Source organism: Erithacus rubecula (genome assembly GCF_903797595.1).
Source record: "Erithacus rubecula genome assembly, chromosome: 1".
Lineage (NCBI taxonomy): Eukaryota > Metazoa > Chordata > Aves > Passeriformes > Muscicapidae > Erithacus > Erithacus rubecula.
Window position 1 is genome coordinate 18823021 of NC_136658.1, and position 1132552 is coordinate 19955572.

Here is a 1132552-nt window from a genome sequence, read left to right on the forward strand (position 1 = left end):
TGGAAGACAGTTTGTCAGCTGGGAATTTGCAGTAGGATTGTGGGCAAAACTGATTGTGAATTTCTAACTTCACATGAGCACTTCATATAAAACAGGGAGAAAAAAAATTACTTAAGGCACCACATGGCAAAACCAACACGAATAAATGAACACCTCTTAAAAGATAGTATATTTTTGTTTATGAAAATATTTAACCATGCTTATATGATAGAATAATCAAACTGAAAGAGAACCTTAACACTAGTAAATTTGTATCCGTGATGCAGCTGGAGGGAGATAAAATTGCTCTTAAGTGACTGAATATGTTTGTTCTGTTTTTCTCCATTTCTTCTAAGCCTTAATTAGAGCCAGATGTTTCTTATTTCCTTTAGTTTTTTGTTTTCAAGTGTGCACAAAGTGTGGTGCCAGCAGTAAACACCATCTTTGACTTTTTTTTATGTGTCAACTGCATCTGAGTCAGAGTCACAAACCAGTAAAATTCCAGCAAGGCAGTGCAAGTTTTCACTCCTCCTGTCATTCCCACTGGAAGGAGGAGATTGTCATTGCTGTTTCCTGTGGCACAGGAGTCATAAAAATCCCACCATGTGTCTCAGAACCTTGCCCCTGGCAAATACCACTGGAGGCAGGAGGATGGAATGCTGTACACCATGAGCACTGCTGCCCCTCCCATGCTCTTCAGAGTGCTGGGAGTGATTTCTTGTTGCTTGATTGCTATTCAGCTGTATGGATCTGCAGCTGGTTTTCCATTACTTCCTTCTCCTCCTCAGGGAGACAGTGGCTGGTAACCACAGCATGTAGGCAAAACCATTTCTGCTCCTATTTAATGCCTTTATTTTGGTCTCACATTGTCATCTTAGGTGCCATCTCTGGCAGAATGCTTTGTCAGAAGTGGCTCAAGTCTATAGGTGAGAGCTTCCTTTCTTAACCAAATTGCTAAGTAGTATTGCTGTAGTATTTATAATTAGGATTTTCATCTACTTTGCTAAACATATTTTCATTCTAAGAAGTGTATCAAATATAGAAATCCATGACCTGCAACATTTACCTAGCAAAAAGATAGAAATTAGTGTTCAAAAAAAGTCATCTGAGGACAAGTTATTCCTTATTTGACAAATATTAGGCTTTTAACTCCCACATATTTTGAGCAAGCACATATTGTACCTAGAATAGATTTTAAGGACAAATTTTCTGGGAGCTGTCTTTCTGTCTTTTAACAGATGTGCTCTTTGTTGTTTAGTCCTTGGGAGTCAGGCTCCTTTCCACTACTGCACATGCTGAAGGGCTTTTTGGACAAAAAACTACTCTGTTTTCTTCCACCAACTTCTGTACCAGCAACTCCTACCCCAACTGCTGTAATTTGGAGGAACTGAAACATTTTGGGGAAGGGTATTAAGGTACATGATCCACTGAAATTTTTTATTGCTGTAGTTTTAAGGATGAATGAACTGGAGGATTCAAATTCTTTGCTGTCACATTTGCTCTTTGCTCATGCTATGTTTAGTCACAAGGGAAAAAAGTATTTGTTTACAGAATATAGAACAAACATCACAATTTCCAATGACAAGGTAGTTCTGACCTGTCTTGAATTAAACTGCAGCTTGTTCAAATATCTGGATGTGTTATGTGTTATACCACCCTATCCTGTCCCATAAATGGTTATATTTTTTCCCCTGAAAACATGACAGACATTTTACATGAATAAATCAATTTTATTTAAATAAAGTTACAAGTGTATTTTGACTACCAAAAACTACCATATAGTTTCTCAAAAGCACCAGTATTTAAAAATAATTTAAATTTTCTTGAGAGCAGCTTACTTTTTCTGAGTGGTGTTCGTAAACTTGTCAGACCTCCTTCCCCTCATTCAACTCAGGCAACACCTGCTGCTTATGAAAGGATGAAGGCTGTACCTTTTTCATTGTAATAGGTGCCCTACTGTTCCTGGGCATCTCTTTTGAACACAGGAGAATGGGACAGGTGTTCCATGTAGCAAAACCCCACTCTGAAATAGGGTGTTTCTTTCCTTTGTGGCACCATAAATTTGTCAGGCACAAACTCCTGCTATGACACTCACTTTGCATGTACTGTAAGTATTAAAAATTAAATTCAAAAGACTATTCTTTCTTTGAGACTACAGGATCTGTTTTTCCTTGCATTTCTTGATAGTGCAAGGCCACCTTTTCTAAGGTGAGGAGAGAGTGTTTTGCACAAAGCCTGCCCTACAGCTCTGTGTCACACTGCATCACCTCCAGTCTGGGCTTCTTTAGAGGTGTCTTTGCTAGGCATGGCTGCACCAAAAAAAACAGACGTGTGTTGGGCTGATTCATCCAGTTCTGTGATCATGTACAGGAGGTTCACAGCAGGGACACAGAGGGAGGTACAGGTGATGCCTCTCAGCAGGACAAATCCTGCTCATATTTTCTCCAAAGAAATGACCCAGCTCTACAGCCCCTGCTGGATGTGGCTAAGGACAGAGCCAGAGTCCCCAGGCTCCTCCCCACAGGAGGAAGAGTGTCAGGCAGCCACTCTGGCCAGTGAGTTCAAGTATTGTCACTTTTTGCTTCTGTAAAAGCAGGGAACTTTTTTCTAGAAGAGATTTGGATAAGCACCTTCTCTGTGCACAGCTCACCCATGAGGTTCACCTCATCAGCTGATTTTGGCTTATTGTGACACTTTTGTGCTAATCCCCAAGTTCTCTTTGATGCACAAGCATCATCTTCTCTGCTCAGCACTACAGAAGCTTTGTAGCTCAACCTTTCCAACAGGAGAAAGAACCTGCCCTTTTAAAATATCCCCACAATTTAGAGACAGCAATGATGTGCTGCAATTAAGGTAAAATGCTGCAACTAACAGGCAAACTCCTCAGGGAAACCATGGATCTTCCTTCTACAGGAAATCTGATTTTAATGGAACCACAGTAATCAAACTCAAGTCTTAGATTTGCAGAGTGGAGTAAATACAATTATTTCGGAGTTTGTAGTAAGACCACTGTGAAGCTGAGATACAGAGCTGCAAATATTCCACACCAATACCTATCTTACAAGGATGTCCCATGACAGGCTCTACTAAAGTTTGCTAAAATCTCCAACAGCCTTCAGAGAAAGGCATTGAAAAAGGGCCAACAGTTGCCAGGAAAAGCAGTGATCTTTGGCTAGCAGTGTGCAATTTCCTCTTTGACATTTGTAAATGTAAAATGTATGTGAGCCAACTACTCTTGCTTTCCAAGGAAGATTCAGCTGGATAATCTGACACCTGGTTGCAGGTGTTACTTCACAATACTTTGCAAACATCTAGAATAAATTTTAAAATTAACAACTGAAGTCTTCTAAGAAGACATACGAAAGTTCAGAGAGTTTATTGTGCTTTTCATCCTGCTTAAAAATCCCTTTGGTTTAAAGATACAGCACCTTAATATTTTCATGGTATTAAATGTATTTATCAAGAAAAGCAGTGAAGAAATTTGCATTGTTCCTGCCTGTGAGAAGCAAAATAATTTCTGATGATGTCCTTCAGAATAAACAGTACCACTGATTTTGGAAAGGCACTGACAAAACAGACAAAGTAAAATACAGCATTAACAGCATGTGCAGCTGAGAAAGGTGCTCGTTGAAAAAGGACAGATAAAAGGTACATCTTAAAAGTAAATATTTATGTTGCATTGAAGGTAAAGTAGTTTTAGGAAAAGTCTGCAAGGATTTTTTGGATCTTGGGATCCCTTTGAGATACAAACTATTTTATTAGCCAGCTTTTTTAAGCAATCATTTTGCTGCCATTGGCCATGAACCCTTTGCTTTTCACTGGATCTGTTTGCATGGAGAAAATAAATGCAGTTAAAGGTGGTGTTATTTCTTAATTCCCTCACAGTGTTGGTAGCTGGGTATGGAGCTACTAAGAAGGCAACACCTGCCCTCCCACAGCTCACTGTGCAGCACTGTGCAGACTGCCTGGTGACTGAAGGGGTGACACAGGGAAAGGGATGCAAAACCATCTCATCCTGCTCACAGAGCAGAATTACCCACTCCTGAGCTCAGATTGTGGGTCATGTGTCTGCTCTGAACACTGCAGAAAACCACCAAATTCCACCAAAGGAAAGGAAATCAGTTTGGGAAAGAAACTGGTTTTGCAGTTAGGTGCTGCCTGACTGGACACTTCCCAACCTTTCTGGAAAATAAATTGTTCCAGGCAGCAAAGGGAGGCAGAGTCATTTCCACTGCCCTGCAAAGTCAAAGGATAGCAAAGAGACAGGACTGTCTAGAACAACTGCTCTGGTTTTTGATCACCATGCACATCTTTGGTCCTCCTGCCAGGCTTGGTGGCATCTCTGGGGGGTGAACACACTACAAACTCTTCAGTGAACCACTCAATGGGTTCACAGTGAGTTCCTTCTGTTTAACATAAAGCCAGAGACACAAAGTTTTTACACAAGACAACTGCAAGACTGTGGTTTCTTTATCTTGTTCTGCTGTTTTCCAGGTCTGCACAGTTATTTATCCACAGGCACTTGCAGGGCAACCAACACACACATTTAGACATCCTAATTATGGAAACTTTATGTCCAGCAGTGGCTGAAAAATATTTTTCTTAGCTTTTAATAAGGTAAACATACAGACTTCATTGCTCCACCTTATCCACACCAAGTCTGTCCAATACTAGTCTGATTTTCAGTGAAGCACGTGATAAACAAGGTACTAGTGCAACCACCATGGATCAACATCAAACTTACCCTTCACAAAAAAAACCAAAAACTGTGTAGATGTAGACATCATAGACATCATAGGGGATTGATATTTGCAAGGCAAGTCATAGCAAAAAATTAATAACATGGCAAAAAATTGTAGAAATGAGGTATAAATTAGCCTAATGGTTGGAGTGGACAAACTGGTCAAGCCATAGTCATGCTAAATTTCTTCTTCTGACTCATGATCTCGTTCAGATGTTTTCAGTAAACCCATTTCCATGGGCTGGGACTGCTTAACCTTTGAGCGGACAGCCCTGGAAACAACAATAAAAAAAAGTTGTCAATAGTAACTCAAAGGCTCATCTGACCATTTATAACATGGTAAAATTGGAATTTTGTCAGAATTAGCACTGGGTAGCAAGGAGAAGGGTTAACTTTAGACATTAAGGGGTGAAAATGATCAGTGAAAAGGAAATCAGGTTTGATCACAGAAAATTTCTAGCAAGGAATTCTGTGTAATATCTTCAAAGTGAAGTCATGAAACCTGCTCAATAACTTAAAATTAGCAGAGATGAGCAGTGGGAGACAAGATTCTGCAGGTAAAAAGAATCTCCTACTTCTGACTTTATATGGACTTACAAAATTGCAAGACTATTGGAGCTCATTTTATGTGAGAAGTATTATGTTATCAGAGCTATATTTATGGATGTGTTTTTTTCCCTTTCTACTGAAGCAATGTCATGTGCTTTTCATTGATTACTAATAAATATTTTTATTTTACATTGCAAGACAATTAATTACTTCAAAGAAACCTTTTCATTTGTCAGTGAAACTTTTCTAAAATAAAGCCTCTACTAGACTAAACAGACAAATCACCAAAGTTTTAGTGTTTCAAGTAACTTACCAGCTGACAATTGTGTAATTCACTGCAAGTATAAGAAAAGCAAAGGCATAATGCCAGCAATAGCACATGGTCAGGAACATCATGTTAGTGTGATCTGTCTGATTCCACTCTGGGCTCCCATTTGGAGGATAAAGCACAAAGCCAATCTGTAGTAAAAGAAGAGATTTGGTACATGTCATTTGATGAGCATATCATGTTTTATGCTACACATTGCAAGGCAGACATTTAATTTCCTTATGGTGTTGCTTATTTCTGTGTTTACTATTAAAAACAATTTTGTAGTCAATCTCAGATATGATGGTTCACTTTAAACAGCTCTGTTCAGAAATGCCTTTGAAGATAAAGTGCCAGTCCCAGAGACCCACTGCTCTTGCCCAGAAAATTTAAGGGTCTTGCCCGACAGCCCAGCCCTGCAATAATCACAATTATGCACTGTAAAGAAGGGAGCTGGTGCTCAGCCCTGTGTGCTCTGATCTGAAATCACCTCAGAGATCAGAAAACCTGCCTGGCCATTTGCACTGCTTCCCTTCTTCCCAGCAGTGTCTGGAATGTGTTACATGGCTGGGAAGGTGAATAATCAATGAACAAATAAAGGTGAGCCACAAGTCTACCTCTTCTGGGCCATCCAAGGGAAAGGTCAGAAATGGCATAAAAATGGAGCTTCCTCATGCAAGACTGTAAGTTCATGTGAAATATGTACCTGATTTGTTTAATCAGAGCTGGGAAAGATCAAATTCCTAGTTGTGCAAAAAGTGGGAAAACAGTTAATCCTGTCGCTATGCAGGGTTTTCATGACAAACACAAACCCTCTGCGCTGCTTAATACTGTTCAAAGTCATCACTCAGCAGTTCAGCTGAGAATTTAGAAATTGGGAAGAAAAGAGGAAGAAGGAGGGGAGTGCATTTTGCAATTCCATGCAGAGAATTTAATGAATGAGGGTGTTGATGATGCAGAAAGAAAGTCCCTTTACCTTTTACAAATTTCCTGTGCTGCAGCCAGTGTGTGGTTTTCAGTCACACAGATGGTTGAAGTCTGATGTGGGTGTGAAAAAAGCCACTTAAATTTCTTCTATTTTTAGTACTTCAATTTTGAAACAAAACCCACATTGTCTCTAGAGCTAAAGAAATTATCTCTTCTAAAATTAGACTAGGCAGAAAACAATGAATAAATGGTTGCATCTATTCCTCCTATGTAAAGCTTCTTAAATCACCAGCTGAAAGTTTGCAAACAAGAAAATAAAACAGCAAGTGTTGCAGCACTACATTTTTGAGTTCACTTATAGAAAAATACAGCCAGTTCTGAGGTCTGTCTTCATGCCAGAGCAAGCATTTGAATATTTGATTTGGTGCTGAGTGTCCAGTTCTCCTAAGAAACAGCAAACACTTTTATTCATCGTGTCTGGCCAGCACAGAAAAAAGGGAAGCCAGTCTAGACATGCTGGAAAGAAAAATCATTGGAGTGACCTCAATTCTCCACTATAGGATGAAACACACATCAGCACTAGTGGTCCTATTTCTGTTACAAGCTCCCAGCTACTCCTTAAATCTCTCTCTTGTTCTGGCAGCAGAGAAGGAGCTACTGTCAAATATCTGTTATTGGACAGACACACAAGTGAGGGCACAGAAGGTACATTTTGAAGAGTCCTTTCAGGAGCCACATCCCTGAAATATCAAAGTTCTGGCTGTTGTTATTTTTCTGCTCAGCTCCCAGAGCACTAGAAGAGCAGGAGGCTTTACACCACCCAGTCTCCTAATGAGAATCTGTAATTTAAGCACCTTTTGACCTTGGCAAAGTCAATGAGGCCTTTGCCTCACCTGTCCAGTACTACACTGGGCATCTACTCACTGCTCCAGCAGCTGACAGTGGAGACTCTCTTTGTAATGAACAGAATATATTTCCATGCCCTAAAATCACTGCCATTTGGCTGGCAAATTTGGAACAGGATGTTCCAAATTTACAGGGATCAGAGAGCTCAGTAACATAGAGAGCTCAAGAAAAACACTCCAGCTACTTTATTGATTCAAATAAAAGGCACTGGAAGTAAAATGGCTACTGTTTCTTCTTCTGTAAATGGATATGAGAAATTTTATACTGTTATCTTTTAAAGAGATTTTTTTTCTGTATCTCTTTAAAGGAACTTATTTTCTGTAAGTCTTTTGAGGTCCTTTTTATATGCTTAAAAGGCATATACATAACCCATGAAAAATCTGCAAAGGGTTAGAATTACTAACTTCAGTGAGAAAGAAATTACAAAGACAGAAAAGTCACCTACTTGCCAGAACCAGCTGCCCTGTAATATGCAGAGGCTTGTACGGAGCATCTCTAGCACAATACTGCCACGGAAAAAAACTTCCAAAAATATGCAGGCAGCAGCTCCAAAGACAGCAAATAGCAGTAACTGATGAACATGAACATCTAGCATGGATCTCCCATGAAGATGGTAGCAGAAGAGAAAACCTGGAATAAATTGTGATCAGTTAAAGATCATTTCTTCCCTTGCAATTTCCCTGCATCTGCTTTTAGAAAGCAGTGAAACATTTCTGGCATTTCTCCTTATGCCAGTATCAGCTTCACTCAGGCTGGCTTTAACTAACTGGTACCATGTCAGTACCTACATCAAATACATGCCTGAGCTACTGAGCACTTATCCAAAACAGGCTTTTGCTGCTATTTTCATAGCATTTCTGTTGCTGCCTGAGCCAGGTAGGACAGCTAAGATTCACCTCTCCAATGTGGGATCATGAGCTGGGCAGTGTAATGAGGGCCATGACTGATCCTTTTGTGACCTCTTCAAAGTGTTTCAGGGAGTGAAGCACCCAGATCCCAGAGAGTCATTCTCTAAGTCTGATTTGAGATTCCCAGACAATGCCCAGCACCCATCCCCAGGATTCATGCTCTCCCTGCAGGGAGAGGTACACTGACCTTCAATGAAGACTGCTATGGAAAGCATCATCCTGTCCATGGCCACTGGCAGCACACTGGTCCCGTGTGCCACGATGTCCACCAGCCCCGAGATGCCATAGAAGAGGTACATGGTGGCATGCTGCCAGTTCATCAGGTGATCCCAGTGCTTCTTCTCATAGTTGTACAGCTTCAGGTGAGGCCCATCAGGAACAAACTGCTCAGCCACCATCCCTGTGTATGAAAAAAGAAGAAAAACCATTTGTTCTGGTGGTTAAGGTACAAACTGATGACAAGTCCTTACACAAACAATAGAGGCAGCAATATATCCACATGCAGCATAATGTCAGTAAGTCTGAGGTTTTAGCATCACATAAACTGGAGAGTGGAGAGCCAGAGGAAATCATTCTTCAGCTGCACTCCTGGTGGAACTATTTGTGTCTTGCAGTTTCCAGCAGTGAAAATTAAAACAGCTATTCTGTGCTGCTTATTCTTCTTTCAAACAATTGCTATTGTACTTGTCTTCTGATAAAATTTTTCAGCTGCCTTTTCCAATGTGAAACATAACACACACTAAAGTTTCCAAAGGAAAGATTTACCATTTCAGTGCCCTGCCACGTGCAGGATTACAGAGTTCAGACTCATAATTCAAATGGGATTTTTCCTCTAAAGCCATAAAAGGAAACCCCTCCAACGTGCAGGGTTATTAAAAGTCCCATGGGAATGTACACGGAGTTTCCACTCTCTCCCTTACCTTGGCCCCTCAGTGTCTTGCTAACTAGCTGAGGTACTCCAGCAAGGGAAAACTGCTTTAAAATGCTTTATATGATAAATGAAGTTTGGGGAGGGTTTAAAAGCTATTCTGCTTTTAAAACATCAAAGCTGATTATATTGTTTATAAGGTATAGCCCAGCATCTTGCTGTATAAGCAGATACACTATAGAACAAATGCAGTGTTATTCCACCTTTATTTCCAGTTTTCCTAACATGGAAATAGCAGGTTTTACTCCTGATGCCTTTACTGTCTGTCAGTAAGCCAAGAGTTTTTTCCCATACTTTTGATTGGAATTGGAATTTCCATATGTTAAAATAATAGCTTGTGGTTTCAAAGTGAAAATAAAACCAGTAGATTAATGTTTTAGCTGCCAAACTACCTCTAGACACAGACTGGGAGATTTGTAGGAAAGATGTCCATTGTCACACCTCAAAATGAATGCTATTATTCAGATTTTTATCATTTTTTAATGATAAAATTGTAGACACAACATCTCTTCAGTGCTGATGGATCTTAGCAGAGGGGATGGAAAAGCAAGCACAAGACTTTGTCACAGCCTGCACTTTGATTAGAAATGAGGCAACTCCAGGCATCTAAAGAAGAGCAGACAAATAGAATCTAGAAGTGCATAAGTGCTTAAAATTCATATATTTTTCAAATTGACCTGCAGGTGCTGAGGTCCTCAGATCCCTTGTTGTTTAGTTTACTTATTCTCCAAAGCTAAGTCCCTACCATACAGCCTGCCAGGATGTAAACAAGAGCTAAACACTTCCAACCAGCTACACAGCTCTTAAAACCATCCCAGTGGGTTTGTACCCAGGCCTGGACACAAGAGAAGAACAAACAGCTTCCCCACACCCCATCACAACAGTCCTGCAGCAATAACATCTGGAGTTCAGTCTTTTTTTGTGAATATTTTCATTCCTGACTGAGATTAATCAGAAAATCATCTGCATCACTTACATACTTTGTCAATAAATCAGTGGAGGCTTCCAACATCTGAGATGGTTGAATTCCAAATGTAAAATTAATTCAGAATAGACAAGAAACACCTTCACAGTCTGGTGCTCCCAGTGTGCCCATGAGAGCCCCTTGCCTAAATATCTTATCTCCCTCCCTGAACAGTGAACAGGACATGAGCACTGAGATGTGTCAGGAGTGAGGGACCTCACAGAAGCTCCAGAAGAGCTCTGTGGATGGAAACCCTGTTATGGCCACAGCTGTGTAATCAACAGCACTATCCCCACCACTTCTCAGTGATTAAAGGCAAAAGAGCAGAACACAGGGAAATCCAATTTACCAGAAAACAAAATGCAAAGCAAAAGGTGTTAGAAGCCTGCCCTTAGTCCACCTCACTTACCAATGAGGGCAAAGACAGCTTTGATGATGCCCTCAACAAACTCCAGGCGCTGGAACCCTGCCCTGGAGCCAAGGTAGCAAACATTCTTGTTTTTTCGACAGGCATACTTCAGTGGATACTTCACTGACCACCATAAGCCAAAAAGAAGAAAAAAGCTTCCAGGGAGGGCATGGCCTTTGAAATTGCCCATGGTGTTCTGCTAGGCAATACCTGAAGGAGAAACAAAGAGACCAATTATGGGAATAGTGGGAGAATTCTGTGAGTTATAATTTTAAAGTGTCTCCTTGCATAGATCAAATAGGTGTCACTGAATTGAGTACTCACAGTTAATTTAAAAATAAATTCAGGTACTTGTCTTCTCAGTCAGTCTCCTCAGTTTCATAGTTTTGCAGAAGCAGAAGCAGAGACCCAACTGCAGAGCAGCTGACCTGAAATGCAGAGCTGGCACTCCCAGGATAGGAGAAGGAAAGCCATAGCACACTATGTCTTGCTGTAGAAGTTGTGCTCACTCAATAGAGAGAATCTGAATACTCACTGTTTGAAGCTTTCACCTTTAGAGAGGGTTTTATATTTTTTTCCTTATGAAAGGAAGACAAGACAATCCCTGACTGAAGGAGAAAATTAATTGCATACCCATCAATGGGTAAATATTCACTGATAAATTGTATTTTTTATTTCAATCCAGATGTCTTGTTATGATTTACAAACATCAAGTCATTCTCATGTGATGGGTGACTTATGCACCCACAACCAGATATATACTATCAAGTACATCAAGTGCACTGTATGACAAGGCTATTAGTTGATTTGGATTATATAAATCCAAATTTATAATAATATAAATTATATTATTTAAAAGCAGTGCCATTCATAATCCTAGCAATTGTGGTCATCATCCCAACATTTGGGATATTGGCTTTAAGCCAGCAGCTTCTTCATTAAAAAGACAGTTCTAACATTAAATTGCAATTTTTCTTTAAGATATTATAAATTGAGTTGTTGTACCTCATGCCCCAAAGGCAGACTGAGTCTCTGCACAGGCAGCAATCAAGAATAACCAATTTAGAAGGATTGGCAGTCTGTATTTTCTGTTATTATTGTTGCTGACTTAAAATTGCCACACTGCACTGGAGCCATTTGGCTATGAATAGAGCATGGAAATTCTGGTATATTTTTCTTTTTCATAAGTATTTCCTATGGTCAGCTCTGCATAAGAAGTTTTAAACTGTGGCTTCTGGGCCGTGGAGTACTTGCAGCTGGTTCACATAACGCTGTCTAGTCACGTAGCATGAGCCCTCTCCACTGAAAGCATCATTTTTTAAATTTATTTTTTAAAAAGAGAAACTTTTCCACATGCACAGGTCCTGGAGTTCTCCTAAAATCATACCAACTACGTGAGGAGAGGTGACCTTTGTAGCCACAAAGGAGAAGAAAAGAAAACATGACTGTTCACGCATAGCATGAGTCTGGTCTGATTTAAACAGGATGCTGAAGAGGGTCCTGCAGCCCCTGCCTGTCCCCTGCTCTTCCAGAGCTGAGCTCTCCCACTGTAAGGGCTGCTGAGTGGGAGAGGTGAGATTTTAAACTTTCCCTGGACAATACCCTGCTTACCTAATTCCTAGGGAAGCACTGGGGAGGTACAGGTGCAGAGAAATGTGATGCTGGTTGCCCAAGCAAGGTCATCTCTGGATGTGTCCCCTGCAGGGTCTGGTGTCTGCATGTGAAAGCTGGGAAGGACAGCATGTGGAGATGGGTGCATCAAGCTCAGGGAATCAGCACCTGCCAGCCAAGGGGCAGCCAAAGGGGGCATGAGGGAATGTTCATGAACAAAACATAGAGGACTCCCACCTGGGATTTCTGCTGTGTAGGTATGGCCTCCTGCAGCTGAAGGTCCAAAGGCTGGGAGAGCCTTTCTCTGCCTCCTCTGCCTCCCTCATCACCCTTCAAGTTCTGCTGGGCTGATTCCTGTATGTTTTATTTGCAAGTGTTTTATTTGCTGCTATTCACTCTGTAGCTCACAGCACAGGGGGCTCTCACTGGTGAGGTTTGGAGAGCTCAGCCCTATAGGTGGGACCCAGCCCCTGCTATCTCAGCCAAAAGGTTTTTTCTTCATTTTGGGACACCTTTAGTTCAGAGTCTGACCTGTCTGCACATCCCTGCCAGTACTCACTGCACCACTGTTTGTCTCAATAAAGGACTAACAGCTTTAGACAGTCATCTTTGCTTTAACCTTTGCTAAAACTTTGCTTTAAGCTTTAGAATACTTCTTTTGCTTTTCAAACCCTAATTTCTAAGATTTTTAAACATGCTGTCCTGGAAGGCATTGCTTTCTTGTCAGGACTTTTCTTTTACTGAAAGGGAAGGAGAGGGGAGTGGCTTTTCCTCACCATGTCTGATCTCACTGAGCACTGTTCGTTGGAAAGACTTTATTCATTATTCATCATTATTCACCACAGATACAAAGCAGTTCAAAAGGAACAATTTACCCTGTACTGCACATCAAAGCAAAACAATGGATTGGAAAGGTAAATGAAACCTCTGAATAACCTTCCCTTGTGAGAGTACAGCTGCAATAGTAGCAAAATGAAGAAGTGTGTTGACGTCACAAAACTTCAAAAGTAATTATTAATCTGTAAATTCACACCTGGGTTACCTAGATATTTAAACACTGGATGATTTTTCTGCACTAAATCTGGGCAAGCAATTGGGAAACTTTGTTTTAAACTATTTTTTGCCTTTCAAAGCAAGCAAAAATAAGAAAAGGCTGATACAGCAGCTGATGTTCCACATCCAATATAAACAGAATAGAACCGGAAAATTTACTTTTTTGCTGAAAGAAGTACAATCACACATTATTAGCTTTAGAGAGTGTAAACTTCAGATTGAGTTCATCCAAAGGTGATAGGGATTCTTTGCAGGATTTCTCTAGAAAGACACACATCTGTTCTGCTGGCCAGCTGTTGTGGCAGACCTTTGGAATGCTGCATCTCAACGAGTTGGTTTCAGAAAGGAGTTATAGAACTTACCCTTTAAAGTTTGGTGAACTTGTAAACATCATGACAGAGCTTGCCTTAAAATGATTAAACTTCCTAATTCATGAGTTTTCTCTTTTCAGGCCTTAGAGCTCCTTTTGGTGAGTCTAGAAGTCACCTGCCAACACCCACAGTTTTGATGTGACTGATAAGTTTTGTCTGCAAATAAACTGGGGGATATTGCACAGTTTGGGGGCTTAGTATGAAACTGAGCATATGGTGAGGCTAAGCAGAGACTCCTCAGTAGGGAAGTCACTGTGGGGTCAGGAGATGGGTCTGGGAGATGGAAGGCAGGGTTGTAATGGGAGATGAAAGGAGAGGAGAACATGTCAGGCTGCTGCCTTTCCAAGTGGCACTTTGGCATCCCCCTGTACAGCCTGGGACAAAACATCTCCTGCCAGCTCTTCTGCACGGCTTGAGAGCCAGACAGTTTTGGTACAGCAGGTGCTATGTATTGGATAAAGATGGCATTAGCATAAATAAGATGGCATCAGATAAATTTGAGGGCTTATTTTAACAGACCCTTATTAGTCTATATCTGCAATGTCAGACTGATGTTGCAGGATGTACAAATCCAAGATCTTTTTTAACCTCAGTGATTTCAGGGCCAAGGGTGGTGTCAGAGCCACAGCTGTGTTCTCAGCAGCAAACAATCCTTGCTGCCCACAACCCACCCTAGAGTACATCATCTTAGATTCGATATCAGGAGAAATTTCTTCACTGAAAGAATTGTCAAGGCACTGCCCAGAGAAGTGGTGGGATCATCATTCCTGGAGGTGTTTAAAAGACATGGAGATGTGACTCCTGGGACATTGTTCAGTGGAGGACTTGGCAGTGCTGTGTTAACAGTTGGACTCAATAACCTGAGAGGTCTTCTCCTGCCTAAAGTTCTGTGATTCTATGGTCTGCCAGAGTTGTAAGCAGAGTTGTGCCACAGATGGGAGCCATGGCCCCAAGGCCACCCAGTGCCACCAGGTGCTGCATGCATTCCTTTAGCTGGTGACCTGCTTCACAACTTCAGCTCTGTCCAAATTCTTCTCCTAACCCTGCCAGGCAAAGCCTGGTTCTGATGCCTATAAATGGCACACAGGCAGCTGGCATCACAGAATCACCAGGCTGGAAGAGACCTTCAAGATCATCGAATCCAGCCCATGCCCTAACACCTCTACTAAACCATGGCACCGAGTGCCACATCTAACCTTCTTTAAACACATCCAGGGATGGTGACTCCACCACCTCCCAGGCAGACAATTCCAGTACTTTATCACTCTTTCCATAAGAAACTTTTTCCTAATATCCAACCTATATTTCCTTTGGCACAGCCTAAGCCCTTGTTCTATCAGTTGCCCCACCTGGCTACAACCACATTTCAGGGAGTTGTAGAGAGTGACAAGGTCACCCCTGAGTCTCCTTTTCTCCAGGCTGAACAACCCCAGCTCCCTCAGCCATTCCTCACAGGGTTTGTGTTCCAAGCCCCTCACAAGCTTTGTTGCCTCCTCTGGAAGCATCTCAACATTGTTCCTAAACTGAGGGGACAGAACTGGACACTCAAGGTGTGGCCTCACCAGTGCTGAGCAGAGGGGAAGAATGAGCTCCCTGCTCCTGCTGGCCACACTGTTCCTGACACAGGCCAGGGGCCATTGCCCTTCTTGGCCACATGGACACACTGGTGGCTCATGTTCAGCCTGCCATCAATCAGCACCCCCAGGTCCCTTTCTGCCTGGACACTGTCCAGCTACACCATCCCCAGCCTATAGCACTGCAGGGGGTTATTGTGGCCAAAATGCAGGACTTGGACTTATTAAACTTCATCTTTTTGGACTCTGCCCATCCATCCAACTCTTCCAGGTCTCTGCAGAGCCCTCCTACCTTCCAACAGATCAACACATGCTCCCAACTTAGTGTCATCTGCAAATTTACTAATGAAAGACTCAATACCCTCATCCATGTCATCAATGAAAATATTGAACAGAACTGGCCCCACCACAGTCCCCTGAGGGACACCACTGGTGGCTGGCTGCCAGGTGGATGCAGCACCATTCACCACCAATCTGTGGGCCCAGCCATCCAGAAGAAATAGACTGAGATGGTTGATTTAAATATCTTCCAATGTTTTGGGGAGAGATGTTTCATAATATTGACCAGTGTGATTTCTGGTCTCCATTTTGTGGGGTCTAAGGCAAGACATGCAAGTGATATGGAGAAACCCTACATACCACCTGGTTACCCAGGCTTCTCAATTGCTTCTGGAAGAGCTAGGTTAGTTTCCCTTTTATCCCTTTTTCCATAAAAAAGGACAGACAGGGGTTTAGGCAGCACAACCTACATGGACAGGGACATAAGCAGTAGCTGAGCCAGAGCCCTCCCTGCAGCAGGCAGCTTCCCTTCCCTGCACATTCTTCTTCCACAGCAGAATGCCCTGCAATTTCCTGTGTTTGTCAAGCCCTAGGGGATGCTACAGAGGACTGTCAACCAGAAGTGTGGATTTCTTTTCCAGAAATGACAAAAGTTATAAAGCCACAAACTCACTCTGCTGCAATGCTTTCATTTCTGCTACACAACCATATGACAACAAAGTTTAAGCCCAAAGATTAAACAACACCAATTTTTTTCTTCCATATGCTAGATTAGAAAACAGTGATATGGAGTTTGTAATATTTGATGGGAAATGTTTATTTATCCATAACAGCTGCAGGAATTGATTGTGATATTGGTGAGAATGATGCAGCCAGATAAGAGAAGGAAATAGCAATTGTAGGCATTTTCTAATGAGTACACAAGCTGTGATCATACAGCTTTTACAAAAAAAATGGAAACCAGCAAAGCTGAAATGCATGTTAGACAAAGAAAATCACAAACAAGTTTAATTCAGTACCAAAGTTTCTTACTTGCAGCTGAAGATCAATTCATGAGGCAAGTGCCTTTTGTCCTGCAGCCATTATGCTGTAAACACCACAACCAGCCAGGCTGATCTGAAAAACTGTCTGCTCCAAGTACTTTGCTCACCAAATACAATCTTGATTTCATGTCATGACTGAAAGCATTTCAGTGATTACAGCTCCATGTTTCCAGATGAGATCACTGCTCTGGTGTTAAGGAAATACTCAGCTGGCACCTACAGCTGCTTTAGAATTAGACTGAAACTAAGTATTGTGTGTATGAATGAAAGCAGGACACAAGACTATTTGAAATGCTAAAAGGTGACAGGACAGGTTTGGTATTTTGGCTTAGGGGTGTGGGAGATAAAGATTTTCGGGTAAAGAAAACAAAGAAATGTCTTGCACTTCCTCAAAGCCTGTAGAATAATGAAAGTCTTGAGAGGATATTCAAGCCTGGAAGACAGGGATGAAAACCAAAAATCCCAGAGGTAATGATAAGAAATCTATCAGCTGGCCCCAGAAAGGAGGGACTCTGGGACACAGTCTCCCGCAGTGATGAGTTTGAGCCCACAATTTGTACCAATCTATTATTTTTCAATACATTGCATCTGTCAGAGACTCTTCCTTCCCAGATTTTTGTCAGCCCTCTGAGTGTTCCTCACTGTGTTTGTCATCTCCATGACCCTCAGTTTTTTGGCTCTCTTTCCCTGTTCTCTGTGCATCTGCTGTCTGCTTCTGCTCCCACAGATGAGCAGGCTATCTGCAGGGGTTATCCAGGGACAAGTACTACATAATAATCTTACCATTGGCTCTTGATATCTGAGCAGCTGCTCATCTGGGGATATGAAATTTTTCTTCTTCAGGACTGCCAAACTGGGCCCTTTTTCAGAGCACCGCAAGTTCAAAAAACTTAAACACACAAAAAGTAAACCTGGTAAGTGCATGGGACACACAGGAGTAATTTTTTCCTATGAAATATTCATAGTTCCTGTATTGGCCATAAACTCTGGTATTTGCTAGCACTGGCTGAAATAAAGGATAAAATAGCACCATCTCCCCTTTCCAGTCTACCCAGAGCTGGGCTTAGCTGGAGATCTTAGTGCTTCCCTATTTTAACCCCAGTTGTGCCAGCTGGAATTCCTGCCTGCAGTCATTTTCCTTTTGAATAAATTCCTTTTATAACAGAAACACAAAATCATGAAATCACAGAATGATTAGTGCTGGAAGGAACTTCTGTAGGTTGTCTAATTCAACCCCCTGCTGAAGCAGGTTTATCTAGAGCAGGTTACCCAGGATTGCATCCAGACAGTTCTTGAATATCTCCAGTGGGGGAAACTCCACAACCCCTCTGGACAACCTGTTCCATTGCTCAGTCACCTGCACAGGAAGGAAGTTTTCCATCATGTTCAGCTTGTGTTTCAGTTTGTGCCTGTTGTCCCTTGTCCTGTCACCAGGCACCACTGATAACATTCTGGCACCATCCTCTTGACACCAGCCCTTAAGATATCTGCATGCATTGATGAGCCCTCCTCTCAGCTGTCTCTTCTCCAGGCTAAACCAGCCCAGTTCCCACAGCTGTTCCTCTGAGGAGAGATGCTCCAGTCTCCTAATCTTACTTGGAGCCCTCTGCTGGACCCTCTTCAGTAATTTCTTGTCTTCCTTGAACTCAGGAGCCCAGAACTGGACACAGCACCCCAGACGGGGCCTCACCAGGGCAGACTGGTGGGGGAGGAGCCTCTGCAGGACTCTAGATATTCCTGGAGTTCCATGGTCCAGCAGAGGTTATCCTGCCACTAGGAAAATTGCTCCATGGCTTTACCACAAAATACAGTTCTGTAGGGTGTAGTCTCTGGATCTTCTTTGTCTTTCCAGTTGTGTTCATTTAAATGTTCTCTGCTTCCTGGGAAAAAAGAGGCTTCCTAGGCTAGGAAAATGTCAATAGAGCAAAAGTTTGATGTATCAACTGATGATTTAGAGATCAGAGCCCTGCTCTGCAGAGGAAATGAAATAAAATATGGTATGGTTTAGGTTGGAATCCTTTTTATAGACCTTCTCCTATAGCATCTTGACAATACAGTTGGGGTTTCAGTGAAATGATCTCATAAAACAGCAAAGCTTACAGTACTACTAGACTATGGAAAAAGTTTGTAATAAGTGCTAATCACCACTAGAGCTGTGAAAGATCCTGCATTTGGCACTTACAAAGCTCTTTACAGATTCTTAGAAGTTACTGCAATTGTTATTTATGTCTCCAAACACTTCTTGAAGACAAGAAGACACAACTTGAAAAAAAAAAGGGGGGAGTCTACTGAGAAAACTTAATGTTTGAGTGGTCTTCAATGGATATTTTCCAGCAAAGAAGCCATGTCTGAAAGAGAATTCTGAGCTTAGAGGAGTACAGATCACAGAATCACAGAAGCAATTGCCTTGGAAAGCAGCTCTCACATCATGAAGTCCAGCCTTTGCTCATCACCCCATCAACTACACCAGGGGCGCGTCCAACCTTTCCTTAAAAACCTCCAGGGACAGTGACTCCACCACCTCCCTGGGTGGTCCAACCCAGTGTCTAATCACCCTTTCTGTGAATAAATTCTTCCTAATGTCCAACCAAAACCTCTCCAGGCACAACTTAAAGCTATGCACTTCCATCCTGTCCCTACTTGCTTGGGAGGAGGACCCACACCTGGCTACAGCCTCCTTTCAGGTAGCTGTAGGTGTGAAGGCATGGAGATGTGAAGTGCAGGGCTTGCTGACCTCAACACGAGCTGTAATTCTTTGGTTGCAAGGGCTGCTCCCATACAATAACTACTGGTGGCTGCAGAAAAGGCATTAGAATTTATCTTCATTATTATAGTACCAGATATTGGGGTGACTGAAGCCTTTGAATGAGAAACTGGATTACAAAGAAGACCCTGCTTCAAGGAATCACCAAACACTAACAAAATATGGGAAGCAGAATTGTCATCTGTGCTGTGTACATTAGCAAGCTTTCATCTTAAGGACAGTCAACAGACTCAAGCTGACGAAAATGGGAAGGGAGCTGGTATCAACAAATTTGAGGTCACTATTAAGTCCTTGATGGTTTTCATGGGAAGGACTTGTTTTTCTAACGGAAAAACTACAAAGAGACTCGGTTTGCTAATGTGATGCTCATAACAGCTCATACTTGGGCAACAAGCAGGTAACACTTGTAAGAGTTGAACTTCTCCTGTCCCCTGCAAGGGAGAAGGCTGGAAACATGGGGCACGTGTCCAGAACATTGGCTTCTGCTGTGACACTGCTTCATTTTGCTTGTTCATGAATCTCTGCTTTCTGAATTAAGTGTTCATAAACTCATGATAAAATTATAGAATAGTTTGGGTTGGAAGGAACCTTTCCACCTCTCTGGGCAACCTGTTCCAGTGTCTCACCATTCTCCTTACAGAAAATTTCTCTCTCATATCTGCTCTACATAGACCCTCTCTTAGTTTAAAACCATTACCCCTTGTCCTATCAACAAGCCCTACTAAAAAGCCTGTCCCCATCTTCAGCCACCCCATCTGTCTGTGTAGTACAGTTACATAGTGTGAGTCCTCATTGCAGACAAGGTGATTAAAAATAAATGTTTAAATCTTGCGGATTTGAAGATTGTAACCAATTATATGAGTGCTTGGGGCTTACAGCATTCTGCTGTGATAAGAAAAAAATTTATAAAAGTTATCAGTAATTTCTACAAAGTTTACAGCAGAGCAGATAGGGTTTGCACCTAGAGCTTTGCCTTGGCTAACCTGCCTTTGTACCTTGAAATTTTCTCTACTGTCTTGTCTGTCAATCTCAGGCTGCCTGATAATACTGATTCTCCAAGGGGAGCCAAATGGACTTCCTCTACCAGCTATAGCTTGGGGGAAACACACTATCAACTGCAGAAAGCTGTGTGGATCCAAACCAAAAAGAGAAACATTAATGAATAAATGGGAGTGTTGGCAAGGTAGTCTGTAGCATTGATGCTAGCTGGGAGAAGTGACTGGCTGGCTTTGCCCCAGCTAGAAAAGACAAAATGCTTGAGAGCTGTAGTTCCATTTCTCAGGACCACCTCATACTCATTAAATTGGAATCAGCTTGTGCTAACACAACATTAGCAGAAACTGAAGAGTTGTCCATACAAGGCTACAGCAGCAGCAGCAGCAGCTTCAGTTCCTTCAATCCCTCCAACATCACAATTAACAGAGGGAGCAGACCCAGCAAGATCCTCCTCCAAAACCACTGTCATTACTAATGCTACACAATTTGTCTTGGAAATGTCTCCAGTGCAAGGTGATTTGGAGCAAGAGTTTTAGGAATGTTGCTCAGCATTAAAGTGTTATAGCAGGCCCTGATTTAAGCATAAATTGATAAAAGGGATTTAAGTCTCCTTTTGCCTTCTGGAGCAAAAAGCAGTGCCAGGACCCAAAGTCTGGCTCATGCTCCATGATGGGATAGAACTGTCCCTGTAGAAAGTCACTCTACTAAAAATGAAGGTATTTCAAAACCAAAGTCAAATTGTTTGTAATTCCTGGGTTTGGGAGCCTGTCTCTCTCATAGCTTGGAAGAGATGGTCAGAATCACTACTGCTGCCAACTGCAAGTGAGCGTGAGTGTGTTTGGTCACACATAAGAAAAAGGAGCCAGTTGACAAGAGTTTCAACACTGAGAGGTCTTGGTTCATGTACCTCTTCAGACAAGGAGCCCATTTTTGCACTGCTGCACTGGCCATCTGCAGTACTAAAATGATCTTTGCAGGCAGATTTGTGTACAAGAAGAGAGTAAACAGCAGTTTGCCTAAACACAGGCATAATTATTCCAGCCACTCCTTAAGGTCATTTGAGTTTTTTTCTCCAGCAGTTATTTCTACCCACAGTGTCCACAACTGAAAGAAATCTGTTTGGTTTGCTCAGCTTCATTTGTAAAGAGAAAAATACAGAAAAGGCCACACAAGCAACCCTGAAAAGCAGCAAAAGACATCTGTGTAAAAGGTAACTCTAGAGTCAATTATGAATTTGCATCTAAAATGGATATTGAAAACATTCCTTCTACAAAATACTTAAAGTGACTTGGAGTACAACTTGTGCTATAATTTAAAGAGCTCCACAGAAACAGCAATATAAGGTGATGCAAACAAAGTTATACATAGTAGAGAAATCACAAGTACCTATGCAAATGCATGGTAATCATCAAACACTTGGTTTAAAAAGTAAAAAGCAAAAATACTTTGATCTTAAATACTCCAGTTCCCAAGCTCTTTGGAAAGCCCTTTATCTAAAAGATAATTTTTGATACTATGTCAAGTATTAAGTGTTATTAGTAAAGTAGAATGTGATTTATTGTTGGAAATTTGAGACAAAATTCAACATATTCAGGGTTATTCTGTCTTGAAATAAAATAAAGTGGCTAAGATAATTTTAGGGTTTCTCTCATACAATAAGAAGTCATTAAGTGCATTTAAATTATTTTAATTTTGCCTGGAAATTCAACTTTGGATGCACACCTCCATTTGACACATCCAAGAGGGAGGGAGGGAGAGGAAAAAATCACGTAGTAAACTTAGAACTAAGCCGCACACTTAGTGTCGCCTTTGTTCAGTGATCCAGAACCTCGGCTCAAAGCCTCCGGCACGGGGCAGAACGCTCCGGGTGCCTGCGAGGGCCGCGCTCGCCTTTGAAAAGCGGCAACCTTCGCCAAAGCGACTGCTGATCTCAAACCCTTTTCACCTCAGAGGTGCCCCCGGACCGAACCGAGGCAAACATGGAGTAGTTGTGCTTTCCCCGGCGATCTCCGACATCCCCCGGCCCTGCCCCGCCGCCCGTCCTGCCCTCACCCCGGCCCTTCCCGGCATCGGGGGAGCCCTTACCTGCGCTGTGCCCTCCCTCGCAGCCCCTTCTCCGCTCCCCTGCCCGCTCCGGGGCTCTCAGCTCCGGCCAAGGCAGGACCCTCCGCGGGATGCGCCGCGGCCGCTCCAGATGTTGGCGGCGCGGCCGCCCAGATGTTCCGCTGGCGGCCCCGCGGGGGACGGGCGTTCTGCTCCCCGCCTGGCCGGGAGCGAGCCGGAGCAGCCCAAGGAGAGGGGCTCGGGGAAAGGCAGGATTCCGCGGGATCCGGCGCTGCCCGCCCCCTCTCCTGCCCCGCTTTCCAGGAAATCTGCCGGGAGCGGGGCTGGCAGGGGACAGCGGCTCCCAGCAGCCCGGGCAGGCTATGGAAAAATAGCAAAAGTAGAGAGACTTTCAGACATACAAACTTTCCTTTGATCGCTGCATATAACAGAGGCCTCTTTTTATTTATGCACACACCGACAGCCGTGGTTTTCTCCACGAAAATGAGCACCCGTGGCTGTCATTCCTGTAATTTAGCAGGAATGTATGGTACAGACTTGAATCCAAAAGAATGCCTAAAAATAAAATTTAAAGAACGAAAGCACGGATTTATTTGCAGATGCCATCCTGTAGTAAACAGAGTAAGTGACATTAGAGAATCATTTGCAACTTCCACTGCACCACCTCTATTACAACAGCCAGCAGAGAACACCAGTGAAAGCCTCAATTCTCTCATTGGGGAAAAATCCTCCTTTGAGGGATTAGCCAGGCAGTTGTGATAATTGGGTTTTGAAGGTCTGTTTAAACTATACCAGAAGACACCCTTGTCCCTTTTCCACCCGTCAGTTGCTAGATTCCCCTGTGGATGTGGGAATAACCAAGCTGAGGTGCAACTCTCCCTACTAGTAAGTCACCAGTAATTTGGATTTAATTCTGAGACACCCCCTTCAAGCCCCCTAATTTAAAATTTCTGCTATTCATGATCCACAAGGTTTTTTTTGTGGAGGAAATAAACTCCATGTAAAGTTTAAAATCTTTTCATGCTCACTTATCTTCTCAGGCAGCTGCATCCACGCCTGCTCTTTAGCACAAAGTGAAACTTTCACTCTCAGACAAATAATACTCCAGCAAATGCCCCTTAGCATCTGGCAAGCAGATGCCTTTGCAGGTTGGATGATGTAATGAGTACAGAGAAAAGTGCAATAATATTTCCCAGAAGGATCACCTCTCTGTAAACAGTGCTTCAGAAATCCAGATTCTATGAAAGCTGCTGCCTGGTCTGAGCGACTTCTGCATTTTTATTTTTTTTCAGACAGCAGAATGCACTTCACATCACAACATTAATCCTTACCTAATGGATATCCTTCTCTTGGATAAGAGTTTTCAGTTAGACTGAGCTAAATCAGTCAATAATACTGATAATTGTAATTACCTCATCTATTTTCCACTAGTGTGATGCTTGTCTTGGCAGTGGATCAACCATCACTTCCTGGGATTCCTCATTTCCATCCACACTTAAAATGACCTAAAAGTCTTTCTAAGTGACAACCAATGCTGCCAATGTAAAAAACTCTAATTAGCATCCCTGGGGCCCTGCAGGGATTCTGCTTCTCTGCAAGTCAGTGTCCATCAAAGTAACCACAGAAAAGTGCATACATGAAATATCCTACAAAACTCTTTAGAGACTACGGAAATAACAAAGCATCTTTTGTGATGTTTTTACCTAAGGCCAACAAAAGGCCAACAGTGCTGACATATTGAGTCAAGTTCAGACCTTCCTTCATTTTGACCTTATTCTTTTTACCTTATTCCAATGTTAGTTAGGAAATTAGTTCAACACTCCTCTTGCAAATTTAGAATACATGCTTGACACACAGGCAGGCAGTTGAGCTCTTCCCTTGCTTGAGGAATAGAGCATCCAAACAGAGAATTTATTTGGCTGCTCACTGCTGATATTGAGCATTGCACCTGAAGCAAGGAACTAAAATATTATTTCATGGGCAAAGCCTAAATACTGTGAGATGAATTTGCAAGTATGCTTGAACCACTTTCCACAGGAGTTAGTGTAATGAAACATCACATGGTCAAATGTCTGTGGCTCCAAGACCCACAGGTCTAATACATTGCATTTAGTGTGGTGCCCAGTGCTTTTACTTCATCAGAGTTATCACAGATACCAGGCAATAACATCAACACTAACATGAAGTCACACCTCTATGCCTTGATCCAAATAATTCATGAGCACAGACAAATTACAGCTCTAGATGTTTTAGGATTATTGTAACATCTGCATTTTGAAGACAAGATGCCTTCATGGTGAGCTGTTTTCAGCCTGGCCACTTCAGGGAACACTACTTTAAACATCCTTTACTTGTTTCTGGGTGAAAACTGAAGTGAAATGTTGATCTACTCCCCTGAACACTTGCAGTCCAAGGTTTGCTGTTTGTAGGTACCTTTGTAGCACCACACCTAATTTATAGCTGTGGGAGTGAAGGCCCTCCCACCACACAGAGCAGGTTCAGGACCATCTGATGAAGGTGAATAGCCACAAGTGTCTGGGACCTGGTGAGATGCATCACAGGCTTCTGAGGACACTGGCTGATGTTGCCAAGCCACTTTCCATCATATTTGAAAAGTGACAGTAGTCAAAGTCCCTCGTGACTGGAATAAAAGGGAAACGTTGCTCCTGTTTCAAAAAGGAGAGAAAGGAAGATATGAGGAATTCTTTACTCAGAATTCTTTACTCAGAATTCGTTACTCAGAATTTTTTACTCAGAATTCTTTACTGTGCAGGTGCTGAGGCACTGGCCCAGGCTGCCCAGAGAAGCTGTGGATGTCCTGTTCCTGGAACAGGAACAGGCTGGATGAGGCCCTGAGCAGCCTGGTCCCTGCCCGTGGCAAGGTTCCTAAGGTTTCTAAGGTTCCTTCCACCCTAAACCCTTATATGATTTTATGAAATGTACCACAGAAGTGTGGCTGATAAAATAATAGCTCTCTGGATAGAGTGCCCAGAAAGCTAAACAAATAGTTCTGGCCTTGCAAAGTTCATGCAACAATTGAATAAGGAGCAAATACATGCATTGGCTATGACATAAGGAAAAACAAACATTGACATTCTGGTTTTAATACGACTTGCAAAACCAAAATAAATAAAAAGTGAATTTGAATACAAAGACCCATCTTATGAAAGTCCATTCTTTGGCATGCTATTAGGAACATTTTCTCTTGCATGGATTTTGAAGGTACAAGTTTAAATCTGTAAAGTTTAAAAATGCTTCCAGGCCTAATCCTATCATCTGGGAATGGGGGAAGGGGAGGGGGGAAAGAAAAGTAGTTATATTATACATGATTTTTTTTTTTTTAATGTTATTAGTTATTAGCTATGTTTATGATATCTGGTTTTTTGGGTTTTTTTTACAAGTAGCCTGTGAGATCTTTCTAAGAAACTTTCAAAAGGAGTACTTTTTCCGAGTTTATGTCCTGTCCATGCAATTTGTCAAGCTGATTTCTAGCATATAAAATTGTACCCCCCTTATGAAAGTCTTTCATCTAGAAGAACATGTAAAAACAATCATGGAGATACAAAAAGTCAGCAAAGCTCAGCTTAACACTATGTACATGAAGAGAGTGTGTAAATGCAGGAGCACTTCCTGAAACAATGTTTATTTCACAGGTAATTGATGGTGTTTCAAGTTAATCAGAGTCCTTTGAACTAGTCGAGCACAGAGAATCTGGTGTAATAAAGTCAGAAATGCCAGGAATAGTAACAGTAAGAACTTTCTCCCCAGATTTTCCTATCCCTTTATTATGAGGATGAAGGGCAGAGAAATCTGGGAAAAGCAGAAGCACCAGGAGAAAGTAGTGAGGTTGTCTGCTGTACTGTGCTGCTTTTGTGCACATGTTAAACCATGACATAACTGCACAAAAAAAATTGAGCCCAATCCCCACAGTGCCAAGCAAGAATCTTGGCTTTTCCTTGTCTCATTGGGTATCTGCTGAATGAGAGAAAAGATTATTTTAAAGCTGCAAATATCAAGACAGAGCTGTGAAAATAATCTCTGAGAATGTGGAATGGCATTTCTTTTTACTATGCTCCAGCTCATGATGCAAGTTTTATGTTAGAAAATGAGAGATTACTCACACTGAGGAAAATGACCTGGCATTTTTAATGAAGGACAGTCAGCAACAGAAGTCAAACAAGTTTACAAGATGTGACTTCTAAATAACATCAGGCAGTGAAGAGCTCATCTGGTGTTCTCACTCAGGGTCAATTATCAAGCCAAGTCCTAACTTATCTGTGACATGGAAACCTGAGGCAGAGGAATGTGGGAAAACAGGGAATAATCCACTAGCAGAGGAAAGAAATGGCAGCTAAAGGACCAAAAACTCTCCCTGCTTCTATCAAGTTCTTTAGTCACATCTAGGTGAGATATCTACATGTCTGGCTTATGTCTTCTTGTTTTTAGATTCCTGGTATGAGCCATTTAGGTTATAGATTTACAGAAGCACCCAGCACTCAGAACACCAAATGTAGTCTGATGCACCAGTTAGATAAATCATAAAGTATTCTGAACAAATGCCAGAACCAACTGAGTATTCAAAAAAACTACATCAAATCATAGCAGAAAGTTCCCAGTTCCCTGTAAATAGTAGCTTCTCACCTTTAGGCAGACTGTGGTGAAAAATAGTCAGAGGCTGCAGGGAAGCCACCCCAGAAAATTTCATGAAGAAGCTGTCAGCTCCAAATTCAGCACAGTGATGGGTTAGGTGGTGATAAACGGGGCTCCTAGTGACACACTTAGTCCAGGAAATACAGAGACCAGCTTCATTCCCAGACACTGTCCTGGATTTACACTAAATGAGGCACTAGTCCTGTGGGAAAAATAGTATGCAGCCAAACAATTAAATCATGCCACATAATACACATTGTGTGGGGGAAGGGAAAAGGGGGCTGAACTATCCCTCCAAAGGCAGACTTAGGCCTGGATTTGTCCAGCATTTGAGAGTTTAACTTTGTTAACCTAATGGTGTTCTTTCCATATTTTTTTTAAAGTTGCAGTTTTATCCTCCTCTTTGTTTGGTTAATTTTTTTTCTCTCAGTCTCTCTGGCTCGCTGCTGCTCTGCACGTACCTCGGGTGAGTCAGGATAGTTTGCTGGGGAAAGACATCAGGGTGAACAACCCTCAGGACAGAGACTCCAGGCAGAAAGAACAGGATGGGGAAACTGGCCAGTTAAGCAATGATATGAAAAACATCAGCTGTAGTCCAGCCTAGGGAGAGAGAGGGAAAAATGCATTTTCAGCAGAAGAGGGAAAGTGAGAGCAGGAGCACAGCTGTGGATGGTGAGCATGGAGTGATGAGGAGTTGGAAATCCAGTGTCACTGCACAGGCATTGACTCCCACGACCCTCCTCCCTTGGCTCTTCTGCAGCACAGCTGGAAAATGTCCTCCTGCTTGCCACGTGTGTTTGTTGTACCAGTCCCAATCCCATGGGACACCAGGACCATTAAATCTCTGGTGCACAAAAGTTCTGCCAATATACACATTTAACACTTAGATGAAAGAGAAAGAGCCATAATAAGGAGAGAGTGCATCAAAGTCACAAAAGTCACTGTGATTGGGTGCAATACTCCCAGAGGACAAACACTTTCCCCTCAGGCGCTGTCTTTCCAATCAGCTCCTTACAGACATGACTGTGTCCCATCTCACTGGGAAATGGATCCCTTGGTCTCCTGGCTGGCTGTCACTTAGGGAAACTTTGGCCTCCCAAAACACCTGAATTTACAGAGTCCCTATGAACCCAAAACACCTCTTACAAACCAGCTCCCTCCCAAAGGCAGGTCTGGGCTCTCTCCACCACACTCCTCCCCAGGGAGGCACTAATGAGACCACCCCATGAAAAATTTAGCCTGAGCTCCTCACCCCTGGCATCACCAGCTCTGTTCTCAAGCCAGGCACCAAGTCACAGCTGCAGAGGTGCTACAGCATTAATTCACTGGGGTCATTCTCCTCTTTGCTTTATTCCAGAGCTCCAGCTGGCACTGCCACATCCACAGTGGAGACTCCCACTTGCTCCTGCCTTTTCATGACCCCACAGCATGGGAATGTCCATCTGCCCATGGATTAAATTATATTGATAAAGACACCTTATCAGCACAGACACACTTGAACACGGATTTGAGCTTGCAAGATGATGCTGGATACAAATGGGGTCACAGGCAATCAGCTAAACATCTCTGTAGGAAAAGGCTGTTGTATGGGAAACTGGGGATTGACAGAGAAATCTTGCTTATTGTTTCTGAGCAAGAAATTTGAGGGACAGCAGAGAAATCCAGGGGCAGCTTGAAAAGTAATAATTTGTGGCCAGGCAAGAGGAGCGGTGGACAGAAACCTGCAGTTCACCACAGATCTCCTGGGAGATGCAGATATACAAATGCCTAATTGACAGCATATGTCTGTGTGCATGCATGTATAGTGTATAGTGCATTTGTTACACAAATATACACAAAATGTTATTTTGCACCTTGGTGAACAGGTACAATAAAAAAGAAATTACCAACTAATTTTGTAAGACAGTGATAAGTGTAAAAGTGAAAGAAAGTCAATTCTGATTCTGTGCTGAAGTTCCCAGCCAAATCATCCTTTTTAAATTACTATCAGCTTTGTTTTGACTTTCCTGAGACTTACTTTGTTTCTTCTATGAAATAGAGTTGTTTTACCTGCTTTTTCTTTCTGAACAAACTCACACTGTTATTTGACAGGACATATGAACTGATCCTGCCAATGTGTCTCTTTATGCTTCACTTCACAACTATTAATAATACCTCTGCAATTAGCATATTTGTATTTGCTTGGAGAATGAAGTTGAATATGGTTTTATGTGTCTATATTTCCTCTGCAATAACAGTGAGAGGTCAAGGACTGTAACTAAGGTTACCTGTGCAAAGAAGCTGAGTGATTTAAGATTCTGCTGCTCCCCAGGTGCTTATTTCTGTCCCACTGCCCAATGTACCCTTACAGCAAAGTTGTCCAACAGAAGCATGTCCCTGCCCTTTGCCATGGGAGTTCTCAGCCCAATAAAGGAGCACAAATCTCCCCACATCCCAGACTCTGAACCAGACCAGACAAAATTGGGGTGGACATGCCACTCATCTCACTTAGTGGTTGCAAAGAAGAGGTTACATTTGATGAACAGAGATATTTTGAAATGTGTTTTAAAATATATCTTATTTTCAGCTGTGTTTCCTGTGAAAAGTAGTTGTGCTGCTTATAAGAATAAAAATGCTATTGCTTTTTCTCACTGAGAAACTTCTGTCAGAATAAAGCTGGGGCAAGAAATGTATTATCTTTACTATAGTAAGGACCAGGTGAGAGCTGGGTCTGGGTTTTCTGCTGACCATGGGGTAAATAATGCAGTCCCTAATACCAGACTAATCTCTGCCATGGGTTGCAGTGTATATCGATTTCCTTCATATAATAAATAATTTTTTAAATGCCATACATGAACAAAAGTAAAAATTTGGCCACTTGGACCGGTGCTGTTGATGATGGATGTTTCCTGCTGGCACTGTAATTATTTTAGTCTCAAACTCATGCTGGACTATAGTGCATGTTCTCACTTGGTATGAACAGACTCCCTCTGCTGGAAAATGGCTATGAAGGTTATCTAGTCAATTAATGATCATAAGTGAAAGAGCTTACAAACAATGTATTTTGTGGCAAATGTGCAATTTTCATTTACACTGTACAAGAAATCATAAAAATATTTTGACTTCTTCCCTAATAACTGGGAAGGAGCTAGGAGCTTTATCTTCAAAGATCCTCTCTGGACTTTGTAAAAATCCACACCACTTACACCAACCTTATAATGCATTAATGCACTGTGCAAAGTTTTGATTTCTCTTTTCTTCTGTATCTAGAATCAGGCCTTGAATAGTTCTCCTCTGCAATCCTAAAGGGCCCTCTCTTCCTCACTTTTTCATCAAAGAGGACAAGAACCTGCTACTGACTTTGCAGATGCAGCAGGACAGGTTGTTTTCTTTATCAGCAACTTGTAAATACACTGTTAAAAGAAAGTGGAAATGTGCACTCGCAAAAAGGATTCTAATGCAAGAATTCCTGTTATTTCTCAGGAATTTTAAGAGGTGGAGCTGATATATCCCCTTCAGAAATTAAAATCCCTGGTACACATAATTTACTCGATCACTGATCTTAAGGACAGGAAGTTTGCATTTGTTAGATGAAGGTCAGATAGATTTATATGTTTTTTCTAGAAGAAGGTGTTATCCAGTGCTTTCTATTTTTGCTTATTTGATACCAGACCAAAGAGTATTGAGATAAGATTTGCTTTTTAAGGTACCACCATAGCACAGCAGTTATGCCTGCTCCCTCACTGCCCTCCACCCCATCAGTGTGTGTCAGATGCCACCTACAGAAAGAACTTCCAGAGAGAGGAGTATTTGGTGCTTGGTGCCTTTCCTGAAGTTATCAGTATGGGCAACAACTATACCATGTAATTTACCTCTATCACCACAGAATTACAGAATGGTTGGAGTTAAAAGATTGTCTGGTTCCAAGCCCTGTGCCATGGGCAAGGAACATTCCAATAGACCTGGTTACTCAGGGTCTCATCCAGCCTGGCCTTGAACACTTCTAGCTATGGAGAGCCCACAACTTCCATGCACTTGTGAAAAGCTCTTTTCCAGATTTCTTGTAGGTCTCCCTTAGGTACTGCCAGGGGCTCTAAGGTCTCCCTGGTGTTCTCTCCTCTCCTCTCCTCTCCTCTCCTCCTCCTCTCCTCTCCTCTCCTCTCCTCTCCTCTCTCTCCTCTCTCTCCTCTCCTCTCCTCTCCTCTCCTCTCCTCTCCTCCTCCTCTCTCCTCTCCTCTCCTCTCCTCTCCTCTCCTCTCCTCTCCTCTCCTCTCTCCTCTCCTCTCCCTCTCCTCTCCTCTCCTCTCCTCTCCTCCTCCCACGCCCTCTCCTCTCCTCCTCCTCTCCTCTCCTCTCCCTCCTCCTCTCCTCTCCTCTCCTCTCCTCTCCTCTCCTCTCCTCTCCTCTCCTCTCCTCTCCTCTCCTCTCCTCTCCTCTCCTCTCCTCTCCTCTCCTCTCTCTCCTCTCCTCTCCTCTCCTCTCCTCTCCTCGTCCTCTCCTCTCCTCTTCCCTCTCCTCTCCTCTCCTCTCCTCTCCTCTCCTCTCCTCTCCTCTCCTCCAGGCTGAACAGTCCCAAAACTCTCAGTTTGCCATCACAGGAGACGTGCTCCAGGCCCATGATCAGTTTAGTGGCTCACCTCTGGACTCATTCCAGCAGGTCAATGTCTTTCTTATGTGGGGGCCCCAGAGCTGGATACAGTACATCAACTAGTTGGGAATTAGAGGAACTGATTGCTCCCTCTCTGCAGTACAAACTCTGAACTGCAGACATTGAAGCACTCAGCTGCTTGCAGCTTTTTTAGAGCACTGTGTTCCACTTTTCCACTAATACAGCTCTTTAAATAATGACACACTCTAGCTGCAGCAGCTTCAGTGTAGCCCACAGTCTTCACCTTTGATCTTTCCATCAGTGCACAATGTTATCTAAAGCCATTAAAGACAATACTGAGAGTTCTCCCACCTTCTACAGGATTACTGCTGCAGCAGCTTCAATACACAGATGTATCACCTCTCAGTCTCCATCATTCAGGGTCTAATGGAGATCTATCCTTCCTCTACTCTCTATATTGCAAGTAACAGAAAATAAGGTCCTGAGAGTTTGCTATAACCCCTCTTTATGAAAGCTGTGCATTCAGTGAAGTTCTATGCTCCTGTCAGTCCCAAGGCACCATGAGAAATTGCACATGGATCTAAATATTCTTGATTCAACTGAAAATAAATTTTTATCAGTCTTAAGCATTCTCAGCTCAGAATTGCTTTGGCTTAGGAAATTACATTGCAGCAAGTACTCTGAGTGAGTGATGGACATTATGGTTAATGCCCATTGACCAGTTGAGACCTGGATTATGCAAATGTGAGAGTCCTTTTGTTCCATGCAAAAGGCATTAGAGGAAGGGAAGATGAAGTAGCCTCATCTGCAGCTGTGGATATGTAGAACTTGGCACAATGGAGAAGGAATTCATGAATATATATTATACATATCTCAAATCCTGGGCTGATCTGTGGTGGCCACTCCTGCACAGGTGAGAACAGCCTAAAGCTACTTTGCTCTCCCTGAGGATCTTTTATTGCTGCTGGATCCACTAGAGCAAAGAAATGCCCTAACCATTCCTCTCTGCCAGGCATAAACTTGTGCTAATGTAAAATCACTGTAGCTGTTTTCTGGCAGACAAATTTCTCTGTATAGGAGTCCTCAAAATGCTCATGAGAAACATTGAGGATGTATTTTGTGTATACAGGAAGAGCAGTATGTAATATGAGAGCCACTGCATAATGGCCCAGGAAGGGTTGCTTGTTAAAGGACCAAACCTTAACATTCACCTCATAAAATGGGATATGGCTGAAAGCATATCTTGAGCAGAATCCTTCTGCTCAAACATTAGAGCAAAAAAAGTGTTATTTTTTGATACTTCATTATCAGGAACAGGTCTAATTCTCCAGTGTGAGAACTGTCTGCAGGGGCCTTAATGGCTTTCTGTTGAAAATTCATGTACAGCTGTCAAAAGTTTGTTAGTCTTCTCAATACACCAAAACTTCTATTGTTTTAGAAATTTTATGAAATGAAGCATTTTGACAAACACATAAGAAGGACAAGAATGTGTCTAGTATGACAGAATATTGATGCTCATTGCATCACTTCTTTTTCTTATTTTATGTCTGACCTCAGAGACACGACAAAACTGAGAGAAATTACATTTTTTCCAAGGAACTGGAGTTACTGAGCTGGGATTCAGAGGGATCCTCCTCATAGGAGTGAAGCATCTGTCAAGCCAATCTAATACAGCAGTGAAAATGCAAATCAACATGCTATGAGCAATGTTTTCTACGATGAGTGGGTTTATTTTCACATTTGTTCTCACACAATTACCTAAAGCTCTGAAACAACAACTGCAGGCAAAGCATTCTTTATGAAGTTTGTTGTATTTCAGTGTTCAATTCTCTCATTGAATGACTAGATTTTGGCTGTAATATCTCTCTGGAAATATTTCAAGACCTGTTTGCTTGAGACAATTTTGGCAGAAAGCTGCAATAAGCTCAAAGTCCTGTGATTATGATTCATTGCTGTGTGAATAATTTCAGTTATGAAGCTTGATTATATCTCTACATGGTTTAACACTATTCACACATGCACTGAGTGGATTCAGAGCCAAGGCAGTGCTTACACAAATACCTTTTTTGGGTAAGTACAGCCCATGTTTTGTGCTAAAGAACAAAAACCTTCAAATTAATATATTAATTTTTTAATGTATTTAATATTTTGTGTATTTTTAAAAATAGGTATTCAGTTATAAAATGTGGTTGTTTCATTTTTATTTTATTCATGCATTTAAACATTTCCTATTTTTTTCCCCAGAAAGGGTTGTTGTGAGCATGTACATAAATACAGCTGTTACATCATTTTACCTGTGTGGAGTATGGCATTTCTTATACCAATACATGGTAAGTTAACCAGCTCTCAGAATTTAATTCATCCTCCAAACTGATGCCTAGAGAGGCTATCTGGAACAGAGGCTAGACAGTGTTAAAGGAATAAAGAAGGTGTTTATTAAAAGGCCTTCAAAGGGTTCACCTTGGGCAGTACAAGAGCCTGGCCATGGCTCTGTCCAAGATGGACCCAAGATGGACAGTGTGTCACAAGTTTTCACACTTTTGAAAGTTTTGGTCCATTTACATATTGGGGTTATTTGTTCAATTACAGCTTCTGGTAATGAGGTCCCATCCTCCTAGGGTGCTCTCCTCAATTCACTGTTGTTCACACTTTTTGGGCTTGAAGCTACAATGGTGCCCCTGGTGCTCAGGCTGGAAAAGGATTGTTCTGTCTAACTAAACTGTGAGGAGAATTTGCTAACACTTTATATGAAGTTCAGAGTCACACATTTATGCATCACAGGATCTGAAAAATATAAAATCTAAAACTTAAGGCATCAAAACCATTAAACAATGTGGTGCAATTAAATAATACCTGAGAAGCAAGCATAAATATTTTGCTTTGGGAATGCCCACTGAATAATAAAGTAACTACAACTGATGTCCTCTTCCTAGCCCTCTCAAAAAACACTGGGATAAAAGTCTCTCTTGTTTTTGAAAGGTTTGTATATCTTCCCTTCCCACAGGAGCACTTTTCAGCTAGCCTGAATTGCTGGAAGAATTCACAGAGACGGGCATTTTATCAGATCATGGTCTTCCATTTGTGACACAGAAGTTTAATTCTTCCTTTATAGGTCCCTGAATCACACGAGTTGTTCTGCTCGTTCCCCTGTTTCATATTTTCAATATTACTTATTAGTGAGTTTATGGATTTTTTCATCCCTTTGTCTTGGCTTCCCACTGAAGCCTGACCTCCTTCGTGTCCAAGGTTTGGACTCTGATACAACTTGCAGCCATCTCACTCTTGGAAAGGGCAGAAGAGCAAAGAGTGTTTGCCCAGGAATGGGTGTTTGTGCAGAAACTGCCTGCAGCCAGCCCCATTGCTCTGGGAATTCAGGATGGAATCAAGGCAGTGACTATTTTTTATGTCAGTCACAGCAGAACTAGTGACCTAGTGTGAGAATGGAAACCCTCTGGAGTCTTTCTGACTACTAGTGTATTCCACTTCCTGTGGAAACACGAACATCAGATGAGCCATTGCAATCAGATTCCTCTTTATGGTTACCTGCTTTCCCAAATGCCCAGTCTGTTGAATACTTGCTAATTTCTGTTGAGAATGATTTCATTCTGTCATGCAAGCTTCAGTCCATCTAAGTAATACTATTGCCTCAGACTGGAAGGGACTGAGCTGGAAAGGACTGTTGGTCTAATCAGCCACGACACAAAGCAAGAGAGAACACTTGTGAGTAAATAGAGGGCAGTATGTGAAAGCTTGTTTCCAGAGTCACACCATGGGGCTGATGGGCTGGTTCAAAAGCACATGAACACCTACAGACTCTGCCATCATAGAGCTGGGGTTTGATGGAACACAGGGGAGTGTTTGCAGACAGAGCTGCCAGCTGCCCTGGTGGCAGGGCAGCTTCTCTGTGCTTTCAGGGAAATGGTAACCAGCAAGTCAGATACACAGGGCTCTCCTATTTTAGCTTTGCTTGGTGTTTTCTTTCCATCAGGTGTGGTGTACAACCACCAACCAGTTGGATTGATGAGCACAAGCAAATTCTGCTGAGTGGGGCCTGTTGAGTTAACCAGTCTGTAAAACAAGAGGAAGCAGCTGATGGCCTGAAATCCAGGCAAAGCTGATGCAGCCATGGCATTCAGCTCTCCCAAGATGTGAGGACAGGCTGCTACCTGAAAGGATGTATGTGAGAGATTTTATCTGAGGAGCTCAGACACTGCTGGCCATGTTCTTTTCTATACAGACACTTTGTAATGCAGTCTTCAGATTAAGGTTGTAAATGAAAAGTCATCTCTATTTAAGTGTTGGCTGACAGAAGAGCTTTGTAAAAATTCAATCTGGATTGGGAAGGACAGGAACTATGCACAGGAACAACATTTTTCCATTTTAAGATTTATTAGTTTATAATATATGTTACCAGGCAAGAAGCAATTTACAAGCATCAGTAAGGGTCCAATTGCTTTCTTATACAACCCCCAAAGCCCTAAACAAAAATCCAAACAACAGAATCCCCTTATGCATATAACTGTTACAAAGTTTCAAGGATGCCCTAAGTTTTTAAAGGGCTGAACATTCAAAAGTAAGGCTCTAAGGTAAATTAGTAAGATCTTTGTTAATTACAGAAAAATCACAGAAAGAATACCCATCAGACCTTGACTTTCATTTGTGACTTCATTAGTGTTCACTCTTTAACCATATTATCCAAATCAGGCTTTCTCCATAGTAGGCCTGGGGAGATTACTTCCAAAGAGAGCAGGGTTGTATCTGCAGAGAATACTGGCACCTTGAAGAAAGGGGGGTATAGGGTTAATTGTGGGACTGTGTGTTTGTGAGCACGTGGAGATGAGATTTACACCTGTGTGCAGCAGATCCTCAGCCAGAGGAACAGAGTTTTCCTAGACCTGCTTACCAGAGGCAGCCAGTTTGGCCCAGATTTTGGAAAAGAAAATATGGTTGCAATGCCTCAGCAACCCCCTGAAGAGATTATATGGAAATAGGAGAGACAGGATGTCCCTGGTTTTACTGGAGAATTTTGAACAAGGCTCAAATGGTGATGAAGCAAAAGCAGAGATGTAGCAAGAGGCAAGATATAGCTACAAGGCAGTAAAGTAGTAAATGGAGAGATGAAAGGCCACAAAAGAAGCAAGGTAACAAGGCTAAAGATGGGAGAAAGAACTAGTTGTGTGACTGAGGAAATGGGACTGAGGACATAGGAGAGGGGTGGGAGATGCCAGTGAAACGAGTGATAGGAAAACAGTAATAGGAAAAACAGAGAGAAGTGAGGTGTAGAAGGGAACATGAGCTTCTCTTCTCTTACATAAATTTGGAGCTGAAAGATTCTCAGAGCAAAAACATACCTGTTTTCAAGACCAATCTAAGTGAATGTCAGGGCCAGGAAGCAGTTGGTTGTTTATGTGTACTTTTTTTTTCCCAAACCCACCAAAAAGCCTGTTTTCAATTAAAAAAGAAACATAAGGCTTTGCATGGCTCTGTAACACATAGATAGATGGAGGTCTCCTCTTAAAGGAACACATCCACCACTGTCCTGCTGCAATGCTAAATATGCCTGAAAGAAATCCTCTTATGGTGGTTAATCTCTAACTTGGATCTTGCTACTGATCCACTCCTATGTCAAAGGTCACATTTCTAATGACAAAAGCAAAGAAGGGAAGGTAGTAACATGGTGACAGTGGTGCAGTTAAATTTTACTTTTACTTTACAACTTAGGGGCTATTCTAACTAATGGGCCTCTTCTAGTTAGAACAAGAATGCTCCCTCTGCTCTTCAGGGAGAGTGTTAAGATTGGTTATCTATGCATTCTAGCTGCCTGTGCATACATAACCTTTCTGAATGCTTGCTTGTGATGGAAACTGTTCGCTGTGTTTTGCAGGTACTTCTGAACTTTCAGCTTCTTCCTGGTCTCTCCTTGCCTCTGATTTCTCTCCCATTTTCTTATGAGACTTGGTTTTTCTCAAATGCAATTTTTCTCTTTCTCGTCTCTCTTTTGCACCTTCAGGTTGCTAAAAGGCAGGGAAAAAACAGCAGGGAATTAAAAGAGACTCTTACAAGAACAACAACAACAACAAACCCTCTCATTATTTTATTTCACTATGTAATAAAATATTCCAGTAACCTGCCTCACCAAGATCAGTTTTACCATGATGGGCTCAAATTTAAGGCCCAAGCCAGTCACCCTAAAGCTCAGCAAGAAGAAACATACATTCTTTGATTTTACTCTGGATTTGCTAGGAGGGTCATAGGCTCAGTGGACTTGAAGAGGAGAGCAGACAAGAGGGAGAAAGGGAGGAACTCTGAGATTTCAGCCCAGACTCCATGTTTCTATCCTTTCATGTGATCCATCTTTATGCCCCAAAGGCTTCTCGGTGCTAGTTGCAAAGACTTCACTGAAAACAAGGTCTGAAAGGTTCTCCAAGACACATTTATACGAGAAAAGCAAAATGCAGGAGAGGAGATTAATTACCTTTCCCACACTGTTCACTGGTCTAATCATGGTGGTTTGAATTGCACCCACAAAGCTCTGAATGCAAAAAACCCTCCATTTGGGGGCACAGGTTTAAACCCAAATTTTCTTTCAGATCTCTGGCCTATTGCTCAGTTCTTTGAGATTCACAAGTCCTTCTCATCTCCCAAACTACAATTGCAACTGAGGGAATGGCAACAACTTGATCTGCTTGAAAAACAGATTCAAATACAGTTCAGCACACTTCACTGCTACAGAGGGGCACTGGAATCCATTATTTTAACTAGAACCAAAGTCATAGTTAATACATTGTGCTCACTATACCTAATCATAACCAACCACATGCTCACAGACTTCCTAGCCACAGTATTGAGAAATTATGGGATTGATCATGTAATTATGCTGCTTATTGAAAAGAGATTTTTTTCCCCCTCTTTTGATGTGCAAAGAGAGTTGAAAATTACTTTTCCATACAAATTGTCAGTGTCAAGAAACTGGGGACAAAAAGGATGCTTCCTTCTGTGGCTGTTTGATGCTAATGTCAGGTGTTATTCAAGCAGTTTTTTGAACAAAGTGACAATTTGATAGTGGATTTCTGATACTTAAAAGTGAGCAAGGATTTATTACCCCTTCTTCCATTGCATGGTACAGCAGATATTATGCATCATAAAAATATATTTAAGTGTTATACACAAAAAGTTGTTATTGGCTACTTCATCAACACACACCAGACAAAATGCTCATGGCTCTGGACAGAATGATGGGGAGAAGATCCCCTGCTGCCTGCATGCCCTTTCAGTGAAAATATGTTCTACTACTTACAGCACTAGCTGCTGCTGCAGCTGTGTGGTGACACTGCAGAAAACAGATGGATGGAGTCCTGAGGGGTAAATGAGAAGCCTGTCAAACACCCGAGTGTTTGGCAGTAATACAGATAACTCCAAATAGGTTAAGTCAGGTCAGCAGCAGTGAAAAAGTGAGCTGGGTGTTGCAGCAAAAGTGAAACAAACCTGGGTTTGTATTGTCATGTTTTGTGGCCACAGCCATAGAAACCTCTGAAAACATTGCCACATGAGCCAGTGCAGTGTCTAATTTTGAGGATAAACATTCCTGAATAAGCCTAGACAGTAACACCACATCCATAATCCTCACACTCATGATACAACTTCAACCTTGTTTGTGCTACTTGTAGTAATTTGAGACCACATGAAAAATTCAAATTGGAGTTTACTTCTGCACTTCCCCCAGCAAAGTCACAGCAATTACACAAAGGAAGAAACTGTCTTGGTTGGTTGGTCTTTTTTCTTCTGCAGTGATCTTAAGTTCTGTAGTGATCTTAAGCTGTTACCTACCAAAGAAACTGAGCGTTTGCTTTTGAGATGCAATTGCTTTTCAAAGGACTCTGCAAACTCCTGAATGGAGTTTGAGCTTGTCTCTGGACATGAGCTGTCTGCTGAAGGTGTTCTGCTTGCCTTCCTGTGGCAGTGGCATTTGACATCTTGGTCTTCCTGAAATTCCTTGGAGCCCCTGAGGTGGCCTGAAGATGAGCCTTTGGCAGAAGCATGAAGTCGTGTTGTATGGAGGGAGGAAAGCTTGGCCTGAAAAACAAAAGGTCTTTGTTGACTATTGAATAGTAAAGCAGAACACACAAGGCAGATTTTTTTCTGTCACAGACACTCTCCCAAACAGTGGTGCAAAGTGAAGGAGCTTTTCCAGAATTCTGTATCTTTTGTTTTTAACTGTAAGAGAATCACACTGCCAAGATCTTGCTTTCTGGAGGCAGCAGCAAGCAGCAGAATTTCCTATTATTTCTGGGTTTGAGGATATAAGTTTTGGTACATAATGAACATTTCAAATATGAAGTGGTCAAATGTAACCTCTTAGTGTTCACTGACACTAAAAGGAGCTGGGACTCTTCATAACCTCAAAAACTCAGGCCTCACACCAGGTTGCAGCTTCTAGTCAGGACTCTCAAAAAGCATTAGCCAGCCTTTTGTGGCCACATGAGTCAGATAAGAGGCTATACCCACAGTGCTCCAGGTCTTATCAGCTGTTTGAGTCTAGAGTGTGACAGCAACAATTTCTCACCAGTTCTGCCAAGTTTTCAGCACAGCCCACATGCAGACAAGATGCTTTATTGCCCAGCTTTGAATTTTCTGCTGTTTTCTTGGGCATATTTGTCTTGAATGAATAAGGAGCACTTTCAGGGTACACAACCCTAACAAAGTAGTTGTAGGAAACAGACTTCTACAATTATATTTGCAGGACTGAAGTGGTGAGTGAGTAGATAGTTGTTTAGTTTCTGTGTGATTCAATTTTCTGAGGCCTGGCATGCAGATAAAAGCTATTGATCTGCATCAGCTGTATTTAACTGAATGTCTGCAAAGGAGATTACACTGAGACAGAACTGCTGTGTCCTGTGGAGTCATGTATTGGTGGGTCTAGAAAGGGACAGACCTGTAGAAGAGAGGTGTGAGAAGGACACCACATAGAGCTGGGGATACCACAAACTTTGCCAGTTGTTGATGATTTGCATCTGAACACTGGTAAGATGCAGATGGTGAAAGTTATGAGAGATGGAAGATACTGAAAATTGCACCCCTGCAGGTGTCAGATCAAAGCACTGCAGGCACCCAGCTGCTGCATACATTTTTGAATGCATATATGTTTTGGACATTATGAGGAGTTTCTTCACAGAATGGATGACTTGGCATTGGAATGGACTGCCCAGGGAGGTGTTGGAGCCAATGTCCCTGGAGGTGTTTAAGGAAAGACAGGACACAGCACTCGGTGTTATGGTCTAGTTGACACGGTAGTGGATTGGTGAAAGGTTGGACTTGATGATCTCAGGGGTCTTTTCCAACCTGATTGACTCTGTGATTCACTGTTGTATAAGCATGGTGCTAAGCCTTCAGCTACTAAGTAATCCCAAGAAGTTCAGCTGGCTTTAAGGGAGATGTGATTTTTTTATAACAACAGAAGGTTTATCCCACTGTTTCTGCAATGCTTTCTAAGAAAATCCAGTAGAAAACCATAGACTCATTACAGGGTTTGTGGTGTGTGTATTGGTTGTTTTGTTATTTTAACAAATGGGAAAACTAAGCCAACTTGGTACAGTGTTTATATGAATCTACAAACCTTGGACTGCAAGGGCCCTGAAACATGTCCTGCACACTTCATTCACTCTGGCCCAGATGCTGCTAGAAATGTATTGGCACAACAGGGACCTATACAGCCTTTCTCTGAGCAGAGAGGCTGTTCATTCATATGGCTGTGGCTGCATCACATTAGACAGACAAGAGATGCTAGAAATAATAAATCTCACACCTGACAGAAGTACCTAATATTGAAGAATGTTTATAAAATACATGGTACTGGTTCTATTTTTTTTCCAGGAGTAAGCTTACTATGTCCAGTGTTACAGACTGCCTCTGAGAGTACTGTTAATGATTTCTGCCATATTATTTTTACTTTAGTTTCAAACCAGTCAATACAGCTGCAAGTTCTGTAAGGTCATATTGTATTGTCACTTTAGAAAGCATCAAAGCAATCCCATTGTGCTCGAGGGATGGGAGCACACAGTCCGTGCCAGGCTCAACAAGCTAAATGTCTTCTCTGTCATTTTAATGGCATCAACATATATTCTTTCCTGGAAATAAAAATTGTCTCATGGTAAAAATCACTGGTATTTGTTCCTAGAGGGTTTGGGAAAAAACCCAAACCAAACACAGGAGGACAGCTGAAATGGGGGATTGTATTCTATCAATCTTGTTTTGCAAAGTCTGGAAATGTTTTCTTTTACTTCTTTTTGATTTCCCTTCACAGATAGAATTACAGTTAAGTCCTTAACAAAAAGACTCCAGTTTACCTACTGATATGGCAGCCATGGTCCAGAAAAGGGACAAGCTTTCCTCTGAAATGCCCATCTGCCTCAGTGGGCTTAGGGTAAAGCTATACAGACAGGTCTATGCAATATTACTGTGACTGTGTTTTCTCTCACAGTGCCTTTTTAAATTCTTCATTATCAAAATGGGGATTTTTTGCCAGTGCTGGGAAAGCCAGAAGCACCAAGGGATCAGAGGTTGTTTTCCATTCCCATTAGTAGTCCTTTTTTTCTTGTTGGGTAAAGGCCACTCATGTTCAGTGTATCTATTTACAAAACAGCTAATCTTCTGCTAATCACCCATCTCAAACACACAAAAGGTATACAAACAAAAATACTTCACACAACAAAAATTGTTGTCAGTATAATTTGCCTTATCTCTTTCTCAGTTTCTGTCTGTAGACAAGTTAATTGTTCACATCTTTTGGGCTTGATCTGGGAGCTTGCACAGCTGTCAGTAAGAACATTAATCTTCAGTGTCAGCACAAGTGTTCATTGTTTGCTGGAGTTTACACAATGACCCGAGTATTTTAGGGACATTTTGGAACATCTGACATTCAGATGCTCTTCCATGGTTTCATTTCCTTTTGAGAACCTTACAGACAAGCACATATTTCTTAAAAATGTTTTGGTCTGGGCTTCAATTGGTCTATAGTAACAACATTGTTGTAGATGTTCGTTAAAGTTTAGTTTAAATGAAATGTCAATAATGTCAACAGCAGTCATTTGTTCTGCTCTCACTCTCAGTTTTCTTTGCAATTTTCTCCTGTGAGCATCAATGCATATTCGAGGGTGGATACATGTATGGGGTTGCAAACTTCTTATTAGTTTTGCTTTTCCTCCAATCTTTTCCTTACAACAAAATGGCTTGGAAGTAAGATGTGTTCTGAACCAAAGTGATGTAGGGTAACTAGAATGTGTCAAGGAAAGTCATAGCTTGAGGCTTCAAAAAGGGTATCACAGTTAATTTGTCTAAAGTTTGCCAGGGAAACAAGTTAAATAAAGGCGATGGAAACAGCTGACTTAATTATCTCTAGGCAGCTTTTACATCCAGTGCTGGCCCACAGCAACACAGGCAGGGCTGAGCTTTCCAGTCTGAGGAGACTGGAGTTAAGTGTTGTTTTAGCCCGACAGATTGGAGTTACATGTTTTAGCCTGACTTGCAAGCGACACAGTGAAGGATGAATATAATTTTGTGTTCCTCTCTGCAAAGTGTGAATGACTATAGCAAAATCATTTTGCAAAGCTCATCTCAGTACTGCTTGTGAGGTATACCAAGATATTGGGAAAACAAAAAAGAAAACTGTTGTTAGTTTGGGAGTTACTCTTCAAAGCTTTATCCATATTTAAGATGGGGACTGTACCATGATAGGATACCACAGGAGTTTATTTCTGCCTTTGAGGTGGGAGCAGTGGCTTGAATGTCTCACTACAGCATTACAAAGACCAACACACCAGTTTGGAGCTGAAACTGATTTTCCAGCAGAACCACCTTTTGTGCTACCCTGAGAGCACTTTGCTGTGTAGCACCAAAAGGCTCGTGGTGCAGAAGCAGTTTGTATGGACAGGACTGCTCTGCTGATGATGCCCTGAATATCAGCCTTGGATATGAAAACAAGTGAGCAGGCAGTGCTCTTTTGGCAGTACCATTGTACCTGCACAAGGAGCTTTTCCCAACACTTGTGTAAGAACTTGCTGACTTGATTTTATCTAGACAGTGGAATTATCTCAATTTTCAGTGTTGAAACAGAAGAAAGGGTACACTTTGACCTGCTGTGGAGGTATTAGCTTTCAGAAGAGATGCATTCTAATCTCAGTTATTATTCCTCCTGATAATTAGCACTGTTCTGATAAAATGAAGACAATATTTAAATTACAGTACCAGAGTTCTGAATCTTACAACAGTTATAATTTGCAATAATGAGTCTTACAGTAGTTATAATTTGGAATAACATTGCAAAAACACACATCCAGGTGCAATAGCTCTCAAGTTACTGCTCTCAAGAAGGAGATGCACTTTCTGGAGGTATTTCCAAGGCATCAGTAGCAACCATTTGTTTAACTTCTGGATTTGGTTGGACAACACATCCTAGTGCTCTTTACTACCAACTACTCAACTTCCAAATCAAGAGTTCATTTCAAAATGTATCCCCAAATCCTAAAATCCCCAGACAAATCTTCCCATCTCATTCCCCCAGTCAACATCTGGCACAGAGATATAATGCAGTTAAAATTTACATCTTTTATATGAAACTAGAGGGGCAAGACAAATTTGCTTGAAGAATTAATTTAAAGACCAGATATAATTAGGTGCACATAATATCTTTAGCTTGTTAAATAGTAACATAAAAAAAATCACAGCCTTTCTGTCAGCTAACTTAATCTAAATTCTAGGTATGGTTTAAGGAGTGCAAGTATAGCAAGTATTTGAATAGCTATTAGCTAAATATTTAAATAGCTATTAGCCAAATATTTAAATAGCTTTTGAACAAGCTGACTATAAGGATATGCTTCAAATAAAAAATCTGCACATACAAATACAGACACAAATATACAAGATGTGTTCAGCACCTTGCTGAATGGAAAGAGATTTAAGGCACATCCTTATACTTCAGTTTCTCTTGAGGCCTAAAAAAATCACATATGCATGGATCTCTGAGTGAAAAAAGTAAAATACAGTAAAATTAATAATAATATTTCTGTTAAGACAACTGATGTAGTTGGAAAAAAAAAAGGAGACAGGTCTGGACCACCTAAATGTTTTTTTTAAAGCTGAAATGAAAGCAACAATCTTTGAATAAAGAGAAGACTGTGAACAGTTGTTTTCAGTTTAACCTAATTTTGATACTCACTTAGACAGCTGTGAGCTGCCTTCTGCACATGAGCCTCCCCTTTCCCATCTGTTTTGTTTTAAGAATAAATAATGTACTTCTACCTTAAAATCTTACTTCACAGTTTAGTAAGCTTTGTTATATGTTGTATCATTGTCTTCAGAGACAGATGTTTTAAAATAGGAGGGACTGCATCCTCTACCTTAAAATAGCAGTTACACTTACCTGAAAGGGTAAGTCCCAAGGGGTAGAGGGTAAAACATCCTAGAGACAATATAGTTGCATAATTAGATCCAAATCCTTTAAAAACATATGGAGTTATACAATTTTTCACATGAGAACAGACTCATTACAGAACAGTTGTCATGGATGCAGGTGCAAAATGTTTTGATCTCTGCCAGCTGTGCTGAGCAGCCAGCACATACAGTAATACATTAGTGGTATTACAGTAATACTGCAGTAATACATAGTTAGGCAGCTATTACATGCTTTTCCTTACATTTCTGGTCCTATCCTCAGTTATGTTGGAGTTTGTCAGTTTTCTGTACTCCAAGATCCCAGAGGCTGGCCCCTGTCAGACAGCTAAGTTCAAAAAGCAACTAGCAGCTGCCAGCAGGAACTGAACTTACTTGGCAAGGTACAAGAACATCCTCATACATCCCTGGGGCCGTGCCTCTGGGGCTGGAACTTACATTTGTATGTATATCACATGCAAACACAGGCAAAGCTGCACACAGCTCTTACCGGTAGGGATGCTCTCCTTTCACTCCACACTCGTGACTGACGTTTCTTGTGGCCTCTGCCTTCTTTCTCCTCATCGATCAAGTTGTGGCCCCAGAAGCTGCTCATCCATTTTGCAAAGAAAATATCATCATCCTCATCATATTCCATGTACAGTTGCTCCAAACTTGGGGAAGTCTCCCAGCCCAAAGCAAGGTCAAATTCCACCACCAAGCCAGTAGCTTCCCACTGTTCTGTCAACGAGAGGAAACAGACACAGTTTCAACCCCTCCTTTTGCACTCCCTCCCCAGAACCTGTCCCACTGCAGCCCCGGGTGCTGTCTAAACATAAAGTCAACCCTTTCTCATCTCTTTTCAACAAGGTTTCCTTTAACCTTTCCATTGCAGCCATGTCCAATATGACACTGCCGCAGGGGGTGGGTGGCAGGGCTGTGGCTGCTCCCTGTGTTGCTGCTGAGTGCCCCAGCTGTCAATACCAATGCAGAGTTGCCCACAGTTACATGCCTGCGGGGGGCAGACCCAAAGTAGGCTTGTGATTTTTGAGAAGCAGAATTGACATATTGATGTTGGTCAGAAACTGGCAGAGCTGCTTGCAGAGACCTAGCTGGCTCTGTGGGAGGGATCACAAATGGCCCACTCTTCTGTTGCTCTCTCTCTCCTGACTTCTGTTGCATCTGCTGTTCCTTCAGTATTTCAGAAACACTGTCTGCCTAGAAGCAACTGCTCATTCATTTTGGGGTTATGGCAGACAACAAGCTTGCAGCTGCTGCTTTTTACCTGAGTGATTTCATCTGTCATATCAGGGGTATGTGAGGCCCTGCCTCACGTGAGTGCACTCAGGGTTAAATTGTGCTGGTTCTTCCTCACCAGCCCTGGGTGTGTCATACAGACCCTGCCCATACCACAGAACAGGGCCAGGGAATGACTTCTGGCCCTCAGACCAAGTGTCTAAACTGATCACATGTACCCTGCATGGTGTTTGTGCTGAGGGTCTCATTGAGGCTCCATGCTGTAATTACTGCACTGTGGCTGTAATCCTTTCTTGCCATTTTTGTGTCTTCTTTATTTCAAAATCTCTGATATAACACAAAAACTGTTGTGGCCCATGAAACTGTTGTGTGCATGGTATGAAACTGGAAGATGTGTTACATGATTTTGGACCAGGCAGGAGGAAGATGAGGGCTCTGAGGCTGTAGAGCTGTTGGGATGATGTTGGAAGACTGCATGAGAAGAAACTAATCTAACTTCCTATTTGAGGCAGTCCTTGGTGTGTGCTGGTGTTCTTCTGCTGCCCAGGCATTGCTGTGGAGATGCTGGATGGTCTTGGACAGAATAAGGCCAAAAAGTTTGCTGGTAATTTAGTTTTACAGAGAGTCAGTGGTCCAGCATTAAACCTTTTCTCCAACCTGTTTAGAACTACTGATGTACCTACAAAACTCCAATTTCATTCATGGGGGTGTAGGGATGAGGTGTAAGTACAGTGTGTGACTGTTCACTCTGAACAATACAGGTGAGGGGAATGATTGCTCATGGGTGTCTACGTGCCCAATTTTACCCTTTCCAGAGCAGGCAAGAGTGTGATTAGCAGAGGGACCTGAGTACACGGGTGTGCAGATGGCATTCCCTCAGACATTCTGTATGGGAGCTTGGAGACACAACCACACCTGAAGCAGCTTGGACAGGAGCAAGAGGGATCCCTGCAAAATAGTACAGCAAGAAGACACCTGAAGCAATGATAAGGATATGTAGGGTGGTTTTCTAGGTGGGGAAGGACACTCCTGGCCATATTCAAAGAGCCTGCATTTGACTTATGTCCTGGAGGAAACCCATCTGTACAGGCAAGTACATCTGAAGACCTACAGGAAGCATGATGTAGGTGGAATTGAGGTTGTCCCAGCAGGAAGTAATTGACCCTTTGGATATGTATTTTCTAATGTGAGGTGACAGGGAGAATGGGGGCGGAGGGGTTGTCCCACAGTTTTGTCAAAATATGCTTACATAAATAGTAATAATCCATCAATTAAAGGACATTTCTCAAGTTGTTTACTACCAGGCACGCAGATACACTGACTCAGAGCACAGCAGGGCAAATTCTAGTTGGGATTCCTGAGGTGTTTGCTTTGCAATCTTATTGTTGTTTTTATTTGCAGCCCCTTTTCCTTCTGTGCAAAATGTGTATTCTCACATTTCCTTCCCACCTACAATGATATTTCCAGGCAAGAGATGATTGGAGCTGATAGTAAAAACATATTAAAAATGATTCCTCTTCATCTCCACCCGAGTGCTCCACAGAAATAAGTGGAGACAGGAACATAAGCTTCCTCTGCCTACAGGAAAGGATTTTAACTAGCCATAGACACACACACAAAGACAAAATTCTAGTATTATATATTAAATTATTTTTATGACAGACTCAATTAATAACTGGGAAGAAAACAAAGATTTCATTTAGATTTCCTTCAACAAGGATTGCTCCAAAACTCTTAAGTACAAAGTCCTAGAAAGTTTTAATCAGCCACATTAGCTGAAACTTCACAGAATTAGAGAATCAACCAATATGGTTGGAAAGGGCCACAGTGGATCATCTGATCCAACTTCCCTGCTCAGGCAGGGTCATCCCAGAGCACATGGCACAGGGTTGTGTCCAGACAGGTCTGGAATATCTGCAGTGAGGGAGACTCCACAACCTCTCTGGGTAACCTGTGCCAGTGCTTGGCCACCTGCAGAGCAAATAAATTCTTCCCCATATTCTGGTGGAACTTCTGTGCATCAGTTTCTGCCCGTTGCTTCTTGTCCCATGGCTTGGTACCACCAAGAAGAGCCTGGATCCATCTTCTTGGAATCCCCTCTTGAGGTTCTTGTAGTCATTGATGAGGGCCCTCCTCAGCCGTCTCTCCTCAAGGCTGAACAGGCCCAGCTCCCTCAGCCTTTCCTCTTAAGAGTGCCTTAATCACCTTCGCTGCCCTCTCCTGGACCCGCTCCAGAAGCTGCGCGTCTCTCTGGCACTGAGGAGCCAGGACTGTGCACAGCACTCCAGCTGGGAGCGGCTCAGAACTCCTTCCTCACGGCTCAGAACTCCTTCCTCACGGCTCAGAACTCCTTCCTCACGGCTCAGAATTCCTTCCTCACGGCTCACTCGCCGCCCCTTCGTCTGGGAGCGCCCCGCGCCCCGCGCCCGCCCGGGGTCGCTCCCGGGGCCGCGCTGCCCCTCCGCGCCGGCAGGGGCGCTGCGGGCGGGCGGAAGCGGCGGCTCCCCGCGCCCTCCCGGCGCGCCCCGCGCGTCCGCTGACCCTCCCCCCTCTTCCTCCTCCTCCCGGGCGTCATGGCCGCCTCGAAGCCCGTGGAGGCGCCGGGCGCCGGCGGCGGCACCGCCGGGCTGTCCCGCTGGCAGCTGGCGCTGGTGCTGGGCGCGCCCATTCTGCTGGGCGCCGGCGCCATCTACCTGTGGGGGCGGCGGGCGGCGCGGCGCGGGAAGGGCGCGAACGAGCGGAAGACCCCCGAGGGGCGGGCGAGCCCCGGGCCCGGCGGCGAAGGCGTCTCCGGGCAGCCCGACGGGCCCGGGCACGACGAGATGGTGAGCGGGGAGCGGCGCCGCCCGTAGCGGCGGCGGGGGCCGGGGTTCCGCCCGGAGCAGCGTGGGGATGCCCGGCTGCGGTCTGCGGGGCCCGGCAGGCCCGGGCCGGTCCGGAGCGCGGCGCTCAGAGGGGAGCGGGGAGCAGCCTGCGCTGGATGGAGCTCGGGGGCGGCCTGGTCTGCGCCCCGCAGGACACGGAAGGGCCGCAATGTGTCCAACCCCGGGGCGAGCAGGGGCATCCCAGAGCACGTGGCACAGGGTTGTGTCCAGACAATCTAGAATATCCGCACCTTCTCTGAGCAACTTGTTCAGTGCATGGCCACCTGCAGAGTAAAGTTCTTCCTCGTGTTCAGGTGGAACTTCTGTACATCAGTTTCTGCCAGTTGCTTCTTGTCCCATTGCTTGGCGCCACTGAGTGGAGCCTGGACCCATCTTCCTGACACATTTTCTCCAGACGCTGATAGTTATTGATGGTGTTTCCTCTCAGCCATCTCTTCTGAAGGCTGGTCAGACCATTCTCCTTTAGGTTTTGCTCCTATGAGAGATGCTCCAGTGCCTTAAATCACGTTTATCACCCTTAGCTGGACATACTGCCAGAGCTCCATGTCTCTCCTTGGTCAGCCTGTGTGACCCACAGAGCTCTTAGCCAGGTATTTGTGGTTGTGGTTCTGCTTTTGCTGCACAGGGATTGGGATTAGTTTATTCCAAGATCAGGCATTGCCGAATGCATCTTCTCATCCAGTGACTGAGCATGGATCTGTGCTGCTGAGGGGAGAATGTACCTCTGCTTCTGAGGTCTAGAATAGCTGTGGGTAAGTTTCCTCCAGAAATAGTGTTTTGAAAAGGAAGTCTGTGAGATGTTGGATAGAGCAGAGTGGAAAGAAAAAACTATCAAGATTGTTTTAAAATGGAGTATGTTCCATGAAAATATAGAAGCCACACAGTTTATGCAGCAGAGACTTTATAAAGTGTAGAATTTGCCTGAGTAGGTGTGCTCTTAAAACATACATTTATCCTGTTGTAAATTACTGTTCAGATAAAATGGTTTGGCCAAAAACTCAAGGACAGCATGTAAGATTGGAGTCCAGATCTGATCCCATACTGCATTGTCTTCTCCCATTCTTCTGTATCACCCAAAATGCACTGAACTGTCAGACAATTTAAGCTTCCTATCTGAAATGATCAGGAGGGGAAAAACATCACCTATTGGAGACTGGAAAAAGTCAGTTTTAACTTGATGGTATGAGTGATGAAGATGGACACACTTGGACAGGCAGTGGCAGGTACATGTGGGAGTGGTGAGGAAGGTGGCAACTTCCCCAGCTAGTGAATCATAGCTACTCTGGCATTCCTGGAAGCACAGCAAGCTGTGAAACCTATGCTGGACCTTGAGGCAGTTACTTGAATGCAGTGATTTGTTCCTTCCTGGGCACCAAACACTACTGAACAAGCTGTGTACAGAGGGCACATTCAGACTGTTTACTGTGGTGGCTTTGGCTCATGGCTGCAAGCAGCATCTGGCATATTTATGGGAGTGTGCCTGCTGCGTGTGAGCTCTGGTTTGCAGGCTGCTATGACCTTTGTCTTGCTGCAGTGACTTCCCTGTTAGAGCATTCACTCTGGGTTTCTTGATTGGGCTTCTGAATTCCAGCTATATTCAGGGGTTTGTAGTCATTCTGCAGTTGCAGGAAGGAAGCACTTAAAACATTTGAAACACTTACATAGCATTTGATTTAAAGTATTGTGTTGCTCCACAAGTAGAATAACCAGAAGGTTCTGTGCATTTAAGAATAAGTTGAGTGGTATGACCTGATGCAAAGTTTCTTGAAGAGTGTCATTGCTTACACTGTAAAGAAATGAGAGATACTGCTTAGGAAAGCTGCAGAAGTTATCACATTTGACTGATTGCATGCGATAATTGTCTAGCTGGTCAAAATATAACTGCATCAGGAAAATAAAGTGCTGCAAGTTCCCAAGACTGCTTCATGTGTGTGTGGAGGATTGTCTTCCTGATTACTCATATCCAAAGCAATGATGCCATGTAGATTTCATGTTTCCTCTCAATATTTTATTATGGATATTAATGATAAGACACATGATTGAAAATACAACCATTGCAGATGCTTCACTTGTAAAATTGCTTGTCTTATATTAATTTGCCTTTCTAACGTGATGGGGTGTTTTTTTAAACTCAGTTGAATTTCACATACCAGTGTGCACAGTAAACAAGAGCCAGTAATTAATTTCACACTTGAAATACAAGAGGAAAGCCTTTTGGAAAACACATAGGTCAATGAATTTGCTACCAAGAGCTGTGCCAGCTAACTGTTCTTTTACTCATAAATGTAACTTACAACTCATACTTTTTTGTGCTTTTCATTAAATCAGCCCCTGTATCCATTTGATGTTCTGGTCACTGTTTCTGAAGACACAACCTTGAATTTTTTTTTGTTTGTTCTTTAAAAATCTGTAAGGCCCAATATCTCCCCTGTTCTTTATTCAGACTTGTTACTATTTTGCATGCTTTTAGTTTAAGCTTTTCTTTTACCTGTTGCACAGGCCTCATATTTTTTTTCCCAGGCTATGTCTGCACCAGAGGATTCTCCTGATGAACTGGCCAAGTGTGTGATCTGTGACTGACATTGTGTTGGCAGAAGCCCTTAGCACAGGTGCTATATTGGGAAAAGCTGAACTACTTTTGAGATTCCTTCTCCTGCAAGCAGAGCTCCTCAACAGTACAGTAAACTGGTATTATTGAACCAGTTAAGTGATGTCAGTAAAACTGCATCTATGGGTGGCTCAAAGGTCATAAAGCCAAATTGCATCTGTTTAATGACAGTTGTCGTTGTTTCTTATAATTTAGATGGAATGTGTTTTAGTCATTCAGTAGCAGTTGCTTTTTATGTGCTCCCCTGGTTTGTAGGGAGTATTGCAGAACTAAAACATGGATATATTGCTGTAGTTGGTGCCCAGTTGATTATTTTGTTTTTTTTTTTTTTAACTTGTTCCATTATAAATTCTTATCAGATTTTATACCCTCCTTGTCTTACAGGAGTGAGCACTGGTTAGTCTGTGAGGTAATGTGTTGGTTGCTTCAGTGTTTTTTCCCCCTGAAGTTGGAATCAGTTCCTTTTGCCTCTCTGTGATAGTCCAAATCTCACCTCTTAACTCTTTCAGCAAGTTCGTGGGGTAGCCCTGTGTTTGGTGTGAGAGCAGGTCAGCTGGGTGGCCTTGTGTATTGCAGACAAAGCCATTGGGGTCACCAGCAGTTCCCTGTCTGCACATTTTGCTGTGAGCTGGGTACTGTCCTTGGGTGCAGTGGTGGGTGAACGTGACAAACTCCTCGGCCTTTGTGGTGCCACATATCAGGATCAGCAGCCAGCTAGCATGGCTTCTTTCCAGTCTCTGTTTTAGTAGCAATTGCTGAATGCTGCCTCTCTCACTGCCCTGACATTAGATCAGGATAGGAATGAATTGAACCCCTTAGTCTATGTATGCTCACGTTGATACTCTAAAATTGATCTAAGCAAAGTAACTAAAAAGTCACTTTTATTGTACTGTGCACCTGTTGCTTAATGAGTCTTGCTATCAACCTACTGTACATTTTCTGTTTCATGCTTGCTGTAGAGGACAGGTGTAGAAAACTCCTAACTGAGTGTAGAACAGTAGTAAAACAATTGTTAGACTCTTGGCTTATTCATGGAAGGCATGGATGGAAAATTCATTTAACAGGAAGGTGGCTGAGTGAGAACATTTTGACTTTCTCCTGTAAATTTTTTCTTTCTTTTCTGTGTGTAATACATCCTTGCTCATGCTTTGAATTTACTTTTAAAGCTCATGTAAACATACTTTTTCTCATAGTGTTTTTAGTGCTAAAGAGACTTTAAGAAACATTTATATTCAGTTCATGCCTTTGTTTGAAAAGTCAAAAGAAAAAGAAGTGGAAAGATAGGTATTCAGAAAAGAACAGGATTTTTTTTGGTGGTACCTCATCTCTTCAAGAGAGTTCTCTCACTTGGAAAGAACAAAAAAAGAGGTCTAGACCAAGGCTTTATTTTTTAGCAGGTTGAATTAAGAAGGGTGAAACAATAGCTGCCTCCATGTCATCTGTCAGACAAGGGCTTATGCAATTCCTTTTCAGCCAAAAGAAAACGCTGAAACTCTCTGCTTGTGCTTCTGTTGTGAATGACTGTCATCATTGGCTGGCAGGAGATTTCTTGTTCTGCTTTGAATAACGGTTTCCCTCAAATATATTAAGTTCTGAACTGCTAGTTTAACAATATTGCCATTGCTGGGAGTCACTAAATGTTATTCTTGCAGAAGTCTGTTGCTGTTAAGTTGCTGTTTGCATGCACTTGCTGAACATTTTGTGAGGAAAGCACTTTTGCTGAGGCTAAAGTAGAAGTTAAGAAAATTTTCTCAGTGTTGTCTATTGTTTAGTTAGCAATCTGCTTGTTCAGGTACCTGGATAACTGATAACTCAATTTCACAAGTGTCCTTTAGCTTAAGCTCTATTCCAAGACTTGTTAATGAACAGTTGCTGAAAGCAGTCCTGAGATGTTATTTTTTTGTGTAGCTGCAAATAACTTCTGAGTTATTTGTTTTGTTGAGCTGTTATGAACTTACATTCATTTTATTGAGCTGGTTTGGTTGTTGCACAGATTCTTTTACTAGAAGATGACAACTGGAGAGTTTTTCTTCCTCTATATGGACCTTCACCTTGGGGATAAAAAATGTGTAGTGTGCCACATAGGATGGCAGTGGGTCAGCTGAGGAGAAGCACTGAAATTAGAAAATAATGTCTAGAATTATTACTTTGACAAGAAAATAGAAGAATAAGGTTTTTAATTGCTTGTGCATGAGGTACATGAAGTTTGTTTACATTATCAGTTACTTACATACACATCTTGTGTATGTAGTATCCAGTGTAATAATTGAGAAGAAATTCTTTAAAATATGCTTAAAAATTTTGTAGGGGGTAAATTTAAGGCTTGACAAACCTTCAAGAACTGGCATTATATGAAGAATTAATTTTCATATTCTTAATTGTGCTATCACAATAATGTGATGTGAGTTCTTTGATATCTTTTTTTTTATTTTAATACTACTACCCAAAAACCTCCAAACCAGCAACAGCAAAAAAGCCCACCAAACAAAAACACCCATTGGATTTGGTGGTGTTTTGGGTGCATATTGAGGGCTGCAGCAGAGTAGTTTGAGTAAGGGTGCAGAGATAAAACATCTCAGAGGAGCAGTCTGGTTTAAGGCAGCATCAGCCAGTTGATTTCTTCCTTTTCAGCTTCTACTGACTTTGTTGCATGACAGTATGTTGTGCTCTAAGTTCTGACTTCTTACCCCACATTTCTTGCCTCATGCAATGGGCGCAGGAGGGGGTAACCAAGGAGTCATCAAATGTTCCATGATTCATTTCTGTATGATTGGTTGTGTGATCTGTGATCCTGCAACTGTTACTGAAAGTTTACTCACATAACAGAGTTACTGATTGTAGTAACTTCAGCATCATGTCCGTAGTCTCTGAAGTTTTTGATCACTGTTTGTAGGCTTGTTTGGAGGGTTTGATGCTTCCCAAAAAGCAACACAGCACCAGTGAAAGCCCCAGACCTACCCGTGTCTTGTTTCCAGTTACAATTCCCACACCTGACCCCAGAGCAGTGGTTGCACTTGGGTGTTATCCAGCAGTTCTCATCCCTGAAATGTCTTTACTCAGTGACTGTGGGGCAGGGCTCTCAGAGTGCACATGGACTGCTCAGCCTGGGGCACATACTGGGATAGGAGATCCCTGGCATGCAGAAATTGGCAGTGATCATAAAGTAGTAACCTAGCTGCAGTTAGGCTTAATCTCTGCAGTCTTAAATAATTTTCACACTAGGAACAAATGTATGAATGTTACAACATGGCCCATATAATGTGTTTTTCTTCTTTGACCCAAGTTAATAGGAACAGCACTGAATTTTGTAGAATTATTACATAAAGGCATTTTTATGTGTTTTGCTCTGGAAATGCACAAGGAAAAATTCAAGCTGACTTGAACGCGTTTAAGTTTGCAGCATATGAATAACCCTTCTCTTTGTTATAAGAAAAACGTTGTTGTATTTGGAGGTAAATTTAGGACCTGCTGAAAATAAATTTAACCTTTTGAGACTTTGGTTAAGTTTTAAAGAAACAATTTACCAGGTACACAGTTGCGTGTCTCAGTAAAAATAGTTGCATTCTAATTTTGGCTTAGTTTCACACAGTGTACGAGTGAAGTTAGTAATCTTCTATCAAATTAAATTTGAAGCTTTACAATAGAAAAATCTGAAAGCCTTGCAGATTGCCTTGTTCTGTGAACAATGAAGATGGTAGATTAATCTCCTGTGAACCCAGTGATTAATGACTTGTAAGAGAAGAGTTTGCTGGCAATAGGGATATTCAAGAAATTCTCTCCCTTATATAGTTTCACTTGTAAGTCTCCTCTCAGGAGAGATACTTTTGTTCTATTTGGATGCCTATTTTTATGTAGGAACTGAGGCTAGTACCCATTATGTGATTTTCTCCTGCCAGGATAGGGATTCGGGCCTTAAAAGACAGGTTGTAGAGCAAGTCCTGGCTTCCCCTCAAGTTTTCAGTTTTGAAGTAAATCACTTAGATGCAAAAAATGATCAGGCTAGAATGAAATGAGCAGACATCAAGGGGAATGGGCAAGTGAAATGCAAAGCTGCTTTCAAACTTGTGTTACAGCTGTCTGGTTGTCTGTATCTGTTCAGTTTGGCCTCAGTGGATAGGTGGGTAGAGGAGGCAGAAGTATGGTCAAAGAGCAGCAGGGACAATTCCCAACAAATCCTTGAGGATCTGCAGTGCAGGTGATATGTAGTGAATCCTGCAGCTATTGTTAAAGGCACTCCTGCCCCCAGTCTGTGGCCTTTCCCTCCTCAGAAAGGTTGGTAGCATGGCATGTGTGCTCATACTTCTGTTCATTTTGGTCTGGCAGAACTGCTGCAAAGTGTTGTCCATGGAGCAAGACTGTGGCAGGGGAGCAGAAACCCAGAAGGTCAATGTTAGAATCTTTTGCAGCTCTTATTTCTTGAATATGGGTCACAGCCCTTTGAACAGAGGATTTTTGCATCTGATCCTTCATAAACCACAAGATTTGATAACTGCATTGTAAATCCAGGGATTTCAGGCAGGTAGCAGTGTTAGTTTCTGCAGAAATACAGATAATCAGTATGTGGTGCAGAACATAAAGATGCATTTAGCAGGATCTCAGGCCAGTCTGCAAAGTTTTCTGTCCCCTGCTAAGATGGTGATAGTCCAACACTTGTCATTGCATGGAGTGTGAAGCTGTAGAGGAGTCAGCTATAAAGTTAATGTGCCTGGTGCATGAAAGGCAAAACAGCTTTATTTTCCTTACAGATTTTATTTGTCTTGCTCAGTAGGTCTTTCCACAAAATGTTTTCCATGTTTAATTCATAGTCTGAGGAATCCTCTCTGGTCTTACATGCTGTATGTATTTAGAAAGGAAACTTCTATTTGAATTGCTTTGAGGGCTTTGTTTTCTTTGCACATTTAATCTTTGGAGAAACAACTTACCTCATTGGTTCTTCTGATCACCAGCCTTGTGAAAGATGACAATCTGTTTAGCCTTCCAAACAGAAATCACTGCATTGTTTATTACCATTGCAGTGAATCTTGTGAAAAGGTTGTCTCCTATCTGATACACTTGCGAAGGAAGATTCTTGTGAATTTCCAGGAATTGAAATCAGTGAGATTTTTTTTAGAAACTGGGCTACAGTTTACAACTTAGGTAATTTTTGTATCTTTGAAGATGAGCCCTAAAGTGCATAGCTTGTGTGCTGTGATGCCTTTTTAATTTGAGCTGACTTCTCATTTTCTTTTTCAGAGTCCTCTTGGTAGAGCCCAGGCAGCCAAGAACAAAGGAAACAAATACTTTAAAGCAGGAAAATATGAGCTAGCTATTCAATGCTATACTGAGGCTATCAGCCTCTGCCCTCCTGAGAAGAACCTTGATCTTTCTACCTTCTATCAAAACAGAGCTGCTGCCTATGAACAACTGGTAAGAAATTAAAGATAATCATGTGTTTATTGTAAAAAGTAGCATTATCAATTTTGTATTTGTCATTTTCATCCACTGAAGGGTCCCAAGTGATAACATCTGCTGTTCTCACAAGAAGATGCTGTTGCATCTTTTTTCAGCTCATCATACTTTTCTACATATAAATAAAATTATTTTCTGTTAACTACATTCAGTCTAATGTAATTCTTATACATCCTGTTCTTCCAAGACAAAGTTTTAATTTCTTGTTTTCTGGAACAGTTTTCTTGTATATCTCTCTGCTTGAGTATTTAACTATGAAAGAAAGGTGAAAGGTCAAATATTTTGGAAGGATGCTACTTCAAAATTTAAAGAAAAAATCTTGGAAATCCTAGTAAATGCCAAGACCTAAATTTTACACACGGGGAAGTTACATTTACTGACAACTGAGTATAATTGGTGTTATTTTAGAAGTCAGCCAGTGTTGCTTATTGTGGTATGATGGATTGATGGATTTGCTTATGAGGATGAGTTGGTGAGCTCTATAAAGGAGTGGAAAAGCTGGCTTTGTACAGTCTGAAGTATCAAGTGAGAGACTGTGCTTACATAAATCTGGTGTTAGATTTAGTCTTGTCTAACACAAATTCATGCCATAATGAATCCCAAATGTGTGTTGCTCCTCTATTAGAAAAGCCTGTTTTGATAAATTGAAATAAATTTTGTTAAAAAATGTTTTAGCACTTTGGTAAACTTGTTGGCTTCCATTATGTTTCCATCTTTTTTATTCTAGTTGTTTTACACCAGTCTTCCAGTGCCAATGTTACCTATCTTTGCATCAACTCATTATGTTCTCCCATGGGATTTGTACAGTATCTGGTGTGATATTTTGTTGGAATTCCATTTCATTTGTGTGACTTTTTTGGTGCAGGTGGTTTGCAGTGGTGCCCAGGCAGTTTCTCCCTGTGGAGAAACCAGCACAGGGAACTGAGGGGGCCCCCTCTCACCATGTTCTTTTTCTGCCCGCAGCAAAAATGGACAGAAGTGGCACAAGATTGTACAAAGGCTGTTGAGCTTAACCCCAAATATGTCAAAGCTCTCTTCAGACGTGCTAAGGCCCATGAGAAGCTAGACAATAAGAAGGAATGTTTGGAAGGTGAGTGGCTCATGCTGTGTATACTTGAAAGTGGAATTAGCTCTGGTGCTGTGGAGCACTTTGGAGATGGCAACTTCTGGAAATGTTTTGTTATTTACTTCTGTAGCTACAGTAATACAAAATCAGGTTTTTAAAACCATTCATAGCTTCTGCAAATACATATTCTTCTCTTGTCAGAAGAAACCTATTCACATTTCTCAAGCTGTCATCTTCTCATATCTGAAATGACTGCTAAGAAATTGATGTTACTGTAGCAACTCAAGGTATTCTTTTTCCTGGAAACTCCTTCACTTTAGAGAATTCATCTAACATGATGAGTGGATAACCAGGACAACAGTTGTTCCATTTCCATGCAGTAAAGAGACTTTCTTCTTCTCTGTTTTAGAGAAATTACACTACCACAGAAAGGAGGGCATGTTTGCAGGTAGAGGTATATGGTCTCTATGGGAAGACAGCTTCAGTAGTATTTTTTCTGGTGCATAGAACAGATTTAATTTTTTTAAAATATTAATACTTTGTATTTGGAAGAAATTACTGTGTCAAATCCTTCTGAAGCTATTCCTAAACAGAATACGTTTTGAACTATCAGGAAGATGTCACTGAGAAGCCATGGAAAATAGGAACTACAGGTCAGATGTGTTTTGATATGGCTCTTTTGAGTTACAAGCTACTGCTTGAAATTACCCATATCAATTTCATCAAGTGAAATCATTCCTTCTGATGTTAGGTTAAAAGAGAAATGAAATTTTCAGCTGTGTTCATTATCAAAGAAGGACAGAAAATAAGGCAGTGCTTTGGCTGGCAAATCTAACTGTTAAATTAGTTTCATTATGTGCAACAGCTAAGAATTAGGTCTACCAAATTAGAAGATAAATTAGATGTGGAAATTTTATCTATCTGTTTATCTTCTGGCAGGATGCCTTTATGCCCTTAAGACCATAATGACTAGAAAAGGACAACATTGTTCATTCAGTGCACTCCTTTGCAACCACTGTGTATCAGCTGCACTTCCAGAGTGCTGTAATAAAATCTAAGCCATATGTAGCTGCCAGGTGATAAAAGCCCCAAGAAAGATCAAGTGTCCCTATGACAGTAGGACAGTTTTAAATATAACTTCCTTTTAGTGTTAATAGCAGTAATGTTAGTGACAATTATTTTCAGCCTTGATTTCAATTTGATTTTTTGCTTACAGTTTTTTCTGATCTGAAGATTTCTTGCGGTTTTTTCCTAACTGCACTGCTTTTCTATAACCCTGCTTTTACCTGCCAACCATACATAGCCAGTAATTTCCCAGGAAGTAGGGCATGCCCATGTAGTGGAGGAAAGCAAAACCAAACAAACCTCAAAACCCCAGCCACTACCAGCAGAAAACTCCTCCAGTGATCCTTGGCAGTAAAATTTGGGAAGATGTTGCTGCGGCAGCCAAGCCTGGGGTGCAGCAGTCTTTGGTCAGAGTGTGTCTGCTGGGTTTGTATAACATGTTCTTTCTGGGGGTACCATATTTACCCAGGGACTCTGACATTTATTTTTCAAGCATATTCAGACAATACACTGCTTGAATTTCAAGTCCAGGCTCTGTTCACCTTCACTAATGTTTAAATGAAAGCAAAACAGGGAAAACTCGTGGTGGCATTGCATTAAGTGAAACTGCGTATTGCATTAAGAAACTGTGTATGGTAAGAGTGCATTTCACACTGGCAAGCTTCACTCGAGCAGCAGTGGGTTAACATTTGCAGAGGTTTCCCTGTCTGAATGAAAGGCATGTGATAGGGGCTGGCACTTTAAATAGGCCAGCAAGGTATTTCTCCTTGCTGCCTTCCAAAGTCACGGAGGTGAGCAGAAAAATGTTACATAGAATTTAGGCAGATTTCTTAAACTGAGGTGTAAGTGAGATGTGATGGGACTGAATATGAATTTTAGAGGTAGAAAATAAAGATCAGTTCCAGAAGAGAAGCTATGTTAGCACTTTCAATATGAACATCATATGAACTAATAATTACTTTCCTCAAAGTTTCAAAATGGTGAAAGCCCCTGATAGAGGTACATACATTTTCACTGTTGATTTAAGTGTGCTCGTCTCTAGATAAAACATAAACAGAATAATACATGTAATTTCTTTTCATTCACTGTCTGGAAGTCATTTTATCCTAGGAAGATAATTTTGCATACAAATTTGTGTCTTGCAAAATACAGTAAATACAGCAAAGTGGAAGCACAGGCTTTAGCCTGAGAACAGGACATGTATTAGTTTGACAGTGCCTCATTGTACTCAGTGGCACATCTTACTGTGTACTTCAGTGACTATCAGAATTCCTTTAATCTCACTTTTGTATGTTGTTTCCTAGATGTCACTGCAGTCTGCATTTTAGAAGCCTTCCAAAACCAGCAAAGTATGTTATTAGCTGATAAAGTTCTTAAACTCCTTGGAAAAGAAAAGGCCAAAGAGAAGTACAAGGTAGGACTTGTGGTACTGCTGACTAATTGTTATTTCACCTGACCAGTTGTTGAAAAGTCAGTTGTTGGCATTTTGTCAGTGACTTTGTAAACAAGTCACTGTCTCCATCTGCTCAAATGCAAGAAGCGACACAAACTGGTTTCTACAAAGCTGCCATTGTACCTATGTTATTTTCCTTTGGGACTTCTCCAAAGATTTTGGAACCTCATCAGGGAAGAGAGATCTGCTTCTAGCAGTTGTTTCCCTTTAATAATGAAATTTGTTATGACATTCAGGAGATACCCTAAGTTGATGTGCTGCCCTACATAGGGCTTTTCTGAACTTGCAACATCATGGAAACTGGGTGTGTCGGAACACATATCCATGTCTGAATGTTTGGAAACTGGAAGCATGGGGTAGCCAGGAGCAATCATTTTAAGTGTCTGTAGGTTTACAAAAAGTTTGGGACAGATATTAACACATTCTTGATTATTGTTACTAAAACATTCTTGCTTGGTTTTGATGATGGTTGAAGTACTGAAATCCTGTGTTGGTTTTGAGATGCTGGATTTCTTTCCTACAGAAATTCACATAAATGTGTAGTGTAGAGGTAACAACTAATAGTTTTATGAGTGGGGTGGGCGTGGATGGGTGTGCTTCAGAAGAGCACATCCAATGTTTTCCTGCAGGAGAGATTGAATTGTAGTTCTTGTGTGCAGTTTATTTTAAGCAAGATGTTTTTTGGCTGCAGAAAAGATTCGTTACCTGAGAGGTGTTACTTCTGGGACTTCAAGTAAAATGTGTGGCATCTGAGCCAAGTTCCACACAGAACTAGAGTATTTCCTCATTAGTCTCCATTGTAACAATGGCAGCAGCTTCTCGTGGCCAAGTTGGAGAAGAGAGAGGACTGTCATTCAGAATCGGCTTGAATTTAGGCTCGTGCTTAAATCACCAGCTTGCATTTTTCACCCAGTTTATGGGCACACCTAATGCTTTAGTACATCTACCCAAGGAGTCCTTCTAGCCACATATGTGTACAGATACAATCTCTCTCCCCCCAGAATATCATCACTTTGTTTTCACTGGTGATGGGTATTGCATTGTGATCTGAAGCTTAAAGAATCCCCGAACATCAAAATGGCAAATCCAAAACATCAGGCTATCAGATGAGATTGTGAGAGTCATACATTGGTTCTTCCATCAGGTTTTTTTTAAATAATCATGTTTGCTATCTGTTTCCATCTTTACCATCTGATATTACCACCTAATGACTTGGAATTACCTTTCTCTGTTTCAGAATCGGGAGCCTCTGATGCCCTCACCACAGTTCATTAAATCCTACTTCAGTTCTTTCACAGATGATATAATTTCCCAACCTTTGCTTAAGGGTGAGAAATCAGATGAAGATAAGGACAAGGAGGGAGAGGCTTCTGAAGTAAAAGAAAAGTGAGTGACGGTACAGTTGGAATTGTTTGGTGCTGGAATTAATTTTTCAGTGTTTTGGACATTCTGCTCAGTGTAACGTGCTGCTGTTTGTAGAGTACTTGGCATGGAGATTCCTTTGATATAAATGATATCAGTATTGCAAGTGAAACCTTAGTGAAAGCTGACTGGCTAGTTCCAAGCTTGCACTAAGCAGAGAAGGACAATGAGACTGAGAAAAAATGCTGAATATTTACTACAGTATCACAGTAAATCTTAGGAGATGGGAGAACTGGAGAGGGCTGAATGATGTTTTGGGGGAAAGGAATATTTTATACTGAAGGAGCATTTCCAAAGAAGAGAGCAAGTTAGTCTTTGGACTGACAGGGAGAAGGTGGACTAGGAAAAGGGGATTTTTAAATGTAAACATGTGTTTACAGCAACGGAGGCTGAAATGGGTGCTTTATCTTTCTGAAATCAAATTGCCCATAAGTGCCCATAAGTGTTTGTTCTAGCATAGGAAAACTTGGTTTTGTGGTTTGTTTTTTATTTTTTTAGCTGAGCCTGAGCACCACATAAATGGTTCTTTAATTTACTATGCTACTTTCCAGATTATTTTTTGGAAGATAGTGGTGCTTGTCAGTTTAGAAACCACTGCAAACAGCATTATAATTTTTTTAAAAGTAAGAGAGAATGTCCTGATCTACAGGCAGATTCACTGAATCCAGGATACAGCTGAGAACAAGGCAGTGCTTTAATTTTTTTATATTAAATAATTTCTTCCATATACAAGCTGCACATTGCTAGGTTTAATATTTCACTTTCCTGTCCATGAATTCTACCCTCTTGCTTTAAAACAGAGATTATTGCTGTTCTTCATGTGAAAAAAACCCCTCAAGACACTAATGAAGCTCACATTCAAAATCTTTAAAACATTTTTCTTCTTAATTTCCGATGTAATTTGGCCAGTTTTTGTGTAAATTTTTTTCCATCTATGATGGCTCCTTCCAGGAATGGATGTTCCAATGGGACTATGCTGGTGTTATAAAAGTATAGCACAAGTTAGTATTTGTAATGATTTGATGAAACATCTGAATGGAAATTGCAGTGTTCAGTGAATGCATGTATATATACAACTGTTTTTACATCATTTACAGCTCTGGCTATTTGAGAGCAAAACAATATATGGAAGAAGAGAACTATGACAAAATTATCAGTGAAAGCACAAAAGAAATTGAAGCAAAGGGAAGATACATGGCAGAAGCTCTGCTTCTGCGAGCTACTTTCTACTTACTTATTGGCAATGCAAGTGCTGCCAAACCAGACCTAGATCAGGTCATCAGCATGGAAGATGCAAATGTGAAGGTAAGAACCTGTCACAGCTGGATTGTAATTGGGATTGAGAAGTTAGATGATAAACTTGCAATATACTTCAAGAAGTTGTTTGTCCAAATTTTCAGATGTTTTAATGGGAATATTCTGGTTTATTTACTGTTTTGTTACTGACAAATTGGTTTTTTTCGGTATTGTTGATTTCTCAGACAGCTGTAATGAGCAGTGCAAACTAAAGGTGATAAGTAGTAGTACTAACTAAAGAATGAGGGAAGTTGAATGAATTGAAGGCTTATCTACTTTGGATAAATGAAAAACCTTAATTGCACTTCCATATTCAAAAAACATTGATGTATTTATATACATAGGAATTGAGATGGATTTTGGGAGGCTTGGAAATCCACTGAGATGAAAGTGTAGGTTGAGCTGACATTTTTGAAATTAAGGGAGCTCATTCATTTGGGTCAGTATGAAACTTTTATTCCTGCTTAGAACAATTGAAACCTGTCAGTGGGAGAAACAGGTCAAACAGAATTTGACAGTGATTGTAATGAAGCCTTAAATGTGGCTAGGGTGGCTGATGTTTCCCTGGCCATGTCTTGCAGCTGCGAGCCAACGCTCTGATCAAACGGGGCAGTATGTACATGCAGCAGCAGCAGCCTGCCCTGTCCACTCAGGACTTCAACATGGCTGCTGACATTGATCCTCAGAATGCTGATGTTTACCACCATCGAGGACAAGTAAGGAACCTTTGAGATTTGGTGCCAACACTTGGCTATTTCGGTATATACTAAAAGGAAAAATGGTGTTGTTGGACACACTTTATACTGTTTGTGGCAGAAAACCATGAACTCCTAATTGGGAACTTTTGTGGGATAAATGCACTGTCTGTTTTGGAGGTTCAGGTCAGGCAGAAGCAGTTTATTTCTGTAGCTGTAGGAAAGCCCTCTATCAGTATGAGCTGAGACTTACAAGTACTGGGGCTTTTGTACATTCACAGCAGATGAAGCTGTTCTGTGAAGGGGCCTGGATGGCAGAACAGCATTTGCACAGCAGGAAGCTTTGTTAGAGCAGAGGAAAGGTGTCCCTGATAACACCTGCAGCCCTGTGCCCTGGACTTGGATCTGTTCAGCTCATTTTCTAGCAGGCTTCTGCACCACAGACCTTTAAGATGAATGGTGCTGAAAGTAAAAAAGGAGCACTAGCCTATGCAGATAGGCTATTTGTAAGGAAGACTTCCATGGATCAAGAGTTTTCCTTGAAATTGTTGGATCTCTTTAGTGCTCAGAAATGAAAATGATTCTGTGTGTTGACTGAAGGGAGTGAAAGTTTTCTGCAGATTGACAATTTGTGTTATATAGTAGCTTCACAGTAGAGAAGATGGAGTGAACTCTGCTCCTGTGGAGGAGTAAGAATGTCAAAACCAAAGAAATGCCAACAAAAGAAGTTGAAATACAAGCTGGAAAAGCTGAAATGTTTCGCTGTCCAAATAGTCCACAGATACTGGCTACAGAGAGGCAAAACAACTTGAGAAAATATTTTGGAGGCTGGTCATAATGCTGACACAGTGATGGCAACAGTCTAAAATGCAAGCATTCTCTATTCCTACACAGGGTCATTGCCTGCTTGTGTAGGTAGCTGAAATGATGGTGATTTTTAGTTACGGGTTTCGTAGGTCTCTAGACAGTTCTGCAGCTGAGCTGGAGATGATATGAATGAGTAACTGATGCTAATTGAATTATCATGTAAGTGTCTGAAGCACAGATGAAATAGAGAAATAGGATTTTCTTTCTTCTGGCTAGCTGAAAATCCTGCTTGACCAAATTGAGGAGGCTGTGGAAGACTTTGATGAATGTATCCGATTGCGACCCAATTCCGCCTTGGCGCAAGCACAGAAGTGTTTCGCTCTGGTAGGTAATGTGCTGGGCTTTGTTCTGGAAAACACTGTTTCTCTGCTTTATTCCAGCGTAACAGGAAAGTAGGGCAACATACATCTCTGTCTTTTAATAATAAGGTAAAGAAATAATGAAACAATTTCTTCAGTTGGAGTATGAGTTTACTGCTTTCCTTCTGAAACACTCGTTGTTCAAACACTCATTGTTCATTTTTTTCTGTTCTGCGTGAGAGGAACAAAAATCTTGATTATAATTGGAGCACAAAATTGATTTTAATAAAGCTTTACTATTGTGGAAAATGGTCATTATCAAGAAATTGGAAACAAATTGTTTCAAGCTGGTATAATGACTCAGTGTGCAAGAATCTTGTCAGGACAGCTTTGCATGGTGTGAACCAGGAGGAATGCCAAGTTTGGAATTTCTAAGCATTTGAAATACAGAGAGGCGATCACAACTATCAGGCTTTATGAGTTCCTTCTTTCACCCATTTTCCTCTCCAAGTCCAGACACTTGAACATGTGGTAGGTTCCCAAAACCAGATTTGGTAGGATGTACAGGCTTTTCATCTTCTGGAACTTAGCACAGAATCATACAATGGCCTGGGTTGGAATGGATCTCAAAAATCATCTCGTTCCAACTCCCTTGTCATGAACAGGGACATCTTCCATTAGACCAGGTTGCTCAGAGTCCCATGCAACCTGACCTTGAACACTGCCATGGATGAGAACTGCCCTGGGTACTGTTCCGGTGTCTCACCACCTTTACAATAAAGAATTTTTCCCTAATATCCAATCTAAACCCACTGTCTTTTAATTTAAATCCATTCCTTTTTCTAGTGAAAAAACATTTTTACATACTCTTGTAAAAAATCCCTCTCCATCTTTATCATGGCTCCCTTCAGGTATGTGAAAGCCACAGTTTGATCACCCTTCTCTTCTCCAGGCTGAACAATCCCAATTCTCTCAATTTATGTAAAGTAACTGAATTATTATGATTCAGGCAACTCTTGGGGAGGTGGGTAGAGGCCTGATCAGCCTTCTTTCAGTCTGGTGATGGAAATTTTTTTCTTTTTTTTTTTTTTTTTTTCATTGGAATAGTATCGCCAGGCTTATACAGGAAGTAATGCTTTGACTGTACAAGCAGCCATGAAAGGCTTTGAAGATGTCATTAAAAAATTTCCAAGGTGTGCTGAAGGCTATGCACTCTATGCTCAGGTATGTTTTTCTCTCTCTTAAAGATAATGCTGCATTCTCTTGTGGTTTTTATGTTGGATATAACATTTTCTTCAAATAATAGATGAAGATTTTGGACACTAAGTTCTGAGATACGTGATGCTGCCTGGAATAGGCTAATTGCATTTATGGTTATGGGTGCTCTGGTGCAGAGGAGGTACAGGGGGAACTGGTGGAGTAGGATATAAATAATGGTAGAGGATGGTTGTTAGGAGACAGAGTTTATTCCTGCATGATTCCTTCTGCATGTCTGTGGCATCTCAGCTGATGAATGTCAGGAATCATCTGGGTAATTTGAGAGTCAGATGTGTGGAACTAGGGTAACATTTTTGTTCTATCAGTGGCATGTAGTGGTTTAAAACAGCTGTTCAGAGTGCACTTGTAACAGACGGGAATTTCTTTTCTAAGAATACACTGCTGATTTTAGTGGGAAGCATGACACATTCTGATTTTAAGTAGGTAGGCAATATATATTCATCTCCTTCTGAAAGAAGTATATGTGAAAAAGGAAGAGTTGAAACTTGTGGGTACAGACTTTTAGAATGCTTTTTATTGAAAGCACACAGCATGTTCCTTGTGGATATCCCATTACAGTGACAGTATGGTTAGTAATTTGTGCACTTAAAGCACAGAAGCTTTCCAAAAAGCCTCAATTTTGAAACTTAACTCTGGTAACTGATTTGCCTGTCCTCTCTACCATAAATGAACTACATCCAGTCTCATGTTGTCAATAGAGTTTTAATTAGAATTAGCCAAGTGCAGAGTGCACGCTTTGGTTGTTTATTGACAAATGGGTTTCTTTTGATCCAGGCACTAACTGATCAACAGCAGTTTGGCAAGGCTGATGAAATGTATGATAAATGCATTGACCTTGAGCCAGACAATGCCACAACATATGTTCATAAAGGGTATGTATTGCATTTGCAGTCCTTTTGGTTGAGAGCAGTTGGCATATTTAGGTGAATCAACTTGAATTGAATGTTTATGTTTAGAAGTTTAGAAAGGAAAAATAACTTTGTGAAAGCATCTTTGTGCTCCTAAATGTATTTCTGTATTTTGTCTTGACAAAGCTGCAAATGAGATTCAGGAAAGTTTCCTCAGTGCTCATTGCTAATTGAGTAGCTGCTTGAAATACATATGACTTTTCCTTTAGCCCTATTATTTTCAGCTTTGTGTTGAAGCTTCTTTCATAAAACAACATGTACCAGACAACATGTTTCTCTTGGGAAAAAAATTGCCTTCTTTAGTGTCATTAAAGCAGTAAAGAGGCTTATTGAAAGTGACTTTCACATAGGTGTTTTTAAAAGTCATGAAGTTACTAAGTTACTGTGCACACGCATTAGGAATTAAATACATTGTACATTTGGGATGGTTTTACTTACCATGATGGGAGTTTTGGGAGGAGTATGTGAATGAAGTCTGTTTGAAATTTTCTTTCTTGTAGTTTACTTCAGCTCCAGTGGAAGCAAGATTTAGACAAAGGATTAGAACTCATAAGCAAGGCCATTGAAATTGATAACAAATGTGATTTTGCATATGAGACCATGGGAACGATTGAAGTGCAAAGGTAATTGCTGAATTGCAGTGTTAAGAGTTCTTAGTTACTTCTAAAGTTACAGTAGTTCTTTAAATTTCCTCATGGATCCTAAGTCTTGAGATTTACCTGGTGTCCTGTAAGGCCAGCTCTTACCCATGGTCCTGATTTCTGTTCTGCAACTCTTAGGTAAAGCCCTCCATTCTCCGTGACATAATTGTGATTTATGATCTGACAGCTTCTCATCACCAATTTCATACTTAATGGACAACATGCAGATGAGTCCATGTATTTTTAAATACATCCATTTTAAGTGACTTCCTTAGTCATTACATGGCTTTGTGTGTATCTGATGTTGTCCTTGGATACTGGACTGTCTGTACTGAGGATCCTGTGCTGTTTTCTCCTGCAGCAGTTGTCAGTTCTTGGGGGAAGAGGAATGCATTGTTCTGTAGCATTGTATTGCAACTGTGCAAAGGTTTAGGGTGTAGCTGATAGTACCACTATCATCTTTTTAATCTGTGTAGTCCTCTAAAGGACAGGCAATTAAACTAATGCCATGAGAAATTTTGCAAGCATTTCTTATTTAAATAATGTGCAAGTTTCCCTCTTTTGTATAATAAGTCCTTTAGGGGGAGATGAGACTTCATTCAGTTGCCCAGAATTATCTTTGTAGTGAACTTGGTGTCCTGTGGAGAACATTTTATCCTGCACCACCCACCACCTGTTGGGGGTCTTAAGAGGAAGACTTTAACAGCTGTCCTAGTTGCTTAGGCTTGGTAACAACTTGTCTGCATTTACTCAGCATCACCACAAGTTCTTGTGGTTGCTCCTGAAGTCCTTTTAAATTATTAATGGAGGAGAGCATAAGTTCTGAAAGAAAAACATGTTTTAGAGATGACAAGATTGCTTTGGCAGTCTTAACTAAATTTTTGTTTATTTCAGAGGTAATCTGGATAAAGCCATTGAAATGTTCAACAAAGCTATCAACCTGGCCAAATCAGAAATGGAGATGGCCCACCTCTACTCACTCTGTGATGCTGCCTACGCCCAGACAGAAGTTGCGAAGAAGTATGGCTTGAAACCACCAACACTGTAAAGAAACAAGGAGGAAATGACCTTGCAAAGTGAAGTTGCCCACTTCAGCCAGCCCTAAAGACACTGTTGCAGACCATGCTGAATGGTGGAACTTAGTTTTTTCCCGTTCGTGGTGTTGTCATTTGCTACATCTGTTAAATGTTTAGGTGTTGTGGGAGTGGTTGTTCAAGGAAGTATGCAGTGCTGCATCTTGTTCCTACTGCAGCAAAAACCTTAGAGTGTGTTAAGGGAAATAAAGTTGCAGGGGAACCAAAGGAACATATTTTGGCCATGCAAATAAAAACTTCACACTGGTTCATTTTGGGTGATTATGTTGTGGGCGATTTTTGCTTTATCAAATAATATTACAGCATGTGGGGTTTTTTCCTGTTGATTTTAAAGGTAATACTAGTCAGTGCTGTAAAATAGGTTTCTTTTTTATATCCAATTAATCCTTGAGGGTTGATTTTAATTTTGCAAAAATTAATTTTCAAACTTTAATAATAGAGGTTTTTTTTTTAATTCAGTAGATGTGGAGAGGATACCTGTAAATACATGCAAGCATGCACAATCTTCCCTTAAATCCCCTTCCACCCTCTGCATAACTTACATAGAAATAGTCCTGTGGCAGCTATTAGGGAATTAATTTGATAGTCCTTATTCTCACCCCAGAAAGCCCTAGAGTACTGCATAGGAGAGCAAGGAAAAAGGTTGGCTGGGAAAGGAGGTCAGGTAATACTGCTTCAGTGTAGACTTTACTGGAAGAAAGAATGTATTCCTGTACAGCAGTCCTTACTTGAATGTCATGGGAAATTGTTCTGGAGGGTTCAGAGGGACTTTCAAGAACATAAAGCACTGCTGGGAGTCAAGCTCCAAAAGGTAAGGTCATGCTTGCATGTAATCTTTGTAATCACTGATGCTTTTGTATAAATGCACCAGCTGATAGACTAAATTCTCTTCAGTCTCTAGAGACTGCTGGGTTATGATCTCCTTTTAAGAGCCCCTTGGCAGGAGGGATTAAGTGAGATAAGGAACAAAGCATAGGCTCAACCTATCGATTTGCAATCTGCACTCATTTCCTTGTTCTGTAGACCCTGTCTTGTCCAAGATTATAAATACTGTAGAAAGGAAGCAGTTGTGCTGCAAACAGCAGATGGGCAAATTACGAAATAGTTTTTCTCTCATTAGGACCTTCACAGAGGGCCCTCTTGCTTTGGGTTTTCTTTCTGGTGTGGAAGTCAGTCAGTCAGCCCATCTTGCCTTTCCCTGGATTGATGTGGCTAGACAAACCTCATGCAAATGATGTAGCTTAATTTGACACACTAATTTGGGCTTCTTTCCATCCTGAAATCATAGATTTGTTCGTGGTGAATTGTCTAATGTATTTAACCTTTTAAAGAAAATGATGCTGTAGTCAAACTGTCTTGGTCTGTAGGTGTGCCACCATACAGCAGTAGCTTGCATTTCAACTTGACCTTCTTTTCTCCCAGCAACTACATTGAGTATTCAAGTGGTGAGGGTAGACCTAAAGATCTAGTTATTTTAGTAGCTCATTAGGTGATCTGAAATCATAGCACTGATGTAGAATTGAAGATATGGGAAGGTACTGGCAGCTTCTAGGGGCACTGAATGTAACAAGTGTCAAATGTCTTCTCCAACTTCCAATCTCTGCATCAATTATCTGAGTACAAAAATATGCCAGACTGAGGAGTCCTGTTCTCCAAGGAGTTTTTATTCGCATGGCCTTATTTACATTGGCATTTTCTCCTCATCACCCCATCTGTACCCCATTCCTTACCCCACCCAATCAATTAAGGGAAAAAAGCATGTGCTGTCAATAACTAGCATTCCAAATCATCACAGACTTTTGCCTGTTCTTCAACTAGTTTGAAACTGCACTGAAAGGATGCATTGTCTGTAATTTTTTTTGTAAATGACATATCACCTGTAAACTGAAAAAATAAATACTACCTTCAAGTATCTCTCTCTGACATGAATAAGAACAGGTTTGATGAAGGTGTTCTCTGCAGTGATGAGCTCTGCTTATGTTCTAAGTCTAGGAAGAACTGATAATTGACTGACTCCTTGTCATCTTCTCTCACTTCAACCTTTAAGAAAGAATGACGAGGAGATGTGGAATCAACAAATCCGATCTCTGCTTGCTTCTGTCACCCACAGAGGTACGATCTTGAGAGCTGAAGATTACAGTGGAAAGGAAGCTGAACCAGAAAGGCTGGGAATCGGATAGCTGAGACCCTGTTAATGTGTGCATGCAGGTGCATCCCTGTGATGAAAGGGGTGATACAGTTGAGGTTTTATTTTAAGCCAAGTGTTCATGTAAACTTTGAAGTGAGACAAATATTGCTGCTATTAAAAAAAAAAAAAAAGTTGAAATTATGTAGGAAGCCAATACTGAAGACTTGGATAAACCCATGTATCCTAAAGGAATACTCTGGTAAGTTGCTTCTACAATTATACAATTGTCTAGCAACTTGATTCTCATCATGTGTGGTCCCTGTTGCTCACAGAGACAACGTGCTCAGGCACACAGTGATTCTTGAGACGACCTGCACAGGGCCAGGAGTTGGACTCTGATCCTGATGGGCCCCTTGCAATTCAGCATATTCCATGATTCTAAGCTGGGACTTGAATTATTAGGATCTAACTGCAAATGGAAAGGAAACAGGAAATTAACATCCACCGAAGAGCTGTAACTTACTCTGTAAGTATCAAGAATGGCTTAGATGCAGCTTCAACCAGCCCAGCAATCCTAACACTGCCTAACTTTTGCCATTTCTTTAATTTAAACTCTTGCAGGCTGAAATTCTGGAACTGTTTCAGGGTTGTTACTGATTAGTTTACTGGTGCATATGTATCGTATGGATACTTAAAAGTGCCTGCTTTCTACAAAAAGGTTGAGTACTGGCTGCTTCAAGTACTATGGTTAAGGACTGACTCTGTTTTTTTCAGTGGAAGCTTCACAAATTCAGTCCTGTTTGTATCACTTCTGAGTGCAGTGCACTGGAAACCCTGCTAAATACCCTACTAAAACAAGGTGCTTAGAAGTTGTCCTGATAGACTGAGAAGAACTGAGCTCATGTCTGCATTTCAGCTGAGTTTACCAAAGTAGCTTGTAATAGATTTTCATTCATCCTCTCCCTTTGGGATTCCAGGGAAGGAGAGTTCAGACCACAGATCCTGTTACCTGTTGCAAACTGCACTTTGCATTTCTCAGATTTAAGTGGTCAGCCCATGAGAGTCCTGCACTATAATCCTCCAAAGGTAGTATTTATTTACTCCTGTGTGTTGAACTAGTAGAGAGAAGGGAGGGAAAAAGATAAAACAGTTATAATTTAGAAGTTGGAGCCCAGCAAATGACCATCACAGATACAGGTTGTTGAGTATGTGGGAAACACTAATCTAATGCAGGAAACTCAGCTCAAATGGTAAATTGTTGATTTTTTAATATTTATTTTTCAACAAATAAACCTTCATTTCACCTTGTGCTCTGTGGCTTGTTTCTTAAAAGTTCCAGTGCAGTATGTACACAAAAATGCAGTGAAAAGTACATACCAAAAATTCCTGCTGATACAGAATGCCACCGAGTGGAATGGTGGGATCTGGCTTTTGAGGGGCAGGATCTGTCAGGGCTTGGCTGAGCATTTGTTTTCATTTATAACACACCTGAGCTCATACAGAAAAGTCAAAATTAAAAAAAAAAAAAAAAAAAATCAAACGAAAAACAAAAAAACACCAACCAACCAAACAAAAAAAACCAAAAAACAAAACAAACAAAAAAACCCCAAAACAAAACAATAACAAAAAAACCAAAACAAAACAAAAAACCCCAAAATAAAAAAAAAACTGGGAAGAGGAGGATTGCTGAACATGAATAAAAGGTAACATGGTTTTGGGGGAAATGTGGTTAACTAGAGCAAGACAAAATCTCTTCTTCCCCTTTTGTATTTTGCAATCTCTTTTAGCCTTATGGCTTTTTTATGCTGCTGGGAAACTAAAAGCTTATCAGTGAAGGCTGGTAAGTTCCTTCTTTTTCTCATCCCAAGGAATAAAAAGCACAATTTCTAAATTCTTCTTACATTAAAAGATACCTTCCTTCAAAAAAAAAAGCCCCAAAACCAAGAGTGCAACATGCTTTCAGTATTTTAAAGCCATCTTTACAATCAGTTTGCTTCCAGCAAAAGCAGCACGGTAAGGAGTGTTTTCTCTGCAGTGGATGGGAGCTGCCCATGGCAGCAGTAATGCATTCAAACACTGAGCAGTCTTCTGGGAGACTGGGCAGAAGGCCTTAGTGCAACAGGTTTCCCAACCTGACTCCCCTCAGCCTTTTCCAGGCAGCAGAGTGAAAACCCTGCCATTCTCTTAAGGAAGCAGTATGGTGTGGCAATATGCAAATTATTGTAACAACACAGTAACCCTTATCACTTCAGCAATTAACAGCATTTGCCATGAGAAGAATTTAATACACAGGTCCAGACAAAACACATGAACCAAAAGTTGTTACAGATTCTTCTATAGGAGCAGCTCTGTCTGGCAGCTTCTTCTGGTTTCCCAAGCAGTGCAGAGCAGAATTTGGCCTGTTTTTATCAGTGTGTTAAATTTTAAGCTTCTCAAGTTAGAAGTAGGGCATTCAAGGACCTTGGTTAAGACATGTACATCTAATAAGGACAGTGAGAAGAATCATGCTTCTAGATTTTCTCATAATTCATTGAAAAATTCATAATACCAAAGCTGATTTGAGAGGGAGTTTCAGAGAACATTTCCACTTCTATGTTCTACAAAAAAGACCTCAGAAGGTAACTAAAACATTATGATGCATAAAAATCAATGTTAATCACTGCTATGTTGAACTGATTCCATCTTCATCTTTATATTAGTTGTAAAATACTATGAAATACTTAAGTATGAGACGAGATATTAGAATTGCACCAGGATTTTGTTATGTGGTGGTTTCTTAACTGGCACATTTGGCAGTAAATTATGGAGCAACTACTAAGGAAATCCTTCCAAAGGTGAAGGCAACAGCCACTGTGACAGCTGAACTTTCCCTCTTCACCCAGCTTTACTTTTTCATCTCTACACCATAGAGATCACAACGTTTCTGACTTAAAATAGGAATTTGTTGACGTATTTCTGCAAGTTTCTTTAGATCTGCAGGGGAGAAGAAAAAAGTTAAGAGAACAGCAGCTAAAAAAGAAAGCTCCTAATTTGCTCTGAGGTAAGACAGGGGAAAGAGCACCTTTGATGGAGAATTGGGTGGTAGGGCACTGCAAGTGAGCAGCCAGGGCTGAAGGAAACCTCAGCTTTGCTCTGTCCTAAGGCAGCACCTTCTTCCTGAGGAAGTGAACTAGGAGGGTACAGCTATAGAGTACTGTACACAGAACAGTACAGCTGAGTGCTGCTCTTTCTTGCTTTAACCTGGCAAAGGTGGACAAGGCAGAGGAATGCTGCATCATTTGTAGTTGCATGTGTAAGGCCACAGACTTCAAGAACTGTCTCTCCTTAGCATCATGACCTGTACTCAAGTTAAAAAAGTGGGGAAAAAACCACAATTTCACCCTTACCTATATCTGTGTATATAACTGTTTCCTCAGTCCCAGCTTTGGCTATAACTTCACCCCTGCAAAATTAAGCACATTTGTTCACAGGATTAACACATTGGTCTCAAGGCATCAGTCCAGTTGCTGCTGTTTGTATAAAAAGGAGTTCCTACCCTTGATGCCTAGAGCTGTAATGACAGAGCTGTCCTAAAAATAGCATCATCATCCATATCTCTGGCATGATAGAAATGGCTTCCAGGCTTTATATATGGCACTTTTTATATGTGATACATACATACTCAACGTGTCTTTCAAAGCTCAAGAACTTGGTAAAAGCCACTCTGAGAACCACTGCTTGTGAATATGCAACATACCTCAAAGGGAAAGGAACAACCACACTGGCAAAGATGAACACTTTCTCCATTGAAGATCCTACTAGCTTTTAGTAGTGTACTTATCGTCTGCATGAACTACTGAACATGATCATGTCTCCCCCAAGTGTTCTGTCACTGCCTTCATCACAAAAAGTTAAAAGCTCAAGACATAGATAAAGTTTTCCTTATTGTGAAAACAACTGGAATCATATTATCTCAGTAGATTTATCTGAAAAAAAACCAAGTGCCTGAAGATTTGGTCACTTTTAGCTCCTGGGCACCTGTGTGACTTCTGCTCAAGTCAGAATCTCTCTTCTCTAGCTGAAGACATTCTTCTTGTTCTTTCTTACTTCAAAACAGTGTTGTTCTTTGAGGAAACGAGATAGTTCTGTGTAAGCTGTTTAAGATGGTCTGCTTCTACACAGGGAATTACTGTGTGCATAGCATATAATGGACTGACAAGGTGACAAGGTCAGCAGTTGATAAATCCTAGCACTAAGTAACGACTACCAAAATGAATACCTACTCAAACTAGTTCTAGTTTATTTCTTGTTTTTTTAGTTTGGCTGTTTTAAATTATGATCTTGAGAATGTAGGCTGAAGTCATTCTTTACCAAGAATTTGCATTTTTAACAGTGGATGGAAAAGTAGGACTGAAGTGTGACTGCCAACTAAAATATTTTTTAACCAGAAAAAGGTGGTGGTTTTAATTTTATTGAACTCACCATGGATTTACTACAGTACTGTGTCCCCAGGCAACATAGAATGCTTTTTCATCTCTAGCAGGAGATACAGTAGCTACGTAGAGTTGATTGTCAACAGCTCTGTGTTCACAGAAAAACAAAGGAAGGGAGGGAAAAAATGAGAAGAATTGTTTTTTATAATACCGTTTAATTAAACAGAAGAGAAACAATCCACTCTGAAGGACAAGCTATATATCCTCTAAATGACTAGCCCAAACTGTGAATGATAGAAAGGTCAGAGAAAGAAGAGCCTGGAATGAGAAGTCTCTAGCACCTGGCTCCAAAATCAGTGCATAGAACATCATCACAGATTCATTCAGTATGTAGCAAAATTGATTGAGGCTGACCAAATTAATAAATAATACTGCATTGAGGAATCTCAGAGTCTATTTCTACCTGTAATTAGAGCACTTCCCAAATGGTTACTGGCTATTCTCTCTAGAATTTGTGTGTGAAGGGTGCTTATAAAGCCATGGGAAAGGGTTGTTGAAAGGCATAACAGGGATAGGCAAGCAGGAGTAAAGGCTGAGAACTTCCTGCTTTTCTCCTTACAGTAAAATAATTTTGGTGTCCTATGCAAGGCTTGAGGGATGGTACAGCTCCAGTGGCAGAGTGGCCTTGCAGCACCACTTCTGATGCATAAGTGTCATTTGGAACACATGGAAATTCAGTTCCATGCACCAGCTTCTCTAGAACAGAGGGATAAGCTGTTACTGTGATCTTACCGTCCCCTTTGTAAGAGTTCCCAATGAGCTGGTCCTGTTGTCATGTTGAAAGCCCCCGGATATATCAGCAGCTGGCAACCTTTGTTAGGAGACAATTAGAATGCAAGCATCATTAAGAGGAAGATGGTTTACCCTAGAGTGGCCCTTCACACTGAAACCTAAGGTGAGGTTTCTTCTCATACTTCCCAGCCTCTGCCCAAAATGGAACCAGAGCCTGTCCATGTGTAACAGGTTACATCAGCCAAAAGCTGTTGTGGGGATAACCCCAACTCCATCACTCCACCACCACATGTGGACGAGGAAGTGTTGGTTAATTAACTCCCTGAGAGAAGTCAGTCATCTGAGTAAGAATCTTAGCCACAGGATGCATTTTGTGTTACTGGGTAGGGATAAGAATGCCTAATCACAGAGATGACCCAGCACGTACCACCCAGAAACAGCCCTGCTAGGCCTGGCCTTAGGGCTGCCCATGCTCCCTTAGGTGACCCAGCCTCACCTTTCTGGCCGTAGATTTGAGCCATCTCAGCAAATCTCATATCATAGCAGATGCCCAAGCCCACTTTGCAGTATGCTGTTCTCAAAACACAAGGGACAGTCATATCACTAGCACAAGTACACAAAACAATCACAGACTCCCTGTAGCATTATTTTTCATGGTTCACATGAACAGGAGGAGCTATGTTTAAATGTGTGTTCAGCATGCACTGGCTATTGGTGGGGGATATCTATGCTTCGTGACCACAGAAAGACTGTGAGAAGCAGTCTTATCTACCCTTTAAAAACAGCCATTTCCACAAAATTATGTCTTTATGTAACATAGTCCTCTCTCATTTAGCTACACTTTTTTCAATTATTTTCTTTTCAATAAAAGAAAACACTCTCTGCTTTTCATTGAGTAAGAATACAGTCGTGTATTTTCTTAGAGCATGCACACTGCAAGGAAGAAAATGTGACTGTGGCAGATGAGACTCTTTGGAGAGCTCAGCAAACAGACTGTATCAGTTTTTTAGCAATATGGGATGGGGAGGAATAGCTATTTTGCTTTTTTATCTGGTGTGGTTAATTCAAGAAGGCTGATTTAGTTGTCTCCATTGTTATATCATCCTCACATGAAGCAATCAACTACCAGTGTAGCTGTTACATACTTTTTTTTCTAGGCCATGTTTTGTAAGACCATTTTCAAGCTGTAACTGCTATAAAAATACAGTCATTTCTCTCTAACCAATCAACAGGACCATTATTTAATTAAGGGAAGTGGGGTGACATATGTTTCAACTCTTTCTACTCCTCTGTCCTTTTGCAACCACATTGCCTTTTTAAAAGTTTCATAAGTGACCCAAACAGTTGAAGAAAACTTAAACTATATTTGCCATGGTTATCAAATGCCCAATCTGACAGTCTAAAAATCCACTGTTGGGAAGGAGGAGAGGGAAGAGAACTCCAGAGTGACTGTAGTGTTACTGCAGTAGAACTTCTTAAAGAGAGGGCTTATCTTATACTCACGTGTGTCAAACATGGAGAAACTATTCCCTGGACTCAGTGTTTCAGACTCTTTGAACTGTATCTTCCCAGGAACATCAATGTCAAACAAATGAACCTGCAATTATACTATGATTAATAACAATTACTAAAAATTTCTCTGCTTGGTATTTGAGCCTCTTTAGGCATGTTTTCTACTGTTAACTAGACTTCTCCTTTATCAGGATCCAAAGTACACATTGCTTAAAATTGTTAGATCCCCCAAAGATGATTTTAAATGTTTCTTCTTCACAGAAATATACATGTCCAAAGTTGCAAATACATGCAGAACAGCTAGATGTCTAGACCTAATGATCTAACATTAGAGTCCCATTCCTGTAAAACTTCTCAAGAAAATACCTTCACCGAGCCATAAAGTTCCCATGACTTCAGCTCTGCAGATGCCTCTGAGGGCCTGCAACAACCTTTATCCCTCCCTTGCAATGGAAAGTGTTGCCCCTGACTGGAGCTTCCTAACAACAGAGCTGGTTTTATCTTATTATTCATTCATATTTAGCACAAGCCTGAACTCATTCTACTCCTGTAGTTGCAGACTGCTGTGCTGTGACAGGTGGAAGGCAACACAAAACTGCACAAGGTGATCTAGTAAGTGATGCTAATGGAGAATCAGCAAACAGAATAAATTAATACCTGCATCACCTTATTTGTTCCAAGCAAATCTGCATTATCTTTTTGGCTTATCCTTGATAGAAATAAGGTGTTGTTCACTCATGGAGTGATCCCTGTGTGCACAGTCCCATGAACAGAAAGTGGGGATAAGAATGGACAGAACAGTTCCATGAAGATAAACTGACTTGAGTTACAAACGGGAGGCAGTTTTCCAGAAGGCACAAAGCAATGTTGAGGTGGAAGATGATAGCAAGCAAACATCTACCACAAACAGCAGGGACAGATTAACTTGGACTCTGCATATCTGCACTAATCACATGTATAGCACAAAGTATGCAAAGAGGAGTATTTATTATAACAGAAGGACTAAATCCATCAGGAAGCTGAGGGGAAATTCTGATCCCACTCAAGTGGCACTGTGTTTTAGACTTAGGCCACAGTACAAAGATATCCAAGTTGGATCAGGTTTTACTCTTTATCATGGTTTTCCCAGCATATTGGAAAAGCAAATTATACCTTCTAGTATTTTGTCATCCTTATCCAGGACAAATTTATGACCACCTTTTGAAGTGGTGTTTACATGCCCCAAATAAAAGCTACATGAAATTTCATGGGTGATGGTACACAACTTTTTATTATTGCAAGATTCTACTAATTCACATCACTTTTAAATACAGATGAAATAGTTTGTGCAACACTGTTGAGAAAACTTTTAATAACAATATTCTGCTATCTTACCTTCCTGTGCTTTGCCAGCAGAGCACCATCAGGCCCAAAGACAGTACATGTATTATAAAGTTTTCCACCATCCTCTTCTGGAATGGATCCTTTGTAAAGGTGAGAACAGAGATATCCCTCACTGTATTATTTATGTAATTTTGATCCAATGGCAGTAATAGACATTGCCCATTTTCCCCCCAGTGTCACTCAGAGTAAACTACCTCCAATAAGATATATGCTGCACTCCTTTGCAACTTCTGACAGCTTTTGTGTTGATTCCCCAGGTATCTTCTCTGCATACTCCTTAAAGTATTGGGTTCCATATGGAGAATTAAAGCATTCCTAGAATCAGATGGAAAAAAAAAAAAAAATAAAAAAGAGAGAAGCTAAAATCCTGTAACACCACTACAATGAGATGTGCTTAACTTTTCCAACTCTCTAACCACATTCTCAAACAACCTTTGGTTATGGAGTTTCATTTACAGAGGCTCACTAAGCAAACCAGAAAAGCCAGGAAGGCCAGAGAGACTTGAACAATTGTTGAAAATACAACAGGTGTGTTTGTGGAGTGCATGCCAAACAGAACATGAGCTAAGACTATCATGCAAGCTGTAAGGCTACCACATTCACTGCTCTGTGCTTAGCAAGAACACAAGGGATGTTCACACAGCTCATTTGACAAGTTACAAGCTCAACAGATCCTCTCAAAACTGTGAAATGTTCATGCTCATCTACAGCCCATGAGTTCTTAATTCTTAAAAGGATATTGTCAAAAGCATACATTTCTCAAAATTACTTACCGTTTTGCTAAAAAAATACTTTAAACACTACTTTCTCACAACTGAACAGTGTCCTCCACCTTAGGCCCTAGTTAAAGATTTGCCATCCATCAGAACCAGGCATGTAATCTTTACACAGTCAGATTAACAGAGTAGTTTAGATGCCTAAGATAGGTGGGCTAGTGGAGTTTGAGATGCCCAAGATATGAGGAACTTTCACTCTGCATTACATTTGCCAGCTCTGTGAGGATGTGAGACACTCCAACCAACACTTTTTTGTCCCCTGAAGGAGTACAGCTGGAGGCCACAGATAGGCTATCAAACTATGGCAGCAATTTCTCTTCTGTGAAAAAGGGACTCCCAGCCCAAAAACTTCCATTGCTCATCATCAGAAGTGACAAACACACCCCCACAAAGGGAGAAAAAAAATTGAGCTCTGAGTAGAACTTTCCTGCTTTATCTGCTCAAGCAAACTTCTTAAAAACTGAGGTAGGTTCTACTGAACTGGAATAAATTAAATTAATAAATTAAGCTGGAAAGGTTTTTTCCCCCTATACAGGCACTAGGCCAGCAGGTACCAGCTAACCCACAGCACAATCTGCAGATGGAAGAAGCTAGAAGGGAAGCCTCTGCAGGCTGTCAAAATGAGCTTCCCAGGCTCTTGAAATCTGTGCTGAACTTCTAAGAAGTGAAAGCAAAGCCAGCTGCCTCCATCTTCATACATCAGTGTGAATTACTTTTCTTTATATAAAGTTACTAAAGCAAATAACGAGCCCCCAAAGAAACAAAACAGAGGGATGACAATATTTCATGCCCACGCCCTAATGTCAACACAAAATGTATCTCCCAAAAGTCTGTGAAATGCCTTGCCCATGTTTGACAACTTATATTCTAAATGCATAAAGTGAGTATCTCAGCTAAACAAGTCTGGAAAATTCAATGTTGGTACTATGTGATGAAAACAGTAAATAATGGGTAATCTCTACACAGGAGGCTCAGGCAGAACACTGAATGGTCACATTTGCAACACTAGAACCATGTTAGCACAGAGAAGTTGGGAAGGTTGCTCAATGCTTCCCCCATGTCAGCAGGAGAGAAAACATTCTGTGTGTAAAACTGAGACCCAAAGTTCACTCAGAGATGAACTTTGCACTCGTGTGTCAGATGTTGCAGGGTACAGGAGAAACACAAATACCCCTGTGAAGAGAGGAGAAACACTCAATGCTGCACTGGGAAGCCCACCCTGTTGCCAGCACACCCACTGGGTAAAAATTCAGCAAATTATGGCTAAAGTTCAAGAAGTAAGTCAGAAGTGATTGATCATTTTAAGTGGCTATTTATGTTTCCACACATGAAAGTCACAAGAGAAATGTGTCTTAATCATAATTCAGCCATAAATGACCTACTGGAAATATGTCTTAAGTCTGTTTTGTTTCTCATGTATCTGGAATGCTTACAGCAAAGGAAGTTACTATGTACCATCTTTTACCTTCACGTCAACATATTTTAGCTGAAAACTGCCTTTTTCTACACTTCTTCAGGAAAGATTCAAACTACAGTGTCACTTACCTGAATTCAGAATATATCAATGATGGCGTTGCCTAGGATTTAAACCAGCAAAAACTTTACCAGAATCTTATACTAGAAAAAGATCAACCTGTTTTTTGTTTCCCTTTACATCTCCCACCTCTTAGTGTGCTGCCAGATACAACCCCAGGGATTTTTTAGTTTTTAGTTTTGTTTTGAAGCTTCATACAGCACCTAAACTATCCAGGGAGGAAGAGGAATATATATTGCACAAATAACAGTAGAAAGAAGTTTTGAAGGGTTTGAAGCATAAGGGCTAAGTAGGCCATAATCTTTACTCACAGGTAGAGCCACAAGTTTTGCTCCTTTAGCAGATGCTTCTCTCACCAGTCCACAGGCTCGTTGGAGATTATCTGATTTAACAGCAGATACATGAAGCTGGATAAGAGCGAGGCGGAAGGCTGATGGCAGAAAAGAAAAAAAAACATTCATCAAAATTCCCCCAGAAAACTCTTCCAAATTTGAATTCAGTAACTGGCATTGAAGAAAACAAATGAGTTAATATAAAAAATATGCACAAACCACTACCAACTTAGGCTGCAGTCTGTGACTCTGGAAACAGGGAGTCCTAACACCTGAAACCCAGGATTGCCAATGGCAGCCATGCATGGTCACCACCCTGCAAAGATCACAGAGCTCATGTGCCAGCAACACCCAGCCCATGTTCTAGGGGAAGGAGCCATGTCACAGGAAGGGAGAGCACAGCCCCTCTTTCCCAGGCTGCTGTGCACTGTGGGAGCCCATCCCCTTGTCACCAGCACACCAAAGGGCTGGATAATCCCAAAAGCACCAAATAAAGGAATTGTTTGCTTTTATCCCTCAATTCACACCCAGTCTGGAAAATGGCTATAAAAACCAAGAAAGGTGTACATCTTTCTTGATAATTTCTTAGCAAACTGGTTTCTGGCCAAGTTACAAGTGTTATCAACAGCTTCTACTCCCACTAAGTAGGAAATACATTTGCAGACTCTCCAAGTTGCCACATTTTTTGCATGCCCCTTGGACTTCTTACCCTTAATCTCCGAGTACCCAGGCTGTAGGGAAACACACCCTGATCAGGTAGAACTGTTTCCTTTAAAAGAAACACAAACCAACCAACCAACCAACCAACCAATCAATCCTCTCTGGCTTTATTTTAAAAAGTATCCCAGTTTCATAGCACCTCTCCTGTCTGGAAAACTCCCCCATCATATAGTCAAAGATCACAATAAAGAAAAAGACAAAGCTGCAAGCAACACAGTCCCAGTAGTCAGGGAAAACTGGAAAAGCTGATTCAAGTGAAGATGAGAATGCATCAAAAGCAGTCGAGATAAATCTTTTTTCCTGTTTAATTCTCACTTCAGTAGCTAAGCAGCTAATTTCTAGAGGTTAGGCAAATTATTAACTGCTCCTTTTGCCATTCTTCATGTGGGAGACTTACTGTTGGCTCTATTGAGCAAACAGAGCTTATCTGGTATTCTGAACAGATGTAACCATAGGTTCCAGACCCACCAAGATAAACATACCAAGGATCTTCCACAGTATTTGTGGAATGTGTTTTAGTTCAGGCAAGTTGGCCACTTAAAGATTGACATTTCAGCATAAAAAGAAAAAAAAAGCCACTAGGGAAAAAACCCCATAATGTTTAAAACATCAGCAAATGTAATTAAGGTAATTAATATTATTTTCCCATAAATAAATATAATATGCCTCAGTTTTGGAGTTTGATAAGGTGCAAAACTGAAGCTCAGCCACAACAGAACACATATATTTGTGCTACAGTTTCATTTACAAACATTCAGATGTGGAAGCAACTGAAATGTAGATAAATGTGCAGCAGTGCTATAGAGACAGACCTCTGCTCCCAGTCTTGACCAGCTGCCTCAAAAACTTATTTAAAAGCAATTCTCAGGATAAGCCTAAAGCAATGTAGGCCTCAACCAGGTAAAAGCGCATCTGAGTAAAATAATAGTTCAATTTGTATCATTGCATTACAAAACACGTTTGTTTTGTTGTTTTAAAACACCAGAAGCGAAGCACGTTCGGTTTGTTGGCATTCCCTGAGGAGCTGACCCCTGCAGGGCGAGCACTGTATCCCGGTCAGTGCCCAGCGGAGCGCCAGGGCAGCTCCCTTTTCCCTGCACTATTCCATGTGCCATCGCCCAGGGCCGAGGCCCGGCTCGGCCTCGCCGGGCCCGGAGACCCCGGGGAGGGGCGGGGAACCCGGGCGAGCGCCCCGCGGAGCCCGAGCCGGCGGGACCGCGGGAGGAGAGGGACGGGAGAGGCTCCCACTCACACGCCATGGCCGCGCCCGCCGCCCGCATTCCCGGCACCGCCCGGACCGCGGGGGCTGCCGGGACTCGCAGTGCCGGCCCCGGGCCGGGGCTGCTCAGAACCGCCCTCAGACCGCCCTCACCCAGCCCGCCTGGTGCCGGGACCCGCGGGCTTGTTCAGAACCGCCCTCACCCAGCCCGCCTGGTGCCGGGACCCGCGGGCTTGTTCAGAACCGCCCTCACCCAGCCCGCCTGGTGCCGGGACCCGCGGGCTTGTTCAGAACTGCCATCACCCAGCCCGCCTGGTGCCGGGACCCGCGGGCTTGTTCAGAACCGCCCTCACCCAGCCCGCCTGGTGCCGGGACCCGCGGGCTTGTTCAGAACCGCCCCGCCCTCACGCCGCCCTTACCCAGCCCGCCTGGTGCCGGGACCCGCGGGCTTGTTCAGAGCCGCCCCGCCCTCACGCCGCCCTTACCCAGCCCGCCTGGTGCCGGGACCCGCGGGCTTGTTCAGAGCCGCCCCGCCCTCACGCCGCCCTTACCCAGCCCGCCTGGTGCCGGGACCCGCGTTCCGGGCGGCTAAGTGCAGGGATGAAGCACCCCCGCCCTGCCCGGCCTGTGCGGGGGGCAGCGAGCGGGCAGAGCTCCCCCGGGCCCGTTCAGCGCTGGCCGCAACAGCGCAGCCCCCACAGCTCCGGCCGTGCCGAGAGCCCCTTTGCTCTGCCCTGCGCAACAACCCCTGGCTGCCTTGGGTCTGATAAGCGCCCATCCCAAGGGTGCTGTACCAGTTTACAGGTAGCTCATTCACCTGGGACATCCCCGTCTTTCTTTACAAGAACAGCGTCTCCCAAGGTACGAACACCTCCACAGTGCTCCAGATGTGGAGCAGTGTCCAGTTCTGGGCTCCTCAGTACTAGAAAGACTAGGAGCTACTGGAGAGGGTGCAGTGGAGGTTACAAAGATGATTTGGAGTGTGGAGTTTCTCTCTTACAAGGAGAGATTGTGGGAGCTGGGCCTGTTTAGTCCAGAGAAGGGAAAACTCATAGGGGATCTCCTAAGTGCATATAAACATCTCAAAGGCGTTTGTCAAGGGTGTGGTGCCAGACTCATTTCAGTGGTGCTCAGTGACAGGACAAGGAGCAATGGCCATAAACTAAACTACAGAGTTTCACCTCAATATGAGGAGGAACTTCCTTACATTGAGGGTGGCAAAGCACTGAACAGGCTGCCCCGGTGAAGCCTCTCTGGAGATATTCCAAACCCATTTGGACGAGTTTCTGTATCACCTGCTCGAGGTGACCCTGCCTTGGCAGGGAACTTAGACTAAATGAGCTCCAGAGGTTCTGCCCAACACTGCCAATTCTGTGAAACCAACACGCTAATTAACATGCTGCTCTAAACACCAAGTGCTCCCCTTTACTCAGCACAAAATATTGCTGTCTCATGTACATATTTTCCAGCCTTGGGCTTTTTAGAAGCATGTCTGTAGAACTGTAGATGTCTGTTGTGTAGCAGTATTTCTCACAAGAGATGATATCTGTAAGCTAAAAGCACATAACAGCAGAATGGGCAAAGATAAAATGGGTATTCCAGGGTGATCAATCTCTTACACACCTTCCCTTTCAGGAAACATGCAGAGAGATAAAGGATGGGAAGTGCACAAACACTGTAAAATACACAACCACTACTTTGTGCAACAATTACAAACCTTCCTTTAACTAGAGAACTGTTCAACCTGTCCCTTGGAGCAGTAAAGGGAACCCCTCAACCCAATTTGACCAAGCCAAAGGATGGCAGAACAGAGTGCAGCTGCTCTTGGCAGGCCTCCCTGCTTTTTATAAGTCCATGGTGGTAGAAAGAGCATACATGATATTTTAAATTTTTTTCTCCATACATCATACCTAGCAGGACTCCAGGTACAACAAACAGCTGTCTCCCAATTTCTTCCCAAACAAGAAAAAGAATAAAAAATTAAGTAGTATCATCCCTTCAAGGTGCAAAGCACAAGCCAAAAATCCAGGGTCAGAGAGGTAAAACGTATTTTTCAAGTTTCCAAACAAAAGTATTAGAAAGCACTAAGTGCATATCCAGTAGAACAAGTTACATAGTACCACCCTTTTCCTTCCCTAAAGGGAAACTTTTCACACATTCAGTGTGTGAAAAAACTTCTTTGACAGTACCTGGAGTTTTGAAATTACAGATGACGTAGTTGGAAGGAACAGATAAAATCATAGGTGATACCCATGTGTTAGGGCTAACAGGAAAAGGCAATTTTAAAATTGCATCTCTGCAATCAACAGTATTTTTGGTGGGTTATACATGTAAAGTTCTTTACAAATTCTCATGCAAAGCAGAATCTAAATGAACTTGTGAGACAAGCGAAGAGTCAGCAGTGAGCACAGAAGCACCAACTCTCACTATGATACAAAGGTAAGAGCTTTCATCTGGCAGGGAAGTTTACTCCAAGACTTTCTTTCCTACTCCAGACCTCATTTCTATCTCTCCATCATAACAACTGTCACCTTATATTCAACAATATAGACAGTGGTGCATGCAGCATAAAATAAGAGCCAACACATTGGTAGCAAATAATTAAAAAAAATCCTTGAAGCTCAAGGATTAGGAAGTAGCATAGGAATATGCTAGGAAGTAGCATATCAACTTTTTGGATTTTTCTTTTCAAAAAATATCACTGCTGTACAATAATTAGAATTTCTGCTTAGTAATACAAGTTTCACAACAAAAACAGTAACTACAGGTATGCACACTATAAGGCAAAAGTGGCCCTTAAACTGTGGGTAGAGATACACTAGCACCATTGAAATTATTCGTACTTTGGGCTGAGCTTCTTAAGATAAAAGGTCTGTTGATAACTTGTACATTGCCTTAAAATTTACAAATCATTAGCCTCAAAATGGCTTGCATTATATGTTTATACAGAGAAGGTATTTAAAAACTGATTTCCTGTTGCATTACTTGCTGTAGATCTCACAGGTCTGCTGTATTTGCTGTCCTGACAGTGAAGCATACACATTAGCCACATTCCACATTTGATGCTCATATACACCTGCTTAACAACAGTGTTATTTTCACTTTTCCCCCTCCTGACTAGGAGAAATAGTATCATTCAGTCACCATTTTCATAATAAAAATATGATGCTGAGAAGTCTGGAATTTATGCAGAAACCTTTTCTATAACCTGATTATTTGCTAACTCACTTTGACCTTTCTGTGAATGCTCATGCAAAAGTCCTTAATGAAATTAATCTAAATTCTGAAATACTTACATTAAGAAATTACTGGCAGTAGCTCCCTACGATCCATGATCAGCTTCTTCCACTCCAAAGATCAAATTCACTTCCATTTACAAAACACCTTTAGGAAAAACTTTTAATTGATTCAGAGAATTTACACAGTATGCAACTAAATGCCTTCTGACAGAACAAGTTATGTTCAAATTGTACTGGTTTATTTACAACTGTAGTTTATAAACAGTAGCACAAACATCTTTACATGAAAAAAATCTCATTGCTGAAGTAGGCACAGAGTCAGAGACTCCTGAGGATATTTTCAGAAGGGATTAGGAAGAGGAAAATGTAATACAACAGCTGCTGGGCAAAACTATAAATACATGAGCATTGGCCCAGGTGCAATTTCATGCAAATATTTTCAACAGTTCAAGTTCTATTGGTGTTTACTCAGATACTAAGAAGAAAAAAAGTAATTAGTTCCAGAATTAAGGTGCCCTAGCTTGATTTCTAGTAAAATAACTTAGAATAAATGTTTTCTATAAAGGTCAGTTTAACTTGTTTCACCTTCTGATAAGTACAAAATCATAGGCTTTGATTCAAGCACTCAGAAGATTTCATGCAGCAAAGCTAATCCCCATTATCTGTCACAGTTTTTGGTGATTTCCCATCAGTCTACAAAGATGCTCTGCCTTGTCCATAAGAACATTCCTGTACTGAGCTTTGAACGAGAGAACCATTCTTGAATACATGGAAAGCTTATGATGAGCAATCATATAGTTGTTATCTCCCAAATATTTAATAATTTAGAAGTTGCTACTCAAAATAAAATAAATGAATACTTGAATCAATGAAGGCAACCAGTCAAGAATACATTTATCACAGGTATACAGCACTGGAATTTCTTCCCTGGTTTTGTGTGCATTCATCTTCTTGCTAAACACACCTTTGGTCAGCATGTACTCATTTTTGTGCTAAACTGAAGGGTTTTAAACATCTAATTTAGATTTCTTAGATATTTGTTTTCTGAGGAGCAAGGCAATTTGTTTTCAACAGTCATATGAAACATGCATTTCAGTGCATACACTCATCTTTACATGGGAAACAGCCTCAACATATGAAATGCAAAATTTTGCAAAATTAAAAAAATCTCAATAATAATTGTAGTAATAACTGTAGTTAATAACTACAGTTAATTAAGTATTTAAAAATAATTCTTACCATCAATTCTAGTCATTTAGCCTAGTAGCTGGTAAGACTTTAAAAAACCTTTAATTTTATAAATTTCTTGCATTTTTTCCATTTATCTGAAGCCCAAATTTGACATGACCATTTTTAATGTGAAAAAAAGTGTTTTTTACATTTGTATCTGCTCTGCTCAAAACTCTAAATTTTTAATTGGTCTTTGATACTACCTGGTAGGCAAAATCAAATTTCTAGACTGTACGCAATGGAGACATTTTATTTGGAAGGGATAATAATTTAAAAAACATTGTGTTTTCAATTGCTTCTCTGTATCTCACAGTCCTTCACTCCTGTAACACACTTAATGTCAATCCATCTGCATCTGCTCTTGCAAAAATGCAGATCACTCCCATTAAGGCTGCATTAAAATGAAACAAACTGACCTTTATAACAAACACTTCTCCAAAACAGAAAAAAATTATAATTAAAAAAAACCCAAACAAAAATCCTGTTCAGAAATGGATAATAATTTACCCTATCTTAAGCCTGCTATTCAGGCACTCCCACCAGCAAACAGAAAAATTCTCTTAAGTTAGTATTCAGTTGGGAAAGAGTCAGCTTGTGTCCACATACAGTATCTTGGTTGCTTCTTCTTTATAAACTGGTCTCTACAAAGTCTTTAGTTATTAACTCTCCAAGGCATCCAATACTTTCATGATCTGTTGTTTTATGGCTTTGGTAGCATCACCTGCATTTGGAATCAAATACCTTAAAAAAAAATTAGAAAAAGCCATCATTAATTCACTATAAAATTTTTGAAATTGAAATTCTTTTCATTTTTCCTCTGTCTAGGAGGAAGGGAAGAGGGGAATATATTAAAATGAAGAAAATACCAGGAATATAACATTTAATTCCTGATTATATTATGAAACTTTCTCTTTGTGAACTTAGAACTGTTGAGGAGTACTTCACAGGCCATATTGGAAATAAGAATTGACAATGGGATAGGTCAGGCCATTCAAGATCTCTACAGATAGCACTGTCTGACTGAAGCACAGCAGTCCTTGCTTGGTTTTTGTGGATTTCATTTTTTCCATTCCTTTAGACAGCTCTAGATCAATCTGCTCCAGTCCACAAGGTGGTGGGTGATGAAGTAAAATTCAACAAGCAGTAAAGTTCTCTGCAAAATGTGGATTTATCTTTGTTTTCCTACTATAAGCCTAAAGAACCAGCAGGCACAGAATGTCCCTAGTTAGGTAGGGAATTCATCTCTCCTCTCTTGTGAAAACTCCACTCACACAGTTCTCTCCAAAGAAGAGGATGAGAAAACATTCAGCTGGTATCAGCAATCTTCTCAAAACAGTGCCAAGAAACAGCAGGCTACACAAAGGGAAAAAAGCCTGATACATCCAGCTCCATCCCCTTCCACCTCTTAAGTATGCAACCAGTGATCATGGCAACATGTAACTTCCAAGAATCAGGTTTCAGGGAATCATAGTTTTGAGTTTAGGCTGCAGGGAACTGTCCACCTCATTTTTACTTAAGACCTCTAACAAAAAGAAAACACTTCCTGTTCCCAACAACTAGTTGCAGTTCCTCTCTTCTGGGTCTCATACACACTCATCATTTTGCTAGCAAATCTTTTTTCCTAGATAATATCTGAATTGTGTATTCCTAAATAAAAACTATTACTTTTGAGCTCTATTCTGGGAATTACAGCATACCCCTAATTTCCAGCATAGAGCATCCTGGGTATCATCACCACTTACATCTCTGCTACTGAGATGGCTTACCTTTCAACTGCCAGAATTTCTATGCCAGAAGTATTGCTATTTCCATACTTAAAGGTGATCAGTTCTGGGTGTTTCTTCTTGGATGTGATTTTGACTACAGAGTTGAGTGCCTGCCGAGACTGTATGTAAGCCAGTCCCTTTCGTGATGGAATCTCCCTCAAACAGTACATATGAGTTGCTGTTACTAGGAGATGACTTCAAGGAAAAGAAAAAATACAAATTAGTTTTGTTAATGAATTAAATATCAGCTATTTAGAAAGTTAAATTCTATGTCTAAACTACATGGAGAGAGCTAGATAATACCATTTCCAAATCTAAGGAACAGTTTTAATACTTTCATAATATCTAATTAACAAAGCTATACAAAATACTTCAGATTTTCCTTGAGTGCTGTAGCATGGCCATTTCTGAAAACAAGCATGGCATCACCCCCAGCATTTACTGGTGCACAGAGCATAGCAAGTACCTCCAGTCCCTCTCTCCCCCTCCAATTTTTCTTACTATCTTGTTCTTCAAAGCAAATCTTCATACCAGGTTTTATACTTAATTACCATTTTATAACACTAGGAATACAATGTTGGGGGTTGGGTATTCTTGTCTTTTCTTTCCTTGTTACTTGTGGAATTTTTTTCCATTGACTTGCTAAGAGGCTGGGGTGCCTGAGACATTGGGGAGGGGGAACTGCTCTGGTTTTTGGGAGTTTCTCTTGGAGATACCGAGAAATTAGAAGCAGATAAAGCACAGGAGCTGTTTCAGCTTAGTGCATTTTCAGAGTCCTGCAGGGTACTGGGATCAACTGCCCCAGGGCTTTGTAAAGCAAAGCCTCTCCTGCATCCTTTTCCACCTGGGCCAAGAAGGCTGTCATGGAGTCCTTTCTGTTATTAACTCCATAGTTGTTGTTTGCTGTGTTACATATACTAGTAAAGAACTGTTATTCCTATCCTTGTATCTCTGTCTGAGAACTCCTTAATGTCAAAATTATAATTTGGAGTGAGGAGTTTGCATTATCCATTCCACAGGAGGGTCCTGCCTTCCCTAGCAGAAACCTCTTTCAAACGAACACAAACAAGAATGCAAATACAGTAACACTTTGTTCTAGGTTGCTTCACACTTTCATCCTAGTTTAATATAAAGGATAATTTAAGTGATCAACACTTTTTTTCAGAATGTATATCAAGATGGATGTTTTCATTGAATTTAGGATTAATTTCAGTACCTGGGAAACATATGTCCATTTTCTTTTACTTCATTACAAGGGAAGTTATACTTCACATCAGGTTTATTTATCCACGTTTGGATGTTGACAACCTCTTTTCGATCATCATCCGACATTGAGGAGCTATCAATTTCATCTGTTTTGAATGGAGAGAGTAAAAACGTTAAAAAAAAAAAAATTCTTTTCACAACCATCAGCCAACTTTTCAATTCACTTAAACCCACTGTAGATACACTGGTTCAAAGCAAGGTCTACCTAAACATACAGAATTATTGAGAGGGAAGAAAGAAAAAGGCATATCTGTTATTTCTCTCTCAACAAACAAGTATTTTTAGGTCAGGGGATACCTTAGGCTGGTCTGATTTGTCCATTCAGTAAAGTTTCATGGATTTCTTTTGCATGGACTTGCCCAGACTTTCCTTGAAGCCATATAAACCCATTTGCACTTAAACCACCAATATCCTTTGGCAAGGAGCACCAAAACCAAGCCAACTAAGTCCAGAAGAGTCTCTTCTTGTGGCTAGCTTCTTTTACAAGAAGAAATGAACCCCTGTTGATCCCTTTCAAGGCCAGGCATTATTTTTGTGGATCACTTTTCCTCCATTAAAATGCCTCTTTCACATAACTAAACTTCTAACATTCAGCTGTGCCTTTTGTGCAAGTAATATCACATCTTTCTTCACCCTTTGTACTCCAGTCTCATCCTTTTCCTGTTCAAATATTATTTCTGACATCAAGGGCAGAAGATACACAATATTTAATGTGTGGGTGAATCATAGATTTCTGAGCATTTGATTTGCTTTTCTTACTGCTGATGACTACTTACTTATAAACCCACTGCTGCTGGATACAGCCAAATCATTCTATCACCACTGGATCTGAAACTAGAAGTAGCTGCATTTTTTTAACGTCTTTCTTGCATTAAATTCATACTGAATTTCATGTGCCATTTTACTACCCAGTCATTCAGATTAGCAAAAGACTCAGTCTGTCCTTACTACCTCAAATAACCTTGGATCATTAGCAAAAACTGTTGTCGTTAGCTTCACACCCTTTTTAAAGGGCATTTAAGAGCATATTCCAACCCCAAATTTTCAGTACAGACCTCTGGGAAACACCCAAAACTCCTGCATGTGTTATGACTTAGTTGCAAAACATTGCTTTTATGTCTAAAGATGCTGATTATGTTTATAGTAATTTTGGTGCTACATTAGAAGAATTTAAGCAATCTAGTTATCTGACATCATCAACTATATTAACTGCATACAAATCCCTCCCAGAAATAACTCAGGACAGCATCTTAAAAAGCCTTATTCAAAGCCACTTTCCTATACTTTGTTAAACTATTTACTTCAATGTAATTCAGAATTTGAAATTGGAAAATGTTGGAAAATTTGGAAAACACTTTGGAAAATGTTTTCATTGAAAAATACATTATGGAGTTGAAGCAAATGTAACAATAATCCACCCTCATGTCACAGAATCACAGAATGGCTGAGGATAGAAGGGCTCTCTGGAAGTCACCTGGTCCAACCTCCCTGCTCAAGCAGATCTACCCAGAGCAGGCTGCAATAATTACAGATGACTGCAATTATTTACTACAGAAAAACCCCAAACACTAAAACAAATTATACAGAAACAGGTTCACTTTTTGCATTCTGTTGTATCAAGATTATATACATTTCACTCCATATCTCTTAGCTTTGCTTACTCAAATTGCTCTGATTCTGCTTACTTACCAAGAATAATAGTGCTTTTAGAAGCACAGATTAAATAGAACTTAGCAAAAACCATTACTGAAAATGTGTTCTAGACAATCTGTCTTGGAGGAGCTGGTTTTCTGAAACTACAGAGACTTTGTCAAACACTATTATGGATGCTCAAAGGACTGTGCAAATCTAATTACATGGCATTTGGAGAAAAATCTTGTTAGCATTAAAGCTTCCACCTGATAATTCCACTTTGCTCCTTCAAAATTTTTACTGCAAATGATGATCAACTGATTGCCATCCATATTATTTAAACCTGTAACTCTCATTAATCTTCCTCAATTGTTCTTTTTGCATGTTAAAGATTCTCAGACTAGTTACTTGTTTCTCCCACAGAAGACAAATATGCCTTTTTGCCACAGAAGAGTTATTTGTGAGATGATAACTGGGAGTGGGCTAAAACTAACAGAGCAGAACCAGGGCAGCAGTAGGTCTGCACCATTTTAATGTTAGAACTGCTCTCAAAAAAAATTCCAAACAAACCTTTATGAAATGTGTGGTGCTCCAGTTTTGCCTGTAGTTTTTCAACTAGACAAAAAATTTAAATAAAAATTGCATGCTTTTTTCCTACAGCAATCTGCACGCATTTCAAGAAATTAATCACTTATTAATAGATTCAGTTCTGAAAAGCAAAGTCTGAAACACTGAAGAAGTGTGCACACATTAGCCATTTAAAGTCTAGCTCCAACTGTATTTCAGAAGTTCAGATCATTACACTAACTGACAATATTAGACATCCAAACTGAGATATATCAGCCAAACTAGGTCTTTTATATTTTGCTTACTGTTAAAGACACAATTTCCAGGTTATTACATATACATGATCAGTGCAGAAAAAAGATCTTTACTACAGAAATAACAAGAGAAGACACAAGATCCACTATATATATTTATTTCAATTTCTTCCAGTTGGCTGTTTGGTGCCTACCACAAATTATTTTTTATTTAATCTGCTTCTATGTATTTGAAGGGGTCTGGTCCTAAGCATTACCATAACACACACAAACAACAATAATAAACAAGTATCATATTGCAAGACAAAAATGTAAGAGATTTAGTCCAACTTAACAATTTTGTCTAAATAAGCCAATATATGTAAGAGGAAAAATCATCTACTGTACCAGTATCATATTCTTCTTCATCTCCGATGCTGAATACTGGCTTCACACCACGGTAGGGTTTTCCTACTCTGTCACTGCTGCTGACATGTCTGTTGGCAACAAAAGGGCAGGAGAAGGCATGGGACAGGAAAAGAAAAGTACCTTTGAAACTGGTAGTCTGAGTTCCACAGTAACATATTAGCAAAATGTAAACACAGCTGTGCAACAGAGAAGGACAAGAGAATTTCATGAAGCTGCCTGCAAGGAAGACATGAGTGACCCACCAAGCAACTTGGTTAGTGAAAGCACACAGTCCAGTCGCTTTGTGAGGCTGACTGTTGTAACAGATAAAGTGGAAAGAAATGCTGGTTTCTTTTAAAAAACCCCCAGCTTCTGCTCACCTTCTCAAATGGCAGCATACATGAGAGACCTGAAAACTGACAACATGCTAAGTTTGTAGCATGAAACTAAAACATATCTGGAGGGCAATTTCACAAGGATGCCAAATTCCTTAAAAGATAAAATGCCTCAAAAACTACACAGTGGGGTTATTACAAACCATCCACTGTAGTCTAAATGCTGATTTTCTGTTCATTACTTCCAGTTTGGGTCAAATCTTGAAATATATGCTCAAACAATTCCTACTGCTACAATCCCAGCACCACTTTGATATTGATGTCAAAAATCACATTTAAATTGTTTCTACATATCGTATCAGTCAAATGACACAAACACACATAACTGAATCTTAATGTGTGACAGTAAGATTGCAAATCCTGAGATATTTTAAAGCTCCAGCTCAGAATGGTGTGATTACATGGTCACAGCTGAATTAAAAGCTCTTGCTCTCAACTGTTGAGAACACCTGAAATATATGAGAAAACCTTGAAAGTTCAGAAAGCAACAATACCAGCAATTTTTGAAAAAACCAAACAGTTCATAATTTCAGCCTTTGGAATGGGAAATATCTAGCAGTTTTAAAAAACTCAAACCCAAAAAACCTGCCTGTACCTTTCCTCCAGTTCAATAACCTCCTACTCCATACTGTGCACTTGTTTCCTACCAACTCTAAGCCTTGGTTTCTGTTTTAAATACATTCACAAACTCCAGTGTAAATGCTACTGTAGAACCAAGCTGGGCAGGGAATAGGTTTAGTAACAGGTAAATTAATGCTACTACTTAGGGATACCTGAAAGTAGAATTGAAAGTTAGAAAAGAAAACAACATTTTCTATGGGTAAAATTTACTAATATTAAAAAACAAAAAACAAAAAAACAAGGAAAAATTAAAAATAAACAAACAGAAACGTGGTCTACGATGGCACAAAAATAAACATACAATAACATGCTCATTAGTGTTTAGGACAATAAGCATCAATGACACTGACAATTGAAGAGGGCAGTGCTTCCATATTGAGGCTTTTGTAAATATGCTTTAGTAATACATAACCAATTGAGTAAGAAGCAGCACATTTAATTAATGTCGAATTGAATTATACAGAGAGGATCTAAGAGCAGATCTCACTGGTGTTTATCAACTGAAGTTAGTCAGGACAAAAGAGTAAACAAGAGAATAAAAAGCTACTTTATAAAAGCCTGGTAGCATCTTAAATTAGAAAGTGATTCCCTTTAACTTGTTTACATGGAAGGCCACCATTACATGGTCACAAATTTAATGCAATGTCCTTTGGTGGCAAACCTGCCAAATGAAGAGATAAACACAAAGTAGATCTAATTGAATGGATACAGAAAAAATGCCATTCTAGCTTTTTAAGAACTGTAATTTTAAGAAAATACTCTAGGTTATACCGTGTGAGCTAATTTATTATTGCATCTACCCAATGAAAGAAGATGTGCACTAGGAGTGAAAGGAATAAGCAAAATAATCAAAGTAAAATCTCAGTATATAAAACTTCCTGGTTACAAATACAGATTGTAATATCTGAGTTATTAAAGAGTCACCATACATTTAATCTGGTATTTTAACACTTTTTCACCATATTCTAGAAACAGATCAACAAAATGTGGGGTACAATCCCCATGATCTTTAGTATTTCTACATTAACAAAACATACTACATGCTATTGGACCATCTCCATTGTTCTTTGTTCTTCTAATGATTTTGCTCATACAAACAACACCTTTCTGTGATGCATTTGGGTGAATCCCAGCTCAAATTATGTCCAAACTACTTAAAAGAAAAACTAGTCAAAAATCCTTGAAAAACCACTTTTAAAATTTTCAGTAATTCATCCAGCATTAATCTTCATGCACTTCAGTGTAAGAAGGTCAAAAGCTACAGAGCTCCTAAAGTACAGCCAAAGTTCCAAAGTAATTATGCATGAGCTGCTCTTCAATTATCACAAGTAATTTTATAAAACCTCAATTCATGATTTTTATTTCTGAAATAATTGTAAGACACTGTATGTGAGGCAGATGTGAAGGGCCTCCATATTTACATGAAAAGCAGTAGTTATGTGAATGAGGTAGAACTGCAAAGCATATTTACTTATCATTTTTCTTTTCCCAGTAATGAGCATGTCTGTTTCTTTCAGAATGTTCCATCACCATGTGATAAGTATAAAAACTTTAGACTTCCAGACAGAATTTCCACGTGGGTTCCCTGTCATATCTAAGTTCTGATGATGTTTTATGAAAAGTTTACTTTTCATACTTATAGTCTCTCTTGCTAAAACCTTAAGCCATAATTTGTACAGCAATTGCTCTTGGTGTCTTCTACTAGTACAGGCTACTAATAAAATGTATGTAGGAAATGACAGGTTAAAAAAAATTCCATAAAAAGCAATAGTAAGGAAGAAAACAGAAATAACAAAGCAGAAACTAAGAGAAGAAAGCACTGCCAATACATTCTTTTTCTTCCTTTAGTCTCTTGACCATTGCTTGTAAAAAGCAACAGTTTTAATATATTCCAAAAAATTAAATTAATATCAAAATATGCAAGCAATCTTGTCAGTGTAACCAATGCTTACAAACAATGTGATGCCATGCTAAATACAAGAAAGGTGGTTTTAGTCAGACTACTTAATTATCAAGCTTACCGCTCCAGGCTTGCTCTGTCTGGCCAGGAAATATTGAAAGGTATTCTACAGTACATTGGGGTAGAGGACAGAACAAAAGAATTACAAAAATGTAAAGGAAAACCCTAGAGAAATAGCTGAAATTCTCTATATTGGCAATGTATCTTCTTCAAGGAGGATGCTTGTAAATAAAAACAAGGCTTCATGAAAGCTGGTAAAGAAATACATGAGGTAAAAATATTTGCAAAAAAATCTACTAAATGATGCATTTCCTATGCTACCTATGGCTCCCGTGTAAGAATTACTTGATTTCCCAGAATGGCTTGGGGACCCTTTAGGGACTCTAAAGCCTATTTTGTTCCAGACCCTGCACAGGGACACCTCACACCAGACCACATTGCTTGAAGTTCCATCCAGCCTGGCCTTGAGCATTGCCAGGGATGGGACATCCACAGCTCCCCTGAGCACCCTGTGCCAGCACCTCACCACCCTCACTGTAAACAATTTCTTCCTAATATCTGATCTAAATCTCACCTCCTTCAGTTTAATTCTTCACACAGCAAAAGCTACTACCAAATGTTATTTAAGAATTTTTTGCCTCTAGTTGTGAAAGAAAAGTAATAATAGCAATTTAGAAAAACATTTTCCATCACAAAAAGAAGGAATGATCTGAGGTATCAGACTATTAAAAGCTACTTTTCATTTGGCATGTATTTTACATCCTGCCATCAAACAAGTGCTAGGTCTCTGAGATTCCTGAATACCAGTGTCTTGGTATTCAACATACACCTTCAAAGCCTGGAATTTAAAGAACTACAACAAGCATTTCCTTTAAAGCTCTGACAGATGAAAGCTGTTATTCTTGTATTTAGTTAAATAAGTATGTGGAATTATGACTTCCAAATTTGAAAGTATTCCTCAATCTACTTGCACAGTCTCATTCTTTGCTGTACCTGAAGACATAAAAACCAAATATGAGTTTGAAAAGTGGCTTTACTTAACAACTTGAAAAAAAATCAAGATCTTCAAAAAGAGGTAAACTTAATTTGGCAAGATGCAGCAGTGAAAAAAACCAAAACAGAACAAAACTAAACAACCACAAAACCTATCCATAATCCCACTGTCATTAATCTATGTCATTAGAGTCAGGATGGAGAGGAAGAGAAACACAAGTGAAAACATTGTTCACTTTTAGACTGAACACAAAATTGACACATTTTAAGAAGTGAAATTCAACGACAAATTCTAGATAATCATTCAAGGCAACATTGACCTACACTGGCCTTGCAATACTAAGGAGCACAGTAGGCTCCTTGAATCATGATGAAATTGTGATGAAGGAAGGGGTAGAAAATTAAAAAACTGAATATGGAAGACAACTTTTTCCTAATTAGCCCAGTTTTCACATGAAATAGGAAGTCACTTCTCCCAGCTAATGCACAGTGAGATAAATAACGCACCTGTCCACTGGAGTAGATGTATTTTCAATAAAACTGATAACTTTCTCTTTCACATTCACAGATTTAGTCTTCAAAGCAACCGTCATTTTATTCATGAGGGACTTCACTCCTTTTCCATCACCTGAACCATTAGGAGAATCACCCTGTAAAAGTAACTCCTCTCAGGATTAATCATATAAAAGTATGTTATTTCATCTCAATGAGTTTATTAAAAAGGAAACAGACTACAAACCAGCAATTTACATTTACTTTTTGGTACTCAGTAGAGCCTTAAGTACACAATTGAGTATTGCTTTGGAGTTCTATAAAATAACAGCAATGATATGTGACTGAGGAAAATATCGTATAAAGCAAGCTTAATAAACTATATTACTGAGCACTCTGCTATGGACATCTAGACAAAGGAATCCTATTAGTGATACACTGCATCTAAATGAAAAGCTAAATTCTACACATAATAGGTCAGCTGTAGAAAAGATACAATTTTGAGCTCTGCCATGAGATTGTATGCCACTTTATAGTAACTCATTCCCGGAGTAAGTGCCAGCGAAAGAGTTGTCTTATTACGGGTATTCTGTTGGAGATTGACTACAGCAAGTTCTTACCTACAAACTCTTCCCCTCAAGAAGATAAAAATGTTTATGTCATCTCTGACTAGACTGTGATCATAGTTTGAAATTAAACAAACAAGTGAAAACAGTCATGACTTACAATAATGCATTTTATGGAACAGAATGAGAAGAAAAAATTCAGTACACCTAGGGCTCCCATCCCACTGTAACATGCTAAAATTCACTTACATCAACAGAATTTATGCTATTTCTTGAGCCTGAGGTACTTGCAATCCAGTGGCCATATCCATTTTCTGGTCCTTCCACATTGATATCTGCTAAGTGCTGTTGTAGGGCTGTTAAAAGGCCATTAAAAACATTCAGAATTATACTGGACATTCACTGTTAATGAAATATTGTACATATCTGAGACTAATCAGCAACGATTTTTTACCCACAATTCAATAAAATAGATAAATTCAGCAATCACTGTAATAATCCCCAGCTTTTCTTTCAGTAGTACAAAGGCATTAAGCTAATCTAATTATCTAATGCCTATTTATCTACCTAATATACAAATTATTTCAGTAAACATTTAGAATACAGCAGCAATTAATCGCTGCTTTGATTTTGAAGATGGCTCTTACAGCACCACACATATTGATTAATAATTCCTCTATGGTCATATTGTAGCACAGATCTCTCCACTGTTGGAGAGCCTGATATTTCCAGCAGCATCAACTGCAGAATTATGAACTCCTGATTTAAGAAAACGTAGCAGCAGTTAGCAGTAATTACGAAGTTGCATCCTCATACGAATCTGCAATCTACAGTGGCTAAAACATCAAGAATGACAAGCTGAAAGAGGGAATTTGCTCAATCCCTGCACTAATTTTTCATAACTCAGAAATTTGCATAAGTCCCAAGAGTTAACCACAAATGTATAAGTGCACAGTGTTTATTTACACAAGAAAAAAAAAACCCTGACAAATGAGACCTAGCTGCTATTCATTTAGATGGTTTTTAGCAAAAGCCTCAAAAATACCAACAGCGTAAAGACAGAAAGATTTTTCAAGTCAAAGTTCATTATTAATAAGCTTACCCATGAAGCCTCCCTTGGCAATGCTTACATACTCCTTATTTTTCTGCAACAGAAAAGATAATTCTGATCAGAGGAAAAACCTGTGGAATGAGTTTGGCAAGTATGGTAATGAAACGGGTTAATTTGTTTACTAGAAACTGTAAACTTGAGTAATGTAAAAACCAGTTCAGATTTTAAGGATAAAATGTTTTGTCATTTACCATCAATGACACAGGCAAAAACCCCTTACCCCAGCTGTTAAATCAATGGCAATTTAATTGTACCTGTAAGAAATGTGCTAACACCATGTTCATATACATATCCTCTTCTTCCCTGCCACTTCCCATGAAGCAGAGATGTTCCCCACCAGCTATGGAGCCAGACTCAATAGATTGTTTTTGTGCTTCTAACAGAGACTTAACAGACTGTGCAAATTCTGATGGGTTTTGAAGCATCTGTGGAATGAAGAAACAAAAAATGCTATTTGACACCAAGATATTATAATACAAGTTGTGAAAGGAGACAAGCTTTGAGAATGGTTACAATTTGCTGAGGACAGGCAAGGCAGTATCAGCACTGTTGCAAGTCACCCACACAGAACCCAACCCAGACCTCAGTGTTACATAAAGAACACTGTGAATGGTCCTTTGCTTCCTCACCCCACTTGCTCTCCCCAGGAAAGAAATACAGCTAATATCTGTTAGTTTATTTCTGAAGGCACCAAGTAATAGTGAAACAAGTCTTTGCGACATTCATTAATTTGGTAATACAGCAGTGGGACTGGTTTCAATATGTACACACACTTGGGCACAACACATTTAAACTTCAAAGATTTGAAACCCTTCAAATTACCTGGAATTTCTAGATGCCAGTAAAGTCTTCCTCTTGTTGCCTCCCTACTAAGCTTTTTCTCATTTACTTATCAAGGTTTGGGAAAAGAAATTACAACTGAGAGTACAGGGATGCATCTGTGATTCTTTGTACTCTCAAAAAGTTAAGGCTGAGATACATGAAGGCCAACTCATGTAAAAACATGAGCTCTATATGAAAGAGATGGAGAAACAAGGGCTTTCTCAACACTAAAGCTAAAATTTTAACCTGTGTTTGTGGGGAAGGTACTTATTTAAACTTGTAAGGGAATTTTGACCTGTAACTGGATTGAGGGGGCAAAGAGGGGCCTGAAGGGATTCTCATTATCTTGTCTGTACAGTGGATTAAACGATGAAGGACAAAATCATAAGCACACAACCCAGCCATCAGTAAGTAAGGCTGAACTTTAACAGCGGTTTTCCTAGAGATAAAGGCTGCTGCTTTATTACACAGGTCCTAAATCTCACTACTTCCTCTAACTATAAATGAGATGGAATCCAAAGTGCTTTATTTTCTCATTGTTTCTCCTTACAATATTTTTTGTGTACTTTGCATATACAGGAATATAAAATACACTGAAATTCCATTAATGACTTTTCATCACAAAGATTTTTCTCTATATTTTCCTAGCATTGAACTTTTAAAAACAAGGATGAACCTGGTGACATTCATTCACTGTTGTCCATGAAGGACCATTAATTACAATATACAATTTAAATGCTTATGAACTGATCAAATCTAATTTAAGATTTGTTTTCATGGACTCCTTTTTCATATACTATTGGCTATTTGTACTACTTAATTTAAAATGCTTATTTTTTCTTCACTGAATATAACATTCAATTAAGGCCAGCAGAACAGCCACATAGTGGAGGGAATTTTTTTTCCTAAATGATTTTCGATCTAGGTTAAAAACCACACTATATCAAAGAATCATATGGGTTGGAAAAGACCCTTGTCATTGAGTCCAACCACCAACCTCACACTGCCAACTCTCCACTGCTAAGCCACGTCCCCAAGTGCCACATCTACAAGTAATAAATACCTCCAGGGATGGTGACTTAACCCCTTCCCTGGGCAGCCTGTTCCAATGCTTAACAACCCTTTTGGGGAACAAGTTTTTCCTAATATCCAATCTAAACTTCTCCTGGTGCAACATGAAGCCACTTCCCCTTGTCCTACTGCTTGTTACCTGGGAGAAGAGACTGGCACTGCTACAACCTCCTTCAGATAGTTATAGAAAGCGCTAAGGTCACTCTTCAGCCTTCTTTTCTCTCCCATGTAATTATATTTAATATTATATTTACATATGTGCATGTAACACTGAATAATGCAACATTTTAATTAGAGAGGTAAGGATATTAGATATAGGATTTAACTTAAGTAAGGTATAAAAGTCTTTTATGGTGTATATCCAAATAATCATTCCACACAGCTGCCATAGACTGTTTAAAGCAAAATAGCTGAGGGCTAATTCAGAAGTGATGAGTACACTGCTGAAACTGAAGTGATTTTGGGGGGGAAAAAGGACAGAGAAAAATACGACTGAATGTTCAATTAGGAATTTATAATCATACAGAAAGTACAAAATCATTATTGAAGTTACTCATCCATAGCCCGTCTCAGTGCAAAATTAATGCACCTTCTCTCTCATATTGTACAGCAAAAATTTTAAAGAAGCAACCAAATTCTTTTCAAGAAATATGTCCTGTAAAAGCAGACTGTAATAAGACTGGCTAAGGCAAAAAAAGAGATAAAGAAAAAAGTCTTTTTTAAAATTAATTACACCTTTCACTGGAAATTAGGACACTAAAAAGAGATTTCTCCTCAAAGCAATGTATAGTTTTTAGTCTGTATGAGTTTCCATTTCTAAGCAAAGAACAGGAAGTCTGGAATCCCAAATTCTAATGGCATTAAGGACTAAACTTCTCAGTAAGATGATGGTTTTACTATCTCCTTTAGAGAAGCTAATTCTTGAAACCTTATAATCACATAGTTAGGCACTACAGTCCACAGAATAGAGCCTAAATTAACGATACTTTATTTTTCAAGGCAGGCATTTCTCTCCCCTTCTATCTCAGTCAGGAGTCAAATATCAGTAAAGAAATAAAAAGCATACAAACCAAATCTGAGTCTAAATGAAATGCTGTTGATAAATGCCCAGCATTGTATTGCTCTGCAGGACGACAATCCACTACAAAGAATCTCACTCCTTCCTGAAAGAGGAATTTTAAATTTTAAAATTGCATAATTATTGACAGATTTCAATTACATTCCAATAGTAATCCAGTACTACAGGAACTGTACAGAGGGCCTAAGAGCTATTAAAAAAATATCTTACTTAATTTGATTAATCTCAACTTTGTCTACAGTTACCAGATCACTAGTAGTATTCTAGTATCAGTTTTCTATTAGTATATCAGCTTGTGCATGGGAAAGGATCATCCAAGTGCAATTACATAACTTCTACTGAGAGAAAACACAGTGGGTATGAGACAATCCAAGAGTCCAGAACAAATCAGCACAACACATAAGGATGCATTTATACCCCACCAACTAGGATATAAGATATAAACAGATACTTAAATTTACTTGGATGAGGAAAAAACCCAAACTATGCATGACAAAACTGGGCCCAGGAAACTGTTACAAGAAGTCAGTAGTCAATAAGACACACTGTAATCTAACTACATTATGATTCATGTATGGGTCCTAAATATTTCTAGTGAAGTCCTGCATTTATGTCTCCAATGAACTTCTACTGAAACAGGTTTAATCAAATTTCCTTTTTTTCATTTAAACCTTTCATTGACAAAAGACATATTCCTTAACAGCGTTCTTTTCAAAGGTACTGAGTAGTGAATTTTAAATTTTCCTCTACAGTAGCTACATTTGGAAAGGAATTCAAATTAATGAGATTCTACTTTCAGCTCACACTCCTCAAATTCAAATCAGCTGTCTTAAGCTCCCCTATGCTCATTGCACAAATGCATTAAAGATAGCAAATCATTTACAAGAGAGAAAACTTCAAGATAAAAATATTTTTTCTGCAATAGCAAATACTCATTTGTGCTGTTAGCATTTAAAACTAATGGTTAGTGATTCATTCTTTCCTATAAAACTGGAGGGGAAGGTAATTCAGTATACTGACTCCTTGTTGCTGATTTGCTTGCAGAATCTCGGACACAGAAACTGCTAGACAGAGAGCCTGGCTCAAGTCTGTGTCATCATCTTTGAGGCCCAGCAAGCTGCTGCCAAACAGACTGTGGTTGTCCTAATAAGGCAAGGAAAAGAAAAAAAAAAGATTAACTGAAGTAATTGTCTTTATGTGTGAAAGTTTAAAATAAAACTATATCCACTAAGTTGCAAATATTAAGTTCCACACATGCATATCCTGTCTACATAGCAATGAAACTTCTGATCAACTAAAATTCTTTCTGAAAATCATGGCAAGGTCTGCACTTCCACTACAAACATGCTTATTCACCACTTGGACCATGCCAACATGATGCAGTGCCTCTGGTATTTTAGTAATTTGTTTTCTTTATTCCCCAGAAAAAAACCTCCCATACCTGTCTACACACACTAGAGGAAGTACATACAAGCCAAGGGCAATGGCAATCAAATACTTTTATTTCATTCATTCACTAAGTCAGATATCAGGAATAAGGAAGAGCTGCAAAAACAGTGCAGCTGATAATAGGTTTATCTATAGTAAGAGACTTTTTCCTCTTTGTCATTGTAAGTAATACAGCTGGCACTGCCATGCAGTGTACTACAAAGCAATTGTGTCAACATGAAGTTTAGCTTCATCAGCTCTTACAAGAACCTCATTTGGAAAATGTGGTGATCAGTCATGAGAATATTACAAGGAAGCTTCTCTCTAACATGTTTCACTTAACCTTATCTTCCAAAGATCCTAACAGTAAATACCACCAGAGTAACAGAATGAAGTAATTGTTTAAAAAAAGAATATTGCAATGAAATATTCAAAGTTACTGTCAGCAGGAGCTTAAACACTTGCAAAAAGAAGAGAATTTCAAAATTATTGTTATTACCTTCCTGAAAGAAGCTGGAGTTTTGCTACAGTAATATTGTGCCAAAGAGAAGAGATCTTCTATATCCTCTAAATCGAGATTGGCTGGTGATGTTTCTAAGAATTCTGAGACAGACAAACAACATAAATGCAACACTATTTCAGACACAGAAATCAAGCAAGCTAGATCGTAAAAGAACTTATTTTTAATAAGGCATAACAATCTAGCATATTGATGAAACATGAATATTGATCCACTCTCCAGATGAAAAGTGAAGATACAGGAATCACTCCTTATCCATAGAAAGCATATGCTTTTTGCTCAATGTTCAAACCTTCTATGCTAATTATTTCTTACCACATGCTTACTTCTGTATAGTTTTAGCTTTCAGTATTTATTCTAGGTCAGCTATTTTTCTAGAACTCTGACTACAACAATCTTTTAAAATAAGTACTTAATCAGTGCCACTGTTCTCTGCTCAAGATAACCTAATGGTGTAGTTCTGCAGTAAATAGCAAAGACACAAAATTCCAAGCACTCCCATTTTGAGCTACTATAGATTATTAATTATGTTGTATTATGTATGTAAAAAAAAATACAAAGGCAAGACTTATTTAAATTTTCCACTGAAATTTAATGTATTTTCTATAAAAACAATTAAGGCATAAATCTAGTGTGCATGAAGACAATCTAGAAAATGCAACAAGTGCAGCAGATTTAAAAAAGGATTTGACAGTTGTTGCTTTGGGCTTAGAAAGACCAGTTTCTGGTGATTGTTTCCAATACTTCAAACTGAAGTATAAAACTAGGTGTGGGAGTACTAAAAGGAATAAGGAAAGAAGGCAAAGGACATGGCAGGAAAAGAACAGTAAGAAAGGTGTTAGTGGGTGAAGGGATTAATAATGAGAAAAATCACATGGAAATAATCTAGCTCTTTAGCAACAAAAAACAGTAATAAATGGGGATTATAGTATATAGTAAATATTTCACTAGCAGCTATGTAAGGAAAGTACTTACTTATCATTTCTTCTTTATCTGATTCTTGTGCTAAGATAACGTCTCTGAAAACAGTAAAGTCACAGGCATAGATTAAGTCAGTAAAACCAAAATGAAACAAACCTGGATTAAAACAGTGTCAGCAAAGAATGGCCCAAAGAATGAATGATACACTTACTTTGCATTGACAAGGATGATCAACATTAAGAAATAAATAAAGAATGGATCTGCTTGTTGTAGATATCCATCCCATATTGCCTGAGTGACTTCAGCTGAACAGTAATATGAGAAGAGGCTTCCAAGCTAAAAATTGGAAAATAATGTGATAAAAAGCAATTAGCAGGAACAATCTTATCAGGAATACATTTTTAACAGAAATACATCTAAAAGAAAATAAACCAAACAAAATTATGATAAAACCTATATCTGCACAGTGTACTGAAGGATAGTTCTAACATCTAAACCAATTTTTATGGAAATAGTGCACAGCACTACAGATTATCTGTGAATAAATATGACTATTGTGAAGGCAAAGTTGGCTGTACACTGCCAGCCTTGCAAATTCAATCACAGATAACACAATCAAGCTGGAGTACTGTTTAGCTCACAGCCACTGCTAAACACCAATTATACCAACAAGACAATCATAAGAGAATATATTTACTCAAATAGTATAGCAATTAGGGGTTTGAAAGGATCCTGCAAACATAATTATTTTTATTTTCCACAGTAGAATTGGGCTAATTTAACATGGCTGCACATTAGTTTGACATCACTTACTTAGCATTACATTATAATGCTTTATGACTGAGTAATTAAACATTTGCAAACATCAAAAGATTTTCATTACCATTTAAGAAACTCTTTGCCTGCTCCATGCTCCCAGTCTGAAAATATACCCTCTCTGATATACAAAGTTCAAAGCAGATAAAAGGTAGGAACTTGTTACCATATGTGCCAGAAAACATTGACAATCACACCTAACTCAAATGTATAAAACCTGACTTCACTGGGGTCTTACTGAACTTGATGCACAGAAATTCTGATGCACACCAACACAGCTGTAGCTTCCTAAAGCTTGGTATCTGTTTTAAAACATCATAATGGAATATTTCAACACTTTCTAGTACAGTTTTACAGCAAAAGATAAAAAGATCTATTCAACTCTGACTCAAATGCAACTTAAGGCACAATGTCCATGAACAATATGACAATGGCAGGTCTCTATGTTGCTTATAAATTTCTAAGTATTAGTAATACACCTATATAAACTGAGATTTTTTGCAGATGAAGCAGGGAATTTTACTGTAATCTCATTATAAAACATGAAACTTAAGATTTTTTCCTAAAATTGTACACCAGGAAGCATGGTGTTGAGGACTGGTAGCTACACCAACTTACTTCACTACCACCTTCAGAGAGAAGATTCTTTTTCTAATTAGGTTCCAAAATTCTAATAAACAACTTCTAAGAACTTTGTATTTACTAAGGACAATTCTACTAAAAAATGGAAATTTAGTGGCAAAAAAAGACCTAATTTCTCTTTTGAAGGCTCATGAGACTAGCAAAAGGCAGACTTTGAGAATATGAAAACTTTTCCTAGACATATTTTTATACTAAAATTGGCAGCAGCCTTAAAAAAAACCAAAACCCCATCCAAATACAGAGCTCACAGTTTAATAATTCATTTCATTCTTCTTTAACTGAAAAAAATTTACACAGCCAGTGAGTATGAAAGCAGAACCTAGCAGAGTTCATGGGTCAAAGCCTTCTCTATTGAATTACAGACTTTGCCAGCACAAGAACAGTATCATGATTTTGTATTGCATATACTAAGTAGCATTGAAACAAAAATTTTCTTGTACTCCTCCTACACAAACTTTATAAAAAACTGACGTAAGCATCTTTACAATCTGAGGCACTTTTGAAGAAGAAATGACTAATGCTTTAAAAGTTGCAAAATATTTGTGCTTAAATTCTATAAGACATACACATATGTCTTAGCAGGGAGGTTTTTAATTCATACTTCAGTTTTAAAAGATCTGTCAGACTTATGTTTACCCATATCTACAACATACAGCTGCCCGCAATCAAAAGAAACATCAGGGCATTTGCTTTTTGAATACATCAGTTAATTTCATTCTTCCTTACTCCAAGAAGTTCCTAACATCAGTAGCTCAATAAAGACTCACCCAGTACAATAAAAATGTGACATTAACAAGACCTCATACCTCATGCTAAACACTAAAGACAAAAAGCTCATGCTATATTAAAACATGCAACTTATCTTAATATATGCAATTCTAATTGCTTGTACTACTCTTCCACAAACTGGCAATATGTACTTAAATTTTAACAGAAATTTATTTTTCATTATGTTTCCCTACATTCACTTTATTACCCAGTTGAGTGCATATGAATCTGGAGTCATCTTCTTGGTATCAAGAAAGGAGCAGAGTTCAGGCTCATGGTACTGAAGCAACAGTCTAAATAGATGAAAGGGTCTTCCCTTCATAAAACAATCCCTAAAAAGTAGCAATGAAAATAATAAACTTCCCTGTAATATTGCCATTTTCAGACTTACAGTAGCAATTTGTTACTGTCTTTGATTATGCACACGGATTGATTATGAAGTCAACAAGCCTCAAGAATTAAAAAACTAACCAACCAAATCAAACCAGCAAAAAACTGACAAGCACTGAAACCCCACTAAATTAACAAGGCAGCAGAACGAAATACTGCCAATACTTGACAGATTATATAATAGAGAAGTGTTTAAAACAGATTTAAATCTCAAAACAAGGCAAGCATGATACCAATGGAGCAGAGATTCACTAATCTACTATAAACTGCCTTTCTACGCCTTTATTCTCCTACTCAAGAGAAAAAAAAACAGGGAACAGTCTACATCTCATTGAAACACCACCTAGATTCCTACAGAGAAGCTCAAATACCAGATACTCTGCAAGCCTTCTACAGCTGAAAGCACATGAATTATACAATCATAACACCACTATCCCCAAACAGCTCACAGAGTGTTGCAGAGCAGAAAGGGACACAAGCTGAGTCAAGTGACAGAACCAATAAATGCTTCTTGCCACAGCAGCAAACATGCATTTTTCATATTTTGGGCACATATCCATCAGCCAGGCTGGAATCTTCTCTCCAGGCAGTCAGAATAAGATCTTTAATTACAGACTATCCAGCTTGCTGAAGTGTCATGGTGCTCCAACATACATAAATACGTATTTTAGTGAGAGCACCTACGTAACAGCATGAAAATCTCAAATTCAGTATTTGTCATTAAAAGTATCTAGCAACTTGAAAAAAATAATTTCAGTCCCAACTCAATAGAACATACGGAAAATATCAAAATAGTAACTACTTCTAAAGAGATTTTGAGATTTAATTAGTGCTTATGAATTACTGTTTCTGAAGGGATAGAAGTATTTTAGATCCCAAAAACCATAGGGAAGGGAACTAAAAACCACTTTCACATAACCTATGTGAATTAGTTCATAAACAAATGTTTTTGATATTGCATTAAAGGATAGTTCTTTAAAAGGCATACTGAGTGTAGATCAGTCACATGCTAACTCTGCAACTGACCCAATTAACTCTTCTTAAACCAACCCAATCATCTCCTGGATTTCAAACCAACAGGTACTGAAATTTATGATCACATGAAAGAAAGAATCTGACAACATGACTACAAACAATGCTACTCTAGGCAAAACCAACATGCACATCTTTCAGAGAATCCTTCTACTGCCAATAAAAATAGTACATATGGAAATGAATTTTACCTTGGAATGAATTTATTCATGATGGCATAGAAGCAGTTGTACAAATCACTGCGAGGCAAATGAAGGTGCACCAGAGGTTTGAGGAGATGTATCCAGCCGAGGCAAGAACTGTATCTAACATTGCGTGATTTACAATAAAATGTAATAACAGACTCAATATCCAAAATTAATACTGACTTCTCTTCTTCTGGCACTGACAACTGCTCTGAAATAGGCACAGAAATATAAACTGTGTTAAAGGCTTTTCAGAGAAATTGAATGAGATTATTTCATAGCAAAATTGCACCAATAGGGACTGATCAGGGGAAAAAACCCAACAAAACTGGACAAACAAAAAGCTGGCTATTTGGATTAAATTCTTATAGAAAGGCATTTAGAAAGATATCAAAGTACAAGTGATTTTATAAAAGGATAAGACATTTAAATATCATTTAAATACCAAAACAACGAGATGAAAAGTTTGAGGTTTCCAGGATCTAGATGAAAGAAAGAGGTGGATTCTTTTAATGCACAGAATGCTCCTCTTCTACTCCGATTTGATGTGCTTAGCACATAACTTAGGCTCAACTCTACAACAAAAGTAATTTCAATTTCAACATAGATCAACCCACAATGCATACCTTCAATTTCTCAAAAGCTGACTGACATGCAAATTTATCCAAATCAGAAGTTTTGGCTTCAGATCAGCTAGGCTTACAGACTTAAATTTTAGCATTAACTTATAACATTTTTTATGTCCAGGATGGGGGAAAAAGATATGTACACATTACATTAACACAGCGGCATGAAATTTCTAGGAAAAATGTGTCCTCCTCAGTTACAAGAAGACAATAAATACAAAAAGACAACTATCAGCCACTGAAGTGCTCAATTTTGTAAGTTACGAATATAATTTTTTCTTCTTCCTGAAAAGAGATTATGATTAAATAAGAGAGTGGAAATTCTACCCCATCTCTTTCCTTTACAGGATAGAGAGAAGAAAAATAAGTCCTACTAGATTTTAGGCCTACAAAGTGTAGAAATGCAGTTGAGAAACTGCAGGTATGTATACATGCACCAACTCCATCCTCTGCCTTAAATTTCAATTGCACAAGAATAAATAAAGTGATAGGTAATAAAATAGAAGATTCTCCTATTGAAACAATGAGATGTATCCTGATTTATGAGTCAGCATTGATTCCATCAAGTGATCACTGATATCAATGCTGTTGCACCATGTTTGACCAGTTCTGTGATGAGTTGCCGAGCAGATCCTGTGGCAGCTCCTTGAAGACATACCAGAGTATTATTTCCTTTGTCCTGTCAGCACCTTGCTTGCACAAACACAGCCTTTCATTTTCACTAAAAATGCTATTAAAAAGTATCCTTCTTTAGAACAGCTTTTGAAGTCCAAAATGTTTAATATATTTCTTCTCTCAAATGTTATATGTATTTTCTTGATCCAGCAGGTTTTCAGATTAAAAAACAAGCCTTCCACAATTAATAACTTGAAGGACACTATACAAAGAATGTCTGCTTTAAAAGATGGAGCCTGGAAAACAATTATCATCTTTTCATCTCACAAAACTTTCTGACTATGCAAACTGTCACTTACAAGCTAATACTATAAACTCCCATGATGTCACCCTCCCAGAGTCTGTGTATAGGTAAGACTATTGTTTTCTTACAGTTTCTTTCTGGTTGTTATCTGCTCTTTCATCTTCCTCCTCAAAGCTTCCTCCAAAATGTAAACATCATTCAGATCATTTAATTGAAATAAAGTCTTAAGACAACTGAGAATACAGAAGTTTTCAAACTGATGATGTAAATGTAACACAACTTACCAATTAACTCTTGGCAATCCTCGTGAATTATACTCTGCTCAGGTAGGTCTAAGGAGCCATCCCAGGATGCCAGGCTGTCTCCCTTTCCTACAACATTAAGTGCAATCTGAAAACAAAACCAGAAAGCCCTCTAAATATTTCAGTCTCTTTTTGCAGTTGTTCAATTACTGAACACAGTAATTAAAAAAAAAAAAAAAAAAAGAGAACTATTCTTAAACTGAATCAACATAGATGTGTATTAAAATTCCAGTACTACATCTCTTCTGTAGAGATGCCTGGCAATTAAATCTTTAACCTCAAATGAAACACAACTTCAAGTATTTCCTGCTTCTTGATTTAAGCTCATATTTACCTTCCAGACTTTGGCCCTTAGATCAGCAGGCAATTGCCTTCCTTGAATGATGTTTCTTACAGTTTCAAGATCACAACCTCCTTCTTCTAGAGCATCTGCAAGATCTTTTATCCTAAAATAATGAAATGTAAATTTAAAAAAATCAATTCTACTATTTTTCAATGTTTATGTAGATTGAAGGCTACTGTCAAGCAAATCCCACACATATGCAAAGGTATAAGACAGCTTGGGAATTACTAAAGAGAAAAACTTGCAAAATGTTATTTATTCCTCTACTTTAAAGCTGCTTGTTGAACTTCTAATTCCATTCATCTTACTTACAAGAAAAATGAAGTTTGCTTTTTTGTTTTCATTAAGTGACAAGGTAGAAAAATGTATAATAAAAATGCAAATTCAGTTGTAGTTTATTAGTTTCAGCAACTTTTGATTTCAGTAGGTTTTCACACACACAGAGCAAACATTACACCTAAATTAAATAGTGGAGTTATTTGAAATAAAATATTAGATGTCCTAGAAAACAAAGCACTTATTTCAAAGGTTTAGAACAGTCAGCTTTTAACCTCACTTTTCCCTGAAATGTGAAAAGATCTTTTAATCAAACTCAAATTTATTTAACTATACAGTTCTAGTATTTTAAGTATGGACACATTCACAAGTCTGAATTAAAACATACAAAAAATGTTAATAACTTAGAGAGTAGCCAAATACACAAATTGACAAGAAAAACATTAACAACAATTGCTGTAGTAAGACAACAAAAGTTTACAAGCATTATAGATAAGAAGGAATTCAGCATTCAGGAGTGATTACTTTACAATCTCTCTGACAGCTTCTGCAGACTGGTTCAATGTTTCCATGCTGTCAGTAATGGGAGAACCACATCTGGTGATTTCAGGATTTCAATATCGCGTAGCAGAGTAGTGGCAACACAGGTTCACTGGAAAAATAGCAATGGCAGTGACACATGGGTCCCCAGGCAAAACTCCCTTGCTACATCCTCTTAACTCTTCTCTACTTGCTCTGACATCTGCCTTAAGAAAGGCTTTGCTTCAGATACCTGGTGAGTTAAACACACATCCAGGGGGCTTATAGCCAGAGCAAAACAAAGAACATGATTGTTTCTCCAGGACAGATACTCACATGGGAAGATGCATTCCTGGTGAATAACACACCTATTTATACACATGGAGTAACAGATGTTAAAGTCTTATCAGTGGAATTCTCAATTACTCCATGACTATGACATAGTCAATTCAAATAGCCACAGAAAAAGAATGTCAGCTGTTGAGCTCTTGTCTACTTTAATTTGCATATATATACAACTAACTCTTTGATATATAAGTTCACAAGTTTGGTCTCCTGAAAATTTCAAACACATATTTCTGATTTTCTAAATAATATCCTTTAGGACAAATAGATTAAAATCTCAGATCTAGAAGAAGGCATGCAGATATTTAACTAGCTTTACTCAAGACTTGAAGTATTTACAGGTCTGAAGAGTAAGCCTTTTTCCTTGCATTATATCAGCCAGTTTCTTTGCCACTACTTTTTGGTTTTCATTTTAAATCATATTTCAAATATACACTGGGGCACAACTCTATTTTATTCAAGTAATTTTGCAAATCTGGATTAAAAAAAGCACAGATTACAAAGAGTTTTTGATTTCCCTTATTTTCTCACATTTTCAGTATTATAAAAAAAGAAAAAAAATCTCAATGTTTGTTTTGTATGGGACTAGAGGTTGCACAGGTTACCAATCCCTTTCCTGAGAAAGAAATGGAGGGGAAATGGAGGGAAAGCAGAATATGGAAGCACACTTGCACTTTCATCACCTATCCTGTTGTCCCATTGTACGTAATGGTCAATGCCTGAAAAGTTAAATGAATGGATCAGTCAGCCTTGAATAAAAATCAAGTATTTGCAGGACATTTAGACAGAGACCTCCCAGCTCTCAGTAGAACTGCATGAACTCTAATACGATGTAGCTTCAACAGAAGCCAAAATCAAACATCAGCTGGAGAGAATGAAGTGCTCTTAGACATGTTGCACGTTTCTGTGAACACTGTGTATGAAAAACAGACTAGAGAGCAACAGCCAGGCTGTGACTTACAGCACACAAAATACAACTAGTTGCTACAACTATATCCCAAGTATTAAACAGATATGTGGAAATGAATGCAATAGCTGTGTACACATTCCATTTCAAGCAGAAATTCTGTATCACCCAAAGAAACTCTTTTGAGAACAAAAAAGTAATTTTTACTTGAAACAACACTTAAAACTACATCTACACTAATTACAGAATCACCTGGAAAAGAATGTTTCACAAACCCACAAGCACTAATTCTGCCAGTTACTAGTATCCAGTAATCAAGAAGCTGTGCATGGGTTAAAAGCAACTAAACATGTTATCTGCAAATGTGTGCTTCTGCTGCTTGACAACATTTTACCACTTGCAAAAACTTCTTCCAAGTGCTGTCACCCCCACTAGCTACACTGTATAGATGAGAAGCAAATGCCAGTTTTACTACTTCATCTCACAAAGCAAGACACTGACATGCCCATCTGCCACATGAAGAGATGTGATGTATTACCAACAAGGAGTTAAATGAAATAACAGCAGGGGGGGAAAAATGCTTTGTTCTGCTGTGATTCAATTAGGTGCTCATTTTCTCCATCAACTGCAAGATTGCTCACAGGCTGTAGTAAGGACTTTTCAAAGATTAAATAAATTCTTTTCTAGTAAACTTTCTATTCAGGCTAACTTGCAAAGTACAAAACATGAAAGTGATTTCAACACTTTAACACATGTCCACTCGCTGTGTTTTACCTTATTTCTGTCAGTTGCTCTATAAATATTCCAGCAAACTGCTAACAATCTGGATCCTTGTCTTTCACGAGTGAAGAGTGGCTAGGAAGTCTTCTATTCACATGGACAACTATACTTATTTTGAACAGAAAACAGCACTTCTCCCTGTGGGCAAACTCCTCCAGACCTGAACAACTGTACTTTCTGCTCTGCCATGGCTTTGCTGCCTGTTTCTAGGTGCTACTCAAGATTTTGGTTAGATGTGTAGAATTCCAGCCTACACCCAAGCCATGGCCTGAAAGATAAATTCCCACATAATATACTTCAAATTGTCATAATACAATATATTCCTATTAGTGTATGTGCAGTGTATTTCCATACTTACAAAAGGATCTCTTACATTCATGCCAGTCTGGTGACTTATTATAATCAATAAGTAGCCATCCTCACAAATATTAAACAGGCCTTTTGTAACTTAAGATGTGTAAGCTGGTGGCAAGAAAAATTGATCAGCTATTGGGAATTCAGCTTAAGCCACTTCTTATAAGTATTATTTATATGTGACTGAGATACTTGGTAATAATCACTCATAAACACTAGTGAAGGGATTAAAAGTGTGGGAATCTGAACAGCAGGGAAAAGATAATAGTAAGTGATCAATAAACTACATAAAGTGTTAATACTACAATCAATTTCATACATTTATAGAAGCTGTTACTACAGTTCCTACTTTTAATTCAGGATTTTCCTGACTACCAGGAAAAAGCCTCAACAAGAGGGATATTGAATTGAAATTAATGAGTGCTTGTTCTCCACTGAAAACAAACAAAAACGAACCCCTCACATTTGCTTCAAAATATCCATTGTATCCAGCACACCACTGAAACATCTTTTATTCTCCGATAGAATTTTGGAGAAAAACAGTTCCCTGAGATTTTTTTTCTTCAATTTCATGGTTAACTGGAAAGGACTTTTCTATTCATGGGCTTTCAGAAGAAATAACTATGTCTCCAAGTACTAATTACTCACATTGTGAGAATGGAAAAGATACACTGGAAATAGATTTGTCACCCTGTTGTTTTAGGCAGTTGCAGCGCATTTTGGGACCATAAGATGAGTTATTCCAGTGCAAAGTTAAATGCGCAGGAACAATTCCATCTGTGGTTAGTGTTATATCTAGCTACTTCAGGTCCTGATTTCCCAAGTACAGATCTTAAAAATTATGACTTGATCAAGTTTCCTGAAGTCTGAATATTAAACAAACATCTACAAAAAGGTTTTAGAAATTAATTCATAACCATTAATCTGTTTGAAAATCTGAACAAGAAAAATAAGGTTCAAATCAGCGGTTTCCTTGATAAATAAGGCAAGAAAAATCAATAACTTCCCATTACAAACATTTTAACTAATAACAGGCCATCTTATTTGTGTCTAAACAGTCTACTGACTAGATGTATTACACTGACTGAAATTATGATTAAAATAAACTTGCAGGAAAAAATATATTTTACAGCAGTTTGAAAGCAGCCTGCCTCCTTTGTGTTTCACAGCATTCTTAGCTTTGGACAGATACATCTTCCGGAACAAAATAGTGCTAGCAATTTCTCAAGTTAGCTCTTGAGTATATGCCAAATAACTCAAAACAAACATTTAGCAAACAAGGTATATGATTTAAAAATTATTTTGCTCATTTTTAAATCAAAAGTGATGATAGCAACTTCTTGTATTTACTGAAGAAAAAAACCAAACTACACTCTTATCTTTGTCTATACAAAAGTTTGGGGTGGTGGTGATGCTGGATTTTCTTTTTAATTTCATTTTTTTGTGCAGTGGCAAAGTTCTCTGATTTTTGTTGAGCAAAACACCAAGCAGTCAGTACAGATGTTGAGGGGTTTAATTCATAATTAGTTTGTGACACTTTCCCCTCACCCAAATCACTTATACTAGCACTGCATGACAAGTCAACACAGGGAAAACAAACAGGGAATTTTATGTGCATGAGCACATCTGGATTCTACAGGTGCTGCAACAGCCACTGAACACCAAATCCCATCTGCCTTTTAATCCTCCTAAGGAAGTGAGGAGAGGACATGGAATCAGCACTGCCAGTTTTGCTCCCAGTAAACTCAGGCATACATATGGATCACTACATGCATTATATGTTTGGGTACTTTTTAAAGTTGAAATCCTGCATACTTCAATATATGACAATGTAGTAATTTACACCAAAAAGCTCTTTCAACAACAACTGCTCACACCACTGAAATATAAATACAAACACTTTAAATGCATAAATATAAAAGCAAATACTCCACTGAAACTGGCTTTTAAACAAAAACCAAAACAGGAAAACAAACCCAAAAAGCCACGTGAAGTTACTAAGCAAGCAGTAAGGAATGCAAATTTGTCATTCACAGAACTAGTAAATGGATGCACTGTCACATATTAATGCAGCATTTAAGCATAAAACTCTTGAATTGTTCCCGTAAAGACTTAAATCTGTTTTAACAAATGCCTTCAAGTTTGCATTTTCTAGTATCATCAGCATAGTTTACTATAGTTTTGAAGCTGCCAATCAGAATATCAACATTGCAGGCTGTGCCTTGAAATGTGTCTGGAAACACACTTCTTCTCATCCTTAGAAGAAATTCTAGAGAAGTTGGTCATGATCTGGGAGACAGCAACATTATTCCAATATTAGTAATGGAAGTTATCTGAAGTATTTTTTCCAGAGGTATTTGGGGTATGGTTCTTATTCAATGTCCAGGGTTATATTTCAAAGTGTCAAGAGTGCATCCCTCGCTTTGTAATTATATGGCCCTAGTCAGGTCTTTATTTAGAAATAATGCTTATGCAACACTGCTTATAGGAAAAGCTTCATAAATGTTGAGGCTGTAACTAAAAGAAAAAAAAAAAACAAGAATAAAAAAAGATACCAACTAACTTTAGCTTTCTAGTTAATGATACCAAGAGTCGTATTTGTAGAACCAAGCTAGACAAAGAAGAGGTTCCACCTACACACACCTGTGTGTGTGCTGTGGCTGCTTTACAGTGAGATAACTAGGCACAAAGAAGGCTAGGCTCAGACTGCAGGAAACTTGAATCTGCTACATCACACAGAGCCTAAAAGCAAAAAAAATCAGACTGGAAGTGATCATAAAAAGCAGGTCTGTAAAGTCATTGCTTGAAAAGCATATACGTGGAAAGGACAAAGAGCAATGGCACAGAGCCACAGAAAGAAATCACATGCAATGCAGAAGCACAGACAAAAACAAAGTGAAGATGCAAAGGGAGAAGTTGGGTGCAGTAAGAACAGCTTCAGTGTTTAAACATATGTTTATTTAAGCCTTGGCAATTTTGAGTGAATACGCATGCAACAAACACTAAAATCACATCACTGTTACCATCAAAATGATCCTATACACGCTCCAGAAATAGTCTCTATTCTTGTCCTAGAGGTTCAATGTAAAACCCATTATAAGCAATAGCTGTACTAAAGGAGGGTGGCGAGCAAAATCATTCAGAAAACGAGGCAAGACCTACTACTGTCACCTGCTCCTGACAGCAGGCACGCAGCGAAAGGGGAAGCCAAACTGAACAAAGCAACTCCAGGCAGACTCCTGGAGCAGCTCCTACCGCACATTAAAGCTGTCATTTTAAACGGGAGCGACCGGCTGGCTCCAGGCTGGGCACGGCCCTCGCTTCGCGTCTCGCCCGTGTTTTGACGGGCCCCTTCCCCTCGGGGACCCGGAGCCGCCGAGCGCCGGCGGCGTTTGCGGGGCGCTCCCGGCGCGACCCCGCACCCGCCCCGAGCGCGGCGGGTCCCGGGGGCAGAGCGGCGGCGGGCCGGGCGCTCCGGCCCCGCTCCGCTCGTCCCCGATGCGGAGCGGAGGGGAGGGGGGCACGCACACCCCCACAACTCACCAGCTGCCCGGCGGCGGCGGCGCCTCTTCCCCTTCCGCCATCGCTGTTGACGTGCCCGCTCGCCCGGCCGTAAAGCGCGCTCGGGAGGTGGGTCCTCCCCGAGGCCGCGGCTCCCCAAGCCCGTCCCCTTCCCGGCCGCTGTCGCCGCCTCCCCACCGCCGGGCTGAGGGCGCGGGCCGCAAAGCGCGGAAGCCTGGCACGGGAGCGGGGCGGGAGCGGCCTCCGCCTCTGAGGCAGCGCCTGCAGCGCCCCCAGAGCAGGGCCGGGGAGCTGCTCTGCCGCAGGTTTGAATGGTTTCGACTTTCATAAAGCTGTACTGCTTTGCCAGATGTAGGTTTGATTATTGACTTTCCCCACAGTGTTTAATGTGCCACAGGTTGGGCGTACTCCGCGGGTCGGGGAAATTCACAAGTCTCACGCAGTTTCCAAGGGCTAAAAATCACTTGGTGACGTCCATTAGCTACCCTGGGCAGAACAACACTAATGCTCTCTGTCATGCTCATTCCTTACCCACTTGCATCCTCAAAGGGGGGAAAACAGCATACTTCAATGGAATTGAGAAAAAAATCATTGGAGCGGGTTATACACGGAGCAACAGTGCCGCCTTACGAGAAAGTGCAGTCCTTGCACTGGCGTGTTTCACTCGCGCGGCTCGGGCTGCGCGGCGGCAGCAGCGCCCCGGCCGGGAGCGGCACGGCTCCTGCGGCATGGGCCCCATGGGCAACACTCATGCCAGGGTAACGCGCGCCTTCCGCAGGCACCTCTCTGCTCCTCAGGAAAGATTGCGCGAATTACCTCAACCAAGAAAGTAGGTATTTTACAGTATGACACCGGGCTGAGGAAATTAAATGAATGTTGTGAAGAACGGGGTAATAGTTTTAATTCCTTTCCTGTTTCTCTCACTTCTATATTTTCCACTTTAAAAAAAAAAAAAAAAAGAAAGAAAGAAAGAAAAGAAAGAAAAAACATAAAAAATTCCCCAGCATGCACTTAAAGGCATACTCCGTTTCCAGAGGACTATTGGTGAGATGCGCTGTCAGCTGTGGCACAGCCTGCCCGAGGCAGCGCCGCCCCCGGCCCGGCCCCGCGCGCAGTGCGCAGGCGCGGCGGCGGCGGCGGCATGGGGGACACGCTGGAGGAGCCGTGGTGGGACACCGCGAGCGGCGACATTCCAGGTACTCCTCTCCTGGAGCCCGCTCCCCACGCTGCCACTGAAGCACTTTGTCCAAGAGACAGCCCCCCACCCTATTTTTCTGCCCTCCCTCCTTTACGTTGGATTTTTGGGTTTTTTTTTCCACTTCCCGCCTCCGCCTTTCCCTTCTCTGCTTTTAATTTACTTCTGCAGGTTTTCCACTCTCACTCGCTTTTCCCCCTGTGCCTGTTTTTCCCTGCTTGCTACCGAGGGCGGGTTTGCTTGTGAGCAGAATGTCTGCGGCGAGGTGATGTCCGGTCTCTGATCTGAGTGAGCCCTGGGACAGACGATGAAAATACCTGGGTAACAACAGGACCCCGCTTAACAAAAGTACACTTTCGCCAAGTTTAAAAAGCGGGGCAAGGGGAATGGGAAAACCTCTTGCTTTGAATTCAGAGCTCACCTCTCTCTTGCATTCATTTACCTTCCAAACTGTATTTTCTTCCCAAGAATTTATTTCATGAAAGGCTTTTGCATAATGTGTGATCTTTGTGGGTTCCTTCCACCTCAGAATATTCCGTGATTGTGTTTGCCATTACCGGCATTAGCTTACTTGCAGTTCTGTAAGGCCTAGGAAACAGTAAATTCATTGTAGATAGAGCCTTTGGAGGCAAAAGTATCTTTGGTACTTGAAAAGCATCACCCATGTGCTCACTGAGGTGCATGGCATCACCCTTGCCATGTGTTACTGTAAATGGGCAAGAGTTAACAAGTTCTCTCCAGTCATTTCTCCTTGGACCATGGTGCTGTGACTGATTTATCTTTTTTTCCCCTGATGGTTATGGTACCTGTCTCATACACTTGTGTTTTTTCAATGTGTCTCAAGACCACAAGCTGTAAAATGCTTTATCTGTAATGCTTATGTTTTAGTAATGCACATTTAGTAAATGCACACATTTTAGTGTGAAAATTGAGGTAGATCGAGGGAACTAAAATGACTTTAGACTTTATAGTGCCCTAATTTATTGATTGTTTTTTAAATATTATATTGGCAAGAGTTGGGAATTACTGGGAGTTATCTGCACCTCTGCAAAGAGTCCAGTTTTTTTAATGTCTTGATAATTGGTGCTTATTTCCTATGAAAAATGCTTGGAGAATAGTTTGAGAGGAAGTAATATAAGTTGTATGTATGTAATAAAGAGGACTTGCAAGACCTAATTATGCTTCTGAGCATTTAATTGTTGTTTTTAGTCTCATGTGGGTTCCTTAAGCAGTGCCAGTTTCCGTGGTAAATGCTCTTCATTCGGAGTTTTCCTTAAGAGCCTACCTGTGCATTCAGCCACTACAGGTTTCATTTGGGATGGGTGGTTAGCTGACTGTTACAATGTTGGCAGCTTTCCTTTAGGAACTGCATACAGAGCATGACTTTGATTATAAACTTTTGATGTGATGGATGAACTATCTGACTCTGAGGTGAGACTGTGAATGACAACTTTTCCAGTTATGAAAAACTTAGGATTTTTGCAATAGTGCTTTTGAGCTGCTGAAAGAATTAAGGTGGAAAATAACCTCTGGAGGTGTCTAACCCAGTCCTGTATACTTTACTCCAAGAACATTCTTTGAGTGAATTATGAGTAGTAATTACAGGTGAGTGTTGTGCAAACCAGGTAGTCTGCTGTCTGCAGCCCATCTTTGTAAACTTGTTGACAGGCTCTTTATATGGAGCCTGTTGTTGGATGAAGTTGACACAAGCTATCAGTAAACATAAAACATCTGTCACTTTTATTTTGTGTAGCTATTTTTCACATAAAACAGTAAAATCTGTACAGCATCTTATTGATACTGTAAAATGCTTTAAAATTGATTGGCATAAAAGAGGAAATCAGGGTTCACAATGTATAATGTAGGCAGCAGTACAAGAAAATAATTGCACGTTACTGAGCACCTTTGAAAGACTTGGTCAATTTTATTTCTATGAATCATCAAGTTTTGTTAAAAAAATACTATTCGGCCTCATTTGCTGACCTATTTAAAAATAACATCTCTGCCATAACTGCAGGTGCAAAGCAGAATTCAAAATCTACTTTTGAAATACTGATCTTCTGCCAGATCCTTTAAAATTAATTCTAGAATAAGTTCTGACCTACAGAATATTTGTCAGAACTCAGCTCTCAAAAGTGTTTTGGATTTTAGCCACTTGTAGTTAAAATGAGTATGAACTTTGTTCATGCACTCCACCTAAAGAGTACGAAAACACAAAATATATGTCAATACATCTCCTAGTGTATGGATATGTAATTCTAAATTTACTTTTGGCCATAGCATTGGAAGTCATTATTTTAGAGTCCATATTAAAGATTAGAGGTAATTACTCTCACCTTAAGACATGAATTTTTACCCTGCTGCAAGTGATTCATAGATGTAAAAAAAGCCCACAAAACCCAAGGAAAAAATGCTAAAGAGATACCCATCTTTTTACCTTGTCACATGACAAAACTATAGATTCTTGCCTGATAATGCCTTCAGCAAGCCTTTGAGATGAGATTTGTGGAGGGAGTGGTTAGGGATTGTTCTCTACTTAGCAGCCTGGTTTAGTGGTACTCATGTCCCATGTCATGCAACTGCAGGACTTCCTTACCTTCTTTTTTTCCAGTTAGTGTCTCAACTTTGTCCAGTCTTCATGTGATTTTTATATTGCATTTAGAATTACAAAGAAAAGAATAAGGAATTCGGAGGAGTTTATTTTGTACTGGTGTAGGACACCAAGATTCTCCTCTTCCCTCTGTGAACAGAAAAGAACAATTCTCACAGTGCTATAAATGTCCAGATCTTGCCTGTAGCCAGTGTGCCTCATCTTCCAGTCAGTTTGAGGGAGAGGGATGGACTTCTCTTTTTCAGAAATTCTTCCAGTTTCCTCCTTTTTAAATACCACTCTTTGTCATTCATTTTCCATGCTTTCTGAGTCACCCTTAATCCCATAGGAGTGTAGTATCCCCATTTGTCAGTTTTAGATCCTTAAGTAGGATCTACCTATGAGAGGCTTGGCCCTCATAGATAGAAATTATTTGTGTTATTGCAAGACAGGAGCAAAACTCTTCTATGTCAGCAGCACAAATAGATGGAAGTATAATATGGGACCACAGAGGATGATTTGGCAGTGCTTGGGGGGTCCTGTGTGGGCTCTAAAGCAAAGAATGCTATTGCAGGGATTGATTTCTGTTGCCAGGGGTTCTCTTTCCTTTCTGTGTACTGAAAGGTGCCAGTTAACATCAATTTGTAATATGTGATTTGTAGCTAATGAGAAGCAGACTCTTCATTGTAGTGCATTCAGTGGGAGCACTGTTGCATGATCAGAGCTGAGTTCTGCTGCTGGACTCTGTATGAGGAGGTTTGTATCTCTTATTTTTGGCTCATTGAAGACTTGCTCTTCCTTGTAATAGAGCTTGGTCAGTACTTCAATATCTTTCTGATAAGCATGCCAAGTTGACAGTTGCTTTCTGAAATCTGTGTTTCTTCACATCAATGTACATCCATTCTGCAAGTTGCAATGGTGTTCTTCTGTGAGCTGTGTTGGGTTCTGAGCATACATGATGCAGACTCTCAGAACTTGATAGCTGTAGATTTAGTGAACAAAATGGGAAGCATTTCCTTTTTACTGTGGAAGAGTCTTAAATGTCTGCATATTAACACAGATGTGTCTTGTAGGACACAGCTGAAATAATATTTCAGTAGACTGATCTTTTAAAACTTTTTTTCAAGTACTTCTAGAGAATTTCTTGTGAAGCTGTAGAGGAAGGCATAGGTTTCTTGTGGATTTGCACAAACAGTCACAGCAATGCTAATGTGTTGTACTGTCTCAGTGGTTAAGTTAAACTTTTAGCTGTGAAATGAAAGGGAAAAATGGGGTAACTGAATGCATCAGAATCTCTCCTTGCTTCAGAAAAAGGATTGCAGTTCTGGCTATAGCACTGTGTTCACCACCAGCTTTTGCTCTATTTAGGAATTAGGATTTGGCAGTTCTTAAAGAAACACCTATGTGTAAGGAGTTTTCCCACGTATTATCAGTTGAGCCATTTAGACTGTTGGAATGCACTCTGTTAAGGGAAGAAGAACAAGGGAGACATTAATACCAGAGAAATACGTACATTTTTATATTTTAAAGCAGTGACTAGTGTTAGTTGGTATTAAAGGAGTCTTGTGTGGGAGTTCCTTGCTGTAGTAGTAGTATTTTGTTAGTCTTTCTTAATATTCTGTGAGACAGTGAGAAATTTTCTTGAAGAGCAACAACTGCTGTTTTTCAGAAAATTGGTAACAACAAGCATGGAGTCTTTTCTAATGTTTTTGTTTGAGGTTTGTGTGTGTGTGTGTGTGTGTGTTGGCTGAAGGGAAACCTTGAATTTTAAGTCTTTCAAAGAAGTTATGCTTTAAGAAAAGCAAAAAGGCAAAATTCTCTTATGGATGAACTAGAATTTCTTGTGCAAAAAGTTCAGTTAAAAAGAAAACCCTTTCACTAGGAACAATGAATCTGGTTACATATTTTAAGTGAATGTGAGGAGTTGAAAGGAAGGGCAAGATTGTGGAAGAATGCAAGAATAAAGCTGTAAGCCACATCTTGCTGTTAAGCTTGATACTAATTTTGATCAGTTCTTAAATACTTTTTAATTGAACTGAAATCTAAATACTGTAGTCCAAATGATGGAATTTTATATAGCTGATGCAAACAATATCCATCTTGATTCTCACATCTCTTTTCCTAACATAACATCTGCATGAATCGTAGCAGAGATAATCACACTTGTTAACTCCTTGAGGAGGGAGTTGCTTATCTTCACAACATACTTTTAAAGTGATGCTTGGCACAGCAAGGAGCTCTGCATTTCTCTAAATTCAATATGTTTTACAAGAGATTTCTCCATGTCTGTCTCCATTCCATCTTTAATGTTGAACTTACTGAGACACTTCTTGGCTAGACCAACTTTGAAAACATGACACCTTCTGTAGTCCCTCTTCATATAACCACCTTTTTATAAATCTGCTGAAATAACCTTACTATTACTTGTAGAACATGTCAGAACTGAATTTATAGTAGAAAATTATTTGTGTCTTGTGCTCCTGTACTATGAGTAGCAAAAATCCAGAATTGCTCCAGAAAAAGTGGAGCAGAGCATGGTCCCTGGAGACAGGCAGTTAATTTTGGCTCGTAAGAATTTGGCTGTCCTGATGTCCTGTGATTGGTGACTGTTGATGTGCTGGCCATGTGGATGGTTTCTGATGTTTCTCCAATGGAAACAATTGCTGCCAAGATTCAGATGGCTTAAATCCATTTTAATGTCCCAGATCACAGAAAATTATTTACCTTCTCCCTCCACTTTGAAGGCAGGCTTTAGACACAGTCCTTATAATGCGTATCTTTCCAGAAGGGCCCTCCTGGAGGGGTTTGTTGGGATGTCCAGCAGGAATTTTGACAGGTGCTTTGGTTGTGCTTGCAGGCTTTGGTTTGGGGATCCGGGTTGGAATTGAACGACGGAACGTATTGGTAATCTGGAAATAAACCGAGAAAATAAATAATGGGTTAGGGAGAAGAAACAAGCTGTGTTTTTAGCTTGGTAGTGCTTTTTCCACTTTGTAAATGTGAATGCATTGCTTTTAGAGCTGTTTGTTTAAACTTCCTTTATCTTGTTGGGAATGAGGCAGAAGCTTTGTATTTAATTTACCTACTGAATTGGTGAATGTCAAAGAATCTCAATGGATTTAAATTCAGAGTATAAATAAGAGGGGTTTCCTTTCTGTCAGCTGACTATCAGCCTTAGGAGCTGAGTGAGTGGTGCAGTGCAAAGTCTTGAACTGTGTGGGTCTCTGGGTGAATAATCAGAGAACTTCCACATGCAGAAGCAAATCTTGTTTCAGTCCTAAGTATAAGGCAATACCCAAGCCATACTTTACTGTGAGAGATTGTTCTTTGACAGTGACCAGTATACACAAAATTAATATATTTGTGAGGCAACTCTCCCTTCAGAATGACCATAGTCATAATATTTAATTGCACAAAAAATGTAAATATTTTTAAAAAAAGTTATGTGCATGAAAAGGGGTGAAGAAGTATAAAGTCAAGAAGCTTGTTTGGAAAGTACCATTATCTGAAACCAGGATTAAACATATGCTACTCATGCAAAAACTTTTTTTGTGTCACAAACATTTTTATATAACTTTTTCAGTCAAGATAAAGGTAAAAGAACCTCACTTCATGTGTTTAAAAAAAAACCCAAAACAAAAAACAAAGAATGAAAATAGTGTTCAAATGGGGACAATAGAAAGCAGTGTTGGAATTCTGGTGACTTAATTATGAATAAGAATGAGCTAGATTAAAATGGGTTTAGAGAAAACTTCCTAGTGGCTATAATGGTCTGTCTGGCCTGATTAAAAAAATAAAAATAATCAAAAATCAAAAGCTTGCCATTTACCTGTAGAAAATTATGTATGACAGGGTTTTCAACAGAATAAAGCTGAACCAGCATCAGATCATTGCATGTGTTCAGTGTGGAGGAATTTGGGGGAAGTTTGCACGTCCCAGATGTGCTTAATGGATTATGATTAAGGAAAAAAGTCATCCTGGGCTTAATTGAAGTTTGATAACAAAGAGACAAAATAATAATGATCTCCCAGAACAGTGTGGTATGTTTCTAAGAGTTCTGAAGGAGGTAATATTTAAAATTGCACAGTCTTTGTTCGTGATGTGCAATCCTCCACTGAAATTGTTGGTGATGCTAGGGGGGTGCAATGCCACTTTGGGGTAAAGCTTCACAGCAGATTCAAAAATATAACTGCTGAACTGATCAAAGTGTAGAAATGTCAGTTAAGTAATATGTTTGCCCACATGGTTACTAATTTTATGAAAACATCCACATTTCTTATCAGGGATAATATTCAGGTCTGTTAGATATTTTGATATAGGTACATCCTATTGGATTGTTTAATGATGACACCCATGTGGGAGGGAAAGACCTAGGTAAGTTTTTTAAAAAAAACCCTTGAAAGTGGTCCCTAACAAACATCTTTTGAGAGCAGATTTTGTGGGCAAACTGTGTGAAAACTAAGGAAAATTCTCAAGGTTAATAAGTGTCAAGTGGATAGGTAGCAGAGCAGTGAGCTAGTTTTTAATAGTATAGTGGAGATAGCATCTAAATCTCACAGACACCTCTGATACTCAACATATTCAGAAACTGCACAGAAAGACAGTGCTGAAATGATAATATTTACATGTGGTAAAACAGGCAGAATATTAGAGGCAAGAGCTGACAGTAATTCATGTTAGTAAAAGCGTGTCTGTTCAGTGATAACAATTGAAAAATAATGTATGTAGGGAAAACTAGTTCATGTACAGTAGTGACATCTATTGTGCCTCAGAACACAGATCTTGGAATCCCTGTAAATCAGCCTGATTGCTCAGCCAGCAACTGGCTGTTGTCAGAAATGTAACAGACAGGTTAGGAATTACTAGAAAAACAACAGAAGAAAGCAAACCACATAATTTTTTAGTGTGTAAATCCAAACCATCCTACACTGTGAACGTCTTGCTGGGTTTTGTCCAAACAGCTCAAGAAAGGGTATGCCAAAATGCAAAAAATGTGGTAGGGACTATCAATTATGAAATGTCTTCTGAGTGAAGATAATTAACATGCACTAAACCTCTTCAAGATTGGAAAATAGATGGTGGTAAGAAAAATAAACAACAGCAGAAATGTAGCATTATGGTGAATAGGGCAATTCTCTAGCATGCTTGAGAGGGCATCCACTGGGAGTGGATTAAAGGTATATGAAATGTGGTTTTCCTTGTTAATGAGCTATGAAGCTCATTGGGACAGACAATTTTTGAGATGAGGATATAAATTGGTTTGCAGAGAATTTGTACTGATTTGGGACATCCGTCACGGACTGCTAAACATAAAGATGTGTGGAGATTCCAGCTGTAAGTTGCAGGCTGCCAGAGGCTGAGTTTTCTGCTCTGTGTGCCTGGTACTTCACATTCGCAGGCATTTAACACTGGTGACTACCAAAGAGGAGGTATGTAGTTTGAGTGTCTAAAACTTCTTTCATGTTTTTATTTTTAAAAGCAGCATGTTTCAATTTGTAGTGCTTTTATTTTTATTTTTTTTTTAATGGCTTGAGAAAGGAAAGAGTTTGGCTTTGAAAGTGAGTAAGGAAAAAGCAGATGCCTTTTCTTTCCCTGTGTTCCTTCAAGATTTTACCTCTAGGTGGCAGCAAAGATTTTTCTTTTGTATTTCATTAAGTGCTGGAAAAACTAACATGCATTTTTATGGGAAGTTGGAGTTTTAGCATTCATATTGTTAGTAGGAAAGGAAGCAGAAAAAAGATTTTTCCCTTTACCCCCCAAACCAAAAAGCATTTTGCTTTGATTGCTAAAGGTGCTGTGTTAAGGAAGGAATTGATGTTGGAGGGGGTAATTTTGTTACTACTATGTGCCTTTCCATAAGTACTGAATTGGAAGAATTTGCCTCTGACTGTGTGTTATAGCCTGGTGGATGAGGCACAGTACTGAGAATAAAATGTTTGAATAGACTATTACTGGCAATGCTACTGCTGATGTAATTATAGAGATGATAAAAAATGTGTCTGTTTCCCAACTATAAAAGGAATTTCATTAGCCATCATTTGCTAAGTACATTGAAGTGAATAGATAAAAAGATTTTTGTAAAGTCTTGCATATTAAAGTGAGATTGTATCTCTAAGAGTTGTATTTGGTTGTTTGGTTTGAAGTCTTTTTGCAAAGTGTTCCAGTTCAGAGATCCCTTGGGTTCCAAAGTGGTTGGAGTATTGTCTGGAGTTGATTGCCCAGCCATGTTCAGGAAGGTATTCATAGGCCCAGATTTTTACAGGTTTTGTGCATCTGACTCTGGTATTCAGGCTGTAAGGTTTTACAGCATCAGTGAGGATATTGGTGTTGAAATATCTCTATGGTCTGGCCTACAGTTTGCACCAGAGTCTAGCTCTTTAAAACCACTATTGACAATATGGCCTTCTGAGCCATCAGATTTAATTTCAAGCATTTTTTCCTGTGATTCAAAATTATGTATTTTGCAGTTCTGAATGACAGTATTGAACACCTAGAGCTGTGTAGTAACTGATGGACTTGTCAAGGTTTGATCTGCTTACAGAATTTGTATTGTTCTCTTGCTTGTGTCATGTTTGATTGTAGCCACAATAACAGAATTGCTCTAAATCCTGGCATGGGCTCAAACTTGTTGTATTATGGGGGTTTTTCTTTTCTCTGAACTTGCACTTCAGTGATTGTGATTCTGATGAAGGCAAGGATTTAACAGACTGCCCATCTAGTTGTCTTCCTCCTCATACTGCACTTAAAAATTGGTTTATTTTTCATAATTCATTATATAAATTCTAGAGAGGAAAGAAGAAATAATTTAAATTTAAGGAAAACACTTACTGACACTTATCTTTTTGAATTCAATTATATATGTAGCTAGATCAAGGACTAAAATTTATTTATTTTCTAGAACTTGTACTTGATAAATTACGAATCTCAGATAAGAGCTGTAAACAGAATTTGGGTCAACTGACTGGATCAGTGCTTAAGATACAGATACAGAGGGAATGATGCTATGTGGGATCTGCCTGGAAAGCACTTGGAAGTAACCATATATAAAATTTCTGCATTGGTTTAGTTGTATGTGTACTGAAAATCTAGAGCAATACTCCTAGGTCCTTCCCTACTGCTTAGTGTAGAGGCATGTAAGCAGATACAATAGCCATGGCAGGCTTGTATCTCAGGATGTTTGGTTTGGTTTTCAGAATGACTGAAAATCCCTTATATGTAGATTTTGGTAGGCCTTTTCAATTTGATTTTTAACTATGAATGGCAAGTCTGTGTGCATATCATGAATTATTTAAATTCTCTTCAAATGTATGTATCCTTTTTACCAGTTTATTTTCTCCTTCAAGATGAATGGTTTTAGTCTCCCTCATCCTCTCTTGAACTCTCATTTGTGTTCTGAATTTGCTGGCTTTGTGTTTATCATTGCTGTTTAGCTATGTCTATTGAGTTCCCATCTGTAGGCCACTTTTTATATCTGCTGTCTTTCTAAGTCAGAGAAGAGAAAAAAGGACATGTTTGTTCTTCAGAGAACAAGCTGAGCTGCCTTTCACGCTCTGGAGATCCCTTGTGAATTCCCATTAATGCTCTTGAAACACCCCCAGAAACAAAATGTTGCCCAGGAGTGACCTGTCTGAGTAGTTACACAGTTTTCCTTCACTTCATGTGTCTAAGTAAGCATTGGCAAATAACTACTGCAACAACAACAACCCCAAAAACATTAAACTGGCCACTGTTAAATTTCGTTATGTGGTATTTCTGTCTCTAAGGATAATAGTACCATATTGGTTCAAGGCATGAGGCTTGGAAAATACCAGTGCTTAATTAGAGAAATGAACAGTTAAAGCTAATTTTCAAGGCAAGCAATGATCTACGAATCAAGAAGGCTGCATTTTAACTTCACTTTTAATTTAACTTTTGAAGCAGACATCAATTGCCTGTAATAGAAATTGGCAGGAGAAAATGTGTTAGAGTGAGAGGTATGCACAAGGGACTGCGTTTGTTGTCTCTTGGCAAAACTTCAGGGATGGGGACAAACACTGGCACAGGTGACAACTGGGAAATCTTCAGACATTAATGTGAAAATGGCTCTTCTAATTTCAAGAAGACAGTGGAGAAAGCATGCTCTGAAATATCAGGATGCATATTTCATACACACCTTTTTTTGTCCCATGGGGACAGAGGTGGCTTTTTTATATGGGCCAGCTTTTAACACAATGCAGTGCTTGCTTTAGGGAATGCACTAAGGCAAGCGTGTGTGGGAGTGTCAAGGAGAGGAAATATTTTTGTTTCTGTGTTGTTGAAGTAGTTCTCCTGCTTTTGGTCTTAATCTTTTCCTTTTCTTTCTGAAAGTATGGTGTGCTTTGTTTCCTGTTTGAACTTTATTCATTTAAATGGAGGGAGCACGTAGTATTTATTCTGTAAGTTTTTTCTTACTTGTTTTTCTACCTCATTGTAGTGCCTGATCTAGGAGAAATAACTTCAGGTAAGGTTCTTTCTCACTACTTTAATTTTTTGTTGAAGAAAATTGTGTAACAGAGTATCATTTTCAGCTTTAGTGCAAGTGTCCAGGGGATGGTGCTGATGATCTTTACTCAGAAGTCCATGTCTCTATGTGCACAAGTGTGCCTCTTGCCAGGCTTAAGTTTGTTCCTAGATGATTGAATGCAGTCAGAATGAAAGCCAGGTCTGCAAGTGAGAACGAGTTAAGATTAAGTGATAAACTTGAATATTCCCTTTAGTCTCCAAGCCAGACAGCTTTGGCTGAAATTTCTGGTTTGGCATCCTCAACTGCAAGAGCATTCAGATACTTCCTTTTCTTTACTTTTCTTTCATTAGGTCCTGGCATTTGTTTTCTAGGAATCCAAAGTGAGAAGTTTCAGTTGCTCTGAGTTCCCTTCTGTGCAGCACACCTGTGTGTGTGACTATACTGAGGTGTGTGAGCAGGAGCTGTGAAATGCTTGCTCTCACTAACTCACTCAGGGTGAAGCTTAAGCCAGGCTGGTGTCTGGCTTACCTCACTGCATTGTCACACCACTATAAAAAGCTCAGCAGAGGGAAAATGCAATAATCTAGAGTCGTAGTACTTGAGCTATTAAGCAGGAGAGCAATTTGGTTTGTTTAATCTGAAGAAAACAAAACTGAGGAGGGATGTGATAATTGTTTTCTAATACTGGAGTACAGTCAGCAAGATGCTTAATGGCAGCCCTGTTCCAGATGGCTGGGTATTTGTGAAGTTGTCATTGAAGAAGTTTTTTAGAACTGTATGAACCAGGTTTTTATATGGGGATTTTTAAGTCAAGTTGTAGTGAGAAAATAGGCTCCAAAATCTATTGAGATCCCTTCTAAGCTCTGGTTTATGAGTCTTCTACTCTTCTGCTGCTATTTGCTTTATTACAACCCTCTTGATTTCAATAATATGGCATATTTGACAGAAAAATCTGTATTAATATTAGAAATTGTTTCCATATATGTGGCACAATTTGCACTAATGTACTTCAATGTGTCACTGTGATCTTATTTCCTGAATGCAGGGTTTAAATCTACTTCTGGTGGTGGAGAAAAGAAGAATAGTTGGAGGCAGAAGTTGTATTTACAGCTTCTAAAATTCTGTTATGTGCATTCCTTTCCTTAGGACATGTCTTCACTGGCAAGCGTGATGATATTATTTTGAACTTTGGATAACTTAAACACTTATTTCTAGTAGATAATTGACAAGATGCAGGGAAGGTAAGGTTATGTTGTGGGTAACTCCCATGGGACAAAGTTACCTGGAGCTGGTTGATCAGCATTGTCACGCAGCTGGAATGAACAACTGTTTGTTGTTAATCTTCTGTTTGTCTCTTGGAAGTCCAGGGGGTCTCAGGCACCTTGATAGGGCACCTGGGGGTCCCTAGGAACAGAACTGTGTGGCCTTTTTGTACTACTACACACTCTGCAATAGTAATTGTGTCCTGCACAGGGGAGTGCTGGCACTTGGGTGTTTCTGCAGGTGCTTGGATGCTGGTGCAGGGAATACAGCCTGGGTGAGACCTGCAGTCCAATTGGTTTAAAGCTGCTCTGCCATTTGTTGAGTGAAGGCACTGGAGGATCATTCTATACAGATTGGGGGCACATAGGGATATCTGTGTTTGGGTATTTTTAAGGCAGTTTTTAAAGGTGTTTGAAATTGCACTTGCACACACCTTTTAATGTGAAAATGTCTTATGTCTTCATTATCAATATTGTCTATTCAAAATCTTTGAGTACATTTTCCCCATATCAGCAAATTTTTATGCTGAAAAGGTTTACAGAGGTTCTGCATGGAGAAGGAAAATGACCCTCTTACCATCATGGATTTTTTCTGTCTCTAAGTAGGCTGCTTTTCTCTTGGAAGGCCACATTAAAAGCTGTGTTAATCAGAGTCCTATTTTCAATATATATATATATTTTCCTAATATATGTAAAATGGTAATTAAAATAAAATACTTTCTACCTTTTATCTAAGTAAGATTTATGTTTTTTCAGGACAAAACATGACCTATAGTGGTTTGAGTATGAGACAATCAAGGATAAGAAAATGTAGGTACTAATCATATTCGAAGCTGCCTTGCTCAAATTTTGCACAAGTCAGTTAACTTCTCTTCCAAGAGAGATACAGAATAATTTTAATAGGACTGATGGATGTTTGCTGTATATTTGAAATGCTTTGTGATTTATTTGCATGCTAGATTGTATCTCTTCAGACAAAGGTGATGGGACCAGGGCTTTGGCAGTGATTGCACTATAGAATTCTCCTTTTTCATTTTTGCTTGTCCATTCAGTTGTGCTGGTGTAGCTCTTTTATAAAGCTGTGCTATGAAATGAATCCTGTTTTGTTGAGGTTGTTTGTTTGTTTGGGTTTTTTTTTACTTGTTTGTTTTTGTTTTGTTTTGTTTTTTTTTCTTGTTTTTTTTTTTTTTTTTCTTCTAATGAGGATTTGTGGCATATGGCTTGTTGTTTGTGGTTTTGCTTTTGTTTTTTTAAATCCAGGTTAATTTCTTGACTTGTCTCACAGTGCTGCCTTCCAGAAAGTGGTGACAGCACAACTGAAAGGGCAGTGTTTTGTAATCGGGGTTGTGGTAGGGGCAAAAAAGGGTAGGGAGCTTCTTTGGCTCATCCCTGTTTAAAGTCCCTGTGGTGCCAGACCACTGCATGGCAAATGAAGATACTTTGATTAAAAGAGGTCTTTCTACTCAAAAGGTGTTTCTCAAAAATACTTTGCTGTGTGGTCAGAAGGGAATCATATTCAGTTGGCAGCTCTGCTGTTTGAGGCTTTCTGAGTGCCCACAGGTGGGTCGTTGGATAATGTGCTAGCTACAGCACAGAGAGAATTCAGCTTCATCTTGGGGCCACTGGCTGCAGATCTGTGCAAACGCTTCATGCTGCTTAAATTTTTATGACTTATCTTTTTTTTGAGAATTTCTGACTTAAAGTACTCCGTGTTAATTTTAAAACATTTTTATAGACCCACTTGTGCTGTATTTGAAACATAAGATCTTTTTCTCTTCTGTTTCTTGGTAACATAATGTTTTGGTAGTCTTTCCTTAAGCCTGGAGATTAGGCAGTTGTCAGTTTTTGTTTTGCCTGTCTCAATATCTGTTTCCTAGGGACAAAGTCATCCTGCAGATGGTTACACCATTTCCATCATCTAACCCTGCAGCAGCCATTGAATCTTATTCAGAAAATAGAGCTGTACAATTCTGTTTCTGATTATTTTTTCCCTAGTGTGGGGAGCACGCCTTCCTAATCCCTGCATGAAATGCTTACATACAGATCTTTTTCTTATTACAGCCTTACATTCTGTCCCCAGATACTGTATTGGTTATGGTGTTTTGGATCAGGAAGATTAGCAGTCTGCTCCTGTAATTTTTGCCAATTCTATTTCTTAATTAGTGGCTTGCAAGAGGTCTTTAAATAACTTGAAATAACTACCTCACAGTTGATGGATGGGCACTTTGGTCTCAGATTACCATTTTCACTTTGTATTCTCTTCTTTTTGCTTTTCCTCCTTTTCCCTCCCTCCCTTCCCTCATCCGTCCTCCCTTTGTAATGACAAAAATTACAAGTATTCCTTCTAAGAAATTTAATCACTAAAAGAATGGCTTAAAAATGCTGAGCACCAGTGTTGGTGCTAACCTCACCTCTCCACTTCATCATTCACTGAAATAAACCCAAAAAGATGAAGGAAAACGGGCTGGAAACTGCTGTCATTTTTTAATCAGTTAATTCTCCTTTTCTTTTGCTGGGAACTAAAAATAAAGGGGAAAGGGTAGATTTTTAGACCTTAAAGATGCTTGCCAACAGTTTTGGAAAAGAGAAGGATTGATGTTATGATCTGCTGAAAACTGCTTTTACGCTCTCTTTCACAGTTTAATCCCTCTGATATATGCTTCTTACTATGTACCTTATTTCCCCATAACATTTGAATGAACCATTACATACCTGTCAGACTTTAGACTTTTGAGCAGCTGCTGAAAGCAAAATGTCTCAGCCTCCAAATTAACAGCAATACTTACCACTTACAGACTAGTTGAAATTGCTACAAAAGCTGTCTTACTTGTCAAATTTTAATATGATTGTGCTTGATGTTTTTGTTCAGAGTGCTTGAATCAATATTCAGATAACTTATTTAAATTTCTTGTTGCTCTGCTGTTTTCTTATTGTCTGCCAAGGAAGCAGGTGGCTATTCCCACTGAGCAAAATGGAAATACTTCAAAATATGGAGCGGTGATCTGAACAACTCAAGATTAATTTGTAAATCGATAATTTGATTCCTTAAACTATGCTTTCTATTTGTTATTTCATGATAAAATTATGGCTAACTTCTTTCTGATTAAACAATTACGTTTCAGCTCTCAGCAAATACATCCAGGTGTTTATTTTCTCTGCTTTGAAATTGATCTAGGGAATTCAAACAGAACAAACCTGTTTCATTGTGCAAACCTTATTTTCAGGCAAAAATAATTATTAGATTTATTTTTTTATCTGTTGGAATGACTGACAAAAATTTTGCTATGAAGGCAGTTAAATCTACACAGAGGTTGTTCCTTCAGCAGGGGAATGTAAGCATCCCTTAATCAAGGTGTGTTTGCAGGAAATGTAGCAATTTCATTTCCAGGCAATGCTGGTGTTTCTTACTTAGGAGTTAATGGTCATGAGTGGCTACTTCCTTTGTCTTTTGTTAATTAGACAGTTACTGATAAATCATTATGAATTTAAGACAGGGACAGAAGTACTGTGTTGCTAAATGATTATACTTACAAATGGTGTGAACTTTCATCTACGTTTTGTATTCCAATCTTAGCTTTAAAGACTGAACTTCCTTATTCATAATAGCTTGGTAATTGTCCAAAGAACTGTGTGTGCTTATTGCTATGCCCTTATTTGTACTTTTCATTTATAAGATATTCTAACAGATGGCCAAGTGGTTAATGATCAACACATTTCTCTGTATTTTTCAAGGTAGGTCTGATTTTTTTTTTTCTTACAAAGTTTTTAGGTCTAACTGAAGAAAATTTTAGTGCCTCTGGAGGGCAATTGTTAGTCCTTTAATTTTTGGAGAATTTGATGTCTGTTAGTATGCTGTCAAGTGGCTGCTTCACACACAGTTATTCAGTACCATGCTTGTAATGTGTTCCTCCAGAGATCTTAGGTATAGATCAGCAGGATATGCAGTATCCCAAAAACCAAAATTGCAGAAAGTGTATTTTGAAGGTACTGATTTTTTGGCTCTTAAATAAGCCATGCAGTTAAGAATGTCCAGCCTAAATGCAATTAGGGAACTTGTTTCTATAATTAACATGCTCTAAAAATTTTATGATTTTTCTTTGCCTGAGTTCTGGCTGATGTTTTCATCAGTAACTTTTGCTGAACTTGGTTGAGTCAAAGTTTGCTTTGCAGAATAAGACTGTGTATTCCTTCTGACCCAGGTCTTAGTCAGAGCTCACTTGTGCAGCCATGGAGATAGAGTGAGACAAAACTAGGAAAGAGGACCTTTTATGCAGCCTATTAACCTCAGATTATATAAGATGGGGTTGTGCAGATCCACGCACAATTTCTCTTTTTGAAATTACCATTGTTCAACTGTAATACATATGTTATTATTTATTTCTATCACATATCTTATATAATTTAGTATTTTTTTCTTCCCATGGTTTACTGGAGAAAAGTGTTTATGGGCAGTGGACTTTGCTTTTCAGCAGAAACTGTTCTAAAAGCAGTTATTATCTACAGTTATAAACATTTAGTTTCCTGTCAATCAAAAGGACTTAAAATGATAGAACTCCCCTTGTTCTATGAGATCATGGGCCAAAGTTCTTTGCTGAATCTGTTGCTAAGTTATACTGCAGAAATATTTTTTTTTTCTCTGGGGAATATAGGCAGAATAAAGATAAGGTTTAGTGAATAGGGACTTTTTGCTTACTTGCAAACTTCTTTGCTGATAAGGAGGTTGCAGTTTTTAATTTTTTAAAAAATAATACATACCACCACCACCCCCCTGGGAGCATCAAATTTTTGGGCATTTAACTTTTTACAATAAGAATAGTTGTTACAATTTAGATTTGGAGTGTACAACTTTTGTGATAAAGAGAAGTTTGAAAGTGCATTCCAGATCTTCTGGACTGATTCATGCTGTATGTGAAACTGCTCCACCACTAGCAATATTTTATGGGAAGTTGACTGCTTGGCATGTGTGTAAAGGACAGAATTGACTACATTTCTGTCCTTTTGATAGGGACAAATACTATAATTGTCACTGAAATACCTTAACCTGCTTTGTCCATTCTGTTTGGTATCCCATTTATCCCAGATCCAGAGGCCTGCATGTTTGGAGACTTGGTCTAGTATTGCTTCTTAATGCTTCTGTCAAGCTCTCTGTCTATGGAGTGGAAAACACTGTTATGCCATAGTTTGGTAAACTTGTTTCTTCTTCAGTGTACTTGTGTGATGTGTACTGTTTGCCAATTTGATAGTTAGGAGCTTAGATGAAATGTTGCATGTAAATCTGTTCTCCTGAATTATTGTTTGATGTTGCTGTTTATTGTTTTACAGCATACCTAAATGATTGTAGTTTTTCCACTGTATTGGGAAAAAAAACTTGTTTGGGGGGAATTACTTTGTGATACAAGCTTCTGAACTTGGTTCACTTACAAGCAAAGTTTGCAGGAAGATTTGAAAAAGAGTTTTAACCCAACACTGTTATACAATACATAATATTTTGTGTGTGATGTGGTGATAATTACCTGAAACGAGAGGGCTAGAAGGAATTGGGAAATAGCAGGGAAGATGATGAATCAAGTCTTATCTGAAGTTAGCAGGCAGTATTATGACTTAATTCAAATTCTACAATACATGCAGAAAAAATACAAACCACACATAACAAACAAAAAATATTCAGCAAGCAATGATGAAAATAATCAATTATTTACTGATTTTTTTTGGTAATGTTAAAATATTTTACCAAGGCAAGTTGCAGTCAAAAGTAATGTGAGTTATTTTGAAAATGGCAATACATAAAGATGCATTTATACAAGTGCAAGACTAAATATTTTACATAACTGTATTTCAATGAGAAGATATACAGTAAGTGCACACTTGATAACACTAAGCAGGCAAAACTTAACGTTAGTTCCATATGCTGTTGTATAGTTCATGCACAGATCTTTCCCAAAGTAAAGAGGCTGTTCCAAATAATTCTCGCTGGGATGAAAAACAGGATGGGTTGCTGGTAAGGGTGTCAGCACGGATGGGGGTCAGTTATAGACATTACTTACTGTAATTTGTGACTGCCGTGGAAGAGGAGTGGCTGATGGTGTGATAGTAATACTGCTGGTGATTTTGTTGGTGGGCTTAGTAGGTAGGCCATTAGCTAGTGCTGGAGTTCTGCTGTCTTGCACTGCATTGCAGGGGCTGACGGGCTTGGAATTGGTGAGAGCTTGGACATAAGGACTTCCTAAATGAATGTGGATTTTGTTATCCTCAGTAGTTATTACACTTGATCCTGTACTGTTAGATCTCTGAAACTGCCATGATGACTGCCTGTCTGGGGATACTCTAAAAACAGCATGCTTGGCTCCCATTTCCAAAGGCTCCGAGGAGAGTGTTTGCTCCTGAGAACTTGAGCCAGGTAAAGCCAGAGGGGACATTGTTCTTTCAGGAGTTAAGGAACCACACGATTCAGGAGTTTGAGATCTTGCAAAAGTAGTCATAGTAATAGGAGAAATTACATGCTCTGGAGTCGTGTAACCTTCTCCTGGTTTTGATTTTACAGGTGTTAAGGAGGCGTTTTGAATTATGGTTATTCTTTGCTTTGGAGTGCCACAGTTGGGTATGACTGCTGTGCTTGTGTAGGAGTGAGGGCTTTCAGTGGTAGGACTGGTTATTTCAAGGGTTGCTGTATTCTGTCCGTGGTCTGGAGTTACTTTTATGTGAAGGGGTTGGCCAGGTGTGTGGCTTAGGACTAGATCTCCAGTCTGTGCACAGTTTCCATTTTGCTTTGTGTGTATCTTTCCATTTTGAGGATGGCTGTCTTTCGACCTCATCCAAGGAATCCATAATTTTTTGTTTGCAGCATTTGCTGTGGATGAGTTACTTTTGAAAGACACAGTTTGTTCCTCCTCATTATCACTGTCTTCATAGAGCTGCCCATTTATGACTGTTCTCTCTAAAGGCATGAGGGTTTTGTAATCGGGTGGTTCATTGTCTGCTGGATCTGTTTGGATTTCTTTAGAAAAAACTTGCACATCTGGAATTTTCTTTCCATTAAGACCAGGCTTGATGTTCTTGCTGAAGGATCTGTACCTCTCCAGTTCTTTTGTGAGGCTCTCCATTTCTCTTGCTAACTCTCTGTTTTTGTTTTCTTGCTGGAGGAGTTTCTTCTGTAAGACTGTGTGATCACCTCGCAGGTGACAGATTAGGTCTTCTGTGGCCACGTATTCGTGAACTTTCTCTTTCAGTGCATCTACTTCTCTGGAAAGGTGACTTGATTTAGCTTCCTCTTCTTTGAGTTTCTTAAAAAGGTGCTCCTGATTGCAGTCTGCCTTTTCTGTTAATTTATATTTCGCTAATTCCATTTTCACAGCCTCCAACTCCTCTGAGAGGAGCTTGGCTCTGTCCCGTTCACTGACATATTTTCGTTCCAGAGATTCAAATTCATCTTCAGTTTTCATAAGATCATCTTCTACAGACTTCATTTCATTGAGCTTCTGTTTAAGCCTCTCAACTTCTTGAGTAAGCTCTTTGATTATGTTGTTTTCCTGCTGCAAGGAGGTGCTAGATTTAGTACTCTCCTTACGCTTATTTTTAAGAAACTCTTTTTCAACATCTTCCAGAGACTGAAGTCTTTTACTTAGAATATTCACTTTGGAAACAAGATTGCTTCCTTTCTCCTCTTCTGCTTTGAGTTTATTTTTCAGTTCATCTCTTTCTTTTGTAACACTGGACATTTTTTCCTCTGCATCAGATTTCGATTTCAGTGCCTTTTTACTTTCCTCCATCAGCTTTTCTGTAACCGACATCACTTTATTTTGTTCCACCTGAAGCTGGGAAGTTGCAGCTTGCAGCTTTTCTTCTGTTTGCTTTATTTTTTCACCCATAGTTTTTCTTTCATCCACAAGCATCACTGTTAAACTCTTCAGCTTTGTTAAATCTTCTTTAAGCGTTAACTCCGTTTTTTCTAACTTGCTTTCAATTGCTTCAAGCTCACCAACTCTAGCTTTTAAACCATCCAGCTCATGGGACAACTGCTTTGTTAACATTTTTTCTCTTTCTAGGTTGCATTTCAGGGAGTAACATTCCTGTTTACTCTTGTTGAAAGCATCTTCTAGTTTCTCCAGCTCCATAATTCTTTTATTCAGTTTATCAACTTCGCCTTTAAGGTTCTTGCTCTGTGATGCTTCTTTTTCTAACTTCCTGTTAAGTTCTCTGCACTGATCTTCCATTTTTATGAGCTCTTCATCTTTTCCTTCCATCTCCAGCAGTCGTTTCCTTAGTTCTTCTACTTCAGTCATAAGTGCAGTGTTCCCACACTCTCCCTTATTTATCTTGTCCCTTAGGTCTTGCAGTTCTTCTTCTGCTTTTCGTAAAGATTTGTTGGTCTCTTCCAGCTCATCGATTTGCCGGCTGAGAGTTGTTAATTTTAGCCGGAGCTGGCGATTCTGACTGTCTTCATTGGTTAGTTTGGCCATCATTGCTTCTTGGTCTTGGGAAATCTTACTGTTCTGGGCCTGAATTTCAGCCTCCAGCCTGCTGGATCTCTGTTTCTCTTCTTGAATTTTTGCTTCGGCAAAAGTCAGCTTTTCGTGTGCTTGTTCTGTAGAAGTGGTTAATTCTTGAATTTTTTTACTTTGTTGATTCAGTTGCTCAGTGAGTCTTTGCTGTTCATCGACCACCATTAAAGCAAAGGATTTCAGTTTAGTCAATTCTTCTTTCAGTTTAGCTATTTTCTTGTTGTTTTCCTTTTCTTTTTTTGCCTGATATACTGTCTCTTGTTCAAGAAGCTTTTTCAATCTGTGGGAGGAAATAATATTGTATTTTGTAACCATTTTAGTGGGCTTTTAAAAACACAGTTGAAATATTACAACTTTTCTGCCAGATGCCCATGTACATCCACTTGTAACTACAGGCAGACCTGCCCTTGCAGCATCATTTGGAAGTGCCCACTGGCACGTCCTATTCAAATGTTCTTTTATAATGAACACTTCAGTATGATCATTTAGATGTAGCAATTTCAGTTATTGTGCATCTTTAATTATATTTTCAACTTCTGACAGCATCAATCCAACAAAACTATGTTGTTATTCTGCACTGGAGCTACACTTCTCTCAGCTGTTGGCTGAGGCTAGGTATGTACCTGCAAACTTTTTTTTTTTTTTGTGTGAATGTGCCTTTTTTTTTTTTTAAGGAATTTGATTATTATAATGCTTGAGAAATTAGGTCAGTGCAGCCCTCAAGGGCAGATATAATTTACAGAACCATAAACATCCTAGTTTTGTCATTTATAAACCATCCTGATATTTTACAATCAAACCTTAAGGACATTTGAGTATGTGAAGGAAATGTAGGCACAAAGGGCAGTTAGTCAGGCTGCCTAATGTGCATCCCTAAGCAGCACACCAGAGCAAAATTAGGGAAGTCTGTCCTTAGTGAAAATGCAGGCCTTGTGACTTCATATGAAACACACACACACACATACACACAAATGCAGTCAGCTAAACAGGTATTCAGTTCTGCCTTTTGAACTTAACAAAGCCCAAATGTCCTAAGGTGTGTTAGGCCTGGATTTGCAGGCATGCCTCAGTGCAGCCCTGCTTTTACATGATTCTTGAAGGTTTTCATGATGATTTTCCAAAATTAGTTTTACAAGTTTATGTTAATACTCAGTCTTTATTGGGATGCAACATACTTAATTAGCAAGAGACTTGGGATAAAGCTGTGCATTAATTTATGTAAGATCCTAAGAAACCTCCAAATACCTTAACTTCTTAGGTTCTTTTGTAGACTTTTCTTTGTCAAAATATGCTTTTGGAGTTCGTCTAAGGTATGATGAGGTTTGGCCAGCACATATGCCTCTTTTCAATTACATTTTTCCTATAGCCAAGATAAATGTATTCTGGTATTAAACAAAAATCTGAAAAGCGTAGGATGAAGTAATAAAGAATTAGAATTTGTGTGTTGTTAATAAGAATGATACAGACTCAGTTGTGTAGATCATGTGAAGGAAATGACTTGGTTATCCAGACTGTACTTGTACAAAATGATGTTTAAGCAGCCATTAAACCTTTTTGGTTTTCCCCTCTGAAATACAATGACAGCTGTCTATAAGTTGCTGTTGAAACATAGTATTCCTGTTCCACATTTGTCTGTGGTCACTTTTGTGATGTCTGTGTCCAAGTGATGAGTCTTTACAGCTTTTCACTGACATGTTCCTGTTGCAGCCTCCCTTTTAGATCAGGAAGAACTTAGATAAGGGCCTCCTTTGCACAGTTTTTAATTAGCTGTTGTCTGACTGAAGGCACATATTCCTGGGCAATGGCTGCCTCAGCAGCATCCCCTTTGGAAACAATGTGCTTTTCCTGCACAAAGAGAGGAAGTCCTTGCCGTTGTACAATTGTCCACCAGACTTGTCTGATTTAATGGTGATGTTGTATAGAAACACATGACAATAAAATTTCTTATAACATTTTTATAGTCCCTACTCTTTCTGTTTTAATGCCTAAGTTGCACTATGTTGAATGTAATTAAATGCTTTGTATGAAAAATTAAAAGAATGGGAAACAGCCATAAACACCAATTACTTGAAGCAGTCACAAATTCTGTACAACAGTCAATTAACAAAATGGGGGAAGCAGATATGAAAATGTAGAAATGGAGAGGGAGAGATTTGTGAAATGAGTTTGAAGGAATGCTGCTGGTTGGCACAATAAATAAACAGGGGGAGGACTGCACCATCTCAAAGGCAGCTTTTTACTGTGTTCAGTATATAAACTTTTGTCCTCTTTCACTGCTACTTTCAGTTCTAATTCTTTTTAGTGTAAAAATCTTTTTTCCCTCCCCACCCTTGTCTCTGAATGCTTTAGTAGTGAAGTTCAATTGATGATTTACCGTTGCCATAGCTATAAAACCATAACAGAAGCACAACTAACAATTTCATTTGGAATGAACTCAGATTTTATGTGTGCATGAAGTTAAGACATATTCATATGGTTACTTGGACTTACCAGCATTTGATTTATTTTAGCTTGCTTCACTGTATTTTGCTTTTTAAGGCAGATTTAGCTGCGGTCATTAATACCTTAGGTAATCAGTGTTTTATCCAACACTTCTATATTAACTAGTTGGTATCTCTGTGGCCAAATGAAACTAATGATCCAGCAAGTCATGCCTCTTAAATTGCATTGGAAAGAAGCTCTTAAGCCAAATAGTAACAAACAATTGTAATTTTCATAGAGATGCTGTATAAATTTTAAATAAATAATAAAATAAGTTGACAATCCAGTCAATTCTGATCAAGTCTGTGTTGTATGGGCTATTTGAACAAAAGTTCATATATTACTGATACCTGGACTGTTATGTAATGATTCTCAAGAGAGTCTGTTTCTTTGGTCATGCCAAAAGATTTTCTGTACTTACAAATGATTCCTTCATTCAAAAGATAAAATGCAGTTTTAAGATTCAGACTCAAAAGCAAATATTTGTAATGACTGAAATCTATTTAGTTTTTTAAAAATGCTTCTATAAAATCATTTGATTGAAGAGTACAGCTCAGCAACTGATAGTTAAAGGATTTTAATGTGTTTCCAGAAAGAAAAAAACAATGTATTAGCATGATATATTTTTCTATACTGTGTCGTTAAGTTTTTTCACTTAACTTGCTTAGTCATATATTCCTATATAGAAAATATCCTCAACACTGCTGAGTAGATAGTGATTTCTTGGATAAAGAGTGATATTGCAAGAAGTCAGCTGGGAGTCTGTTAATATTTGCAAAGAATTTTCCTTGGCTGCTGGGCTCCTGTTTCATGGTTCAGTAGGTCACAGTGACTGCACATATGCACTTAGGAACAGAAGAGGATCCTAAAATGTTTGAGGGGGTTGGTGTTATTTATTTGTTTGCTTGTATTCTTAAATTAATTACTTAATTCTGGTCAGGGTTTTTTTTTTGTAACCTGTGTTCTTTGGGTCAATGCTTGATTATGTATATTACCTGAGTTAAGAAGTCTCATGCTTGAAGAAGTACTTTAACTGATAATAGCACTTAGTGACTTTGGTGACAGCATAAAAGTGCTTTGTATTAACTTCATCCAAAATACTGTCTTACTGAAGAACAGTATCCAGAGTATCTGAGAGAGCAATTCTACTGAAAATATGCAAAGGTCAAAAAAGTTGGCTTAAATAAATAATACTTTTTAAACAAGAACAGGCACTCCCCTATCCAATAAAATATTTTTATAATTTCTTTTGCCAGCTAAATTTAAGGATCGTGTAATTTTGTATTAGGCAAAGGTAGGTATGTCATTTAGACAAAGCTTTTACACAACTCTAAGCAGTTGACTTCACAGGACTACAACAACCCCTTCTAAATTGAGGCCAGCAAAAATAGACATTGAAAATTGTTTTTAGGAACATGACTGATAGGTAGTTAAAGAGAGTCAGGGCAGTGTCTTATTACTTCAGAGCTTCTGTTATAAATTATTGCTTTATTGTGGCTTAATATTGTACTTATTTGCAATAACAGTTAACTGCTCCTTTATTTCCTGGAAGAAATTGTATTTCTCAGCTCTGTTCATTTTAGTTGTTTTCCTCAGTATGCAGGCTACAGCTTCTTGGTGTTAATGCCAAGCATTCAATTGTGTTGTCTTGTTTTTTCCTTATTTTTTCTAAGTGAATATAGCTTCAGCTACACTACATTATATTTGGCAACATAATGACTGTATTCTCTACAAGATTTGGAGACTCCCCTAACAGTTCATTGTCCTGGTGTCATATCATAACATTTTGCCTTTAAGAGGGACTTTCCATTTTCCTGGGGTGACTTGCATTACATGGAGATTGTTTAATTTATTTTTTTACAGAATTCTAAGGGGGAGACTTTTCCTTTGAGTTTCACAGAAAACAAAGAAAGTATAGGAACTGAGATTGCAACACTCTTGGTTTTTAAATATTTTTTAGTTTGCTCTGAAATGAATTGTTATTCTTTGAATAATAAGAATGAAAATTAGTATTTTTTGTTTGTTTGTTTAAGCAGTGTTGTAGTGGTAACTTTAGAAAAGGCTGTCCTCTAAGGCTGCAAGTGAAATAGATGATGGTTTGTAAAGCTCACTGAAGTGTTGTGGAGTTTTTAATGTACATATTGCAAATATCTGTATCAGACAATTCTGCAGAAATGATAATGATTTTTAATTTCTGTGATTCTTTTTTTTTTTTTGAATCATAAAAATCCATATTTTTAACTAGGTCATGCTCTTCATCCTTCCTCAGATGAAAGATGTAGTTTACGAGAGGTCCTACAGGTTATTTCACGAGGCAGACTTCTAAAGTTTTTGGACATATGCTTGAATTTCCCCTGGTACAAAGCAAATAAAAGCTTTAAGCTGAAAGCTTTTAAATGTGGATGAAGTAATGCCTCTTCCTTTGAGGCAGTCTTCCCAGTTAGCAATAAGACATGGTCTGGCCTTTAATAAGGGAAGAAACATGCTTCATCATTTCTGGTAAATCTTACAAGTTGTTGTAATTTTTTTACACCAGTACAGTTACATATTTATTTTTGTAAGAAAGCCAGTCCATGCCTTCCACAGATCACTGAAGCAAAATTTGTGTTTGTTAAAGTATTTCTGGTTTTGGGGTGGCCATGCATTTTTTAAAATCTTTCCTTTTGCCTACAGTTCTGTTTATTGATGTGCAGTTTCTATGAAGACATATGTTACAGCTTTTTTTATGGCTCTCTATTATCTTTATTAATGCTTCTTTTTTTCCCCGTCATAAAGAAAGTCAAAAGCCTTTGAAATTACAGCAGCAACAACATACCATAGCTGTTGTGTAATCTGCTGGCTTCATCTGAATCAGTCAGCACTTCCCAACAGAATGTGAATACTTATTTTTAAATTTGTTTTCCATTACATTAATTTATGTCTGTAAATTGCAAAGAATTTGTTTATGCTAGGATGCAAACCTCCACAGAGTGTGTCTCAACTGCAAGAGACTGTGTAAGGCAAATTTCCCAATAAGGAAATTTATTTTATAAAATGAGAACTTTTAATGAGGGAGGTGTGAGTACTATCACAAAGTAATTATCATTTTATCTGATGCTTAAAATGCTGACTTGCTTTACAAGTCTTAATAAAAGTCATAGAAGATGAATGGTATTGCCAGTTCTAGGTTAACGGGCAAAATTTTGCATGGATAACCAGATGTATTTAGCTGTAGTGCTGAGTAAACATGTGTAGATAATACATGCTTTTAAAAATTAATTATTCAGGAACACTGTTGTTTATGACCATGATTTCACAACTGTTAAGCTGCTAAATATTCTTACTGGTGATATAGGGATATTTGCACTCATAAATGTTATGAAATCTTGGGTAAATTTGGTGACAGAAAATGGTCTTTTAACAAATTCATATTAGTTAATTTAAGATTTAAGACCAGATTAACTTCGAGTCTCAGTAATTTTACTTCAGCACTAAAATTCAGTTTTGTTTTATTATGAAACCTCAGTTCAAGAAAAAAGTTTTCTGTCTTGAAAGTCACCTATCAAAACATCAGTCTTGTGTAAAAAGCATTAATAATGGCTAAGGATTGAATGTCAGTGTGATAATTACTAATTCTGATTTCATTTCTAAACTTCTAATGGCAGCCATCTACAGTGTTTGAGATTGACAGGGAGATGGGAGTGGGAATGAAGAAAATGCTGTCCTATTAAATTGCTGGCAGGTTTTTGGTTTGTTTTGTTTTTTGACTGCTTATCCTGAAAGCATTTTAAATGAACACTAACCTGAGAAGACCATAATATTAAAGAGCTTTACTTGAAGTTAGCCTTAAAAACTCTGGGTCCCAGCATTCAGCTTATTAGAAAACATGGCACGATTAATTGTGAGCTGGACTCTGATGTGCCACTGCTTTTGAGATGCACTCTTCTTTCTTCTTTCCTGATTTAACAGCTATTTCAGGTATTCTTTGAAGTCATTATCTATTACTGTTAGCATTTCAATGCCATATGACTGTGCACACAGCATGACTTAATCGTCTTCTGTTCTGAATCAAAATACCTCAATAAGCTAAACAGCTCACAGGAACAGCACTTAGGTTTTGTTAGTAATTTGGGATTTTTTTTATATTACCATAGTGCATATTCACCACCTTCCCCTTCCTCTCCCATCTCTCTCAATGTCTCCCACCATACTGCCTATAAAGTCAGAAATAAAGCCAGTAATTTCAGATGCAACACCAGAATTTGGAACTCTTCAAATTTACGTCAGCCAGCAAATTATAGTTTTGCAGATGGAAAGCTCTCTGAAGGAAATGGAAAGATGAACCACAAGAGATGTGGTATAGGGGTCAAAGCAACAAGAATGAGGCAGAACTTTTCAGTTACTGATCCAGGTCCTGCTTCTGTCTTGTCTTCATCTTTAACAAGTGAAATTTAGTGCCTGATCCTCAGATTCGTTAAAATGGAAAAACAGTGTTAACTTCCGTAACAGATTTTGAGAATTATTATTAATCCAAATAGGTTTTGAGTGCAGTAATTATACAAAATAAACCAAGATAACTGTTTTTTATAATTTGTGATTTTTAAACAACAGTGCCATCAAAATGATTGCATTTGATATGATGTTACATGCTAACAAATAAAATTGATGGGAGAAATTATGTGTCTTCATGAACCTGAGTTTTAAGTGTATACTTTAAGCATTATTCCTGATAGAATGTTATTGCCTTACCACAATGACTGAGCTGGTTTTGAAATCATTAGTGTGATAATACTGCAGAGATAAACAGGTCAGGGCTGAATCCACCCCGTACCTGTGGGCAGGTGAATGAGTTTGCATTTTCTATTCAGTGTCAGTACTAGGAATCTGTAATGTTGTAGCCTCCTGCTAGCATTTACCAGGTGAAAATTGTCACAGGAGTTAACTCAGCTCCTGAAAACTGTCCTGTGGAGCCCTGCCTGTCTTCAGCCCCACTCCCCATGGAAAGATGAGACACAAACAAGGGAGCACAGCTTCCCAAGCTGTGGATAGTTCTGGCGAGGCTGCTACTAAACTGACAATCCCAGCCGTGTGTGTTTGCTTTGTGTAAGGCAAATACTACTCTGCTATCACTGCTATGCTGTGTTTACTGGTGATGGAAGGGTGAAATTTGGAGTGTGAGTTTTTGTCTTGGCTATTTACTCTGCATCCTTCAGTTGACTGAGGAGTTTGCAGAAGTTCTCATTCTCTGAATGAGTAATTTGCTTCAGCTTGGTGCGAGTTTGTAATCCTTAAGTCACATTTTTACACTTCACTTTAATGATACTGTTTTATATTAAGAGAACAGTCTGAGTTTTCTTTAAGTAATTTCTATAGATAAATCCTGTGAATTCATTTTTTATCCTGTATGTAACATCATAGTGTGTAGGTTCAAGGTGGACCTCTTTTATGGAATGTATTAGGGGGCACACAGGTGGGAAAATAGGTGCTGTTCTCGTATATGATGCACCTGAGGCAGTGCTGGTGCTGTTGTCTTGACCAGAATTGGGCATAATTGTGCAAGGATCTAATTTATACAAACTTTTTAAAGTTCAATTAGTTAATATTTTTGGTATGACAGAAAATGGCTCTCAGCCACATCATGTTACTCAGAGGAGACCAGTTAGTTGTAAATGTCATTTTCCCATAACATTTACAGGAACTGGATGTTCCCTAAAACAATTTTACCACACATATTATATAAAAATAAATGTCTTGAGGTTGCATTTTCATCCATGGGCAGAGTAGGCACTGTGCCTATCTTTTATGCTATCTATGGCCTTATATCATCAGTCATCAGCAGTGGTAAAATTTAGAACTTTCCATCCTGCCTTGCTCACTCTTTTGAACTGAAGGCATTCTACTCATGCTGCCAGCCCTGCATAAGCTGCTCAGTGGCCACTTGCTTCTAGACAGGTGGAACTTGTCTGCAAACTTTATTATGCACTCTTCATGCTCACTGACAAGAATTTATGTACTAAAATTGTGATTTAAATGACGTAGATTTAACATGGCAAGTTAAATAAAGATACTTTAGTATGGAATGGCACTGTTAGGGAAGACTGAGAGTTTGCCATTATTTCTAGGAATGAGGCTGGTTGTAAACAATTAGATAAACATTCCTCAGAAATTATAGAGGTGGTGTCACTGCTTTGTGGGAGGATTTAAATTCCATTATTCTTGAGAGTTCTGTTCTGTTTATGCCCATAAACCTTTATTATATACATACATCCTCAGACAAAAGTAAGTAAGCCTTTTTTCTGGTATGCTTATCTCCTGAAGAAGCTCTGTGTATTTAATAAACTCTGAATGCTTGAAATTGGGCTTGGGTGACACCCCCCATTTCTTCTTTTTTTGCCAAAAAGCTTAAATCTTAATTGTTACTGCAAACCTAGCTTGCAAGTATTTAAATTATCCTTGATGCTAAGGTGCATGAAGCAGTGTAGTTGGGGCTTTCATCAGGTTTGCTAATACAATTGCAGCTTTTTCTGGTAGCCAAGGTTGTAAGTAATAATGTTAACAGCAATAGTGTTATAATCAAACAGAAGTTTCATTTTGAAGCTAAATATGCATCTTTTCCCATGGACGTGATAATGTGAGAGTGTCCATTTTCTCTAAGTGCTTCATGTTGGAGGCACAGGTGAGAGAGATGGTAGCAATGCATTGTGGCAGGGTCAACTAACTAAACTTCAAAGCTGCAAGTGAGGAAGAATCCTGCTAGTTTCCTGGTTTGCACTCTGTGACCTTTGGAAATGGTAGTGGAACTTTTTGTTATGCATTAGAAACTGCTTCTGGGTACAGTTCTAGGTATACTGAACCTCTGGTGACCTGGCAGATAATTCATTTTCTTGCTGTCTGCTGTAAACCTGGTGAATGTTAGCAAGTTGTATTTTCTTTTCTGCCAGTAGGCCTCTGGCAACATAGACCTGGGAGCACTTGGTGAATTATCTAAAGGTGCAAGGTCAATTCATGTTTTGTCTAAAACATGTTAATCCTGAGCAAAGGTGCTCTGGTTCAGCATTTTAGTTTACATGGCTTCTCCAAACTGATCCTCTTCAAAGAGGATTAACACATTGTTTTAGACTATAGGACTGGAAGCTACATTAGAGACCTAAAGAAGATAGTTTGAGAATTTTGTTAATGGTTATAGTTCTAACTGAGGTTTACTTCACAGATTTAACTCACAGTTCAATAGCAAATGATAGTTAAAGTATCTTGTTCACCTGTGATGCATTGTTTAACTGAAGAACATCTTTTCTCTCAGGTCTATTGATTATGGTGTGTTGAAGTAGGATTTTTCCACTTCTGTGCAGCCTTGGTTGTTCACTGTGTTAAGCATCCTATACCCTGCTTTAGAGTAAAAGAAATTGGATCCTTTACTCATATGTCCACTCAGAGTGCCAGCACTAGTGTTTAGGATGATTGTGGTATTTTGGGTTTTTTGGCTACTTGCATGTGTGATCAGCAGCTGGAGTAACTTCCTTGTTTTGTAAAAGAAATGTTTCTCTATTTCATAGGGGGAAAACTCCTAAATTGTTGGGATGAAAAAAAGTAGATTTAACTAGTTCTAGCATTTCTGTAATCAATGATTTCTTAAACTGTTTTAAAATGAGCAGTCTTCCTAAAGTCAAGAGAGATACTTACTTTTTCCATCTTTAGTTGTTTTCCAGTGTTCTTTGCCTTTCAAAAACTGTCATAGGAAAAGGCTTTTTTAGGAAAGAGGAGGGTCACATGCATGTATACTTCCCTTGTCCCTTCATATGAAGACTTTGTGTTCCTTGTTCTTTAAGGAACTGTGAATTGAGTTGAACATTTTGTGCCTAGTTAGTGTACCCCAAACTGATTTATAACACAGGATCGTTATGTGACATTTGGCTACATGCCCTACTTGATCTCTTTCCTTGCTTCTTGGCTGATGATCTGTGGTATTCAGGTTATAGTTTCTTGTTTCAGATGTCACTGAAAATGAAGGAGCTGTAGCATGCTTTCATGTACAGTATGTTTCTGATGTAATATATTTTGCGTTGTATCATTAATTTATAATGTGGTTTCAAATGCTGAAAGTGAGTTCTCTCTAGACAGAACTTGCAAGTTGTATAGTTAATTGCTTTAATCTAGATATGTGAGAGGGTCATTTACAAGTTATAAAATGCTACCAATGTCAATTTCTGACTCTTCCCACCCAGTTAACCCTGACTGAAATAGAGAACTTCTGCTCTTTACAGAGATGACAATAATCCTTTAGAGCTCTCGGTGGTGGTTGGGAACAAAGCAGGGGCAAGAAGACCCTTTCCAAAGTGGCTGCTTCTTTGTGTACCAGGGTACATTTTCCTCCCTCCTCCTTTGTATGGGTTAGCAACATATGTAAAGGAAGCTTGACTATTCCTGTCAGCTGTTGTCTGCTGCTTTCCCAAAGGGGAGCCGGTGTGTGACTCTCCCCGCAGCAGCCTAAGCATTCTCCACCGGTTGGTGTCGTCCCCGCACCGCCCTCGCAGGCAGCTCTTTGTCATCTGGAATTGGTCTCTAGGGAAGCTGGACTTGCTGACTTCGTGCAGAGGCTTTCATCCCCCTGCGCTGCTTACTCATATGCATACAAATGAACATGCTCATTTAGAGATTAGCTATTTCTTTAGAAACACAGATTTTAGAGCTTTTAGGGCTGCCAAGATTCGTGGTGGCCTTTTCATTGAAGACAATTCAGTATTTAGTTTGGGAATTTAGTTTTGGCTGCTAATTAAAAAACTTTTCTCTTTACATTAAAAAGAGTATATAGTAGTATTTTGCAAGTTAAGAAAAAATGTTGCAGATTTAAGCATTAACACTTGAGTATTGTGGTTTTTTCCACACCTTTCTACATCCAGGTTAGTGTGTTCAATACTGGATTTCAGATATTTTGATTAGGGTTTGACTGCCCCAAATGTGGCATTGTTACACCCTCAGGTTGAAGTGACCAATATAAATCACTTCCCATTTTTTTTTTGTATGGATATATTTTTTTGGTAACAGAATGGCTCTTCCAAGGTGTCGAATGTTCTTGACCAGGGGGTAGCATTTTGAAGTTGAAAACAAAAACAACTGTGTCTTTTGTAACAACTGTGTCTGAGGCTTCTTCTGAGCCTCTTTATGGCTAAGTGGAATAGCATAATGGTTGGGAATGTGATGGGTGACATTAGTTTCAGGTAGGCCAAACTTAAATGTGATAAAATTTCCAAATTTTTTTCATAGTTAGACTTAATCACTGAAAGCTTTATGAATTGTACCAAAAAAAGATTAAATCCATTGAAAGTGGACAGAATTCAGTCAGCTTAAACTTAGCTCTTAGATAGTTCTGTCTAATGTGTAATTAAAATTGGAGTTTTATGAGTGCATTACTTTCTATTTTTAAGCAGCCAGTTTTATGTGGTTTTTTTATGGCAGTAGCATCATGCTTCATTTCAGTTTAAATTTTTTTTCTTCGTTCTCTTACTCTGTCATTGCGATAGTTGCTATGTAAACACTAGATAAGCTTTGTATCTCTAGTAATAAAATACAAAGTTTTAAACCAGCTGTCTGCAGTGAATTTTAAAGAAAATGCTTTCAATATTAGGTTTAAGGCAATTTTAAGAACTCTATCCATCATTTAAAAGCAAGTGTTGTGTTCCTTCCCAGGCCTTTGGAAATGCATGAAGGATAATGATGTGTGATGTATTGTTTCACATCCCTGACATTGTATGCAAGATGAGTGTTCTTCTTGTCAAGAGTGGATTTTTTCCCATACCTGTTTTCAGTCATGCTCACTAGAGCTTTGTGTACCCTGCCTGATGTATGTCTGTAAAGCTTTGGGAAGTTTGGGTGAGCAGTTAGGTGGTTGTGTGCTCTGGTTTCTCAGCTTCTTTGAGCACGCAGCATGAAGCAGAATGGCTCAAGTTCTGCTGCTCTGCCTCAGCAGCCACTCTCTGGTGGTCACCTGCCCAGCCTGAGGCTGAAGTCAAGCAGCTGTGTTACATCACTGCCATGTGCTCCATGAGCTGCAGCAGCAGGCACGACTTCTGCAACAGGCAAAATGTGCATGCACTTATCAGCCTGAATGACCAAGGTTATGGGTTTGAGTTGTGTAACAAGTTTGGGTTGAACTTTCACCCCTGATATTTCCATATTGCTTTTAAAGGAGGGTTCTGTGATGATGTTGCTGGTTGTGCAGCCAGCATTTATTGTTTGCATGAGCATTCACCTCTTCACAGTCACATCAGCCCTGGTGAGGAACAGTTGCTTTGGGAGGTGTTTTTCATACTGCTTTAACAGGTGGCTACAGACTGCCTCAGAAAATCTCCAAATACATCTTCTATCAACTGTGACCACTCTGGAGAAGGGAGGTGTAACTGCCTGAGAGTGCTCCATTGGTGCATCAGTGTGAGTTCAGCTACTGAACATCATGGGGCACTGGACATGCCATCAAAGTGATTTTTGTCTTGCTGGCAGAAAACACAGCAAACCTCAAAATCAGCATAATGTACTGAGAGGTGTAAACAGTCCAAGTGTCCATTACTTCACTTAAATCACAAGACTGGGCACTATATTTAGAATTTTTCAGCAGTGATTTTTGCCTTCTTGGAGCTGAGTTTAGTGAATGGTTGAACTAACCAAGCTTTCAACTACATCAAGAAGTTCAAGCTAAACCCAAAGGGTGCCATGGTAGAATCTATTCAGTATGAAAGAAAAACCCTAAGCAATTAAAAATTATTGCTGAGACACAGTTTCTAAGTTCAAATCAACTTCGTAACAAGATAAAGAGTTGAGGTAAACTGTTACTGAGACAGAATTACAGTTTTATACAATGGTTTTTAAAGATATGTCCTCCTACATTATAAACTCATTAGGATTCTCTGACTTAGTTATTTTAATTGCTTTTTTGATGAACTTTATTCAGGTAGGTCCACACCCAGGATTTGAGAACAGCTGCTCACAGGAAAGCTCCAGAAGAGCTGTAGTTGCTCAGTTGCCCATGCCAAACTACATGTTCTAAAGAATGTCTCCTGAAGAAAAGTAGCAGTCTTCTAAGATCTGCCACAGAGGGGAAGCACTGGGAGTAAAACCAAACTTTTTTTTTAATTCAATGACAAGTGCAAAATTGGTAATTCATCGTAGTATAGTATTAGGTAAGAAGTATGAAAATTCTGTTGCTTAGCACAAATCAAGAAATAATTTGATTTTACAAATACTGATAGGGAATAGAAACGATCCCTTTTTTTCCTGGATCAAATATCTAAAAATTCTGCTGTCAGCAGATGTTTGTTAGTGGAGGAAAGGGAAGTGGCGGGAAAGGAACAAAGGGTCAATGCAGTTTGATAGGAAGTTGGCTTTCATTTCTGGAGGATGTATTCGTTCTTAAAATGTTTTCACATTGGATCTTGTGAAAAATTACTATAAAAAGAAATGTAGATGAAGAAATTACAGTTGTTTAAGACTGAGTTATATGATTATTCCTTTCTTTCACTGTTTTCTTTTAATTAACAGAAGCTAGCTATTTTAATAACTTAAAATTAGGAATACCAATCAGTTAATACACAAAACATGTTAAGAAATCTGATATAATAAAGGAGTGTAATGCAGAGATGGTGGGAGGGAAAAACCAGCAAAGAGACAGTTTCATCAGTATACCAGTTTTCAGTATACCTTCATCTAATTATTTTGGCATTTTACCAGTATAAATGAGAGCAAAATTGGTCCTGTAAGTATTACGTGAAGAATGTTTTCCCTTTTAATCTGAGGAAGACAGACTATGGGAAGTAGAGTTCTGGCTTTTGATAGATGTTATGATTTGTTTTAGGCTAGCAGTATTCAGAGTACAGATGGTACTTAAGATACTGCAAAAGTGGTAATTAGTGAAAGAAGTCACCCTTCTTTGTTGGATTTGGAGCAGCTGAAATTGTCTCTTACCTATGGGGAGACTTTTTTTTGTTTTCTAGGTAGTACTTTTATCAAATTTATTGCATAAGTAGCATTCCTGTTAATATTTTTTCTTTGCCATATTGTTGTCTTTCAACTTCTTCAGCTCATCCTTTCTACTCAGACCTATTTTTGAAGACTGTCACTTAGCTTTGGTTCCTAACACATCTGTACCTAATGTAGCTAAGTTTTCTATTTTATAACTTGACAGTGGATATTTAGAAAACTAAGTAATCATTTTAAAACTGTGAGGACTGCAGATATGGCAGAATAGTGAGCAGAAGACTTTTCAGGGGGCTCTGGATACTGATACGGAGTATTGTTTTTGTACTGTGAAATTACATTTGTTCTGGTTGCTAGGATTCTTTTCATTCTATATATACACTATACAGTGCCCTCTTCCCTGAGTCTCTCATCAGAGGTATAAACTTTTCTTGTTACAAAAAAGAATATGTTGGAAACATGGATGTGACTTTTATCTAATTTGCCAGGTTAATAATACACAAACACTTGAATTATCTTTCAAATGAAAAGTCACTTTATATGTACATTTTTAGTAGCATGTTGAAAATAACTGCTTTGTATTTTCTCAATGTTTAAAGCAAAAAAAAAAAAGAAAAAAGTTATGAAAAGTCCACACAAGATATTTTGGCTCAGCCACTAAATCTGCATATGCATGATACTATAACAATGCATATGTTAGTACCAGGTTTGATTTTTTTCTTAAATATATAATTGAAAGAGGATTTTGCAGGATTGAAAACATCAAATAGAGGGAAAAAGAATCCTTATTTCTCTCCTAAAATTGCATTTGTTTTTGTATTAAGAAAAAGGAGAACATACCACAAAAACATGTTTTACCTGCAAGAGGAGTTCGAATTTAAAGGTCTTAATGTCTAACTTATCTAACATTTTAAAAAAATTACACATCAGACTCTAAAGTGCAGTGCTCAGTAGTTCCAATTTGCAAGTAGGACAGTACAATTGACTTAATTGCAATTGTTCCTATGAACAAAGATTTGACAGGGCTTGGCCCTTAATTAACGGAGAGGAGAGTATAATTTTGCATACTGTGTAGGTGTGAATTATAAACACGCTGAAGCTCAATCTTTCAAGGTGCTTTGTGCCTCGTCAGAGCTGTTTTTCGTTCCCTGTTTTCTGGAGTTAATAGCTGCAATACTGTTGAGCATCTTGCAGTATAAGCCTAGAAGAGAGCAGTGTGCTTTCTGATTCTCACACTCATCATGTGTTTGAACAGGACTAAAAGTTTTTTTTCATCAAAATCTGACAGTTCTGCCCTGTCTGATTTGACACTTGCACGCAAGACACAAGAGGGAAGCAGTGTGTAGGAGTTGAAAAGTTTGTTAGTAATTAAACTAGTTGCAATTCTTTCTTTTAGACATAGCATAATCTTAATACAAAGTAATGTTTGTGGCAATTTATACATCGCTCTGAAAACTACAGTAGAAGCTGTTCAAAAGTATAATAAATGCATAGAGACATGTGTGTGTACATGTCTACTAATATATAGCATATGCATGTAAATGCAGCAGAAAGAGAGGTAGTAGCTCTGCCTAATATATTACAATACTGTTGGACTCCTTCCACAGCTTTAAATGTAGTCATGATTTTATCCGACCATTTGGAAAGTGTGTGTAATTCATAACTCTCTCCTTCTTTAATGTTACGTTAATTCCTCATCTGTTGCCTCTGCAGGAATTGTTTTAAAGACAGTTTTTAACGCTTGAAATAGTCACTCTATATATGATTCACCAGACATCTGCTAGATCTCCTGGTGCTGTTTTGGGGTATTTCGTTGTTTCTTAGTCCTCACCCCTCTTTTTCTTTTTTTTGGAAGTGACTTTTTAAAAGGTATCTCAACAGGAAAAAGCCAGAAGCGCCAGTGCTTGCCAGAAGAAGCTTGCTTCCCACCCTCTGCCTTACCTTGCGCCGGCGGGCTATAGCACTCCCGGGTGAGCCGGTGCTGCGGGGCGCGGGCGCTGCGCGGTGGCATCGGGGCTGCTGCGAGCATTCCAGCGCTCCCGCGGAACAATGAGGGATGGGCGCCGGGCGGCCCGAGCCTATGCAACATTACGTCAGCGCCTTGCCATATAAGGCGCGGTGCGGCCCCGCCGCGCTGCCCGGTGCGCTCCGGTGCGGCCGCTGCCCGGGCGGCTCGGCTCCCTTTGGGCGCAGCGCGGCGCGGCTCGGCTCGGCTCGGCTCCCTGTGGGCAGCTCGGCTGCCTCTGGGCAGCCCTGCTCCTTTTGGGCAGTTCGGCTGCCTCTGGGCAGCTCGGCTCGGTGCCGGGCAGCCCTACTCCTTTTGGGCAGCTCGGCTCGGTGCCGGGCAGGTCGGCTCCCTGTGGGCAGCTTTACTCCTTTTGGGCAGCTCGGCCCGGCTCCCTCTGGCAGCTCGGCCCGGCTCCCTCTGGCCAGCGCTGCTCCTTTTGGGCAGCTTGGCTCCCTCTGGGTAGCACGGCTCGCCTTTGGGCAGCTCCGCTCCCTGTGGGCAGCTCGGCCCGGCTCTCCTTTGGGCAGCTCCGCTCCCTGTGGGCAGCTCGGCCCGGCTCTCCTTTGGGCAGCTCCGCTCCCTGTGGGCAGCTCGGCCCGGCTCTCCTTTGGGCAGCTCCGCTCCCTGTGGGCAGCTCGGCTCCCTGTGGACACGTCGGCCCGGGCCGTCCAGCTCGCCCCGCAGCTCGGCAGCGGGTGCTGGCCCCGGCCGGGCCCGGCACTGTGTGAAACTGCGTTTGTCCACCCGCTCAGGGACAAGAAGAATGCGCGGAAGGTTTGGGTTAGGGCAGTTCCTCTCTAGCTCTGATAATAAAGTGGTTAGAAGTTGCTACTGATTAGGTACAATGTTTTCCACTTAGTCCCTCAGTTTAGAGTTTTAAAACGGAAAGACTAAATTCGAAGTCATCTTGTTTAATTAGTTACTCTGACGGAGCTTTTTTCTGTTTTTCTTTTTTTTTTTTTTTTTTCTTTTAATTTTATTATAACAAAAATCGCGACTTTAGCTGAACTCCTCTGAGGGGGGATATGAACTTTGAGCCTTCCTTTTTTTTTTCCTTCTGTAAAGAGTCGGGGTCCTTGGAGGATAGTATTTTATTTCCTGGTGATGTAACTACAAAACAATTCTCTTAAGTGATGATGGGAAGGCCAGATGAAATCTGATTTTTTTTTTCTCTTCAATGTTTTTTTCTACAAACCCCTTTCCTTTTTCATATGTTTGTGTTTCAGCTAACACAATTAAGCAGTGCAACCAACTATTTTTAGTAAGATGGTCTTGAAGAAATAAGTTGTTTGCTTTAATATTTAAGAAAGAGACAGAAAGCCAAAAAGTAGGATTTAGATTGAACAACTTAAAATGTGTATCTTGTAGTACCTGTCCTTTAGTATACACCCTGAAGAAACATTGATGACAGAAGAAATACTGGAAATAGGCACAAGATTTGTTATTGAAAATCCACTAAGGGTTAACAGGGTTCAGTGAAATAAACTCCTTTTATGTTGGTGGGTAAATTAGACCATTGAAAGACTACACTACTACAGTAGTGGGTGCATCCACCATTTATTTGCAGCATTTGGATTTTAGTCTTCATCTCTATAGCTTAAGCTGTTCTCTGTTTGCTTTTAGTGCCTTTTGTCATATTGAACATAATGCTAACAATAAGGCAAGTTACTTATTTGGGGATGTTGTCTGTAGGTATGAAGACAAATGGTGACTGAGATGCTTGCATTTCATTAACAAGACAGACATCTTCTGACTGTTGCATATATTTATGAGTGTAGCCAGGAAAAGTAGCCTGTACTTATTCTTTAGTTGGAAAATTCCAGGCAACCCCTTGCATGGTTACTGAGTTAAGGCTTCCTCAGAACTGTGCTGCTTATTTGTGTGGGTGATCCTGCTGTGTCATCTTTGTATGTTTCTGAGAAATTTCAGATTTAGGTGCCTCATCAGAAATTTTTCAAATCATTTAATACTAACCTTTCCCAAATAGTTTTGGAGATAGAAAACATCTTATTTGAATATACCAATGGACAGACCAGGTTAGTGTTTCATTTGCTATTCCAGGGAGAGTTAATAATCAAATCCAAACAAAACCAAAATAACCTGTCCTTTAGCTGATATTGACCTATTCAGTTCCTTGGCTAATGTTTTTGGAGGCTAACAGTTTGTCTAGTTTTTCTCAAAAGCATTATGCCAAGACAGATAATTGGAAATACAAGCTGATCTAGGTGACCTTGATATGGGAAATATCTTCAGCTACATACTCAGTCTTTCTGCTGGGGCTGTTCAAAATGACAGAACAACTGCAGGTGCAAGGTACTAAGAGCAGGCTCTGGAAGTACTGCTGTATCCAGTTCTGATTTACAGGGGGAGTCAGGGAATTTATTCAGTGGAAGGTAGCTAGGAGTTAAATGTGAATGCATTCTTTTTTACATGTATATATGTATGTGTGTATGCAAGCATAAATATATAAATCCTTAGGGGTGAGAATACTGTTTCTGTCCTGGGGTTTTTTTTCTGCCCTTGCCTTTGCAATTGTTTTGTTTTTCTGCAACTTTCTCTTCACTTGCACACACCCTGTTTCTGTAGTCTATATGAAAATTGCTTACATTTTTGTTCTCCCACATGAAACAGTTGTTTTAGGCCATAAGCAGCTTTGAAGAAGAGGACTTCTCAAAAGCTGGAAATCAAAAATTCATCCTCACAGTCTAGTTCTGTTCTGGAGTGGCAAGGAACACCGTTCAGATAGTGCTGGTGATAAGTTTATTGGTACTCTGGGAAAAGGGAATAGGCAATGCAAGTCCTTCTGTTTATAAGTCTGTGTTTACATCTGGGGATGGCCAAAGTACAAACTCATCGCTTCTTAATTAATTCCTCTCTTCAATACAAAAATGCACATCTGTGACCTTCTGCAAACCATCTTTATCAAAGAGCATCAGCTGAGTGTGTAATGACCTGACTTCCTTCTCTTATATTGTTATGACTTTAGGGACATTGTACACTGCTACCCAAGCCTTGTTAAAGGCCTGGAAATACTATTAAAAATTCCAAGTTCTGGAGTACTATAACATGAAAAGCTTATTTTTATCTGAGGCAATAAATTAAACTGCAAAGAAGCCTTCCTTTACTGCATTTTTACAGTTTCTTTCAGTATCTGTAGGTGGAATCCTGGCACTGGTGAACTACACCAAAGAGGAAAAAAGAAAAGCCTTTGGGCAGGCAGCTGTGCCTTTCTCATTCTCTATTGCTCCTTGAAAATGAATTCTGTTTCCTTAGTTACTGCACATAGTTTTGCACAGAATTGGTGCATTTGCAAGTATTGTGACAACAAAAGGAGCTGATGATTTGTAGAAATTGAAGACCTAAAGAAAATCATATTAAATCATTGGAGTATCTCCTGTCAATGCAGGGCTGCTCGCTGCAGCTGCTTGCAGTGACTTATTTCTAGTTCTCTCCTTATCATTTTGTATTGTTATTTGTCCCCACATTCTTTCAGGATTTTACTTTAGAAAAGTAGCTGGGAAGATGGAAGATTATATGAGGCAAGAGGAAGATAGGACAAATAAGCTAAAAGACTTGGAGGCAATTGTTTAGACTTTATCTTAAACTATTTGAATTCCACCCATTACTTCCATCATTAAACTACTTCTCTTTCCTTTTTCTTCCCATGGCATTTCATAGCAGTTCCAGTGTCCTTAAACCCATAACCTATCTTATTGCAGCATTTGACCCCTTCCTTTGGCCATTTTGTATCTAAGATAAATAAAGGAAATTAGAACTTGGGCCTCAGTTCAACAAAGCACTTAAAACATAGTCCTGTGTATTTTTGTTGAAAAAGGAAAGGACTTCAGCAGAAGTCTGATTTTAATGATAAATTTAAATGCTTGGCTGAATCTGGCTCTTGGTCACTTTACTTCATGTAGATATTGTTAAAACTTGGGCTTTTGAAATTCTCCCTGGGGTCTAAATCTTTAGGTTACTTTCATATTCCAAAAATAAACATCTACTTAAGTACAAATACTATCTAAGATTCTATTAATATTTTACATTACTTAAAACTGTTTGCTTTTTTGGAGGTGGTCTGCTTAAGTTTTGCATGTGATACCTGGAGAACTGAAACATTTGCAGAATTGACAAGTTGAATTTTATTGCCTTGCATAAATGGGTTTTGATATTTAATGTTTTAATAACTCATGTGACTTCAAGCATTTTTGTCCTATGTGTGCTCATCCTTGTCTCTGAAATTTGTGGGAGTTTGGACATTACTTAACAGAAGAAGATTCACTCTAATTATTTCTTAGATTATTAGCATCCTTCATAAATATTCTAATTTATCTCTATTATTTCTCCTAGCATTGTGTTTGATGATCTCTTAGATTTCATCTATAGAGAGTTTTAGGGTTTCATATCCTAATGTTTAGATTAATTTCTGAATATTGCAAAGAGAAATATGGAAGTTTCTATGGCTTATTTGCAGCCTGAAATGTACTGACAGCTGATGAATGCACATGGAAGGCAAGGGGCAGAAGCAGGGGAAAGTTCTAAAGATAACATTCTTCAGATTCATGTGTCTTTTACTATGGACCATGGGTGGAAGGAGATTCGTATCGCTATTACTCTATGTTTTTAATTTTTTTTGGCAGCAGGGAAAAATATTTTTTCAAACTCTCCTATTGTTTACAGATTCCATTATTTTTCCTTTTTTTTTTTTTTTTTTTTTTTTTTTTTTATGGCAGATACAAATAAAATTCCTTGCCAAATGTTAAGGATAATTAGATTCCTTTATGTTGGGCGCTGTATTGGGAAGTTGATGACTGCACCTCTCAGCTACAAATGGCTTCTAAGGAGAACTTGCAAGTGCTTCATATCTGCTTGTTAGGTGGTTTCATTTTGTATAAGGGACCAATGTAACTTTTTATGAAAAAGACATTTTTTTTGCATGGCAGAGTTTGCCATGAACAAGGATGGGTAGAATTTAATTGTATGCCTTGCCTACCCTATATAGACCATATATAGCCAAGTAATCTTTTCTCCAAGATAAATGAGATAATATTCTTTAGTTCATGAAAGCTTTGTACAAGACTGTATTTTAAGAAGTTTGGGATTGGAAGTTTGTTTTGTTTGTGATGGGTTCTGCAGTGAGATTTTTTTTTATCAGCCCACCCCTACCCATTAGTGTGCCTGTCCAGTTGGGCTATTTCTGGAGGCATGACAGCCATTTCAGTATTAATGCAATAGCAAAAGTGAGTTGTAATCCTGTGAAGACTTAGGATCTTGAAAGGTGTTCAGTTTCATGTCTGTAAACATGCTTGGAAGCAAAACATATTTTAAATGTTTGTCTTTAGTCATTAGACTGCAGAAATAAAAATGACACTATGTATTACTTTTCTTCATCTATTTCCTTTGAATTCAGTCAAAGCAAGATTATTTTGGAAAACTTCAGAGAAGTGGTATGGCTGAAACATTTTGAGCATTGAGTCTGACTCCACATGTATTCCTGTCTCTTTTTAATGTATTAATCTAAGCTGTGAGTTCAGTCATTTTATTCAAAGTGATCAACATGTTTTCAGAGCAGTATAATTCTTGCTTGAATAAAAATTGTGCAGATTTGTTGACTCAACTTTTCACACTGCCACGAATTGAACATGGAAAACGTTCCTTGCAAAGTTTTGTTGCTATAAGGTGAAAACATAGATCAAATTATTGGAGGTTCTTTCATCTCTTCCATGCCATGCACTATCTCTTCCCTGATGCTTTTCCCTTCACATCTGTTGTTCCTGCACTTGCTGGCTGATGCCGTTCCACCAGTGGCTTGGAGAGCAAAGCCCAGCACACAAGTAGAAGGGATTTGGCATTCAGTGCATTTCTTGTGGGTTGCAGGTTTACAGGAACCTCCTGAGGCCATTGGCTACTGTGGGAGCACAAGCCTGTTGGGCACACACTTGGGTGAATGTGGGCTTGAATGTAGCACCAGAGCTGGAATAAGGCTCATTGGTGCCATTGATTTTATGCAAAGTGGAGTACAAAGCTGTCATGCTTTTTTTTTTTTTAACTTTTTGGTAGTTAAGTAGAGAGAATCCAGAATTAAAATGTATCATGAAGCCTATTTGTCATTGTTATAATTCTTTTGAATAGGCTTCTCTTTCTTCATGCTGATTAACCCAGTGGAAACAGCTGTTAAAGAGCTTTTTTGAAAGGGAGTAAGGCAGTAGAAGAATGAGTATGGATGCTGAGGAAGGCAAAATTTGCAAGGACAGAAGGTATTTTTTTGTTGGCTGCTTGCATTAGCAAAGTAAAACACAAACATGGGCCCAGAGGCTTTTCTTTGCGTCTCTAGATTCTGCATCTATGTTACAAAATCTGTGTAATAGCAAACATGTTTTCTGCCTTGATAAATTGCCCCCCTTAGGATATCTGGTAAGAAATACAATGAAAAAGGCATTCTTTTTCTCTGTAATTTCAGTAGCTATAGGTTAGTTCCTGTTTAAAGCACAGTGCTTCAAGTTATTGGTGATTTTGGTACCTGCTCAAGGAATATGTGTTGAAATAACACAGAGGCAAATGTATCCTATAGAGGCTGTTTTAGATTGCAGATTCCTAGGGATGTAATGTAACTCATAAAACTTTGATCCCTTTGGGATTCAGAATTGCTGAGCTATCTGATGGATTCATAGTTTAGAAATGTGACTTAGTTGTGTGGTTCAGTTTTCTAGTCTGGAAAAGTATTTACAGAATTTCTTGACCTCTTAGGGTGTAGTCATATGTAGCTCTTTGTGTTAGTCTTGCCCACAGCAGGTACTGTTCAAGGAGTCTCTTGGGCTTGGGGAAATGTCTTTAGCAGGCCCAGACACTCCACAGCTCCAGAGTCTGCAACAAAAATTTTACAGAACCCTGGAGTGAGGAGGGGGAACAAATGCAAAAGGGTATTAATTTGGCTTTTTTACAGCAGCTGGCATGAGACATATCAGCCTTAACAACCATTACTTTCAATTCAGCAATATTGAAGTCGTGTCATTATCTGGGAACACTTTTATTGATCTCATGTCTCCATGTATTATGTCAACAGGATGGACTATTACTATGAAAGTCTTTTAGGAGATGAACTAAATGCTTGAATGGCCTACAGCTTGCTTTATGCTTGAAAACTGAACTAAAGCACAAAAAAAAGTGGTTTAAGGAAATTTTTTTCCAGCACCTGAAGGACAGGCAAATTTTTCTTTTAGTCCTTAAGATCCCATGCTCTTTAAACAATTTTCCTTGCAACCTTTCCCACTGCTTTATAGTCTGCTTTATTTTGTGGAGTCTTTTAGTTGTTGAGTACTTTATTTTTAACCTGTTTTGTTCAGTTACCTATTTTTAGTTGTAAGGATGAGGCTTCTGTACCTTTTAACACTGTTCCCTGGGTAACTTGATTGAAAGCATTTTGACAGAGCATAATTTCTGGTTTGTATTTGCTCTGGCCAGTGAACTCAGGAGCTTCTAATATGAAGATTAATATTAATTAGATGAAAGATAGTTACAGTCCATAAAAGTTGCACTTATAAAGTGTGTGGTCAAGATGAACTGTGTAGAATTAATTAAAGAGAGCAATGCATTGGGTTCTTTCTTGTAGTGATACATGTAGTTTCATGAAAGTGAAATCTGTAGTGTATTTCATTTTTCTGATTTTAATTGCTTTTATGTCAAATTTCCATAGTAGATAGGCAGAGGCTATTCTCACATGAAACAAATCAGTCCTTCATATTGCTGCTGAGTAAAGAGGAGCATACATGAATCCAGCACTACCAAAATAGGAGGAGTTGTTTTGCCAGAAGCCAAAGATGTGTCCAGAGTGACATAAGGTTATACAGAGCTTGACAAGAATAAACACTTTGAGAGCTATAAAATTGCTTTGACCTTGGGGCTTGGGAATCTTAAGTGCAGCCTTAACTTTTAGCTATCTGTGTGTATGTAAATCAAAGCAAGTCATGCCCAGAAATGTTGCTAAGTATATTTTTCTCAGCAGTCAATGTGATGGATGGTTGCAGTTCTTGGAGTGGTTGTGGTAGGCATAGGTATCCCTGGAGCAGAAACATGCATAGCTCAGGGACTTGTGGAAACCCTTAGTGGTGGCTGCTCATGGAGAGCAGGGTCTGAGTTGGAGGGAATTCTGGAGTACCTCCAGATCTGTTGGGAATCACTCTGAAAAGTTAATGCAGGAGTTACATAAAGGAGTTCTGGGTGTGTCTGAATTTCAATGAATGATGGTTCCAATGGATTTTGACTTCTTTCAGCTAGTTAATATTTAGAATTAATGACTGAGAGCCGTTTGTGATACCTTAGCTTTAAATGATGTCCTGGACTGTGTTCCATGTGTATTGAGGTCATAGAATTTGGGTAATTTAGTCAGACTTGGACTCATTTCTTTTGCTTCGATATTGGGCTTTCTTGGAAGCATTTTCTCTATTTTAGGTACTTCCCAAAAGCAGCAAAGCTGCCCATTTTTGGTAGTGAATTCCTACAGGCTTCAGGGAATAGCTTAACATAAGTACTACAAAAAGAAATGGGAAATCATGTTTGTGAATCCTTTTGCAAGTACAATAATTTGTTTCTTTTCATAATTGCAGTATAGTAAAGATACGAAATCACCTTGTGAAGTTGTTTGTTTGGGATATTTTTTCTTTAACCACTGCACCAGCTATTAACAATTTTTTTCTCTTCTCTTCTTGTGCAATTCTGTGCCTCTCTTTTTAAAATATGCATCTAGGAGCCAAAACCAGTAAAATAAACAATACAAGAGGCTAATGTTGTTCAGGTGAGGTTCCAGTTTGTCATGTTGGAAGAAGAAAATCCATTAGTGGATTATTGGAAGGTGGAGGGAGGGCCATGTGAAGATGTCAATATCCATTGGAGTGATTGGGAAGTAATGGCTAGAGGTATTTTTAGCATTGGTACTGGAATGCAGAGAGGCTCATTGATTGCACTTTTGTTCCCTGAGGGAGGTCGATGGGAAAGGGAAGAGGTCCAGAATCGGGAAGTAATCCACACAAAATCACAAATGTGTGCTTTTCACTTTGACATTAATCTGAGTTTAGAAAGGAAAATGCCTGGGTGTTGATTTTCTGCATAGTATTATCTTAGATATCTTGTGTTTCAAATAGGGCCAACTTGTTACTGTCAATTGCATGGCATTGAGGACAGAGAAAATGGTCACATCTTTCATAATGAAGAAAAATGTTCACTTTGTTTTCTAGTAGGGCTTTGGGTTTGATTTTTTTTTTTTTTAATCTGTTTTCAATTTTCTGACCCTGACATTGTTCTATCTCTCTATCTATTCATAGTAAGTTTATCAGCTGATAATAGAACCTTATTGTTTTGTTGTGTCATTTTTCTGGTGAATATTTGAATATTTTCACTAAACTTTTATTGTCTTTTAAAAACCACTTCTTCATTGATCTGAACTATGGAAGCTGTTATTTCTAAAGCCTCATCAAGTGACAGTCCTTTTGAAGTTTGTTTGTGTGCATGGTTTTATGGCATAGGCTATTACTGCTTCTACTTTGATGAACAATGAATATACTGGAAATGTGTTAATGTGCAACATTTGAATGCAAATCCTAAGTTAAACACCTTCATAACTCTTAAGCTATGGATGTATTGGTACAGACTGGAGCTCCACATATAATTTCTCTCTTAGGAATAATACAAATCTCTTTGGTGTTCTTTTGGCTGCTGCTTTTTGGGCATATGTATTTTTAAAAGTTGTTTAAATAAAACATTTCTTTCTTGTTCATAGATGCAGTTTGGGAGAGAATTTTATTCCATTTTTTGAGAACCTGTAAATTCAAAGTTGGATTGTTTTGTGTGGGTTTTTGTGAGACTAGTTTGGGAGAAAATTGTGATTCTGTTCTTGGTGTCAGAAAGTTTGTAAGTGCTACAGAGCAAGCGAACCATGAAGGGGGACACTGCTCTAGAGCAGCTGAGTGGTTCAGACTGAAATTCTGTGTTGCACACTGAGCATGCTCAGATGTTTTGTTACTTCCAAAGAAATATTACATCATCTTGTTTGCAAAGTCACTAGGCTATAGCTGTCTTTACATCCAACAGAGTTCTCAAGTGGGATATCAAATGCATGCATTACATAGTCAGAACAAAGCCTTTATTGGTTGATTGTACCCTTAGGGTGGGATACTGAATGGTAGTTGCATATGGAAGACATAATCTTGCAGAATTAACCATTTCCTAACCATCCTGTCAACAGCTATGAAGTGAAATAATAGCCTGAGGATAGGATTAATCTGGGAAGATGTAGCTAAAGAAAATAAGATTTTATATTGGTTTAATGAGATCATCATCTTTCTGTAAATGCATTTAAATGTATTGAAACAAACAGAACCAGAAGAGTTTTATGGATATATTTATAGACTCATCTGCTGAACTTTCATGTGGTGTAATTCCTGTTGTTAATGAATTCAGAGGAGGTAGACCAATTTCCACCCAGTCTGTGGTTTTAATTTATTGGAAAATGATCCAGTTACAAATACTGGAAATAAATTTTTTGGTTATGGAATATTAAATTTGTCTTTCTAAGCTAATTTAATCACTTTTTGGAGTTATTAAATTGTTAAGGACCATATGTGCAAAATATGTGTCTGGCTATTTTAATTGGTCCACTTCAGAATTGATCTGGTTTTTAATAAGACCTTTTTTTTTGTGAAAAGCATAATATAGAGCTTATAATTCTCAAGCTACATGAAAATGATATCAAAGTTTGGGCTTTTATTGATTGTCGTGGTATTTTTTGTGATCTCAGTCTAGTTTTAATGAACTTGGATTTCATAAACCTCATTAAATAAATTAAATAAGCAGGTAAGTCCTTTCTCTTAGGCAATGAGACCACATTAAAAAAATAAAAACAAAATGCAAACAAAACCCCACATTAAAAAATCTGAGCTTTATGTTATGATGATCTACATATGACTTTCTGTGTTGTCTTAATGAAGTTTTTATATGTGGCTTCAGGGTAAAATGGCACTTTCAAATTAAAACTACTAGTCAGCCTTTGGGTATGTGTACTTTTTTGACTGGAAGATGTTTTTCAGGGAAAATGCTGACTGAAGCCAAGGCCATGGGTTTTGCTCCTCTCTTCCCTCTTGTGCTGCTCCCAGACTAAACTAGGTTCCGGTATGAATAATCCATCAATATTGACTTTGCTTTTGAGGTATATTTGTTGAGGAATGGGAGCTTGTTGCCAAGTTCTTTTTGTTATTGCGCTTGCCCAAACATATCTTTAGAAATAAAAAATTTGATGTGGTCATTTCACGGAATCCCCCCAGTTTTTCACCACTTCAGTTTCAGATGGACAGTGCTCCCATAAAAATCTTGAAACAAGATACTGATTTTGAAAGTGGTGGTCTCCAAGTATTCTCCTTGATCCTCCAAGGACCACTGGGACAGAACTGTGTGTAGTACTGAAGATCCTCAAGTGAAAAGCAAGGCATGCACAGCAGAATTTGAAACTTCCTTGCATTTTTGTCCAGTCACAGCAGACAGTGTAAATCTTTACAGGTTTTTTGGAAATGCACACTCAGGACAGAGCATGGATTTGCAGTCAATAGACCTAATAAAGCTAATATGCATATTTTTGATGAGTGCAAGTTTCAGCAGTCATCCGTTGGATGGGCAATAGGTGATGTTTAGCATCCTACCAACTTGCTTTCCTTTTACTTAATAGCAGTTCTGTTTAGAAAAGTGGAGAGGGAAGAGTTGGGTGGGGGGGATAAGCCTGTGTGACATTTTCTTCCTGACAGTTATTCATGTAGGTATCTTTCTGTTTCAGTCTCCCAGTGATATTTGCACCAGTGATGGAGCAGACATTGGGACAAAGGATTACTAGTTAATTTTGAGAGCTAAATATATATATGACCGATGTGCTAAGGAAAACACCACCACAAACACCCTCCAGGTTTTGGTAGGGATCCATCAACATGTAGGATTTCTTTTTCTGACACTGGAACTTGCCACGTGACTTCTGCTTTTTGGCCTCTCTGAATTAATCCTGAATACTACTCAGAAATATAAGGAAAAACATAATTCTACATGAATTGCAGTCAGTTTCATAGGACACCTTGGAAGTAACAAACATTGAACCCTAAAATGAAAATTAGGTTTAAAAACAGGTAAAAATAACCCAGCATGTCCAAGAAGAGTCACTCAGTAACAAAACTGTAAATAAAAACAAGACATACTGGATAGTTCCCATTCTTAGCATAACCCATGTCTTCAAGTAATTAATAGTGGCTTTGCAAAATTAAGAAAATACCAGATTTCAGGCTGTGCATCTCCGTTTGAGATTTTAAATGGAGGTGAAAGGTAATTCTTTAGTCTCTGATTATGCAGTTTAGGTAATTTTCTGACATTGAATATATTATTCCCTTTTTTCCCTTTGGAAACCTCTGTCTGCATCTCCTCACATTAAAAATAAGCCAGCAGTCAAAAAACCTGAACCAAACAAGAAAAAAACCAACCTAAAAACCTGAAATCAACCAATTAAAGAAGTGAAAAACAAAACCAGAAAAAGAAGATATCAAGTCACGTAGTGATTGTGATGCTGGTAATCAGTGCAAGAGCAGCAGACAAGAAAATAATGAAGTTTTATTTTAATTCAATTTAATTTAATAATAGTTTTTATTCCATGAAACTTCTTTTGAAGAAGCATATCTACTTTTGTGCTGTTTGTCTTTGAGTGACTCCTTTTGGAAACATTTGATTATTTTAAACTGTTTAAAAAATTCATTTCTCAATGGACTAATTACTTCTGTTTAATTGTACCAAGGTAACTGCTCACTTCTCTTTTAGTTTTCTCTTTTCCCTCCTCCATTCATCTTCTACTCTTTGTTTTCTGCCCACCTTTCTGAAGAATTATCTGCAACATGGTCTTCTCTCGACAGAGAAAACAAGGGCATGTGCAGTGTTATAGATGTTGTTTGAGGTGCACTACTCTGGAACTGTGAAGTGTGGCCAAGCTGATGCTAGGAAGCAGGAATTGCAGGGAGAGAGACTGCAAACCACTAGTAAACTGAGCAATGAGTTTACAAGAAAAGAATGTTGGATCACCAGTGTTGATGCTTGGGTAAGCGATTCACAAAGGAATCTTCCATCTGGAAACTGAAAGGAGAAAAAGTTTATATAAGGTGGCCTTAAAAAAAAATAGAGGTAAAAAAAATTGCTTCTCCAGTACATGGCTGCAGCTATATATTTTGCAGCATGAGTCATAGATGGCTTTATAGTTCTGCACTCCCTTGCATAGGAGGAATAAACTTTGGGGAAGAGGAAGTTAAGGGAAAACAGAAGTGTGAACAACTGCTAATGGTGCTCTCTCTGGCTCCATTCAGTCTGCCATTCCATCATACTTGAAGGGGGTAATTCAGAGATTCCTGTCTTGGCATATAAGTGGCAACATATGTTTGAAACAGTGAGTGGAAAATGTAGGAAAAAAATGACAGGCATATGGCAATAGGAAGGCAAGGAAAAATTTGTTGCCCTAACGTTAGCCACATAATTGGTACACTTCTGAGGGACTGATTTATTTAAAGACAAAAATGTATGCTCCATTTATTCAGGTTTTCTATACGTGGCCTTCATCTTACAGCGCTCTCTGAGGGAGTGGAAGGTGATAAGGAGAGGCTCATAGCCTCAGCCAAGGAATAGAGGGGGAAATCTAGTTGCAAATAGGCAAACCAACCTTCATTCATAGTCTCATTTTAAAAGAGGAAGAATCGAAAGCTTCCTTTATTTTAATATTCAGTTTTGTGCCTTCTTTTTATATTTTGTTTTTACCATATTGAATTAGCTAGAATATTTATGACTTATTTATGGCAACATAAGATGTACTGCTTAATGAATAGAATAGCTGCCCTAGAAACAGGCATATCCAGAATAGTGTTTCCAGCTGCTGAGGTAACTTGCTGGCTTTAGTCAAAGAAGGGTTTCTAGCCACACATATGTCTGTGCACAATTGTAAGCAAAAGGCAGAATCTCTAACTGCATGTGATGTGGAGAGAATATGAGTAGTTCTTTCTGTTTCCTTAGTTACTTTTGTGTGGTGAGTTGAACAATTCATTTCAAGCGAGACTGTTGGGAAGGTCAAGATCAAACCTGGTCTCGTAGAGCTTCTGATGACATGTGAAATGTGTGTTTCTGAAGCTGAAAACTACAATCCACATACTATATTCTCAAAAATGCTTAGGAAGAAATCAGTCTGTTTTCTTTCTATTGAAAAATGATTTATCAAAAACCCTGGGAGAATGTTTCCCACCACATTTGCCTTCAGAAATGTGGCCTCTTTTCTGAAGAGTGGTGAGGCCCTTGCCAAAGTGTAACTTGGCAACTGATTGGTTTTGTTATGCTCCTTATTCCATGGGGATCTTAGCCCTTGCATGGAAAAGGAAAATTGACTAAACGACATTTTAATTTCATTCACTCTCCTTTCCGACCTCTTCTGGCTCTGGGATTTTATGGTCTAGTGGTTTGATTTTGTGATGCTCGGTCTTATGTGAGATTATAAATACTGGTAAATTGATTGCATTATGCTAGCAATTGTAGCTTATTTTGGGAGTGAAGGACAGATGCCTTACCAATCTTATTTAAATTCAGAAAGTATGCTGTATTAAACTGCTAAAAATAGATACAAATCCATCTCTGGCTTTTTACAAAACCAAAACAATGAAAACAACCTACGTAATTAGTATTGTGTCAATAAGTAACATACTGAAAACTTGGGAAATCTGAGCTAGTACCTCTATCTGAGTAAAAGACATCACAAATACTGTCAGCAAAATGAATTAAAACAAATGCTTTGGAAGAAAACCTATTTGTGCTATTCTGGTTGTCACCCATGTTAGTGAAAGGTCAGGAAAATGCATCTGAAATCCATAGGAAGTCTTTGGAGTTAAAAAGGAAGAGAAGAATTTCTAGCTATGTGGATAGAGGAATCAACAAAAATTATTAATGTACTGCTTGTTTGGGAAGAAAGAGGAGACATTTTAAAATAAATTTTAGGAAAATTGTTAAATATTTTCTATTTGGTAGCTTCTGTATGTTTTATTTTACTTACAAGCAAACGTGTTCAATTGCCCTGTAATTTGTTTGGGTTATTTTGTTTGATAGTTGGCTTTTTAGTTTAGTAAATTGACTTTGGTGGAATCACTTCCATGCAAGCAGAATCCTGCAAATGTGCAGATGAAGGACAGAAAGGACCAGGACATGTATCCTTTCTATGAGGCCCTGCCTCCTAATTATGCATCAGTTTGAAGAGTGGGTTTAAAGATGTTTGGTCTTGCTGCTGCTCTGGTCATGCTTTGGTTTCTGAACAGCTGATGGTTAAGGAGAGAACTACATTTTGTATCATAAGCACTTCAGCTGATTGGAGTTTTTCCTTTGATTGGCCATCACACCAGCATAAAATGCTGTGAGCACTTGTCGTGTTTGAGGAAGAGCTTTTTGCTTCAGTAATTGGCTAAAGCATACAAGCTGTGACCCACTGTCAGGTGTCAGAAGGAAATCAGTGCATGGCTCTTATGCCATTGTACTCTACCACAATGTAACTGTAATCTCAAGGTGTGCTATCTTTATGATGTGAGAAACTCCAAATGGTATGTACAGCTTTTTAAAGCAATAGGGTTGTTGCCTGTCTGTGTGCCATGAGTGGCAGTAGAAGGGGAGATTTCAAAGGGAGACATGTATGTGCTGCTTGCCGGGCATGCCACACACGTGCACACGTAGTTATTTCTTGGTGAAATGCTAGCAGTGAGTTGATCCTTTTTCCCTTTCCTTTTCTTGAGTTGAGCAGAAGTTACACTGTTCCATTTTACTTCAATCACCATATAGCGAATGCTGGAGGAGAGACAGCCACTGCTGTCATCCCTCCCTGACTGAAGGTTGAAATCTCTGCTTTTATGCCACCTATCTTTAGATAAGATCCACCAATATCTTGTCTTTTATAATAAAATTAAAAATCCTTCTCTAGATCAGCAGGGCTTTAGGATCCTGTTCTTACCAGGAGTACTGGCAATTAGTTGCCTTCTAAATGTCACTTTTGTTTTTACTGAACTATTAGCTTCTGGATATTTGAAAAAAGCTCTGTGTAGATGTGTAGCTCTACCTTCTGTGTGTCTGACCTGTGGTGGTGCACAGCAGAGGGTGTGAACTGTTTTGAGTATAGTTGTAGATTGAGTTGGATTTGGATATCACGGTGGGGTTCAATCTGCTTTATTAATGCTGACGAGATGTTCTCTCAGCTGCAGCTTCTAATAGCAGTAGATTTGAGCTTCATCAAAACTCTTCAAATTCTTTTATTCAGTGTCATTGGAGTTGTATTTTTCAGTCGCAAATGTAAGCTGTGTTGATTTACTGTACTGGGATGAGTTTCTTTTATGGGTCTTGGGGATCAGTATTCTTGTTTACTTCCCCATCGTGGCTGGAGTGCTGATGCTGTTGTAGATTGTTTTCCATGTTGAAATTTTGCCTAGAGATGATTAGGAATTGCATACTCTGGAGAGCTCTCTGAATAAACTAAAGAGACAACACATCTAATGCTTTGGGGGTTTATTGCAAATTATAATTTGAAGTTTGTAAATATTCTAAGAGGAGGATGCAACATGAGTAGAGTAGAGATCCTATGTAAATATTTGGGCTTTAAAGTCTAGAATGTCTTCTGATGTTGTTTTATACCATTTCCTTTTAAGCAAAATGTTTGTATGTTTTTTAAAGATGTAAACTCCTAAGATGTTAGTTACTAGTGTGGAGAAATTAAAGTGTGCAAAAGTATCTTACCTGTATACTAATGAAATAAATATTTATGCAATATAAATAGATTACAGTAATTAAAACCTAAATGCACTTGAGATTATGGTCACCAGGATAGGAATTTTACATTTCTGATTCATTCCTCCCTGTCTGGGAATAGGCATTACAAACTCCTTTCTCTTTGCTTCCTTCCAGCAATTCAAAATATCTCAATATTGATTTATGTGCATTAAGGGCACCAACAACAGCCATTGCTATTTCAGAGTGACTGGGAAGCAGAGAATAAAAGGATTTGTAGAGCATTTTAGGAAACTTTTCCTAGCATAATATCAGGACTCTTGGCATACAATGCTTAACAGAAGTGTAGGAGACAAAGTGTAGGGTAAGCATGGACAGGATAATTTGTTCTATAATAATGTCTCATTTTGATTTCTAATCAGAAATACATTTGATTTCAAAATAATATTTTTCTCTTCTTTTTCATGCATGCTGCTGAATACTCAAAAACAAATGTCAACCATTTCAGTGCCTTCGTTTTGCATCTAAAGGCTCAGCAGAATTTCCTAAATTTTTGGGCTTAGAAATTTGTAGTTGAAGTGTCATAATCTCTTTATCAATAAAAGAAACAAGCTTTTTGATGTACTTTTAGCTTTGGAATTACCCTGTTCTTATATGAACAGAAACCATAACACAAGGTAAAGAACAGTTCCTGAGCAGCCTTCACTCTCCATTCATGATGCTTTGTGTGGGATGCATTTGATTATGTTCTCTCTTAGCTTATGAAATGTGCAGAGAGAGTAGATGAGCAAATATATAAATAGGTATGGAAGTTTCACTTGCTATGGATGTTTCAGTTGAAAGGTGGAAAGCAATAAAGAAGATCAGATGTGGAAATCTGTAAAATGAAATGTATCTCAATATATGTATGAGCAAGAATATAAGTGTGTATATATATATGTGCATGTGTATGTGTATGGACTTGGGTTCATCTACTGCATTAATGTCAAATCCCAGAAATGTGGTGACAAGAGAGGACCGTTTTAGCTCATGTCAGGACAATGTGCTTTAGTAATTTCTCCATCCCTGGAGGGCTTATTAAGCACTAAACAAAATGTCTCAGAATATAACTGATTGAGTGTTTTAAATTATGCCCTTTTGTTTGGCTCTTGGCCAGCTGCTCATTGCACTGGACTGTGGCAAACAAAACCTGTAATTTACACTGACAGTATCATGCAGTTCACTCTGCAAGCTTCTCAACTCAGAACTTTTATAAAGTAAACATTCAAACAAACCTCAGGTTCTTAATGTAAACACATTTTGTAACTCTAAACTTGGCCAAACAGTTAAGAATCAAATAGAGGTTGTATTTTTTCCCCTTACCATGAAAATGTCATTATATATTTTTCCTTTCCTTTGCTGATAAATGGGGATATCTCTACATGAGTAATGAGAAAAGACAGCAATAATCAAAGAACTTCATTTCTTTCTCACATTTCTTTATTTTTTTTTTTTTAACTGTGTTACATTGGCACTAATTTCCTGTTTTATTTTTTACTACCAAGTGTATCCTAGTGAGGGCTGACACAAATTCCACCATTCATGGCATATCTGCATATCACATTCCACTAGGTCCAAACTCTGAATGCAAAATACGATTTAGTGGACTTCTATGAAATGTATAATTTTCAAATATTTCTGTGATTTTGCTGTTTGCCTTATTTTTTTTCCCAATTTGATGAATTCATTTTCTTTCAAGGGGGTGTTTCCTTAAAACTGAAATGTGAAGTCTAAATGTGTAGGCAGAAGTAGAATGGTAAGAAATCTGAATGGGCAGATGCTGTAGATGTGAAACAGAAGAGCTGGGTCAAAGCTGTTGGTTAATACCTGCACACGAGGGAGAAGTACAGGCAACTGTGCTGCAAATGATTGTGGTGTAAATAAAGAGCCCAGCACAGATTTATCCTGCATAATCAAAGAGAGGTTGTGGAGAGGAGTAGTGACCTAGCTATGTTATCTACAAGTCATCATTTCTGGAGTGGGGTTTTGGTCTGTGTAAAGATGCCTGTCTTTAGTCACTTGAGTGGTGCTATGTTTCCATGGACAGCACTGGGATCTTGGGCACCAACCCCAAAGTGGAGACTCCTGAATGCAGTCCCCCACTTTAGATCCATAGGCTGAATATTGCCTGTAATGCCAAACATGAAACAAAGTTAATTTTTGGTTTCTGAACGTAATTTACAGCTATGCTCAAAAGCAGAGAGGGGACATGAGCAGTTGGAGGACAGCCATGTTATGCTTACTAGAAGGTGATATGATATACCAGGCATAAGATATCTCATGTAAGAATGGAGAAGCAATAACATCTGAATAGGAAGAGAAGGTTGGGATTCTTTTTGAGCTGCAATCAAAACATGTTTTGCCATAATGACTGCAAAAATATGTACTCTTTATAGAGCTGATGACAAGAACAGAAAAGGAAATCAAATTGAATTATTTTAATATTAAGGATCAAAGTATTTTGAGAACAGATGGATTAAATAGAATGAACATTAAAAAATATTAGAGAAACTCATGGGCAATTTTTGTGCATTGGTATCTGCTTAGTACATGCCTTATGAAGTATTTACAATTCCTCCAACATGTAGTTGTTTGTACTCTCTTGTTTTTTCTATTTGTTTTGAATGGAATGACAGTGAATAAGGCTTGGGACCTGTAATGACTTACAGCATCATCATTCCTTTTTGTGCAGGAAAGTGAGGGATTTGTGTTAAATAAGGAAGGAGTGTTACATTGCAAATCATCAGCTTTTCTTACCCACTGCAATTATAACAGCTGAACAAACAAAATAACATGAGAAGTTTCTTAAATAATTAAGGTAGATGTCTGGATGCTACAAGGAAGTAGAATGGTGTTCAAATGGTTCAGGATGGATTTTTTTCTGCATTCCTGGTCTTAGTGTCATCTTGTGTTGGAATCCAGGTATTCCTTGGTCCTAATTTTTGAAGATATTTTAGGATCTTAAATATTAATCATTTTTATTTATGTGCATTCATTTGAAGATTTGATTTGTGATATGTTCTGTCCAGCATTTTTTGAGATAAATGTAACTGAAGATATTTTTAGCATTTTTGCTTTATAAACAAACAGTCTCTCCCTTTCTTCTTGGAGGTAGGAGAGCTCTGCTTTATTCTGAATAATTTTTAAAAGCCAAATTGTTCCCTTGAGCTCAGCATCTTTATTCCTCTCCCCATTATTTTTATGGACTGCTGCATGCCTTATTTCATTGGGAAGTCTGGCTGTGGCTCCCTAGGAGAAAGAAGACTGCATGCCTGAGCTCCTTTCAAACTATGACGCCACATGCTGGTGCTTACTTCTTTAAAATTTGACTAAATGTTTCATTATAGATATTTTCAAGGGACTTATGCATGGGTTCCCATGATCTCATTCTTCGATTTTTAGAAAGAAAAGAAGGAAAAAGTGAAGGTTGTGTGGTATTCTACAGCTATCCAAATATTCAGCTTTTGCAATGTCAGATCAAACTTCTGATATTGCTTCTTCATTTGGGTGCAATAAGGATAAGTAGCTGTTTGTAAAAACAGCATGATTTGCTGCTGAAAAAAAGCTGTCTCTTCGTATAGTGAAACTAAATGAGTTATGGAAGTTTGTTTCATGACTGGATTTGTTTTATTGTCCAATAATGTGCAAGCTACCAGGCTTTCCACACTGTTGGGAGGAGCACAAAGGTTTCCTGCAACATGCTCTTATCGAGGTCAAATCTGCACACTTGCTTCATATACTGGACACTAAATGATAGACAGTTTTCAAGAGCCCAGGACACATGGAGTAATTCAGAAGATTCTTTCTTAAATTTTGGTTGAAATTATCTTATGGATCAAAAAATGGCATTATGATGGATAGACACACAGGCTAAGAAACTCAATTAAAATTGACCTTGGTAAATATCTGTTTCAAACAATTGTATGTAAATAGTCAATCCCTCAAGGGCTTTTTTTATGCACATTAAAGAGGAATATATCCATGCTGAGAAAGGGGTAAATGAACTGTTCTAAGATCAGTTAGTCTTATTTCAGTTCAGATACTAGGATTAAAAGGATAGAATAGCAAATCATTACTTGAGGACAGGTGGGGAAGGAGAGCAGACTTGGCACATCATTCTGCTTTTCCCTCAACTGGCTGGACACTTCTGTATTCACCAGATACATGCCAGTTGTCTTCTTCACTATAGTTTATTTTCTTATTAAAAACTAGTGCTGCCTCCCATTTCCCTTTCATCTTTAAGGACCCACCAGCTAATAAAAGTTCATCAGTTTTTCATGCAAGTTCTTTTAGAATACTTAAATACCATTTAGTCCTGGTAAAGTGCTAGTAAACTTGTTTTGTGTTGTACAGATTTGATTTAAAGCTTTTTCTACTGCAGTTTGGATTCCAGATGGCTTCACAGACACTTTCTCCATAAAGAGTCCAATGTGGAAACCTCCTTGACTCCCAAAATACTGGAATCCAATGCTGTCAGTCAGGGACAAACACAAATAAAAAAGAGATTGTAACAAATGAACCACATTAATTTTATACTTCATTGTTCAGTGGAGAAAGGTCTCCAGACTCTGATTTCAGCCTTTGTCATCATTTTGGATTGATGATCAGTAGTCTAGCATTTATATGATTATCTGTTTATATATGTGCTTCAATGCACAGAAGGTCTGGACATGCTTTTACACAGTTAAATACATTTTTCTTGGTTGACTTCACTTCCTTCCTTTTTTTGTTGCAGCTGTACATGTTCTCTAATTTTGATTCAAGTACTTATCAATAGTGTAATCTTATTTCTCGAATGTTCTTCTCACATAGTTTTGAAGTATAAAGTCACATTCTGTCCATGGTCACATTTACAACTGGACAGACTAATTTTTATGTTGGATTCTTGATATTGCATAGGAGCCCTTTCATCCTTGCTCTTTGACTGTTTGATTTGTATTTGATTTTTAAAAAATTCTGCTTGTTTGAAGTGCTCTTTGGTTAGACAAAGGCTTTGCTATTTCCTGTCAAACTTCCATTACCTGCTTAAATTCTTTATTTCCAAGAATACACAATTTTAATGATTGCAACTCTAATTGGTGCTTCATCCTGAATTGTTCTTGCATCTTCACCTGCCAACTTTCTGTTGAGTTTAAATAGTCTTCATCTTAATTTAAGCTTAAATACCAGTAGCCTGTTTTTGTTTTATTTCAGGTAAAGTTGTGCATCCTATTCCAAGAGTCTTCTACAGTCTAATAAAACTGAATTCTTTCTTTCTGCATCATTTTCTCAACTATGTTATGAAATATAACTGTAATGCCAGAACCTGTACTTTGGTACTAGAACTATTTCAGAGGTGTAGCCATGGAGACAGCCTTGTTGTCAGGTGGCTTAAAAGCTATTTTTTTTCTCCAAGCACTTTGAAAATTCTTTGGTATCTCGTTATTTTTATCATGAACAGCTCCTTCTCAGTTTTTCCCAAGAAATTCTCTGGATATCTGCTGTGTATCATAAAACCACCTGTCTTTGCATTTAGTAATCAGAATACCCAAGGGCAAGGTTGTTTGTACTGTTTTGAGATCTTTGCATATGTAACCGTTAAACGACAGACTTTAATGAAATGCTGGCTATGAAATCTGATATTATATGGAATTAATTGCATTTTAAGACTGGTTGCAGACAAGAAATTTAGACCAAACTAATCTTAAAATTTGATAATCCTTATAAGCATATGTGGAAAACATGCTGATTTGTGTAAAATAAATATATTATTTTATGCAACTAGTAAAAGCTCTGTTTGGAATGCCCTTTTTCCTTTCTTTGTATTGGAATGCCCACTTTTCTTACTTTGCATCTGAAGTTAATACAGAGTGAAAGAAGATGGGAATTCACAGAGATCAGGATCTTGAAACTAAGATAGGTTCCTTTGATAAAACTATTGAGTTACACACCATGCTGTTGGATATTTGTAAATGATGTGTTTCAAAGTGGTATTGCAAACCTCTGGTAAATGGAGGGCTTAGGAAGCTAAATCAGCTCAGCATTTGTGCCTCTCTGTAGGTTCAGTTCTGTATATTTCAATCATCCTTTATTTCTAGACCAAATGCTACACTGAGGGAGACCTGAAACTCATATGGATGACCACAGCAGTTTTCATTGCCTTTTCAGGAGAATTGAACTGTGTAAACTCGGAGTTTACTCACTTCTTCTTCATTCACAGATAGTGTTGGCTGCTACATTGTGTTCAGAGACCATGAGAAGACTGGGTACTGAACCAAAGACAATCTGTGTAGGGTTGATATTTCAATAAGAGTTGGTGATGACTAGCAATTATTAACATGGATTTATGGATATGGTGCTGTATTACAGTGGTGAAGCTTTGATAAACATGTTTGCAAGGTCCGTGAAGTTTTAATAGAGTGGTTTTCATTAACTTTATGTATAACCTATATTTTTTATTGGCTATACTTAAACCTACCCCATAAGGATTTTGGAGGTTTATAACAAACTTAGAGATATAAAAAGTTAAGTAACTTTATCCAGTGAGTGTGTTTATCCAAATATGTCATCAAATTTCTCAATTTCCCTTTTAGAAAGCCAGTTAGGGACAGACTGACTCATTCTCCTGTCTGACAGAACACAAAGACATCCAGAGTTTAACTGGCAAGACTGTTGAAAAAAAGGGAGAGTTTTAGGATTTCAGGGAGTGGGTCTTCTTGGTTCCTCAATTAGATGCAAGATGAAATTTTGAAATGAGAAACATGTGGAATCTTGTCTAAACATTTAATAAATTATGTCACAGTTTCCTGATGACTTAAACGCAGATTGTAGGATCTGAACATTCCTAGAAGTCATTTTAATTGTAATAAATTTATACATCAGAATAAGGTTTACAGTGCTCAAAATTTCCTGATAACCCTGACATTTTTAGCAAACAAGTCAGAGTGAAGGGAGAGGAGGGTGCTTGGTGTCCATTTCTACTAGGTTTTATTTCCTTTTCCACAAGGTTCTCTGGATTTGTTCAGACTATGAGGAGGAAGGAGGCTAGCATCATGTGTAATGAAGTGCAAGTGAAATGGTAACAATTATGGTGTACTGAAATGGAAGGGTGTAGTTCAAGAAAAACAGGGTTTAGTACCATTTAGTACCTGATAATGTTTGTGGGGTATGTGTTTTTCCCCAATGACTTGAAGATGCTGTGAATCAAAGTGCTGAGGCTAAGGAATTCTCCAGTAGCATATAAAAGCCAAGGACCTTGACTGCTTTTAGAAGCGAAGAGCCCTATTTTAAGTTGCAGATTTTTAATCAGCTCATGTAATTTCTAGCAAAATGTGTGACTTGGGTGTGTTGGCAAGGAAGTAAATAAGGCAAAGAGCAGCTTTAGTGATGTGCTTTTGCAGTGCCTTGAGGAGTTGGATGCTGTCTCTGCTGAAGATGCTCAGTGGATCTTGGTCAGAGAATGAGAGCAGGCCTGTGCAAGGTATATCTCATCAAGCTCAGGTACATGTTTTAAAACAATCATGTTTCTGGATTCAGTGAGTTTCCCTTCTCCAACACCAAGGCAGAGTCTGGGAGAAGGCAACTGATGCTAGGTCAAATCTGGCAGACATAAATCAGTTAACTGGGTAATTTCAGTGTTATTGTCCTTTTGGACTTTTAATCTATTTTGGTGAGGGGAGAGGAATAAAAGTTATCTATGGCAGTATACTTCCCCTGACATCACTCAGTAGTCATCATGACTGTTGAGTTTGGGTTTTTTATCTGCTTGTTGCTGTTGTTGATGATCAAGTTATGGTTCAAGATTCTTTAGTGCTGGAGCTTTCCCTTGTCAGAATGTCTGTGCAAGCTTCAGCTTTTACCAACCATGTTTCCCATCATAAACTTTTCTGTGGGAGTGTGAAGGGACTGATTAATTCTCTGCCTGCTTAGTCTTTGGAGTTCCTTCAAGTTGTGTCTCACAAGGGCCATTGTGTCAGATTTTATCCCAAGGTGTGAGAGACACCTACCACAGAAGGGGAGTGGGCAGTTCTCCATTTGGAATCATCCTGATCAGCAGACCTTGCTGCAGCCCACTCAAACTCTTCTCCTAGGGTTTTATCTGCTATGGATCTCTCTGTTACCAAAATGGGGTGCCTTAGGGTTCTTTTTCAGTCTTACCCAAGTATTTAGCATCTTTCAGTAGAGGAAGTACTGTATTAAGCTATTAAAGAGAATTAATTATTGAATGAATAGAAAAGAATAATTTTGTTTATGACAATATAACTTTTATAGAGTATTTCTAGAGAAATTAGGACTTTTCTCTATTATGGACATCTGAAATGAGAAGTAAAATTGTCAATACTGAGTTTGGAGAACAACTGTTGCAAGGGAGACGCTACATGGTCTGGTAGGTTTTCTTGTATCTACTCCCATTTGCTATAAAAACAGAGGTTCAATATGTCCTTCCCAAAGTTTTAGATAATTTCGGTGGCATTTTTCCAATCTTCTTAGTAGAAAGGTACAAATATTGATCATAGTTTTTCAACGTGTTCACATTCTTTATCTTCAGACTCTAATTAAATTGTGTTACCTTGTCCCAGTCTGTGGTGTTTTTCTGAAAGGCTCTAAAATGTGCATTTCAGGATCAAGAAACAAAATAATGTATGTACATGAATGTCAAAATTGCCATGTGAGAAGATTTGGGTGTTTATTTTTAGCAATATTTTTTAAGTAATCTCTTGTTCTTAACAGATTTGAACTGGATCTGAACTAAATTGCTTCTGATCTTTTTATTTATTCTCTGTTTAAAATTACTGTCTCAGCAAGAGACTGAAGCTGAGACATTTTTCTTAAATTGCTGCAGTCTCCCATGCATGGTTCTTTCATTTGTGTGTGTGTAATACCCAGAGGTTTTCTAGCTGGGCATAAATGCATTGCAGCTCACAGCATGCCATGGGAAACTTGGTTGAGTTTAGATCACAAGTCTTGGTAACTGATGTGTGACCTGCATTCTAAGTTCTCATGGCCATTTTCTCCTGCCTGTTTTTAAGATATGAAACTAATTATAGCACATGTAAGTCACTTAAAATTTTCTGCCACGAGAAAGATCTTAACTTCATTGAGATTTCTCCTCCTCCACATTCAAACAGGAGTACATCTTTTCCCATAGCAAAGGCTTATTTTGGAAAATTATGAGAATGTCAAGTTTTCTGTCTTGGAGAATGATTTAGGGGTTTTTCTCTCTGTCTGATGTTGTGTGTTTGCTTTTCAAAGTTACAGTAACAAAATCCTGTTCCAATTTCTCCCTCTCTCACAGCCCCACCCTGCAATGAATCAGAAGTGCGCCCTGACTTTTTTTGGTCACAGGTCTTGGTACAGTCATCTGCTTCTATTGTTGCTTATGATTGGACTTGTTATGGTGTGCCACACATGGAGTGGTGCACTCAGTCTTATTTGCCAGCAGTGAGTGCCCCGTTACTGAGGACAGGGCCTCCACATGAGCATATTTGGCCTGTGCTTCATTGCCCATGCTGGTCTCTGCTTAGGTGTTGATTTACAAGAGCCATAAATATGCTGAGACTTGCCAGCTTAGAAAGGTCATCCTTCCCTTTGAGTTCTGACGTGAGGGTTAAAAGTGCTGACCAGGGCTACCACCCTGGTGGTAAAGGGTGGCTTTCCACAGCTGTCCCTTCCAGAATTTGTCCTTTTGCAGGGAGAGCAATGAGCATCTCTTTTCCCACACATGAGGGGAGAGAGGAGAGCAGTGTAGGAGAATGTCCTTTAGCTAAGGTTATTCCTCCCCATCCTCCAAGTGTGCAATGATAATATTGGTTTCTAATAGTGATAGTGTGCCGGGAACAGTGAGCAGACATGTTATGTGCCCAGAATTTTAAACAATGTCTAAATACAACTCTGTTTGTCTGTGTCATTCCACCAATGTCAGTGGAGTTCTATGAGAAATGCTTGTCATCTAGATCTCACATCTCCTTGCTGATGACAGTAGGTGGAATTTAATTGCATCACCAATCTAGAAATTCTCAGTTACATTAAGGCTGAGCCCTCTTTCTATTTGTATTTATTCTTGGATTTTTGCATTGAAAAGAACATAATGTGACCTCATTTAACAGTTTTAGGATCTTAACCCTAAATTCTATTTATTCTATTTATTTGCTTTAAGATAAAGCATTTTTATCTTCCATCATGCACAAAGGCTGTTGTAAGCATCTTCAAATCCTTGAATTGTGACAAAGATTTGATTTCACAACATCTGTTGAAAGTTATGTAGTGCAACAGTACATAGTTTTCCACATACAAGCATGAGGTAATTGATCTGTGTACATCACTTCCATGAGTCTCTCCTCGTGCCTCAGTGGTGTTATTAGTGGGACTGTCCCATTGGAGTGTGATGTAGAATAAGAATGCTAATGTGCTTGTGCTGGGTCTTTCTTATTCACCTACAGAACACAAGATACCCATGAAAAAGGTCAAATGTACACAGATCTGGCATCCATTTCACAACTTGCAAGACATAGTCTCCAGCATATGTAATACATATAATTCATTGCCAGAAAGCTAAGAGGAAATGATTGCATTTGAGTACAATGCAATCTACAACAATAGTTTAGTGTGCACGAAATTAAAAACCTCTGGTAACACGTGTAGAATAAATAAGTTGACAGTGTTTATTTTTACTGCAGCTCTCTGCAGAGATAAGGTCCTGCTTCTTATAATATTTAATTGGCTTCATTAAGAAAAATAGCAAATATTAATTATACCCACTCTTCCAGAATATTGAATTTTCCAGAGCTGGACATGGAAAATATAATTGTTCCAATGTATAAATGTGTTTGAATTAAAGTATAGCATGTTATGCTGGCAACTAATACACTTCACTTTTTTAGTTAAAATGGTTCCTTCTTTCCTTGATACCCTGTCCTGAATTTCAAGCACTGTTTACTTGCTCTACTGTGGGTAGCAGTTACTTTCATCTGACACTTTAAAATAAACCCAAAACACTTTGCCTAGAGTTCTCAGTTTCATGAAATTACCTTTCTTACAAACTCAAACCCTGAGCAGTCTTGCAATATAATTTAATTTTGGTACAGTTCCAGTGTGATGTTTAGTCCATGTAATAACATTGCATTAGAGTCTAAGAGTGCACTGTGAAGGTAAACAAGAGAAAAAAATTTAGTCTTAATTCAGTATTAAGCATGCGTCCAAGGAAGATACAAAGAAGGGTGAAATAGCTAATGTGGAAATGATCAAAAAGTATTTTTTAAGTGAGGGCTTGAAAAATGTTTTCATTATTTGGAAGTACAGAAAGATGTGTTTGGCTTATTTGGGTGTGTGTTTGGCTTGTTTGTTTCTTTTTTTTCAATTAGATTTTTTTTGGAAGTGTTATGAACAAGAATTTGTGCAACTGCAATGTAGGAAGGCTCAGGTAAAAATGGGTCCAGGTACAACAGACAGATTAACAAGTAGGTACCCCAGTTTTAAGAATGGAGGTAATAGAGAATTTTAAGGATGAAGCCAAGGGCTGAGGGTTAAAAGACTTCTCAGGGAGTTAGGAATGATGACAGGTTGCTCATTTGGTGAGATTTGTTGTTTTGTTGATGGCTGGAGTACACTTTGAGTCATCATCATAGAAATGATGCCTGACTTTGTTTTTCTGTGAGGAGAAGCACAGAGAGCGCATGGATGTAGAGAAGACATAAAGAATGAGACTTGTGGAGTGCTATGAACAGAGCAGAGGTGGACAATGGTAAGTTTCCAACTCAGAGTACACTGTGGAACATTCAGAGAAGAGCCCAAGCTGGAGTCACAGAAACTTGTCGGTAAGATGGCACGGAAGTGCTGAAAGTTCATTTGTGCCCAAGGCAGCCAAATCATCAGAGAAAGTGAATATGGATTAAGTTCAGAGCTTTTCCAAAAGAGATGTTATTAAGCTTTTTTTGAGAGCAGTTTTAGTAGAACATGGTGCAGAAGCCAGACCAGAATAATGCCTACAATGAAACTGAGGGAACGGGTCTTGTGGTGAAGATGCCTGAGTTTGCATCAGGAGTCCAGGCAGCCAGCACAGTCACTGACTTTGGGGATCTTCAGTAGCCAGCTGGACAAGGATCTGAGCAACCTGCTGTCACTGTGAGGTTAGCCCTGCACTCAGCAGCTTGTGCTGGAGGCCTCCAGAGACAGTTGCAACCTGTATCACTCAACAGGTTGCTGTATTAACTGACTGACAGTGAGGGTGGTAGCAGCTGGAGCAAAAAGCAGTGTTTTGTGATGTTTTGTTAGATGAGAAAGATTACAGGTGTGAGACTTCTGCAGATTAGGTTTCGTGGAAAAAGACCCTCATATTAGTAGATGATCCTTAACCTTAAGATCTTATTAATTCCTTCTATACCAAATGCAGAATTCTGTGCTCATATTGGAATTCCATGAGCAAAATTTATTATAACTGCCTTTAAAAATTACATTGCTTATCAGCGAGCTCCTTTTTATCCCTATTTTGTTGAATAACATTCAACTCTTAATGGATATATCTTCATAATAAAGCTTTACCTTTATATAGTTGAGAGTTTGTATAGAATATGCAAAGTTTGAAGGTGGAATACACCTACACATTGGAACATTTCTTCCTTTCATCCAGTTTAACTCTCAGGTACCTGTGATTGATTTATTTTCCTCATACCTTTCAGTAAATGGGAAATAGCTGTGCTTAGATAATATTTAAAACTCCTTGAGATATGCAGTGGAAAAGGACTGTGTAAGTGCTAAGCATTCTACTATTTTGTTCTTTTGTTTGTTTTTTTCTTTTTAATGTGTGAGATGGAGAGTACTGTGTATATGCATAAATACTTGTATACATATGGCATGTATTTTCAAACTGGGAACATGCATATCTGGAAAACCTTTTAGTTTTGTATTCTACCCTTGTAAAATGTTTTCTAAAAGAGCAGCTTTATTATTTCACTGTGCTGCAAAAATATGGAATGTGGATAAGTGATTTTGGACAAATGCAGACATCCTCAGGAAGATACGATGGACTCTGCATCAGAGTGTAAAGTAAGTATTCTTCATAGTCCTTAATCCTGCTCTCCATCTTCCAACCCCTTAAAATGCCGGAGCTTTTGAACAAGGCCAGTAGTATTATGGCATGATTCTTCAGGTGCAGCTAGTCATCTGTGTATACAGCTTCTGGACTTACTATGTTTTAAATTCCTCTGAACTTTGGTGCTGCTGTTTATTTAAGGTCTAGCAATACAACAGATTTTTCCCTTCTGGACTCCAGTTGACTTGTCCACTGCACTACTATGCACAAGTTGTTTGTCTTGGTGTTCCTGTCTGGTCTCCACACACACACACAGAATCATTCATGTTGAAGTGCAGGAAAGACCTATCCAGTTGTCCATTGGCCTCTCTTTCTCCACAGAACTTTTCCTCATATGACTGGGGTTTGTCAGGCTTGTGGCTTGTTAAAGGCCCCATTCTTTAAAAGTGTGGCTGAAGAAGAATCACTACAATGACAGTAGTTTAGTTTTACTCTTTTCTGCTAAAAGTCTGTAGTGAAGACTGAGACTGTTCAGTTTGAAGATTGGTCTTTGAACTACAGCAGGACTGTGGAGGATTCGTTTTTGGCTGGCAACAAGAAAAAATCTTGAAATGCCTAAAGGGTTAACATTGATTGCTAGTCTGGTTTTCATATATAGAAAGTTTTCACTTGTCCTGTCAGGAGCTTATTAACCTCCCAAATATGACAATGTACAATTACTGAGGACAGTCTTTTTGCCTTACTGTAAAGTCAAATTCTTGAATGTTAAGATCAAGAGCTTTTACTAAGCCATTGAAGGCTCTTACATTTTACACAATCCAGACATTAACTCTTTCAATGAGAGATGCCATCAATGAAGGGCATGAAGCATTATAAAGGCTGTAGAGGTGAAGGGTTGTCTAGTTTATGTAAAACATGATCATCTGATAAATTAATCACTAAAATTTTCATTTGAAAATTCTTCAGTTCTGTTTCTCCTGAGCACACAGGCAAGAGAGAGGAAGTGCTTTCTTTCTGCCTTATTTGAAAATATATCCAGAACAGCTTGTAAGACTTGAATCTAACTAATAATTTCTTTGTTCTTGCCATAAAAAGTAGTTTTCAGAATCTCAGCATCACTGTCTCATAACATCTAAGTTTTTTTTGTCTTGATCACATAGTTAAGTATTATTTATGTACCTTCTTTGGCTTGTATATACTGTATACCTCCAAGGATATTTTTAGCATATACTGTAGTCTTGCTTTTTGATAAAAGCAAGGCACATCTTTGGTTAATTGAAAGTCAGGGATTTTGCTTTGAACTTGAAATACTGTTTGGAATGCTATATATTCATCATATAGAAAAGGATATTGCTTCTGGCTAAAAAAAAATAAGGTAATCAGTGAATATTGCCTGCTTTTTTTCACTTGTATTGGGGGTAAGCAAAAACTCATGTCATTGCTTTATGTGTGAAACATTTCATAGAGTTCTATTTGTTCTTAATCCAAATGCAAAGTTTGCATCCTGAGAAAATGAAAATTAGAGTAAGAATTTTGAAGTGGAAGAAAAGGTCACTTTGCCATGTCAAACAGGCTCATGTAAGAAGAGCTGTATCTTAACTTGGTGACTGTTTTTTTGGTTGTGGGGTTTTTTTGTGGGTTTTTTTCTGTTATGGCAGGCAACTGTGTGGAGATCTTGATGGTGACATTACTTGGCAAACAATTTGGAATTAGCTCAACAAGTGACATCATACCCCCTTAAGGTTTTCCACATAAAATACATCCTCAAAAAAAAAAAAAAAAAAAAAAAAAAAGACTTAATCTGAAATCTATTATTGTATCCTCTAAGGGCTCTTTAAGCACCTCAGCATTCCCCCTCTTCCCACCATTTTCCAGGCAACTTGACTAAAAGTAGCAGACAATAGTGGTAAATGCTTTTCAGTCTTCTTGGGAATGGGAACAAAGGTAAGGCAGAGGGGGAGGAATAGAGGGATATAGAGGAGAGACAGGGAAGAGAGTTTTAATCCCATGTCTATCCTGTTTAAAAAAAATACTCCAATGCTCAGTCTTTTCCTCAGTCTTTCCCCAGTGTGAGCACATTGTCTGATGTAACATTTTGCCACTCCTAGCAAGTGGAGTTGTCAAGCTCTGTCTCTGAGAGATGTCTCAGATTTTGAGGGGAAAACAGCAGAGATGAAAACTTCCCTTGATCTCAGGGTTTGGTTCCTGATTGATGATCATTCCCAAGAACAGTTCCTAGTATGTCCTTTTCTCAGTGTGCCTAGGCTTGCCTGCATCTGCACCCATTTTTCTGAGAAGCAAAATGTTTTCTTCCCCAGCCTCTGTAGCTGCGAGCCGTAAATCCGGCTGTGTGCTCGTGTACTGCCTTTGATAGATGTGCAGGAGAGAGGTGCAGCACACAGGGTAAGTGCTGCCAGAATACATAGGACATGATGTTACACAGGCCAAGCAAAGGAAGAATTATCTATGCATAATGAGAGTTTAGAATAGGCTTGACGTTCTCACACCCAAACATTTCCATCTGTTCCTAAGCGAAAGGAAACTGAGACAATATTCTCCTATCTTCTGGGCTAGCTACACAGGGAATAGGAAATGTTATTTGATTTTTATTTTTTTTTCCTTACAATGTGTTCAGTTTTATTCAAGATTCAGAGAAGTCACAGTATAAAGTGACTTCTTCTATAGGCAGTAAATAACATTGAATGCTTCTTAATTCTTCTGAGAATTGGTGTTGAAACTGTAATGCTGCTTAAACAAGCTGTAGCACTTTTAGGTTACTCTTAAAAATAAAGCTGTTTTTATGAGTTTTATGCCAATCCTGATGTGAGACCTTTGTCATTCTTACTTTAAAAGCTTTCTGGAAATTATCCTCTGTCTTTGCTTTCTCTCTATGTATTTCTGTGTTTTGTCCGAATATCTCCTTTTCCTCATATCGTTTTCTTCTGCCATGAAAGGCTGCATGCCTGATGATGTGTTCTGTTCCTTACATACTATAGTGTGTACCAAGCTTCTCAATCACACTGAAAGGTTCACCTGCTTCCTGTTGGTTATAACATCATACATCTGCATGACTCCCTGTATTTTTGCAGTGTAACATCCCAGATCCTGCAGCAGTGCTGAAAAATCTGCCAACTGTTTGACCTACCTTGCTGGCTGATGGAGATGTAGACATTATTGTTTGTTAGAAGTCATAATATTATGTCATAACTAACATAACATCAGTCATGTTTGCACAGCTCAACTCTCAAAATACAATTCCACAAATATGTCTGATTTTTAGTTGATGCAAATAAGAAAGCAGAGATTCTTAGATGTTAAATTGTACATACTACTTAGTACTACGGTAAGAGGTAACCTTACCTTTCACATTCTTGTTCCAGTAAGTTTGTAAACTCATCACTTTTTTCCATGTATTTGCTGTGCTTCCTCTTCTCTTCCTCTAGTTCATACAGTGTCTGTCTGTGTGCTTTTTCTACCATAAGAAATTGTTCTAGCATTCTTCTGTGAACTTCTTTCTGTTTCTCTACAACTTTATCAAGCTGCAAAAAAAAAAAAAAAAGGAAAAACTCCTGAAGTATTTTGAAACTTTTGCTTTCTTGGGCTTTCATTAGTGCAACTTAATAATAATAATAATAGTAAGCCTAGTAACAAAGTCATCTGGTATCAGTTTAATTCTGTCAGTCTAATCCCAACAAATTAGAAAAATAAGGTAATGTTTTTCAGGACCCTTAGTCACCTTCCTTTCCTCCTCCTGGCATGAGGCATCCTCAACTTCTTTTAGCTAATTAGCAGTTACTATTTCCAGGGTTGTGCTTTTCTCATTGATCACTGTGGTAGAGAACCAGATGTCTTGGCAGAAGAAGCATCACCCAGTGCTTCATACAGTGGATGACTGACTTTTGGTTGAATAGAGATAGCTGCCTCACTTATAGCTACCTAGGAAATAAGAGCATTAAATTGTTTTTCTGAAGTAGATCCAGAAGCAGTTTTCTGGTTTCACAGTAAATGCATGGTTGTGCCAAGAGCACTGTCTCTTGTGCTTACTTTGACTATGGCTCTGGGTTTCTGGAATAAGTAAGTGCTGAATTTTTTAATGGTTAAAAGTATTTCTTTTTAGTGCATTTCCTGTTATGTTCCTTATATTGCATGTCTTCTTGAGGTCTTTCTCTTTCATATGGCACCTTTATAGCACGGTTTGAGCATAAAATTCCCCTCCCTTCCTGAAGGATTTCTGCTTATCAGAATCATTAAGGTTGGAAAAGACCTCCAAGATCATCAAGTCAAATTTTTGGCCAAACACCATCATGCCAACTAAACCATAGCACTAAGTGCCATGCCCAGTCATTTTTTGAACACATTCAGGAATGGTGACTCTATCACCTCCCTGGGCAGCCTATTCCAATGCCTGACCACCCTTTCAGTGAAGAATTTCCAATTTTTCTAAATATTACTATATGGTGATATTTTTATATAAATTGTCTATTTTAGCTTTTGGCAATAATTTTTAATTTTTCTAAACCACAGAGGTATTGGCATAACCGTTCACTAGACTTATGCTGTTAAAATAACACCACAAACTTAAACAGAAAACTGTGATTCTGAGGGTTCTGTTTCAATTTTGAATTCAGTATGTGACCGAGTTGTGCGAGTGTGTGTGTGAAACCGTGAGTGGTTTTCCTCCTTAGGAATTACTGATCTAGTTGAATTTTCAGGGAGGATCACTGGAGGCCATCAAAAGATCTGGGAAGAGTCTGTATTTGTGAGCAACATTGTTCCCTGCTTGTTCCCCATCAGAGACTTCAACACAGGAATCCTCGTGTCCTTTTTGAAAAAGAGAAATTTTGAGCTCACAGCCCAGTGCCTCCCTTTAACCACAGTCTATTCTAGTATGTCAATCTGATTGTAGTGTTTCACTCTATTAATAGGAAAGAATTCACAAATGGGTAGTGTGGGAAGCAAAGCTAGTTCTGGTTCTCTGATGTTTCCCCCACAAGGAATTATATGTGCCACAAGAAGCACTGGGGTTTCAGATTCTTAGGGCCACTGCTTGTTTTGGATAATTTAATTCCAGGGAGTATGATTAATTATCTTTTCCTCATGTTTATTCACAGTTTGGCCAGTAGAAATGGTGACAGGGAGAGCCAGAATTCCTAAACATGAGTTTCTTGAATGAGGATATCCTCAGTTCTGCTTAAGTTTCCAACTGTCCTTCTACTTATCTCAGCTTCTTTTAAAGCTATATGTATTATCTTATGTTCCTCCTAAATTATTATTAACCCTTTGTTGACACTGCTATGAATGAAGAAAAATGAGCTATTGTCAAAGCTCTGAAAATTATTTGAGTCAAAAATATTCCAAAAAAAAGTGAACCATTTTTTAAAACTTCCTGCACTTTCTACTTATGGCATTAGAGTCTTTTCTGTTGTAACATAGCTGAACTTGTTTCCTGCATGATCAAGAAATATGAAGAAACCTGTGATTATTTATTTTGGTGCTATTTTGTGATGCTCTTACAGCAGATCATTAAGATTTTTTTTTTTTTATCTTGTTCACTGATAATTTGTATGCTTTACCCTAGCAAGGTGAATACTTTCTGGAATCACGATCTTGAAGCAGGACCTCCCCTGGAAAAACATTTCTTACCTAAACCCTTGCATATGCAATCTCTCTTAGTGAGCAAGAGTCGCCTTATACAGGAATCTTTTGGCTGTGCTTTCTCTATCTTTCAAAGCAGTTGAAGACTGGATTGCCTTAAAAGGTCAGGTTGAGGAAAACTGTCCGTTTTAATTTCTTCACACTCTCCCTTATTTTACCAGAAGTGGAAATTTTAAAAATTGAAATCTGTTGTTTAGCTTCTAACTTACCAGAAAGATAAGTTTTATCAATCTTCCCCCCACCCCACCACCCAAAATTTCAGAGGGGTTTTTGGAACAGGTGTTACAGATACTTGAAGTGCCATTGCCTAAGTTTCTAATCCTTGTTGTTTTAAAGATGATGCAGTCAGGTGAATATAAACTGTTGTCAGAAAGCAGTCAGGCTCCTGATTTTTGATAAAGTTCTGATGCAGTGCTGCTTGCAACTATGGCTCTGTTTATGATTTGAACTGGGCAACAGCTTTCCATGAGTGCCTGCTGGTCTCAGCCCTCAGTGTGAAGTCAAGCAGGCTGCATGGATGGGGTGAAGAAATTAAAGGCATTTATGTGGATTGGACCACCACTTTTACAGTATATGTAAAAATCTGAGGGGATATGTAAATTGCTGTCTTAAGAAAGCACTGACATTTCTGGCTACAAGCTGATCATAAATGAGATAATCCTGTTTCCGAACATATAAATGCTTGATTGAGATGAGGGTTAGTCATCAGCCAAGCAACATTAACCAGGTCCTGCTTCTTGCATCGTTTGATGCAAAGGATGTGGGACCTGCAGAAGGGTTTTATATGTTCTGTATATTTTGTTTGCTCTAGAGTACTTGTTTAATGGCTACAGGAGATTCATTCAAGCAGTAGTCTAAGCAGCATATATGCAAAAATAAAAGTTATTAATTCCAGGGTTTTGTTTTGCAGCTCTCTGTACTTTACACTTCACAGTAGCATATTTGTCACTGTTGAGATTACAAGATTTTGAATTACAAGAAGGTGTTTGGGATGGGTGAAGTGTGTATTCAAGGCAGGGAATTGGAACAAAGAATTTTAAATGGGAAAAAGAATAGTGCCTTGGGGAGATCTGCTCACATGAAAGAGTAAGAGAAAAGTAAATATGATGCTGTATTAAAGTGGTTTGTATGTTGCAGTTTTCTTCTATTGCTGGGACCAGAAGATGCATTTCTGTTTCTCTTAAGCATGGTGTCAAATCATTTCTACTGTGAGCATTTTGCTGTTGTGGCTGGGAACAAGGTGGAGAGTGTGAGCTCGGGAGGGAAGGGTAGAAGTGCTGGGGCTGTTTCCTGGTACAGGTGGGTCATAAAGGAGAGGACTGGAGGGACAGCAATCCTACATCACAATGCACCCGCTTGAGATCTGCATGTGAGATATGTAACAGGAATGGGCATGTGGCCTTGCTGGCAGTTGTGTCCCTGTGCAGAACACCATTCCCTCACTGCATGACCACACAGAGCTGAGCCTGGGACTGGGTTGCTGCACTTCCGTGTGGTTTGTTGAGAAAATGATGTGTCCCTTGGCAAGATAAGGGCACCTCCCTGGAGAGCAAATTTAACTCTTGTATTTTCCCTGTGAGATCTTGTGGCTGACTCCCACATCCAGCAGAGAAGAGAAAAGTCGTGTGAACCCCTGCTGGTGTGAGATCCTCCCACAGAAGTGTCTGCAACAGTTCCTCAGATTGCTCTGGCCAAATGCAAGATCTGCCCATGCAGAAATATCAATTTATATGCATGCACACAAGTTAACTCAGCCTGCTAAAAACCACAGAGCACTAATAAGCAGCAGTATAAATGTCTTCTGTTGAAAATTAAAGAGATAAAATCTTAATTAAATGATTTGTTGTTTTGTTCTTGCTAACCATATGGGCTTTTTGCTAGAATTAATACTTGAACATGCTGTACAATACAATGGAAAATCAGAGGCATAGCCTTACATAACTGTGAATACTTGAGCAAGCTAAAAATTCATATGAATTTAATAGTTTAACTACATTTTGCCACTAACTCTTGACTAAAGTCAAACTAGGACGCTATATCTCATATCCATTACATCAGAACTGAGCTCTTCATCTTTCTCTTTTTAGGTTGTTTTGTGTTTGATGATGTGCTAGAAGAAAATCAGAGTAGTTGTATTTTTTATCCTAAATTCAGTGTAATATTATTCCTTTTAATAATATTCTCTTAGTTATTGTTTATAAATGTATATTTAGAAACATTATATATATATATATATATATATATATATATATATATATATATATAATAGTATATATATAATAGTATATATATAATCCTAAATCTGTTTAGGATTACCAGAGGTTATGGGAGCACTTCTTCCCTTGCCATTTTCAGCCCTAGCTAAGCCAAATTTCCACACAGATACATTGGTGGTCTTCTGAATGCCACCTTGTGAGCACTGTTGTTCAGTCTCTTCCTGTGACTGACTTATTGGTGCCCAACAGCTGTGCTCCTTGGGAAGTTTAGACCAATACTTAGTAGATGTTGTGAGGGCATGATGAGATAGACTTTGTTAAAATACTGACAGGGTGCATATTTCCCCAAGGTGATTGGCAATGGGATTTCAAAAATTGATTCAATTTTTAGTTATCCTTGATGGATGCAAAATGCAGGCTTTCCTCTCATTTCATGTCTTTTAGAGGAGCTCTCAAAGTAGTAGAAGAGTAGTAGAGAAGAAATGGTTTCGATCTCTCACACTTCTCATAGGTTTTGCAGAGCAAGATGTATTAATACTGCTTTCTAATTTGTTGCATTTCTTCACCTGTGAATCCTGTTCCCAACGAGTAAGGTTGTCCAGTCACCAATTTTCCCACTGCATTCTTAATCAAATTTGCCAAGAAACTTTATATTTAGAATAGGTAAGAGACTTGTGAGAGAATGGTAAAGGACTGGAAATCTTACAGTTGCCTTCTGAAATTAATTGTAATTTCACTTGAGTTTTGGGAAGGTTCTCTGTGTTCAGAGCTACTAGGCAAAACTCTCAAGGGTGAGATGCACACACAGATGCAAAGGTACATTGTCTTAGTAGCAAAGTGGGGAATTTAAATGGTCTGTTCCTGGACTTTGTGGCTGGTTCCACCTTTCCTTTTGTCTTTAGATGTGTTTTAAAAATACAAAAAAAGATAAACCCTCCCCCCACCCCCCCCCCCCCTAAAAAAAACAACTCAAAACCCCAAAAAAATAAACAGCACAACAAAATGAATTGATTACATAATTCAAGGGAATTTTGAAACTGAAATTGTGGAATGCCTACCTATTACATTATCCTTTGTTTTACCAAGACCAAGAAGTGGCAGTGGTCCTTCTAGCCTTCAGTTGCTCTCGGGATGTTTACCTTTGCCCTTTGAAACTGCCAAATCCAGCAGTGCTAGGAATTATTTTTCTTCCATTGAGAAGGAAAGAGTGTATATAAGCTTACGTAAAGTAACAGGCTGAGCTTATGTTTTCAAGCTGTTTTGGACTTCTCCTCAAATAATTTCCATTTGTGCTCAAAGTTTCTGTGACATAATACCACAATGGTCTAGAATAAATTAAGATTCACAGATGAACTTTATCTGTTTCAGATTATATCCAGAGGTTTTAACCTTTGAGCTTCTGAAATGAGAGCTGACCTTTTGCCTGACATAACTTTGTCTGGAATGATCTCTGTATCCTTAGGTACATTTCTGTTCAAAAAACACTTGGTAGGAGAATTTTATTCTTAATTTCTGCTTTTATTTTCTGATGTTTATCTGTACTGAGCAGTATGTTAAAAACATTTATCTGAATTGCAGACAACTACCTGGGATAAAAAAACACAATCTGATGTGAAGAAGGTTTAATATCCAGTGATTTGCATGGCAGGGCAGAAATTAATCAGATAACATTGTTCAGAAAGTATGGCAGCTGCTGCAGCAGTGTAATTAAACTAAAGGTTACTTAGGTATAATGTGAGAATAGTAGATTTCTGCCTGGATGAAGTTTCTAATGCTGGCTCATTACAGTAACTCTGCAGACCAAGGAGGTATCCCCATGACTGCTCCCAAATTAATGGGAGTAGGGATATGCAGAGGTGCACAGCTGTGTCACTGCTGCTGGATGGGCCCCTGCAGCCACTGCTAAGATGGTCTTCCATGAGATAAATGGGGACTGGCGAGGTTTCTGCTTGTATGGGCCGGGAATGTGGATAACGGGAAGAGGGAAGAAGAAAACGAAGATTGTTTGAAAGAGACAAAATCTGTTGATGTGTAAAGCCCCCAGTCTGCAGTGTGAGGTCCCAGCTGATTCAGGTCCCAGCTGGACCCCCAGGCTGTGTTCTGCTCCCACTTACACTCATGTTCCATTCCAGATTTAGAGCTCATTTGTCACCTTCCCCAGCAGTGGGTGAGAGATTTTCTGTTGAATTTGGTGGGAACTATGGTTAAATATCAATTACTCATTCTTACCTCTCCCATAGGCTTTTCATAGATATCTTCTTGCCATTGCTCAGCCTTTGTTTGAATAGCATCTCGCTGGAGTGCCTCTAACACCTTCTTGGGAGTAACAAAGCCATACTGTGCTTCAAGCAAAGCTAAGTCAATTTTTTCAGCCTTAAGTACTCCTATGACTTCATCTTGAGCCTGCAGAAACACAAAGTAAGGCTTTATCTTGTTAAACTGTAAATATACATTTACAGGTTAGCTCTCCGCTTTTGATACTAAGAAAATTGAAAAACTTCTAAAATTATACTGAGTTTGTAAAGTGCTTCAAAACAGTCAGTAATGTGAAGACAGTTGAAAAGCATGAGGGAAGTATTGGTTCTTTGTATTTTATTAGTTCAACATAAACTCCAAGATCTTCAGACCCTTCATCAAAACTTAATTATTTCTTTAATGATTAGATAATTTTGCTGTTTCTGGACCAGTGTGTAGCATTCACAAGACAGTTTCAGGGCAAAGTTTGCCTTGTGGTATTAGAAATTGACTTGTTAGTGCAGGGTGATGGGATGTTTCTTGAAGCCTCAATGTGTAGAACATTCTATTTGTTTTGGGTGTAGATGGCTCCTGTAGTTTAAACCCACTACAGGCGTGTCCCTCTCAGGTTTTTTCCCTCACTCTGCATCCTCTGGTGGGGAAGGTTGCCCCCTGCCTCCATTGCAGTGATGCAAACTATGTGAACTGTCTCAGACATCCATTGTCTGCAATTATCTCAGTGAAAAACAAGTATGTGCTAATCCTAGAAGGATAGAAGAGGAAGGAAGCAAATCAAAGAGAAGGATATACCAGGGGAGGGCAACACTTTTTAGTCTGACTCCTTTTGGCTAGAAGACTTCTGTATCCCCATTTATGACTGTTTAAACAAATGTTAAAGTATTAAAGTCTATTTTTCATCCTAAGCATTGCAGAAAAAAATAGAAGAGTGATCTTTGTACACCCTGAATGTTCTGGAATTTGGAAAGAAATTAGAAGCTTAATTATGGTTCAATTAACAGCTGACATTCAGCAATTTGACTTGGCATTACTGGAGGTTGAAAATAGGAGATAAAAGATTACTTCCTTCTCCTTCATAGTGCTGCTTCTTTTTAAATTTCAGATGTGATTTTAAATGTTCATGTCAGGCTCATTGTTTTCCAGTTTCTCATTTCATTATTCCAGCTTTAAACCTTATTTGAAGTGCATGTGTGTGTGTGTGTATATATTTATATTTTTATATTCATATGATGCACATGTAATGAAGAGTGTGTGTATAATATATAAATATATAAAAATGTGTGACATCTGAATTTTAACCTAAATTAAGAAAGGCCAAGTGGGCAGGAGAGAAATGTTTTGCAAACATGGAAATTGTTCTGCTAGCATAACGAAACAATCTGTAGAAGTTTGCCTTGGATCTACCCTCAAAGGTTGGTGCAGCTATTAAATATTCATACCACGTGTGTTCTGTTAAGCATGTCTGTAATATTATATAAACATACACACATATGTTAAGAATAGAACTACCCAGGTAGTGTCTGAGTAATAAACTCTGACACAGTGTGCTACACCCATTTAGGCCACTTTGGCCAGTTTGCTTTTTTTCTCTGCTTGTGAGTAATTTTAAAGTCACTGCTTTTGTGCAATAAGCCTGCCACAGAAGTATTTTCCCTGCTCACTGGAAATCTGGTTCCTACTTCCTGAAATTACATTTGACCAGGTTAGGCATCATTTACCACTTGACAGATGGTTCCTTTTCTAGGTAGAAAAATGCTCACTCTTAAAACCCAGTAACTTGTGGACTAAGTTGCATGTAACACTTTTGCTTTTTATTGTGGGAAATAAAATGGCTATTTTGATTTTACTAGCAAAAAGTGTTAGAAATACTATTAAATTAGTTACTTTTTGTGAAGTGGCATATACTGTTTCAGAGGCAGTAAAGCTCATGACTTCATAGGAGCGGGAAGATAAGACATAATTAAGTAAAATATCTTAAGATCTGTAATATGTTCCCTATATCAGCCATACAATGACAAATACTTTGCATTCAGGATACTTAGAATGAGGCAGCACAACTAGAAAGTTTTATGAGTAGTCTCCTTTGAGAGTTACTTGTGATATAAAGATCATGTTTCCTGTCTGATAGCTATAATAGCTATAATGTTGGGATCTTTTTGTGTGCTACAGTTTATTTTTGTCCTGTATGAGACTGTGTAAGGTGTTTCTTTAACATAAAAGCAGCATGTGTTTGTCATGGAGGGGGGAATGGGGGTGGAGGGTGGAGTGTCTTATAATTTGTAATATAAAGTAGGATAATACATTACCTGTAATTCACCCTCGAGGACACTGAGAAGAAATAACAAGTCATCACGAGAGAGATCATCCCTTTTCTTGACAGAACTTTTTTGTTTTTTCTCTGCCTTTGGACTTCTCAGGATAGGACTGGCTTGGGCTACATCATCCTTCTCTTTCTCCTGTGTTTGTGTGTTTCCTTTCCCACTGTAACCAGCTGCTTCTTCGTGGTGGTGTTTTGCCCTTGGCTGGTTCAGCTTTGGTCTGGTTGGGCTTTCGGTGCTGTTACTTCTGGAATGCATGGTTTATATCTCTGAAGCTGAAGGAAATTGGGGAGAAAAATAAATGTTTTAGCTAACAGAGACTATGAAACTATTACTGTAATTGATGGTGGGTGTTATTCCCTCCAGAATGATTCTCTGTCCACACAAGGCTGTTTATCATTTGACAAAAGCTGACAACCTTGTGCAAAACAACCGTGCTGGGCTGTGATCCTTGCTTGGATGTCTGTAGTGAAGTGAGTCTTTACTGGTCTTGTTCCATTGTATACAATTCCCTCCTTGATACTTCAGAGGTGTCATCTTTAGCAGCAGCACTGGGTGCATCACTGCAAACCACATTTCCTACTTCATGACAAGGCCTACCTTACCTTTCAGGTAGATGCTTATTATGATAAGGCAGATTTAGGTTCAGAAGCTTTTCACAAGAAAGATCTTTCTGTTCCACTGTAATAGTGGCCCAGCCCACACTGTGTTCTGTTTTCCTTAGTCTTTCCAAGAGAGAGCACAAAAGCAGTCCTCCACTACTACAAGCTACACAGGCTGCATTTTCCATGTTTGGCAAAATGCAGGGACTAACAAACACATCCAGATTGCAAGAAGTGAGCAGCACTGTAAATGCTCCCTCCCCAACACCACCACCACCACCTAAACCAAACTACCTTGCAGATCATGACTTGTCCACTCTTAAAACCATGCAGTATAAAACCTTGCTAACTTCTTTAGTGCTTGAGTCCAGCACTCTAGAGGTGTTAGTACCTGGTGAAAGGGAGACTTATCCTGACTAGGCCCCTTTGAAGTGCCACTGTTAAGGAAACACTCTAATGCCTTTGCAGATAAATGACTAACACTGTGTAAATATTGATTAACCTCAGGAACTTGTGTTTTGGTTATCACCACTCAGATTAAGGAATGAATGGATTGTAGTTCACCTCTGCTGGAAAACTGTGCTCACGGCTACCATCTAGCAAACAATAACCTGATCGTGTGATTCAAAGGTGAAATTCAACATGTTCCAAATTCAAATACGGCACAATTGTTCTCATTAGGCTGCCAAGCTAATTGCTGAAAAATCTGGAAGATATTTATGGCCTATGATAGGCACTAGATGATTTCTTGGCTGCTTTTTTTGCCTCAATTCTGTGGCTGATAAAATTCTTTGAGAGCCTCCTCCCCTACTCCCTTCCCTTCTGGATTCTGACTCTAAATCTTAAGCTCTGTGACTGCACTCCTTAACTGTGGTAACTTTCCACTGAATGCTAAGAATGCTTCCTTTTGTTGTTTTTCTGCAAGAACAGAGGAGGTGGAAGTAGCTTTTGGTTTATAATGGATGATGACTGAGAGTGGGGTGAATTGATCAAAAAAATTACAAAAAAAAAAAAAGTGACATTTTCTATGTTGTTGAAGTCTCTTCTAGTTTGATTTGAAGCGCTCGTTAATAGGAAAAACTTGTTTCTCCAGGTCTGAGAAAACTAAGGCGTGTCAGATTTGCATGGCAGTGTGCAATGGAAACTGTTTTGTGAAGCATCAGCAGTGTCAGGCTAGGATGGGATACACTTATTGTAGTGTATGTAGGAAACCAAGAGTTGTTCATATAAGGCTGGCAGCAATGTTAGCTGGTGATGATTACTTTTTATTTGGTGTTCATCCTGGTCTTCCAATCAAATGAGATTTTCTATTCACTGTGGTGGGTTTATTAGGATACTCACCTTTTGCCCCTTGGTTACAAATTATTATTACTTGGTAAGAAGGCTGTTGGTTTCCATTGAGTCTAAGGTGCTGGATGCCTACTTGGCTTTTGTGTGCAGTTAAAGGCTTATGCTTTTAAGCTCAAATGCAGGAGTTGTGAGCTAAATCAGGTAACCTGAATGTACTCTGAGGTTGTCTGTGGGCTTTGATACCACAAGCACAGGACACCATGAAATGCATAAATAGTCCAAGAAATCCCCTTCATGCACGCACGTTGCAGCAGTGGTGTAAACTAGACATCAAGCTACTATCGAACTTGTTGACAACAAATGTCAATATATAGCATTTCCTGGAAGGAAAGGGAAACCAGTGTATGAGGAAGAGCTTCATACCTTAAGCTTTTGGAACGGAGTGCACCTGGAAATCCTGGACTTGGAACAACAGTCCAAGAAGGACCTCCTCCCCTGCATTTACTGTTGCACTGTATGCGTTTCACAGCTGCCCAGAGTTAACTGTGACTTTTATGTCTGTCATACCTGGTTCCTAATCAGGTAGATCAGTCCTTATTGCACTGGCAAAAGGCACTTGGTCCGTGGGAAGGCCAGCTGACTTGCCAGACAGGCTGTGCTCCTATGGAGAATGGCATCTTTTCAGTCTCCCAGGATGGAGTTTTTCCTTTTCTTGGTGAGAGTTCTTACATACAGTTACCTGTATTCTGTTCTGACATTCCTGAATGCCAGTGCCTACTATTGAATCTGATAAAGCAGATATTTTTCCAATTAAGCATTTAATCTGAGTTATTAGAGTTGAAGTGAAGTACTAAAGGTATACTTCAAGCACTTTTTTAATGGTACTTGGATGTAGTTGACAAGAGGCACAAGCACTCTGGAATTAGTAGCCTGCTTTATTAACATATTCTTTCTCAGTTGATTTATTAAAACTTTCTTACTACCTGTTCACTGATAGGCATTATTATTTATAGTGTTGTCTGTCTACAGAAGGCTGTTAGTGCTAATGAGGTTGTCAGAGGAGGAAGATATGAGTAACAGAAGGACAATTTAAAAATTGAAATGCACAGTGTAACTGCTGGTATAGCAAGCAAAGTGTGGGACCTCAGAAATGGATAAAACCAAACATCCCATCCACTGACCCTGAAACTCCTCATCACCTTCAAATTGTTAGACTCACTAGATGTGCCACCACCTAAGGGACTCACCTTCAAAACACACCTGACATTTTGGGCAGAACATCAGCTACTCATGCCCTTGCTCCATGGCTCAAAAGAAAAGGCACCCATCCTATTCCAAAGGGTGCTGTTTTTCTGCCATGTTGTTAGACCCTGGAATGACCATAATGAGACATTTAAGACATAAGTACCATAATTCAAAATTTTTTACTGGTGTATTTTGGTACATGGAGTTACTTTCTGTTTTGAGCAACTCTTTCCCTGTTCTTGAAGGGTTGATGAAGAGAAATGTTTTATTTTGTTGGCTTTTTTACCACAAGGTAAAAATGTTAATAGACCTGTAAAATTTATGAGTGTTGTTCATGGCACCCAAAACAGTGAGCCCAGGTTCTAAAGATTAGACTAATGAGCATAAAATTTGCCTTTTTGCATATCTCTCTCAATCAACACTAACATTCTATAACAATGGCATCTGTGTACAAGAAACCTGTCTTGAAAAAAAGAGGTACGAAAAAAGTGTTTCTTCTTGTAGCAGAGTTTGTAATTCACAGAGGCTCTGGGATTTCTCCTGGGCAGCTGACTCTTGTGTCTTGTGACAAACTTTTGTATAGAAGTTAATTTAAGTCCTTTTTCTCTGTACCACCAGGAAGGATGACAGTATAAGATGCCTCAGAAAACAGTAAACAACAGTTACTACAAATTAATTGATTGCGTGTCTGTGCCTTGCACTTGTGATCTTTCATCTCTTTTGGCTCAATTACTAAACAGCAGGAATTGTAGCTATGTAAACAGAAGAAGCAAGAATACTTGCCAGCATTCTCATATGATGCATTACGTAGCATTGCCTGCATCAAAATTAAAAGAAGATTGAAAGGGAGCATCCAGATCATGAAGTCACATGTCTTGAAATGACAGATGAGAGACCTCTACCCTGTGGGTACTTAAGAGAGATTAGTTTTTCATAATTGTACTAATGGAATAACATAATGGCAGAACCTCTGTTCTGCCCTAATTGTGCTTTCCTTTACTTTATGAGGGGCCTGCTCTACAGAAGATTTTGCTGGTATCTTGCTTGAAGTGACAATGTAATGGTACCCAAGCTCATCAGATTTGTGCAGATTGGTAGGCTGGGTCCAGATTCTAAAAGGAATGAGATTGGGTTGCACTGAAACATTCTGGTAAATCAAATAATTGCAAGTTAGAGACCCAGCAAAGTTTGCATCTATTCTTAGTGTTCATGTTCTTATTCTTTATACAGTTTTTCTGTTCTGTTTTTTAAAGATCTTGCTCATCTCTGAACTGAATGCTGTCCTTCTTCATATAAAGGTATTTTCTTGGTGATGAACAAGCAATCTGAATTGTCAAAATGTACTTCCCTTAAGGAAAGAGCCAGGTGAATAAAGGGCCAAATATTTCTATGATGTTAACTTGGTCTCCACTCTCTCAATCATATTCTGAAGGAGATTAAACTGCATTTGTCTCTTTGGCAGCAGTGAATTAGCAGGTGGTTCTGAAATCCCTGCACTTCTGTGGGCAAGACTGAAATATCCTTCAGAGATGGCCTAATCTTAGAGTTTTAAGAGATACTTTGGCATTTATTTTCACCTTTAGTGTTTTCCTTTTATTCAGTGATTGATTTATGAGCTAACAGAATCTCTCACAGGACTACATATTCCATTAATCCCAGGGTAAAGACCCTGGATTGTTAAGAACTTGCTGCTTCCTACAAAAATCCATGACTAAGCAAGGAATTATGTTACTCTGATTTTTAGCATCCCTTAAAGGGCAGTGCTTTTGATTTGCTGAAATGGATAGTACTCCTACCAACAGACTAACTTTTAAAAGGAGTTGAGATCTGATTGCTTGGCATACCAGTGTTATGGGAGAGTGCAAAGCACATGATGTTTTTGGAAAGAGGTCTGCAATCCTCTGCCCATCATTGTAAGTGTGGATTGGGGCAAGAAGAAAAGGGGTCCCACAAAGGTTTGTCTTGTTCTTCTTCTGCAATCCTGGTGTGGCCTTGAGACCAGCAAATGCACCTACTGAACTGGGGTAGAACATTAAAAAGTCTTTTTAATAATTATGATCCCAGGATATGGCCATTTCACAGCATCACTGAGCCTTTCCTGGAACTGGTGCCTTCTGACAGAATGTACTTAGGACTTTTATTCTTCCCCTAAGTGGAAATACATTGCTTTGTGGTAGATTTGCCCTACTTCCAAAGAAAACAGCACTTCCTTTTGGGTAGACTGCATTCGTGTTTTCCTGAAAACCATTTGAAGTGGCTTGTGTCCAGAGGGATGTTCTGTTCAGAGGGATGGTCTGTGCCATGACCAGCTATCATTTGAGCTGTGCTCTCATTCTCAGCAGACATTGTGCTGTTTTGGTGCATAGGATGGTCATTCAGTGAAAAGAGATTCCTTTAACAGATTCTTCACTCAGGGAGTGTGGGATAAGCGTTTCCATCCTGGCAGCGAAGTAGCAAGATTATGGTGTTTTTCTGGGAAGACTGATGCAAGAGTGCTTACCTGTGTATCCTGATGCATCTGTTGGTATGCAGAGTTGCAGGAAGTCAACCAGCAGAAAGAAAATAAATTAGCAGCCTGTTTCCCCACTCGCAGGATCTTGTCAGATTTTAGTGTTTGAAGCTCTTGGAGATCCTGCAAGAACAGCAGTAACTCAAATGGGAAGAAAGTCTGGATTCAGCCAAGGATGTGAACACTCCCAGACGGGAAAAGTGCATGGGTGAGAACTGGATGTCATTTTTGTGCTGGTTGTGGTTTATGTTCATCTGACCACAAGCCAGATTCCTCATCCCTTGGCTACAGGGAGCCTCTTTTGAGACAGCAAGATGCTTTTTGAACCATCTTAACGTTGTCATGGTGCTCTGCTCACAGTAAAGGTACTGTGAAATTTCCACCATCTGCTGCCTCCTCCTCCTTCCCCTTCCAGTCCTGTAGGGTTTTTAGGATATGTTGTGAGTGTGGTAGCTAAGATCTTCCCAGGTCCATTTTGCATATGTGCAGGCTGACAGTCATCTTTAGAAGGCTGAATCTGTGTGGGCAGTTAAAACCAGGTTCTTTTGAAGGATATATCTGTATCACTTGTCCCTTCATTGTTGGTGTGTGAATTTGTGATCCAGTCTTCATTCTTGTAATGTCTCAAACTACAGGTATATAGATATAGATAAACACACACGTCCCACCCATTGGATTTTTTGCCAGGAGAAAAGTAGAGAAAATAATCTTTGCCACATGGCTAATTCTTGGCTTTGTGGCCTTGAGCTCATTAAGCCCATCCTGTAGATTAACTGATCTCAGCCCGTCTTCGGTGGTGTTTGCCCACATATTTGTCAGTTTAAAGCCCACACATTCATGGTGTGCAGCATGAAGGCATAAGATGCTCATCTTGAACAAATTTGAAATTTTCACCTGAGGAATATATGGTTAGGAATGTATACTCCTGTTCAGAGATGTCAGATTCTATTTTAAATAGGATTCTTCAGATGGTTGGGTAGTAAACCTCTTTGTGATGATCCTTGATGCATTACACAACATTTCTTTGGCAAAAACTGGTTATCTCTCTTGAAATTTGAAATGAAGACCTGGGTTCCTCAAAGCTTCCAGCTCAGAAATCAGTATTTTGAGACATGGACTGATGCTTTTTCCTCTCTGGTAATCATTTGAAGCAACTTCTGCTAAACCCATCCTTTCTGTCCTCCACAGGAATTCAGCTCTCCTAGTTTGTGGTCCAGCATTTTGCCAAGTTGAGGGTAGTCTTGGAAGATGACAGAATATTTATCACATTACAAGTGTACAGCTCCTGTAGCAAGTAGGTGAGACACAGGTGACATGCTTGAGGTGCTACCCCTGCCATGAGGCCACAGTGTGAAGCCAAGGGTGTCATTGCAGTGGGAGAAGGACTCTGAAGTTGCAGGTGCACTGTAGCTTCAATGTGCTGCTGCAAAGTGGCAACTCTGGTGGAATAATCTTTGGAGGAATAATCATAGGAATAATATTTTCATGGGTTCAGAAGGTTGATGAGGAATCAAAAGTAAAATATCTAGAATGTCTTTAGCTTTCCACTGCTGGAAATAGAGGGTGGAGGGGAATCTTATGCAATTAGCTGAATTGAATTAATAGGATTTGGGGTTTTTTTCCCCGTATTCTCCCTTGGGTTTGGTTTGTTTTATCTTTCTTTTTAAAATAAGAAGTTTCATACTTATTTTGTAATTAGACAGTAATAGTGGATTATTTATAAGGATTAGTGCAAGAGAGATTTTTGGTGAAAAAATGAGAAGAAATGTCGTTATAACATGAGGTAGATCTAAGTGTTAGAAAAGGTAAACTGCAATGCCATTCAATCTGCTTCTCTTGCTTGAGAAAAAAATGTGAATCTTGCATTATCTGTATGACAGATTTTTATTAGTAAACAGAAATAAAACTCAACTGCTCCAATTTCAATTATATAAATTTACTTTCTAACTATAGAATTTTCTCTTTTTATGAGCATAAGAAATAGTTAACATTTTTTAATACAGTGCTTGTAGTTTAATATTGTATTTAATACTTATTACTATTATAAACATGATTTAGTATTTATTATTCAGCTGCTGTAATTTTGGATCCAATGTATAATTACTCTGTAATTACAACATTATCTGAAGCAAAACCATGAAATAGTGCAACATGAAACAAAAATGCTCCTATCTTAGAACTTTAGAAACTGTGTGTCTAAAGTTATCATTCTCCCTGAATATCTTGAAACTACCTGGACTCTAGACATTTATGTAGCTGGATAATTCAGTGTTACAGTCAATAATTGCAGTTTTTCCTCACTGTGGCTATCTCTGAACTCTCTGTAAACATCAGTTTTCCTGAAACTTGCAGAGATGTCAGTACCTTTTCCCTTCTCTCTGCCCTGTTTGAAACTGGCCTTGATTCAGGGTGGGACCCCTGGTTAGATATTGGACAAAATGTGCAGCCTCCTTTCTGCAGAGAAATAAGCTCAGGCTATCCTTAGGAAGAACACACTGGGAACTGTGGTTGGCCCTGCCCAGACTCATCTGTCGTGGAGACATTCATGAAACTGAAGGACAGGGTATTCAGACTTCTGAAACAAACAGGTTTTTGCATATGTGACATGTTACTGTAAATCCCACTGGCAGTAGCTCAGGTGAGGTATTTTAGGACATGGGAAGGGGTCTCCATCTGTTTGGTTTCAGTCTTTCATATTGTTATTTTACAGAAGGAAAAAAACCCAAACCTGAATTTTCTAAGTTTTGAGTTTCAGGATAGGCCAGAATTTTCTGTGTGGAAAGTCACACACCTTCTGTCTACTAAATGTTGAAGGTTTTTTGGGTTTTTTTTGAGGTGGTTTGTTTGAGGGTGTTTTTTTGCAAAATCATTGAGGGTTTTTTCTGGTTTTTATGTTTTACAGGTTATCAATCTGATCTAGTTCATGCGTTCATATTTCATTTCTCACTCTTGCACGTGAGATCCATGTGCTCCCAGTCAATACTTATGCTTGTGGCTTTTTCTTTCCCTCTGTCTACTGGAATTTAGTAAATGAATTGTAGGCTCACAGAGTGAACCTATGCAAAGGTATTGTCTCAGCAATGGCATTGGTTTTGTGTAAGTACATGTTTTGGCAGAATTTAAAAACCAGAGGAAGTTTCTCACTGCATAAGCCTCTCTTAAATGTTCCATTTGTTTGCTTAGGCCCTTTCTTCCCTAGGTTAAACATGATTTTGGTAAATGGGAACCTACAAAAGCAACTGTTTTTGTCTTCCTGACAATTTAGGTTAGGTAATTGCCCATACTTCTTTTGCTGCCCTCAGTGGACTTGATGCAGCCAAAATACCATTTTGTGGTGATTCTATAAATATTTCAAGGTGAGTTTTGTGATAGCAGGCTAAAAAAAATTCAAATCTTGTTTTTATAGTATGCTCTGTCACTTCCCAAAACATCCTATCACTGCCAAAATAGGAATGTTTAATATTATATTTTAATAATGTAAGTGAGATTTAACCACTATAAATTGAGTACTTTTCTTCCTGTGTTTTTAGCAGCATGACAGATCTCCTCATTTTAGAAATATTTCTCAAAATATCTGAGATACAAACCTGAATATATAACTAAAAGAAATGTGTATGAATAAAAGGCAAGGGAAGTTTACTCAGCCCAGTGCCATTTTTACACCTCTGACTTCAGTGGTTAACTTTCCCTACACATAGCAGCACCATTTCAGTGGTGTTTACTGTAATAAGGTCCTTCTTTTCTGACAGAAGGTAAATTTTCTCTGTCAAATTGCTTGTGATAGCACTTTTCTGTGCCCTTCCACATGCTGGTAATGTGGTATAAGGTCCCTTCAAAAAGCAACCTGTAATCTCAGTTCTTCAAAAAGAATCTAACAGAAGAAGTGCAACATGACAATGTTATTAGCTATAACAGCTGTGAGCAAAAGAAAACGAGGAAACTAGTGGTAATTCTTCTATTTCAATGTGCATGTTTGTATCTTCATACACATACATATGACATTTGAAATAATGTATTCGTGTACCAGGTGTGTATCTGTGTAATGCTCTTGTGCTTGGTGCTCATGGCACATACAAAATAAACAGCCTTTATAAAAGACTTTCATCAAAAGCACAATAGAACTCCACAAAGCTTTTGTTTTTAATGAAAATGTATGGTTAGTAAGCAAGGATTATCTAGGATATGTTATCTAGTGTAAGTTAATTTGTTGCCCCACACTAATTGGTCTGGGTATCTGAGACTGAAGCTTCTTAACCCTTGCAGCCATCTTCATTTCCAATTTACTGTTTTCTGTCTGCTTGGTGTTTGTATGAAGTCCTCCACATCCATGAGTTGTGAAATAAGCAGCAGAGGCTACAGTGGGAACTACAGAATAAAAATGTACACCTTCAAAGTGCATATATGTTAATTTTCTTCATGGGTATTTTTGACTAGCATAGATCTGTTGAGACGTTTGTGTGGGAGTGTTCACCTCAGCGTTGCTTTTTTCCACACATGAAAATAAACCACAGACTTTTAAATATCCTGAGAAAAATTTCTTCAAAGTCAGATCAAAGGTTTTTACTAATGTCTGAGGAAGCTGCCTCCTTGTGAACTCATGTCTATGGAGAGCTGGTTAAGACAATCAAGATCATTATTCCATTGATTTGATCATTTGCAGCATGCTCTGAGAGACGATGCCTTGTTTGGAGAAGGAGGAGGTGGGAGAATCCACAGATGCTACTCATTTTACCAAGAAAGTCATGAATAAAATAACTTTTTAAAACCAACTGTGTTGGTTTTTCCCCCACTATGCTCTGCTTCAAACAATTGTCTTAAACAGTGCATGTGCAAGAGTTTTGGGTAAGAATGAGTCAATTGAGTTTTTTTTAAATTTATTTTATCAGTTGCATCTGCTTTTCTGAGTATTGTGTTAATTGAAATGTCCATTCACATCACAGAAATTTTGCATCTTTATTTGCTCGTTTCTTTGTTTTTATTTCATTTTTGTTTGTTTGTTTCGTGGGTTGATCTTTTGCTTCATGGTTTTGGTTTGATTTGTCAAAAAATCTCTTTCTATCTCTTTTTACATCAAAACAACACAGAACACGTATGAGGTAAGCTTTGAAAGTTTGTGAACTTCTCCCTAAGATGGAATTCCCCACCTTTAGACAGCATTCAGGAAAATAAATTGATTTTTATTCTTTAAGGCCTGGGTTTTCTTTCTTATCAATTTCTTATATCTTTGCTTCATGAACTGCACCTTTTGTCACTCAGACCAGTTTTTTTGTAGGCTGTCTTATAGCAGAGGGCTCTTAACTCTTAGAAGCTGTTGAGAATAGTGTTTCTCTTTTGAAGCATTTTACTGGTTTTGTCATGCTGCCACAAAGCATCTGTGGGTGCTAGGCAGGACTGCATGCTTGTATCTAGACCTAGAGTATCTAAGTTGTTGGCTTAAGTGTTTTTTGTTAGTCATTGGTTTAAGCCAAACATTTTTAATACCATCTCTACCAATGACTGTGTTTTGCTGTTAGGTAAAAATTGGACACTAATATTTTGGTGGTTTATGTGATCATAAATGAAATAATTTAATTTTCTTTTTTGAAGATGTTATGGTTTCCTTCTAGCTGTGGACTGGATTTTTTTTTGTATATCCTAATGTTTTGGTCTTCATTGCATTCTGTGATTGGTACTTTGGAGCAATACCAAGGTTTTCTTTGTAGTCTGTAACACAAAACCAGTGTGATACTGTTTTACTTTCTCCTTGCTTGCCTTTCTCATTCATGACAATACCTCAGTATGTAACAGCAGGCTAACATCTTTTTGTCTGACTGGCATAATCCTTAGCTGTGCAAAAATTGGCTCTGGCATTTTCCTCTTCCAGCTGCAGCTACAAAATAAGAACACATGCATGGCCCTGGAAGATTCCTCAACTCATTCCCCATGCTCACATCCTCCATGTTTAGCATTCAAGAGGAAAATTTGGATAAATATCCAAAATACTTTTCCCAGGAGTTTAATGAAAGAATATCTCTCTCAGATCTCCAGTCCTCTCACTTTTCTATGCAGATTACACCTTACTGTCTATGGAACAGAGAGGGTTTAGGTTTGGGGTTTGGTGAGGAGAAGGGATGAATGGCAGGAGTTCCCTCCTCACCTCTGAGCCAGTAGTTCTGACTGGCACTGCCCTGTATCCTGTTTGTTCAGATCCACATGTGCTGCCACAGGACTCTTGTGGTACCTGAGGACAAGTTGCAGGATTTTGGTAAGAATGCCCTGGGGTCACAAGGTGCTCCTAAGAAATTTTGAAAACATTAATTCATAGGCTTTTGGAAATGGAAATAAGTCTTTTGAATCAAGACACCTTTTTGTGACAGGAATGTGTATTTCTGCTTTTTGTTGTTTTGGAGTATTTCTCTTTTGTTTTCTCTGTCTTCTTTCTTTCTTTCTTTCATTTTGTTCTTATTAACCTCTAGTTCTACCTCTTGATGTTATGACAGCAGGATATTTTAAATTATCTACTGCATGTTCACCTCTACACAAATGAACACACAAGAAAAGTGAGCTTCCTTATAGATTCTCAAGTCGGCTTTGTAGTTTATTTTTAGTTTTTAAAGATTTTTTTCGTTAAAATTTATTATTGTCTTAAATAAGTGAAAGTAGAATTACAGTGGTGGCTTGTATTTTTTTTGTATTTTGAATACTAATTATTGGCTGTACCTATATATGTCTGCCATAAAAATTTGAAAAGTAATTGTACACAGTGAAATTAATTGTATGTTTTCACACTACATGTTTTACTAACCATGACACTCATTATTGTTTATTATAATGCCTTACAGTATTCCCATCAGAATAAGCCCTGCTCTCATGACACAACTTTGGAAAATGCAGTTAAAGCACGCTGGAAACCTCATTTTTCTAATAGGAAGTTTCCTGTAAGCAGTGAAGTTAAAATGCCTCTTCCCATTGAAAAGGAAGACAGAGGTCAGTGGGTTAGGTAAATGTCCCTTCTCTCTGTCATTAGCTGTTCTTTCTTCTTTTCTCTGGTATTGGAAGTTTGGTCTGAGGCCATCACCTGTGTTTTGGCATAGGGCAGGTAGAGAAAACCCATATCTTCCTTTCATTGTTGCATAAAAAACCCACAGTTTTGTCACATTATGTTCATACACAAAGGCAAAAGTTGTTGATTTGTGGCTGCAGCTGTGACTTCATCCTGCTTTTGATGATACTGTAGCTGAGTCCTTGGGATAGGGCAAGGCATGTGGCACAGAGCACGTACTGTTGTTTATTCCTCTCTTTGTTTTTCCACTTGCTCAATAAAATATGTCTCTGGCCAGCTGCTAGTGAGACTGGAGGAAACAGTTCTTGCAGATCTAAATGAGAGCATCTATGACTATTTTGCAAGAGTCTGATGTTCAGAGAGGTCCAAAGGGAGCACCAAGGTCTGGATACCTTCTTTCCCATCTCCACCCCTGTAAAAGCCTCTCTGAAAAGCCCACTTGAAACACCTGTTTATCCTTTTGGAAGAATGGTACTTAGAATGAAAACAGAATCTTTGTATTGCCCAGCTTAACTGCTTAGCACCAGTTGTCCTGCATTTTGGTGTGTGTTGGTTACATGTGTGTTGGTGCAGGACACATGCAGAAAGTGATGGATGGCTAGTGACAAACAGTGTGGAACTAGACAGAAGCAGGGTGGAACCTGGGGGGGACACAGTAAGGACCCTTCTGCTGCCTGTGTTCAGCCCTGAAGTTATAATGAGAGCCCTGGGAAAGGAGCTGCTCCCTGAGCAGCAGTTATCAGAGATGGGGTGATCTGCCAGGAGAGGCCTGTTGAAATTGCTTTTTTGGTCTTGGTGGCAATTATATTACATTTCTACTGGTGTTTTCCTGGCAGCTGAGGACAAGTCTACAGTTTTTTAGGTGTGTTGAGAAGAGCATGAACAGTGACTCCAAATGTTTGCATTTAAAATGCAAGCCCTTCCTAACGAAGCAATGAGTCACAACCTGCAGGCAGAGATCCTTAGCTTGCTGCTTAGCAAGACTCCACCAAAATTATTTTATCAGAAGCTAATATTTAGCTCCTGATAGCACCATACCTCTTCTGCACATAAATAATGCTAATTTGTTATACATTAAACCAGAGGGTTAATGCCTCTTCTGACAATACCTATGCACCTCATCATCTGAATGTACAGACATCTCTCCTATAGATATAGCATATATATATATATATGTATATATATATAAAAGATACTGTCTGGTCAAACTTCTGATTTGTTTGTGTACATTTGCTTAGCATGAAAGAAAAGAAGATAAATGCCAAAGTGGACACCCCTTCCCCCTTCTGATTACTGAGTGGTTGTAATGCACAGCAGGTGTGTGTATGCTGTGATCATAGCTTCCCATGCATTAATAGTATTTATGTTTTTTCTTGAAGAGAGTAATTTTACTTAGTGCTCTGTTTAAATCAGTTCTGTTTGAGTGAATAAGTATTTAAAAAGTGTTAACAGTAGAGTGGATTTACCTTGATTAAGATGATACACAGCCTTGAATGTTCTTGTTATGTGCAAGCAGTTCTATTTGAGGAACAATCTCTGACACCAAAATTTAAGTATTTAACTTAAATTTCCAGTGATAAATAAAGTCAAGGCTTTAAAATGAAAGGTCAGAGAATCTGTTCTGTATCATTTAATACCAAATACCCATTGAACACCAGAGTGCACATGATGGGATTCTGCAAACTTTCTTTGTGCTGATAGGCCAAATAAAGTCTGTGGGGCTGCATGTGCAAGATTGGATTACAGGGTTAGGGACTGTATTTTGTGACTCTTGCTGCTCATATAACTCTGAGTACATGTATTTTCCCTGAAGAGTAGTCTGGACAGCCTCGAAATGTAGCATTTAAAGGTCTCTTGTTAACACAAGGATACTTATTAATTAAAGAAACAAATATAAAAACAGTAAGATGTTTAAATAAGGGTTTGGTCATTTTCTTGTCATAGAGCCTTTAAAAAAGAAGAAAATTATAAAAAAACACCCCCAAATACACACACACACACACCCCCCATACACTCATTCCATATGAACCAAAAAAAAACCACCACAGAACCACCACTACAACCAAAAAACCCCCTTAACCACCAAACCATAGAATTTACTGGGATAAGAGAGGGAAGGTATATTCATAACTGAGAAGTATATGAAAATATATATTCATAACTGAGCAGTAAAACTGACTGTCTGTTTTGGTTTTTAGGGCTAGAATTGAAGGAAAAAATAAGGAAGAAATACATGTGTATGATAAGTATTGTGTAGATTGTGGCTTTTAACACCAGCCTTAATAATGCCAGGAATATGTTCATCATCATTTTCTGTTTTCCATGATCTTAAGACAAATTATGTAGGTTTACCTTCAGAGCATTTGTACAGTGAGATTGTTTAGGTCACAGTTTCAGCTTCGTGCAAATTAGAGCTGCTGAAACATCTCTTTGATATAAGTGATTTATTTAAAATATATGTGGTGACAGGCAAAGGTTTCAACAGTAACTGCTAGTGCTTCTTGTTTCAGGAAGTAGGATTAAATTGGAATAAGTTGGTCTCTTATGAGTTAAGTGAAGTTCAGTCTTTTTGGGATAAAATGAAAGTAGCCTTTTGCAAATGTACATTCTGCATTTAGTTTTGCTGTATTTGAACATGATATATATATAGCTTCTTAGTGTCCTGCTAGCCACAGGGCTCCTAAATCCCACTGAAAAAATTGACAAGAGTGATAATTCAGAAACCTGATCATTTTTACTGCATCTGCATTGTGCCTTTCAAAATCAAGTTATTTCCAAGGAGATGCTACAATGCACTGCTTTTCTTTGGGCTCTGAATAATGAAGAAGCCTTATTGCAAATTCTTGTTTTTTGTGGTGTTCTTCAAATGTCTGTTAAGCCGAATGTCATCCCAACTGATATCCTTTAAGTTCTGTGATCCATAGAGTTTGCCAGAGATGTGAGGCTTTAAGAATCTAGGCTAGATACAATTCAGTTTAGCAAGCAGAACTTGATCCTAAATGATTACTATTGTTTGGGGCCCATAAAAATAGTTTGGAGGTTTAGTCACTACAACAGTTATAAATGTAGTGAGCAAGCTTTGAAAAAATATATTAAGACCAGTATCCCATGAAGCTATAGAGGCCACCTGTGCAAGATGTAACCCTGTGGAGGTTTAAGGCTGCCTTCCCAAAGGGCCTGTTCCATAACTGTAAGGCACAGCTTCCTTGAATTTGCAGCTGCATGGTTGGCATGGACCCTGGTCACCTGTCCCTGGCCTGGCAGATCCAGCCAAGGCAGCACTGTCCAGCTGCTGGAGCAGCGGTGTTTGCCAGCGCCGCCTCGAGGGGTCCCGCGTGTCCCTGCTCTGCTCCTGCCCCCTGCCTCCAGGTTTGCTGTGCCCAGAGCTCCTCTGCACCTGCTGGCCTTGCCACTGGGGACAGCCAGCGTGGCCTGGGACGTTCAAGGGACAGAAGGGAGGGAGGAAAGAAGCTCTTGACAAAAGACGTATGACAGTTTTGGGGAAGTGGCCATGTCAACAGTGTTGGAGTGTCATCTTTGTCTTAGGGAAGCTGTACATGCAGAGTGAGATAGAGTATCTGGAAGGCTGTGAGTAACTCGGTGCCCAATTGTGTTCACAAATAAGGCTCATATGTGTTTACATATATAAAATTACCTCTCTGTAAAACTATCTCGGCATATACATATGCAAACTCACTCCACTGTGAGGAAGAATTGTAAGGGCTGAGACTGTGATACCTTGCAAAAAAAGGACGACTCTTGTGTCCAGAATCAGGTCTCTTAGTATAAATGTTTGTGCAGGAAGGTTTTCACATTAGCTTTGCATATGTACCTAGCTTACCTGGATGTTGGCAGTGAAGAGGAACAGAGTTGGTGTTCAGAAAGCACTTCCACGATTCCAAAGGTGGATTTCTTCTCCCACTTGGGAGAAGCCCTGATTTCTCCATGAGGTGTAGCATAAGATTGGTTGGTTAAGTACCTAAACTCTAAAGTATGAAAGTCTCTTTCCTTCCCTGTTGTGCACTCTTACTTCTCAAAGGAATCAGTGTTGCTTTTCAGAAATCTTGAGCATCTTGTTCAGTGCAGCATACCAGACTTGGCTTTGCTTAAAAACTAAGTGCCAGAATTGTAGCAGGAAAATTGTGAAAATGGATGACTTAGCCGATTTAATTAGGTTCTTCTGTCTCTAAGAAAAAGTCCTGAGGTAGCTATTTGCAAGTGATGCACAGCAGAGGGGGCTTATGGGAGATCCCTTGTCATTGTTGTGGGAGTACTTCAATTTAGTCTCCAGCAGTGCTCAGAAACCAGTGAGCTTTAACACAGCAGGTAAGCTAAACCAGAAGACATCATTATGCCTTTCTGCAAACATATTTTGGGTATGGGATGCATTGATTCTCTATCTTCATAAAAAGTAAAGTAGCACCAGACTACCTGCACTCTTATCTCCTGGGACAAACAGGAGATAGGAAAGAAGATTTGTAAAAGACACATGGTTTAGGGCTCAGACATCCTGAGTAAAGTGAAGTAACTATTTCCATGAAGTAAATGGAAATAGTAATTTGCTCACAGGATGATGATGGGGGACACTCAGTGCATCAGTTTGCCATAGAATTGACACAAAGTGAAGTATTTTGATGCATGTAGCTAAACCAGTGAGGTGAGTGCCACAGGATACAGCTGAGGCCAGAGGTGTCAGTGCTTTCACTGAGGAAATTCACAGAGCAGCAGTTTAATTGTGGTAGTTCAGAAGTATGTTGTGAAAGCAGCTTAAATCCTTAAGTGACAGCTGAGGGCATGCTAGGAGAAGGATCACTCCCATTGCTGTCTTTCAGCAAACATCTGCTTTTGGCCACTGTCAGAAAGGCTTTTTAACTGGATCAGCCTCTGGCTTTCCTGGTACATTTTTCCTGTAGCACAGGTGAGACTCTAGACTATTAGTTCTCCAGTATCTTTTCACCTAGGTAGTGAAATACATTTTGTAGCAATCCATTAATTATTTGCAGTAGGGAGTCAGGCTAACTTTGCCCATGCAATATTTTATACACTAGAAGTTAATTGCTGTCACGAGTCATTATTTCCATTGAGAAGAGTGATTCATCTTTCCATTAGTAGTCAACAGATCTCTCAGTGGGAATGAAATTTTAGCTCATGTCACCATTCTGTAGGAGAAAACACATATGGGAACAGGACATTGTGTTTGGATACATGTGTTTTCTGTTGAACTGGATTGTCTAAGAACTTTTGTCTCAAGTGTTTTGAGCAAATTTAGTATTTATTTGTTCATGGTTAGCTTCAAAATGGTAGTTGTGGAGAAGAAGGCTTGCTTTTATGACTAGTAGAGCCTCTGAAATATGCCTCAGTCCTGATCAGGAAAACCAGCTTTTAGCTGCTATAGTGGCTACTGGGGATGATTTTCCAATCAGTGTTTTACCTGATGTACATTTCTGCTGTATTTCTTTCATCTGTCTGGTGGAAATTTGCCTCACTTTTCTTTAATTGCTCATCAGAATGGTCTGTTAGAGATGTTACTTAGATTGGAAAAGCCTCTTGGGCAAGAGCTAACCATACCAAATATGTAACTGTGAAAATTTGGAAATAACCATCTGGAGAACACAATTTCAGGATCTATAAATCCAGCATATTACAAATTACCTTGTATTTAATTTCTGTCCGTGTTTTGATTTTTTTTTTCCTTCAGCTGTCTTTTTAATACTCAATATATAAACTTAGTAGGGGAGTTGGATGGAACTTGGAAAAATCTGAAGTTCAAATGTCACTGTTTTATAAAGAGAATAAATATGCTACTGAACAGCATCTGTATTAAGTTGGGATAACATTGTATATGTTTTGAAGTATTGTATTTCTTGTGAAGAGATGTCTATGAAGGTTAAATCAGAGGGCAGCTTTTTGAGAGGGCTTTGAAACTGCACCATGGCAGGATACAGGACTTTGATCTATTTTGTTTTAAAAATTTAATTTTAGCACAGTATTAATCTCAAATCCTAGTCTTCAGGCATCAGACATTGACATCCTTAAAATGATTTTTAAGCACACGCCAAGTGCAGGAGAATCACTCGTCCAAGTGCAGGGTCCTAAGCCTTGTGCAGCCACAGAAGTGCTGACAGTCAGAGGTGCACTGAGAATGTTATCAATTATTGCTTTCTCTTGGTGCTTCCTGCAGCACACTATGGTTCAGGCAGCAATTGTGGTAAGAGGCTTTTAAATTGATGTAGAGACCAAGTTGATTTGACATGTTTTGTAACCAAGTGTTTATTAGTTGAAATAATCTTGGGTGTTTTTTGGCATAGTTTATGTTTGAGTGGGAAATTGAATCATTGTCAGAAGTCTGTGTATATTTGAGCATGTTAAGCTGAAGTTACCAAATGGAACTGTGGGAGGCTTTTGGCTTGTGTTTATGGAGTAGAAACCAAAGCTCCTACCTTGCTGCCTCAAGAGCCACAAAAATGTTAATAAAACTCAGAGATGCAAGATAAAAATGTATTCCATATAACCTGTCTACTTGCCAGTATTGGCTTTTCCCTTGGGTTACTTTCCACTATTTTGTTCCATCTAGTTTAAGGTATTACAAGGGATGCGACTTCCTTTGCATTCCTGTGGAAATTATTTTGCAGTCCTCGTAAGACTTTGTGAATTTTTTTTCCCTATTTATATTTCCTGATTCTTATATTTCCAGAGCAGAATCTGCACCAAGACTGTCAGGGGTTGGTTTCCTGTTAGCTTTGGCAAAATGATTCAGGCTTCCTTCTTTCTCCTGTCTGCTTTTGTTCAACTGAATGAACCAATAAACATTCAAACATGCCTCAAACTACAAGTCTTTTAGGATAGGTGATACTTTGCTGAAGGCTGCTGTGAACATTTCAACCTGCATGTATCAAGTAAAGCAGCTGGAGCTCTTAGAGTTTCTTTGATTGCATTTTCTTTTGTGTCTCTTAGACTGGGTTTTCACACAAAGCCTTCCTAACTCGTTTCCCATGTTCTCTTTCCCACCCCTCTCCCCTTTTACACTAAGGTGCTTGTACATGTGTCTCACAATAGTTTATGGAATGGCCAATTATAGGCACTTAAAGCTAGATTAAGATGAAGTCAATGATTCATCAGTAAGCATAAACTAGAATCAATCCTGTAACCTGCCTGTAAGATTGGGCAGCTTTTCCCCATTTCAGCAAAGATAATTTGTCCCTAAAGAACATGTTGCTTGTATTTGGGCTGTTATGTACTCAAGACCAAGTAATTTGAATTGTTGTATGAGTCTCCAGGAGTATGTGAGCTTTTGCAATTGTTTCAAACCCCAAAATACTTCTGGTCTATTATAATTTAATTGGTTCCCTCTATAATCTTTCAATTATGTATAATAAAATTATATACATATTTACTCTAATCATTGTAACTAAATTCATCAGGGACTGTCATGATAGAACAAGGAACATTCATTTGAATGCTATTTCCTTCATGAGCATTTGTTAATTTAATTCATGAGTCAGGTGAAGTGATTGGAAATTGCTTACTTTTTCATTCTTTGTGTTTTGCTTGGTTTGCTGGGCCAATTTTTTGTGTGTTGACTTGCTTCTCAGCTTTTAGCTTGAGCTGCTGTACACAATAAGGTGCACAGTGGCAACTGCTTGTTGAAAAGTTGCCATTTGGAAGGAAGTACAGAGGTTGTCCTGCAGACCTGCACGCACATGTATAACATACATTACATATGGGTACGCCCTGCCTCAGGTAGGAGCAGAAGCTGCCAAAGGCATACAGGGACTTTCGTAACACAGACTCAATTTTGTGAAAGATTTGGTTTTGCATCTTTTTCTTCCCCCAAGTTGAGTTTGTAAATGCTTTCTTAGATCTGTTGTACATTCTGAAGTGTTTCACAGTCTGATAACAGATGAGCTGAGTCACTTGCTGCCAAAACCTTGCAAAGTGTGAGCAGCGTGGAGCTTAGGGAGGAATGCTGGTCTTTTAAAACTATGCCAACCTTTATGTTGTAACTAAATTATGGTTTAAATCACAAAGTCATCACAGTGTTCTTGGAAGAATATGCAAACTGGGATCACTGGACATAAAGGGGAAAGATGTGTGCAACACCTGTAAACACAGTGAAAAAGGAAAGTAAGAAGCTGTGGATATTTCTCTTGTCAGGATATTTGTGCTGCATGGTCAGAGCATTTTTAACACATACTTTGCACTCCTAGTTCTCTCAGAGCCTTTTCTGGTGCCTGAATTGGAGAGACTGTGGTGTGGTATTCAGCTGTTCTTGTCTCCTCCACAGACCTTACACAAGGTGTGGAAAACCAATAAGGCAAAGAAACTTGGGTTTGGTGACATGTTAAGTTTATGTCATCTTAAAGCTGCTCAAAGGGAAACTCTGGCCAAGGCAGTTCAGGCAACTGGTAGCAAGTAAATTTACACCAGAAGTGGAACTTTAAAATAATTAAACACATTAACTTTTATACAAGTAAAGTTTGTGTGCCAAATACCATTAAGCCTGCATCTTTGTTGTTCTGTCTGCCCTCCCACAGCCAGTATAACACGGGTGCAGATTTTGGCTTGTTTAATGGAAATATAGGCATGATTGATACAAATCAAATAAATTTTTGCTAATGAGAGATTAATTCATGCAGTGAGCTCATGCTAGTGATTGTGTAAATGCTGCTTCCTGTACGAATTTAAAAGATTTCTGACAGCCAGCCTGACCTGAGACAGCTAGTTTTAAAATCTCAGGAAGTTTTGTGAGGGTATTGGGGATGGAACTTTGTGTAACCCTCTAACTAAGTTCTGTGCAAATTCAGAGTACTCTTGCTGCTTATACAATTTTAGTGCAGTTTTATTGGTGCTACTGAGCAAATGGACAGTTTTATTTGCTGAGAGCCAGCCAAGTGGCTCACTGTGGGAGAATGCTGATAAACCTGACTGTTTTAAACCTGGGTGTCTCTCTGCTGTTTTTCAAACACAGTATGTCTCTTTCTTCTGTATATATCATGTTGCCTTTCCTTCCCATCCTTGGTTTGGGCTGGCTGCCATAAAGGTTGTAACACTTCTTAAGTTCTCACCCCTCTTTCACGATCTTGCTCATTTTTACCTGAAAAGCTCAGTATTTTTCTTCCCTCTGTTAAACCCTTTGAAACTATTCAAAAGTCACAATTCTTCCAGTTTTCCTGCAAGATTTCCATGTCTGTTTTGGTGAGGCAGTTAAGGAGTTAAAGGCTTGTGGAGTTTCAAAGAAATGCCGGACAGCTGCTGTGAAGTATTGCTACAAATCCTAGCTGACCTCATTCTTGTCAGACAACAGTGATAATATCCAAAAACGGGTGCAGGAAGTGTTTCAGGAAGGTATGTGTTTCATGCAAAGACATCAGAAATGTGCTTTCTCCTGGGGCCACTTACTGTAAGATCCATATTAATTGAAATGAAACAGTGAAATTCTGGAATATGTTTACAGAAACATAATTTCAATCCAGAAAAAACATCGCTTGTTGTTCTAATGTACAAATGGCAAAAGCAGTTGTGGTAATCACTGTATGTTTAATATAATGATATTGGTGGCTGTATGAACCTACTTTTTAAGTATATGGGTGCTTCACATAAGTTTTGATAGTTTTGTTTACTATTTTAAGGGATATCTTTGACTTGAAAAAGTGGTAAAGGAGGAATAAAAATCTACTTGTTTTCCGATTTACTTTATGCTCAGAGACTGATTTGATATCTGATTTGCTTTTCACTAATCAACTGAGTTCCTTAGTAGAAAAGGGAGAAGAAAGTCTCATTTTCCCCCTAATGCATTCTCTGACTTTGAATTTAAAAGAATTTACCTTTGAAAGATGCAACATTTGTCACTAGTCAATCTACCAAGTTACCTGCAAAAAGTGTCCTGTATGTACAGGTTCTTATTATTTTCATTGTACTGAAAAGCTCTGACATGAGAGAGCTTGTATTTTATTTATATTTTTCAGAAGTACCCATGTAAAAACATGCAAATAAAAATATTTCCTACCAGTTCAGAGTTCTTCTGCTGATAGTTAGGGATTGTTTTCCCTAAATTTCCTCTTAGTTGTCTCCAGAATTGTGCTTCTTATAGTATGAATCTGCAGTAAAAATCAAGCATAAATGATTATTTTTTTAGCAAGCATAAGTGAATATGGCTTGAGAGATTTTTTTTCTTTAGATTGCAGAGGTCCTTATTTCAGCATTAGCTTGATAATTTTTATAAAATAATTTATTAAGAATTAAACTAGATGAAATAAAGATTTTACCATTTAAAAAGTTGCACATGGATAATATGATTAACTGAAATAAAGTGTAGCAGATGCCTGTAGGAATATTAAAATAAAGCACTGCTGTTCAGCCTCTGATCTTTATTTCATTTAAAAACTTGTTTCTTTTGTACTTTTTTTCTATACTCTTCTGTCATTTTAAAAAATACTCATTTATGTTGGTTGGGAGTGAACAAATTCTAGCTGTTGGAAGTCGTGTAGTAATTTCCTCTTTGGAAATTCACCTGTTTGTGAAGCTGGGTCACTGGCCTTGAAGGGCACTTTGAAAAGTGTAGCTCATGGCCAGGGATCATGGGGATGCTGAATGGTGTAATAGCAGAGGTTGGGCTTTTTTTTATAGACATGTGACCTAGGACCTCAGGTGAGCTGCATGAGGAGATAAAGGCAGGCTAGTGGACAGAAGACCTGAGTGCAGCTGAACTCAGCCCTGCTACATCCTGAGGAATGAAACAAGTATGATCTGTGCTTTTAGAAGATGATCTGAGGATGTAACAAAAGACAATGAAGGAAAATGGGATTATTTAGATGCAGGAAGACATGTTTTTTGTTATTTGATGGTATCAATTCATTTGGTATGCACACACAGTTGTTTCAAACTGAATTATATTTTAGATTTGTCTGCTGTTTCTGGAAGTTGTTGCCAAGAGTGGAAAACCGCATAATACATTTCTAGTATTAAACCATCTATTACTGATGGGTAATGACAGAGAAGAGGGAGAAGGCACCAGTTAGTCTGAGTTAGCTCATGTGCTCTGGATAACTTTTTCTTGAACCCTTAGATTTCTCAAGTTCTACTAGGCTATGCTGATTTCCCACTGCTTTTTGGATGTTATGCATTGTCTCCATGTCAATGTCAGGTAATCTCAAGTATTCCCATGATTATCCACCTCAAACTTTTTCAGGTAATGTGCCTTTTGATCACTTCGCTATTGGCTATTTTAATAAGATAACAAACACCAAAAAGGCTGCCATAGCACTTTTTAACAAAAGAAGCATGTTTGAGTTTTTAAAATTACAGATGCCCAGCATTGTCACTTAGATTTTGCGTATCTTTGCTTTTAAATGCTAGGGGCACAAAATGTTGGATCTGTAGTGGCTTTCTTGTTTAAATTTGGAATTTTTGATAGTGAAGCAGGGAATTCATTCTCAAAGTCAAAAGGGAGAAAGTTTTTGTAATTACCAAACAGTTATTGACTTAGACATGAGGGAGATAAAACCAGGATCCTGTTTTACTAATTGTTGTAAGAAAAATAAAAAATAAAAAATTAGGAGATGCAGTGTAAATATTCACCTTACAAAATTATCTAGCAATGCAGTGTATGAGAAATAATGTCAATTCATCAGTCTGTCTCCTTGGCTTTTCATAGATCTACCACAAGGAACTTAATTAACATGTTTTCTTGTAATAGTGATGTAAAATTATGTTATTTAAGGGGTGGGTTTTTTTGTTTGCTTTGTATTTTTCTTCAAAGTATATTGGGTTGGTTTTGACCAATAAATGTGGATTTTGTTTCTGGACAGTCCATAATTCCAGCCAGTTCTGTGACTGTCCCTTTTTGATCTCAGTATAGTCTGATGTTTCTCCTGCATCTTTAGACATCCAGCTGAAGCATTTACCTCCTTATCAAATGTACAGAAGAATCTGGGACTTGTTTTGATATTCTGAAAGAAACTAAAACCTGGCTGTTGTGATTGTCCCCATCAAGGGCTCTTCCATGGTACACACAGAACATCAAAGAATACATTGTCTTACTGCTTAGAAAGCTTTGTTTGAAAATCTGTGGATTTGTTGGTGAAAAGAGTAGAATTTCTGAATTGACTCAGTGTTTGTTTTTTTTTTTAAATCTAGGCAACTGAGATTTTTTGTTAAATTAATGTTGTAGCCTTCCTGCTACTGAGCTTTTTAAGTTGGATAATTGAGATAAGGCCTGGCATAGATGAGTTAAAGGTGTTAATTTTGTGAAACATAGAAATGCTCAACATCACAACATCCTGCTCTCTCTTGTGTACTTGGTACGACACCTACATATGAATTAACAACCAAAAGGAAATATTAAAGTATTCATAGCGTGCATGAAAGTTCTCATAGTGGCAAGGCTAGGTAGTGCTTCCAAAGAGCAAGGCTGTAGTTTAGGGTGCTGAGGATTGCCCCTTGAACAAATGGGATAAAATACCTAAATCACTCCACTTTTGTCACCTCTCTCCACACTTACAGCCTATTTATGTGCCTTTTGAATAGTTGTACAAGCTCTCTTGATCCTTTTCTGACAGAATTCTTACAATCACTCCAAGAAAACCATTTGTGTTGCACCTGTGGCAGTTTGGTAGGAGTTGTGTATGTTCTGCTTTGACCCTCTGCCTCTCTTTCAGAGGGCACCATTTGACTCTTCTGAGCCTGTTTCTGCTCTGCTAAGGGGGGTAGTGATGCTGCCCTGCTTTGGTAAGGCATCCTTCTGAGCAAGGGGTGAAAGGCCTTCTTTTTACCAATCCCAACGGAGCTTGGATACAAACTGCATGAAGGCCTGCAGTCTCTGAAGGAGGTTTAAGGAAATCTTGCTGGGATTTGATTCTGTGTCTGAGTCATTTGAGCTTGTTTTTTGACCCATTAATAAGCCCTTGTCACACTACTGCTGTTGCCTTTTGTTACAGTCATTACGTTCTCTGGAGTCTCTGTAGCCATTATCTGCTTTGTGTCTTTGGTTTTGTTTTTCTTCACTAGGGATAGATTTTTAAGTTGTCAGAAGGCGTGAAATTCAGTTCCCACCCCCAGAAAACTGTGCATTTGCAAGGAGTATATAATAGCCATGCAAGCTCCACTGCATGTTCCCTTGAGCAAAGTGCAGCTTCCAGTCTCACTTCAGCAGGTGTGCAGCCCTAGTGGGCTGTGTGTTCCTCCTCCTTGCCATGCTGCAGCCCATACTGGCAAAGGAAGCAGTGCCACAGAGGAAGGTACAGAAGCCTCTGAGGACCCAGATCTGTGCTGTGGGCTATTCAACACTGCAGAAAGCTCTTCTAATGCTTTTGTGTGTGTGTGGAGGCACGCACAGGCTCTCCCCATGGGACAGATACCTAATGTATTTGAAAGACTCTCTGTGAGCTTTGGCTTTCTGCTGAGTGTGTGTGGGCCATACAGACAGCTTTCTCAGAGGGGACAAAGGTCAGTTTAAAATTTTTAGGTGTACTATGTAATGCAAACTGTTGGCAGATTTGGAAGATATCTGTGAAATCTTTGTCAAGGAAGAGGCCTTTTGTTTCCAAGAGAAAGTTTTGGATGCAAAGTGAGAAGAGGAATATTTGCTAGGTATGTCTGAAATATGTTTGTTTTAAAAGCCACTATTGAATTAGGTGTAAACTGTGAGCCTGGTTTATATTCCTTAGGGCATGGGAAGATGGAATCTGTTGTTTATCTGAGTGCAGGTTTTCCCCAGGGTGCTTATATACACTACAGAATATTCATTAAGCTTTTGGCATTGTATCTCCAAATCTTTTCTTTGATTTCAGATCTTAAATTAAAAAAGACAAGCCAGATATCCCAACTCCTCCCAAAATATACCTAAGTTGTGAAACTGTCCTTAACACTTGCTGAATGAAGCACGGACACCTACTGTTTTGCAAACCCTGTTTATCAATGTAGATACTCTTCTGAGAGTTGTTTCACTTTGTCCACATAGTCTTTACCTGACCTTCAGAAAGACTGATGAGAAAGGGAATAGTTCTAAGGCAGATTACTGCCTATTTCAGATTTGGGGTTATCTGTGTTTTCCTGCACATGACATTGAACAACTACCAGGGACAAAAGAATTTTTTGCTTCTCTCAAGTTATTGTTGGCTTTAAAGCCAGAATCCCAGAAAGGGACATGCCATTTACATAAGTTTAGAAAACCTTCAAAACATCTCTTTTAAAATTTCTATTATAGGGCTAGTGTCATGGCATGATGGAGAGGCTTTCCAAACTGGTTTGAGAAGATAAGTGCATTTTCTTTGTTATTTTGCATTCCATTAATATTGTGATTATTGTTCTACCATTTTGGCTATACAATTGGTCATATTTTGTGCACTACTTTTAATATTGCAAAAAGGATGTCATTAATAATGAGTAGGAACAAAATGGTTAGCTGGTTTTAACTGAGATTACACACTTCAGCTATTTCAGCTCTGCTGTTGTAGAGGGTCAAAGACAAAGGAGATTTCAATTTCTAGAGCTTTGCTTTAAGATGGAAAGTAGACCTGCAACCCTGTGGGTCGAAGTCATGAAGGTAAGAAATTAATTTGGCAGTTCACAGAATTGTTGCCAAAATAAAATGAGAAGAAAATGAGGGAAAAGAGAGTGTTCAATGGGAAGGCATTATCAAGAAAGTAGACAGTCTATTTAGGAACACTTAGAAACAGATGAAGCCATGAGAAAGTCAACAAAATACCATCATAAGAAGTGAGTTTGCCATACACTTAGACTTAAGTACACATTTTCTGTGGTGCTCTTCTGGAAATTGCTACTATGAAATGGTTTTTGCAGACCTGAATTTTAACACAGCAGCTGCTACTACCTGCACACCTTATTTTCGGTGATAATTTAGTTTTTTTCAAGAAACTACGGATAATTCCATTTTGCTTTTAAGGTAATCTACAGGGTGTTTTTTATTTGCTTCAGAGTAAATGGTAGTGATCTGCTTTTCCTTCAAGTGACCATTACATATACAGGATATTTAAGGTGAAATAGCCATATACAATAATGTAGATTATAGCCACATTTATCAAAGCAACTGCTATCAATTCAGAGTGAGTAATAATTTAAAAAATAAATTCTGAATTTTTCCATTTTTCACTTGCCACGGTGATTGCCCTTATCTATTTTATATTTAGTGGAGTAACCAAGATACCTGGCTGAGAAATGAATCTTTCCCAACAGTACACTTTGTACTCACTGTAGAATTGGTTCCCAACTGTGCACTATAAAAGATGTTTGAAAACACCTAGAGTAACATGGAAATTACGTAACTGTGGTGAAAACTTCAAAAGAAAGCTTGGGGGTTTCCCCCCCACCCCCTTTGCTTTGTTTAGGTACATGTTAGGGCTGGATTTTTATCCATGCACTCTTGCAAATCCTTTGTATTTGTACTCTTAAGTAACTGGTTCATCAGGAACTTTTAATGAAGTATGTAATCTCGTGGTGGGAAGATACCTTTTTTTTGTTTTTTCTTTTTCCTAGTTTCCATGTTCTTTTAGGGTGTGGTTCAAACTAAAATGAAATTTAGGTTGGTCTTTCCTTTTTTGCCCTGCCAAAGGGTTTGTTCTGTTAGCATTGCTCTGCTCCCTGTAAATCAGACATTCTTCTTGGGCTGCGTCAGGTTACTAATGACATGATTAATGCAGGAAGGGTAGAGAGGGGTGACGTAGTGGCTCATGCAAAGTTTACCTGAGAATTATCTGTAGCTTTTCTACTGTTTAGTGTCTGTGTGAGTCATGGCCTGAAGCTCTGCCATTCCCTGTTCTTCAGCTGGGCAAGATCACACTTACCTCATTCTATGTATGCATTTCTCCCTTTCCTGCCAGATCTGATTAGAAGCACTTTTGTTTTAAACTCTGTTTATGAAACATTCAATACCCTTTTTGCAGATAGCTGACCATGTGGCTAAATGAAAAGTGCCCTTAGATATCTGTGATCCAGACAGCTTTAGAAACTTTCTCTGTCCTTACATGAATTCTGATTTTTATCAGCTGAAGTTTTTTCAGGTTCATGGGTTTAACAGTGGTGGTGTTTTGACATTAGTGAGCTTTGCAATAGGACGTGAGTCAGTTGCCGTCTGTCAGTAGTCTTCTGTTTCTTCTTGTGTATTTGTATAGATAAAAGCTTACAAAATACAAACAGCAAGTTTGTGCTGCTGTCTCCGGCTTTTGAAACTTCCTTGGGCTGCAGGTGTGAGAGTTCCCATCAAATTTGGTTCACCTATTGATTCCTTAATTAAGCACTTGGGAAATTCATCTGGTATGAAAACATGGGCATGTTCTCTGATACACTTTGAAGCCTTCATCATTCACTTATTGAGGGCTGGCTTAATGTACCTGCAGACAATATTTGTTCTGCTATTTGTGTATGCATGTCCTTTAACTGTCATGTGTTCTCAAGTGTCTTTGAAAAGACCAGAATGAAGTCAGTGTAGAATTTTCAAGTAATGCTGATTATTTTTTCAAGATTCTTTTGTTTTCTCTATAGAACTGTCACAAAGTCTTTGGCATCCTTCATGCCTTTAGCTTTCCTCAGCTGAAACTGTCGCCTTTTCTCTGTGTGAGCTGCTGTCTGAATTATCTTGTGCAAGAAGTGCTTAATGTTTAACTGTAAAAGAATATGCTGAAAGCAGGCTATCATTTTCCAGCCAGCTCATATCTTGCAACCTGCCAAAGCCTATATCAGGAACACAATGTGTGGGAAAAAGTTCTAAAATGATAGACAGAAAAATGTCTTGTGGGAAACCTAAAATGCCTTGAGACTCATTTTGTTACTAAAGAATGTTTTTACAAGCACAGCATCATCCCCTTTACTTTTTGAAATTTTCAAAAATGAAGACTTGAGAGCATAGCATTGTGTAGAATGAAAACAACCTTGATAAGTGGAAAAGTGACATTTCTTGGAAATAACATTGTCTTAAGAGAAAAGAATGGTCAAAGTGAATAATTTAGACAAAAGAAACAGAACCAACCCAACTTAGTTCTAAAAGGCTCAACTGCTTCTAATAAAGGCTATACAGATGCCTGAGGTAAAATTTTATGTGCACTTTCATTACATATTGCAAACATGTCTTAAAGGAAAACAAGCATCCTATGATCTGTTAATCTCAGAAGGTGCAATTGTAAACCTATCATTAAAATATCTTAAAGTTCTCTAATGCAATGTGAACATATTTTACGTACATTGCAGCATATGCTAATGGAGTTAATGATTATAATTACCCAGATGCCTAAATGGGGATGGCAAAAGTTCATGTTCAGCTTAATGTTGTCTGTATTTAATTTTCATGCTTTTAAAGGAACTGTTTACATAAAAGAGTAACATAGATTTTATTCAGTGAGTCAGTGTTTAGGCAAAAAATAAGCATATTGTTTGACACGTGCCTTTATGTAAGCTGTGTTTCTAGAATCTGTCTTTCAGTTTGAGTAGTGAAATGGTATTTCTGGCTTTTGTTTTCTTCTGGTGAAATAGCCAGTGCCTTGGCTGTAGAACTGATTTTTTGCTTTTTACCCAAACTCCTTTCATGCTTGCAACTAGACTATGAATCAAACAAAGCTTTAAAATGTCCTTTTTTGTTGTGTTTTTTTTTTTGTTTGGTTTGGTTTGGTTTGGTTTTCTTTCAAAATTGAAAGGTGCTGAATGAAGTTGAAGTGTAAAAAGTAACTGTTCTGTGTAAAATTTGCACCTTCACTTGTACAGGTTGACGAGGCAGGACATTTCCACCCTCCAGTTCATCAGGTTGTGGTTGCCTCTTGCTGCACAAAGCAGCAGACAGCCCTGAAGAGAGAACGAGCAAGCTCTGTCTGGCTCCTTGGCTCAGGCAAGCCCACAGAACCAGAGGAAGCTCTGACTGAGGAAGGACCCAAGAGGCAGGAAACAGATGTTGGCAGCAATCTCCTGGCTCAGGTAGCCAGATATAAAATGTATCAAGCCAAAATAAGTGGGTTAAATGGCTATAACTGTAGCTCAGTCTTATTTAGTGGGCTACTTAAATCTAGGTTTACCTAAGGAGTACTGTGCCTTTTGCACGTGCTCTGCTTTGTTTGGCATTTGTGGTGTGTTGTCCAGCTTCAGAGACCTTGTCTGATAACACCAAGGTCACCCATCACGTGTTTCTGTGTGCAGGTACCTTTCTCAAAGGCTTGCTAGGGTCATCATGGCATTTCAGTAGTTATTATCTTCTGTGTGGCCAAAGATCACCGTGCATGGAGGGATTCAAAAGGGCAACATTAGAGTCTTACATATTCAGAAGAAGTCCTTTGAAGTCTCCAAAACAGTGAAGATTGAGTATTTTATTTTTGCCATATATGCCACAGTCTGTACTTTAAAACCCTTCCAGGGCTGTTGCTGCCTGACTCCTGGCTTGCTGTGGGAGCCCTTAGTCTGAGCTGCTGCAGGTAGACAACAACAGGGTAATTCAGAGGGTTTCTCAGTGCCCTCTTGCTCTTTGGTTTAACAACATGAGAAAAGTGCATAATGTTACCGTCAGAGATCTTCCTTCATTCCTGCTCTAAATTTCCTCTTGGGGTTTGGTGAGTTTGTCTTGTTTATATAGACAACCCTGATTTTCCCTCATCTCCCATGATTGCTGCTGCCACCATTTTTCCATTTGAGAAGGTGTTTCCAGAGATAACCTCTTAAGCTTCCTGAGTGCAACCTTGTGACATTCTTAATTTGTACATGTTATTTCTGCCATTTCTCTAGCGTTGGAAATTTCCATTTCCCAAATCTCTTTAGGAGAGATAGGAAAATAACTTGTTTTCTGCGGGTAATGAGGCATAGGTGGTGTATTTTTCTTTTAGATCTCTATAACAAATATTTCCCATTTCTGAATATACTAAATCCCATTTGTATGTAAATATTGGAATGTGCTGACTGAGAATTTGTTTTAATATCATATAGAAGTTTTTTCTTGTAGTGAGTCTCTTAAATGCATGAAAAAGATAACAAGAAGTCACAAAACTTAACCCTGCTATAGTATTTTAGAAGCTGGTTCAGATATGAAGAGAGTTTGTCTTCTTAGTTGGATGCCACTTAGTAAAAATGGAATGAACCTGTGTAAAAGTAGTGGATCTGATACTTCTGTCACTGAGGAAGGACTTTTATCTGTTTTTCAGGCAGTCATTCCCAGTGTTGGGGATGGACAAGCTGAGAAAACAATTTTGATGATAATAAGTTCTAGCAAATTTAATTCCAGTGGCTTCCCAGGGAGGAGAGAGATATCTTGATGTGAGCTTGTGGACCTACTCACGTTTTTCCAAATCCCCATAAGACACAAATTCATGGAAAGCCAAACTACATTGGTTCCACTGTTTGTAGAGCTGCTTGGTCTTTTCTGTGGTGGTTTTTTTAAAATCCTATTATGTCTGTTTTTGCTAATCTTCTGTGGTGTTGCTAGCTTTACTGTGTATATTCCAGTTGCTAAAATACAAGAAGCCACAAAGGGCACCAGTGTAATAAACAAGAACAAATAAGAACAGTCTGAAATGCTGTTACTTGCAGATAGTTGACTTAAAATCTGAAAGAAAAAATGTTTCTGTTTCTGATATTTATTTTATTTATAACTTTCTTACACCACTATGAACTTCTCTTCTTCAACTGGAATAAATACAAGAGGACTACTGCTCACTTGCAACTATTTAAGAAATGCAAGCAATGAAAGTAAAAAATACTTCAGATTTTAGAATTAGTTTTTATCTAAAAGTAATGATTTTACATTCTGAATGTTAGATCTGTTTTCCATTCTGTATATATGTTCCTTAGGCAAATTTTTTAAAGCATCATCTTCTGATGAAAGTTCAAGTTTCTGATTTTTTTGTGTTTTCTCATTTCTGATTAACATTTAATATAATGAAATAAGCACCATGATGCTTGTGCTTATTTTAGCTGTAGTTATTTATAAATAACAAGGATTGGGCATGGAAAGCTATGATTGCAAAAACAATTTAGCCTGATAGATATCCTTCAAAATCTTCCTGTTCATGTGTGGCAATGGTTGAGATTACATTCAGTTTAAATTTGAGTCCTGTGTTTAAAAGTTTCTTAATTTCAGCCTCTTCTTTGAACCTTAAAAATTACCTATTTGAAGCTTGTGTCTGCATGATCCTTACTACAGAATTGTTCTAATTTTCTTTAGAGACCCATCACTTCAGGCAAAGTGTTTTTATATTCCCTTGTCATGTTGCTTCAAGGCAGGTTTCCCTCTGGTAAAATGGTTTCCTTTTTTACTTATTTTATATTAGAAGTGGTTTCCCTCATAAGGTTAATTACTGTTTCAAAGAAATTGCAATTTCCTGTTTTCATGTACTTGTTTACTTTAGATTTGTTCAGGAATTCTTCCTATTTTGAAAGTGTAATGTTCCAAGGGATGATTCGTAATCTTTCTTACCTTTTCCTCTCTTTTTTATTCTAATTTTAGGTAAGAATGAGTTTTGCAGTGATTTTTTGGTTTTGAAGAATTTCTGCTTGGTAAAGTATTAATCTCTCTATCTTTCTTTACATAATAGTATTCTTTATCTCTGTATTTAAGGGAGGAGGGGGAATTCTTGGCCAAAGCTAGTGCTGTGCCCTTTTAAATATCTGATACATTTGCTGCAAGAGAGTTTGAAAATTTCAAGTAGGTGTTTGGGTTTTTCCTAATTATTTTCCATATGCAGGATGACTGTAAAAGTATACAAGCAAGTTATTAACTGTCATCTGTCGTAATTTGGAGAAGTTTGAAACATATTTCTCTTAAATGAGCAGTGAAGTGCTTCAGATTTCTTGTGGAATACCTGCATACTCAAAGGCCCTGCCCAAGTATATAATAAAGCACGTATAGTAGAAGCTCTTTGTCTATATCCAAGAATTTAAAGCTAGATGATAAAAAGTAGGTCAGCTAAACACACACTGAAAATTACGTGGTAATTCAACTGGGTAATTAACACACATTGCAATACCAGGACTTCAGAGTTGTTTCTTCCTTTTTGAAATAAAAAAGCCTGGTATGTGTTTATTGTGTAATAATGATGTGGGGGCTGTACTGAACTGTTTTTCCCTCTGCAGCCATTACTAACTGTAGATTTGGAAGCTTCCTGTTAAGAGGCTGCAGTCTGAAGGGAAAAGATCTTTCATTTAGCAAGCCTAGAGACAACTTCTGATTATAAGAGAATTGGTTTATTGTGGAAAGTAATGCAACTATAAATATGATTTCCTGTGCAGTAGACATGTTTGCCAATTTCTGGAAGCTTGAAGAAGGAGATTTTGTCTGGTTACAATTCACAATCAACCTATGGAAAGGAGTTGGAAACAGCAGCCTATTTCTTTTATCAGGGACACTCTTGGTTCAAACTACTGCAGTTTTGCTTTTTTGTTCTTTTTCCTATACATATACAGTTTTAATTAATCGGTGAGAGGCCCAGCATGAGGTAATGCTGGAAATCAACAGTTTGAATCCTGTGATTCTTAATAGAGAATTAATGGAAACAGAGGTATTGCTATCTCCTTGGTCAGAAAGTATGTAATTTGGACAGTAACTAAAGGCAGGCTCTGGGCTGCTGTGTGCATAATATTCCTTTGGGATTTGTCTGGTTTCGGAAGATCAAAACTAAAATAAGAAAGAGTGTAATTCATACTGGGAAATAATCTTGGTCTTTAAAATTATCTAGCATATGTATTGTCACAGCTTAGTCAGAAGGACCCTCTGTAGTCATCTAGTCTGATCCTTTGTGTAATGCAAGGCAAAAATCTCTTGCTTATTATTCGAACAGATTTTACGTGGGCTTCAGACTCTAATAAAGTCACTGCAAGCTGTATTAATTTTAATTTTTTTCAAGTCTTAAATATGGTCTTTCCTTGCCATTCTTTCTGAAGTGTCATTAGAGATGCTCTTGAATGAAAAGTTTGAGATGCTGTATTTCTAGAGTCAAAGCTTGTTGTTGCTCAGAGGAGGGTGCATGGTGTTTGTCCTAATCTTTACAGCTCCCAATGAAACTAGTTCTCAGGTGGCAGCAGTGTGACAAAGACAATAGGGTAGACAAGTAGTGGCACTTGATGCCATGAGTGTGAGGAAAAGGTGTGAGAAAGCTGGCATCAATCACTGCTTCGGAGAGGTAAGAAAACATTGATCTAGAATTTAAAAGGTGTGATTCCTGTACTTGTTCTCCCTATACTGGCCTTGGCTATGTTCTTATTTTTAGAGTAACCAGACTTAGAAGAGATTCAGGCCTCTGGGGTGGCTCTCTGTGGGAGAAACTTGAGAGAGGAAAGGGGGAAAGCACTTATGCTCCATGTCCTACACACGCTCTTGCTTACATACTTTCTCTCACTCAGTGTTGTCCTTTCCTGGCAATGTCTTTTGTTGGTTGAAGAATTACCATATTTGAGAGTTGAGGCTGAGCACAGCTTTAATTACCTGTCTGGAGCATTGCGTTAGTTTCGCTCTGTCACTGCCGCCTCCGTGTGTTCTTTGCACTCGTGTCCAACTGCCATGCAGTGCTACGTGCTCCACAAGGGACCAGAAACCTGGACATTGTGTCCCTGCCCTGGGCCACATCAGCATGCGGTGCATGTATATATACTGCACACACAGCACAAGCCAGGGCCATGTGGATAGCCCAGCTACAGCGCAGTTTTCATTTTCCCCTTCTGTGTGTTTTTTTCTGAATGGACAGTAGTTTGGGGGCAGGGAGGAAAGAACAATGCACTGTGAAAAAAAACCTAGATTTCACTTCCTTGATATGAGGTTTTGCACTGGTTTTATAGAGTCACTTTGTCATTCGGTTGAGAAAACAGTTAATAGATCTACATTTGAGTACAGAAAGAAATGTTACTTTCTTTGATCTGAGTTCTGTCCTGTGACTTAAAGGAGCGACATTCCTACAGATAAACTCCTGAAGGTCTTCAATATCATAAAGCTCTTAATCTTGGGAAGAAATGAACTATGGCGTTCAGATTATTTATTTAGAAATATAAATTTAACTTGAAAAAAGTATGGATGTAGATTACATCACTTGTTCTGCAGTACTTACACTTTCTACAAAGATACCAGTTTACTGCCAAACTATGACTCAAAAGATCAATAGCAAACAATCTGTACAAGTTTACACAAGAGAACTGAAGTAGTTCATTCCATAAGCATTGTGTTTTAAAAGCACACATTTCAAAAATAGATACATCTTTGGGAAGGCTGCTTTCTTAATTTTCACTCTTGCTTTCAGAAGTATGTCCAAATAGTTACAGGGTTGTTGGTTTTTTTCTGAGAAATGTTGCTGTGCACTAAGGACACTAAGGGAATTGGAATGGCTATGGCTCTGAATGCTTGCAGTTAACAGAGGTCAGTCATAATATTTCTGGCCACAAAGATAGTCTTAAATTAAAAATAAAAAAATGACAAGTAGAATGCATATTTGTTGTAACAAAGAATTGAAATGGAAAGGTATGTTCCTATTTAAGGATATGCTGGTTGTGGTGGCTATGGTTGAGGGAAATTCATTTGTCATATCTTTATAAATGTTGGTGTGCTGTGCATTTAATATTCAATGTGTTTTGATTCCTTTAAAACCCCCTGGATTTTTTTAACCTAAAATCTGTGCATTAAGACATGAATGATACTTTCTTGCACAACAAAATACTGCACTAATAAACGTATCTCTTATTTTTGCATAGTTCTTTTTTAAGAATGTCAAACATTTTGCTTCTCATTGTCTTCAGAGTTCTTTTAAACATCTGTATGTTGGTCCATTTACCAAGCCAAATATCAGAAGGGAAAAAGAAGGAGAGCTGCCAACTCTCCCCTGTTCTTTATTTCTGAGATTAAAATTTTTCACACAAATTTCTCAACCTCTAGGATGAAAAATGTACAGTTTAGGAATGAATCCTATCCCTTTTGTTCAGCTCATGCTTTTTATTAAACATTTTGGCTCTTAATTTTGACATTATCTACCCAGTAACTGATAGTCAAAGTCTCCACAGTATTTCCAGCAATTCCAGAGGCGTCCTTACCATCTACAGATAGTAATGTTTGATAGCACTGGGGCCTTTTTTATGCTGCAAATATTTGAGTGTATCATAGATTCTAGATTTGAGAAAAACACACATTTTAGAAAAAAACAACTGAAAAAAGTAGAAATTGCAAAAACTGGAGTAGGTGGAAAAGAAGGGCAACTGAGGTCGTCAGGGATTTCAGCTCTGGGTGTGTGTTCCTTAATTTTGGCACTTTCCTGTTGAGATTGTGAGAACAACCTTCATTATTCTTAGCAGTTAACCCACCACAAAGTTGTTCTCCTTTTATAGAGGACTTGTCAAAATACTATGACAACTAGACTGATTTTAGACAAACAGATCCTGGCTCTAAAAAGACAGTAAGTCTGCAAGTCAAACATGGAGGGCAGCCATTGGCACTGGGAGAAATAAGAAACCACAGATTGTTTTCTCATTAGATGAAGAGCTTGAAGCAACACAAAGTTAATTGAAGAATTCCTTGAAAGTGAAGTCAGCCTAAAATAAAAGCTATGGGGTCTATAATTTACTAAATGTGAAAGCTTTGTGAGCGTAGTGAACATAAAAGTTTGAAAAAAAACATATTTTAGTAAACATATCTGGCTTGTGTTACAGATTGTCCTGTTTTAATTATTCGTCCAGATAATGTAGATTTGCAGTATGATCTCTAATTAGGCACAGTTTGATTTATTGAGCTGGCCCCACATAAACTGTGATGTCATGCTGTACTGCTCAAAATTACAGCTCTGCTCTTGCAGTTTAAAGATGATTATTTTTAACTTTGGAATGCTTCAGTTTTGTGCATGTTGGCTTTTAGCTTTGTGAACTTAAGATGTGCTCTGCTCTTCTCCTCCTCCCTCCCCCCAGATCAAAGCGATCTGTTGTAATGTAACCAGAATGAAACCTACTGAAATGGACTTCTGAACACTCAGCTTTAATTCTTGTTGGTAAATAAGAAGAAAGGCAAGACTCTTCATGCTTGCTGTCAGGGGGATGAGAAATAGGTGGGGTAGGTATTGAACTATGTTTTGCCAGGTGTCCAGATGCTGATGCCATTCCAGAGCAGGAATGCTTCATTTATGTCTCTGAAAGATCTTAGTTTTCTTTTGATGCTATAATTGAAGAAAATGTAAAAAGGGGGAAGGGAAAGTAGGGAAGAAACCCAACCACACACACACACACACACACACACACACACAAAAGGAGAGAGGTGGGATCTGCACTGCCTGTTACTGCAGGTGAAAATTATTTACTAGGAGTGGGAACTCTCAGGCACATGAGTTTTTACTCATATATGCTGCATTTTCTGCTTCTTTCCTATTTGAATAGAAAAATTTGCCTTTCCTTAAACCAAGTTCTATTCCAAATGCAAAAGGAAACTTTGCACAGGAGGATTTTGCATTTTCCTACAGAGGAGGGACCTTTCCTGCCACCATTCCTGATCTGGACTTGTGGGCGAAGGGCCAAGAAAGCTGGATCTGAATATGATCTCTCCTGCCAAGCTCACTGAGCATGTTAAGAAGGGAACATAATTTCAGGGCCGTGGGAGTCTTTCAGTGGAGGTGTCAAGACTACTTGAGGCGAGGCCCCCATAGCCTGACAGCAAACTGGGGAGGGAACAAGAATAAAGGCATATCACAGTTAAACTGGAGGCACTTAATTACCTAGTGATATCAAAAGGTGGGAATTGTAGTTGGAAGGCAGTAGCTGTGGCAAAGGAGGGCAGGCTGCATTTTCTAACAAAGCAATTTCTGACTGAGAGGGGAAGGTGAAAATACCTTCCTGTGGATTTTAGTGGGAAGGTTCTGTGAGCTGCCCTTGGTAGTGATTGCAGTGTTTCAGGCTCATGCAGGTTGAGAACAATACACCTTGAGTCATTGCAAAGCTGTACTTCTCATGAGGAGCCTTGATTATATAGCAGCTGACTCAGTTTCTATGCTATAAATTGATTACAGCTTAGAAGACTCATAAAAAGTCATGGGATTTCTTAGGAGTTTTTTTAAGGATATTCTCAAATGAGTATCACATTTTTAATATAATCAATTGTTGACTAATACATTGATTTTAGATGTGTAGCTGCTCGTAGTTGTCCTATAACTATATTCAGTTTAGGTAATGAGGCTTGGAGACTTGAAGGAACTGTTGCTTCAGGGGAAAAGAGGAAAGGAGTTCATACCCCTGCAATGCTTTGGTGGCAGTGAATGTAAATGGATGGAAAGTGTGTACCAGTTTGCTAATGAATTATATGTACAGTGGAAAGATTGGATCTCTGAGTTCATCTGCTCGTTTTTTGACCTGGCAAAATTGCCAACTGAAACTAAATTTAACCAACTAGAATAAGGCAAAAGCATTAACTGAACATTTGAGTGTCTGATTTGCTGCTCGTTATGGGGGCCTGTAATGTCTTGATTGTAACATAATATCAGTAAAAAGAGCCAACAGGTTGTGGTACATTTCAGATAGTTGTTGTAAGATGCTCATGTTTTGTCTTGTGTTAATATATGTTTGGGGGTTTTTTAATTATCAGTTGCAAATCTGAATATAATTTCTTTTCCAGGATGGCAATTATCATAGTTGAAATCAATCTTGCCAAGAGTGAGGTGGCTGTCATGCACTGTGTGTGTCCGGGCACATGCATGCACATGCATTGGTTTTGTCCTCACTTTCTTTAATGGATCTGGCAATATATCTGGTACAGAAACAGTCAGATCTTGAGGAACTTACTACTAACAGCCATTTAATTCTTTTCTGTGTATTAAATGGCTGATGCGGTTTTAATTTTTTTTTTGTTTGTTTGTTTGTTTTGTTTTGTTTTGTTGGCAGCTTCTCTCCTGACACTTACTTGCAGAAAATACTCTTGGAACTTAGGGGAATGGCTTGTTTCTGAGAGTAATAACAGCTTCTCCATCATTTCATCTTGTCATTAAAACTGGACATTTATCCACAAGCTGTCTCTCAACTCTGTACTTAAGGGCTGAGAATATTCTGTGAGGTTATTTATCCTGGGCTATATGCTGAAATGATCCTTATGGCCAAAAATTAAAGGGGGTGATGATGACTGTCATGAGAACGAACAGGGAAGTGGGACATGAACATGTCTGCTGTGATACTTCTGGAATTGCCAGGAGCTGACCAGATGGAAAGTTAATGACACTTTGCAGTTAGAATACTTCCAGTAGCTTCCCCTTCCTTTTGCTCTATAATGTAAAGCTGTTTCATGTTACATAAAAAAACCAGTCTCTTCAAGTACATGTGCCTGAAATTATTTTCTTGATACTGATGCCAAAACCAGCTGGGATCACAGCATACAAAACTACTTGAACAGAGACATAGAGGTGATCAAATCAGGTATACAAGGAGTCTCATGATTGTGGAGTCTTGTGAATGACACAGGGAAGAGCACATCTGGCAGCTGCATAATTTAAACAAGTCCTTGGGCATTGATTGATGGTGTGCTGGTCACTTACAAGAGTTTACCACATCTCTTGCAAAATTCTGCCTTCTCATACCCACTTTCTCAGCTGCAATTGTTCTCTGGCTTATTTTGGTCAGAACAAGCAAAAAAGCTGAGGAGGCTCATCTGTGCTAATCTGTCTTGGATGGAAATGACTTGAGAATGATCGTGCAAGCAGCTAGGTGAGTTTGAGGAATGTTGACCTTTGCCTGTGTGTAGGAAAAGGGAAACATATCCTCTGAGGAGAGGTGACTCCTGGCAGAGGATGCATGCTCACAACCAGTGATGTCTCTGCTCTGTACCTGGGGCTGCAAAGGCAGGTGCACACAGATTATCACCTGACTGCTGTGTCGTGCATTGCTAGCTTGAGCTGTTTAGCAGAGAAGATGTGATACTGTGGGTCAGAGTGTGGCTCTAGGAAAGCTAAGCAGCCTTTGTGGCTGAACAGTTAAAGACAGACCTCTTGGCAGAGATACAGCACAGCTCTGCTTTTGCTGTTTTTGTAAGACCACTTCTGACAGGCATAATGGAAGGCACACTTTTCCTCAAATGAAGCTTTTGCCCAAATAAAGCTTTGGCTCAATATTGATTATATCTGGATTTCAGGAGGCAGTGCTAAGGTGATTCACGTTCATTAAGTAAACTTTCAGCATCATCTTGGGAGGCAGGTTTAGAGAGGAAGAAATGCAGATGAGTAACATAAAGGTGCAAAGGGAATCTGCTTTAGAGCTGAAATTAAACTAGGCATTGTGCCTCTGGAAATTCCTACACTACTTGAGTTTCATGTCAACACTGTCGCATTACAGCACTGTAATTTAGAGTAATTTATAAATCTGTATCTGTGGTGAATAAGATTTGCATAAACCACATTTACAATAAAAGGACTGCTGTTAAAAAAGTAAGTAATAAAAAGATCATACCATCAGTCACATGGATAGACTGGCTGTGAATGGATATCACTTCTTTGTATCTGGCTTCTACTGAGCATTGAGAAGCAAATGTATTGTCATTGACCATTGACCACCTACTCCTCTGTGTCATCTATAACAGCCAGAGAAAGAGTATAAGAATGGGAAAAGTCCACAGCTATGCCTCTCTTTTTTGTCACATCTTGCTGGTTTTGACAAATCTGCTCAAATTCTATTCTGAAAATTATTTTCAGCTTTGAATTTTGGAAATTGTGCCTTTTTCTGGTAACATATCCTTAGTAATCTGGCTTTTCTTATTAACTGTATGATTAAGCACACCTGAGCCTCCTTCCAACATGTTTTGTAATCACCATCTGCTAATAGTGTTGTGATATATACTTGCATTTGTGAAGTTTGTTTTAAAGCAGGATGAACTCATGTGTCTGCCATAGCCTAGAAGCCTTGAGAAATGTGGTGATTCTAGTTACAGTGTTCATTCTTTCATACATTTAATAAAAGAATTAGTGGTTCTGGAAACTGACAAAAGACCCTTTCCTGTAGGAATTTGAAGTGAGGTAAGAAAGGCCCTTATTATGAAATGTGGAAGAAGCTGTTGTGTTTTGTGTTTTCTTCCCAGAGCTCTGTACCCCTTGCATGGGTAGGCTCATCAGTTATATTAGCATCAGGACATGCTTGCACTAAGTGGCTTTTGCATTATCATAGGCCATCCAGTCTACTTAGTATCTCTGAGAAAAGTCTTTTATGGCTTTGTTTTTAGTTCTTGTGTGAGCATTGTTCTTTTAAAACAACAACATCATAAAATTATTTTATTTAAAGTTACAAAAGTGGGTAAGTAATTAAAATTTTTTCTAAGATTTTAAAAGCAATTTGGGATTTTTTTTTTAGCAGTTATACTTGATTCTGTATGGCTGTGAGGAACAGGGGAAATCAGGAAAACAAATTTCCCCTGGTTTTCATTGCAGGCACATGGGTCAAAGACCCAGCATGTTGTTCTCGGAAGAAGCCGTTTCATTTTTCCTATTGTGGACATGCAGTACTAAACCATGCTGGTTTATGACTGAGCAGTGCTAAAATGCTGTTTATTGTCAGTCTCTTCACATCTGAATCATGTTATTCAATCCAGATTTTCTTTGAAACCACTGTCAGATGTGCAGTATGGATGAATGCTTGCAGAAACCAATGAGTTTGGCACTCTGATGCTTTTAATTATTGAGGTTAATTGTTAATTTCACACGTGGAGAGATTATTTCATGTTATTTATTTAGATGTTTAATGAAAGATATAGCTGATTTTTTAATAAGAAAAATAATTATGGAGAAGATAGTAGGCTTTTGCTTTGCTTGTATGCATTTGGAAACAAGTTAGGGTTGGTTTTATGCATCCCTTTGTAATCATGAATGTATTTCTTTGTTTGTTTGAGCAAGTATTTCACTAGGAAAGAGTGGCATATGATTTTGTTATTCTTTCATCCAAATTTTATCAAGGAGGAGAAGAGCAAGAAACTTTCTGGGTTACTTTCAAGTAGTGATCCCCTCTCTTCCTGCAAATAAACATATCCTGGTTTCTCATCTGCAAATAAATATTGAGTTATCTTAATTTCTCATGTGCAAATAAAAGGCAAGAGCTTTTAATTCCATCTGAGAAATCAATGGTTAATATGTGCTTTGTTGCATCCTGACCCGACACACATTGTTTTTATTTTCCTTTTATCACTTAATTTATAAAGGTAACTAAAACCTGCAGAAAATACCTTGGCATCTAGAAATGTAACTTCTGGCTATTAGAATGAAATCTGGGACTAGATACTGCCTCTTTCCAAGAACTTTGTCATGCCTGCAGTTTGCAAAGCATTTCAGCAGCCTTTATTTGATCCTGTATGGATGAGCTTCTGATTTATTTTTCTTGTTTATAGGCATAGTATTTATCAAGTTTAAGTAATGAAAAATCAAAGAGCTACACTAGAAGCAGGAGTTGCATTTCTGTTTGGAACATGTGCCTAGTCATGATTGTGAAGGTTCTTTTTTCTGCTCTTCTGGTTTTTTTTAAACACATGGCTAGAACATCTCATATGCTGTAATACTTTCCATTTGCAGAGCCCTCTGTTTGATGACTGCAAGCTGCTCTGTAAACATTTTTTTGGTCTGACAGTCATTATTAAGAGTCTGGAGCCCTCTCCATTTTTGGTGGGAATACGGCTAAGTGATTTGTTCAAGGTCATGCAGGGTATCAGCTAGAGCATCGTGGTAACATGGATTTGTACCATTTTTGCTTTTCTGATGTCTTTATTGTATTTTTCTCTACATTACATGGTATAGTGCAGCATACCTAGAAAATAACTAGAAAAATGTTTTGAGCTGAAAATACAAAGTTTCGAGAATAACTTGAGAGAGTTTAGAATAAGTAGTCATTAGTTCCTTGCACATTTTAAAAATGATAAGCATTGAGAATAATAGATAAACTGGACTACGACACTAACAGTCTTATGAAGATGCTTCCTTTTGGATTATTTTAGATCATACACAGATGCTATATATACCTTATGTGTAAGCTTGAGTTTTTAAAATATTAGAATAGAAAAGGTTAAGACATTTTAATTTGTGTGGTCTCTGTGTGGTTTGGGTTGGTTTTTTTTTTTTTTGTCCATTGGGTTTTTTTGGTGATTTTGGGTTTTTTTGTGTTCATTCCTCTTCCCTACTGGATACAATTGCAATACTTCCACTGCTGCTAAGTGCAAACAAATCTTGCAACCACAAAGGTGATCAGCAGAGGGGATTTTCAGTAGCTGAACACAGGGAATAATTTCAGTTCTAGGTATTTAAGGAAGGTCTTGCAGAAGAATTTTGGTGTCCCTAATAAAGAGGAGCATTTAATAATCATGAGGTTTCTTCCGTCCCTTTTTCTTCTTTAATTCTGGTAGTTTCTGTTGTTGTTTCAATACTTGTGTTTATGAAAAGATATCATACTTCCAATAATACTTCTGTATAGATGGTGGTATTCCCTATATATTTAATAACTTGAGAATTTCAGGAAATTCAATCATGTAATCACCGAGAGTTTTCACATTGCTTTTTGTGGGTAGTGTAACTCCTTGAAAAGGAGTTCCTCAAGGGTGTTGAGAATATTTTACAAAGATGAGTTAAGTGAAACATTAGTTCAGTTACCACTGGTATTCAATAAGGAAGAGAGCAGATGTGATAGTGGTTTGGGAGGCAGCTGAGGTAACATCTGGGAACATCTGGTGGATGTTTCCCTAGCAGCTGAAGGAACTACACAGATGCTAAATATTTTTCCCCATATTCTACCCAACTATTCTTATAATATTTGTATGTTTATGACTAGAAGGACACCCATCTCCCCCAGTATTGACTTGCATTTGCATCAGTGAAAGTTTGCCTATGATGCTGAAGAGAACGATATGGAGAATTTGAAAATGCTTTATTTAAAATTTCTTCAATGTAATAAGAATGTTTTTGGCCATTTCTCTCCTGCACCCACCAGTCACTATATGTAAGGGAGTCTGTACTAGCTTGTACTAAAACTCTATATTTCACCCTAGGCCACAGGCTTTGTTTCATTAATCTACAGCCATGTCTGAGCCATTAATGTATGTAGAAACAGTTTCAACTTGGCTGTTACCTGTTCTCAGAAACTTTGAGCTGTTTTTTTATAGATGTTTTCTACGTGAAAATCTGGAGTTGGTTTGTTTTAGTTTTGTGGGGGTTTTTTTGCAAATAACAATGAGTTTTACCAGCTGTTCTGTTGATTGCTGAGACTGAAAAGGGAAAAACCAAATTATTTTACTGTCTTCTTTAAGAACTCAACCTCATTGAAGTTATGATAAGACCTGGGAATGTTACAAAACATAGAATTTTTTTTTCAGTAGCATTTTATCCCCAGTGTTTTCTGAAACCTTATCAGTCAGCCATCGCACTTGTACAAATCACATTAGCTCATTCTCTGAAATCAGCAGACTGAGAACAGATGTTCCTGTGAGTTTCAAAGAAGCTGCAAAGCTGTCTGGAGTCCCAGCAGCACAATCACGTCCCAGCCTACCTAGGCAGAGCTAATTTACTGTTGGGTCTACAGTTTCTATTCAGAGTGCTATGTTGATGGACAAGAGCACTGACTGTCTTCAAACCTTCAAATTTTCTGTGATATTTCTGGCTTAAATTGGCCATTTAAGTTGTTTAAGTGTCTAATGAAACCTGTAAAGAGGCTGCTGTGGGCTGCTTTGTGGTTAGAGAAGCTCATTCCCAAATATCTGGTCCCTTTTGCTCAGTCTGGGTGAAAGCTGGTTAGTGGAGCAAGCTAAACATGGGTGGGATGGAGTGCGATGCCCTCTGGCATGACCATGAGGAATTACCAGATACTGTAACAGTGTTGTCATCTGAGAAATCTTGCTTAGAGTTTTTCCAAAAATGCTTAATTTGAAGCTCATGTTATCATGTCACACTTGACAACTGATAGGGATGTAAATTTATTTTCAGTAGGTTTGGCCTTCATAAGCCATGAATGTGCCACTTCATAGACTTAGCTTGCCATGGTGATGTACAATTAACTGCTTGCAAATGCTGGCTCCATGCTCCAGCCGGTGCTTATGGCACTGTCTGTTTCTGAGTGCTGAGGAGTTTTCCTGCCAGCTGAATCCAGGTTGAGTGGAAGGAGGAGATTCTCTTCTATTTCTTAAATGATATTTTAGATGAATTCGAGCAGTTCTCGGATGTGTTCATTTTTATTCTTTGCTATAAAGATCCATGTAATTCTTCTTGTGAGACTAAGGCAATTTAAAATGCTGAGTTCTTTGTTATATGTTTTGAACTTAGCATAGCTGAGTTGACTTTGAGCTTTCATGTACTTTCTCCATTGCCCCCAAGTGGAAGGACAGTAGGGAAGAAAAGCCCTTACTCTTGGTAGTTGCAATCCTCTGCAGTAATTATGTCTCATGAAAGTGTTCTTCGGTGCTTTTGTTTTCTTCTGGCTTACATTTTTCTACTTTGTGTTTTCTGACTACTAATTGCAGTATGCTTTAGAAACTGTGATATGGGGAGTTGCTAATTAATAGGAAAAAACTAAGCTTTGATGTATTTTGGTGAGTTTCACCTGCCAGCAACTTTAACCACATAACTAATTTTGAGAGAGGAAAGAGAGAAGCAACCCCCTCCCCCATGAATTCTTAATTACTATAAATGAGTTGCTGTATTATTGGGAATGTAACCTAATGGCCACACAGTTAAATATTTACTTGTGAGTTTAGTTAGTACAGCTTGCTTTCTTTTTGAGCTGCAGATTTCCACATTGCATCCTTTATTCAACTGTTTGGTCTTCCTAAACTCATAATCTCTCAATCTGTGATGTTAAAGAAACCAGAGTGTGAGGTCAAAATTTCCATTACATAGCCGGAGAGGAATTTCAAGGAACAATGCCAAAATCACTTAAAAAAATAAATTTACAGGAAAGATGACTCATCAATCAACAATTGCTGTTCTAGAAAATATAACTAGTTATATATGTTTTGGATACAGAGATGGACAAAATTCACCCTGACAGGCAGGGTTAGATCAGGGTGATTTGTTTGTTTCCAGACATTTTTACCTTGACCTATGCTTCTTTTTTACCCTAAAGGAGGACCTTAAGTAGCATACAGCTTCACATTGCCAGAATCATTGCCTCTCAAAACTACAACAATCTAGCAAAAAGAAAAAAAAATTCTGGTTTTTTGTTGCTTGCACTAATTAGCTAAGCAGCAAAAGGACAAGAGGAATAGTCTCCTCCTGTGCTTGACTGCTCTTGAATCTTGGCATCAGAGCACCTAGAGATCAAAATACAGCCTCTTATACTTAATGAAGGTGACAGACTTCTGCTTCAATATGCAGTAATATGAGTGTTAAAAAGGTGTGATAAAAAGCAGTTTTCCCTCTTCTAAAATGGGAATAAATAGCACACAAGAGTGGAAACCCTTCTGAGAGGAAATATATTGAGCTATGGCAGCGTCTCTGGGGGAGTGTGGCAGACCTGCTGCTTGTGGCCTTTTGTGTCATGCCAGCCCTTCAGTGGGAAAGGCTCTGGTGTTTCTGGTCCTCCTTGTCCCTTGACCCACAGGATCTTTTTCCTGGGTTAACTTTATGTGTGAACAAACAAGTGAGTACTGCGACTTTATGAAGATGACACTGCCACATCCTGTGGTTCTCTCTGCAACCATGTTGGCTTTCTGGTCTGAACAGGGAAGAGGGAAGGAAATGGTGCAGCCACTCACTGTCCCTCTCTCAGGGTAGACTGGATATTCTGCACTGCTGGATGTTTCTCCCTGACAGAAGATGTAATGATTCCATAAAGCTTTCCTGCTCATGAGATGCTTCATCAGGGTAAAATACCAACTGAAGGTGTGACTTCTGACTTCATTGCTTTTTGGCCTAAGAAAACATTTAGTCAATACTGTAGCTATTTGTAAGTAGGAAACACACTCTTGTACCCTGCATTATACATGTTGTTTTTATAGATTTTCCTTTGCAGTCACATTCTTTCCTGGAATAATAGTGTAGTAACCTTGACAGTACATGCTTTTTGAAAAGGGATGTGATCTGCAAGCAAACCCTGTCTGCTTTATGTGTTTTGCTGCACTGATGTTTGATGCTCCCCTATATTAGTGTTCTGAAGGTGTTAGCATATTTAGAGCTGATTTCACTTACTGAAGCAGATGTTTACAAGAGTGCAAACCTCCTGTTTCTTCTGGAGCTTAAACTTGTCAGACCAAGGGGAAATCTGTCTCAGTACTGATGGGGAGGGTGTTACAGGTAAAGGATTGCTCTTCTCACATTCAGTACATTTGAAAATACTTGTGAGAAGCAGCTGAAGTTCTTCTGGCTAGAGGATGTCATTGACCTGTTCTCTGTTTCTCCCCACTAATGTCAGATGTGTTTACAGCATGGCAATGTAGGGTTCAGTGCATGTTTGCAAACAGCTTGGTGTGGTTAATATGATTGGCCAATGGTGATGTGGCTGCCAAGGGTTAAATGGGAGTGCTGCAAAGGTCAGTACATTCCTTCACCCCAATCTCTTTTTCCTTAGGTTTCCTTCACAGTTTGGATTTCTGAATATTTGTTTTTAATGTGTTAGTGCAGAGAATTGGATCATGGGTGACATCTTTGAGTGATGGCTATAATACTTGTAGCTTTCATAGCACAGTATGAGGGCCATCTCTTGGCCTAGCCTCACCCTCAAGGGTGGTAAGCAAATGCACCAAAAGAGTTTCTCCCAGTCTTCCTCAAAAAATATTCCCTTTTATCCCTAGAGGCTGGAGAGCCTAGCAACTATCTCTGTGTTTTATTTTCCTTAAGATGCTGTGATACCATGGTGATGAGTTATTAATAAACCCCCAGGCAGATGGAGAGAGCTTTTAACTGAGAATAACCATATATGAGCAAATGTCATGGTTTGGTCTGTTGGGCAGAGCAGCTGAGCATTTAGCACAAAAATACAACAATCTTCAAATAAATCAGAACAGTCTTTTTGCTTAAATGTCAAAATTACGCCATGTTTATGGAAGAGCAAAGGATTGTAAAGCACTGCATGCATTATTTTAAATATACGAACATAATGAATTAGAGCTGGGATTTTTTTTTTTCAGATTTGTTGCATTTCTGAACATATTATGAGCTATTATAAGTGCAGTAACAGTTTCCCATACAGCAGAGTGCTCTGCTTCAATGGCACTGACTCAAAATTCTGTAAGTCTTTATACTAATATGCAGTAATCTCTGTAACAGTGACACTAATCCCCTCTTCTAATATGGATTTTGAGTTAAAAAATCTGTGAAATGAAAGCTTTAAAGCAGCTTTTGGGAATTAGTAATTTACAAACCCTCAATCTGTCATCCATACCAATAGAAATGTCTTTATAATAACAGTGCAACAAGGTACTCACATTAGTAAAAGCAGTGAAGCCTTGAGGATTTTGCTTTTTTTCTTTGTTAATGTGTGAATGGCATTAATTGCACAACAGGAGGAGCACGAGATTGGTTACAAGTGGTGTGAAGTTGTTATATTGCCCTACCCAAATGATGCATCCTTAATCTCTTGTGCAATTTTACTGTGCTGCAGTCAGCCTACCTTGTGTTTCAGCTGTTGCTAAAGGTTTGAGGTAACACTGTCTTACTTAGCAGCATTGTTGGATTGCTGCAGTTCTTGCTTACTAGCTGCTCAGATGCTGATGAGGAAAAAACAACCATCTCCATGAATGGGGAAAACTGGACAGGACATTTATTTTTGGTATTCCACTTAACAATTTCGGATGATTGTATTTATTGAGAGAACAGACCCTTAAAATTCTCCAACTGCCTTGACTTGCGAAAAAGTTTGTTTCTTGTTTTGTGGCCTTGAGCAGGAGTTGAACTGTAGCTGTGAAAATCCCCAAGTAAACAGGCAAGATAAATCATTATGTGATGTCTGTAACTCCCAGTGACTTAGATAATGCTGTGTCCCTTTACACTTTACACACATTGTGAGAGACATTGTCTGTGGCCAATATACTATTTCTGTATGATACAGCCCTGTTTGGAAGCCTGTCACTACTGGGGTGACACAATGATGTGTGTTCATTGGGTGAACAGCATTTAGGTCATAATGCTCTTATTATCAATCCCATTGAAATTTCATGGAATTAAGTTGTAACTCGTGTGAGAAATTAGAAAATATTAACAATGATAACAACATTTCTCTCCACTTTCCTCTCCACTATGATCATCTGTATTGGTTAAATGGAATTTGTGTTCTGAAAGTTGCCGTAAAAATACTATAGACAGACCTATACACTGAAGAACAGAGAGTAAAATTTGCATGACCTCTCAACTGAGGTATTTGTAAAATGTAGGTGAAGTGTCAAGAACTGCTGTGACTTTTTATTCCATATGGGGATATAAGGGATTTTGTAAAGCATTCCAGCAGAGTGAGACAATCAGCAATCTTTCTGCTGTGTGCGTGAGGCTTTTGTTTTGTTTTATTTCATGTTAGGAATGCTGCTTCTGAGTAAAAATCTGTCTTTTTGTTGCTTTGGGGTGGTTTTTGCATTTGTTGTTGGGTTTGGAGGGGGGTTTAGCAAACAAAGACTCAAAACAAGCTGTTCCATCTGTAAAATCCACTGTTATTCTACAAAAAAAACCTTTCAGTAGAAAGATGCTGGAAAAGGGACAGTCTTGATGAAGTAACTGTCAGGGAAACTAGGAGAAGAAGGGTATTGCATGAAGATACGTTGATGTTCTTTGGAGCAATAATGTTCTTTTGCTTTTGAGGTTTCATGAATTCACAGGATAAAATATTTCTTAATAAGCCCATCTCCTTTTACCTATGGAAAGAGTTTTGTCTCGGTTTAACCTTGACTATAGCCATGCTGCTTTTGTCTCTGGCTGCATTGTGGTAAAAAACCCCAGGAATGAGCCATTATAATATGTAGTTTTCTTGTGACTATGTCAGGTTGGAGTGCCAGGCATCCTGTGACACTCCCCTTTGTTGCAATTCCTGTGTCTGATTTATTGTAAAGAACTACACTGGCATGTTGTATCATAGAAAAAGGGAACACATGTCTCTCAGCAGCCAACTAAGTATAAGTGCAGGGGTTTACAGTGCGGTGTTAGGCTGTGCAAATAAGCTCAGAGAGATGACAAGGAATACAGGATGTGACAGTAAGATACAGACACATGCAGTGGAACTTAAAGCAGTCTGAGGAGTTCTTCCCATCATATCACAATGATGAGAAATTGGTATACAGATGGAGGCAAATACCCACTGGAAAAATAGTTTTTCGTAAGATTTGGAATAGTTTTTCTTACAACTCATTATTTCTCCAGTTTACAAATTACTTCACCTTATTTGGGTCCTAGATGCTTACTGCCTGATAAGGAGAAGTTGTTTCTATTTATAATGTGGAGTTTTTTACTCAGGCCACTGTGATATCTTAAGTGCTTCTGTAAAGTAGGACTGCAATATGGAAATTAATATAAACTGTAAAACTAATTAATGAGGGAATTGCAATAGAGATGGCAGTGTGTGTCTGCTTTGAAAACCATTGGTGGTGTGGTAGAAAGTGGTTTACTCAAGGTGTTCTGCAGAACAAGCAATAATGCTAATGAAGTTTCAGTGCTAGTGCAAATGCACAAATGAATTTTTAAGGTAATCAAGGAAGTAGTGCATTCATTAGTTTGATAGAAACATTAGTTTTATTAAAAGTGCAATTTGAAGTGTACTATTTGCATGTATTATGGGGCAAGTATAATTTTGAGTCATAGCAGTCTCCTCTATTGTATACTGTGAATTTTTTAAAAGCTCCAAAATTGCTTTTTCCTAGGGCTACGGATTTCTTTTACAAAGAGCAGAAGCTGTATTACCTTGATCTTTTACTTTGTGCTGGCAGGCAGCAAATTCCAAATTCAAACCTTTCTTTAATTTTCACCAGTATGGCATAAACGGACATTGCACATAAAAGGCTGGGCCATTGCACATGACTCCTGGTATAAAGAGTATTACAGTAATAGAAATGCCCTGGTAGTAAATTTATGTGAATGATAACCATGTGTCTCTGAATTCCTCCTGTTTCTCATTCAAGTTAAATGTTACTCCATCAATACTTGCCAGATATCTTGCACTCTCATGTCTCTGCAATATTTTTAAGCCTTTTGATGCCTTTCAGTTTTTTGAAGTTACGGTATTATTTTAAAGATCCTTAAATTAGGTCATAACAAAAATATTTCTATTTATCTAATCCATTTCCCTGTTTTCAGACTGCTTGGTGTACTGGAGCTGTAATAAAGGAGAGAGATTTAAACAGCTTCCTTCAGTATGAGGAGAAAATACTCTGAAAATCACAAGTTTCCTCTAAAGACTAAAGCTTTTTCAACTGACTGCAGTGTGATGGGAGTTGCTGTGAATGATTAAAATTAAACTTCGTTGCGGGGGGTAGGATTTGTAGGATGCAGAGCTAGTGAGTCACTATTTCCAATTCTTGGGTTATAAAAAAGGGGGAAAAAAGGATTTCTATAGCTGCTGAATACTGTGTCAAAAGTGGAGGAAGTGTTGTGTCTCATATCAGTTTTCCAGATGCTTTGGTCCAATTCAGGTTGGAATCCAGTAGCTATCCAAGTGTCACTGCTCAGAGAAGGAATGGAAGAGTTGTGCAGGCTTTTTTTAATCACACCAGTTATCATTTATTGTTAATCTCATGCCCTATTGGCCAAAACATGAGCACATTTCCTTTAGTGATTGAGACTGTTCTCTTGTATGTAGTGAGGAGCCTGGTTAGGGGAGTGAGAGCTAACTATCATCACTTTTGCTCAAAGCTGCAATTGCTGAGGGCAGATGATATTCGCAGTTTGAAATCCAGGATCAAGCTTTTCAGGCACTGCTTTTGTCCTGCAGTTACTATTCATCCAGTACTGCCCTTGCCCTGATTATTTAGCTAACACCTTTTGCTACCAGTTAGGTTGTTCTGCCTTCAATTTCAAGTTGCATTTATTCAACACAATGGGTAGAGCTTCTAAGTAAAGATCTTGTTAGGAGGCAGTGACCCGATGCAGCATTTTGTCTGGATCCTTCTTATTTTGAGATAAGCACTGTTTTTCTCAAACAAGGCCTGACTGTACTCGACATCTATTAAAAGCACCCTCTAGTTTAAAAACAAAAAAGGTCTTCTGGAATCACGTAGTCTTCTGAAATGTCTCAAAACTATTCAAATGCTGGCAGCCAGCATAAAGCCTTTGCCTGATCCTAATCTCCAGAATGCAACAGGCATCATTGCCTAGCTATTTTCAGCCGATTCTCTGTACTGCACATCTAAAACTAGAACAAAACTGTCCCTGCTCTCCTTTGCTTTCCAGCCCCAGCTGCTGCACTGGCCCTGTCCTCCTTGTTTTTTGGGGTTTTTTCCCCCCTTCTGAAATCAGGCACTTCAATCCAATGTGGGCTTTTTAAGGTCGCAATGTTCTTTGGGCTGGAGAAGTGTGACATTTTTGTTGACAGGCATTTGATTCCTATGCTTCCTGATCTTTGTATTGAATAAGCAGCTGCTTCAAGAAGATATTTATTGATATTCATAATTCCCATATATCCATCAGCTTTTCAGAACAAACCTGAGTGTGTTCTGAGTGAAAGCTTTTGTGGGATTTAATCCCAGACTTTGTGATCTCCCATGGGCTGTCACTTGTCTTTGTCTCCCTTCAGTTGAGGTCCTCCATCCCACATTTATGTTTCCTGCTTTCTTTTTCTTACTGTTCCAAACTCTAAACTTTGCCAGTCTTTACTTTTATTTATACTTTCATTGCTTGGTGATGAGCTGTCACTAGCTGATGCTTGTCTTATGGATCTTATCATCCCTAGGAGCAAGCTGACTACTGTGACACTTCTAGTGGATTACAGAGCTATAGATTTTTCTTTGTCTCATTCTGCAAAAACAGCACAAAAAAACAAAACCAAAAAAATAACTAAGGTTTATACACCTTCCTTCTAGAAAAGAGGCAAAGGTCCTAGTAGTTGGGCTATCATTTATGCCAGAAGCAGAATACCTACTCCTTTAATTTTGTGTCATTTGCTCTGACACATAGTAGGTGAAGGAATGTCTTTACCATGTGTGTAGAAAAAGAGGAGAAAAATCAACAGTAAATTTTTTATTGTTAAGGAAAAACTGGTAAAGGTGCAAGAGCACAGGGGAGAAACACAGGAGTCCTTGAGCATGAGAGAAAGAAAATTTCTAGCTTTCAATACACAGCTCAGTGGAACTGGGCATGGAAGCACAGAAAGCATGAGGAAATGTACATTGAGAGATGTTGAGGCAAGTGAGAAAATGTATGTGAGGATATAATACCAATAATGCATATTTTATTTATTTATATATCTGTGTGGGTATATATAAAATAGTAGGTGATCTGTTAAATAATTTTTTAAAAATTGGAATCTATTATGCAGTCATAGAAAACAGAATGGTGTGTGATTGGAACCTCCCCTCTCGAGGATCTTTATCACGCTTGTCCTGTCCTGCTCTCACACATCACTGTTTGGCAGAAATGGGGACGGACAAAGAGAACGGTTTATTTGGTGGACAGGGTTCTGAAAAGCTGAATTTGATGATTTGAGCAATATATTGACACAAAATCAGTTGACCCTGTCCACATGGTCCTTCATTAATTCAGCCCATGTATTTCTCTAAAAAAAAAAAAAATTTGTTGAATTTAGGCACAGATTTGGTCTCTTTTCTTTTTTATATAAACCCACGGAATAAAGACATTCTAGGATTGATGTTTCATCCACCTGGTTCAGATTTGACTTGTTACATCACTAAAATATGATTTTATGGCTTTCCTACTGTAACTACATTTGAGTGCTTTCAAAAGCTTCTCTTATTTTAAATTGGACATGATAATATTTGAGGCAGTATTTTGTCTAATTGTTTAAATCTGCATTTAGACAATTGTTAAAATGAATGCTATTTTTGTTATGTAATATTATAAACCACACATGCCCTATAGTCTCTTCTCTAATTAGGAAACAATTAAAATTACAAAAAGTCTACTTCTTGAACATCAAATTTTAATGACTTTATGCTTGAGTTGTATTATAGCAGCTCAAGGGAATGCTAATGGGACATTTTGATCCCTTTAAAACTTCTATAAATGCCCATGTAGAAGCTGAAAATAAATATTCCGTCAGTTTAAATTATTATAAACTACAAGGACTGCGCCTGATCTCAGTTGCCTCATTTCTAGCTTCCTGCAGTGTGTAGTTGTCACAAGGTAGAACAGCACAAAAGTTGACTGACACTTTTTCAGAGCCCATAACAGAGAAGAATAGAGTGTCTGACTGACATAATTGAATAGATTTTGAAAATATTCAGGTTTGGAGACTGAATTCCTATCAGCAGATCAAGCTTTTTACATTGGGCTTGTAAAAGCCTATGCTGTGGTTCCAATGCACCACAGTATTCACAACATGTTTTTTTAATTCACTTCAGTTCAACATTTTAATTATATGTTAAAACACATATACCTACAGACCCAAATAATCATAGTTGTGGACTGCAGATTTTTCATTTTTAGATGATGGAAACTGCGTGGAGTCCTGAGACAATGGGAAATTCCAAGACTTCATGTACAAAAGTCATGGAAGAAATACTGGAGTGTGCCCTCAGGCTGATCATTTCATTCCCTCCCTTTCTTCCTTACAGAACAGATGTATCTCAGACTATGGTCTGAGCATCTATTGAAGTATTACTTGCACTTCTAATATAGGTTTTTGCCCTTTTGATAAGGTGCATAGGTTGGATAGGAGTTGAGGGTGAAATTGAGGTCATGGTTCAGCCTTCTACCAGCTCTGTGACACTGCCCATATGGAGTCATGATTCATCCTTCTGTCAGTTTTGTCCTCCAATAGCTCTGAGAATGTCTGTGTAATAGCTTAGAGCGTGGGTGAAGTGTTCATTAAAATGTTGCTCATGCCCAAAAGCCTTAGGCAGCCTGACTGATCAATTCTCTCTGGGCTTCTATGGCACAAATTATATCTCTGTTGTGTGAGGATCTTTAGTTCTCCTGTCTACATCTAATGATCTTTTCTCTTAAGAATCTTCAACTGATTTATCTTTTCTCAGTCTTGAGGTAGATTGGATTTACCTAAAAACTACAAACAGAGCAAAAATCAGTACTGGCTGACCACATTGTTTTAGTAGGGCAGATGGGATGCAAACTCCATTTTTTTCACAGTCATCTTTTACCCAGATATGAAGGTCCCCGTACTCAATTCCTGACTTTATTAAAGCATTTGATCATGATAAGACGTTAATCAGGGCCTTCATATAAATATGGATGTTTCATGGCTTTGTTGGAGTTAATGTCCATCCTGAATTTATTGAAGTAATTACTGTAATGAAGAGATTTGGTCTTTTACTTGAGCTGAAGCTGGGCAAGCTCCATTGAGTGGCTTTCCATGTGCCCAAACCCACAGTGTTAGGCTTCATGTAGTTGCTTGGAGGACTGAGTGAACAGAGAGGAGAGATGGCTTTAAGACTCGAATTCTTTGATCCAGAATTTGTTATGGTACTGATTTGACTTCAAATCATGATCCTGTTTTATTGTCTGGGTGGATATAGGTTTTGCCCTACTAAAAATAACAGTTTCTGTAACTATGACAAGGATTTTAGGTTGGAGGCCTGAGTTCCAATTCATTTCTGACTGACAAATGAGAAAATCAGTGAATGATTTTGTAGCTCAGAGTGGCAGATTTCAAGGACTGGATCCAAGGGATGTAGTTTTCAAATTTTTCCCACCTGGAAACTGTTTTTTCTTTCAAAAAAGCTCACATAGGAATGGAGGGTCTTCTTTATACCCCACAGCATTAAGTTTCCCATGGTCTTACACCATAATTTTGCTACTATGAGAGTCACTCTCACCAGGTGGATTACTAACAGGGTTGGTATATGAGCTAATAAACTGCTCTATGTTCTGTAGTCACAGCTGGGCTACTCCCATACCTGACCCTCAGAGAGCTATTGCAGTGTGTCTAGACATGTCTCTGGATCTCTGTTATTTGCCTACATACAATGGGAAATCTGCATTCTCTTCCCTTACTATTGCAACATCTTCAGCTCATTCCTTCTTTCCAGCTTCTCTGATTGCATTCATACGAGGATGAAATTCTGTCATTCCATCCTGCATGCTTCCTCAGTACTGACTGCCAGATAAATAGCGTGTGCTTCCTGATCATTTGTTGTCTTTGACACTGATTTTGCCTGTTTTAAAGGACTTTAAGGTTTGGCAAGGCTAATATTATAGTGACAGTTGTATTCTTTCACCAAGTTCTTCCCCTTAGCTTGACTGCTTTTCTGTTCCAGGGGAGAGCAATAACCAATTTTCCTTTTTTGCTTTCACTGCTCAGCTTGATGCTAATCTGCCAGCATTTCTTTCTCTGATCTCTTATTGTCTGCTCAGCCTTAGTCTTGCTTCCTTTATTCTGACAGCTGCTCCAGACTCGCCTTCTTTTATGTCCTTCACATATTTATTTGTGTGCCATCTCTGTTGGTGCCTTTGATGTTTGGCATGACCTTACTGAGGTCTCTGCTTGAAGGGACTTGCCTTTCTAGTGACCCAGAAGGCACTGAAGAAGCAAATGAAGGGGAGGAATCATTTGGAACCAATGAGTTGATGGGCTTGTTGTCTAGTGTCTTATCCCTTTTCCACTGTAAGGGACAGTGTACAACTTCTTATGTTTTCTTCCTACACTTTGCATGCTCTGTCTGCATCTGTACTGTAAAGAGTGACCTGGTGCCAAAATGGACTGGGACTTGTAACTGAATGTTTTCTTTGGTTTAAGCAGCTGGTGGACTTTTTTCCCCCCATTAGGTTACAGTCTTTTTTTTTACGAGTAAACATACTTGAGATGCCTTTCACTCTTCCTCTGCAAGATGCAAGTATTTTTTTTCCCCAAAATATGAGGTATTAGATTTTGAAATATTGCATTTTTAGATCAATTGTGGTGATTTCATCCTGGAATTATAGGGGGGTTCCAAAATTATATTTTACAAGTGAGGTTAGAATATGTATTCTTTCACTGTGGTATTTTAAAGAACTGATAGGCAGACTTCTACATGCAATTCAGCATTTCATAGTTATATTGTATTGAATTTAGAGTATTTGGTCAAGAATTGGGATTATGAATAAACTGGTGGAGTAACTGTATAGCCAGCTGCTTTGAAGTTGTGTTCAGTCATTTAATTTCACATGAATTTTTAATAATGATTCCACCCTGTTTATTATATTAAATTCCACTTGGTGTGGATTCTTAGACCTCTGTGTTCTCTTGGTGACAGAAGGATTTTGAGACATGAAACTGTTTCCTTCTGAACTTTCATTTGCTTTGCACTTTATTCCTTTTAAATAATTAAATGGTTATTTAATATCTGAGGTTGAGACTGGAAGCAGTTCTTTTTCATCTGCTTCTTACCAGAACAGTTGAAGTTTCTTAAAAGAAAGGACATAAGATCTGAATACCCTAAACTATCCAAATTAGTATACTTTTTTTGGTGATAAATAGTGCCCTGGAAAGTATCAGTTAATTCAGTCTTAAATCTTTAAAGAGGTAATTTTGACAGGGTTCTGTAAATGTAGAAAGTTCAACAGAGAAACCAGAGAAAGGTTGTTAATGAAATCCTGACTTTGGTGGTGAAAACATCTGTCTAGTTTTAATAAAAGCTCGATTACACTGCATTCATGAGGATTTCTGCAAGTCTGCCCTGATGACATATAAACTTTAAATTAGGCATAGTCAATAAAAGGCCACCTAATATGGTTTCATATTTTGAGAGGTTTCCCTGTAATTGCCCCAGCTAGTTAGTCTGTTTTCTAACCATTTTGGCATCTGCATGTGCTGAAAAAAATCATCCTGGGAAAGATGGAGCTTGTACAGCTTGTAATGATGTGAAGTGACCTGACAGAGACCTCCCCCCTGTTGCCTCCTTATTTAGTGACCTTCCACAAGAGATGAGACAGCAGCCTTCTCCCAGCAGCTGTTTTCTAAATCTGGTCTGACAAATGGTATCATAAAGGTGGCAGGTGAGGTGAAGAGATCTGATCAGAGCATACTGATTTAACAGCCACCAAAAGGTACAAAAGAATATAAGGAAAAACAATCAAGTGCTGTCTCTTTATCATTGTATCAGTTTTCTCTGAATGGTCCCTTGTGAAAGCTGTTACTGATGGCTTTCAGCTAAGTATCATTATAATACCTCCAATAAGCATTACATAATAGGAAAAATATGCTACATTGAGCAATGAAACTGGTGTTAGCCAGTCCTGTGGCCCATATCAAAATTCTCTCACTAGTATTCACTGTAACAACACTTCCTCAGATGTAATGGACTACAGCATATCAAGTAAGAGTTCATACATTCACTTTAATGTTTTTTGCATATCACTGTTACAAGTAATGGCTGTGACTACTCAAAAGGAAAAGAATCCATTTTTTCTCTCTATAATAGTTCAGACAATTTTCAGATATTTTCTGCCACTGCTGTGTTTGTATGGCTAAATAGGGAAACACTCTATGTGTTGGTTCTCTCAGGCCCTGAGGAAGAGGAGAAAACACAGTGATGATAAAACCACAAGAATTAAGTAGAACAACTGGGTAGATGATAGCACTTAACTGATTTTTATTGTTGGTTCTCTTACTGACAGTTCATAGATTACAAGTTGTCTCCTATGAATGATGTGGATTATAAGAAAAAAATTGCAGAATAAGTGCATCTGAGGTGCTCTGACTAGAGTGACAAATCCTTCTTTCAGAAGCACTTCAGATGTTAGAAGCTTTGAAAAGGATCTTCCCTCTTTACTGCAGAGTGGTGTATCAGTATGTACTTGGGCTGGAAATACAATGATGTCATTGGAAATCAGACCTGCTGACTGGATGTGTCAGACCTTCAGTCTAGGATAAGTCAGAAATTCAGGTGCTTACCTGAAATATAGCTCCTATACTCAACTTCTGTCATAAAATTATTCTTAACCATTTGAATTCTCCGTACCTTAAAACATTGTACTCTATATGGTGCCAACTGAAAAAAAAAAAAAGTCCCTCAGGTATCTTTATTTGGATGGTTATTTCCTGTGTTTGCTTAACCAGCATTAAAGCACAGAAGTTACTTTCTGCATGGGATTGAAATGTTGCAAGCTTCCTACAGGTTACAGATTTTCAATTGTCGTCTTGAAGAGTTTTGAAGACTATTGTTACAGATACAGGTAGGTAGGATATATGTAGGTTTAGAGATCTTTTGTCATAAAGCTTCAGTATAAAAAGTACACTGTAAAACTAATATATTCCAAAGATGTTGACTTTTAAAAGCACATGCCTCTTTGTATGAATGATAGTTTTGGCCAAATGCAACATAATGTAATAAATATTAATGTAATGGATGATTAGATTTGTCACATTAATGACAATGAATTCTGGCACAGAGGCTTTGTAAAGGGGAAGGTGACTGGTGGCAATGGATGGACTTTGAAATGCTTCCAGTGAGAGCTGGAGAGGATAATTCTTGGTCATGATTTTTTTTTCTCATTTGAATTTTAGATAATTATCTGAGAGTAAATTAACCCCACAAAAAAAAGTTCTCTAGCTACAAACAGGGTCCATTCAGGCACGCAGGACCTGAAGGAAAGTTGTACCTGTAGCCGTGCATGGTGTTCGCCCAAAGTGTGGGAAAGGTTTTTCCACCTGGCTGAGAAGCTCAGCATCTGCAGAGTGCTCCTGGGTCATCACCTTCCAAGCACAAGCAGGAACCCTTGCTCTGTTCAGGCCTTGCTCTGCTCCTGCCAGGCAGGGGCAGGAAGGGCAGCCCATGGGCCATGAGTGCATCACAGCAGTGCCTGCTATAAACATTTATGTCTGCTTCAGCCTGCTCATGGGGAAGCAGGACATAACAGAAACCCAGCTACAATCTTGTTTACCTAGACAGCATGTTTTAAGATATAAATATTTTTATTCTTTTTCTTTTGGATGTTTGTCAAGTGTGTTTTGGGTTCAGTGGGAAATTTACAGTGTAATGTTTGGTAATAGCTGTGTATTTTGAGGATGGTGGCATGAGAAACTGGATGCCCAGGTCCTACCTTGTTTGAACAATCTTTCTAGGTTTTACTGCCATTCTCACCACCATGGCATGCAAATGCTTCACAAGCCCTTTGACCTGCAGAGGCAAGGGCAGGGTAGGCACTGTGCCTTATGTTTCTTAGGGGTGGAAGGTAGAGGCCTTTTCCTCTCTACCTTGGAAGAGTTTTCTCTGATACAGCAGGGTTTTTTGTTGCCTGGGTTCTGAGGCAGAGTTCTTCAACCACCTTAAAAGTTGTTGGCAAAGTGACCTTGAACCAAATTACCTCAGGTACTGTACTGGGGGATGACATGATATTAATGTGTTGACCTAAACTTCAAGTCCTAAGGTGGAATAGGGTGGTGGCTGTGTAAGAAGCAAGTTAACCAACCAGTGTTGTTCAGTGTCTTTGTCCAGGGCATACTGAGGGGTCAGTCATGATCTCCTGGGTGCTGCTTTGCTAAACACAGTTCAAATTTGAACAGGCCTCGTTCCAGAGGGCTTTTGGACATTATCAATGGAAGGAAAAATATGGGGAATACAAAACTAAAAGCAATTGTGCTACACATGTGAAATCAGATTAATGTTATGATTTTTGTTATGGAGAAATAGCATGCAGGAAGGAAAGGCTGTTCTAGAGAGGAGAGGAAAACCAGAGACAATGAAGGCAGAACAGAAAGAGCTGAGCATACAGTTAATGGAGCCAAGAATTAAAGAATGAAAGAGGGCGCAGAGTTTAGAGGCAGAGAAAGACCATGTTTAAGTAAGGAAGAAGGGTAAACCTACTGCTTGTACTACACTGTAGATTTTGAAGAGTGCATCTTGACCTGCACACCTACAGTATTTTCCTCTGAAATGTTGTGTTGGAAAGGGTGTATGCTGAACTGTCCAAAGGATAAGTAGTACCTGCTGAAAATAGTTGTGCCCATTTGATGAAAGCTTGAGCTTTGGCATGTCTAGTCACTGCATGTGTCTAGAACAAACTTCCCTTTTTATTCCCAACCTCAAGTTCTTCACAATCAGAATTCCTATACTGCTATTACACTGTTAGAAGAAAGCTGCAGACCTCATATATTATTCCTGTGTTGACTGTAAGAAGAATTGGACCTTTCCCTAGACACCAATTTAACTGAGACTAGGAACCAACTACTGTCCTACAGTCTGTCCCAGGCCTAGCCCCCCTCACCCCTGGCTTTGGAATCCAGCCCTTCACAGCTTTCTGTTTCTTCTGGGTTAGCTTGATCTTCCTGTGGGATGACTCCCAAACTCTCCAGGTCCTTATGGGTGTCCGAAGAAGCTCCACCCTAGGCCTGTGTCCCTTCCCAACTTCTCCCACCCTAAGATACATCCCAAGAAGCAGTTTTACACCTTTTTGTCTCTGCTGAATGATTCCCTTTCAGCAGTCAAAAAATAGAAACCTGAGGGACAGAAAAGCAGCACTTGATGTGGTCTTTTGATTTAGAAACAGTTGAATGTTTATCTGTGTGTTCCTGGCACTGTTGCTTCCTACATAGGATGCTCAGAGATCCTCCATTGTAAATGGGCAGCTTTGAAGGTGTGACCATAAGTATTTGCAAGGAATAGAGAAGGTAAGTTGTAAAAATCTGATGGCCAGTAGTATTGATGTAAGGCTATTTTTATCTTTTTTAGCCTGATCCTGCCTTTCATTTTGGCACCCAGAATTTATAAAGTGAACCAAATTAGGAGGGGTTTTTTTGTTCGATTTGGGGTTTTTTTGTTGGGTTTTTTGTTGGTTTTTGTTCGTTTTGTTTTATTTTATTGGTTTGGTTTTGGGTGTTTTTTAGGGGGGGTGGGGAGGATTTTATTATATGTGTTGTGCTTCTTCTGTTATTATACTGGAAAGAGCACCTGCACAGCCTGTGTCCCAGTCTCCCACAGCTATATCTCAGTTGGATAACACCACCATAACAGGCCATTTCAGCCTCCAAACAGTTGTCCTTGCCATTCTGTTGCACAAAATGGTGTTTTTCACCTTCATCAGAGATGGAGACGTGCATGCTGCAGCACTACAGTAAATAGAAAGACAGTTTGTTTTCTTAACCTTTGTCTATCTGTATTTCAAAACTCACAATTTATCTAGTAGCTTCATCAGGAGGCTGGGATGTTTCTAAGGCAGCGTAAGCAGAGATACCACATAGCAGAGTTTGTTGGGAGAGCGTGACTAATGGATATAAGAAGATCCACCATGACTGTGATTTAACTCCCAGATTTCCAGTGGGAACTTTGTGAACAGAAGGCTGCCATCACCTTCCGGGCTATTTCCTTCCCCTTGGTGTGCTGGGAGCACACCATGAGACTCATAACATGAGACTCAGCACACCCCCCACTGTGTCCTCTTCCAGCCAGCTCCTGGTTTTCCTCCCTCAGCCGTGTGCCTGCTTCAGCTCAGGTGCTGTGACAGCACACAGCAGAGAGATGCAGTGCAGGTGTGTAACAGGGGATGTCTGCTAAATCTTTGCAAAGGAACAAACTGCACATTTAAAATATAAAAATGAACATTAGAATGGGTGTTATGCCAGAATGCATATTTACTTTGGCTTTTAATAGCTCCAAATGTATTTAGTAGTGTTTCCTTTCTGTTTTAATTTTGATGGTTCTTTTTTTTACCTTATCTATGCTAGATTACTACATTCTATGAATATATAAATTCACCCTACAAAGCTGAATACATACACGTGGGAGAGTTGGGGTTTTTTGTGTTGGATGTGTGTATTGGCTTTAAAGTGTCCAACCTTCTGGTCTTGAGGATCTTTGGAATGGGATTCTTTTTTCCTCTGTGCATATTCTGTTCAGCAAGTTGACAGTCTGATTAGGGGTTTTAGGTGCAACAGGAGTACAGCTAATAAGAAAATAATCAGTTGGTGTGTATTTCTGTGCTGTGCTGCTCCCTACTGAATTGTCTGACTACCAAATAGATTAAGAAGTTAACAACTGAGAGATTTCTCCTGGAGGAGTGCTGATGGAGCCTGGTGGTTTTACAGCTGAAGAGCAGGGGTTTAAAACAAGCTGTGCCAGCCTAAGAAGCTTCTCTATTCTTATAATAAATTGCTATAAGAATTATCAAAAATTATCATAAATTAGTCATGCTAAGGTGGTACTCAGCAAAAGGCAGCTAGCAGTGAGCACATTTGGGTCTTTAGATGGTTAATGTCAGGGTAAAGAGGAGGGAAGGTGATTTTCCAGCATGTGCTGCATGTTTCAGGAGCCCGTTCTGTGCAGGAAACAATCCCATGGCCCTAGCTAACTGTCAGTAATTTACCATATTTGGATTCCTCAAACAAACTGCAATGTTTAGTTCAGCTTTGAAGGGCAAACAGTTCCTTATGGAGCTTAATTGCTCTGTTTACATGTAGCTAGTTACTTATCACGTGGCAAGAACAATAGGCTGAGTGCCTCGCTTAACCCACGATGAGAATGAGATAAAACACAGAGGACAGCGAGGCTGTGTTCCTTAAAGAGACCACAGGTCAGACGCAGCCTCCTTGGCTGGCTGTCTCCTAGAAGACCTGGTGCCTGGCATGCCCTTTGTCACCACAGCAGCTCTGTAACTTTGCCATATGTCCTGGCTGGCTGACCTTCAGCTCAAAGCAAGTGGTGTTTCTTGGGTCTGTGTTTCAAGTGGACCATGCACCTTCCTGAGAGCTGTGTGACTCACTGACCATTCCTGGCACAGTGCATGCAGTGAACATCGGATCATCACAAGAGGCTTTGACCTCACGTTACCCTGCAGCTCAACCTGGACCGTGCCCGGCTTGCAACACAGGCAGCTGGGCTTCCTCCTCCCTGCAAGGAGGCAGGGCAGAGCCCTGAGGAAGCTGAGCCTCGGTTTCTCAACCAGCCACACCTGTCTTGTGGGATGAGGAGCAAACTGCAGTTTACTTAGTTAAGCCAGATCTCTGCCAGTCAGTCATGCCTGCTACTGACAGGAGGCTTTTAACAAGGGTGTTAAAATGCCAGAACACTTTTCTTGTTGTCACAAAGTCCTCCAACCACAGGCAGTACCCCGTGATCCAGCATGACATGAGTGCGTGACCCAACACGTGCTTTCCCTGCCCAGAAGTTGAGAAGTTCATTGTCAGGTCTGCCAGAGTAATAGAGACAAAAGAAATTTTTTGGTTGGGACTGCATCTCTCACACCCTCAAGGAGTCCCTTGCGTCTAGGGGGAGCATGGGGCTCGTGCCAGGTCTCCCTGCATAACTGAGTTTTCCTGAGCTCTGAGCAAAGAGGACATTCCAGAGATTTTTATTTCTTTGCTTCTCCATTTCACTGGTGGCTTTCCCCCTCATAACATCTGAACTAAAAGTCGGAAAGTTTGTTGAGAAAGACTCCTAGTTTGTTCCTCAGGTATTTCTTTTGGCAGAATGGAATTCTCCATTGCACCTGCTTGTACCAAAGGAGTAAGGTAGATGTTCTCCATTAATTTGCCAGAAGTTAAGTAATCTTCAGTCATCCCTGCAAACTGGAGAACAAGTTGCTAACATCTCTTATTTTGTAAATTTGTGTGTGATTGGGAATGAGAGGCCTTTGAAAATATGCATTGAAAATTTAAGTGCAGAGGAGCACCTGCAAAACAAAAATCTTCTTTATCTTTTTCCATGAGTAAATTTTAACACAACTGTGTGTTCAAATCTCAGGTTCAGATTACAGTTGCCACTTGCACTTGAAGGGAGGCTGATATCCTTTATAACAGTCATCTCCACAGCTATTCCTCTTCCCTCTGTAGGTAATCTGTCACTAGCAGAGGTGATGCAAGACAGAAATATTTCATATTTTTTTACCATGTGGCACCGAGGAAAAATTATGCAAATAACTCAGCAAGACCACAATGACAGTGGTATTTAAGAGAATACCAAAAATTATCATTACCTTTCCAAGCCTTTAGACTATGAAAATAGACTTTAAAAGTCTACTGAAGATTTAAGCACTAAGAGCCCCTTCCCTTCCACCATGACCTAAATATGTGAGCTGCTTCTAGAGCTGGAGGCCTCCTCAGTAAGACTACCACTTGTTTTGAGCTTATAAAAGCATTTGCAGCTACCATATAAGTTGGAAGGTTAGCATGTCTGCTCTTGCCTTGTCATTCTCTTTGTGCAACACAGAGCCCAGTAGTCATCACAGAAATTCGTCTTTGAGGAGGAAAACTACGCACAAGGATCAATTATATTCCTCACAGAATTCAACATCTGAGTCAGGGATTCCCAGAGACTAACCTGGAAAGCTGTTAATATGTGACCCTCAGGAAAATTTTCAAATTGTGGCTTTTCTGCACTGTCCTGTTGATTTTTTTTTTTTTTTTTTTTTTTTTTGGTCATGCAGCCCTTGGCCTGATGTTCTACCCATTAGATTGGCCTCCATGAACAAGACTCAGGGAACTCCTGAGTTCATCATCCAGGAAAACCTTTATTTTGGAATACAGACTGAAAAAGATAATCTATTTTGTCAAGGGTTTCCACACCTCTGTAAACATGCAGTCTCCTTGTCTGGATGATCTCATGCATATATTCATCAAAGTTCTTACTTTGCTTTGAGACCACATTTGCAGCAAAACAGTAATATATGCAATATAAAAAGGTTTTGGGTGAAATCCAGTACAAGCATCTCATGATGAAATCATTCTTAATATTATTCAACAGCTACCTGGTGTCTGATCCAGAGAAACTGTTCACACCTACACCTTCCTTTAGACACTTCAGTGAATGGCACATGTGAGCCTTGGATGTTACATGAATGTAGGGTAAGACGGAAACGTCATAATTTGTCCCTCACATTGTCAAGCACATTCTTCCTCCAGTTTTTGACAGTGGATTGTTGATAGTGATAGCTGCTAAAAAGGTATAAGCTCATCAGCACTCCTTACTCTCACTGGAAGTAGAGGGAAGGAAAACCATTTGGTACTACAGAAGTTAAGTGAAGATCAGCTAACCTGCTGGAGCATCACAGGCTGGGAACCTGAATGTTCTGGCAGATGCCTTCATTTTGGCAATGGCGCAGGTGACAGTCCTGCAAAGTCCTCATGGTCTTCATCACGTAGTAGGAAGTGGCATTGCTGCCCTGGATGCAAACATCCTAAAAAAGAAGTGGTTAGTTAGTGACTCCACAGAAATAAGTTCCTGGACACAGTTGATACCATGAGTGTTAAAGTGCAAGGTCACAATACAAGTAGAAGGAGTTATCAGTGGTGCCAGTGACAGATTTAATACCTACTAATGACTGTGTCTTATGAAATAAAAACCCGAGCACCAAACTCAGCAGTCTTAAAGAATCCTTGCTTCTCAGCTTTCAAAACTTTTCTGGAGAGTTTTTGCAAATAGGTGGTTTAAAACCCAGGCTGATTAAATACCTGCTCTGGCTCCTGTCACTTTGGAAACTGGGAATGCCTACTCTGAAAACAATCTGAAGGATCCAGGATGGAAATACAGATGCTCACATACAAAAGACTTTTCCCCCTTTTTTGTTGCTCAGAACGATAATATGAGAGTCCACAGCAAGGTCTGCATTTCCAGCTATGTGCATAGTATAACAAGTACATTTGAGGCAGCTTATGGCAGTCAACACTTTGTGGTAAATGCTGCACTGGAACAATTAGTGCCTATGTCTCTGCTGAAAGCAGGGAGAAAACATACTTTCACACTCCATGATGCAGATCATGTACCCACGCAGCTTTAGCTCCTTATTTACTGTAGCCAGTTTATTGTGGGCCATGGTAACTATCTATGTTATATGTCTGTTCTTGCTTGCCATCCCTGGGAGATAATGAGATTGTGTAGTGGTTATATTGTCAGCAGGGTTTCTTTTCCAAATTCCTTTGCTTCTGTTCTGTTCTTCATGCAGCCCACTGAAATAATCTCTTTGTATACTGCAGAGTTCTTCCAAGAGATTTTTCTTTTTTGTTGGCAACATAAAAAACAAGGAATTCTACCTTGCAGTTTTGTTCCCTCAAAACATCAGTCTACATCCACCCATTTAAGTCCTCTTACTTTCGTCTAATCTGTCTTAATATCTTCAGGCAACCAAGAAACTGGCCTTTCATCTGCCTTGAACTCTTGAGAATTGCTCAACAGTTGCACAAAATTGTTTTTCCTCCTCCTGCTGCGAAGATAGTACCAAATTAGGAGTGTGTTATGGGCCAGGCTTTTTCCAGTTGCCAGGGGCTGTGATCTCATAACCTAAAGATGGAGAGATGTTCGTTCCTTGCTGTGCTTGACGTGGAGGCCTGAAAATCCTGTGCTCCTTTAGGCATTTTAGGGTTCTCAGTGTGTTACAGGGACTTTATTTCCCAGCTTTCCTGACACTTAACTGTGTGATCAGGTAAATATTACAGGGTGTCCACAGACAAAAAGTACAGTACCCCTAAAAGACAGTGGAAAGAAATGGACCTGAAGTTAGGTCTGATTCTCTTGCCCCTTTGTCAGAGGTCATTATGTATTTAACAGTTTGTGATAGCTAAAATGTTGCCCTTCTAATCTTGATTTTTCACTAAATTTTAAGAGAATTGCCAGGATTACCATCTTGGGTTTGATTTGGGGGTTATAGTCTCAACGCTAATGATTACAATAAAGTAGGATCCTCAACTTCAGATCACTGCTTGATGTCCTCTTATCCTGGAAATTAAATTATGCTGATTTAAATGTCTGTATCCATTGTCTTTCCAAATCATACACAGCTTGGTTTTAAAGATAAATGCTTGCCATTTTGGGACAGACTGTGTGCTAGGTTTAAGTTCACTTAGCAAAGCTTTTTTATTGGAGTGGCTCATATAACTTGTTAACATGCAAGAAATTATTAAGCTTTCACTTCCTCCACTCCCATTTCCTGTTTGGATGTTGAAAGGAAGCCCTGATTGCTAATTTGTGATTAGCCAGCAACCCAGAATGAACTTAATCCTGTGGGTTTGTGTGGTGCTTGCCTATGCAGATACAGCCTCACTCAAGAGTGGGATTGCTGCAACTCACATTTCATGGAGAGAGCTGTAAACAATCTGCTCTTCTTTCCGTGAATTCATGGCCTGCCTTCTGAGAACAGAGGTAATGCCAGAGCTTGGGAGATGACCCTAAAAATGTGGATGCTGCAGGAGAGCAGGGACACATGAGGGTGTTTATCCAGTCTTGCTTGCCCAGGAGGTGGCACTGTGCAATAGTGGGATTTTTACCTGCAGCGTTTGTCTGACCCAACTGTGATTGTTTGAGACATGACAGATGAGTGAAGTTCCTTAGTCAGTAAAACCAGAATGAATTGTATTTCTTTTAGGATGCCTCAGCTCTCTCCTCTGTGAAATACATTGTACTATCTGATTTGTGCTCCTGCATTAGGGAACTGACCTTTGTATGTAGTTCTGTGCAGTCAGGATTAGAACTGGGTTTGTGGGTGACATTGTGCTGGCCACAAAAGAAGTGGTGATGTCTTTGCAGCATCTTTATTTCTGAGGCTTTTGTGCAATTCCTTTGTGTCCCCCTTGATATTTCCCAGACCGACTGACAAAGCAGCTGAAACGAAGAGCTGTATACAGGTAGCATGTGCTAGAAAACTAGAAAGTTTTGAGGAGTCCCTGTGGAATCTCTCTGTCTTGCATGCACTGTGCTATGCTCCTGTTAGAGTACTGGTTGCTCTGGTTTAGTGCTTGTGTATCAGACAGGGCTTTTTAAGGGATCTCTGACTCCACCTGCAAGTCCCTGACCTGATTTGTGCTGCCAAATGCAGGCAACACAACTGAGATAAATCTAGAAAATCTTCAGGTCTTTCATTTTTATAATGGTGATAAGCTGAGACCATTTTCATTTCTCTCTCCGATAACAGCCTGAGATTAGGAGCACGTAGGGATCTGTGGGGTAATTCTGATTTTGTAATGGATATACTACTTTACAAAATCTTAGGCATGTTTATTAACCTTCTTTTAATTCTCAGAAAGGTGAAAAGGGGTAATGCTTTCATAACACAAGAAATACAAGAACAAATTTGTAACACAATGTAACAAATATGTTCACAATATACCTTGGAGCTAGAAATGTTACGGGAATGCAAAATACTTTTGTTATTATTAATCAAATCTTAAGTGGCCTATACGTCTATAACAAAGGCCTCTTAGCAAACACATCCTTTGAAATAGCCTGACCCTTTCCACTTTTTCAGAGATGTTAATAGTTTCCTGGCTCTGTGTTTTAGGAAATGTCGTCATAGTCTGGAGGAACCAATAAAAACATAAGTCACCTATTTTGTCTGATCGTTTTACGCCAGGATATTTGAGGCTGGAAGCTGTGGAGGGGTAGGAGGAAACTGCTTTGTTTGTGTGGGTGGAAGACGTAGAGGATTTAACACTGCTTTAGTATAACTTCATGTATTAGGACTCTAGAACTGTGTGAAAAATAATATTTTTTGAGTTCATAGTCAGAGGCTTTAGGTAGTTTTTGTACCTATTTAATGAATTTTTTCTCCTTCCTATGCTATTTATTGTTTCAATGTCTGATGAAAGAGATGTTGTATTTAGTTAAGAGTATTCTGTTACTTTTAGGCTTTCATTGTCCTTTAATAAAGAGGTAATAGCTCTAAAAAATGGCAGTGCCTTAAAGCAAATGTTGGTAGCTGATTATGGAAATGTGATTGGTGGGACAATAGCTTCTTTGGTATGGTCAAAGGAGACCATTTCCTACAAGCAGAAAATGTAATTACTTAAGTTAAAGAACAACTACTGTATGAAATCTTAGTACAAAGCATCATTACATGACATTGTGAAAAGCAAACCACGACTGTCTGCAACAGGCATCCAGTGACACTTTGTTCTCCATTATAAATGTCAGCATTTACAGTGGGACAAACCCTGCCATACTTCCATGGTTTTGATTCTCTCCCTTCTGAGGCAAAGCTTCCAGCAAGCTTGTTAGTTCTGACTGTGATCTCTTGGCTGTGGAGAGCAGATATGCATTGCAGTTTTTCCCCTACTGTGCTATTGTCTACCACAAACTTCACACAACCCCTCAGAGGTAACATCTCTGTTACTGTTGATTTACACTTGGTTGCATGGAGCTGAGAAAAGCTGTCCTGACCCCATTTATCCTCTGCCTCTTCCCAGAGCATCCTCCAGAGAGGACCAAAGTTTTTGCCTGTTTTTGGGAAGTCGTGCTCTGTGTTTCCTGTATTCCATCAGTGTTGGAGACCAGTCTAATGTTTGTCAGCAGTCTAGAGAAACTGTAGGATAACACTTACTTCATCCTGCATAGCTGTCTGTACAGAAATGAGCTGTGGCACCAAAAGAGACAGCCACCACTGCAAGCTGCACCATAATGCATTATGTGGACTCTTCTCCTCACCTGCCCCCCAAAGCAGAAAATCAAACATGATTTCTTTTCAGTTTCTGTTGTAGCCTCAAACAGAAGTATGTGCAGCTGTCAGTGGTTCACTTAGAGTTCAAACCATGTTCAGGCTGCAGTTCAGGGTCTGCAAACCCACATTAAAATGTACTTTGAGATTTCAGAGATGCAAAAGAAGGACAAAGATACCAATTTACCCTAATAAGAGTCCAGTCCAAAAGGGAAATTGCTGCTGATCTAATGCATGTGTGTTTCATGAATCCAACAAGGGGTTATCTCAAGACTTATACAAGAAGCCAACAAATGAACCCCACAAATGAACCTTTTTGTTAACTCTCACCAGACATCTGCCTTTACGTTTTTGGACTCTTTTCTCACCACCTTTCAATTTAATGTGCTGAATGCTGGTTCTTATCCTTTTTCAAGCTGAGTGTGCATCAGCCCTGTGGCAAAGAGACTGTGTCCTGTTACCTTCCACTCATGACAGCTGCTAGGAATGTTGCCACAGCAGAGGCATCCTCTTTGTACCTGTCAGTATGGCTTATCCCTCTTGTGTATGTTTTAGCAGGTCAGGCTTAGAATTGTTGCTGTGACCTATGCCATGAGATGTCCCTTTCACATTCCTTCTTATGATGGAGCTGGATCTGTGTGTGGAGGTGTCCCTGGAGTGTCAATATCCCTGACCACTTAGTGATACCAGGGTCACTGCTCTGTCCCAGAGCACAACATGCAGGCAACAGCCAAGCTGAGACAATTTCTTTCCCAAGTGACACCACTGGAGACCTGAAGAGATGTACATTGAATAGGATGTGTAGGTGAAGGTGTGAGTACAACGTTGTTATTGTTGTTGCTTGTTCCCACAACAAATTCAGAACCAAGTGCCTATGTCAGATGCTCCTACCAACTTCCTGGGGGCTCTGGGGTAGACAAGTCTCTGTTTCTGACTGCTGTCTTCCATGCTTAGATTTCATCTCAGTCATCAAAGGATGTAGGCCCTGATGGGAGAAGCATAGCTTTTTCTCTCATCCCTGTTACTTGCATTTTCAGGGTCTAGGGAAAGTAGAGCTCTTCTCAGTTAAATCCTTAGTTCAGTCATTTGCAAATAGGAGCTTTTTAATTTTTATTGGTGTGTGGTTAGACCATTATGAGCTGTGCATGTATCAATTCTAAAATAAACACCTCTCTCATCCACTAGATGAACTGTGACCTCAGGAAAAACCAGATTTAAAAATAAGACTATATTTTCAATCCTTAGCTTGCACCCCACTCCCCTCAGGCTTTTGTGATGATGACTGGAATTTCTTCATTGACTGCAGGATTTTTTTTCAATAAACAGTGACATTCTCCCAAACCAGAAACTATCTAATCCTACCCAAAGCAATTTAGTGAAAGTGAAACTGTAGAGAAGATGAAGGCAAACTATTTCTTACATTTTTACCATTATTGCTGTGTTCTACCATATGACTTTGCCATAGCAGTCGTGTGAAAATGTGTGACCTGTTCTGTAAATCTGAATATGCTGTGGTCTCTGTGTTTACAGCAGATACAAGGAGAAGGTTTTGTCTTCAGGCATGTCTGTGCAGGGCCTAGAACACTTTTGGCTCTATATAAGAAATAATAATAATAAGGCCAAAACCTCTCTGCCAGCTAGTGAAATGAAAATGCTGTACTTCACAGTTATGTCATTGGAGAATTATATTTCATTAGAGCTGATATTAAAAACCCTGATGTCAGTTGTGAAATGTGGCTGACTTCAAATTTGCAAAGCACATAGGAAATTTTTTCGTAATGTGTTGTCACTTTAGAAGTCTGGCAGTCCTTTAGGTTCACTTATAAAACTTTAAGCTCTCAGAAGGGGAAAACCCCAAGGCTATTTCCCCTAAGCTTTAAAAGCTTTGCTTTTACTAGCAAATGCCATTTTTACAAAGTATATGCAAGTAATGTTCTGGATGCTTCAAACAGCAGCAGCTGTTAGGACTTTCAGGTTGGAGAACTGGATGAAGTAGTCATGAGAAGTAAGTTATTCTAGATGTTTAAATGGGAGCTCTTAGAAAGTCAGTGAACAGGGTAGAGAATAGCAATCCTAACTGTTTCTGGTTTTTAAATGCAAAAACAAGCCTGTTGTTTTGCTGTTTTCCCTTCCCATTTGGTGGCTCACCAGCAATGAGGCTTGTGTTACTGGGAAGGACTGTCTGCACAGCACTTGTGTTGACTTGATTCCAACAGGTCACTGAGCTGCAAAACAGCTTCCATGTTAGTTTTCACAAATTTGTGAAGTACTTGTAAATCCAACTTTTGTGGTAGTCACAGTAAAGACATGAGGGGTATATGTGAGTATATGTATTGGCTCTCATTTTTGCTTGCTAGACAATATTTAAATGTCCAGTGCAGTATGTAAGATTATTTCTGGTACAGTTATATTTATTGTAGGAGATGATAAATGGTACTTGATTCTAGGCAGGATTTTCTGCTTCGGGTTTTTGCTCAGATGTGGAGAACTTGTGAACATACATACATAGTCATTTGCTAATAGAAAAATATATTATGGTTAAACAAGCAAATCCAAACTGTTTGTGGCTTGAAAATTGGATAATGACTAGATGTGTGTGCTTTTCTGAGTGGATACATCCAACTTCACACTGTTCTCCTTATTTAATACTACACTGGGCAATAGCCATCATCTGTTACATCCACCCAGAAACTGTTTTGGTGCTGTACCACCAAATAAGACTGACAGTATCACAGTTCACATTTGGGGGATTTTTCCCTACACTGATTACAATCTCCTTTCTCCACACTGATTTTTTACCAGATTTTTAGGAGTTTACTGTTTTGAGGACTTCTCTCTCTCTTTTGAAATCTGCCAGCAGTGATAAGGGACAATATCTGATACAATTGTAAAACATCCTATGCAAGATTTTCTTTAAGAAGGAGTCTTCAATCAACCAGGTACAACCTTTCTTACAGATCTATCTAATTGTGTATAGGATTTCTTAAAAAATCACTGGAGTTAATGGCATCAAAGTGGTGAATCTTTGTAATGTGAAAGCTGTTTGGTGGACAGACAGGGCTGAAATGCCAGTTAATCCCTGGCTGGGCAGATGCAGCTGTTCTTTTTTTACTTTGTCAGCCTACTTGTATGAGCAGGTCATTGTCTCTTTGGTGAGACAAAGGAGTGGGATGCTTGTGTGTAAGAGTTAGATTAGCCTCTGGGATCAGGGTCTGGTTAAAGGAGTTTGTTTTTATCAGCACATTCTAAGGCAAGTGGAAACTGAGTGGTTTGGATTATGAAAAGTCCTTGAAGTATGCATATGTTGAGCTTGTTAGCTTCATGTACTTGGGGACTGTAAAATCAGTGACAAACCCACCTTTTCATTTTTTTCTTTCTTGATTTTTTTTTTCAGTTGGTTGTTTTGCTTTCTTTTTATTTTGGTAAAAATAGTAAAGGCATTGAAACACTTTCTGGAAACAGAAAACATTCCCAGCTTTTATGGATATGTGGTCAGCCGGCTCTTGCTCGTTCCCTTATAAGCAATATTCTTAACGGGAAGAAGTTGCTACTATTTCAGGTCAGTGTGTGTTTTCTTTTACAGTTGCCATGGCACTGGTAAGACAGATATGTTCTCTAGTTGTTTGTCTTGTTATAAGATGTGAATTTTATTTTCAGCACTGTATTTGCAGCATAATAGCGTGTGCAGTAATTTTCCATACTTCACCAAAGTTGTCCCTGTTGGAGTTACTGCATTCTTTTTTTCTTGTTTGTGGCATAACATTTTACTTGCTCACTTTTGGTGCACTCGAGTCAATAGCTCTCACATACAGCCTTTGAATTTTGGATATTCTATAGCCTAGTGGATACTTAAGGTTAGAGACATTATGTCATGGTTGCAATCTTACATAAACACAAACCAGAGAGCTTAATCTAGTTTCTTACACAGCTCAATAAACTTGGCTATGCTACAGCTTATCTTCTGAGGAGGCACCCAATATTGATTTAAGACTTCAGGTGATGGAGAATCTAACCAAGATTAACTGTAAGTTAGAGCTACTAAATTTTACTGAGCTCTGTCAGTATTTAAAGATGTGGCTTTACTTGAAATCAAATGCAGCAAAACAACAGCAGTGGCAGCCATACCCAAAATCTACCATCTCTCTTTTGTTTTCCTCATGTTTTCTCTTTTTTTAGTGTGATTTTCATCAGACTGATTGGAATCAAATCTCACAATACTCCAGCTTTTACTTATTGTTATTACAGAAATAATTTTAGGGGAATCCATAATGTTGTCAAAGTAAATTTGACAATTTGAAGTATGTTGTCATAACTAGATATTATTCAAGCCGGAGACACGCTGACACTGCAGTTGAGCTGCAGTTTTTCCCTGCGACGTGTTCCTGTTACTTTGATGACACCTGTTGTTGGTTCACTAAGAATCAGCTTTACTGACTGACATGAGTCTGTTTATCACACAGGAAACTGCAGTGAGGTGTCTGCAAGTGTCACAAGGCTCTCTTACTCCTTCCATTCAGGTGGAATATAGTATTGAAGAAAGCCAGAATTTTTATGTTGTTGTGTTATGGTTAGCCAGATCAAGTAAAGCAAACCTGTTTTTGTCTTTGCACCTCTTTGGCCCTGCCTTTTTGGTTTATTTGTTTGGTTGTGGGGGTTTTCTTTAGTTTTTTTTGTTTGGTTGGTTTTTTTTAATAGCTGAAAATGCAGACCAGCTTTTGAGGAAATAGTGAAAGGGAAGAAGCCCATCGCTACCAAAATAAACTTTACTGATACTGAGTCATGAGAGAGTGGTAGACCTGTTCGTCCAGTTTAGTAGCAGTGTATGTAAGAAAAATGTAAAAGCATTTTCTGCTGTCACAGAAAGCTGGGTTTGAGAATAGCAAAAATTCAACCCTTTCAGTTACAGCAGTGACACAGCCAGAGGCTGGTTTAGGGGTGGCACCACTTGTGTATCCTTTTCAGAAGGTATCTGAAGTTTAATTAGGGAAGAAAGATACATAAAATACCCACATGTCTGTTTTAATTGAATTTGCTTCTTCAGTTTAGGGACTTCTGAATTAAAACCAGTTAAAAACAGCTTTCAGCTGTTTCCTTAATCTTGCTGAAGTCATCACTTAGATATAAGGGCAAAGAAATGCTTTGCCAACCAAAGGTATTTACAGAAGAGGGAGCTCGTGATTTCTGTCACAACTGTTTGCATCAGTATGCCCTCATGGCTTGTTTTCTTTTAAGGCTGCAGGAACAGAAGAGACTGTTTTTCCTGTATACATATACAAGAGTTAAGTTTCTAAACCCGAGACATTGGTTTTCTGAGCAACAATATGATCATCTCTTATTCAAACTAGTAGAAACTTGACTGAGAGTAAGAATTGACCCAAAATCAAGTTATAGGAGCATCAGGTGGGTTGCCATGCTCTTTTTGGATGAGCCATTTCTCATCACAGATGTAATCTGAAGATTATTGCCATTGTTTTGTTCTTAAATCATATGCAGTTTATAACCCAGCTTTGGTACCCAATAAGAACATGTGGTCTTGAACCATTTAAAGTTTTCCAGGATTTGGAGTTTATTACTGCTGTAAAAGACTTCCAGAACAGACTTCCTTTAGTTGGTTTTCTGTATTTTTTTTATGCTTATTATTTTGAAATTAATACTCATCGCTGCTATTTCCTGACAGATTATGAAACAGGCTTTCAATCAATCAGTATACTTTTGTTGAGAGAGATCCTTCTTAATTGTCTCTGTTTTCTTTTCTTGGCATATGCATATTCTTTCCATGATACATATTTATATTAAGTGGCATAAAAATGAATAACTCAACTTCTTGAAGATATCTTACAAACAGACTGTGAGTGTATTCAATACAGTTAATGTGCTGGCAATTAAGAGGTTAAGTAAGTTTCCAATTTAAGAATCAAGATGGGAAGGTTGTCTGAAGACACGTGGGGCTGTGTCCTTCCAGGAGCCACAGGTCAGCAGGGTACCCACATGGGATATCCACACAGTACCTGAGCCCTGTGGGGCTTACACAGTTCCATGCTGCTGCTGCTGCTGCTTTTGCTATGGACGACTTGATAGCCCTGTATTCCCAAAACTTGCCTTCTAAACTGTACCTCAAACAAACCACCTTGCTTGATCCTAACACTATAGATAGCATTTAGGACTGTGATGTAACTTTTTAGCAGAATCTGTAGTCAATGGTGGAAATCAAAAGCGCATCAGAGTGCAAAATGTTTTGGCTGCTTAACTTAAATGCTAACGTCAGCTCAGCTGAGCTCCCAGATTCCCATTTGGCAAAAGACAGATTACATAAGCAGCAGTAATTTTCCCCATGCTTGGAAAGAATTGATTGAAATGCTTAGCAACTCCTCACAAGTGCAGTGGACTGCTGGCTGCAGAGCTTGGTCAGAAAGCAAAAATACCTTTTGGCAGGACTATGGTCAGCCAGCCCAGCTCTGCCTGCTCTGCTGGCCACCACTTCTCCTCTTCTCCCAAGACAATGTGCTGGACTAGCTGAAAGCATCCTGTGTGGCAAAGCCAGCTTGGGAGCTCTGGGTGGGGCCAGCCTGAAGGTAGCCACAGTTAGTGTGAATGTTGAATGATGTTTATGGAGTTCTTTGGCTGGTAGTAAACTAAAAGTTTTTTAGAAATCACAGACAAATGCTCATTGCATCTCCTAAAACAAAGAGGACTTGCATTTGGAAAAGTCACCTTTGCATTTGTTGGAAATTTATTTTCATGCTCTCTGTGAGGATTGTTTTGTCTGAAATGAAGTGCCTCTGTTTTGCGCTTCCAATACAGATGCCTTTCATTCTTCTTCTAAATTATACCAAATGCTCAGCTGGAAGAGCAGATGTTCACCAATTACAGAAAAATAAATTAACTGAAAAGGAAAAGAAATCTGGAGGTAAGGCAGGGCATTTTAGTTGCCAGGTCACTCTAGTGTGGGACAATCTGCTACATTTTGTGAGTGCAGACAAAGGCAGACAGAGGATCCCAACTGGCATCCTGCCCTGGGCTCCTCCCAGGCCATCACTGAGGCCATCAGCCCACCAAAGTCCCACCTCTCCAGTCCTAGAGGAGCACAGGGGCACAATGACAGGCAGAAAATTCACTAAAGATACAAAGGAAGGGACACCGAGTCTAGAGTCCTTTCCAGGACTGTCTGAGGAGAGTCTCAGCCCCAGAGTCCAGATATGAAACCCATCAAGATGAGTCAATGCCAGAGCACTTTCTGGAGATATCTGGATATGTGTGTGATGGTCTGTGCCAGCAGTTGGGAGCACTGGGATCCAGAAGTGTGTGTTCCCTACTGAGAACACATTTTCAGCCTTGCTGCTGGTTGCAGCTGGGGCTGTGCAGCCTGTTCTGACAGCATTGTCACATCAGGCCAGTTCCACTTATTCTCCTTGTGAGAGCCACCTAAATTCAAGTAGAAGAGGAACATGCAAGCTGAATTGTTTTAGAGACTGGTAACCATGTCTGTTTTTAGACTTTGTGTGGTACCAGGTGAACAGCAGGAGCTTGAGTTAGTGGTGTGGATAGGCAGTGAAGGAAATTATGTGGCCAAAGTGACTTTTTTGAGCATTGACAAGCACTGAACATCCCACTGTGCTTCCTTGAAGCCTTTTCATTCTTCTATGAAAGGATGACCTTTAGTAACCTTTTTATGCACTGTGCCTTAGAGTTCTGAGTCTTCCTCATAATGTTGTAATCAGTGTCCATAATATTTGGATAGGAGGATTAGTAACACTACATCACAACTTTCCTCTCTTGATGGATACCATAATAAAATTCAATGTAAAAGATGCAAATAAATTCTGACAATAAATTCCAAATACTGTTTTAAAAACAACTTTTTAAAAGGAGTGCTTATTTTACAGCTGGATGCCATCACCTCTTTCCTTTATCATTGGTCAATTTGGCTTGTTTGAATTTGCCTAGTGGCTAGGTTTTATTTATCACTGTTCTTGTAAAACCATCTGTTAATCACAGTTACTTTCCTTTGAATTTTAAAATCTTGCTCGTTTGGATAACCCATATATCATGCATGTTAAAAGTTAAAATTAAAAGCAGTTTCCTTGCCCCAAAACCAGTTCCCTTGCCCCAAAACAAGTTTCTAGCTTGACTTTTTCTCCATATGAAAAACTTGTGGCAGTTCAGTTAGGAAAAAGATGAAAAAAACAGGCTTTTATGGAGAAAAAAAACCTAATTACTCGGGTATCACCAAAGGGGAAATCTGATGAGGCAGCTACAATCTAAATTAGGGTTTGAACAAGCTAGCAGCTGCAGAAGATGGATCAGTTCCTATGTTTTAGTGCAAATAAATGGCCAAGGCTGAAGTTTTATGTCTTTAGCAGAAGACAAAATCCTGAAGAGCTCAATGGAGGAAGTAACAGGGAAGAAGAATGGCTTTCATCATTACTTTAGGAGAAGAAAGCAGCACATCTGCAGCATTGATTTTTAGTGCCATATGAGGTGAACTCACCCGTGCTTGCCTGCTGAGATCACATGAGATGCCTAAGCACCATTTATGATAACACATGATTCTGAGGGCTTTGTGTAAGCTCCTATGTGAGAATCCTTTACTGCCAGTCTGTCTGTTTGATACTATCCTATCAAGTGCTGAAGTTAAATTTGGCTCCTGCTTTTGAAAAGTTTTGATGATGGATTGCCTGGAATCTGTGAGCCATGACCTCCGGAAAAGTGTGATTTTGAAGCCTGTTTTTACATTGATACTAAAACCATTAAATGTGGTAACTGAAGCAGCATTTGTTTTTATTCTAGCAATGGAAGCTGGATTTAGAACACTGTTTTTATAGCAATTAAGAAATCCCTCAAGGAGGAGCCCTACAACATCTTACTTAAAGGGTTAACTCCTTGTTGTGTTAGCTCTCATTTAACTTTGATGATTGTGTGGGTTTGGATTAGCAAGACCACAGTGGCTCCCAGCACCTTCTGGTGCATCAAGTGGCTGGGGAAGGTGTAAGTGCAGAGTAAGGACTCATCTAATGATAGTGCCCACTGCTCCTTAAAACCTGTACTGCTTCTTACAGAAATCTGGCCACTTGGGTTTTTTCAAAGGATAATGTGGCATGTGTGTGCTTTATCCTAATTTTACACATGGTTAACTTCATTTATGCTTTAGTCTTTTATGGTCAGCTTTTCCCAGTTTGCCTGAATTGCATAATTAAAAATTTAGTTTAAACGCTTCTGCACAGTTACCACTTACTAGTACCTAAATTAAACCATGCAGTACATCTGATTGGGGCAAGTTGACTTCTAATATTCTACCAGAAGTGTTTTGCCTTCAGTGTGTTAAAATACGAGAAATTATAAACCTAGTAGCAGTCAATTGGTTTCTTTGTAGTGTACAATTGATATTGATTGTCTCTCCACAAAACAGACACAGCTTTACTGACTTTGAAATAAATTACCCCAGTTTTCAGGGCCAATAACGAAAGTCAAGGAATTCTGTTTTCTTCTGAAAAGCCATAGAAAGAAACATCTAAATGAAACAGCTAAATTAAATATTAGCATCTTTTGGAAGAAAATTACTATTCAAAATCTGCAGAAAAATCTGCAGTTATGGTTACAAGATTATCTAACTAACTTTCATTTATATTTTGCAGATGCATGTAAGGCCTGTTGAGGCAAGTCCAGCCATTGAGTTTCTTGTTTTGGTCATTTTGATTTCAGGGGATTTGGGTCTGTTTTTTAAAAAACTTTGTTAAGTATCAGTATCTTCTCTGAGGAGTTAAGAATTAGCATTCATTAAGTTATACATCTAAAGATGCTAAATCTAAAGATGCTAAATCTAAAGATGCTAGATCTAAAATGCTACTTTACATTTATTAGGAGAAAGAATGACTTAGGTATTTAGAGGAAAAACTACTCAACTGACCACAGAATTTGTGAATTCATTTTCTTTGAGAGAAGTCTGCTATATCTGATGTGGTATGTATTTATATGTGGTGTGTTGTTTTATGATGCTAAGATCTGCTTGTAAAATACCAAGAGAGTGAAAGGTAGAATACTATGTAAGAAGTACCAAAGGATTAATTTTGGAAGAAAAGTTTCAACATTAGGTGCTTGTGAAAATGTAGCAAAAAGCTTTACCTTAATACATATATTAAGGAAGTCTAATGTCAGATTCCTTCTGTGTTTTTTAATAGATAAGTTTCTGTGTCTAGAAAGTAAGTTCTGAATTCCACAAAATCAGTAGGAAGTTTGCCATTGAATTCCATGTGACTAAGATTTGGCTTATGGTGTTTATGGCACTTAGGCTGGATTCCTTTCTTAATCACACTGGAGAAGCTCAAAACCGTTTGCTGGTCACTGTTTGTAATCCACAGTGGTGGGTTACTGTACAGAAAAACCCTCCAAATAGATGAAGTATTTAATAAAGAAAGCTTTGGAAAGGTTGGCTCTGCTGGTGGCAAGTCTCAGCCATCTCATCAGACAAAGAAAGGCAAGGCATTCCTTAATGTAGCACAGAGAAACAGAGAACTTCATTGATCAAAACCAGCTTTTTAAGCTTCAATTGCTTAAGCATAAGTACAAAATATGCTTCAAATTTGCCTGCTTTCCCTTTTCTTGTGGATCAGCAGTGAAGTGTTAGTTCAGATATTTCTAGGAAGACCCAGCTTCATTTCAGATGTTTGTTTTGAGTCTGCTCTGTCCATTCGGACAGGTTTCCATGGGCAGAAGTAGATGAAGCTTCTGCCATTGTGGAAATGCTCCAAGTGGGTCCAACACAGAGGCCATTTCCAACCTAATTATTCCATGATTCTATGGCATTTTGTCAATGTGATAGCCAAAGCAAGCAAGTGGTTATAATTCATCCCTTACACTTTTGGCATTAACTAGGAGAATGGAATTCATAGACCATTAATTATTCTGTTAGATTCTTTCCCAAAGAAAAATTCCCAAATTACAGTAATTTCATGGAAGTATTGCAGCAATGTTTTATAATCAGAAATCTTAATGGCAAGAGGATGAAAATTACTATCTGTATTGGGAATGCATAACAGACCACCAAACATCAAGAAATATCCATAATAGGAGTTTTGGTTTATAGTCAATTGAGTCTGAAGCCAAGAGATCTAACAATCCTGTTACACAACATTCTTACGCATTTTGCTAAGGTTTGATCATTAGACTCCCCATGGATTTTGAAAGAAAGGAAATAAAAAGCCCATGACACTAGTTTTGTTGACCCTCTTCCAACCTGCTAACAGCTCTTGTTATTTTTATTGTTTAGGGAAAAAAAATTGCCTTGAAAGAGCATGGGATTCCAGCTATTCTGCAAAACATAAAAATTCGGAATATTTAAAAGGATGTGAATTACTGGGACTAGAGGCTGTGAAATTTGCACTCTGGTTTTTGAAACAGAGCTTCAGACAGTTGCCAGTGAAATACTTTCAGAAGTGTGCCTTACCTAGAATTGTAAATGAATCTCACAAGGCTTTAAATAACCTGTGTCATAGAGTCCCTGAGGTTACATGTGAGAATACTTCGTAATTCTGTGTTCAATCTACTACATGACTGGCAGAGCTTCAGAAATACAGTACTTTGGAAAATCACATTAAGTATTTTCCCATGCTTCAGTTGACTCTTAAAAATCTTCTGAAACACAAAAGAAATTATTAGTCACTGCAAGAACATGTAATGGATCTAACTGCTGTATTGCTTCATTTTTCACATTTATTGTATTCAGCCATAAACATATGTATTGGCACTCTTTAAAAACTTCATTCAGGATTTCTTTGCACCAACAGAAAAATTCCTTTATAAGTCAAAGGCACAGTAAAGACACCCAGAAGGCTAGCTGAGCTAATAAGGTTGAGGCATGAGAGAGTTGTAAATGATCAGGATCATTCACAAAGGATGGGAAAAGTTGCCAGATGCAGGATGAGAGACAAAGGAGAAAACAAGAACCAGTTTTATACTGGGTTACACAGCGATGCAGAGCAGTACAATTACATATGGTAGATCTATCTTTACTGCTTTTGTGGATGTTTCTCCCATGTCTTCATCATCCTTCTTAACAAAATGGATGGCAATTTACTTCCTTCACAATATCACAGTTTCATCCTGGAGCCTTTTAACTGGATGAACCAACTAAGATGTTTCAGTAGAAAAATGTGAAATATCACATAATTTGAGTTTTTGAAACACGAATGAGACATTTGCCTACCTGGTTCTGAATGTACTTGCCTGTCTTCATGACCTAAAAGTCCTGACATTGTGATGCAAGATGTTTCCAGCCTACAATTTATTTAGGTAAGTGCTGCCTCCTTAGGAAGGCAATTTATTGGTTTTATGTGACAAGCAGGTCAGAGCTGTGTACTGTCTTAGACATAATGAGCTGTGTCTCTGTCACCTCTAAATGAAAGATAGAAAAAACCCACCACATTAACCTGTAGGCTTTCCCTCCCCACCTCTTGTTTGTTCATGGCTAACAGAGGTGGATCTCTACAGCTGTTGCCAAGGAGTGGTCAGAGGGTATTACTGTGAGCCAGCTGTGAAGAGCTCCTCTTTGCTTGCAACGTCAACTCAGTTTGCAAACTTCACCATCTTTTTTTACTGCAAAGGCACCTTAAGGAGATGGAGTTGAAAGGCAAGTTAAAAGTAGAGTGAAGCAGCCCTGTTACAAGTAAATGTTAGCTATACACAAGATTGTTATATATTGTGTGAATGTATTTTTCCTCATCTGAAAGTCTGAATGCAATATTCAAATGAGGTTTGGCCTCAAAATTAAGCAGTTAAACAAAACCAATTGAACTGTACGTCCTTGTCTCTTTTAAGAGAGACCTCCATTTTTCTGTATTTGTATTTAGAATATGTTTTAATGCTTGCATGGATTAAAGTTTTCAGATGGAGGGACTGTCTTACTCCTCTGAATTAAACATTGCATAATGATACTGAGTTGCTCAGAGCTTGTGCACTGAGTAATAGCTGTACTGTTGCTTTGTTCCTGCATAATTATACTCACTTACTTTGCCAGTGGCTACAGAAAAGTTTAGTCCATTTATTTAGATTTTGTCTTTGAGATGTCTGCCATTCCTAATGACTGCATGATTTGTAACTCCACATTCCTCACCACCATGCCAGTAAAGGAAGTGTCATTTCTGGTTTGGGATGAAACTGTTGATTCCAAATGGTTTTATATAGACACATGTATCAAAACAGCTGAAAGAATTCTTTAGACAATCAAGAGTAGGATCTCATGAATTTCCTTTTAATTTAAAAATGAGTGCCCACTTTAGAGCAGTTCCTTTTACTGGACTCTACAAATATAGCCAAAAACTGAGGAGAGCTGTTGAACCTCTCACTATCTATCCTGAAGTTATAAAAAAAATCCAAACCTGTAAATTATTTGGATAATAGAGAGCAGAGGATAATCTTTCCAATTATTTTACATGGGTACTTGGAGTGTTGTAAGAACATTAAGATGGATTAATGTTAAGGGTCACCCAAGAAGGAAAGCTGCTTGAGTTCTATCCCTTAGTGTCCCTGTGCATGGAGAATCCTGCTGGCACTCTCAATCCCTGACACTGTAAGATCAGTACATCATTGGCCATGTAAAACCAGCTCATCACAGGAATTTCTCGTAATAGACTGGCTAATCTTTTAAACTTGGTAAGTCAAACAACTGCAACTCTAAACTATGTTTGGTAGGGAAAAAGCATATTCTCTGTAAAGCAAATCCTAGAAAAAACAGAATATACTAATTGCTCAATATTCTATCCATATGTGGGATAACAATGTTTCCTTAGTCTCAAGCACTGACTATGGTCAGTAGTGCTTGGTGATTAATATCTGTGGGGAGTAGACAGTAGAGGGGCCCTTGGATCCTTACCTGAAAATGCATAATTTTGAGCTGTTTTGCATCTGGAAGGAAGGAAGTTCCAAATTTTTAGATCAACCATATTAGCAAATCTCTCTAGATATATTTTTAGTTCACTGAATGACAGTCAGATTTGGCTGGTGAATAATGTGTTTCCTTCTGCTAAGTGTGTTAGCTGATACTTTATTACAGAATGAAGTGTTTTCTTTCCCATTTTTCTTGCAACTGGCAATGTGTAAAACTTCCAGTTTGCACTTGGCCCCAGAGAAGACTTTCCCCTGCTTTCTCCTCAAATTTCTGTATGTAGCTTGTCAGTAGCCTTTATGGTATTGTGGAAAAGTCACTGTTATTGTGAAAAAATTGAAAAATTGCTTATTCTTGTATAGATTCAAAGTAGCAAATGTTTTCTATTGTCTTCTCAAGAATGAAATTTAATTACTACATGCTACTAGACTTGAGGATCGTCAAGGGAACATTATCTCACTATAAAAATAATTGAAACCTTCTTTCAGGATAATGCAATGTGGCTAATATAAATGTTGGCCACAGGCACTGCATCTGGGGATTTTATGATTGAAGGTATTTTTTGAGTGCCATGTTGTGATCTCACGTCTGTGGGTATAATTCCATTGACTTCAGTTGAAATTGTTCTATTCTCATCTATGAGATCACAGTTCCTCAGACCCAGTTCCTGATATTTTTGTCATGTTTTATGCCCATATCTTAGGACATGAGAATGTAAACGGAGCAACTTCTGAGTACACTGAGTTTTCACAATGGTGCTTTGAGCTAGGTTTGTTTCAGTTATATGTAGAATTATAAAGCCAGGGGGCCTGAGCAGTGAGTTGGCCTTGGGATACCTGTGGAGTGTGTATCTGTTCTCTTGCAGAAATTATTGTAAATGTTTATGGTTTTTAATGTGTTGACTCAAAACCGAGAGGTTTTCCTCTTGGTGCTCTGGTGGTGTACATGTCACTTGACATTCATGTGTCCTATCAGCTTTTAAATAGAATTCCAGATTTTTTATGAATTAGGTATTTCCAGCATCAGGATGATACCCAGATATCAGTGTAGTACAGCTTGCCTACATCAAGAGAATGATTTTTTTTATTAGCTGGGTGTGAGACTTTGGCTGCATTAGATGCAAATTGACCAAAAGTTGTTTTTCTTCATCTTTCTAAGGTCCTAAAACATATGATTTTTTTGGTACTGGAAAAAACAATTACTTTTTTTTTGCCAAAGTCTTGTGTCTATTGTGAAAGGCTGAGTAGAGGTGTGAATTGTGATTGATAAGTACATTAAAATGTACGTGCACCACTTTATATCAGCACTGAGTGTTGTACTTTTAAAATTATTTCTTCCTTGGTTGTTAATTTGCCTCTAAGGGAAGAAAACACAAAAATGTTGATCTCAGAGTAATGAGTCCTCAGCTGCTTGGAACAAATTGCAGCATACTGGAATGGGGAGTGTGAGGGTGAGAGGTATTTAGGGGAGATCACTGTAAACCTGTTTGACCCAAGCAAAAGCCTCTTCCTTGGAATGGTTGCTCTGTGATGTTCTCTTGATATGGTTGTTCTGGTTTAACTTGATCTCAGGGCTAGTTTGGTGGCAGGGGACCAATAGACCAATACAGGATTTGTATTGTTTTTAGTGCAGTCCACATGAGCTTGTCACAGACTGTATGAATGGAGAGCATTGCCAGCTGCCTTCTTCTATGGGTCCTAATGCTGCAGAGGCACCTGTGGTGCCTGTGATTTAAGGCCTAGAGATACTTGAGGTCTTTGAGGTCATCACAGTAGAAAAGAAGTGAAAAGATTTGAATAAAAGAATGTGGCTTGCTGCAGTGATAGGTGTGAAATTCTGGGCCCATCTTCTGCTGTTTTCTGTATTGTTGATGTTTCTCAAACCTTTTGTTTCCCAGTTAATTTCCCTTGAATGTCTGCGGCATGTTAGAAGGATAATCTCCAGTTTAGAGAATATTTAAATGCACACTTAATAGAGTAGATTTCTTTCAAGTATTAAGGGGGAAGTTTGGATGAGACTCATCTCCATGGCACAGACCTCAAAGTGGACAAAGCTGAAATGTTTTGACAGTTCAAGCAGGTTTCTCTCAGCAGAGCATGCATGTAGGATGGTGACATTCAGAGGTGCTCATCAGGATCTTGATTTTCTGCCCACTGAAATGTGTTTTTTGTTTTGGAGGGGTTTTTTTAGTGTTTTTCTTCTACTGGCTCCTCTTGGAATAGATCTGAACCGAACTAATTGTTACTATTCTAATGTAGTGGCCATGTCTCTTGAAGAACATTGGATACCTGCCTCTCTAGTTCTCTCTATACCTTCACAGGTGTACATGTGTACATGAAATACAAGTGAGGATTTTCCTGTGGCCTGTTTCTCCTGTGCTCCTTCACTGGATCAAAGTAGTGCTTTAACCCCAGCATGATTTGTATGTGGGGTTTGTGTTTTAAATTTCTCTGAATAAGTGGTTTTAATTCCTGCTAAATGTTGTTTACTTCCTGCCTATGAATAGTAAAACCTCAATGTCTGTTTTTCATATACTGTTGCAGGAACTTCATGCAATCCTAAGTGGAATGCCCTAGGGAGCAGCAGATGAGGTCAGCCCTGCTGCTTACTTATCTTGGGATTCAGCCCTTCCGCCCTTGTTCTTCAATAGTAACATTCTTGGTTCTAAGCCACTATTGAAAGGTGAAGATCTCATGGAGAGCCAGTATGGTCCACCTGGAAATGATGGTGTTGCTCTGGGGGGCAGGCCTTATTTCAGAGGGGCAGCCATCGTCCTCAGGGGCATTTGGTAACTTCTTGTACTTTGAAGTAAGGGTGAAGAATTTTTTCCTTTGATGAGGATCAGATGAAATTTCAAATATATTCACCTCTTTCAAGTTATGTATTAACCTGTATCTCCATCCTTGATCTATACCATATTGACAGAGCTGAAGAGTGACATGCAGTACTTTGAAGAGCATAATGGCTGAGCAAGCTCTGAGAGAGGGCACCCAGGCACTATTTGAAATGATTGCTTGTGTTTCTGTGCAAGATCTGCCTTGCTTTTTCTGATCCATAACTTTTGAATTTTTTTCTCATGCGATGACTTCATTGTTCTCTATTTATTGCACATCTTAACTGTATTTTAAAAGAATTTGATCTGATGCCAACATCAACATGTCTGAGCAGTTTTGATGCAACTTAGGTAGCTTGAGGCCTGAAGTCATATGGAAAACGTTGCTTTAGGGACTAAAGTCTTAAATATTATACCAGCAGGAGTTTCCGTAGAGATTTCAAGAGAACTGAGCAAGTAATTCTCTAGAGTTGACTGCAATAGCTTTTTTTTTTTTTTTTATCTGCATTATAAACTTTGGGATTAAATGTAGTGGGTTTTTTGGAGCAAGTATATTGGGGATGGGATACGGGGATGAAGTTATTGCAGAGTATTGATTTAGCACAATGCTGAATAACAGATTGCTTAAATTACATTATCACTAGGAGAATGTATTCTGATTCCACTTGCAATTAAGAATACTAATGGTAATAAAAAAAATCTATTTTTCCAGCTAATCCCCATGTTTGTGCTCCCCTATTTTTTCTCTTGAATTCTTTTCTTATGGCTGTTGGCAGATTTCAGATACCACTTGAAAGGAAGTAGCTGACTTTGTTTTAGAAATGATCCTGCACAGTATCTTGTCTGCAGATAACTGGCTCCCTCCATAATGGCAATCTCTTAGTTTCTTGGTACATTCATTGAGACCAGTCTAGCTTCCAGAATTTGTGCTCTTTATTGAGTACTTGAAAGACCCAGTCTAGATAAGTGAGAAGAAGCCTTACTTGAAACAGATTTGTATCCACAGTTTCACCCAATCAGGCAACTGTGAGTGCCGTGGGTACCTCTCAAAGTATCTGGCCTTTCTGGATGGGCAAATCAAAGGAATTGTTACCATGTGTCATATTGGCTGCACACATTTCTTTGCCACGCTGCCTTGGGACCTCACCTTGCTCTGGACCTGAACTTCAAAGAACTGTAAATATTAGAAAGTCTAACATGTCACGAAAAGCCACGTCTGGATACAGAAAATATCTAACTTCATGTTCTTGTGCAGTGTTCAGCATATTTGAGTTCCCAGTGGAATATTTGCATCATCCACATGTAGCTATTGCTTTAGCTTTTTAAAGTCTTGCACAGGGGGATAAGGTGGAGGTGGCAGTGCTGTGTTTGGATTGACTGTGGCAATGAACACTTCTTTTGAAGTGTCACTGTTGTGTTGTGGTTGGCTGCCAACAAGTTTGCTCGACACAGTCAGGTAAAGTGTCAATGACATCAGCTCCTTTGGTGTTTCCTCCTGAAGGGAATGGCTGAGCTGTTCAGGCAGTCTCAGCTGGGACACCCCTAGCTCCACATTATCTCTTCTAACACCATTTGGAGGGTGTTGACGGACTGCAGTCAGGATCATTGTGTAATGTAGGTAGGAATGGTAATCTCTCTCAGTCCAAAAAGTGCAAGTGCCATTGAGTTAAGCCAAAAATCCATTGCTCTCTGTTCTGATTCACAGTGGGAGCTGACATGCAATATCAAGGAGGGATTAGCATGCACAGCATGCTGTGGTTAAGAGCTTGTGCCACTTGGTCAGACCACGACATGAAACTGTGGTGAGTGTTGAGTTGCTAATGTCTCCTCAGGTTACATGACTTGGGTTTGTGTGCAAACAGAGCAAGGTGGCTGATTGGCAGGCTGGCTTCAGAGCCAGGAGTTTTAGAGCACTGCCAAGGAATAGGCCTGAAATATCACCACTTCCAGTCCCTCACTAACAGGAGCAACTACACTGAAGCCTTACTGAGGAGGGAGAGTTGGTCTAGATTTAAATTGATGATTTAAATTGTTTTAATTGTTGCTTTTTTCTTTCATATAGATTCTGATGTACTGATAAGCTAACAAAGCTCTCCTGTGCTAAGAAAGTTTGTGTTTTGTTGAACTTGCAACTCAGGACATGAGTCCATGCATGGAGGTGTTTTTTAGAAAGAGATGTTTCAGCCTTGCATTACTCTATGTCAAACACCAGCCTTTTCAAAATCGTGTATTACTGCGGAGAGGTGTTCTGCCATTCCCTTGCCTCCCCTGCATGTCTTTCTGGCCCACTTCTCACATCAGGGATCTGACTTGCTCAGGTTCCCTGTAGCTCGTGTTCACTGACACTATGACCCAGCCCTGGCAGAGCAATTTTGCTGAAATGATTTTCCCATTGCATGCTGTGGAAGAGGCACTCTGCCCTTGCCTGAAGTTGTGCATCACAGAATACCTTCAGCTGGAAGGGACCTACAAGGATCATCAAGTCCAACTCTTAGTGAATGGCCCACATGGGGATCGAATCCTCTACCTGGGTGTTTTTAGCATCATGGTCTGACCAGCTGAGCTCATCTGTGAGAACTGGCAAGAAATGAATGTTCATCCCAAATTCCTAAAAGGAGAAATGGCTGTTAACTTGGGGAATGTGAAAGCAACAGAAAACCAGGGATGAGACATTAAACTCACATCTGTGCCTGATTGCCTACTACAAGTTTCACAGATGTGTAGGACCTGCTGTATTTTGGTCCCCTCTCTAGACCTCAGGCACCAGATCTTTGTCTCTTTTGTAGCTCTTAGCTACAGATGAAGGCAAGCAAATTAAACTGTGCTTAAGTAACCAGATCAAAACAATGTAGGAGATTACAGCGAAGGATCTGCTCCTGAAGCTTTTTCTTATGCTGGAGTTTTTGTGGAGGGAAGGATGCAATTGTGCTAGTGCATTAGTGTTGAATATCTGAACATCCCCCCCCCCCCCCCCCCCCCCCCGTTGCTGGCTCTCAAATACTTTGTTATTGCCAATTCACTGACCTTCCTTTGCTGAATGTGCAAGACCAGGTTGAAGGTCTGTCGTGTCATCACCTGGGAAACTAGAAAATAAATGGAATAAATCCCATTAAAGGACCTATGGATAGGGATTGAGCAGAGAGGGTTGGAATAGATAGGGATATATTTAGTGCAATCATAAAGCTCTTTTAGAAATAGTTTTAAAAACAGATGTAAAAATTCTATCAATGTTGGTAATTTCTACTTGTGAAAAATAGCATTGAGAGTTTCATGGGGGGAGGAAAGGAAGCTATCTGTGGGATGGAGAGAAAGTGGTGCAAGGTAACAAGATTGGATGCAGTTGGGGTAGCTGGACAGAGCTGTAGGGTGTCCACAGCTCTCCCTTCACACTGTGTTCAGTTTCTGGGAAGATGAAGATTCAAGAGAAGATGTGTCAAGGCTCAGTTCTTTCTCACTGGTGAGACCCTCTGGGCAGTGAAGTCACGTCTGAGTCTCCTGCCCTCCATTCTGTGCTGCCTGTACTGCTACCACTGCTGCTGTTGTGGGCAACGTGTGTGATACATGCCTGCCCAGGTCTGAACTCCTTATCTGGTCTGGCACAACTGTTTTAGCCTGGAAATTCATGTGTCCTTTTGTACTGATGCTGCATCCTCACATACTAGCTGTGGTGGGAAATGGTTTCCCCTTGCATTATTTCACCAGTGGGGAAGTTCTATGTCGTACGATAAGGTTTGTACAAGCACTGTCTTCCTGCTGTGGTTTTTGCTGGCCAAAAACATCCCAGCCTACTTCCTCCAATCTGCCTGCAAATCTCCCAGGTGAGTGGCTTGCTTTTGCACTGTAACTACCCTGGGTCATCATGAGCAGGGTGAGCAGTAAACAGCCTGAGTAAAGGGCTCCTGCCGTGCTGGTTTGTGCAGCTGAACTCTGCATGGGCAGCTAAAGGAGCATGACTTGAATAAGGGTGATGATGGGCTCAGTCTTCCCCTTTCCTCTCTTATTTAAGCAGTCACAGCCAGTGCTGACTGGGGATGTGTGATCAAAATATTTATAATAAATAGCTGTGCTCTGAAATACAGACCTTGATAAAGTAAACTTAGCTACCCCAAGACAGATGCATTGGCTCTACCCTGGTGCCTATTTCAGAATGGATGCTGTTCTGTATTTGAATGTACATGCATGCAAAGTGTTTGAAAAGAGGCTAGAAACAAATGGGATCCCTTACCACACCCTGTCATTGGCTTTTTTTTCTGTTTAATTTGGAAAATACAAAATCTGCTTTTAGAAAGATCCTTGCTGTGCTAGCAAATGTGTGTAACCCACCAGTTTGCTCCCTTCTGACCCAATGCTGGGAAAGATTTAGAAGAAAGAATAGAATAAATCATTCAAATTACTGTGTTTTGCAGTGCCTGCCTAGCCAGATGAGTAGTTTTCTGAGCACTGGGGTTGAATATGCCTACTTGCCTATAAATTTGTGTCCAGTGGTTGACTGTGAGTCTCAGTGGATACTTTTCCCATGGTTGAGGAATTTGCTGGGATGCTCCCTCTCTCTGGGATTGCACATGCCAGCCTCGCCCTTCACAAGGATAATAATAGAATTGCCTTCCTGCCTGTTTTCACAAAACTTGTAAGAACTTGCAGGAATTTGCTTTCTCCAGCTTTTTGTCAAACCTTGGCTCAATGGCTGCAGGCCAAGACAAAAACTCTGGGATCAACACACACAGACAAATTGTGGTTATCATATATAAATCTTGATTCCCTAAGAAGTAAAGAAACTGAGATATGCAGTGAGAACCACATTGTGGGCTCTGTGTGGGACAAGGAGTCACCAAGAGCATCCTGAGAAATGGGCATATTGCACATACAAAGCAGGGGGTAGGAAGAGTACAGCACCTTCTCCTTCCCTACCTGTTTGAGCTTCCCTGCTTATGTGCCACCAAGACTGTAGGGGATGCTTGGTGGATTTCTTCTCCTTTTGTGATGTGTCTTGTAACCCAAGTTCAGCACAGTGGGCACTTGGAGAAGCAGCCTTACAAGTAGTAAGAGACAGGGAGGATTTGCCCTATTTAACCACAAAGAGTTTTCAGAAATAAGAGAAATATGGTACTATTTCTAGTAACCCTTAGAGAAATATGGTAACTGCAAGCATAAAGACACAGGATTTTAGGTGAACAAAGGTTATTCAAAGATACATTTCCCACTCTGATGGTAATTCACTCTTTGAAAATAATGAGCAGTTTCACGTAACACCATGTGTGGGAGAAGCATAGTTCATTCTTGTGTATTCAGTATGTGAAAAATAACTAGATATGGAGACGTGTAAATCAGCAGAAGAGCCATACATGGGCTTGCAGATGTTTTACTGTGAGTAAAATCAGTGAGATTTGCAAACTGTTCCTGGTGTTGCTATTTAACTTGGCATGTGATTTGGGAAAAATCATCTTCATGTTCTGTGCTCTGGCCTTTCACTAGAGGCTGTGGCTGCCCTCTGAAATCTCACTCTACTCTTCTGTAGAGAAGTTAGCTTTTGTTTCTGATAAGCTTTGTAGTATTTTTTCCGGTATATGTACAGAAAGTGCTGGGAAAAGGACTGTATTTTGTAGTTTCAGGACATAGTTTGAGTATCCTGGGTTTTATTAGATTCTCAATCTCAGACTTTAACCCAAAATGAAGAACTAAGGGCTTAATGTTTAGGGTTTTAGCTCATGGTGTAGGATGAGTTGGAGCACCAAACAAGCTTTTCAGATGTGGAAGGAGGTAGGAGAAGGCGTGGAAATGCAATGGTGTTTCTCAGAAACAGCCTCGCTGTCAGGACAGTGGCTCCTCCTATGATGTTAAAAAACAGAATCTCAGGGTCTGAAATGGAGCTGGAGTTTGGGATCTGCTTTTGTGATGATATTCAGGCGTATGGCAGTTGTAGAATGAGAGGTTTATGGGCGTGTGATAATTTAGTCTGTTATTTACTGATAGGCTCGCCTCCCTTTGTGCAAATGAACCTTAAAGGCAGATGATACATGTTAGCAATTGCTTTAGCTGAGAGAAGTAATAGTGTTATTTCTTATGTCTTCAGCTTCCCAACAGTTCTTGTGAGAAATTCCACTTCTGAGGCTAAAACTTCCCTGCATTTATTTATTTTTGGCTTTTCTGAGAATAGGTTTCAGCCACACTTCAGTAATGAGAGAAGAATTAAATGAGATTTTCTTTGTCCCCAGAAATGTTGGCTTTAAGCATCCTTTCAGCTGAGTGGATAAAATTGTAAAATCAGGATATGACAGTGATGCTCCAGAATTCTCCAGGGGTGTTTGTGCTTGACTTCATGGTTTCATGCAGTTTTTTGTGGCTGATACAGAGCCAATAAAGTAGACTTTTACAGTTCATATTTTCTGGAGCACACAGCTAAGGAAAGATTGACTACAGAAGCATCTGCAGCTAGTTTAGCAGCATAATCCAATGATGGGTATTGCTGCAAATTGCTGCAGAGACCTGCCATGGTTGGTGGCCAGGCCAAAGAAGAATCTTCTGTGTGGCTGTCAAAATCAAGGTGCCTCGGTCTCTTGTGCTCATATTTAAACTGAAGGAGAGGCAGCACTTTTCTAGGGTTTTCCAGTGGTCTGAAATGGCAGATAATTTATCAACAGTGAGGTGTTGTTTCTCCTTCCCCTTTTCCTTGGTCACCCTCTGGAGCAGAGTATTTTGCCAACCACCTTTAATGTTGGCATGACAGCCAAGTCCTCTGCTTTCCTCAAGCACCTCACAGTCTAAATGGGCAATTGAAAATGGTTTCCTGGGAAAAATCGTGTCCAAACTGGTGAGAAGAAGAGAGTACAGAGAGTAGCTGATGTCTGAGGAGAAATGCGAGTGTTGTTTTTTGTTTTAATTTTGTTCTTAAGCTCTTTCCAAGAAAAGACCTGGCTGCCATTGCTGCTCTGATTTTTCTTCTTATCTCATTTCTTCCCTTCTGCTGGCCCATGTTTGATTGATGGGGTATGACCCCTTTTCCATTATTCCTGTCTCATTTCACAGTTCTCATATGTTTGTCTATTTCCATCCTAATTTTTGTCATTATGTTAAAAAAAAAAAAAATTAAAACCCCCAAATTCTTTGATGGCACCACACGGGCAGAAAAATGTCTAGAGGATCATTCATTCAGTCTACAATGCTTGGATCTCAGCCATTCTCTGAGTTCATTGCTTACATGACCTCTAAATATTTATTTTTTAAATGGGTTTATAAATTGCTATGACTGAATAAAAGACTCCTGGAAAATGTGACTTTTTTCTAAACACATGCAGAGTGGTGGCTGTTTTTAACAAAACAAGACAACAAAAAAAGCAAACAACTTGTTTAGTTTTATGTGAAGTATCAGATTTTTGCAAACCTATATGTTGTTTCATTCTTTAAATCAGGTGGGTAGAAGCTGAGCAACCAATATGCATTCAGAATGACCATAACCTTGGCAGCAACTCTGAACTTATGTATCAACATTTCTAAGAGGAGATGCAACCATTATTTTCTTTCAACAGCTGTGTTTTGGAGGTCTTATTGTCTTTTGTTTTTTAGTGTATTCCCCTTGTACTTTTACTTGGACAAATACTGTGTCTTACATGATTAGAATCTAACTCTTACTAGTGTATATTTAAATTGCTTTGTCCTGTATAAACAGGCAGATCTTGGCTCCAACTCTACATTAGTATGTGAGACATCAGATTCTTAAGACCTCTGGTTAACTGGAAATCAGTTAATGGAAACTAATTGTCATTGCCTTATGATGAAGGCTTTGTGAAAGTATCTTAATAGAAATACAGAGGTGACTGTAAAGGTCAAACCCAGATGTAAGTGTGGGGAAGCCTATTAGGCTAAAGCTAATTTGTTGGGATATAAATGCTTATCCAGCCTTCCTTTGTTGCAATGATAAACAGTCAAAGCACCTTCATACATATTTGCCAGGTAAATATATGTGAGTAGGTTTGCCTTGTGGAATTTGAGTATGGATGTATAATACATTTCAATTTCCTACTTGGAAATTTTTATTTTTTCAAGTGCTTCATACAGGTTTATGCTACAAAATTTATCAGCCTGCTCCAAGAGGCTTAAAGACCTCTGTCAAGTACAGATTTATGACAGATTTTTATTTGCTATGGCTGAAGTTATGTGGCAAGTATGGCAATGTAAGAAGTGCAATATTTGAGGAGGTAAATGGCTTAATCTGCTAATCTTGCTTTCTAAACAGTACCTGAGAGTACATTTTGCTTTGCCAAAATCAAGCTTTAGAAAAACTAAATTTGACGTCTTGTTTTGATAGTGTAAGTGGGTGAGGGTAATACTATTCAACTAGAGTGTTTCATTATAATTGCCAGTTTAAAAAATAAAGTAACACTTGAGAGCATGTTATTGCATTAACATGATCCAAATTCAACTTTCACTGGAGAGCCCAACTGTGTAAAATGAGCACAATTTTTGAAGTTAATACTCCTTTACCACACAGTGCCTCCACACACAATGGCAGTAACATCTGTATAATGGGGCATTTCTATTGCCTTAATCACCACTTACTGCACTCTTACTGGTCATTAGTTCTATAGATTAATGGCACAAACATGGATTTGTAAGTGCTGTAAATCTGTGGAAAACAGTGGGTCAAGTTAATGTCTTTTTAAAACCAAGTGATATGCTGTTTTTAGACCTGAACATGGTTTGTCATGTTCTACAGTAAAAATCACTTCTTGTGAGCCATTTCAGATTGCTGTCATCACTTGATTGTAACCTTTTGAATTGTAGAAAACTCTACCACTTGCTAGCAATGTCTCAGTCCCCGATTTAGGGGATCAAGAATTTTCTGGAAAATACTTTTTACCCCAGAGTGAAATGTTTTTATTTAAAAGTAGTGCTTTTTCACATGCAATGTTGACACAGTAGAGACCCCTGAGTTCCTTGACAGGATAAGATATGCAAGATATGTGTGTCTTAATGTGATTGTTCATAAACCAGCTTACTGCTGGACTGCAGTCTGAAATGCAAAACTGGTCAAAGAAACAAATTTCCGATGGAAAATTAGCTAAGTAGTTAGTGCTCTTCTGATTTTGAGAAGTTAATCTACCTGTCAAAGTATGTTTTGGTAATTCACCAGTCTGTGCCATGTGTACACAACCATGACAATATCTCTGAGATGGTCAGAGACCTTAAAAGCTCAATAAGTCAGTAAAAATCCATTTATTCCCTGTTTCTGTGTAATTTGCCATCAAGTTCATTAAGGTCATTTCTAAGAAGGGCTGATGAATATGCATCTTACCTGCTAGCCCTTATAAACCAGTTCTTAAGTTCAAGGTTAGATGTTTCTCAATTTGGTTGTCTTTCAGTTGCAATGAACTATTTTATTTACAGCATTAGCAACTGTGTGGTCTCTCTTGGCTATAATGCTCCACAGGTGATGAAAAGAATCATAGAAATGGTTGAACCTTAGAACCAAGAATATGAAGGGCTTCTTAGAGGTACATTTTAGAGAATTATTGAGTACAGTAGTTTTCTTTAGTGTCTATTCCTGTGCTCTGAGGGTGTGCTACCCTATTTTCCACTGGCTGCAAAATCTGGGCATCTCCTTCTGTTGGTCTGATAAAGACAGTCATTGTGTCACCCGTCCAAAAAAACCTCACATGGATGGGCTGTTGGGGCCAGGTCCTGGTGGCCCAGTCATTTTGTAAGCAGAAGATAAAGGAAGTGTGTTGCTCCTGGGCATGCAGAGCCATGGAGTGGCATATGAATCCCAGGCAGTTACTTTGATAGTGCATAGGGAAAAGGAGAGGGGAAGCATTCTGAACCCTTAAGAAATATTTCTTCTTGATACATGCAGAGATTCAGTTTCCTTGTGCTGAGCTGGGGACAGCTGGTATTCCTCCAGACACTGAGGAAGCTGGGCGTCAGCACTGTCTGCTTCAGATAAGATTAATAATGTATAGATTCATGGGGAAGGGAGCCTCCTCTGTTGGGATGCCCCAGCAAGCACTCCTCTTGAGGAGGAGCAGCTGCCTGCTCTGGGCCTCCTGGGAGGAGCGAGAGGAACCATCTGAGGCAGACTGGGATGGACTCCTGTTTGTTCTGCAGGCCAGTTGCTCACACCTTGTAGTAGACTGTATTGAATGCAGCACAGATCTGTGGATGTGTGAGCATGTCCAATTCCTGGTTCAGTACACTTCAAAACTCTCTTAGAAAAATGACCCCACAACTGAACACAAGAACACAGCAGAAGGAACTTTTTTTCCTTACCCTTTTCCTATACCCTTGTATAGCAGACTACAAGTGTCTTTAATGAAATATATGCTAACACAAGTCTTGACCAACAAACCAAAACAGCAGCAGTTTTTAAAATCAAAATACTCTGCAGTCACTTCTGCTTCCTATTTTTGATTTGGAAGTTGAGAATTGTTTGATCTCTTGAATGCTTTCTGTGTTGTACACAGGTTGGAGGCTTTTGACCTATCTCTTTTACACCTTTTTTTGTCAGACACAGTATTGTTCAGAGCCATGGGGTGATAGAGCTCAAGCTCTTTTGGGCTCCCTTCTGAGGTCCTGGCTATGATCTGCCTAAGCTTGCAGTTTTGAAGCAGCTTTTAGGGTCAGCCCAAGGTGAAGTGCATCGTGTTATTTACCTTTCCACATCCTTGGATGCAATTAAAAGATATGAGATATGAGTGAAGAATAGAAAATTAGGAGAATTCTAGATCAGTTGAGGCTGCAGCATGTAAGTGCTGGCACTTTCACACATTCCTGGTTCTTAACCTGAGGCAAGGAGAGCAATAGCAGCTGTTCCTTCCCTGCTGGCTTGAACATGGTATAAGTGGTGGTGTACTCAGTGGGTGTTAAAGACATCACTCAAGCTCTTCTGAAACCTGAACTAAATATTGATTGCCCAGTGTGGGGAAAAAAAATAAAGAAATAATTAAAATGACTGAGGCTTGCAAATCTGTGCAGAGACTGCTTCTCCAAATAAAAATGTCAGGTTTTGTTCCCGGTTCTGCAGTAATAATTTGATGCTTTTTTCTTTTTGAAGTTTGCAGTCCAAGCTCACCAAGCATTGGTTTCACAATTACTGCTAAGCATGAATGGCTGGTTTCCAGCCTGGAATAACTTTACATGCTCCGGAGAATGCCATTGCCTTTACCCAATTCTGTGATTTTTTTACTGTAACAAATTATTACTGTAACTGTTGGGTTAATGACATCTGTAAAATAAAATATCTGTGGTACTGTTGGGTTAGCAGAAGCAAACAGAAAATACTGAACTAGATGCTTTGCTATAGATATGAGCATAGGTCTGTAACTTACCTGTTGTCAAAGGAAATCCATTATCATTCTCTTAAACCACATTTACTTCATTGCTGCTACACAGAAGTGAGAAGTGCTTTTTATCCTGGACAGAACAGTTTCACCCAGGAAAACTAACCTAATTTATACTTTATTTTAATTGGGTTGGGTTTTGTCAGCTTTATGGATACACTGGAGTAAGGGATATGTGAATTTACTTCTCTTTCTTTCCCCCAGCCTCTTCAGTGCCGTTTTGAAAAATTTAGGTAACACCAATGAACAGCTGGCGGAGTTGGGCTGCATTTGGCCTGGTGGTGTAGCAGGTGTCCCTTCACAGGCGTAGAAGCTGCCAGGAGCAAGTGTGCTTTCACCCCTGTGTGACAGTGCCTCTGGCAGGGACCAAGGACCCATGGAACCATGACTGCCCAGACCCTGAGAGGGGGTGCAGCAGCTCACCTTGCTGAGAAGGGGAGAGGGTTGAATTTTGCAGACAACAAAGCATTTTCTACATGACAACGAGGAGAAATGTTCTGGCTCGGAATCAGAGCTCCACATCTCTTGCCCTCATTCCCTTTCCTGCCACCACAACCATTGGTTTCAGTGGCATGTGCTGGCTGCCCTTCTCTAGGGCTTAGCCCTTTCTGCTTGAATACTGTCTTCAGGTTTTCCTGGTCCTTCCACATTGTCTAGATCTTTTTCTGGTTTTTGCATCCCTCTTGGAGGAAGATTTGGTATCTACTACTGCTGCTGGATGGGGTCAGTGTGCAGCCACCTCTGCAGGTCACATTTAACTATACTGGGGACTGCAGTGTCTCAGTAGAAGTGGGGTAGTTTAATGTTTTCATTTCAATACAGTAGCAAAACACTGATTAATTCATGATGCAGAGGAGAATGCATAGGAAAATTTATGTGCTTTCTGAATTTAAAGATATGTGATATCATCTTGTGGGTCTTAGGATGTATTAGCTCAAAACTTGCTTATTTTGGGATCTTTGTTTGCTATGCATTTCTATTTCATTTTAAGCATGACTCCTCAAACCTGGATTATACAGAAAACATATATGAGTGAGCCATGTGTTGGACCCTGAATATTCTGCTTTTATCTTGTCACTATCTCATATTGTTATGCTAGTTCACTGATGAGCTCTTTAAGCAAATGCTACTGTGGCTCATCTTTATTATAATAGTGACCTATTTTAAATTAAAATACTTTATCAATACAAAAAAAAAAAACCCTTCTTTTGTAATTAGGAATGTCTGTGTGCTTTTAATTAATACAAGTATTGAAGAGGTATTTGGTTTTGATGCTGTATTTGGCATTCCGCAGCAACATGATTTTAGTGATTTATAGTTGAAATGTCTTTTGAAAGCCTCTATAATAAAAATAGAAGAGAAATTAGATTACCTCTGAGCCTTAAAAGAACTGGTGAAGAATTTATTACAGCTATTAGAGCAGTGTTAAAGAATGCTGTAAAACGAGTCATGTTAATGACTCGTTTTACAGGATACTTTACCATTGCTCTAATTGATCTGGGATATCTGGGGATTCAGAGTTCTGTAGTACTTAGATTAATTAAAATGTAGTCAGCTGAAACCTTCACTATAATCAAAACTGTTCCCTTACTTATACCTTCATTGCAGTCCTGGTGTAGCCAGTCTGACCAGTCCTGACCATTGCTGAGCTAAGTAATTAGTTCAGTTTAAAACAAAAAGGATAAAAGACCACGACAGTACTTAATGTATTGTTTGGGGTTTTTTATTGCTATGCTGGGTTCTGTTTGATATCATTAATTGTATGCAGCCATCCTTTCTGCTCCCAAAGACAAACGGTGAGAGACAAAGTGTCTCTGATGTGAGTGTTATGCTGTTTCCCATATTGTAAGACATGGGATATTTTAGAATTGCTGTTTTCTGTAACTTTGGCTAAGGCACTGATCTCCCTCTGCAGATGTGCTGCCTATCTCATCCCTGTTGTGCTGTGGGTAATGTTCTGCTACACAAGTTTCCTTATCAGCAGTCCTGCAGTAAATCAGCAAGGTGGAGGCTGCATTTCCCAACAGGGTCTCAAAGGAAGAACTCACATTATGTGAATTCGTACAGGATACCAGAGGACATCTGCCTTGCAAGGCTGTCTCCAGAGTTCAGACTTCAGGACCCAGATAAAGCACTGCTTCTGTCTCTCCCACCCGTGTATATTCTGGCCCCAGCTTTGCAGAGTCTGTCAGCATTATGTCCTTGAGCTGGATGTGGTAGTGAAACCCTCTGGATAAGGCTATCCCTTATCATTCTCTTGTGTCATGTCAGGGGCACTCTCCCAGAAGCTGCTGAATAGCAAAGACATGACAAAGAAGCCTTTGATTGTGGCTGTCAATACTGGAACCTGGAGAGTGTTACTCAGAATCAAAATGCATCCTACTGAGTTGTGGCTCTGATAGAGTGAGGCCCAAGTTTGTTCTTTGCATTAATGATCTATGCAACTGGTTTGGATTCTCAAAAATACTTTTAAAAACACTTATGCTTTTTCAAGACTTAAAGAAAGGGATTTCATGTCCTTTCTGTCAGAATATAACAAAAAAATATTATATTCTACTATAGCACTTCCAGAATCCCATTGAACTTTGCATATGTTATTTAGGCTGCAACAAGCCCCATTAAGGGATATTTCTAAGTCACTTTTTTTTTTTTTTTTTTTTTTTTTTCCTGCAGTAAGACTAACTGAGGTGGAAGAAGTGCTAGTGATTTGCTAAAGGCTAAGCTGTCCCTCTCAATGCATCAATGCACACTCCCAATCTCTTACAAAGCATATGCATGCACCTGACTTTCATCCAAATAAATCTTCTAGGAGTCCTTCCTCTGACCACATGCACTGAGCATTTGCACAAAGGAAATGCAGCTCATCTATGTAGTACTTCATCAACAATTGTAAAATAGAATATTGACTGCTTAGTACATACCATAACTTTGCACTTCTTTGATAATAAAACGTCTTCAGTGTTAACAGCTCTATTTAAGTCACATGTCACAGGAAAGGACAGTGGGGAAGAGTCTGGCTGTGCCTTCTGCAGTGATCACTCTGTACCCTGCACCGTCTGATGAAGTCTGGCATTTCTTCCTTTTGTTTCAGTGTCAAGGAGCAAACTTGATGAGAAACCTGCCTTGTACATTTATGACAGGCAAGTCTAAGATGGAGGAATATCCAGACTTCCAAAGAGATTTGTGAAATTCTATGCCCACGTTAGGAGACAATCTCTGGGAAGACTCAATAAACCTGTAATTAGACTACATGCTGTCTACCTCAGACAGCTGGAAGTCAGATAAAAGTTAGTGTGATGAGGAACAAAGGCTCTGTTTTTCCCCCTTCCAGAGCCTCAAGTTGCAAAAAGGTCAAATAGTTCCAACCTACTTGTCTGTGTTGAGCAACTCTGTCACAGTCTGGTTGTCTCTTCCCCCAAGTGGGTTGGTGCTGGTGAGTGGGTGAATGTGCAGCCCCTTGGCTTTGCTGAGTGAGAGGAGCTGCACAGCAGCAGCAGGTGCTCGAGCACACGAGCCCTGACACATCATCCCAGCCCTTCATTTTTCACATATACTGACAAGCTCATCCTGTACAGTCTCATTTTCTTCCCAAGTGGGGCTTCCTTGCCATTCCCCTCTTTTAGGCAGGTGTTGTGAGAGGAGACATACATCAAGTTGTACTGGATGACATCTCTAAGCATTGTGTTAGCAGAAGAAAATGTGGTGAAAGGAAGAGTGGCTGCTGCTCATTTGCTATTTAAATTGAGTGTTCTTAAAGACAGACAAGATGGTGTAAAATGCCTCTTCTTACTGTACTTTCTACATGATTAAAATTGTTTCTTTAGGGAGAGTAAATTATTTGATATCCATTTAGAGATGTTTTTTCATCATTCATTCTTATAGTCACACAAAAAATTATTAGTGGTTAAGAAAAGTGCATGAGGACTGTGTGAAAATATAACCATATTGTAAGTGCTGATTTTTATTTTTTTTCAATGTTATTTATGCTAGGGATTGGGCTCTGTTCTGTTGAAGTGAATGCCTGCAGATCAGATTGGTATACCAAAAAGTTGGTTATGAGTGAAAAGTGAGAAAGTTCACCTCAAATAATTGCTTCTAACAGGACTATATTTCATTTTATGTAAAATTGTAATTTACTGTTTTGCAGATGTCTATATGCACTTTCACTCTCTGGTATTTGAGACAAGAATTCAAGTGTTGTTGCATTACTTTCTGTGGCATTATAGCATCAGTAGTGGTCACTGTGAATTTGCTGCAATTGAAAGTATTTAGGTTTATGTAATGGAAGATAAGAAAATTGTGTCAGTTTTATATAATCCCAGTTTTAACTCTTTCTTTCTGCACAGTTTAATGCCACACTGTATAGGTGGGATTATCATTGGAAGTTGTTTTAAAATTGACAACCTTCACCTTCTCACATGAACGGGTTGTATACCCATCCTGAATAATCAAAGTAAGGACTGAGAGCCAGAAAATGGTACTGAGTGGGACCACAAAGTTGTCTGGGTGAGAAGTAAGGCAGTGGGTGTAGCAGGCTGTGGTCTGCCTGCAGTTTCCCCAGGTCTAGAGCTGCCAAGCAGTGTGGTACTAACAAGCCTGAAGAGTGCCTCACTGTTCCAGTGTATTCCTTGTTCTGTGCCTTACTGTGCTTAGTTGTGAGCATGAAGATTTATTGTGCTTTGAGTAGACAGCAGTCAATTTGCCATGGTTAAAAGTGATATTCTCTAATGCAAAACGTGAAAACCTGTGTTGGAGATCTTTCTGCCAATCCCAACACTTGTATGAAACTGAAAGAAAATGGAGATGATAAGTCCACTGATCTTCTCAGGGCAGACTGTTTTCTGCAATAAGATATCACTCTACCAGCAGGGCACCCAATGGAAAAGTGGAGGTTTTTTTCCTTCCTGTTTTTGAGAGATAGATTTATGAAAGCAGGTCAGACAAAGGTTGGGGTTATGTGCCTGATTGTGAGTATGAATTTTGATTTCTTTTTCTGTCCTTATTATAAGTAAATCCCAGGGGAATGTACTGTTTAGCAGAATGACTATAATTAACTATTTGCTAAATTATAGCTTTAGGATTTTTCTGTGTCTGTAAGTGTCTCTCTTTCCTATACAGCGTATATTGGCATATTTCCTTTCCTGGAAAACATATTCAGAAATTGTGGCAATAGTCACTAAAGGCTTTGAAAGAAAATTTCAGTGTGAGATTTAAGGCAGAGCTCCTTCAGCAGTTGTAGCCACCTGTCTTCATATCAAATTTTATGTTCCTCCCTTATGCAGGTGTACACACAGAGTTGTACCCAAGTACTCCCAAACTGACTCCAAGTGCCACCTTTACCCTTCTCAAACTCTTCCAAGCCCCTTTTGGGTGTTCCTGCCTCCATGCCAGCTGCAGCACCAGCTGTGCATTGATGGTGGTGGATGGAGATGAGTCTTGTGTTCTGCAGGTTGACTGCAGAGCTGTGTAGCATTGATGCTGTGGCACCCAGAGGACCTCCTGTGAAAGGTCCTTGATTCAGTATGAGTTGAGGTATGCTTTGTCTCTCCCCAGAATCCCAGCTTGTTTCTCTCCGTTCAGCTTGACAGGGAGGGAGAAAAATCCTAAGGTTGTGGTTGTTTGGTTGGCCCAGAAGAAAGCCCCCATGGCAGAATGTAAATTCAGGGGATCTGACTGCTGGTGGTACTTATCCCCCTGGCACTGTTTGGATTTACCCATCTGGCTCAGGCCCTGCTTACACCTGTCAGGTGAGGGGGTCAGTGCCAAAGCAAGGAGCGAGTGAATGTCCTCTTGGAGCTTTGCCTGGCCAGCTGGCAGCATACATCATCAGCCAAGCTTTCCCTTCCTCCTCCTCCACAGCCTTGGACATGCCATTCAATATGTATGGACATGCCCTGTGGTGGCACAGGGAAGGAAGGTGGGTTTCAGCCCCATCAGCCCCTAATAGAAATGAAGAGTTCATTCTTTCTTTCTTTCCTTCTTTCTTACATGAGAGGAGAAAAAAAATGAATTTCCTCCTGTTAATTTATTTTTAAAATTTTTTTTCACTTCCATCGTGATCTCCACTAGGATGGACTTAGCATGCCCATTGGAGGCCACACCTTAGTAAGACAAAGCTAGCTCATGGTGCTGGAGTTTTTTAATGGAGTTTTATGAGGAGAAAGTAGGAAGAGGAAGAACCCACCAAGTAGAACTGGCCCCAGAAGGAGGTTAGAAGCAAATTGAGTTAGTCTACCTTAGGATTTGAGGCCTGTTCTCTCAGATGTGTTTCTTTTTATGTTCTTCTGGTAATGCCATGCTGATATTCATCATCATACTGCCATTTTCCAAAGCTGTCATCCTGTCAATCCTATGTCAACAAACCTCCCACCAGTTTGAGTGACAGACACATTTTAGGTTCAGCTCCTGTGGGGAGGGTGTGATGACCCTTCCTTCAAAACAAGCTGCTCCCTGTCTGCCACTGATGCAGCAGTGCTCCTGTCCATCTGCCAGGGGGTGTTTGGGAACACTGCATTGGAAACCTCAGTCACATCTCTACTGCTTTTTTTTGGTTTTTTTTAAGCCAACCCTACATCCCTGATGTCTTAAGCAATAACTTTAGGCAAAACCTAAACATTTAAAACTTCTGAAGACATGTTTTCCCCCTTTTCTATCAGTGTATAGCTACTGTTTATAAAAGATTGTTCAGATCTTAGCCTGCACTAGATGCTTTTATACTGTGATGCCTTTTACTTGCTGATAAATTTGATAGATGCATTTGCAGTACTTCAGTAACCCTCCTTTAATAGCCTCTTCTTCAAGTTCTCACAATATAAACCTCCTGGATGAATCTGAGTTATCACATGCAACACAGCCCAAGCTGGTTCTGTGGTGTGCTACCATAATTTTCATTTGTTAAAGAGTCTTAGGGCTGCTAGGAAGATACTTTGTGTGAAATGGATGGTGTTTATTATTTCTGTCAAAAAAACTTAACACTCCAGACTCGGTGCATAAATTACTAAAATCAGAAAGCAAAGAATGAGATCTTATATATACTTGAGAATAATAAAAATGAGAAGTTTTTCAGCAGATGCATGGCATCTTCATGCCTAATGCATGGCATCATTTAACCAGCAGTTATATTAAGAAAAGACAACCTGAAATAAGTACAGAAATTCACCCAGTCACCTTAGCTGAACTCACAGTGATTTGGTGACCTCTCTTGCTCTTTGCTTGCTTTTAATCCAGAATCCATCTGCCTTTCTTCAGTTGCTTCTGCTAAGTCTTTTATGCAGTGATTATGTTGTGAAGAATGTTTTGGTGCTGTCCCACCTGTGTTTGGACCTTTGGATCAAGAAGACCTTCCTACCCAATTTTTTCATGTTACCATTCCTGTGATCTTGCTGTGGTCATGTTGCACTAGAAACTGTGTGTGTGCCAGTGCTAAATCCATGGCTCCAGAGTGTCTTTACATGACAACATTCTCCTCATGTTGGATGCATAATACAGTATCATCATGCCCATGTGACCTGAAGTGTGTTAGCATCTCCTTACAGACAGGCATGCAATGATGTATTATGTCCAGATTTTTTTTCCTTAAGAATCACTACCGTTTAAAATGGTGCTGAGGAAAATTGTTGAGCCATATATGTTTTTAAAAAGAGAAGCAATGCTGAACCAGTGTATAGCATGCAGTGGGAAGGAAACCAATTACAATATGATTTGTAATACTGCCTGTACTCTGGAGCTGTGCAACTTCTTTGGCACTATAAAGGGATTTCAGCACGTGTTCCTTTATTAATTTTTTTTTTTCTTAGATATGTGCCGTTTGCAGCAAGCCCTATATTGCAAACTTGCTGCCATGCTTGCTCATATTGTGCAAAATAATGTGGCTGAAACATCACTATCACATCTAAATCCATGCCTCTATATGTAATCAATGTGCATATAGCCATACATTTGGGGTTCTCATTTTCAGAATGATACAGTCTATCAGCATGGCTGTGTGCTTTTAACAGTAATTTCATTTTAATTTAAAAATCAGATAGCATATATTCTATTGCACATGCTCATACCCTTTTATTTTCCTGTTTCTTATAGACAGTGATAATGAGAATTGATATTTTTACATGAAGAATTTCATTATCCAAAAATACCCTTAATGCTTACATGCAGAACTGGTGTAGCAGAAGAAGCATATCTGATCCAAAACATCAATTGCTCTGTAATTACAATGGCAATACAAAAATGAAGAAACCTTACCTTATCTCAGGAGAGTCTTTTTGCTCTATCCCAGGCAGTTTCGTCTCCTTATTCAACTGAAAAGGGAGAATCCACTTAAATAAAGATAAGGACTAGAACAGTGAGGGATTTAAGGAGTTCTCATCTGAACTGCTGATCCACTTGTTTTTAGCAAATTGCAAAAAACCTCAATCCAGCAGTAGCTCAGAGCGACTTTCCTATGCTCGTGTGTTCTGTGGGCTGAGAATCTGCAAGAATAAACCTGAGACGGTGCTGCAAGAGAGAGACAGCGGGGGGGACCTTGGCACAGAGTTGGACCAAACTCTAAATATAGCCCAACCCACTTTCTGTGCAATTCTCTTCATACTCTGAAGGCAGATGACCTTGTCAGAAAACTGACCTCTCGGTATGTCCCCCTCTTAGCAGAGAGGATCTAAGGGAACAGGACTGCAGCAGAAAGGGACGGAAAGCAATCCACCATCTGCTTGCAGCAAATGAATTTAGGTATGAGCTCTTATTTTCCTGGTAGTTAGAACTGATTGACTCATAATGTGCTTTATTGGATCATTTAAACAAATGAGCTGCATGTCAGTTTACAAAGGGCCTGTGCAAGTAAGAGATAGCATTGTAATCGTTAGTCTTAAATAGAGAGCACTGACATAGATGACAAGCCCAATGCCTTTTCTCCTCTGAAAAACCTTAATGCATCAGAGTGTGCAGTACTGCCCTAAATGCTTCTTACTATTAAAAATTATCCCTCCTTTTATTTGCCCTTATAATAAGTGATACCTTTTGGAAAAGTGAGTTAGATCCACAAATGTATATTCTTAGTACCATATAAATTTGAGATGTTAGGATAGCTTTATAAGGGAATAAGAACTTGCAATATCAGAGATCAAACTGCAGAGAAATGCGAAGTATTTGCAGAAGAGGAGGAAGCAAAGAATAAGAGGCACAGAAACATAACTCTTGTGCCTTAGATAGGGAACTGTTTTTCAACAGATGTTTTATAATCTGGGGCATTTGCCACTCTAACTCTGTGTGGCAACATGTCAGGGTATTTTGTTCTTAGCCTGAAGGAGAGTTTAACTTGATATGAGTCAACCTGATACTGTGTCAAATGGAGACCAGATACTTCTATGTCATATGAAGGCTTCTAAATAAAAAAAGCTGCAGAAATCAGAGCAGCTCAAAATGTCAACTATCATGTTGTGTGTAGAGATGGGTAGGAGAGTTGGGATAAGGGACTGTTTGCAGTGTTGTTTTTCAGTGGGATGTATTATTTGGTGGTGACATCTGTCTGAGTGTATGCTACATTATATGCATGCGTGCAGTTTTCCATGTTCAGAGAAAACCTGAGAAAAATCAGTGATAACTGCATACTATAGATGTGTGCATATGCAAAATATCCATAAGCCAAAAAAGTGGGAATGGTATCAGTAGTCAGTAAAGTAGCAATGTGTCTCTGTGAACAATAATTTGTGCTGTTAAGTTTTTGTGAAGTGTGCTATATATCCTGTTTAATTGCAGTCTACTATTTTTGGCAAGTTCCACTGTGTAATTTTATCATGATCTATATACTTGAAGTGCACAGGATCAGCCAGGCTCTCTGTGTTACTCTAATAGCAAGAACTACAGCTGTGAGCCAATAGCTGCTTCCCAATACAGAGAACAGTAAAAAAGCAGGAATCACTGTCAGTATTAAGGGACACATCACATCTGGGACCATGCTACATTCCTAAAACTCGTCCACAGTCAGACCTAGGCTAGATCCCAGCCATGAAATAGTTGTATGGATTTATCCAAGTTCATCTTTCCTCCCAGTTTACCTATTTCCTCCCCATTAACACAAATAAATGTTTGTCAGAAGTTAATATTAGAACAAATGAAGAATCCTGGTGTTTGATTTTGAAGAGAGGACCTGGAAAAGGAACAAGTCCACCTCCAGATAGGTGTATTGTATAGCACTGTGTAAGCAGTGAAATTCTGAATGTACAGGTCACCAACATCACTAAACATGGACAGCATTGTACTGCCTGTGCTCCAGAATGGTGCCCTCATGAGAGCCACACCAACCCTACCAGTTCCAGCTCCACAGTGCCACTGCCAATTCTAGCCCTCTCTCTAGTGCCAGGATATTGAATTCACCACAGATCCCTTTGTTCAGACCAGGAAGGTGATGAGGATAAATGAGAGGTATACTCCTCCAACATGAGAAGTATACTTTTCACCCTCTTTTTCACCAGTTTTTCACCCTCTACAGCAAACAGCAGCTTCCCTACATGATAGATGGGTAGTTCTTAGAAAGAATGACAGTGCTTGGTGGGTCTCAAACCACAGGCATAGTCATACTTTGTCAGGAACTGGGCCATGCACTTCTCCATAGGAGTATTGTGGAGAAAGAGTGATTTCTTGCTCATACAATAATGCACTGGTTGGCTTTGGGCAGGGAGTTAATCTTTGGGGAGTCTTTTATGGAGTGGTGCTGTTAATGTGTACAGGGCTCTAAATGTTGTGTGACCAACCCCAGTGATGCAAACTTCCTGGAAGAAGGGGAAAAGGCTTTAAAAGTGGTTGTATGTGTTCATCAAGATGGATGGGAAAATGTTTTCTTTGACAGCTGGATGCACTCAAGTTTTCTTTAGGATGACGTTAATTTTTCTGTTCGCACTATGAAGAGGGAAATGCAGTAGGAAAATGCAAACCAGGCCCTGGTTTGTGCCCAGCTTTTCCTGAGCTCTTAACTTCTGTTTTCCTTATGATTCTGAATGGGTTTCCTGCTTATTTATTGACAATTTTTCACTGCCCAGTTTTGGGTTTTTTGGTAGCATTTCCTCTGGAATGAGTTGGGTCTGACTTTTCCAGAACCCAGGCAGTTTCCTCTCCCAGATGCCTGTGCTGGGGTTGAGACTTATTTCAGGCCAGGCTCATGGGATTCTCCCTCAACACTGTTAAACATTCTGTAACTAGTATGTGTGAGCTAATTTTTCTTTTGATTAACCCCAAATTCCTAGACGTTTGTGGTTGTTTAAATATCCCATGGAGCGTTTACAAGGTGAGATTGTGAACCATTATGGCTCAAACAGTTTCAAGTGTGGTCAGCTGGATGTGGCTTGTCCTGTTCCTCTGCTAGTCAGAGCTGGATAGCATTGTCTTTTTAGCATAAACTGTTGCACAGGATTGCTGGCACCTTCTGAGTGGTTTCTAAACTGAATGTATGGTGTGCAATGCATGGTATCTATCAGGAGGAGGAGCTCTTTTTATGAGGTTAGCATTTATAATGCTCATCCAGTAGATTTGAAAATAGCCCCATCATGCTTAAACAAAGCAGTCTCCTATTTCCCCATCTCTCTTGAAGTATGCTTTTGAATTAAACTTGGAGTTATAAGGAGATTATTGGAAGTTTCAGCATGAAGCATCATTTTTGAGAGAACAAAAGAAAAAGAGTAGACTGAAGTGATTTGTGGATGTTATCTCAGCCTTCTCTCATGATACCACTGGTGAAGGATACAAACAACAAAACTGATTTGTACCCTGTGCTGAAGTCTCTGGGTGCTCTCTTTTGGCAAGCTCATAGTGAAGAAATTAAATTGGATGGCAAACAGTAAAAGGACCTGTCATGTTTCTGTTATGTCAAATCTTCATGTTTGTCCTTTGCTTACCATGAGTTTTAAAACTCCAGTGACCAAAAGAATACTGAGTTCTCCCTGCTTACCTTGGTGATGCTATTTTCTATTGTCCAAGGCAGAAGTAGGATGTCAAATTAAACCTTCACCTAGCAGGTGAAAAAGTTACTCTTATTAGAAGGAGGGTGACCTACTTCTTCTTACAGTGGCTTTTCTAGCACCTTTCTGTCTTACAGGCAAAATATAACAATGAAAAAGTCAAATTATTAGTATAGAGCAAGCTTGTAGCTGTACTACAAGCTGAGCCTAGCCTCAGTCATATAAAATCTATTCTGTGGCTTACATGTATACAGCAGAGGATTTCCTGATCTTTTTCTCTGATATGCTCTTTATTTTGTCTCTTAATTCACTCCCAGTTAGAAAGTCATGTCAAAAATTTGTTTGGAAGTACCTGTTTAGAATATTAAAGGAAAAGTTTTTTAAAAGGGAGAGATATAGTTGTTAGAAATGTATTGTGGGAAATCCTTTGCATTGCAGATAGTTACATCTGTGATTAAAAAAATAATTTCATCATATCAGAGTATAGTGAAAATTAACTTGATATTATTCCATGAAGACCTATTCTTTATTGCTTGTGGTTTTAATTTAAATTGTCCATCACGGTAAAGAAGAGGAACCTAAACTAAATATCCTGTCACAGGATTTATCAGGCAGAAATAGTTGTTTGTGCTAGATATGCCTTTTGAACTCCCCCAGGAAAGGGTTTGCATTTTTAGAAGAATATTGTCTTTGACTTTGTACAAGCTTTTGCCAGTCCTTAGGAACTATTAAAGGGAATTCCTACAGAGTGGCTTGGCACAGGCTTAGTCTGGCTAGAGTGTGAAGAAATTTATGCTGTCTGCATGTTACCTATGGGGACAAAGTTGATGCTCGTTTGATTCTTTGACAGGATTGTGTCTGTTTGTGCTGAGTCCTACATTGTCTGCCCCTCAGGTGTGCCTCACAAGCACACTTGGGAACACCTTTTTTAAAATACTTTGGGAGGTAAAGTCTGCAGTTTGAGGCATTCTCACAGATATACAAATTTTCTGTTGTGCTGGAATGTGATTGTTTTGGGAAAGGACTCCTTAGTCTGTAGAGATTGGAAGGCAAAGCTGCCCAGACTGTGGGGATTGTGGATGATTTGGGATGATTGAGCACTGGCACCATGTGTAATTCCTGTGGAGGTTGTCTCAGCCCCAGCAGAGAGGCAGCTCTGTCCTCTGTTGCTGATGAAGTCAGAGAGGTTATAATAACATTCAGCAGAGCTTTCTGTGTAGCTTGGTGCTTCCTAGTGACAATAAGAGGTACCAGTGCATTCAGTGATCCCTCTTTAGTTCTAAATGGTCAAAATGTGCAAATATTTTAAGGCGTTACGAATGAAGGCACCTTGTTTGATACATGTGCCCATTCTGCAAAAGCTAAACTGCAAAAATTGCCCAAGTTTGCCATTAAGCTGTAATTTTGTGTCTTTTTATACAATTAAATACTATTTTTTCATTTCTTGTGTATATATATTTTTGTACTGATTTCTAAGACTAGATCTTGTCTTTACTGTTTTAAATGATTTAGCTAATCCATATTCAAGGAGCTAAGGAGATATTTTGTTATTTGGGGATTTTCTGTAATGTGTCATCTAGATTTCTCAGTTTTGCTACTCACTGTACTTGATGCATGCCTGTGATGGGGAGAATTACTTATTTTTCTTGAGTTGCCTTTCTAATTTAGCCTGAGCAATCTGAGAGGAAAAAAAAAAAAAAAGGGTGCTGACACTGTCACAGCTATTTTTAATACAATGGTTATATGGTGATCTTCCCAAGGACAGATTGCTTTTGTGTCTAACATTTTTATCCCATTTACTAGAAATTTCTGAAGTATTTAAAGTATTGCCATGATAGCCAGCAACTGGTCTGAAGAACCATATTAATAATAAAATTTGCATTCTTCGCCATTCCATGGTCAGAAAGTCCCCAAAAGAGCTTCATAGCTATTGCTTGGCCACTTGGCTTTACACCATGGGCTCCAGGGTCTCTGTGCTATTATTAGACTTCTCAACAGGAAAAATCAAAGCTGTCCACTGCCTACAGAGAGAGAATTTAGGGAGGATTGACCTGGTAGACATGAAAGAGATCCTCCTTTTGGGGTTAGCTGTGCTGGTGACACAGATGTGAGTAATTTGGGATTTGTCCAGGAGTTGGTTTGGACTGCTATGGAATGCTGAATTCTGTACCTCCTTCTCCCACTGCAGTACCTTTCCCTGTTGTCAGGGAAGCATGTTAATCCTTTTTTCTTAGTTAGCCAGCCCTCCAGCCAGGCCTGTTGCATTTTAGAGAGCCCATCTGTTGTTTGGGTACTGGTGGGCAGCGTGGCAGGACCCGCCTGTGCCCCACGTTCTCTGCTGCCTCGAGGAGTTCCACTGCACCGTAGGGCTGTGGGGTGAAATAGTGTCATTGCCACTTTTAGCCCAGCTACTGTGGTCAGCACAACTCTGCTGGCAACAGGAGCCCTCTCAGATGAGCAAGGATGAACAGGGACTTGGGAGCCAATTTTGCTGACAGCTGTTACATTTTACAGAAATTTAATTGACCTTGTGCTGTATGTACCTGATGGGACATGCAGGAGAGATGCAGTGAGAAAAATTCCAAGTAGTACATTGACCTTGAGATTACTTAATCTGATTCACTAAAGATAAAGGTCAGTTTTTAATAGCAAAACTGAGAATAATAAGGAAGTCTCAGAATTCTTTTTTTCTCTGACCTCTTCTAGCTGTGCCCCTCTTCTTCCTTTCTCCCAAAGAAACATGGCAATTAAGAAAAGTCTGGAGATCTGTCCAACGCATTTGGCATTTTAATTGGCATCAAATATGTTTCAGTCTACTGAATTTAGAGGTGGGAGTTCTGAGAAATATTTTACCTCAGATTAATGAACACAGATCAGTACAATTTAATCAACCAGTAAATAAAAACACCTCTTCCAAAGCAGCCTGAAATTAATGCCCACCTACAGAATAATGACAAGCACATAATTTCCTGTAACATATCTGAAACTAGAAAGAGAGCATAACAAATACAAAACCTGTTTCCACAGTGTGCTGAACATTTTGTTAAAAATTAGGAAACAGGGGCTTTTAGAGCAGGCAGAGAAGGGTGGAATAGGAAAGGGGTAAAGGGGGGGCATAATAAATTTTGTACAAACTTTGTTCTCGTGTAATTCTAGTTTAGTACTGATACATAGCCCTGATGAAAGAAAAAGGGGAAAAACAGGGATTTCTGACCAAGAATGTGTCTGATTGCAGGCAGATACATCAAATAAAAGTTGAGGGATTCTTCCTTATGGGAGAATTTTGTCACAGAGATTAATTAATGTTAAGAATTGGGCTTACCATGTACTGGCCTCTGTCACTGGGAGCCTTTTGAACATCAAATAGATGCCTGATCTCACTTAGCTCCAGAACAAAAAAAAAATCACCTAGTAGAAATTATTTCCAGGTTTTCTTTCTAATTAGTTGGTTGTCCCTACATTACATTAAGAACCTTGCCTTCTTCCTCTCTCAAAAAGTTCCTTTTGTTTTCTTCATATTCCTATCAAGCTTCTCATGGCTGGCATAATTTCTGTGAGCTGCCTTTATCTTCATTTCATTTGTAGGGTGGCTTGAACTACAAGCTGCATTTCCCAAATACTTTTATGATTATTTTCAGTTGTAACTTTTTATTTATTTTGGGGCATTTGGAAGTGTCCTGCCTAGAAGAGTTTCACTTTTTCAGTCAGCCTTAGTTCTTACAAGAATTAATTATTTATGTCGTTGTCACTATAACTCCTATGTTAATAACTTCAGAGTAGGAAAGTGGCATGTGAAGGTCAGAAGTCTCAGTACTGGTGAATCAGCCTAGCAAATGCAAATTTGTATGAACAAAATTGCATTCACATCAGAGCAGATGTCATTGCATCCTTTATCATCAAGGTCTTATTTTCCTTTAAAAATGCCATAATAAATAATGAAAAAATACTAGTTAGTTGTGAATATATTCGTTAATAAAGGTGATTATTAAAGGGAACCTGTTAAATTATCTAAATATCTCTGTACATTTTTATGTGAATGTGTATAAACATGCAGATGTGTATGTATTAATACGTGTGTTTACATGTATATAATTAGTACACATACTGATACATTTAGACTACATGCATGTGTAAATATTAAATTTGAAAGAAGCTAGAAACCAATGCACTGCATGATTTTAAACAGTGATTGATATAAAGGAAAAAGTGAGTGTGTGTGTGTGTGTGTGCGTGTGTGTGTGAAGCAGAAATGGCTTTTTCCATTTTTGCATGGTTCAAAATAAAAGCAAATATAAATACTTCATGGCTGGGAAGCCTGATAGTATGTGCCATGCTGCTGATGTAGTACAAGAGCAAAACATGTGGAGAGTTGTGGAATTCCCATTTATTTTTCTATATTGAGAGCATTTAGTGACTGTTCTGATGCCTTGGACAACCTTGTGCTTGCATAAATGCTGTAAGTCTCAGGGAAGCAGAGGCAGAGAACTGCTGTGCTGAACAGCATCACCCTGCAAGCAGTGTGTGCTGTCAGCACCTGCCTGCCCACTCCTTTGCACCTCAGGCCAGATGAAAGTCAACTTTGTATTAATCAATTAGGTTCTGCATTTTCACCAGCTTATTATTAAGGAAGGATTTGTGAATTCTCCTGTTCTGGCAGAGAGAGGTCTCCTGGGAAGCTCAACACCTCAAAGCAGAGTGAACAGTGCTGGTCTGGTACAGATATGTTTGTGATCTCTGAGCTTCTACACTTATTTGCATCAAGTTATGGTTTATTTTGTGAATAACCCCGCTGACATCAAGGTAACTATTTGCAGAGAAAGGTACACAGTTTAATGTGAGCATGGTTGGCAGAGTCTGGCCTGTGGTACTTTGATGCCTGCAACAAAATGCTCCTGTCATCACAGGAGTTGACATGGTGTCACAAATAATTACAGCTTGAGACAAGCTGCTGGGATGTGGGTGATTGTTTCTGGAATAGATAGGAAATTCTTCAGTTGTAGGAAATAAAGATACTCAGGCATTGCAGAAAGATGCTCAAATTTGAATTGATGTTTGTTGAGCCTGAGTCTGTGCCCTCTGCTCTCACTTCTTGCTGAGAGCAGAGTTGCACCATGAAGAGCTGTCCAAAACTGAAATGAGCAGTGAACAGGTGGTACATTGTCAGGCTATTTCAGAGCATGGAAACCATTTGTCCAGTTTTAGATTGCTGTTGCTAGCAGCATGCCTTTCAGTTGTGAGAAAGAGAAGAGGTTATTTAAGACTTACATGACTCCTGTTTGCCTTTCAGAGCATGCCAAGTGGGATTTCAGGAGGAATGCTTGCAGATCACAGGCAGCTTCCCCTGAATCTGTTTGATGCAATTCTCATTTATTTTCAATGTGAAACGTTGGAAGAAGCTCACACAGCAGTTCAGTTCAGCAAAACATGCACAAATTCATTTTGGAATGGGTGTTTGGGACTCAAGCACAGTGAGCAAGAGGGAAGAAGAGGCAATTCTGATTTTTGTATGTGCTTCATTTATATCATCTCTCCACAGCCTGCTTTAATGCAGTGTGTCCAAGACCCCAGGGGTGTGGAGCTGGTGTGTGTTAAAGCTGGTCACTCTCAGTTTCTCTGGAGTCAGGGCAAATGAGACAGAAGCCAGATGGGTCCTTAAACACAGAAGTTGCCCTACCAAAATACATAAATATGTATTTTGTACAACAAGGCACAATAAATTGGCCAGAGGAAGGGTGATCCACAGGGAAACAAGCCCATGGTAATGGCCAGTGGTAACACTGAATTACCAAGACACCTTTAAACTTTCTGGAGTATGCTGAATGATGTGATTTTTCAGGTTCTTCTAACAAAGTGCTGTATCTGAGATTCCAAAGTGGCTGGAGGACATAAGTGCTCAGTGACTTTGGAGAGGAATAGGCAGGAAAGATCTGTTGCTGTGCAGGAGCAGCCATATAGTACATGAGCACTGGGACATCCTCAAGAGGAAGATATTTGCTCTGTAATATAAAGACAAGCTTTATCCTACAAACTTTGAGCTTTCTTTGTTGCCCTGTTCACCTGCTGCCATGTGTGGGGCTGTACAGGATTAGGCACATCATTTCTACATGGGCTCTGGCACTTGTGTGGCCACAGTCCATTCAGCTCTGATTTGAGGCTGTGCCTGCAAGGGGAATGGAGCAGCTAGGTCAGCTGAGCTGCAATGTTCACTTGCTGCACACATTCCTGCATTTGCTGTAGAGCTGGGAAGCAAGGGCTTTTCTTGCTGAATTCCTATTTTAAGACTGCAGGATGTCTTCATCCTATGCTGAGATGCAAACAAATGCTATCATTTCTTCCATGGCATTTATTTTGGTCTTAATTAAGTTCATTAATGTATTTATTTACCCTCTTCACTTGGGAGTCTCTTAGTTGTACTGGACAGAAAACAATTTCTCAGTTGCTGCTCTCTTTCTAAAGCTCTTGTGGTTTGCCAAGAATCTAGTTTATATCAAGTAAGATTTCCTGACAAATGGCATCCAACCTGCTAAAATATTTGTTGATTTTCTTTACTATCTTTCAACTTCCTAAACTTTCTTGAACTCCTAACAGCTGTCAGAACCCAACTTTAGGGTGCTGACTCTTACACAGGCTTTTCAAGGTGGGAAAAAGAAGTGAAGATTAGGAGATGGTATCTTTCCAGGAATAAATATGTACCCATTTTGTTACCCATTCTGTCACATCAGCATTTTTAAAGCCACTGCCTTATTGCCTGATAATATATAATTCTGTGTTTGTGGATTAATAGAGATTCTTTCCCCCCCACCCTTCATCCCTTTACTTACCTTTCACTTAAATACTTTTGCATATTTTTCATTATCCTTTCACTTACCTTTTTTCAGTAGATAGCTATTTCAACATGGAATTTTACCAGCTATAACTGATTTTCTCTCTCTCATGTTCTCAATTTACTCTGCTCACAACTAGTGATTGCATAGATATAGTTTATCATCTAATGTGGAGTAATGCTTAAGAAATCCTTCTATTCCTGTCTTTTCAAAATAAATAACTCAGTCTTAAAGCTGTGAATTTGCAGCTTTGGAATACAGGAGATTGTAATAATATCTGAATACCTGTTGTGCAGAATATTCCAATTACAGAAGTTGAAATAATTCAGTTTGATGGATGATAATGCTTCTGGCAATAATCAGGGAAGTAACTCAGTCCCCAGTAGAAATGTCTGTGTTTGAGTACATCTGAAGCACTATTATAACACTGTTGGAGGGAGTTGTTGCTGTGCATTCATTTTTTCCCCAGTCTCTCTGTAGATAAAAGAGATGGAGAATGGATAGAGACACCTGAATTTAAATAGTTGTCTCTTAAAACATAAGTGTGTTTTAATCTTGTGGACATTCTGCTCAAACATTGGGAGTGATGCCTTTGTCTAATTATTGCTGAAATAAGAGACACTTAAAATGTACTTGCAGGAAAAGTGTGTATATTTTTTACAATAGGACATTTTACCTGTCTTGTAATTTTTTTCTCTTTAATCTGTGTCAGTAAGGCATTTGGGAGCTGGAATGGGGATTTCGTGCATTTTTGTATGTGTTGCTTGGATTTCTTTTTTCCTTCATCTGCAAGACTTGTTTTAGTAGGAGGAAATAAAGTTACATTTCGAAAGAAGTATTAGCAAACTTAGCAAGAAGGATGTATTTGTTACAGCTGTATTTACTACCAGTCATGAGATTGTGTTATTGTGACAACCTTACAGCTAGAGATTTTACCCCTGTTTTTGAATGCAAAGATGGATAAATTATTTAAAAACAGTAACAAGAGCTCTTCTTTTTTCTTATTAGATCCTTCAGATGATGAAGCTATTGAAAAAGCAAGTGAAGACAGGACAGCAACATGTCAAGATCCAGATTCCAAACCTGCTGTGAAAAAGAAAAGAAAGCGGGTTTGTAATTTAACTAATTGTTTAGCACAACAATGATAGCACATAGGGAAACATAATGTGATTTTTTTTTCAGTAAGGGGACAGTTTTCTTCACTCTCTCTGATCTATTCATGTATCAATTTTTTTAAAAATAATTATTTGCCTTCTTTGGAAGTGATCACATTCTAGTGGATTTTGGCAATAACTTCACACTTGTTTTGTGTGAGTTGAGATTGCTGTCCTACAAAGTGACTGTCAGTGGATGATGCTACTGAGTATCCTCCCCTGCATTTTTCTCCCTTTTCCACCCCACACAAAGTCTGGAAATGGATATTTACTTGTTATACAGATTCTCTACACAAGCATGTCCCCAGTTCAAGGTCCAAGTGAAAAAGAATTTAGGTCTTCATGGATTGATGTTTTCTTACCCTTGCACTGCTAAAACCTTTATTTAATCCAAGAGGATCTATGTTACTCAGCATTACATGGAATATGCCAAGGAACAACCAGCATCACCCCAGTTTGAGGGAAAAAGTCATCTAGAGGTCGGTTGATTTTAAGAAGTTTCTTGTTTGAAGGTAAATTTGTTCTGCCTTCCTCACACCACCCAGGAGGATCGGCTGAGTGGCTGTCGGAGAGCTAAAATTACATTGGAAGCTATCTCTCCTTGAGGTTATGGATATTAATTTTGACCCCTAGGTCAATAGTAAATTCACTCTGTAATGCCTAGGCAATTGCCCAAGTGAAAGCCATTTGCAATGTTCTTTTTTTATAATAGAGAAGTGTAAACAACATGGTAGCAATTACTATGCTTTTGGATGTCTTTCCAAAGAGACCAAAGGTGAAGAGATCGAAATATCTGAATGAGATCAATGTTTTGATTAGGAAAGAGAACCAAGCAATACAGGAAAGAGCTGTATTGCCTTTGTACATGCTCTACCAGGGAGTCAGATGCTGAGGACTGAAAATTCTTATGGAGCTACATCTTATCACCATTTTCACTTAAGCATTTAGAAGTAGGTTAAGACACTTTGTTTAGAAGGGTTGCTTGACCATTTTTATGAGAATGTTAGAAAGGACAGCCAACACAAGTTACTTGCCAAGGTAACCTGGGACTGCTCAGCTGTAGCAGCACACCTGCCACTGGTCTTTCTGTCAAATAAAGATTATAAGCCTGCTTGTTGGAAACAGGTAATTTGATGTTCAGATGTGAAACTGCAAGAAGGAAATGCATTATGGGAAGTGGAAGTCATGGATAGGTTATTGCCCATCTTTTAGACATAGAAAAATCAGAGTTCTTTATGGGAAGCTGGTGTTTTTGTAGTTCTGGTGCAAATAACAAAACCCATTTCACTCATGCCTGCTTTATTTAGAGGCTTGAAGCTGTTCTGCAATGGGCTTGGCACCTTAAAGCCTGTCACGAGACAACCAAACAGAGTTATGAGCATCCATGTTCCCAGTCTGCAGGCTGTCCTCAGGCTTCCAGTGAAATGAATGATCTGTCTCCAATCCGAGTGACGCAGTGATGTGTTTACTTTGTCACAAACTCCAAAAGTCGGAGTATGTGGCTGACCTGGAATGTAAACTTTCACACACAAGCAAGGCTGTTTTCACTCTAGATTTGAATTTCCCATAACTTTGGCAATGTGTAAAGAAAAAAAGCATGTTAGAAATATAATACAGGAAATATTTTATGTTCTGTGTATGATTAACAAACAAGGAATTTATGACACTTTAGCTCATAAATCACTGGTCTCAGCACAAATTTCCTGTTTTCTGCATTTTAAGAATTTCCATGTAAAAATAGCATAAAAACACAGAGCACAAGGGAGCTATGTCAAAAAAAGTAATTGTCTGCTTTGTGTCTTGCATAAGAAAAGCATGCAAATGACCTTTTGTTAAGGGTGGCATGCAAAGAGCTATTGCATGAGTAGGTAGGCAGCTAATGCTTGGATAAGGGTCAGAAGTTCAAAATAGATCAGATGCTGAAATATTTTAGACTGCAGATCATCAAAGATGTGTAAGTTTACAACCATTCACCACCATGAAGTTTTGGGGTTTTTTGTGTCTTTATTTTTAATGTCTGAGTAAGATGAATTCACTGTTGCTGGACTAATAATATACTATGCCTAAATATATATATATATATATATGTATATGTATATATATGTATGTATGCATATATGCAATGTAAAGGAGGCAATTTTGAGTCTTAGCATGCTTCTCTAAAGAAGCAAGGCTTTGACTACAAGCCTGCTGTGTGCTTGTGTTGCCTACTGTGTGTTTCTGTGGCTGTTGAAAGAAAGGGTTACATACTGCCTTCAAAAAGGAAGCCATGGCATTTGGTAGTACTTTCAAACATTTGAATGAAGGCTTAGCAGTGGGAAGTGGGGTTTTTTTCAGAGAAATTTTTTTCTGCTTTGTGGCACATTTCATTAATTTCTCATAGATACCAGTTGGGAGTGTTTGCAGAGTTATGTAAAGCAGTTCACAATGCATAAGAAGGGAGAAATGGGCCCAAAGTGAATGAGTGACATTTTTCAGTATATTGGAAGAGTAGTAGCATCACTGGGGTAAGGAACAATCATACTCTACTGCAGGACAGAGATTGAGATTGGCCCTTTTCTGACTTTTTGATTGCTTATAGGTAGCCCTTGACTGAAGCAATCCAAAGGCTTGTTCTCTGCACAAAAGATGATGTTCATCATAGAATTTATTATTAAAACACCTGGCAAATGGCCTTTAAGTATCTATGGACAGCTGGGATGTGTAAGAGTAGAGCAGAGGGTAGCTCTGTTTCAGTCTCAATGTCTGGGAATGCTAATGGTAGGGATAGGAATGAAGAAACGTATGGTGGTGTTTTAAAAACACTTGAATCAGAGTCAGGACAGATTTTTAAAATAGCAACAAACCAAAAATAAAGCAAAAAAACTTACATTAACTTTGAAACTATTTTGTTAATTTAAGTGAGTTTCCACTGACAGTCATTCTCTTAATTTCTAGTGAAGATAATCTCTGTTTATACATGAGAAAATCACAGGATCACAGAAGATCTCTGTTGTTGAGGCAAGACATAATCCCTATCACAACTTCTCATGGGTTTTGATGCAGGCTGCATTACATTCCAGCCCTAGCTCTAGAGTGCTTTGCTAATTGTAGCAAGTCCCCAGCCAAATCTTCTCTGGTAATTCCTGAGTTTCATTTCAATCCTCAACCAGTTTCAGAGCCAGTGCTATACAATATTACCACCTCTACAAGGGCAGTGACTGTGGTTGCATCACAGCACAGAAAGCAAGAGGCCATTTATTTGTGTTTGGCATGGTGGTTACCTGTTTTAATAGCTAATTTAGCACGGGGAGTGGGGAGGAAAAGAGAAATGTAGGCATAATATTAACAATTAAACCTCAATAAATGCTTCTGATAAGGCTGTGAGAGTGGGCTGGGAAAGGCAGGAGTGTGCTGGGGTGGGTCATTTAGCACCAGTTGCTATGAAGTGTCCTGTTAAGGTGGAGCAGTACAAGGAGGGCTCAGGGCCCAGATACTCTGAACTTCAGTTGGCTTTCCTTTGGCCCTTTTGGCCTGACTGAAGCTGCCTTCCCAAGGGAAAAAAGGAACAGCTTCTCTGATTTTCAGCTAAGCTGCCTTTCCTGCTGATACTTTTCTTTCAGGCTTTCCCCAGGGAGGAGTGCTGGATTTGCTGTTCTTGAACTTTTTAATGCTCCATGTGATGAGTCCTCTCCACATTTTCTCACAAGAGCAGAGTTTTCCAGATGCATCATAGTAGCATGGAGCATTTTCCTGCAGCTCAGCCTATTTTCCTATTACTCTTCATCAAGTCACTTACTAAGTTCCAAAGCCTGTCTATGTAGATAAATGTGCATTTCCATTAGGTAGAAGGCCCTGAGAAGGCAAACGAAAAGAGAATTGCTACACTCAAAACAAGAGAAGTCTCTGCCTCACTTCCTCTCTTTTGGACAATTTTCAGTGGCTAAGAGCAAATCCTAGCCCTGGATTATGTGAACAGAGACTCTGGTACAAATGGACCAATTCAGCCTGTTCACTCAAGCACAAAGAGGGGTTAATGATAGCAGCACATGTTGGATTATTCTGAAATGCACCATATATTTTTTCTCCTGTGTATTTGACCCTTCCTGCTATGAGGAGACAAAGCAAAAATGGGGTAGGACAAATTTGAAACATGTTTTCCTAAATTTTGCATTGCAACTGTTGAAAGAACTCTAGAGCATGATTGTTTCCAACTAATCTTGCCCAGTTCCATGTTATTTTTTACCATCTGGATGCTCACCTTAGACCCAGTTATTTTAGAACATTACTGGCAAAGTTTAGAAAAATTATCATTCACAGTAGATGAGATTAAAAATATAAATTTAGTGGTAGATTTTGTTCATATTTTCCTCCTGATTTTTTTTTTTAAGTATCAAAACCTGCTTTTCATATGACTACATCCTGAATGTTTCAGTTTTCTCTTCTTTTATTCCCTCTCTTGGTTGCAACAACAATCTAAATTCCAAAATTACTTTATGTACATATAACCGTAAGCATATGATTCCTTCTGCAGGTGGGGAAGTTCAATTTTAATTCTTTTTTCCTAGTCCAGCATTATAGTTTCTGTATCTCCTCTTACCTCCTTTGCCTTCCTTTGGTAACTTTCTTTCCTACTTCTTTTTTTTTTTTCATGTGTTTTGCAGCCTACAGAGTGTTTTTTAAATCAGCCTGAAGAAAAGCAAGAGAGCACTGTGAAGGCAAAGAAGAGGAAGAAGGTATGAGTATGTTTGGGCTCTGGGCAATGGGTTTATATGCTACTACAAGATGCAGAATGGGGACAACCCCATGATGATGATAAGTGATATGATCATAATATTGCAGCCTCCTTTAGAGAGGAAGAGCAATTCCTAATTTTTAAACCTTACTCAAGGTATCTATTCCCAACCTGACCTTTGGCATTGTGGTATTGTCTGTATTCCTCTCAAGGATTGTGTATGTCTACCCAACTTGCAAATGTTGCCCACCAGGAAAGGATGACTGTAGGGAAGAAAGGTGACATTTCAGTTGCTGCAGAATTGGAATTTCAGTTGCTGCAGAATCTGACCCATTCCCACACTGTGGTCAGACTCCAGCTGCTACATCTTTTGAGCCAAGGACTGTCCTTGCTCACTCTTTTCCTCATAGCATAAGTATATAAATAAATACTCTGTATTATTGCTCTGGCCGAGCTCCCTCCTCACCCACAACAACAAACACACCCTGAAGTCCAAATGGAGATTATATGGCACCAGGCAAGTTAATTGTCTTTCTGTAGGGGGACAGACTGTAAATAGTTGGCTCCCTCACAAGGCTGAGGGGTGGCCTTTTTGAGTTATGTTAGCTCTCTTAATCATCCAGGGAATGGGAAGCTGGAAGAGTGGGATTTTGCTGTCAATGTGGCTCTGGCAGAGTAAGTGCAGTACTTACTCCACTGGAGCCAGAGTGAAGGCATGCCATGGCAGGGGCTGGCACACCCACCTAGCAAGAAATCCCATTCTCAGGCAAACAGCAGCTGCTTACTTACACCTTTGCTTTCAGTGGGCCACTAAGCTGACTTACACAGCCTGTCCAAAAGCCCATTAGCAAACATTTATTAGGTTGATCTGTGGCTTCCAAACAAAATGCTATCTCCAAAAGTAAGGAAAAGGGGGGAAAGCCCTGTTGTTTTTAACCATCTGGAATGAATTGGAAGAAAAATAATAAAACTTCCTGCATGAGGAACATTTCCCCACAACTCTCCTTGAAGGAAAAGAGTTTGCTCATGTGTCCTTGCTCTTGCTCTTAAAGAATTTCTCGTTGTATCAGGCTTTTCCCCTCCAGAGGGCAATAATTTTTCTGAAGGAACCAAGTGGCACAATGAATGACATAACGGTCCTGTGGAACAGCATCTTATGCTGAATTACCAAGTAAAATCAGTTGATAGTTGTGTCTTGCTGTCTGCTAAATCAGATGTTCCCAAATGTGGGTCATGTTAGAGCCAGCTTGTGAGGCAGGGCTGGGAAAAAGCATTTGGGAAGAACAGTGGAGTGATTTGGTTGTGGGCCTCACATAGAGGCTGGCTGTGCTGCTCACAGCCTCTGTTCATGCTTTAGGAATACACTTGTTCCATGGCAGAAAAATACAGCAGTGGTAAGTGAAGGGGAATCTTGGGAAGGAATGCTACAGATTCAAGCACTGCAGAAAACCCATGGAACAGCCAGCCATCCTCTGCAAAGTCTTCCAGGGACTGCAGAGGGCTTTACACCAGGACAAAGCTAGACTGCAAGGAAGGCATTCATCTCCATGTCTCCCACTGGCAAAGGTTCAGCTGGAGTCTTGCAAACCCACAGGTGGCTTTTAGCAGGGGTGAAACAGGCAGTGCCAAAGTGGCAGTGTCTGCCTTGCCTTTGCTGTGTTGGCATCCTGCAGATGGATCTGCCCTGTTCAGCATTCTGCCCCTCATGCTGCTCTTATTGAAGTATTTGGGCTGGATTGGGCAAGAGGGAGAGACAGAGTGGTGGGGAATGGAAGAGAGGAGGGTGTGGCTGCTGAGATGCAGTGAGGGAAGGAATGGATGGAAAAAGGTGACATTAAAATTCCTACCATACCTCTCTTCTAAATCTCCATTTATCTTTGCTGTCCTCAACATTAACCTACCAAATTGAAGGTACCCATCATCCCTTCAAAGCTACAAAAAATTCTTCTAGACCCACTCATCTATGTGAAATCCCAGTTTGTCTCAAAAACACAGACCCTTTTGCTCCATCCTAACCACACCCTTCTGTTCCTTTTCACTTCTAGGCTTATGTTACCATGTGTCTCCTTGATGATGAGTTCAGTTTAGCTTACACAGCTGAGAAAACTTAACCTGTCCTTTCAAAAACTAAACACATCTCAGAGATCTAGAGAGCCATAACATTCTTGTCATTCTCTCCAGCTGCCTCTATCCTTGCAAATTTGCTCTTTCTTAAATACTTGAAATTTGCTTTTCTTAAATGCTGGCAGATCAGTCAGTGGGAGCCTTGGGCTATTCTACCCACATGTTCCATTTAATTGTGGCAAAAAATACAACAATTTTTTCACTTCGGTGAGAATTCAGACCTATTACTTGGTAACCTTCCTAAGATGTAAAACACAATCATTATGAACTCATATTCAGTGTCTAAAAATTAATCATTTTTTTAAAAAAATACACAGTGTGGGAGAACAAAGCAGCAGTGAATTCTTGCTGCTTGACCTATGCTTTTGTTGTTTCAGCTTATTTTCATCATCCTGACATGATATTGTATGAATATAGGTAACCATCTTCCCTTCCAAATATAGATAGATAGTTACCCTGTTTAAATCCAAATATAACCACATCATATATTATCACTTGTTTCCTTCTGTTATTCCTGAAGAATAATAAACTCAAACAAATTATGAAAAAAAAAGGCTGGATTTTCAAACTGTTACTAAAGTAAAAGCAAAACTCAAAAAACAGCTTTCATGTTTTTTATGTTTTTGTTACAGCAGCATTTCAGGTGAGTGCACGAGATTTTTCATGCTCAGGCTCACAGACCATCTTGTCCAAGTATCTCAGGTTGCATCTTGCATTCCCTCTAAAGATAAATGTCCCATTGTAAGGTGTTTTTTCCAATTAAGCCATAATTAAACTGATACCCATGTACAAGGATATGAAGAAACATTTATTTAGAGTGTTCTTGGCTGGCCAAAGAGCTATATTGAAACATAGAAATATATAACTATATAGAAATACCACATTAACCTGTTTTACTTGGGTTTTTTAGAAGAAGATTTCTGATGTTCTGCAAAAATCTGCTCCAAAACCTGGTGTCCCTGAAGATCTACAAAATCTGCTTACTCAACATTTTGGTGAAAACCGTTCTGTGATTGAATTAGAGGAATTACAGCTGTCAGGTAACATACCCTATATTTAATATATAAATAATGGGTTTTTCCTTATACTATTGACTTCTTTTTCTGCAGGAAAAAAAATGATTTTTGGGACACAAATTGAGTTGTACTTTTTAATGAAAATATTTTTTATATTTCTTTTTTACTGTTTATTAATTTGCTATTTAAGTTGAAATGTTTATTAGGAATAAATGTGAGATTTTTTGAAGTAGTGGAAATGAAATATTGTTTAAATGTCTCTTTTTACTATAAAGTATTAATTTCTGGAGCTCACTTTACTAATAGAAATTTTGTGATTCCTAATATTAGCTCCCAAGTGCTATGAGAGATGCATTTTGTTCCTGGCATTATCTGAGTCAGTCCAGATGCATAATAAGGACTGACAGAAACAGACAAATAATGAGGCATCATTCTCATATGAGTATGAGATGTTGCATGCAGTGGTTTTTCAGAGAGTGGCCTGAATTTTGGTCCATGTGTGAAGTGACTAAGTTTTAGCCATGAGGACCCTCTTTCTTGTTCCCTGTATCCTGCAGCCAGTTAAAAGCCAGATAAGAACTGCAAAAAGCAGGACAGAGCAGGCTTTGCTTCTGTCAATTGGAGATTGCACTGGAGATGGTGGCAGTATTGAACACTGCCTCCTATGCAGATAGAGTCCATTATTTGTTGGTGGGGCTCATCAAGAGCAGCAGCCTGATAACCAACCTGCATTCACCTTTGGGACTTCTTGAATTGTCAGTGACCTGTGTCCAATGTAGATGCCTACTAGCCCAGCAATGCTTTTTCTTTTTTAATGAATAAGCCTGTCTCTCTAGGTAAATGTGCTCTTCCTTAATCCCCATGGTTGTAGGTGGACCCTTTATTTCTGTGGGGCAGTCTCAGCTTTGTTGCTGGATCAAGAAAACCTGGAGAAGCCCCATATAGATTTCTTAGAAAAGCTTGTGTTAAGTATTTTTTGGCATAAAAGGTTTTAGGAAATAATAAATTGCTTTGGTTTCTTTCTTATTAAAAGAGCCCTTTGGGCTACTGAAGTGACCCATTTCCATATGTGTTGGATGGAGATATTTTTTCCTTAATTTTTTTGCTGGGAGTTGAAGGCTTAGAGTGCCAAGGAGTTTACGAACTTGTACAGCTGTCAAGTCATTCACGTCAAAGCACTGGGTAAATAACAAGCAGCTACTTTGGAGCTGTGTGTTCCTGTTCACTGACAGAGTGCAGAAGGTCAGGGTTGGTCAGAAAGTCAGCATGGTCTCTTGCTGCAGTCTGGAGCTGTGTGTTTCTTCCCCCCTCGCTGAAACTTCTGTTTAAAACTGTTGCAAATGCTGCAGTGTTGCTGGACTGTTGGTGAGGAGTCAGTGGCTGAAGCTGTGTCCTTCAGAAAGGACCTCTTGAGCTGCCAGGCATTAATGAGACCATATATTCACATCAGCCCCTGCCCACCAGCATCAAGTGCATCATTTAAACTTGATTTTTAAACTAAATCAGCTGCTGATCCGTCAGTTGCATATATTCATTTCCTTTGAAGCTTGAGTTCTAATAAATGTCAGTCTCAGAATTTAATAGGAATAAGTGCAAAATAAAAGTTTTTAGCAAGATAGGACTTCAGCCAGATATTGGCTACAAACCAAATTCGTCACACTGTCTGTTCTGATAAGATCTTGGATTGATGCTCTCAGGATTAGCCCAGTGCACCATCCATGTGAACATGAATAACATCTTTGAAGAAGTCTCCTTAGTTTAGAAAATTATCAGCAAACATCCATGGACACCTTGAGAGGCTGTGCTTCATGCAAGATTTTAACAAATATCTGTCTTTAAAGACAGAAGACTTGTTAATGCTCTGCAGAAGTATATTGTTCCATCAGGCAAAGAGCCCTTAAGAACAGTGGCAAGTTTTCCAACCATGGAATTTTAATCAGCTTTTTAAGAGCTTTGATTTTCTCTATAGGCATGAGAAAGTACCTTTCAAAGAACCTGTTAGGATTTTCATTGCCATTATATGATGTTAAATGGCATGTCTGCCACAGAGTGCTTTTAAAAGATTTCCTAGTTAACATAGTGACCAGGAAAAAGGAGGTCAGCCAGAAATGGAGGAAGAGAAAGGCACTGAAATGCAGTGGAGGTCTTGCTGTTAGAGTCGGTATAGTCAGGTGGATTATCACAATATGAAAAGCCAGAAGGTGAACAAACTTACTGCCAAGTAGATTATGGATAGGTTCTTGCATTTACACAGTATAAATATTTGGGGGATGTACAAACATATTTCATCATTGGAGGAACAGTCTAGGAGTCAGCTTTTGGCTGAGGCTTTGATTAATTGTGGCAAATACATATGAAAACTTTCTCTAAAGCATGTGATCACACCTGTGCAGCAGCCCTATATACAAGGTTTCAGGCTGGGAGAAAAAAAAAAGACATTGCAATTCAGAGTTGTTGCCTTCATTGACTTAATCCATATAAAGTTTCTTCTACATTAATTTTTGTTTCAGAAATAGTATTTATTGACGATGGATTTATGAAGTTGGGATTTCATCGATATAACTAGAGGTTATGTTGCAAACATATATTCTCCCTTTGCTGTTAAAATACATCTACAAAAATATTTTTCTTTTTGTTTTCAGATTCCTGTTTTTTGCCAGCTAACGATCTTACCCACAGTTTTTCTTCATACCTGAAGGAAAGTGAGTTTAAATGTTGGTCTGGGTGAGATGAAAGTTCTATGAAAAATATTGTTAAGATAATATTATTGCATTTTTATATGTAGCTCCAAATATTGTTTATTATGAAATATTAATAACTTTAAAGCTTTTAAATTCTTTTTTATGACAAAGATTGTTTTTCTGGCTTTTTTTTACTCTATCACATTTTTTTCATCAGAAGAGTTCTGGGCTTTCTTTTAATTGCTAGGGATATTTATCAGTAATTTATTGTGTCTTCATGAGTAGGTGTTTGTATCATCTTACAATAAAAGTCCAGCAGCTGTCTGCTGACATGAACCGAGAGAATTTTTATTCATTTGTATATTTATGTAGAACTTCTGGTCTGGTAGATATTTCTTTGCAGTTGATTTTCTCTAATACAAATTGCCATATGTGGCAAATGAAGACAATGGGCTCATCACCTTAAAAACGCTTGATTATTAATACTTATCTAGTTTGTTCAGTTACGTGGTATTTCTGTATTTTATTTTTTGGGGGCTTTTCATTTTCCAGTTTCTCAGCCATGACTAAATGCAAAAGTGTTGCCAAAGTTCCAGACCTCAAAGGAGTCAGCATGTGTGTTCTTGCTGCTGGCTACCATTCATCATGTACTCTAGTAATTTAAACTTGTGGCATGTGGTACTTTGTGTGGGTACAAGGGCTTTTCCATTGCAGTCTGTCCTAAGTGGGCGAAGCTCCGGAGAAGCCACAAGGAGAAGAAGTCGGTGGTGATGCTGGTTCTCTGCAGCTCTGCCCTTCGCTGCTTGGAACTCATCAAGTATGTCAATAGCAAATGCTCTGTTGAGGTTGGCAGTTGGTCAGGAGTTTTGTCTTGGAACCACAGGCAAAAAGGCAAAACTGGGACACTGTCCTCTGCTAGCCAGCAAGTTCACTGTCTCAAACTGATGAAATATCCCTTCCTTCTATAAACTCTGGGAGCGTGGTGTTCATTTTTGGACTGAAGTAATGCTCAGTACTTCAGTTGCCTGGGAAGTGTTACTTTTGTTAAAAACCAAAAGTTACACTTTACTTTTGGTAAAGTAAATTTAAGGGAAACACGGAACATTACACTTGGGAACCCAGTAAGCCCATAAGGCATCATGATCCACCACTAGAAATCATGGCTTTGCACCAAAGGCAGCAAGGACATGGCATTTCAGGGCCTCAGATGCCAAGGTGTGTCTGGCCTGAGTGCCTCCAGGTCTGTGTTAGTGTTCTCAGCTGGCTCAGGATGCCAAAACTGCAGGGCAGAATGATAATTTTCAGTGTTCCCTGTCCCAGTTTTTTCCTATTCTCTATCCTCCCCTTCTCATGCCAGAAGTTTTGATGACTCTGAATTGATGGATACCTCAAAATTTTATGGTTGTCTTCTATGTCTTGACCCTACTTCCAGTGGTTATCTGTCAGTACAAAATGAGATGGAGATTTGGGATATTTGATTCCATGACATAGATATAAGCATAGATAAGACAGATAAGTGCTTGTTGTGCATGCAGAGACTAGCACCTGAGACTTAAGTGGTTTAGATGTAGATAAACCTTTAGCTTTGGAAATTAAAAATTTGTTGTGCAGCATGCAGAGCAAGCTGCCTTAAATGACACTCAGCAAATACTGATTATGTTGTCTCCTGTTTGATGAATACAGAACATAGAGTTGCTTCTGTGTGCCAAAATGGAGTGTCAGAAAAAGAAGTTAAGGTTTCTAACAAATTAGTTTGGTTAACTGGAATTTGAACAATCTCTGCAGTAAAGACAGAGGCAGCCTAGGTTTTCCCAGCAGCCATGCTGCAGGAAGACTGTAAAATGTAGATCAGTCCATACACAGATCCTTCCTTTTGTGCACACACAATCACATATTCGTTAATGCCTCTATCTCAGTCAATGAACTTTTTTTTAATTAGGATTTTGTGATTAACCAGTTTTAAACTAAGCTAGCTGTGAAAGCACAGGCCACAATATTAAATATTATCTGAAAGCTATCTAAACAATATTGCCCCCTACTGATGTCTTCCATTGTGTCTGTCCAGTTGTTGATCTCTGTTGATGAGTAGCAAATAAGAATGTACACAGTGTTCAAAGTACAGCCAGGGTTCGCTGAGGGACTGTGTGTGTCTCAAACATATTGAGAAATGCTTGAGAAAGTTAGTTTTTCTTTCCTCATGTGTGATCTTAAGCCCAGCCCTGCTTCTTGTAGTTCATTGTCTTTTTTTTTTTTTTTTTATTACTAGGTCAATGACAGCTTTTAAAGGAGATTGCAGAGTCCTTAAGTTGTTTGCAAAGCACATAAAGGTAGGGATTTTTAATAGAGCAAGTAAACAGATAAATAATGTGATATGATTTTCTTTTTGAATCCTTTGGCAGTAGTGCCTTTCATGTAGTGTCCATATGAAGTTCCTTCCTTTAGGCAGTGCTTTCTTTGGTAACCCATTGCTGCAGTGTGAGGAATTTCACTAAGCACCATCTCCAGTAGCTCTGGTGCAACCTTGTGCAGAATGTAGATGCTTGTGCACCTGCTGAGTTTCACTGTTCCACATTCCCACCAAGTACTCATTCCAGTGCCAGAAGGCTCACACACACAGGTCTGTGGAAGCAAACTGTACCAGCACCCACATTTGGATTCTGAAAATTGAATGCCTGGATCTCCAGTATCCATGCCTGTGAAAAAGCACAAATTATAGGGGTGTTGGCCTTTGATATAAATGCTGACAAACATGCAAATGTCATTTGCTTTATTTCACCTTTTTCCAGTATCTTCATCTTGAAGGACTTCAGAGTTAATTCAAGTTTTTCAGTATTCCAGAGAATTTGTTTAAATGCTGAAGGAATCTTGCTGTTCTCACCTCCAAAAATATTTGGTGCAATAGCAGATTTTTAAAGCTAAAAAAGATTGAACTTCTAGAGAAGTGTGATGCCCACCTGGCTTGTTATATTTCTTAAACTTTATTCCAGTTATAATCGTCTGACAGTTTGAAAGACAAATATAATTTTTTTACTTGATGTTGTTCTAGAAAGAAATACAGTGAGATCTTGAATTTATTTCCAAATCCTTGAGAGGAAATTTTAAAACAATTATGGTTTTACTGTGGTTTTTCTTTCTCTCTTCAAATTAGATAAAGGAGCAAATGAATATGTTGGAGAAAGGTGTGTTCCACATTGGGGTTGGAACTCCTGGCAGAGTAAAGGCACTAGTGGAGCAAGGTAGGAGAACAAGGATAGTTTCCTCCCTAGGTAATTTATATTTGGTCTAATGAGAAGTGAAACTTTGACTGTTTTTTTTTAGGTTGACATGAACATGTAGATTGGGTAGCAAACTATATGGTTCTATTTCTTCACTTGTGAAGGTCAAGGTTCTAGTACTTTCTTTTATGATCACTTTGAGCTGGCATAAGCCAGTAGTAGCAGAGAAAGGCAGAGTAATGCTTCCTCTCACCCACCAGTCAGTGCTTATTCCCCCTTCCTGCTCCCTGTGCAAGCCCAAGAGTCTGGTTGGCAGCTCAGTGAAATGACCCCAATTAAACCAAAATCAGTGTGCACACAAAATCAGGTTATGAGCAGGCAGAGGTGGGGGACTTCCTCTTTTGGCATGAGTACTGATTTATGTTGACTTGAAAGTGATTGCAAAACCACAGTGTGAGCTTTAAAACTCCAGGAAACCAAACACTGCAAGTGGATCAAAAGGAAATAGTGGCAGAAGTCACTGTATTATATATCACTCTGAGCTCAGTGTAAACTTTTGTGAGGGGTGGATGGAAGATCTGCTTGCTGATTAGATCTTATTTCTCATTTGCCTATAATAAAATTAATTATTCTCTGTAAATCTTTTCCCAAGTTTTGAGTATTTTACTTACTTGGTAGACAGTATGTTCACAAAGAAAAAGAAATAACAAAATGACAAGATGATAAGGCAATTCTTTCCTCTTATGCAAGACACTGTCTTGCTCTGACTGTGGTCTTTTGTCAGGGGCTGGCAGTGGTTTGGGACTCTATTGCTCCTTCTGAAAGAATGCAGGAGTAACATCATTTTGTTGTTTCCACCGACATTAAATGTTAGTGCTCAGCACATCACCACGTTGCCATGAGAGTGGTGAGGCACTGGAACAGGTTTCCCAAAGCAGCTGTGGGTGCCCCATCCTTGGAAGTGTTAAATTTTATCCCAAGCTCTAGTTCTTTTTTGATGGTTTAGTGTTGCAGATCCAGGTCACTTAGGGAAGGGTGAGGAATCAAAACTGATGGGAAAAAATAGTGGGTGCTAGGCATTATATAGAAGACCAGGGCAAAAATAGGAGGACAGCTGAAAAGCACGTTCAGAAAGGACCTTTTTTTTCACCACCATTTATTTGAAGAATAAAGGAATTCTTCAGCAGCACCACTGACCTGACTCATATTCACATAGCGCCCTGTCCTGTAAATTGCTGAACACTGGCTGATCTGTTAACATCAATTTTAAGGTTAGGATCCTTGTAACTTACCAGTGACATCAACTGTGGAAATTCATCTCCTGTGTGGTTTCATCAGGAGGAAGCTTGAGGAATTACTTTCTGGCAGGATGCTAAGCTCTTGACAAGTCTGGCAACAGTAGTTATTCTACTTTTATGTTTATCTTCCAAAAAGGCATGGGATTATGTGGCTAAGGGAGTTTGCAGTGTCAGTGCATTAGTTTTCCAACCAGCAAATGCAATACTTAAGTGTTCAAAGATTAGTTTCCTTGGAAACAGACAGCAAAAGATGTAAAAGCCAAAAACCATTTTGATAAATACATGTCATATAATCTTCATAGTGAGATTTATGTTACCTTTTTAGATGCCCTGTGCTTGAACTCCACAAAATATATGATTCTGGATTGGAACTGGAGAGATCAGAAACTAAGGAGAATGGTGGACATCCCTGAGGTATTGTATCAGAACCTGTATATATTATATTCTGTGTATTCATTACTTTTTTTGTAGTTCTCAGGTCTTGGTGATTAAAGTTTTCTTTCTGTAAAGCTGTCTTCAGTGATAAAGGAACACAAAGAAGTTCACATTGACTGAGAAGTCTATACTCTCCAGTCTCAAAATTATCTCCTGGAAGAATTTTTCCTTTGTTGTTGCAAGTCACAGCTGTGATTCTGTGGTTGTGCTGTGACTTTCCCCTGTTTATGCTCAATGGATGTTCTACCTGTCCCCAGGAAGTTCCCTCAGTGGGAGGGCTTTGTACAGAGTCCTGGACCTCAGCAAATGAGACAATCACCAACTGTATGAAGTTCAACAAAGGAAACTGCCATATTCCGCACCTGGGATGGGGCAGAATCCCCTGGTTGCACAGACAAACCTGGGAATGAGATGCTGGAAAGCAGCTCTGTGAAAAGGGATCCCTGGAGGGGAACCCTGGGATTCAATGGAAAGTTGAACCTGAGCCAGCATTGCCCTGGAGCCAGGAGGGCCAACCCTGTCCTGGGGAGGCATCAGGCACAGCATCACAGCCAGGCAGGGGAGGGGATTGTCCTGCTCTGCTCTGAGCTGGGGCAGCCTCACCTTGAATTTTGGTCACAACATAAGGATATAAAGCTATTAGAGAGTATCCATTGTAGGGTAATGAGGATGGAGAAGGGCCTGGAGGAGGAGCCGTGTGAGGAATGACTGAGGTCACTTGGGTGTGTTCAGCCTGGAGGAGGCTGAGGGGAGAGCTCAGTGCAGTTACAGCTTCTTGTGAGGGTGAGAGCAGGGGCAGGCACTGATCTCTGCAGTGACCAGTGACTGGAATCGAGGGAGTGGCCTGGAGTTGTGTTAGGGGAGGTTAAAGTTGCATATTAGCAAGAGGTTCTTCACCCAGAGGGTGCTTGGGCACTGGAACAGGCTCCCCAGGGAAGTGGTCACAGCACCAGCCTGACAGAGTTCAAGAAGTGTTTGAACAGTGTTCTCAGGCACAGGCTGTGACTCTTTGGGTGTCTTGGGCAGAGGCAGGAGTTGGACTTGATCCTTGTGGGTCCCTTCCAACTCAGTATATTCTCTGTGCTTCAGTGAAAAGTTTCCTTAAAAACTAAACAAAGCTATGGCCAAACATCTACCTTTCTCCACCTGAGAGTAAGATAACATCATAAGAGTAAATCTACATACAGTTCTCTTGGCTTTTTCTTTTCTTTCTTGGGTTTTTTTTTTGTGTTTTTTTGTTTTATTTTGACAAGAGGTAGGGTACAAACAACTTAGAGCCATCCATCATTTGTACACTCCTAAAATAATTCCCAATTCTTTCCAGTTCTGTAATCCAACTTTTATATTTCTTGCTGTATCAAGCTATGTTTACAGTATTTTGTGGGGTATCACCTATTTCTAGTCAGATGAAGAGGCAGTTTCCTCTATTAATGCTTGTTAGAAAACTCTCAATTTTCTTCAGTGTCTTCAGGTTTTGGACATTTAGAGCAGGCCATACATACAAAGAATGTCCAGGGAAAATGACTTCTTTTGCATATAGACATTAAGCTGTTTCATAATTGAAACAAATTATCAGTCCTTAATCCATCTATGTACTTGTCTAAATATTTGAATGTGCTGCATTTTACAGCCCCACATACACAAAACAAAAAAAAAAAAAATACATTGAAGAAATGAAGTAGCAAAAAAAACCAAACCTGCCTTTGATTTTTTTGGAGGCAAGGAGGCTCCCTCTTGTGGTTAATACATAAAGCTCTTTTTTATATGGTGCTTGCATTTACCTGTAAGTTTTTAAAGAACAGAAAACATGAAATCACAGGCAGTACAGTACAAAACCACAGCCAGTGCAAAACATGTTGATGGCAGTGGGATGGATTTTTAAGTCATCAGAAGTCAGTAATCAGAAGCCAATATCCATAAAGTAGACCATACATGATCCACCTCCAAAAAATTAAGATTATGTGGCCAGTATTTCATTGGGCCATATTTTCATTGGGCTATTGCAAACCTCAACTATACCTTTCAGCTCATTGTAGGCAGCATCATAGCAGTTCTGTGTCTACCTAGAAATACAGGCCAAAAGTTGTGACTTCCAAGTCTATTCTATTAAGGCAAAATCATAAGCCTATCTTAGCATTAAAAGTTAAAGTTTAGTTCAACTTAAATCCAGGTAAGTAAGAATATTACACCATCATATATTGTGTTAGCGTAGCAATAGATATTTATGTGTGATGAAAGAATAGTGAATATATAATTACAGAAAAGTCTTCAAACTGCCCTTGACTCAGGTAACACATCATAGAGGGAGGTTTTTGACACTGGAGTTTTATAAGTGGATATCTTACAAGTATTTATCTCACTGCAGACATCAGGCAGATTCCTTAAAGTTAGGTGTAAGGAATATCAACAGCAAAACACCCAAAAAAGTTTTGGTCATAAGGTATCTTAACACCACATATAAATCAATGGGATATTCTAGCAACTTTTGGTCTTCAAATATGGAATACAGTCTTAGCCAGCTTTTCTGATTGAAAATATGCTAAGTTTCAGACTTCATGAAAACAAAAGGTTTGTGAGAAATGGACTTGTGATGGAAAGTCACAAGTGAGCCTTTGTATAGCACATCCAGTCTGAAATTGAGGCTGGCTGGGCTTTCTTACTTCATTTGTTCCTCTGCAAAGTGGAAGCATGAAAGAATATAATCCTGAGAGAAAACCTACTAACAATTTATTTGCAAGTGGTAAGAGAGAGCTATAAGGAAACTGTGGACTAGCCATGATAAAGAATCTTGTGTTCCCTCTGAAATATGTAGTCACTATTTGTTCTGTACTACATTTGCTTTATCTTTAGATAAGCCATAAGCTCCAGCCGTATCAGTGTCATAAACCAAAGTACTTTGTAAGCAGCACAGGCAGACCTGACCTTCATGCTCACTTTCATTCAGGTGTCTCAGACACAGACAGGGCTGTGCCTGTTGCACTGCTCTTGATCTGCTTTATACCATTTCTTACTCTGGAAAAATCCTGCAGGGATTCTGCAGCCCAGGATGGGCCTTTTGCTGTGATGAGCTTTATCAACTCTGCCAATGACAACCTTTCTGAAGCCATGTGAACTTCAGGACTGCAGGGCAAATGATGGGTATTTTAAAAAATGGAAACCTTCCAGAGGACCTTATACAGGAATTGCTTCTTTAATTTCTAGTCCTGTAGTAGGATGCCTGAGTAAATAAACAATGGTATCATTATCAGTAACTTTTTATGCTTTCTTTGATTTTTGTTTTCTTCAGATAAAGAAAGAAACAATTGACCTATTGGAGAAGAGTATTATAAAGCTGTGCAGAGATGGATCTGTGAAGCTGGGACTCTTTTAATGAGTTTACCAACAAGGAAGTAATTTGCAGCTGCATTTTACTATTATCCTGCCTGCAACTGAATTTTGACTTTTCAGAGTCTCAACACAGAAGGCACATTGCAATTTTTTTCTGAGATTTCTTTTAATAAAAACCCAGAAGTTTTGTTTGTAGTTCTAGTATTATTTTTATTGCAGGAACAATGCAATGTTATACTGAAATCAGAGTTACACTACTTTCACCTGCCAGATTTACTACTATCTGTCACTAGTAAGACTGAAGATGAGCAGACATGGATGTGAAAGTCTTTGCACAGCTCAGTTTTCTGTTCCCTCCCTGTGCTGTTCCAAATGAGACACATTTTTCTCATGAAAGTGGTAACGTAGTTCTTGCCCTCGGGCATCTTTGAAAAAGTTGTATGAATTTCAGAAACGTGTTAAAAAGGTATTTCCCACCTATCTGTTCTAGAGCTGGCCAAATGCTGCTTTTTGCTTTTACATGATAAATTATCTGTATATTATACTGAGATTTTATTTTGGTTAAACTGTTCAAGTGTGCAAAAAGTATTCTTATGTTTGTCCATTTAAATTAAAATGAGGTGATCTCTGGGTGATTCTTTTGTTGTTGTGGATAGCAGGGAATGGATGGATTCTTTTTCAGAGAATGAGATTAAAAGAGATGAGGAAATCATCAGTATCTCGGAAAGCCATTGATCCAAACTAGATATTTTAAAAATGAGTTGTCCTTCTATAATAAAGAACACACAACCTTTTTGCAACCTTTAATTGCATCTCAGTCAATAGCAATGAATATAATAGGCTAAGAAGATTGGTTTGGTCTTCCAAAGCAATGTTCTTTGTCCAGAGAAATCCAGTGCAACTGAAGTAGAACTCCTTTCATTGTATGCCATGCCTGTTAGCTGAGCTGCTCTGGAAGTGAAGGGAGAAGAAATAATGCATCTGAAATGACACAGAAATTCCAGTATAGCTGACAGTATCCCTGCAAATAAGTCATAATGAATCCTAGTGAGCTGTGGGGTAGGAAAAAGTTTTTCCAGGAGAAAGGAACTGGACACCCTGATCAAAGTACACTATCACTTGATTGGTACAAGCTGATCATGGGGATCCAGGCACAAATACAGAAAACAAGGAAGAGAGAGATCTAGTTAATAAGTAATTCCTCACCATAATGCAAGTTTGAACAAAGAATACAGTCTCCCAACAATAGGCAGTATCTCAGCTGAAACACTCTCCAGCACAAGGATATTATTCCTTTCTCTCACCAAGAAGAAGAAAATGGAAAACAAGACAAGTTTTCTTCCTAGAGAAGGAGAAGCCCAACCTTCCAGGTGTCCAGATAACAGTGCATTCAAACAGCAGAGGCTGCCAGCTTGGAAGCCCCAGCTCACCATTGCATCTGTGCTCTCCTGCTTCTTTTTGACAGGGGCATTCTGCCTCACTGTGGGAGTCTGCCTTGTCCTGTCTTCAAACAGCGTCAGAGAAATACAGGTTGGTTTGGGAGTGGTGTTCTTTGATATTCTGTAAAGAAGAAGCCAGGCCAGATTTGGAGAGTAAAGGCTTTGAGGTTTTGCTTCCAAATAAAGATGGCTTCATGCCTTGGACATGTGTCCAGCAACTGGTATTCCTGTGAAAATCTTCAGAGGCAGTTGGCCATCAATAAAGTCAGAGTACTGGGTGATTAACTGGGTGGTAATATCTGAAATATGAGTGATAATTGCTGCCACTGGCTGCCAATACCAAAATGTCATTATTTTCTGGGGTTTTGAAGGGAAATGAGCAAATCCCTCAGAGTGTTTAACACTGTAAGAACAGACATGTTTGCTGGGGCAAAATCTTGAAATACAGGGAGCCTTAATGCTTAAATCCCTCCTGCAGAAAAGACCTGTGGTGTTGTGAATAGCCTCCTGTTTGTAGCCAACACTCAGCACTACAGCCAGGCTGCTCAGAGGGGGTGGTCCATGATGCATGTGGGGATTTGTCAGGCATTACATGGTCAGCCAGCCCAAGGTGCAGAAGTGTTCTTCATCAGCACTCCTTTGCTGAGGAGCAGATGTGAAAATTATGCAACAGTCATCAAAAGGCTCTAAACCAGCTTTAAACTAGCGATAAGTTTTGTGGTTGTTCATTGAGGCCAAGTCATCGCTTTGCCTCTTCATTTTCAACAATGTTTTTGGCAATCCAGAGTCACTTAGAAGAGCAGCTCTGAGAAGCCTAGGACCTAAAACACTAACCTTTTCCTATGGGCATGTCCTTTGTTACAATATACTTGTTCACTTCTCTGACAGATAAATTATTCAGATAAATGCTCAAACTGTACAAAGCTCCGTGAAAATTCCTCTAACTGGAATAAGGAATGCCACTGTTCTGTTAATTTCACGCTGAAGGAAGATATACTGGTAAGTGGCTGCAAAAAAACCCAGCTCACGTTGCTGCATACCACCAGTTATTTATCCCTAAATGATAAAAGAGTAATTTTGTTCTGTAGAGCTCCTGACTAAATTTGCTTTGTACTTTTCAGAGCATGCAATGCTCAAAATTGTACACTTTTGCCTTTGTTGTTCATTTTGCTATTTAAAACCAAGACCAGGCTCCTTGGTTGGGAGATGTCCAAGGAGAAGAAGGGGGTGGAGGAAATGGTGTTTGAATGTGGAGGTGACCTCTCTCTGTATCTCTCTGACTCAGTGGCAAAGCTTGCCCTTGCCCTTGGGTTGGTTGTTGCTGCCCTGATAAGCTCTCAAGTGAGAAGGGAATCTGAAGCTCTGACCACTTTACATAAGTAGACCCCTGTAGTCATTTTTACAAGGGTTGTGCTGCTAATCCCCAAGGTCCTTGAAATAGTTCAAGTCTAGCAATGTGATTCTAAAGTTTCTTTCAGAAAAAGTATCCTTCATTTCCTGCCTTAAACTACCAGGTCATGTTGTTGAGACTATTAAAATGCTTCATGTTCTGCCAAAGAGATCTTATACTTAATACTGAATAAATGATCCCTTAAAATTACAGTGCAATTTAAAGTCACTTTAGGATTCTTCAGTATTGAGAAGGCTGTTAAAAAACTTTGTAATTCTTCAGATTACAGTGATGTTTGAGATGAGAAGTTAATTTAGCTGAGTAATGGGTTTTTTATAGTTGCATAATTACGTTCCTGCATGATTTACCTATCTAGCATTCTCCTTTTAATGTGAAGGGGTTTGTGCACCTTCTTTTATAGAAAATGAGTGCCTGTCACTACTATATGATTCATAATCATTGGAAGTTCATGGCCAGTGATGCCATCTTGAGTAAAATAATTATCAGTCATTTTTATTTTAGGTTTTGTTTCATTATTTAAATTATGCTTAATTTTGTGCCAAAACATAAAAACTTGCAGTAAGGGTAAAGATTAGATTCTAGCCCATGACACTGTATTGCTTAGAGTGTAGTTAAAAACATTTTAATATAAGTTAAGTATTCTCTTCCCCTCTTTCTTAGCAAGTAATAGGATTTCTCATTGCCTTCATGAACTCTCCTTATTGAAGGACAGTATTGAAGGTTTGTCCTTGGATTCTAGGGTGATGTTTTTATGTACTATGGTCTGGAAAACTTCTATCAAAACCACCGTCGATACGTGACATCAAGAAGTGACGCCCAACTGTTGGGCCGAAATGTAAATGTAAGTTTTCTTTTTATGTTGTGACACCAGCAGCACTTCCAGCAGGTGTGCCTTTGACCATATGGAGAGCTAACTAGGCAGAACTGTAAGTGTGTTTAGGTGGCTCTAGGGAGTAATAAAGTACAGATTTTCAGTGTTTGGTCCTGGCTGTTATGCTTGTTAGGGCCATTATGTCTAATAAGTTAGTAAGGTTGAGGGGGGTAAATAAAATATGTCAGTCCTGTCTTGCAGCTCTCAAACCTGCACCTTGTAGTGCAGATTAGAAATAAATTATCTTTTTCAAAAAAATATACAGGAAGCTTTTCCTTCTTGTGTTGTTCAGTCTTCTTAACCAGAAGTGTTTTAAGCTGTGCTTTTATTACAGGGTTAGGGAATTAAGTTATTCTGAATCTATAGTTTTGCCATCTGGCTTTGGAAGTGGGCAAGGAGCCGGAAAAGGTTTGTCCTGAAATAAGTGGTCATGTGGCATTTTAAGTATGCAATTTAGAGGTCTAAGGAGGGAGTAGACAGCATCACCTGCAGTAGACCTGCTTAAGGAAATGAGAATGCAATCATGACATTCAGATTCTTTTACTTACAAATCTAAAGCATATTTTCTTTGGCTTAAAAGTAGCATTTTTTAATATACACATAGTTCACGTGTCCTTTCAGTATATATGATGGTTGTGCCATGATAGTCTATTGCTTCTATAAAATGCTTCTTACAACTCTCCAGACATGTTCCTCATTTCTATAAAATGCTTCTTACAATTTCTCCAGGTGTCCTGTCAGCTTGTTTGTTTGCATCCAGATGCAGCTGCTTTTGGCTTTTGTGCTGATCAGATACACAGCTTATTGGAGTTGAAAATGTTTCTATGTTGAAAACTTAAGATTTATAGTTTCCTATAAAATGGGATAGGAAAGATGTGATAAAGCTGAGGTGGACTTCTGTTTTTCATTCTGTATCTTCATACATCAAGATTTGCCCTTGTTGAACTGCAGTAATGTGGCCAACTGTATCTGCAGTTCTCCAGCACTAATGCAGCCCAGGCCAGAATTTAAAAAAAGGAAAAATAAGATATTCTAGGGTAAGCTGAGGCTTCACTAGAACATTTTTAGCTGTAGCTATTTTACAATAGCAGATCCCCAAACCTGTTTTTGTAGTCTGTAGCTTGCAGGCTGGCAGCAGAATTTGGGGAAGATCTTAAGTGTCTGTGCCTAGAAATGAGAGGTGTTCCTGAACTACAGACCCCTTCATTTGGATGTCTCTCTAATGTGACCAGAAGGTACTGGAGACTTAATTGTTCAGTGGCTTTTCAGAAGGCATGGGAGGACACCAGCAAGTTGAAAGCAAGCCCTGTGTCTGTGCCTGATGGTTGTGTGCCCTTGACTGCAGATCCAGAGGAGCAAATGCGCGCCCTTCAGCACCTACAGGAACGGGACCCCCATGTCGCCGTGCGGGGCCATTGCCAACAGCATCTTCAATGGTACGTGGGCACCTCCCTCCACCTTATGGGGTCCCTCTGGACACTGTTCCCTTGCCCCAGGCCAGGGGAGACCTGGTGCTGCAAGGTCTCTTCTTTCTCCCACCAAAAGGGTTTATTTGGCTGTGCTGCTCTGTGAGTGCAGGGCTCTTACTGTAAACTTGTTTGGAGGGAGACTCCTTCCAAACTCCAAACTCCCTTGTTTGGAGGGAGATTTCTCATTTTATAAGGCCCTCTTCCATGTGAGTATACAGCAGGAGTGAGGAATTTAGGCCCTCTTGAAATAAAGAACAAGCATACAACAGATTTCATGTACTTCCTTGCTAAAAGCACATTCTCATACAGTGATGAGAGAGCCCAGATTTTGCCTTCTCACAATTATGTGCTTAGAAGGAGGGATTCTCCACATTAGTTTTGGATCAATGTGGTTCTATTTTTGTTCTTAGAATGCTGGAAGCACACATAGTCTTAATTTGATTCTGGATCTGATCTTTGTAGTAACCTAGTGGGCATAATCTGCTTATGAGTACACTTGGGAGATTTCAGAGTGTATCTTTGGAAGGAAAAGCAAAACAAAAACTAAACAACAACAAAAAAAAAACCCTGTACAGACTCTTCTCCACCACCTCATCTTTTTTCGTGTTCCAATTTCTACTACTCCCTGTACCCTTTTTTAAACCTGTTCCATGCAGCAGGTTTTGGCAAGGCAGCAGCTTTTTTCCAAGCAGCTGAGCCACCCACACCAGGGGACTTGTGAAAGCCAGTTGCATTCAGTAACTTCTAGATCCACTTGATTTTTGTCTGCCTGTGCACCCACCTGCTGCCCTGGAAGTGTGATTTACTGGGCTGGGCTCAGACCTAGGCCAGCAGAGCCCAGCTGTGTGCAGCCCACGCTCTTCTGGAGCATGTGAGGTAGAGAAAAAATGAGCAACTGAGCAGGCAGAGCTCAGAGCATTGCAACTGCTGTTAATGAAGTGGTGACAAATAGCGGGGGATGTGGTGGGCCACAGAAGGATCACTTCCCCAGAAGAATGTGTCTGAGCTTTAAGGAGCTGTGTGAACACAAGTTTTGTAGAAGGAAACAAAATAAGTATGTTTTCATTGATGCTTATGCAGCTGAGTTGTGCTTTTCATGTTTCCTAAAAGGCAACCCCTTCCCATCTCTATCATCTGATTGTCCCTGCCCATCATCCCATCGGCTGCCCAGGGGTTTACAGAGCTGTTAATGACTCCTAGAATGCTTTTGCCTTATGTTAAACTAATCTCTGTAGGAAAACAGTAATGGATAAAAACAAGTGATCTTCACCCACTGAAATTGGATGGCATGGCTAAGCACAATTTTAACTGAATGGTTTTTGATTGAAGGAAGTGTTTGTGTCCAAGTTGGTAAGCAAGCTCTAATTGGCATAAAACTAAAGCAATTTATTTTTCTAAGGACTGTATTCCCTTGACTGTGCTTTTACCTCTACCCTAGACCCTGAAAACACATCATGTATAGCAAAGTTTCGGGGCAATTATCAAAGAAATTCTTGGAAAAACTAACTTCTGTAACTTCTACAGTAGCTTCTGTAACTAGCTAGAGAGCTCAAAAAACAAACTTCAGTGTGGGTGTACTAGAGAAAAGATTGTTAAAAAATATTAATATAATTTTGTAACTCTCTGCTTGTACCAACAAAGCAATTCATCACTGAAGTTTTTAAACTGTCCCGTTTATGAAGGCAGATTCAGCTGGGATGTAGTGGATCATCTTGGAACTCATTCTTGCAGGCAGCTGTGTTAGTCCTGGGTATTTGCAAAGAAGTGAGGTCCACAGGAGTTGGTGGACATGAGGAATGTGCACAATGTACACAGGGACTGGTAGGAAATGTTCAGGCTTTAAAACTTCAGAAGTTCTAAGACTCTGGTACCTTAATTATTCTTGTGAAATGTGCAGTGCTCCATATACATAATGAAACTTTTCCCAGGATGTTCAGGTTTTCTATCCACTTGAAAGATGCTTCGATGTGATGGTTTTTTGTTAGTCATGCTGGCAGTTAGAATGATTGTCTGACTCACAGATGTTGCATACTGTATTCCCTGCAGATACTATTGATCTTTTTTACAAACGTAATTCATCTGTGATTCAAGTGCCACTGCTGAAGACTGGAATCAGTTGGTGGACAGATAAAAATGTGAAATTTCGTAATCCTGAGTCATACAATCTCTCTTCTGCATTTGCAGGTAAGAATGGTTCTGCTGGTGGTCCTTACTTTTCAATGACTTCCCTATCTCCCCCTATCTCCCATTCTGAGAATAATCATCTTTGGGAGAAATATCTCCCAAAGCAAGTTAAAGAAGCAACTTTAGAGGGTGACTGAGAGCTGTAGGCACCTTTAGCCAAAATAACACCTTTTTACCTTTTAATCAGTGACTATAGAAATTGAGAGGAAATGGTTTTGGAAGACTCAAGTTAGCCCCCATCAACACCTTTCTTTGTACTTTCTTGTAATGCTTAATCTGTCCAGCTAAAGCAAGGATGTAGTTGCTTTTTTTTTTTTTTCCTGTTGAAAACATCTGTGAAGGAGAATTGCATGTCCATCTTTCCTCCTTGCCTTTGCAGATTGTTGGGCAGTTGTGAGACATGAGAGGCTGCCTTTGTCACTAGTTGTTTCAGACGTGTTTCCTCGGGCTGTTTCCTTGTTATGGTCGATCTCTGTTGAAGTGGGGCTAAAAGCTAGCTGTGGTGGATCAGGGCAGTGCTGTGCTGGGTGCAATGTGCAGGAGTTGATTATATGTATAGTTTTCATGGGACAGATTCTAAATGTCTTAGGCTGTGCCATTAGACTGCAGAAAGGTGCCTTTCTTGTTGTACAGGAATATATTAATGTGTAAAAATGAAGATGAGCTCCTCATTGTAGAGAGCATGTTGCTTGCTGAGGAGACTAGAATCCAAAAAAAAAGCATTTTCACTTGTGTAAGTCACTGTTTTTCCTGTACTTGAAGGTTCTATAGTGTGGCAGCCCCTGGGTACTGTTAATTCATGTTTGAGGTGACATGCTTGGAGATGCTGTTATCTGGCATATATATCATTTTGGACAGCGTCTTATGTCTCTTCCAGTTCTCTTATTCTGTGTTGTTTGTGTGAGGCCCAGAATCTCGGCCAGCACTCTTTACCGGGAGTTTTTCCTGCTTTGTCTCTTGTGCCCAGGGACAGCCAGACCCCCGTACTGGCAGAAGCCAGTGTACCTGTTAGACGAGGAGGATGAGCGGAACAATGGCTTTGTGAACGATGACTTCATTGTCTGGATGCGGGTGTCGGCCTTCGCCACCTTCAGGAATCTGTACCGGCGCCTCAGGCGGGTCCGGCACTTCACAGAGGGGCTGCCGGCGGGGAATTACACATTCCGGATCGCCTACAGTATCCTTCGGCCCCCTGAGGCTGCTGCGGGGTCCAGGAGACGGAGGGGTTGGATTGGGTGGGAGCTGGCAGAGAAGCCCTGCAGAGCAGCCCTGTCAGCAGAGCCCTCGGAGGGATTTGCGCACTGGCAGGAGCTTTGTGCTGGTCCCACAGTGAACTCTGCTGACTAAAGCGCTGCTTTTGTCAGCAGGAGTTATGTCAGCGTGGCCATCAGTTTCTCTCTCAGCTGATAGAGATGTGGTTTACATGCTCTGTCATGGTTTTATTCTGAAAGCTTCCATGGGAGGTAGGAAAGGCAAACTCATTTAACATTCTGGCTACAACATATTAGGTAGAGGTGAGCATTTACCCTCACAGAGACTATGTGGAGTATCATGATAAACTTCCAAAGGGCCCATTTTCAACTGAGCTTTCATAGCAAATTAATGCAGTAGCAGTCCTATAAATTATTAATCTGAAATTTACAATGTTTTAAAAAAGGAAGTATTTCCACATGCACACAAAGATTGTATCTAAAATAACTGGGTTTCTTACCACCAGCTGCCTACCACCTCCCAAAAACCAGCTGGGATTTTGTATCCAGAATAGCAGAAACCTCACCAATCAGTTAAAGGAGTTTTGGCAGCGAATGCAGACCTCAAAACCCTTAATGCCTTGGAAAGCTTTTTGAGCATTTAACCACCACTTTCTCTCCTCCTGGAAATAATGTACATCCTTAACATCCTTCTCTCAGATTTCCCTGTCACCAGATTCAAGGGGAGGAAGCATGTGATTCTTTCAACCGTGGTGTGGAGCGGCGGAAAGAACCCATTCCTGGGAATTGCCTACCTGGTTTCTGGCACAGCAGCAACCCTGGCAGGTTTTGTCATAACTGGCATCCACTTAAAGCTCAGGAAAAAGAAAACATACTTTCAGAAGCAGTAAGATTCACCTGACTTTGTGAACAAAGAACAGAAGTGTGCAGTGAACAAAGAAGGTGCAGCACAGGCCTTTCAATCTTGCCCCTGAGCTCTGGACCATTTTCAGTGTCAGGTTTGGTGAGTGTAAGCAAACTGAGGGACAGGGCTATTCCATCATCTGAAACCAAATTTGCCTGGTGTGCCATTCTCATTGATGTATTTGTTTCCTAGGAAACCTATAGTGAGATGAGCTTCAAACAGCAGACAGCAGAAAGGATTAGAATTGGCAAAGAAATTACCTAGTACCAATGTCTGGCCAGAAGTCAGGGTCCATATTAATTACTTACTCAACCCATAATTCAGGCAACATTTCTCTGAACTAAAATGGAACTTTGGATGGGTAAGAAGAGAGGTCTTGATCCAACAAAAAGCTTGAGCAGGTAGAACTTACTGCTAAAATCTGCATGTGGGCCACATACATATGCTGAATGGCTTGGCTTGGGTTTTATATACCTTTTTCAGCTAGGCTGAAAAAAGCAACCAATTTCCATAAGTGACTCACACCAGTATGACATCTGATTTGTGGTTGAATACAGGGCATTTATTAGGAGTTTGGAGTTTATTCAGACCAAATTTATTGGGTTTATCTAGCTACTGAGAGCTGGAGGCATCCAATCACTGATTTGCATTTTTTATGGTTTAATAGAAATCCTAAATAAATAACTCCTTTAATGCAAAATATTTTAGCAGTACCATCTACCTAATTTAACTATTAGGCCAAAATTGCTCTCTTACCTACCCCACCCTTCCATGTGAAAGTTCATAAATTCTTACATGACACAGAATGGTAATTTATTGTCAATAAAATCAAAGCACCAGAAAATCCATCAGTTTAAAGTGAGCACTGCAGCTCATGGATAGGTCCTTCAATTTTCATGTTTCATCTTCAAAATTTTACACATTTAGGACTTATTTCTAGTCTCACAAAATGAAGAAACAGCACTGAAGAGTTTAGGTCAAGCATACCATGGTAAATGCAATTTTTTAAAAATAGCTTTTCTGTTGTAAAAATGCAAGTGGAATAAAACACTTTAATTCCTTTTCTAAGTATTTTGTGTGCCTTGCTTCTCTCCTACAAAGCCTTCTCACTAGAACAAGAAAGAAATCACAGACTGGAGAAGGGCATACCACTGTCAAAGCATCTGTGCCTGCTTTTGGGAGTGTCTGGGGCTGGGCATCTGGTGTTGGCTCCTGCTGAAGGGGTTTGCAGCACAGCAGGTGCAGGTTCCTTGAAGTTCTGCTTTGCAGCAGAGCCATGAGCAGCAGAAGGGAAGCTGCTCCAGTTCCCAGCCCAGCCTGGGAGGACTGTCCTGCCCCACCAATGCTTTGTGCTTTGTGCTGAAAGGTGCCTGACCCCTCTGCTCTTCCTGCTCCAGACCAGTCACCTCCATCCTGAAGCTGTGGAAACAGAGCTCCTGGATTTCAGCCCTTGCACTGGATCTGTCAGGAGCTGTGGAAAAACCCCACCCCTCACTGGGCTGAACAAGACAGACCATGAAGCAGTGCATTAAAAAATGCTTAAGGTCATTAGTCTAAATCACTTTAAACAGTGGGACATGCTCCTAAATCTTTAAAGTTCTTTTGAAAATGTAATCCCATACAGCTCTCTGAAATGCCCTGATGGGATTTCCTGACAAAACTGAATTTATGTTTTCTGGCTCCTACAGAACATAGGAACTTGTTATTTTTCTCTTCCTCTGTCTTTTTTATGTTTGGGGGTTTTCTTCATTGTTTGAGAAACTAACTTTCAAGAAATTATAGGGGTGGTTAAGTCATGATGCAATTGTCACTAATTTCATTTTTTCATTAAGTATTGGTAAAAAATGAGTAAAAGGAGACTGAATAATGACATATATATTTCAGTGAGTCAGTGTCTACCAGGAAGTTATCTAGAAAACACAGCCCAGCAAGTAGTTGTTTGCCCTTTATCTCCCAGAAGTTTTTGCAGGAACCTCTTCTCTTGAAATGTAGATTGTCTTCAAACCCCCCCACAGAGAATACCTGCCTTCAAACAAGGCTTTCTGTTTTTCCAGAAGTTGTCTAAGTCTCTGTTTATAAACCCAAAATCTCATTTTTCATTTTACCACAGCTTTGAACACACCTTTAAAGCTGGTAGCCTCTGAACATGTCCTTGGAAGCTGCTGCTTCAGCTCCAGCTGTTCCTGTTGTTAGCTCTGAGAAGCTCTGCAGTGTCTCTGGTTTGGGATGGTGCTGCCCATACCAGAGCAATGCAATGGCAGGTCTGATTTATTACTCCCAGCAGATGGAATCTCAAAGGGTGGAAAAGAAGTGTTAGCAACCTCCTTATGCTGCCTTTTGTGCCAGCACTGCAGCCACACTGTGGGTCTGCCCCCACGCCAGAGCTGGCACAATTTACCTTCTCAAGAAAGCCTTGCAGGTGTGCTCCTCAGTGCCCACACTGGGAATACTTCTCTATCTATGTGAAATATTTGTTTATTTATCGAATTTTATATTTATGTTTATTGTATTAACTATATCAGCTATATATAATAATATTTATTGTATTTACTATATCATAATATGTTTATGAATTTATTTTAATTTATTGACTATTATATTGAATTTGTTTATGCTGCTGCTGCCTTATTCCCCTTCACGCAGGGGCTGGAACAGAAGTGAGAGGCTGGGCTGAGGGACTGGCCTGACCTAACTGAAAGATGGTAAAAGCCATCATTAACAGCTCCTCATTGTGCCAGCCCCCAGGGGATTGTCCCCTTTTGTCAGCTGCTGATAGCAGCAGGAGGCACGAGTCCAGGCAAATATCCCGTGGGATTTTTAATTAATTTATCCTGGCTATTAGATCATTAGGTCAGTTGGATCAGGGAAACAAACTGAGGTTTGGAGGGCAGAGTTTTGAAGCAACCAGAGTTGTTGCCCTTTTCCTGAGATACAAATTGTATTCAGAATATCTGGAGTGTTATAACCACTATTGTGTCTTTGTGCTACCTTGGCCTTGGAGATTTGATTTTATGAATTAAGATTGTGTCTTGAGTACAGAGGAAAATTTTTAAAAGTGCCTTGGTAAAAATTTCTAAAATAGAATTTTAATTAGCTTATCTATCAAACATGCTTTCACCAATAGTAAGGGGGTTTCTTTTCTCAGAGGGACTGACTTATTTAAACTTGACAATTCAGTGCTATGATGTCTGAGTTTATGATTGCTGAATGACACTAAACTGTACCTGAAAAGTCTTAAGTCAACAGCACCACCACGAGGGCTACAACACTAAGCCATGAAAGAGTAACTGCCATTATTTGTAATATATTGACATATCAAAATTATTAAATGGTTGGTTCCTTTGTTATAGTTACTTAAAGTCTCATCTTGCATCATTGCTGCGTTTTCAGTCCCTTTGAATGAATGAAAAAATGAAATTTTGCAATTTCCTTCATTCTCAACAAAAGAAAGATGCATGTCAGAAATGAGGTTTAGGTTTGGTGAACTGAAATTAATGATATCATAGATACTGACAGTACTAGAAAGTGCATTTTTTCCCCACATCTTTTAACCTAGACCAGATAAATAAAGGAGGACATTATTTATTCAATTTTTTTCTGGGGTGGGGGGGGTGGTTAGTGAATATTTAGTAAATGGAAAATTGGACAGAAGATTCCTGTTAACAGATGTGATCTAAATTAATAAGGTAAAAATGGTCTAAAATAGAAAAGTCAAATGGGATATATGTTTCTGAGGTTTGTTTATGATTTTGAAAATGGTAACTATATGTGGGAACATCTTATGTTTGGTTTTTAACAATGGCAAAAATATCTGAAGGGGATCTTCATCATTATGAAAAATTTACTTGCAATTTAAATCACATTTCTAAATTACAGGGAAGTGTAGGGGACATTTATATTTTAATTTCAAAACTGTTTTAATGGTTTTGGTTGCCAGCTCCTCTTAGGATTAAATTCCATTAATGAATATGACTCTATATCTAGAAAGAGAGACAAAAAAATTAATCAGGTGTTACAGTAGCCCTTCAGTTAGAGAATTTTTCCAAGCCTTTTTCAGGCTTTACAGTCTCATGGATATATGTCCAGTATTTGTCTGCCTCAGGTGGTTTTTCTTTTTCTAATCACAGACGTTTGCTTTCATCTAAAAGTAAAGGGATAAGTCCTTCATATGAAACAGATTAGTATGATCACAGACCTATAGAATCTGTAAAATTAGTTATATGCTGCATCTATTTTATGTTAACAGCTGTATTACATGCAGATTATTAATATTAGTGTTTGGATGGTGTTATTGTAGTGATGCACTGCAGTGTAAAATCTTCCTCTTCTTCCTCTGAGAAATGAAACTCATACAAGAGTAAAGCCAAAGATGGCAGTCCAGGGAAGGGAGGGCTTTGTAAGCTTTGACAATATAAAGAGAGGTTGCAGAGCAATTTGGATTTGAGTTAGATCTAAAAGAGAGCATTTGCTTTTGTCATATAAGAAGGTGCTGTCAATCCTTACTGGGAGCAGTAGGTTTGAAACAACTAATTTGAGAAAAACCTGTAATCACAAAATGAGGGGAACAGCAGAAGGGGAAGAAGCGTTGTTGCTGCTCTTGGGTGTGGAGGCAAAGAAATTTGGCTGAGCTGCTCAGGATGATGGTGTATCCTGTTTCCTGATCTGGAAAGCCCATATGATTTTGAGCAGCAGCCAAGTAAAGTAAAAGTTTCTTGGTTTTCAGTGCAGTCTGAACTACACTGCATAGATTTTGAGCTTAGGTGTTTTGGCTGGGTTCTCTGTAATTGCATTATTCCCTATAATTCCAAGAATAATTTTGTTATGAGGTGGGAGTGCCTTGGGCAGCTGCCTTCAATTTGGTGGTCTCTTGTTTCCAAAAGAGGGATCGTGGAGCATTTTTTGTTCTCCTTTTGGGCCCTACTTTTCTTTGGGTTATGGAAGCCAGGTAGGGGAAGAGTGGGGCTTGTTTTGCTTTTGCTCACATTCATCAATGAATGAAAAAGCATAAGGAGGAAGTAGAAAGACTAAGGAGTATTAGGGAAAGTGAAAGGGACTGGTGGAGTTTCACCCTTCCATCCCTGAGAGAAGCTCACCGGGAGTCAGAGTACTCCCATGCCTCCTATCATCAGGCAAAGGAGGAGACCTGCTGGATGAAGGGGAGTGGAAATGGGTCCCTACTCACAGAGGTAATAAAAATTCCTCCCAACCCCCATCACCCAGCCAGGTGCCATTCCAGAAAAGAAATGAGACCCTGGAACTAGAGGTCAGTCAGATGGCATGGAAGAAAATTACCTGCCCAGTGAGCCTCCCAATCACAATTCATCTGTCAGAGGGATAACCACCTCTTACATCAAAGAGAAATGAAAGGCAGTCATAGTGGGTGACTCCCTTCTGAGGGGATCAGAGGGCCCCATATGTCAAAGGGACCCATCCCACAGGGAGTTCTGCTGCCTCCCTGGGGCCTGGGAATGGGATATCACTGAGAGCCTCCCTGGGCTGATCCAGCCCTCTGATTATGACCCACTGCTGATACTCTAGGCTGGCAGTGATGAGATTGAAAAGAAGAGTGTCAGGGCAATTAAAAGCACTGGGTGGATTGGTTGATGGGGCAGGAGCACAGGTGGTGTTCTGCTCAGTCCCTTCAGTGATGGACAAATGATGAAAGGAACAGGAGAATGCACATTATCAACAAGTGGCTTAAGGGCTGATGCTATTGGCAGAATTTTGGGTTCTTTGATCTTGGGGCAACTTTCACAGCACCTGGCCTGCTAGGGCCAGATTGGCTCCATCTGTCTATCAAGGGCAAAAGGATTCTGGCCTATGAGTTGGAGGGACTGGTTGAGAGGGCTTTAAACTAGGTTTGAAGAGGGAAGGGGATGCAGCTGGGCTGTCTGGAGGCAGACCCAAGGGTGGTAAGCCTGAGTTAGGAGTAAAATCAGCAGCCCAGCTGAGGTGCATGTATACCAATGCACACAGCATGGAACAAAGAAAGAGCTGGTGGCCATGGTGCAACAGCAGAGCTGTGATGTAGTTGCCATCACAGAAATGTGGTGGGACATTGGAGCACTGCTCTGGATGGCTACAAGCTCGACAGGAGAGGGAGAAGAGGTAGAGGTGTGGTTCTTTGTGTTAGGGAGGCTCTCAGTGCCATGGAAATTGAGATTAATGATGATAAAGTTGGTGCCTATGAGTAAGAATTGGGGAAAGGCCAATACGGCTGACATCCTGGTGGGAGTCTGTTACAGACCAGCTAATCAGGAAGAAGAGGTGGATGATTTATTCTGTAAGAGCTGGAGAATGTTTCAATATCACAAGCCCTTTTTCTTTTAGGTGACTTTAACCTGCCAGATCCCTGCTGGGAACTCAGCACAGTAGAGAAGAGGCAGTCCAGGAAGTTCTTAAAGTGTGTGGAGGACAACTCCTTGTGACAGCTGGTGAGTGAGCCTGCCAGGGGAGGGACTGTGCTAGACCTGCTGTTTGCAAACACAGATGGGCTGGTGGGAAATGTGGTGGTTGGAGTCTGTCTGGGGTACAGTGACCATGAAATTACAGAGTTTTCAACATTTGGTGAAAAAAGGAGTGGCATCAAAAAACTGTCACACTGGACTTCCAGAGGGCAGACTTTGGCCTATTCAAGAAAGTTATTTGGAGAGTTCCTTGGGAAGCAGCCCTTAAAAGCACAGGGCTCCAGGAAGGATGGATATGCTTCAAAACAGAAATCTTGAAGGCACAGGAACAGACTGTCCCTGTGTGCCCAAAAATGAGCCAATGAGGAAGATTACTGGCCTGGATGGGCAAGATGCTTTTGAAGGAACTAAGGAAAAAAAAAAAAAGAAGGGTGTACCACCTTAGGAAGGAGGGTCAGGTATCTCAGGAAATGCTTAGGGAGTTGCTAGGTCATGCAGGAAAAAACCAGCAAAATCCCAATTAGAACTCAATCTAGCCACTTCTGTGAGGGACAATAAAAAATATAAGGAAAAGGAAGAACTACTTAATACCTTCTTTCCCTCCGTTTTCAACACTAAGACAGTTTATTCTCAGGATAACTGTGCTCCTGGGTTGGCAGATGGTGTCAAGGAGCAGAATGATGCCCCTGTTATCCAGGAGGAGGCAGCCAGAGACCTGCTGAGCCACTTAGATGCTCACAATGGATGGGACCAGGTGGGATCCATCCCAGGGTGATGAGGGAGCTGGCAGATGAGCTTGCAAAGCTGCTCTCCCTCATTTACCATGAGTCCTGGCTCACTGGGAGTCCCAGGTGACTGGAGCTGGACAGTGTGACACCCATCCACAAGAAGCACCAGAAGGAGGATCCAGGAAACTCCAGGCCTGTCAGCCTGACCTCAGTACCAGGTAATGAACGGAACAGTGCCATCACACAGCACCTGCAGGATGGCCAGGGGATCAGACCCAGCCAGCATGAATTTAGGAGGGACAGGGCCTGTCTGACCTGCCTGATCTCCTTTTATGACCTGCTGACCCACCTGGTGGGTGCAGAAGAGGCTGTGGGTGTTGTGCACCTGAACTTCAGCAAGGCTTTTGACACTGTCTCCCACAGCATTTCCTGGAAAAGCTGGCCACCCACAGCTTGGATAGGAGCACTCTGTGCTGGGTTAAAAACTGGCTGGATGGTTGGGCCCAGAGAGTGGTGGACAGTGCTGCATCCAGCTGGGAATCAGTCACCAGTGATGTTTCTCAGGGGTCTGTGCTGGGGCCAGTTCTGTTCAATATTTTCATTGATGACATGGATGAGGGTATTGAGTCTTTCATTAGTAAATTTGCAGATGACACTAAGTTGGGAGCATGTGTTGATCTGTTGGAAGATAGGAGGGCTCTGCAGAGACCTGGAACAGTTGGATGGATGGACAGAGTCCAATAAGATGAAGTTTAATAAGTCCAAGTCCTGCATTTTGGCCACAATAACCCCCTGCAATGCTATAGGCTGGGGATGGTGTAGCTGGACAGTGCCCAGGCAGAAAGGGACCTGGGGGTGCTGATTGATGGCAGGCTGAACATGAGCCACCAGTGTGTCCATGCGGCCAAGAAGGGCAATGGCCCCTGGCCTGTGTCAGGAACAGTGTGGCCAGCAGGAGCAGGGAGCTCATTCTTCCCCTCTGCTCAGCACTGGTGAGGTCACACCTTGAGTGTCCAGTTCTGTCCCCTCAGTTTAGGAAGGATGTGGAGACACTTGAGCACATCCAGGGGAGGGAACGAGGCTGGTGAGGGGCTTGGAACACAAACCCTGTGAGGAATGGCTGAGGGAGCTGGGGGTGTTCAGCCTGGAGAAAAGGAGACTCAGGGGTGACCTTGTCACTCTCTACAACCTCCTGAAAGGTGGCTGTAGGCAGGTGGGGGTTGGTCTCTTTATCCAGGCAGGACTGACAGAACCAGAGGACACTGTCTTAAGCTGCACCAGGGGAAATTTAGGTTAGACATCAGGAAAAAATTCTTCACTGAAAGGAGTCTAAAAAAGACTGGATGTGTCACTTTGTGACATGGTTTAGTTGATGAGGAAGTGTTAGGTCATGGGTTGGACTTGATGATCTCAAAGGTCTTTTCCAAACTAGATCATTCTATAATTCTGTAAAAACAGCTCATACTCTGGAATACTTCTATTTCAGAAAGTTCTAACTAAAATAACTAGTATTTACTGAGTATGTACTATGTATTCTGTGAGCAAAAACACACAGCATGAAACAAGATGAAAAGAGGCTCTTTGGTTATACTCCTATGCAATTGCAGCTATTGTCACTTGGCAGTAAAGTGCCTAAAATAATCCCTCTCAAACTGAAACAATTATAAAAGCCTGTGAAGAAAATGAGGTTTTCTACTGTGTCAAACCCAGCTACCCAAAGTTATTTGCTTTTTTCCCTGTGGCAGTTCCTGTCTGTAATGAAGACTGTTGCTTTACCAGTTATAATACCAGAGGATTCAGGGTTTAAGATTATGTTAAAAGGTCCTGAGATTTCTCAGATAGCCCAGGGATTCATATAAGTTATCTCTGGGCTGTATAATTAGTGACATTAGACAATGAACCTGAAAACACTGGATGTGTCCAAGAAACTGGAAAGGTTAAGAGAAAAAAGTAAGTATACCTGCCTATAGTGCTGGTTGTCATAACCAGTTAATTACTGGGGAGAGTGTGGAGCCACTGTGCTGCCCCTGAGGTGAAATGTGCCTCTTATTTGGCAGTGCAGAGAGAGGCTTCACACCAGCTCAGGACAATTGTAGCATCTGCAGTTAATAACCCTCCTCCCCACGGAGAATGTGCTGGGAAATCTGTCACGGCAGCAGGGGACAGAGGGGCCGCGTCCCCACGCTGGGTGGAAGGAGGGATTCAGTGCTGGGTGCCAGGGAAATCACTGCCACCCACTTCACCCTGGTGGGTGGCAGGGTGTGCTTCCAAGTTGTGTAAATGGATGACAGTCCCTGCATGGGCTGCCTTTGGCTGGCCCGTGTGCTGCCATCCCAGGGTGGGACATCCAGAAACTGGAATTAGAAACACTAAAACTAATAAAAGAATGATCAGTGGGTCATCATCTACACCCTGCACCAGGGCTTATAGCCAGATTTCTGTCTTTTAAGCTTGTTGACATGAGGCCCAGCCTTTGAGCAGGCTTTCTTCATGCACTGTCATTTCTGGCTATGCAATTAATAAAAATTGATCCTGAATGAAGCTGATGAGCTAAGAAGAAAAGCTAGGGATAAAATTTTATCTCTGCATGTTCTTGCTACTGATAAAATGAATTAAGTGCAATAACTGCTCAACATATGTATAAACATATGTGATTGTTTCAGTGGGTTTTAGACTGTAGCTTGGGGATTTATCATTCAGATTTCTATTCCTAACTTCACCTCATGCAACCACTGGCAAGCCAAGTCTTAATTAACAAAGTCTAGAGTTGCTTTTCAAAGGGAGGTAAGAAAATGAGAAGGCTGAGTATTTGTTGGGCATTTTCATATTTCTTCCTGCTTTTGGGGGGTTTTGATTGGAATTGAATGCCTCAGTGTAAATAAATAGGCTAAATTTTGTAGTTTGGGATTTGCCCTGAAACTTACTTTTTTTTTTGTCAGCACTTCCCACACCAACCTAGCAGGCAGCAGTGATCATGTCATAGAAGTTAATGAAGTACAAATGTGTCAGGTGAAATTTTAAGTGTTCTCAGCTGATGAAAGGTTATTTTCCATAATTACTTCAATTTGATAATGCTGATCTCTGGGGAAAGATATATTCTTTTCCTGTGGGAGAGTGACATAATTTAAAAGTTCTAGACTCTTACCAGAGTTGAGTTATCTCTACATAACAGATCCTCACTGATGAGTTAAGGGCCTGTGAGGAAAACAGGATTGATCCTGACATTTTTCATTAGCACTTTCCTTCTCTAGTAGGAAGGGTACAGTCTGTGGTGTGCTTATTTTGAGTTCTTTTGAATACAGTTTTTTATCTGAAAATAGTTATGTTTACTGAAAAAATGTACAATTATTTCTCATCATAATACATAATATAAAGTGCTTTTTTGTATAAATAATTATGTTCTGAGCTGAACTTATTTGATATGAAAGCAAAATTTTATTTTTATTTTTTTAAGGGGCAATAATCCACATTCAGAATTCAGGCAATTTTCAACTCAGTTGGGTTTTTTGTAAGTATTTGCCATTGCATATTTAGTTTATACAATCAGAGTTTTACTTAGGGTTAATTAATTAGCCTCCAAGTAGCTGGTAACAAAATCTACTTCTTTCCATGGAATTGTAAATGCTCTGAGAAAATAAACTTCAGTGCAGGTGTACTAGAAAAAAGCTGATTAAAACAGTGGTATTTTTATATAATTTCCTAACTCTCTGCTTGTACCAACAAAGCAATTCATCACTGGAGGGAGTTTTTAAACTGTCCCGTTTATGAAGGCAGATTCAGCTGGGATGCAGTGGATCATCCTGGGACTCATTCTTGCAGGCAGCTGTGTTAGTACTGGGTATCATGTGACTGTCTCATTATCATGAGAGTTTAAAATCTGATACAGAAACAAAGAAATTAAAACTTTTGAAATAATCAGTAATGATTTCAGTCTTTTGATACCAACAAATTTAGCATCTGCCACTGTTTGGAGTGAGAATGATGCCAGTGGAGGTCTGGTTTCATGAGACATTTGGTTGAATAATCAGCATTCATTTTTGCTTGTTTGCTTTATGCAGAGACCACTACTTTGTGATTATGGTTCCATCCTCCCCTACTGTGCTGAGAAAAATGCTATAAAATATGCATAGAAACATAATTTATTTGTATTTTGATGAGAAAACATAATTGATATTGGTTATATCTGCTCTTAGGAACTGAATTTTGTTAGGATTTTAGGTCTTTTTACTCCACATCTAAGTGAATTTTGGTCCCATTTAATTCTGAGAAACAGAGATAACTGTCAAAGTAGCACTGGACAAAGTTACCTTAAATATAGATGGCTTATGAACGTTGGGATTTTATTTTTTCTCTGTTTTGGTATTTTTGTTCTAAAATTGTCATCATAGAACCTGAAGAAAAAAGCAGAGACTTGCTTGAAGTATTTTATCTCAGCATCTGGAGAATATTCTAATTTTTCTTCTGCAAATGCAATCCTGAAGGAACTCCAAATATTGTCCATCACAGGGGTTTTGCATACACAAGTGAGTTTACACTTTTGTATTTTGCAATTTTTATTTCTGATACCAAATATTGTCTTGTGTTCACAAAAGCAGCTAAAAACAAATCCTGGATCTCAACAAGATTCCTGTGAATCAGGAGTTTTCACTGCTGTGTCAGGAGATTGAACATCACAAACCAGTTCAGGTGCTGTTTCCACATCTGGATGAGCTCCTGTTCAAGGTACTGCTCCTACTAGACTGCAGTGAATGTAAATCACACATTCCTGATTCACTCCCCATGCAATAAACCCCATGTGCTCCTGTGGTGGTGGTGTCAGCTCTGTCCTAGCCTGAATGGCAGAATTTGACCTGTAGGCAATTGTAAAGGACCTTTGTTCCTGTTTGGTTCTTGTTTTTGTTTGTTTTGTTTGTTTGGTTGGTTGGTTTTTGGGTTTTTTTTGGTCAGTTTATTTTAGTGTATTTTGTATGATGCTCCACACTGCTTTCAAACCCTTTTACTTGTACCAAGTTTTCCATTATGGTTGTCCATTTCTCATCTTTCCCTTAAACTGAGTTTAGTGTGATAGAGCAGAGGTCAATTTTAAAGTAAGGTTGGTTTCAGTCTCTTTGAAATATGAAGGAGTACAAAATATCTGGCATTTTTTGTTTATTTGCATCAGACTCTTAATTACTTTCTTCACTGCCTCTTAGAAGCAGAATTTGCCTTTTGATCCTAAACTGCAAAACACACTTTTAATATCCCCTCTGCTCTGTCTTCTTTGTAGCCATTCCTCACTTGCTCCTAATAATTGCTAAGGAAATGTCTTTTTGTCTCTTTAGCTCATGAAATGCAATGTAGATAAGCTTTTCATGACTTTGGCAGCTAAGGAATGTTACTTAACTGTTGACACAAGGTTTACCTTTGAAACTGTTCCCTCCAAGTCGATACTACACTGAAAACAGGCCTGCAAAATTTTGCAGTCACTTGGCAGGTCAGAGAGTGCAACCAGCTCTTCCAAAACCATTAATATGGACATTTTTGTTGGGACAGTTGTTCCACTGCACTTCTCTCCTTCCTGCCTCCACCTGCCTTCCTTCCTGAGCAGAATCATGAGAAGCCTTGGTAGATGCTGCACTTCTGTACTTTGCTGGCATTGATGGCAATTAAGTTTTCACAAATCCTTTTTATATTATCCTATCATGAAGGAATGGATGTTTTCTGTATTGTCTATGAGCCAAACTTGAAAAAAGCACAGCCTTCAGCCTGGTTTTTTATCAAAAAACCCCAAAAGCAGATAGCCAGGTGAAGGAAACCCAGCTGAGTGCTTCCCACTGCAGAGCAGCAGAGTGAATTCCTCTATGAACCTTCCATTCTGAGCTGCTTGGGTATTTTGGAGAACATGCACAAGACAAAAGACAGAAGCTTGTATTTCTCTTCCTGTAGATTAACTGGCTGCAGTGCAGCAAGCTGAGCTCTTCTCAGAGATGTGTTTCAGTAAATTATTTTTTCTCCCCTTGGCAAGCACGAGGTGTTTTGGTCATCAGAAAGCTGAGAAAACTACTGTAGGAAACAAAAAAGCATGCATTTCTTTGTGAGCAGGCTTCAGTGAAGCAAGCTGCCCTGGTTTGGGACAAAATCCTTGCCTCACCCAGAAAATGAGCAAGACAAGAGGAAATTTTTTATACTTGTGCCTCCTTATCAGAAACAAGATTCTAATCTTGGTTATTCTTTCGGCAGAGAGGCAGCTGCTCACCTCAGTTGCAGGTGACTTTACTGGATGATCCAATGCCTTCTTATCTCATATTCACAGCTGGGTGGCTGTGTGACTTTTGATGGAGGGGGGAAAAAAAAATCACAATTACTGAAGGTACAGCAGTACAGACCAGATCTTTGAATCTACTTTTGAGAGGTTATAAAGGGAAGGTGTAGGGCTTGAGACAGACCTATTTCTGTGACTTTCTTCTGAAAGAGTATTTTAATCACCCATGCCTTTGTATCAGCTAGTTTAGATAGGGATCAAATTCCTTATACACACAGCATTTTTTTTTTTTTTTTAACTAACAAAACTCAGTCTTTTTGCCTCTTTTCAGAAAGGCTCATGTACTAGCACAGTCCAGAATGAAGGAGCCTTCCTGACCAGAATGGATTCTGGCACTCGGCCTGTTGCTGCCAAAAGATGGTTTTGTACAGCTAAAATCTTTTGAAGCTGCAGCATGTTCAGCTGCAAGGCAAGTGATCTGCAGGCACTTAAAAAATTATGTAAGACTTTATAAAAAACTTTTATGTATTGTGGCATTGTATTAGTGTACAACCTGACCTGCACCCATTCAACTTCTCCTTCAGCTGCATCCTGATCACTTTGGGCTCTGTCTTGCATCAAGCCATGAACAAAAGTAAAAAAGCTAAAATATCACAACATTATTTGAGTATTTTTTAGGGATACTCTGATTGTGGTGTAATCTGATCATGCAGTTCTGGGGGTGTGCTCTAGTTCAGGTCAGCTTGCAGACAGGACACTTAGAAGCTGTTTTAATCTTCTGATATTTAAACATGAATATAAGAAGTAGTCTCATCCAGTTCACATGCAATACTGTCATTACATGTGCAGAAAAACTTCTTCCTTTCCTTTTTCAAGGCACCAGAACCTCAGTATGAACTTCTGGCTATGCAGAAAACTGACACCAGTTTCAAGTTTTATATCCCTTTTTAGATCAGAATTTGGTTACTGATCCTGTGGTTTCATAAAAGTGATAGCTGAATGTCACAGCACAAGCTGGCTTGTAGCTGGGCAATTAGTTCAGCCATAAATAAGAAATTCAGTCCAATTAGCCTGGTTCCATAAACAGGCCCTAGGTGAAGGATGATAGCATGTATTCAAACCCAAACAGGGATCAAACCCAATGATGTTCCATGCCTGGTACAGCACCAGCAGTTTCTTCCAGCTTGCAATGAGATATTGTGAACTCACACTACATTTACTCATAAAGGAGTAATTTTGACTGAGTTCTTTGTATGAGGCATTGCAGTGCTGAAACTCACATGAAGAAGAGGAAGAAGCACAAGCAGCATCAGCTTTGCTCAGTGGCTGGCAATAGCCATGGTCTAGTAGAGACTGGAGCAGCAGCCTCTCCAGCAGTGCAGAGGGTTGTGCTGACTGGGGACAGGGACCAGCCCACCTGCTGCCAAGAAACTCTTGGAGACTGGGCATGACCCATGGAACTCACAAACAACCCTGGTATTTCCAGACTGCAGATGAACTAGATACAAGGTAGGTGTTAAGTGCAAACATACTGAGTAATATGTATGTACAATTTATTTAAAATACTTTTTAACATATAAAACCCCCTCACTATTTATACAGTCTAAGTCTAGCAACATATACAAATACTGAGCAACTACAATACATGCTGAGGTAAGAACATACATTCTGGGAGAATACTCAAGCCAAACAAGATTGAAATACATTTTATATACATGTCTTCACATATAAGAGAGACCCATGAAATGTACCTTTGCTTTATTGTACACAGGCAAATTCTAGTCTTAGTGTGCAATGCAATTAAATCCAACTGTTCCAAGTTCAAATGTATCTTAGCCCTAGCAGATAACATGTCCATAGTCCAAAGCAGGAGCAAAGCCTGGGACCAAATTCTTTCTGAAAAGGGCTCACACTTTAAAAGCACTCATTTCTTTAACAGCTCACACTCCTCAGGTAATGAAGTTGCATTACGATTTTTTAAAAAATAACTCACTGTGGAGAAACTGCTTAATTCTTACATGACCTTATCCTTCAGCTGTCCACAGTTCTACCATTCCTGGTCTGCAGTAAAAATTAAATCCATGTGTGTTATTTATACTGACTTGGACATATCCACTCATTTTTATGGTAGATTGATTTTTCTAAGCCTAAACTGGTACAAGTTGAGAATGGTGAGGATTCTTAACTTGGCTGTAGTTGTATTGTCACATCTTAGTGGAAACTAATCACTTCCCACCCCTTGAAATAAAATCAGCTCAGATAATTTTAGTCATAGTTGCTGCTGATAGCTAAGAACAGTTACTTACCTGCTTAAGCAAAACCACAAAGATTGTAGACTATTTTTATAAGGCAGAAAAAGCTGCAGTAACATCAAAAGTACAATCATAGGCAGGAATTTGCTCTTCACAAATGGGTCTTATTTACCATCCTTACATTCACATTTAGGCATATGACATCCAGCTCTAAAACAAATAATTAAAAAATGTTATTCTCAATAAATGAGAATGAATTATCAGAAATTGTAGAACTGGGTTTTAAGGTAGCACAGGGAATGTTCAGCATCTTTGCTGGTGCCAGGGGGAGTGGGACTGAGCACACCCTCAGGGAGTTTGCCCACAGCACCAAGCTGTGAGGTGCAGTCATCATGCTGGAGGGAAGGGATGCCATCCACAGGGACATGGACAGCCCTGAGGGCTGGAACCTCGTGGAGCTGAACAAGGCATTGTCCCACACCCTGGGTGAGGGCAATCCCAGGCTCACAGACAGGTTAGGCAGGGAAGTGACTGAGAGTAGCCCTGCAGAGGACTGGGGGAGATGGTTGACAAAAAACTCAGTATGAGCCAGCAGTGCTCTCACAGCCCAAAAAGCCACTGGGACCTGGGCTGCATCAAAAGAAGCGTGGCCAGAAGGGTGAGGGATTCTCCTCTGCTCAGAGGAGACCCCACCTGGAGTGCTGCATCCAACTCTGGTGCCCCAATATAAGAAGGACATGGAGCTGTTGGAGCAGGTCCAGAGGAGGCCACGAGGTTGGTAAGAGGACAGGAGCATCTCCCCTATGGAGACAGGCTGAGAAGGTTGGGGCTGTTCAGGCTGGAGAAAAGGAGGTTGTGTGGAAACCTCATTCCAACCTTCCAGTATCTGCAGGCGCCCACAGGGAAGCCAGAGAGGAACTCCTGTCAGGAACTGCAGTGACAGGACAGGAAAATGGGTCCAGACTGACAGAGGGGAAGTTTAGGTTAGATAGAAGGAAGAAATTCTTTACTGTGAAGGTGGTGAGTCACTGGAACAGGCTGCTCAAAGAAATTATGGATACCCCATCCCTGGAAATGTTCCAGGCCAGGTTCAATGGAGCTCTGAGCAACCTCATCTAGTGGAAGGTGTCCCTGCCCATGACACAGGATTTGAAGTAGGTGATCTTTAAGGTTCCTTCCAACCCCAGCCATTCTATGAGTCTATGTAACATCATACTTTAGATGCTGAACAGGCCACAAGTGAATTTTGACTCCAGAGTTTATATACAGCCCCTCTGCAAACAGATTTTCAAGTGGTAAGTGAGGATACTGTACTGGTATTAAGGCACAGTGGCAGCCCCTTGAACAGCACTGCAGTTTCCATTCAGATGTTGGCCACAGCATTTAAGGACCTGGGCAGTAAACAAGGCTTTGAATTGCACAACAAACTAACAGTAACCCCTGAAGTCCATAAAACTGGGCTACTGTGTAGGGAGGGGTCCCACGTGTACTAATTGATTCAGCATCCTTCCAATAGTGCTGTTAGAATAAAAATACAGCTTTTCTGTAGTGGGGTTTTCTCCTGCTTAGGTGAAAAAGCTGTGCTTTTTTCCCCTAATAAAATTAAAAATGGCACATATGCCATTCAGACTGTTTTCATTTTGTGACTACCTAGCTAAAATGAGTCTACATTATCTCAGTAAATGACCAACTGCAATGTTTTCATAGTGCAGAACACTGGAACATTCAAAGGATGCAAATTCCAATAAATACATCTGAAATGGACACTCTTTGGAATAGTACTGGTTCTATTGCAAAGGTTTGAGAATCTTTCATGCTTCTAAAAAGAACAATCATAAAAAAAGCCCTAAGGCTAAATTTGGTTGTTGTGCTAAAACGTACCACATGTGCTAAATGCATGTCTAACACAAACTGTGCACCATTAGAATATTTGTGTGCTTCCCTAAGCACTCACAAAAGTATGTACAGATCTCTTTTTGTATAAGCTCACACCTGAACACAGAATAATGGACACTCAGGGGGAGGGCAGGGCAGGCCTTTCTCAATTCAAGTCACCTCCAAGACCTGAATGCTTCTTCCTCTGAGCATCAGGGAAGTCTGACTTTGAGGCAGATGCTATTCAAGTGGCCCTGATAGCATAGGGAAAAATGTAAAAGCAGTTGCCAGGTAGTTTGCTTGTGTCAATCTGTGCCTTCTGGATTCCTAGGAAGGAGTAAGACTGAGTGGCTTAAGGAGAAGAGGCACAAGAGAGACTGGACAGACAGCAGCTTCTAGTTTTGGAAGGCTAACCTAACCAAAAAGGCAGGAACCTTCTGAGGAACACACAGCTGAAAATTCCCAGTTCTGTTACCAAAGCTGAAATAATGTAACTCAGAATCAAAACTATTTTATGCCATGAAGCTAAAGAAATTTTTTTTCCATCAGTCCTTACAGTAGCTTGTTAAGTCTAAAATTGTGCAGACATTTTACAGGGAAAAGAAGAATTTTAGAAGCTGTTGTGCTTGCACAGAAATTAAGAGCTTTGGGTATTGAGGTGGGGTTTTTTCCCCAAGAAATAGTACCATTAGGAAGAAATAACTGGCTTTTGTACTTAAACTGTTTCTCCCAATTTATCACTCACATCTATGAATTACTGGAGCTAATCATGAAGAGTTCTTCTCTCATGTCTGGCAGACAATTGTACAGTAGTAATAAAAAGTCCACAATTTTACAGGAGACAAGCTGTTAACTGTACATACAGCTTATGGAAAAGCAGAATTACTGTTTTCCCAGACCTCCCATACCAAACATTTTGGTTCAACGTTGTATTAAGACTAACAATACCAAAACAATTCAATTAAAAAGGTGAAACTGTGAGCTTTATGAAACTGGCACTTAGAAACAAGCCACCATTCTACCTTACTCATGAGCTAACTTTGTTCATCCTTGCTCACAGTGGGATGGGCCACGCTCTGTGGCACCTGGTACACGAGTCGGTCTGCACTGCCCGGCCCCGGCTGCCCCTTTGGAATATCATACAGTGCCTGTGCTGAGGATGCACTGTCTGTCCTGGAGAGCAGCTTATTGCACGTTCCAGCCAGTGGAGGAGCTGGATTCCCTGCAGCTTTGAAGGTGGAAATGGAAGGAGCACCAAGAGGTGTGCTGGGATGGCTGGACATGTCCATGATGATCGGAGTGGCGTACTCGGGTCCGGTGACGGGCAGTGGCTCGGCATAGGCGTGGTAAACCTCTTGGATGGGGGAACTGTAAGGGTCCAAGTCAGCATAGCTGGCTTCCTTTCCTTCTTCTGGTTTGAAGGTTGATCTCTGGTGAAGAGTACCCACGATTCCCCCTACCAGGGGCTGAGCATATTCTGTGTTGCAAGTCCCAACAAAAGAAAACGCAAACACGCTCAATGGATTGTTTTACAGTGGCACCACATTAAACACAACCTGTCAGCAGTCCCCCAGAGATCTCTATCCTACATCAAACCCGTGGTCCATCTCTGTCCACCAGTGCCAATCACTTTGGAAAAGGATTCCTTTCCACCCATTTGGTAAAGCTGTTAGGATAACCAAAACATCCCCACTTCTCAGGTGAGCTGCAACTTCCCATGCTGCAGATCAGCCTGACAATAAAGCTTATTAAAATGTTCTTCTATTATTCTGCCTGGATCTGGATAAAAAGTGATCCTCAGGGTGGCAGGTTTGTCCTTTGAGGAGGGAAGCCTGCATATAGTCTCAGATGTTTTAGGTCAACAGATAATCTGAGTTACAAAAGCTGGAGGTGGAAAGCCTGACTAGTTGGGTAAAAACAGACAAGCAGCCAAAAGGAGAAAAGTAATTTTGCCTGTGAAGTAATTCTGCCTGCAGTGAAGCTGTAATTCCTGCACATCTGCCGAACTCTACCATCAGCAGGAAAGTGCAGAACCAAAGGCACAGTCAGTCATCCTCCTCTCATGCCTGGGACACCAGGGAAAGGGCATGTGCCACCTCCTAAACCCTCCTTTCCCAGATCACAAGTATGATTTAATCCATATAGCGAGGGCAGAGAATCAAGTGCCACATTTCAGATTTGTGCATAAAAATATTGTGATGTAATTATTTCCAGTGCATTAAAATATAATCAAAAGAATTCTTTAACTCTTTATGAGGTTTAAAAAAAACTGAAGAACCTTTCAGTTATTGCATTAACTTGGGCAAGTGTCTATCTATAGCACATGAAATGAGAGAACAGACATGAAAAAGCATTTTAAGAGATATGCTTACCCACAAAACTATTCATTTCTCCTCTGTTGCCCCCCTCAAACCAGGAAATAACAAATGTAGCCAGATTCCTGACATTTTCTGGCATATCATATATATATATGTATATATGTAAAACATGGCCTACAAAGTACCTGCAGATTCTGTTGTCAACATTGTTGGGACTTCTCTTGGTCTTAGGTGACTGATTTCACTGCTGCTGTAGCGTACAGGAGTTTCTTCATGTTCTGCTGATTTGGTTGGAAAAAACTGCTTCATCCCTTTCCACCATCCTTCACATGGATTAAAAAAATAAAAAAAACAACAAAAAACCACCAGATCGTGTTTATATTGTGTTTTAAATTACTCATATATTTTTCAGCACAACTTTTATTTTGTTGAAGCAGGTAAATAACTCAATTATCACTATTTTGAGTAATACCCTAAGGTATCAGAGCTGTGATCTATCAGAACAGCCATGTAACAAACAGAGGTGATTAGAAGCTTCCTTGTCTAAAGGGTAAGACATAGTTAGGACTGCCAGTGAGCAGACACACAGGTGTGCGTGTACAAGTTTTCAACAGGGAGCCAGGGAAGGGAAGCAGTCACACAGCAGTACCAACCCAACTGCTGCAGCTACCCATGACACCTGGGGCACAGGTGGTTTCAGGACCATTGCAAAGAACTGTGCAATTGTCTGATCCTATGTTTATGAGGCACAGGACAAGATGGAGGATATACCTAAATCCCACATGCTTATTAGGGCAATGAAGACAAAATTTTTGACAGAACTTATACACTAAGATGAAAGACTTTTTTCCAGGACAAAGAAATACCAAAGAAATGGTTATCAAATGTATAAAGACATTCCTTATACATTATTTTTCCCCTCATGTTGCATAATTAAAAGGTTTTCTACTTTGTTACCAAAAAAACCCTGAAGCTGTCCGTTCTAAGAGGAGACACAATGTTTACTAATTCTGAAAAAAAGAAATCAGAGAAAGAAGCAGTGCAGTTAAGTTTGTCCAGAAAATAAATTCAGTGCTTGCTGTGCCTCCCTCAGTTAGCATTAGAGAAGCTTCTGCTAGTGGAAACTGTAACTACAATCTAAAATACACACTGAAAAAAACCCATTGAATAAATGGTTTCATAAAACCATTCTGTTACCTGCACGATCCCAGTAAGGCAGATCATACGTGCCCTCAGTTTTTTTCTTGCTGAGGAAAAAAAAAAAAAAAAAAAAAAGAAAAAAGGGTTATTTTAGCTAGTCTGCTTATCAAAAGACACATTAATTAATGCTCAGCAATTATCACCTTGGCTGTAACTGGTCCTCAAATTTAATGCATAAGCACCAGTAACCTGGTTTGCCATCACCAGTCTGCTGCTACCAGAGAAACCAAATTTTAGTCAAACCACTTTCAATGAAAACAGTTACAAAAACCTGTTTTGTCCTCCCTAATCAAGTGATTTTTTTTTTCTCAGAAAGAATACAATTCTTCCCACAAGTGCAGACCACAGAGTTCCCACAGCAATACATGCAGCACTTCATTCCCACACACCAGCTAACGTTCATTAAAAACACTTTCATCCAACTATGCATTTACCGGTTTCTCCAATGCCACGCACAAACTAAGATAAGAATCAGAGTAGTGAAGACCATCACCAGCACTGGAACCAGAACTGCTGCCAATGCCACATCTGAAAGCCATTAAATTAAGTGGTGTCAGACAGAAAGAGCTTCTCATAAATCAGTTTTTGATTTGAAAATTACTTGGGTAAAGCACACAATTTCCACATTTAGTGTCTATCACACCAGATCCCCCACCAGCTCAGCTACTCTGCTGGATGCTCCCACAGTGCAAACTTCAATTAACATCTGGCTCTTCTACATGCATGCACAGCTGGTGGTTTTGCAGAATTTTTCATCAAAACCAACCAGTTTGTTTTAATATATGGTTTTTCCTTTACAACAATGTATTCTATTATTTATGCAGAAAATCCCTTAACCTTATGTAAGTTTGAACCTCCTTTAAGAAGTAAATTCCACAGTACCTTAAGTTAATCCCAAACAGTCTGTGCTGGGTCTGTGTGTGATCCTGTCCCCTGCCATCCAAAGGACACATCAGCAGTGCCCATATCTGCAGTGACTTTGCTCCCTTTCCTGACCATTTTCTTTGATAAACAAAATGATTATGCCAAGTTAAGTTTTTCAAATTTCATGTCAAAAAAGAATTATCCAGAAGAGATTTGCTATATCAAAGGTGTTTTGTTCTAAGAAATTATTAAATAAAGCAGATTAATTCAAAAGGGAAGTCCAAGTTACAACTTCTCTTTCTGACTAAATTTGTTTGGTGATTAAAAGCTGAAATCAGTTTGAACAAGTTCTGGAAGATGGAACTATTATATATCTATAAAATATAAACTGTATATACATTTATATTCTACATATTACTTGGCAGATGCTTTTCTTTCTGCATGCAGTATGCAACTGCACATATTTTATAATATGTGTATTTAATAACTGGTAAATATTAGAAATAGAACATTGATCATCTGTTGTAATTTGTTAAGTTTTGAGAAACTTTCAATGCAGAAAGCGCACTTAATATATGCCAAAGCACTCTAAGGAGTTCCAAACATTTCTACTGTTTGACAGTAGATACCTTTGGTTACACTTGGAGTCACTGTAGTGTTTTTTATTTCAGGTGTGAAAGTTGTTTTATCTGTCTGCAGTGAAGTCTTCATTGAATGAATGAAGTCATCCATGAAGTCAGCATTCTTCTCATCATTCTTGTTCTGAGGTGGTGGTGGCAAGGTGATTTTAGGAGCACGACCTTCAGAAGAAAAGAATTTATAAGGTAAGTTCTTTGAACTGCTAGTATCCATATCACCTTTTCAGGAGAAGACAACTGCTACAGTTTGCTATACAGCTTTTGTATATGCTATATAATGAGGAAATTTCCCCCCCCCCCCCGTGAATCAATGACATGGAAAGCAAGTGACTGGCATCTTTTGACACACTTATTTGTAAATTACCTTGTGCATATCTAAATTCAGTATTTTCCTGGTTAAGTGTAATAACTTTTGGATAAACTCAAAAGTACCAGTTAAAGAAATATGCAGCCAAGATGCACTTCAGACTCACTGAAAATACACCCATGATATAACTTTTAATTGTAGTAACTTCACTTACAACCTTAATAGTTTCACTTCTTGTCTTGCACAGTTAAAAGTTTTCAGTTGTCTTACCTATACTAAACTGACATCCTAGCAACTCTACTTTCATTGCAATTTTCTGGTGCCATTTTAAGGGGTTAATCCTAAAAAAACGTGCAATAATAGGTGGAATGAAATTATTGCGAACTTCCTGGTACAATTCAGTATTCCCTTGAAATATCTAGAAAAGAAGGGAAAAAAAGAGAGAAACATTATGTTCTACAAATACAATAGCAATTAAGTAAGTACTACCAATTTTGATGTTTTATTTAGGAAGAATAAACAGTGAAGGATCCAATTCACCCCAGAACGGTGCTGCTGCCTGCACTTATCCACTCCCTTGGCCCATTTTGCAACCAAATAAAACAAAGAAAGGTGTGTGCACAGCTACATAGCTCAGAGTAAAGGTACCATTGAATATCCTACTGGTGCTCCCCAGGCAGTGCCTGCTGCTAAACACATCTCACATGTTTATGGCACTGAGTCATTCTAACTTGGTCCTTCTTGGTATTTTGCACTTACTGTTCAAATATCCGTGGACAGCAAGGAGTTGTGACACTGCACAAAAAGGAATTAAGTGGTGCCTTCTCACACCCAGCAGGTCAGCACAGGCTGAGGATGGTATTCACTAGAAAGCATTGGGAGGCACCCTCAAGTGTGTAACCACACTGTCCTCTCGTGGCTGCTGCCTACAAGTGCTGAGCCACAACAGAAGAATTTGGGTTCAGAATGTGAAAGCTCTCCTCAGTCTCACACTGAGCCATGAGGCTCTGCAGAAGGGCACAGACTTTGCATGAAGGATGAGCTCAGGCTGGTCCTTCACTGCCATCCTTGCACACAAAGAACTCATCAAACTGTGACAACACACAACGAGTCTGGCTGAAGTTTAAAAGCAGAAAGCAGAGTCCCTGTGAGATGCAATGTAAGCACACTGACAGATTTACAGCCAACCATGGGTTTTTCACCCCCGAGCTGCTTAAAACAATACAGCAGCTTGGCCCAGTACCCCAACCTCCCTTCTCCTTCAGGAGGACTGGCTTTGCACCATGTCTTTTGGTAGGAAGTGAGCTGCCTCTTCATGTTAGTGCACAGCAGTGGGGCCTTGGCCCTGCACATGCAACTCTGTGGTGCACTGGGATGACAGTAAAATGAGTTCTTTCTCTTGAAAGTACTGATACAGACACTGCAAGTCTTGGTGGACACAATGCAGAACAGAATTATGGCAATTGCCTCAAAAGAAGTCAATATTACAGTGAGTTTTCTTCTTACTCACAGCACTTGGTAACCAATAAAGCACCCTGCCATTCCTAAAGACAAGCACTGCATTGTGTAACAGCTGATGCATCTGTGCAACATGGAGCAGTCAAGAGCTTTTAGCACATCTCTGATCAATGCAAATCACTGCTGCCTCAATCTTGATACACAAGAGATTTCTGTATTGCACTGCTTGAACAAAATGTGTAGAATATCCCTAGAGGTCTGAAATAATTATTCTAGGAAACTATCCATTCAAAACAAGTCCCTGCTCTGAATTTAAGAGTCTTGTTTTTAAATATATTGAGCAGCAACAAATGAAGACAGAGTAAATACAGGGACAAGCCTAAGATGCTATTTCAGAAATAAATAAATAACATCAAGTAATTGAAATTTATGTGCCCACAGCAGACTGGGTTCCAGCTTGAAGCTACAGACCTCACAGAAGAATTTTTTGCTTTGTTAAGGATGTAAGTGAGAAGCAAAATAGAGAGGTGACTTCCTGATGGGATGCACCCAGCCTGAACTGCTGTACTGTATCCCTGCTCATGCTGTGCCTGCCAGAGCCCAGCACCAAAAGAAGGCACATCTGGCTGCCAAGCAACACATGCAGAGCTTACAGATCAGGGACACTGATGCCCAAATCTCATGTCAGGTTTCTGAGCATGAACAGCAAGGGCAAAAGGAATCAATGCCAATTCTTACCTTCAAGAAGGATTAATGGTAAAGATCTTTACTCCAGGCATTTATCAGTCAAGTTTTTGTTGTCCAGTGTTATGGAAGTAACTTAACTTTACCTGCAGCTCTGTATTCTTACCCTCATTTTTTGCATTAAAAAATAATTTGCTTCTGAGCTTGATAAAGTACAAACTTTTTAATGAGAAATCACTTTCATGTTTTTATTATCAAACTCTTCCTATTTCCCTCTATGCTGTTAAACAAAGTTTTTCCAACACTGCAACTCTGATTTGTCCTTTTTCCCCCAATTCAAGCATTTACTCTTTTTTTCATCCATGAAAAGTTAAGTTTTTTTGAGAACTGCCAAATCTCTAAAAACTATTTGCAAAAAGGACTAGAGGAAAATCTTGGAAAAGCTTCTAGTCTCCCAAAAAATGTTAGGAATTCCAAACATGTTTCAAAAATACAGAGATTAGCACCTCCTGGCTGGCCTGGCATGCTAAAAGGGAGAAGCCTGCAAGCAGATGCATCCAAAAGCAAATCTGCATCAAGTGAAGTGATGGCAAATAGAGAAAATAATCTGCTTTTTTGAACCAAATGGAACCACTTTTTCTATCATTTAACTATAGCTGCCAGTTCCTGGGTACATATGATTCTTCATGCCCAGTCCCTTAATGACACTCAGAGTGCAAAAAGAGATCTGTTGCCTGTAATTTCAGGCTCCACAATTTGTTTCATTTCGTGCTCAAATTCAAGGCATGAGCTGCAAGGGTTTTTAAAGAAAATTATCAAACTAACACTGAAGCCTAAATCTAGGCAGCTTGCTAAGTGAGATCTTATTTTATGGCCAGAAGAGGGCACTCAAAACTAGCAAAATATGCTGGTTTTTTTTCCTTTTTCTGGAATATTTCACACCAACAGTCACTTTAATTCACATGTAGGCTCACACCTGACAGTTAATTCTCCTCCTCTCTTTCAAGAACTGCCTACTGCAATTATGTTCAGTGCTCAAAAATCTCTTAATTTAACGAACTTCAGCTTTTTACTTCATCAACAGAATGCTACATCCTACCTTGAAACACTCTTAAGCCAGAGTAAAGAGATGACCAAGGACAGCCAAAGTGACCATCCTTAAAGCCTGTTTCTAAAAATCTACCACACCAGTAGTTACAGTTACATGTACATAATACCACAGGCCTATAGCACTAAGGTAAATTACATCCAATGATTCTAAGGAAAAATCTAGTTCCAGTCACATTACTAAGAATTCTGTCATTTCTTTAAGAAAATCTGATCTGAACCACTGGGAAGACATGAATTTTCTCATTTTTACTGTCTAAAATACTGCAGAGCTGTAAACATGGGGGAAATAAAACTGCCTTGCTGATAACATTAGGGACTTTTTCTGTGTGGCAAAATATTTGCCACCTGAACATAGCCCCTCTGCAAGGCTGTTCTCTTATATAAGAAACTTAACAGTATTTAGTTAAAAATTAAGATTGACAGAAACATTAGAAAACATCAGAAATTATGCAATCTGTAAGATTTATTCTGTAACCACAAGAAAATAAGAAAGTAAAGCTTAATTTAAAAACACAGAACCTGTTTTAAAAGAAATAGAATTATTCTTTAAGAGATGCAGTACCAGACAGCCTACCACTGGCAACAGAAGTTTCTAGAATATTAGAATATTCCCACTCAAATCATAATAAAAATAACATCTGTTCAAATCCTTACATATTTGCATATTGTCATATTTTCTTCTGCTTACCTGCTGTTTACAATTCAAAATAACACTAAAAATGAAAGTTATTTAATGATTGCTCACCATACCAAAATGACTTGTATTTTCAATTGTGAGATCTCCATAGGACATACCTAGAAAGTAGGTGGTATTTTTACCTTATCTTTACCAGTGCCAGGTTCTCTGTACACTGTCCACTTCTGTGCATCATCACTGTATAAAATTCTGTAGGCTGAGACATAATAGTAGTGCTCTGCTAAAGTTGATCCAGTAGTTATAATACCTGTGAAAATTGAGGTGCCCAGTTAGGAGAAAAAGCTGGTGCCACTTTGTAAAAAATTAACAGATCAGTTTTTGTACCCAGAGCTGCATAGTGGGGAGTCTTCACTGGTCCAGTTAACTTCATGAAATTTATCCAAAGTGCCAGGGTCTGAAACTTCTACAGTGACTGAAACTTAGTAAACTCATTTTACTTACTTTGTACGTCAATTTTTAGGATACAACCTTGCTAAGCCCTTTTCCCCCCCATGTTTCTTGATGGAAACACCCTTCATTTGACCACAGTCCACTCCTGTCTCCAGCTGCTGACACAGTTCTTCCCTGCTCTTGTATTGTCAACCTAAAGGCACCATTGAAAGAACTGCAGCTTCCTGCAGCTGACCCTGCAGCACAACTCACACAGAGAAGCTGTTTTGGAAAAGCTTATTAGCACAGGAATTAGAGGAGTAATGCAAAATCCAAACAGTCCCCAGGGAGGTAATAACAAAGGACACTGGCAAACCCAAGTTGCTTAATGACAGCAAGCCATGCTGCTGATAGCAGGGTGTGCAGCTGAGGTTACAGAGACCAACTCAGTCAATTTGGAAAGAGACAAATGCAAACTGATCACCGGAACGTGTTTCACAATAGCCTTACAGCCCTGAACTCTATAAAGCACATCACCTACATCCAATTTAATTTTGATTTACATCAGATGACAAACATGCCCATTAACAACAGCAAATCTCCTCTGAATGATTAAATCAGAAAGCACTAGCACTGGCACTGAAGGTACACCAGCTGCCCAGCTACCCTGGAGATTAAACCCAAAATGCCAACGCCTCAGTGCATTGCTACTTGGAACAGGCAATGCTGCAGTCAATGGGAATTGGTAACCCTGAGCTGGCTGCTCAACTCAGAACAGGAAACAAACCATCCAGAGCAGCCTGGGAACAGCACCTGCAGCTGTGTCTCCAACACAGCTGCTAAAATCACCCCCTGTGTGAAGGAGCAGGGCCAAACCCAGAGCCTGGCTGGCTTTGCCTGCACTGCTTGGCCTGTTGGCTGAAGTCAGCAAGCCCAGCAGAGACTTTGGGCCCAAGCCCCACTTGAGGAGAGGAGGTGAAGGGGAGGCTGCCAGCTGTTCTCCTGTGTCTGCTGATTCCTCACACTGCATGGAAATACTCCTTTCCCTGCTGCTGGATTCACTGTGACCATGACAGACACTAGGGAAAACCTAGGAACAGAAGTCAGTACACCTGTGTACAGTGAGCTGAACTGACTGGATTTTGATCTGCATCTCCAAGGAGACAATGAGCAGGAAAAGGGAAGCATCAAGGAACCACAGGAAACACTTTAACAGATTATCATGGAAGAGATGTCTTGTACTACACAACAAAACCTCCTCGGCTCCAGGCTCCCAAGTGTATTAGCTAGGACTTGGAAACAAATTAAGTATAATGATAATTAAGTGTCACCTAAGCTTTACTAAGACCCAGCACTAGAAAAAAGGATGTCAGTAACCAAGACTTTTGAATGCTGCTGAGAAGCCACATCAAATTCACTTACCAGTTATTTTCTTTTCTTTATTCAAGTCAATCTGCAACCACTGATGTTCATCACTGATAAAAGCAGCCCAAGGAGGTCCAATTCTTTTCAGTCTGGCATTTTCAGGTTTCCAAATGTTTACTTGTCCTGTTTGGTTAGGCCACTCAAGAATAGATGATGATGTAATGTGGGAATCAGGAATCACTCCAGATTCCATCCCCAGTGTTCCATAGCAACCTGAACAACAGAAAAGGTGAGAATTGAAAATCAGAACTGAAGTTACACTGCTTGGATTTCAAGACTTTATATGCAAATATTAAACCGCTATCTAAATTTATTCTGTAACAATACCAATAAAACATTGTCTTCTGCCTTCTAACAGGGATGCTAGAACTAAATTGGTCATGAGAATGCCATGATTTGTGCCTGCTCCAAGAGTAATGTGGATATTCTTTCAGTCACCACTCACACAGAGCACTCAATGAGAAGCACTGGGGAACCTTCAGGGTCTAAGAGTATCTATGGTTGATGCAGGAATGGGAAACAGATTACTGGTTCATTAGTTCCTTTTTTCTGTTTGTATAACTGCTTGAGGTTTTGAACCAACCCTAGTATCACACTGTTAATTTGAACAAAAGCAAAGCATGTAGGAAGTTATGCCATAACCCTGGCCTTGTGCTCAAATACATCCTTGAAATTAGTTACATTTTTCTAGTCACCCTTCTTGCTAAATGTTTCTTTTCATGTTGCCTTCTCCTGGGGACTGAAAAACATCTCTCAAACTCAGGGCTAAATTTCTTGTTCTGTAATAACAACAGTTTCCCCTCTCACGTGCATAGTTCCCAGAAGTATCAGCAATCTTTGCCTTCAGTCAGGCAGGCTGAACCCAGCCAAGTTTCCCTTCTCCCTGCAGCTCCCCTCTGCACTCAGACACTCATTCCTCAAGGGAGGCACAGCTCGCAGAGCCCACCTGTGACTGGACCCCAGAGAAAGTCTTGCCCATGTCCTGTGAGATGCTTTAATTGTTTACTGTCTGTGCTGGATGTATGTCACCTGCCACAGCACAGGACCACTTCACTAAGGGAATCCTTTCCCTCATCTGTCATTTTCCATCTAATATGCTGCCACTTTGAAGCAGAAATACCTCAGTTCCTAAATATCTGCTACTTTCCACTCTTTGCTCTGTGATGCTCCAGGTATTTTCTATCAAAAGAGTCTCAAAGTCAGGCAGTTCTTCCTGTCCAAGTAGTCTCATCTCCCTCTGCACTGACTACACTTCTAGCATTAATAACACACTCCTCCATTTCATACCAAGTCATGAAACCAACAACAACAGCAGGAACACACTAGGAACCTCACCACAGTCTGATAACCTCATTTGAGTATACTACAGCTTTTTTCTTCCCTTACCTAACTCCTAGGCAACCCAACTACAGACATTTTAATCTAGACTTGCATCTTGTCTCTAGCTTTTTCAGTAATTTCTCATGTCACTGAAATCCACAAGATCAGCATTTTTCCCATTTCTTCCACTTTCCAGGCCATTTAATTACTTTCATACACACTATCAGATACATTCTGAAAGACAAAAAAACCCCATCAAACCCTGCCTGTATCACTGTGTTTAATATTCTTTATGCATAAGGACACTGGACATGTAATTCCTTCCCTCAGCTCTTGCAGATGTCTAAAAGAGAAATAATTTTAATATTATGTGCACTGTATATTCTAATTTTTGCTTATTTATACATTTCCATCACCAAACACTCCTGCTCATCAGATTACTGTCTTTATATCCCCATTCACTCTGCCTTTTAGGAGAAGTATTTGTTTACTTTTGGAGGAATGTGTATGATTCCCCCCCTTTCTTCTTTTAACTTTATGAAAAACAGACATAATGGTTTTATGCTTTTTACATTGTTATTAAAATAGTTGAAGAGACTAAGGAAAGGACACTGCCTTCACATTATTTCCAACATCCACTCAAAGATGGTATTTAAAGTGACTTACAGAAAAACAAGCTTTCACTTAGAAAACTACAGCTAATTAATTTAATTAGTCTGAAAAAATCTTCTTCTGCAGAAAAGCAAGGCTTACTTGAAACATCACTGTACCTATAAATGTAGTGGTGATTAATCTCAAATTGAGATAGTAAAACAATTCAAAAATATACATTATTGAGGAATGTACTAAAAAAAGGTCTCATAGATGAGAGCAAAAAATAAGAAATCTAGTACTTGCATGCTATTTCTAGTCACAAAGTTTGTATGAAAGCAGTAACATGTAATACATGTGATAACACTTACCACTCGTCTTAAAGGTGAAGAGACTTGTCGATAAGGGTCCCCTGCAGACAACAAAAGATGATGTTTTGCAGTACACAGTGAGAAAAATTGAAACAAACTGTATTAAATTTATTTTTCTTGTCTCACTGCTTGCCACTGCCTGCTTGCTATTCTTTACATATGCCTGAACAAGCACTTAATGATGAACACATCATGCCAGCAAGTAGCAGCACTTGCAGTACAAACACCTTCTCAAATGAAATCAAGTCCAGAGATACTGAGTTAAAGACTTTCAAACAAACATCTACCCAGCAAAATGCAAGACTTCATTAAAATGCTTTCTTTTCAAATTAAGCTAATTATAGTAACACAAGTCAGTCTCATGTGATTGCTTTGTTTTGTGGGACTTGAGATAGAATGATAAGCTACATTCTTTCCCTGAATCTGAAAAGTTGTCATTAAATTACTGTTTTCCCACTGACCAGTAGGAATTTAAGGCCAAGAAGGCAAAAATGCCCAGCAGAATGTGGAAAATGAAAATTTTTGGTCTAGAGATTAAAGGCATTTGGTAAAACAATTACACTACAGCAAAAGTGTGAGAAATCTACAGAAGAGGACCTGTCCAGGGAACATATAGCTCCATGAGCTGAAGCAATGGGACACTACCAAGACCTAAGGTGCTAAAGATAAGGAAATCATAGGAAATCCACTTACACTTTTGAGGTGACATTGTTAGCCAAGGAGCCTTCATAGTATGGAATGCCCTTGCTGATTACAACATTAATTTGACCACCCAGTGTATTTGACACGACGCCTGCGTGAACACCAGCCATACAAAGTGATGATGACTTGAAGAAGTGAAAGAGTGAAAAGGAGTGAAAGAAAAATTTCATACTACTTCATGAATAAATTAAACACCACACCATATATTGTAAATGCTACACTGTCCAGTTACAGTCTTTGTTATTATTACATTAAAATACTATTCTTAGTTAACTGTTATCTTGGTTTTTTAGAAATCATTCATTTTTGTTATTGAATTTTTAAAAACACAAGAAGGCCCTACATTTCACTGTGTCCTCACCCAGATGTATTCAAAATGCAACTGTTGTAATTGAATAACCTCAAACCAACACCAAGGTGAATAAGTCTGAAAAAGCCAGCCAGCCAAACTCAGCATATAATAAACTCTATTAGGCAACAGAAGATGCAAATAGAAAACCTTTTAACAAAAAGCACATTGAAAATATGTTTGCTTATTTTCTCAATTAAGAGGTGATGCACTGCAGATTTTGGAGTTTTTAGCAGAGGGGTTGCATTTTTTATCATAACTTGTGGTTAAACTTTGTTTAACCATCCAGCACTCTGATCTACATAAAGCTGAAGTGATACACGCATACAACTCAACTTAAACATGTCAATTACTTATTGTACAAGTCAGTGAAGATCAGTAATAAAAAATGTTTTTCCAGGGTATCATGTTCTTGCCTTCTCTCCTTGGATGACAGAATCTACTAACAAATGTCACAGTGACACTTCCCTGGCTTGCAGAGTGCAGGTGCCACAGAGAGCAGCACTCATCACACTGAATCTGCCAGGCTTGCACATCCAACAGGTCTGGACCAACACAGCTCCCCTTTCCATTGAAGTAAGGGCATGGGAATCTGTAGATCTGTAGCTCTCTCCTCCCTGCTCACCAGATGTCAGCAGTGAGGGCTCTGAGCCCTCATGGACTCTGAACATTAGGGTCACACAGAACAGAATCATGATTTTGGGTATTTTTTAAAGCAGCAAACAGTTCCCATACATTTGAAAGATGCATGAGAAACCTCAACCTGAAACTTGGTCTAAAGTGCTGGACAATTTAATTTCTTTCACACAGCCTGACTTCTGGGAAATTCTCTGCCTTTTTAAGAGGTAAAGTATATAAAAAGAAAGTCACTGGGTATTTATTTCCTTAAGTTCCCTTAGGAAAAAGTTTCTTTTTTCTCCACAGAAAACAATTATTCCATATTTCAGCAAAAAACTCCCAATAAGCAGAACTCCTACACATGCTGCAAATTTGAGAGGTGGAGAATCAATTTCATCTTGTTACTAGCTACAAAAATTACCTTGCAGCCATTTAGTGAGGACTCACTAAATGACCAGAACATGTAACACAGTTATACATTGTGGTGACATTTTTACCTGGGGGTGATTGTTTATGCAAGTAGCCTGGGATTTACAAATATTTGGGAAAAAAATCCCAGACAGGCACATTTTCCATTTGTATTTAATACTAAAGTCTTTGGTTACTAACATTTTTACATTGTCTTACCTCTGCGCTAGATCTAAGGGCTTATTAAAAGAGCATTTTAAGATAAAAAACAGAGATTTCATGTAATTTTTAGCGGAGTGCTAGCAAAATTATAATCACTTAAAAATAAAGCAAACATCCTCCCAGTTCATTAACTGATCTGCAAAGGCTTACATTAGAAAAATACTACAGAGGGTTTTGCAGTGCTTTAAGTAAACAGTATATTATGAAAGATGCTCATTACCAATTTATAGGACTTATGTTACAGTATTAACTTTGTCTTGCAAACTATTTTATAGCTTCTGAGCATAAACAGTATTTCATCTCTCAAGTGTAACAAAAATTAGGATAACCTCTAAGACACTGCTGAAAGAGTCATTACAGTGTCAAAAACAAGAGGACATCATTAAAATAGCTGGTTCTTTCTTTATAAATCTCGATTTCCCAACCTGAGAAAATCAACCAAAAAACCCCCTCTTTTCTGATTGATCTATCCTTCTCTGCAGGACTTAGAAAAGTATTTGAGACTCCACTACACTACTCCATTCCTTGGGGATGGCAACATCTGAAGCACCTGCCATTTAGCACCAGTGCTAAAAAATGAGTATTGTGTTATTCACTTTTGGGAGGTGCAAATTCCAGCATGCAGGAAGCACAATTAATGCCAACAACTACAACTGATTGTATCACCCATCCTGTGCTTTACCAAAATGCACTTGAGCCCATAGTATTTTTACTTACATCTCTGTATCCATGAGGGATAGTGCCTGAAATATCAGCAAAAGGAATCACACATCCAGCTGGACAATACTTACTGAAAGAGAACAAAATACCAAGTCAGGAAATGCAAGCACCTACAACTCTCTTACTGTTATGAAAAAGTTATGTTTTTGTTTCACAATACTCTGCTATTCATGTATCACTCTGTAAGGATACCTCCTAACTGAAAACCTATAAAATCAGATCAAAAATGCTCACAAGTACACAACAGGAGAACAGACATTTAAAAATGTAGTAAGTCTCAACTGAAAGTACAGTTCCAGTCTCAATATGAAGAACTAATAAAGCCAGCATTTTATAATATGAATACCACACAGCTACTGTAAATTCAAAATCATATAAGTAACAATATTAATGAATTTTATTTTATGAACTAGACACCTGCATATCTATTTGTTTTCCAACCTTAAATAAAACATCTGAAAAGTAATGCCATTTTGTAACAGCTTTTGGCAATGCTTTGAATATAAAAAACTGGCCAAATTACCACTAGCTCATAAAAAGCAGAAGGTAAGACACAAGCACTTCTCAAGCAAGCCTGTGCTCATGATCAAGGGCCATTTCATACTGCATACATGAAAATTATTACATCTTCAAGATATAAAAGCAGAGTAAACTCATCAACATTTTCACCACAGTTCAGCAACAGCTGAAGCAATTCTGTAGGCTCTATGAAAACAGGGGGACTCAGAGACTTTGTCACAGGTTGACTAAGGACAGAACCTACAACTTAGAGCCCTATTTTGGAACCTGGGAAAATGAAGGAAAAATGCAAAGATTGCACTTTGAAATGTTCCCTGTTTCCACAGCTTAAGTTCTCAAAAAAGTAAGCTTAGACACTTCACAATAGTTTGCAGCTTTAAACGTTGCCCTTGCTTTAGATGGAATTGAGGAAGGAGACAACAAGGAAATGACACATTTTCCCCTTCAGAATGTACAGCATTCTATGTCTCCACAGAACCTCATTAATGAGCACCAAACTGTGAAATGGGTTTGTTATTTCTATTACATTTCATCATTTAGTGCTCCTTAGGTAACCGTAATACAAATTTCAATAATTAGGTTGTGTACCTGCTATAATTTATTTATAAAAGCAATATTCTATGGAAATGAGATATTAGCTCCTATGTGTTAGTGCAAATTAACGAGGTTCTACTGTAGTCTGCATGTAAATAACAAATGGGAGAAACAGGAGAAGGAAGCAGAAGTGCAAGTGTCAAAATTCGTCAGCTCTGGTCCTAATTAGTTTGTGTCTCATTTTTCTGCATGATAAATTTTCAAGCTGCATCAGATACATCTCACAAAGCAAAGTAGAAACACTAAAATCACTTCATTACAGAGAGTGGGAGGGAAACAGGTAAAAATCAGTCTTACTTGAATTCTGGTTCGGAAAAGTGACTTGCATTGTCTAAACAGGTAATTAAGTCTGGAAAGAAAAAATTTTAGGTCAAGAAGATGATAAAGACAACAAGCTTGAATACGCTTTTTGAAGTGCATGAACACATACATTTGAGCCTCTGAGGTTTAATCAAAAGTCTCAGAACAAAAAAAACCCACATTCCTACTAAATTTTCTTGCAACAGATTTTGTATTACAGTAGAACCTTGCTAATTTGTCTGAGTAACCAGGAAATCTACTGAGAATATGACACAAGATAATACTCCAAAACTCATTTTCTGTGCAGCCTAATTTTAATTTATAGCTATATTTCAAAGATAAACCAGAGACAGAAACATATGTTCTTTTGATAAAATTAAATTAGTAAGCTAAAGAGGCCTGTGTTTTCATCATTTAATGGTTCTGCAGTGCTGAACCCAAGCACCCACAGAGAACAAATGTTAGAATGCTGTGTCATTAGCATCCATAACTGATACCACAAATTTTCATGTTTGTGTCAGCTGCATATCAACACATACAGTCCAAAATACAGAGAAAAAAGCATCAAAAACCCTACAAAATTAAAAACTGAAACTCCTTATCTGTTCTTTTTAGAGTAACTTCCAGATAGGGTCTTTGCCTTCTGAGGCAGTTGCTGCTGCTCCTTCATTTCCACGTGTATCACTCACCTTAACAATGAGTGGCAAGAAAAACAAAACAAATACAGCAACTTCTTTCAGAGGCTTAAAAGAACCAAAACCAGGAGGAAAAAAAAAAGAAAGACAAAAAACTTGCAGATTTTGTTATTAAAGAGCTAAGGGAGAACAGGATGCTGCTACTGAAATAAAAATTTCAGGCTCATCTGCATGAAATATATAGTTTGAAAAGAAAACTTGTTAACTATCTACCACTTGACTAGTGCTTGAAAAAATGCATTTTGTCCTGAATCTGAAGCAGTTCTCTCATTTATAACAGACAACTGACATTTTTACTCTGCTATTCAAGGTAAGCTTTGATAATCTTTCTTTCAAACAGCAACTTTTATTTAGGCAGTTGCACTTCCTACAGGAAAGTATAATGAAAAGTGTACTAAATTTTTAGAAGTTAATTTGTGAGAACGTGAAAGTAATTGAATTACTAGATAGCTCTAATTCTGCCAGCAGAAAAAAATTATCAAATAATTATGAATACCTGATTTGTCAGTGGTTGAATAAGCTGCAAGAAATCCACGTCCAGAAGTGTGAATTCCACTCATGAACTGTACTGTGACCTCATTACTTTTTGAAGTAACTAAACCATCCATTTGAAAGTCAAACCCACAGTATTTTCCTGTGAAGAGAAGGAAGAGAACAAATATTGACCCAAAACAACACATGTACTGAATGAATAAGCACCTTATTCAATTTCCAGCCTATTATTTCATCTGCAGTGCAGGCTCCTATTAGTTCTGGTGCATATTCAGAAGCAAATACATGAGCATGACACTAAATAAGGTACTTAAGTGACCATTTAAAGCACACGGTCCTGCAAGAATAGTTCTTAAAAAATATAATACAAAATAAATATTATATATATGTCAATTTCCTTTAAAAATCGATTTGCACTCCCAAACACTAACAAAATAATTTTTAAAATTTTAGAAGTTAAAATAATAATTCCTATTATTATTATCTTCTAATAAAAGCCAGAAAAGGATTTTTTAGAGTTTTGTTTTCAGCCACTGGATCTCATTACATGAATGACCATCATGAGACTCCTCTCAAAACACCATTTATCCCCTTCTTCAAGCAAATACACAGTGCAAGCCATTCAAATCCAGCTTGCATAAACTCTGCAGTGCTGCTTGCCCCATGGACACACGGCCTTTGACAAACCATAAAGTGATGCACCTTATGATTTATGGCAAGGCATACTTTTGAGACTATAAATAATTTTGCTCCCTGATTTTTGACAATCTTCTAGGAAGCAAGCACTCGGACTCGGACTGGGACAAGCACTGACTGCAGTAATAGCTGTCAGCTGTATGTGCAGAAGATGTAATATTGCTATTTTGTCTGTATTTATGCATTGAAGGAACCCAAGTGCTTTTGTACAGCAGGAGAGGGAACTCCCATGTCTTAAATAAGTACATCTGACTGCAGATGCAGTGATTTAACTGTATTGAAATCTCACAAACTCCTCCAAATCTTACTTATAATAGAGACAAATCTAACACTGTGCATTTGAATGTTCTTTTGATTTCATGATAAATACTCAATTTGGAATAAGCACTAGCCCTTAAAAGCTTCATTAGAAACCTTCTCTGTTTATCAATGAAACAATAACAATTTGTTTTTTAATCTAACCAGCCAACTTTTAAGGAATTTTGGGTTAAAAAGGTATGACTAAATTTCAGACTTTATGTAAAACAAGTATTTTAATGTTAGACTGTTGGTAGTCTTGAATGGAAAAACTTAGGAACTAAGTCCAGATTTCTCCCAAGAAAATTCAGGTCACTCTTTAATCTCTCCAGTGTTTGTTGCTTCAAACGTGAAAACAACCCAAACCCTGCCTCATCTGCATTTGCCACTCTTATCATCACTGTTTGTCCTGTGATTTAATTGATTTAAGAGAGAACACACAAATTTCCTCAACATACTGTGCTGCTACCCCAGCAGGCCACAGCTCAAAAGCAAGGGAAACAAATGAAGTAGGAATTTACTCGAGCCCATTAAGTCCCTTGTAAAAGTGAGTAATAGACTTATCAGAACTTGACGTTCCTTGCCATTTAAGGTATTCAGTGTTTCCTATTTTAAACCAAGTCTGGCTCAACAGCTCCAAGCACATAGTTATTTTCACACACACTTACCTAGGTAACAGCTGGAAAAGAAGCTTAATAAACCTAACACTCCACTAGCCTCTTTAGAAAAAGACTCAGTTTATTGGGATCAGCACTTGAACTGCACAAAATCAGTCTCAGTGAAGTAAATCTTTTTTCCTCTCTCCAAATTAAAGCTTTAGGAAAGAAAATAAAGTTCATCTGCATAATAACAACTAATTTTAGAAAAGGAAGAATGACAATTCATTTTGAGCTTCATGCAAAGTAACAATAAGAGTCTAAACACTCCACATATATCTTGATGTAGATGATAACATCCCACTGCTGTTTGAAAAAAAACCACTGACTTCTAGTCATGAAATTCTCCTGAAGAGAACAAAAACTAACATTATTAGAGGATGGAGGATATTTGGACTATGCATCTTTTGAAGCCTGCCATCCTTTAACACCACCAAGATGAACAGCTCAAAACAGAGTGAATCCATACAAAAAGAAAGACATTTCAGATAAGAGATATATATAGCTCTATATTTATTCTTCTTTATTTTTTAAATGAAGATGCTTCTAGTTTTACAGTTCCCTCTTCACTGCTTACAAGGACTTTGCAAGCTACTAGGAAATGTCAGAGTAAAAAACCCCACACTGCAGTGGAGCTTCCTTTGAGAATCTCAGATTATTACACGATCTGCATTGCATTTAGCATGCAGCTGTTGTTAAAAAGTAACAAAAATACCAACAGTACACTCAGTTCTATACAAGACAACAGTTCTCAATAGTGGCAATTAAAGCTCCTACCTATCTCAGTCCTGTTGGGGCCAATGCCATTATGAACTCTCAGGTAACTGGAATGACAGGAATCCGAGCCATCGATATCGAGGTCCCCGAACCTGATGTGCAGCCGCTGGCCGGGCCGGACGCGGATTTCCCACTCGCACACGGTGCTGTTGGGGGAGGTCCGGGGGTAGTTGATGGAGGCCAGGGTCCCGCTCTCAGCGCCCAGCACTGTGTGCCCACACCCGTCACCTAGCAAAGGACAGAAAGAATCAGCTCCCACCTTCATCTTCAAAGCCTCACACCACACCCTACCAGCCACCCATCTGCACTCACATGCAAATAGCACAGCAATGGTGACAAAATACCATTCAACCACCACTGACTAGCTTAGCTTATCATCACAGGTGATCACAGAGCTGCTACTTCCTCAATGAGATGGAAACTGATCCATAATGACTTGAAAACCAGCATGGACAGTACAGGAAGTGTCCCTGCTATTTCATATTTCCTCAACACCTCAATACAGAAAGAAACAGAAACCTGACAATAAAACAAGAGTACACTGGTTTTACTGAGTTACCGTGCTCACAACGTAATGAAAAAGAAGTAGAAAGCCAATGGACAGCAAATATTATACAGCATATTAAATACAGTTTTGACCATTACCAAACTGCTAATATGTTGTTTTCTACTGTAGCACTATTTTAATGCTGCAATTCACTCTTATTTGGAGAACATATTGAATTTTTCAGAAGTTGCTGTGACTCCAACCTGGAGCCTTCTACTTAATGTTTAAGTATTAAACAGCAATAACAGTACTAAAACTGATTTTTTTTAACAAGTGGAAAACAATTGCACAAACTGTGTATTGTCAATGTTATATTATAAAGAGTAACCTGCTAAATTCAATTATTCAACAGCTAGACATGCATTTCCCCCAGAACGTAGCAAAAAAAGTGGATTTCTGTGGTTTAGGAATATGAAGTTCTCAGAGTAACATTCACAATGATCACCATGATTCCTATTGACAAAAATTTGTTTTGACAGCTAAAAATGTTTCATATTACACAGTAATATGTGTAGCTCCTCTACTAAATATGAAAAGGTACCTGAGTTTAGGTATGAAAATTGTACACATAAGAATTTTAACTAAATTTCAAAATTCTTAAATGTTTTGTATATAAGACTGAGTAGAAAAGCCAAATGTACTGATGTAGAAAAAACAAACCCCTGTGATTAAATTAATTATGTCTGATTAATCTGTTTGCAAACACACCTGATTTCTGCAAAGAAAAAACTATTCTCCTAATAATCTGAGCACATTAAAGATAGCTGAATGTTATAAAATCTAAAGTACTGCTAGTATACACAGAATTATAAATGATGCAGATGCAAACTGCAGCTGTTTATCTTGCCAGCAGTCTGAAATGAAAATGATACATCCTTGGAAAAGTTAACTGGACTATCTGTTTAGTAAAATCAAAACTTACATTTGTGAAGCTGTTCTTCAGCCATGTTTTCACTAATGCAGTTTGATTTAAAACATTTCATTCTATCCCATGGCAAATATTATTTTCATTTGGATGACATCTGAGCCTTTCCAACACGAGACACTATTGTTCAACATTAAAAAGAGGTAACTTAAACTGCATGTTTTATATATCATTATAATTCTGGTTTCTTTCAAAAGGCATGTTATAACCTTAATGAAAGTGGAAGTTTTATTATGTAGACCCTGTATGGCCTTGGTCCATTAGCTACCAAGCATTCAAATATCAGATTTCTGATTAGTCTTAATAAGTTAACAATAAAGGATTCCTGTTCTTGTAAAATGGCTTTTCATAAGCAAATACACACATTACAAAATGCATGGAATTTATTATATTAAGAACAATAACAAATATATTCATGGTGTTACATGGGGTTAGCATTTCAAAACTCTTTATACTGCAGATATAAAAATAATCATCAACATAATTAGCAGTCAGTTTTAGGTGATGTCCTAAACAAAAGCAATGAGCCATTAATCAGTTCTGTGCTTTTCCTGACCCATGATGGGGTAAGCAACTGCTTATTTATTCACACATGGAAAATACTCTGCACATACACTGACACAGTGGCCTTTTGAATGCGAATTCATAGTAGCATTCACCTGTTTGGGAAGATACACTGTTACGAGTGAATTTTAAGGAAAATAAAAATCCCTACATGAACTATAATGCTCAGAAGTTAATTATTTCTCATTTCAAGAGGCCTGTTACTGCAATGCAGTCACCACACAAATACTATTTTTCAAAACCAGGAATATGAACAATACACATAATTCTGTATCTTTGATTCTTGTCCTTCTTCTTGAATCTTAAAACTTCTTAAACCTATGCTGCTGAAAATCAGAGACAAAGCCTGGGTCTCCTCTTTGACCCAAAATGAATTTTAAATTTCTCCAGTTAAAAGTAGAAAAGATTATGCCTAACATCCATTTAAACACTTCTCTCCACTAATTTATTGTTCAGCTATCTCAAGCCTGAAACAAATCTGTACTGTGCATGATAAACAGGGCACAGCTTTCTGATGAGAAAAGCAAACAAACTCCACAACAACACGTTCAGGTGAGAAAATGCAAATAAAATATTTTAAGTTTTACAAAGACAATGGATATTTTCCTTTAAAGACAAATATTTATTAAAATGTCAACATTACCCCTTGTAGTTTGGAACAATGTCTTGTTTCCCATGGCTAGAGAGTAAAACCTTCTAATTTGCTTTACACAATTTAATGGAAATGTCAGTTTCAAACCTCCTCTTTGTTGTATGCTTTCTTAAAAACATGAGAGGAAAAATACTCCTCTATCCATATTAAAGAACCTGCTGTCAAATCATACTAGAAAGGTAGGGAAAGGAACAGTTGTGCTGAATCTGCAGCATCTTACTATGAAGCCAATTTTTAAAAGTAACTTTTCTGAATAGACATTTTAGATCTTTTTTTTTTTTTTGTATTTCACTTATGTTAGTGGTAACAGAAATGTCAGACACTTCATGCCTGAAGAATCTGAAGATTACCATGGCATATACAGTCTGCCAAGGGCAGCAGCATCACTCATAAGCTATTTGGAAAATTTTAAAAATCACAATTTCAATGAAACTTGCAGAACAATGAACCCACATCTTGTTGTACTGGCACTATAAAAGGGCAGTTCTTGAGCTCTCCATGCAACATGGTGCTTCATCATTTCTGCCAGGCTTCTTTAAACATCACTGATGAACTCCAGAGACACATACACACATCCAGTATCAGGGGAGCAATCTGCAATACTCTGCAATTTTTCCAACAAAAAGTACATTTCTTTTCACTGTGGCAGCATATATAGGACAGTATTCACTTCATCCACCTGCAAGTCATGAAGTGACACAGAATCTTTTGCTTCTGTTAATCTGTGAGAATGGGGGATCTGAGAACACGCATAGGACAGACATCAATTCCCTAATCAATTATTCCTGGATGGGCTGACAACTCTGTTGTCAGTACACAGCTGAACAAGTCTCCTGCTTTCTTTCAGACCTCTCTGTCACATCACAAGCCTCCTAGACTTGCAGGATAGATAAAGGCCTTTGTAGAAGCACTGGATCACTCGTGTGCACACCTGACACATGGAGAGTCTGCAGATGTGCATCCAATTTCACATGTCCTGGGGACCAAGTTCACAGCAAAAAGGAAAAGCTCAGCTCTTCACCAAAACTTGTGTTAGAAACAAGAGCACCTCTTAAGCAGCTGCCATCCGAAGAATCCATCTCTTCTGCAGGCACCTCTGAATGCAGCCTGGATGAACCCCCCTAACAGAGTTCATATGAACATGGCACAGTGATGCCTGATGCAATCATGCAGATGACTGAAAACAATTCCTCAAAGCCAAGTTCTTTACATCAACAAAATACAGGACTCAAACCAACACAAACATACCAAATCCACAGGATTTTGATACTTAAGAAAATGTGGAATTTAATAAAATGAAGGAATACTGAACATATAGGAATGGGTGCTAAGTTATAATTACCCAAAAAAAAAAAAAAAACCAAAAAAAAACCCCAAAACTATACTTTGTAGTTGTGGAAGTTAATCAGAAGTTTCCTCCCCTGAGAACAGCTGTTGTTAGTGACTGCTAAACCTGTTCTCACTATCAAAACATGTTTAAAGTAATTTTTTAGGCCAGTGAATATTTTCCCATTCTTTACTTGGAGAAGAGTGAATGATAAAGACATTAGACAGCTGAATATTATGGTCTATAAGGCATAACTGATGCATATCCATACATCAATCTCAATTTTAACATGTGGAAGTGCCTTTTGAACAGACTCAATTCAACCAGTGGGTTTCCTGAGAAGATTTTACATATATAAACTATTATTTTCTGTATGTTTGTGACTAAATATTGGACGTAATTAAAACTTTTTTAACTAACCAAAGGTAAAACCAATTCTGTAGGAGTCATATAAGCACAAAAATGTTTTAAAACATTAATTTTAACTTCAAATACCCAACTCTTTCTAATTCAATGCATTACTATAATTTATCCTCATCTGTTCAGTTCCTGTGTTCTGTATTTCTCTGCTTTTTATCAGCATACCACTAAAAGACACTGCATCTGCTTTTTGCTTTTCTCAGCATGTGCAAATAAGTTTACACAAAGAACAAAAGAGTTATATGATTAAGAAACACTGAAGAATTAAATCACAGAGACATCCAATTCTAAATAGCTTTTTCAAGTATTTTCAAATGCCCTTATTTGTGTCCTCCAATTTTACTGCTGTTTCCACCAAATTCCATAGAGTAATGTTCTTGAGGAAGGAATCTGCTCCTCTGTCAGAATTAATTTTCTTAACAAGCCAACAGCACACAGTCTACTTTGATCTTAATGCCATTTATTTGCCTCTGTAACACACTGGTTTGGGCATTTCATCCCATCACAGATGTTTCACAACATAAAATACCCCACACTGCCACAAGCAAGGCCACAGCTCAATAAACACTTAAAGGGCACTTTAAATTAGCACAGCCACAGACAAAAGCAAGCCTTGTCTGCCTCTCACTTTTGGCCACATGTTCTCACACTCTTCCTGGTACTAGAGACAAACATTTATGCAGCCACATGGCCAACCAGAGCAGGGACTTGGCATAAAAACAGCTGTTACTTTTAACCTAGAGCAACCCCCTAATTTATCTGAGTATGCATATGCAGCAGTGCCTTCCCTGACACAGGGATAAGACAGTGTGTGAGTAGGGGAACAGCAGCAATTGCTTCTTTCAGCAGCACTGCCAACCCATATTTGCACTTTAAACAAGCTTGAATGCCAACCAGAGGCAGAAACTATCCCACCCCTGGGAAGAGCAGTCACACAAGACTGGTGCACTGGCTTGAGGAACCAAGCTGGTCACAGAGTGTGCCCCAACCCACTGACACCACACCGTGCTGGGTTTCACCAACCCAACCTGAGGCAGCCCTGGTGACACTGCCAGTGAAAGGACAGGGAGTGAAGGGCAGGTGGGATAATGGCTTGGATTGATTTACCTGCTGTGGGGCACCCTTAGACAGTTAGTGAAATTATGGGATGAGGTTGAACAAAGACAGGAACAGGACAAAAGCACAGTAAGCGTTTTGCTTTTCAAAATGTTGGCAGCTCAGTGGGGTGACAGGAGAGAGTGAGAGCAGACAGAGGCTGATTCTTGTTCTTATAGCAAAAGTACAAAATTTAGTATGCCATTACAACAAAATTTTATTGTTTTCACTTACAACAAGGGCCACGTGCTGGGCTAGTGATAATTAATACTTTATTATTTTAATCTGTACATGCAGCTTTACAATCATCCTCTCTGCAACTCCACTCTTAGCCTCCAGCCACTGAATTTTACACGAAAGAGTAATACTTAGGAATCCTAAATTTAGCATCCAAAATATGATAACATTTTAAAATAAATTATCTCAAGTTATTAAGTTGTCAGAGCAGGTAAGACACATGCTTCCTCTGCTGTCATGTACTAACTGAACTGACTACTTCAAAAGAACAGCAGAGATATCCTCTGTGTGATACTACTGCAGAGCTTCTATTGCTGATGCCAGGGGAACAATATAAGTCCCCAGGGACAGCTATGACTTGCTTACATAGTATGCTGGCATAAGGAGGCTACAAAGGCTAGGCATGGTGAAAAGTGATTTACATGAGGAGTCTGTGAGAGGGCTGTGTGCTCAATGGTACATAACCTCTGATCTGCTGCCCAGGCTGACTCACAGTGACAGCTCATGCTCTATGTCTTTGTTTGGCTGGCACATGCAGCTGGCCCGCTTCCCAAGACACAGCATTTACTTTGCAATCTGCACCAACACTTTCTTAAAAATAAACACTGTTGTGCTTCAGTGCTTTAAGTGCTGCACAGATGATGAAAAAATAAAAAATAACACACAGATGGTCATGCAAAACACTATGAGAATAAGCAATGGTCATGGTCAGAATGGGCTTCAAACCTCCTGGAAGTTCTTCAAACTCCTCACCACATTAGGACCACATGAAATTTTACAAGCCTCGCACACGTCAACTAAGATGCAAAAAAGTTCTCCAATCATACCAATAATTCACAGGCTAAATTAACACTACACTCTTCCCCACTTCCTTTTCCAGCTCATAAATGAGACTGCACACCCTAAGCTGCAGATCCATGGTGGCAACACCATCTTCAGCTGCCCCTTCCCTGCTCCATCCACTGCCAGTGCCCCTGTTGGGCTCACTGTATCCTTGTTGGGCTGCACCCCAGTTCTGGGCCCAGGTTCCCATCCCAGCTGCTCTCTGCTGGGCAAGGGATGGGCACAGCCCACCAGCCACTGGAGCCTGAACAATGCAGAGGATGCAAGGCAGGCACAGGGAGGAGCCAGCAGCAGCCACAGGTGAGAATAGTCTTTGGCAGCATGGAATCAATAGAAGCTAGCAGGGAGGAAGCTCTTGGTTTGGGTACCTGAACAGAGAGAAAAATAGTGGATGCTTTCAAAAAGAAAACGTTAAAACACAGTTGTCACTGAAAACCTCAGAACAGTTGTCTTTATTTGCACTCCACAGCTGCACCAAGAACAGAGACTTTAAATGTATTTCTAATCCTCTTGAAAGGTTGTCATCCAACTAATGAAACATCTCACTCCACATCTGTGCACCAGCAGTTCCTTCTCCCAGTGTAGGTGGCACACAGCTTCATCTTGATTTCCAACATTAATTTTCTGATCTAATTTCAAAATTACAACAAGAACTGTCTGGAGTTTCCCCATTTTGAATGACTTGGCTTCTTTCCAGCATCTTAAAATTTAATATAATATTTAATATACAATGTTCTAAAAGGCACTTCATTCCTAATTCTGCCCTGCAGATATTCCCTTAAAACAAAGATGTTGTCACACTTTTGACCCTCTATGAATACAACCAATAAAATAATTACATACTACATTATGTACTACTGAATAACAAGATGAACTAGGAATATGACAGCAAATTTAAATGTTTGAGTCATTATTTTTTAAGTCCCAAATTTATCATAAAAAGTATAGCGAGAGCAGGTAGGAAGTCAGTGTGTGAACCTTCAGTAAAAACTATTTCTGAACTTTAAGCTTGCTCATCAGCTTTGCTGTACTTTCTTTGTAGCAACAAGAAAATGATGCCTTGTGTAGGAGGACTGGAGATCTTAAAAGCATCTATCTAAAAATGAAGATATAAAGTAATGCAAATGGTTTATTTGAAATTTTCAACTATACTTAGGAAAAAGACAAAAACTGATCATCGCTAGACTTAGTACAGAAGTGTTCAAAAGCATTCAATTGAATGCATTGTTCTTTCCTCCGTTGTGATAATGAGATGTACTTTGACACCAGTACACAATCGCATAAAAATAGAATTGAACAGATAATGTGGTTTAGGGCTTCTTGGTTTATCACAAAACTCACAGATTTGCAAAAGAAAATTAAGCACCAGTGGCTTCTTTCCACCACACTGAACAAGGCAAGGTGTTTTTTTCTATATCTTAACCATTCAGGAGCAAAGTTAAAATAACCAGATATGAACTTTAACTGGCCACAGTCCTGCTGAAGATGCAGCAGCTGCCAGTTATGAAACCCTGTGTGGTCTTGCAGGCAAGCACACATGCACAACATACTCAGCATATGTGCTATATCCCTTCAGAGGCAAATGCTCCGAACTCTGAGGAGTGACCAGGCAAAACTGCACCACTGTAATTCATCTTTCCACTCAAGATACTGAGGATCTTTCACCTGCCTCATTCCTGTGAGGCTTTCCTCCAGGAAAACAACTCCATGTTTACATCCAAGTAACTATATAAGTGTCTTGTCTTGATGAGTCTAGTTGAAACACTTCACATGTCCTGTTTTTAATTCTATATTGGGGTTAAACTGAAGAGAGCTGTACTAAAACAGTTCAGTGTTATCCTTCAACACTGAAAGCTGCAACTGGACACTGAAACAGCTACTACTTCTACTCCAAGAATTTACAATTAAGAGACCTGAAAGATTTCCTCTTCACAGCAAAGGACCATTAGAGGTCTTATGATGGCCCAATCTAAGTTTAGGAAAATCACAAAGGGATCACTGAATAGGAGGAGAAAATAATACTCAGGGAAGAAAATTAATTATCTTTTTGTAAATCTGAAATAATTTTACAGAGCCTTTATATACAAACCTTGATTAAATGCCAGGTCACAATAAACAGTATTAGTGTGATGGCTGACAGCATCACTCTGGGAAGTGTTTACACCATCCTGCTGTTTAGAATCCATAACAGAAGAATTACCTGCTCACAACCATTTTCAGGAGCATGTCAAGCTTTTCAAGTTCCCTTTTCCACCATTAATAGTATTCACAGGGATATATCAAATTATTACCTCTGACAGCACTTAAGGAAGCAAGAAAATCAGAGGGGTTGGCTTTATGAAGTGGTTCTATCAGAAAAACCATTTTGGGGAAAAAAATTTTAAAAGAGAATCCATGTGACCTCATGCACAATCCATCAAATTCCAGCAAGACTGACAATCCAAAGATGAGTAGCTGGCAAGGATGGTCACTCTGATGGATAATATTCCAATCCTAGATAACAAAACCTCCTCCCTGAGCTACAAGTATATCAAGAAAACTTAAAAATCTGGGAGGAAGATTTAGAGGGGGGATTAACTAGTGAAGATGTAAAATAGGAAGGGGAGTGTTTAATAAAATTAATGGTCAGATCATCTATATGCTTTATCTCCACTTTTCAGTTCACAAATGATGCATGATCAATGGAATATGGTTAATAAGGCAGTTTCCTGTGATTAGTTGAATTGAGTTGTCACATCATGAAGAATGCTAAAATATTATATACTAATTTAAAATTTTACTGAATAATGAAAAATGTTAACATAATCAAAGATACCCACACAGAACAACAATAAAAAAATCTTAAAATAGCTGTTTGTTTTTAATATTACAACTAACAAAACCACTGTGATACAGTTTTGCCAAGGAAACACAAACTGGCATAAAGAGAATGCCAGAGAAATATTTCCTTAAAAAAAAAGAAATATTGAAAAACTACACAAATAAAAAAACCCCAGACTCTCTCTTTCAAAAAGAAAAAAGCAGCAAGTTTGAACCTGTCTGATCCTATTTATCAGTCATTTTACAGAATGATGGTTTCCTATTGTACTGAAGAGCAGAAAGGCCTTTAAAATATGATTCCTTGTGCACCTTGACTACTTAAAGTTGGCCAGTCACTATTCTAAGAGGCATTCAGAAAGTTGCATTAAATTTCTTTCCAGAAAGTTTTCAGATTTGAGCAAACGCATCTTGAGAAAGAGACTTTTTAACCATTCCTAAAGCTAACATGCTTTAAACACCTGGAAAAGAAAACAAATAAACAAAATACAATAACAAGTTCCTACCCATCTGTTTCTAAGACATTCTTAAAAACACACCTAGTGGTATTGCCAAGAATGACACAACTGAGTTCACAAAATTGGTTCAGCTTCCACAACAACATGTACTAATGCGATTGCAACGCACGCAACTATTGCATGGAACTGGGACCTCCTAACTGTGACACCACTCAAAAACAAGAGGCATGGAATTTCTGCTAACAGGAAAGAAATCAGCATTTTCAGGAAGATACTAGGAACAGAGGTTCCCAAGATTAGCAGTGAAATAACTGTAGGAAAATAATGATTACCTAAGTCACAATGCACAAGACCCTTGTAACAGAGACCAGTGCTCAGGCCAACACATCCTCCTCACATCAGCAAACATTAAAAACAAGCATGTGCATAGTCAGTCCCCATTTACACATATTCTGTTTCCAGGAATCCTTATTCTTCAAAAGAATAAGCAACTTAAAAGCAACTGCCAATAGCCGCTAAGAATCCTTGCACTTCTAATGTTTTGTGGACTTGCATTTCACACTGCTACTGCAAATATATTCCTGTTGTTTTATAGCTAGAGAGGTCAACTCAAATCACAGTCTCACTGCAAACTTGGAACAAAATGTTTAGAAGTATGAATTGTCACTTATTGCAAAGATAAAAACACATATGCTTGATTTTCAGGATGCAACTAAACTCAGCAAAATCAAAGAGACAACTAATGACTGAGCTTTAGTATCTACTAGCTGTGCTGGTCCAAACCTTACAGACTGTTCACTGAAAATTTTTATTTTAGTATTTGCAGAGAAAAAAGGAATATAACCCAAACAGAAGTGATAACTCCAAACACAGATTTTGAAGAAATGCCAACAGGAAGCATGCAAATGCCATAAGCAGTACCAAGTTACTGTGTTACAATTCAAGGATCCAATTCATTGAAATACTGAGACAGCTAAACAAGTATGAACTATTTGCTTTAATTTCATTTTCTGAAGAGTTTAGCAACCATAGAGAAATGTTATCCTCTTACAACTCTTCACCAAGGGGAAACTAAGTGGTCATGCAAGGCAACACCAGAAATTACATGTGTGAAAAGAAAGGACAGATTAAATGCTTCTTTACCCATTCAAGGGCTGGGGTTTGGGTTTTGGGGTTTTTTTTTTCAGGCACTAGATAAAAACATGCATCAATTAGAAGCCATTTTCAAAATGAGTGTTATTCTGTGGTCCAAAGATCAAGTCACTATCACATTTTCAAGTATAATTTTTGTTTCAAATAATACAAAGTAGTTGGTTATAAAGCAAAAAGCTCAGACTATGAACAGCACAGTTCAAGCTGTTTGCCTTCAGTAATGGATCACAAAGGACGTATTTCAGCAAAATTCAGTATTTCATAGTCTTACTGCATTAATGAACAGACTTCAAAGGTAACAACTCATCACTCTGCATAAAAAACACTCAGGACTGAAAATTCTATCTTAATACAAGTTACCACATGGCCTTCTACATCAGTATTACTCGTGCTCTCCCTCTCCACTTCCCCAAACTTCAGTAACAAATCCACACTCTATGCTTTGACAATGGTTTCAACTATGCTATTTTAAATAAAAGGACCCTGAATGTTCCATAATATTTGATTTAGAGAAATTAATCCAAAAGCAACTCAATCAGAAAATGCAGGAGGACTACAAAAAAATTCCAATTTCCCAAAGCACAGGGTGCAGTTACAAAAGTGGGAGTGACAAGCAACTTTTTTTTAAAAGCCTTTCAAAATATGGATGAAATAACCAATACAGAAACATTTTACAATATGCTGAGCAGCAATTCCAACAAGGATTGCATTTGAACTGATGACTATCTGAGCTCTGAAAGATGATGCATTCAAGGCAGCCTTTAAGCAGCTGATGACTGAAACTACACAGAGCAGCAGCGATCTCATTAAAAACCTAATTCATCATTTCCCATACCATAAAGCAGGTTGGCAGAATTGCAGAGAAAGGAGACATTTATTTTTCTCTTACATGAATAACATAAGAAAACACTCCTGAAAATCATGAAAGCCAAACATCTCCATTCAGTAGCAGGAAAATAATTTTACTAAACACTGCACTAATGTGCTGGAAGGCTGGCTTGAGATGCACACAGTAACAGCATACAAGCTTCTGAAAAAATATTTACCTTGCTTTTTTGACTCCAGCTCAGATGCTTGATTTTTATAGCCACACACATATAGCAGTATATATCTAAAACCAACATACACTGTTACTGCTTAAATCCAAAATGCAGTACATTTTCACAAGCATGAGAGCTCCAAAGGATATTTACACGAAAGGGTGATTCCTGCATTCTTTACAGGAAGGGAGGCTAGCACAACCTCAACATGCTCCCAGATGAGCTGGGCTGAACCAAGGCAGTACTGGGAGGCACCCTCCCAGAAAGGATGCTCTGCAGAACACAGGGATGTAGCTTTTGCCCACCAGATCCACATGCCCACTGCAAAAAAGGCTCGTTAACTGGAGGAGGAAAAATTAGGCTGCTGAGATTCTTGTTTGCAAAAGCAATCAATATTCACTCTTTTTAGGTCTATACTTCCAGTACCAGCTCACTTCCTTTCAGGAACAGCATTCCTCCACAAAATTCTTTACGGCACTGTTCCTCCTCTCTAAATCTATCTTCAAGGTGCAATGCTGGGAAATTAAAAAGAGCATCAGAAAACCTGAAAAAGCCTACCCTAACTTTAAGCCCTGGTTTTGAAAAACTCTTCCATACTTCTCAACACAGGGATGAAAGGGATTTGCCCCAGCAGTCCTGCCTAAATGGTACCAATCTCTGAATCCTCAAGAAGCACAACTGCATCCTCAAAACACTCTGCACTCTTAAGTAAAACTGTCCCATTAAAAAAGCAAAACAGTTCATTAGAGCACTGCCCTCCTCCTCATAAAACACTTAATCTGATGTTAATTTGAAGGACAATAAATCTCTCATGCAAAGATCTGAAGGTCTTTTAAATCAAAATAATTCCTTTTGGGTTTGGCTGTGACTCCCTTCCTTCCAGATGAGCCCAGCCAAGGACAATGGATACAAAGTGCAGTGAGACACCACACAATCTAATTTAGCAAGAATAGAAACTGGCATTTACATGGCGGTCACTCATGTGACAGACACAGTGCTTTATGTTCACATGGCCAGAGCTCTCTGCAGCAGGAAAAAACACACCTGCAATGGGCTACCCTGCCAGCTGGAACCCCTGCCAGCCTGTTGTAGCAGGAAATCATCTCTTGCAGGACCCTGAGGGAGAAGCTGCAGTCTCCCTCCATCTTGCTCAGCCGCTGGATATGTAGCTAGAGCATCTTCTCTTTGCTTGAATCCTTCTCCCCAGACTACAGCTGACGGACCAGCACCTGCCCAATTCTGGGCTAGCCACAGTCAGAGCCACCACTGCCTACTGCCCTGCAGGAGGGACAAGCAGAGGTGAGACCCAGAGTGCTGTGGAGAGGAGAGCACACTGAGGAACTGATGGGAAACAAGGAACACACAAATGATCCACAAACACTGTGCTGAGTCCCTGAGCACGAGGCCATGGACAACCCTTTCATGAGGCTCAATGTGCACAGAGCTATGAGTTCTTTTACTTCACTGATAACTCAGAACCAGACATTCAAAAATTATTTTTCCCTGCTACACCAATGTAAATATTTTTAAGCAAAGTAAAGCAGAATTTTAAGCTAAGTGATGAATAACTTTTTTGCACTTTCTTCAATGAGGCTCAAGCATATAACAACATCCTGAAGGGCTGCTATTTGTTTAGAACAAAAAGTGGGAATCACATTCAGAAACAAACATCCTGCACTAACTAAAAAAAAAAAAGAAAAAAAAAAAAAAAGATTGCAAATAAATCTGCTTCAAGTCACTGTGGAATCAGTTTCAAAATAAAAGGTTACTTTTAACTTTAGGCACTTTCTCCTAGTTTTACAGGTACATTGGTATCCACTAGGAATCCCATCAGATGGCTACCAAACTAGTTTTGTGGTAACAAAGTTCTTGCTCTACAGACCCTGCAAGCTTCATACCTTCAAAATTATTGACACATTACTCCTCTTCTAATTTGACAAAAGCTAAGCAACCATTCCTCCTGTAGCTGTGTTTTTCTAAATTAAAAAAAAAGAGGTTAAACTTAGCTAATAAACAGACCATACTCAATTTATCTCAATACCTAAACATCAGCTAAGAGCAATGTTTATCAAAATTCAATCCACAAAGAGCAAGAAGCTTAGTTGCTGGCTTGCTTTTATTCACACCTGCCTAATTATATAAAAAACCAAAACCAAATACTCTAAGTATTTTTCAAATATCTATTTCCTTGCAACCAGGAGCTGGATTCACTAAACAACTGTTTCAAAAATGACAAGAGCTGACTTGCACAGTCCCCAAGGCATGAGATTATGAAATGTAGCACAGGGCACTTCTGAAGGTATAATTTTTGAACACAGCAGCACACTCCAGTTTAAGTTCTTGACCAAAGAATTCTGAATTATATACACTGAATGATTTTAAATATCATAGACTAAAAAAAATTCCACTTGAATCCTACAAGATAATACAGTGGGCTACTGTGAAAAACATATTCACCACAGCAATATATGCACTTTTTCATTTCTTAGTTTGCTGTTGTCTGAAAGGAGAGGAGCACCATTGACCCAACATTAAAAACAAGCTTCATGTTGACCAAAATAATGTTATTTTAAAATCAGTTCATACCAGGAAGGTGCTCTACAGAAAAGCATGTGAGAAATGAAAACACTATCTTCAGAAAAAGATTTAAAGACCACATTATATGTGAGACTTAGAGCTGCTAAACAGTAGAAAAGAAAATGAACAACAGCTTATTAACAGAGGATCAGCCTCTCCAACAAAATGAATGAGACTAGGTTCCTATACAGTATCACTCACTGTACTTTTATAACAGAGCTTAAAAGCAACTTTGATTGTGGAATTCCCCAAGCCTTGGTTACTTTTGCTGTCAATCAAGACACTCTCTTAGAAGCCCGTTCATATATTTAATGCCCTAATTGAGTACTCACTTTGTGCAGACCTTCAAGATCTAGACAGCAGCTTGATTTCTATATGGGACTCCCTACCTAAATCAGAATTATGTCAGCATTTAGAGATATAGGATATGGGCTCCCCAGCCTTCTCTGGAATAAGATAAATGAAAATATTTTGGCAAGGAAACAGTCCCTCACTAGTAGAATTCTTCTTAGAAGCTCTAGCAGTTTCTCATATTGAAGCATTGTATTTGACAACACCAGAGTCCCTCACCTCAAAACAAGCTCTGCTTTTTGTTAGCAAATAAAATGAAGCTTGTCAATAAAGAGGCTCCCCTCCTGCTCAAGAGCGAGACTTCTGAGCAAACTTTAAGCATTAATTAGAGAAACACTACAAATTGAAATTCGGGGTAGAAGCTCTTCAGCAGCAGTTTCCCAAAGCACAGAAAGATAAAGTTTCCCACATGCCTGTAAAGGCGGGTTGTCCCCGCAAGCCGCACCTCTCGGTGCACGGCCCCACCCCTGTAACACAGCCCTGACGACCCAGCGAAACAATTCGACTCAACCATCTGCAGGTAAATTAGGACTCTCCCCTACCCCCACAGCTATTTCAGTTTTCTCCTAGAATAACAAACTCGGTCTGCTCACCAAAAGGTCAGACAAGTGTCAGCATGATGCTCCTCCAACATGAACTAACACCTTGCCTAACTAACACAATGCCAGGAACTAGCACTAACAGCCTGCCTCATCCAGCAGCAACCTTCAAAAGACTAAATGATAAAACAGCCCAATTTCCTCTCAAAAGCAAATGGGTCTTCTCCAGATGCATTATAAATTACAAGAAAACAGACCCAGTTGTGTCAAATGCTTATTAGCATTAGTTTTGTACGTGTATTGGAACATACTTAAATGCAATTAGCTGGAAATAAGAGGAAAAGTAAGTCTACACAAATACCTTGCTCTATGAATACATCACTGAACTTCTCCCATCCAATTAATTTTATTTAATTAGTTAAATGCTTAATTTAGATGCAAAAACAGTAGAGTGCATATAATTCCTATTCCCTTTGTGCATTTAAATGCAGCATTTCTGAAATTCAACCATATTTCCATCTCTGAGATGGAAAGAAAGAGAAAGTTATGTGACATTTTGAAACAGTTTCTGAGATCAGTCTCTGAAACGATTTAAGACCAGTGCAAGAAGCAAGTGGAATTGAAAACCACAAAATCTATCTTCCCAAACCCAGAAGTGAGTTTCAAGATGCTGTCAAAACACTCACTCCCACCACTTTGTCCCAAGCACATGATCAAAGTGACAGTCACAGTGGCATCCTCTGATCTTCTGCCATGAACTGACCAAACTGTGCCTCGTAATTTTCACAGTGCTAAAGCCTGCTCATTAATTCCACCCGAGGAGGAGAAATCTCGTCGATTTCTCTAAACACAAAAACCCCCCAAAAAACAACAACGCCAACTACGCTGTGTATCACACGTTCCGGACGCGCACCCCTATAAACACTTCTGCATACTCTCGGGCGAGTGTAAGTTTATTTTCACAGCAGGCAGAATCTCCCGTGGCTCGCTCCGAACACTCCACAGCCGGGGTCACCCCACAGCGCTCCTGCCCTGGCCCTGTGCCCCGAGCTGCCCCACAGCCCCGGCTCCCTGCGAGCCCGGGGGAAGCCTCCCGCCGACAGCTCCCCCTGGGAGTGCGGGATACGCGACGAAAATACATTCCTTGTTTAGTTGTTTGTTTGCCTTCCCCCCCCCCCGCCCCCACCCCCACCCCGCAAAACGGGTCTCTTCTCTCGCCCTTTGTTGGCCAGGGAGCGGACAGGTTCGGCGTGTAGGGCCCCATGCCGAGCGGCGCCCCCTCCCAGAGCAGAGCCCCGGAGGGTTGGTTTCCCTCCCCCGGCCGCCGCTTTCGCACCCACCTTTCTGCGCCTCGGTGCCCCGCAGCAGCAGCAGCAGCAGGAGGAGGAGGCTGGGGCGGAGCAGCGAGGCCGCCCGCCGTGTCCCCGCGGGGAGCGGCCGCCCCGGGCTCACCATGCCCCGCCGCGTGGCCGGCGCGCCCGGCGGTCCCAGGGCATCGCGGGCTGCGGGGCGGCCGCGCCGGGCCGCGTCTGAGCCCTGCGCGCCCGCCAGCCCGCCCGTCCCCCGCGGCCGCCCAACCGCTTCCGGGGGCGCGGCGGGGCCGCCCCGCTTCCTGCCGCCCCTCCGCCCGCACGGCCGGCCCCGGGCGCCGCCGAGCCCCGGGCGCCTGTGGTGCGGAGAACCGAGCCGAGCGCGGGCTCCCGCCGCTCCCGCCCCGAGCCGCGCCCTCCCGGGCGGCCTGCGCGGGGCTCACGGCCCCGGGAGCGGGTCCCCGAGCCAGCCCCTCAATTCCCGCTCTGTTCCACCGCCGCCCTCTTCTGCGAGCTGGCTACGAGTATTACACTTCTTTGAGCTTTGTTTCCCCTCCCAAGTAGAGGTTAAGGCAAAATTTCTGGGAAAACCCCAAACAAAAGTCCTTGGAAACACGACTATTGCTGTCGTTAATAGAAAGGACAATCTGGTGTCGTAGCACTCCACACGCAAATGTGAATTCAGCCCTAGATGTGGAAGGGCTTGGCTTTGAGGTCCCAAGCCATTAGTGCTTTATCCCTTATCCCCAGCTTTTGAACACGCACCGTGTGCGATTGGAGAGATTTCCCTAAAGACTGAAGTTCAACCACAGGAAAAAAATACTTTTAAAAAAACCCCAGAACTCTCAACTCTTAAAATAATTAGATTTTAATAACTTTTAGGATCAAAGAATCACCTTTCTAATATCATCATTATGGAAAGGAGCACTTTCTACGTGTTTTTCGGTGGTGGATGAACAGAATGTGATTTTCAGGTGCTGACAAAACGTCTTGTCCGTGCATCCACAGCTGCAGTCACAACCCAGATTCCTCCCAGCAAGGTTTAAGGGTCAAGAGGAAGGGTGGGAGTCACACCTACACAGACATCATTTCACATTTCTCTCAGCTTCGTGACTGATGCACTCAGCACTCCACTGACCACTGTCTCTCCCCACCAAGCAGGAGGGACTTGGGGCTCCCCAGCTTCCAAAGATCAGCCTGGCAGCCGGCATAGGCTCGAGGTTCAGCCTTTCTGCTCTGAAGGGCAGCTGCACGTCAATCCCCGGTGGCATCCAGATCCAGCGGCTGCACTGTAAAACGTGTCTTGCACTGTAAAACGTGTCCTTTGGAACAAATTGTTCTCTGCTTCTCCCAAACAGCTTTATGAAACAGATACTGCTTCCTGGCCAGGAGTGTCCAGTGCTGGCCCCACCAAAATGGCCCTGCCAAAAACCATCTCAGGAGTCAGTCTTACCCAATCCACAGAGTTCCTTGAGGAAGTATTTAGATTATGCTTAGTAATTGTTTTAGCATTACTATTCCTTATTAGGATGCTGAAAACTGAACTATGTCCAAGTCCATTCTCACAGCTTATAGAGGGCTTTGTATAAGGGCTATTAGAGCCTCTTGACAAAGAAACACGGAGGGCATTACCTCTCCTTCCTTGAGGATATCGTCCATACCACTTGTGCCAAATCACAGAAGATTCCAGAACAGATTTGGTTGCTCAGACTAAAGACAGCAAAATTTTGTTGTACATTTTGTATTTGTTTGGCCCATACTTGTGCAACAACTCTTAGGAGGTGGCTTCTCATATACTTAGGGAATTATAAACATGAGGATTTTAGAACATTTCTTATTTTTCCCAGTTTTAAACCTTTTAATTACATGGGAAGATACTCCAATGAAAGCAAAGTCAGTGGAAGTGTATCACGGATTAATCTTTTTAAAGTCATCTTATAAGATGTAATAGCTACCAAGACATCTCACAACATATAATGGAAGGTGAATCAAAAATAATTTACATACATTGCTTTGTCTTCCATTCACCAGACACAGAAGTTCACACCATAGGTCAAATGAAGCAGTTATATCACTAAAATAACATCCTTTCTGTATTAGGGACCACATTCCTAAGATCATCCATCACTGATAGGATTTGTTGTGTACTAGAAAAATCACTTATTGAATAATCTGTGGCTTAGTGGTGCCATACATTAAGAGGAGCATCTGAACTTCCTAAATGTAATTCAGTGACAGTGTCTGATGGACCTAACAGAGGTTTCCTTCTGTATTATGTTCTGTTGTCAAGGTGTTTTCTGAACTTGATTTGACTATTCTAAATCGTTTATTTGTGCATGTAAAAGAGGAGTTTCTGAATTTGTGAAAGGGTTGATTTCTAAATGAGGTGTGAAAACTTGCAGAATTCCTAAGAGCAGCCAGAGGCCAAATTTGCCTAATCTGTCTTGGAAGTGTATCCCAAACCTACATTTCCTGACCACAGATGGTTTTTGTGGACCCTAGCTTACATATTTTGCAAAGGGAACACTACTATCCTGACAGAAGCAATAAAAGTTTCCTCACAGAAACTATCAAAGGTTATGCACCTTAAAAGACTCAAAGATTTATTGAATCTACAGAGTCGAAGGATTAGCAATGCAACTGTTTGAAAGGCTTGTCTTAATACATGGTTTTCATGTAACAGAACATCTGAAGAATTAGATAAATCCAGGTGGTCACTGTGGCTTTCACATTCTTCATTCTGGGAAGATTCCAGCACAAAATGAGTTTAGGTACACCAGCTGCAGAGTACTGCATATTTTGGTGTGTGAGAGTTTCCAGGCAGCTCCTCGGAGTCAAAAAATTGTGTAAGAAAGACTCAGTTTTAGTTTGTGACTTAGAACTGTTGCTGTCATCAAATCAAAACAGATATAAAATTAAAATGCTCCGGGAAGCAAACACAAATATAATAACATATGATACCAATCTCATAAGGCAAATTGCCAATACCTCTTATGAAATCAGCACAAATACTGTTTTTTTTTAATATGGTAAGACAGAAGACCAAACCACCTCCTCAGTGCTAATAGAAGAATGTTTAGCCAACTAAGCATTTCTATAATGTTTCCTTCCCATTGTGAGTACCTTCTAGAGGTAACTGAAACTATCATCTCCATCTGGTTCTCTCATTTCCCTTGAGAAGCTTCTGAGTGCTGGGCTTCTTTCCCACCATAGCTCTCTAGATTTTACATTCTTTTGTTGCATTTCGAAAGCTGAATTCAGCTGGAGGGCAGGACTGCTATTCAGAGAGAGCACCACAAGAGCAATTCCAAGTTCTTGCATCCAGAAAGGAATAGCCCCATGCAACAGCACAGGCTGGGAGCTGTTTGGAAGCAGAAAGGGACCTTGGTGTCCTAGAGGACAGTTGAATGTGTGTCAGCACTGTGCCTTTGGAGCCAAGGTGGCCAGCAGCATCTTGAGCTGTATTAACAAAGGGCCAGGGGAATGATCTTTCATAACACTGCATCTCAGTACTGTCACTGGTTTGGGGCTCTCTCTAGTACAAGGAAAATATTGACACATGGAACAGAATCAATCAAAAGGCCTCCAAAATAGTCAGGGGCTGGAGAACATGATGCACATGAAGAGGATGGTAAAGCTGGGTATTTTCAGCTCAGAGAAAAGGAGATCTTGTTGCTGCTTACAACTACCTGGCAGGACAGGACTGGAAAATGGAACCAGCCTCTTCTCATGAGTGCACTCTTGTGTCTGTTGGCACAAGAGCCAAGAGACAGAAATTGCAACACAGTAAATTCCATGTTCTAGATAAAAAGGAAAAAATATACCATGAGGATGGTCAAACACTGGACTGGGTTGCTCAAAGATCTTGGAGAACCCCCATATTTAGAGATTTTCAGGACTCCCTTAGCCCTTATCAACTTAATCTGATGAGACCTGTTTGGGCAAGGAGTTGCTCTAGATCACCCCTAAAGGTCCCTTTGACCTGTTATGACTGTATGATTCTAAGGCACCAAGTGATGTGCTGTGGGTGAAAGTCCTATAGTTCCAGGTGATATTCTAGAATCTAGCTTTTGTTGCTCTTGGCTACTTTTTTTCATCTCATTTGTGATTTCTAGGTTTTGTAATAACTTTCAGTAATAATCATTCTACTCCTCTCTTTGCTCTCATTTTTTCTTTGCTCCAGTTTTTATTGCCTATTGTGCTGATTATTTTTTAAGAATAACAACAAAGTTTCAGTTGCTGAATAGCTTTTAATTCATCCTTTTAGAAAGGAAAATGGGTATTGATTATATATTACTCACATCAATGTATGCAATTAGTCTCATCCTCAGAAACACATTTATAAAACCATGATATATTTACCTGAGGTTCTTTAGTAATTCACTTCAGAAAGAAGCCTCAGGACTGGACATAAAGCACATTTATTTGGCACTCTAGAGTTATTTGTTAGCTGAGTGGTTGTGTTTTTAAAAGAGAATAAATACTTAACCTGTAGTTCTGGATTATTTTAGTAAGAAACATCTGTTAATTTTACTGTGCTGAAAGTCATTATCTGGGGAAAACAGTAGCATAAATTCCAAGAATATTTTTTATTTTTACATTTTTACTGCACTGTATATATTAAACAATTCAGGGATGCTGGTGATAAATATAAGCTATTTTTTTCTTATTTAAACACTGTAAATACAGAAGGAAAATATTAGTGGGGATCTTTTACTGTCTTTTACTCTCAAACAAATTCATGTTCATTGTATCAATGGCCAGTACTGCTAAGATCCTTCAGGCAAAAATAGAAAAACATTAAAGATTAATTGTATCTTATAACTGTTTTTAAATAAAAGCAGTATTTCAAAGTATTGAGCAATTTAAATTCCCAGGATACAGTGAATCCTATGGCTCAGTGAAAGCTGAAGGAGGAGTCTATGATTGATATAGGATTAATTAAGCACTTAAGCACAGGTAAAATTTTAATCATTGCTTTAGCTTTTGTGGAAATTAAGAGCATATATAAGTCTGTATCTATTGTGCTTAATCAGAAAATATGAATCTTCAATTATTTCCATATATTTCCTCTCTATTTTATAGCTAAGATACTGTTCTTCATATTCGCTTCAATGTGTTGTATTTTTTTCAGGTTTTAGTTTTGTCTTTTAGCTTTTATTCTTGTGTGCAAAGCCCAGGTTGAAACACTGTTTCATGACTTGCACCTGCTCCAAATTCTGTATCTTTCCTATATCATTTTAGTTCTCTGCCTGCATTCTTAATTGTTCCTACCTCTGAATTGATTTAGACACTGTACCAGGTTGAATAATTATTTTATTTCTGCTTCCAACCTCATTGACCAATGGCAGCTAGAAAAATTTTAGGTGTCAGGCTAAAATGCGGCAGCTCTTTGCTGATACATTTGCATGCTTGTGGAGAACAGATCACATTTATGATTAGGAAAATAATTAAGAGCACCCTTTCTTTTGTCCTTATGAAGGGGAAAGAGAGGAATTAAGTGTGGCACATTTCAGGGCTTTGTATCCAGTCTAAAGAAAATACTATGTCCATACATCACTGTCAGAGACCAGTGTAATGTTTATTTGTAATGTATTTGTGCATGATGCTGTCTAGAGGGGAGCCTCAGATGTCAACAGAACCTTGAGGTGAGAGTATAATGGAACAGCCTGGGACCTGTGAAGACAATATCTGGAAGCTGAGATCCAAAAGGAAGAGCTTCAAGCAAATTTTCTGTTTCAGAAATAGATGCAGTTGAGATTGGTAATTTCCTTAGCAAATTAATTTATTTGTTTCAGGTATTTGTACTTTGGCTGTTAAAATTGTGACTTGGGGTATGAAATCTTTGATACCAGCTTTTTCTCTTCAAGATAAAGAAACTGGAGAGCAACTTGATTTTGTCTGATCTTTCATTGCAGTCCCACCAACACAAACTGAGCTGAGCTGAGCTGCAACCATATCAGTACAGTGATGAGTAAAACAAACTGTAGTGAAAAGAAGAGAATCAAAATGTGAAAGTATATTTTAGAAACTCCAGATTCTAGATGAAAATGATGAATGAAAAATGAATGATGAAAAGCTTGAAATCTTTTGTACAGATTTAAGTAATGTGCTGATGGACAGCCCTAAGTGGTGCTGATGAAATTCAAAGCTAGAACTGCAGGCAAAAATTACTCAATTTCAAAAATGTCTCCATTTCAATTGGTGTAGTATTTAACTGAAATAGCAGAGAATTATAATTTTAAATGGAAGAAAGCCTGAAAATATTAAAAGCTTTGAAGGAAATATTACTCTTTTCTAATAAAGACATACATAAACATTAGAGCTTTTGATCAAATTTAAAGAAGAAATAGGGCTATTTTATGAGAAATCGAAGCTTTGTGCACAGGGCTAATTCTTCTCTCTGGAGAACAGCTTTGCCAGTTACCAAAAACCCACAAACTTGGGGTTTTTTTTCTGTTATTGCTAGCACTTGGATACTTGGATGCTGGCAAGCAACGACTGTGCAAGAATTTCAAGGATCAAATTAAAAATTAAATTAAAAAATGAGAGAGAGAGAGAGAGGGAGAGAGAGAGAGGGAAAGAGAGGGAGCAATAAAAGATGTTACAAAAGGGTAGGTTTCTGGCCCTTGTGATTGGTAAAATAATTTTAAAGTATTTCCAAATCAACCAGGAGGTCTGATAAAAATAAAAGATAGAAGAAAGACTCCCTGTCCCTGTATTTTCTTTAAATAGTTTTTTTAGGCCTAGCTGTTTGGTTTGTTTTTTTTTTTTAATTAGTAACTGGCAATACTGTTCCCCAGTCCCTTTGCATTTTCAGGGCTAAGGGGAAAATTACACCCACTCCTCTTGAGGTGCAACACAACTTCTGTGCCAGCACAGACCCTGAAGTGTCCCTTGGGAAGACTTAATGAGAAAGATGTGAGTCATTGGATGGGATTGCAACCTCATAGTGTCAATCTCTCCTGTGAAAGGATAGGAGTGATACAAATGTTAGTGAAAATGGATTTAGAGACACTCCTGAAGAACTTGGACACCCAGTTGCAGCAGATGGGAAGGAAAAGCTTCCCTAGTTCATATCTTATAGACAAATGTAAAGGGAATGAATTACCATCTTGAATATCAGAAGGTTGGAGCAGTAACTCAGAGGCTTCCTGAGATGAGGCCCAGAAACACAGATGTGCAGTGTTTTCCTGGGAATTTCTGGACTGATTGTATGTGCAGTAATTCTGTTAAAGCACAGAAAGAGGAAGCACGGCAACACAGCTTGCTATAGCAAAAAAAAAAAAAAAAAAAAAAAAATAAAAAAAAAAAAAAAAAAAAAAAAAAAAAAAAAAATTTGGGAATCCTCATAAAAAAGTTTGAGTAAGTATGGAACCTATAGTTTTCAGTATATTTCTAAATGTTAGGAATTAAAGCCTGCAGCTGTTTCTATGTTGAGAAGGAAAAGAGTGCCTTTCCAGATACAAATATAAATAAATATATAAAATATATACATAATACATATGTAATATATTTTATGTTACATGAAATTATATATCTAATATATATATATAAATGTATTTTAAGCAGAATGGCTCAGTAAAATATTGCAGATCAGGAGGGTCTTTTCATTAGGTTGGTGACCATTAAGCACATGATTATATCTCATTGTAAGATGAAATCTCCCTGTTTGGAGCCTAGTTCAATCCAAGAGGGTGTCAAAAATCGGGATGGCTTTGGTGGTAAGTTATATACTGAGATATGAGGTCCAGTCTCTTAAACAACTTTAAAGCAGTGGGAGAAAGGGGGCAAACTGAAAGAAGCACTTCTTTCAGCCTGACCATGAAAATCTCCTGCAGCCTCTCATGCAAGTGGTAGCAGTGAGAATCAATCAGCAACACTGATGGGCTTCTTTTATCACCTCTGGTATCCTTAGGCAGCAATAGCACCTTCATTTTTATGTCAGTGAGCAGAGTGTTCTCTATGTATTTTATGTTTCAGTAATGATTTACATTCAGTCCACCATAATAAAGGCCAGATGATCAACTCTGTTAATGCAAATGGAAGCATGGAGAGAGAAAGGAAATCAGCAACTTGAAATGGCAGAAGGAACAAATGCTGTTCTGTTCATGGGGCTGCTTTTCTTTATCCTTTGACCTTTCAGTAGCTTTCCTGCTTGCAAATTCTCATTCAAGGGGAAGGGTGTAGTCAGCTGGAGGTGATGAATTCTGTTAGAAACCACTTTGTGTCACAACTGAGACTGACATTAAAGGTGTCCAGTAACTAAAAACCTTGTTACCTTCAGGCTTTTAGTGCATATAAACTCTCAATAGTTTAAGCAAACAGGTTGCAATGCATTGGTTGTTAAGACAGAGACTTATTTTTTTGACATACAAGTAAATCTAGTACCTATGCTTAGGGAAAGAAATACAATCTACATGTAATTAACAGGAAATATACATAATAAAGGCTATAGTCTAGTTATATTTTTGTGTCATTGTTTTAAATTTGTCTTTCTAGAGTTCTGAATGAAATATTGAACTAAATATTAGTCATACCCTTTAAAAGCAGACAGTGACTGTGGAGCTCCAGGGCTGAACCCACTCTCTTCAGCATAAGGTAAATAAACAAGCCCCCAGGAACTTGTGAGACAAGAACAGTTGTAAAGAGGCTTTCCTGACCAGCACACTCATGTCAATATAATTGTGTCATTCTAGCTGATGTAGCTAAAATCCAAACATTGTATGCCATAAAAAATGATAATATAATACTTCTGATATTTAAATATTACAAATACTAAAAAATATTTTACAAAATCTGTTTTGAAGATTTAATACTGGGTGTTAGAGATTGGCTTGGAAGGCAAGGCCTGAGCCTTAGAGAGGGCTGGAAGATCTGAGAGCATTGTGAATAATCATATCTTGCATCCACTGATTTAGATTAAATCTTACCTGTATGGGATTAATGCATACATTTTTGATTTTCTTTATTCTTTTTGGCTAGGATGAAGGAAGAATTCCAAGGAAAAACAAGCAAAAACAAGCACCCCACATCTGATTTAACAACTTGATATATTGATAATTGTATATATACATATAAAATTAGTGCATTAGTAAATTAAGTCAAATTAATAACTCCATTGTATTTTCAGAAGGTAGGGAGATAATAATTCTATTTCTATCTGTGTGAGTAGCATATTCAAAATATTTTTTCCAGGACAACAAGTAAGGTAGGCTTAGAGCCTCCATTTTGTAATTTAAAAGCTCTGGTTCTAAATATATTTGAGCATTGGGAAACTTCTTACCTGACTTACAATTCATGGCAAAATGTTTCTGACATTTATATCAATGCTTTTGTTTCTCTTCTGCCAGCTGTAGTCCTTCTTCAGTGGATTGATTTCTCATGTTTAGCCCATGTTGAAGGAAAATGCTTATGTATTACTCTTCCTTTTCTTGCTAACATACTGTATTTTTCCCAGGGCTACTTACACAGATTTTTCTGAAGAACATTTTCACTCTGTATTGAGCTTGAAGTCTGTGGTTTCCATTTCACACCTAAAGAGGGATTTGCATGCCTAAAACATTAATTTACATCTCATTGCCTCCATGAAAAGACATCACCTTTCCCTACAGCCCTTCCCTGCATGCCTCATGAGAGAAGAAATGCAAACTATAATGACAGCACCCCACAACTGGTTCAGCCTGGAAACCCTCACAGAAAAGATTACCCTTACAGTGAGCCAATGTTTTGCCTAGTCTGACATGTCAGGTTTGGCCCTGTGTTCTAATATAAAGCCCCTCCCAGAAGAACTGAATCAAAATATCTCAGATTAATCAATATCATGTTTATGTATAAAACAGACTTATTGACCTTTTGGTAAGTGATCTACTAACAAAAGCAAGGTCTCAAAGGATTTACCCCTTCATACTCAGTGTGGGGCAACAAGCCAGTATGACATCTGCTCAGTATGCATTGCAAAGCAAATGAACAATGCTGACACCATTAATCAGCTTGTCCAAGTGAATAAAATTTCAAAGGCTGATGTAAGAAAGCTTGGCTTTAAAAGCAAACATTTCATGCAGATCTGCATGGGTTCATCTAATGATGGATTAGTTAACCCTGAGAGATGAAGAATGACTCAAGCACTGTGTTTGAGGGGGGAATGCATGTAAATCTGACAGTGTACAAAGAAAGATTGTAAAGAAATTGAGATATGGGAAGTAGTTTTACAAAAATTGATTGCCTGCCATTGGTGCCTCAAACTTTAGTGTGTGATATTAAACACAATTAATAAAAACCACCTTGTTTTGAGTCCTATCCACAGGCTGCAAGCTGTGATTATATGTATCTTTTTCATTCACAGAACTGTTAAAATGCTGGTGGCATTTTTTTACTCTTTTCCCTCCTTAGCTGAGCCACAGAGAGGAACTGTACTTTAAAGAGAAAATCTACCTGGAATAAATTTCAGTGGAATAGATCAAGGCAGTGCAGCAAGAATTTAAATCTGGGGTTAAGTTATGAGTGAAAATTGAGGAAAAGTCAGTAAAGGGACTTGATACTTCCTTATTTAATGAGGAGTAGAACATCTGTCTGGAAAAGAGAAGGTAGGGAACACAGACACATGGAAGCTACACAGAGAAGCTACAGATGGAAAAAGTCTCTGCTAGCCAGCTTAAAAATGTGGGCCCTGTTCTATTGCTCTGTCAAATCTGCTTTTAAAAGCCCAAGACTTTTCTGCTTCCAAGATTCCCTTTGGAAGATGTCTCCAGACATCTCATCCAGTACTGTATTTTGGTCTCAGAATATTTTTCCTGATATCCTTTTCTTTTTTAACCTGAATTTCTTCCCATAATTACTAGCACACCTCTTTGGAATACACTAAAAAGTCACCTCCCTCAGTAACCTTCACTGCTTTTTTTTTTAGGACCTGATTCTCTTATATCTTCTCAGAATATCATGCCCAAATCTTACTCCATTGGGAATTATCAGGATTATTCAAGAGGCAGGGTTCTAGTCTTAAAGAATAAAGTGGGCCTCACTGGAATAGGTAGAATGTGTCTTTAAAAAAACTGAGATGGATATTTTTTCATTGTGGACAAAATACAATATATTGAATGCATCAATCTCTTAATCACTATAAATCAGAGACTGGGTAAAGAGAATGGACATCATATGAACTGAAACATGTGCTGTTCTATTAGAATAAATACTTTATTTTTCTGTTGTGTTGTTTCCATTTAGCTTAGGAAGGAAAAAGCTTGAGAATTTACTGAAAAAGTGTATTGAGTAAGGACTGTGTCTTAGCTCCAACTGGCTAAAGAACAACAGTAGCATAAAATAATTTTGGGCCTAATGATTATTAGTTACATCAGATCAATAGAAATTAAATTATTGTAAATAAACAAAAAGAAGTGTTAGAAGTAAAGAAGAAATTTTATAAAATAAAATAAAGTTTGGAAAAGTAGGACAGTCAGAATAGGTCAGAGTCATGAATGTTGAAAAAGTTTTGGAGGATTGGTAAACAGGAGATGGAAAAACTGTCTGTAACTCTTAGAGGAGGGATCTTATATAACTGGATGAGCAGCTACCTGAAAAAATATGTTAGAAATAAACAAAAATTTAGGAAAAAAATCTGCCTTGGAGATGAGAAAAAAAACCAACAGAGTATGGATTATCCAAAGACCAAAAGAAAAAACGGGGTGTGGAAGGATATTTTAATTGTTTAAAAAATGGATCAATATATGTAATATTATTTTATTTTGTAATAAAATCAGAAATGAATTATTACCTGCCAAAGACACCACAAGAAAATAGGGGCTATTTTTTTACATCTTGTGTAGGAAATAAGCATCTATATTTAAGAATACAGAAATAACATGATGATGCAATTGTACACTTAGTATAGTATACAAGGCTTTAGAATGTGTTGCAAAAAAAATACACTGCAAGGCATAAAGATAGTAAAAAATAGGACAAAATAGAGTTTGGGTTTATGAAAGATAACAGATTCTGCTGGCATTGTTTTTGACAACAATTAGCTTTTCTTAGGGCAAGAAAATACAGTGAATTTATCATGACTTCTGTAAAGTAATCTCATACAGTTCATAAATTAAAGTGGAAAAGATATGAAAAAGCATAGGAATCACCTGCCTGTGTGAATACAAATGAGTATGATAATAGCAGAGGATTTGGCAAGGAGAGTAAGGGAAAGACAGAACAAGGATTTATCACTTACAGTTCAAGGAAGATTACAGACATCCTCCAGGGCTGTTTACGGAACTCAGTATTATAAAATACTGTCATGGATGGCCTTGGCACAAAGAATAGGAGCAAATTAATGGAATCTGCTGATGACACAGTGAGAGGCATTTGCAGTATAGTGTTAAAGTATTGTATAAGGAGGGGGGAAAAGAGTATCATACCAGAAAGATTAATTTATAAGTCAGGAGTAATAGAAATGTGACAAAATACAATAAAAAAGACTAATAAGAATTTCTCATTTAAGTTGACAATTTATTATTTGGAGGCAGGGACAATGACCTGCATGTTAGGTTGATGGCCTAACTATGAGATATGACTGACATGAAGATATAAAAAAGACAAATGTATTACTCAGCTGAGAGACAAGCTATTTTAATGAAGATTCAGAAATATTATATAATTTTACATAAAATAATAAATGTCACCTGGAATGGGTCACTATTGTTAAAACAATTAACTTGATCTGGTTGGGTGCACAGAACATCTTCACAGATGGGATGGGAGGCTGCTCAGGAGACAGGGCTCTACATTCAAGAAGAACCTGTCTGGATAAGGTGCCTAAATGAGTGATGTTCAAATGAGCAAATAGGTAAGGTCAGAGATAAGAGGGATTTTTCTTCACTGCACAAGATGACAGTGGCAAAAGGAGAGGTAAAGCAAGAGGTCTAAAGAGCAGAACCTCATGACCTTTTTCCCCTCCACTTTCTTCCAAAGGAAAGCAAAGAGGAAAAAAGACTTAAAATTGCCTCTGCTGTTCAGGACTGAGGAATCTACTTAAATATAGACAGTTTGAAACATTCTCTCTATGGCCTCAAAAAGCTGTAAGTACTCTTTAGCTTCCCCTTGGGCTCTGGTGAATTCAGTACTTGTTCTTTGACTCCTCAGTATCTCTTTGCACTGTTCTGTAGGACTCCTAGTCCTTGTTATAGTGCTCATCTGAGTTCAGCTTTTTCTGGTGAGGCTCAAATAGTTCTTGTCTAGGTTGTGTTTAGGCACAATTTTGAATTAGTTTGGAAATTCTGCAGCATTCTCTGCCTATGCCTGATCATGGTCTGCTGATGACATCAGATGCACCCTTGGCTTTTGCCTTCCCAAGACATGCCCCTGTTTTAGCTGCCTTGGCCTGGCTCTATTCACTTTGACAGCTACCAAGTGTCCCCCAAACACACAGTGACCAATCATGGCCAGACAATGATGACTGCTCCAGTGGAGCTGTGCTAGTCTGGAACACCATCATTCAAATTTGGGACTCCTAAAATCACAGTTAGAAGAATAATGCAGAGACATATCCACAGAGCTGCTTTCCACACATCACAAACTGACTCTTAGAAAAGCTCCAGCAGAGATGGGGAAAGTAATTCTAAGACATGCCCATATAAACTGCAGTGCCTAGCTCACTGAACTGGAGTTCTGGTAATTAACACTGCTCAGTTAACTGTGATTACTTCCACTCTGTTGCTTCATCTTCCCTTCCTTGGGCTCCACAGGCTCTGAACAGGTGTCCTGGTGTGGTGCTGTGGCTGCTGTTTCTATATTCTGTTCCCAAGATGATGCAGAACAATGTAAAGGTAACCAACAAATGTCTAAATGAAAATAAAATGAGAAAAGAGCAGTCTGGGCCTCTGTTATCACCACAAAATATTAACAGAATGGAGCGTGAATGAATCTAAGACCTGCTAAATGGGGGTTGCAGATTTAAATTTAAAATAAATTTTTTAAAATAAGTCAGATTTAAATTGAACATAGGATCTGATTAATTAAAAATCATCAGGTTAGATGTGTACTTAAGAACTCAGTATGAAACATTCTGGAATATTAGAAATTTCACAGCTCTTTCATTTACATTTTGAAGAGTAAGAGTTTCTAAAAGAATATTTTGAGCATTAACTCAAACAGTCCGAAGAAGCTCTTCCATTTCATACTAATTTTTTTTTTTCTCATATCCATCTATTGGCAGTTACATTTGCATGACAAACTTCTGTAATGCTTGGAGGGGCAGCCTGGGCTTATGGGATGAGTATGGCTAGAAATCAGAGTTAGAGGATTACTCTGCAGCGAGATGGTTGATTGTTCCATTTCTAAAGAGAAGTTTTCTTTTCCAAATTTGCCTTCTATCCCTTCCAGATGATCAAAGCTCATCCTTCTCACAGCTAACATTAAAGCATAGTTCAGTACACTGATTATGCTTGGCTGGCACTGTTAAAGGTATTTTAATATTCATACAGACTATAACATTACCCACTTTATAAGCTACCACCTCCCAATTTTGAGTTATTCTTCTTTTCAGGTGGGTGTGTGTTTGTTTGTTAGTTTGTTTGTTTTCTCTTTTAATCACAGCTGTTGTAACTAGTGTTGTGATTTACACCTTCTGGTGCAGTTTCCTGTTCTATAGTCTGTGTTCATTTACCAGATGTCTGCAAAATGCCCACCACAGAGACTTCTCTGATAACTTCCAAATTCCTTCTCATTCCCTTTCATATAGTAACTAATAATAAAAAAGAGTCAAGATCACAATTCTTCAGCAAATTCCATTGCTATGGAATAATGTTATATGCAAGGTTCTGATAATATCTGAGTATTTTGTACATAATTTTGTTCCTAGACAACTGCACACAGGGTCAGATGCCTTGGGAGTTTAAATCATCTTGTTTCCTATGCATTATCTAAGTGAGGAATTGCATGCAGACACAGAATGCCTCCCATGTTATCAGAAGCATCTTGGAATTTTGCCTATGTTTGAGAATTAACTTCTCTGCACTGAATTTCTGATGCAAAAGTCCTGCCTGCTCACAATATTTGTCACCACACTTTATTATTTGATCTATTTTTTATCAGCTTTCTAAATACTGTATTAGCTTTTAATTACACTTTCACATGACTGTAATCTCCACTCTTATACATTCAAATCTATTTAACTATTTGGATCACTGTTCTGAAACAAATTCCTGAAAGTGTCCTTAAAGTGGTCTCAAAGAAGAACCAAGGCATGATTTATTTTTTGTAAATGAAAGGAAACTCTGCCAAAGCTGCTGGAGATCCACAGATTCCACAAGCTGGTCCTTTATATGCTTTCTGACTCAGGAGTACCTGGCAGCATTAATATGTAGCAGCCTTGCTGTAGCTACAATAGGCTACAAAGGAAGTGACCTTTTTCTAGACCAGCTTTTTCTAGAACTAGCAAAACCCAAGTCAGTTTACCTAGTACAAACCTTTTCTCTGGATACTTTGATGGAAGGTGTGACTTTCTAAAAACTGTGTTTGGTACCTAAGAGCAGCTCCTTAGTGATGGATTTTCTAGACCCAGCCCACATTGCTCATTTGATTGTTTACTAAACATTTCTAGACTGGTGAGAAGGGAGTTTTGTCTCCCATTGAATATGCACTGCACTTATTCACACATTCCCAATCCCTGGTGCACCCTGTTATCTTTTTTTAACATTTTTCTTTACATAAGCAGTTGTTGTGTTGTATTATCTGATCATCCTCTTTCAAAAGTCACCATGAAAAGTTTATTAGCTATTATTCCCCCAAGGCTCAGGGGAAACCTGAAAAAATCCCTCAGCATTTCTCGTCTCAGAAGGAACTTCGGGGTACCCATGGGTGGGATCCTGAGGAATGCCACAGCATATGTACTTTTAGAGAAAGTATGACCTAATCTTCATACAATTTCTTGATATTCCAGGCATTTTTCAAAATACCTAGTTTATAATTTCAATCAATCCAAAGAGACACGTATATATTACCAGAAAATGTTTGTTCCTGAGATAGCAGAGTATGCTCTGTGTTTATCAGAAACAGGCTGGAATTGTGGAATGTGTATTGCTCTGAGTAAGAATCCTGGAATGAAAAGCTGAATCCTTCCTCAAAAGCCTGTTTGCTTGCTTTCCTTTTGTTTTTTTGGCTCAAGAAGGATATTGACAAGATTTGCTGAGTGTTCCTGCATTACTGTGAAAAAAATCCCCTCATCACAGAAAAATACATTCCTTCAGTTAGAAAGCAGTAGAAGGACCAGCACACAGTTTTCAGAAATACTGCATTGCAAACAGATTGTAACACATTTGAATCTGTAATTTTGAGAATATAATTATGTGATTTTCAGTGAAAGATTAAAAAGAAAAATTCTTAGGATATAAGAACAGGACCAGATATTTACATTTGGGAAAGCTGTGGTTCTGTAGCAATTTAGGAGTTTTTCCTGAACTAACTGACAACAGAAATGATCAGCCTGAAGGAAATATCTGTAGCATTAGTTCCAAACAATCAGGTCCCTTACAGAAAATTCCTCAGTAATTTGTCCATTTACCACAGATCATTTTCAGCTAGAATCAATCTTCTGGTGCTTTGTAGGCTGAGATTTCAATCTTGCAGGAAAACTATCAGGAAGCCACAGAAACAATAAAATCTTGGGAATGAAAGATACATCCCAGAGTAGATGCTGAAAAGACTTCATTGCCTGTGACCCCTGCACCTATTTCAGGAGCTGACTCAAAAGATTTCTCCTGTTTCACAACTTGACTTACTGCTGGGCTGTTGGCTGAGATCCAGCATTCCATTTAGGCATGAGCTGGAAGACTGCCCACAGGTCAGTGCCTTTCCCTGGACACCAAAGGAAATGTTAAGATAAAATCTTAACTGAATTCTGGCCAAGATCAGACTGCAACCATCAATTACTCATGTCTCATCTTTCACAATGTTGCAGCTGGATTTGTACATCTGAAAACTGGGAGATAGTAATGTGTGAAGCCTGAATGGACTTTTTCATGTATAGGAATCAGCAGGGAAGAAGCTCTATGAGCAGGAGCAGCAAAAAACAGTGGACGGACTCTCTTTGCAAAAGATAGCTTAGTGGATGGAGTTCATGTGACTGAAATAATCTCCTTCTTTACAGCACAGTTTTGAAAGCACTCTAAACAACTCATTCATACAACTGCCATTGGAAGTAAGAAAACAGCGTCCTTCTCATATTATGAATGGCAGTATTGGAAAAAATAATTTGAAGCCACAGAAAACAGCTGATAGAGATAATAAAAAAAATAATTAATCAACCATTGTACACAGCACATTTTTATTGAACTGGGCCATGCAGGCACTCACATAAACTGCATGAACTGACCACCTCTTAAAACAATAAAACAACAAGATCCCCGCCTTGTAGATGGGGAATTGAAATGCAGATATATTTTGTCACACAGGAAAATGCAGGATCTGAACCAGATGTTTGAAGATCTGGCCCAGTGCCTTCAGCACAAAATAATGCTTTTAACTCATAAAAGTGCTCAGACAAAACTGTTCTTTCTCATCTTTTATGATCTGATTTAGTAAAGAAAATAGGGAAAGATCGATAAGTACACTGATAACTCAAAATCAGCTTGGTGATAAGAGAACATGCTTTGGTAACTGTGGAATGTTATTTGACTTTTTCTTAAATTAGGAGGAAGGGGGGAGAAAAAAAAGTGTATATTTTGCATAGAGGTGATTTCCAGACTTGAATCTTTTCCTTCTGTAAACTCCTTTTTTTCTTTGATACATCTTTCCCAAAATTACCCAGGTCAACCCGTATGGATGGCACTGTATAAACTGCCTAAGATGCTTTCCAAACTGCAAATTGTTGTGAAAATTTGATAGGACAGCTACATGGATCCATTATCTACATTTTCCCATCTGCACTGGGAAAATATGTTTCAAAAGCATTTTTTCTCCAGAATGTGTAAATAAATTTGACTAGGGCAGTTGTGCAGAGAAATGCTCTTGTGCTGTCATCTCCTCACCCCTCTGGATGCTGGATGGTTGGCCCTGATAATTAGCCTCAGCTCCTGTGGGAGGAGAAATGTGCTGACTAAATGATTGTTCCTGTTATCTGGGTTTCCCACTGTGCTGGGAGTTCTTTGCTTTAATTTCATTAACTGCCTTAAAGCCCAGCCATGTGCAAAATGTCATCCTTTTTTCAGCAAAATCTGTATTAAGGCAAAAGACAGCGTTTAATAGTCTAGTTAGTGGGGTGAACAAAGAGCTGCATGACAGGTTCTTCATGCGAGTGCCAGTTCAAATCTATTTAACCACTGTAAATTGATTTGAAGGCAGCACCAGATTGTGCCACTAGATTTCCATTCATTCCTCACTAAAAGTCAGTTAAATGCATATTATCTGGAAATTGTCCCAGGGAAGCAGATGTGATATGTTTCTTGAGGTTTTGATGAAAGACACTTTTTTGAAACTTCAGACAGGAGTTAAGGGTGTGCAGCATCTCCCAGGGGACTCAGCATAATGGCTGGTCACAGTGTAAGTGAAATCTGCTTTGAGTAATGTGACCTAGATTCAAGAAGTCTTTTGAGTAATTCTGTGAATGGAAGACTAACATCAAATCAGATATTGAAACCATAATAATCTTTTCCTACAGAACCCAGATGAAAATACTTTGCTTCAACAATCAACATCATAATTCTTCAGTTCTATTTTATTTTGTAATGTTCATTTCCTGTGGCCATTTTCTAAGATCTCAGCATTTACAGGAAATCTAACTCCCTAACACATCCCACTTGGAGAGAAATTTTCACTGCTCACAGAAAGGTACTGAAAGGTGCAAAAGTTCAAACATACTCAGCTGCAGATGAGCTCACCCTCAACAGTTCTCTGCAGCTGATTATAATAAAAACATCACCTCCCATGTGACCAGCTCTTGCCATTGAAAAGTAATAATGTCATCTCCGGTGGGATCCTGGATGACATACAGCTAGTATTAAAGCACAGATATTTCTCCAGATTTCTCTGCAGCCTGTAATTTCCTTTAGGGGAACAAATATGTGATTGGGCAGAGTTTAAAGAGGGTAAAGGAATAAACACTCTGTTAATATTAAAAGGAAACAAAAAAGATGACCATGTAAGTAAAACAGATTGTAGCTTGGCAGTTGGGGTAAACATGTGGGGCAGTGCAGACAATAAGGGTTGATATTTATTCTTATTTATTATATAGGAAATTATATGGCTTTGAATTTAAAAAGTTACTATTAGCATTCTTTCTTCAAGCTAAAGATGTTATTGTCAAGTCTGATCAAATAGCCCATGGAAATATTAGCTTTATGGGGCATTTGATTAAGTCATCAGAACATTTAGATTAGCATCTGTTGTACAAGAAATTTGCCTTTCTGTGCAAGAATGCTATCTCCAAGAAATATCACAGACTTCTCCTAAATTCTTCTGTGCCTGGTTGCCTCAAGCAAGAGCAGAGGCATTCCTGTGAAAAGAATAAAGCCTAAAATACTTGCTGAGTATATGTCCTTGCTCATTATAGATATGTGGTTACTTGCCTAGCATTTAATTTGTGGCAGTCTTACTTTCTAGGAAAAAAAAAACAAGCCAAAACCATTATATTATGGTAATGAAAGAGAAGGTACACATATCTGTCACAAAAGAGAAGATTAAATAGTGTTACTTGCAGACAAAGAAATTCAGAAACCTTAAGAAACGTTAGATAAGAATTACAATATACCCCAGAGTTTGTTTGAGACAACCAAAGCTGGGGGAGGCTATGCACTTTCCAGACACTCCTCTCAGCTAGATTCCATCACCGGGCAGAGGAATGTATTGTAATGAAAATTTAATAACATCCCTCATGGTTTTAAGAAGCTATCTCCCATCTTTTGGGAAGGCAGTAACATAAAGCTAAGAAAGGAATCTTGTCAGAAACATCCCACCCAATCTAGAGAGTCTAAATGCAAGAAACATGGTCGTTAAACATTGATTTTCAGTCAGACTCTTTTTTGTACACAGACAGCATATTTTCAAAATAAAGTGTTATTTTAACAGAGCAGGAGGAATTGCTAGCACTGCAGACCAATCAGTGCATTGGAAATTGCTGAGTAGGTACTGCTTTATATTCATAAAACCCAAACACACCTTAGAATGCATATTAGCTGCTGATGGTTTTGCTAACTTCCTTAAAGTTATCTATAGGTCTTCCCAGCCCTTTATCATTTCTCTAAGAAGAGATCCCAGGACTAAGTGAGCCTGAGATGATCAATAACTTGCAGTGTACTATCTGTCATGACTTCTTAGGATTACTTTTAGGAGGTAAGAGGCTACAGAAAGTGTAAGATAGGCCTATGCCTGACACAGCTCAAAATGTGAGAAGATACGGGGCATTTGAAAAGAAGTCTTCAAGGTTACTGCTGCCCATATTGATCCCTGGAAAGGCTGACTTGGAACAGAGACTAGACAGAGCAAAAGGAATAAAATAGGTATTTATTGAAGTAATACACCTTGGGCAGTGCAAGAGCCTGGCTGGGGCTGCACCCAAGTCAAATCCAAGATGGATTCCAGTACAGTTTTGTAAGTTTTGGTTCATCTACATATTGGGGTTAATTGTCCAACCACAGCTTCGGGTTATGAAGTCTCAAACCCCTGGCTTGTCCCCTTCACTTTGCTGTTGTTCATGCTTTTTGGGTAACAGGTGTCCTTGATTCTCTAGCTGGGAAGGGATTGTTTTGTCTAACCACCCTGTGAAGAGAGCTCACTAACACCTAACATGAAGTTTCAGAGCTACATACCAAGCAGCAGAGAGTCTGAAAAATATAAAACCTAAAACCCAGGGCATCAACTTCATCAGTGCTGAGGCAACACTTAGGATGCTTTAGAGATCATGAAAAAGGATGATTAAAAGGCAAAGTCTTAGTCTATGGAGGTTCCCCTGTAGGAACTCAAGGAGAACTTGTTATTCAAAATTAATACCCAGAGTCCTCTGTAAGTTCATATCCATACACGAATTAGCTCTCAGAAATTCTTACACCTCGACTGAAGTGAGACCACAAGTTCTCTGAACTTTGGATGGCAAGAAATGGCCACCCATAATTCAGCTTCACTTCAAAACTGACACAAGTTGATTGTTTTTTCCCCCAGAGCTAATGAGATGTGTTCTATGTAAACTGTCTGTCATTGCACTGTCCAGGGCTCATCAATGTTCACTAAGTAAATAGACGTTTGTCTGGAGGAAAGGCAAGGCTGAAACAGCATTTCTGTGAAAGAAGTGTTTCTGTAGGGTTTAGAAGATGAAGGAAGAGTCAGATGAGCTTGAAAATTAACATGGCTTTTCTGAAGTTAACTAAGAGACACTTGGGATCTGAATTAGAAATATTTAATTATCTGATGCTCCTAACAACTGCAAAACCATTTTTGAAAAGCTGCTCAATGGATATAAATTTTACTGTTCTGAGGAAAAATGGCTGTGAGTGTTGCATGTGTACTCAATGTGACAACCATTACAATTCAAATTCTAGTAGAGACAAACCCTGAATTCTCTGTGAGAGCTGAGGGTGACTGGACTCAGTGCATTATATGGACTGCCTGCAGAGAAGCAGCAGGAGGTGTGGCAACTGAAAGACAGAAATACAAGTACAGGCAGACAGAGCTACAGGCTCTTGGCTCTGCTTATTGAATGAACACAAGAACAATCCAATGCCCCATCTGAAGGGCTTCCCCTAAATGTCCTATTACCAACTCAATTTTTTTCAAAAAACAACTGAAATTCTCTTATGAACCAAAAGAGATTTAGGGTTTGATAATTTCTTGCCAAGTTGGCAATGTTGTGCTTCATACCCTTGTGTAGAAGCTCACAATGGAAACCCAAACTACAGAAGGTAAAGCTGAAGTAAATGAGTAATAAAACTTGCAGTTTTCTGTGTCCCATTCCAACCTTGTCAACTACAGCTAACAGGTGAACATTTGACACACTTAAAACTTGGGTGGTTAGAAATCATCCTCAATTTCATCTTCAATATTCATGGTTAAGCAGCTTTAGTGAAATAACTCAGTAATTCCCTAACAATAACAACACCATTATCTATACCCATTCAGAGTACACATATGCAACTCCAAACTTGCATTTCCTAGAAGGTGTTGACTTCAGTTTTGAATTTCTGGGTATAAAGAGTGGGAGCAGGCTTTTTCAAGTCACAAAAGAGTCTATTTGAGAGAAAGAATTATTTAAAAAATAATCTTTTCATTAAAGCAGCTAGACTTGGAAAAATTCTTGTCTCTCACTTTGAAAACAGTAAACCTCAAACTTAGACAAGTAAGACTCACATAAGGAGGGATACAGAAGTACTACACAGGCAATATTCAAAGAGAAACTTAAATGGGTTTTTTTGTGTAACTTTTCTGCTGATTTTGAGCTACTGTGTGGTGCGTGAGTGTGAGGAACAGCAAAGTCCAGCTGTTCTCCAACATTAGGGAGCAGCTGGAAGCCAAACATAACAAGGACAATAGGGCAGAAGCTGTGTCAGCCCACTGCTACTGAAGTAAACCAAGCAGGTCCAGTCAGGTGTGGCAGCCAGAGACAGCCCAGAGCTCAAACCATTCATGAGGATGAGCTAGGCCTAAGGAACACAAACAAGAATTAAGGCAAAAGCTGGAATAATGAGAGATTTAGAGCAATTATTTGCATCCTATGAATTAGGCAGTAAGTGTAAGCTCTCCTGGTCAATCCCTAGGTAGAAATGAAGAACCAGCCACCTCCTGTGATTGTCCAGTGTGAACTGCAGTGCTGAATCTGCAGTTTATCCTTTACCAGGATCCTTTCTACCTGCCCAAATGGGTCAGATTTGTCTAAGGTAAGATAAAATATGTTTTAGGACAAAGACCCTGCTTTCCTTTGTGCTTTTCAAGGCTGATGCAGTTCTGTGCTTCCCATCTTGGAAAGCAACATTAAGAGCAAACTGCAGCAGGCTGGTGACATCTGCAAACTGCAGTAGAACACAGCGTGTTTGTTTGTCAGCCTGTCAGACTCACCTGTGATTTAACTTCTGTGTCTGTGAGAAATGTTAGAGGACCTCCCAGGTCAAAGGTATCTTGGAAGGAAGAAAATAGGCACAACAGCAGCTTTGTGAGTATGTTGATCATTAGAGATTTCTGCCAGTGATAAAACATACACTTAAATTTTACTTCACTAAAAAACATTCAGTAAGGAGACCAGGGATTCCTCTTGAGAAATAGTAGAGAGGAAACTTCCATTGACTTAGGCTGTTGGGAGAAGAAAGGAGGAAAACAGGTGGAGCAACTTTTGAGACAATAGCTGGGTTCGTGCTGTCCTCTACTGGTGAAGAACACAAGTTACAGTACTTGTGTAAGCAGTGCTCAAATAGTATGACATATTTTAATAAACCTTTAAAGAAACGAAAGGTGTAATGGCTGTACAAACTAATACATTGTCAGTATTAAAATTAAATACTTAACTTGCACGTATGTGTCTAAAAGCACAGTCTCCAACTGCAGCTGCTTCAAGTAAATCCATCAGTTTAATGTAAACTTTTTGCCATTACTGTGTATGCAGGAAAATGTTTCACATTGCCTTCCCATTCTCCTTCTTCTTTTTCTTTTTTTTTTTTTTCAAAATCCAGCTAAAAAACACAAGTAAAACAGGAAAAATGCAGTATATGCCCATACAAGCAGGAGTCTCTCTTTCAGCTTCTGTCTGAACAGACAACCTGATGCACAGCATTTATTCAAGCAGAGATTCTTGCAGAGATATTCTAGAAAGGCTGACAGGGACTTTTCATCGTTATGGTTTGTGTTTCTGTGGTTCTGTCCCTCACTCTGCTCACATGCCCAAGTGAACAGTGGTGCTCCAGTTCCAATGGTGTTTGCTGAGCCCAGCAAAGCCACCCAGCTCAGTGCCAATGGAGCAAGGTTAACAGCAGTACCACACATTCATAGAGAATGACAAACAAGTCTCTAAAAGACATTAGGAAACATCCTGCTAAGCCTTGTTAAACTGCAAGAGTAAACAGCAGGTGAGGAGAAGGACACAGCACACAAGCAGCATTCATCACAATAGATTGCTCATTTTTTTACCTGAAGTGAGATCCAGAAAGTTTAAGCATCCACCTTCTCCTGGAAAGTTTGGGTCACAAAGTCTCTTGTGACTGCACAGACCTGAAGAATTCATAGCTAGAGACACTCAAGCACAGTCTTATTCCTGAGTCTGTATAATGGTTTTAATTCTTTCTTGACTTACACACTTGATATGTGGCTGGGGTACAAATTTAGTTCTTTGTTTTATCTTCCTGTGTAGCAAGCCCATTGCTTCCTATCCTCAGCAAGGATTTACAGTGATTAAGAGCAGACTTACAGCCTCTTCCATGGTAATCACAGCAGTATTCCAGGGCTGATGAGAAATTCTGAGAGTTGAAAAAGAGTTGCCCCTGCTGTGATGCAGTATAAGACTAATCAACAGTTTTCCCTATTTATGTGGAAGCTCCTGTGCTATACCAATGATCAGAAAGAGCTGTAAACCACCACAAGAAAGGGACAATTTTGCCTCAGGGCAATCCAGAGGGAGCATGAGATGACATAACCTGCCTTCACAGATCCTTGAGCTGTTTTTGCACTAGACAGTTACACCCTGAGGACAGAAATGGAACTGATCAAAAGGTCATCTTTGTTGTGTTTGCTTTCTGAGAAAAAAAAATCCATTAGAGGTTATCAGAGAAGGATTTTTATTTTTAGAATGCTCTTGTTCCCATGAAACTCCAGAGAATTTTCATTTTTGACTTGAAGAGGAACAAAATACTGCCCTTGCAGAATGATTTCTTACATTACCAAAAAAGAAATATGATTAAGAAAACCTCTAGAGAATTCCAGGCAATTGCTTTCAAATAAATTTATACAGAGGGAGAAGTGTTCATGTTAATTCTGGAACATTATTTTGTCATGTTGTTACTTTTATAAGGCACTGGTTTACACTATCTTCCAAAACTTATTAAAATTAATGGGTATCACAACTTTTTAATTAGCACTGGATCAGAAGAGTGAGAATTTTACAGAGGAAAAGAGAGAATATGATTTCATAAATTTATGTTCTTTTTTTGCAATAAGTGAAAATATCTTCCAACACATACAAATGTAAATAAAGACAAAGATAAAAATCCCATCCAACAAAGCTCTATACAGCTTAGATCTGGTAAAACATTTGCACATTTACTAGAGACAGTTTATTTGTCCTTGCACAGCATTTTTGATATTGAAGAAGCCTTCACATATTTTTCCTTTTGCTATTAAGCTGCAAATAAATATTTTCTGTTAGCCCTGGGTTTGTAAAAGCTTTGACAAAGTACACTAAAACTAAAACTCAAACTCATGTCTTCAAACAGAAGCACAGTTAAAACTGACAGCAGTGCCTTTAAAAATGGTTTTCAAGCAACAGCTGAGAAAAAGGAACATACCACTAGAAGATAATTTTCCTTTACTGGCATTTTTTCTGCCCTGTAAGCCTAATTTCACAGGTTTTTCATCTGGCAGTGGAGAGATGATTATCAGTGTGGTGTGTCTAGGATGAGGGCTGGTGGTGGCAAGGATTTATAGCTTCTGGCCAGTCTCAATAGGGACAGCAGACCAACAGTTTCAGAACCATTTCTCTTGGCAATGAATAATGTGTAATTCATCCTCTGTGACTGAGCTAAGGATGCAAGAGCATTCACTGTCAGGAATGCTCTTAGGTGGCTTGGAATCACAGGCCCAGCAGAAGATGGCTAAGGTCTTGGTTTTATGTTAGTTCCTTCAAAAGCTAAGGAAAAAGAACAAGCTTTGATATCAGAGAAGCCAATCAGTGTGGTATGAACTCAGTAGAACTCACTGGTATTGTATTAAAAAAACCATCCTGATCTTGAATGTTATGGTCCAGGAAATGGGAGGCTACAAGAGCAAGTTAATAGGTGGACCTATAAAGTTCTGCAGGAATCATGTATGAGCTACTATTTGTAGTGAGCTGTGTAGCTCTCCAAACTTAATTTTTAGGGTGTCTGAGTTGCTGGAGTTTTATTTTGTTCATTGGCTAATATTGTGTTAAAGGTAAAGAAAGATGAATGTAGAAAATTTCCTTAAAAGATCCTGACAGGTTGTGGCTGATCCTTCTTGTGAGTGATGAATGTCAAGAAACATTGACAAGGTTTTTGATACAATAACCGATAGGACTGGATTTGAAACTAGGGATCCTTGAAGCAAAATTCAAATATTTGTGTGGTTTCAAATATTAGAGTGGTTTCTTGCAGGGCATTGAGACCTAGAACAAGGACTTTTTGGATTTGAAATTTAGACAGTGTTAAAGCTGCAGTTCAGGAAAGCAGGGGCTGCAGAGGTCAGCTTCATATTGGAGTCCTTCAGTTCTGTAGGGCAGGATGAAAGCCGTGGTTAGGAAGGGTGTGTGCTTTCTGCATGGGCGAGTGAGGCTGCTGCTGAGGGGAGCAGTGCTTGGTGCTATTTCACATCAACAAAGCCTGTTCTGTCCTTGGCTTCTGAGAGACCCATCATTCCCATTTCACTGTTGATCTAAGTCGTGAAGAGCAGGAATGTAATCTGTGAAAGAAGCTGGGGCATGGATAAACTCTGGACAAGATTTCAGTTGGATTTGCTTTAGGTCTTTAGTAGTTGCTCCATGTTCAACGTGAGTTTTGATAAAGCTGAGGTAAAGCTGGACATCAAGAAAGGTTAATTAGTATTCATTTCAGTATGGCTGGGAAGGAGGATCTGGAGAAGTGGAATGCTGCCAGTTCTGTTGAGACATGATAGGAATTGGAGTTGGGGATGGACATTGGATTTATACCTTCTGGTCATTTTTGGAGAGGGGAGGTGTTAATATGAGTCTGAAGAAGGCTAAGATGATTCCTTTATGGATTATTCTGAGACTGGATATAATTATTTGCTGTAAAGAAAAGCAAGCAAGCAAGAAATCACAGTTTTGAGCTCTTTGTGAGGCTGGTAAATAGCATTGCAATTGTTTTATCCCATTCATGCATGTTTCATTTGAATATTTAAAGATATTATGTTGTTTCCTTTTTATTTTATTTGAAATTTATATATATGTTAAAATGTAAAAAAAAAGTTTTTAAAGTAAACACTATATTAAATACTGACAGGTAGAACAAAACAAGTGCTTTAATTAAGGCTCATTTTTAAATTAGCATATCAGGTTTTCCAAAATAGATTTTTCTCCCCAACTTTTCCATTTGGCTAAATAGCCTAAAATCCTCTTTCGCAGTGCTGAATTCCTTTGCCATACAAAATTTAACTTTATGCATGGAGACAGATACAGATACAAAAATTAAGGAGAAAAATAGAAACATTGATAGTATTAGAGAAAAAGCAAACACTTCAGGTGTTTAATGTATCACTATGGCACAACACAAGGGAGCACAAGAATTGTGTTAATGGGATTTTCTGCCTAAGCTTCCACTGTTCACCTCTGTTGCTTTCCTTGCTTTGAAGTTGAATGCAAAGTTTCAACATTCAGAATAATTCTCCTGGCAAACATTATGAATATTAAATATTCATGTATGAAATCTGTTCAGATCCAACCTTGGAATAATTTTGAGTTTGTTTATGACCAATTAAAATGCCATATAAATTTCAGATTCTGCCATCTGAGTAGGCTGAATGCAGAGAATGAAGGACAATATCCTGTACTTCTAATTTAATTTTCCCATCAGTGTTTGTTTGAACTCTATCTGTGGGTCAGGACAGTGGATATCTGTGCAAATATTTTCTGCTTATGCCAGCCAGGACTGTGTGCATAACTCCAGTTAAAATTTCAACAATAGTTTATAGTCAGTTAAGATGACATTTTCCACATAGAAAATAACAGTTTCAAATTGAGAGCTTTATTAATGAGATATATGTGTCACTTGCCTGTGGCAGAACTTGGTATTTATTCAGTCTGGACCTCCCTCTGGCTCCAGATCTTGACTGGAGTTTGAAGAATCTTATAATCTCCAGAAAATGAAATTTTATTGAACTTGGAACAGTCCCACAAGCATCAGAGATTTGCTGTACACACAGAGAAAACAGAAGATAAATAACTGGCAGAAGAATGTAGTGAGTCAACCTGCAGAAAGAAGGTAAAACGTGGAAGAACACAGCAGCAGGTGGAGGATGCAGCTCCCCTTTGGGTCAGCTGGATGTGTTTTTCCATCCACTTTTAAGTTTTGTCTCTCATTCCAAGTTTGATCAGCTTGACTTATGAGTGACAGGGAGGTGAAAAGAGGTGGAAAAGGCCCTTCCATGATTCTTAGCTTGCAAAAACAAAGTGGGAATGTCTGCCAGAGAAATCTGGACCGTTTGCATTTTCTTGAAAGAGCCAAACATTGTTATTTCCTCTGATTTTGTATGCAGTATCTGAAAGAAAGTGACTCGTAAATGTTCCCATGGTCTTTGCATACACAAAGAGGAATGAGACATTTTCAATGGCATTTATTTTAGGTTGATGGAAGGAACAAAGAGCCAGGCAGCTTCCAAGAGAGTGCTTCCATAGTGTGACCCTGAACATAGTTTGAGAGCAGTCTGGCTGCTCTCTCTGAGCACAGACACAGCTCCTGGAAAATGAGAAGGTGCCTGCTATCAGCAGTAGACAGGCATGGCAAGCTCATGCAGCAAAATTCAGATATTAACAGAGAAATGTCCTCAAAACAGGGAAAGCTGGAGTCAAGATTCTGGGTTTGATCACTGAGGGGCCCATTGGAGAGACAGGCCTGTTTGCAAAAGCTGGATGTGGAGTCAGATACCTTCAGCTTGAACACTAAAAAATACTCAGAAATGGGCAGTGGATTTGGTTCTTAATACAGCATCAAGTGGCATTATATTTTTACTCTCTGGACTGTGTACAGAATAAATGTGAAATAAATTCAGATAACTCCCATTACAAAAGAGAAAATAAATTCATTTCCCCCACTGTGTGTCTCATATCAAGACCACTTTGAGGCCTGATCACTTCAAACCTGAGTTGCAGCTGCTTGTGAACACTTTTGGGCCCAGTTTGCTCAGTCTGTGTTTCACCTTGGTTTTTTGTATAACAGTCCATACTGCCTTAGGTAAATACTCCATCCAATCCTCTCCTGAAATGATGTAACTCTTTTAGGTCCCTCGTGAATTACACAGGATCTAACAGAAACGTAATAAATCTGTTGCAAGACTCCACCTATTGAAACACTAACATCCAGAGCAACCAGAAGACTTACATAATCCTCCAGATGTAAGCTTGGTATGAAGATAATGGTAGTTTTACTTTTATCCATGACAGAGCAGAACACAAAGAAAATGTATCATGTGTAAGAGAAACCCAAAAACATTTAAACTTGTCATTGCTCAGCTTACTTCTTCTTTCATTATAGAGAATTTTTTCAGGGCTAAAATCCTATTTCCAAATAATCCAGATTCTTTCAGACCATTTCTACAACATCAGTTTACTGGGTCTCTTGTGATGATGCCACTTTTCCCATGTTTAGGGCTGGGACTGGATGGTCTTTAAGGTCCCTTCCAACACTTGACATTCTATGATTCTGTGATTCCATGTTGTTGAAATGTGGAGCTTTTCACAGTCATGATTTTCTTTAGGATGGAAACTGAAGAGTGATTGAGTGAACAGGAAAAAGAAACAATACCACCTCAGAAGGCAAGACAGGAAATCTGAAGTTGGTTTTGGAAGAGAAAATATAAAAAATCACAGAATCTAAACATTACATTTTGGCAGTATCAGAAGAAAATTATCTTGACTGCAGACTGCAGTCAAGATATCAAATTATCTTGACTGCAGAGGTCCTTGGCTTTGTTTACATTCTTAAACTTCTACATATATTTGAAATCTAGAAATAATGAATCCTGGAAGACTGAGTTTTCAAATTGTAAGAGGGAGCCTTGAAGATGTCCAGATTCTGAAAAAGAATTGCTCAAGGCCTTGCTGCACCTTTAATGTTGTTGTCCCCAGAGCCATTCAGATTGTGCTCCAAAGCTGTGACTCAGGAAATGGGGGCTCCCAGGAGCTTTTCTCACTGAATAAATGCAGTCAAAATCCAGAATTAGCACCAGAGCAGGATTCTATTAGAAGTGTGTTAATGATGGATTCCTCTAAGATATGCTAGGATGACATCCATGATGATAAAAGCTCTCCCCAGTCAGTTTGCCTCTGTTCAATGACCTTCAGAAAAACAATATGAAAGCTGACAACCACATTCCATGAACATTATGGAACATTTTAGTGACTTCAGCTACAAATATTTCCTCTTATTTTTATCATTGTTGTAATCATTGCATGACCAAATAGCTCTAAGTATTCACTATCACAATTGATTTAACCTTTCTGTTTCATATGAGCCAATCTATCTGCTTCTAATTTCATTTTGCTTTCAAAACAAGTTTATATAACAGGCTAAGATGGATTTTGTAATTTCCAACAGCTCCAGATGACCAATCTAAACTTCCATGGATCTCAATCACTTGTAGATAGAATGGGATAATATCTCTGAAGGAACCTTTGGCATTTTGGCATTTTGGCATTTCAGCAGGCCAAACTGCATACATGGAGGGGCTTCAGAGCAATACTTGGCAGGAAAAAAGCAGTATATTGGAGGCTTACAACAGTTCAGTTCAGTATACTAGGATTGAAGTCCAAATGAAAAAGGGGTGGCATTTATAATTTTGCAATTGAAAGGGAGGTCTGACTTCAGCTCATTTAATTTGTTAGGATTTCTGACTGTTTAGTGGTCAGCTCTGCAGAATGGCAGATATAGCTTTTAAATGCATTTTAAAGCATTAAAATGCAGTGGAATGGAAGCATGTTTTCTGAGTGCTACAATTTCTGCCAAAAGCAGAGAAAAGAAGCAATGTCATTTATACCAGCTCTCAACTTTTTAAAGCTACCAAATTCTCTTTGCAGCTACAAAAGTATTTTCCTCTATTCCCTTCAGGAATTTGAAATATTAAGAGTCCATGTCTTTTATTTCCCTTACTCTGTCCTTTTTAGCTTTTGTACTTTCCTTATTACTCTGCATGTCTCTTAGCACACTCTTTTCTGTACCATTTTCCCAGCTACTGAATGCAGAACTTTGTAAGTAATCCTTAAAAGAATCATCCTGGGAAAGCTGAATTACAAATTTAAGAGCAAAACAAAACCTTATCTTGAGAGTGCTTTATCTCTATGATCTTCGGAAGTGTTTCAGGACAGTGTCCAAAATATGTAATGCAATTAAGATAGCTGTTCTGGCATTGGTGCTGAGACTAATTCTCTTCAATGCTTTGACTCAATGATAAATATTTCTAATGGCTGTGTTTATTGCAAACTTGGGGCTCCTTCTATCTGGACATGAATTCCTATCAGACAGTTTAAAGCCTTGGATTAACCTTCAAGCAATCAAAGCATTAACTCTTGTTGATTGTAAAGGGCTAACTTCCCCAGACTTGAGTAAGTATATGGTTCTTGGCTGATTCTTAGATATATTTTACATTTTACCAATGCAGAAAGGAAGACAGAAATGTTTGGGCAAGGTTCACAGTCAGTAAGAAGGTGCAGTGATCTCAACTCCAGGAGAGCCTTGCTCCCCATTCTCACACTGCCTTTGGACTGGCTGGATTGAAGCTCTCTGCATGGTCTTGTTTTGGTCTGAAGCAAAAAGACATGAAGAGACCAATTATGGGGAGCAAGAGCTTGTAGGAAATTGCATGTTTTAACTTACTGCACCAATATTCTGCAATTAAAAATTTTGATAGTTTATGTGCCTATATTTTCAAATGTAAATGAAATACACCAATTGTGCCTGGTTGACACAACTGAGATGTACCATTTATTTTCGTTAAATAAATAAACCAAGCTTATTTTTCTAATTTTTTCTTTTATTTTTTGTATGGTCCTATACCTGTAAAAAACTTACATGATGAATGGAAGCATCTCCAGGGTGTGCCACTGCAAAAAATGCATCTGCCATTTTGTAAAGAAAGAAGAAAGAGCTTTTTTCCTCACAAACCAGATTCAAAAGCACCGAATATTGAAACTGCAAATAGAGTAGGGACAAATAGTAGATTTTTAAAGGTTGTGCTTTTCTCCTTTGATGCAAGATTTTTTTATTAAATTTTGAATGTTAAACTGAACATACAAGTCTTTGAAGTACAGACACTGATACTGAGGCTGTCATTCCCTGCAATGCAAGCTCTTGGAATAATATTTTACCACTTCAGTCTGAAGCATAGACCTGTTTACATAAGTGAGTTGATCAGACAGTTTCTGGCCAGACAATTGTTCAAGAAGATTAATGGCGAACACATGTTTTATTTTGTTATCTAAAACAACACCCAAATTCTCAGCTGAAATCTAGGTTATATGATGACACAGAGTGTTGGTTAGGGGTATTTCCTGTTTTTGGAGTGCTAACACAGTGTCCATTTTTGTTGCCATTTGGAGAATGAAGTTGGACATTTTGTAGAAGAATTTCACTCAGTTACTAGGGAAAGGGTGAATTTTCCTTCCTGCTGTAGGGCAAAGAAGTGTAAGCCTGAGAGGTGTTCCAAATATGTATATAGAGATCACAGAATTGTTTTATCAACAAGGACGACTATGAGATTACTAGCAAAAGCAGCTCATCCCTCACTTCAAGCTATTCAGCAGTATTAGGATACCAATGAAGCTTATGGCATAGCAAGAGGTTTGGTATTGCCCTGGTTCACCAGAAATCACAGCAATGTGCTGCTGGTTCTGTCAGCTTTAGGCAGTTGACTCCATTTTGCTGAATTGGTCAACAGCCTGGAAACCTCTTTAGAGCTCCCAGTGCTACTGAATAACTAAATAGCACTGATGCAGAAACAGTCCATGATGCACAATAGACTGGGCATGTTTACCTTTGTATTAAAGAGAAACTCAAGCCATTAAATCAAGGAAGCTAAAGAAAGCAGTAGGGGCAGCTGCTTTCTACTTTACAGTTCTTGTGTCTTATCTCTCAGTAGGAGAATCATGAAAACGAAAGAGCAAAAGATAGAAGAGGTTCTGGTGTCTCCCACATAAGACAGACTGCAGCAGACTGTTCTGCCTGGCATGAGAATGATCAAACACATCATTGTTGCTGCACCAAAGTCACATTTTCAATTTGGCACTTCAAAAACTCTGCCTGCACTGGTACTGTCCATGATTGCATTACCTATTTCAGGTTACAGATCTGCCAGCATTGCTGTTGTCTTTCTATTCTTCTCTTCAGTGAAGACTGAAGAAATACTAGCCCTTGGCCCACACCAGGGACTTCAAACAACATTTTCATGCACCAGTTGGTGGCCATCTCCCTTTTACAGGGGTAAATGCAAAGTTAAAATAGAATCTATGGCCTCCAACTCATGGCTACAAGTGTTTCCAGGAGCGACAGCTGAGTATCACCCCCACAGGTTACAGCTCTGTGCAAAAGAAGCCAACAGTGGGATTTGTGATGACAAAGGCTAGGCCTGCTTTTGTCAGAGCAGCACGGGAAATGTATGGTACAGTGGAAAAAGAACCCAGGGGTTCCAGCTGCTATGTCTGATCTCCACTTTATATTTTGTCCAACAATATGTCCATTCCTTGCCAACTAAGTTCTAAATGATTCATTCTGTTACTGGATAGTCATATTTTGTGGGTAGCCACTAGTCAGTTTGAGTTATTCACTTCTACAAAATACTTCCTCTAGAAGGTACTGTAAACAGAATTAATTTTTAAATAGTTTGAGTTGTTTGAAAGCCATGAGCAATGGTTATTAACATTGGCACAGAGCAGGTCACATGTTGATGATTCAAGGGATAGAAAATGGAACATTCTGGACAGAACTGATGTTTTTATATTCACTTACCTTATATCCAGACACTCTGGTGGTATAAGTGTTAATTATACCCAAGACAGCAAGCTGGGGAAGTTACAGGTACTAATACATATCATAAAATAAATCTTTAGATGAAGTAAACCTTGTATATTGAAGTAATTTAGTTTCCGTTTCTCAGTTTCCACATGCAATTTTGTCATGCATCTCTTCTGCAAGACAAAAGAGGAGGAAAATGTTTTTGTCATTGAAAGCAGTGGGAAATATGCTTGATATAGCATGCACAAATATGGACATGAAGCTGTGAGGCTGCACTGCTAACAGCCCTTACAGATGCAAAGAAGCATGCACCCAGATTCCTGAACAACCTACAGTGATGTTTTCACTGGAAATTTTTTTATACTGAAGCTCATTCTTGTGATAAAAAATGGGCACTCCCCAGCCAGTTGGCTCAAGGAGCCAAGAAATCTCGCCACTTGGTGATTGCAGCTTAGTTACCACAAGCACAACTGTACATTGTTCTGCTTCCCTAAAAAAATAAACAAAAAAAAAATCTCCAAGGCTTGCCACTGTTTGGAAGGAACCTATAATTTTTTTGCACATGTCTAGACTGGTTTACTGCTTTTCAGTGTGACTTCTTGTCATGGTATCACAGCCAGTATGTACTTTTTGACTGCTGCTGACCAAGGCAGACTCTGAGTAGTCTTCAAAAGCAAAAGAATTTGCCAATAACTGAGTCAGTTTAAGCAGTCTGCCAGGAATTTTCAGCATGCCATACAATACATTTTTGAGTCACCATCTGAAAACAGCCTTGATGAATAAGTACTTGACAAGAAAATGAGTCTGAAATTCCCAGCTGGTCTTGTGCCAGGATTCTGCCATGCTCCCTTTCTCTCCAAAGTCAAGGCACTTGAAGTGAGTATAAATGGCTCTTCAAAATATCCTGTTCAATAAGGAGCATGACCTGAGGCTGCACAGGGGCTTTGACAATGCCACCTTCTGTGGTGAAACATGGAAGTCTGATGCAAAAAGACACACATAAACACACACATTTCTGGGGACTGTAACAGAAATAAGGAGCTCCTTGGATGTACAGAGCCATGAGGCATTGCCCACCTCTCTTGCATTGCACTGACCAAGAAGAGCGTGCTTGTGGAAAACACTTGGAAATCCTGAGGGAAACAGGAGTTATTGGTGTCTAAGTCACCACTAGGTGTCACAGCGTCTTCATTTTTAAGTAGACAGCTGAGTTTTTTCTATGCCTACAGGAAAGAGAAAAGCTCAAGGGGAAGGCAGGAAGCCAGTGTACTAGCCAAATACCTAGGCCAATTCCAATCTAAATTTTTTTACTAAAGTCAGGTTGGTAGACACCATATTCAAAAGAAATAAAAATTGAGAAATCACCTCCATCCCTTTTTGCAGATTACTTCCATCTTGCAGACCGTAGTGAAACACCAAGAATGCCGTGAGTGCAGGTGGCTGTAAAGTTCAGCATGCTTAGTGCATCACAAGATTCATCTTTAATTTTTTTTCATTACCCTGCCAGAAATGATCCCTATATGCAGTAGAACTACAGGTATATCAAAGTGAAAAACGTTTTCCCCACACTTAGTACATGATTCTTCTTTCCAGTGTGTCTCAGAATAGCTGATTTTGTTGAAAGTCCATCCCTGTTGTTACTGACAAATACTGTAACTTTTTGTGGCTTTGTAGACCAAAAAATGCACAGACACAAACCTATGTACATATGATAATATACATTCACAGGAAAAACATGTGTCAGGAAGAGTTAATGCAACTACCCCTCCCATTGCCACGTACTTTTCCTATGCTGCCATGCTCTCCAGGGAGGTTTCACCACCTCCTGCTTTGCCTGCTTTTCTACTGGAAAAGCTGGTTTTATGTTCTCCACTGAGCTGAGAATTTTATCTTCTTTCTTGTAAGTAGAAAGACTGTCTTCAGGGGAAGGCTGGAACATATTTGATTTTTAAATATGTGGACTCAGGCAAACCAGCAAAGGAGTGAAGAGCTCTCTCTCCCTCTCCACAGTTTCCACAATCCCCTTCAAGTTGGGATAAAAAACATAAGAGTTGCAGCCTTTTCAGGAGAAGGACAAACAAATGGTTAATGAGTGCTTTCTCCTTCTCTCTGCATATTACACATCACATTTAATGCACAAGGGTTTGGGGTGGACATGGACCCACCAGCCCAGGCAGTGGCAGGAGACCTGATGATGCTTCTGGGCATTTTTAGGAACTTGGCAACAAGAGGGGACTGAAGCAGCTGCCCAGTATGGGCAGATGTTTTTTCCTCTGACCCCTTGTTGAGTACACATTTACTGAATGATGTACAGCTGGTTCTCTGAGCCAAAGGAAAAATCCAAACATTGCTGGCTGCAGTCAGATTTTATTTGACCTCTTAAGTAGTTTAACATGGTACTGGCCTTCTTTCCCATTTTAGGTCTTTCCCTTCCTAAACAGCTGAGGGGATTTAATAATACAGTTTCTCAGGCATCTACCTAATGCCTTGAGCTGGATTTTTAATAATTGTCTTTAAGGTGAAAGGTCTTTTTGTTCACTTTGTGGGACATCCTAGAGAAACAGGGAAATACAGAAGGGCACTTCACAAGTGACTTTTTCTCTTCTAAGTGCAAAGGGTGTTTTTATTGTAATGTGCTACAAGTTTCCATCTTCCTATTCTTTAAGTTAGGAATTTGAGAATCAGCGTTTGCATGAGAATTTAAGACTCTGCAGTTTCCTGAATCCTTCAAAGTAAAGTCACTGGGTGGTCTTGGCACTGAGCTCTTATATGGGGCCAGTAAAGGTGACTTTTATAAGTACAGAAACCAAGAGATCTGATTCACATTAAAATATGTAATTAATCTACTGGATAAATTAAAATTGATCCATATTCCATATTCTGTGTTGAAGCAACACAGAAAGATTTCACCCCTTAGGATTCAGTGGGCATTTTGGATATTTGTTTGAAAGGGACACAGTTCTACTTTTTACTTTTCAGAATTGTTTCTTAATTTAATATTAGTCACATAATATTCCCTTTGCTATTACAGAAATTTATATACAATTTTCTTAATATTTTCCCAGTTTATTTGCCTTGGGCATTTGACAATATCTTCTGTCTAGTCTGCTTCACTTTTTTAAAACTGGAAAGCATTATAGTAAAACCACAGAAAAGCAGGGGAATTCAACAGCAGGTGCTGGGACTAAGAATATTTTCCACTCATTCTCTAAATTAATGGAGTGTATTTTAAACTGCCAGAGTCTTTAATCTATAGATTTAGTTTATTAATCACCATTCTTAAGAGGATAAACTGAATGTCATGAATTCTTTATTTATTTATTGCCTCTGATAGGAAATGGGAATATAATACCTCCATTTATTTTCTGACCACTCATTTTCGGGTCCTGAAACAAAGGCCCATGCCTCCTAGGTTGAAGAACTTGTCATTTCTATAGCTGTATATTCCTTCTCTTCCAAATCTGTTCTACCTATGTCTTCTCTTATATGGATGTGTGGTTCCTGGTTCAGTAAATACTTGTTGATTTGCATAAGGACAAATTATTCTGCACCATTTTTGCCATACAGGAAGTAATGCCTGTCTAGTGAGAATGTAATGGAAACACCCTCAGGATATCCAGATGCTTTGCTTTAGCCAAAAATTATATCTGAACATCAAGTATGAATAGAAGAAATACATATTTTTTCAAGAACTTCACATAAACTAGATCAAGTGTTGAGGAGGAAACACTAGAGATCTCCTAATGTAACTACAGAAACATTATTAACAAAAATTGATTGATGTCCAATACAAAATCCTGACAATGCCAGTTTGAAAATTCTATTCAAACTGTCATAGAAGGCTGGAACAGGAATTACCAGAGACATCAGATTAAACTCTTGAACAGTAGATCTAGAAGAGGATGAGTCTTGCCAAATCAGAAACTGTTTAGAGCATATGCAGAAACATGGGTTTAGTGCTTGGGAGATCCTTTCTTGGCAAAGCTAAAGGATGTGAATGCTTAACAGAGTCAGATTCCACCTGGACTTGGCATCTAAACTATTTAAATCACACTTCAGAGCTAAAAAAGACATTATGCACTTGGTTTGCACTCTTCTCTTTTTAAATGTTTTTAGAAAACAGGGTAATTGTTTCATAGTGCTCCTCTACATCTACTGCCAGAAACCACCTTAAGAGAGGTAGGGATTGTTACCTGAGAGCAGAGAGCTCACACATCAGTAAAGAAAGGGGAGCTGTCCTGGGGAAGTACCTGTACTCTCTGACAAAGGGGACAATGACAAGGACCTCAAACTTACATAGGTTTGCTTATTATCCTATCTTATTCTCACTCAACACAACCTGAAGAGTTGAACTTGAAGGAGAGTAGACAAACACCTAGAGGGCAAATAGTTAGGTTTCCTTGTAGCCTTGAAAGAGACAAATGCTGATTCTGAAGTAGAATTTTGACTACTTTGGAGCAAATTTGATAAAAGTAGGAGATACAAAAATATAGAAAGATCATTTTATAGACAGAAGTCCTTGAAAAGTTATACCTTAAAACAACTGACTGTAGGATATTAGAAGCTGTAGTATTCTCATTAGACACAGAGGGATCTGAAACACTGTAAGATCAAATGACTAAGAGAGAAACATAAGAATATGGCACTGATAAACTGTGAGTTGAACACCAGTCCCTGGAGACTTTGAGTAGGCAGCTGGACTGCTCTTCTCTTGCTAACCTTTTAAGTGCTGAATGCAGATGTGTGCATCTTTTCATGAGATGGCTGCAAACTAGGAGATCACTCTGACTTGTAGAAATTTAATTAATAATATCCATTTGCAGCTGTGTATAGGTGTTTGGCAGATGAATCAACATGCAACCCATGGATATGGTTAATTACAATGCCTATGAGAAAATGAAAACTAGTCAGGATCTTTAGGAAGAAAAAGAATTGTTGCTAAGAGCTAAAGCCATCAGAAGGGGTGTCTTTCAGGGAGCTAAAATAAACCCACTGAAGTAGTTCAGTGACCCCAGCAGCAGGCAGTCAGAGCTATGTCTTGGAGGACCCACTTAACCCTGGAACATGTCACTACATCAGCACAAGCATCTGTTTCAAAAATGCATGTCATCAAAGAGGCCAATGAGATGAAATTGCAACTATTAGCCAAACACATGCTTCATGAAATATGCACTGAAAGCACAGAACTCAAACTGAAAACCCCATGTTCTCACTTTGGCTCTATAATGTTCCTTAAATAGCAGCTGGGAAAATTAGTTGCATGCAAATCTTAATGAATTAAATCCAAATTGCTATCTCCAAGCTTTTGAGTGAATGCCACTGGTGGGTCATTCACCAATGATACTGTTGAGTTTATAGGCTTTTTTCTTCCAAATTTGTGTGCCTAAAGCGGTCATTTATGACAATGGCCTCATTTTCACAGCAAGTGTTCCCATATGCTCCTGCTGGAATTGTAGTTTTCAGAGTCTCTGAAATAAGTCTGCTTTTTTGAGTGGTTAAAGATGACTTTTAGTTGTGTAACTTTCAGGCATCCCATATCAGAGAGTTTAGGCCAAGTGGAGAAAGTTACAGCAGTTCGCAGGCAGTTACTAAGGCCTGCCAAACCCCAGGGGACATCTTATTAATCAGATTTTATATACTGAAAACTGTGTCTTTGCTATCTGGGAGTCACACAGTCAGTCAGAAGTCTTGTCAGGAATGAACGCTGCAAGCAGCACCAAAAACAATGTGGGGGGTGTTTGTTTGTTTGTTTGTTTGTTTGTTTGTTTGAAATGGCATGTCTCCAACCAGCTGGACTAAACATCCTGGGCAGCCCTAATTGGGACTGGTCTCCCTGATGACCACAGAAACTGCTGATACACAGGCAGCACATTTTGAGCATATCAGAGAAAAAATCTGCTCAGTGGTAAATTTCTGACCAATGCAAACACTGAGCAACTTGTTCTTGAATAACATTTTGCCATCAGTGTTAATTGGACAAGCTTCACCTTCACCTACTTCATTCTGGGCAATCTTTTCTTGCTTTGATTTTACCTTTTGGCTTTGTAGAGCTGTCTTTTTTTGTCAAGGAGGGCAAGACTGATGTGCTGGTACCTGATTTCCTAAAATAGCCATTTGGTTGACCTCTTTAGGATCAACCTGTGAAGATAATGGATTGCCTGATGGACATCCATTCAGGAGTAGCTAGCAAAGATGGGACTTTGTTTTTAGACTTTTCTTTGGGGAGCATGCATTTACCAGGCTGTCAAAGTTTGTGCATGCTGAGCTTAGTGTAGAGGGGATAACTCCTATATAGCCTATATAGAGAAATCAGATTTTTACAACAACATCTCTAATTTATTGGGCTGTCTAAGGTACACACACAGAAATGTCACTTTGGAGCTGGTTCACAGTTCTAGGGTATGAGCTCCTATTACTGCCAATTTGCCACTAATTGGATAAACACCTTAGCTGTCTTTGCTGTCATGCTGTTCTGTCACAGTTGGTACAGGTGAGTACCTATCCACAGATGCTCCTGGGCTAAGCAACAACTCCAATAGGCCACCCAAACCCTGCACACAATATCCCAATTTTATGGAACAAGAGCTGAAACCTGGATAGCTCTGCTTCATGTATTTGACAGATGTCCTGTGTTCTGTCCCTTAAAATGTCACTGTACAATTCAATACATGGCTTTGATGCCATTGGGGGAAGCCAAAAGGAAAGGAAGCTTACTCTTTTCACAGAAACACAAGGACTTTGTGATTTCCCTTATGAAAATGAGGTCAAATAGATAGAGTGTCAGTGAAGAAGTGCAGAAGCTCTCTTGTATCCACTGGGTGAGCACCCACTGCCAGCAATGATTCAAATCCCAAATATTTCACTATTTTCAGCAGACTGAGGTTCCTATAAGCCCCTGACAGTACTGTTATGGATGAATGCCCAGTTTTAAAATCCAGAGAACAACAGTATGCAAGAAATGGGATGTATGGGAAGTACTACATGCCTTCCTTACAAATTACCTGCACTATCTTTATGGTGATGAGGCAACATTTCCCTGAGGCCAACTGGGTCATATGAGGTAAATCATGTATTGAGCAGGTTTTTTTTTTCGCCAGACATTGGCAGCAAGAATTGAATCTGACATCTTTTACTAGACTTTAGTCTCTGGTTCTCTGGCTCTGGCTCACAAATGCATCGCCAAGAAGCTTTGCCATTCCTTTATAACGAGTATTATTCAGAGTTATAATTTATTGGAGCTTCTGTGCTCTTCTTGTCAGGACTGGAATAAAATGAAGTCCAGAAATGTCCATTTCTGTTTATGACCAAGAAAAATATTGTCAATGTAGAAAGGTAGAGAGGACAAAATACCTAGAAATAACGAGGAAGTTTTAGTAAATTAAATTTATGTGAATAGCTTACACAGGAGTCTTTTTGAAAAGGTCATTTTAAAATGAGGGGTCTCATATGCTTGAAAGGACAGGAAAAAGATGTTAATACGAAAAATCCACTTAATAATAATGAAGCAGATTTTAAAAAAACCCAAAAACCGTGCTTGTATTCCGTATGTATTCTGTGAGCAGTTAATTCCATTGATGGACTGTGTCCACAGATTGAAAGGTGAGGGTTTATTGGAAGCATGTGTTTCTGCAAAAATTAGTTCAACACTGCAAAAGTATCTCTGTACCCTGTCCTTTACTTCCTCAATAGAAATAGATAAAAAAATCTAAAAAACTTGTATTTTATCTAGTTTGCTATTAGTGTATTACTTTCACTTTTCTTTTGGTGGTCTCATAAAAAAATTTTGACATTCCTTCTTAATCAATACTCCTAGTTGTAGGACTGCTTCTGAGCTGACTCTCTGGTAATCAGGCATGATTCTAAAGCAGTTTTCAGTACAAGTTTTGTCCATTGCTGTACATGTGATTCTGTCTATCCTTAACAAAACTTCCTTATAGTCAATCTGGAATTGGTAAGTTTTCCACATTATGCAGAGGGCTGACTAAAAGCATGACACAGACAAATGTTTTATTTATATTTATTACAGTTCTTTTCAAGTATCATCAGAGACAATCACTAAATGGCAGTTCTTTGAATTCAGGTTTGTCTACATTTCAGTCAAATTGCCTTGATTATTACAAACTCTTTGTCAGTCTCTCAAAAAATGTTTTGAAGGCACAGTCTCCAAAAAGCAAAAGTTGTTGCAATGAGAAGATATGTATGTTTTTATCCACATTTCTCAGGTGAACTGCAGTCAGAAAAAATATGGAGTTCAGAAAAAACACCAGAAAATGTTTCAAAGCATCAAGTCATTTCAGCCTGGGATACATCTCATGGGAAAGCAGCAGAGTTTCTCTGGCATACTTTTAGTGTCAAGCTGGACTTTTTTCCATCAGCCATAGCTAGAAGAAGTACAGTCCAGCATAGTTCATCCTTCACATGGTAAAGGGTAGACTAAACAACCTTCCACAGTCCCTTTTTATTTCTATGAGTGTGCAATTGCAAGGACCAAAAATGTCTACACATTGCAACCCAATCTTTCGATATCAGTACCAGGCTTGAAAATATTGCCATGTAGCACTAGGAAGTGGGGATCACTCAGTTTCATAGACATTTATATGTGTATTCAATGATTCCTCAACCAGGTACTACATGTTGAAAAGATATCTGTTAGCTTAGACAAAATAAGATAGACACTGATCAGTCATTATTATAATTCCAATGATTTCAGATTAGACTACTGATGGATACTCAAACCAAATATTATCTCCGTAACTTTTAAATTACAAACAACATGCCCAGCATGCTATGAAAACCAATTTTTGATAGGTCTAATCATGAAAAATTAGCTGAACATCTGTGAAGTCATACATCAGGACAAGAATTATGCTCAAAAAAAGATTGCAGAGTAAGATCTATAAATCTCTACCTAACATACTTTATGTGTGCAAATATGAGGGAGGAAGACAGGAACATACAGCTTTTCACCAGTGTTGCTGATATTTTTAGTGGGTACCATGGTTAATACATGCCCTACCTGTTCTACAGCTTCAGAGGAAGAGATTGGCAGCAGGTTTGTGTCATGCCTCAATACAAATCTAGAGAAAACTTGCTGATATTAATTGTGTGTGATGGATTAAATTTGGTGCAAATCAAACTTTGGCTGTGTATCTGCACTAAAAATACAGCTGTAGAGGGAAAAATAGGACGTTTTTAACAACTTAGCATTTATTGGACAAGGAGAGGTCTGAAGAGTGCAGAATGGAAAATGGTAAACATCTTTCACAAAAATAAGAATTGCCCCTCCTCTGTAGGCCTGGATAACTTGCAAGTGTGGTACAAAAATGTGTAATGGAAACCTGGGAAACAAAGAAGTCTTTTCAGGCGGAGGATTCCAGCTGTTTGCAGACTGTGGAAGTGAAAACAGACTTTATTCAATGTCTGCAGATGTTTCCAAACTTTCATAGTTCTAAAACTTAAATTCAGTTACCTAATCAATATTAAAGATCTGAAGGAAAACATGTTGCCCATTGGATACGGTTTAGGTGGTGAGGAATACAAAGGATTCAAACATTCTCAGGCAGAAAGATCTGGTGGCTCAGAGGCAGCAGCAGATGAAAACAATGACTGGAGACAGCCCATGCTGGAATGATAAATGAATGTTCATTTCTCAGCTGCCCTGATGCAACCTCTCTGGCTTTAGTGGTGTGTGGTGTAACTCAAGTGTAATTTACCTACTAGGCCTGATCATCTGTAAATGAGGACAAATTCCAGCATCAGTGGTGCTAAGAAGTAATTCTGTAACTACAGGATTCACAGCTGACAAAATACCATCAGCAGTATGTTTTACAAATTTGGCAGCAAATTCATGTGCAGCCTGAGATTAAAACATGCGGATTTTCTGGTGTCCACTCAAACAGGCATTAAGTTTGACATTTTACAGGCAGTAACTTTGTGTTTTCATATAACATCAGCAAGACAAACTTGTTTTACTGATAAAGCACACATGGAAGGAGTGAGGCCTCTTTTCATCTGACAAGTCAAGGTATTTTTGGCTGGTGTACACAACATCCCATTGCCACATATCTGACTTATGCATGCAATCTTCTGCCATGTCTGTGCTGAAAATTCTTTTCACTGCTCATCCCTCAAAAGTTTGGTTCTTGAAGCACTCAATTTTATAGAAACAATTCAAGCAAATCCCTTTACTAAATTATTCCCAAGTGCAGATGATGGTCTATTAGTAAAAAGGACCTAAATACATCTCACATCAACCCCAACACACTAGGCTGCATTATGGGATAGAAAAAGATCTTTACTCTCTACCATCTCACATGATGACATCAGAACAGAGATAAAAAGATGGGAACTGGTGCCCTTAGCAGCTTCTGAGATTTTTGGTTGCTAGTATTATGGAAACTAAAGAAACTCCTGTTTCATCACTTCTGAAAAGGACTGAACACTGCATGAATTAAAGCTTCTGCTTAAGAGCAGTCCAGGTAAATAGATGTTCTTTGGAAAGCCAAATTTGTATGAGAATTAATCCAGAAGTTTTCATATTATCTAGATGAGGTGGTTCAGTAAAACAATACAGGCTCAGTTGGTCTATTGTATCTAGTTTAATTAAAGGTTTTAAATTTTCTTCATGTGTGAGAAAAAATTAGTTTGAATCACCCATATCTGCATTCAGGATTCAAATCAATGCTATGCTGCTGAAGATAGAATTTTTAAATTATTTGGTAGAAAATAACAGAGAAAAAAATGAAAATGCAGAAGTGTGCTGCTCAAGATTCAGGGGAGGTTAGATGAAGAAAGAAACCAGAGCATGCTGTTCTGTGTACATGATAGGCAGATAGTTTTATATGTCTGGCTTTTAATGATGGTGTGAAGCATCTTTCTGCCACACCATTGTGTAAGGACGGAGTGAAGTAGGGTAAATTTACTTTATGTTCTGTCTAGGATTCATCTAGAAAACTCCAGCTGCTAAGCCTGTGAGAAACAGGTTTCAGCTTGTCTAACTTCAAATGTGTTAAAACAAGTTCTGTATTATAATTGGACAAACCCCAAAGTTTTAACACTTTTTGGAGAAGGAACTTTTTCTTCTATGTGCTTGTACAAAACTTTGTGTGCCCAAAAGTCACACTTCTTCTAATAATGAACATGGAAACATGTAGCCAGTCTTAACCCAAACTCCGAATTATACAACTTCAGTCCAAGACTTCTTCCCACAGTCCTGCCTGTGTGCATGTATGCATTACTCTCTAAAAGTACACTCAAATTTGTAATTTTTAAGAGCAATCAATAAGAAAACCACCACAACAAAGTCCTTGTCCTGCACATTTCATAAATGGCTTTGTACAGCACGTGACCTTTTGACTGAATAACTTCTGTCCTGCTGCCAAAAATATCTGATGAGTAACTTTCCTTTGTTTTCAGTGTTTTACTTGTTGATGAAGGTAGCTGGGAGCTGAAAATTGTGCTGTGGGTCAGACAGCAGCATATTTTAGTTATTGTATCTTCCCAGATCTTAGAAACATGTTGATTTGATTCTCACCTCAGATGGCCTATCTTACATCTCATCCCCTGACAAATTCTCCAATTCCTATGCATTTTTGGGCTATTGTTTAATATCTTTTTATAGTGTGACTATCTCAAGACCTTCCCTTCCTCACAAATATAAATTTTCTTACTGCTTCACAGTCCAGGGTTGGCACAATTATTTAAAATGATCTGCTTTTCAGATGATTCCCACATCATTCCCAGACTGTGAGACATCCTGTTTATGTGATGGAAAGTACCAGAGGGAACCTTATACTGATAGACTAATTGTTGACATGACTGAAAAAAAATCAAAGTAATTTGTCCTTCATACTCTGCATGTTCCCATGCTTTTGTCTGATTGTATCATCCTTGGTTTCCTGTCCTGAGCATCTCTTTGTCAAGTTCACTTTTTCCCCTTCATGTGTTCACTGTGGTTTATGGTACTATCTGTACAGGGCCACCTTAGTTTCTGGAAGATCTCTTGCTCTCTAAGCAAGGACCTAAGCAGATGGCACACTTATTATCTCTGTATTCTTGTGGGCAAGATAGGACAAGTCTAAGAAAGTAGCAGAGTGATGACACTGAATGGAGAGTGAACTGATGCAGACAAAAAAAATATAAAAAAATAAAAGGAACTGAACCATCTTAGGAAGCTAAAGAATGGGGCATTTATACAACTAGAAACAAGAAGTTATCCAGCCAGCCAAAAAATCATGTACCTGTCTGTGCTCCAGTTCCTTTACTGGATATCACAGATTTCTCTGCCTCATCCTTTGTTTTCCAGACTACTAAGATCCAGGAGAGAAGGATAATTCTTCTGCTTGTCAAAAGCACCTTTTTACAATGCTGTGATATTCTGCCCAGGACACTGGGCTCAGACACTATTACCATTTAAGAACTGGGAATCTCCCACTGGTGCTGACTGAAGTTTTTGATACTGAGTGTCTGAAGGAAAAAAATTCCCAGTTTTCCTTTGTAGTCCGGCATGAACATTTCAATCTTCACTTGGAACTGTTCATTTCTTATTTACCTACTTCCTTCATTTTCAAAGCTAAATTCAGTTTCCCCTGATGTTTCTTTTCTGAGACTCCTGATCTATCTCCACTTTGTCACTTATTGTTTCTGGAGTTGGCAAGGAACATCTAGAAAGTGATGTACTGCTGAAGAGGACGAGAAAGATATAGCTAGACAATAAAAATAGCAGGGAAAACACTGATACTCATTTTGCTCCAACCTGAAGTGGAGCAAAATGACTATCAGTGGAAGTTCAATATTAAGTATATGTTTCTGGGAATGTTTGAAAACAAAAATGGAATTGATAGTACATTAATTCTTCTATAAAGAATTTTAGGACATTTTGAGATATGTGCCCATTGTTGCCACTCACTTTATATGTTTTTCTGTGTGGACTCAGCCATTGGAAATCTTTCTTTGGTTTCCATTATAGCCCTTATTTTTTTAGCACTTATGTAATTTTTGATCATGCTTTATAAATTACATGAGTGTTGAAAAGGTAGAGGAAACAAAGTTGCATTGGGGGGGGGGTGGGGAAAGAATCATTTCCAAAGTTCTAGCCCAACTGGCTTCAGCCCTGCAGTGACTTCTGCGTTATTCAGCTTCTCTGTGGTAAGGGGAGAGAGAAAAGCAAAAGAGGGAACAGATTTCAGCTGAATTAGATGAAACAAATGACAGCTGAATATGCACCTGATTCAGTGAAACTTACAGTGCATGATTCCATTCCATGTACAATGGAATCATCAAAAATGCTCAACCTCCCAAGGTTTGCACAAACTTATACTGCTCAGGTGCTAATGAACAGAATTGCACCTTGTTCACATCCACTTTCACAGGAAAATTTTAGTGAAATGGGTTCCATTGCTCAGTTTTAATGGCCCTTGGTGAGGTTGGATTTTTGTCCCAAGCCTAGAGCACAAAGGAGTATGTAGCAACAATGCTTCAGTGGCACAGCAAGGACTGTCTGGGGTTCCCCTTGCTCTTTATATGTAACAACCACAAGCTGCCCCCCTGATTCAATAAGCACTGTGATATTTAAAAGAAGCAAAAGGAAAAAAACTGGCCAATAAAATTGTCCAACTTTCTAAGTCTTACAGGTAAACAGTAAAGGCTACTAGATTTATGCTCTGCAGAGTAAAGATAATACACTTTCTCTCCTAGAATAAAAATATTACTACTACTACTACTAATTATAATAATAATAAAAACAACTACAAAAGAAGTTCTTTTAATTCATCTTAATTGAAGGAGGTCCGGAATGGGATTAACAGTCTGAAGAGTCAGGACACACAGAGCTGGGCAATATGGTGCTGCCTATGACAGCTGCAATTATACCTGAGTGTGTCTTTATGTACATAAACTCATATTTAAACAATTAAATAAGTGGTCTGATTTTCAAAAATGCTTCTGACCCAGCTTCCCCAGCTGACTTCAATAAAATGTGTGCATGTTCACTTCAAGAATGAAGCCACATATTTAGATGCTTAAATCTAAGCATCTAAGACTTGAAAATGCTGCCAATAATAATTCTGGTTTTGCCATGGGGATAACACACCAAATGGGTTTTAAATACAGGTGTTTCTCCATGAGGATAAGCAATGTGATCAGAGGGACCTCATGCAACTCCTGGATTTTGGTTCCTTCTGAAACAGTTAGGGAATTGTGTTTTTGAAACATCAGCATGGTCTTTCCTACACCTGAGCAAACAGCCCATAGGAAAGCTGTCAGAGAGAATTCTCTGACTTCCTGGCTCATCCTTCTGATCAAACCAGTCTTAGTACTTTGCATTGCAATAATAACATGCAACAACAGAAAATATTTCCTCAAACTATTTTCTGATCATAATGTTTGAAGGAAACTCTCCTTAAAAAAAATCCTCACCTGTAGATATTAATAACTAGTCTTCATCTTCAAGTAAAAATATGAGGTTTATAATTTTTAAACAGGACTTACATTTCATTAAATCTTCATGGACTTCAATATACACTTCTGGAGAATGGCTGAATGGTTCTTTTGGAAATAATTCAGCTTAAACCTAATCTGGGAGTCACCCTCATGCAACCTTCATTTTTAAATTTCCTCTTTGACTTCTTTGACTTTAGTAGCAGCTATATAGATCTGATTGCTGTGGAACAATTAATAACCAAAAGGAAGAATACAGTTTCTTAATTGAAGGTAAAATAGAAGTGTCCTAATAGTATTTGAATGCTAGTTCTGTATATGTAAAACAATCTGCTCATTTCTGGGAGTCAGATGATCTTTGAAATGGAAAACGTGCTTCAGGTTAAAAACTTGATGTGTTCAAGCAGAAGGCACTTGGCAGAATTAGCCAAACACTCACCAACTTCCCACCACACTCTTCACGTTTGAAGCCAACCTCAGTGAAAAACAATCAGCAGGACTGTATAGACCAATCTGGCTTCTGGTTTTATTGGAATTAGAAAACTTTCTAGTTTTATTATGAAAAAAAACTCTCTTCCAAGAAAAATAACAAACATTTCTAATTTTATACTGAGAGAATTATTCCAGTGGAAAAAATTATGTGAAGTCTAAGCACAGGTATCAAACAACAGCTGTAACCAAGCTCACCACAGAGGCATTTAAACTAAGAGGCTAGTGTCTGCAAAACTCGTGTTTCTTTGATTTCCTCTTGGGAGAATGATGCTGGTGAGAAGCAGGCCAGCATTCTCCTTACTCGCTACTTACTCTGCTTTCTTCTTATGTTCTCTTTTCCATGCTCTCTTTTCAGATCAAATCCCCAGACAACACAGAGATGGATGGGTCTGCTGGGGTGTGCAAACACAACTACCCTGGTAAGGCAGTGATCAGAGTCAGAACACCACCATGGGGTAGGTCTACTCCTTTTACAAATGCACAGGACACCTGATAGGCAGTGCTGCCAGGCCATTTGCCCAAGGCAATATGTAACATCAGTGCAAGCTGGACGTTGGGTGTGACAACTTGACCTTGTCTCAAATCACTGGCTGCACAACTTCTCCCAGTGTAAGTAATATATCTTAAGTGAAAAGGAAAACAAAGCAGCCATGAAGGTAATGAGTTATATTAAAAAGGCGGCTATGAAAATAATATTTTTGAAATCAAAGCACCCAAATGAGAACTGAAAGAATAATCAAATTTGTGTTTCTAGCATTTTCAGTTGCCAGGAGGGCATTAGTCTTCCTGAGCTGTAGCAGCAGGAAGTCTCTAAGTTCCCCATATGGAGCCAAACAGACAGGATGTCTGGGATGATCCCTGTGGCAAGTAAATTAACATCTTCTATAACAGACAAATGGATCTTAGAGAAGACCCTTTTGTATAATTCCTAGCAATGATTGCTTTCTGAATCTTTGCAAAATATACGACTTCCATGACTTTGAAAAATATTCTTTAAAGTTCTTTTTTCTTCCTGATGCCAAATCTTCAGTCCAATGACTTGTGACATGTTTGTCTGCTTTAGACTTCCATTATTCAAGACTGACAGTTTTGTTCATTTTAGCATAGGTGTAATTCTAATTACTGTTACTATGTAAGCAGTGATGCACAGTGATGCCCAATGGAGCATGTAAAAGAAACTTAACCATGATGGAGTATGAGCACATTTATTATCCAAAATCACAATAAATTACATGCTGATAATCAGACTTGTAACTTCTATATTGTAACTACAATTCCACTACTCTCTCAACATTAAGCCTGTGATACATATCTCTTCTATGTATGTAAGCTAAATGGAGATTTTCCTCCAAGGAATGCTACTTATCTAGAGTTTTTTTGGATATGAGACACTATCATTAGACTTTTATAGAGCACATCATTCACTTTAACATATCCCAATTTTAGTGGATAAGCTGTTCTGCAACTCAGAGAAGCAGTTGCTTTTCATGAAGAAAAAGAATGACAAGTCCTAGAGTATTATAGATTATGGGACATAATTGGCAAAACATTCAAGTGTCCTCCTGGACAAAATCTGAGTGTCCAGCTAAGAACTTGCAATAAAGGAAAATGTTTGTTTCCCATTTGGGTTTGCTTCTTGTTAGGATTTGTCCTTTTCAAGAATTTTTTGATACTGACTTAAACATTAAACATAGAGCATATGATCCTGGTCTTTTGTAAGCAAGGCTAATAAGTCATGTGGCAAAAGGGAAAATACTTCTGAGTTAGGTGACACCTGAACTACATTCTATACTAAAAATTCTCTACTCTGGCTAACCAGCAAGAATAGGCATTTTGAAAAGTACTTCATAAAATTAGGTGAACTGCAGAAAGAAATGTGTGAATTAAACAGAAGGCAATATGGAATCCAGAAATATAAATGTACCTGTAATGTAATTGTACTAGACACAGACACAATGTCTCCTAATGTTCTCTTTTTCCTGACAGAAACTAAACACAATAATATCTCTGCTTTAGATAGTCTCTGAATTGCAGATAGCTAGAAAACATGACTATGCTGACATGTATTAATCTGAAGTTGCCCCCTCTGATGCTCTCATCTAGGCATCTCTTTCTAGTCACTTTTTGGTTACAGGGTTCTGGATCAGCTAGAGTTTGACTCAATTTGATCTGATACAGCTATTCACTTTTAGCCCAAAATACAGAACATCAAGATAGAGGTAATTAAAAAATTACCTCCTTTAAGATAGAAAAGAAGGCTGCAGATGTTCAAATTACAGTGAATAAAAATGACACTGTTTGTTATAGCAACAACTATTTTGCATTGAATGCCTTACTAATCCCTATTTTTAAAGGATGCATTGGGGACAACTTCTTAGCAGTGAAGAAAGTATATTTTGGACATTGTCAGTAAGAGCTGTTTAAGGCCCTTGCAGGTCTTCCTCTCTTAGGCATTTTGAAACCTTTTATTGGTACTCCAGGCTTCCCATATTAGTGAAGATTCTGTCTACTTTGCAGCCAAAGCACTCTGAAGTTAATCATCTGCCCTCTGGGAAGCAGAAACTGAAGAGACCAAATCTTGACTGATTATTTACACAAGATTATGGCTCTGTAAGTAAGCCATAATTGCTGGTGTAACAGATTTGGTGTATTAGCTCTCAGTGTGGAGAGCCTAACAACCTGCAGAACAGCTACTTCATCTCAAATTGGAGTTTACAAGAGGTTTTCAGCTGCAGAGATGTAACCATGTGGGACTTGCTCATGGTAACACAAACAGGTTCCCTAATAATAGCTGTTGCTACAAATACAATGCACTAAGGTCAGCGTTTTTTTAAAAATTCATAATCTAGAACTCTGCTCCCTCTGACTACAGTAGCAGAACTGTGTCTGACTGGAGGGAGAGCAGAGTGCTTCCCCAAAATGCACTCCAAAAAAATTGCCCAGGTTGTTTGGCACTCTGACAGTGGTGTCAGTGCCCTTGCAGGGCCAGCCTGGCTTTCTGCTTCATGCAAAGGCTTGAGCTCACGTCTCAAATCCTGTTCCTGGCTCTGCTGGTAGCATTTGGGGCAATCCTTTACAGGCAGTTTACACTCAGTATCTCAGTTATTCCAGCTGCAAAATGGAGATGAAGACTCCATCTGTGAAACACTCAGACCAACCCAGAAAAAATGCCAAAAAACCTCTAGATTTTATTGCTATAAATAATAGTATCTCCAGGTCTGTAGGGATGCCATATTACAGAGCCTCTGTCTTTCCAGGATGATACAATTTTATTAGTTCTATCACTGTTTTCTTTAAGGATACTTTTGGCAGTTTAATTCCTCTCAGGAATTAAAACTTTCCAGGTCCCATGTTATATTGATAACACAATGCAAAAACCTGAATAAATAGTTTTCTTTCTATCTGCACCCCCCCGCCATTGTTAAAAATATATGGGATTGGGTGGTAAAAAAATAGTATTTGTTATTCCAGAATGAGAGACTTTTGTCCCTGTGCTACAGAAAGACTGTCCATAACAGGTCCTTGCTAGGCAAAAGACACAATTTTAAATTAATTGTCTGAGTTCAGAATGGAAAAGTCTTCAACAGAGAGAAGTGAGAGAATGTAATTTGAGAAAGACCAAGCTCATTTCTAAGGGCAGGAGAAAGGTGACTGAGACAACACAGTTGGGTTGCTGTTTTATTTTAGGGCCTGATCTCTGTTTAAGCATTTGAGGCAACAGCAATGGTACATGTTCAACACAGCAAAGAGCCAGGTGCTGCAACAAACACTAAATTGCTAATTCATGAGTGAGCAATATCTTTTTAAGTTCAATATCTGTCTGTGAAATTCCCATTCCATTGTTATATGCACTGATGGGTGCACTAAGGAGAAGACCAAGGAACAACTTCTCAGCTTAAAAAAGTCCAGCTGGATGTCATTTTAAGACCCTTACATTACTTACAAATGTCCTTATGTCAATAATAGGAAATTGAATCTCTAATATTTATCATACTAGTTTTATACAAGAAAAGCACTAATTGGGATTTCAGTTCAGAGACATAGGAGAAAAGGGACTACTGTTTCAAAGGATCATGCCAAGATTGTTAAACTTCAGTGAATTAGCATCATAGTATCTTCTGTATGGTCAATTTTGAACAATCTATGCTTTAAGCCTGACCACATCCCTCAGCCTTTTTCCTCCTCTCCCTCTGACCCCTCAGATAGCTTTTCTTTAAAAGAGCTATGGAATATACAGCATTAGCTATTCTTAGGACAGCAGCACAGTCCCTGCATGTTATGTCTCTTGGTACTGCATGGAGAAGCACTGTAGGCAACTGGAAGTCTTTTGCTTGAATTTTGTCATCCCTTGGAAAAAACATGAAGGTGGCTAACAAGTCTCAGATATTATTAAACATTCTCACTAGAGACAGACATTGCTGTGGTTATCAAAAGCACTACTTTCAAATATTTATTTAAAAAAAAACCCAAAAAACAAACCATGTAAATATAAAGGACAAAATTAGTAAAAAATAAAAAAGAGCATGCATCCTCTAGGAAAATCATGCTGTAATAGTATTTTTGACTCTAGATAACTTGCATTTTGCAAAGAAAATGTGCTCAAGGAAACAAAAATAGCTCCTCAATAAGAATTTAATGAGTATTTTCATATTATAGTTTCACAAATAAAATAGACATCAATTACAAGGATGTCCATGCCTGCCTCACAGAGATTTTAGATGGAAAGGAGGGAAGCATCCTTTTGGGATCCTTTTAAAACAGCAGCAACTTGTCACTGGATGTTTAGCTATTAGGTACAGAAATTACAAAGTCAAAGAAAAGGGTTGTTAGAACAAGGCGGTAAAATTGAAGAGGTACATACAAAATAAAGAGAGAAAAAAAAATGGCTGTCAAAAAAAAAAAGTTTGAATGGAATTGCCTACTTTGATGTACTTTTAAAGGGAACCCTTTTCAGAATTTATATTTCCTAAAAATCAGATTAATTTAGGGTATCTAATGATACTATCTCTCCTCCCAAACTGAGAGAAGCAGCATCAGGAGAGGTTTAGAGTTCTGATATATCTCTATGATATCATGCCTTCAATTTTGTGAGTTTTTATTTTATGAACAGATGCCAGACAGAACAAAAAACTGCATAACCCTTTTGCCCACTGAGAGAAAGCCATCACCACAAAGGATAAGCAGAGAGGCCAGTGCAAACAGGCAGGACAGAGCCTACAGGCAGGCTAAACTGAAAATTTGTGTTGCTCCTAAAATGTGCCCAAAAAAAAAAAAAAAAAAAATTATTATTGCTTCAACTTTGGAAATGCAACCTGTAATATATTGGAAACACTGACCAATTCATAAGCATTGCTTTTCTAATAACTGCGAGATGAAAAATCCAACCAACTCTCTATAAAATTATTAAGATCATTCCTTGCTGGAATAGCAGATGCCAAAGAAAAACAGTCAGAAAGGTTGACTTCCAGAAAGACTAACAAAAAGATATCATATTTACAAGCTGGTCTCTGTTAAAAAGTTGGAAATAGAAGTACTGTTTTGAACGGAGTACAACTTTTCCCAAGCTTTTGACAGACATGACTGGCTTGTTACTGCAGCATAGCTATTATTTAGAGGCTTATCAAATGCAGACAAGTTCTGTGATAAACAGGAGTAGGTACTGAAGGGGCTGTAACTGATGGACCCTGAGTTCAGTGTCTCGAAGGTCGGACTGTGTGGTAACATCCCCGGGGGTGGGCTGAATGCTCATCTGTTTGCAGGACTGCCTGCATGCCTGCCTGCCTGCAGACAATCGAGCTGCGGATGGAGATTACTGCCAGAGGCTGATGCATTCCCAGTTAGCACAGACTCTTGATTTTCCTGACATGGTGAAGGAAGAGCTCTGCTGGCATGCTGACCTCCCTCTCTGGTGATTCAGACTCACATATTCATACCGGTGGGCAAACCTCCCATGCTTCTGTTTTGAGTTTAGAGACCCATCAGGCTACTTTGAATTGGTGAACTTTTTATTCCTGCAATTTAAACACATTTGTTTGCTTTTCCCTGAAGGAAAGTTCAATGTGAAATAGAACATGTTCTTTTTCTAGCTAATCAGAAACATATTCCTGGTGGTGTTGAATGAAGAACATACCCCAAAGGTAAGCAGGTATAAGTGGTTCTTTTGTGCACAGACAGAGACGCACTCTCAGCAGGCCTCCTCTGGGCTGGAGTCAGATGGAGTGGAGATTAGCAGGAGGAAAGGGAATAAGACTTTGGATAGCTCTGTTTATCATGTGGACTCTGAATAGGAGAGCAATATAGGGTATTTACATTGGGGAATTACCACTTCCTTATCATCTTCCTCCTCCTTCTCCACCCCACACTGAGTTTGATTCTCTTCTCCCTTTTGCTATTTGTTTGCTTCATTCACATGCTTGAAGTATTTCTCATTTGGTCCCATCCATCAGATGCCCTTTACAACTGCACAATGTGAGTTCAGAGCTGCATGAAAATCTCTGCATAATCTGTGCTTTCATACAGTTGCATGGCATGTAGGTAGCATCTATAAATATTTTAAACATGCAAGGACTATGTTAGCTTGATTGTATACAGAGCATTTTACTACATTTATCTTCTGTTTTTCTAATGAGAGATATGAACCCAGTGATTTTAAAAACTTGTCTTAAAGGACCCTTTCTTAGACCCTGGAGCTCACTTACTCAGTGGGACTATTCCCCAGAGAGGCAGTAATCCTGAAAGAACCCTGATGGGGACAGTGGGTGATAAATTTCTACAGCTGTACTGTAATACAAATTCGGGAAAGCAAAGTTAAATGCACTTCTGTCCTGTTTTTGCAGAGGTACCTCATCACAGAGCAAAGGGAAAATAACCTAAATTCTTCTTGGCTCCCATACACGTGGGCTTTGAATGTAGTGCTTAGTTCCACATGCCCAGTGATCAAAAAGATGGCAAGACTTCAGAGAAGCAAAAAATGGCTGGGAAGAGCAATACCCAGAGGAAAATGAAGGTGATAACAATATAAAATGTTAAAAGAATGAGAAATATTTAAACACAAAGAGTGAGACGAGTATATTAATGTAATATGTGAGACAGAATCAACAGGAAAAGAAAAGACAAGAAAACAGGTGGTGTTAGGGAAAAATTCATTAGACTGAGTTATGTGTGTTGTTTTATAAATAATGGGCAAATACAGGAGTGGAAACCCTGGGAGATTTAAAATGAGACAAGTAAAAGCACTATCAGCATGCAGAAGGGAAGATTCTTCCATTGCTGGGAGGTGGAATGAACCATTCATTAGAATGTTCATCTGTGATATTTTAATTGGCAAAGCTACAGGAAAAAAAGAAAATAAAAAGCAGAGGAAGGTGGAGGCTGATACTTCATTTTAATCAAAAAGAAAAAGAAGCTAGACCAATGAGCTAGGAAAAGACAGTGGGGACCTCCCTGATACAAATGCTAATGAAGTCAGTCTATGACAACTCAATGAAATATCTTGTGTCACTATGTTATTCAGAGGGAGATATTTGCTATTAGAATTTTATTGCTATCCTTTACAATTTAATATTTTATAAGCTTTAGTGTGCCAGAACTTTCTTCACAAACTATTGACAAAAGAGCAGAATTTTCTGAGAATCTGAGAATGATTTAGGTTGGAAAGAACCACTGGGGCCATGTAGTACAAGTCCCTGCTAAAAGCAGATCCTTCTTTGAAGACAGAGCAGATTGCTCAGGATAATATACAGCCAAATCTAGAATAATTCCATGGATGAAAATTTTAATATTTCTTTGAGCCTCTTGTTCCCATTTTGATCTCCTTTGCTGTGAATTTCTTTTTCTGGAATCAAATCAGATTCTGTTGTGCCAGTAAATTGTCCCTTAAAATGACATCATAACTATAAGATACATAAAACAAAAGTTACAACACAATAAGGACAGATTAAGGCACATTTTAAGATTAACAAGTCTTTACAAGAATTTGAATTCTTCAGAAATCTTTCAGCCATTCTAGAAACATTTTTCTAAAATGAATTTTTTTTCTATCTGCCTGTAGATCTGTAATCATCTGTGACAAGTTTCTTTTAATGGCCTTCTCTGACACCAAGCTCATAGTAGTAAATTAGAACCCCAGGTAATAGACCAGTTAACAGATCTTTGAACAGCACTTATCTAGTAGTGCATGTCTAAACATTAATTGAAAATAGATGTAGAAAAAAATGGTGTATTTAACAGTACTGTGAGGGCAGAACAGTGTGGCATGGTGACATACAGGTAGCAAACTTCATCAATTTGTAAGTTAAATTGATTTGTTAAAAATATGAGATTGAAAACAGGCACTGAACAGTGGTGATGATTATGAAATTTCCTATTGAGACAAGTCCTATTTCTTGGCAGGCTGGTCTTGGTTAAATTGGTCTGTGGACAACCTAAACAAGAAGAAGCACCCAGACAAATGTCAATATTTGAAGTGAGGGAGCAACAGGCATTTTGGATAGCAAGCACATTTTCTTTGGATCACCCACCTTTTCAGTTTCATGTTGTTGAAATTTAAACAATGTATATTTTAAAAGAATATGTAGGTGTCAGACTAGGAGCACAGGTCTGCCAGAAAGTTTAGAATAAATTGCAAGTATTTTCTACAGCCTAAAACCAGAGGCATCCAAAAACAGACTCTTCCTTTTTTTTAATTTCTTCTTTTCCCTTTTTAATTTTTTTTTTTTTTTGTTAGCACCTCTTTTGTGATTGTTCTGCCAAGTTTGTATTGAAATACTGTGTTTGTTCTTTCTAAACTATGTCATGACATTTCTGTGTGAGCTATAATACAAAAGGTTTTGAACACACTGAGGTAGCCTTACTCTGGTTAAGAATACATCGAATTCTACATTTGCCTCCAGTATCCATGCCTGTGCCTCAGAATTTTTCTGGGGCATCCCTCATATGTTATTGGTGGTGTTCTCCACTTTAGTTTGAAGGGAGATAGCCCAAGGAGCTTGGGCAGATAAATGTCTCAGGGATGTTTACAGGGGTGCTCATAAGGAAGAGACATGGGGTAAATGTATGGAAATGGTACTGAAAAAGTCTTTGTCATTTTAGTAAGGAATAAAGGAGCATTCATGTTCATCACTCACTGACTTTTCCCACGTTCAGTGACTGAATTCAAATTCTGTTCATATCAGTCTGGGGACTTAATAAATCTGCCACTGCCAAATGACTCTGCATGTAGTCAAACACAGATATTGTGCTATATAGAATTCATCATAAAATTTTATGCTTGTTATTATTACCATCGTGTCTGTCAGATTGAACACCTGCTGTTTGGGGAAGCAACTGCCAGTTCTGACATCTGAATGCAATCCGTAAAATTATAACCACGCATCACTCAAAACATCCTTTGCAAAGACACAGTCCAAGCATCATAATTTCCTTGGTTGGTTGCCTGTTAGTATCATTTGTACTAAGATCTTGGAGATAAGTAGAAAAGGTTTCCAGATGTACAACCATATATCCTAACTCTCAGATCACAAGAAAAAACATTACAACTACGAGGATGAGGGGGGAAATTCAATTTTTTAAGCTTTGAAATTATTATAAAGGTAGGAAAACAAAGCCTTACTTTATAGGCAGTTTGTCTATATGTTGGGTAGAACAAAGCAGAGAACTATCTTGATTGTCTTTGTATTAAGCATCCAGTTAAAATTTTGAAGGAAAATTCACAAAACCAATTTTGCAATAGTTTCTCAGGTTTGTGTGGGAAAAAAAAAAAAAAAAAAAAAAAAAAAAGAGAAAGAAAATTCTTATTTTAAAAAATCAACAAATATTAGATTTTTCAAAAAGCTTTCTTTTCTTTAAGGACACATGGACAAGACACTGCTTTTAATAGTGTCAACAGATCAACACCTAAATAAGCACAAATAGGTGAGGTAATCCTTCTTGAGAGTAAAATTGGGACCCATGGATTTACCTGGGGAGGGTAACAAGAAAGGATTTAGCACCCATTTTAAACGTGGGTGCTCTTTCACCATGTGACATGGCAACAGAGGAAAATAACTTTCTCTTTCTACCCAACAGAGCAGTATTTGGCCTGTGAATTTTCCTAGTCTGTCTAGAAAACAGCCCTCTGTCCTAAAGTCACCTCTGTGCTTCTGCTAATATAAATAATGGAGATAGCTTTGTACAGACAAGAGGTTTAGAGGGTTAAAGGTTTTGAGCAACAAGGAAAAACCTACTAATTTGTAAACATCAAAGTAAAAAGCTCATGTTCTTAATCCTGCTTTGGTAGAAGCTTTAAAATACTTGCCTGCTGGTTTTAAGGCTTCATTGCTACAAGCTGTTGCAGTTCTGCCTAACTTGTTAAGTACAGGCTTAGCTGTGGCTGCTAAAATATTTGTCAAATCTTACCTCACAGCAAAATGAACTTGTATGGATGAAGAACAGAAGGAAGGGTATTAGTGATTCAAATAGCAAGTCTCCAGTCCCAAATCCACTACTGAACAAACAACCTGGTGAACATTACAACTACATAGGCTGCTGAAAAGCTTCTCTTTTCACTACCAGCTACAGCCCAGCAATTTCCTAAGTGAGGAGTTTGTTTCCTTCCCTTAATCTCTTGATAATATATACATTCCAGTAAGTCTGAAGCTCATAAGTTTTGGTACTACTGGTCACCACAACCAGAAAAGATGAGAATTAACTGAAGAAAAAGATGGACAAATGAAGGTTTGTTTACTGTATCCTTGGTATGAATCCGGGTACTCCAATGACACTGGCGTTGAATTAAATTACCTTAAGTGAATTGAATCAGCTAAGTAGAAACTCAGCATCCTAACTTGGGTGACTAATCTAGAGTTTTCTGCTTCTTGAACATTGATGTCATTCTTCTGAAATTAATGGCCTCAATTATTTGGGGTGGCTGCTGGCCCAGTGATTCAGCTGGATTTCATCTGAAGTGTCTGTGAAAATTAAGTTTTCAAAAACCATTTATTTTAAGATAGACATCATTATGTCACCTAGTAAAACTAAAAAATAGCACCCATACATCTCTGCAAGAAATAACAATGAGATCTTCCTCTCAAGCCATCTCATTGTAAGAAAAACTTCCAGCCAGGAAAGGCAGGAAATATTTGACCAGAAAGACATATCTTATGCTGAAGTCTGGGAGCTTCTTTCCAAGTGGAATTAATTCCACTGCTCAAACCTTTCAGCTACCCAAGAGTGAATATGTAAGCTAAATCATCAGGAGTGAGCAAAGGCAATTTAACATGTACTGTAATAAGTAATAATCACCAACCACCATGAAAAATTCAATTCAGAAGGTTTTCATTTGATCTATAATGTTTCCCAGCTGCTCAATACGTTGAAATCTCTCCCAGCATTTCATGGAAGAATGTTTTCTCTTGTCCGTATTGAATAAAGTTCTCAACAGTTAAAAAAAAAATCTCTTTCTGAAAATATTCTGCCTGAAGGATTTTTAAAACTTTTTTTACACAAGTCATGGATTTCACTAGAGAGTCCACAGCAATAATTCTTCACTCCCTCAACCTAGAGAATTTCAAATATTTTATTCTTTCACTGAGACTGGAAGGACACAGGTTTAGCAAATTGATTTCATTATATTTTTCAACCATTGCAGAAAAAATTATTAAAATCCAGGACAGGTTAAATGTTCATTCTCAAATAGATGAGAAACAAGATAATAAAATACCTCAGACTAAACATTTACACATTGTCTGCTTGGGCTGGAGTGTACGGACATTTGAGTTCTTTGGATTTCTGATGGAGTCTTAAGCTACAGCAAAGCATTTGGCTGAACTGCCAATGGCACCAGTTTACCCAGGAGGCTGCCGGCATCCTTCCATCATTTCAACATTCAGGTTGTCTGAACAAACATAAAAAATATGGAAAAGAAGCTGAAGAATGTCAATGCAGCAGAGAATGAAGCTGGCCTTTGTGCTAGCTGGATGCCAACACAGCATATTTCTCATCACACCTACTATTTCTCATCAGACTGTGCAACATGCATTTTCTGTGAAATGCATGTTCATCTGCTGAACAATTCAGCCTGAAACATTTGGATTAGGAGATTAAAATGGCTATCAGAAAGGTTGAACTGCTTCCTCACATTTTAGTTTGGCTAACAGCAAAATAATTTGAACAACAGGGACTATTCATGTGGATTTCAGGCTAGAAACTAAGTCAGCTTTTTTTCACAGGAGGTGAACAACATCAAGGACTTAAAAAGACATAAAGCTTGTTGCTATGGAAAGACTACCTAGCAACATAAGAAAAAAATCCAATTCTGTTGTTCTAATGATGGAGGAGACAAACAAAGCTAGAAATTCCTTTTCTGTCTGCAGCCTGGATGTGGCAAAATTCAATTCGACATTAGCAGTAGAGCTGTTCCCATCTTCATCCTCCTTCCCCTGGCCAGGTCTTGAGCTCTTCTTCCAGCTTTCAAAGGCAATGCCAGCCCAGGAGACTGGAGAAGGACAGAAATTTACTATAAAAATTGGTGATATTCCCCCTATAATAGGATGCCTACCAGGATCTCCCCCAACCCCAAAAAATATGTGGGAATGGGATGTTGCTGGGAAGGAGATCTCCCTGGGGCTGTGCCTTCATTTGGGCTTGGTGCCCTGAGAAGTACAGGGAAGAATGCTTGGGATATTGGTCTGCTTCTAATGCTGAACCAGACTTAGGCTGAGACGGATGTGCAATCCTGGGGTGTCCTATCTCAACATGAAGTCAAGACTTTGCTGTTCATGTCAACATTTAGCTGCCATTACCAGCTTCCTTCCCCAGTGTGGGACATTTACTATGTCCATTGGAACTGAGCAGCTGGCCAACAGGGCCTGTGAGCTGGATATTTGTACAGAGGCTGGCTCCATGGGCCACAACACCAGGCACTGCTGTGCATTACCTCAAAAAATGCAAGAAGTGAATAAAGAAAAATTGCCAGGAAAAGGCTAGTAACAAAACTGGCTCTACATTGTCCAAAACTCAATATTACCTTGCTTAAAGAAATTGAAACCAATTCAATGAGGCAGTTGAGCAAATGGGAATTTTCATAGGCTGAATAGAAAGTTCTTGATGTTGCTCAAGATGAACTGCAGGGAAAATTCCAAGTGGATATAAGAGATTATAGACAAAGCAGAATTTACTGAGGGACATCTTAGGTCCAGGGTCTCTTTCAATAATACCTGCAAATTAAACTATGTGTGGTTGGATACCTCATTTTCCTTTTAGTATCCTGAGGGATAATATACAAAGCCATCAAAATACTGTGTGCCCTGGTGTCAATAAGTGTCACATCCCTCTGTGGTCAAGGTGTGATGGAGTAAAAGTGCCAGTGGACACAGAGTGCTCCTTGGCTTAAACTCAATGGATCCTCCCCACATCTATTTCTTCTCTTAGGTAGCTACTTATTTTGATTAGAATACCTCTTACCAGTAAAAATAGTTATAATTTCCTACTAATAGGTGTAGTGTGAAACAAAATCACAATGTCCCACATTTTGACCAAAATTTCAATTGCTTTTATCACACAATCAACGTGCTTGGCAACAAGCTCAATGTAGACTCAAAAGAACATTCAGCTGCTAACCCTCCCCTGAAATTCTTATTTTTAGTGTGAGTCTTAAATACGGTATGTACTGACCAAATTCCTGTTTTAGATTCTTACATTCCCTCTGAATTTCCTCTTGCATATATTGTTACTCCTTCTGTCCTCTCCTAACCTATTTTGAAATGTTATTGTTTGCCATTTTATAGCTGCTGTGTTTCACCTCCAAATTGGCTGTATTTCAGTTGTGGTCACTCATTACATCTAGTTTATCCATTTCTGAAGAGCTATGGAGGAAAAAAGTGTTAAAAGGAATAAAAACCACTATTATTATTTTGGATGAATAGAACTTTCACCATAAAGACACACCATGAAGAGGACTGGGAGAATTAAGTTTAATGAAGACTATTTACCATTTCTACCTGCATTGAACAGAATAGAAACATTCACTTTCTGAAAATGTGAGAATGTTTGCTGTGCCTGTACATTAGACTCTGGAGATGCGTGGCTGCAGCTAAGAAAAATTCTGGTTACTAAGAAATAACTTGAGTCTTGAAAACCTGACATGCCTGATGAATAAGCCATTAGATTTTTGCTGTAACTGTTTGAGTCTTCAGCAACCCAAATATATGCTACATACAGCCCCTAAAGAACAGTATCAGAGGTTAAAACATAGGAAAAATCAGTCAAATTTAGTGCAGAAAAGCCAAGAAGACTTGGCAAAAGTTCCCACACTTCTCATATCCCTCTGCTGCTAAAACATTCAGCTGTGTTCTGCTTCCTGCAGCTTCCTTCAGACTGCAGCAAAGACCAGTTTCAAAGGGCTGACAATGTAGGCCTGAGAGAAGGTACCTGAAGCAAGATTGGATGCCAACAAGTTAGCAAACTGGCTGATAAATATGAAACTGGCAATGGACACCTGATCACCAACAGTAGGAATAGCAATGCTCTGTGCCTCACAAACTAATTTAAACTCTTGTCTGTTTGGATCATATTTTCTGTTCAGAATAAACCCATGGTTTATGAGTCTATCATTTTTCATCCTATTCTGCCCATAGTTTGTTGACTGTCCCTCCAGGGGGCAGGGGACAGCTGCATCTCACCTCCTTGGCCAGGGAATTTCCTCTTTTCCAGCAGTTCATCTGCCAGCACTAGTGAATACAGCAGCTACCACATGAGTATTTTAGTAGTCTGCAAGCTTGAACTTCATTAGCTAAACCTAGGGAAGGCACATAAGTTAGCTGGCCTGGATTTATCACCCAGCAAAATCCTTGTTAATAATTAGGTAAACCTGAACTAGCATGCATCCTGCCCTCCATTATGCATTATATATGGATACAGCCCATTAGAAACAACCCTAGCAGTTCTCAGGTAATAAAATTATAAGGATCATCTCATTACAAGCATACAGACTTTTTCAGCACATACCAGTGATTTTGTTGCTAGTAACACCTTCTTTGCCAACATCTTTCAACCCAAAACTTCAGAAAAAGCTGACGAACTTTAATTCCTAGACTAAATTTTCCTTATAGGTGTCTGGTATCTTTAACTAGTAGCTTAGTAAACAGTGTTCTTGTGGATTTGGGAAAGATGATCAAGTTTTATAAACCAATAAAAAAGTAACAGTCCCAGTATGTTTTACAGGATGTAGAAGTAGGGTTTAAAACAAGCCACATGTAAATATACAACTTAAAGATCTTTACTTTTGGAGATCTGATGCCTTTCTGGATCTGTCTAAACTTTTTGGCCTGGAGAAAAAGGGGAAGGAGCATGAGGCATTCAACACACTCCAATATTTTCAGTTCTGGATGTAGGGCACCCAAACTCAGGGTGTGTGATGGCACTGATTTTTCTAGTCTGGATTTTTCTAGAGTCTGGCAACATTATATTAATGAAAAAGCCTCATTGTTTTTCCTGTTAGAACTGTATTTTCTCACAGCAATTGTTTCCTGAACAGGAAGAGTAATCTTTTGTTTAAGAATTAATTTGCCTATTCATGCCCCACCACTTCAATAAGAAGGTCCTTAAGCTGTTGGTTGTCACAATCTTGAGCTGCTCTTCCTCTGTATTGTTCTAATTTCATAGGCAGGGAAATTTGATATTAAAAGAGGAGACTCATGACAGTGTGAGAAGACATTTTTTATATACACACTGATACCAAGTCATGATGCTGTTGGTTGGACATATCTAGAACTTAATTTGCCTTCTTTCAAACCAAGAAACTGACAAAATGTGGAAATTTTGCAAAGAAATGTGATTTACATAGAAGTTGTCTATGAGTCTGTCTTCCCATCTCAATCACTTGAGTTCTGTGAACTGATTTTAATTAAGTTTCAAAGAGAGATAGGCAATGAAGTTACTTTAATTGGTGTCAAACACTGCTGGGTAAAAGACAGAGTCTGAGATAATGTGGGCAGAACTCTGACCTTATAAATACAATTTAACTGCAGCAACCTTACTAAAGAGTACACACATGTTTGCTGTTAATATACACAGCCCCAGACTGCATATTGGTCACACCAGTGATGTCACTTTCCAAGGGAAATATCAAAGATAACACGGGCAGAGCTGAAGTTATGGGGAATTTTACAATACAAAGAATGAAAATTCATAGAAATGCTATTAATGAAATATTAATGCTTATATTAATTATGAGGACCCTACTAAGGGAGTAGTTCACAGATTTAAGGTCAGCATGTAAATTTGGTCCAGTTTACTTTTCTCCTGCTGGTCTCCCTCTTTGCCTGTCACTCTGCTTCTGCTTTTGGATTATTAGGGGATGACTGTAGTTTTGGAACTGGGAAACAAAGGTGCAGTTGAGGGACACCAGCCTCTGGCAAAACACCTCTGGAATTTTATCTGATTTTTACCGCTCCTCTTGAACGATTTAACATGGGTGAGGCTTTGGTATTAATTAAATATCACTATTTATAAAAAACCTACATGCATCTTTAGGGATCAGACATAAAGCCCCATACTTGTCTTCACAAGAAAGAAACACACTTGTTGAAACAGAAGAATAACATTTACTCCTAGATGTCTAAAAATTTAAAAAACCAAGTACTTTATGCCCACTCACAGTACTGTTTGATGGAGTTGGTGATGTTCTACACATTGGGAGAGGTCATAGGAACCAGTAAGGCTGGAAAAGGCTCCTAAGACCATTGGGTTCAACCAAGGTGCTTCTTTTCTTCCTTAAATAGCACCATACTTTGGAGAAGCAAAACAATTCAAATGGGATGGGGATACAAGTATCAGTTACACTTTCCTCCTGTTTCTCAGACATCCATAAACTGCTTTCACGTTCCCAAGGCATCTGGCTTTATGGGTAGACATATATTTCAAAAGAATTGACCTTAGTGATTTTAAGTGCTGCCAAACATTTCCAAGAAAGTGAACAGTGGTTGGGTACAGCAGAGCAGCCTGCATTTGAGATTGGTCATCGGGTAAAACTCATTTATTTTCTGGACACTGTTAGAGGAACTGCCTCCATTTGGGACAAGATCCTTGTCAAATATTATGTATATAGAGGAAATTTTCCTAGGAATTGTTGTTAGGAGTGGTGCAAATGATGAAGGTTAAGAAACACTGAGAAACCGGATAATCCTTTTATCCAGCAGCCAACCTGGTTTTGTAAATTTCTAAAATAACATGTTCCACAGACTGCACTAGTGTAAGAGGTGTATGAAAAACTGCAACAAGCATTGAACCTGGCACATATCACAGCTTTTTCTGCTTGAAAGTTATTTGCAGGAAGGATGCCATCTTCCTGAATTCACCCATTACTTACTCAGCCTCAGCTTGTCATTTGTTTGCTCTGTTGTCTGCTGCATTTAATTTCTTTGGGCAGAGTTTTATGGTCATGGGACAAACCCAAAACTCAGGTTCTGGTTTCTGGATAAAACTTCTGAATTAATTTCCTGCAAATAATTTTCTTTTCTTTACAAAATGAGTTCATTTACTAAAATATTCCTGGCAAGCGTGTCCCAAATGGACCGAATGCTTTTTTTTTTTTTTTTTTTTTTTTTTTTTTTGTGAAAATCAAATTAAAATTTCCTTTAAAAATTCCAGAGACTTTTGGAAAAGCATTTTCTACTCTGACCAACAGAATTTAAGCTTACAGGTTGTGTCTGTTGCCTTCCTATCTTGCTGCTATGTTTAATAAACACTGGTAAGCCTGACATGTGTCCTTGCTCCAAAGTCTTCTGAAAAAGGAAAATCTAAATTAATCATACAAGGAGCTGAATTGTGTTTTTCTAATAAGGATATGAAAGCTCAAATTCACTGTGGAAATAATAAGGTGGCCATTTAAAAATGGGAGCCCTTAAAGAAATTATATTTCATACCCAAGGAGGGATTCTCTTTCTTTGGAGATATTTAAAACTAGATCAGATGAGGTCACAAGCAACCTGAAATAACTTTAAAGTGGTCCTGCTCCACAGGTCTCTTCTAACCCTGAGTTAGATTTTTACACGTACATAAATCTGCTGCCTTCAAAAGGAAGCAAGAGACACTTGTATCAAACTAATACTTCAGGTTAATGAATTATTGAGATCTTTTCTATTTTGTGAGGGAATAACATTTATTTTTCTCTGTATGGGATAATTTATGTGGAAAAAATATAGTGTAGATGCATATATATTCCTGTGCACGCTCAGAGGAAATGTGCATCAGATCACCTTTCTGTCCACAACCTACAGAGCAGTTGTGCTCCATTGAGACAAGATATTAAAAAAAAAAAAAAAAAAATAAAGGCACGTTTTCACTTTGTCTTAGGGTTTTGTGAGGAGTGTTTTGAGGATTAGAATTACTGGCTATGGAATTCTTTATGGGAGAGCAAACCAAGTTCTAAGATCATGTAGGTCAAAGGAATAAAAAGGCCACTTCTTCAGCAGGTTTTTTTCAAAACCAAACCAAACCAAAAGAAAGCAAAACAAAACTGTCCTTCTGCCTCCCATATATCAATGATGACCATCTCATTTTCCCCTCATCACAGGGGAAAACAAGTACTGCTTACTAGAACTTCACATACCTCATAACACCTGCTGAAAACACTGGCATGCATTTATAGTGAATCATAAACACTTTCTTCATCATTTTTGTAAAGCCAATTATTTTCTTTTATGTTATTAGTTCCTTTGTCATAATATACTTCCAAAACTTCTCTATTCTTATTTCCCAACACCTTAAAAATAAACGCACAAGCCAGAACTAATGCAAAATCCAAGAGAATTATAAATAGGAATACATTTTTCAGAACCTTCTGCCACTATTTGTAGAAAATAATTCTGTATGCATCTGGTCAGACAAAGAGAGTGTTGGTGGTCTTGGACTCCCCCATCGCCTACCTCAAAGTACAAACAACAAGAGAAACTGATAAGCACCTATTCACAAAGCAATGGCTCAATCCCAGAATTGTGGCAGATGGCTTGCACATTTCAGGGGAAGCACAGTGTGTGATTTCAATTTGGGATGTTCTGCATTTGACTGGATGTGTGCTTATATTTACAAAGCGATGACAGGAAGAGATTCAGACAAAATGAAGAAAAGTCAGTATCTCTGACTTCTCTGGTGGTTGGTAATGTGTGGCTTTCAGTAGAACATCAGCAATCATTCCAGGCTGCAAAGCTTTCTGATGCCCCCAAGCAGTGCTTTGTAAACCCTGGGAAGGTTTCCTCATACATCTGTTCATGGTTGTCACAGGATTCAGCTATTTTTGTCATACCTGTGGACAGCAGTTATTTTCATCCTAGTTTATTTACTGTGTAAGTGGAAAGGGGATCTTTTGTTAGTCACTACTCAGAGCAACATTCTAAATTTTTTCCAGACAAGCCTTCTGTCTGTCTTGGTATCTGGACATTTTAGGCCTCTTTTAGGTTAAAACCATTTGCATTGCTCATAACTGTGGCACCACTATCATCTAAGTAGTTCTTTATAAGCAGAAAAAAACCCTTCTTTTCCAAGGTGAAGAACTAAAATGCAGAGCCCACAACACACACGTGCATGCACATGCACGTACAACCTTGCCTTTAAATAGAAGGCTTAAAATACTTTTCATTAATCATTATTGGGATTTGTACCTTCAAGCAAACATTTCTGAAGATAGGCAAGCTTTTAGAATTCTCATTAGATATTCCTCATCAAAAGCTAGGAAATCTTCTTCTATTGTCTTTACTGCTTTTTCTTCCTCAACTTTAATCTATTCTCTCCCACAATAGTGGGATAGTGGAACAGACCTGTCTAGGTCATGGGATTCATGATATTGGAGAGCCAATATTACTGAAACATGCTGGGATTTCTCCTGTTTTGCAGGCTTTGTAACAGTCTGAAAATGTTCAGCTGCAGTTTCAAGCTGACTTTATTTCCTCATTCCTTCTGCCAAGTGACTCCTGTGGGACAACACACTATCTTTCATAATAATAGTGTGTTTTCCCCTTTGAGCACCTTACAGTATGCTGGAAGCTGGATATCACACTCAGAAGTGCTGACAATTAGTCTGTGTGAAGGAGAACATAATGCAGAGAACATCAGGAGGCAGTAGTCCTGTGAACAACCAGTCCTTCACAGAAGTTTTCTTTTTGTTTTTGGAAGGAAACAAGTTCTGAAGCAGAACTCATTGGCTTCTGTCACAAATTGGATTCAGAATTCCAGGGTGGCTTGAGGTGAATTATATAGGCTTTGCCATTTTTAGGATATGGGAAGCATTTACACATCAGAATTAGGCAACTGGCATACACATATAAGCAGAAGCAGACCTTACATGCTCTTTTCCAGATTATTTAAACCTGTCACCATGCAAAAAAACTGCAGCCTTTCTTCACCACATCAGAGTTTTACAGTGTCTGTGGTCAGAAGATAAATGGTCAGAAGACCCTATCCTTAGTTTGATTTACAGGGACATATTACATTCCCTTACCAAAGCAGGGTTCAAAAGGGATCTATATCTGTTTTAAGATCAGACAAATGTCCTGCCAACTTTAAATGCTAAAGAAAATCAAGGAGTTTGTGCGTCCCATTTCCCTAGCTGATATAAAATATTGTTTCCTTTATTTCCTTTATCTCTTATCTTTCTACAAGTGAAACTATGCTTCACTATATGTTTTGCATTGCTGAATGCAAGGAAATCACAATCTTCGCTTCATATGTAAGATGGTGTGATAACAAGAATACAAAACTACAAAAGAAAGACATTTTTACATTTTACCCTACTTGAATTCAGTGATTCTACTGCCCTTCTAGTCTGACTTAATAATGTATATGAATGGTTTAAGATCATAAGCAGCTCCTGAGAATATTTTCATAACTTGTGTTCTGAATCATGCCTGGACACTAGCCAGCAGTGCTGACTCTGCTGCTGCAAGTTGCCTCCCTTTCTCTGCATCTCCTCACTGACAGAGCGTGGGAGGACAGTTTGAGGCCAGAACCTCTCTGCCCATCCCTTTAGGGGATGGAAGGGGGGGGAAAGTCCTTCTCCAGCTTAACTGAAGGAGCATGGGGAAGAATTGCCTTGAATCTACACCTGTGTATCACCTGTAAGCTGTCTGATGTAGGAAGCTGAGCTTCCCATCTCAAAGGAGGCTGTTAAATGGAGGCTGATGTACATCTCAAGGACTAAGAATAGTATTCCTTTGGGAGAAGGCACAGCAGATACTGATAAGCATTTAAGCAAAGTTCAGGGAAAAGGAGGGAGCAGGTAAAGAAAGAAGAGCAGAGACAAGTGGAATATTAAGCTGCACAATGGCAGTCTCAATCACCTTGTGAATAATTATCAGAAACAGAAATCAATGAGTATCATATGTTACATGTTATTAAAGAAAGGGCAAACTTCATTTTTCATTATGGCCCTGTGTTGAACCAGCAGTGGTTCCATACATAGTTCTCAAGTGTATCTGGAAAATATATTGCACATTTCTTAGTTAAAAAAAAGGGGGGGGGGGGGGGGAGAAAGGAGAAAATTGATACAATAAATTACCCACCAAACCGTGTGCACAAAGAAAATAAAAAGACTGTTTGAACAGCTGGAATTTAAAACTTGTTATATTTCTGAGTTATTTATTTTAATAAATGAACAGCTACAATTAAGGTTAAAATGATTATACACACAGGAAGAGAAACAATCCTGTTATTACTTCTTCCAAGAACTTGTACCCTGTGACAGTGCTGGTAGAAGGCCCTGTGTTATTGGTGGTAACTTTAGATAGACATAAAAGCATTTTTAACCACAACCACTTGAAGCATATGAACCACTGTCCCAGCTAGTGGGGATCAAATGAGTGCAGGGCTGAGGCTGACACATTTCTGCTTTCATATTCAGTACCTTAATACTTTTCTGAAGCTTCAATATTGAAACCAGACAAATGACAATCTCTGTAATAGCTGCAAAAGTGGTTGGAGTCAACCTAACCAAAGTGTATACAGACGTTTTTCTTATGTTTTCCTCTGCAGTTGTTTCTGGACAGCACTTTACATAAACCTAAGGGAGAAAATGTAGCCTTAAGTCTCTCGGGTTTTTTACACAATAATTTGCTGTTATAAAAATTATCCAGGTTTTCATTCCCGCTCCTAAAGGAGAAAAGCATGTCACAAGGTAGCTTGAACCTTTTAAAATGTCATTCTGCAATTCTTCCCAATCTGCAGCTGGAAGACCTGACTGTGAGGAGCAGAGATTGTGGATGTGGATCATTGTACCTGCACAGAGCCTCTGGGGGAAGATGGTAGAAATTCCTTAGGCAGAATCAAGCACAGAATAAAAATCCCTCAGTATCTGCAAGATTCTGATATGAGGGATGCAGGTATTCATCAGGACTGCTTAAAGTACTTTTATCAATAAATACATTTGATCTGATGTTAAGTTGTCTGGATTCTTATTCCACTTTGCCAATGGAGGTGGTATGTAGTAAGCACAGGGAAGTTCTCCACTTTTTGAAGAAATGCTCCAGAGGTAGTAAACACTTTTATGTGGACCTCATCCAAGAACCACTGAAGTTAGTGAGGGCAGGATTTCAACCTCAAAGTAGTTTCTAAAGGTCAGTGAAGTAAAGACTGCTATTGATTTTTATGGGCTTTCAATGCACTTGTTTTTCACTGTTGGGAATTTGAGTCAGATCAGAACTTTGTAAGTCTGATCAGACCTACAAGAAGTTGTCCTTTTGTTAGGTATTTTCCCACACCCAAAACCACCAAAAACTCTCCCACATTTCAGTACGATTAGCTGTTGCTGTACATGTCTGTGGAAAAGGTCCAATCAGAAAAAAATAAAACCAGGAGAGAAAGCTATACATTTTGCAATCGTATTTCATCATTTATGCCACAATATGCATTTTTTTCTAAATGACATTTAATTGCTTTCTTCTGAGGAACTCCCTCTAAAGCAATGTTTTCCTAAATAAATCCAGAAGTTTCTACATTTCAGACAAATGACACATCCTGCATCTAGTCTGATTCCAAATAATTCCACTTGAAAACATGCTTTCTCATTTTGTTAGGTGAGTAAAATGAAGATAATCAGACTTGAGAAAAAGTATCATTGTTTCCCAGTTCTGTCAGTCAAACTGCACGTCTGCTTTTTTTGAATCTCTATGTTTTTTTTTTAATGCTTTGTAAATGAAGCATTAAGCCCATATAGTAGAGCAAGAAATGAAGGAGATACATCTCATGCATATGCTTAATTACAGCTCAGGAAAGTAGCAAGCATTCTGGAAACCCTGTCCTTCCTACACCCTTCCTCCTTTACACATACATGGAACAAACTCTTCAAATGAGAGCAAATGAATATGGCAAGTCTAGGAGACACCTCCTATTTCCCACAAAAAGTAGCTGAAGAACATTATGCAATTTTAGGTACTCCACCTGAAAGTTCAGAACTGGAGAAACGTTCATGGTACAGCATTTAGTGACCAGAGCAGATTCATTTGTTTCAGCTCTAGTAGACAGTTGTATGGGCTGTGGTCTGTCCTCCTTCAGACAGGCAATGGTCACAGAGAGCTGGGCCAGTCACCCTAGAATTCTCCTGTGGAACAGATCTTCCCATAAATGCTGCTATATTTCTCATGCTAAGCATTGACTATTGATTCTAAGGTTTCTTTTGGAGCCCATTACTGTCCTACTGTGCTTCCCTTCACTGCATTTAACTCAAAGCCATTGACTTTGGTGTATGAGTAGTTGTTGGATCAGAGTAGCTGATGCTCTCAGCTGTCATGCAGAGCTCTGCTTAAGCTCTTCTGTGGAGCCTGTGTGAAGGCAGGAGCTGCCTGCCCCTGCACTAACACTTGACTAGTTTCAGAGAAGCTGCTTGGACCCTTTGGGTGGTGCCATGGAGCAGGAGCACTGCAGGTCTGCTCAAAGGTAATCAGGGCTCTCGGCCAAGAGGAAGCAATTAACAATGGCTGCAGGGAATCTGCATCACTTGGGCACACAGTACCTGTGTAAGCAGGTTTTCAGAACATACTGCTAAGGCAAAAAGGGTTTTCTGGCATCAGTTTGGATGGGTTTATTTTAAATAGAGTTAAGTGTTTTTTGGGGGTTTTTTTGTTTCTTTTTTTCTAGTGAGCAGTAGATGTGGTAGAAGAAATGGAGCTCTAGAGGCAATGAAACAGACCAAAATTTGTTCCAAGATCAACTGAAAGAATTTTGAAGACTAAAAGGCAATTTCCCTCATTCTCCTTATATGAAATATTTGTCTATGGAGAGCCAGAGTGGTCTGCTTTGGCATTTTTACTTCTGGTTTAAAATGTCCTTTTTCCATTAGCAAGACCTACCCTATAAATAAGGAAGCACAAAAAGCTTATTAAAAAAGCAGTGATGATGACAAAATAATGGATTAAAATGTTTTATTTTAGAGTAAATTAAATAATTGGAGTTGTCCAAAAAACACCTGTTTGTTGTTTTTATTTTCCTGAGCTCTCCAAATGGAATCTAAATAATATTTCTCCAACTTTTTCCACTTAGGCACGGAGAAAAAGGCCTTTATTGTTCCAACTGTATTCAGAACTTGTCAGCCTTATGTGAGTTATCTTGAGGTACAGTTATGTGAGCAAAAATCTATAACTTACCAGGCCAAATACCAAGCATTCTGTATGCTTGAATGGAGATTGTTTTGCATTTTAAAGAAAAATATACTGGAAGTAAGCTGAGGATTTAGAATTTTCTTATTGTCCTATCTAGAAATACTGTGGATCTCAAACACAGATATAATCTGCAGTTAATACAGTTTAGAAACTTCAAAATTTTCTATTTTTAAAAGAAATTAATTTTTTTTAAAAAAGAAATTGCATTCTTTTAATTCCTAGAGATTTCTGACTCTACTGAATATCTCACAGGTCACTGGGAAGCTTCCATGTCTAGCTCTGGTGAGACACTGGATCTGAAATCTGCCATCAGTTCATACTTGTTTATTTCCTGTCTTACATTTGGTCAATGTAATTTAAAGCAAAAGAACACAAGGAAAGTATCATGGTTTGGTACAACTGAAAGACAAGGTCTTTGATTAAAAGACAATTTGGAAAGTTTTTCAAGTTTTAGAAGTTAGATGTGGTCCTTAAAGGAGACTGGGAGGACTGAGAACAGTCAAAATATGAAATTACATTTACCTTCAGTATATCAACATGATTTTGCATCATGCAAAGTGTTTGTTACTTTATTGCCCTTTCAAGAGCACTGCTCTTCAGAGTCTACAATCTGCACGAATCAGTCTCCAGAAGTTTGAGAACTTCTACTCTGTGGCCTCTACCAAAAGGACAGCTGTTTTCTCTGGCACAGGGGACACTGGCATTTTGTGTGCACAGCCCAGCAGGCAAAGGGCTGCTCACAGCAGCTGTGCCATAGCCATACACCATTCATGTCTGCAAGGTCTAAGATACATTCAGACAGCAGCATCCTAAAGATAGCATGTTTCCCAGATATTTCCCAGACACATTCTCTGTGCCATAATTATACTTCAACAGTAACAAAGTGCCACCATAGCTGTCATTGAAAAAGGCAACTATAACTGCATCCCTTCTTCCCATCCCTTAATAAAGGCAGTGGGGAAAATGCAGGTATTTTGACCTCTGGACCCAACTACTGAGAAAAGCAGAGTGTTAATATGAGTATACACTCAGTATATGTGTGTGTGTGTATGTGTGTGTGTGTGTGTGTGTGTGTGTGTGTGTGTGTGTGTGTGTATTTGCAGCTGGCATGCATGCTCACAGCTGTCAATTACCTGTATCAGGTGTGTTCCATGGGACTCTTCACAGTCCTGGTACCTTGACTGCTCAGCCTGGTGACCTGGCTCTGATTGTCCTGCATCCACAGTTCTCTATATTTTAAACAAGGAATTGTCACATTGTGTATCCCTGAGAGGCAGGATGAAGCCAGAGTAGAGCATAGAGCTGAGAAGTTATCCTAAATCTGACTGATGAGAGAGCACCTACAGAGTAAGCAGTGTTAAACCTTGCAGTAAAACTTACTGTCTCAATTTTCCATTAATACATTTCACTGAGGGTCATGGTTGCACTCATTGTCCTAATTCTGCAGACCAGAAAGCCAGCTGAGCAGTGAGAGGAGAGCAACACACTTCTATCCTCCAGCAACAGATGGAAAGGGATCTCATATCTTTTTAGTTCTATTCCAGTGCCTAGTCCACTGCAGCCTTATCATTGCACAGATTGAGATCTCTGCTCCAGGTTGCTGAGGTGTCATGGGTTGTGTTGTATGTTAGTTACACAAAGAGACAGGAGAGCCATTGGATACAGAAGTATGCAATGTAACACAAATTAAATTCAAATATATCATATTGGAAACACACATACAATTGAAAATGTGTAACTCAATATGGAGACTAAATCTTTATATTAATTTAAGTGATTTCCAGTCACTTAGACCCCCTGAAATAGGGGGAATAAAGTCACCCAGTTCCATGCACCTAAAATAGCAGGCCAAAGGCCTTCCTAGGTCCTCCCTCTGATGAGAACAGACTCTTCTGAGAGCAATTCAGAGTGTTGGTCTCTGGGTCAATTCCTCTAGAAGCCCTTCTCTGGATACTGACAGGATGTATTGATGAAACTAAGGAAGCAGTGAGTTAACCTGGATGATAAAAGATAACTGGTAAAAATAACCTCTTAATTCATCTATGGATTTTACTTAACACTAGCTACTGTATTTTTTGCTTTATTTTCTCTGTCACTTTAATGTTTAGGATATACTGACCTCCCAGCCAATTCTAGAGCTGCTAAGTGAGAGTATGCAAATCAATCTATTCCCAGCACAGTATATGGAGAATATACAGACTTTGAATTGGTTTTGGAAAGGATAGACTTAGTCTTGTTCATAGCAGCTGCTATGGTGCTATGCTTCAGATTCTTGATAAAAACAGTGTTGAGCACAGAGGGAGGTTTTAGCCACTCTGATCAGTGCTTGTGCAGCACTGTTTCTCCTGACAAGGCTGAGGGTGCACAAGAGATTGGGAGGAGACACAGTGGGGACAGCTGATCCCAAGTGACCATGGGGGTATTCACACCATAAGGTGTTGTGCTTAGCAATAAAAGCTGGGAGAAGAAGGAGGAAGGGAGGACACTTGTAGTGATGGTGTTTGCCTTCCAAAGTTATCAACACATGTTATAGAGCCCAGCCTTCCTGGGATGGCTGAACACCTGCTTGTCCATGGGAAGCAGCAAATGCTCTGCTTGTGCGCACAACTGCCCAACTACCTTTATTATCAAACTGTCTTTATCTCAAAATACAATTTTTTTCACTATAATCCTCTCAACTCTCTCCTTCATCCAGCTGGGAGAGCAATCTCAGTAGGAATGAGCTGCCTACCAGGGCTAGCCCACAGCATCTTCCAACATGCATGTTACAGTGCATTTTTCCTTGGCACTCATTGTACATGCACATCTATCATGTCACAGCACAAATGTGCTTAGAAGTAATCAACCTGGTATTTTTGAGATTTCCCAGCTTCTTTCTGTCCTCAGGGGTAAGATGTAGATTAATGCTGTTTTTCAGAGTCTTAGACACACAATCTAAGAGAAAGCAAATGTATCTTGGAAGGGCATATTTTTGGTTACTGTGAGCTAGTAATTGAGGCTGTAATGTGAAATTAGCAAAAGAAAGCCTAGTATGCATTCTACTTAACAGGTACCTTTTCAAACCTTAATGATTCTATGATTCTACCTCTACTAATATCTGACAAAGCAAATGAACAATCTACAGAAACTGGAAGCCAAATGAGACAGGTTTTATGCTTGCACTGTACACCTACCCAGTTGGTAGTTATTGTTAGAGCAAAGTGCATCAGCAGGGAGAATTTGTACAGTTTGTTTGCAACATGCAGTCAGCACCAAAGCTTAATGGCAGAAATTAAAGCTGGCAGAACTTTGATCAAATGAGCACAAATCAAATACTGAATTTTGGATATTGAAATATTTGATCAATGACCAGAGACCTCCGCCACTGTTTAGGTAACAAATGACTCATCATATGCCAGTCCAAGCTACTCACTTTCTGATTTTGTGATGGCTGTGCAGGGAACATTGCTTTCAATTCCCTCCCCAGAACACTCCCAGCACCAAAAGCAGATGTTAAAAGCTAGTCGATGTCCACTGACAAAGCTAAGCTCAACTGCAATTTGCTGATGCTGAAGTCTGTAAACATAAACTTGTGCTCACCATCTAAAGGATAGGTCTCTTAAGTTCTCAAAGAGCACATAAGTTCTCAATGCACATAGTGACCAAATTGCTTCTTTCTAACAAGAAGAGTTTTCCTTAACCTTTGAAGCTGTGGCAATTCCATCCACTTCTTTTGGCTCATCTGTCTTGGTATGATTCCAAATGTGAGTTGCAGCTTGTTTTGTCCAGGTCAGAGAAAAAAGGACTTGCTGAAATTACTACATAAAGGCATAAACTTTTTTGGACATTGCAAATTTTGCATAGAAATTCATAGAAGACAGGTCCACTGAGGACTGCTAAATTCAACCATATGTATCTCAGAAACCCCTGAGCTGCAAGTGGCTGGCAGCAAGAAGGGTATTTGGAGAAAAGTACTGAGTATGCCTGTTTTCTTTCTATACTTATTGGCTCATGTTGGAGGCAGGATACAGTGCTAATAAGAACATTGGTCTGATCCAGAATGGCTGCTCATATATGTTATATTAGTTAAATAATCACATCTTCCATGCAGACAAACTGTCTGCAATTAAAGTAAATTTGTAGTTTCCTGGCTAGTTTCAAAACTGTAGCAAGAAATTACAGCCTCCACTTCCCCCGACCCTGAATGACCTGACACTACAAGCTCCCAGCCTGTGGCTCTGCTGCTTAACCTGGCGTTCACAGCTTGTTCTTACCCTGTGCCATGAAGCCAGCAACACCCTGGTACCTCATGTCTGCATGAATAGCTGGGCCTGGAAACACACCTGGCTGTGACAGGGCATGTGTTTGTGTGGCAGAGCACTTCCCCAGGCAGGCCTGTAGGCTCAGAGGCTGTGACTGGGAGGGCAGAGGGACTCCTCACAGCAGCGCTGAACCAAAGCGAGCCCACTGGAGCAGCAGCTAGGGCTGCCTGAGATTACCACTTCTCCTTCCATCCCACCCTTTGATCCTCCCGTGGCTCTCCAGGGAAACGTGACCTTCATGGTGAAATACACTGCTGCAGCACAGCCAAGCTGGGAGGGGAGGCCACTGGCAATGTGTGCCTGTAAATCGGCGTTAAAGAACACGTTCTCCCCGATTAATGGCTGCTTGCTGCTCCCGGTGTACGGCAGCAAATGTGACCCATTGCAGCAGATGTACATTTGTTTAAATCAGCCTGCTAGAGTAAAACCCAAATGTAAGTGAAACCAAAAACAAGGCCTTGGGCTTTGAAATGACACAAAAGAGAAGGGGTGTATACACATTAACTCCCTGGTGAGAAGATATTATTTCCCTAAGCAGAAACAAGCAGAGAGATGGTTTCTGACCAACTAATGCTAGAAATCAAGATTAAAATTTTTGCTTTCTCTAGATTTACTGCTTTGTGCATTTTTTCCCCAAACGATGGCCACAGTCCTTCTCCCTGACTTATTTTCTCCTGGGTAAAATATAGCAGAGTTCTTAGGGAGGTCAGCTCCTGAAATGGTAGTAATAATGACTATGAGTAACCATTACTGTGTAGTCCATCTGATTCTTCCTGCAACCTTTTTTTGTTATACAACACAAAACACAATAAAAAGGATATCATTCCTCTGCCATCAAAATCAAAAATGGAAATTGAAATGACAAGAAAATATTTTACAATATTTAACAGAAAATGTAGCTTTCCAGCTGAGGGTGGAAAATAACAACACTGACTGATAATTACAGTATAAATAAATTATCAGATAATTAACATGTCTTGTCTTGGAGATGAGTTGAAATTTATTCTGTCATGTCTGGCAAGGTCAGGAGCATATTGACTACTGAAAACTAACCCATTTTTGAAAGTTGTCTCCATTGAAAATTAGATTCTCAGCATCTCTCCCTGCAACATCTTGGGTGCTATACCATGTAGGATTCACTAAGTCCTAGCCATCTACCAGGGAATTTCTAAATACTTCTGCCACATCTGCTGCCCGAGCAAAATGCAATCTGGTTTTACCTCATTCAATAAATGCAAATATTTGGAAAAGCAAATCTTGGCAAGTGAGAAAATATTATGAGGCATTCCACTGTTTCATGTAAAGAGACAGTATGAAATCAAGTTAAGCCTTTTTTGGGAAAAGTATATTGGAAGAAAAATTAAGACCAAAGCTAAAGAAATATTCTCAGGGAATTAAATATAAAAGCATTCCTTTCTTTGGAATATACTTTCTACTCTTTTGTCAGAATGTTCTGTATTTGGCATACCACAAAGTTCCTGCTTTCATAAAGACTTTCAGACAGGCAATGCTGCTGAAAGATCTGTGTGGAACCCTGGAAAGAACCCTGTGTGAATTGGGACTTATTCCTTTCTATTTCAACAAAAGAGAATACAATATTTTTTCTATTGTTGTGTGATCTAACTCATTACTGTTGAAAATGCTGAAAGATGCACCAGTGTTTATTCTGAGGTCCAGCTGGATTTATAGTTGATTACACAGAGTCATGGGAAGCTCCTATTTTTTGTCTTGTAAAATAAATCCCTGGAATGTGTCGGTAACTTCATAGTACAGGATAAGGGAGTGAAGCTGGCTGGCAGAATGGAATGGTTGGAAGAGACCAGCCTGAGCTGATGCTTCCTGAAAGACAGCTTTTCCAAGAATTGGTGGGAAAGAAGGTGTACAACTGTCCCAAGTTAATTTTTTGCTACCCAAGAACAGACTAATGAGAAGACCAAGATGTGTCATTCATATAGATGCATATCCATAGGAACCATCTGCAATGCAGATAGACAACAAAATGGACCAAAAACATGTAGAGTTACTCATGAGTCCTAGACAAGAGCAGGTTCCAAGAAACAGGGAAATTCAGTAGTTTTGGTAGGTTCTGTACTGACACCCTTGGGGACTGATGACCTCTCATTAGCCACTGTGTGGGTATTACAATAGAATATGACAGTAAATTGTTACTTCATCTTTGTTGCCAACGCTCTTCACTCTTCAGAAGGAAAGACTACCTGTCAGCCACTGGGCAAAGAATTTCAGTAGAGCCAGTTCATCTCAGTGAATACCTGCTATTTTTTGCTCTTCTTGGAGAGCAAAGAAAGGGAATCTATTCTTCATTTTACAGCAATAGAAACAAGGATGCATTGGTTGTGCATGAAATAGGGGGAAAAACCAAGTGCAAGAGAGGGTTTCAGAAAGCTGCATCTGTACCATAGTCTAGATATGTACTACTAGTGTAATTGATATCTGACAACCATTACATGTCATATCAAAGATTGATTTCTACATAGTTTTGTTTCCTACAATGAAAAATTTTCTTTGACATGGATGGGAGAAATGGGGCCCAATCTTACTGCAACTGGAGTGGCTGCCACAGAGTTGTCTGCCATGCATTACCCTAGCTAACAAAAATATCACACTGGAATAACAAAGTTAAAAGATCACCCAAGATATTATTCCTTAGCCATGAAAATAGTTAGTTTGAAAGCATTCATCCCTTTATCACCATTTTGCAATATTCCAATGTGTTTTACTTTTTTTCTTACTGTTTTGAAATACTCCACTAACATTTCTTATGATTAGAAAATAATGCATTATGAAAAACACAATCTGAAATATTTTCTAAACTTTTTTACAACTTCTATAGTTTGTGTGTGCTACCTATTACTACCCATCATTCATTTATTTTCATTTTTTCTTCCTGTGATGCTATTTGTTACCTAATCAACCCTCCAAAACTAAATGCTGGATGTGCTTCACCATTATTCTATAGCTACTAAGAGACTTTTTTGACATTTCATATTATAAGATGCTGCTATAACTTAGTAACTTTTACAAGTTCAGTTGAATTTTCCACATCTGGATTTTTTTTCCAGACTGTTGTTACTCATGTGTTTTCAAATTTCAAGAGTCATGGTTCAATTGTTTCTATGAAAAAGTTAGGGGAAAATAAGTATTGCCCACATATAAAAAATTTGGCCATTTATTGTACTCAATTTGTTTAATACTTTAAAGAATGTATATAAGATTTGGCAGAGGAGGGGGTCCTCCTGCCAGAGTCCTTTATGCTGTCTTTGTGAGAGCTTTTTTAAAAAGTGCATTTGACACATCCTTAGTAAAGCCCATAATTTTCTAGTATTTGTGATCTCTGGAGGCTCTTGCCCCACAAAGCATGGTCACTGCTCCCTAGGTGGGCCCTGCTGCCAAGCCAGTCTAGGTCTACTAGGGTCAGGACAGCAGTGCTGGCTCAAAATTCCTCTAGACTATGCACAGGAACTCAAAGCAAGGAGCCTCCTTCTCTGTGAATAAGATGACTGTCACTAACCAACAACATGGAAAAGGAAACCCATTGAAGCAAATTCAGTAGTGGTATGTGCTGGACAGTGTAAATAAAAAGGAGTACTTGAAGGTAATGAATCTAGTGACAGACTGAAACCAGTGCTGTGTGCCTATGAGTGACTGGATAAATGGAGACACGAGTGGCTGAAGGAAGAGTCAGAGGGATCAGACAAGAAACAAAAGGGTTGCCAAATCTGAGGGGTTTTTTTCTTGATTTTATTATTAAAACTGAAAAATGTTATGTCTAGAAACTGATTTCTGGTACTCCAGTGCAACAATGTCACTGACTTCAAATGGAGTTACTCTCATTTTTTGGTGGCAGTATGAAGTGCAGAATTGGATCCTCCAGTTGCACTGGAAAACTTTATGCTTTTGAAATGCACCATTCAGAGTTGTGGCTTTCCATGAGGCTGTTACAAATGTGTTCAGCCCTGGAACACATCCAGTTGTTCTACAAACCTACAATAGGTCTCAAATGTCACCTGCAGCAAACTAGGATTCTTTCAGTAAGAACAGTCAAGTGGGACAGAAATGCATGACCCTTCCAAAACTTTAAATCATGTTCTTCCAAGTGAATAATGGCATATTTGGTTTGCTGCATTTTTCTTTATATTGAAGATGCCTTCAAGAAAAGAATCAAACCAGTTGCTTATCAGACAAGTTAAGCCATACAGAAATGTTTGAATTAGAAATGTCATGAAAGCAGCCTCTTAGAAGCTTTGTTTCCATATGAATATTATTCTATTTAATCTACTTTGATGAGTGTTTGCATTTGGAGCTACATGAATGTGTATGTGTACCTAAGTAAGACAAAAACCCCTGCCACACCTGGCCATACTCTCTAGAGTGGATATAAAGCACTTGATGTGGTACAAAGCTCACTCTGGGCTGTAGCACTAGAGCAGGAGGTGAGAGGCTCCAAGTCCTGCCTCACAAACACCTCACATTCTGCTCCTTAAATGTGGCTGGTTGTGAAATAAGTCTTCCCCAAAGCTGGAAGCTGAGCACATTATTCAGCTCAGAAAGGCTCCATCAGTCAGGTTTCTGTTAACACTACCTTTCTCATGTGACCACTCATAGGGGAAAACCTTATGACTTCCCACAAAAGGGAAACCAATGGCCTGGATACTGCATCCATTTTTAAAGAAAGAGATTTTTAAAAGAAAAAAGAAAAACAAAAAAAACCCTCTAAACAAAACATTATTAAGGTACATAAAATAAAATTTGCAAGCACATGCTGGGCCAATTTCCAATTTCAGATGAACAGAAAAACTCCATTAAAACAGAGTGAGCTGGAAGAAAGAGAGGAAGAGAGCATATGGAAGAAGAAATAAGGAACAAATAGAGAGAATGATTAATTTATTTTAGAATGGACAGAACCATTTATCCATAACTGCCTGCAATGAAACACACATATTTTTCTATGTATACAATATTTTGAGTTGGTACAGAGGCATTTTGTGATTGTGAATGGAAGGGTAAGAGGGAATGAGACTTTTTCTGGGCCTTTCTCAGAAAAGGATGTGCTTTGTCTTCTGTGGGAGTTAAGAACACACTGTACCTTTTTTCTGAACTGGAGTTCCTATGAAGAGATTCTTCATGCTATGAAAATGTTATGTCTCTAGCTATCAGAAGCCTCTAGATCTCAGTGGTACTTTGCACTTACAACCCAACGGTATTTTGAAACTTACTCTGGGTTTAAACTGCTGATTTATTACTCACTCATATCAAAACAAAGATTTGTTTATTTTTCTCGTTTTATGCTGTGATAATTCACTTTAGGGCATTTAAACTAGGAAAACATGGCACAGAACTTTTGAATAAAGAAAATATGCAGAAACATATCAAATATCAATATCTCAGAATACCAGCATCAATTGCTGCTTGATCAATATGAATGTGGCCTTCCTGCATGCAGATATTCTACTGCAACCTTTAATCATATATCATCTATTACTTTTTCCACACAGAAACTCTGTCTGTTTCCAATGGACAAAAAGGATAGTTCAAACTTGAAACAAAATGCTGAATTTCAGTCTTCATCATATGGTGTGCAGCTGTCTCAGTCCCAGAATCTCTCAATTTCTCAGAAAAAATGGCATTAGTCTCTCAGCCAAGGACCACAAGGCCTGTTCATTAAAGCCTTATACACAAGCTAGGTATTCTTAATACCTTAATATAAAGCTAGATGACAAATATAAAACAATCAGAAGGCCCATTAATGACTGATACAAGCAGCTAAGGCTTGTGTAGGAAAATACAGAATTTTAGTCATGTTCCAGAATTTGTGTGGAACAGTACCAAGCCATGTTATGACCATAGCCTTCTTGCTTAGCTAATATAAATCTATCAAGATGTCACTACCATGCTGTCTGACAGCTGACACATGAAAAATGCTGGCTCTTTTAAAACAACTCTGGGAAAAAGAGGACCTATGCAGATGACAGGAGCTGCCTGAAATCCCCCTCAGCAAAGCTGAATTTCAAGGACAGTGACTCCATGACAGCTGACCTTTATAGTATCAGCTATAGGTAGAAGTGGCTTTTTCCATCAATGGATTTTAACACACCTTCTTCAAGGCAGCAACAGAAACAGTGGTTCTGGCAGTGTTAGCTATAATTTTAGCATCATACATATCCTCATATTCAGATGAAAATCTTTGACAGTCTAGGATATACATTTCTCTATAAAATAACCTTTCTCTTTTCCTTCTCTGACTTCTGCATTTTTATTTTGGCCAGGCAGGTTTCCTGCTTTTTTGGGAGATCCAAACAAATAGGGTTCCTAAATAGGGCTCTTTCTGTAGCACAAGTAATTAACAAAAGTGATTTAATTATCCTCTTTGTGGATATTCTTCTGAAGTCCTCTTATCAGTTAAAATGTAAAAATTACAGTGATGTCTTACATGATTATGATTATCCAGATTTGTCTTTATGGAAGTGTATGTTGGGGTACAGCCTCCGAGAATGGTCATCCTTTCTCTTTCAAGGCTAGAATTTAATACATGACAAAAAACTGTGGGCTGTGGTGCAGCATCTTATGAAGAATAGAATTCTCAGTAATTCATAGTATCAATTTAAACATAAAGGCAATGAACACTGGGGAGCTGGTACCAGAGAGAATGGTGCAAAACCATTGACCTGAAATATTTATGGAGAACTTTCAGTTCAACACTACGTCTGCACACTGATCTATCACTTCAGTTGAAGGAATGAGTGGAATTATTTGCTTTGTCTACCTCTCAAGCCTTTTTTGGCCCATTAGAAGAGAGTGCTTGTTTTTTTTTTTTAATATTTTTGATCAATAAATGCATTAATTCCACATTTCTTTAGGTGTCTATTTTATGAACCTGCTTCATTGAGGCAAAGGTCATATCTAGGCACCTATAAATTATTTGCAGTGATGGGAAAACACATTTACTTTCTCATATTTTTATGAAAAGTTTTTTTAAAAAGCAGACACTGTTAGTCAACTAAATATTGCTTTTTGTCAGGAAAGCTGTTGGGAAAACCTCCAGTGCTTGTAAGAGCCATGTTTTCATGGATTTAGTAAGAAAAAGACATCAAAGTATTGGCTGGATTGTTTCATTTTTATTGCAATTTTGGGGAATAGTTAAAACCACGGTGCTAGACTTAGTGCAACGCCCAATATCCCTGGAAAGGGATGATGCAGAAATGGGAGCAGTGAATGGAAGCACATCAAGCTAACAGTTACAGCATCCAGAAATTAGAGCCACTTCAGTGCTAAGCCCAGCAAGGATTAGTGATGTCTTTCCTGACTGGGAACAGCATCCAGGAGGCCAGGATAAATGGCAGGGGCCATGAGGATGCAGAATCTTTATATCTGTGCTCACTGTAGCAGCAGCTTCTCCAAGTGTCTGCCTGAGAGAAATCTCAAGTTTATGGGGTGGCACTCCATAACAGCTGGAAGACCAACTGTGGGAAGTTCAAATACTGGGGCCCCATTGAGCCCTTTTTCAATAGGAATTTAAAGGAAAATTATTTGCTAAGTCCATTCAGTGGTATTATCAGAGCCACAAGCCAGACCAGGCACAGAGACCCAAAGTAACCTGGAATTGCACTTGTTTTAACTTGCTGACTGATAAGAGAAAAAAAAAATTATTCAGGGGGCTGAAGAGACCTAAAAAGGTTTCAGTCAGAGAGACCAATAAAAGAAAGGTGATCAGAAGAGAATTCCAGGGCCTTACCAATGGTAAGCTTCTCCAGCACACCTAGGAAAATGAGGTAGAAATAATATGAAAGGGGAACTTTAAGAAGTTCAACACCAAAATGCTCTGGTAAGAACATGAAGTGGACACTGGCATATTATGGTATATGGGGAATTGTGTTAATCATATAGTGCATCCAGGATATAATATTATGGTAGGGTATTATGCAAGTATAAGCTACATATAAGACTCTGTCACATCCCCTCTATACACTGCATTTATACAAAAAGGTTATTAAATTGCAACTGGAATTTTTTAAGAGATGGAAGGATGTAAATCCTATACTAATGTATTTTCATTATTTGTCCCCTATTAGTCAAAATAATGAGTTTTTCCAAATATTTCCAAGGCTGATACATTTTTTTAATTGCAGATGAATAAACACCTTTTATCTTTACACAATCACACAAGGTGAATCTGCTGTGGAGTAAAGGTCCAACTCACTGATGCTCTCCAAAAATCAACTTGTAGTCAATATATTTGGAGAAGGTTTTTCACAGACTTCTCACATTATATAACTTCTGAAATTATTTTCATGTTGAGGAGAGGTGGAAGGATGGAGAGGAGCTCAGACAAATGATGCATACCCTGTAAGCTTCAGCATAAATACCATGAAGAGACAAAGAGAGAAAGCAAATTTTAGAAACACTTTGCATTTATTTGTACGTGTGTAATATCTTCCTGTCAGTATGTGCTTTTATCAATGTTCTAATTTCACTTAAGCAACTCTTCTCCTTCCATAATGTTCTGTATGTGAAAATAATCATATTCTGCTCTCAAATTTAATCTCATGAGGCCAAAGTAAGAGAGCTCTTATAAACTTCCTTCCTGAAAGATGTTCCTCACTTCCCATTTTACTTACTGACTTTCCCCTGCATGTCTTCCAGTGTGAATTCATCTTTCTGGAGCACAGACGACTTGAGTTTTTTAGTAATGCCTTGTACAACCCTCTACAGTGAGAGATGCTGTATTTATTGGAAATGTTTGTCCTGGCTCCACCCACACATCACTTACTGAATGTCACAGTGACAACTGACAGTCATGCTCAGGCTGCTGTTAGGTACCTAATCCAATTTGTTCCTCTAGGCTTCTTCTATTGTCAGTGGTGGGACAGATCAATTTATCCTTTCCTCAGAAAGATATCTGAGATAACAGGCCAGGACTGCCCTTAGTAAAGGTCTTGGCCTCTCTCAAATGACCACAAAGAGGATGCTGGGAGGCATTTCAGATTATGCATCTGCCTTTCAGATGGTGACAACCACTTTCAAGACTCTTGGTCACAGGATCTGCTCTCCCAGGGGAATGAAGTCACTGTCATGAGTTTTCAGGAAAGGAATTCACAGCCCCAGGTGGATTATTTATTCAGGGAATGGGGAAAAGCTAAGGACACAGGAAAACAAGCAAGGAAAAAGGTGCTGAGCAAGAGCTACCTAAAACAAATGAACAGAAATGATCAAATGAGCAGAGCAGCTACAGTCTTGTCATTTACACAGTTATGTGAGATCAGCAGAAATCTCATGGTTTTCACTACATTTGGTCTCTTATGGCAGCTGGCATTACTGCTATTGCTTTCTTTAGAGAAACAAAAAGATGGACAAGGATGATGGACAAGCACAAAACAGTGCTTTGTTTTGTATCACAGTGCAAAGACGGGAGTGAAACACAGGCTCTGAAAGGAGAAGCCTCACAAGTCCTGGGTGTTTGAGCCCACTTCTGTCTTCCCCCAAGGTAATAATCTCAGCTTCAAGGATCTAGCTGTGATATGGAATCTATAGCACTTAGGAAACCATACAAGGCTGGTAAGACCTGGAAGTTAACAAATAGAGAGGACCTACTTTTAATTCTTTTGCTTACTTGTTCTCATCTGAGTATAGGCATGAAGATTCCTGCTGTGATTCAGACTAGAGGCCTTAGGTTTTTTTTCTGGATTTCAGTTCTCAATTCCTTACTCAGCAAAGATTTGAAGGATGCTCTCAGTCTTCCCCAGATTTCTGGGACTGCAACTCCATTCCTAATGATCTAAAGAGGCTGCCAGAAACAAACAAATTGCAGGCTCTGGGGAATAGTGTGGAAAACCCGAATTGTTCCACAGTTCTTTAAAACCAGGTCCTGTTTATTTTGATGCCTAAACACAGACTTAAATATTTAACTTCAGGCTAAAACTCTGGCTTTAAACACCCTTTAAAATCCACTCTGTGGTGATTTAGGGTCACCAAATACCATCTGGCCTTCCCATAATATGCAATTTCCCCTTTGACAGCACACAAACAGCACAGCACTAGGACAGCCAATGCAGACAACACCGGCAGCACAGGAGGCAGCAGGAGAAGGCCAGTGGTGGGGTGGAGGCAGTGGTGGGGCTCACTGTCCTCCCTGGTCCCAGCACCCTGCAGACACTCAGCCTCTGAGCACAGGGCTCTGAGCAGCTCCATGGCAGCAGAAACAACCCCACATGATGAAAGGACAATCTGCCTCTTCTGTGATCCAAGGGAGGAATAATCTTGTTTGGATTAAAACATCTCTGATACTTTTACTTATGAAACGCCTTTGGAAAGGCAATGTAGCCTCCTGAGGTGCAGCAATCCTTAGTAGCAGCTGCAAACTTCCAGCTGGGCACTCTGTAATGAACTAATGAACCTCCATAATCATCTTGGGATTTTAATTGGGCAGCTTGATCCTTGCCTGTGTGCACCAGTCAAGTGAGGAGAAGGAAGCTCAGATTGAGAGGCTGGCCCGGATGGAAACATGGCAAGACCCTCTACTGCCATGTAGGCACTGATATCTGTGCAAAGAGGGATACAGGCTGTCACCCCAAAATATCAGGGCCAAAAATCAGTCTCAGTGAGCAAGAGTCCACTGGCTGGAACAGAAGCAGGCCACTTGGAAGTAGATAAAAACTGCCCATATTTCTCTTTCATTATTCAGTGTTCACTTACCTTGCAGAAATTCATGATGGTTGAAAAAAAAAGGAGAGAGCTGGACACAAGATATTCATCTTGCTTGTGCCCTGAACACAGAGCATGTTAGTGCTCTCCAGATCATATTTTGGCAAGAACAGCTTTTAACATTTTAAATTAATGTCTTATTTTACCTCAGTGAAACTTGTTGAGCCGGCAGTCTTTATAACTGAAGCCCTTTATTGAACACAGAGCACTTGCTGGGATGACACAGCCAGAAGTGACACTGTTCCCTCCCATTTTATACGGCACAAAATGAAGAGGCTGCTGTACTAATGATAGATTGTATCCAATTACAAATAAAAATACTATCTTCCCACCACTAAAGCTACTTCTGGAACTCCTCAGTGTTCCTTTATTTTTATGACCTGTCTGTAAGCAGTTACTTTAACCCTCTGATAAACTGATATACACTACTATAAAAGACAGCCTCTTTTTACAATTCTGGATGATTGCCCATGGGCTTGCAGTCCCTCCCTCACTAGACATCATATTATTCTCCTTCAAGGAGAATAATATTCACTATGTAAATCTTACTATTCAGAGCATATTTGGATATCCTTGACTGGAAATCACTCATACACTCTCTTTCAACTCCTGCTGGAGCTTCCTGGTGGGGTGGGTACATTACATTGAGTGAGGATTGAGAAAAGGTTTTCAGACTTTGAGAAGAGTTGGGTTGGTGCAAGAGTTCAGGAATGTCAGAGGAAGCCAGGCTGTTACCATGCACCAACCAGGCAGTTCCCTTCTGACCTGATACACCTTTTGACTCTATGTGTATTTCTTCTCATACCACTTCCTGCAAATTGTAGCTAATCTGTCTAGCCCAGATTTCCCTAGAAGATCCAGATCCTGAAATTCTCAGTGACTATATTTACATGGGATTTCCAGCAACTTCAAGTCAAAACATGAGTTTGGACAAAAAATCTCAGGCAAAGTCTGAATTAGAGAACTTATGAGCTTTGGGTTCATGATGGTATGTTTCTACATGGCTATCACTTCACTCTCACATTCAGCAAATCTGAACTTGTTCCTAAAATTGCCCTCTCATTGGTCTTCAGATCTAAATATCCTGTACATCAGAGTGATCATACCTGGAGTACTGGACCTGGCCTACTATAATCATTACCAGCTTCTTGGAGTGCTTCTGGGAACATCATCTGGATGTACTTGCTCCAGAGTCAGCTTACCACAGCCTTATATTTATCCTGTGGGATCCACTACTAAAGCCACAGCTCTCTTACCTTTCCCATATTTCTCCCACCCAGAAGATTTTCTGGAAGGTGAAGAGGTGGCCCCAACACACAATCTTGGAACAAGCATGGGCTGGCGTGGTGCATCAACATTTGTCTTGAATAGAATGGGGGGAGGGTGGAGGAGTGTTTTTAAGGACACTAATAAGATATTTTAGCCTTTTACTTGAACCAGGATACAACTTATCAATATAAGGACCAGACACCTTATGGGGAATCTAAGAAAAACTGTCCCTGTCTAGACAACAAGAATTGTTTAAGCCAATGCTACAGCTTTAGTGAACAATGAAACAACTTGCAGGACCATTAGAATTGCCAAAATCCCAAATCCTTTTTGTGGAGCTCAGTTCATGTAGCAGGTCGTTCAGCTGTATTTTAATGAAGTTCTGCCTAGACTTCCTGGCCTAGTGAAATAACATTGCTTAAGCTCTCACAGCACTAGGTAGAAGGAAAAACTCCAGGCTGGACTTTGTTATCATCTGTAACGCTGTAACACACATTTTTCTTCTTTGGCAGTTTCAACAGCATTTGAAAACTTGCTGTAAAGTCCAAGGAAATCAGAATATGAGACCTCTGTTGAGAATTTTGTTCGGACTAACATGTTTCTCAAAAAAAGCGCTGACTTGAAGTTCAGAGAATTGAGAAAATTGAAAATTACACAGTGTAACGATACTGAAAATTGCTCTTTTGCTTTGGAGACTTGGGCAGGTTCAGGGAAATGTCAGTGTAATAATACAGCAATTTTGCTGAAGAAGATGTAGCATAATTGTTGATCTCTACTTCGTTAGTGTTTCAAGAGCATCAACTTTCCCTGATTTAACTTCTGAACTAGAAATTAGTAGCTTTTTTTTTAAAACAATTTTGTCTCACAAAGATCAGGCACCTTTGTTGTTATTTTGTTCCAGTGAGTTAAGTTTGGACATTGAGCAATCAAACCACCAATGCTCATGAGCTGTAATTTTCAGTTTTCTAAGGAAGATACACAAAATGGAAATTGGCAAACTTCTGATTCCATTTCAGGGTGTCTGGTGAAAATATTTTGGATCAGTAACATATCTGAGAGAAGACTGAAGAATTGGCCAGACGTCCTGTATGCAATATGCCAAAAAAGCCAGAGCAGCATCTACTCACAATTCAGATGCTTTTTAAGGTTTAGAAATGTTTAATTAGAAGAGTATTCAGTCTTTATGAAGTATGACTTATGGAACAGGGTTATATAGGAAAGCTGAAATTATCCATTAATTGACAGCCTTATCCTGGGGATTTTTTCCCTTCAACATAAACATTTGTCTTGAGCATTTTTTAAAAATTACAGTAGACTAGAAGTTTGCCAAATATTTAGTGGTTTTGTGAAGTTGTTTGGTATTCATGTCTACTACAGTTCTACAGAAAACAATTCTAAGATCCATTCTTCCACCATATGGCTGGCAATCTAGAGAAGGGTGAAGGATAACAAACTTTAAAAAGACGTATTAAAGAAAAATGTGATTGGAGCTGCAAAAACAAATAAAGGACATTTTTGCAGAGGCTGGATTAATGTCTTGCCAATATTTATTACAGTGTTTATCATTAGGACAGTGATTTTTCACATGTTCAGTCTATTCCAAAAGACAATATTGCCATGTGTTCGGCTCTTGGGCTTCCCACCTTCCTGAGAGAAGATCAGAGGCTGATGAAAGCTCTCTCCTGCCCCACCCTTGTTTGCACCCTCACTGGCCCACGGCACAACCCAGACAGCAGAACACCAGAACTCCAGCTCCTTTTGATTCTCTTTCAGAGACATCACCGACAGACCAATGGTCAGGCCACATCTAGACTTTGAGGAGCATGGGCAAGGGGAGAGAGTGTGAAAGAGGCCTGTCCTGCATTTTGCCCTGTGGTCAGTCAGGGGAAACATGGATAAACACAGAGTCCTCACTCCTCATTCAGGCAGTGTAGAGGCCAGTCATTTCCTAGCACAGTCTCCAGCCCAGAGCTGCACTGATACATCTTCTCTTTTAAGCAGAGGTGACTTGATCCACCTTATTCAGCCCCCTAACTTACTGCTTTTGCTTCCACACCTGCATGCTGTAAAGCTCTGAGAAAGTTTTCTGCTGCTTGCTACCTTTTTACTTCATTTTTTTAAGAGCCAGAAAGGTCTATGATAACAGGCTCAGCTGGTAGGCTTTGGTACATAATTTATGCCATTTGAGTGTAAAAGTTAAAAATTGGAAGCATTGAAGATAGAACAGAATTTATTTTAAATAATAAATTAAATTATTTTAAATTATTAATTTAAATAATAAACTAAAGCTGGACTCTCAAATTAGCTATTCTGTAATCCCAGTTCAGTTTCAGGAATGCCTGCCTGGGAAATCCTGAAGACCATTTGAGGACAACTTTCAGTAACCACATATTACATGGAACTTTGCCAGGACAACGTGGAGAAAAGACCCCAGTGACAGTGATCTCTCAGGAAGAAATGTCAGTCCTTAAAAAAGGCTTCTGTTATGCCTCTGTTATGTGAGCCAACTCACTGGAGACTCTGTATGAAATGGTTTAGGGACATAGGATCACAAATGAGCAAACTTGTTTCTTGCTACCTGGGTTTCAAAAATCCGGTGCCAAGTTTTTCAGTACATGTGCAATAAACTCTATCACATGGAAAACAGAAGTCTTTTGTGGCAGGAATTAAGTGAGAACAGGCTATGTTTATACTCATCAAGTAGCGATGATATGCAAAAGCAGCTCTTCTATTTACAGGCTTGGCCTTCTGGTCTCACAGACTGTTTGGGAGGAATACGAAAAGAGGCCAGACTGCAGGACAAACTGCAACATTTCCTTTACTGTCTCTACTGTGAAGAGGCTACTGACCAAAGGACCACCACTAACTAAAGAATCACTGATTCACTTTCAGATCTTAAACATTTATTCTTAATGACTATTTGCTTTCACATTTAGGAACATTGGAATAGTCACATATAAGAATCCTTCTATTCACAGTTATTCATGATAGCTGGCAAAAAAAAAAAAAAAAAAAAAAAAAGGAAACCACCACTGACTTCCCTCCATACCAGCTAGCTGCTTTCTCTTTGTGTCTGCTGACTTCAGTTTTTGATACACCATAATTTAGTTCTGCTCTCTCCTCTCCTCTTGCCTCATTGCAAGAGCTGACATGATACATGGACTTCCATCCTGGCTTGCAAATTGTAAAGGGTCACTCAAACCCATCTGAACATCGTGTCCAGTTCCCATTGTCTACTAAAGTATCTTCTGATACAAACAGAATAAAATTTAAACAATACAACTTTCTACTTTTTAGGTAGCTAGGTTATGTATTTATTTCTCGCAATAGCATAAGATGACTGGGCTTTATGTCCAGCTAATTCCTTACCACACTGTGGTTTTAACCATATGTGTCTGCTTTTCAGAAAATCCATTTCTGCTTTGGGATCTCAACAAGAGCTCAACTTTGCAAAAATAAAGTCTAGAACTGGATTAACTGCATCTTTGCTAGGCTACAACCAAAGGGGTTTTGCTAACAACTTAGTAAGCTATTTTATCATTAGCTGACTAATTGACAGCACTGTAAATATGTCTTGTGTTAGTTTGTTGCAGGCTTTTAAAGATTGGCGCACCTCTTATTACCTGCTGCATATTGACACTTTGTGACAGATGATTCCTGAAGACACACAACCAAATCTAAGTTTAGAAATCCTAACACCCTTTACTTCCATCCACAAACAAAAGAAATACTTGCTGTCTGTCAGATGCCCTTATTTGAGAGAACTTGCATCAGTATTTATGTTGGTGTGATTCCACATCCTTTACTAGGAATAGGATCAGATATGCAGCAAGTTTCCCTGCTGGAGACTTTCCAGTATCTGGAGCAGTGTACCATAAGTACTATAAATGTCAGCAGTGATACTAATTGTGTTACATATACAGGGTAAAAAGAGTAGAAAGGGCAAAATTCAGTAATTTTAGGCCTCCATACCCAATCATCACCCTTCTGCTAACATAGGCTATTACATCTGTACTTCATCAGTGAGGAAAATAAAAGGAATGCTTGGCACCATCATAAACACATGTAAGGCCAAGACAGTAATGTAATATGGATACAACCAGATATATATAAGATATATTTAATTCAGGGGTTGATGACAGGCATATTTCTATGAGTTTTAATCTAAGCAGTGATGAAACCTCATTTTGAAATTCTGAGGACTTTCAAGACTTCAGAATGCAAGGATCTTTGATATATCTCAAGATTCCTCATTTTTTGAGACAAGTAAATCAGGTCTCTTTTACTTCCTACCTGGTGCTGAATATTTTCTTCTCTTGCTGAAGATAGTAGAAATTCAGGATATTCTTCAAGTCCAAGAGGCTTTCAGTACCTCTGGAGGGCAGAAATTCTGTTAACACAAACACAGTCTTAGGCTTTATTTTAAAAAACAGGTTTTCTGGGAGATATTTGATCAGAAAGCCTATTTGCCTAAAGTTGGAACAAGATGCAACAGGATTAATTTAATTACCTACAAATTTTGATCCCTTATGTCCATTAAAACCTTACTCATCTGCGTAGTCTTGCCACAGAGTCTGATTCGAATCAGAGTGAATTTTTTTTCTCCCCACAAACCCTATTTCAGGATTCGTCCTAAAGTTGTAAGTTCATCCCTCTTTGAATTCAAGAAGAGAATAGGATCAGCACAAATTAGAACATTTTGTCTACTGTTGAACTTAGTACAGAACCTGCCACTTCATTATTATAAATGAGGCTTAAGCAACAACCTTCTGTCGACGCTCTTTAAAACATCTGCAGATGTCCCATATTTCCCAGAAAAGACACTGAAGTTTACAAGGGAGTCCTTGTGTGTGGATAGGCAGCTGTGCCAATAAAACTCCAATCCTTTCAGTTCTGAAAGTGTTTCATGTACTACTGAGACTGCATTACTGAGACAGTAATGACTGTCCAAAGAGAGATGTACATTTGTTTTTCCATTCTTTCTAAGCATAGGCAAAATTTGTCCTTTACGTGTACTTTGTCCCTTACATATTTTTAATACAATTTCCTTCCCCCTTCTTGTAACATTGGTGATGCAAATCAGTTTCCTAGGCCATGGGGAAGACAGAGGGAATAACTGTCATTGTGAATTCTTTCAACATTATTTCATGTTTTCAGAAAACCAAAATGACAAGAAATACAGTTGGATGATTTTTGGCAACTGAATAATCTGCTGACACACAAAAGAGAGATAAGAGTAACTTCGGTCATCATCGTTGAGCAACTGAATAAATTTCAGAACCTGAATTCTCAGTTTGCTTTTTTTTTACAGTTCTAAATTACATACACAATGAGGGGAGTTAGAATACAAGTTAGCTAGCTCATTCAAGATCTAACAGAATTGGACTTTGGCAGCTTTGTTCTGCTCTTAACTAAATCTCAGCTGTTATATTTTACATTTGCTATGACAAAATGAAATAAGCTAATGGCAAATTTTCTATATAAGAAAGAGAAGCATTATGCTCTTTTCAAGTTTTTCCTCAAATCAAATATTAATTACTGTCTTTAAAAATATTTTTCCATACTTCTAAGACATTAAATATGCATACTACATGTACCTCACTGGTATAGGTGCTCGCATCTAAAAGCAACACCATATAATATAAAGTTATTTATAAACAATTCTATTCCTCAAATGCACAGAAAACAAACCACTATTCAGCAAGGCTGCAATTGCATCAGCTTTCTGAAAACTGTATCACAACTCTTTCTTGGACTAGATGTTATTCCTGTGCTGTATTACTTACTATTAAACTCGATTTCACCTCTCATCCTGCTTCCTCACCACAGATTCTGTATTTTCAGAAGTCTACTACACAGAGAACCTAACGCGATACATCTGCCAATGAAACTATTTCTGAACAAATATCTTAAGAACTCCTTAATTATTGAGGTTTTCATTATCAGCACAATGTTCATTCTGCTAGGAATGGGAGTTTATCTTAGAGAAATCTACAAGAATTTTCTCTTCTTTGCACGTGCAAACTTAGCTGTTTGGGGCTGTGTCAGGCTCTGAGTAGCTGATACAAATACAAAGTTATCACTGTTCTCTGAATCCATGGTTATATAAAACTATCTGTATATTTTTTTTTAAGTTACAAATTAAGGAAAACATTTAGCAGAAAGGGGGAAAATAACAAAATAACAACAAAAATCTCATTTCAGAGAACTGTAACTGCAACTTGCAACACATTTGCATTAAAAAGGACCTGTAGGTGGATGCTGACTCCCATCCAGGAGGTGGGAACAGAACGGGAGCTCACCTGTGACACATGGTCAGTTCTGGCTGAACTTTTCTCAAATATTCCATATTGCTATTGGAAACTATCTTTTTTAAGGGAGAGACAGGGAATTTTCACATATATATTTTCCTCTGTGTTGCAAAGCATTGCTGTATCTAGGTGGATTAGAGGTTATCAGGCAAGTTTTTGCAAGAACATTGTGTTAAAGTCTCCATACACTTTCCATTTCATGCCAGCTCTCCCATGCAACTGGCAGCCCAGTGTTCAGATAGTCCAGCACTGAGGAAAACCAACAGTGGCAGAACTGCTGTTTCTGTGCATTGCAAACAGCTCTTTCTCCCATCCATTCTGTCAGGGAATGGGAGTAGTTCTCTGCTTTCTGCCATTTCAGTCTTACACACCAAGGAGTGATGGCTGTGCTGCACTCACCTACATCCTGCAATAAGAGGGCTGAGGTTTAAAGTGCCTCAGCCAGGAGATTCTGAGTGTGCTGCTGCACCTGCCTTCAGCTTAGTTCTGAGGAGGGAGTCCTTATAGTTTCATTTTCACCCACAGGACAGAATAATTTGACTAAGAGGAAGTATGAAAAGCTCAAGGGCTTCATGTTTGTACTGGGGGGATTTTGACTGAATGTTTCAAGTTAGTATGCTTACATTTGCATAAATAAGGGAAGTTACTATGTGTGTTCAGGTACATCTGTTTCAGTATTAATGCAGAGATTAAGTTTGCTGAATTTAAAATTTGAATATTCTGGCCCTTCTGAGGCTAAGATTAGGAACACTAAGCTGTCTATTTCAGTTGCTTAAAATAAAAATCAGCTTGCACCACAGTTCCGAAATCCTCACAGTAGTAAAACAGCTTCCATCCAAAACTTAATGAAATTAGAAGGCAAGTGTCCATGTGGACACCAGGGAAATAACAGCTATTTGGCAAGAGCTTTCTTGGCTGTTACTCCTGTAGATCATCCCTTAGCTTGCATTACTGTTCCTTCACCCTCATTAATCAATCACTAACCAACTAATTATATCAGATTACCATCTCATACCAATTCTTAGATCATTACAAAAAATCCTATTTGAGATGTGTTCCTTCTGTTTCAGGAATTAAAAATTGGGCTTGAAATTTTGGTATATAACTGACCTCATCAAGGAATAAGTCTGGTCCTGCACTGATCGGAACAATCCTGGTCCCTTGGGAAAGGAATGTATGAGACAGAAGTGCCCTTTTATCTCCTGACTGTATTTTGCTTAGACAGAGTAGAAAAATACTAAATGAGAGAGGTTAAGCAAAAATAGAAAACAAATTTGATAAGAAAAAGCAATAAATGAATGGGAGTGATGAAAAGTCTGTGACTACAGACTAAAAAGAACAGATGAAGCCAAGAATTTGAAAAGGATTAGATGTTACGGAAAACAAATTAGTGAAATATCAAGAGGAAAAAGAAGTAAAAAATGACATGCCCCTGAGAACTGCAGGCTGGGAGAAGGAAAGCCATGAACAGAGAGCTAGTCAGGAGTAAGTAACAAAGATCAGAAAATGCAGCATGTATTTGAATTGGCACCAACAAGACAAAATGACTTCAAATATGGCAAAAATATTTAATGCCCTGTAAAATACCAGCTTTGTGCATATAACAGACTGACGGGTGTGAAAATGTTTTTCTAACTCCAGGCTTCACTTAACATTAAAAATTCTTGGAAAGGTAGGCTAGTGCTCTGCTTTTTCTACTCCAGGCCTTTTCTGAACATGTTAGGATATACACACTGCATTTTCTGAGCAATCTTGTGTGGGTGACTCACTCTGACCATCTTGTTCAGATTGCTTCTTGCACACAACATAGACCACAGAAAAGGTACATAATCCTAGGTGAGAGGTCTGACCAATCACAAACGTACCAGCCTGCTGCAATCATTCCAGTAAATTACAGCTTTTGTCAACATATGATGATGATAATGATGATGATGATGATGATGATGATGATGATGATTTTTCAATACATAAGATGATCAAAGGAAGAACTGTGACCTAAGGAATGCTTTCCTACTTGGAACTCTTAGCTATTTCTATGCCATCAAAAGTACTTTAAGACCACTTCATGATTCCATTTCCTGTTAAAGATGCAATACTTAGCACTTATATTTTATCCTTAAAAAACCCTAAGTGTTAGATTGACCCCACTGAAAGCATGCTTCACATTTAGGAGATAAGAAACCATGTGGAGAGCCTACTAAGCAATTGAAGTTAGCAAGAGGATGTAGAGCAGTGGTTAAAGGCAAATATCAAAATTCAGTTCAGCCTTGAGCAAAGATATTGATTTGGGGATTATATATATCTTCCAACTCTCTTAGCTGGAAAATGATCCTCTTGAAAAATGTCTTCACCGCACTGTGCTAGAAGTCAGGAGCTTGGGTGGTTATTTTTTGTTTGGGTTTAAGTATTTTTTGGTTGCTACAAGGTTTTGAATACAATGCCTGCTCTCTGACAGAGCCATTCACTTGCTATACTGGTACAGACTCCAGGGTGTTGCATGATGTCTGGTTACATGAGCTCCTCAGTGAACAGAACATAAAACACAGGCAAGGGAGCTTTCCAAAATTTCACAGAAGCATATAATATTTTTATATTTTTCTGTTGGATAAGGCATTATCCAGCCTTGCCTTGAGTTATATAACAGCAAGTTTTCTCAGGGCATGCCTAAAAGATGAGGGCACTTACCTGCAGATTTGCTCTTGCTCACTTTACTCGTGGTAAATCCCTCTAAGAAATAGCTTGGAGTTGGGTTTGGGAATTTTTTTTTAACTCCCTTCTCTGTGATTCACATAACTGATGTTCATGTGGTTTGCCGCGATTTTGTAAAAATGGGCTTTCACTTGTAGCACTGAAAGTTGTCTTTAATTTATTAGAAGAGAATTTATTATTAAAATGTCACCTAAAATGATCCAAGTACAAAAATTCTGTGTTCTTACCACACACACAAGGGGCTGCAAAGCAACAATCCTTTCTCACCTTGGACACTACAGCAAAAACTGTGGAACAGAGTTTGCAGAGGCACCAGAACCTGACAGACAGTTTTTACTACGTTGTAGGCATTGACCTTCCAAGGAGCATATAAGCTAGACACTGAAGCCAGATGTTGTTAATACTCTTGAAATACAATTTGATACCATGCACACACCCAGAAAATTAGCTCCCTGGTTTCTAACCCCTTCCTCCCCCTTAGCATTACCATGCTACTCCATGCATCCTAAGAGTACAGCACCCAAAAAACATGATTATCTTGGTATTCTGAGCTACAGTGTATTCAATTTCCCATCTATAAATGCTTCATATAAAATAGATTTTTGTTGTTTTATGGATATCCCATGGTTCAGGCAATTCTGTCTCAGTAAGGATGTGCAAGCAGGAAAAGCAGCAGCTCCCTGACTGATGTAACTTACTGCTGACCAACAAAATGTAAAACAAATCTCTGATCATTTGCCAGGACCACATCTGGGTGCAGAGAAGGAGCAGGATCACAGAAAGAGTTTTCCCTTGTTCCTATTACCTGGATGGATTATGACATGTGTTTTACATTGGGTAGGCAAATTGATTCATATAAAATAAAAGCTTAAATGTAGTCTGTTTCTTAAGCCGTGCTTTCCTAAGGTTTGTACAGATTCAGAGAGGTATGTCTTACTTTCCTTTTCAAGCTTTCCTGGTTGTGGCCTGGGCTTATCATAATATTTTCCTAGGGCGCTGTGTAGAGGAGAGTTTATCTATTTTTAGCTATTTCTGCTTCTAAGTATCATGGGATATCCTTATGAGCAAAGAAGGTCACAAGTCCTTTAACTTTACAGGTTAAGAGAAGCAACAATGAGAAAAGTGTTTAAATATTAAGAGAGATTGAACACAATTAGGAAAGATTTGTACTTAGGAAACTGTTTTTGTTACTTGCTCAGCTTTACTTGAGAAGGGTATAAGGAGACAAATACTGCACTTGAATTTGTGAGCACTATTTCTATCTGTCTGCAGTTTACTGGCTCCAAACCTATTGAATTTGTTAGGCATAATACCAGAGGGCTTAATGCAGACTCAGTAGCCTCAGACCAACTCACTGCCACAAAACATTCCCATGGAAAAGTCATGAACAAACCAAGAACTCTGACAATTCCTCTTGCAACCGCAGCAGTGGAACCAGCAAATATCAATTTCTTTCTTTGCAAACCAGGCTTTGGGGACATGGAGTCTTTTCTGATGCCAGCTTGCCTGTGCAAACATAAACTTCTGCTGTAATACAAGCCACACAGGACACAAGATGAACTCCTGTGGTTGTTTGTGAACAATGTGTCAAGAAGACCTGGCCTGCACCAATGCAGTAAGGAGGGCTCCTTATACACCCAGGTATCCTTGCATAGGCCCACAACAGGGCTTGTAAAACTGCTCCTTGTGCTCATACTCGCAGTTTGTTTTCTTTTTAGAACTTCACAGATTTTTATTAAGTTGTTCCATAAAATTTAATGGCATTGGAGTTTCATGCTGTGCTGAAGAGCTTACAGTGTATAAAATACTGGTACTAAGAGAAAAAAAAATAATTAAAAAATATTTAGATATTGTACCGATGCAGCCGCTTTGATTCAAGAATTTCAAAACCCCATTTTGATCCTTAATCACCTCTCCCGGATGCCATGTATAAAAAGTATTACTAAACCAAATGCAGATGAGGCATAGCAAGGATGCTACTGGCTTGTCTGAGCTCATATGGGATTGAATCCAAATACTCTGTTCAAATACATGACTGTGTCTATTGCAGTTGCTATTGCCTTAGCAGCAGGATCAAGAGGATTGACTACAGCTCTGGAAAAGAATCAAGGAATCCATGCTCCCAGCCAGCCTGCTCTGGTCACTGTACCTGACCTGACCCCTGAATGATCAAGGGGAATAGGTATTGTAGGTCTATGTTGAAAAATTGCTTAGAAATTGTCACGGTTTTTATATTTTTATGGATCTTTCATTTCAAAGCAGATTTGCCATTTGCCCATGCACACCTTTTTGTGTGTCTTCTATTTTCTATGTTTCATCTCTTGTTTTGATAGCAATTCCCCAAGCCAGGTACCTTGAACCTGTGTGCAGGTTCCTGTCCTGATAGAGGAAAAAAGAGTTGGCATAAGCCTGTGAGTACACAGTTCAGCTTGGAACCCTGCTGGTGGTGCAGACTGAAATGAAGAGATTCTCTCTGGCTCTAAGCCTGAGCTAAGCCTGCATCTCCAGTAGCTGGTGACACCAACCTTTCTGTATCACCTTTCTGTATCAAGTCTGATATAGCACCAGTGACAGGAATAAAATCTGCAAGCTCCTTTGACTGCCATCCTCTAGCGAGCTGTATGGAGAGAAACAGTGAGTCAGTTGTGATGGAATGCCACTGACTCCAGGGAGGATGAAGGTAGAGGCAGCCCTTTTGGTAGTTGTCCTGGTTTGAAAGGACAGGTGTCTGCCAGTAGGGGCAGAAGTTTCCCTTTTTGGAATAGAGACTTTGGTTCCACTCCCCTCCCCCAAGTATTACGATTGTTTGAATCAAGGACTCTGAGGCAGAGATAAGGGGGGTGGGAATAACAGCTCTTTTACTAATATATCTAACTATACAAACAGAAAACAATAACAGTTAAAATTGCTAACAGAACGAAATAGGTAACTCGTTGTCAGTCCCTTTAGATGCAAGCACGCTGTCTCTGTGCTTAGTCCAGAGCCCGGATTTGCCAGAGGGCAGACGGGAACGAAGGCAGGAGGGAGGGGGGAGGGGCAGCAGCGGCCACGCCGGTCTCGGGCGGGAACGGGCTGGAGCGGCGGCTCCTCTCTCACCGTGTGTGTCCGGGGGATCAGCTGTGTCCGCAGAGGCAGGAGGCTGGAAACGGGGCAGATGCAGGGCAGGTGATCGCAGAGGGTCTGGCTCTGCTGTGCTCGGCCGCGTGGCTGAACGATCCCAGGCGTCCTCCTCCCGGCTCGCCGGAAACGCGAGTGCCCTCCCGGAAGCCTCAGAGGCCCCTCCGGGGGCCGTCCCCACCCACCCCCTTTGTCTGGACCCATCAGGGACCCTGGGTGTAACCCGGCCAGCTCCATTGGCATGATAATGGGAAAAATTCTTTCAATTGACACAGTAACAGAAAAGCACTCAACCCCCAACATTAGTATAGATGACATCCCACTTTCTGGGTGGTAGATTGCTGAGGTTCCTGCAGCCACCACATGTTGCTCCATACTGCTGACAGGGATGCAATAAAGCAGTAACAGACAGGTTGGATTCAGGAACAGGGCTGCAGTGCTTCAGAGGCATGCAGACCACCCAGCAAGGACCCGCAACAAACCTTGTGGGGAAACTCTTCTTCATGCTCATGCCTCTGGAATCTGTTCACCATCCTGCATGCAAAGCTTTTCTATGACATTCCTTGGTGGGCCTCAATCAAATGGCCTAATTTATTGTCAGACATGTTTGTGGTAAACCTGTTAGGGCTCAAGAAGACAGATTTCCAAGGAGCACTGCAACAGCAGCTGGATGCCCTGCACACAGAGTAGGATGAGCCCACAGGCCACGCACTGGTTTTTTTTTTAGATTCTTTATGTGAGAAAGCTCCCCTGGACAAGCATAGAGTCTTCACTGTGTATGCTCTGTATTTTGATCTCCATCCTACACAAATTCTTGAGTCAAGAAGTCATGTACATTAATTACTCCAATTTTTATAGATCATTTCACTTCTTGGAAGAAAAAGAAAAAGATAGTCTGAAGTGGGGATTATTATTTTAAATCTTTCTCAGTGACATCTGCTGGAATGAGGAAAACAGCTAATCTTAGGAGGTCAAGATTTTATGCTAATCTGTCATACAAACTGTACAGCATGCAAATGTTATTTCACAGGACTCATTCAGAAGCTGTTAATTCCAATAATGTCTAAGATCTGGTCAAAACTTAGAGATTAACCACAGTGAAAACCCATGGGAAACTCACACCAGAAGAATGGCTGTTGGTACAGTAATGCTCCTTTCAAAACAGAAGCAGGAGCCAATAGGTTGACAGGATCTGTTCTTGACTTAAGACAAGTTTATTATTTTAAACTTCTTTTGAGAATTACCCTGCATTTTAGTTGGTAAAAATAGCAAGCTCTGCAAAGACACAACACAAGAGTTACAATAAATAGCCCCTTTTAGAATCATTGGTGTTACAGATGAGTAATGTGATGGTTGGCTCTCACAATTAAAGGATAAATATTGTGTGTATGTTAAGATAAGCTTTGTGGATGTATAATGATGTTATTGTAATATATCCTCCCATAGTCCTCTTTCCCCTTCCCCTTGTATTGTCACGACATGGCCTGGGTAGTCGGGGCGTATGGGGAGGGCTGGCTTGTTACTACACCTGACCTCAGTCAAGATGTAAGAAAGTGTCTCCAGCAATGGATGGCAGAAAAGGAGTTGACGACAAGACTTTGGGAAGGCCTGGGGGCACAAAAGTCAGAACATCCATTCTGTAGGTAAGCACATGGTGGTTTAGTCCTATGCTCCCAATGCTGATTTTTTCTCCTTATTCAGTCTTGTGTTGTACTTTTTTTGCTAGGGTTTAATAAACCTCTGAAATTTTAAAGGTGAGTGTCGTTTCTCACATTGGTCTTATTGTTATTTCACAAGTCTAAAATCCAAAGAGAAATTTGCCTAGGGCTACACTATTATTCACACTAATACCCAAAGCATTAACAAAATAACTATGTTTATGTGTTCATAAGTAATTTATCCCTAGTCTGAGAAAGCAACTCCCAACTGTGAGAGTTTCAGGAAAAGGTGGTTAAAAAGTTACTGCCAAAGACTCACATGGAACAAATGCCCCTCTGTGTTAAAAGTGCATTAGGTAACAGCAAGACCTTTCTGGTTTGGAAACTGTAATTTTCATTTAACTCTCAGTTTCTAAGAGATTATTACAGAAGATCATTGGCACACTGAATGGGACTCACGGTGTGTGCTTGTGCCATCAGAAAGAGGCCTCTATAATAAATGCTGTACCTTGAAGTGAAGTTCACAAGCAAACTGGGGTCTCTCCAAAGTACCAGGAAAGCACTACTGCAGTTTTCACACTGAACCCCACAAATATCACTGCATCCAAAAGGATCCTATAAGAGAGAAGGTCACAAAATCTCATTTATACTCTATTAGCAATTGCTGCACTGGAACAAGTCCTTCTCAAACCTCACCAAGGCTTTTATGCAGCACAAAAATTAGGAGTCAAAAGTAGGACAAAAAAATAAGTTACAATTTGAAAGCAATGCACAGTAGAAAACATATCTGATGTGCCTCCTTCTTGTTCTGAGTCCAGTTGCAAAACCAGTTCTGATTGCAAGTGTCACATAGTTTGTGCAAGGCAAGAGAGAACAGCATTATGGCAGGTGGGCAGAGTGAAGACCTACAGATGGATTGCTGTGCAGGTTACACATGCAAGAACAAGAGATGTTATTCTTGCCTTTTACAGGAAAAACGAGTGCACCCTCTCACTTCTGATTCACTGACAGTGGAAAATGGGTGTTATTCTCTGTAGATTGTTTTGGTGTCTAAACAAGACACCCATACACAGCACAAAGGAGATTTTTTTTCTTTGGTAATTCTCTATCTTGCTTTATATTGCATAACTTTATGGCTGATGTAATGGAAGAATCACAGAACAGGCAAATGCTGACAGCTCCACCATGCTGAGTCTAGGTCTACAGGTCAAGTATTGAGGCCCATGACCAGTCAGAAGCAAAACAAGGGGATCAGAGATAAGAGGGGTATAGCATAAGGCAAAATCCCTCCCTAGTGAGGGCAAAGGGAGTTATCACACTGAAGTGCTTATGAGGAAGAAAGGCCTGGCTCAAGGTCACTCAAGTAGTTGAGCAGGACCTGTAACAGAGAGGTAAGAAAGAAATTGGCAAGATTTAGGATATTAATTGCTTTACCTTGCTGATCATCTTCTCCATTTTCAACTACAAAACTCTGCCAACTAGGGTCAGAAGCAGATGAGATATGGCTGCCTGCAGCCAGCTTGGGACCCACAAATTAGTGCAATATTCTACATCTGAAAGCATCCTGATAAAATATATCAGGTAAATAAAATATATTTACCCTGTTGCACCATCTTTCTCCTTCAGGCAAGCAAGTTACTTGATTCTTAAGAGCTACAAGGTAGATAAGAATCCAGGCCCAGTATGAAGAAGCCTTAAAGTAAGTTTAACTTTCATCAGTTCTCTCCCAGAAGAGAATAAACCTGTCCTACATAAACTAGGGTCCCACAGTGGCTTTGAAGTGCTTCTGGATTACTGGTTTTTGAAGTCTTCTCAGGACAGCAAGGTAGGTCCATGAGCACTGCTGGCAGGACTAGGGGCAAAACAGACTAAATAACCCAGTGCTAGCAAGGCAGTGGAAGAAAGGCTTTTGCTCCTACATCATTCATCAAAGGCAAAAGGCAAATCTCTATGTGTATAACTTAAAAGAGGGATGAGTTTGAGGTCTCTATTATAAACAGTAAAAATACTCACAATACTGAGAAAAGGTACAATTGCACATGATTTGAACATCAGATAAAAACTTCAGATAAATGTACTTCTTATTCAGAAGTAGAGCACAAGAAGTAGCAGACAACAGAAGGGAATGAATGTTTGTATTCAGACTTCAAATATGAAGTGTCAAATTTATATCTCATGAACTTTCTTACCTCTTTCAGCAGTACATTCCCAACCAAATGTCAGTTACTTACATCAAAGAACTTAAGTAAACCATAAGAATTGTTAATGCCAAAATCAATAAAAGTGGTACTTTTCAGTAAATAAACAGGAGCTTTAAACTTCATAAAGATGTGTTTTATCAGTTACCTGGGAGTATTATACTATGATGAAGTTATTTTTATCACAGCTTGAAGGAAGCAAATATAGGTCTCATAGTTTCATGAAGCTGCCAGTTTTGCCAATATACTACAAATGTGATGCACTGAAGTGCTGCCAGACCTATACATTTTTGTAGCAGCAATTCAAGTTAAAAGGACCTGGAAACAAACCTGCTTTTTGCCATTGTATCTCAGACACCTTTAAAGCCAGACAGAGAAAAAGTGAGTTCATTCCCAGGCTAAGTGAGTTGGATGATTGGCTCCTTTGCTGAAATCCCCAAACAGTTCTGACTCAAAAGCAACAAATTATGTAGAAGGGATCCTGGCTCAGAATCTGATTTTCCTCCTGGAATTACATGATACTGAAAGAAAAATATACAGAAAGAAATTGACAGGCAAATTTTTTCACAATTGCCCAGAATACCAGTGGTTGATTAGACACTACTTGATAAGCCTGTGATTTAAATACAATCACAAACATATTTACAATTAATCAAGGGTGAGAGACCACTTAGGCAAAGGAGAGAAGGTCCAGTGCCCTTCTGTTATGCAAGAAAACAAAAGAAACATAGATTCAATCCTAGGTGTGTACCATAAACAGCAAGGAGGAAAACAGAAAGGAGGGCAAGGCACCAGCTTTGTTATTGTAGCTTGCCAGAGAGACAGGCATGGAGCTGGAGGCCAAGTAACTGCTTTTGTTCAAATATGGTCAGATGAACATGGCTTGTGTACATCCTTTGTGCATAAGCAGGACCACCCCACTCTACCATCATCAGGGTGTTTTTTTCACACGGAAATAACATGTAGGAACTTTTTATTCCCTAATTGCTGGCATTTTAAAAGGGATATCAACTTTCCCTATAAAAGGAAACCATTTTGGTAATTCTAATTCTCCCTACAAGAAACTAATAGTATGATATGATTAGCTATTTGGGTATATACCTATATTTAAAAAGGAGAACAAATTCAGACACCTAACAGGCTAATATATTACAGTCTGTATTGAGTACAGAAAAATAACCAGCCTAGTCAGAATCTTCAGATTATAATCAGAGAAAGGCTGTTGAGCTCCAACCCCAAGGCAGTTTGCAAGGAATAGTGATGTCCACAACAGCCATTAAAGCTGTTAGCAAACATAGCAAATGTCACCTGATAATCAATGTCTAAGGAGGAAAAAAACTGAGAACATGATAGCAAACAAAAATCAGCTGATAGATCAGATGAGAGTACAAGGGAAAGGAATCAAACTACAACTCACAGTAAGGATTAAGTGCCACATGTGCCACACAAAGCAAGCTTTTGCAACTGAGTATGGAAACAGAGAAAAAATTATATTCAGTAACCAGACAGACAGATCTTCGACCTGAAAATTACTCAGGCACAATAGAGGACTCTTAGTTTCGTTTTTCCTATCACTTTCTGTATCAGGAACTTGGAATTGCAAACCACAAGAAAGACTGTCTCTTTGGATAGCCTTTTGGTGGCTCAGAAGGCAGTGTAATTATTCATAGGACAGCTTTTTTTAATGTTTGCAAAGCTCCTTATAGACCATTAAGAAACAGGGAATACTGTAATTGCTATTGTGGTAGCTCTATCATGAAAGGAACCAACCACTCATCCCTAAGATAGTGCTAAAAGGTAAGGATAAAGGAAAGGTGGGTTTGGCCAATATTTGTGAAAGTTATTGATGATACAGAAGTGAAATGATGGAAATGTCTTTTCCTGCCGCTTCTTTTTTTTTCACAGTACCTTGAGATATTGAGTCTTCTTAGTTTTCTATACTGTTTCCATGTTCCCCAGACAGAACAGACAAGTAGGCCTTCTCACCCAGCAGCAATGGATTCCCTTCTACCATAACATTTTAAATGGGTGTAATTTCTTTTGGATGTTGACCCTTCCTCATTTTTTCGGTTAACAAAAGACATATCCTGTTATGACTATGTTCTCCTTATTTTATGCATTTGAACTTTCCCTAAACCTTCCTTTCTAGGGAAATTTTTTAAAGTGTGTGTGGCAGGTTCTTTAATTCATTTTTAGCTGTATCACAATATTGTATTTGGCTGCCTGATAAGACTAACATTTACATGACATTTAGGGCACACTATTTTCTAGACTGTCTGTCATGATTTGATGGACAGCATAAAAGCCTGGATGTGAAGTCTTGTAAATTCATCTGGAAGAAGGGAGTGGGGACTGCTTGGATTGGAGGGAGGAAGAATCTGGGGCTTGGACAGCCCTATTCTCCTGTGTAAGCGTGGGGGAAAAAAATATCTGAACAGAACTTGTGTTACTATCCTACACCCAGATCCTTTATCATTTTAGATAAACATATCTTTCTTGAAAAATTTGGAGTATCTTTAACATTTTTAGGCTAAGAAAATATATATAAGAACCGTGGCTGGAAATTTCAAATTGAGATTAAGGTATTCAAATCTCACCAAAATGGGTATTTGGCAGCCATTTCCCTTTGCAAATTCCAGTTTTTATTCACTCACTAACAGTACTAACAGCACACTACGACAAATCAATTAAAATTTTTCCCTACACACAAATAATTTCAGTCTCAAATTCTTCACATTGTTTTAACAACTTATTTTATTTGACAGATGCTAATATTAAGAGATCAGAATTTACTTAGAAATTAGACTCTATGTGGAATGTTGTTAATTTGCAATCTGATTTTCCCATGAAAATTGGACAACTGTTTCTGAAAATGGCCTGCAGGAAGCTCTGTCCCTCTGTCAAAGGATACTGTCTGGTATTCATTTTAGCAAGTTGCAAAGCAAAAAAGAAGGACAGAAGAAAAGGGGAGGAGGAAGTGAGCTTGCATTTTATCTTGATTCTTGTAACAGACATACAGCATTCTGTGCCAAATAGATAAATTTGATTTAAAAGCAAAAAAACGCCCTATGATTTTGAACCCTGTGACAAGTTAAATTCTTAGACCATCAGCTAGCTAGTCAAGAGGCAAGGGAATTGATGAGGAGATAAGCATGAACACTCCTTACCTCTCTGCCCTTTCTCGTGCATTCAAGAAGAGCAAGAGCAGAGAAAGGGCAGGTTACACCAGGCAGCTTTAAAGGATGTGTCTGTGTCTTACTTAGCATTTTGAGACTTTAAACCAGCCATGCTCCAAGTTGAATGGACAAGAAGTAACAACCAGAGTTGCTCTAATAGTTTGTCTTCTCTTCGACTTGCAGAACATCTGCATTGTGCTTTTTACCCAGGTATACTCTCTTTCAGATGACCAGTTGTCCCTAACCAGTGTGCTTAGAAACCTTTCCTGCCTGCCACGCTAGAAGGTTTTCTTAACACATCCTCAGCCTCTTTTGGCCTTTTGAGGACTATGGGGAAGAGCATGTAGAAGTAAAAAATAAGATTCCTGATGAAATCCCAACAAATCACATTATCTTCTACCTCTGCTGCAATGTGCTCATTCAAATTTTCCATTTGAAAATGCATATTACTGATCTAACTTGCATGTACAAGCAGGACAGCCCAAGGCAGCAGGCACGCTTTCACATATCTGTTCAAAGTTTGATTCATTGTATACACATATGTATAGTTACAAACTAAAAACAAACAACCTCCTCCCCCAACAACCTACTTTAGAAATTAATTATAGAGTCAAACACTCAAAAACTGGGAAATGTCAAAGGTAAGGTTAAGTTTTTCTAATTCTGCATGTACGTGATGACAGCATGCTTAATTATGTGATCCTTTCTTTTTTCTTTGAGGCTGTTACAGATTCTTTGCTGTATCTCTTCAGTCTTCCTGCCTTCTGCCTCATTTTCTCAATAAGGCCTCTTCCCAGGCTTTTTTTGGGCTTTTCAGGCTTGTCATTTTCAATATATCTTGATAGTCTACCCTTAGTCTGAGCAACTTAGAGCGCTGCTCTCCAGCCATGGAAGGACACGGCTGTTTTGGGGAGTGGTGTGATGCCATTAGGGCTGCAGCTCCTGTCTCTGCACCTGACCCAGTAAACTGTGCCCAATGGATGTGAACACTGGCCTCTATGTATTCCTGAACCCTTCCAGACTCAGAGATCTTCCTCACAGAAAATACAAGTTTTACTCATCTTTGTCTGTGATTTGAGGCAATGTGGATCTGTGAAATATGCTGCACTACATAAAGGGAAATTTTTTTCTAAGCACCAGGCTTTTTCTCTGCAGTCACTGGGGCACTGTGTGAGCCAAGGACGAAGAAAGGGCTTATGAATATCCATCTGTTGAGATCTGTGAAATAATTTTCTTTGACAAATTTATTTACCATTGCATTGTTTGTCCAAAAACTGAACTACAGAACAGGGTTTCCCCCTCCATATACAGAATCTTCATGTTTTTTCTGGCTAATGCTTTGGCATTTATTTTAGAAGGAGACTTCAATTAGTGAAGGTCTGCCATGATCAACAAAGGTCCATGACAGAACCATGTGGGTCACACAGAGTTGTCAGAGAAAAATATCAAGCTCTGCAAACACAGTGGTATTGTAGACTAGAATAAGTCATATGTTGCAAGATGCAAAGTCTCTGCTTGGAAAGCAATAATGACTATGTTTCTGTAGAAAGTCAAAACTAAATGTGAGAAAATTTCCCTATAAAAATAATTTACACTAAGGTTTATCTTAGCATAAGTCAAAGAATGCTTAAAAATAATTTTTTGGGGTGGATGGTTGTTTACATTTGTTTTGTTTTAGGTTTTGGGAGGGTTTTTTTTTTTGTTTTCTTGGTCAGAGATGGATGCAGGAATTACAAAGTTTTATTTACAATCTCTTATTCTGGTAAGAGTCATCTTAAAACAAGTGTCCATATGAGCCCTGTTTTCAGTCTTCCATTCTCCTCAGACAATCTACAGCTACGTGATGCTTTTTTATCAAAACACCTAACAATTATGTTATAGACACCTTTTTTTTAGCCCTTGTATTTCCCTTGTCACCTTCTTCACTACTGTTCCTTTTATGTTGCATCAGTCCTTACACTAAAATAGGAGCTCCCTGTGGAAGTGCATTTCTCTCTTCACCTTTGCTTTAACTGCCTTTGGAATACCCTCATGATATAAACTCCATGCAGAATCATAAAAAGCAAAAAAAAAAGTTGATATAAAGTCAGTTAAAAGCTTTAAAAAACTCTCAGAAAATGCTATAATGAAGACTGCCCAAGTGACATCAACATGCACCAGGATGAAGCTGATAATCTTTTTCCAAAGTGTCTCAGAACTAACTGCTGAGAGCAAGGAAAAGAAGCACTTGGGACACACAGGTCCAAAGCAACATTCAGGAGAACATTGTTCAGAGAGACTGTTTCATCCCCTAGGGCTTGTTTCCATCTCTTTTTTTTGCACCTCCTCCTCATGGCTTTCCTCTTATCCTAATGCTTCAAATCTTTGTTACAGAGAATGAAAGGCTCCAGAGATTCCTGATGGACTTACTTATGAAAAGAAGATCAACAACAGATAAAAACAATGCAGTTATCCCTAATCTTGTTCTTGGAAACATCTGTCCTATTTAATCTGAAACATTAAAAAAAGAATTTCAGGCTAAGACAAACATGGAAAATATCAGTATAAGCAGCTCAAATTTTGCAAAGTTAATTCAAATTAAAATAGAGACCTATAAAGAAATATCTTCAAAAATCTTAAATTTAAGAAGGGAGCATTTAACAGCTTTGCATGTAATGTATAATGCATCACAGAAATGTCTTATGAAATTCTTGTGGATGGTATGATCTTTCTAATTGTCCAGATGTAGAAAAAACCAGGAAAACCTCAGAAATCCAAAGCAAACTTTGAAAATCAAAAGAATTCAAGGACTGAGTCATTTTTTAATTGCTGGGAGCAATCTGCATAACTGAGAAATTAAGACTAGGAGAAAAAAATGCCACAAACTGGTAACATACCTGCTGTGCTTGTTGGCTCAGCAGCTATTAAAAATATACAAGTAGGACTCTCCACCTCAAATGTTATTTCCTTCTAACAGATGAATATACAACTGTAAACTGTCAACAAGTTTCACAGGCCAATCATTTAGAAATGCATCAAGTATAAGCACAATGCATTTGCAACAAATTCCAGTATCTGTCAGAGCTGAATGTTTTCTTGTTTTTTTGTTCTGCCACTCTAAGACCCATAATAAAAAGTAAGTGCAGACTGTAACACCTGCTATCAACCCCTGCTATTCCTCTGCACAGGGTAAATGTTACTGTTTCCATGCACTCTTTGACCAGAAATGAATTTAAAACAAGGAGGGTAAGTTCATCTTCCTGTGCTGTCAGGGCCAGTTTGTCCTGCTCTCACAGAAAAGTACTCCATCTCCCAGAAGGGGATCTGTAGGTAGAGTCCCTTTTGGATTAGGGAAGACCCAACACCCCCATTTATTCAGAAATGCCAGTGTCTCTTTCATACCATACTACAGATCCAGTGGAATATACTTCCTTCAAATGAGTTCCTGAAAGTCTGGTTTTGTCATAAGTCTCTGGCAGTGCAACTCAGAAAATCCAAATCAAATTTCCTCTTAATTCATTATAAAAGCAAAATCAAAGCCATTGTAAAGTCCAATAGAAAGTATTCTTAATTCTAGCTGTGATAGACCTTCCCCTCACCTTATCAAATGTGTGAAGTTTCTTTTTCACAAAATTATTTTTCACCTTAAAAAAAAGGAAAGGAAAAAAAAGAAAAGTTATTATTGCTTTAATCACAGTGCTTGGTTTGCAATAAGGTCATAGTGCCTTTGTTGCAATTCCTGAGAACCATATGGCTCTAAAACAGAGACTGAAACAGTGTCAGTGTCTGTTTTCACTTATCCCACTCTTAAGTTCCTTTTTACTTAAGTTGCTGTTGGTTTGCTTGACATGAAAGTTCCTTCTTAGCAGTACTCATCAATGTTTTCAGCCAAATACTGAAGGTAGGGCACAGTTAGCAGGCCTGGCATCTGAGTAATATTCTATGCAAAAAAGCAGAATTTAGAGAGTAATCTGGGGTCCATCTTCTTTTTTCTCTCATGTAAGAACAGACATTAGTCACTATGTATGAAAAACTATTTATGTACTTAAATTTCAAGGAACTTGCTGTTTGGCTTTTTTTTTTTTTTCAGTATAGCTTTATATGACCCATTTACATCATATTGCCTCTAGTTTTCCATCAGCAACCCCTCCTCTCAGACTTCACAGAACAAAATGCATATCCAGACAACAAAAACAATTATTCCAATTTTGCATGTGTTATACACAAACCAAAGAATATGTGTGTGAGGTTGGACACCTGTGTTTGCATGGAAATGTAGCAGATGCGTGACTAAAATCCTTAAAGAAAAAAGGAGGTTCAGATAAAAAAAACAGAATATGCAAAACTACAGGGTCATGGTATCAGTGTGTCAATTCTCATACTTCCCCTACTATAAGGTAAGATTGTCTACAGGGAGATTGTACATTTTTTTCTGTCAATACTAGGCATGTTAAACCAAGTAATGTAATAATATTATGCTTAGTATCTGTTTATCTTCTGACTCTGAACACGGGGCCACTGAACTGATTCTCTGGAGTTTGTGAAAGGTGAAAAGGAAACATACAGAAAGTGTAAATTACCACAATCTCCATACGAGAAGATAAAAAAATCAGTGTTGAAAATAATTGCTCAAAATGAATAAATGGTCCCAGACAACAAATTAACATCCACCCTTCCTGTGGCTACTTTTCAAGAAGCTTCTTCAAGACAAAGTTAAGAGTTTTTATCCTTACTAAGATATAAGAATGCTAACACTTTATTTTAAAAATAAAATCAGGCTTTATCATCAAAAAATTGATACTTTTAGTTTCACTGTTTTAAAAAGTACGAACTCAATTAAATGCAATTTGCCTTCAGTTTTGCAGACCATTGGATGGTAACAAAATTAACTAATTTCTAACATACCAAGCTGTTCTCTTCTGGATATGTTGCTGTTAGTTTCCATTTTTCTTGAGTTTTGGGAGAATATTAAAATTTGCAAATACGAAACACAAATGCAAAGAAAAACATTTTTATGGTTTACAGGAAGCACATAACAAAGAATCTAAAAAAAAAAATCCCAAACCTGAGACCTAAATCATTGCCAGCTTTGTTGCAATATTTTTTTTAAATAATTAAGTTAAATTTCCAGATAAATCAAACTTAGAGTTAAAATAACATCAAACTTCTATTTCAAAATTATTCTCTTATTCTACCATGTATGATTATTTGGCTAATCTGGATGGCCTTAATTAGTTTTTTTTTTGCAATAGAAATATATATTTTTAAAGGAATATCCTGAATCCTTTTTAAATCCACCTTGAGTTGTGTTGTGTGTGTGCAATTGCATGTAATAAATAAATAAATCATTAGGTGTGTTCTGCACAGCTGATGTAAAGAGAATTACTCTACATGAAAGTTATGCCATTGATAGCACAGTTCCTCAGACTTTAACAAGACAGCAGTTGTCAGTGATTCTCACTCTATCATAGATCTCTGCACCATTCTCAGAACACCTGGTACAACCTCAAAATTCAAAAATGTTTGAATTTGCTTGTGGAAACAAAGGAAAGCTCTAGACTGCGTTGGGGTTTTTTTAATGCTTCACTCCATTACTGAACCTTTTACAAGAAAGCAAGAGAAAGAAGTTGAGAGAAGCCTGAAATCATCCACACAACCTGACCAAACCTGGGTTAGGATGCCAATTCTGCTTTGCTTGTGGTAGTGGACAGAGTTCTGGTCCAATGATGAGTGCTGTGTATTTTTTCAGCCTCTTCTATGAACAGAACATGTGCTTAGTGGACATCACTGGGGGCCAGAATGTGTGGCCTCCACTGTCTTAGAGCATCTCACTGGCCTGTGTGTGTACTGCTGATCAGTAAGTTTAGTAGGCTGACTCCTCAGACAGCCACTGCAACTCTCCAGCAATATACAAACTTGTGCACCAAGTCATAGAAACTCCCTTACCTTCATGGGGCAAACACCTTTCAGGAAGGAGATATGTTTGCAAAGGACAAAGGAAGTTCCTCATGCTCAGTGTTCTCCTAACTGTGTGGCCTCACTGTGGATCTAAACCTAGAGAATTAAAAAACTTCAGAGCAAAAGCACTTTCCATGATCTTTGGTGTAAGACAGGAAGAATTGCAGGCTGATGTTCTTTAACAAGCTGCATACACGACATGAAATCTGTGTATGCCTATTTGCAGTTCACACGCAGTGCTACTATCAGATTTAACCAGAGCAAATTGGAAAAGCCATTAGGCAATATAAAACTGTGACTAGTATTTGAAATAGAGCTTCACAAGTCCCTAAAAAAAGCACATACAATTATCAGGTTGTAAAAGAGGCTGAAATGCAATTGGTGTTGATATTTCTTCTGAGACCATAGGTTTATAGAAGTGCTTAAATATGTGTTTGCTGGAAGGATCCCAAGAGGAGATATCAGTGGAACAGAAGTCCCTCTTCTTTCCAATTTTTTTCTTATACTCCTCTACCCAAGAGTGGTTATTGCCCAGCTTGTAGATCAGATGCATACTTTTTAATCATAAATATTAAAAACATGCTAAGAGGAAAATGCAAGTTCTTTACTATACAAAAACTGATTTTCCATTATAAAACTGATGAATGTATTAGCCAAGCTTCTTGGCAGATAAATACAATGGGATTACATACAGAGAGGTCTTCAGTGATCGCTGGTTTAGTGAATGGCATCAGGTCGTTTAGAGATATTAGATTTTTATTTATTTTAGCAATTTTGATACATGAACCTCCACTGTATCCCCTTCTGTGAATCCTGACAATGGATATAAAAGGTAAATTAGGAGTTCCTCTTTTCAGCTATAGCTTTGTGCCTTTCAGAATATTATCTTAAAGAGTGCAAAGTTTATATTCTGTGCTCTGACCTTTCCTGTTGCAAGCAGTAATACATATTGCTGTTTCCAAGTAGAAAATACAATAGAATAATAGATTCCTAGAATATTCTGAGTTGGAAGGGACCAACAAGGACCATTCAAGTCCAGATCCTGCACAGGACACCCCAAGAGTCATACCATAGGCCTGAGAGCATTGGCCAAAACCTTCTTGAGCTCTGGCAGATTTGGTGCCATGACCACTTCCTTGGGGAGTCTGTTCCAGTGCCCAAATACTCTCTGGCTTAAGCACAGCTTCCTATAATTCCCTTGTGTCCTATCACCGGTCACCAGAGAGATTAGTTCCTGTTCCTGCACTTCCCTCATGAGGAAGCTGTAGGTCACAGTGAGGTCTCCCCCTCAATCTTTTCCAGGCTGAGCAAACCAAGTCACCTCAGCCACTCATCAAATGACTTCCCCTCATCCCATCACCATGGATGGCCCTGATTAGAAAGGTGTGGAGGTGGCAACACTGGAGCTCTGATGTGATCCCCTTGGCATGACTCTGAGCCCCAGTGTCCCAGGACTGTGAGCTTTCTGGCTCTCTGAGCTCTAATCCTAATGGAATCTTGGGGTGGCAGATAAGGTCCTCTTCACCATGGTTTTCCCGGATTAGGAAAGCGTGGAACCAGAAATTTTGGTGCCCTTGTCATGATTCCCTGGCATGTCTTCTCCAGTCTCAAGTGTCCCCTGGCTGAATCCTTGCTAGTGGACACATACAACGTAAAATCAAACACAGGGGAAAAGCAAGGAAAGATACCAGAAATGCAGAGTGCTTAGGGTTTCAGATCTTGGTCTTGCTGTCTGAACCCTGGCTGAAACCATAAAAATATTGGCCTCTGAACTCTAATTCACTGCACATCTGAAGATGCTTGAAGTCAACACTTGGTTTTGTTTAGAGTTTGTTTGGGGTTTTTGTTTTTTAAAACAGAAGTTTCTGATCCTTTTCAGCATACTACCATGTATCCACTTTGTTCAAAATTCCCAAATCAGAAATAAAGAGGTGCAGAAACAACATATATTTTTATGGTTTCTACAAAATGAGATTTGAGGACAGAATCATCTGTCTAAGCATTCAAAGAGGAGAATGGCAGAGCTGGACATTGAATCTGTCTTTCAGTATATTGTTCCTACACTTAGACAAGTACCTCTGTCTTTCTGCTTTCTCAAAGGCTGACATTGTTACACTTAACACCTTCAGGTCTCTTTCCATACGCCTAACACTGGTATTCCAAGAATAAGTCTCTGTACAGGTCCTACACACCTCTATCCATGCCCACCATGATGGAACTGTAGATTGAAATGTGTTGATGTCTGCACATGTAGTCAACTGCCCATTTTTATCAAGGCAAAAAGGCAAGAGCAGTTAAGATACACAAAACTGTATGAATGTGGTCTATACAGGATGTCTCCTCCTGGATATGAAGTGAATTTAGTGGATTTTTTCTGATGGTAACAGCAGTGCTGTAAAGACCAGACAGTCCAGGTCTCCCTGTGTTTGTCTGTATGTTGACTACTATGTGGAGAGTAGTGTAACTATGGTTAGTCTGTGTATCCAGCAGCATCTTCCTGATGCCTTTATGGATCATAGACTAGAAAATTTGTGGCCTTTAAAAACTCCTGAGCTATACACCCATTTTGGAAAATTTCATTTGCGAGTGGAAAAAAATTGCATCTTAAATTGATAGGCCACCATTCTTGATGTTCTCAGCAGGCCACCCTGTGGAAGTCAATGAAGATAGTTGAATAGTCAAGCTCACTATTCCATTTTGTTCCCAGATTATGTGTGAACTGTTCTTATATATATGTGCCCCTTCCTCAGAATTACAACTACAGAACTGCTTTCCATGAAGTGTAACAACATACAAACAAAAGTCTCCAAAGAGCAAGGTGTATCTCCAAGGCATATCTTACTACACCCTCACTTCAGGTTAGCTCCCTTGGGCTGACAGCTATGAACATTGATTGGCCACCCAAATCCATCTTCTTTCATCTGGTGCATCTAACACCACCACTTTGTGAAACAACACACTTAAAAACTCAAATTTAGACTTGTTACTGTTTTTTTTTTCCCTCACACACTGGACCCTTCCACTGTCACTAATCAACAGAAAGATATGAGTCTCATAAGCCTTTTCTTTTATACAAAGCTTTTCCTCCAAAAATTGTTTGAAATGGTGTTCTATCTCTTTTTTCTGAAACTTCTCTCTGGGCCACCCACTGCCCTCTAGACAGTGGCACTTTTCCAATAACTCACTGAGAAAACTTTACAAGCTCTGGCTTTTCCTCATCTATAGCCTCCCAGATCCTATTCTTTCACCCACTTTTTTACCTTTGGCAAAACTCCATATGATTTCAATGGAAGCAGAATCAGGTTGCTGATGGATAAATGCACTACTTCCATCAAATTCCCATAACAGATATAGAGTTGGTAACCGTGTGGGCCTTTTATTTTTCTCTATTGTATTATAAGAATACTGCAAAAGTATCATAGCTGTATAATGCTGTACGTGCCTCTAACACTATTTTCTGAATCTTACACAAAGTACTTGGCTTCTTCCATTTTACTTCTTTTGATTTCAGGTTCACATTCCAACATCCACTTGCAGAATTAAAAAGGACTGACTATCTTGGCCAAATGAAAAAGTACATTCCTGATATGGCATCCAGCTGAGAATTTGAATAGGAAGCAATATGCTCCAAAGGCATTCTCTGTCTTCCTCCAACCCATCATCCCACCAATTTTCTGTTCTCTCAGCACCCTCAGACTAAGCATCAGCAGTTTCTTTACAGGATTATCTTAGTCCAAGATATTTTATTACCTTAACCATTTGTTTGTAATGGTGGTTGCTGAATGCAACCTTTCAAAGGCATGGATGAAGAGAAAGGAAAAGGTTTGAATGCAATAAGCTGGCCTGAACGTCAGCCTAGAATGTGTGGTGAACTATTCTTTGAATTACAGATTTATGAAATCCTTCTACATCCTTCTCTCCCAATGCATTGCTTGGCTCCTGTTGTTCTCCTGGTTCTGCATGGTTACTATCAGATGATGATCTGCCCACCAAAACTACCCTGCTGTAGCAGGGCCTCTCCAGTAAATAGCCCTTTTCTGCAATTTCCCCCTCATCCTGCTGCCACAGCAGATATTCCTGAGGAGACCAAACACAGCACTCCTTGCAGGAGAGACATTTATTTTGCTATGATTGGCAAACTTTGTTGAAAAGGATAATAAAACAAGTCATATAGGCTTAACATTGGATATAAGCAAAGCAGCCATCCAAGTGAGCATAAGCCATGATAATTAAGACTTGTGTCACCAGAGTCCACCAGACAAAGACACTTGGGATCTGGGAGCTCTCTCTCCTCTCCTGTTATGGAGCCAGCCAAATAAATAGGGGAAGCTTAACTGCTGTGGTATGTCTTTAATCATACCAAAGTGCATTTATTATGGAGACAAAAATCAAGTTTACTTGCCAAAATGTCATTATGGAAAACCTAAAATATGATGAAAGGTCGACTGACATTGTTGTAGGCTTACTTAATCACATTTAATTGCTTTATTTACCAATGAATTCCAATGAATGTGCTATGATGTCAAGGGCACATTTTAGTAGTACTTCAGATTATATAACCAATATACATGAATTTGCAGTGCTGAGTAATTCTCACTGTTGGTTTTTATTAGCAACAGATCAGTCTGTGCTCTATCCATTTTCATCTTGGGCCAAAACTGTTTTCATTTATTGCATGTCCAAAGGAAGTGACAGTCTTCATTTAGTCAGTCAGACAAGATATCATTACCATTCCCTGCACATTTGCAACGCTCAAGTATAGCTACATAAAGAGGAATGTGCTTTTTTATATATTGTCATAAGTCAAAGAGAAATAAAAGTACTTGTGTTTTATTATCTTTAATATAATTATTATCTTACAAGGCTTTTATCTTGCAGAATAATCTCTATAAGGCTTTGTTTGGATTTTGGAAATAAGAGCTGCAAACCTGACTTGAAGGATAAAGTCCAGAACTAAACAATTGCCAAATTAAAACAAACAAACGAGTAAACAAATAAACTCCAAGATTTTACAAAAGTCCTTTTACAAAGGACTCCAAGGTTTCACAAAAATTGCAGTTGTCGTAGACATTTTGTTTCCGGCATCCATTTTGGTGTAATACTCCATGGGAACCCTAGAAAACAGAGAATTGGGGAATCCTAGAGATTTTACACACAAGAGCTCAGTAGTGGCTAACAAAGAATCCAAGAAAACCCATGTCTTTCTGACACAGGTTAGTTTCACAGGCTGCCAACTTAGCATCTCTAATAACTAGCCTTACCAAAATGTGTGTTGGGATAACTCTGCCTGTGACACACCATTGCATCACAAGAGTAGCAAAATGACACACATGCCTCTGGCAGTCCCAAAATCTCTCTATGACTCTGTGCAGATGACAGACCTGAGCTTCTTTTCTTAAAGCAAGCACAAATTTCCTCAGGTTTACCAATACCTCCTACACATTTTGCATTCCTATACATTAACAGAGCAAGAGCTTTTTTTTTAAAAAATAATCTCACCATAATTCTTTGCTTTTTCCATTGCACTATCCCAGTCCCACTGGAGACCCAGAAAGAATCTTACCCTATAGTCATAACAGGAACAAACACAACTGCCCTTTATTGGGATTTTTCCCTATCAGGATTTTTTCCTATAAGGGAAGATCTTTGATACATATTCTTTGACATCCAAAGAAAACTTCTAGCTGCTTCAAGCAGCCCAGGACCTCACCCTTGCTTTTGGAGAGAGTACCAGTGCTGCTGACAGGCTACAAAGAAGGTCTAAACAACAAATACAAAAGAGAGAGTGAGAGAGTAAGAGTAGCATGAGAAAACATGTGATACAGCATTTGAAACCAGAAGTATTTACTCATAACAGAAGGGCACCAGCCACACTGTGGCACTCAAGCAATATCAATAGCAGTGCCAAAGGATATGGGATAATGAAGAACAGGAATATGGGCTTTTTGTGCAGCACAATGGGGCAAGAGTTTCCAAAACAATTGTTTCGAAGGCAGAAATGCCCATGCAAATCACTGATAACTGCATGCTGAGTGATTAATAACTATTAGAGAATTTGCTCTGCAGTGTTTATTTCTCTTCAAGATTTTTTTAGATTTTAACAAAAACCTAAATTCAGATACTTAAATTTCCTTTAGAACTAGATAAATGATTACACAATACTCATATACTCAATACTTAGAGTGTCTTAGGAATGATTATGGCAACAGTAATCAAGTGCCCTCACAGACTCTAAGGGAATCAAGAGTGGAAAAATAATTTTGACTTCAGTCCTTTGAGTCCCTCCTCATGCTATCTTTTTTGGTTTAACCTCCAGAAAGACAGAAATTATGGCAGAGATTGATATTCAAGGAAAAGACAAACATCCTGAACAGTGCAGCAGTTAGTATTGTGAAATCCCACTGTTGTATTTGCATATTTCTAGAGCATTTTACAGCAAGGCTGCTATCTATTAAATACAAAGAGTGATTTTACACAGTCACAGCTATACAAAGAATATTTTGCTCATACAAATATCACTCCATTACATCACAAAGGGTAAATGAATGACAGGATAAGGGAAAAAAACAGCTGAGCATCATATGGGGAGATGCAAAACGGCTGGACCACACTACTGCAAACATAAAGTCATTTCAACAGCACTACATCCTATCAACCTCTAAACCTCTTCCAGACACAGAAGAAATAACTAACATTATAAACTAAAAAAGTGAAAAACACAAACTACACTCCTTGCAATATTTTGATACTCAAGCAGTTAACAACAAATTGTTTAATATAAAATGGTGTCCCCATTAATGTTAATGTGACTTAAATAACTCATACAGTACAATGATGGGCTCCAAGAAGAACTAAGAAATAGTTATTAGCACTCAGGAAAACATGGGAGAAGTATGAATACTAGCTAGCCCTGGAATGCTAAGAAATTGGCTGCTTGGTTACAGTAGTTTGCAAAGTAACTGCAACACTTCATTAGAGACGTGTGAGAGAAAGGAAAATCAGAACCCACAAAGGACCTAAGTTTATAAACAGTGAGTAAAGTGGCAAGGGTACTGGCTTCCAGCATGATTTAATCAGCCTGCACAAACGAGGCCAAACATCGGTCTTTGTTCAGCCGTTTTGAGTATTCACAATGGACTATGAATTCAACTAAATTATAATTTTTTGGTGGTTCACAGGTTGTAAAGACCTTTAATGTCATGAAACAGGTTAGGCAAACTAAGGATGACTTGTAATCTGGTCATGGCAAATTCGGAACAGCTACTGTTTTACATTTTCATTCCTCCTACCATGATGGCTGCCCAAGTGGTTTCCTTTTACTGCTTTCACAGATATCCCCCCTTTCCAAACAATTATGTATGAAAGTGGGACCTGAATGCTTCTGGTGAGAACTTTGATACACATGTATGTTTACAATTCATGATGCTGTTCAGCACTCTCCACACTAAATTCCTTGGTTTGTACAAATAGTGTTGGAATACTAATAGAGGGCATTATGACCTCTGTAAACTGTGCTTTATTTAAACATATATTAAAATATTTTATCAGTCTACTTCTGCTTCTAATGAAATTTGGTTCAAATGGAATTGGTAGAAACAAGAAAATTAAAACTCCTCTTACCAAACTATTTAAATGTCCTTTAATCTGTCTTTTCCAAATTCTTCTGTGATGTGCTTTAATCTCTCAGGAAATAAAAACTTACACAAAAATGTCACCAAAACAGATTTATGAGCAGAGTTGCTATTGTTCACTTTTTTACTTTGTTAACAGAATGACCCTATGTCAGCAAAACACAGTGGTTTTCAGCATCATATAAAATAACTTCACTTTTTAAGACATAGTCTGCTTAATTTCACTTTGACTACTTAGTAATAAAATCTCTAGAAAGAAGGAGAAATAGATATAAAAATATTATAAAATATAGCATCATGTTCTACAATTATGATATAAAACATCAATAGGAATGATGCTGCATCATTATACATTATAATGTGGGTTTTTTTCTCAGATGAAAAAGAAATAAGTTTCTAGTTGTTTTATAGGGCATACAAGATGTTATGGAAATGATGGGCTTCTATAAACAACTCAAAATCGAATATTGGCTCTCTGTACCCAGCTGTAAAATTACTACCCCATGCTGTTGCTTGGTGTATCTTTGTCCATTCAAAGTATAAAAATCTAGTCACCAGAAATGAGCAAATAATTGCTTTATTTGACTGAAAATTCTTAAAATATTAGACTGAACCAATTCTTGTTTGCTTTTTTCACTTTAGAGGAAAACCGGGGGAAATAAGCATTTTTCTGCACATTCAACATTTGGTTTGAACATTAACAGAACATTATATGCAACAGTTGTACAAAAAGAGAAGAAAAAGCCAAAAGAAGAATACTCCTTTTTTATCTCAATACTCCTTTTTTATCTTCCAGTGCCAAAACCTCCTCACTTGCTTTGTCCGCATTCCTCAAGTCTAGCCATTCACCTCCACTTATCTACTCTCTTCAAATGCCAAAATGTTAATTTGACTTACAAAACTCCTGTCACTTATTCACATTGGTCAGGAATAGATAATTCAATTTAGATCTGATTTTTAAAATATTCAGCTACTGAACCAAAAATCAGTTGTTAGCACAATACTCAGCAGAGAAAATCTGGGCTGAAGTTAGTAATTTTATTTGATGGAAGACTTGACTTGGTGAGAGTTTACATTGGGAAGATACATGTACTACAAACATATACACACTGTATCTGATGAAGAGTGGAAAGACCATCTACAAAGAATAACAAAATATTTCCATTTTCAACTCTGAGGTTATACACTTGAATCTTAATCTAAGAGAAATGTTTCCCATTTAGACAGGAGAATGCTTTTGGACTGATAAGGACAAAAGCTAGTTTCCTAAGTGACCAAAGCTGAACTCACAGTTGTACTATTCAAAGTTTATATTATCTTTAATTGTGATTATATAATCTCACAGGTAATAAATCAAGATGCATTTGGCAGTCTGACTTTATGTAGGTTGAGTTTAATATGTTGGCACATTCTATTTGACTCAGGAGTTAAGATAATTTGTAACAAAGCTACAAATTCAAACAAATTTCCCTCATTATCAAATCAGAGTATGTTTTTAAAAATCTGCTTACCAGGTTTAAAAGGTCAGCTGACTTGACTTTCCTTATTACTGTCTCCCCTAGAGTTCAGATTTTGTTCACACTTCTGGCATGAGTATTAGCAGGATGTCTCTGAAAAGGCCAAAAAACTCTCATATCTTAAGACTGAAGACTAGCTCAAAGACAGAAAATGAAAAGCTGAAATATGAGATAGCAAAGGATGGAAAGCTAAACCTGAGCTTTGCAGCTGGTATTTGAAACTGTTTTTGCACCAATGTGTCCTGTACCCTGTAATGCCACTTTTCATCAGCCTTCTGTTATCAAAACTCCATTCAGTTTTTTATCAGCACAGCCATGTTTTCAGGGTACTATTCAGCTTTTGTCCCCCAAATGAACTTTAAACTTCTGCCACCATCCAGATTTCTGAAACCTACTCTGTGAAAACAACCCATGTTCCATTCTTATCTCAGTCAAGAAGTAAGAAGATGCCTGACCCTATTTCCCTTTAAGCTATTTGTTTTTCTGTCTTGAGCTCTTTTTCTCCAGGGAAGACTTTATTCTGGCACCACTTTCTCCAGCTTTATGCCAATATTGAGCTGAACACTGAGTTCAACTCCCTGTCACCACTGTCATAGAAGTCCAGGAAAGAGCTCCTGCCCATGCTCAGCCTATTTCCTCCCCAGGAAACATCCATTTGCCTTGGGGCACCTTCCTTCCAAGCACAGGCAGTCTGATTACTCCAGGCAGTCTCAACCTGTAATGAGACAGTACCTCTTAAGGCTTTCTCACTGCAGTGGTCATCTCCCTATCTAACATTTGATATGATAACTAAATGAATTGAAAAAAAAAAAAAAAAAAAAAAAGAGAGAGAAGGGTCTTATCAAAAGAAAGGGGGGATTGTATCAAAATGTGTAAATAGTGGAGGAGGTGGAGTAAAAAAGATGAAGTTAGTCTTCTCAGAGGGATGCACAGACAGAATAAGAGGCAATGGGCACAAAGTGAATTGCAGAAAACTCTATTTGAATGGAAGAAATATGTTTTCTTTTACTTTAAGACGGGGCAGACATTGGAAAAGATGCCCAGAGAGGCTGTGGAGTTGTCATCCTTGAGTATGTCAAAACCCAGCTGGATATGGCTCTAAACAGCCTGCTCTGAACGTGCAGACTGAATTAGAGACTCAGAGAGCTCTGTGCCACTCTGGAATTCCGTGACAAAGATGTGTAGGACTGAATCCAGGTACACAGAATAAAAGCTGAGGTTCAGAATAAGAATGAATGAAAACACAGATTTAAATTATGCAGGGTGGAATATAAAAATACACTTTAGGAAGCTGGAATGAGAAACAAGCAAATACAGAGGAAAGAATGAAGAGAAGCATAGTAGGACATCCTACCAGGCAAACCTAGAAGCTCAAGGGACCAACACTGATTTAAACATCTAAGCCAGCACTCTTGCTGATCAGGCACCTGGTGGGACAATAAGTCTTTGCTTGGGCACTTTTCAACCTAGCAATCAGTGGGTAATAACGCAAACATTGGTTAAGTAGATGCTAAGAAACACATTGAACTAATTTATTAGTGTGAAATGTCTGTAAACACAGAAGGAATGCTAAATTGCTAGAAGTGACCCTTCCCTCTCAAGTTCTTTCTCAAAGTATATATTATTAATTACCTTCTTGTGCTACTGGAGGTTTGTCTAAGTTTTCAATATCTAATAGAGAGCTACAATCAGCCATCACCAAACCAACCTTCACCAACTTCCCTTCCCTCGCCAGCAGTTTGTGAAATCCCCAGTTTGTGAAAGTCAGAGCAATCCAGGAAAAGGGTGGTATGTAAACAAATGAGGAACATGTGTTTCCAAATAGGAAAGGGGGTAATGCAGACAGTGAAATGAGAGCAGCAAGGCTGGAGCTAGCAGCTGTGGTGACAGTAGTGGGAGGGTTGCCAAGGCATTAGAGGGAACTGACAAGGGAGCAAGGGGTAAAACTCAGGTACTAGATGATCACTGTATTTCCCAGATGCAAGTAGGCCTGGATTTTGATTTTTCCCCGTTGAATATGGATTTTTCTGTCATCTAGTGGGTATTTGTTTAATTCATAAAGCAGTCATATGGGAACAATTTCCACTCTGCTCCCAATCAGCAGGACCATAATGGCAGGTGGTTGCAGGGATGGGCTGAGAAGCATGGAAAGAATCAAAGGCAGCACCTGCTTGGGTGAAATATTGTTTCTACTTTTCCCTTTCCATCCATATTGAACCTGTTTTTTAAGGGCACACTTATGAATATGGTTTAGTAATTAAAAACCAATCAGTCTAAAGCATAATTAATAGGTGTCTGAGGGGTTAGTTTCAGTATATCCTTCTAAACCTCACTTAGAAAGAAACTCTCAACATGTCCACTAAAAGAGATGCATGGAGCATATTATTTTCTCCTTCATGTACCCTTTTAGCAATATAGATGGTCCTAAAGAAGTGCTTACTCAGCGACTTTTCAACATCTGACTACAGTACACAAAGTTAGACTCTGGTTTCTACTTAGACAACATTCAGATAAATTGTATATAAGACAAAAGAACAAGACTGGTTTCATAGCATTTTTCCTAACTTGGTATCAGAGAGCTCTTGGAGGGAGAGCAGTGTCACAATCCCACGCTAAAGAGAGAAAAGGCAGAAAAAAGCTGAGTATTGATGCTAAAATTGAAGAGCAAGCCAGAGCTAGAATAAGCAGCAGGACCCAGATCTCCTGACTCCCCTGCACCCTCCCACATTTCCTTTGGCAGTTTAAATCTCCAAACTTCCCTACATGTGTTGCCAGGCACCACTCGAGGTTTGTAAGCTTTTAATGGGTTAATTAGCACCAAAGCATTTTTTCTTCTGTGGTCTAGACATAGAAATATCCAGATTTTGTTTCCCTTGAAAGACAGCCCATCCTGGAATCTGCACTCGATCATCCACTTCCATGTTTTTCTAGGGCCAGATGGGGCTAAACATGATTTGAAGGGTTTTTTTCCCTTTGCTTTCTTTAATGTTTCTTGCAATTTCTTTCACTGACTACCAGTTTGTTTGTTTTGTTTTGAGGATAATGCCAACTGCAAAATAAAAAACGCAATTTCCAAGGTAGAGAAATTAGAAAATGATGGATTAGCTGCTGCCAAGAAAAAGTAACAATTCCTGGACTTAACAAATCAGTCTGAAAATAAAAAAAAGGGATTATTAAATGTTATATAATTTCAATAGGACAAAAGCAGAAAAAACTTTCAAGAGACTGCCCTATTTTTAATTTTTTTTTAACACTCTGGAGACTATGGACCATGTTGTTCATTTAGGCATGCAGCTGTAAGTGTGTGGTTCTTCCTATTCCAAATTAATTACTCCAGATACCTCTAGTATATCAAAAACACAATCTCCCTTTTACCAGTCTCTCCTATGTGTACATGCTTGCAGGCAAATACTGTATTATATGTCTGGGCCTCAGCCAGGCACCAGGTTTGAATTTTCCCAGTTTGTGGGGTTCCTGTTTGTGGGGTTTTGCCTCCAAATTTAGTGGCACAAATCCACATACTTCAAAATGTGTTTAAGTACCAACTCTAATCTAGTTGTCACAATTATTCTATTTATTTCTCAATATTTTTTTTTATTTTAAATTGGACATGTAATTTTAAAGCACATTCCTGAAATAGTTTTGCTGCTTTACATACAATAAATATGTAACAGCCAGTTTGAAAAAAAGGTGTCACTGGCACTCATTTCTGATTAGCTGTGCAAATCTTTCCTGGTGTGTCACAGTTTGGGAGACAGAGCTGCCCAAAGACACACTGGGTTCATGAAAAACAGCCAATTATCGAGTGCAGTTCTCCTCACACAGATCAGAAGGACTGCCTGGTTGATCCCCACTGGCTGAACCAGCTGCCACCCAACCAGCCAAAAGCTGCTCCTGTCCCCAATGGCCTAGGCCTGCTCTCTAATGGTCCTCCCTGGTTAAGTTATATAATTAAGGTACTTACACAATCAATCACATTTCAGTTATAAAGCTGGAATTATTTTAACTGTGAGGCCCCCAGACCAGCTGTAGGCAACCACACTGGTGCTCCCATTAGATAAAATCTTCCAATCTGTACTTATAAACTGTGTATGCCACACCACACAACTTCATGTTCTCTTCTTCCTACATTGCATGTCACCACCTGTTACAAACTGAGGCACTCCACTAGTTTAATTTCTTTTAGTCACAGACACACTGTCAAATACCTCCTACCTGTCATTTGACCAGGACACAGGAAAGCACAAGCCAGCAGAATGTCAAAGGTGCTTGACCAAGACAATGGCACAGAGCAGGGTGTGTTTGGGTTTATTTTTTAAAATCAGCTATGCACTTGTTGACACAAATTGAGGTCTGGATTTATTAATACAATTTTGTCTGTTTATATAAGCACTGCCAGAAACAAATTACTTTCATGTACTACAATATGAATGTACAGTATTAAGGTTCCCTATGGACTCAAAGGCCGTGGGCACTTCACTCATATTTATTGGAGCTAAATACTGCATTGTCTTCCTATCAACATCAAGTTTATGAATGCTGACATACAATAGTGACATTTAAATCCTTAAAAGATCTTGGAAAACCTGCTTCAATGGTAAAGCAAGCATCAGCATGATCAATTTTTATTTATGAAATTACTATTTTTAAAATGAAAGCTTACTATTTTACACCTAAAATAGTAGGATAAATGTTCAGAAATGTAGTTAATTTTAGCCTTCCTGATATGACAAGGCTAAATTCCAGTTCTTTGCTAGTGTTACTGCCACAACTACAGTGGTTTAAAGCCATAGTGATGAAGTGCCAAATGAAAGCCAAAAAGCCAAAGAAGCTACCTGGCAAGGAAAAGCATTTAATTTTATGGTTCTGCATCCCAATCTACTTTATAAAGACATTTCCCTACTACTTTCCTTATGATTTCCTTTCCAGTCAGATTCCCAGTGCATCCTATTAAAAAATAAATAACTACCAATGCAATGGTCAAAGACCACCTAGAAATGGCAAGTATTTTAGGTAACATTTTGTTCATCTTTGTTGTCGGTGTGATTCACATCACACTGGAAACCTGGATAATAAATTAGGTTTACAGCTGGATTGATCTTGATGATTTCACATGATTTTGTACCTCCCTGTCATATCCCTATTTTCTTTTATTTACTGAGATTGCATTTCCATAGGCAAGAACACACCACACTTAGCATATAGACTCCAGTCTCACTTGTGAGCATTGACTGCTGGATTGCTAAGGCTTCTCTTATGGGTTCACTTTCCACCCCTATTTGAGCTGGTGTGGATGAGCAAGAGACATGGTCAGGCAGGGGCATAGCTACAACACAGCTGAGACAGAACCGAGGGCAAACCCCTCTGCTTAGGAGCAGCCCCTGAGAAAAGCAGCCAAGAGCTCACCAGAGCTTCTGGAGAGAGGAGAGGAGAGGAGAGGAGAGGAGAGGAGAGGAGAGGAGAGGAGAGGAGAGGAGAGGAGAGGAGAGGAGAGGAGAGGAGAGGAGAGGAGAGGAGAGGAGAGGAGAGGAGAGGAGAGGAGAGGAGAGGAGAGGAGAGGAGAGGAGAGGAGAGGAGGAGAGGAGAGGAGAGGAGAGGAGAGGAGAGGAGAGGAGAGGAGAGGAGAGGAGGAGGAGAGGAGAGGAGAGGAGAGGAGAGGAGAGGAGAGGAGAGGAGAGGAGAGGAGAGGAGGGAGAGGAGGAGAGGAGAGGAGAGGAGAGGAGAGGAGAGGAGAGGAGAGGAGAGGAGAGGAGGAGAGGAGAGGAGAGGAGAGGAGAGGAGAGGAGAGGAGAGGAGGAGGAGAGGAGAGGAGAGGAGAGGAGAGGAGAGGAGAGGAGAGGAGAGGAGAGGAGAGGAGAGGAGAGGAGAGGAGAGGAGAGGAGAGGAGAGGAGAGGAGAGGAGAGGAGAGGAGAGGAGAGGAGAGGAGAGGAGAGGAGAGGAGAGGAGAGGAGAGGAGAGGAGAGGAGAGGAGAGGAGAGGAGAGGAGAGGAGAGGAGAGGAGAGGAGAGGAGAGGAGAGGAGAGGAGAGGAGGGAGAGGAGAGGAGAGGACCTGTTGCCACACTACAGATAATGTCAGGGCTTGCCTCAGGGCTGGCCTGGGAAGCAGAGGTGTGATGCCTGTCAAATTGCCAAAGTGACTGCTAAAGAGCAGGAGATCCTGCTCCTGCAAAAATTGGGACATAAGAGATTTAGCAGAAGCACATGCTGCCTTGAATATCCCATCTCTTCCTCTACCATCCTCAGAAACTTGTCAACCTCTCAAGGTTTTAGTATGGCCAAAATATGCAGCGAGAAAATGGACTTTGTTCTTCTAAGTATTTTTTCTGTGTCTAGGGACAGACCGCAGGGTTCATTTCCTTCACTAGAAGCCATTTCCTCAGGACTCCAACATAGCACCCCATCTTCTGGTACAGGACTCATTTTGTTCTTTTAGACATGCTTTCCTTATTTCTGTTACCTTGACTAGTCACAGATAATTCCTTCATACCACCTCTATATATCTGAATATAATTCACACTTCCTTGTTCATCTCCCTATTTACTCCCATCTCCTGTCTTGGGCCTTACTTTTAGTGTTTATTTTGCTCTTACATAGATCAGACATAGCACCTATCTGTAGTTGCAAAGAAACTCTTGCTGAACCTTAAGCTGCAAAATGGTCTGAGCAGAGATATATCTTAGAAGTATTAAACTGTTACCTACAAGTAGGCCTTTGCGGAGTCCATGCAAAACGTTTTCTCTAAAAGGCTTATAACTTGACCATATGTGCCTGGCACTGAGTGGAACCACAGAAGTTATGTCGCTGACACAAAGCTTTTCCCCTGCTTTCCCCCTCATCACCCCAGAAAATGGTACACTTGTGCCTTAAAGCACTGGAGTTCTAGAGCTTTTCAAAAAAAAGTTTGCCACAGGTTTTTAGACATAGTCAGAACCAACATATTTTCCTCTAGTCTTATTTTTGGAAATGACTGAACAGAGTTTTCCAAAATAATCAGCCTTGGGCAGACACCTAAAGTGGAAAATTTCAGCCTAAACTGTCTGAGTTCAACATTATAAAGCAAGAAAAAGCAAGGTCTTATCATGGGAAGATGAGGGACAGACAGTGCTCCCAATCCCACCTGTGACATAGGCATGTGACAGAGCCGACACCACTGATTATCATGTCATTTCCATGATAATACATTAACCTCATAAAATATTGGTCTTTTGGTCTTTCCATGCTTAGTATTTGGCCAAAGGCAAATTTTTCAGGAGAATATTTGAGAAAAACAAACAAAAAAAATCTACCGAGACACTTCCAAGATACATGTGTGATACAATACAATGCAAAATATATTGAACATTCTGACCATTGTCAATTTTCCCAGGATGACTTGGCATTTGAATAGCCTATAATGAGCAGTGCTTGTCTGGATAAACTGGGAGGAGGGGGGAGGAGAAGAAAGATCACCACATATGGTTTGTCCCACCAAAATCTTGAAGACCAACATGAGGGAGTTTTCTGCAGTTTCAGAACTTTGTATTATGTGTGTGAACCCACTGTTGCGTCCCCTATGCCACTAAGTGAAAATGAATTCACACCCTAGGTCGCTCTTCTGAGCACCAACTGAATTTCCACTGTTTAGCAAACTCCTGGAGCCAGCATTCATACACTGGTGATGATTATAAATGAGTTACTGCAGGTAACCTGTCCCTAGTATTTATATCCAGAGGACAGGCTTACAGACACTCCTTCAATCAATCCACTGGGAAAATTTTTGCTAAGAAATCAATGCCTCACTCTCTGCTTGGCATGTTGGCTGTGAACACTGCAGGACCATAGCCATTCCTTCAAACTGCTGTAATTATCTTAACTTTCTAGCTACTTGTTGGTATCTTAGACAAATGTTACTATTTTTCTTTTAAATCTTGCCCAAGCCTTCTTTAAAGTGCCCAGTTTACATAAATTAAAACCAAGTCTTACAAAAACTCTACTTTTGCCCCCTTTGGGCTGGCATCCCTTGTTGCCACTATTTCAAACATGATCTGGTACCATTTTGAAGCAGGAAATTGGGAATTACTAAAACTGTTACAATGCTTCATCTCCAGTAAAAACAAAAATATTTGATAATTCAGTGCCATTTCTCTCATTTTCTTAAAAAAACCCCTGTACTCCCTACATCTGCAGTGTGGCCCCTAAAAGATTTTTAGCTAACAAATATTGTCCAATAGATTGCTTTTGTTCAATTTAGAAGACATTTTGATGTAGGACACAAAATCTTGAGCACAATCATATACAGAACAACCAGAAGATCAGACATGGGTTTAGAAGAGGCAGGTCATGCTCAACCAACCTAATCTCCTTCAATGCCCACACGACCCACATAGAGGATGACGGAAAGGCTGTGGAAATCATCTTGCTGGACTTCAGCAAACCTTTGATAGTGTCTCCCACAGTGAAAAAGTCAGTTGCTGGAGGAAAAGCCAAGGTGCCCATGGCTTGGGCAGGTGCACCCTTCTCTGAGTTAAGAACTAGCTGGAAGGCTGGGCCCAGAGGATGGTGGGGAATGTTCTGCATCTAGCTGGTGACCAGTCACCAATCCTGTCCCTCAGGGATCAGTGCTGGGGCCAGTCTTGTTCAATATCTTTATTGATGATCTGGACATGGGGACCAAGTGAACCCTCAGTAAGTTCATAGGCAACACAATGTTGGGTGGAGTGTTGATTTTCAGGAGGGTAGGAATGTTCTGCAGAGGTATTTGGGCAGGCTGGATTAATGGGCTGAGGCTAATGGCATGAGGTTCAGTAAGGTGAAGTGCCAGGTCCTGCACTTGGGTCAGAACAACCCCATGCTGCAGACTGGGACAATAAAGTGGCCCATTGGAAAAAAAATGAAATGAGGTGCTGGTCAACATTGGCTAAACATGAACCAGCGTGTGCCTAGGTGGCCAAGAAGGCCAATGGCATCCTGGCTTGTACCACAAATAGTGTGCCCAGCAGGACCAGGTAGTGAGTGTCTCTGTACTTGGCACTTGTGAAGCCACACTGACCAGTGATTGCCAGTGTGATCAGTTCTGGGCCCCTCACAAGAAGAAAGACATTGAAGTGTGTCCAGAGAAGGGCAAAGCTGGTGAAGGATCTAGAAGGTCTATGAGAAGTGGCTGAGAGAGCTGGGGGTTGGGCAGCCTGGAGATAAAGTGGCTCAAGGGGGACCTTATTTCTCTCTAAGACTACCTGAAAGGAGGGTGTAGTCAGGTGGGAGTCAGTCTCTTCTCCCAGGCAACAAGGGACATGACAAGAGGACAGAGCATCAAGCTGTGCCAGGGGAGTTCAGCTAGGACATCAGGAAGAATTTCATGGAAAGGGTTGTCATGCACCAGAATGGACAGCCCAGGAAGATAACTGAGTCACCATCCCTGGAGGTATTCAAGAAATGACAGGACATGGCACTTATTGATGTGGTCTAGTTGAGAAGGTCGTAATCAATTAAACATTGAACTCGGTGATCTTGGAGGTCTTTTCCAACCTTAATGATTCTATGAAAATACAGTGGAAGAGGACCAGGCTATATTCACATTTTCTATATCACACAGCAGATGAAACAACAGTCACTGATGTGTGACAGTGCATGTGTGGTTAAACAATTACCCTCCCCTGGAAGGCAAGGTTCTAGGCTGCAGAAATGGGACAAATTTGGGATAAACCACAGAGATTTGTCTGCACTCTGTGTATACCAATAATGCCACACCACATCAAACCACATTGCATTCCTTGGGCTCTCCAAGTTTTCTGTGCTGCATACTGTACATATACATTACAGGACTGGATGAATTTATCATAGATACCTGTAGTCACTTAAGTTACTTATACATCTAGGCTTGGCTGATTGTACAGGCTTCCTCTGCAGGATGGGAGACAAGATATCCCAGGGAAAGTCACCGGTTCCCAGCAGAAGTAATTGGAGTAATTGCCTTCTGGAACTCTATCTGCTGACCCCATGAAAAGCCTACATGTGGAGCCAGATTAATGGTCTAAACTGTAAGACAGCTCATATTAGCTGAAATAAATATTCCCCTGCATGTTGGCATACAACACTACAGAAACACCATTGAAACCTTATTAACCTAATTTCACTTAAATCCTGTATCCCTGATGGTCAGAATACATCCAACTTTCTAATACATTGTGAAAGACGACCATTGGCCAATGATTTCTTTTTCCAGGAACATCTTTACTCTAGCTTAGAGTGGAATCAGACTAACACTGCCAGCAGTAAGTGGCAGAAATATTTATTTTGGCTCCTAAGTATGAAATGTAGCTCATTCAGCATTCAGGGTGTTGGCAGGAGAAATGGTATAGTGAAAGCTTTGATTTTTAAAGTGTCTGCCCCACCTGACACAATGGAAAATATAAAGAATTTTCCTTGTACCTATGAGCTTTGAGCAAGAACATTGCAAAGTTCAGTAATGATTTAACAGAATCTGGGCTGTAAATATATGTCATACATTTGAAATGAATTAGGTTGATAAAGAGAACTACTGAGTAAGTACAATAAATTGCTTTTGTATGAAAAAATATATTGTCAATGACAGGATAGTACTTATGCGTCTGCCAGCATAATTCTCAAATTCCTCAAGGCTTCTGCTGAAGATATGGTTTCACTAAATATTTCTTTCTTACATCTTATCTGGCAAAATAGTGCGAATACTCTACGAGACAAGCTCCCAGATTATATCTGAATAATTCAGACACAAGGAGAAGATGCTGGCATGGTCACAGAGCCAGCAGTGAAAGTCAGGTGTTCTCAATTGCATGGCTGTGCATCTTGCAGGGAGCCCTCTCCCCTTCCTTGCAGTGCCCATCAATGCCATTCACATAATTGGTCCAAAATGTCATGGTATTTTTTTCTCTGCTACTATCATGCCTCACTACCAATTCTACATGGCTCCTTCCTCACCTTCACTTTTTCCTTTTGGACCTTTCCTGGAGCTTCACTGCAACTTTGCTCTCCCTTCCTTACACAGAACTGTCTGTGGCCTTCACGGTCCTCAGCAGGTGGAGAACTCCCTTCCTCAGGAGAGGGATTTCCAGATTACTGCAGAGGGTTTAAATTTAATCACTGTGCTCAGACTCATTCACAGAAGGCCTTAAATTCTTTGGGAATACCACCAGTCACACACCTCTGTCCTCACAAACTGACAAGGGAAGGCCTTGGAGATTTCTTTTGCCTTTGATGAGTTTCTCCCTGTCTTTTAAGACATACAGAGGACATTCCTTACAATGACATAAATAAATTTTTTCAAATGTTTGTCTTTGAAAAGTATCAACTTTCTTCTGGATAGGAGACCAGATTTTCAAAAGTAGCTGTTCTCGGCACCATTTTGCACAACAGTACATATGGTACACACTGTAATATTAGAACATACTTAATATTAGAACATTAGAAACTACACCATTTTTTGAAAACCAGTTTCCAGTTCCTTCCCCATTCCTTCCTCCTAAAGATGATCACACAAAACTGGATGAGGCTCCATAAGCAGAAGTTTTACTACTGAAGCAGCAGAGGATCAAACAAAATGGTGCTGCCTGGAAAACAGAAGAGATCTTCCCAAACAATATTAGAGTGATAATAGAAAAGTAAACCTTTACTTGAAAGCTTTCAGATGCAATATGGCAAAAAAACCATGTGGTACAGTAATTCTACAATTTTATAAGATTTGTTGATTAGTATACTATTATATATTGTCCAATTTAAAGATTAGTTGGTTAGGTAATAATTCCCTGCATTTTGACCCACTGGAAATGGTCCAGGGATTCTTTGTCCCACTTTAGTTATGTCTGGTCAGATTCTGGTCAGAAAACAGAACATCCTTGTAGTTGGTTCTCTTCTTGGAATAAGACTAAACTGTATTTTAAGGATGTGTTTAGAAGGTTAGTTTATTGTTCCTAAACATAGGGAAAGAGGATAGGAAAATACTAGGAGTTACAGCCATTCATTAGCAATCTACAAAGCTACAAATATATGAAAAATATAAAAAGGCATGAATAGACTCTGGGACATTGAACAGCCTAAAGAACATCTTTAAAGTTTTAAGTTGATAACAGACAATTTTTTTTGTCAGATGTTCTCATTAAATAGGAGTTGCACAACAAACTCTGATGAGCAGTGTGGAGGCAGGAAGCAGAGCTTGTGTAACAAGGAGCAGGAGCAGCACATGTTTTGTATTCAGCCAACAGCAGTGTTGAATGACGCTGCTTGGAGCCACATGCAGAACTTTTTGGCCAGGAAGACTAGTTAGCTGTGTGCCAATGTCTGCAAAGGTAAAGTAAGAGGGAATAGAGGGGGCTCTTGGAGACCTGAGAATTTGCAGATAAATATCTTGTCAAGGAAGAGGGTAACTGACTCCCTTTCAAAGAACTGTAACAAGTGTTCAGGCTCAGAGAAGTAATGTAAACAGAACAGTGGTACTCTTTCGCAGATGGAAAATTAAGCTAATATCTCTCACTTTGGATCAAACCACATCCTATTTTCAGGATCATTGAGCCTAGCCACATTAGACACACATGGTACTCTTCTCAGCCCAGCAGTACTGTAGCAGACACACAGTTTAGCTTACAGAAGTTGTTACATTCCAGTTTTCCACCATTAGAGACTGAAAATTTAGCATGAAGGAATAGTCCAAAATGAACAGATAGGTCTTAAATGCACTAAATCCCTTTAAGTCTCAGACAGCCTCAATCTTTAATCACTTAGATACTTTTAATCTCATGCTCAGCCTAGAAGATATCAGACAGGTGAAAGAGAGACTAAGCAATTGCAAACTCTTTCTACATAAGTATTTACACCTTCCCAATTTTGATTTATTTTTGAGACTGAACACCACTAATGTCTCATTTTGCTTTCCTTATTGCTTTTTTTTCCACATTGCAAAGGACAGTCTTCTCCTTTAAATAGGTTTAAAGCTGCCCATGACAATTCCTGAATCCTCTGTGCTCACTTGCTGCATACAGATACTGAACTAATATAATAGTGGCACAGTCAGGCTGGAAAATTACTGTGGGGCTAGATTAAGACTCTTCATACACCTGAGACATAAGGTTTTTGTGCTTGTTTGGTTGGTTGGTTGGTTTTTTAATATAGTATCTTAATAGACAAATTGGAGTAGTTTGGGGGTTTTGTTTTGGTTTGGGTTTTTGGTGTTATTGTTGCTTTTGTTTGTTTTTTAGTTTGTTTTTAAGAGATAAGTAATTGTTTCAGGAATACAGAGATACAATACAAATACAAATACAATACAGACAGCAGGAATACAGGGATACAATAATTTTTCAAGAAATACACTTGAAAGAGAGAGATTATGTCTTGAGACTGAGAAATGAGACTCTTTTGTATGAGAATTTAGGGAAAGGTTTACCTTCTAGGAACACCAGGAAGAGGAAAGTCAGGCCCTTGTAAAGGTGAACTACATACAGACCTAGAATAATTTTAATATCATGTTTTTTCTAATGTTATGCTTTGCTCCTGCTGTTAGAATTATACAACAGTTTAGCTTAAACAAACTGGTATTTTTATTCCCACTCAGTCACAGATTTGCTAGCCCCAAGAGAAGAATCACAGTTACCAGAAATACATGAGAGTCTGCTGTGTAAGTTCAACTGACTGGCAGGCTGCTCTTCTGTGAGAAAATTAAAAAAATACATGGAAGCATGAAGGCTTGCACATACCTAGTGGGTATTTGTGAAGACCCAGAAGGGGACAGTTATGTCCTCTATCCTTGAATTTACCAAGTTTTCACTCCTTTATCAGCAAACTTCTTGTTGCATGGAAGACAAAGATGAAGAACATGAAGGCAAAGGAGAAGAAGAAGAAGAAGAAGAAGAAGAAGAAGAGGAAGAAGAAGAAGAAGAGGAAGAAGAAGAAGAAGAAGAAGAAGAAGAAGAAGAAGAAGAAGAAGAAGAAGAAGAAGAACAAGAACAAGAACAATAACAAGAAGAAGAAGAAGAACAAGAACAAGAACAAGAAGAACAAGAAGAACAAGAACAAGAACAAGAAGAACAAGAAGAACAAGAAAAACAGGAAGAAATAATGGGGAAATGTATATTCAAACATGCAGATATTTAAATCCTTCCACCTCTTACCCTACAAGCTGGTGTCAGAGATGACTGCTGCTTATGTGAGTGAATCATGCTGGTACTACCAAACTAGCAATTTTCCCTGTCTCTTATCAAATAAGGGCCTCCACAATTTAGGGCTGCACCTTTTTGCCTGATTGTTATTGTTCTATTATAAAACCTCATGTGTGCAAATCATAGAATCATACAAAGGCCATCTAGCTCCAATGCCCCTGCCATGGGCAGGATACCTTTCACTAGACTTGGTTTCTTAATTTTCTAGACAATATCCACAGGTTTCTCATCCAGCCTGGTCTTGAACACTTCCAGAGACGAGGTATCCACATTTTCTCTGGGCAACCTGTTCCAATGTCTTGTCACTCTCACAATGAAGAATTTCTTCCCTATATCTAATACACAGACCCTCACAGAAAGTTCCTCTCCACCTTTCTTGTAGGCCCCCTTTAGGCACTGAAAGGCTGCTATAAGAAGGTCTCCCCAAAGTCTTTTCTTTAGGCTGAAGAACTGCCTGAAGCTCTCTCAGCCTGTCATTATACAAACGGCACTTCAGCCCCTGATCATTCATCTTCCTGGCCCTCCTCTGGGCCCAATCCAGCAGTTCCTCATCCTTCTTCTGTTGAGGAGCCCAGAGCTGGATGCAGCACTCCAGGTGGGATCTCACCAGAGCAGAGCAGAGGGTGAGAATCCCCTCCCTTGCCCTGCTGGCCACAATGCTTTAGATGCAGCCCAAGATGTGTTTGGCCTTCTGGGCTGCCAGTGCACATTGGCGGGTCGTGTTTGCTTCTTGTCCACCAACACGTTAATACCTCTGCATCCTTCTTCTCAGGGCTGTCCTCAATCCATTCTCTGCCAAGCCTGAATCTGTGCTTGGGATTGCCCTGACCCAGGCACAGGACCTTGTACTTGGCCCTGCTGAAGTCCATGAAGCTTGCACAGGCCCAGGTCTCAAGCTGTCCATGTCCCTCTGGATGGCAGCAGTAAGTTGCTGTTGGATGCTGCTGGGAACCAGGGAAACAGCAGCCTTAAGGCCTTGCCTTTCTCAGGCCTTTACAAGGTCAACAAATTATAACAATGATTATGCACTCTGCAGGTGTTTAATCATTGTTATAATTCTTGTCCTTGAGCAGCTTGAGAAAGGAAAAGCTTCAAGGCTTCTTTTTCCCTGGTTCCCAGAAGCATCCCATGACATTAAGTCACCACAGTTGTGCAAAATGGACCTTAGTTTATCCATGCAGCTCCCTGCTTCTGATTTCAATGACTCACAATTGAACATAATCATTCACAGAGTGTGCAAACACAGCCAATGCTATGCAAATTACATGAAGTATTTATTTTCTCATATATTGCTGACAGCACTGGAGAGGTTGAGCACACAAACCAGTGTTCCTACTGTGATTCAAGCAGTGAGTTTATCCTGTATTGCAGTTGCTTAAAAAAAATCAGTAATCTGCTTTGATGCTGCATGTGACAACATAACTTGAGTCATTTTAGAGCAGTGTTAGGCCTAATTGATAACAGAAGCAAAAGGCAGTAAAAGGTTACTTTTTTTCCACTATGTCTTTGATAAACACAAGCTAAAGCTCTGTTGAATAAAATGAAGTTAACGTTTTTGTGTTTCAAAGCTGAATCACAATTGAAAAGGTTTCTACGGAAATGAAAGAAAGAGGCCAAAAGAAAATTGTGTTTTCTTTTTCCCTTCAAATGGACAAGCTTTGCAGTGGTTATATAATATTTAAGTTACTGAATACGGAACATTACTCTGTTCAAGAATAAATGGTTCACATATGCAGAATGATTCAGCCAAATTTACATTCTGTGAATAAATGTTTATTTATGAAATTACACATGCAGCATAACCAAAATGAAGCAGGGACAGGCTATGACTGCTCTTCTAAGATACATACAATACCAGATCTTTCATAGAGCTACTAAACTGGCACATATATATTCAATACATAGCTAAAGCCACAAGAAGCAAACTGACAGACAAGGAACAAATTTCTCACTACAGTGTTCCTTCTTCATCTTGTGCAGACCATGGACAAACTAGGTGGACCTGCAAAGACATTATGTCAAATTAGGATTTTTTGAGACACTGGTGACACAGCAGAAGAATAAAGAAAGAAATACAATAAATGTTCAAGAGAGCTGCCTTCTAGCTCTGCACTTAGGACAGCATTCTAATTCAGACCAGAAGGAAAAGCAATGATTAACAACTTTAATAAAGTCAATATAAGTGGAACCTACATTAAAAAAAAAAAACTTTCAAAAGCATGGCTTTCTAAGCTGCTGGAAAGGTTGAATAAGTTTCTCAGTCTGAAAGCTCCAAAAAAAATTTCTTCGAATTTGGCTTGAATGCATATTTCTTTGAAACTTGAGGACAGAGCCACATAGGAAAAATACATGGACTGTACTGAAACTTACTGCACTTGAACTTTGCATTATATAATGTGTTAACTTACAGTTTACCATGGTGGCCTCCTTAGGCCTCTTCATATAATCAAAATAAAAGGGCTAATAAGAAAAGGAAGAGATTTGCATTAGACAACTGAGAGACATTACTCTTCAAACACTTGCGGGGTTTTATGTTTTTGTTTCAATTTCCAGGTAAGAAAGCAGAGACTGAAGAAGCAATTTTTCTAAAGGTAAAGAAATAGCTAACATATGGGGCTTAGAACTTTACTTATGGTGAAGCTGTATCCTGTTTCAGATGCCAATTCCTTCCTCACACATACATGCCTATGAACCCATATCCTTTCCTGAAATTCTATTTTCCCACCTATTAAATGGTTGTAATAACCACCCGAAGACATGCCTATTTATTTCTGTTAACCAAAATATTTGTATGTCCAGATGACAACTAAGTAGGAAATTGAACTTGGGAGCCTTCACCCTGAACACCTCTTATTGTGTTTCTAAGTTTCCTAATTGAGTTCAGCAGCAGCAGTACCAAAACTCAAGGATTTCCTGAGGAGTTTATGAGAATATGTCAGAATTTTTAAAGAACCTGTAAGCCTTAAATTGCACAATGGCACTCTGAAAATCTGAGCTCAATATTACAGAAGGAAGACCAAGATCAAAACACAAGAGTTGAAGAATATATTTTTAAATAACTGTATTTGTTTCTTCCCTTTTGCAATTTCCGACCAAGCTGAGATAAAATAAGTATTGACACTGCTAAAGTACAGTATTTCCTATGTCCTTGACACTGCTCGCAAACATTTGGGTACTAAAAAATCAAGGCAAGTGTTTATAACTTTAAAACCATTTTTCAAATGGTTTGGGACTCAGTGAGAGCTGCAAATAGGCAAGCTATAGCATATGCAGCTAAATTACTGTCAAGATACGCACATGCACATTTATGTTTTGGTAGGAGTAGTAAAAGCATTCTTCATTGTGACTGTGGTTTCTAATACTTGGCATCAGTTTGACTTAATAAAGGGTGGATGTGTTCTGTTGAAAATCTCCTGACAAATTTTTAGCTTCTCTGTAAGCAAGAATGTAATAATTCTGCTTGAGCACTCTGAAAGTTATGACTATCTGAAAGAAGCAGCTTGCTGAGTTTCAAAAATAATTGAACTTTTAACTGGCACCATCATCACCACCCTTGTTCTCATTATAAAAATCTTGTGCAAACAATAAGAGTCTGTTTAATTGACCATTATAGAAAATGCTACTAGCTAAAAAATTCTATAGTGATCACATATATTCTTATATGTTATTTTGATTAGATTGTGTTCATAGAGTGTAAGCTGAACACTTCAATGGTAAAAAACAGTCTAGATGAAGTTTATTTCAATATACTTTAGGTATAGATAAAATTAATATTTGTTTTTGGAGTAGTGAGAGAAAGGAAATAATTTTTATGGATGTCACACAGTTACAATTTAACATATGATAAACATTTTTATGCAGAGATACAAAAACTTCAGTGTTGCCAGTGGAAGGAAAACAAGTTTTCTGAAGTGCTTTTGGAATCTTGCACATATTTAGTGAGCTTGGTCCATCTGACACTTTACAAGCTTGGACAGCCTTTGTGCACATGTGAAAATACAGATTTCTATACATGTGAAATACTCCAGTTCTGTTCCAAAAGACTTCAGAGAAACTGGATCAGTCACCACAAAAGGGTGGGGTTTTTGTTCTGTTTCTCTGGACAGCATATGGCCAATTCATCTATTATATCACATTTTCCACCTACAATTCTTGACCTCTCTCACAGATAAAATATCATAATTCCTGTTTTACAGCTGAGCCCAATATAAAGCAGATAGAAGCAACTTCCTCAGAGTCCTGTGGGGAGTCACTGTGATGGGTCCCCAGAAATTTGTTCAAGCCTCTTGTCTTGGCCAAAATGAACAAGATCATGTATTAATAATGTGAAGTCTCCTACCTGTGAATAGTTACAGGAAAGACAACCCCAGCAATGAAGGGTGGTTTGTAAAAACATACCAGAGGAATCAGCTAAACTAAAGAGAACCTATATGAGGCATTGCATTACACAATTGCATCTGTGTTTGTAATCAAATTCAGAACCATCAGAAGTCTGCAAAACAGAATTGGTTTGCCACTGCAATACTGTAATACCTCAGACATTTCTGGGAAGTTCAGATTCTTCTAAGAAATAAAATAGTGCTTATCAGTCACTGTAAAATTAGTATGAACTGAGGCAAGAACCTGCAACATTCAGCAATGCTCGTCTCTCTCTAAGTCTTAGACCTAAACAGTTAAGTTAATGTTTTCTACATATATCACAACATTTGATAAAAACTATGAAAAGTATTCCATATGCATGTAAGCAATAGTCAAGCAATATTTAGTCAAGCAAGCTTTATTGATTTCAGCTCTTATAATTAGCAGATAATAAAACAGATTCAGAACATATCATAAATACAGCAGCCTGGAAAGAAATGACAGTTCTCTCACCATGATTAGGAAAAAATACAATCAATCACCATGAAAACCAAGAGGATATGACTCCATTTCGTGGTAGCCCTCTAGAATACAAAAATAAAATTTGCTTCACATATAATTAAAGCAAATTGACGTTTAATTAAAAAAGAGAAGTGATTAAAGCGTTGCACAGAAACTTTGATAGTACTTGGTAGGTGGTTTGTTGTGTTTTAATTTGATCTTTCAGTGCTGGTCTCTTGCTCTGATTCTGAGCAAGGGCTTCATTCAGATAAAACAGGGACTAGTCCTTATATAAAGTTACTCTTCCCCCATGTTCAAAGTTTTCCCAGGGAAAAGTTCTGTTGAAACATAAATATTTCTGCGGTGCTCCTTGAATGACAGGGATGCGTTTCATGCTAATATTTTCCTCTCTCCGGATCTAGCTTCCTAGACCGGAGCGCCAGGGGTGCATCCCCATCCTCCTGCTGCTCCGCGCCCCTCCTCTGCCCCGCACGACTTCAAGCCGTGAGGGTGCTGGAGATTGGACGGATCCATGGGGTACAGCTACTCTAATAATTTCCTCCAGCCCCCCTCCACCTCATGAATTTGTCTAGACACGGAACAATTTTCCCCGGGGCAATCATCCTCCTCGGCCCTTCCTGCCCCCTGGGCTGGACTCAACGGCGAGAGTAAAGCGACGCGGGAGGCAGAGCCCGCGGCTCCCGGGTGCCTTTCCCCTCGGCAAGTCTCGGGGGCTCTGGGAGGCGCCTGGAGGAGCGCCCCGGGACACGAACCCGCGGCCCCGGCCCCGCTGCGCCGCCTGCGGGCGGGGGACGGCGCCACCTGGCGGGGCCGCGGGGGGCCGCAGGTGCGCTGCCCGGGGCCAGCGCCACCCCCGGCTCGTCGCTGTCGCCCCCCGCCCCGGTGTCACTCCGCGCTCTCCGACCCCGTTTCACCACCTTTCGCAGGAGATGCTGCTCCCACCCCTCGCCTTTCCGCGGGCGGCGCCTGTTTCGGTAGCAGGCGGGGCTGTTTGCGTAAATGCCTCTCCCACGTGTACGGAAAGGCGACTTTTCCCTTATGACCAAATGTTTGTGTAAGAACGGGGGAAGGAACAAATTAAACGAGTCTCGTTGACATAGCCCCACGCTGTCCCCGTGTCATGCCCCGTGACAGGCATGAAACTCTGAACCCCCCAGGTGACCTGGCCTTGCTGGGTGGCACCGGAGATTTGTGAGCCACTGACATGGCAACGACTTCTAGACCAGCCAGGCCTTCCTCTGCCCCCAAATTTATTTGTGGCAGTATAACACATGTGCTACTGCACCTCCAGAAAGGGAAGATCTCTGTTCAAAGGCAACAGTTAACTCCAACCATCCTGTATCGCTGCTCCACAGCCCCCTTTCACCGCTCTTCACGGACAAGTGTTGTTAATAAGTTGGCGAGTCTGCCTGCAGCTGATGCTAAGTGAAAATTGTCAGCATGCTTCGATTCCCTAAAAGCAGTTGCAAACTTTTCATGATGAGCTGCTAAGCTCCACTGAAACGGGAAAATTCTGAGGCTATTACAGCATCAGAAGGGACGTTTGCAGATTCAGGTGCAGACAAGTGTGAATTTGTGCTGCCTGTCTTTCCAGATGCCGGGATGCATGCTGCTCCAGAAGATGCTCGGATGTTCGCGCATGGGACTGGCACCTGAGCCACCAGATCACAGCCATGCATCAAAATGGGCCCCAGCCTGAGCTGTCACCAGCCGCTCTGGCTCACAGATTGGGTGGAGCTACCCTCACCACATAGATACACCCCAAAAACATTGTTGCTCAGCTGTGATTTTCAAAACATTAACGGGGGCGGGGAGGGAAAGCTGCACATTTGTTGTTAAAAACCAGAACGTGTTTTCTCTCAGTCACTGAACAGCTAGGAGAGCTTGGGTGGAGGGTGAATGGGAAGCAACACTTGACCAAGCGATTGCCCTTGTTTACACACCACAAGAACTATACAGACTTCTTTGGATCTATTTGTTTGGCACTCATAACAAGAGGATGGGTACCCAAGTCCTAATCTTACAGATACCTGCAGGTATGTGAGCATGGATTACTGCTTTACCTCCTCTATTTTACCCCATGTTCAACTTTGACTTTTTAACATCACTTTTGCTTGTCATGTAGCAAAAATTGTTGCTTATCATGCAACATAGGCATATTAAGAATACCGAAACTGTCAGGAAAGGTAACCTTCATTCTGCAGTGGTTCTGGGAATCAGACCCTAAGCCATGAATATAGCCAGAATTGAGTGTATTTTAAAGCTGATTCTTGTCCTGGTTGGGCCATTGAGGGATGGGCTAAGAAAAGGTTCAAAATGGTCAAAGTGATTTGGACCACCTCAACTGCTCCTCTAAGTGTTGGGTTGGTTTTTTCCTCCCTTTTGAAAAGCTCTCAGACAACAAAGTTCTAAAAGAGAGGAAAAAGAAGTCGAGAAAAAAAAAACAAAAAACCACAACCCACTTTTTTTATGCAATCCTGATAACAGCAAAAGTTCATGACTGAAGGTTGATGGTAGAGGTTTTCTACTCTCTCTTTTTTTTTAAGGACAATATGTCCTTTTGTTTTAGATGATAGTTTATATACATTTGCAGGCTAAAGGAGCTGCCAGAAGACAGCATCTAGGGAAACATGGTGCACCAGGACACCATGGGAACCAGGCTTTGCTGTTTCCAAGGATTCAGCACATCCTTTTTTGCAGATGGGATAATGCACAAATTTTTCTCTTTAATGCATACAAGGTAATCTGTGCTTCATCCCAAATGGCATCTATAATTTGACAATCATATTTTTTATTGTCTAAATGGGACAATCACTTAAAAACAATTGAAGTAATTAAAAAATGTACAGTAATCCCTAGATCTAGAAAACATGCCATCTGGAATACAAGATTTCAAGCAGTACAGTTCAGAAAACACATTTTAAAAATCATAGAGTACAAGAATTAATGGTGAAAGAAATTAAGAAGAGTAGGATATTCAGTATTTGTTTGCAGCTGAACATTTACTTCAAGATTATTGCTTCTGACAATTTGCTAGCTAATAAGCATCAAATTGTCCCACAGTAGTGTCACCTTTAGAGAGAGTTTTCTGCCTGTGTGCCCTGCCATTACCTGTCACACAGCAGCTTGTAATATTCCAAAGACTTCTTACTTGCTCTCTATGCTTTTTTTTCCCCCTTGTCTCCCCAGTCTGAATGTGCTCACCAGATGCAGTGACAGTTAAACAAAAGCACCATAAAAAAAACACCAAAGAAAGGTCCAGCTAAATGCAGTAATTTTCAGTGGCATATTTTCTAGTGGGTTATCCTTGCTGGAGTGAGTATGTAATGAACTATGACAACCAGTGGAAATTCCAAAGATATGTTCATAGCAGAGATACCAACTCCATGCAGTTCTGGGCAACTATTGTGCAACAGTCAATCTAAACAGTCACTTGAATAAAGAACTACTAAATGCACTTGGTGGCTTTTTGTGTGTCTCATTTTGCTTGTAATTCATGGAAGCTCATAGAAATAAATATATAGGCAAGAGAACAGTCATGATGGCAAGGTTTTATGGATGTTTGTGAGAAGACAACAGAAACATTCACATATCATGCTCAAGATTTATCCATTCAAGACCAAGATCCAATGTTGTCTGGCAATAGGACTTTTTGCAGCCTCAAGAAACAAACTTCCTTGGTTCTTGGAGGAAATTATTTGGAAACAATTCATTGTGTGGATGATATGTACCTATCTGAACCATTCACGGAACTGTTCAGAATAATCAATTCATCCTTAACTGTATTTTGGTATTACTAATTTCCAGCAGTACTGGGATTGAGTTGTTAAGAGAATCTGCCTGGGGACTTCTAGCAGCAGATAATGTATGTGAAGAGAGGAAAAATAGGAAGGATACCCCCAATCTTCACATTCACTGAAAAATCTGAGTAGGGGCAGTATCACCAGCCATGGCCCTGAAAGGAAAGCCCTGAGATATGGTCAGATCAGTTGTGTGATGGGAGAAACAGACGGGGAATGCATAAGAAAGAAAAGCTGAACTACAAAAGTGGAAAAGGTAGGAACTGTCATGTAACTTCTTCTCTGTGAGGTCTGTCACTTATCCAAGGCTCAGAAGTATCTCTGTTATGCTCCCACGTGATGTATTTAACACCAGCTCTGCAGAACTGCCAAATCATATGATGAAACTACAGAAAACACGAGCTAAGGGAATAAATCTCACATCAAGCTGCATTTCAGGCTCTTTCCCTCCTCCCCTCCCCTCCCCTTCTAGAATAGTTCTCTTTGAATGTTTGTTTCACACTCTAAAGCCCTGGAGCCTTGATATGCCGGGCAGGAAGTGATACATTGTGCATCTGTAAGATGCATGGCCTGTAGCCCCTTATTCAAATAGTGGTGTTTCATTAGCAACAGCTTAAAAATTGATTCAAACATTATGTTCATTGCACACAAACACTTCTCACAAAGCCTTCTGTTCCCATTGAGGCTAAAAAATTCCATTGTATGCGTAATCTTTTATGAGTGCATTCTTTGAATACTTTATTTCTTAGAACTGTAACAGTTCTGTTTATAAAAAGGAATGATACTGATAGCAATGTTAGGAACTTTCAGAAGGGACCACTTAGATCTTTAAATTTCCATATTAGTCCTGTTTCAAGAAAAATACAAAACAAAACAAAGAGCCTCAATTACATAGTTTAAATTCTTTAAGAAACAGCTTCACATGCCAGGCTAAGAGGATAGAAAACCAATCTTTACCCCCTTGATCAGATCTTGCAGCCTTCTAAGGACAGCTTCACATAAGAATTTTTAATTTGGCACAGCTTTAATTGCCAAATCAGGTTTTCAGGTTGGACTGGGATATTTAGAGAAGATAGCAAGCTGAGGGCTGAGAAGAAGCACACAGGGCTGACTGCTTCCCGAGTTTCACAGGGAGCAGGGGAAAAAAATCCCTGGGATTCTATGTATGTCAGCCAGGATCTGTGTCCTGGAACAGATGGAATGTTGTGCCCACTGTTCTCTTCCTAATATCCAGATACTTTTAAACATGACTTGCTTCTGCTGAAAAAACTGCAGTGCAACACTTCAGGACAGGACCTTGGAGACTAATCTGATCACCTGAGTGTTTTTCAGAAACAATTCCCACTGAATCCCCTCACTTTGAGCACAAAAGCTGTGGAAACCTAGCATGGAAGCAGTTGGTCTGAATTACAATTTCTTTTAATTTAGAAGAAACATTCTTCTTTTTAATGAACATCCTGTCTCTCAGTTTAATGAAGAACAATGATAAATAGCACATTGCTTTAACTGTTACAGTTACCAAATAATCAATCTCAAGGAAATATTCCCTCAGGGAAGTATTCACTCTCTCACAATGACAAATGTTGGAAAAGGCAGTCAGCACTGCCATGGGTGACCCATTTTTGTCTGCTTCACTCTGCTGCTGGTAAAGGCTGTAGTCTTCTACAAATATGTTGAGAAACAAAGACACAAGGGAGGATGGGTATGATGCTCTGCCCTATTCCTTCTGTAGAGGTAATTATGCAGTGACTGAAAAGCACTGTATCACTGGAGAGACAGACAATTAATTTCAGAATTCAATAACTCAACAATCAGGGTGAAGAAATAGATCTGACATCCTTCTTTAAGAAAAAGCTCTTTAATGCCTCAGTCCAACTTGTCAGAATTAAGTGTAGATTTAAGAGTTCTCTTTCCACAGAGGCACTGCACTAGATTAGAAATAAGGGCATTAAAGTTTTCAGTGTTCTAAGCCTCTGTTGTTATGGATCAGCACTTCATGGGAAAATTAAGAAATTTCTCTGCTCTACCTGATCTCCTTCTATAGCTTTTTTTTTTTTAATACATTATTTATGTTTGCTAAAACACTGTTGTGAAGGAAAACAGCGAAATATACTGCTGCAGTAAAGCCTTGGAAAGAGTGAGCTTGACAAAAGTACCTACAGTGACTGTGAAATATACCATTTGAAGAGCTTTGCTAAAGCCACTGCATGGACAATACATGGCCCCCTTTTACCATGATGTCTAAGTCATGGCAAAGTGATTACATCTTCCATAACATAAAAGTAAGCCCCTTTGACCACTCGGTTCTCTTGATCTACTTGAGATCCCTTTTTAATCCTCACTCTACCTTCTATTTTCTTTCCACATCAAGCCAGCCAAAACACATTTTTTATTCACTCCATAGTTAAACATTGATATTTAATGAGAGTCCCTCCAATTATCCTGATTTGAATGTAAGCAGTTACTCTGGAGATCCAGATGGGACTGAATGCCTCTATCACCTCCTAATCCAATTTAGAAACACCCAACACCCCATATGAATTAGTAGTTTTTGTATGATGCATAGGAGTCCCATGTTAGAGGAAGCAACTGAATCATAGCTTTAACATCAAGGCATGACTTTTTAATCTAATCTTGGTCTTTGTGCTGCCAGTAGCTGAGAGAACCTCACTTTTAATTTGCTGCTCTTTCTCTTGCCATTTTCCTGGTTCCCCTCATATACTGTTGCTGTGGGATCAAATCACTCCTTACTCACAGCTTCTGTTAAGCTTGGTAGCAGCCCAAGTCTGGCCCATTCCCTCCCTTTCACTTTGAATGCTTGTCTGAATATGAATGAGTAAGTTTAGTTTATTTGCAAAAGCACTTGCTTCTTTCTCCTCACATTAAAACTAGTGCAATTAAAAAACATAGCAGAATATTTTAGGTACGTAAAATACATTAAGTAGTCCTTTGGCCTCTAGGTGAGGCCCAGGTAAAGCCAACAGTGTCATGCATGAATGGCATATGAACTTGCTGGAAACACTCTGGAAGAGAGCAAAAGAACAAGTGGTGATCTACACAACAAGACCTATGAGGAAAAACTGACTAACCTGAAACTGTTTTCTTCAATGAAGAGAAAACCAAAGTGAAGAGAAACAGCAATATTTTAAAATGTAAAAGGCTGTTGCAGAGTGGAGAGGATTCCACTGATTTTTTGTTTGATGGAAATAGCACTGATAGTGGAACAGGCTATATGTTGAGGGAAGGAAAATAAACCATCTGGTTTAGTTGTTTTTCTGTGATGCCATGAGAATTTCTTTTAACTTTGGTGTATTCTGTCCTTTTCACTACAGAATCTCTTTCACTAGACTTAATGCAGATTCTTTTATTCTATATTTTGAAGCACCTATGTTGCTATACTCAGAGGAATGAGCCAACATTTTCCTGGATTTCCTTTGATTTTTAATGGTAGTTAAACTTTTCCTTCCTTTTCAGACCTCTTCTCCAATATACTGGCTAGGAGTACTCTTCTGCAAATTGGAAACCAAATTCCAGTTCAGGTGATTATTTGAAATATGTTGCTACCCTCACACAGGAACCTTTGTATTTAATGTCTACACTATATTCTGCCTGGCTGCCAGCCTGCTGAGCAGCACTGCCAGAGGTAGCTGGGTTACTGTCACTATGAGAGACTGGCTTAAGACACCTTGGAAAAGAAGGTATATTAACTCAGATTCATTCCTATGACAGTGAAACCATCTAACTTTGAACTGGCTTGAAGAACTGCAAGAGCAAGCTCATTATGGCCCACAAAATATCTCAGAGAGGTTATCAGAGTTTCAGCACCTTTGATCCATTATTGAGCCATTTCCCTGAATGATTCTTTTAGAACTTGCAACCTAAGCACTAAAAAGTAATGTTCAGCACTTGCAGTGGCATGGCAGCTGTTACCTGATGGTCTGAACTGTCAGACATGCTTTACAGTGTGTCTCTATGCAAATGGTGGCACATACGAGATTCTGTTAGGGTCACAGACTCATTCTTTAGCAGAGCTAGGATTAAAACACAATTCTCACCTTTACAGAATAGCTTTCACAAAACTACCCAAAACCTCAATTCCTTAAAACTTCTGAAGAGTCGCAAAACATATTTTGTAATGGCAGGTTTTATGGGAGGAGTTTAAATTTTACTTTTATCTTGCTTCTCTGGTTTGTTGTGGGGTTTTTGTCCCAGCCATTTGAAATTCAGGCAGCTATCAGCAATGTCTGAAATACATTTAAGCAAACAACTCTTTGCTGTTACAGAGGAGAAAAGTAGTCAAGAAAACTAGACATCCTGATGTCCAATTTGGTGGTAAAACTTGATTACATGGTAGCACAGGTGAAAAGATCTTTCAAGAAGATATTCTTTACTTCAGAGGTAACAAGAGGCATGACATGTCAGTGAACTGCCAAATACCAGCAGGTCAGGGAACACTGTAATAAAAAATAAAAACTTGGTTTTCACCCAAGAATTTTATGTTCAAATTGTAATTGAATTTAGAAAGTGAAAATAAATGGGAGAGAGAAGAGACAAAGTTGTATTTTATATTAAATTTATTTAGCTATTTGGAGAGTGCTATCAAAGCAAAATTGCTGTGATTCCTCAGAACACCATGGCAACAACAAATCTTTGTATAGGAGAAAAAGCTAACACCAGCAACCCAGATGGTTGACAAGAGCAGAAATTACAGCATCTACTGCATTTTTTACCCTTGCAAATCTCGTGCCACCCTTGCACAAGGCATTCCTACCCAGTGAACGTAATCAGATAGCTGTAACTATTCTGTTATGGCTATTCCTGCCATAACTCCCTCCTGTGGACACTCTATTCTGGAATAATTAATAAGAGTAATTATTTCAAAATGAAGTCGGTTTTATTCCAGAGTGCAACGTCCACATGAGGGAGTAACATTGAAGTAAAGCTATTTCTGCTGTAGCAGTGCTGATCAGTTCTCCATGTAAACAAACCCTTTGACTCTGATATATTACTTTAATACAGATGTCTCTTGAGATTAAAGTTCTGTAGTTCAGGAGAATCAATTTTCCAAAATTAATTTGTATAGTTTAAAAAAACTGACCCTAAAAGAACCCAGAATCACATTAATTCACTGGTTATGCATCAGAACTGAAGTTTAGCTTGTGTGAAACATAACAGAAATAACTGTAGTATTAAGCAACTCTCTCACACTCCCTTCAGAGTGTGTTTGCCATAAAATTACTAGAGAGTTTGATAGGTGACAGGAGAGGTCAACAAAGGATAGGTAAATGCTACATGAAGACGGATTAAAACTTTAGTAGTTGCTACCCTGTGCTGCAAAGGCATAAATATAATGCCATAGCATGTTGTAGTTGTTCCTGATTGCCATAAAATCCTAAGCATAGTCTTGGAAGGAATCTTGATCCTTGTTCCTGTATATCTACTCATTCTGTAGAATGAGAATGGGGAGAAAGGAAGAATTGTCTCTTCTGGGGAAAAAGCATTTTTCTCCCATCTCAGGATAGCACAACAGCAGCTTCCGAATTCTTTTAATGGAAGTTTGCCTTACCATAAAAATGACAAAATGCAGGCTCCAAAACTCTAAATCCCATGTGCAGCAATGGCATGAGGGAGAGTTTCTCTGGAGCTCTTTTCATGCATTAAACTCCTCCTGATGGTTTTGTGAGTCCAGAAGAATAGCCTCAAAACTGTTCCTCAAAGGCAGGTTAGTTTTGCATTGTTACAAACTGGAATCATGCCAAAGTGACAGCATTTAGTTTATGAGGAAAATAATCTATTGAGAATATTCTTCTTTAGTTATTATCCCCTCCTACAAAAAAAAAAAAAAAAAAAAAAATTAAAAGCTATTCTTTTATAAGCCCATTCAAATGCACAGAGCACTTTCTGGCAACTTTCCCGCCTGTCCTGGGTTGCAATGCAGGATAGAACAGAAAGTATGTATTCTGTCACCATCTGTTAAAACCAGGTGGGGCAGTGTTCATCTTTTCCCTGACCCATCCTTCCTCCAGGGAGATATCTTCTGTTAATGGGCTGTTGAGTCCCACTGCGTGACTGATAAAATTACATCATCCCATTGGGAGATGCCCCACCCAGGGAGAGGAGCCAAGCATTTCCTAGCTAGATAAAATCTGAGATTTGGAACATCAGAGCAGCCTTTTTCCACTGGATTCCCAGAGGAAAATCAGACCCTTTTATATCATTACTAGACCTTTGGAGGAAAACTGCACCCTTCTACAAAACCACTGCTTCAACAGAACCACATCTGTCACTTCAGGAGGACTGCAGCCTCCACTTAATCACATTCCTACCAACACCCTGATTGACAGGGTGTCAGATTGTATTCTGACTATGTCAGTGTTTTGGTTTTTTGTATTACTGTATTTTTATTTTAATTTTCCAAGTAAAGGACTGTTATTCCTATTCCCATATCTTTGTTTGAGAGCTCCTTAATTTCAAAATTATAATAATCTTCAGGAAGGGAGTTTACATCTGCCATTTCAAGAGAGGCTCCTTCTTTCCTTAGCAGACATCTGTCTTTCAAACAAAGACACCACCAGATTTAACAAGGCACCCAAGACACCCACCTCAGGAGTATATCTGTTCTAAAAGACTGTGAACTTTTACTTTAAGAATGAAAAATTTATTTGCTTTCATTCTCAAAAGTGATTTGGTTACTGAAGCTGAACATTATCAAATGGATTAGTCTAGGAAAGAAGTCTAGGAAAAGCTGAGGCCCTAAGAGATGAAACTACAGCACAGATGTTTTAGCCAAGGTCCATACAGCTGTCTGCACTTTTCCATTTATAAAATGAGTTTAAATGACAGTTGCAATAGACTCTTACATGCAGGTAAATGGCATTCAGTTTAAAATCACAGAGTAAAGCATCCAATGTAGTGCTACAACAAATGCAGATTTCTTTAATACATATCTGTTCCATCAAATTCCTGCAGTTCTTCCCTGATTTGAAGAAAAGATGCAAACTTATCCTTAGAGAGTATAAAAGAGGGTATAAAAGATACTTCATTTACAGAAGCTGCAATAGTGTGCTGGTAAATCTTAGTGCTCTTCTCTCACAGTAAAGAGATATGCTACATCTACAGCATGGAGTGAAGCTCTCACTGCAGCCACTTGGCCTCATAAGAGATCACCATAAACATGTTGTGAAATCAAGAGATTTATATGAAAACACTTGAAAAGTGTTCAAGGACTGTATATATTAAATCAATCCTGATTTATTCAACAAAGCAGTCAAAATTATTTATACAGTGGAAGATACATACAAGACCATTTGCCAAGACTTTCATCCTTACATAACACAAACAAATACCTACTTGAAAACACCACACAGAATTTGTCTACCCCAGTGGGTGCAGGTTGATCCAACCTCACTCTGTTTGTACTCTGAATAGATGAGACAGAAGCCAGACCCAGTCTGAAATCCATGCACCCTTCAAACACTGTGCTCCATCTACTGTAATTTTTTTGCCTTTTTGCCTCTCAAAAACAAAAAGAAAACAAAAACCCTAACAGTCCACTCTAGCACCACCCCAAAAAAACCATCTGTGTGCCCCAACACCCTAAAACAGTATAAAGAAATTAATCTGACTTCTAATACTACTGTTCAATAGGTCACTTTCTATTTTGTGTCCTAGTAGGGATGGCATAATGGTTGCAAAGAAAAATAGATTACCAGCTTATAGACTAGTCTTATATGGGAACTTTGGCTTCTTTTTATTTGACTGTAAGTACAGAATTCCAGTTTTGATCAGCATCATTTTGCATTTTGACATATCTAACCTGAAGAATACTGAGGGCATATTTTGGATCAGACAGAGAAAGCAGATCAGATGACATATTTCTGACATGCCTCAAACACCTGCTCTTGGACTCAAACAGAAAATTAGTCTGCTCTCAGAGATTCCATTTGGCTTCATGTGAGGAAAGGAATGACAACAATCACAATATAAGGAGTGACAATTTCCTGATTTGCTATATTCTAATGATAACTACAGTGAGTCCTGGTGTAAGTAATTTAATGTATTTTCCCAAAATACCAAAATACATTCATTCATTTTGAAGGTCCCACTTTGAGACATCTTAGTCCTCGTGTTTGTACCACCAAGAGAAGGAGGATGGATCCTCCTTCAGGTACTCAAGGCTTTGGAATACAAGGCAATGTAAAATTTCTTGCTTTGAGACTCAAGGATAGGGATTGCCAGAATGTAAAAAATTCTGAAATTTTAAGAATGGTGAGCATAAGGGGTTTATCACTGTTAAAACTAACTTTAACTGGAAATGTCACTATACAGTGTTTCTGAATAGCAACTTGGAAAGTCTGGAACTGAACATGTTGAGCAGGCAATGGTACAGTCTCTTTGGTATATTTTTCCAAACCAGTGAAACAGGAGCAACAACCTTCATATAATGAGTTTAAACTGTTTTAAATTGGAATTAAGATTTTGCCACATTCTCAAAAGATTATGCTACCTTTACAAATTACAGAAAATAATTTTAAATCCCTTACCCTTTATTTTGTATTATTTTATTCATAATGGGGTTCATAAAATCAAAGTTTATCTTAATTGGCAAATAAATCTAGCTCCAACTCAAGAGAAACAGTAGTAAAGACCTTCAGGAACTATAAATATGTTTGAAAACTGCTTGAATAACTTGCAGATGAAATTAATATACTTTTACTGAAAAAGGGGAAAAATAAAGGAAGAGGACACCCTAATTACCTTCAGCTTGAGAATCCAGATGAGTCTACATGGATATTTAGACTCTTTTAACCTCTGTAATGGTGAGCTCCTGTGTAAGAACAGAGGATGATGAGGGAAAGTTGATTTCTTTCTGACTTTGTAATCAAAGTTACTGACCTCAAAGTGTTTTAAATAGGTTGAATATCCTACAAGCAGTGCAATGAAAATTGCATATGTCATAGAGAAAGTAAAAGGATGAGAGTAGGGATTTCATCCCTTAGAGATGTCAGCCTAAGATTACTCTTTGATGCCAACTGAAGAGATGGTAGTGCAGCTAATGATTTTAACTTCTTATTTCAAATTCAAATCAAAATAACTCAAAAGCACCCAGTTTCACCAAATAACAAAGCTCAGTGACCTCTGTGAGAAGCAACCTCTAAGGTGAAAAGAAGTAAACTCAAAGTGCCTTCTAAAACAACAGATTTTGTTTGACAAATGTTTATGCTTTCTATGCTTCCAGAATGGCTTTCCATATGTTTCCTTATATGGGTACATTTGCTTTCCTCCAAAACATCATTGCAATTAAAATGTACTGCAAGTCATAAGGGAGAAAAAAAAAAAAGCTGGCAGATCCTGGAATTTCAGACTCAGACACAAAACAATTGCTATCTTTAATGTAAAGAAACAAAGCAGAATTTTTTTCAGTTAAATTCAAAATTACTTGCACTGGCAATGAGACCAAGGCAGAGCTAATATATATCTATTTAAAAAAAAAAAAATTGCCCAAAACATACACTGAAATATCCTCCAGACCAAATGACAATATTCAATGCATATACTATATTTTCCATTTCCCTATGCTGTTAAAAAAATTAACTAATTAAATTGTGTGACAGTCTTTCAAGATAAAGCAGCAGTCTATAGTGGTTTTAAATGGGAAATAGAAGCATGAACATCTTTATAAAGCATGGAGGCTCACCTGACTCCTCTTAAAGGCACAGTCTTGCTTTGTCCATGTTCTCTGCATAAACAAAGGTGATGTGATATTTATGAGCTGAGTTCATCTATTTACTAGAAAATGAAGACAGTTTGCCTTTCTAAAATTAAATAAATTAAATAACTTGCATTTGCTCTGGCTTGCAATGCACTGAGAAACATTCTAAAAAACTGCAAATTGTCATGTGTACAGAAAATATTGAGAAAAGACCAAGTAGAAAACCAGCATTTCGGGTGCCACATGACAATGAAAGACACTTCAGCTTCCATTTTACAGCTAAAAGGTAGCAGGGGTTTCAGGCTTACTTGCTTTGGATAAAATATCTTTCTTTTCTATTCACAGGCTACAGGGTTCTGAGTAAAGAAGTGCTTGCAGAATTTGCAAGCCCAAGGCCAAAGAAACCTCTTAGCCTATGTCTGATGAGAGCTGCAGCTTTCTTCTTGCAAGTTTGTTCTTGGTCTGTGCTTGCCATAGGTTAGTGGTTGTGTTTTACACTTCCAGAGATAAGACATGCAGCTACCTTCTGCAGTGCAGAGTGAAAAAGTGGTATTATGGATTTTTCATTGGTTTATTTATCAGGACAGAATTTTAAAACTTTAACAGTGGTACAACTCATGTCAAAGGCAGAGGTTTGTGCTAATAAAGTATTTTTTAAAGTGCAATAAAATTCTAAGATTATTAATTACAGTGTCCAGAATAGAAAGAAAAACACTACTCTTAGTACTAAGTCAAAGATAAAACACTGCCAGAGGAAAATGCCAGAATCAAATCCTTTCCACTCAGAATGGAAAGCTAAGAAAATTTCAGTGCACTTTATTCAGCATTTGAAGGCTACCTTGTATTCCTTTCAGACCCTGGTACCATACTTCCCTCTTGGCAATGGGTGCCTGGCAGGCAGACCTGGCATGGCTGCTGGCATGAGCAAATGGGTCATTCTGGGTTTTGGAGGTCATGGTTTCCACACAAGCAAGATCATGAACAGTAAAAACTGCTGGAGTTATTGCCATTTGTGAACTTCCCTATGAAAACAGCACATTAGAGAACCCCTGAACAATTGAAAGCAGTAACTGAAGTTGTTGGGTTAATTAATGTTTCCATTAATTTGAGCCATCTCAAATTAATGGAAATTAATCCATTCACAGCTGCCATCATAGCAAGTTAGAACTTGTAATGCAATATGTAATTTCTAGGACAGATCTTTATCATAATAATTCACAAGTAGGACTTTCTATCAGAGACTCCAGATATCCCCTGCAAGTATGTGTAGTCCTCAACACTGCCCCAATTTACAGGTGAAGCAACAGAGGCAGAAATAGCTAGATTATATCTGTGTAAAGAAAGAGTTTAGGGAGGACTTTGAAGTAAGTGGCAAGATAAGGATTCAGTCTCAAAAACTATTGCACTATAGAGCTCCACAAAGGGCAACTGTGTGATTGTCTATGATGATACCAGATCAAGAGCTTCATTTTCAGAGATTCCCACTACAATTTTTTCCCCACTGACTCTGGAAGCTTAGGCTACCTCAGCATTTACCCACTGATCCTCTGAGAAGTATTCACTTTAATTTTTATGGCACAAGACCTGACCTAAAGTAATAGAAGTTATAATGTTGGTTCAAGGGTCTGAAAGCCACTGAACCCTCCACTTGCACAGATTTCACAGTGACAAAGACACTCAGATCTTAGCAATAGGTATTGTGCATGTAAAACTATTCCCAATCCTGTGAATTTTAATTATAAATGTGTTCTTAATGAGTATTTAATTAATTCTTCAAGAAGAAACGTAATCTTCACAGGAGAAATGAAACAATGAATAGAAGGGAATTTCAGGAAATGAAACAGAAGCTGCATGCAAAATCAAGCCGGAAAACAGAAGCCAGATATAGAATTTTCTTCTGGGATCGTGAACCCTTCCCTAGAATTTGATCCAAGAATCCATATCACCTACATGTCAGTGGGGATCTGCAGATTTGCAGGGATATCAGTGAGAAGTTACACAAATAAAAGGATCTTCTTGCAGGAACAGGCTGGAGGCTAGAAGAGCTCCCATGATACTCATATATCTAATTAAGAACAGCAGATTGGAAGGGACTCTTGGGTCATTGAGTTCAGTCCCTTGTTTTTGTAGGCAACCATGCCATATAATCTTTTTCATATGATGGTTCTGCTTACAATCAATTAGGTTTTTTCTTGTTTGGAGGTTGGATTTTTTTGTGGTACTCTTAGGGGAGGGCTTCATAGAGTCTCATTTCTTTTAGAATCAGAAACCTTTTTAAATCCAGAATAACTGTACACAAATAGTTTAGATCCATCTGTTTTTGTCAGCATTTCCCTTAGTTTAAATAGCACTTTTTCTAATGTATTTATAGAATACAATCTTATCCCTCTTTTTGTTTTGCCTGAACATGCTGGCCTATCTTTCTTATTTTTGTTATAGGATCCTTCCAATTCTGGACAATCTGAGAACTTTTTTACACCTATTTCTTTTTAATTAAGATTTTTAAAGTAACAGGTAATCTGGCTGTATTGAGTATTCCTGACTGGTGAAAGCCATCAGCTATAATGTTTCCCAGCAATGTTGTTGGAAATATCTTGAACTCAAGCAGCATGAAGCCCATTTCTGTCAGACATACTAAATGGAAATTTCAGAAAAAGTCCCACTGCCTTCAGTGGGTGAACCCTGTCTGCTTTTTGCTTTCCAATATCCAAACATAATCTTCCAGTAAAAATATAGTTTTCACCAACTATTACAATTTTGGATAATAATAAAAGCTAGCAATATGTATTTGCACACATTTATGAAATGAGAAGCAGTAGTACTTGTACCAGCACTGGAACAAGATTTTTCTGAGAATGAATGTTGACTTGTTTGAATTCAAAAGCAACCACAGTTGCTTTTCAAATTATTTGAGGAATAAATTATTTGAGCAACATTTGTAACAATATATACAGAACATTTATCACAAATAAGAATTTAAAAGCATCACTGTAGTTCACATGAAAGAATTCAGACTTATCTCACTTCTGGATGCTATATTTGGCATGAATTCCAAATTTGCAACAGGGTGGAGTATTTAATCGAAAGATTCAGAAAATTTACATGGGTAGCCAAAGTCAATCTGTCTGGCAAAACATACAGATGATGTTTCTCTCACATTGCTTTGATATTTTCGAAAACTTGCAATATCAAAGGAAAAGTTTGTATTCGATGCACTGGAAGCAGTAAGTCATTAAAAGGTGTTTTCTGAGGGAATAACTAAGCATAGAAGATGTAGAATTTGAGGCTGCAAATAGCCTTTTTTAGTACAATCATTTAGTTCAAATCCTGGAAATGCAAAATTGTGCCTGGATCTGCTACTCTGCCCACTCTTTCAAAAGTGACAGAAGTGTTATACATTTCTGATCCTGCTGAAAACTGTGCTCTTTGGAGTAGGTCCTAAACTAAGGCACCTCAAAACACTAATAACACATGAACAAGCTGGTAAAGCATGCTTAGTATCTTCATATATTATATATACTTGTCAAGAACAATGGAAGAATAGTCCAGCTACAGGATGTTCTAATGATGAACTCTCGTTTATGAGTATTTTTCTTTTTCTACAATGTTCCAGTTTTGGAACATGGACTTAATTGATTTCTAACATTTTCATGGCCGACTCATGCTTTCAGAGTAATGGCACTAATTATACTGTAAATCAGAACTGGTCCTGTATTTACTAGATGTGCTTGCAAAAATCTTGAACAGAGAAGTATTTTAAAAGACAGATTCTTAAGCTGGAAGTCTTCCTACATTTCCTTCTTGGTCACCTTGTTAAAAACTTCACACTTTCTCCTAAAATCAAGCTGGTATTTGGTATTGGTGCAATTGCTAATGCTAACTAACATTTCTATCAGTCAGGAGTCTCCATTTAACTGGAGTGATGCTCTCCTAGTCCTGGAAAACTGCTGAGGTAAATTAGCTGTCAAGATAAAATGGACATGTGTTCAACAAAACCAAGTTCTAATCTTACAATGATGTTTTCACTGTAATTATCATTATTGCAAGACATAGGCTTATCAGAACTTCCAACATGAAAAAGGAAGAATATGTGGACATATGATTATTGTCAAATACCAGGCAATTTAAAAAATAATATCAAGAAACCCATTTTCATGTAATTACTGAAAGTCGTGTGGAATTTCCAGGATTATCTGTAACTAAGTCTATTCCTTCTCTAAGGTCTTATACTAAAGTGTGGCTGAACTGGGAGGATTGGGAAAGTGACAGCTTATTTGCCCTGGCTGTCGGTGTGTCTCAGCACAACTTTGATATAAACCAAGCCAGCTCTAACCCCAGCTTTCAGGAACTGGGCAGTGAAAGCAGAACAAATAGTTTCAGCTTCAGCTTATCCAGGAACTCAAAAGGAATGAGTTATGCTGTCAGTGAAAACTGCTCAAGCCAAACAAATTTAATTTTTCATCTGTATTTGAATGCAGACATGCACAAACTTGGCACACACAAGGCACAGGAAGTGTATGTTATTTCATGAATTTATCATCAGCAGTAGCAGTGAGATACCCCTAAAAACAATTTATGGGTGCTTTAAATACACTCCAGCACTTGATCAGAACAGGACTGAAAGGTAGAATGATATAAAATCAATCAGTGGTACCCTTCTGCCCCTCCTTGTCTGATTTCAGTGGGATCAGAGTCAAGCCAGTCCATGGCATAGTTGAAATCTGTCATAAGATTCAGATCGGTCTGGACTACTGCTGCATTAGTCATGGATCTCTCTGGCCTCCCTTCTTTCCTCCTCTTCTGTGCCTACCCTGTCAGAGCTTGTGTTACTGTTCCAAAGGTACTCCTGCTTTAAAAAAATGACCTCTGAGTCTGTTTGCTTTTCCACAGGCATGGCTCTTACTGCAATCAAATCCTCCAAATCCAGTAGAACAGAACTGAATCTCTTAGAAGCCAAATACTCCTCCTGAATTTCCATCATTCCCCGAAGCAAGTACCAGAGCCCAGCAAAGAAACATTTCTCACCTCAAAAGAACTGGAGGGAAACCTACATACCACAAACCATCAGAAGACTCAAATCTCTAGTACTTGCAGTATGGGAAGGAAGAGGGGAAAGAGGAGCAAACTGCTTCCTATCATGACAGGATGATTAGATGTGTGCACTGAGAAGAAGGGAGGACTTGATGCTCAGATTGGTCAATCAGCTCTGATTAAAACACTTGGATGTACAGTCCAATGAATTCTGAGTGTGTCTGCCCATTTGTCCAGCTCTGTCTGAGGTTACATCAGTCTAGCACAGCTGTCCAGTGGAAACTGTGCTGCACTGCAGCAACAAGCAAAGCCCCCGAGCTTTCCAGTCACTTGGGTCAACTGTGCCAGTTCCAACCCAGATGGAAATAGGCTGATTTTGTATGGAAGGGGGTGCATCAATTTTGTATATTAACAGATCATATCCCACACTCCACATGGCTGTAAAATAATGTTATTAATTTATTTAGGGTGCTATGTTATTTCATAAAAAATGAATTTTGATTCTGTTTGTATAATGCTTGTTTGCTGGTACACTGAGTAGCTTTAAGATAAGAACCAAATTATTCTCAGACCAAAAATAATGAACTAAGACATCTTTTTTGATTAATATGATCTCTTGTTGCCGAATACTTCACATTTGAAGTAATGGCTTAAATCTTGCCCATGCTGCCTAGGTAAGTCTTTTCTCATAACCTCTTCAGAAAGTATTTTCAATCAGTCCTTTTAGCATATTAGAACTTCACATGTAGTTGTGAGACCAGATATTTGATATTTGACCACAAAATTCAAGGTCTCATTGTGGACTTCTCATTATGTAGGTACATTTGAATGCAGGGATTTGGTTTGGCACCCTCTTTTACTTTTTCTTAAATCAATTGTCTTGCTTGTTTTATTTTAAAGGTACTTTGCTACTTTTATTTTTGTAGTCACAGGGTAAAGCAAAAAGAAAATTAAACACTGTCATAAATAATAAGGGATGCAATTAAATGCTATAATGAGGGAAAAAAGGAAGATACTCTGTTTCAGGTTTTCTCTTTCCTTTCATATTTTATCTGAAAATACTTGTTAGTTGGACAGTTTGGCTAATGACAGTGACCAGAAGCAGTTGAGTATTGCATGCAATAAAATAATTAATGTAAAGCTGATTTCCATGCAAAATAACCAGCAAAACTCATATTCCACTTTAGCTCTTAAAACAGGCCTAATGTGAAATTCAAAGGGTACATAAGTCTGTGGGAACAGCTCAATAGCTGTCTACTTCCTTTAAAAATCCAGGGGACAAAAAAATCAAAATCCTATTTAATTCCTTTCCCATGTATAATTTTACACCATATTACTTCAACTTCAGAGGGACAGAGGAACAGCCAAGCTGGAGTCTGCAACTGTAGGTAGCACCATTGGAGTAATCAAAACATAGGGCAACACAGAAGTACTAACCTGAGAGATCATTGTATCAGGGAGCTCTCATACAGATCTAAGAACTCCCGGTCAAGGCTGCACAGATCCCTTTTGCTCTTACTGACAATTTTAAAAAGTTACAACATAATGATCTAAAACAATGCATGTCTTCAATTTTTAGCAAATCAAAAGGATGATGTGTTTACTTTTGTTTCACTTAATTTTGCTTTATTTATTGTTTCACTTATTTTTACTTAATTTATTTTTGAAACAGTGGTTTCAAAACATACTTCCAAATATTGTGTTTCTTTTCCTATCTGAAAAACTTTGTTTCAAAATGTTTCAAATACAAAATGTCATAAATAAGAGACGACTTATTTTGACCAGAAAACTTTACCTATACTAGCATATATTTATGAAATTCTCTTTCACAGTTTTTGTCAGCAAAGTTCTGCACAAGATCTTTTTCCAGTTGTTTCATTTTCATTTACTCCTTTCTATAGATGCACAGTATCAAAATGTCAATATTTAAGTCCAAAAACCATTCAAGAATGCCAAGATGAAAGGATTCCACTCTATAACTTGACAAGTCACTTGCCTCTCCCAAACTTTTATTTAATGTGGCAAGTATTTGCTCTTTGCATCACACACAGAGTTTGAATAGGCACTTTGGATTTGTAGAGCCAGACTGAGAAGTGGAAACCTGTCAGAGAAGTTAGAACCATAGGATAGAATCATAGAAACATTTACATTGGAAAAGACCCTTAGAATCATTGAGTCAAACTGTTAACCAGCACTGTGATGCCTTTGGCAGATATTAAAATCTCTGCTCCAAGAGAAAGCATACAATGAAGGAGAAATTTTGAAAAACAGCAAGAGCTAGGTTCCTGTGTGTCACTTATGCATGCAAAGAAACTGCTTCATTCATACCATGCCCTGCTGCATTTCAAATACTGCAATGAAACAGCTAATGGCGTAACTCTATCTTGTAACTGAAACCTCACAACAAAAATGAAAATGTAGTTATATTCATTGTTACCACATGCCTTTTACTTTCTTGGACAACACTATAACACAAAAAGGTTTATTAGTTTCAATTAGCTACTGCATCTCTCCATGGCTACCAGCATTTAGCTGGCTGTACACCACAGCTTCATCTTCAGCTTCATTAATCCATCAGACACTGGAGTGAAAGATACTGCTTACTTTTCCTCTAACTGGCATGACCCCTACCTTTAAACTAAATATCTAAAAATGTTTTGTCCTTCTCTGTCAATGAGGAGACAATCTATTACAGTGCAGGCTCTGTAAATGTTACTCAACAAAATCAAGGTGATACATTATTTAGGCAGGATTTTTAAAATGATTCACTGGTTTTGGAGCACCAACACCCCTGATTTCCACTGGGATTTAGACAAAAATGAATACTGGGGGGAATTCCACCTCTACTGGCTTTTTTTTATCTGCTATTCTACAGAGTAATTTTGAATCTTTTGGGGGGAAGTGGAAGAAATGTGCGCAGTCAAGAAAACAAACAAACTAACAAACAAACAAGAACAAAAGTCCCAGGAGATTTTTAAAGAAAGCAAGCTGCTTTGGGAACAGCTGTTCTGAAAAATTGCTTATTTGAAAGTTTTTTAATACCACTTTCAAAAGTTATTATTTAAATGTCTCCTTCCAGTTCAAAGAGAACAAAAGCCTGCATGACAACACCCACCAAAATAAGTCTGCCAGAGATGGTAGGGATTGTGTGAGCTGCAGACATTTTCCCTTCCTGACAAGGTGGCTGCAGAATTCCAGGAGCATGTGCACAGAGCATTTCTTCCAGTGTCTGCCTCCTTGCTGGAAGAAAGGTGGCAATGCCCTACCTATGCTTGTTCTCCTTGACAGCACCCCAGTGATGCCTTACAACTGCTGAAAGATCTCCAGAGGAGATACTCAGATCTGTGAAATATGTCATCAAGACTCCTTCAGTTTGTTATCTGTTTTCAGGGAACTGACAGGCCCTGGTCTATTTTATGAATCAATTAAACACAAAAAAAAAATTCAAAACCACCACAACACCAAAAATCTAATCAAAAAACTAGCCAAACAAAAAAAAAACTAATGAAAAAACTTAGAAAATAATCCTACTACCATCACTTGCCTGTGCTGTGTGAGGTTTTGAGGCATTTTGCAAGTTACTATTATATTACTACATGGATGGCCTAGGCAGAGAAAAAACAACCACACCTCTGGCTTAATTCCTTTGTTAAAAAGGAAAAGATATTTATGCCCAAATTAGTACATTGCTGAATCCAAAGATAACACCTGTAGGAAACTCAAATGGAAAGTAGCACGTGTCTATTGGAAAATAAGTAATTAGAATACATTTTGTTGTCAGGAGCCCAGGTAAACACCCACATTATACATTTTAATAGAACACTAATTAAACATGGAAGAAATTACTCTAAGCCACAACGTATGTACACCTCTTCTTAAATAATGGAATGTCCTTTGTAATCAGCAGTTTAAGTCCTCTCCCCCATTCAAACTTTCATTAATTTAATCTACTCATGGCTTACATATGTGAGAAAACTTCTGTTAGTGTGAGGGCCATGACTCATTTCCATGTTTCACACTTACACATGCAGCAGTCTGACACTGCACTGATGCTGCTGAACATTTTCTTTTGCAGTACCTCAAGACAGCATGCTCTGAGAAACAGCAGAATTTGTGCATCTTTCCCTGCACAAGTGGGAAAGGGATACAGTTGCCATTCCTACAAAGCTACAGGTCATATGAAATCTAACCCTAGAAGGCAAAAAGAATCCAAGCAAAGAAATCTTGTGTCTGCTTGGATGTCAAAAAAAAAAAAAAAAAAAAAAAAAAAAAAAAAAAAAAAAAAAAAAAGTTTCTATGTGAGATTCAAAAACTTATCAAAAGAATTGTTTTGTTGCTGTTTTTATGGCTACCATTGCTGATACACAGAGACTACACATAGTCCAGTGACATGCAACTTCTTCCAGTGTTTTCTTAAGAGAAATCTAAATTCTGGCTCTCTTTTTATTTCAATCAGTAGCTAACAATAAGTTCCTTCTTTTCTGTCTAATGAGATCCTTCCCTTTGTCCTTCCCCAGCTGCAAGAAAATAGTGGCTGGGACGTGGGTGTTTTATTTCATTCTGTAACAAGTCTCTAAAACAGTGCAATTGCTGTGCTCTTAAATATTTAGATTAATAAATCTTTCAAGATTTTAAATTCCCAGGGGATTTTTTTTCATATTACTATTTTTTGTACAAGGCAAAGAACAAAGAAGACTTCATCTAGCTTAAGGAATATAAACATTATTGTAAAACAAAAAACCCAAACATAGATCTCACCTTTGCCACTGGCACATGTCTGTACTGAGGATGCAGCTAATGTGGAAGCTGATGAAATCAGCAACAGCTGCAACCTCTGCCCGCTGAGGGCTTAGAATTTGACACTTGTGACAGACAGCCAGTGATCAAAATAATGGAATGAAAGGGTTACACCACCCTATGGTGTTTACTGGACCAGCTGCTGTTCTCTTGTATGTAAACAGTGGTGGGGCCAGCAAGCCCTGAACTGTGCCTGCACTTCCTTCCACCAGAGACCTTGGGAAGGGGTTCTGCTAATGGTGACAGGACTTGCTAGAATATTGCTAGAATATGGCTGGGAACAAGTCTGACATGCCACTGGGGTTATTCCATCTGATATTTGCTTCATACTGTATGTACACATCTAGATAGAAGAAAAATCTATAGCAGCCATACAAAAATCAGAACCTGGTTTTAACACATAATTATTAGCCCTAAGTGCTAAATCAATATCATTAAATACAATTCCTTTTTTATCATGCAACAGATACCCTTTCAGTCTTTTTTTTTTTTTTTTTTAAGAAACATTTTTTTGCTTTAAGTTCTTGGTCTGTAGCCAGAGGAAATTATTTTGGGAAAGTGTAATGCCACTTGGACAAGAGATTCCTGAGAAACTGGACTTAAAAAAAAAAAAAAAAAAAAAGAGGTGTTGTCACTTGTCACTTCAGAAAAAAAGACTGCTTTCCCTTACTCTTGTCTTGCTTACAAGCATATCTTCAAAACTTGGGTTAGAAAACAAACTCTAAAGATTACTTTTTTATCATGTAAGAATGAACAGGATTTTCTCTCAAGAAAAAGCACAACTTTTGGAAATGATCACCAAAGAACCCAGACTATGAATTCTCCATCATGGAGTGTTTAGCACCTACCTACCACATCACTCCTGTATATATAATTTGGAATTAACAGCACAGATATTTTCATTATTTATTTATTTTAGGGTTTATTATGCATAGGAAAAGCCTATATTAATACCCAGCCACCAAGGCAACAGAAACTTCCCAGAGAAAGACCTCTTCCACATCCACCACTCTATTACAATTCTATCACATATGACAAAGAAATTCCACAATTTGTTCGACCTATTTCACAGAAAGGGGCAGAAGGAATCACACGCCTAAAAGTATTTTAATTTCCTCAGACTAACCACACAAGCCTTCTATCACCTGTCTGTCCCTAGCACATGTAGCACAGAGTTTCAGCTACACTCAATACAGTGTAATTCAAATTTACCTTGACTGTGCCAAATATCAGCTTTCAAGAACCATCTAAAGATTTAAGTGCCACTCAATCTTCTTCAGGTTTTTATAAACACTGTGCCTGGAATATATTCCTTTATAGGCTATTTTAGACCAACAAGGAAAAGAATGCAGAGTATTTCTATTTCTTACCCAGAAGACAGAGTGCCTAGTTAGTCCTCCTGAAAGTAGGGTCAGCTTGATGCCTTCTTGGCAGCATGTCTGGCATTCAGACACAAGGAAAAAGTCATCTTTTTCTTCTAACCATTTACAACAATTTGTTGTGTTGGGGCTAGGAAATTGCAGCTCAGTGTAGATAAAGGCATCAGACTCTCAGAGGCTTAAACACACATGGAATCTGACATGGAAGGGATTTCAGTGCAGGCAAGGAAGGAGGAAGGATAGAGCATCTTACTTTTCCTAGTGTTTTTCTAGCTCATGTGAAAATGATAAATAACATTTCCAAGTCACCTGAAGTGGCTCCAATGACAAGCCTACCTCCTCCCACAGCGAGGGGTCTCACAAGTGCCAAAATGGACAAGCCAATACAGCTGTTATCCCCCAGCAACTGGGACACAAGGTTCTGTCCAGAGCAAGGCCCACTGAGAAGCCAGGGTACACTCAGAGAAGTGTAAAACACTATTTATTTTGTAACTGTGCCACAATATTGCATCATCCCCCTTACTAACAATCTTATATTGCCCTTAAACATAATTTTCCTACATGTTCAGTTCTGTGGTTCAGTGAACATCCATATCTAGGTGTACCTGCGTTGCAGCTGCAATAGAAGCTCTGCAAATAACCCCAGTGTACAGACTTTCAAGTAATTTTCTCTCTTCTAAGTACTCACTAGTTCAACTATATTTTCATTGCCATTTTCACTATTGTAATGATTCCATAAACATATTTCTAGGATTCTTGCCAGGGCTTTTCTTACACTAAGTGCTTGCATGTGTATATTTTTGTGTATGCTAGTTTTTATAATAAAATTTCCAGTATATATTCTTTCTGACTGCCTGATTGTCAGGAATGACTGTCCTACACTGAGGTATTTTTTTTTCTATGAGGTTTTTCAGTAACCCAAAAAATTATATCCAGGTGAATTAATTGACTCAGTGTTTGTTTTTTCAGCTTCCCCTCTACCTTAATCAGGTCTCTTACACATCACTGTGCAAAAGTATAAACTCCAGGTGTGAGTCAGAGTACATGCTCAGAGTACTTCATAAGCCTGCAGTTATGGATGTGATCAGGTATCCTGCTCTTTGGCTCACAGACCAGGATTTTCACACAGAGATCAGTGGATATTGGGTGAGGCCCACAGATTATTATCTGGAAAATGGAAAGCCAAGAAGGTTTATAGTAGTGGCCCATAAAATCAGGACTATTACAGGGAAATTATGATAGTTCTTCATTGTCTCTTTCACACAATAATTATAGGGCAAAGTTGTTGCTCAAATTCAAATTCTTTGTGTGGCTCTTGCAGCAAAAAGAAAAGTTAAAAGCATTTGGGAAAACCATAATTTTTTCCAGAAATACATGCACAATGTGCTAGAAGCTCTCTGAGAAAACTGATAAAGGTTCTGCCCAGTCACAACACAGAAATGGTTTCTTACAGTTTTTCTTTCACTTATGGGAGTGAGACTCCACACAACAGGTAATATTACAAAATTAGATTCAAGTCCTTAACAGGTGCAAACAGAACTTGACTTGTGAGAAAGAGCTTTAAAATGGCTAATCAAGTAGGAAGACTGTGCACATAATGGAAAAATTTATGAGGAAGCTAGGAGCACAAGCTCTAAGAATGAAGCTGTATTGCAATAGCTGTATTTGATATCAGTTACAAACAAGAATGGCAAAATGCATCTCATTGTCTAATTTACATCTTGCAAGTTGGATAAAAATAGTCACAGTCAGATAAGCAAGCATTGAGTCCACAAAAAAAAAGAAAAAAAAAAGAAAAAAAATAAAAAAAAAAATAAAAAAAAATAAAAAAAAAGCCAGCAAGCCCTTCCCTGAATCCCAATCCCAGATGTTCTGCCCATTGAGAGACTGAGCAGGTAGTCCATATTGTAGCCCTCCACAGCAGTTACAGCCCCGTTGTACATCTGGGCATGTACAATAAGATCTAGCCCATGTCTCCACAGTTCTTTACAGAGATTTCTTTTTTCCCCCTCTTTTCTCTCATTTAACCACTATTTCAGACATTTTAGGAAGCTGTTTCAGATTTTACTCCACAGAGTGCAATAGCAAATGCAACATTTTGTCTGTGTTCTCAGGTAACATCAGGTATCTTTTGTGATGTGTGCAAGAGAGAGAATGACAGCAAAAAAATGGTGGGAGAGGAGACAAGAAGGAAGTTAGATAAGAAAGAAAAAATGCTCTCCAAACAAACAGATGGACAGACCATTTGATTTACCTGCCTTTTGCCTAATATATACACAGTTCTCTCTTAACTACTGATTCTAGACTTTGCATTGCTTCAATTTCTATATGACGGTTTACTCATCATCTTCCTCTTTGGATTTTATGAGAAGACTTCTTTATCTCTGGGAGGAATCATTAAAGAAAAAGCTGCCCTTCTTTTAAACTATTGAGAACTGTGATCTGCAGTTACAGTCTCCATCACATGGGCAATAAGAATCTAGATTTATACTTTGCTCACTGGTGGCCCTAAAAAGCCAACAGGATGCAATGTTCTCTCTTTGGTCTCTTTCTTCCCTTTGCATAGGCACCTTCTGGCACCTTCTCCCAGCCCTGAGATGTGACCCCCTCTGTACGGCCTGCATGTTTTTCTCTGGCCATAGTGATCCTTCTAAGCCCCTGCAACACATGTGCAGCCCAAATCTCTCTTCTCAATGAGCCTTTATGGCTTATTTAACTGTATTTACACTAATTTTAATTTACTACCCATTTTCCTATGAGTACATATCACCTCTCCCTAATCAAATGTTAAAGTATCAGTTTTAAGTGAATCAAAAATTGAATTGCAGATACAATTGAAAGTTCAAATATATTTACAAATAACATAAGTTTGAACAGGGGATGAGATGGATTCTCCAAAGAAATGTCTAAATTTATCACATAAAACAAAGGTGCAACAAATTTTAGTTTTTAAAAAATGTGTCCCTTGCCAATGTTTGGCAACAGACAAACCACAAGACAGTTCAATTAAACAAAAAAAAGTCTAGCTTATATTGTTCTGCCAAGAGATCTCCACAAGCAGTCACAAACATGCACACAGTAACTCTGAACCACAGCAGTTCATCATTTATTTTATTCTACAAATTAAGAGCATTGGATCATGATGCAGAAACAAATACAGGGTTCTGTAAAAATTTTTTAGAATTGTTAATTATCTTCTGATACTGGCCCTGATTCCCCATTTTACACCTCTATGCCTCACAATTGTAATATAATGTGAAAAACCTGGTTTTGCAATTCCCCACTCATCTACTGGAAGTCTTCACATCAGCTAAGACCCAAGACTTCCACACCAAGCCTGCTTTCTTCTCTTGCTAAAAGCAGCAATGTGCCATCACTAGAATCAAACTTATCATCTAGAAGGCTAACAAGTTTCTCTCCTAACATCTATTTTCTTAACTTGCTAGGAAGTAATCTGATTTTTCGGAGGGGCAAAATTGCTTCAGGAAGAAGAGGGAAACTGAAAGGTAGGGAAAAACATAATTTAGATTTTTTTTTTTCTTCTTAGTATTATGGCATTTATATTATTTCTGTGATACTGAAAGATAATGTGAAGTGGGACAGTGTTTCTGTAATATCTTAAAATACAATTTGGAAAAGACCTTTGGCACATATATTCTTTTCCAAGAAACACATTATTCTTTATTAACAGCTCTACCAACAAAGGGCATAAACTGGAAACACTGGGCAACTAGAAACATACAGAAATATACAAAAGTAGATGGACAGGGGAGACAACAGAAAACAACAACATTTTTAAAAATTATATTTAATGTGAGAGGAACTAATATGAAACATGAGGATTGAATACATGAGAAAACCTGGAAATATTAATGCTGAATGATTTAGAAGGAAAAATAAATACTGAGTCTGGCTGGACACTTCATAGGAATAACTTAGGCCCTTTTAGTTCAGAACTGAGCCCTGAGCAGATCAGCATTCAAAATTATTTAAGTAACTTTTTAATGTGAGTATATTCCACTTTACAGACTGCACATAAAATTTTCATAATCACAGTGGCCCTAAGTACATACTACTCAAAGCATGAAATATCATTTAGAGTGTTTGATACTGATTCTCACACTGGGTAACTCCCAGCGCAACACAGAAGTCTTTAAAATTGATTGTACAGACGTTCCAACACAAACAGACTAGTTGAGATCCTTCTGCAAACAAATAATTAATATGACAGCAAACTCTGCTTTGTGTTGATCCAAAGTCTGACCTTTTATTCATTTGCCTCTTCTTCTTTGTAATGTGCTTTTACATACTTCTGAAAGCTATTAGTGTCCCTCCTAAACTTTCTCTTTCAACCAAACTACCCAAGCTCTCCTACGCTTCTCATGGTAAGAAGTTACAGACCACTGTGATCATTCTCCCTGCTGTATTCTGAATCCTCTGCTGAATCTTACCTTTAGCAGCTGGGTACCTGAAGTGGACCCTTGTCAGCTCTGTGGAGAGTATGAACAGTTTCTTATGTAGCGAGACACCTTTCTGCAGAAACAGTTATGTTTTAAAAGTACTGTGTGTTATGTGAACAAACAAATGGAAACAGAGAGAAGGTGGCACTCCAATATTCAGATGGTAAAAGATAGAACTATTCTTTTTTAGTTTAAATAAACTAATTTTCTGTCCCTGGATATTCATAATCTCTGCTTTTATTTAATTCAAACTGTATTGTAAAGCCAACTGAATGACAATTCAGTTGAATGAATAATCAATCAACAGGAGCACACTGAACCTATTTCAGTGCTGCACACATATCAGTGCATGCCAGTTTCATTGGAAGTTGTTGAGCAAAAATTCAAATACTCCACCTAAAGAATAGCTGGGTGTTAAATAGCTGGGAAGCTAAATTAAGAGCTGTAAGTCACCTCTCTGATGACTTGCTATTAAGTTTTTTTTACATCAACCCAGTAGAGCACAACCTCATATGTATATGTATATGTATATGTATATGTATATGTATATGTATATGTATATGTATATGTATATGTATATGTATATGTATACATAAAAACCCCTGCATCTCCCAATGCTAAATCAAATAATGACATGAAAACAACACTCCAAATCTATGTTCATTCTTATTAAAATGTCACAGATTCTTTCCTTATATATAGTATCATTTATTCTCCATTGTGTTAAGAATGTGGAAAATATTATGACATGAAATGTAATTTGGGAGCATTAAGAAAGTTAAATGTTTATATTCAGTAAACGCCCTTGATCCTCCTTCTGTAGCCAGTGTGCACAGTGCATATGTTTCATAACAGATTTAAATATAACTGCATTCCTATTTTACTTACTAGCCAATCTACAGACTGACGGGTTCCCAGCTCTCATTTTAAAGTAAATAAATTAATACATATGCTGGAAGTTCCTCCACCAGACAGTCACGCTTGGAATACACTGTTCCCTTTCCTAAAGATCCTAAGTTCAGTTAAACAAGGGAAAAAAAAAAATCTCTTGAGGACTGTCCTATTTCCCTTTTCCCATAAGCCTGGAAAAAAATACGCTGAAGGAAAATGAGCTCAGATTTGTACATGAGGCTTTCTTTTTTGATTGACAATGAATATTATATAGGTATGTTAATGTTAGGGGGTTTTGGCAGAATTTCCACAGAACCTAAATGTTATACAGAAATTCTTCCTGAAACAAATTTACTTGAGTGAATATATTGGAACTGCACAGTGCCTTTCCAAAATTTGCCCTTTTAGTAGTCTATAGGAATTTTTTTTTTTCTTAATGTAAGAGATCCATGCATTTGTCAGCAAAGTTTACCAAAATTTCAGCAACTTCAGCAATGGGACTATGATCCATTGTAGGGATCTTATTTACAAAAAAACCTGCAACAAACCAACAAAAAAAAAGATCAAAAAGTGCTGTCTAATAAGAAAATACATATATAAGACATTTCTGAAAGGTTTTTTTGAATCCTCAAGTTGTAATTTTGGAAAGTTGTGAACTCTTAAAAAAAAATATGAAAAATCATCAAAAAACAAAGGATAATTTCTGGAGTGTTATCTGACATTGGCTCTGTCTTGTCTCTCTCTGTGGATTATTCCATAGTCAGAAGCTTTGATCAAGTCCACCTCTTCACTAGTTCTCATGAACTTCACCCTGAAATTTGCTGTTCCAGAATCGTAAAGTTGGCCTACAGAGACACAGCTTGGAAAGGACTGATGGAAACTGGTCTTCATGAGCTGAACACCATGAAAAAATAAATGAAATTACTTTTTGCTGTTACCACACTGTGGCATTTGCTATTATTGTACTACTTCAACAAATGCAGTACAGGGGGAAGAAATTTTTTTTTTCTTTTTTTGCTGGGCAGAGGAAGTGAGTTTGAGGGTAAGAATCAGAGCACAGTGTAGGACAAAAAGTAGTAAAAAACTTTAAAACTATTTTAAGCAAATAGTGACAAACCTAGACTCCATGAAAAAAGAGTGCATTACATAGCCTTCAAGATGCCTGCAACTTCATCTCAGTTTGATTTCTTTTGCTTACCATAATTAAAGAAACACTAAAAATTTTCATTTGTCTCAAGCAACATGATTATAATGTCAAAATACATCCAAGTACACCCTCAGTCAGTTCACAGACAACAACAAGTTAGCGAGTGTTGATCTGCTGGAGGATAAGAAGGCTCGGCAGAGGGATTTGGACAGGCTGGATTATTGGGTGAGGCTAGTTGTATGGGGTATAATAATGTGAAGTGCCAGGTCTGCACTTGGGTCAGAACAACCCCAGGCAGTGCCACAGAGTGGGGAAGAGTGGGTGGAAAGCTGCCTGGCAGAAAAGGACCTGGGGGTGTTGGCTGACAGCAGCTGAACATGAGCCAGCGTGTACCCAGGTGGCCAAGAAGGGCAATGACATCCTGGCCTGTATCAGCAATAGTGTGGCCAGCAGGAGCAGGGCAGTGATTGTCCCTCTGCACTTGGCACTGGTGAGGCTGCCTTGGATGATGTGTCCAGTTCTGGGTCCCTAATTCAGGAAAGACATTGAGGTGCTGGAGCCTATCCAGAGAAGGGCAATGAAACTGAGGAAGGGTCTGGAGCACAAGTCCTATGAAGAGTGGCTGAAAGAGCTGGGATCTTCAACCTGGAGAAAAGGAAGCTCAAGGAGGACCTTATCACCCTCTACAACTGCCTGAAAGGAGCCTGTAGTGAGGTAGGGGTTGGTTTCTTGCCTCAGACAACTAGTGATAGCATAAAAGAAAATGGCCTTAAATTGTGTTTAGATTGGTTATTAGGAAAAATATCCTAATGGAAAGGATTTCAAAGCCCTGGAACAGGCTGCTCAGGGAAGGGGCTCAGTTGCCATCCATGGAGGTATTTAAAAGATGTGTAAATGTGGCACCTGGGCACATGATTTAGTGGTGGGATTGGCCATGCTGCGGTAATGGTTGGACTAGATGATCTTAGAGGTCTTTTCAAACTGAAGCCATTCTGTGATTCTGTGTTCTTTCAGCAGTGCAACTTATCTTCTGAGATGACAACAGAAGAAAAGTTCAGTACATGTGATTTTCTTTCTTCCACAATACTAAGCAAACAAATTAATGAAAATGTTCTTAAAGAAAAAAATATGGAGAAAACCAGCTGATAGTTCCAAATCATTAGCAAAGTACATATAACAATGTCCTCCTCATCCAAAATTACTCATCATAACAGCCTGAGAAAGAATGAAGTCACGGTATTTCCTCCAACACCAGAAAAACAGAGAGAATTCTATGAGAAACTTATTTCCAGCATCTCTGACTTCCGCTGACTATCCAAACCAAAACGTGCGCAACGACTTACCCCCAAAATTTCTCTGGAATGGATATCTGGTTAGACAACATTTTATCAGGCAAAATTGTGATATATCATGGCACAGACATAGGGGTGCAGGACAGAACATTTGACAGGAGTTTCTACCAAATTTCTCTTCCCTGAGTGGTTCTTTGCTCAGAGCTACCTCAGTTTTGCTGCATGGTAAGAATATGCAGAGTTGTCAAGCAGCAGCTGACTTGCTAAAACAAACTACTTTCTTCTATAGTCAACTGTGTACACCCAGTTCATTTCTGAACATATATGGGAAAAATTATTCTAGAATTGTTGCTGGAAAGCCTAATGGAGCTACAGAGAACTGACTCCATCACTTTAGAAAATCAGAACAAAACACACAAAACCCAACCCAGAAATATACAAATAAAAAGCTTCTTTAATTCACATAAACTTAATCTGATGTCTGTGGGTCAAAACGGTTTTGGCTTAGAGCTTATTCAAATGTTAACAGTAACATACAAATATTGAACTGTTTGAGAAAAAGTAACACTTGCTCACTCCATCCAGTCCAACATAAATAGAAATAAATGCTTTAAGATATGAAGGGCCTTTGCATTTGGATGGAGTAGAAAGGTTTTCACATAACATGCTATGCTGAGAGTTAAAGCTTCAGTAGTTCAGCCTGCCTTTTCTTGTTGCAAGTGCATGAATGACAGATGCTAGAGGAGTCCTTGTTTTTTATAAAATAAACAACCCTGAACTGAGCACTCACAGAAATAAAGCAATGTCAAGTTCTCTATACTTTTAAAAGTTTGTAGCACTGAGTTCGGACATGGAGATGGAACTATAAGCAATTTGATAAAAAGTCTAAAAGTATTCTAGTGCAAAAGATCCACACTGTTAGAATAGCATAAGTCTACATATCTCCCAGAGGAGAATGTAGGGTCTCTACTAGATGCATTACTCTCCTTCTCTGGCAGTGGAAGGACACTGTTATTTAAAAGATAAAATAATTATGGATGCCTCACCTTCCTGACATTAATATAACTGGCCCACACTAGGAGAAAAATTCTGTGAAAGAACATGAAATTTCTTTCCTTTTTACCAACATTTTACAAACTTTTCATCCACATCAGAACTTCTTTTGCTGCCCAGTGGCTTTCTGTGAAAGATGAGACACAAGCTGGACAGAGCACTCATGTCTTCTTCATCTTCTTGCTAAGATGTACTCAGAGATTTGTTTCCATAGTTGACTGCTCTTTTAGAAGCTCACTAAAGTACTCTGATCTTTAAAAAAGAGGAGGATGGAGGAGGGTAGGAAGAAAATTAAAGTAAGGGCAAAAAAACCAGTGTTGGTCTTTCACTTCCATGAACTTAGCCAGCCTATGGTTCTTGGGAACAAGTTAACATTGTTTAATGTCTACACTAAAAGTGAGCAATGGAAACACTGAACTGTGAACCAAAATCAGTAACTTGCAACTTCACATATTGCAACTTAATATATAATAAAAATAATGGAACTGATGAAAGGTCTACAGATGACATTGAGCTGACAGGCTCTTTGCTAAACACTCTGTAGGCCATGCTCTGGTCTATTACAGCAAAATAAGAAGACAAATAGAATGAAGCATTGAAAAGCAACTCTACCCAAATCTCTAAGCACTACCAACCATGTCTCTGCTCAAGATCCTATTTTTCCATGAGAGCAGAAGCTGGCCTGCCTCCTTCATATCAATGCTCTCAGGAGTTAGACCAAAAAATACTGTCTCCCCCAATACAAAATTTTGATGCAATTTGAAGAAAATGAGGGTTGCTGCTACCAGATCTATTTTTATCCATGACTAAATATGCAATAAAACTACAGTTTCCCCAGTGCTAAAAGGAAAAAAAAGTTACAATGTTTAGTATCAAATTCCTATGGTTTAGTGATTTTCTTATAATATCAGACAGTTTAAACATTAATGAAGATGAAAAATTTAATTCTGTCTTTATACAGCTTTTCTTTGTGCAGAAGGGAAAAGAATTTATTAATGATGTAACTAGGATATCAAAATAGTGTATTATTTCAAAACTGATTGTGTGGTTATGAAGTGAGCAATATCAGTGAGATAAGGCATAAGACCCGTGTGGTACAGATGGATTAGAAAACATCAACATTTTTATTCAAGTTCTGTTTCACTTCCTTTTTAACCTCAGTGTCACTGGGCCAAGTATTTCCTTTGATCATAAATATATTTTCCCAAGGATGCAATAAACAAAGCACAAATTATCTTTCTAAAATATTAATTAAAAAAAAAAACCCTATAGAATCTTTTGGCAGAAAGTTTTAAAAGAATATACATGTCTTACAGACAAAATGTGTGCCACTTGGCTTCATTAAGTAAAATTTCAGGAAGCTTATTTAAAAGAAAAGTATTCAAAATGCACACAGAATGCATAATACTGCCACCAAGCACATTCTGCTGGAACTGAACACAAGTCTTATTTAATCCTAAATCATGTTTTAAGAAATTATGACTTCTATATTTTATCTTAGTTACTTCTCAGAAATGGACAAACACTAAATTTGAATACAGGGAAAATGTATCATCTTTGACCATCCTCTGGGCCAATATCTCAATCTCTGAAATGCAGAGGAACTGACATCAATCTAATCTGAACTCCTGTACAGTATCACCTGAGTGAAACTCAGTATTTTTGTACAATGACATACAATTACGACATAATTAGGAATCTTAGAAGATCTTTAATGGAATCAATTCCTGGTTGAAGAAGGGTCAGCTATGAAGTCAGACCACTCTTCTCAAAGTTTATCCATTTGGCTCTTGAAAGCTTCCAAGGATGGAGCCTGCACAGCTTCACCAACAGCCAGTTCCACTGCCCGATTGCTTTTGAAGGGAAGAAGCTTTTCCCTATATCCAGACACAACCTCCTTTTTTCAACTTAGGCCTGCTGTCAGTTGTCCTTCCATCACCATGGAGCCCATCTCCATGTTCTTAATAACCCCTCTCCTTAGGGAGCTATTTGACAAACCCCCAAACCTGACTGTTGCCAGGCTGGACAAGCCCTGTTCCTGCACCCTGACCTCCAGGTGCAGGGCCAGAAGCCCTGGAGAAAACATCAATGTGCCTCCCCCCACTTACCCCAGTGCAGTTCACTGGCATCTTTCTTGCACCAGGAGACTCAACACTAGACATAATCTTCTAAATATAGCCTAGTGAATGCTGAGTAGAGGGGGATAATCACTTTCCCAAGCTACTGGCTGTGCTCCTGTGATTACACTCCAAGATAGTATCCTTCTTTGCTGCCACAAGCTATTGCTGGCTCATGTTCAGTTTGCTGTCAAGCAAGACTCTCCCAATTTTAGAAGAATTGCTTCCCCAGTCAGTGAGCTCACAGATTTTGTATGTTCAATTAGGCTAATGCTGTATCATACACCTTCCAGAAAAAACTGCCAGTCTTCAAGTTAGCACTGCAAAGAGTTGCTCCATTAAAAAAAAAAAAAAAGTTATCTTCTTTTCCATTTTGGTATGGCAAGCATCAACATCAGCCAGAGAATCTCAGTGGAAATTCCAGAGCTGACACACAGATAGAGGAATTCAGTAAATATAGGAGATAAATGATGCATTTGTAGGCTGAATTGATTGAATTGATACTAACAGCTTTGGACTGCATTCCCCTTCCACTGGTCGACATAACAGAATCAGCACAGTCAAGACATACAAAATGGCATTAGTTACAGATACAGTATGTTCTGTAACAATTCTTTTTTTAATTCTGCCTCTATCAGGTGATGTGCTAAAGAATGAACCTTGTAGTACTGGGGCAAACATTGTTTGAGGTAGACACGAGCTTTCTCCACGTGTAGTCAGGCCCTGGATCTATGCTCATCTACAATGCAAGATCTGCACCTTCAAAATGTATCCTGCTTTTTTATCCTACACTGGATGGCATACAGTGGTTTTGTAGCCAGACCATTTGAGTGGGATTAATCTACAGATACAATGTGAAAGGCATTATCAGACAGATTGTCAGTATCATGCAGAGAAAACTTTGAGAACTGTTCACTCTCTCCCATTAATCTCCCCTCTAAGTTTATGAGTATACTATTAAAAAAACTCCCCAGCCAACAATACTCCATAAAAATTGCAATACTGTCACATTTAATTCTTTAAAAGGCAGACTTGCTGGAAAATCTTTGAATAAAACTTACAATGATGGGAAGCATGACAGAAGACAAAATGTTGCCTGAAACCACAGGTTAATAAAATATACCACTGGTGAAATGGAGACATTGTTGGGGTCTGTGGTGCTACAGTCAAATAACATGAAAAGAAGACTATATTTACATGAGGGTTGCATAGGATAACAGAAATTTACCTATAGGCTGTTCAGAATATTTTTCTGTTAACAACCACCAAAACAAAGTGCTTTTGTCTTTCCTGAATAATGAATTTTTTACATTTATAGCTGAAATTTGGCTGCTGTTGCCCATGTTATTCCACTTTATGGTAGGAGGTCTCCTTCTAATATTTTTTGGGTTCAGTTTAAAAACAGCATTGCCACCTTTATCTTGATAGCTAATTTTCTGCTATCACCATGCTATCCAACTGTCTGGGGACTCTCCTCCTTTAATAATATTGCAAGCAGCCACCTACCCGAGTGACTGCTGTGATGCTATGTAAACTGTTGTTTCTTTCCAAAGGTTCAACCTCCCAGTCTATCCACAGTTATTTTTCCAACACATTAGGTCACATTATATTAGCTCTGTCACATTCAGGGCAAACTGGGAATAGTCAATTCCTTTATGGAATAAATGCAGGAATTTTGGTTTATCTCCTTTTAAAAGACCTAGAATGTCAGTTGTACAGCTACAGTTTTAACCTGTTTCTTAACGATGATACCACCTCTGTTAATTATTGCTCTTTGCCATACACTTTGTATGCTAGAACTAATAAGATTCTACTATTAAATAAATTTCTAGAAGACTCATTGAAAATAAAATTTGCAGTGTTCTCAAAAGTGTGATAAATCCATCTACCCAAGTTTGAGTACTTCATGAAATCAATTCCCTCACTAGCAGTTCTGTTCTGCACTATGGATGTAGCCCTACCATCAAGTACTTGATACAGATTTTGGAAAGGACAGGCTGCCTCAAACAATTCTTTGAAGTTCACGGCAAACCAATCTAGATATTTTGGGCAAGAATGGAGTAGGAGTGCTACAGCACTGGAGAGTCTTATTGAAACAGTAACTTTATTTTTTAAAGGCAGATGGAAACTGAAAGTTTGGACATCACTCCTAATCATAGGAACATGACAACCTTTCTGCCACATGTCCACATTGAATTTACTGTCCAGCCTGGCAGCGTGCCCTGAAATCCAGTTGATCATATAATGACCTAATTCAAGTTTCCCACGGACATTTTGGTAAAGTTTCATCTACTAAAAGTTTCATTAGGGAAGGTAAGTGTTGCAGTGACCAGAAACCGACATGTCCCAGGACAGGGCAACAACGGGTGTGTATACAGACTGGGGAACAAGATGCTGGAAAGCAGCTCTGTGAAAAGGGATTCCTGCAGTCCTGGTCAATGGAAAGTTGAACCTGTGCCAGCATTGCCCTGGAGCCAGTAGGGCCAACCCTGTCCTGGGGGGCATCAGGCACAGCATCACAGCCAGGCAGGGGAGGGGATTGTCCTGCTCTGCTCTGAGCTGGGGCAGCCTCACCTCCAGTGCAGGGGGCAGCTCTGGGGCCACAATAGAAGGATATAAACCTGTTAGAGAGCTTCCAGGGGAGGGTAATGAAGATGGAGAAGGGCCCTGAGGGGGAGCTGAGGAGGGGCTGGGGTCACTTGGTCTGTTCAGCCTGTAGAAGAGTGAGGGGAGTTTCTCAAAAGGGCACATGCAGGGGAAGGAACCAGTCTCTTCTCTGTGGTGACCAGTGACAGAGCCTGAGGGAGTGGCCTGAAGTTGTGTGAGGGGAGGTTTAGGCTGGATACCAGGAAAAGGTTCTTCACCCAGAGGGTGGTTGGACACTGGAACAGGCTCACCAGGGAAGTGGTCTCAGCACTGACGGAGTTCAGGAAGTGTCTGGACAACACTCTCAGGCACATGGTGTAATTCTTGGAGTGCCCTGTGCAGAGTCAGAAGTTGGTCCTTGATGATCCTTGTGAGTCCCTTCCAACTCAGGGAATGAATATTAATAATTCTGTGAAGTCGCTGCATAATTTTGTTACCTCATCAGGTAATCTTCCATATAATTGCATCATGATGATCCTTTCATAATCATTAATATAAGTCTAATACTTTTTATCCTTGTTATGTGTTGGTAGATCTATTTTGCACTTGTAAAGTGCTTTAAGATTCTCCAAAGCAAGCAACAAAAGAAAAAACTTCAATTATTCTCTTCTAGAAGTATAAAAAGGTAAGGTTATCCACGAGTCTGCAGTACAGCAGGACACATAACCAGTGCACACAACCCATGCAGTAGGGAAGAGTACTGACTCACTTCTGAGAACTGAAGTGCTGCTTAGCACCTGCAGCTTATGGTCAGGAGTTAAAAAAAACAAACAAAAAGATACCAACATACAGCTAATCCTTTACATTCAGAATTTTGTTCCCAAGAAAATATAAAACAGAACTTGATGTCTTGAAGGTACTGACTTTATAGAAGTATCCACTGATTTTAGAAGGACCTACTGAAAGCTCAGCAGTTTTGAGACAGTAGAGCAATTTAATAATCAAATAAGGACATGGGTACACAAATTTCTGAAAATCTCAAACTTCATTTGTCTAAGTACAAAATGATCTGATTATTTAGATGCTAGCTGAGTAGAATTCCACTTTATGTGCATCATTTAATCATTTAAACCACTACTAGGTGCCCTAACTGAAATAATTATATAAACTTATTGAGGCAAGTTGCACCCTTTCTTTTCCTGTTCCCATGTTATCATTACTTTGTGTAGCCTTCCTAAAAGCACACTGTAATCTCTTCACAGCAGAAACTCATTTCTTAATGAGAACTGTAAAAATACTTTGTATGCTGCAGAAATAACAAAATAACATTAATTCCTTTCCCAATTAGTTGCAATAATGTAGAAAATTCCCAAACCAACAGTAAATCAATACCTGTGAGAAATATTAGTAATTAAACCAGTCCTTTTCAGCTTGACAATTCAGAGGCTACATCACCAGGGTTATGCAACTATTTTTGACACATAACACTGTCATCCAAGTTGATTGGTGCTTGATTTATAAGCCTTTTTCTAAAAAGACAAGTCTAAATAAAGTTGTATGCAACTCACTATGTTCTGAGCAATTCACTCAGTATTGCCCTTTTTTTTAAAAAAAAAGTGTTTTATAACTCCTTAACCTGTGATCAGTTTGGCCCTTCTGTGAAAGAGGTAGTAGATATCACAACTCCACAAGTTCTGCTACAATTGTAGCAGAGTTAACTCTGTAACTAAGATACTAACTCATTTTTTTGCCTGGTCATTCCCAGATTTTAAGTCAGGATGCACCTCTAGACTTTCCCTTAATTACACACTACTGTTCTCCCCTTCCTCTTCTATCATTCCAGCTTTCTCCACTCATTATATGCTCCAGTATGACACAGGTTTTTACTCACGTATTATGGAAGATAATACAGGCCCAGGTGCCTCATGCAGAAATATACATAAATAAAGAATTAGTGTATTTGAGATGGGTACAACTGTTTCACCTGCAGGAGCCAGTGTCTGGAATCTGTGCCATCCACTCTTCTGAGTAGAAAGCAATGAATGAGTTAAAATGAACAATGAATGATTTTACACAGAAACCACCAGGAATGCATATTCCTACTGGTTTGTCTTTTTGGCTACATTTGCCTTTTGAGAATACCAGTTGGGAAAATTGTTTAGAACTCAGACACAGTGAACAATAAAACTGCTCTAAACTAAACTGCTAGAAAGTCAGTGTGTAGATGGAACATGTTACAGCTGCGTCAAGAAAAAGCTGTGTACCTCAGCAAAACAGAAACTTAGGAGGGTTCCGGAGCCGAAATCTAGTAGATGTTTGGAATATAAAGGAAGTTCAATCCTTGAGAAAACAGACAACCTCAAAGAGCAAGGGGCTGATTCTTCATAGCCATCCCTTTTCAGAAAGGAAATCACTGACCTTTCTGATAAAGACTTTAGTATCTCACTGCCACAAAAATCCTTCCAACAGATGAAGTGAGACCTAGTAGCATTGTAACTGCAACTGGAATAATTCAGAGATTCAGATTTAGAAAATCTTTAGTTAACTACAGATTTACAGAAAAAACAAAACAAAAAACCCCCAGCAAATAAATCCAATACTATTTCTCACGTATATGCCATCCAGCTTGCTTATCCTCCCTCTCTCTGTCCCCAAAAGAGCAAAAACTCTTGCAATGCCTTCTGAAGGCTGTCTGCCTGCTATCCTCACTGCCCACCTACCGTAGGGAGCAGCTCCTCCCACCTGCACATAAAAGCCAAGTGCATGCTACCAGCAGCAGATCAGAGCACTTTCTCAGTCCTCCACTGTTTTGAGCCAGTGATCTTCTCTCCTTGGATCTTGTGTACTCAAGGTAAGACTACTGCTACTTCAGGTTTCTGTTCTAACCAGCTATTGTGAGGAAGTCTGAATGTGAACTCTAGCACTGCCTTGCTGGGTGGTGCTGGCTCCCCCCCCCGCCTTTTTTTTTTTTTTTTTTTTTTTTCAGATGTAGTGTCATCTGACATTTAAGTTAGTAACAGCCTGTTGTTTTAGCAGTGAAATAAAAACAGATCTTGCTGGGAAACACTGTGGCTGGGAAAAGGTATTCTCTCCCTTTCTGAATGATTTTGAAGAGATTATTATACCCAGTCCAATTACAACGATTTATTATCCCTCTTAATAGTTTCCTTCTCAGTCCAGTCAAAGTTATGGAAAAAAATTTCACTGTAAAGCTTCCTTAAATTCTGTTTTAGGGGAAAAAAAATGCTTAGTGTTAATTTAAGGAAGGAACTGAGTTTTATTGCTAATATCATTTACTAGCCAGATTGAGACAATCTTGGGACTGAAGTGCATCTTCACAGGTTTCATTGCCTTTAATAAAAGTGTGATGGAACTTAAGCCCTCACAGAAACACAGTAATAGGACTGATGGAATTCATTATCTTGTACCAAATATGCTTAAAGTAGATATTTTACAAGCAGAGTTCTGTTTTGGAACAACAGACCTTGTGTCTCTATGAAACTTTTAGATTAGCTTGTTTATATTTTGTCTGCAGTTTTCCTTCATAGGCATTTCTAGCATTAGAGGAAGGAATAGTTAAGTGCCTCAGAGACAGCTACTGAACAGTTAAAACATTTAGAAGTGGTTTCAAAACTGTATTTGCATTCCCATCCATGCATCTATCCATCCTCACATAGATGAATCTGTTAGTGACCAGTAGCAGTTTTTCACATTGTGTGAGTCAGTGCACTTTTAACACACAGTCACCTGTTTAAAGAAATTCCATCACAGAAATCCTAATCCTACAATGCCTCTCTACAGTGCTCAGAGAGGAGGGAAAGCATGAGCTATCAAAAGCAAGCAGTTAACACTGCCTGTAAATACATAATCCATTCTCCAGTTAAACAGTGATATTTTCTTCTTAATGTCTAATTCTCTTTCTAAATTGAGTCTTTTTGGGTCTTTCACAAATAGAAAGTCTTCTCTATAAAATAATTATGTCCATATATAACTGTACTCAAATTAGCTGCAATATTTTAAGCTATAGCACTGTATGGCAGCAGAATTCTGCTCCAAGTACCCTTTTCTGCAGACTGTGTCGAAGATTTTTTCTGCTTTTATATGTTATCTATTCTAACTAGTGAGGAAAGAAAAACATTGCCTCCAGCTATTTGCCTGCAAGATTACATAAGTATCTTTAAAAAAAACCCAAACAACAAAAATCCAAACCCCAAATAAATTGAAGTATTCAGAAATCTAAGTACAGTGCTTTCTATAGCAAACTTACAGTAAAAATCTTTGTGCATCCAGGTAATTAATATAAATTGTGCATAGAAGACAGGAATAGACACCAATGGCTTTCCTCATAACTGGCATTAACTCTGAGCTACAAAATTTTATTTCTTAGTTAACATCTGATTTTTACAGCAAACCTCCCCTTTCCAAAAACCACCCCAGTTGTGAAACATAATATGTGATTTTAGGTTCAATGCATACAGATTTTAGGTCTACAGTGTAGAAGTAAAGCCTAATTTGTTCACACAGAATTTTATTCTATCAGATAAATCCAAATTTTTATAGAGCAAATTTCATGGAGAAAAAAAAAAATAATGCATTTGCCACAGGAAATGTACATACCACAAAATACCTTTTATTAAAGCCTGCTGTGAAATGTAATGTTTTGGCATTTGAAAAATGGATTGCAGGACATATTAAGAAAACTCTGTTCAAAGGAATGCATCTAATTTAGATCAAAATCTCCTCTGAGCAATTTTTCTCTTGGGCTGAGTAGATAATTCAGCTTAGCATCACTTTGCAGCAGAGGATGAAGGGAAACTGTATCCAACAGGTCTCCAAGAGAACTCAAATATTTAGGAATGCATTTATTGACTTCTGTGCTCATATGAAACTCCTTTTTACAAGATGAAAGCACACTGATATTAAAATAAAAATACTGCAATTTTAAAGTAATGCTACAACCTGAATTAAAGAAAAAAAAAAAAAGGGGGGGAATCACAGGGGAGAACAAGGAATTCAGATTTTTTGAGTAACGATCATAACATTTAAAAATAATAGAGACTACATTATTTTTTTTACCCACAGACCAGTTAAGTGTTCAGCAGGGATGCTAAGCCACTTGTCCTGGCAGTTATGCTTAGGCTTTTTAGGTGTTTATTTAAGGCAGTAATATCTACTTAAGCCACTAGTGTAGCTCCCAGTGCTGTCTAAAGTGCTAGACTAGATACATAGAAGTAGAGGATAAATGTATCACTGTCTGTTTATCTATGCATACTTCTGCTACTACCACTGCTTAGGAGAAATTCTTACCTTCAGAAATTTATTTTCACACCTCTCTGTAGGGAGAGATTATGTTTTCCTCTGGCTATGCTGACACTAAATATATGAAATATTTTACTCAAGGTCACAGTGCAAATTCATGGTAGAGTGTCAGATTTAGCTCCTCTGGTTTCCAGGCCAGCACTAATCCCACACTTCATTTTGTATGCAGCCTTATGAAGTCCTCCCCTTTGTAGCTGCTCTGTCTTTGCATGACTCTTAGGGTTGAACAGCAGGGAGAATTCCAGTGACAAATCTTGAGAGAGATAATTTACTCCTAACACTTTTAAACTTCCTGTGAAACCCTTTACAAACCCCTTAACAGAGTTTACAAATAAATAATTTTAGAAGGGTGTAATAAACAATTGAACAAATAAGCAAATGCTCATCTCTTTCTTACACTCTGTGGTTAAAGGAGACCAGGCCAGTCTTGGCACTGAGGAAGCACAGATCCACTGCCATGGACCAGAAATGATGGGCAACATTGACCATTACAACTTAGTTTTGGTATCTCAGCAGCACTAAAGAGCTCAAAGAGAAGCTCATAGGGCTTAAGCAAAATTATTGAAAGGGTCTTGTAGGGGACATTAATATTAATCTTCCTTTCTTTTTTATGTTCACTATCATGTGCCCCTTCTATAAACATATATGATAAAACTTCATGCTCATTAAAACAAACAAACAAAAACCAAACCCCCAACCACCAGCTTTGTCCTATCCCTCTAGTTCTTAGTGTCGAGTTAATTTATGAGAGTACAGATTCATAATTGCTCCTGTGGCCTTGCAAATACTTCATTTCAAAAAAACCCTCAAAACCAACAAAACCAAACCAAACCCAAATTAAAAAAACAAAACAAAAACAAAAAACAAAAACCACCTCACTCAACACATTCCAGTGCTCAATTTCCAGTGTTACTGCCCTAGCAATGGAGGCCTTGTCTCTTACTCTTAAAAGCTACTGCTAAGCATGCATTGTTCATAGATAAAGTGGTGGACATGTGAGAAGTAACTGGAGGGCTAGAAAAGGAAACATTAATGGTCATCTCACTATCTGCCACAGAAGACAATTTTTATATGTCTATGAGCACATTTCCATTGCAGAATTTTCTGCCTACTTACTCTATGTCTTGCTATGTATCTCAGGGGACATAAGGTTCAGTTTTATCTTTTAAACTAAAATATATCCATGTGCTTTCCCTTCTTTCTTTTGCCTTCCAGTTATTGTAGGCTGTGGGTTCTTTCCTTCTACAGGAAGATAATTTTTAATTTTCACTATTGTCAAATTTCTAAAAGAGCAATGGTTCAGTAGAGGTAATGAAGTGAGGAACAAGACAAGACAAAACCATTACAGGTGGTTTGTTCTGCCTGTTAAAAAATCAGCAAACAGCTGTACTTAACTGTACAAAAGTTCCTTATTTTTGCCACTTACACTTTCTAGAGTTTTGTGCAAGTGTTGTTGCCTTTTTTGTGTCTTTCCCTCTGCAAACAGAAATCCCAGCAAAAGTTGTGCATCTATATATGTTCAAAAATATAGTGATGAGTCCTGGTTCTAAAGCCTTTTGTTGGTCTTTAGCAATAACTGCCTTTTCTCTGTAGTCACCAGTAAACAATTATCCTTGCTTTCCCTCCACTCCTGAAATGTTGGATGTTTTTCTGTAATTGTCTTGATGTGTAATGAATTTAATGTCTCATAATTGCACTGCAGGGAATTAAAAGCACTATGAAGTCTTGAGACACCTTCAGGTGATTAAAACTCAATGCAAGTCCACATTTTATAGCAAAAGTAAGCTAAATATAAGTTTATTGCTTATGAATGGCAGATGAAACTGTTGAGGGGTGACATTAAATGGACTCTTTTTAAAAGGGAGTGAGAATCAGTGCCCTCTCTCGGTTATAGAAAACACGTAAATCAGTCCTGTGAGAGTGTTTATCAGTTCCCTCTGCTGGCTACAAAGCCCAGGCCAGATGAGCAGCTGTGTTTGCGGAGGCGAAGGTCTGAAGTTCTATTCCCAGTGCTGTGAGCCTGTGGTGAACTGATGACTGTGGTGTCTGTGCACGTCTGTGGACATCATTCTTCGTGGGGTCTCATCAACAACCACACTGAGTTCAACATGAGGGCACTCAAAAATAATATGGACTTCCTGGTAGGTAAGAAACTTCCCACTTTGGATTTGAGAAACATGCTAGCAGCTATGCCACTCATAATTCTACACAGCTAGGGAATCATTCTGTTCTGCATCACATGCACACCTTGCTTTTTCCACCTTTTCAAGTCAAATGTGTGTGTGCACTCATTACTCATTATCCTCATTTTAGAGACATTTGGGCAGTCAGCAAATATTCTTGGCAATCCTGAAGTGTAGCACTTCAAAATGTCAGCTTCTGAGAACTCCACATTTGCAAGCAAGAAGTAAATGGTACCAAAAAGAACACTCCAACATTAAAAAACAACAAAAAAACCCAAAGCAAAACTAACAAAAACCCCACCGCAAAACAAAATAGAAAAAGAACCTAACTACTACTTTTCCATTCCTGTAGGAAAAGGCCTATATAACCTGTTTACACAACTGGAGAAAGATACAGGTCATAGAATTTATGCAGTCACTTTGAAATAAAGTCGAGATGAAAAAAAAAATGTACTGTAAACTTAAGAAAGAGGTTTTGTTTTAAAAAATATCCACAGCACTAAAAATCACAAACTCCTGGATCAGCTATGCCAGTTTACTTCAGCTCCTAGGAATCTATCATGGCAACATATAGGATACCTTAAAGCTGTCCCATTAAAGGGAGAATGAGTCTAAACTAACAGCTTGACAGCTTGACATAGTAGATATCAAAGATATATTAAAAGCCAGAACTTTGAAACATCTGCAGCATATGTTTCCTGCTAACTAAAAAAGCAACCACTCTTTCCAGACCAACATACTGCTGAATTCTTCACTCTGAAAGTAAGAGGTTAACAGTAGCACACTGGATTTGCATAGGGAACTCCAACTAAATCATTTGACCATTTTTGCAACAAAAAATTCCGCAGAGTAAAACAAGTTTCTAACAAAACTTGTTCTTACTACATGAAGCAAGAACACATGTATGTAATACATATTTTCTGGAATGGAGATGCTTATTTTGCATCTCACTCAACATAGCTTTTGAAGGAACAAATGGAAGGTGGCACAGCCCCAGGGACACACAAACCAAAGACAATCAATTTACCACTAAAGAAATCTAGCAGTCAAGTCTGCTTATGCCAGCACATAACTCACCTCTGTTCTGCCATTCCATTCTTCCCACTACGCATGGAGTTCCAGTGAATACACAGTATCAGAACAAGAGTCTTTACATTTTTCAGAGACCAGAAATCCTCTTTCAGCTTGCCTTAGAGAAAAAAAACAACAAAAAGGTTCAAATATTTCCTATTATTCCTTTTTAAATGAAGTAGGTGATCTTAGTTGAACTCTCAGTTAATGGATATTAATGTAAAATACACAACTGGGACCCTTGTTGGCAAATCTCAGCAAAAAGTCATGAGGTATTTGCTTTAGGTCAAAGCTGAGCAAAAAAAGCAGGCATGTGAGGAAAGTTTATGTTGATAAACTTAGACTGATAGATCTGCCACCTGCACTATAGATGAAAAGGAGACAAGCAAAGAGACAAGCAAGAGGAAGCATATCTCACAAGCACTAGCATTTGCACAAAATATATTTTAGAAAATGAAGGAAAAAAAGGACAACATTCAGTACTTATTTCCTTTCAATCAGTGGCTTGAATTGAATTTACCATAGTAGCACGTCACATTGTTTGCTGCAGAAAAATGCAAAGCTTAGGCCTTTAGGAGTAAGTCTCTTGTGCTTTACTGATTCCAAAAATGTCAGTGCTTGTCAAAGTGTTTTTAAAATAAAACCAAAACCATGTTAACAAAATGAACTTTCCAAGACAATGCTGGCCAAAACTGATTCTTAGATTTCTTTTCAGTAATAAACCGCCTCTGTGGTTGCTGAGCTGATAGGAAGAAGGATTTAAAGAATCAAAGCCAAGTTCTGCTTAACTCAGGGCAAAAAAAATAAAAAAAAAAAAAAAAAAAAGGAACACTGAAACAGAGCACAAGCCCTACAGTGAATGGAACGACTTTATGCTTTCAAAAATGGCTGTAATCATTATTATCTCTGACTGAAGATATTCCTGGACTGCAGCATTCATTGTGGGTACACCTTGTGATATGCTGCTGTAGGTTACTGGACAAGCCTCAGTACTTCAATATGTAATCACAGGCTGAATGTCATTTCAGAAGAGCTACCCTGACTATTTATTAAGTAGTAATTGTATAAGTGAACTAACAACAGGAAGGATTCTGTCCCATCTTATCCCAGCTTTATGAACGAACAGCTCAAAAAATAGGCTGCAGTGAAGGTGTTCATGATGATCTGAGCTCCTGCTGTGAACACAAGGCACGTGCAAAGCCAGGCAGAGAGCTCCAGACTGTTCTGCCCTGAGTTCCTAGAGGTGCAGACACAGCAGCAGTTCCTGTCTGCCATGGAAGAAAGTCATGCCGTAGTTGGACATTCTGTGTCTGTTATGGGAATTCCTTCTCTCCTCCATTCAGCCATCCTACCTAAATTCAGGATGTTTATGCAGTACAGTCCAAGCTGCCACTGCTAGGATTTTTCTCAGTTTTTATGCTTAAGAACTCCGACAAGCTATTGTTATCATTTGGATATCTGAGCACAATTTATTACATCAGGAAACATGGAAGACAATTTCAGGATTGTTCCCTAAACTTGCGTTATTAGTCTCAGCTAAAAACATTGTTCATACAGAAAACTGTATGTTTAGCATTCAGTGGTCATACTTAATTAAAGAGTAATTTACAGGAGTATTTTTTTTATGCACTGATATAAAATAATCAGATCACTTTTAAATTGTAGTTTAAAGGAAATTCACTTGTCTCACATATGTTTTGTAATGTCATCTTTATCCCATTTCGATTTTAGATTGTTCTTAAGCAACTAGCTGCAAATACTCAGTGTCTAAAAGCCAAGTGGTGGTGGTTCATTCTGGCATGTGATCTTATGAAATATTTCTGTTCCACAGTCAGGACAAGATAGCTTTTTGCCTCAAATTTCAAGCACAAAAACTACCTTTCACTGAGTTCAGAATTAATTTACAATGAATATTTTATATTATTCTTTGAAATACCCTATTTTAAACATCAGATCTCACTTCTATGCTAAACACTGTCAAGAGGTAAAAAAAAAAAAGGACTGGCAAGCAAAATAAATTCAATTTGTGATTGCTCAAAGACATTTTCTCTGCTACATGTTTTTCAAACTTTCTACTAACTGCCTATCTCATGAAAATAAGTATTTAAAAAATAAGTAAACAGAAACATATTATATTTTCATTGCTCCATTTGTCAAGTATGTTTCAAGGGCTGGAATTTTAGCTTGATGGACATTCACAACATACACACAGCCTTACCCTCCAAAAGAAAGACCACAGCTGAGACCAAGAGCTGCTCCTGCAGTACCCCTAGACCTGAAGGAGACTGAGGAAGTAACATGGCATTTTCTGGGGTCACTCAGCTTGGGGTGCAGCAACCCTTCCATTCTGGCTTCTCCTTCTCTGCCACCAGACATGATGAGGAGAATATTTTTGCTTTCTCCACTGCTTATAAATGGAGAGAGTTCAGGAAAACATGAGAATGTTGTATCTAATGCCCAAAAGCTATCAAGATAGCAGGAGTTTGTGTCTGCATTCTGTAAATTCTGCATTCTTCGTGTCCATGATCAGTGGGCAATCTTCCCAAGCTATGTTAACCTTGCCCCAGGTCTAAGATGACAGAAGCATGTGAAGGCCTAAACCTTAACCTCAAGGCCTAAATCTTAACAAGCCAATTCTAACAAGAAGTAATTAGTTTTTCTATCCCTGGCTGTCACTTAGATCTTGCTTGTTAGCTGTTCTGTTTCCTGGATTAAATCTCCCTTCTTGTTGATTAGGCTTGAAAGTATACAAAGATGAAACATTAAAGAACATCATTTCATAAGAAAATTTTACATATTCCATGCTTCGCAACAAGCGGATTGCATTTAGTGAGGATTGAGTTGTAATGGTGGTGTAGTCTACTCTAAAACAAAACCAAACCACAGGGCACCCTGAGGGCTCCACCCTACTCCACGGCCATTACCTGCTGGTAACATGCTGCCCTGGCCTGGCAGCGTGGTGACATCTCACCCTCACCAGGCTGTGGTGACATCTCTCCTCACCAGGCCATGGTGACATCTCTCCTCACCAGGCCATGGTGACATCTCTCCTCACCAGGCCGTGGTGACATCTCTCCTCACCAGGCCATGGTGACATCTCTCCTCACCAGGCCATGGTGACATCTCTCCTCACCAGGCCATGGTGACATCTCTCCTCATCAGGCCGTGGTGACATCTCTCCTCACCAGGCCATGGTGAGGGCCGGGCCAGCCCGAGCACGGCCCTGGCTCGGGGTCCCTGTCAGTCAGGCTGGGCCCCTCACCTGGGGCACCTCTCTCTCTCCTGTGCTGTTGTGGTTCCTCACGCTCCGAGCTCAGCGCCATTCCTGCACAGGGGCAGTGCACAGAGAGCTCCCTTCCAACCTGCGCCTCCCATTCCCACAGGAGAGGCAAGGGTTGAGCAGAGGAGTTTCAGCCCAGTCAGCTGAGGAGCTTTTATGGAAACACAATGCATTTGAGGTTTCTTGGGTTTCAGAGATACAGCCCGGGGCTTCGCTTCTGCGTGCCAGCCCTCGGTGCCCCTTGGAGAAGGATCTGGGCAGCATTAGCTCGCACAGATGCTGGCGGTGCTGGGAGGCCAAAAATGAAGGGGGCTGGAGGGAGGGGGGGCTCCACTCTCAGCTGAAAAGAAGAAAATGTCACATCATGTGAGGGAAGGCTGCTCAGAAAGAGAGGAAAGCTGCTCCAGCACACACTACAGAAGGTTCAGGACATTTCAAATTTTCCACATCTGGAGGCAACACTTAATCCACTGTAAGTCTAAAAAAAAAAAAGGTCCATTTTGAAGTTAATGTTCTTGAATACCTTTAAAATCCAAAAACCCACCTGCAAAAGGTACTGCTGTATATGGATATCTAGTATAAGAGTAACCAGGCCTGTAAAATTAAAGTTCTAAACCCTCAGAACTCCCCCCAAAAATACCAAACATTTGGGTGGGATGTGAGGAAAGAAATATCATGTGAGGAAAGAAAATTCTAAAACTACTGTACTCAACAGGCAGGGAGTTGTTCAAAAGGCAAACAGCTGAATGGAACAGCTTAATAATTTCGTTACAATGCATTCTCCTGGCCCTGCTTTGTTCAGCAGAAAGGTTTTTAAGGCTGAGTTCTTTTGATCTGTATGTTACATCCCCTAGCATGGTGAAGCCCTGACTCATTATCAAGGGTTTGAGACAAACAAAAAACAGCAGCTCCTGAACTTGAAAGCTTGTCAATTGTACACAGAGCAAAGCTGACTCCTGCACTCTTGCTCCAGTCACTTTAACAGTGTCCTGTTTACATAGATGATTGGTATGTCTGCAAAGACACTATTCTACAAATGCTTCACTTCCCTTTCCTGGCTTCAGAAGCATCCAAGAACCTCACACACAGCAGGTTAATAACTTTATCCTTTCAAGCACCCTGGCAACATCACTCTGGTTTTAGAGGAAATTGAGGCACATAGAAAGTTACTGGTGTAGCATTTCAAGGGGTTGCTCCTGGCCAGATTCTCAAGTGTCTTCCCATTATGATGGGAGCTAGATGAAGAGTTTGATTCCCATCTGGGCACCTCAGTGAGAACCAGATCTTCATGAGTGATCAGCACCCAGTAGCTCTCACAATGACACTTGCAGACAGATTTTCTAAGAAGTTCCTTTGATCATCTGGCCACTGCCTCAATGGAGGCAGAGAGCTTATGAAAAATCTGACCCCATTTGTGGGTGCTGAGCACTTCTCAAAATTCTTGCTTAAGTGACCTGGCCAAGAATGCAGACTAAAATCTGAGCAGAACCACTTTGCCTAATCCCTAGGCCAGTGATTTAACCACAAGTGTGTTCTTCCATCTTCAGCAGAGAAAGAATAGACACTAGTTGGGGCAGCAATCAAAATGCCAACAGCAGCCAGTATCCATGCCTGCCAAGAAAAATGCCCGGATACTTGTGGGCAAACCAGACAGCCATATTTTGGTACTTTCCTGAGAAAGAATTATTTCTAGTAGCAGTGCCAGAGTCTGGCAACCTGGTTTATGCTCTTTCCAGATGTACTTTTTTCTTTCTGGGCTAAACCTTTGTGAACATGCCCCCAAAACAGGCAGAAAAAGCAGCAGCTATCCAAACACTGTCCTGTCTCCATTATTCTTAGAGAGCCAGGCACGCTTGGGCAAGACAACACTATTTTGTGTAATGATTAAGAAGCAGTGATCGTGTCAGTGAAGATTCTTGTTTTCATTGAATATTTCATTCATTTTTGAACATAAGCAACCACTTAGCTGCAGTTGTGCTAGATGCAGAGGAGGAAACACATGCTATTCTTGGCCGGACTTTACCTCTGTGGGAAGCAGCAGCCTCCTTAAAGCAGCCTCTGTGTATGATTTAGCTACATCTATGGTTGTCCTTAACCTCAAGCAAGGACCTGAGTTATCTGAAAGTGTAAATGTGTGCAAAACCCCCAAGTCCCAGCCTGAGTCCTCTATTTTATGCTTTTTTGTGTGGTGTTCATTTGCAAATGATTTTCAAACCCATAAGCTAAACACAAACATAAAAATTTTTCAAACTGACTATATTAATTCAGCTGCCAGCTGAGATGCTGCTCTCTGTGTCACTTAGCAGCAGCTTGTTGGACTGTCTATCACAGGACTCCATGTCAGAATCTAGCTTTCATCAAATGCTCTCTGTCTCACCTCTGTCCCAGCTTTCAGACCACCTCCCAAGTAAGTATCTGACCAGTCTGGCAATATGAAGATAAGGCACCCAGTCACTAGGATGCTTTAAGGGAGCACAAATATCACATGGTAACTATTGAATGAAAATGTTTACAGAAAAATAGTTTAGTAAAACAGCTCAGACTAAGCTGTTGCTGAATGCTGAGCTTAAGCTTCAAGCTGTATAAGCCAAAAAACACAGCTGTATCTTTTCTAGCTACAGCTAAAACCAGCAAAGTGTACTGGAAAAACCTTTGGCGGGGAGGTGGGGAGGGAGATACTTTCCTAACAGAGGATTACATCTAGAAGCAAGTGTGAACATTTTTCTGCTCTGCTGGTTCTATACCTGCAATGGCACGCAACATAAGTGATGATTGTGGTTTGCACCTTTGATTGTTGCATGGCTGCTTTCACTTGATTCTGAGATCTGCTGCAGCAATTATTGTAACATCTCCTGTCAGAAGCTAGACTTCAGAGCACTGCCCCAGTCTAACACAGCCTCAGCTTTACAAACAGAAAAAGTGAGGCAGGAAAGGATGAGCTCATGAAGCACATTTTTGCAGGCAGTTAACTGCACATGCTTTGATGTATGTTGTGACCTTAAATGTTGGAGGGAATATCACTGGAGAAACTTGGTTTCTGATTAGTTGTATTGTGGGCTTTATGGTTTAGCTAGTGAATTCATCACTACAACTTTTCACTTCTTCCATCTTGCAGATTTTTGTTTATTTTAAATTCTCTTTTCCTGTCCAAGAGAAACCAAGGCATTTCAGTGAAAAATCTAGGGTCAACTGAGGGCTCAGGTCTATCTTGGGTGTCATCTCCTGTAAACTCAAAATCTAGCAATAGTTCAAAGAAATGTCTTATTTCAGAGAGACGTAAGATAATCTGAGGACACAGCTTGCTGGTAAAGGATGGGGAGATGTGCCTCTGGAGCAGAGGTACCAGAAAGGACCCATGAAAAAGGTTTGATAGTCCAGCCTGATATGCTTTTGGAGCAAGAGCAAACAGGAGTTCCAGTGGTGACTGGGAGGATGCTGACAGAAGCAAGGTTGAAATGCAGAAGATAGACCCTTCTGTGCAATACTGTGGAGCCCAGGTCTTAGGAGAGAGGGGCTGTTCCATTTTCCTTTCCAAGCTATATATATATCAGCACTGACTTTTTCTCTGCATCTTAAATGTAATTTGTGGCTTATATATTTTGTATTAACAAGGTAGCACAGAGACTTAAAGGTAGAATAATCAACTCCAGATAATCAGTCTCATTAGGAGGTGCTGTTACTCTGGGAAGTCTGTGTTTCTGTCAGAATTTGTCAAGAAATGCACTCCAAGAATTGGGAGACATTTCCTTTTATTACTAATGTTTGCATTAGGAAGCTGTAGTTTTGAATTTACATATTCTGAGAAAATGTTTTGCTTAAAAATTCCTGCCTATTCCTTTGGGAAATAGCATATATATAAAATATAATCACTTAGAATTGCAAGAAAATTCGCTGTCAGGAGAGAACAGTCAGCATTTCCCAAATAATTCTTCTCTCTGTGCCCATGCAAATGATCACTTTAAATCACTGCCTGACACAGGTCTTGCAAGAACCCGAGTCCCATTTTTAACCCAGACAAGCATTAGAGAAAACTGTACTTCAGGAAACTACACAAGGCTGCCTCCCTAAACTGAGTAGTTTTCCAGTCTTTACAGATTCACCCATGACAAAGCAAAACAGCCTCCTGACTGTATTTACACAGCTAAATAAATATCTTCTTTAGTGTTAAATGTAATTGAGAAAGTAAAAAGATGAAATGTGCTGTATATCATGTCTACAAAACCAGAAGTAGTTATATTATAAATAAACAGAGTTTGCTTGGTATTAGGGACATAGGAAATTCCATTCAAGAACAGACAAATGGCACATCTTGTCTGGTATCCTGCATCTGGCACAGGCCTATAACAGATGTTTAAAATACTTGGCTCCCTTGGTCCCACAGCCTCTCCTGTTCCACCTGCCACCAACGTTATAAATCACAATTTTCCTAACCTCTGGTGAAAGTCCCTTCCCTGCTCACTTGCATAACATGGGAGGTGGAAGCAAGAGCCAAGGGAATACATATTTTCCCCTGTATAATCCTTACTGCACTGTTTGGTACTGAGTTTGCTCAAACTGTGGTTCTGACTGGTGCAGAACATGCATTGCTGCCTGTGTTGCCCACGTAGCCAAACAAAGCAGCTCTTAGGTGGGAGCTGTGTTTGGCTCCAGGGAAAGGGGGGAGTGAACCCCTTCTCATCCTTGTTTGCACACAGGAGGCCAGCACAGCTACCACTGGCCTGTTACTCATCAGCTGCCCTCTTTCTATCAAGGCACTGCCTCCTAATTGCACCCTACTGCTCAATGACATTTATATCCTGGTGTTGCTTGCTCAGTAACTTTGAAAGTTTAATGCACGATGACTGAAAATTAAATGAGTTCATTGTCTATAGAACAGAGTTCACTTTTGTCCTTATAGCAGCAGAGTTTACTTTTGTCCTTATTCCAAAGGCTATTAAAACATGGTTCATCTACTCAGTGGTCACTTAATGCAGGTTCCCCTCTTTAGGTGTCTGGTACTTTTAGGCACTGTTATCAGTATGACATGCTTGTATCCAACAAAATTGACTGTGACATTCTCCCTTACTAGAAATGTTACTTTTCTCAGATGAACTCCTTCATAAACCAACATTAAATTAAATGGTGCAGTTGGTTAAAGGCCTCTAAAAATACACGAAAAAACTGAAACCTTGCCATTAATAAGTTAAAATTTTTTAAACCCCGTTTATTAACTGCATTAGAGCCTCTTTGTATTACCCTGTGCAATATGATAGTATTTTTAAAAGGCTAAAGAGAACTTATGACTATAGGTAAAGCAACCAGCTAGGCAAAAAACCCCCCAAAAATTGCATTTGAAGGGGAAAAAAATTGTGCCCCTCATTTTGAGCATATTGTCTCTACAGCTGCTCAACACAGCTTTTAAAGACTGACCTAATAAATCTTTACATATTAATAAGGGAAAACTGAAACCTGATGGTGTGCAAGGGCTGTTGGACATAGTTTGATATGTCAATTTTCTCCATGCTCAAGGATTTTCTAATTTTGGTTCCATCCTACTGAATATAACTTTCAGTGTCAAAGGTCTGAATCCAGAGCAGACCTTTGATCAATCTATCCCAAATTCTGTATTCACAAAGGACAAGACTTGGCCACATCAATCTGCTTGAAAGAGTGGACATATTAAAGCTGCTACAGTACCTAGAAGTTTGCCTCCTTTAACATATTCCAAATTGATATTACATTCAATGAGGCTCAGTATTAACAGGAGCCCTGTGACTTTCTGTGACTTCTTCCCTGTTTCACAAGAGCAATGACTTTCAGAATATTCATCTTATTCCAATCAGGAACAGTCATAGAGGTTTTTCAAGGCAGACAAATGAGTCAGCCACTTGTTCCAAATAAATGGAAATGGTGCTCCAAGTTTCCTAGACAGCTTTAAAAACTACATACAGCAATTCAGCTGCTTAATCTATTACGTTCTACATCTCACATTCAAGAGGACACAAAATCACATGCTTTTTATTCCAGTTAGAGGTTATTTTGTCCACAGCCACCTCATTTTCTCTCTGTTATTAACATACACGCTAGCCACCTTCCTCATGCCATTCCCAAGAACACAAATTGCACTCTTCAGAGCAAAGAGAAACTGCTGAAGTTCCCAGACTGCCACGGATATCCTAAATAATCATGAACCAAATTTCCTAATGTCTGTGATTGCATTTGCCCCTTTGTTTAACAAGGATGTTAATATTTTGCTTTCTGAGGAGAAATGTTGTAAACCTCAATTAATATATCCATTGCAAAAAGGGCATGAATTACAGCTTTAACTGTGCAGTAAAACAGAACATCTGCGTGAATAAATAATTATAAGAAGATATATAAAACTATAAAAATAACTTCTTTACTGCAGACCTTGCCCTAACAAGAAACATGACTCCTTCCTCCCTTAAGAAATGTGAATACACTGACTCATGTCTTTGTTTAAGTGTCATGGTAAATTTGTTCTTTTATAACATGTAGTAGTTTAGCTTTGAACTTCTGAGTTTTGGAAAAGGCAGAGCGGAAAAATGTTTTCATGGGAGAGGAGTGCACATTCCAGAGCTGTCGACTGTTACTCGTTTATGAGGCAGGGGAAAAACTACTTTGGTTTTAGGCTTTGGTTGATGCAATTTGTTGTCTGGTATTTTGTGATAAACCAGAGTTTACACTGTGCACTGAAGTATTTCAATTTTTTCTCTCATCTTTCTAGCTTTTGCTTTTTCAAAATTCTGACCAAGCTTGAAACTGACTACTGTTGAGGAGAGAAAAATTAGTTGTGTACAACTAGAAATAATGATCTTTTGTAATATACAAAGTAGTTCAGTGAGAAAAATAACACATAATTTTCTGTGAATTACAGAGCAGCACCTAAGCATACTGGAGGAATGCTGATGATATTACTCATAAAAACAGGACAAACCAAAACGTGAGCCCTTTGTGGTGCCTTTGTAACCTGAGTTTTAACAGTTTCAACACAATTTTCCTGGGCTGTTTTGTGTTTACTTAATGTATTAATGTCTGATTATATAAAAAATATGAAAATATGAAAATAAAATAAACTCTCAGTAGCTTATTTATTCAAGTAAAGTAAAAACCATCTTTTTGCTCTCCTGCCTTTTTGAAGGCTATTAACATGCATTCTTTCTTTCTTCTCTTTCTAGAAAAGAAAATGCAGATTGTCAGAATCCTTCAAATTTGATACTCAGCACTGTTATGATCTGTTCATTACTGGATGTGGAGTCTGGATATTGGTATAGTGAAGTACTCTTCTGTTAAACTGAGGTAATTTTCTGACATAATTTATGAAAAAGTCTAATGCTGAAACAACGCAATTAACACGTCTTTTGAAGTTTAATTTCTTAAGAAAAATGATCACCATCAAAAAGGATCTGTCTTTTCAAAAATCTTCAGAGACAAAAGGTAGAAATTACATGAGAATGCTGACCTCTAGCCAGAGATGAGAGCTTCTCAATTCACAAAGCCAGAAGACGTCCGAGTATTATCCTAAGAGAGGGAGACTTTGCCAAGGACATCAACTTCTTTTCAGACACAAATTGAGATCAGTTTCTGCTTATTGGGATAGGTATCCCTCCAGTGGCCTACTTCATAAATATGACTCACTCAGCAGGAAAATTGCCTTTCTGAAAGCCCCACCAGTCACTGGTCAACAGTGTCACATTTTCCCTCGAGAAAGGAACTGCACACAGCACGGGCCTGATGTAGGCACAGTGTGTTCCAGGAATGTGCAGCTTAGGATGCAGACAGGAAGGCACTCAGCTGCAGATTTGTAGCAGAAAAACCCACAAACTAGGCAGGTGGCTCTGAGGCTTGCCCATAAGCATGCAGAGATCTAATTAACTTCAGAACCAAGTTAATGTAAAAAAGATTTTCAGAAAGTATCTTTTCCTTTCCTGGCACATCAGTAATCAAGATACTGTCAGTTTTCTGTTCATTGCCCCAATAGCATTGCACAACATTCATAGTATATTAACACGAATCCTAAAGAATTAAGTGGGTTGTCATAAAATCACTACTCCCTACAAAAAGAAACAAAGTGCAAAGCTAGGAGCACAGGAAGATCAGCTAGAGGATAGATATATTCTTATAAGTGTATCTAACAAAGCTGCTGCAGGCTCCACGTTTGCTTTCAAAGTAATGGAATTTCATTACAAAACAGTAACCAACATGGAGCATAGTTCTTTGAGGTCATTTAAAGCCCTGTCTGTTAAACAAATGATACTCCAATTTTTATTTTTTTTCCAAGGCTTCATATTTCTTATATATTTTCAGCAATTTTTGTCCTATCCATCTCCTAAACCAGCATTTTGGACCATTGAAAAATTGTTTGCCTAAAGCCAGAACTCTGATTTCAATACCTTTCTGTTATTAATATTCCTTAAGTTACATTTCAGTTTCCAATCAAGGTCTGCTGCAACATTTTCTCTTTTGATGCGAGTCCACTGTACAGTGCCTTGGATCTCAGCTAGAATGCACACCATGTCATGTGAACAGTAAAAAAAAATATAGCTCAACTTCCCCAAAGTAGGTTGAATCAGGAGTTTTAAGGATAATCAAAACCATATTTTTACCAGCAAGCAAAGCCAGTAAGTTATTGAAGCTATACAAATATATTCATATCCACATTGCACTTCATTAGAAAAAGAATCTCACACCCAGGAACACAAAACTTCAGAATACTGAATAATTATGGAACCAAAAAATGGAAGAATACTGTGGTCTTTGCATGAGAAACGCATCATAAAAGGAATTACAGTAAAACAAGGTGATTCTTCACACTTTGTATAAACTTTTTTATGCCTTTCTTAGCAGACATTGGGAAACTTGAAGGTTTTTGTATGGAGCAGCATTACTTACAGAAGAATTTATTACTTGTATTCTTTAGGTGAAACTCACTTATGTATGAATTGATGTACAAATGCATGCAAGTATGAAAATGCATATATGTTTCCATAGCCTGTTGCTAAAAATTTAAGACCACCTCACCTGATAGTCTGTGGTAATGTCAATAGATAGGTGCCAGTCAATTTGACATTTTATGTGAGCAGGTAATTCTACATGTGAGAATACATCTGTGTAAATGCAACAGTGTGTTTCTTATAGATGTTTATGTGCAAGTCTTTACAGTACTTGTGTCTAGACCAAATGTTAATTAAGACTACTGTCACCGAGAGCAGAATCTACATCTTTGTAGAGTTTCTTTCATGTTTATTTTTATTTTAAATACTGGCTTTCTTTTCACTGCTAACTACAAAGGTTGATTTATCAGTATAAGTGGAAGTTACCTGAACAGAAGCCAACAGAGTCAATAGCAGCAATTCATGGCCTTCACTAGTTTGTTGTGGTTTTTTAAATGCTCAGAGCCCATACAGGCAGGAATTTTTTTCCCATACTGGAGATGGAAATACTGCTCACCTCTTTGTAGAATACAAAGCTAAGAAATTAATTTTAAATTATTTTGTCAAAACGAAACACTTTCCTCATCTCAGAAAAGCAGCACTGCCCAATTCAGCCAACTTGTGACTACCTGAAAAAGGGAATCAATTGATCTCCTATGCCTGAAATCACACATTTTTAAGTTGTTCTAACCACAGTGTAGGCACAGCTTAACTGAATGATTTCACCATGCAGAGTTATTTCCCACGTTCCTTTGTTACTCCAGTAATGTAAAAAAATTCAGGAACTGGAAAGTCATATGATCCATAGAAAAGAGAATATTGTGGTTTCTAAGAAAAATATTTATTACCAAGTAAGCTATTTTGATTTATTAAATGATAGCTTCCCATCATAGTGTTTTTTGATACTGTGTTTGAAACCACAATGATTGTACAAAGCCAGCACCTTATTTGTTTAAAGGCACTCACTTGTGTTTTTCTTAATAGAAGTATCAGTTCATGACAATGCCAGGTTCATAGAAGCTTGTCCAGGAATAAATTCTTGAAAAATTATTTTTTTCCTAGAGTGTCCATTAAGCCAGGGCAGGCACTGTGTCCCAGTGCTAGTCTTCTAACATTAGATTTATAGGATGTTATAATTAACAACAGGTGATGGGCAGCACTACATGCACAGCAAGCAAAGTGAAAAGACTGGCAGCTCAAGAGCCACTTGTGAATCATCAAAGCCTTTCCCTGGACAAACTCAGTAGTAAACTTGATAGGTCTTCTGGCAATTGTTTTGGGTTGGGTTCTTTTTGTTTGGGTTGGTTTGTTTGCTTGGGTTGTTCTTTTATTCCACCACCACCCTTGATCCATTTTGTATCAAAGATTAGGGACCATCTGTCTGTTTTTACAGTTGTGTAGCTTTTCCACTTCTGTGTTTGCTATCTATAAAATGAGACAAATTATGCTTCCCTCCTCACAGAGGAGTTCTTGGAAGATTACAGACAAGTCTACACAAAATTTTGAAACTCTGCAGATTTTTAAGAGACACTTGTGTCTCTATTATTCCAGCTCTTTCAAACTTGTGTTCTGTACAAATAACAGAGAAAAAAAAAGGTTCAAAACACATACACCCAAGAAAAGCTGTGCTTCAGCATAGGGCTAAAAAGGAGGAAGAAAGACACTGAAATACATGAATTGGCAAAACAAAAGTATGTCCCAAATGAGTTTTCATTTGCATAGCTAAACAAATACCTTTTCTTCCTTCAGTATGAGAATATAAACAAGGCAAGGTATGTTGGGAAAGTCAATGACTTTGTTTTACCAAGTGAAGAAGAACATGCATCCCAAATCTACCAACAGATCTAACCTTTATGAATAATTCTCAATGTACTAACCTGATGTGATCATGATATTCATGAGTTAATTATATATTATACTGATTATAACAAAAGAGCACTTTAATTAAAAAAACACATCTGTTCATCTGTTCTGGATAACCTGCTGTATATTGTTATGGATACTAGTAAATACTTTAAATGCACTAACTGGTAGAAAGATAAAAAAAGAAATATTGAACAAGAAAAAATATTTTAAAGAAATATTTAACAAGAAAAAACCCCAGTATTCATACTATAGAAGGGATTGGAGATTTTTCATGGATATCACACTCTTCCCAATATTCCACAATTTCCACTACAAATAACTCTTATATATGAAATTAATTTCTACTGAAGCTCTTTTAGTATTATTCTCCCCTCTTTTCATCCTCCCCACCTCAAAATACACTTGAATCATTAAAGTTCTTATCACTATTATATTAGAGAGCAATTACTATTATTCTAGATTTATGTTACCAGGTTGCCAACAAGACCACATGGTGCAGTGGTGAATTTATCCTGCTTGCTGTAGAGTTTGCACTTCATTAAAATTCACACAGCAGTGCTTATCTATAGCTGAGACAAAACGTGGCCCAGGGGAACACTTGTTACTCTGGGTAATTAATCAGAGGTGATGGGAAATTTTTCTTAGTGTTCTTGATAATCTCTAGGGCATCATCCAACTGTGAAATTTTGGCCTTACTGAAGTGGAAAGCAAATTTCATCAGTAACTAGAACAGGCCAAGACATTTCTCACAAAGCACTTCACGACCTGGTGTCATCTGGCAAAGTTTCTCAGTACAGTCTTTTTTCAGAACTGGAGCAGCAGTTCATTTCTATTGAATATTTCACATGCATACATTAAAAGTCCCTGCTTTTGGCAATCATAAGCATATTAAAGGTTCTGCACATTCTTTAGGGTAAATATATTTTTTAAAGGCTTGAATCTATACTCAGGAAAAAAAAGTCTCTCTGCTCAGTGAACTTGCAATCACATCTTCAATGGTAAATTCATGGTTTTGCATGGGCAGGGAGAAAATAAGAAAGACTGTCAAAATGCTTGAAACAGTCTGAAAACTTCCCCTTTCTAGAGTAAGGCTTGCCTCAAAGATAATGTTTTTGTTAGAAAAATAAGAATCACTCCATCAGATTCTCAAACTTAAAGTTGTATTACTGAAAAAAATACCTTAAAAAAAAAAAAAGAAAAAGAAAACCAAAACCAATAGCATTTTATTGTTGTGGTTGCTAAGCACAGGTTTTCAAATTCATTTATGTTGAGACCAAGCAGAAGTGTGTTGTTCTATCCTGAAGTGCTTCAGGGTAGCTAAACTTCTACTGCATAAAAGTAGGAGGAAGTTTAAAAGACTGAAAATGTTTTCAGTTCAGAAAAAGATTCTTCTCCAACACAAAGGACTATTCAAACATCAGTCAGGTCTCTTAGAAAAAGCTCAGTAATTTAGACAAGTGCTAGACAGAGCTGAAACTGACTCAGCAATTTTATTTCCCTTTAGCTCATCCAGGTACAACTTTATTATTACTGACTGAATTCACTGACTAAATGATGAAGTAACATTTATTTCATATTTTTATCAACTATTCATTAGTTTAGCCATTCTTGTCCTAAACCCAATTTTTTTTCCAGCTATATCTATTTAAAACATTATTTCAAGAGTTATATACAAAATAATTGATTAATGAACAGTTATGATATATAGGACAGAAGTTTACAGGACAAATTCAAATTAACTGATATTTCATTTAAGTGTTGTTGCAACATAGAGAACTGCTGAACAGTTACTGATGGACAGGTTTATTGAAGCTCACAAAGAGAGCTGCAAGCTTCCTATTTCTTTTTTTGACTGACCCCTGGCTCACTGTAGGTTTGTTCTGATTAAGAACATACTGTGTTACAAGCTCTTGCTTTGAGTGTGTTGTACGAATTTCACTGTGACAGGAGCTAAATGAAAGCCCATTTTCTCAAATTACTAAACAGCATCATGAACTCTAGCATGAACATTTCAAAAAATTTTATTTCTCATTGTGATGACTAATACAAACTCTCCATAATAGAGTCACAAAGGGATTTAAAATTTTATGAGTTTAGCAAAAGTAACTAGCTCTCAGCAATTATTGCAGCCTTGAAAGTCTATCCTAAACAAGTCAATGTAATGCCTCGGATCCAGAAGAGAATCAGTTCTCTTCTTTATAGGTAGATACTTAGATGGATGTAGCTTATTGATACTACTTCTTCTAAACAGAAGTTAATGCTGGTATTTTGCTTTTAGAATGAGCTGTATCTCTCTGAGTAAATTATGAAACAAGACATTTCTGTGGTCAAGTTACTATGTGTGCCAAAGTCTACATTTCAAGTGCAGGACCTGGATGCAAAATCTGTACCCACACTCATGAGGCACATATCTTGCCCTGAATACTCCCACTGATCAGTGGCAATGCCACCCACTGCTTGTGCAAGTCTGAGTACAATCTTTGTGTGCCTCAATTCCTTTGTGTGAAAACACACTGGTACATAATCCTTAATACAGGAGTTAGGATGATAAACTTGTTACTGCTTGTGAAGTAATGTAGTGAAGTCTGTGTAGCTCATCTCCCTGAACTCAAGGATATATGAATTCCATCTTAAAGAACTTACACTCTTGCTTTTGAAGACATCCACATTGCTTATCTAATGTGTATAAGTCCTCAGATCTGATTCAGCTATCTCAGTCTGTGAATGGCTGGAGTTAAGGCAATGTAATACATTTCACACCAGAGATAGAATTAACAATCTTTCTGATACTTCGTTTAATATTTGTGCAAGCCTACACGTGCTTATATATAGAATTTTCTTAAAGGGGAGCTAAAATCAGAAGTCCCATAGAAGCATACAAACTACACTGTATTTGGGCTACAGAAATAAGGAAAAAGTAAGATGAAGGCTCTTTGCATAAGTAAATTTCCTTAAATCTTGTGGGTGAACAGCACAACAAAACCTGCTAAATTTCCAATTCAGCAAAAATATAATTTCTATTTCTGTTCCCTTCTTAAATGACTGAATACTACCAAGCCTGCTAGAGATATGTAGGTGGTGTATGCTTGTCATGCTAACTAACATCCATACAGATACTGGGACACTTGATGTGTCAGGAAATATCTGTGGTAGGGGGAGAACAAAGAAAATTCAAAGTCTCTTCAAAGATTATTATGCAAACTTTACAGATTTACTTGCACAGAATTACTCATACACACCACCAAACAGCTGAGTATGACTGCCCCCAAAACTCTGCAGATAAACACTTTAGAAAGAAGCTGAATTGATATATATTTGCCTGAGTTTGGTATTACACCTAGCTACAAATTTTGAAAGTATGTTATAGAATATGCTGTACCTCAGACCTGAGGGGTTAAAAGAAATAATTACTAATATAATTTCTTTCCAAATAAGTAGTTTCCAACTTACAATATTTTGGAAATTACTAAGAAAAAGAGCAGCTAAAGAGATCTGGATTGTTCATAGACTTAGATGGAAAACAATTAGGTAATCTATCTCATTTTCCTGCTGTTCCTGCAGTACATTTTCTAATGCTTAGTTTAAGTCCCTCAAGAAGGGGGATTCCAGCATTTCCTTTGGACCCACTTTGTCAGGTAGGTTTATCCTCCCTCTCTTCAATCAAGCATTCCATGTCTCTTCTTATTTCCTCTTCCACTCAAGAATTCTTCCTCCTCCTTAGTGCCAGAGCCTTTCAGGAATCTAGAAGGGACACTGCCTACAGGACACAGATATTCCCAGAATAGGATATTCCACAGTAAGGAAACCTATAGCAGACAATTTTAGGAGAACATTCTAGCAGGGTCCTTTTGCTGATCCTTGTGTGCCAGCTGGGCAGGATGCATCTGAAAGGTACTTATCCACCATGGAACTTTTCAATTCTTCAGTGTGAACTTTGGGAAGAGTATCTGTTAAAACCAGAGGTTGACTGCTTCAGATCAGGTTAGAAGGACTGCTGAAAGAACATCCTGTAGTGAAAAGTGAAAGTACTATGTCACTAGTGATTTTTCCCTTTAAATGAGAGGACATAAGAAATAGGCCTGAAGAAAGCAGAAAAATATGGAGAAAAGACATTGGCCCAGTGGTGACTGAATACAAATCCACCTGTGCTGCATGGATGTGCTCAGCAGAGTATCACATTTAGGTTCAATATTCACAGTCATGCTATAGACACAGTAGCAACTCATTCTAAGCAGTTCTGTTATTGACAGAGTAGTTGTGGGAAAAGATTTTTTTTCACTCAGCAGGCTGTGTGCAGACTCAGCATTGTGAAATCCTGATGTGCATTTGTGAAGAGATCCCTCTGTAGTTCCTGCAAAAGCTGGTGGTTCCTAAGGAACATGGGCTAAATATGGCCTAAGGGTTTTAGACATCTGAAGAGTCAGGCCAAGACAGGAATTTAAGTGTGGTTTGCTGAGTGGAAGTGTTAGGCTTGTCAGATTGAGTAATACAGTCTTTTAACCTGAGCAGTCCAAGCCTACTACCTTGATGACAACATTGTACTACAGGTCATGATAAATGTCATTCTTGAACTAGAGGTTTAGCTTTGTCTTGAAAGAGCCTTGCCAGAGTACTCAGGGATATTTTCTGAGAACAACAACAAATGTTAAATATCTTTTTGTTCTTCAGATTTGAGAAGGTGGATTTCATAGTCATTGGTCTTGCAAAACAGTTTGCAGCAGGGAAGGATTAAGTTTCCATTACCTAACTCAAAAGACTGGCCAAATATAAAACAAAAATGATGAAAGAATTTGGTTGTAATTTGGTCTGGGTCTTTGAAGGGATAGAAATATTCTTGGATGTGTCCTTTGTTTTGACACTTTTATGCCGATTACAAATGGAAGGGCAAAGTTGGAGTATTAGTTCCTCCAAACTGTCTCAGCCCCACTTTGTTCTAGTGTCTCTGACAGAATCCCTTAGACAGTGAAGGAACTTTCTCTTTTAATGCAATTGTTCTTGAAGGTGTTTAAAGTATCCAAAAGAGAAAAGGAAATACTTCCACAAGTAATTTGTGGAAATCTGGAAAGTATCTATAACTTGTAACTTATACAAGGCAATGTAATTTTAATAAATCTTTTGCTGCTATTTTAGGAGAAAAAGTAGAGTCAGAAAAACTGCATCAGTACCTTATTTCAATTAAAATTCAGAGAGCCAAATCAGTGTCTTTTATGTTTCACTGGAACTATATTGGGTGCTGCTTACTTCAGCAGCATCAATTTAAGGAATGAAAGCTAATTAGTGAGAATAAAGACAAGCACATCTGGAGTGAAAAATAAACAGGCTAAAAATTAGATATTTTTGTTCTTCATTTTAAGAACTGTAAGAGCATTAAAAAGGAGAAAAGCAGAACAAAAGTCTTGTGAAGTGCATGATTTTTATCCTGAACTACCAAAAATTGGACGATTATCAACTGACATCCAATTTCTATTTTAAAACATACGTCAGCCTTAAAAAGGGGGCTTTTAACATTTTGATGTGAATAGTAAAATATATACTTGCTGCTTTGAAAAGAGGGGAGAAAATAATTTAGAGTGTTTTGCAGTGTTGAATTATCAATTAGCTACACAGTAATCATTGGTCCCACCAGCACACAATGCTTCCTGCTTCAGTGATGCACTCCCTGGGAAGGGGCAGTGAAGTTCCATTGAGCAGCTTCATTTGGTGGCAAATTTAAGTTTTCAATTAACTCTCTCCTAGTAAACTGTGGAAAGGCAGTTCCTGGGAAAGCAGTGTCCCATTTAAGTGGGCAAGATTCACCCATGTCACAGAATGTTTCTGACAGCAAACAAAGAGGTCCTAAACTAAATTTTAATCTGCACCCTGACAGGAGGTGAAGTAAAGAACAACTATAACTAGTGAAGGTTATATTTATGGACAGGATAGCAGCTTGAGCAAGCCTCCTGCTGTTAGGGCTCAAGGTAGTAGCTTCAGGGCAAAGGCAAAACACAGTAACACTGCAAAGACCTTAAGATCAACTCAATATTTGTGATGAGATTAAAAAAAAAAAATACTCTCTGTTGAATCAACAGTCACAGAAACTGTGAAAAAAAGAAAAAAGGAACACCCTCTTCCTTAGAGCTATGCATGGAAGTTACCATCTGTAGTATTTACAGCTATTCAATCAAATGCATGGTTAGCCATAAAACTAAGCAAAAGAAGCATAATTCTCCTGAAGAGTCAGAGGGAAGAGAAATCAGATTTTTCACCTATACAAGCACCAAAACAATCAGGTATTTGCCAGCACTTGTGTGAGGTGTATAAAATTGAAAAGAAGAGGAATTTTAAGTACTTACAGTACTTCCAGTGCCACCCACAAAAAGCAAAAGCTTCTTTTTTCCTAATTTACAAAAATCAAAGAACTTGTGTATCTACTAATTAAGACATGTATCATCAGAAAAACAAACAAAAAATCAAAACCCAAAAGCCCAAATACCCCACAAAAATAACCCATTCACCACACATCCCCAAACACACCACAATCAGTTTGGTAGGTAGATATAAAACAGAGGTGTGCGTGGGCAATATAACACTGGTTAAAACTATTTGATTTGCACCCTACCAAAACAGATGTTTAATAAGCCATCATCTTTTAGAACATAGGAGGAGGATTTTCTTGAGGTACATTTCCTGTTTTTCTCTTATTATTATTTAGAATGGAGTGAGATGGTGCTTGCATAGTTGGGGCAGATGCTTCCACAGTTTGAGCTACTACTTTTATCAAAGCAGAGGGGGAAAAAGCTTTCTAAATCCAAATTTCCATGCATAAGCACATCAAGCATTTTCACAAATACTTTGCAACAGCTTCCAGGCTCAGTAATGGCATTGCCTTGAAACAGTCCAGTGAAGAAGATGAAATCAAGTAAATACAACAAACTGTAATGTGTTTATAGTACTTTTTTCACATCTAAAATAACTTCTTTATAATGTAATTGTGTTGTTCCTGGAGAGACTCACAGCAGAAACAGATTGCAGGCTGGTTCATTCCCTTCTCCTGCAAATAAATCTCTGTTCACCAGACAGAACTCTTGTAAGGCAGGTGACTTCTAATCCAGTTGTGGGCAGCTTATTGACTGTATCACTACATGTGTGTGAACCACCTTCTTTACTAAGCCTTACATTGATCAGAGCAATTGAAAACCTTTGTGGCTAAGCAGTTGTCAGTATGGGTCTTCCAAGAGAAGCCAGCTTGACATAAATCATTTCCATCTATTTTCAGTTGGTATTCCATGCCATTTATTTCATGGATGCTGCCTCATCCCAACTCCTTAGCTGCTCTACATCCTGGAACCCAAGCTACTAGCAGTGCAAGTTGTGATAGGGGCCATAAAAGCTGACAAAAAACTCACTGCTGTTTGTGCTGTCCACTGCAGCACCAGCTCAACCCGCAGAGCTTGGTCAGGTATTTTAGCAATGCTGTGAAAACCACAGCCCTCCCAGCTTTGTACACACAAACCACTGTCGCTCTTTGGGTGTGAATGATTGCTAACAGCACTCAACTGTGAGGAGCAGAGGGCAGTTTTTGACTGTGGAGGTCACAGTCAAGTCCTCTAAGAAAAAAATTCCAGTGACTGTAGCTCCCACACAAAGCAAACATACTGGCTAATAACACTTGGTGTCCCTTCTCTGTCAGATATGACACTTCAGCTCTGCAAACCACCTAAGAGTTGCTAAAACAAATATTCAGTGCTACTAACAGGTACTGTTTTCACGTGTTTCACCCTCCATTCATGCTCTCAAGATGGTTTCTCCAAAAGAAAAAGAAACCCTGGGGTTTTCGACAAGGGAAGGAAGACCTCAAATTTGAATCTGCTTTCTTTAATTTGTCAAAGCTTACACATTATGTAGTAATATTTGTCCAGTGATTTTTTACAAGTGACAGCATTTAGTTTAACACAATCAGTCTCTGCAGAATAATTTCCCCAGATAGGAGTGTGCTCAATTGCATGATGTTCAGACTCCTTCTGTGTTGTCCCTGTGACATGAACACACACTCAAATCAGGAGATATATTTTATCAGATACACTGCTTTCTCTTCTTTAAGGATATTCTGAGATGCAAATTCTCTAAAAAACTTCCAGAAATAAAAATATACAGACCTGAACTCCAAGCCTATTCTCACACAACTAGGTTGTTGTCTTTCTTTCCTTCCTTTCTTTTTAAACTATTTTGGGTTTATCCCATGATTTCATCCAAGTTTTACAATTGTTGTACTTTGGACACAAGTTTCTTAAAGCAGGTTCCCACTTCCATGGAAAGTCTATTGAACATTTCAAATTAAGTGTTAAAACTATATGTGAATTTGTATATGACAGTTCACATTTGTTTTATTGGTTTAGTAGGGGAACTCAGATTATGTTTTTTTTTATAAATATCTAATAGAAAGATTACAGTGTAGAAATACAGCTAAAGCAGCAATGAGAATGCTTTAATATTTTGCAATTTATTTCTGCAGTTAATTCCTTAGCTGATTCATCCGATTTCTGACTGATTGCACAGGTCACTGAACTTGCCAACACATTTTTGCTCTGAGTCACTTCTTTGCCAGACCAAAGAGAAAGGAAACAAACTTGTCTACCTCCACTGCTAAATACAAGACAGGGCAGGAAATAATTATAGAGACAACAAAAGGAATACAACTACTTTTACTTTCTGTGCATAAGCACACATGTACTCTTCCATGAAGGAAGTAATTTAACACATAAAATTCTAGAAAATATTTCAAATCTAGTAACACTCAACTATTTAGTCCTAAATCAATTCTTCTTTGTGGCACTTTAAATGTATAGTAAGAAAGCAAGCTCTGAACTAATGAGCTTTATATTTCAAGCTAGAACCTCTAGTCCTCCATCAGATGCCAGTGGCATTCACAAACCTGTCAATGTGATAACCCTCCCATCCACGAAGAAAATTCTGCATTTAACCCAGAACACCCTGTTACTAGATACTTGGGTAATTTCCCATTATAAATGTAGTCAAAACGTTGCACTACAGGTGCTCCCTGACAGAAGGCAAAAGTCCTCTTCATCATGTGATAGGGACAGATTATGCAACAGTTTTCACATCACTTGTTGGGACACCATTTTCTGTGGATATGAAACATTAGCTTTTATTTTTTTCTATGGTGACTTCAGTGTGCTAAATGAAACAGACTGGTTTATTGCTATCTGTAAGACCTTAAATTTATTAAAGGATGAATCTATGGTAAGTTCAAATGCTAACTCAATTAGAGTGTTTACACGGGGTCTTTGCACAATGTTTATGAGATGAAGTTTGAAGTAAAACCCAGACATGTTCTGTTTCTGTTTTGTACCACAAAGATTGCAGTGCAGCTAGGAAACATACTTCAGTGAGTCACATCTTGGAAAAGAAAAAGATAAATGGCTAAAAATGCAATAATAGTAGGATATCTGGAAATAAACACTAACTGAGCAAGCAAACTTTTTTGTAGTCCAGCTCAGAATCAGTTCTAGTCCATGTTCAGGATGCTGCTTCTGCTACCCAACTTAAAAAAAAGGAAACAATCACTTCTCTTGTTGACATTACATTTGTAAGAAAGGTAACAGAATTAATTGCTGTTGCTGTCCTGTATTCAGCTGAGTGAGGCTGTACAGGTTGAGAGTCCAGGCACTTGCCATTTTAGCCAAATAGCCCTTAACATTTATTTCAGATCTCAGAGCTCCTTACAAACATAAGGAGCCAGTGCTTGTCTTGCAAAGACACACATCATTGTGCAGGTTCCCCTGCCATGAAGCAGGAATTGAAAGCAGGAATTGCATATGTACTTACAGCAGCAGAAATCAAGAGGCCAAGCACTAATAATTCTGTTGGTATCATGATATACCTATGGGGGTTTTATTTGCACAGGACCATTCATTACACAAACATCAAAGGAGAAAGGAGAAAAGGTTGCACTAAGTCATGAAAGACAATGTCATAATTGAGGCCCTTGAAGCATTTGAAATCTTTCCCTTGCAATTCTAACTTTTAACTTCATCCCTGCTTCTTGGCCAGGGTAAGAATTGTGTTGGAAGACACAGTCCAGTGCCTCTGTAAAGCAGAGGAGTAGGGTAGGTTCTACAAGTAACTTTCTGGCAGTGTTTGGCTCCAAATGTCTCTTCTTCACCTAAATACATTGCCACAGTTGAAAATTTTTGAGTTAGTCCTGTACCCTTTGTCACAAGAAGCACTGATTTACTCATCTCCTCTGCCTCAAAGAAGAGCTTTCTTACATTGCAGAGGTTGAACCAGAAACAGGACCAAAGTAATCTTTAACCTGAAGCAACCTCTTTTGAAAATGTATTACTAGAACAGCTGCTTGCTGCATGCGTTGCATTTGCAAGCATATACTGTCACCTTTTCCAAGTCACTAGGAATTTATTTTGAAGCAGAAGCAAAAGGGAAAATATCCAACAAGTCATCTGATTTATTGCAGTAACCCTCATATACATGCAGTGTTAAAGTGATCATATGGTTGGCTGTAATTCATGTAATTTAATGTAATGTAATTCAGTTCAGTGGAAAGGTTTAAAGGATTAAGTGATACACATATGCTTTTGTAATTACATCAAGATGTTAAAAAATCCAGTTTTTAAAAAAGTGCTAAATCACTGTATAGGATATGCAAGCTAAACCAAGAGCCTACTCTGGAGAGAAAAGTGAAAAGATACATTTGCCAAGTTAGATAGCAAAAATTTTGGCAACTCTGAAGATCTGGAATGTGTCTACAAGTAGGTGTGATTCAAAACAGTATACACACATTTCCAACAGCAAGATCTGTAATTCCTCACCATCCTACCAAAAATGCTAAAGGATTCTGATAGTCTGTGTACTACCTTGGCTGAGCCTGCATATTCACTGGTGCCAGATGCCCTTCTGAGTGGTTTTAGACTCCAGCATGGATAGCAGGACTTAGTATCCTAGAAGTCCTTAATGCTGTGTTATTTGAGAGAAGTAAAACATGGGGGCTTACCTTTCTTTTTATTGTTTTGTTTGTTTGGGCTTTATTTTGCTTTTTCTTCTAAAAAGAAGTGTTTATCTAGTATGATGTTTCCTGGTCTATCCATCTATTCCTCCCCTGAATAACTTTTGAGATTGTTGGGCAATTTGAAACTCATCCTGAAAGTCTAAAAGAAAACTGTATCTTGCACAAGTTCCTGAAAGTCAGTGGGTGAGCAGTGGGTAGAGACACAACTTGGCATCTTCACAGACGGAAAGGCAGACAAGATTCATCTGTTAGTCATTCAGTTTGGCCTCAGGAAAGTAAAGAATGCAAATCCCGGGGAAATCAAAATTCATTGGTTTTGCTGCTAACATAGCAACTTGGAAAATCCAAATCTTGCTGTCTTGGGTGATACATAAACAGGATTCATTAGGGATCCAATCCTGCTTCCTCACTATTGACTGAGGTAGGAAGGGAACAGTGAGACAATACAGTTTAGGATCTTACTCTTGTCTTCCACTCCAACACCACATCTTCCAAACATGAGCCTGTTTGGTTGGGTTCTTTTGTGTTGTGTTTGTTTGTTTTAAAGTGTCACAGGACAGTTATATGTTCCAGAATAATGGATTTTTCTTTAGGGAATATCTGTTTGATGAGACTGTTCCTCAAGGACTCAGTTTAGACTAATGATACTAAATAGAAATGATAAACACATAATTCAGCTTTAGCCAACATTCTGCTTCAGGGTGATCTCCATTGGCAGAAAACCAGAATTCAGTACAACATTTTTCATGAGCTTAACTAGTCATATAAAATCAGGCCAGGACTCCCTTGTAGGCTAACTCAGACTGAAGCTCTTGGGGTGTCATCTAAAGGTAATTTCTATTAACAAAGCAGATACTTTCATGGTTAGGCTGTAGGCTGAACAAGGGAGAGAGAGAGGAATAGGCTGGTCTTAGAGGAAAAAATCTCTAGAATAACTCATTATGAAAAAAGCAGACAGGGATAGGAGTTTATATCCCATTTTGAAATTACCATTTGTAAACATTAGTGACTCACAAAAAATGGATTAAGTTTTAGCCACATGGATGTGACATTGGGTTTGAGCATGATGGAAGAATTTACTAACTTCAATCCACCAGTTAACCTAGTTTTGACATGTTCCCTTGAATAAGAAGTTACAGTGATCTACCACAGCTTGTGTCCTGTGGGGAAAGAAGTGTTCGAAGTGGCTTAAGTGATCTGAATGCTTATTTCCAAAACTTTTCCTATAAATCTGTTAGGTTCTATGTAAACCCTGTGACAGAATATGAATCCAAATCATAAAAAAATTCTAACTAGAAAAAGATGAAAAATGGCTTTTTTGCTTCATTTGTACTAGGGTGTTATCTTCTACTCTTAATGAAGTGTTTGTAATCAGAATTTTATTTATGTAGATTCAGACTTTAGCATCCAATATTTGATGTTCAAAATATGATCTGTTCTTATGGCATACATATATTTCAAAGATAAGTTTTTCTTGACTCAGTAAGGGAGTGCTCAGCCTTGCATTTTAAGGGCCAGGAGTTGCCACTACAGGTTTAAAAGCCTGCTTGCAGATGGATTCAGCTGCAACTGGCTGCTACAAAGAACATGCCCAACAAACACTATTGTCATTTAGAACTTGAGCAAAGCAGCCTATAGACAGTCAAAGAATTGAGATGGACATTTCTGGATTTTATTTTCTACTGCTAGTATTTGCTCAGAGAGACAGACTTACCAGGACAGCTGAAAAAGACAGGCTTACAGGGAAACTGACTGAAAAAATGGGTTGCCATGTTAAGAGCACCACTGACTATGGCAAAAATACACACCAGACTGTTGCTATTATGATGCAACAGCCACATTTCTGTATAGCTTTCCTTCTCATGCATTGCCTGCATCCAGCATCCTGCCTCAGTGGCATGTGTCCCACTGAATTTATTAGGAGGAATGGTAATCATTCAGATTCTCTTAATTATTTAATTTTCTGCAGTGCACATACTCGTGCCTGGTCCCTCCACTACTCATTCATCTTCAACAGTGAGATTCAGCTTGTTTTCCATACACAAGTTCTTTTGAATATTGTTCTCATCATCACCACAATCAGGGACATGTTACCTGGGTAGAAGACCAATGTCAAGATAAACACAGAATTTGTGAAAGGAGAACAGTCTGATGATCTACCTTTTTAAGAACAGAATGAGTCCTTTCCACTGCTCATTTGTTTTTCCTCATACAAAACCTTCCATTTAGAAACACATTTTAATCTGGAGGACAATTTAAAGCACCTCAGATTTGTAATGAAACAGAAGACAGAAAAACAGAGCAACCATCATTCTGATCTACACATGTCCCACATGGGATGGAAAATTGATGCCAGTGTCCAGCAAGAGGACTGTGTACGGAGTTTGCTTGAAAGAAAAGATGAAGGAATTATTGCACTATTGGGGGAAAAAAGGAAAAAAAGCCTCAGCTGAGAAGTGCTGTCTGTACATAGTAGAAACCTGAAAGCTTATCATGCATTCTACTACATTTACACTTATTGAAATACTAGATTCTTTTTTTTTTAATCTAGTCCTACTCAATTGTGGGGATTAAACAAAATGAGTTAGTAACAGAACACCTTAAAAAATAGTAAACCATCCTTTAAAATGTTAAAGTCTTCAAATTTAGAAACAAACAGTTAATCACCAGAGAATGTAGCCAGACTGCAGAAAAGAGATAAAGTGGTCATCAGCCTGTTATAAGCAGTATTGCCTCTTGCATCAATACATATCTTTCCTTTTACCACTGTGACAGAGTCCCTTCTCTCTTACCTTTGTGGCTTGGAATCTTATCTGCATCCACTGCAGGCATATTTCAAGCTTCACTGCACTCAAGCACTTGCATTAAGTTCTCAAGCTTTTACTAAAATATGGAAACCATCCACATAAGGGCCCAGTTCAACGCTTTGCTTTCAGGTAACGTTCCTACTTTCTTGGAAACAAAGTTTTGCTCAAGATGAGTCAGGTATAGACACAGTTCACAATATCCACAATATTTGGTGCTTTTCCACCAGAGGCTATTTAGAATGAAAAATAGAGACAGGAACTCTGCTCTTTAAGGTAACTCTTTAAAAACAGAGACGTCATAATTATGAATGCCTTATTCTTCATCATGGTATTTTTTGTTATCAGACTCAGAATGGTAAAAGGAAGGAGTTGGGTGGCATCAAATCAAGGCACTTCAAAAGCCTTTGGTGCAACATAGCCCTTCATGTTATGTAAATCCACCTCTATGGTATAGAAGAACATGGGAAACATCAGATAGATTACTCTGCCCATAGGCTGGTAAAAGACATCTCCCCAGAGCAGGAGCACAAAATACTTTCCTTCCCAGGCCTGGGAGGAGACAAACAAATACAAGTAAGTACAATAGGTTTAATTCCCTGTGCTCCATGTTCTACAGTCACTTGCTGAGGTAGCCCTAGTAGTGTTTGTGAGGTTGATATGCTATTAAAAATTATAAAGCTGTTGATAATTTTGGAAAGTATTTTTTAACCTGTTCAAAACCTACTATATTTGAGTTACATGTAATTCATATTTTTCAGGGTCATTTCAAGCTTCCCTGAAGTATGAGGTTCACAAGGAGACCTACCAAATAAGATGTAAAATTCTAATATAATCCCTTTCATTTCAGGAGCACTAACCAATACCTTTATAACATCTCTGCCTTCATTTTATTAACAGATACAGGATGGAGAAAGTGTACACATCTATGATATAGAGAACAGGGAAGTTGGCAAATTAATTCAGAAATAGTCAAATGCTCATCCTACCTTCCCTCCTTCCTCCCCTCCCTCAAAAGTACAAAACCAAACCACAGCACTTTTTAGAAGCCTAAAGATTGAAAATCGTTTCTCAGTTAGTGTTTCAAAGTGTGGTATGGCAGATATGTTATCAGCATGAATTTTAAGAAACATATATATATATATAAAAATATATAAATGCGCACACTTATTATTACTTTTCCCCCAGAAGAATGGCATTCAACAAATATAAATCTACTGCAAAAGCCTTAGCATTTCATTCTGGTTCTGAAATTCATATTTCCATTTTTATTTTCTCCTTAAGTGTGACAGAGAAAAACAAATAAGAGTATTAAAACAATATAGCAGAAGTCAAGAGCACTTACCACTCAGAAGAAGGAGATGTAGCAAGCTGCAGCCAGCTCCAAAATGGCCCCACTAGGGCTGTAGCTTCTTGGCTCTACCAATAATGAGGAGAAAGCCACAAAGGCACAGTGGGAAGAAAAAAGTTCTTGTTGCTGTCTTGCCAGTTTTCAGATATGGTATTTTTCATTACAAGCTGGATGTCCTTAAAAGACTATATGATTTTTGCATTTAGAAACAAAAACAAAGACCCCAGATCTTTTTGATTGAAACATATTTACAGAGAAATGCAAGCACAAAGTATCAAAACAACCCTTCTGCATCCAGCTTCTGAACCATTCTAAGGACAGGGAGATGGCAATAACACACCATACAAACGGGCTGTGGGAAGGGTTATGTGAGACCAGGTGTAACTCAGTACCAAGGAGGAATTTGCAAGTGTTTTCTATCATCAAAATTCTACTAGTTTCTTCCTGTATCTAAAGTTTTTCATGGTCTGTTCTTGTTATTTATTCAGTATCAAGAACATTTTTTAGTGTTTTTCAAATGCTGTGCAAGTTCCAAATCATTAAAAACATTTAAAGCTAGTGAATAACTAAACAAGGTTCTAAAAGCTGCTGGAAAATACCTGAAAATAATCTCTTAAGACAAAACTGAGTAAAGTTAGGTCTAATTTCAAGCAGAAGTCAGGACAGTTGCACATAGAGAAATGTACTGGCAGCCAGCTCAGAAATGAACTTCCAGTGCTTTGGCTAGTTTGTGCTATCTGCCCATACACAAGCACTGTAATAAACATAAGGTGATTACTCTCTCAGCAAAAATAAGGAATAAGTACCTCTGATTTTATTTTTGAAAGACAGGACTATATAAATCTATTAGCATGGACAATGTGAAAAAAAAAATCTCAAGTTATTTTACAAAAAGTTGTTCATTTGCCTGTTAGAGAATAAAATGATGCCTAATTCAACACACATACTTCTGACTGAAGCTGTAACCCTAAAACCAACCCAGAGCTGCCACCTAAGTGTGGGAGGACCTGAACCTCAAAGATGCCTTACTTCTACAACTTTCCCTTGTGATGGGGCCACTTGACTAGAAGAACATGAAAGACACATCAGTTTATTAGGAGACTAGTGATGCTTGAAGTTTGAAGTTAAATGAAAGTAAGAACAAATCAAGAATCTGTGCCTCAAGAAAGGCTTATTGCTACTGTGTGACTTTGAAAGGATGTTCCTTTCACATAAGACAAATTAAAAAAAATTGCAGGAAAGTATAAAAAAAAAGGAGATCAAAACTTGTTAGGGGAGGTAAAGTAAGCTTTGAAATCTGAACGAAATAGCATTTTACCATGAACATTTCCCCATTCTTACACTGCTATGCTGAGAACATACTTGAATCCTGGAAGTTGGTCACATTTATATGGATTCTGCTTTACATTTCTCACATTGAACCTGACCTCTGATGGCTTCAGACATGAAACCTGAAGTCAGCCCTCCCCTTCACTTAGCCTCACTTCTTTCAGAATGACTCAACAGCAAAGTTTGTTGCTTAATTCTGTTCCATAAAACAGTTAATCCAGACCTGACCTTATAAAGCCTGACCTCTGTACATCATACTTCTGGCACAGTTTGATTGGTGAAGAGCTGGTCCCATGCACATATGGCTTGATATTAGTGATATGCTTTAGGTTTCCATGGAATCAGTGCAGACTGGAGTAATTTTTTTTTATTTTCCCGTCATCATCCAGTCCAGGAAGAGTAAGGTGAAAACAGTCAAATAACTCTCATGCTGATTCCGGCACCAACCTTGTTTATGCAATATTTATGGTCCTAAAATAATAACTTTTCCAGGTCAGCAGGCATAAGGCAAGGGTACTACCAGTCACTCCTTCTGCCAACAGAAAGTCATGCAGGGAGGATCATGTCCTCATGCAGGAACTCATTCCTGATAGATACTCAGTACCTACAATTTCCTCTGAAGAAAGTCAGAATTAAAAATACCTGCAAGACAAAATAGCCTTATTCATATGTAATATGCCCATAAAGTATTACTGCCCTCAGCATTCTAAAAGATGTACCCTAAGCGTACCCTAAATATTCACCTTACTTGTATGCATGTGATAGAAGCTCTGTAGCTCAGTGCTGTAACATCTAGTCCCTAACCCTAAATGAAAATACTGAGTGCTTGGACTAAGGGACTTAAATCTGTGATTTGCTACAGGTGAGCACAAAAAGTCATTCTCCAAGTCTCTAGAAAGCTTGATGCTCAGCACCTCTGAAAAGAAGCCAGGCTTTAGGCAATGACATTTGGAGCCAAAGCTCCTTGGTAAAGCCCTACATAATTTTGATACAGAATTTCATAAACTTGAAGCAAACAAGCAATAATTTTGTGGACTGAAGACAGCAGTGCTTGAGACACACACAAAGAAGCATTCTGATTAGAAGGATGTTATACCAATACAATATTAGCTTGAGGTGGCTGAGAGGACTCCAACTGATGTCTGAAAAAGGCAAAGGCTCATAAACCTGAGGTTACTTGTTACTGTTTGTTATTTTTTTAATAATTACAAGTTTTATTTTCCCTATTCCATGGATTAAACATGCAAAGTCCTTTATACTATATATCAGGGCTTAAACAGGGCTTTTCTTGACATGACAGGAAGCACTATGAATAATGGAAGAATTTTTGGAAAATCTCACAAAGCAAAAGGCCCAGATACTCTAACTATACCCTACTTACTTAATAGTCAACCCTTTTCTTTCACTTTTGCAGTAAATGCTTTTTTCCTTCTAAAGTTTTTTAGGGATTGTTCTGGCAAAAGCAGATATCCCTTTACAAATCATAGCAGTCACTAGTTTTTTAATTCAAGACAGTATTTTTCTGTTGGCTAATTGCCATAATTCATGACCACTTGCCACAATCTTGGTAACAGTGATAATAAAACTGATTACATTTGTTAAAGACAGACTTGTGTTTACAGAGTTTCTTAGCAATCTTTTATTTAGGTTGGTTCCAACTCTTGAATTGTAACTTATTTTTCATTTAAACAATCACTGATAATTTATAAAACTGATTTCAATTTTTGTTCTTGCAATCAGTCATTCATTTTGTGGGCACATATTTAGCTGCTTCAAATTCCACAACCATCAGATGACTGGAACACAACATTCAAAGGAAAGAGTGATTTTGGATATTTGGCTTTCTGAATGCCCAGCTGGAGACAGCACAATAAGGCCAGCCTTCAACAAGTACAGACCACCCATTTCTGAGAACCAGATTGCCTCAAAGTGTCTCAAACTGAAGATCAGACACTTTTCAAACTTAGGCATACTGTCATCATTTGTATCATTCATAATACTAGTGACTATTTTTCAAAAAGTAAGGAAGGTGAGACATAAATGTTCATTACTTTTAAAAAACAGGTGCAATTTTCTGTTTGTGATAGCATAATGGATTGCTCTGGAACTTTCAGCACTTTGGAGTCATGAATAAAATAAGACTGAAATATTAATCAGACAAAACCTTTTTCTTTTTCCTACTAGAGGAATAGAAGAAATCTGTAACATATGAGCAAAACTATCTAGAAATGGAGTGTTTAAAAATGTTTCCATCAGGCATCAGTAGATGGGTCTTTAAATGAAAGCCAAGTATTACAATGGCATCTACTTGAAGTCTTTCATTCCAAGAGAGAAAATATGAGCCAGATAAGTTAGTCTGTGTTGACATGTAAAGTACACTGCTCCCATTAGAAGGACTGTTGTGGATCTGAATGACCCAAAAGATGCTCTGTGGCTCAGCTGAATACCAGAGAACAGAAGTGTAAATGAATTTGAACATGGACAATTCACTTGTAGTTATTGCACTTCTGAATCAGCCTGTATGTAAACTTTCACCAGACAGAAAGCACCTGGAAAAGCTCTGCTGAGAGGGCTTGATTCTTTGACAGCTTTGGATGACAGCCTACATAAACAGACAGCCAAGAAAAAGAGACATTGTCTTGTTTTTTTCACTACAGCATTGTTTTTAAGATCCCCTCCAAAAGCCCAAATTTACAATTAGAAAGCATTCTCTACAAAGACAAAATATAATTACATGTTTGGGGTTTTCCATATATGCTTGATAATTTCAGCACTTTTCACTCCAACTCATGCTGTCAGTGTGTATACCTCATCCTCCCCTGAAAGGTCTAAAACTGAAATTTTTGCACACAAAAAGCTTCACTTCTTAGTTATTAACTTCATGTATGACATCACTTCCTTTTGTTGTTTATAAGCAAGAAGATTGTTCAGAAACATCCTGGATTTGTGCGACCTAAATTAATTGAAAAGAAATTTAATCTTAATTTAGACAAAATAATGAGAAAATCAACATGATGTCAAACTGAGACTGATTTCAGTAGTAATGACAGTAACTGATTAATTTAATTCTGCTTAACAATGCTGTTTACATTTTTCCTGCCTCTCCTTAAAGTCAATTATTTTAAAACTCAAGGGATTTCTCTTATGCACATCTGCAAATTCAATGTCAGATCCAGATTCGCATTTTGGTGGTGAATCAAGCTGGCCTTGGTTCACCCAATGAGAGCCCAGTTCTTACCAGACAAACTGAGGTGACTTAATACTTGTGGGGTTTAACTGACATATTTACTTGCTTTTGCCATTCTTTTTTCTCTTCTAAGGAATCAAACACATTACTACACACTGTTGATAAATTGAAAATGATAGGAGAGAACAGATGAGATAGACATTAACAACTTTAAACAAAAGACACCCAGTTTAACTCTCTAATATCTGACACCACCATTTTTTGAAAGGATTGAGAAAGACAATTAAGGTTTAAGGATCTTTTTTTAAATTTAAACTATATTAACGGGAAACTAAGCATGCTAGAAATATTTGAAAGTACTGCATCTTCAAAATTATATGTCTCAGTACCATACAACATTATTTAATTACTCAAGTTATCTATATGTATTTTATGTATATAAATGTTGGTAAAGGAAGACTGATCAGCACATAAACAGATAAAGAATTTACTTAAATTCTTGGAAAATTAAAAAGCTGAGATCTGTATACTAATGTAGACTAATCTGATATGCATATGCAGTTGTTTAACCACACTACAAGCATAAAGTCCAAGTCTGCTTTTTAGTTCAGAATTGAATGATTTAAAAAAAAAAAAAAAATTTTAGTTAGTGTCTAGTCATGACCTAAGCCAAGTTATGAATTGTCATGAATTGGAATTTTTCCACCAATGGGAATGAAACTAGGCTGCTAATCTCTCTGTGCAAAGAGATACTTGTCTCTACACAGAGCTCAGCAACAAGACCTAAGGCTTGGCACTGCCAGTGACTTGCTGGGAACCTTCAGGCAAACGATTCTTTCAATTTTCCTTTGTTTTCCTAACTCTAAGTTGGTAGTAACAAAACTTGAATACTTATCCTAGAAAGTCTTGTGGCTGTAGGTTGTCTTCAGCTCTAACCAGCATTACTATACAACTGGCACTGTTAGGCACTGCATTTTGTTGAGAGCAGAGGCATCATTTAATTTTCTCCAGTTGTGGTACAGCAGCATGCTCTCAAAGGAAGCAATACCCACTCCCAGTTGATTTTAAATCCTGACTGAAAATCAGCAGCCTACCTGATAATGCTGTTTTCAGTGGGTTATTTACACCTTCAATACACGTATTGTTACACTTGGTTGAGAGCCTTTTCCATCAAGTGGGAATGAGATTGGGCTGCTCATATCAGCAGTGTCAGCTTGCTAATGAGCAACAGCAATTCATGAGACCTGAAGAGGGATCTTGTGCCTGTTGCTCACACTGACTTGTACTGATCACTCCCTGACTTCTTCATGAGAGGCACTGAGATTAATTAATAATCAAAGACTTGCTCGGGCTGAGAGAAGTGACAGCACCCATGTGTAAACCAAATGGATAATCTCCTCATGTTACTCTCAGTTTTCTGCTGTAAAGACAGACTTACTTAAAATATTGTAGAATACTTTCTTGGTCGTGTAGAGCACAGTTTTCTGCTGATATCATTCGATACAGTGAAAAAAGTCAGAAGACCAGTTTAAACTGAATCACAGGCATTTCTGCTGAGAAAGCAACAGCTGCCCCAGAGACATTGAACAATAAGGTCTGCTTTGAAAAGCTAATGCAAGTTTATTTGCTCTGCAACAGAGCAAACCTTCAGTCCTGATTTTTTTGAAACATTCTTTCAATAGTTTAGCCTGGGTTTTGCACAACCTTTACAGAATTAAGCACTATAGCAGACTGCTGCCAACAAAGGTTGCTTAATTCCTCAGTAAAGGGGGAGTCTTGTTATTTAAATAAAGTAGCTACTGTAGTAGATTTGCAGATATGTTAAGAGTATTACAGGATCTAGAGGTAGATTTAGGAAGAAAATACTATAAAGCAGGAAAAATTAAACAGAGTACTTATTGAAACTTGAAAGATATTGTGACATGTGATGTGATTGCATCAGATACAAGCAGGTGGAATTGTGTTACCTGCAGTGTAATGCATGTGATCATATACTTCCATTTAAACACAGTCATCTGCCACTACCAATTACATTGGAGGAAGAAAACAGAAGTCACAGGGGTCTTCTGTCTGCAAACCACCATATTATGTTTTCCTAAGCACCAGTATGTTACCCACAGTTTTTTGTCTGAAACTGGACTGGTGTATTCGCCTGCCATAGGTTCACTGCAACAGGACAGCAGCTGCTGTTACCAGAGGAACCACAGCAACACAAACTGTTTAGTCTACTGCCTTCACTGTGGTGATAGAGGCACTTTGCCATAGCCATTCTGGAAAAAATTTCCAGAGTCAATTCAGTTTCCATTCCTCATGTGAAGACAAACTTTCATTCTGCTTTACTCACCAAAATGGAAGCAGTAAGTACTCCACCATGGCATATTACAGCAGAAGGGCTGCATGTTGCTGCATGTTGATGGCTGACTCTGCATGCTTTGAAACAGTGTCAGGCTCTTGTCCAGGCTTTGTACAAAAACCTCACATAAAAACACATACCTGTGTGTTTAGCTAGTGACATATGCACTGGAAAGACACAACCAGTCTACATTTTTTCAGCTTGTGAAAGTTCATCTCCCAGACCAACCTCTTGAACAAGCACTCTGGGATTTTATTGGAAAAAAATACTTCAAGAGAAACATTCTCCCAGCACTTTCAAAAACCTGTATGCAAATTTGCTCCCTTTAGAGAATAAATGAGTGTTTTAGCAGACTCAGCTGCAGAGGTTTTATTGACACATTATTAAAAGCTGTCATTTTTAAAAATATTACTTCAAGAAAATAATTTAGACACTTATGGGAGACTGACAAGACTAAAATACTGAGGAAGAAGAAGACACTTGGCAAAATACATGAGCAAAAACCAGAGCTGGTACTCCTCAGACCTTGCTTTGCATAAATTACTTATGATCTCCATCGAAGCCCATGGATTTGCATAAATTAAAAGAGGAGTCAGTCAATGTCTTTGCTGCACAAAGTGAATGCACAGGAATTCTTTCCTTTCCCCGTATTTTTGGATTACATTTTCTACTAGAAATTGCAAACCAGCTAAGCACTGAAAAGTGCTCTTCCCCAACACCACTAAATGACTTTTGGTTTATGACTTTTGTTTGGGATGATAACAAACTCTGGAATCAATCATTTTTTAATGTAAAGTGTGATCTATCTTTTTTTCCCTACTAGATATTTATTACACTAATAATATGCCTTTGGTATCTCAGCGTCCCCATTATTTGACACTATGGCTATCTGCCTGTGTATAAATATTTCATGAACTACCCATAACCTTGCAGAAACATGTATAAATCATTAGAAATTGTAAGAGAAATTCTGGTATGTTTCAAGTCAATGACAAAACTTTCCTTGACTTCAGTAAGGATCAGATTTTGCCTCTGCCCTGTTTGCAATGTGTCTAGCAGGTGTCGTTGCCCTTTTAATGCCAGCTGTCAGCAGGTGTCTCTGCTACAAGTTCCAAATAACAGCATTTGCCCTATTATCCAGCATATTAAAACTGTATTTTCTGCTGGCTCACACTGAGCTTTCAGTCCAAGGTGGAGTTGTGACATCTGCTAAAATGAGACTGAATATTGCTGGAATGAATTCCCAGATCACTCCTTGGAGTGTTTGGAGCTAATGGAATCATAAAGTTGATTTGTATTCTATATGGCCAGAGAGTTGCAATAAAGCCTTAGGATCATTGGATCTTCCAAAGCACCCTGCCAGTTAGAACTATTGTTTATACCATTGACCTCATCTGAGCAACTGTCCAACACTGCATTGCATCCAGTAGGTTTCTGTACTGGCACGTGGCAAACACGTGAGCAAATCATCTGGGTATAGAAATACTAATATCAGCTAATATCTTGGATCTCTAGCACAGCTTTCAGTCCAAGAGCTTTAAATAACTACACATGTTAATTAATCTCTTCCAGCTTCCACTATGAGGTGGGTAAATGTTAATATAATCATTCTGTAGATGGGAAGACATTAACACAGAGCTGTTAAATTGCCTGCCTGCTGGCTGATATGACTTCTGTGGGAGGTGGACCCTGCATCTAACAAGGCTGTTTCTGTGTGCTCTCAAGCAAACCAACTCAGCTGAAGATAAGTTGGCAACATGTTCTGCCTAATTTACCTGTCTTTTTTCAGTCTCAGAATAGTATCTACCATGTAGGGGATACATGGCTTCTTGAAAACCACATTTCATGTCCTCTGCTGGAGATACTCATGTTCAATGAACTGGTGACTTCTGCAAGAATTCATACCTCTAAGTAATGGAGAGTTCATCTTTGGGGGGAAATTAACCCACAGGGATATCTTTCTTTGAAGAAGAGCTCATTTTTGTAGAATGAAATATTCATTTTCTCGTATGATTTTTGTGAGTCAGAGCATACCTGAGTTTCCCCATTGTTGGTCATTGTCATTCCATATCTGTCCTCAGATATTTTTACACTTCTTTCCCCAATATAAATTCACCTGAAAATAGTGATATAGAAAGACGATGTTAAGAGCTGTGCAATTCTGTTGCAATTCTGTTTGATCTCTAACACAGCTATATCTATCAGTCACATACAAATCTGACCCATCTTTCTACATCAGATCTCATCCTATTCAAGTCCAGTTTTAAATTAAAGTAACCATATCCTTTGTTTTACTGTTTTCACAACCAAATATGGTATCTACTAAACCTGCCAGCTATCCTGCTAAGATCTTTAATATCCTTTTAATGTTTGCCAGTCGTAAAACTTATCCCAGTCAATCTTGTATTATTATTGCCTAAGAAATTAAAGGCATTAACCATCTGCTCAGGAAGGTAAGTAATTTCATGGTTTTGTTTGCATTTGTCAGTTTTTGAGGGAAGAAATGGCTGGTATTTTTCCAGTTTCCAAAAGCTAAGGGTTCTGTTTAACTCTGTGCTCCCATAAGTTTAGACTGTCACTTCTGAACATGGTATCTGACATCATCCCACATGAAATAGATAATAATGTATAAGTCCCCAGGAAATATTTAAGTCCCAAGGAAATTCAAGGCCAGGTTGGATGGGGCGCTGTGCAACCTGCTTTAGTTGGAGATGTCCTTGCCCACAGCAGGGGCATTGGAACCAGATGATCTTCAAGGTCTCCTTCCAACCCAATCAATTCCAAGATTCTGTGATCCCCATCTCCCTATGGCTTGGACACCAGTGAAGGTGTTTAAGTCTGTTAAATTCTCCATACTTTATACAAGTTGTGGAAATAGGACAGATTTTATTTTCTGCCACATATAACTCAGAAATTATCTACAGGAAAGATTATATCCATGTTGGAAGTTACAAATTTATAGATCACTTTGAGTGTCCTGTCACTGTGATGTAATCTAGAAGAAGCATGGAACTTACCTATAAAGTGGTTTTATAACTGTTGCAGCATATGAGTTCACATTAGTTTAAGTTAAAATACCAAGGATAAAAGTAAGTAGGCTTAACTCCTGGAGAGTTCTCCCACATGCATATAAATTTGATTTTAGTACTAATTGCAGTTAGAACTCTAGAACAGAAAAGTTATATTGCCATGTTCAGATGGTTACAGTAGGGAGAACAATTTAGATTTAGCCACTCCATCCCACTCTATCAAAATCCTTCTTGCTATCTTGAAAATTCAGACATCAGACTCAATTCTACATTAATGGAAAAGTAAAATGAAATAAACAAACTAATATCATCCTGAATTTGTTCTTAATTAATATAAAGTGACACACATCTGATTTATACTTTAAAAAACTATTTCCATTATACTGGCCAGAATGTTGTCAGCATCTTACAATCCATATTTATTCTGTAAATACAGATCTATATAAGGTCTGTACTTTCTAACATCTTCATAAATTCAGAAATGTTAGAACTGTGATTAGAAACATTCTATCACCAAAATCTTTCTGTTAACTCAGAAGAGGTATCTATCTTTAGAATTAGCATTAGTAAATCTTTTTATTCTCAGGAATTCATCAAGGCCTGAACTTCTGTTGCTTTTTATAGCTGAAATATTTACAGAATCTCTGCTTAGTTAGGTTTCCATCCAAATGTTCTTTCTATTGCTGTCTGTAGGACTTCAGCTAAGTCAAAGTACTTACTTCACTTTGCAGTGCTTGTGCTATTTATTATTGTATAAATTTGAGAGAACCATTTAATGTCCCATGGCACAGGGGGTGGAACTAGGGGTTCTTCAGGGTCCCTTCCAACCCCAGTAGTTTTATGTTTAATTAATGACGTCATTCTTATCAGCCCATGTTATTAATTACAAATATTCCATGGCACTTGCCATGTTTATTGCATGGCTCATGCCTGACATCTGAGCATCACTGCTGACTTGTCACACAACTCACCTTCCAGCTGCTGTCTCTTTAAAGCTTTAACTCTGCACAGCAGTACAGCTGAGAGCCTAATACAGTCACATGTGTAAACAGCACCTACATAAACGCATCAAGGGATGAAACTTCAGAGCAGAAATTCCAAGCAAGATAGAAACAGCATGTGTGCTCTAAGTTTTAATAACAAAGCACACTCATATGATAAAAATAGTTCAGTGCTTGGAAAAGTGGAGGCAGTACTTTTTGGGGTTAGGGAGTCAAGAGGCAGGGGAACATGAGACCCGGCCAAGTTCACAGGACACATCCCAAGTGCAGCACAGTTGAAGAGATGGGATATGTCATAATTTGTTCAAACACACAGCAGCGTTTGTGCTGCTGCTCCTGGATAAGGCTCCATGTTCCTATGGAAAGGAAGGCTGACCCACTAAGGCAGTACCCTGAGACAGGGAATACCTCCTTCCTATGCCCCACATCTCTCACACATCTCCTGACCAACCTTGGGGAGAGGACTTTGTGGCCTCATTCCAGCCACAGAATGGGAGTAGTACCTCTTGCCTATCTTACAAGTACTGTGAAGATAAATATGAGGATATTTAGGTACTACTGTAAAGATGACCAAATAAGCCGCTGGCATGAGCTTTTTGGGTACTATATTAGCATGGAGAGGAATTCTCCTTCTTGCCTGTAATGGGAAACTCCTTGAATCTTGCCTTAAAAGGAGCAGACAACAAACTGCATGAATCCCTAGGGGGAATGAAGAAGAGGTCATACTTTACAGTTTACTTAGGCACTTTACTTCCAAGGGGAGCATTTTGAACATATTCTCAGTACATTTTCCTCTGTAAACCTGAAAGCACTTTTCTCTGTAATGAAATGTACAAATATTACATTTCTCCTTTTTGATAAATAATGATAGAGCATATTTTTTCATTTCCTCCTCCCAACCTGAGTATAAAACATGTCTATTTGAATATGTTTAAATGCTTTGATTTTATTTGAGAAGAAAAGTTTGGTGAAAAGGAAAATCACCCACATTTTGCTGCCATTGGTATTTTGCTCTCTGCTAAGTATGGGGGCATTTCCACCTATGCAGCAAAGAATCTAATCACATACTCAACGTTTAACACTTGCTCTCAAAAATAAATGAGATGCCTGTTTAATTACTTCATCAAATTAGTGCTCTGGAGATGTGAACAAAAAAGTTTTGCCTTTTCTTTATGATGTGAGATCCTATAATGCCAATGTAGAAACTTTGGCAATTTTACCTCATTTAAGCTTTTGCAAAAAATCAAAGGTATAGAGTATTCTATATTCAGTTTTCTGGGTATCAGCAATTAAAATATAATTTACTTTTGGTTTTTTGCTTGTTTCTGCACATGTACAGTATGTAGATAACAGTCATTGTCTGCACTGATATATTTCATCTTGATTATATTTATGGAGTTTAGACCAGTTATTTCAAATATACAATAGAGAAGTTAGCATATGGCTAAGTTTATGACTCTCCTTAACCTTTAGAGAGAAATTACATAAAAGGATGTGGTGTGGGTTATTAGCCAAACAAGTCAAGAAAGCAGCAACAATAGTCTGGTGCCAATCAGGGTAAGGAACACTACCTCTACCTGTGGTAAACAGAGCACATTAGTCATTGCACCATATATCAGCAAACTATGTGTTCTAAAATTTTATTAGATTATAAAAAAATGTGCACTTCACTTCATTTTCCCTTATAATATGAGACTAAGCTGATAAAAATTCCAGAATGGATAAAGGATTGGTTTGTTGAGATTGGCAGGAGTAAGGAACTGGAAAGTTTACATTTATTTTCTTTTTCTTTTATTCCCTTCTTTTTTCTCTTTAAGAGGCATACATAAATAACCTGACTAAATTACAGCATGCCCTTTATGCCTACTGTTTCCTTTTACAAGTACCTCTCCCAGAAACAGCTACTCTTGGCTGCACTAGCAAATCCTTATATGTGTTAGTTAGAATCAGGAAAAATTTCAAGACAGAAGTTCAGTAGTCCTAGCAGAGTTTAGATTTCATCATAAATTTGAATTTCTGTCCAAGTTCATGGTGTAGAAACATACCAGAGATAAACATGCAGTGATACATAACTCTGTCCTGAAGGCCTGGCAAAATTTCTGTCTGGACCAATAATACCTCCTTATAATCTTCTTGGCCCTCGGAGGCCGACTCTTTAATTGCAGTTCAGTGTGCTCCAACAAACCTTTTCTGGGGAGGTGGTTTTGTAGGAATTGCTTTGGCTGAAACCCTTGAGAAGCTTATCACAGTTATAAGCCACTATTAACAAGAAACACATCTTGTGATAGTTCCAGTATCACTAAAGAAATGGAGTACCATTGCCCCATGTGCTTATGTTTACCTACAGGCACGGATCTCACACACTGCCTGGCAAGCAAAAACTAAACTACTGAATTTTCATGGACTAAACAAAATACAGCAACTATACCTATTCCAAACAAGTTGTAATCACACCCCATTAACCTTTGATAGTCCACTCATGAAGAATCAAGTTACTGATGTTTGATGGATCATAGAAAATGTGCTTTATACCTACAGAACAAGGTCAAAGTATTTCTTAAACTATGAAGGTAGAAAAAACCCTTGGGCATGATGAGGCAAATTAAAAATGGAGAAAAAGGAGAACTTTCTTTTATTGGCTTAAGAGAACACCTTTACAGCTAGATACTGAAAGCATTGTGCTGGCTCCTAATTATTCAGACATGTATTTCTCTGAATAAAGTCTTCAGGAATTGTCTGTTCAAGGCCACCCATTTAGTTATTAAATTTTCACCATTTGTCCATAAAGTGCCTGTTCACTTTCCATGTTTAAAGTCTCCTATAAAGCATGAAAAGGTGGTATGAAAGCAGCCCAGCCCAGCATGACATGCACTGAACAGCTACTTTTGTTATCATCTGAGGGAAAGACAGATTTTGGTGGGGAGTGGGTGGGAACAGGGCCCTGCTCATAACTATAATAACCAAGTGGTGTTAAGCAGAGCTAATACTTATCTACCTAATTCAGTGTCATGATGAGAAACACAGCTCCACTTCAGTCCTAAAGAGTAGCTGTTGGGGTTTACAGCACACATGCAACCATACTGAAGTTATCCTGAATGGCAAAATGCAGGTCTCCACATGGATGCTTGGATCCTTCCCCACTGTTGGCTGGAGTGGGGAATGGCAGGCTGAAGTGTGTCAGGTCCATAGTGAAGCCCCCATGGTGCCACCAGGGAAGCTGGAAACTCTGAGAGTGCACAGACCTCTCCACAGTCCCTCAAGGACTCTGCCTGCCTCCATCAGGCACCACAAAAAGCACATCCTTTCCCAAGAGCTGAGGCTGCAGACGAGCTCATGAAGGATGTTTGCTGTCTTGCTGGACCCCAGATCAAGAAGAGGGAATGAAAAAAGAGAATACTCAGGGCCTAGGAAACAGGATACCTTGTTCACCTGACAGCCAGTTAGATTATAGATAATATTATCTGATCACATCAGATGGAGTGAGTAATGTTTCTTCTTAAGTCCAGTAGTGAGTAGTAACCTACTGAGAGTGTTCCCAGTGTGACTGATCCTCATTACTCTGCTCTAAATGGGAAGCAAGATAATGCTTCATACACAGACTAAGTTTGCCACATACACTGAAATAGTAAATTTCCTTTAAAAGGCAGTCAGAATGATTTTTTTCAAAGACAGAAAACACAAGATATTTAAAGCAGCACAGAAATGCCATAAAGCTAACAGGAATAATATCTGAATGATTCTGAATTTACTACAAAGGAAAAAATAAAAGAGGCAAGAGGATGCCATGATAGCCCTTCCTTCTGTTATTACTCTCAGTCACTGATAGAAACTTGGCACACTATTTCTAGAGCAACTGCAACAAACTCAATTTTTCTTCTTTTTTATTTTTTTGTGTGTCTGTGAAGGAGTATAAAAATGTTTTTACCTCAGTGTTGCTCAAAGTTTTGGTTATGATTCAAGCATCTCAAAATATTGAGAATAATTGCAACATTATGTGCTGCCAGCATTTTCAGTACAAAACTTTCGTCTTTCTCACACTTTATTTAAAAAAGAACATTTTGCACCTCAATAGCTAGTTGTGGTTTTGGATCATAAAGCACTAACAGTTTTGATCTGTTCTGATTCCCACCCCTTCTGTCTCATTTTTCTCATGGTTTAGAGCAAAATATTAATGTGACTCATCTGTCATAAGTAATTTTCATATCCTCTACCTTCTATTTTGGTGTGAGATTAGACAAACACTGTAGTTACATAAAATGATTTGTCTATTTTTTATAAAGGCAGATATGATTCCCAGGTACTTTAAGCAAAAAAGAGAACAATGTCAGGAAAAAAGTGAATTATAAATGAGAGCAACTAATATCTATTATAATTAATAAATACTTTAAAACCTTCTATTTCAATTTACTATTTCTTTGTATTAACTACTACAGCTGTCATCTCTGGAAGACTGGAAAAGGAAATAATAAATGAGAAAGGAATTGAGATTATGGACCACCTTATCCAAAACAAGTCCCAAAACATTTACAAGGCCAGTGATTATACTCAGAAAGCTGCAAATGTCAGTTCCAGAATGTTAATGTTTTCTGGTACAGTTTAGGAAATCCTATGTAGTGTGCTACTTTCAAAAAATGCAAATATGTGTATACATTCCTGTAACTTTTCTCCAGATCAACCTTCTATCCCACAGTAGTACTTTTTTACAAAAAACCCTTTAAAATTCCCTAGAAAACAGAATAATCAATCAGTACAGAAGTGATTTTGCTACAGAGGCATTTCCAACAGTTGACCAGATTCTTCTTTTCCTTCTCAAACAGCAGACTGAAATATTTTACTAAGTGGATCCAGTTCAGTGCAAGCCTCATTCCACGAAAGTCTTTTGCATTTGGGCTGAATATTGAATCAGCAGGACTTAAATACCTACTTAAAATAGAAGTTATATTTCTGTGACTACTTAAATTAACTAGGGATCATGCTGTTTCTGAGCTAAGAGAGAGAACAAAGTGATTTTATGATTTTCTGCCTTTCTGCTTTTGTCTTTCCTCACTTGAATTGCAAACAGAAAATGTTTTCCACACTCAGTTAATACCTGCAGGTAGCAGTGTAGAAAGAAGACTGCAAGCCACATCATTATATTTGAAGATTTAGTACAGAGAAAATAAGTTCTGTCCTCTCTTTCAGATACAATTTTGCACAAAATAATTCTTAAAATAAGAGCAATGAAATGAAACTTTATCAATCAGGAAATTCAATGCTTAAATGTTCTCTTAGTAATGATTTCTCTCATTCTCTTCTCATCTCTCTCATATTCCCTCCCTTCTTTCCCCAAGAAGACTTCTTGGGAGATATTTTCTTCATAGCAAAAAAGATACTCTTGTTGCTTCTAGTTGCTCAACATCATGGCTCATACTTGAGATTTCCCCAAACAGTCCTAACATATATATATATATATATATATATATATATATATATATATATCAGGATCTGCATGTGACTGAATAACACAGGGAAGACAGCAATTGTACCAGCAGGAAACCTTTCAAGAGATTATTTTTTTAAGTTAAAGGAAATTATCACATCACTACAGGTTTTCAGTTTTGAAAGTAGTGAAATGGAAGAATGCACATCAAGTGGTTGGTCTCAGGACATGAAGAGCAGGATAATAATAATAATAATAATAGTAATAATAATAATAGTAATAATAATAATAATAATAATAATAATAATAATAATAATAATAATAATAGTAATAGATGAATTTTAAGGAAACCATCTCAAAGGGGCTAGGAGTTCTCCTATGAAAAATCAGTGGGAGCCTGTTGAGTGATCTCCTGGAGCTGGAATTTATCTTTTTATTTGTTGCACTGTGTAGCAAAAACAAACTCCCAATTGAGGTCATCCTTGGAGCAGACAAGGCAGGCAGAGGGAGCAGAGGTGTGTGGGATTGGGAAAGATGGGACAGTGAAAGGTGGGGATTGAGTGGCCTCTGTGTGGGGAAGTTTAAAGGAGACAGGGCACTATTTCTGCTCATGAAGCTGCTTCTCCTTCTTGTGACCTTCTTTTCCTTCCTTTCTTTCCTCCTCAGAGAGAGGACACCCAGAGACCTTCCCTTTACTTCCATTGTTTCCAGCATCACCATCTACACATTATTCTGTTCTGTCTTGATTGTCAGTCCTGGTTTGGGGGCACAGGAACTAGGCCAGGACCAGGGCAGAAAGGCAGAGAAATCCTGCTGCAGAGAAAAGGACAGATGTGACTGCTGCTGCTGTACTGGGACCCTCTGGTACACAGTGGCACTCCTTTACCCTCTCCCTAATCCCACCAAGGCAGTAACAGCAGTATGGATGGTACAAACAGGAGGTAGGAATGAGCTGTTTGGCCGAAATGCCTAATCCCTCTCTCCTCAGTCACAGGCAAAGTAGCTGCCATCCCCTTCAATCTGGCAGGTCTCCATTTTGCTATGCATACAAAGCTACTTCTGACTTGGTGACTTCCCCTCATTCACTCAAGAAGCTGAGCCAAAGCCCCCAAACCTAAACACCTGCAAGTTGCAGAGAAGTTGGTATCCCAAGCTGAACTGCAGAGCACAGAGGTGTCTCTAAAAGTTCTGACAGGGTGTAGATGTGTTCTGAATTATTGCCTCATCCTTTGAAGTAGAAGGCCTGTTTGGCAGGATAAACAAGGAAAATCTACTCTTCAGAAAACTAGGAAGCAAATGGCAACAAAGTTCTGCAAAACACATTGGCAGTTTCTGCTCTTCAGGCTTCAGAGTCCTCTCAGAAAGGTGGCAAATACACATTTCCTTGTACAGCTCCAATGAATTGGATGAAATCAATTGCAAATAATCCACAGTACTTGGGCATTATCTCCTATTGATTCCCCAGGTGATCACATACCTCCTAAAATGCACCACAAACTCATCAGGGACCTGCTTGCAAGAGATGGATAGTCAGGAGAAAATCAACAGATTATCTATCAAAGCAAGGATCGACTGGAGACTAGAGTGATATTGCCAGAAAACTTAGCTTGCTATCATTAAAGAGATTTTTTAAAATAAATTTTATATCAGAGGCCAGAAAGATTTTTCGTGATTAATGTAATCACATCATCACTGTCTAAGACAAAGGGCCTGAAAAGCAATTTCTTTCTGAAAGGGGTTTGGGCCTTGAGAGGAAGGTGCCTACCTGGCTGCCATGGTGAGCAGCTCTCAGAGCCCGTGCTGAGACCAAGTGGGCATCTGGAGTCACCTGAAGGGAAAAAACAGATTCCAGCCAGCAGACAGAAACTCAGGGGCTGGGTGGTAGCAATGTACTCTGGAGGTACTGGGGCTGATATTTGGAGATCTCCTTTCTGGCAGAAAACACACCTCTGCCTAGAAAATTCAAGCTTCTTTAGTTAAAATGAATTGTTTTGAGAATAATTTAACTAGTTGTTTTGTCCGATTTGAGATACCTTACAATAGCCCTGGTGTGGCATTCATATGAAACAGGGTAGTGGGCACATTTCAAATGGACTTGAATAAATCTGAGGTAAAACAGTCAAGCAGGTGTCCTTTGGGAAATCAGTGTTCCTCTCTTTCCAAATGCTTCCTGCCCCTGAGGTTTGCATGGTCCCTTGGTGGCCAGGCCACCCAGGGCAGAGCTGGCCACTGGGTGCAGAGGTACAGGGCACTGCTGCAGCTCAGCCTTGCAGAGGTCAAGAGCCACTGCTCTTAAATTTACATTTTGCCCTGGCTGATAAAATGCTAAAAGTAAATTGAGAGACACCTTTGGGTATGTTTGTTTCCTTGGGGTTACTCTGACTGCTAGGAAACCAGTGGCTCTGGAGAGCAAAAACACAGGCAAGGAAGATCTTAGATCAAATACCTAAATTTTCAACCACAAAGCAGATTAGCACATGAAGAGTGATCACCCTGCTTGTCCATGAGCTGGGTTGCAGGAGCCCAAGGCTCTCTGTGGGACAGATGCTGAGCAGCAAGTGCAGTGTATGGAGAGCAGCTGAGGGCTATGCAGAGGTGCAGGACCCTCCCCAGCTCTGATCCAGCACAGCACTCGAGCATGTGCTCACTCCAGCTGCAGCACACTCAGCCAGAATTCTCCATCCATAGCTGAACTATAAATGGCTCAATGGCAGCTGAACCCAACAAATCACAGAGACTCTTCCCAGTCACAGCAGTGGGATTTGTCAGGTGAAGCACATAGGACTTGGTAGCAGCTGTGTGAGAATGATTAGTACATAAAATAGAAAAGCAGATTTTATTTTATATAGGATACTGGCATTGTCCATGGCTCCCCTTGTTAGTATCCTCACATGATGTGTGCAGTAAAATGGGACTTTGGTAGTTTCCAAGCACAATGCCTCTTGGGAACTAATGATTGTATTTATGCGTTGCATTAAAGGGTTTGTATGTGAATTTTCATGGGCATGACACTCATGCAGAAATATAAGATTAGGTAAAAGTTTTTCATCTGTATTTCAGACTGATAGTTTTATACCTTGTAATCTGAAGAAGTTATGCAGTGTCTCTGTAGAAGGGTGGGAACAAGGCTCAAGGCACTTTTGAAATCCAAACCCATATTTTGATTTACAGCATAATTATTACAGGATTGCCAACAAAAACACCGAACACTAGGATTTTTGGTCCATATTCAAACTGCTACATCAGTTTTCACAAGCACTAAATAACTAAAAAGGCTACTCAAAGTGAATGAGTTGCCAGATTTTCATACTTCTGAACAGTAGACCTTGAATAAAAAGCTGGAAGAGGGAATTAAAAGACTAGGTTAAGCCACTAGGTTTCAAAATTTTGACTAATGGTTCTTAATATTTCTAGGGGCTGGAAAAAAAGGATATTGTGCTCATACATTTCTTAAAAGCTTTCTTTTTCCCCTAGGACCAACCCAAAATCAACAAAGTAACACCAGGCCAAACACAATCAGGAAATCTGTGTCTCTTACAGTGAAAAGCAACTAACCTGTCCGTCTTCTGCTCTGTCCCAAAACTTCAATGTAAGTATATTCAGCTTGCAGTCCTAAACGAGTTATATGTAATGCCATAAACAAAGCACAAGGGCTTAAAACTGAAGCTGTCTTAAAGTCATCATCTACACAGGATTTGGGAAGTTATTTAAGTATTTGGTATACACCAAAGCTTTTGAATTTTGAGTGGAAAATTATGAGGTACATAGATTTTGGTGACCATCCTCAGCAGCACTTTTTATTGTAGATAAAGAAATCTACCCTTCCAGTCATTCTCCGTTGTTTGATAAGAGAGAACATGTAACTTTGGCATTTTGTGTTTCTGTAAAGAAGATTGGTTTAAATATACTTTTATGGTCAGAAAAGAGTAAGGACAGTTTCATTAGAAAAGAAATTTTATCCTGGGACTAGAGTGAACCACACTGTTGATGTGCTTTTGATCCTCAAAATGTCTAAGTACATGTGTCCACTTCCAGATGTATGTATATGCTAAAATAAACAGCAGTAACATTCATTGAGAAATCCATACTTAATACAATGTTTAGTTTAGCTCAATAATGGGAAGAATATGTTAAACATCATTCTGAGCCTTAATGGAAAACTTTCTGACAACGAGACATTAGCTCATACTGTCCACAGTCATCTTATGCCTATGAGTATTGTTTGTTATCAAGTGTGACTTTTGGAAGAAAAAACACGTTATTGCTTAACAAGTTGCATTGCAGTAGTGTCCTGCACTCTGTTTTGGTTTCTAGAAAGCTAATTAATTAAAAGAATCCACATGGTAAGAATCAATCATGTAAATCCCTCAGACTTTCTGGACATCTTTTAAGGAGGATGAGTGCCACATTCAACAGTGTTTCTCGCTTGCGGAGAAGTCATGTGCAGTTTGTCCGAGATGAAAAACCAGCAGAATCACACAGACATGTCAGTGTGGCCCTAGAGCACCAGCCCTGGCAAAGACCCTGCTCTGGGAACCCACTGGGGTGGACAATCACTGGGGAGCATGAACTATGAACCCAGTGGGGTGGACTGGCACAGTGACAGGATTTTAGGATCTCTGCCACTCCGTGGCTGGAGCTGTCCCTGGTAACTGTTTTCACCCTGCATCAGCTGCTGTGACCTACCCTACATCAGGTGCTAGAAAAGTCTAACGAGAAAAAAAATGCTCAAGACTCTAGCTCACAAACTACTGACGTAGAATAAAACACTTCTCAGTTAGCATTTACATTCTCCCAGAGCATCCATAAAGTTTTAGATCCCATCCACTTAAGAAAACATCCATCCAAGAATGGCAGTGGACTTTGATAATTCAGCTGTGAAGTTTCTGTAGCAGTTGATGAAAAGACTGTATAACAACACTGCTCTGTTCATTAGTAATTTCCTCAAACCTTTCAATAAATATCTTCTGATGTTACATAATACAGATAATTTTTTAAAAAGTATTGAGTTTTCAGTGGTTTAGAGTCCTTTATTACAACAGGTGAAACAGTAATATAAGCTATTAAATATAGCTGCTAGACAGAAAAAACAACAGTCAAGCTAAGCATTACAAATTAGCACCCACTACTTTTCATGACTGGCAAAATTGCTTTGAGAAAAACACTGTCCTCAGCAATTCAGAGATATCAAGGAACAGAGAATTAAGGGGAAAACAAACTTAAAAAGAGGTTGAAAGTTCTGGAAAATATTGTCATTTCCTTTTTTCTTTTAATCTGTTCCAGTGAATGGAGAAGAATTTCAGCAAAACATTCAGATCTGGATAGAAATATACCTCAAATGAAAAGGAAACAAAGCCCTTTATCTGTAGCAAGAATACAGAAAAATTTCAGACTTGAGCATCAACTGGCAGATAGACCTGAAAGGCATTTGGGTCAAATAGAAGTCCTGAGCTGCTACCAAAATCAACAGTCTAATTGTCTCAGCTGAAACTGGGGCTTAGCTGTTGGGTTTCCTGTAACTAAATCTTGCCACAAACAGCTCTGCTAAGTTTTCCCTCCAATAATAAAATAAAATATTGCAAACTTAAGATAAATACAAGAGACAGTGAAGATGAGTATGTAGTTCCCAACCTACGAAGGGGAGTAGACATTAGAGAAAACTCGCAAAGACATCAAAATAGTTCTTGTCAGTTCTAAATGGTTGACATGACAGTTCTTTAAAAATAAACAATCAAACATCTGAAAGTAATTGCTAGACTAAGAGATTTATTTTATTTAAGCAATATGGTATTTTAAAAATGTACTTAGAATGTCTAGCTTGCTTCAAATTGCTTTGGTTTTCTACAAAAAGTAGTCACTACCCACCCAAAAGTGGTATTTAATAATATTTTTAAATTGAAAAACAGCAATTGAAATAAAGAAAGCAAAACTATTCAGAAAGGTTACCAGAATGCACAGTTTGACTTCAGACACTTTCTAATCTGATCAGGAAGCAGATAAAAAGAAAAAAAGTCTGTGTTGAATTCAGGGGCACTGAGTCAAGTGATAAAGTTATACAATTTTATGTGGATTTACTGAGGTCGTATCTCAAAATCCAAAGCAAACCTAAGCGACTGAAAGTAATGTTTCAGTTTATATAGTCTGATATTTTTTCTGTCTCTCCTTTTTCCTGTTGAACTGCCTTTTATGCCTCTAAGTGTATAAACTTCTTCAACATAGGCATCTCCACTGTCCACAGTTTCCACCTCATTTTCTAGTGCTTTATGTGCCTCCATTCAATCCCTGCTTATCTGATAGTAAGGATTAGTTTACTGGTCTGCCTTTTCCCTGTCTGATTTGGGGGACTGGAAATACTGGATGACTTTTAGTGGAACCCAAACCTCAAATTACTCAAGTATTTATGGAAATGTTACCTTACGTTTCCAGGACCATTTATTTTAAATAGGAGTCAGTTGCTGGACTCCTTTACTCACTCATGAAAACCTAGCTTCAGACTCCTCACAGCAGCTTTGGATGGGAGGAAATTAAAGGAGAATTACAAAGAAAAATCTTTTCCAAACATAGCAGTGTTATTCAATAGCTTGGAAATTTACTTTTCCTGTTGGTGAATGTGGTTTCTTTAACTAATCCAAGCATTATTGTGAATAAACCCAATGGTTGCTTTTGTCTGTGTTTTGAAGAAGAGGGGCTTGTTTAGGGCTTTAGTAGTGATAATTGATACAAAAACCTCCAGTATAGAACTCATAAAAAGAACAGGATGAACTTGCCCCCACAAATCATTAGAATTGGGGATGTTGTACAGATACCTCCTGCTTGCTGCTAGTAATCATGATGACAAGTTTATGATCCCAGACTGTGCACAGCAGAGATTCGAGGGACCTGCTGCTCATTAAATTCTCTGCTTCTGAGCCCCCCTACTCCCCAGACTAACTCACATGAAAAGAACTTGAAGCCAGTAGGCAGCAGATTTTTATACTGATAACAGGAAGTTTGTGGAAGACTGGAACAATGTGTCTCTCTGATTTGCAAAACAGTTATATCAAACAATAAATCTTCTTATGGATTTTGCATTATGCATAAATCCTCCTGTTTATATGTTGAAGCATATAGTTTATTAACAGCTAGCTCAGTAACAGTAACATCATCACTTTGTGAATGTTTTCAACACGTTTTCCATAACTTTCACATTGAGGGAAAAGTAACACTAAATGAAAAGTCTTCTTTCAAAAGCCTCATTAGCATAATGTATCAATGAAATGATTCCTTGTGAACTCAGGTTCTTTTGGAAACACCATTGTATTTTCTAAGCAGAAGTCTCTCAGGAAATGTCACATTTTAAGACAGTTTTCTAGACCCTAAAGAGTTCAGACACAACTCTATTAATGCCTTTGCCTTGTAAAGTTCAAGGAATGCTACCACAGTGTGAAATGAAGTTTGAAATACAGTCAGAATAATTGCCCATCTAATACTAAAAGTTCAACTAAAACATTTGTTATATAATTGAACCTTATATTTAGTTTCAATTGAGTTTTATGTAGCTGTCTGGTTTATTTAAATAACTGATTAAGGCTGTCCTGTTTTAATTGGCAAAGTTATGCAAACAAATATTACAGTTCACAGTAGTCTTCAATTGTTCCATAGGAACAATTTCACAATCACACAATGGTTGAGGTTTAAAGGCACCTCTGAGAGTCACCTTGTCCAAGCCCCCTGCTCAAGCAGGGACACCTAGACTGTTTTTCCAGGACTATGTCCAGAAAGCTTTTGAATTATTTCCAGCAATGAGACTCCACAACATCCCTGGCAGCTAATGCCAGTGTTCAGCTACCCTCACTTTTCTACTCCCTCTACTTCCTCTCTTAACTTCTACTTTATACACCTGAAATCTCCCCTGCACTTTCCTCCAACAGTCTAGCTCCTCATTTACAAGGGTGGATGAATGTTGAAACACAAGGATGGAATCAGGGATATTTTATTTAAGAAGGCAATGCAGTCCTTTACTGAATGTATTTTTGGACCATTAATGGTAGTCACCTGTGTATTCCTGTGTAAATGGAAGATGCTGTAAATGGAGGCAGTTGTGCAGCAGCAAGGATTCAGAACACAGCTTGGGAATGTGAGCTATGCCAGCTGATGGCAAAGCTAAGACTTTCTACAGAATATTTCCTTTGGGTGCAAACAGCATATTTCATGCTACTTTGCTTGCATTACAGCTATTTTTAAGCAATCCACAGAATGGAGACCTATGTATTTTGAACAGTCTGGTATGTGCTCAGGTCCCCCCTCCTGTGCAGTGTTTGTGAAGCTGTCCCTTGATAAATGACAAACTGAAAAGGCAAAGAAAAGGCAACAGCATGGAGCCTCTGCTGACAGTGTAAATAGAAATTTGAGTTCAGCAGACAAAGTTCACAGTTTGCAGTGAAAGGTCATAAGGATTTCAAGCATTTTTGGTATTTTGTCTCTGCTGTCTGCTCAATATCAAGCAAATAAAAAACCCCTGATAGACAGCTTCCAATTCTGTATACTTGGCATCCCTACTCAGCCTGAAGGAACACGGGAAGCTCTGTCTTTGGCATTCTACAATTATTTTAGGACACGCCATTCTAACAAAGCTTTAACACTTACTCAGTCCCAACTTTTGATGTGATGCTTGGTAAGCTAAAAGGTTTACCCAGCTCAGATAAGTCCAGTGGCTTGCAGTTTTTCTTCTAAAAATTTTGCATGATGAGAAAGAGTTATATAATATGTTAACTCTCAACAGGATATGTTTGTTTTTTCCCAACCACTGCAGAGTCACACTGAAATACATCAAATACTTTTATGAGAAATCTCCTACAATCTGCAGTTGAACCAAATGAGACTTGGAGGAGTCTGACTCTTTATTATTATGTTATAATTTTTGCCTGCACTGAGTTCATTCCCTCTTCTGAATATTGTTAACATCTCCTTCAGGAAAGGTTTAGCTCTTGCCTGTGAAACACTGATAATGACATTTTTATTTCCCAAAATATATTAAATATATACCAAGTGGAAATTGTTTTCCTGGAGAAATGTAACCTCAGAAATCTAAAGAAGAGTCATATGACCTATGTATCTCCGATGTGACTACAACCACTGTTTTTTGTGAAATCATTACTTGATTCAGGACTGTGCTATGGAAATGAAAAAAATATTCTGTACTAATCTTGTCTTTGGGTGGAGTTTCTCCTGGACTCAGAATATTCAAAGATATCTTAGAAGTGTGATTGAGATTAAATAGTAAAAATAGGACAGTGGGTGAGCCAGGTGTTGGCTGAATTTTTTGCAAAGCATATCCTTTTAATCTTCCAAGTAAGCTTTTTATTTGTGTTCATAACTTCACAACCTCTGGCATATCCCAGTAGGATCATACATGAGGAGATTGTTGTGCACACTCTGAGTGCCAAACACTCAATCCCATATTGTATCTACAGGTGCTGAACATGCCTTGTGGGGTTTTCCCTGTTCCTCCCACAGGCATACCTGACAATGCCATGAGGGATCTATTTCCAGTCTCAGATGCTCGCATTCTCTGCACACCTTGTCCTTCAGGCTCGGGCAGAAAACCCATTCCAGTCACTGTGCAACTTACTCCTTCATATCCTTCTTGAGACACATATTTTTGTACCTTGAGATACGAATTTCTTTCCTGTAACTAAAACCTGACATCCTTTGTACCTGGCTTAGAAGGCTATTCACAGGTAACAGGTAACAGTGGTTGTGAAGAGCTGAAGATTTAACATCTGGCCAAACAGTTTGACTTCCCTCTCCTTGCAATTTCCTCTCCCCCCTCATTTTTTAGATATGGATGATTTTTCTCTGAGATTCAATAGTGCTGAATGGAGCAGAAAGGATGCTTGAATGTAGATATTACCTCCTCCTGTCATGGCCAGATGTGGAATACAAACATCACTTCAAATAGTGATTAAACTCAGCCAGGAATGGATATGACCCCTAAATGGGAGTTACAATGCATAGGAACTGCAGACACACTCAAACTTTGTTCCCATTTTCCCCTAAATATAGAATGGTTAAGATCAAAGAGCTGGTGCTTACTTTTCTACTCACCAGCAAAAAAATCTGCATATTTTGCTGTGCTCAGAGCAAAGCACATTCCAACATGATACACTTCCATGATAGCTAGAAAACAAAGCCTTTTGACAAATGAGAGTCTAAAAAGTTAAACATAGTCTAAAAGACAGGAAGCCAGAAACTACTAAAAGGGAAGGTATTTGTTAAGGCTTAGTTTATATAATATTTTCCCTGGCCAACACAAAGAATACACTCCTTGTAATGAGCTCTCTGTAGGTGATCAAAGTACCTGAAAGGAATGCAGACTGTCCTAATTCAAGTGCACAGGAAAAAAAATGTATCTTAAAATATGATATTAGCTTTACCAGAAAAAATACCTTTCATTTATCACAACACTGAAGGCAGTGCAGCACAGCCGTGCACCAGCCAGCACGGCACACAGCACCTATCTAAAGGACAGTTATGTGAGGATGGTTTTCAGTATTTTGCTTTTCCTCTTTGAAACGCAAGGAGTGTCAGACCTGTGTCTGTGCTGAGCGGATGGCTCACGCCACCTGCAGGCAGCTTCAGTACCGAGACGTGTCTGCGGCCGAGGAGCGCCCGTGAAAACCCAATGCAGTGTCCATGCTGATGAAAAACTGCTCCACAGGCATTTGAACAGGCTGCAGCACCTGTCAGTATTTAAATACATGCACATCGATAGGAAACATTTGATCTGCAGATGCTACACCATTTAGCATTCAGTGTGCTTGATTTTATAAATACACTTTATAAATATTTTTTAAACCCTATATTTTTTTATCGTGGTTACAAATAAGTTTACAAAGACATCTAATTCTCCTTTGTTATTGCCATTTAGTTATGGTAACTGTATCTAGAATTAGAAAAATTATACAAGACAGGTTTTAAATGCTGAACCCATTCTATCTACTAAAGACTGCAGTAGGGAATCTAATAAAACCCTAAAGTTTACAAAGCTGCACTTGCTCATAAGAGCTAACCATCCCTGAACTGCCCTATGCAGCGTTTGCATTAAGCCAAGATGAATAGCAGAGTGCAGCTTTGGTGCTAAAAAGAAAATGTCTTGGATTATAGCTGTAGAAATAGTACCCTTTCCTAAGGAATAACACTATTTTCTTTACAGAACTGTGCAAGTACCAGCCTTCCAACTGCTTTCAGAGGCTCATTTCCACAACCCATTTCAGCTCTCTTTTCGCCCATTAGCACTACCTAGTCCTTAAGTGATAAAAAGCAGGTCACACCCTGAGCCGCTGAGCTTGAAGGTGGGGCCACAGATGGTGATAGGAGTCCTTCCCCCAGCCTCTAGAGCAAAGGGTTAATCCTGGGAGAGCACCCTCAGGCTGCTTTGCCACCCTGGGAGAGGGTGGAGGTGGAGGAACCAGAAACTGAATAGGTGAGGACACAAGGACTGCAGCATCCCTTCCCCATCCAGCCAGAGCACTGGAAGCAGCCTGTGGCAGGAGGCCAGTGCATGCCCAACACATGGCCTCCCCATGCATTTTACCCAAATCATGCCCTGCTTTATCTTGTCTTCCTTCAGCAAACTGGGCTGTTCATAGCATGACAACAACATGATTAAAACAAAAAATTATTCTAGACCATATTACACTCTTTTGTGGTTTTAATGTACTTATCTGTAGTAGGTCAGTGTGAGTTTTGGTCAATGCTTCTTTACTCTGTTCACCTCCTACTCCCCAACACTTCTGCAGTCTCAGTATATACCATATTGGAAAGTTGGCAGTAAAGAGGGCTCCCCTCCTGTTTGTCAGGAGATGAATTAGCTACAAACATGAAGCACTGGTTCTGTTCAGCCATGTTATCCCAATTTCACACATGGACAATGCCATTGATGCAATGGAGGATTCCTTTTAATTACACCTCTCAGACATGAGCATCAGAGCCTAAACTTTACTCCTCTTTCACAAAGTGTAGAGTTGTTGTAAAGTTTCCTTCCAGTAAGACCTGTCATCTTTTTGACAAATGTCTGTTCAGGAAACAACTCTTTTGCATATACAGCCCTGAAGAGAACAAGAAATGGGTCTGCTCATCAAGACTGACTTGTAGTCTCTGTGTGGCTTTATCTGAAGTCAGAGGTTCAGAGACACCTGTAAACAGTCAACTGCAGGGACTGGAAACTGTAGGAAACAATGCAGTGCATAAAAGAGCTTACTGCCACTTACTGCCACACTTACAGTAAATTCATTTGGAAAAAGTGTAAGCCAGTATTTCCTTAGTTTTTTCGGGGCAGCATGTTGTCATAGGAGATGGGAACAGTATTTCACAGTTATCATTTTCTAACCCACTCCCCTCCAGCACTGTAGGAAGAAAGAATATCTGATGAGAATAGTAAACATTCAAACATTCAGCATGTGCCTGTTTCACCATTCTGAATCAGAGGACCAGCCCCACATGCAGAGGTAACAACTGTGGAAAGCTGTGTTTCATCTCCAGTAAAAAGCATTGGCTTTTCTGCACACTGACACTTCAACTCATTTAAAATGTGCATCCTTTGGCAGCACACAACTGAACAAAGTCACAGAAATGCATTTTAAAATGGGGTAACCTTCAAACTGGGTTCTCCTTGAGAAGCATCTATGTTAAAATTACAGTGGCACTATTGCATTTCTTCACAAGATAATTCAATTTAGGATTATTACTTTTAGTCAGTGAGGCATCATCACCAAAAATGAACAAGGCTGTACTATGAGTAAGTTTAAAGCATCTTAGTAATGAGTTTTATATACTTGGAAGCCCTGGATCCTCCCATGCTTTTTTGCACTAATTTTCTGTGGTTGGACAAAGATGAAACATAGTTGTGTAGCCAGCACACAATATGCATGATCACTTGGTTTAAATTATACAAAAGGCTAACATCTAACTTGTCCATGTCATGTTATTTGGCAAAATAATGATGTAATTAAACGGGTTTAAGTACCAAAAACATATGTATCCATTTACACATAAACTCTTCTTTTCTCCCTATTTACAAAATAACGCTTTTGTTAGAGAATAAAATTCAATGAGCTTCACATGTAACTGGTGGAATTCTGCAACTCAATTACTTCTTCATCACAATGGGAAGAGAAACTTCAGCACACAAATAAAGCAGCAGATTTATAGTCCTGATTGCAGCACTGGCACTTGGCTCCCAAGCAGGCCAACACAGAGTAGCCCTTTCCACAGGTATGAAGTGGGTTTGCTGGCAGCATCAGCTAACCCATGGGGAAGGATATGAGTAGAACATTTACAGCCCTACTTCCAGCTAAACTAAGAAATCTTTGAAGTATGATATGTTGATTTCATGAGTGTTTAAAGAAAAATTCTACAGGCAATGAGATCCACATGCATGTTTTTTTGAGAGTCCCTTGTAAAACAATAGTCAAGTCTGAACATAAGTATGTGCTTTTAATGTGATAGGTTTACATTACAGGTTCTTTCCTCATTCTCCTACTGTCTGTAGGTCTGTACATCAACAGAGACATCCAAAGTCTGCTTTCATTTAATTAAATGGGATCTTTGTCGCCAGTTGGGAAAAAAAAATACAAAACAGATATGTGAAATAATGTCTGTTCTCATGACATTTCCAGCTCAATTTCCAGGAAGACTTTGGGATAGTTTTGAATAGATGAAAAGAATGATAAGATAAACATTTCCTTAAAAGAAAATAATTAAAGGAAAGCAACACTCCCACTTATCTTCCAACTCTTCCATCCTTGGAAAATTTCCTTTTAGCTCAGAGGGTCTAGGCTAGTGAAACTCTTCATCTGGGACATCCCATTAAATGGCATAACTAGCAAGATAAGCTACAGGAAAATGGACTCAGTAACAATCACTGCTGTCCACTTCAAACCAGATACATTTAACCACTCTGATAATTTCTACAGGAGAATAGCAATATCAACAAATAAGGCACATACAAAAGTTAAGACTCAGTGATATTGGTTTTTCTGCTTATAAATGGGAATTACCTCCACTGCAGTCAAAATGCTTCTATAACAGAACAGAATCTGGGAAACTAGTGGATACCTGTTTATTTAGCTGCACAATAGCTGGCCAGGGTTTGGGTATTTTTAAGTTAATGCAAACCAGAGTGATTCTAATTTTACTGCCTGAAAATGGTAATTTCATAGATCTAAACTGACATTTGTTCCTTGCCAAAATATTTTGCACTGGCACTTACTGTTGGAAAGACCAGTTTTTTTTCTACTGCCAAGAACTGAGTAAAAGTCAGCCAAATTATTCAGTTCTTAATTGAGCAAAATTCTCATTGTAGTTTTGCTTGATTAGGAAAAACAGGCTACAGTCTTCTGCATGGATAACTGTCTGGGTATGTATAAATTGATAATAATTTCAAAATATTTAACTAGCAAATTTTATACAGGTTACAGTTCTCATTGAAATTAATGGGGTTATATACATATGTCAAACTGCCTGTCTGCACAAATGACCAGTTCTCCAGCTCCTAAATTTCATAAGCTTCTAATGTTGCTAATTGCTAAATGGGAGTAATTAATTGAATTACTGGAGAAAAATCTATTCCAGATCATGTAGTGGGCCGAATTACTGAACTCTAGGAAATATACTTTTTACTTTACCAAACAGATATTCACTAGTATAATCAATGCACATAAACTGGTGTGACACAACTTTCTCAAAGTTACAGTCTCTACTGCCCGTAGTTTTCCACCATGCCTGTTCAGATTTCTGCATTTTATCTGTGTCACAGATCCTCTCAAGGAGAATTACTAGACCTTCATAGTCAGGAGGTTTCATAAAGTATTAAACTTCAGCAATCATTTTTTGCCTGAGGCAGACAAGGGAAACTAGCCAGGAAATTCTTCAACAATATTGCGTTAATAATTTTGCATTTTCAAATGAAAAATAAGTAGGTTTGTCTTCTCTTCCAAAACAGTTATCACTGGGCTATGAATGTCACAGCAGTGTTGGATGGTCACAAAACAGTGATGACTGCAAGTGCAGGAAAAAACAAATCTCTCCCCCTTCCTCTGGATAACTCGTCATGGCTTAGTCCTGTGAACAGGACTGTTTGTATCAGATATCACATTTAACCAAGATGAGAACTGGATTCCAAGCAAGACATAATGGCATGTAATCTCTACTAAAGTACCCAAAAAAGTAAATAATTTTCAATAGATTACTGTTAAGAGACTGATTTGGGGAATAAATATTAAGCATAAGAAAGGATAAACCAAGATATAGCTATTAGTCATAGAGAGGAGAGAGAGAAGAAAGAAAGAATTCAGGAAGATCAGAAGCAGGAGTAGAATTTAAGAGCAGTTCTCAAAGGTGATTTATGAGATTTGTACACATATTAGAAGATAATCCAGTCTAGAACCTAAATAGGCAAAAACCCCCAAACTGACAAAAAATTAAATATATCAGGTTGAGGATTTTTTTCAGTTTCTTGGGGATTTTGATTACTGGTTGAAAAGTAGGGTGATAATTTATTTCTATAGATACTATTCAAAACAAACCCATTTAAAGGCAATCCAACTAATTTAAACTAATTTAAACTTTCAATTTAAACCAATTTAAATGTTTAAACTAATCCATTGTCATGTGGCAGCAGTTTGTACATTCTGCCCTCTATCTCTTAAAAGAAGAGATGAAAACTCTTTATAAGTTTGCCTTTTTGCATGTTACTTTCCACAAACTGTAACAAGAACAGTGTCTAATGAAAGAGCAAACATGGTTGCCACATACTCCCAGGGATTATAAAATCTTTTATATTTTTGTCCAGTACAATCACTGCTGATTTATTATTAAAGCTTAAATCAGTAATGATGGAAGAAATTGAATTACCTCTCAGTTCCAAGCAGAGAGCTGTTAAATCTCTGGTATCTCAGTTAATTCCTTTACACATTCCAGATTCTGGGTCTATTCCAGACTCAGCTCTTCTCCAGATGTTTCTTCCTTTGCCTGCCATGAAGCTGCTGTGCTGTGGGGTCCCCTCAGTGATGTCACCACAAGATACTCATATAGATGCAGAAATACAGCAAAACTGATTGGGGGTTTTGATTTCTTGATTTGAATTCTTACTGATTGTTTCATTTGTGTGCATGTGCTCAGGTGTGCATGCTTGGGCTGTCCCAGCACTCTCCCAGCACCTTGCTCAGGGCTGTTGGTTTGGCTGCATCTCAGCTATGAGTACCTTGTAATTTAGTGTTGCTTAGGGAGCAAAGTTCTCCTGCTCTAAACACAGCCCAAATTACACCCCATGTCCTGTGCTTGCACTTGTCCAAGTGTCCCACAGAGCTGCAAACTCACTTTTGAAACACTAGCCTGTGGTGACTTTACTAATACAAATTTTGAGTATGGTTCTCTAAGGAGCTTACTCCTGCAGGATCTAATCAGCCTTACTATTTAATTTATTGAGAAATTTGCAACAGTTTTCAGGCAGTACTGCTCAAACCTAAGGAAAAACCTTCTTGCTCCGATCCTGCGGGCTAGAATTATATACTCCAGAATATCTCTTTCATTAGCTTAGTTAAGCCTTCCACAAAGCAGATCAGAAGTATTTCTGTCAAGAACACATGATTCCTGCTAATATTTGAAAATCTAAGCATGTTTCTTGACCAAAGGCAAAATTAGCTTGTAATTAATGTAGGTGCCCCATCTCAGAGTCAAAGAAGACACACAAATGAAAATAATTTTAAGCATTGCTGATAGCCATCCTGCTGTATAAAACATAACTCAATTTTGCCTGCTAGAGAAATACCAGCCTAGTGGATTTATATCTGAATTGGTTGAACCACAGCCTGTAGGTAGCCATAAACTTTGGTTCTGATGTTCAGCAATGAGAATCTGGTGGACAAAGTTCGCAGGGAAGGATATGACATCATTTAAGTGCATTGCTTTTTCTAATGCCAGATTTTGTGGAATTAGTCATTGTTGATCTAACTGTATCATCTTGGGAATATCTAGTACATGCCTTAACTACGCCTTTGCACAGATAAAAGATTAATTTTTACAAATGCTTATCTGCTTTTAAAAAGTCTAGATTTTGAAACAAAAAAAAAACAAAACCAAGGAGCAGGGAATGAAGGCCTTAGCTGATTGACAATACAGGATATAGAACCTTTCAGTCCTAATCCATGAGGGGATGTTTGCATCCGGCTCCATAATGGAGTCCACATGCCTGAATTAGATGCCGGTACTCCATGCATGTGTGTAAGTGGAGTTAAGTGCCTCGGAGGGGGATTCACAAAAGCCACTGTTTGGGGAGTTGCCTAAGCCAGCCAAATAAGGAAGGCTGAAGATTGCAGTTCATCCTTAATCCTAGCTCTCTCCTGGATTTAAGTGCCTTCTGGTGAATGAAATACACAGGCACAAGTCCCTCCACTCTCAGCTCATAGCTCACAACTCTTGAAAGCAGGTGCCAAATTTTTCTTTCAAACTCCAAGCAACCATCAGCAGCTCAAGCACAGTCTTATTTAGGCTAAGGAACATGGGTCTAATTATTGCTATAGCAAAAGGGCTTCTGAGGTTTGCATTCCCTCCCTCCTGGGCAGGCCCGAGCCAGAAAGCTACAGACATCAGCTCCCAAAAGGTGAGTAAGAGCTGGCACAGGTCACCGCAGACCCAAGAAGACATAGGGAGGAGGGAAAGCAATGAGAGACTTTGTCTGAAAACCTGGGAAGTATCCACGGGTAAAGGGAGCCTCAAGGCCACACCCAGCACTAAGAAAGGCTTGTGCATTGGGACCAACGTGCCCTTGAGGAGGATTTCAGTGGTCTAACAGCTCAGGTATCAGTTTATCAGACCCTGATCAGGGGCTTGGATTTCAGTTGTGGATTGAAGTGCTTTAATTTCCCCCACTAATCCTGTGCTTCCAGCCCTAGCTCTACCTCGTAGTGCTGCATGGAGCTGAAGAGAGGCTGATGTGCACCTTTGATCCAGTTGAGCAGCTAGGTAGCTGCATATTGGTCAGCCTATCCCTTCATCCTGGCTGCAGCATGGAATAAATGCAAATGCTGGCTCCCACTTAGATATTCTATAGCTATTAGTCCCCAGAGATGAGCATTGATCAGTTTTCCAGCCTGTGCATTTGCTAGTCAGTCATCATGGGTCTAAATGATTGCACTGAACATTTCAGATTGTTTTCCTTGAGTAGAGTTTAGAGACTGAAGTGAGTGACTGATAGTGTTTGCTCCTCAGGGCTTGGCTTTGCTTTCCTTTGGCCTCGGTTGGGTTGTTCCAAAGTGACAGATGTGGTAATTTCAAGTCCTTTAAGCCATAGCATATTGGATTGCATATAGGAAATTAATTCCACCTCATGACATTTTTGGAGTCCAAATGACTGAATATTTTCATGGATCCATGATAAGTGTGTGTGAGGGGGGTGGGGAGTGTCTTTCATGTGTGTCTGTGTGTGTGCACTTCAGAAGTTGTTTTTTTCTTTGCTGTGCTTTTGAGAGGCATGCCAAACTCCTGCTGTAAGTATCCACTGAATCAAACCCACAGGGAGTATTTAACAACTTTTTTGGTTGTGTCCTGCTACCCTTATTTCTGCACTTGAAGAGTGGGAAGTGGGTAGTACCTGTGTAGGCCTGTAAATGTAACACTTTTTAACAAATAACAAATAGCAATGACTTCAAGCTTGGTCTCTCTGTCCCTCCACTGATGTGTGCTTTTGTGCTGAAGCAGACTTGAGTAAGATGCATTTCCTCTTGCTACACAAGAGAAAAAGACAGAATGTCTCTAGGAAGAGATCTGTTCCTGCATGACACAGGGATGTGTGTGTGCAGTTCAGCCATGACGGTAGCGTAGAGGAGTTTTTGGCCATTTCAGTGGTGCTTTTTAAGCAAGTGACAGATGATGAAGAGATCTACATTGGTAGATCCATTGCCAATGATCTAGCAACTTCCACCTTCATGTCTGCCCACAGGTGTGACCGAGAGTACAATTCATGAAAATTACAATCCCAGTTTTAAAAAACCGAGTGAGTGTTTAGTTATAGTTATTGTCATCTTAGTCTATATCAAGAAAAGTAGCATGAAAGTAAAATAATACATACATTTAAGAAATATGTTTGTGAGCTAAGGCTTGCTTGAATTTTGTGGAGTGTCAGGTCATGGTTAGCACATCCTAACCAATATTATGATACCTGCAATATTTGATAATAAAATAGGAAAATAATTGCTGCTAAATAATTTTTAAAGCATGCTCCTGATTTCTCTCTGGGTGGAGTAGTCTAGTATGTTTAAGCTTCCAGGGCAAGATTATTTCTTCCACTGTTTGAGCAAAGGTAGGAAAAGTATGCAAAGGGCAGGAATTTTTTTAATGGCAAATAACCTTCCAAAAAATTGTCTGAGAGGAAGTTTTTTCAAGAAAAATATTTTACAGACATTTGTTACTGTTTTCATATCTCCCTTGGACTGGGACTTTGTGTTTCTGGGAAGTGGCAGAGTTAGTGCACAGCAAATAAAAATAAGGGAGAGAGAAGCTGCTCTTTCTCTCGACAGGCTCATCAAAGCACAGTGAACGGAAATATTGTAAAATGGTAACAATTTGTCTCCAAAATAAAGCCTCCAAAGCCTCTTGCTTTTATTTAAAAAAAAAAAAAAAAAAAAAAGTCATGAAACAGCATGAGGGCAAGAGCCAAGAAAACACATTTTGTACACCATCAAAGTGAGAAAAGGAACAGAAATGCTGTGCTGTGCCAGTTTCAGACAGAGGCAATCAAGCAAACTTTCTGGCAAGAAAGCAATGCATAAGGCCACAGGATTGCAACAGGAGTCACAGAGAACAATAAATTATTTCAAATTAAGATCAGACCGAGTAGTTCAAGAGTCCTGCACAGATTTCTTGCTTTGTAGTGCAGGAACTCACTGGACTGTTAAAGTAACCACTGCTCAGATTGCAAAGGCTGGAGTATGATCACTACAAAGGGGCACAGGAAATAAAATTTCTTGATAACCAAAAGACTACAGCCAAAAAGCCTGTGCACCCAGAATTAGGCTCTCTTTGTCAATGAGATTTCATGACTTTGATTCCTTGATAGTGGTTAATGGGACCCTGTAGTGGATCACTGTAAAGCATTTAAATTTAATCAGTATGCATAGAGTGCTAAAAAGAGCTATAAAGTTCTACACCTCAGAGAAGGTCCTGCTTCATTCTGATAATAAAAAGGGTAAAACTTACCCCTTTCCAAAGAGCCATCCCTCCTGCCTGCCTCAGGCACTCTAGAGCTGCCAGAAGCCCTCCCCTCCCAAAATATCCTGCAGCAGAGCTCTGGCCAGACTAGGCATTAGGAGAGACAGATACCTGCTTTTTCCAAAGCTGTGGCTGTGTTCTGTCCCCCCACGACACAGTGCAGCCTTTTCATCCCCAAAATGACATCATGCCAGTGGCCATGGCAGGATGTCACACTGCAGCCAGGTGTGAGCTGCTCAAAGGCCGTGCAGGGCAGGTCAGAGCTCTAGTGGCACCAGTGACTCCAACAGCACTTCCTACAGCCTTGGGATCAAGTGAAGCCCAAGAGCAGCTTGTCATTATCAAGAACACTTCTATAATCAGGATTTTTCTTTCTATTGCCATCTTTTGGGAAGTGTTTAAGAAAAAGACATACTCTAGCACCTCTTTGTGTCTTGCAGATATCAATGAAGGGAGGTTCTGTATGCACATCTAAGTTTTCCTAAAGGTATTGAGATTTACTAATAAACAGAATGCTCCTTCTCTAAGCAATCCTCCCAGACACAACACACAAAATCCTAAACCATGCCATATTAGAATAAAATATATATAGATAGATTTAAGACTCAGTGCACCTTTACAAAGCTGACAAAATATTTTTCTGCTTTTAGTAAGTGGAGTAATTCAATTACTCAAATGAGGAACTAAGAGTTCTCTAACCAGTAAAACTGGTAGATATCCTTCAGAACAGATTCAGGATATACTTGAGTTTGGCACAGAAAGAGATACCCTTCTTCCCTCACTTCTGTCTATTCCCATACATCTGATGAGATGGAGCATTCCACTGACTAACAATGCAGATTGCTCACTTGTCATTTAGACCCAATTGCTAGCCTGTGGCTTTTTCACAAAGCTGTGGCTCACTGACCCAAGAGGTAGTGAAATGGAAACTTCTTACACTTCTACCAGTGAGTATAATTCATAGCAGCACTGCTAGAGGTGCCACTTCGGATTAAAACAGTAAAATGTTGTGATACACTTCACAGACTGTTGTACCATAACAATACACAAACAATTGTATCATGAAAATTTGGGAGACTTCTACTGCAGGGAGCCAGTAGAACCTATCCCACAGCAGAGGGGCCAAGAATGATGAGTGACAGCTGAGAAGGGAGGTTTCCAAAGCAAGCCTGTAGCTCCCTGTTCACACTGCTATGGAACCAGCAATCACCACAGTTCATTAGCAGCACCTCAAGGTTCAGCCTACTGATCATACACTTCAGTCTGAAGTGAGTCACCAGTTGTTTGTCTTTGCATTATTTTGGGGTTAGTGGACTGGCGGTAGACGTGAAGCATTCTCACCAAAACAAAACCCAAATCAACAACACCCCTAGGAAATGGTTGGTTGACTATAGTACACTTCCATGACAACCAGTCTCCTTTCCAGTGCGTTGTGCACGGCAAACCTGTTCCATCTGATAAGGCGAATTCCTTGGACGGTGTCAGTGGCTGTGACCCGCGGGGAGCTCCTTCTGCAGCGCTCGGTAGCACCATTCCTGCAGAGAAGGAGCCCTCAGCACATTTCCCACGTTGAACAAACAGCTGTGCTCGGACACATCGGCAGCCAGGCCGAGGCCCCGTGCCAGCAGCGCGATTCCGCGCCGGTAAGCGCGGAGGCAGCTCTGCACTTTGATCACTTTGTGTGTTCCACGTTACTGGGCCCAGCTTTGTGCACCTCACGCTCCCAATCACTGAACAGTGGCAGTCGTTTAAATGTCCCCATCAAACCTGCCTGCCACCAAGACTGCAGGCAAATTGCCCAGAAGAGAGCATTAGGCAGAGGATTCGAGTGCACGCTGTATGGCAGAGAACAGGAGAAAGTATTCAAAGGCAGGTATTTGCTAAATCCTACCTATAATTAATTCTAATCCCATAATTAAAGTCGCATGCTTTTCTGCAAACATTCCCCCACGTTGGACCTTCCTCTGCAGCCCGAGGTCAGGCACTGATTCGTGCAAACGAGTACATGCCACCAGGCCAGAGAGCTGCATCCCCAGGGACTGTGGTCACCCGGCCCGTGGTGCCCAGCTTGCTGATCCTTGTCACGGCTCCCTGCCATCTGACTCCAAGTAGCTTTCAGGCATTTTCCAGCAAACAGCATCTGGGCCAGATCCTCAAAAACATGCAAGAGACAAACCCGCCTGGAAATCAATTACCAGCGCCAAGCATCTTAATATCATCATAAATTGTGAGCTTTGTGTTTGTGCTGAGCCAGCAGAGGCCTGTGCCTGGGAGTTGGGGCTGTGGTGATGCCAATCTCATCGTGCCCAGATTTGCAGAGAGATGAGGAGATGCCTACCTGAGCTCATGTAGGACACTGGGCATGAGGAGAAGACTAGAGGCAACATAATTATGTCTGTGTGGGCTAAAATCTTCTTTCCATTGTAGCTGGTTCCACTGCCAGGGTGTGTTCTCACACATAAATACCTGCACATGAGCAACAGATACAGGTCCACATGCAGATACATTCTGTATGGAAGTAAGAAACTGGGAAGCCCTAGGGTGCCATTTTCATGTAGAAAGTTGGGTGATCATCCACAGTGAGCACACATATTAATGTGTTTGCAGACGAACTGGAGCAGAGGCAAGTGCTTTGTTTTTGGAAATGCATTTACAAATGGATAAACAGAGATCTCCCCAGGCATTGCAAGAAATTATCATATAATTGCCACAGAAGCCAAAGATAGCTTATGGATGACCATTGGTTTTGAAGATTAAGCTATTTATTTAGATGCTATCACACTTCTCTAAGAAAGAAGCTCTAGGCACCATTTTGAATTTTATAAAACTTACAAACAAGCATCTGCCACGTGTTGAATATTCCCCATTAGCAGCAGGTTTATACATGCATGCGTTTTAAAATGTTTATTATGACAATACTTGTTATGACTGCCTTAGATTTAGTAAATACCACATGATAATCAGACACAGTTGTTAGACCTTGAGCAAAATATGATTTAATTTATTTTTAACATACTGAACAATAGCTATTTCTTGGTAATCTAAACTGAACAGAGACACTTGAGACTACTTTGTTTCCTTGGAGGGGACAGTGAAAAGGAGGGAGGGGAAAAAAAATAAACCTGATCTCTGTGGGAGTTTCACAAGAAGCAAAACATTAACCATAAATCCTACTTTCCTCCCTACTGAATGCACAGGGCCTTATAGACACTTTAGTAAGGTAAATTCTTCACCTACTCAAGAACCAGGTATTGTATTCAGTGAAGATTTAGGCACTGTTACAGGCAAAATGGTGCAGGACCCCAACCTGCTGGGGCATAGATCAGCCACCTCATGCCAATAGCATGGGTGGATCCTCACATAGGGGCTGTGCTCTCCTTTACTGTCCTCCTGCTCTTCACTGCAGAAAATAAGATTAAATCAGTGCAGCTACTGCTAATTTGGGTTACAAAACAGGTTAACTTTCAGAGGAAATCCATCTCAGGTAATTTGGTTGCCTTCACTCCCTGCTTTTATGTGAAATATGATTGAGTTTGCAAAAAGAACCCCCCTACATTGGTGGTTAATTAGTTTGCTGGCAAATTTGAAAACATCTGCCCAAATTACATAAAGACTCATTTGGCACAGAAAGATAGAAGTGTGGCAATATGTGCATTAAATGATTCTTGAGCACATACAAAATTATTTGGCATGCAGAGAAGGTTTTGTTTTTTCCTGTCCCTGAAAACACAAGTTTCCACTAAAATTCAGGGTATCCCTCAGGCCTCTTCAGAAAATACTGACTGACTGACAGGTTAGTCCTCGAAGGAGTTAATGATCCAGAGATGACTTTTAGCTGTGACCAAGTTATGAAATAGGGTCTTTGAAAACTGTGGAAAACAATGTGCCAGGAAATTCACTGCTCACCTACACTTTGCAGCACCAGTGCTGAGAACAACAATCAACATTTGCTTGATTCTCACATCTGCAAACACACCACCATTGAAGTCACCACACCTATTCACTGGATAGGAATAACTTAGTTCTCTACAAGAACTAAAGCCTCGATAGCTGCTCTTGTCATTTTGTGCTTCCAAAAAAGGTAGCTAGCTAACAGAATTAGTTTACAAATGCCAACACCCCCACCCCCCAATTTATAAGCCCAGAGCTTAATCCAATGCTTTTCATGTGGTAGAGACCTTAAGAAAAACATGTATGTGGTTGGCATGTGCATACATTTGCAAGCACAACCCATCAGTTTAAGGGATCTGTATGGTAGAAAGCAGGGACAGGAGAGGTATGTTCCTAAAGTAACACTAAAAATGAAAACAGAAAAAAAAAAAGTGCTGTCACTTTGTGAGGACTTCAGTTCTCTCTTACAGGCCCTTCTGTGACATTCCTTGAGCTGCCATGTACCTCTGTGTATGAGCTGGGGCCAGCTAGTGGAAACGCCACAGAGAGCAGCTATGCACTCCACCCACCAACTCTGTGCAATGCACCAGCTGCTCCTTATGCACCTCAACATTCTGTCTGCCATTTCCATTGCATTATACTGCTCTTGCATGTCTCTGTATGACAGACACTTCAGTGAGGTGCACAGTGCTCCTGTGTGATTGGATCTCCTGTCCCTGGCACAGCAGGGCCATCACTGAATACACCATTGTAGATACTTGGCCATAGGATCTGTTACCAAGGTCACCCCAGAAGTCATCCTAAACACTTCTGATCTCAAGACAAAACCACCCTGGAGAATTCAGCCTTTTATCCTCAATTTTTTAACAGCACTCTTCTGGAAACAAAATCTCCAGAGTCACTAGGATTTTTATTTTGCAGCAGTCATTTTCCCTGTGGAAACCAGAGCACTAGCAAGGCCATCCCCCCGGGGCAGTGGGGAACTGGTCCCTGCACCTTCAGGCAGCCCCTATGGAAGGGACAGCAGGGAATAGGCTTCAGGTCACTGAGATTTACTCATGCCTTATGCTTGTTTGGGAAATACAGCAATTCAAAAGCAAGGGGTGGCAAATTAAGCCAATGGGGGTAGTCTTAGGGTGAATATCTTATAAGTTCTGAGACAACCCAACGTTGGTTGCAGAGTGATGACTTTCCTGTAAGAAACAATAAATCAAGGTCTAGTTTCCACTCTTTGCAAGACCACCTATGATTTCAAATCCCAAGTGAATGGGCATCACTCTTTCCATACATTCTTTACATAATTAGGCTAAAACAGACATTATTTCTTCACACCAATTTAATAATTATGACTGCTGGTACATTTTGTTTTGTCTCCTCTTTCTGCTGACAAACTCAAATAGCCAGAGGAAGGTCCTTTATAGTTTTCTCAGGAGAACAGCTCTACCAAAGAGATGATTGAGAAATGCTCTCATTTAAGCTTTGCCTGTAAAAATGTGTTTTTTCAAGGACTCTTTCTCACCCACAGAGCCAACCAGATGCCTTCACACACAAGCAACTGAACACTGTGGTTTAGGATAGTGCTCCTTCACCCTCAAGTGTCTTGTCCCACCTTACATAAAGCAAAATATTTGTTGTGGCTTAATCTGAATGACTGCTGCAAAATTATGTCAGATGGTGGAAAGGCTCAGTGGCTCCTCTTCTCCATCTTCCTTCCAACATCCAAAGTTACAGTAAAACTTTGCTTTCTCCAAGCCCTTAGCTTCTCTAAAGGTCCCCACATGCACTTATTAACCTGCTACAAATACACAGACACATTCCTATTGCTTTCTGACAAAAACCCTGGAAAACCCCAATCTGAAGCCAAATCATTGCTCCAATAACAGTCATCTTTGACAGCATGTCAGATCACATTACACAGTGAACAGGTTTGGAGGTGATCCCTGAATTCCTGGGATTTGGGTGAAGGGGGTGGGAAGTCTTGCACTTGGGCTGCATCTTAAACACAGGTTTTTCTCCTCCTCACTGTTTTCCTTGAGTTCTGTCACTTCTGGAAAAACATCTCCTTTTACTGTTCAGAAACTCTGGAGGACCTGTCCAACATTTATGCTCTATAGGCTTCTTTTGTAAGAGCTAGATTTTTAGTAGCTTTTAGGCATTTAAAGATGCTGGGGGTTTCCTAGTGGGTCTTTAAACTAGAGCTGTGCACCCAGGCATTCAGAAAAAACCACACCTTCAACTTTTCTCAGTACATAAATAACTTTTTAGAGAAGCTGAATAGGATGAGAGGCAACGAGTGGAAACTCTGAAGGACTATCCCCGGCATCCCTCGTGCTTCTGGGCAGGCTTTCCTCTAGTGCTGGTGTCTGACAGCAATAACCCAGCAGCAGCAGCACACATGACTCTACCACATTTCTCATCAAGACTAATTTTGTCTGGTCCCTCCTTCCTTTGGGAGCAGGGGAGACAAGCTGGGCAGACAGTACCAAACACAGGCTGTGTCTCCAGTACCTGCGGCAGATCCCAAGCCCCAGACAGCTCACGAGGCCACGGGGGAGGCTCTGACCTCCTCCCACAAAGATGTCAGCCAAGTCCCATCTAGCCCAAGGTTGTTCAGTAAATAAACCCCCACCTTCCACCTCAGCTAGTCACAGGCACAAGCCCCAGCCAAAATCAATAGATGAGACACAATCTGTCATTTCCAGGCCACACTGGTTGGGTTATGGATGAGTCAAAAAACACTACAGGAAACACAGATGTGGTGAGATCACCTCCCTCTCTGGAGCCTTCCTATCTCTACAAGCCCTGCCTGATTTCCCTCAAAATTTCCATGTGCCTACACAGAACCATGTCGTGTACCTGGTGGTGGTGCCTGCTCCAGTGCAGGTGCGTTGCGTGACACTTGGCAGGGCCAGCCCAGCCTGGCACGAGCAGCAGGAGGCCGAGTTCACCCTGAGCTGCAGGCAGCCTGGTGTCTCCCTGAAGGAAAGTTTTTTCAATTATTTCAAATACCTCCCACTCGCACACAAAGCCCATGTTTTGTAATAAAAACAAGGAGAAAATCTCATCCAAAGGAATTTTACCTATTTCCCCCCTCTACTTATTCCACTGAAGTTATCATTTTTAAAAAAACAATCCCCTCAAAACTGGCCACCAGAACTACAAAGTAGCCAAGACGCTAATTTAATAACCTCATTCTTCAAAATCCACCTTGCCCTTCATACTAGTAGGTTTCCAAAACAGTCCTATATCATCCAGTAACTTATAATTTTTTTAAGGTATCACTGCATTTCTCCCTTCATACAGATAATGTTTTGAGAAAGATGCAGAGAATACTGCAAAACTTCCAGTAAGTGGTATTTTCCCTGCAAACTTGGGCAGGCATTACCCTATTCAGCTACAGAGGCAAAGGTTTTGCAAGTTACTCCTTCTGTACATAAAGGAGCAGGAAGGCCAAGAAAGGGGACATATCCCTGCCTCCCCCATTCTTCCTTCCCCAAAAAAAGGTTGCTTAGGGTTCACGTGCCCAGATGAAGCTGCAGTGGGTTAGTTGTCACTACACCCCAGCCAGCCCTCAATAACTGACCATGAACAGGCTGTCCTCCCTCTCCAAAGCTCACCATTGAGCTTTAAGCAGAAATACCACGTCCTAATCCTTTAGCTCACAGCAGCACAGCCAGCTGTGGGCTAAAAGCCACATTAAACTCACTGGAGGAGAAGCATTTGCTGAAATGCTTTGCTGAACAAGGATGAGCGACTGTGCTTGGGCTTTAGCTACATTTACAAACCCCTGTACATCTTGGCTCTGGTTTTCTTTGCCACATGGCAGCTGGTTACATCCAAGAATTCCTGGGAGGGAAAGTGACTGTAGAAACTCAGCTGTGCAACATATGCTCCATCTAGTGTTTATTCACAGTATCTCATTTTCTTAAAATGTTTGGTTTGCTGTTAACACATATTTCCATTTTTCTGTAGTTCCTATGTCTATAAATGATCTTTGCTGAAAATAACCTGTTTTTTGTTTCAACTACACCATTTTAATCTAGCCTTCACTTACACCTTCAGTAATGATTTTACACTGATTTCCATTTAGAGATTAAATCTCATAGAGCAAAATGAAGCGGAAATGTTATAAAAGAGCAGCAAACGTTTCCCCAGGTGCTTTGCTAATGCAAAGTGAATGGAAAACTTCAAGAAGGAGCAAAACATAAAACTTGGAGGACACACAGGGGAAAGTTTCTCCCTATAAAAGATACTTCCCAGTTACGGGGACACGGTGCTGAGCCCCTTTGCCACAGACTGAGATACTTTTTTCTTGTCTATGTTGAGCCAGGCTGCTGGGGAAGGACAGGAAAATAAGCAGGTGGCACAAATCCCTTGCTGTCTTCCTCAGGCCACCTTCAGCACACCAGCATACAGCAGCTGCTGGGAGCAAGTCCTGACACACTGTTTGGCAAAACTCTGGAGCACAAATGACCTGGAAATACATATGGAATGCATAAATGACCTGGAAATGCACCCAGGTTGGGTGCAAGGCATCTTTGTATGGTAGAAGGAGACAGTGGCAACAGCCAACAGGGTTGCCATGTGTATTTGAGAACTTGCATGCCAGATTTGGTTGTGTGGCAAAATAACACGGAGTCTCTTTCTGCCACATGCTGTCCCCTAACTTGCATTACTTGAGGGAGTTCCCAGTTCCTAATTTGCTGCTCAGCTGATGGTAATGCCTTTAACTGCAAAAAAGAAAAGCCAACAGCAGGGACAGGAAGTCCCTAGCTAACAGTCTGATAAAGAGGTAAAAGAAAAAAAAGCCCAACCCCATTCTGCTGTGTTAGCAGGACTGGTGAGGTGCTGGGGGGGAGGATGGGCTGCCTTGCAATGGGCCAGGATCTGCAGTAGGGGACACCTTTAGAAAATATTTCAACATTCCCAGAGAAAGGTTTGGGTTGGCTGGTCCTACCTGGAGCAGTGGCAGCCTAACCAGGCCCACTTCTGGGAGGAGCCCTAGAGGATCTCAGCCCAGCTAAGAGGAGAGCTGGCAAAGAGCTGTGATAGAAACAGACAGCCCTTGGACACTGCAGCCACAGGGCACAATCCCAGGCACAGATTTAAGCTCAGAAACAGAGCTTTCATTGGAAAGCAGAAGGGGCACTGACAATATAGCTTGCTCAGGCAGAACACATTTAGGAGATCCCCACATCCCCTGCCTGCTCTTCCCTGTGCCAGAGCTTGCAGCAAAGCTCCCCAAAGCTGTGCTGTGGCACTGACACAGGTGAGAAGGCAGCAAACTGGGAGCAACCCCTGTGTGGAGTAACCACAGATGGCCCCTCTGGGGTGGCAAAACACTGAATACTTAAAAGGTATTTGATGTAATAGCACAGAGCTTCCAATAACCTAGATACAGACCTGCTACAGGATGTAGCACACAAAACAGGGCCCCTTTGCAGAGATTTAGGTCCAGTTTGATGCAGAAAATGAGAACAGCTTGCCCTAACGGGGAATGCATAAAGGATAAAAACACATCTTCAGCCAACTGTGTGTTTTGTGGTGCTTTTCACAGGTGATGGTCATGCTGCTCTTCCCTGTGCAGCTGCTGGCAGTGGCTGCCACTGTTTACCTAGAGCTGGTGAGGTCTGCTCAAGGTGGTGCCTACTATGGGATCAAGCAGCTGCCACCTCAGGTGCCCCAGTACCAACCCCTCGGACAACAAGTACCTCACATGCCGCTGGGCAAGGAAGGCATCCCAATGCAGCACCTGGGCAAGGAGATGCCCCACATGCCCTATGGGAAGGAGTACCCCCACCTGCCCCAGTACAGGAAGGAGGTCCCGCAGATGCCCATGCTCGGCAAGGATATGGCTCCCAAGAAAGAGAAAGGTAGGTCAGCATGTCCCTCCCCACTCCTGCACTCTCCCATCTGGTGTGCCAGAACACTGCTTGCCATGGGGAAACAGAACGTTGGAGCAGGATGCTGCTGCAGGCTGGGCACTGCAGCCTTGTGCCCAAAGGGCTGGCCAGGCTCATACCTGGCCACAGGTGGACAAAAAAGGTTCATGGGAGCTGTGGGGCAGCTCAGCACAAGAGCAGTCCTACCTGCAATGAGCCTCCAGCATACAGCTCTGCTCACGTGCTGTTCAGCTGAAGGAAAAACCTTGTCATCCCCCCTGTTTGCAGGAGACCCTCTGATAGGGTTTCAAATGATGGCCCAGAGTCCTGTCTGGTTCTGCTCCCACTCTCACTGCAACAACCAGACATATGAACAAAGAACCCCAAGATTTGAATTTATGGGAAAATCACCGTTTTGTCTGACTTTGTCCAGACCCTGTGATTTTGAGGTTTGCAGATAAAAACATACAATTGCTCTTGAGACTCTGGAGTCCTCTTTCTGTAGGTTATTTTTAGGTGTAACACAGGCATTGAAAGTACAGAGGATTAATGCACAAGTCTGCACATATAAGCACTTCCCCTATTCAGTAAAGGAAGTTTGGACAGTATTAAGGTATTTAAGGAAACAAGAAAGAAAGTCCAAAACACAAAGAGTGACCAGGGGCACCCGGTGTCATAAAATCCTTGTGAGGACCACCAGCATCTGTGCAACTGCAGACAAGCTGGGTAACTTGGTCTTACTGAAGCTCCAGCTAACCACAGCCTCCACTGACTTCAGAGGGAAATGGAAATTTCAGGGCCTATTTTTGGAGTGTCTGAACTTCAAGCACCATCAGCTGTAGCAAAATTAGCCTATCTCATGATCAAAGATTTTTGATGTGCATAAAACACAACATATGCAGAGAGGAAAGGCTTCTGCCTCCCAAAGAACAGTTAATTCTCTTGTTCTGAAACCTCATCTCCTGTCCTTCCTCAAATCTCTCACTTCTTTACACATTTTAGAGCTGGAAAGAGTTTCCATTTAACCCAAAAAGCCTGCAGCTTGAAAAGCAACTAACCTCAGCAGCAACTTCCCCACCCCGGCCCAATGCTAAGTCGTCACATACACAAAAATGGGGCTTTGGACAATACAAACATTTTGCAAAGTGTTTAGAAGAGCCATGAACTAGACATAGCTCTACCAAAATAGTAATACTGATTAAGGCTGCAGGTCTCCAGTAATATTCTAACGGGAACCAAAGCCTTGGGGAAAATACAGACATACTCTATGTATAAACTTCATACCAACACAATCTTCTCTGATCTTGCTCATTTAAGCCCCTCCAGAAAAATCACTTTTATTCCAGGATTCCTTCCACAGCATGAGAGCACTGAGTTTTCTGCAAAAGATCTTAAAGGTAGATTGAGCTACAAAAACATGGGACAAAATGCAGATTTTGCTTTTATTTTAGATTGTATAGGTGGAAAACACCACCAAAGCACAAATGGCTTTTACATATGATACATATAATGTAAAATCTGTGGAAACAGAAGCATGCATGGAAGTTTGGAGTATGAAAAACAGTAGCAACATCCTCTTCATTCTCAACACCAACTTGTAACTCACTAGCTGTCTCTGTCTACCATAAAACCATAAGGCATCATAAAAAGCATATTCAATTCAAAACTAACCATTTTTGGAAGGATATTATTGCGATCACCTTTTACATCTCTCTTCCCCCTTTCTTTTTCTTTTCTTCCCGACCCAGAAATTCCCATGCGCAGTCTGAGGGGTGAGCAAGGCCCCCCGGGTGAGCCTGGACCAAGAGGGCCCCCAGGGCCACCAGGATTGCCAGGTCATGGTGTACCAGGAGCCAAAGGAAAACCAGGCCCACAAGGATACCCAGGAATTGGAAAGCCGGGTTTGCCAGGGATGCCAGGAAAACCAGGGGTCATGGGGCCCCCAGGGCCAAGAGGGGAGATGGGGCCGAAGGGGGAGGTCGGGCCCATGGGGATCCCCGGGCCGCAAGGACCGCCAGGGCCTCACGGGCTTCCCGGCATCGGGAAAGCAGGAGCTCCGGGGCTGCAGGGGCAGCCAGGGCCAAAGGGTGAGCCTGGCATGAAGGGGCCACCAGGAATCCCTGGGATCCCAGGGCCCAAAGGGGAGAAGGGGGTCGGCATCCCGGGTTTGCCGGGTCTGAAGGGTCCACCCGGGCTGCCTGGTCCGCCTGGCCCCGTGGGGCTGCCGGGGGTTGGCAAACCAGGCATGGTTGGCTTCCCTGGGCCGCAGGGACCCCTGGGCAAGCCCGGACCCCCAGGAGAGTTAGGGCTGCAGGGGCCTCCAGGGGCCCCAGGGATCCAAGGCCCTCCCGGCCCGCCCGGCATCGGCAAACCAGGCCAGGACGGCATGCCTGGCCAGCCCGGCTTCCCGGGCGGCAAAGGGGAGCAGGGACTGCCGGGCCTGCCGGGGCCCCCCGGCCTCCCCGGGGTTGGGAAGCCGGGTTTCCCCGGGCCCAAAGGGGAGCGCGGTGTGGGTGGTCTGCCTGGTCCCATGGGCCCGAAGGGGGAGAGGGGGCACGCGGGGCCACCGGGCATGGGAGGGCCACCGGGAGAGCCCGGCCAGCCGGGACTGCCGGGCATCATGGGCCCCCCGGGGGCCGCCGGCTTCCCAGGACCTAAAGGGGAGGGCGGTGCCGTAGGGCCACCGGGTCCAGTCGGCCCCAAGGGAGAGCCCGGCCTGCAGGGTTTTCCAGGAAAGCCAGGCTTTCCTGGGGAAGTGGGTGGCCCTGGGCTGCGGGGGCTGCCGGGCCCCACAGGGCCCAAGGGGGAAGCCGGACACAAAGGTTTGCCGGGGCTGCCGGGTGTCCCAGGGCTCGTGGGGCCGAAGGGCGAGCCCGGGCTCCCCGGTGCCCAGGGGCTTCAGGGCCCCTCGGGCATTCCGGGCATCGCGGGACCCAGCGGTCCCATCGGGCCCCCCGGGCTGCCAGGGGCCAAGGGCGAGCCGGGCATGCCCGGGCCCCCCGGCTTCCCGGGCGTGGGCAAACCCGGTGCCGCGGGAGTGCAGGGACCCCCGGGGAAGCCCGGGGCGCTCGGTCCTCCCGGCCAGCCGGGGCTCCAGGGGCCGCCGGGCCCGCCCGGGCCCCCAGGGCCGCCGGTCATCATCCCGCCCACCCCGCCAACCGCGGGACAGTACCTGCCTGAGGCGGGGCCGGGCATAGACGGCCTGAAGCCGCCCTACGGCTACAAGGGCAAGAAAGGCAAAGCCGGCGGCGTTGTCTTCGAGATGCCCGCGTTCACGGCAGAGCTCCTCACGCCCTTCCCCCGCGTCGGGGTGCCCGTGAAGTTCGACAAGCTCCTGTACAACGGCCGGCAGAACTACAACCCCCAGACGGGCATCTTCACCTGCGAGATCCCCGGCGTCTACTACTTCGCCTACCACGTGCACTGCAAAGGCGCCAACGTGTGGGTGGCGCTGTACAAGAACAACGAGCCGCTCATGTACACCTACGACGAGTACAAGAAGGGCTTCCTGGACCAGGCTTCGGGCAGCGCCGTGGTGCAGCTGATGCACGGAGACAAGGTTTACGTTCAGATGCCATCCGAGCAGGCGGCAGGACTCTATGCCGGGCAGTACGTTCATTCGTCTTTTTCAGGGTATTTATTGTATCCCATGTAAAACAAAACAGACACATACAACACACACACACACCACCAAAACCTTTCTCCTCTGCTTCAAACTTTCATACCACAAAAGATGCATTTTTTGACCATTTTGGACCATCTTGTACAAAACCAAAAAAATAAATACAAACTTTAACATTATACACAGCTAGTTATAAAAAAAAAAAGGTGTGGCGAACATATCTAAAGATGCATATCAGGTTCATAAACAGTTGTTTTGCACCCAAGGGGGACATATTAGCTGTACATTATATATTTCTGCAATGCCATGCTTACTTAATTTCATTCACAGTAATTCAGTACTAAAGTTCAAATCAGTGTTACGTCACTCACTCCTGTTGCATTGATCATAGTTATGGAGAGAAAAACAGTGACAAACCAGAGTAGATCAGTCTCTAATTATATTAAAAAATTTGAGTTGCTAATTTGTCTGGGTGGGGGTTTTCTTGGGTTTTTGACAGCAGGTCTGCCTGACAAGCCAAGGTTCTCTTAGTTGGAGACTTGTATTCCCCTTTTCCTGCAATAAAATAATCCTGCAGGTGTGGTTTTTTTCCTGAACAATTTATGATGGAAGAGGAATTCTGATGGCATGACCATTCCCCCTGAGCCTTCTCCAGCAGTCATTGCACCTAAAAGGTCATCACTGACTCCAGCAGGGACTGGTTTCATCTCCAAATGCCACAGCACTTGAAAAGTCTCTACTTTCTATTCACACAGCTCAAGTGGATGAGGTGTATCTCCCCCATTTACTTGTGTCACTTCACTGAGACATGGCAATACTTCAGGGTGGCATAAATTTGCTTGGATTCTGTGCCTGTACAAATAACCCATTTGGCTTGTCACAAGTGACACCTATTCAGCCACTCAGCAAAAGCTGAATCAGTTTGCTCTTCAATGACTAGGCAAAGCAGAAGTAGCTCTGTCTGCTTAACTGATTTGTTGCTTGAGATCACCAGTAACTTTACCGGCAATACTGATCACGTAAATTTATCCGAGAACTTGGTTCTATCTAAAAAGCTGATTTCCAATCCTTATTTATATGTTACCAGTTGTCAAGGAGAACCTGCAGGCCTCAATACTCTTCTGTACTTGAGGACAGTGACTTCTGTGCACGAAGTCTCTGTCTGCTCATCAATGGTGCTAATCTCACCTCAACAAGTGTTCTGTTTCCAAAGGGCAGTGGACCTTGCTGTGGTTCCCTGTACAGTGCTGCACATCACACACTGCTGCGCTAGTTCAGAGTTAATGCTCATCACCTCCTCAATGCCTTTAGCTACCGCTACTGCTTTTGATTCAAAAATGAACTAGATTTTTTCATGCAGAACTAAGATTGGATTTAACTGGCATTACCATTATTTAAATGCAGAGTTTAATGCAGTCTAACATTGACTAAGGACTCCAGTGATATAATGTGGTGCTTTATCTCAGAAATTTTATGGAACGGTGGCAGGAATGGACGGACAGTTTACCAGACACTGGTGACTTCAGTATGTTCCCAGAATATATGAGATATGTCAAAAGCAAATAATTTTGTATTTAAAATTTTTGTACTGATTTGAAAAAAATATCTTATTAAATATCTTTAAAAATAAAGCTGAAAACCAATTCTGTCTTCATTCAGAACTATCAGAAGGAAAATTCAACCTGCTGAATTAATTTTCCAGACCACAAGGGCTTCCTGAAACCCCTGACAGCCTGATACAGGAGGAAAAAAAATTTTAGAGATACACCCTTTTCTCTAGTTCCATCTCCTGGCAAAACATGCTCTAAGCCAGAGAGGGAACATCCCATTTGGTGGGGAGGCACAGCAGGGTCTGGGGAGAACAGAAAGAGGTAAGGGCTCCCTCAGGCAGCCCAAGGGGACAGATCTGCTCAGCATCAGACAATGTGGGAGTGCAGCTGAAGAAGGCAGAGGGCAGCCAAGGAATCAGCCACTGAGGCTGCTGCTAAGGGCTTGTGTTGCCTGAAAAGGCAGAACTGGCTGCCTTGGATGAGACATGCTGGTTCTCCTGGTGTGGCTTCCCCACCTCACCTCAAAGACAAGCATTTCCTCCAAGGTGGTGAACTCCTAACTGTCCATACTGAAAGGAATGCAGTGAATACCTACTGTGCCAGAGAATTGTTATCCAAATCTCCCTTAGACTCCCTGAAGCCCTCAGCATCTCATTTTTACTGCACAAAGAGAAAACAAATAATGAGCTAAGTACTGCAGTTGACATCTCTCACTTTCCATCTAAAACCATTTTCACTTTCTGAAATTCTTTTATCGCATACAATCTTCCTCGTTCTGTATTTCTTATTTTAGCATTCCCCTGACAGTAAGCCCACAGTAAGACAAGCAAAAATCAAAAATCGATGAAAAATTCAAATCGCAAGGACGCTGTTTCTGATCTTAATCCATAAAAAACATGCCCCAGCTCTGTTTGTACACAGCCTGGAGTTAGATTTCCAGCCACAGTACAACTCAGCCCACCTAGATTCAAAAACCTTCAGCTGTTTGCTCTAGAATGCATTACAGTTTGTTCCAAAACTCGGTACCATATCTGGCAACACCATTCACTTTACACAGTAATAATGATGGCCCTGACCATACCCACACATCCACACTCACACACAGAGCACCAGCCTTGCAAAAATAAGTCTGAGAGCACTGTCTTTAACAGTTTATTCACAGGAACATAATCTCATTCCATATGTAGCATTCAAAATTTCACTTGAAACAACTCTAACTCTTCAAAATACAGGTGGCACTTCAAAGGTATATAAAACTTAAGACAAGTGGCAAGTAAGTATTTCCCAATACCAAAAACATATATTGAGCTTTGTATGTTCTTAAAAATCAGAGTCCACTTAGAAGTGAAGGTATGTACACTCTTCCCCAGAGCACTGCTAAAATGGCATTGGAAACAAGAAATACCACATGGTAATTAAACACCAGAGTTGCAATTATGTATTATTATCACCTATACAGTCACTGGAAATGTCGTTTAGTAACATCTTTTAGGCACTCTCAGATTCATATTTAGTGCAATAGTCTGTGACTTCCCTTAATTATTACAGCAGAGGAAAAAATAGTTTCCCAACAAAGCAACCTCTTGAAGGTCTGAGCCAAACAGCTTTCAACGAATGTGTCATCCTGCCTGTTCCCTGCATAGTTTGGTATCTTAGAGCTGTTTCTTTCTGACAGTGCAGCATTTTGAGAGGGGTGGCAGATAAAATGCAAAAGCACCTTTGCTGTAAGGTGATGCTGTTTAGAAGTTCAGCAGGCTGCCAGAGAACAGGAACAGAATAAGGAAGGAGAACATCCTATTTCAGATAGAAAAATGATGGGAGACACTGGGCACCTATGTAGTTACACCATTATTAGACACAGAAATAAAACTGTTTCACTCCTGATACAATAAAAAATGGACAGCTTTTAAAGGGAAATTTCAGTGCAGAGACTTCATTTTCAGGAATGGTAAAAAGGGAAAAAAAAGTCTCAATAGCAGCTCATGCTCAGAAACTATCTAAATATTTGGTGTTAGCATTACTGTGTTATTCTAAAAGCCCCAGTCAAGTCTTTGGTACTGCAAAACACCTGTGAAAATGTGCCCAGACAGAAGAGACACTAATCTGTGAGCACTGCTGAGAAACACACCCCACATGGGCATTCCTGCCTGAATGAAGTTAGTGCCAAAGCAACACCTGTCCTCGAGGCAGAGCAGCAGGAATGATGTGTGTGAAGCAGGTGGTGGAACAGGGCTGGTGTATACAGGATCCTACAAAACATCTTGTGGGGAGAAGAATTCATTACTTTGTTCACTGCTTATTACTGAGAAGAAAAGCTACTGGCCTGCAAGCTAGGCTTTCAAGAAAAAAACAAAACAAAACAACAAACAAACAAAAATACCCCATGGTTTATCAGCAGCATCAGCTTTTGGCTTGATCCTGAGGAAACAGGTTTCATTCAAAATGTTAGCAGTTACTCTGGGACAGTAACTGTGGTGGACTCAACACCCCTGTGGCAGGAACACAGAAGTAGGAGAAACTGGAAATACTGCTTAATTTGAAAAATAAGTTAGCCATACAATGGGAAGCTTTATTAGGATATAAAAAGAAACAGCTGATATGGATAAATGCTAGCAGAGAACATATTAAATTTGTTGAGAACACCAAACATTGTTTTAAAAAATATTTTAGGGAGATCAAAAAGTTGATGTGGCAAAAGTAAAAAAGACTAAAGGGGTTTTTTTTAAGTACAAAGAGTTTGGGAGACTTTGTTTGACATGAAGCTGCTTCTTTGTTTCCAATTATTTCATTTGTTCTGCTACAGCTAGAATCCAAATCCCATCCTCCCAAAAAAAGCATAAAAACCTACTAGAAAAACTGGAGAAGGAATCAGTTTAGATTAGCAGGAAGAATATCTCTGGAGAGGAAATAAAGCGGAGAAAATAACCACATCTTCAAAAGCAGAGCTCCCTACCCACTTCCTGGAACTGGAGACAGGGGTGGAGAAGCAGAGGGATGCAGCTTGCACCATCACAAGAACTCTCCTCACAGTGCCTGGAACAAATTTCAACAGCTCTCCTGGAAAAAAAATCCTCCTGCACAGCATCCTGCAAGCTGCTACATGGATGCAGCTGGACTGTGGCAGCAGCCATGGGGAGAGCTGGGAGCCCCAGCTGTGGAAGCAACTGTGGATTTTGAGGGTGAAGGGGCAGCCCCCACCTCTGCTGGCCTTGGCTCTCAACACAAAACCTACCGGGGCTCCTCTGCAGCAAGAGCTTGGAGAACACTATGTCTGCAAAAAGCCTTGCCACACCAGCTTTTGCAAGTGGAATTACTGTTGTCAGGAGTTCAAATTACTAAGTCTGGGGCTGCAGAATACATACAAACCTTTGCCATTAACTGAAATAACCACGAGAAATAAATACAATACTGTCATTATTTTCTTAAGTGAAACCCCACCTGTTTGTATTCAGATTTTCAAGCAAAGACCTCTTCAAAGTCTCAGGAAAAAATAAACACAAAAAATTAAGAGCCCTTCCACCACCTGGTGAAGAAATTGTGATTTCCTCCATCTCCACCACCAGAGTCACCTGTTCCAGTGCCTCAGGATCTCCCACAAGCTCCTCTCTCCTCCACACTCCCACCTGCCACTCTGCACGGTGCAGCTGTACCCAAGGGACACACACAGCAAACAAGACACCATGGCAGACCCTGCCCCTTGCTGCAACACACCTGCATCCTTCCCCACCCCATGCCACAGATTTTTCTGACATCTCGAGGTATTTTAGGTATGTCCAGCTTGCTTGAAACAGACCAAAGCTCAGGAATCACTGGGTAAAAACACAAGTCTCCTCCCCTTCAGCTGTGGCACCTTTACAGACCACAACTGCCCTCCCTAATTCCAGAGCTAAGGAGCTAAAGCTGAAAGTAAGAACTAGGGGAAGTGTTTTTAGTTTTGTTGTTGTTTTTTTTTTTTTTAATACCTACTGCACCCTACAAGAAAGGTGACTCTTTGGTTACTTCAATGGTTATTCCTCTACACAGATGCTGCTAAACAAATTGCAGTATTCTTGCAATCCTCAGCTTCTGAAAAAAATAAATACCATGGTTTATGTTCATATTGCAATTGTTTGCATTACTCCTAATTGTACTCTCTATATAATTTTATTTAAAAGCAACAGTGGTATTCCAACCAACTTCAAAGACTTTAAGTGGACTCCTCTGTGCTTTCTTCAGGTGTGATTGATAAAGATAACCATAAAATCTTCCAGAAATTCTGCCATAATTAAAATAAAAACTTTATATAAATGTTCTGTGAGAGAATTGGAACAGCATATTGTTGTTCTTTGACTGTTGTCAAGTGCCTTCCCATGCAGATTTAATTTATTCACAGGCTTGTCAGAGACAAACCAATACAGGAAACAAACATCCCATGAAATGTTTCAATTAAAATCGAGTAAACTCCCACTACTAAATTATTTAGTTCAGCCACACACCTCAAACTTAAGTATCAAGACAGAAGAGGTAAACAGATGCCAAATGATAATTCAGCTGAGGTACATCCTGGATACTCCCTACTGCACTTTACTGCCAAAAATGGAAGTATTTCTTGCTTGTACTGATGTATTACAGCATCCAAGGAAGGAGATTGACTTCGTTTGGAAAAATCCACCTGTTTTTGAGGAGCAAACATAAAAACACATGAGATCCTGTCCTGGAGAACTAGGACTTCAACAAACGTTGACTCTAAACTCAGGCATGAACATCTTTGTCCAAGCTTGTGTTTCTGCTGTGATTTGGGGGCTGACACGCAGGTAGTTTGGACAGCTCTTCAATCATCATATTCCCTCTTTTTAAAGTCAACTCAGCAACTGCAAAATTTTCTGGATGCACAGCACAGAGTATGATTTTTCCATAAAATGGGTAGAACTCGAGCACTGTCAACACCAACATCTCCACAAGTTGGACCAAGTGTCTTCACCTTCGGCAAAGGCAGACAGAAGTCCAGAGCTGATGGCCAGTGCAGAAGCTGTGGCTGCTTGGCTGAAGGTTACTCTTCTCAAGAGTATGGCAGAACAAAACCTGTACAGTCTCTATGTTCCCCCTTCTCCAAAACACACAGTAATGATTTAGATGCATAGTTTTAAAGCCATTTTCATACACCATGACAGATAGTCACGACTTCACATCCACCCTACTGACTGAACACTGGTCATATCTCAGTATCTTGACAGTGGAACTCTTTTGGAGGGCAGCATCATAAACGAAAGTATTCCAGAACATTAATCATCTGGAAAGAGTTCTCACTGATAAGTGATGTGTATCACATTTTTATATATCCCTGATACTTTCAGTTGAAAGTTTCATGGTTTTCCCACTATTAAATAGCTTCACAGAAATTCAGTTCTCTGTTTGCAACAGTCCATTACCCTCAGGCTTAGAAGTTTTTGCCTCGATGAGGTTTCTGGGCTCCTTTAAACAGTAAACAGTTATGCTGCACTTAAAAAATAAAAACGTCGTACAAAAAATAAAAACTTTTCACATCTTGAAAATAGTGACTGTTCTTGGTATTTTCCATTCAGCTTTCATGTCAAATTGACCACAAAGTTCTTGTCTATAAGCTTCTTCAAAAATTTCTGCTCAGCAGTGATGTTGTGGTACTCATTCTAAAGAGATGCGAGAGAATAATGAAATTAATTATAAAATCAAAGTATCACCAGCAGCATCATTTGACTCTTCCTTTCTATTACCTGTGATACTTGGAAGATGCTAAGAACAGAAAAGGTCTGGGGAAAAGACTTCTTAGCAAAGGCTTAGCACAGTTGCCCAAGAAAACGAGTTGCTCAAAACTAGATGAGACATTTCTGTAAGGACACAACCAAAAAAGATGGTCCTTTGGGGATAAGAACAGGTGAGATGTGGTCTCACAGAAATCCTTTCATTACTAACACTCCCAACTCCTTGCCCTGCTTATTCAGAACAACAGCCACATTTACAGCACAAGCAGTCAGAAAACAAGTTATCCTCAAAGCTCAGTGCAGGTTCTTGAGAAGCACATCAGGCACTCGTGGCTCAGATGCATCCTGCCAATTAGGTACAGCAAGCCCAAACCAACCCAGCTCCTGGATACACAGGAGACCACTGAATTTAGTGGAGGGCAGCACAAGGAAATGAAGTTTACTAAAGACACTGAATCCTGTAAATTAAAATTAATATAATATGAATACTGCATAAGAGATTATACAGATGTAGTATTGCTTATGTAGCACACATATATGTATGTGGAAATTTATTGCCACTGAAAAACTAAAAGGAACATTTTTGTTTAATAGTTTTTTAAAGTTTCAAGGCTTTAGGAAATTTATGGATGTCTATTCAACTAATGATCAACCTTACTCCAACTTTGTGTATGTTGCAAAAAAGCAGAGAGGAGCCTCCAAAGCAAGGCAAGTTCAGTGTCAGAGGAAAATTGTCTCTGAATAGCAGGCATCTAGGAGGTCTGAGAGAAACATGAAAGGTCCAATGGGCATTGTTTCTACCCTTCCTCTTCAGCAAATGAAAGAGGAGGAAAATGGTACCCACTCTGGGCAAATGGAAAAGAAAACTTCACGCTGCAGTGAAGGGCTGACAGGGTTGCTTGAAATAGAGAGATGAAGGCAACTGAATACAAGAGCAGACACATAAAAGGAAACAGCATAGCCTTAGCAAAGCAGCAGGGAGAAGGCTTTCCTGATGTTTTCCAGCCTCCTGCTGCTCTGTCTCCTTCTGAGTTGTGGCTTCCCCCTCCTGAAAGCAGTTCCTTCTCCTCCTACCCTCCTCCAAGAGCTGCCTTTATTTTCTACTTTCAGTTTCCAAAATTCAGTTATTTTCCTATGCAAGACCTATACAAGTTCATAGGTCTTAACTTCTTCCATTCCCCTTTGTTCTTCTGTCTTTTGACAGCTAGGGCATACAGCAGAAGTAGGAGCCAAGGAGAAAGAGAACACAAACAGAAACACTGCTCATGTGCTGCCAGTGCTAAACAAAGACATCTCTAGGACAAGACCTGTGCAGCCTAAGGAAACACCAGCAAAGCAGAACACAGCACACAAATGGACATCTCATGCAGATTTTGCAGAATGTGGTACAGCATAAGGACACAAAGATCAGTATCTATGTTTTCCAAAAACAACAGCAGACAGGAAAAGATTCAAGCAATGTTAACCCACAAGCAGCTGAACCAGAAGGTGGGAGGGCCTTCTGACCAGCAGTCCACACTTCTATCTGTACTGAACTGCCTTCCCTAGTTACCAGCTCTATTTCTCCCAGCACAAACAAGTGTTAGTTACCTGCATCATCTGAGACATGGTTTCATTGCCATAGTAATGCAAAGAACTATTTCTGTCGGTGAAGTCGTACTTGAAGCCTGCCAGGTGGACTTCATGACATATGTGAAATGCCAGTGTAATGGCAATTAGTCCTGTTGTTGGATGCTTGGGCTTCTACAACAAAACACAAAAACACACACATAAATACCTGGCAACCTGATGGGAACAAAAACCTTAAGAACAGAGACAAGGCAAATCAGGCAGTCTGGGTCTTCTACACGTTTGGTTCCACAGGTTGATCCCCTCCTGTGCCTAAAGGAATAAAGTATTGTCCCCACAGGTTCTCCATGACTGGGATATCAGTCATATCAGTACTCCCTGGGATTCCTTGGTATCTAGTGAGGGCTGAGTCCACAGTGTAGCCCTTCCCTCCACAGAGGCATCAGGAAGGTCTCCCCATTGCTCTGCTCAGCTACTTTCATAAAACTGGGCAGGCTTCACTACACTGGAAAACCACTTACAACCCCCTCAAATTTGATTGAATTATGAGATGCGTTCAGAAGTTTCTAAATGATGGAGACCCAGATGAACAGAACATTATACGCCCACATTTTCACAGCAACAAACTAAAAAAGCATGAAGGCTACCACTACACAAATTTGACTGAATTTACATTTCTTCAAAGTAGGGAAATTCCAGAAGAATTTTGCTTTAGACCTTCCCCTGCTATCTCCATTAGAAGAAGCAAAATTGTAAATAAAATTATTTCTCCATATAGTAATTTCAGAAGTAAACACAATGTAAAATGAAGAGCATGTCATAAACAGTATTTAATTGTGCAAAATTAAGAGCACCTAACCAAAAGGTAGCATTTCTCACAAAAACACAGAAGAACTCCATGCAACTATCTGCCATATCTTGTGTTCAGACACATGACTTCTTTAGTAGCAGCAGAGGCTAGTATGATCTGGGGAAGTACAAGCAAGGCAAGTTATTTTAGAGTGAGAGATGAACTCATTCATTCGACCAAGATGAAGCTAAGGTAAAAAAGTGTCTCCAGAAACTGACAGAACTTTCAGGAACCAATGCCCTTCCTAGCCAAAATAAGATTTTTCTCAGAGACCAAATGAGCTATTACATGCTGCCAGCAGCTGCAGTAAAACCTCAAACTGAGCACAAAATCATGGGCTTTCTTTGAACTCTGAACCAAGGCTCAGTTTGCCTCTGAAAAAGAAGCAGACAAACCAGTACTAGACAACTCTGCACAGAAAAGGCAGATGGAATCGACAACACAAAATATCCCTAGGAAGAAGTAACTATTCTCAGCTCTTTTAAGCCTAATTAAAGTCCCAGAAATTAACTACTGCCTTTTGTGGAAATTTTTTTGGTACCTTTATGCAACTCTTGAGTATTCCCTAAATAGTATCTGCTTAAAATGTGCACTATGTCCAGGGCTCCTGCCAGTTAGAAAAATAACTTTCTGCCCTGAGGCAGAACATCATAAACTTAGTGGTGACTCTGTTGCAACATCCATACTAAACAGGACTCCAAAACTATGGCAGGAATGCTACATGTTAGGATTATTGCCATTTGGAAATAACAGGTTGCAACTAGTTCTGTTCCACCTTCAGCTATCGTAAAATTCACCTCAAAAGAATATAATTTAAAAGCAACTACTTTTAAAATGTACTATCATGCAGTATCCAGATACACTTGGCCTGTAGTTAAATATTTTCAGAAGACTAATGGGAATAGGCACAGCTCTGAAATGACTCCACTACAATTTCTGAGTTTAATGGTGCTGGAGCAATACATTCAATTTTATTCCTGGCTCTATTAACAATCAGAAATGCTTGCAGGCTCTGCACTTATGTGCTCACTGGGAATGTAAGACTGGTTTAATGGAGAAGGCAGGGACAGGAAGGAAAGCAACAGTGGTCACTGGCATCTCCCACAGGCAGAGGGGGCTGAAGCACAGGCCAGTGAGGGCAGCACCAGCCCTCCCCAGGGATGAGCAATAGTGCACAGGGCCCCAGTGTGAGACCCCTGGTGTGACCTGCAGCTTAACCCAGCTGTGCCAGGGCCACTGCAGATGTGCAGGCTCCCAGCCACGGGCACCTCCGAGGTGGGAGGACAAGGAAGGAAGAGCATGCTTGAGAAACTGATCATTGCTGTGCAGGATGAGGGACTGCAAAACCCCTGGCATGCAGTAACCAGGATCCATATGGAGGTAGCAGAAGGGGATTCTAGTCATGGTGACACTAACCCAGCTCTGTGCAGGGGCACCCAAAGGCAGGAGAGGAGCAAAGGGTGACCAAGGGGCCTGTGCCTCTGTACCAGATGACATCATGCACCTTCCTCTGACTGACTGACAGCACTGCTTTTAAAGCCTACTCCCATTGAGAGGGGAGTCCCAGGAGAGATTCTGGGACCCATGGAGGCCATGCATGTTCTGTGGCCATTTAGGTGATTAGTCAGGCATCCAATTTCTGTGCTGCTTTCTTGCCATGCTTGGCTGAAAAGCTGAAATCCCACACAGGCCCAAGCAAGCACATAGCCAAAATGCCTATTCCAGTTTAAGAGTTAATAAGGGAGAAAAAAGCCACTGTCAGGCTCAGAAAACAGAAAGAAATTTTAGAAAGAGGTACAGAACATAACACCACCCCCTCAAACACTAGAAAGAGTAAACCAGAAGAAAAAAATTGTGACAGATACTCCACACTGATAGTACATCAGACATTTCCACACGTGCCAGTTGGGTGGTGCTGGTGGAGTGGGGGTGTGACCCCAGGGTACTGTCTCTGTGCAAAACAGCACATGGTTGATACTGACTGCACAAGGGAGGTCCCCAGCTTGATGCTTTATCTTTCATCAAAAACATTTTTTCTGTCAGAAACTGACAGTTTAAAGTTATTTTTATGTCCAAATTGCAATGCTAGGCATCAAATCAATATGCACAACCATGCTGCCAAACATTAATTATTAGCACAGGAGGGGAATATCCTTTATGCTCCTTAGTTCATCCCCAGCCCCAGGAATGTGAAATTGCAGCAGAGTTAAAATTACCAGTTTAGAGGGGGGGTTTGTTTGTTGTGGGGTTATTTTCAGTGTCATGGTTTTCAGTGGAGGTTTCATTGTTTGGGGGTTTTTGTCTGTTTGCCATTTTGTGTGCCTTGTGTTGTTTTGTTTTGTTTTTAAACACCCAACATTCAGTAGTTCAAGACTCTGTATTATTTCTAGAAGCTCTTTGATCTGTCATGCAGCATTACCTGCTTGTCTTCCCCAGTTCTGTCGAAGGCACTTTGTCTGTCCAGAAAGTAGCCTCATTTCATACTAATTACAGAACCCATAAAAGGCACACAAGGCTAGCCACTCTCTTTCTTTCTGGGTTCCATTTTCCCCATCTTTTTTGAGCATCATCTAAGTGGCAAGCTACTTTAATGCAAACCTAAAAGGTTTTCTACATTACAGTCTACTGTAATAAAGATATAATTGCCTCTAAATACACATTCAGTTGTATAAAACCAGAAGGGACAAAAGAAAAAAGCAAACCTCCTTCTTAGGAAACCTCGTTGGGAAATGAAGCCACTCATAAGCTGTTTTCCTGGTGATGCTGGGATCAAGAATCCTGATTTGACTCGATTTGTAGATCATATTCAGAGCCGGTTTCTTCCAAAAGCCCTTTGCACTCTGTGACAGCAAAGTAAATACACACTTTTAACAACTAGAAACAATTGAATTTAGTTTTGTAGCAACTCTAACCAGCATAAACTCCAAGGGCATGAGGTTAAAAAAGAAGAAGAGTGATGAATCTCTTAAGCCCAAAAATAGCTGCTCCTGCAACAGGATAACCCACTGCCACAGCAGTGGCCAGCTGGCTGCAAATCAGCTTTGCAGAAAGGTCCCTGATTGTGGATACTGCTGAAGGTCTAGGCAAAATCTGCCAGGCCTTTTTCTCAGGTTCTAAGCATTTCTCAGGCTGTGAAATTTCTCAGCTCCAGCCAGTATTTTTCCCAGGCTAGAGACTTTATCTCTACTGTAAACAGAAGACAAAGAATCATAACAGAGATAAACACCTGCTAGATCCATAGGAAAGCCAGGGAGAAGAGGTGTCTCTTTCTCTGTCCAATGAACTGTCTGTATTCTGTTTTTCACAAACTGTACTATTTAAAGTCATGGTTTCCTTGAATAAATTGCTCTTTCTTGCACCAAGTAAGAGTGCCTTGTTGCTGTTCTTTGCCTTTAGCCGCTCCATAACTTTACATACAGTAACACCTGATGGACAACATGTACCAACAATATGCCCTGGAGGCAATAAATGCTCACTGTGTGCTGCCCATGTTATTAAGAGCACAGACAACAGGCAGACAGAAGTTATCATTCTCAAGTACTTTGCATTGTGCCCTTCCTGCAGGCCCACAAACATACTATGTTGGGTCCCCTCTGAGCAGGAGTGTGTCAAACAGCAAAAGGTCACTACAACAAACCAGGGGCCACAGCTCACAGCAAACAAACGGTCTGAGCAGGCTGGGTTTGTTCAGTCCATCTTCAACCATTTAGAAGGGGTTAACAAAGATGAGATCACACTCTTCTCAGAAGCACACAGTGTAAGGACAAGGAGAAATTTTGTTCTACGAGTGTGCTGAAGCACTAAAACAGAGTTTGAAGAAATACCACTGCAAATTTCTCAGGCAAAAATACTCCAAATTTACTCAGACAATGCCCTGAGAACCCACTATGGCTTTGAACCTGGCCCTTAATGAAGAAGATTCAAAATTATTTTGGACTTAAGACCTCCTGAGAGAGGTCACTTTTAACATCATTCTAAAATTTCTACAAGTGCACAGGTAAAATAACCTGGAAGTCTGGAGTATGCAAGCTAAAGTATCAAACATTAGGGAGAAGATAAAAGTACATTTCCCAGAGGTAAACTGCTTTGTGGTGAGGAGCTGATCAAATATGTGCATTAGAAAGAAGACAAATAAACTGACTAGGAGAAGAGCCAGAGCTCCTCTAAGCTGGAAGAACTATGGTTAAAAGCAAATGGGCATAACACATAAGAGATGTGTGGCAAGATGAGCCAAGGCACATGAATAATTAAACTCACTATTTTCTGACCACCAAGTATCTCCCAAAGCCACTTCAAGTCACGTGGTTTGAAGACGATGAGAACAACAGTGGTATTAGGGTCGTAGTGGATGGGATCTGAGAAGATAGATTCCGGGTAAGAAAGGCGGAAAGTCGTCCTCCTCCCAACATCCTCTTCATACCCTATCACAGGGCCATTATTCATTCTGCAGAGGACAGAGACAGACATCAGTGACTGCCCCACCCGTGTTCCTACCGTGCAGTAGCACCCACACGTGTTACTAATCTGCAGTACAGACACTGTCTCTGGGTACAGGGAAGTTTAGCAGCCTAGCATTTATGTATCACATTACACAGCAGAAGAGCAATTATCAGGTGCACTCAACCTCTAAACTCAGAGGGATCAAGCACACACAGGAACTTGGCCAAGATGGTTTAGAATACAGTCACACAATTGCTTATCGTGTGTCACTCGAGCAGAAAGCAAGCCTTCTGATTTGGCTCCAACACAGGCACTAGAGAAGGGCAGAGAAAAGAGGACCTGGCCTTGAAGAATTACCCTTTCCTCCATGTACACAAAATGAAAAAGAGATAGCATTTACCTTATAATGACATCATAGGAGTCAATTTTCTCCCCTAATGTCTTATTTCGAAGTACTCCTCCATTACCAACCACAACACACCGTCGACAGGCAACACTGTGGAACAAAGGGAAGTTTTAATATTTATTACTTCACTGGCTTCATATTATTAATGATACTTCTACATGTTAATTGGCTTATTTTCTAACTGAGGTCCTGTATCTTGTACAGCACTTAGCCCCTACAAAGCAAATTCAATCCTGTATAATGTACTACAGCTGCCTTAAAAAAAACAAAGGCATTATTTCAGGGACTGACAAAGTCAGTAACTAGCTTTTTTCTTGTGAAACTGTTTTCACACGTCTTCTTTTCCTAGTGGCCTGCTGTTTAAGATCATCTTAGCAGTTGCTATTATGGGTGCCATTTGATAAATTATCCTCTACAATTCTTCAAACTTGTTCCAGTCTGGAAAAGCTAATTCAATATTAAGGTGCTTCTGCAATATTATACAACTCCATATCTCTAACACAAGCTAAAGCAGCAAAATTTATGTTCATAATTCACCTTACAGGCCTATGAAGTGTACATGTGAAAAATCTTATCCCAATGACACGTGACAGCTTTTCAAATTAATATGGTGTGGATTTTTCTCCCTCTGCTTAAAAGGTGCTTCTAAACACGTTTAAACAAGTGATGTGTGTGCTGTCATGATATAACAAGATGGAATCCTTGATTAAAAGCTGCATTCTCGTATGGCCAGATTCAAATTAAGACAGCATTACTAGGCATATAAAATACTGTGTGCTAAAAAGAAGATCTTTGTACTATATCCAATCAAAACAGTAATTTTGAATTTACAATACATTCAGAGATAAAAATAGGTATTATGGAGATGCTAAACTCATGGAAGTCAATTCTAAGGGTGATTTTCAAAGTTATCACAGGTTTTCTCAGAGCATATTTAGCTTTTTACCATCTTATTTCAGTGTTAGTAGAATGTTTTAAGAAATACAGGGAGGAGCTCACAAACAGGCTTATTGGTTTTTTACTCAAGAAATTTTGCCTTTTTAGGGAAGGTTTAAATCAAACATGTAAGACTGTAAACTCCTTTCAGAATACGCACATCACTTTTTGTTGTTGTAAAAATGCCTCTTTGTTTAGAGAAAAAGCCATTCAATTTGGTTGCAGCAGGAACAATGAGAAAATGAAAACATTGGTATTTTCTTCAGACACAAGCAGGCTCACACTTTACCAAGGATGAGTCACCTCACAGTAACAACCTACTCCCTTGGTTCTTTCTTCAAGTAAGAAAAAGGCTCAATATGCCACTTCTTGTTCTAGGTTCACCAAAATCATGTCCCAAAAAACACTAACTTGAATGCCCAGCATGGCATTTCACACAGACTAATTAACTTCTTTTTCCTTAAATAGTCCAACCTGCTTTTTCAGCTGTTATTTTTCAACATCAATGAAAACAGCTGGTTCCAGCCAACACTGAGCAACATCTCAACGTACAAAGCAGTTCCTTGAATTTCCTACAGAATTAACAACATCTGCAGAAACAGTTGCCTTTAAATATATACATGTATATGCATACACACAAACACACATATATATGTACGTATGTAGAAAAAACAGGGCTCCAAATGTAGCTTTCAGGGCTGGGTGACATGAAAAAAGCTGGCAAACCTTTCTCTACTGTTTCCTGAACAGCTTAGTAGAAGGCAAGCATTCATAAAAAGACTTGCAGCTAATACCATAACTCATGTGACCTGGTATCTTAAAAATCAAAGGGGTGAAAAATCTGTTAACACCATCCTATCCACAGTACACTTATTCCCTCTACACACCTAAAACCCTTCCCTCTCTATTCCTTTTGCCCATTTATTTTCCATTTAATTTTCTATCTACTTTCAAAATGTCTTAACCAGGCTGATGAACATATGCCTCTCAAAATCTACAGCAGGAGTAAGAAAGCAGAAGTTGCTCTTTTCCTCAATTACACCTTGTTGCTTACAGCTATAGCTTAGAGCTCAAAGTAAGAAAGAAAAAGGGAAAACTGGATGAAAAAATGTCATCAGTAAGTGATGAATGTGGAGTAAGGGTGAGGGACAAAAAGCACAAGATTAGCATATGGTTGTATCATGTGTTCTGGCATTTACTTTAAGGAGGTGCTGCTTTTTCTGCTCCTTTAGATGAACCTAAAGTAATCCCTTATTACAGACCTTTCCATTTTTTGAAGACGTGATTTAAAAGACTTACTGAGTAAGTTAATCTCTAGCAATTGAAAAAACACCTACCACTCTGGTATACAACTAAGAGGCCTTTGCTTTCTCCTCTGTGTAGTCATTATACAGCAAGACATGCTCAGGGCAGGGAGGGCACAATAAAATGTGACTTCAGAACTGAGCAACTGAGGTTTGCTCAGCTACAGAAGTTGTGTAGCTGTTCTCAAGTCAAATTCAAGCTCTTTTTTACTTACTGATGAATGCAGACTAGATTTTGTTTATGACTAGGAGTTGACTAGTACTACTTGGACAGAAAACAGGGTGAAACTTGAAGTTCGGTTAAGTTTTTGAATTATAGTGCCCTTCATAACATGTATAATCAAAAATAAAGTTACAACTGCTATCAAATACCCAATAAAGAATCTAACATTAGTATTTGAACTTTTGAAATGGGAAAAGTCAACAAGCAGATCAAATATGCCTGAAGAAATGTACACAAGTATAGTCAAACAAATTAAAACAATCAGCTTTTAATCCCTGTCAGGCTCAGGGAGTCAAAGTGGGCTGGCTGAAATGGGAAGTCTGGCAATGTGCTGTTCTAAATTGCTTCCTCACCTGACACTTCCAGTATTCAAATGTCTTCAGTTATGTTCCTAAGTCTTAAGTTCACAGTAATACTGAGTCCACTAACAACAATAAGCAGGGAGGGAAACTGCACGTAAAAAACCAGAGCATAGTATCATAGAAAACTAACACATGACATAGAGATAAAAAACATGTAGCAAGGCTGAACTGCATTTAAAGGCTCTTAAGTTAAATAAACTGACCTGCACTTATAGCAGATCAGAGGACAACACACCAATTTTCAGCAGACTGTTACTCTCAGATAACTTTACCACTCACTTCTTAAAATTTCCTTTTCATAATGTTTTCAAATTAAACAACCCCAAACACTTACCCTTCCTCCAAATCAATATACTGACAAGAGAAATTAGTTTAGATATCCTTAAACAACATCAGGTGTGCCTACAAGTAACATGTAACAGATTGCAGTGTCTGGATGTTTAGCTTCCCATCAGTACTGATGACAGTAAAAAATATCAAGCCCTTGGCTATAACAACAGCTGTAGTAAAGGTCTGAGTGACAAAGGGACTGCCTTTATGTGTCAGAGATCTACTAAGAGTACAAATGGATCCCAATGCAAACACCATGGTAACTGATCTCCAATGTCTGCAGGAAGTAGTCAATCAAACCACTGCCCTATTCAGGAGGTGTACAAGAGCCTCAATCTCAAGGACAGGCCTTGGCTTATGTATTTTGCTTATACAGTGAAATGCTAAAAGAAACATTTTTCTAATCCATAGAAGAAAAAGATTGCTAAATGGAACTGCAGCCTCTAAAGGTCAACAAGTTTGCATCCTCCACATTCCACTAAAACACTGTTTCAGTGGAAAAAGAAAAAAGATCTCAGACTCAGCTCCTTTTAACACACACCCCCATAGTCACTTGAGGAATGCAAATTATTTCCTTTGAGGTTATTTGGTGAAAGGAGGATGCAGAGGTCACATTTTGTTGACTTGGGATTGTGTAAATGTGCTTTAAGAATTGTTGAGCTCAGAGTCCTTAGAGTAATCAGCGAGGAGCTGAAGTCACAACTGAACTAAAGTCAGTGACACCATTCATTTCCAAACTCTTTGGGACAGCTACAACTTTACACAGTGAGAAATTGACCTAAGTTTGGGAACTGACACTGTCTGGGAAAAAAAAACCAAAACCTCTGATGCTCACTCTGTATAGAGTTCCCCAAGTTGTACACAAATACACACCACAGACTTCTATAGTGCTATCTAGCCTAGCATTTGTCTGCCTTAAAATGCATTTATAGGGAAATCTGGTTTGTGTTCTGCCAAGAAGGCTGAATTGGACAACTGCATTACAGAGCTGCCTAATAATTCTCTATCACTGGAGAACATTGTTAGGATTAATTCCTAAGGAGTTTCACTTTTAAAAGGCACCATATCTCAGTGAAATACATGTATAAAAACTCTTCTCAACTACAGTGATTCATGCCTTAAGACTGCTGTACATAGAAGCTGACAGATCTAGAAAGAATATATTGTATAAAGTCACCGTATGCTTGATTTGTTTATATTATTGCTTATTAAATACTACAATCTCTCATTTTGCTTCAGTACCACTAAGTATGTTACTTTCAATAAAATGAAGCATACTTCCCAGAATACTAACTGTATCTCAGAGAATCTAACACTCAAAGGATGAATACCAATTTCCTCACTTTTCATCTACAGAACAGGAATTTCCATTTAAAAGGTACAAGCATCTCTGTTTTATAGCACTAACAATTAAAGTCCTGAACTTATGGTTGCAGGAAATTTCTAACAGAACATTAGGCATTCTCCTTCAAACTCCAAATGAAAGAGCAGTTTCTGTCAGCCAATCCTGTATAAATTTACTCCATTAACACACTCTTCATAGAAAATACAGAGTTTTACTTTTTTCCTTCCTTAAGGGTAAACATGAACATCCTAATAACAGACAAAACAGAGAAAGAAAGGAGTACACTAGGGGAAAAAAAGCCAAAAACAACTGTCTTAAAACAAATTCTTAAGTTTGAACATATTCCACCCAAGGAACTGTGATCCCGATATTTGACTTCAATAGCAGCAATCCTGTATGATCTCCGTAATTAAAAAACAAAAACAAGTACAGCCAACCTCAGGGTTATTTGAATTCAACTCTTAAAAAGTCTATATATTAACATCACATCTGGCAGGTTGTCAGCCCATTTGCTAAGAATGCAAGCCTAAGGAGTCATCTGCATCATTCTGAACACAGGACTTTAGTCTACTTGCCAACCCTATCTGCAAAATATCCCAACAAAAGCCAAAAAAACCAAGATGCACAAACACAAAGGCCCTTCAAAACAAAACCAAACTTCCTGGCAGATGTGGCTTCCAACAAGAGTTTTAAACTAATTTAATCTATCTAATCCATGGGAAGCAAGCTATCTAAGGCATGCTTCCCTTTTGTGCCACTCCCTTGTTACTCCCAAAAGGACAGCCTGCCTCTCCTGTCTTCCCAGGTCTCCCTCATCCACAAGGAAAGGAAGTGGAGCCTGTGCAGGAACAAGGGTGCACACTGCAGGCAGGCGATGCACAGGCACAGGGACATGCCCAAGATTTGTTCTGCATGGAAGCAGACATTGGTTTGCACCTACTTATCTCAAACACTGTCCATCTTAGACTGAATTTGCAAGAGGAGGTCACATTCCATCTAAGTATAAAAAGATACTACAGAAGATGGGATTGCATTCAGCGAGCAAATTTCTAACACGCTTATAAAAGGAATTCTCTAAGTTAAAGCTCCCTCACAGAATAATTTTCTTGCATGCTGGTGCTATTGAAGTATAAAACCAAGCCTACTTAAACCTTGGAATCACTATACACTGCTTGGATCATGTCAGTCTACTCCATGTCTTAACTAACTTGAGCAATTTTAGGATAACCCCACAAACATTCTTTTTCAGATACGTACTAAATATTAAAAATGCAACCAATAGAAACAGTAGTAAATAAACCATCTCACCTGTCTTCTTCATTGGGAAGGCCACAGTTCTGCAATCTTGAAAGGGCTAAACGAAAAAATTGTTCTAAAAAGCAAATATAAACAAAATCAATGGAAACATTCAGTATGTGCAATACAAAAATAAGCATGTCACCCTGACCACAATGTTTTTAAACACAGCAGTGCACTGTGCATAAAAACATCAAAGTAAGAACACTTGCAATTTAGTGTCACAGATCAATCAATGATGCCAAAGAAATTCAAGCTCCGGAGTTCTTCTGGCTCAAAATACAGAATAGCATGAGATTTTTATTATTAAAAAAAATTTTAAAAATTTAGTTACAGTAAATAAGAACTGGAAAAATTTCCAAGATCCACATCCTAACTGACTTTGTTTTTTCTTCTACCCACCTTCAGCTGATTCAAGAGGATTCATACAGACAGGGACAGTAACAGCATTATGTATCTTCAGAGAAGACATCAATTCCAGCCTGTGGCAAACCTGGACAGAGACACCTTTCCAGCCCATACCTGATGGGTAGGCTCCTGTGGGCCACTTAATTTGCCTCAGAGGAAAAATCAACTCATTCCCAAATGTAGTTTTCCTCACTGTACCCCAGAAAGTGCAGGAAAAGGCACCATGCCTGTTACCACTGATGGAGGGCAAATCTAAAAGTCTAAAGCCCAGACTAAGAAGTGCACTGTCAGTGTTAAAATAATCTGAAATTTGAGATTTTATAACCCTTTCAAAAGGGTGGCTAAGGCCCTTAGGGTGTCAGCCCTATTTACTCTGGCTCGACCAACATAGGCAGTGGGAATGTGCCAGCAAACCTTTCCACAGGTCTAGCAGCCAGGCAGTGTCACCAGTTCCCCCCTGTGGCACCTGTAACACCTTCCCTGGTAGGAGCAGCCAGCTCAGTGGTGTGATTTAGCCCCAGATGTGGCACAGTGTCACACACCCACTCAGTCTCCACCACTTGATAGGTAGGAGAAGCAGAAAAAGCTAAAAAGTATATGGAAAGGAAAGAAAGAGAGGAATAAAACCCAAGAAAAACAAGTGATGAAGAACACAGTTGCTCACCACCTACTGCCTGATGCCAGTCCCAGGCAGCAGCCAGCCCCTCCTGTACAGCTCCCCACCAGTTTAAGTACTGAGCCTGTTTTATGGCATAGAATAGCCATTTTCCAGCTGGGGTCAGTTGCCCTGGCAATCCTCCCCTGGGCCTCTTGTGCACCTGCCCTCTAGCAGAGCACTGGAAACTGAGAAGTCCTTGTTTTAGAGTAAGCACTACTTAGCAACAATTAGAACATCCATGTGTTGTCAACATTATTCTCATGCTGAATCCCAAACACAGCACTGTACCACCAAGAAGAAAATTAACTCTATTCCAGTCAAAACTAGGACAGCAAAAGGAAAGTTTCCCTGATGTAACCACCTAAACCCGAGGACTTCTGCCTCATTAGGACTCTGGATTCCAACCAACTTAGATGTGCTGACTGAAATCCATCACACTAACTCAGTATTTCCCCTAGCAAAGTATAGCTGAGTATTTTTAGCACTCCAGCCCATATACAAACAGAAGGAAGCTGGATAAGGTCCACTCTTGCTCACTCACACCTTTTTTGGAGCTTCTCTGCTCAGAGGGGCAACCTCAACCCAGTGTTTTACTTGTCAGAAACAGGAAGGTGTCAGGTCAGAGGAACTGAACCAAACCATTAAGACACTGCTAGACCCCCCCAAAAGGATTAGCATTAGTACACAAGAAAGATCATGGCCAGAGATTCAGGTGGCTTTACAAGCCATTTAGGTGCTTCTGATTTAAAATAAAGTACATGGGAAATACAAACCTGCTCTCCTTATTCCATAAGGTAGTTCAAACTTATTGCTCCCTTGGAACTGTGCCACTCTGATAAAATCATTAGCACACAGGAACGGGTATATTTTGTCATCACTGATGAAGGAAAAAAGAAAGAAGTCTCAAAATCCACATGATGTACCTGCCTAAGCCAGTAAGTCATTCAATTTCTTTGTAAAAAGCTCTCGTTATTCTACTATTACCATTTCTATTGTATTATCACCCATTTTTAAAAGAAAAAAATTCCATGAACACAAGGAAAGCAAACAGAGATGATGCAGAATGGGAAGATCTTACAACAGAAAATACAGGCTAAGAGTGAGACAGAAAATTTGTCTATTTGTACAACTTACATAGACCCACTAACAGCATGTGACAAAAAGCTTACACCATGAGACCACATATTTAAGAGATTACATAACCCAAGAAGAGAGTGATTAACTTCAGGTTTGGAAAGTACAAAACAGAAGTAGCAAGGAAAACTGAGAGTTATTATTGTACATGGCAATTTAGTAAGTAAGAACAGGATTTGAATCAAGGTCCATTAACGTGAAAATACCATCTCCTGATTTGAGCTGCACTCCTATTCCAAACAAGTGGCACTACATGACTGTTGACATTAACAGTCATTCAAGTTGTTTGGGGCAACAGGGACATATCAATGCAGCAAAACAGTACAGAGTTCTCATGACCACATTACATTCATCTTGGGTAACTCGGGTAACTCTAGCAGAGTCCCACTCCTTAGCAGCTGCAGCACATGGGCTGTGATCCTGCAGTGCATCTTCTGGCTTAAGCAGATGGCTGAAAGGATCCCAGTGCATTCACATCAGGGCCACCCCAGGATGAGATGCACAGTGTGTGGGGATCATAAGGAGGTCTACCTCAAAAGCACATTCTTCCTGCAAGCTAGAACATGATGGCATTATACCTTCTAAGTGACAAGCTAAGAAGAATGGGTCATTTCTTTTGTCAAAAAACAGAAACAAGAGAAAAGGGTCTCTCATATCAGGGAAAGGACTTTTACTGCTAGGTGCAGCAAAATGAGTGAACAGCAGATGCAAACATGTCCCATGTCACCATGGCCTTGGCTTCACCTTTGAATTAGCTAAGCACACAGTCAGTGTACTGGTTGACTTTGTAATGATCCTGCATATTCGGTCTTAGACTAAAATATTAACACAGAAGTATACAGTCATTAGAAAACCTAATGTTAATAAAAAAACCCCCAGTCAGCACATGACTTGTTTGCCCATTAAGAATATTAATGGCTGTTAAGAAAACCAACCTTATCTTTCAGTTTCCCAAATCAACTCACTCTCTAAGCTCTATGTATTCAGAAGATACTGACAGTAAAAAAGATGAAAAAAACCCAAAACAAAACACTATAGCCCACATACTGAGAAATGGGCCATAGCTTAACTAAAGCAAGACCACCTAGCTTTGAGACATAATGCACTAAATACCCATATTAAATTTAGTAACTTGCTATGCTGTTCAGAAGCAGCTGGTAAGCTCAGACAATAATTTACCTACTGAGAAAAGACTTCTAGTTCTAGCTCTTCTAGCTCTGGTTCCTTTCCAATAAGTAATTCTGTGAGGTTAGAAATCCTTTCAACCTGCCCAGGCTATTACCGAAGTGCACAGAACAGATCTCCAGCTCATGCGAACTATCTCTATAAAAAAGCTATGGAAATGTGCGACACTGTCCTAGCTGTGCACATAACACCTTCTGCTGTGTGCCACTGAGTCCATTCCTGCCCCTTTGCTGAACACTAGAGCTACCCTGCTACAGCCAACACACAGACAGCCTGGGCACAATCCATGGGCAAGGGAAATAGGATCACCTCACTAGACCAGGAGCTGACCGAAACTCGAAGACTGCAAGTCTGCTTTGGGTGGCACGAAGTTTACTTGCTTCTATGCGCTTTAAAATCCACAACAGCCACGTTTTCTTATATGCAAGAAGTACCAGGGGAAGAAAAAGCCATAGTGTCTTTGTGCAGAGGTTTAAGACTCCTCAGTCACAACTTGGTTTAATCTTGCCAAGCTTTCTCAGGGTAGTACTCAATGTTTGCTCCAAAATGTGTAAATACCCCAGTTCTACCTCAGTCAGCACAGCCTTTCCTTCCCCTCCACCTCAATTCCCACAGAAGACTCACCCCAGTAAAGACTCAAATGCTGGTTTCAGGAGACAAGTGTCCAGTGCATTTCTCCTCTCTACAGCTGTAGATGGTAGCCTGCAAAAGCCAATTCCAAATAAACAGCAAAATCAGGAATGGGTAGCAGAAACAAGGTAGGGAAACTTGGACAAATCAAATTAGTAAAAGCTGATTACTAAGTTAAGATCACACCAAGATTTCATTACTACCTCCCCTTGACAGAGATGAAACTTTCTTATTGCAGCACAATTACTTTTACTAGCAAAGGCTTTTATCTCACACTGCTGCTCCAAGGGGGCTGTGACTTCCCTTGCTCAGCAAGTATCAAAGCAGGCATAATCAAAAGTGAGAACTGAGGCCAACCTCCAGAGAAGCAGGACTCCTGGGCTCAATCACCCCTGCAGCCATTCCAGATAGCATCCCCATCACTCCTCAGGGAGGAGACGAAGTCTTGTTTGGAGAAGGAAATACAGTACTTTAAGGAAAATTAGATTCTTTGGGGATAAGTCATTCCACTCATAATAAGGCTAAGACTTCTAAGCATATTCCCAACTTGGAAATTCAGCCCAATTAATCACAAATACAAAGCCCAGAAGGCAAGGTAAAGTTCAGTGTGAGCAACATGTGCCTCTGGATTGCATGAAGAAGGATGAAACCACCATATTAAAACCACAAGCCTAAGAGACCATTAAGGTTAATTGATTTTGGTAACCTCAAGTTCTTACATGAATGCTGACGCTGAGAAAGCACCCTGAGAATCTATCAGCTGGCCACCTTGTTGCTTTCCAGCATCAGCCCCACAGATGGCATTTTGCAGGACAGCTTCAGAGAGAAGAGAGGTCTGCTTTGAAGTTTTAGCATAGGTGCTCATCAGTCCCACAAATCTAACTGCAGGAAGTCACAAGCACAAGAGCTGCCTATACACACACTTGAACACAAGTGGAACACAACTCTGGTTTAGTAAAGTTTTAAGCACTGAAGTTGCAGCCAAGCTGTGCTAACTTTATTCAGGTATAACTCAGCATTGCACAAATTTGAAAATTGTAAGCCAACGTCCTTCCAACAGTTCACTGCTTGTTAGAGACAGTTACTGGAAGCAGCCATGAATATTAAACAAACACTGGAAACATAACATGGACAAATTTCTTTCAGACAGACACCTTACCACTGTGTTTACAACAGGTGCAGCCACTGGACCCAACTGTACAATTGAGCAGGAAGCCTACAGACAAAGGCTACAGATTTTAGCCTGAATCCCTCCCACCTATCCAAAACAAAAAAAAACCCACAACCCCATAACAATAATATTCAACTGCTGAACTTACTGATCGTAACTGATCGTAAATCCACTAGTCACATAGGAAGGAGAAGCCCTCACAGAGGAAGTCTGTCCATAAAAGCTAATCCTGCAAAAAGGGAAATGTCACAACACTGTGGTTTGCTGTGAACAGAAACCACAACAGAAAGCTATTTGTATCAATTGTACACCATAAACAAGATAAAGGGAGCACATTAACCACTACTTGAAAAAATTATTACTTCGTAACACTATGGTCAGTCCTGGTCACAGCTGTGCCAAGACCAATGGAAACTCAACTTCTTCAAGTAAGTGCCCAAAATTTAGGTCCCAAGCCACTTGTCCTGTGAGCCTGTAGAGAGTAAAGCCTCAATGCCCTCAAGGGCTGCTGCTGCTGGGCCTCAAAAAATTTCAGCTTTTCCAAAGGTGCCCCCTGCACCTAGTTATTCTTGTGTGGAGAAGGCCTCTTCCACATCACTTATCAAGACATTTAATGGAACAAACTGACACTAAACCCACATGGGGTGGAGGGAGATGTAGATACCTTATTTCTGCACTTCATGTAACTCCTCACCTGAACATCTATCTGAACCTCAGTGGGGCTCCCTACCACAGAGGTCCTGACCTCTCCATAAAACCAGGCTCAAAATAATTACTAGATTTGAAACACGAGAACAGGCGACAGGACAGAACAATCATATTGATTCTCTCAGAGTACCAAAAGACCTCAACCACAGAACACATACAAACAGAACAGTAATCACTTACAATGATTACAAGTAAACACTTACAGAGCAACACAAGAACTCACAGACACATCTCTCATACAGCCATGAGGTGTCTGTACTCTAAATGAACAAATCATCACCATACCAGTAGAAGTTATTTCTCCACAGATTTCCATGCAGGATACCATACATAACAGCAGCAGCCAGGATAAAAAACAGAAGAAGTCGTTTCATGACTGATGATCCTGAAACGTAAGAAAAAACAAGAAACTGAAACACAAGGTGAACTAATGCATCAATATTTTCTAAAGTATCTGGAAACCTACAAAAGAAAAGCTATTGTTATTAGAAACACTCTCTACCACAAGTCTGACAGGTGATCCCTCCACTTGGGTTTCTCACACAAAGAACCCAGTGCCAGGAGCTGAATGCTGTTTTGCACCTACCACATGTGTGTACTCTGCACAGAAGCATGGGTTCACTCTAAGTTCTCTCTGAGGCCATGTGAGAACTGCTCTGTCCACTGGCAACCAAAGAAACCAGTTGGCCATTATATTCTCCTGCATCTTGTGCCATACCCTATCAGTTTCCATAATTACACAGTTAAACAAGCATTGGCACAAGTGCAGGAGGCAGATAGGCTGATGAAACAGAGCAGGGTATAAGCTGCCACAAAATTCTATTGCTTTTTTTAGGCTCACTGAATGTTCTCAAAGTCCAGTTTTGACATTTAAAGCCGCACTGAAAGTATCTGTTTATACCTGCAGTCTTCAGCCCCTGACACAAGCCAAACTTCACTGGTCAAACAACAGAAAAATGTTATTTTCACACATTGCAAAATGAGGACGAGAAGTTAGGACCCCATCTGTTGCACTTGCAAAATTATGGAGAAGCATCAGAAAAAGTGTCCCTTTTTCAAATAGAGTTTTCACCTCATTGCACAGTCTAGTAAAAGAAAAACAGAGAAATATCAGAAACTCGCGTATCTGGCAAGACAGACTCAAGGAAAATCAAGTCCTGTATCGCTCACATCTTGCACAGTGAGCAGCCTTTTCAGTAGCTATGAATGAACTGTTGTTGCTTGATCTTGTTAAAGTCCAAAATAGCCACTTCAGCCACAAGTTACCATGGAAATTTACTTGACAGGTACAATCTTCTAGTATTCCACTTCTCCCCTAACAGTGTTATGATTACTTGAGTGAAACAAGCCACTACTTCCTCATTTTTTTCTACTCTTATTTTTCACCAGAATTTAATTCTAGAGTTAGAGATGTGGTTTTATAACAGTACCCACCAGTAACAAAGTCATGCAATGAACCAGGTAAAAATCTTTCCATCTTAAGTATATCCATCAGGCTGCTCTATTCTGGAAGAAATACTTCATAGGCTGCAGCTGTTGCAATTTCAATCTTTCAACTCTTTGGGAAGTAGCACTGCCGCTTCACAGCTCCAATTCCCTTGATTCTACTCGAAGGGTCACTGCAAATTTTTCTTGACAGTCACTCTCAACTTCTAGTGCAATCTCGAAGTTTTTGCAGTAATTCAGTAACAGTTTTTCCCTAGAACTCCACAAAGAGAGGAAAACTCACCTACCAGGTTCAGCCAAGTGTCATTAACAGCAACTGGCTCAATCTCCAGTGCCATGACAAGACACACACAGGACAAGTGAGGGGTCAGGCCCAGTAGGCAGGTCTGGCTTGACCAACCTGATCTCCTTGTATGACAGGGTGACCTGCACAGAAGGCAAGGGAAAGGCTGTGTATGTACAGTCCTTTATAAAGCCTTAGACAGCATTTCCCACAGCATTCTCCTGGAGAAACTGGCAGCTCATTGTTTGGATGGGTGTGCTCTCCACTTGGTAAAAAGCTGGCTGAGCCCAAATACAGGTGGGGAACAGAGTTACATGCAACTGGCAGCCAGTCTGCAGGGAGTTTCCCAGGGCTCAGTCCTGTTTAATATTCTTAAAGGAAAGATATGGTCTGGACAAGGGGATCAAGTACACTCTGTCACTTTGCAGGTAACACCAAGCTGAGTGGGAGTGTTGATCTGCTGGACTGCAGGAAGGCTCTGCAGAAGGATCTGGACAGGCTGGATCAATGTGCCAAGGTCAACTGGAGGAGGTTCAACAAGGCCAAGTCAAACTCCTCTGTCTGGGTCACAACAACCCCAGGCTGGGGGAAGAGTGGCTGGAAAGCTGCCTGGCAGAAAAGAACCTGAGAGTGCTGGTAAACATCTGCTGAGCATGAACCAGTGTGTGTCCACATGGCCAACAACACCCTGGTCTGGATCAGCAAGGATGTGGCCAGGGAGATGAGGGAAGAGATCACTCACTCCTCTGTTCTCTGGACTGGTGAGGCCATACCTTGAACCCTGTGCTCAGTTTTGGGCCCCTAAGTACAAGACAGAGGTGCCAGAACAAGTCCAGAGAAGGGCAAGGCTGGTGCAGTGTCTGGAGAAGCAGCAGCTCAGTGGGGACCTTACCACCTGAAATGAATTTGTAACACGGTGGAGGTCAGACTCTTCTCCCAGGCAACAAGTGACAGAACAAGTAGAAACAGCCTCAAGTTGCATCAGTGGACATTTAAATTAGGTATCAGAGGACAAAAAAACCTGAAAGTGTTGTCAAGCACTGAAATGTCTGCCCAGGGAAGTGGTTGAGTCACCATTTCTGAAGGTATTTAAAAGATGGCTAGATGTGACACTTGAGGACACGTATGAGTAATGGATCTGGCAGTGTAAGGCTCATGGTTAGATTCCATAATCTTCTCCAACCTCAATGATGCTATTATTTACCTGCAAAAGACAATGCATTCTCTAGTAGCTTTTTTCCCTTCACTATTAGTACTTTTACCCCCTCCTGCTGTGAAAAGGTTTCCCAGAACATCCCACTAAAATGTTTATCCTTACTCCCTAATTCAATCAATGTAAACTTCAGTTAAACAAAACGTATCAAACCAGCTCTTCAGACAAAGCTGCTAAATTAGCAGCTCATTAACTTGCTGATTTTGCTGACTTCAGCATAAGAAAGAACATTGCTGAAAAGTCAGACCAAGCTACCTAACAGAGGAAAGACAAGGAAAAACAGCCCATTAAGGATTTATTAAAAATCGAAAGTATTATTCATAACAGCATTTTTCACAGAGGGAAAAAGAAATTGTTCCATTTGCAAAATAGCTACAAAGATATTCATACAGCCTGGGGAAAAAAAAAAAATCATTAAAACAGAAGAACAGAAGTCAGCATAATTCCAAACAAGATCATAAGGGATCTGTAACAACTTCCAGTGTTTTATGTAGGACACTCAGCCTGGCACTTGGGTAATAATGGGTCCACGACAGTTCTAAACAACAAATCATTAAGAGTTTACCTAACTCAGCACTCAGATACATTAAATAGTCTTTAATTATGCAGGTATCCTCTCACCATCCCATCCCCCAGTGCATGGATTCGTTCTGTGTTTGAGAAAAGTTCTGCAGCCAAGAAGGTCTTCCCTAAGAAGACTGTTTTTCTTAATCTGGTTTAGTAAACAGAACCATTGCCCTGTTTACAGAAGAAATTATTCTGGTATGTTTAATGATGACAGCATCTTCCTTCCTATTTTAGAACAGCTGAGTATTGTAGAAAATTAATCAAAGGGAAACAAACTCCTACAATGCAAATACTGCACTAGAAAATTCCCTTCAGCAGACACAAGAAAATAGGGAATTGAGAAGAGAGTTCAGATGGAAAACAGCAGTTCCATTCCAGTTTATTTACTTCAACACAAGAGCCAGCAGAACTGATTTAAGCCCATCAAGCCAAGTGACAGAGGCCATGGCTCCCTCCCTTAGGTCGATGTCAATCAGAATTAAGCAGAACAAGGAAGACAAAGGTGGAACTCAACTATTCCATTTCCTCCTCTTTCTTAAAACCCTACAGTGACCTACACAATAAATGCAAGGACCAAGGAACCCAGTATGACCATGTCTGATGATCTTGTTATCAGCTGGTCAATTTTGTGAAAGCGAGCAATGGGATACATAAGTGCTGCAAAAAAATTCACAGGCATTTTTTTTAATAGTAATCTAAGCTGACTTTGTGGATCAACTTCCCACCTCTCCCAGAGGACAGAGTTACAATTACAAAATTAGACAAGACTGGCTCTGTTATGGTATTAAGACAATCTCAGAGATCAGCCTGCATCTCCTATTGGCAGACAGATGCCCCCAAGCTCCCATCAATCCACCAGACTCATTTCCATATATGATTATTAACGATGTAAGACCTAAGGATAATATTTTTTTCCCTTGATGGAAGCAGGGAACCCCCCTCCCTGTCAAAGGCACATCATTGCTTATAGTTAGTCTTTATTCTAGTACAGAGTGGTATCTCCTATGAACCACTCTCAGACTCTCTGTTTATCTTCCAACTTACACTTGCAGTTGATGTAGTCATGCCACAAAATAAACCTGCAGGAATCTACAGCTATTGAACTGGGCAATCAAACCATCACCTTTCTCTCTAAACACTCACAAGCCTTCCCTTCTTTTTTAAAAATTAGTTAGTGTTAGCAGCACAATGCAGGAGGCTTTTCTATCTGTCCTACTTACTTTTCTATCTGTCCTACTATAGTTAAATACTTACTACCTCTACTTCAGTAGTAGTCAAAGTACCTTTGACTACTACTGAAGTAGAGGTAGTAAGTATTTAACTATAAAGCAGTTACTACTAAATTAAATACCTTGCAGCTTAAAACAATCACAGCTCCATAAACTGCCACAAGGCTATGTAAGTTCTTTGCTGCTGCCAGTAAGTGACAGCCTGAAAACTTCAGCTCTCTGGGATCACTGATTCCTAGCTCTTGTAGTTGTGGGGGAGGAAGTGAGCTTGAAAATATGCTTTGAGCAGACCTTGAAATTTAAAGGGACAACAAAAAAAGCACATAAAAACATTATAAAGGTTTAAAAAGAAACATCAGAATTTTTAAGATGTAGTCAGTATTTTGTGGGTTTGAACTTCTGACCTGCAGCACTGCTTCCTTTTGGTCTGGATGTAGCACATGCCTGGTGAAACAACCATGCTGTAAAAGGATAACTGAGGAAGGAGTTCATCATCATCATCATTATCATCATCTTTCTCCAGTTAAACTGCAAAACATGAGGACATTATGGCACCAGTGTATTTCTTCTACCAAATCTAAAAACACCATTCATCACTCACACTTCCAGTTCTTGCTCTAAGTATGTGCCTAACTGCATTGTTCATTAATTATCCCCCTCTTCAGGAAGAGAATGCTGCAGAGACTATACAACAGTACTGCCACACAATCTAAAAGGTACTGAAGTGGCTGAGTCAGTCTAGTGCCTTCCCTCACTCCCAGGCACTTGAAATTCTCATAATTTCCAGTGTTCTTTTTTATTTTAGATTAAGAAACAAGAAGTCCTCACAAATATTGTTTAAGTGAGATGTATTGGGTTATCCTAGCAAAGGGGCTCAGATTTAGAACTAGTTTTCCAACTCTCCAACAACACAGACTTGGTTTTGAAGTTGTACATTTAGCAGCATCAGAACTGAGAAAGGTTCTTGTTAACCTGTCCTGCCCCACATCAAACCAAAGCAGTTATTCCTGTTCCTAAAAACCTGTACAAACCATGACACTAAGAAAACCTGAGATTTTACTGCATCAAAATGTCACTAAGGACTGTCAGCTATACCACACATGTATGAAACTGCTGCCAAAGTTATTCCCTGCAGTGGAAGGTAAGACACTTTCTGCCCTAATCTCTTCCAACAACATGGGGATGAACAGTAGAGGAATCATTTGCTGTCTTTGACAACTGATAACTTCTTTCTCTCCAAGAGCAAACCAAACTACCAATTTTACTTACAGTATGCAGTTATATGGAAAACAAAGGAAAAAAAAAAAAAAGACAGTTTTACTCCAAACATGACTTCTTCTCTGCTAAGGAGAGTTTCCAATGTTTCCCCAATCATTTCCTCCCTGTCCAAATACTGCAGCAAGCCTGATGACAAATAGAAAGATAACCTTTTCTCCAAGTACCCAACATCAAGCTATAATGTCCAGTAGACATGACATCACAGCAGTAGAATTGTTTAATAGATTTAATCAATCTTTGCTTTTTATCAGTTCCTACAGCCAGAAATGCAGCCTGTTGACATTAATTCACTGTGGAGACACAGTCTAGAGCCCTGCCCATTTTTGACCTTGTGTGGTATTTCAGGACAGGCTGCAACAAATTGGTTTTAGGGCCTAAGTGCTTGTCTCCCTCCCCTTCATCATCCTGCTAATGGTGAAACATATTCTGTACCCCAAGAGACAGCAATACATTTATTACTTTGTGGACAATTCAGGATTCTTTTATTCCATTTTTGTCTTTTGATAATAGACACTGGTGCTTGTTCTGCAGTGCAAAACAGCCTGTTGGGCCAAGCAAAATGAAAAAGCAACTTAGTATTTTTCCCTGATTGTTATTTCAGTCTACTTTTGCCCAGAGTCTACAAGATATCTGCATCACCTCCCCTCTTGTGTGGCTGTGCAGACATATTTATAATCTCAAACTCATCCCACACAGGCTAAAGGATACTGATAAAGATTTCAAGTCTAGCTAAATCTACTGTATTTTCATCTCCTCCTAATACTAATTTATCTAGACAGCACATCTGGTGGAAGAGGAAGGTTAGCTGCCTTCCCCAAAGGCAGCAAGAACAATCACAGTTTGTCTCTGCCTTTTGGGCAGAACAGACAACACAGCACCTAAAGCTCTCCAAACCCCATCTCCAGACCCATACAGTCTCACCTCATCAGATCGAACAAGATCAGAAAAACCCAAGTTTGTAGCCTTCAAAGGCAACGTGTCTTCAATACAGAGGCTTTGACAAAAGTTGCAAAAGGCCTCCATGTCCTGACTTACAGTCTCATCACCATGGTCATACTCCCTTGCCCTTGCTGCATGACAGAAGGTGCCATCTGTTTAGTGGTTAACTCCTTCCTCCCTCTTCTTCCCTCCTTCTGCCTGAGGACCCAGCTCTTACACGTTCTCCACAGCAGGGGCAGAATCCAAAAGAAATTAGAGGCTGCATGCACACATCAGACTTTCTTGGAGAGCAAGAAGGCATGTATACAAGTCCAGGTCAAGTTACAAGCTTTTTAAAGCTTACTGAAACAGGTCCCAGTTCAGCTGCAATGGAAAATGCTGTGATCCTATTCTCTGAGGCACCACAATTACATGCATTGTTTCACAGAGATACCATTTTTGGGCCTACTGATGCAAAACTTCACATCACTTCTAAATTACAGGAAATACTAGTTCCACGGATGAAAAACAGTAGCACAAAGCATCAGCCAGTTCATCCTGGCAGAAAATCCTGGTAAGTAAAATACAAGGGAGCATTGGGGTTGGGTACCACTGAAATAAATGAACCTCACATTGGAGCAGTTTTCAGTGTATTGTCTGAGGCTGAGTTCTTTAGCCCTGCTGAGAGGCAGAACATGCCACCTCCAGCTTGGGGCTATCACAGGGTTGCTATGCCACCCTAGAGATCTGAGCTAGTATTTTGGCTGATTATCACAGTGCAGTGTGGATTCCTGGCACCAGCTCAAGGTGACAGCATGCTCCATGGCATGGTACAGACACACAACTGAACTGCAAGCACAAAAAAGAGGTAACTGGATTAATATTTTAATCTGCTAAATGTTTAATTATTTTTTTCCCTCCAAGATAGAAAATAATATTCTTTAATATTCCAAGATGGCTTAGGACTCGTTCTAGTAATAGACACACAGTTAAACACTGCTAACTTAAGCTTAAAAGTCAGCCCTGGACAGATCCAAATGCAACTTGCAGCTTTGAGGGGCAAGAGAATAATAACTATTGGATTTCCATCTCACTGGTGCTTTTTAAGTATCACAAATTTCCAGAAATCTTGCCTATAATCACAATCAAGAGTGAGATCAAGCCCGCACCATCATCTTCTTGCCCATTTTTGTGCAGATGAGGGAGGACAAGAAGCAGACAATTTATGCAAAGGCACATATAAGTTTGGAACAGACATTTCCATATGCTTTCCCTGTCCTGACCCTCTACAGCCCTCCCAACAACACACTTCACTTCTTTTCCCTCCCTCTTCCTCCCATGTACTTGGAAAACTGACAAGTGGTTTCTGTCATGGCCAGCAGTCAGAAATGCAGTGCAGTAAATGAACAATTATTTGGAGTTTGGTCAGAAGCTAACCTGTGCCTGCAAAGTCAAACAAGCATGAACTAAGCACCGACAGCTCTGCTTCCTCAACTCCCAAAGCTCTAGCCAAACAGGTCTAATTGTATCTTTAAAAAAAATATAAAACCCCCACACACAAAGTCAGTAATACAACCTTAGAGGCAGACCTTTTCCCAGCCCTCTTACATTCTCCCAGATTAACCTTTAAAGCTTTAGCCAGCCTAAACTAGGTTGCTATTTATATATTGCACATCACAGGTGTCTGTATAATAAGTGAAAAAAATAAATATGCATGCATATATCCATGCAGATCTTCTGCAGGCTGTGGTGACAACACTGCTCCTTCCCAGTCTGTTTCCCCTTTTCTTTCCACTCTTTTTCCAGAAGGGACTGAAATATAAACAAGCCATGGGACATGTTTTGGGGGATCAGAGTTCAGGCTATTTTCTTCTCATACTTTGACTTACACAACTGAAAGGTTTCAGTCAACTGACTGAGCTGCTCTTCCTGCAAGAATCATGATTTTGAGTTGTTTTGCTTCTTCACCTCCTTTGAAAAAAGCCAAGATCACAGAAATACTACACAATGCTTGAAAAAATTAAAAATTATTGATAGAAATATATGCAACCCAGTAATAAATCAATTACTCATTCATACTACTGTTCTTTGTCCACAAGTGCCTGCAGAGCCAGAGGATTAAGGTCAAACCAGCAATCCTTCTTAGGTTTCCCAGAGAGAAGAAAAATGGAAAAAAGTGGAAGGGGAAATGGACAGAAAAAGGCGAATTAGTCACGTTTCAAAACAGTTCAGTTACAAACCCTATCTGGCTCAACATTTTTTCCTCCAGGAACTATGATCAATCTAAACAAATAAACGTCCAACCAGAAAATGTGAGCTGTATTTATTATACGTGCACATTCACCACAGCATGAAGTTCACCTTAAAACAGGACACGCTTTGTCTTCTAACAATGCCTAGGATATCCAAAACATCCTGGCTGATTTGGAGCTAGGGATTTAACCTCAGCTCTCACTAAAAGGGCTTAAATTATAAAACTAAATCTACCAGTCAGTTTGGGGGAAACAAGGACAAACCTCAACACCAGGTTAAAGTAAATTCCCTCCAAAAAAACCAAATACACAAAAACCACAACACCAAAGCCCACCCGCAAACAAAATCAGGCTATCAAGGGCATGGGGTTTTTGTTGCCTTTTCTTCCTGGATAAGAGAGGGCTGATTTACTAGCTTCACTACCAGCACCTGAAGATTTAAATGCTCCCCCATCTACACTGACAATAAATCCCAAACAGATCAGACTACTTTCTCACTTCAGTGTAACAGCATCAATCCTGATCCATACTGATGTCACAATCTGTCCCTAAATAGAAACAGGTGCTTTTTGTGTGACTAGCTTTCACAGTAACATTTGTAAACCCCAGTCATGACAAATTTCAAATGCACTAGGACTGCCATCATCAGATGGCACAGCTTTTTACTGTCATTTTTATTGTCGATATTTTGCCATATTTAAAAAGGAACAAGCTACATTAAGCAGGTTTGGGTGGATTAAGAGGCTCAGAAAATAGGTGTGAACATGTACCTAGCCAGCATATAAAACTCAACTGTTAAATTTTCATTTAAATAACATGTCAAACATGTCTGGAGGCAGAGACTCAAACGCTGTTTCTTCGTTTTTGCTGTGTTGCTCTGTCCTACCTCAACTGTCAAAGAAAAAATAAAAACAAACCCCTGCTACCACCACCCCAAAAAACTCCCCTAAAACAAAACAAAACAAAACCAAACCCTAAATACCCAGCTGTTTGTGATGCAATTTACCCCACTAGCAAATTCTTCAAGTCAATCTGCTGCAAGGCATCTGTGCAGATGAGAGCTCTGGGAGTCTCAGCAAAACAAGTGAAAAGTGTAAAGCTAAATTAATTCAGGGAGGGAGGAAAATGGAGATAAGTGGTAGCACTCACCCCACACTACTAAAAAATCTTGGCAGCTTCTCACAGTAGGGATCCTGCCAGCTCGGAGAAATCTGCAGGACACCAGCAGTTTGAGCAGCTAGTCTGATAATGCTAATGCCTTACATTTCCCTGTGCTCTCAGTGAATGCATTGACTTTGCCTTTGGATCATGAAAATCACAACATGAAACTTCAGAGCTAACTACTATCAGAAAACTCACTCCAAACTGACAGTGCCAAACTGGAAAAACTTGAATATGGTAAATATTAAGACTATTTTCACAAGCCTTCTTCATACACAGCTTTGTTTTCTTAGCACTGAAGCTCAAATACATTATTTACAATAACAACAAAAGCACCCGTAAGAAAAGCTCTAATGAGCCGCTTCATAATCACGGGAATGCTCAGTGGACATAAAATCTTTTAGAACTCACAAAAAATTGTTGTACCATTTGCATCAGAGCCTGTATTTGATCTCCCTAAAGGCTTTTAGTGCTTTGTTTTGTTTCTTCAATGTGAAAGGAAAAACTACCACATAGAATATCCAAACACTGTGTACCCTGAGGACTAAGAGCTGCAAGATACACAGCACTGTAGAAAAATGTAGGTCTGTAGAACATTTAACACTGTGTAAAGTCCTGCCATTTTTTCTGAATGGGAAAGTTTACCAGTGAGTCTACATACATAAAATGTGGGGAAAAAAAAATAAATATATATATATATATCTAAAAGTCGTTAGTAAGGCAGTGAGCTTCCCAACTGGAACACAGATGAAGATGTTATCTCAGTTCAGCATTTAGAGTATCATTCACTGTGTTTCCTTAAACAAAACTGAAATCAAATTCATAACAAAAACAAAGAACAAATGAGCAGGCTAAACAATGTAAACCCAGAACTGGAATTCTTCACAGGGTAACTGTTAGTTGCTGTAATAGAATTCACTCCTTGCAGAAAAGTCTGCACATGTTCACTTACTCACTTCTGTGTACTCAGAGCAATAAAATGATAGTACACCAGTCTGTATTGCAGTGTAAACTTTTAGTGAGTATCCATCTTGCAGTGCAGCTCATAGCACTGAATGATGCACTTCAGTTTTTTTACCTATGCAAAAGTAAAGCTAATTATATCTGATGCTAATCTCCAATTGCCATCTGTCTGGGAGGAAGGCTGCCTACATCACTCACTACAGCATGCCGGGAAAGTTTATATGCTTTTCTCAGTGCTACACAGAGACACTCATTTACAACATTTTCAGAACTCAATCCTCACTGATGGTTAAACACAATCCTTTCCTTCCCAATACTGATGTATTGCTTCCTTTTGCCTTTTTAAAATTAATTGAAAAGGACAGTCAGGCCTAAAACAGGGAAGTCAAAGGTGCCTGTCACCCCACCTAAGCATTCTCCTTGTCAGTCTCAAAGGCAGCCCCCCCTCCTGCTGGGGGCAGCCAAAAAGCCTAGAAGCCCAGATAAGAGCAAGGAGCCAGAAGGCCAGGCAGGCAGGAAACTGAGGGCAGCTGAAGACACGCAGACCCGTCTCTGCTAGACCAATGGCTTCACACAGTACCTTCTCCTGCATATCACAGCTCCCTCTGCCAGTTTGTTTTGCTCCTTTACAATCCAAGTCTGTTTCACCTACAACAAACCAGAACATCTGGCTTTGCTGTTCAATTCTGTTTCACAAGTTCTTAAATGCTACAACAAAATGGAGCTTCTTCAGGACCACGGTATCTTTAAACAGATCAACTAATCCTCCCCTACCTGATCTTTTCTGAGCACTGGACATGCTCAGGGCTGCATGAGAGTATCTCCTCTAATGACAAGAGAGTAAGAGTCTGATGAGACGGGCTCCCCTCCCTGTGAGACCACAGCAGGGCAATGGATTTCATGGCACAGATCTGCTCTCCCATAACCAAACTGGCCCAAGCTGCACCAGTGAGAAAACACAAAGTCCAGTATTTCCTTTGGCATAAAACTTAAAAGTCCTCTAGAGCAATACACACTACACATGCTGTGTTGCCTACTGACATCTTTTCTTGCTACCCTGACCACACCAAATGCAGCTCAGCCTCCAGCTTCACCACATCCTATCAGATTGCTATCCATGCCACAGATGACACGGAACTCCGTTAGAGCATGAAATGCCATATAGTAAAAGGCTTTTTGTTCTGTTCTATCACATGTGTTCTCAGCATGAAATGAGATTATGCAACTATACCCTGTTTGTGCCCTTTCTTTCCTTCCCTACAGAACTTCTGAACCCCTTAGCTAATGCAATGCACAAGATTAGGAACTTAATGTGTTGGAGACCTCCTCAAGTTTTACAGAAATAAACACCCAACTGGGTAGAACAAAAAAACCCTATAAATTCATTTTTCACTAAACATCGGAAAGTACATGAAACAAAAGGACATGAAAAATACAGTTTCATTTTACCTTATCACACAACTGTGTGGTAGTGGTATCAGAAGAGCTTCTAGCCACTGAGAGGAAAAAAGTGCTCGAATTTTGAAATGCCTTGTACAAACGTAAGTGTTGAAACTTCCCAAAAGAGTTGTATGAAGTTCAACACAACTTAGATACCCTTTTCAACCACTTAACAGGTAGTATTAACTGACTTCAGTCACCAAGCTTCAAAAAGTCACTTTGACACTAATGAGTATTTACTATATGTTCTCTATGAAAATTGAAGAATGAGATATTCTATTTCACTTTACATTTCTTTCTGCAAAGCTCTGAACATTTTCTATTTACGTTAGAAACCTTTAATACAAAACCTACTTTAGCTGGAGGATAAGTCATTTAAGAACCAATGTCCCAAGCTGAAAACAAATCATAGTGTGCCATCAGCACAGAAGAATGAAAATAACTGCTCAATTCAAATTGTTTCAATGAAAGTGAAGTAACAGTACTTCCTTAACATGTACTGCAAGAAAAAGCATTACTCTTCAGAAACTGTACTAATGGTATGTACACTAACCAGCATTTTAATCACCTGGCTACTCAAAACCCAGTTTATACACCTGGCCTGTGCTCCACAGCCTAAGGTGAGCAATAGAAGCACAAGAAACACTCTGCTGTGTCAGACCAGTGTCCCATCTAGCCCAGCTCTGTCTCTGGCAGTGACAGCAGATTACATAGAGACAGCATTTCATGGCCATTTGGTGTTTCACTTCCCTTGCCCACACATACCCAAGCATAACTACTTTATGAGTATGGAAAATTAAAACTGCCATGGGTGGTTATAAAACTGGGAGGAGGTGAAGGACAGGCTTATAGAGCTTTCGAGGCAAGTGTCACCCTGCCTTATTAAATACTGCAGAACATTTGGGCAAGCAAAACGAGCCATAGTTTTAACAGTCTCCTGGAGGGGAAAACAAACAAACAAAAAAAAAATCAAACCCAGGCTTCTTCCAGATATAAAATGAGAAAGCAGTAACTTGTCCACACAAGGGGCACAATCAAGACTAGCTACCACATGTCAGCAAGCCTTGTGCATATTCAGCAATCTAGACAAATCCTAACTTGTTCCCATGCTTCATCAAGTGGATTTAATATTATAGCTCCATTTAATCTTGTGCAAATGTTGTGTTCAAACAAACCTTACAGCCTATCTCCCATCTATACCACTAACCTCCTCCTGGTCTCAGTCCCACACATCAACTTCAGACTACCCGAAGCACTGCAGAGATAGAGATGATGCTTCCAGGGTGCTCAGATGAGACACTAGGGGATGATACGAGACTGACAGGTTCTGTAACTTCAAAGAACCAGAAAATACCTGTTTTAACTGGCAAATGATGAATAAGGTTTCATTCACCAACAGCTCCTGGGCAGCAAACATATTCCTGTCTCTTCACTGCAGTGGGAAAAACCCACAGGTTCTTCCCTTGCACTGTGCTTGAATGTCTCTGTTCCAATACAGGTCATTTCCCCCAAATACATCACCATGTAGGCAAAAAACTGTCAGCACAACCCACAATCAAAACTTACCTCCCCAGGAGGGAGCTATGTTAACCTACAACTGCATGAGAAAAACAAAACAAAAAAAAACTATGGCAAAAACATAGTTTCAATTTATTTCTTCTTCTGAGAAAGGGACTTCTGTCCTTATCCCACATATGATGCAATCTGTATCTTATACACACACATTGTACACTGACTATTAAATAACCACATTTCCTCTGCCCACCTCTGCAAAAGCTCTGGGTAAGCTCATGTCCCTCACACCATTCTCATTGCACTGCTGGCCTCAGGACTCCATAAAGCAAGAAAAACAAGCAGTGTCTGGATACCACTGCAATGCAAATGTCAGTCTGCAGATCCAGTCTAACAAAGAACTTTTCTGAACTCTGCAGCAGATCCTTATTTTAGTGTTTCTGACCTGCACTCACAACAAGGTCTAAAATTACTCTTTCAAAAGTGAATCGAAGACTCTGTGGAAATCTAAGACTACTATCTATACATCTCACAAATAAAGTTTCCTAGTGGCCCAAAAAGCAGATCAGGAAATGGAAACTTGCACTGTAAATCAACAGATATTAAGAGCTTCAGTGATTAAGACAGACTGTCATTTCACTCCTGCCTGCTCTTAAAACCAGTTCCTAGATTACTCCATTCTGGCCCTCCTAACAGAAGGGAAGATCAACTGGCTCTGTAAGTTTTCCAGTCTTCCCTTCTCAGCCAGGGCAAGTAAAGGGTATTTAATTTTTTTTTACCTTGTCTTCCTGGCTCTCCATTTACACTAGAATGCAAGAAAACAGCCCTGGCACACCATACTCCAGGTTTTACTGCTGCTGTTAGCATTGGGAGCAGAAGTAACTGAGCAGTTCCACACCAAGCTGGGTATTATCCAGAGACATTCACAACTTGCTCACTCTGTGATAGTACTGTAAAGGGTCTTCCTCACAGAATACCAAGGCCTCCTTTCTGCCTTCAAGACCAAAGAGTGACCAAGCTCCTTGGAAGGCTGAAGAGGGAATCCACCTAAGTAAAATAAACTTTAAAAAGACAGGGTATTTTAGAATGATACATAAAGAACACAGCAAGAAATACTGGAGCAGAGTATTTTACCACATTCTGAACCTGCGTTTTTTCAACCCATTTTTCAACAGGTGTTAACACCGCATGACCCATATGTTCTCTGGCTTTGCTTCACAGCCCATGCTACCTAATACTGCCCATCACTTTTCCACTTTTCCGCACAAATACCACTATTGGTGTCAGTGACTAATACAATAAACTGCAAAGTGAGAACTGTGGAAAGATAACCCACAAAGAAAACAAGCAGGTACACCCTGTTTTCCTCTAGACCTCAATATACATCAAATCAAGAAAAGATGAGGTTCTAGGCTCTTCTGGAAGGAAGATAAAAGAAAAACTTAAGCTTTAGGAAATTCACATAGCAAATAATACATACAAGTACCTTTATTTTAATTTCCCTTGAAATGTGAAGAGTATGAATAGGCATACAAGCAACCATATGTAAAACAACAAAAATAGAAGAAACTGGAATAAAGGGGAAGTTTGAGGGACTTGTTCTCCAACCAAGCTTCTAGTATTTTGAGTAAATAGATAGTACAAAACAGACCCTGAAAAAGGAATAAATTCTGTATGTTTGGTTACCCCATAAATTAGTAACTCAGTATTATTATTATGTAACTTACCTGTAAGTCTAGAGAAACTGATGACTAAATTATTAAAAAAAAAAGACAAATTACATGTCATAAGCTTGAAAAACTAAACTCCTCCTCAACACACAGTGCACACTTCAACTGACTTAGCTCAAGCAGTGCAAACATCTGTAGCAAAAGCTGTCTGTAAAAAAGGGTATTTCAACAAGTCCTGAGCCCATTCCTAAAATGCATTTAACCAGGGAGCCAAGGCAGAATACCTCATCACACACAAAGCAAAACCAACCTATTGATGCTTGTAAGTAAAATACCTTTAACGTTAACTTACAAAGACAAACAAACGAAGATCCTGAGCTACAACTCAAGCTATATTGTGAAAGAACAACAACAACAAAAAAAACCAAACCAAAACAAAACCAAGAGCCTTTCCTCCCTTTTAATCAATGGTGTAGACACCCTTGTGGAGATTCATGGTGCTCTTGCCAGTTTTATCTTCAAATTACTCAACTGCATCCTCTTCCTGGCCAACACCCACGAGTACGTGAAGCAACACACAAAAAAACCCACAAATCACCTAAAGAAGGTTTATGATAACTTTTCCAAACCTGACAAACAAAACTTTTACCAAGAGATACTAATCACAGCATGCTCAGAAACCAAAGACAACAAGCCTGAGATAAAAGAGCTAATGGCACAAATAAGCTATCATAACAGCTTCTATCCAAAAATGAACACCTAAGGAAAAAAAAGAAATCACCAAAAATCTTCTAAAGCTACGTCAGCTTATAAACTATCAGACTTGAGATGGAGGTGAAGGAGAAGCATCTCAAGCACTTCTTGCTACAAAGGAGATCTGTCACCACATCACCCGCTGTATTTCCCTCTTCGGTCAGGCAATTCCCGAGTAATTGCTAAAGCCATTATTTAGCAGCAGACACAGTACTTATCACCACAATGTTTTGTCCAACACCTTGTTCTAGCCAAAAGACTAACTCACCTATTTCCCCACCTGTTTGTAACTCAGGAGTCAGGTACTGATGATCTTCCTGCCAGCTTACAGGTTCTAGTGTCTCAACTGAACTCTCTGCAGCTGCTCCCATGGGCTCCCAACTGGCAACTGCTTCCAGACAGAGTTTTTCCTCCTACCTGTGAACTGGGAGGGGATAAGGACACTGGGCAACTCGTGCCGTTCAGAGGATGATTCATACATCCCACAACCAGGAGAATTCTGTTAAAAGCCAATATGACTTTCAGGGAGTCCTGAAACTTAGACACCTTTCAACTCTGCTGCCTTTAAAGTGTAACTTAATGGACTGCTTCAGTTCAGCAGAGACAAATGAGCTAAAGGAGCAGGTACTGCAACAGACTGGGGAAAAAACGTAAGCAGATTTATTTAAGTGAAATAAAACCCTGAGCTACAGCTGGTGAAGTCTTATAAGCAAAACGAGAACTATTTTCGTTCAAAAATATCACTTTGAGATCTAGCCAGAAAAGCATACTGCATGTTGATGGGTAGGAAACCCTGCTCCATGCACTTTTTTTTATCCTTCAACACCTCTCTGAATTTAGTTCTTTCAGTTTAGGACTGACCAGTCTAGTACCACAGCATTCTCCACAAGAAATGTTTCATATATACCTTTTATTTGCAACATTTTTGTATTTTTTATCTGAAACATTTTCACGCAGTTCAGCTGAATTACCAGGTTAAAGTAAGTAATCTTATCCTATCACGAAATTAATTATTTTCTTAACAGGTTTGCAGTCACACTATGCGAGAATAGCTCAGTAAAACGCGGACTGAAGAAAGAAAAATTGTAGAAAACTGGATAGAAACTTTCAGGTGGGTAACAACACAATAGGCACAAATCTCAATAGCCACTTATCTCCCTGGAAATTTTGAGAAAGGCCAAGAGGACCGATTTCACCACTTGCTCTAATTAAAACAGAAACACCACCCCCGCTGCCAAATAATAATTCAAACAGTCAAAACAAACAAATAAACAAGATAAAAAAAAAGAAACAAAACCCAAGAAACAAACATTGAACTTCCAGAGCTTGTCTCTTTCCTAAAATGCAAATAATGGATTTGCATAGCTTAAGGCAAAGTCTGCCCACAAAGCCATTGTTCCATCCCCGAGGCCTTCGGCATTTCCAAGAGCAGTTCCCTTTCGGTACCCTCGCTAGAAGCAATCTTTTATCCGAACCTGCCTGACCGGCAGCCATAGCAGAACACTGGGATTATCCGACTCAAGCAATTCAGCAGAAGCAACAAATCTCCCTTCTAATTTTACTTACGTGCCGCCGTCAGCTCCGCCCGGCAGCTCCCCCTGCGCGGGGCTGTCCTGCCCGCATCAGCTCACCGTCCCGCAGCGCTGCCCTGCCCACCCCCGGCGCACCGGGCCCGCTGCCCCTTCTCCCCGTATCTCCCCACCCCTTCCCGCGCTCCCCTCCCGCCGGCGCGCCCGCCCGCCGCCACTCAGCGCCCGCGGGGGGCCCCGGGGCGGCTCCGCCCGCCGCCCGGCCTGCGAGCCGAGTGCTCCGGGAGGCCGGGGGAAGGCGAGCGGCTCCCCCGCCCCGCGCCCACCACAAGCGGCCGGGAAATTCGGACGGCCCCTTGTCTCCCTTAAGGTCCCCCCTCACCGGAGCCAACTACCTGCGTGCGGGGGTGCCCGGCTGCCCACCGGACCCTCCGGCGCTCCCCGCCGCGGGCAGCAGCCGGCCCCGTATGCGGAGCCGGGCAGCGCCTCAGCCCGGCCGCCCGCCTGCGGCATCAGGCGCATCCAAGCGCCGCCGGGAAAGCGGGGGGCGGCGGCACTTCGGATTCTGTCGGGCTCATCCCCACCGGGAACAGGCTCCCGGCCACACCGCCGCGCTGCGATTTTTTTTTTTTTTTTCCCGTGAAGTTGCCAGGAATCTCTGGGAAAGGTCGGGGCCGTCTCATCTCCCCAGCTCTCCAAACCGATTAAAATTGTGTTCTCTTCAAAGGAGGCTTGTAGAGACAGACTCCATCCCTCTGAAAATTCAGTCTAATTCCTTGAATGCTTTCACCAAGGAACACGCTGATGTATTGAAATAGCCAGCTTTGCCTTTGAATATGGGGTAATTTACACTGAGTAACAATGCTGTTGGCAGCTGCTGCCATCAGCATTCACCTGAAGAAGATTTTCGAATTGGAAGCATACATACGAACTCTACGAGGTTAAAGCCAGAAGCTTTCCCGTCTGATATGACGCAAGGAGATCATGGAACGGTTAAGGCTGGACCGAGGGCTGGTTAAGACCCTCGAGATCCGTCGTGTCCAGCGTGGGACGTCTCCCGACAGCCGTCCCATGTCCCGCGGCAGAGACACCGGCGAACTGGGCAAGAAACACGCCCAGCGCCACCAGACCTATGGGATCAGGCACCCTCCGCAAGATCCACTCAGCCTGTGCAAGGGTTTATAGAGCTATAGTTGATAAAGCACGGGCGTTCACTTACCGGTTGTTTTCAGAGCAGCTTATTTTATATTTGAATCATCCCAGAGAAGAGGACGGAACTTGTCGCTTCTGCTCAGGGCCGCCCAGGCTGTTGCTGCAGCCTCTGGCAGGTCCAGCCCGTTTCCCGCATGGTGGTGCTTACGACAGGATTCAAGAGGAGGGCTTGTTCAGCTGAGCCCCATCTGCAACAGAAAACGTAGAAAGAAGCACATTGTGTATTGACACGGAAATGCTGCTTAACTCGAGCCTGCTGCAATCCCTCCTCCATTTATACCAAAGCCCACCAGGGGAGGAGACACTCACGTGGAGAGAGCTAAAGGGTGCTACGCCCTCCCCTCTGCACGGCGTGTCTCTTCTGACCGACTTCCCTGCGGAGCCGCAGACGCTATTCTTCCCCCTTCTCCTCCCCCCTCGGGCCGGCGGCAGGAGCCTTTCCCCCGCCCCGACAGCCTGAGAGGCGGTGGGAGACCCGCAACGCGGGGGGCAGCGAACCGCCTCCAGCCATCTCCATCTAATTAAAAACCAATCGTCGCCGTGTGTGTGTGTCGAGGGGGGGTTGGGATCCTGCAAAGGCAGGATTCTCTCTCCCCAATTACCTTTGCCCCCTGCCATGAAACCCCGGGGAAAGGCGGCAGGGGAAGAATATCCCCTGAGGAGCTGCTGCCAGGAGTAAAATGAAGCGCCACCCAACGCAGGCGGGAGTCACTGAGCTCCTGGAAAAATCTCTCCGTACCTCAGCACCCAGTCGTGTGGCTGGACCTTGCTATTTCAAACGAAAGTTATTAAATAATTCTGCCTCTGATAAAGAGGATGAAAAAAACGAGTTTGTTTGGAATCCTGTGCTGCATCAATGCTGTATTTTGCCCCAAGGAGTGTATCAGGCTAGAAGAAATCTGAGGGGATGTTAATAATTTAATTGTCTTCTCCTGTTTCTGTCTTTATGGTTCTGACTGCTTCCAATCTGAATTTTTTCTATTTTAAGCTTCAGTGACCTCACAGTATGTTTTTAGCTTTGTATCAGAAGGAGATGCTTCCTTGATTGGAAAAGCAGCTCCTGCTCTTGATGGCTGTCATTGCGAATGACCAGAGGTGGATTCTATTCTCAGCAGCAGTTTTCTACGGCCTGTGTGTACACATAATAAAAACAACAGATTGAAAGCTGGGAAATTTTGTCTACTCTTCAGGGACTATTCCAGTCTTTAGCCTGCCGAGATGACTTTCAATGTGTTCTGGGCTGGGAACCAAAGTTCAGTCCTCTGTAATTTGTCTTCCCTTGAACCAAAAATACCTTTGTACTTTTTCCCCTTTCCCAAAAGGTTCCTTAGGTCTTCACCCTTCACATCCTGCCCTTTCCAAAACCAAGCTTCTTCCAAGTATATAGCTAAATTATGTCTCTTCTAAAGTAACTTTATTTAACTGTGCTATATTTTTTTCCCATCAGCTATCAGCTCTTCAGTACCTACCCTTCAATTCACCTAAGTATCATAGGCACACGACCAATTAAAAAATAACATTAAATTTGCACAGCAAAGGAGTCAGAATTAGGATATGTTAGAAGACTGATTCTGTGACTTCATGTCTGTTCTCCTGCTCATATGTTTCACGGCATTCTTAAATTATGTAGTCCAGTATTATTTTGTTCTGGTCTTGCTTTATTTTGCAAGGCCCTTGTCTTTGTTTTAGGATACAGGATGGACTTTCAGGATGTGTCAGATTTTTGCAGAACGAGATGTTGGGACAATTCACCACAGAAGAGTGTAGGAAACCTTGAGGAAATGGATGCTATTCCTGCCTCTGTTCCAGACAGGATGTGTGTGCTGCAGCTGCATCTTTTGTGCATGAGTGCATGGGCATGAGCTTATTTCACACTGGCTAAGGTGGGTAGTGGTACCAGTCCAGCAGGGATCTCTGGGCAGCTGAAGGGCACAGGAGGAAGAACATGAACATGCTGTGGGCAGGACTGAGCCACAGCTTTGAGGCCAGCTCAAGTTACTGGTGCACCTCTGAAATGAGCTAGACACATGCAATGTTCATTCCTGTGGTGGGGCCATGTGGAGACTCAGAAGTCATTTAATTTTACAGCTGACTCTAAGTTAAGTGTTTGTCAATTTTCTGAGAGTCTTGCATGAGGCATCTAACTAGGAAGAGCTGGATGTTCACAATTGCAGCCCAAAATCCATAGGAGTTACAGTTCGCTCACAGTTTTATTTCCTTCCATTAAAGGAAGTGTGTGTAAGAAAAGAACAAAGTACAAAGAATTGCATCTATGATAGTTGAATACACCTTTATCTAGAGTAAATTGCAATACATTCGTCATGTACTGTAATAATCTAAGTTGCAGTAATGTAATTTTATTTTGGTTTCTTCTGGCAATTGTAGCTGTCCCACACCAGCAACAGAATGAAAGCTGGTATTTATTGTCATCTAAATATGTTGAGCTAAATTCAAGGATTCAAATGGCAATTTGAAAAATTAATATAATTTAGCTCCTTGTTGTTTTCCAAATAATATGCATTAGCAAGAATTTAGTAACTAATCTGCAGCAGAGTGAATTTTTGGGTACAAAGTGCAAGGAAAACATAAGGAATCATGGGATATAGTCTATAGCAAACAAATTGTTTGACAACAATGAGAATCTTTCAAAATTCTTTTAAAATGGATGACTATCAGGAAGTCAAATGAATGCTCCTGCAAGCAAATACAATGCATGTGACCAAAAAGTCAACAGATTTGCTCTTTCCGTTAAAAATCAAATCTACTGAGATACAAACCTCTCCCCAAACCAAACATAAAACCCCATAAACATTTAAATGTAAAGCAATAACTAAAATAAATCTGAATAAAATACAGTCATATTATAGTTCCAGGACAAACCATGCACCTCCTGAGCCATTACTAAACTAAGAAAATGTTGTCCCTCTCTCAGCTTGCAAAATCAGAGAAAAATGAAGAGGAAAATTACAGGAAATGGAAGGGAAAACTGTTGAACATGGAAAATCAAAACCAGAGAGAAGAAAGAATAAAGAGAATGGAAAGCTACAGCATCATAAAAGTGATTTCCCCACCAAACCAGTAAGAAAGATGATTAATCAAGCTGCGTGTAGGCAATGCATCATATCTATCATACACTTCTGGTCTTAGAACTAAAATACAATAGACCTTTCACCCTTCTTAATTACTTTGGAAGATTAATGCATTTATAGAAATACAGACTGTTGCATCATCCTTGTGGGTCCCTTCCAACTCAGAATATTCTGTGAACTTAGGATCCCTTCTCCACCCATCTTCTAGCTTTACTGCCTACCATCACAGTGCTAATCTTTATGTCACACCATGAGAACTGCCCTGAGTCCCACACATGCCCAAATCTCTGCTACTGAGCTCCAAAACCTGTGTCAGCAGAACTCTGTTTTGTGCAGGTTCTCTCAGTTCCCTTGCCTAGGTGCTTGGGGCTGCCCGCAGGTGCTCTTCACTGCACTTACAGTTCCAGTTGGAGCTAGCACCAGTCCTTACATAGCTTTAGTCATCAATCTGTGGCTGTATATTTCTTCCACAGGCTGTTTGCCAGGAGACAACTTGCTGATGCCTGTCCCATGAGCTTTAAAAAATCTGGTTAGTGGTTGTAGCACATCTCATCAGAACCCACAGTGTTTGTCATGAGCTCACAGCACGCAATCCCCACCTGGTTTGAGGTCACTTTTTCAAGACCTTGTGAACCAAAGAATTACATTAGGCTGTGACAGCTTTCTCAGTCCCCAGTCCTGACTTTTCTGGGAATTGCAGTGTTTTCTCCTGCCCTGGGGTGTGCACTGCTCCTCTACTCAATCTGGGAGACAGAACACCAGCAAACAAAACATGATTGCAGGAAATGTCATGGAGGTAACCCAGGTAGGCTAAGACAGCTTCCCTTTATTTTTACTCCAGTAAAATGCAATCTGGGGCGGTGAGCACATTAGGAAGTGCTATTTGCCAGCCAAAGTGAAGCCTGTAATGCATGTGTTTATATGTGAGCATTTACAAACCCATAAAGAAATACATTATCTAATAGGCACTAGGCGTTCTTGTGCTTCATTAGACATATGCAGAGGGAGAAATAGGCCAAAGTACACCCACTTGAAGAGCATTGCAAACAAAACAGTGGAAAGGAAAAGAGAAAAGGGTTTGAAAAATATGTCCTGAGCAGCTTATGGTTTTCACCAGGTCAAAAGCAACATTAAACCTCAGGTTTCACCCTGCCAATTGTTCTCTTGTTTCCATTTAATTACAGTGTCATATGAAACTCAAGTTCTCCACTTGTTCCTTCATCCTCCCAATGGATGTCAGTATACTGAGTGACTCCACCTCTATTTGTGTCCATGGGTAACCCAAACTGAAGCTTCATTGCACTGACAGCAGCAAAGCAGGCAAGAGCTGCTGCTTCCTGCCCTGGAAGGAGACAAACCTCTCAAGATCCAGTTCTCCTACCAATCTTCCTGAGACACGACAGTCTCCTCCCTGTAGCTTGCAGCCATGCAGTAGACTGCTGTTCCCAGAGGATGCCAGCTGTGGCATCTGGCACAAGGGAAATATGGGAAAGGAGAGAGGTGGAGGGGTGCTTGGGAGAGATAATCAGCTGAGTGGGGTGGCAGGACAATGGGAGACTCACTTACTTGCAGTCTGCTGCGAGGTTGTAATTCCAGTGCCAAATGCAGGAGGGCACTGAGGTCAGGCAGAGCAAGTCCTTGATCCTGTGGCTCTGGGTCCTTACCCACTTGGCCTGTGTGCTCAGATGACTGACATAAGCTGCTTCTGGAAGATGAAATCCTTGCCCTTTTATGATAGCTCTGTCAGTCCTACAGTACCATGCCAGGACCCACTCTCCCTGTCTCCTTTCCAAGGAGAGGCTGGCTTGTAAGAATGCCTTTGCCATTTAAAGCACCTCTTAATGCCCAGTTTCTTTCTCTCTCTACACTGTTTTTCCTGCTGGCTCCCCATAGCACAGCCTAAGATTCGTAGGGGTCTTCAGACCCCCAAGTTTTTGCCCTGTGTCCTGCTGGCTTCACCTGTACAGCCAAGTCATTATTGCAAGTGCTCAGGCAACTACTGCAGCTCTCAGATATATAACCTTTCCACTTCAAACTTTTGGCCCACTTCTTTGGCCAGTGTTAATTGGCCTGTATTTATTTACTGGTTTGCTGCCAAAGATCTGGGAACAGGTGCACAGTTTTTCTGGCAGGCACTCTTCAGACTGGTCTTTACTTGAAAATATGATGTAGCAAGTCAGTACACAAAATAGGGCTATAAAAGAATACAAACAACTATGATTAGATTCCATGGAGAACAAGAGTGAGAAGTTAGGTGAGCCCCTGCAAGTCAGAAATGTTATGACAGACTGCTAGAAGCCATGTCATATGTTAACAGCATGCTAATTTCAATGAGACACAGACGTGCTGAGAAGAAGAGTGCTTTGCATGTTTCTTACTTTTAAGATTTCAAGTTGCACTCAAAGTCTTGGATGTAGGCAAAACATGGAAAAATCTTAAATGCATTTCTTTCCATGACTGACTTACCCGTTTACAACTTCTGCCAGGTCATGCCCATGGCTAGTGAGCAAAAGTTCATTTGTCAAAGGTTGGAAGAATCAGTAGGAACTCCCAAAAAACTGGAAAAAGAATCCTCCCTTCATGGCAGTCCAAGCTGAGAGCAATCCTATGGCAGAAAAGGCTGGCTTAAACTCTCTAAGTCAGAAGAACAATAACTCTAGGATCAGACTTTTCTTTTTTACCCCTCTGCTCCTGTTCAGATGGAAGCTAGACCTGACCCTTGTGAATATGATCAATAGGCCAATATCCAAGCCACATGCAATCTTAGTACAATGTTCCTTCTGTTTCAATGTGTTCCCATTTCATCCATGCAAGTGGAAGACATGAACTGATTTTGCAATTTATTAAAAGCCATCTGTCAGTTAACTCACCATCATTTAATTAATCATAAAATCCCCCATTGTATGGGAACAGGAAGCACCACTTCCAGCAGCCCAAGCCACGGGCTCACAGCCTCTGGTTTTTGTGGAGTGGTTGTTTTTGATTTGGACACATCATTGAAACCTGGCCTTTCTTGTCTGCAGCTAAAATGTAATGGTGCAAGAAAAGGTCTGTCACTGAAATGTTATTATAGAAACACTACTGGGAATTGTGCCATGGCCAGTTTTAACTTCCCAGATACTATTTGGGAAACAAATGCTTCTAATAATAAACTTGAGCCCAGATAGCCATGTGTGTAATAGTTGCCAGATTTCTTCTCAGTAGTCACTGAGACAAAAAGAGACAACCTCAACTTAGTAAGTAATGATGACACAAAAAAAGAACTGGTCATAGAAAACTGCATTGCACTGAGTGCTCAGCAACTGTTTCCATTTCCAGGGACAGAATAACAAACACAAGCAAAGGGCAAACTGTAAAATTAGGGAAACTCTCAAGCACATTCACCTGGACTAAAGAGCTCGAAGACTTGACTTGGAAGGAGATTGGAATAGATCTAGGTCAAAATACAAAAACTATCCCAGTGTATATATTCCAGGCAGGAAAAAAATCTCATGGGAAACACTTTAGACCTGAATAAATGGGGAGGGGGGGGGAAACACTTCAGAGAGGTTCTTAGGAGTCAGAGATAATAAACAATCCTGGTCAACCAATGTAACTTTTGAGTAGAGATGCATAGAATTGAGGCCAGTTTTGTCAAAAGTCAAATGAGCTGGAACATGCAAAAGATGATTGAAGTAAGCAAGAAATAAATCTTCAACCACTCACAGAAAAGGAGAACGTGCCTTAGATAGTATTTTCGTAGTAGAGGCAGGGAAGCAATAATGCAAATGTGCAAAACTCTGTGGTGCTTCCCCCAGAACACAGCGCTCTCACACTCAAGAAGGAAGCAGCTCTGGGGAAGATGGCGAGAAAGGTTACACCGAGCACAGACACTCTGTCTTGTGAGAGTAGCTAAACAATGCTGGCAGGAGAACAAAGGGATACAAACTGACTGTGAATTTAACAAATTCCCTGCTATGGCACAAACCTACAGATTTATTGGTACACTTGCCATGCTTTCTGCTCCTCTGTGTTTGGCACATTATCCTTTGGCTCTTTGGCCTTTTCCTACAACCCTCAAGTTCGTAGTAAAGCACTTGAAAAGACCCTTGGCACAACATAAATTGGTGGGGTATGAAGGAGATGTTTTATGGACATTTTTGAACAACAAACTCACTGTGCAAATTTGCATGGCTGTGCCTCATAGGGTGGGATTCATCCCATAAAACTGGCATCATGTGAAGCCTAATGCATTTCACCTTTTTCCTTCCCTTAAAAGCATGGGAAGGCTAAGTCAGAATGCTTACAAATACACACCAAAAAAAGAGAAAGCATTTTGTAACTGGACAGTGCTTGTAGTAACCCAGCTGATAAAAGGCTGCAAACTCACACCTTCTGTTACAGAAATATAACCAGAATTAAGCAGCTTTCAGTTATCTTACTTTCTCCCTGGCATAGCAGATGTTTGTATCATTACTTGTACTTTTGAATTTGGTATGACCATGTGGAAGTATCTTATCACCAGCAAGTACAGGTGAAACCCAGCTGCCATTGCAACAGAAGTGAAAACCAGGCACTGCCCCTTAGTCACAGCTAAAAGCAGAATCCACCTCATTGCCTATTTTAACAAGCACTTATTTTTTTCCTCTGAAGATTCTTTTTGTGGTTGTTTAGTTTTGCTTCTTTTCTTCTTTTTAGTTTTAGTAATTGGGAAGCTCAGTTTTCTTTAACTTTGTTATGATTCTGCTCTGAACCAGGCATATAGGAAGAAGGAAAATATAATTACAGAATTAAATTACCTGTGACAGACAGTTTCATTTTGCCAGTTTATGCAGTTGTCCCATGAGCTAGACCAATATGGGTAGCACAATATTTGGCATGGTCATAAGTCTCTATTTAAATCAACTTTAATGTACATATGTGATAGTTATTTCAAAATAATTCCACCTAAATAAATAGCTCTGTTAAGGATTTGCCATTACCATGCTTGGTAGGAGCTGCCAGGAATTAGCCTTGTACCCCCACAACAAAACAAAGACAACCTTGGTGGAGTGTTGCTGGTGAGATTTGCTTAAATATATCCTTAGAGCTGAATTAATAAACCAGGGAATGCTTTATAAAGTGAAGATCTACCTTTAGGAGACAGAAAGTTTGATTCAAAGTCCACATCCCACGAGTAGATATGTTCTTGTAACTCTCATCATGTTGAAGAGTCATGACCATAAACATGACAATTACCCCACTGCTATTGTGCCACTGTTGCAGGCAAGAAATCACAAGCAGTGATTTACAAAAGAGCATAGCAGAGCAGGATCTGATCATTGATGCTGCAAGTCAAAATATCCACTTTATTGGAGGGAAGGGTCCTGTGACCTTTGCAGAAGAGTCAAATAGCACAGGATGCTAACAGCTGTAGAAGTTACATGACTTTCATTTTTTGACAGAAGCAAAGATGGTCTTTGCAGAAGTCATACCAAGGATTAAAGACTTATTTTCAGAAAGAAGAGGACTCAGAAGATTTTATCTTATCCAGGCTGAGCTTTTTTGCCTTTACTCTTTCCCATTTTTTCCAGTTTTCTACTCCAACAGGCTGTTCTGTTTCTCCAGTGTTTATTCAGTGCTTGTCAAATGTTTCAGCATGGTAGGTAACACAGCCTGCTTTCTGAACAGGTTTTCTTCCATCTAAAATGCCTGCAAACTGGATAATTTCTAAACTACACCAAATTAACTATCACTTGTTACTAGAACTTGCCTGATTATTTTAGATTATCCTAAGATCTATCAAAATGTCTTTCAGTGTTAAGAAGTTTTTGCAAAGTGAATGAAAATGAATGATGTCATATGCCATTCTAAGTGGAAAGTTTTTGCTTTTTACTAGCAAAAAAGCTGATTTGTTTGGCCTCTTCAAAACACATGCTCAGTCATGTCTTCAACCAAGACAGTAAATTGCTCCCACATAAATGATGACACATTGATTTTTCAGGTCTCAAGACCAGTAGGCAAAGATGGAAGAATACAAGGCTATATGAAGGGAAAGAAAAAGAGTGACCTAAGAAAACCCTAAAATTGTTGAAAAGGGGTTGGTTTGGCTTTTTTGAAACTGCAAAATTGTAGTTAATTTTTTCAACAAACATTGCCTACTTTTTGACAGTAACTTTTATCTATGTCCATAGTGTCTGGAAAAAGAGGGTTTGGGCCAACACTGCAGTTCAATTCAGACACATCATGATTCAGATCAGTCTTCAGTTGCTCTCATCAGTGTGTTCTGTGGACAACTGTTGGCTGGCTCAGAAAACATTTCAGAGCTCAGGAGTAAGATCAGGACAAGCTGTAGCTGGAAAACTGAGGAAGGGTATCAGTTTATTTATAAGCTGATCAGATGGGGGACAGAAAAGAGACCCCCAAAATGCCTGGGAAACAGCCCAGGATGAAAGATGCCCCACTTTGGAGTAAGCAAACTTATTTGATCAGTATGTTTGATAATTATGCCAGCAGAAAAGGAACAGACATTGAAATTATCAATGTAAAGAGAAATAAACCATCTTGACTTTTCTCCCCCATCAGTTTAAAATGCAATTCTTATTGTTTCTTACTTTCAGCTAGAGAAGCTGCTTTTTTGACAAAATTGGTACAGGTTTCTTAGCAGGTTTCACCTATGCAGGATGGTGAGGCTCACACTTAACTGGGTTGATGAGTGTGTTTTATCAACTGTGGGGATAAAATGGTCATGATACAACAGTGTTAAAACAACAAAATAAACCCCAAACTTATTCATAAATTACAATTTTTCTGCTATTTATTAGTATGCCAGGAGTCTCAGCTGCATCTAATGGTTTATCTTGCTACATGTCTTGTTACAAAACACAGTATGGTCAATAACAAATTTGCCAAAAAAAAGTATGCAAGCAACAAAAGACCCAAACCTAATTATCAGAAGTAACAGCATAGTTTTAGACTAATTAAGTATGTTTGATAAGTTTGTCTGTTTGTCCTCTTCTTCTGTTGCCTATAAGAAAATACTGATTCTGTAAACTTGCTAACTTGTAACTACTTGCAGTAATTGCAGCAATTTTATAGGAAAAGTTACAGGTGAATTTGCAGCATCTTGATTCAAAATTCATTTGGCTCAAATATGAATGTAATCACTAAAAAAAATACTAACAACAAACCCCAAAACACCAAGGGAAACAAGTTCAGTATGTAGTTAGAGTTTTGCTCAAAAATGGATCTTGACTGCTTAGAATACTGTAACATTTGCAGAGAGAGTTCACTTGGGATAGTATGATAAATGTTTTGTAGTGTGCAGGTAGGTATGGGTACTGCTGGAGTAGGGAGGTGCCAAGTACTAAAAGAGTTCACCAGTGAAACTTGGAAACAGCAAATGACATGACTCAGATTTTCAAGAGCTGCCAAACATTTGTAGAAAAGCATTGCTAGGGTGACCTACCAAGCATTTGTCACACTCCCTGAAGTCCTGAGAAAGAAATCACTGAAATGCATTGTTAATGTAAATAGCTACAAAACCAGTCCAAGTTTTCAGTGTTTGAGTAACTCAATGAGTGTGACGTTGCACGAATGATCCCTACAAATGACAACACCTTCAGAAAACAAGCTTGGTGTGGTCTGTGCCACTTGACCCAGCTGGCTGCTAATACCAGTGGTGAAAGCCCATAAACACCATCTCCAGAACACCAGCAGCTTTTCGAGTGCTTCTTGCCACACACACCTCAAGAAAGGAGGAACTGCAATGAACTGAAAAGAAAAAAAAATATATATTAAAAAAAAAAAGGCAGATAGTTTGTTTCTCTCTTGTAGTCTTGGTGCAGTGTTTGGCCAGCACAGCTTCACAACCCAGGTATTGCTGTTTGAGCTTGGATTTCCCAGGAATGTCCACAGCAGGTGGCTGATCAGCTCTACTGAATAGCCAAGATTTAAAGGAACTAACAGAGGCAAAACTTAATAGTCCTGGATATTAACATTCACCCATGGAGCAGAAGTTCTGAAGGTTTCTACCCAGGAAGTGCCCACGTTTAAGAAAGAATTAAGTTATCTGGAAAAGTCTTAAGCTCTTCTTGATCTGTCTCATCCATTGGATCATGCTTCAGCTCTCTGTAATAAAACCACAAGACACAATCATGGGACACAATGAAACACCCACTTAAAGAACCACACACATACACTCATTTTTCCCTCTTCTCTCTTCATTATGGCCATTTTGGGTTTTAAATCAGATCTCTTGGTTAAAGTACAGCTGGAATGATGCAAATTTCTTAGGAGTTGAAGAGAAAATGAACAGAGAAGTCTAGTAAAGCTCTTCTAGGTACTCCACAAATGAAAAACTGCTCTCACTATGCACCAATTTGTTTAAATTTGTGACTTCCTTATTTACTCATACATGAGCTGCAAGATACCTCTTATCTTGGGCAACTATTTTCTCTGTGGATGCCTTTTCAGTAGTTTTGTTCTCTTTCATATTTTCTTACCTAGCTCCCTCCTTTCTGTTCTGCACTAAAGTATGCCCATTCCCATACTTTTGTTTTTCTCCTCAAGTATCTTATCCTCTTTTTTTTTCCCTCCCTGTGAGAAGAACAATATGCACACAAAAGGCTTCTCTCCTTCTTCAGTCTTCTTTTCACCACTCACATCCCTGATTTCTGTCCATTACTCTTTGGCTACTTGGAAAGAGACTCCCCTGATCCCAAAATCTGCCCTTCAAAAAAACCCCATTGATACAAAAGAGAAAAAATACCCTAAAGAATTCTGAAAATGCTTTTGCTGTTTGGTAGTGAATCTGCGAGCCTGATCTAAAACACTGAAAGCCTCCTGAAAGCCACTGGAACACTGACTCTGATTTGGACTGAAATGTTTTACAAAGGGGAACAAAAGAAGAAGCCTTCTATAGACCAGCTCTCCTGCAAGTCAGCAAGCAAAAGGCTTGGGCTACTGCACCCCTATGTAAACAGTTATTGCTGGAAGGAGGATCAGTGGGTGGGGGTGGAAAAGGAAAAAACTTACTTTGAGGTAGCTAGCTGTTCCCAAAGCCAATGATTGAGAAGGTCTGTCTTTGCACAATTGTCCTAATCCATTGTTGATTTCGCTGACATTCTTTCCATTTTGATCAATGTAACTTTCTTCAAGGTCTAAATGGGAAAAGATTACTTCTTCATGCACTTACTTACCTTGAGGATACCAACAATGATCCTCATGCTCCATAGAAGAGGACAGCTGGCCAAGTTTTGTGTCTACCCACTCAAACTCTTTACTCTGACTTGGTTGTACTGATTTAGCTAAAGTAGACTGACAGAGTCTGAAATTAAATTAACCACTGATAATAGACTGAACTAGCTTCAACTCCTGATGATGTAGGAAAAATACACACAAACAGTACGTGCATTGATTAAAATAAATTGATCAAGTCAAACTAATGCAACTGTCTTGATGATCTTCCTCTTGGTTTCTCAATCCTGCATTATTTAAGAAGTGCCATGACACAGGTTTTTTTCTAGAAAAATGCAAATAAAACAATTGCCTCAGAAGACTTTCCTAATTTGAGTCCATGTGGTGATCATCTGAAAAAATATCACAAGCTGGAATGAAAAGAGATATAAGGCATAGAAGATGTTATACTTAAAGCCTAGCACTGCTTGGTAAAGTAGTGCTTTTGTGTCATTTCATTAACTGGATTATGCACTTGCTGCACTATGTTAGCCAGACTGCTGGTGAAAATATTTAATGATGTTTACTTCTGATCTAGGCACTTTCCAGTCTGCATCAATAAAAACTGAATAATGGCAGAACTAGAAGAAGGACAACTAAGTGAGTTTAACATGTCTGGGTTAAAGTAGTTTTGTACTTGAGACCTCAAGTATTATAATAAACACACACGCAACAAAAACATGGTTCTACACAGTTTCTCTATCACACCATGTGGTTTCACATATTGCCATATATTATACCATGGCCATATGTATGCAATACATACCAAAAAACCTGAGTTAATGTACACTGATGAGATACCTGATCTGGTAGGAGAGTAGAAAGAGCAGAGGCAACAAAGGTGATCTGAAGAAAAAACACAACGATAGGAAGAGACACAGCAAAGAAAGAAAACTATGATAGGAGGAAAATGTGCATCAACTGAAGATGTATTAGAAGAATAAGACTGGATTAAGAGAAGAAAACAGTAAGATACTCCAGAATTTTTATTCAATAATGATACTTGAATTACTATAAAAATAATAAATACATCACCCAAATTATTACTAAGGCTGGAACTATCAGTCCTCTTTGCAGACCTATACAATTCACTTTTCACTTCTGAAAACTTTACCTGGGATACAGGCTGCTTTCTGCTGGCATTAGAAACATCATGGCTACCTGATGCTTACTGTTTCAGGGAACATGATGCCACATGGGCTCCTCAGCCTGTAAGGTCCCTCCATCACTGCAGATTGCTTATGTGAGCTAACATAGGCCAAGATTAGGGTATGTCTTGGAGTATACACATGCTCTGGCTTAGACCAGAATTCTGCTGCCCAAAAGGGAGAAATGACCCCTCTGTATCTGCATACACAGCCAGAGACTGGTTAAGAAATAGCAACACAGGATCAAGAATAAAACAACCAGCCCTCTCTTTTCTCTTTTATCTTTTCTCCCTCATGCATGTTTTGTAGGCATGAATAAACTGTGAAAAGTGGCTAGAACATCTTGCATTCTAATCCTTACCTTGCTGGGGGCTCTGGTGTGACCACAAGAAAGTTATGTCTGATACAACCCTGATTTCAAGTTTCCCCATCCTTAAAACTGTAGCCTTCTCTATCTTGTTAGCAGTTTTTCTAACTGCTGTTGCTTTCCTTTTGTTCGTAAGGAATGAAAGCAATTTAGATTCCTTAATATGCCCTTCAAAAAAACCCCTGCCCCAAAACCCCACACCCAGACTCCAAACCCAAGAGGGATCTTAAGACAGGTTAAGACAGCCTTCAGACCAGTGTAACTTGGGCTGGCTGCAGTAGTTAAAGTTTATAGACAAGATCATAGTTGAACAAAAGAGGCTTATCCCAAGTCCTATCTGGAATTGCTGTCTCCATTGTTATTTCAGGTGAATGCCAACATAAATTCATCACATGCCACCTTCTGATGTACAAATGTATGCTTCAGCTTTTGGACAATGATAAAATAGGGATGTATGCATACAACTTCTATATGGAGAAATAAGATACATTGGTCTAATTAATTTAGTATCTTCGGATTTGGTTTAACCTGAATATTGGAGAATGGGAACAAAGGATAGATGCAGTCAGGATACTCCTTTCCTATATAAGGCTCACATGGTACCAAGGCCTGACCTTGAACTCAGGTGCTTTGGAGTATGTGGCCATTGGCATGACTGGTTGTAGACCTGCTGGGAGGTCCGCATATGTTACCTCCCTCTGCAAGGCTCAGTGGAGAGGAATTGCTGACAGAGGTTTTGCATTTTACCATTTAGGTATGTGTATCTTTTAGGCTACAGCAAGCCCAACAAGGAGATTTAGGAACCAATTCACTCAGATTGCAACTTTTGCTATCATGAATGTTGCCAGTCACAGAGGAAGAGCCATCAAGAGTAGATTAAAAAGAGGGTAGTTATATGTTGTGCTTCCTCATGGTTCTCAGCAACATTCACTTTTAATCTTTTAGAGTCATGAAAGTGCCTGGATCATGGCTGGTATTTTGCAAGTGCTGTTTTGACACACATGTGGCCCTACAAAGAAATCTGGATGTTTCCTTAAGGAAGCATCCATTCATTCACACATATGCTGCTCCAAGAAGTGCTTTATCCCCACATCCTAGAAAATGTGATCTCCTTATGGCTATAGAGAAGACTCATTATCATTCCATGAGATTACAGCAACAAGAGGGTTCAGAGGGTCCATTCATATTCCTAGGAAGAATTACTAGAAATGCCATCGTTCACTGGTGCTGAAAAGCAATTTAAAAGGACAATAATGCTACTCCATGTTGCTAAATAGTGTAATATCTGCTTCTCTGTCTGACAGCTAACTCATGCAATCACATGACTACACATAACCTTCAGCTGCTATAATAAAAGTAGGCTTTCATAAGCCTTATTAAAGATCTAAAGTTGAAAAATTTGACCCCCCCAGGCAATATGGCAAATAGAAAAGAACCCTAATTTATTATGTATTTCAAATAAATCTTGTGACTTTGAATGATCTTTGAATGATCTTTGGATGGCTTGGGCAATGTTGCATCTCCAAACTGTTTCTTAAACTCTGCTGATAATCTCGTGCCCAAGTACAAATTTTACAGGCAATCTCATTTTAAGGGAATTGTGTGGAAAAGATTGTACTTTCCAGCATGTTTGCATTGGACCTGACACTAGGAGGCCTCATTTCCAATAGCACAGTGCAGAATTGTAATTGCCATTTGAGCAAACAAAACAATAGACACCGCATCACATATTTTTTTTCCATCCATTGTTTTTATTTTACTTTATGGGGAACTGCGGTGTCTAGAACTGAATAACTACTGCAATGGATGGCCTGCTGCTCAAATAATGAAGGCTGAGGTCCAGAGACTGGATTTCTACATTCAGCTCTGCAAGATTTGAAAATTTGAAATTTGATTATGAAGTCAGAAGCAGCCAAACCATATTCCTTAGCTATGACTACTATTAATATCTAGTGTATTGTATAGCTCATAAGACACTGGATCCAGAGCCCTATAATATTACACATTGCATAAATGCAGAACAGGAAGCCTGGCTCAGTCCCCAGGGTCTTACTGCTGAATGACTCAAACAGTCAGTTTTGGATACCCAGCTGGCAACACATTCTGCCAAGTGTTCAGAAGTCCCAGGAGGAAGTAGCTCTCAGCAGGAAGAACCAGGGCTGCAGGTCCTCAGCATCTGTCCATATGAGACTTAAGAAGTGAACACATTCTAAGATCCCATGGCCAGTGTTTCTGGTTAGCAATAGTGTTTTAAAGACGTATGGTCAGACAGCATGAATTCAAGTTGTTTTAACAGGGCCTAGGAAATGTCCTAGGCATTGAAGCTTGCAGCATTAGCAAACATTCTGAAAATATTGGTAGTTGTCCTTATACTCATCAGAATGTAATGTGAAACAGAACTCACCCTTCTGCAAAGGGTTCATTAATCACTGCTCAGTCTTTACAGTTAATATGATTGGCCCAATATGCCTTAAGAACATTAATTAAAAAAGTATAAATGACCAATTTTGTGTCAGCTAAAGCACCCCATATACTATCCAGGTTGTTATAATGAAACAACAGCAAACATGAAAAACACAACAAACAAACCAGAAAAACAGTGTGAGTCCCAAACTGCTGCTGTTTCTTTTCACGTCTGCACTAAGCAGTGCAACCATATGCTAAAAGTTGGGGGGTGAAGGCTTTTTACCAAACCTGCACAGCAGAATGTAAAAAGCAGAGTACCATGACAGAGTCACTTCTTAATGGGAAGACAGGTGATTGCCCCAATTTCTCAAGGGCTATAATATATATCAACAAGCCTTGCAAAAAAAAAAATGTTTGGACTCCACTCTCCCTGGATCCTACCGTGCTAAGCCTACTGAAGGCTTTGGACTCAGTTGAATTTGTGTCTCTTTCTTTTTCCTTTTTCTTTCTTTCATTTAGGAATTCAAGCCTCTCTGAGATTGTGTTCCAGTTAATTTTGTTTCATTTTTTGTCTGTGCCCAGAAAAGAGGCCAGCATTTCTTGTTTAAATGCTGGGTATTTTGCTTCTGATTACACTGAGCTAATTATTCTGTAGGTTTAGCCTCAGATATCCCATGCACTCAACTATTTAACGCATTTTAGTCCCTCACATTACAATGCCAATACAATGTAACACTGTTTGCAGCACAGGCACATGAAATGGCTGTTTCTGCAGTGGATGCTCCTTCTCAGGTGCTCAGCAAACATGGCAGCTGAAGAACTGGGATCTACATAAAGACCTCCCAGAGAGCCTCTGAAAGGTATCTTTTTCAGCAGATGTATATGACTTGCTTTCATATAGTCTGAGTTAAGCATTCAAGATTTTGAAAACAGAGGTCACAGAGCAAAATAACTGCTGTGTGAAATTAGCTGAATATGCTGTCACTCGGCCACATACATTTTTGACAATAACAAGTCAAAACTGTCAGTTTGCTTATCTCTCAATGTTACTGCCTTGCCCTTTCTCCTAACACTAATGAGTTACCCTGTGGCATTTTTGTAACAAAAGGTCAAGTTGATCTTCAAAAAGAAAATAAAAAGTCACTAGGTATATGGTTAACAAGAAAAATATATCTTATGGTTTGCATTGATGAAAGTAACTAATGATTTATAGTATAAAAGGAAGATAAATATATTTAGAAAGCAGTGATGCTACTTTTTCTGATCAAGTTTAATGTTGCCAGCAACATTTTCCTGAATATATGCATGGCTTCCTCTGAAAAATGTGTGGTGGGTTTGACAAACCTTGTGCCTACAAAGCTTTCCAGAACCTCTATTTACCTTTTTCGCGAGAGGCAGAGTGTGCATTCCTCCTCCACATATTTGGTCTGTCACCTTCCTTCTACCTTCAGCATTCTTTCAAAACCTTTCATCTGAACAGACCTGTAAAAAAGAACAAAAATAGCAAGGTATATGGTGTCTCATGGTTATGTTCAGCAAAGCTTGAGCACTAAGTGTAAAATGTGTCCCATTTGTCATTTGTGATAGCAATTATGCATTTGATACAGGATGTGGCTTCTAATCTCTGGTGCAGATTTGACTTAAACAGGTCTTCCTTGTAAGGTAAGACATGCAGCTGCAGGTGAGCTCCAGCTGCAGACATAAATATTCCTCAGACTGAGAAAAAGCAAGAGAGATAAGCATGAAAGCAAGTCTGAGGTCAATACTTCTTCCTCTCCACCCTTTCCTGACACTGCAAAGAAGTCCAGCTGTGTGATAAGAATGACAAAAGTGTTTTTCAGCCACTCCATTTTTGACAGAAAATAAGACTGATTTTGTGACACTCATGCCTGAGATAGTGTATTTCTGTAGTGGAAGGCACCAGCAAAGTACAGCAACATCCAAGAAGACTTCTTAACATGAGTGCTAAACAGTGTGGCAATAAATTCCAGTATCAGATTAGTGAAACTACATCACGTTTTGTTTACTTCATCATAACATCAGTGGACCTGAATGGGGTAGGAACTGCGAAAAATCTGGAGATTGAAGCTCATACTCCTCTTATTTTAAAATAATTGCAAATAAAATGATATCTATAGCCCTTTGATATTCTGAAAGATGTGCATTTTGGGTAAGGTACAGCTGGAATTTCTAAATTAACTTCTAGTTGATCTTAAGGACAATTCTTCAATAAAGCCAGAGGAAGAGAATACAAATAGAGTAAAAAAAACACAAATGTATTACTAAATAAATAATTGGTGGTTTTGTCTCTTGCAGAAACAACTGGAGAATTGCCTAGAAGGGATGAAAATATCAGACTCTTCTCTGCAGCCACGTGGGACAGAGAGAATCACAAAATCAGAGAATGGTTTGGGGTTGGAAGGGACTGTAAAAATCATCTACTTTCAAAAGCCCTGCCATGGGCAGGGACCCTTCCACTAGACCAAGTTGCTCAAAGCCAGGAATGGGGCATCCACATCTTCTCTGGGCAGCCCGTTCCCCTGTCTCCAAAAGAAGGAAAATGTGTCAAAATCAACATATCTGATGTAAGATGAAAATATTCTAATTAAAGGGTTTGTAGTTTTTCCTTTTCCCTAGTGGGGTGCTTATATACCCATGCCAGTACCCTAGAATAAGAGCTTTATCAAAAATGGCCAAAAGCTCACTCTATAAATTAGAGACAAATGGGAATTCACCTTGACAAATAAAGCAAGTATTGAATTCCATGCCTCAAAGCCTCAAAAGAGGCATGACATACATTCAAGATCTTATAATTCTCCAACTCTGTCTTCTTGGAATTCCTTGTATAGTCAAGGATTCAGTTTACAAAAGTATAAATACCTTCTTCCAGTAAATTCAACAAAACAAGCCATCTTTGAACTCCAGCCTTGCTTGTATCAGAGTGAATCTGAAACAACCCTGCTGTATTCCACAAGTTCCTTCCAAGCAACAAAAAAATAGAAGTCAGACTGGGGAGCTCAGGGCCCAGCCTGAGCTGGAAATGAGACACATAAGTACTTTTAGCTCAAAAGAACAATTCAATCACCTTCACTTACTTCCTTGAACTGTCATCAGGCACCAAACAGTGCTTATTTTAGTACTGGAATGGATTGCTGTAAGACACTTAGGAGAAAATGCCCTTTTAATTTGTTTTATTTTGTAACTTATAGTCCATATTGACAGGATATTTTGCTCCTACAGAAGCATATAGCAGGGATGCTGCTGTTATTGTGAACCTTCTGTTTTCTCTTTCTGGCAAGCATCCTAGATTTTGTAATTTAATATTCCTGCCAAAAGCACTGGAAACATTTGAGAGGATCCTCATGGGATTAAGGACAAACTGTGGATTACATTCCTGGCATTTGACTACACTGGAAGCCATAATTTTTCTTGCTATCCCTGAATATTTGTGAGCTAACCAAATAAGAGCACAGCAGAATTAAGAGTAATTTGATGTTGTTTTACTCTTTCTTCTCAAACCATCTCAGGATCTAATGCACTTCTGCCCTTAGTCTAAGGAGTGTGTTTAGGTCAAGCAGATGTGTTTATGCTGATTAACCCTGCATATTAGCAAAGTGGGAACAGATTGTAGTGTGGCTGAGGACATGATTTTCACTTTTTTTTTGTTTTCTGCACACTAGAAAATGTGTACTCAGCCATGAATCCTGCATCCTGCTTCCCAGATGTTGAGGGTCAGCAACTTAAGGACAGCCACAGTGAATCAGACCAAACCTATAAAACGCTACGCTCCTTCCTCTTACAGTGGCCAGTAATGGGTATTTTGGGAAAGAGTACAAAAAATGGAGAAGATTTACTCTTCTCCTAATACATCATAGTGAGATCTCCTAATTCACTGTTCAGGGACAGCAGAGCCAGAAGCTTGTTTTACATCTGTGCATTTAAAAGCCTTTCTATGATTTTCTTAGTTCCTTTTTAAAGCTCATTTGCACCCCTGGTTTCTGTAACACCCTGCACCTCTCAGTCTCAGTTTATGTTAACTGTGCTGTGTAAAAAGAACTGGTCTTTGCTTGCTTTAAGCCTGCTCCTGGTAATTTCTGTAGACACTCTGACTTCTTGTTCCCTGATAGAATAATCCTCTCCCTAATCACCCACAGACCATATGCTGAATACCAGGTCAGCAGCAGTGGAACCACAATCCTCTGTGGCGCAGGGGGGCTTGATTTACAAGTACAAAAGGAGATACAGAGACAAAACAATAAAGATAAAAAAAGATAAAACATATGTTTTATCTTTTGCCATCACCATACCCAGAATACAGAGAAAACTTTCAGAGAAAGAATTACATTGAATCTCAACAGTTTCTGAACTCACTAAATAACAACCAAACCCTTCAGGGATCCAGTAGGTCTCCCTTGCAGAATAAGCCCAGGGTTTTGTACTTTAAACAAAGAAATTGCTCAAACTAATGGGTGACAGCTGTTAGAGTTCACCTTTCAGTACTTCCAGAAGGACTGGAAAACATGCTAGTGGAAAACATTTTTCAAAATCCAAAGACCTCAGCATTAAACCAGTCAATCAAATCTATCAAACTGTTCAATGCAAGCTGTAACCTGCTACCTGACTTGATGGAGAACTTGTCAAAAATTACACAAAAAAAGTATACAGCAAGCATTAAAACATACAGAATTGTGAATGGTTAAGTAATTTGTCTTTTACAAGTGTAAGTGAAATAACCAAACTTCAGATAACATTGACATCAAATTAGCAAGAAATCAGTCTGTTTAAAAATTACAAGAAATAAAGAACCTTGCCTATTTTCTATATTGTAAGATTATTCTTCAAGGAAGGTGTCTGCTCTCTAAAATGCCCACACTTTCATGAAGCCCTCAATGTCATCCAGTAGATAATATCACTATAGTCCTGTGACAAAATTGCCATAGAAATATAACAGGAATGAGTCAATATGTTTAAGAACAATATCTTCTACAATTCCACAGTCTAATAGAGAGTACTGTATATGGTTTGAATTACCTAGAGAAATGTAACAATACTATTAAAAATAGCTCACTTTTCTGTTACATTGGAAGTTCAAAGAATGCTCCACAAGTTTACAGAACTTGATGCACGGTTCTGAGAGAGCTTAATATTGTATGTCCAGTATCTCTTCTTATAGCTAAATATAACAAAAACAGGTCACAGTGATAGAGAAGGGTCACACTGATACCAGGCTGAGACAATGGAGCAACTATTCAGCTAGTGCATCATGCCTATACCTTCCACTTTCCACTGTTAACAAATGAGGTCCTTTACATGTTTAAGATAGAGATTGTAAAAATTTATGGATTAAAGTCCACTTTAAAATCTAATTTTTTACTGTGCAACTCATCTTTATAACCGAATAAACAGAAGCAAGTACAACCTCATGTCCCATGGTTTTCACATAGGCCCCTTTTTTAAAAATAAGGTCACCCTCTTATTTCTTCCTTTGATAGGTGAAGAGAGAATTTCTCCAAGGCCTTTTATTAAGAAATTTAGAGGAAGAAATTCTGTTTCTCCAGGAAACGACGCTCCTGTGACAGGTCATATCCTACATTAGTGGAGAATGTGGATGTCCAGATGAGAGAAAAAGTTTGAAACTTGTGGGAGAGAAAAACTGCAGGAATGTTACAAAAGAATGAGTAGAAAACATCTCTCTTACGAAAAGTAGTCTCAGGACAACAACTATAAGGACTTGTGTTACCAGCAGACATGGGACCGTTGGGGAAAACCAGTGATGAGCACGTGATAGTCTAGCTGGGGGTTTTCAAGGCAGTTTTGAAGAACAGGAGATGGAAGGGATCAGGATAGGGCTCTGGGATTTATTACACTGAAAAAGAATGAAACAGAATAAGTATCCAGAAGGGGAAGATAATGCAGTGCTAAGATCCAGTATTGTCTAGGACACTCCACTTCATTTAAAAGCTGAAAAGACAATGAAATCCCACAGAACTCATGACAAGGCTGCCCTGGCAAGAAGGCCAACTTTTATAAAGAGACATAAAAAGGAAATCTAATGCTGAGATAGTGCAGCTGCCCTATAACACCCTACACCTTATCAGCATTTTTGAGATCTCTGGTAGGGAGTTGTACAGAGTAAGTTCTTGACAGGCTCTAGTATCACTTAGAATTTGACTCTATGGTTTTCAATACTGATCAAATCCATTTCAGACCTTGCAACCCACACTTACCCAAGAGGGCTCCCTTGCAGGAGTTCAGCCCACTTTGGAAAACTAACTTTTGAAAAACATTAGAGACCTCCTGAGGTCCCATCCATTGTCCAAACAAACGGTCCCAACCTTTCCTCAGAAGATTCTGCTCTCTGTCTCTGCATCTTCTCTCCTCAAAGTACCCCCATCTGTAGGGGGCTTGCTCCACTTCTCCACTCTAGTCCCCAGCACTCCTGCCTAGACTTGTCTCTGCAGTCCTCAGGCTCATCTCTGGCATATTTCTGCTTTGGTGATGTTCCCCTGTCTGCAGACCTAAACCAATGTGAAGTGAAAGATTAAGAAATTCAGGCAATGAAGGAAGTGAAAGCTGTGATTCAAAAGGTGGTGATTCACTTTAGGCAAGACTGCAATCTGAGTGCTGCCAAGACTTTTACCAACTGGCCTTTTAAAGTCCTCCTTTTCAAACCAGACAAAAGAACAGGGAGTAACAAAACACTGCTCTTTGTTTTTTAGAGTTTTGAGAGAAGAAAAACTGCTGAAGGCAGCGAGTTCATTTAGGATCCACTAGCCTGCTGATCAAGTTTCAGTTTGAGAAACATGCATTTTCATGGGTAAGCAACGTGTACCTTTTACATCCTTTGCATGAGGGGACAGTAGTCACCACATGACAGTGGTCATGCAAGGAGGTAAAGGGTTATGATTCTCCACTCTGGTGCAGAGATAGGCCTGAGGGCATGGATAGGAAAAACTTCACTGTCACTTCAGACATCAAGAATTAGGAGTCATCAATGATGCTAAGAGAATCTGTGCTTTAGGCAAGCCCTACAGACTACAATGCTGCTGCCTGAGGATTTTTTAGCTGCAGAAAATTCTCAAGGGAGACTGAATAAGCATTTAGAAGAGACCTGTTGACAGTCACTAACTAGATCAATCACACCATGTTCAGGAAATCCCTAAAGTGAAAACACACACTGTCTGGGAACATATCTGGCTGAAGTATTGTGCCTTATTCTTCTACTTCCCTGGCATCTTGCTTTTGGATTTGGCTTGCTTTTAGTCAGGTCAGATATTAGATCTGTTAATTGAATAATGGCCTTGGCAAAACTTCTAGTTATAACTTCTATGAACTAACAGCTTGAGGAAAGAGTTACCTCTTACTTGACAGTAAATAATGGACTAAGCAGGCTTTATCATTTGTTTTCTGGAGGCAATGCAGAAAAAAACAGTTTTATCTTCTTTTTCATAGAATTTCTGACCTTATCTCTGCAGTACACTATAAGGTCAGATAAAGATGGTGCATTAAGCTATAGTTCTACTAGATGGTAAATGAGTCCCAGCACACCAGGTTAAAAATGCCTGAGCCAGGGACCATCATGAGTCCCAGACTGCCAACTTTGAAATGCCCTCTTGTGTGCTGTCCACAATTCTTTACATTGGTCACTTTCCTTGTCAGAAAGGGTGAGCATAATACCTTTTCCCAGGGAAATTGCTTTTCTCTGCCAATTCTCAACACATGCATCACACCCTTTCCTGCCTCTAGTCTTCCTGATAATCCTGAGCTGTAAAGAAGACAGAATCCAGACTGCAAAGAAGTTTAAATTATACTATCACAATGTATGTCTGTTACTCAGAATTAGCTGCAAATGCAAGTCTCTCAAGACTTGTGAGCTAACTCAGCCAGTCCTTTAGCTTAACCATAAAAAATGTATCTATTATTCCAGGGAGGACAGAAGGGTATGTATTTTGGCTTTTGGATGGACTTTCATAACAGCAAACATTACATTTAGTGTGTATAAACAGCAACAGTGACTGAAAAAAAAAAAATATTGTGACACTATGGCAGGGGAATAATGTTTGACCTGCTTCTCAGAACAAGAAAAGAATTTCCGCCAGTAGATCACTTCTGCTCATTGTTTCCCTTTCCTTGGATGAAGTCACATATGCAATAGCTATGGCTGGGGAAAATTCCTCATGTTTTATGAAGATGGTGTTATGTGACAGCAAATCTGAAGGCAGAGCTCAGGGAAGGGCACAGAGGAAATGGGAAAGCAATGGATCTCATCAGGGAAGATGTAGTACCTGACCTGGAGTGCTGGCATGTTTCTAGGGGAGACTGCACACAAGCACATTTTGGGGCCTAACTGTTGGTGCAAACCTCTATATTTCCCTTTTTCACTACTCTTTTATTAACTATGCAAAGGTGATCAATCAATAGGGGAAGAAAGGTTTTCCTAAGGCACTGCAGAACTCCTCTTACCTTCCAGGAGCTAGCCTGAAAGAATTCCAGCGGCTTCTTGTTCTGCAGTTATCTTTTCCTTCCTTCATACACCAGTGAGAATCAATCCCACATTTTTAAAAAGTGAAGAAAAAAAAGGAGGATTCAGAGGAATCTGCAATCCCAACAAATTACTGAGATGACAGATGCAGAAAGAAAGGGTTTCATCTTTCTCTTCTAACTTTCACATCCCCTACTGTTTCAGCTCAGTCACCAAAACTTTCACTTTTCTCTCACTGTTATCACACTGAGATAATAACTTAATTCAACTTGTACTGTCATGCAAAACCTTTGAGATGACCTCTGTTAAACAAGAGTACTTGTCAAACTGCAAGCCCTCAAAATCTCTCTGAAGTCACAATCAATGCTTTGTGTGATAAACTGGATGAAAATGGTTCTTTTAATTTCAGAAGTAAAGGAAATGCCAACTTGATGGGGAATTTTTCTGTTCTCAACACATCTTTTTCTTCTTATTTTCTAATAAGCAAATGCATTAATTTAGTATTCAAAATAAAAGAATCAAACAGCCTCACTAAAAGCATGTGCCTGTCTCAGTCTGAATGATACCTGATCATGTTTTGCTACCTTAGAACCTGCAGTGTCTCTTGTTCTTTTGTTAATATAATTTTTGTCCATAAATTCTCATTAGAAAGAAAAATAAAACCAAGATAGATGACACCTAAATACAAGCAGCAGCAGAGACACTTCAGAGCTCTTTTAAAAGGATAGGAAAAACAACAAAAAATAAATAAAAATCAAAAGCATTTTCTTCATAAGAGGTCACTTTACATAATACCCTAGATAGAAGTCCAGTTCTTCAAATCTACTGAAATCCCTGTAGCCCTACAACTTTCTCTAGAATCACACTCGCATCAGTAGAGATTTTGGCTACAAAGCAACTCTAAATGGCTTTGCTGCCAATGAAAACAAAACCTACCACAAGACCATCTCAACAAAACATATACAGGTTTGAAAATGGATGACACTAAGAGACAAAATATCCAGAGTCATTACACCATGCATGTTCTCAGTCAGACTTTGAAAACTGAGATGGAGATTTTAAGGGAGGCCAAAACCTTGGAATTTCACCTATCTCTCTAAAAAAGCACAAGGTACATTTCCTCAGATTCAATTCTTGTTCAGGTAAATGCAAGACTAATTCCAGGTTTTCCTCTGGGCCCTAAGCTAAACTCGAAATGCCTTTTTCCTCTTCCATTAGTATTTCCACAGAAGGGCCCACCCAACACACCACCACTATGCACTGCAAAAGCAGAGCAAAATGTGAGCTGTCATTTTCTCGTATCACTGCTGAGCACCTCACACACATCAGCACCTGATGTTTCAGCCTTAATGTGCTGCCAGAGAAGAGGTCCTCACAAGGAGCTAACATGACAGGATTCAGCATAGAAACAGTGTGTTTTACACTCTGTTACTCCTCACCACCAACAGGGAGTGAAGCCTGACCAGGGTTCAGCATCGAGCCTGAGCAATTCCAGTGTGTAAAGCAGTCATGCTTCTAAACCTCAGCAGCAAGACACTGACCTGGCAATGTGGTTGCAGCAAAGTAAATTCTCACCAGATCCTTCCCAGTGGGGGAAGTTAAGTGCTGAGGCAGGAGCACAGGCAAAACAAGGAAAGAGGTTTTTCTAGCTGCAGCTGGACAAGGAAGGCCTTGCACAACCTCATCCAGCCTGGGAACGGTGAACCTCTGGGGTTGGACCAGAGACCTCCAGAGGTCCCATCCAGCTGAATTACCAGATGTTATCAATCAAAGATTGCATTCAACCTAGTACAGAATAAAATCCCACCAACACATTAAATCAGCAGGAATGCATTTTACACGTCTTGGCCCTGACATTTACTTGTTTTTAACAGTGTCTAAAAAACGACTACTGAAAGAGCAGAGCTTTACTACAGTAAAGAGCTGGAAGGGCACTACCATCTTAGGGGTTTTGGCTGCTCTAAGCAGCTCTTTCCACAGTTCTTTATCCAGGGCTGGCAGTGATAGCTCCGTTTCTTGTTGAATTGTATCTACTGGATGTATCTAAACGTTTTCATGATAAACAGAATGCCTCAAGCACTCCCAAGCTATTTACAAGCCACCGATCTCTCTTAACACATTCCCTCCTTCACTCCTACCTCCACTGGGTTGGGTTTCCTTGCTCGTGAAGGATCATGTTCTCCAGGTGATGGCAGAAGAGAGCCGAGCTCACAAGAAACAAGCTCAGAGATCTTCGTTCCTCGTTGCAAGCTTCAGCAGCTTCACAGCATCCTCTGCTGCCAAAGAGCAGAACCAGATCAGAAATGAGAACATGGACTATGCCTTCGAGCAAACGTTATCACTTTATACAGACAGACAGTCCCCCCCAAAATACCCTACAGTGAAAAGAGGCAGATAATGAAGCCCAGATCCATAATAGGGGTTAAACTCCATACTTTCCACAGAGCCACCCTTTAAATTGATCTGTGCTTGGATACTGCATGTGCAAATCAGTTCAGAAATACCAGATTACTGTTTCCAATGAGCAGTCTCATACCAAAGTGCAATCTTTTCAGGGCTGAGCTGTTTTCATGCTATGCAGTAGTACCTTTTATCATCTGACTCTACACAGACCTTCTATTTGTTATTCTGAATTCTTATTTTCACAGAGTCACAGGCTGGGTAGGTTGGAAGGGACCACAGTGGATCATCTGGTCCAACCTCCCTGCTCAAGCAGGGCAATCCCAGAGTACATGGCACAGGATTGTGTCCAGGCGATTCTTCAGGGAGAGAGACTCCACATTTTCTCTGGGCATCCTGTTTCCATGCTTGGTCACAGTAAAGAAGTTCTTCCTCCTGTTCAGATTAAACTTCTTGTGCATCAGTTTCTACTCGATGCACCACCAAGCAGAGCCTGACACCCTCCCCTGAGTTATTCACAGACACTGATGAGGTGCCCTCTCAGTCATCTCTTCTCAAGGCTCCCTCAGCTTTTCCTCATAAGATACTCCAGTCCCTTAATCACTTGTGTCAACTTGTTGTTTCTCCAGCGGGTGTCAGGGTAGTTAATGTCCCCCACCAGAACCAGGGCCTGTGACTGTGAGGCTGCTTCAAGCTGCCTACAGAAGCCCTGGGCCACTTTTTCCTGCTCAGATAGTGTGTAGCAAACACCAACAGCAGTGTTACCTCTATTTATCTGCCTTTTTTCCCTAACCCATGAGCTCTTAACTTGCTTGTTGTCCACCCAAAGGCAGAGCTCCTTACATTCCAAGTGCTCACTCACAGGGAGGGCAACTCCACCACCACACCTTTCTGGAGTGTCTCTCTAAACAGGGTGTAGCCTTTCATGACAACACTGCAGTCATGCAAGTTATCCCACCATGTCTCCGTAATTGCAGTGAGATCAAAGCCCTTTCACTGCAAACGTCTCTCGATTTAGTTTCAGAAAGGAAAATGTGCTTCAACTTTAGAAAGAACAAAGGATGTATATCATGTGCCCTCCAAGATCCACAGGAAATATTCCTATTGCACCAAAGTGGTGGTCCCACAGACTATACAGGTTCTAAAACTATGAAACCAGAAATGCCATACACGGAAGAGCAATTCCACATGGTTCACAGGACAGCTCAGTAAAATACAACTTTACCCCTATTCCAGCAATGCCTGGCCCTGTACAAGCCGTTACTCACAAACCGACTCTGCAGCCCCAGGTATTTGCATCAGCAATACCAGGTTGTTTGCAAGCAGCATGCAGAGATGTTTTACAGGCACAAGGACAGCACAGCCCCCTCTCCCAAAGCTGCACCAGGCGAGGTGTGGCACCTGATTGATACATCCATTGATGTCTCTCCCTGTCACGGCACCCACACACAATGGGCAGCCCAGATCCAGAGGGAAGGGTTATGGGATGCTTGCACTCTTCCACAGCAGCCAGTGTGGATGGGCTTTTTTGTACAGACATGTACGAGCCAGCTGTGTGCCAATGACGTTCTGGCTGGTTTCAGAAATAGCGCGACCAGCAGGACTAGGGAAGTGATTCTTCCTCTGTGCTCAGCACTGGTGAGGCCACATGTCAAACACAGTGTCCAGTTCAGGGCTCCTCAGTTTGCGAAGGCCAGAGGTGCTGGAGCAGGTCCAAGGAAGAACAGTGGAGCTGGTGAAGGGTCTGGAGCACAAGTCTTACGAGGAGCGGCTGACGGAGCCGGGGTTGTTCAGCCTGAAGGAGACTCAGGGGTGACCGTATCACTCTCTACAGCTGCCTAACAGGAGGTTGTAGCCAGGTGGGGATCACTCTTTTCCAGGCAACCAGCAACATGACGAGAGGACATAGCGTTAAGCTGTGCCAGGGGAGGTTTAGGTTGACATTAGGTAGAATTTTTTCACAGAAAGGCCGATTAGACATTGGACCGGACCGCCCAGGGAGATGGTGAGTCATTGTCCCTGGAGGTGTTTAAAGAAAGACTGGACGTGCCAGAGTGCCCCGTGGTCGAGCTGACAATGTGGTGACAGATAACAGGCCGGACTGGCTGATCCCAGAGGCGCTTCCCCCCCTAACTATTCCGTGTGCAGACACACGTTCGTACCCGGCGCGGACCCGGCCCCAGCCCCGCCCCGCCCCGCTCCGCCCCGCTCCGCCCCGCCGGCACTGAGGCGCGGGTGCCGGTGATGGCGGCGGCAGCGCGCCTGTTCCGCGGGGCCGCCCGCGGCCCGCCCGCCCTGGCCTGTGCCCGGGCGCTGGGCTCCGCGCCGCCGGGGCCGGCGGGCCGGGGGACAAGGGGGGCCGCGCTGGCGGCCGCGGGGGCGCTGGGCGGGCTGGGGCTGGCGCTGGGGCTGTGGCGGCGGCAGGTCGCGTTGGCGGCGGCCCGGGAGGACGAGGAGGAGAAGGAGCTGCGGCAGCGGTTCATGGCGCCGCCGGTGAGCGGGCTGCGGGAGCTGCGGCGGCGGCGGCGGGAGCTGCGGAGCCGCATGGAGCTGCTCATCATGGAGACGCAGGCGGAGATGTGTCGCGCCCTGGCCGCCCTGGACCCCGGCGCCTCCTTCGTCGTTGACAGCTGGGAAAGGAAGGAAGGTACGGGGGAGCCGCGGGGCGGACCGCGGACACCGGCACCCCGGGCTCGCTCACCGCTCGGTGATCGTGACCCGGAGCCTGGCGTTGGCAGGCGGAGGCGGCATCAGCTGCGTGCTGCAGGATGGCGAGGTCTTCGAGAAGGCGGGTGTGAACGTGTCCGTCGTGTCCGGGCTCCTGTCCGAGGAGGCAGCGCGGCAGATGCGGAGCAGGGGGAAGTCTCTGAAGGCCAAGGACGGTAAGGCAGCGAGCGCGCAGGTGGGATACGGGACGGGACGAGTTCACCCCAGTATTCCCGTGCAGGTTCTCTGAAAGCAACCCGGCCTTTGAGCAGAACATGAGGAAGGCCAAACTGGTCGAAGCTCAAAGGTTTTCATTTGCACCATAGTGATTTCTAATCAGTAAGCCTGGCAGGTGGACTTTCACGTCCCTAGAGAGCCAGGCACCAGAGTGCTTCTCCCTCTGTCTTGCTGCTATAAGGAATGTATTGCAGACACAGGTGGTTTCTCAATAATGACACTGTAGTGCAACAGTGAAACGGTGCAGGAATTATGAACCAAAGAGATGGAGGGAGAAAACCAATAACACTTGAAGGCTAAAGGGGACTTAATGCATGTTTGTTTAGCCAAAGGTAATTGTGAGGACTGGGGGTGGTAGAAAGCCTTAGTGGTGCTTTGTATTTTAAGTGGTCTTCCTCTCATGGGTTCTTCAAAGTATTTTAGAACAACTACCAAAGAGAGAATTGAGTTAGGTGCCCAGAAGTGTATGGATGAGAAGTAACTTGCCCATGATTAATAATTATGGTGACCCAACAGGAGACGTTTTCTTGTTGTGGCTTGGAGCCTAAGGGAAAATAGCAATGTTCCTTAAATTATAAGAAATGAAGTTTATTGATAAAACTGAAGGGCTTTCTCTGTGCATCTTTTTATCTAGGGAAGCTGCCTTTTTGTGCCATGGGTGTGAGCTCTGTTATCCATCCAAAGAATCCTCATGTTCCAACCATGCACTTCAACTACAGATACTTTGAAATTGAAGAAGCAGACGGTAAGGATTGTAATTCAATGAGGAATGTATGAAAAGTCTGACTGCCCAAAGAAGTGTGAATGCATGGCTGGGGTAAGAGATCAAGAACCAGTGTGAGTTTGCTCCCAGCTATGTCAAGAGTCACCAGCCCATCTTGTGAAACTGCTATCCTATAGTCAGGGTCAGTGGTCCAAAATGATTTTTACTAGTTGAAGTTTGTTTCCTCTTTTCCTAAAATGACTGATCATTGTGCTACCTTGTAGTCTTTCACCATTGAAGTTTAGGGACACCGTGAAAAATGAGTTTGTTTTTGTACTGCAAAAGTAGTTTTTAGTTCTTGGTGAACCACTAGCAACAAGTTGCTGTTCAGAAGTTTAAAAGAAAAATGTTGCTGCTTCCCTCTGCAATAGGAACTATACAGTGGTGGTTTGGTGGTGGGACTGACCTCACTCCAACTTACCTGAATGAAGAGGACGCTGTTCATTTTCACAAGACTCTGAAAGAAGCCTGTGACAAGCACGATCTGAAGCTATATCCCAAGTACAAGAAATGGTATGTGAGGGAAGACGTGCTTGGGGGGAGCAGAAAACAGCACTGGATGTTGGGAGCTAAGTGTATGCTGGGAACTGTAGGTCCTGCTTCCTTTTGAAAAGTATCAGAAAGCCCTGATGAAAATCAGAAGTGTAGTGGGACCAAACATTGTCTAAAGAAATATCTTATTTACAGAATCCTGGATTTTTCAAATCAGAGGGCTGACAACTGGGATCATATGTCTATAGCCCAAGGAAAAACCAAGTTGACTTGTCAAGGTTTTGTTGCACTAGGCAACTTAAAATTCCTTTTAGCCTCTGGTGCTAAACTAGGACAGACTTCTGCCCTGTGGACTTGCACCACTTGTGAATGTGTATGTGAGCTCTTGGGCCATCATAGAAGTTCTGAAAATCCCACTTTTGTTTTTCTGCCTTCAGTCTAGACTTCATGGCTTTCTTTTTTTTTCTTTTTTTAATTTTTTTTCTTAATTTCCAGGTAAAAAAAAGAATCTTGTCCTTAATGTAGAAGCTTCATAATTTGAGGAAGCTGTATTTTCTTCTCTGGTGACATATTCACTGGGAGTTCAACAGCACATTTTCTAAGATGCAAACTTTGAATGTTCTTCTTGAGCTGAGAGATACAAGTGATGGGATCTTCCACTATTAATGGGAATTTGCTGCTCTGTGTCTGATAATCCTATCTGCCACAAGCTGTGTATGCAGGAAAGTGGGGGTACCCTTTTGTAAGCTACTAGGTCTTGTCTGAGGCCAGGAGATAAAGTGGGTGTTGTAGTTTGGGTGGCAACCACGTAGTAGAGACACACGTCTTAGAGCCTTGAGATTAGTCTTGCTGTCTGAGGATTTTTTGCATGGTAGTTTAGAGAATCTGCCTTAATAGTCAGGTTCTTTGTAGCCTAAAGTTAGCAATGACAGCTGCAGGGGGTAGGAGACTTTTTCCCACTTTGCTAAAGATCATTGTGGTTATTACATTTACCATACTGTCTACCTGATCTAGGTATAAGATTTTTGTCTGGCTTATTCTATTTTATGTTTCTGACTCTGGTTTTTTTTTTTCTCCCTAACTCTTCCTGCTGTCAAAAAATAAAAAACACTGATCATCCCAGTGAATAAATAATAGTGTAGGTTATCTGTTAAATCTCCATGTCTCTCTTGTTATGGCCATTCTGTATATAGTGCTTGAAAACAATTGTGGATATATGGAAATCTGGTCCTGTATGGAAAACTAGTCCTAAAGGAAGGCCAGGTTTTCTTGATGTTGACGGTTTCTGCTTCTACTTTCTTTTGCTTTCTCCTCCATGTGAAGACTTCCATGCCCAAGCAAAGATAGGATTGAGATACTTAAGTTACAGTAATTTCACAACTAAATACAAAAGAGACTAATTACTTTTAGGATAAGATGCCCTTACTGATTTATAAACTTAAACATGACTCATGAAAAGCCACTGCTATAATGACTCAATTTTCCAAGATTTATTAAAAAGCATTTTCCCAAGAAGGGTGCCATGACAGTTACTTTCTTATCTGGTCTTGGGGTCTTAGATTACTTATGTTTTGATGAAGAAAATTCTTTTGCTTGAATGGCAAAGAAAATAAATTCCTTCCAAGTTAGAGTTCATATGACAGCTGTCCAAATATTTTGGAAATTACATATAATTCTAGCAATGGAATCTGTCAAGAGCCCTTAGTTTTTAAAGTTTTGAAATCAGATATTCCTGTTCTGAGTAGGTAGAGGCTATGGATTGGATCAGCCCATGTGGATGCATCTGCCATGGTGTTCAGTGACTTTGTGATGATGTGTAGCTTTATAGAGACCATTTAATCAGAGCTTTTACAGCAAGTGACATGGCAGTGCTTTCCAGGTGATGCTGTATCATCCTGGCTCTGGGCAGTCAGGGATACAGTGGGGCACCCAGCTCTGCAGAAATTGACTTATGGTCAGTATTTCACTGGTTCTGTCCTGCAGCATGGAGCTCTTTGGAGTGCTTTTCATGTCTTTGAATACTCTGGACCATGTCAGTAAGCATCTGATATTTCTTCTAGGTGTGATGACTACTTCTATATCAAGCACCGTGGTGAGCGAAGAGGGATTGGAGGCATATTCTTTGATGATTTGGACTCTCCCTCCAAGGAGGAAGTATTCCAGTTTGTAAAGAGTTGTGCCAAAGCTGTCGTGCCTTGTTACATTCCTATTGTGAAAAAGCACTGCCATGACTCCTTCACACCAGAGGAAAAGCTATGGCAACAGCTTCGGAGAGGACGGTGAGTACTGGAGAACAAAAGTATGCACAGGAGGTAGACTCTGCTGGCAAGAAAAAAATATGCACTAGTTCTTTTTGGTTACAGGTTGTGTGGGCCAAAAAAGCTCAAGTATTTCAGCATTTTTGTGCAGAGAAGTCCAACACTAGATTGCTAAAGAGGTGCAAAGGCGGCTTTTCCCACTCTGCCATGTTGCAACACAAGCAACCCAAACAGATGCCACTGTTTCTTTCCATCTCCTTCACACAGCAAGAGAAGTTTCTGCTGTGTAACAGGCAAAGGGGTGTGGGTGTGTTTGGTGTCCTGAATCCTGCCTTCTCCTGCAGCCCAGGAGAAGCTGCCCTGGATATAGGTTGCCCTGTCACATGAGAAACTAAGGGGAGGGAATGATGCTTCCTATTAAGTAATGCAATAAAACCCCAGAAAGTCAGGAAATAACTGTACTTGAGTACTTTCAGCTCCTTACATACATATTCCATCTGATCTTGGCATTGAAATTCCTGTAAAGGAATTGAGGATTCATGTAAAGGAATACAGAAGGTTGGATTTTTTTATTCTGGCATGGTCCAAGGTTACTGTAAAAGACTTAGGAGGATGCCTGTTAATGTCAACAGCTGTTAATGGTGCAAAAGCTTGAGTACATTGGTCAGTACAGTTGTATTCTGTTCTCCATGTCCTGTGATTGTGTGAGTGTATGGAGAAATGAAATTACATCTGCATTGTGCTTAACTAGAGTCTTTAGTTTCTGCCTGTTCTGCAGAGAAATGTGAGACTGGCATGGAAAGAGTGTAAGCATTCAAGTTCACATCACTGGCCTGCAGCTGTTGGTCACTTAAGGAAGAGTCCTTAATTTGGTGGGACTGTTCTTGGGAACATTGGGCTTTCAGGATCCAGTCTGTGGATTTAGCAAACCTGCAAAGTTTAAAGTTGGGGACTAGTTTTCCTAAATTGCAGCCAGGACCAGCTCTTAAGGCCTGTCTATTTCCCTGGGTCTGTTTACAGGTTATGGGGCTATGTAAAACTTTCTATCTGTGCAGATATAGAAGAGCTTTTCCCTTCCTATATCTTTAAGTACAAACACCCTGTACTGGCTATCAAGATAATCCCTGATGGATTGTCACAGCTCTGTTCCTATGCTGGGACCAGAAAATGGTCCTATTTCATCACTTACAAGTCCCAGCATGCACTCTGAACCTGACTTCTGCTGCTTTCCAGATCTTCCCAGGAACCAGAAAATACTGTTCTGACTTTGCTACTTAGGTGTCCTTCAGCATGGAGGACTGCACGGTAGATTTTTTTTCCTCTGGTTATTTTCAGTACCTTTAAAACCTTTATGTCTGACACACCAACAAAGAATTGAAGGTAAACGTGGTGTTGAGCTTGCCAGCAGGGCTGAGGTGTGAGAGGAGTACAGAACAGCACAGGAGACTGCAGACTGCTCTTCTTTGAACAGCTGGTCTGCTCTAGTCTCTTAGCTGAGGTCACTTTCTCTCTGTGCTCTGTGGAGTGGCAAGGTCACACCTGCATTCCTGTGCAGAGGATGCTAAAGAACAGTTGACCCCCAGCTCAGCAGAAAGACAGACTGGTTTTGTTTGAGGTCTGCCAGTTGAAGAAAACACAACCAACTTCTGCTAATAAACTCGGTATTTTTCTGTTGCATCTCTTCATTCCCATAGGTATGTAGAGTTCAACTTGCTTTATGACAGGGGTACAAAGTTTGGCCTCCTGACACCAGGATCAAGAATTGAAAGCATTCTTATGTCTCTGCCACTGACTGCAAGGTAAGGGTGTGGTTATGTGGGGTTGCAGTAGGCACTGTTCTTTGTAAAATACTTTATAGGATTGAATCAAAAGTCTCTCCTGGTCTCCAGTCTCTTAACAGTGGTGGGTTCATGTCCAATACAAGAATTGAACAAATAGAGTTCTCTGTTCTGCAAATGCAGATGCTTCTCTGTTCTCACCTAGTTGCCCCTAGTGTGTGGCATAGAGATTTTCTGGCAAAAAACAATTTATAGTTTTTGTGTTTAGTTCCTCTTGATAGATTTCTTCTTCTCGCTCCATGGGTTTTTGTTCAGTAGTCCTTAGAAACTATGAGAGGTTCTGGCAGTCCTGCCAAATGTGTGGCAAAGAGCTCCACAGTTTAATTGTGTGTTGTATGACAAAATACCTCTTTTCTGCCTGAACCTGATGACTTCATGTGACTTTTCACTGAGTAACACAGTTTTCTTCCTGTTCATTTTCTCCATAACGGTTTTTATTTTAGAGGCTTCTGGGGGATTTTCATTGTTTGTTTTCCAGGCTGACAATCCTGCTCTTTTTAGTCCTTTATACAGCTGCTGTTTCATACTTCTGTCATTTTCTCTAGGCTTAAGTTTTCTGTGCCCTTTCTAAACTGGGTATAAGGAACAGGCAATGTAAGCTGCATATACACATACAAGATTCAGGTGTGCTGCTGACTCACAGTAGCATAGTGATGTTTTAATTCATTATTCCTTTCATAATCCTAATACTCTGCTGGTTTTGACTGCTGTTCAGCATTGAGGTGGCTTTTTCATAGAACTATTACAATGCCAAGGTCTTTTTTGGCCAATGAAATTTAATTCAGTATATATGCAACCTTTTTCCTGTGTCCATCACATCAATCAACAGTGAATTTCACCTGCCACTTCTTGTTCGGTTACTTGGCTAAAAACTGTTTTTAACTGTCCTTTTAGACTTTAACCCATCTTGCTTATGCTTGTGACACCAGCAAATTCAGTCATTTATTATTTATTCCCACTTTCAGGTTACTTTTGGGTATGCTGGGTAGTACAGATCCTGTCATGAATTCCATAAAGGTCACTAGTGACTTCCCTCTGCTAGGAAAACTGCTTGCTGCCCTGTAACCATGAAGGCAGTGCTGTTCCCATCATACATCTTCATCCCACTGACACCTGATGTGTCCCTGATGTGGTGGTGTAGAATGTCCTATGTTTTGATTTAATTTCTGGGACTTTCTGGGTTTGCTCTTTTTCATCAATGTAACTAGCTTGCTTCACAGCATGAATGGGTCATTCCTTGGGGGTAAAATGAAAGGAAGATGTACCCATCTCTGTGACTGCTGACACTTTCTCTGTTGTGCCTCTTTCAATTGTCTTTTCAATGAAAAAAGGGGATCTTTCACCGCATTTTTTTTAAACTAAGATTCAACAAAGACTCATAGAACTTCCAGTCCAGACTCCAGAAAAATGTCTTGTGTCACTGTCAAAGTTATGTGTGTTCCATTTTTTATTAATTTTCATCTTCATCTTTTATTCTCCTCCTTTTATTCATCTGTGGTACTAGTGTGTCACAAGAGACAGTTAAAAGATTTTTGCAAATAAATCTGCATGCCTTGTGGAGAATGGGACACTGCTCTTTCTTTTTTCCTTGTCCTTCCAGCTTTTTCAAAATTTGTAAAAAGATGAAGCTAACATCTCATCTACCCTGGTGGCGTTATTATTTGTTTTTACTGAATTAGTGATATCTGTCATCTCAGCCAACAGTATCAACTATGTGTGTAGCTTTGCATTCTTGGAAAAGGCAATTCCAGTCCAAAGAGCCTGCTGCAGGAGAATTGGCTGTCTGACTGAGCTTCCCTTCTCATTGCAGGTGGGAGTACATGCACAACCCACCAGAGAGCTCCAAAGAAGCAGAAATCCTGGAGGTTCTGCGAAATCCCAAAGACTGGGTGCACTGACACAGGTCATGAAGATGTTGGATTGCTTTCACTGAGCCATTCTGAGAGAACAAGAATGCCTGCAAACCAGCCATCCAGACTGCTGTTGTGTGGTGTTTCAGTGTGTCTATTTTATATTCTTACCTCCTGCCTTAATTATGTGTAGACTTGTTAGAACTTGCAAATGTGTGAACTCATTCCTTTAGATTGATGGGCTAATGTTGTCACCCCCTGTTGCTGTTGCCTTGTGAAGGACTGGTGAAGGCCTCACAGGGCTGCTCTGCATGCTTTAGATGACTGCAAAATGGCAAACTACTGTGATGTGTTCAGGGAAATGAAAGCATTATTTGTGCCTAAATAGCACTGCTTAGCCTTATAAAATGTTGGGACGCTTAAAAACATTTTTTTAAACAATAAAGGGAATATTTGGTATTATATTAAACCTTAAACTGTGCTTTCAGGAAGCTGTGGAAAAGATGATACTTGTATTTTGATGATGTCTTGTTGACTGTAGTGGGGGGGAATGGTTTTAGATGTGCTGCAGTAGCATAATTTGCCTGATCAGTATCTGGGAGAATGTGGGTTGAGGTTCCAGCGTTACCTCCTGAGAATGGAAGGATGGCTGTCCGTTTGAGGACAAAAACAGCACCGAGCATCTGTGCTGCAATCAGGACAGCAGAACAGCTTGGGCCAGCTCCATTGCCAAGGAGATCGAGGTCCATCAGGACCCTGCTGGGTGTTGTCCACAGCCATCCAGCTCTGCCTTCACGGTCCTCCCACCTTTGGACTGGTTGTCTTGTCTCCCAGCACAAACTTTTTTGAGGACCCAGTAGGGAAACGCCAGCAGCGAGTGATTGCATTTCCCGCTGCAGGCAGGAAAAAAGAACATTTCCGCCTCCCCGTCGGGGAATCGAACCCCGGTCTCCCGCGTGACAGGCGGGGATACTAACCACTATACTAACGAGGAGCTCGGTGTGCGAGGGCTGTCTCCCCGTGGCCAGCTGGTAGCAGCTCAGCTGCCGTGGGTTCCCGGCGTGCCGGGGGCAGCGGGCCTGGCCCCGTGGGTGGCCGGGCAGGGTGGGGAGAGGCGCCGGCCCGGCTCGCACTGGGTGTGTCTCCCCCCTTGACTGCCCAAGTCAAGCTGCCTGTTTGGGGGTTTCTTTCCATGTTACACCTCCGCCCTCAAAACAAAAGTGATATTCTGCTAAGTCAGCGATCTCCTCATGTCCAAGGAAAAAAAAAAAAAAAAAAAAAAAGGGAACTATGGCCCGTACGGGGATCGAACCCGCGACCTTGGCGTTATTAGCACCACGCTCTAACCAACTGAGCTAACCGGCCACCTTACGGCACGGCTTTGGGGTGCAGGCAGCCGAGGCTCTCTCCCGGACGTGCCGCTGCTGCCGCGCGATCGCTCTTCCTACACACCGCCTCGGCGAGTTGTGTCATGGAGCCGTGGCAGAGCAGCAAGGGCACTAACCGGGGTGAGGAGCATTCCTAAAACATTGAGACTTTCAAACGTTTCCTTTTTCTGAATCAGTGAAAAAGTTGGAGAGGAAGAGAGCATCATCAAATCCCCAGCCCTTCTCTTCACAAGCCGTCAGTATGAGTGCTGAGCTCCTCTCCTTTGTTGTTTCATTTGCCACTAATGCGACCAACATAAAATACATCACTAAAAAACACACTAGGAAGCCAAAGATAAGGTAATATCTGCATAGAGAAGCATATATAAATGTATTATGACAATACAAGAGCTTCCTCAAATCCGGGCAACATTTAACACAGTCATTCCTGCACGCCTCAGAAAGAGATCCCAAAGCTGCCACTAAAGCATGGCATGGTGTGAGAAGACAGTCACAGATCATGCATAAGAAAATATGGAGTAAGGAAGGAAGAGGACAGAAGACATCTGACTGGAAAAAGGGCAGAAAAGCCCAGATGTGCATAAAGAAAGGAGCAGAAAGCCCCTCAATAAGGGGGCTCTTTAGAAGAAAGACTTCTAAATTGAAAAGGCATAATTTACCAGTGACATGCTGGGCCTGAAAAAAAAAGTGGGCAGTCCACGAAAAAAAATTATTTGATTAGCTGCAAAACTGGAAGAATCTGCAAAAGTCATATACCTTAAAAAGTAACCCTGATGTGTCTAAATTCCAGAGCATTCCTTAAGCAGCAGCATTCAATCACTAACACTGTGGGACTCCAACACTGTAGATTTTCCTCCATCAGACCACAGTTCTCAGAAGTCAATCAAAAAAGTATAGGAAACAGGACTGAAGAAATAGAATCACTCCAGAGACGAGATGAAGAGTGCCTATTGTAGGCAGAACATAGATTTTAAACTCTGTCTCATGCATTCTCAAAAACACTTTGAATGGATTTTGTTAGAATTTCAAGCTCAAGAAGTATCCTGACAAACAGTCAGAGAAGAGAGAGGTTGTAAGGTCACTTTGTGTTTCTGCTATTGTGAGACCTCATCTCACCATAAAATAATTTCAGAGCCACTGGGATAAGACTTTTTCCAGAGCAGGAGATTGCTCAGTAAAGAAAGAACAACGGCAAATTTGTGTGCCAGGAGCAGAAGCTACAACACAACTGCAATGAAACATCCTGTCTTTCTGCAGGAGAAGGGATTGCAGCCCTAACTCATTTTATTACCAACCCTGACCCTTTTTCTTAGGTTATCCCTAATCTATCGATCACTCAGTCCTTTCAAATACCATTTTCTAAGAAAATTATGAAATAACTATTTCACTATTTTAAAAATGCAAGAAACATAGTTTGTTTTGCTCTTATAATATACAGCTATTGTGTCATTAGACTTCAAAATACATTTCCAAATACATTTCCCAGTCTTTCGGGATAAGAAGGATGCCTAGGGAGAGATTTAAGTTTTTTTGTTTTTTCTGGAGTAAGAAATAAATAATTGCCTTGTCAACTGTTGCATCATGAATGTACAGGTGAAAGGTGGTGAATCATTGATGACAGATATTTGTCTAAATGCCATACTTAGAACTAAATGTTTGAAATATGTTTCCTTTTCCCTTCCCCAATGAGTCAAATTTAATAGTTTCAGTATCTTCCTTTCCCAGGAAAAACAACTGTTCCAAGAAAACCAATATAACCTAGATTTGTAATATTACTTAAGCAGATCTAGTCCAGGAATGAGGAAATAAAGGCTAAGATAAATATTTATTTTCCCCCTGTTAATTATGGTACATTGCAGGTAAGAGATCATGTTCATTTTTGAACTTGAATTTAACCAAGAACCCTTTTACCATATAATGGTTTTAATTAGCTTTCTAATTAATTGTTTTTAATCAATCATAAGCAGTCTACTAGTCATAAAAAGTGTGCTTTTCCATTTTAACCAACAAGCAGCAAAATTTTTCTTACAGACTGCTATCATTAGAATAGATTGGGAAAATCACTGAAACTTTTGAAGTTTTGCCAAACTAACCCTGATGGGCTTCAGTGAGCAAAGCCTAGGAGGGAGAGGTATTGCTGATAACTGGACACCTGGAATAAAGAATTTATAGCCTCCTAGGACATGTTGCAGAAACCAGAAGTTAAAGAAGAAACTAACAAAGACAATTCAGCATTTATGCTGGAAATGCCTTATCAGGGAAAAAGATATTAAAAAGGCTGAAACTGTGCATCATAACAAATCAATAAACAACAGGATATAGAATACTGTTTAATTAAATTACAAAGTTCATAACCAATGGACATTGATTTCTTAGTTTGAGAAAAGCGTATAAATAAGTGAAAAGTTTTGAAAGTGGGCCTGCATTTCGTCAGAGCTGTACCCCCAGAGCTGTGAATAAAGCAATGATAATTTCTAATACTAAAACACGGTGTTTGGTTATCCCGGCGGCAGGTGGAGCAAAACGACACATGTACATGGCAGAAACTGGTTATAAACGAACGCCAGCGCCTCATGACAGCTCTCTGGGGGTTCCTGATCCCCCCCAGACTGTGCAAGGCTACAGGAAATTGTGTTGTTAGTTGTTATTTCCCCACCCTCTCCCCTTTTTTTGATACTGAAAGCGATTACACAGCGCCGACTTCGCTACCTCTTCAGCAAGCAAAACACAACTAAACTACCCTTGGGCGACCATCTGAAAGTTCTGAATATAAACCACCCAGCCAACCACGCCTCTCATTAATTACCAGATGGCAGACGAGAGGTTGATGCATTTCGCGGCCAAGGGGTGGGTTTCCATGTCCGCCACCCCCTTCAAATGCGCTCCGTGCGGCGGGACTCACGGTAAACCTCGTGTTGAAGCTGAGAGCAAGGCAAACGCAGGAGGTCGCAGGTAGTTCCGAAAGGCTCGGTGGGGTCTCGCTTTGTGCCCGCTCGGGCACAGCAGCGCGGGCGGCTCCCTGAGGGCACCCGGACCGTCGCCATTTGCCTCAGGTGCTTCCCGCCTTCCGGGCCGAAACCGGGCAGGGGGCGTTCAGCGCGCTCCTCGTTAGTATAGTGGTTAGTATCCCCGCCTGTCACGCGGGAGACCGGGGTTCGATTCCCCGACGGGGAGGCGGCCTTGCCGTTTTGCCGCGCCACCGCCGCTTTTATTTTTGGTCGGTGAGGTTCCCGCTAATTCCCTTGTCACGGGGAACATGGCTGGAGGAGCGCAGCGGAGAAGGAAGGCGGCGTCCGCGGCGGTGGCGCCGGGCGTACAGCGGCCGTGATCGTATAGTGGTCAGTACTCTGCGTTGTGGCCGCAGCAACCTCGGTTCGAATCCGAGTCACGGCAGGAACTTAATTTTTTTCTTTTTTTTTTTTTTTGCTTTCTTTCTTCCTGTTGCCGTTGCTGTCTGCGAGCGCCTTAGCCATGACGCGGCGGGGTGACTTTGGTCTTCCTGGCCTTGACTTCGGGGTGAGTACGCACGAAACCCGTCCCTGGGCGAGAGTTGTTTGAGATTGGGAACGCTTAAACGGCAATTAAAAACAAACGCAAAAAAAATCCAAAGAAAAAAAAAACCTTCTGGCCCGTACGGGGATCGAACCCGCGACCTTGGCGTTATTAGCACCACGCTCTAACCAACTGAGCTAACCGGCCCACCGTATGCGCGCTCTCGCGGGGGTGATCCACAGCCTATCAGCTGCCTCGCTCCGCCCCTACCCGCGCGCCCAGGCGGCCGCTCCAGGACCCGCGCGCGAATCCCGCCGCCCCTCGGCGGGGGCGGTGCCGAGTCGAGAGCGCGCCAGGGGAAAACGCGGGAAAAGGTGAGGGGGCGGAGTTGCCGTCTGGGCGGGGAAAGCCGGAAAACAAAAATAGATGAGCAGCTGGTAGTCGTGGCCGAGTGGTTAAGGCGATGGACTAGAAATCCATTGGGATCCTCCCGCGCAGGTTCGAATCCTGCCGACTACGAGGGCTTTCTTTTCTTCCTTCTGAATATTCTTTCTCTCTCCGGTGTCCCAAATCCGCTCGCTGTAGGCATTTTTTTTTTTCTTTAACACGATAAAAGTTTTCCCCTGTAAGAAGTAAAGAAAACGAGAGATTCGGAACCACTCCCAGAAAGCTCCGGCTCGGAGCGCGCTCCCTCCAGCAGGGAAGGGATGCCCCCGGCCCGGCAGCGCCCCCGCCCTTTAGGGCAGGGCGAGGCGGGGCTACTCGCGGCCCGCCCGGCGCCGTGGCTTAGCTGGTTAAAGCGCCTGTCTAGTAAACAGGAGATCCTGGGTTCGAATCCCAGCGGTGCCTGGGCTGCTGCCGGCCTTCCTACACGTTTATTTTGGGGAGTCGCTGCTGTCCCCTGGCCGGGCTTGTTCCCGCTTTTCCCGTGCCCGCAGCAGCCCAGCGCGGCCCGAGTGGCTCGTGTCTGTCTGGGTAGCGGGATAAGCTGGGCAGGGCGCCCGCCGATCGTTTTCATAATTACCCCTGCGGAGACTGAGGGATCCCCCTGTACCCAGCTGCCGCCCTCAGGGACGTCCTCCAGCGCGGACTGGAGTCTCGGCCCGTCTCATTTCCTACAGGAAATTGGGCTGTGCCCTCCTGCGGGGACCGCCCGTGACAGGTCGGCCCTGGACAACGCCTTTCCTTCAGCCGCTCGCTTCCTCGCGTCCGGCCGGACACCGCCCCGCCAAGAAACAGCCCCGCCGGATCAAATCGGGGCCCCAGCGGCGGCTGCTCTTACCCTGCGCTGTAGACCATCACGGCAAGGTGTGGGCGCCTCCAAAAGGGCGGGTCCCTCTCCCCCTTTAGCTGACCGGTGAATTCGATGAGTGCGGGCAAAAAACCACACCAGCAGACCCGGGAAGGGGGAGACCAAAAAGAAACTGGCCCGTACGGGGATCGAACCCGCGACCTTGGCGTTATTAGCACCACGCTCTAACCAACTGAGCTAACCGGCCGGCTTAGAGAGGGCTTTACCGGCACTGTCCATGTGGGATTGCTGCCATGGCGGTGCTGCGGCGCCGGTCCTGTCCGAGCCGATCGGTGATAGTATCTCCTGCACCGAACGGAAGCGCAAATGCGTAGGCACCGCGCGTGTCCCTGGCGCACTTCTCTCCTCGGCTTGCCCACCCGCGGAGGCGCAGGGATGCCCATCCCCGCCCACTCGTGTTTGACGAGATCACGCATGAAAACAACGGCGCACGGGGCAAGAAAAAGGGAAAAGGTAGTGTCAGGAGTGGGATTCGAACCCACGCCTCCAGGGGAGACTGCGACCTGAACGCAGCGCCTTAGACCGCTCGGCCATCCTGACCGTGATGGCATCCTTTCCATCGGCCCGATTCGGCTTCGCCGCATCCCGGAGCTATCCCGAGTACACAGGGAGTAAGTGCTTCCTTTATGGCACCCGAGCGGAGCCACGCCAGGGCAGCACGGCACCAGCTGCCCCTACAGCCCCCAGACCACCCTCAACACCACTCAGCAACAGGAACCGCTGTTCCCTCACGCGCTCAGTGACCACAGGTGAAGGCTGCTCCCAGCCCTCCACAAAGAGTTTTGGATTACAAAGATAGCTTACATTAGAGCACTCTGGACACCTAGACTAACATTAGAGATACAGTTTTGTTCAGTTCTGTAGATAACTGTGCAACCAAACTTATTTACCATTCCTTTAAAATAATTTCAATACCAAAACCACACACATCACTTTGCATCAGAAATTGGCTAGTTCATTGATTGCAGGTGCTAGACCTTAAACTTCAGAATTCCCTCAAAACTAATACTCAGGAAAAAAAATCCCCACAATTAGGAACTCAGGTTCTGTTTCATAGAAACATAACAAATCTAAGTCCCTGCTTCAGTAAATATTTTGAGCAGGGTAGAAAAAGTCCTCCTCAAGAACAAAGTCTCCTTTGTTGTATTTGTTGTATTGTGCAGTATTCCTCTAAGTACTTCCTTAATTTTGTTACTTGAAATTCTAAAATTTATAGTCTTCCTACAGAATCATGCTCAATTTTTTTTCCTTACTTCATGCCCACACAAACTCTGAACTTCCCTATCTCATGTTTGTCTCTCTTGTTCTTGTTCTATGTCTGTCCATTTCTTGCCTTGAAAATGAAAGTTATCTAACTAGAAGCCATTGACAGAAAACCAAGAACCAGTTTTGTTTCAAATTAACAGCTTAACTTTATTAACCTTTGGATACACGATCAATATTGAAACTAGTTATTGAAGTTGATAACTTTCCAGAACAGTTATAAAAATGTAGTTCAAAATAAGTGACACCTCAAAACAGAAGTCTTATGTTGAAATCTGCACAGTTACTCAGTTGCACTAGGTATAAATTACTTTCTGTTGGGCATTGCAAATCATAATTAGATGCCAAAGAGAATTTTGAGGTCAGCCAGAGTGAGCTTAGTGAAGGTCTCTCCTTTGCCTGATAGAACCTGCTGGGCAAGACCTTTCTTCCTCTTCTGGAGTTGCAGGATCTTTTCTTCTACTGTTCCTTCACAGACAAACCTAAAAAACAAATTTAAAAAAGACAAAACAAAACCACACCATCAAGTACTACAAAAAAATGTCAGTGTTATATGAACACTTCTCCAGTAAGTTTCAAAAGATTCATCATACTTAGAAATTAATAATTAGCCAACTATGTGACTGACAAAATACTTTTCCTCCTAATTTATCTCAAACTGAGACAACCTCTGAACAGAAACCAGCTGTCCTCATATCCAACCATGATAACATTTCAAATATAAGTCTGATGCATTTCAGGTCTCAACTTTGGTCATCTGAAGTAACAGTAATTCTGTGACAAAATCCTGTAATTATTATTTGATAACTGATGGCACCTATTACACAAAAAACATTGTACCCAAAATAACATTTTAGATTCCAGTCTTTGAATGTGCTGTGCATTTATAACTAAGTTAATTTTTCACTACTTAGTTACAGATACTTTTTCCAAAAGTCAACTTTGCCACGTATTAGAAGTGCTTTATGTGGTTTTTATTAATGATACTAGAACGGTTCAGGCTTAGGGATCATGGTGAAAAAATCTCCACTTAATTAAGAGAAATGGTTTGGTGCCCAAACTGTTCTCAGGAATGAATAGGACATTCCCAAAAATCCACAGGCTGAAAAACAAGAAACCTATGCTAGATGTCAGGACAGCAACATGCATGCAAGTGCCACACAGAACACATGAAAACATTTTTATCTCGGTGCCCAAACCTCAGTGTCAGACCTTGTGTCCAGCTCTAAGTAGTGAAACCAAGGTCTTGTCTCACTGACTAAAGCCAGACAATATAGGCAGCAGCTCCTCATTCTGCCAAGTAAAATGCTGACCTGTGTATCACAACATCCTTCTGCTGCCCCACACGGTAGATGCGGTCACAGGCCTGGTCCTCCAGAGCAGGATTCCTACAAGGTAATTAAAACAAAAACAAAAGCTTGCCTCATTTTCCTACCTTCAGGAAATCATGTTTTCTTCCTCTGTAGAACTAAAACTGCTCCCAGGCTACCTTAGGTTTACTAGCTTGATGGCCAGCCTTCACCCTGGCTGTATTTCCCTTTGCCCTGGGTTCCACACAAAGCCCACTGCGTGACAGAGACCACTGGTCCATGCAGCCCCAAGTCTGGCAAACACTTGCTACTCAGAGAAAGCTGAGAGTAGGTGGTGAGCAAAGAGAGTGAAGCAAAAAGGCAAATCCCAGTGAAAGAGGCCATCAACTCAGGAATATTTACATAAGAGATGGGTCCATCTGACAAAGTTACAGGGATACTTGCTGGTGTAACTTCTATACTGCAGAAGCATCTCCTTAATGCTACTACTCAGCAGCTGGTTTTGTATGAGGCACATTAGTTTGATTTGTAAGCTCTTATGAGTAACATTTAATTCTACAATTCTGATTTTGATGAGACAAAACAAGTATCAGGAGCTTGCACACACTCGTAAGACCCAAAGGTACTCTAGCTGTGCCCAGTTATTGACTATGCTCTATTTGTTTCAAGCCAAACTGCCTGTAAGCATTACTACACCATTTCCATAACTGCAAGAACTTAAGCCAGGGACTGCCAAGTCTCTGGTAGCCTTTTGTGACAGAGCTGCATACTTGCTTCTTTGGATTGCTCTTACATTCCTCTATTTTTCCTTGCCCCTACAGAACTATACTTCAGGGCAGTGAGCACTGGATGGACAAATCAGATGAAAGCTGTAGTAAAAACACTCTTCCACAACTAACCCCTTACCCCTACTATAAGCTAAAGTCCTCCCTCCTAACCCAGTTGCATCAGACATTACAATACATACAGGGAGAAAGCAAGCAGCATGCCCTACATATCCTCTCCAAGATAGAACTTGTATTTGCCTTTACCAGTGCATGTCAAGGAGAAAGAGATGGTTTCCTCCAGTCAAGTTCAGGCCAACGCCTCCAGCCAGCAAGGAGACCAACATTACCTTCAAAAGCCAAAAGAGCATTAAGGAACTTGTTTACAGTCACCCAGTCAGACATCATAGCTGCTCACAGCAGTGCTAGGGGACTGTTTCCCTGCCCTGAATGCATACCTGAGGCCCTTTGGGATTGTTATTGAACTCTTCCACCACATCCATCCTCTGCTTGGGATTGACAGAGCCATCCACTGTGGCGTACTTCAGCCCCAGGCGCTTCAGGTGCACAGCCACAACTTGGAGCATGCTTGTCCACTGAGAGACAACCACGCTGCACAGAGAACAGGGAGTTCACAACAGCTCTCTCTGCACTGGAACAGCTTGGTCATTGCAGTGTCTCACCCAAGGGGCTACAACAATTCAAGCACCCTTCCCCACTGCAAACTGGAGCCAAGCCCCTTCCCAATTCAGAAACAGAGGTGTAGTGGTAGAACTTGCTGTGGAAGGCTAATATCCAATAAACTTCACAAAAATTAGGTCTATAACATTCACCTCTTTTTTTGGATTTTATATTTCCACCTCCCAATGACAAACCTGAGTCACAACACAGTTTCTTCTGCAAAACACAAAATCAATAGCAACACCAAATTTAGATTCACTCTAGCTTTTCACTCCCCAATTTCTTGAACTAAAACAGTTTGTGAGGCAGTAATTTGTTTGATAGTTTCTTGAAAGGGACCAAAAGCAAAGTTGTTCCCATTCTTATGATGGGAATGATTATTGGAAAAGATTGGAATCAATGCATTCCTTTAACCTTAACAGGTGCAGTTTTAATCTCTACTTTAGTCCTCCACTTTTTTGGGTTCTGGGGTGGGCAAATATTTCTCATCACAACTAAATATTCCCAATCCTACTTCTGGAGAATAGTCTTCCTGGGCCTTGAGATTTCTCGCACATTCCCTTATGTTTACACTTACCTGTATCTTAAACTCCCCTCTGTTGTCCTAGACTTTTTTTTTCCTCAACAGTTGTGTTCAACTACTGCAGTACTGTCACCATTTTACCATACCATGAGTTTTGTATTCAGTTATTTTAAGCTATTTCTGCTGTTTTCAAGAAACAGTGTGCTTCTCTGAATCACTATGACTAAAGAAAAGAGCATGTTTGCTAACCTTTTCTGAGGCTCTGAGTGACTCTGAATAGTTTTCAATTCAGCCAGGAGTTGAGTTATCTGCAGGTAAAAAGATACAAAACATTAGTCTGCTTGTTCTCATAATCCAGTTCATGCTTGGATATTCTTTATTAAAACTAGAAACTAATCAGAATAGCTTTTCAACTGGAATTTCTTCTGTGCTTAGATTTTGAGGAGATTTTATTAGTAATTGGTGAGAATACTCCCACCACAGAAAACAGGGCCAGGAAATCAAATCATACAAGCCTGTCTTACAGATTCCAACCTTCCTGTGAGAAGTTATTGCAACCATTTAATGCACCTTCTTGTTGCCATCCCTTTCTTTCTAGCTCATCACAAGCACTATGGTCTCATATACAAGCTCTTCTGAGCTTCTGGGAATCTACTGCTTAAGATTTTCACTTACAGTTTTTCAGCAGTCACATTCTCACAGCTTTACTAGAATTACCCCTCAGTATGTGAGAAGTTGGAGCCTTCCAGAAGGAGTTTGGCAGGCTATCAACCTAACTCATCTCATTTCATCTCAACTGGCAACTTAACCTAATCTGCAATTACCAAGGTGTAATGAGCCATTTAAGAGGCAAAGTGCTTCTCGAAGAAGGTAAAAATGCCACAACCAGAATACCTTGGTGCTCTCCCTGGTGATGTCAAAGATATCTGATTGAAAAGCTGTGCCATTGAGGTAGACTGTTGATTTGGAATCAGGGGTCTGGAGCTCAGACAGTGTCAGAGCACCAAGTTGTTCCTCAATGGAGAGTGCAAGGCCTTCACTGTTCAAGTTAACTTGATCCAGAGCCTGTGGGAAGAATGCAAACTAAGAAGGGATCACAGTCAAGCCTGAGATCAAACTCAGTATTGATCCAGCCTGCACAGTATCTGCTGAGGACACTGGGTTTGAAGGATGCTATGCAATATGAAGATAAAACAATTAAGAAACACTACTGGATCAAACAGTCCCTTTGGACCTTTATTCTGCCCCAAAAGGGGCAGTGTATGGCAAGCATGTGATTATACCCATTTCCTGTGGTCCAGTCTCCTCAGACTTTCCCACAGCATTTAACAACTGCAGGATTACAGATGTTAGAACATAAATTCCTGTCTGTTCCCCTAATAGCTGAACTTTCTCTACACCTGCTATATATGTAGTTCAGAGCCAAGAATTCCTGAAAGATTACTCTGCTTCATGCAAGGCAATCTCAAAGCACTCACAGAGCTCTCCAACACACAAGCCATTGGAACAGGCTACACTTGTGCACTTTTCAAGGCTAGGTTAAGATTAAGACTTCTTCAGAATTAAAATTCTAGTTCCCTTTTTATCTGAATAAAGGTATTTCCAAAGACAGAGCTGCCCATATAAATCATGCTGGGGAACTCTTCAATAGAAGGCAAGCTCACCTAAAACATCTGGGGCTTTAAAACACAGAGTCCTAAAATTGACTCTGTTCATACTCTCATAGCTAAGAGAAGCAAAGGTGTTACCAAGTCTGTTAACTTATATGAACACTTAAAGGAACCTCAGAAATCCCCCCAGATGACTACAATGCAATTACCATTTTCAGTAAGGAGAGATGGCAGCAGCACTGACGGAGCCTCAAGAGCATGGATAAGACATGGACAGTACTTGAGACGTGGGAGGCACTTTGTGAGCCTGCTAGAAATTCCTTTTGACTGACTCCAAACTCTTGTGCAACTGTCAAGGAAGGAAGACAAAACATCAAGAGCTCTTGGAGGCATTTCCAAGCGCTGCCCATTCACCTCCAGGAAGAGGTTCATGAAGAGAAGTCAAGAATGAACAGGCAAGCAAATACCTGATTTAACATAGGAGCACACCAACCCCCACTTTAATTAAAAAAAGAAAAAAGGCAACAACACAAGTATGATATATCATACACTAATGCTGACATACGTTATCTGAGCAACTAGACCTTTATTTCATAGGAAATATTAGACCCAGAACAGTTAAGAGATTTTCCCAGAGCCACAACAATGAGAACACACTTTTAGAATACTAAGGTAAGTCTTTGTAACATGAGGGGAGCATTTTCCAAAGAATTTCTGACCCCAGGTCTGTTCCCCCTTCTGAACTGTGCACTTAAAAGCCACTTTTGCAGATGTTTTCAGGGGAGGACACACTCAAACCTTTCTCAAAGGGGTTACCACCATCATACTCTCTGCCTTCGTTTTTCTGTTCTTGTCTCTTTAAGTAGGATTGTAGTGTTGACCTGTGAAAATAAGACAAAGACTGAGATCCACAGCAAGAAAAACAGAAAGAAGGACTTGAGCTTAGCAAGCTGATGATGCATTAAGGTAAGAAAGGTTTCATTTATCATTAAGTCATAAAACAATCACAAAGAACCCCCCAGTTTTGTTTAACTTGAGTATGATCAAAACCAAAGATGCATTTTGGAAATCACAAGAGAAAGCAAGTCTGCCTTTTGAGTATGAGAACACCTTTAAATGTATATTTAAAAGGAAGGAAAATTCTTTACAGTGAGACTACTGAAAGAGCCTAGGAGAACACATAGTGATTCTGGCTTGCATTACAGCTATCTGGAAAGGCCAGCATAATTTCTAATTGTATAAGAATCACAGAGCAAAGATGGTAATTCTCTCCTTTACAGGTGCTCACACAGCATCATTTAAGAATTATTTGATGCAATTCCAAGTATTTGGAGTGTTGAAATTTGTAAGATTAAGTATAAGGCTAGAATACAAAGCCCATATGAGGCATGAATATATGGGAGAAAAGAAATTAATGAGTTTTGTCTACTATCCAAACAAGCAATGTATTTTCAAACATACTAGACAGATAAATCAGAAGAGAAAAAAACAAGAGTTTGTCCAAAAGCTCTCCTCATCTAAAGTGAATTCTTCTTCTGATTTCCATATCAACAAGAAAAACCCCACAGAATACCATATCTCTACCCACGTTCATACCTGGATCTTGCAAAGAGCACATTGTACACAGACTGCTCCTCTGCTGTAAGTTTTAACTGATGCAAGCGCGTGCTACGCTGGGGCAGAGATACCTGAAGTGAAAATTCACAGGATCAGATGTATGTAGTGCAAAAGTCTTAGAGACCACCACAAACACCAGCCATCCAAGATTTAATAGTACTCCAAGTCTCAGAAGATAGCTGTTTGTTCACTAAAGCCATATGTATTAATGCAGTTATGACACAACAGAGATATTCACAGAACTCCAAGGATCCTGGTTAATATTCAGAGTAAAATCTTTATTCCAGCTCATCCAATAACAAGAGGCATGAGCTACTGTGTATGAGCTGCTCAACAGCTACCACGGAAGGCTTAATTTTTGTGTTGTTAAAGTAACTTATTTCCCAATTCAAAATCAGACAGTACAGCAAAACTATACCTTTTAAAGGCTCAAGACACACCTATGACCTAGTACTCCATTCAACAGACTGTAAAAAGCAATGTAGGAAGCCAATGCTCCAGCACAGACCAGGTCCATTTGACACGTGGCAGCTTGGGTTCTCAAGAGAGCTAGGCTAGTCCAGTGATCTAGACTAAGCTTCCACTGAGTGTTCATCTATGTGCAACTGCTTGGCATATTTTTGTCTGCATGTGATTTATAACTGAAATGTTTCACGATTCTCTTTAATTCTGCTTTCTGTGTAAGCAACCAAAGCATCCCATAGGCATTTGATTCTCTTGCTCAAGAGACTGCAGCAGATAGGAAGCCCCACCAATTACAAAGTAATGCATGTAAATAACTAACTGTGTACTGCAAAGAAAACAATGGAATGATGGTATAGTTCTGGAGGGTGAAGTTCTTACCAGGGGCTTGCCAGCTGAATCCAGCTGGTCCTTCATTCTCTGCAGTAAGAGGCTCCTGGTTAAGAGGCTCAGCCTCTCCCCTCCCTTCCTTGTGTTGTTATCTACCTGGTACTTCCACACTTTGTATTCATCAAAAGGAGAGCAACGTAGAAACCTGTGACAGGAAGGAAGGAGATGCCATACCAAGGGAAGAAGAGTTCTTCACTTACTCTGGAGTGACCAGAACCAAATTCCATGCTACCAAAACAATTTCTAAATGCCATAACTGCATGACCAAGGAGCAGTAAAACATTTCCAGTGTAATGATGATGATAACTTGTTTGCTTAGATGTCCTACCATCACTAATACTGTAAGCACCTGTTTCTGATTCTGTACTTGCCACTTCCTCTTAGCTTGTTATGTTTCAAGCATCACCAGCAAACAAAGGACATGAAGATGCAGAGGCACTTGCCAAAAAGCATATTTATCTGTTATTTCAAAATAGCAATCTTCTTACTTGGCAATTAATTTCAATTATCCAAAATTAATTTCAAATACAAGTTCTCTCTGGTTCTCCAACACCATTTGTAACCTTCCCCCCCTCAGCAGTGAGGGGCACCTGTTTATCATTGTTCAGAAGATTCAGAGTTTTCACCCTTTCCTTCAATGCCCTTGTAGCACAACACTCCAAGAAGGTCGTCCCAGGCTGCCCTGGTAACAACAGGGATTAACTCAAAACCTCTGTTCATTAAAATTGGTTTTGTGCATACTCATCTTGAAAGCAAAGGAGATCCAAAGTAATTTCCCCTTTGTTCTCTGTGGAGGCAGAAAAGCTACATGCAACAGCAGACACATAGCCTAGTGCAATGCCTTTGCAATCCAGTGCTAAGCATTAATATAACTAATCCTATTACTCCACATATCTTAGAGACATCTCAAACTTAGAAACAACTTCAGCACTTCATCAGAGAAGAATTACTAGGACTGGATCCCTGTCCATGTGATCACGTGCAGCCTGCTCACCTCAGGAGAGAGTACATGTCCAGCAAGTTGTTCTGTATCGGCGTCCCAGTGACAGCCCATCTGGCACTGGCTCTCAGTTTGCACACAGCTATAGAGGTTTGAACCCGTGGGTTTTTAATATTGTGAGCTTCATCCAATATAATTCGAGCCCAAGCTACCCTGAGCAGAGGGGAACAGGGAGATGATCCACTCTGAAAGAAAAAGCAGACTACAATCTGAAGCAAAACCTAGGTTCTCCACCAAGGAGCCACAAGCAAATGCATTTTTCCAGCAAGAAGTCTTATCCTGATGATAGTCAGCAGCAGTTTGTGCTTTTACTGCCATGTAAGGAATGGTCTCCAAAAATTATATCTTTAAAGCTTCCACATTTAAAGTTTATAAGCCAAAAGTTACCTCAATAACAATTTCTAGTATTTTGCTCGTTTTCTTGCTTTTATCATATAATGTTCTTGCTTCAAGAGGTGTTTCATATCAAAGGTTTGCTATGCTGAGATGAAGGACCACATATAATTATTCTGATCTCTCAAAATTGTATAGATGCCACCTAGAAGTTTAGGAAATTCCAAGTCCTGTTTTCTTCAAGAGCTATATCTAGAGCTGTGCACAAAGGCAGAAGACAGCAAGGGACTTTCTCTACACTGTGTAGTCATTGCAGTCAGCATTCAGCAATCGTGTCATTATTTTCATAGCCCAGCCAGCACACTGCTGTTGATCTTCAAGGCAGCAGGGAGGCTGCCTCAGTTCAGACTGAGCACAACAGGTTTCTGGTAGTTTGGAGTGACATTAGTGCTTCAAGCAACAAAGAACATCAAACAGGAGATTCTTCTGCTCCTTCACCTCAAAAGAATGAGATTCACCATGGCATTCTTAAAATTACTTCTTAAGACATTTCAACTCTATTCAATGTAGCATATTCTATAAGTCTACAGAACAGATATATTGTGAATATATCTGTTCTTCTTGCTGCACCTCACAGCACTTTCATCATTTTGGTTTTACAAAAATAATCAACAGGGGCTTATAGAAAAAAAAAATCAAGCTGCTGGTCACTGTAGGACACATAAGGTACTACTTAAAACAAGAATGGTTTGCAACACCTCAGAAAGAACAAAACCTTAAGGCAATTCCCTACTGATGTTGGCTTCTCACCCCCACATCATAGTCCTGAGCAGGGACTTCTCCCTCCTCTTTGCTTGTGGGAATCTCCTTGGAGAGAAGGCTGTAGGTTGTGACAACAACATCATATCCAGAAAGCCTGAATGAAGGGAAAGTAGTAATCAGGAGCAAGAACAAATAAGGAATTCATTTTGCAAGAAAGACTAAATGCATGCTGAAGAATGCATTTAAGAACTACACAGCACTATAGGAGCTAAAATGCTGAGTTTTACAGAAAACTGAGCTTCATTGCAGTCAAACAGGAATGACACATCATCCCCATTTTATGGACACTGGAAGTAGACACATCAAGCTCAAAATGACAGTAAAAGCCCATTGACCAGAATGCACATCACATGGCATGAGCCCTGCTGAGAGCCTGGCACCCAGGAATACTGCTCAGAATGGCCTGAATAGGTCTAGAAAACACACTGATCTATATGTACAACTCATAAAAAATACAACTACAAAGCACAATTATGGAAGAAACTGCCATTGACAATCCTTGCAAGCAAGAGATCTTTTAGAGCATAAACACCTTTTTTTTTTTTTTTTTTTTGGTAACAGAAGCAGCAATAGCCTCCACGAGAACCATGGGCACAGGCTATAAATGTTTTATTAAATAGACCTTGAGAGCACACATCAGCCTGACCTTCTGGGCCTTCCACATTTCAATACTTCATGTTCTCTCATCATTCTACATCCACTGAATTTCAACTTGGATAAACAATCTCTTGCTACATAACATTTTGCTTTTCTTGGTGGTATTTATGGTTTAGCACTTACACCTCTGCATGTTTATCTCGATTTGAGCCGTGGTACAAATAAACCCTCAGTTTGCCAAAGGCCACGCGTTTCTCAATCTCTTTCTTCCAGTGATGGATCAAGGATGCAGGACAAATGATTAAAGTGCCATGGGAAGGGACAACAGTGAAGTCTAAAAGAAAATATTGCAGACAAGCTTCAATGTCTTCACATTAGACTAGAACGAAGACAGAATTTTTGGAAATTCACAATTGAGAAGAGTCTCCAGCCAGTTCCATGAGAATACAGACAGTACAGACTGTAGACACAGAAGCAGTACTCCTTAAAAAAACACTAATAAAAAAAGACAGTGTCTGTGGACAAGATAAAAGTAATATTTGGGAGAGTGTTGGAAAGAAAAAAGATCAGTCACAGGGAGGTAAGTAGTAGCTATTTTAAGTCCTTATGAAAACTATGCATGTTTTAAAAACTGAAACCTTTTGCAAATCCAGCATATGCTGGCTTTAACTATTTCAGGAAAACAGAAAAAAAAATCCCCAAACAATAAGTAATGAGTTGGAAAATCCTACACATCCAATGGAAGACAAAAATGACTCTGATCAAAAGAAAAGCCATGCAAGGAAGCACAGTAAAATTTAGCCAAATTAAGTTTCCTGCAGAAGGAAAGTGAGTACAGATAGTGTATTGTTCTACAACCCCTTAACCTGTAATGCTTTAGGCATTTCAGATGGCACTTCATCATAATGTATGAGCTGCAGGACAGAAGCAATTCTGTACCATTTCTGGATAGCCATATTTCTAACGTCTCCTTTCTTTTCTCTGTCTTCAGCTGCTTCTGGGCCAGAATAAGAGCAATCATCGTTAGAGTCTTCCCCAAGCCCATGTCATCCGCTGCAAAAAGATGCATGCAAGTTATTACCTGCAGAAATGAGCCCCCTTGGACCTACATTGAGGGAAATACTACAACAGAAAGTGCCCTGGGGAGCCCAGAAAATCAACAACACACAGATAGAAATTTCACACAAGTTCAGGGTATGATAAAGGAATTGGTTAATATCTGTGCTTGGTAACAGAGCACAGAAAATAAGCCCTTTTGACATATCTATAAAATAACCAGTTATTGCCCTCCAAGTAAGTTACATGCAAAACTTTGCTGCGATAGATCTGCTCCACAAAATCACTTTGCTGTTCTGTTGCTCACCCAGAATTCCTCCACATGGCCTCTGACTCTCTCTCCAGAGGAGCCATGCAAGCGCCTGTTTCTGGTGCTGCAGCAGTGGGACCTGAGGGGGTGAAGGAGACAGAGGATTTGAAGGAAACACCTGGCAAAATGTAGACACCTCTGCTTCCTGTACCAATTATCCTGTTAACTGTTTTACTACAATCCTATGGAAAGGAGTTTAACTACCTGTTTCCACATGGGCTGGGATACCCATGGCATCTAGTAGGAGGCAGGAGACCACAGTACCATAGATGAATTTTCCTAATGTTGCCTGCACTAACCAGCTTAGTGTCCAGAGTGCTCTCAGACAGCAGACAACAATGTCTTCTTCAGTTGGAAAATCCACTCCAGACTACCTTGCTTACAACTGTTATCTCTGTCAAGGAAAGGGATTGAAAACACTTCTTTTCTCATTGAGTTCAAGACCCCTACAGACTTTGAAACAGCAAGAGGGACTATATACTACCATCACAGGACATTCAGTGGCCTTCCCCACCACTGGAAAGGTCCCAAGACAATGTGACAAGTGACACAACATATAGCCACCTACACACCATCCTGCAGAGCCATGTGCCTTTATTCCAATACCTTGCATATTATCTCAAACAGATCAGAACTGCCTAATCTGGAACCCATCACATTGCATGAACTCAATCACCTGCAACACTTTTTTGAAATATTACTTCTTATAGCTCACCAGGAAGAATGAACAACGAGGTTCTCAGCCTATTCTTCACACCTCTGTTCTGCCAGTCAAGTACAAATAACATAGATGGAATGTAATTAAGAGGATCACCTTCTAGCAGGAGCAAGGTATGTCAAAGTGGGAAAGAAGGAATACTCTAGGGTACCATACAGAGGTTACAATTCATTCATCAGCATGACAGCTTCCATCCTTGCCAACCCACCTTCAGACCAGAGGGATCTTCAGCTGCTGTCTCCTCTGTTGGACAGGATTCTAGAGATTTGTGAAGATGATTAATAGCCTCAAATATGGCACTGTGTACAGCCCTGATTCGGTCTCCTGTCATTCCTCCCCCATACAGATTCTGCACACCAACACTCACTGCAAAGATACAGTACCAGAGATGTGTTTACAAACCCAACCTTCCTAAACAAATCTTCCACCTCAGAGATTGACCAGTGGCTACAGATGCCTGAGAGACAGTATGTAGTAACAAAAAAGGTACTCTCACATGTATCCACAAGTTGCAGGATTATTTCAGAAATAGTACTCAACAGTGTTCTCTGTAATGCTGAAGTCTTTCTATACTTACTTCCAAAACTTTGGCCACAGGAACCCAAAGTAGCAGCACCCAAGGGATGACTGTGTGAGCCTGGAGAGGCCTTTGCTGTAGGATCCTGAAGTGGGAGTGGTGTTATTAACTTCGTACCACCTGGCCTGCCAACTGGGTTAGACAAAGCTTCTTCATGGCAGCTGCTGCTTGTGCTGTCCTGCCCTTAAGGAGAAAGGAATCACAGGCTGAAAAGGTTACACAATGAACCTCAGAGCCTTGCCCTACAGCCCAGAGAAGAGTCTTCATTTTGCCCAATAGTCTGCTTGCAAAATACTATGCAGTGGTGGCACTAATTCAATAGCAGACTCCCACATCACCTGAGCCACTGCAACTACTAAAGTGTGCTCTTGGCCTGCTGCTGTGACAGGCAGTGAGTCCAGCTCCAGCCTCAGTACATGGTTTATAGCAACACAGTGAACTCTGCAACTGTGATCAGAGTAGTACAGACAAGGTGAATTTTGCACCCTGTTCCGAGATGATTTATTAATTTTGAAGACATCTCTCTTGTCAATATTATGAACACAAAAACTATCAAAACATCCAAGAACAAATGGGCCAAGAACTCATGAGCTTTTCTCTCTCAGGATTGGCACACTGGAAGGTGCTCATTTTCAATCTGGTAATTGGAATATTCAGTGACAACAACATGCATGAACAGCACAGTTCCAGAATGCAACAGTGGGAACTAACACTTCATTTGCATGTTCTCATAAAGATACCTGTCTCAATCATGTAGCCAAAGCTGAAATCCTAGATCCTAATGGTGGGAGGAAACTCCCTTGGAAAGCCACCACATTACAGGGCAAATATTTGAGTTGGTCCATTCATCTGCTCCCAGACATGCATTTTGCAATTAACACTTTTCATCTTCAGTAAATCTCAACAGATGTTTTATAGACCACAGGCCATATATAACTTCATGCTTTATTTCCTCCATATTAACAACTATTTTAAGACAAACCGTTTTGTAAACTTCTGGAACCAAAAAAAAAGAAAGAAAAAAATAAAATGCCCTACCTTTCTCAGTAGTATCTGCTGTTGAAATGTTAAGAGCACTGAGTGCAGCTTCCAAATCCTGCACTTGCTTTAATAACCGTTCCCCTTTATCTGGCAGCAACTGAACGTTCACTGTAGCCAATGTACTCTGCAAAAAAGAAAGAAACCAAAACTTGAGTGTGGTTACCAACCTCTCTCCCAGCACAGAACAATCAGGTCAGAAGTCTAAGAACTAATCTTATTCCATTTTAATCTGTATTTTGATACTGTTCTGTAATCTCCAAAAGCTTTCAAGTGCCATTCAATGCATTTAAACAGTCTTTTAGCAGAAACACTAATTAACCATTAGTGGTTTTTAGAAAATAGGAAGGACATAGGGACGACTCCTTTTTATGAAAAAGACAGGTGAGTCAGACAAACATCTCTCAAAACATCTACAACATTTAATCTACTTCCACCTTTCTATGCTTACACAAACAACAGTTCTGACTTTATTTCAAGGTTGTTCTGAACTCTAGAAAAACAGGAAGGGATTCATAATAAAAACTATAAAACATAGTGATTGGCAATTATTGAACAAAGAAAGCAAACAGGCAGGTTAATTTATTTCACTCTAGTGTGAGCTTTCATAGCTGTGTCTCTCCTATTGCACAAGGCCAAGAGGCTACCAGAAATAGCCATGTTATTGACAAAGGTTAAACTGGCTGTGCACTATTCCATTTTATGCAAATTACTTTCAGGGTAAAGGACAAGACACAACCTCAGGTGGGCAAAAACTGAACATCCCCAAAGGCAGAAGACTGTGTTACCTTAGAGGCAACCGGTTTGTATCTGCTTAATACAACCAGTCTGTACACAGGCTGAACTCCCTACCATGCCACATCTTCCTAAACCCCGTGAGGAAATGCCATATTCTGATGCCTGTCACCTTGGGGAAGTCATCTTGAAAACAGAACAATAAATCCCCCAAATAATAGGTGCAATAAATGACCTTTTTCTGTTTCAGCTGGACTACAAGTTGGTTATGAAGCACTTCAGGGTCCTGGGGTCCTTCCATGAGATGTGATGTTGCCGGTCCTGGCAAAGATGTCCCCTGCACACTCTTTCCTGATTTTCCTGAAGGAATCTCAACTGATTTCTCAGGTTTACTTTTACCTGATGAGGAACAAACAAATTGTACTTCATCACTGTCACTACCAGAGGCTTCACCAGGGGGCTGTGGCAGCCCTGGCCCGAGCTGTGCCTTGAGCAGCTCTGCCTCTGCCCCTCCTCTCAGGGCAGCACACTGCGATGCCAACTGTGTCCCTGATGGGGAAGGGACATCTTCCTTAGACACTGGTTTCATTTCACCATTCTTCTGACCAGTGCCATCTTTCTCTCTTGTGTCTTTATCCCTACAACTTTTTAAGCTTTCTTCTCCAAGCTGCTCCTCCCCTGGAGGTTTGGTACTTGTACTTGGCTTTCTAAGATCTAGTGGCAGGAGTTTTGATCTTGCACCTGGCTCCTTGCCCACAGAATCAGAAGGTTTCTTGGATTCCCTGCCACTGCCACCATATTTCTCTTTTTCTGAAAGTGTGTTTTTCCCTTTCCTGGTCTCAGAAAGGCAAAGCTTAGATTCAGACACTTTAATCTCCTGAAGTTCTGGGTCACTTTTACTTCCTGTGGATGTTTTCTTTTTATTTTTGAGTTCTTCAAGAGGTACTGACTCTATGGAGGAATCAGAGGTTGATCTCTTCTCTTTATGTGACACCAGCACACTCTCAGTCTCTGCATTAACTCCTTTTTCTTTACTTTCCTCTCCATTTCTTTGCTTCATTTGTTTCCAGGATGATGGTGCACAATTCTTGTCTAGCACTTTGAATGGATTTCTTTGGCTAATAGGATTGAAGAAAGGTACTGCTCTGGGCTGGGATTCCAAGGGTTTTGACACTTTGTTAGCCTTTGGATCCTGCAATACATAGTTGGGTGTAAATGCTAATGTACAAATTATTAAATTCTGTTCATGATACACGCAACTCGATCATCCTCTACCAAGATCATCTTTCCCATCATTTTAACAGAATCAGGACAGAATCATTTTAACAGAATCAGGATAAACATTCCATATGAAATCCAAAACAAAACAGCTGGTTTTCTACTTTCTTATAATTTCTATTGTGTCAACATAAGCACACTATTCAAATCAAGCACAACAGCACAATCTCTAGAAAAGAGGACAGCCAGGAATTAAATCCAAGTTTATTCTAAGACTGAAGAATAGTGACTACTTCACACAACTTAGGAGAAAGAAAAATCTCATCTAGAGGACAGCAGGCCTGATATACTTCTCAGCTGGCAAATATAAAATCTCCCATTAAGTAGTTTCAGAGGTGATTATGGTATATAGAATGAAAAGTCATGCCAGAATAAGGCAATACTATAATCCAAACAAAACACTCATACCTGCCATGGGACACTTCCACACCATTTCTTCCCATTCAACTTACTCTTAAGGCACCGGTAAAACAACCTACCAAGGATTAAAACAAGATTTCAATCCCAGGAGCCAGTAAAGAAACTCTTAGCATTCCTTTAAAAGCACTTTGCACCAAAAACCATCACAGACAAGTTCGACTAACCTGTACTTTACATTCAGACCTTTCCATAACAAAAGGCCATGAACACTGGCAACAGAGCTTTCAACAGGAGTAGTGTTCTCTGAATAAAGTTTCCTAGGGTTTGGGGTTTTTTTATTTTTATTTTAGCAACAAAAGAGTAACTGCTCACACAAAAATACTGTCTATGTTTAGAGCCTTAGAAGCATCTTACGATTTCAAGGTGCAAGGAAACAGTTCTTCTTCTAGTTAGACTGCACAGGCCACCTCATTTTTAAAGCAACTCAGGGACCAAAATACTCCAGATGTGATTTCTTTTTTAAACTAGCAGCTAACCAGGACTGCTGCAAGTACTTTATCAGAATTAACACTGCTGAATTTGATGCTGAGTTTGGATAAACCCAACCATGTTCAATTGTGTTAAAAACAAACATTATCTCATAACCCAGGTTTATACTATTGGATGTAACTGCTAATAAAAGTGGCAAACATTTGGAAACAGGGTAAGTGAAGGCCTCAGGGCTCGATAATGTTCTTCAGTTTTAGAAGGAAACTACAAGTCAGTCACCATCAAACAATTCCAAATGTTTCAACATGTGCAATAAACCCCGTTTCCACTATCAATGACTGGTAGTTCATCTCTCTCACTTGTTCAGAAATAATAGAGACCTAAGACCCTCCTGATCCTAAGAATAACCATCTTTATTTTTAAGAGGCAGCATCTTATGAAGTAAGTCTTCAAAGCTGCCATAAAATTGAGATACCCTAACAAGAGCCCTCCTTTTCCCACAGAACACAGGTACAGTTTAGGTGGATGTTAAATCATCATTAGAAAAAAACTATATAATCACAGGATCCAAGTTTTCTGACGTGCAGCTGTAAAAACTAAACGACCATTAGTAAGAATCAGTTTGAGAAGATTACTTTAAGCAATGAACATAGGATAAAGAAGGAGCATTGATTTTAACCGTTTGAAGGCAAACATTCGGTATTTAAAAAATCTGAGGAACTTACTGGTATTCATCTCTGTCCGGCTGCTGAACCAGGACTTGCAGCTCTACCACGCATCCCTCATGGATCAAGCAGTGAGAAGCAGGAACCCTGAAATGAGGAAAGGAGAAGCGGAACAACACAGACAAGGACTGCCCAGGAAACTGCCACCGCAAAACAATCACTCGCGACAAAACAAACGCTACTTAAGAAAACAAGTTAGCGACTGTTGACACAGCAGTGAACTTCCCTTAGGACAGCCAAGTGTGTCCCCTGCCCCATCGTGCCCCTCCTGCCGCCCCTGCCCTGCACCTACGGCGCTGGGAGGACGAAGCCGCAGGCAGCGGAGCTATGCGTCCCGCACACGTAGAAACTCTTCCCTTTGTTGGGGCCATCGCGGACGCCCGTTTTCAGGAAGCAGAGGGACCCTGCGGAGCGGAGAAGAGCGGAACTGGTCAGGCCAAGCCCCCCTCACAGCTCCCCTCACGGGGACCCCGGGCCGCCCCTCACCGTGCTCGGCGCACAGCACGGCCTCCATGGCCGCGCGTGCCGCCCGTTGAACCGGCCAATCCCGCCGGGCCGGCGCTCCCGCCAACCAGCGCGGGCAGGGGGGGCGCGGGCAGGGGCGGGGGCGGGCAGGGGCGGGGCGCGGGCAGGGGCGGGGCGCGGGCAGGGGCGGGGCGCGGGCAGGGGCGGGGCGCGGGCAGGGGCGGGGCGCGGGCAGGGGCGGGGCGCGGGCAGGGGCGGGGCGCGGGCAGGGGCGGGGCGCGGGCAGGGGCGGGGCGCGGGCAGGGGCGGGGCGCGGGAAGGGGCGGGGCGCGGGCAGGGGCGGGGCGCGGGCAGGGGCGGGCGCGGGCAGGGGCGGGGCGCGGGAAGGGGCGGGGCGCGGGCAGGGGCGGGGCGCGGGCAGGGGCAGCCAATCGCCGCTGCGCGGCGCGCCCCGAGGGCGGGAACAGAGATGCCGAGGGGGCACGGCCATATGACAAGGGGCGGGCCGTGGGCGTGGCCTAAAGCCCGCCCGGCGCGGATGGGGCCGCGCTCCACCCGGGACACCGCCCCGTGCTGGAAACGGCTCCAGCTGCCGCGCCTGGCAGGCTCATCCTGACGACACACGTTTAAAAGTAAAATACTTAAAAATGAATGTAAGTTGAAATAATAGTACAAACAAACACCAGAGACCATCAAGAACTGGAAATAAGTTGGGTTTTTTTTCTCTTCTGTATTTAAGATGGGAAATACAGTTTTACAAAACGTGTGCATTTCTTAATTACTGCTTTTGTTAATGACAACTCAAGTGAGAGAACTACTCCAGTAATAACAGAGTTATGGAAGGGTTATAACGTGTGTAAAAAATATGAACAACATTTACACTAAATAACAGATTAATGACATTAACACTGGCAGCTGAATTCAGCCATGGTGTAAACTCTTGCAACCCCCCTGACCTGCTTGAAGACTGCGTTTATCTCAGTACCTGTGTGGAAACCGTGCTTTTTACACAATACTATCGATTTTGTGCTTTCACACGTGCATTGGAATTTTTTTCTCCTAAACACAGAGCGTTTTGGGCCAGCACCTGCTCCTCCACAATACATTCACACTCGTGTGTGCCCTTCTGACAGCAACGACTCTGCTCAACTTGGTTGCGACTCTGCTCAACTTGGTTCAAGCAGGAGTACGGAATAAAAGGGACAGACAAAATACTTCCAGGCAAGCATACAGCTTAAGGAGTGTTGAGTACTACAAGAGACTGTGATTGCAATGCTAACAGCAGCGATAATGACCTTGCTGCAGGGCGTTTCCCGGCAAACACTGGGTGGGTATTTTGGTTCTTTTTCCTAACGAGTGCCCACAGGTACAATTTCTCTAAAACATTAGAAGTAAAAAATGCACGAGTTAGAACCTCACTATTATTAATTGATTTATTCCTGCATTATGCTAAAAGCCATTTTACTGGAGCTTAAGTGTTCTCACTCTTAACAGCCTGTTCTTAAATCAGCAAACCATGTACTGAATTTTAAGCATGCAGCTATATTTTACATGGGAACACAATGGGATTCAGCCTAGTTCAGAACATCAAGGTGCTTTGTCCAGAGAAGGACATAACCTTGTGCTGAAATACATCTCTGAGTCAGGAACAGAGATAAATAGGATGTCCAAATACAGTACTGGACAGAGGCTGTGCCTCACAACACTTTGCTTCTGGACCTTTGAGTAACTCGACAAAGACAAATAAGGACCATACACCCCGTTTTTGCCCAGCTGGAAATGTCCTGCTCCTGATTTCCAAACAATCTGCAGCAAAATCTTTTACAAAGCACTTCTGGGGAAAGGAAGAGGCACAGGGGAGCAGAGAGTAAACAAATGCCAATCCTTGGTCCTTAAGTCCATTTGCTACTGACACCCACCCCCCAAGAAATTATCCTGCTCACTTTTGTTTCCCTCTCTTTGAAATACACGGTAAGGCAGGGCTTTAATCCCCCCAAAGTAAGGAAGGGGGTAGCCCAGGAAGGCACAGAAAGGTTCCTCAAGCTGGATATATTCAAATGATCTACCACGTCCCTCTTTTCCTTATGAAACTTCCCACCTTTGCAGCTTGTTTCACTGCCAGCAGCTTGGCTGTGCAGAGTTCCCCTTCTTTGGCAAGCAGGGCTGATCAACCCTCTCACAAAGGCCTAACAAGGTAATGTCTGTACAGTGCTTAAGAACATGCAAAGTGCAATATAAGTGCCAAATGTTCTTATTTTTGAGATTAATGAATTAATACTCCAAGAAAAAGAAGTATTGAGGTAACTACAGCTTAAATACTACATTCCCTCATAATTAAAAAAAAAAAAAAACAAAACCAACAGCTAACTCTTTTCTCCCTAGAAGATGAATGCTGAATATGAAGTGGTAACATCTTATTTATAGTCTGTCAAGCTTAGTACAGCCAGAGTACCCTTTTAATAACAGCAAAACCAGGGATATGAGCTGAAGTTCTCAGAGAAACTAAGAATTCTGCACTGATGATATCCTCAAATCCCACCATCTATGCTGTTCCCAGCACTATTACTCCCATTCGTTACATCCAGAGGAGCTGAAGCAAAGCACAGTCCAATATCAGATCTGGAATTCTGATGGCTGAACAGACTGAAATATCCCCCAGCAAAGGTAAGTAGGACAATAATCTCCATGAGCCCTGTGAAAAGTTCCGGTTTTGCCCTGAGAGAAGTCCACATTCCTCAGCTGGGAGTCTGAGACAGTAAGGCTTTATGCACAAGCTCCTATCAGAGCACTCCAGCTATCAACTGATTATCCTGGTGGTCAGAAGGGGATGGATGTAACAATGAATTAAACACTCCATCTACCTTCTCTGTTTTGTTCCTGTATCAGCTTTGGCCAATAATGGACCCAAGATTCAACTGACTAATGATCTGTCAATGAAACCAAGCCCTGCATTCCTATGCACCATATGACAATGATGTGGCAGAAGAGTCAGTAGCACCCTAACCAGTAAACAAACACTGCTGTAAAATGCTGATGCAAGTACCAGAACCCAGCTGTTTCAGGTGTTGAAAAAACACTGACAACATCTTGACAAGGTGTGCTGGTTCTGGTGAAACACTACCAGCTGCAGTAGGCCCTGCTTAGTGGTTTCATTCTGTTTTCCTACTCCACAGGAGTAGTGCTCATGTCAAATGTTCCCTTCATCGATGCTCTGCAGCTTCAGTCTTTGGCTGGCATGAGGCCTGGCACCACGCCGGGTGTTCACACTGCTTCCTGCTGCAGTCCACAAGGGGAACAGGGCTCCAGGTAAAGCATCTTCCCCAAACAGGCTGAGCTTCACATCAGCTTCTATAGCTCGGGCCAGACTGGCTGCATAACTGTCCAGAGATTTATGGACTTCAGCTTTTACATGAAGAACAGAATTCTTTGCAGCTTCTGAAAAAGAATAAAAAATAGGTAGCAGTTGGTAAGCATGCAACAGTTGGGTGCAAATGCTTGGAAACTAATATAGATCATGTTGTAAAGGCATGATCATGCCCTCTGCAAAATAACTACACATTTACCAACAATACTCAGGCTTCCAAAACCATTCTATGAACACAAAGCTTCAGAGTGACCCAGGATAATCTCTGTTGGTGCAGCTGTTTTTGTAGCATCTGTACACCTCTCTAACCACCAACATGTTGAGCAATACAAGAGCTCATCCTAAGTTTAACTCTTCAGTGAAGCTGCTGAAATAATTTAAAGCCTCAGGGATGCTGAAAACCCTGAGACTCACCAGGGAGAACTGCTAAACCTGTGGGGACTTGTGCACTGGGACTTCCCTCTTTCACTCTCACAAGAAATTAGATGTCTGCTCCTACATAATCACTCAGAAAGATAGTGGGAAATGTATGCTAATGTGTTTGTACAAGGAAATAGTAATCTCATGCTGGGAAGAGGACAAAAGGGAATTTTGCCAAGATGTTTAAAAATTCCATAGAAAAGAGTTTTCTCATTATTTCAGGTTTCATAATTGATTCTTAAAGGCATTCTACTCATTTTCATCCTGTCCACAATCATGTATTGTTAAGAAAATGCAGTTGTTATTATCAAGTCTTCTAATGAAATCATTGTAACTATCAGCATAAATTAATGTTCCAACATTTTACAGAAGATCACAGCAACGTTCTGCTAGCCCAGAATCAACAAACAGGTTTACTGAAAAAATTGCATGTGGTTCATCTGCTTTCACCCATACCTGCTGAGGAACACCCCAATAAAGCAAAGTGGAATTGAAGTAAAACAAAGTAATTAAAGATAGCAAAATTATATTCAGATTATTGAAGTCTGTAATGGAAGAAATTCAAGTCTGTAAATTATAAAGTTGAGAACAGACAGCAAATTAGAAACACAGGGATAATGCAATCAAAATATGCGAGCAGTAAAATATATTCCCCAAGAAACACGTAACAGACTCTAACAGCCACCAGGACGAGAGGATACTGCTATGAAATTGAACATATATATGCAGGGAATCCCACCTTCCAACTCTTGTCCTTGCCTGCTGCAATTTGAGGTCTGGAAGAAAAACCTGATTTTGCTCTCTGTTGTACCTGCATGAATGATTAGGTCTGTCAAGGCACACGATGGTCAGATACTTTTCAAGAAAATTCTCAGGGTCCTGGGAGGCTCCCTGAGCATTCAACAAAGTTGACTCTGAGCATTATCATACTTACCCCTACACTCACCTTTAATTTGTTCCACTTCATCTTCAAACGTCACTGAACTCCTCCTTCGAGGGGGACAGATGCAGTGTGGGGCATGAGGGCCATCTGAGCTATAATCTTCCAGAAGCATTGTATCTGTTCCTGAGAAGAGCAAGAGCCCTCAAGTAAAACAGTAACATTGGGATACAATATGGTGGCAAAAAGTTTTCAGCCTACTTTTAGCAGTTCCTTCAGAAGATGTCTAAATCCAGATTTTGTGGGTAAATTTCAGCTCAAATTAAACAATGCACAGGAGAAGAATGAAGTCAGTTTTCATTGAAAGGATTGGGAATCTTCTTGTTAGAGACTGGGCATTGCAGCCCCCCGGATCATGTAATACATGCAGCAAACAACATGGAAGAGGGACTAAGGCTTCCTTCTGCTCTTCAGTAACTCACAGCAAAAGCCTGCAGTGTGAAACAATATTTCACATGGTATATCCATTCCCAGGCTATGGACTGTGCTCCCTCCTTAAGCAGCAGTGGCACTTCTAACAGCATTTTGGTATTGCTTTAGTTCTGTTCATTTGTTTAAACTGCTGTCACTAGATGGTAACACCACATCCTCTTAACTGAGGCAGGCTTACCAGGAGGCTGCTCTTTTTTATCACACAAAACTGCATAATATCCACAACAGTCAGAAAACTACCAGCATAAAACAACAACCAAAAATAAATCTCAGCTCCACAGATTTCCTTGACAAAAGTAGGAAACAAATCCCTTACACCAAGCAACCTTTAAAAGATCACCCTCTGCTGTCTCTAGAGCAGAAATACTCTCTAAAACAACTACTGCAGTTAAAGACTAGTAGCTGAGCTAACTGCCAGAAAAATCTAGCAACAGATTTGGATAGAAAATTACCACCAGAACTCTTTTTCCCTTTTCCAAACCATCTTCAGCTGAGATATTTTAAGTAGTAATGAAATAATAAGCTGAAACCATCCTAAGTTTATGTTTATACTATAGGGTGAACAAGACAAGATCTCTTATAAAATAGGAAACAGAAAAGCTCTTTCTTCACAGAAAGCACATTTTTCACAGAACTTTGTTGCTCTGTTCCTTTTGGATACAGAGAAAGTCTCCAAAGAACAAGAGAAACTGAAGGAGAAGAGCACAAAAGCAGTCAAGGGAGGGTCACCATTCTGTAAGCAGTGTTTTGCAAGTAAATCTATTGAGTGCAGGGAGGAAAAAAGCAACTGCAGCAGTTTTGTTGGAACTAGAACAGATGCTTCATGTCATTAGTCCACCAGGGACATCTGTGGGTGTACATACTGACTGTCCACGAGATTGCTGCCAAGTGCAAACTTCTGCCCAAGTAGGGAGCAAGAGACTCGCAGTTACCTGAATCCTGTGAGCAGCTGAAACCCGTGTCTCCTGTGCTGCTGCTGTTTCCCAATGGCCTCCCACCTGCCATGAGGGCAGTAAGGTGAGGAGATAGTCCCAAATCTGCAAGAAAGTTTTGTTTTTGTTACACAGTGAATGGTTAAAGAGTTTGCAATGGTAAAAACCTCTTCCAGTAATATCCACTCTACTGCCTTATTTATTATTCTGCACATAAAACCGACCTTGATGAAGCAGAGAGTACAGCTTCTGGACTTGCCATCTTAAAAATCCAGTCAGCAGCTCTCAGGTTTAGAAAGGCAAGTCTCCTTTTTGTCTCTGCACCACCTCCCTCCCACTCTTGATGCAACTTGTATGTGTTTTATCAGCCAGACAGGCTGAGCACCAAGCATATGCTCTCGCATGGATGGGGAGATTTGCCAGGTATCTTCTAGACAGAGAATAACCTGGTAGCCACCAGCAGCTGTGATGGATCATTAGTGTGGGAAGAAGCATATGAGCAAGGCTGGGGCACAGAGATACCTAACTTCTCTCAAATATCCAAAACAAGAAAGGAGGACATAGTGGGATTTTTACAAAGGTGCTGCTTTGGATCCCCCTTGAGATTTTGTTGTGAATTTGTCAGGGGTCTTTTTACCCTCCCTATCAGCCTCCAGCTAAGACATCTGATAAGAAGCTGACAGCTTCAAGTTCATTGCATGGAAAAAGAAAGAAATTGCTTGTCTTTTCCCTCCCCACCTTAGTTTCCAATGTATTAATCCATAGCATTTCCTGGATACAGACTTGCCAAAGCTCCTGAAGCTTGTGATGTGGCTACAGCTCCACAACTCTTTCATTTACATGAATCTCTCCCAGTGTTCCCAGGTTTCAGAAAAGATAACATACGCCTTGCTGCCCTCATCTTCCTTCTGCATTTTAGATCTTCCTTCCCAATTAAATAATTTCAGTTCCTGCCTCTGCATGAAATATCCCTTGAATGTGTTCTATTTTTGAAAGTTTCTGAATATGACCAGGGAAATTATTAAAAATCTGTCATTGCACTGCTACTTAAAAAAACAATCAAAAAACCACCAAACCGAGCAACTGGAGGTCTCAGTCTGCAACCTGGGGACAGACCAAATAGTTCTATGGTTTTTTTACAGTTTTACTTTGTTCATGACCTTTTCTTCCCAATCATTAAGCTTAAAAGCTGAAATTCTGCTTAAAAGCAGAAGCAGTTACGCCAGTGGAACCTTAGTGTATTTTAGAGAGTTGTAGCATGAGGCCATTAATCAAAGAAAAAGTGCAGTAAAACGTACTGTTGGTAGAGCTCAAATCTGGGCAACACAAAATGGAAGGCACACAAAAGGAAATGCTTGAGAAAGAAGAAAATAAATTATTTTTATTAACCTCTCACTATGTCTTCTCTGCCTGACAAAGTTTTACTGTATTAGGAGAAAGATGTTAACTATAAGAAAGGAGAAGAATTGTCCTTTCACACGTCTATAACCTGACTGATAAAAGAATGCTGAAAATTCCAGAAACACCCAATTCTCTTTACAGAGCCCTGAAACGTGCCAAACACAGGTAGACAGGAAGCCTTGCTCTTGGTGGTATTAAGGAAGTGTCTTTTGCAGCCATGTCTTACCTGTGATCCTGTTGGAAATGCTGAACAGCCTCGATGTCCTGTGCCGCTGAACAAAGGACTTGCGGTAATACCGATCCCCAAAGCACATTCCCAGGAGTTCCTTGCGCACCGTCTTGTTCCACAGCCCATAAATTAGTGGATGGCAAATGGCACTGGAAAAGGACAGCCATGTAGCCAGTGTCTCCAAAGCAGGGGAAATACTGTTTTTACCCCAAAGTGCCTCTGAAGTTATTACTACCATGTAAGGTCCCCACGTAATGACGAAAGCCCCAATGACAACCAAGATGGTTATAAAAGCTTTGCACTGGTTGGCTGAGTAAACAACCCCTTGGAAAGCATTCCTTCGGCTGCCAGAGGAGGACGTGGAGGTGCTGGAGTTTTTCCTCCCGTTCCTCTGAGAGTCCTCCTCCACAATGACAACACTCCCACAGTGGATTTTGCGGGCCTTAATCCTTGCCACACGGAATATGAATCCATAGCAGATCATCATGACCACGAAGGGCAGCAGCGCGCACCAGATTTGCCAAAAGGCCGTGTAGGCAGCCTCCTTGTGCCAGGCTGCTACACACATCCACTTGAATTGGTCAAACTCCAAAGAGGACCAGCCGAAAAGGGGAGGGAGGCAGCCAATAAGGGAATGCAGCCACACGTACACAAGAGCTACCACTGCTCTGTTGCCCGTTATCTTCATCGGATAAACCATCGGGTACAGCACAGCGTAGTACCTGCAGGGCAATAAAAGAAGTAGTCCACAGGAGCATAAAAGACATACAGTAAAGAAAAAAACACACTTTAATGGTGCTAATATCTAGTTCTTTTTTCTTCCAACAGGCCCAGAAACTCTGTTTCTAGAAACAGTTACATGCAAAAGTAGGTATCACTGCAGTCAACATTGTCAAACTTGGCTGAAGGCACACATGCAACCATTAAATCTGTTCCTATGTGTGAGTGTATGCTTAGAGTATAACCTGGAATTTTAAGTCACTATTTCATGTTTATCAAATAGTACATTATTATACCATCAAGAGTTTTAAAGACCTCTAGAGGAAAGTCTGCATTTTCCATTATTGACGACATCACTTTCTCTTACTCCACATCAAAATTGCAGGAGGGGCTGAAGTAAAAATGTCACTCCAGCAGTACACCAGGTTATCCTCCGCAGTGTTTCTCAACTCTATGAACAGGCAGTGAGTTACTCTATGAGAGGAGCAGACAATTTGTTACACTTCATTACCAAAAAGCAGCTTACCGGTCTATAGCTATGAGTCCCAGAGTGAGCATGCTGGCTGAGCTGATCAGCATGTAGAGCAGGGCTGAGAAATTGCACCAAACAACCCCGAAGATCCATTCTCGCCTGATGGAGCTGGTGACAACAAAAGGCAGCACCAGCACGGAGAGTAGAAAGTTGGAGAGGGTCAGGCTGAACACAAACTTGTTGCTCAAGGTGAGAAGGTATGACTTGCGATACAGAGTGACAACAATCACCAGGTTGCCCAAACAGATGAAGATGGCAATGACAATTATAGCAATGGACTCGGTGACTCTGACTGCCCCATCTTCCTCTGTGGTCAGGTTCCTCAGGCCCTTCCCATTGCTGAAGGAGGAATTGCTGCTCATGGTCAGAGCGTGCACACCTGGAGCAGCCAAGACATGCTGAGCAGCCAGAAGCAGAACAACACTCAGAAACATTCAGGTAATAATTATTCAAACTCTTTCCAATGACTGGAGGCCCTTTTGCCTTTGTCAAAATTTGCCTGTAGTATGCAGGAAACTGCATATTTTAGACGGGTAAGCGAAGAGGCAGTAAATTGCATGTGGGCACACCAAAGAGGTCAACACCAAGCCTAGAACAGGGAAGACAAGAAGAGGTGAGGGGGGACATATAGGAAAGGAAATAGGCACATTTTACTTTAAAATTTTCTACAGATCTTACTTGTTTCTAAGTCCAACTTACCAGCCCCTTCATCTAGGCTGTGAAGAAACAAGAATGTCACTATCAGTCTTTGTTTCTCTCACTTTAAAGAGGAATCACTTTTTTATAAAATTCTGTCTATCCCGGTAGTTGCCTTGTATTCTGCCTATACAGCATTTGCTGGTGGTCTACAGATGCCTGGCTAGTCATACCCTGCAGACTGTTCCTTAACAGTTGCTAAGCAGCATTCAAAGACTCAGGGACCACTGCATGTACTCTCCCAACATCATTTCTCCACGCTCATAATCACCTTAGCTATAGTGCTGATTGTGTTTTACTGACAACGCCAAAGGCCTGGAGGAATTGGCTTTCTGTACATAAGGTTTGAAAGACACTTCCTTGCATTAAGATGAGGTCCATGCTACAGAAATGCTTGAGAATCTTTAATCCTTGACTTCTCAGTCTTAGTATTCGTCCCATTGATTCACAGACTCATTTTGTGAAACCTTGTTATTTCTTCCAATTCCTTAGCAATTCCTCTTTTCCCTGCTGCCTCCAAATGGCATTCACTATCTACTTTATTCAGTCCCTCACCCATCTGCAGGACAGCATAATGAACAAACAAGCAAAAAAAATGCAAATATGCAGACCAAAAAAAAACTAAAAGAGTCCACCAACGAATATAAAGTTGACTTTAGCATTTCTGGGAAGTAAGGGACTCAGGAAAGTTATCTATCTCAACTAATTCTGCAACTGTGCCAGGCATGGGTCTCAGACAGCCAGGAGTACTCACAGAAATGCTTCCATCTGCATGGCTGCTGTGGCATTAGGCAGCACTGTCAGTCTGGAAAGATGCCTTTTTTCCATTTTTATCTGTACTTTCCTAATAACATAATTAAAGACATTACTGGACCATGCTTTGTAAACTTAGCTCTTCCCCAGCCTCTGACTGAGGCTGTGTTCAAAAACACTTCCCCTCGAGTTTCTATTGCTCTCAGTATGCCTGCACCACCTCCGTGTGCCTTTCCAACACTTTTTGGCCGGAGCGGTTCTGGAAAGGCGGCTTCCCCCGCGGCCGCTCCCGGCGATAGCGACGCACCGGGGGCACCTGGCGCTCCCCTCACGGCCCTGCCGCACCCTGCGGGGCAAAGCGGCCTCTAGCAGAGCTGGCCCTCCCGGGGCAGGGCTACCCGGGGCGGGGACAGCATCCCATCCCATCCCGTCCCATCCCATCCCGCCCCATCCCGCCGGCGGGCAGCGCGGCCAGGCTTCCCGCACACACAAAGAGGGTGGGACCGAGTTGGAAGTAGGGTGGGGAAGGGGGGTTTCGCCATTTTGCCCCCGCGCTCCCTCCGGCAGCGAACAAAGGGCTGGAACAGGCTCCTCCGCCCCGGGCATCCATCTCCTCCTTCCCACTCCCCGGCGGCGAGCGGGTCCCGCCGCCTCTGCCCCCCCCCCGGTTCCACACTCACCGCCCGCCGCCGCCGGAGCGGGACATTCCTGCTCGGGGCTCCCGGGTCCCCCTCAGCCACCGCGGCCCGAGCCTCCCCCGCCGCGGGCACGGCCCCGGTGCCGTGCGGCCCCTCCCGCCGTCCCGCCCCGCCGCCTCAGCCCGCCGCGCCCCCTCCCCGCCCGCCATGTTCTGCGGGGCGGGCCGCGCACTTCCCGGGAGCCTTCTTAAAAGGGGGAGAAAAGTACTTTACACGGATGAGGTAAAGTCATTTTTCCCCGGCTCGTGGAGCCCGGCAGTCGTAGAGCTTAAGTGCTAGACTTCCTAGACCCGAAAAAACTATTAAAAGTAACACAAAGAAGATTTGGGGAAGAGTTTTTTTCTGCACACACATCTGAAGCAAGTCATCGGATATAGGTGTCAATATAAAGGGTGAACAATAATTAAATGCTATGTTTGTTTCTGCCTTTCCCTGGCAGCGCCCTTGAGCGCAGACTGCCCTGATACGAGCTATGCCATGTTTTGATTACTCTGTGAAGTTTTTCTAGTGTGGACATAGTTTGTGTGGCTGCTGCCTCAGTTCGCTCCAATGCTCCAGCAGCAGGCGCTGGACTCTGTTTTGCTCCTGTGCCAGGGAAGTCCATAGGGAGCTAGGCTGCTCTTTCTATGACGCAGAAAAGCAAGACAAGCGCCCACCCATCAGTGCTGGAAAACTAAACTGATGTATCATTTTCAACCAGTTCTACTGATATTTTTCTGCAGGACTTTTTTTAGGCTTGCCATGCCATTGCACTTCGACATTTTAAAAAGACCATCTTTGGACAGCATTCAAACCAGCACGAGAGATTCCACAATGAGCAAAAGCTGATGCACAGAAGTTCCACCTGAATGTGAGAATGAACTGATTTCCTATGGAAGTGACCATGCACTGGCTGCCCATAGAGGTTGTGGAGTCTCCCTCGCTGGAGATATTCCAGATTTGTCTCAGCACAATCATGTGCCATGTGCTCTGGGATGACCCTGCTTGAACAGGGAAGTTGGACCAGATGATCCATTAGCCCCTTCTAGCCTTGCTGTGATGTGATTTTGTGTGCACACACAAAACTATCTGTGTACTAACACAGCACAGGCACCTGTGTGATGGAGCCAGTGATGCTTTTTGCAACTGAGTGCAGCCATGGAGATGTTCCAGGGCCATCAGAGGCTTCTGAGCTCCCCAAAACCACTCCTACCCAGCTGTCCCACTGCTCTCAGCAAGGTACCCAAGGGGAAGTAGCTGGAGGCACAAGCAGTTGTTTCCCCGCTGCCTTCTGCAGCCCAGCTTTGCTGGAACAGGGACTTGGGTGAGCTTGCTGGCCCTTCATCCTGGGCAGAGATTAGAGAGCCAACTCCCCACAATGGCTCCAGCAGCACAGAGAAGTGTGGAACCCCATCCCTCACCCACCTGCCCCCCATATCTCCTCCCAGAATCACAGGCTGGGTAGGTTGGAAAGGGCCACAATGGATCATCTGGTCCAGCCTCCCAAATCAAGCAGGGTCATCCCTGAGTACATAGCACAGGGTTGTGTCTAGACAGGTCTCTGGACAGCCTGTTCCAGTGCTCGGTGACTTGCACAGTAAAGAAGTTCTTCTTTATGTTCAGGTGGAACTTCTGGGCATCAGTGTCTGGCCACGGCCTCTTGTCCCACTGCTTGGCAACACCGAGAAGCGCCTGGACCCACACTCTTGCAATCCCGTCTTTACATATTAGTACACATTGATGACGGCCCCTCTCAGCCACCACTTCTCGAGGATGAGCAGGCCCAGCTTCCTCAGCCCTTCCACCTAACGGAGATGCCCCAGTCCCTCAATGATTTTCGTTCCGCTCCAGGATATCCATGTCTCTCCTGTCCCGGGCAGAACACTGCCGATGCGGGCTCAGCAGAGGCGAGCAGAAGGGCAGGATCCCGTCCCTCGCCCTGCTGGCAGCACTATTCCCGGTGCATCCCAGGATTCCACCGCCGCCGGGGCTCCGCGCCGCGCGCGCCCCGGGAAGCGGAAACGCCACGGGACGGTGGTTCCGGGGGCGCCGCCGCTGCCGTGAGGGCTGTGCGGGAGGAGACGGGAGGAGAGGGGCTCCGCCGCCTCCTGCCTCCTGCTCCGTGGAGAGCAGGCCGCCATGCATCCCGTTTTCCAGAGCAGCCGGCGCGACTTCACCTTCGGGCCGTGGAAGCTGAGCGCCGCTCGGACGCACATCATGAAGTCGGCTCAGGCCGAGAGGTGGGGCGGGCTCGGGCCGGGGGCGCAGGGGGCACAGCGCAGCCAGCACGGTGTCCCCGCTGCTCGGGGGGCCCCGCACGGTGTCCCCGCTGCTCCGGGAGCCGCCGCGGCGCTGCGGCTCGGCCCTCACAGCGAGGGGCTGGGGGCGGCGGGTGTCCTTGGACAGAGCGTTCCAGGGTGCGGGGGACGCTGTTCCGCCCAGTTACGTGGGGGGACCGGCGTTGTTCTTCTTTTCAAGCTTGATTCTCTGGCTGGAGAAACTGGGGCCATTTGGGTTACAGGTAATTTCCAAAATTTAATTGTAATGATTGCAGAAGGCAGCTTACAAGAAAGACGAAGAGGGGATTTTTACGAGGGCATGAAGTACGAGGACAAGGGAGAATGGATTCGAAGTGAAGGAGAGGAGATTTAGATTGGACCCTAGGAAAGAAATTCCTGACTGTGAGGATGGTGAGTCGCTGGAGCGGATTGCCCCGAGAAGCTGTAAATGCCCCATCCCTGGAGATGTTCAAGGCCAGGTTGGATGGAGCTTGGGGTAACCTGGTCTAATGGAGGTGTCCTTACCCATGGCAGAGGGGTTGGAACTTGACCTTTAAGGTTTCTTCCAGCTCAAACCATTCTGTGATTGTATAATTATAGTGGTTTTGGATCTCTGCATCTCTGTGAACTGAGACCCGCTAATTAGAAGCCTGATTTTCTTAATTACTTTTGAAAAAGGATATTTTTAATGTCTCATACCATGTCTTGGTAATAACTATTTTAAGATAGTGATTTTCATTAAAAATTTATAATTTGCTCTCTTCTAGTAAGATATTCCAATCCAGTGGAATCACTGGTTCCTGTATTAGCATCAAATACTTCAGTCAGACTCGCTAATGTAGAACTGAAGAGTTCAGCTGTGCCATAACTGACCTTTGTGGCAGATGGATTTGGCAGACATTTCTTGGTTTCATTTTCTGGAATAAATTTCAGTGTACATGGGAATCTCATTAGTTTTGTTAAACGTGCTTTCATTTTTCTTGCTTTTACCTTTTCTGAGGCTAATGAGGGAGGAATTCTCTGGAAGAAAGTGGCTGCTCATGGCTGGGTTGGGTGCACTCTTTGCTGGTTAAAACACTGTCTGAGCTGAGAGTGTCTGAGAGTGATGGTAAATGGAGTTACATCCCACTGGTGGCCCATCACCAGTGTTCCCCAGGGCTCAGTATTGGGGCCAGTCTTATTTAATATCTTTATTGATGGTCTGGACAAGGTGATTGAGTGTACCCTCAGTAAGTTTAAGTTCAGTTGACCCCTAGTCAGGTGGAAGTGTTGATTTGCTGGAGGGTAGGAAGGCTTAGCAGAGGGATCTGGACAGGCTGGATTGATGGGCTAAGGCCAATCATAGGAGGTGCAAAAAGATCATCACAGCAACCCATTTTGTCTTTTTTATTGCTTGGGGAACATCATTAATATTTATAGGAATTTTATTTCTGGCAAATATATACTGCAAAAATCCCTCTGTGACCTTTGTGGAAAGGTGAAGGACTAAGTGTGCCATAGCCAAGAACTCTATTCTGTACAGGGGTTGGGTTTTGCAGGTCAAGGGTGAAATCACACTTGATGAAATGGAAAGATCAAAATGCTATTCTGCCTTCTCTGGGAAAAACATAGGATCTTATTCTCCAGGTCTGAGAATTTGCTATTTTTATTTTAGTTAGGTTAACACTGTTCTTTTGTATTCAGGGTTACAGAAATAACCATTGTTATCAATGCCTTGTTATCAACGTGAACATTACAAATAGCACACTCTCCTCCCTCCCTTCACTTAAATTAGTGTATTTCCTAAAGCTTTCTTCTCTCCAGATGTCATGTATTCCTTTTTGATCTTGGTAAGTCAGGTAGGTAGGGAGGAAAAGTTTAGGAAGTGTACCAGTACGGGTCTTGCACCAGCTTGAAGAAGTTGTAGAGCACAGTTGTGTCTTCTGCACTTTTAACATACTCTGCCAGGGCTGTCCTAAGCATATTTTTTGTAGGTTTCTAAATTTGGAGGTATGGACCACTGTGCAGTAAATTCAGACTTGCTCCTAAAAATTTATTTGAGCACCTACTGAAGTTGGTCCATTGACCATCCAAGGATTTGCTAGCACAGGTGGAAAATTGCTTCTGCATGCTTCTCAGATACTCTTGATTCCTTATATGTGAGAATTTTGTCTGAGCCTGATGGTGAAGGAATGTTTAAAGAATACTTTTTTGGTGGAAAAGTCACTTTGGATCAATGACTCTGCATTTCAGGTGAAATTATTAGCCTGGGAAAACAAGGAAGTCTTGCAGGATGTATTGAAAAGATGTCTTCTGAGTTATCATGGTCTAAAGAATCCTTATGCCAAAGCAATGCTTTCACTGAGCTGTAGCTGACTGATGCCTCTTCTATTTTTCTCTGCAGGTTGGCTGATGAATTACACATGCCTTCCGTGCCAGAGATGATGTTTGGAGACAATGTCCTACGAATACAGCATGATGATGGTTTTGGAATTGAGTTCAATGCTACAGATGCTTTAAAATGTGTCAATAATTGTCAAGGTATGATCAAAGTCGCTTGTGCAGAGGAGTGGCAGGAGAGCAGGTACAGTATTTTATCAACACTGGGCAAGTACTGGTGTGTTCTATATGAAACTGTCAGACAGTAGTTAAAGGAACAAACTGAACTCTTGAGGACCACTTTGCATTTGGCTCTACCCTAGATACAGCATGTGATCACAGAATTCACTTGGCTTTTCTTTGCTGCCATCATCCTTTCTGTTAAATTGAGTCAGCTGTATTTTCAGCTGTGTCATGGCTTTCTGAAAGTAAACTTCAAGTTTAACGTGACTTAATGCTGTTTCTGTTTATTCAAACTCATACACCCACGAGCATTACAAGCCTGTATTGTGTGGTGTTGCAAAGTGCTGTACATGTTCAAAATCTTAGCCTTAGGAATAAAGCAGAACAATTACCCTGCACGAGAACTAATTATGATGCTTAGTATTTGCCCAATTGGATTTATTGTAGAGCATCTGGAAATAAAGCACAGAAAGAAAGCAAAGTTGCCATGAAAGCTAAGCTAAATTGCAGTGTTAATGATTGCTGTGTCTTGTCAAGAGATCACTTTCTGCCTGCTTAAAGAAAAATTGATTTTGAAGTACAAAATTTTCAGCAATATTGCATGAAAATCTTTATTTTGAGTCATAGAACTGAGATCGAGAATTCTCGTAATTATTTTCAAAGTTGTGGAAACAGATGTGAAACTATGATTAAGTTTTGACATTGCGATTGTAGCTCAGACAATGCTGCTGTTTTTCTCAAGGAACTGTGTGGGAATTCTAATGCATGGTCTTATGTGAGGCTGTAATTTTTTGAAAATTGCTACAAAGCAATTACTAAAAAGCTGTTTTTTCTTTCACTGTTGAGGAGTGAGACTGAGCACAGTAAGGAAGTTGTCAAGCCATATGACTGGACTTACACAACAGATTACAAAGGAACTTTGCTGGGAGATACTGCAACATTAAAGGTAATAATTTTCTTTTTGTTAATTGCTGACTGCATCTTGCTTCAAGCTTTTTTATAAAGCTGTCATTTACCTTTCAGTAGGCTTCTGTAAAATCTTTTGTGCTTCGTAATTTCTGATTTCAAAGTGTAATTTGAGCTTATCAAATCATGGCTTATTTTAATTATGGGAGTGGGTGGTGTCTAAAAGTGTTTTAGGATTAAAGCACATGGGAGGCTTCAGCTCTTGCTGGGGGCTACTCTGGAGCCCTGAGATGCTGACATGCAGCAGAACTATCAGCTGTGTCATTCTGTAGTGCCTTCATGCTCTGCTGCTTGCCTATTTGTCTGCTTTATGACCTGGCTGCTTTCAATGACCTGATGTTTTTCTGCAACAGTAACTCAGTAACTCCTCATATTTAAACTCACAGGCCCTCCCATGTCTTTATTTTTTGTGAAAATAAGACTGAACTTCCCAGTTTCTGTTTACTGCATACAGCTTGCTTGCTTGCTATTAAGCAGATAATCTCTGTTAATTCACTAGAATCACTTTAGAGATCATTTGAGTTGTGCTGGAATTAAAAGTTCAGCATAGAAATAAACAATGATGGTCCATAGTCTTTAGAAACCGGAAGTGTCTGTGGAGACCATGAGATGGAAAATATACAGGTGCTTCATTTCAATGGAAAAGCTTTACTTTTTTTCAAGGTGTGTAGTGGGCTAGGGGTGCTAAATGCGTGGAAATCTGTTTATAAACCTGAATTTGTCATATGTATGTTAAACACAAGGTATCTTCAAGTGATTTGAAAGAAAGTGAGCAGAATTGTTTGCGGCTTAAACCCTACTGAGCCTGTACCCAGAGAGAAGTTTATTCAGAATTTTCCACTCTTAGCTTTTGCTTGTTGTTACTGCCAAGAAGAAACTCTTGGAAACTTTGATTTTAACTTTTTCTCTTAGAAATTTGGGGTGTCTTAAGCTTAATGACCTAGAAGATTTTTTCGTTTTTAAAACTGTGAAATTCAAAATATCAGGACAAACTTTATGTAGTTTGGTGACAAATTAATAATCTAACTGTTCTTAATCTTTTTCTCTAGGTTGTTCCTACAACAGAACACATAAATACAGAGAAATTGAAAGCCAGGGAACAAATTATGTTTTTTGAAGAAGTACTGCTGTTTGAAGATGAACTCCATGATCATGGAGTATCAAGTTTGAGTGTGAAAGTAGTGAGTATTAAGAGGTGTATAAAAGATAACTGGGGACTCCGTTGGCTGATTAGTGCAAAACACAGCTGATTTTTCCATGTTGTTCCTTCTGGGATTTAAACTTTAAAGCACAAAGTTCTTCATCCTTGCTCTTAGAAATATGATCTGACTGGCAATGTATTGTCTTGAAACCTTTGTCATCTGCCATTTGCTCCAGGGAACAAATTTTCCCTCCTTCTGCATCTTGCCTAATAATCCTTTGAGGCACTGCCCAGCTGGTCAGCCATAGCTGTAGCAAATCAACAGCCCAAATTTTTACTTTATTCTTGAAAACTTCTCATACTGTCTTCCATTGTGAATATCTGATGTAGACAAGTACATGCTTAAAGTAAGCCTTTGTAAGGTGCTGAATGGCCATCTTTATCTTTGCAGAGGGTTATGCCTTCCAGCTTTTTTGTGCTGCTGAGGTTCTTTTTGCGAGTGGATGGGGTACTCATCAGGATGAATGATACAAGGCTTCATCACGAGGTAAATCCTTACTTTCCATCATGACTTATTTTACAGAGGCTCCCTTGCCATTTAACTTCCAGTGACCTGATCATATTCCTTTAATTTAATACTGATGTTTGGAGGCATAAAAAACTTCTGAGTGTATTTTATTATTGTGGTGGTGCTGAGCTAGCAACCAAAGTGCTGGATGCCATGGTCTGTGAGTAGAGTAGGCTGCCCCTCATGTTATGTAATCATTTAAATATATTTGACAGGCACAGATTGGAGAAGGAAGTACAAGAAGAAAAATAGGCAACAGTGAAGAGTTCAATACTGTCTTGTCTCCAAGCACATTATTTTTGTCTTACCAAATAGAATTAGACTGCAAGTGTAACTTGCAAATTACTGTCCATAGTACATTGAGTTCTGGTATCTCATAAATAATACAGGATGTTAAGATTTGTGGTTTGGTAATTCTGTGTAGATGTGTAAATTAACAAGTATATTCAGTCATAGACTTTTTTTGAAGCATGCACACAAGTGGCTTTTAGAAAAAACATAACATTGTTATCATCTGTCTTCATGAATTTGAATGTACATTTCTTCTCCTAGGTGAAAATATGTAGTCAACCAAATTGCAATGCTTACTAAATTCAATGTATTTAAAGTGCTTGTTTGTACTAATACCAGATGATTGCTTTATTCCTTTAGGTTGACAAGACCTACATGTTGCGAGAATACACATCCAGGGAAAGCAAAATATCAAGTTTAAAGGTATTCCATTTTTAGAACTTTGTTTATTTTCCTTCTGTTTGCTTTTTAGTTGTATGTCAGCATAGAAAATACTGTGACTTTCAGTCTTTCTTTGTACAGTTTGGAATTAATACAGTAGAAAATTCTTCCTGCTTATGCATCTTTTGTTTTGGTAATTTTAGAACAGATTTGCATTTTATAAATGCTCAGATCATATGACAAGGAATGGAATGAGGTCACTTTTTCTACTCTTGAGTTAATAAAATGTTTTTATTATTTTATTTTTTCATAGACCTGTTGAGCTGCAGAATCAGGTACTTCACATCCCATGATGTTAAATTTCATGGCTGGTTGTGTGCTTCCAAGCAGTATTAGGGACTGAGATCTGTTTGGTAATAGATTCTTTCAGTTTTTATCAAATATTTGAGGTTAATAGGTTACCTTAACACTCTAGTTGGAGTTGCAGCTGTTGATTTTTATTTGTGACAGATGCCTGAACTTTGATTTTCTTGTATCTTTCCTACTCCCTTATTTTTCCTTTGCCTCTAAAAAGTTTGCCTCTAGTGTTGTTTACATCCAGTAAATGATAAATTAATTAAAAGGTAAATTAATTAAAGAAGTAATGAATGTAAAAGTTTGGGGTTGGAATAATTTTTCTTATGCCCTCTTTTCTTTCACTCATTTCATGTAAAATTTTTGCTTTTTAGAGCGTTCCACCTTCCCTGTTCACAGAACCTAATGAGATCTCTCAGTATCTACCCATAAAGGAGACAATCTGTGAAAAATTAGAATTCCCAGAGAAGCTGGAGCCTAAACCAGAAACATCACTGGAATCCACATGTGCTAAGTCTAAATAAATGTGACTTTATAAGGACTTGAAGTAGACTGGAGATAATGTGATCACAATTGTTGTCATGGGGGGGCATTTCACTACTAGTGGAATGAAGAATTTGGCTAATTTTTCTGTAGCCTTGAGAGAAAACATTTCAAGCAGGTGTTGCTAATGGTGTTTTTTGTTTGGATTTTTTCTTAACCTGTGTCTGGAGTTGATGATAGACTGGTTTTGAGTTACAGTTTTCAACAGCATTGGAGAAATGACTGCTAGGAGACTGGGTTCTGTTTAGTTCACCAAGCAGGCAGGAGTATTGTCTGGACCCCCATCCCCCAACACTTCCATGAAGATTTTGTTATTGCTACTTCAGATACTAAGAAACTACCAGAGTTGTAAAACTGGTATGATTTTATTTTTATTGAGAAATAATCCACAGAGAAAAAAAAAAATCCACTGCATCTAGTTCGATCTCTCAGTCCTGAACTACCCATTTTGCTTGGCTTCCCCTACTGATGACCAGCAAAGTTATTTCTTGTAGTTTCTGATCCAGAGTCTCACCTAAGAATATTCATTTCTTCTGAGGATAGGTTTAAGTGTAGGGAAAAAATATGTTTGATGCTATATAAAGGTAAAATGGTTTGTGAGGCATTAACTCCAGAGCAGGAGCAGAGCTGGAGGACACTGGTAACTCTCTTCACAAGTGCTGGTATAATCTGATGTCAGCTGGAGTTTGCTGGGGAGTTTTGGGACTCTGGGTAGTTCTGGGTCTCTCACTTGGGGTCCCTGTGCTGCTCCAGTCATGTAGGATGCTGGAAGTTCATTACCCTGCACTGGCCTTCTCTTGAGTGTGCCCACATGTGACTGTTCTACTGCCCTGATGCCCAAATTGCAAATCTGCAGTGGGGCTTAAAGCTAGGGAATTCTGATCCCTAAAGGATGCTGGTATTTGCAGTTTGATAAAGGAGATCCTGTATGGCCTTAGAAGTATGCTAACATGTATTCCAGATATATAATTTTGGTTTATTTTAAAATTCTTCTAAGTTCTCATACAGATAGAAGTGTGATCACTTGTATAGTCATGGTTTCAACACTCTGTAGATGAAACTGAAATACTTGTATTGTTTTTGGAAATCCTGCAATATATTATTGGTTTGGCCTAAGAGTGGGGCAGCTAAGCAGGCTTGTCTGGGTTTGCTGCTGACACTCAGTGCCAGAAGCAAGTAACTGCAGTGACAAGCAGGCCTTGTGGTGCAAGGTGCTTGCAGATGAGAACATGTGCACATTCTGATGTCTTGGGGTTTTTGTTGAAAAATCTTCGTATTCTACACTGCATGGCTTACTAGAAGCAACCCACCACAAAACCTAGCATTTAACCATATCTTTTGTGAAGTGGTTTTCATGTAGAGAAGACAGTGAGGTTTTTGGGGGGGGGGGGAAGTCTACTGCCATCTAAGTGACTGTTTCCTTAGTGAAAACAGATAACACACAAATTTCACTTTTATTTGAGGCATCTTGGTCTAGTGAATTCTACAGCAGGTAGAAAGGCAGGAACTAACTGCAAATTTTCCTGTGTCACTGATTTACTCTATGGGGAAGATATTTCACTGTGCCTCCATTCCCTGTATGTAAAAATGAGAGTTAATATATGCCTACCTCACAGAGAGACTGTGAGGATTAGTTTGTACAGAGTTATTGATTAGAGTATTTTTTCTTCGGATTACACCTTCAGCCTTATCTTTGGAATCCTTTGGAAAGGATTACTGCAAAAAAATGTTCCATAGGATGCATGAAGAGAACCAAAATGGAACAGCTTCTGAAAGAAGTTTTCAGCTGTGATAATTATCAGATAATTATCAGACATGATCTGGGTGAATGAATTTATGGGCCAATTTGAAATAGAAGCAAGGTCTTCTGTGTTCCCCATTACAGTCCTAAATTCTGTTGGCTTCTTTTCATCTTCCTGCCCTTGTTTCTAAACATTTTAGTGTCAGAATGAAGAAGGAAGTTATAACTGAATGCAACATGGAAAAGATTAAAATCCATTTGGTAATAGAAGATTTTGGGTCCACTCTGGTGATAGAAGGAAGTGAACAAAGAGACAAGGAAGGGAACAACAAATGGGGGTGAAGAGGTATTTTTCTGGTGAAAGTAAATCATGGCACTTTTACTCTAAGCATATATTAGTATAAATGCCTTAGAGCTTATGAAAACACACTTAATAGCTGGTATGACTGGGAGCAGAGCTCATGTAGTGCTGGCATGAAGGAAACTATATCTGCTTTTGTGAAACTGTGATTTGGGCTTGGTCAGTGATGCTAACATTAAAATCCTTGGGGCTGAAATAAAGTGTGGGGGGAAAACCACAGAGTGGGAAGGGAGCATTGGAAAAGGCTCTCTGCATGTTTAGCTTATACTGTGTATTTTCTCTTGTCCATCATACATCCTAATTTGTGATCCATTGGTAAAGTTTTATGGAATGGATTTATATCCTGACTCTAGATACTCTCCATCTATTTTAAAGGGTGCTGTGCGTTTCAGTGGAACACTAGTGCTGGGGAAATCACAAGAACACCTGTAGGAAGTTACAACAAGTTACAGTTACAAAATTGGAGCACTTTGTGTCTTTATTACACCACGCAGATTACCAAGAAGCAGCGATATAAACTGGTGTACAACAAGCTCTCTAGCACAAAATTTCGACAAAAAAGTAGCACTTTGAATAAATAACTTTAGGGGGGAGGGAGTGGGGTGATTCTCCAGCTGTTTTGTGTCGAGTTTTATGTGGCAGTTTATATTGTTCCTTGTATGTTGCTAAATAAAACATACCAAGCATTTTACAGTTCTGTTTTTAACTGAGCAAAATAAACTAAAGTAACTACTTGTGACGCTGAATTTTGGCTGCTGGTAGGACATTGCATCCACATACCTTTGTCTGGCAGGAGACGAAAATAAAGTGAGCGGGAGAAGAGAAATGAAACCTCACTGACAATTTTCATTGTGCAGGATGTGTCTGGGGGTGGGGGTTTTTTGGTTCGTGTTTTTTTCGTCTTTTCTTAAAATGTCAAAACTGAGTTTTGCTATTGCAAAGTGCTGGGAGGGGATAGGATCCGTTCACGTCCGGACTACATCCCCCGGCAGCCTGCGCGGTGCTCCGCCGGCCTTCCCGTACCTGCGGCGCGCAGGTGGGCGCGGTGGCTGCCGGGGCTGGTAGTCCCTGGGAAGGGAAGGGAAGATCAGGGAAGGGCAGGGAATTCCGGCCGGCCGGGCGGGCTGCGGAGCCATGGACAAGCTGAAGCGGGTGCTGAGCGGCCGCGACGCGGAGGAGCCGAGCGGGCTGGCCGAGGTAGCGCTGCCGCTGCGGGCGGGGGGCCCGGCCGCCCCTCCCCGGGGCGCTCGGAGCGGCACCGCGGGGAAGGAGCGGGGGCGAGCGGGCGGTGCCGCGGGGCTCCAGCGCTGCCCCGCGTCCCGGGGCCTCGGCATCCCCCCGGGACACTCGGGAGGGTGCCCCAACAGGACACGGCAGCGTTCGGGAGGAAGTTTTCGCGCTTGGTAGGAGGAAAGAGCTACGGTAAACAAGTTTCGCTTTTGTTTCTCTCCTCGTTTCCAGGTTATCGATGCGACTTCGTTAGGTTGGGGCACCCGAGTGAAAGGTTTCATTGCGTGTTTTGCCATCGGATGCCTGTGCTCGATCTTGGTAAGGACTTTGCGCCAGATCTCCCCGATATTTGAGTTGCAGGAGCCCAGCTAATTACAGCCTCCCTCTGTGCTGTTGCTTAATTTTTCCGAGTCTCTGCGGAGACTTTTGACTCGGTTCTAGTTACCAATACACTGACTCTTAACAAGAGTGCCAACAAATGCGATTTACTTTAGTATGTGTTACTCTGCAGTTTGGCTTGAAGTTTTCCTAAGATTTCTTTTGTGACGTGACACTTCTTGGATATATATATATATTTATTTCAATTTAAAACATGTTAATTTCTCCTCCTTCTCTAAATGTTCCTTTATAGGGTAGTTGTCTGCTATGGATACCAAAGAAAGGACTGGTACTCTTTGCAGTGTTTTATACCCTGGGGAATATTGCATCTATTGGGAGGTAACAATCTTTATATATAATTTCCCTGATACAGATGAGAAACAAAAGCAGAATGATAGTGCATGAGTGGTAGAAACTGTTGCATTTAGAAGATTTGCTTTTGATAATTTTCTTTTTGAATTCTACAGAACAGCGTTTCCCCAGTAGTGCCCTGAAATGACTAAGATAATTTTAATGTTGTTTATCGTTATTAGTAATGCATTCAAGGTAAAAGTTGCTCATCAGTAAACAAGAACCACACTCATGCTGTGAGTTTTTGATTTTGTTGGTTCCTCCTCCCCCAGGTAAAAATAATTCTTTGCCATTTTGCTTTTGGAAGTGTTCTGTGTGTTTTGGTGACTATGTTAGGGGCAGTCTGTCTGTCAGGGCAAACATATGTAGTAAGACTACATGGCCATCCGCCCTACATCCTCTGTGACAGGCCCAGCTTTCTGTGGTTGTGGAAAATTGGCATGATGCAATAAAGCATAAATAATTGAATTGGAAGTAATATGCTAATGAGGCAGAATAATATAGTATATGAGGCAGAAATATCACTTTAGACAAAACTTTCACCTTGCATAATTCATCCAGTATTCATCACCAGGGCTCCAAATGAGGCTGCAGATCTGGTAAAAGATCAGAGAATGGATCCAGGCCTGAAAACAGCCTTTTATGTAGAGGAATTGAGCTGGATTACCTGGCAATATATGCATAGCCTCTGTGGATGGTGTTCTTGAAAAGTAGATTTAGATAGCACTTTTGAAAAGCAGGTTAGAAAAGCATCTGTCAAGGATGATCTGATTGGAGTTGACCTTGGCCGGTGCTTCTGACTTGGTAGTTCTGCTCTGCTTCTGTTAAATTTAACAGAACAACTGTGAATAAAATCGTAAATACCTTGCACAAAGAGAAGAGGGAATGGATTTTGTCTCACAGTATAATCCCATTTCTTTTATGCCACCCTGACTGTCATAACAACAGTGTACTGATGCCCCTATGGCAGCAGACAGGTCAATCTTACCCAGTTTCACTTCTGCCATTCTCATTTGCGTGTTCATCTCGATTTGTTCTTCCCAGCACTATGTTTCTTATGGGACCAATGAAACAATTGAAGCGGATGTTTGAGCCTACACGTTTGATCGCTACTATTGTTATGCTAGTAAGTATCCAAGGAGTTGCTTTAAACTGATACATACCTGGCAACAATTTTCATTGTGAAGTCCTTTCATATCCATTGACCCAGCTGTGGCTCAGGATGCATGTGAGGGTGGTTTTTTGGATCGTGTTTTTTGTCTTTTCTTAAAATGTCAAGCACTGCACATCTGCTGTAGTGGAAAGGTAAGTGCAGCACCAGAGAAGCACCTTTCTGTTAGGCAAGACTGAGCTGGAGCCAGCTTATTTTGCTAAATGAGCATTAAGGGTCTGTGGCTGGTGTGTGTGAGCCATGCATGTGTTTTTTTTAGGGTTCTTGAGGTCACAACATCATATTTGCATGTTGCCTAAGAAGTGAATGATAGGAAACTAATTTTTTTAAGTTGTCCTGTGGATCTTGCTAGATACTTTATTTTGCATAATTTTGTCTTTTTATATTCTGTCTGATTGCCTTGAAAGAGCAGTGTAGGTATTTTTACCTTGATAAAATAATGTCTTTGTAACAAAGCAGTTGGGGAAATTGCCTTGGTTGCCTTGCATTGGGGATCATCCCAGCTGGCTGATAGCTTCAGGTTTTGAAACTTGTATGACAGAACAAAATTGCAAATTCAGCGTTCAGTGGAGTCACCCTTGGAATTATTTTATTTTCAGAAGATGGAAGTTATAGCAAACCTTGTGTTGTGTGTGTTTCTGCATCTGAAAGTTGGTGCTAAATTTTAGACTGACTCTTTAAGGTACATGGGGTTTTTTGTGTCTGCAACTTTCCTATTTTCTCCTGGCAAGTCAAAAAGTTGAAAGGTTATTTAACTTGCACGAAACTCCCATTTTCAAGTCTGAATGTCTTCAGTGTTTGTTTGTCATCAGCACTTCCCAATTTCGCTTTACACATCCAGAGATGCTACAGAGCTTGACAAATTGCGTATGCTTGCAGATCCAAGCAAGAAACTACTGTGTGATGTGTGTGTGTGTGTGTGTGTGTGTGTGTGTGTGTTTTGTATGCATTCAGGATGCTTGGAGTCAGGAGGATTCCTGGAATGCTGTTCATTGGGGTAAAGCCTGTCATTATATGTATGATGCAGTATTTAGACCAGTATACAAATCAGCACCTTAAAACTAATGGAAGAGCTGCATTTATTGTTAGCACTGGCTGGGTTCAAGAGTATGATTTCTTTGGCAATGCATGTCTTAGTGTCTCAATATGCAGTACTGTATGGTTTTTTTTTTCCATTCTAGCAGAAAGATGCACATCCTAATCTCTAGTAGCACAATGGTACATGTGTATCTAAAGGCTATTAGATGCTGATGAAGGAAGATGAATTATCAGCATGTATTATAGACAGATGAGCTGTCATATCTTAAATTGAAAATGCAAACTAATATGAGGGTTCTGTTAAAACTGAGAGTTAAAGCAGATAATCCTACTATCCCCAATATTTTACCTGTAGTAAAGAGAGACACAGTGCACACACTGAAAACAGAAAAAGTGCTGGTTTGAATGATTGTGCCTTACTTAAATATATACACAGGAGAGCTACTAAGCAATAGCCCAAAGTTCTTGAAAGTGTAGCATAGTTTTAATAGGTGAGCTTTTAAATAATAACCATGGTAGCCAAGTACTCATCAGGAACTGGGCAGAAACTGAAAGACTAGGAGTGGTAACTGAAAAGTATTTCACAAGTCTTACTTATGCAAAGCAGTGGAATGTGGTGTGTGCCTGTAGCACCAAGAAGTGTGTGGGATGGAATAGGGACCTGCAAAAGACCTGCAGGAACCTCTTCCTCCTGCTCCTTTGCAGCCATAAAATCATTTGCTGGAGATAACCAGGCTGATATTTCCTGATTGCTTTAATTCACTTCCAAAATGTAATAGCAAGAGCATTTTAAATACAAAGAACTTTTAAATATGATAAATTCTCACAATGCAGGATTGAATGAAACTGTGAAATTATGTAATTAATTTCTGTCTCTGTAAAGGACCCCATTACAGTGTTGCAATATTTACAGACTCTGGAATAGTTTCTATTTTTAATTAAAATAATTTGTTTTCTTCTAGTTATGCCTCATACTAACACTGTGTTCTGCTTTCTGGGTGAGTACTGGAGTCCTGTATGTACATATAACAGGAGTTTATGTCGCTGGAGAATGTTTAAAAGTAAGTTTCTTACACTGTTGTCTCTCCTCTCCCTTCCAGTGGCGTAAGGCAGGACTCGCGCTGCTTTTCTGCATCTTACAGTTTTTTGCCATGGCATGGTGAGTGATTTCCTCCCTACACACTCCACTTTCTGTTGCACCTGACACCAGTAGCTGAATTGTGAGTGGATTTAGATGTTGTGTTAGGTGGAAGGAAAATTTTTACCTTGTCAATCCCTTAGATTCAAGACAATGCATCAGTGAGGAGCTGACCTGCTCCCTTCTCGGTCTCTCACACCACCGCAGAGGCTTTGGAGACAGAGCTCAGGGCTCCATTTCTAGAAAAAGTTCCTTTGATTTCTCTGACCTTGAACTAAGCTTTTTTTTTTTTCTTCTTTTTCTTTTCTTTTTCTTTTCCTTTTAAATCAATTTGCTGCCTCCTACCTGGTATTCCTCTTTTACATTCTCCTGAATTTGTCTCGTTCAGAGACTCAGTTATGCCAATCAAATTATCAGTGTTCTCATGTTAGCATATGGTCTGTGCAAGGTCACCAAAGGAGTGCACCAACTGATATGGACTGCTAGCCAGCCCCTCAGTGCTAATCCTGCCTCCTTGTAGGTGTTGGAGCATGAAGAATACTGGATGCAGGAGAGCTGTGTTTAAAATGCTTTCACAACATCCCCCTCTATTTTGCCATAGTGTTTCATACCCTGGCTGGGCTAAGAAGGCCTGCAAGGATACTTCTTCTGTTACTCACAAACTCAAAGCTTCATTTTGGTTATGCTAGAATGTCAGAGGGGTTGTTCTTGATTGTGACTCTAATAACCTTTTCTGACATCAAAAGTAACTTTCAAAATCTTCCTTTTTAGGTACAGCATTTCCTTCATACCCTATGCAAGGTAAGCTTCCCCACTCTCTTTGTCTTCTTGAGGTTTAATAATACAGATTCATTTAGAGAAGCCTTTACATGTTTAGCTTTAGAAGGTTTTCCATAGTGCAGGAAATACAATTGGTTACACCTGAAAATGAAAATAAACATCTTCTCTAGTGGGAGAACACAAATGGAGAAAATGAGAGGGCTTCCCATAGAAATATGTAAAGCTGCTGACCAAATGCTGAGCATAAGGCTTGCCTTTGGAATGCCTGAACATTGGTCCAAACTACTGCTAGACAAGTGTCTTCTTCTGTGTCCCTTTTGTCCTCTTGTCCCCCATGAGCATTGTTCTGTGTGAGCACACAGTTCTGTCTCCTGCCCCACCCTTCTGCAGTTCACTGCCTCCAAGCTGCCTTGCAGGTGTTCCTTCCACAGCAGGTGGGCACTGAGCAGACCTGCTTGTCTCCAAGGCACTTGTGTAGTTGTTCAAATAATATTAATGCAGTTAATACATGGTCAGCTGATCTCAGCAGTCCTCAGTGTCAGTGGGATAGCAGCATGGAATGACTCTTATCAAATAATGTAACTGAGGTGACTCTGACTGTTTTTTTTCTTTCTCCTGCCTGTAGGGATGCTGTGAAGAAATGTGTTTCAGTCTGTCTGTCCTAACAGGAATACTGGATGCCTCACAAAGTTCTAGGAAGTTCTAGGTAGAACTGTGTTGAGATCACTGTGTTGTGTAGTTTCCTACTTCAGTGCCTTTAAGTGCTTGTTAGAAGCTCCTCGTGTCACACCCAGTGTCCACAGTTGCTTGGGTTTGTAAGCAATGGTGTCTGTGGGACAGGGGGCTTGTGATCAAATCAAATTCAGTCTGGCAGAAGAACTAGAAAGAGGTCTACAATTTGTTGTGTTGATTCTTGCATAAATTCGTGCATTTGGTTTTGCAAAAGTTCCAAAGTAATATGTGAAGTCTGTAAAGTGAAGACCTTGGCTCTGATGAGACTGTGCCAGTTGTTAAGTTGAAAACTGATTTCTTACCAACAACATGGGTTTTTTTAAATAGCCTTGTGTCACTTAATCTTTGCACTGTTTGCCTTGGATAATGGAATATTGGTATTCTTTCTTTTCCTATCTCTCTTGCAAAATTTTAAGTTTACAAGACTTCTAAAAGATATATAAAGGTAAACATGGTTGTGGACTAACCATGAAATGTTTGCATCTTTAATGAAGTAGTTAATTCTCAGTCTATACTGGTAGTCTTTCCTTAAAATACATGAAAGGAACATTTTCATAAGAAAAAACTTGCTCCTATTGGAAAAGCACTTGTAAAATAAGGTCCATTAATATTTCCAGCTACCAGGAGCCTGAGTTCTTTTCCTTGCTCATGGTTGCAAGGCAGGAGGCTGACACTTTTCATGTGAAGTGAGGTGCTTCTCTTCTCCTCCAGCTATAAGAGCAATGCAAAGGGCATGGTAGGCAAGCAGTAAAATAATTTATGTATGTTCTTTCTCCAAGGACAAGCTGTCATAAGGTGGAAGTGGGCTATTGTTTTTAAGCAGCTTGGGTCAGGGAAAAGACATTTTCTTCTCAACTTGCATATAAGTTAAAACTCCAACATTTCTCCTTGCTTCTTTGTATGTGGAATCAGTTTTGTTTCTGTTAAAACTCTTGGGCACACTTGTGAACTTCTCTGCATGGAGTAGAAAGCACAATATTCTATTGCCTGTGGTAGCAAGGAAAGCATGAAACAATCCCACTGCCAGCTGCAAACAAGTGGTGGGCAGTCTGTATCCAAATTTCAAGGCCACCACTCTGTGTTCTCTTTGTCTTCTGAGCTACATATAATCATTGACTCCAGCATTGGTCAGTTTAATAACTCAGCACAGATTCCTGCTTCTGCTGTTTGAGATAGTGTTTAACTGCTTTCCCTTTTCCTTTTACCAAACTGTCTTGCTGGAGCCAGTGTTTAAGGTGATGGTTTTCCAGTGCACTCTAGTGGGAACTGAAGCTTCTCTTCCTCAATCTACCAAGAGTTTATCTGTTTTACAGCACCGTGTTCACATGGCAAGTGTATTCCTGACTTGTATACAAAGATTTTAATGTAGGAAAAACTTAGATCTACTTGGCTGTGAAATAAGCTCACAATGAAGGCAAAGAGTTCTATGGCTTCCAGAAAGTTACTAAGAAATTAATTAATCAAAAATCTTAAATTTAAGCGTCCTGATAATTTATAAAGCTTTAGTACCACCTGCCTGTAAGGATCCTCTAAAAAAAAAGAACAGAATTAAAGATTCCCTTTTGTAGTTGGTATGAAAGGGAGATTTTGACAAGCTTTCTGTAGATTCCAGGTAGCCAGAATTACTGTTGCAAAGGCATTTGAATGGAAAATGCCACCTTGGAAAGATGGCACTGTTGTTGGGATTAATCAATTATGCAGATTCAAGTGCTAGATCCTAGCGCTTTGTTTATCTCCCAGGATTTAGAATTTAGCACTGAAATAAATGCATTGACTATTACTCTTCTTGGTTAAATGCCCAAGAGAGACTGGGAATTAAAGAAAACTGATCCTTCTTTTCCCTGGCTGATCTAAGACAAGTGTCTAAACTGATGTGTGTCTTTTTTTATTAGGGAGTAAGTTCAGAACCTAATTTACATCTGCCAAAGGACCTATGCCAGTCTTTTGTAGGGACTTTGATAATGTTTACAGAATTCCTCTGTATAAGGGAAATAGAAATGCAACCCTAATGCCTTTTACATTCCAATACTCCTTTAATTTTAGCATCTCTGAATGTCCCTGGGAAAAGCTACAAGCACAGTATCCATTGTTTCTCCTTCCCCTCTCCAGCTAAGTTACATTAACTCCGATCATCATTCCAGGTTCAGCAGCCATGATAATGAAATTTGACTTTTGGGATTCTTTTTCTGATTACTTCACATTAGGAGGACTAAAAGCCTTTTGCTTATTCCTTGGCTAGCTTGGGCAGGATTCTGGTAGCCTGACTCTCTGGCAGCTCTTCTGGAGGAACAGTACAATTGGGTATGGTGATGTTAGTTTTTCAACATGCAGAGTAGGTAACTAGGACCTTTTAGCTGACTCTTGTGAACACAGCCAATTAGAAGCAGGAAATTTATGAAAATACCAGTAGATAGCACATAAATGGATTTTTGTCCTTTCCCCCTCTCAGTTTAAAACCGGAATTTCAGCTTCACAGCCTTTTATTCAAGAAGAGAGAAGAACAAATCTTCATTTGACTGCACAGCACATGAGGCTAAGCAGCTGTGCCCTTACAGGAAGGGAACCCAAGGGGAGATGGCAAGGACACAAGGATCACAAGAATGCCACTGGGGTTTATGTTGCCCTTTGGTGTTGTATTCTGTTCCTGGGGACATCAGACAGTAGGAGAGACTTGCCATATTCTTGCCAATATGTGAAGCATACTCAGGGTTTGTTGCTTTCTGTACAAGCAGCTTCGATTTAAAATAGTTCTCCCAGAACAAAACTCTTTGGATTCTTACTCACTTTTAAGTAGTTGTAATGAGGCTGTTGACAAGCTTAACAACAAAAGAAATTTCCACTTTACTAAAGTACTTTATTTTGTATGATTTTTACATAACTGGGGAGTAAGCTATATGATTATTCCTTCTTGAGTAGTTTTCAATTTGAATTAGATTATACCATTATACATTTTTTTTTTTTTTTTGTCATTAAACCTGCTTTGTGTTATGTTTTGGTTATCTGCTTGGCAGGAAGCATGGTGGGTATTTCTGAAGCTTTCCATGTCCCTGTCCTTGTGGGCAGGAATGTTTGTTGTGTGCACTCTGCTGCAAATAGAAAGTTTGTGGTTTGAATCATGAAGATCCTTCCTTCCCAAAGTCCTTGCTCAGTTGCCTACAGCACTTAACTCAAGGCTGGCTTCCCTAAGGAAGCTTCTTTGATGTTGGGTGCCCATCTCAGTAGGATTTGGTATTCTAACAGAAAGTGCTTTTTTGCTTAGCCTGTTGACCAATTTGTCCCCATTTTTGCACTTTTTACTGTACAGATAATGTAACCTCAACCGAGCAGCCTTAGCGTACAGTTCCAGCAGGAAACTTGTGTATCCTGGATCAGCTGACTTTCCAGCTATATTAGAAAGGGAAATTGGGAGGGTGGTAGTCATCTGCTCCCAAAGTACTGAGACTCCATACATTGAAATATGGGATTTTTTTTTCACTACTTCAAGGTTTTGCTCCGTTTGATGTGATGAAGTCCATTATGAATACTGGTACTATCTGAAATGGTTCTACACTGATGACATGAACAATTTAATCTAATTTAGTATTTTCAGTGATAAGATTGTTCATGAACTGTTACAAAAACCAAGGATTTTCTGCCACAAGTTGAAATTCTTTTCAGAAACCATGGTTTTAAAAGGAAGGTTTGTTGGGCTCTATGTGTGCCTCTGACTTCTGAGAACAGCTCTTGCTTCTTTTTGGTACTTAATCATGTTCATGAAAGTGAGATCACTGTGCTATTGTAAACTGAGGAGGAGAAGGAGGATGTTTAAACACATTTTTCTTAAACACAAATGTTTACAACCATAGCAAATACTGACCATTTTGGAGGGAAAGCACACAAATGTTTTATTGTCTTAAAACCACGTGCCTCGCTGTAATGTGAACACTAAATTTTTTACCTGCTGTGGAATTGTTTTGTAAAATAAAAACCAAACTCAGAAATTCTCTGCAATGTTTTATATTGTTACTGATTCTATTTACTGCTGTGCTTTTTCTATTTACACTGTTTGATTTCTACTTTCATAAACATCTCTTTTTGTGACTTACAACTTTCTCTGTTATGAAGTGGTACCCTTACAAGTGCTGTTTATTTCCTTCAATAAAGTTATCACTGCATTAAATGAATTGTTCCTATGGTTAATATTCCTGATGTTCTTATGACTTTTAAAATGATGCAGATTCTCCAGATGATGCTGAAATTTCTGTGGGTAGTTTGTTTCATTTTCTTTGTGTGTTTGGTTTTCTAAAACCGATTGTCCTGTCCTCACTTCCTTTGCTGTGCACACAACTTGTAATGCTGGGGGGAGTTTTTGTGTCAAGTGTTTTGCAGCAGCTTCACCCAGCAGTTGCAGGCACCTAGACAACTGGTTGGCAGAAGTGGAGTTGTTAAGGTGAGGATGATATTTTTATTACTTCCTTTTTATTTACCTCAAGAGTCAACCTAGGTATGCCAACAAGCTATCCTTAGTCCATGCTACACACAAAATAATGCCTGGTGCTATTCTGTCAGCAAAGACAATAGGAATCAACATGACTCTGAAATATGGTCTGAGTGCTGATGTACACTCAATAAAATGTAAATGAACTAAAATATCAATGATTTATGAAGGTGTATGAAAAATAATTAGAGGCAATTATTTTATATTTTTTAACCTTCAGAAAGGTGGTCTGTTTTTGTTCAGAATCAAAAACATTGTGTGTACCTACTGCATCCAAAGACCTGCCATGGTTTAATACTTTTGGCAGTGTATCAAGGCTGTGTGTGCATTAGGCTGTTCAGGCTATGTTACACTTTCTCCTAATGGACAGGCAGGTGTTTTTTTCCTGTTTGCGGGGGTGGTGATGAGACTTAGGTGCTGTGGGAGACTATGTTAAATTTTCAATTATCGTTTTTTCTTGGGTTTTTTTTATTGTTCTAAGCAAACTCTGTCTCTCAGCTGACTGAACTGAAATTTTCTGCCCTAACTGGAGGAAATTTCCTGGAGGAAACTCCAAAGATGCATTTGGAATGCAAGCAGCAGCTTGTCTTCGGTATAGAAAGTGTAGAAACCTAGGGACTTTCATTTTATCTTTTTGAAAAGGTTAGAGTGTCCCAGGAATGCCAGGAAATCTAGATACATCTCTGTCATATAAGACAACTGTGATTCCTCAAAGGGCAATAAATCCTTTCCATTTCTAATAGCTTAGAGCTATTTTGCTTGTCTAACTCAACCTCCTGCATAACAACAATGCTATTGAACTTTGCCACTTCATCCTCATGCTGAGGTCTTAATACTTGAATGATTAAAAAGATTTAAAAGTGAAATCTTCATTTGAAATCCCAAAACAATGATCAGCTGCCCTTAAGCACTTTCTGTTGATTAATAAATTTGCTCCTTAGAAATGCTCTGAAAGGGTTTGTCAATTGTGCTACAGAATCTAGTCCCTGAATCCCATTACCTTGCAAAGTCAGCATTCAAATTCCGTGACAAGGGTCTTGGAAAGCGCTGTAATGTCTGCCCCTTTCCTTTCTCCTTCCCCAAATTCCTTCTGATTTTACAAGAGAAGATATTTCATACATGTGAGTCACTAAAGGTGGAAGTTGATAGTAATTTCCATAACTTGCTTATACCTTTCCTGTGGAGCTCAGCCTTTGCTGCAATATATGTAGGGGTACAGATTGTAACTGCCCAGCCATGAAGTGCTGGAGATTCCCAAAGGAAAAAAAAATCTGGTTTTCTCACTTTTCAGAGGAAAGCTGCTGGTGAATTAGAGATGGAATAGTCTATCTAAGCTGCCAATCTTTGGGATCGCTATTTTAAGTTAGCCTGGTTGAAACCCTTTTAAGTTTCTCTTGTGTTCCCTTGTGGCATCTCTAAGAGAAGTCATTCCCGAGAATTCGTGCTTCAAAACCTCTGTGGGAATAAGTGTGGAGTAACATGGGTGTAGTGCAAAAATGGAACAATGAAAATGTCACCTGGTCAGCGTGATTTCATTGCAGCTCCGAGGGGCTGTCATGCCCTAGGAGCAGGAAAAGCACTGAAAGCTGGAGAGGGTCTTTGAGCAAGGGCACATAGTGACAGGACAAGGGTGAATGGCTTCATACTGGAACAGGGAAGGTTTATATTAAGGATTAGGAAGAAATCCTTTACTGTGAGAGTAGTGAGGCACATGAACAGATTGCCCAGAGATACTCTTGATGCCCCATCCCTGAAGTGTTCAAGGCCAGGTTGGATGGGGCTTTGAGCAACCTGGTCTAGCAGAAGGGAGCTGGAACAAGATGATGTTGAAGGTCCCTTCCAACCCAAACCATTCTATGATGCAATATGTGGTGTGAAAAGAAAATATTTTAGCATGAGCATGTGCTCCTGTGGTTTCTGGTTGTGTGTAACAGGATGTATCAGGCTCATCGCTTTTGAGAGAATCGGGGGCTTCAACAGTTACACTTGCAACTTCTTAACCATCATTGTTAGCAGAAAGATTTAACCTCCACATTCAGGTCAAAAATGCATGTTTGACTTGCCTAATAAACACTGAATATATTACTTTCCTTCTGAGATGTTATAAGTGGAGCTTAAAGCTTTGCTTAGAATCTCTTACTTTTAAAATTATTTTCTGATTTTGAAGATAGAACAGTAATAGTTTCTTCCTCTAGGCGATAATTCATGTCTGAACACATCACTGTAGATCTTTAAGTAGAAGAAAACAAATTAGGGGAAAGTATTATTATTGTTTAAAACAAGCTAAGTTTGTTTTAAACTGATGATATCACCACTCTACACATATTTGGTTTGCTGTCAATGTTTTGGTGAAGGGGCTACAGGGGTGGCTTCCCTGAGAAGCTGCAAGAAGCTTCCAATACATTGATAGAACCAGGGCCAGCTGGTTCCAAGGTGAACCCACTGCTGAGGCCAAGGCTGAGCCCACCAGCAAAAGTGATAATGCCTCTGGGGTAATGTATATGGGGAGAAAAACTTGCACTAATGTCAAATAAATGGGAGAGAATATGTGAGAGGAACAGCTCTGCAGACCCCAAGGTCAGTGGGGAAGGAGGGGCAGGAGGTGCTGCAGGCAGCAGAGCAGAGATTCCCCTGCAGCCTGTGTTGCTGACCAGGGTGAGGCAGAATGTGCCCCTGCAGCTCAGGGAGCTCCATGGAAATGCAAAGGTCCACCTGCCAGAGCAGAGGGATGCCCATAGGAGGCTGTGATTTGTGGGAAGCCCAAGCTGGAGTAGACTCCTGGACAGAGGAGTCTACACCAGATCAGGTTTGCTGGCAGGACTTGTGATCCTGCAGAGGACCCACGCTGCAGCAGCCTGTTCCTGAAGGATTGCACCCCATGGAAGTGACCCACACTAGAGCACTCTGTGAAAAACTGAAGGCTGTGGGAAGGACTGGTGGAGAAGTTTATGGAGGACTGTTTTCCATAGGAGGAATCCTGTGCTGGAGCAGGGGAAGAGCGAGAAGGTCATTGGCAGGGAGGAGGAACAGAAAATCAGGAGCAAAGTTGGGCCTGGGAAGAAATTAAGGGATGGAGGGAAGGTGTTTTAACATTTGGTTTTATTTCTTATTAGCTTACTCAGTTTTGATTGATAATAAATTAAACTGATTTCCCCATGTGAAACCTGTTTTGCCCATGATGGTAACTGGTGAGTGATCTCTCCCTGCCCTTACTTCAACCCATGAGCCTTTTGTAATATTTTCTCTGTCCCTGCTGGGGAGGGCAGAGCAGTACCCATCCTTTGGTGGGTACTTGGCACCCATTGAGGGTCAACCCATCACACTACATTAGTTTTTTTCTTTGGATTTGCTTTTTTGTCTTCCTTCTCTTTTTAAAAAGCAAAAAGATTGCTGTGGAAAGCCTTCCCTGCTCTCTGGGCTCAGAATTAATCTCAGTATAATCTCAGTTATAACACCAGACAGGCAGGTACCACTTGAACAAGCTGCCTGCCTTTCTGCTAAAAACAAACCTGGGGGAAGTTATTGAAACTGTCCCCTCACCCCTGCATTAATGAAAAGGCTAATCTTCTTTAAGTCTCTTCTAGCCTAGCAATCTCTTAAGGGGCTGGATACATGATTAAAAACCTGAAGGATAGCAGCTGTCTTTTTATCCATTCTTAATTATTCCGTGGTAGTTGATAGGTGTTGATTTCCTGCGAGTGTCATGGTGATGGAGGTTACATTTCCCTGTGTTGTTGGGACTCAGTGTTCAGAGGGGGTTAGTTGAATGCTGCAGTGGGAGCTTTGGAGGTGGAAAGAGTGAGTCTTATTTTCTGCAATTTCATCTGATGATGAAGGGCTGCCTTTTCTTTGGAAACATGCAGCTAAAGGCCAAAAAGCAGCTATCCAATGTCAAGGCAAGAAAGGCCTCTTTAATTACCTTTTTTCTTGTTTGTTTTTTTTCCCCCTTCTTTCTGTGTACCTCACCAGCTGGTGGCCTGGGGCATTTAAGAACAAGCTTAATTAGAAAGTCAAAAATAACCCCTTGCTTTTTCCTGCTGTTAACTTGGTGAGTGAAGTCCAATAAGTATTGCAGGATTGTTCTGATTGTTCTTTTGCTGTTCTCCCCAGTCCTCATTGCTTCATTTAAAATATGAGTTACTAAATTCTTATTAGTAAGTTGGACATGATTGTGAGTGTTGTGCTTGCATTTTGAGCTAGTTCTGCCTCTCTATATCCACAAGGAGTCTGATCCCTGCTTGGAAGTGCCCAGCTCTCCCAGGTGGGTTTCAGGGAAAACTTACAAATTTGCAGGTTTTGTAGGGTCATTTTCTATTCCTTCTGCTGCCCTTACTGATTTGTTTGTCTAATTAAATGTGTGAGAAGTGCAAGAGGGGAAATAATCAGTCTTCTGTCCTTCAGCCCTGCTTTGTCCCACTTGCAGTGGCACTGGCTGTCAGTCACAGGAGCATCTACTCTGCTCCTCTGTGAGTCCAGCTACCTTTTATTAAAATGACAGGTTCAGGGAAATTCAACTTCCAGCCCAAGAAATAACCAAATCTGAGAATGGATTGTTCTTTGTGCCCTGGCAATACCTACAGCCAGTGACATTAATCTGTTTGAACCTCTGTTTCAGCACCTGTAGAATTGGAAAAATTAATCTTACAAGAAAGTAGGAGAAAGAAGGGTCATTTGAAAAATATTCCAAGTTGTTATTTAGGTGAGTGGAGGGTCAAAAGACTAGAGGGTGTCTCTCACTTCTCCTAAAGCAGGCTAAATATTCAAAGTAAATTTCCACATGTAATATTTTTGTTAAATGAAAAGCCAACAAAAAAAAAATAACTGTGACTCTGAATCTATCTGGTTTCTGTTCTGCAGCCCTCTCCCATGGCACCTGTGTGACACAGAGAGTGCATAATGCAAAGAAACCTCATTCATGGAATCTGGAAATGTGTTTTAAAAAAATCTCAGGCCCAAGTGCATTCAGCTGATCATGTGCTTGCATAAATATAAACTTATTATTTCCTTGGCTAATTCTTTTGGAAAGATATGTCAGTGGTGAACTGTGCCTTCTGCAACATGCAATACAAATTGCTCTTAGGCTGAACTCTTGGAGCTGAAACAACCTTCCCCATGCTGAAAATAGTAATTGTGCCATCCTCACTAACCAGCCACAGGTAACTACTCTCCTTCTGGAAAATGTGGTTTGAGGCGTCCTGAGCTATGGCAACATAGTTACTAAAATTCAAACGGTGTGAAAGTCAGGTATTTTAAGTTGTTTGGTTTGTGGTCTATTTTTTCCACTGGACACTAGTTTTTCATGAATCAGGCACCTTGTATGAGTGATAACCATAAGCACACAAGTGTTGCCCACTTCTGGGCTCTGAAAGTGCATTTTATTGCTGTGCAGGATACACAGTAGTACGTGTGTCCTTACTTACAGTACGTTTTAGTATGGTACTCCAAAGCAGAAACATTCATGCTTCTCCCTTCGGGATGCTAGCTGTAAAAAAATCCAATTTATTGATGAAAACCTCTAGTGCCAACCCATTACTGGAACAGGTCCCTTATCCATCTTTCCATACACCACTCCTTTTCTACAGCTCAGTCCCAGGAGTGCTTTGGGCAAGCAGTGCACTCCAAGCAGGACCTCCCTTTCTTTTGCTCTGTGGCAGCCTCCATTTCCAGTCCTGAGCATATTCTTTAGTGATGCACCAGTGTCTGCTGGTGAGAGAGATTCTCTTCCTCGTTAGGAAACCCTTCCACCCATGTGAGCTGTTGTTGCTTTTTTGCATGCTTTTGGTTTCCTTTAAGTTCTAAGCCTCTTTAGGAAGGTAAATGGGATCTGATTTTTGGAGGGTCTAATACAACATAATTTCTCTTGAAGTTCTGCAGGAGAGATGGGCAGCGAGTACTTCTGAAAGTCAGGCTGCTTCTCCCTTTATTTGTCTACAGAAAAAACTGTGTGTAACTACTTGAATATTATTACTTTCATGAGCTGTTGTCTCTTTACATTTCTTAACTTTGATTCTCCTGATTTCTGGGTAACTCTGTCTAAAAAAGCTGGATGGAAATAGGGCTTCAGCTAAAAAAAATCCCAAAGTAGCATGTACCTGTTTTAGAACTTACTGAAAAACTGAAGATATTGGATTGAAATTCATGGCACTTCTATCAGCTCCAATTTCTCCATCTATTTGCATCTCTAGTATAATAAAATTTAAAACTGTCTCATGTAGTTTCCTATGCATTTCCTATGCCATTTGAACACATGCAGGGAAAAATTACAGCAGTAGCTTCTCTCTCCTCTTTGAGCATTTAGAAAGGGGAACCATAAGCATATTCCATTTACACCAACATACCTGAGATGCAATTATTTTTCCAAATGCAAAGTGGTACCCTTCCAGATACCTAAATATCCTATGGATTTTGAAGTACATTCTTTAATCATCCAGCAGTGAAAGTGGGCTGTTTATCAACTAGAAGCTGCTATCTGGCACCTGCTAATGTAACTCACCTGAGTTTACTTATAAAATAATCTAGATATTTTTGTTATGAGTTGACAATTTTAAAAAGAAGAGTTTGAAAGCAGTGTAGAATCACAGAATTATTTGGGTTGGAAAGGTTCCAAATGAGGTGCCGTCAAGCTCTGGCCATTATTGTTTAAGTGGATGGTACCTCTCAGTTTTTTTTAAAGCAAGATCTGTTGAGCCTTGTCAAATGATGAATTTAACTTAAATTCTGTTTTATAAAGTCTGCAATAAAGTCTGTCTCCTGTCTGTAAAAATCCCAACAGTGATTCACCAAGTCATTTTGTCTTTCTAAAAGAGACAGAAGCACAGAAATTCAACAGAGACTACTGAATTGAAAGAATGCAAAGTTCTCAATAAGCAGACAGAAAATGTATTTCTCTAAAAATGACCTGTAAGACTACATTTTCATAATCAAGTCCCTGAATATGTCATGCCCAACAAACCAGAAATTTTAAAGACATTATCAAGGATAGATGTACCAGGAGAAGTTAGGTACTCTAGCATTTATTATATACCAAATCCCAGTGTTTACAGGTCACTGCTACTTGTGGGGCTTCCACTTAACCCTCCATCAGGGGACTGAACTCACATCTCTTGTCTCCTTGGCTGAATGCTGAAATTGTTGGAGTCCTCAGTAAAATGGTGGCTTTTTTGTGGAGGGCATGTATTGTTGGATCAGGCTTGTTAGAGAAGGTCACAGCATGAGGAGAGAGGGATGCTGAAGAAGCATTTGCTTGAGATGGACCTTAGGCTGGTGAGCAGGGCCAGGACTCAGGCAGTTAAGCTCACACCAGCCCCAGGAGCGTGCAGTCTGTCCCTGGAAATGCAGCCAGAGGGGCTTTCAGCCACCTGTAAGGTACAGCAGGGTTTTTGTGAATGACAGTGGGACCAAGGGATGGACACAATATCCATCAACAACGGAGTGTGGGGATGCTGCCTTCTTCTCGTGCACTGAAACCAGAAAGGCTCAATATTATATTTTGATTTAGGAATGTAGAGGAATGAGGTTAATGCATTTAGGCAACATTCCTGGTGAAAATATTTTAAGACAACCTTCTCTGTGTAACTATCTTGACTCTTCCCAGCTCCTTCAGTTAGAGTCCGCACCAGTGTGAATGCAATTTCCATGCATTGTTTCAGTCTGGAAATGAAACAATTTTCATTAATGGAAACCTGGTTCTCAAGCAGAACAATTAGACCCACTTCAGGTTGAAAAAAGATAAAAGCATGCTAATTTGGATGAAGGACTCTTCTTTCAAGGCAGCCAATTGAGTCATCAGCCAGCCACCCACCTGACTGTCTAACAGGTAATTAGGAGATAGTCCTCTTTTTGTGTGGAGCGTGTGCGTAAACCTCCACACGCTGGTGTCACTGCCCATTGGGACTTCCAGGGGAAAGAGCCAGGCAGTGGCAAAAGAGTGAGGCAAGCACGTTTGCCAGACGGTGCCCAATGAACTGACTTCTTTTTTTATTTAGCTTCTTATTTTTGTCTTTTCAGCAGCTACCTGAAGTTTCTGGCAGCAAAGCCGTCATGGCAGACCTGGGGTGCAAAAAGCCCAGCGACTGCACCGTCTCCAGGCTCCTGAGCGTGGTGGAGAGCGAGCTCCGGGCTGGCAGGGACAAAGGAGACCCCACGGAGAAACAGCTCCAGGTTGTCCTGGAGGATGCCACGCTCTGGCAGAGATTCAGGGAAGTCACTAACGAGATGATCGTGACCAAGAATGGCAGGTGAGTGATCTGCTCAGCGCTGCGGGCTCGGCGGAGGTGACAGCCAGGGGGGCTTAGCTCTACGATGACAAATTGTGTGTGCAGGCTCGAGAGAACTGCACTGAGCACACCAGAGTTCCTAGGGGACTGCAGCCTTGCAGTCTGCTAAAACCAGTGTATGAACAGCACGGGGTGATCCTGCTTCTTTTTGGTCACTGCCAAACCATTCCTCCTATGAGGCATGCTGGAAAAATATATTGACTAACTTGTGATTGCACAAAAAGGAAACTATTGCAAGGGAATACTTCTCAAAACCTTTGAAATGACTTCTTATGCTAACAATCATCAGTCTATATTAGCAAATCCCCACCTGTAGACTTCGAATTACTGCACAGAAGCAGATTGGTGGCTGCCCCCATCCCTCTGGCCTTGGGTATTAGCAGCTTGTACCAGCAATCTGTACCAGAATGGGTGCAATAAAACTGCCCTATGTGCTCTATATGTATGTGCAGTCTGAATTCCATGGTCCTACAGCTGTTGCTGGTGCCTTTAGAAACAAGTGTGGAACACTGCTTAACATACACAGTTTTAGAAGGACAAAACATTGTGGTATAAATGGATCACGTCTTACTATTTGGGGAATGCAGAAAAGCACAGGAAAAGACTGAAAAATCTGGTGAGGAAGATGCTAATTTTGAATCAGGCACTGGCTTGAAGAAAGCTCTCCACAGAGGTTCTGCCCTGAACAGGGCTGACAGCAGACTCCAGCCCATAACAGACAAGCAGCTACCAGAATAAGATTTGCACAGTGGTACTAAGGTTTTTATTTAATTTATCTTCCCCAGCCCTCTGCTGCCCCCCACCCCAGATGCTCCCTCAACATGCACAAAGTGTTTTGCAGGACCTTTCAGGAGATTCACATAGAAAAGAGGAATTAAGACATGGACAGGAAGATTTGCTCATGTGGTTTGACTTTCATTAATTTTGCAGACTTTGATTTAGCAGAATTTGTGGAGGAAATTACTGTTGACTGTAGCTTGGTGAGGGACATAGGTGAAAGCAGTAAAAATGAAAAATCTAATCTATCGGCTCAGCAAGGTGATTCTGCAGAGAGAACAGTTTCCTTCCCAAAGTACCAGCTCTTGGTGTAAGAGTACCTGTTGCCATTCTGGTACCTCCTAATGACCTATACTGATAGAAATCTGCTGCTGAGATTCTCTGTATATTGTGAAGCTGCTTTTGCTCCATTTAAATTGCTTTGAAAACTGCTGTTAGGCTACAGCAAACTTTTAAGTGGACTTTCACTTGGTGTGCAATAGCTTAAGCTGCCTCCTTAGCAGTGTAAGTGACTAAAAATGAACTAAGATGGGTTTGCCTCTGATTAATTAAATTGGTACAAGGAGTCACATCTTACCAACAGGGTTTTTTCAGTTTCTTTCCTCACAGCTAATGAAAATCATGACTTCATGGTGATACTAATTCTTTCTGAAATTAGGGTGAGTGTGTAGATAAAATCTTTTTACAATGTTGTTAAGGGAATCTTTCATTATCTGAATATTCATGGGTAATTTTTATTTCATTATGTAAGCTGTCTAATTTTTTTATTTTAACTTATGCACTCCTTATCAGCCCGATTAGACTTTTCCTATAGCTAGTGACATCTCTAGAAATGTCAGTGAGAGCAGGAATAGGTTCTTTATGATCAAGCTCATACATACAAGCTCATACAGCAATCTCAAAATAAAAAATTACAGAAGCATGTCACACTGCCATTTACATTAATCCTTTTAATATAGTTACTGTAGCATCAGAGACCATAAAAAATGATCTCTGCATTTCTGAAAATATTTTTCATCAAAAAACACAGCAGCACACTAAAACAAAGAAAATACAGACTGTGGCTTGCAGCAAAGAACTCTGAACCATGCTATTCAAAAGGAGACAAACTTGAGACAATTTCCTATGAATGCTGAGTTTTTCTCAGGTTCAGGATTCTTCAGTGATTGTCTCCAGAGAGATTCTCAGTAGAAAACAATATTGATCTTATCCTGCTGCTGTTAAATGAGTACAACTAAACCATCCTTGCTGAAGGGTAGATGAATGTTTTTGAAAACTGTGTTCTACAATGAAAGAGAAGAGGCAGCCTGAACTTCTGTGTGTGATAATTAAAACAGTTGGTGTGGACAGATACATTGTTAGCAAAGCTCAGAAATTAAACAGAAACATGATATGGGAGTATCTCAGAGAATGAAAGTCTAATTGATTAGTGATCCTCAAGTGTCAAATTCTAGCATGCACAATTCCATCTGCTCTGAGTCATCTCTAATTGGTACTGAGGGTCCCAAAATGTCACAGTTAGATGAACCAACTTCAGTGTTAATATACAGACATGTCTCTGTGGCTATATCATACTTCATTATAATAATCATCTGCCCTAGCAGTATTCCTAGGGAAGATAGATATATTCTGAACAGGATAGACATCAATAAAATTAAACTACTTGCTGTGTCACAAAACACATCCCAATGGGTGCAGCTGATACAGTGGGAAAACTATTCCCTATTTTACTCAGACCTATTATATTCAATTGACACTTCAATATCACACTGTTATCTGACTGAGTAGGTTTCCTCTCACAGTGTTTATACCATATCAACTAGGCAGTATCCTGAGATTTTGCAATCCCTGTTATTGCCTGGAGACAGGAAGATGCCACTGTTCCCCTCGGTGTATTGGGAGAATCCCTAGGGCATCAGTGCATGCAGCCAAGAGAGGGGGAAAAGAAGCCCTTTCCAGGGTTGAATGCCACAACAACTTTACTGGTTACTGCACATTCAAGTTTGATATCAAACATCTTCCCACTCAAGGTCTTTACTGTGGAGTAATTGCAGCAGATTTGCTCTAAATAAATTGAAGAGGCTGAAGTGCTTGGCTATTGCAGCAACAGAAATCACGTGTGCACCTACCTGGTCATTGAAACAAACATTCTGACTGAAACAAATTTTAAGGGATAACAATTTGCCATGCTAAAAAACAGATTTTGGCAGTAAAGGCACTTAATCAGCAGAAATGTGAGGTAGTAAGTTTTCCATCGTTAGAGTCTGTACAGTCAAAACATGCTGGTCCAAGCGAGGCAGGCAATTACTGGGAGTGAGGCTGGTTAACACAGGGAACTGCTCTAATCTTAGTGCTACAGGAGGTTAAAACTGATGGTGACTGTATTCTCTTCTGGATTGGTCTATAGGTCCTTTGGGGACAAACTGGAGGCTCTCAAATAAAAAGGCAGAGCAGCCTGCCTGCATTGTGGGCAGAGGAATTAACAATCTGCCTGTAACACAAATAGCTCTCTGCAATCTAGTGAAATTAAATTTTCATGTGGATTAATTTTTCCCTCTAATTCAATTTCAACTAAGTATCTAAATGTGTTACTTTGAACATTGACTGGGGGAAATATAAGCATTGAGAGGAGCAATGCATCCATAGTTTTTATCACATCCAGTTTGGTAGTTGGTGCATCCTGATCAGAAAGACACGTGTAACATATAAATTCTTGACTAAGCTTCTGTTTAATTAGAAAAGTCAGGGTTCACCTTGGAGACCAGTGAGGAGTGCTGTTCCTCAGGGATTGGAGTTTTCATCACCAAGTTTGCCAGCAACCCCAGGTGTACTTTAGGGAGGGTAACATCTTCTACAGGATGTCATCCAGAGGGATCTGGACAGGCTTGAGGGTGGGGCCTGTGCAAACCTCATAAAGTGAACTTTATGGTTCTGTATTAAAATGCATGCTGGGTGGGGAATAGGTTCAGAGCAGCCCTGAGGACAAGGACTCAGGAGTGTTGGTAGACAAGAAGCACAACACGACCTGCCAATGTGCACTGGCAGCCCAGAAGGTCAAACACATCCTGGGCTGCATCTAAAGCAGCGTGGCCAGCATGGCAAGGGAGGGGATTCTCACCCTCTGCTCTTCTCTGGTGAGACCCCACCTGGAGTGCTGCATCCAGCTCTGGGGTCTCCAGTACAGGAAAGACATTGACCTGCTGGAGAAAGTCTGGAGGAGACAACCTCTCCTATGAGGAAAAGCTGAGGTAGTTGTGTATGTTCAGGCTGGAGAGGACAGAGACACTACAGCAGCCTCCCAGTACCTGGGAGCTGCAAGAGAGCTGGAGAGGGACTTTTTGTAAGGACAAGGAGTGATACAAGGGGTGGTGAAGCACTGGAAAAGGCTGCCCCAAGAAGCTGTGGATGCCTCATCCCTGGAGATGTTCAAGGCCAGATTAAATGAGGCTTGGAGCAACCTGGTCTAGTGGAAGGTATTGGAGACATCAGTCCAAGGACTGGGACGAGATGATCTTTAACGTCCATGCCAACCCATTCTATGATATCTTCTTCAATACTGCACTGATTCTGTATCAATATTAGATGATAAATCTCAAATTTCTCAAATTCTGTCTTTTCCTGTCAGCAGAAGGCGCTGAATGTATGCAGCAAAAACTATATAAAGTTATCCTGAAAGAAGAGTGGAATGTTAAGGGAAACTGTTAGCAATTTGCATTTGGGTGTCACTACAGAGTATGATTGCAGGGGCAGACTTCCAGTCCTTTAAGACAGCTCCCTTCTTGTGTATTTTGAATGTCTTGTACAGTTACCTAAGCCTCGAGAGCTACCTTACCTTAGACCCATGGCTATGGACCTCAGGCCATTCCTGTGGTTGTTTGGTGTACTCTCTCTGTACCCATAGAGAAAAGGACCTCAAAGATTCATTGGCCTTGATTGGCATTTATGGTCCATAAAAATGTGGCATGGAGAAATTGCAGTTGCCAGGAGAGGTCAGTATGGAGGTGTCTGAGGGAGGGAGGCTGGTTACTCACAGAAGAGGAACGTAGGAGGTGATATGTAACAGCAATTACATGTATTCCTTGACAAGCTAAGAAGCTTCATGAATAAGATACCTTTGCTGGGAGACACCTCTGTTCTGCTGTCCACACATTATTCCCAGTTCCTAAAAGGGTTGGAGCCCTACTAGCTGTATTGCTGCAGACTTTCAGGCCAATTCATTTCAGGTGCCAATTCAGAGCTGTATGGCATCAATCACAAGCACTGAGACAGATAGAAAACCACTGAAAGTCAAGATGTGAGCTCCTGCAAATCTTTTTTACAAAAGAAAAAAAAAGGTATTGAGAAAAGGTGGCATTGGACCTTTAGGGACAAAAGGAGCATTTTCCCAAAAATAAACAAAGGCAGGATTTCAGTTTCAAACACATGAGCTAGGGGAAGGCTGGGTAGAAATTTAGAGCTTGCATGTTAGACGGAGCTAAAAGGAAAAGGACATGGTCAAGCTGGTGAGGTCAGGGAGTATGGAAGTGTGGGACCAAATTACTGGAGAAACTGCCAGGTGCAAGGTCTGATGGCAAGCGTGGAGTGAAGGAAGGGAGGATTTTTTTATACTGAACTAGTCAGTGAGCATCTGGAAGCAAACATACTGAGGAGAGAGTTTCAAAACCAGTTCCCAGTGGTCCCTCTTTTTTGTTTCCCTGGCCAGGCGGATGTTCCCTGTCCTGAAGATCAGCGTGTCAGGCTTGGATCCCAACGCCATGTACTCCTTCCTGCTGGACTTCGCTCCGACTGACGGCCACCGCTGGAAGTACGTCAATGGAGAGTGGGTGCCAGCTGGGAAACCAGAGCCACCCAACCACAGCTGTGTCTACATCCACCCAGACTCTCCCAACTTTGGGGCCCACTGGATGAAAGCGGCCATTTCCTTCAGCAAAGTCAAACTTACCAACAAGCTCAATGGGAGTGGGCAGGTATGGCCTGATGTTTCCAAATCACCTCTTGGCTTCAATTGCAAGCACCTACCAATCAAGAAATATCAAGGGTGCATTTATATAATTATAGAAGCCCTTACAGTCCTCTTCACCCACAGATGCCAATTATTCTCTGGAGGCCAAATGTAAACAGGGATAAACAGGCCTTAATTGGCACTTTCAGATTTTAATGGACTTCTTGATGTTAAGAGAGACAGAGTGCTGTGGTTTACTTAATCGTCAGGGGTCTTTTCAGAGTTGGTCTTGTGTGATGGGGATTTTTACATAGGACTTTAGAGAAAGGGGGGAAAAATGGCCATGAGTATTAGGTTTTTGTTGTGTTCCCCAATGTTGTTTGGTGTAAGTGGAATGTTGGCAGGAGTCAGATGGCAGAATAAAAGGCTGCTCCTAAATGAAATAATTACTGTGTCTGCTTCTGCATCATGATAATTATCAATATTCTATTGAATCAGCTTAGGCCTTTGGAAAGAAACCACATGTACCAGACAGAAATAAGTGACTTTCTCTTTGAACCCCTTAAAAATGCAAACAGGAAAATTAGTTTTGTTTCATATTTTATTTTTGATGATGCATCTAAAGGCAAAATGTTGCACAAGACCTTTTGTTCGCTTGTTTTGTACAAAACTCCTACGGTAGATGATACTTGTCAGCCCAGAATCCATTTCTTTCTTGGAAATGTTATATGTTCTCAGTCTGTTATTTCCATTAGGTTTGTGAGGTACCTCTGTAAGCTTAATGCTGTAATGAGGTAGGAAATTATCTCAGGTTTTACAGATTGGAGAACCATATGTGGAACCAGAACACAAGAATTATTGTAGAGCATAGAACAGGATCTGAATTTGCAAATGCTTTTCTTATGTCCAGGATCTCGGAAAAGTCAAAAACCTCAGAAAAATATGCATGGGGGTAAAAAAGCTACAGGAAACTTGAAGGGTTAAAGAGTCCCTGGGGAATAAAACAGGGGGACATTATGTATATATGAAGAAGAAAATAGTAGAAAGCAGGAGAGGAAAAGCCACATGATAAACAGAACCCAAACAAAAGTTACTAAACAACAAATGACTGAAGCTTCCTTTGCTTTCTTTTGAAATCATGATCACAGTGTTGAAGTAAACCATGTCCCCACTCTGTCCTTCAGCTGCCCCTTCTGTGATGGTATTAGAAAGTAATTGACGACTATCAGTGTTTTATGCAAATAGCTGCATTTTTTCTTTTATATATATATATATGTATAGGTATGTATGTACACATCACTTTGCAAAGTACAAATTTTAAAAAATAATTTTTTTCTTGCACTAGAGCCAATTAAAGGACCTAATAGACTTCCTGGAATCAATGCTATTCACAGCTTTTAGTGCCAGGTTAGTTCATCTGCCAAGGCTTGTTTAGATACACTTCATCTTGCCCAGAGAGGAGATTGAGTGGCTGCCTTAGCTTCCCCCTGGCACCTTTTCTGTGATGGTGATTTTGAGTCTTACAGACAGCAGAAGCAGGACAGGGTGTGCTCCTGAGCTGTTTCAGCAGCCTCTAGTGCAGTGGAAGCCCTGTGGTTTGAGGGCCATAGCTGCTAACACAAACACTCATGGATGCTGCTGCATCCAAAGCCTTAAACACAGTCCAGAGAAGTCTCTTTCTGATCAGCCTGTGGCTCTTGCAGGGGAGGAAGGCACCTGCCCTCCTGCTTCAGCAGTCACTGCTGGGGAGGTTCAGCAGTGGAGGCTGCTCTGTCACAGAGCCAGAGGGTGGCTCTGAGGTACCGGGGTGGCACTGGGGCTGTCTCTCTGCTTTGTGTCCTGCAGATAATGCTGAACTCCCTGCACAAATACGAGCCCCAGGTGCACATAGTTCGTGTAGGAGGCCCCCACCGGATGGTGATGAACTGCTCCTTCCCTGAGACCCAGTTCATAGCCGTGACTGCCTACCAGAATGAAGAGGTAGGTGGGTGCCACGCTCTGCTCTGGGCACCACTGGGGAGGTCTCTTTGAAGCTGATTAACTACACAACCAGTGTGCCTTTTTCCTGTTTCCCCACCAGTCTCATGCAGTGCAACACTCCAGCCAGTCTAGTACTCTGTCTTTTCTCTGCAGTAGAACACTGACTAATCTAGTGTGTCTGGCTCCAGTACTAAGCCAGGTTTAGCTTAATATCCTGCCACAGCTGTTCCAGACTGGTCCATCTGTCCTGGCATCCCAATCCTTTACTGGAAAAAAAAGCCAAACAGCCCTACAGTCAAGTCCAATATTTTTCTCCAGCAATAGCTGATAGCTGTAATAATAAACCTATTTCTCCATGTTCCCTAGAATACATACAACTGCAGAACAACACAATAGTTCACTGGAAAATTTCTGCCCTTGAGGGATGCTTTGGATTGTAAGAGTTGCTAACTCCCATGCCACATCCCTTAGCTAATGTTGCTGTGGATTTTATTCGTACCTGGTAGGAATTCAGTATTTAAACCCTCTTGAAAGGGTCCACCATTCCACCAGATTTACCAGACCAGCTCATGCCAGGCTGCCCCAGCTGCTGTTTTGCCTGTGGCACTGATCAGTACCCAGCAAAGCTGTCTCCTATCCAGCCCTGTAAAACATCGAGGGTGGGGATATACTTCAGGCTAACCCAAGAAGTTCCACTCAGATTACTCTAGAGGATATTTTGTCAAGTTTCTATTTCCAATTGCCTTCACTAATGTGCCTTGTTTTCTCTAATCTCAAGATAACAGCTCTCAAAATCAAATATAATCCCTTTGCCAAAGCCTTTTTGGATGCAAAGGAAAGGTGAGTTCATCTTTTGTTTTTTTTTGATCTGGTAGCTTTTTGCTGCTGATATGGTTAAAACTGCGACACTGCCATATGAAAGATAAATTACATAACTGAATATTGTTTCTTCTGTATTAAATTCAGAGTTACTCCAAAGGCATTATTGGGGAGGCTGTATAATTATTACCATAGGTGTTCAGGTGGGTGAACATGCTCTTGGGAATCCTGGCACTTATCTCTGTCTACACAGAAAGCCTGAAATGAGATGATGTGAGCTTCCCCAGTTGTGTTATACCCCACACATGTTCACTACAGTGTACTTGCACTCCAGTGAATCCTGTAATTTGATAGGTCAGGGAGAAAAAATGTTAACTTCAGCTGTCAAACAGCATAGATGAAGTCAAATTGCAGTGTAACTACGCTGCTGTTATTAAGTCTGTGTGATAATTTATGATGGGTTTATTAAAGGAAAGATGTCAGAAATGCTTCTATCAGAAATTAATTGTAGTTTATCTTGCAAAATTTTCTTTGCATCACCCACATCTTTGCACTTGTATCCAAATGATGCATTCCAGCCCATAATTTCTAATGAATTTTGTTTGGGCCTGCTTATCTTCTGACATGTGAAGTGTCCCATGTGCCAGCAGGAGAATCTGTATTTCCTTTCATTCCTCTCACCACTTAAGAAGCTGTTGTGTCTCCATGTCGGTTTCCAGCTGGGGAAGGGAGAATGTTGCCCTCAGCTTTCCTGCAAGCAGGAATGGTGCCCACAGGTAGATTTAAAATTCCAGGGTCAGCACCCAAATATGGCACAAATTCAGTAACATTTTTGTTTATGTCATCAGAAAAAAGCTCCTGCTTCCTTTATGGCAGAACATAGGAAGGTCTACTGCTGCCTAGCAAGGTTAAAGAGGGATTTCCTTCCTTTTTTGCTCACTTTCTCAATTTTTTTACTGAACAGTTCTGGTTAATACTTTTACAATTTTTCAATGAGAACACTTACCATTAAGTATTTTGCTTTTCAGAAACCATTCTAAGGATGCTCCAGAGACAGTTTCTGAAGGTCAACATATGACATATTCTCACTGTAAGGTTTTTATTTATATCAGCTGCAAGTTTTGTGAGATATGATGGGTGCTGGGAACCTGGGCCTTGCTTAACTGGTTCATACTGGTCACTTACTGAGTCCTGAACTATGTTCATAGAGAAGGACCCTTAAAAAAATAAGAAGATTGAAGAGATCTCACAGTAGGAAATAATGTGAGAGGTCCTGCAGAGGTATTATTTTCCATACAATCCAATTTTTCAACATTGAAACGAATCTAGATTATATGAAAATCAAGATGATATATTTTTAATGCTTTTTACCTCCTTCTTTTTTTAATTTTTTTTTTTTTCATTTGTGGATACTTAAGTCACCTATAAAATTACTTTTAATAGGTAAACAGTTTAAAAAATGAGGGGGAGCAGAGACTGTACTTGCATTATTGATAGCTTGTTTTTTCCATTTGTTCTTTAACGTTTGTGACATTTTCTGGTTGCTTTCAGATCTTGTTTTTAGAGTTGGTGAGCCAGGGGGGAGTTGCTATTTTCTGTCAGTCCTTTCACAAACCAGTATATTAAAATCTGCTCGGTATTTCCGAGGCACAGCTGATTCTGCAAGTATTTCTTAGTTGCATTGCAGCACCTTAATGCAGCACTGGTAATGGTTTTGTTGTCTCTTTTGCCTCGCAGTGGGCGGCTGGCTGATTTCCAGCCCGGACCCGGTGTGTGCCGCGGGCAGCTCCAGTTACCAGTTGGGGGCCGCGTTGTCGCGGCCGGCCGGGCAGGCTCCGCACGGCTGCGAGAGACTCCCCGCGCTGCGGAGCCACCGCGCCGCGCCCTACCCGCCCTCCTACGCGCAGAGGAACCACTCCCCGACAGGTATTCCTGCAGCGCTGCTCTGCTGCCCTGCCCGCCTCCCCTTGCCCTGCTAGCACAAGCACTAGAGCCAGCCTGAGCTGAGACTCATGTCCTGGTTTAAAGGACAGGTGTCTGCCAATAAAGGGAGTAGCTTCTCTTTGAAATGGAGAATGTAAAGCCTCTTCCTCCAAATTATTATTATAATTTTGAAATTAAGGGGCTCTCAGGCAAAGACTGGGGAAATAAGAATAACAATTCTTTACTAGGAAAATTAAAATAGAAATACAGTATTACAAAGAACAATTCCAAAACACTGACAGAGTCAGAATACAACCTAACACCCCATCAATCAGTCAGGGTGTTGGCAGCAGTCCCATTAAGTGTTGGCTGCATCCTCCTGCAGTGGCAGATGTGGTTCAGCTGGAGCAGTGCTCCTGTAGAAGGTGCAGCTTTCCTCTGAAGGTCTCGAGATGATGCCTGGTGTTCCTTTTGAATCCAGTGGAAAGAAGGTATTCTTCTATTCAAAATTTCAGTTTTTATCTAGGTAGGAAAGGCTTGGTTCCTCTCCCTGGCTGGAGCATCTCCCAATGGGATGATGTAATTTTATCAGTCATGCAGTGGGACTGAATGGCTCAGCAGCAGATGATATCCTCCTGGAGGGAGGATGGGTTGTGGAAAAGTTAAAGATGATTGCCCCATCTAGTCTTGAAGACGGCCCATTAGCAGATAATATGTGCCACAGAGATAAAGAAATCACTGCCCCATCCGCTTCAACAGATGGTGATAGAATACACATTTCTGGCCACATCAGCCCAACAGAGGTAGGAAAGGGCATGGTGAGTGTCTGGAACAACCTGCACAGGGCCCTTTGTGCACCCAGGGTGACTGAGGCAGCAAAATAAGAGATACCAAGAGCTGGTACCTGCTGCACTTTTAATGATAAACGAGAGTGTGTGATCTTGCTTTCACTACAGCTTCCAGTTATACAAAAGGAGCATTGCAGGTCTTCTTTCGATGTTCTGCCATGACACAGTTGAGGTCTCAAGCCAAAGCAGCTCTCGAGTAGGAGCTGATGTGAGGCAGAGGCATTTTGGTATTGTCAGAACATCCTTTGTGTCCCTTTCACTTTCTAGATCTGGGTGCAGAGTTCCAAAAATTGATTTTACTTGGATCAGAAGAAGTGTATCAGAAAGAAGAGTAGCAATAAAGTAATCTGCTTGCTAATTATAATTTAGCAAAAAATCCTGTTTAATGGGAGCATTAATCATAGAATGCTTCGGCTTGAAAGGCTTAAAGATCATCTTGTTCCAAGCCCCCTCCCATGGGTAGGGACACCTTCCCCTAGACCAGGTTGCCCAAAGCCCCATTCAACCTGGTCTTGAAAATTTCTAGGAATGGGGCAGTATTATAAAATTTTATTAAGTATTTTAGCTCAAATCATGAGGAAATATGTATCAAAACATTGCCTGATACATGTCAATTACGAAAAACTATCAGTCAGACTTATAAAAATGCAAATCCTGTGTCTGTCATGCTGTATCTTTTCTTTTATCACAGCTGGGATTGATTGCAATGGCATCTTGCTACTCTCTGAATGAACATGGGAATTTTGCCTTTTTACCCATGGTTGGGAATTTTGTTGTATTACCTGTGGTTGGGAACCTGATCAGACTGCTGCATTAAGCCTGTCTGTGTCTTGCTGTCTTAAGACAATGTCTGCAATAGTCACTGAGAATTTGTTTGTTGCTTTTTATTTTCCTCCCCGAAGTTAACTTATTGGAGAGCCCCAGCAATAATCTTCAGGTATTCTCAGGACATGACAGCTGGACTTTGCCATCCTCTCCACACAATAATTTGCTCTCACTGCCACATACAAAGGGAGGTACCAGCCCTGGACCCAGGTAAGTTTACAGGAAAACTGCTGATATGAGGAGCACTGAGGCTTGTAGGACTATCCTTGTTCCAAACTTTAATCAGTGTTTAATCAGCCTTTGAAATGTGTCCTAAGTGCCCAATTCAATATTCCTGGGCAGATCTTTCTGACAAGCTAATTCTCTTCTGCTCTTAAATCTATGGGAGATTCATTTTTACCCAGCACTGCTGAAAACCAGTATCTTGGAACACCCACAAAGAATTTTAGTCTACAATCTGTGAGCATTTTAAAACCAAATTATTTTTCTTCCTATATTTCTCACTATTATCCTGCATGGAATGAGAATCCTATTCTAGGAACAGATGGAATTTAGATGTAGAGAATCAATTAATTATCAAATATTTTCCCTTCTTTTCACCAATGAATGCAATAATTTCTTCTTTAACTTAGATGTCAGGAAAATCAGCAGCAATTTCAAATTCACTGTTATCTGATTGAGTAGGCTTTCTTCTCAGTGTCTGTACCATAGTAGCTAGGCAGTATCCTGAGATTTTGTGACCTCTCCCTCTAGAAACTCTTTGGACTCAGTTCCTGAGACAGGAAGAAGAGAAGTCACAGAGGCATATAAAAACATCCTTAAATTTTGAAACCTCACATATGCTTGTACATTTCTCTCCATGCCTCCCTCCAAGGTCACCAGGTGTGAGGGTTGCTGGTGATTTTTCACTTAGGATCTTCAAGGTTTGGTAACTTGGTTTGAATAGCTGTTCGATGTATTTGAACAGATTGACTTGATTTGAACAAAATTGACTTAACTGTGGCAAGTCTTATGTGGGCTAAATGCTTTGAAATAAGTCATTCAATCTGTGCTGCTTTTTTTCCAGCCACTATCCTTGCCTGTGGACAGTGAGCAACAATGCTGTAAATGTTGCCAACCCAGGAAGCGAGGTGAACAGCAGCCCTCCAAGCATGTTTTTAAGGGGTAATGTCCCCTTACCTGCTGCATCATCAGTGCAAATCCCTCTGCAGGGAATGGTGTCTGGCAGCATGGAAACACAAGGGGAAGGCACTCTCACCAGACTGTCTGACTCCATGTGGACATCCTCACACTCCTTTTAATGGACAGCCAGCTTCTGAGGGAAGCTGAGCCAACCAAGACTGACACAAAGGGCAAATGATTCCCCGAGGAGTGCAGTGCAGAGCAGAGTGTATGCAGGAAAAGGACTTCATCACTTCTCATAATATACTTTTTGTGTGCCAGCTAAGCCAAAATGCAAAGGCAGGAAATATTATAAGAACCAGCTTGTTACTGCAACTTTCATGCATCATTCAGGATAACGTCCAGAAAGAATCTTTTAGTTAGCTTGGCTTCTATATCACATTAAAAATAGCCAGAGACATGTGACTGAGGGAAGCAGGCATGGCAGCTGGATACTTGCATGTCATTTTAGAAGTTCCTTCTGTAACTAGCAGCCAAGTCCAGGGAAAACTGTGATCAAGTTTGCAACTGGTCATTTGAAGGGACAGCACTGCTTTAAAGGCTTTCTGGATCTCACAGAGGTTTTCACAATACCTGAAACTAAACTCCTCAGGGGATGAAATCAGTCTGACATCCTAATGCCACCTGCATACAGCATTCTCTGCTTCCTTCCCTTCTCCAGCTGCTGTTTGCTGTGTGTGTGCCATGGGGAGAGTGGGCACATTCAGGCTGCAAAAGTAGCTGCATTGTAGCAGCAGGGTGAAGGGCAGCTAGTTTAGCTTTTAGACTCTGATGTTACAGTCTTTGAAATGGAAAGTTCCAGTGTTTCCAATGTGTGTTATTTTTGGAAGGGTGGAGGGAAAAGAATTATAGAAAAAATATTCAGCTTGCATTTCCACTTTGCTTCAGCTATACTGTACAAATAAACTATGAATTCATGGTGTATTATATCTTCAATGCCTTTCCAAGGTGTAAACACACACACTATCTTTCTCACCTAACGACCTCTGAGCTATTTAAAGCAGCTCTGCCAGAAGCAAGCTGACAAAGCAAGAATTTTCTATTCCTTGTCCAGTTACTGGGTCTAAGCTCCTGGGCATGAAATTTCATGTCTTCAGACCTGTTTCCCTTCTCAGTTTGTCTACTTCAGCTTCCTTTTTCAGGTTACTGTTTTTCCCATCCTGCATGAGTGTACAACATTTTGTACAGGGGAGTCCTGATCCTGTCTGGGATTTCCAACCACTACTGTGATGCAAATAACAACAGCAACCCTCCAGTCCTCCTTGTCCTTTCATGTATCTCTTCAGGCAAGCCCTATCAAATTCTCAGAGAAGAGTTCTGCTGTTTGGTCTCTATAAAGAAAAAACTGCAAGTTAACTCGTGCAGATATGTCCCCGTATAATGAAATGCTCAGCAGCACTGTCTGTTTAGAGTCATGTGCATTGACAGGGGACAATCCCCAGCACAGAAGAGGATTCTCTAAAGCTCCTGTGAGCTGATGTCTCATCCTCTTCTAGATACAGCAACATTCCCTTTGTGAATACTCATTTACTGCATACAGGCTCTGGGACTACATTCTATTTTGGGTAGACAGTAGAGTCAGCAGCAGGAGAAGCCTTTTGATTCAGGTTGTCAAATATGAATCTGCCTGGTGAATTCAACAAGCTTCTGTTGGATATTCTTTGACCTGGCCCAGAACCACCCCCTTAAGTTGCTCTCAGTGTTATGCATTCCCATGCCTTCCCCATCTGGCTTTTCATATCTGCTGCAGGCAAGTTCACGTGCCAGAATGTACTCAGTAACACTGTTGGTTTTACTGACTTGTGCTGCAATCCCCTAAGATCAAAGTAATGAAGTTGCTTTGGGTGTGCATTTTTATTAAAAGAGACACTGGTCAAACAAGAGTTAATAGAGTGCAAAAAGCTCTGCATCCTGCTATCAGCCTAATCCTTGTCAGATCTGATTGCAAATCTGCCTTCCCACATTCTGACAAAAGCTTGGTGATAAGTTTTTCACTCTTATGTTTTTCTACCTTGCGGCAAGAAATGTAAGTAGGTGTTTCTCTCAAAAATAAGCCTGCTTTACAGTCTGCTAATACATCTGTATTATTAACTAACTTATGCTACCCTCTTCTGGCTGTTCTGCTCCTCACAGACACACCACACACAGAGTCTACATAAAGATGCTAAAAACAGGCAAGTGGCGATTTCTCTGTGTTCCAGGACTCGCAATGCCTCTTCCATGGTTAATGAGTTGGATAATTTCTTATCCCATATACTGCATTACAGTAATACATGAGGGATTATAATGTGTTACTCAAATTGCATTTTTATTTCACAAACAATGTAGGGGAGCATCTAATTAGCTTTCCTGATAGTTCCATAGAATTGACAGAATTAGAAAAATGATCAAAACCAACAGGCAAAATAATTTTTCTTCCTTTTCACTGTAAAAGCAGCCATGACTCATGTCTCAGGAGGCAAAAAGCTCTGAGATCTCAGAACTGAGCTAAGTTTTTGTTATTGCAGACAATCTGATTTAGCACAACCCTGAGAAATGACACAGAAAGATAAAATACTCTTGGTTTGCTCACTACGTGTGCCCCATCTCAGTACAAACTGGTATTTGTAGCCAAAGCCTTGGGCTTGAGGATCGAAGAGAGTATGCTGATCTTGGGTTTCATGTTGGGGAGTCCTGCAAGGAACAGGGAGTGGGACTCAATCCTTATGGGTTCCTTCCAACTTGAGATCTGTGATTCTGACCCATGGTTTTGCAACTCTGGTAAATGATTTGGGAACTGCTAGCTGGTTTGGACAGCATTGGAAGCACTGGAGAAAGCTTTTGCTAACTGTTCACAAGAAAAACTGCTCTTCTATCTTCACAGCTCTCCTTTCCCAGCACAATGGACTTCCCTACAGTGCAGTAACAGGCTGGGATGCTGGCTGCAGTGTTCTCCTATGGGAGGCAGATTCCCTTAAATTATTTCCATCCTAATAAGCCATAACTGTGGATTTGGTTTTGCACTTGTTTCTCAGCAGATTTCTGCTTGGCATTAAAACCCATACAAGGATAATTTCTGAATGAATATTTCCCTGGTTGTTCTAAGCTGTAACTCAAATGGCAACATGAAAAAGGAACAAAGAAGCCTCTTCCCAGGGCTTTTATTTCCAAATATGTTTTGACAAAATCACTTCCTGACTTTGTGGAAAAGAAATACACTAAAAGACTGGAATAGCTCTTTTGAGGTCTCCAGGGTAGATATGCTTTATTTTATACAGACAGAGCAAAGCAGCGCTGGGGAGACGTGAGAGGTCACTGCCCATTCCACACTCTGTCCAACTTCAGTTTGCTGCTCCTTTTTATAGTATGGTTTTCTTGTAGTAATCAATAATTGTTATTTTTTTGTTGCCATAATTTTGCCAGGTAAGCAGTGGTGGTCAAAAAATCTCTCTGGGATCTCTCTGGGCGACATAAAGTTTCTGGGTGATTTATCAAGTCTTATAGATAACCATCTCTTGGTAGATAAAGAAAGGCAGAAGTTGGGAAGTCTAGTCTTAGTAGATAGGCTGCAATTGATGACACAAAGGCAGGAAATCTGGTTTTGCAAAATCTTTCAGGTCATGGGAAAGCCTTGTTTTACAAACTGGTATTAGATACAACTTACTTAGAAGATATAATATTCATAACAGGGGGATTTAAAACACAATGATTTTAATCATGTATTTGCCTTTATCCGAGTCCATGCCCCATCTAAGTATTCTGGTTTATACGAACTCCAAAGCTTCTATGATTAACCCAAATCTTTTATCAATTATCACATCCCTTTGTAACCCCCAATGGAAGCCCTCCTGTCTCTGGGCACCATGAGTATGCTCAGCAGTCTCCTCCCAAATTAGCAGCAATTTATTAATAATATTAAATACAAAAATTTGAGTAAGCACAAAATTTGGCAGTGAGTTATTTAGTATAATTGAGGTTTGGTTCAAATAAAGGATAAGCAAAACCGACCGGGGATACCCCGACCAGGGGTACAGGTGGGGCCCTTCTTCTCACACACACACAGCTCCATCAAGCTAACAATCTCACTTATATACTGTTTACTAATACATTTTAATACAGAATCTTCCAGAAAGCTCCTCCTAGTTTCTGTTCCTGAAATCTAGGTCACTATGTTGTATTGCACATGCGTCACCAGTGGTCAGGGTCTCTCTCCTTTCGAGGGTCTCATTTCTGATGAAGGCTCTGGGTCTTCATCAGTGTTTCCTGTGTGACCTTGCAGGGAGTGCAGGCACACTGAGCTTAGGGTTATATAATATAATTAAGTATGTGTTCCCACAACAGGTCTTATTCCAGTGTCCAATGCCTGGAATAATCCCAAGTTGGCCCAGTTCAAGGTCAAAAAAGTTTATTTCTAGCTGCTGTTACCAGACCTACATTCTTACTATCTTTTACTCCCACCTCTGTAGGATAATTTTATCTGCTTTGTTTAACTATTTCCTTTATCCCTTTTGCTTTGCAATAACTGAGTACAATTTCTCTATCAATATAAAGCAACAGTTCTGCTCATATTGTTACAATTTAATTAGCACAGATCACATTTATAACAACCTTCCTGGATTCTCCAGTAGGAGCCCAGATGTTTCCCATGTTTCCTGTGAGCCAGCCCCATGTGCCCATCAACACAGACACCCATGGCCCTGTCAGCTTAGTCTGAACTGCTGCTGTTTGTGCACACTGGGGGCCTGGTTCAGCACTCAGGTGTAGTTTTGTCATGAAGCTGGTTGTGGGTTCTTGTCTTAGGGCAGATCCTCTGCACAGAACTTAACTTGGGTTCTGTGTTTCTGTTTTTCCTAGAAATAAGCTTGGTAACAAGTGCTAATATTTAGCCATCTTTATATTTTAGTCATATAAACTGAGCAGGCAAGTTTATAGATTAAAAATAAACCTTCTAAATTTAATGGACTGGTACAAATACACCATTTCTACCTAATGCTTGTAGTTGTTGTGTGTCATAGTCTAGTAGGTCTATAGCAACAATAAATAATAAATAATAGCTACTGCAGAGATGGTAATGCTTGGTATGTTGTTTCAAAGTGCCTCATTTTGAGAAATTGTCAAAGTAGAAATTATGAGTGATTTTTGTGGTGAGTTCAAGGATAGCTCATTTTTTAAATGAAGAATTAATGAAACTAGGGGAGAATGTGAATTGTGTGGACCAAACACCTATAATTTTCATAGACTATGTATGACTTTGCATAAGTGACTTAAGCCTCATAGGTCAGGTGCCTGAGCATCTTTCTATTGTCTCGGGGGCAGTTGCAGCAAATATCTCAGTTTCTTATATGAAAACTGGACATTTTTCCTTCCTCTCAACCTCTGCAGTGAAAGATCTCTGGCACAGGAGCTCCCCTATTTTGCCCATATGTACAGAACTGAGATCTTGTCTTGCTGGGGCCTTTTGGTGTAGTCTTACATGCAAAAATTCCATATCCTTGAGTGTTTGTATGTGTATCACCAGCAGAGGCAGAATGAGTAGCACTGTGATCTTAAAACTTTAAAACCTGTGAGTTGTGTTCTGAACACACATCATTGCTGTACCCGGACACAATTTGACTGCAAGAAGGAAGCAATGGGTCCAAGTAATCAGGGGTGGTGTAGGAGAGGTTGAAAGGAAGGTACGAAGGCAATCTGTCCCAATGAATTACAGCTGTACTGATTACTGAGGAGTGGAAACATCTGTGCCTGCCCAATGAGTTTGGGCATTATAAAAGACTGGGCTAACTAGCTATTAGCTGTAGTTGCAGTTTGAGTTGGAGTTTGAGAGTGCCAGTCTGCAGGAGTTTGAGATGGAGTCTGCTGGCTGTGCCATGAAGAGGTAAGAGATGTGCGGTTGTGCAAGGGACAGATGAGGTAAGAAGATGTTGTGTGAGGGACAGTCAGGGTAAGGCAGCTGGGAAAGGGACAGCTTGGGGTTAGCCAGTCAAGCAGAGAGGAGGGAAGGAGGCAGAGCTGTGTGGAGCTTGTAAGAAAAGGAGTCAGTACTGTGTAAAGCTGCCTATGAGGGAAGCCTTTTCTGTCAGAAGTACACTGAAAGAAGGCATGAAATGTTTTCTCATAAAGGACTGGTGGTGTTGCTAGTCTAGTCTGTCTCAACATAACTACAATATGGTGGTGAATGATGCCCCCACAACAGTTTTAAAAATCTGTCTGCCAGGCTGTACATTTGCAGTGAAATTGAGGTAAAGCTGTTTTCTGTTGTTCTGGGTGGCTGTAGGAAAAATCAGGCAAGCTTCCATGTAATTCACCTCACCTTTACTTTAGTGACAAACCTCATATGAATGTCAGATGCAGCCCTAGACCAGGACAGACTGTGGGCTTTTAGACCTAGTACAAGCTATGTGAATGGATAACCTGTACGTGTAACCCCTTCCCCTAACAGCTGGCAGACAGGAAACTGGACATGTTCTCTATCTGATGTGTTTCCATGTCCTTAGGTCCTTGCTGTCTCCTCCTATAGAAGTCCCTTTTGACCCAAGTAAATACCAGGCCAATGAATCCATTTGTGTAACATATGCTGGTCAATTGCACTAATCTTGCCCTGAGAAGTCTACTGTCCAAAAGGGACACGTTGCTTCTTTTATCTATTCTGTCAGCTTGCAATAAAATGTTTTCTCAAGGTTTGCTTGAATCTTTGTTTTGAGTTGCCTTGAGCAGTTGTGGTTTTTTTTGTTTGTTTGCCTGCCTTTGTTTTGTTTTGCTTTTTGTATTGCTTATAGTGAGAAATTTAGTTTCTGCAGCCTTTAAATGTGTTCAGCAATTTCTCTGTTAGAAAGGTTGATATAAATAGGCAATCAACATAGGAATGTAGAAAGGTCAGGAAGCTCCAGGAGTATGCTCTGTTCCTCTGCCATTGGAAGAAAAACATGATTCATTTTATGAACTAATAAAGATTTCTTGGAATATTAATTGAGGCTTAGGACCCAGTAGGCCATGGAGAAAAGGCTGACATTTAGAAATCTTATTTCTAGCTTAAGTGTGTTATGGCTTATTCATAAATATTAGCTCTTGGACTAGTACTGTCCTTTTGCTGAAATTAGTTTTTCTTTTATTTTTTTTAATGTGGTATTGGGTTTCTTTGGCTGTTTTGGTTTTTTTTTTTTTTTTAAACTACTGTGCATGGCAGCACTTTACAAATTGAATTCTGAATGCAGTTTTACACTGTCTCATTTGGTCTGTCTTGTGCAGAAGGAGGAGATGCTTGCTTTTTCCTCAGCTGCACATTCCTGCTGCTCCCTTTGTCCAACCTCTGCATGCTGCAGCCTCAGAGCAAGCTGTGTGGACCTGTGATCTCCCTTGCTTGATGCCAGGGCACTGTGGGAGAAGTGGGACTCCATTCTGATTGGCAGCTGCTATCAGAGCAGATTAAAAGTGTTTTGCAACTGCAATCCCAGTATTAATTTTGCTGCCTAACTGAGAAAAGGTTTAGTTTTATTTCACTCCCTTCTGTTGTTGTGTTCATCCTAGTGATCTTTTCTGTGCAGACTCAGTTGAAATTCAGCCATCCTGAACTTGGTGAGCAGAGCTGTCTGCACTATTTCAGAGTCATTATTACTAGTGTTTTGTGCTGTACCACAAAATCCACCCTTTTTCTTTTGGAAATACTTCAGATTCACCCTGTGGTCATGTTTGCTTCTTTCACAGAAGCCAAGCTTCCACTTTGGGCAGCACTGATGCATGAGGAAAGACCTTTATTTCCCCTTGCTGCAGAGGGGAACCTATGATCTGGGACTCCTTGTAGCTTTTACAGTATTATCTGAACCAGCCTGCTTACTGCTGTGCTGTTTAGCTAAATTATTGGTACTACCAAAAAAAGCTGGAGCAGAGGGAAACTTTGAATAAGGGAGAAGATGCATTTCACCACCAGAGGGTGAAACCCTGTCACTTGCACTGGCTTAATAGTTGTGCAATAGGAGTCAATAAATTAGTTGTCTTTTTCCCCAATGTCTGACTGACTTATTTAGGACCTTACATAAAATCTGATGTCTGACTGTTGAACATGTGATTCATCCCTAATTTCATTATGGAAGTAGGAAAATAGAGGAGGAAGAAAAGCAGTGGGAAGTAGGAAATTCAACCTCCGCAGTATGCTTTATACCCGATGTAATTTCAGCTGGTGTTCAGCTTGGTGCAACAAAAACCTTAACTATTGCATCCCATGTTATAAGGAGCCAGGTGATGTGTGAAATCAATTTGACCTGAAGAAACAAGGGGGTGCAGTGTCCTGCCCTAAATAACTAATTAAAAGCTATCATCTTGCATCTGACAGCAGCAGCTGCCTAATTGGATGTTAAAAATATGCCTGCCAGTCTTTGAAAAGTGCATGTTTGCATGGCAGGGAGAACTGGTACTTTGGCCTTTGTACAGGATGTCAAAAGCCAAGGGCTAATGTCTGAGATAATGTCTGAATGTGTAATGGCTGCTTCCTCTCCTGCCTAGGATCTGCATCCCCAGCTTCTGACTCATGCTGAGGTCCCAGATTTTCAGCAGAGAGCCAGCTCATTTTTACACTCCTGCAGAGTTCTACCCTGACTTTGCAGAAGCCTTGTTTTCAGGATAGCTGTATATTCTTGTTGGCTTTTTTTCTGGTGTTATTTTCTTTAATCAGGATGGTATAAAGCTGGTGCATAGGTCAGTGATTCAGAAGAGTCACTGCATGGCACAGCCCCCTGTAAAATTTATCCCTCCAGAGCAGGGGACTTTTTCTGTGATTGCCTGTTAGTGTCAGCAGCCCACATTCACCTTTCAGAAAGAAGAAAGAAAGCAAAAATAAGGTGTTTAGTGAGGTGGAAGGACCAATTCAAAGCAGAGCCACAGACACCTCAATGTTTGGGGTGGTATTTTTCCCTTTCACTGCCTGGCAGTGAGTTGCTGGTATAATTTTTTCTTCCAAATCCAGCAGATGGTGTTAGCTGGCTATTTAATGACTTGCATGGGATGGAAAGATGTTGGGGATAGAGCTGGGAGGATGCAAGAAAGAACAATTTTGTAGGGATGTTCAGTGAGTCTGAAAGCTGTGATAGGCTCTGTTTTAAGCATCTGTGTGTATGTTTTCAGCTTACTACTACTAGGGGGTGGGGAGCTTCAGAGCTGTAGTACTTGATTTAAATTGAGGTTTTGATGATAATTATCATATTTTCTCTCCAAAGGTTTAGCTATGTTTGAGTGCAATGGAACAAAATTAATATAGCCAATGGCCCTCATTGAGCACTTTGGTGCTGGGAGGTGTAAACATTATTTTGGTATTTTTTTTAATTGGATTTTTCCTTGCATGCACCTTAAATAGAAAAGTGAAGTGATACAAATGCTCTGTAGTGGCACTCCTGTGACTGAAGTGTTTGCTAAATCCCACAGCCTATACAAAGGAGACAAGTGAGGTGGAGTGAATAAGATGTGAGCTCAGTCCACTGTCCAGCCAGCCTGAAACATGGCATCAGTTTCTGACTGCTTTCAGTTAGTTGAGTGATGAATGCACTGGAGCTTGCTCAAGCTCCTAGAGAGCAAGTGTCAGTCTATACTGACCTGGTTCTGCTACAGATATTACATGAGGAAACTGATGTCTGAAATTTGAGTACCTCTGGGTAGGAAAAAAAAATCAGCCTGAATAGATATGGATACAGATGGGCTGTAACTTCCTACCATTTAGGAAAGATCTTGGGGATATTGTGAATATTTCAGACTGGCTGATGAGCACACAGCAGTTAAAGTAAAGAATTGTAGAGAAAAGTAGTCAAACATCTGATCTGTGGCTATGTAAGCCAGTTATGTGACTCACCTTTTGAACACTCTAGCCAGTTCTAACAACTGTCTTAAAAAGTTTTTAGAAGAGTAAGAAAAAGTGTGGAAGAGTGCATAACTAGTTTGACTATTTCACCCTGGAAATAAAGGGAGTGCACTAGAATATGGGGGAATGCTATAAATAAGGGATATGTGAAAGACAAAAAGGGCAAGGTTATTACTGTTTATTAATGTAATTGGAGAAAATGCCCTAAAACTTTGTGTGGATTTTTTTTGTTCATTTGTTTGGGATTTTTTAAGCTTACTGGTTCCCAAAGTGTACAAGGAAATCGTGGAGCTTGTTCTTTTTTCCTTTTTTTTCTTCTTTGTGGAAGTAGGAGAAAAAATATATCTAAAACAAGTTGGGCAAATTCAGAAGATTCAGTGTTGGCTGTGAAGCATGTCTGCAGGTTCTGGCAATAGAAGATGAGAGGGGTCAGCCTGCAAATTCCCTTTCTAGTGTTTTGCCAAGCATAGTGTTTGTTGGCAATTTCTAATGGATCACTATAGGTATGTTCAGTAGTTACTGAGTGGCCACTGGAAATGGGATTACAAATTTCCTTTCCTGTGAGGTGATGATTCATATTTAAGTGATGGATTTTAGAGGTGGGGTTCTACAGGTGTGTTACTGTGGGCTTAGAGGTATCTCTGGCAACCAGTGTGTGACTCAGCTCCTTATAGAGCTCAGCCTGTTTCTGCCTTTTAAGCAGCCTTCAGGCTGAGCCAAAGATGCTTGTAAGATTCACCTTAACATCAAACAGTTAACAGACTGATACTGAAAATCATCAGCACAAAAGTCTTGACATGCCAGACAAGGGAATAATTTATACAATCCCAGGAAATATTGTTTTTATGAAGAGGCATTTTTTAATAGTGGCATAATGTAGTCTACTTTTTAGACTTTTTCCTGAGGAGTCATTAAAAATAGCATGTTGGGGTATAAAAAAAATCTCCTGAGTAGAGGTACAAGAAATAAAAGTATGAGTACTTTCATGAGAGAGTAGCATGACTTGTCTCCTAATAGACTGTAGGACTGCTGAGTTTTGCAAAGATTTTTTTTTAGGTTATTCCTCTGACAGGATGGGGCTGTTTTCTGTCCTGCAGTGCATAAATCCACACCCAATAATTAGAATAATTTATGCTATGGTATTTAACCTTGGAGCATCCCAAAGCAATTCACAGCCTACTCTCCACAAAGAGAGCCTTATCAATACCTGATCTGGGAAGCTGAGTCATCCCCAAGTGTGACCAACCCTTTCCTAGCTGGAAATCATGTGTCCATTCCCGTCTGCAGAGGGACACCCCATCTGCTCCAAATACTAAAACACCCTTCAGGAAGCCCTCCTACCTGTGTTCTGGTACTCATGGCCAGCTTGCAGAATCCTTTAGAGGAGGGAGGGCTGTGATCTTGCCTCATGCCCTGAGTTTTCACTGGGGACTTGCTTTGCTTGTGTTAGATTGCTCAAAGAGACAAAAAAAGAAAAACCCACATAAGGAAAAGCTTCTGGTTAGTGCATATCAAAGGCCTTGCTGGTTAGAAGGAGAAGGTAGTGGATGCTAGTGCTGCCTTTATCTGATACATGTTGCAATTCTGCATTGCAGATCTGATATAGATGAGCTGGCTGAGTGTGTAATGTGCTGTGTTTAGGCATTAAAGTTCCTTAGGTTTGCTTAGCTCTTGGTTATTTTGAAAATTCTCTTAATTGCTTTCATCTTTTCTGGATGTCCATAGATGATGTTGTTGATGGAAACAGACTCATCGTCACATTTGCAGACAATAATTCTCTTAAGTTAGTGGGATCTGGTTGGGTTTTTTTCATTCTGTTAATGTCAGTTTAGCTGATCAGCTTCTGAGGCAGCTGCCTGTGTGCCCATCCTGTGTGGGCTGAAGGGGAGCAGAGGCTCTCAGAATGGCCCTTGGCAGCCAAGAGGATGCAAGTTCATAAACAACTGTTGCTGTGGTAACACATCAGCAATGTCCCTGAGTTTTCACTGGTAGGTGCTAACACTTAAAATTATTAACTCAAACTGGGAGTGGTGGTGATGGCAGAGAGCTGTAAAATTGAATTAGCCACTTGAGGTTTGTGTTAAGCAAAAACATTCAGTCCTTGCCTAGATGTCTCTGAAGATTGGTGAGGGGATAACACAGCTTTTAGTGGGTTTGGGCTCTTTAGTGATCCAGACAGAAAATGTGGGTTTACAAGTGCAATAGTGGGTAAGTCCCCAGACTTTACTTTGTCTTCATATTGACTGCCTTAGCAAAAAGTCCAAGGGATGATATGAGAAGCTGTTGCATTTTAGATATGTTCAAAATCTTCCTTTCCTTGACAATGACCACTAAACAAATACTGCTGAGAACCTACAGGTGTTGTCCACACTGGGGCCAAGTTGTCAAAATCTTTGGGATGGTTTCAGCACAAGTTCAGTGATAGTGAAAGAATAAATTGAGGCATTGCTTTGGAATCTGAACATCTTTATTTCTTCTCCCAGTTACGCTTCTTGAAAAAAACTTGTTCTATTTTTAGAGGCCATCTACTAATAACATTTTCAATCTTACATGTATTAATATTCTCTCTGGAGTGGGAGAACAGCATGCATTATTCAAATGGCCTGTATATTTGTGTTTTGGGCTTCATTGCAAAATCAAATCAAGTGAGATTAATTTAACTGTATTTACATTCAGTTTTATTTTCTGTGTATGGACTAACTCTGTCCCTAAATAATCATCCTGGGATGAAGGAAGGTTTATTTTTTTTCCCTGGATTTGTTCTTATTTGTTTGGTCTTTTTTTCCTTTTTATATGAAAAGATGTTTCTTATTTGTAGTCATATAGCAGCTCTGGAGCTTGAGAGGTCTATTTTTTCTAAAATAACTCCTATTTTCAGAGTTAATTAAATAATGTATGCTTTGGTTCATATGAAGTATCTCTTTTCTGGTAGTAGCTTTCAATTTTGTGGTTTATAAGCCTGGGTTTAAAAGGAAGTCTTTTAATAACTTCTCTCTGCCACTTCATCTTCTCACACAATATGTTTAGTTAATATGAAATATGATGGTTTCTTCTGGGCTTCTTGATGGTATTGTAAGATATTTACTTGTGTACTGTGCATGCAGGGTCACATTAACATCCCTTAAATGACCATGTTTTGACTGATGATTTGGTACAGGGCTTTCAGAAGTTCCACCTAAAGCAATTGCTATATAACCTTGGATCTTATTCTGTTATCATGAACTGTTGATGTTCTGTGAACTTCTGGCATCAGCAGATTTTGCCTGAAGAATTTTACATCCTCCCTGTATCTCCTTATGATACATATCTCAAACTTAACCTAATCTCTTATTTTCCCTAGTAAAGCAGTGTTCTTTTCTGGTTTCAATTTATTCAGGAAATGCTGGTCTGCATTGGTGTGAAATAACTCCAGTAACTCAACAGCCACACAGTGATTTGGTGTTGGAGAACTGACAGTAGTGCTTTTTTTGCCAATGTAGGCAGTGTAAGTCTGACGCTCTTCAGTGACCAGTGTTGAAGAATAGATAAATTTTGGAAGTGCATCTGGAACAGCATGTAGCCTCACAATATGGTTCTTAAATTGATTCACTCCATATTTAATCCAAATGTTCTTCTGGAAAATCGGAACAGATGGAAATCACCTTTCAGTGTGATTCAGTCTCCCTGTTCTGCAAAACTTTCTAAACTTTGACCAGGTCAGAAAACCTGCTAATTTGTTTTTGGCTGCTTTAAAGGTGGAGCATCAGCTGAGGGCACAGCTGGCCACTGTGGGTGGACACACCAGGACCAGGCCAGCCAGGGAATCTGTGGCATAATATGTAGAGAGGTGAGAACAATGGAGTTGTTGAAAACTGAAGAACTTTTAATGTGTAAAATAGCAAACACAGAAACTACATGGTACAAGGGCAACCTCCAAACACTCAAAACCCAGAAAGCACAGAGGCACATAGATGGGGGTAGAGGGTACAGCATCCAATCAGTAATGAAGATAAGGAACAAAACCATATATGTAGCTGGTCACCAGCAACCCTAAATCAAAACCAAGAACAACAGCTTATTTGTAACTAACTAGTTAACATATTAATTCCCATGAGACAATTCTTTATTCTCTCTCCAGAATGTCAAATGTTGTTCTTCCTAGCTAGGTGTCTCCTAGGGTTTGGAGCTGAAGCTCTCTGCATCTGCAGGTGAAGCCAGCTCACTGTCCACCCCAATTTCCACATCTCCCCCTTTTTGTACCAAAAACACTCTCTGTAAATATTCCTTAAAAACCTTAAGCATCCATCATATCAAACATGGAAACAATATTAACACTACAATAATGGTAATAATTAATAAACCTGTCTTGCTAATGAAGCTGTCTACCCTGGTAGACTCCAGCTCCTGAATAGCTCAAAAGTCCAATCCTTATCTGTTTTTGGAGTTTCTTGACCCCTTCTTTAAGAACTTGAATGCTACAATCAATGGATTTGCTGTGGTCTGAGGGTTTTGTGCACCATATGCCCTTGAAGTCTTCACAACCATATCCCTGAGCTAGCAAAAGGAAGTCTATGGCAGTCTCTGTAGGGTGGCATGTCTGATGCTATCAGCATCTGTCAGTAGCTCACTCAGTTCTTTAGATATAGCCTTTGTTTGCCTACTTAGCCAACACCCAAGACTGTCTAAAATTTTTAGAGCTTATGCTGCAACACCCCAAGGAACCAATGCGGGTGCTGTTGCTCTGTCTGAGGTCCCAAAAATTAATTTAATCTTTGCTATCTGCTTCAAATTGGTGAAAGATTTTTTTTTTTTGCCTAATCTTTGTTATGGGTCATTGTGAGGTTGAGTGTTAGCAGGGCAAGCCTCCCCAAGCTGCATGGTCTACCCTTGATGTGTGATGGGATAGCATGCCATGCTGTCTCCACAAATGAGAAAAAAATTCCCAATGGTAACTGTAATGGGGAATCACTGGATGAGGAGAGAATGGGTGAGGTCTAATTACACCAAATGCTTTCATTTCTGTAGACAGGCTGATGGGGGGGAAACATCTCACCATACATTTTGTTCATTTCTTATGGTTTTTAATGTCCTATGTGTTTTGTCTTCCTTTTATCTTATTCATGTAATGAAATTTAACACAAGTTCATTTTGACAGAGCATAAAATTTCCAATTCTTGGGGTTCTAGTGGTGCATGTGGCAGCTCCCAGGTCCAGTAATTCCAGTTATCAGTGGGGGTGTGAATCCATTTATTGTGAGGATGCAGTTACAGATGGCATTATTGGTTAATGGCTACTGATCCACTGTCTGCCCTACTAAGCAGGTAGGAAAAGGGTTGTTTGGTGTACCTACTAATAGACACAGGGTTTCTTGCCAAGTAGTGTTAGCCAAATATTTTGCTTTGGCTGTGTGACTTTCCAGGTCTTTGAGGAGCAAAGTGTAGATTAAGATGTCTGTAGTAAACAGAGATCCTCTGGGGGTCATGTTTGATGGGGTAATCCGAGAAAAAAACTTTAAAGACAGGTTCTTGGGAAACTGATAGCATAGGGAGATTTTGCAGTGCGTGGGCGTCAGTCCTCAGGATGCCTTTCCTTGGGTCCTCCTTGTGGTTCTTCCTGCCCTGGCTATAAGAATGGCCTGTTCTTAGCAAGAACCCACTGAGGTACTTTACCTGTTGAAGCACAAGCATAATTCTTCCCCCAAGTAATTAGTGGAACTGTTCCTAAAACTTGGTATGGTTCTGGGTTCTTAAATAACACTGGAGTCCTTCTTAGTTGTGCTTGTGTGGTATTTGAAAAATGCCTGATCCATGAAGGAATTTTTTAAAAGTTAAGAACACACACTACTTTACCGAGCCTCTCTATAGCAGATAGAGACTCTATTCCCCCTTCTTTGTTGTTCTAAAAGGTGTTTTAGGGAAAGCCGGTGGGGAAATGTGGCATTACCTGTAGTGTGTCTTATTCCCCATAAATTAGAGAATTGCTGCACTTCATGGGGAACACAGGGTGTACCATAAGCCATTTCAATTTCTGGGACACCCAGTGTTGAGGAAGCCTGCAGGAAATGCTTAATAACACCTTTGGCTACTTCACCTAGAGGAAAAAACCTGCAAAGGTTGTAAATATCTAACAGTTTGAAACTGTAAGCATACTCAGAATTCAACTGAATAAAGTTTAGAACCGCTGAAATGTTGAAGTTACATCAGGAGGTAAGTATATGTTAAAGGTTTGGAGCACCAGCTGTCACTGTAGAACATAATGTAACGATAACATGTAGAGCATATTAGGGACACAATGTTAAACAGTACAATAATATAAAATCAGAGAACAGAGGACATATAGTAAAATGGCTTTTCTATATAAATTATGAAAATATAGTTACAGCAACATCAGTGCAAAAAAGACCAAAATGTAGTAAAGGAACACAGTTGTCTTATTTTGTTCTTCAGTGTGTGCGCCAAAACAAAGATTGGAGAGATGCTTGTCACTTTTGGATGGCTTAAGATACTTTATTTAAGCTATTTTTTGCTTCATTGATCCTACATTGAGGACTGGCCAGTCAGCTTTTGCATATTGTGACGTGTCCTTAGGTCCTGTTTGTTATTGAGGCCAGTCCTTTTTAAAATGCTGTTTACTGCATTTTTGATGTTATCCAACACCTGCCTTGGTGGTGGGGGGCAGGTGGCTGAAACATTCATACTGCAGCTGCTCCTGTGGTAGTATAACTTTCCTGGCAGACAGAGCTTCCTCAGTCTCCCGCCTGATTGTCTGTGCTTGAAGAGCTGCTGAGTGCTTGGGAGAGTTGTCTTGTGTCAAGGCTTTCTCAGTCACACCCCTGATGTTATTGTCCTGGTTTGAAGGACAGGTGTCTGCCAATAAAGGCAGGAGCTTCTCTCTGAAATGGAGAATGTAAACCCCCTTCAAATTATTATAGTTATGAAATTAAAGGGCTCTCAGCCCAGATATGGGAATTAGGAATAAGTTTTTACTAGGAAAATGAAAATACAAGTTAGTATTACAAAGAACAAAACTCAAAACACTGACAGAGTCAATATAGCCTGACACCCTGTCAGTCAGTCAGGGTGTTGGTAGCAGTTCCATTAAATGATGGCTGCAGTCCCCCTGCAGTGGCAGATGTGGTTCAGCTGAAGCAGTGCTCTTGTAGAAGGTGCAGCTTTCCTCTGAAGGTCTGGCGATGAGGTGGGAAGATTTGGCTTTTCCTCTGGAATCCAGTGCAAAGAAGGTAATTTGCTGTCCAAAATATCAGTTTTTATCTAAGTAGGAAAGGCTTGGCTCCTCCCCCTGGCTGGAGCATCTCCCAATGGGATGATACAATTTTATCAGTCATACAATGAGATTAATGGCCCGTTAGCAGATGATATCCTCCTGGAGGGAGGATGGGTTGTGGAAAAGATAAAGATGATGGCTCTACCTGGTTTTAAAGATGGCTCATTGGCATATAATATGTGCCATGGAGATAAGGGTCACTGCCCCACCTGGCTTCAACAGATGGTGACATAAGACACATTTCTGGCCACATCCTGTATTGCAACACAAGACAGTTATTCAGGACAGGCTTAGGGAGGGTTACTGCTCTGTCCTTGTGCTGCTTACACACCCCTTCTAGTGTCAATCCAGCTCATACTTGGACCTCTGCATAATCTTGCAATAATTGGTTCAACAGTCTTTTAGAACAAAGATATCTTTTAACCTCTGCTGTGGACTCCATGGGTGCTGCCATGTCGGAAGGCACTCCCGGAATCCCACAGACCAGTTTCCCAGCAGGAATGTGGCCCTGTGCAGGGAGGTGTGGCTGAGGCAGGATCTGAGGCAGTAGGGGTGTTACCTGACACACAGGGGTGTTATCGGGCACACAGGGGTGTAGAACAGAGCAGGAGGGGCAGAACAAAGGGTGGAAAGCTAGAAAGGACTGGCATTTTGCAAGGGGTGGGAAAAAGGACCAGGAGGAGGTGAGGAAAGGAGGAGAAAGGGGCAGAGGGAGTCCAAGACAACATGGCTGCCTCCATCTTGGGCCTTGTGTGGGGAGGTTTGGGGCATACACAGGGCAGTGAGCGCTGTATCTAACCCAGCAATCCAAAGGGAGAGAAGGAGGGGGACATGAAATGTCAGGGTTTGCAGTCTGCACAGGGCCTGTGTCTGTGACAGACTCTGATCTCATGTCCCTTTCCCAGGATTAGCAGGCCTGGGAGCAGTCCCATGTTGCAAGGTAGTGGTGGGGATGAGGTCTTGTAGCTTTTGTTCTACTCTAATTTCAAAAATTATGTGCAATTCAGGTAACATGTGAGGAGCTAGAGCATCCCTGCAAGTAGTCAAATCATACAGTCTGGACCCCACCATGTCCTGAAACGCGGGAGTAAAAATGTTATAGTGCGATGCAGGCCTTGCAGCATGCCCCAGGGCAGCAGTGTTGGGGAGATTGGGCAATACCCATTTTACAAGGGTTTTCAGCTGGCATTTCTCCACCATCTTTCTGTGGGCTGCTAAAAGAACTTGAGATTGCCCATATACATTTCTCTCTACAGGTGATAGCTTAGTGCCCATATACATTTCTCTCTACAGGTGATAGCTTAGTGCCCATCATGCAACCAGCACAACTCGGATGGGGTGGGATGTGCCCCTGCTTTAGGAAAGGGTGATGGTGTGGCTATCCCTTCTCCACTCACCTGCTTCGCACAGGTATCTCCAGGTGAGCTGGTCATGCTCCCAAGGCTGCCCACTGGCTTGACTGGTCACACTCCAAAAGTTGCCCAAAGCTTTCTATGTAAGGCCTGATGAATTTGTAACCGGTGAAGTCCTATTGGTCAGCTCTTCCCTGCTGACCTGATTCTGGAGAAGTCCCCTAATATGGAGATTGTGGTTCAGGCACCACTTATGGCTGCTGTGGGTGGCCATAATAGGACCCGGCCACCCAGGGAATCTGTGGCATAATATACAGAGAGATGGGAACAATGGAGTTGCCAAAAAACAAAGAACTTTTAATGTAAAGATAGCAAACTGCATAGTACAAAGGCCATCTCCAAAGACCTTGAAACCCAGAAGGCACAGAGGTGTATATAGATGGACTGGAGGGTATAGGATCCAATCAATAATGAGGATAAAGAGCAAATCAAGCCCCCATTGATCCAAATCAAGCCACCATATATGTAGCTGGCAACCAGCCAACCACATATCAAAACCAAGAAGAACACCTTTTTTTGTAACAAACTAGTTAACGTATTAATTCCCATGAGAATTCTCTTCTCTATTCTCTTGCCATGATGTCAAAGGATGTCCTTCTTCCTAGTTAGGTGTCTCCCAGGGCTTGATGCTGAAGTTATCTGCATCTGCTGGTGAAGTCATCTCTGTATCCACCTCAATTTTCATATCTCATCATGCTGTTATGGACTGAGTGAAAAAACTTAATAATATTTGCTTCATCTCTAGTACAGGGAGCTGAAGTATTTCTTCCCTAGCTTTCTCACCTGAGACGGAAAAATGCAGATTCATTTTAGAAATCAATAAGGTAACAAAGATGATAATAAGGTGAAACCATGTCCCTGTGCAAGGCTCAGTCTTTGAAACTTCAACTTTGTGGACTTCCTTCAGTTCTGCCCTCAGGCCTGAGTTATCTGTCAACATGTTAAGGGAATTTAAACCATGAAATGAAATTTGGGTGAATTGCAAAATTAATTCAGGAAGGGAGCCAGCACTCAGTTTGTTCTTCTCTGATATCTTGTTGCAAATAAGAAACTACTGTTGACAGCTGGAATTAGCTCTAGTGTGAGTGGAAAGTTCCACGTTCCTCCCCCCTCTTTTCCCACCCCCCAGCCCTGGAAAAGAACAGGACAGCAGCACTCGAATTAGTGGGTTAGAATTTGTGCTGGTCTTGTGAATCCCTGAGTGGATGTTCAAAGCAATGTAAATGGCACCAGAAAAAGGTGTCTGTACTGAAGGTGAAGTTTCTGTGCACAGTGATGTTAAAACCATACCAGTGTAGTCCTGCTAGAAAATTCTCCTTTGTAGAGGAGCCTGATGGCTGTCATACTTAGGAGCTTGATCCGAAAGATCACACTCAGCTTATGCTTTGCATGGTCAGCAAAATAGTCCAGTGCCCTTGTATGAAATCTGAGAAGCTTAGAAGCCCCTGTCTGTTCAGCTGCTTGTGCCAAAGTGCTGGACATAAAAGACCAAACTTTGCTTCATTTTTTCAATGCCTTCCCAGTTACTTGGGCTTTCTTTTTGCTATAATCCCCTTACATAGGGGTTGACGGGTTTGCTGCCATTCCCACTCTACAACAACTGCTCTAGCTTAAAGATACCCAGCCTTTCCCATATCACTGACATCTTTTCACGAGTTCATCCTCCCAGACCTGCAGGTGCCATCTGACAGGAGCACTTGGGGACATTTTTCACCTTTGTGGCTTCTCTGCTCAGGCTACAGTGCTTGAGCCATGGCTCTTTATAAAAGCTGCTTTCCTTGACTTCCAGCAGTATATTCCTTGTGCTCTGCTGGTGGCAGACTGCAAAGCAGATTAGTTGGGTTTTATTTTGAAACTGTCAGTGAGCTAAAGTATAAGATAGGCTGGAATGCTTTGCTGAAAGCATTTCCCTGGTGGGATTGCAGAAATTTTAATCCTTGTTGCTGTTCCTTGTCTTGCTGCTCTGTGTGACTTGTTTTCATGATTTGATTGCTGCGTGATGCTGGAGAAGGAATGAAACAGAATGTTGTTCCTGTGAGAGTTGCAACAGTTAAGAGGTTGCCAGCAAAAAAGTCAGTCTGCATGGTCAAAACAATAAACTTTTTGAAGGATGGTAGCAAAGATTGGTTTTGTAGAGAAGCCATAGCTTCAAAAGCAATTTTAAATGAATAAGTCATGATCTTGTTCTTACATAGAGATATGATATCTACACATAACAAAAATTAAAATAATATCTTGACTGTTCCCCAAAAAAACACCAACCCAGGAGAAAGAACAGCTTACCCCATCTACCCTTCCACAAACAAGTGCCTAAACATTGTACTTAAACTTCTGAATTTTAAAGCCAATGTGGAAAATAAACTAGGGCAAACTGCTTCCTGCTGAAAAGACATGTATGCCCACTTAATCACTTTGAAAACTTAAAGGAAAAAAGGCAGGGAGGGTGGGGAGGGGTGTGGGGTGGGAGGGGGAGATAAAGCCTTTATTGTCTTAGCTTCAAGTGGCTATCAGATTGCTGCTAAGTTAGCCTGCTCTGCCAGTGTAGAAGTTCCTGTCTTAGAGAACTTACTTGCACTTAGCTCCAAGTCCTCTCTTCAGATTATATGCTTGGTAGAAAACCTGGTAGGTAAGTGATTTGTAAGTCATTCAGGCCTTGATGTGCCTATGTGACTTTTCTTCCCATCTCAGGAACTGAATCAAAAGTTTCTAGAGAGGGAGACCACAAAAATCTGTTTGCCATTCTTTGAATGGCTCTGAAGAGTAGCACCTCAAGCTGATATAAATAAAAAACAGAAATGAGAGCTGGATGGGAGGTTGAAGGTTCAAGTGTGTCCACTATCTGAACATAGCAGTCAAGGGTCAGCATTATAAATCAGCATGACAAATATGAGCCTTGTCTCTGCTTGCAGCAGAAATGCTGTCCTGGCTGACTTTCCAAACAAGGAAGTTTGCCTTACCAATGGCTTTCACATTCCTGTAGGTGATCTTGGACAAGTGGATGGCAGGGCCATTCATTACACTGACACAAAAGAATCAGGCTCCTGCCAGTAGCCATTTTAAACTGCCTCAGGTAATAGGCTAATTAAAAAAGGTTTGGAAACAAAGGATATCAAATGAACTTTATTGGAAGGATTAAGTAAGTTCTATGATACCCACTGAGTTGACAAATACTCAGATTTCCTTGTTTCAGCAGAGGTACCCTATCATCCACCCCATTTAACCCAGAATTTTGGTAGAGAAGGGTTAACCGATAGGTGTTGGGGACTTGAGTATTGCTTTGCTATGAAGTTTTGAGACACCTGCAACCCTGTCTTTGTACCTAAGAAGTGGTGAATAGGCTATTTCCAAGAAGAGTTGCCTTGCTGGGGTATTTTGTCAAGGGTGGAGGGGATAGGTTGGGCAGAGAAGCACTGGTCCTTTGGCAGGCTCTTGTCTCTGTGTGCTGGGCTGTGCCAGCCCCCACTTCAGAGTGTGAGTTTAAATTATAGAGCATCTGACAGTGATGATGAACATCGTGTGTTAACGTCTGGGAGAGGATATTGTTTTATTTATAAGTATTGGTTAGTGGAAAATGGTAGCAGGGTAATTTGTTAACCACGCCTGTCTGGCAGCGGTATGAAAGCTGAATCAAACCAAGCGTTTGCTGTCTCTGCCCTTCTGCTCCAACTCTTATTTCTCCTTCTGCAAATCCCAGGACTAGCACATTCAAAATGTAAATACTCTTGTTTGGGAGTTTCTGTGCCTTTGTTGCATTATCTGTGCAGCTTCTGCTTTCAGGGGACCTTCACAGAGCCAAAATTGATCAGCAGCCGGAGGAGGAAAGCAGCCGTTGCCACGGCAACCGGTGATGACTCATCCCGGGTAGCAGGCAGCAAAAGCTGTGAGGCTGCAGTAATTTTCCAGATGCTTAATCCAGCTCTCGGGGCTTTTTTTTCTCTTGCTGACAGGCAGAAATCCTCCTCTGCCTTTCGTTGCTCAGAGACCCACGTAGCCCGCAGCCGTGCGTGATCAGAGTAGTCCTTTGTGGTGCTCACCCAGGATGCCGTCACACAGACGTGTCTGGGTGGTGTATGTGAGCTGCTCCACCGATTGAGCTGTAGCCCCCGAAGGTGATATAAATAGAACTGTAAACTGCCTGTCTGCAAAAATACCCCAGTGTGTCATTGGCTGTTCTCAGTTCCTATCTCCCAACTAACATCACGTTTACTGTAACCACAGCTATGAAATATTAAATCGGTTCATCTTGTTTCTTCTCAGTAATGAGGCTATCCCTGTGCTGCATGCAGGATGTGCTAAAAAGAGAAAAGTGAACTGCATTCAGCACACGCATTTCCATGAATTAGCTTTGCATTTCTATGACCTACTAATTTTTGTGCACAAATGTCAGTCTCCGTGTATTGAAACAGAGCAGGTTAAGAGACTTACCCAGGAGAGGGCAGTAAAAGGAGCAACACCTTCCATGTCTCTCAGGGGATACCTGCCTTGGGGTTTTCCTGCAATTACTGCATTGTAATGCGGGCCTTGCCTCAGGTGGGACACTTTTATAGATGTCTGTGTAGTTACTTAGCTGCTCTGCTGGTGATGTGGAGCTCTTTGTGATTGCAATAGGATGCTGAAGAATCCAAGTGTAGCTAGATTAAAAGTAAGCTTCAGTTTGTTTGTGTAGAAGGTCTACATTCCTCCCTGGAATCAGAGGATCAATTAGCACAGAGTGGTGGTGGAATTCAGTTTCCCTGTTCAAGTGAGTTCATCTAGCTGTGGGAAAAACAAAGCTGCTCTGCAACATGTGGACAAAGAAGAGCTTGTGGGGAAAGTAGGGAAAAAAAGCAGTAGAAATTTTGTCTGTGTCACATAGGAGACAAAAAGTACTGATGCTGCCAGATGCTGTCTCATGCAGTCCCTGGAAGGCAGATGGCTTTCTGTGGGTGAATCAAGTGAGGACATCAACTCTTTCTACAATGCAGCCTCTTGCTTGCAAGTCCTCATTAAAGATTTGTCAGGATGTGCAGCTGAACCAAGGTGATGCATTGCCAACAAGCTCTGCAATGTGTTGCTGGCTTATGTTAAAGCCATGAAAAGCCACCAAGGGTGTGGGGCATGAGAGAGCTGTCTGTGATGTTTGTTTTCTTGTGGATGTCAACTACTAATAAGTACCCATATAACATGAATATGTATTGTCTTGAGTCTGTCTTTTGTTGTTAGGTGGGATGTGTAAGCATTCATTGAGTGTACTGTGGCTGCCTTTTAAGGAAAACTAGTTTGAAAGGTCACCAGTGGAGGCTCCTCTTGTTCTTGTGGGATCCTGAGCTCTTTCTTGGTGTGCAGCTGTTCCTGTCTCTGGCAAGATCTTGGATACTCAAGGGGAGATCTGTTCTATGCTCAATGCTAGATACTGACACCTTGCTTAGGTTAGAGCATCTAGTTTAGGATGCTGTTTCACTTCGTGTCCTTTCTTGAGAGCTAAGTATGCTATGCTCTGGTGAATTTGTTGAAAGATGTGCTTTCCAGGAGCATACTGTTTTGGAAATAAAAAAAAGGAAAGCCAGATATGAGATGTATTTTTATTACATGTCAGACAAATCAATTAGATCTGCAATTTCAGCAGCAATTATTGCAGGACTGCCTAGCTGTGCTAATTTTATTGTAATGTATATTAATGTAGTTTAAGTTAGCACACAAACATCTGCAGATCTAGTAAAATCCTTATATGAAATCATCAAATCATCGATTGCATTAAGTTAATATATATTTTGTGGATTCTCTCTTTTTAGAGAAGCAAGTTTAATTGTTTTATTCACTACTGATAAGGATATATTGATTTGCTAATGCATTTTGTGATCAGTTAGACTTCAGTAGGGTGCCTGATATCTTGTGGAATGGCATCTGCTATGCTGACTGTAGATAACAGCATTTGTAATTAGTTGTACACTGTTTTTTTAGGTAGTTTGTTTGCAGAGGCACATTCTGGACAGAAGCTGGCCAAGGCCACTGTAGCCCCTCAATGTCCCCAAGGGCTCTTAGGCCTGTGAAATGATTTAGTAAGGGATAGAAGCCCTTTTTCTTTATGATAACAATGTAGTTCCAGATACCTTTTTTCCCTTGGAAGACATAATTACTACTAATTGTGACTGGATTAAACCTTTAGTAATCAGGGCAGCCATAGGATGGTTGGCGTTGATGCACAAATCATACACTATTATCCTTGCTGCTTCTCAAATTGTTAAATTGCATGTTTCACATCTTCCCCTTTGATATTTTGTTTCTGAAGGCCTCTTGTAGGGGGTGCACTCTTTCAGGTCTGCTTATTGGATATCCTCTATGGGAGCCTTATGGGAAAGTAGCAACCACCTCCCTTTGAAAGTCATTGAGGGCAGTAACAGAATCAGGCAGAGAAAAACACTGCTCAAACTGGCAAAGATGTTTCATCTCTTTTTTTTTTTTTGTTTTTTTCCCCTGTCCTGTGCTATGGATGAGGTAAGGTATCTAGCCTTTCCTGCAAGCACAGTATCCAACCTACACATCAAAATCTGCCCCTGTCATGGACATCAGTGCAATGATTTGGCTTCCTGGATTGCACAAAGATGAACAGATTTGGAAATCAAAACAAGCTTTGCTGGTGGTTGAAGTCTTTTTGTGAAGAGAGATGTGAAGGAGGTGTGTTCAGTGAGGCACACAGAATGGTAGAGTTTCAATGTGTATATGTGATTTCTGAGCCAGCTGTCAGGCTGAAGGTGCTGGAGCAGGAGCACCATCCGTCATTGCTGTGAGCTGAGCTGGTATCCCTTTGCTGGTACCCCACTGAGCCAGTAGGCTTTGCAAAAACAACGGGGTGTATCACACCTCTGTGGGAATCAGTAGCAAAATCAGTAGCTGCCCTTGACTTCACAAAGCCCCAGGCTCAGTTATCTCCCTGGAAGCACTGTACAAGTTGGTTTTATTTTTGCTTATCTTAAAAGACATGTGGCTTTATATTAATTTACAGGAAAGAAATATTCAGGCATTGGGAACAGTATGAACTAAATCCCAGTATCTAAACAGCTGAGCTTATATTTTCCTTTGAATTTTGAAACTGCCTGTTCTAATAGTGTGCTCTTTAAAACCGTCTGATCCAAGTTAGTGTTTACAGAAGATAGGAAGCAAATGTCTTTGGCATATGAGGCTCTGGGGAAACTTAAAAGCCAGGTTTATCATACCTTATGATGCCCTATACCAACAAGGGAGAGAAAAGTCTAGTTCTCATCTTGGTTGGTGCTTGGCACCTCTGTATGGAAATTCCCAATCAGAAGCCTTTTACTGCTAATTCAGTTTTGGCATTTGGATGACTGTCTTTTGAAAACAATATTGTAGGCTGTTGAAGAGAGAGCACAGTCATCCCACTAATGAGATTTATAAATTTGTTTGCCTTCATTTTCCTGCATAATTCCTGATAGTAAGATATTACTTTGATAGATTTGCAGAGGAAGCATTAAAATGCTACTTTCTGAAGCCTTAAAAGCCACAGCTACTGAATTTTTGGGAGAGGTGCTAGATCTCCTCAAGTAGGTGCTGCACCGTGTCTGGCATGGAAAATCCTAGTGGGTGTGACTGTTGTATCACCTCTGAATAGCACAAGGGCTCCTCACAGTGCAATGAAGTTATGCCCTATTTGCACAATGTCTTCTAGTAACAGGATGATGAGTCAAAAGGTGGTCCAGTTTTACTTGATAGAGGCAAAGAAAATTGAAGGTCTGCAGTATTCCTGGGCTCCTTGTTGTTCATGGGATGGATTTTTAATTTTTTTTTTTTATATCCTTTGCACTTCTTTAAAGATGCCTATCTGAATTTCCTTTGTTTAGGGATGCATAGAGCTGTCTGTTAGTAAATCTCCTGTATAAGACATGGAAGAAGCTGTTTTTAGTCAAGGTCCTGTGGTACTAAAGTATCTGAAGTAATTAAGAAAGAAGAATCTAATGCTTTAGATAATCTGTTATTGCACTCAAATTTAGTCTCTGTTTTGGGGTGGGGGGGGAAGCGTAACTGAGCTGCCCATACTTCCCATGGGATAGAAATACAGTTGCAATCCAGTCTAGCACAGCTCTGGCTTATTGTCTCTTTCTTTTTTGTTGATACTGTGTTCATAGTCAATTCTATTTATCTCTCCATGTGTCCCAAATATCAATGTCACTCCAAGGCACTGATTGAGAATTGAGTGCCATCTCCTATCTTTTGTGTCGTTCCTTAAGGTGTGGTGAGATTTCTCTGCAAATCTCTCTGAAGTTTGGGCCAAGTCTGCTTTGCCTAGATAAGAACTATCAGTGGTGAATGCAGCTGTCTTTAACGGTGAGCAGAGTTATCTTTAGCTTTCTTCCTGTGCCAGTTCCTCATACATTTTTACCTATGAGCACTGCAGAATTTTCTCTGCTCAGCAGCTGTGTGTTGCCTTTGAAGCTTAACTAGCACCAGTGTGTCTGGGTGATTTGCTTGGCACAGGCATCAAGTCAGGGAAGAGACTGGGGGCCTCTTGAATATTCCCCACCCTCCCTTTTATTTTCTTTTTTCCACCCCCCTTATCTTCATTATTATGGTACTTGTGTCAGTGCCTCCTTTGGCTTTGCAGGTAAGCTCACTTAAGACCTCTCCTGTGCATCTCCAGTGCAATACAAAGTGATTTGAATGACCTGTCAGTGCAAAGAGCTTGGGTGAAGACCACTGTATTTTAATAGCAGCCCTTTCTTCCAACCTTTTTAACAAGTCACCTGTGTACATAGGCTCCTTTCTTGTACATTGTGCAACAAAACCTGTCACTCGTTTGTCTGAAGCTTTTGCTGCTAAGGGTCTTTGGGACCTTCTTTATTTTAAGCAGAGTTACATTTCCCAGACTGACAACCACTGCCTTGGGATTCCTGGGTGCATCAGCAGAGACAAAGAATTTTCTTCTCCCACAGGATTCAGTTTTCTTGGTTATTTTTGCTCTTCTTTCTTTTTTCTCCCTATTATGTGCCCTTTGAAGACAGTATATCTAAACCCCTTTATTTTAGGAGAGGGCAAAAACAAAACTAGAGATGAGCTTTCAAAAGATGTTTGCATTTTGCATCTCACCTAATGAAAAGGATGAATATTTTAAAGGATACTACTGTAGAAATTATGTTCAAGAAATACACCACAGTCTTCAATGCTTCCATTTTACTTGGAAGTCAGCTGAGGGCTAAAGAGCCTTTTGTTATTCTGAAGGGAGGGTATTAAATCAGCCAAAGTGTTGGCAGTTTAGAGGAGCTCAGCCAGAGGCTGCATTCCTATTTACCTTGGGTTTTTTCCAAGTTCTGCAGCCCTTGGCAAAGTGGGGAAGGCAGTGCCACATCATACAGGAGTCCTCTCTTGCTGAGTAACTGGGGATGAAACTTCCCTATGCACATAATAGTTCTTCTAATACCTGATGGTCACAGTCCTTCAGCTCATTGGGAGCGTGAGAGCATTACAGAGGCACTGCAATAATGGAGCCTGAATTGCTTTATTGTTTACCTTTACTAATACAGTTCATCAGCTTTGGTGAATGTCCTTGATATTGCTATCTATGGCACTTGTAACTCTTGGTCTGGAGTTTTTTTGTTATGACTTTGGAGTGGTAGTTCTTTTCAATAAGAATGTCTTTGACATGTTGCCTTATAATTAAAAAAAGTCAATAAACAATAAAGTGAAATCACTCCTACTGGAAGAACCAGCATTGCATCTCTTCTAGAACTTTCTGCTCTTGCATGGAAGCTTTGTATGCATTTAATCGAGCTGGCTGGGATTTAACCAATATTGTTAGTGCAGAGAGGAAACATGGTTTCCTCCTTGAGCACAGGAAATAACTCATGGAGATTTAAGTCTTATTCTGCATGCTGAAGAATAGAAAAATGTTGCTATTTTTTAGAGGCTAATTTTTTTATTCCTACACATGTTGCAGTTATGGCAGATCATGCATTGAGTGTACTATGCAATATTTCTTCACTTGCTAAATACAATGGTGTGACCACAACTAGAATATTGGCATGCATGAGCTCAATGAGCCCCATGCAGGGTAGGTGAGAAACTGCAAGTCGGTGCCTTGAGGAATTGCACTTGGATGCAGAATGCTCCATTCCTGTGCTTGGCAATGGAAGGAAGCCCATACAGTTCCCTCCTTGAGAGAATTGCACCCAAGACTGCTACAAAGGTTTTGATGGAGTGAGAAAAATAGTTTTTCCCCGGGTAATCCAACTTTGAGGCTTTTCATGTGACATACAGGGAGGGTCACAAGCCTGGATTTTGTTTGGGCTTTCCCTGCTGCTGTAGCAGTGTGTGGTTCCTGGGAGGGATCCTGGATGATGTGAATAGGTGGTTAGGGTGCTGCTGCTTCCAAATGGGTGGGCACACACCCAGCTACCCTTTTACAGGTGCCTTTTGCTTGTTAAAAATGTAATGATCTACACAAAGTGAAAGGCTTGGAGGCTTCCTAATGGACACCAAAGAATCTTAACCATTCAGTCATGTTAGCTCAGCCCTCAGGTTTCACCTGATAGTCTCTCCTGCTGTATCCTCAAAGAGTAAGCAAGGCCTTGATACCATTCAGTCCCCCTCTGAAGGGTGCCTTTAATCATGAGCTGCCAGAGCTTGTGAATTTGACAGATGTCATCAAGGGCAGACAGTTCCTGGACCCAGGCCATCTAATCACCTTCTCACTCTGACAAAGCAGAGGGAACCATCAACTCCTATTTTTTTGGTTGTTAAAAATTTAGTTGTTCAAATGAAAACCAACTGAATTTACTCTGGGAGTAAAGCATTCAAGGACAGTCCTTGACATACAGTTCTCAGGCTTCAGTTGAAAATGCAAATGGTAGGAAATTCCACTACATTTTCCTGGTGTCTAGGAAAAAAAAGTGCCTGAAACAGTTGCAACTTAATGTCAGTGAAAATGGTATTCTTTATTTTAGTGTTAATTTGATCACAGGTGCAGGGTTTGGGCTATCTAAAAACAGAATGTTTAGTGTAAACCTTAAGGAAAAAAATGTTCCAGTATGCGATTCAGTAATGTTGGGAAATTATGAAGTATTTGATATTGGAGGTGTTTTAGAACTATCATATTAACGTGTTGGGCATTATCATGGTAAACTTGATCTTATGACAGAGAGAACATATGGATCAGATAATTGGAGAGCTCCCCTACAACTATATTTTTTTGAACAGGCAGTTTCCCTTTTTAAGATAAATTTGACTGATGTGTTACCATTAGTACCTGACAGGCAGGAAATGACTTTAAATAGGGGAGGGAAAAGCTAGGAGGCCAGAGTTTCCTGCTCTGTGAGTTGACTGTGGACAAACCCTTTTGTTTTCCAAGTTTAATTTCTGCACCTTATCCCCATCTCTGTAACTACAGATTCATTGGTGTGGGGCTGATTCTCAGCATGTATTTGCAGAGCAAACACAGCTCCAGTCCTCCTTGGGGCTGTGAAATGTTGACAGTGTTAATTCCTAATTTCATTTGCAGATGAGGGAAGAGTAAAAGGCAGAACTTGGAACACTTGAACTGTTGTCTCTTAATAAGGTAGGACATTATTATTACTAACATAGTGTGTCTCAAAGCATTGGGAGCTGCTTCTGTGAGCAGGATGTGCATCAAAAGGTAGAACCAACAAGATGGGCAAATCCTGTCCTTGTAGAGAGGTGTCATGGTTTAAGAGTGCTATTCTCAATTAAGTACTTCCACTAAAAAAAATCATGCTGCTTTTTCCCCTCTGCTCTTCCTGTTAGAGGCACAAAGGGCAAAGTTTATGGGTTGAAATAAGGAAAGTTTACTGTAAACAACGAGGTAAGAAAATAAACAATAACAGCAACAATATCAATAGCAAAAGGTATAAGGGAAAAAATTTTTCACGAGAAAAAGCACTTAATAATAGACAGTAATTGTCTCCTTCCACCACCTTTCCCTCTACAGGAAGGAACTCTTTGTCCCTAGAAGAGTCCCTTTCCCCTGCCCTGGCCATGATGTGAGGTGGTGTTCCAGCTATGCTGTTTTGGCTACAGCAGAAAATTAACCTTGTCCTGTTCAGAACCAGAAGAAGTGGGTATATTTGGCTGTATTTAATCCATGTGAGGGCTAAGAGATGCTGCAATAATGGCAAATAGTAAGTAATCAAGATGTAGAGTTACTAGGAGGGACTTAGCCTGCAGGTTTGAGTCCTGAATTATTCTGGACTTGTGCTTTGTGCCTTTCCTCTTGGCCTACTGATTAGGTTTGGAATTTTTGTTTTGGTAAAGAGGGAAAATAGTAACTTTGAACTTTGCTTCTGACATTTGTTTAGTGAGGAAACTAATTATGTAGAGCTTCCTACCCTCCCTATGTTTTTGCCTGGTGTTCCACATTTTAGACATTGTGCAAGTTGGGTAGTGGGGAGGGAGATATGAATAGAGCAACACTTTCCGTAAAACAGTTCCACTGTTCATATTGTGTCATATTATGTGTCTCTGCTCCTCTGACAGCACATGTGTGAAGTGTTTTCCAGGTGCTATGAACATGTATGATCATATCACAAAATTAGCATTTGTGTTTCTTACAGCAGCAGCTTCTACTTTATAGTGTAGTTCAATTATTGTTTTTTGTTGCCATAATGCATGACATTCAACCCTCGTTAGTTTTCTTTCTATTCCTCATGTGTCCTGCTGGAGTGACAAGGTCTGTACTTTTTGCTTCAGTCCTAATCGGCAAGTGCTGTACCAAGGAAGGGATAAAATCAAAAAGGTTTTCTTGGTCCTGCCTGCCACTGCAGAGGCTGGAACAAAATATCTCATCTCTGTAGGGGAGAAACTGTGATTAATTAGCACTGGTTCCCAAGGAAATAGCACAGGGTGGTTGAATACAGCCCAGCTGTGGGAAGCTTTGTTTCTGGCAGCAGGGTGCAAGCCAGAGGCCTGGCTATGAGAGAGATCAAAATACTGAGGCACATGTCTGTTCTCCCTGTAGGCATTTGGTATGGCTTTGCCTCCCAGCTCTCTGCTTCCAGCTCTGCTGGGATACCAGCAGTTGTGAGAGAGCCCTTTCCCAGGGGAAGGAAGAGATACTGTTTTCTTGCTTGGCTTAGAAACTTTTGCCTGTCTTGTTATTTATATCTGTTTGTGTATAAAGCCAAATACCCAAAATAAGCATAGATAAATAAATCCAAGCATATATTAACATGTTTTTTATTCAAGTACTGCCCTACAAAGGGAGTAATTCTTGGACTGGAATATTTCAGGCTTTTATTTGCTCTAAAGTTAAGAGATCTTTATTCTTACTATTAATGTAACAATTCCTTTTTAGATAATACTTCCTCTAAAACATATTGTGCTATGGAGTCTCTAAGAGCTGAGGTACATCAGTGAAGTATTCAGAAATCTATGAATGATTCTTTTTTGAAGGTTACTTATATCTCTTGGAATATTGATATGCCCCCACCTGGCTTGGATGATGAAAACAGTGTAGATGCTTGTGGTTTGATTTAATCATGCATTTTCTTGCCAGACCACTTTTAACTGTGGCTTCTTTAAACAATGCTGTAGCTATATTGGGATGTCAGAACATGATAGAGAAGTGGGATGGGAAAAGAAGGTTCCTTTCAAAGTCAAGGAACCATATATAAACACCATCCACAAGTGTCATTAGATCTGTGTAATACTACAGGTCTTTATTATATGCAATTGATGACATCCCTTATTTTATCAGTAAGCAACAGTACCCTGCTGATAACACTTTTGCTCTTAGTAGTATCAAATATGGTAATTAGTTAATCATCAGGTATGGGGCAGACCATAAGATGATGTCTGTAGAAGAAAAATCTATAGTAACAAAGACCAATGTTATTCTAGTTGTTCATTAAACAGATGGGCTTAAAAATAAAATTAAATGCTCAGTGTGATTGTAATACCTAAGCTGGCTGATCCCACTCTGACTGTGCTCTTTTAACAAAGACTCCTGTGTTGATTTTTGTGATGCAAATATAGCAGAGGCAGGCAGCCATTAGAAAATAGCAGCAATGACTAGGAAGAGCCATTTTTAACTGTGGGTATTTCTGGAAGCTCTTTCTGTACCTTGGAAGATGTGAAGACATAATCCAAGTTTTCCAGTTATTGCCCTGCTGCTGCCATCTGGTCACCAACTCCAAATAACTATCTGAAATAATGGAATGGCTCCTAGGATGTGATAGCTGTTAGGGAGGTCCTGGCTGTATAACAGATGTGTTACTGCCACTCTTGCTGGGTAATTGGGTGCTATCTTTTTCCATCTGTGACCCTTTAGGAGAGTTCAGAAACTCTGGAAGATACAGGGAATAAATCTTCTCTTAGCACCCGGAATGGAAACTACCAAACCCTTCAGTGTAAAAAGCTTTCAAAAATGTGTTAAATTTGATAGAGATGCCTTTAAAAATGCACTCTTGCTACTTAAACTCCTGTAGCAACCTGATGCTTCTGTATCAAGAGTGTTCATTCTATGAGTAGAAACATGAGAGCTAATTTTTTAGGAATTACCTCATCTGTAAACTCAGGCTCAGGGTGATGATTCCCCATGACAGAAAGGGACAAGATTGTTCACACATGAAAAAGGGCTGAACTAGTACAAACTCTGCCAGTTAAAGTTTGGTTGAAAAATGTCAAAGGGGCAGTTTTACCTCATAGATTTTATGCCATGTCATTTCATCTATTCTTCTGTAGCTGGGATAAAAGAATAAAGCTATTTGAATACAGCATCACACATTTTGTACTGCTTCAAACTGCAGCTGAGCAGCTGTGCCTATAACTGGTCTGCTGTGGGTTTGAAAAGCCCTTCCTCTCAAAAGATGTTTACTAAGGATACATTTCCATGTATGCTTCTTCTAGGGCAATGGTGCAATGTAAGCAACTTAAAGCCCTGGGGTTCAGCTTACCCCCACTTTAAACAGTCATCAAATTTGAGTGTGGCACAGTTGGGATCTACCACATGTAAGGCAGAGATGGGAAATGGAGAGAAGAGTAGAATGAGAAAGGGCAGGGACAAGCATGAATCTTTTATATCAGGGTTTGTTTGCTTTTTTTTTTATCAGAGAAATAATGGAACACAGCTTTGATCTCAGAGGGATGTGTAGTCAAAGAAATCAAGACTGGGACTTGATAAACAAATCTGCTGATGTGGAGCAGATCTGTGTGTGCTTCTTCAGAGCTGAGTTGCCTCCACACGGTCAATAGGAGCAGAAAACAAACTCAGGACAGTCAAACCAACACATCTGCAAGTAACATTTTTGAGGGAGAAGAAATAAGAAAAGGGTATTTTTTTTTTGTTAATGTTTTGTTTTTCTTCTACATTGGTCTTTATAGTGACTTCAGTTTCAACATTGTTCATTGAACATAAGAATGAATTCTGTGTTTTGAGTTCTTATGCTTATCTGATGCTTGCTGTTAAAACCCCAACCCCACAAAACTGGGATTCTGAAAATTTGCCTACTGCCTTTGGGATACATTCTATCTTGGGTCTGTATGCACAGCAGACAGATTCTGGGTCCTCTCTGAGGAATGAAATGAAGAAGGGAGGACACTGCAGACAGGTTGGATGCTTCTGGTCTTCCCTTTGAAAACCTGTGCCTGATTCCAGAATGGTGAGAGGATGATGTCAGGCTGGGCTTTCTCCTTTACTCCTAATGAATGGGTGTAAGATTATCCACATGTGTTACTATAGCTGTATCCTTTCCAACACCAGATTGTTCTACTTTTCAGTTTTCCCCTTGTGTTTACAGCACTTCAGTGTTTTTGTGTTATGGCACTGCTGTAGAAGAGAGGTGGGATTTCATAAATTCTTGATCTTGCCTCCTGGTGGTAAATCACTCTGCTTGGTGAGATCAAGACACAAACAATACTGCTACAGGCATAAATAAACAGAGATGAGATCAGCAGTGTGGCTGTGCAAGTAGGGTAGAAAAGTGAAGTAAATTGAGGCAGAGAAACAAGATTGGTTGTTACTGCAGGATGATAGCTGTGTCTGAAGTAAAAAAATGCAAAGAAATTAGGTCTTCGTGGCCCTGTATTGTAAATTCTCAACAAATCTGGCCATGTGAGTGTAAATGTCAGTTTTCTGATGAGAAGATGGGATAGGTGATCTTAACTTTTCCCCTGCCTGTCTCCCAACCCACATCAGAGGTGCGAAAACCTTCACATAGATTTGAAAAACCACTATCAGGAAACTGAGGCAGTCAGCTTGGTGGGCTTTTTTTTTTTTTTTTTTTAGTTCTGTGAAAATTTCAAGAAACAGTTGTGCCCCATCATTTGGTCAGTGAAACCTTAATGTGGTCATGTAAGTAATCATATTAAGCTGTAGATCCTTCATGCACCAAATTAAACCCATTTTCCAGCAGTAATAGCTGTTTACAGACTGCTCATGACAGGAAAATGGATCCTGGTGCTTTGAAAATGGGACAGCTATGTATCCCTGACTTTATTTGTAATTTTTCTCCATCATTCTTCAGTGTAATTTGTTTTTGTACTTTCTAGTATAGAGTCCTTCATTTTCTTCCCTGGGAAACAAATTTTCAATGCTTAAGAAACTAGAGAAGCTCTTTTAGTATTCATATGTGCATTTAAATCTTACCACAAGTGTTTGTTGGGAACTATTAGTGTTGGTCTGACAGACATAGTTTGTCTCATGTACTATAGTAAAGATCTTTCTAGAAAATCTGGCAGGCATAAGAAGAACTTTAAATGGTACTTTTGTACTTGACAATGTCTTCTGAATAGAAATAGTCTTATTTCAGAAGTGAGTTGGATAGAATAGTATAGGGGGTTGGAAAGCCACTTTGGTTGGGTTAGGGAAGCTGAGCAGAGCAGCGTCATTCATTTGTAGATTGTTTTCTCTAGTTCCTTGCTTACTGTTCTTTGTGATGGGATGTGCAGTCCAGATACCTTGTTTGAGAAGAAGCAGTTGAGTGAGGTTCATTTTAAAATAGATGATGGTCTGAATTCTCCACTGTAGTCTCTCTTCCCTGTTCATACTCTGGCATGCAAGTATTTCCTGGTCTGGCTGATGCCTTCATTCAGACAATCTCCAGGCTAGTAGCTGATATTCCTGCTGCACTGCTGCTTGCTTGGCACCAAGGAGGAACAGGTTGAGAGCAGCCTGGGGCTGGGAGAAGGGGAGTTGGTGGGGTGCCCCAGGAGCAGCTCTCACCTGGCAAAATATCTTTTCCACTTACAGCTTATTCTCTTTCACCAGCTGATGCTGGGGCTGAGTTGCAGATCCTTGTTTGCTCTCAGGTCAGAGGCCGAATGCATGTGCAGTAAAACAGTTTCAATCTGGTCCCTGTGTGTGTCAATATGAACTGATTTAGTAACAGCTTGTGTGGCCATAGCCTCTCTTTACAGAAGAGGATAACAGTGATCCTTTAGCCTATCTGTACCTTGCCATTTGCACCTCTGGAAAGGCAATGCTGGACTATGAGTATTCCTGATCTTTCAGATCATTTATGTTCACCCAGAGATGAGGTTTTTCAGGTAACTACAGTACTGGAAGCTTTGTAGATGTAAAGGATGGTTTCTTCTTGTGTTTCAAGAACTGCACAATAAGATGTTTCTGAGTATGAGCAATGACATTCCTTGGGTTCAGACACTGGCAGAGATCTGGATACAACACAGGGAGTAAGGGAAAGGTTTCTTTCCTGGTGTGGAGCACATCTTGCAGTGAGGAGCTATCAAGGAGGAATGGAAGTGTAATATTTGAGTTGCTGTCAAGATCAAATGCCTTTGTTTGCTCTTTCAGTTGCTGTAATGAACTAATGGGTGTGCCTGGGTGGTGAGATAACAAGGCCTTGCAGTAGAACTGGGTTAGAAATCACCACAAGTGTCACTTGATATTTTGGCTTATCTGATCTCCTGAAAGGACAGCCTTGCTTTTCTGTGGGCAGCAGGATCTGGATGTTATACAGCACTCTAATTGCACTAAGCAGTGAAAATGCTGCAGGCATGCATATCTTAATGGATGTAATTTCCTATTTTTATGAAGTTTGCTGCACCTAGAAAAATGGCTCTGAGGAGTGATGCATGTTTTCATATGGAGCAGATTGGCAGGCTATTGAAAGACCACCAGAATGGTCTTAAGGGGAATTTTTCATCCAGCCTTTCTGACTGGGCATTTTTAAGCCTAATTAGGGTGAGTAGATTATAGTAGTGTTTTAATTGGCATGAGGAATAGCTCCATCCCCCTGTGGAATTGAGGGCTCTGTCACATGGATTTTTGACCCAGCAACCTGCTGCTTGAAACGTGGCTTATTTACTCTTAGTTTCCTTTCTGTGGGCTGGCACTGTTGCTAGGATGGGATCCCTGCTCAGTGTCCCCTGATTGCTCAGTCTGCAGTGGGTAGGTTTTAGAGTCATTGCAAGCTTGCTTGGAGTTCTTGTGGTATTGCTGCCTATTCTAAAGTGGGCACAGAACATGAATGGATCTTCCTGTACTCTTTGTACAAGGAAACAAATCTTTTTCTGAGAAGCATCACACTTGGACCTGTTCCTGGAAAGTCAAATGGACTTGTGTGCACTCACTTTCCTCAAATATCAAGAAATTTACAACATGTAAAAGAAATATCAAAAGACATTAAAGTACTGCTCAGTCTAATCACCTTGTTTCTGTTCAAGTGTTTTATGATGCTCCAGAAAATGCTAGCCTGATTCCCTCAGGTCAGTAGTTTCTGAATTATGTTTGCTGTTCTATTCCTTTTTTTTTTTTTTTTGAGAGGTTTGTGAAAGCAATGGGAGCCTTCATCTTTCTAACTGTAGTTAGTACATGCTTTGCCTTCCCTTATTGAAGGTAATCTTTGCATGTAAATGTGGACTTAATTAGACAGTGCTTTGTGGGAGAGAAGCTGATCCAAGAACATTAGAGTGCTGGATTATTTTTATTTTTCCTTGGAATGCTGAATTTGCAGGCTACAGCTATAACTTTTGTTTACTTTTGCTATATTGATTGTCTTTAGCTGGGATGTGCAGTGAATGAGCCAGGTATTTCTCATGCTGAGTTCAAATAAGTGATTAGGCTCTCTAGGGAATTCCACCACTGTAATGAAATTCCATTCCTGCCTGCCTCTCAGGCTGGTGTGCAGAAGGAGGAAGGTATCTACTCAAGATACTGCAAGGCACCATAGATAGTATGACAGTACATTTTATTTACACTCATAGCAACTCTATATATGTGCTGTGTCCCTTATTTTATGGATAGGAACCTGAAGCACATACTGTCACATTTCCAAAGGACTTCAGAGAAGTTGCTTACAGTTTTGTATGTGTTTGTTCTGTTCTTCACATCCTTTTCTACATTAAAATAGCCGAAGTTGAACAGCTTGGTCTTATGGAAATACTTCTGAAAATCCTTCTGTGATTTAGGTATCTGAATGTATTGCGGAAAAATCTCAGAGGAGCAGATTTTCAAAGGTCATGCAGGGAATTTGTGAATTAAACCTGATTATAAGGGAATGCAGACATGAATTTTGCTGCCTGATCATCTTCCTGCATTTTCACTTTCTAGCCCAGGTGATGTGGGTAATGTGCACTGCTTGACACAGTGCCGGTTTTCTGAGGGAAATGCACACCCTTCAGTAAGGCATGCTCTCATCCAAAGGAACCAGGAGCACAGAGTAATGCAGCTCTGTCTCTTGTAAACAAAGCAGCCCAGGGTTTGCTGGAATGTTACACTGCAGTTATCATAGCAGTGCAGCTGTTGATGCACAGTCCCCAGGGAAGCTGCTGGCTTGGAGCCTCCTGAGCACCAGCAAGCCCACAGGATACTGACAACAGGGTCACACATCTCATACCTCAGCACAGAGCTGAGGATGTGTGTATGGGTTCCCTCTGACAAAATTATTGCATAGTTACTGCAGTGAGGTGAATTACTTGATAGCTTTCCAGTATCAAAACTGAGTCATCACTTCCTTGGCTTATTTTTGTGATAATTTTATGGCTGGCCATGGGCAACAGTGTCATCTGGAAATGTAGCATAAACTGGGATCTTGGTGATGAAGACCAAGGGTATGATATCAAGCTAGAAGTAGCAGTAGTTGCTGTAAATGCATCTTGTCTTCCATTGAGTGCACTGAAAGTTCTATCTAACAAGTATTTACCAGACAGCCCTGCTTATATGCCATGTTGTGATCCAAGCTAGATGGTAGTGTTGCTTCTTATTTTACAGCTGAGTGCTCAGCACAGTTGTTGCACAGTGTAGTAGGTGCCTGAGCCCCCAGCATTGCTCATGGCCCATTCTTACTGGCTTTATAAGCTGCCTTGCAGAGGCAGCTCCATGCCCTGGTCAGGCTGCCATGACTCTGCTTTTGCAGGGCCTCTGGGGCATTATTTCCTTTCCCTTGTTGTTTGTGTTGTTCTCATGGCCTTGCACTCACAGCCTGAAATGACAGTCACAGCTGTGAGCATTGCTGCAGCTCTCTTTCACATGAGGGGACCCAATGATGTGTGCACAGAAGTGACACACAGCACCTGCACCTGCTCAGCATGTGCTCTGTCCTTTTCCTGTGGGAAAAGGGTGGGGAGAAACAACCTGCTGCACTGGAGGTGTGCCTGGCAAGAGCTCTAATTTGGGGACACCATCACTTCATGTCCTAGATAGCCACAGGAGAGTGTTTTCCTTTCCCCTTCTAGTTTTCTTTTTCTTTTTTTTTTTTTTCCCTCCCCAAAATGCAGGGAGCTTTCACCACTGCAGTTGATATATAGCATCAGCTATGGATGCTGCTAACAAATATTTCATGAGTACACAGGTTGTATTGTTCTTTGTGAGGATGCTGTAGTCCCAAATAAGTTAGTCCTTTAACAGATTAAATGCATCTGATGTTAATGATGGAGGACACTGAAAATTACCTTTCTGTCTTCCAAGCATAGTTGTATAATTATTATATAAAATCACTTTGGGTAGTGCTTGAGACTGATTGTGTGCAGACCCAAAGAGCTACTGTAGCCTCATATATGCTGAGAAGGATCTGGGCTCTGTTAGATTAATGTGATATGGCAACTTACTCAGGCTTTGATGAAGGTTAAAGTGACCTGAACCCTGCTCTCAAGCTGTGTGCCTGGGAGCAGGACAGGAAGCAGCTGTAATTTTGCTGATGCAGTTCCACATTGACCCAAACTGAAGTCTTTATAGTCTCAAAAGAGCTTGTCTGTGTCAGGTAGAGAGCACTTCATTCTCCATGGGTGTTACTAACTTGAAGAAACAATGGAGTCAGTGATGCTGGGAATGTTTGTGCTTCCCTATTTCTAATGGGCCAGGGACAATTGCTTAACAGAGCTTTGTACCTTGCTTGCAAGCCCTGTATTCCTACCCTAATTTTGCTGTGGTTCTTCAGCTTGTGAGGTAGAAGGGCTCCTGGCATGAGGAGCCTGCATGCCAAAGGCACAGCTGCAGGGGTTTACTGCAGGGATTTATTCCTGCTTATGTTGCCTTCCTGCAGCTTGAATGAAGGCTCTGCTGTGGCAGACACCTGCCCATCTGCACCTCTGCTTGCAGCTGGGGCACTGGAGCTACAGTGCAGCCTAGTCTGTCACACAGGAAGCAGGGCTCTGTCTACACTATCTCAGGTTTGGCTTCTCTGTTTTAGTTTCCTCTGACTTTCCAGTGGGGAACGCTTTCTGACTTGTACCTGATCTTATGGTTGGAAGCTGTGAAGATGTATAAATGTTTTTGAAAGGTTTCAAGACCTGTCGTTTTACATCTAAAGCTTTTTTTAAAATTTCCTTTTTATCTTAGTGCTTACCTTCAGAGTCCCAAAATAAATGATTAGTTGGCAAATGTGATATGAAAAATCCAGCATACACTTGTAGCAGAAGGTCTTCTTGTAAATGGGTCTCAGGGTTGAGTAAGTCTTGAATGATGGTACTTTATAAATAGCATTACTGACGAAAATAGAGAGATTTTATAAACTCTAAGGATCACGTGCAGATGCATCCAAGTATGGTGAGCTTGCATTGCCATTGTCAACTTGCTCTGGTCAGAATTTGCTTTTGGAGCTATGGCATCTGCAGAGGTAGATGCTGAGCATCTAGTCAGGCTTCCCTGCAGTCTTGTTACTCAGTGTTGCCTTAAATTGCAGCATGCTAATTGCATAAATTCCCCTGCAATTTAGAAATTGTCTGTATTCTGAAAGATCCATTGACTCATTTAACTGGATACCTTTCCTTTCTGAACAAAGCAGTGGGTGTGCTCGTCTTGTACCCTGCTTTGTAAATCCATGATTGGGAAGTGGGATTCTGGGTATTGTGCTAGTTATAATGACTAACTCTAGATGTATCTGAGGAAAGTGACCGCTCATTTTATCAATTTTTAATTTTGTAGCACCTGGACTGCTGAATTAAATTGTCATGGTAAAGAGAGCTCTTCTTCCTCTTTCATAATGAATAATTTCTTACCTGGGAAGGACCCAGAGTAGCAAGGAAACAGCTAATGTCTTTCTGGTAATTTTGCTATCTGCATTTTAAGTTAATGCTTTTGTGGGTTGGTTTTTAGTTTTGGTTTTGTTTTGGAGTTTTTTTTAGTGTTGTCTATTTGGCTCTGGGACTTTGAAAAGCAAGGGTAAAACCATGTTTCTTTTTCAGAGGTTCTTTGTTTCAGCTTTGTTATATATATTATATGCAGTAAAACAGACTATCCAAGCAGTAGAATTGCAGGTCTTGGATGCAGGATCAGTTTAGGAAGAAGTTTTAGGCCTTATTCACAAGGCAATGAAATGCCCATATCCAAGCTCTTTAGTCTCAGTGCCATGAAGACATTGATATTCTTAGTGGAAATTACTGAATGCAGAGGTTGTTTTTGGAAAAACTCATGTAACAAGCTGTGGAATGGTCCAGAATTATGCTAGCAGAATGAGCCTAAAATCTGAATGATTGTTCAATTATACTGAATCTGTGAACCAGCCAAGTTCAGAATTGACATCAGATACTGGCTGCTTTCTTATGGATGTGGGAGCCTTTTGAATGGCAGAAAAAGCTGTAGAGCAAATTTAATATAAAGTTACAAAACAAACACATGCACAAAAAAGCACAAATGTTTAGGTTCTGACTTGCTGCATGTCAGAGAAGGGAGTTATTCTGAAAGACTCTACAAAGCAACAGAAGGCAGTGGTTTGCAGGGGGTGAACCAACCATGCAGCATTAAGGCTAGTGGTGGGGAGGAAAGGGTAGCTGTAAAATCCCACCATCCTGTGTGCAGAGGGGTCTGATTCCTCTCCTGTAAGCAGTAATGGTAATGCAGGATAGACAGTACTGTGAGTTCACACTGCTAAGTGGGGCATGAAGCTTTGGAGCTTTTCTGTCTCTCATGTACAGGCTGCTCTTCTACATATGAGCTGAGCACACACAAATATCTTAAGACCAAATTGGAAAGAATATAGGAATATATGTAGTCAAATTTCCACCTAACCTAGTACCTGCTTGTGAAAATGACCAAAAGTGAATCTCAGTAGAAATACAGGACTATAGCCCTATCATGGGTGGAACTTCCCTGGGGTACTGTCTCAGACCTGCCAATGAATTATATGTATCCTAATAAACCTCATTTCTTTGCATTTGTCTGATTTCACCTCAATACATGAACTCATGTTGTCCACAGCACCCCCCTGGGGCATGTCAATCTGAGGCTGCCAGTCTGGCCTTGCTTGCTCAGTTATGGTTGCTCATCTCTACTGGTATATTCATTGAGTCAGTCCCTTCAGCTTCACTGCAGCTGCTGCTAGATCCATCTGCTGCCTTCATGAGCTGAAGGGAAGATTGGGCATGTTAAAACCTCAGCTTCCTGATCTGCATCTTCCTGATAATGGAGGTGAGGCTTCCTGGTGGATCCTGCCCCTATGCCATGACAAGCCAAGCTGAGTCTTGGTCAGGCCTGTGCTGCACATTATTTTAAATTTCTGCTTCTCCATGATAATATCAACTGTCATTGTGTGACCTTCTTGCTGTTTTGTTTGCAGTAATACTTGGAAATCCATCTGAGACACCTCCTTTACCTGGCAGGTCAGCAGTCCCATCCAACATATCCATCTCTGCCTATCAGAAATGCACATACAGTCATGGGGATCTCAATCTCTTGCTGCAGACCTGAGTATGAGTTGAAGCATCAGGGTTATCTTGTATAACAGCCACTTGTCACTATTTCTGAATAGAAAAATCAGGGTGGATGGGATACCATGTCAGGATACAGTGCACTCTTGTGTGCTCTTGCCTCCTGAAGCAGATACAACTTGTCTGTTTTAACCTGAAGGAGGCATGCTAACAGTTTAGTGAATTATCTGACTTCCAGTAGTGTCTAAAAACTGCAGTGAAGGACTAATGTGCTGTTATGTTTCTTGTTTTATATGTGTGAGCACAGCAAACTTATGTGTTAAGTGATCTTAAGTTTGTCTTTGGCACCAGCTCAAAACTCTGCCAGTGCTGGGCTTGTCACTGCTGCTAATGATTCATTACTGCTGTCCTGCAAAGTACAGAGTTTTCAAGTTGGGTTTTCTAGCTTACTTACATAAAGTTGTTTGGTGTTCAGAATTGGAACCAGAACTCACACACAGCTGGATCTTTTCCTTCAGTGGAATTTGTTAGGTAAATTAAATTTCAGGCTGATGTTATGCTGGCAGAACATAGTTATCCAACTCAGTTTCTGTCAAGAGTACAGGGGTAAAGTGTATTATCCTCCTATGCCTGCCTGCTATTTCCTTCCTTCCCAGGTGGGAGTAACCTTGTAATGGACTCTGATTAGCACAGATGGCTGTTTTCTCTGTTGTTCCAGCCTTTGCAGCAGCTTGCTATGATCTCCACAGATGGAGTGGGCTTTGTGATCCAGTGTTAGGAGCTGCAGAGGACATGTGTATGCTTGGTGGAAGCAGCAGACTGAGTCACTCAAATATTTGTGGTGCTCTTCCTGTAGAAAAGATTAATGTTGAGATGAAAAGTGAAGAAAAAAATGGCTGCACTGCAGAAGTGTCTGTGGTTTCCAGTGTGGAACTATTAACAGCTCAACTGTGAAGGCTGATTTGTGAAGCACAATAAAAGGAGGAATTCTGCTGAGCTCAGCTAAGTGGTAACTGTTAGGCCATGATGAAAGCAAGTTACTATGTAAAGTGGAGCATGAGGACACAGACAAATTCAAAGGAAAATAAATGAGTGTACAAAATGCTGGCTGAACATTGCAGAAATGTCCTGGGCAGTGAGACTGCTTCCTAAGGAGAGTGGATGAGAGCCCCAACACTCTGGACAAATTGGTTTTGTGGTGAATAAAACAAGGCTATGCTGTGTTAGAACTTGATGGCTGTAGAAGAATGAAGAAGGGAGAAAATGTGGACTGTTCACATCTCAGAGCTGGCTGTGCAAAGGCAAGTTCTTGCTTCTCTTTGGAGCAGGTGTTTGAAGAGCAGCAGCTAGACACTGGAATTATTTGTCCTGAACCTCCCTTTATTTCTTTTTTTATGAAATTTGGCTTCTTTGGTTCTTTTGTGAATCTATTTTATTTTTTTCTTTATATAAGCTCTGGCTTGTATAATCTTCAGACTCTTCCTTGTTCCTGGAAACTTCTGAGTGGATCAATGCAAACTGGAGCCAGCTGCTCAGCCTTTCCTCACATGAGAGATTTGCTTGGAGCTTTAGAAGGGAAAACATATAACACAAGCTTTGGAAACAAATCCTGGGGGTCTAGAGCCTGCCTCTTTGAGATGGCAAAGATCATCCTACCTTAGCTCAGTCTCTGCTAGATCTCAAACCCCAGGTACTTTGGAATCAACTCTGTTCCTTCTCACAATTTAATCAGTGCAATTGTATCAATTCACTGAGTGAAATAGGCTTTGCCACAGATAATTTACCACCCAGGTGGAAATCAGCAGCAGTACTAGTTAGGTCAAAAGGTTATGAAGTTTGAAAATGAAATGAGACATAACCATTTAACGATGAGGTATCTATGCTTTTTCAAAAATTTTTTTTCCTTCTTGGGGAGCATCTTAGAGCAAGACATGATAGATCAAAAAATAATAAAATGCCAGAGGATAACAAGGTAAAATTTTGGAGAATTATGTGCAATTCTCCTCCACACAGGGTAATCTTAATCTTATTCAAACTCTTCTTTCAAGTTTGGAGGGTTTTTTGCCATTCCCCTACTGCAGCCCATTGCCTAGTTCACATAAAACTGCCTTCTTGATAGTTTGGCTCCTTATCTTTGATTAAACAAAGAAGAGGAAAAATCCAGACACATTTCCTTGTATACTTGTGGTGCCTTATTGGTTCCTGCCAAGAAAGTACATCATTCACATTCAGCTTCTGTGCAGAAATCTGCAGTTAGGTTCAATTTAGGACATGTCTTCCTGGGGAACAAAGCCAGTGAGTGTTACTGAGAGTTCTGATTGTGCAAGTAGAGAAGCAGACCATGTATCCTGCATGTTGTGCTGCACTGATCCATTGGAAGAGTGGAACTGCTGTCTCCTACAGGGGCCAATGTACATTCTGTAGAAGTAGAGAAAGAAAACACTTAAATCACATTTCTATTTGAGGGCTCAGGTTGAATTAGTGAATTGCATTTATTTCATGTAATTTGTGCAGAGCAGCTTTATTGTCTAAAGTAAGAATTGAGTACACATTAGGATTGTATTGCTCATGATTTTATTTAAATTTTTGTTGGTTTCTACAGAGTTACTGTGTGTACCAGTCACATCCTATAACAATAGATTTTTTAATTTTCTTTTTGTTTACCTGGAATCTCTAATGCATAAGGTTTCTTCTACTTTCTGCCATTTCATCTGGACTTGGAGCCAGACAAAATGCCAGTTTTAGCCTGTGGAGGACTTTGAATGTTCTATTGGTGAATTGGGATTTTTCTTCAATTGTTTTCCAAAATGTTTTTCTAAGTTGCTTACTTTTTATTTTCTAGAAGATGCTAGCACTTTGTAAGGGAATTGCACAGGTAACAGGTCCTGGGACTGTGTACCCTCTGCTCTTGATAACATCACCAAACTTTGTAACTGGCCTTTGCCAACTGAGTAGGGAGACTGGGGTACAAAGTATAGTATTACAAGGCTAAATAAATAGGTTTGCAGAAGGTTTCCTAGCAAAACTGGGGCACCTGGAACATGGTTCTACACAGGGTTCTTATACCCTTTGAGTGTTCAGGTACAACACAATTTCACTATTTGCTGTGTCTCACATTGCCCATGACTAATCATAGTCAAACTACAAACTGTATTTCTGCAGCACTGTTGCTGTTTGTCTATTTATCCAGATGTCCCTGGAGTCAGTTTGGCTCCACTTACTTATCTATGATGCCAGACAATGCTGGGAGGGTTTCAAAGATGTTAGAGGGGCCAGGAGGCTGCTGTTATCTTAGCTGTCCACGGGTATCCCTTGTTCTTCATGGACAGCTCTAAGCTTCTGAGAATCCAAGCCTTTATTTCCAGCACGAGGCTATATTTACTTGTTTTAAGCATGAACAGTATCAAAGCATACATTAAAATTCCACTGCTTCCTCTTGTTGCAATATATAATGTCAATTAATACATATCAACTGTTACACAATTGTTATTATAGCTAGAGAGGGGGTTTTTGTAACAGTGTAACTGTTTAGAATTATTTTGAAACATTTCTGGTGGACTCAGTATGATTTAGTTTTTCTATCAATCAATCAGTGTGGCAAGTTTTTGTGACTCAGTCCACAAGGATGCCATTGAAAGTTCACATTTTTGTGCCAGCGGTGACCAGAGTTTGTGATTTTTATAATTTTCATGCTGGCAGTTAACATGGCCTTTTTTTCTTGTTTTCTTTTTGTTTTTGTCTGGAAGGTAAAATGGTCTACATCTTTATTTATGCTCGATGAGTACCTTTGGGACAACACAAGCTACACATTTTGTCCTACTGCTCTTAATAAATGAGTTATTTTGTTAGGTTATTAGAAGTCACTCCTATTCAACAAACGTATTGAATGGATTTAGCAATCTTAAAATAGATTTTGTAATACTCCATTATATTTGTCTTGCATGTAACAGTCTTCTGTGGGCTGTGACCCAGTGTGTGTAGGATAGTTATGTGCACTTGCTAAACTCCAGCTGTCACTGAAGACCACTGGCTGATGTTGCTTTCATCAGCAACTATACATTTGGTAGTGTACATTCTGGTAGGGCTTGATTATTTTTGCAATTAATCCATAATATGCTATAATCCTGCTGAGATTTGTCTTTTGTTACATGCTTCTAAAGATCTTGCAGGAACTTAAGATTTTTTTTTTTTATTTTTTCCATGAGCTGCCTGCTGCTTTACACTGTTAGAAGTCAGAAAACACTGGTGGAGTTGGCGCATGAGCTTCCTGTTCTGAAGTTTGCCTCTTTCAAATTGGTGGTCACTTTTTTTAATAGAGGAGAATTGTGTGCCTTCCCTCAATACTACATCTGGGCAGGTCACCTAGTAGCTTTACTATGAGGCTTCTTCCTCAATGGCTTCTCTTTCTTGTTCTGACCCCTTTCAAAGTACAGGGAAACTCTGGAGAATTTTTCTGTCACTTGCCTGAAGCACTTCTCCAGTAATGGTTGCCTCTCCAGACATTTTCCTATTTTTGTTTAATAATGGAGTTTCCATTCAGTGTTACAAATTAATTTATACAGGAGCTCTAAATATTTCAGTTTGTTACTGCTCTGCTGTTGTCTCTTTTGAGCCATCTCTTTAGCTTGCATTGGTGGGAGAGAAGACTGTTTCTCTCTTCTTTTGTTTCAGGTACCTGTTTCATCTGTCACTCATTTGGAGGTTTATCACCCATTTGAAAAGTAATCACTCATTTTAATCCCAAAACTACGTGATAGAACCTTCATTAGTATTTGTCGTCAGAAATAGAAACTAATGATTATGAGAACAGAGTGAGTCTTTTGTGCTAAAGTATTAAAATCATGACAAAAAGATTTCCTGAAAGCAGACATTTTATGGACCTTGTTTCAGATATAAATCACATTCTTTGCATTTTTCAATACACATTCTTGAAGTTGTGTTGTTGGGTCTTTATAATCTTGAAGGTGGTTTGTGCCAAATGAAAAAGTAGGGCTGTTAAATTATTCTCCAGCTGAGATACAAGGCTGTACTGTGTGCTGCCTGCCTTCAAACATGGACTACAAGGTGATCACACTTGATTAGAGCATGATTGCTGTTGCTTACTATCTTAGCACAGTCAAATCCAGCAATAGTATCTGTGGTTTGGCCATAAATTATGAATAAACTTTTTCTTGTGCTGTTCTGTCCATGCATCTGATGCCTGGAGTCCTGTATATAGTTGTGGAGAAAATGGTGTGGGGATTGTTTGTTTCATTTCTTGTTGCTTGTATCCAAGGAACTCTGTTCCCTCTCAGTCCCAAGGCAAAGCAAAGTAACAGCTAAATATTTACTGAAATATTTTGAGCACTGCTGATAGAATTTACTGGCTGCCCTTTGAGACAGACATTTGTCATGAGATGTCAAAGACAAGGACAGTGACTCAGGGTTCAACTATGGCTACTTTTCCAGATCCTTAAAGCTGACCTCATTGCTTCCATCTTTGATCAGATTTAAAATTTGCTTCAACTTTTAATTTTTACTAGTTGCTAAAGAAGCTATAAAGAAATACAAAGGCTCAGAAGCTGAGAGTAGCTAGCAATTTTTCTGAATTGTTGTACTATGTGCCTCATTTCTCATATGTGAGAGTTGTCCCACTTCTTATGTCACAGCCTATAAGAAAGATTTGGCTGCTGGAAGGAATGCAGTTGATTTTTAGTTCAACTAATGATGACTAAAGCAGAATCTTGTTTCTCTTTCTTTGTTGTTCCATGTCTCCTTTTGGTTAATTAGAGGATATCACAGCAGAGCTTTGTTCCCATATTGACTTTCCAGTGATCACAGAGAGATCTAAAACTCTTTCCCCACCCCCCCACCCCTTTTTTTTTTCTTTCTTTTTTTTGCCTGTGCTGATTTTTCCAGTTTTTCCCCACATTAAAAATACTCAGGAGTGTGGTGCAGGACAGCCAAAGCATGCTAGAGGCCCCAGTGGCAGCACAGATGTGTTCAGCAAAGAGCTGCTGATTTGGCCCCCTTCTGATGGGGCACCAAGGAGCTGATTTAGGCCCTTGAAACCCAACTTAGTTTAGAGAGCCATGAGCCCTCGGCATTCAGACTCCTCTTCACCACAGACAGTGATTTGTGCAGGATAAAGTACCCTTCTTCACTGAGTGATTTCCCCCGGGAAACCTGGGGAAAGGTGGTTCTGAGGCAGGGTTAGAAGACATGCTGATGGGAGCTCTCTCTCCTGGCTGGGTTGTCCCCAGAATCCACTGAGCTGCAATTGGATGCAACTCAGCGCAGCAGCGCTGCCAGGGTCAGTGCTGAGTAACTAGAAAATCCCCAACAACAGCTGCTGCTTTTGCTTTATGCCAATAAATATGCAGAGCCACAGGACTGGATTTTCCCTTTCTCAACACCTCCTCTAGTGTTTCCATCACGTGCTTGTGATTTCCACTGCACTTGACTTTATCTGTTTCTCATCACCCAGGCAGTGCCTCGTCTTGTTCCTTTGCGATGAGAAGCATCATGATATGTCTTCTATCTCTTCCTACCTGTCCTGGTTTGAAGGACAGGTATCTGCCAATAAAGGCAGAAGCTGCTCTTTGAAATGGAAAATTTAAATCCCCTCCCTCCAAATTATTATAATTTTGAAATAAAAGGGCTCTCAGGCCAGATATGGGAATTAGGAATAAGTTTTTACTAGGAAAATTAAAATAGAAGTACAGTATTACAAAGAACAAAACCCAAAACACTGACGGAGTCAATACAGCCTGACAACCTGTCAGCCAGGGTGTTGGTAGCAGTCCCATTAAATGCCCCTTGCAGTGGCAGATGTGGTTCTGCTGGAGCAGTGCTCCTGTAGAAGGTGCAGTTTTCCTCTCAAAGTCCAAGGATGATGTGGAAAAGTCTGGCTTTTCTTCTGGAATCCAGTGGAAAGAAAGTAACTTGCTGTCCAAAATCTGTTTTTATCTGTGTAAGAAAGGCTTGACCCCCCCTGGCTGGAGCATCTCCCAATGGGATGATGTAATTTTATCAGTCATGCAGTGGGACTTAGTGGCCCATTAGCAGATGATACCTTCCTGGAGGGAGGATGGGTTGGTGAGGGGGGGGAAAGATAAAGATGATTGCCCCATTTGCCCCATCTTGTCTTAAGGATGAGCCATTAGCAGATGGCATGTGCCACAGAAATAAGGAATCACTACCACCCCCCCCCCCCCCCCCCCCCCCCCCCATGGGTAATAGAATAGACATTTTCTGGTCACATCAACCTAACACACTACCTAGAACAAAAGAAAACATTTCTGCCGCCACCTTTCTTCTGCACTGGATATCCAGTCCTGCTTTTCTGGACTTATTCTGTGCTTTGTACCTATCATTCTCACAGAGACTTGATGTCTGTAGAGTGTACTATCAAACCTAATGCTGTGGGGGCAGACTAAGTTACTGCATCTGTACTGCTTAACAGGGATCCTCAATTACAGTAACAAGTGCCAAATTTGTCATGCTTTTCATTCTTGCTGTCTATAACAGCAGCAATCCCTAAATTATTTTCAATTATTTTGGAGAGCACAAGACTTGAGAGATAGCCATGGATTGATTTTTTTTTTTTTTTTTTTTTTTTTTTTTTAATACCACCAATGCAGGTAATTTCCCTACTAATTATCTCTGTTTTAAAATGGAGTGGAGGAAAATAGTTGATGTGAGGGTAGGGATGAAAATTCCTGGCAAAATAATGGAGTGGAACTCTTTGAGTGTAAGGAGGGGAAAAAGGGGGCAGTTGACTGCTTTTGGTGGTCAGGGTAAGTCTGCCCTCAGCTCTTGTGCTGGGCCTTAACCTGTCTGACAGGACAACTGTAGGCTCTGTACATAGAATGAAAAGCTTTATGGCTTTGGGCATTGGATGAGATGAGTACCAGCAGGCATCTTGATGCTGAGGGAATGTCATCCCTGCCAAGCATGATGTGGTAGGACCACAATGCTAGGCAGTTTTTCTCTGTAGATGGGCTTCTGAAATTGTTGTGAATTATTGTGGGGGTAGCCACAAGAGCCAAAAAATAACCCAGTCGATGGCATGATTCTATTCAAGGAAAGAACTCAGTGGAACTCTGGAGCTCTTGCTTAAGTTTGTTAAAAGGATGAGCTGAAGAAAGAACATGGCATCCTTCAATGCAGAAAAACAACAGATCCTGCATGGTATAAGGGACAGTGCTAAAATAAAGCTGCTGTATCCTACATGATGGTAGGACTGTAATAACAATTTGCTTATCAGATCAAGATAAAGGCTTTACTTCCTGGTGACAAGTACTGACTGGTTAGGGCTTAGTAAGAGGTACCTTTCACATGAGAAGAGTGATGTGGTTATTTTCACAGCCTCTCTGAGGAAGTCCTGTTTCAGACATGTGACCTCAACACCACTCACCTGGGAAACAAATGGGAAAGCAGAGGTGGGCTGAGCAACAGAAAGTCGACTGTTCCTCTTGGCTGTGTGTATAGGGCCCATCTAGACAGGATAATTTTCATGTGAGCATATGGAGTTACCCAGGAGAGATGAAAGTAATCCTTAATGGAAAAGGCTCTGTGAATTGTAGGGTATGCAGTGGATTGTAAAATCAGAGTTGTGCTGAAGACACAGAAGTGCTCTTGGACCACTGCTCTGAGACACTGAATTGAGAAAGAAACCCGAAGAGGATAACAAAGGACTGAATAGAAAGGGAGAAAAGTGACTCCAAGCCGCTTCTATTGCTTCTGCTGGTTGGCTCATTTAATCAAGCAAGTCTATTACAGATTCTTTTCTTGGTGCAAATATGAACATTGCTAGCTCAAATAATTGTGCTATTGGGTTTGCTCCTGTCACAGTAAAAAAAAAAAGTAGGATAATGCATGAAAAACAACTGTGGTTCCTCACTTTAGTTGTATGTCTGGGAAAACCATGGCTTCCTGAGACATTTTCTGTTTGTCTCTTGAGATGCCTCTATTCAAGCATGAGATAGCTGGCAAGAAAAGCCTTATCCAGAATTGTGTTATGACAGCTTTGCACCAAGGTGGTATTTAATTTCATCTCTCTGGAAATGGATGGAAAATTGCAGAGAAAAAACTACCTAATTCAGAGCAACATCATTTGGATACCTGCAACTCCAAAATGCATTAGTGTCTTTGTGGGTATCAGTTCCTGTTAATTCCTTTCAATCCAGTTAATCTAATTAGTTACCCACTGGGTTTGCAGCTCTCCACAGCAAAGCCAGCAGGATACAAAACAGGGTACACTTCTTTCATTTTTTTTTTTTCTTTTGCATCACACCACATACTTGAAGCTAGCAGCTTGAACAGTCTTCAACATGAAGCCAAGTTAAGAGTGTGCTGACTCTGGAGGATCTGGTCAGCAGAGCAATGTGGATCTAGCAGGGGTGCTGTCTTAACCCCCTTGCCAGTGTGGAGAAGGAATAACAGAGCAAGCTAGGGAATTTAGCTGATCATGGTAATTTGTTTCAGTTGGTGAAAGTTGTTGAGGTTTGTTAGACACTCCATCAGGAATTAAATGTCTTGGCAGTGCAGTAAGAGAAGAGATTTGACATGGATAAAGGTACAATAATGCCCAATGGCAAAAATAATCCAAGTTTCTCCCCTCTTGCTTGGGCTCCGACTTTTGCAATCTGCTGTTAAGGCAGAACATTTGGGTAGATGCTATCACAGATAGCTTAATGAAGCATAGAGCTGCAGTTTTAAAAGGGAATTGAGCTGCTTGTGTATTTGAAAAAATAATGCAGTAACTCAGAATGAACTCTAAAACATGGATGTTCTGATAAAAAGTTAATGGATAGCACAGAGTGCAAAACTGATGCTGTGGTTACCTCCTGCTGAGAGCCAGAGCTCAGTGGGTCAAAAAGAATTATCTTCTTGCATGGCTATTGAAAGCACCCCAGATTAAATGATATAAGAAATACTTAAAAGGCTGTTCCATCTGTATTCTTCAGAGGCATAAGCTAACTCCTCTTTGAGGTATGGAAGAAGACATTAAGGACATGGGTATTGTTTCTCAGAGGTTTTTTTAACATCTTTCCTTTGAAGCATTAGTACTGTCTGCTGCCAGTGGGACAGAACACCAGAATGGACTCAGGTATGATCCAACCAGGGAAAACATTATATTTCTGTCTCAAAATTACAGTGATACATATTACAGTGCTCTGTTATATCAGTAAACTCTCAGATATTTGGTCATCCCTCCTCTCAAGAAATGTACTGTCATCTCATTAAATGCTAGATCTATGAAATTTTGTGCTAAGTTGAACGATATTTGATTCACCAGGTGACAGCTTCAGAAATTTAAAAACTCTCATATAAGAGGTGAAGTTCTACAAGAGTCTGGAAAACTCTGCATTTCTGATAAGAGCAGGTTTTTGGCTAGCATGTTGGTCTTCTCAGGAGCAAGGCACAGCAGAGTATATGGAAAGGGTTTTGACCTCTAAAGGTGTGGAGTGTATGTTCCAGGAAATACAAGGCAAACTGTGGGCAAGCACTACATTTAGAGGTTGCATAATGCTTTTAGTATTTACTGTGAGTGGTTTAAACATAAAAGTAAGAAATACAAACACTTTTAAAATGCAGTTCTCATATTACAAATGCACAGGATAGGCTATACTGCCGTTTCATAAAGTGATCAAATGACACTGTGTTTTAACTACTTTACTCTTGATTTGCCATTTCAGTGCCAGGTTACAATCCAAATGCTTTTTCCTGGAGCAGTGTAATTCGGAACCATTATTGCACCAGATGGCACAACTTTAGTTTCTGTTTTTTCTTCAATTTGCCAGTCTGGATTTGTTTGGTTGCTTTTTGAAAGCGTTATTGTGGGAAAAGTGTTGTTCTGGCAATCTAATGGTATTATTTTCCTCCTTGCAGGCTGTAGCAGTACAGGAAAAAACAAATTAAATTCCCAGGGAGTACACCTGGTGCCTGGGGATGGCCAGTGCTTGTGCTGCTCCCGATGTATTGTGGGAACTGCTGTGTGACCAGTTTGCATTGTAGACCCCGAGATATTAAACTAAAGCCAATTATTTCAAAAGGGCCCTTGGAGGCTCAAACATTTCCCATCATAGGTCTGAGGTCTGCTCCTGGAGAGTACCAAGGTGAACATGTCAGGTCTCTTTGCTTTCAGCCTGGAGTACCAGTGCTGTGCCAGCTGGTGCTGGAATTTGAAGCACCTTGTGTCATTTCTTCAAAGTTTTGCCTGCATTCAGTTGTCTGGCTGGGCTTTACCTCAAAGTTTGTGCAAAACATTCTAGGGCAATATCGTGCAAAAAAATCCCATACCATGCTGTTCCTGAAGGGGGCAGTGGTATTTATTGATGAGGGAGCAATTTCATTGAGGGCCTCCACTAATGCCTGTGCTGTGTGGTACAGACCTATCTATCCAGTTCCTAAGACACCAATCTGATGTATTTGATGTTACTTATTTTCTTTGTGAAGCACAAAGAAACTTGATTTCTCCAAGTCATTTTATATGCATTAATCACTTTAATTTGCACACTGCATGCCTTCTCAGTAGCAGCTGCATGGCATGTTCCTTGAGCCTAGGCCATTATTTGTTGAGGAAACAAATCAAAGACTGACTAGATCCTCAGCTGATGAAAAATATCATTGGAAGCTAGTCACTTTTTGCTAGGTAAGGGCTTGACTTCTGCTCCTTAAGAGCTGCCTTCTTCCCTATTTTAGCAATTTTTGTCATGGGAAGCAATTATAGAGTAAATGGTGAAGAGACAGCCAAAACTGCTCTCACGAGTGGCTCTTCCAAAATACAGTTGAAGGATGAGAAGCAAGCCTGAGTAGTGTTTAGGGAAACAATCAATATTTGTCATGCAACTATTGGCTCGTTTGCCGTAATAAGCAAGGACTTTGAAATCCACTAGTGCCATAAAGGGGTTTTGCCCCTTTAGGCAGGAATAGCTGTAGTCTTGTAGAGTGGGGGAGGCTCTGGCTATTTTCTCAAGCATTCATGACAATCACTGAGTTCAGGATACTCAGCACTGCATTCAAAGCTGCCCCTGCTGCAAGCAGTGCTTAGCCCTTAGTGACTCCCTCAAAGCAATTGAATTCTGAATGGCTGCTGTTCTTTTTGAAAAGAACATTTAATTATTTGAAAACATAATAGTGTCAACTTTTATTGATTTACAGTCTGTAGTCTGCACTTGCAGCAAGCTGCTGTTTACAGCTGCCTGTGTGGTTAACCCATGGGAGTGGAGGTAAAGAGCCACAGCTGTGCCTCTGAGCATAGAAAGGAGTTAAACATGTACTAAATGTGTGTTTTCTGCTGGGGATCTTGGAAGTTTAAAGATGAATGGGCTCTACTCAAGCAGTGTCTTGCAGCTAACACATCATTGCCCCTGAGTCAATCAACTCACCAGTTTGCTGCTGTGTATTGATACAACCCAGCTCTGTGCTGTTCAGTGCTAGGCTGAGCAGATGTTGTAGAAACTTGGCTGGTTTCAGCATTATTTATCTTCCTAGCCCTGCCATGGGCCACTGGCTTATCTAGAAATTTCCAAGACACTGATTTCTAGGTTTCATTTCCTTTGTTCATTGTACAGCTTTTGTTGTTCAGGTCTGGTACTTCACAAGCTGTCCTAGTGTCTTATGACCAAACCAATGATTTTTATTTTTTTTTTTTTAACCCCCTTCCTTATGCCCTTTGGCTCATAGGGGGAAGAAAAGGCTGCATTGACACCTAGATATCCTTTGGCTGGCACCCCATAGGCAGCTTTGGGGTGAGCTGTTGTGACCAGTGGAAAGGCTTACCTCCACTACCCTCAGCACAGATCCAGGTCTGATTATTTGGTGTTTATGATTCCCTTTTGTAAAATGCAAGGAGTCATCCTGCCACAGGTTGTAAAGCCCCCAGAGGCAGTGACAGGCACAGGTCTTGGCCCAGCTGTAGGGCACTCCTGATAATGATGGTGGTAGAACCTTGGTTACTCCTGCCCTTTGGGGGGCTCATCTTTCCACAGAGACCAGTGTTATTTGTTTATGAAATCATTCCCCCAAGTAATATTTCAGGCCTGAATATCTTGCTGCTTAGGCCTTGTACCTTTTCTGCTGATCAGCAGGGGATTTTAGTTTCTGAAATGTGCAATTGTCACTATGGTTCATTCAGACTATGACCACATATCTTGGCGTCATAGAGATGGAAGCCGAGAGCAAATCCATGGGGACTGTCCACTAATGCTCCCAGAAGTGTGTTCCTGCAAGAGAGGTGGCAGTCCAAGGAGAGTCTGAGTCTCACAAGTGAAAGTATGGCTTGCTAAAGAGCACAGTGGTCTTGTGGCCAGGAAATAGTGTTTTTTCATGGTGTGAAGAATGTGGTAGGGTGGGGGAAAATATGTATGTGATGCTGCTTACTTGGAGGTGAAATGTTAGCAGAAGGGAGGGATAGGGTGTGGGGGGGAACATCTGTGTGAAGTGCAATGGTAGGAAAGGATTTGTATGTGAGGAGGTTCATGAGTCTGGTGTGAGTGAAGGAAACAGTGGGCTTCGCTGGTGACAGCTTTGTGTGCTTAATAATTCTTTAACTTGCACAGGAAGAGAAATGGGGAGAAGAGTGGTGTCATAGGGCTCTTCTGAGGTATTAATAACCTGTGGTTTCAAGAGACTTATCTATAGCTACAGGGGGCTGTTTGAATGGTTAAAGTAAAGAATGTGCCTATGGGTTCCATTTCCTTGCCTCTTGTTAATGTCTGGAGTTTTTAAGCAGTTGCCTTGGGATAAGGCCCTACTGTTGAAGGATCATGAAGAGGTTAAATACACTGACCCCAAACCACACACCTTCCTTCCTCAGGAAGGAAGAGCTGTGGAGCAGTTTGTAAAGTGTGTGGTTTCCAGAGCTTACAATTCAACTTCCTAGAGGCTGCTATGTCTCTTATCTGGTGGTTAAGAGCGTTAGAGAGCAAGTCATTTAGACAGTGCTTGAATGTTTAACTAATCCCGGTTTCTGACTTCTGGGACAGACTGCAGAGAACTCAAACTTTTTGGCTAAAACCCTTCTGAGTCTTCTATCTTGCAGAGATTCTTTGTGTGCTGTAGTTGGTATGGTTATGTTCTTCCTCTAGGTCAGCTACACCTCCCTGAATTTGGAAAATGGTCTGTCAATGTGATTTACCTCCTTGTTTAGAGACCTCTGTTTTACAGTTAATAATGTCATATCCAGAATGCAGTTCAAAAGCCAAGTCTAGTGCCAACAGTCTTCAAGTGCTACCTGAGGTCATTCTATCCCTGGAACCACAGGCAAAAGGCAAACAGCAAATTTAATTGATGTAATGTTTGTTTCCCTTCCTTTATGAAGGAAGGTCCAAGAAGAAGTTAAGATGCCTGTAAGATTTTAATTTTAGCTGAAAATAAGTAAGAAATTTGTCCCTGTTCAGGTGAAATCCAGTAGCTTGACAAGAAATGGCTTGTTCCTACGAGGCTGTAGGCATTCATGTTTACCTGGCAATGTATTCACAGGCATCTGTGCTGCCTGGTGCTCTGTGATATTTACCACATTGCAGGTCCCCAAAACAAGCTGGCTGTGAAAGCCAGCTTGTAAACTGAAATTCTTCTAATTTCAGGCTGATAGCTCAGCCTCTCTGTGCTGAGAGGGGATTGATACTCTATGGTGGTGAGTGAAACTCGGGTGTCCTGTTTAAGCTGCCAGCTTCTGAGTGGTGACTGCCCCTGTCTGCACCTGTGGCCTTCTTTCTCCCTGACTTTTCAGCCTCTGGTTCCAAGCAGGTCTGTAACAAACCCCTCAGCTTTTACCTGGTGTTGCATGCAGACCTTTTCTTCAAAACAGCAATAAACTTTTCAAAGGATGATTATATGGAGGAATGTGTGACACTTTTGCATGAGTGCAGCATAGAAGCATACAGAGGGAATGTGTGACAGCTCAGCTGCTAACTGTAAATTTTGTGAAAGCAGGATTTCATTGGGATATTGAGATATTGATAGGCACTTGCAAGCCTTTATTTCTAGTGCACCTTGCCAGGTTTGGTGGATACAGGAATGAGTGATTCCAAGTCAAGGTTAAACAAAACTTACCAGATAATAGAGTGCTTTCTATTTTACTGATTTCTTTATCCTGAGGAACTGGTAAATTCTGCTTCTATTTCAGGTATAGTTAGTTATATAAACTCGTGGTTATATTGTAAGTGGTTATTATTGTTGGCATGGAAGGCCAGGGAGCAGATGCAAGCCTTGTTTGCCCTGATTTTTAATTTAACTTTTGGCAAAGGCAATTTTCTGTCTGTGATTGGTCACCTCTTTTCAATCTATTTATTATAAAACCAGATAAATTAAAGTCTGTCAGCACAGAAGTTGAAGTCAAATCAGTGGATGAAAAGCCAAAGAGAACGAGATGATCTAGATACCAGATACACTATCACATCATAATTGATGGCGGATATGTCCTGCCTTGAGATAGAAATGGATTGTGTTTTTGTCAAACAAAGCATTGACATTTTCTTAAAGCTAAGGCTGGATTAAAAAGTGTGATTTAGTTCTTAAGAGGAAAAACCCTTTTTCTCCTAGTCCTCAGGTCCTGCTCAGGAAGCAGGAGACTAGAAAAAGAATGGCTAGAAAACCCATTCCCAGGCTGCATTGGGAGTCAGTGAAAGAGGATAAATTTAAGACCAATTGTGCTGTCACTTGTGTTCACTACTTTTTGGTGTGGAACAAGAATGGGATAAAGAATTAGTGGAATGAATACACAATGGTTTTAGGACTAACAGCAAGCTTTTTACAACTTTGCTGGAAGTGGCCTGAGTTGAATTTTGACCAGATAAAATGTTAAGCTAGTTGTCTGTTCATCTGTCTGCATTTTGGAAGTACTTAACTATAAAGTGTATTATGACTTTCCTGTTGGTGTATTCTCACTGGAAAGGTAAGTGCTTCTCTATGAACATTTCTGTTTATGGTAATATATTCTGCACTGTGCAAAGGTAAAGGAAAGGCAGATAATTCACAATACGGATTTGGCTCATTAAACCCCTTTTAGATCCACAATGAGTTGTCTCAATTTTGAGCTATCTTAAGAGAATAAGTCTTGTAACCAGTCTTTCCATATTCAGCCTTGTCATAGTCTTTTTGACATATTGCTTACGGTTTGCCTAAGATGTGGGGTTTTTTGTACCTGTTTGTTCTCTATGAATCTTCAGCTGTGTCTGTTTGGTATTTCAAGCTTATCTCAATTCAAACTAATGACTTCAGAGAATGTTATCTAGGCCCATAGGAGGATTTCCTGTATTTGAATCAATTGAGTTGAAATAATCAGGAGGAGAAGTACGGATTGTAGATCCAATATAAAAATGGATATAGAGGTAGTTACTTTCTTTTAGGAAGTGCACACTGGAAACCTTCTGCCTTTGGTAAAAAAGTTATTTCTTTGAATCTCCAATTTGAAAAATTCCTGAGAATACTCCAAAATTAAATGCGATTTGCCCTCTTACACTAAAGAGCTTAGCAGCTTGTAATAACATAATTAAAATTTGTTCTTTAGGAACATTCTATAACCAACACGTACAGTATGGACAAGGACTAGCTTAGAAACATCTAGCCATGATGCTCAGCTGTACATTGCTGAAAATCTGACCCAAACCTGGATTATCATCTTACAGGCTCTTCCAAGTACAGAAATTTCTTTCATTTTCATTTGCTGAAACAGTTAAAAGGTGAGTTGACTCTCATGCAGATGTCACATGTCAATGGCAGTTTGTGCAGATGAGTAACAAAGCTCTTTAGCAAGACTAAAAATAGGCATGAACTATAATTGGGAAGAATCAATCCCTGGAACCCAGTCTATAAATAAGCAAGCTATTTACTGGTATGATGGGTTTATATCTTTCATGCACTTTGGAAAGCAGCAATAGCATGTTGTAGATGTTAAAACCATGAACTAAGACGTGAGCACTTCTGACACATGGTTTAGGTAACTTGTAGTATTTACAGCTGTAGGTTTTTGGGATCTTGCAGAGCAGTGGTACTGTTTTCAACCTTCACCAGTTTCAAAATGTAGTCAGATAAAATCGGTGGGACATTTTTAAATGTAATCCTACCACTAGATGGGAGGAAATAGTTGTCTTGACAGTACTTTACAGTCTCTTATTAGAAAGAAAACAAAACAGGTTTCACTTGTACATTCTTCTTTTATACCCAGTATGCTGCTTTTAAGCACAGTTGGTCTGACACAGTGTGGGCACTTGCAGTCTGAACTGGTCACTTGGATTCTATATACAAGAGAAAAAAAATACATCTGCAGTTTTTTCTTTTTTCCTAAAGTGGGTCTCTAAACAGGCAACTGAATGACGTTGTTTTCCCTGTCCTAGACTATAAAGGCATGCTAAGTTCGTTTCTCATCTCAGATGGAGGCATCTTTACTGTAGTTGTCAAAAAGTGGATGAAGCAAACCTCACAACTTTTTTTCATCATTTTCTGGAGCTTTCACAATCTTCCTTTCTGGGAAAGCACTTCTGTCCATTGGGCTGAAAGATTAGGAAGAGACCTCATATGCCTCTGTAATCTGAAAGGTTGGGGAGAAGTCTGTTTCTGTTTCACCATCTGCTTCCTCTGAAACAGTAATCTCAGGGGTATGCAGTTGCTTTGCTTGTATCACAGGGATCCCATGGTAGCCAAGGCTCCTGCACACTGCAGGCTGCTTGCTCTGTCTCATCAGTGTCACACATGCTCCAGCTCTCTGGTCATAGCTGAGGAAGACTTGAAGAAATTTTTCACACCCAGCCTTTTCTCCAAACACCTTTCACTTTAACTCATGTTACTTAAAGATGGATTTCCAGAGTTACTGTTCAGTTTTATAAGACTTATGCCTGTTATGATACTTAAACCAAGCTGAAAATATTCCCTCAGGTAATTCTTAGCCTTTAAACAGGTAATTCTGAAAGACTCAGGTCTGATTCAGTCCACAGAGAACACAGTTAATAGCAAAATAGTTCTGAGTTTCAGTCAGAATAATGGATAAGGCATAGGATTCAGTCAACAAATCCAGATAGGTTCCCATATTCAGTTCTTCCAGCAAAATGCTAGCAATTACAGCTTTGTTGAAAGCTGTTACATTCAAAAAAGCAATAAAATGCTCCCAATCTGCATCTTGCAAAGCAGTCCAACTTGTCTACATTGTTCATCTTTGTTCATGCTAAATTAAAAATCAACAAGTTATTGTTACCTGGCTCACCAATTGTTTAGCTTCATCTTTTGTCCTAGCCTTCAGAAAGAAACTTACATGAGAACAGACATAATATACCTGCCAGTAACTTTTAAATTTTGCTGATACTTCCTGCTTCCTTTCTAACATGTGAAAATGTGGCTTATTTGTAAGCAGTTAATAGTGAGAAAATGTAAGAGGTATGCATGCACCTTTTTATTTAGCTGTTGTTTTCAGTACTCCTTCTTTGTTCTTAGTGATTGGTCCTGTAGGTTTTGGTGAAGATCAGTTCAATAGCTATGTATGTACATATACACACAAATAATACATCCAGAATGTTGCTTGGCTCTTACCAGTGTTGTCCTTCAGGATGAATAGAACTTCAAAGGATATCTCATTTGGAAGGATACTTATTTTTTTCTTTAATTAAAGGAATAAATTGCTTCTGTTTAGAAGATAATTCTGTCAAATTGTCCTTTTAAAATTATTAACTCAAATCTTAAATTATGCAGATTTCAAACCAGATAATTCTGTTTTCTGAGCACTAAAATAGTCATGTCTTCTAATTGAAGTGCACTGAATGATTTTGCAAATATTATTGCTTGTGTTGAAGATGGCAATTCTGGGGAGAATAAATACTGAAAAGAGTAGGATAAACCTGCAGCAGATCTTGAAATATAATAAACAGTCTAATCAGAAAAGTAATGTACAGGTATAATGGAAAAAGGTAGAATAGTTACTTCAGGTACAGCTAAAGCAGGGAATGTTAAGTTGCTAAGGCTGATAATCTTCCCTTTTGTTGCCATTATAACTGATGTTTTTTATACAATTTCTACTTGAGAACCTGGATTTTTTTTCTCCCCTGTGATTACAAGTCCAGCTGAGAAGCTTTTAGGACCCTTCCCATCCTCTTGAACCAGGAATTCTGGCTGGATGCCATGAAGGAGTAGTTTTCCATCACTTTTCAATTCTAGTAATGTTTAGAAAACCTTCTGTGTTTCACTGGGAAATACATAAATTCAGCAGGAACTGTGAAATAAATATGCTGCAGTTTCATTATGGGAATGGTTGTTTTTCTACCTAAGCTATGATATAACAATATTTTTAAGCCTTCTATTGTCCATCTCCTAGCCAAGACAAAAATTGCTTTTTGAGGCATAAATTCCTTTGTTCTGGTAGGAAGGCTCTGAATGAGGAGAGAGCATGATTTAGGAGCTGAGCTGATAACCAGGAGAGCTACATTCAGTCCCTTGGACTGTCAGCCTTACCAAGTCACTCCTTGGCTTTAAGCCACCCATAAAATGGGATGAGCAATCCTGTTTGTCTCGCCTCTGTATACTGTAGAACATATGGTGCATGAATTGTCTTTCCCTTGGTGCCAAGGACACCAGGGACACAGATTGCAGTTGTGGCTTCCAAGACAAGCCATAAACAATAACAGGAAACGAAATTTTTGTCTTCTCTATTTGACAGACCTCATTAAGAATTTCTTTGTGTTCTTCCACTTAATGTATAAAGATTACCAGCTGCTTCTGATGGGGAAGGTGAAAGAATCAAAATCTGCTTGTCACGAGAAAGCTCCTCCACACCTGTGCCTGCCCTCCTGCTGCTTTTTCTTGATGATAGTGAATTTTGGCTTGTGAACCAGCAAAGATGGAGGCACTTTATGGTAAAGAGAGGAGCCAGACTGTGGGTGTGGTGAGAGTAAAGAAATGAGATGCATAAGGCAGCACAAATGTTGGTACCATGGGGAAGATGCTGAGCAGTGTGGGAACACAAAGAGGACAGACAGGAGTTTTGTGTAGACAAGAAGGATTTGGGTAAAGCACGTGAGTGTATTATGCTAGTCCTGTACAGGGTGAGTTAAGAGCTGCAAAATCCTGTGGCTCACTCTGCTACTGGCAAAATAGTAATTTTACTGAAAATTTCCACAGGAAAATACTGTCTTTGAATAAGAAGCTGAGATTTCATTTGAGGAAAAATAACCTGAAAAATATAAGCTTAAATCAGTATTTTGAAGGGAAATGAAAATTTACATTTGACTTTTTCTTAAGATGCTTTTGCATATTCTTTGTTTATTAATAAAAAATGTATAAATCACAATTCTGTTTTAAATTAAAATGAAGCAAAAGTAATTGTTTTACATCAAACCACAAAAGTAAGCATGAAAGGGGATTTTTCTTTTCTTGGCTTAATAGTTGAGAATAAAGGGTTTTTTCACATTTTCAGCTGATTTTTAACTACCACTAAGTTATACAGTGCTGTTTAGGCACATGTGGTATTTCTTGACAGTTAAGATAAAATGCTTTGCTGAGAAGCAATAGCAGCGTTACACATTTCCAAATCCCTTTTTGGGTGATTGTGGCTAATATGATCTCTCTCCTGCCAGATTTGGAGGCATAAACAAGGTACAACAGGACCACCATGTGAACAGCACTGCTTGAACACAGGGAAATGAATGGCCTCAAAGCTGTGTCGAAATCCTTCTGCTTTGTCATCTAACTATACCTGCAGGGCCAGTTGCTGGTATGAAAGGGGTGGCAGCAGTCCAGGGTAAGGAGACTGCTGTGGGCAGCAGAAGAGCTGCCTGCCTGTGCCCAAGCCCTGTCAGAGAGGGGTGAGCCCTGGGGAGCTGTGGCTGGCCCCTCCTTGCACCACCATGGCCACCCTGCAGTGGGCAATGCAGCTGGGGCTCTGTGTCCACAGCTCTTCATCCCAGGCTCTTGTCTTTCACCGAGGTAAGAGCAGTTTGTGCTGGTCTCTCATCCCTTGGCACTCACAGACTCAGTGTATATGGATGACAAGCCTGGAGCTGCCTCTGCTTGGCTGTGCAACAAACACACTCAGTCTGCTTCTCGCTGCTTTAGGCAGGGCTGATCAAAGAAGGAGACTTCTCCGGGAAAACTCTTTTCTACAGATGAAACTGTGCACATTGCCTGAGACAATCTGATTTTTAGCAGGCTGCCACAAATCTATGCACGCTTTTCTCTATTTAGAATAGGATCTTCAGCTTTCTTTATAAGATAAAAAGCCAGAAGAAAGACAAGCTGATGGTAAAAGTAATTCCTTATGTGTGTATGCTGTTTGCATAAAATACAGTCCAGCAATGTTTGCTATGTCAGCTGAAGTACAGAATTGTTTCTTGAGTTCTGAAATATCAGTAGCTCTGGAAGAGTGTGTTAGCCTAGTTGTGTTTCAGCAATGGTTCCATTTTCAGTGCATATCTAACCTGAGAATTAATGTCTTTGAGATGTCAGAAAAGAAGCTAACTATGGACTTGAGTTTTGAGCTGCTGCCCTGTTTTGACAAGTGGCATGTGTTATTGGAAGCAGAAGACTAAGCCATGCACTCTTATCCTTTCAGGAAAAAAAGGGGCATCCATTAGCAAGTAAATCTCACCTCTTCCCAAATGACTGTTGAAATGAGAGTTGTATACTTTAGCATTTGCTGTGGACTGTATGGAAACAATAATCCAAAGCAAAATGTGTTGTTGTGCTGGCATTTTGTACATACAGAAAGCAGTGAACCAAGTATCAGGGAAAAGGGATTAGAACTGAAGAAGTAGGGCAGCATTTGAAACTCCTGATAGATTATTTTGATCTTTTGGTGATCAGGAGCAAAGGCCATGTCTCTTAATGTTACAAACTATTTGGTGTGTACTTGAATAGGAGCCTTTTCACTGGCATCTGCACTTCCCTTGCAGTGATAGACATTTTTTTTTTTTTTCAACCAACCCCAGATTGATGCAACAGGGAGTTTATAGACTTGAAGGATAGTTGTTTCCTGCCACTTGAAGTGACATATAAAATTGAAGACTTGGCCTTACTTTTGATCATTTCAATCCACTCATTTCTCCAAAGCTGTGTGTTTGCTGTAATTTTATTTCTTGTCTCTTGCTGTGGTAAGGTCTGATTTGTTTGGTATTTCTTGTTTCCTGTCTTCACTCTATGTTTTGGATGTGAGTTAAGTTTGAATCCCTTTTACTTCAAGCTTCTTTCTGATGTTCTTGTTAATTCTGTATTAAGCTGAAGCTTGTCCACTTAAAGAAGCCCTTTTTGGAATTGAATGTAATAAGAGCACTGGATGTCACAGTCACTTTGTGTTTGTCAGTGCCTTCTAGAAGATGGCTTAAACTGAAGCAGAGTGCTAGTTAATTCCATATATTTGTCATTGTTCTTGGTTGCATAAAGTTGCCATATGGGGATCTGAGCCTTATTCCATCTCAACAATATTCAGAACTAGTTGTGAGAGTCTTTAGTCTGACCTATGAATTTAAAGGCTGTCTTGAGGTGGTATTGTTGTAATATATCATACTTTCTGGTCAAATGCACTAGGAAGGAATGTATTTTTGATGATGTTCCACCGAAATCTAGCATTAAAATTTGACGCAATTTTTTTTAATGGAAAAAAGGTATTTTTGACAGTTCTTATGGAATGACTGCTTTTCTTGTGTTTATTTGCTTTTCATACAAATTATAGATGTGGTGCTGCTGCAGTCTCTGGTTGAATTCATAAGAATAGCCTTTAAAAATTGCAGAATATTGAGCCAAAAGTAAAGTCTTAGAAGTGTGCCCAGAAATTCAATTTGCAGTTATTTTTAGGGTGGTGTGGGGTTTTGTTTGTTGTTGTTTAAAAATTTTCCCCAATCCGTCATGGCTGTAAAATAGGGATTTGGGGCAGTAGATTCCCAACCTTGCTAATTTGTTTCTGTCTCTTTGTGCCCTAGCAGAAAACCTCTGAGAAATCATACTGCAGTAATTTGAAATGTCAGAATACTAGATTTCATGGGTGTTCAACAGTACTGGCAGATCTTTGTCTTTGCTACTGCAGCTCAGTGCATGAGTCTGGCCTATGAATTTGTGTTGTAATGAAAAAAGGCCTGTACTGCTTTACTGGGCTGACAACTGGAGTGTCAACCAGACAGAGGCATCATTCTTAACTAGTACAAAATTGGTGGGATTACAGCAAAAAAGGAACAGGACAACTCTGCTCCTATCTCAGACTTGGTAGGCTTGAGCAGGCTGAAGGTGCAAATTCCCTCAGGTTCTGGGCAGAGTTGGCTTGAATATTTGGGCAGTTTGATGTCAAAGTGCAAAAATTTTTACTCAAGTTTTTGTGTTTCAAAACTTTCACTTTTAATCTGAGTAGGGGCTAAAGACTTAAGACAATCTTGGAAAATTTTCACTTGGAAGTGAAAAAAATACTTTAAAAGCAAATAAGCACTGTATTCCCTGCCCCCTTTAAATTTTACTCATGCATTTTGCTGGTCCTGTTATAAAGCAAAATGCAGTTTGAGAAATGAAAGCTTTAAGTTGTATCATTGTCCATATATCCCATTTTCCTACAATATTTAAGCTAATATTGTTTAAACTTAGTTCATCCTGTATTCTTCCCTTGGCCCAAATCCTTTCTGACTTTGGGGAACCAAGGCTTGATTTGTTACTTACACTGCAGTAGTAAAGTATTCTTTCCCTTCCCACCAAATACAGATTTACTTTTTTTTTTTTTTTATAAGATTGTAACTTTGTAGTCTTCAGTCATGTTCATATTCCTCTGGAAATCAGGCGAGTATTTCTGGTGATTGAGGCTCAGAGCCTTTGAAGTTGTTTCTGTGACTTCTGTATCTCTGGAGCCTCAAACATGGCCAAATATCCTTCAAAATATTCCATATATGCCAAAATTTTGTCATTCTCAAAGATATAGATCTGGAGAAAAGAGCTTTGCAAATAGATTTGTTCTGGGAGTCCTGAGATAGCACTGCTTTTGTAGTCTCAGCTTGCATAAACCTAAAGCTACCAGGACCCCCTGTGTGGCTTTGGCAAGCATGAAGAACAAACATATTTAAATTTACAATTGACTGGTTGTATCCTCAGCCCTAGGCTTGTTCTTCTCCAAGACAAACATAAAGAACAGAACAAAGAGCTATTGGTAGTCCATGCTCTACTAGGTTCTCTTGCTGCTGCTTTTTATTTTTCTTTTCTTTGTGTTTTTCTTTTTCCATTGACAATTGTAGAACAGATCCTTTAAGCTTCTGACCATCTCAGAATGGTTTCCTTATAGATGTTTCATTAATACAGTGACTGCATTTAGCATACAGAGAATGTTTAACTGGGTTTAATATTTAATATTTATTTTAATATTTTAACTATTGTACTGATTTTCTGTTCTTCCTTCCCTCTGTAGGATTTCTCAAAGAAAGCAGCAAGCATAACACTTGGTGAAACTGAATCCCATGTCTGCTTCAGGGATGTGCTCACTTGCTCAGTCTTGTATCTGGCTCTGCTGAGATAGATGGGTTCAAATTTTATGTAGCTGGCACACACTGACTGCTCTTTCTAAAACCCTTCCAAACTATCCTTCCTCTGGGTACTGTGTTTGTGTGTAGCTCCATTAACAAATAACCTTGGTACAGCACATGAGCTGCTGCAGGGTTCACTGCTTTGGTACAGAGAAAGCAATTTACACATGGCTGAAATCTGAGACAGGTGCTCAACATCAGCAGTGACCAGCTTTTAGCCATTCTCTTTAGAGGGCTGGGTTTTCCTTTGGTTCACTCCTACAGTCTTGGCAGTGTGGATGTTTGTGTCCTTCCCAGCTCACCTTGGGCCATTCTCTCTTACAGGGAGTTATCTGAGGGGAACCTTGCCTTTTGGGACAAGTATTTCTGCAGCACAGAAGTGTCTCTGCCTTTCCCTTAGATGAGAGTTTTAACAGTCATGTCCTAATCTCTTAGAGGCAAGGGGAAGGGAATATTGAGGGCTGGATACAAAGAGGACATTAGTGCTCAATCCTGCTAAGAGGTGGTTTGGAGAGCTAAGCACCCATTTCTGCCCTGTGCTTTGAGCAGAGCATGTGAGAAGGCTTGAGCTCACACTGTTTATTTCTCTTCCTCCTTTCTTCTGGTTTATCTCTTCTCTAACACAACACTGCCTCACACAGAAAGCCAGAGTGACCTGTGAAGCACAGGGACTCTGGTGAGGGCTGAGCAGCAAATACTAAGAAAAGATCTCAGGGTTTGGCTGGAAGATTTGTTTATATGTTTGCCTTTGCCTTGGGCAAAACACATTGTGAAAAGAAATGAATCTAAAAATAAGATGGGAGTTTATATGAAATAGGAATAACTAAAAAGGGGGTGATAGAAAAAGCAGCAGAACTATATAGGACAGCAGCACTAGCCAGAAACGGAAGGTGAGGTAGGAAAGCTAAGGTGAAATCAATCAAATCCTCTCTTCCTACATCCTCTTACACATAGTTGTATAGGAGGCTCACCTTGTGTTCACACAAAACACAGCCTGTTCCTATGGGGTTTTGTGTAGGTGTGAAGATCCACCCTCAGAGCTGATTGCCACTTAGCTAGCTCTGCTTGAGGAAAGGGAGAGTTGCCGGGAGAGAACTAGGGACAGATAAACTAATACTTGGATGCAGACATACTTGCATCATCCCAGCACCAGCAGAAGACAAACTCAGCTCCTGTAAGAGAAAATGAGGTTGCTCCTTAGGCGATTGAAGAGATGCTGATCTCTGGTATAAGCCAAAGGGTTGGCAAAGGAAAAGAACCAATTCAGCACTGTGACCTTGTGCTGAGGTTTTTGACACCATTAAAATATCCAAATCCCATTTTAATAGTGGAAAAATATCTGATGTTTTAAATAAGATTCTAAAAGATTTCAATAAATATCTGCTGCATCTGGGAGAGTAGGAGGGACTAAGGTTCAGGTTTCAAGAGTCTAGAATGAGGAATATGCTGACAGAGCTTTTAAGAGCAGGCTATCCTGTGAACCTGAGACTGTCAAGGGAAAAGTTCCTGACCTACTCACTGGAAAAGCTCAGAATAAAAAGGCTGAAAAATTGTTGTGCGGTTGAGGAGCCCATTCAACTCCTTTGTGGAAAGTTATTCTGGAATGTCAGAAATGTGGGGGTCTTCTCCAGCTAAATCTGTATTTACTGATTGACCTATTGTATAGGTGCATGCTGTGGGCTGGTTTAGAGTTATCCAGGAGGGTGCTGTTCTTTCTGGCACTGTACAGTGGTAAGAATCTCACTCCCTATATGTGAATGCGTGCAAAATGTGTCTGTAGCTATTTATATAAAATGAGGGGGAGGATGAAACCGTGCTGGTTATTTCTGAAAACTCCTCTAAAACAAATCATCTGTGTTTCTGTCTAGATAGTGTGTACATGTCTGTCTAATACACAATTTATTTCAAAAATAAATTTATTTCTTGAGACATAGCTGTCCTTCTGAAAACACTGCCCTCCCTAAGGATGGAGTTATGTCTTTTTTTGGAGCCACCATTTATCAATGTTTTGGTTGTAATTTGGTTATGTCATCGGAGACAGGATGTGCAGTTACTGAAAGGATAGAGAAGGAAAAGTACTGAAGTGGTGCAAGGAATTTTGTTATGTTCTTGGTAATATTTATTTGAATTTTTTCAGAAGTAACATAGTAGGACTTGCTGTTAAGTAACTCAACACCTTCTGAAAGCTTCCTTTAAGTCATGGATTTCCATTTGGCTTGCCACCTTAGAAACAGAAAGTGGTTAGCCACCCTTGCCAGAGGTAATCTGCATGTGCAAAAATGGTCTAATGAAAAAAAGTAAGTTTATCATATTTGTGACTTTTTTTCCTTTTGAATTTTAAAGATAAAAAAATCATTCACATAGATAAAAACTAAGGGAACAGCTTGGGAATAAAAACTCTTACTCTAATTTTTGGTGTTCCCTTCCACATCAGCTTGTGTTCAAACTGAGTATTAGGCACCACTAAATCAAGACAGCTTCATGGCTAATTCATATGGAACCCCAGTTCTGCATACAGCATTCCCTGTCTTTTTGGGAATGCAGTGAACCAAAGAACAGAACAATAGTGAATCAACTTCACTGTCAGTCTCATGTAGTGAAACTAACTTTACCTTTCTTCCTAAAGTTACACGTTTGTTCATCACATTTTTTTCAATTTATGAAATAGAACTATGTTATAATGTGGATGTACATACAAAATTGTTGGAAAAAATAGATAAAACTGGTGTATGGATGGACTGCAGTATGTTCTTGCATTATAAGTTAGAGGACTCTTCTCATCAGATCTTATCTGGAAATGACTGAGACTCAATGTGCATTTAAAGAGTCCACTAACAGTAGGGAAACAAGTGACAATTTACACTAATTGAAATTCATATGTAGTACTTAGGAGGTTTTTAATTAGCTCTATTGTTATATAAAGCAAGTACAAGGACCATAATAAAGACAGGAGCATGGCAGATTGCAGCATTTTCCAATACTCAGGAATGCCTTGGCACAAAGATTTTTGCTCTGTTCTTAGGTCCAACACTTACTAGTAGTTTAACAACTAGTTTGTTAAACTGAGTTTGATGTGGCACTGAGTTTGTGTGTCATTTTACTCGTTATGTGATACGTAAGATTTATCAGTATCTTGTTTCTGGGGCTATCATAAAGTCTTAAAAACGTTTGTAATGCAGCCAGACATTCACAGGCAGGAAAGTCAATCTGATTGTTAGGTTTTGACAAATAGAGGTAGAGAAACTCAAGGTTATTGACCCGTGGAAATGAAAAAAAATTCTGGGGAAAAAAAAAAGGTGTTTTCATTTGGAAATAGAAAAAAAAAATCAAAAGTTTCTTTACAACTGATTTTTTTTTTTTCTATTTTGAGGAGGGGAAAAGTTCAGATTTTTCTTTATTTAAAACACATACCAGTTTCTCTGGGAATTTTATTTCTAGAGGTATTCCAGGCTACATTCAGGAACTTAGGAATAGTTGTTTCCTCTTGGTACAGAGAGTAGATTTGGTAAACCATGAGCCTACCACCTTCAGCAAGGGTTCTTTGGGCTTTCCAGCTCCTACAAAAATTGTATTCATACAATTGCTTTGGAGCTGTGCAATGATATTTGCTTCCCTTTGGAGCAGGAACTCCAAAGCCTTCCCAATCTGAAATGACAGAACACATGGTCTGTCCTGGAGCCAGGCCCCACAGCTCGTGCATGGTCTGCAGATCCAGATAATGGGTACCTGGAGGAGTCACTGTTTTCCCTGCTGGCCTCATGGCAGGGGCAGCAGAAACCCTGAGAAACCAGATGAAAATCAGTTGTCAGCACATCTCCTCTCCTTGATACAGCATATCCCTCTGACATCCTAATGCTCTGTGATATCCTGCTGAAGTCTTGGGACATTCTCAGCTTGCAGGAGTTTTGAGAAAGCCCCTTGGAGTTCTCTTGAAGTCTCCTGAGGACTTGTTTGGCCAGGAGGAATGAACTGGGCCCAGAACCAGGACAAGCTCTTGGGTACTGTGACACTTCTGTATTGAATTTTTGTCTGAGGGGATCAGAGTCCTATTTGTTAGGAGAGATGTGCCAAGCTGTATTACAGTTTTGGGATGGTGCAGCTTTGAGTCATTGTGCAAATCTGTGTTAGACCATCTTCAGGACAGCTTTGCCAGCACTGCCCAGCTGAGCAGCTGGCCCTTGGCATTTGTGTCTCTATGCTGAATTATGGAAGAGTGTTGCCAGAGAACAGGCTCACAGAGCTCCTGAGTTTCTCAGTGCTCACTGATTCTCTGTGCATTTGTACTAAAGGAGGAAGCCCCTCCATTTACTTCATAAGCCTTATAAATGCTTCCTTTGCTTGGAGATGCTTTGGGTGAAAGATCCCCAGGTGACTCAAACAGCAGAACCAGAGGTCTCTTGTAGCTCTGGAACTCACAGCAGCTCACAGCAAACCCATTTGGTTCTAACATTATTCTTTGATTTGCTGCACATTGCTAAGCAATTGGTAATAGACTGGAATGAAGAAAAAGAATGGCTGTCTTGAATTGAAAATGAGAGAATAACAAGTTATCTTAGCTTTGATTCTATAAATAAACATGGGGGAGAGGTTTATGTACCTCTGGCAAACAGTTGAGATGAGTATTTCAAGTAAGACCTGTCTTTGTGCTCAGTAGCAACCTTCTTTTGGCTCAGAAGGGAGTGGAAATTGTTTCCAATTTCCTCATCTGAACCAGGCAAGTATGTGACACAAAGCAAGCACAGACTGAATTTCCCCTCTTGCACATGGTATTCAACCTTCTCCACTGTGAAAGGAATAAGGATTGTGAAGATTGCTTTAGAAATACTATTGGCGTCTTTAATGTTCCAGCCTTTGGCTACTTTTCCTGTTTTCACCTGGTGACCACAGAGACCATTCCCATGTGAAAAGTAATTTGGTTTTATTACCAGATATAGTGGTATTGAGATGATCTAGACTGAGTGACATAGAACCTGATGTCCTCTCCCTTCAGAGTGGTTCCATCCTGAACACCTTCAAAACTAGTTTTTTTCTCAGTTCTTATCATTTAGATTTACTTCATTTCTAATGGGTGCTAGCAGAGCAAACAAGAAGGGAAGTTAATTGATGTCCTTTTTACCTGAAGTGTGGCTTAGAAAAGAACCCAGAGGAGTTTACGAAGCATAGGAGAAGTTGAGTGTTTGGCATTTCAGTTCACCCACAGTGTGATTGCATAGGGAGGCTATTTTTGAGCCTTAAGTTGGGTCTAGGTCTTCCAGTTCAAAAGTGTTGGCCTGGATAGGTGAGTGGCCACCAGTGGGTAGCCCAAAGCACTCCTTCCATGTTGAACATGTGGGCAGATGTTTTCACAGCTCCCTGTTGCTAGTCCTCTACAGATGGTATGGGAGTAGTACAGACTTCTTGTTTTTTAGCCATATATCAGTTCCTTGGCCATTAGCATAAATTTTCTTGATTTCAGATATAGATTTTATAGTGTCAATTGTTATGAAGGATCCTTTTGCATTTCTCATAGCAGTCCAAGATGTTTTAAAGTCTAAATCATTCATGATCAGATGCAGCGTGCTCGGGTACATTCTGTGTTTTCGTCATCATATTACATGTGGGATCCACTTCTGTTTGAGAGGAAAACTCCCCTGCTGAATAATTAACAAAAAGCAAAATTGTGCTTTTGATGACACAAGGACCATTTGTATTGTGTACTTAAGGAGAATTTTGCTTATACTCATCTTAACAAGTAAAGTTAGTAAAGAATTCTTTCTGGTGTGATAATGGCTTTGTAGAGACACTGATGAAAGGACTGTGCAACTCTGCATCCCAGAGAAACACAGGAGACCCAAACAGTCACTGTGCCTTCCCTTGCAAGGCTAAGCTTCACTAGCTATTTCAAGTGATGAAGTATGCCTGCAGCCATCTCTTTGGGTGCTCAGACTTTCCTTTTGAAACCTTTTAATTTCAAATTAGTTAAACAAATGTTTTGAAAATTTAAAAAAAAAAGTGATTTAACATAATTTTTTAACTTGGGAGTTAAAACTGCAGGCATATGTCCATTAGCTAAATTGAAAGTTAATAGAGCCTTTGTCTTATACCAAAGAATCTGGCCAGTAAGTAGAGACATTCCTTTGCCTGTTATCAACCCCTGGAAGGGGTTGATAACAGGATTACAGTTAGCTCTGTAACTCTAGCTGGTTTGATCCAAGGCCAGGAAAGAGATGGAGCAACTCACATAAAAATGCAATTTCATATAGTATTATTTCATTCTTGGCAGTTTTTGCCTTCTTGTCTTACCTAGCTGTATGTGGAGGATCATTGACTCCACTCTGACTGTACTAGCTTGTATTTGGAAGTAGGATGTTGTGAATCTTGTGCAGTACTGATTGCCCAACCCCCTAGGAGCAGAAGCAGAAAGGCAGTAATTCATACAGTGCTGAATAAATCCATGAGAGACTTGGCAGAGAAAAAGAGCTAAAGGTTAGTTGATCTGAACAATCTCAAATTAACACACACCACCTGCCTGTACCCCCCTCCCCCCATCAGATTTGAATTGGCTCTTCTGAAGTCCAGAAGTGCTTTCCAGTAACCTACTTTATCAACAAAAAAATAATTCCTAGGGGAATAAACAGCTAAAGCAGCCATGATTTCTGTCAGCCAAAACTACTAGGCCAAATTCTGCATGTCCTCCATTTGTATTGTGTTAAATTACTGCTGGCATCAAAAGGAATAATTTTGGTTGAGTCAAAGGATGGTGATGGCATGGTGCTGCTGGACTGAGTGTGCCTGGATCTGTTTACTACTTGACTGCAAGAGGACCAGCACTACTTGTCTGTCACATCAGTGAGAAAGGAGCCGTGACTTGTGTTTGCCAAATGAACAAGTCACACCAAATGAATAGCCAGAAGGACCCAAAATCACAGCTGAAGTGTCAGACAAGAATTGGAGAAATAAACAGGACTGCATGTTTTGTCTGTATGGCCTACATTTTGGAAAGAAGATCTGGCAGCATTTTCAGGAATGTTAGGAGACTTGGAAGATGGGAGCTTTTGTCTGGAAAGCTCTCACCAGCTTCCCTCCTCCTTCAGTGCTGCCTGTGAGGATTGCTCTGTGAGGAAGAAGAGCCAGATGGCAGCAGGTTGATGGGGATAGCCTGGCAGAAAGGCAACTTTCATAGAGCCCTTAGAAATAGCATTGCTTATTTCAGCTGAAGCACAGGACAGAGTTTCTTTGGTTTATTTTGGAGCATTGAGGGTAGGTAGGTACTGTCCATGGCAAATTTCATCTAAAATAATAGAAGAGAGAAGGGAGAAACTCTAGCATAACGCTGCAAATATTTAGTAAACAGAAGTAATGCTCTATTCCAAGTGTCTGATAGTGGGCTTAGACTACTGTAGGACAGACTGCCCATCCCTCTTTTGATGCTGTTCTATATATAAAGAGAGTTTAGATTTCCCAAAGGATCTCAGCAAAGTTAGTGGCTTTTTTTAAGTTGTAAGGAAAAAGGTGTTGCTTAGTTGATTTATAAAATATATGCTTTTAATTGGCTCCTAGAATTGCAAACTTTCTAGGTTTTAGGGTGTCCTTATTTTGTTTACTGAGTTTTCTAAGCTAATTATGTTACAGCCAGTTCAAAGCAGCCCTGTATTATACCCTGTGCAGCTCTTAAATATTTTCTCAAAGGTAATACACCTGGCTTGCTGCCAGGTGCTCATAAATAATCTTTTACTGCATTAAGTTAGGTTTCAGACATGCAGCTAAATTGTCCTTTGTCTCCTTTCCTCTCTCTTCTGTGAAGATGGTGTCTGTGGGTTTGTCTGAGGGCAGTGCTTGTTGAATATCATGACGCTGTGAACATTGAAGCAAGATAATTTCCACAATTGTTATCTGAGTAAAAATGAGGTTTTGTTGGACCTTGCCCCAACCACCTTTTGTTCACTGTGGCTCCCCTATTCTGTAGTTTCCCCTCCATTAGCTCCATTTCACCAGCCCACAACTTTGTCATAGGTGTAAATGTCAAGTGGCTTTAAAAATGAATCAGAAAGCAATTTCTGTAATCCTGGAGTATCTGATTTTCTTCATCTCTGTATTTGCCCTCTAAAATGCTCTCTGTAATTACTTGGTATGGGCTAAGTTGGACTAATTACTAACAAATAAGTGTAAACTGAATTACTGGAACTTATTCTGTTCCTCAGCCAGATTTCAGATTTCTCACATATTTTTCCCTGGTTGTAACAGCTAATATGTTTAGTACCTCATCCCACACTATATTATCATCAATGCCAGGATTTATGGGGGTTTCCAAGAGTACTCATTTTTCATCTAGTCTTAAATTAGATCAAAATGCAAACTTTATAAAAACAAATTTTATTTAGTTTTCCAGGAAATTAGTCTTTGTCATTTATTTAATTTTCAAACCTTTAAGGATATTTTATATGAAAAGTTATATTATCTATAAATGTCACATTAAATTATAAAAACACAATAAAATTTAAAGGTAATTTTTTAAAAATTTAGATATGAACTATAAATACAAATGTAGACAGATGAAATAGCTAAATCTTTCAGGATTTTTGTGGGATTTACTATTTATGTTGCCAGGGTAAAAATGAATTTGCAAAATGTTTTGGTCTACCTGAGAATTCTTTTTTTTAAGTTCAGAAAAATCTCAACTATCAAATGTAATCTTCAGTTGTATGAGCAGGATTCCTTACTGGAGTGCAATGATTTATTTTTGTGGCTTCAAGGAACTGTTTTGGTTTATTCAATGAGCTTGAATTTACTCAAAGGGCTCTAGAGGCTCAGATTTCAAACCCCATTTTTCCATCTGGTTAGCAATGGGTCAGTATGACAGACACACCTCATCTCACATGAGATGGTTACCCCTGGACAGCTCTGGACTAGAGCTATCCAACTGTAGTTGTTAATTCCCAGAAAACACAAGTAGAGGTGTAGGGTTGAATGGAGCCCATGTTTGTTCAGAGACTTCTTTGCTGCCTAATGATCTACAGTTCAAGTAGTTTGTGTTCACATGGTGAGTCTGCTGTATCTGCAAAACTCACATGTGAGTTTTTGCTGTATTTGATGCCCTGTTGAGTCACTTGCTGGATATTTGTTCTGTCACTTAAGAGTGGGTTTAAGATGATTGTGGCACTCAGAGTGCTGTTGGGATCGAGTATAACTCAGGAATACATGTGGCCTTGGGAGTTGGCTTAGGAGGGATCACGGTCCTGAGGGTACATTAGGGGAAGCCTTTGTAGCTGGGCCAGAGGGTGGGAGTGGGGTGTGCTAATATGGAGACATCTGGAAGATAAAGTGGTCTTGGGACAACTATCAGGAGTGGACAGGGTCCCTGGAAAAAATGCAGTCATTGATGCATTTGTCTAGCCCTTTGTGTATGTTGGAAATGACACATACTGCTCTGCTGGAAGGTCTCTTTTTCTGACGTCTCATCTGATATTTCCATGGCAACTTGTTCCCACTGGAGACATGATTCTTGTGGTGTGCTGGATAAGAAAGCTGAAGAAGAGAAGGGAGGCCAGGCTGCCATTGCACCTCTGATTCCTAATCCAAGATTTGTTATAAATGCTTTAATGGGACTTTTTAAATACACTTGTCATCACACATTCCATACAAAATCAGACAGCAATATTAACTGTTCATACACTGAGCATAACTATAATTATCTATATTATGAATATGTATAATTACGGTCATGTGCAGTATCTGAACAATAGATATTGCTGCATGCAACTGTGAACTACTCTGTGAGGTCTCATATACAGAAAATAACTGGAGAAGTGTTGGTGAAAGGGTAACTAAGCTAAAGGATAAAAGTACTTGGCAAAAAACATTATTTGTGCTTGGGAAACAAGTACTTTTGTGGAGAACCACTAAGTATTGCTGGTAGGAACTACTGGAAATGTTCTCCCAAGGACAGACCAATGTTTACATAGAATAAAAGCTGTGGTCTTTTTTCCCTAAGTTTGTAAACTGCAGTGGTCTTATTTTTGGTGCCAACTTCCAGCATTGCACAGCATCTATAACTTGTGTATGCACAGCAGCTCAGCTCCAAAAAGTAAGGTTGGTTTGTCTTAAGGTAGGTATCCAAAAGGAGAAAACATTCCCTCCTCTTTTGGAGGCCATTTTAAGAGTGAAGTGTAGCTATCAGAAGACCAGCAGCTTTGTTCTGAGTGCTAGGCTAGTGATGGTGATCCCAGTCACTACTCCTCTCTTGCCCATGCAGCTGTGTTCTGCAGAGGGAGAGCATTATGGCAGGGGTGACAGTCTGGGCACCTCTTACCAAGAAACTCAGAGTACCTGTGAGCACGTTCTGAGCTCACAGTGCAGGAATTTGCCTTCTAAGAGAAACTGGAAAATTACATGAATACCAAGGTCCACATCTATAATTTCTCTCCTTTTTTCTTCATGTCATTCACTTTTCTGATTTTTTTGCCTTTTTGCCCTCTGTCTCCCACACTCCTATCACACTGCTATTCTACCCTGTTGTTCCCTTTCCATTTTTTCTTTTCATGACAGGACCAATCCATCTCCCCTTTTTACTGCTTGCAATTATTTTCCCTCTTAAAAGCTTTTGCTGCCTACTGTGCCTTTAACACCAGCTTTTTAGAAAGGAACAAACATGCCTCCAACAGCAAATTCCTTGAAAAGTATCCTCACAACATAGTCTCCTGGCATGTTTTTTTGTCACTTTTTCACTTAATTTTTGGCAAAATCTCTCTTCTTTAGAGTGTTAGTCAACAGAACTATTAGCTACCTTGGTTACACTTCTAAGCTTTGTCACCTCTGCATAGCCCTGGTACTTAGCAACAAAAAAACCTCAGGGTATTTTCTACAGATTTTCTCCTGCACCTCTCTCCTGACATGATAATGTTTACAGTGAATTATCCCTCCCCTAAAACAGAATTATTTGGCTCTGAAAACCTACTAACAATGCTGCAAACAAGGAAGATCAGCTATAGAACTCTTCAGGAAAACAGTGTGAATAAGCAGCAGCAAAAACAGGTGGCAGTAACCTCAGAGTGCAAGGATCACTCACAAAAAGTTAGAGATGTCCTTCAGTTTGGCTTTCCCATGTTGTGTGAATGTGTATTTTTTTTGTGCTCTAACCTAAGTCTATACAAAAGGATTTTTTCCTCTTTGTTATTATGCACATCACATAAATGCTTCAGAAGCAGATGTGGTCTGTGGATTTGAGCCTGTGTCACACTCAAAATAGTAGGTAGTGATGGTCTAAGATATTAACTGTAGAAAGTCAGGAATAAGGCTTTGTTATATAAATCACTTGTACCCATTTGTCTTGAATGCTTATTTTGTTTCCAAAACCAACAAATTTTGTGTATCCTCCTATCTATAACACATGTAGCAGTAAGATAAGTTTCCAACAAAAAGGTAAGATACATTGTCAGAAAGCTGACAGACTGACAAATGAGGTTACTAGAAGATTAGGTCTATATAGACAAGGAAACAGTAAATATGAGATGAAACATAAGTATTCAAGGCAAAATTGCCAAGACTATATCTGAAACTGGCTTGGGAATCTTCATAAAATGCCATTAACCCATGCAGCTCATTGATGTAGGGTATCAATGACATTAAAAGACATATATAGCTTCCAGATGTCACAGTTACAGCAAAGAAAATAAGAGATCCCTGTGGTGCAGGAACTCTCCTTGTCTTAACTTGGAAGCCCACTACTAGGATGAATATTTCATTGGGCAAGTTATGCTGTAATTGGCTTCAACAGAATTCCTTGCTGTTTTGATCAGAGGAATCAGCTCTGTGTGAGAATGAATTCTGAATTCACCAGATTGCAGATGCAACATGGTTGGGAATTCCTGTCCTCCTATTGGACTGAAAATTTGTGTCTCATCGTGTGCACAGTGGCTGTGGTGTGAGTTTTACTGCTCGTGGCTTCTGTGTTAAGGCAGAAGTGGTAAAAATGAGCCTCATTTCATTGAGTTTATGTACTGTTCTTAATTTTTAAGATCCTGGTTTTGGCGAAAAAAAAAGGAGGTGGGTTAGTGGGTACTGGGCATATGTAGAAGATTTAAATTCTGGTGACAAAGAACTGTCTTTCCTGTTTATTATTTGTTGGTAGCTACCATGTGAAGGCATTTCCTGTTCAAGTCCTGTTGTGGCTGAAGTTCTCTGAAATATGTTTTATCTTAGCCAGTTTTAATTTAGCTACTTTTCTGCTTACTGTGCTGTATACATATGAATGTGGTACACAGAGTCCCACAGCAGCACAAAAGAGTACTTTCTGCTCAACAAACAACTGATGACACATCAAAGGAAAGTCCACTTCTATTTACATGAAAAGGTGCCCCAATCAATACACTGGCTGTGTATGCCAGTGGTCTCTCTCCCTGGTACCTTTAGAAGCAGCTCTAGGAAAGTACCACACATCCCTTCTGTGGGCTGGAGTTTGTCCAAAGTTTAATGTTTTCTCCTGACTCCAGGGAGCCCAGGCTGACACCACAGCATGCTTGGGCTGGCTGAGGGAAAGCACTGAAGATGCGTTCTCTCTTGCAGAACATAACCATCACCACAAGCTGCCTCAGGAATCGTGCTTTTGAATAGGGGGTCTGTTAGGCAGCCTCAGGGAAGGCTGTGGGCTTTGAAGCAAAACACTTTTGAAGAGTTTGCAAATATGTTCATGTAATTCCAGACTGTCATCTGAAGTCCTGAAAGCTCTTAAAATGTTTTTTGAGATGGAAAATACCACCCAGTTACAGTTCTACTAAAACCTGTAGCTGTAACTACAAAGCTTCTTCCAGGGTTTTTTGAGTGATGACAGTTTCTTGTATTCCTATTTTTGTAACTTCCATTCACTACAAGTAGTCACAATAGAGAAGAATCAGCTGATTTGAGTTCAAAGAGTGAAGTTTACCCCAACTATTTTTCTCCAATTGGATGATTATTCATTTCAGAAGTTAAATCTGAGCCCCAAAAAATATGCCTTAGAGTAAGTTTTTTATAATCATATTGTGAACTGTATCCAGTAAGTGATTCCTGCATCACTTCTTTCTAGTGCAATAAAAACCTTGAAATAGAGATCTGCAATATTTTGCCAGATTAGTTCCTTAACTCATTTGGTATTATTACAACAGGTCCTTCTGAGCAGACAAGGTCTCCCTCATGAGAGAGACTGATGCTAGAAGTCTTTATAAATCAAACCTGAACCAGACAGCACCTCATGAAAAGCACCCCAAGGATAGTACCAGGTGGATTGACTCATAGCATGGCAATTCCTGTTCAAGGTTTATTTACAGGCAGGTTTTGGCCCTGGGGGTTGATTGGAACCCTGACAGTCATTTTCTTCTCTCATTGCAGAGAAGCACTTGGCAATTATCACTTGAGGGGTTTAGTGTGAGTCAATGTTGTTCCACTGGGAAATACCAGAGTAACTTGTAATGTCTTCAGAACAGTGGGTATGTGAGAGCTGACAACATGGAGGATGTTAGACAGCAGAGGGTGGGAAACAAGTAGGTATCTTCCCCACTGAGGGGTCTATAAAAACCTTATCTTGAACATGTGTCCACCTGTGTGCATTCTTATTCTTGTGCACTCTCACCATCACTCTTTTCAACACCAATCTCTCAGAGACACTCAAAGTCTCAGTGGTTAGTCTTATAGCAATAATGGCTCTTGAGAAAACTGTAGAGTGGAACTAAAAGGCTCAGAAACCCAGAGGCAACAGAAAAGTTATCAGATTTGTTTCAGGTGTTAGTTTCTAAATAGCTTTTGAGGTGTTTTTTTTCCTTGAGTTTTTAAAGATTTACTGCAAGAAATATTAGATGTGATAACCAATCCTCAGCCCAAATCAAATGATAGACAATGCACAAAAATGAACAATAAACCATTAGGAGGGCAGGACATGTGCTTGTATTTTTGGAGTCCTTTCCCTGTGGCTTGGTGACAGGAGCCACTTCCTTTGCATAACAAATAAAATAATTTGGGCTAGATTCTTTTGTTCTAGCCACACAGATGGGAAGGAAAACCATAACTTTTCCAGGGAGGAGCCTGCTGTGCACCCTCATTTTTCTGTTGTTCCTTTAAAAGATCTAAGAGTAGAGGCTATATGCAGGCTTTGAACCAGAACATGCTCTGCAAATACTGCAAATGAGCCTCACAAAGTTAAAAGGTTTTTTAAATTGTAATCCCATACTTGGTTTGGAATAGTTATTTACTGTTTCATACAACAGCAAATGGGAGGGAAGGTAAACCATGACATAACAGTGCAATACTTTTAAAGTCTTCTGTGCAGTCTGTAGGAGTTGTCTTGGTAGGTCTCTTAACTTCTTCTCTGATCATCTAAACAAACTGAAAGTTGTGGGTGGATAGATAGCAAAAGGTGGCAAAAGACAGAAATAACTCTCAGCATGAGAAAGGGCCATTGTGGCCATGGACACTAACAGTCAGTCAGAGGTGCCCTTGGAACAGGCCAGGGGTTACTGCAGGAAGGCTCTTAGAATCACCTGTTCCCTGGGACATGCCACAGTGATGGTGCTGACCACAGAACACTCTGTAGAGAGCATTATAGTGCTGCACAAATCATACACATCTTAAATCTGTGTTTTGAGTTACACTGACAAGCATCTGCAGATTAGTAATTTCAGATCTTTTCAGTTTGTTCATACCCACATCTTTGCTAGTGGATGAGTACAATTGAAGGCTTCCAGGCTTATGGCACTTGTTTTAAGCTTCTTTTTCTAAGGTGAAGAGAAACTTAGTGCACATGCAGTGCAATAAGAGATGAAAACTCAAGGGAGCTGCTAAAAGACTGTGATTTACTAAGGACTTAATGGCAGTTATCTCATACCACTTTCTGCTGAAATGACTCATTGTTACCCCTTTTCTATTTTTACCCTCTTTCTCTTCACCTTTTCCTGTACTCACTTGCTACAGAATTTGAATTAGCATCAGAAGTAGCAAATTCCAATAGTTTGGGTTAACTAATCAATTAATTTGCAGCTTAGACTGTAAGCTTTAGCTTTCCAAAATGCATGCACTGTATTTTTCCACAGAAATGAGAGAAGAAAATATTTGTATTTGCTGAATTAGTGTGTTTTACTTGCTATATCATGCATCAATATTTGGCAGAATAGCACCACTGATGTACAGAGGAGTCCAGTCCTCCTCCATTTTCTTCTTCCCATAAAGGGTCTAAAGCAATAGGTTAAAATAGGTGTCTGCTGGTGAAAACCTTCAGCATAAAGCATGAAAGAAAGTCAAAAACTGTGTAACAAACCAAGCCAAAACAAAACCAAAACCTCCAAAAATCAAGGAATTATCCCTAATTGGGGGCTAGGGAGTGAATTATGTGTTAGCAGTTTCCAGGAAAGCTGATGGTCATTGTAAACCTTTAACTTCCCAGTTCCTTAATTATAAATAAGTAATGAAAAGAATACAGCAGCAGCTATGTAAAATCATCGCCTAGGAAGAATTACTGCTTTTTGTGCAAAAAAGCCAATGTGCCCAAAGGGGTGGGGAATATCCCTGTTTGCTTCTGTTGAAGTGAGGGAGGTGTGAATACTTACACAGGCTGAAGGTTTGTCCACTGTACCCTCTGCTGCCTTTCCCCTCTGCCAAAGAGCCAGAGTACATCTCTTAGGTCTCTGTGGAAACTCAAGTGGAGCGAGACAGGAAGGATATTGTGGATTTGTTTCAAATATTGCTGCAAACTGCTCTGCCCATGTGTATTTGGAGAATCTTGAGTGGCAAAATGATGCACAGGTATTACAAAAGGAGTCAAAGAAAATTGGCTGCAATCTAGCAAAGGTTGAGCAAGAAGGGAAATGGTTACCACAAGTCCCCTGCTCTCTACCTCACTTGGAAGAGAAATGTTGGGCAGCCAGGAGCTGGGAGAACATCAGTCCAACCACAGCCCCAAATATTCAAATGTACCTTAGACCCTAAACCTAATTTTTTGTAAGTTTTTAAAGTGTTTTGCTGTTTTGTAGGTGTTTCCTAAGATGTTGGAAACACGAAGACTATGGTTCTTACTTGCCTCCAACACAAGAGCAGAACTCTGGCTCTTAATTTTGCACTTTCCTGTTGTGCTTGTGTATATGAAAGGGAGGTTTAATCATCTTTCCAATTCTTTCTTTTGAGACCCTTAGGGAAAAGTGCTAGGAAGAAACAGTGCTATTACAGATAAGCTTCCACATGATCCACAGCTAAAGTTGACAGAAATAGCATACACACCTGGGACCACAGCAAGGGCTGGGGTAAGGAACAGTCACAGAAAGTCAGAAGTTCCTGGACTTTAATGTTGGACTAGGAAGAGATACTGAGAGCCCTGTTCACCAATAATAATTAAGTGTCAAGGACTGTACAAGGATCTCTACAGATCTTTCAAGGTATAACAAACAAGTAGTAATTGTTAAGTAGAATGATTCACTCTTAAAAACTATTAATCATTCTATGAATTTTAATAAGGATGAACAGGTATAATGTATTAATTGCTGTGTGATGGTTAATATATCCTCAGGTTGTGAGAGTCCTAATAAAAAAAAAATTATATTCACTTTAGTAAGATTCATTTCATGATACGATACTGTTAAGTATGAGTGTAGGCATTAAAATTCTGCCTGCAAAAGGCATGTGATGAGATAGTTTGGGTCCTGGATGAATTTAATCTGTCAGAGTTGATGGTATTTATCTGTGAGCATTTATCTTTAAATTGCTTCTATAAGGGGCCTGGTCTTGTAGCCTACGAATACTCTGGTGATGTTGAAGTGAACAGAAGTGTTTCTATTGTCTACAATATGAGGATCTGGGGACTTAATATCAGCAATTCAAAGTTTATGAACACAGTGTATATAATGCCATACTCCAGTAACACCTTATTGTAATTTCTTTCTACTATTAAAGCTCTCCCTACAAAGTTTTTTAGCAACAACTATTTTTATCTAGTCTTTTTACTAGTGAGACCTTCAGTAAGGAAACATAACTCCCTATAACAGAGATTCAGTAACCTGCCTTGGTCTGTTCTGTAGTGTAAGAAGAGTCATCCTTCTTTTCCCTGCCTTGCAATAGCACTATTTACAAACCTGTCCGCACAGTGAAAACTAAATCTGTTTCCCCATAGAGGACTGAGTTCTGATAAAATGTGAGCCATGAGAGACAAATTCTGTCTAAAGTCTTGACCAAAGCAGGGAGCTGGAAAGACTGGCTTTTAGAGTAGTCTGATCTTGTTTCTATGGTGGAATTTGGAAGTGCTGTAGTTCCATGAGTATCACTAGGAGGTTTTGTAGGATGAAAAGCCCATAGGTTAGCAGCAGAGCAGGCTTCATCTATGTGGTAATATGAGTGGAACTTTATTCCAGAAGCACTTCTGCCTTTATCTTTTTTCTACTCCTCCAGGTGCTCAAATCACATCTTTTCTCTCTCTGAGCAGAGAGCTCTTCCATTTCTGCTTCTGAAAATGTAGGGATTACCCAAGCATGCTATGAACTGTTTTTGAAGTGTGTGAACTTTTGGAGAGATGTTGTCTGGAATGTGAGCTGCAATATGATGTAGAAAGCTTGGAATTAGATTGCTTTTGAATAATCTGAGCCATGAGCTAGCAATAGTGTCAGCTCCAGCTAACTTGCCTATAAGTTTTCAGATTTGTACTTGGGACCCGTTTCGGCAGTATCCATCTGCATTATAATCATGCAAACAAACTTGCCATTTGATTCAGGTTTCTAGGATGCTTATTAAAATTCAAAGCCTTCTGTTAGTAGCATGTATCAGTTTTAAGACAATTGGGCATTTCTTTGTACATAGTTTTCTAGGGCAGGGAATTCCTATGAGTTTGTGAAATACAGATTCCAGACATGGTTTATTCTTACCCAGAGAAAAGCAATGGAAAAAATAAACCAATTGTTTCAGATTTGTTTCACATGAGGGCAAAACTGAAGTAACTTCACAGATGTCGTTGGTAGGATAAGACTTCCCCAGGGCAAGACTGAACAGGTTACATTCACTGAGTTACACTGAATTACTCCACATCATCCCTTGGTGACAATATTCACACACCTTTGTGAGCTGAGCTAATAGTGCAGTACCATGTGTAAAAATAGGATACTGAAGGATCATCTTCTGAATATGGCACTGACCAGGTGATATCCTGAAGCATGAAATCAGTTGGTGTATAGGTTATATAGGTGTACAACTGACTTATACAGCATTTCTTAAAATCAGCACTCAATGTAGAATGCTCTGATCTCAATCAGCATGGGGTTTGCACTCTTCCAGCTGTTTGGGTAGCCATCTTCACTACACTGTGCGGAACTATCAGTCATTCACCATTAAATGCCATCCTGGTCAGGACAGCAAGGATGAGACAATATCTACATTCAGTGGTAAAGAAATATTAACAAACACTTCAGAAAATATACAGACTAACAGAGTCCAACCTTAAAATGAAGAAGCTTGTTGACATTCAACTAGTGATAAATAGATTCTGGTGAGTTTGTGTTTGTTCCAAGATTTTATTTCCACTTAATAAATAGGAGTTAAAAGCAGATAGTGAGGTTTTCTTCCTTATTGTCTGCAGCACCGATAATAATTCCACATGGGTTGCCTTCGATGCTTTGGTTATTTGCGTTTGGCAGCACGTCTGTCATCTATTCTCTTCATAGCAGTCTGCACCCATTTCTGATCAGGACTTACACAGATCCTGATACCTCTTGCAGTGATAAACCTATAGAAAAAAGAAAAGCAAACCAGCTGGACATTAAATTCCAGTCTCTCAACCCAGGTCTGCTGTTCTTGATTTTGATGCAGAACATGAGGAAAACTGTGGTAAAACAATCTCAAATGCTGGTATTTGTAGGTGTTAGAATAACACCGTTTAGAAACATTATTTCCCTATTTGTTATCATTAACATATGGTCATGTACGTATATAATGATATTTAAAAAATCAGGCATACCTGCTATTCTGGGATTTCATGCTAAATGACAATGAACATTTATCTCCCAGGAGCAAATCTCAGATGTGATAAAAATTCATGCTTGTGAGCTCAAAGGACCAAACACAGCTCCTAGCAACACTCAGTCACCCCATATTCTTTCACATGATCTGTCCCCTTGACTCAGTTTGTGCATGGAACCTCTGACTGCTCCACCCTTGCTGGAACTTTTCCCCACTCACTGGGCACAAAGATGGGACTGGTCAGTGAGCTTCCTGCCATTATTCATGAGCAGCACACATCTCCCAACTGAAGCCTGCTCTTCCCCCCTCACTCCCTCAGCTGCCAGGTGACTCCTCCACAGAAGAACTTTGCTGTTTGATGATTTTGTGTTTGCCTAAGGAAGTCTGAAGGGTGCATGGGATACTTACATAACAGCATCTATTGGTACTCGTTGCCTTTCATAGTTGATGAGATTTTGGATGTTCAACTGCTTTGTAGACAGATTTACACATCTGAATTTGCGCATGACCTGACTACTCACACTCCCTAGAAGGAAAAAATAAATGAAAATTTATTTTATCATAAACTCCTTGATAAACTAGTAATTCCAGAAGATTTCCAATTGTTACCAGACCTACTAGAGAGCTGAAGCTATTTCTTGTGATAATTCTACCATCTCTAAAGTGTTGTCCATCCCCAGGGACTCACTGCTTCCATAGCAGTAGAAGTGTTTGACATCATTCATAATTAGGCCGGCATCATCTACCCATGTGGAGGCAGCATTTAGAACTGGAACTTTACTGGGTGGATTTCCAGATATTTTTGAATATGAATTAGTTTTTCCTCCTGTTTCCCAAGTGAAGATAAGAAAAATAAAGCTACTTTTTTCACATTCAAAAGTTGTATTATCAAAAATTGTTAACAGAAAGGGAGATATACCTGTCAGAAGAATGAGTGCTTATATCCTCTGGCTATAACTCAGATTTCATAGGCAGCAGGGTGCCTTTTAATCCTTGCATTCCTCCAAGATTTTGATACAATTCAGAGAAATGCGGTGGTGATTAAAAAAAACTATCACAATATCGTTATAAAATTTTTTGGGCTGTTATCTTACATGATGATAAGTGAAAATAGGAGCTGGTTCAAATGCAATGGAGTATACATTAGTGTTAGTCCTCACTTGCCAGTTTTTGGTTTTCTCCCATTCACGAAAGACAGGCTTGGGAAAGAATGCTGGGAGAACAAAAGGAACCCTGCTCTACTCTGTGGGCTTTTAAAAAAGAATTTATAGAGCTCCTGGTTTAAAAACAAAAACAAGAACAGTTCTGGTGCACCTTGCTAAATGTAAAACCTGTTGCACACAGTCTTGCTATCTGTGAGCTGTTCTTTGTTTGAAATAATTGGAATAGCTGAGACAAACACACATCAGTCTTTGGAGAAGGTGTGGGATAGCCAGTGCACAGGTACTGGCAGATCTGCTAATTCCTGAGATTTTGTTTGCCTGAAGGAATATGAAGGAATATCTCTTGTGATCTTGCTTTAGTCATGACTAACACAACATAGTATTTTTTTAAGATTCATGATTAGTTTTTTACTGCCTCAGATTGGTTTTCAAAATGTGGCAATACAAGAAGTCAAAGACAGTCAAGTAATCCTTACTAGTCCTGGAAATAATTCCTCTGTTACTACATATAATCTTCAGGGAATGGATGCAGGGAATAGCAGCAAAGCTTCTCTAGTGCTGGAACAACCCCCAACTACTCTGCATCTATAACTAGCATTTCCCCCCCCCCAGGTGTATTTGGGTTTTTTATCCTTCTTTCTTGTCCTTTTTTCTCTCTCTTGTGGACCATCTCAGTGTGCTTTTTCAGACTTGGTGATACTTATGGACAATTATACAGCGTGGACAATGACATTGGGAAAGGGCAGTCTGTGATTTGAAGGCACAGGTGCCAGGGTGAAGAGCAGTGTCACCAATGAAAAGAGGAGGATGCAGTGGGATGTAGCTGGAGAGGCAGTGGGTTGGCATAAGGTCTGTGTAGCTCCACAGTCCTGTGAATGCTTAGCAGGTCTGTGTTTGGTTTTGGTGTGATTTACTGAGGATGCCTTTTCTCTGTGTTTCTGAATACATATTTGTGGGTTTGAATATGGATTGTGTATCTGGGCTTTGTGTGAAATCTACTTGTGATGAGATGATGTGTGTAATGGGTCTATATGATCCATGGAGCTGCATCCTAAAATCACTGACCTAACCAGACAAACTTATATAAAGCATGGCCAATAAATATCGCTCATCACAGTGCTCATAATTTCATTGAAAGAAGATATTGAATTTTATGGTTCAGTGAAAAGAGAGAAGATACTGTATAAATCTGTTACTCCTCTTTTAATTTATGGTTCATATTTTCCTTGTCTGTACTGAAAGATATGTCCAGAAACAAGACAATGAGCAATATGTGATATAGAACTGCAGGAACTTTTTGAAATAGCAGTATTAGAGGGATTAAGGCAATACAGTTAGACAAAGATCACAATTAATGCAATAAAATTAGTATAGAACTTGTCTGTCTGGAAAAAAAAAAGTATATCTTATCCAAGAAAGATTTTTTTTCATGACATGTTATTAATCCATAATATACAGAGGTATATATGTCAGTGAGACTAAAAGACATTGTGCCTTCAAGATTTTTTTCATTTTGAGAGAGAGAACGTTATGCAAAAACCCCTTAACTGCTTTCAGGCACAGAATCTTGCCTTGCATTAAAGTAGAAACCAACCACCCGCTGGTAGAACATCAGATGAAATCCCCCATTAAGCTGCCTTTCATCTGGATTTCATGTGTATTTTATCTTATCAGCTGTCTGTAACTATGAAAACTGCTCAGGAAACCACAGGTGCACCATGGAGTAATTCCTGTCTTCCTTCGAGTTGCAAACTTACCTTTGACTGTGTGCACAGTGAAGATGCCAAGCCAGAAGAGGAGCAGGATTGCTGTGGTGTGGAGCTTCATCGCTGTGGCTTCTGTGTCAAGGCTGAGCAGAAAGTGCCTGCTGTCAGCCCCCTTTCTAAGGTTTATAAGTTGTCATTCAGTGGTCACTTTTTCTCATAATTGTTATGGTGTCATGGAGGGCCTGACTGTAAGTGGAAAATTTGTGTGGCAGTACTTTTTCTGGTGAGAGAGAACCACCTCCTTTTCCCCACCAGTCCTTCACTAGCCCCCCTGAGAAGGCTTTTCCTGCTGAAACCCACTGTGGTTGCACTTGCCTCTGTGCTGTGAGTTGGGTTTATTTCAAGCTGCAAAAAGTGAGAGCTCTTGTGTTGTAGTGGAAACCTGTAAGAAATATTTCTGTCACTTCACACTTCAGTTTGAGACCTTTAGCTGCAGAGACACAGAGTGGCGTTCAGTGCTACCTCGCTGACCAGTGACCCAGTGGAAAGGGGAACTGTGGGCTGAAGGATGATGGAAACAGGAACACCTTGGCTCTTTCAAAGCAGCTGTGGATGGTTTGTCATGTTAACATGTGGAGGGTTATCACTGCTATTTCCTATGAGCAGTGGATGTTGTCAGAACTCCTGTGTTTGCTCTGTGACTTGATATGGCCAAAGCTGATGTCACTGTGCTGGGAGAAGCAAGATTGAACACACCTTTGCATCCAGATCCAGAATGCCTGCTGCCAGTCAGGTGTAACAAAAATGCAATGGTTTCAAAGAGGAGTATGAGTTTGTAAAGGATTGTGTCAGGGTTGCTTTGCTTTGGTTTGCATTTTTTTGTGGTGTGGACTTTCTAGAGCAAAGAATGGGGCCCAAGAAAGCAGCTAAGCAATCAGGGGCACAATTTGTAGAAAACACCCCAAACAATTGATTACACTTTGATGTAATCATGGTGCTGATAACAGGTCTGTCAGCTTGTTACAACTGTGCATCTGTCAAGCGAGACTTTTTTTGCACTGTGCCAACCCCATCACTCAGATTTAGGTGTCCTTTCTATTGAATGTGATCTGAATTCGGCATTGCTACAAGCTAATATTTTTTGGGCCTGTAACTATTTGTTAGGTCAGTTGTAGACTTCCAGACCCCACACGAAGCAGCACCTGAGCTGGCATCTTCTTTCAGAACCTCACAGCAGAAATCTTTTGTGCTCTCTGCAACTCTATAGAAAAGCCCAGCTGGGCCTGATGTGAGTAGGTAAACACCAGGCTGCCTGATGTTTGGGCTTGTAACAGTGGTGTAGAACAGCAGCCAGTGCAAGGATGGAGAAATCATGAGTGTCCTTGTTTTGGATGAAATAGAGGTAGTTTTCTTAGTAGGTGGTACCATTTTGTGTTTTGGATTTAGCATGAGAATAATGTTGATAACACACAGATATTTCAATTGATGCTAATTAATGATTACCCAGAATCAGGGACTTGCTGCTGTGGTTACACAACATCAGTAACTATGAGCTTTACCCCATTCTTACCTCCATGCCTCTCCTAAGCTGGTTTCTCCCAGTTTTCCAAATTCTTCATAGCCCCAATGTAATTTCATTTGTATGGGTAATTCAGCATGTGGAAGTTAATTTCCTAAGGTTCTTCAGGCAAATTAAGGTTGAACCTTGAACTGCACTCACATTTGTGAGTCCTTGGCTGTAAGGGATGCTAAGCTCAGGAAGAGTCTGTAGGTCTTGCAGGTAGAGTATGTACTGTGTAGTTTAGTTTTGTACACACACACATTCCTTGTTCCTTTTGGTATTGTTCTTTCATCTACACTGTGCAAACCAGGGAAACTCAGGGACATCAATGGCAAGTAGAAAATGCTGTAACTGAATGCCTGCTAAACCAGCTTGCACCACTAAGGAAGGGGCAATGAAATGAAGCCAAAATTTCAACCCCAGTCCCTAAAGGACATGGGTGATGCCACACAGGGATGTACTACTACTTACTAATACTCAATACTGAGAAATCTAAGTTGAGTTTGTGCCCAAGCAGTGTAGCAGCCTCATATTTTGCTGGACATTATCTGAAATCACTCTTGAAATGAGATATTCCAACTTTTTGGTACTTGTCAGCTATGACATGCAGGATAGCAACTGTGTCATTGGTAGTAAAGAGCAGTTTTCTGCACATTAAGAGGTAAGATGCTCCCCCACTTTTGCCCACTGGTACAGTATGTACATATGTCCCCTACAGTTTCCAGAGGAGTCACCAGCTGTATTGAGCATGAGCTATTTCTGAAAGCTCTGTGCTTCCTATAGAACCTTCTGAAGGTGCTAGATTTTTCTGAGGTGTTGCTGGGAAGCCTATTTCTTCTTTAGTTTTCCACCATTGTTCAGGTGGGATGGAAAAATTGTCCTGTGACAAGTTTTTACTCTTCTTTGTGTTTCTTATTTTCTATGGCCTCCTGAACTGTTGTTCTGTCCAATAAAGTCCAGGTTTTGGAGAAGAGTTTTGTGGGCTGCAGTCCCACAGCCTTTTCTGTGAATATTTTGTGGTCTCTGATGCTGTATAAGCTCATTTTTCACTATTCCAGCATGGATACCAGTGGGCTTTTCCTCTGCACTGGGTGCTCAACCTGATCTGTGTAAGGTGCACATAGAGGAAATGTAGAGCCTCCAAAAAGTGTGGGCTGGGGGCCTCAAGTCTCTCCTTTGAGGTAGGTGGGCTTTGGAGACCCATGCTGAGGGAGGCTTCTGTCCCTCAGACCGTGGAGGAGATGTGGAGCCCTTTGTACCACACAGGGAGTGACAGTCCTCAGTATACACAGAAGGGAGGCTGAAGTCCCTTATTTTTGTCACATAAAAAGGATTTTCAAGTCCCACTTTTAGTGTTTGAAGGGATGGAAAATAAACCTAGCATAGATAAGGGGACACCCTTCACTGAGGCTGTGCAAAATCAGGGGGAACTGCTTGCTATAGCAGAATTTTGCAGTCATGTTGTGCCAGCAGGTTTGGCCACCTATAACTTGGTCTACTTGCTCAGCAGTACAATGTTAATCACAGTTCATCATTAGTTCATCACAGATGACTAATGACACATTTGCAGTTAGTGCATTCATAGACCAGGCAGCCCCTGACATCAGGATATATTTTAAGAAACATCTGCTAATCTGGCAGGAGCAAGGACAGATGTGGGACTGTTGGTGTCAGCATAGTCCATAAGTAGTAAAGTAAAAGGAGGAGTGCCATCCACCATGAGACAGGACCCTATTCCCTAGAAAGCCAAGGAGAACATCCATCAGTAGATAGAGTGATACTTTATGCAAGGAATTTTGAAACATTCCATTAGGCAAAGTCAACCTTTGTATACCTTCATCTGGAAAGGATGGCAACTGACTTGGACACATCTTCCCCAAAGTTTTGCTAAATCCCAGACTATTTTTTCAGGAATTATGAGGGTTGTTTTAAAGGGTATGAAATCACCGTGCAAATTGGGTTTTGTGGAATATGAGCTAGTGAGCAGAATGCTTTTATATTAAACACTACACATTTGTGTGTTGCTCAAGTGAAAAGGGGACACCATGTATCTCCATCCAAACTTCAGCTGGGTCTGAAGAAAATTAAATATTTAGGCTTTATTTTGTGAAAACGGAAACAGATAACGGATCTAGAAAGGACAGAGGCCATAACTGCCTTCCCATGTGCAGACATAAAAAAAAAAAGGCAAGAATGAGTTTTTCTCTCAAGTCGTGGGATTTTGTTGGTCATGGATTCCTGTGTTAAGGGGATCAACTAAGTCTCTGACTGAAGCAATGAAGAAATAAATAGAGCCTATTGCATGGTGCTTAGAGAAAAATCAAGCTATAAAGCTAGAAAAGGAGCTCGGTATAGAGAGTGGGTTTGGTAAACCATGATCCTGCCACCTTGAGCAAGGGTTCTTCGGGCTCCTATAAAGACTTGTGTTCCCAGCAGACAAATGTTTTGGAGCAGTGCAATGATATCTGCTTCCCTTTGGAGCAGGAACCCCTAAGTCTTACCATTTTGAACCTGTGGGGTTTGAAAGTGCCCTGCTCCTAGAGAATGACAGAACACATGGTCTGTCCTGGAGCCAGGCCCCACAACTTGTGCATGGTCTGCAGATCCAGATAATGGGTACCTGGAGGAGTCACTGTTTTCCCTGCTGGCCTCATGGCAGGGGCAGCAGAAACCCTGAGAAACCAGATGAAAATCAGTTGTCAGCACATCTCCTCTCCTTGATACAGCATATCCCTCTGACATCCTAATGCTCTGTGATATCCTGCTGAAGTCTTGGGACATTCTCAGCTTGCAGGAGTTTTAAGAAAGCCCCTTGGAGTTCTCTTGAAGTCTCCTGAGGACTTGTTTGGCCAGGAGGAATGAACTGGGCCCAGAACCAGGACAAGCTCTTGGGGACTGTGACACTTCTGTATTGAATTTTTGTCTGAGGGGATCAGAGTCCTATTTGTTAGGAGAGATGTGCCAAGCTGTATTACAGTTTTGGGATGGTGCAGCTTTGAGTCATTGTGCAAATCTGTGTTAGACCATCTTCAGGACAGCTTTGCCAGCACTGCCCAGCTGAGCAGCTGGCCCTTGGCATTTGTGTCTCTATGCTGAATTATGGAAGAGTGTTGCTAGAGAACAGGCTCACAGAGCTCCTGAGTTTCTCAGTGCTCACTGATTCTCTGTGCATTTGTACTAAAGGAGGAAGCCCCTCCATTTACTTCATAAGCCTTATAAATGATTCCCTTGCTTGGAGATGCTTTGGGTGAAAGATCCCCAGGTGACTCAAACAGCAGAACCAGAGGTCTCTTGTAGCTCTGGAACTCACAGCAGCTCACAGCAAACCCATTTGGTTCTAACATTATTCTTTGATTTGCTGCACATTGCTAAGCAATTGCTAATAGACTGAAATGAAGAAAAACAATGGCTGTCTTGAATTGAAAATGAGAGAATAACAAGTTATCTTAGCATTGATTATGTAAATAAACATGGGGGAGAGGTTTATGTACCTCTGGCAAACAGTTGAGATGAGTATTTCAAGTAAGACCTGTCTTTGTGCTCAGTAGAAAATATCCTATTAACATTGTTAGCTCGGCGTCTCCTTCATGCTCATTGTCTGCTTCAAAAGGGGGAGGAAATTTTTTCCTGATATGAGGTGGGCAAGTGCATTACACAAGGCAAGCACAGATTGAATGTCCCACCTCGAGTTTGACATTCCACCTACTCCATTCTGAAAGGGATAAGGATTGTGAAGATTGCCTTAGAAATACTATTTGCATCTTTACTGTTCCAGCCCTTGTCTGCTTTTGCTGTTATTCATCAGGTGGTGACCACTGATACTGAAATCAGCCAGAGAAGAAACTTTCTAACACAACTGGAAGTTTTAGAAAGCAGGCTCTTTATTATAGCACTGCACACACTTGGAGGATTTTTCCTCTAATCAAATATGTCATGAAAGTTTACAACAGGATGCTTATTCCACCATGATCATAGATATTCCTTACAATGTGCTTTCTAGCTAGCTAATATATAAACATCATTTTTCCTAGAATTAATTTATATGTCTCCATATCTTATTGGAAGTCCATTTAAGGCAGGCACTGGAGAGTCGTCTAAAGACATTTCTGGTGGTTGTAGTCACTGGGTGTCCTCAGAATTGTAATGACCTTGCACTGACCTTAAGGCACGTGCTGTTGTCTCTTGTCACAAAACTCACTATGTTCCTCATCATCATAGGTTTCAGCTATATTTAGCATCCTGTGTGTCTCCTTTTGCATTCTTTTACCTAATTTCCTAGTCTTTAAGGTCTATTTTGCAGCCTCAAGGGAACTAAAAATTTCTATTCTCCATGTTGTCTGTCACTGCAGAGCCCATTCCCATGTGAAAAGTAATTTGGTTTTATTACCAAATATAGTGGTATTGAGATGGTCTAGACTAAGAGGCCTGAAACTTGGTGTTTTCTCCCTACAGTCTCCAGCCTGGGCACTTTCAAAACTAGATTTTCCTCTCACGATTTAGTTCATTTCTAATGGGTACCAGCAGAAGAAACAAGGGAAGTTAATTGAGATCCTTGTTACCTGAAGTGTGGCTTAGGAAAGTGCCCAGAGAAGTTTATGAAGTGCAGGAGAAGCTGAGTGTTTGGTGTTTTAGTTCACACCAGGAGTGATTGTGTAGGGAGGCCGATTGTGTAGGGAGCCTTAAGTTGGGTCCAGGTTTTCCAGTGAGGTCCAAAAGTGTTGGCCTGGATAGATGCCCATGAGCTGGCCAAGACCCTGGAGATACCCTCTAGCACCTCACACCATCAGAGGGGACAGAAGTGAGGTGGGTTGGGCTGGTGCATGGAGTCTGTAGTTGTGGGGTCCTGGGTGAGCAATTGAACATGAATTGTTTGTCTGTCTGATACACTTTGCTGTTTGCTTAGTTGTAACTGTTTGTTTTCTTATCTTAAACCACGTTCTTTACCTTTTATGTCTCTAATTCACCTCTCCATTCTGCCACAAGGGGACAGAGGAGGAGACTGAGCAAGCAGCCCTCTCTTGGGTGTTTCATTGGGAACATTAAATTGGGCACTACCATTCCTAGATGATGTCTGCTTTTCATCTGCTTCCTTTATAGCAGCCTGCATCCGTACCTGATCAGGTCTTATGCAAATCCTGATACTTTCGGGGATAATAAGCCTATAGAAACAAAGAAAGGAAACCAGGTGGCCATCAAATTCCAATCTTTAACCCAGGCTTTACTGTTCTCAGTTCTCGTGCAGAACATGAGGAAAACATGCGGTAAAACAATATCAGATGCTGGAATCTGTAGGTGAGTGTCTGCTCTGTAGAGCAGGGAGCTGTAAAGATTGGGTTTTAGAGTGGTGTGATTTTATTTCTACGGTGTACTTTAGAAGTGCTGTAGTTCCATGAGTATCACTAGGAGGTTTTGTAGGATGAAAAGCCCATAGGTTGGCAGCAGTGCAGGCTCCATCCATGTGGTAATATGAGTGGAACTTCATTCCAGAAGTAGTTCTGCCTCTACCTCTCCTCTCCCTGTCAAGGTCTTCAAATGTCATTTTTTTCTTTCTCTGAACAGAGAGCTGTTTCATTTCTCCTTTTGATGATATGGGGACCACCCAAGAAAGGTATGAACTCTTAAGTACATGAACTTTTGGAGAGATATTTCCTCAGGTGTGAGCTTTACAGCTGAAATGTTGTGTAGAAAGCTTGCAATCAGATTGCTCAAAAGCAATCTGAGTCACGATTTAGCATTAGTGTCAGCTCCAGCTAACTTGCCTATAAATTCTCAGATTTGTACTTGGGACTTGTTTCAGCAATATCCATCTGCATTATAATCATGCAAACAAACTTGCCATTTGATTCAGGTTTCTAGAAAGTTTATTAAAATTCAAAGCCTTCTGTTAGTAGCATGTATCACTTTTAAGACAATAAGGCATTTCTTTGTACATTGTTCTCTAGGGCAGGGAATTCCTATGAGTTTGTGAAATACAGATTCCAGACAGAAAAAGATTCCAGAGAAAAGCAAATCAGTTGTTTCAGGTTTGTCTTACATGAGGGTCAATAACTAAACTATACAGCATCTTCTTCAAACCAGCACTCAATGCAGAATGCTCTGAGCTCCATCAGAATGGAGCCCTACACTCTTCCAGCTCTGGGGGAGGTGAGTTTGTGTTTGTTCAGAGAGTTTTTACCATTTATTATAAGCAAGGAAATAAAAGCAGATAGTAAGCTTTTCCTTGTTACTTGCAGCACTGATGATGATTCCAGATAGTTGGTCCTAGATGCTTTCCTAGGATTATTTGTGTTTGGCAGCACGTCTTGCATCTATTCTCTTCATAGCAGTCTGCACCCATTTCTGATCAGGATTTACACAGATCCTGATACCTCTTGCAGTGGTAAACCTATAGAAAAAAGAAAAGCTAAACCAGTCTCTATACCCAGCACTACTGTTTATTGTTTTATATTTGGAACATAAGCTAAAATGTGGTAAAACAATATCAAATGCTAGAGTTTGTAAAAGTTAGAATAACACCAATTAGCAATGCTAGTTCCCTGTTCATGGCATAGGTACCTACGTAACATATGTGGCCATGTACATATATACTGATTTTAGATAACTGAGCATACCTACAATTCTGAGATTTTATGTTAAATAATAATGAACATTTATCTCCCAGGAGCAAATCTCAGATGTGATAAAAATTCATGCTTGTGAGCTCAAAGGACCAAACACAGCTCCTAGCAACACTCAGTCACCCCATATTCTTTCACATGATCTGTCCCCTTGACTCAGCTTGTGCATGGAACCTCTGACTGCTCCACCCTTGCTGGAATTTTTCCCCACTCACTGGGCACAAAGATGGGACTGGTCAGTGAGCTTCCTGCCATTATTCATGAGCAGCACACATCTCCCAACTGAGGCCTGCTCTTCCCCCCTCACTCCCTCAGCTGCCAGGTGACTCCTCCACAGAAGAACTTTGCTGTTTGATGGTTTTGTGTTTGCCTAAGGAAGTCTGAAGGGTGCATGGGATACTTACATGACAGCATCTATTGGTACTCGTTGCCTTTCATAGTTGATGAGATTTTGGATGTTCAACTGCTTTGTAGACAGATTTACACATCTGAATTTGCGCATGGACACACCACTAGTATTCCCTAGAAGGGAAAAATAGATATATGACAAAGGTAATTAATATTAATATTTATCCATAGTTGCTTAATAAATTATGAATTCTAGATGATTTCCAATTGTGGTTAGACCATGAGATTCTCATGATATACAGCCACGGTACCAGTCACACCTGACAACTTAAGCTATTTTTTGTATGCATCGTATCATCTCTAAAATACTACTGCTATTTCAGTTAGGATATGAATCTACACCCATTGTTCTGGACAATTGTACAGTAATTCTGTGCCCAGGGAGTCATTGCCTTCATAGCAAAAAAGCTCTTTGGCATCATTGGTAATTAGTACTGCATCACCTGGAAATAAGTCCACTTATACAATTAGTGCTTAGAATTGGAACTTTACTGGGTGGATTTCCACATATTATCTGAAAGTGAATCAGTAATTCCTCCTATTTCTCAAGTGGAGAAAAGGAAAGCAAGGCTACTTCTCTCACTGTGGGCATCCAGAAGTAGCATTAACAAAAATTGTTAACAGAAAGGTAGATAGATCTGCCAGAAGAATGAGTGCTTATATCCTCTGGCTATAACTCAGATTTCATAGGTGGCAGGGTGTTTCTTAATCCTTGCAAGATTTTGATACAATTCAGAGAAATGCAGTGGTGATTATCACAATATTTGTATAAAATTTTCTGAAAATAACTGAAAATGGGAGCTGGTTCAAATGCAATGGAGTATACATTAGTGTTAGTCCCCACTTGCCAGTTTTTGGTTTTCTCCCATTCACGAAAGACAGGCTTGGGAAAGAATGCTGGGAGAACAAAAGGAACCCTGCTCTACTCTGTGGGCTTTTAATAAAGAACTAAAAAAAAAATATCCAAGAACAGTTCTGGTGCACCTTGCTAAATGTAAAACCTGTTGCACACAGTCTTGCTATCTGTGAGCTGTTCTTTGTTTGAAATAATTGGAATAGCTGAGACAAACGCACATCAGTCTTTGGAGAAGGTGTGGGATAGTCAGTGCACAGGTACTGGCAGATCTGCTAATTCCTGAGATTTTGTTTGCCTGAAGGAATATGAAGGAATATCTCTTGTGATCTTGCTTTAGTCATGACTAACACAATATAGTATTCTTTTATGATTCATGATTAGTTTTTTACTGCCTCAGATTGGTTTTCAAAATGTGGCAATACAAGAAGTCAAAGACAGTCAAGTAATCCTTACTAGTCCTGGAAATAATTCCTCTGTTACTACATAATCTTCAGGGAATGGATGCAGGGAATAGCAGCAAAGCTTCTCTAGTGCTGGAACAACCCCCAACTACTCTGCATCTATAACTAGCATTTCCCCCCAGGTGTATTTGGGTTTTTTATCCTTCTTTCTTGTCCTTTTTTCTCTCTCTTGTGGACCATCTCAGTGTGCTTTTTCAGACTTGGTGATACTTATGGACAATTATACAGCGTGGACAATGACATTGGGAAAGGGCAGTCTGTGATTTGAAGGCACAGGTGCCAGGGTGAAGAGCAGTGTCACCAATGAAAAGAGGAGGATGCAGTGGGATGTAGCTGGAGAGGCAGTGGGTTGGCATAAGGTCTGTGTAGTTCCACAGTCCTGTGAATGCTTAGCAGGTCTGTTTGGTTTTGGTGTGATTTACTGAGGATGCCTTTTCTCTGTGTTTCTGAGTACATATTTTTGGGTTTGAATATGGCTTGTGTATCTGGGCTTTTTGTGATTTTTATGTGCTTGAGTGAATGTAATTGTGATAAGAATGTGGGTGGTAATGGGTGTTTTCACATGGTACTTGTAGCCAAAAGTTACTGACCTAACCGGCACTGCAGACAAATTTATATAAAGCATGGCAAATAAATATGGATCATCTCAGTGTTCTTAACTGCTTTGAAAGAAGATGTTTAGTTCTATGATTCAGTGAAAAGAGAGAAGATACTGTATAAATCTGTTATTCCCCTTTTACTTACCATTTATATTTTCCTTGTCTGTACTAAAAGATTTGTCCAGAAACAAGGAAATAAAATAGGATATAGAAATGGAGAAGCTTTTTAAAATAGTTACAGGGATTAAGGCTATGTGTTAGCTAAGTACAAGCAACAATTAATACAATAAAAATTAGTATAGAAGTTGTCTGCCTGGAAAAAGAAAAAGTACATCTTATCCAAGAAAGATTTTTCATGAAATGTTATCAACATACTGTACTCATGGCTCTATGACATTAGTGAGAATAAAAGACATTGTGCCTTCAAGATGTTTGGATTTTAGAGAACATTTCACAGGAACCTTTTAAGTGCTTTCAGGTACAGAATCTTGCATTGAAGTAGAAACCAACCACCCTCTGGTAGAACATCAGATGAAATCTTATGTGAAGCTGCCTTTCTTGCAATTTTCATCTGGATTTCATGCGTATTTTGTCTTATAAATCAGCTGTCTGTAACTATGAAAACTGCTCAGGAAACCACAGGTGCACCATGGAGTAATTCCTGTCTTCCTTCGAGTTGCAAACTTACCTTTGACTGTGTGCACAGTGAAGATGCCAAGCCAGAAGAGGAGCAGGATTGCTGTGGTGTGGAGCTTCATCGCTGTGGCTTCTGTGTCAAGGCTGAGCAGAAAGTGGCTCTGTCTGGGTTTATAAGTTGTCATTCAGCTGTCAGTTCTTCTTTTCCTTTTTTGGGGTGTCATGATGGGCCTGACTCTTAAGTGGTAGTATTGAGTGGCAGCACTTTTTCTGGTGAGAGAGAACCACCACCTTTTCCCCACCAGTCCTTCACTAGCCCCCCTGAGAAGGCTTTTCCTGCTGAAACCCACTGTGGTTGCACTTGCCTCTGTGCTGTGAGTTGGGTTTATTTCAAGCTGCAAAAAGTGAGAGCTCTTGTGTTGTAGTGGAAACCTGTAAGAAATATTTCTGTCACTTCACACTTCAGTTTGAGACCTTTAGCTGCAGAGACACAGAGTGGCGTTCAGTGCTACCTCGCTGACCAGTGACCCAGTGGAAAGGGGAACTGTGGGCTGAAGGATGATGGAAACAGGAACACCTTGGCTCTTTCAAAGCAGCTGTGGATGGTTTGTCATGTTAACATGTGGAGGGTTATCACTGCTATTTCCTATGAGCAGTGGATGTTGTCAGAACTCCTGTGTTTGCTCTGTGACTTGATATGGCCAAAGCTGATGTCACTGTGCTGGGAGAAGCAAGATTGAACACACCTTTGCATCCAGATCCAGAATGCCTGCTGCCAGTCAGGTGTAACAAAAATGCAATGGTTTCAAAGAGGAGTATGAGTTTGTAAAGGATTGTGTCAGGGTTGCTTTGCTTTGGTTTGCATTTTTTTGTGGTGTGGACTTTCTAGAGCAAAGAATGGGGCCCAAGAAAGTAACTAGGCAATCAGATAGGCATAATTTGTAGAAAAGACAAAGTTAATTGCAGTTTCATGTAAACATGATGCTCATAACAGGTCTGTCAGCTTGCTATAATTGAATCTCTATTACAAATGCCCTTTTCTGCACACTGTGCCATCTCTATCACCCAGGTTTAGCTGTCCTGCCTGTCTAATGTGGTCTGTTACTGGATGGCATTGGTACATATCAGTGGTTTTCAGCCTGCAAATATTTGTCTGGCCAGCTATGGACCTCCAGACTACACACAAAACAACACCTCAGCTGGCATCAAAAATCTTCTCATGTGCTGTGATAAAGAAAACCCACTCATGTCAAACTTTTCAGCTTTTTAATAAATGATAATAAGAGATAATTATAAAGCAAAAGTTACAGGCCTGGGTGCATGGCAAAGCCAGAGGCACATGCACTTCTTCAGTCTGAAGTCTTTTATACTGTCACAGTTGTATTACTTCCTGAGATAATTTTGCAGATTTATTTTGAGCTTATTGCTTCAGATTTTTGCGGTGTTTGCACAATTCAAGAGCTGCAGACGTCGGCAGTTTAGGGTGGTCTTCTGATGCTGCTTTGAGCTTGGTGCTCTTCCTTTTATAGTCTCCTGCTCTCCACTTATGCCATTTTGGATATATGTTTTGCAACAGCAAACTTAAGTTAAAATTTTTTTTGCAAGCCTGCTTACATCTTGTGAAAGCCTTACTTCCTCTTTTACACTGCCCACAAACAATTTTTTTTTCATACATAGAAAGCAGTTTAACACTTACCATGATTAATTACAATTTTATAATTAAAGCAGAGAAATAGTAGTGAAAGCCAAGTATTACATAACTGTTTATAACACGTGCCCTCTGCAGCTCTATAGAAAAGCCCAGCTAGTCCTGGTATGAATAGGTAAACACCAGGCTGCCTGATGCCTGGGCTTATGAACAGCTGTCAGAGCAAGACCTGGAGAAATCATGAGAGTGTGTGGGTTTTGGCTGAGATGGAGTACTGCTAAATGTAATAGGTTTTTTATTTTTTAGTAAGGTCAAGAATTTTTAACTGCAATAATTGTGGTATTACCTTGTTTCATTTCATTCAGCCCTGATGAAGGAAAAGAAATATGCAGTGAGTAGATTATTGCCTAATATCAAGAGTTTATGTATCAGGGCAAAGGGTTTGTAATACTGGATTTTCTCATCCTGTAGTCAGCTTTTAAAAAGAGAAGCCAAGATCTTAATGAATAACTAAATTCCTATGCACTCCTAGAAATTAGTATCTTTAGTGGATGTTAAGTAGTCCCTTGAAGTTGAATTTGTGCCATCAGGTCACTTATCACCTTTGAAGACAAAATGAGGGCATTCAGTGACTTTCAGAGGGGAGTTAAGAAGCTAAGCTTAAACACATCTGTATCTCAGTTACCTGGTTTTAGGAGGGACATTGTCACCTCCAGGGGTTAAGTGTCTATCTCCATTATGTATAGAAGCAATTTGTATATGTGTCTTATGCAGGACGCAGAAAGTGAAGTTGAGTGGAATATGTGGGAATATACTTAGATTTTGCATTTTTTCTTAACACTTGGAGTACTGGTAGAAGAATTGCCAGCAAGTGACATCCAGCTGTGATATTTCCATGGTTTTCTTCCCTTGCTTTTCATCACTTTTGCTCTGTAGTTTTCATTTTGATTTCATAAGTACCTGAAATAGTAGTTAGTGTTTAGTATTTTAATTCACATTGTAATGGGATAGGAGCAAACACATTGTCAATGCTCACGTCTCAGCTGAGATGATTTCTAATCTAAATTTATGGCTTCAATCAGATTTTTAATAACTACTCTGTTTTGTGCTGGTTTTGGCAGAACTCCTTCTTTAGAAATGTAACCATATTAACAATACTTTCTCTTAATCATAATAGAGTTTTTGCTTGTAGACCATCTGTTTCTACTACTACACTGCCAACTTTTTCCTGCCATCTTTCCTTGATGTATTATCTGCTCTTAAATAATAGTCAAAAATCAAATCAATCAAAATCCTTCTTTAGTAATTCAACTGGAAGTATTAAGATATGTAAAATTACACTGGGAATCATTTGGTTGGAAAGGGCCCAGAGATCTTTGCTCCTTCTTTCATTCAGTGTTATCTTGTTTTGTTTCAGTTCAATGAGCTTGTTTTGGCTTAGCTATACACACACCCAAGTTCTACAAAAGGAATACCTATATCCATATCTTTATAATCCTAGTCTTGTGAGTTTTTGTTCTTTGAGAAATCCATTGTGGGAAGTCAACCAAACCCTGTACAATGCTGTTGCTGTGGAAAAACACAGAGGTGACTATAGCTTAGTTCTGTAAATGTACCTAAATCTTGTATGTGCTGAAACAGGAGTCAAATACCTGTGTGATTTTGTGGAATATTCTCAATCCATGTGGGTGTACCTTCTGGCAGCCTTCCAGTACCTGGTGGGGCTTATAGAGAGCTGAAGAGGGACTTTTTATGAGGACATGTAGTCATGGGACAAGGGGCAATGGCTTCAAAATTAACAAGGGTAGTCTTAGATTAGAGATTAGAAAGTAATTCTTTACTCAGAGGGTGATGAGGCACTGGAGCAGGTTGTCCACAGCAGCTGTGGATGCCCCATGCCTGGAAGTGTTCAAGGCTGGGTTGGATGGGGCTCTGAGTGATCTGGTCTAGTGGAAGGTGTCCCTATCCAAAGTAGGGGAGGTTGGACTAGATAAAATTCCTTCCAACAGAGGCCATTCTATGATTCTATGACGTGATTATACTTTTTCTTCCTCGTTTTGTTGAATTTTTTTGTTGCTATTTCTTTTTCCGCTTCCTGAAATGTCACATAAAACAGAACGCACATTTTGTTCAGTGTTTCTTTTTGTGTGCGCCATATCTGTAGGATCAAGGATGGGAACCAAGTCCTATGCTTTCAGTGTTCAGGAGAAGAATAAAGATAGTTTTGTGGAAAACAAATTACTTTAGTTGAACCATGGATAGTCAGTGCTTGAAGCACTGGAAATGGATTAGAACCAATATGTTGCTTCTGGGAAAACCTGAGCTTCTCTCAGAAAACTGAAGAAGTTCAGACACTTCTGTTTCTCCATGGGTTACAGTTTTCTCAATGGTGCCTCACACTTTGGAGAGAGTCTCTTGGCCAATCTGTATATGTTTGGATTCATTTACTCCATGACAGTCATCACCAGGAATATGCTGAAGAGCTAAGATTGCTAGTGGAAAGTGGGAGTTGTAGGAACAAGAACACACATCAGTGATATTTCTATGCATCAAACATATCAGTGTGTGCTGTTATTTACAAGTATACAGACTTTCTTATTACTGCTATTAAATACTTCTGCCATCATATCTGTTGAAGGGCAGGCAATCAGACAATCACAATAAAGCACCAAGTTCCAGGGAGCAGGGCAATAAGCAGAACCAGTAAACCTGGGTTCAGCTTTTGGTCTTTTACCTGCTAACTTCTTTTCCCTCCACCCAATAATTGTTCTAACTCCTCAGTATATGTTTTCCTGTGCCAAAAGAAATTGTGCATCCACACACTTGTGGCTGTCCAGTTCACGTGTGCTGTCAGAACTACTGCATTGAATATCTCTTTTATGTGGATTTTCCCCACAGTGGAGACACCATATTGAGTCTTTCTGCTGTTGGGATGCTAGGTTTTGGAAAATTCATAGGGATTTTTTCCTTTTGTTTATCATCAGTTGAAATTAGTGGATTAAAAAAATCTAAAAATTAAGGGACACACGAATAATTATTTTTTTTTAATGGGACCTTCTTGAGCTTTCCGAAAAGGAATCTTGGGGTTTTGTTTAGGGATTTTTTTGGTTTTTTTTTTTTTTTTTTTTTTTGTTGTTTTTTGAGTTTTGTGTTTGTTTGTTTGGTTTGAGGTTTTTTTTGTTTTAATTTTTGGGGGTTTTGTGTGTTTTTTGTTTGGTTTGGTTGGTTTTTCCCCCCCTTAAGTAGCTGATTTCTATTAAATGTATTTGTTTAAAACAATAATTATCCTTGTGAGCATTTTTAATAACCAAACTTCCATGAGGCTCTTCAACAGAACTTAAACAGATATGACAAAATTTAACTTATAATTACGATTTTAACCTCTATGGCTTCCAGGGGAAAAAAACAAAACCAAAAACCCCCAAACAAACAAAAAACCACCCCCAAACCAGCTAACCAACCAGAAAAACACCCCCACCAAAACAGCAAAAAAAAAAAACCCAAAGAAAATACTAAACCAAGAAAACATAAGACAAAATTTTTAAAAACTGAAACAAACCAACAACTAACTAAAAAAACCTTAACACCCTCCCCAAACCAACCAAATACCACCAAACCAACCCTTTCCCCTCCAAAACACAGAGAAGAAGATGGGAAGAGATCATTCAAGAACTCTTGCAAGGGAAATCTAGACTGTTCTTTTCTTTTTTTTTTTTTTTTTTCCTCAGGGTAATTTTCCTTCTTTCAAAGAAATTACTGTAGCCTCTGCAGAAGGTACTTTTCTACTTCATCTCTGAAGATGAAGGACTGTCACACTTTCTAACCACGCCACTGTGAGATACATCGTCTTGCTTCACGCCGGTAACTGACAATTTGGGCCACATTCTGTTCCACAAAGTGCTTTAGAGCTTCTTAAAACCAATCACAGCACTTGATCCCCACCTGTGAAATGAAATGGAAATTGGTGCTCTTGCACCTGTACCCTCAAATAGGTACAGATTAGGAAGCAGTTTTTTTCTATAAGCTGGCTTCTATATTGGCCATTTTCTCAGTGAGCCCATGGTAGCAGGAGAGCTACTGTGTGGATGAAGGCTTAAATGAGAGAGGCAAGGAAAAAAGAGTTTATAGAGTGCTGTAGCAAATACCCAAACTTGAAAATGTTTCACTCTGAACTTTCTAAAAGAGAGTCCTTGAGGTTTGTTTATTCTATGTTTTTTTCCTCCATTATAATGACAGTGAGTATGAAACCACATGTTAGACAAATGCATCAGTCTGTATTATTCACCTGAGTTCACTGTAGTGAGTGATGCAAGTGGGAGGCAAAGGGGTTGGAAATATTCTCTCTCTCAAGTTAACATTAATTTTGTTTGTAGTTTCATACTGTTAAATGGTGTTTCACTTTTCCTTTGCAACTTACTTTTATCTCTCACTGAGGTCTGCAGAAACCCCCATCACGTCTAGGACAGCAATAAATTAGGAGCTCCCTCCCGTGGTTATCATATTTCTTGCACCTAATTTGGCTGCATTCAGTGTGGTCAAGGACCTCTATATTCCTCACCCATGGTTCAGCACGGGCCCATGTGCAGCAAAGGTTGCCAGATGTGGTGAATGTGTTCCTCTCCTCTCCTCCACAAACCCAGCCCAAACCAGCCACGTGTTCCCATGGCCAGTAAAGCTACCCATTTGTGCCAGGTCTAGAGTCAGATTATCTGTTTGCTCTCTGTGCACTGGCTTATTTAGTTATTGACAGAGAACAATGGTTTCTTCCATTCCCTATACTACCTTCTTTAAGATAAATGAGTATTTTCCCTGTTTTGTACACAGGATGAAATGGAGGCCATCACTCTCACACTGTCAAAGACATATATGAGAAAAGATGACTTAATCTCTGCTTGATGGGGTAGTTTGTACTTCAGGGCAAAGCAGATACTGATGCAACTGCAAATGAAATGGGATTAGAGTCACCTGATCCACACTTGTTGCTAGTTTTATGGACTGCCCTGTTTATCTCAGTCCTTACCATGCTCCGTTGCTTCTGTCAGTCCAGCTGTGAAATATTTTGCTTCCTCTTGCCATATGCAACTAGCAGATTTGTGCAAGCTATGACACTTGCATATCCCTTCTATACCAAGATTCTCAAAGGTTGTAAGAGTATTGGACAGTTTAATCCCAAAAGAGAAAAGTCTGGGTCTAGCAAAAGAGGTAATTACTGCTGCAGCAGTGCACTATTCCCCAAATTGTCTTTAAAAAGGGCACTGTAGTTTTCAGACACCACTTGTGTTTGCTGGATTCCTGTGCTCTGTCAGTGGATAGAGCTCTGTTGTTCCATTAGATATAGAAGAAACTGCATGGCCCAGATCTCAAAGGCATATAAAATAGTGACTGTGAAATGAGTAGGAGCTGGACTCTGCCTTGAGTTAGCAGTAGCATTTTTCAGTGATAATTTGCTATTTAGGTAAGGTGTGTATGTGTGTTGTATTGTTTGGCAGTGAAACTCACAGGAGGTGTGCAGATCTGGTGTTCCTTGCAAAACTGCAAGAGTTCCCTTATGGACAGCTAGAACTAGGAAGTTTGTAAATTCTTCAGTTCTGTCTCCAAATTTGTGTCTCAATCCTTCCATCACAGGCTTGGTTGACCTCACAATTGTGATTTATTTTTCATCTTTGAAGCACTCTCATATTCTTTCTTGCTCTCTTCTTTCTACTATGTCCTGTGACTAAATATCAATTCCTGTAGTGTTTCTTTGTGAGGGAGCACAGCTCTCATTGCAGATCAACTTAACAGCTCATCAGCTGGGTCATACTCCAAAGCTCTGCCTAACTCTTCTAGGCTGTGGCAGGTGGGTCATGGAGGATGCTCCCTCTTTCTCCAGACCTTGGCTTGTTATGTAGGTGGCTTAGGCAAAGAGTAATGAACCTTGTCACAGTGCTACTGTGCCATCCTCCTACAAGCACTCACCATCTTGTAGGGAGGGAATGTAGAGCTTCCAGAGGGTGTTGTAAGGAAAAGTGGACAGAGGTAACTGCAGTCTAGTCCCTCTAAGTCACAGCCTTTAACAGCTCATCTACTTCTTTATTGCCTAATATCTGTTTTGTGATTGAAGCTTTACCTTAAGGGGGAAAAAGTTTGAAAGATGTGCCATGAACCCAGGGCCTTAAATCTGGGAGAGCTGGCTAGCCTGAGGAGCCAGGGGAAAAGAGATTGAGAAGAAAAGAAACTGGCAGGCCACTGGTAAGCCTTTTCTCCCTGGACAGAGCTGTTGAAGGGACGAGTGGAGGAAATTTCAAGGATTTAGAAGCTTGGTTGCCTTGGGGACATGGAGTCTAATAAAATGAATTTCAAGGGCAAACTGAGCTGGCTTATTTTATTGAGAGGAAAGAAATGGAATGATGTTTGCCATATTGCAAACAGCCTCATTCTCAGTCAGGGGCTGGAGACTCTGATCTTAGACTTGCCTTGGCCTCACTCCAGATTAGAAAGATGTGCCTTTTCCCAGCAGCTATTTTCTGCAGCAGCCTTTGTCAAGCAGGTCAGGCTCTGTGGGCTGTTGGTCCTTTCTGGCCTGAAAAACTGCTGAAAGCCACTTCCCATCAGCAGAGCTTGCCTTGCAGCAACTCAGTTTCAGATGACTTTGGGTTTGACCTTGTTTAGTCCTGTTCCCAGCAGGGGGAAAGAGGATCAAGTCCAAAAAGGTGAGAATCAGGTTTAGTGCCTTCATGGTCCTGGTGTGCCTTGGAGGCTCCCTGCACTCTAATTGTTTTGAATGGGTAGCTCTAGCTGGAGCCCAGCAGGGCAGGAAGTTGGTGAGGCAGAACTGAGGTGGTTAAAAATCAACAGAGTGTACCAGCCAGAGATAATGTGCTGTGCTCTCAGAAAGGGAGAGAAATTGCTCTTAGGGCTTTTTTATTGGTGTAAAAACATCTGTACATGAGGCTCCCTCATTTAGAAGCTGACTGTTGAGGAGCATCTACTTTTAAGTTTTATTTTCTAGGCTGTGTGTTAAGTCCATTTACAAACAAATCACTGCACTTTAATGATTCTAATGTCCAGGCCAGAACATGGGCAAGTAATCCAATTTGTGAGAAAAATAAAAGCAATACAGTGCTTTCCTTGGTTAGCTACATCATGATCTTAATTCTGAATTAACTGTGTGACCTATACAGTCTTCTGAAAACTTCTAAAGCCACTTTCAGCTGGACCTGCTCTAGAGGAATTTTCTCTTATACTCCTCCATAAGATATTGGACTTGCTTGGTGCCATATGAACAAGTGGACACATGAATAGCACAAAAGTGCACAAAGGGTCACTTGTATTTTATTATATCCTCTACATGGTGCGTAGTATTGCTCCACTTTTACCTGACTAATAAAGGAACACAAAAAACAAGCCAGTCCCCTCTCCCAAAAAGTCCCACAAACAAACAGAAACAAACAAAATCCCAGCTGAAACAAAGCAGAGCAGCAACATGTAATTATTCTTAATTTCCATCCTCTTTGGTGTCTTCTTTGTTAAATAGTGACCCTTCCCCTTACAATCTGGATCAAGAGGACTTCTCAGCTGGCAATCTTTGCAGGTTCAGAAATAAGAAGTATTGCATATGGAAGTGTTTAAGCACATCCAGAACTTGATTTGGATTAAGCTGAGAGAACTTTCCAGAAGTCTGCTTTACTCTCTGTTATGAAAGAGCAAATAATACTCCCTACTGGATTTATCAAAGGGTGAAGTAAGGATTGCTTAGAACATTTCTAAAGGCTACCTGTGTTTGTTCCCTCTTTTTCATACCTGGGGATTCAGCTTGTGTGCAGATGTACCACCTCTCTGCCCTTCTAAATGGGGTTGCCAGGCAGATTCTTTTCAGGGCAGGTTTTGGTTTTCCTTCCTCTCTGCTATCTTCAATTAAGAGATTCCATGCCAAATCATCATAGTGGTTCTTCATGCAAAAAAAAAAGAGCCTCACTTTTCCAGAAAACTCTAAAAAATATTCTAAAGTCTGGATTTGTCTTGTGCACTGCTTATTTCTTCCTGTAAACTTTTGCATGTGTCTTCCATGCAAAATGTTACTATGCCTACCCAGTATGAATATTGTTAATTCCCTCCTCTTTATCTAAAATGTGTGCTTTTAAGAGATTTGGATTTATGATAACCAAATTGTCCAACATGAAACTCCTAGAAACTGAGGCTCTCCGAAGCATGATGTTAGATTGAAACAGCATTGCACTTTTTTATCAAAAGAAGAGTTTGCTTTTCTGTGCTGAGAATTTTGAGTATTAAGGGGTATGGTCATGTCACATTGCCAGTGTTTTCTTCGAGACCTTGAAGGAAAAATTTATTTACTCTAGAAGTTGAAACACAAAACAAAAGCTGTTCTTATCTTCTGTGAAGCTGGTGTGCTACTTACTGAGTAGGGAAGCAAAGTTAAGGAATGTAACTGTCCTCATTGAACCGGGAATTCTGGCAACATTGAATGTCAGATGACAAGTCCCTTGGGCACTGCTCTAAAATAATTCTAGTATTATTGTTTCCCTGCTTCTTCCGTTGGGCATATGGTTCCAAATAATGAAACAAATGAGATGAGTGCTAGCCCGGCATGTGAAACCAAACCTTTACCTTTTCCTGCTGCTCATGCCTCTGACTCACTTTGAAATGAGATGCTGAGCATAGGTCTTGTTCATAAAAACAACTGGGTGGCTTGAAATGTATTAAAGCTCTCTGGAGCAAAAATGCTCTCACGTGGTAAAAGCTAGACAGGCTTCACAGTTTTTCCTTTCATCTTGGAGAGCTCTGTTTGAGCCCAGCCTTCTCTGTGGGGCTGTTGGCAGGTAGTGTGTGCTCAAACATCTCTGGCTCAGCAGGGTGCCTCGATGCTGCCTGTTTTGCCTGCACCTTGTAGAGCAGCAGTTCCAGGAGGCCCAGGCAGCTGGGGTTTTTTTCTTCTGTTTTCTTTAAAAGACTGGACTCCAGAGAGGCTTTGATCAAGGTCAGCTTTACTTCCTGCCCCTGTCTGTACAACTCTTCTCCACACAGTCACAGACAGTGAGTGCTGTGCCTCTCCAGGCTTGCCTGGTTGTAAGCTGACCCCATTGGTGAAGTCAAAGTCCCAAATGCTGTTGAAACTGGGTTCCAACCCCACCTGAAACTGGCTGTCCTTGTTTTCCCTTATAATAAACATTGTGGTAGCTGGTGGGTGTGGTCTTGAGGCCTTTTTACTGGAGGGTGCAGACCTTGCCAGTGAATTTTGGGATCCTATTCTGAGAATATGAAAGGCTGTCAGCTTATATAAAGTCTTATGCAAGGAATTATTCTAGGGAGAATTCAAAGCTGATTTTTCCTCCCACCTGTGGCTATCCATTACATTTTGCCTACGTGTTCTTTCCATGCCTTTTTTATTCTTTAGTGAACTTAATACCTAAACTACTGAGCACATTAGTAATGCTTGATTGCAGCCTCTGGTGCCTGTGCTGCAATGTCGTAGCTCTATTATGGAAGTGGGAATGTCCTTGGCCTCTTACTCAGCTACTTTATGAGCAGGCAAAACAGCACCTTATTAATATAAGTTTGGAGTCACTGGAGCGAGTCCTGAAGAGCCCACCAAGATGACTAGAGGGATGGAGCACCTCTCTTGTGAGGAAAGGCTGAGAGAGTTGGGATTGTTCAGCCTGGAAAAGAGAAGACTCCAGGGTGACCTAATTGCAGCCTTCTGGTACCTGAAGGGAGCCTGCAAGAAAGATGAAGACTGTTTATAAGAGCATGTTGTGACAGAACAAGGGGTGGATGGCTTCAGACTAATAGAAAGCAGGTTTAGTTCTTTTATGGTATCTGCCCTACCTCTTGGCTTTTTAAAGGTCTGATTTTGAAGCGAATAAGTACTGGCCTAGGCCTTTATTCTCTTTTTACTAAGGGGTGGTTGTAGGGAGGCCCGACACCTGCTGTTACTGGTCCAACCCAAAAAGAAGAGTCCCACACATTCCTGCCTGAGAACAAAAACATGATCTAATACCACACATGCACATCCAAATCACACAGTGGTTTGTTGGTTTAGGGGGTTACAACCATTGGTTGCTCTTAAGTAACTGTGAATAGGTGGCTGTGGAGACAGAGATGGTTCACAATCACTGATGACATGGCTCGTTGATCAGTGTAGTCTAGAGGTTTGATTTTGGTTTGAGCTCACTGTTCTTGGTGGGTTTTGCCCCATGCAGGAACTTTCAGCAGCAATGGTGCTTGGGAGTCGTGATAAATTTGCATACCAGGCGTTGCTATCTTGATGGACAGGCAGCAGCAGGGCCGGAAATGAGGTAGGCGAAAGGGCGGAAGTAGGAAGTAACTGGGTAAGGGAACACTATAAACTGGGTTTGAGGGTAAATTAGGGATTTTACACTTAACTGGGGAAGGAAATACATTAGTTAGCGATCGGAGATGAAACCAGAGCCACACAAAACAGACAACAAGCAAGAACCGTAATTTAAAAGAGGCAATTAACAATTGCAACTCTTTAACTGTCCGAAACTATTCACCACAGATTTGGCTATAAGTGTGTGTAGAATTGCCTCGGTGCAAGTTATTGATGGACCTAGTATTGTGCCTGCATGGTGTCTGCCTGAGCTGCTGCAGGCTTGAGAGGCTGGGCGTGCTCTGGGGCCAGCTGCAGTGCTGGTGGGGCAGCAGGCGCTCTGGGCTCTGGGTGCGGAGCTTGGGGTCAGGGGTGCTTCCAGTGCACGAGGAGAGCCCCCATGGAACACCAACAGGGTATTGGGAGCACAGGGTGCACCTTTGAGCAACTCCAGTGAGGAGCAGCCTTGTGCTGATACAGGCTGTGGGAACTGAGACTGCTCTACAAGCTTTCACCTCCCTCCCGTGCTGTACATTAGAACAAGTTGAGCATGTGCAGGCATGGAGATTTCTGTCTTTCTTGGGACATTTTTTGTCTCTGAAGAAGCCAAATGGTGTTGTATTGTAACATTTGAGCATAGAAGTATGGATACCAGTTTTTCTGTACAGGGAGAGTGCATAGTCTAATTTACATTTACTCTCTCGTGTGTTTCAGATCTTTGCAAATTGAATAATGAATTTATTTCATTGATTCATCTATTTAGAAGGACCTTCCTTGTGGGGTGATTAGCGACAGGTCACTGTAACCAGCTTCATCCTGCGCTTTACTCTGAAAAGTGCTGATATCTCTGTACTAATTGTGTCCAAATATTGCACTGCTGCTGGGGATAGCAGCTGCCTCTGGATTCAATATATCATATTGGTCAGAAGGGATTTGCATTTAGATATTTCAGTTTGGTGTTGAAACATTGGCCTGGATGTATTTTAAAAGGGAGGGACTCAAGTTCCTATAGAACTGTTTCTGCTGCTTGTTACAGACCTCCTGTGTGGGTGTTTGCCAGAGTTCTATGTAAGAGGTATCAAAGGAAAGGTAGAGAACACAAGTGGGAAAAATTTCATGCACACAACAATTTCTGTTCAAAAGCTAAACCTGAAAATTGTCCTTGTCTGACGTAGAAGTGGAAGATTGCTCGTGACTTGTACAATGTAAACAACTGAGGCTGAGAAAATTCAACTCAAAATTTCAGCATTGGATTCTCAATGGAAAAATAATCTATTGATAACATATTGCTGACCCTGACTTATTTGATAAATAATATTAATTATAACAATTATGCTTAATACAATAGATTATTTCAGCAGGTTTTTTCACAATTGGCTTTCAAATTAGAATGAAAGAAACTTCATCAGATTAAATAATTTCTAGCAGTCAGTGTCACTTAACAAGATCTATTAAGGATTGATTTTAAGTCATGTCAATTTTAATCAGTAAGCTTAAAATTGTCTTTTAATTCAGTGACATTAATTACATTTTTTGGTACTCACATTTTCCAAAATCAAGAATTGGGGTGCTAACCATAACATATTTTAATTTGATTGTTGTAATCAAATGAAAATCTTTACACAGAATGGATGGGGGTCTTTTTATCTGATAAAGATATTCTGGGTATCCTTAAGCACTTAAAAATTTTTTTTCTTCCATTCTAACATTCCCACTGTAGTAGTTTTAGGAAAATGGGAATGAAATGTTTCATTTCTGGCCCAATTAACTTTCTGTTTACTCTTTTATCAAGTTAATCTTGGAAGAAGACTGAAACACAGATTTATACATTGGACACCAGCATTCTAAATAATTTCTAATATGACTTAATAGATTTTCCACACGGAACAAGTTTCAAAATCTTCAGTAAAAGTTACACTTAAAAGAATTCTGGATAACAACAGCAAATATGCCAATGCAGAAAATCTGTGGGTGCTGGCATTTGGATGAATAGAGTGTTTCTTAATTCAGGAAATGTTTTTTTGTACTTCATAAATAAAGAGGAATATGATAATTTTGTTAATGATATCTCACCCCATTCTTTTCATTTAAAAAGATTCACTTCTGTAATTACTTACAAAAGCTCAACCAGTCAATAAATGGTAGTTTAAAATTGCTTAATTTATAGTATTATAATTAATTATTAACTTTTGTTGTTTTGAGTTCATTTGAAATACTTAGTAGGTTCATTTCTATAAGATAATATAATCAGAGAAAAACTTGAAACCTATATTCTAATACTTTGAATAAATTATTTTTCTCTACCTTGTGTACTTATTACAAATTGAAGTTTCAAAAAAGATAAAGCTACCTTATTAATTATAAAGACTGCTGGAATGAAAAAAAGTAATAAGTAGTCAGCAGTGATTACAGAAAATTGATGTGGGTGATTTGAAGTAGGGGCTCAGGTTTCTAATGCCAACAGAAATGTATTTTTTTTTTTTCTCATAATGAAACTACTTTAAGAGGTTTATTTCATCTTATTTCTGTCTGTACTTTAAATTACCAGCCTGTGTTTAAACAGTGCTGGAGATGGGTGTTTAACTGGTGCTGGTTAAATGACTGTTCTGGATGAGGATTCAGGTGGCAGTAGGTCCTCTCTCTCCCCATGGCCTTGAGCTAATTTAGGCCATGAAACTGTACCAATGGTATGCCAATTACCTGTGACAAATCCACACCTGCTTGCTTCCTTGCAAGGAGTAGTCTTGTGATATTCAAAGTTATGCTTCCTTTATGTTGAACCACTTAGATATGTAAACATGTTATAAACTGGAGAGCAAAACTGATTTTTTTAGAAATGTATTTGACCAGCTAGTCTATATTCTGCCCTACTTTTGACACTGGGAGGTTGAATTGGCAGGCAGAAGTTGTGGAATATTGCTTTGTTTGCTTCGTTTTATTTTTTCCTTTGCTGTTTCTAATGTCAGTCTTTGAGGCTTTGATCAAAGAAAGTTTTGAATCCTTTCTTCTTCAGCTTTTAAGAAACTCTGAATTTAGATCAACCAATTTCATAAACATAGAGCCCAGCTCCCTCTTGTTTAAAGAAAGCCTGCCCTTCTCAGTGTGGTAAAATGCACCTCTTCAATGAAGAATCTAAATTAGAGAATGAGAAGTTTGGGTTCATCCAGAAAAATTCAGCAAAGTAACTTTTCAAAATTATGTCATTAAAAATGTGTGGCTTAAAAAACTATTTCATGAACATTTAATAGAGATGAAATTTGACTTTCTTTGCATGTTATTATTAATGTAATCTAAGAGAATATGAAGCTACATTGTGAAAAGATATGAGATAAACACAAGGGTAAAATCGGAAATAAACACATTAAGCCCATCTCAGACTGCCTGAAGTGCAGAAAGTAAGCAGATTCACTAATGGACCTATTATACTGCCTTAACTCTTGTAATTTAGCCTGAATCAGGCTCTGATGTTTCACCAGTTGCTTCTATTTTATCCCTTGCAAGCAAAATAATGTGCATCTAACATCTATCTCTGACAGTGATGTCATCCAAAACATGTCTGTCTGTCTGCAGTTTGTTACAGGATGATAGCAATTTTGCTTTCTTCTTTCCTTCTCCAAATCATCCATCTTGACTCTTCTACTGCTGTTGCTTAAGGTTGGAGTCATATGACAAATTGGCCAAAACCACAGAAAGTTTCTACAAGATAAAAAGAATATACATGTGGAGTATTTGATTGCAGACTTTTTGTGTTTTTTGCTCAAATTGTGGACTCCTGTTTTAATAGAATGACATACTATGGTCATTGATATGCTACCTTGGGCTCAGTGAGATAATTACATCAAGGTTCTGTCAGATTAGTAAATTATCTTAGAAGTAAAGATTGAATACTGACTCAAATATTCTAACTAGGTCATGTATTAGATTTCTTTTTCCTCTTGTTCCCAATGATGTCAAGAACTCATATCTGAAGATTGTTCACACTTTTTTGTCTAGCAATTCATCATCTCATGGACAAGGAGCTACAAGGCATTTTTGCAAGTCCTTCAAATCAAACATTTATTGGCTGCTATGGAAGGTAGGATCAGCTTACTGCTCCTGATTCCAAAGGAGATGGCATTGGCTGTGTAGGCTTGAAGATGGGATGCATCAATTATTTTTTACAACTTGCATCATAGGTGATCCTTTAATAGCATTGCACATCTTGTCTCTTCTGGTGGTGTCATCAATTATTCAGAACTATTGGCCCCACGTAAGTGTAGCTATCACTTCAGTTGAAAGCTCTAGGATAGATATTTTTGGCCTAAGGAAAAATTTTCTTTGTCATCAAAATAAGATCCAGAAACTCCAATCCTGCACCAAGAACCATTTGGCAGATAATAAACAAATATGTAGCAGAAGAATACTCTGTGAAGGACAAATCCACAAACCTAAGTAAACAGCTGAAGAGTCTATGCCAAACAGGCACCAAAGCCATGTCTGAAGGAAGATTCCTCACTCTGACAACAAAGCTGTCATTATGGCAAATGATTTTAGGTTATGTTGTAGGTTTATCTAACCACTTAAGCATTTATTTGAATATGTTGCAGGCATTATACCAGATTTTTCATTTTGTATCAGATTTTTTGATAGAGATGTTAAGCCACATGTGTGACTGTTTAGATATACAATATTAATAGCACATTGTAATAGCACCATTTAGGTTGCTTGCAAGCTGGAAGGCCTCCTAGCCCATTTCTCCTTCACTCTGCCTGTCAGATACGTAGGCAAGGTGGGGAAATGTTTTCTTTATGGGGAATTTCTATTGCAGAAGCTTCACTGGTCAATGCTGATCTCAGCAAGAGTTGATTGACTTCTCCTGTGTTTCCTTCTGTGTGCCTTTATTCACACATACAGGAAAGGGAATAAGGAAATAGGAAAATATCTCCAAATCTTTTGATACAGAATTGGAGAAGAATTCATACTGTTCTTCTTGGAGAAGGAAGAGCTCAGCAGTACAGTCGGCTTTGCACAACAAAATAAATGGGTATTTTCAGTTACATTAATAAATCTGCTCTCCCAGCTGACATTGATTTAAAAATCAAATTAATACTTTCATCTACATGACTACTAAGAGAAAGTACATACTCATGTTGATAGGGATGGCAAGTGTTAATCTAAAAATGGGAAGGGTCTTTACTAAGGACTAAATCAAAGATGATCATACCCAGAGTATGATTAATAATCAAATGTCTGAAAAAAGCATAGCAGTACTTTAATTTTTATCAGCTGCTTCCATTGTGGGGTCACTTCCTTGCACTACATCTCCCATGATGCACCCACAGCTTCAGTCTGCTGCGTCTGGTGCTCACCTGCCTTTGCTGACTCATGGGTGATCACCTGCTAGGAAACATGTTTTCAAGTACTCAGGCATTTTCCTGCATAGCATTTTGGTCTAAATCCTGTCTTTCAAATCTTCCCAGGGATTTGTGATTTTGAAAAAGAAGGCAGGGTAATGATTTTAACTTGTCACTGTGGTCTGAAAATGCTCTGCAGCACAGGGGAAATTCTGCCACCTGCAGCTGATAGACAGGGCAATAGAGGCATAGTGTCTAATCCACAGTGAATAGCACATCTTAGGAACAGAGTCCAGGTTGTGTGCCCCCCCTTCCAGCTATGCTAGAATAGGTGGCTTAAAGGTGAAAGGCTGCAACTGTGAGAAGACTGGCCCTCCATTTTTAGCAGTGATTAACATTCCTGAGAAGCCTGCCAGGCTTATGACAAGTAGTCATGATTTGCTGCCTCTGAGGATCTTTATTGCAAGGATTTACATGCCAGCTGTACCAAGCTCAGATGCCTGAAATCTTGAAATTTGATTTGTATTATTTTAAAGTCTCTTCTTGATTTAAATAAGGAATATTCCTAAAAGTTTTCATGGTAATAATATGAAGGTATGTGATTCCTTCTGGAGGAAGCTAACTACTGGGAAATCTCATTGAAGCATTGAACAGAACTGAACTTTCTAATTAAATTCCTTCTTGCCCTGGCACAACAGAGCTGTAGCTGTTACTGCATCACCCAAGTTTCCCTGCCTGCAGTGGTTTAGCTTTCCTGCCTTCAGTAATGAGGTACCTCCCCTTCTAACGCAGCAAAGCTAAATTTAGCCCCTGTAGAGTGCACTATTCCTATATTTAGTGCTGTGAAAGTCAGACTTCAGCAAGGAACTGGCTAAACTATGAGGTGTTCTGCAGTCCAGCAGATAGAAATAGAAACACAGCAAAGTACCTCTTTGGATTTTCCCCCTGTGGCCAGGCAGCAGTGACAATGGAGGTCTCTGTGCAGGGATGGCATTCAAAAAAATATATATATCCCAGCAGTTATCATGGAATTCCTGAATGTGAGCAGATAAAGAGCTGCAGAGCCCAGCACCACTGGGAGGACTGAGCTAGGCTGCTAGCAGCAAGCTGGGGACACTGCAGCATCCCCAGGTGCCAGCTGCACTGCAGGGGTGGCTCCAGGTGTATTTTATTTCTCTGCCCTTCAGTTGGGTATCTGCTCACATATGATCTGCATAGAAATACGCTGGTACTCATGTACACAGACCATCAGGGCCTGATTCTCATGTACCCAAACTTGCCATGTGTCAGCTTGGTGTGATTTGGAAGACAATAAAATATTATTTGTTAAGCCAGGTGAAGCATTTGGGAGTACTGCCCTTTGGGTCTTCCATCAAAGCAGGAAATGCACACCACAGATGCTCCATGGGGATGGAAATTGTGTCTTTTACTCGTGTGGCACTGAGCAGATGGAAGAGGGGGCTGGCTGTGGCAGCACCTGGCTCTGCCCGGCCCCCAAGCACAGAGGGCACCACTAGAGGGCTCGCAGGACAGGGATTGCTACGTCTGGGAAAAAACTAATTAAGACTGTTTAAGATGTGCTGGCACCGAGCCCTTTTTCTGCTACTGGCAGAGGTTAACAGAGTTAGTATAAACGAGTACTCAATGATCACTTCAGATTACTTCTTGGGGACTGCCAGCCATGTGATTTAACTCCTGCATGAATCAGAAAGTATCTTTTGGACAAACATTGGATTGATTTGGTTGAGGAAATTGCCTTTTTTTTTTTTTTTTTCATTCAAGTCTGCAGAGTTTGTACCTCAAATAAGAATGGGTTAAAGTTTGAACTAAAAGACTTAGCATATCCTAAAACCCTTGGGGGAAACCTGTTTTCAGAAGAAACATAAATGGTCAAGAAAGAGAAGTACATAGAGCCAGAAGATTCCTGCAATGATCCTCTGCTTTCATAACCATCAGGCCACAGAGTAATAAAACTTTCCTAAACTAATGCTGTTATTTTCTAAAAATAGCCATGTTTTTTTTCCACTGCTGTTCTCTTCTTGGGAGGTTCTTCCAGAGCAGTACAGGTAGAATTGTTTATTAATTTCCAGCTAATTTTATTGTGGCTCATTTACTCCCATTTGTTCTTGTGCCATTTTTTTTTCTTCATTTGCTCTTCTTCCTCCCCAATGTTTCTCCCCTATAAATATGCCTGCGATAATAATCTTTTGGACCAGCCTTTACTTGGCTGGGTTAAACAAGCAGACCTCTTCAAATTGCACATTCTAAAATAGGCCATCAAGTTTCAGGATTGTTGCACAAGGCATGAGGATTTTTTAAAAGTCTTTTTTTACCCCTTTGTGTGTTAGAGAACATTGCACAAGTGGGGGTACTGTGACACAGGGAAAATTTGGCATTATGTCTTATTATGAACTGTGGCAACAGAGTAGTTTTCTGAGACAGAATATTGCACTGAGAGACCCACTTTATGATGCAAATTGGCAGGTACTGATCTAGATGAGCCATTTGCCTCTGATTTCTATTTTTTTTAATGTAGAACAGCTTAGTTGCTATAGACAAAACCATACTGGTATAAGCCAAGGAACATGACCTCAGAAAAATTTAAAGCAAAGAATCAATAGCACAGAAAATAGAGCAGAGCCTTCAAAACATCTCAAATTTTCCTGAATTTTCTGTGAGATTCAGGACTATAATAAAAACATTCAGGACAACATTCACATATTAGTATCTTCTCCCTTACGATCTGGTTCTTGGAAACATGAAAATGTTTCCATGCATGTAATGAGTTGCCAATTATGGCTTTTCACAGAATCACAGAGTCACTGGTTTGGAAGAGACCTTTAAGATCATCAAGTCCAACCCATGCCCTAACACCTCTACTAAACCTTGGCACTGAGTGCCACATCCAGTCTTTTTTTAAACTCATCCAGGGATTGTGATGCCACCACCTCTCTGGGCAGACAATTCCAGTGCTTGGCAGATGATTCCAGTACTTTTGACCACTCCTTTCAGCTGGGTGCCAGCAGCACGGGCCTGGCAGACAGTGAAAACTGATTCTAGATAGGAGTGAGGAGAGGGAAACATCTCTGAAGGGCAAGGTTGAGTCCATGCAGTGCTCAGCCTGTGCAGCAAACTTATGGCTGGGAATAGTCAGTCAATAACCATTGCTGACTATGGAATCACAAACCCTGCACTGTCCTGAGGCAGGAATGACAGGCACAAAGACAATCCCAAGCCTCCCAGGTTCCTATTAATTTGTCTGCTGCCTGTAAAGCATACCCACCTCTGAGCATTCATTCACTTACACAAGCATTAACTGTATCTGCAAAAGTATATCTATCTTGACATTCTTTGGATCTGTGATCAGGGCAATGCTTTGATAAAAAAGGGGAGTGAAAGGACATTGTTTTAGCTGGAGGCCAAAAGCTGCTTGAAAGGAATGGAAAGGGAGGAGGATTCTGTGCTGAAGGTAATTAAAGAAGATGAAATACTTAAATAAAGTGAATGCTTCACTGCACAGAGTTAATGCTGAATTTCACTGCTCTGGGAAAAGAAGCTGAAAAGTTTCTGCTCAGATTTGTGTTAATAATTTTCTTACATGTTACTAAATTACCCAACATTTTTGTGGGAACAGAATATGATCCAACCAGTGCCCAAAAGACTTTAGGAAAAACTCATCACAAAGAACACAAATTCCGTGCTGGGTGATAAGACAATGTGGGAATGTTTTAATATTATGTCACTGGTGGATCCAGGAGTTAAAGGAAATGGAGGCTTTGTTGAAGTAACAGTGCCCAAGAGATAGAGTCACAGCTCCAGTAACTTGTAGTCTTAACAGATATAAGGATAAAGCAAGAGAGGTGAGAAGCAAGAGCAGTATGCTCTGATGTGGGAATGTGCAGTCCAGTGAGCATTAAAGGATCGTGAGCAACTTTACACCACCTCAGTCAGTCTGGGCTGAAAGAAAGGTGATAGAAATGTGATGAAATACAGATGCCACAGTAGCAGCAGTTACTGCAAGCAGCTTTTTGGCTTTTTGTGGTCTGGCTATGTGGCAGTTGCCAAGGTGATGTCTATAAGTTCAGCTCCCAGAGCCTATATATCATTGTCACCCATTGATTTACCTCAGCAAGACCCAGACACAGCCTGGTGTGGAGCCCCTCTGCCCAGCACTGGGCACCACTGGAGCAGAGGTGCTTGGGGAGCTCTGGCCTGGCTGCACCCACGTAAACAAGTAATGCAGCTCAGCCTTTGCCTGGACCTTGAGCCTTGGTTGTTTCTCTGTATCACATGATATTAAAACTGTGGTGAAAACCAGATTTGCTCAGGTCTGCTGCCAGATTTCCAGTGACGCTAACGAGGCAAGAATTTCAGCCTGGCAAGCTATTCAACAGTGCTATCCTCAACTTGTAACTCAATTAACCAAGATATTTAAAACCCTTTGTGATTTTCCCCTTCTTACTTCTAGCTCATTTGCTAAATAGCTACATGTACCAGTTGCCCTTTTTCTGTCTCTCAGGTGCTTTCTGTTGCCAAAACGTCTCCCTCCCTGGCAGGCAACATGAGGGAGGATGGCACCCCTCTCCTTCCCCAGATGGTCACTGCTGTCTCCTCCTCAGTCACCAACTGCTGAATGTGAAAGGATTCTTGACACGAGTGTTGACATAGTGAGAGGCTGAGAAATTCCCTGGCTTGTAGTACTGTCCTCAGCCCGACCTTCCTCTTCATCTATATTTTCATTTGCCGCTCAGGTGGAGGAGAGCAGCTATGAGTCATCCTAGGGGCTGATGACTCATATTTTCAGACAGGGCAGTCAGTGCACTGGGGGTTTCTCAAGGCTCTGCCTAATCTTTGATGCGCAGAAGCTCAGCAGAGGGTTTGTGTACAGGTTTCCCTATCTATGATTTCCAGCCCCCAGTTGGTTTTTCTCTCTGTTTCATTGTTTCCTCCCTTGCCAGTAGCTTTTCGCTGCCCTCACAATCCACTATGAGCTTTTCAGTTCCAGACTGAATCTGTCTGCTCCATATATGCTAACATTTCCCTCTGCTTTTGCTACTTGGAGAGAGTCCACTAGTACTTACTGTCTATGTGAGATGCTGCTTCATCATGGCTTGGACAGCCTGTGCCAGTGTGCTTGATTTTGTGCTAAGAAAAACCATGTTCTTTACAATACTGAGTTGCTAAGCTGTACATGTTGATGTATGCCATCCCCTGCAGCTGATACCAGCACAGAATCCTAGAATAGTTTGAGTTGAACCTTAGATCATCCAGCTCCAAGTGCCCTGCCACGGGCAGATACACCTTCCACTAGACCAGGTTCCTCAGGACGCCATCCAGCCTGGCACTGAACACCACCAAACTTCTCTGGCAACCAATGTCTCACCACTTTCATAATGAGGAATGTTTTCCTTTCATCTAATCCACAGGCTCTTGTAACAAGCCCCTTTCCCCTCTAGAAACTGAAAGGCTGTTCTAACCTCTACCTGGAGCCCTCTCTTCTCCATGCTGAAATACCTCAGCTCTCTCAGCCTCTTGTCATAGGAGAGGTGCTCCATCCCTCTCTGACCATCTTTCTGGCCCTCATCCAGACCTGCTCCAGCAGGTCCTCATCTTTCTTATTTTGAAGAAATATCCCCAGAATTGGATGTAGAACTCCAAGTGAGGTCTCACCAAAGCAGAGAAGACAAAAGGCATTTCCTTTTTACCCAGAGTAGGGCAAAATCACATCCCCTGATTCTGCTTTTGCTGCAGCCCAGGATGCGTCTGGCTTTTTGGGCTGTGTGCACTCAGGGATGGGTCATGTTGAGCTTCTTGTCCACCAAGACCCGTCAAGTCCTTCTCCTCAGGACTGCTCTCAGTCTGTTCTCCACCCATCCTGTGTTAGTATTGGGGATTGTCCTGGCCCAGGTGCAGGACCTTGTGCTTGGCCCTGTTGAACTTTGTGAGGTTTGTGCAGGGCCAGCTCTCAGGCCTGTCCATTTCCCTCTGGATGGTGTCCCTTCCCTCCAGCTGCACCCCAAAGCTTGGTGTCGTGGGCAGACTCACTGAGGGTGTGCTCAGTGCCCCTGTCCATGTAGCCAACAATAGTGTTAAACTGCACAGCCCTGAGGAATGGCGCTCCTTGCTGCTCTCCACTGGGACACTGAGCTGGTGGCTGTGCTGAGTGTGACCATCCAGCCAAATCCTTGCCCACTGTGGTGTGCTCTGGGCCTCTCTGCTTTAGAGACAAGGATGTGGTGTGTCATGTGCAAGTCCAGGTAGATGACATCAGTTACTCAGGTGGAAGCCTCATCCACCCATGCCCTCACCCATCACGGAAGGCCACAAGTTTTGTCAGGAACAATTTGTCCTTAGTGAAGCTATCTTGGCTGTCACCAGTCCCCTCCTTATTTTCCATGTACTTTAGTATAGTTTCCAGGAAGATCCTCTCCATGATCTTAACCATGGGTTAAATGGGCTACTTTCCAGCTGTGCATCTGTGGTTCTTAAAATACCCATCCAGCCCCGAGCTGTGGTTTGCATGTCACCCATGGTGAGTGGCTGAAGCAGCTGCTAGGCCCAAGCATTCCTTGTCATTTCTTGTTTGAGGTTCACCTTCACATCAGACTACAGCACATCAGAAGGACAAATAGGTTCTCAGGGTGCAATGGCAAGTTAGGAGGTTGGCCACACAGCAATGAGGTGGTTCATGAGAAGTTGTGGGAACAATCCTGCCTGATGTGTGAGCCAGTGATATACTGGAAGAGGATCTGAATGAGAAGAGCATAAGAGAGGTGCAATATGCTGGAAAAATTGGAAAAGATGACAGCATTAAAGTGGAACGAATAAGTAACCAAAGTAATCCTTCCCAGCTCCTTTGAACTGACAGATATTCTTACATTCAAAGATAAGCATACACAAAAAAAGAACTTGTTTTTATCGTACAGTGCATGACTGATGTGTTGGCAGTATTTTGTTGTCACTCTTCATAGCTTTTAATTGAGGTTACCTAGAAACAGTAAGGGACAAAAGTGTTTCACCATGACTGAGTCTTAATTATGGGAGAGCTCACAGAAAACTCAAACCCTATAATGGGAAAGAATGGACAGCCAAATTATGTTGTTCTCAGTCTTTTCAGCTTCTCTTTGACTTATAGACATTTTAAGTAAAAAAAAAAAAAAAAAAAAAAAAAAAAAAGATAAGAGTGATTTGAATCAGTTATGGTTTAGATCTATTATATTTTCTTTTATTTCTTTTCCCAGCTTAAAAAGAAAAAAGATAAAAAAGAGAGAGGAAAATGAAAAATAACTAAGTTTTGGGCTCTGAGTCAAAGTCTCTAAGCAGAAGTTAGATTTTGAATCTCATTACAAACTTCCTTTTTAATATTATTTTTTTAAGAAAGTCAAAGTTTTCTTGTTTGATGGAGAAACAACTCAAACCAATATGAATTGAAACTACAAACCACACTGTACTTGGCAGAATGGATAATTGGCTCATGGTCTCTGTATACATCTTTGCTTCAATATATTCAAAGATGCAGTCTATGGAAAGAAATCCTAAAAACTATATCATTTACAAAATTGCAGTGAATCTCACACTTTATTTGGAAGGTTAAAACCCTTGTATTCCATCCGAACAGCTCGTTCATGGATAATAAATAAATGAGCTGCTAAAAGGTTATCAAGAATATGAAGCTGCTCTGTCCCCTCTTTGTAATTATGAAATCTAATGGATACCGGGCTAGGAAGTATATTTACATAGAAATTCCCAGATCAAAGTGCTCCCAGAACAAAAGATTTGCTGGAATAAAGTAGCTTCCAAAAAACTCTGGATAATTGCAGTGTTAGTGGAGCCAAGCCCCCTGGAAGCTGCCAGCCGTGTTGTGTGTCTTTTGGCACCTCTGCAACATATATAAATAGCTGGAGACCTTTCTGCAGCCAGGAACAAGTGAGATGAGAAAAGGCTCTGTTTCTAAATTTGAAAAGAAAGCTGTAAACAGCAGGCATGCTGATTTTAGGTACACCAGGGGACTTTGGGAGTCTGCCCTTTGGTCCTCTCTGCAGGCAAGGTCAACTTCCCCTCCATTTTGTTTTGTAAACACAGACAGAGCATGACAACAGTCTGGGACTGCTCTTTCTGAGGACCAGGTCACAAATGGAGAAGATGAAACTTCTCCTAGTGTGATCACAAGCCCCACACTCAAACCTTTGCTTTAATAAGGCTTACTAACCAATTGTCCAGAGTGGCTACCTTAACAATACTCCTGTACAGTTCCTCTGCTTAACCCAGCTTTTGAAGGTGTCAGTCAGGGTCATTTATAGGGGAAATGCAAGGAATAAATAAAGATCTTGGACCATAGAAAATAGTACCACGCTAAGTAAATGACAATTCATTACAATATGGGTACAGGAAAAGTTCATATCCTTCCTCTGTCAAGGACCACCCTGTATTTGGCACCTGGCCACATGAATTTATAACAGGCTTTAGATGTCTGCTGTTCCCTAGTCCTATTGAAATGTCAGTCATATTTCAAACATCCATGAACTCTCACAGTGAGCTGGAGATTCTGTTGATGGTACAGTTTTAACCACTTCTGATCCAGTCAGGAGAGAGCAACATGGTCTACTGAAAAGCAAAGATGTATGTTAAGTTGTATTTTCACAGATTTCCATTATCTAAAGACTCAGGGTCTCATTTCAAATGTTTTACTTTATCCTTAACTGAAAATTTTGCTATGCTTTTTTTACAGTGGTGATTGCATAATTTCATAGAATCGTAGGACCATTTAGGTTGGAAAAGACCCAAAGATCCACATCTACACATTCTAGTATCTAAAGAGAAACATAATCCAACAGGAACACTTGGGGTTTTTCCAACTACAGTGTTAGGTCAATGGCATTTTAGTTCCTTTAGGAAAAAAAGGGTTGTGTTCTACACTAGGAGCACAACTGGAGGCAGTGGCTACCTAGGTGGTATTGTGTGTTGGTGAAAGCAGTAGCTGAGTAGGCAGCTACATTTCACATCTCACAGCCCATAACCACCTGAATAACTTTTAATTTATTCCTTCCTGCAGACAAGGTGGTGAACTCCAGAAAAGAGCCACATAAACCAATTCCTAATTCCTCAGATTTCTCAGGGTGCTTCATTTTTTTAAGCCTTTTGGCTGCTTCTTGTCTGCTCTTCTGGTTCACTGAAGTGACCCTTCAAAGTTTGCAGCACAGGGCAATTCTGGCTACAGGCACTTTTTCTTAGCTTGTTTTCCTAGTGTATTTCAGATACTCCTCTTCAGAGTCATTGTTTCATTGATTTTCTACTTCTATCTTTGTAAAGTTAAATAGCTCTGCTATTTTCCTCTGGAAAAATTTTTACATCCTATTCTTTCTTTCTGGGTCTAGGCTTGAAGTAGGAGAGAAAGGTTAGTTTTATGTGCCACAAAAATATTTGCCATGGCACTTTCTGTTGTTCTATTTGACAGTGTACTCTTTCTATTTGGCCAGTTACTTTTACACAGCTGTTTTTTCCAGAATCTACAGTCCATTTATCACAAATAGTCCAGGAGTATTCAAATACTTGTGCAAAGCATGTCTTCCTCAGAGATTCTGTTGTGGTTTAATCACTGCTGGCAACTAAGCACCACACAGCCACTCGCTTATTCCCCCTCCAGTGGGATGAGGGAGGGAATCTGAAGAGCAGAAGTGAGAAAATTCATGGGTTGAGATAAAGATAGTTTAATAGGAAAAGTAAAAGCAACACGTGCAAGCGAATCAAAACATGGAATTCATTTGTTCCTTCATTCATCACTTCCCATGGGCAGGCAGGTGTTCAGCCATATCCAGGAAAGCAGGGCTTCATCATGTGTAATGTGTGTCCCCTCTTTCTCCTTCTTTTACTATCTTTATATACTGGGCATGATGCCACAGGGTCTGGAACATCCCTTTGGTCAGCTGGGGTCAGCTGTCCTGGCTATGTCCCTTTTCAGCTTCTTGTACACCCCCAACCCACTCACTGCTGGTGTGAGAGGCAGAAAAGGCCTTGGATCTGTGCAAGCACTGATCAAAACATCCCTGTGATATCAACACTGTTTCCAGCACAATTTCAAAGCACAACTATGCAACTATGAAGAAAATTAACTCTGTCTCAGCCAAAACCAGCATAGATATCCGTTCTGTTACAGGTTTTGCTTTTTCTTATGTTTTGCACAACATCCTTGGGATGTCATGACACTGTTTGTTGATTGCACCTGCCACCACAATAAACTCAGCTTTATTAGCAGCAAGTAATAATATTAATAACATATAGAGCAGAGTCTGGACACTGCAAATGAGATCAATTTCTCTGTCTCACAAGGGAGTACTGTTCTTCCTGTTTTTGTAAGCAGAGAATAGAGCCTTAAAGGTTCCATCAAAGAAACCAAAGAGAAACCTGGTTAGTCGTCTGAATCCTGTTTTTTATCCTAATCAGAGGACAATCCTGCCTTGCTGGCATTCCTCTGGTGTTGTGAATCACAATGTGCTTAATTACCAAGTAGTGCTGTTTTTCCATGCAAGAATATTTTGTTCCCAAACCTTCATTCCTGCTTCAAGACACAAGAAATATCTGTGTGGATGAAAGAGCTGTTACTTTAGAACAGCTGTTCAAATGCACATAAACACCCTGCTGAAATGGCTATTTTGCCTATGATTTACATTTGTAAGAGGCCTTAATAACTGTTCTTAGTATGAAATTGCAGCTGAAGCTTAGAGCAAATGCTGGTGCAAGTTGCAGTAGTGCCAGAATGCTTTTCTGCTCTCATGCTGTTCTGCTTGCTTACCTGCTGAGAGAGGAAATGACTGGAGAAAAGCTGCTTCTGGAACGTGCAATGGAGGACACTTTACACCTAGTGCCTAATGGTATTTATCCATTTTGTCTCCAAGGTTCCTGCCTCTAAGAGCTTTCTAATGTCCTCTGTGGTGGGCATAAGGATGGCTGCAGTTGGATTTCTGATGAAGAGTTTCTGCATAGCTGATGCTTTGGGTTTGGGTTGTTTTAAATGATCATAACAAGCAAAGTATCAGGGCAGTGGGGACACAAAACTGTTCCCTGGGTGTGTAGCTAGGCTAAAAGCTCATTATGGTGTGATGGAAACCTATTTGATGAGTGGAAAAACAGAGGTCTGCCATCTCTATGATGCTGTGGCTTTTCTTAACGGGGTTACTTTCTTTTTCTTCCCACATGATGAGTTCCTATGTGACTGACATGAAAATACAGAGAAACACCAAAATGAGATACTGCTGCATTTCAATGTCCAGTATATCTGCAAGGAAAGCTGTATGTGGTGATGGTAGAAGCACACCCATGTTAATGGTAGATGCAGATGAACATGTATAAATTTGCCCAGTGTGCTGTCTTTCATGGAGACACATTACTTAGAAGTAGATGACAGTAGTGATACTGTAGCAGCACAGCTCTGCAGCTGTCAAACTGTGTCATAGGTACAGGGTGACAATTTAAAAAATTTTCAGTTGCTGATGGTAATTTGCTGATTTTTCCTTCTTTCCAAATGTGAAGGTTTGTGATTAGAGAACAAATACTTCAAATTGAAGACAGACCTCAACAGCCTGGGGATATGATGGCAACTAAAAGGCAGTGATTTTGCCCTGAACTTACTGCATCAAGTCATCTGTCACTTTGCTGAAGCAGTGAATAATTGCCTTGCCTTGTCCCTGAGAGGGTTCTGTGAATATACGTGCTTGGTGATGAGGAAGGCCAGCAGAGGGCCAGCCATGGAAATAAATAGTGAGTAATGTTGGTTGTTTGTGAGTAACAGGTTGTTTGAATGTTTTCCCTATTAGTGTGCACATGCCTCCTGTCACATGCCTCACAACTGTTTGTGGTGGGAGCTGTTCATTTTCCCTCCAACACACCCAGCTCACACCTCTTAGCTCTCAGTCATGGACCAGTCCCCAGTGAAAGCTATTGCCAGTACCAATTGTATCTGATGCTGGTGTCAGGGCAGCAGGGACTGCAGGGTGGCCCTTGTGAGGAAAGGACAGGGGTGCCCCTTGCAGGGCACAACCGGTTCCAGACAGCTCAGAATGATCACCACAGAACAGTGCTGAGCCCTGCTGCCACAGGGAGAGGCTGGGATAAAGGACTAAATGCTGCCCTGCAAGGAGGAGTGAGGGAAAGATGTGAGGGCAGGAGGAGGTGGAGGAGGCACCCCAGCAGTCTACAGATGTCACCACAGCACGAAGGGCAAGGGCTTTCCATTGGGAAAGTGTCATTGATGATCCTAAGAAGTTGTGTTCTGAGATGCAGTGCTGCAATCTAAAAGAGTAAAATGCCACTTGGCGGAGTCTGGGGCTCATTTTCTCATCCCAAACTGCTGCTAGCATCTTGAATTGAAGACAATTCCAGTTTAGAAACTGGGACTTTGTGAGGCTGAATAGTGATGTAAATGAAGAGGATGAGTGGGAAGCTGTAACTTAGGTGTTTGTCAGGTCATGGCTGATATACTGGCAACATCACAATCCTAGCAGCTTGCTTACTGAACTTACTTCTTAATTGAAGGATATCAAGTTTCTAAACACAATTAGATCCCTAAGAATGCACAGAGGTGCCTCATGGCATTTGCAAAAGTGGCTACACGTTCAACTTAAGGGCAGCAAGTGAAGTAATTTTCATTTCCTTATTTACATTTTGGATCCTTAATGTTTTTTTAAAAGCTAATGCTGGGAGGCCAGATATGTTGCAATTTATGTTTATTTCCTGACCAATTTGTATCTGTGGTCACAAGTTTTACTAAACATTTTCACCATACTTATGCTTGTCACACAGTGTGCATGCCACAGGGTTATTCTAAAATTTACTATATCTGTTTTAAAAGAATTCATAAAGATTATTTTCTCCCTACTATCCAGTACTCACACAAAAGGCATAAACAATTACAGGGTATTGTAAAAGTTACACATAAACTGTTAATTGTTCTGGATCAGAAATCACTTATTTCATGGGGCCTACTGTACTTTCCTTTCTGAAGAATTATCCTTCTCTTCCAAAGAGATTTTGTTTCCCAGTGATTGCCTAATCATGCTTCTTATTAGAAATATTATGTTAGACCAAGGAGGAAAATGAAATCTCATCTTTAACAGAGATGACAGATCAAGAAAACCAAGTATGTTGCACACTGCTCAGATTGTAATGTATATCTATAAAACTAAGTTGTTAACCAAACAGATGTTTTCTTTTCTCTTCTTTCTACTTTCTTGGGCTTTTTCTCTTCCTTCTTGTTCTCTTTTTTATTTCCTCTTCCTTCTTTTTGCCTTCTTCCTTTCTTTTCCTTTCTTTAGGCCTGCTTGATCACAGTTTGAGAACTATATTTTTAGACCTCGGTTCAGCCCTGAGGGTTTAACCACAAGACTTAAACCTATTGCTAGGTCAAAGTGGTAGGTCTTAACTTCCCCTTAGATATGAAAATTAGTGAAAGGAATTGGAAAGAATATAAGTTATACTGGCACCAGAAGAGGAGCTATCACTTTTTGTAAGCTACCATCAGGATTTGAGGAAGTTTTCTTTATGTAAGCACGATATGAAATGCATTCAGTTACTGAAGGCAATGAAGAAATCTGGTAAAAATCTCTGCTGATAATCTGTACTACCGGATCAAAGAAGTAAAAACTAGCATTGGTGCAACAATTGCGCTATTAGTGTGCATTTAATGAAGAGAAGGGTGCTGGAAAAAATACTTTTTTTAGTTATTAATCTGCAGGCTAGTTTGGTTTGACAGAGAAGAAAATCCATCTGTCTGAGTTTTCTGACTGTGTTCCCATTTTTCCTGCATAATTTAAAACCAAATATGGTATTGCCATGCTCATTTAAAGGCTCTTCTTACATTCCTCTTGTTTTGTTCTGAGTTCATGATTTGAGAGTTTTTCCTTTCTCTTGCCTCCAGCCAAGGTTTCCGATATTGCAAGTCTAGATCATGCTGAGATACGTATATTTAAGTTTTAGTTCTGATCTGAGGTTAAGCTGAAATGCTTATTGCTGTCCCTCTCTGGCAATGGTGAGGTTATGAATGCACACATATAAATCCTATTTGATAGAAGGAATATGATTGTGAAGGTGTCCCTTAAATTTGTAGGTCAGGTTTGGATGTTTTCCCATTATTTATAATGGTCAAACCATGTCATATTGCCCTATGCAATGTCCATCAAGCCTCCAGAGCAGATTGCTTGTATTACAGCAACATCTGGGCCACAAGACCAGCCTAGCAAGGAACAAAATAACTGCAAAAAAGAAAAGGCACGTGAAGAGCTGAGTGGCTGCTGAGTGTTCTGCAGCACTTGATCACCAACAGCTGTGTACAGCTGTAACTCCAAAAGTAGCAAGCAAGCTGTTGCCATCAGAAAATGCCAAGCTTGCAAGTAGAGTTTTGTTTTTCTTCTTGAATATATTTGAGTGTTAGTTTGAACTATGTGTTACCCTGTAGAATTAGCCTCGTCTGACCTTAGAACAATGTTCAGGAGAGAAATGAAATAAAATATCCAGGAAACCAAGCAGACAATTCACTTTGCTTGCAGGATACAGGGCAGTTGGTCCTGCAGGTAACTCATTTTCCAGCCTGCCTGCAGTGTGGAGACAAACCTCTGCAGCCTCTTTTTGTGCTGGAGCTGTGCCTGGTGTCATTTTGCCATCCTTCAGCCCCAGAACTGGTTCCAAAAACACTTCAAGGCAGCCAGGGTAGCAGCAACTCTGGGAGTTGCATTCCTGCTACAAAACCCTAGAGACTGTCCTTTATAAGTTGCTAGAGGCACTAATAAAATCAGTAGCTCTTGACATGCCAACTGGCTTGAAAAACTGTCCTGCTGGTGGTATCCCCAGTGTCCATCAAATTACTCTTCAGTGGTGAACAAGAGTGGGAATTTGTGGTTAAGTGTGAGTCAGACACCTGTACAAGCCTGGGACGAAGCAAATGAGCCCAAGAACAGGATTTATATTATGATTAATGCTATTGAATAGTGCTGGATAATACTTGTTCTTTCCATGAGGTCACTGTGGGTGATAGCTTACAAATGCAAATGCTCTCTGGCTAACTGGCAGAAAGATGCCAGTCAAGCCAACTGCATTCCAGACAGGGCACAGCAGTACCTGCATGTGTTACTGCTGCTTCAGCTTTTGGAGGAGACTCATGGAAGAGCTGGGGAGACACAGAAACGTGACTGAAGGCAGAGAATGGTAGAGCAGGTGCTGAGCTCTCTGTATGAAGGCTGCAGGCTTCCCCTTTGTGCCACAGGCATAGTCCTTGCTGCTCTGTCCAGCTTCTGCCCTGGAAACTCCTGCTCTGGCACACAGATCTGGCACAGTTCAATGCTTTTCTAGAGGAAAGCACCTACAAATGGTTGGGGAGCAGCATCCAACCTACGAATATGAGCTTGCTGAGAAGTTTGACACACAATCTGTGCCCCTGTGCTTGTTTCATGAAAACTTCCTGAATTTAACTCTTGATGAGAATCATTTAGAATGGATCATAAGGAGGGGTATGAAAGATCTGAGAAGCAAAGAAGGTGCAAAATTACATAAAGTGGAGCTACTTTCATTAAATACTAAAAGATTTCATTGTTTTACTCCACATTTCTAATGCAAATTGGTTACAACAGCAAGTTTTAATGTTAGTTTCTCAGTTGAAGATCAATCTAAATTACAAATGTTAGCAATATCAGCAGACTGTAGAAACATTTGGAGCCTTCTTTCATTTTTGCTGCAAATTTCCACTTGAACAGGTCTTTTATGCTGTGATGTGTAAGCTTTTGTACTTTTCTTGACCATTCTGTGTAGCCTCACAGCACTACAACAGGAATATCTAGAAGCAGCAGTTCACAGTAGTGGCAGGGGTTGATTTGCACCTTACAGTGCTTTGTCAGCACCTTGTTAACAGCTACTTTTGTGTGCATTCCCCTCTAAAATTTTCTCAAATTGATAATAAGAGAAAATATTTTTTATCATTATTCTAGCTTTCCATAGTCTGGGGTGTTCATTGCTGATCCAGTGTCATATGCAAAGTATATGTCTCACTTCTGTCTTTTTTTCCTTTGGCACTCTCCTATTTGAGGCAGGATGGGTACTAAAGTATGAAGTAAGAGATGTGGTTGCTTTTTATATCAGTTTCATTATGTGAGGATGTAATAATGAAGCTGAACTGGCTGCCTACACTTTGTGCATTAAGCCGTGGTTGCATAAATCAGGACACTGTTGAAATGTCCAGGATATGAATGCCCGAGCAGGTGATTTTCAGGTGAAATGCCTGATAAAACCTTTCCTTACCTACATTTGCTGGATAGTAAGGCTGATTCTCTGACTGGCTTCTTCAGCAGGTTCTGGCTAAGTGGTGCAGGGGTGTGAGGGAGCCATTCTTCTCTGGCAAGTGAACATAGTGAAGCTACTTCAGTGTGCAGGCTGGCTCGTGGGATGCATTCTAGTACAATGCATGTGCATTGTAGTTTTGACAAACAGTATAAATATTTACAGAATGTGCTTCCTTCTAGCTCTCCAAAAAGACTTCTTCATAAGAGAGAGAACTGAATATTATGTGCTTCCCATGAAGGCAACAAGATATGAACTGGGATTTAACCCTATGATGGCAGTCTATCAGATTCAGAGGTTTATGGACAGCCATGACATGACCCTCATCTGAAGAGAGAGGGATCTGTGACTGTGTCACCTCATGCAGGACTGCAGACTGCACTGATTTGTGTCAGAAGAAAGACTTAATTTTCTGCTAAATGTGTGTTTGAGTTTGCAAAGCCAGCATTTGAGGAATGAAAGGAATATTATCCCAGTTTTAGAGACTTTGTGCTTCATCTGGTCTTAATGAAAGGCACTAAATGTTGTGTGAGAAAGCACCATATCTAGTGAATGTCCTCTCAGGGCCAGAAAAAATGGCCTCTGATTTGATTAGAAATTTTTTATATTTATTCTCTTTATTTGTATTCTTATTGCCTGATGGGGAAGGAAGGTGCATTACTACAGTTTGAATACACAAATAATAGTCAGATGTGGCTCTGCAGTGTCCAATTGTTTGGTCAGGCTTCCCCTTAAGCTGTGATGAGAACAAATAAGCAGGAAAGGTTTTGCTTGGGCAAATAACAATTGGTCTTCTGAGCTTGCTGGGCAGCATCCTTTCACTACCAACTTCTGCCTTCTGAGAAGAATTAGATTTAAACCATCAGCTGATTTCTACAGCCAGCAAACATCACACTAGATTGTACCAACTTTTGATCTCTGTGAACTGGGCCAGATTTAGATTGGCCACGTAGACCTGAAATGTTACTGGTGTACAGCCAGGGGGAATCACTCATCATCACAGATAGATTAACTCCCTGTTCTCTCCTCATCTCTGCAAGTGCTTTCCCTCAGTTTAATTTTAGTTTGTATAGTAATAGTAGCTGTGAGTACTTTTTGTGCAATTTGTTTTTCGTGCCATCTTTGTTTTGTTTCTTCGTCCCTTTTATGCATACATTTTTGTCATTATAAAATCATCAAGAAAGTTGGCACCTTTACAGTAAAATAGAAGGTAGAAAGGACAAAAAGGAGTCAACAGGTACCAGAAAAAATATGGCTCAAGGGTAATTTTGCTAACAACAATTTCCACTTTCATGAGATCAATTCTTAACTGAAAATCATTCCAACCTACCATTTTCCACAAAGATTTATTATGTCTAGGAAACAAACTGAGTGATTATTCCCTTGTGTATCTACACACACCCACACACTTTTATAATTTATTTCTCCCTTTTTTAAACCTGTAATAATGTGACAAAAGTCCAAGTGAGAATTATGGCTTGGCAGAAATTTGGACTGTATTGTAAAGATTTGATGTTATGATTTGAAAACTATTCTTCGCTTCTGTGTCAGAAAAGGCCACATAAATCATCTTTTACCCAATTATTCCTCTAATTTTCTTCCTTGATGAAAGGATTTGATTGATTGTCATTAGCTAATTACATTTAATTCCAGTATGCTGAGAGAATGTAATAGGGTGAATGGGGCAAGTGACAAGGTTTGGTGGCTGACTAAGCTATTAGCTATTTTTAATGACCTGCTCGGCCTGTAGTAGCAGTACCTGAGGTAGGAGTAATTGCTTTTCCTAACAGATAAAGGCTAGGGACAGCTTCCCCTGATAAGACCTCACAGAACAAGGCATTTTAAAAATCCATATGATTTTGAGAAGCCATATGACTGCAATACACCTTTTCCAGACAGTGACTTTCCCAGTCCAATTAAGCTGAAGCATTATGGGAAGGTGTTTTTGCAAATTAAATTGCTGGGTTGCCTCCCAAAATGTGAGAGTATCAAGATATAGGAGTTGAACATATAAAAACAAGAATATATCAGAAAGCTACACATTTTCTATCTTCACTTTCAACACATGTAGCTAAAATAGCTTTCTTGGTCATAGCAGAAAGGAGGAGGAAAGGATTTTCTCAATACTCACTGCAAGGTGACTGAGCTAATATTGTCCTGGAGATCCCTACTGGTGAAAAATTTGTACAGATGCCTTCTCTGTTGGCTCCTTTTTTGTATCTGAAGTAAAAATACCAAAAGGTTCAGAAAAGAGAGTGACTAATCCAAAGTATCTTATCAGTTCTGCATTCTAAGAATCCTGTGTTTACTAATTTCTTTTTATTTCAAAGGAAAATGTTTCTGGTGGCAGCATGTGGATTGTGTGTTTTTGCATGCCAATGCATATTCTTTAAAAGATTGCCTTGACATTGGCTCTGGTGTTGGTTTCCCATCCTAGAAATCTAAATCTGAAGTTAAGCTATTACAAACATAGTTTCTTTTAAGACCAGCACTGGAAACTTTTACCTTGTAAGGTGTCAGCTTTATTTAATAAAGCTACTTTGATCTGAAAGAAGTAGGTAAGTTATTCTGTAGGTGATGAGATTCAGAAAGGGATACATGATAAGAAGAAAATGATTCTTCCTGTTACCAGCTGCATAATCTGCCCTGGCTGTTGTTAACTAAACCTGATAGCTGCACTGTCATTGTCAGCTGCTGATTGTACTGCCAGTCTGCTGACCTGTGAGCTCAGGTTCAGTTGAGAGCCAGTTTTTGTCTTTGTGTGCTAAGGAAACCTGGGAAAATATTTGTCTTTTTCAGCTGTATGGTGGACTTATTTTTAGCTAATAGCATTTTGCTTACTTGTTCAGGCCTGTGAACATTAGGGAGTACTGATTTAGTCCATCCAAAAGCCTCATGGGCTGGGGAATGTGTGATAAGGTGAAGCAGCTGCTTTTATAGGAGTTTATATCAAATTTACATATTGTTTCCGATGTACTTGTTATTCTTGCAACCTTTCAAGAAAAAGTATCAATGTTAAATGTTACATTTTGGAGATAAATAATCCTTCCAACAGAATATGATGCTACCAAATGTGTGAAGTTGAAATATATGTGGGTTATTTCTAAATGGACTGAGATCACCCTTTGCAGTCTCAGGAGGAATTGGTCATGGATTGGATTAAGCACAAGTAAATAAATGAAATACAGGAATGTTGAAAATGTAGTTCCTGTGCTGGAGAGCTCATAGCATTCACATATGAGCAAATACAGAAAGGTAGAGACTCTGGTACAGCCATATAGCTTTGTTAGCTTCTTCAGAAGCTTGTGTTTTCCCAGAGCTTTGCATTGGGTTCTAAATGGACTTGGAACTCTAAGTTCAGGAGTTGTAGCCAACTTCCAAATCCCTTATGTCCTGCCCTTCCCTAAATCCCAGACTTCCTGTAAACTAGAATAGAGTGAGCAGCAATTTGACTGTTTGGTGTATCATTTGTCTTTGAAAATGCAAGAGAGACCATCCATTGAAACAGCTGCAAGATATCATGTCACATAGCTTAAGTGATGCCCCTCAGATAACCCAATACCTGCCCTTCCCTTTCTGTCACTCCTTTTCTGAGAAATAATATACTAGACCAGTTAGATCCAATATCTCATGAGAAACTGGAGCATAGTGCAAATTGATGTGTAATGAGATTTCATATAAACTCACCTTCAGTGGAAACAGGGAATAAATTGTAATTGCAGATCAGAGCTTTATCATTGATTAGGAGATATTAGGGGATTTTATCCTAATAAGGATTAGTAACAATGTACATTAGCTTTCACTTTGGTCTGCATTTGTAATAATTTCTTTATATTTTTTGAAAATGAGAAAAAAAAAAAAAAAGGACGAAAAGCTTTAATTTTTGTGGCCAAAACCAAGTGGGTGGGTTCTGTTGTGGAGATCTGCAAGCCTGTAGTGCACAGGAAAACAGGGCATTAGTTTGTGGAATACATAATCTCTAAACAAGTACTATTTCTGGTTGTGTGAATTATGCTTCAATGCTTCAATGACCTATAGCATGGAGGCAAGTATCCCTTGGGGGATCACTGCATTGTCCACTGGCATTACCATCAACCTTGCTGAGGTGTTTTGCCCTGAGAACTGGACAACATTCTCTGGTAGTGTGTTAGAGGACAACATGTGAGAATCACCCTCAGGAAGGTGCCATGAGAAGCAGGGATGGTGTTCACTACCTGTTGCCTGCACAGTCTTTTCTACATGAATCCAGTATGCAAGGAGATGGAACATTCCTTAGGGTGAACAGAGCAGGATTTCTTTTGCAGTCATGGTGCTGACTCAGTGTGGCTCTGGATAAATCCTTTCTTCTCATTTAGATTCATTTCCAGGAGCCATAAAACCAGCCATTGAATAATATTTGCTTCTGCTACCGTGTGTTGTTAATGGCTGCAAAATGCTTTGCAGTCTGTTGGTGAATGCCACCACATTTATTGAATACACTGTGTTGCATAAAACGCTGGGTATGTTTGAAAGGGGTTAGATGAAAAAGGGCTGATTGTAGAGCCCTTTGAAGTCTGGGTTAAAAGTTTTCACAGATTTCTGTGGGCTCTGGATTAGATAGCCAGTGGGAAGAGAGGAATGGGAGAGAAAACCTTATTCAAGGTCATCTGCTTGTTTTTAAACAAGAAGCCATGCTGGTGCACTTGTGATTGATTGCCCTTTTTCCTTTTACTTGGAAAAAGAAAGATGAGGGAAACATTTCTGGTATCCCATTGATATGTATCCAGTTTTGGAAGGGAACATGGAAACTCTCAGCATCATGGCTGTCTGAATGCCTCTGTCTGCAAATGACGATCCACCAATGAACACAGTCATGAAGATGGAAAGAACACTCTATACTGCAGCCCTGCTCAGCAAATCCTCTCACAAATAGACCCTGCAGCTACTCAGAGTCATGTTGCCTGGTTTATTTCAAGGGTCAGTGCCCTGGTGAGGAATGTGACATCTTGGGCCACTTATGTAACTGCCTAATCATGTAACAGGTGAGGAGGGAGTCCATGTACAGTGAAAACAAATCCCTCTGCCATTTTCCCCTGCATTGTCAAGCTGATTATAATGAAGAAAACATACAGAGTTGAAGCCAGAGAATCAAGGCTTGGAACCTATTCAGAGATTCAGAGAGGAGAGAGGGTGGTTGACTCCATGTCTTGTGGCATGGTCCCTGGAGCTGTAGTCTGTGTGTGAATCTTTGTCTGGTCTCTGTTCAAATTCAAGTTCAATGGTGCCTGAGCTCCTTATCTGTGAGCAATGTATTATAGGAGAGGCTGTGTTGATCTGGTGCTTCCCAAAGGAAGAGCTGTCTGCCTTCATTCTCTCTACTACAGACTTCTCCTTAGCTAGCAGCCTGCTAAACACTGACTGCAGACTGGGGAAATGTGCCCTGACTGCTCTTAGTCCCTGATGAGTGTGCACATCAGCTGATAGTCTGTAGCTTTTCTCCTCCAGTGACCCTGTGTAAAAATGGAGATCATGCATCTAGTTCCAGTTATGAAAAAAAGGAAATTTATAATTGTCTAGGACTAACAATTTACTGAGTTCATGTGTACCATAAATTCTGACAGATGTCCTACATCTTTTGCAGGTTTCACTCCATTTAAACACAGCATCCTCTTATATTTAGTATACTCAACTTGATATTTAAAAAAGAAAGACATTTCTCCAGGTTTGCTGGGGCTTTACTATAGTTATCTTTAAAATAAGAATATTGAATAACTAGTTGCACTTTCTTGGGGGAAATATGCATGCAGGCAATAGACATTGCTTGGGCCCAGATGAATGTGTGTTAGCAAAGTTTCATAAGCTGTTTCTTTTTTTAATGTGTGTTTTCTCTGACAAGCACACAGTTAAAGGCAGTGTTGTGCATATTTTATGTTACCTAATAAATATTTTATCAGCCTTATTAACCAGGTTAGAGGGAAAGAAGGGAAAATTAATAGTTTATGTTAAGATAATGTTGGAAGACATATAATTCTTACAGCTAATACATTTGCCACATTTTTCAGTTGGCAACCACACTGTTTCCTATCTGCACAGCACTTCACCACTATGCTGGGCCATTTCCCTCTGTCTGTGCACATAATATTTATCATTATTGTGTTCATTAAATCAGTATCCTTTGACATACTTTCATATTGTTTGAGTTCTCCCAGTGCAATGAGTGTCTCATTTATTGTCTACCTGGATGTTGCTTATCTGTTGGAGGAAGACAGACAAAGAGTGAAAGAAGCAGTGGTTCTCTGATGCTGAAGCCAGAGTGAACAGGAAGTCTTGCCTTCTGTGTGTATCTGTGAATGCATCATCCCACTACCTCTTTAAGTCAAGCAAGAACTCATCTTATGTTCCATGTGTCACAATCATGGCAACTCCCTTAAATTATCAGCTTCATATTCTGTCCCCATGTGGACACAGATCTAAAACCTTCTGGATTCCTTGAGAGTTGGTTTGTCAAGCTGGGATAGTCTTTATTATCCAGGAAAGAGTTAGGAGAAGAGCATGTCAGAAGCATGTAGATATGCAGGAGGAATGTCTCCCAGCTAGTCACAAGCAGGGAGTACACACAAGGAACCAAGGCAGAGAGAGAGAGAGAAAAGTACTTTTGATATCCTTAGGAGATTCAGGGGTAACAACCTACTGAACACGTCCATGGACGTAGAGACATCTCAGGAGACATACTCCACTGAGAATCAGTGGCAAACAAAGAATTATGAAGGTTTTCTCCTACTCAGTCCTGTTTGAAACAGCCCAAGTACAGGCCTTCACCACTCAAGCAGTCAAAACATCCAAGCTGTTTGCAGAAGCTATCCATGTGTTTTACGGCCAGGCAACTGAGAATTTTTGCTTACTTTACTCTGTACGTAACCCACCTTTACTGGAAACAGAGTGGTGAGAGAGTGGAAACAATTCAACAGGATTCACAAAGAAGGGAATGATACTATACTAAACTTGACTCATGGTAAACCTACTAAGCCCGGTGGAAAACCTTAGTTTGATTTTGGGATCTTAGATGTGGTATTGAAAAATATGCCAAGAATACCTCAAAAAATGAGGCAATTTCTGCCTTATTGAGGATTTTCCATAGAGAATTCCTGTGCGAGGTCTGCCAGTGTCAGATATGCTTAGCCTACTGTATGAATGCTGTCTGGAGCACCACTCTCTGTCCTATGCTCTTCATTCGCTCACTGCTGGACACAGTCCAGTGTCCCTGATGTTCCTTCATTGATTTGAATTTGCACTGGATTAAGCCCAGCAGTTGCCTAAGCATATTAATTTCATGGTTGTTTGTGGTTATGTTTTGGAGATTATAAGGGTACTGACTGTTATAAATATCTTTATAGTTTGGCCTTACAAAAATGCAGTGCCTTTACCATGTTCTCATGCCTTTATTATTGTCATTATCGAATTACCCCTTTTAAATCACTGTGGTTTAAAAGTAGAAAAACCTCCTTTGGAAAACATAGCAGCCTCCTCCATAGAAGAGTGTGATTTAATGAGAAATCATTAGCTGTGGAGTACTGTGAGTTGGCTTGTGAGCATTCAGCCTAATCCACTAGCCAGTGCCAGCACAAGGGTCTTAGGTCCCAGTGCTCCCCAGTCAGAAGTTTCTCTAAGCTCTGTGAGAAGCTGTGCTAACTAGAGCAGTGACTATGCCTGTATGTCACTAGCTATCTCTGGAGGCAAGTTTTGAGAACAGGGAGCTAAAAAGGGTTCACATTTTCTTGGCTACGATATCAAGCAGCTTTACGTCAACATCTTCAAGTTACATCTATCCTTGACCTTCAGCATCTGACTTGAGACTTTCTGGTCTGATATTCTTTAAATGAACAGCATCAAGATCTTAGAGCCCAGAATCTGGTCTCTTTTGTTTGGGCTACTATAGGAAATGCACATACAATCATACTGTGTGTCAAAAGAACCACAAAATCCAAGTGCCCAGTTAAGTACCTTGGCACATCCCTTCAAACCCCACCAAGCAGCTGTTTCAGTCAGACATACCTGATTTCTGTATGTCTGTGAACTTTTCATGGAAATTCAGACTAATTTCTACTGCTGGACACAAACTTGGATGCTCAGATGCTCTTGGCTCTAATCTTAAAACCCAACAAGGTTCTCAGGCATCTTCACCTGCAGGACTCAATTTTGCAGGTGTTCCCAGAGCTAGTGGTCTGGTTCAAGCTGTGCACCAGACAGCACAGCTGTCTGGATTAGGATTAAGAACCCATTTCCAGCCTTCCATTGCCTGATTTACTAAGAATTTGCCTTCCAGTTTTCCACTTCCAGCCTGCATTGCTCATTTTGCTGAAGCCCCTCTCCCTCTACATGAATAACTTGATCTTTGTTAAAGCAAATTGCTTTTTACTGTTGAAAATGTGAATTGTCAAGCTGCTTTCTCTGTCTTTGGGGTCTTAGTGCTGTTGTAAATCTGGTCACTGGTGATATGTCAGGCAGCTCCCTAGACCAATGTCTATAAAGCATTTTAATCCAAGTCACACTTTGATCCTTCAAGAACATTTTCCCTCCTTTCAGCAGTGGAGGGGTTGCTGGGGAAGGTGTCCTTTTACTGTGAGTATTGCCTGCAGTACTTTAGCAGTCAGCATTCCATGGATGAAAAGTGCAGCCCTAGTAATTTAGGGGCAGCAGAATATCTCCACCCCTCTCTCCTGAAAGATTGTAGCCTTCCTAGAGAATTTGTAACTAGAATGACTTGTACTTGCCGAGACCAGCAGTGCAGCTTATCCCTTCAGTGAGTGTCCAGAAGACTGCAGACAGCCAAGTCCTTTTCACAACTGGCTCATTGACACCATCTGCATGTGGTACCTGAATTGGCAACAAAAGTCATGGTGTGTTAGCCACATAAATAGTAACGTGCTTTCACTCCCAGAAGACAAATCCATCTTTGATGGGTGAGAAATGGTCACCTGAACAGGGAGCTTAGTGATGTTTGGTGCATTGTTGTGGCTGTGCTAATTGGGAAGCTGCCATACTGCTGGGTTGACTTTGGAGGGATCTGTGCAGAGCCCTAAGGAGCCAGACAGAATGCTCTTGGTATCAGCCCTCTGGACAAGCACAAAATGCCAGAATGTGGAGCCAGCACACTCACACTGAGATTCACCTGATCTGTCATATTTAGAGAGGTCTTCCAGCCTTCTCCTTGTCATAATATATTAGAGTCTCACTGTTGACATTGCATTTATTTGTGCATGATGCAAGTGATGATTTCTATCCCTGACTCGTGTAAAGGGAGATGAGATTCAGAGAGACACCAGGCATGTTCCATACATCCAAATTATACATGAAACAAAGCCCAGTCTTAGTGTTGACTGCACTATCCCGGAATCAGGCAAGCTGTGTTAGCTGAAGTATATGCTTGGATTAATTAGCAGCCTGGGCACAATGAAAGTATTGCTTGGAAAATGTGTGTTAGCATCTCTGTGTGTGGCTTTTAAGAATATCATCCTGCTTAAATTTATAGAATTACCTTCAGTCCTATTCTGCAATGTGTCATGAGAGCACAAGTGACATAAGTGACCCTTCTTTCCTCACATGAAAGGTGAATGGACAAGCAAGAGCCTCTCAAGTTCCTGGCTAGCACTTTAACCACTGAGTGTTCTTTCCATAAAGACTATTCATAGGGGTACTGCTTATGGTGACTTATAAGAGGTTTTTTTTTGTGAGGCTAATTACATCTCAGTTCTGCTGGGGATGTATTATTCCCTCAGATCCTTTAATTTGTGAAGGTCTCTTTCTTACACCCATTCTTTCCCCTCTTTCTTTTTGCTATGAAACATTCTCTGGCATGACTCAGACTTTTTTGTTTTTGCCTTGCACAGCGTTCAAGATGCAAATTGCAGATTGAACAGCTTGTTGGAGCATGATGCTCTAAACAGAATGATGGATTTGTTCCCTCAGTTGAAGGAATAAGCAAGAATCAGTTAAAGGTCTCTGCCTAGGTGAAGCTTGGTAGATGACATGGATGATTCTGCACTGTACTTTCAGCCTGACAGCTCCCTAAGGAAAAGGTGGTTGTAATTATTTTTTGGAATTATTTTCAGGTTTATTATCCTGTGCCCACTCATGCATTCTTTAGTTTTTAAGATTTCAGACAATTACTGCTTCTTTAGCAAAGCCCCATGATGAATATTCCCTCTTGATTTGTTTTTAATTGGAGTGTTCCTACATCATCAGTGTGCTCATACATCATTTAAAGAAAACATCAGCTGTCTTCCTACTGTCAGGTTGGCTGCACACGAGTTTATACTTCATCTGTCCTTCTTCCTGTAAGGGCTTATTCTATTTCAGACTGGCTCTGGCTTTCAAATATATAGCTGAATGGGGGACCACGGCCATTGCACTAAGCTGATGACTATAATGAGGCAAATGTCACCTTCTTATCCCTCTCCCATCCTCTATCAATCTCAATTTCTAAAAGTTTTTTTTCACTGTCCATGCAGAAATCAAGAAAATGCAGTATCACGTGAGGGGTGGAGTGAAGAACACTGGGGGTTTATCTGCATTGTACCATGCATGGTGCACCATAGAGAAACACCTATCAACACTCAAGTAAATGGTGAGCAAGCTATCTGGGGTACAGAAATGTACCTGATCATGGTGGAATGGGCTAGTTCCTTCTCCTCTAAAAGAGTGTCAAACAGCATTAGGCTTTCTAGTAGGAAGACCTGGGTCTCAGCAGAAAGGGAGAACCAATAGTAGAAAATAGTCTGTTTTCTGATGACAGCTTTCTCTGAAGCAGTAGGTGGTTTTTGTAGTTTTTAATTAAGTTAACAGCAGAATTGTGAGAATTGCAAGTCTTGGTGCTGTGCTCTGGGCAACTGGCATTAGACTACTCTTACAAGTTTATTTCAAGATGCTGCAGTGTGTCAGCACCACACTGCAGTTTGCTCTCTGTTATGGCTAAGCCCCTTGTTGACAAAAGGAGACAAAGGCAAATTCCAGCATGGGAATTCAGGTATGCCTTACATGGCTCATCCTGGGTGTTTGGCTCTGTGGAAGAATTTATATTTTGATATTTACTTCTGCTCATCCCACACTGCGTTATTACTCTCTGTTTATTTGGTATGGTCTTCCAGGCATCAGACTGAAGGTTGAATCAATATTTTAATAGATCAAGCAGGAGAATAATACATATCAGTCTGTTGCTCTTTCTTTCTTTTTGCTTGATCAAAAGGCTTACAAAAGAGTAACAACAACTCATTATCTTTCTAGATTTTCACACAGCACATTATGGAAATATGTCATTAACTTTATCAAATATGTAGATAGAATTTGAGTGTTGTACAAGTGATTGTATCCAACTTGCAGAGTAGTTTAAATCTAATTCAAATAATGAGATCAACAGGCACAGCAAATGAAAAACAAGTGCACACATATACTATTTAAGTAGGCTAACTTTCTTCTATGAAAGGTCACATGCAAGGTGGTGAAGGGGACATGGTAGATGTATTTTTCTGGATTTTAATAAGGCTTTTGGTACTGCCTTCCACAACATCCTTTTGGGCAAGATGCCCATCTGTGGGATGAATGGGTTTGTGGTGTGCTGGAGGGAGAGCTGGCTGAAGGGCAGAGCTCAAGGGGTTATAGTGAATGGGGCTACATCTGTCTGGAGACCAGGCACCAGCAGTGATCCTCAGGGTTCAGTCCTAGGGTCAGTGCTGTTCAATACATTTATCAATGGTCTGGATGCATGAGTTAAATGGACAATTAGCAAGTTCACTAACAATACCAAACTGGGAGGTGCTGCTCACTCTCTTCAGGGACAAGAGACTTTTAAATAGACTGGAGCATTGGACTGGGATTAATAGGCTGAAATTTAAGAAGTTGAAATGCTGGATTCTGCTCTTGGGATGGAGTGGCACTGGGCATAAGCATAAATTAGGAGATATCAATGCTGATGCTAATGCTTTTATGTTAATAATATTTAGTCTTTTTAGTTTTTAATGTGGTGTAGGGGAAAAAAAGTGAAATGGATATCTTGAGGGTCTTGATAGGAGCCTGGTCAAACTCATTGCATTGGGTTTGGGCAGAGCACAGAGGCTGGAACAGTGGCAGTGATATACCTAGGCTCTGAGCAAGCAGTGTTGCCATGTGCTCAGTTCACACCAAGCAGGTGTTCCCCTATTGCTGAGAAATTCACTTCATTTGTACCAGACAGGGGCTGGTTTAGTTTAACAGGGAAAAGTAATGACCTGAAGCCATGATATGCATTTCTTGCTGGTGTTTCTGGGACTGTGCTATATCTGTATGAAGTGGGTGCATAGCACCAAAGGACTCTCAGTCACCATTTAAATTAATGTCATGGAGATCTATATATTTACTGTGCCTGCCAAATAGCATATAGTTAGTCAGAGTCTTTTTCCTGTTGTCTTCTTTGTTAAATAATGCAGAAAGTAACTGCAAATGATGGCTGAGGTTATTGGGCTGTGAGTGCAATGTTTGCTGTGCTGCAGGGTTAAGTGCAGTCTAAGATGTGTTTGCTGTAGCTCCCATCTGCAGCAAAGGCAGATGTCAGAGGTACCTGGAAAAAGGCAATGTTGAACCAGCCAAAGAGCAAACTGCAGGTTTTGATGCTAAAAAGGTTTAGTTTTAGCATTTCTAAGCAGTACAGAAGGATGTTCACATCAGTCTTGTCTCATCTAATTCTCTTTCTGAATTGTAATTAAATATATTGGAGTAGGTGACTTTTTCTAACCCAGTGCAGCACATTCAGCAAATAAAATCCTTGTGGAAAAAAATCTTCTTGACAATACGACAGTTCTGCAAGTCTGTTACAGTTCTGCAAATCTGTTACAATTCAGTAACTATTTCATTTCTGATCAACAGCAATTACATCTTACTTTCCATGTAAGATCATTATCTGAATTTAATTTATTCTAACAGGATCTTCTTTTGGTGATGAATATCTCCATTTCCAAGTCAAAGTTTGTTCACTTTAACAGGGGGCTGAACTCAAGCCAGAGTCTTAAGTAACTTCAACCTTTAAAGTAGTTTGAACAATATGTTTATATTAACTGAGGCACAACCTTATATGCAGCATCACACAACCATGGAAAACTAGAATTTCAGTTCAGAGGCCACAGGTTGTGCCCATTTTCATTAGTTTGTTGAGAATGTATTTGCTTTCATTCTTTTCCTGCCGCTTTCTTAATCTGTGATCAACGTCCTCCTTCATTGTTAGCTTATTCCTTCAGTTCTCATCTCTCTGTTTTCTTTGGTCAAGGGTTAAGAGCTCCAAACACGGATTAAAAGGATTGCATCGACATTATCTGCTGGTTCTGCTTCAATTGGCAGCTCCTCTGCTTTTCAAGGATGGTATTTGATGTACTGTGCTGGCTTTTTTCTTTTCAAAGATATTTGGGGAGCTTTCTCCAAATTCTTTGCTGGTATTAAATTATCCTAGTCATTTCATCTCCTAAGATAGAGGAGCATGCATTTATTTTAAAAAATTACATAATGACATATTCTTCAGGTGGCTTCATATCTCTTTCACTATTTTCACTCTGGTTCTTGTCATTCCCCTCATTTTTCTCTGAGATCTCTTCTGCACCTGTATTTTCTGTGTTCTCCTTGTTTTGGGATGTTCTCTTTGGGATCAGGTTCTGCAGTGTGGTGATTTACCTTGTTTGGGCAAAACCTGGAGAATTTGACTCTGCAGCTAAACTAAAACTCATATTCTACAAAAAATGTAGCTGTGACTATTTTTTTTTTCCTTTGGCATACTGGGGTTTATCTTATGGCAAGGCTTTAATGCTAAGCTTCGCAAAACTGCTTTTACTCTTCTTAAATTATTTATAGATAACCTAAGGCAGAGTGAGTTGTCTGCATGAGGTTAAGTCAGATTTTTCAAGTAGGATAGAAGAAAATACACTGCTTCAATGGAAGTGACCTACAGTGACCATCCAGTCCAATGGCCTAACTCGTTCTGGGCTTTTATGTTTTAAGAAAGTTCGTACAGAGTATGTGCTGCCTAGGCCATTCACATGTACATTGGCACACTCTTTGCTTTATTTCCTCTAGCCTGATGTCCAGTTTATCCAGTATTCCTTGCAGAGACATACCAGCGGAGATCCTGAGAAGTATTTAGATGCATGACTTGATTAAGGCTGAATTCCATTGATTTTGGCCAAGGTTCACAAGCTGGTAAGACTGAAATCAATGTTGTTCAGGTATGGAGCTCAGAAGGACTCAGACAAGCCTGTTGGCTCTGATCCACAGGCACTTGTTTTAGTCTTTTATTTTCAGCATGTGGGCAGCTCTGTGCCTTTTCTAATCTTCTCAAAGCATTACTATTCAGGGCATCAGCTGAACACATACCAGAACCCTGAAATGTGAGAAATAAAGTAGTTACACAGTCCCTTGTGTAACTACTCTGTCTTGAAAAGTAAATCTAAGCACAAGCACTATTTTATGTTTGATAATGTGTTATTAGCAGAACTCCTCCTGCCTACGGTTCAAATCAACAACTCTGGCACAAAGTGCCACTATCAGTGATGTTCATACTCTCTGACTGCAAACAGTACTGTAGCCTTAAAGACACAGGGCAGCACAGTAGCCTGTTGCTAATGCAATAAACTTGGACTTGAAATCAAGTTTTAAAATAGAAAAAAATCAGTGGCTGTGAGTTAAGGGTCAAGTCTAAGTCAGTTTTCCAGAGAGCCAGCTGGTCTTCTGCCAGATCTGGTTCACCCACAGACTGGTTTCCCTTCAGCTTTGTTGGCATCTTTCTGCTTAGGTAATGCCATGACCCTCTGCCAGGTTTATCTTGTATTACAAAATCCTTGATACTGGGCTGGAAGAAGTTGAAAGGTCTCTCTTGACCTTACAGGGAAGAAGCCTTATTTCAACATGGCTACAGGTTTGCTATTTCTTTTTTCATCAGAGCTGCATTGCCAAGGTGTATTTATCATGAGTTTAATAGTATTTGATATCCTGTAAAATAGGACCTAAAATATATTAAAAAGTGCTGGTGTCCCAGCTCTCATTTCCAAGTGATTAAACAAGAATCTCAGCCTTCACTTAGGAAACACATTTCAGCAATGTTGAGAAATAATTGAAAACACTGTTTAAAGCTCCTGAAAATTACTGAAAATAAAAAATACTAGAAGTGCTTATATACTCTGCAAATTGAGAAATCAGAATAGGTTAAATAATAGAGCTCAATCTATTTTTTTAACAGAAGTCCCATGGTTTTTAAGTTTATCTTGAGATTTAGGAACAAGAGCAGTCAAGTCCTCCTCTTTCCCCAATTACTTACGTTGTTCTGTTATTCAAACCTCTGCTCAAGTTGAGTGGATCAAATGGAAGATGTGGGTTTGGCATAGCACCTGCCTTTGCTATTTTCCAGGTTAAAGGCAACCCACAAAGAAGTCTGGTGCCCCTTGGTGTTTTTCTTCCACAGCCAGGCCATCTCACTTCACCTTTTTTATTTCCATTTGGAAAAGCTCAAAAGGTTCTCTCTTTTTCTTGAAGTTTGCTGCATTTCCCTTTGTGAATGTGAAGACTTTTCTGCCCTAGTTTATCTCAAAAAAATTGCTGTCAGTGTGCCATCTGCAGCCCTAGCATGGCTGGGGCAGTGCTCAGCATTTACAAAATAATGTTTTTGTCTCAGATCTTTGAATTCAATCCATACTGTTGTTATTTATTAAATAAATAAAATTTTATTTCCTGATATTGTATTTATTAAATAATAGGGGTTTATTTGAAATGTTATGCTTTGTGTTTACTGTCAGGTCAGGGGATGACTTTTACTCCATATAGCAAAATACAGGTGTGGTGCTCCTGTGCCATGGAACACACGAGAATAAAGACGTGTGGTGGGTTCCCTGCACTGGCCATCTGTGCTGGGCTGCACTTGGTCTGACTGGGCACAACTTTTCATTTCCCTGCAATGGCTTCTGGTTTGTGCCAGGAGTAAAAAGTGACTCATGTTTGGTAATGTGTCCTAAGCAGGTTGAATGGCTCAATTTCCTAGAATGGCTTTAGAAAACTGAAAGCAAACTTGATGAGGTTTTGAAGCTGGCAAATGCTTGTGAGACAGGCTCATCATCATCTCACTGGGTGCTAAGGAATTTGAACTGGAATCTTAACAGCTTTGGAGCAGTGTTTTCCTATATAGAAAGGTTATCTCAACATTAGAAGTGGATACTGCAACTTAGAAAAAAATTTAGATAGGGGCTAAGTTCACTTCTTAGTTCTGCTAAGTGTCCTAGGACTTCACAGGAACCACTCTTTCTCAGCCTCTCTTCTGCTTTTTGGGGGTTTTTTTTGGTCCACATCCCATTTCTGCCTTCCCCCAAGATACATTCTGTTTCCTACCCACGTCTTTCCTCATCTGAGAATTACTTAACTTTCTGAAGAGGAGTCCTGTGAAATGTATCCTACACAGATGCATTGCCAGGGTGGAGCTGGGAATAGAGCATGGGTGGAAACAAGACACTGGGACAGGGATGAGGGAGAACAGAGGCATGAGCCAGCAGTGTGCCCAGGTGGCCAAACAGACCAGTGGCATCCTGATCTGTATAAAAAATATTGTGTCAAGCTGTACTAGGGAAATGACTGTCTTTCAGTAGTTGGCACTGATGAAGTTGCACCTCAGATTCTGTGTTCAGTTCTGGGGCCTTTAAAGAAGAAAGATGTTGAGATCTTGGAGTCAGTCCAGAGAAGGGCAATGGAGCTGGTGAAAGGTCTGGAGCACAAGTCCTATGAGGAGCAGCTGAGAGAATTGGGGTTGTTCAGCCTTGGAGAAGAGGAGGCAAAAAGGTGACCTTATCACTTTCTACAGCTACATGAAAGGAGAGTGTAGCAAGATGAGGGTCAGGCTCTTCTCCCAAGCAACCAGTGACAAGGATGAGAGGAAATGTCCTTGAGCTGTGCCAAGGGAACTTTAGGCTGGACATCTGCAAGTCTTTTTTCACTAAAAGAGTGATTAGACATTGGAATGGGCTGCCCAGCAAGATGGTGGAGGCATCATCCCTGGACATGGCACTTAGTGCTATGGTGTTGTTCTCATGATGGCATTCCATCTCATGTTGAACTCAATGATCTTGGAGGTCTTTTCCAACCATAATGATTCTGTGATGTGGGAAATATGACACTGCAATTCCAGGACAAGAGATCAGAACTGCACTTTCCTGTGGGTCTGTAAATTTAAACCAGCTTAAGATGATATTGTACTGTCCCCTCAGAGGCCTTCAAAAGCCCACGGTGTGCACACAGAATGAAGAGCAGCCTAAGTAGTCAAGATAAAGTTGTGTCAGAGATGGATTTCCATCTAGAGCAGGTGTTCTCAGGGATGATCCTCCTGTGTCTAATTTTAGTGTACAGCCTTTTCCATTCATTCCCTGGCACAAATGCCTTTTCTTCTGGTGCTTTACTGTTTGGAGTTCCTTTGGCTTCTTTTGCCTGTTTATCAGTGCCAGCGAACAAAACTTCTCCAGCTTCCCTAAGCTTATCAAATTCTCTCTCACTGTTACCTACATATCTCATCAACTGGCTCTCATAAAACTCCCTAATCACCTTCATGGTCTCCGAGAGTGACAGAGGGTTTGTTTGTGTGCAAATTAAAAAGTTGTTGTAAGTAATATCAATAAAGAACAAGGCTACAGCAAAGCAAAACCTATCATTCCTTTATTGGACAAGAGGGTATGCTTGTAAACATGCTAAAAATGCTTGGAATATGGAAACTCACTGTCAGACACCACTGTTTCATATGAAGCCTTGCAGCCTTAAACTGGCACATGGAGTCATCATGCCCTTGAGCCAGCACCACCAAAGCCACTGCTAACTTCACCATTGAATTCATCAACTAAGAAACTGAACCCTAAATTTTGGCTTTTTCTAGAGTGAAGATCCTACCTCAGATCTTCCTAAAACAGATAAATGTTCTTTCTTGTTGGACTGCAGCTGCACTAGTTCTGTGCAGTGTTGAAACATGGTCAGTTTATACTTTATAGGCAATAGGATCTGCAAACTGGAGGAATCTAAGTCACTAACTTTGTCTATTCTAAGCCAAGAATGTATTACCAAGGGAAGATGGATGTTGTACAGGCACCTACAGTGGAAACAAAATCCACCTGAAAATCAGATTTCTGAAGAATGTGACATCTATATTTACTGAGAGTGAGTGGCCTGACCTACTCCTGGGTTTGCCCAGAGCAGAGTTTTTGGTTAGTTTTGCCGTTAGAGGTTTTTTTAAGACAATATTAAAGAGACTCTCAGTAAAACTGGGTTAGACTTGTGTTTTTATTGGTGGATCTACTCTCCTTTTTATTGGATATTGCTGTCTTCCTGTTGTAAATATCTGGAATTCTCCCGTGTGGGCAGACCTTTGTTGCAGTGGAATTATGCTGACAGCTGTTAACAGGTGATGCCAGATGCAGCCCATCAGACACCTCCCAATAACATTTTCTGCACACTTCCAGCTCTGAGAAGCTGGTAGAGGTCACTGGATTGGTTCCAAGTACAAAGTAGAAGACAGGAAAAGTCTAGTGCATGTTGGGAAGTGTATAGTGTGTTTCTACCTCATTCTGAGTGGCTCTGCTGGGAAGCCATTTATATAAAGCTGCTATGTGAAAGGAAATTGTGCATGTTTAGAATGGCTACATGTATATATAAAAAGGTAACTGTGCATATGCCATAGATTTGTGTATCATAAACATGTATGTCATAAGCAAATTTAGTTGGGGGTACAACTGTCAGTGCAGCTTGAAAGAGTCCTCTGAATTCACTGTTGCGAGCATGTGGACTGGCAATTTATGTATTAGCTCCAGAGGGAAATAATTGTGTCTTCAGCAGACTGCTGATGGTAACTTTTTGTGAACCTAACTGACCTTCTTCTGTAATCACTAATCCTCATCCCACCCTGTCTGTCCCCAAGCTTTCCAAGTGAAGTACACTCAATATTTTTAAACATTTTGAAATGGGCAGTCATAATCTGTCATCCTGCAGACAATAAATTTCCACTGACGATCCCTGCATGAAAGAGAGACAAGAGAGGTGTTAGTGAGCCAGAACTGCAGAAGATGCTACACAAGTAAGAATAACTTTATACCAGGTATTATGGCAACAAAAACATCTGTCTGTCATTAGCTACCTTTCATCTGAGTGCTCTGTGTTTTTAAGAGCCAAAAGGACATTAAATATGTGTGATAGTTGCAATTGCCTCCCATTTCTTTACAAGATAAGAAAATCAACTCTCTGAATAAGTAGTCTCTGAGTATCCTTCAGAAGACAATGAATCCTGATGATGATCAGTCCTGAATTGACTTTTAATCAGTGACCAAGAGGAGAAGGATGATTCTGTCAAACGTTGTTGTCATGTCATATGTTATTCAGTAATGTGGAAAAAGTGAAAAGTATTTGGGTGATTTTTAAGCTGTGTCTGAGGGGAGTTTTCCATACAGCAAATTTCACTTTTTTTTTTTTTTTTAATGTGTTTCGCTACTAGGTCTTACAGTGAGTGTCCCTTAATAAAGATCTGAAGGAATTAACAGTAAGAGAAATGAAATTCACTTCTCATCCTTGATCAAATCACATGTAAGGAAGAGTAACATTTACAAGTGTAAGGAGAGTCTATGCTCTTTGCAGTTTGTGAGTGGTATTCTCTTTCAAGAGAGTGATAGGAAACCTACAGTGGAGGCCAGTGACTTAGTGTCCACAGGCAACAGGCTACAAATTTAATTTCCACTTTTGCTTATTTCGCAGTAAATTTTTCTTTGACAAATAGGCATGAGTTGAGAGGATCAAGTACTGTCCAGCTGTGAAGGGAATATTGAACTTAGGCTGCTTGACACTGGCTAACTTGAATTTAGATCCAAACTACAGTCCTTGCAGATGGCAGATGTCATTTCTATTGACAATGGATAGTCCTTCAAGAGGTTTCTGGAGGCTTGAATTCTACTGTTCTAAAGTTGAGACATGGGGCAGGTAATGTTGCTGGGGTGATTTAACAGGAGCTTGTATTTTAAGACTCCTGTACCTAACTGGTGCCAAACTGCTGCTTCTTGGGAATGTGCTGAGACCCCTGAGCCCATATTTTGGTATTAACTGTGCTTACCTGGTGTCAGTGACTGGGTGACCTTGTCCTGGAACAAGACTAATTTCTTAAGCTCTCTAGGTATAGGTATAAAATGTCTCATTGCAGGTTTCCTTAACTGGGGTTTCTTAATTGGAAATTTACTGTGCTATTAAATTACAGATTTATACTGAGTGTCATTTGGAACTGGGTCTGTGTCATGCTCATCAGCAAGGATGATGTAACAGTTATATAGTGTTTGACTTTGGTTTTCTTTAGATCTTTCCTAGATGTTTTAAATTTGTAATTTCCTCATAAAACTGTTACCAAAGGTTAATGAAATGCAAGATTCATTTTTAGGTTTATTTTAAGAATTCCTTATTTGGTCTATGTGCATGCTCTTCAAAGACAGCTATTACTCTTTTGGTCACTAAATTGCCAAGAGAAATAAAACATAAAGAGGACCCTTCTGTGGAAAACAGGATTATGTTGGTCAAAGTTAAGGTCTGCTAAGTTAACACTCATTGTCAGAGAGACCTTTAGCTCAAAATCTTAGATGAAGCTTTTCTAAAATAGAATTTGTGAAGTTAAAAGTCAAGCTCTTTAAAGGAAATGTATTTTAGTCACCTGAATTAATAACATGCTTTGAAATACAGGAAGAGAATTATTTCTGAAGCTGTCACTTCAGTTTGGACGTGCAGACACCAGCATATATGCACATGGTTGACACATTTATGGCATATTACCTTTTATTCCCCTGTTACTTGTGTTTGAACTCAAGCATATATGCCCAGCTTCTCAAGATGCAGGCAATTACTTTGTACTATTAGTGCTTTGTGCTTATTTCAGTAGTTATCAAACTGTTTCAATTCGTAGATCCCTTACAAGTTTACCAATGGGGATGCAGATGCCATCAGGAATTGCCTTATGAGGTATACTTTAGAATATATCTGAACTTGCCTTTGCAGATCCTTAACACCAGTTTGTAGGTGTCATCTCCTCCCAGTTGCTAAATTCATGTATTTTCCTTGGCTTTGGGAATCAATACTGAACTGTCACTTTTGCTTTCCAGCTGTCATATGCTGTCAGATTTGAATTTTTGATGTATATAGAAATTTCTTTTATCTCCAAATATTGTTGAATAATCTGTTTCCAATTCAGTTAAAAAATTCTGTGAATTCCTATTCATATTGAGTTTGACAAAATCCTCTTTCATCGGTCATATGAAACTTATTAGGGACCTTAAATACCCTATAATTTAGCTCAGTTGAGCTTGGTGGATGTCCAGCTTCTCTGGACATTTCAAACATGCTTTACTGTTCAGGTATCTGACTGTTGATTTATTTTTCAGTGATGATGTCTGAGCAGTTAAGAAATAACAGGCTATCTGGACCACATAAATAAATGGAGCAGAGAACAGTTTTGTGAAAGAAATGAGCTTATGACAGTCTGCATGTGCTATTTTTGTACTACACAGTGAAGGACTGAAGGACAAGCCGTGGCTCTTAACAAGAACTCCTGGTATTTTGTTCTCCTTGTCCAAGATACTTGCTGCAGGTTGGGTTGTGAGTGTTCCAGTGGTGATCTCTGGACTCAGGAGACTGATCCAACCAGATCACAGCCATGTAACAATGCTCCACCAGGAAGCCATACCATCATCACTTGGCATGTTTCAGAGCTGAGGCTGAAGGTATTATGTTGTTTGGTTTGTGGGTTTCATTTTGGAAGCTGTTTTGCTGAGGGTTTGCAATGTGTGTGAGTATGTGGGCACTTTCAGTTGTTTACAGCCTGCTTCACATAGCCCATGTCCTCTGAAATCTGATTGTATCAGCCTGTCTAACAAAAGATACTGCCCTTTCCTGCTAATGTTCCCTTATTTATGTCCTTAGGTTATCCTGTCTGCATCAGTGTCATCACCACACTCCTGAATGGGTTTCCAGAGATACTTCAGACCTTTTCTGATTCTTTCCAGCTGCTTTTACCTTGCTTTATAGACAGTTGTTTTATCCTTTTGAGCTCTTTAAAATGAGACTGGAAAATGTAAATACTAACCACTTCTGAAGTCCTTTCTCCACAATCGAGCAGTTAAAACCTTTGATGATCAACAATAACTCTTTCATTCATTCCTGATACACAGGCATGGAAACTCACAGAGAGTGGTTACAGAAATGCTGATGGGGATAACATCATTCTAAACTTTCTACATCCTTTGCCACAAGCATTACATGCTGTCTCAAATATCCTTATATCAACAGTGGACTCAGTGATGCAATGTCTTAGGAAGTAGGAAGGGAAGATATGATTCTGCAAGTTTATTACCTGTTTGAAGTGATTCATCTTAAACTGAAATACTTTCAGAGGCTTTTTTTTTTTTTTTTTTCATCTTTTTAGCTCAAAAACATTGTCCATCATGAGCTAAATCATATGTACACAAGTTTAATGTGCTTGGAAATTAATTTAAAAATTTTCACATAGACAAGTGGGAATGTACATTTTCCATGCAGGCTGAGACTCAGAAGACCTTTTCCTGCTCCTGTCCTGCCTCATGAGCTGCAAAGAACCATTAAGGATGATGAATTTTGCTGACTTTTGTGATTCATACTGCTCAGGAGGAGTGTTACAGCCTGAATCTGAATTCTGAGCTGTTGTAACAAGATATCTTTTTCCATTTCATTCTCTTGGCAACACAAATTGTTTCTGGTTGCTCTGGAAGCCAGAGGGCCAGAAAGTTCATTGTTGCAGAAAACTCTTCAAGTTTACAATTTACAAAATACTTTCTCTGTAGTTTCAAACTGCTACTATTGCAGGTGTATGACTGTAACCAGAGCAGAGACAGGTCAAAGGTGTGCTTGTGGCTTCTTACTCTTCTAGGCACTGTGGTCCTGTGGGAACCTGTACTCCTGATGTACATTCCCATGATGCTGCCTTTGCTCCTGACCAGCTGCCCCACTGCCACCCTGTTCTGAAGGCTGCCTTCCACAGTCTGGGGCAGAAATCTGCTCAGAAGCATAGGCTACCTCAGCTGCTTTGTTTTCCAGGCTTGTCCTTGTGATTCCAGACTTTACCCTGGTCCACATCCAATGGAGTCTGGATTCCAGCTGCAGGGGAATGCACTGTCTGCCTTATTTCCCCTACTTTTTGCCACAACCATGAGGAACAAGGATTAAGGATAGCACTGGGGAATATTTAAGATTAAAAGTCCTAAATGGGGCTGTCCCTTGTAATTTCTTTACCTAAAGCAATAAAAAATAGTTTTGAATCAAGTATCTGAAAGTTATTCTTCCACTCCTAGGAAGAATTTGCAGACATGGCTTCCATTTGGTAATAAATAGGATAATGTATTTTAGCCAGGAAATTACAGTTATGGATCTGCAGCAGCCTTACAACCTGTTGTCACTTCTGGAAAAGCCTCCTTATTTTAGGTGAACTTTTGGTTAAGGGATCTAAGGGTTAGTACACTTTGGCAAGCTGAGAGTGTTACAGTGACAAAAACACTTTGGCTGCTTTGACTGTTGTTAGAGACGGCTTGAAATATTGATGTCTTGACTCCCACTTCTCTCTTCTCTCCCCCTTCTCATGCAGCCCATCTTGGCAGAGCAGTGCAGCACACCTTGCCTTGCTGTCTGTGTTGTGCTTGATAACAAATGCTTTAATATACTGGACTGAGGTGCCTAATAAAAGATATCAGCTCATGATTGATGTATTAGAGGGCAGCTTGAAAGAATCAAGATCCCTCTCTCACAATCAGATTTCAGTGACTGCTTACACTCTTCTTAAACCTGCTCTGTTAGGATCTCTGTAGCCCTAGACAGACAACAGTGTGGGATTTATGTTAAACTCCAATTTAAAAACTTTGCTGTTGTGCATAGTAAAAAGTGAGAAACATTCCTTTATAACTGAATGGAAAAATTGTGAATCTATTTGCATGACTATGACTTCACTGGATGTAGGGCTTCTCCCAAGAGGATTAGCAAATGCCAAGAAATGACCGGGACTGATCAAGAAAATGTAGTTAACTCATTTTCTGGAAAGGGATCAAGGTGCACGACACTGCCTGAATTCCTGGAGTGGCTTGAATCAGTTAGAATTGTGCTGAAATGGATTGGGCAGTTTAAAGCATTCAAATTGCAGTTCATATAGTCTTAAGTTTGCATGCTGGCAGATTCCCTGCTTCCACAGAAAAGTGGACCAAAATAGGTCCCTCATTTCCTGGAGGCACAGAGTGTTTTTACTGAGCTCAATGAAATACGCTCTGACTAGAGGCAGGTGAGAAGCTACCCTGAAGATCTGTTGTACTTTGTAAAGGTCAGATTCAGCCTAATCTACCACTGCTGTATTTTTCAGTGCTCAAATGGACACAGCAAACGATCCCCATCAGCATGTCCTGCTCCTGATACATCACTCTGGACAATGAATCATATATGCTGTGAACTTTTGTCCTCAGAATTACTAGTGTGATGCTGAGTACCACAGCAGATGGTGTGTAGATATGCACTGCTGGGGGAAAATAAAAAAGACAGACTTTTAAAAATTTCTAGTGAAACAGATGAAAACCAAACCTGTGCACAGCAGAGAAAGTTGTGGTTGCCCCACGGATGTAATAGTCATAAGTGTACATCATCATGTCCATATCTTCTCCATAGTGTCCTGGGTATTCTGTTGTTAACCTTTACATAAAGGAAAAAGAAGGTAATATAATTCACCGTCTTATAGAAGAGTCCAGTTGAATGACTACAACTCCATTAGTAGATTTCTCCTGCTTCTTTGGAAGTCCTTGTTTCTTAACAGCACCACAAGATACAGTCTCCTGAGACTTGCCTCTATGCAGCTAATTCAGACAGCTATTTGAACAAAATTCAACAACTTTAGAACAGTAAAGAGCAAAGTGCAGTACTGGAATATATGTATATATATCTGCAGCTCTGGGATGAAAGCAATCTGAACAAGAAGATAAACCTTGTCTACTACTTACGTCTTTATTGCAGGTATTTGCTCTTGTGAGTCTCTTTGGTTTGTGGCTGTAGACTGCAGTGAGTGTTGCCAAGTCAAATGACTCTAAGCATTTATCCATTTATGAATTATATTAAATGAATGTAACAATTAATCCATTAGTCTGTTGTTTCCTCTTTCTGCTTAATTTATAATGTAAAAATATGGGATAGTATTTGTGCAGTGTATTTTATCTGAGAACCTCGAAGTGCTTCTTAAATTATTAATGAAATTATAATTGCTGCTTCCCTGGGAAATAGGCAAGTAATACTGTAATTCATTTTACAGATAATGAGCAGGTTCAGGAAAGGGCTGGAAGCTTGACCAGTGCTTTCTGTCAACATTATATTTGAAGTCTGAATGGAAACCTGGCACTCCTTGTATTACACCATTTTACATAGGAGCTGCTACTGGAGTTGTCAGCTTCACTCTGAAATGGCAAAGAGAAGCATCAGGTTGCCTGTAAGGGAGATGCTGTCCCTGTGGAAACAAGGAGCCCAACTCCTATTGAGATTAACAGGGTTAAGACACTCTCACAGAAATCCTGACAACCTTTTCCTGACTTAACTCAGCCCAGGAGCAGTACTTGAATGATGCTTTAAGGTGATTCAAACACTTTCCAGCGAGCACTGTCTGAGTTTTTATGAGATGCTCAGGGTATATTTGAAGCCAAACCTGTAACTGTTGGGGAAATCAGAAGCAGAACTTTTACGTGAAAATGGAGGTACTCTGGGCTATTAAGTTGCTTTCAAGGTCATATTCAGCTTTTTAATATGAAAGATCATTCATTTGGAATATCATTCCTAACAAATCATTTTTCCTTGACAAATGAAAAATGTGTCTGCATATGAAGCTCAAGCATGACCTTATAAAAGCCTCAAGTCAGTCATATCTTGTTCTCATGCTTCCTGTCCTTTGGCCATGACAGTCATCACACAGATTCTGAGTTTTAGTACAAGGACACCCATCCCAGCGTGTGTTTGGGAAGCAGAAGATCAGGCCTGGTCAGTGTCTGTTGTCTCAGTTCTGACCAAGCACACATGGATGTGCAAAGCCCTTGTAGTACTCTGCTGCTGGTAAGAAATTACAGCAGTATTTCACAGGTATGCAGACAGATACTGCGGACTAGGAGAAAGAGAACAAGCCATGGACACTGCCCACTCAGCCAGAGGAGAGTCCCCATATTCACTTTATTAATTTGAAGCCTGAGTGTCTGATAGTGCATCTTCAGAAATTCCAGAGTCATAGAAGGTTTTAAAAATTAAGATCAGCTATGGACCAGCAATTAATTTTGCATTCTCGCATCAGCTCCAGGTCTTGACACTTTGTTTAGCTATTATTATAAGAAACCACTAAGACGTGTGTTTTTATATGTTCTACTAAATGTGTTTCATAACATCTGTTTGGCACTTAGCAAGGAAAATGTTCTGTAATCTTGACCAGCAGTATGTGCTAGGCAGATGAGACTGTGCACAACACAAGGTTAAAAAGCTGCTTTTTGCCCTACTCAGAAACAGAACTGAGAGTCAGTTCTTTGAACTTCTTTCATGAGCCTCTCAGTTGAAAAGAAAATATGATGACCAACTTCTGAGTTGCTGTGGTCTGACAGACCTTTTGCAGAGGCATGCAGTATTATTCTGCATTCTTTAAGTACAGTGGGAGTCTCTGTTTAGCTTCCTTCTCTTTTCTTTCTAACTGCTGTCATCTTCCCCTCCCTCTCTATTAACTTCTCCACATTACCATGCTGCCTCTTAAGGCTCCTCTGCTAAAAAATGTTCAAAAAGCAAATCTATGCAATTACCAAAAATAAATTATTTGGAGAGTTGAACTGCTCTGAAGTGTGTCTTGCTTCATAGGCACATGCCTACTGACTCCTTTTGTTCTGGAGAGAAAAATCACAAATAGTGCTATGACAGCAGTGTTAAAGTTCACATGAGTCTGTGTGGTCTGTCTAATTCATTTCTCTTTGATGATTGCTGTACTCATTTCTGAAACTATTCCCCTAAGTCCCTGCATTTCAAAGTTGTCTGGCTTGCACTATGTGCTTTAGAAGGAAATGCAATTGATTGTCCATTTAGCAGGGCTCTGTGGTGTATCCCATTCCTTTTCTATTATCTCCATTTTTTGAATCCTGGGGGTAATTCACACAAAATGAGTCTGCACTTAGAGTTGCTCGAGTGTTTAATGTGTAGGGATAATCAGTATGTGATTTTCTCATCATGAAGGGTAGACAAGTCATATAAGACAGCCATTGTGGGTCATCCCAAGGTGGTCTGCCTGGCACAGGACAGTGGTTCCCTCAGGTTTTCCTGTAGCTTGGTCTTGTCATCAAGTACTTAACTGAAAATGTTAAATCTTTTACTCATGAATACAAAGTGCATATCAACTTGTGAGCCACCTACCATGGCCCTACAGATGCATAATTTATTCACAAACATGGCAGCATTTATAAGCCATGTGTGGCAATGCATGGTTTGTACCCAGGAGGAGTCAGGAAATGAGTGTGAGACACTCTTTGCTCTAGTTAGTGAGGATTTGCCTGCCCATGGATGTTTCATTTGGGAAAAGCCATCCACAGTTGCCTTCACAGTACCCTGTAAGCACTTCTGGCATTGAACTCATAGAAAGAGAATTGAGCTAGGGGAGCAGTAAGAAGCCTGGAAATTGCCAAGTGTCCAAAGTAGCTGCTGCTGTTTGGGGCTGGTGACAGGGGCCCTAGGAAAGAGGCTGGCAAAGCAGCTGTGGGAAGACCTGTGTTACAGCAATTGTGAGTTCTAGGTACTGAGTCATTTGGTGCCAAACAAACACTGAGGGGCAGGGGTCAGCAGGGTGCATTTAGTGGAATTGTTTATTAAACCCAGATACACACACAGGTGTGTTAAGTTTGGGAAGGGCTTGTAGGGGAGAACAGAGTAATGTGAGACCCTCAACAAGTGGTAGTCTTTTCAGTCTGTATAATCTGTTTACAAGAAAATACAGAAAACAGAAACTGGTTCAGCTTTTCAAATCTACTACTGGGTAGTATCAGGTGTATGATGTTTGGGCACAAGACACTTGAAACACCAGTGGCATTGTCAAGAGAGGAGAAAAAAAGTAATTCTGTGTAAAAGACTGGGAAACAAAGTCTTGTGATAAGGGGTATCAGTAGTTTGGCCTGTGTGTGAGACAGCAGGAAAAGTTGCCAGAAAAAGGTTATTTTCACATTGGCATTTTTAGCTAGAATAGAGTTGATGTGGAACAGTTAATCTTTTCAGTGATTTACATTGCTCCAACCATCCACGTGTTTTCCTAATGTATTTCAGTATAATCCTATAAATCTTGCTCAGGGTAGGATATGTATTGAAAAAAAAGGAATTAAATCTTTACCAGGGTTACAGTTGTTTTTATTTTAATCTGAAAACAGCTGTGTTGTTTATTTTCCATGGTGAAGAATTGCTATGGTAGAGATTAATAGAAAACAGAGTTACTCATTTAGCACTGAGAAGAATGTTTTGTATTTATCTACAGTGATCTGTGGCACTCTCTTAACAATTGACTTCAGAAATAGTTATTATGAGTCTATTATTTACTGATAAGAAGATCAAGTCACACCAATGGCCTTAGTATGTACAGCATTCTAATTAAAGAAATAAATGAGAACTGTGGGTATGCCTTCCTTTCAGATGCCAAGCAGACAAAAAAAAATGAGTCTTTTAAAACATGAGAGATAGTCAGTGGTAGAACAGTTTTTTGCTCCAATTGTGGAATAGACATTCCCTGAAAGTAAGTACATAGTTTTGGAATATCTTACACTGTTCACTTCTTGTGCAACTACAGTGTTAACAAGATGAATAGCTTCTCTTTAACATTCATTTCCCTCATCATCTCCGAACTCTACCTCTAACAGTGTGACAGCCAAAGGAAAGAGCTGTTCCATTTCAAGAGGAAAGCATAGGCTTTGACATAAACTTTCTGCCATTTGAGGGCAAGGAGTGTCCCCTGAATGGCCTTACTTTCAGATGTTGTTTACAAGTGCCACAAGGCCTACAAGTTACATTCAGTGAACATGAGAACTATATGTCTCCTTAATCAATTTCAACTCTCCCTCCAGCTGGGAGACAGTGGTGATCTGCTTTTCAAAATCCTTCCTATGCTGAAAAGCCTGAGAAGGTCTTAGTAAGCTGTCTACAGAAATTCTGTCAACTGCTCTGAGTATAGATCCCAGATTGCCAGGCTGCCAGGGAACTAGAGGTGTCCTGGAGCTCCTCTAGAGATGAGAAGTTCTCTTGTGTGGCCATGTCATGTTTTGGGGTGCAGTTCAGGCTCCAGGCTCTGAGCCCATACGTTCACACAGGCACACCACTGCTCCTGTGTTTCCACTGTGTTGCACTGCAAGCCACAGGCCCTCCCAGGGCTGAGGAGCCACGAGGGAGCACAGAGGGAGCAAAGTTCTTCCAGGCCTGCACAAGCCCATGCAGTGCAGGTACAAGCAGCAGCAGACAGCTCAAGGCAGCATGTGCCTGTTGCTTAAGAAAGATACGTCCAAAATTACTTGGCCAGATTTCCAATGTCAGATCAAAAGTTTCTGCTAAAATGTCTCTGGAAGATGGTCCTGCAGATTGATATGTTAGGTTGTGTTTAATGGGTAATACTTAAAAAAAAAAAAAAAAAAAATTACCCTCCCCAACAGTTAAATACATTTTTAAAAATGGAAAAAGGAGGAATTAGGGGTGGAGTGGGAATTGGGTTGTCCAGAACTGCAAGTTTCCCTGACATCTATCCTGAGTTTGCCTCTTGGATTTGTATCTCTGCTACTGGTTATCTCTGAGAAACCTGTATAGGATCACATAATTTTAAATGTCTTGTGTGGCAGGTTGAATCAGGAAAACAAATAAGTACTTTAAACTCCCTAACTCTTGGAAAATGTAATTGTTGCCTGGACAATGTCACCATGACAGAGAACAGCCGCAGCTCCAGACAGACCTTCTGGCATTTGAACTGCTCCTTGTTTGGAGAAGGGAAACAGCCATAAACAGTCGGTGCAGACTTGGGGCTGCTCTGTGACATGTGTTTGTTTTCAGAGTATGGAGTAAAGCTTTCATTTCCTGGCAAAGAGAAAAATCAGAGCTCTAATGGGACCACTTAGTGACACTGTCTCTGCATCTGTGATAGATTTGCTTTCTTTATGGTGCAAATCAGCACGCAGTTAATTTTACTGTGGTAGCTTTCCCTAGCCAGGTAAAGAAAGCTTTTCTGCCTCCTGTGAGGAATGTCAATTATTTTCAGTATGTTAAAAATGTGCAGAATCTGTGACAAGTCTTGGCATGATGAAGAAGGAAGCTAAGTATTTGTAAAAGAATTTACAAAGCAACTGCTAAACTATGAGAAAACTATGAGACTGGAAAATATTTGTAAGTTTATTTTCAATATGAGCTTACTTCAGAGGTAAACTGGGAATTAATGGCAAAAAGATGAGCTGTGAAACAGAACTACTGCATTCAAAGAGTAAGGATATAAACGCTAATGAATAAAGTCCTTCTGCTTGTATTTGACTTCAGTCACTCTGTTAAGCAAACTAAAAGCAAAGTGTTCGTTTCAATCAACATGGTGGTATTATAAATTAGTATTCCAATAAATACAAGCAGTTTTCAAAAAACAGAGGTGTGTTCTAGGTGTAAAAACCAGGGCAAATTCTATCAAATCAGTTGCATGGCTCATGCACCTAAGAAAAACCTATCTTTATTCATTGTAGGGTCATCACATTTCAGAAGGAATGTATTCCTGAAGCAGAAGAGACAAGAGAAGTCCTGCTTAAGGATCAGCTGTTTTACTGCTTTTATATTTACCAGAGAGGCCTGTATGGAGACAACTGGAGGAGGAAGGAATCACATACTCAAGGTGAGAGTTAATTTGAAACAGAATTTTGTCAGACTTCAGGTTTCTTAAAAATGCATTTCTGCCCACACCTGGTTTCATACTTAAGGATATATGGCACATTAAAAGTCAGGGCTGCTGAGAAACTCTACAGCGTGGATTTTCTTTGAACATGGATTTTCCTGTGTAGTGTATGATCCACAAAGTACCACCATCATTACATACTTTCCTGGGATTACTTTTCCACATAGTCACATACTAAAAGAAACCTTTGCCTGAAAATAAGTCTCTTCGACCAAAAAATAGGAGTCAGCAGCATGTTGATTGCCATTTCTCCACAGTTATTTTATTAACAAAGAGTTTCTGGAACAGAGCAAATACTATTATAGTTTGGGGCAGAAACTGCAATAAATAATGATGTACTATATACACACATTTTTGTTGTGTCTTACATGCATATACAATGGTAGCCCAGAACTACTTTGCAGTTTGTTTGGAAAAATATTCTTTCTGTCAAGTGCATCTTAACAAGTGCAAGACACAGACCAGAAGCATGATGTGTGAACAAAGTCTTGTGGCAAGAACTTGGAAATGCCAATGAAAGGTTGTGAGTGAGATCTCCTGATCTTAGGGCATGGGAAGTTTGGTTTCTGTACCCTGGACACTGAAACTTAACAATTCAGACAAGTCACATCTGTGACTTCACAAGTAAAAGTGAGTCCAAAGCATGGAATTTCACAATTCCCTGGTGAAGTTCTTGTTGGTTATATGTCACCATAACAACCTGTACTCATCCAGAGTACTACTACACTGCCTAGGCAGGGAAAGAGTAAACCAGAAAAGAAACCATTCCTAGCAGATGATAGAAAAGAGACCACTGTTTTGGAGGAGAGACTTTATCTGCATGCTGTGGGTCCTCCAGTAATAAAATGTTCCTATGAGGGACCCCAGGATAACACTGGTGAAAAGGGACTTCAAAAAGTCTCTGCTACAGCTCTCTGCTCCAAACAGGGTCAACCACAAGGTCAGACCAGGATTCTCAGCTTTTATTTGGTTCAGTCTTGAAAGCCTCCAAGGAGCCTCAATGACCTCATAGAAGAAGCAGTTTTTTTACATGCCACTGCTTGGCAGTCCTGCCCTCAAGCATGTCAGCTGCACCCTCTAGTTTGGTGTCATATGCAGACTTGGCCAGCATGTGCTCTGTTGCCTCATCGAGGTCATAGATAGAGATATTAAGCAGGACAGACACCCAGGCAGGGTATCACCCTTTGACCACTTCCCTCTGACCCTGTTAAACCACCATATTTTAACACATCTAGTTGTCTGTTCATCCAGACCCTAACACCCTAACTTGGATAACTGTGTGTGGAAAGAGCTTATATATACATACACGTTGCTAACTCTAAAGCAGAATGTTTTTTTTAATGAACCCATAATCACAAATTATGCACCAGAAGCTTTTCACAAGCTGGTGACACAGCTTCCCACCAGTTTTAAAGCTCTCCCCTCCCAGAAGAATGTGAGTATATGGGATTTCTACCCTGCTTAGAGAGAAAAATACTTCACCTGCTTTTGAAATGCTGCCTTTTCTGCTTGGAACTGCAGGTGAACTGCACAAGGCTTTTTAACCAAGCACAAAAATGGAGTGTTGTCACTTTTGGAAATATAAGGGCAGTATAGGAGTCTGTGTGCAGCTGAGATGAAAACTAAAGGCTTTAGTAACCCCAAACATTTACATTAGGATTTGCCTTACTCTGAACGCCAATTTGCAGAAACAAAACTGTTCCCAGTTGTCAAGACAACATCTGAGGGAAGTAGAACTGTCAACAATAACAAAAAAAAGTCAGAGATTTCCGTCATCTCTCTGAAAAAATATGCAATATTAGAGGAGTACAAGAGACTGGAAGAACTGCTTGAAAGTCTGAGTGAGTTTCCCTCAGAGGGAAGAGCCTGGGCAGGTGTGTGAATAGACCCCTAGGTCGGGAACATCCATAGGCAATGTCTGCTGGAAAAGGAGGCAGAAGAACGTTCAGAAGAGTGTTCAAAGATTTTGTTACAGAGTTCCTGTAACTCAAAGACATTAAAAATAATAATAACAAAAACATTTATTTTCCTGCTGGCTGCAAGGAGACTGAAGGATGAAAAGCGAGGCAGTGCTGTTGTGTTTGGCCAGTAGCCAGCCAGCCAAGTAAGACCAACAGGCACACAAACAGTTTGTATGCATGTCAATGGGAAGCTTCTTTCAAAGCTGAGGTCTGGGAAAAAGTATTCAAGCACAGGTTGACTTTCTTTCTTTTTCTTTTTTTTTTTTTTTTTCCTTAAATGCAAACAGATTATTCTTTTTTATCACTGAAAATAGTTAAATTGAAGCTGAATGTAACCCTGGGGCATAAAATTATGAGTTCTCTTGAACAGAATGGATAAGAGCAATGTGAGATGCCCCTACACAGTCTGCTCCTGTCTTTGGTTTCCATTTAGAGAAACCACACCTGTGGTGTGTTTTAGAGAGACTGGGAAGCTTGGCATGCATAACTAATTTTTCCACAGTCTCCATTAAGTTGCCAGTACCAGTTGTGGTACTCTGCTGAGTTTTGGGTTTATGATCCGTAGCTCATTCTGACTTTAAACAGTTTTGAGAGAGGAAACATAGTAATATGCACTATTAACATTTTTTCTGAGGTAAGTGGTATAAGTTCATTCTTGTAAGTTTGTATTGTGGCATAAATGTGTAGCACATATATGCTCCTGCTTCAGTAAATGTGCTGGATTTATAGTGGGAAAATATCATTGCACTTTGGAGACTTCTGTCATGGTTTCCAGCACAGCTAGTCTGTTGCTTATCACCCAACCTGTTTATTGAGGGCCTGCTGCTGCATTGAGCTGTTCACTATATCTGCACTCTCATTCTCTTCCCTTAGCCTTGCATCCTTAAGAATCCTGTAGCAAACTGGAAATTACATGCTTAGCTCCATAAAGCACAGTTAACTCTTTTTCAGGCAAGGTTTCTGACAGGTCAAGCAGCCAGACATTTACAGGCAGAGCTGGGGGAAGAGGCTCAGAGGTTTGGTGTCTGCCTGGACTCACCAGCAGGAGTACGGGCACCTCCGGCTGTAGCGGCAGCAGTAAAATTGCCATTCACGGTCCAGCACCGACGGAAAATACTGACTCTGGAAACCAGCCACCAGCCCATTGTTAGAGCAGGTTTGATACCTAATAATGGAGGGAAAGAAGAGAGCACACAAGGAAAACATGGTGTTAGATTCCTTGATAGTATCAAACATTTCTCAAAACAGTATTAACATTTTTGATAGAGAGTGCAAGTTAAGGGTTTGGCTTTGTGCTGAGAAGCACTGTTTGCTCTTGCTGTGGGTAGAATAATTAATTTCTAAGAGAAAGCAGCAGTAGTTAACTGATCTCTTAACATTTATGTTGCACTTAAAACTGATTAATCAGGCTGAAGTATTTAATCATTCTAGCATGCTAACTACGAAAGATTGTTTTGGTGTTGGTATTCTCAACTGTTCACAAATCATGAGACTGACTTCAAAATAGTCCATTAATATTTTTGTCTTTAACTGTTGGTGTTTGAGAATTTGGGCTTTATTGAACTAAGCTTTTTAACTACTTCTCTACCACCGAAAAAAAAAAAAAAAAAAAAAAGAAGTTTGAGAAGCTATTTTATAAAATATGTTAATTAACTTCTTTATTTTCTTTTGCAACTATGTGTCCCTAGGGGAAGGGATTATTTATTAAAAACATTTAGGCTTATGATAAAATCATTATTTGATAGCAATCACTTAAGGAGAACTGCGATTCAGGTGTTATGTAATTTCAAGACTCACATAAATTTTATGACTGGATTTTCAAAAGAAAAATCTGCTGCTTCATGCTTCCTGTGTGCTCAGTAATACTATCATACGTGCGAATCACTGCCTTCAGGCAGAATAGGTCTCAAAGCATGCATGCCTCCCTCTATCTGCACATTCTGTAAGACCTTAACACTGATACCCAAAGTAATTCAAGTGGTAATCAGTGTGAATAGCTTGCTTCTTGGAGGCTAAAGACAAGGAGCTCATGAAAACAGACAGGTCATTAGTTCAGCCATTGAGTGCTCATTCTCTCAAGCACCCTCCCGGACTCATTGTTTCCCTATCGTGAAAATTACAGGAATGCTGTTTCTTCCATCCTTTTCCTTTTCTTTCTTTTCCTTTCATCAAGGAAAACCTGCAGCAAACTTTCTCTGCTATTTTATAAAATCAATTACAATGATATATCCGAAAGACACTTCCAGAATTAACTGTACGATTAACAAATACCAAAATTCTCCCTTAGTTTCATTCAATGACATCATGATTTATTTTAATGACCCGAAGTTCCCATCAGGGAAGACACATCATCTAGAGGAGTTTGGTGTTTGGAAAGTCATGCACTTGTGCACAAGGGTGTTAGTGCTTGCAAAGACAGTGTGAGGCTGAAGTGTCTTTATGCAAAAGCTGAAAAACTGAACAATTTTGTCCAGTGCAGGGATGAATATCCTTGCCTAGTTTTCAGCATCCACTTTTGAACTCAAGGGTTTCTTCTCTGTCTCTTCTGCTGCGTTCTGTTGCTCAGACAAGAGTGTTTACATTTGTTTATGTCCCTGTATCTCCCACGTTGATGGGGCCACACCTACTTCTTGTGCTTTGTGAGACTCGTTCAAGGACCTCCAGAGCTCAGTTGTGATGGGGACTCTGAGTTGCCATGGTATCACACCAAGTATGGCAGTCTAGCTTTCACTCAGAAAGAGCAGGACTTTGATAGGAAGTTGTTCTGGTTTTTGGCACATAGGCCATAGGAACATATTCTTAAGACTCTGTGTAAACATATTGGATAGCTGCAGATGATTGGTGTTACCCTGGTGGAAGAATGCTTGAAACACAGCAATATGGGAATTGGTTGTACCTGTTGCAAGATGAACATTGAACTGTATAAAATAGCAACAAACATGTGCCTCATCTTCCTTCTCTCACCTTTCCAAGTTTCCTGCATTTGCACTGCTCAAGTCCTCACTCCCCTGGGAGATTTTCTAGCTCTTTTGCATAGATGCAATAATGGGAGCACTTGGTTTCTCCATTTCCTCTGCATTTCTGTCAGAAGCTCAACACTGCCCTGCAATTTCCCATCCCCACCAAACAGCATCTGATATTCCTGCTCATTCTTGTCTTTGTGGGAGGTTCTTCCTTCTTGTCTCTTCCCACCTGCTCACATTCAGTCTGGGAAGTCCTGTCCTCTTCCCCACTGCCTTTGTCCTACAATAGTTTTTATTTTTCTTGATACATTATTTTCTAATAATATTGTCCAGTTGTTATTCATTTTGAAAGAGATGCTGTTCATGGACACTTCTCTCTATAGTGAATGGAGAAACAAACCTTGCTAACATAACACTCATATGTTTACATGCACTCATATTTGGGTGCCAGATATTAGGAAGGTGTGGTTATTTTTGATTCTGATTCTATCTTCTCATTATAAGTTTGATTAAAAAAGTATAATTGATGTTGCCTTAAAAATTACTTTCTTAGATGGAAAGTATACCTGGGCATAAGTAATGTTTTATAATTAAACTGAGGTTTTGTTTAAACATAATTCAAAATAAAATTCTAAATACACCTTAAAACTCATGTCCACTTCTCTCTCTTTGCCTCTATCTCATACACAAGGTCCTATAATCTGTTCTTCAAACTCAGTATTAGGTTTAGCAGAAGAAAGATAATAGTGATGTTGAAGTACTTTTCTTTAGCTTTGAGATAATGTAAAATTCATTGCCTTAATCTTTCTAGTTTTCAAGTAAAATCCAGATACTCCTTCAAAAATGAAGACATCTTTTCAGAACTGGGAGTGCTTATTTGCGAGCTCATATAAAATATTTCCTTCTTTCCTTTTCCCAGCTGGCCACTTTCCTACAAGTAAAAAAGTAATTCTTTAAGAGTAACAATCAACCCCTATCCACACACCTTCTCAGGCAGTTGCTCTGTGCACTAATCTCAAAACAATATTTCAGAATTGTTTCCTTCTCTATTGCATTCACTACTCTTGTCACAGCAAATCCTGAAGCAAGTAGAGTGAATAAAAACTAGTGATTCAGGAACTTTGATTTATAGCCAAGCCAAAACAATGCTTTTTTCACAAGACCCACCTTTTAACACTTTTACTATAAAGGGTAGTTCAGTATTCAGAGTTAACGTGGCTGGGTTCTCCTTACTTCTGAAATCCTGACATTGCTAAGAAGAGAGGAAAATGGCTCTTACAAAGTGAATGCAGAAGAACGTGAGAAACTGGCTGGGACTGTGTGGGATTAAACTTGGCAGTGGATAGGTTTTCTTTTTCTTGTTGGCTCAAGTTGCGAAGTGTGAAGCATTGCCTTTTGGATCTGGTACTGGGAGAAGAGGCGGTGAGCTGGCTGCTAGGGGGGAGTGAGAAGATTGGTGGTGAAGATCAGGTACTCCTGAATGGGAAGTTGCCCTTGACTTGAGTACAGGTGTGGGAAATGACTGTAGTGCTCCATATAATGCCTCATTATGGGAGAAGTTCTGTGTAGTAACAGGGAAATGGTATCTGAGACTTTCCTGGCCTGCTGTGATTCCTGTGAAAAGCCTCTTCTCTGCCAAATCTTCTTCTGAGCTGGTTAATGAGTCTTGTACAGTTGAATTCTGTCATGGCAAGCAATCAAAGCATGCATCCATGTTACAGATTTAATTCAGGTCAGAACTGCCTTTTTTCTTCACTGGTGAACTTTTATCTGTGAGACTAAAGAAGGGCTGGTATGAAACAAGCCCACCCAAAATGCATACGTGAATTTTGGATCCATGAATGACCTGTTTCACCCTATAGATTCTCTTGAATTGTGCCACATTATTTGTGAACATCAATAACAACCTCAGTAGCCAAGTGCTGTCTGCCAGACTGCATACAAACATTGCTTACAACAATAGAATTGTTTTGAGCAATGAAATTAGTTTTGGTGATACTTCATACTTATGCCTGCATCTTAATTTTGCTCTCCACCAAGCAAAACCTCAGAGTCTTTTGCCCCATCTAATGCTGTGTGGTAAACCTCCCTTTGAGTCCCCGTGTTCCTCAAGTACATCAGCACAATGTTATCCTGAGCATGAGAGCCCAAAGAGGAAACCTGCTCACTACTAATCTGCCCAGGGGAGCCCAAGTCAATTTGCAGGAAGTGGTGCTGTTAGAGCCTGCACTGAATTCCTCCTGCACTGATTGTGATCATGCTCCCTGAAGCTCTCTAGAGACATGCAGAGGCTGACTCACAGCTCAGTAGCCACTGGGTCCTGCTGCATTGAGGGTGATTTGTTCCAAATAACGCGATAACCTGAGAGCATCATTCCATGTCCCTGTGGAGGGAAGGCCCTATACTGCTTTCCTGAGTTAGCCTGGTGGAGTATCTTCCCCTCTGTGTGACTGGATTAATTGCAAGATGAGAGCTAGTTCAATGGTCAGTCTATTACAGAATGGAGAGACATAGGAGGTTGAGGTCAGGCTCAGGACATTTGCAACTCTGGCACCCAGACAGAGGGAACAACTTTTATGTGTTTGATTAGGCCATGTCAGTCTCCAAGAGCCAATTCTCCAAGGAGTCTTCCCCATCTGTTGTGCAGTGCTGGTACATGTTGTTAGGACTTCCATATGCCAAAGGCAACCTCAGTAACATCTTCAGCAGTATTTCCTTTCATTCAGGGGGTATTCATGACTTACTTTTTTCTGCCTGACCAAGTGAAGGCAAGGCCATTTTCACCCTGTTGATTTCTTCTTGACAGTAGCTGATGAGACCTCCTTTTCTACAGAAACATTCCTTTTCTCCTCAGATGCTCCCATTGGATTCAGTCCATTGCAGCTGTGCTAAATGGACTTGTAACACTAATCCTTTAACATAAACTTAAGGCTCTGAAGAAAATTAACTTGTTTGTGTAGATAGTACAAATGGGAACATTTTCAAAGAGCAGATGGATTATTTGGTTTGGGTAATACAGCCTAAGATTTGAAATTTGGGATTGGTCAGAGATTGGAAGCAAAAATAGTTCCTACTGATATACCAAGGTGTGGTGCCAGAGCCTGAATGGGAGGATCCTTTGCTCAGTAGTCTGTCTGCCCACCTAGTTTGTGGACAAAGAATGGGAATGGGAAGGAAAAATCTAGTTGTGTGTTTTTTTCAAGTCCCATCTAAACACTTTCTCAGAAATCTAAACAAGGAAAAGAGGCAGTAAACATGTAGTAAATAGCTCTTGGCTGAAAATGCTTCTCCTTTTTGCTTTACAGCTAACTGGGAGTATATTGAAGATGTGGCATGGTTTCATCAGTATCATGTGGTCTAAATTGAACTTAGTTTCCTGGAGAGAAGAGTTGCTTGTCTTCATTTGCAAGCTTTTGTTCCTTTGTTTGTGTGAGCCCTGTCGTTTGGTGTTATAGTTTTCAGGCAAGAAAAGAAAGGATTTCTTAAAACCCTTGTTCAGAGACTGGTCTGTAGAGACAACTCTGTAGCATTCAACAAAGCAGTGAAGAACAGTCTCAGTCACTCAGACCTTAGGTGGTGAAATATTTAAGCAAGGTAAAAGTTTCTCCAGTACAAATGGAGATAAGAACATAAAATTTGTGCTCCCTGAAAAGACAGGATTCTTTGAGAAGCTGCAGCATAAAATTTAATAGGACTGCAGAATCAGGGCATGCTCTGGAGACTTTTCCCAACTCCAGACATGGAGTAATAATTTCCAAATTATCCAGGAACTGGTTCTTGCCCCTAGTTGCTCTCTCTGTTAAATGTCATCTTGGTTAGCAGATAGCTAACCTTAATCTGAAGGAATAAAGTGTTGAAACAGATTCAGCAAAGCCTTTGTACATGTACTTAACTTTAAACATGTTCACAGATTAATGAGGCTGAGAAGGCATTCCTGATCATCTGATCCAATCTATTACCACAATTTCCCCTTTGAGTCTTGCAACAGGTTCACAAGCTTTTTATGTCCTTTTAGCAAAACACAAATGCACATAATCTCTTCAGAAGTGTATGGACATATATGATTATCTTCAGCAATGCATTTATGCAGTGCAACACCATAGTTAGGTATATTCTGAAATGCCACTAGGTAATTCTAAGTAGCTGTCAGAGGGGATTGGTCATCATGAGTCTGCCCCCTGGTCTCTCCATTGATCCTGAAAGGAGGCAAAGGTCATGAACTAAGCATTATTAGGCATTAGATGCCTAATGTGGAACCATGTCATTGTCTTCTTTCTGTTGAAGAGTTCTTTAATATCTGAAATATTCGAAGTTTTATGGTTTGATTGTCTAAGTCTGTATAATCTCTAGTGTTAGTGAAGGATGTAAACTTACCAGGAAGCTCAGCCAATGATTCTCTCTTACTCCCAACTCTCTTGTCCCTGTGGTCCCCCATCCATTTCTGTCATTTTGCCCCAAATACTAAAGGCCAAAGAAAATAATGAGTTGGAGACACTTTGTTCTCTCTTTTATATTCCCTCTGCATTTTCTCTCTTTAGCTTTTTCTTTGTTTATTATCTTTTCAAAAGAAACCTCTCTTGAGTTTGTCTCTATTGTGCAAGTGCATAGCTGTCAAGAGTGGTAATTTGAAAATCACCATTTGAAATTTGAAATGCCATAAGCATAATTTGTCAAAGGTTATTTTTTGGTGTTTCTGCCAGAATAGATTTTCTGACTAGGGTTCTGGCTGAGAAACCGGAGGGAATTCAGGGAAGAGCTGTAGGTATGATCAATGCTTGCTTAAGAGTATTAGAATATGAAACCTCCAGAGGAGAACTAGAAGAATGGTGGTGTGTTCTACCTGAAAGCAAAAGCATGGGTGAAAGTGTGTGGGTGAGGGAAAGGCATAGCTGTTGTCTATTATTAAGTAAAGAGATTTTACAAAAGGATGCAGTAAACTTGTTCTCATTGTTCAGTGAAGGTAGGGCAAAGAATGAACAGCCTCAATTGCAGCAGAGCAGCAGCCTTTGGCACTGGCTCCCACAGCATACTCCTGGAAAAGCTGGAAGCCCACAGCTTGGACAGGTGGTGGAGTTCACACTCCCTGGAAGTGTTTAAGGACAGACCAGATGTGTGGCATGTGGCACTCAGTTGACCTGGTGATGTTCAGTCATAGGTTGGACTCAACAATTTAAAGTCTTTTCTGACCTAATTGATTCTGCAAAATTTTAGCAAAAGCTTGGCAGACTTGTAGTTACTGGTGGTGCAAGCAATTGAATATCCCTGGATGTGGTGTGCAAGGGGAGACAGAATGCTCTGTGACACAGAGCTGAAGAGGGAATGTTTTAATCCATCTTTCAAGGCTGGGAAATGAATTAGCAAGTCCAGCAGAGTGCTGTGTCAGCTGATATGAAAATGACTTATTGCTCACCAGCAGATTGGTTTACTGGGAGATCAGCATGGAAGAGAGTTGGCCAAACAGGGGCTACTGGTGCAGATGGTAGCTCATATTTGTGGTCCCACTTGATTATTGAGTGAATCTTTTTAAAATTGAGGATGGCTCCAAATAGCACTGAGGTGAGTGTGGAAGAGAGAGAGAAGAGGAGCACCTATGGGAAATAAAAATGCCAAGAGAGAAGGCAGGATTCTCAAAAGTCCCCCAGGATATTTCTATGCCATCACATTAATTAGAGGTTACACTGGCCTAGACTTTGACTTTAGTCAGGGAGGGAGGAAGGAAGGGAGGAAGGGAGGAAGGGAGGAAGGGAGGAAGGGAGGAAGGGAGGAAGGGAGGAAGGGAGGAAGGAAGGAAGGAAGGAAGGAAGGAAGGAAGGAAGGAAGGAAGGAAGGAAGGAAGGAAGGAAGGAAGGAAGGAAGGAAGGAAGGAAGGAAGGAAGGGAGGAAGGGAGGAAGGGAGGAAGGGAGGAAGGGAGGAAGGGAGGAAGGGAGGAAGGGAGGGAGGGAGGGAGGGAGGGAGGGAGGGAGGGAGGGAGGGAGGGAGGGAGGGAGGGAGGGAGGGAGGGAGGGAGGGAGGGAGGGAGGGAGGGAGGGAGGAGGGAGGGAGGGAGGGAGGGAGGGAGGGAGGGAGGGAGGGAGGGAGGGAGGGAGGGAGGGAGGGAGGGAGGGAGGGAGGGAGGGAGGGAGGGAGGGAGGGAGGAAGGGAGGAAGGAAGACTAGTGAAGAAATACTGAAAAAAACTCCAAAAACTAGTAAAGGGAGACAAACAGAGATTAACAATTAAACAATTAAAGAGGGGTTGAAGAAGAAATATATAGGAATATAGTTTGCTATAGGAAAAAAGTAGGCAACAAAGAGTGAAAAGATTTTTTAAGAGGTGAAAGAAAAGATTCAGATAATACACTGTGGATGTAGTCATGCTAAGCACACAGAACATGGTGATGAATGGTTACATAACAGAAGAAAATGTTCTGTATAGACTTATACAGTATCCTGTTTGTAAGAAGTGAACTTGAGCAGTTGCAGGCAGGGATTCTTAGAAAGAGAATAATAAATTTATTTTGAACAAATGAATGTCTAATTCAAAATTATTATGCAATAAATACAAAGTGCATCAATGTATAAAAAAATGAAGAAGTCATCCAGGATTATCACAATGTGTTCTTTTTGCCTGTTTTGCAGCTCTCCCCCTTTTTTTCAATTCTTATTCCAAAATTAAACATAGGGTCAATCATTTTTTCCCCTAACAATTGCATCAGCCATAGGCATGTGTCACGTGGTAAATGAAAGAGTATGAATAATTCAGAACAAAATTTTGAATAATTTAAAAAGCAGAAACTTCACATTTCATTGCTAACCTATTCCCATATAACAAAATTCAAAAAATCCCATTCCAATTTCTGGGATAAAACCATTTAAAGTATTTGAAAATACTCATTCCTATATGCATTTCATTCTGTCCAAAGAATCTTTCAATCCCAGAGTTGTCCAAAACTCTGTTTCCAATTTCATGAAAAAAAACCCAGAAAATAATTAAATAATGGGTATTCTGCCCAAATATGAAACAATATACTTATTTCTAGAAATCATTGTGGCTATATAATGTGATCACCTTTGCCTCCAAAGCTGATGGAAAATGTAACATTTAGTTAAGCAAACTAACAGCATGAGGGAATTAGCATGATCTTCTGCTACCACCATGCAGAAATATATGCCACCATCATTGCTTGTTAGCATAGATTTTTGGCTCCTGTGATAACAGCTCAACTTGAAAACAGCATTTATCTATGCCTAAGCCAAAAAGCTTAGCAATAAAAACATAAATCAAAGAGCCAGTGCAATACAGAAATTATTTTTCTAGTGATAAGTGCATGAGGATGGAGCGAGCAGTTTTGCAATTTGTTTCCCAGTTTAGTCACTGATTCAATGTGACTTTTCAAGAGGGACTTTATGCTCTCCTCCCCGCAAGTGCTTGCCTCATTTTCCTTATCATTGAAACAATAGCAAGACCGAACCACTTCACATCTGAGGTTTTGAAAGACTAAAAGACACTGACACCCTCCAGCAAGAAATTGCTACAGAGAAGACAGATGTGATGCTGATCAGCTCCCATGCATTGTGATTAATGACAGTGAAGGCAGCAAAGCCGGCTGGTTATCAGGGCATTCATATGCATTTGCATTGCTCTGACCGCAGCATTAGGACCCGCATTCCACAGGGGCGGTCAGGGCTGTGCCCTCCAGGGATGGTTGGGGTTATCCTACCATTCGGTTCCTGCCCTGTTGATCTCTTCCCACCAGCACTCTGTCGGCTCACCGAGGCTCTGGGATGCTGGCATGCAGGCATAGTTCCACAGTCTGTCAGAGCCTTCCTTCTTGCTGAAGACACTTCTGACGGCCACGATCACCTGCCCATGTGGGCACTGGAAGTTGAAACCTTGCCGGTACACATTGACCCATTCATCATTATCTCCATAATTATAGGGACCATAGTAATAGTCACTGTACTGGCCCCATGCCACAGTCACCAGAGGCAGGAAGACACAGAGAAGGAAAATGTCCATCCTGAAGATGTTCCTGGCTTAGAAGTGCGCCTCTGGTTTGTTGGGCTGGTCCTTTTATATTGCCTCTAACATTTGGCTTCCAGATGTTATGTTTTCAGATCCAAGTGCAGTGTGTCATTGCTTAGCAAACCTTCTCTGAGCTACAGAGACGTCCAATTACTTTTAAGGTGGAATTCTGCAAGTACAAGTGCAGTCCTTAAGAGCAGGGTCTTCTCACCACCACAAACCATCTGTGATCCTTTACAGAGCTACTGTACACAGCAAGCTACATGTCTTGGTACAATGCCACAGACATCCCACTTTGATCCTCAAGACCACGGTTAAGTTTGAAAACTACTGTATTTGAAATTACAGCTCTATTTGAAGTTGCCATTTTCCATCATTAGTAATATGCAATCAAATGTGATCCTCTGTGTGTATGTCACCATCCTCTTTTTCCTAAATGGGTGAATCATGATTCTGCCCATGCCTAGAAAGAAAGGAATTGGGCAAGGTGAGGATATTCACTGCTCCTGTTGAAATAATTCCTTTAGGAATTTTGGGTTGATTTGGTTGGAGGGAAGGTGGTGCCCAAATGACTGAGACTGTCTTGGCATGGAAACAGCCCATCCTGAGAAGTGGGGCATTGGCTTCCTCCAGGCAGAGCTGATTTTGCTATGACTGTGTGTTAGCTCTGTGAAACTGTGAACTTGGCAGAAGTTTTAGTTTGAGGATAAAGCACATGAGCAAGTTACAATGAGAAAAACTTCATACATGACCAGAGCCTACTGAAATCTTTGAGGAAGGGCCTTGAAGCTACCCTGATTTTATCATGGGTTGGGGTCACAAGGCTGCTGCTGAGGAACTGCTGGGCTGCAAAATCAAAACCCGACTTGCCACTTGGAAAGTGTTTATATGCAACATCCTTAGGCAATTTCTTTATCAGGAACCCACTCTTTTCTTTTCAGGAAAGTCTGGAATGGTGCACTTTATTTAACTGTATACTTGACCCATGGAAAACTCTGGGACTTGAGCATGTTTTAATAAGTAAGACAGTCCAAAGTCAATCTAACATAATTACATATGCCTAGGTTGCCTCTGCTGTGTTAGTAATAAAATGTGTGACCCTTGGAACAGCACCAGATTCAGATTCTGTCTCTTTTAGTGAAATTCAGAGACTGATTCTTGCTGCAAGCTTCTTGTCAAATCTTTTTACTACCTCTCTTCTAGATTTGGACTATGCACAGAAAAAAGAGAAGGAAAAAAAAAAAGGTTTATGAGCTTTTATTCTCTTGCTGATACTGACAGAAAGACCTGTGGTGGTAACTGGACTTGTTCCTCTCTGGGGATCTCCAAACCCATCCTGCCTGGTCACTTTTTTTGCAGGAACATAAGCATCCCAGGAGGCAGGTGCATTTACTATCAAACCTCAGATCTCAAAACTGCCTCCAGCCTCATCAGCCAGATGTTTTTGTGCCTTTAGCTAATGGCTTTTCTTGTAGCAGAGCCTTGTTCAACAAAACTGTAGGTGGTGGTTGGCTCTTTTCCAGAACAATGCATCAATTTCTCAGTTGTCTGTGCTCTCCACCAGTGCAGATCCACATGCACCAAGCAGGTGAGAGTTATTGGGGTGGCTCAGTGCCTCACCTCCAGCTGCAGCAGCCCCAGATGCCTGGGGAAGGGGACTATGGAGGCAGCAGAGATAAGCCCATTCCTTGGAGCTGCCCTCCTCTAGATCCCAGGTAACAGCGGGGGATGCAGGTACCCAATGCCTAAAGAGAGTGGAAATTTAAGATTAAAACTCCCATAGTTATGTGATGAGCACCAGAGTGCATGAGCTGCAGAGCCAGACACGAGTTTTTCAGCTAAATCAATAGAGTATTTTTTTTCCCCTCTTGCTTCCTTAAACACACAGTCACATCAGGGAGTACTGCACACTGCTGTATATGCCTAAGAGGCATTCTGGAAGAAGTTTTAGCAGGGAGAACCACATTATTATATACAAATGCTCCTCACCTCACATAACCCTTTATAAGCACCATTCCTTGTAACAAAGATCTTGCATAACCCACAATATTACAGGCAAGGGGGAAGCAGAAGATGGAAAGAAGGCTCTATGGAGAGTAGTCTTTTTCCTGCCTGTGACATGCATGTGAAACTTTGAAGTGTCCATTTTCACATTTTACATACAGTCTACCCTGCCTGATCCCATTTAGTGGATAGAGTGACACTTCCATGCTGTGACCAAGGAGTGGTTTGGCTGCTATGCAGGGAAAATAGTGAACTCAGCAGATGTGGAACAACTCCCTGTAGCAGTTGTGGCAGTTGAGATATGTCCTGGCCAGCCTTATTCTGTTCTGGCTACTGAATCAAGCATAACAGTTCAAAAGCTTTTGAAGAGCTGCAAATTATCTGCAGCTTGGTGTCTTTGGTTCTCTTCTGCTACAGTTTGCACTGCAAGAAAACACTGATATTTAAAAATCAGTCCCTCTCTGAAATTACCTATCATTTAATTTGACTTTAAAAACATCAGTTGCATGCCTTGCATAGCCAATCTTTGGAAAAAAAGAAAGTGTCAGTGAAGTAGTAAATACGAGGTGCTAAGATCAATCTTTCCTTATCAATTCCTTGGTGTGGAATCTATATTGTATGGTAACTTTCTTCCTCATCAGCATTTAGAAATATAGCATTTAATCCACACACACAAAAAAATTCTATGCTGCCCAGTGTTAAGAGATAAAAGTGGTTATTCTTGATACCCTGCCTCCCTGGCCTAACTTTAGAATTAGTTCAACTTTTAGCACAGTTTGGACTAAAGATGAATGTTCTTTCCAACTTGAGTTTTTCTGTGTTTCTTTCCTGCTGAAGGTGATAGATGCACCATTACCTAGTCATGCAAGTGTTATTAGTGCTTTGGAGCCATTAGAAAAAATGCTGCAGTATTCTCTTGCCATGCCATCATACAAGCATGAAATACAGAAAGATTTCAGTGCTTTGAATTAAAATCGCAGATGCAGAAGTATGATTTGAATGAATAACAGTAGCCAGCCCAAGCTCTATACAAAAATAAGAGAAAGAGTGGTAAAGCTGAATTTATTATTTGGCAAACACAAGGATGATAGAGCTGCAATGAGAAAAGTGAGGGTTCAGACTTTAGGTTAGTAACAGGTACAACTAGATCTGTGCCTTCAAAATTGGGTTGCATGGAAGTAGCGTCATGTGGTTTTATTGCACTATCTGTGCTGCTGGAGTTCCTGTGTCTGCAGAGCACTGGCTCATGGGCAGGCAGTTTTTATCCCACTTTGAGGGCAGAAGGAGCATATGAGGGTGTTATCTCACAGCACTTCACTGTTTAGATGCATAGGAGAGATTCCATCTCATATGACTCAAGACTACGGCCAGAAGTGAAACTTTACATTTTGGGCTGGTGAAGGAGGCTGAGGTTGTAATACTGAGCCCTGAAATTCTCTGTGCACAAAATAGGTATGGCAGAAGCAGTGCAGTTGCAGCAGCAATGTATGTCTGCTTCCAAGCTAATGAACTGCGTCGTGGCATTTCACTGTGAGAAGAAAGTGTTTTTCATGACAGCTCATATCATCACTGAGGTCACACACTGTGAATATATTTTCCATATTTTATTGCACACTGTCTCAGTGTGATGCTGGCAGTTCTGATAAAGCAGAGTGGTTTGGATGAGTCAGGGAGGCTGCATGATCTGGGAGCTGTAAATTGAATTCAATTACAGATTACTTTTCCTGTCATCTTTGCAGCATGGCTTATATATATATATATATATGTTCAAAAACATAATTAAAACTTATAAATTCAGGAAATTTATATGTATGTATATGTGAGTTTCCTGCATTGTCAGTTATCGTTAAAGTTGGAGGATCTGGGGTGTTTTTATTACGTTTTTGAAATAAGATTACAGAGACCTTGGTATTGTGGAGGACAAAGCTGATGAAAGACTGCTTCATAAGAGGTAAAGATACATCCTAGTCAACTTTTTAGCTCAGAGATATTATCTTCTTTCAGAATAATGTGTATGGTGAAGGTTGGAGTTAATTTGTCACGTTTTCCTTCTATTAATGAAATTTTGTGTAGCTCCATTCACTTATGTTCTCAAAGTATTTTGATTAAGCCTTTTGAAGCACCTTTTTGAAAAACAGGAAAGGATAAAACCCTTTCCACAATGGGTCCAGTGATCTGCCCAATGTTCACCAGTACCTCAGGGCTAGAGAGAGATTTTGGACTTCAGGATCTAGATTGGAGTTTAAAATCTTACTCCAGTTCTGGGAAAGCACACATTTTCCCAATTTTTCTTCCTACTATTTAATTACAGAGATGCTGGTTCAACTTCTACTTTGTGTAGCTCTTTTTGTGTAAAAGGGAAGCTACTACTTAAGATACTGTGATACTGGAGGGATAGCTGTTTTCTCTGCAGAGTTGTTTTCTCCTTGGAAGGAGCAGTAAAAAATTCTGATATGATACCACCTGGTATATTATTGTGGAGGAAAAAAAAGCACTTGCTGCAGTGCTATTTTTCTGAGTTACCATAAGCCTTTGAATTGTTTTTGTAATAGCTTCCTTCCTGCATATGTAGTATTAAATTACAGATTAAGTAATAGAAGCAAACTGGAAAAGCAAATCTTAAGTCACAAAGTCTCTGAGAAAAGGGTAAGAAAGCTGCACTGAAACATTGGTAAAGAAATAACTGAATTTTCTTGGTTTGTGAATCCATCTAGATGCCGTGATAACTCTTTTCCTTCTGTGAGTCTGAGATTTTGGAAACTCAATTTTCAGATAGTTAGCAAACAACTGCTTCACAGATTAATCATCGTTGCTAGATCAGATAACCCCCAAAAACTGCTCACAACAACAGTCACAAACCTTCCTGACAAACCTTCCCTGTCTCACAAAAATCTGTAAGTAAAGAAAAGTTGGATACTGGATAAGAGTTGAGTTGTGCAAGGGAAGGCATCCTTTTCAACATCAGGGTTTGTACAAACATCCTAGAATGGCTACCCAGAATATTCTGGTGTTAAATAATCCAAGAACCAATTGCCATCATTACAGACTTTTAGAGATCCATCCACAGAAATAATTTCAAATATATTTGCTAAGGGATATTTAACCAGTTCTGATACAGCCATTCTTCAAAAAAGGGCACAAAGAACTTGGTAACTTGACTATTATGTACATATTGTAAGAAGTCATGCACAATTTATGAACAGAAATGGATTATTTTTTCACTGTTGTTGTTCAGAGCCACTAAAATTGAACAACCACCTCTATGGTTTAATCCTAATCAAATTCAGACTTTCATCTGAACAGAGGTAGAACTGCTCCTCCTCAGCCTGTTCCATATACTGTAAAAGTTGCCCTGTTGTAGTAACTCTTAACACTTGTGTTAAAAAATTCAATCCCTGAAATTGTGATTACAGTGACCCTTCCAGGATCCTTACCATAAGGAAAAGCCAAGTTGAGAACTGTTTGCCATTACAGTTTCACATATCAGGACAGGACATGGAACTTTTCCAATCACATTACTGAAGCAAGGTGTTTTTTCCTAGTACTTTTTTCTAACAAAATCTGTTCTTATTGCTGTAGTTGCTGTTACCACAATCTCTTTTAGCATATAAGCATGAAATCCATACCAAATCTTTAGCTCCAGTCCTGTATTAAGCCTAGACAGTCAAGGTACAATATCTGAAGGTAAAGCTGCCTAAAGAAATTTAATAAGCCTTGAGAATACAGGAAATTCAGGGGGCATTGATTCAGGAGAGAGCCAGATGCCTCAGGCTGAGTCAGTGCTGAACTTCCTCACAGATTTGCAGGCAGCATTTTGCCATGACCTTTTTATAAGTCAAGCTGAGAAATTTAATCCCCTTTTCATCACCCATGCTTTTTGCACATGCATGTGTGTGGGCTTTAGTATAAAAAATTATATTAAATAATATAATAGTTATATTTAGTCTTTGAACTAAATTAAAACTTTGCTATCTCTGTGCTTTTGTTGGTTCCCACCTGATACAGCTGGTGACCTTTCTTGAGAGAGCAGTCATCACCAGGTCAGCAGAGGCAGAAATGTTCTAAAACTTTATGACTGCTCCAGAAAGAGATCTTTTCTCCAGTGGTCTCATTAGACATTTGAGTGCAATTGCTACTTAACTTAATACATAAGGAATTTTGTATATGATAAATTACCCTTTCTGTCTTTCAACTTGTTTTAAGTTTGGCCTCAGTACGTGTAGCTTCAGCTGATTCTTAAAGTGTTGAGAAAGTCTGTTGAGATAAAATGGATAGGAAAAATGTGACATTTAAAAGTAGCAGTTACAAAAAGCAATCAAAGTATTATTGAGGTACTCTTCATAATCTGAGAAGGGATTCAGCAGAAGCCTCAGCCCTATTTTTTAAATTTTGAAAGTCCAAGACAAAGCTTGTTTCCATGTAATGCCTAGTTACTTTTATTTCAGTTTAATCCATGGGATATCTTTAGAAATGGCCACAGCAGACAGATGTAGCATTTTCAAAATCCATGGACTACTGATCTGGGGCTAAATATGTGGGACATTTTCCAGGGGTCTATCTGTAGGTGTCCAGTGTTAAGAGAGGCAGTGATGCTTTTCATGGAAACCATCCATTGTGGATGGAGTTTCACCTTCAGAGAGTTTTGATATCATTAGAAAGTTCTAACATGGCTTTCTGCAGCATGGTCTGTGACCAACAGTTCATAGCATCACTGTGAAATGATGCTGGAGGGGAAAATCTGAACTAATCACTCATAATAACTCTGCACAGACCCATGGGGTAAGTCTGAGGTCAGAGCTGAGCTGATCTTTTCTGTGAGAATGGCAGTAGCTGTAATTCACTTGCTGGTCATGGGAATGGGCTGAATCAAAGCCAGTGTTTTGTTTGTTAGGGATTTTTTGTTTGTTTGTTTGTTTGTTTGTTGGGTTTTTGTTGTTGTTGTTGTTGTTGTTTGTTTTTGTTTGGTTTTTTGGTTTTTGGTTTTTTTCCTGGGCTAGATAAGGGAAAAAAGAGCTGAGAGTATGACTTAGAAATATCTCAGTTTTACATTAAAAGGACCCTATCTCTGCATGACCTTTCAGGCCCATGCAATGCGAATGCTGAGTAGGAACACTCAGAGCTCATGGTGTTTTATTCCAGTTTTGTGCTTTCTTTGTGTAGGCTTCTTTGTGTCAAAATAAAATCTTAAGGGTTCATAATGATTTTGCTCTAACTATCACTAAAGTCAGGCACTGTCTGGCAGCCCATGTTATGTGGGAAATGAAATGAGATGCTTACTTGGTCCCTTTTGGCCATGTGCTTTGTGAATTTGGATAGCTGGAGTGACACTGAAACCCAACTCCTGGCACCCTCCATCCGCTTTGCATTCTAGCCATAAGAATGATTTCTCTTTACAGTTTTGCTTTTGAGATGCTGCAGATGGTGGGGGGAAGAAGTGGGGAGAGAGGAAGAGAAGATCTGGGGAAGGGGCTTCTGCACCCTGCCACTATAATTCATTGTAATCTGACCTTCTGGATTTTCAGCCTTGCTCAGCCATCCATCACTCCTCATGTGACTGTCACCTCATATTATTGTAATTAGCAACTGCCAGCCCCGGAGATTTGCCAGCAGAAGTGAAAAAGTCCCAGAAGCTCTCTGCCAATTTAAAATTAACCCTGTCATTACAGGACACGTCGTCCTGCTGCAGCTCCTTGGTATTTGCTCTGAGATATCAGCATGGTCCTGCAGGGGTATCCAGCTCCTTGGCTCACCCTGCCTTGCTGTCCTTGTGTCCTCCCAGCTCCAGGCTGCTTCACCCTCCTTCCTCGCCGCCCCTCTTTGCTGCCGAGGAGAGCTGAAGCTGCTAGTGAGGGTGCTCAAGCCGGCAGTCCCAGAGTCTGTGGGTGGATGATAAATTTGGCTTTCTGTGGTTGTGCCAACTGAGGTCTGTCTGCTCAGCCTCAGAAAAGACCCTGCTGCTCTGTCTCTGTTCTTCCCTCCTTGTGGAACTTATCCCCCTGTGCCAGCACTGCAGAGTAGGGAGCCACTGGAGTCCCTGCCCGTTTGTGCGGCCATGGATTCGTGCTGCCCTGTCGTTGTTGCTGTAGGTGTCTCAGCCAGGTGGACAAAAGCTAGGTCAGATCTGCCTTCTCATGCTACAAGTCCCTCACCTTTCTCATAAACTTTCTCCAAGTGTGATTGGTATCTGCTGTTGCCAAACTCCTCTTTACATGGCATTTACGGATCTTGCTTCATTGTCTTTTAAGCAGTGGGTGGCTGGAGGTCATCCTTGTTGTTATTTTGTTCAGCTAATTAGGTGCAACTCCCGCTCTGCGGCTGTACAGAGGTGACAGCACTGACAGCTCACTGGAGGGCTGCCTTCCCCTAGGAAATATGTGGAGTTGCAGACAAAAAAATTGAGATATGGGGAGCATGACAATATCTGACACCCAGCCTCTGTGGTAATTCTATCTGTTCAAACAAATAGAACAGGTAATGAAGGTCCTGATAGTCCTGCAGTCCAATTGGGTGATGAACTATTTCTGTGAGTGTGGCAGGCAGGTTCGACACAGCCCTGGCTCGTGTACCATTGTGATAGGGTTTGCATATAACCAAAAATGTATTTGCTTAACCCATTCTGCACCATTCTGTCAAGTCACTGCTTTTTTTACTCTGATATTCACATAAGCTGGTCCCTCCTGTAGTCCTCTAGGATAAGGTGATGCCCCGGGTTTTTTTTGTTGTTTTTTTTTTTTTTTTTTGCAATAGTTCTGCACTGCTGCAATCAGTTCTGATCCATGACATACTTTTCTCCATCCCTGTATTCTTGCAAGCAATTACAAAAACCACTATTGCTACACATTATATATCTTAATTTAACCTCTCTGTGAGGCTGGGCCAGAACAGCTCCTGCTCATCACCACAGGAAGTGTAACTGAGAGCCTCTGAAATATGAGTTTGCTATCTAGTCTTTATATGCTTGAGCCATGAAGTTTCTGAGCCTGCTCTCAACCTTCAAACATATTTGCCTTTGAACCACAGAGTTTACTGAGACTTATGCCAGCCCACATGGCAGGACGTTTGTATGAGCACTCCTGTATTTTGTGTGCCTGACACCGCACTTGATACCAGCAGTAACTGTGCTCACTGAGAAGCAGGAAAGTGCCCACATAGCTATTACAGCCTTAAGCTTTTCTAATCACATCAAATTCCCATGATTTGTTAACTATATCCACAAAATGATGTATCCTTTTCTTTGTGCTGCATACTAGGTTCTTTTAATGCACTGAGAGCTCCAACAACTTTATTAGGGCAGTGTGCTCCCTGTGTCTCTTCTCAGCTTTATTACATTTAAAACCACTGCTCATCGTGAGAATAGGTTGTGTGGAAGAGTAGCCTTGAGAGTGCATAACCTTGGTGTTGTTATGTGGTTTATATGCATAAATGAAGAGAAAATACTTGCCAGTAAATGGAAAGATAGACATGGAAAGAACAAAAAAGAATCATCAGGACTGTAAAATATCTCTGGAAACAAAGTTGTATGTTTGGGTTATTCATAAGGTGAGGCATGACAGACACTAGGAAGAGTCCTCCTTGTACTTCATAACTGCCTTTGAGGGAATATGACAAGATTAAGAGAAAATTCTTCTTATTACTTAAATACCCAGCTGCATTTTATGTCCACACAGAGCAATGTGAAGTGTCAGCACTCATTGGTTCAGGAGCTCATGATTTAAGCTAACTGCAAGTGCCTGTGGATGAATCTTGCACTATGGGATTGAGCTGCTTCTGTGGTCATACCCAGCAACTCTTTCTGGTGAAGCATGAAAAATGGAAGAGTTTTCTTCAACAGAAATCAAATACTTAGCTCTGGCCAGGAAATAAAGGCCAGAAGTTGCTGTTTTGCTAAGCATGGGTGGCAACACCACACCATCCTTATGTTGCAATGGGCACAGCTTAGTTCAGGTTGGAAGAGACCTCTGGAGGTTTCCAGATCTTGTTCAAATGAGGGTTGGCTGAAGATGTGACCAGATTGCTCGCAACATTATCCAGTCTTGGATATCTCCAAGGATGGAGAATGCACAGCCTGTCATTTTTCTACCTGCAAACAGAAAGTCTGAGTTTTACAATTGTAATGTAATATCTTTGTGACCAGAGGAACTTGGTAACAGAATCAAAGCTGCTGTTACTCTGTTACTTGAGCACTCCTTGCTAGGTAGCTTTCTTTATCACTGTACTCTTCAAAACATAATATTGAAAAGGGTATATTTTTCACTTCAGGAGGCATGTCCTGTCTCTGTGTCATTAGAATACTTAGCAACAGGGATGCAGATGCATGCCACACATGCAGTGAAAATCAGACTGTTTTCCAGCCTATATTAGGCACATTTGCCAGCTCTCACCTTGTTATTTTTATGATGAATCCAAAACCCAGCAATTAAAAGGAGTACATCAGTGTTCTTTTACGTCAGCAGTGGGTTAGACTAATTGCCTGTGAGCTATCATTGTCCCTAGCCCAGTAATGCTACTGCTCTCCAGATGGCAACCTTGTACCCAGCAAAAGGACTGTGCTAATTGCCCAGAACCGTTTTTATATCATCCTTCCAACAATATTATTGTGTATTTAAACCTAAGTTTCAGCGGGAGTCACTAGTTTAGTAAATCCTGGAATCTTGGGTTAATAAATTTTATCACACTTGGTTTAGTCATACCTCAAGATAGCTCTGCCACTCTGCTGTTCTGAGTCCCTTAAACAAATTACTTTATGTCTTCATATTCCTGTTTGGGCTTCTACTAATTTTTGGTACTTCTAGCCTGATGCTGTAAACTCAGTTGTTAAGTTACTGACTCATTATGGATTTGACAATTGGGTCTTGCAACCCGAAGCAAATACCAATGTTCTCCAGCTATTAACAATTGTTGCCTGCTTCTTGCTTTCTGTCTTTTCACAGGTGAACTCACAGTCTTGAGCTATTGTGGAAGAAGATGGGGGAAAAATCTACCAACTATTCAGCAGAAAACAAAAAACACTTCTTAGCCTGTGGATATAATAACTGCTATGGACCTGTCTCTCTCAATATATGATTTCCTGACATTAAATGAATTTGACATTTACATCTGCTTTTATTTCTTCCAAAAGCCCTGTGTCATTTTTTCCCCATTTAAAGTGCTGTTGTACTCTGAAAATTGTTTTTAATATTGGCACTATGGGGGCTTTCTGTTTATTCTGTCAAGTTTACTCAGAGGAAAAACATGTGGTTTGACAGAAAGAAACTCTCTGGCTTTTGTGATCTTTGGATTGTGGTGGAAAAGGGTTTTTTGAACTCATGACACTGCAGACCCAGATGTCAGAATCTTCCTGAGCTGTGCAGAAGTGATGGACGGTGATGAAGGAGAGCATGACGCATGGTGCTGAGAATAGACCATGCAGGGAAAGCAGAGACAGCAGGTTTCTCTCCCTTGTCCCTCTCTTGCTGCTACAGAGGATTTATGACGTTGTAACAGGCTTTGCCGTGAGTTGAATACAAATACAAATACAGACCGTAGTGCAATCAGCATTTTTGCTGCATTGGCTTCATTGCTTTGCTTCAGTACTCCAGTGAGCTGACTGGCAAAAATCCCAAGCTGCATGCTAAGACCCCTGCAGCGCTGCAGGCAAGAGTGCCCAAGCTGCAGAAATAATGAAATAATGTACCTCCTAAGTGCCCTTCACTTAGTCAGAAGATTCCCTGAGGAATAGCAAAATCCTGAAGAAGATGTTGCCAAAACTCCTTCTTTGGTGTCATCCACTGCAGAGGTAATAATTTGCATATTGTTACTGCTCAACAAATTCCCTAATACAGTCTCTTCCCGCCACACTAGAGAACTGCTGGGTGCTTTCATACACAATACACAGATCCAGATTCCTATAAACATGAGGCCAGGATAATGGTATCACTTATCTTTTCACCAAGATGAAATCCAATCAGAAAAAGCAATTTCACTGCTGTATATACATTTATATACAGCTCACTCTGTCCTTTACTGTTTCTTGCTTGCAGTCTAAATATGAGGCTCTCAGGTAAGGATTATTAGGTGTTCACAGTGCTAAACAGAATGAGACCCTGATCTTCCTTCATCAATCACTATCACAATCACATCAGCATTTTTGTTTACAGTGTCTGTTCTTTCAGTAGGAAGGTCTGCTGGGACCTCAGTGGTAGTAAGAAGAGAGTGCTGCTTTTCTCAGCCCTGCCTCCTTTTAAGCATGGCTCTTTATTGCACCCAAAATGACATTTTCCCACAGATACCAGTGATTATTTTCTGAGCTGGCTTTTTCCTTTTGTGCCTAATTGATACTTTTTTACATTGTATATTTAATAGCTTTCTGGCACTTTCCTTGTAAGAATCTTGAGGTACAGAAATATTGTATCTATTTTACAGACATGAGAATCTGAGGAAAAGCATGGTAAGGTTTACCTGTCATCAAGGTCCTGCACTGAGTTTATAACAAAACTGGCATTTAAAAAAAGCCCAGCAGTTCACCACCATCTTTCCGTTTTAGCCATTCTCATTCTCTGTGCCTTCTCTCCCTCCTGTCTTCCTTTTCTGCTACCATTTTGCCAATGCCTTGTCCTCTCTTTCAGCAGGTCTTGTCCCTGAAAGTGGGGTTTGTTTTCCATATTTCTGAATATGGATCTGATACCAAAGACTTCAGTATGCCATGCAGACTCACTCACTGCCAGTCCTGCTTCTCTTTCACATGCTAACAGCAAGGAAATTCCATAGCAAACTCCCAGCTATTTCAGAGATCTTGGACACTGCCAGTAATTCTCCTTTGTCCTGTGTTTGTTTTTTGTTGGGTTTTTTTTTGTTGTTGTTTTTGTTTGTTTTTTGGTGGGTTTTTTTTTTTTTCCCCTGTGACTCATTATAGTGCTGGTTTTTCATTTTGTTATGAGCCATTAGTATTTTGCTTTACAAACAGGTCATTCTGAAATGTTGTGGAGCCTGCAGTGTGTAGAGACTGCAGAACTGTTTTCCATAGGATCAGCATCTTTTGTAGGATTATGTGCAGTAGTATGTAGGGATGCAGCCCATCTTTTTTCAGCCTCTATTTCAAACAAGATTCCTAACACAAATTTTCTTTCAGTATTCTCACATTGAAAAAGTTCCCAGATTGTTCCTGGACGAAATCTTCAGTGTTTGCCCTGCAGTGCACCCCAAAAAAGGACAATCATCTGTGTATACAACAGCTGGTTAAAGGGACATGTTTAGGATATGAGTGAGGTTTTCTGGTTTGTATTTTTTCCTCTTTACTTAAAAAAAAAAAAAAAAAAAAAAAAAGTATAAATACTGCACATGGTTATTTTAAAAACTTCTGGGCAATGTACTCTGAGAAGTAAGAATAGCCAATTCAAAATTCTGATTTGTATTGATGTGGGCACTCTTTGTATTTTAGACACAGTGTAAATTTCTTTCCTGGATAGATTTGTTATCTTTTTTTTAATACATTGAAACAACGGGCAGCTGCTAAGGAGGAGGGGAGGCTCTTTGCCAATGTGAGGACACCAGAGGAGCTATCTACCAATTTCAATAAGAGAACAATTTTTTTTTTTTTTTGCTTTCCACTCCTCCCCTCCTTCCTAGTACTCCTACTCACATTCACTCCTGGATGTAGGAGTTTAGTTTTTAGATAGAATCAGTTCTTGCTTCCTTCACTGGGGCTGTCAGCAGAGCAAGGTTAAGTGTCACAACAATGTTTTTGTGTTGTGAATAGCTCTTCTATATTCACTTACTTGATATAAGCAGGCTTGTAACCCCTTTCCCCTTTATCCTGCTCAATGCAACACACTGCAGATCAGTAAAGCTGGGATTACTTGGCTTTACAAATCTTCCCTAATATGACTTGTCTCTCCCTGTCTCTCTCCCAAAAGCACCACAAGATCTCTGAAACTCTGTCTTTTGTCTGAGTATGCTCAGAGGAAAAGGAAATCTTGATTTTAAAGGCCTTTTTGTCTTCTCCCTTGTTTCACATCTGCCACCAATTATCTATATGAACAAGGCATGGCAAAACAGCAACAAGAGAGAGTAACCCCATACTGATAGGATAGCTGCTAGCTGATCTGCCTTTACAACTCTACCCAAGAAAATCATCAGTGACTGGAGTAACAGCATGGCTGGGAGAATCTCAAGGGATTTAGCCAATTCCAAGTGGACCAGCAGCCTCATATAAAATGGTCTGGTACTGGTGGAAATGATAGTTTTCAGGTGGGACAAGAAATGAACTCCCTACTGAGCTATTTTCCACAAGCACAATTGTCTGTGCCACTAGATGCTAGTAACATTCTGTCTTGCTCAGAATTTCCCAAGCACTCTTCATTTGTAGAAGCAATCCTCCCTTCTTTCTGGACTCCTACTAAGTAAATAGTAGTTACTTTATTGGTGGGAAATTTACCCTGTGTGTGGAGCAGAGAGTACACTGGAAATAGCAAGTGTCAGCCATGCTGTTTGATGGAATGATGGAACTTGCTCCTGTTGCTTAAATGGCATTCCTACGTGGGAAACTACAGCATAATGGTGGAGTATTAATGTGAGAGAGGAACTTCTCATCAGCTTGGAAATCCATGTATGGTTGACAAAACAACACCTAAAGCTGTCCTCTTGTTCCCCCTTAAAGTTTCTAGTGCAGTGCAGCTTTTGAAGCGAACCCATTCTGCTGGAGGACTGCCCAGCTTTGCTTTGGCTTGCCTCTTTCTCTGGCTTCCTGCCACATAAGAGATGTTAGCTACTTCAATTGTGTTTTAGAAACATGGAAAATGTGGCTATGTAAGCTTATGATAATGGATTGCTGGACTTTTCAGGCTGATGTTGTGTTTTGTATTCTGCATTTCATGCTCAAGAATTTCCCTTGTGTAAACCTCACCCTTGTTGTTTGTTTGCAAAGAGAAATCTTTTGGAGTAGAGATTGGATTTGCCAAGAATAGGAAGGGAAAGTGGTTTACCATGAAAGGTGTGACATACTCTGTACCTCACTGGAGCTTTGCAGCAGAATCCTCTTTGGCTGCTCTCTGATATCCTCTTTTGCTGTACTTTTGGCTGATATGCCTAATCACCAGTCTGCACTGCTTGAACCATCTTGTGGCTTGTTGAGATTCACTGACCATCATGTTGCAGCCCACAGCTGCCTTGGTTTTGCAACATCAGAGAGAAGACAGCTGTCTGACAGAAGCACTTCCTACTGGATCTTCCAAACAGACAGCCACCACAACTCTTACCTCATTGTAGGTGAAGATATGCTCATAAAGTAACAGCTGTGAACAAGGTTATTTATTTAGTAAAATAACATATATATTTATATATCCCACTCTCTATTTAAATTTATATTTATGTATCCCTTCAAAAGTAGAGACTGTCAGGGATTATGTGCAGTGCAAATATTAAAGTGTATGATTTTATTGTGAGGCCCTTGGGCATATGGCAAGTTTCTCTCCATATCTCAAGCATGGGCTCCCCACCTCCCCAGTATTTACCTACATAAGTGTGGTTGTGCTAAGGTAATGTATGGTGTGACTTCCTACCAAAGGCATGGCAATATCTTGGCATCAGAGTGGCTGCAGGGAGAGAGGGTTGGCTTGAGAGCTGCAGAGCCAACTTGTAAGACAGTTCATTTTTGTTCGGCTTTTGCTTCATTCAAATGCTTCGGCCATTTTTTGTTAGTTGAGCAATGTCAAACTTCTCAAGTGGATGTTAAGATATGAATACAGGCAAGAGTGGTGAGTGCACAGCTCCTGTCCCATGCTGGGGCCTAATTGCTCTAAAGAGTTACACACTTTGTCAAGTCGTGTTTTCAAGTCCTCTCTTGATTCAGCCTATTTTCCACCAGGGGGAAGTGAAGGTGAACTGCTTAATTTGCATAGGACCTGGAGGCAAAAGTTTTCAGAAAAATTAAGGCCTTGACATGGTGATTTCTGTATGCATGTGGATGTCTTGTCAACCCATGATTGTCCTACAGAGACATTTCCCTGTATGGCTAGGTTATGCCCATGTGCACAGAGTGTATGAAGTACTTTTGGTTTCTAATAAGATGAAATGTCCTTAAAATAAACCCTGTCCCCACAGAAATCAAGAGCAAGGCTCCCAGTTACATCCGAGAGTGCAAAGTATTACAAAACCTGACCTTCTAAAAATGACTGAAGTCTGGACAGGGCAGATTTTTCTGAGGTGCTAGTAATTGCTGTACAGAAGAATCTCATTTCATAGTCCTGTGTGTTGTAAAAACACCTCTTCTTTTAGAAGCAGGCTTCCCATGGTGGTCAAGTCAAGAACTGAACATTTGATAACAGAATTTACAGCTCTATGGGATGAGGCCATAATGCTCTTTTTGGGGTAATGTAAGGTCTCATGGAAAAATCCTGAAGCATCTGTCTGAAAAAATTAGGAAGAAACTCAGTTCCTGGTCTGGGATTCAACTACCCTGCTGGTTTTTCATGGCTTGTATTCCAAGCCTAAACTGGAATCCAAACAGAGGCATATGGTCATTCTGTCCCTATAGATCTGAAACTGCAGGCTGAAATTTCCCTGACTTCAGAGCTGCTCCTACTGCTGTGTTTGTGGCATCAGCCCATTTCAGCAGCAGCATTAGGTTAAAGAATACCCAGAGGCCTCCTTGTCAATCACAAAGGAGATGAGATTTATTCCCAGACATATCATTCCTGCCCACAGCCAAGGTCTGAAATAAAGCTGGCTGAGGAGGATTGCTCAGACACGCAGGTCACAGGCAGGCCAGAGTTTGTGCTTGGAGTGAGTCAGCCCCAGAACCTCTATGAGACTGACATTTGAAGATGAGGACAGAGGAAGACAGGCCATGAGTGCATCAGTAACACTTGTGGATGTGCACATCTAAGGCAGTCTGTGGGTGAAATTCTTGCAGCTGGGTAAGAATTTTGCTGCTGTGCTTGTCAGACAATGGAGGTAGCTGGACTGGCCCTGAGGGTGGGTGGGAAGGGTAAAGGCAACTTCCCACCTGAAAAGTGTCATGACAGGGACTGGACTAGATTTCCTGCCCTTCCATTGATTTCTGTGCCAGGCTGCCATGGAGACTGTAGCCATACTTATACCAAGGTTTTCCTCTTCCTTCAGGGGCAAGAGAGGCCAGATAATACATGAGCTAACTTTGAACCTGTGCTATGGCTGCTGCTCAGCTGAGGGTCTCTGGACTGAGTTCCTCACTGCAGTGTGAGAGCAGGTTCTTGATACCTGCTGCACAGGGTTCCATGGGATTTGCTTGTGGGAAAGAAGGGAAATGGTTCACTCTGTGCCAGGCAGGGTAGCATCAACAGGAATTAGAGGAAAACTTGTGCATAGGAAGGAGGCAGGACCAAATAGTTTTGGCCTAAAGCTAAGAAAGTGTATTTCTTAGGAAATAGGTTAGTTGCAGTTAGCAGGATCAAGATAAGTCATATAGACAAAAAGCAGTAATGGGACTGTTTCTACTACAAATTTCCCTGCAGCTGCTTCATAGATGAAGAGACCTTCAGGATTCATTTCTGGGAACAATAACATGGAATCCTTCTTTTCCTCTTGATTGTAGCAGTGTGAATGAGGAGCAAGTCTTTGGAAGCCAGTGCACCTGACATAGTGAAACAGAGGATGAAGGCATATAAATCCATGAGCTAGGAAAGGGAAGACAAACATAGACTGAAATGACTGACACAAATAGCAGTAAGAGTGTGATTTCTTTCCACACTACTATTCAGCTGACCTTAAACTTCAGAGAGAATCACTGTGTGAGGACTGCTCTGCCCTGTATCCATTTTGGCTCCTGGTTGCTCTGCATCATCAGCCAGCAGGACAGATGCTGTGAAGTGCCTGGAATCAGGGTACCCAGCAAGGCACCCAGATCTTGTCCCAGCACATACCAAAGGATACCTATAGCAGTATGAACAGCTCTGAAGGAGCAGGGATTGGTGAAACCCTTTCCTTACTAACCCTGAGGACAGGCAAGGTCCTGCAGGGATGTGTACTGTTTAGTCTCAATTGCTAATTCCCATTTCTATCAGTTCTGGATAATTGGCTGCTGAAGGTGAGGTTACTTCTAATGTCTTGGAAAAAAATTTCACTTTCTACATGATCATATTGGTTATTTCTTTTTCACTGTTGTGCATGACAAGGCTGGCTGGACAATGCAGCCCAGAGCAGAGCACCCAGGAATGAGCCCAGGACATCTGACCCACCTGGTTCTGCTTCCATGTGCAACCTATGCTGTTGTAAAGAGAGGGTTTGGGATGGTTGTAAGCTCTTTTTGATGAACACTAAAGAGGTTATATCTTTTTTTCCCTGCCAAATATATGCTGTCTTGGCCTGTAGCTTTGCCTGATTTCCTATCATCAGCTTCAAGGAGACTTGGATGTCCACTTTTAATCCTCTGTCTCAGGAGTTGGAGATGGGGCTTTGAGGGCAGGAAAAGACAAAAAACCCCTACTTGCTCTCCATTTCCAATCACCACTTCTTCCTCTTACCAAATCAGATGTCTATATTTAATCTCCAGTTCTAATGGAGAACATCTGCTAGTATTTTCTCATTGACTGCATTAATTTTGAGAGGAATCTTCATTCATTGTGAGCTTCTGTTCCCTCTAGTGGTGGCTGGGCTCTGTGTAAGCCATGACATATAGGGAGTTGTTTTAGGTCTGAACCTATATTCAAGATCTGATTTACCCTCAGTCTTTGCTGTTCATCACAGATATTCACTAAGAGAACTAGGAGACATTTAATCCAAGCTCTGGAGGTTGGAAATAGCCCTTGTGCAGGCCTGAACTTCTCAGGACCTTGTGTGCCAAGCACCAGTCCACCAGCAGGTGTCCCAGAAGCCCACTGGTTTTCACCAGAGTAGGCGCAGGATCTCTCCTACTTGGCCCTGCATCTCCTGAAGAGCCGCACAGACACTGAGCCACAAGCAGGATGCAGCACTGAACAGAAAGCTCGGTGTACAAGTGAAAGGCTGTGATTGCAGGGCTGGTGTGCTGGAGCCAGGATCCTCACCTCACCACGTGGATGCGCTCCTTGCGGGGGCTGAGGAGCTGCTGTTGCCTTGGTGACTGGAGCCGGCTCTATTAGCACAGCCAGGAGAGCTTAATCCAGTATAGTCCAGAGGATTAAGAACGAGTTTCTGCAGCACAGCACAAGAAGCGGTGATTTCAGGGATGACGTCAGGCAGATATCATGTTTTGTGTCATGTTTAGCCAACACAGGAGTGCTGGTTGAGACGGCTGCTTATCATTCCCCAGAGCTGCAGAGAGAGCATTATCTTTCTCATATTCCAGAAGTCCTCCGTCTTTAACAGGGACAAGAACTCCATTGGGGGCTATCGGTTCTCTATTAGGAATATCATCAACAGACAGTAGTTTCTCCAGCTCTTGCAATGGAAATGACACCTCTGTCTAAAGGAAAAGCAGTAAGAATACTGTACTAGTTAATGACAACAGCACAGGAGTGTGTGCTAGCACCATCTAGCCAGCATCCCCATCATTGCAGCTTCATCCTCTTTTTCCCCATCTTTGAGCTTGATGTAAGTAGCTGCCCTCTGTTTTCAACTAGAACTCTTACTTACTGTCTTGTATCCTTTGTCCTCTGGCATTATTTCACATCCTTCTCCACTTTTCATCGTCTTCCAGGGAGAGGCTGAGAACTTGCAGGCAAAGCCATTGATTATGCCCCAGTATGTGGGAAGAGAGGATGAGATTTTCTGGTGGTATCCCAGACCTTCTCACAAGGCTGAAGCCAGAGTATTCCTGCATTCTGCTTCCAATATGGGCCTGAAATCATGTGAAAATGGCTACAGGGCATGCCCTGAAGCAGCCACTGGGGAAGCATTACCTTGACCCAAGGCACAGCCCTAAAAGCAGGGAGTTGTGAAGTCACCTTTGCTACCTGCTGTCTCCTGTTGTGGTAGCCCCAGGCACAGTTGAACCCAGCTGTCTTATTTCAAGTCCATGTGTCCAAAGCAGCAGGGGAGGAGCCAGATGAGCAGAAATTACCTGAGGCAAGCAATCCCCGAGGACTGGGCAGTGCTGTGGGCCAGACATCCTTGCGCGCTATGGAGAGCAGCACCCTGCCTCGTGCCACGGAGCCTGTCCTGGCAGCACACTGTCTTGGAGCCCATCTCCTGGGCTGCCTGTGCAGGGTGTGCTCTGCCTGGCTGCTGACGTGGAGGCAGTGCAGCAGTGTGTGAGTGAGGGCAGGATTTCCCTGCAAGCCCTCGCTCCTCGTCCCCAGCGTGTGAAGGTCGCTGGCTCCTGGGTAAATTTCCATCGGATGCGGCACTCTCCCGCTGCGACTCAGCATTTCTGACAGCCGACTGCAGCTCCTCTTTCTCATTTGATCATTTTCTTTAGAAGGGGAGCTAACAGCCGTTACTAGAGTGATTTGGCCACTGTCCAACAGTGTGTATATTACTCACACATTTCCCTGCTAGCAAAAGGAGTTTTTTTTCCACTGTCTGGTTGCAGCCTCTTCCTATCTTCATCATTAGATAGCTCAGAAGGTCAGTGCTAAAGAGAAATCTCAGAGGCTTTTTTTTTACAACCCAGAGTAAGCAAGGGCCAGTGCTGGGGGAGAGGGATGGTGTGAGAAGGAATGGAAGGTATGCCTGACTGAAGCAATTCTTCACTAGGATTGTCTCTGGTACAGCTGAAAACACGATTCTGGAAAATGTAGTATTTATAGAAACCATACTGCCCTGATTGGGTAAATCTCAAGGTCATCTGATGATCATTGCAAAAGGACTGGCCAGATCCTGCTGCTGTTGCCCTGGCATCATGAGACTGTAAGACCTTCAATTCAGCACTGAAATCTGCATACAAAATGGGATCCTACCCCCTCTCTCCCTCTCCCTAACAACCATCTCTCCTGAAACTGCCTTAAGAAGGAAATGCATAGCCCAGCAGTGAGGAGGTTCAAAATGCCTGCATGGCTTATTTTATTTTTTTCTTTTCCTTTCCTCTGAGAACATTAAGCTATTAACTCTAATTCCCTCAGAGGCAGAGGTCTGCAATTCATTTCACATATAGGCCATCTTAGGAGCTTGCCTGAAGAACCAAGTGTTGGCCTGAAGCCAGTTCTTTCATTTCCGAGCCCTTTCCATTCCTTGAGGAAATTCTGCATGGACATGCTGGATGCCAAAGCCCTTAGAGAGAAAAGAGGAGCAGAGGATTTGTGTTTTCACTACATCTGCTGTATTCCTGCACAAAGACAAGTCCTGGCCTCATCATCAGGTGGACACAATCCTTCCACTGCCCCCAAAAGTACTGTCAAAGAAATTGGTGGTAAAGGGGAAAGGCAAGAGCAAGGTCATGACTGCAGCTATTTCACGCTGGTCCAAACAACTGTCCAGGTCCAAAGAGTGAGGGGTCTCTACTGGAGAAAGGGGAGTCAAGGAGGCACTATCCTGAGGTGGGTACTCACTTCTGAAAGTTTAAAAGATTCTCTGCTTTCAAAACATTAAAAGCAAACTAAACATGATCTCTATACAACTTTCCTGAATTGTCATTCCTGAGTACAGAGCAATATCTTCCCTAATATTTTCTTTTATAAAATATTTTCTCCAATGGGGGTGCTTGAAAGAGTCTGTAAATTTTGTGTGTAGGGTTAATAGAGTAAATTACAATAATTATTCATGTCTTCAAGCATTTACTGAGCTGTTAACCAAAATACTTGATTGCAGTAGCAGTATTTTAACCAATGCAGCAATGCAAAGCAGTAACAAAAAAAAAAGTCAGACTGTGAAACAGTGGTCCCACAGTAAGAATAATCATGTTGCAACTGAGCCAAGGAGCATGCAAAGCATACAGCAAAGGTGAACTCCCAGAAGAGTAAAAGGCATGAGAGATACATTTTTGCTGATCATGACCTTGGGCCAGATTCAGCTAGGGCACACAAATACGTGTGCCCAGCTGCACTGAAGCATGTCTTTGGTGCTCACTCAGGTGAGGCTGGAGGGTTTCTGTGAGCACCTCCCCAGCTCTCAGCCCTGCAGCAACCCAGAGGGCCAATCTCTTCTGGGTAACTGGAACCCAGTCAAATTGTCTCCATGGAAATACTACAAATATCACCTGTCTGTCAGCCTGCACTGAAGTGGATTTAAGCCTGGTATGTGCTGTCTTGGTGAGGAGTCAGTGCTGATGTAGAATCCATGAGTAGGTAGCTGGCCAAGAATGCAAAGCTCAAGGGAAGTTATGGGAAAGCACTGGAAGACTAACAGTTTTGAACGTGGTGGCTAACAACCTAAGCCAAGTTCAATGGCTCATTATACTCAAGTGACAAGATTTTATGGGTCAAGGGAAAATGGATGAGGAAAATGCTGTGGAAAAGCTTAACTTAATTATGTAGGTGAAGGTGAAGACTGTATGTGAACAAGAAGTGATGTACATAAACACTTTCAACTATAAAAGGAGATATAGAGCAAGACAGTTTAAATCATTTGACCTCCAAATTCCCAGATCAAACCTCCCTGCTCTAGGAAAGAAAAATTATGTGTAGATTTAAAGGTGGGTGCTATAGGGAGAACAGTGGTTTTGCTTGTCTCTCTGAAGATTAGAGGTTGTGAAGGGTATGAATTCCTAGCCTAGGATGGTCTGTCTTGCTAGGACTTGGGTGAAACTGAATCCACTCTGGAGAATTCATACCAGAAAGGCTGCAGCTAATACACATGACATTCTCAAGGATTAGAAACATGATTTTTCTTGGGCCAAATTACTTTAGAGACACTGGCACTGTCATATCAAGGTGAATCCTATTATCCATCAGGGGTATGCAGGACAATATGAAAGCACCAGTGGGGTATGGAATGTAGAGGCAGCTAACTTGCATGGGAGAGAGGGTTGAATGCATCAGTGGGAGAGAGGCCTGTGTGTACACTGTTCTTTAAAATTTAGGGCAGAGAGCACAGACCAGCACAGTGTCCTCCTTGTGTTCAGTGTTGTCTTTCTTAGCCATATTTTGGTGAATGTAAGATTGGCTTTTAATTAGTGAGGGCCAGCTCAAAGAAGCAAAATTTGCATGATACATCCAAAATAAGCCTCCATTAGGAATCCTACAGTTTCTCAACAGATGCTTTAACTTTTCTTTGAATGCTTTCAAAAGGAAAATGCACTGCCCTAAACTGCCACCTGCCTTGATGATTAATGCAATACTGAGGCATCAGGTGTCTTCAGATGGCCTCACAGAAGTGTCTGGTAAACAAGAAAGACAAAGATGTAGATCAAACATTATGAATGCCTCTGTCTGCTTTTTTTTCTCGTATTTTTTAATGCTTCTTGTTGAAGAATGTACAAACATTACTACGTGTAATCATTATCATGCTTATGCTCCAACACATTAATGGAGGCATGAGTAAAATTCTCTTCTTGGGTCTTGTCCTTTGGCCATAGCACCAACTCCACAGTCATTTTCTCCTGCTAAATGTAGGATCAATAACAAGTACATACATTTTTAACACTGGAACAACTGTGCCAAACAGTGCCACAGAGGCCCTACAGACAGTGCACGGGTTAGGGGCGTGTCAGGTAAGAGGAACATAATCTATTCATTCACTCCCTCTAACACAATTTAGTGCCTTTTAAATTATGAAAAAGTCACAAGAGTCTCCGCCTCCTTGCATATTTTTGAAAGAACTCCAAACAGAATGACCTCCTTCCTTCTCTGTTCCCTCGGTGAGAGGACACCCTTCTGCCTACAGTGAAAGGAAGAAAATACTAGCATCTGCTAGACCAGGGGACATATTTCAGCAGTGGAAGCTTACAGGTTTTGCCTGGTATTTTCCCTCTTCCTAAAGCACACGTTAATGACTTTGACCTTTCTAGTAATTTGATTCCAAAAGCAGTGTTGCAGCAGCTGAGCCCTAAGATGCCATTTGGAAGATTATCACTCTGAAATCAAAGCAAACAGCTGCTTGTTCAAGCCACTGTGGAGATCCCCTCACTCAAGGAGATCCTCCTCTCTCATATCTCAGTGTCCTCAGCCCTGGGCCTGGTGTCAAGAAGTTCTAGTCTGCTTGGACAATGTAAAGGATAAATATGCTGACAATTCTTTGCATTTGTGTAGTACAAAAAAGCTGGACAAGAGCCAAGCTGGTTAAATATACCAAAGACATCCTTGTACACAGGTACCTAAGATAGAGGGGGCAGGGCCTGTAAAAACTTTTGTTCATGGTGTGCAATTAGTTCAAAGGCTATCTAGGCTATTTGTAGATAGATCAGAAAATATTCTCGCCTTAAGCAGAAGCTGGTTCATGCAGAAGCTCTTCCAGATCTGCATTTCCTTGGCTCCTCCCACAGTGTGAATAATCCCTAACATTTCCATGACTCAGTGGATTTGCTATGGAAATCATGGCAATGTTTTCAGAGTCATAGTCTAATACCTGAGCCCCGACAGGATTCGTGCCCCCACATCTCTGGCATTTTGCATAGTTATGTAATGCCTCTTACTCATGGCACTGAAATCAGGAGTATGTCCGAGTAGTGGGAAACAAGTGAAATTTGGAGTAAAATCCAAACCTCCCTTTCACTTACCCTTGTAAACCTTATCATTCATGTTTGAGTGTGCAACCTTTTTTAAAATGTGATTTGCAGATAGCTTGCTCTGTTGGTGAGAGCAATAGGGTCACAACCTTATTTTAAATTTCTTCCTTTTGCATGGCAAAATTCAACTTACTGTGTAGAAAGAAAATCTGATCAGCTACTTCCCGAGACTAACATGAACATCTGCCTTCATCTTTGCTGTTTCATTCCCTTTTCTCCTGGTCCTCTTCCCCCTGCTCCCCAAATACTTAATAAGAACAGTATCTGGCACAGTAGGTGTGTAAAAAATGAGAAAGAAGTAATATCATCCATACAACCCCATAAGCCCACAGCTGTGTTTCTTGTATCAACTGTATATAAAGCTGCTGTCCTCAGAAAACTGATAATAAAAATCATTGGAGAGTCTCACTGCTCTGTGCAGAACAGTAGTTGTCCTCAATGCAGTTTCTGGTTGCTGCTTTATGCAAAGTGTCCTTTCTGCTGTATGTGACAGGGGTGGCTCTCCTGTGTTGGATGGGGCACTCCTGTGTGCAGAGGCCACAGAGCCTTGTGAGGGGGTGGCTACACTGGGGAGTGGTCACAAAAGAACTATTCAGTATTTCATGTGATATTCAGAGGGATTTTTTTACCTGGCTAACTGAAAGGTTGGAGTAAATCACCTTGCAGTGAGTTCACATTTATGAATACAAACAGGACTTGAAAGTGGTTGGTGTGCATGGCTTCCATGTCTGCACCAGCTGCCTTCTCTGGGCCATAATCACATTTTCAGAGAAGCTGTATCAGCCACTACTGCTGTCTGTAATAATAACAGTAGCACTGACTCCTCTGCTGTATATTCATACAGCCACAGTCTCTCATGGCAAAAGCTGCCTCCCTTAAGGCTACAGAAAGCAGACTCACCTGCAGAATGCTGTGCTGGCAGCTGCAGAGCAGGTGGAGAAGCCAGAGCCAGAAAAGCAGCCATGCATTACAAAGCGACTATGAGATTCTGTTTCACAGGTGAAGAAACTGAGACAGATGGAGGGCAAATGATTTTCTCAAAGTGATATGAGTGATATCACTGGCAGTGCCAGGTCTTGAAACTAATCCTGACTTGGGCCAGGTTCTGGGAAATGTGCAATAAACTCTCAGCAACATCCTTGGGCTTCTTGCTCTTGCCCAGGGAGACTCACTGCAGATGTCTGGCACAGCTGGCACTGTGGGTGCACCATTGCATTGGCTCTGGTCCAACAATACTGTTGGGAGATCATCCCCTTCTTTCTCCTGAGGGTCTCTGTGGTGAGCAAGTAGCTGATTATTTACATAGTAGGTCCTCTATCTTAAATTAAAATGATCCCTTCTGGATTTTGGTCCTGTTCAGCTCAGTCTTCCCTTTTTGGGCACCTGATGTAGTTGGGTTACAGAATTATTTATAGGTAACACCTGGCAGTGGCAAAGACACTGACATTTAACAAATCATTAGAGATGAAACAAAGGATTTGTTGTTTGCTGATGCTCCAAGAATAGTCTGCATTGAGAGCAAACACACCTTGTATTTCCCCTCTGCTCCTTGTCCCTTCGGTATCCTCTCCCAGTGTACTCCAGGCTGTAATTTCCACTTCTTTTCCCCCCTCCTTCACTTCCTGCAATTGGCTTCCCCAGGAGAACCTTAAGCTCAGGTGTTCCATGCCCTGGTTGCACCAAAGTTTCAGTAGACCATGGGCAAAAGTTGAAACCATGACCTTTTTTGCAGTCAGATGTATTGCAGTGTGAAAGACCATGACTCTCAACAGCCTCTGTAAGCTCTGTGAGCCTGTGGTGCACCAATCTGCCCCATTCCTAGACTTCTGAATAACTTTTTTTTTTTGCCCTTCTGTTGAAAGTTCCATCTTCTTATTCGCCAAGTTCTAAGCATCTGCTAGACCCTTGTCTCTGACTAAAGAGCTTGCTCATCAGTGAGCCCTGTTTTGGACTTTGGTCTTCTTCCTGGTCCTCCAGTTTGGCCAGGTTCTGGGCTTGAAGATATATTCAGGTAGGGAGTCCAGTCTGCAGGGAGAGGACTGTAAAGGAGAAACACAATGGAAATCATCCCAGACAATGCTTTTGGCAGCAGTTTAATTGCACATGATGTGATATCACAGAATCACAGGATCACTAGGTTGGAAGAGACCTTTAAGATTATCAAGTCCAACCCTTGATGCCCTAACCCTTATCCAACCCATGCCCTAACACCTCCACTAAACCATGGCACCAAGTGCCACATCCAGTATTTTTTTAAACACACCCAGTAATGGTAACTCCACCACAGCCCCGGGCTGACAATTCCAGTGCTTTATCATTCTCTCTGTAAAAAAACTTTTTCTTAATATCCAGCCTAAATTTTCCTTGGTGCAGCTTATGGATCCACTGTGGGCCACAGTTAATCTTGTCTTCTTGTCTTTCAGGAAAAATGATGGGGCTGGAAAACAGCCAAACAGACTAGTTTGTCTTAGGGCTAGGACTTCTATGACTTGTATGGCTCTTTGATGGCTCCCATGGATTCCAAACCAACACAGGATTCATGGCCTCTTCTCCTTATTCAGACTTTCCCAGTTATTCAGGTTCATCATCCTAGGAACCAGATAGTTTCCTGAAAACTAACACTGCCATTTCAACCTAGTATCTTCAGCAGTCCTAGGACACTTCTCTTGCTGTTTGATATGCTTGGAACTGGCCTAGATTAATCAGACAACTTTCCCATTATTCTTTGGACAGCATAGCCCTCTTTGCACTGAATAGTTGTTAGGTTGAAGTATATGAATGCTCTAGGTGATGTACTTCACTTTTAAAAAGAGAAAGAGCACAGATATGCACACACAAACTACCAAATAATGAAAAACAAGTGGCTTCTAAAATTCTCTTTTCAGATGGATGACTTACAATCCAGTGTTAATTCTCTATTGCTTCTGTCTCTTGGAAAGATATTTAGAAGGGAGAGGGAGTAGCACATTTCCAGAGCTAGATATTGGAAAGGATCAGTAGCTCCATCTCATAGTAACACTCGTCAGTCAGGCGTGTGCTGTGTGTCACTCAGTGGAGGAGTGTCTGCTCCACTGTGCAGCATCTCTGCTGGCACTGACAGCTTCAGTCCTGCATTCCTCACTTATCTTCCCACTGCAACTCTCCTCTGCACCTTCCATCCTTCAGTATCAGGCTGCTCCCTGCCTCTGGATCATCCTCTTTCTTAACTGTGACATGGGTTATGTACCTTTATGCCTTTTACAGCCTCTTACTTTGACCACTTTTCACACTTTTGTTCTCTTTTCTTTCTTATCTTCCCCCTTCCCTTCCTGCTGTTTTCAGCATTATAAAAGTATTTGACACGTTTTTGAAAAACGTGATTTTTAAGCCAGAATAATATTTTCTTCAGGCTTTTATAGTTTTAGCTGTCTCACAATGACAGAGAGAAAAGTGAAACTAGGCACACTTAGTGATCACCCTAGAAAATATTCATGTCAGAAGCAGACTTCAAGGTATCTCAGTCTCAGTGTGTGGTTCTGGCTCTCTGGCAGGGCATGAGCACTGCACTTTGCTCAACACCACTTAGAACATGGAAGCTCCTGCCACCACAGATTAGCCAGTGGGATGGGCTGTGCTAGCTCTTTGGAATCAGCTCTGATGCAGTCAGCCAGAAAGCCAGGCTGGTGAGCTGTGTAGAACTGGGATCCTATCACCTGCCCAGTTTTGGGCATATCAGCTAGCAGCTGGAATATTGTAGTGTATATATTTTTCAGATTCTTGAAATGTACCTGAAAGTTATGGATTTGGCAAGAGGGAAGGATGTGTTGAAGTGGATAGATCATTTCTTTGTCCCTTCTGACCTGTAAGATACTGTTGTTATTTGATGCTGTGCTTTCAGAGCAGGAGCAGGCTCTGTGTCAGCCTCAGCACATGGCTGAGTGAAACTCCTCTGCCTGGAAATACAGACATGCTTATACTTATTGTAGGGAGTATAATAGAAGGAAAGAAATGAAAATGTTTCCCCCATTTATAAGGGTAATCTATGTGTCTGCTGTACATTGTATTGCTCCTCCATGGACAGAGCTGTTGGATGGCTGACAGCACACTGAAGGCTTTTACATGTAAGAGATGGCCAACCTAAACTTCCCTCATCTGGTCTGGATAATCTGACTGATCTTACCATTTCTGCCAAACAATGGAAAATTGCCTGAATATTTAAACATGTATTGTTCTTAGGGAAACAAAATGTTCAGCTAGTTTGGTTGCCTTAGCAACATTCACTTCTAAAAATACAAAAGACACAATCTACAAAATAAGTGAACATGTAGAACAGGCAAAGAAAGAAAAATGCTTCTTTCTTCCTGATCCAGAGCAAATGGGTTGGGGGCAGAAATGTTTTCATTGAAATCTCAGTGAAGGATTTAGGGCGTATCTTCACACACTTGTTGAATACATTTAACTTTTAAGAGTTTAGAACATGTCTGACTTTAAACCCAGGCAAGTCCCTGTGACATCTCTTTTATAGTGGCTCCAAACCAATTCTGTCAGTCATCCTTTGACATGATGTAACTCAGAAAGCACAAGTTGCACCAGAAGTAAGCAGCAGGTCACTGCAAGGGTTTCTGTGTGGTGCAGAGCAGGAGGGTTAAAACAGTAAAAGTTAATCAAGTATGATTAATGACCAGCCTGATACGTCTTGCAAAGGCAAGTAAAAGAAACAATGAATGATTCTTTTGTGACATGATATGTAAACAACCTGTGCATGCTTGGGGAAAAAAATGAGGGGATCCTAGGTGTGACCCAAGGACAACATGAATTAAATGAGTAACACTCCAATTTTCAGTAATTCTGACAAAGGAGAATATGGAGCAAACACTGTGTACAGAAAAGGAAATGATTGCATTTGAGATTAAACAGGAATGTAAGCATCTTGATCAGATCCAGTCACAGGGACCAGAATATCTCAGAATATTGAGATAGCTGGCATATGAAATGGCAAATCTTACAGGGCGGATTTTTAATTAATCTGTCAAGTTTGTGGTGGCACTGTCTGACTGCAGAGTAACAGATGCAGTGCTTCTGTTATCTCTAAGAAAAGGAAAAAGGTGTAATCTAGGGAAATGCAGACCCATTCTTCTGACCACCGCAGTGCCTACAACTTTAGAGCCAATCTGTAGGAGGGAATAATTAAAAAAAAAAAACAACACAGAGGCAAATGAACAGTGAGGAACAATGCAATATTAGTTTGTCAAAGGCAGAGCATGCCAGAGTAACTCAATATACCTCTTTGATAGAAAATTATTCTGGATTGGGGAAATGATAGAGATCTTACCTGTCCATACCATAATAAGGTACTTGACATAGTGCCATAAGTGAAATTAATAGCTCAAATAGAAGTTATGAAAAAGAAGGTAGGTAAAGAGCTGGCTGATGGGGAGACAAAGTCAGGTTGTAGAGAAAAGGAAGGCATCAGTTTGGAAGAGTGGAATTCAGTAGCTGGCATTCCTAGTGCCTTAGCTTGAATATGCAGAAATGTATCAGCATCTGCAGCAGCAACACTGTTGTGGCTCAGCAGTTGGAAAGGCCAGAAAAGGACAAAATCTTGCACTTAATATTGTACTACACTGTCATTGCACCGTGACTGGGAGCCTCTAAACATTGCAACTGTGTAAAGACAAATAATATCCTCCTTCCATGAAGAGAAGGAAGAGTTATTAGTGGTATGCAGGACTCAGGGGAGATCTCATATGAAAAATGGGGTACAATTCTTGTTGCCCATTTCCTAGAAATATGAGTTTCAATAGGACCAGCTGAAAAGAAGAGTGAGCACATGATACCAGGGCCAGGGAGACTCATAGCCTATGTAGTGAGACTAAGAGAGACTGGCTTCTACAACCAGGAAAGTGAAGGATGAGAGTGGCTAGATTTCCTCTTTATAAATCTCTTGGAGTGTAAAAATCAGAAGATTATTATAGCTGAAAGACATCCCAAGAACAAATAAGTTTAAACTGACCATTTCTAGAAATTAAAAGAAAGCTTCTAGCCATCACAGCAATCAGGTTTAGAAACAGTCTCTAATGGGAGAAGCAAGGAAAGAGGCCAGATGCTTTAAAAAGATTTCACTCAAATGAAAGACATTTTGTTCTGTGGCTTCCTCTGATAGCACTCAGTGACTGAGAGGCTTCCAGGACTATATTTGCCTAATCACAAATCAGTTTGGCAGCATCCATACCCAAGAGGTCTTTTTCACTTTACCTAAATTAAAGTCTATGCTTTCAGCCACATCAGTAGAACTTAGGGTGCAAAACAATGATTCACAGAAAACACCTGGTGGGAGGAGAATGATAGCAGGGAAAGGAAAACACTATTTCAGGAGAAAGCCGTTGTCCTTCTCTGGTGCTGAAGGACATGAGATAACACCATGTTTGCCAACTGGGGATAAGCCTTGCAATGCTAATGCCAACAAATGAGCTAAAAGAGCTTCCTAAAACTATAGGAACTGCATATATTGGGTATAGATCCATCATGGAGAAATTTATTCAACTCCCCCACAGTCTGTTTCTGTTTGCTTTCCTCCATGAACTGTGACTTCATTGAGAACATTCAGATAAAAACTTTTTTCCTGGATGTTGTTCAGCCCATTTTTTATCACTTAGAATGTGGTTGCCATTTTGTTTTTTATTCCCCATGGCACAGGATATTTTGTGACAGTTCCTCTCTCAGAAACTTTTTACAGAAGAGAAACTGATGTTCAAACTGGTGGGATACTTGGCTAGAGTTGTTTGGGAAGTTTGTAGTAAAACAAATTATCTTCCAAATCACTACTCCTTACCTCACCCTAAAGTCAATATCTCTGCTACCTTTCTTCTGTGTTTCATTTCCCCCTTTCCATTTTAGTCTGCTTCATTCAAGTTCATTCATGCCCTCTTCACTCCCTTCTTCTCCTTGCCAGCTGAAGCACATGGCTGAAGTGCCCTGCTGCAATCCTCTGCCCTCTTATTTCCCATGGTTTTCCATTTGCTCTATCCATCACTCTCATGGCTGTCAGAGTAGATCACCACAGCAACAATGCCATGGTGCTGGGATGAACACAGAAGAAATTAGTTTTTATGACTCCAGCTGAACCAATATACACATACAGATGCAAAGAAGGCTTTGGGAGAGTCCTTGGTAGAATTTTTGGTTTATACAGTGGATAGAAGCTGATATGACAGACTTGGAAGATCTTGCTCATCACGGGTAAAACTCACACAATTAATTCTCATGGTCCCTTTAGCCAGCAGGTTTTTTCTGTGTTTTTTCTGCAGCATTGCATTTGCTGCCTACCCTTTGCCACCCCTCCCATGCCAGGCACAGCTGGTGAGTGTAGTCTGTGATCCACTGGCAACCATCTGGGAGACAATGATGCCACAGAGGTTTGGACACAAATCTGATGCTGTCACACAAGCCAATGAGCACATGCCACTCCCACGAGTACAATGCATGGAGGAGAAAAAAGAGTAGTCAGAGAAGCAAGCAATGCTCAGAATCAAAATTTATGTGCACTGTAGAAGGGGTTTGTCAATGCTGCTGCAGCCCTTTGGGTGTTTTTTCTCAAGTAATAGAATTTTTTGTGTTTCAGTTGTGATGAGAATGGAGGCCTTTCTCATAATACATGTGTCTTTCTAAGTAAGGAGTCAAAAAACCAAATGCGATATAATGAAAATTATATCTGATTGTAGAGCCAGGTACAGATTCTTTAATCTTTACATATTCCATAATCTTTGTGTTAGTCTCCTGTTTATATGGATGTAATGTTGGTGCACTTGCAGCAATTGTGTACAAGGAAAATTACTTAATTACATTACATATAAATGTGGCCAATGCCATTCTATATTTTGATAAATTAGTAATCTTCATGAACCAGATCTTCAGATGAATCAAGTAAATACTTGGCTCAGAAAAGGGTGAGGGCAAGGGGACATGAGCTAACATTTTATTCAGCTAACTGTTGCCCCACAAAAAGATGAAAATAGTTCCAAAGGTAATGTTATTAAAAGGAGTTTAGGGTTCATGCTACTTGTGCCACAGATATATCTCCCTTGGACACTGCTGTAGTGGCCAGAGATTTAGATGTGGTCTCCCCTCTTTTGGTTCTAAATAGCAAGAGAAGCAAGAGACCTTGAGCTGGGTGTTTCATGTCAGTGCTTATGAACTTGCTGTCAAAGATGACAGGTGCTGGGTAAGATACTAAAGGTGTTCTACAAAATAGTATGAAAATACACGCCAAAAGAAAACACACCTACATTCCTGCTTGCAAGAAATGAGAAAAAGGAGAAGAAGAAAGAAAATGCTATTTAATTTGTATAAACAGGAGGGGAAAAGAAAGGCACATACATATTTTCAGTCTCGTTTTTGGTTGATTATAAAGGAAAAGCAGTGAACTGCGTCTGGTTTGATTTTTTTTTTTTTTTTAATAAAGACTGAATTGCTGAGAAACACTGCTACACTCTGCCTCAGAGTGTGCAATTCTTTTGGTCAGTTTTCTGTGTGCTTTGCACTACAGGCTTTTTGACAAAGCTGAGACCAAAGATCTGTCCCTCTCTCTCCCTTTCCTTTCCATCTTCTCTTCCAGCTAAGGAGCTCACACACTACAGTGAAGTTGAGGGCTCATATCTCACTATCTCCTCCATCACACCTCAGTCTTACCCTTTGGAGAATTATCACTTCTGTTATTGGCAAGATAATTCAAGGGAAGGCCACTTCATGTACCAGCTGCTCCTTTGCAAACCTTTTTTCTTTGTTCAGGGAGATTCCTCTTCCTCAGTATCTGAATGACTGACGTGGACTCATCCCCTCTTCTCTGAGGCATCACATCAGGGTAACAGCAAGAGAGTCTAACCCTATGGTCCAGTGGTCACAAGAAATGTTCCTGTCATGCCATCCTCTCTTCCCTGCATGTGTGTTCCTGCTTGGCCTCTGTCATCAGGCTGCCTAATTGTCACATCCCCTTTCCATCTATCATTTCCTGTTGCTGGTTTCCTGCTACCCTTTCTTTGGCCTGTGATTAAAGCATCTGTGGGAATTCACTGGCTCTGGGACTGTCATCATAGGCTTTAATAAGTATGTGGTGATGTGGCAATGCATCATCTTACAGTATGAAGATACAGCATAAGAAAAAGGAAGGGAAAGTGGTGAACTGACTGCAGCAGAGGTTGTGTCAGCTCCAGGTAGATACAACATCTCTACACATTTGTCTGTAGTCATGCTTTTCTCCTCTGTCATGCTCTCTTGCCCTGCTTCCCACCAGCTGGGAGAACCTGCAAGGGTGAAAGAGAATCTCCATGGGGAGACCCCACAGAGATTTTGCTATGCCAATTACAAAACCTACCCAGCTGTCACCAACTTTTTGCTTGTAGCTTTTATTGCAATTACTGATTTGTTCCTAAACCTGGGGGCAGATGTGAGTAAGACAGTAACAATACCTTTACTCCTCTTCCCTCTGTAAGAAGGAAAAATACTCACAAACTTGGAGCTCTGACTTGACAAGGCCAGGATCTGTGTGGGGCTCCTTGTTGAAGAAATATTCTATTGCTTTGTGGCTGCTTCTGCTCTCCCACTGTCACAAAATGTCCTGAGCTCACGAACATCTCAGATTGACACTGGTAGAATTACAGAATTGTTTAGGCTGGAAAAGACTTTTGGGATCATCAAGACCAGCCATTAACCTCACACTGCCAAGTACAACACTAAACCACGCCCCTAAATACCACATCCACACGTATTTTAAATACCTCCAGGGATTGAAACTCAAGCACTTCCCTGGCAAACCTGTTCCAATACTTGACAACCCTTTCGGTGGAGAAATTTCTCCTAATAGCCAATCTAAAACTCCCCTGGTACAACTTAAGACCATTTCTTCTTGTCTTATTGCTGATTACTTGGGAGAAGAGTTTGACCCCCATCAGGTTACAGCCTCCCTTTAGGCAGCTGTAGAGAGTGATAAGGTTCCTCCTGAGCCTCCTTTTCTCCAAGTTAACAACCCAGCTCCCTGAGCTGCTCCTCATAGGACTCACGCTCCAGACCCTTCACCAGCTCCACCGCCCTTCTCTGGACATGCTCCAGCATTTCAATGTCTTTCTTGTAGTGCGTAGACCAAAACTAACAGGATTTGAGCTGCAGCCTTACCAGGAGGGTACACTGGTTCAAGAGGACAATTCCTGCCCTGCTTCTGCTGTCCACACCATTATTGATACAGGCTAGTGTGCTGTTGGTTTCCTTGGCCACTTGGGCCCACACTATTATATGTTCTGCCCCTGTCAACAACAGCCCAGGGTAATTTTCCACCAGGTAGCTCACCAGCCACTCTGTCCCAAGTAATAGTTCTCAAACTATTGCTTCTACTGCACAGTGTCTGCCTGGGACCTGGTAGGGAAGAGAAGGGAAACTGCCACTACAGAAGAAGTATAGATCATGAAACTTGTTCTTGAATGGACCAAGTCTCATGCAGAAAAACAACTTTGTTTCAAGATATTTAAGAAACCATTCACAGGAACACATGGAGGGACAGGGAAATGTTTGCTTGTTCAGCTTTCCTGCCTGAAGCCAAGAACTCCCCCACGGTTTGAAAGGTTTTGAAGATAGGCTGTGTGATATAACTAGAAGTTGTACTTTCTAAACAGCAGTTTTCCTCATAATCTGGCCTAGATAGCATTCAAGTATATGGCAGTATTGCACAGCTGTGACTATGAGCAAAAATAATGCCTGCAAGTGAAGCAAATCTCCCCAGCCAAACCTAGACCCCCTCAGAGTCTTTTTCTGTCTTGGATTTCAACAGAGCCAAAATTTTGCCCCTGCATTTACTTTCATTAGATAACCTTTTTTAATCCTCACACTGTTTCTTTGGCAGCAGGAATCCCATAACATCCATCTGACCAGTACCTTCTTCCCATTTAGATCCCTGTCCATCTTCTGCAAGGAATCACTTAATATGAGTTCCTATTTTCATTATGTGGTTATTTTTGGTATCTGTAGGGCCTTTCCTAATCTGTCTGAATATGCTATATCAGCCTAAACCACGTCTCTGTGTTTCTTGTAATTCCTCTCCCAGATTGTATCCCAGTGATTCCCTCCCTTTTCCCTCCATACCTACTGCAGTGAGACTTGAGGTTTGTGAGGGGAGCCAGCAGGACTGGCCCTACCAGAAAGCTCCAGCTCACATCTGCTTCTCACAGGTGAGTGCCTCCCATCCCTTGATGGGCATGAAGAGGAGCATGCATGCCCACAGAAGCATCCCATGGAGGTGTCCCATTTAACCCTTTGCATTCTGTCCAGAAAATCTGTCTGGATCACAGCCCTGCAGTGAGCACCAAGAAAAACTGTCCTGAAAAGCTGGCCTTTAAATCTGTGAACTGATGACGTTGTCAGCACATAGTGATCATTCCCAAGTCATGAAGTTTATTCTGGGACCACTTGAGAGCTTCATAGCTCTTCTCCTGCCAGGAAAATATCTGTGCTGTTGAGCTCTCCTTTAGATTCTCTCCACATGCCATAAAGGAAGTGTTCAGAAACCTAATCTGAGGGAGATCGGGCTGCAAGCTCTCCTTGTCTCCATCAGTTTTATGGGACATGAAATCCGAGGGTGCTATAGGAATCAGGCAGCCTTTCTAATACACACCAGCTATGTCATATGCCTTCATCAGGGAGGCAAGGGCTCATGTGTCCCTATTGCTTCAGATTCCATCCTTGCTGGTACCCTGCTCGTTTAGAAGGACCCTGTCGCCTGTAGCTAGGACTGCTGCTAGGTAAGCAAATAGGAATGGCATGTTCTTCCCTTGGGAAAAGAGTGAGAGGTGAAGGATGGTCTTGTGACTGAGACACTGAGCTGTGACTCAGAGAAATAAAAATTTCTGTTCCATTCTCTGTTGCTCAATTCTTGAGTGACCTTGACAAGTCACAGTTACTGTTTCAGTTCCTGATTTTGATCTGCAGAAGGTAATGGTTTCTTGTTCCTTTGTCTGGCTGTGTCAGTGTTCAACTTTTTGTGCCACAGACTTCCCTCAACTGTATGACTGTGTGTCATCCAGCAGAGTTAGCTCTTAACTCTGGGTGAGCCTTTAGGTGATATTAGGATACCCCTAAGCAGGGGCAGGAGTGGAACAGTGGGGTGGAGCATGCATGGGCAATGCAGATGACCAATAACCAGCTTCTTGTTGGTGCTGTTCTGTTGGTGCATTTTGACTCAGCAAAGGCTGGCACAGACTCTTAAGTGTGAAGTCCCTGCTCTGAGCTACAAATAACTACCACAGTCTCAAATGGATGAACACCAGGTGCTAAACATTCACTGTCAGATGCTGCATTGTAAGCAAAGGCAAAGAGTTAACCTACTTTGTGTACATCCAGGATGCCAAGATGTGCTCTCAGTTCTGCTGACACAGACCTGAGGAGAAAAGCTAAATTAAGCTATATAACCCTCACAACAGAGGGCTTATGTACCATCATTTGGAAGGCTGCAGAAGTGCCAAATGCCCGACAGTATTTGGAAAGGAGTTGATAAAAGCAAAGCAATGTCTGTTTTGGAAATTACAAATAAAATTCCTGTAGTTATATAGAGGGGTGTCTAAAACAAGGAAGCCACTTCTGCAAGGCAGACAACACTCAGAAATCAGGTGGGAGATTGTCCCAGTCTGAGGTTTCTCCTTTGCCCCGAGATCACCCCAGAGGGACACGAAGGTGGTTCAAACCCTGGTTTTCTCTGAAGCAGCTGTGAAGAGAGATTGCCGGACACAGTTTTTTCTTTTTCCAGGGATTATTTATTATTTCTTATCTCTGGGACTTTTTGCCTGGCCAGCAGCAGTCTGTTCAGCCTGGCATCCATGGTGGAATCTGCCTGGTGAAGGCAGGGCATATCTTATATAGTTAGTACTACGTATTACATGTTTACAAAATTTTACCAATACAATACAATTTTATTAAATGGTCCGGCCCTGACCCCATCCAATCCAAGAGTGCCAACGTGTCACCCAACATGGATAACATGGAGAAGAAGGAGGAAAGGTGTCCACCCCCAAATTCTCCATCTTGGTCACGTGTCCCTTATCATAAACATAAAAAACCCCCTATTTATCTATGTACTAACAATCCAATTTACACTTCACCAATCTTGGTAGCCTGTTTCCATTCCCTTTGCGCTGACAACTTCCCCCAGGGGTCAGAATCCAGCACCCGTGACACCAGGGTCCCACCCAGAGGCCTTCGAGACCCTCGCCAGGGGGGCCCCAAGACCCCCAAGGAGGCCAGGGGCACGCCCTGGGCTCCCACAGGAGATGAAAGAGAATATATGTCCATGAAAAAGAGGTGTTTCCTCAGTAGGACTCACTTGTTGGTAGGCTGTTCTTGGGCCATATGATCCCAAACTAAATCAGCTGTTGAGGAGGACTTGATATCACCAGAAATCAACAGAAGGGTAAAGCCCTGTATGAAGGGGAAGCAGAGAAAAGCAGATTAAAAGTGTGACCCTGTAAGATCCTGCTTCGGGATCTAAACTTGGGTGAATTCTTCAATACTTTGAACAGAATAAGGCCTGCAGGATGGGACAAGGTGAACTGTGAAGGGAAAACCCACAGGGAGGACAAGAGAGAAAGATCTGGTAAAGAAAATTAAAGGAAAAATGGAGTAGGGATGAGAAGATTTGAGACAGTTGGATGAAGGAATGAAGTTAGTTAGGAAAAGACTAAAAATTGAGAGGAGGTGAAAAGACAGATTTTTAGTGGCCTGTGGAGATGGAATTGTTGAGCCAGGTGTACTTTGAAAGACGCATCTGTGGCCCACTTGGTAGGCCTTGAAGAGGAATATTTTATACATTCCTCTTACCTTTTGATCTGGATTGGGAGAAGAATGCTACTAAGGCTCAGTTCTCTTCTTGTAGCATCCCTGAATACCAGAGCAAACTAAAACCAAACTGTTTTACCAAACGCACTTATAAAGAGTGGCATTTTTCAATGCTTTGAATTCATTAAACTCCATTCTCTCATTTGAATAATCCCTACAAAGATATGTGATTTCAGGTATATCTTGCTGAGAGCAAAGGCAGATTTAAGGAATGAGACAGCTTTACAGAGATATCCTAAGCCTGGAAGGACGAGGTCTTCTTTCATCAGGAAATAGTTTTACAGGCTCTTCCTGTTGTTTTTATAGCCCATTTTGAAACTTGGTGCTGGCTTAGATCTAGTATGAAGCTTCAGTCTTTGCTTCAGTCCTTCACTCAAGCCAGTCACTCACTGATTCTTCCTACTCAGAATATTCTGTGTATGTGTGTGTATGTGTGTGTGTGTGTCCTGGTTTGAAGGGCAGGTATCTGCCATAAAGGCAGAAGCTTCTCTTTGAAATGGAAAATGTAAACACCCTTCCTCCAAATTATTATAATTTTGAAATTAAGGGGCTCTCAGGCAAAGATATGGTAATTAGGAATAACTGTTCTTTACCAGGAAAATTAAAATAGAAGTACAGTACAACACCCTGTCAGTCAGGGTGTTGGTAGCAGTTCCATTAAATGGTGGCTGCATCCTCCTGCAGTGGCAGATGTGGTTCAGCTGGAGCAGTGCTCCTGTAGAAGGTGCAGTTTTCCTCCAAAGGTCTAATGATGATGTAGAAAGGTCCTTTGGTGTCCAAAATCTCAGTTTTAACTAGATAGGAAAGACTTGGCTCCTCCCCCTGGCTGGAGCATCTCCCAATGGGATGATGTTAATTTTATCAGTCATACAGTGGGACTTAATGGCCCATTAGCAGATTATATCCTCCTGGAGGGAGGTTGGATTGTGGAAAAGATAAAGATGATTGCCCCACCTGGTTTTTAAGATGGCCCATTAACAGATAATATGTGCCACGGACATAAGGATCACTGCCCTACCCAGCTTCAACAGATGGTGACAGAATGCACATTTCTGGTCACATCCTGTATTGCAACCCAAGACAGTGTGTGAGTTTCCTCAAGAGCATGGCAATTACCAGTAGATTTCCTTATTTTATGGGAAGTGTCTCAGTAGTCAGAGCTTTCTTTTCATTTTGTTTTGTGGAACTTTCCCTGAGGGTTGCTGAGAAGAGCTTTAAAACATAAAAGTTAGAAGTTTAAAAGCCAGAAAAGAATTTAAATAATTTTGAAATAGTAGTTTTAAGTGAATGGCATGATTAGCAGTTGCCCAATTTGATTTTTAAGCAGATTGTGTTTTTCAGATATTCTGAAAATGGAAAATGTGATGGTAACCGGTGTATTTGTGTAATGAATTTCTGCAGCATTTTAAGATAACTTAGACAAATGTGTGATACAAACTGTCAGGTTAATTTCTTTCTGTGTATTTTTTTCCCCAAAAAGCTGTTTACTTTGAAATAGTGGCCAAAACAAGAAAAAACCTCAAAAAATAACTCACTGAAGGAAGCAAAGATGAGGGCTTATAATTAGAAAATCTCCATAGATAAAAACTATTTCATTGTCTGAATGGATCACACTGGTATTGCACGTGTTCTGGCACTTCCATCAACACACCTCCCAGCACACCTTTTAAAAAGCCTTAATGTGTTGTGGTATACTATGACAACATGTCAGAAATTGCTCTGCCCTGGCCCAGGAGTCACTTTTGCCTCTGACTCCTACAGAGTCCCCTGGGAATGCACAATGACGTTGCTCTACACATCCAAGTGTTGTACTTGGCCTTCCAGGTGAGCAACAATGTCCAAACCCAACTAATCTTTAACTGCAGTGTCAAAGCAAATCAGACCTCAAAACATTTCTTGACCAAATTAGCAACCTCTATTTGCTGTTGCATGTGCTATAATTCATTAATAACATTCAAGAGCTTTCACTTTGAAAGACCCCCACTGACTTACAAGCCACACCACACATATAACAGCCAGGCACGTGGCTTGAGTCCTGGCTCTGTCTGCCATGCCTAACAAATCCAGTCTGCAAACCTAGAGAGCATCTAGGAAGTCTCATGGTGTTTATCCCCTCTGAGCCCCCAGGAGCAGCCAGCAGATGTATCCTCACCTGCCTGCAACCTGCCAGCAGCCCATTCCCCTGCTGATGCTGCAGTGCTCAGCCACAAGCCCTGGGGAAAAGACTGAAGTGCTGTGGGCAGTGGAGGCATGGAGCTAGGACATGGATGTGCCAGGACACTCGGCCCAGCAGAGCCTTTCTTAGTTTTGCTAACACAGTGAGGAGGGTTTAGCTGCCCTTGATGCAAGGGCAAATTGACTGCTGTGTTATTACTGATCCTTCATGTAGGTTCACAAACGTTCCCCTTCCACTTCCATCTGGTTCTGGATAGAAACATATCAGCCTCTGAACACAAGGCTGATGAAACCTGTAGCTTTCTCCTTCCTTGCAAAGTGAATTGTGTGGTAATATAATCAATAGGAGGGACTGTCCAGAACAGCAGGGGTGCAAAAATATGTCCTCTGTGTGAGTGTGTGTTTTCCCTGTGACCCTCTCCTGTTTCACAATGTAGTTGAGGCAGGGTTTCTCTTGTTTCCTTGCTTGTGCAAAAGTCACTGCAAATGGTCAGGCACCATATCAAATACTCCACATCTACCAGGAACCCAGATCCTGGCTCCTGTGCAGTCTGCAAAACTAGAAGTCCAATCCACTGGACAACAACAGTAAATGTTGTTGCTCAGTTAGAAGACTAGATTCACTATCAAGAAAGAAATGAAAAATTATTGAAATTAAAAGCATTTATCTTAAAAACCCATTGGATGCTATTCCCCAGGCTATCTGGCACCACAGTCAGTCTCTATCATGACAGCATCCACACAAGCTGTGATCAGGAACAAGTGGTCACACTAGTGGCTTCTTTCCACACCTCTCAGGCTGCAGCACAGTGATAACAGCATCTCTTGCATTTCATATTGTCTGCAACCTTAGAAACACCAGCAGAAAACAAAATGGTATTAAAGAGGCTCTACCAGTGGGACAAAGCTGATTTGTGGCCTAAAGACAATGTGAGTACAGATATAAATGATCATTTTGGTTTGTGCTTAACTCAAGTTACAGCCATCCACAGTTATCCACTCTTCCATGCTGGTGCTTATCTGGGCCCATTTTCTGGCATTTCTGGTGTTTTTCTGTCTCACTTTGGTGCACTCTAGAGCTGGCAGCACAGAGAGCACAGGAGTGACCTGAAAAAAGAAGGAGAAAGCAATTATCCAAGCCTGGAGAGAAGGACACAGAAACAACACTTGGCAGGAATACAGAAGTCTCAGCAAAGAGATAGAAGGCGTAATGAAATCAGCTGACCTATGGTGTAGGGCCAAAGCTCTTGGAACCCAGGATTTATTATGTCCCACCAGTTATGAGAAGGGTGGACTTTTTCCTTATTTCTTTTTTTCCTAAATTGATGATATATTATGACAAGACTCCCTTGGCAGTGGATTTGCATGAATAATGTGGCTGTACTGTACTCAAGTAAATCATATTTTGTTCTCAAACATTCCCAAATGGTGTTTGTGCAATTCTGAAGTCTTAAAATCCTACCTGCCTGGCAGAAGTTTGGCTGCAATAATCAAAAGGAAGTGATGCATCCCATGGACAGGAAACCCTCTCCAGGATGGCAAGAATGTGCAGATTTCAGAGCTGCCCAGAGGAAACTGCACTCACTGTGTGTCTGAAGCTACTTCTTGGCTGACAGCAGCTGTTGGATACCGTGTGACACTATGACAGACCAAATTGCTTCAGGAAATAGAAAACTGTCAAGCAGATGCTGCTAGGACATTCGTGGTGGGAGGAAGTACTAGGAATTTTTATTTAGGTACACCATTTTCAATAATGACACTCTATAAAGGGAGTTTTTAAAGAGCTGCTCTGTCATAGCTTTTAAAGAGCATCAGAAAGCATCTTCAGAGGTGTAGGGCTGTAAGATACCATGTGAGAGCATTGGATCAACACCTGAGCAGGGTTATTTTTAAGGTCTCGTGTCCAAATACTGACAAGTGGAACTGAAAAAAAAAATGAAAAAGCAGGAGCACAGAGAAGTGGAATAAATAAGTAAAGTATTATTTTGAGTCAGTGACAGAATAACTAAAAGAAACATGCTGAGCTATTTATTTCTAAAAACTTAGTCAGAGAAACCAGTTACCAAGCAGCAAACACCTCATAAGCTGAGTATCTCTGGAAAGGGAAATGCTATGTCAAAATGGTTTGTAACTAATTAAACTGGAAAATTTTATTTTTTATTTTCAATTTGATGTTCTGTCATTAACAGGAAAAACAGAGAGGATGCTGTGATAACTCAGATTTTCTGGTGTGACTAAGGTAGTTAAAGTGGCCCATATGGATTCCAGACCACCCACCTCCCCACCCCAGCCCTTAGTCAAGTCAAAACAAGGCATTACATTTTTGAAGGGTTGCAGCTATGGCAAAAAATATAGGCCTCTAAAAAGATTGTTATTAGGCATTGCCAAGATAGTTTTTTGATGATCATTTCTGCTAATTTGGCAACATTAAAAAACCACCAGTGTTTTTTATTATGGTACACGATGTGAGGTGGAGGCTCTGTGGCAGGTATTCATCTTTAGGGCTTGTCTCTCAGGTGTAGGAGATGAAGGGGGAAGGACATGGTGGCATCTTCTCATAGCTGCAAGTTCTCACATGTTCATTTCAGTGAGACAGAGCCTCCTCTCTACAATGTGGCAAAATGGGAATGGTCCCCTAGAAATTATGGGCACAGAGCCAGAGTGAAGTCATCACTGAAATGTGAGGTCATTGGCAGCTGCTCCTTATAGAGCAGCAAGAGACATCCTGCTCCCAGACAGCTGAGTTTCTACAGAAGAACAAAAAAGTCTGTGGTGTGTGGCCAGGACTACTGCTCTTAAACATTCCAGATGGTCCACTGTGAAATTTTCTAACCCAAATTATCTAAGAGCCTAATTGCCATTTACATGTAAAATTTGACTCCTAAGCAGTTTGTGCTATGCCTGCAATTAGTTCTACAGCTGTTAGGTTTCTAGGTTTGAAAGCAATGCCTTTATTATGTCCCCAAAGATGGTGCTTTCCCCAATGTGGCTTGTTGGCTGAAGCCACAGTGCCCAGTGGAGTCAGTGCTGTCCTCAGAGCCTGATACAGTGTCCTGTGAAACACCTTTGCAGAGCATTTCTGGAGGCTGCTGTGACCCTCAGTAAACTCTTGTATCAAATTCTCATGACTGCATGTTCAACAGGTGTTCTTTCATTATAGCAGGCAGCACCTGTGATTTTCTGACTCTGAAGGCCTTGAGGTCCCAGTGCACCTCACAGTGCTCACACTTCTATTGGGACATATCATACTTTTGCTTCTGCTCTTATGGGGATTCCTTTTTCTTTAGTGAGAAAAAATTTAATAGGATGAGCTTTACAACACAATCTACATCACGCTGAGTTTGTTTGGATTGGTTTTGGGCCCAGATCTGACAAAACCAGATGAGGATGTTGAGCATTTCAAGGAGGAGCCAATAAGAGTGATTAATTTCACACAGAAAAAAAGAAAAACAATATAAATATTTTTATACCAGAAACATTTTATACCAGAAATAAAGAAAAAGTGTTTTTTTGTTTTTTTTTTTAATTCTATGTCTTTTCTGGAATCATCTGAGGCAGTGCACAGAGGTGTTTTCCTGACTTTGGGATTGTTCAGCTCACACTATCCCTGTTGTCCTTGCTGTCATCTTGTAGCAATTAAGTAGGAAGTTTCATAAGTAAGTCCCAGCTGAAAAGTGAAGGAGCAAGGCACAAAGTGTTGCTCCCCTGGCTGCTGTGGGGTGAGGTGGCTGTGGTTCATCCATCATCCCCATGGTTCCAAAGAGCTGGCAGGAGCAGATGCTTCTGAGCTCATCCCAAGTCATTGACTGCCCACTGGATTTCAGCATTTGTCACAGCCAAGCTCCTCCTTGAGGCTGTGGAAAGGGTTCCTCAGTAGATGGAGGCAGAAGAAGTGCCATTTGTAGGGCCAGGGTTAAAGGATCAGAGCTTGTGTGAGTGGTTTTGTGCTATTAAGACTGGACTCACTGTCTGCTCCAAAATAAAGGATAGCACTGCAAATTAGGGTAATTCTCTCCCTGCTGAGAGGATATTTTAGCATCTTGCACAAGTGGTCTGACGTTTGAAGCCTGATGCAGTGCATTCCAGCTTCTCATGCCAGAGAAGACACAAGCATGTAAGAGGGTCAGGGAAGAGCAGAGGTTTGGATCTTTTTTCCTGTGAAGTGTTATTGAGTGGAGCCTTTTATTTCTGCCATTTAAGTTGCACATGAGACACCCAGAGATGGATATTAAGGCATGGATTATGACCCAAGAACATCAGAACGAGCAGAGCAAACTCCTCAGTGAAAGAAGAGAGGGAGAGAATAAGTGGAGCAAGTACAGCTCAAGGTCAGATAAGTGGAAGAGAAGAAAAAGAGCTGTAGGCTTTGAAGTCCTGCAGCTCCTGGGTGTAACTTCTGCCTGCTTTTCTGAAGTGGCACTGTAGGAAAGGATCCTGCATATTGTGACAATATTTCATGATGGCGAGTTTTGGGAAGCTCTCCAACACTGTGACAAGCCAAATTGCAAGAACTCTGATGGATGAATCTCCAAGTGTTGGAAATTATGTGGTTTGTCTACACAGAGAAATTGCAGAGACTTTAAATATCCTGGAGTTAAAGCTCTGTGATCTCTACTGTGAATGAAGATTATATTTGTATAAAGGTGTACGATGCCAATACAACCATTTAAGTATGTGGGGGGTGGGAAGAGAGAGAACACACTTCCAACTGAAACAGTTATGCCTGTAGAAGAAAAAAATGGCTTGGAACTACTTAAGCAGAATATATTTATTATACTAACTATCTCCAAAAGGCTGCATTATAGTTCATTAGCAGATGAAATTTATATCCTAGACTAAGACTAGATTTGAGACTGTAATAAACTGGATATGTCTTTTCTACTGTCTTCTGCCACACCTGCTAGCTCTAAGGGGCTGGAGGAAACTGGCCTGAAGGAGGGGTAATTTTCTTTTATTTTTAATTCCTCTGCAGACATGGCTGTGGAATTTATTGGCAACAATATATATCATAGCTTCAGTAATTCACATGGGAGTAGGTTTCAGGTTAAAAGCTACTTAGATAAACTTAGCATTTTTGCTCAGCTTCCCTGGCTTCCCAAGCAAACATGAATGATTTTGGATTTTCTCAGATCTTCTGAGCCAAACCAACTTTTATGGGGCTAGATGGGCTGAGATGTATAGAGGTGTATAATACCTTTCTGTACATTCATATCTGGATTTTGGGCTCAAGCTCCACTCCAGTGGAGTATAAATTGAGAGTGGGTTATGAGAGCCAGTATATTCCTAGATTAGCCTGCATTGATTTCATTTGCCTAATTCCAAATAGAATTCAGAGAACATTTTTCTAGGCACAGGGAAAGCAAGGGACTTCCTCATCAGCACCTGCACCCTCATCCCTTATCCCTCATCCCTCATCTAGGAGTGCAGGGAAGGATATCTTCTACAAATAGATGCCACAGAGATGGCTGCCCTGGCAAAACTAGAGTGTACCAGAATAGTGTCTGCCAAGGAGCTAGCAGAGGAGGGGAAAAGATCAGGTGAAGGGATGGGGTAGAGGTCTCCAGATAGATAATTCAGTTGAAGCAGGGGCTGGTATTCTGAAAGAGAAGCTTGACTGCCTGACTGCCAGTTTCCCTGTCTGGTGAGCAAAGAGTTTCAGTGTTGCTTCACCATGATGTTTCTTCAACTTTCATGAGACCTACAACATGAACTCACTAAATCGTCACTAAACTTTGTCTTGGTTAAACCTATAACACTTTAGCAAAATTGTAACCAATTTAGAGTAATGCTACTAAATTTATCCAAATCTCTCTTCTAGCCCATGTAATTTAAAACAATACTATGTATTAGTCTGAATGAAGACAGCTGTACATTATTCTAGTTTTATACAGAATAACAAATAATAAAAAAGTTCAGCAACCTACATGCAGGAAAAGGAATATTGCTTAACTCTCCCACAGCAAATTTCTGTTTGACTGTAGCAACCCTGCCTCCATTTCTTGCCTGTAGTGAAACCAGACCTGCTCCTGTCCAGAGCTTACATATTTCTGAATGACAGACCAAAGCTAATAATTGAGAGCAACTTTCTTGCTTTCACTAGGAAAATTGATGTCTACAATGTAAGCAGCTTACCATCTAAAGTATTTATGCATTCATCCCTATAAAAGCACCTATCTTCTCTGCAAAACTCCAGTAAAGCAAAATGCACTTCCTGCTGCTTAAAATGGCTATCAAGAGCATCTTAATCGATTATTGTGAATTTCAAATTATTTTGTTCTTTAGTTCTCTTTGCATCTTTTGTCTTTGGAGAGCAGGTCAGCCTTCTTGGAGGGCATGCAAAACCTCACTGAATGCAATGCTTACAAACAAGGTCCATTGCAGAAAATTACTTCTAGTGTCAAATATTTTGCATCAAAATTGTCCACCCAGTGAACCCTTCTTACTCAAGTTTATTTTGATACTTGATGAGTTTAGGACAACAAAAAAAAAAAAGGCAGAAGTACACAGATCAAAATCTAACTTCATTTCTTGGACCAGTCTGTGTCAGAGTGGATACTTGATAACTGGACCCTATGGATGGAAAGGGAGGGAGGGTGCAATAATTTAGACATTAGTCAAGGTTTCAAAGACCTGTCTTCAGTTCTTAGCTGTCAAGTGATCAAAGTCTCTCCATCATACATCTATGAAACCCTTCTAACAGCTGTAGCCTCCTTCTGTAAGAAATCTTATTAAAGTGAATGCATCAGCATCAAGAAAATGTCTGGGTATCATACAGCTGTGTCAGCCAGTGATGGAAGCAATGTATTGAGCAGTGTATAGAAGAAAATGTTTTGCCATTTGCCATATCAAGCTATGGGTCTTAGAAATTGTGCAATTGTGTGACTTTCCTCTTCCACTGATTTCCGGCATTTTAGCATTTTTTGTTTCTTTCTGTAGTCATTTCAGGTTCCTTTCCAAGCCAGAAGATAACTCAGGTGCCTTCTGTGCTTGGCACACCAGATACACAGCATCAGGACATGTTGAAGAGGTGGTGAGAAAGTGTTGTGCAGATCCATAAGGGAATAGGAAATTTCCCCTGATGCCTCTGTCTACCCAGTCTGCTGGAGAAAACCCAGAGCACTGCAGTAATGGATATGTTTCTCACTTGAGCTATTAGGAACTTGATGAAATTGCAAATACTCTCATCTCCTCTTCCCTGAAGCCTCTCTCTAGCCTTGGCTGAAATTGTAACAAACACTTTCTTCACTTGGAGGGAAAATAAAAGGAAGACAAAAAGTGGGAAAATAAAATTATTTTTAAAATGTGGTTGGAGCTGATGCAGTAAATTCAGACGCTCAGTTACTGCATTGTAATTGTTTGTTTCTGCCATTATTGCCTGGAAAGACTGACTTGGAACAGAGACTAGACAGAGCAAAAGGAATAAAATAGGTATTTATTGAAAGGATACACCTTGGGCAGTGCAAGACCCTGGCTGCATCCAAGATGGATCCTGGTCATGAGTTTTACACTTTCATAAGTTTTGGTTCATCTACATGTTGGGGTCAATTATCCAACCACAGCTTCAGGTTATGAAGTCTCAGCCCCCTTGGCTTGCCCCCTTCACTTTGCTGTTGTTCATGCTTTTTGGGTAACAGGTGTCCTTGATTCTCTAGCTGGGAAGGGATTGTTTTGTCTAACCACCCTGTGAAGAGAGCTCACTAACACCTAACATGAAGTTTCAGAGCTACATACCAAGCAGCAGAGAGTCTGAAAAATATAAAAGCTAGAAACCAAGGCATCACCTTCATCCACTAATGTAGTCAAAAGGCTAACTGCTGAATGCCTTTTGATTTATTCTTTCCTCTGTTTCATATCCAGCATATATTTTCTTAAGTTTGGCTATCATTACAGTGAAGGTGAAATTTCTGTCCTTTTTCTAGAGACTAATTGTATAAGAAAATAAAACCTCAAAATATTTATAGTATCAATCGCAATGTATCTGAGTATACCTAGAATCTAAAAATACAATTTTAATTAGTGACCTCTTCGGGGTGAGGCAAGAGCTCCATTTTTAGTTACAAGATATTGGTGGAGGTGGAACTCCAGGACAGTTTCAGGGCAATAAGTAGCACGGATTTTGGTAGCAAATTCCCTAGCCCAGCAGTGGGGGGATCGTGACAATGCTGTTCAACCTCACAGCACATTTGCACTGTAACTACAATGGGACTGAGACATCTTTAAAACCACAATGTGCTAAATTAAAGATCCCAGTGATGGCTAAGTGGTTAAAACACAGAGGAGTAGGAACTGCTGGGCTGCTAGAACTGTAAGACTGCAAGAACTGCCTACTATTATGGGGAAGCAATTATGTACCAAATACCTAAAGGCAGATACGTTTGATGGAAAGAACTGGAACTGGGCTTGTAAAGAATAACTGTGAACTAATCAGTGATATAAATCAAATTCTACAAAGAGTTTTATTAGAGAATTCCCCTTTCAGTTATGCTTTTTTTTCCCCATTGGCTTGTGTGTGTGCATTACTAAAGTGAAAGGCAAGACTAAACTACTCTGTCAAATCATTTGCCAAAATTATAGTCTGCCATATTCTGCTGTGTGACTGGCCTAGCTGGGCAGGGTTAATATTGCTTTGAAAACTGAAGTTAAGGTTATCTGATTTACAAAACCTCAATCTTTAGTATTATATTAGGGAAGGGAGTGGGGGGTAGGGAGATCTTTTATCTTACACAATGCTATGAAATAGTAAGTGGAGTTGAAGAGCAGTCGTGTCTTGTTAATTCTGTTGTTCTGGAATAATAATGGTAGAAGACCATTTCCTTGCTTGTATCTAGACACATGCAGATGTTACTGCAGGGTAACTTGGGAAGAAGCTACCATTTGCTACTGGGTGTACCGGCCTGGACTTGAAGTCCCTTCAAGTTTTCATTTACTGCTGCTTAAGAACATGTAATTGAGAAAATGGATAATATTAACTGATTCCTGTGCTTGTGCAATAATAGCACTGCACTGACTTCAAAATAGCAGTATCTGGTTCTGAGAGCAAAGGGGATCAGACTGGGATTCACAGGCTGTGGAATTTTCAGCAGGGCCTGAAGGAGAGGGGTCAGTACCCACCAGTCCATGGAGCTCCCTTACACTCTTGTGGAAGTACCGTGTACTGTGCTTATCTCTGCATTCCTATTTACTACCTCCAAATAGTTTAGGAACAGTCAAGTTATTGCTCCATGCTATGATTAGCATGATACACTGTTCATGTGCTATCATCTGGGACATCTGGGTCATTTAGGGACACAAATAGCTATCAGCAGTAGGTTAAGATGGATGAAGGGCTTGAGCAAACTCTGCTGAAGCCAGTATGTTTTCCCCATGACTCTGATTTGGAGCTAGATAGAGATATATTTTGGCATGAAATTTATGCATATTTCTTAGTCAGTCTCCCTGTAGGAAAGCATGGAAATAAAACATTGAAGGAGGGCTTGAGAGAAACTTGTTCAGCTGTGATCAGTGGTGCACTTAAGACTGTGCTCTCAGCCATACAAACTGGCCTGTTCCATCTCCACGAGCTCCATCTACAGTGTGTTTACCTGTTACATTAAGTGAATGGAATGTTTGGTGTCTGTTCTTTTAGATGCTCTTTCTCCTCCAGCTGTTGTCAAACACAATGAATTGCTACGCAGCTGCTAAATTTATGCTGTTTTATAACTTCATTTGTAAGGGCAAAAAGCCCAGTCTGAAATGAGCCTTGTTTCTCAATGGCAGGAGCAGTGGCAGCAGGTGTTTGCTAAGAATACCTCTGGGGGAGAGAGGAAGAGCAAGTATGCCTGTACATATCACTTTGCACACTGATACTCTTCCCAAGGCAACTGAGGAAATAAGCCAGCTAAGGTTGAAAATGGCAGCTGATCGACAATCCTTTTGTCTAATTATATGAAGATTTAACCAGACCTGTGTGTTTGTCACAGGATTAATTTTAAGAAGCATCTGCTTAAATAAATCCTCTTTTTTTTCTGCTGTCAGTCAGTATCAGTTTGCTGCCCCACTGGTAAACATTCACCTCCATCCTGTGTCTATGTTTTCAGCCAGTGGAATTCACACCAGGTAGTCAGCACATCTTTATTACTAGGAAGTTGCACTATCTTTGTGCAGATGTTCCTCCTGTTAACTTGAAAATCTGGCTGTGTGGGGTCAGAAACATTTATAAATCTGGGGTTCTCTTCCTGGATCTGCTGCTGAAGCCTGATCATTTGACTGTAGTTAGTGGAGACCTCACAAAAGTTACACCAGCAGTACTGATACAAATATTACTCTCAAAAGAAGTAGTTACTCAGGTAACAGAAGGAGCTGCTCAGGTGCATTTATTGTGGGTTAGATAGTGCCCTTGAAGGTAAAATCTTCTCAGCAGTCACATAATAGGTGTGTGGATGTGATAACAATTTCTAACAATGTCTTCAATGCTATCAAGACCATAATTAGACTCTGTGTCTTGGTGTCTGCCCTTGAATTCATACCTACCCATTGTAATGATGTGGTTTTAAGTGGATAACTCTCCACCAGGAACCAGAGAAATATGTTCATTTACACTGCACAGTCATCTAATTAAATTGTTGAAATTAAAATTAGCTTTGGCCACAGTACTTTGGGCTGATTTTTTGTTATGTAAGAGCAGGGTAGATGCTACTTGTATGTATAAGAAGAGCTGGGAAGAGAGATGGGTATGAGATGGTAATGTCTGCAGGTAATTAGTTCATTTAGGCTAGATAAATCTGGAAAAAGTGAGAAGTTTCACAGGGATATAGCCAAATGTGGGGCTGGGCAGAAGGCTGTGCAAGTATGTGGGTATATTAGTGAGCACTGGGGAGCTAGAGGCACGTAGGATCTATTAATACATCTCATGTGAGTTAACTGCAGTCACAGAGCCAAGGCACTTACTACCACTGACTATCTAATGGTACTTCATTAGCACCATGCTTTTGAAATAAGTTCTATCTATTATGGATTACAGGACAAATTTATATAATTTCTCATATTTTGCCCAGATATTGGCCTCTCACAGAAAAAAATACCATGTACCAGATGATCTTGAGTGAACTAATCTGGTACAATAGTTTTTAAAAGATAAAAAGCTTTATAGTCCTTTGCCATTCTTCTGAATCATGCACATTATTAACTTTATCTCCTTATAATACCTCTTTTCAACAGAAAGCTATCAAGTGGATTCCAAGAATGTGTTCATCCTGACCCAGCTCATTCAGATTCATTTGTCTCATGATAAAAAGCATAGACAGAACACACCAGGTGTACAGGAGAAGATAAATAGTTCAGATGTCTATGTGGAACCACTATAAGTAGATCTTTTTTCTCCAGTAATGTAATTTTATCTTACTGTATCTAATTGCAGGTGGTTGCTGCATCTAATGATGAGATTGCTCTGTTTTCACTCTGAGCAATATCTCCAAAGCCTGAAGCAATGAGAGAAAAATCAAGATTATTTAAAATTATCTGGAGTGATTGATTCCACTGTTGCACAGAAGGATATTTTTCTTGGGCTTTCATAGATTTCAGCAGTTTGAAACTATATTGTCTTATTTTATGGAAAACTTCTAAAACCTCCTGTAAGGTGAGAAGATTCATGAATTGGTTTAGTAGTCAATCACCAACATGTGAGACAGAGACTGAACTAGCCAAGTATCCTCTTAGATACATTATCCCTGAAAACCATTTCTGGCATTTCTGAAATGTAAAATGACAATGTGATGCTTCTGACTTGGTGATAATTTACTGATTTATCTGTGGTTTGCATGAGAATTTCTGTTTGCAAAAACAGACACAGCTGGTTGTTCTGCACTGTTAAAGCACATTGGTGGCCTCACATTCATGGTCAATGTGCCACCTGCCATACAGCTTGGGAGTCTCCTTGCCAGCCATGGACCTCTGATACCTGAGCAAGGGCTGGCTCACCATTCAGCCACAGGTGTCTATTCTGTTCATACCTATTCCCATCTTTTAAATTATTCAGGAAGTTTGATCCCTGCACTAGAGGGCAGTCAGAGTCAGCTGCACCAGCTGGCAGGTGTGTCACACCAGCCCCAGACCTGCCTCAGAGCTGCCTTTTAGTCCTTCAGCCCCTTGGTGCTCACCCTCTGCCAGGGCCAGGAATGAGCAGCATGGGCACTGCCACTTCTCTTCATGAATGAGAGACTGAAGTGCAGTGGCTGAAGGCCATGATTACAGTAGGACTTGGACAGTAGGGCACTGGTTTCAGTAAACATTTAAGAGCTTGAAATTACCTGGAAAATTAGTGTAATAGATTTGCATAGTCCCTTATACCATCATTGAAGCCATCAAAGCATTTCTGTTTCCTGCAAAGCTCTGTGCTATTCACAAGTCCAATTGACCTGCTCCACCCTACCTTCATAAATTGCTGCATTCACTTGTTTGGAAGGTCCTGTAACATCTTAAAACCTGTTTGAATTGTAAACAAGACAATAAGAATACCCATCCTGTTACTTGCTTTCTCCTTAGGGCAGCTGAACATGCCTAGCTTGTGGTTATAGCTTGGTATGGGCTGTGGCATGACAAGGGATTTGGTAGACCCTTTTAGAGCATGCATTCACCCAATATTTGGAAAGGTAAGCCATCATGTCAATGGGGAATTGTCTGTGGAGCACAAAGGAGTAAAACTGGAATTTGATGGCAGTGGGTCTAGGATGCTGAGTATTTGATTTATTTGGGGAGAATGGAATTTTTCTCCCTTGTAGCCAGCACTGAATCATTCATGGAATTCTGAATTTGCCTCTTGAGAAGTAGGCATTGCCTGATGCTTCAGACAAGATACTAAACTTGTTTGTTGCTAGTGTGATCTGACCTAGCAGATCCTGTGCTACCTGTGCTATCCTGTGTTGGAGGGAGAACTCTGGCAACCACCTGCTTGGATATTTCTGCACTTGTGTACAACCAGACCTACAGCACCTACATACATGAGGAAATTATATCCAAAAAGGAACTTCACAGGGAAACCATGCTGTTAAGTGAACAGCAGCTTTTTGTAAAGAGCAGTTGACTTTGCAGACTGTGCCCAAGTGGATTTTGATAGAAGGTGGGTTTTTTCCCTTCAAAAAGGTGAAAAAAGGCAGAGAAATGGAGGATGTCTTATTACCTCTGGTTGAGGGCCATCTTGGTCAATCCTCCTCCTCCTTTGGCCCTCACATGCCCTGCTCAAGACTGTCTGCAACCTGCTAGCTGCCAAGCTTGGCTTTCTACCATCTGAACCAGACAACCTTTTCTTTTGCCTGCTGCTGCTGGTCAGGGCTCTGTCAGTTCAAATGGCAAACACAGATACAAGCATTACCAAAAGCAAAGCCCCATGTGGAGGGGACAGTGTGCATCTGGACCTGGTCCAAGTTGACTCAGTCTTCTTTCTTCCTTCACATGCTTAAGCAGGAACCAGGAAATATCTTCAGGGGATATTTTTTTTGGTCATATTCCTGCTTATTCTATTTATAAAGGACTGGCAAACATTCTCAAAGCACAAGGTATACTCTGAGCTTTTGTGTTCTCAGGTTTCATGTCTGTTTACATTACAATAAGTCTCAATAAATGAAGGACAATAGTAGCATCTCTTGGCTTTCATTTCTGGCTGGTATTTCCAGTCTGGTCTGGAACAGCTGAACCCAGAAAGGGATTCCCACTGTTATCAAGGGCTCTAAATGAATATTTCAGTGCCAGTCCTACATTTATTTTATTTTGCATGTCTTAAACTCCTACCAGTTTCACTGGGTGCTGACACTTTTTGCCAATGGCAGCATCAAATCCCCCAGCAGGGATCTATCTCCTGTGTTGAGGCTATATGAGATTTGTGTTTCTTTTCCTGTGCCATGTGTAATCCTTTTCTGCAGCATAAAGACACAGGGAGTACAAAGCCCTACCATTCTGGTTTCATATTTTGTACAACACCTTAGCACTCTTCACTTCTGTAGGGGACAGCACATGATGCAGGGCAATGAGGAGGAGGAGGAGAGCTAGGGCCTTGGGAAGTGCTTGTTCTGATCACTGGGACATAGTAGCTCTTGGGCATGACCAAAATAATTTTAAAATAAACCCAAACCCAAATCCTTCTTTCAAACATCAAGGTTCTTTCCTTTTTCTTCTTCCCTTTTCCCTTTCATCCTTTTCTTTTTTCACTTGTCTCCTTCTCCTTTTTATGTCTCCTTTCCTGTGAGCACCAAAATTTCTTTTAACCTTCTTTCTCAAATTTTCAGACATCTCTGGCCTCAAACAGGAGCTGATGTGCCAAAACCCCATGAGAGAGGTCTATTCTTACTGTATTTCTGGCCTATTTTTTGTTGTGAGGAGAGATGGGTGCCCTCTGAAGCTCAGAATGGTATCTAGGGTTTCAGATGTTTTCCCCAGACCACTGTGGCACTTGTCTATCACTTGTTCAGAGCACTTACTCTGTGTAAAGGACCTGTCTGCTTACAAGGGGAAATTAAATCACCACAGGGGTGAACTGCTGTCAGTTTGGAGAGTGGAAGGGTAGGAAATGTCATTCTGCTTTCTCTTTTGTAGGGAAAACAATGGGGCAACACCTCATAAAATGACCACTTGAAAGGTAGTAAAGACCAAAAGGACTGAACTCAGTCACATTTCAGGTCAGATAGGTGCCAGGTTGTCTCTCATCTGAGGTATCTTAGCTGTTTCAAGCATTTTCCTTCATGTCAGTGATAATTGGATAATGTTTATGAATAAGAAACTGGAAGACAGAGGCAAAAAGAGGACAATTGCTTCACAACACAAAGGTGGGACTATTCCCAGGGGGAAAACACTGGCCCATAGAGCTGGACCTAGACCCCTGTTGGAAGAGGCAGCAGGATACACAATAGCACAATTCCATCAGCCCAGTGCTTGCTCTGATGCTGGCAAGGAGTCTTTGGGTAGTTGTGCCTTTTTCTGTAGCTTTGTTGGCCAGTTTCAAACCAGCCTGTTTGTGTCAGTGCAGGCTGAAGTTGAAGGTATGATTGGAGTTGTGGAAGAAATGGCAGACCAGGAATTCAGCAATTCTCCCTTGCACTCCATGTCTTCTCTTTTTCCTGTATTATCCAACTGCCTCCCCTTTGTCTGTCACCTTGCATCAAAAGTAATATCATATCAGATTGATTCCTGCCATATCATTTTGGGAGCACAGACATACTGGATTCTGTCAATGAAGTTTATATAACATGAAAAGTGTCTTAAAAATTAGACAATTCTACAGTTCTTTATCTAAAACCCTTCAGTGACCTGCATTAAGCTTTCCACATAAACCTTCTTAAAAGCTCTGCAAGTCAAATCCTGCCTCCTGAATGCTTTTTCCCATAGGATTTGGTGGGCCTAAGATAGTGTGGTTAATTTAGAAGGCAAGTACCATAGAGGTGATGCCCAAGGACAGAAGTCCATTATGTTGCCTTCATGGTGCAGAACATACCCAGGCAAGGGCAGAAGGGATGCTGGAGCAACAAACTCTCTTGTGTTTCACTGAACTAAGAACCAATTCCGTGGCAGCAGTTCTGTTGATTTAGTAGTAACTTTGCATAAGTTTTCCAGACTAGCACTGCAAATCCAAAGCCCTAAAACCTTTAATAATAATGGGTTTAAAGGAAGATGTATTTAACCTTTTTTGCCTCTTTTCCTTTCATTTTCCTTTGGAAAAATGCCTAACAGAAACCATATTTGTTACTTGTACACAGTAGTACATAAAATGAGAAAACTTTTCAGAATTTTTTTTTTCTTCTTGTGTTAGAAGTAGATTCAGGCCTGTGAATAGATGCATTCTTTATGGCATTAGCAGTTTGTTTCAATTTTAATCAGCCACGTGATGCTATCCCAATATCATTTAACCTGTATTCACCTTTTCCAGAAGCCCAAATATTAGCATTGCTAATAAGAACTCACTAAGGGGGCACTCTAGGGGGTTTTGTCCCCTGAATGCTGCCAAGTAGTTAAGTTATAATATATTCAGAGATTTAAAAGGCTGCAGTCTAAGCACCCTCCCTAGTTATAAAATGACTATTCTGGGAACTAACCATCCAGTAAGTACAATTACTTATTTCTAGTAACAGCAGGTCCAACCTGGTTCAAAGGTAAAATACCTAGTGGTGTGTAATGGCATAGTCTATAGGGAAGTTCCTCTCTGAGAACAACTGTGATCACCTTGGAGCAAGTACATTGAAAATCCTTGAAGATTTGTACTGTACATGGTGTTGCTAGAAATGCTGCTTTTCTCAAATTCTAGTATTTCATTTAAACAAAAATTAATAGGCTATTTTTTTCACAAATAGATTGTGGCAATGTTTACGGCAAAGCCAACTCACACTGAACTCTAAATTGCCTGACTTAGCAAAGCTGAAGGAAGAACATGTGCTGTGCATGCTAATCTGGAAGTGTGCACATAAGCAAATGTTCTGGCACCATGGACATTTTAGATCTGAAATATATGTGCAGCCTTTGGATCAAAGGGTTCCTAAGTGTTTTATTATGCTGATCTATGTAATAATATTGAGCAAACTCCAAAGTACCACTATCTGGTAAACATTCACTTACCCACCTCTGATATGGAGCAATTGCAAGAATCAATCATAGTTACTCTCTAACAGCATGCAACAAACCAATTTCGGTTTTGTGGCAGGAAGATTGGAAGCTCTTACTCACACACAAAATGACAGGAGAAAATCTTGCAGCTGACACTCTTGCCATAGTTTTATGTGTATGTACCTCAGTCTTTCCAAGGAGCAGAGGAGACTGAATGTGAGGTTAGGAGCAAGGTCCTGTCCTGCTTGGGTCTGGGGACTGCCCTGGGGGTTCTTATGGAGTGGAAGGTGGGGAGGCTCACAAGCACTGGCCCAGCACAAAGAAACCAGTAGCAACTGAGATCTCCTTCAAGGTACACAGAGCAGATGAAGGGTGACCGGGGGAGAGAACTGGGGACACAGACCTTTGCTGGTAGGTGGGTGGGTTTGGGAAAAGGGTGAAGGAGTGTGAGTGTTTGCAAGATCCCTTCACTTGTGTTGTCTGGTGTTGCACAGGCCACAATGAGGACTTCAGCACCTCTGCCAGGCTTCTGTGAGTTCCAGCTACTCCAAAGTGTGTGGCACTGAGTGTGTACAGAGTGCCAGTTGTTGTTTGGGCACAGTGGTGTTGGTGGTACCAAGTGGAGCTGGCCCAGAAATGGCACTTCTGGGTTAACCACTATTGGCCAAACTAACACACAAGGTGGTGCAGCAAGTGGCTGTAGGCTTGTCACAGGAGGTGGTTGAGGAGCAGCAGCTCAATAAAGGACAGGGCAGCTTGATCTCAAGAGGACAGAAATGGCATGAACTAGAGGAGGAAGAGAAGGAAACACTTATCCCATACTCCCTGAAATCTCACTGGTTCTTCATTCATAAGGCTTAATGGTATTGCCACATTTTTCTGGCATATTTTCATTTTAATTGGGAAGGGTTCAATGTTGCTCAAATGTTGAATACTGCGAATCAGCCAGAATCACCGTTTTCTTCTGCCAGTGAGACAGAGAAGCATCATGATTTTTCCTCTGCAGGGGGGGAAGGGAGTTAAGCTGTTTGAGCTAGGGGATAATGGCACTTTTTCTAGGTATGGCTGGGTTGATTGTTTTTTCCTCCATATCAAGCCTTTCCAGCCCTGAATTATTTAGTTAGAACATGTTACTATTTTTCACCTCTCATCAGTCCAAATCATTGACCTATTATGTCTTCTGAGATAAAATGCATTATTTGATATGGGAAAATTGGTGTCAGTTTAAAAAAATAAATTGCATGCTCACCAGACAGAGAGCCCTTAAGGACCAGGTCTCAGGCTCTGTATCTGCAAATGAGTGCTGACTCAGATAATTGAGCTTTTGGCAAGATAGTCAGCACCCCACAATGTCACATTGAGGCCCAAAATATATTAAAGCATCTGTTTGCAAAGATCATGCATGTGCCCACCTATTTGTTTACAGAACTATCCTAAATAAAAGGTCAAAATGTCACTGTAGTTTAGCTACAAGATTCTGAAAATAAGGAACAAGCAGCATGATTTCCTTCTCAAATTCAGTGTATATGTGTCAATTTAAAACTTTCTACTCCCATGGAGAGCAAAAAGTGAACCTAGCTAGAGGCAAGTGGCGAAGGTAAAGAGTTTGAATTGTTCTGACCCTGCAAATAGAAAATCCCAAGCACACAAATAAATTCTTTTAACAGTAAAATAAATCAGATCCTTAACATTTTCACAGCCATATCTGAGTCATGAGGTTTTAATAACACCACCAAGGATGTTATTGCCAATTATTTAATTATTCAAGGAAGAACATCCCCAGGCTAGGCTTTCTACCAACTCTCTTCTCATCATTGCTGGAGGATTGCTCTGAAAAAAGATGGCCTTACTCTGGCAGAACCCTGTGGAAGTCTGTGGGAGTTTGCTTTCACTGTGACTTGCAGGAAACAGTTGGTGAAAAGCTAAGTCTGATGGTGAGTGCTGTCAGGCAAATGGCCAAATCCAAGAAGGAATACAGGCACCTAAAGACTCACTGATCTCTGTGACAGTCTGTGGCTTCCATTTCTTCAGGTGACTTGCTCCTGTATCTTCTTTTTTCTTTCAGGATTACTTATCAAAGTTCAAAAGCTTGTTTATTTTCACAAAAAATAAAGAATGTGGGTGTTTTCAAGAGCTGTGGGTGAGCTGGTCAGCAGTACAGAAAGGAGAGTCCTGGGGAGGATGGTTGAAAAGCCAGGGGCAAATTTAGGTTACTTGACATGAGGATGGGCTGTGCTGAATGCACAATGCCTTGGCTGTGCTGTGTGGCTGGGCTGAGGTGGCAGTCAGTCTGGGTACAGACAGAAATGCCTCACAGCCTGCTGATGACAGCTGTGCTACTGGTGAAGCAGGAACATCCAAGGAATCAGTCCCAGAGCAAATGGGGCCAATGCTCTTGTGGCCCTGAGTGTCCTGTGCAAGCATCTCAGATGCCCCAGGTTTCCTAAAGAAAACCAGGGCATGGGAGAGCTGTATCCACCAGGTACTTTATGTCCTTGCAGAAGTCCTCAGAGGCCACTAATTCTTACAATCCTTGGGGCAAAAAAATACGATGTGGCTGAAAAGCTTCTCATACAGAGATCTAGGAATGTATCAGGTCTAAGCATGGGCAGTCTACTGAAATGCAGCATCTATTGCTTTGGTTTAGGAGCCGACAAGCCAAACTTCCACCAGTATCCACCACAAATGCAGATTTCCCTGAGAATTCCATGGTTTTCACAGCCTTTACCTTTTCAAGGTGGCATCACTGTCCTCTTAGAGTCACTGCAGCTTATTGCTGGGGACACCCACACCATGCAAGCAAAATCCTCACACAGCACCTTCTCTCCAGGGCTATTGCTTCTCTACTCTATGTGGAAGGTCTTCCAGATTAACACACAGGTACAGAAAAACCTTGCACAAGAAATGGATGCTTCCCTAGGTAGGCCCAGAGCAAAGAGGATTCATTCCACCCCCATCAGATATCTAGAAAGTTAATCTTGGTGATGCAACCTGGGACATGCTCTTCCCTGATTCCCACCTTTGATGATCCACAGAGGACTTTGAATTGCTTTGATGCACAGTCTCCAGGACTGGGTTAGCAATTGGCCCTCAGAGCTCTCAGGAGCACAGCCCACACCACAGTCAGCAATTTTGTCTCCTGACTTGACACAGACCTTCACTTGTAGCTGCCCTAAACCAATTTGGCTGATAAATGCAGCTAGGTGGATTGAACAGAAGTTTTGCTGAAGTAAGATTAACAAGTTCAAGCTTTAATTAGCATCCAATTTCCAGAAGTGGATGTGGTCTAAGGAGACACATAAATGCTTTTTTACTTTGTGAGAAGGTAAAATGTTGCTTAATTCATTGTGTAAAGTCAAGATTTCCATTAGAACAAGTGGCATGAAGAGGAATACATGCTTTTTGGAGAGAGTGAGACAAAAAATAAATACAAAGAGCCATCACATGTGCATATGACTACTGAAAAAAAATTAAATATTTTAAGTGCAGTACTCAGCAGTGGCAAATTATCTATCTCTCTTGTGTTTCAGGGAAAAGTATAATAAAATTGCAGGCCTTGATCTATGGTAGATGAGTCATTTAATGACAAACTGTAGTGACAAGTCCAAACCTTTTAATTCAAGTACATTTTAATCTCCTGTCCTGTTTAATTATCTAATAATGTCAACCTGAATGGAGCATAGACTTTGCATACTAAATGTCTTAAACTTTAAATTTTATTTGTTAGCTATCAGTGAAGAGGATGCTAAACAGGCTAGATCCTGACCTCTCCTGAGTGCCACTGCACTTATTTAACCCAGATGAGGAGCATGTCTGGAAAGTTAAAAGGAGTTCACTAAAACTTCAGTGAAACTGAGAAGTCATCACACTTTGAAAGGCAGAAAGAGAAATACACAACAGCTTGCATTATGACCTAGAAACTCAGTCACTGCATTTTTATAACCCTTCTGCTAAAACCAGGAACATATAGCCCTGCCCTGCTCCAGAAACTATAACATCCTGTCAGTTTGTATGGAAAATGTAAGTGTTCTCTCAACTAACTGTAGGTCTTTGTTTTGTTTTCCTTTTTATATACCTTGTTTTTCCTAGTCTTTGGCCTTTTGTGTTTGCTAAAGCTATTCAAGAGCTCAATGCCTAACAACGCCCTATTACTGCTCAGCAGCTTTTATTTGAGAAGGCAGCCTCTCAAACACTCATCCTAGGCAGCAATAGCTACCTTCACCCACAGTTAGGGTTGCACAATCATTTCCATTTCAAGAGTCCTTTCTTTTTTTCTCTTTTTTTTTTTTTTTTTTTTTTTGATCATACAGGCTGAAATTTTCCATGCTGGGTGTGTACCTCAGGCCTCTTTTCCTTTATTTAAAGTAAAACAACTTCATTATCATCCATTTCTGAGAACAAGCTGATGCAAACCATGTGCACTTCCCACATCAGATATCTTATTGTAGCACTCTGGTGCATTCACTCCTTCTCCTTGTTTGGAGGTCAATGCAAAGCTGCCCTGCTTCTTAGAAGAGTCTTTGTCATTACTGTGGTATTTCTGGAAATTTGAAAAAGTGCAGGACTGAAACACTTTGGCTCTGCCTAGTTAGGAGGAACCTAGAGTTTTTAAACTAAATTCTGTAAAAATGTGCCTGCCTTTCACGTGGAAACCAGCACAGTCTGAAGTGTCACAGCAGTGACACTGTACCTGCCTGGCCCCAGGCAAAGAGCACAGGCATCAGAGAGAAAAGGGTCAGCCACAGGCAGAGGATTTTCCTCTTCAGGTCAATAAGTAGAATCTGGGTTTGTTGTTCACGTTCAGCACATAATTAAGGAAAGGGAAAGTCTTAGGGAAAGTCTCTGGTCATGAGTTTTGCACCAGGAGTTGTTTCTCTGTAATCTCAGGTGGGAAAGGGCTGATGAGGAGTTGATGTTCCAGCTATATCAGATAACTCTTGTGAGGACTCAGGTGAAATTTTGATGTTGCCATTGATTAGTTTCCTTTTAATACTTTGGAAGCATTGTGGAATGTGCTTCACACACCACCATTAACATTGCAGCCATTCAGAAGCCAGATCTGCCATTGCAATTATATTTAGCTCCCTTTTATGTCATGACAGTGGTGTGGAGAGTATAGAAAAGCAGTTCAGAAATTGTGATGTCAATGTGACTGACTGGAGAGCCACATCCACCTCCGGAGTCCACTCATTAAACTGTCGCCTCTGGGACTTATGGCTTTTCCTTAATAAGCTTCAAAGTGTTACCATTTTCTTTATGTCAGGCTTCTTCCTCTCATCCTCTCTCCCTCTGGCTTATGTTAATGAAAATATCACTACACAGTGAGTAGAGAGCATATATGTGACTAAAAGCAAGCATTATAGCAAGATATCAAACATTTCATCATAATAATTTAATATCAAAAAAGAAAAGGCAAAAATGCATTTTTTGGGATGCATAGGCTGCTTTAGTTCCATTTTTCCTCTTCTGCCAGAAGCTATTCTGCCACAAGCCTAGGGCAGCTGGGGACAGGTCTACTGCAAGCACGGGCAGCACAGGGCTGCCTGGGGCAGCAGAGTGCTGGGGCTGCAAGGTGCTGATTGCCACAGGACCTGCTTGGCCAGCACAGAAACTCAGGGTACTGCTGGAGCTGCTGTTGCTGCAGAAGGAGTCAGGCTCCTTCCCTGGCACTTGCTGTGGACCCTGGTGAATGAGAACAGGGTGTCAGGACATCTGGTTCCCATTCATCTGTTTCTTTTTCCCATCTTTCTGAACTGACACCTGCCTCCTCTCTCAGAGCAGCAATGGTAACTTTGCCTGTGCAGCTCAGTTAATTTGTTCAGTAAGGCAAGATAGGGTTACTGATGAATAAATACCAGGATAAATTTCTTGGAAAACCTTCACTTTTTAAAAAGTATTTAAGACTGTTTCCTTAAAATGCAGAACTCTGAGTTCTAGGAACAAACTAGGAATGACTGAAGATTTGCCACTCATCAGTTATGTGGTCCTATCAACCCCAAGTTGCCTCACACAATCACATATGCTCTTCAATTTGCTCCCTAACACACTTATGTGAAAAGTTATGGCAAATGCAAAAACAGGTGATGTCAAAATATAACCTCTTTATAAGTATATCAACAAAACCAACAAGACACTATTTCATATTTTTTGGTCAAGTTTGCTCTTAGGATAAATATCAAAAGATGGATAATCCCAGCAGCTTCAAATCTGACTTTTGTGGTAGGCTATATTAGGGTTGATCATCCACAAAAGGTAACAAATGGGATCTTCCCTTGTGCACTTGTGTTTCATGATCCCACTTCAAAAAATTTGTAGTGGGGTCATGAAGCTGGAAATCTTTGTGTTTGAGAAAGTTGCTAAAGTGGCTGTAATACAGAATCTCTGATACCTTTTTGATGTTGCTTAACTTTTAGTACTAGTGACTTCTACGAGGTTTAGTTATCTTAAACTGCTCTAAAGGCTTAGGCTGTTTTATGCAGTTTAACTTACAGTTGTGCCAGTTCATAGGGGTTGAGGGATCCTAGTTCAAGCAATGTATGGTCAGGACATGTCAAGACATACAGTTCAGCTCTGAGGAATGTTTGATATGTTGAAGTGGTCATAATTTTCAGGCTTTTTTTCCCTGATTTTTTTCTTGATTAGGTTTTTTTAGTTTTTGTTTTTGCTTTTGTTTTTGTTTTTGGTTTTTGTTTTTGGTTTTGGTTTTGTTTTTTAATAGAGGACCATCACACATACATTTAGAGACTTTTTGGCACTGAGGTTCAGGGAAAATATTAATTTCCTCAGATATTAGTATTAACTCTGGAACTTAAAGGTAAAAATCTGAAGTGATATTTTAAGTGCTTTTTGGCATGTTACTTATTTTGAGGTTTTCACTACTGTCTTAGGATTGCTCTCTCTGAGTAGATCATTGAAATAAATCCTAGCTCTTAAGCAGTTCTTCTCACCTGCTCATTGAAGTGAGCATTGCATTTGCATTGCCCCCTCCAACTTGAAGAAGAGCAGTTGACAAAGTTTCAGAGGTTTGCAACAACTACTTTATTTTTACTGTGACAAGGTAAGAAGACACCAGTTTATCTCTGTTCCCCTTGGGAAGTGAACTCTCTGTTCCCATGAAACAAGGCTGAGCCTCCCAGACCCAGCATGCCAGCAGTCTGCCTGGAAGCATTCATGCAGGAGGCAAGGGCAGATGACCATGCAGAGAGGGCAGAGAGAAGGGATAGAGCAGTAAAGAGCTGGACTGGACAAGGAACAGAGAGAGTCCCTGAGCTGGTGACAGTGAGCACAGCTGTGGCTGGGTGCTGGAGAATGTTGGCTTTGCTAATCACTATCTGCACAGCCTAGCTTTTTCCAGCACAAATTGGTTCTTATTATACTGCATTAAATTCATATCATACCATACACAGTTGTGCTGAAAGGTTTTCTGGAATTCAAACTACAGAAGAGCCCTCTGTTTCTTGTCTAGTATTGAAGGGGTCCACAGACAGATGATTGGTTTTATCTTCCTATCACAATTCCTCACTCCTCCCAGGAGTTTGTTTACTCATTGGCAGTGCCCTCCTCCAAGGAGAGATGGCTCTGCCATTGATTCAATTGGAAATGTAAGAATGGACATTGCTGAGTGAATATTTCTGTCAGGAAGGTTCTTAATATGCTTGGCACACTGCTAGGAATATTTCATAAGCAACAACAGTGATACTGTCTCTCTAGTAAAGATCTTTACAAACGCAGGAGAGAGAGGACTAAAACTCTACAGCAGTACTTTCACCTGGAGCAGTTACTGAAAAATCCCCTTTGCTACTGCTGCCGGCTCTAATTGTGAAAAGAAAGGGTCTGTCTGCAGTGCTAAGACAGTAATGTTGATGTGTTCCTAATTTTTATACAAAACCACAGAAACCTTTAACATTATAAGAAACACAGATGAACTGCAAGAAATAAGAGTGTGCCATTGTGGTCCTGCAGCTCCTAATTTCACTTTTAGAGTATATTGGCACAGACACATTAGTCACAGGCACAGATGATTTGGGGTTTAGGCTCTACCTCACCTCTGTCATTTTAGGATGAGACTCAGACCATTCCCTTATTCCCCTTTCACCCATCATTCCAAGTTCTTTGACACCATCATCACTTTACTACTTTATAGTACAAATGCCTAACCAACTGCCTTGTGAGGAGACTGTTATTGCACCCATGTGACTCATTAGAAACTGTATGACAGGAGCATAAAATAGACTATCCAAGAACATATTGAAAACTTCAGCAAGTCAGAGAGTTCAACCTGCTCTTCCGGAGTTCCAGATTTTCTGTAAGCCACTGGACTTTATCAGAGGAGGCTTGCACTCTCCTAACAAGCTTGTCAACACACCTACTTAAAATCTCCATGATTAAAGCACATGCAAAAATGTGAACTAAATCAGAATTCAGAAAAAAAACCCCAAAACATTAACTCTTTAAATCTAAAATATTAATTGTTTTGTATAGCCTCCATTTATTGTTAAGAGCTCTGGATTGCATATCCAGGTTTACTGCAGTCAGTTCTGGAGAAAAATGCAGGAGCAATCTGACTGCATCCAGCAATTTTGCAAGAAATCAAAACAGAGAAGAGACAAACTGTATATTTGTAGCCTGCTAAAGAGCTAATATGTGAGAGAGATCAGAAACTTAAACTACCCTGTTCTGCTGGTCCTAATTGTCCCCACAATATCCCTAATCATGGGAAGTCATGTCGGAACAAAGGCACACATAAAACTGTACCTGGAATTGCAGAACAAAAATGAAAAGCAAGCTCTCCAGAGAACCCAGAGGAAAATACCTGTGCAATTACTGTGAAAGATGAAAATGTTAAGCTCAGAAAATGTTTTTCTGCTGTTATGTGAGACAATAGAGATTTAATAAATAAAGGGTTTACATCAAAAGGTGAATAAGTAAGACCACTGTCAAAGAAAAACATACCAGAACCATAGCAGAAGCTTCACTTGCTTTGTGACATCAGCCTGTCTTTGTAAAGCTGTGAAGTGATGAGCTCAGCATAGTGTCTGGGCTTTACTTTCTTTCACACAAGAGCCAGGAGAAAGTGTCAAATCCAAGGAGCTAGTGTAAGGTTTGTAGTCTTCCAAACAACTTCTTTTACCTCCAAGAGAAAAGATGGAGAAAAAGAATCAGTCTAAAGGCCTGGAATGAAAAATATAAGGGAAGTCAACACTATGTCTGGAAGTAAGGGGAGTCCAAGAGGAGATGTGAGGATTTATTCCAGTGCTGGGACAAGTTCTTCTGGACATGAAAATCTATTATTGACCCTTGGGATGGAAGTGTGAATGCTTTAATAATTTTCCAAGGCAAAGAAATTTATCTCAGCATCAAAAGAGTTTTCTAATTGAAACTTGGACTAAGACAAGACAAAAGGGCAGGCTTGTTCTTAGCTTGTCCTCAGAAGGAGATTGAAAAGGTGACTAAAAATTTTTTGATGGTTTCCCTTGTTCAAAGAATGAAAGAGGCTTCAAGTAATTTGCTAAATATAAATACAGAAGACTTACAGGTCAGGGGGGTACTTTTTGTCCATATCTGCATCTGAAACTAGATGACCTCTCTGGTTGAACTTCTGCTTCTCATTTCCAAGGACAGGACATTTCCTGAACAAAAGATAAACATTTTCCAGTGTAGTAAGCTGTATTCTGCCCTCAGAGCTATTGAGCTTGCAGTCAATTTAAATCTAATGTGAAAATTGAAAAAGAGAGACCAGCTGTGATTTTCATGAAGCTAATCTCCTTTCTAACAGGGATACTTAATAATTCTCAAAAATAGCCCTTGAATTCCTTTACTTCTCTCTCTGCAGCCATCAGGCAGGACTTCTCTCTGAGCCTCGTGGATGGATTTTGGAGACATATCCTCTATTATTAGCAAACACATGTCACCAGGTTAATGGGGAGGTAGGGAGAAGAGAGAACAAACTAACAGAGACCTGATTGCCAGGGACTGGTCCCACAGGGAGCTGTGGAAGATCTATGCAACAAATCACATCAAAAGAAGCAAAATCAAGTGTTTACATCCCCCTCAGTTTAATGCTTTCAGCTACAGAGAAGCAAAGCAGAAGAGAAGTCAGGAATAAAATCCAGTCATCCACATGCTATTGATTGGTGTCACCTTCTCTTGGGTGCACAGGCTGATACAGCTGTGAGATGCTGCTGCATTGTCTCAGAGGGACAAGCATTGCTGGCAGACATTTTGTGCCAGTTAAATAGATAAGTGCAACTATAATGGACTGTAGGGTTTTTTTCTTCAGGAATTCTATTTTATGGAAGATTACAAATTGCATTTATTGACCACTTTTTATTGAGTGAGGAAGAACTCTGAAAAAAAATAATTCCTTTTATGTCTTAGACTTGCCAGACAGAAAGAGTTAGAGCTTTTGATTTCTAAGAGCTGGTCCCAGTAAGCTGGCCTAGCACTTCATCATGTCATGGAGACCTGCAGTGTGATATTGTGCTATGAGTATTGGGGTGAAATATGTCCAGGGAAAATAGCAGTTGTGCAGGATTCAGCTTGTGGGCAGGGTACCAGGTGCAGAGATCCATATGGAATGAGGACAGTAAGGATCAGTGTGTTTGTTTATTCAATCCATGACTGTATGAGGTGGTAAATCCAATTCTAGGGCCAGGGTGAATGCACTGTGTCTGCATGATGCTCAGTGCTGAAATGGTACATAGTAACTCTGCTGTGTCAAATGCTTTTTAAAGAAGTGAAGGGACACTCTGTTCTGGCAGATTGTATATCATGCACAGTCTGTCTGCGCTTCACTGACTTCGTGATGAGTCAAGTGTGGTCTGTCCTTCCACAGCTGGTGTAAGTCCTCTATATGAATTTAATGGTTCCTAACAGCACTAAATCCTGTGAGCTTTGGCTGAAAAGTCTATTAAAATGTGGTTGTGTGCTTGCATCTGATCCAGATGAGATCTGCTCTGCCAGGACCCACTAGTGTGCAGGCCATGTATCAGTGTCTGCAGGAGCAGCGCTCGTCTTCATCCCTTGCCTGTGCAGAGTGTGGTGTGGGTTCCCCAGACAAAACACTTTGTGATCCTACAGCTGAAGATCATATCACATTGCCTTACCACCAACAGGGCACAAAGGTTTCATTGGCAGTTTTAATCCTGGCATTTCCTATCCATGAGTGGATGATTTTGTCCCTTTGGTGATGTTCTTTTTGTGTCATATGACCATAAGTCTACACTTGTGAGCATTTTCCTTGCAATATTTGGATATTTTGTCTATAACTCTTCAACAGTGTGCTTTTGTGTCCTCCTTTGTAGAACTTTTGCTGCTGCTCAGTTAATAATCTTTAGCAATCAATTCTGCTATGAAACAAAGCAGTCTAAGACATGATTGCTTAAGCATCTACAATAATGAGACTAAATGTTTTGGCATTGAGGAGCTGCCATAAACAGAGCTTCTTTTGTGGTGTGTTCCTGCTGGAAGTTATTGAAATCTCCTATCAGTATTTTTTGTAAAGTTTTGAAACATACTGCTTCCTTTATTACCTGCATCCGTAGCAATCCTCTCTGTCATTCAACAAATTAATAACACAGCTGTGTTAGAGGCCAGTTTTGCTCGTGAACTTGAGGGTGACTTTCACCAGAATGCAATTCAGCCACGTGCTGTGCCAGGTGCCAGGTGTTGGGGCCAGCCTGGGACAAACACTGAGCTGGTTTGTTACAGAGCTCTTGGAAGTGAGGCTGCTTTTGTGCCTCTGCCAGGTAAGAACAAGCAGCCTTCCTTGCTGTGAAGCTGCTCGCCATGTCTCTAACCAGGGGCTGCTGGTGGCTGTGGTCCCATTAGGAGCTACAGCAGATAACCTGCTTTTTAAATGAGAGCTTGTCCTTGGTAAGATCAAAAGCCTTCACACTGCAAATGGAGCACACTTTAAAATAAATGCAGTGCCTGTCTAGAGCAGTGTCAGTTTTTTCAGCGACTTAGCAGAAGTGAATTTAGCTTCCCTAAGAGGAACAGATACTGAAATAAAATCACAGAATGGTGTGGCTGTAAGGGCCCTGAAAAATCATCAAGTTCCAGCCACCTTGCCATGGGCAGGGACATAATCTACTAGACCAGATCAAAGCTCCATCCAACCTGCCCTTGGACACTTGCAAGGATAGGGCAGCCACAGCTTCTCTGGGCAACCTCTTCCAGTGTTTTGTCATCCTCACAGTAAAGAATTTCTTCCTAACACCTAATCTAAAATTACTCTCTGTCATCTTAATGCCATTCTCTCTTTTCCTGTCACTACATGCCTTTGTAAAATGTCCCTCTCCAGCTCTCTCATAGGTTCCCTTCAGGTACTGGTAGGTGCTCTAAAGTCTCCCTGGAGTATTCTTTTCTCCAGGCTGAACAACCCCAACTCTCTCAGTGTGTCTTTATAAGAGAGGTGCTTCAGCCCTCTGGTCATCCTTCAAGCTAGTAGCCGGCTCTAGACTTGCTCCAGTAGTTCCATCAGAGGAGCGAGGACAGATCATGCTGCTAGCCCTGATGTTGGGAATAGCAGCTGTCCATACATTCTGTCCCCAGTCAGAGGAGGAGGCAGCAGAAGACTGTGTGACTCTCCAGCACACTGGAATATACAATTTGGGTCATATCTGGCTCATGTGCTTTGGCTTCCTGCTCTGGGAAGATAGTGGCTTCATTAATTCCTAAAGCCAGCCCTGCACCTGTTTGAATATGGCCTCAATTATTTCTCCTCATGTTTGCATTGCACTACTTTTTCCCTTTCTCAGCTACATCCTTGCCCATTCTTCTGCATTGGGAGGGAAAGATCTAACCAGCACTCTTTTGTAACAGGGTTGCTCTTTTAATTCAAATGTTAGAAGTCTGTGTGATTGTACTGAGCATCTTTGTTTCCATCTCCAGCTGCCCTCCTCTGCAGGGTGGGCTATTGCAAACGTGTCAGATCTAGCACTAACATGATGGAGTCTCACATTAAGCAAATAAAAAGACAATAAACATACCCCCAAATTGTCAATGAGGGTAAATATTAGCTTCATTAGTGGAGACTTCTCTCTTTCATGCCAGCACATAATGTTTGCAACAGCATCTTTTGTGTCTGCAGAATGCTGAGGCTATGCTGACTAGGAAACTACCCATGTGCCTACATTTATCCAGGAGAGCAAGGGGGGTCTCTTTCTCTGTATTGCAGCCAAATCTACTTTCTTCCAGCACAACGAAAACCTGCTACACAACTTCATGTTTGAGGTGTTGAGGTGGGGTGCCTAAGCAGGAAAAGGTGGAAGTGTTGCCAGAAGGCTGGTGCCTCACTTGGCATGGAAGTTGTAGCTGTGTCTCAAGAATGACAGAAAAGCATGTGAAAAGTAAGCAGCTTCTCTTTTGTCTCTAGCAGGAGACCAACATCAACTCTAATCCAGAGAATGTGATGGAGTACATCCACAGTTTTGTCTGGACCCTGGGGATGTGCCAGCTGTACACAGCTGGGAGCCAAGACACTGCATCCACACTGAGGGAATGTGGGCATCAGCCAGGGGGAGATGATGAACAGAAAGGAATCAGCAGGTAGAGGCAGAAAAAGTGTCGCATGTTGGGAAAATGGTTGATGCTCAGGAATACTTGCCCTGGGAACAGTGCTAGACTATTGAGGGCATTGACTTGGAGATTGCAGTGCCTTCTGTGATCCAAAGGTTAGAATGAATATTAAGCTCAGCAAGCACAGCAATAAAGTGGGGAAGCCAAGTGAGCTTGCAGAGTAAAACCCAGGAGATGGTTTAACTGTATCAAAGGCTTGTATAGAACTGCTTAGTCAATTGCTAGGCCCTGCTATTGAACATGAGTTGCAAAACTTTAAAATGTAATCTTTTACTCTCTTCCCATTTTCTGCTACACAAAGTATGTGTGGAAGGCTTGTTTGTATCCCATAGAAGGCTGGAAGTTATTTCTGTTCCTCTGAAAGAACAGCGGGGGGAAATTTTCCACAGCAAGTTGTGGATGGGATTGGAGAAGTGTCCCTGCTGCTCTCATGCACCTACTGTGCAAACAGTTCCCACATGGAGGGTACCCTGTGCTTGCATGCAGGGAGAGAACGTGGCATATCTTGAGGACTGAAAATGAATGCCTCAATCTTTATACACATAGGCTCTGATCACAGGAAGCTGAGCATCCATGCAGACATTTTCACCAGTTCCACTGTACCAGTTTAGTGACACATCTGAGATTTCCTCAACTGAAAGAGCCTTCTGAAAATTAAGATGTGATTACCCAGCCCTTTGTACAGTTTTAAAATTAATCTTTGGAAATTACTTAAACATTTCTTTGTAAGATTTTAAGTCTAGATAGTGAAATTTCTTCTGGTAGCAGAGGCAAAGGAAAAAGAAGGAAGGGAAGAAGGCAGAGGTGGATCACTTCTGTGTGTATTTGTATCTGTGCATACTACCTTTAAAAGGCCTGGCTCAAGCATTTGAATATCATGGCTTCTCTTCTCTTTAGGAACCAGAATAGAAATTTTCATGAGCTGCCAACTATTGACAATATACCTAGGTGGGACAATCACCAGATGGATTCGTACTGGTTACTTTCTCATTGTGATTTCACACAAGCAGGGCAGAACCATGCCTGGAGTTGAGAGAGGAGATAAGCAGGAGTTACCATACCTTAAAATTTTACTCTCTGCCAATAACTCACACTTTTCCTGTGGACAAGTTATTCAATTTCTCTGTGCCTGGGGGTCTGACTTGATGACACAGAATCTTCTTTGGTAAGTCAAGTTTTAGGTATTGCTACTCCACTTCCCATCATCATCATCACCTTCTCCTTTTGTTTCCTCCACAGCTCATTCCTGCTCCTCTGACACTTCATGTTACCACTATGCTCATAATTAGTCAATATTTTCCAGGCAGAATTGTCCCTCTGGTAACTTGAGATTATAAAGCAATACAAGAATAATTTTATAAAGTAACACACTGTTTTGAGGCTCAGCCAGCTGGAAGGTGGCTGTGGCAAAAAGGAATAGGGATGAGGTAGAAGCAGCAGTTGCTAAAGACTTTGCTGCCATCACATTCTTTATACTGACACTGTGGCCTCCATTTTACCATTAAACATAAATTGAGAGAAGGTGCTGTGAGTCATCACTAAGAGATGATTGCAAAGGGGTTTGAGGTCCTCACAGTTACCTTGCAAAGAAATGTCCATGAAGAACAGACATCTCTGTTGTTACCCTACGAGATTTTCCAGGCAGACAGTAATAAACAAGAATCATTGCAGGTCATGGCTAGTCATGTAAGAATCACATGTTTTGAGAAGAAGGGAGGAGGGGTTGTTATTTGTCAGATACATTTGTCTCATTGCAGAAAGGTGGAGGGAAGACTCATAGTTATGGGTTGAGCTTTTGACCCTGTTCAGGATGCAGTTGGCTTAGCAATTTTTATCTAGAAGGCTCTGATTTGCAGTAACCAGCTGAAATCTTATAATTCTCCCATTTCACCATAGGTCTTTTTGTCATTCTCTCCCAGCTCAGTTGTCCCATTGATACTGTACAAGCATTTATGCTGTATGTCAGACAGATGTTTGAGGAGAAAGTTATTTTTCATTCTGAGCTAATTCAATAGCCAGGTGGCCAAACACCAGCTTCAGTTCAAGCAAGAGTGAGGTGAAGGAGCATGAGTACATGATTAAAGGTGAAGAAAACCAAGGCTTTTTATGCCAAGTTAAGCAGGTGTGGCACAGCTGACCATGTAGCACACTGTACATTATACTGGGTAGATGCTTCCCACCAATAGCTCTAGCTCTGTTCCAAAAACACTGAGATCTTCTGCATTAAATGTTTTACACATGGCACCAAAATAGGGTGTATTTAAAAACCTCTAAAGTCTCCAAAGACAGTTCTGATGCTGTAGGAAAGGCTGTCATCTGCAGAGGACCATTCAGCATCCAGCAGACAACAATTCCTCTGCAGTGACACTAGTGCTGGTTTTCTGGGGCAATTTGATATGGGAGGTCAGTGAGGAGGGAGCTGCTTTGATGAATAGGAGTGAGGGAAAAATAAGGAGAAAAGGGGGAAGAGAAGTGAGAATGAGTTGTAGAGGGAAGCTGGTCTTAGAGGATCTGAAAGGAGGATGTAACAGCAAACTGCTATTTAAGAAGAAATACCTGATTTAAAATTGCAGAAAAGAATGATATTGTGTGCACAGCTTTGAGCTTGCTGGTGTGATTCTGTCTTTTCCTGACAGCCTTCAATACAACAGCCCATGCACCCAGTGCACCCAGCTCTTTGCAGTACATGTTTTAGCTTTTCCTTTTCTTCTCTTTTCCACGCAGGCCCACGTGACTCTGGGGTAGAAGACTCCCCATGGCTCTCTAAAGGGAGTCAGTCGGTCTTGCAAAGTTAGTGGTGGGTGTGAGGAATATTTATTTTTAGAGGAGCTTTTGGAATTGGAGGAACAAAAGAAAGGAAGACCCACGCAACAGCAAAATTATCTTTGATTTTACTTGTGTGCTGCTGCTGCACACTGCTAACCTGTTACCCCACATATGGCTGTGTTTCAGGAGCAGGAAAAGTCCTTCTAACACCCTGGTGGGATCCCATGGGATGGGATTCAATAGATCAGTGTGAAAGTTGTCCTTTAATTGCCAGCTCTGTCCTTGCTCTCAGAGTCAGCATACTCTTCACACTGGACTCCCCATTTCCATAGAAATGCCAGCCCAGTTCTGCATCATTTTACGTGGTGTTTGTTTTGTGCAGCAGAGCTTTCAACACTGCAGCCTGCCTCTCCTTTTCCCCCCTTTTGTTGCTTGCTGGCTTTCATTTTGCTCTTTGTTTCCTCCACCATATTGTTCATTTATTTGCACTCCCTTTGTGCCTTGTCTCAAGGCTGTGAGCAATGTCTCAGTGCAGGAAATTCATTGTGCTACCACGTCATAGTGAAAAGAGCTCCATTCAGAGCCAAGGGAGCGTTTTTTTAAAGGGAAAACTGTGTTATCCATAGTCATATGTTTGTACAGCACAATGTGCAAACAGTGTCCCCTTTGGCATGACTTTATCTCCTACTGCTTATGACAAGGTATGAATCAAGGAAGAGAGAAATTATGACAAAGAGAAATTTGGAGCCTATTGCAAGGGAGAGTAAGCCAGCAGGGCAATGCCCAGAGCCCCAGGCTACAGAAAGACCTCGTAGAACACAGCTATGACTTGGGGCAAGACATCTAACAAAAGGGTGGGAGTAGAGAGAAGGGTCTACACCTCTGTGTGAGGTGTCATATTTCTGCCCCTGAACTGCTGCAGTTTACAGACAGATACATTCAGTTGGACTTGATGATCATAAGGGTCTTTTCCAACCCAGATGGTTCTATCATACCTTGAGCTCACCTCAGTTAAAGCTTTCACTCTGATGCTCAGCAGTGAAGAACAGCAGCTGAAAAGCAAGTACCTTCACCCACTTCTGAATGGGGTGTAGCTGCCACACATCCTTGCAAAATCTGTCCCTGAAAATAAGCTGGTGCCTGAGCCTCACAGATGAGGTTCAAGACAGTGGGGTCATTGGAAGAGCAAGTTGCCGTGAAAGCAGTGAGAAGATTAATTCCAATGGTTATGATAAAACAAAGGGTAAATGAAAGAAAAAGCTCACCACCAACAGAGTGAAAAATATAAACAGGTATACTTGGAAGAGAAAAATTAAGGATGCTCTGTCAACTCCATTCCAGTAAATTATAAACATGGTACTTTCTAGATCCAGGGCTGCCAGGTGGGTAATAAAATCCCATTGTTGCTCACTGTTGTAGATGAGGCTTACACTGAATTTGGCTTCAGAGAGTTCCATGGAGAAATAGGAGATGTTAGTGAAAAGGTAATGGAGACAACTGCTGCCTGTGAGCAAGAGTGAGGAAGGGAACTGAAGGAAAAGTCCTGAAATGAGGCAGAGCCATGGGATAAAACTTTATAAGCAAGGAGCCAGATCCCACATGGCCTTTTATAGGTACCTCTGCTGATATCAGTGTGCAGTCTCTGGCTGGGGTAGCGCTCAGCAAGCAGCACATGCTGCAAGACAGCAAGGGAAGGGGGTTTGAGCTGGTGCTCTGCAGTGAAAGCAGAAATTGCAGTTGTTTAATTTAATTAGAATTCCATGAAGAACACAGCTTCCTACCTGTGCTCCCCCTATACAAGTGTTTGGGTGGAACTGTGACTTGGTCCTCAAGACTGGGGCCTGAGAGCTGCTCTTGTATAAATTGCCTTGCTGACATTCAAACCTGAATGCTTAGATTTGGTTTCCAGGCAGTTCTGAAGTCATAGAACCATAGAATTGTTTAGATTCTATGTTTGGAATTGTTAGAATTAGAATTTAGAATTGTTTAGATTCAGTCCAAAACTTATGAGCAAATACCTATTCTTCATACCCAATGAGTTTTTCATGTTTATTCTTTTTTACATATTTTGAGATTCCTCACCTCCCTTTCTGAGATCACTGTGACTTCTAATAGGAAATTAAGTCAATGTTCCCCTTGGCTGCAACATCTTTTACCTGCCATTGAGCACCCAGCAGTAAAGGGTATAAAGATTCTTGTGACCTTGGAAATGCATCCAAAAACCAGAAGCAATAAGCTCCAGACAGATATTTGCAGACTACTGAGAACACATATCAGGAGCTGTGTGTTATCATCAATTGTGGTATTTAGTATAGTTTGAATTTTTTCATTGGTCTTCAGAAACTATGACAGACAACTGATGGAAAAGTAAGGATAAACAGTCCCTCTTAAGGCACTTCTGTCTTGATGTGTATCAGTTCTGATGTGTAGAATAGGTCTGGCTTTACAGGCAAGACAAGAATTTTTTGAGACCATATAGTGATGACAAAACACAGGCACTTTATAGGATTTTAGGTTGCTACTTGGCACAACAGGCACAGACAGCCCATCAAAACCATTCAAGAAGTCTATACAGAGCATGGGTATCTATAATCAATTCACTTTTAACTCTGTTATTTAAACAACTGTGTGCCAATAGCAATGTTATCCTAATAAGAGAAAAGCTCTTCCTCTGCAGAGCTCTCTGGCTTCAAATCCTCCTTCCCATTCAGTTTTCTGCCCTTCCAGAGCAAAGGGCCATGGTGAAAAGGGGCAGAGGTTCTATGTGCATGGGGCAAAGCTTTCAGGCGTGGGAGGAAGATTCCTATGTCAAATGTAGCCAGTGAACACCCAGCACTGTACCAAAGAGCAGCATACCTGTGAAGATAAGGAAAAAAATCCAAGTTAGAGGACTGATCCCACAAGGACTTTTGGGGTAGTAACCTGAAGGAGAGTAAAAAAGACATTTTATTCTGCAACATTTTTATTTTTGTGCGTAGGTCTTAAACAGAACTTTGATGTTTTCCATAAAGTATAGTTTCTCAAATGTGCAGTTGGCATTCAGGTAGAGCACTCAAGTTGCTGAGAGAGCTTTTCTTCCTTCTCATTTCTGACCTTTTGATTTTTAGAGAGTTTGAAAATGGAAAATTCTTTTTTTCCATTCTGCTAGACAGAATGTCATTGCCATCAGTGTACACTCTTGCAAAGACAGTGCAACTTTACCTTATGTTTTCCAATGTACAAATGTTTGAATCTTGGTTGTGAGTGGCTCATGCACACCCTGTAAGAAGGCTTGGTTGCTTTATGGGAAGCTGGAAGGGTCAGAAGAGCCTGCAATGAGCAGTTTTTTGCACATGGGACTTCTAATGTGATTTAATATACTGTGTTCTCCTAGAGGGTTCTCCTTTAGTCCCTGCCTCCTCCTAGGGGAGCTGATGTGTCTGCTCTGGACAAGGGGTCTGGGCAGTAGGGTGGGAACTGGCACAAGTAGCTGCCAGGTGTGGTAATAAATAGTTCCTTTTCAACTGGCAGCCTGCCACAAGTGGGATCCCCCAGGGATCACTGCTGGAGCCAGGGCTGTTTAATACCTCCATGAGTGATCTGGATAATGGGATCAAGTACAGCTTGATGAAGTTTGCCAGTGATACCAAACTGAATGGAAAAGTGGACACTTTGGAAAGGAGTGCTATCCTGCAAGAAGACCTGGATAGGCTGGAAGAGTGGGCTAACAGAAGCCTTATGAAATTCAACAAAGACAAGTGTAAAGTATGGGAAAACATAAACCTGGAATGCAGCTCCCAGCTGGGGAGCAGTTTGGTGGAAAAGGACTTGGAGGTCCTGATGGGGAACAGCTCAATGAAACACAGCAGCACATGGTTCACTCATAGCAACCCAACAGGATGCTGGACTGCACCAATAAGAGCATCATCAGCAGACATAAAGAAGTCACTGTTCCACTTTACTCAGTGTTTATCAGACCACCCCTGGGGTACTGTGTTCTGTTTTGGTCTCTGCTGTACACAAAAGATGTGGACAGGTTGGAGAGGGCCCAGAGAAGGGCCACAAAGATAATCAGTGGTGTGGGAAGCCTGCCCTATGAGAAAAGGCTGAGAGAAGTGACTTTTCTCAGTCTTGAAAAAAGAAGGCTTAGGACAGACCTTATCACCATGTTTATCCAGTATTTAAAGGATGGCTCCAAAGAAGGTGGAGACTCCCTTTTTTGCTCAAAATCACATGGAAAAGACAGGGGGTAATGAGTCCATGTTACTTCTGGGGAGATTCCAATTAGGCATAAGAAGAAAAATGTTTACAATGAAGTCAATCAGCCATTAGGATAGTCACTTGAGGGAAGAGGTGGATTCCCCATTATTGGACACCTTTAAGATATGTCCATTTGTGCTCATCTGTCTTGGTTTTGGCAAGAAAGTTTAGGCCAGATGATCCTTATGGCCCCTTCTAACCTGGTATTTTATAGTTCTGTGACTTTGTGATTCTGACACTGGCTTAAAATGTCCCCAAGGAGAGCTTTCCATTTATATGGGATGTCTCTCATCCAGGCATGGAATAAGAAATAGATGCTACATGCTCAGTGTACCCCTAGATGTGTCTCAAATGCTGCTTTCACAGACAGGTGCTAACTAGGCACTGCAACTGTTACAACTTGGCTGTTCCTCAGCAGTTCCCCAAAATTTTATGCCTGAAGGAACATATCCTATCTTGTTACACCAGACAAATGGTTTTCGACATCCTTCCAGTTTGCCAGCCACTAAAAATTCCAGCAGAGTTGTGAGCTCCTGTGGAGAGAGTAGGTTTTCTTTTCTTGGTCTTTATCCATGTACTCCTTAAAAATAATTTGCAGACCCTTGGGATCTCACATAGTGTGGGTTGAAAACCACAGTACTGGATTGGTAAACAGATCCCCTGGTGAAATTAAGACATTTTTTCCTGGTTGCAAGTAGTACAGAAGTAGGTATGAAGTTAGTCCAGTTCCGTTTGTTTGTTGTTAGACAATGTGTTCTTGTGGATAAAGCAGGGATCTGGCAGTCAGGAAACTGGGTAGCAAGCAGGGCCTACAGTTGTGCATCATGCTCTGCAAAGCAGAAAGTGTGGCTGATGCTCATGGAGAGGTGAGACAAGCACTGAACCAAATATTTTAGAGCCATAGAAGCAATTCTGGATAGAAAATTGGCTTCTGAAAAGGGCAGTAATGACTTCCCTGAAAAGGGCAGGTAATGAAACATAAATTTTGGATGGGAGAAGTTCTGAAAAAGACCTTTCCTGACATACTGTGTTACTACAGAGAGAGATTTTCCTAAGATGTTAACAGAAGTGGGTTTCCTAGAGTGATGACAGTAGGAACAGCATTGAAGGTTTTTTTGCTGTGTCCCAGTACCACCAGAACAAATTTCCTTTTTGGTGTGTAGAAAACCTGTTTCTCCTGTATTGCAGGAGGCAGTGGGAGTGTAGTACTTCATTGAGAAGTTCAGTATGTCTCCAGTTAAACTGCATGAGCTGGCTGCAGTTCAGCCTACTTGTTAAAGATACCATCAACTTGTTAACTTTGCCAACAGGCTTCAGATGAGCACCACATTCACCTAACAAAGCACAAGGACTAACTTTTTCATTCTCTTTCCAAATTGCTGTCTGAATGCAACCTGCTGGTTGCACACATTCATTGCCACATCTTACACCTCCTCAGTAAGCTACTGGGTTGATCAAGCAGTCTATAAGAGTCATGAAAATTTTTGCAAGGGTTATGTGGAGAAGTGAATATCCAGAAGGAGGACAAAGTCTCATTTTCCTACTAAGCATGTCTTTAGGGCTGATGGATAGAAACATAGGAACAAACTGGATATTGACTTTCTAAGATGGGATAGGGAAGTGAGGGCTGCTCTCCTGATGATTGGATATGCATCATAATACTGAATAGGTTCCTGAAAACCTGCCACTAATGCTTCATATCTCACATTGCCAGAATGTTTTAAATGGTTCTTGCTGCTTTCCTGAACAGCCAGTTCTTGCAGCTGGATGTTTGGAAAGAAGAGAGGTTTCTTTAGTGATCAGTTTTAACTGTGGACTAAACAAGGATTTCTCTCAGAAGGAGAGACAGTATATGAGGATTTAAAATATTTTCATGATTGGAAATTAAAATTTCTAAGCATCTTCAGAAAGGGGTTTCTGAAGAAGAAAACATGAGGGGGAGAAGACTTCTTCCTATCATCTTTCTAAGGAATCAGTCCTAATTTGGTGGCTGAAGAGAACAGTGTGCTTGAGATTTAGTGTGTGTGAGGTACACAAGTAATGCATGAAGGAGTATCACTTCTTTTGTGTGTACAGAGAGTATTTCAGGCATATCTGCATATCTGGCTCTCCTGCACCAGGATGAATCTGGATTATTTCCACTGCAGACAAAGACAGAACTTCCTGTGATTTACAGCAGAATCTTCATGTGGAGGCAATCAGTCACTGTTCCAGACAATCATCCATGACCCACTGTACTTATATGCAGTTTTTTTTAGTCTACATTTGACCTTGTGTCACCTCCAAATATCAGTTAAGCACTGCAGATGTCACATTGCGTCCAAGGACTTGCAAGTGGAGAGTACTTGTCTAACAACCTTGTACCTCCTGCAAAGCTTCTCAAGAGTGGAATGTGATGTTCAGGTCTGTTACTGCCTCTAGTGTGGCCAGCCCCCACCTCTTTTCTGTCACAAATACTCATTTGGCATTAGAGAGCTGCCTCACAGCACTGCTCTGCTGTCATTTTGGTGCAGGTCTCTGTTTTTTAGTTTGGAATCCAAACAAAGTGACACTTGGCATTCACAAACTGTGTAGCCCGTACAGTGTTGTCCGAATGTGAAGCTGCTGACCCACATGCCAGCTGCATGAATTAGGTCACCCTGACTGTGTTTTGTGTTCGTAGTGCAGATAAGGAAAATAATTCATCCTTGTGGAAAGTGGGCTGGAAGTCAGTACAAGGATTTTAGTCCCAGCAGACTTGTGTTGTTTTTTTGTTTTTTTTTTTTATCAGCCCTAAGAGGGGATAATAAAAACAAACTGGGGGGGAAAAGTCATAAAGTGCAAGGTACATGCTGTGCCCCAGCCAGAGGATGTTGTGTGTATGAGCCAGGGCACTACCTCTAAACAGAAGTCTGAGTTATCTTGGCAATACTGAGATCCCAGCAAGAGGCATGTCTTGTTTAACTATGCAAGTAAATGCATAGGAATAGACCATTCTTGCCCCACAGCCATTACAGTACATTTGCTGAGAGGGATGCAGGAAGAGGATTCAGCCCATGGAGAACTGAGAGGAGATATGACTTTTCCCGGGTTGGAATAAAACCTGTGGTAGAGCCAAGACCTTCCCCCTTTCAGTGCTTAACCATCCCTTCTCCAAATGTCCCTCTGTGGCTGTGCCTGCAAAGCTGTCATTCTGAGGAGCATTAGGAGCTGCCTCCGAAGTGACTTCAGTGCAGTTTCTCTCTTCCTCACCCCCGCACCCTCTCTCATTAACTTGAAAGCTCCTATTTATAAGCCTGCTCAAGATTGCTTGTTCAGAAAGGAGGAGCCGAAACAGTCCGCACACAGACTAAGAGACTCAGCAGAGATGCAGGCAAGAGCTACTTCTCACTCAAAGGGTAATAACCAGATGGAACAAGTCAGCAGGAAGAGTGCCTGAAATGTCACAGAAATGAGATCAAGCAACAGCTAGAGCTGTGTGTCTGCAGGCAGAAGGGGGAGAATCACAGGATCACAGGAAACAGTAAGAAAGAAGGGATGAGAGGAAGCAAAATATTTAAGTGGGTAAGCACATTGGGCTAAGTGGCCTGATAATCTCCCTAGACTACCAAATTCCATTATGCATTTTTGACACTCTCTCCCAGCCTCTGTGACAGTGATGAACAGGAGGCCTATAAAGCTGGCTTGCTGCAAAAAGGTGTGCCAGGCTACTAACTGTGGAGGGACTTGTCAGCTCTGTTGTTTAACAGCTCACTCACCTCCCTGAATCTCACTGGGATGCTTTTTTGTAAGCACAAAACTCATTAAAGTCAGGCTTGCCTGCAATTTCTGTAGCACCTGGTGATTTTGTGCTGGCAAGCTAGAGAACAGGCTGATGACAATTTGAACCTCTGTGAGGGGAGAAGTGAGTACCTAAGTAGCTGTCCTACATTGTATGGCACTATTCACAACAGCCTGACTTCCTTTATCTTTCCTTCTAACTGTAGTTTATGATAATGATCCAGACACAACCCAGATATCTCTGCACAGCACAACTGTGAAGGATCAAACAAGCTCATATGCTATGAAGATAGGGGGAGAAAAAGGCCAGTCCCTAAGTTTTATAAAAAGAGTAAACAAAACTGCAGTAACCCATAAGGAGTCACATTCATGGAGACAAACAGAATCACATTGTTCAATAAATCAGAGGAGAACAAAGAGGTTCAATGACAGCCCAAGACCAAAGCCATTTCTGCTAAGGAGCCTGCATCTGTGTGCTGAACATAACCTCGCCTCTTCCCCTTCCGGCTGAGTAAGTGATTTCATGGAGCTCTGTGTGCCAGCATGCAGGCAATTCCCCGAGCTGCTTCTCTTCACTGGGCTTCTCACTAGAGGGCAAAGGATGTGCTGTACTGAGTGCTGTGCTCTGTTCTTTTGAAAATTCAAATTCTCTAAAGAATTTTGAATTCTTCCTGTTACTTTCAAAAATACGAGGTTTATTCTCCTTGACATCTATGCTCTTAGGTGCTTTGTCATCTGATATATTATTATGTTACTTTAAAAACCCAAATTTTTAAAGCCTACAATCTTACCAAGGTGAAGTCTCAATGTGTTAAGTGACAGTTTACAGATCAGTAAAGGACAAGCATTCCCACAAAATGCCCATGAGGTGTCAAAGACAAGACACAACCACTGAAGAAAAGAGGTAGACTGAGAAATGAGAGAATCAAGAATTAGGGTAACAAAAGTAATGTGATTTTTGTGACATTTTCAGTCGGATGATTTCTATGATGATGTGCTGAAAATACCAGAGTACTGGAACACTCTTACCAAAAAAATTCTAAGAAGAAAGTTACTGAATTTGTACTTGTTCTCTTTGCTGGAGAAAACCAGATACAGTTTGTGGTATCCTCTGACATATCTCACATATTTAAGAAGCTCTCTGCTGACATCAGAGGAAAAAACACTTTCCTATCTAGAGCATGTCTCAGTATCAGACACAGAGGTGTGTTTAGACAGGAGCAGTGAAAGCTGTCACAGGTATAGAAAACCTGCTAAACAAAAAATATTGAAGGAATTGCATTTACTGGGTTTAGGAAAAAGAAATTTGAGTAGGAACATGGGAAACTATCTTCCATCAGAGCTATAAAAAGGACAGGGATTAATTGTTCTCTGTTTCTGTGACAGGAGGGGTGTGCCACAAATAGTGCCCAGCTTTGTTTGCATAAACAAAAATTTTGGTTTAAGTATCAGAAGGAGAATTATTCTGAAAATAGGAAGAAAGAGCAGTGGAACCGCCTTGAAGGCTGTGAAGTCCCTGTTTATGGAGTCCCTTAAACACAAAACTTTGTTAGTCAGTGATGGTGTTGGCATGTTTACTTTTTAATAAGGAAGGGGCCTCTGAGGCACTTCCAGCCCCATATTTCTGTGATTTGTACTAAGTCTGCAGCTCTAGCAGAGCAAGGCTGCAAGATATAATCTCATTATATAAATAAACAGAAATCTCCATTGTGTTCCCAACAACCAAACCTGGAAAAGGAAGCAGACAGTTTGGTGAAAACAAATGCCCCAAGAACCTTCAAAGATTTATAGGTACAATTTGACCCTTTAGTTCTGTTTAGGAGTATCTGTGAAGAGTGTACTGGGCTGAGTAGGATAAAGAGGGGGAAATTACCCCTACTCCTTGTACTTAGTTTTGTGGCAGGACAAACCAGCCTATCCTGTCTATGAACATGCAGGTTCAGGGCTGGCAGTGGGATCCAGCCTGTATCTCTGTGACTACACTCAAAACGTGCAAATAACAAAACCTCAAACAAAATTTCATTGATGAAAATATCCCGAGGTAGCTAAAGTGGTTCACAATTTCAAAGCTGGAATAGAAGAGAGGTTTGTGAAATTAAAATTTCTTGTCCAAAATCAGAAGGGAAACCTGAATAGTACATGGGTAAAATACATGAACTTAAAATTACATTATGAATAACCTATGGTATAAGTTGTACATATAAGGTTGCTGAGTACTTTTAAACAGCACCCATTGGGTTTGAGTTGAAACATTCAATTTACTGAAGTGTAAATTATTCTAGCTAGTAAAACTACATATGATTTGACACTGTATACATGAAAATCTATTATGTTTGCTTTGAAAAAACTTCATTAGGTTTCTTTCTTCATCTCAAATAATTTAATGCTTCTTCATTTTCTATAATCTCAGTGGTTTTGGTTTTGCCTTTATTTTTTGTTTTTATTAAAAAAGGAGGTTTCCATGTAAAATATAGAGACTTCTAAACAGTGATAGATCATGACTGAAGATCCTACCTCAAGCATTCAAGCATGCATATAAGAATTGAAACACAGTGAGCTTAACTTTGGAAGATTATAAGAACTGTGGTCCCAGTCCAGCAAACTGTATTTGTCCTGAGAATAGTCTGATTCAGCTGGATTATGTGTGTGCTCCAATCTAAGCAAGGGGAAGGAGAGTAGTTCAATCAGAACCTGTCGGGATAGAAAGAAGCAGTGAAGATTTGATCATAGCAATGAAGTGCACTCCTTTATCTTTGCTGCAGTTCTCCTGATGTATGCAAGGATAAGTGAAATTGGATCTGGATCTCTAAGGTCATTTCTCCCTTTAGATTCCAGCTTTCAACATGATCACTTTCACTTGAAATAACATCAGTTAATTGAGATAACAGATACATGTCACTGGTTTATGACAGAAAGAAGTTGCCTAGGTACTGTAGAAACTACTTATCTTTGTGTTACATAACCTAATAAAGATATATTCTCCAAGAAGATTAAGTTTGGAGTGTCTAAAAGTCCTTCCTAAAGTCCACAGTGGTGAAAAAAGCAGGCTCTGTCATGCTGCCATTGTTAATGACACACAAGGATGGACTCTTCAGCCAGGTTGGTGTGAATTGATGAGTCTTGATCCAGCTCACAAACAGGAGCCTTGGCTCAGCCCTGCTGTGAGCATCTCTGTCCCATGCTCTACTACAGGGCAGAGCATGGGCAGAGAAGCACAAAACCTGATGGGAAACCCACAGAATAAACTGTTCCAGAGGTCAGATCCATCCTAGGGTCTAGATGTTTGTCACCACTTTTCTATCTATCAGAGCTTTGTTCAGTGTGGACCAGAAATGAATAATGCAAAAGCCTATTTGAATCATGTGGCCTCTGCTTGTTCTCAAGTTTCTTGGATGAACAGCAGTTTACTGCAATACTACAGCATCCACATCCTGTGTCTAGGACTGTTTTCCATCTCTTTCTTGCTTCAGAGTAGCAGGGCTTGGACCTCTGAAAAGGTCTAAGGGAAATGCAGAGTACCAAGTTCAGAGCTCCTGGAGTTTAGAGAAATGGACACTTCCTGTTTCCTGCCTCTCCCATGCAAGCTGCATAGCCTGGATCTGAGAGCTGGTTAGCTCATCTCACTGGGGGTCAGCTCTTTGCAGTTAGTCTAAAAAAGCTCAATTTGGTGCAGAGCTATAGATGTAATATAAAGCCATATACATATGATTACTCAGTAGTGCTTGTTGTATGTTGACAGGAAATGAAATGAAAAAAATAGAGAAAACAGCTAACACAAGGCCATTTCAAACTGCAAAATAAGAAGTAAACCAACTGTTTTCCATGCACTTGCAATTCTCTGCTATTTGCTTTCCTTGCTGTTCTCTGCTCCTTCCACAGTCTCTCAGTGTGTAAAATCATAATTGTATTGCATAACTTACGGTGTTGATATCACTGTGGAATTTGGTGCTTGGCTGTCAGATTTATTTTTATTAGATGCAGTGATTGGAATCTAAGCAGTGATCATAGCTTTAAAACTTCTACGAATATATAGTTATTTCCAATGGGATTTTCTTTGTACTTCTTAAATATCTGTCTGGTTCAGAGTACTTATTGAGATAGTGTATGGAGAAGTATCAGGAGGGGAGGTTTGAATCTTAAAAGCGTAGTCAAATATCTTGAAGGCACCAAATTTGCACTGCAGGACAAGGTGCTTTGTTGCTTAAATTATTGACAACTGTAAAATACCTTCCAGAAGAAACATATGGTCTCAAAAGTAATGGTGAGGGGGTATGATGGTTTTTTTCCTTGCACTGAACCAAAGCTAGCCCAAAGCTTGTGAGAGCTATTACTGTTGATCTTACTGGGAACTCTAGAAAAAGGGCTCAAATTCCAGTGCCTGGGTTCCCAAACACCAGGCCACTAGTGAATGATCAGGAATCAGTGTCCACCTTTTCTTTACCTGGATGTGATTAAGAGGGGTCCCAGAAAGAGGAGCAAGGAAACTGCACTCTAAGTAAATCCATTTCTGTGCAACAGATTCATCTGCTTATGTGGGGATGAACTGGAGGGTCCCACTGAGGGTAGTTGGCTAGGTCACATGAGAAGGGAATCCTATCATTCTGTATGCATTTGATTTGCTTGGTTTGGGGGTCTGTGTTAAATCCACACACCACAGGAATGACAGCTCTAAAGACCTGAATTGCTCACTAGGCTAAAATTAGTGTTCTTGTTTCGTTTTGGTGGTGCCTTTCTTTGACATATCTGACTCTATCTGCAGTTGTAGTTATTCCAGAAAAGGAGTGCCTTTCTCTGGTTTAAGATAAGCCACTCCTGTACAAGGTTATAGATACTGCTCAGTGTTACCTTGCCTGGTCTCTTCAGTTCTGTTTGCTCCTCTTTTTTATGGCCATCTTGTCTCTTCAGGTTGACAGTTTTTCTGTCTCTAGCTATCTGCCTGTGTAGTCCTTGGAAAACCTCTTACAATGAGAAAAGTTAAAAAAAATATTTAAACATTTTCCAGCACGTGTTCAAGGAGCAGGTACATCCTTGGGAGCTATCAACTCAGAGTCCACATTTCAAAACGTGTTCTGGCACACATTGTTTGTTCAGGAGAAGTCATACAGAAATACTTCTGAGACACCTTGTTTATCAGTTCAATGTCATTGAACATTCTCTCTCATCCTTTCACCAGAAGGAAAAAACCATAAGTGCACACAAAAGGGTCAATGTTTTTGAAAGGTCAGTAATTCCAGATGAAATGCAAACCTGAGGCTTAAAAAAAAAAAAAAAAAAAAAAAAGTCTCCATTGGGCAATAAGGCACCGAGAGTTTGACTTGGTTACGCAAGAGAGAAACTTTCCAGCTGGCTGGCAGTGGCTCCAAAGGGTGTCCGTGTGGTTATTGATTAATTAAATCTATTGTTACTCACTTCTTTCATTAATCCAAGTGTTTTCTCTTCACTTGTCCCTGCATAACCCTCTTCTAAAGATTTGGAATCTGTCAGAGACAACTGCTTTGAATATCAGGTTGCTTATTTGAAATGCTAATTCTTCCTGTCTCAGAAATATCTAGGTGTGGCATTTTAGACCTCAGAAGAACGAAAAAGCTTCTTCAAGTAGAAGGTGTCTGTCATCTCATGTTCAGGCCTGGAACTCTGTAATGTGCAATGTGTAACAGAAAGGAAGGGCACAAAAGGCTGGACCAGAGGAATGGATCTGCTGCTTTCTGTAGCACTGCATTCAGTTCCAGTGCTGAAACACAAACCTTAACTGTTGTGTGAGGGACAGATGTCCCTAGAGGACTGACAATTGCTGTTCAGGGTTCTAAATCTCTGGCGCAGTAGTGTGCAGGATGAGATTAGTAATACCATCAAGCCAGCAGCGCAGTTTGACTTCTCTGTATACCCACTTTGGCCCCAGTGAAAATCTCTAAATAACCTTATACCCACAAGTCCTCTGCTCATGGGCTCAACAACCAAAGACCCTACCCAGCCCTTGCTAGGCCACAGAGTTGCCAGCATCTCTGTTTGCTGTTCTGAGGGTACTTTGTGTGCTGGTCCCTGGCCCGGCGCCACTGGCTCGTGTCACAGAGGAAGCTGAAGCCCTGCCAGCTGGGAGCTGCTGCTGGTCGCTATCTCCAGCCATCAGTGCTCTATTGGAGCCTGTTAACCAGGCTCCTGACCTGCCAGCCTTGCAGGTCCCAGGCATTTGCTTTCCCTTTCGAGCCCTTGAGATAGCAGATTCTGTTCTACTGAGATGAATGTGTTCAGGAAATGCCAAGTCTGAATTAACTACTGCTGGCTACTGGGAAATTTTTGCTTGACTGGAAACATTTGCCAGAAAGTAGGATGGACTATGTTTATGCCTAAGAGTAGGGCAGACCTCTTTGATAAAACTTCCCCAGAAGCAATTCTTTATCTTAGCTGTGACAAGTCACTCCTAGTTCCTTCCTGCTCTACACCAGTGTAATTTCCATTGAAATACAGGGGTCATTTGAAGGGGAAAACTGCAGCTGTCATTCAAGTCAGGAGAGCACCACCTCCACCTTTCTGAAGCAGGGAGAAGAGACACTTCCAGTTCAAGACAATTTGGCTGCTCTACAGTTTTGTTTGGTGAACATAAAAGAGACTTGGAAATTTCAGAGGCCTCTTTTAGGAAATCCTTTACAAGTTCCTTTACTAGATGGGTTTTACTTCAACAATTCACTAATTACAATCAGTCACTTATCCTGGCAGAACAGGGAAATTGTATCATGCACATTTCATACAGGATTTACTTAAGCATTCTGGGTTTTAGTTCTTTGGCACCTGCACTTAGTCCTTTTGCCTGTACTTTTGGCTGGCAATAATACTGATGCCTTCGTACCAGAGAAATGGTCTTCCTCCTCTGCAGAGCAACAACAATAGTGTCAGCTGGCAGGCTCATTTCTTGCAAAAATCACAGGCAAACAAAATGTGCATAGGTTGGTCTTCCAGTCCAGTAGGACAAAGTAGACGTCTGTGCCTGGGGATGTCCATTTTCCCCAGTTGCAACACAGTATCAGGAAGGCCACCTCCTTTCCCTAAAGCATTTTTAAATAGGACTTTTTAATCATTTCCTAGCCACAACAATATGTTGGCCATTGTGAGAGGATGTAAGAGAGGGGCTGGCACCAGAGATGTGGAGGAGAAGCTGGGGGAGGAGCAGACCTGTTCAGCTTGTGTGCTGTTTAGCTGTATAAATGTCTTGGGCACAGCGAAAAGTTGCAGTCAGTTTGATGTAAACAAAATATTTCAGCATAATTACAGTAATTAAACAGGAATGCTGCTTTTAGCTAAACATCTGTTACCTTTTTCTGATTGAATTAAATAGTTATAAGCCTCTGAGGCTCACTATTTCTCTTCCTTTCTATCTTAAATCTCTTTTCCTGCTGTCTTATCAATCAGTGACTGTGCCTGAGGATTTTGCAGTGTCTCTCTTTGATCAGATTAGAAATGTTTGTGGTTTCTTGCTCTCTGAAGCCTTGCACACACAGGATGATCTTCCATGGCTACCTCAGCAGAGCTCTTGTGCCAGCAGCTGCTCACTCCTCTGCTGATGCACCACTGCTGCCCTAACCTCTGTGGAGGGGACTGATCCTGGAAATATTTTGATCCTGATATGAATAAGACTGCCAGTAGAAGCAGACAATGCTTTGCCATTGTACAGTGGTATCTAACACCTAGGAACAAAGATGGCCTTTCCCTGAATTGCAATGATGCTTCTGCAATCTGCTTTTGGAGTTGTGCTGTAAGGTGCTACGGCCAAAGCAGGTGTAGGCAAACCCATTTAACTCTGTACTCTATCAAAGAATTTGATTGCTACCATCTTCCCCCTGAAGAGTCACCACAAGCAATGTTATGAGTGGTGATGTCTGAAAACTGAACTACCTGATCACAGATCATAGTGGAGATGACTCTTCCAGCCTTCTGTCTCTTCAGATCATTTTCTGTCACTTTCTCATCATCTTATCCTCATCCACCTTCCATCTTTTCCTCTCTGCACTCTTCAAATATTCTGTATTGCTGTTTTAGGTCCCCTAAGTGAGGCTGGAAGAAAAACTGGTTATGAAAGAGCAACAGTGATAGTCAGCAGCACGACTTATGTGTACTCAACTCCACTAGGTTCCCTCAAATGTGAGTGCCTGGCTTCACCTGACCTGTGGCCCCAAGCAGTCCTGCCTTTGTATTGGTATAAATTTTCTGCAAATAGGTTACCCTATGTAAGAAAGGCTATAAGAAAAGAATTCTAAACATTTTTATTTCTGAACTGGCAGCAATCTTGGACAGTGCATGATAGAGCTTATAAATAGCACTTTGAATGCCCATGATGTCACAAACCACAAGAGCGTCTGACTTGTGATTTATTACATCAGATCATGACTTGTTAATAGGCTTGTAGTTTGCAGCTTATTTACAGTCAGTACACCCACTATTATTCCTAAGCTATCCCAGTGTTGTGCAGATACATAAATGCTGCCTGGAACTGAAACAGTAAACAACCAATTAAAAGTTTAACCTCTTCCTTTCTGATCTCTTCCTACGTGATTAACTGAGGATACTGTTACATAAATTACAGTTTTGTCAGATAATGAAAACCTGGTGTTCTTTCATTTGCCTGTATTTCACATTTACTAAAAACACTTGTAGATTTTTTTTTAATATTTATACTCAAAAATAATTTCTCATCAAAACTGCATTTATTTGAAGACAGGTTCTTTCCTTTTCTTCACTGCAAGAACTTTTACAAGGCTTCCTTGTTGTTTTACAAGACTTCCTAGAATAAAACAGCAAAAGCTGATTTCTGGAATTTAATGAAAGAAAAATTTTAATTCTTTTTATAGTTCTTGACACTGCACACATATACCCACAAATTGGTTTATCTAAACAGCAGTTTGAAAAACCGGAGTTGGGCAATGTAATTAGAAAGGGAGAAGCTTGCTATTCAGATTAATTAAACTAAGTAACATTCAATTTTTATGTCACATCCTTTTGGCAGAGGGGGTAATCTCATTTACTTTGACCATGTTTCGGAAGAGGTCACAGTTAAGATTTAAATAAATACAGGCAAATATAAACCCCAGGCATTAATGAATCTTGAATGTAATAATTTTAAGACTGCAAAAATTCTTTGTTCCATCCTCTCTCTATACCAGCAAGTTACAGGAATTGTTTGGTTTTGAATAGCCCAGTTGCAGAGAAAGGCACTCATGTAAAAATCTGCAGAAAGAACTAAGCCATTTGAACCAGTCCTTGTTCAATTACATGCACTTTAAAATAAAGAAAATTCCACCTTGAGAGAAATGTGTGATTATATTCAGGTATATAAAAACTGGTATATCCTGGTATCTAAGAGTGGAGAAGGGAGTAACTGTATCATTCAGAAATGGAAAAAAGGAAAATAATTTATGTAGTCCTCTCAATTGAGTATCAGTGGACCTGCCTGGTACATCAGCATGTGCTCTGTATCAAGAGTTACTGTAAAGCAATCCTAAACATATTGTTGGGATTCACTCCCTCACTTTTAAAAAAATCCCTCAGGTGGATCTAAGACTGTAGGAGAACAAAAGTAATTACTAGTACTAATGTCCTGTAAAATACCTAGGTCCATGTCTCCTAGTTTCATAATCTGTGATCTTAAAAATGTAGTCCTCAGAACAGAAACTCCTTTTGTATTCTCACAGGACAAAGTAACCTAACCTAGCTGGTGAAAAGAGATCAAACACTACATGTCAGTGTGATTTGCAAGACAGACACAAAGAAAACTTTTCTGTAGCCAACTGTGTTTTTCTAAACTTTCATTTGTATTAATTAAAATATTTATAGTGTTAGCAGCCATTACTGGAACTGGAATTGAGTGCGGATAAGACAGTTCAAGGCGCATGAGAAATCAGGTTTGTTGAAGTCTTCTCTGTACAGATTTTGCATTAAATACCTAATCTTGTTTTTAAGTAGTGAGTTGGCTAGCTGAGGTGTACCAGTGATCATGAAAGAGAAATCTAATGCACAGCTTGTCAGCAGTGTATCTTCAAGTTGAGTTTACATATATCTGTAGGTAGCCTCAAAGCTGGGTTTATTCATTGTGACCTGCTTTTAAATATAAGTGTTTCCAGACTCTTGCTGGGGTAGGCAGAGAACTTAGTGGAGATCATGGGAGAGCCATGTGCTTGCTGTCTTTGAAAAGAAGAGACACAAGGTGCCTTGGATTGAAGAAAACTGCTTATCTTTGTTCTAAGGAAAAATATTTGTATACACTGCTAACAATCTTGGGTGTTTAGTCATCAAGGAAGAGGCCTTCAAAATTCATAAATCAAATGATTAAGAAAACAAATAATAATAATAAATATTGAAAATAATAATAATCAGGGAAAAAAATGTTAATGCCCCCTGAATATGGGGCACATTGATGAAGAGAGTTCTGTTTGCAGGATTTTTTACGCAGTCATGACAGCTCAAATCCCATTTCCCTTTGATCAAATTACCTACGCAACCTCTTGATACCAGGAATTGCAGCACTAAGGAAAATATTGCAAAATTTTCCTGTATGAAACTGCGCAGACTTTTTTGGATCATCCAGTTCCTGGCACACTGCCACTGGCACAGAGCAGTGCTGGAGGCTGACCAGGTGACTTCCACAAGTATCCACTGTGGATCTTCCTATGTCTTACTGTATCTTTGGACATGTGACTGTCAGAACCTGGGCAATGGCTAAGTAAACCTCTGCTGGGGCCTTTCTTATGTCTTATTTTGGATTTGGAAGAGTTAATAAATACAGATTTGTTCTTCCTCCTCCATAACTAAATCCCAGAGGAAAAAATGTCATAAGCCTCAACTACATCCTTAATCTCCTGAACAATAGAAACTGTGTTAAAAAACCCAAAACAACTGTCTTCCTGGGAAGGGTAGATGCTGGCCAGTGATCCTCAGCTGGGTTTCTGCTGTGAGCCTTGCACAGGCTGGCTGGGGGCACCAAGGGGGCTGCCTTCAACTGCAGGGGCACCTGCTTACCTGTGCTGAGCTGGGCTCCTGCCAGGCAGGTATTTGTGGCTCAAAAACTGGCAGGGTGCCCTGCAGCAGTGTGGAAAGGTGTTGGGGAAGAGGGAGCCTGGGCAGGTGGGTGAGCAGCTTGCTCACCACTGTAAGAAGTGGCTTCTTTCCAGCTGGGAGTGCTTTGGCAGAGGGATGGGCTGGACAGATGCTCTGCACTTGCCCAATTTATCTTCTGGAGAGGTGCCTTCCCTCTCTGGGTCTGTCTCTCTCAGCTCCCCTGCACTAAAAATACTTCCCTGAAACGTGCCCTCCTGTGCACTCAGTCGTGCAGAGAGCCTGACCCTCAGCTCAGCTGCCTGAAAGCAGTCTTCTGGCATTTTCTGTGTACTTCAGGAAGGGCACAATCAGCTGCCCAGAGCTATTATCAAAAGAATTGGGACATAGAATTGCACACATTAGCCCAGCCTCTCCTCTCTTCCTCCTCCCTCTGACTCAACAAGTGGTGTAAACTCCAAACAGCATCCTTATCCTACAAGTGTGTTTAGTTTCCTTAACAAATTGAGGTATTAGGAATTTTAAACCCCAGATGTTTCTTAGAGTTATGTAAACCAAGAGGCACCCAGATGCTCACGTAAGAACAGAGGGAAAATCCCTTTGGGAGCATGTGCCTGGCCCATGGCTGCAATGGGCTGCCAAGAAGTGTTATTCAAACTGTGACATACAACAGGCTGAGATAGGAAAAGCACAAGGCAAGGAGAATGAGGTGAAGGTGTAAAGTGACACACTGTTCCTTTTCTTTTTCCCCAGGTGAGCCTTGGGAAAATTAGAATATACTACAGCTGTGACTTCCAAATCAAGAGTCAAGTTCTCCTGTGCATGAACTCAGGCAGATACCAGAAAGAGACCTACATGACAAGTATCAAAAGAAAAAAGATGCAACAAAAGAGGTAAATATTAACATTCAGTGTTTCCCAGTGTACTGTATTTAATCTTCTCCTCCTTGTTTCACTGCCCTTTTGAGACAAATAATTGTCATCTGGGAAAGAAGAAATTTCCTCATGTTTTGTTGTATTAGGGCATATAGAAAGGTTTGAAAATGTTAGGTTATTTGAAAATTACTGTCTGTTTTTAGAAAACTGTCACAAACACTGAGTCTGTTTCCTGGAGGTCTTTTATGGTGACCTTCAGATGCTGACTATGAAGTCTTTCAATTCTTAGAGAAAGTAGCTAGGTCTTTTTTTCCTTCCAACAGCTTATTTTGTCTTTTCAATTGAAGAGATGTTAATGAACACACACTGTTATAAACAGCTGTTCCTGCCTCATACTAGAGCTCATCTCCACCATAATAGCTCTGCTGAAAAGACAAAAATGATCTCCTGGTGTGGATTCAGTCCTGTGTGAACTTTTACTTTCCTTTCTTCTGCAAGGCTCTGTCCCTCATCCAGAATGGGCAGCCTGCCTCTGACTACCCCGGGATGTCCTGTGTTACAGGGATCAATGACACGACCTACCCTTATCTTGTACTAGGAAATTATAGAGCTATCAAGAGTGTGGAAAATACCTTTTCTCTGCCTCTCCTCCCACCAGCCAACTGCAATCAGCACAAGCTTTACTGTAAATGCAGTGATAAGAGGGAAAGGCAGCAGCAGGAGGCTTTTTGCTGGTGTGGCTTATTATTACTATCTGAGAAAATAAACTCCAAAAGCAGTGCTGAGATTTGCTAGTTACACCACTGCCCCTGTAGCTGTATCTTGTTTAGTGGAGGTAAAAAATGAGATTGGAAACTGTGCAACCAGTGAGGCAGGTTTTTATTAAATGGTGCAGCACCCTGAGGAGTGAAGGAACTAAGCTGTAGGTACCCAATAAAAGCATTTGATAACATTTTGAGGACTTCCACATGCATATAGTGCCTTTCCAAGGGGATCTTCATGAAACTCTGTATGTCTCTTCTCATTCCATCTCACCTCTGTTGAGATACCAAGGAATCCATGGCTGGGGTATCATCAGGCCTTTCTGGCTGAAAGGTACTGACTATAATAGTGTCTGACTCAGTTTCAGCCTAGTGGCCTCCTGAAACTCTCAATATGTGCCAGATATAAGGAGCTCTTCATCATATAGGTATCTCCAAAGAACCAAATTGAGGCCAGCATATCCTGGCATGTAGAGTACTAATCTGAGGCTGAGTCACCATTGAATCTCACCAGGCCAGGTTTTGAATCAGGTCAGAGAATCAGTTGTTTATTGTCAGAATCCTCAAGCTCTCTATCCCTACTTGCCAGGAAAGCTGTTTAGCTTCCCACCACTGTTTCAAAGTGTTATTAGTTCAAAATGCCTGTGTTTGGCTTCTCCTTAATGCAGCTCCCTGGAGAGGAGGAAGCACAGCATCACCCTGGCCAGGGCTGGGTGCCCTGGGTGTGTGACCTTTGCCATGTTGACCTGCCCTCATCTTGCCTGGCAGCATTAATTGCCTCTTAGGGCAGCCTTGTTGCCAGCTCTGGGAGGTTTGGATAGACAGCTCATGCTTCTACTAGTTAGGAGCCAGTAATAACCACTCTGGGTCCTGGGATGAGAGAAGGAGAGGTTGGTAATACCCCTTCTTCAGTGCCCCATTAGACTGCAGGAATCCTCAAAATGTGGGTTAGTTTCAGCTGAGCCCCCTCCCTCTCCAGCCCAGGCTCTTCCTCATTTTGTTTCAGCTCTGCACCACAACCCACGTGAGGAGGGCGTGATGCTATTTATTCTTGTTTCCTCCCTCTCTGAGATCCTATCAGAAACACCAGTCTGAGTCAGAGGCAGAGGCTGTGACTGAAATGAGAGGGAAAACTTGGAAATGCACAGATTTCAGCCCAGTGTGGCTACCCCAGATCTTTGGAAAACTGGACCTCAGAAACGGGTGAGATACTCAGCAAAACAGCAGCTTAAGAAAGGCTATGTGAATTAGAAACTGCCTAGCAAGCAGCAAGAAAAGGAGTGGCTGGCTTGTTGTAGGTAAGGAACAGGACTCAGAGGAGTGTTGTAGCATGGGTGTTACATGACCTTCTACCCTCTTGCAGTATCTGCTATTTTTGGACATTTGCTGAGAAGAATCCCTCCAAGTTCACTCCTCTGGTTTATTGGGTGGTGATAGCTGGGTTTTCCAGCACAAACAGAACTGTGCTACAGTGAGAGGTTTCCAGCAGCGATATTTTTCCACATGCATTTGGATGAAAAGTCATTTAAAAGCCTACTCTCTACATTTGGCAGGTAGGGGCAGGGTACAACAAACCAAAAACACGTTTACAAATATTCCAGTCCCAAATCCTTAGATCTAGCTGCTTACAGCATGTCTCATTACATGTTAAGCAGCACAGATCTGGAAGGATCTGGAAATACTTTCCACATCCAGATCTCCCCAGCAAGAACCATGTCTTGGGCAGATTGCATTTTTATTGCTTTCATTGCCTTGCTGAGATGATATCCCAGTACTTAAGGTGAACTGTGTGAGTAATAATACTTCAGTAGAGTGGAGCCATTTACTTCTGCTCAAGTGAACTGGTGCTTAATGGTCTGTATAGTTATATGACCTCTGGTTGCAATCTGATCAGATAGCACAAACTAAATGTAGTGGAGTCTTGCTGATAATGGGAGGAGAATGGAGGCTCAGGACCTAGGGTATTGCCCAAAGTAGGGACAGCTGGTCAGCAGGTGGCAATCTTATATCTGAAGTAGGAAAGACCCACCACTGCTAGAAAAATTTGCTACCAGCCATGCCTTCAGTGAGACGTGTAACTGAGAGATCTGGATGCTTTGTGGCCTCGTTCTAATCACATGCTTTTTTTTTTGCAGTCTGTTAACAGCACACCTTTGCCATGTCCCAGATGTTATGACTTGATTTCCATTCTGCCATGCCCTCTAGTTGCAAATCTGAGAGGTTATATTCAGCCTCCTCCTTGGCCAGACTGCAATACAGGTTCAGAAGTGCAGCCTTGCTATTTGCTGCTAAAAAGCTGCGGAATGGGAGTACCTTGCAAATGTAAGCCATGTAATTATCATGAACCAGATCTGCTGCTCAGGTGTGTGAGAGAAGGGCACCTCAGTCCTTGCAAACATGAATGGCTCACTGACTTCTCTGGCCTGGTTTGTCTGTGCAAGGTCAGTCAACTGCAGCAGTTTGATCAACACTGCCTTTAACACAACACCTCACTTTAGGCATCTTTGCTCATACAGTGCTGCTTCAGAAAAGCTTTCATTTGGGCCTTTTATAATACACAGTAAAGAGTGGCACAAACCATTTCCATAGCATCTGACCTCATTTTCAGCCTGTCAAGTGGGAGACAGGCCGTGAAGCATAAGGAGAGTGGTTGGGACCAAGCACAGAGTATGCAGCAATAGCAGCATTTGTGATACATGTTGTCCTAACAACAGCAGCTTTCCCTATGCCAAGATTTCCTGGGCTAACATCTTGAGGAATCCTTGGGTATGGCCTGTTACCTGAAAGGCACTCCATGCTCTTGTGGGGAGGGAGGAGGTGAGAAAAAAAATATGCTGCTGCTGCTTTTAAAATGAATTTAGCATTGAGGAGAGTAATTTGTTCCTAAACCTGGAGCCTGAAGCTCTGTCTTATCCACAGGGCATGGGAAAGAGGTAGGGCTGGAGCAATTTCTAGGTGAACTGGGACCTTGCCTCCATGTGTGTGAAGTGCTGCAGGAAAGGGGCAAATGCAGGTGATAGCAAATTCTTTCTTGTGGGCTTTGCTGAGCCTATACAGTGGCCAAACTTCTTACATACCTCAGAGTATCAGCCCCCAGTCTGCTAACAGTGCTTACATTGCTTTCAGGGAAGCAAGGTAAGGGGCCTAAAACCAGGTGACCTGGGCATGGTTACATGACTGGTTTGTTGCAAGACAAGCACTTATACCAGAGCCTCCTAAATCCTTGCCCTTTCTCTTGGGCTAGAGCAGTTTCAGTTGCCCATTTAAATCTCAGCCCCATAACCAAACAGCTAATTTGGGCCTATTGCAAACGAGATATGAACCATCAAGGATTAAAAGTCATTTTTCTCATCCTGCCAACAGTCACCAGCTGGAATTTGATAGCTAAGCACTGTGCTTCATCTAAGCTGGCAACCTTCTTGCTGAAGTCAAGGTCACCAGGAGTAGCACAGTATGGCAAAGAGGCAATTAAAGCACACAGGAGCCACCCGGGCACCCACAGCAGATTTGATTTCTCACCCCTTCTGCTGCCCAGTTTTCACAATGCACATCTACAGATTCAGGTTATAACCCCAGAAGTGTTGCAACAAGTTAGGGCTTGGAGCACATTTTGTCTGCAATGTTTGCACGGTCTGTCTCGCGAGCAGCCAAGGCTGTCCCAGGCACGCCAGCAATGCAGGTGGGAATGGCTGGATGAAACTTCCAGGTAGCGAGCAGGGTTTTAGCTCCCATCTCATTGTAACATAAATGGTGTCAAGCACAAGCTCCCTGAAACCAAAACCTCCCTACCTACTCCTTGCTTGGCCTCCTGCAGCCTTTACCTGAGAGAGCTTTGGTGATGCAGCAGTACAGATCAGTGAGCATCGCAGTAGTGCTGGCTCAGACAGCAGCTCACACCCTGCCCACCAAAGCAGTGATTTGCATTCAGAACCTGACCCAATTCCAGCCTCTGCTGGCTTCACAGGAAAAACACTGTGGGGTTTTCAGGAAGCACTTGCACAACAGCCGATACCAGGTGAGCTGCAGGCCGAGACAGATGTGTCGTCAAAGCAGTGTTGCCACACGTGTTGCAAGGATGAGTGAAGGGTATTGGCATTTTGTGTCATTCATACCTAGAGGACCATTTGCTCTTTTCAAATGCAGTCAAAATGGAGGGGAGAAGGGGAGAAGCATGGTTGTGACTTTAAGACACCAGTTATGAGTGGGAATGTGTACCTGGCATAAAGTCAGTTCTTTCAGTAATGCTTATGTTGCTTTTATGCTTTTGTAGAAAACTCATCTGTGGATTAAGACCAAGAAAAGGGTAGGGGCCTTTGCTTCAAGTGAAGCTGTGACCTGACGGTGTGAAATTACTGTTTTGGAAATTTTCTCTTCATATCTGACATTTGCTCTACATCTACCCAGAAGCTCTGACCCATCTCTCATGAACAACCTCTAATCACATGTGAGCACAAGTGGAGGACAATATATTTTCTTTCACCAGAACGAAGAGGGAAAGCAATGACAAACACAGCAACTGTTGGGAAAAGTCCTCTCTTTAGTATGAACCAGATGTCTTCCAGCCTGAGGAGCTGGTGTATGGCTCACAGTGGAATGGGAGTGCTGGGGTGGACAAGAGGGCTTGGAGTGGTGCACCTGGTCATATATGCTCCTTGTGACCTTATGAAACGCTGGTTATTTCTCTCTGTAAGCCATTTGCTTTCCACCTACCTACTTTGTCAGTCCTCAGAAAAGGTTGCCCAGGAAAAAAAAATACCTGGTCATCAGCCTGGTAAGTCAGGCTTTTCTTGACTCCTCTCTCTCTGTCTTGACTTCGTTTCCCAGCAAGAAGCACATTTGTCCCAGACCTACAAAGTTCACATCAGAAATCTCTGCTTAAGCTTCCCTGGATCCGGGAATATCTAGAGAACTAGAAGAGGGAAATGAGAGCAGAAGATGGTGCAGGGAGGTATCAAAAGTAATGGACATGAAAAATGATATCAATGTGTGATCCCAGGCTACTGGATGGGTATGTGAAGGAAAGAAAGAAACAAGACTCTTAGTTCTCACCCTGAGGGAGCTAGGCAAGAGACATGGCAAATTTTACTAGAAAGGCTGAAAAGATGTCAAAAGGCTGCTTAGAGCAGGGAAACAAAACAGTATTCATCTTGGAAAAGCATAGGGATAGCTGCAGCCCTATGGGGAGGTTCACATTTTTCCTTAGATGGTCCTTGTTTAGTTATGCTCTGTACCAGTACTTACAGCATAGCCCTGTTGACGCCACAACTTAACCCTGCAATGTTAGCAAGTGTCTGCAATGGCTGGTCCCAAACCATGTGAGACAAGGAGCCACATGGCTTTCCTGCTTGGCCTGCACCCAAGGAGGAGCTGTAGCAGCTCCCCAGGTCCCATCCCCACCCCTATCTGCCTGGAGGCCTCCCAGTGTCCTGGCCAGCTCCGAGTGGGGGCTGGGAAGACAGCGGTGCTGGTGTAACTGGTTTGGGCAGCATACCAGACCAGAGCGCCAGACAGCGCTGCCCTGGCCAGAGGGCTGCTCCTCCAGCACCTCTGCGGGGCACAGCGGGAGCAGCAGCAGGGGAGGAGCAGGAGAGGAGAGGAGCAGGAGAGGAGCAGCAGCAGCAGCAGGAGCAGGAGCAGGAGAGGAGAAGGAGCAGCAGCAGGAACAGGAGTAGGAGCAGGAGCAGGAGCAAGAGCAGGAGCAGGAGCAGGAGCAGGGAGAGGGAGTAGGAGCAGGATTAGGAACAGGAGCAGGAGCAGCAGCAGGAGCAAGAGCAGGAGCAGCACCCCACACTCCTCAACACCTCTGTGGGGCTGGGCTGGGCCATGTGGAAGGGAGCAGTTCCACTGAGGAAGGGCCATGCTGCCCAGGGGCCGTGGGAAGCCAGCCTGGCATCCCGGCGAGCGGGATGGAGCCGGTGCTGAGCTGGGCCCAGCTGCAGGCTGGGCTGGGCTGGGCTGGGCTGAGCTGGGAGCACGGCAGAGCCTCAGCTCTGAGCTTGCCAGGCCGAGCCAAGGCCAGAGGGGCTCCCAGCAGCTCCAGCCATGTGTGCACAGGGTCAGGGCACTGCACTGCCCGGGGCACCTGCACTGCCACGGCTGCTCTGCAGGGAAACTGTGTCCTTGCAGAAAAAGGACTCTCAAGGTCCCTCTCCTGTGCTGTCCCAAGTTGCCCTTGATGGTAATGGAAAAAGCCAAGGTGGGAGTCCTGTTCTGCAGCATTTTCTCCTTAACTCCAGAAGGCAAGTTGATGTTGCTGTAAATGCAGCAACACACTTTGCCACTGAGGCATTTCTGTGTGGTTGGCAGGGATTTTGTCTGACTGTCATGCAGGAGGCCAGAAATATGACATCCTAGCCTTCACAGCTCTCTCTGATCCTCCTGTTCTAAGGACTGACATGAAATGATGAAAAGGGCATCAGGCAAGGACAGCTAGTCCCTGTCTTCTACCAGTCAGAGTCTTAGCTGGAGATTCCTGCTCTGGAGGTCACCAAGGAAGCCTCCTTGGAGCAAACAAAATATCAAATCTTAAACCTTGAGCTGAGACTCAGTCCTCACTGTTATCAGGCTAGAAAGGATGAAGCCAGGCTGGATTATTTCCTTTCTTTTTTTTGAATTTGTTTTGTCTTGAGGCCTTGATGGTGTGGACAGAATTAAGAAACCTTGTGCTTCATTGGGAATTTTCACTTCTTGTATCCTGGGAGCATTCAAACTTCCCATGCTCTTACCACAGATTGTATTGGGATCACAGGGTTTTTTAACCCCTATTTTCTGCAGTGCATTCCAGTAAGAAATGTGTCCAGTAAGTGTTTTGTCTCAGAGCATCCTGTCCTCCACAAAGGACTTATGGAAAGGGAATGTATTCAGGCTAGGAATGTGTTAACTATTCATTGCTGATTCTCCCATCAGGGGCTGTGAGCTGTGCTGGGATTTTGTGCCGGGGATTTTCCACCAGCTCTGCCTATTCCAGCTTTTCAGCTGGGTGCATTTTCCCACAAATATGTAGTCTCAGAAGTGCCATCTTCACTGCTTAGTCACTCAGGTAAAGAAAATAGCTTGAGCATGGTTCTCATGCTGCCTCCTTCCTACCAGGCACTTGGCTTTATCTTGCATTATAAGTGAGACTAAATCTTTTTGAAAATCTATGTGTCAGCACTGAAATTATTTATAGTCATCGCAAAACATTCCTGAGTATATGGATAAAACCCAGGATAAAGTATCCTTGTGTGCCACTGATGACAAAAGTGTTGTGCCAGTCAGAGAACCAGCCTTGATGTGATGCAGAGATGGGTTTTGCAGGCTGGGGGGCAGGTTGGGGGGGTGGTGGTGTGCTTGTAGCAAAGTCAGTGTGTTGTATTTTATGATTACCTTAATAATCACATCAATAATAATGTAATTTTCCCAGCAGCTGACTGCAGAGGCAGATAAAAACCTAGAATTGTGTTTGTGAATTTGACTGGAGGAGATTGCAGACTGTTCCCAGGCCATGTTTGTTCCCTTCACCAAAGCAAAGTATTACTTAAATAGAAAGCTAGAGCCACTATGCTGCTGCTGAAATATGACCCATTAGACATGCCTGAGAAACCACAATTAAAAACCCAAGAAATTCTAAATAATTTCCCTCAAATAAAACAAGGTGAGGGGAGATTTATGCAGTTTTATTGCTGCATTAGTTATGTATCCAGATCTTGCTTTGTAGATGCTTATTTTCTTCATATGCTATTTGTCCTTATTTAAAGAATAACACAGACCTTATATATCTGCATATAAAGTATGCAATAACACATCATTATCCTGCTTGTTCTTTATTCATTTTCTATTTTAAAATCTTGTAGCAATTGGAGCACTCATCCTTATATTAAAAAACTGCTTGACATTAGTAACTGTCCTCTCATGTTTCCAAAATAATTAAGATCTCCACATCTGTACCTTTTTTATTTCATTTCTGTCTGTATTCTGACATAGATTTGGACCAGCCCTCCACTAAAGGAATTGTGATTGACAGATCCTGCCTTCAGTTGGAGGAGGTCTCTCAGCACGGGCTTTTAGGAATTCTTTCTGGCTGCTTTGGTGCTCGGTGCATTGTCACACAAATGGGCTGGACCACTGTCAAAGGAGTGGTTAAATCTCAGCCAGAGCTGAGAGGGTTCAAGTGGGCAAGGAATTACAGCCTTTCACCTGCTTTGGTCTTCTCAGTCTTATCATAGCAATATGTGCTTGCTTGGTCACTCCCTTTCGAAAAACAATCGGTCTGCTGAAAAAATAGATCCTTTGGTTTGTTCTATATTTAGGCAAAACCAGTCTTGATCCCAGGACTATAGAAATGTATGCTTTTCTTTCCGCCCTTCAGCTAAGGAAGAGAGGAAAACAAAAATTTGAGCAGATCCATCTGTAACAGTGTAATATTTTACAAGTCTGTTTAATAGACAACTACAGCAGTAAGGAGAAACTAACAAGTCACTGCTGCACTTTATGTAGTTTGTGCTCTGAAGGCTGTTCAACTTCATTGTCCTGCTGAGTTTGCCAATTGGACTGTGATTTCTTGATGGGTTTAGTTCATGGGTATAAACTTATTTTCTGATAATGCCTGGATGGGATAGAAACCTCAAAATCATAAAGGAACCATTGACATCCTCAATGTCCTGAGGGCTGAGGACAGATCAACTTAAGGGAAAAGCTAGATAAAAGATGGGAAAATCAGAGTTACTGCTGTTGGCTCCTCAGCAAAGCTGTGTGACTTCTCACACTGGAGTGAATGCTTGTCCCCGGGTTTGTTTTCCCCTTTCTAAGGAGTAATGGTGGTATTGATCACATGTCTATGGATTATTCTGTATTTAAAAAAATGGCTGTCTTGTTAAAGTATACTATTTGGGAGTATACAGGAGAATACACAACTAACTCATCACAGTTCTGGCCCTAGCATCATTTAAATTATGCTTGGAAAAAAATAAATTACAGCATAGTCTATTTAAATAGCTGAGAAAATAACTTCTCTGTGTTATGAATGGCATCTCCATTACCGAAGTATTTTTGTCATGGCTCTAGCAATGTAGACATATTCTGGAAAACTTTTGTTGTAGACACACCCTAGAGGAACTAAGGTGTCCAGCTGTCTGAGAAGGTCACCAATGCATCTAACTGTGTCAGACACTGAAAATCACTACCTGAAGTTTCCCTTTTGGAATAAATAACATCGTAACACATTTCACCAAGTTCCCTCCCACCCCTCTGAGGTCTTGATGAACAATGTGGTATCATCTCCAATCCCAAATCCAGCCTACCTGTTGCTCACCCTCCTTCAGTGCTGCCTTTCACACACACCCCAGACAGTAAAGCTGGCAGAGAAAGTGGAAGGGTAGGATGAGGTCTGTCAGCAACATGTTTTAAACTGGCAAAGTGAGGGACATTTCCCTTCAGCGACAAGACCCACACTTGTGATGCAAATTAAGTGCAATATTTGCAGAGTCATACCAATGGATGTAGATTCCACTTGTTTTAAGATACACATAAATCCTAAACCTATTTTTCTCTTTCTTTTCTGCCTCTGGAGCTAATGCATTTAACTCTCAAAGAGGGGACAGCTGATTGTTAGCTTCATATTCTCTTGATGTTAATTTTCTTTTAAAAAAGCTTGCATATTATTCTAGATTAATTATACCTTTCTGCAAATAAAATCATTGGAAGGGGTCCACCTCCCTCCCCCCATTCTGCTCAGTTTCTTCCTTGATTTTTTTCAGATGTCCCTTCCCCAATGAATACATCTAAATGTTACATGGTGTTAATTAAGGATCTTAATTGCATTTTTGTCTTTGCAAAGCCTGCCAGTGTGTACAGGCAATTGTGATTGATTGACAGCACATGAAGAACAATGGAAAAACCTTAACAAGGCTTGGCAAAGCAATACAATCAGTGGAGAGCATGCTCAGGGGAAGAGCTTCACACAAGGATTTCGGGAAAATCCGTGCTTAGTGACTTTTATTTCCTTAATCAACGGCAGGAAACAGTTCAGCCCTGCTGCAGCTGGTGATAAAGTAGCTCCCCTAAAACCCACTGCTAGATGAAATAACCACATGGCTTGAGGCAGAACACGTTATTCTGGAACATGTGCTTTTGTGCTTATTTGGGGAAGCCTTAATAAACTGTGGTTCTTCTCAGCATTGACCTGGAGCTGGGATATTTTGGCTTTGGGCTCTGAAGTTGTGCCTCCACAAGATGTTTGTAATATTGGTGCAGAAAGACTCCCCTTCCAGCTGAGATCCTGCGTAATTGACCCAATCTTGCAATGGGACAGCCATCTGTTTTGCTGTCATCCCAAGGCAAAGCTCAAGAGTACTGGAAGAGGAAAAAAGTCTGAATTTACTTCAGCTCGTGCAGAAAGTCTCCCACAGCCAGAGTGAGCTTCAGTTGCAGCCACCTGCCCAGGATGTCAGAGGAAAAGTTCATCCCAGTTCTGTGTACCATCCACAGGGCTTGCCTGCCTCATATGCTGTGGTTGTCTCTGGTGCCACCAAAGCTAAGTACCACACTCCTTCCCTCAAATCTTTGCCTTCTCACATTCCTAAGAGGCTAAAAACTGCTGCAAGCCCTGCTTTACAGGAGACAAGTGGAGGTACAGAGATGTCACCTGTAACCTTTTCAGTTTCCTAAGCAATGATGAGAAATTTTAGGGCAGAACAGGAAATTAAACCCAGGTTTCCCAATGGTATTTTGGGGGAGTTATCTCAGGGGTTTCCAGCCCATGGAGCCAAGTATCACGTAGAAGAGGTGCAGGGGTTTAGGCAAAACTCTGAGGAATTACAGCAGTCTGGGATCTGTTACATTTGGAAACAGTGGCATAATGCAGCAGAAACTGCTTTTCCTCCGTCTGTCGTGCTGGAGTGCCATTTATGCAGGCAGATTGCTATGCCAAGGGGGCAGGTTACAGCCCAGTTCTCTGCTAACCATGTTACTGCATGTTTTTGTCTCACCTGTGTACGCAAGTCCAATCCATGTTACAACTCAGAGGACAAATTCCTTGCTGAAACAGAGTTTGACCTTCTGTTTAGCAGCAGCAGGACTCCCAGGCATGCTCAGTTTTCTGACAGATCTGCTCATACCAGTGAAGAAGCCCACCAAAGAGAGGTGTGCATTGTGAACCTCAGGGGCAGAAGGGTGTGATGATATCCCAACTTATAAAGGTCTCTCAGTTATTAATTTGTGCCTATTTTACCTCCCCCTCCCTGTCATGCACTTGTCTCCTGAGTTGAGAAGTACAGAATATCAGGTGTTTGGATATTGGCAGAGCACATGGCAGACCTGGAGTCATATCTTCCTGCTGCAATCCTTTGCTTTTGAACCGGGTGAACTACTATGGGTTTGTCTGCACCAGGTGAAGTAAGTGCCTGGGCATTTACTGTAGGCAGCAGTCAGATAAATTTACCCAGGAGAACAGGGTATGACCGTCTCCTGATCAATTTAGAGCTTGTCACTCAAAGAGGTTGCCTGGGCTGCAAGGGTGGCCCAGCTCCTGAGGAAAGCAGCTGGTGAGCCCCTGTGGTTTACAACCCTCATCATTAAGGTAAATTAGCACCAACATAGGAAACTTTAAATGAAAAATAGGCACATTGGATCCCTCTAATGTCTGTCTAGTCTAGTATCCTCTCTTTATAAATGAATGACAGCAGATGTTTAGAGAAAACTGTGACAAAGACAAGCAAGTATTGGTAATTCTCTCGTGTACTTGTCAAACTATGGGTTCTTAAAAGCTTCCTAAAATCTTGCTGTTTAACAGCACTTAATAGATCTGTTTCCAACATCATAAAACCATTTTTTGAAATCTTTTGAAATTTTAGGCATCCATACCACTGCTGGCAGCAAGCTCCAGAATTTAATTACCCATTTGATGAAGCTTTTCCTTTTGTTAGTCTTGAATCTGCCATCTTGTAACTTTATTTTATGCTGTTTCTTCTGTATAATCCTTCCACGTGGCCAAACTGCAAGCAAGTCATCCCTACTTCTCAGACTAGTGCCTTGTCTATAGCTGCATGTCTGTGGAACTGTTGTAGTTATGTATGTGATTATGTGATGTGGCACATGTGTCAAGGGGAGTTTGTTTTTCACTTAACCAAGCCCATACAAATATAACTCTCAATTTTAAATTCCATTACAATAACTTGAATAGGTCTGCCAATGATTAAACTCTTCTCTCTTCTTGGAAGTGAAAGCTTTGCCAATGTAAAGCACTGATACATCACAGAATCACAAAATGTGCTGAGTTAGAAGGAACTCATCAGGATCATTAAGTCCAACTCCTGACCCTGTACAAGACATCCCAAGTGTCACCATGTGCCTGAGAGCATTGTCCAAGTGCTTCCTGAGATCTGGCAGACTTGGTGCTGTGACCATTTTCCTAGGGACCCTGTTCCAGTGCCCAACCACACTCTGGGGGAAGAACCTTCTTCTAATATCCAACCTAAACCTCCCCTGACACAACTTCAGGCCATTCCCTAGGGTCCTGTCACTGGTCACCACAGAAAAGAGATCGGTGTCTGTCCCTTCTCTTCCCTTCACAAGGAAGTTGTAGAAAGCAGGTGCAGTTAAAGAAGCTTCTCTTTCAGCCACAGCTTTGTGCAAACACTTTTACAGCAGCAGTGGGTTTTGCTGGAGATGTGTGTCTCTGTGGAGATGGAGTGTGTCAAGGCTGTGCTTCATACCAGCCTGTAACTCACAGGCAGAAAACAGGGCTCTGCTGCAAGAGTGGTGCACCAAGGCAGCTCACCCCTCTTTGCCACCAGACCCATCTGTAGGCAATAGAAGTCTTTGGTAGTCCAGCCTTTGGGGATAAACCAGCTTGACGGGGTGCAAAGCTGTGCCTCAAGTTGTGTGAAAGAAAAAGTAAAAATACCTTAGTGAGGTCTGAGGAGCCTCCCCACCTAATGCCTGTACGAATGGCACAAAGTTCATGAAGACCTGTGCCTCTGATTTGCTTAAAAGGCCACGTCCCCAAGACCATACCTCAAAGTCTGATAAGAGGCTTGATTTCCTAGGAACCCTTGAGTTTCTATTAAAAGAAGTGAGAGAGATTGTGAGTTCCGCTCATTTGAAATTCAAGTCATTCATGTCAGAATCTAAATAAGGAGTTGGACTTTCATCTTCTGATATATTGGCCTTTGTCTTGGGCTGTAGTAAAGCAAATATGATAAGCTAACAAGCATAACATTTTCAGTTACTTTCTAAATGTTACAGCAGCAAAGAACCAAGCAGAATTACTGAAGGGTCAAAGGCATAGATTAGAAACATCATTAAGAAATGGTAAGAATTACTGATAAGTTTTAGTGTCTTTGTTTTATTACTTCCCTGTCTCAGCCAGGTCTGCAAACACACTGATTCACATCTAATTGAACAACAGCTTCATTGTGAAACCTGCCATTCTTAGCACCAGGAAAGAAAATATCTTTGAAAACACCACCCCCGCTTTCTAACATTGTACAGACAAAGAATTACAGCTCATCTGCCATAGGATATACTCTACTAGTGGCATCATCTCCCTTAAGTCTCGTTTTGTCTGCCATACATGGTGTGACAAGTAGCAGTCTGTGCTCTGTGTGTGCCTCTGTGCAGAAGGGCTCCTTCCTCCCTGCTCCTTTGTGCCCCTCAGTGCCTCAGTCATCACCAGCAGCCTCTGGGCTGGTGTCCCAAAGCCACAGAGTGGGGCAAGGCAGGCCATGCAGGAGGTTTGTGAGAGTGACCTTCACTTCGAGTCCCCAGAACCCTAACAACACTCCAGGCTGTGCACAAGCAAATGTGTCCCACTTCCCTGAAAGCACCACTTCCCATGAAGCACAACCTGCTTCCACTGGCCATGGACTGCAACACTCACTACCTGTGATCTGATGTGTATATTTGATTGCTCTCACAGAAATAAAAAGAATTAACTGGCTCTGTAAAGCATTGGCCAACATTTCATCATTTTTCTCATGAAGCTGAGCTGGAGAGGAGTGCGAAAAAAGAGCTTGTGAATGCCCTAGTGCTGCCACAGTTAGCCCAAAAAAAAGAATAAAAATACTTGTCTCAAGTACTAGTTTCCTTCTGAGGTGCTTTTCTCTGTGGCAGTGGCGAGCCCCACCTGCCACAGATCATGCAGTGCAGGGATGATAAGGGTGTGCAGTCCAGCCTGGCTGTGGCTCCAGCTGTGTGCTGCTGGCGCCTGCTCTGTCCAGGCAGCAGTCTGGTGTCCTTGGTGCAGCTCCTAGGAGAGGCAGGCATCCAGTGCAAAGTTTAGGATTGAGGAGGACACATGAGAGGCTTCTGAGCAGCCTCTGATCCAGGGCACTGCACGCTCGTGCTCAAGGGTGCATTCACATCAGCTTATCTCAGTTCCAGCATACAAGCACAGTGCTGTGGAAGGTGAGGGGCTTGGAGAGAGTGGATGGTCCTTTTGGTCCTAGGGCAGATGCAGGCATGTATGCAGGATGTGTGCAGGATCCCAGGATATGTCAAACATTCTGTGTTTGCCTCAGGCCATGGGAGTTTTCACAGCTCTAGTGTCACATAAAGCTCACCACAGCGATCTAAATTGATGTAACCCAGCTAAAAGTGACACTTCAGTACAGATAAGCAATTAATTTTTAAGTTGGTTATTTACAGTAGATGAGCCTGTGTGAGTCACAGCATCTAACCTGAACAGCCCATTCCACTACCTGGGTAGTGGATTTGTATGGTACTGTCATTTTTTGCTGTTTTTAAACTTCTCAGTAAGTCAAGGGTGATAGAAAGAGTGTAGAAATTTCTCTGGACCAGTGAAGCTTTCTCTCCTGCTCCGTGTTTTGACCTGTAGCCATTTTATTTTCAGCCAAAATTGCTGACAGCCCTTTCCTCCCACTCTGTGCCCTACAGATCATGGAAAGCTGATGAGAAAAGCTACAACTCATTGGCTCAGAAAGAATAATTCCAATTTTTTCCTGTGGCAAATGACAAAATTAGGCAAACAAATGCATTTGTCATAGACTCAGTTGAATATACTGTTTCGTTCAGCATCCTGTAAGGGTACTGTAAGAAGGGCCTGGGCATAGGTCTCTGACAGGTTAATAACTTGAACTTTGTTTCTACAGAGCTTTTCAGAGCACTGTAGCTTTCCAGATGGAGGACTGGCAGCCTCCAGAAAAGGTCTAGGAAAGGTCTGGGCCCAAGAGGTCCTGGCAGCAGAAAGTCAGGATGGGTGTAGATCTTTATCTGACAACTGTGCCCATCTCTGCTGTGGACACTTGGCTTTGGCCAGATGTATCCATGAGCCATGGTCCAAACACACTGTCACTATAAGTTGAGTGAGTGTTGATTTGTGAGTGTTGTTTCCAGTGCCCTGGTAAACATCTGTCCATTGTGTGCAAGGTCAAGTCACTTTTCCCATCTCTTGCTTTCTGCCTTAGGAAAAGGTAAGAAGTAGTGACTCTTGTCCTTAGTATTGTGTTAAAATCTAGCCCTGGAAAACTCCTCACATGTTCTGAGCATTACTGTTGAACCCAGAATGCTGAGACTGTGCAGCACAGGTGAGGGTGGTCTTATATTTGAGACTTAAGTCTTGAATTAGGACTGAAATATTTATGAGTGAACTACCTATAGAGAGGCTATTCTCCATCTTCCTGTCTTGTTCACTTTTATGCTTTATTCCAATGTGTGTCAGCATCTCTCTGCACTGCCCATGGGCCTCATGCTGCCATTTGGGTGAGGGAATAGAAAAGTCTTGATTTGTGACTTAAGTATGAAGAAACCTTGAGGCTGCTCACCAGATCCTCCTTTTGGCTCCTGCAGTGTGCCTGAGGCTGGGACCACCCTGCAAAGCTTGCAGGCTTTGCTGACACATTGAGATAAAAAAAAGGACTCACCCTATGACCTCCAGAACCTAGGCACAGCAGTGACAATAAGAGAGAGGTATCTGAGGTTAGGAGAAATTTGTTCATTCTGGTGTAATAATCTCAGCCCCCCTGGAAAAATATCAGTGTTCCCCCTTTAGGTTTTTTTAACTGCCTATAGACCAAAGCTGCATCCTTAAGAAAGCAAGGACTATGACTCTGCACAGAAAGGCATGTCAATCAGATGGAGAAAGATTATAAAAGAGTTGCTTTCTAAAAGCAAAATTGATTTCAATGGAAAACATATAGCCAGCAAAATGCCTGGAAAATTTGACTGCAGCAAATACCTGACTTTATGTTTCAGCCAAAGATAAACTATCAGGCAGACTGAAGAAGTAATGGAATGGAATTATACTGTCTGTGTTGTGCTGGAAGGGCATAATAAATGATCCCTAGACCACAATCTCAAAGGACTGTGGCATTTTCATGAATTTTCTGCACAGTGTTGCTTGGAGCCAGACAAGACATCCACTATTTTGCTCTTCCCATCTTGCCTCTCCTGTTCAGGTCTGTTGCAAAGCCTGATGTGGAAAGGGTAGAAAAAGAGTGCTAGATCTGCAGAAAATAACTCCTGCAGTGGCAGAATGATGGTGGAGAGAAAAACTTCTTCTCTGAGTACTTGTGCATGTCTGGCTCCCCCACTTCTGCTCCTGACACTTCTTTTAGGTAATCCCATACAAAACCCTTTTCTCTCTTGAACAGCTTCTTTACAAAAGAAAATGGAGGGGGAAAGTCATCTAAGTGAACTAGAGGCATGAATTTTAAACAGGTGAGTCAACTGCATTAAAGTGGACACCTTTAATAAGGGTGGGTTAAATCAAATGTTCTTCTTAAGCTAAAATGCCCGCATGTGGCTTTAATGCGATTTAAATAAGTTTTTAAAGTTTCCTCACTTGCAAAGCTCATTCAGATTAGGTTTCTGGAGCATTTCCATGTAGGTAAACCCACAGTTTCTCCCACTGATGAAATGGGGACTTCCCTGCCTAAGAAGGATGCTGCTGCCAGGTTCATTTCCCCAATACCTAGAAAGCACTTTGCTCTGCTGGAGGCACAGGGCCAGACGTGCACAACCCTCCCTCCTAAGTGCAGCAGACACAGGCTCTGGGCAGCTGCTTGTGGCTCTGTGCAAGGCTCCCAGCTGCAGCCTCTCCAGACACCTGCCAGCTGGCAAGGACAGTGCTGTCACCTGCATGGAGCAATATCCGAGGTGGCAAAACACTGGCTCTGATCTTTCTTCTGCTACCAGCTCCCCATGTCCCACCTGCACCTACCAGAAACGGGGCAAGAACAATAGATGTGCATTTACTCTATAGTGTGCTTGGAAGTCAAGGGGGGAGAAGGGGATTTGCAGGCCTGTTCGGTGCCTGATGTGGGTGACTTCCCTGTGCCATTTCACTGGGGCAACTCAACGGCAGCAGATTCCTGGAAACCTGATCCCTGAGATAGAGGTGGAAGAACTGAAACAGCAGTATCTGTCCAGTGCTTCAGACTGTCAGTTCAGAGGCAGGTCAGAGCCTCCCTGACCTGAACAGGGCTGTCAGTATAAAGACAGCTGCTCTCACTCATAGGCTTAAGTGGAGGCAAAAGTTACATTAAACAGCCACACTGCTTTCAGAGTCACATGAGCACTACTGACATGCATTTTCTAAGAGACTGATGACATTTAAGGCTCTTTGAGTAAACTATTTGCTTTACATTTGTAACAGGATATTTATCCCACTGCTTGCCATGGGAATGAAGCACACTGATCAGCCTTCCCAATGACCAAATGTTTGCCATCTCAAAAACATTCTCCTGGAGAATAAAATATACATATTTATTGTACAGTTCTGCCTCATCAATAATGCTGGGACAGATTCTCTTACAAAGGTATCAGGTTTAAGAGAGCAGCCATCTTAGTAACCACACCAACCTATTTCCAGATGGCATTTTGAACACAATATAGAGCAGGGACTTTGCTATCTAATCTATTATGCAATTAATTAGCACTTATAAATTAAGTATGTGCCAAGCAGAATGTGTCCTTCCATGTGGCAAGCCTCGTGCGGCAAGGACAGACTGTGAATTAGTGAGTCACCACAGGTGACACAAAGGCCACCTCTGCCAGTCATTTCACCAGAAAAGTTTGAGGCAATTCCCATGTGCTAGGAGGCTGCATTTGAAGAAGGAGAAAGATTCTCTTTGTGCACTTTTATGCTGTAGGTTGTTGTCTGCTTTCTGGTGGTGGCGACATGTGGGTGCTCAAATAGCAGCATGACAGTAAGGCAGGTACCTCCCTCATCAGGTGAATCGTGTGTGCCCCGAGGTTTATGGCTCACCTGTAACTGCACAGCCCATGGGAAGGCTGATCTGTGGGCACCCTGAGGCTAATGGTGACTTACTCAGCCGGACCAGGGACAGCTTTGAACCCTTTTGCTGGGCCACGGTGAAACACACCAGGGACAGCACAGCGCTGGCTCTTTCTGTGCAGTGTGTGGCTGTGGTGACACCTCCCTCACCCCTGCACCCTGCTGGCCTCTAAAGCTCACCCAGGTGAACTCACAGGGGCTGCAGTCACACTATCAGGCTGGAGGGTGAGGTGCAATGTGCTGGATACAAACTGCTTCTCCAAAGCCAGCCAGAGATTAGCTGGGGACTACGCCCAGTTTACTTAGCTGCCAGTGTACTCCCTGGTTTGGGAAATCCCTAGGTGGCAGACTCCTGGCACCTGGGAGGTCACACTGGTCACTGTGTACTTGCCCTGTTCTTAGGCTTTTTTTCCCTAAATATTTGGTAGTGATCACAGATAGAGAAGGCACACTGGATTAAATGGACTTTTGTTGTGTTCCAGGTGTTGTCAGTCTTATGTGCTCACAGTCGCCAAAACTAGCTTGTAACAAAACTGGTTAGCTAAAACCATTTTAGTAAGAAGTGTTCATTTCTGAAGTACTTTGAGTATCAGGCAATGTAGCTAATATTTGAATACCAATAGTGACTGCTTTTGCAACAGGAAATATGGGTGGGGAGAAAAAGAAATTTCTATTCAGTTCCTGGTCCTGGTTGCCTGGGGAATTCTTTTAACATGCAGAAGAACAGATTTGCATGTTGGTATTTTGGGGATGTTTCCCGTGAGAGAAAAAGTGCAACTCAAAACTAGCTGACTTACAGGTCTTGTCACAATTATCTCCTCCAAGGATGTGTGTTATTCAGCTGATAAATAGGGTTTAAATAAGGGAAAAACAAAGGTATCGCCTTGTGTCAATACCAGCAGCATCACAGCACACGAGTTGTCCTGCTGCTAGGGCAGGCACAGTGCAGCTGTTTGCTCATGGTGTTCACTTGCCTGTGGCCGTCACTTGTGGTATCTTATTGAGCCAGCATTGAGAGCTTCTGAGAAATGCCTCGATCCGTTTGTGGGCACCAGAGTGCCCCGGTCCTGTCACAATGTTGCAGGATGAATTTACTTTGAAACAGTTCTGGGTGTCAAATACGTCCTGGCAAAAGCAAAGCGGATTTCCCAAGGTATACAAACATCTAAAAATATGCACTGAGGCTCATCCAGCTTTTTAAACATTCACACAGGTCAGGTTCTTAACTCCTACTAATTATAATAAAAAATTATATGAGAATTATAATGAGAAATGTGCTTTTAAAGCATTTCTTGGATGTGTCTGCTCCCTTTAGTCTTCATGATGATGTCTCTCAGGCTGTGTAGTGTGCAGCAGTCTACAGGACTGGCTAAAAGAGAAAAGGGAATTTCAGGCTCCAATCAAATTCACATGAGGGAAATGAAGGCAGACAGCTTCCATCACAGCCACATGATATCTTTGGTCATAATAACTGTATGTTCAGGACTGTAGAGGGGTTCTCCAGTGAAAATGTGTTTGTTTTTTACATGTCATGTGTCACTTCAAGTGAGGCTGCAGTATTAGTCACTGCAGGACATCACTGTGGAACCAGACAATCCAAGCCAAATCAAACTCCACCAAGAAGCCCACAGTGGGCAGCAGGCTCTCTGGTTTGAAGAGACAACTTCCTTCAGCTGGTAAGAAATCTTAGTGTGGACAGTGCTGGAGTTATCTTTAAAATTACCACATACATCTGTGAATAGTTTCAGGGAAAAGACCTCCCATGAGGAGAAGAAAGGCAGGCATTGTAAATCATGTACCATCCCACTGATGTTTAGGAACAAGTAGAATCTTAATTTACCATTCCTGTTGCCAGCTCCTGTGTGATGCTGCTTAGATAAGTCTTCCTCTTGATGGCTAAAAAATAGAAATGTTTTTTCCCTCTGATTTTGTTTTTGTTTTTGTTTTTCTTTTAGAGAAGTCCTCAGAATAGTTTTGGAGTTAATTTAGTCCTCATTCTTTGACTTGGTTTCCTGCTGGATGTCCTGGGCTGGCTGGAGACAGCAGAGCTCTAACTGGAGCAGAAAAGCAGGCTGGTGCCCAAACACAGCCTCCATCAGAGAGCCCATACAGGGCTGATGGTCAGGGCCAAGTGGAGAATGAGGTCCTGAGATCTTACTGCCTGAACCAAAACATGCTGGCAGTCTGTTGTGGTGGTGCACAGTGCTTTTATATCCAGTAGGAGCCAAATGGAGACAATTTTTTTTTACCAGCAGGGGTGAAGCTGTATCAGTGCCTTGCAGCTACTGGCTGCATCAAGAGCTCATGTAGCTGCTGCCTGAGCTTGGTGGCTGCACACCAGGAAACTGGCTACTGCTCCAATGTGGTTCCAGGTGCCCATTATCACAGAACATGTGCTCTTGATAGCTTCATAGCTAGCTCCTGGCTAATGCTGTTTCCCTGTGGAGTAATCACTTCCAGATATCCCAAGGAAAACAAGGTAGATTTCCTGCAAGGCAATATTTTTATATTATTTTCTGTGAGATCAGAGTAATTTTTTCCATATCAGCCAAAAAGCAAAATTCTGGCAATATGATGTGACTTCTACTGCCTTCCCAAGTTGTCTTTGTCTCCATCAGAACAATGTTGGTAGCTGGCAGTTTCCACTGTAGCCACCACCAGAAATCTATACTGTCCACTAGAAGTATTTATCCCAGCTATCAAACACTAGGCACACATCACATTATGTCTCTTGCATCCCCCTTTTCTGTCTTCACCCGCCATCCAGTCCACCCCAAAAACCTTCCTTTGATCTGCACATAGTCACCAGTTCAACATGAAGTGAATCTTTATTTTCTATCACTGAGCATTTAGACCTTCTCCCACCAGGACTGGTCAAAAGCCTGCACCAGCTGGTCATTGTGGCAAGGAAAAGTGTCTCAACTCACCTAAGTTAAACCAAATCAGGATTGAAATGGTTCATTGATTTATTAAGGACATGTAATTAATTGACAATCCATGAACTATACATTCAGGGTCTATGTTACCAATGCAGCAGTTCAACCACTAGGTTAGACACTTAGAAAACACAAATTCCTGCTGGTTCTTAAACACACTTTTGTAACTAACCCCCAGACACATGGGCACCAACCCCTCTCTTGCTGGCATGGGGGTCACTTCTGGGAGCACAGATCCCCACAATTATGTCCTGCTCCCACTGGACTTGTGGCCACTCCAGCTCTGGAGGTGCCCACACTGCTCCCTACAATCAGTGATGAACCTGCTGGCAGGAGGGAACAGCAGCAGGTCACACCTGCACCCCTTGGGGTCAGGCCATGTGCTGGGTGCCTGCTGCTGGTGGTGTCACACGGATGGGGAACTGCTGCATCTGACCTCAACAGAGGCTGTGATGTGCCAGACTGGATTCTGACAGCCTGAGGCCTCTCCCTGCTCTGTTACTGGTTTTTATTTTTCTTTTATTTCTTTTATTTTTCTTTTCTTTCCAACCAACTCATTCTTTGTCTCAAAATCATCTTTGTCATTCCCTGGTTACCATTCAATCCAGCTGACAGATGCTATCCTCTTCAGAATGATCAGCTGAGTCTGGTATTTGTTTTCCTCTGCAGCCAAACAAGTTTGGGGCAAATGCCTCAGACACTTCTGTATTTTCCATACATGCATTTACTGTTTTATTGGCTGTTGTCTTACACCTCATTTTGCCAAGGGTGAGCTGTGGAAGCACCTCAACAAAACTAAAACTGATATTAAGGAAAAGAATAATGTCACCATGTCTGAATTTGGGGGAGATCATTTCTACATATATTTACTTTCTGAGGGCCTACTAATTCAGGAATCCTTGACCTTAGTTACCTCACCTTGCACAGCTATATGCAGTTAAAGTGTTTAAATTTTGCAGTCACTGTACTCAGAGAACCGACTGCATATGTTTATCAATCTAATTGTAGTGACCCCACACCTGTAAGAGGGACAAGGAGAGGAAAGACTTGAAAGACTGTTTTGTCCTGGGAGAACATACCCTGCTTGAGCCAGCATTATGTGTAGCAGCCCCTGAGTGGGTTTTTTTTTCTCCTGAACTTCCCAGGCAGAAAATTGGAGGACAATCCCAAGGCAATATCCTGCTGGATCAAACACTGGCACTGCTTTGCTGGGACCCTGAGGGCAGTTCTTGAGGGTCACTTCTCTCCCCCTCAAGGCTGCCAGAGGACTATAAAATGGCTCTTTGCCACCTGGCATCTTGAAGGCAGTCTGAGGGCTGCTGTTCACTTCCTTGTCCTCTCTCACCTGTTGTGTGTGATGCAGGCTTGGTGCCTGCACTGCAGCAGCTGCCCTTTTCCAGCTCCTAGGCATGCCAGTTGGAGCAGGCCCATCCACATTGGATTGCAGTGGCAGCCCATGGAATACCAACGACTTGAGGCCATTTTGCACACTTCAGTCTCCTTATAACTTGCACTTGGCCCCGCAGCCTGAGCTGCTCCCTGCCCTGCATGCCTCTCTCCTGCTGCTCATCACAGCATCATTCACAGCCACCTTCAGAGGTGTTTATAGATTGTTTTTACACATTGCCCAAAGTTTCTGTGTGTGACCATCCGCAGCACCATCACTTTTCTCCCCAAAAATGGCACTAAGGGGCAGAAATCAAGCCAGACAAATCCTTGCTTTGCTTTGCTCTGCACTGGCCATTTCTCTTTTGCAGCTACATTGGAAATAATTGTCCGCCCTCATGCCCCATAGTGAGACTCCTTTCCTCACTCTAGCCGATTTCTTTCAGTCCCACAAAGCAGGAGATCAAATGGAAGCAGGAAATGTCTTGGATAACTATGCTCAAGACAGTGAGATAAAAGCTTAGCAACTTCTATCCTATAGGTTGTTCCTTCCTAGGTGTCGGTGCACAGCTTTCTCTAATCCTTCATCCAGCAGCTAATCTCCTGGACATGCATTGCTTTGCACATTTTGTTCTTGGCAGTTTCCAACATTGCCTCAGGCCCTTATCGCCTTAAAAAATCAGATCATACAGTGGTGGCCTTAGAGACTGCCCGATTGATATCTGAGCAGCCAAACAAACAGTAAATTTGAATAAAACTTGGCACCTCATCGCCTATTAGTTCTGCTGATCCTGAGAGGATAATCCACAGACATCGAGTAAAGTGCATGTCCTGAGCATGCACAGGACAGAATCTTCAGTTTTGTAAAAGATGGGCAGGAATTGTTTGCCACCCTCACGAAGGGCATTGTGCCCATTCCACATCCTGCATGCCCCAGCCTGTGCAGTCACAGGGATTTGATGCTTCTGGCCACCACCAACCCAGCAGAACTTGTCTGTGTATTTATACAGAAATACAGATGCTTGCAGGAAGAGGAGAGAGTTTCCCGGTGATCCTTGAACAAACACTGATGAAGCCAGGAAGGAGCTCCTGCAGCTCTGCTTCCAGCAGCAGCACTGGAGCTCATAGCAATGGTGTGCATGTGCTCAGGGGAACATCGTGTTTCTGCCTGGCCATTTATCATGTAACAGTGATACAGTTCTTTAGATATTCTCTACTTGCTTTCTCCAAACTCATTCTCTGTGGTCATAGGAAACAATGCTGTGGTAGAGCATGTCCCCATTCAAATCTTCCCTGATTTCAGTTTCACCTTGAATTTTCCTGAATGTCCCATGCCTGTTTGTTTTGCATGAAGGCAAGAAAGAGAGGGCTGCATTGCTGCTGCTGCATGTACCCTGAGCTAACTCATGTACTGTTTCTTCCACAGAGCAGATTAACTGGGTCTGGGCCCATGGATAACACGAGACATAGCACTGCAGGGCAGGCTGTCTGGTGAGCAGATTACATGCTTGGGTGACACAACCATGCACCCATACATAATTCCCAAACTGCTGGCCTTTGTAGGGTAGCATACCTGGGCTATAAATTGCACCAGGGTATTAGAAGGAAAGTTGGTTCAGCTCCCCAGTTGCCACTGCAGACTTGCAGCCCACCAGATGAGAGGAACAAACTAGCTGCCAAGAGCAGCAACTGCACTGTGGTCTGGGGAGTCAAAAATGGGTGGCTTTTCCTTCAGCAGTGCTTGTGTATTTATTGGCTTGATTGTAATCACAGCTGCCTTAAGTTGTAACTGATACTCCCCTCCCTGCAGTGTAGAAGATGTTCGCTTGGGTATCAGGTACTGCTGTCTGTGTTTGCTTTTGTTATCAACCATCATCACCAGGACTATTTAAAAGACCAGCTCTGACCAGACACCAAGGAGAAAAGAGAGATTCCAATTATCCTCTTCCCTGTGGCTCTCTAGCTCTTTCCCATCACATAAACACCACTGGGAGCTGATTCTCCTAGCCCAGAAAATCTGTGTAGCACATCTGGCTCCCTTTGATCATGTATAATGTATCATGGTGGGTTCATCAAACCAGACACTCCCAATTAAACACACACGGCCTTCTAGGCACACAGCTTCTGTGTATCTCTAACCTACAAGCCTCCATGGCTTTGAGAAGCCTGGTTGCATGTCTAAAGCTAAGGAAGCCATTCTCAGCCACTGCCATGAATGGTGATGTGAGCTTGAGGGTATCCGGCCTGCCTGGACCTAGAGTGGCTCCAGCAAAGTAAGGCTGAGGGCCTAAAAAGCAGATCCTTTAGTTGCTTCAGGGATTGGTTCAGGGTTGTAGCCATGGATCACTTGGAGAAGAATGCCCCACCACTTGTCCTCTAAATGCTAGCTTTAATGGCTTAGGAAGGGTATTTGATGATAGTGGCTAGACCACTTCTTCTTGAGACCTGAGAAGAGCATGTTGAGTTTGGGCATTCCTTGATTAGATCATTCTTGCAGGGAACCACCAGAATGTGCATCTGCTAGGTAGTGCCATGGAAAGGCTCATGTTATGTGCATTCCTCGTGAATCCAGACCCTAAGGAAAAAAAAAAAAAAAACAAAAAACAAACCAACAAGGAAGATGGAGCTAAAGTTCAGAGAATGTATCAGTAGCTTAAGTGCAAGAAAATCTGTGGAATACAATATTACAACCCGACAGGAAGTTCATAGGTAAACCCAAGTATGCTTGGATGCACAGATTTAATTTAACTGTCCTGTAATGGTACCAGGGGACCAAGGCACACTGGTTACCTGTGATCACAGAGGTGTCCCCGCAGAGAACCCCCAGCCCCAGCTGGCCGGGCCAGGGGTGCGCTGCCGGCGGCTGGGTGTCCCCCGACCCCAGGCGGCAGTGGCGTTTGTGCAGCGCCCTGAAGGTCACCCCGCAAGGGCGGTGGCGGCTGTCGCCTGTGTGAGTCGCGTCCTTCCCGCCACAGGGGAGGGCAGGGGCTCCCCGGCGGCAGCGGGACCTGCCGTCCCTCCCGGCCGGTGCTGCCGGGGCGCGGGCGGCGGAGCGGAGCGCGGGGCCGGGCCGGGAGCGCGGTTCGCGCTCAT

The 1132552-nt window shown here is 40.3% G+C and overlaps 20 protein-coding genes and 2 long non-coding RNA genes across 54 annotated transcripts; 8 read left to right on the plus strand and 14 right to left on the minus strand.

Moving 5' to 3' along the window:
* Positions 1-2436: 2436 nt before the first annotated feature.
* Positions 2437-27277, minus strand: TMEM45A (transmembrane protein 45A). 3 transcript variants are annotated; one of them, XM_079320303.1, is made up of 6 exons: positions 27015-27277; positions 10619-10828; positions 8505-8717; positions 7855-8039; positions 5583-5728; positions 2437-4992 (listed from the first exon to the last, which is right to left on the minus strand). In XM_079320303.1, the coding sequence occupies exons 2-6, from the start codon at positions 10806-10808 to the stop codon at positions 4899-4901; spliced, it is 828 nt and encodes a 275-aa protein (XP_079176429.1). In that variant the 5' UTR covers positions 10809-10828; positions 27015-27277; the 3' UTR covers positions 2437-4898. The 3 variants fall into 3 exon arrangements, with proteins under 3 accessions (XP_079176429.1, XP_079176430.1, XP_079176431.1); XM_079320304.1 differs by lacking the exon at positions 27015-27277 and adding an exon at positions 22395-22441; XM_079320305.1 differs by lacking the exon at positions 27015-27277 and adding an exon at positions 10943-11027.
* An 8782-nt stretch (positions 27278-36059) lies between these two features.
* LNP1 (leukemia NUP98 fusion partner 1) lies at positions 36060-48674 on the minus strand. 5 transcript variants are annotated; one of them, XM_079320597.1, is made up of 5 exons: positions 48608-48674; positions 45545-45774; positions 45026-45064; positions 39439-39684; positions 36060-37625 (listed from the first exon to the last, which is right to left on the minus strand). In XM_079320597.1, the coding sequence occupies exons 2-5, from the start codon at positions 45689-45691 to the stop codon at positions 37425-37427; spliced, it is 633 nt and encodes a 210-aa protein (XP_079176723.1). In that variant the 5' UTR covers positions 45692-45774; positions 48608-48674; the 3' UTR covers positions 36060-37424. The 5 variants fall into 5 exon arrangements, with proteins under 5 accessions (XP_079176723.1, XP_079176722.1, XP_079176725.1 ...); XM_079320596.1 differs by having other exon boundaries at positions 48496-48643; XM_079320599.1 differs by lacking the exon at positions 48608-48674 and adding an exon at positions 48496-48587 and having other exon boundaries at positions 45545-45769.
* Positions 48675-48829: 155 nt separating this feature from the next.
* On the plus strand, positions 48830-71227 carry TOMM70 (translocase of outer mitochondrial membrane 70). Its single transcript, XM_079317471.1, has 12 exons — positions 48830-49115; positions 57016-57189; positions 58195-58321; positions 60667-60776; positions 62053-62201; positions 63335-63542; positions 64115-64249; positions 65312-65419; positions 66502-66618; positions 67447-67544; positions 68081-68203; positions 69116-71227. The coding sequence occupies exons 1-12, from the start codon at positions 48864-48866 to the stop codon at positions 69267-69269; spliced, it is 1755 nt and encodes a 584-aa protein (XP_079173597.1). The 5' UTR covers positions 48830-48863; the 3' UTR covers positions 69270-71227.
* Positions 71228-73390: 2163 nt separating this feature from the next.
* Positions 73391-84250, minus strand: NIT2 (nitrilase family member 2). 2 transcript variants are annotated; one of them, XM_079311945.1, is made up of 10 exons: positions 84157-84250; positions 82164-82282; positions 79737-79857; positions 79534-79622; positions 78151-78244; positions 77144-77218; positions 76648-76726; positions 75905-76003; positions 74830-74885; positions 73391-74416 (listed from the first exon to the last, which is right to left on the minus strand). In XM_079311945.1, the coding sequence occupies exons 1-10, from the start codon at positions 84182-84184 to the stop codon at positions 74328-74330; spliced, it is 849 nt and encodes a 282-aa protein (XP_079168071.1). In that variant the 5' UTR covers positions 84185-84250; the 3' UTR covers positions 73391-74327. The 2 variants fall into 2 exon arrangements, with proteins under 2 accessions (XP_079168071.1, XP_079168072.1); XM_079311946.1 differs by lacking the exons at positions 73391-74416; positions 74830-74885 and adding an exon at positions 75433-75546.
* Positions 84251-88027: 3777 nt separating this feature from the next.
* TBC1D23 (TBC1 domain family member 23) lies at positions 88028-119343 on the minus strand. Of its 4 annotated transcripts, XM_079311905.1 has the most exons (20): positions 119190-119265; positions 113267-113393; positions 112457-112568; positions 112105-112210; positions 110282-110486; positions 108877-109000; positions 106654-106778; positions 106497-106540; positions 105501-105604; positions 104594-104716; positions 103566-103658; positions 100857-101027; positions 100594-100636; positions 99741-99847; positions 98941-99083; positions 97502-97546; positions 94465-94553; positions 91575-91710; positions 90359-90553; positions 88028-89333 (listed from the first exon to the last, which is right to left on the minus strand). In XM_079311905.1, exons 2-20 carry the CDS (start codon positions 113311-113313, stop codon positions 89252-89254), a joined length of 2094 nt encoding a protein of 697 aa, XP_079168031.1. In that variant the 5' UTR covers positions 113314-113393; positions 119190-119265; the 3' UTR covers positions 88028-89251. The 4 variants fall into 4 exon arrangements, with proteins under 4 accessions (XP_079168031.1, XP_079168032.1, XP_079168034.1 ...); XM_079311906.1 differs by lacking the exon at positions 113267-113393 and having other exon boundaries at positions 119190-119343; XM_079311907.1 differs by lacking the exon at positions 97502-97546 and having other exon boundaries at positions 88566-89333.
* A 925-nt stretch (positions 119344-120268) lies between these two features.
* CMSS1 (cms1 ribosomal small subunit homolog) lies at positions 120269-338313 on the plus strand. Of its 3 annotated transcripts, none has more exons than XM_079311511.1 (10): positions 120269-120364; positions 318723-318823; positions 323512-323583; positions 326617-326746; positions 329365-329424; positions 330118-330220; positions 331670-331730; positions 332552-332639; positions 334242-334330; positions 337638-338313. In XM_079311511.1, the coding sequence occupies exons 1-10, from the start codon at positions 120310-120312 to the stop codon at positions 337719-337721; spliced, it is 843 nt and encodes a 280-aa protein (XP_079167637.1). In that variant the 5' UTR covers positions 120269-120309; the 3' UTR covers positions 337722-338313. The 3 variants fall into 3 exon arrangements, with proteins under 3 accessions (XP_079167637.1, XP_079167638.1, XP_079167639.1); XM_079311512.1 differs by lacking the exon at positions 120269-120364 and adding an exon at positions 235891-235925; XM_079311513.1 differs by lacking the exon at positions 120269-120364 and adding an exon at positions 307556-307669.
* Positions 123551-307452, minus strand: FILIP1L (filamin A interacting protein 1 like). Of its 3 annotated transcripts, XM_079309418.1 has the most exons (9): positions 307187-307452; positions 266519-266661; positions 222609-222699; positions 199903-200189; positions 197573-197746; positions 190833-191011; positions 138742-141475; positions 125678-125862; positions 123551-124415 (listed from the first exon to the last, which is right to left on the minus strand). In XM_079309418.1, the coding sequence occupies exons 4-9, from the start codon at positions 200170-200172 to the stop codon at positions 124325-124327; spliced, it is 3633 nt and encodes a 1210-aa protein (XP_079165544.1). In that variant the 5' UTR covers positions 200173-200189; positions 222609-222699; positions 266519-266661; positions 307187-307452; the 3' UTR covers positions 123551-124324. The 3 variants fall into 3 exon arrangements, with proteins under 3 accessions (XP_079165544.1, XP_079165545.1, XP_079165546.1); XM_079309419.1 differs by lacking the exon at positions 222609-222699 and having other exon boundaries at positions 307187-307414; XM_079309420.1 differs by lacking the exons at positions 190833-191011; positions 197573-197746; positions 199903-200189; ... (1 more) ...; positions 266519-266661; positions 307187-307452 and adding an exon at positions 157561-157791.
* LOC306804774 lies at positions 151360-155273 on the minus strand. The gene is made up of 2 exons (XR_013774998.1): positions 153935-155273; positions 151360-153903 (listed from the first exon to the last, which is right to left on the minus strand). It is a non-coding gene; the product is annotated as an uncharacterized lncRNA (long non-coding RNA).
* COL8A1 (collagen type VIII alpha 1 chain) lies at positions 287296-673608 on the plus strand. 6 transcript variants are annotated; one of them, XM_079309847.1, is made up of 6 exons: positions 586920-587030; positions 603211-603331; positions 631519-631706; positions 641802-641916; positions 668023-668338; positions 670096-673608. In XM_079309847.1, the coding sequence occupies exons 5-6, from the start codon at positions 668026-668028 to the stop codon at positions 672000-672002; spliced, it is 2220 nt and encodes a 739-aa protein (XP_079165973.1). In that variant the 5' UTR covers positions 586920-587030; positions 603211-603331; positions 631519-631706; positions 641802-641916; positions 668023-668025; the 3' UTR covers positions 672003-673608. The 6 variants fall into 6 exon arrangements, 4 of the variants coding, with proteins under 4 accessions (XP_079165974.1, XP_079165975.1, XP_079165973.1 ...); XM_079309846.1 differs by lacking the exon at positions 631519-631706; XR_013774741.1 differs by lacking the exons at positions 641802-641916; positions 668023-668338; positions 670096-673608 and adding an exon at positions 639793-639872.
* Positions 338472-348235, plus strand: LOC306804590 (cell cycle control protein 50C-like). Its single transcript, XM_079311384.1, has 7 exons — positions 338472-339208; positions 340006-340116; positions 341268-341369; positions 342745-342835; positions 344915-345052; positions 346020-346229; positions 346963-348235. Exons 1-7 carry the CDS (start codon positions 338996-338998, stop codon positions 347151-347153), a joined length of 1056 nt encoding a protein of 351 aa, XP_079167510.1. The 5' UTR covers positions 338472-338995; the 3' UTR covers positions 347154-348235.
* Positions 362080-403262, minus strand: DCBLD2 (discoidin, CUB and LCCL domain containing 2). The gene is made up of 15 exons (XM_079302807.1): positions 402952-403262; positions 386068-386295; positions 383646-383783; positions 382452-382503; positions 381039-381111; positions 378716-378849; positions 378023-378063; positions 375738-375953; positions 374069-374193; positions 370268-370415; positions 369682-369852; positions 368623-368716; positions 368186-368235; positions 367174-367311; positions 362080-366147 (listed from the first exon to the last, which is right to left on the minus strand). Exons 1-15 carry the CDS (start codon positions 403064-403066, stop codon positions 365705-365707), a joined length of 2166 nt encoding a protein of 721 aa, XP_079158933.1. The 5' UTR covers positions 403067-403262; the 3' UTR covers positions 362080-365704.
* A 1047-nt stretch (positions 673609-674655) lies between the features above and the next one.
* Positions 674656-759655, minus strand: ST3GAL6 (ST3 beta-galactoside alpha-2,3-sialyltransferase 6). 12 transcript variants are annotated; one of them, XM_079310305.1, is made up of 14 exons: positions 759139-759655; positions 735203-735304; positions 717625-717805; positions 715145-715293; positions 698477-698576; positions 697632-697712; positions 696307-696384; positions 694137-694240; positions 692310-692373; positions 686496-686591; positions 685913-686099; positions 684358-684495; positions 680827-680979; positions 674656-679164 (listed from the first exon to the last, which is right to left on the minus strand). In XM_079310305.1, the coding sequence occupies exons 4-14, from the start codon at positions 715245-715247 to the stop codon at positions 679084-679086; spliced, it is 1185 nt and encodes a 394-aa protein (XP_079166431.1). In that variant the 5' UTR covers positions 715248-715293; positions 717625-717805; positions 735203-735304; positions 759139-759655; the 3' UTR covers positions 674656-679083. The 12 variants fall into 12 exon arrangements, with proteins under 12 accessions (XP_079166431.1, XP_079166436.1, XP_079166435.1 ...); XM_079310310.1 differs by lacking the exons at positions 735203-735304; positions 759139-759655 and adding an exon at positions 723173-723187; XM_079310309.1 differs by lacking the exons at positions 735203-735304; positions 759139-759655 and adding an exon at positions 717927-718762.
* Positions 746916-755530, plus strand: CPOX (coproporphyrinogen oxidase). The gene is made up of 7 exons (XM_079301512.1): positions 746916-747351; positions 747443-747586; positions 748282-748392; positions 748782-748923; positions 750963-751181; positions 752855-752959; positions 754809-755530. The coding sequence occupies exons 1-7, from the start codon at positions 746949-746951 to the stop codon at positions 754894-754896; spliced, it is 1212 nt and encodes a 403-aa protein (XP_079157638.1). The 5' UTR covers positions 746916-746948; the 3' UTR covers positions 754897-755530.
* Positions 759656-762427: 2772 nt separating the features above from the next.
* TTF2 (transcription termination factor 2) lies at positions 762428-780295 on the minus strand. The gene is made up of 23 exons (XM_079309717.1): positions 780185-780295; positions 779991-780102; positions 779699-779785; positions 778533-778599; positions 777082-778038; positions 776112-776238; positions 775074-775256; positions 774705-774862; positions 773776-773857; positions 773352-773465; positions 772596-772746; positions 771804-771909; positions 770655-770845; positions 769652-769805; positions 768788-768879; positions 767990-768072; positions 767401-767540; positions 766476-766646; positions 765831-765889; positions 764836-764989; positions 764645-764727; positions 763617-763691; positions 762428-762785 (listed from the first exon to the last, which is right to left on the minus strand). The coding sequence occupies exons 1-23, from the start codon at positions 780210-780212 to the stop codon at positions 762641-762643; spliced, it is 3519 nt and encodes a 1172-aa protein (XP_079165843.1). The 5' UTR covers positions 780213-780295; the 3' UTR covers positions 762428-762640.
* Positions 780296-780860: 565 nt separating this feature from the next.
* On the minus strand, positions 780861-791393 carry GPR161 (G protein-coupled receptor 161). Of its 2 annotated transcripts, none has more exons than XM_079317601.1 (6): positions 791263-791393; positions 789128-789722; positions 787879-788603; positions 786252-786356; positions 784894-785013; positions 780861-783598 (listed from the first exon to the last, which is right to left on the minus strand). In XM_079317601.1, the coding sequence occupies exons 2-6, from the start codon at positions 789565-789567 to the stop codon at positions 783351-783353; spliced, it is 1638 nt and encodes a 545-aa protein (XP_079173727.1). In that variant the 5' UTR covers positions 789568-789722; positions 791263-791393; the 3' UTR covers positions 780861-783350. The 2 variants fall into 2 exon arrangements, with proteins under 2 accessions (XP_079173727.1, XP_079173726.1); XM_079317600.1 differs by lacking the exon at positions 791263-791393 and adding an exon at positions 790584-790673.
* A 1882-nt stretch (positions 791394-793275) lies between these two features.
* TIPRL (TOR signaling pathway regulator) lies at positions 793276-801709 on the plus strand. Its single transcript, XM_079299975.1, has 7 exons — positions 793276-793499; positions 795922-796101; positions 796926-797025; positions 798095-798226; positions 798638-798733; positions 799406-799468; positions 800155-801709. The coding sequence occupies exons 1-7, from the start codon at positions 793399-793401 to the stop codon at positions 800302-800304; spliced, it is 822 nt and encodes a 273-aa protein (XP_079156101.1). The 5' UTR covers positions 793276-793398; the 3' UTR covers positions 800305-801709.
* A 1767-nt stretch (positions 801710-803476) lies between these two features.
* Positions 803477-811032, plus strand: SFT2D2 (SFT2 domain containing 2). The gene is made up of 8 exons (XM_079317516.1): positions 803477-803622; positions 803887-803973; positions 804287-804372; positions 805429-805510; positions 807556-807591; positions 807694-807752; positions 808503-808532; positions 809137-811032. Exons 1-8 carry the CDS (start codon positions 803560-803562, stop codon positions 809174-809176), a joined length of 483 nt encoding a protein of 160 aa, XP_079173642.1. The 5' UTR covers positions 803477-803559; the 3' UTR covers positions 809177-811032.
* Positions 811033-821426: 10394 nt separating this feature from the next.
* TBX19 (T-box transcription factor 19) lies at positions 821427-836123 on the plus strand. The gene is made up of 9 exons (XM_079317925.1): positions 821427-821536; positions 821731-821957; positions 827476-827740; positions 829561-829695; positions 830474-830535; positions 831543-831609; positions 832347-832440; positions 834188-834320; positions 835177-836123. The coding sequence occupies exons 2-9, from the start codon at positions 821761-821763 to the stop codon at positions 835409-835411; spliced, it is 1188 nt and encodes a 395-aa protein (XP_079174051.1). The 5' UTR covers positions 821427-821536; positions 821731-821760; the 3' UTR covers positions 835412-836123.
* An 83696-nt stretch (positions 836124-919819) lies between these two features.
* LOC306814974 (lymphotactin-like) lies at positions 919820-925303 on the minus strand. 2 transcript variants are annotated; one of them, XM_079331535.1, is made up of 4 exons: positions 925286-925303; positions 924135-924329; positions 921623-921740; positions 919820-920981 (listed from the first exon to the last, which is right to left on the minus strand). In XM_079331535.1, exons 2-4 carry the CDS (start codon positions 924202-924204, stop codon positions 920876-920878), a joined length of 294 nt encoding a protein of 97 aa, XP_079187661.1. In that variant the 5' UTR covers positions 924205-924329; positions 925286-925303; the 3' UTR covers positions 919820-920875. The 2 variants fall into 2 exon arrangements, with proteins under 2 accessions (XP_079187661.1, XP_079187660.1); XM_079331534.1 differs by lacking the exon at positions 925286-925303 and having other exon boundaries at positions 924135-924861.
* Positions 925304-931651: 6348 nt separating this feature from the next.
* Positions 931652-935375, minus strand: LOC306809463 (lymphotactin-like). Its single transcript, XM_079321006.1, has 3 exons — positions 935274-935375; positions 932666-932783; positions 931652-932029 (listed from the first exon to the last, which is right to left on the minus strand). Exons 1-3 carry the CDS (start codon positions 935341-935343, stop codon positions 931924-931926), a joined length of 294 nt encoding a protein of 97 aa, XP_079177132.1. The 5' UTR covers positions 935344-935375; the 3' UTR covers positions 931652-931923.
* A 51123-nt stretch (positions 935376-986498) lies between these two features.
* DPT (dermatopontin) lies at positions 986499-1012821 on the minus strand. Its single transcript, XM_079331405.1, has 4 exons — positions 1012462-1012821; positions 1002838-1002963; positions 993471-993578; positions 986499-987869 (listed from the first exon to the last, which is right to left on the minus strand). The coding sequence occupies exons 1-4, from the start codon at positions 1012758-1012760 to the stop codon at positions 987803-987805; spliced, it is 600 nt and encodes a 199-aa protein (XP_079187531.1). The 5' UTR covers positions 1012761-1012821; the 3' UTR covers positions 986499-987802.
* A 16843-nt stretch (positions 1012822-1029664) lies between these two features.
* On the minus strand, positions 1029665-1032453 carry LOC306815103. Its single transcript, XR_013777319.1, has 3 exons — positions 1032336-1032453; positions 1031768-1032165; positions 1029665-1030356 (listed from the first exon to the last, which is right to left on the minus strand). It is a non-coding gene; the product is annotated as an uncharacterized lncRNA (long non-coding RNA).
* Between the last annotated feature and the right edge of the window lie 100099 nt (positions 1032454-1132552).

What these genes read in the sequence shown, in the direction of transcription:
- FILIP1L (XM_079309418.1), bottom strand. Translation starts at nt 200,172, where the DNA reads ATGCATTCCAGAAGTAACAGCACCGAAAGCCCAACCAGACCAAAGCTG. An exon ending in TCCTCGAGGGTGAATTACAG is followed by an intron (nt 197,747 to 199,902) that starts GTAATGTATTAT and finishes GTGTTTCTGCAG; the next exon opens with GCTCAAGATGAAGTCATAGG. An exon ending in CTTCAAAGTGGAGGGAGAAG is followed by an intron (nt 124,416 to 125,677) that starts GTAAATAATTTT and finishes TTCCCTTAACAG; the next exon opens with AGTGCATTCCAACAGTCTAA.
- LOC306809463 (XM_079321006.1), bottom strand. Translation starts at nt 935,343, where the DNA reads ATGAAGCTCCACACCACAGCAATCCTGCTCCTCTTCTGGCTTGGCATC. An exon ending in CACTGTGCACACAGTCAAAG is followed by an intron (nt 932,784 to 935,273) that starts GTAAGTTTGCAA and finishes TTTCCCTTCTAG; the next exon opens with GGAATACTAGTGGTGTGTCC. An exon ending in GTACCAATAGATGCTGTCAT is followed by an intron (nt 932,030 to 932,665) that starts GTAAGTATCCCA and finishes TTTTTTCTATAG; the next exon opens with GTTTACCACTGCAAGAGGTA.
- DCBLD2 (XM_079302807.1), bottom strand. Translation starts at nt 403,066, where the DNA reads ATGGTGAGCCCGGGGCGGCCGCTCCCCGCGGGGACACGGCGGGCGGCC. An exon ending in GGGCACCGAGGCGCAGAAAG is followed by an intron (nt 386,296 to 402,951) that starts GTGGGTGCGAAA and finishes GTCCTTTGCTAG; the next exon opens with GTGACGGGTGTGGGCACACA. An exon ending in AGGATGTCAGTTTAGTATAG is followed by an intron (nt 369,853 to 370,267) that starts GTAAGACAACTG and finishes TTTCTTCTGAAG; the next exon opens with GTCGTGCTCCTAAAATCACC.
- LOC306814974 (XM_079331535.1), bottom strand. Translation starts at nt 924,204, where the DNA reads ATGAAGCTCCACACCACAGCAATCCTGCTCCTCTTCTGGCTTGGCATC. An exon ending in CACTGTGCACACAGTCAAAG is followed by an intron (nt 921,741 to 924,134) that starts GTAAGTTTGCAA and finishes TTTTCCTTCTAG; the next exon opens with GGAGTGTGAGTAGTCAGGTC. An exon ending in GTACCAATAGATGCTGTTAT is followed by an intron (nt 920,982 to 921,622) that starts GTAAGTATCCCA and finishes TTTTTTCTATAG; the next exon opens with GTTTATCACTGCAAGAGGTA.
- TOMM70 (XM_079317471.1), top strand. Translation starts at nt 48,864, where the DNA reads ATGGCCGCCTCGAAGCCCGTGGAGGCGCCGGGCGCCGGCGGCGGCACC. An exon ending in CTGCTGCCTATGAACAACTG is followed by an intron (nt 57,190 to 58,194) that starts GTAAGAAATTAA and finishes TTCTGCCCGCAG; the next exon opens with CAAAAATGGACAGAAGTGGC. An exon ending in GCTTCTGAAGTAAAAGAAAA is followed by an intron (nt 62,202 to 63,334) that starts GTGAGTGACGGT and finishes CATCATTTACAG; the next exon opens with CTCTGGCTATTTGAGAGCAA.
- TTF2 (XM_079309717.1), bottom strand. Translation starts at nt 780,212, where the DNA reads ATGGAGGCCGTGCTGTGCGCCGAGCACG. An exon ending in CCGGACAGAGATGAATACCA is followed by an intron (nt 778,600 to 779,698) that starts GTAAGTTCCTCA and finishes AATCCTTGGTAG; the next exon opens with GTTGTTTTACCGGTGCCTTA. An exon ending in AGCAGATACTACTGAGAAAG is followed by an intron (nt 775,257 to 776,111) that starts GTAGGGCATTTT and finishes TTTCTCCTTAAG; the next exon opens with GGCAGGACAGCACAAGCAGC.
- ST3GAL6 (XM_079310305.1), bottom strand. Translation starts at nt 715,247, where the DNA reads ATGGGAGCAGCTGCAGAGAGTTCAGTTGAGACACTAGAACCTGTAAGC. An exon ending in GCATTTGAGTCTTTACTGGG is followed by an intron (nt 694,241 to 696,306) that starts GTGAGTCTTCTG and finishes TTCCTTCATCAG; the next exon opens with TGATGACAAAATATACCCGT. An exon ending in TACTTGGTGGTCAGAAAATA is followed by an intron (nt 684,496 to 685,912) that starts GTGAGTTTAATT and finishes TTGCTGTCACAG; the next exon opens with AGTGCAAAGGGCTTTTGGAA.
- CPOX (XM_079301512.1), top strand. Translation starts at nt 746,949, where the DNA reads ATGGCGGCGGCAGCGCGCCTGTTCCGCGGGGCCGCCCGCGGCCCGCCC. An exon ending in TATCCCAAGTACAAGAAATG is followed by an intron (nt 748,924 to 750,962) that starts GTATGTGAGGGA and finishes TATTTCTTCTAG; the next exon opens with GTGTGATGACTACTTCTATA. An exon ending in TCTCTGCCACTGACTGCAAG is followed by an intron (nt 752,960 to 754,808) that starts GTAAGGGTGTGG and finishes TTCTCATTGCAG; the next exon opens with GTGGGAGTACATGCACAACC.
- TBX19 (XM_079317925.1), top strand. Translation starts at nt 821,761, where the DNA reads ATGGCAGACCTGGGGTGCAAAAAGCCCAGCGACTGCACCGTCTCCAGG. An exon ending in ATCGTGACCAAGAATGGCAG is followed by an intron (nt 821,958 to 827,475) that starts GTGAGTGATCTG and finishes TTCCCTGGCCAG; the next exon opens with GCGGATGTTCCCTGTCCTGA. An exon ending in AGCTCAATGGGAGTGGGCAG is followed by an intron (nt 827,741 to 829,560) that starts GTATGGCCTGAT and finishes TGTGTCCTGCAG; the next exon opens with ATAATGCTGAACTCCCTGCA.
- LOC306804590 (XM_079311384.1), top strand. Translation starts at nt 338,996, where the DNA reads ATGGAAAACAAGACAAGTTTTCTTCCTAGAGAAGGAGAAGCCCAACCT. An exon ending in ACAGCGTCAGAGAAATACAG is followed by an intron (nt 339,209 to 340,005) that starts GTTGGTTTGGGA and finishes CTTCTCTGACAG; the next exon opens with ATAAATTATTCAGATAAATG. An exon ending in TGCCAACAGCATCTTCAATG is followed by an intron (nt 342,836 to 344,914) that starts GTACGTGGGCAC and finishes TATTCCCTGCAG; the next exon opens with ATACTATTGATCTTTTTTAC.
- DPT (XM_079331405.1), bottom strand. Translation starts at nt 1,012,760, where the DNA reads ATGGACATTTTCCTTCTCTGTGTCTTCCTGCCTCTGGTGACTGTGGCA. An exon ending in AGGTGCCCGTACTCCTGCTG is followed by an intron (nt 993,579 to 1,002,837) that starts GTGAGTCCAGGC and finishes CTTTATGTAAAG; the next exon opens with GTTAACAACAGAATACCCAG. An exon ending in ACTTTCTCTGCTGTGCACAG is followed by an intron (nt 987,870 to 993,470) that starts GTTTGGTTTTCA and finishes TCTTTCATGCAG; the next exon opens with GGATCGTCAGTGGAAATTTA.
- COL8A1 (XM_079309848.1), top strand. Translation starts at nt 668,026, where the DNA reads ATGGTCATGCTGCTCTTCCCTGTGCAGCTGCTGGCAGTGGCTGCCACT. An exon ending in GGCTCCCAAGAAAGAGAAAG is followed by an intron (nt 668,339 to 670,095) that starts GTAGGTCAGCAT and finishes TTCCCGACCCAG; the next exon opens with AAATTCCCATGCGCAGTCTG.
- CMSS1 (XM_079311511.1), top strand. Translation starts at nt 120,310, where the DNA reads ATGGGGGACACGCTGGAGGAGCCGTGGTGGGACACCGCGAGCGGCGAC. An exon ending in CGCTGCTTGGAACTCATCAA is followed by an intron (nt 330,221 to 331,669) that starts GTATGTCAATAG and finishes TTTTATTACTAG; the next exon opens with GTCAATGACAGCTTTTAAAG. An exon ending in TGTTTGCAAAGCACATAAAG is followed by an intron (nt 331,731 to 332,551) that starts GTAGGGATTTTT and finishes TCTTCAAATTAG; the next exon opens with ATAAAGGAGCAAATGAATAT.
- NIT2 (XM_079311945.1), bottom strand. Translation starts at nt 84,184, where the DNA reads ATGCGGGCGGCGGGCGCGGCCATGGCGT. An exon ending in TCAAATCTACGGCCAGAAAG is followed by an intron (nt 76,727 to 77,143) that starts GTGAGGCTGGGT and finishes CTCCTAACAAAG; the next exon opens with GTTGCCAGCTGCTGATATAT. An exon ending in GAACTCTTACAAAGGGGACG is followed by an intron (nt 76,004 to 76,647) that starts GTAAGATCACAG and finishes CTGTGAACACAG; the next exon opens with AGCTGTTGACAATCAACTCT.
- LNP1 (XM_079320597.1), bottom strand. Translation starts at nt 45,691, where the DNA reads ATGGAATATGATGAGGATGATGATATTTTCTTTGCAAAATGGATGAGC. An exon ending in CTTGGGACTTACCCTTTCAG is followed by an intron (nt 39,685 to 45,025) that starts GTAAGTGTAACT and finishes TTTGTTTTTCAG; the next exon opens with GCCAAGCTTTCCTCCCTCCA. An exon ending in GCAAACGCTCAGTTTCTTTG is followed by an intron (nt 37,626 to 39,438) that starts GTAGGTAACAGC and finishes CCTGCCTTTTAG; the next exon opens with CAACCTGAAGGTGCAAAAGA.
- TMEM45A (XM_079320303.1), bottom strand. Translation starts at nt 10,808, where the DNA reads ATGGGCAATTTCAAAGGCCATGCCCTCCCTGGAAGCTTTTTTCTTCTT. An exon ending in AGCTGTCTTTGCCCTCATTG is followed by an intron (nt 8,718 to 10,618) that starts GTAAGTGAGGTG and finishes TTTCATACACAG; the next exon opens with GGATGGTGGCTGAGCAGTTT. An exon ending in AGGGCAGCTGGTTCTGGCAA is followed by an intron (nt 5,729 to 7,854) that starts GTAGGTGACTTT and finishes CTTTTACTACAG; the next exon opens with ATTGGCTTTGTGCTTTATCC.
- GPR161 (XM_079317601.1), bottom strand. Translation starts at nt 789,567, where the DNA reads ATGTTTCTGAGTGTTGTTCTGCTTCTGGCTGCTCAGCATGTCTTGGCT. An exon ending in GGACTCATAGCTATAGACCG is followed by an intron (nt 788,604 to 789,127) that starts GTAAGCTGCTTT and finishes ATTGCCCTGCAG; the next exon opens with GTACTACGCTGTGCTGTACC. An exon ending in CAGCTGCTCACAGGATTCAG is followed by an intron (nt 785,014 to 786,251) that starts GTAACTGCGAGT and finishes TGCTCTTCTCAG; the next exon opens with GAACAGATACAATGCTTCTG.
- SFT2D2 (XM_079317516.1), top strand. Translation starts at nt 803,560, where the DNA reads ATGGACAAGCTGAAGCGGGTGCTGAGCGGCCGCGACGCGGAGGAGCCG. An exon ending in AATATTGCATCTATTGGGAG is followed by an intron (nt 804,373 to 805,428) that starts GTAACAATCTTT and finishes TGTTCTTCCCAG; the next exon opens with CACTATGTTTCTTATGGGAC. An exon ending in CAGTTTTTTGCCATGGCATG is followed by an intron (nt 807,753 to 808,502) that starts GTGAGTGATTTC and finishes CTTCCTTTTTAG; the next exon opens with GTACAGCATTTCCTTCATAC.
- TIPRL (XM_079299975.1), top strand. Translation starts at nt 793,399, where the DNA reads ATGCATCCCGTTTTCCAGAGCAGCCGGCGCGACTTCACCTTCGGGCCG. An exon ending in GAGATACTGCAACATTAAAG is followed by an intron (nt 797,026 to 798,094) that starts GTAATAATTTTC and finishes CTTTTTCTCTAG; the next exon opens with GTTGTTCCTACAACAGAACA. An exon ending in CAAGTTTGAGTGTGAAAGTA is followed by an intron (nt 798,227 to 798,637) that starts GTGAGTATTAAG and finishes TTATCTTTGCAG; the next exon opens with AGGGTTATGCCTTCCAGCTT.
- TBC1D23 (XM_079311905.1), bottom strand. Translation starts at nt 113,313, where the DNA reads ATGGAAACATTGAACCAGTCTGCAGAAGCTGTCAGAGAGATTGTAAA. An exon ending in AAGCAAATCAGCAACAAGGA is followed by an intron (nt 103,659 to 104,593) that starts GTCAGTATACTG and finishes TTCCTCTTTCAG; the next exon opens with GAAGGAGTGAGATTCTTTGT. An exon ending in GAAATTCTGGCAGTTGAAAG is followed by an intron (nt 89,334 to 90,358) that starts GTAAGCCATCTC and finishes TTTTTTTTTAAG; the next exon opens with GTATTTGATTCCAAATGCAG.